The sequence below is a fragment of the Agelaius tricolor genome, unplaced genomic scaffold (genome assembly GCF_023055355.1).
Source record: "Agelaius tricolor isolate 1412-34295 unplaced genomic scaffold, bAgeTri1.0.p SCAF_7, whole genome shotgun sequence".
Taxonomy (NCBI): domain Eukaryota; kingdom Metazoa; phylum Chordata; class Aves; order Passeriformes; family Icteridae; genus Agelaius; species Agelaius tricolor.
The window spans coordinates 48951279-50104711 of record NW_027269267.1 but is presented as its reverse complement, the minus strand read 5'-3'; the positions used below and the strand labels follow the sequence as shown (position 1 = coordinate 50104711).

Genomic DNA, 1153433 nt, shown 5'->3' with positions numbered 1-1153433 from the left:
ATAAATAAAGCTAGCTACATGTTAGCAAATATATGTTGCAGTGAGAAAGGTAAAGTTTCACACCACTCTGTTTCTCTTTGGGCTTCTGAAAGGCACTTTGAACTAAATGAAGCTCAGTCAATGTTTTTCACATGATTAAAAGGATGAGCACAATCATTAACAAAACTGACTAATGGACTAGAGGGTTCTAAAACTCCCAAATGCCATCATGATGAAATGAAGGCATTTTCTTATTAATTTTCTTGCATAGATCTTAGCTGGAGAACCAGGAATGTGTTATTGCTTTGGAACTTCCTGGGCTGTGTAGGTGGGTGCAGTGATATTGCTTATCCTATGACTATCAGTCTTTCCTTTGGCATTCTAGTTATAATATATAAAGGGTAACATCTGTTTCATATTTCACAAGTTGAAATATAAATTCGAAGAATAAACAAGAGAGTGAAGATGGATACATATGTACACATATCTACCTAGATACAATCTTTTTCTTTGACCAATTAAAGGATATTGCCATTTATTTCTCAGATAAATTGTTACTGCTTAAGGTTCTGTAGAATAGAAGTTAAGTTTCTTATGTAGACTCTGTTTCTAAAGTAACCCATATTGCTTCATTAAATATTAGATTTTAGATATAATAGGTAAGCATCAAATACTTAATTAAATAAAGATATATATCTCCATATTCTAGAAGAAATATCTGCCAGATTTTGATTCTACTTATATAAGTGAGTATGATTTATCAAACAGGAGCTACAATAAATAAGATAAATGTCTTAAATGTTATGAGTTCATTAACTCTGAAGAGAAAATTTCTATTTTGAGTAGTAAAGATTGAAAAGTGTTTTCCCATATACGTAATCCATCTTTCTACTATGTAAATTCAAAAGTTGATTATCAAAAATTTATAGATCATAGCTCTCAAAGTTTTTGGGCTTATTCACCTTGTGGCTATGATTGTACCTCCACCACATCAACAGTTAAAGGTTCTCCTGTAATTTCTTCATAGCCTATATTTTCATCAGGTGCATTTTTAAATAGAAATACAATACCTGTTTCTTTGCCTTCCTTGATAAATTAGTAATAGCTCCTAACAGAAGAGTTCCAGCATACCATTTGTAATAGTTTTAAGCAGCCATAGTGTCCAGCAGGACCAGGACAGTGGTCATCGGCATTGGTGAGGCTGCAAATCCTGCCACTCAGTTCTGGGCCCCTCACTACTAGAAGGACATTGAGGTTCTGGGGCATGTCCGGAGATGGGCAATGGAGCTGGTGAAAAGTCTGGAGCAGAGGTCTGATGAGGAGCAGCTGAGGGAACTGGGGCACTTTAGCCTGGCGGAAAGGAGGCTCACAGGAACACGTGTGTATGTGGGTCTGTGTGTGTGTGTTTGTGAGTGTGTGTCTGTGTGTGTATGTGTGCATGACATGATGACACCACCTTATCACTCTCTACAACTGCTAGAAAGGAGGTCTTAGTGAGATGGTGATTGGTCTGTTCTCCCAGTTAACAAGTGACAGAACCAGAGGATATGGCCTTAATTAGCACCAGGAGAAGTTTAAATTGGATATTAGGAAAAAATTTTCACTGAAACTGTGGCCAGGTATTGGAACAAGCTGCTCAGGGAAGTGAGGATATCACCATCCCAGGAGGCATTCCAAAGGTGCCTGGATGTGGCACCTGGGGACACAGTTTATTGGTGAACATGGTGGTGCTGAGTTAACAGTTGCAACTGATAATCATAGATGTCTTTTCCAAACATACAGTTCTGTGATGTCATGAATAATGTGTCCTTCCATTAATTCCATTATCCAAAGAACTTCGCAATTACAAGACAAGAAACCTACAAATGAAAAAAATATTCTATTGGGCTGTTTTGTAATTCAATCTTGGGGGATAGGTATTCTAGCCTTAATCATCTCTATATTGACTTTATTTCAAATGATTCCTCTGCTGTGGATTGGGAAAATGTCTAAACCAAATTACCTAGATGACATATGAATATGTTTTCAGAAATCTAGTTACATGTTGATTCAGTGTCAGTATTAGCAGAACAATCTGCAAATGGCACACCAATCTATGAGTTTGCTAGTGACAAATACAAGTATCCAATGATTTTGGTAATCTGGACTGGAATCAACACCCCAAAAAAATGCTCATAAATTATAGCAATATCATAAAGTATTAGTTAATTGTCTCCTTAATTAAATTAAAATCTCAATGTAAACTTTTTTAGGTGAAAAATGGTTTGCTTCTTATCAAGAAATTACTTTCATTATTCATTAAAATTTACTATAATGACAGGATTTACTAAGAATTAAAATAAAAAAAACCTGAGGAAGATATCTTAAAATACATTAAAATTTAAAAATAAAATTAAAAACCGAAACAAACAAAACCACAAAACCTTTTCATATATTGTCCAAGTTGAAATGTGAAAGGAGTCAATAGCAACTAAGTTGCAATTTTCACTATTATTATTCCCCTAAGAAAAATTAATGAATTTCCTGAAGTGTCAGCACAGGTAATCTGCACATCTGAAGAAGCAGACAAGTAGTAACAACATCAAAAAATTTCAATAACTCAGTCACAAAATAAACAGACACACCTGAGAGACATTATTAGATCATATTGATAAATCATGTTTAACAAGCTATTTGAAAAGACAAAACTAGTGAATGGAAGTGGTGCTTCTAATTCATAAATGATTGGAGCAATTCAATAAAAATCTGGAGAATTAAATAAAAAATCCAACCTCTTCTGCAGTAACTGTAATCTACAATTTCTAAATTTCAGGAAGATGTAGCAGTCCCACGACTTTTGACTAATCTGGGACAGACATTTCTCCCAAGGATTTCCATTGTGCATGCAGTAATTAAATATACCTAGATCCAGAGTGAGATCTCAGCTGGAGAGAAGAAATATCCCAATGAATATACATCTATTTTATTCAAAATGGAATGGAATCCTCAGATATTTCAGAAAACAATATATTTTTGTAGTGCTCTATTCCCAGTGTTTCTTCAGTCATTACTAGGTTGTTGGAGATATGATACAAGGATGAAGTAATATTTTTGTATGGTTTTTTTAGGGAAAAAAAAAATCATACCAGAAGATGAATCAAAGAAGCTATTGGAAAAAACATGGAAAATCACATGGACTATTAAAGCAGAACTTAATGTCTGTGTTCAGAAGGGAAGTCTGAGAATTAATGTTCCCAACAAAGCCTATACAAACAAAAGCCTGTAGTCCCACCAGTAAACAAGTCCAGAAGCACATGTGTTAATCCTGTAAACAGCTACAGCTGATGAGAGTAGCAGGATCATCTCACCCAGTTTTTGAGTTCTACAAAGTACATGTCAACATTCAAACTACTTATCTTCTCAAATCATGCATTGGAAACCTTCATTTATTTGCATTGACTAGTTTAAGTGAGATGTCTAAAGCCTACATGTAAAATGGTAAGCAATTTGAATGCTATGTTGAGGGTCTCTATTTCTATATCTTTTGAAAGATTCAATTTGCTAGACATCTTAAAAGAACACCTCACACTGAGAGCATTTGTCAAAACAAAATTAGAGAAGATGGTGTTCCTGTGACCTCCCACCCCTCTACTGCTTCCAACATAATTGCCTAGTAATTTGAGCTTTCTGTCAGGAATTGATCTAGAGAAAATCAAGCAAAATGAAACATGACTTAACAGCCTACTGCTTCAGTCACTCTACCTATTGTAGAATCTCTACCCTTTCACTGTGTTCTGTTTTATTCTAAAAAGTTGATAAGGGTTATTTTATTTTTAATCTGAAGACTCCTAGGAGGAGGCAAGTGTTTCCTCTTTCCTTAGATTTTGTGGGTGAATAGGAATAAAAAGCCCTAGTTTTTTTCAGTTTCTTCCCACCTGCACACGGAAGCTTTCTGACATGCTGATTTTCAGAGTAGGCATTCTGAGTAGTCAAATTCCTCTCCACAATTGCCCCCATTTTCACTCTGTACTCCACTTTCCTTTGCAGACCTGTGCCCAAAGAAATGGGTTGGGTTTGCTGTTGTACAGAATCACTCTTGGGCATTTCACAATTGTGAGTTCTCAGACCTGGGATTCTAAAACTTCATAAGTGTACAACACTGAATATTCAACCAAATGTGGTACTACTTTTGGCTGGGGTAGAGTTAGCTTTCCTCACAGTGGCTGATTTGGGGCTACATTTTGGATTCGTGCTGAACACGATGATAAAATAGAGATGTTTTTGTCATTGCTGAGCAGGGCTTACACAGAGCCAAGGTTTTTTCTGCTTTTTGTAGTGCCATGCTGGCAAGGATGTTCAAGGTGTGTGAGAGGCTGGGAGGGGACACAGCCAGGACAGGTGATCCAAACCAACCAAAGGGATTGTCCAGACCATATGGCATCATACTTAATATATGAAGAGAGGCAAGAAGGAGGAAGGAGGGGGAGCACATTTGGAATTATGGTATTTGTCTTCCCAAGTCACTGGTATGTGTGATGAGGCCCTGCTCTCCTGGAGTTGGCTGAACACCTGCCTGCTCATGTGAAGCACTGAATTAATTCCTTGTTTTGCATTCTTTGTGTGCCCAGCTTTTGCTTTCCCTATTAAACTGTCTTTATCTCCACCCATGAGTTTTCTGGCTTTTACACTTCCCATTCTCTCCCTGGCTCCTCTGGTGTGGGGAATGGGTGAATGGTTGTGTGGGGCTTGGTGGCTGGTCAGGTTTAAACCACAATAGTGAAGGAGGATTATTAAAATCCCAAAAAAAAAAAAAAAAAAAAAAAAAATTGAACCACAGTTTCTAAAAGAGCAGATATGAAAATTTTGACTAAGCATTGTCAGTAACAACCTCAGACAGTCAATACTATTATATTCAGATTCTAGCTGAAGAGAAACATTTCCTAGCTTCATCACTTATTCCATGCATATGAAGGTCATAATAATTTGATTTTAAAAAGTATAATTTGATAAGCACTATGCAACTTTCGTGACATGAGGTTTTTAAGTCAAAACAAAGACATAACAGAAAAGAGATGAATCCTCTAACTCATGGCCATGGAGTGATATACTTATAAATAACCAGCCCCTTTTCAAATAATACAAAAAATACTCAGCACTGGTAAAAAATGTTCATATTAAAACACCTAACAAACTTATTAATTCATTGTAGAAATGGAGCCTATAAATGTGCTTGACCATATTATCATGGCAAATAAATTAGATCATTAAAATAATGTTGAGGAAATTCTAAAGATACAGTCAGTAAACCAAGACAAATTTAAAGGGAAAGGAATTGAAATATCAAAGTCTATCACTAACTTGTTTCCTATTTCAGCATAAGGTTGCAAAAACCCATTGCAGGAGCATTTCTATCGATGTAAAAAATGGCAATGTGGGCTGAGAAAAATAAGATTGTCTACGATGTACTGTACTGGCAAGTTTTATTTGTTGACAGTATATTACATGTGAAGCATATCCTAAATTTAATTTATTTTGAAAGTGGAGGAGAGGAGCTAAAAAATACAAACTTTATTCATGAGATTATGCATACAGAAGTGGTATTTTGCAGCAGTTCTATTTATATAGAGTAGGTTGACATTACATATTTGTTATGTAAAGTGCCTAAACAGATCCAAGAGCAGACACAGTATTTCAGGGCTTTCACAACAACCGAGTACTCACCAAAATACCAATCTATCTGTAATACAGATATATGAATTTTTGTAATATTTACTTTCTCTCTAGTGCAATATGACTCAGCAATTAGTTCTTAGCTTAGAAAAAAAAGCTAATTATGAGTCATAGCTTTCATAAATATTTGTAAGCAAAACAGAGGAGACAGAGATGGAATAAAAGGAAGGAGGGAGGGAGGTGGAGGAAAAGTGAAAGAAGGGAGGAGGGAAGGGAAGGGAAGGGAAGGGAAGGGAAGGGAAGGGAAGGGAAGGGAAGGGAAGGGAAGGGAAGGGAAGGGAAGGTCTTAAATCTCTGTTGTCTGAAGCATGACCTCTTACATGCTTCCACACTGTCATTCCACACTGTTTCAGCTAGGATAGAGCAAATTTTCTTCATAGTATCTGGTACACTACCATGCTTTGGGTGTAGAACAAGAATAATGCTGATAACATACTGATGTTTTAGTTGTTGGTAAATAGAGCCCACTTTAAAGATTCAAAATTCTTTCAGTATCTTTTATGGTCCTATGGAAAAAATATGGTCAGCACATCTACCTCACTGCTCTGACTACTTTAAGATATCCCCATTAAAAAAAAACCCATGAAATAAAGATCAAAATCAGTGTCCAGATAATGTGAAAAGAGAAACATGGAATATGTTTTCCATTAATTAGCTTCAGTGAAAAATTCAAGACTCTTTAATATGAAGAACTACATTATGCTTAGCAGAAGTGGAGAAAAGTTACGAATACAAGGTAGGCCAATCAGGGTATATGGGAATATCAAGTGTTCTTTATTAAATTAATCAGTCTGATGGTATGCCAATCATGTCTAAAATTTTTCACAATTTAAATAGTTTATTGATCTAAGGGGTGGTAAATATAGCTGAAATAAACTGCAAAATTGTATACATAATAATAAGCTCATGTATATAAATAACGCTTGCATTAGTAAACAGCCAAAAAAACAAACCTGCAAATTAACAGAACACAGACCTATTTTCTTTGCCCCTGAAAAAGAAACTGGACACGCTAATAGTATCTTTCCCCACTGAACAGGAATCGTTTCACATTTCACTTAGCTTTTTACTACATTTGGTACAGTAATGTCTATCAAGGGGTAGATTTACTTTCCTTTTACAGATCATTAACAGCTGCAATCAGCCAATACAGTTTGCATGAAGTGGTTCTAGATTGTCTCTAAATTCAGACATGAGTTCATTCAGCATTGTAAGGCACGCTAAATGAAAGGAAATATGTCCTTGAACAGTAATGCTCAACTTTTGACTTGTAACTACAACAAATAATTTTCTATATTATTTATTCATCATTTAAACCTTTAATTTGTAAAGAATTTGTGTTTGAAATACATAAACCATATGTGTCCAAACAATATCTTATGATATCCCATCAGGAGTCTAATCCACATTATCTGGCGGTGTCATCATAATGGTAAGGATCAGTCTAAGTATTTGGCTGACTTTTAAAAAGTAAAAACTTGACGTCTGAATTAACAAAACAGAAGTCAGACAATGCTACACTTTTTCTCTCTTTTAGGTAACATAGTTCATTCTAAAGCTATGCTGGTCAGCCCTTTGAAATGAGCTATGCATATATGAGAGTGAATTTCTTAATGCTTATTCTCTTCCAGAATTCAGACTCCAATATGGTTACATTTGTAACCATATAACAATCATTTTTGCTCTTTTCCTCAAAAGTTTCACAGAACTAACCACACAAAAGTGAGAGTTCTGGAGGTGCATTTTTTTCACTTGAATGCAAGTTCCTGAATGGCAGACCAGTACTGCACAATTAGCTGTCTTTGGACATAGGGAAAGGAAGGATCACCTGCCTCATCAATTTGCTGTCTCTTTCTAAGGATTTGTTTCTCTAAAAATATAAGCACAAAAATAAATCTCAAACTCAATGAAAGATGAGAAATAGGGATGACATGGTTCACTTTAGTCTCCAAAAATTGTAGAATCATTGAGGTTGGAGGGGAAATGATCTGGTCCAACCAAAGCGAATCATATTGTGCAGGCCCTTATCAAATTAGTATTTGAAAGTTTCCAAGAACTTAGAATCCACTGCCGCTCTGATAGATCACCCTCATGGTACACAGTGTTTCTTATTATCTAACTGGAACTTTTCATAATACGTATTCCTTTCTGCTTTTTACCTATGCACACTGAGTAAATTCATGTCTGTCTTTTTAGTGCCTTTTCCATTTGTGTCAGCTCTCACAAGCAAAGTCTCCCATGCCCCTGTTTTGGAGCACTTGCCTTATGCAAACAAAAAGAATTGGGGTTGGTGACTCTAGAAGAGAGATAAATGGCTTGGGGAGCACCTAACAGGAACCCCACAGTACTTAGGTTAAGTTTGGTAAGAAGAGGGAGACAGGCAGCTCACAAAAGTGTATGGTAGGAGGAAAAGAGACAGTGGGCATAAGTTGTAAAAAGACAATTTCAAAATGGATATGAACAAAAACTTTCTCACCATGAGGACAGGTGTAAAGAGTAAAGGAAGGTTTTGCACTACCCATCTCTGCCAGGTTTTGGTCCTGGCTGGCTTAGACTCTGCATAACCTGCTTTAATTTCAACACTGAGCCTAGCAAGTATTTGGCCTATATTGTTGTGTGGTGTGTTTCAGTACGTTGTGGTTTAACAGCTTGGTTTTTAGTTAAAGAGAAAATCCAACAGTTACAGAAGTGCTTCCAAGTGAAGACTGCTTCCTCCGGACCCAACAGAACCAATCAGCTGGCTAGTTTTGAACATCAACACTCTGTTAAACCACTTAAGAAACCTGAACACGCCTCTGTGAAATTACATTTAAAAATTACCAAACCCTGGGAAAAGCTCTCTTGCTTCTGGTCTTTGAACAAGTAACTGGACATTGGCATCTCGGTTGAGCTTCTGCTGCTGCCAAGTTCTAACCAGGGCCGGAGCCGAGCCAAGCCCTGCTCTGGCCATAAGCTGCCAAGCCATCCTGCTGCTGGCACTGTGGAAAATCATGCACTGAGAACAGAGGCAACCCTGCAGTCCCACACAGAGAGCAGCCCCGCAGCTGGCATTGACTGAAGCAGGGGCTGGAAAACAGTCAAGCAGTCAGAGCAGCCACCACCCAGCAGAAATCAGATAACCATCTGCAGGCCGAGTGAGATACTAACTCTTTCAGTGCACAGATGAAACTTGCAGGCATCAATCCTCTCTTGAGTGAGAGAAAAGGAAAGGCTGACAACACGTAAAAAAACCAACATGGAGACACTGAGGTCAGTGAAGGAGTCAAATCTCAGATGGGAGGAGAATGAGGAGAAGCCTTATTTTTGGGCTGAAATTCTCTTGTAAGGCTATGGTGAAGATATAATTGACACGTCAGACTCTTTTATTTCCCCTGTAACTCATGGAATGCACTGGGGGGATGTAGCATTCTAACCACAGCTGTGAGCAGAGGCACCCGTGTTGAAGCAAGCAGATGTTGCAGTAGCTGTGATCCAATGAGAAGCTTGAACAGAGATGAGAGAGATGAGAAACCTTGCCCAAAGGATGGGAGAAGAAAACTTCTGTTCCCAGAAATAAAAGAAAAGAACTTTTGTTTCTATACTAGAACAGCTCATCCTCAAAACTCTACCCCAATAAACTGAAATGACCCATGGTGGTAGATGTGGGAAGACTACTAAACCATGGGAGGGATTTCACAATTGCAGATTTCCGGACAGCTTCTATTCGTGAAAATTAAAATCTTGAGAGAGATCTTGTGGAAAAGTCTCCATGGCATGGCAGAAGACACTCCTCTCCCTAAAGGAACTGAAGAAAGATTATTTTAGAAGGGGTAAATTGACTGAAAATACCAAATTTTTTCTCTACGTTGTCAGTAGGAAGGAAAAGAAAAGCTGGGGGGAGGAGAAATGTTCTGAAGGTTTATTCTGATTGTTATTATTCTTCTTTTAGTTCTGTTGATAAAGTTTTCTTTATACTCTTTAAAGTACTCTTTCTTTTATACTCTTTAAAGCTTTGGCCTGCTTTTGCCCTTCTCCTAATCCTAATCTCACAGCAGAAAATGAGTAAATAATTCTAGTGAGTGCACTGGTGTTTGGCCAGCACTCAACCCACCTCACAGTCATGGCTGCATTTTACTTTGTTAAGCTTCTTGAGGTTCCTGATAGGTCATTTCTCAATTCTCTCATGGACTATTGTTGTGGCATCCCTTCCTTTGAGTGCATCATTTAATGCTCAGACTGACAGCACTTTTTGATACTATCCACAAATTCCTTGAGGGAGATTGCCTTCACATTATCCTGATACAGACATAAAAAATCTATAATTACAAGTATCAAAAAGAGTTCTAGATATCTTTGAAGAACATCAATAATTATTGGCCTCCAGGTGGACTTTGTTCTCTGATTACTACAACACCCACTTAAAGCCAAATATTGAAAGCCACATGTCCAAACCATATCTCACCAGTTTTGCTATAAAGATACCACAAAAGACAATGTCAAAATTCTTGTTAAAGTCGTGGTAAACAACATCACTGTGTGAAAGATACTCAGCTAAACACAGGACCTACAATTTATATTGAACTATTCTGTTCTTAGTTGAATCATATCCAGAACTAACTCAGGAGGAATACTATTAAGGTCTGCTCTATATTTTAGTAGCAAAAACAGGTGATCATTTTATTCACCAGTTGATAAGAGAAGAACTGAAAAGAAATGGTTTTGGTTAAGCAGAAATGTTAATTAGTTCTAGATGACATTAGGCGTAATATTGACCTTTTTTTTGCAAATTCATTTTTTTTCACAAGCCTGTAAATCAAAATCATTCATATGGAATTGATACATTGAACATATCACAAGATCATTCTCAGAGATTTTTTTCAAACATCATGATATTGTAAATAAAAATGATTTAAAGAGTAATGCTTTTCTCTGAAATTTTGCATTAAATAGTCCTTTAAAGAAATTATGACAACATCGAAGGATGTATGAAAAATTATTATTAGTGTAGTTCTGCAGCTCTTTGCCACAGTAGAAAAGATTTTTATAAGCAAAATATATTTGTGTTTACAAAATCACCCTGATTTGCAAGACCTAACTGGAGGTAAAAAGCTGTCTTAAAAATCTTCTGGACTTTTTAAAAGTTCTGAGAAAGAGAGAAGTATTAACCATAAGTGATGTACAGCTGGGAAAGAGTAGAGCTCAATGTAGCATAAGCAGCTATCCTGGAAGAAAAAGCACAGAGGAACAATGGAATAAATTGCAGTTGATTGTAAAATTGTTTGAATTGTTTTACATTTGCTCTTAGCTGAAAACTTGTTCTAGTTGCTTTACTACCTTCAGAGGAGAAAAAAAAAATTAAGGTGCTTTTTATGTATGGCTGATATTTTGGAAGAAAAATTTTTTTTCAACCTGTTTCCTGAATGGAAATAACCAGGATGAATTTACAGTAGTGGTCCAAGCTGGCCATAAATCTCCTGTGTGTTATCATGAACATTATCATGAAGAATCCTCAGCTCAACAAGACGATTTTGCTCCAGAAGTTCATGACAGTTCTGGGCCACTACAGACTACCCATATCACTTACTTATGTCAGTCTATCAGTTAACACATTATTTTCTGCCTTACCCTTAAGGACAAAAGAATAAAAGAAGAAAAAAGAAACATGAAAAGAAAAGTACATAAGTTTTTCTTAATGGGATGGTAATCTCAGAAAGTTTGTTACTTTAGAGGTCTGTTTGATTTTATGTTATTCTCAAAATGCAGGAATGCGTCCATGGGGTACTTCAAGTGCTGCTGCTTCATTGCACATTTTGAAGAGATGTGTTACTAGTCCTGCAGTCCCCAAGGTACAATATAAACCCCACCTCCTATAAAATCTGTAAAAATGAAATACTTTTACTTGGCTAATGAGAACATGATAATAGTAGGAGCAAAGCACAAAAAAAAGGCAGCTTAATATTGTGCCTGTAATAATTTGATTGTGTAGACCCTGTTTTATAGCCAAGATAACTTAAATGTTTCAAGATACTATAATTATTATGAGAGCTTTCTGCAATTAATGTCTTTTCTGAAGGTCAGTTCAAGGAGGTTTCACTCATTAAAATAGTCTCAAGCAGCTTCAGGCTCCTCTTTCACCCCTACTTGCTGTTTGCAGATGAAAAGTATGTTAAAAGATCAAGTAATAACCATAATCTCCTGAGATGCAAATCAGCAAGATAGACTAAGGACTTTCTTCTTCTAGGATGTTATTAAACTTTAAAGGTTCAATGATCCATCACTTTCAAGATCACTTTCAGGATCTTCTAGTCACGCTGCAAACATGACCAGTGATGATAGATTGAGCTGGTGGGACCTGGCAAAGCAGCAGCACATGTGACGAAGCAGTCCCTGCCCCTCTGACTGCTACTTTCCTGGACAGCAGAGACTCTTCAGGTGCATGATAAGGACTGAAGTCTATTATAGGGAGGTGTAGTTCTAATATCTCATTAAATCCCTTGTTGATTGTGTACTATCGAATAGATTTTCAGTTTATACTTTTGAATTGTTTACAATCTACTTTAAAGTATCTCTGCACTCAGCTAAAGATGTCTAAACTGTTCCATAAGATGGGCCATACCTTCTGTGTAAAATCTACCTTACCTTCTCTATGTAACTGCTGAAGTTAGTTATATCCTGTAAACAACAGGCCCTCTGAGACAGTCTTTCTCATAATTAGAGTTAACACTCTTGAAACTTACACTTCCTACATAGATTTGTTACAATGTTTTCACTGCAATTAAGCCCAAACTGGTATATTAATATTCCCATATGTTCTTTGATTGTACTAATTTCCATAATTTCATAAAAGATGACTGGTGATCACGTACATTCTCCCTTCACACACATGGCATATTGGATTAGATAACTCCAGCTGAAATTCTGAATAATTTTTCATGGCTGTTGGGAATAAGAGAAGAAAATATTTTATCTTTTTATTAAATTTCTTATCTGAATCATTCTTATGAATGAAACCTGTGTATTCTTCTGAGTGAAAAAAACAGACATATCAAATTTATATTTAAATTTAATACAACTTCTGTTTGACATTAGGGTCACCATGCTACTATCCCAAAAGTGTCCACATTTATTGAGAAACATTTAAGTAACTGTGGTAATGCCAATTTCCCATTCAGAACTTTGGAGAAATACAGTAAATTTAGTAAAATTAAAATTAAGTCTGATATTTTGTTAAGCCTTCTCATGTCTTATAGACTGCTCATGTTTATGTACCAGCAGAAAAGAAAGCAGTGTATTATATAGATATTCATTTTATATATGAAACCTTTTAATTAATACATATTCTCCAAGGGAAAAAATTCCTCTATTCTTTTAATAAGAATCATAAAAATACATTCAGATCTAAATTAAGAGTTGGATCAGCCTATACAAACAAAATAATAAACCAGTCCTTTGTACTCAATATTAAATTATTGCAATTGTTTTCAGTGTATGTCTAAGAACCTGAATCTTCTCTGCTATAAACCATTCTCACATTAATGTGGTTATATGAGATTTATTACGCCATTTGTCCAGAATATTTTTAATCATGGAGAGTATTTTTCTAATTCATAGCATTTTATTTTCTGTGTTGATTTTTTGTTACTTTTTTGGGGGTTGTGGGTTTGTGTTCTTTTCCTCCTCGGTGTATGTTCTAGGAGATTAGTTTTACTCTATTTTCTTTCCTCCTTACAACCTGCTTAAATATTTAGAATTCTCCATTCTTTCTGCAGCAGAGAAAGGTACAGTACTCCTTTCAACCATGACAAGAAAACTGTGTGTGTGAGAATGCCAGCACTATGAGAATTCAGTGCACCAAAGGCAGGACTAAAGCAACAGTGAGCTCGTAGTAAAGCATTTTCATTGAGCAAAGTCTAGCCCTTCATAAAATCATAGAATCATTAAGGCTGGAAAATACCTCCAAGATCACTAAGTCCAAACTTGGACCAAATGCCAACCACCGAGCCAACTCAACCATATTCTGAAGCTGGGTTTGTGTCTGATCACAGTTTCTTATTCAAGGATCGTTTAATTCATTACTGTCCTAGAAATGAGAGTAACTAATGGTTCTAATTAAGATCTCTAATTGACTGGTGAGAGGAGGTTCCTACTTTCTTATACTTTCTGGGTTTTTTATTCCTGGATTCACAATAGCTCAGGTGAAACAGAAGAAATCACATAGATTTTAAGATAGCTTTGTAGATTAATTTTACTAAAGTCTTGCTTGAAGTGCAAATTAGAATTTGAGAAACTTTTTTGTTTCTAAATTTTGAGAAACACTTGTTTGTCTTTCACTATGGAGGGTCAGTTTTAGCAATATCCTGTCATATGGAAACATTGCCTCTAGACTTATCTGGAAGATTCTCAAGCCTATTTAACCAGTCCCTCAACCTCAGAGGAGACTCTATCCTGGATCCTGATAGGATGTGTGCACTCAAGTTTAAGTTCACGACCTGAAAATCCTTACAGCAGTAGAAAATGAGCCATTCAGCCTCTGTCTAGATTCCAAAGGGAAGGATGGGGGATCGATCTGTATTTCTTGTGGAGCTATACAATTCCAAATATTATACAAAAATTATTTGCCTTTAATGCTTTGTAGGTGTCCCCACAAATGGCTGTAAACTTACAGGATGTTGCAGAAAAGGTACCTGTGTCTGAAAGCTGCAAAGCTCTGCATCATAGCATAATGCTCAAGCTAATGTGTTTTGCTTGTACTTCAGATAACTTTTCTGCTTCCAGTATTTAATTCCATGATAATGATGTTCTTCAATTTCTATCATTGATTGCCTTTCTATCTAGACTGAATCTGAGCCTGGCAAACTTGGTTTGTCTGAATCTTCTCAGTCTCCTGGCTCTGCTTATTTCCCTGTTTCTCTGCATTGCAACATCTTCTTTTGAACACAAATTTAGATATTCTGAAACTTAACTTGAGTCTAAAATATTTCAAAAGTTAAGAAAAGATTTAATAAAACTTGATGCAAATATTTCTAAGGCTAGAAAAGAAAGATGGTAACTTTGACAAGATCACAAAGACTTCAGGTATTCTTAAGCCTAATTTGCCATGGAGTTTAAGCCTATGAAACTATGGTATCCTTTTCAGCCTAATTCTAAATATATAGATATAGATATATATTTCCAAGTACATCCTCTTGTAGGGAATGTCATTTTTTGTTGGTACCTCTTTCATGTATGATTTTTCCCAACTGAAGCACCTGTAATGTTAAATCAAAATTAATCTAAAAAAAAAATCCCATCTGAAATAAGGGGGACAGACAGACAGAGGTATTTCTTTTCCTTATTATTATAAAGAATATTTGCATATCTAATATAATCTCTTCTAATAATAAATTTCAGTTTCTTTGATATTAAATTAAACATTTTTATATGCTTCTTTCTATTTTTTTTCCTTAATTTAATCACTGAGAAATAATACCTGCAGAAACTAATTGCTTTCCAGTTTATATTCTGGTCTAATAGTTTTCTTCGAGGTACAGCATCTGGCCTTTCCTTAGATGATTTGCTTATAATTCACTTACTCTTGGTGTTTATATTTGAATGGTTTAGGTCAGGCATGTTAATGCTGAATGGTTTAATACCTGATTGCACCCTTCAGTTTTCACAATGTTTGTCCTTATTAAGGCTTTTTATTCCCCCTTCTAATCTTGATATAGCAGCTAAAGTTAAAAGCGATTAGCATCCTAGTTCAGAAACCTAATTCCCTTCATATATCCTTTAACCCCTCAATGCTCTGTTTTGCCTATGCAAATCCAGATGGCTCCAGAAGGTTTCTACAGCTTTTACATGGCACTTCTTAATTGAGCTTTAGCACTTTTTTCCACTTGGCCACAATATTTTAATTTACTTTATACATATGTATTGAAGTAGGTTCAAATCAGTGGAGCCATGGTAAGTTCCAAAATTGTCTCTCTTTATTTCCTTGCAAATTTTTGCTGTTGGATTTGAGTAAAAAGCTTTCTGTCTGTCTCTTTGTAGATTTTTGCATTTGATACAACTCCTTTGGCCTTTATTTTTCTTTTGAGTGGCAAAATTTCTACTCTGGAAGCAACTGTTTAGCACTTGACTCCATGAAATAAAAGACAGTTAAAGAGTTTTATTGCTACCGGGGAGCCTAAGTTCAGTTTTGAGCTACTAACAATTGGTACAATGCTATACATTCTGAAGTTCTGAACAACCTAACATATACAAATTTTGATTCATTGAAATTTTATTACTTTTTAAATAGAGCAGCAACCATCCTCTGAGCAAGAAAGAATAGTCACCAATGAATGGATTTTTATCTCCTACAAATAGCTGTTAATCTAATGATTTTGATCCAGATTTTCAATATAACAATATCTACTTTTATGTCTCTTTATGTGGTATTCATGAGAAAGAATGAATTAATCATTTTAAGGACGATTTTATAGTATTTCTTGAAATAAACTATCTTTGCAATTGAACAACGTGGCTTTTTAAATATAAATACAGTGCCACAGTTTCCTAAGAAGACTTATGAAACAATAGGAGTGATCATATGTTGGCATTCTCAGCGACGGACTCTTGACAAGATGATTATCCCCTCTGTGCTTGCAGCAGTCACAATCTGTAATAAGTAAGAGGCTGTAAATTGTATGGGCCACTCATTTTCCCATTGCACTGTCTGCAGGAGCTAGTGAAAGCTGAAAATCTTCTATTCTGCCCTTTCATGTCAGTTAAGATAATGGCCAATTTTTTCTCTTTTTAAGCAGAATATAATTGAGAGATATGTGATAGTGCCAGAAAATTGAGATCACTTAATCAAAGGTCAAATTAGTTTCTCGCTTCATACACCCACCTAATCAAAAGCTCTTTTTTTCTTTTTTGGGTTACCTGCATTGGAAATTCAAAGCTAGCCTTGCCATCTACTTGTGTTGATCAGACATTTCCCAAAGGAGCTCTGTACATGACATCCTCTTAATGAAGTGTTTCTATGACATTTCTGCTTTATTGTTTTTTTGTCCAAGGGCATAGAGTATAGGGGAAAAAATTCAAAATGCAAGCATATTTTTCTTGATGGTATTTGATTATTCCATATTTCTATAATATTATAGAATAGAGGATATTAAAATTATAAAATACTTGAAGAAAAAAACTATTTTCCTATTTTAACCTATAATATTAGTAAGTATAATATTCCACATAAAATAAAACCTACTTTCTGCAATCTAAAGAGTACTTGGGCAAAAGATACATAAGAATAACTCTGTCAGAGGCAGGCTTTGTATTTTTTTGGCACACTGCTCAATGCCTTTTTCTCTTGGAAAAAAATTAGCATTAATCTGGCAAATATTTCCTTATTCTATTCAAAGTTCTATTTCAATAAATATTTTAAGTATAAATGGATGGCCATTGGTGTTACAATGTAGAGTTATGTTTTGTTTTTTAATTATTGGACTTTATTCTAGTTTACTATTGTTTCATATCTCTGCTTGTCATGGCAGGATTTGGTACTTCCATTCATTGTCCTATTTAGGGAACATATTTTCAACATATTAGGGAACATATTTTAGGAACCATATAATTGGTTCTTCTCTTTCTAACACATTAATACAGGCCCATCATTTTATAAACGTGCCACTAATCAAAATGTTTTGTGAGATCCAAATGAAAGGATGGATGACTAAACAGAAAAAAAAGCACATCAAAAGCAATGGAAACTCTGCATTAGACTTTCACCTATGGATAGGCATCCTTTGAATGTAGAGGAGTTACAAGATAAAAAATCCAGATTAAAAAGAGGAATTTTGCAATCAGGATGGAGTCAATATAATATTATAATAGGCTGCATACCAAACAGTCACACCAATAAAACAAGTATTGGAAAATTTAAAACAGATTACTTAAGTTAGTTATCATGTCCAACAAAGGTGAAAGATTTAAAAAGAAAAACCCATATCTTTTGCAGGACCTAAAACATATTTGAATAAAGAACATGGAATTTCATACAAGAAAACAAAACACAGATTCTTACTATGTATTTCAGCTGCAATATTTCCACCTCAGTCATATGCATAGATCTCAAAAGAATAATAATACAGAATTAGTGACCAAGATTTGTAATTTCACATTTCAGAGTTGTGGGATTTTTTAACAGCAGGATTTTGACCTCTGACATACCTACTCAGCAGTTAGAGTTTTCGAGAAAGAGCAAGGCAATTCCAGGCATAAGCTGCTATAATACAAGGCTGGGCCCTACAGTTGGAAAGGAACTCCACAACCAGTATTGACACACGTTGCACCCTTCACTAGTTGGAACTCTTCAGACCTGCTGCTCACACAAAGTGCATGCACAACCAGCCTGATTCTTGCTCTACTTAGCCATAATCCATTTAAACTCAATGTTGCATAATCTTACTTTGTACCTTGATTTGTGGTTTCTCTCAGAACTAGTCTGAGACTAAGACAAAAGCCTTGAAAGACATCATGGATAGTATTCACCTGTTTAAACAATAAAGAACCGTTCTTATTTGAGATGTCATAGGGTATCCAAGACAACATCTGCAAGGGGCTGGACGACATGCTATAAAATGTATGAAAGAGAGGAATCTTCTGGAAACCAGATGGAAGCTGAGCTAGATATGCTAAGCAATGTAATGTCATTAGCGATTTTTTAGACATGTAAAAGCAGTTACATCCCTCACAGTTAAAATGTTATATATATATATATATATACAATTATAAATATATGTATTAAAGCTGTAAAACCAGTCCAAGTATATTTACCCACGAAACTTCCTTCCAAGGCTTCACTTCAAAGTGACATGAAAAGCTAGCCTAAAAGTGAAGTTTTATTTTAGTTCTCTTTCTTTTTAGAACAACAGTTTAAAAGCAAGCCTTTCATTCATGAGCAGGTGTTTTTGTCTCCAAATTAATAAAGTAAAATATTACATATATATCTGATAAGCTTCCTCTGGTTCATGTGGTACATATAGTACTTGAACAAGTTTTTTTTCAAAAATACTATTAGGTTGATTTAAAGAAATTAAAGCCTGCTATACAAATTCTCATTTCTCTTAAGCAAAGTGACTGTATTTTATAAGAGTTTTAAGGATGAAGGTGTGAAAAGAAGAGAAAAATAATGCTTCCCTTACAAAAAGATTCAACTATCAGATCCATATAAAAACTTTCTAGAGTTGAATTTTAAGTCATATTGCTTGTTTAAAAATAATCTGTGATAAACCTAGAGAAAGCAAGAAATAAATGAGTGGGGATTTTTTCCCAATTATAAACAAAATGAATAAAGGAACAGTTAGCTTTCTGAGCACTACAAAGATAGTTATAGTGTGATTACCTGATTGTAGGGCATTCTTATTGACTAATCAGATTATTTTCAATAAAATTCCTGTTTCATTCACTATCATCTGCATAGAGTAGCTCTTCAAATAGTGTATCATAAATAGGTTGATTCTCTTATGAGATACTGATTACAAACTCTTAGTAATCTTATTTAATTTTGTTCAAGTTAAGTATGTTAAAATAATTCAATTTATTAATTTGGAGACAAAAGAGCTTTCATGGACTCATTTATATTTGTTTTATAGATGTTTCACTGAAAGAAAAATAGATGAAACAAATGAGATAGTACTTTCTTTTTGCATTTCTTAATTTATTTCACACACCATTATGCTTCGTACCTTCTGTTCAGACATCCTTTATGTCTTTGTTTGTCTCTTTGTCTCATCTCTTTCACATATGTTTTCAATTTTTCTCAGCTTTTTAGAGCAATTCATAGGTGCTTCAACTGAGTAATTCACTTGACTATATTAATATTTTATTAGTACTTAACTTCTACAGCCAGAAAGGTCTGACAGTTAGACTTTTAATTATAGCCATTTTATCCTCATCTCCTACCAATGCTTCTTCACCTTTCAATTTTTATATAACTCATCTTTCATTCTCCTTCTCGTTATTGAATTTCAAAAACATTCACAATGAAGATTGAAATTAAGTTTTGTGTATTTGAATATTGATATGAAATTGGAAGGCCTGCAATATTAGGATACTTAGTAGATCAAGGTGATGTCTAAGTCCTTCAAAACTTTAAGGTGATCTACTTAAACTGTAATTTAAAATTTTCTTCTTAAATTAAAGACATACATGAGATACCATAAATCATCGACTTCATCACTCTCTATTTCAGATACTGAAAATATTATCTAGGCAATTCATTTCAATTTCAGAAAAATGGTCTCATTCTTTATTTCAAACCAACTGGAACTTTTCTGCTCATTACAATCATGACAGTCTGTGGGACAGGGCAACCAACCACTGTCACCTTAGAGAATTTTCAGTTAAATGTCCAAAACTTAGATTTGCAAACATCCTGCTTGAATGTAATCTCTTTCTGCAGATAAATGTATACATGCACATAATTATTTATGCTACTAAATAAAGATGTTACATAATCATTTTGTCTTACAGAGCATCCAACTTACAGTCATTGTAGAAACTTCATAATAAATACACTTCTTCTATTATATATATATATATATATATACACACACAAATTTCTTCTCTATTTATATTCTTCTATACATTCTTCAGTTGTTTTTTTTTGCCTTTGAACAATATACACAAATTTCTTCTCTATTTATATTCTTCTATACATTCTTCAGTTGTTTTTTTGCCTTTGAACAATATTGCTTCCGTGTATTCTATATACATCAACAGAAGAGTACAGGGACCTCCTGAGGTGATTTTATATTGGTTTTACCCCAAATATTTTACCTGTTAGCTCTCAAGTAAATGTTTTTTTTCATCTCATGTTGGGGACTTACAATCACACTGTTATCAATAAATGTAAGAAAATCCTTTATTCACTTTGTCATCCAGCTGGTGGATCTTTATCTATTAGCAGAGATGGGGTTTTAATTCCCCAGGTGGATTGCACTTCATGTTATCATTTTTATTGTTTCTTTTTCAAGGTTGTCTTATTCTTCCCAGGAGACCTTCAGGTTCTCCTACTGCTTTATACATTTCAAGGCTTTCTGTCATCATAAAAATCCATTAGCATCAACTACATCACTGTCATTAAACAAGGTACTAAAGATTATCAAAATTAATCCATTGAGTACTCCACTAGTAATCTCTCCATCACATAATTCTTGATTCAACTTTCAATTCATGTACTAACCAGCATCTTCAGTGAAAATTTCCCATGAGGTACCAAAGCAAGTGTTGTAAAGAAGTCTAGATAGATTAGATCTACCCCAATGCTCTTGTCTTTAACAAAAGAGTCATTTTGTTAAAGAAAATATTTTATCAGTGTGACACAATCTGTCTTTGCTAATCCCTTGTGTTGATTTATCCACCTTCCATGCATGTTAATTTATTTAATTATTTCTTCCTTCATAATTTGTTCTGCTGGTTGTGGACTCCTGTTGAGATCAGGCTCTGTAGTTGTCCAGTTTTATTTTTCATCCTGTTTTAATTAGTGTCATTGTAATCTACTCCTGTAAATTGAAAGATTGCATTGGGTGTAAATGGCAATTCTTGGCAGGTGAGACTGACCTCAGTGAGAAGAGACAAGGGTCTGCCCTGAGCTGGACACAGCCAGTCCCAACTTGCTCCACTGGACCCACCACAAAACACAGCTGAGCACATCAGCAAAGACATTTGTATCTTTGTGAAACATATTTAAGAAAGGAAAAAAAAAATGGAAAAAGTGAAGAATGAGTGAGGGAACATCGGAAGAAATGAGGAAATAAAAAGGCCAGAGGAGGCACTCCATGGCAGAATAACTACCCATCTGAAGGGACCATGAAAAGTGTGAGAAAAAAGGAGCAAAAAAGGAGCAGCAGAGAGAAACCCCAGTGTACTGACTGTGACCTCCTGCATGATTTGTTGTCTCACTGAAGGGACTGATTGTAACCTGTGGTGATAACCAGGCAGAACAAGAAGTGTCTAAAATGAAATACCGAAGTAAAAAAAAAAAAAAAAATAAAATAAAAAGATGGGGGGTGCGTGGAATGCAAAAAGAAGAGAAAGAGAAATTTGGAATTAAATTAATTGAGCCTGGGAAAGGGTGAAGATAGCTATTTTATTGATTGTCATCTCTGCTTCTCTTGTCTGAACAGTAATGTAGCCTGACAACAATTTATTAACAAAGCCTTATTGAGACAGTACAAAAGATGAGTAGCAATGCACCCAATGTGGAAATTCATTCAATTGCTGATAGCAAACACAAGATCATAACTGATGCAGTGGCTTTGATCCACTGTCAGGAACACTTGGTGTTCAGGTCACCTCACAGCAACAGCAAATATTGTGCAAATCACATTTGGATGCAGATAGGAGTCATGCTAACCCTTGGCTCACCAGTGGGAATGTGAAATGAGAACCTCACACATAACACTTGGACAGCAGCCCACCTATGCTACCGATGTTGGTCAGGGGCAGGGTGTCAGTTTGCCAATACCCAAGTCAGTAATTAAATATTTCTGCTAATTACTGAAAAATGAAGTTTAATTTTCACAGTCCAGTCTGTTTTGCCCCAAATAGTTCTTGACAAGTCATATCCCTGTCTTTATTTAAATGCATAAGCGTTCTCAATCTGGCTCTTTCCTTTTTTTCCCTCTGCCCCACTGGGACAGAGAGACATGAGCCAGTGCCTGCATAGGTGCTTGAATGTTAGCTGGGATGAACCTACCCCACAGGTTTATTAAGAATATTTGCTATCAGACCTACAATTCATTAGCTATTCTCAGCAGTGTTGGGACAGATTTGTTCAGGATCAGGGCTACGAAGACAGTGAAGAGCCTGGAGGGGAAGCCATACGATGTCACTTGGTCTGTTCAGCCTGAAGAAGGGGAGACTGTGGGGAGGCCTCGTGGCAGTCCACAACTTTCTCACAAGGGGAAGTGGAGGGGCAGACACTGATCTCTTCTCTCTGGTGACCAGTGAGACAACCCAAGGGAATGGCATGAAGAAAATTTTAGGAAAAAAGCTGTAAGGTGACAAATATTAGCCTAAGCGAAATATTGAAAAAATACTTGCTGAAAAGAGATATGAAATCAAACATTTAAATTATATTCAATAAAAAGGAATTTACGTGGAACTATGCAGAAGTTATTGAAAAGGTATGTCATATAGCAGGCATGACAACAGTCAGCTTTATGGTTTTTGCTTGTTATTTTATTATTTCTCAAATGAATAGGGGCTTTACACCAAATACAAATATTTTAATACAGTCTGGATACATGGACACACACTGTTTCTGTCACATTAGAAAAAACACATAAAAAAAGTCTTAAAACTTAGCAAAGACATAGGTTAGGGAATGTGCAAATAATATTTACTGGAGGGACAAGATATTTTTTAAAAACAGATGCTAAGTGCATCAAAAAGTAGCTTGGGACTCTCTTCGATGCAATCCCAACAGCATGATTTTGTTGACTTACAGTGTACTGCCAGGATTACACAAATATTTCTGTAATTTATTTTCCCTCTTTGCATATTCCCTCTATGCTCATTAATTGCCCTAGGATGGAAGAGTAATAGAGACTTCACTTGTTTTCAAGAGCACACATGTTTAGACAGATGCTGAACTTTGAAAGGAAAGTAAAATGCCTTTTCCAGTGAAAATTCTGACAGATCTTAAAGACTGAAGGTCTTTAAGACTTTGGTCTTCCACAGAGGACATTTTCCTCCCCTCTGCTGGAAACTGAAACAAGATTTAATGACACAGGCAGGTTTGTCCAACAGCACAGCTGCTATGATTAGCATCCAGGAAAGAGAAACTGGAGTGATAACACTAGAGTGTCTAGACTTAATTTTGATGTGAACTGTGGATTTGTTTTTTAGGTCTTGATCTCCTAAGAATTAAGTCCAATATCTCACTGAGGCCCATGTGATTCCCATGTGAAGTCACACTGGCTTTGGCAAAGAAGGAGTTAATGTCTACACAGCAGTCTGTCTGATGCTACATTTTACATTTTTAATCAGAAGTGTTGATAACACACCAACAATTTAGCTATTTCTGAGCAATGTTTACCAATCATCAATTTTTTCTGTTTCTCACTCTGGCCCCAGTGAGTAGGTTGGAAGAGGACAAATCTAGAAGGGAACAGAACTGAGATAGCTGATCAAAATTGATCAAAAGGTCAGTGTTGTATCATGCTTTTCAATCAAACTGGAGGCCAGTGTTATCCAGGGATTGTCCTTACTTGAGGACCAACTGAGCATTGGTTTGACACGTGAACAGTGGCTTTTGCATCACTTGTTTTAATTTGCTTTTTTTTTGTATGTCACCCCATGAGTTTTGTGACTTCTGCCTTTCCAATTCTATCCCACATCTTACTGGAGGGAAGGAGTGAGTGTCTTTGTGAGCCTTGGAAGCCTAATGGTGTTAACCCACAAAACAGATGAACACTGAAACTCCTTTATTTTGAAACTACGAAACAGGATAAAATAAGAGGAGCTTAACTGCTAGAGATCTGTCATCTTGTCATAAGCAAAACCTGGTGGGTTGAGTTCTGTGATGGGAGTGCCACACTGGGTGGTTGGAGGTTCCTCAGCGGGGACAGGCAGGGCAGGGGGATGGCATTGAATGAAATGGAGGAGTTGGAATATACGGAGCTTACAGCTGGCAATGGCACAGTTGAGAGCCTCTGGGTAAGGATTAAGCAACACACAAATAATGAAATGTCACTGTGGAAGTCAGTTAAGGACTACCTAGCTGGGAGAATCACACTGATTATTCTTTAAGAAACTAAGGGACCCCTCCTAATCAAATGCCTTTATCCTTATGGGGGGCTTCAACGTGCTGCATATTAACTGGGAACACCACACAACTGGCACAAACGGGTCTGGAAGATAGGTGAAACACACGGGTGATAACTTCATGGTACCGATACTCAGGCAGTCGACTAGGAAAGGTGCCTTTGTTTTGTTTTTTAACGGAGAAGGTTGCACGAGTGAAGTGGTCATTGATGGCCATCTTGACCACACCAACCACAAAGCAGTTGTCTTTTCCTGACAGCAGGAAAAGAAATAGCAACACTTCAACCCTAGGCATGAGGAGAGCAGAATTTAGGCTGCTTGGGGAACTAGTGACTACAGTTCACTTTAGAAGGTATTTGGGTCCACCAGAGCTGGTCACTTTTAAGCACTGGAGCAGGCAATTTGAAAGGCACAGGAGCAGGCAATTCCAAAATGTTGAAAGTCAAGGAGGTAAGGATGAAAGTTAGCTTGGCTGAGCAAGGATCTCCTTTTGGAAATAAGGCAAGAAAAGAAGGTGTATATGTCCAGCAGAGCCAAAGTCAGGTGACATGGGAGGACTGCAGAGACGCCTCTGTAGTGAGAAAATTCATGTGGCCAAAGATCAGCTGGAGTTGAAGCTGGGCAGTACCATGGGAGGAAATAAAAAGGAGTATTTTTAAATATATTAGTAGCAAAATGCAGTGCAAAAATGACATCATCCTATTATAGAATATGGATGGTCACATCACAAACAGGTACAGAGACAAGGCAGAGAGGTTTCATGCTTTTTTTGCCTCCTTCTTCAACACTAACAATGTGGTAAAGGGGGTCCCAGTGCTCTGAGCTGGAGGACCATGACTGCAAGAATGATCAACTCCCATTTGACCTTGAACTCGCGCAGGTGCTGCTGCTCCAGCCTGATCCCTATAAGTCTATGGGGGCCAATAGAATTCAAGAATACTAAAAGAGATGGATAATGTCATTGCAAGACATCTCTCTATGATTTTTGAACAGTTGTGGGAATCTGGGAAGGTCTGAGTGGATGGAAAGCTGTCTAATATTGTCCAAATTTCAAGAAGTGCAAGAAGGATGACCCTGGAAACTACAGGCCTGTCAGTCTCAATTCAGAGATTGTTAAAGTTATGGAGAAGATTATTCACGGAGGTATTAAAAAACACCTGAAGAACAATGCAGTCATTGGTCACAGTCAGCGTGACTTCATGATGGAAATCCTGCTTGTCAAACATAATTTCTTTTTTGACAAGGTAACCCACCTTATTGACCAAGGGAAACCAGTTGATGCAATCTTTTTGGATTTCAGTAAAGTTTTTCATACTATCCCTCACAGTATCCTTCTGGTTTATATTCCTAGCATTCAGCTGGATAAACACATCATGCTATGGGCAAGCAGGAGAGAGAGAGCTGGATTAGAGGGCTGGGCAATCACCAACCATATGAAGTTTAACAAAAACCAGTGCCAGATTCTGTACCTGGGATGGAGCAACCCTGGATGTATGCACAGACTGGGGATTGAGATGCTGGAAAGCAGTGCTGCAGAAAGGAACCAAGGGGATCCTGGTTGATGGCAAGTTGAAAAAGAGTCAGCAGTGTCCTGGCAGGCAGGAAGGGCAACCATGTCCTGGGGTGTTCTGCACTGGGGCAGCCTCACTTTGAGTGCTGGGGGCAGTTTTTGACTATTAGAAAGTTAGAAAGTGTCCAAAGGAGTGCAACAAAGATGGTGAAGGCACATGATGGGAAGCTGCATGAGGAGCAGCGGAGGTCACTTGATCTGTTCAGCCTGAAGAAGAGGAGACTGGGTGGACTTCATTGCAATTACAACTTGTGGGAAGAGAAGGGGCAGACACTGATCTCTTCTCTCTGGTGACCAGTGACAGGACCCAAGGGAATTCCATGAAGTTGTATCAGGAGATATTTCAGTTCTTATTTAGGAGAAGGTTCTATACACAGAGAGTGGCTGGTCACTGAAACAGGCTCCCTGTATTGGGCTTGCTTTGTTAGAGGGGTGGCTACTGTGAGAAGTTGCTAGAAGTTTATTCCAAGTCCAGAAGAGCCAGTGTCACATGGCTCCAAGACAGATGTGCTGCTGACCAAGGAAGAGCCAAGCAGAAAGGGTGGTAATGCCTCTGCGATAACATATTTAAGAAGAAGAAAAAAAAGTTACTGTGCATAATGTAATTGCAGCCAGAGAAGACAAGGATGAGAACCTGTGAGAAGAACAGCCCTGCAGACACCAAGGTCAGTGGAGAAGGAGGTGGAGGAAACACTCCAGGCACTGGAGCTGAGGTTCCCCTGTAGCTCGTGGTAAAGACCATGATGAGGCAGCTGTGCCCCTGCAGCCCATGGAAGACCACAGGGATGCAGAGAACCACCTGAAGCTTATGGAGGGACCCATGAGGGAGAATGTGGATGACTGAGAGGAGGCTGTGAACCCATATGCTGAAGTAGACCCTGTGCTGAAGTAGACTCCTGGAAGGGACCTGCAGACCTGTGGAGAGAGGAGCGCACACTGAAGCAATATTCTTGGTAGGACTTGCAGCCCTGTAGGGACCTACTCTGGAGCAGCCTGTCCTTGAGGGACTCCACCTGTGCAAGTGACCCACACTGAGCAGTTTTGGAGAACTGTTGCCAGTGGGATGGACTCATGTTGGAGAAGTTCATGGAGAACTGTCTCCAATGGGATGGACCCCATGTTAGAGGTGAATGATGTATACTTGAGCAATGGCAGGACTGACCTGTGATGAACTGACAGTAACCCCCATTCTTTGTCTCCCTGCACCTCTGGGGTGGAGGAAGTAGACGGGTGTCAGGAAGATCCTTATTTAAGCTCATTAACCCTTTGTTATATTTTCTCTTACCTGTCCAGCTATGGAGTGGAGTGATAGCGAGGATTTAGTGGGTGCCTGGCATCCAGTCAGGATCAATCCCCTTCACTCTTTTTGGTGTCAAAACCAAGGCATGCATGCAAATTTTTTGCTTTTCCTTTAGCAACTGCTTTATCTAAACCTATGAGTTGTTTTCAATCTCATTTTCTCTCTCATGTCCAAGGAGAGTGGTAGAGTGGCTTGGTGGGTACCTGTTGTCCAGCCAAGGTCAACTCACCACCCTCCCTAGGGAAGGGGTCACAGCACCAACCTACCTGAGTTCAAGAAGTATTTGGATAACGCTCTCAGGTTCATGATGGGATTTTGTGTCTGTCCTGTGCAGAGCTAGGAGCTAGACATAATGATCTTCTTGGGTCCCTTCCAATTCAGGATATTGAATGATTCTATGAAAACATTCTGCTAAAAATGCAAATAATTTTCTAGCATGAGTGTGAAGTTGTATGCAACATTTCACTATTGAATGATATGGATGGAAAGCCATCTGGCTAAAATTACATAAAATTACATAAAATCATAAGGTATAATTTTTGAAGTCTGAATTTCAGAGTAAAAAAAGCTTCTGTTTTACTTTTGCCTCATAAATGCTGTGATACCTCATCATATAGACAATTATTAAAAACAGTTTCAATTTTGGATTTTTTATGGTTAATTAATATTTTTTTGTCAAAAGCTCAGTTTTATGTTAATTACATACCAGAATTAGAAAAACTATCTTCTTGATTATGGCTTGTAAAATACAATCTATACTTCATTATACAAGATAATAGAACAAATAAATAAACTAATATACTTTTCCTAATTTGAAAAATCCTATTGTCAAAAAGACTGTCATAAAATATTACCACAAATCAAAGCAATTTCGACAAGGTATAGGAAGTGTAAAATGGAGGTTAATAGAGGTTAACATTCCCCAATTTGGACCATTATCTCAATTGCTGACTTTGAATCATTTATTCCTAGTTAATGAATAAACAACACCTTCTAATCCCAAGGGCTCGGGAAGCAAATCATCCATGCATGCTAGGTTTATCAAACTGGACAAAAGTACACAGATAGATGGCATGTAAGAATTAGTCCAATTGTATACACAATACCACTTCTCTCTCGCAGATACAAAAGAAAGATAATTTTTTTTTCTATAGCTAAGGATTCTTGCCTTCTTTTGTGAAGGTTATGCCATTTTGACACATATGCTTGATCCATAACTGAAGTTATTTCCTAGTCCTTATAATTTCTAAATAAATCTGCTTCTCAGATGCGCTGGGAAAAGAGGGAAACATGCTTTTGAATAGCCAAAATAGGAAAACATTGAGTATGGCAGACAGGTAGGACAGGAAAATTGTAGTTATTTCATCTTTCAGTAATCTCAACTGATAAATTATTTTATCTGACCATTATTCACTCTTAAAATGAAAAGAATGCTTAACTTTTCAGTTCTTTTTTTTTTTTTATTCCATTGGGATATTATAAATTTTCTGATAGGCTTTACAGAAATGTATTCAGAAGACAGTCACAAATATACTTATGGAAAAAATCCTATGCAATTTTCTTTTAAAAATCCATGTCATGAAGAATTTATAACTCAGGTGCTATTAACTTTATGATGATTCTGATTTTAAATAGCTTCAATTGTGTTTCCTGGTTTTAACATCAGGACATTATTTCTTATCATATTTCAGCTTAAATATATGATTGTTTACATTATAATTTCATAAATAAGCTCCTGTGTAAATGAATACAAGTTCTGTGTTCTTTATAGAAATACATCTAATAAAACTGTTAATTCTCAGCTCATTTAGAAGTGAAAGAGAAAATACCTGCTGACCCTACAAGTTCCCCTGCACCACATTTGCCAATAGAATCATAGAAAAGCCTGATCTATGAGAGAGGCCTTGGAGCTCAGTTTGTTCCAACCTTTATGCCATGAGCAGGCATACCTTCCACTAGACCAGGTTGCTCAAAGTCTCATCCACCCTGGCCTTGAACACTTCCAGGGATGGAGCATTCAAATCTTCTCTGGGCAACATGTTCCACGTCCTCACCCCACTCAAGGTAAATTTCTTCCTTATACCTAATTTAAACCTACTCTCTTTCCTTTAAAAGCTATTCCTCCTTGTCCCATCACTATACACCCATAAAAAAAGTTTCTCTCCATCTTTCTTGTAGGCTCCCTTCAGGTACCTGAAGGCTACAGTTTGTTCATCTTGGAGAAGGCTCTGGGGTGAGCTATCCCAAGTCTCTCATTCTTTCTCCATAGACGAGTGTTCCATCTTTCTAATCACCTTCATGGCCCTTCTCTGGACTTGTTCCAACAGATCAGTGCCCTTCCTGAGGACACCAGAGCTGGCCACAGCTTCCCAGGTGAGGTCTCATGAGAGCAGAGTAGAGGGGCAGAATCCCCTCCCTCAACCCGCTGGCCATGCTGCTTTTCATGCAGCCCAGGATACCATTTGCTTTGCACTTTGCAAGCTCACACTACCATACTTGATGGTCTGCTTAAAGAGTCAGATTTACCCACTGCTGACCCTGTTCCCTCTCTTAAATCTGGAGGTTTTTTTCTGTTTAATTAATGCTTCTTTTTTTTAATTAATTCTGTTTCTGTTTCACTGATGCTAAATCATACAGGACACTATCACAAGGATGCACACATCCAGACCTAGTGCAGCTGACACCTGGTGACCACTAGAGAAATTAACTTGTGTCCTGTCTTCTGAAATGGTTATCTGAATTAAAGCAGACAATTATTTAGAGACTTACAGAAGCTAAGTTGGTTAATAGTAATTAATCCTTTAAAACTCTTAAAACAGTCACAATAGAAAATAATCTGAAACATAATTTGAGCAATACAGGTTTTAAAAATACTTTTCTTTCTTGAAACTGGAACAATGGCAGCCCTCTTTTATTACCTGTAATTATTAGATAATGTTTATATCGGTTTTAAAGACCTGTCATATTCAGAGAGCTTTGATGCCTTTAGGAATAATTTGACTAATCTCTTGATTTTGCATTTCTTATCTTATGTACACATATATGGGTATATATAGATATATCACTTTTGAGAAAACTCAGTGTTTAAAACTTCCTTATATGTATTCTATTTTTTTCAAGTGACACAAACTCTAATCTGCTCCAGAGTAAAACTCAGACTTTTCTTTCACCCTCAGTGTTCTGCTGCAATATCTATATTCTGTGATGCCTTTCAGAAATCAAATTACTGCTTTGAGCAACAGTCAGAAAATCCTGCTACACATGCCATTTTCATTTTTATAAATTTACTTCATATTTTTAATCTACTTTCTCTTCCCTGCATTCCTAAAAGTAAGTTGGCTTTTATTATCACCATGTTATAGTTCAGAATTCTTGCCTTGATGGAAATAATCCCTTCAAGTTCTCCTATGAGTCAGTAACCAAGCTCAAATTAGAATTCACCATTCTGATCTCCAAACTCTAAACAATGCCATCTTGTTATTTCTTTAGAGAGTATTATGAAAAGATGAAATGAGCCATAATATTTGAGGTTTTCCATCATTTTCAGTCTGTGGTTGATCTGATCCACTGCCTGAATTTTATTCTGTCAAGTTCAGAACACTGTTTTCATGTGGGTATTTTTATATAATTCCTTCCAATTCTTCCTGTAACAGTCTGCTATATTTTCATTTGAAGTGTGGACAGCATCAGATATTTCTTCACATTATCAGATCACCTTTCCTTTATATCTTAACCAAGCTAGACATATTTAAAGGTTTTTTTCCCCTGCAAGTGAGTGTTGGGAAACCTTTAATCAACTTTGTTGTCCTCTTAGCATCCTAATCAATTTCCTGATCATTAAGTGAAAATGAGTATGCACCATTGCACACAGTAGTCTGTTGGCAGAAAGGAATGAAAATTAGAGGACAGATCTTAAATAATGATGTGGTTTTGTAATATATAGTTGGAATGGCTAATGTTATGCATCTCAGAGAAGACAGGAGACCAATGAAATGCTGAATTCATTGACTTCCATGTCAAAATATTCACTTAGTTCTGGGGGGCCAAAATTTATCTGATATATCACCTTGTAAGGATATCCAGAATGCATGGGTCTGTTCTATCAGGTTACTATGTGTCATGGTTTAGGAATGGTATTTCCTAATTTAGTGCTCCCACTTAATGATTCCAAACTTGAAGCTGCTGTCTCACTCCTCCCTCACCCTCCCAGTCCTACTGTCGTGGAATGGAGAGGAGAATTGGAGGCTCAATAGGTAAAGATCATGGGTTGAGATAAGAACACTTGACTGGAAACAGCAAATAAATAATAATGTTGTGAGGGCCCTACTTCCTCTTCATCCCCCACTAAGTGAATTTATTTGGTAAGGGAAATTGCTAATAAAATGGATTGTTCTTCTGGTTCAGCTGCAGTTTTAGTGGTCAAAGTCACTATAGGTCTGCTTTCCTCCAACTCCTCCTGAACGTGCTGTCTAGTGACGAGCAGAGTCTGGTAAATAGTAGCTGAGTCTCAGCTCATTGCATGACTTCACACCTCTCTGGAATTGCAAGAGCATTTTTCTTTCAAAAATTTTGATATGTTATCAGGGTGCTGAGATGTTCAGGGGTGAATTTTCAAACCTTGGAGCAGAATCATCCTTCAATAGCTGGCCTATTTTCTCCCATCTTCTATGTCACTTCTGACTATCCAACTTTGGAGCATATGTCTGAAAGACCGTCTTGAAATATCTCTTTTGTAATTCTAAATGTGTTGTGGACTGCACTGAGGAGACCTGGCAGACCAAGCAATAAGCATATGCATTCCTTAACATCCAAGGGAAATTCAAAATCCTCAAAAGCTGTTTTAACAGGTCTAAAGGAGGAAAAGAGGGTGAAAAGACAAGGAAAAAAATCCTTCCCAGTTCTCCCCCACAGACTGAGGATGAAGGGTAGGAGACCAACACTGAATATACATCCCAAATGACCCTCATTGCCTTGGATGTTATAAAGTCAAAAGCAGGAATCACACAGTACAGTAGAAAAGCAACTTTGATCCCTCTCCCTGCTCTGAAAAACATCATCACAAGTAGCACATGTTGCATATAAAGGAAAACACACAGACTTAGTTGTTGTTCTTCTATTGTTTCTAGAGTCCCATCTTGTTGTTATTAGATTTCCAAAGTCCATACCTCTTGGGTGTATTCTCATGGCTGCAGATCTTCACTGCACAGACTCCTTCTTCTGCACACTGTTCTCTCTCAGGTCAAGGCTCCTCCAAAGCTCTCCCTGACTGGCTTACCTGCCCCCTTTTATCCCAGTCATCTTCATTGGTTACAGCTGCAGCCCAATTAAGGACATCACAGCTGCAGCCCATCAAGGGCAACCAGGACCTCTGGGGCAAAGCCTCTATACACATATTCAAATAAATTTCCTCTACTATACTTAGTCTCTTCACACACACGTGAAGAGACTAAGTAACATTGTGATCCATGGTTCATTACCTAATACAGCAAATGGTCAGATGAAATTCCTTTCCAACCATCTCTGGGCAGCTGTTGTCATCCCAAAACTTTGTGCCTGACGTTGGGTGCCAAACAAAGATGTTGTTTAGGAACAGTAGTTTCTAATTTAGTGTTCCCACTAACTGCTCTTAACCACATGCTACTTCCTTACTTCTCCCTCCCTCTCCCTGTGAGACAGAACAGAGAGAAGGACTGGAGGCACAAAAGGTAAAGATCGTGGGTTGAGACAAGAACAGTTTGTTGAAAACAGCTAATAAGTAAAACATTGAACAGTAACAGCAAAGTCCTAATAACAGAGCATATAAGAAAAAAGCTGGACTAATCACATGTTTACTCACCTCTCCTGGACAAGCCCTGAAAATTCATGACTGCTTCCTCCCCACACTAGCCAGACCCAGAGTCCCTCCCCTGTCCTCAGCAAATGAGGGCAAGTGATCTCCCCTCATAATAATAATAATAATAATCTCTGGGTCCTAGCCTTGCCCACTCCTGGCTACTGCAGAAATTTTAACACTGTCCTGTCCCAAACCAGGACATCATGTAAACGTTATTCAGTACAACAGACAAATACAAGAGATGTGAACAGTAATAAATTAGGTGCACATAGAGATAAAGAGATTAATGCTATATGCATCCCTCCCAAGGGGAATTTATGTGTGCTCCTAATTCTTCATATCTCATTTTTGGTTTTCCAATCACTTTTCTTGTGCATTCATGAAAATGAACTTCCTATCTGTAGCTCTCTTTCCTTTTGATATTTGATTGTCTCCTACCTGCACTATGGTCACAAACTGAGTCCAACCGCAATTGAGTCTGACGCTGCTAAGTCCACCTCTAAATTATATCCCCAGTTGTCACATCTATGTGTTTTTTGCACACTTCCAGGGACGGTGATTCCACCACTTCCCTGGAGAGCCTATTCCAATGCCTGACCACCCTTGCAGTGATGAAATTTTTCCTAATATCCAATCTAAACCTTGCCTGGCAGAATTTGAGGATATTTTGTCAGGTCCTGTCACTTGCTGGGAGAAGAGATTGGCCTCCAACTCACTACAGCCTCCTTTCAGATAGGGCTAGGGAGTGATAAAGCGTCTCCTGGGCCTCCTTTTCTCCAGGCTAACCTTACAAGTGATTTCCTTTCCATGCCATTTTTATGTACTTATTAATCAGAAAGAGTAAGCATATTTTAATTCAAATTGTTGAGGACTGTCCATGATTAGAGTATGGATAGTTTTATTAAATACTTTTCCTATTCAAAAGTAAGCAAAATTAATATAGTATTTCATGCAAGTACTGGATTAAAACTGCTCTTGAGGTGATGTATGCTTCATGGCCTTAGAGAAAAATAAAGCCTGTGCCACCATTTTAAATCACACAACACTGCTGCTAGAGTACATGAGAACAGGATGTGCCACAGTTGCTTCTGTTGAATCCCTCTTTTTTCATCTGATAAATAATTCATTTATCTGTGTAGTGTGAAACAGTTCTAACAGCTTAGAACAACAGATTTCTTTCCTCAAATTTATGGTAGCCTAAAGGTTATGGCTCTCATTAGTTTCTCAGCCACTGTCAGAAGCAGACCTATGCAGAGTGTTTGCATCCTTTCTACATCACTTATTTGTGCGAAGATCCTTAGGAATATAGCACTGTTAGTCTCATTCTCTGAAAATTCTCAAGGATAATCCTCATACAATAGTGCTTTGCTAAGCCCTTTTAATTGCCCTGGGAAAGAAAAATACACAGACACAAGTGGTATTTTAAGGGTGTCATCATGCAATTTTAAAAGGAGGAAACTTTTTTCAGAATATATAAAATTTTGTAGTCAGGCTTTTTGTGTGTATGTGCGTGTGTGCACCGTATCTGCAACATTTTTAATTTGGGAACTCTTAGGAGTTTATAGAATTAAGGATACGATAGTGAGGAAAACAAACACCTTACCATGTATTACACCTCAGTAGATAATGAATAACAGTATTGCTCACATGCTGTTTCAAAGCACAGTGCTGTCCTAGTAAACCCATCTCCACACAGGCTTTTCATCAGTATGTTTTTACTAAGGAACATAGTCTGGATATTTCCAGGAGCTTCATACCAGTCTGTTAGCCAAATAAGATCCTATCTTTCTTGGTTATGTTTATGAGAATGCATTTTCTCATTAAATTGGAAACAAATGAGTCTATTGCCATTCCTCTCTGGAGTACACATACTCCTGATGCATGGATTTAACACAAGCTTAAGGGGAGAATGATTTGTGAGAGTCTCTTGTTAAAATATTGGCAACACATCACCGAGGATTTCCTCCAGAAAAGGGAACAGATTATACCTCTGTGAGCTGAATGCAAAACCGCATGTGGTTTCTTTGTGTTTGTTTGCAAAAAGACATACACAAACAGCAAGGAAAACATAATTAGAAATAGTCAAACTGGTTAATGATAAAAATATGGAAAAAGCCCACATTTAGGGTATTTGCTTTGCAGCAAGAAAATGTCACTCAGAGATAAAAAACTATTCAATGAAACTAGAAAGAGGATTCAATTTCTGAATATTTATATTAGATTTAAAAGAAAGATTAGACCTTGTGGGTGGAATCACATGCAGAAAATTACTAATGTTTATTTGTGGTCTATTAAGTCACTTAAATTTAGGACCATTTCACAGATGACCTAGGATTGTCATCTGTCCTCTGGCAGTCTCTCTATGACCAAAAAGGCAGGCATGAATTTCTGTAGATATTGTCTCATGCCTATTTACCCCAGGTATATATGTCAAACATCCTATCAAATAGTACCAAAATTATATTTAGGCAATTGCATGTTTAATTTCTGTATTCTGACTTTTACCTAAAATGCTAAATTGCTCATTTCAATATCTTCTCACATTATTAATAAAAACCCCCTAGACTAATAGAAAGTGCAGGAGAGTTTAGAGTACAAATTCCTAATTATAAGTGCCCATGAAATTTGTGTAATGTAAATGAAAACATCTAGATACCAATTTAAAATTGGTGTTAACTTCCTTTAAGATTGCTGAAATGTTTTTGTTTCCAGTATGAAAAAAATGGTTTTTACATAGTTTATTTTAAAGGATTATGTCTTCAGGACACTTATTTAGTCAGACATACATAGTGAAAAACACCACAAACCCCACATAAGATGTCAATATTATTTATTAAAACATTTTTCTGTAGGTGAGATTAATAAATTTCCATCAGGATATTTAAAGAACTACAGGAAAGAAATGTACAAAATAAAATTAATAACAAAATTCATAGTATATTTGCTATAAAAGTATTAAAACTAGCAAAAGAACCAGACCTAGTGTAAAATGCTGCATATTGCTCAGTATAGGAAAATCCACGTTCTCAGTGCCCCAATGTATGTAATACCTCTGAGTTAGTTTACTCTTGCATTCTGTTCTGTCCCATAGCAACCTGCTCCTTTTTTGAAGAACTTTTGTTTCATGTGGAGTTTGGATTAATTCTTCATTAATAAACTTGTATGGACTTTGAATTACTATTTAAGGCCATGGCATCTGTCCATAGTGTGGGTGACCCTATCTGGTGTTGAGAAATATTCTGTCAATTATTCTACATTAAAAGCTTTTATGGTATACAAAGTATTAATCTAGTTGTAGGCTGGATGGTCATATTGTTGGAATTGTGTCTGTTCCTCAAAATTCAAGCAGGTCAGGCTTTATGAATGTCATTCTTTGTTTCTCTTAATATTATTCATCTATATGTAGTAGAAATGAATGTTATCACAGCAGGCAACATGGGTACCCTTCACAACATCTCTTCATACAGCAAAATCCATTCATAAATCCTGCAGTTTGAATTACAAGGTAACCATCTGATTACAGAGTTGGTTTTCTGCTGTTTACAGCTGCTTTGCCTGCTTTTACATTTTAAAAAATATGTTAATGGTATAGAAGAATGACCTCTAGAGTAAATTGTTATGGAAGGAAAACATCTTGAGATTTGCGTTATACAAGTCTCAAACCTTGCAGCAATACAAATGTTAGCATAGGACTTTGTTTCCAATTACTTTATAATTGTGAACATAAAGAATTTCTAGCTTTGGTGTTATGCCTTAAAATCTGTTATTGTCACCACAAGCCCCTTAATACGAAGTTAAAAAATAATCCCCAGAAACTTGTCCTTTTTTTCTGAATACAACTTTCTGATCCAAGCCCTATTACCCAAAGGCCTGAAAGATGTGAATATGAAAGCTGGTGGCAACAGATCTACCTCAGAGAGGCAAAAAGAAAAAAAAAAACCAAAAAAAAACCACCCCAAACAAAACTATAGTTTTTCTGCTCAGTATAACTGTTGTTATTGCTAAGTATGAACCCTGAAGGATGTGTTTCATTGAGGGAACTGGAAATATAATATGGACACTTTTTAGCTTTAGGTCACTGTTTCAAGTATAGCTCAGACTAATAATGACAAAACTCTATCATATCATCTGCTGGCTCTGGAATGGTCTGCACCAAATGATTTGGTAATTCAAAAGAAATCCTAATGAACCTCAAACTCATCAACTTTGTATCAAATAAAATCATAATTGCAAACCATAACAGACCAGCAGTATCTTCCTTGGCTTAGAAAAATTGGTTCTGCTACTTCACTAGCTATGTAATTTCAATGGATGAAAAAGAGCTAAAACTTTGCGTTTTGGCCATTTATTTGCCAGAGAATACAGATGTAATTATTCCCAATATCCAGTAAATTTAAAAGCTACTATATTGGTTTAAATGAAGATATTAAACTTCTATTTCCACCCCCATTTTAAAGAATTAAATAGATATTAAATTAATTGAGTATATCTAAACATGCACTAGAGGCTTGGTTCTTATTTCTTCCTCATAAGACCTAGGTCTATAAGACATTTTCTTTAAAGAAAACCACCCAAAACAAATTCCATCAAAGCTTCTTCAATTTAACCTTTTCTGTAATGCATATTCTCTCTTGTATTTAGCAAACACTAAATTTAAGTCTTTGAACTAGATATTTCACTTCTCAGGTGCATTTCTGAACCCCCAGGCCCATCAGCTCTGCTAGAAAATTGTCTTTACTTCTTTTGGTCTGAAATAACCTTCTACAGTTTCATGAACAGTGAAAAATTAGTGAGAAATGGTATATTAGGACACCTTATAAATGGATGGTTGGCATCTGTCTCCAGAGTAATATAAGTCCATTTCAAAATCTTTCACAGCCTGAATAAAAGAGATAGTTTAAACCAATTTTACCTCAGGCCAAGATTCACAAAGGCGTTCAGGATTTTGGATTTTTTTTTTTTTTCACTGTTGAATTAGACTTAGTTTCCTCAATGACTTTGGGAAATTGCAGTCTACTTCTCAGAACTTTTAGCTAATGACCAGCTCTGAGATTAGTTTCCCTCTGTGTTCATTTAATGACTGTGATACACCCCACTGGAACTCTTGGAGTTTAAGCATTTACTCCAAACTATTATTGTATGACAGAAAGCCTTGTTTTCTAGATAGAGTGGTGTTCTCTTGTCTTTATCAGAGAATTACCTGTTAAAAATTCCTCTGGAACATAATTCCTAGGGAAATCTCAGCTAGTTTTCACATTGCAATAGCACTCTAGAACTTCCTGATAGTGGAGGATATTCTTTCATCCAGACATCCCTCATCCCACATCAAATTCACTACAGGATCCAGAAAAACTTTAATGTCTGACCCCAAACCCATTCTATCAAACTTTTACAATAGACACAATTATATAATTTGGCCATTCTTCTTAACTAAAATAATGTTCCCATGCTTTTTTCCCCTGAAAATTCTTTAATAGACTAGAATTTGTCTTTTGCATTTCACCAGCTAACACAGGGCACATCAGAAAGCTGCATCTCTTTGGCTCCCTGTTTTTATGCGTTACAGCATGAGATTTTTTGGCTGACAAAAACCCTGAGGTTTCCATTCCTTCTCAATGTGCTTATACAAAAAGAGGTGATACAAACACACAAGGATAACCGCTGCTGAATGAGAGAAGAGATCTGATTCACAAGACACAGGAAATGCAGACGTGCTAAATGTCTTTGCCTAGAAAGTGTAGTATCTGCTATAAAACCCAGCCTTCGGGAATCCCAGGTATCAGAAACAAGGGGAACAATCTGGAGGAAAGAAGATGAAAAGCTGCTGGAAAAGAATCATGTCAGGGAATACTTGAGAGAACCAGACATACATAAATCCATCATCCATGAGGGGGTACACCCACAATTTCTGAGAGAGCTTGCTGATGTCATTGAAAGGGAAGGAAATGCTATTCCTGTTTTCAGACAGGGCAAGGAGGAGGACTCAGGAGCTATAGACTGGTCAGCCTCAGTCCCTCTGAAGGTCTTTAAGGAGATAAACTAAATCTAAAGTCTATTTTCAGGAATGTAAAGAAGCCAATCATCAGGAATAGCCAACAAGATTTCACTAAGGAGAACAAACACACTTGACAATCTTAATGAACTTCTGTAGTGAAATGACTGTCCTGGTGGATGAGGGCAGAGCAGTAGATACTATCTACTCCAATTTCAGCAATATCTTTCACAGTCTCCTTTAAGATACCGATAGACAAGCTGATGAAATATGGCCTGTATAAGTAGACAGTGAGGTGCTTTGAAAACTGGAAGAAGGGACAGACCCAGAGGGTCATGATCAGTGGCACAGAGGCAAGTTGGAGACCAGTGACTGGTGGTGTACTCCAGTAGTCAGTACTTGGTCCAGTCCTGCTTAACATCCTCAATGATCTGGATGATTGGGCAGAGTTCACCCTCAGCAAGTTTGCTAATGAAACCAAACTGAGAGGACTCACTAATGGTTGTCCAACCATCCAGAGGGATCTCAACAGGCTAGATAAATGGGCTGATAGGAAGTTCATGAAGTCCAGCAAGGAACAGTGCAACACTTAAAAATAGCCAATAGTCATCAGTTTAGATTAACGAATTCCAGGATCTGAGGAAAAATAATGAAGTATTGATAAATGTCAAAGTTACTTGTCCCTCTCATTTTTTCATGATCTCATTGGAGTAGTTACAGTTGGATCTCAATCTTTGGTCATGATTTTTCTTGATGGAATGACTGCTTTTCAGCTAGACACAAAACTTTAGGCCCCTTACAGCTACACTTCTCCCTTCCTATTGCATACTATTTATTATAACACACAGATATTGTCTGCTTCTCAGAGTTAATCAGTGACAAAACAACTTCCCAAATAACACAGACATTGTCTGGGGCAAACCAAAAGAAAAAAGAAGTATACACTAAAGCATTAGATAGGTTTTGCATATATTTAATAATATGATTTAACACACTGAATATTGACAGATTAATTCCATAATTCTGTTAATAGGTTCTTGAAAGTGCTTGGCTGTCTCTTTTGATTGTTTTCTTTCTGTCTTTCTCTCTTTTTGAATGAGATGAAAAGTAGTACTATTTTCCAGACATCAGTGAAAAGATGAATACTATTTAACCAGTAGTAAAATATGCACCAAGACCCCTTTTCCACATGACTGAAATTCCAATTTTCTTTCCAGTGCTTAGTCAGGAATGCAGTAACTACCATCCCCTAGAAAACATCTGTATCATACTGTATTATTCAGTATATTCTGATGTTGTATTTCTCAAATGCTCCATGTGTCCAGAGCATCCACCATCTGACTGGAACAGTCCATAAATATTCTAAGCATTCAGAGTATAACATCTGGCATACTCATTATTAGCCTTTCATTCCACATTTTATTTATATTATAATTTCGGTAATGGCTTTTTAGTTCAGACATGACGCCTGTGTCAAAAGTACATCTTATTAGTATTCACAAACTATAGACTGATGAAATAATCATGTCAAAGATTTGCTGATCATAATTTCTATGATACTGAGGATTTCAACAGATATTACAATTGTCTCCATGTTCTGTATTATTAATGACAACAGCTGCAAGTCTTGCATGTTGCAGTAGTCTGAGCTGAGACTTACCATATTTTGACATATGACTACTTAACCTAAGTTCAGAATTGGTACATTTCTTCAGAAAAGTGTTAAACAACTGTTAGCAGTTAGAAGAGGGAAAAATAGCTTCCTTTTAACTCCATCTGGTACATACTGGAAATCCAAACTGTTACTAATAAAACATTGAATCTTATACAGAGTACGTGGTGAAAAAAAATCTGGGGAAAAAATGAGTAAATAACAAACTACATACTTTGATAATTGCAAAAACAGAACAAAGAAAAGAACAGGAGGACACAAAAATAGTATTAAATGATGGTATTACAATAACATAATGCGCTTCATTGAAAGTGTGCCTAAGAAAGATGATTCTTGCAACCAGAATTCCAATATATAGAGACAATTGGGTACATAAATGAAAAGTTAGTTGGAATCAGAATTCTTATTAGGATTTTAAATAGCCTTGCATCATTGGGTAGATCTAATTTACTCCATACTAAAAGAAAAAGAAACCAAAAAAAAACAACTCATAACAAACCCAAGCAAAGATAAGTGCATAATTCCTTTAAGTCGTTTGAAAACTGCAGGCCTAGATATGAGAGAACTCCACAAACCCTTATTAACAAATGCAATGATTCAGTTTTTAGGTAAAGTTGCAAGGAATTAAAAACAAAGAAGAAATGACAGACGATATATGACTAGGGACTTGCAGGAATGAAAATTTCCTGGACAAAACCTCGAGGTAGTCAGAATCACAAAACATCATTTACAGAAGAATTATCTCCTAGTAACCAAAGACAGCCAACCATGTACTAACCAGAGGAGAAGCCACCCTGGACCTACTTGCAATAGAGAGGAATTGATTGAAAAATTGAGAACAATATTGAAATGTGGAACACAATGAACTAGTAGAATCTGGAGAAATAATAAATGAATTTATTTAGCTCAATGGTACGTGAGCACTGAATCTTAAGAAAGAAAATTAGACTCAAATCCACAACAACTGAGGAGCCAGGCAAATTTCTGAGCAGGTCCCCAGGACAGTGAGTGTGAGAGAAGCTTCCCAGGACTTTTCACATTAAGTCACTGGAACTAGTCAGTTAGAAACTTCTGTAGCTGATCTGTGTGAATTGATTGAAGTTTCCAGTTTCCCACTGCTCCTTTTCCTGCTTAGCTCCTCTTCGTATTCTGTGTCCTTTCCATATATCTGTGTTCTTCATATAGCAGAACCCATAGGTACTAATGCCAAACATTTCATTAGAATAGCATATCCAAAGTTCATCCATACAAATGCTTCTAACAATTTGGGTCTAACTGTCTAGAGGGCAACAAAGAGAAACAGTAAACCTAGAATATCAGAATGTAAACTCATTTAAATAATTGTGTTTTCCAGGCCAAAATACTATTGATATTTATGATAATATTCGTATCAATATGAATAATGGCAACAACAACAATACTAACATACATTCCATTGCAAGGATTAGGGACCCTACAGAAGTGGGCAATACTCCTACTTAGGACCATAAGTTTTGAAATAATTTTTGATATTAGACAAACACCATAACATGCATGAAGACTTCCTAACATGTTCTGTTTTTCAAATATTAATGGGGTGATTCTGTTCCAAGACAAAATATAAGGGGTGTGTGGAGGGGGAAATTGAATGCATCTGACTGTCTTTATTTTAGTTCTGATCCAAAGACCTTTTTCAATTCAGTTCAGCTGAAAAGTTGACTAGATAGAGTGTGTCTTATTTTGGGATTGCTCTTTCATCTAGGATTCAGTCCCAAAAAAATGACTGTCCTCAGGCTTGTCCTTCTGTGAAGTAGATTCTGGTCAGAGGAGAGGTTTATTCTTATGCCCTTCCTTTCTCCTGAGGCTGAAGTCATGCACACAACTTCCTCTAAGGGATTTTCTGTAATCCACGAACTTGCCAGATAATCACAGTACTAGCTTCTCTCAGAGAATAGGCACCTGATAAGGCATATCAGAAACACTGATGTCTTTTGGGTGTTAGTAAATCCTTTTCTTCCCTGGAAAGTAGTAAACATAGCATTTATGAAGGGTGAAACTAATGGTCGGACAAATTGTTGAGCAATAATCCTGACTAAAAATAGTTTTCCCAGCAAATTAAATCCTTCAGTTTTGTAGAGGTTTATGCATAAATCTCTGTAATGCATAAATTGAAAACCACATTTCAAGGAATTAAAGGAATATATCAAAAGCACCGGAGCCCTTTCTCTGAGTCACATCAGCAAACTCAAAACAGCTAGCAACCATACTATTAAATTCTTATACACTCCGGAGAAAGTATAGACTCTCCTAATTTGTATATCGGGAGTGGTCTGTGACTCTCCTAACCCTAACTCTCAAGAACTTAATATACATTATTTGGGAAATAGCTGGAGACCAAAAAACAAAACCATGCTAATAAATAATTAAAGCAAATTAAGACATTTAGCGATATGTGTACATAAGCAATAGAGTTACAGTGCTCAGGAATGCTCTTGATATTCTTTAGTGGAGACCATACAACATTCCACCAAACTATTGCTTTTATAGAAAAAAAGAATGCTACTTTTTCTAATTCTTGATGCATTAGATGCCACAGCAGGCAAATAAATTTTGTGGATACAGGATGTTTGGGAGGAGTAACTTCTAAATTTGACATACTGGGACTAAGAGTCATAATCATGGTACAACAGGATAGTATATCTGCTGTTGTAGAGGGATGATTTTTTCACTGAAGACCACACAGGCTACAGTTTTACAGTTACCTGCTGAAGATGTCCCACCAAGTCAAGCAGATTGCATGGAAACAGCCAACTAGGATTGTGGCTGTCCTTATACCATTTTACAGAGGGCCAGTAGTAGAGCAGATATTGCACTAGAAATTTAAATCAGTGTATAAAGGACAGAAAAGCAGATTTTTCAAATTTTAATAAACTGAAAACATTTGTTATTAAAAATAAAAAAGCATTATAAGGGAAAAAATAGCAGTGCAAGAACAAAATACCTCATGAACAAAAGGGCAATGCAAATAAAGGAAAATCAAAACACAGATTGCTCAGCTAATAGTTTGTACAAGAAAATCTATAAGGAAAAACTTGAGATCTTATCACAGTCTGTGCAGGAGAACTTTATCTCTTAAATAATCTGCTGTCACTTTACTATATTTAAAGTTATACAATATTACTGGAAATTCAGGGGAAAAAAGAACAAATTTATCAGCAAAGATGAATTAATGCATATAAAGAATTTAAAATGTGTAGATGAGTAGCACTCTAACAACACACAAGTATTTTTACAGTGTGTATTACAAGATTTTATAGGTGCCATACTTACCACCCTGAGTTTATTGATTAGAATTTTTTGTTACTTCAATGAACCTTGACTGCATTTGCCATTTTGCTTGATTGAATAATGGATAATTAGACTTAAGGAAGAACATTTTACACAGCACTACAAAGTTGTATAACAAAAATGTCTTAGAAATATTTTGCTATTATTTACTTTCTTTGCTGTAGTGAAATTTTTTAGTTTGGGGTTTTTTAAAAGTGAAAAAAAAAATCAGATGAAAATGGGTGCTGATTTCCACTCTTGTGTAAAATCAAGCAAATACATCTTTACATTTCTTATTTGGCCTTTTTTTCTGTTGTTGTTTTTCCCCCTCAAAAAAACCCAGATTCTTCTGAAGTATTCATTAAATTTAAAATTGGGAACCAATCAATCACCAAACAATTCATCTGCTAGATAATATTATGAGAAAAATCTGTTGGCTGAAAGTTTTATAAACTGAATAAATTTGTTGATTACAATTTCTCTTTAGTCAAAGTGAAATTTCTTCTCACAAATACAGTCAGAGATTTCTACCAAACCAAAAACAAACAACAACAACAAAAGCTACAGGTGCAAATAAAACAGTAACTATGATTATGAATAGAAATCAAGGAAGAAAAGAAAAAGAATTTGAAAATTTGTCTTTAAAATTATCTTAAAAATAAAGCAATTCTTCAAACTAAAAGGATAACATTTATTATTAAATGTAGTAATTAAGAATCTCATGCATATACAAACAATTTTTTTTTACATATATACATAGGTAATATGCAGCGTTTTATCAATTCCTAGTACAGTTATGATGGTTGGAAACTTTGTCTTCTGGTTTACATGAATAAAACAAAATTGGAAAATGTAAAAAAAGTTTCTATTAGTAGGAAAAATTTTACATCAAAGAGCGCCCTTTGGCAATAGCATTGATGGGGTGATGGAACAAGATTTTCTCTTATCTCATATTCCTCATTTCCATTCTGTGAACAGAAAACGTGCCTGGGAACACAGACTTGGTTTGTGGTTTTTATTTCTTTGTTGGATTTGTTTTCAGCTTATTATGACTTCAGTGTTAATTTTAGAATCTTGAAAATATCTTTATTCCATCTCTGAGGTGAAAATGTAGCATAAACTTCATCTGGATTTGGGAGCATGGATATATTATCATGACATTTATTGTCAACTTCTGTCTCATCTTTTCTGCATCTTTTTTATTTTCAACTTCTCTTTTTAAACTTTTGTCTTTTCTTTCATTGTGATACAAGAATTGTAGACCTTCCCCACAGATATATTTTTGGTCCTAAAAAAAACCCTTTAGTTCATTATGGCACAGATATCCCACTCAGGATATTCTATTACTTTGTAGCTGTATAACATTATTAATGATCCATCAGACTTACTCAGTGCAGGAACCCTGAGACAAGGATTTTTCTGTATTATACAGATTTGTTGGGATGATTTGTTATTTAGTTAGAACTTTTGTTGCATATTTCATACAACAATTAGAACTGAATAATTATTGCAGCTTGTCATCTTGTCTTCATTTAACCAAAAATTTGATTTAAGCAAAAATGACTTAATGAAGATTCTTATATATATTCAAAATGGTATAAACTGGCATTACTAGAAAAAACTAAAATTAAGGCAGCTGAGAATATGGACTTGATTCTGTGGGTGACATTTAGTAGTATTCTCCAGATGGTTTATACTACTCTAAGAACAGAACACAGCTGTAGACTCAGTTTAGTGTTTTTCCATTAAACCAAATTCATGATTTCTTTGTACAGAAAAGCAACTGAAGTACTTACAGTAAATCAGTGAATCTGGTCCTCAAGTTTGCAAAAATGAGAGCCAATCACACTCCTTCATAAGTTAATATACTTTGTTTCTTTCTTTTCCATTTATATCATTAACGGAGAGGGATTGGGACTCAAATGACTGTTAGTAGTTACCTATTTCCACTCTACAGGGTCAACAGCTTGTTTAGTGTAGGTATTTTCCATGTGTCCTACATGCATTTGAGCCAGGTGGGTGGTAAATGGGCTTTACCAGGGATTGTACAGTAAGATTCTATCCAAACAGAAGGCCACTGCTCTTTTATTAAAGGGACAGAATTGGCTTTATCAATTATTTCACCTCAGAAGAATCATCTTAGATCTTCCAATCCTTTAGTGACTCAAATAATATATCTTTAAGGCTCTTTCTGGTTTAGGGTGGTGTAAATTATGTGAATGTCCACTACCTGGTTGGATCTGATCCATGAAACTGGGAGATCAAAGATGGCATTTTACCACCAGCTTGATCTAGTTCAAGAGCTTCTAGTGCCTTGCTTTACTATCACAATTGACTACTCCCTGGCAGCTCTTGATGCATCTTGATTAACACATGCACAAAAGATTTCATGTAACTTTTGCTCAAACTGAATCTAAAGGCTCATTTCTGCAAAATTAGTGATTCCAACACATTTCAGTGTTAACTTTATGTGCTGATTTCAACACTATCTGGAAATTGAACTCTAGAGAAGCCACTTGTCTTTGTACTCTTCAATTTACTGAAAGAGCAAAGCTTTGGAATAAGATAAACATAATGACAGCAATACATAAATAGCAAAGGCATACAAAAAGAGAGAGTTTTTTACCCACAAAATGGTGTTCACCACCAATAAGGAACAAAAGATGGTGGACACCCCGCATAGGTTGTGCCCATGTGACTTCTCCATACAAAGGCAATATGGCAATCGTTCCTATGCACCTTACCAAATGGCCACTGGGAGCAAAGGCAAGATGTCAGGGGAGCACCTGCAGTTAATGTGTGTGTCCCCCCTGCTGCCCCAAGCTTGAAAAAATGACAAACAGTGACAAAGAAACTCCCCAAAAGCTGGGTAGCTTGAGTCAGGTTGCACTGCTGCTCCATTGTGGCTCAGTTCCGCACAGGTGCCTCTTCTTCTACTGCTTCACTGCTCTGGAGGTTGTTCCCACAGGTCACAGCCACTTTCCCACTGTTCAACTGCCTTATTTTGACTTGTTTAGGCTTGGCTTGATGGGCTTGACTTGGCTGGTATTGCCCTTGCCAGTCCTTTCCCCATGGAAGCCTCCGGGTGAGAACTGTTGGGTCAGCAATGTTCATTTCCATATTTGATGGTAGCATTTCAGCACTACATCCTATAGTCGCATCCCAGAGAGAAAGGGAAAAGGACTGGCAGTATGGCAGAGTCAGAGTCCACAGTGACTCTGACTCTCTGCTGAAGAGAGAGAGAGAGAGAGAGATTGATTTCATCCTGAAATCACACCTCCCAGTGATGATTTGAGTGCTATAGAATAACAATTGAGACAACCACATCTCATGAAACTCACCTCTCCTCTTTGCAACCAGGACACTCAACAATTGCTCTGTGCTTTTAGAAGTGTTCTAGTGTTATGAAAAATAAGTAAGATTTCTTTGACTAAGCAATCTGAATTGCAAATAATGTTCCATTAACAGAAAATAACTGTCATAGTGATGGAAAAGACAAGATCAATTAGTTATGTTCACATGTTATTGGAATTTAGTACCAATATAGCTGGATGGAACGTGTCTGGGCTCGTCTGGCCCTCGCTGCTTGACCAAAGACAGCAGCTGTGGTGGTTTCACCTCAGAGACACCTTTGGCTGGCTGGATGCTGCAGCTGGGCACTTGGGACAAGTCCAGGCATGCAGGAACTCAGGTTTACCTCTGGCAGAGAGGCTTCAAGGTGAGGTGAAGGAAAAGGAGTCGGGTTCTGCTGGAGGGTTTCAATCCAGAGCTTTATTCCTGGCACACAGGCCTCTGAATGCAGCAACAGCTCCAACAGAACCATGAACCGCATGGTTGCTGTGTCTTTTAACCCCAGGGAGAGAGGGAGGGAAGGGGTAGGGATCCCACCAACCAGGTAAGGGGGGGAGTCTCAGGGGACAAATGACACCTGGATGGCCCAATGTCCCCCAGGGTTAAAAGGCATCTTTTGAATATGACGCCCTTTCTGGAATGCCAAGATTGATGGACAGCACTCAGCAGGGGGCAAGGGAGGGGAAGGGAGAAGTTATTGGCACACCTGGGGGAAGAACCGGGATGACTGAGACAGGCTATTACATCACACTGCAACATCATGTTACATGGATGGAGACATTACATTCTAAAATAACTGATGAGGCTAACAGAATTCTTCCCCAGGCACACAACAATGGTCTTCGAAATTTTGCTTCAAAAGATCGTACAAATCAGACATCCATATGTTTTCAATGCCATAATATTTTGTTGATGGTAGGGCAAAGATGGCTTTAGAAATATAGGGAAAAGATGCCTTTTTGATTTTATGGGAAGTTAACATCTTCACATTAGACAAAAGTTTCACAAAATGCAATTAAATACATTTTGGTTCTTCTCCAGGTGAACCTAAGTCTTGAAAAGATTGAAGATGGAAGCTAAATGTCTTTGATATTGTAAGATAATGAGTATACCTAATATCGATGGGCATAGGTGAGACTATAGAATGTGTAGCATCTTAGAGCAAATTTCAAAATGTACATTAATAAATGGTGTTCTTCACATTACCTCACCATGTATCTCAGCTGGAAAGCTTATTTTTATCCAAAATTTTCTAGAGGAAACAGACTTCCCTTTATGATCTTATTACACCTGTTCGCCTTGCCATACATTGCAGATGAAAACAAATAATTTAAATTAACAAACTGAAAATAAAAAAGGTCTTCTCAGAATGCTGCCCACAGGTCTTTAAAATGATGAAAGCACTTTACATTATAAGATTGCTCTAGTCTCTGAACATGGATCCCAGTCTGAGAGATTGAAAATCTCCCTGAAGTCTGAAGCACTTAAATAATTTAGATTAAATTTAAATTGTCCTACACTTTATAAGTCCAGAACCATAGTCACATCTTTACTAGAAAGCTTATAAAAATTTGAAATGCTCCAATAATTTTAAATCTTGTGGAAGCCTAGTACCTTCCAAATTAAAGTGCTAATAAAAAAATAGGACTGAAATTTAAATCTCTATATGCAGTGTAGAATGATTTAAAATTATTGAAGCTTTTCAATTTTTTATGAGGTCTCCATGTAGAAGTGAATCAAACAGCATTTTTAGTACAATGGAAATAATTTACAAAATAAACATAGAAAAACTGCCATCAACATAGCAGTGTAGTATGAGAACTTTTTCAGGGTGCCAAAGAAGCTTTGAAAGAGCAACTGAATACTGAAAATTGAAGCAGATACAGCCTTCTGCTTAAAACTCAGGAGATACTTTAGGTTCTGATTTTGTGCAAGCTCTTTAATGTCTTTAAATTTCCATTTCCCCCTTTCTTATTTAGATAGCAGATTCATTGGGGCACCTGTCTTTTTTTGTAACTGATATTTAACTGATTAAATGTGGATTTCTGCCATGTCAACATCCATATCTAACCTAGTTATCCCAGTACTGCTTCATAGTCAGTGGAGAGAAATACATTATTTTCAAAGGCTGTTCATATAATTGTAAAACTTTAAATAAGAAATAGATCACATCCTGAAGAAGCCTATTAGTCTCCATCAACAGTAAGAGGAACCTAAAGTCACTAGTTTAGCTATGGATTTCAGTATAAAGCTGAGGGAAATGCAGCCATCTTGCTATTATCTTGTCTGATTATTAAGACTTCCAGGTTTTCCTGCAACATATATTGTTAATAGCTATAAAAATTTCAAATATATAGCCTTAAATCTTCTGAATCTGCAAGTGTTCAGCTATGAAATCTTTAGAAACAGTGAATATGCAAAGACCTCTCAGTAACATATTCATAGATAGTTCCTGAAGTGAAAAGAAAAAAGAAAATACGTGGGTCATCTGTATCTAATTAGATGAGGATTTTTTTCTTTCCATAACATTCCTGGTAGAAAGAATTGAACAATGAAACATATAAGGTATTTCTCACACTTTACCTGTAAGGATGAATAATTTTCTTGCAGAACTAATTGTAGGAAAACCTGAAGAAAATACAACCACTTCCACTGACCTGATTCAATCTGAGTTTCAGTAATAGACTGAGATTACTGGATGACAAAATCCTTCTGACAGCTGAAGAAGACTTTGAGATAGAGAACCACAGGTTTTCACAAAGCCAGAGTTCATCACACATGGCAGATATGAAACATGTCCTCCAACTAAATATAAAAATCCATGGCAGGAGGAGGCTGACAGTGAAGAATCCCAGAAAATTCATATTTCATGTTGAGCGTAACCTACTGAAGAAATTCAGTAAGCGTGGTAAGTCTTTAAAACTTGGAGTGGCAAGTGGTTATGGTGAGGTTCAGTGGACTGCCAGGCCACAGGCACTGCTCTTCCAAGACCCAGCCACTTCTCCTCAGCTGCCAGAGCCCGGGCCAGGAGTCCCTTGCATAGAGGGGCTATGACAAACATATCCAGGCACAGAGACCTCCCCAGAGAGATGGCCAGGCATGGCCATGGGGGCAACTCCACAACATGCCAAGGGTGTGAGGGCATGTGAAGGTGGCACAGCGCTGGGACAGGCTGCCCAGGGAACTTGTGGGATCTCCCTCTCCAGAGACATTTAAAACTCATCTAGACACATTCCTGTGTCCCCTCCTCTAGGTGACCCTGTCTTGACAAGGGGGTCGGACTGGGGGATCTGCAGAGGTCCCTTCCAACCCTAACTCTTCTGTGAGTCTATTAGACTCTACCCTGCTGGAAACAGTGTCAGAAAATGTTTGAGTAAGCAGCTGATTTAATTTGAAATGCTTTAGTCAGGGCTTTATGGAAGCATAGAAACATTTGGGTTAAGAGGAGGCTCTTTTACTCTACTGAGCAAAACAAAGCCAGAGACACACAACAGGAATATACAAAGCTTCTGGTGATGCGCGCCATGTTGACAACAGCATGTCGCAAAAGAATCGTTTAGGTCACATAAGGAATTGTCAGAAAAAGCTATCAGCAAAAGCAGGGTTAATATAAAAGTTCACATGACAAGGTTCATTGGCAAGGTTCACTCCTTGATGGCAAAAGTACACAGAAAAAAAGGAAACAAAAATCCAACATTCATTGGTACAAAACCAAACTCAACTCAATTTTTGAGTTGAAAGGGGGAAGGGGAAGGGCAAGAACAGGAAAGTGTGAGTATTCAAAGGGTTAAGGGAGACTCTCCCACAGAGTGACAAGATTCAGAGTGGTTTCCTTTGCCAAACTCTGCCTCAGACTCGACTGCTAAGGCTGCAAAATGTACCTACATGGGAATGGAATGGAATGGAATGGAATGGAATGGAATGGAATGGAACGGAATTGATGTGATGCAATGTGATGCCAGTATCCAGCCCAGCCCAGCTCTCCCAGAGACTGGGATGGGCTGGCCAAGATGCAGGGGATTCTGGGATGGTCATGGCCAGCACAGGTGTGGCCAGGCCGGAGGCCTCATTACCCACCTTGGCTACAAGCTGTGGGGGTCTGTTTCTGCCCAGGCTCCTGAGCACTGCCTGGCAATGCAAGGGAAACTGCACTTGGGAAACAGACCAACTGAGGTCCTGCCTCGAAGGTGAGGATATTTCAAGGTGAGGATATTTCATTGAGCCCTGGCCTTGGGGCAGCTGTGGCTGGGCTCTGCAATGTGGAGGGCTCAGGTGAGGCCTAAGGGGCTCCATGGGAGAGGTGGGATGTGAGCCCAGAGAGCTGCAGGGAGAGCTGCTATATGGTACAGGTCACAGAGTGTTCTCAGTTGGAAGGGACCTGGAAGGATAACCAAGTCTGACAGTTTCAGGCAGCACTCTGTAGAGGAATTGAAGCTGCAAGGTGCCAAGGGCTCTTGCCCTTCCAAGGGGGTGGGCATGGGCACAGCTGGACAGGCTGGGAGGGCAGGTGTGGCCATGCAGGCACAGTCCCAGGGTCTGCCAGCAGTGGCTGGTGGAGCCAAGAGTGGCCAATGTCACCCACAGCAGCTGCTGAACCTGCCAGTGTCCAAAAGGTTCTGGAAGGCTCTCTACAGTTTTGGTAGTTGCCATAGCAGTTGCTGCTGGCCATCCAAGGTTGTGCTTGCAGCCCGGCACCTCTGCACTGATTATTAAGGTAACTAACCCTCACTTCCTTGTTCTGTTGCCCCAGCCCACAATGGCTGTACTGGGCCACTGAGGTTTGACCCTACACCTGAGAGGATGTTGTGGCTGTACGTGGCCCAGCGAGTCCCCCTGTGCGGTAGAAGCTGTCAGGGAGGTGGGGGTGTTACACAGAAGGGTCTGGTGCCAGCAGGAAACCCACAGAGAAAGCATCTCTGGCTCAGGAAGGCCCCATGCCTCCCAGTGTTGGAGGCTGGGCCTTATCCAGGGAGATGCCACTGTGTGGGATCTCACCCTGCTGATGTTTTTACCTCAGATGCTTTTAAAGAAGGCTTTGGCCATAAACTGTGGCAGGCAGAGCACTGAGGGGAGGGGACACTTGACCAGGCCACAGTGGGAACCATGGGGTCATGGGACTTAGTAATATGATAATAGGGCTATCCCATATGTGCTCAAGTTTCCAATTCTTGTTTCCAGTTGGCTCCATGCCTAGTTCCTATAAGGCCATATCCTGAGTTCACTTTTGTGATTGGACCTCGTGCCCCTATACCTAGCTGTGTTTGCCTCACCCAGGGGTCTTTGGAACTTAGTCTCTGTACCTGTATAATGTTTGTTGTCTTTGCTATTAAAGTTTTTTTATTTTCTGGCTATTTTCATCATTCCTATCTCCTTTCATTTAGCCAGCTCCTCCCGGCCAAGCTGAGCAGGGGACCTCAGTGGGCTTCTAAGCTCCTTACCACCATGTGTATGGCCTCTTCTCAAATTATTGTTGGGCCTCACTTACCCACCCCACAGGTCCCTGAGTCCCACAAGGCTGGGGGTGCACAGGAGATTGGGAGGGGGCTGTCCCCAGATAAGTAAAGGAACATTCCATACCATATGGCATGCTCAGCACATAAAGCTGCCCAAAGAAGGAGGAAGGGGATGCACATGTTCCATTTTTAATTCCCAAGTCACAGTTATACTTGTTGGAGCCATACTTTCCTGGAGATGACTGAACACCTGCTTCCCCTCAGGAAGTAGCGAGCAAATTCCTTGTTGCTTTGCTTTAGCTGTTAAACTGTCTGTTTCGAGTCATGAGTTTTCTAATTTTTTGTTTCTCCAGTTCTCTCCCCTACTCCACTGGAGGGGGGTTAGTGGGTGAATGGCTTTGTGGAACTTAATTGCCAGCTTGGTTTTAACCATGACAAGTTACCACAGAAATATGGAACATGAAAGGACCCATTGTGGATAAATATTTTATTGTTCTTTCAATCTATTACACAAACAATTCCAGGAAAAATAAATTCATAATTGGAAAATTAAGATAAGACTTCCGCATAGTAGAGGAAAAACAGTATTTTATGTGATTTGATACTGGGGGTTACAAGGCTATATACTGGGCAAGATCATACATTTAGCAAATTTAATAAATCAAATAAGTAGAATATTAGGGAATAAGTTAGCACATCAAGAGTATTACACACTGTTAAAAAGAAAAAAAGTGCAATCAGCTACATAAGCATTTGCACTGCAGCAAGAAGTACCCTTCAAGAAGGGTATTTTCTGGTGATCACAATTTATTAGATGAATTATAGATGCAGAATTATATTCAGATAAAGCTCATGTGTGTCCTATTAAATGCAACTTTTTCTTGGCATAGATAAGGAAGGTCATTAAAGGGAGAGTTTCTGGCCTTTTTTCCACATATCTTTTATAAACTTAAATGCAAAACAATATGATATTATATGCATCAAATATTTTTTGAGTTGGAAAAAAAACTCTTGCTTTTCCTTCACAGCTGAAAAGTCCTTAACATATTAAACTAGAGAAACATTTTCAGTGTGAGACTGTGTCTCTTATTCTTTGGCCTAAATAACTTTTTGAATTATGCTGTAATAAGGGAGGCTACTTCAGCAAGAGGGGCTGACACACTATGACTTCAGAATAAATTTTCCTTTGAAATATGAGATTTTGGAACAAGACCCAGTATACCAAAATTAAGTGAGACCGATAAAATCAGACTTGGTAAAATTACTATCTGCATAATATAAGAATTTACGCTCAAGAAGACAACAAAGTCCTTTGAAGACCATTACAAGGAGAATCTGCCAGCTTAAATTTAACTAAAGGGCAGAAAATTACCATCTGGATACCTCTGTTTTCTCCTGCATTGCAGGGTAGTGATTTAAATCTGAGTTCAGTTTTTTTTTAAATCAGTTTGCTTTGCATGGAAAATGATTAGTAGTATTACATTTTGCAAGTAACTTGGTCCACGTATAATGTATTTATATGTGCACTAGATGTATTTGTATGGTACTAGATGCAGTGTAAAGCAGCAAATTGGACAAGTAAAGGCAATCTTACGGAACACAGCACACATTTTAAACAAAAAGTCATGCTGCAGGTAGTCACAGAAGTGGAAAATTAGGATATAGGGGAATTTTAATTAAAAAAAAAGAAGGATGTCTGGATCATTCAGATTCTATAAAATTAATTATGAATTAGCAGCTATTTTTAGGATCCAAAGTGTATATTTCAGATCTCTAAGTCACACCTGAAATTTTTCACAAGGTTCTTCAATCCTGTTGTTGATGTAGACATAAAGGGGAAAGTGAGAAAACATTTCAAACCAATAAAAACCAGATATTTTTTACCTGCTGGTATATTATTGCAAAAGGCAAGATTTGGAATTTCAAAATTTTCAGATTTCTCATCAGTTTCTTTGTCAGAATTTTGTACTTGTCTGGTCATCATTCCATCTAAGAATGAGTACTTGTTAAATGCAGTCAGCTCTGCTTGTTTCTCTCAGTGATCAAAGACATTTGTCCTTTGAGTCAAACCACTCGGATTCAGGAGTTCTGTCACTCTTTGTGCTGGTTCTGGCCATAATACATTTAATTTTCATCACAGAAGCCCCTATGATGCCATATTTTGTATTTGAAATGACCATGGAGTTGATAGCATACCAATATTTTAGCTTTTGCTGATCAGTGTTTATATAGCATTAAGGCCAGGACAGCTGACCCCAACTGAGCAACAGGATACTCCATACCATACGGCATCGTGCTCAGCATGTAAAGCTGGGAGAAGAAGGAGAAGAAAGAGAAGGGATGTTTAGAAGGATGGCATTTGTCTTCCCAAGTCACCATTATGCCTGTTGGAGCCCTGCTTGCTTGGGAATGGCTGAACACCTGCCTGCCAATGCGATGTGGTGAATGAATTCCTTGTTTTGTTTTGCTTGTGTGCAGGACTCTTACTTTAGTTTTTAAGCTTCTTTATCTTGACCAATCAGTTTTCTCACTTTTACCTCACTGATTTTCTTCCCATCCCACTGTGGAGGAGTGAGCAGGGGCTCTGTGAGACCATGCTGCTTCCTGAAATTAAACCACAAAACTGTCCTTTTTCAATTTTATCTAGTAAGACTGGATGGCCAGTTATCTTTCCCTATCTGCTTTTATTAAAGTTAATCTTCTAGGGAAGTAAAGTGGATTAATCAGGTATAGTCATATGCCTATCAGTACCTACTATCAGCCCCCAAAGCAACCTGAAACAGTGTTTATAACATGGTACATTCCACATTTTTCAGTACAAAATGAATACTGGTGTCACAGACATCTTTCATGAAAAATCCTTTCTTAGGATTTTTTCCTTGTGAGAAGCTGCAGTTTCAGCAACCAAAAGTAAACAATGGTTATCTGCTGCTGTGGAATGCAACAGGTAGACCCGTGATTGGTCTCCTGTGGATGTTTGGATTTACTGACCACTCATGGCAGAGCTGGCTCTTGCTCTCTGTCTGAGACACAGATCTTTGTTATTCATTCTTGTCTATTCTTAGCTTAGCTGGCTTCTGAAGAAACCTTATCCTTTCTATTTCTTTTTAGTATAGTCTTAATGTAACATATATCATAAAATAATAAATCAAGCCTTCTGATCATGGAGTCAACATTCTTGTCTCTTCTTCATCCTGAAAACCCTTGTGACCACGGTCACATACTGGGAACACTGTATTTCTTTAAAATGTTCAAATTAGCCCCTTTTTCCATCCAGAGTGTAATTGACATGGAACATTATAAACAAGATATGTATTGTTCATAATTTCTGTAAATATTTTTTCTTAAGCAAATGCACTTGGGGTCCTTAACAAAAAAGTCTCTGAGAAGTATGGGATAAGAAGAGATATACAAATATTTTTGGGAATTAAATATATTCAGTTAGCTCTGCTTTTATTTATTGCAGTCCTACTTTTCATTCTCAACAAGCATTCAGACATTTAATCAGAAATTTAATAAAAGAACTCTTTCAAGTCTCATGCTGCTAGAATGTGTCAGAGCAATGCAATGCCCATAATGCCCACATGCTGATCAGTTCTTCTTTTTCTGAAGTGTTCATATTAAATAAAACTATTTGGCACATTTCAAAACACATTTTCAAATGTTCATAGGTATCCTGCGGCACCAAGGAAAATATCATACTGCACTTGCTGAGCTGTTAAGTTGCCATTGAATTTCATTTTATTGTTCCAACAGCCAGCAATTTAAAAAGCCACAAACTTTAAAATTACTAGAAGTACAACTGAAAGGCATAATGTGTTTGATCTTGTGTGTGTATGTAGACACTATCAAGGAATATTTCTCAATAATTAAATCTGACTTGTACAGATACAAGCAAGGACAGATTTTTTTAAATTGTTCTTGTTAAAATTACTTCAGCTTCATTAAGAACTCATAAGATTCTAGTGGAAAAATTAAAGGAAAATTATGTTATTTCATTTTTAATTTGTATTCTGTATATAGAATTTTTTTTCTGCTTCTAAGGGTAAAAAATATCAAAAATACAACATCTACAACATGAGATATTTTAGTCAATGTTTGCTAAAGCCATATGGAAATCTCAAATCTTGACTTCTTTTCCTTCTTTGTTGATGTGAAAAATGTTTTTGCAAATATGGTACTAGAAGTAATGCAAGTGAGGGTAAAGAAATGTTTCATTCCAGTTTTCTAACACTTTAAAACAAGTTCAAGCTTTCAGAATCCATACTGTAGTAATTTTACATATATGTATATCATAGAATATTCTGAATTGGAAGGAACTTACAAGGATCATGGAGTTCAGCTCATGGCCCTACACAGGACAGCCCCAGGAATCCCACCTTGTGCCTGAGAGCATTGTCCAAATGCTTCTTGAGCTCTGTCAGGCTGGTGCTGTGACCACCATCACTTCCCTGTGAAGCCTGTTCCAGCGTCCAACCATCCCCTGGGTCAAGAACTTTTTCCCTAACATCTGACCTAAATACCCCCTGACCACAGCTTCATGGCATTCCCTCAGGTCCTGTCACTGGTGACCAGACAGCAGAGATCAGTGTCTGCCCCTCCTCTTCTCCTCACAAGGAATTTGCAGACTGCAATGAGGTCACCCCTCAGTCTCTTCTCTGAGCTGAACAGACCAAGGGACTGCAGCTGCTCCTTATATGGCTTCCCCTCAAGGCCCTTCACTATTTGTTACCCTCCCCCTTGGACACTGTCCTAGGCTGACTATATGATGCTTTTATCCCCAGTTGTCTTGGTCTATTTATGCTGAATAATAAGTTTTGTACCTTTAAGAGAGTTCCAGAGAGTGAAGGGGGGAGAGAAGAAGCGTGGAGTTTTTTTCAGACACTGCACTCACTCCTCCACATTCCTGCTCCTGGACTGTGTTGTCTGCAGATGGACAGACAGCGGGACAGAGCTCTCCTTTGTTTTAGTTAGTTTTAGCTAGCTGAGGCAAAGAAGTTCCCTGGACTGTGGATTTTTTTTCCTTTTTCTTTGGACCTGTTTAAACCTGCTCTGGACTGAACACCAGAAGAGCACCAGCAGCTCACACCTGTGGCCCACTGGGCTGGGCCTGGCCTGCGGCATTTCCAGCACTGGAGGGACTGATAAGAGACTGAGTGAGCTGAGCTGCAACCCAGGGAGGGACTTTCTCAGTTTGTCATCTCTTTTGGAGCAGCAAAGGGTTTTATTTTTTAATATTGTTTAGGTTTTATTGTTTAATAAACAGGTTTTTTCCATTTTTCTCCCAGGAGATATTTTCTCCTGAACCAGTTGGGGGAAGGGGCCAATTGAATCTGCTTTCCTAGAGGAGCCCCTTTGAGGGTTCTCTCCTGTTGTGGTGTGTTTTATGCTTGTTCAGTTTTCCCTCCATTGTTCTCTCAGAAAGTCCTGCCCTGTTACCAGTTTGTGTCAATCCCCAAACCCCTCCCCAGTTGTCTTGGTTACCAAATGTATCTTTCTTGTTCCCCACCCCTGGCAGCCTGCCTGTCACTCGACACCCCTGCCTCTTTCTCTAGAGAGTTCGGGCCAGGGTGTCGAGCGATTGGGTTAGGGGCCAGGGTCCCTCCCGCAACTGTGTTTGATGGGTTCTCCGATCATGCCAATCCTTAATGTATCCCTCTCTGATTTGCTATCTTTCACCCCTCCCACCCTCTGTAAAACCGAGGCTTTTCCCTGCCTCGGGGCTCTCAGCTTCTTCTACCTGAACCTGCACGTTTCCCTACCAATAAAACCGCCCCCCGAAGAAACTGAGGGTCGCCTCTTCATTTCATCCTGCGACTTTGGAGCTCTTTACTGCGGCCACACGTCCGCAAGGCTTGACATCGCCTTGGGCACAAGGCCCTGACTCCGGGTTGGGGAAGTGCCTGACTGGCTGGAGGTTGGCTGGACACTTATCTAGCCTGGGCGTTTCACTTTTCACCGGCCACTGCTCCACTCTCCCAAATTTGCCTCGAACCAGGACAGACACTTTCTTGCAGCTCACTGCCTTTCTTATATTGTGGTGCCCAAAACTGCAGACTGGACTTGAGTGAGACCACACCAGTGTAGAGCAAAGAGGGATGATTCCCTCCCTCAACACACACATGTGCACACACACACAAACACACACACAAAGGCACACACATGCATACACAGACATATTCATAGAAAGAAAAAAAAAAAAAGCTGAATCAGGCCCTTCTACTGTATTTAAGTCAGTGGTTTCACTCTGGTACATTTCTAGCTTAAATTGCCATCAAACCTTTGTAATCACTCTAGATGTATGGTAGTGAAGGATCAGACCTCGCCTTTTTCATTTAAATCCTGACTTCATTTTATATGAAACTGACATTTGCTCTAATACTCATATCCTTGTCTTTGTACAAAATAAAGATATTTTAAAAGCTCAGCATAACTGCAGTTTCTGCAGAAATCTGGATATATGCCAATGTTAAGTGGTATTGAATCAGCAAAAATGTCTGCAGAATTGTGAACAAATTTGTCAAGAGATAACAGTCATAATCCTAGCTTAAATTTAGGGTCACAGCTGCTCTGTATTACCAGCAGAGTAGAAGATGAAAGGAAGCCAAGGCACATATGTCCACTTGTCAAGCAATAAGTACTTGAAACCAGAATGATGGTCTCACTTGCATGTGAGTTTTATATGTATGCACTTTTATGAATGTAAAGAGATATTTTATAATTTCCCTTTATTTATTTATTCACTTTACTTTCCTCGTCTTTTTGTTGGATATCAGTCCTCATAACTGTACTCTGGAAAGAAACTGTTACGGGAGTGTCTTTGCCGGCTGGCAATGGATTTGTGATGCTCCTAGCTGGTGTAAATTATTTTTATGAATGTGGAAACACAGAACTGTGAGATGAGGTAGATGAAAGCAGAATGAAGAATAGAGTGGAATGGTAAAGGCTGTACTGGCAAAGATCCCTGGTCATCTATCTGCATAATTAAAAATACCTCACCTATTTAATTGTAGTCAGCCCAGTATTCCACCTTTATCTAGAGATGCCCTTCTAGGCATACTGAGAGTCATACAAGTCTTGGACACTGCTGAACAAAGGGGCCCCTAGCTCATCATTAAGTCTTATTAAGAACAACAAATCAGATATTCCTACAAATTTCTTCTTTTCAGTGGATCCAACAATCATTCCTAGAACATACTGGTTGTAGAGCATTGTCAGTATTTTCCACTGACTTGACTGCAGAAACCATATTAAAGTCTACTTTCTGCTTGAATAAAATAGAGTATTTTACCATTTTGCATTCCATGTTATCATGGGAACTTGAAGTAATGAAATTCATCCCCACTACTCTAAAATATTCATAGTTAGTGGAAAGTTATGCTTACTTTTGGGTGCTATTCATCTCATCATGAGATAAATGTTAAAAATTTTGCTCTGTAAATGTCTATTTTTTCCCTCCTTGTAAAGAGTCCAGAAAAGAAGTTTTAGTGATGATAGTGGTGTGTGATCCAATTGTTTGAGTATGGGAATTCAGGAATTTAAAAATGCTTCATCTCCTTGTTCTGGAACACTAGATTCATAGACAAGGGAAGAAAAGTGAACTCTGACTACATAGCCTAATGATCACGTCAGTCTGGTCCAGGAGCCTGGACAGGGTTGGCAGGCTCGGAGGCAGGCAGGGTAGGACACAGGTGACTCAGGAAGGGGTGCAGAGATGGAGCAGGCAGGGCACTGGTCAGGGTCACAGGGAGGCAGGACAGACGTGAGGGCGAGAAAGAGCCAGCGATGGCAGGAGAGCCAAAAGGCAGGACTCCAAAAGCAGTTTCGAAAAGCCCACAGAGAGTCAAGAGGCAAAGAACTGAACAGCCCGCAGGCTTATGATGAAGTTACTTTTTATGTCCCCAGCTCCTCCCAAAGTCTGCCTGCTGACAGGAGACCATTGGCCCAGTCCAATGTCCCAGTGCAGTCCATTGGCAGAGACCTTTTGCCATCAGTTGCAGTGTCTCTGGGGTACAGTGTCTTTGGTGTTCCCCTGCTGACTGCCTGTCCCATGCCAGACATGAACTGGTGGCCAGGCAAAGTTCCCCCACAGGTAAGGCCTTCTTCCATCTTCTCCTGTCTGTCTCCTGGACATAGCACATGTGCCACCCCTCCCTGACATGCCTCTGACAACCATTGTTGAGGCATAACAAAACTCATTGGCTCCTCACAGAAGGGGAGAAAGGAGGCTGTACATTGTTGTGTCACTATACAGAGAGAAGACTGAGAGAATAGCGGCTTTTCTGCCATCAGAAATGAAATATACTTCTCATCAAATAATACACATGGGGTTTGTTTTGGTTTGTGTGGGTTTGATGGTTTTTTGGGGTTTTTTTTGTTTGTTTGTTTGTTTTTTCTTTTCTTTTGCTGAAAAGAACTGAGAACAACTTTCCAGGACAAAATATGTCTATTACTCACTTATCCAAGAAGACAGAGAGCCAAACCCAGCACTGTGTCTAAGGTCAGTAGGATTTCCTATAATCTCCATCTTCCTGAGCAATTACTTTTGACAGACAAAGAATTCAAGGGAAGTAAATAAATAAAATTAGCTCTCTGCTGTCTTTCACATATATAATTTTTTAAATTTGTAAGTAAACAGAGAATAATAAGGATGAGTTCTCTTTCTCAATTCTTCTGTTGGTCTTCTGAAGAAAGAAGACTTATAAGTTACCTTTTTTTGTCTATCTAAATCCACCTACCTCTATAACTTTTCAGCTGAGTTATGCTGAACATGAGAGAAATGTTAGGGTATCAAAAACAAATTTCATAAAAATTAGTAATCATAAGAATAATCCAAATTTTAGTATCTCCTCTGAACAGCTGGGGGAACTGGACAGCCAGCATATGAGTACTGAAACAACACCAGTATACATATAGACAGTCCAGAGCTCAGGTTGGGCACATGGGTAAACCTGCAAATTATGCAGGTAATATAATGAATGAAAATAAATTGGGGAAAAAAAATACACAGATTTTTGGAAGAGATTTCACTAATTCTGCCACTCATAGGAAATGTCTGTTTTATTTGAATGTTTATTTAGGTTCTTCACTCTCAGTTTTACTTGATTTCTTGCTTAATCCAGAGAAAATCAGAAAGCTCTTTGTGGCTTCTCTTCCCATACTTCCCAGACTCTGAATACAAACTGATGAAGAACAACTGTGATTTGTGCCAAAGGCAGAAGGTCTTCAGGCTCTCTCTATATATTTTTTTTCATGCTTGTATAATCTGTTATAGTGCCCTGCTTTGCAGATTGGCATCTAGTATATATTGGAACATCAAAGTGAGTTTTCTTTGTAGGGAAAAAAGACCTGGCATGTGCTTTATTTAGAGTTACATAGGATGTATGGAGCAAAGGACAATCCTGTCAATCCTGTGACATAGGATTAGTATGGAGCAAAACAGCATTGGAACTTGAGAACTGCAGTCTTAAGTATGTATCTAAATATAAAAATGAAATAAATATTCAAATTAAATATTTGCCTAATTTATAGTAAGGTGGGTACAAAAATACAGACAGAATGCTTTATAAAGACCTATATTTCATGTCTTTCATTACCTAAGTAAGTTACCTCACAAAAGGTTAGTCAAATTGAACAAAACCATGGAAAGGATAACAGAAGCAGTGACAGGTAAAGGAAACCTGGCAACGCAGTCAGAGAAGGAGTATACTGGCTCAGCTACTTCTTTGACTACTAAAGGACAATAATTAGATCATCTTCCCAGGTGGAAAGCTCACCAAAATGTGTTAGCAAAATAAATTCCCCAGAAAACCATGCAAACTAAAAAGGGTTATTGTCTAAAGGACAAAGGGCTTCCTAAAGGATGCAATTAGAAGAGAGAAAAGGGGCCCAAAGTCACTCATTGTATGAAAGTAACCTGTTGGTCAATGCATTTCTATGAAATCTTCTGCTTAATAACTGAAATCTGTCCTTTCTTCTTATGACTTTGTTCCTTTTTTCTGGCTGTGTCTCTCTATCCTCTATGTTCATATGTACACAAGCCACTAGAGAAGTTCAAGCTGGAGCAGCCAATAAGTAGAGTAAGGGGTGTGAGTGACCTTATCCAGAGAGGCAGGCCATGAGTCTGATACCCATGAGTTCAGATTCAAGCAAGTGGAGGAGACCAGGCTCTGGGCCAAGCTACTGAAAAGAAGCACATTGTGCTTGTGCATATTCTACAAGTAGATTTAAACCAAATCAGCTGGAAAGGTGGAAGAGAAGTGAGTGTGCTGTTCATGTTTATCCCACCGCTGTTTTTATCTGTGTGACCAGCTGTATTTGTTTGTGAATCAGGAATATGTGCTCAGACTCATTACTGGCTGAACCTGGGGACATGAAGCCAAAGCAACCTCCTATCCATCTGGCAGGAACAAAAGGACATCTGAAAGTGAAAGAGGTGATGTTATATGTGCCAGGGAGCAGCAGAAGTTAGTTACTCTGCAAGGCAATGCAAGTCAGAAGCTAAGGGTGACAGCAAGACAGGAGAACATTGACAAAAACAGTAACTGAGTAATAAGAGCAGGTCTAGTGCTGGAAGCCAGGTTCAAGCAACAGTCTGGTGGCAACCATTAAAGTCTGTACATGGCTGCTCACAGCTTGGGCAGGTGCACTCTTTGCCAGGTAACAAAGTGTCTGGATGGCTGGGCCCAAAATGTGGGGTGATAAAAGTGCTACGCATAGAAGGAGGTCACGACTGGGGTTCCCCTGTTCTAAGTGTTGGGGCCAATTCTCTTTAATATCTTTATCAGTGATCTGGACAAGGGATGGAATATACCCTCAGTCAGTTCACACCAGGTTGTGTGGGAGTGTTGCTCTGCTGGAGGGTAGGAAGGCTCTGAAGGGATAGATCTGGACAGGCTGCATCAATGGACTACAGCCAGTTGTATGAGGTTCAACAAAGCCAAGGGCTGGGTTCTGCTCTTGGGTCCCAGCAACCCCATGCAGTGCTACAGGCTTGAGGAAGAGCAGGTGGAAATCTGCCTGGTAGGAAGGGACATGTGGGTGTCAGTCAACAGCTGACTGAACAGGAGCCAGTGTCCGCCCAGGTGGTCAAGGTGGCCAATGGCATCCTGGTATCAGCAACAGTGTGGCCAGCAGCACTAGGGCAGCAGTACTCAGCACTGGTCAGACTGCACCTCAAGTCCTGTGCTCAGTTTTGGGCCCCTCATTACAAAAAGATGTTGAGGTGCTGGAGCTTGTCCAAAGAAGGGCGACAAAGCTGCTGAAGGGTCTGGAGCACAGGTTTCAGGAGAAGCAGCTGAGGGAACTGGGGCTGTTTAATCTGGAGAAAAGGAGGCTCAAGGGGGACCTTATCGCTCTTTACAACTACCTGAAAGGAGATTGCAGTGAGGTTATAAAGATATCCAGATCTCTTTCATGTATTTGATGAAGTAAGTTCCATTTTAATAATTAAATACTAAATATAACTTTTCACCACCTTATTCCCCAGCTGAATATTCTTAGTAATTTTCAACTAACATCTGTTAAATTATCCCCAAAGTGCTCTGTTTGTATCAACAGAAGCTGTTGTCCTGACAAAAAACATCTTTTCTCCCATCAAGGGCAAGGAAACATAATACACATAAGACACAAGTAAAAGATTACAGAGCCAACGAATTTTTCCTTACCTATAGTACATGAAAAAGACACACAGAAGTAAAATATGCATACAAATGATATGTATTCTATGCCTTTCTCTGTCCCAAGGCAGTATGCAATTCCAGATGACAATCTACATAGCAGTTAGTAATTCATTGCCAAGTTAGGTATTACATAATTATGAAAATGAGGTCTCATAAAATTTCTGAAAGAAAGCATAGTGTCTCAGAAAGAATCACTACATCTGTTGACCACACCTACTGCTATATTGCATTCCTTCTTTTTTTCTCACAGAATCAGAGAATGGGGTCATTTTGGAAGAGACCACAGTGGATCATCTGGTCCAACAATCAGAGACTCTACAACCTCCCTGAGCAGTCGGTTCTAATGCTATGTCACCTGAACAGTAAAGCTCTTCCTCATGTTCAGGTGGAATGTACTGTGCATCAGTTTTGGCCCATTGCCTCTTGTCCTATTGCTTGGCACCACCATGAAGAACCTGGCTCCATCCTCGGGACACCCTCCTTTCATATACTGATAGACATTGATGAGGTCCTCTCTCATTCATCTCCCCTGAAGGCTGAACAGGCTGTTTCCTCAGCCTTTTCTCATAGGCTAAGAATGCTTCTGTCCCCTAATCATCCTTGTTGCCCTCCACTGGACCTGCTCCAGAAGCTCCATGTCTGTCCTGTATTGAGGAGCCCATAACAGCACTCCAGATGTGGCCTCACCAAGGCTGGGTAGAGAGGCAGAATCATCTCACTTGGCCTGCTGGCAATGCTCTTTGCAATGCATTCACCAATTCTGTTGGTCGTCTTGGCTAGAAGGATACATTGCTGGCTCATGGACGGCTTGCTGTCTACCAGCACCCCCACATTCTTCTCTGCAGAGCTGCTTTCCAGCAAGTCAGCCTGTACTGGTGGGTTATTCTTTTCCAGGTACAGGATGCTGCATTTGCCTTTGTTGAATTTCAGACAGTTCTTCTCTGCCCATCTCTCCAACCTGTTGAAGTCCTTCTGAAGGGCTGCACAGCCCTCTGGGGTATTGGCTGCTCTTCCCAGCTTTGTGTCATTAGTGAACTTGCTGACATACTCTGCCCCTTCATCCAAGTCATTGATGGATAAGTTAAACAATACTGGGCTCAGTATCAATCCTTGGGAGACACCACCAGGGACAGGCCTCCAACTGGATCCTGGGCCACTGATTAGGATGCTCTGGCGTCTGCTGTTCAGCCACCTCACTGTCCACCCATCTAACCCATACTTCTTAAGTTTGATTATGAGGATGCTAAGAGAGCAGAACTAATTTCTGAAAAGCTGATTTCTGTATTCAGTGAAGCTCATGGTTGTTGACATGCTGGTTTAAGTTGTATTAGATATTGAAGTCTAGTAAATATCTTCCTTTACTGCTCTAAACCACTCTAAAAGTCACAGGAAGATGTTAAAATTACAGAGTTCAAATTGTCAAACAAAATGTTATTATCAAGGTTGATAATAGTTGCCATGGGCCTCCTTTAAAAAAATGGAAACAAGTGTTTTAGGAGATGAATCAAAACTGTATCTCTGCTCAAATATCCCACTGAAGATGTCAGTCATCCTTTCCTGGGTGTAAGAAAAATAGAGAAATAGAGACATTGAGCACATTAAAATATCAGGAACAAGATGCCTAAAGTAGATATTGTTATCAAGTTAGCAGTCACTTTTACACTACATTTTCAGAGGATATCCCTTTCAAATATTTATAATTATTTATATTACCAATATTAGGTACAAATATAAACCTATTATAATTACAAGTGAGTACCAGTATTAACCTGCTCTTGCCAATTAAAATAGAAGGCCTACTTGCAGTCGAGGAAACTGCTGAATAGTCATTGGAACTCCTTGAGAAACAGGGAAATATAACAACAAAAAAATTAAGAACTGATTTGTCTGTTATTGAATAAGAGTGAGAAGACAATTCAATGCTCTATGTTTTATTTCTTACTTGCAAAACAGTTGAGGTTTTATTTATTGTCACCTGAAAATCATGCATTATGTATTTGTGATAAACCAAGTTGTACATCAGTGAAATACTTCGGGGATAGTAGTAGCTTTTTGTATGGAAATACTCACCTGAAAATTGTATGTCATTCCTCATAAGCAATAGCATGGTTTTATGTTCAAGGTAGGAATTTCAAAACAACATCTGAAGATGCTTGAAATTAATGTCATAGTGGAATTTCAATTATTTACCAACTTTAAATCATATGTATGAAAAAGAAGAGTAAATAACTAACAAATCAATAACAAAGCAAGTGATAAATTTGGTGTGCAGTACAAGACTCATCAAACTCAAATTTATAAATGAGTATTTTGAGCTATAAATATTAAACTCAAATCACCAGAACTAACAATATCAGAAAAGGGACTATGACTGACAGTGTGATCAGAAACACTGCAGATCTCATTAGAAATAATAATTTGCATGTGCAGTATGTGTTACAAGCCTGTTGCACATTTCAAATATGAATCTTGCATGTGAAATAGCATCTTTCAAGGCTATTTCTGTGCTACCCAAATTCTGTCAATATCACATATAACTATATTCAAAGTTGAATTTTCTGGCATTTATTTTGCTCTTTACATCTATTCACATTTCAGAAACAGAAAGGCATACAATTTTAACGACTTGTCCCAGAGGCAAGAGCATAAAGAAGGTCATAAGAAAAACAAAGCATGTTATCCTAAATGAAAAAGAAGACAGGGAATTAAGAAGTTCTAGCATCTTACAGCTTAAGCTACAGAGCAAGGCAGAAAGAGAACAAGATGTTCACCTATGGGTTTAAGAAGGGAAGAATCACTTTCTTTCATAAGGGATTATTTATTTCAGTCTCACTGCTTCTGTGGTGCATTGAATGCTTGACATTGTTATAGAAAATCAATGGAATTCAATCTGAGAAAGTTGCATTCAAACCTAATGGTTGCATAAATCAGTATTTCTGTTAAAAAAAATCCTTGGGTCAAAAGCAAACCACATTCATTTGTATACCTTTTCACTTCTCTTTTAATGACAAGCGTGATTGATATTTTATTTTTCTTCAGTCAGACTTCAATTACCAGTTGGCATTCAACTGCCCTGTTAAGCCAAGCAATGAATGATATCTCTTTATAAAAATCTGATTAGGAAACCTGCCTTCAAAGCATTTTCACTTATTGAGTTTTTTCACAAATGGACACTGAGGTGAAAGATATTTATGGTGATAGAAAAAGCAACATAACCTTTTTTTCATTCAGAGTAACTAAAGAACTTATATAGCACAGTTGCAGTATTTCTATTTCTCAAAAAATTATGATAGTATAAAATAATACAATTTTTCAGATATTACCAATATTCATTAAAATAATTCTTAAACCCATGTACTTGATTTGTTAGAAGTTCTACAACACAAGTAAGGTTAAAAGAATGAGTAAGAGATGAAGAAAACTAACCTAATTTGAATACAGTATATATAAGAATTGGGCCAGATGTTAAGGAAATGAAAGTCCTATATGACACTCACAAAAGTAATATAGTAATATGTTTATAATACATCTATAAACCACTTATTTAAGGAGAAATATTCTGAGTCAGTAAAAGAAAGTATATAGGAATTTTTTAGACTAGATTAGACCTCAAATACATCTGATATTCAGGATTAAACCAATACTGAATAACAAAAATTAAGCAAATGTGTTGTGACATTTACCTTGGGAACACTGCAGTGACATGGCTGAGAATTATTTCTCATAGTGCAGTGATCATTTCCCACCTGCCACAGAAGATTTGGGTAGTCTCTTGTCTCTGTTTTGATTAAAACCATAAAGATTGATTTTCTATTAATGGCCTATAAATTTAATTGACATACAGTGTCATTCTGGGTAGTTTTCTATTAATGAATAGCCTAAGGGAAATCTAAACCTCATAATGGTTTAAACAAATTTATGCTATGCAAGTTTTTCTGTCACTTCATCATCATTGTTTCTGTTCACTTTTCAAAAAATATTGCAGAGTTCCAGAATGCCATCTCTCATTCCAGTTGTTATAACTTCTGTCCTAGAAGACTACACAGGGAGTGTGCCTTGATGCATGAATTTACCTATCCTTCTATAGACTTATATGACCCAAAGCAAGATTATATATTTGTACTTTCATCTATCTCTGCAGCAGAAGAAAAAAAATTATGAGCATTTTAATTCCTATAAGTGCCTACTCTAATTAACCATTCCCATAAGAAAAGTACATTATACACAGATATTCTTTGGGTTTGGGATACTTGTGTTTTTCTCAGAAACTAATATGTGTCAGGTTGAATTTACCACATCAGTTTTAGCATTTATCTGAGAACTATGGAAAAGGTAAGAAATTATCCTATAGTATAAGGAGCAGTTGACTCCACAGCTAGCATATGTATCAAATTTCTGGAGCATATATTCTCAATATATTGTATATGCATCAAATTTCTGGAGCATATATTCTCAATGTACTGGGTTGAAAATGTACAAGAATTATACTGATTAATTAATTAAAAAAATATACTAGTTTATACTCCCCATCAGGTGTTAAAGGACAGAATAGGATTTATTTACTGGAAAACTGTGATTTAGTTTGTTGTACAAACTATTATTTTATTTATGTGTATCCAGATTACTGCATGTAGGTGAACTTTTTTTGTAATAATATCCATGGACATTGGATTGACTTGAGACACATGAATGAATGGTTTCAATTTGTGCTAAAGCAGTTCTAGATGTTTGGCTTTGCAGATGAAATTATCAGCTCGTAGTCTAATGCCAAAAGTCATTGTGGAACTAGAAGTGATCTGCTGTGAAAAACCAACAGTGAGTATACTCCAAATGGTCAGAAAACTTTGAACTGAACTTTAATCCTGGTCCATCTTCCTATTCATTCTTTAGCCTTTTTGTTGTAAATTATGTAGATGCTTAAAAATCAACGTAATATTGAGTACTTTGGATATCTTTTGATAAAAATACCTACTTTCAAGTTAAGTTAGTTTCTATGCTTACCTTCATATATGCAAACTACATGGATTGCAGCTTTTTTCATAACATACTTTTTTCCCCTCCATATATATATATATATCTCACTAGGAGCTTCATTTGGTTCTTCTACTTTTTCCTGGTTATTACATTCTCTCAAAGTCTGTGTTCTTAGATGTTCCACCTTTTTATCTGGTAATTTTGTATATGCCTGTGACTAAAATCTTTCACATATGTTTTAAAAGAGAGTGTCTGTAAAGTAATGTAAGGAATTTCTCCTATCAGAATAGGTTGTTTACTTGAATAGCATTTCCAAATCTTACCCTTAAAAATACGCATTTTTGATGCAGAGGTAAGAGATTCAATGATGGAATAAACCATGAAAGAAGAAGGCAAATATGTGCTAAAGACCAAAACCTGGAAATTAGGAGATATATACTTTTTAAGTCTGTGTATTCATAGGGAATTTAAAATAAGGTTTTGTGAGGACTCTGGTGACACTGCTTCCCCAAGGAAACTTCCTTTTGATGTGCCCAGTCTTCTTGGCTATTTGAAACATCTTTTAAACCTTCAAATTACTTAGTTCTGGAAGGTAAATTTTATAAACTTCAGAGAACTAAGAAGGAGAGGAGCTCTAAAAGTTCTTTGTCTGAGGACAAAGTTAAGACCAACCAGGGCCAATCCCAACCTTGTCCTCACTCTGGTGGATATCTCCTGAACAACTTCCTAGAGAGGGAGAAATTCTGCAGCAGGTTCTATGTCAATGCTTCCCTTCTTCAAAGTTCATGATGCAGCCCAACTAAAGACACCCTATCTGAGCTGATCACAAGTTGCAAACAGAAGAGACTGAGAATTTCTGCTGCATGTTGAAGTGGAAAAAAAATTAGTAATATATTTAGAAACAAAATGCATTTGGTAGGGCAGGTTTCAAGAAACAGAAATAAATTAAAAGTCTGACTTCTGGCTGATAGCCTTATTTCTAGAAAAGCAGATTTTAAAATGTGTGGCTACTATTCAGTCATGTGTTTGAAGCTTTTACCCCATCACTGAATTACAGAAAGACTCCAAGATCACTAATAGTCCTTGAAAAGTGCTTCTGTCTCCTTGAGCTAGGTCATGCCAGCTGTCTGTTTGCTCAGGGCCAGGCTGCTGAAACAAGAACTCAGAAATAATGCTTCTGTAATTTGAGTTCAGTAAAGGACACACTAGACAGCCTCTGCACTTCTAAGAGTTTCTAAGGATAGTTTATAAATTCACATATACTTGGATGAGGAATATCTTACTGTTATCCATTCACTTGCAATCAGACTTAGATCAAGTAAAGTTAAGGAACATGTAGCTTATCCCTAGAGCATTCCTTGCAAGCATATTGTAATGGGCTAATATAAATTCTGCAGAACTCTTGCAAAAATTAAACTAAATCAGAGTACTATTTTTCATCCAGATTCAATATTTACATTTCAAATCTTACAAATTAAGCTAAATATTCTTCTCCTTTCTCTAATACATTTTATTCCAGGCCAACACTGACCTTTAAATTAGAATGATAGAATAATTTTGGTTGGATAGGACATCTAGAGGTCATCTAGTTTATTCCCCTTCACAAAGCATGACTAACTTCAAAGTTAGATCCCACTGTTAAGTGTCTTGTTCAGCTGACTCTCTGAATAACCTGTTCCAGTGCTTAAATACTTCCTGTGGAGAATTTTGCTCAGATACCTAGTAATAATTTTTCCCTTTCTTCAACTTCTGACCTTGACCTCTTGTCCTTTCACTGTGAACACCAATAAGTCTGTCTCCTTTGTGACCTCCCATTAAGTACTCAAAGACAGAAGTCTTGAAAGACATCCCTCTTTAGTTTCACCAGTTCTCTCAGTGTCTCCTGTGTGTCGTATGCCTGAGCCCCCTGACCCTCTCTCTGAGTATTCTGGACTCTCAGTGTCTTTCTTGTCCTGGTAAGCCCAGAACCTGAGGCAATACGACACAGACTTGGGTCACACAGGTGGCACACACAGGGTAATAATCTTTGCTTTCAACCTGCAGGCTACACTCTTACTTATTAGTTGGCTAATATGTCACAAAGAATTACTGCTGATTCATACTCAAATTCTTGTCCACTACCATACACAAGACCTTTTCTAAAATGTTTTCCCCAGTGGGTAGTGGCTGGTGTGTGAGAGTAGAGAGCATTCGATTCATTAAGCTTATTATGTCAAGGACCTTTTATAAAGTAAAGTAACAAGGAAAGAGATAAAACACACAGAAACACAAATCTGTGAAGTAAGTGATAAACAAGAAAATGACAAAGATCAAAACACTATATCTGCTAATTGATGGGCTGTTAAAAAACACAAGGCACAGATTTAAGGACAGACAGTCTGAGTTGTGCAACAGATTAAGAGGGGAAAATTATAGGACAATGAATAGTATGGATTTTGAGAGGGGCTGTGGGACTATGCAAAGCTTATTAAGGAGTGTAGGTGAAGGACTGAGATGGGGAAAAACAAAAATAAGGAGGAAAGAAAAAAAGGAGGAGAATTGAGAGGAGAATAAAAGGGGCCTTTTGTGCATAAGTTGGTATGTAGGTTGATCTTGGCTGGGCAATGAGTGCCTGCCAAGCCACCCTATCACTCCACTTCCCAGTGGGATAGGGGGAAGAGGGTAAGGATAACGACTAGTAGGTTAAGATAAGGCAGTTTACTGAAATAAAAGAAGACAAGCAAAAGTTGGCACATGCATAAGCAAATGGGAAAAGTTAATCTCTACTTCCCATCAGTGAACAATGTTCAGAAACTTCCCAGGAAGCAGCACTTCAGCATGCACAGCTGTTGCTCTAGAAGGCAAACTCTGTAGATTAATGAACACAAACACTCTCCCCCCACAATTCCCCCTCTCTCCCTTAGTTTTTATATCTGAGCTGGCATCATATAGTATGGGATATAACTTTGGTTAATTTGGGTCAGAGAGCCTGGTTATTTCCCCTCCCTGGATCTTGCCCACTTTCAGCCCTTTGATGGTGGTGGAGGATATGTTAGAGGGACAGTGCTGCTCAGCAGTAGCCAAAACACTGATGTGGTATCAACATCCTTCCAGTTACCACTGCAAAGCACAGCACTGTAAGGGCTGATGAGGAAAAATGAACTCATGTCTCAATCAGATCCAACACCTGATACAAATCAGTTCTGCCACATGACCCATATTGTTAATATGGGACTGCTTCATGAAGAATACAATGCACTGACACATTTTGAAATGCTAACACTTAAAATCTGGTGGTCCCACCAGTTGTGTTCATTCTTATGTACAGACTATCCAAACCATCTCTCATAAATTTGGCTGTAAAAATACCATGTAATACCTTGCTAAAGTCAAAGAAAATTGTATTCCCTGCTCTCACCTCATCCACAGAGTCAGAAGTTTCATCACAGAAGAAAATCAGGCTGATCAAGCAGAGCTTAGCCATGAGAAATCCATGCCAGTTGTTTCCAATCACTTTAAACCTGAACATGGCTTCCAGTTCTGCAGTTCCTGGGAATCTCCTGCTTGCTTTTTGATGCTTAGCATGACTTTTGCCTTTTGCAGAAATTAGAGGTTGTCTTAGTTGTCACCACCTTTGAAATGATGAGAGCAGCTTGCAATAACATCAAAAAGCTTTGTCAGAAGTGTTAGACATGAGAAGAATCAAATTCAAATGTACAGCAGTAATTAGATAGTTGTTAATAATAAGCAGATAGAAAGATATTTTGCATAAGTTCTTTTAGCACTGCCATGGTATGTATTACAGTGCATGCATAAAATGATTTGCCATTAATCCTGATAAACCTGAAAATGCCATAGAAAGAGTGTGTGCCAAGTTCAATTAAAATGTCCTGAAGTCAGAAAATCACATCCCTGAAAACCTCAGTGAGAGTATCTCAGTATCTCCCCTAAGTATATAAAATGCACAGTCACAATATGATAGCTGAGGCTGAAAATAAATACATAAACAGAATACAGGGACCCTTGAAGTATAAAAAATTATGGCCATTTGCTGATGAGCTTGAATTCAACCTGGAGAGAAGCCAGTTTTAGAACACAACAAAAGCAATGGGTATGAGTTAGCCAAATACTTGAAGTGATGCTGCCATAAAGGTACAGCAGGAATCCCCTGTTCAAGTTTCTTGAAGTAAGGCAGGAAAAAACAATACCCTCTGCTAAATCCTTTGCAAAGGCTGTGCATATAACTGTATACTAATATGGTGTACTAGTTTTAACTAGGACAGAGTTAATCTTTTTCCATAGTAGCCATTATGGGGATATGTTTTGCAATTTTTTATGAAAAGTGTTGATAATAAAGGGATGTTTAGCTAATGCTGAGCAGTGCTTATACAGTGACAAGGCTTTTTCTGCTTTTCACACCACTCCTCCAGTGAGGATACTGAGGGTGCATAAGAATTTGGGAAGCAACATTTGGGAAGCAACAGTCAGGACAGCTGACCCCAATAGGCAAAGTTTCATACCACATGACATCATATTCAGCATATATAGTTGGAAGAAGGAGGAGAAAGTGGGGGGAACAGTTGGAATGATGGCATTTTGTCTTCCCATGTCACTATTACAGATGATGAAGTCCTGCTTTCCTGGGGATGGATGAATGCCTGCCTGCCCGTGGGATTCAGTGAATGAATTCCTTGTTTTGGTTTACTTGTGCTTGTGGCTTTTGCATTACTTATTAAAGTGTCTTTATCTCAGAACACAAATTTGCTCATTTTTTTTCTCTTCCAATTCTCTCTCTCATCCCACCAGGTGGGATTGAGAAAGCAGTTGTGTGGGTCTTAGTTGATGGCTGGGGTTGAACAATGATATATACTAGAAGCAGAGTTGCTTTAGGCTTTAGACTGGCTAAATCTGGATGCAATAGCACCCTCAGATGTATCCCACCTGATACCATTATCTCTGCATATCCTGCCTGTCAAAATGGTCCTTGAACCTTTCTGTAGTTGGTAGGATTTTCGTCTGAATTTGGTCATCAAGCACAGAAGTTTGAGACCTGTTGCAGACTTTGCCAGTAAATACCTAGTTAAAGACATTGATTAGTTCAATGATTTTCTCCAAGTTCTTCACCAGCTGGTTGCCTGACTATTGCCTGATCTTTTTTCCTGCTATATAATTATAGAAGCGTTTCTTGTTGCTTTTCACATCACTCACTACTTGGAAATTCAGCCAGTCTTTGTCATTCTGAATTCCATCCCTGCATTATATGGCATTTTCTGTATGTTCCTCTTGGGTATCTTTTCTCTGCTTTTATCTTCCTTATGCTTTCTTTTGGCATTTAATTCAGTCAGGGTGGCTTCCTGTTATGCCTACTTAATTTTATGCATATAGGACAGAGTGCTCTAGTGTTTTAATGAGGTTGTCCTGAAAGATGATCCCAGTCTTTTGGGCCCCTGCAGGGCAAGATGCCACAAGGTCCAGCCTAGCTCAGTTCCCTGAGCAAGCTGAAGCCTGCATTTACTAGAAACAATTTTTTATGCTTCTGTTTGCTTTCCTCCTTTCCCTCACTAATTTGTTAAATCACAGGTATAGCAAAGTTCCTATCAGCCTTCCCATCCACCACCCATTTTTCTTATTTGTCAGCAGTAGGCACATCAGAGTGCCTCCCTTAGCCTCTCCAGAACCAGCAAAACACTGTCTCCAGAATGTTCTAAAAACCTGCATTTCTTGCACCTTTCTGTATTGTATTCTCAACACAAATAAAGTAAAAGCTCTCAGAAAAGTAAAAGCTTCACATGAGCTGCTCCATGTCTGCATGAGATTTTATGTTCAGTAGGTGAATTCTTAAGTTGCCTTTGGTGCCTGACCATAGGTCACTCATTTATGAACATCAGATCTGGAGTACATTGCCTTCCTCCTACACTGTACTCCAACTAGCCTAAAAAGATATTAATCCCACAGGAAAAATCTTGTGAAGTTTTTTGGTACTAGTATCAAGCCATGCAACAGGGAATACCAGTATAACTAGTAGACACATTATCTGTGGTGAAAATACATTAATTAAGCAGAAAGTAATAAGAGGGGAAAGAGCAATTGTTATTTATCTTTGAGGTAATGTTGTAGAATGAGTAGAAATATTTTGAAGAAAGTAAATGCGTCTGTTGCTTAAGGTTACCATTTTAACATGTTACCACATGACCCAACACTATTAGATTTCAGCATGACCAGAGACCCTGGGATTCTTTAGCATAAAAATATGACAAAATTCCTGTGTTTATGATTAAGGATTAACCTCCACTTCACACCCATTCATTCATAGTCAAAATCTTGTTATGGTGAAAAGGGACATCCATTATTATTTCTCCATTATTATCCATTATTATTACTCTAGTCAAAGTTTTAAAAGTCAATTTGTAACAGATCATTCAGCTCCTGTTAGCAGACCATTTGTACTAAAAGCTCGTATTCCTTGTCCAAATTCAAATAGAAATAGCTTATGTATGAATACTTTAAAAATTGGTGCACAAGAGAACTTTCTAATATCTATACATTTTTCCCGAGTAATAAGCTCACCTTTCAGTGTTCTCCTGTTGTCAGGAGTCAGCAGCTTTCCTTGAGAATCAGGGTCAGAGTTACAGAAAATCATCAGCACATTTGTCAAGAATATGATGCTCACAGTGAAGGGGGTCTTACCTCTCCCCATCAGTCTTGGGCTTATTGAAGTTTGTTTGAATGTGTTTTCCTAGAACATTCTGGGTTTTTTCTACTGGTACACAACTGAAGCTTTCAGGTTGCACAATAAGTACTCACTCTGCCTCCAGCCTCACTGAATGGTTTGAGTTGGAAAAGAACTTAAAGATCTTCTAGTCCAGCTCATTTGCCAACATCAGGGACACCTTTCACTAGATCAAGTTGCTTAAAGCCCCGTCCAATCTGACTTTGAAAACTTCCCATGATGGGGAATCCCCAACTTCTCTGGGCATGTTGTTTCAGTGCCTCATCAACTGAAGGGACAAGGGTAAATAAAGAAGATGGAGACAGATTCTTCTGAGGTATCCAGTGATGCCCAGGGATAGGAAAAGAGGGAATGAATACCAAATGAAATCCATGAAATTCCATTTAAACATAAGAAAAATCTTTTTAACCTCAGCAGTAGTGAAATACTGAAGCAGACTGCCCAAGGTGGTTGTGAAGTCTCTAGCCTTGTCTGACTGGGCACATCTTTTAGCAGCCCACTCCAGCTGACCCTTCTCTGAGCATGGGAGCTGAACTCAGGAGATTCCAAAGTGCCTTCCGACCTCATCCACTGTACTGTGTCTCAGTAAGGTATTAAGGCATCACATACACACTGGGAGAGACTGAAGGCCAGGTGTTCTGTTACTTTATGTGTCCAGTCTGTGCTACTTGATAAAAGACAATGGTATGGGTTGCTGTGTTATTTGGCTATGTAGGGAACAGTAAGGAGCCCAGGCCTTGACTTAGTAACAATTTATTTATTTTCATGAATTTGAGCAATAAAGACAGTATCAATGATGTTTGATGAGTCAGCCTTAGAATACGTGTACCCTCATGACCAGAACACCTAGCAGAAAATTCAGTTTTAAATTTCTCTGAGAAGAACAAGGCTGAATTTAAGAGTAAACTCTGAAATCACTATTAAATATGTTAGCAACATACCCATACACCTCAGTTTTATACCTTCCCAATCAGTTTTTGAGGAAGAAATTTGGAAAATTTTATTTTAGTTTCAGATAGAATTAAACTAAATTTTTAAAGAGATTTATTTTAGGAAATATATTTAACTGATATCTAAAATCACAAAGCATACTTCTAAATTCAGTGTCCAAAATATTAAAATATTAGTTTTATCAGTGCAGCTCTAGGTTACATTTTTTAATTTAAAAAATCTTTATTGGAGGCTTGTTCACACACTTAACAGTAATAGAGAATATATGTTTATTATTTACTGGATGTTTGAATTATGGACCCAACATGCAGATCTCTGGCCAGTCCTTCCTTGTTTATCAGTGCAGTAGAGCAGTTGTATTCATTAGTCCTCAAGCACCTCTTTTGGGAAGTTATGGTGAAGAGCTGCAGAAACTTCCTGAATTACTTGTACCCTCTTGTATTGTCCATCCAGCAGGTACTGTCATAAAGTCCCCCATAAGAACAAATACTGTGAATGTGAAATTTATTCCAACTTTCTGCAAAAGGCTTCATCTACTTCTTCCTCATCAGGTGGTCTATAGAAGACATCCACCATAATATTTTCCACTTTGGTCTGCTCACTAATTCTAACTGACACTAATTCCTAGCCAGCTAATTGGTTTCTGGAACTGCTACTCAGCAAACTGCTTAGAAGGATCTGATAAAATGTCAACAGATGGGAAAAATATCCAGGAGTATGCTGAAAATTTATAAAGTTGCCAATCTTCAATCATCACTCCACTTGAAAACTCATTCAATTTCATTTTACAGAGGCAGTGTCCATGTTTCTCATGAGGGTATCCTGAATCTGTCAAAAATATAATTCCTGTTTGCAGGTCTTCTGTCTTACTGATCATTCAGGCAATTTGCACACATTTAAAAGAAAAAAGCCTCTAGAAGGCAAGACAGTGTGAACCTCAGTTCACACCTTTCTTCTGTCTAAGAAGATAGGCAGATTGTAAAGAAGTGATGGCATACTCTTAGCAAGTCTCCAGGCCTCTCTTCTCTAAACAGGCCATGGGATGGCACAAGGTAAGTCTAGAAGGTAGATTAAGGTCTGTGTGCATTGATGTTTCCCAGAAGAAAGCTCCCCACTCTGGTCCATGTGCACTGAACATGCAATGAATATTTAGCAAAAGCCGATTATATTAGAGAATTTTTTTGTTTGTTGTTCCTAATCCTTCTGAATCTTTACCATTCTTATCCTGAGTAGACAACAGTCACTCCACTAATCTCACAGAAGCCATTTCTCTCAATATTTTCAGCAGTCAAAGCTAAAAGAGTCAACATAGAACTAAGGTCATAGAATTATTGCTGTTATGAATTTTGCTACATAAATATTTATTGATGAATTATTGTTTCTCAGGTTAGTTTGTTTTGGAGCCTTATGGAGTAGTAATATATCATAAGAAATTAATTCCATTTTCTGCTTCTAGATCAACCAGTTTTATAAGAGTTATTGAGTATTTTAGGTAAAATCACTGTAAATGTAAAATATATGCTGTATTTATGCAAGTAAATTTGTTATTGATAATAAATTTAAGGAAAAAAAAAGTAAAAATCCTATCACAACCAATAAAAGTATTCCTCTTTCACATCTTCTTTAAAATCAATCGGTGAAAATAGCAGTGAAATAGCAATATTCCAAAATCTATACCAACAGATGGCAAGCCTTTATTATACCAGATATGTACTCTGCACCTGTCACATATTTTGCTATAAAAGTGTAAGTATTGCCAGTGTACATGTAAATGACTATTTCGTCGTCAGATCGATTACCAGTATCTTAGCCATAAGTCAAGTAGGAGAACAAATGTTTTACCATAAAAGGAAAAGAACCTTCTAGTTGCCATATGATTTTCTTTTAATTACAAGATTCAAACATGCACCATGGACAAACCTCTCTGACATTTGTTGAATATCTCTTTCTTAACAGGATACTTCATTATCAGGCTCCAAACAATGGAATTCTGTAATGAGAGAAATTGAACTTCTCTTAGAAAAATTTATTAGATTTGTTATGAAAGGTAGTTCTGTGATTGATGGGCAGTGACCCACAAGGGTTACTGCTGCAAATGAAAATAGATAAAGGTCAGTTTAGGTACTACAGAAAATAATTGTCTTAGCATTTCTAGTACCAACAGATAATAGGCTATCTGAGAATGGAGGGTGAGTTCAAAGTGCTGTTATGTTGTTTGGCTATAAAAATCAAGCTCCAAAGGGAAATCTGGACACACGGTGCTAGTAAACACCTTATAAGGCAAGTATTGACATAGGCAACATACTAAGTCCTGGATCACTAAGCAAACCATATGAAGCAGCAGGAACAATGGTGTTGTACATTGTTGTACATTGTACATGTTGTACAGCATATTTTCCTGTGTGGTATTTCTTCCAAGGTTTCGGTCAAGTACCTTTCCAAAAGAGAAGTATTGTGTCAAAAAATGGGGTTTTTTTAGATGTTTACTCTCTTGATTTTGCTGGATGGTAACATTGATAGCATTCATTCCAGCTTGAGTGGTAGGCACAGTCTGAGCACACCTTGTTAACTGCGTTCCTTGTCAGTGTAGTCATCAAAGTATTGCACATCCTTAGGACAGAGACAGTCAGCCTGGCAGTGGCAGCAGAGCCACATCAAGTAGATGCAGTGCCTCAATACCAAAATTATTAAAAGAAAGGCAGTTTATTTTTTGTTTGTTTCCCAAGATTGATCTCAATTTTCCTATTTACCCATTCTGAGAAGAGGTCAATCTTTACAACAACTTCTCTAACACCTCTTTTCGAAGTTTTGCTATTTTTGGGGGGTTAGTTTTGTTTATTTGTTTGATTTAAAAATATATTCTAACAGAAAAGCTTTTTTTTCTTTTTTCTCATTTTAAGTTCTGTCTGAAATTCCTAGTGGTTGCTTAACAAGTAGTTATATTGACAACCAAGATCAACAGTGTAGGCTGGATTCCTCGCCAATAATATAATTTATGGTGTGTACTCACTACTCAAATGTATCTAGTAATCCTTTCTAGGAATTAAATATAAACAGAGAAAGATATGGGGGAGTTAACCACATATTGAAGGTCAATTTGGACAAAATTACTAATGGCTTCCTTTTTTTTAAAATTATAAATACTATTTTTGGTGTAGTATGTTATTCAGTGTTGGCTATACATGTGTAGTATGCATACTTAATCACAAAATAATGACATTAAAAAAATACAAACCACATTTATTTATTTATTGTATGAGATCAGTGTCGATTTTCCCCCTGTGATATCTGAGCACTACAAGCAAATCATAAAATGGGACACACAAATTCATCTTTTTTAGTAGTAGAAGACAATATATGGCAATGTATGTGAAAAATAGCTTAGTACATATTGTAGGAAAATGTACCAGAATCATATTGCAGATTCCTATTCTCCCAATACATTAACTTCATAGCTAAGCTAAGTTAGATTCAGTAAAATATGTGAATGTTTTTCTCTGGGTTTTTTTTTTTTTTTTCCCCGGACTCAAAATGCTAACTGCCTAATTTAAAGACTCTGCTCTTTTCATGATCTGTCATTTCAGGCTCTAATCAGCCACAGTCATTAAAAATCTCACAGCACTTCCCGCGAAAGTAATCAACATGATTTGTTAAGTGCTGACACTGGACTCATCTTCATACCAGACACAAACAAAAATAAGAGCAATTTCCAGTTTAAGTCTATATATTCCTATAATTTCCTGTGTTTTATAAATACTTATGAAATTAAATGCAGTCCTAAATTGTAAGGAAGATATTTCAGAAGAAATTGGAGAAAATAGATTTTAGGGTTAAATAAAGGTATTTTTTCATATTTCAATTACTCAACACATTGTGACTTGCTTGTATGAAAAGATCGTAAGATTTTTGCCTTTTTATTCACCAGGGTATAATATTTCACTAATTTCAATCTTTGAATTTTAAGATACTGTACAATTTTATTTTGGTAATTTCCTTCCTTGTCATTCTAAAGATAAAGATATGATACTTGGGCACTCACTACAAATTCCTGGATTGGTTATTCATAGGAGGTAAATTTTCGAGTCCTTTAAATGTGTGTTCTGTATCATGAGTTCTATGTGTCTTTCTATTTTATTTTTTACCTTTTCTTACTATGCCCCCTACTTTTAATTTTCTCTTTGTTTTTCTACTAATTAACTCATAGCTTTAATAACTTTTTTTAATGATCATGCAAATTACATTAATTTGGTTCTGTTGTTCTAGAAACTGTGCAGCAGTTTTAATTTATTTTACGGTAAGTCTTACACTTAAAACCTTGAGGTGTTTACCATGTATAACTTCTAAGTGGGGTAAGAATTCTTTTATATTTATTAATTATAAGGTATGCAGTCTATATCTTTGGCTCATATAATCCAGTTAATGGAAACCTTTCTACCATATTTGATTCTGTGGTAGATTCAATACTGTATTCTCTGTCTTACTGGTGAAGAAACAACATAAAGGTAGCAGGTGGGAAATTTGTGCTATGAAATGTGCAGTAACAAATGACTACCAGAAATAACCTAAAATTCAGCAATATTTAATTAGGTAAATTAATTTTTTTTCTCAGTGGTTTATTCTTTCTCATATGAAATTAATTTAAGGTTTGCACCTAGTAGAAATCAGTACTCTGAATACTCTGTAAAAACAGAAATCATGAAATAAGATTTAGATTGGAGTACCAAGGCTCAATCTTTCCTTGATTTTAGAGTTCATTTCTGTTTGCTATTGCTAGCATTATTTCCATACTGCCTTAAGTAGTCAATTGATTAAAAAAACTCCAAACTGACAAAAACCACCTATGAATCCTGAAATATGAATCATCTCTTAACATCAGTGTGAATTCTCTGATCATTAATTATTTAGTAATTAGCCTTTTTAAGTTTAGCACATTCATGGTGCACACAGAGGCACATCTGCACCAAGATGAGTAGACAGCATCTTTTACTTAGCCAGTTTTTTAATCAAATATTTAGGTTGTTATATTAAATAACTATGATTGACATTTGAGAGACGCCTAATGTCCTGATTAAAAAGAAACAAACCAAAAAAAAATCCTGAAAAAAAACCTGAAGATTTTTTGAATCCTAAATACAGGGGTTGGTTTTGAATCCTAAATATAGCTGATTGCTAAGCACCCTAGATTGGATCATCCCTTCTAAAACCAACATTCAGGGATTTAATGTCAAAGGCCAGGCGTTAGAGTCAGAGAAGTTTATCATCTGTCTCTAAGAAAGATACAGGCCTTTGTTCAGACAAACGGGTCTCCAGATTCCTCAGGGATCCACATGCATGGATGTGCCCATACATAGGTACTAAGTACTGCTGTATGAGATGTAGCTCACAGTTTCTGAGACATCTTCAAAGGGTCTGCATATTTAATAAAAGACCTTAGAAAGTGATCACGCTTTTGAAGTAGCAAGTGAATGGCAAGACAAATAGATACTTTAGTGTGAGATGCTGTACTGCTGCGTACAAGTGCCAGTTTCTTATAAATGCCAGGTCCCACCTGCCTTTCTGGTTCTATGCAACAGGTTCTAGGCCATCAAACTTTTGAGATGACTATGGTTAAGAACCATGTCCCTGAGTTTAGTTTTCTCTATGGCTAGTAATGAAGAGGGATTTTTCAACTGCATTTTTCTGAGAAACCTCAGTTCCACCAAAGTCCTAAATGGTAATTTACATACTTGGCTGGATCTAGTCTTTAATTGGTATTTGACACATGACAGTACTGTTATTTTATCAGATTTACAAAATCAACCACTTTCCAGCATCATTAAAAGGTATGTTTGGCCTATATTCAAAATTTTTTACCTCTTAAGTTTTTCCTATTAGAAGATAATAATCATTGCATGGATTTTCATGTATAATGTCTGCTTAGGAATATTTGCTCATTTTTCATGTTATCATATGTAACTTCAGCTATTTAGTATTTATATCTCAAGTTCAGAAATGCAGACCATTTGAAAGGTAATCCTTACCTTTCCTTTGTTTTTAATTAAAAAGTAGCTATAAATGTTGCCCAAATGCATTATAGTAATACTGGACATTATTCTCTCTTGAAATTAAATGTCAAGTTTTGGGATTTCTACTTTTTTCTTAATAATAATTTCCTAGTTGTTGATTAAAAGACACTTTCAAAAATCTGTTTCTTACTAGTATTTCTCTAGATTCAACGGATTTGCTTCCGTAATTCTAAAATCAGTTCCTATAGCTTAGAAAGACATAATACATTTGCCTTCATGTCTACTCTAAATCTCTACTTTAGTTGCCTTGATGAATCTTTGCAACATTAACATTGAATGTCTTCAGATATGCAGATTTTTACGACTTTCTTTAGCCTCATGCAGATTGCCCCTGCATGATTTCTTCCTCTCTCAGGAAATGTTATCTCTTGGTCTATATCCTGGCATATATACTGCTTCTATCCTCAGAGATCTTCAAGACTAAGAGAGATGAAGCCCTAGAAACTAGTGTGACTTCACAGCTGACCTTGCTTAAAGCAATGGTTGGGCTGGAGACTTCCAGAGATCACTTTTAACCTAAAGTACCCAGTGTTCCAGTGAATAAGTCAGTGGTCTTGGAAATTGTCTAGTTCTTTTATCAGTAACTTGTCCTTATAGAACATTAAAGAGACTGTAGCCTTCTTCACTGAATTAATGATTCATGAAATATTTCTTATAGTTTTGCTTCTCACTTTAAATTACCACCAGAAGAGGATTCATTTGCTATGTATTACTTTCCTTATTACATCAGGAGCTAAATGTTGTACATCACTTATTTTCTTAAATGGTATTATTCAGTTTTGTAAAATAGGTTTATACTTTTTTTCATATTTATTAATCAGAATTTTCAGGGGCTAAACTTGACCAAGCAAGTTGCATGAGTCTTCTCTACTGTTTCCTCCCTGTGTTAATATTGACCATAATGTTTTTTTCAGAATTTTATAGACTGAAATTTATCATCCCCAAGTATTCCCCTGATTATTAAATTTAACAATAGTAGATACAGTTGTTACATAATACATATATAATATAGCTATTACGCTCTTGAATTCATGTTCATGCAAGTCATTCGGCTCAACATTTCTTACATATATATTAGAGATTAAGTCAAGATCTGCTCCAAATTTACTCCTGGTTATGTTACAGAAGCTGAGTATCAGTTCCACTTTTGCAATTTTTTTACCTCCCTTGAATATTTTCAGTTTGACGAGGATAATAATTTATATTGTGAAACTGCAGATAGAAAGAAGATCATCAGATTGCACATCAACACACATGGAGGAAAGAGCTTTTCATTGTCTTTGAAGCCACCAACTCCTGTTCAGTTGCAAACTGTGGTGGTTACAGGGAAAACTAGGAGGACCACTGAGCCCATGTACAAACAGAAGCCAAGAAATGGGCTGCAGTGATGAAAGCTACCTTCTTCTTCCCATGTTGCTGTGGGAAGGAAGAAGACTCCACAGTTTTCTTTACATTGATATATCACAAAGTGATGTCATAATATTTGATAAAGCTGAATAATTTATATTTTGATGAAAACGTAGTTCTTACTGGAATAAGAAGAAATTATGCTTTGTACTCAATTAATTTGACATCAGTCAGTGCTAGCAGTAAAATGTGATGTTAGATTTCTTTTTTTACTTTTGTTTGGCTACTAAGGCAAACACCTCAATTTACATTATTGTGTGGATTTTACTTTTTTAAAAAAGTAACTTTATCTGTCACATCAGAAGCTTTAAAGAAGCCTAGACATTTTATAATTCCCGTGCACTCTTAATCTACTTTGTGCACATTACACACTTGGACTTTTCTAAATTTATTGTAATTAGACGTATGTATTACAAAGGAACTGCTCATATTGCTCCTACCTAATCTCTAATTTATATGCAGAAGGGCAAAGCTAAATAGTTTAGGATTTTCACATTTAATACCCTTTTTAGCTAATCAAATTATACAGCTTAGTAGCTTCCTTCCCTGTGGTTTGCACTTTTTTTTTTTTTTTTAATAAATCAACATTGTCTTAGGCAGGCATTAATGCTACTTCTGTAACCTTTCTCTTTTCACTGAGTGTTCTCTGGGGACACAATAAATCATCACTCAAAAATAAATGTTGCATGAGTACCCCCTTATAAGTAATGAGTTTATAGTTGAAGAACTAGTGAATCCAAATTATGTTTAAATGAAATTGCACACCCTTTGTGTTTTCCTCCATTCTTTTCTCAAAAGAGTATTAAAATTTTGACTCCACAGGCAGTGGGAGATGTGTCTAAATAAAACTGGATTAACCTAGTGAACTCCTTCACAGAATCGAGGCTTTGTCACCAGAATTGGTTCTTATGGTCCAAGATTTAAATCTGAGACTGATTTAAATTTTGGTTTTCTCAACACTGCATATCCCACTGAATCATTTAAACAAAGTACCACGCTTCAGCAACTCACATGATCATTTAGTAAAAGGCATAATTTCCTTCTGACTGTTAGGTTTTAATAACTACTGACATGAATTCTCAAAACTGCAGCTTATCTCTTTTCTTTATCTTAGAACATTGTCTTCAGCAACATATGGTATAGTACCTGTAAAGAGAACTATAAGTCTGAAAACAAATAAATAAGCCCAAGTTAATAATTAGTTAATTAATTTTTTGCTTTAAAAAAGTTGTATTGGTTTGTCATTTGGCTTCATATATTTAGTGCTCCCTGATCAGACTGAACTATTCTTTTATTTTTCTTTTTCTACTGAAAACACTAACAAAATCAATACTGTGTTTAGAAATGTTTTTCTTCTCAAATTAATGGTTAAATTTTTGTGCAAGATGACTGCTTTCCTCATCTGTATTTTTTTTCAGAGAGAGAATTTTACAAAGACCATTATCAAGTCATCATCTATCATCATTCCTGTATGTATAATCTCTTCTGTGTTAGATTTGGTCTTCTTTCTTTGTTCACTGCTTATGTTTATTGTCTTCATAAAGAAAACAGAACATTAACTTTATGGAAAATGGCTCAAGACAGTAGAATTTGAAGGATTAAGTAAGAACACAGTAGAGAACGAAAGCTTGCCTGTCAGAAAGAATATGAAGAAACAAGGAAAGAAGAACATGAGCTTAGTGTCATATTGAACACATTTTTAATTATCATTCCAACTACAAAACAGCTGAATAAATGAAGGAACAACAGAGACAAAGCATTATGATCTGTCTGCAAGGAAGTCAGGACTGATGGCCCCTCTCAAGGGGTTGGGAGAATCTGTTTTTAGGTTTCCTCTAATTTCTAATTAATGTTTCTGTGTTTGATTGACAGTAAATTAAATTAGTTTCCCCAGGCCAAGTAAAGTTTGCCCATAACAGTAATCAGAGTGTGATCTCCTTCTCTTTATCTCAACCCATGAGCTTTTTGTCATATGTGTCTCCTCTGTACTGCTGAGCAGGGGGAAAGATAGAGCACCTTAGTGGGCACCTGTCAGCCAGCCAGGGTCACATCTCCCCACTTACAGATGAAACAAACCTTGGAGGAATCATTAATTCACCGGGTAGGTGGGATGCAATTCAGAGGGACCTCATCAAGACGGAGAAATGTGTAGACAGGAATCTCTCAAAATTAACCAAAGGAGAAGAGGAGGATTTTCATCATGGCAGAAATAATCCCATGCGCTAACTCGTGATGGGTAACATATCAGTTAAAAAGCAGCTTTACATTGAAGGATAAGGAACTCCTTGTGGACTGTATGTTGACCAGCATCCAGGAACATGCCCTTGCTGCCACAAAGATCAGCAGCCTCCTGGGCTGCATTAAGAGGAATGTTGCCAGCAGGGAGATGATCCTTGCTCTTTTCTCTTTCCTGGAGAGGCCTCATTGGGAGTATTAGGTCTAAATTTAGGATCCACTAAACAAGAGGGACATGGGCACATTGAATTATGACCATGTCCAGCAAATGGTTACTCACAGGGAGATGATTATTTGTCTGGAGCATCTTTCATAGGAGTAGATGCTAAGTGAGTAGAACTCAGCTTAGAGAAGAGAAGGCTCAGTGAGATCTTTTCATATGCATTAATACTTGATAGCATAAAGAAGTCAGACAAACTCTTTTCAGTGATGTCCACAGGACAAGAGGCAATGGGCCCAAATTAAAACACATGAATTTTCAGATGGACACAAGGAAGCACTTTTTTCAGTGTGCATTTTTGAGTGAGCAAGTGGTTGCATGCTGGAATAGATTTCCCAGAGAAATTGTGGAGTTTCCATCTAACAAGATACTGGAAATGTGACTGCAAAGTACCATAAATAAGCAACTCTAGTAAACAGGGGTTTTGGACTGGTGTTGTGGATTCACCCCAGCTAGCACTAAAGTGCCACTCAGCTGCTCATTCATTCCCTCACCAGCAGGATCAGGGAGAGAATTAGAAGGATAAAAGGTAGAAAACTAATGGGTTGAGATAGACAGGTAACATGAAAAACAAAAGCCATGTGCACAAGCAAAGAAAAACAAATAATTAAATTCAGTGTTTCCCTTTGGGCAGACAGAGCAGGGCCCCATCACACACAATGGTGACTTTGGAAGACTCCCTCTTCTTCCTTCTTTTTCCCAGCTTTATATATTGAGCATGATGCCATATGTTCTGGAATATCCCGTTGGTCAGTTTGGGTCACTTGTTCTGGCTGTGTTTCCTCCCAGCCTCCTGTGCACTCCCAGTTTTCTTGCCAGCATGGCAGTATGAAATGCAGAAAATATCTTGTCTCTGTGTAAGCCCTGCTCAGCAATAATAAAAGCATCTCTATATTATCAACCCTGTGTTCAGCACAAATCAAAAACACAGCCATGTGCAAGACACTGGGAAGGCAATTAGTTTGACTCCAGCCAAAACCAGCGCAACTTGGCAGCCTCAAGAGGTGCCTTCCATCCCCATTTGGTCCATGATTCTGCAAGTTTTTGCTCTTGGTATGTAAATTTATGATATTTTCATATTTCCTCTGAGTTTTCCCTTAAAGTGAAGGAGAAATCTACTACCCTTCAATGGCAGAATGTAATCTTGACAACTTCCTCTCTCTTTATAAACTCTTTAAGGAACCATCAGAGAAAAAGTAGTCTACTTAAGAGATGAAAGGCTAGGAATTGAACACCCAATAGCCAGAAAAGATCTCTTTTCCAGATCGTAGTGCAAAGTCATTCTAGAGTCTTTGGAGTAAAAACCAAAGTTCCGTGACACCTTCCTCCTTTGACATCTTTATAGTTGGATACTCAGTAAACCAGATTCAAAAAGAAAGGAGTAGGAGGTAGTCTTGGCAGTCTACACCATCAGCTATAATTTACTATAGTCATGGAGTAATAGGGGTTTTGGGTTATAGGGGAAAATCTCTTGAGCCTGCAAAGTACATAGATCAGATGAGTTACATTTCTTAAGTGACTACTTTTGTATCTCATCTGAAACCATCACTGTTGAGATCTCAGCGCTTTACTATCACTTCACGCAAAAGCATAGGCTTAACCAAAATATTACTTCCCTCCAAAAGTGTGAATCTTACAAATTTCAAGGATCAAATTCAAAGTAGGTGATGCAGGGAGTGCATATTACAAAAGGTTCATTAGCAATTTCAAAAGTCAATATTTAATCTAAAACTGAGATATTGTTTTATCTCACTGTTTAAATAAAACAGTATCTGTGTGAGTGGTAATATTTCAGGAACGTCAAAAAAGTAATTTAATTACTTTTTTTTCTGTGAAATTGTTTATAATAATAAAATCCACACCTGAGTACAACAGCTTCTGTGAGACATATTCCAAAATGCTTTTTAAAGATTACTATTTGAACAAACCTCATGGGATGTTTTTGCTATACATTGAAGATACAGTCAGTGATGTAACTTACAAGGTGCATTTGCCTAATGTGAACAGATTCTTTCAATGCACATAGCATAACAGTCAAATTTTACATCCCCCAGCTTAGTATGTATTCAAAATCTGCTGAAACACATCCTTAAAAGACATCTCTGTGCCATGCCTTTACAACTAAAATGCAGAAATCAGGGGGCGCTTTTTTAAATACATAACATCTATGTACTTCTGTGCCATATCTAGGTTCTTGGTCCACAGCCATGAATTTCGATAAAGGGAAAAGGTACCTCTTACTAACAGAGTCCACATCTTTTGCCTTATCATCAGGAAAGTAATTTTCACACTTAATTCTGTTTCAAAGACGTATCATATTTTTGATATTGACCTCGTGGTTAAAAAGTAAAAAAATGTGCCTGTGATGTAAAATCTACAAGCTGTAAATCATAGACTGTTTTAAAGATTGTGCGAGATGATCAATAATAATGTTTTAAAATTAAAATCTGTATCTCGATAAGATTACTGGACTTAGAAAATGACACTTTAAAAAAATTATATTTCAAAGTTATTCCTATACTTTAACAAATAATTGCTATGATAAATTTATTCTCATTTATTAATTTTATTTTACTTATTTAAAGGCTTTTTCCCAGTAGCAGTTTCTAATCCCTAAAATGAATATTTTGTATTAATTTTGATATCCATATGAATAGGTAAGAGTTACAGACAGAAAACATATAATGCTTTAGCTGGAGTGGGGTTGTGTACAGCAAGTAAAAATCTAATTATTATTATTACTTAATATGATAAAAAAGTGTAACTCCAAGATGATATAAAGACTTTAGAATTGGGATCTAAGTACCTAACTTCAATGTAGCTATTCTCTCAAGGAATACAAAGCCCAGTCCCTAATGGATCACTTCATTTACTCCTATCCCCTCCCACCCTTCTAGTGTTACTTGAAATGCCCTAGGGTGTCTGAGACATCTGAGACTAACATGTGATATTTGATTTATGAGATAACTCTGCCTTTCTAGAGGAGCAGCTTAAAATATGTGGACTATCTGAATGTATTGCAAATGACACTGGAATCCAGTGTTTAGGCAACTGAATCAAAGCCCAGGCTACATTATTACCATGGAACAAAGGCCATAAAATTAAGATTTATTAAGCCTTTATAAAATGAAATCTTCAGTGTCTGTGGGGGATACCCCAAATTTACTGCTCTCTTACTGCTCCATGTGATCTTCTACAGGTCTTAAGAATACTTTCCACCTTCATGTAAATTTCTCAAGTACCCTCTTGCATTTCAGATGCACTGGTGATGGTGGTGGTGTTTAACCCCAGCTGGCAGCTAAGCCTTACTCAGACATTTGCTCCCCCCTTTCAGTGTGGTGGGTTGTGGAGGGTTAGAATATGAGAAAATAAAGATAGTGTTGAAAGTAATCTTACCCCTAAGGAGCTGAAGCTGGGCCAATTATCAAAGATTAGGAACAGGCCTGACTTTAACAGGCCACAGCTGTAACCAATGAGAAGAAGAGTGCTATAAAAGAGTGGGGTGGGTGGTTGAGAAGGGAGGTGGAGTCAGTTGGTTATTTTGTGAAGAAGAATGAGTCAGTGTGCTGAGGAGGTGCCCATGAGAAAACACCAAGAAGGTATGAAACTCTTGTGAACAGTATGGAACCTCTGCAATAAGATGACAACAGTGGGGGATAGTATTGGAAGGGTAAAAAGTGAGGAAATTTGTGAGTTGAGATGAAGAAAATTTAATAGGTTAAGCAAAAGCTATATGAACAAACAAAGATAAATAAGGAATTGATTCATTACTTCCTATCAGCATTCAGAGGTTCAGCCATTTCCAGGAAAACAAAAATTTAATGCAGCCTAGCCAAAACCAGAACAACTGGTCATGTTTAGGCAACTGCATCAAGTTTAGAAAGAAGGTGTCTTATGCAAGATGAAGCAACCAGGAAAAATATATAGTGGGTGCTGGCCCTTGAAAAAGACTCACTGGCCTTAGCAAACTAAGTAGGCTGTTTGGCTGGATTGTAGGAGGTCCTCAGGTGTCTAAGATGAAAATTGGAAAACATCAAATGGCCTGGGGGCCTATATCCTTCTGAGCTGGTAAGGGGAGAGTCAGATGAAATATTCTAAGAGCTCAGAAACAATACCTGGATCCACCTTTTTGAGCCACTGAATTTTATCCTCTAGCTATGAGACTTTCAAGGGCCAGATAGCCATCCTTGCATGAATTTATGGTAACTGGCAAGTTTCTGGGTTAACATTCTAAGCAAAAACAGGAATGAGAACCTACTAAGTTTTCTTAGACCTGGTGAGAATTATATTCTGTAATATTTGCATCATAAGAAGTGCATGCTGCTGGAAGATTTTAATTTTATATCTTGTATGATTAAAGGACCTGTGGAGTTGAGTTTTTAAGATGCTATACTTTAGACATAGGACATATAACAACCTATCGATGTATGCGATCTACTTTTATTTAAATTGTATTTTAATTTGATATAATGATTTGTCTCTTTTCTTATGTCAAAAATTAAAACACACGAAGACCTGTGCTTGTGTTTTACAGCAAGAGTCACTGCAGTCAGTAATGCCTATAATTAACTTGATTTGCTGCCTGTGGTTAATGTTTTCTTTCAAATAGAAGTCTTTCTTTGGGTATCAGAAGTTATCAACTTTTTGGAGTTGTGGGGACTTTTTCCCTTTTCTGATTTTTTTTTTCCACAAATAATTATGGCAATTATGTTAGTTTCTGAAAATAGAATTATTTAATTAAGCAAATCTAAAATCTTTATTATTGTGACATGGAGCTTGACATTTGGTAAGCAGTTCCCTGGCATCAGCATTTTGCTGATACATAATTGACTGATATCTAATGACTTAGTTGAAGAGTGTAATAAGTATTTTCTAATTTTAGTAGCAAATTTAGAAATCTTAAAATAAATTTATTTTTCTTTTTCATATAATAATGAAATTGTCTTGTGCAGGTAACAAAAGTGAGGACCATTCATGTATAGATGAAGCTAACTACATATTCAGCATGACACTATTGGAAGCAATATTCTGATAAGACATTAGAGAAAAATCTGGATTGCTCATTCATTCTATGAACCAGTAAAAGATTTAACTTTTTAAAAAATTATTTTAAGAATTTTTTTCAGTATAAATTAATTTTTTCATAATCTGAACTCAGACCATATATGAAGATACATGCTTAAGTGGTCAATCTGTGCTTTTTTATGCCTGATCTATCACTAAATCTTGCTGTGGACCTTTTTATCCTTGTTAAGAGGTTAAAGAGAATATTGTAATAGGAAAAGAAATGAGAATGATCATTGGCAATAAAAAATTTTAATGAGAACAAATCCCTCTGAAGTGTTCCTTTAGGCTTCACTAAATATTAAAATAAATAGGATTTTTAAAGATCAAGAAGAGCCATACTACTTTAAGGTAGGTGTTCTATTGTAAATGAACATACAGAAGGAGATATTGTACCCTCTTCTTTGTTTTTTCCAAGGCAATTTAAAATTCATAGATGTTATTTGTTTCTTAATCAAGCAGATAAAATTTCAAGAAAAGAAACACCTGTGCTGTACTATTCCAAATGTAGTCTTTCAGTTTAGGTTTCATCAGACATTCATCAGTCTTTAGCCAACTACATCCCAAAAACACATATAATTTCAAAATTACAACATGGTCTTATTTCCATATTAATGAGGACAGTGAGACTGATACTTATAATTTTTAATAATACCTTTACTATTTAGATAATCTGTACCAGATGAATGAACAATTATACATAAAGAAAGGGTTTATTGGCTTTTAGCCAATATATGTGTTCAAATAAATATACTTAAAATATACACTTCCTTCAGTTTTGGATTGATAAACATGAATGATCTGCACATTTTTTAGGACAGATTCAGATTTTAAATCTGGACCAAAAATAAAAATTCTTTAATTTTTAGGTTTACAGAAATTTTCATGTAATTGTGTTTGATGTCAGTGTCTCATCAGCATAGGGGGAAAATGAAGCATGTTTTAATATATATGACTAGAAAGGTTTAATATATCGTAAAAGATAAAATATTAAAATGGATTTAAAAGGAGAAATATGTACTGCATTCATAAAAATGTCCAGAAATGCATGGCAAAGAACCTTTGGAACAACAAGCTAATTGAAATAGCTGAGTCTGCAGGAAAACAATTTTAATAGTAATGGAAAAATCACAAAAGGAGACAGTGAAGATAAGTTGTAAGCAATGTATGCTTTTTTATTTGAAAAATTTGTCCAAGCTTGTCAGGATGACATCTAACATGAGTACAGAGGTCATGAAAAAGAAGGCAGGAAAATTATTATTCCTTCACAGTAATCAAACTAAAGTACATCTTTTTGTGAAATGTTTTTATTTTAATAATCACTGTTGGAACTCTGTTCTGCTTTCATCCTTTCTCCCCACTAGCATAAAAGGGAAGAAAGTCTTAGGACTCTTACTTGTAAAAAAAATTTTATTGTTTGCCTGTATATTTCTAGTTACTTTGAATGCATCCCTATTTTTTTTCTATATATAGTATTTTTCTTCTACAGGCAACTCCTGATTTTTTAGTTAAAATGGAGGGATGAGGACAGAGAGAGACAGCACTGCTAAAGCAAAAAGGATTTGGTATGTATATTCTAAGCCAAATATATAATACATTCCTTTTTTATGAACACTGTCTGTCATGAAGGACAAGAGCTGATGTCTCGGTCCCTCTGGGAGCCTCTCAGGAGCCCTGGGCCAGTCCCGAGTCGGCAGACACCCGGGGCGGGGGGGCAGGCCCGACATGGCCGACAGCGGGGAGACACTGTCTGTGTGTGCCCTGAGGGTACTGAGGGCACCTGGGCTGGGGGGAGACACTCTCTGTGTGTGCCCCGAGGGTGCTGAGGGCACCTGGGCTGGCAGGGAGACACTGTCTGTGTGTGCCCCGAGGGTACTGAGGGCACCTGGGCTGGCAGGGAGACACTGTCTGTGTGTGCCCCGAGGGTACTGAGGGCACCTGGGCTGGCAGGGAGACACTGTCTGTGTGTGCCCCGAGGGTGCTGAGGGCACCTGGGCTGGCAGGGAGACACTGTCTGTGTGTGCCCCGAGGGTGCTGAGGGCACCTGGGCTGACAGCAGGGAGACACTCTCTGTGTGTGCCCCGAGGGTGCTGAGGGCACCTGGGCTGGCAGCAGGGAGACACTCTCTGTGCCCCGAGGGTGCTGAGGGCACCTGGGCTGGGCGCCTGTGCAGCACAAGAGACACCAGAGACATCCGTAGAAGAGAAAGGGCCGACTCTTAGCAGGGGTCAATCCAAGGTTTTTATTAGGATCCCAAGGGAGCTCCTGCACCTCAGGGGCCTCCTGCCACGAGCCCTGGGAGATGTGCCAAGGTTACATTTAAAGGGAGGTAGAAACCAAAAGTAGATAACATTTTACCAACCAATAAGTGATCCTAAGGGATGGATACTGGGGGACAGACATATAGGACAGCGTATGGGGCAAGGCTTGGGGGGCTGACTCCCAGCCTCTGGCTGATCACTCGACGACCTGGACCGAAACTTCTGGATGGAGGGGATGGGATCTGAGTGATTGACAGAGAGCCAGGGTGGGGGTTTGGGGATGATCTCATCCCGGGAGAGGGATAACACAGGTAAAGGGAGGGGGGTACAGTTTGGGATAAACCATTTGGGAAAAATATGGAAATACAAAACAAAACTACTTCAAAGTATTACAAAATATAGAAATACACTACAACAAACTCAAACTGAGGAGAAAAACATTGAAGTTGTGCCATGAAATTCTTTCACTTCCACAAATGCTGGAACCTTGCTGATGTACCATTGGGAAATGAAGAGTTATGGATGTATGGTGTGAATACCTAATCACTAAAATGAAATAAAGTACTTATTGTCCAAAATGTGTATTAACTCAAACTTTAGGAAATTTTGCATTCTCCAAAGCTTGGCTCTCTCCTGCCAAGAGATGCTATGTGTTTCTACAAAGCTTGTTTTATAAAGTGCTTTGATTATCACAACTACAAGAGCACTATCATAGAGAAATCTGGAGCATTTCATATTAGAACCATAGAATGGTTTATTTTGGGAGGGATATCCAGGGAATATTTGCTTCAAATCCTGCTCAAAATAGAGCCAATTGGCTGAGGTTTTGTCCAGTCAAGTCTTGATTACTTCCAAGGGAAGACATAGAACAAATTCCCTGGGTAATTTGTTCTAGTTTTTGTTGATATTAATGGTATTTTTTTCCCTATTTTAATCAGAATTTGTTTATTTTATGTCTCTTGATCTACTGTCAAATCTGGCTCCATCTTTTTTATGCCATCCTGTCATCACTGCACATACAGTACTTAAAATTTATATAATTTATATTGTTAAATAGCTGTGAGTACAGGGAAATGCGAAATTGATGCCATGGGGTTATCACTGACAGCTGTGATTCAAGGTGTCACGGATCTCTGCTTTGGCTACATTTGCTGTGACCAAAATGTGCATCTCAGTGCCATTCTGTTACTGTCTCAACTATTAGGTCTCTGATGGTCTCTGGTAGTGTGTACTTGTCTGCTATACTTTGTTGTGTTGCTGTTAACCTGTCACAAAATATTTAGGAATTTCAGCTCTGTGTAGTTATTGCCACTGACAGGTCAGGTTTTTCAAGCTCTCCACTGGTTCTTGTCACATTATTGTCATCAATTGCATGAATGCAGCCCATTTCTGCCCTTCTTCACTGACTGACCACAACCTGTATCTCATGTTCCTTTAACATCTGAAGTGCACATAGGGTATCTTGCTCTTTTTATTATGCTCTGCATGCTCAGAGAATAGAAGGACCTTAGGCATTAATGGGATTACTTTGTAGTATTTTTATGTCAGTGCTGTCTCATGCCTCCCTTGATGGCTGTACATCGCCTCCATATGTTCAACTGTAGATTTTCTTACTGACTTCATATCGGTACAAAACAATTTTTTTCTTTTTTTATTTTTTATTTTCCCCCAGTTTAGTATGTTCTTCAGGACAATTTTATGCAATGTATTAAAACAAGAGAGTACAGATTTAAAGACTGGTCACCTAAACATTAAATTCATGCTCCACCCAGGGAGCCATTCTTCTAAACTGTCTCCTTCTCTTCTGCATTGAACAAAACTATGCTCTTTTACTGCTGTGCACTTCATGGCCAGTATATAAAAGTACTTCATTAGTAATTTTTTAGGTTCCTAATTTGTCTGCTAGAAGCAGCAGAATTAATTACTTTGCAGAATATCAGGGGCCTTTTATCCAGTACTTGTTACTGTTGATCAACTGTTGATACAGTGCATACAGTTTGAATTCCTAAATATGAAATAATAAAAGCAAAACATACTTATGAACTATTCAAGCCTTACATATAATTTCTGACTCTTATTAGAAATAAAATTTTGGTAGGCTTCTGCTTTATATATATTGACAGTGAAATTATTTGAAGTTTTTCAGTCATGTATTGAATTCTTAATTTGCCAGAATTATCAGGTAATCATCTGTTTCTGAACCCTTCTTTCCATCATGTAGAAATTGTATTAGGCAAAAAAACAAAAAAAATTCCCATAATTTTTCAAAGCTGTAGTATAGAGAGGAATCTTGTAGAGAAAGTTACAGAAGGAATGGGAAGTATCTGTACACAACACATGAGTCTAAGTGTAGAGATCATGAGGATCTGTGGGCACACAAGAGGGTTTCATGAATATGAACTTTTTTTCATACTAAAAAAATAGTCCTTTAACATTTCCTGTTAAGTGAAGGAACACTGCATGGAGAGGTGAAACAGAAAAATAAGATCTGTCAAGCCATATTCTTTTGTCAAGAGGCATGTTAGAAAATGACACCTGGGTGTAAGTACTGTCAGTTCATATCAGCCTGATGCTGGATGGCTCAAAAAACTGTTCAACTGCTGAAGGCAGAGTCTATCCATGCATCTATCAGAAAAAAAACCCCACTTTGTTAAATAAAACAAACAAGACACCTCTTGGTAGAAGGGAATGATTGATCTCACAAAATCAGCAAAACTGGGATTTTTTGGTTTTCTTTTAACTGTGCAACCCAGTTATTATGACACCACAGTAGTCTCAAAGCTCTTTCAACTATTTTTCCACTGGCCATTTAACTCCTGATCTCAGCTGACACATATTTAATTTATTGTGTTTGTGTGCATGGAACATATGTGGAGTAAAAACCTGGAAATTCTAAGCTGTCAGTGTAATCAGTGGATACCTGGTCAATGTAGCTAGAGGAGTATTCAGCTATTCAGCTCACTGATAATCCATATATTGACAACATTTAAAATTGATGGGTCCCTTCTTGCTCTGTTTATTCTGTGGTTCTCAGATATGCTAAACTTTACCATGGTTGAAACACAGCTCCAAATAGTATCATCACAGCATAGCTTCTCTTTCCCTGCCATTGACCAATAAAGTCATAAGCAGCAATAGTATTATTTAAACTGAAATGAAGTCATTACATCAATCCCATCATATTGCTCACATTCCTTTAGAAATATACACCTAAAAAACTTGCTCATTCCCTTGCTGTTAAGGGTTACTGATGTCTGTCCCTTCAACATTTATTTTTATTCTATTATTTTAGGCTTGGAATCTCTAATATGTATGAACCATCTTCAAATTTCTCTAAGCTTTGAATTCAGTTTTGGGGCTTTTCTGACTGAAAGAAAAATATGCACAAAATCGCACTCTGGGAATTCAGTTAAGAATTTCTCTCTGCATTTATAGGATAACTAATGACAAATCTACCATGCAGGCATGCTTTACAGAGCACAGTAGCGCTGTTCTTGGAATTCCTGGGAAAAAAGTTTCTTAAAAGAAGAGAGATTTGACTATAAAAGAAAAAAAAAATCAGTATCATATTTTGCTAAACAGTGCCCAATAAGTTTTTGAGCATTATGTTCCTTATACTTGTCACTTACAATTTATCAATTATATAACTCTGTTCTTTTACCGCTGTAATTTTGGACTATGATTTTTCTACCTTTTTAAACAGGTTTTTTCATAAAATTCCTTTCTGTAATTCAGAAAGTCTTTTAACTCTAAAATTTTTTTATTCCCTTACATTTCCCTTTTGGTCCTCCGATACCTACCCCATAATAATATCAGATTCTTTCATGTTATGCTTTCACAGACCTTCTTTGGATACCCAGTTTGTTATATTTACCAAGAATCTTATGGTGATTACCATATAGGTTAATAACTGAGGTGGGTTAAGTTAGACAAATAAATTGGATTATATAAATAGGTAGTGATGTGAACTGAAAAACTGGGCACAATTCCCATCTGGAGCTCAGTCACCAGTGGTACACCCCAGGGCTCAAAAATGGATCAGGAGAGCAAAGTTCAGAGATTATATAAATGTGGGAGAAGTAGTTGATACAACAGGTGGATATGCCTCCCATTCAGGCAAACCTCAGCAAAATAGAGAATTGGGTGGATACAAATCTCATGAAGGGATGTACCAAGTTCACCCTGGAGCCTAACTGGCTAGAAATTAGCTGTACAGAGGCGACCTGATGATCCTGGTGGATAGCAAGCTGACCAGGATCCAGCAACATGCCCACACTGCCAAGATCAACAGTCTCATTGGCTGCATCAATAGCAATGTTGACAGCAGGGAGATGATACAGTTTTAGGTTTTACAATCTAACAGGGATTGGATTTGATTATATCCATAACAGGGATATAGACATAGTGGAGAGCAAGTGGAGGATGTGAAGATGGTTAAGGGTCTGGAGCACCTTTCATATGAGGGGATGCTGTTCAGGTGGAACAGCTCAGCCTGGATAAGAGAAGGCTCAATGGGATCTCATTCATGCGCATTAATACTTGATGAGACATACTACTTCATAAACACAGGGTTTTTTAATTTAACAAAATAATATGGAAACCATTTATTCATGGTTCTATCTGTGTAAATCCACACGCACTATTGTTATAAGAAATGTTGAGCTGTGGGACAGCTATTTATTCTAAACTTCTATGGCTTTAAGATCCAGTATGTCATACTGCTGTTCTAACTTTTCTCTGATACTTTGTCTTTGGTGAGTTGAACTAGTGCAAGACAGCTGGCATTGGCTCTGTCTGGCATGGTGGAAGTTTCAAGCAGCTTTGTACAGAAATCACTCTTGTAGTATGCCACCCCTCCCCCCCAAAAAAACCGAAAAACAAACAACAAATCCTAACAAACCCTTGGCCCATAAACCCAATATATACCTATCATGAAATATGTTTTCATGAAGAGTTCTTTGATCTATAGTGTTGTGGTTTATATACAAAGAGATGTCCAGGAACCTGGTTCCATGTATCAGTCAGCAGATCTCACAGAGGAGCACAGGGCTTTGTTTCTCTTGTCTGTCCATACATATGTGACCCTTTGACATGAACATGTAGATAGAGTTGGGAAAAAAGATAGAACACTCTATGAATCTGTCAGTTCTGTTGAGATAAAACATTGGCTGCAGATATTTAGGATTGCTACAGATATCAAAAAAAATCTACTGGTAACAATGAAGGGTAGATAATTAAAGAGGTTCTGGGGAGCCACAAATGCAACTGCAAGAAGATACGCTGAATCTGGTTCTTAGCCAAAGTGTGTTAGGAAATTATTTCTTAGCCTTGATTTTAAGAAGCATAAAGTTCAAAGTATCTTCTAGGGTGAAATTAAAGTAAATCCACTTTAGCAAAAGAAAAATAATGGAGGAAAAAATTAGCACTATTTCTATGGCTCTTGTGTTTAACTGGAACACAAATTCTATGTGCCAGTGATTTAAAATAAACCTGAAAAGAAAAAGATGCTAATTCTTTGTTTAAATACTCCCTTTTAATCAAGGCTGGCTTAAGGTTGTTAGCTGTTTGAAACAGCATGGTTTCTACTTACCTTTGACTCAGAATATTTCCTTTTGAATTGCAAGAGCTAGAAATTAGCTTACCTTTCAGAAAAAAAACCCAAAAACAACCAAACAAAAAACCCCAAGAAAACCCCAAAAATCCAACTTCCTGGAACAATGCACTGGACAAAAACTTCTGTTGGTTCAATTTTCTGATGTGGAGATTGAAACATGTAATCTGAAAAATATCACTGAGGTTTGAATTATGACAGTCATGTAAACATTTTCTGAATTTAACAGGTCTGTTGGAAGACATTCAGACATACTCTTCTCTAAGGATTTGTATCTATTTAAAATAGATGGATTTCAAATAGTTTTGAAATGGAAGATTTGTATAAATTTGAAGACTCTGTAAAAGAGATTCCAGCTTCCCTCTAAAGAATTCATAATTAATAATAATACTAATAATGATAATAATAATACATGGTATATATTATTTATATAATAAATAATAAAAAATGGAATTGGCAAAGAAAGCTGCATTTTTAATTTTAACAAACTAGTTCTCACAGAACTGCTTTGCCACTTGTTTTGCTCAGAAATCTCACTTCAGTGCAAGATTACTTGGTGGCACCCAGTTTCTTGAACTCTGTTTATGGCAGATATCAGACATTATGAGAAATAATACTTCTGCTTTTAAGAAAGAGTCTTCAATTCAGGGCTGCATTACAGGGTTGTTCTTTGTGCAAGTGAGGCCATAGTACACCTATTTCTTAATAAGAAAATAACTTTCTTCTGTAAGGCAAAACCTTAGCATTTAATTAAAAACACAATATCCAAAGAAAACATAGGTATCTCATTAGCTTACACTCATAAACACTTGCAGCCACTTAAATGCAGCACTTTTGAGTTTTCACACTCACATAATTTTTACATTTTGTTAATCTCTTTCTTGTGCTGACAGGAGTTCAGCTAATTTTGACCAAACATGTGATGGTACAGTGTGTGATTTATGAAAACAACATCTCTTAAGGAAAAGCCGCCAAACATTAACTATAATATTTATGTTTACATCTACTCTCAAGGGCATTCCAAAGCTCATTCTCATTTGTAAAGCATGTGAAATATGATATCTTGGTGTAATACAGGCATCTGTTTTAGTGACTTCTTGCACATTCTCTTGAACACATGGTAGAAAGTAGCATGGGTGCTCATCCCAGTATAAACTACATGTCCTTTTTCTAAGGTCACAAATCTGTTCATGAACACTGATCTGATTTACTGTGATTCTGCTTGATGAAGACACACAAGTTTTGCTAACAAATATAAAGTTGAACTTAAAAAGCTGGATAGCAGATCAGTAGTTTTCTAAATTAGAAAGGAAAAGTCACTTGAAATATCAAGTTTTTAACAGACCATACACCTTGTCATCCCTAAAATGTATGTTTTTGTCTTCAAGATGTTTCCCTCTTAACTCATGCTGAAGAAGTCCCATATGGAATAAAACACATGTCTTATCTTGGGTTCCAGCTCTGAAATTGTGTTCTGATGATGGAATCCTAACTTCATCTTTCATAGTCACTGCTTATGGTTGTGAAAATAATTCAACACCATGAATAAACAAAATTTAGCTCAATTTTATATGCATAGAAATTATAGGTCTAACTTTGCTTTATAGTCCCTGAGAGCTTTATAGCCAATGGACTCATATTTCTAAAATGAGAGGTGGTTCTGTGGACATTCCTTCTTCTCCTGACTGCTAAAAGTCTAGAGTGATGGGGTTAAATCTTCACATTTGACTTTTAGATTTATGAAGATAATTTGTGGGGTTTTTTCTTATAGAGAATATAATCTTATAAAGATTATATTTTCCATGAGACAGTCTGACTTTTTCAGAATTTCCTCACAAATGCAGTGCTTAGTCTAATGGAATTATCTGTGATTTAATTTCCTGTTGAGTACTTTATTCACTTTTACAGGTCATATGAACAGGCTCAAAACACAGGAAGCTTTATAAATATTTTGCAAAATACCAAGCTGCAAGGGGGAAAAAATACCAAACAAAAAACCCAAACAAACATGACAAGTTTCATTTCTACCTGCAAATATTGCAAAACAGAGGGACCTTAATGGCAGATAATAGTCAAAGGGAAATTACAACCTCATCTTCTGGTCCCCAGAGCAAATAAAAGCCATAAGAGGAGTACAACTGTCTAAATATTGGATTTATCTTCCTGCAAGGAATAAAAATGAAAGCAGACAATTTTTTGAATACAAGTACAGTCTTTTTTATTAATGTCTACCCATTATCATGAAGATAAACAGTGAATCAAAAGCATTATTTTTGCCTAGATCCTGCCATTTAGAAAATAACATCAAGTACTCTGACCAATTAAAAAGAAGTAATTTAAGAACAGTTCAAGATAGCCTTAGGCAACAAACTAGCAGTTTTAGATTAAAAGGGCTTAGCATTTTCAGTTTTGATTACGGAGGTTTTAGAGCACACTTTATTTCTAAAACTCCTAGGGAGACAACTTACTCTCTATCATATGTCCTAGAATAGATGTGTCCCAGAGCTTTTCTAGTAGCAGAACTACATTTCTTTATAATTCAATCTGTGCCTCACATGTGCTTGATTTAGTCTTCTCAGCAAGATCATGAGGCTCATGTCAGAAAAAGCAGTGTTATTTTCTGGTATTTTTCATCTGTTCTTTTATTTTATGAACGTCTTTTGGTTTTGTAAAGTTTGAGTTAAGTTGCTATGTATTGTGAGCCTATTCACAGTTAGCATATAGATGATATATTCAACAGCTGCAAGCATTTATATAAAAGGGTGTAGTAAATTCTTGACAAGAACAGACTACTACTAAATAACTTGATAAATTGGAGTTTCATTCTTAAAGTAACTTTACATTTCAGATGTTGTGTCTACTTTCACTGTAACTCAAACATAACTGATGTTTTAAGTCTTCTAGAGTTAGTGTCATGATACTAGCTTCATCAAAGTATAGGAATAAATAGACAAACCTTTAACCAAAGAATACTTACTGCTTCATCTTCTAACCATCTGTCTGTGTTGTGTCATCTGCTGATCTGCCACAGTTGGGCTTCTTAGTAGCCTTAAAAGGAACAGAACTATTTTTTAATACATTTTTGCTTTAAAATGGGCATACCAATGTATCTGCATCAGAAAAGATGGGATTTAGTATGATGCCAATGGAGAAAAAAAGAAAGACTTAAAGAGACAGTTCTGTCCACTTGAGATCTGCATCAAATCATAGAACTGCTAATTCTTCTCCATTTACTATTAAGTGAAAAAAAAAACAAAAAACCAACCCAGCTTAATTCTATTGGTTAAAATAGATTAAAACAGATTAATTATATTTTTTGCATAAAATGTGATCATTAAATATACATGTGAAAAGATGTGGATTTCTTACAACTTCTTAAAACCTCTAATTTATTAATAGTCTCATAAATTTAAATATGAAATTTTTCAAAAATTAGCAGGATTTTTACACTTATTTTGGATCCAAATAGAAAAAAATATAAATAGTATTTTGCATATTTTATCTTTACAACACTGTTTTATTGATAAGATTAAAATAGAAAACCTGCAGCATATCACCTGTAGAGTAATAAAACCAGCTGAGTCTCATGATGTTCTGAGAAAGAAAATCCATGTAGCTAAGCAATCAGCATCTAAATGATGATGTGAGTTATATAAAGAACAACTGGAAAATAATTTTTTTAGCTCTTGAGCTTTGAGTGAGGTTTCTTAACTTTAAAAATGAGTACATTTTTAAAAAGACAAAAGAATTATAATGTCAAATATTCTGCTCTGTTTGAAATTATACTTTGCCTGCTAAAGAGAAATAAAAAGTGCTTTCAAGTGTACCATGCACAGACACAGGTGCATAAATTATTTAGAGAGTAAACAAATAGATCTCTTTGTGTGTAAGTAGTAGCATAGTCAGGCTTTTTCTTCTTTGAGAATAGCTTATACAATTAACCACATATTCAGCTTCCTATGTTAGTGGAAATTATTGCTATTTTTGCAGGTGAAGAAGAATAAGGAATGTGACGTAAAAGGCAAATTACCTTCATTAGGCTGACAAAGTTAATATGTACACCACGGTATCCCAAGTTCTTCTAATGCACTGCTTCCTCTTCATCAAGAAAACGTGAACATAATAGTGTCTGCTCCTAGTTTGCAAAAAAATTAAATTTGGATTATGAACATGTCTTGTTTTTAATTTCACCTAGCTTTTAGTACATCACATATTGTTTAAATCTATGCTTACTTGTTCAATACAGTAACTAAATACAATCAAATAAAAATCTGGGAGAAGGATAAAATTGTAGGTAATAAAGACTTTTGGGGAAATATTTTCATTATCTGCCTTAACATGATTGATTAGTGAATCTTAGTCATAGTCTACTGGACCATAGTCCAAGGAACAATGATGAGGGTATGCAGACCAGATATAAGAGCACATGGGTATCTCATTGTAAACAAGGAGTCCATTGATCATAACCTTGAAGGATATTTATTTTGACTAAAAGATTTTTCTACATTACTTTTATATTTCATCTCAAAAGAAGAAAGAGGAAATAATATTAAACTGTCAAAATAAATCATGTATACAGAACTTAATAAAACAATAACAGAAATAAACATACAAGAGAACTGATATAGTCAAATTGAAGAGCATCAGTCAAAGGACTGACAAACTAACAGAGAATACCTCATCAATGTCTTTGTCATTGTAATATTAAAAAATAAAAAAAAATTAAAAGTCCTTTTAAAAGCACCTAAAAGGTAATTTTAATCTTTGCATGGTACAGCCATAGTTTTATATACATAGTAATAACAAGTAATTATTTTGTGAAGAATGAGATATTAATTATTCCAACATAATGGTGCAATGTAGAGAAGTACAGGCCTGATAGGACAACAGAGGCCTTGAAAAACAAAGGAAGCAGTGTCACCATGATATTTTCTGAAAAATCCTCTTTGCCCAGGATTTTCTCCTGGGAAGCTGAGACACCTCAGAGAGGAATGAAAACAATAATTATCTAATTGCTGCTCCTGTGTTTGCCACTTTGCAATGTGGCTTAGACATTGTTTACCAACAGGTGAGTGTTTGATTGGTTCCATGTGAATTGTGTTTTCTTAATAGCCAATAATGGCCAGTTGTGTCAGACTGAGTAAATCACAGGTTTTTATTATTCATTCTTATTAAACCTTCTGATGTATCCTTTCTCTTTCTTTAGTATAGTTTCAGTTTTGTATTAATATAATATAATAATAAATTAGCCTTCTGAGAACATGGAGTCAAATTCTTATCTCTCACCTCATCCTGGGGACCCTCACAAACAGCACAAAGCAGCATAAAGGACAATGAGAGATATATCCACGCACGTGTGCAAGGATAAGGCATAAGGTTGGCATGTGGTTGGCAGTGGAGAATAAAAACTAATCCATGGTCAGTTACAAAAATGCAGACTTGGAGATGAACAAAACTTTTCTTAGGTGGAACAAGTAGAAAAAAGCCCATGTGTGGTGGTTTGACAGGAAATGTGTTTTTTGGGATGCTGTGTTTTTGGCCAATGGATATTCAGACTTTAATATTGGCATTTAACCTGGCCATTGGGACATGGACACGCCTCTGAGAACACGGGGTTAAAAGCAGAGCTCTCCCCTGGGAGGCTCTCTTGGGTTTCCAGCGGGAAAGAGTTCGGGTCTCTGCCCCGGCCCAGCTGCTGGCTGGGCAGGGGGAGGGGAAAAGCCATGTGGCCGGGAGAGGTAGGCCTGAGCCCGGGGGTGGAAGGGTGGAAGAGAGAGAGAGAGAGAGAGACACCGGGAGCCATCGGGCAGCCCCCCCTGAGAGACAGAGAGAGAGAGAGAGAGAGAGCCGCTGCCTGAGACTGTGACCTTGAAGCTTGATAAACATGGGCCTGTGCCGGCAGCACGGCTGGGACGGAGAAGAGGGGGGGGTTCAGCCGGCTGCTTGTAGGAGCTTTTAACCCCTTTTTGGAGAATGAGAACTTTACAGAACATTGACCTTTCCTAGAAGATAGAGTGGAAGATGAGGAAGAAAATGGGCCAGTGTGAGAGAGGTCTGGGCAAGCGAGAGATAGTAGAAGAGTAGAGAAGAATCCTAGTGGGAAGAGATGATGGAGTGGCTTTTGCTGGACTCTTTTTGTATAGCCATGGACAGAACCAAGAGGGTTCAGTGTTGATGCCCCTCGGCCCCAGGGAGTGAAAAAATATGGGGGGGACAGGTGTCCCAAAGGAGAGATTGTGGGGACAGGTGTCCCAAAAGAGAGATGGACAGACCCATGTTCCTTGTGATACAGAGACTGCATTCTAGGGGGAGGCAACGGCCTCAGAACCAAGAGGGTTCAGTGTTGATGCCCCTCGGCCCCAGGGGGTGAAAAAATATGGGGGGGACAGGTGTCCCAAAGGAGAGATTGTGGGGACAGGTGTCCCAAAGGAGAGACTGTGCCTTTTTTGGATCGGGACAGAGCATCCTTAAAAGACAACCCTAGAAGCAGTTCTGGTCCGTGTTCAGTGGTGAGAGCACTGGACATGAAAAGGAAGAAGTCACGACGGCAGATGTTCTCCGGGCGGTGCCACGAGTGACACGGAAACACACGAGGCTTCGATTGTGTTTCCAGGGGAAGCCCATGGCACAAGAAGGACTCCTCTCCTCTTGATGAACTGAGGATTGATTGTCTAAAAGGTGCTGCTGGACCGAGAGTTGGTGATTTGAGGATCAAATGTATTGTGTTGAAATTTGGTGGGGGGAGGAGGAAATGCATTTGTGAGGTTTTCATTTTCCCTGTGTGTGTGTTTCATTTTATCTGTAGTTGTAGAGTAGTTAATAAAGTTCTGGTTCTTTTTTTCCCTAAGTAGGAGCCTGCTTTGCTTATTCCTGGTCACATCTCACAGCAGAAACCAGGGAGAAGGTATCTTCATGGGGGCACTGGCATTGTGCCAGTGTCAAACCATGACACCATGGCACCATATTTGGTAAATTCATATGTAATGTTGAGATGTAGACCAATGAAGATAGAGAAAGAATTGCTAGCAAAGACTCTGAAAGACCCCAAACAGATGCTGAAGTGAGGAAGAATAAACCATTTATACAACTGTCATGTTTCTTTTGGCAAAAGCTCCAAGTGCTGATGACTTCACAATACCCACTACCACCAAGCTAACCACTAATTTTATGACCTTGCAAGGCAGTGGAAAGGAAAGCATAACACTGGGAAAGGGATAGAAAATAATATCCGTATCTAACAATTTTATCTGCAATTCTGTGCTCTCTTTTTTTTTTTTTTCTGACTAGTTCTGAACTAATTCTTATGAAATTCTTCAGATTTCAGTAATATTAGCAATATTTTTTGTCCTTAGTTACACATAAGGTATGCTTCTCCTTTGCCCATAAGTAAGATTTTGTGCATAGGAGTTTAGAATATGATTATGGTGATTTTTACAGAAATAAATGGAACATTTGACATAACTGTATTCTGCCTAGTAGATCAATATTGTTTCTGAGATAGACATTTCAAATATAAATAGGAAAAATTTTTTCATCACTTTGTAAGTGCTCATGAAACCAATTACCAATAAGTAGCCTGAGGCTTGCTGTGAGGAATCTTTTTCCTCACTGTGGCACCTGACAGTGCATCAAGTGTCATATCTCAAGGTTAAAACTGTGAAATGTATTAAGAATGATGTACAGTAAATTGTTATTAGTCACCTTCTTTATAATATTAATCTTTTTTTCTGTGTCTGGGTGTAATGAGAATGCTGCTCAACTTATCCAACACTGATGTTTGAAGGACTCTGCAATATTGAAAGAATAACCTCTATATAAATCATTACTCACAGAGAATTCCATCTGAGTGTTTTGCATTTTAGCCACAGATGATATATGTGGAAACCTGACATTGTTTCTGTCCAAGTTAGTGGGTATTTTAGCCCTGTGTAATATTGAAATAAGATTAGGAATATGAGTGCCTGTAAGCACAAAAAAATAAATACCATGGTGATACTAGGATTTTATTATATGGTAGCTGATTGGTAGATATGTTCTGCTGCTGGGTGTTTGTTTATTTCAATTAAAAGGAACAGCTACATGTCATGCAATTAATTCCTTCTTTGTTATAATGTAGTTTTGCTGATATGTTTTACTAAGGAAAAGATATAAAACAAAAAACAAAACAACCAAAAACTCCTAGCCCTATCAACAATTTGACACTCAAGTGAATTTTCTCTCCTTTTATTTTTGAATGTTTTAAGAGATGGTGTTACTGTCATAGCCAGATGTTCTAGATTAGGGTAGGTAGTTTGTAGCCCTGAATATAAATGTCTCCAGAAAGGAACACAGTTTCAGTTGTCTTAAGTCCATATTAGAACAGAGGTGAAAAAAATGCCCTTTAGTTAAGGCAGGACTACAGTCCTAGAAAAATATTGATACTTCTAAAAAGTAAAGAACACTGACATTGTGAATAAGAGGAGTAGAGGATGTCATAGCAGAGATCCCATGTGGCATCACTTGTACTGCTTTTCAGTGAGAGTTTCTTATCTTTCTAATCTGCTGTATCCATCTTTAAATATCAGGAATACTCATACAAGAAAAAACATAATCATATCTTACTAGGGGCTTAAGATTCATGGCAGAGAGAGATTCATTTTTCTGGCATCTTTAAATAAGATTGATCTGTGTATATGTTTTATTATCCTGAAGGAATTACTTCTTGAATTTTGCAATTTTAACTAGATTTTCTGTAGTATTATATTTTCTGACACAGTTTTTCTGCAACTGACATGGTAATAAGCAGGAACTGATGTGAAATGCCATTCTCAGAAATTAAGTGTATAAATTAAACATAAGTACATATATTTATCTGTGTTCAACAGGAGTGTAATCTGGGAATACTGTGGTTTATACCGTCACAAGGCTAAGCCATATGGTTGTGTATATATAAAAATATGTGATATATTGAGACCTTATTAAGTTATAATCTATTATTCATTACATACACAGAGTAAAAGCTAAGCATTCATCAAAAAATTATTGCTACAACTGCAATTATATTGGTTATGTACCTCACAACTATTACAGTAACATCTCATCCACAACAGGTTATCTCTACTCTGAAAAGTTCAGATTTCAGAGACATCTCTGTACTAAAGAAAAGAATATTCCATTCCAGAGTAAGGCACAGTGCTTCTCCTCATAAGGAAAAGACCATGTAAATATCTGCTTATCCTGTGAACAATAAAATAATCTTGCATAATTTTCTTTATGTCATCTCAAATGATTTTTGGATAATATATTTGAAACAAGTGAGGGAGACTAAGTTGCCACCATCTTAGAATGAATGTTTCAAGCAGTGGAGGAGAAAGACAAAAACCCTGAAGATGGAGGAACATCTGGAATGGATGAAGGAAACAAAGGGAAATAATAAAGTAGAAAAAAATGAGAGAGAGACACACAAAACAGATGGCAATTAACTGCAGCCAAGACTGTCAATCACTATGAAGTATAAGCCTAGACTGAATGTAATTATTAATTGAGGATATAAGACCTTCACTTCAATGTACATATAAACTGAAATTGTTCCTAAACCATGCACGTGTCAAACCTTTCATCTCTTCTCCTTTTCTCTCCTAGGTCCTTATTTCAGAAAAAGGTTATTTTGTGTACAAGATATGGAGGCATTGCAGCATCCTCTGCCAGGTTTCTGACCTGTATAAACAAAGAAGCAGGGAATCTATAGTCTTCTGTTTCTCCCCCATAGCCATTATGGCTTAGTTTGATCCACCCATTGTGACCATAGAGAAAAATTGTATCTGTATTATTAATGTAATTAGTGGCAAAAAGAATGGGATTTAAAAGTTAAAATGTTCAGATATGATAATTTGTAAAATTATTATTTTTCTATGTCAATATTAGAATAAATAATCTTCTGATCTCATCTTGCTTACATCACAAAATCACAGTATAGGTCAGGTTGGAAGGAAACACAGTGGATCGTCTGGTCCAACCTCCCGCTCAAGCAGGGTCATCCTAGAGCACATGGCACAAGATTGTGTCCAGATGGTTCTCAACTGCCTCCTGTGAGGGAGACTCCACAACCTCTCTGGAAAATCTGTTCTAGTGTGTGGTCACATGGACAATAAAAAAGTTCTTCCCTCATGCTCAGGTGGAACTTCCTGGACATAATTTTCTGCCTATTGACTCTTGTCCTACTGCTTGGCACTTCCACAAAGAGCATGACTCCATCCTCTGGACTTCTCCTTTCAGATACTGATAGACATTGATAAGGTCCCCTCTCAGTCATCTCTTCTTGAGGCTGAACAGTTCCAACTATGTCTTTTTCTCCTCATTAAAAAGATGTTCCAGACCCTTAATCAACTTTGTTGCCCTACACTGGACCTGTTCCAGGAGCTCCATGTCTGTACTAAGGAGCCCAGAACTGGACAAGGGCTCCAGATATGACCTCACCAGCGCTGAGTAGAGGGGTGGAATCACTTCCCTTAAGCTGCTGGCAGTGCTCTTCCTAATGCCCCCAAGGATATCATTTGCATTCTTGGCTACTAGGACACACTGCTAGTTCTTCTATGCAGAGCTGCTTTACAAGGTCATCTCTGGTATGGTGCAACTAAACCACACTGCTGGGAGAAGAGCCATGAGAAATCACAACTAGGGTTTTTGTTGCAGTGTGATGCCATTTCCTGTTTCACCTATCCCAACCCCTCAGGTGTGCCAACCTTTCCTTTCCCCTTTGCCCTCCTGCTAAGAGCTGTCCATCAATCTTAACATTCCAGCAGGGTCGTGGTGTGGTTGGCAGAAGTTCAAAAGATGCCCTTCAGGTCCGGGCTCATTGGCCTGTCCAAGCGTCTGTATCCCTTGAGCCTTCCCCTCCTCACACCTGGTTGGCCCTCACCTGTCCCTTCCCTCCCCCTGTCCCGGGGCTTAAAAGGAGACGGGACCATGTGGTCCGGATTCTCTTGGGAGCTGTTACAACATTCAGAGGTCTGTCATCCTGGAATAAAACTCTGGATTACAACTCTACAATAGAATCCTCTCCTTTCTCTTCAGCGTCACCTGAACCTTTTCCACCAGAGGTAAACTGAGTTTCTACTATGCCTGGATTTGTTCCGAGTGCCCAGCTGCAGCATCCAGCCTGCCAAATGTATCTCTGAGGTGAAACACCACAGCTGCTGCCTTTGGCCCAGCAGCAAGGGTCAGACGAGGCCGGGCACGTCCCACCCAGAAATATTGGGATTAATATTCCATATGTTTTTACCCACTGACTCCTTAAGGTAAGGACCACAAACTGGCTCCTTGCCTGGGGAGTCCTGTCCTGTAGATATGTCTTGCCAGACCTAGCACCTTGTTGAGCCTGACCTGCCTTTTCACCAACACACTGCCCAGTGATGACAGGATTCTCAGCTGGCCTTGGTTATCACCAGCCCTGCCCTGCTCTTTTTGCTTGGGTGCTGCAGGTGAATCTATGAAGCAACTGTCCTGTCTGCCTCACTTTCTCCTGCCTAACATATCAGTGAGGTGTTGTATTAATTAAGTGACTGAAATAGCCAAAACCAGCATGTATAAGTGCAGGATAAGAATTTTCAGCATTCTTTAACTTCATATTACTTACCAATAAGGTAAGGCTTTAAACATATTATGTAAATAATAGAGGACTTAATAGGATGCATGTAATTCACATTGTAGTGTTTATAATAAACCATTACAATCTTTGCAGATATGCCTTTATTATGATGTTTATCACTGGGCTACAGGCAATTAACTAGGTCATTGTCTTCTGATGGAATGAGGCAAAAAAGAATACTGTAATGAAATCGATTAAAAAAAATGACTCATCAAAGGCTGTCAGGGTGGTTTTAAAAGTTGCCTCAAAAATTGTGTCAAAAGTGGTTTGACAAAGGTAATAACATAATCTTCAGATATCAAATATATTTTGTGGGCTGGAAAGTGCCTGAAACATAGAATATGTGGATCAGTGTGAAATGTTATTGAGGTCCCCTGGCATGCCAGACCTATCTATAAGCAACTGAGAAAGATGACACAAAACCTATGAGAGATCTCAATTTTACTGCTGTAGCAACTTGAAGTCAATTAGGATATTCTAAAGGCATGCCTAAATGGCATCAGTGAAATAAATCTCAGATTTTTATTTGCTATAATGGTAACTTAGATTGGGTTCATATGTCAAGGTATCACTACAGTTACCAAAAGAACATAATAAGTCTGATTTGCCTAATTTCTGAAGAGTTGAGCATCCAATCTCTAGTAGTTATCTAGATTCCTTGGATTCACTTAAATTCCCACAGATATATGTGTATTGACAGGTGCTTTGTACCCCAGCTGCTATTCAGTTATTCCTTCAGAAATGTGTGTGATTCCCTTAAACCTGCTTCATATTTTTCAGGTCTGTGAAGATGTCTGGGATATTGTGGGACATCAAAAATGCCCCTAAATCTTCACTATGGACATTTTATTTAAGACCCCTATGTAAGTACTGGGTATGGGAAGTTCCTGAAAGCAATTTTTCATGTCTGCCTGGTGCATGTACCTTAAAAGAGAGTCAATAACATTATATGGTTTTTTATCACTGTGCTCTTTAAAACAAGAAATGTTGTAGCCTAATGTGTGAAAGATTTTAATTTTTAACTGAAGTTATTGTTAACATACGGCTAAAATTTCAGTATAAGACTGAAGCAAGGAAATTAAGAAGTTCTGGACCAGTTTTTATGAGAATGAGGAGAAGTAAAGAAAAGTTCTGAGATTTTTCAATTTGGTCCTTTGTGAATGAAATAGAGCAAGAGGACACTAAGAAGGAAAAATTAATAGTGTAGTACATTTAGTGAACAAAAATACTAGGGGAAAAACAAGCTAATTGTATTCTAATCTGTAAAAACAGATCTGAAAAACAGAACAGGTTTTCATAACCCTCCTTTATAATAAGATAAAAGTATTTGAAATATTTGAGTTTCCACTTATTGAAGTGGAAATGTAATGAAGAAAAAACCTTAAATGGTTATGCTAAATCACTCTAAAAATTCAACCATCTCACTTGATTCATAGAAACAATTGAAGCATTTCTCAAATCAGCCCCTACTTGTGTGCTTGATGTTTCTAAGTTGGGTTGTTTCCGTTTTTTTTTTTCCTAATTTTCAATTTCTTTTCTCTATATCACCGGTTCTACTCAGATGTTCTTGTATGTCTCTTCTCGGTTTTCATTCAACTATATTTTCATGTTACCCTCCATTTTATGTTTTCTCCTTAATTTTATTAATTATATTCCCTTAAACTTACTTTCTTTTTATTTATAATTTAGGGAGCCTGTGTATGAAAATGCTGTCAATAATGATTCAGGACTGTGAGGACCTTCCTGTACCTTCTGCTTTGGTGAAGAATGGTGTTGCACACCAAGTAGGAGGAGCAGAAGATACTGAGATATTCTCTTCATTAATGTGTTATAAGAGTTGTTCATACAATTATATTTTTAAGTATTAGATAAAATTAAGACTCTTTGAATGTCATGAGATTTGGTCACTCTGGTAGAGAAATGCTTAAATGAAGAAAAGAATTTATAAAATCTTCCATGTAGATACCTTAAATTTATTTCTGATCTTTTTATCTATGTTCACTGTGGAATCCATGCTCGCTCTGTTCATAAGGATTTTAAAGAAAAATAAAATAATGCTTAGAAATTAATTAATTTAGTTTTTCACTCCAGAGTATGTTTGTACTGATCTTTTGGACCTTCATATTTCTGTTTCAGTGTAACTTTCTTAGGCGTTTTCCTGCAGATAGCAAATAATAGAGTATTTTGCTTACAAAATACTCTTGTTTTTTCTTCACCATTACCTTACAGACACTGAAATCAGTATCATTATAAGATGCTAGGAGATCCTGAGCATTTTTCGTCCGTCTGGAAAAGGCTGCTTATCAGAAACAAACTTAATGTATCACACTTTAAGTGAACAAATCAGAGGTCTTGCTCCTTCTGAGTTCTTGTCTGTGATTGAATCTATGGGCCAAACAGTGCAGCAGATGAACACCAGGCTGGACAGGGCTGCTGTCAAATCTGTAAAGCAGAAATTCACAGTATTTCTTGTAAAAGACTGTGTTGTTGGAATTTGCCTTTGAAATAGACCTCTTAGTGCTCTGAAATTTGGTCATCCACAAGTCTGAATATTAATTCTTTCATGAAGTCAGAATATGAAATGGAAGCCTGTTCACATAAAAAAGCTACAAGACCTTTGGGCATTATCAGCATGTGTATTCCTGTATTCATGATTCTTGAGTCTTCACTGCAGTCTCTCAAGTAACTGAAATAAGAATTTTAACTGTTTTGCCCAGGATTACACAAGAATTATTGTCAAAGTTAAAGAAAGAATACAAAAATTGTAACCAATTATAGTGTGTTTATTATAAGATATTATTCACCACAATAAAAAAGAATGCTATGAGCTAAAAAATGCTCAGAATTAAAAAGCTAGCCAATGGGTTCAGGTGGAATACACTGAAGTTAGGAAAGCATCTGTTTGAGTTATAGGTCTATTCCATTTTTTAATAGAGTTTTTAATAAGTCATGCTAAAATAGGTAACTGTATGTGAGGAAAAAAAAGCAGTAACAGTAGTGGAAAATCAGAAGCATTTTAATGTGGCTGTTATGTTGTAAAATGTACCTAGCAGACTTAAACTTTGCAAGCTGATGTGGCTTGGGATTTTTTGTTTTTTTAATTTCTTTGACTGGTTGATTTTAGTTATGAAACTAAAAAAGGAAAAGGAAAAATATATTAAATCATTGCTTTCTCTCAGCTACATTTAATTTTAAAGACACTGTACATCATAGTAGCCATAAAAAAAATATGTATATAGTTATAGTAGGAAGGAGTATCAGGAAATTGGAAGAGAAAATGAAAAATGAGAAAATCAATACCAACCCCTCCACACACAAACAAAATATAAAAACAACTCAGTGTTACAAAATGTTGTCTTGACTTCCTTTCCACACAGGAGGGAATTACCAATGATCACAACTTGTCATTGTTTGTTAGTCTTATTGTAGGGTTGGTGTCTCCATCCTCTGAGATTGATTGCTCAGGTTCCTCATTTTGCATTTGAACAATTGTACCCAGGGCCCTGTACATATTTGTAAAGGTCTATCAGAGGGTTAATGAGAGGACGCAGAGGGGTTTCTCTTACTGCTGCATTCTACAATCTCTTACCACTCATCCTCATCCCTTGTGGTGTTGCCTTGGTCCCGGCACAAACCAGGTTCAAGACCTGCCTCTGCAGTGGCCACACTGAGTTGGCCTCTGTACATCATAGATATCAGTGGATGGCTCCAATGCATTCCTCAGACTCTCACCTCATCCCGCCCCTCAGCCACCAAGGACAGCAGTTCATTCATCTGGTCACACCTCCCACAGACTTGCTTGCACTCACTTTCCATGTCTAGGAATATCTCTTCACACATCCCACAGCTGGAAATTTGTGTGGTTGTATAGTTGAACAGGAGTTTGCTCTCTGGGCCAGCATTGGTTCTAAGAGTTAGCAACTCAGCAAAAGCAGAGGACACTGTGTTTTGCTGTGTTCTCACCATGCAGCCATGTGCCTGCCCTCCAGAAATGTATATTCCCATACTTTGCATTTTCTGAAGACATTTACCCCAGATTTGTGCAGAGTAAGTTTATATCTCATTTACAATTTAAGACCTTAATAAAAAATAGTAGAGCAACAAGCACTTGAGAGTTCCTGACACTTCTGATACATGGGACTATCAAAACCCTCCACCTGAAGAGACTGCAACACTTGAGTGTGCCATATGGTATAAAAGTACTATTGCAAAAAGTAACATATTGCCCATTAAGCTCACCAGATGAATCTCCATTACTTCCATATATACATCATTCTCAAACTGTGCCAGACAAACAAAAAAAGAAAAAAAAAATTGTATTGTCACAGACATCTTTTTATAAAAATCCTTTTCTTAGGATTTTTCTTCCTGAGAGGCTGAGAGGCTCCAGGAACAAAATGTAAACAATGGTTATCTGCTGCTGTGGAATGCAACAGGTGCATCTGTGATTGGCCCATCTTGGATGTTTACAATTAATGGCAACCACAGCCTAGTTAGCTTGGACTCTCTGTCTGAGCCACAGACCTTTGTTATCATTCTTTTCTATTCTGTTCTATTCTTAGCCTTCTGAGATGAAACCTTTCCTTCTATTCTTTTTAGTATAGTTATAATGTAATATATATATCATAAAATAATAAATCAAGCCTTCCGAAATATGGAGTCAAATCCTCATCTCTTCCCTCATCCAAGACCCCTGTGACCACTGTCACAGACTATTTCTGTAAGAAGTATAAAGTTCTTACTTTATGAAGTTTTCTTCTGTTGGGTTCTGTACTGCACAGTAACAGGCTTTACAGACACAGGGGAAGTTTTGACACTCTAAAATTCATGCTAATGGTAGCCTTCTCTTCACATCATTACAAACAGACACTTGTTTCCAAGGTGTGTATAGAAGGAGGGCAAGGGAGGTAGAAAAAATAATAATAACTTGTCCTTTTTCTGTGTGCTGAATGTGCCACTACTGTGAACAACAAATGCAATGAGTTTTAGAAATGTCCCTACCAAACCAGCACAGAAAGTTGATGGAGTGGGGACTGTTGCTGTTTTGGTTTTCTTTTGGGGCTTTCTCAATTTGTTTTGATTTGGGCTTTTGTGTGGTTAGGGGGAGGGGTAGTGATGGGAGAATATGTTGTTAAGCGTTTTTTGTTTGTTTTTTTTTCACCAAATGCTCAAATCATGCATTAAAATTTAATCTCCAAAGCTTTTTAGCTGGTGGAAATATCCCCTGCACCGAGGACTACTGCAGAGGCACAGTTAATTTTGGTCCTAAAGTGTATTTGCCATTCACGTGTACTGTGGTGCCAGGCTTCTTGCTGGCATGTGCACAACTGCTGCCAATAAACCACTTTATTTAATAATACAAATAAATCACTGTTGCTAATGTTTGATTGGCTGTACATTAGAGAATGAATATAATTGTATTAAGAGGCCTGAGTCACCATAGGTTATCTTTTTGTTCATAAGTATGAAATGATTGTTAAATGTTATAAAATCAAAATTATAGCATTAGAAGAGGGGAAGTGTCTCTGCAAATTTCAGGATAAAGAAAAGCAGCACAGGCCATTACAGGTATTACAATAGACCCATGTTAGCTGGTTTTTTTAGATAAGAATGTGCCATTTTTGTCAACATTGCTTAAAAAATATCTGATTCTATTATCGTATGATTCAGAATGATGGATTTTGTAAGAATAAGGTGTAAATCCTTTTGATACATTTTGCATTTTCTGAAATATGCATTAGAAGTGGTAAGTGATGGTGCAGAACTATCCCTGGAGAAACTGCCCTTGAAATATTTAACATTTCCTGCCAAGAATACCTCTGCTTTACCTTAGTATTGCCAGTCATTCCTGTACAATTGGGTCCAAAATTGTCATTTATTCTTCACTTGTGTTCATGCTTCTTTTTAAGAAACAAATAATTCCAACTTTCTTACTGTTAATATAAAGTGATAAATATCTAAAAATACATTCTTTCCTAATAAGTGAGTTATTGTATATGTTTGTAGCACCAGTTTATTTCTTTGTAAAATCTGATATTCCATGACTCAATAATTTTTCTTGCAGTTCTTTAGATCAGATGAGAAGTTAAATAGTGGTTAGTGATCAAAAGTGGCTATTTTAATTCTTTTGGAAATTTTTTTTCAATCTGATGAGATGGTTTTGTCAAAATAAATACTTTTTCATTTTAAGTTTTAGTTTTAAAAGTAATTGAAAAACAAAAGAAAAGGAAAGGATGAAAAATTTATTCCCCTTTTTTTTTATTTTATTTAGGTGAATCTGTTTAATTAGAGACCCATGTTTCTTTTAGCTGTGTTATAAAAATGCAATCTTTTTTACGTTCTTTTCTTTTTTTCTAAGTTGCTGAAGAAAATGTCTCTTCCAAAAGATCCAAAAGACTTTTCCAACAGATACAAAGTTGTTACAAACCACACTATTGTTTTAAGAAGAAAATGTTCTAACAGAAAAAAAAAATAACATTAAAAAAAGAAGAAATTTCACAATTACCTTTCTATCTCTTGATCTATTTTTAATGATGTCCATAATGAGGCCTTCTGCACCTATTTTAGTGTGTTCCCAGCAACTTTTAGTCCCATGCTATTTATTATGGTGTACATATTTTATATATGAACAATACTGTTATTCTGATCATTTATTTATGTTAAGCGGCGACCATTATACCAAAGTGTAACATCTGTGGTTTCATTTCTGGCGCAGAGGTAAAGTGATTACGAAATTATGAGCCTACCACACTCAGAGGTATTACAAAACATGAAATACAACAAAGTTCAGTAAATTCTTCTAATTTTACAGGTATGTGATTATCTCACAGGAGCTACATCTTGTAGTTACCAGATGTTTCACAATAACAGTAACTCTGGAGTTGCTTCATTGTTATAACAAGAAGATTTTACTGCAGAGAGAAAGGTTGGCATTTTCTCTGCTGGATGAAGATGAAATTGGCAATTTGGAACAGTGGTTTCAACTGAGCTATGTGGTTTACATTGATTAATCTATCATGCTAGAATATTAACCTACCAATTGGAGCTCCCTCCTAGTAGTTTTCTAATCTGTGCCATATGTCTGGAGCTTAATAAACATTTTCTTTCATTTCAGCTACAACAAGGGCTATTTTACAAAAGAAAGAATCTTGACTTTTCTCCAAAACATCAGATATTTGGGATCTTAATTTTCCCAGCAAAGCTAGAAATGTTTTAATGCAATGCCAAGAATCATCATCCAACTATAATTGCAGTGACTCAGATTATATGGATTCTGACACTGTACCTAAATAAAGCTGCCGTTCACAAGAGAAGAAATCCTGTTCATATTTAAAAAGGACTTAAATGGTTCAGGGACAACTTCTGAAAGTATTACTCACTTTAGATGAAATCTTCTGGTATATAAGTCCATTCAGCTGAAGCTATCTAGGATGAGTCAAATCTAGGTATAGGAAAGGATGGAATATTTATGGAAAGTCACCCAGAAGGATGTCTTAAACATAGACAGTTAAACATACACAGTTAAACTGGCTAACAGACAGAGAGATGCTGCTAGATGCATGCTATTCTTCAGAGGCAAGCCTATCAGTTCCTCTCCACAGGAATTTTGCAGTTTTGCTCTACATGAAGTGTAAAATCAAAGAAAAACTGTTTGTTTACATAGGCAGCCTCTGAACAGTAACAAGGAGAGTATTTCTGTGGCAGGATTTTCTTCAGATGAAACGTGGAATAAGTACTTCAGAGAAAAGGTTGATGATAGATAGCCATTTTTTATTTTTATGGTAAGCCCCTGACATCATGTCAAGTACCAAAAATGGGAAGAAATAGTGTTTTCTTGCTCCAATGAAATGACATGTATGTAAAAATTTCAAACCAGTCATAAGAAAATGAAAGTAATACCTCAGTTGAAACTGAGAAGCATTTGCTCAATAAACTACAGAGAGATTACTTACTGGCTATCCTCACAGGAAAACCAGGAAATTTTAAAAAAGACTTTAAATAGTAAGAGAAAGCAAGAATGTAAATTATGAATATTAATAGAATTAGTCTAGACCTTTCTAGCTAGCTTCCTAGACTGCCATAATAACATCTGTTCTGGCTGAAGAGCAAGTGTGATGTTGTGTTTTAATTATTCTGAAAAATACCTCAGTGTATGATTAAAAGATCGAAATGTAAACTGGATAGAGTTACTTTTCTGCATACTTTAATTATCCATAGTTACTTCTGCTTTAATTGCTATCTAAAATTAAATGTATTGAATTTCTTTCTAACAAATGAGTTTGAATGATCATTTGTAATTTTTTTATCCCTTAGTTACTGACAGTAAAGTGGAACCTCATTTATGAACTATGGATTTTTTTTTCCCAAAGAAAAATTTTTAACTCAAGATTGGGAACATTCTGTCTTTTTAAAAAATAACCCAGCCTTAGTACATATTTCTAGGTGTTATTTCTTTTTGTAATTAGTGGAGAAAAATCAAGCATTTTTGGAGTAGTGTTCAGCCTGAGTAGTGTTCTAAATTAGAATATATGAACTGCCCACTGTGGGTACCTATTTCGTTACATTAATCTTGAAGATATTGCCTTAAAGGCTCTAGTCTAGCTCTAGATATCTGTGTTGTAGATACCTGAGTTTAGCAGGATTATTTACATTTAAAGTATTCCACCACTTCTATATGCAAGAATGGTGAATAACAGGCTCTATATAGCTGTTTCCCTTCCTCCACCATGGAAATTGGCTTGAAAGTATCAAAAGATTCATTACTTTCTTATTACCTAACTGAATCAGTTTCTATATGTTAAATATACTATTGACCTTGATACATCATTTTTATATCAGGAAAAAAATATGGCTGATTTTCAATATACAGCAAAGTCTCATTGATCCTTCATAGTTCACAGTACTGTCTACACAGAAGGAAGAGTAATTTTGTCAGTTGAATTATGGAGTCTGGTGAAGAGCCTTAAGATCCTGTCATAGATGTGCCATTAACAGTTTGTTTCATGAATTTCATACAGAGGTTTGAAGAGGAACACTCCTTGGAAAACTAAAAGTAGTTTGACTAAGCTTCTACATAGACATTCATAGTAAAAATAATATTCTGAGCAGTTGTCATGTGTACTACAGTTTGCCAAATTTTTCACCATTTCCTGGGTGAAATGGTTAACATCTGAAAAATCTCATCTTTCACAAATCTGTGTATTTCACTTGGGATCAGTGAAGACTTGCTGACTTTAAAATGCTAGGGTCGATCATATCTTTTGGAAGACAGCTGTTTCTAGCATGAGCCTCCTGTGATGCTACAACAGATTTTTGGTGACTGAAAAGTAGAAAGGACAGAGAGTTTTTCCATTTCTTCTTCTGTAAATAGGCGTTCAGTAAATATCTTCAGTAAAAAGGCATCATCATTAGTTTTTTCTGTGTCTGACTCAATTTACTTCAGAGTGGTAGTTTTTAATGAAATGTCTTATGTTTCTTCAAACTTGCTGAAGAAATTTACAAGAAAGAGGACATTCCAGCTGTACTGCTTTGCTTCTCTCCTGTACTACTTTTGCTTCTCTCTCCTATTCTCTGAGACATCCCTTAGAAAACTCTCCAGTTTTGTTTTTTTTTTTTTTATAGACCCCCTTAGGTACTAGAAATCTGCCAGTATGTCTCCCTGGACCATTCTCCTTTACAGGCTAAATAGTCCCAACTCTCTCACTCTGTCTTTACAAAAGAGGTGTTCCAGCCTTCTAATCATACTCATTGCTCTCCTCTTTACATGATGCAACAGGTCCATGTCTTTTTTGAGCTGAGAATTTGAGTTGGACAGAGGCTGGTGCTGCCTCCCTCACTCTGCTGGCCGCACTCCTTTTTATGCAGCCCAGGGCATGTTTGGCTTTGTAGGCTATGAACACGCACTGCTGTCTCATGTGGAGTCTCACATCCACCAACACCCCAAAGCCTTTCCCCAGTCCATTCTCAACTGTTTCTGAATTTTATTCTTTTTGAACAACAAAATCACTAAAAGTAATGTCTTCTGAAAAGCTTATTAAAATAGTTTAAAATATTTTACATTATTTTGTGTGTGTGTGTGTGTTACATTTAGTGTTTAACTCTCTCCTCTCTGTAAAAATTGAAAGTACTCTGGAGATGGGCTAAGACTAATGGGAAATTGACAATTAAATAGCTACTATGCATGAATGACCTAAAGCTCTGAGAACACAAGGGAACTATACACTATGATTGATGTAGTTCACAATTTCATTAAATACTGAAGCAAGTAATTCATCTGTCAGCACAAATCCAGAAGGACATGGAAAGATGAATGTAAAGTAAAGAGATACAAGTCTTCAAGCAGGCCAAGTATCCAAGGAATTGGACAAAGGACAACTATTTATGTTACTTGAAGAGGTAAAAGTTAGTGAAAGAAACAAGATCTGGAGGACAGTGAAGTCTGTACACACCAAGTTTTTGAAAATAGTATCAGAAAACTGTCTGGACATCAGCCATGCTGATATGTGAAATTTATGTACTCTATAAATATTTTTGAAGGACGTCTTCTGAGGACGTTATGTTCTTTGATGTACAGGACTTGCTAAATCATATATGGGTAAAGCTTACTTCAAATATATCTTCCTGGTCTTGTTATGCTCATAGAAATTCTTTCTTCATACTTTAGTAAACAAAAAAACTGACGGTTTGGACCAAAATGTTGCAAAATTAAACAGGTATAAGAAAGGCATACCTATACAAATTACTCATGCCAGACCTGTTTTACAGTTAAGTGCAGGGAGCAATTAATTTCATATTAAGATAAATCAGGTAAAATATTCCCTAAAAATATTTGTTGCTCAGCACACCGGAAGAAATTCTTGTTCAATAGCAGGTATGAATACTTCAGCTGTTTGAAACCATATTCAGTGACTCTCACCCAAGCATGTGTGTTCCCATTATGTGTTCTACTATAGTCTCTCCTCCTTTTTTCAGACATCATTGGCTTCTGTTCCTTGAAACACCTATTACTTAACTCACCCTTGTCAGAACCAGTCTTCCCAGAATTTTCACAACATAAACTTTGTTGATTTGTTTCTCCTGGCACAGCTGCCCAGAGTTTGTCTTGCAGACCCGTCATAGATCAGAAACCTTCAGCAGCTTGTCAAAAATCTGTGAAGCCTGACAAAATGTCATGAACCTTTTTTAGTTGATGGATCTTCTGATTATTTCTAAGCCATTGCTATATGTCGATAGTTAAGCCACTTTGAGCTTTTATTGTTAATTCATACATTTGAAATAGGCATCATCAATTATTCTGGAAGGTATAAAACTCATTAAAAAACACGTAATAGATTTTTCAGGCAGAAGAAACTTCCAGAAATCATTTTTTCCATCATCTTACTTAAAATTTAAATTCTGTTGAGTAACAGAACAGGCTTAATTCATGTAAAAGTTCTGAGACAGCATTTACTTGTATTTTGAAGACAAATAAATTTTATCCACTTGTGTGATTTCTTATCATTCTAATCTCACTCTCCAGTAAAATGTCTACTTTGAAATTTGCACTGAGACATAAAGGACTACATAAGAAAATCTCTTCCTAGCATTTACTGAAATTAGATTTCATGGGCTCAGTTACCATAAATAGAAAGAAATAACTGCTTTAGTAGTCAGTTTGGGTCACCTAATTAGGACATCTGCAAATGCTTTAGAATGAGTTCAAACCTGAGGTACCTAACTTTAATATTACTATTGCATTGAGGACAGATTTATGAAGAGAACATATCTGTATCAAACGCCCAAGATAACTAACTCCGATACAGCAATCTAAAGCTGGTTGGGATGAATGCCTCTGCCCATGTCTCCATCCCTTCCTCTCCTAACTTTTAAGGCTTGACATATGTGCAGTTACAGAAGCCAAGTATTTTAGAGGTCTGTACTAGAAAAAAAAAACGCAATACAAGTTGGTAAATGTTGTGGTGAGTTATTAAATAAAGCTTCCTCCTAGCACTACTATTTCCTTTTCAATTTTCTGTCATCCCCGCAAACTCAGCTTCCATTATGCTGTGTTATTTCAAAGGTATTTTAATTTTTTTCTGTTTTACACAGAGAAATTTTGTCACTTACGACTATGGTCCTCAAAATAGAATTTTTACTTATGTATAAGTAATCACTAAGTGTAGCTAGCCTTTCATATCTGTAAAAATTAAAATATTTTTCTGTGTGGGCTTGGTACAGGTAAGTATTTCACTTCCCTTTGTATAACTGTAGAATGAAAGGTTTGTGGAGATTAGGAAATCTGCAGAACTTATTATAGACCCAAGCAATTTTTCTGCTCATATATTAAAACTGACAAAATGCAAATTTGCATATGGAAAATTACTAAATTAATGTGTAAAGTGCTAAAAGACAAGATAGGTTTCAAAAATCACTTGAAGAATAAGACATTAACCTTTAAATGCCTTAAAATACTCACTGAATTTTGCTGATGAATCTCATCTGTTTCTAAGTCAATAATGACTTTTAACAAATGAACATTACTTGAACAGAAATCAGAATATAATCTAACAATAAAAGGAAATAAATATCCCACTGATTGCCTCTTGCCTTTTGGTGCTAAGTTATTGCATTCTGCCTCTGCATTCAGCAGGGTATAATGGAAGGGTTTATTTCTTATGTGATTAAAGTCACAGCTGTTCCTGCTTTCTGGATTGCTTTAACCCGAAATGTATATGAAAGGGTTGAGTCTCTGTTTTATAATGTAGTTTTCAAGTTACTCACACTAGCACTGAGAGAAAAAAATATCACTTCCAATGAAGTCCCTCAAGAGTGCCTTCATTACTTTCACATGATGATGATAATGTAAGGAAAGACTTGTATTCATCCCCAGAGTGGCCCCACTATGTGGATGCTTTTTTCCCACAACACTTTAGGACTATATTTTGTAATTCTATAGCAAACATAGCTTTACTGTTTCAATCTAAGTACACATTTTTCTTTGTAATGTGACATATTTATTTAAGCTGGGGTAATGTACAACAACCTGCTTTAATAATGTGGGAAGGTAACAGATGCCAAACAATGTGTTATGGAGTGTAGCAAATTACTAGAGAGACTCTTACTTCTTGTTTAAAACTAAACCTTGCAACCAAGCTGGGGCTGCCGGAACATGTACTGGGAAAGCAGCATAAGCAAGATCATTTGTTACCAAAATTTGCAAGGTATCTGCAAGTCTGATCAACAAAGATTTCTTTAGCTGAATACTAACATTCACACCAAAACCAGCACACATTATATCACTCAGAACTCTGGGTAGTGGCTGAAGACAATCCCTAAGCAAATTCAGACAGTCTACAGTAATTGTATTATTGTCTCAGAGTGAACGGGTTGGTTAATTTAACTTGGAACACAGCAACATATTTTGTGAGGGAAAAACCACATATTTGTACAACTTATTTATTTTGTTACATGTTTTCTCCATGGCAACCATTCAGCCATTTTTGATTTTCTTTTAATTTTAAGACAAGGAATCTAAAGTCTACAGTTTTGATCAACTTTTCATGCAATTGAGAAGCCTAAAAGTCTTTTTTAAAAAAAGAAGCACAGACACTCAGGACGTGCTTTCAGTCTTCCTGCTGTCACTACATATCCTACCCTATATAAAGAACAATCATTGTGAAAAAGACTTGGAGCAATCTTAGCAGTTCCCAGAAGCTGGGAAAGATCTCTTGGAAACCATAGCATAATTTAACATGGATGATGGAAAAAGGATCAACCTTATTGCTGACTCATGACCATTACAAGAAAGAGATGGCTTCCATCCAACATTCCCTCTTGGTGCTGGGCAAATAACAGTTTGAATTTAAAAACTAAAAACCTTGATTGCTTGAACTCAAAGTCTTTCCTATATCAAAACTTTTTTTTTTTAATATAAAATTAGATGGACAAAGAAAGGAAATATTACTCCCCATTACTGACAGTAAAAAGAGTTCCATATAAGTTTTCTAGAATAGTCTGACACCTGGAAATGCATGCTGTATGTCTGCTGATATCTGAGTATTAGGGTTGATTTCCATTGCCAAAATAAATATGTCTGCAAGTTTGTGTGCATTTTCAAAATGGTCAGTGAAAGTCTATCAGCGCAGCCCTTGGAATACATTTGATAAAGGTCTCACACATAAAATTGTCACTGTGCAAAACCCAAGAGACTTTTGTGGCCAATGAGGCTGGAAGAGGCTGTTGAACAGCTTCTAAACTTCAGCTAGGAATGAATGAGAAGGAATGAGAGTGATACAAAATTAAAAGTGAAAATAAATCACAGATAATGCTACCATTGAAGAGGATGGAACAAACCCTTATTCAACCTTGAGAACATCATGTCATATTACAGCACTTCGAGGGGAGACCTCAAAGTGGGGTAAATTTGTCAGTAACCACACCCTGCTTGAGGCAGGCTAGAGAGCCAGCTTTAGGATCCAGAGAAAGGATAAGCATAACACAGGAAAAAAATAATCATGATGAAAAATTATTTTGCATAACAATTTATTTTCTGTATTAATGAGACAGTTTGGTATACTATGCTTCTAAAACAATAAAGCAGATAACAAAAATTCATGGTTCTATTTAAGCTGCATTTTCACTTCAAACTGTAGCAATATTTTGAGCATAGATGTGTCTCCAGATTAAATTTTTGGAAGGTGATGACTGGGGTTATTGAGAAATTGGTTGTGGAAAGAATATTTTATAGGCTTTTTTCCCCCATAATCAGTAAGACTAGAATTCAGTATGTTTACTTTTCTCTCCAAAGTACCTAGGAAATATATAATGCTAGGAAACATCATATATTTTGCTTTTGCTCCTACATACTAGGAGCAAAAGAAAAGTGCTGTGGGTGAACAGTAACAAAAAATCAGATTATGCATTTCTGGAACAATGCAGATATTGCCATATGATAACAATCAAAACAAAGAATTAAAATAAGTAATTCCAAAATTTCTGTGGACACATGTCAGGATATTAAAGGTAATTAGGTAGTAAACTGGGGATAAATTAGTAACACATCTCAGAACAGTATTCTGTAAGAATATAATGTAAATTTTGAATTAATTTTCAACAGAATTTCTCACACATAACTTTCTGAATAAAAATCAAATGACTACACCAATTTTTTTTCTAGAAAATATAAATTTATTTGACCAGCCTGAATTTTTCTTTCAAAAACAGCAACAGAAGATGAAGGCAAGTATTTCTAAAAGAAAAAGAAAGAAAGAAACTTTTACGAATTATTTCCAGAAAGAACCTGCAAAAGACTTACTGAAAAAAAGAACTTCTCTACCTAAAAAATTAATTACTTATTCCCAAAACAACTTCTGTCACTGTTTCCCATGATTCTGATCTGTCAGATCACCCTGGGAGACTGCCTTTACAAGGTAAACATATGAAGGGAATTTGCCTGGAATACAACAGTTTATGAGCCATCCTCATGCATGGGACCTATAATACTGCCCTGGTTTTGTCTGGGATACTTAATAGCTGGCATTGCACTTCTTTTTGTATTTAGGATGAGAATTATGTTGATAACACATTGATATTTTAGTTGTGGTTGAGCAGTGTTTGCCCTGAGTCAAGGATGTTACAGCTTCTCACTCTGCCCTGCTAGCAGGAGGCCTGGAAATGCACAAGAAACTGGAAGGGGACGCAGCCAGGACAGCTGAACCAAAAAGGCCTAAGGAATATTCCATAACAATTTTGCCTGCTCAGCATACAAGCAGGGAAAACTTGTGGGGCTGCTGTTCCACAACAGTCGGGGCATCAATTTGTTGGTGGTCAGCAATTGTTTTCTGTTTGCATCCCTTGTTTATCTTGGCTTTTAATTATATTTTTGATTTCTTTTTCTTTTCACTACAATTTTTACTATCATCACAATTATTGTTACTGTTGTTGTATTTTACCTAAATTATCAAAATGTTCATATCTCAACCCACAAGCTTTCTTATTTTCCTGGCTGTCTTCCTCATCTCACCATGGGTGGAGTGAGAGAGTGAATAAGAGAGAGTGAGTGAGTGAGTGGCTGGGTGATGCAGAGCTGCTATCTGGAGTAAACCTCAGCAGTTACAAGTAAAGATTTGAATATTTGAACAATCAGTCTTTTCTGGTTTTGTCTTGGAGAGGCTTGCCTCTCAAGAAGGAAGAAGTTGGTAGAAGAGCAGGTAGCGATATAGGTACCAGTTAGGGAGCTTCCTCATAATTTTTTTCCCCTTGCAACCTCCAGGGAAAGGCTTGTTTGCTAATTGCAGAGTGCAGGTGCCTGAAAAGAAGTAGTTCTGGTTTATAAAAGAGTTCTTTATGCAAGGAAAAGTAATAAATGATCAGTTCTAAAATATTAGATTTACACCATGAATGCATTTGTTGCTGGTCTTCAGGCAGAGCTGGGGTGAAGTTGGAGATGATGCATTGAGAAATGGGTCAGAAAGAGTAGGAAGGGTTAAACAAGGTTCTTCAAGGGAGCACAGTGCAATCCCAACACGGTACAAATACCTTGAATGCTCTGAATTAATTTTTCTAATGTGTTGTTAGAGAAGAGGTTGGTCAGTGCACAGAGACTGGAAGCAATGGACTTCTGAATGACCCCTGTGAATCTGACAGTGACTCACCTTCCCCACAGGGAGTGCTAGCACTGCAGTTCAAGGACTAAAAAGTTAATCCCACAGTTGCAAGGAATTTTCAACCACAGAAATGTTGCCTGGGTTTGTAAAACCCATTGGTTTGGCCCAGATGCATCAATGAGAATATCAGTTCCAGCAACACCACTGCTTATTCACCAATTTTACTCTGGGCTGTTCTGGCTTCAGGAAGTGGGTGGTAAAGTGACCTGGGCAAATAACAACTGAAGAATCGCCAGAAAGAGTAATTGTGATAAACTCAATTGCAATACAGGGTGCTGTGAATATCTGTTAGGACAATTCCAAGTGAAATTATTCTTGACTCCAGTCATTGGGGTGTAGTAGAGGAGTTTGTAAGGGCTGCCACATTTTGGGTGCCCTGTGTGGTCTGTAAACCAGTATTTTTCCACAACACTACCCGTAATATACCAGAGTCAAAATAGTGTAGTAAGGAAATCTGCTCTAAAGTGTGCTGCAGGCAACACTCATTTTGGAAAATTTCCAAGTCTAGTGTTGATTAGATAAGGACTTCCTTTATATTCAGAAAGAGTGCTTTCAAGGACAAATAGCCCTGCAGTAAAGCACAAGAAAATGAAAAGCCAAGTGCACCAGAACACAGGGAAAGTCTAAGGAAACTAATCCCTACTACTTTTTAATATCATATTACATTATTATTGCTATTGCTTTGACTTTTATGAAGCAGTAATATGGGGGATCTACCACATTTACTTAACCATCAGCTTATTGGGTCACTTGTAGTTTCTGTAAATGGTTCTGTAACTTAGGATTTCATTGTTTCTTCTTTATGAAAAATATGAAAAGGAGAAAAGTAATAAAGTCTTTTTCATCACTGTTCACAGCTTAATTCATTTTAATTTAGGCAAAAAGGGTGTAAAGTTCATTCAGAATGCTGCTTTTTTTGATTTAATAGGTTTTTGCTCCTTCTTGTCACTGTGGCACAGAAGTGTTCAGAATAAAAGGCAGAAAATAATACAGCTCCTAGTTCTTTGGAAGTTTTAGGTTAGTTTTGTAGGATTAGATCCTATGTAATAGTTTTAAATTATTTAAATTATAGTTTTAAATTATTTTATTTATCTGTACATCTGGGATTTTTAAAAATCTTTCCTATATGCAATTTGTATGCATTCCCATAAAAGTGATGTCCAGAAAGCCAAAGAGGTTTGTTATGTATTTTATAGCTTTTGCATTCTTGGGAATCAGGAAGCCACAGAAGCATCAAGGCAACAGAGAAAATGCCCTCTATTTCTCAGGGACAGTGGGATATCCAGCTATAAGATGCTTTCCTAGACCATGCCTGATGTGATTTCCCTTCAGTCTGTTTTGATATTTTAAACCACCTTGTTCTGGGGTACTGTTATTGGCAATTACTATTTTAAATAGAAATCCGACAGCTGGAAGTTAAAGCAATGACAAGCAAACAATGAACTTTTAAGTAATCATAAACAAGTTCCAATAAAAAGTCTGTTTAATTACTATTTGAAATTAAATATTTTTATTTTGGCTGTTCAGTTCTACACATAGTATCTTCTAGTTTTTCGTGGCTACTAATGTACAATCCATAAGGCAGATCAACCACTTCAAGTTGTATAACTCCATTCTTATCATCAATTTGGACAATATATACTTAAATATATATTTTATAATGTAAAATTAAACTTGATTATAGTTGGCATGAGGGATTGGAGCAAATTACAGATAATAGAATTTTGTAAAATATAGACTATGTTATAATCAATGTATTAGGGAACCAGTTTCATATAAGTCTTACCCTTTTCTGTCTTTCTGCTCTTCCTATGTATTTCTCTTCATTTGACCCTCTTAAAGGCGTGCATGCATACATGTAAGAAAAAAAAATGTTCACCATCCAGAACTGCTCCCTAAGCAACTCCAGTTTATTCCACATCCACAAAAAAGATTAGTTACCAGCTGCTAAAAATGAATAAAAGAATACAAGAACAGGGCAGTTCATATGGTACTCTATCAAATGTGCTTTTCTCGAAAAATATAAAATTATAAAAAGAAGGAAATTTATATTGTGAGGAGAGAGATTTACTTTACTTTCATTATGGATACCTCAATTCTGCCAGGTTAATAATCTGGTTCCTTACATTGAAATAAGAGTATGAGGCTCCCAGTACTATCCTTTTTTCCCTCTCTCCCTCCCTCCGTCCCTCCCTTTTTGTTGTGAAAAAGGAAGAGAGAGGTTTAAATTACTTTTCACCCAGTCCACAGAAAGACTAAATTCAGAGAGGAAATAGAACCGGGAAAGCTGATGGAAAGAGTTTCATATTAATTATCAGAAAAGCAGATGGTTGCAAAAAGCCTCCTAAAATCCAATGCACTTCAGCTTTAATCCTTTCATGTCATCAATTCTTGGCTACACAAAATGAATAATTAAAAAAAAAGAAAGAAAATGAGAAGATAGAATTATAAGATGGGACAAGTGAAAAGACTTTGCAGTTGTATCACTGCAAACAGAAGTGAGAAAGAAGAAAAAAGTAGAAAACTAGAAGGGCAGTCAAGATATTTGTAGTAAAAGGATCAAAGGATAAGTACAAAGTGTTGAGAAGAAGGTGAGAAATGCTGGTGGGAATTGGGGGGAAAAAAGCAAAGGAAAGGGATGAATAATTGAATGAAGAAGCAAAACCTACAGTGCTACAAGTTGAGCTAGAGTGAGAGGACAGAGAAGGTATGTAGACAGAGGTAAAAAATCTTTAAAAAGAACAAGTGAAATCAAGTAACATATCAAATAAAAAGGAAATTAATTGACTTTAAATGAAATAGCTGAAAAGGAAGTAAAGGTAAAAGCATTAAAAAAGGACAAAAAGGACATATAGTTGGTAGTTGTGCATAGCAGCAAGCATATTTCCATAATGTTTATTCATCACATTTTAAAATAAGACAGAAGAGGTTTTTGGTACTCCCTTTCAAGAAAAATATCTAATAGGAAATTCTGAATACAATTTAATTAGAAGATTCTTGTCCAAAAACATTTTTTACAGTTGGAACCTTCATATTGTAATTCCTCTATACTCTGCACTGGTGAGGCCAGACCTCCAGTCCTGTGTTCATTTCTGAGCAGCAGCATTGAGGTGCTGGAGCTTGTCCAGAGAAGGACAATGAAGCTGGTGAAGAGTCTGGAGCACAAGTCCTGTAAGGATCAGCTGAGGGAGCTGGGGTAGTTCAGCCTGGTGAAAAAAAGGCTCAGGAGTGACCTTATCATAAACTCAAGATGTACTGGGGAGGTTCATGTAGGTCATCAGTAAGAATTTCTACACTGAAGTCAAGCATTGGAATGGATTGCCCAGAGAGGCGATGGAATCACCATCCCCAAGGTATTTAAGAAATGCCTGGAAGTGTCCCTTAGTGCCATGGTGTAGTTGATGAGGTAGAGTTTGGTCAAAGTTTGGACTCAGTGACCTTGAAGGTCTTTTCTAACCTTAATGATTCTGTGATTCTGTGAGACTGAAGAAGCCAGGTTGTGCCAGGGGAAGTTTAGATTGGACATTAGGAAAAAGTTTCTTCACAGAAATATTGTCAAGTATTGAAATAGGCTACACAAGGAAGTAGTGGAAGAGATTAAACATTTATAGATGTGGTATTTGTGGACATGGTTTAATGGTGGACCTGACAGCATTGGGTTAATGGTTAGACTTGTTTTTCTTAGAGGCCTTTTCTAACTTTAATGATTCTCAGTTCTCCTCTGTGGGCTGCAGGGGAATATCTGCTTTGGTGCCTGTAGTATCTCCTCCCTTCCCTCACTGACCTTGAGGTTTGCAGTGTCATTTCTCATCTTTTTTCCCCCCCTTAAGAAACACACTGTCATACAACACTTTGCCCTTCTTGAATATTTTTTCCCACATGCTTGCTGCTGCAAACAATACATCAGATGATCCAAATTCAGTGCTCATGGAAGTTTAATACCATGTTTCATTCTTTAATAATGTGCACGGCTTCCCTGTCCTTGTTGATAATCTCCACTGTTTTTCTCTCTTTTCTGAAGGCAAAGAGGCACTGAAGATACCTTCCAAGAGAAAGGGAAGTGGGATGAAAAGTCAGAGACCAAAAGCAAGTAGACAGATGACTGAGCAGACAGCATTTCTAGGTAAGGGGAAAACTGTCTGGACCAACAGAATAATATTCAAGAAGCAATGGTATATGGGTAGTTTTCATGTTTTTGGATAATTTACAGAAAGAAATCATCAATGTATTACCTGTATTGAGTAGAAATGACAAGGGTTTGGCTGCTGTGAGTGGAGTATGGGGCTGTCTGGTACTGAACGAAGCCAATTCGAGCCTTCTCCAACAGATCCACGGGCACAATGTCAAACCACGACATAGTTAGTGCATAATGACCAATTTGGAGAAGTAACATGAAATTTTAAGCCTGACTCTACTCTTTTGTCCATCATGTGATGAAATACACCACAGCAAAGAAGACAGACCACTGAGAAAATGAAAAGTAACCATATGCAGGTTCCCATCTTTAGCTGCAAGCTGTGTTTTTCAATTTGATACCATAAAAGGATCTATATGAATCTGAGTGATAACAGTATTAACACACTGCTAAATTAAAATTTATTTATATTGGTCATCTTAAATGCAAGCAAAATATTTTTTAGTCACTGGGGGAAGAAAGACTGTCTTTTTCTAAAATGTGTTCAGCCTAATCCCTGGTAAGGGACTCTACAGATAACCACAATTCAAATGTTGAATCATAATAATTATGTTGGAGAATTAAAAAACAGTATTGGGACTAATTTTGTACCCTTCCACTTGAAAATCTAGGCTCCCTTAGTTATCTTCAGTCAAGCCATACAAGACTCAGAGGGAGTCATAAAAAGAACTAAAAATAACCTTACATAGCTTTTCTAGGCATAAAAATGTCATACTTTAACCTCAGAATCTTCCTGTGACAGAATTAAATTCTGTGTCTGTCCCATTTGGACAATGAAAAATTTCTTTTCCAAAACCTTCTTGTTAGAATTAGGTTTTATGTACAATTAAGTGCACATAATGATCTTTAAACTTTGTGTAGGCTCATAAATAATGAGCGAGTGTGAGCAGGTGTCAGGAATGGATGCACGAGTGCGATGAGACATAAGGCAGTGAAGTGGCAGATATCCATAAGGCCAAGAGCAAGTGGGGCTCTTCAGCAGGTCTGTGTAAGTCAGTGTGCTTCACAGTAGACTTCAGACCCTAACTGTGTTGACTTCATTCATCATAATTAAGCTGATCTTACATGAAAAGGGAGAATGCTTTTATGTTAAGCCATGATAACCTGTATGTAAAACATCTTGACTTTTAAAAAGCACAACAATGTGATTTATGTTTCTTAAAGATAAACTTTTGCTTTCTCCATGTGAGGGCTGTTAACTCTAGTTTTCTGTTATTAAAAGTCCTTTGAAGTAGTGTAGTTATGACAACCAAAAATGTTAATGATGAGGAAAATTAACTCCTTAGTAAAGTACCTGTCCTGAAATTTCCAAAATTATTGTGCCCACAAAATTGGATATTAGGAAACACTGCAAAATGAATGTGTTTTCTTTAAGTTAAATTATGTTGTAATGTTATCTCTACATCAATGTTAATATCAGTTGTCAAAATCATGAAAAAGTTCTCTTGAACTATTTCCTGAAAAAAAAAATTAAAAAGCAAGCCAGAAGAAAAATTTTGGACAGAAAAATGTGCACAATATGACTTTGAAGGACAGTCTTATGCTCGTAACACCAAACAAGAAATACTTCATATATTTATGCACCATGGCAATTCTATAAACTTTTGTTTTCCATTTCATTGTATTTTGTAACTATCAAAGTTAATTTATACTCTTCAATTGTTCTTCATTTCCCTTTTGAAAGAGTCAAAGTGTTTCCTGCATTAAAATGCTCAACAAAGATTATGAGGGTTAGCTTCATGATAAAGACATTTTCAAATCAAACACAATTATAATAATATGATATATATATAATATATATATTATATATACATATATATATATATATATATATATATACATATATATAAAATAGATTCTAGTACTTCTACATCTTTGTTATCATCAAATTTGTTGTATTAAAGAGTTTCATTCTGCTAGTTGCAAATTAAAAATTATTATTGTGTTGGGTTTTATGATCCCACGCATAACACACAAAGTAATAAAAATAAGCATGTTTCTTTGGGCTTAATAGAAAACCGGTACTTTATACGGCCTTGATAGATTCTTACCCTGGCAAGATTAATAGAAGCAATCCAAGTCTTTATATCATATAAAAATATTGAGATGAGAGGGTTATTTTTTAAAGATCTTCTTGTTAACAAAACCTGAACCCACACCTAAACCAAAATCTACAAAATGTATCTATTAGGTGGAAGATATTTGTACTAAGATTTGAATGGATTATTTACATACAGAGCACACTATTTACACTTTGCTTTTCAATTTCTCTGGGCTTCAATGTCTTTTCAGGGTGGTTTGTTTTTGTTGTGTGTTTTAGTAGGGCTTTTTTGTTGTTTGGAAGGTTTCTTTGTGAAAGAAAAATCTTAGTAATTTTAAAAGATAATGAATGTATGCAACATCCTTGAGGATGAATATTTGAGTTTCTTTTTGAAACTTTGAAACTGTAACTCTGAGACTTTCTTAAAGCATTCAGGTTGGGTTTTTTTCTTTTTTCTTTTTTTCTCTTTTGTTTTTTTCTTTTCTTTTTGGTAGATAATGGGAATTAGGTTCTCCTGAAGCAATGAAAGTCCTGATTTTATAAGAACTTATTACTTATAATAATTTCCATTTGTAAAATCCAGAATCTATTCTATAGAATAGATATGGGGAAAAGGGTGTCCAGTCAGTTATATCAGGGCAGTGTGTTGCATTAATTTTGAAATCTTATGCCACAGTCATATTGAACTGTTGTAATGAACACACTCTGTTGCAGTCAAAGCTGCAACAATTAAAGAAGTGGTAGGTCCAGCACTTTCATTGAATCCACTAACCTGACTTTGATTGTTGACTTGGGTGCTGTCTTGTGGAGGAGACTAGAAGGATGTGAAAGAAGGTGAGAAAGAAAAACTTATATATATATATATATATATATATATATATACACATACATACATATGTATAAATTTATTAATGTTACTCCTACAAACACCCTTTCTAATGTATGCAGCTTTCCACCACTGCCAAGCATCTTCATCTAACGATCTAATCAATTGGAAAATTTATTTACTGTTATTCAATTTTCAGGGATACCATGGGGATCAATTTATCACAAATTGCTCATTGATCTCCATAATTGACATGCTTTCTCCAAATCATACAAATAGCAATTATATTACTAGTGGCTTTAGTATTTTGAACTACTTTGTATAAGGAAAAACAGGATAAATAAGTAAACACTAGCACTATTAGAACTGGTATTACTTTGGCTCTTTTTCTTGACAGTGATAATACAGAATGAATCATGGCAGTATCTGAAAACAGTGTATACCTTAGATATCTGTCTAGAGGTAAGATTATGTTAAAGTCAAAAGAGCTTTGACTTATTTGCTCACAAGTATGAAATTTTAAAGGCATATGTGATATCCTAGGGTGTTTTTTTTTACTTTTATCTGCCAGTTGACAGTACATGAGTCACCACTGGTTTTATTCAACCTATCAGCTGCTTACACTGAAAATCTTGTGGACAAGCAGGAAAAGAACCCAAGAACATATTTTTTGTGTGATTGAAATCCTTATAGTTCATCCAAACACATATTATTACCTCAGATTCAATTGTTACAGAACAACAACAACAACAAAACAAACAGAAAAGACAAAACCAGTACTGTTTTAGGGGGAAAAAAGTTTTATAGTAGGCAGCAGTTCTTTGTTCTCTTGATTATCCCTGAAATGTGTTTCATCCAACTCTAGAAATGACATTATTTAACTGGCTCTTTGTGAGCTGTTTAAAGACATAATACCTCCACTCCTAGTCTTTGCCTCTGGCATTGTCATTGCTTGCATCTACTCCTCCTTTAAAGTATGCTCTCTTCCTGTTTTTCAAGGCTTCTGCTGTCCTAATAGACCTGTATTTCTCTGTACTACACCACCACATGGATGTAAAACTATGGTTCTGTCATAAAAACATAAGCAAAACAAAACAAAACAAAAAAAATCAAAAACCAACCAACCAAACAGAAAACCCCAAGCAGATTAACCATAGCTAAAAAGTTAAAAATGAACTGCATAAAAATGAAGTTCTTGGGTTTTAAAACAATTTGAATCAAAAAAAGTCTGACAAGTCTCATTCCTAAGGCCTTCCAGAAGCCATACAAAGACTGTAGCCTGTTTCTTAGTGTCAGTATTGTATTACTTATCTACATCACTCCACAGCCTGAAATAAAGCCACCTCCATTTAGGGGTTTCTGGGGGGTTCAATGGTCTTCTCAGCGTCCCGCAGTGTCTAACATGTCCATGCACAGGGGAATACCTGGTTCCAGCTATAGGTGACTATCTCCTCATTACTTCAGGAACTGAACACTTCTTAGTCTTAGTAACTGCTGTCTCAAACAGCAATTTAGTATAATTTGAGATATCCTGGGCTATGAATCTTGTTATCTACCTGTTAGTGTAGAGTAGTATGGTGCCTTGACTGGCCATGAGATGCCCACCAATTCTCTCCCTCCTCAACCAGACAGTAGAGAAAATACAGCAAAAAGCTCATGGGAGAGATAAGGACAGTGAGATCACTCTGCAGTTATTGTCACAGGCAAAACAGATATAACTAGGGGAAAATTATTTTACTGCCAATTAAGAACAGAGTAGAATAATAGGAAAGTAAGAACAAATCTAAAAACACAGATTCTCCCAACCCCTCACAGTTTTTTAGTCTAAACTGCAGTCTGGATTCTTCTGCCTCTTCCCGTTTGAACTGTTAAGGGAGATGAGGAATGGGAGTTACAGACTTCCTCAGTTTATCACAGATTGTCTGTTTTGTTCCTTACTCCTCACACTCTTCTCCTGCTTCAGCATGGGGTCCCTGCTCCAGAATGCAGTCCTGAACCAGTGCAAGCCCCAGGAGCTCACAAGTCATGCCAGAAAAATTCTCCTACATGTGCTCCTCTCCACAGGCTGCAGCTTCCTTCAGGGTGTTTCCACCTGTTCCATCATGGAGCCCTCCTTGGTTTGCAGATGGAGATCTGCTCCACCATGGACCACCTTGGGCTGCATGGAAGCAACTTGCATAGTCATGAGCTTTGCCAGGGGCTGCAGGGGGAGCTCTACTCTTCCCTCCCTCTTCTTAACTGACCTTGGTGTCTGCAGAGCTGTTTCCCTCATATTTACTCACTCCTTTCTCACAGTTTGCTGTTGTGCAGTGTTTTAAATCCCCTCCTATTTGTGTTATCACAGAGCCAATATCGATGTCACTGATAATCTCAGCTCTGGATCCCTCTTGGAGCTAGCTGGAACTGTCTCTGTCAATCATGGCAGGGCAAGCTGCTCACAATAGTTGTTTTTGCAGCCCTCTCACTACCAATCCCTTGCCATGTAAGCTGGACACAAGGACCAAAGGTTTCCATATAGTCTGCACCATATCTGCCAGTGCCAAGGATATGTCTCAGATAATCCAGGTCATTTTAATTAGTGCTTGACACTTACAGTAGGGCAATCATACAAAGCCTTTAGGAAATATGAAAACTCTTCAGCTGGCCAAGCATATTTTTATGCTGATACAAGTTACTCAGAAAGCTCAGTTGGCTTAGTTGTTGCTTAGAAGCTTTGTTCACTTGCCTTCACTTTGGAGACTAGTGTCATATTACATACTCTGGGGAAACCCAAGATGCCCCAAGATAGTTACCAGATATGATAAAGGATGCAGAGAACCAATGTATTTGATAGCCAGCAGTGGAGGCTAATCCTGGAAGATATGAATACTGTAGATGCCTTGAAATTAGAAGAGATATATTCTCCTCTGGTTTTGTTTCTGTTTTTATTTTTATTTTCTTCTCCATCCCCCCCTTCCCCAATACTTATTTACAACACTAAGATGATTAGAATTCCAAGGGGTTATACTTCTCTTCCATTTAGGAAGAGTACTCTAGCCACCAAATCATGAAATCAGGCTTACATATGCCTGATATGTAAGTTAATATTTAATCATCTTATGCATAGTAGAGTATTTTTGACAGAAGGAATTGAGAGGATATCTCTCTCCTGGATAATCTTCAGACTAATAATTAGTTAATCTCAATGGAAATGGAATCTCAGGTCCTTGAATTCAAGAACAAAGTAAGCCTATGTCTTTCATGTCCTTCATGATCGCTATCATCACAAAGCTGATGAATGGAAAGGTGATATGACTACTACCATGCTCTTTAAAGAGAAACAAGGAATAGGCTCAATATTTGACCCATGCTAGGTGGTCCTAGGCATTACTACCTTGCACAAATCTGTTTCCCTCTCTTCACTGACTTTGCTACAATAGTACAATACATAGAATATAATGACATTTGAAGGGATAGACTGCTCTTGAGCAACTTTGTGTGTTAGGAACCAGCAAGTTGTACCAGTAATGAATGACATTTCTGTCAGACACTTTTTTTTTTCTACTGCCATATTTTTATTGTATGCAATATAAGGGGGGAAAGACCTTTCATATGAAATTTCCTTAGTGAGTGTCCAGACTAATTATGAGAAATTTATTCAACATATCACTTTGAAGACACTGGCAAAATATAAACTGGTTTGTGAAACAACACATCAAACCTTTAAAATAATTGTTCATATATTAAATATAATTTTGTTACTTAATGTTCATAATTCTTCAATGTGTAAAATACTGTGATTATTTGCATCTGCAGAAAATTAGTGTATGATGGAAGAAGCATTCTATTATCTTCATCTGCTAGTGTCTACTCTTACTTTGTTTAGGAATGAAAAACTACAGGAAACAAAGAGAAGATTATGTTCCCTCAATCTAGTATTGTAGTATCTCCCAAGAATTTGTATTAGATCTTGTAATAATGGATGAGAGGGCTTGAGCAACATTACTCAATATTGTCAACATGTAAGGAATCACCAAGGCAAGGTATTATATCCATATTTCATTAAGATAAAAATAGTTCCTTTACACTAAACACTTGTGAAGATTGATCACTGGAGGCAAACTTCTTTATGAAAGAGATTTTTAGAGGTATAAACAATTTTATGCTTACAATTGCCATTTACTTTTAATAGGAATTAGGCACCTGGCTGGTCTTTGTGTCTTATGAAATTTGCAAACGGTGGTTGCTTTTTTTTCCCCTATTCTGCTGTCCAGTCATGTCAATAAATTTTGTCACTCTTATAATCAATCAGGTAATTTTTGAAAATTATTGAGTAATGAATCTGCCATATATTTTTTAAGATTGCTATAAGAGTATTCCATGTAATCAGCAGACTCATCTAATTCTAATAAAGAGTTTTAGTGACAAGAAATGTATGAAATATCTATTTTAATCTAATCTGCTTTAATATAATCCAGTACTTCTGAGAAAGATTGCTTTATGGCCATTTGCTGACTTCATTTCCTATGTATGAATCCAGAATAGGGGTGAGCAAGCAATAAAATCAAGATATAGAATAGATAGTTCAAAGGAGTCAAAGACCATGAAAACTCACGATTCAAGTGATAGAGAGGAACCAAAAAATGAAAGTAGGAGTAAAACATATCACATTGTTGCAGAGCTACATAGAAGATGCTAATAAGTACCATAAAGTATACTTTTTTAATTCCCAAGACCCAGAATAGAATATGCAGGGAGCATCTTTTCTTCAGCACAACATTAATTTCCATTGATTTTTCTGTGACCATATATGAGAGTCAGATAGTGAAAAAAAGGAGTCAACAGTCACTGATGTCACGCGCTTTTAGCCAAAAGGGATGCAAATGCAAAAAAAAAATCAATCATCTGAGATTAGACCAGCAATCTTGTTTCCTTTTTTATCCCTTCCTAATTAAGAAGGCCAATCTTTGTGAATGATGCAATGATTTTTCCCAATCACTTGGCTGGGTTTTTTGCTTTCATTTTTGTTTTTTTCCTGAGATGTTGCCTCACTCTTAAACACTGTCCAGAAGGCAACTTGCTTCATGATAAAACAGAAACAAAGAAACAAACAAAACCAATCAAACAGAAATCTCCACATTCGTTTTAACCAAATACATGTAATGCCTTCTAAGACTAAGATTGTAAGTGATGGTCCAATGCAAAGGAGGTCTGTGAAAGACATAGGTCTCCCAAAACTATGAATGTGAGAAAAGAACAAAGGCAGCAAGTGTGCAGGTGGTTGGGCAATTACTGCACAATTAAGGAACAGAGCCCTTGGAGCTGGTTAAAACTAGTTTAACTAATAACAAAGAAAGCACAGGACAAGTCTTCAACATACGTAAAATAATGTAAGTTTGGACATAACAGGAAAGTTTAAAACCATGTAGAAAGAGCAAGTAAGAGTCAATGTTAATAAGCAGAAAAAAACTCAGGCAGACCTTGCATGAGGAGAGAGATGTCATTAAGGTTAACAAAACACTACCCTCAGAAAGGAACGTGGGATACAAGGCACTGTAACCTCCCCTGTTTTCTCTCTAAAGAATTGAAACACACAAGAACAGTGTAAAGGTCAGAATAACAATGAAGACTGGTGTAAATTCTAGAAAGTCTCTTGGCATTACTGAAAATTAGATATAACTAAATAGGTTATATCTTATTGGATAACTTGGAGTAGAAGCATTATCATCCTTCTAATTAGGTTAATAATTCCTTGATTAGACTATTAAGGTTTTAGTTGGACTAATGCTAAACCCTTGGATTTTAATCTAAATTGTATTCTTTGTTCTTACCTAAATTTTATGTGATCAGGTTTCTAGTACTAATATATTTGCTTTTAAAATTTGTGAGGCAACATCTAGGATTTCATATAGAAAGAACTTTATAGTATTAAAAGTTGGATAATAGAAATTACATGAAAGCAGTACAAAATGCAAGGTGTCAGGAACCTCTGTTGAGGCAGAAAAACCTCATCTGGAGACACCTGGAAAGTAAACAATAGCAATCACATTAAGGGATCATTGTATGATGACCCACCCTTCACATGATGTAACTAATAAAAAAAAATAATTACAGAGATACTTCCAGTAACAGCAGAGAACACCCAAGTTATTTCACAATTTAGTGCTGAGACTAAGTCAGAATTAGTTACAATGACTGGTCATCTGTTTACAAGAAAAATAAACTGAAACTTGAAGAAGACTAATAAGTGAGTTTTTTATTTTATGAGAGAAGATAATAAGCCTTTTGAAAAGAACAAACACTGAGATGATTGTCCTTAATAAACATTCATGTTGTGAAATACACTGGGGGAAAAGCTATTGTTTTTAAAAAAACAGTGGTGGCCAAAGGAGAAACTGATATAAAATCTGTAAGTTCACATTTGAAATCAGGACCTTTACAGATGTAAGGTTTTGGGGAAATCTTACACTAAAGGCAAGAAAGAAAAGAACAACAAACAATTATTGACAAGTATGAAGCATGCAAAGGAATAGTTGCTGTTGCAGGAAAATGACTTCATGACCAAAAATTTACTTCTCAACTCTGTATTTTTTAATGCCAAAATCAGTTGCATTTTGTCCTACAAATATATATGATAATTTTTTGTAAACATTTCAAGAGCAATGAAGATGGTAGATGCAATAGTAACTTGCGAATATGTATTATACAAACTTGGCAACATTCAAAATATTTCATACTAATATAAAAAGCAACACCATATTTCTTTGTGATTCGAGAATTTGTTTCCTATAAAACTAACAGAAAGCTGAAAGAAATCTCTTCTCTGTTTCCCACCTAATCACCTACCTATTAATATGACAGTAGAATTGACTTGGTTTTCACAGAATCTTAAAATATTTACTGCAAAGCAGTCCATATAGTTTGCATTTTACTGATGTGCAAAGGATATTCTGACATCTCACTTAAGCCTATGTTCAAATCTCTATTAAGCCCACAGAAGAGACACTCAATGAAAAAATAAAGATCTTTCAAAAAGTTTAAATTTGTAATGCTTCTATATTCATGCATAACTTTTTTTCTCCTAACTCTAGAAGAATAATAGCCTTTGTGTGCCATCACCACATTATGAATCTAGTTTAAATAATATTTAAGATATTCATCTATCCTAAATAATGAATGACTCTTTTCCAGAAAGCTTCAAAGTATACTAGATTTAGAGAAGTCAAGAGGTAAGACACATTTCTTAAATTCTGTCAGAATAATAACTAAGAATGTAGGAATGACAGGTATTCAGTGACAGTAGTATCTTTTTAATTCAATTCACTTTTTTTTTAGTTTTATTAAAAGCTGGCTTCTGCTTTGTTATTGATACCAGTGTAAGATTTCTGTTCATTCTAACATTTCTCCTTAGCAAGTTTCTTCATACTTCTCAAATTACATGGAAAACATTATGCCAGTCTATGAATTTAAGTTACAATTATGTTATAAAGACAAAACTAATGCTTTTCATAGCATTACAATAACTGTGTACCTGTGTGTCTGTGTGCAACCCAGATGCATTTAAACAAATTCCTCAGGTATTCCTAAGCAGCTATACAGCTACTCTCTGCACAGGTGAGACAAGGGATAAATTTGAAATAATGCACCAACTTCAAACAAGGGGATTGATTCTTACCACTATATCTGCCACCTTTACAATTAAGCATTTGTCTAATATTTCCAGTTGAATATTTCAGACAGTTCTGGAGATGCCCCTAGGTAGTTCCTGCTGTGCTTAGTCCAAATGGAGACAAAATTTCTGTCCTAATATATTATAGAAATGCTAACTAACGTGCTGCATGGAGAATCTAGTCACCCTGAGAACTTCACACGTGAATGCCTGATGTAAAATTTACTAAACTATATGCACATAGTTTTTAAAAGCCTGTAGAAATGGTTCTTCAGATGCAAGAGTGGTCATGTAGTGTTTTTTTAAATGTAGATAAGTTCACAGGTATTTTGTACACAGTGTGAGATGATGATAGAAATTGGTCATGCATACCCTGAAGTGGCCATGCAGGATCATGGGCCAGCTGGATTATAAGGGTTTGGCAAAAGTTTGAGGTGTGTCACCTGAACCATGAAACAGAGACTCTGGTAACCATCCAGACAGCTTCTGGCTGTCATATTCAAGGTGTTTGATTCCCAGTGGGAGTATTACACTATGTAAGGTGTGCCAAACTTTTTAAAATTCTTTTTTAACAAAAACTCTTCCCACTAGTCTTTGTGGGAAGTATAAAATGAAGATATATACTTATAGACAGTATAAAAGCACAAGAGATGTGGGTTCAACAAGAATGAAAAACAGTTAAAAGAGAACATGTATAAACAGAAAAGTTAGAAGTATGACATGTTGTCCACTTTTCTGCTGGAGGTTGGATAAAATATGTTCATTTTGAGTGAAAACCTAGCTATTTTTTGTTAATTATATGTTCTTTCATTGTCTCACTGGAATTATGATTCATCAAGCTAAAGGAAATCAAAACCTCAGAACATTTTGATACACTTGAACCTTGTATTTTTATGTTCCTTATCACATCTAAGTTTAATAATTATCAGTTGCAGAAATTATTAACTGAATTTTATTTTTCAATGTAATGCTCAAATGCTCAGTGTTGTCAGGTAGTGTTATACTTATTGATTGCTGAATCATAGACCTGCTTCAGAATTGCTGATGTGCTTTTTCATTACAAATATCTATGAGAGAACACATTTGCACAGACAACTATGGCTCAATTTCCATTTGTAGTGTATATTGTAGTTACATATTAGTTGGTTAAAATGTCCTCTGAAGCTTAGGATTTACTTTGCTCTCAAGGTAATTTAGGTAAATACTTTTAATAGTATTTTCTCATTTTAAACATTGCATTCCGACATGTCATGCTTATCATTTTAATTTCAGTAATAATGTTCTCATAAGTAGATTCTCAAACATTGTCAGAATAAAGAAACAATGAGTTATGCTTAAAAATGGTGACAGAGTAAATAGAATTCAAAGAAATTCCTGTGTCATTTTCAGCTACATTGTTTCCATGATTTGTGAAGCTTTTCTGAATTTTCATCCTTTTCTTCAAAGGTTATACCTTTCATTTTTAATTGATCCTAGGTTTGATAACTTGAATAAGTTAAATATTTTTTATAATGCTGAATACTATATCTCATGCTAATTTTTTTTCATCAACTACAGTCTGGAGCACTAAGAGAGAACAGTACAGCTTCCTGATAAGAGCAAAACTTTCTTTTATTTACAGTTTGTGACATAGCTTGGATATTCCAGCTTGTCCAGTCATGCAAATACAGTACTACTTTAAATACTTGAGAAGATTTTTGGAGCTCTTTAAAAAATAAATAAAATAAGGATGTAATGGCTCTTAATAAGAATGATGGTTCACAAGATTAAAAAAGGATGGGGACATCAATGCCTTGACCTGATAGTCACAGAATTTTAATTCGCATTTAGATGCCATTTATTGAAATTTATTGACACGTTAACGTCATACATGTAGTATATTTTATACTTTAGACTCTCTCCCAAATATTGTTTTCCTTATATTGTTGAAAAAAATATTTACTTTCAAGAGATTTAACTGGACTTTTCACAGCCTTGATCCTCTTGCTTTTTTAAAAAAATGACAAGTCCTGTCCCCCAGACAGCTATTCCATGAAAAATTATAATGATGAATAAATGGGCAAGTTAATCCCATTAAGTGGACAAGTCCCATGGAAGACACAGGAAAATGTGTGTAGCTAATCACCAGAATAATCAGACATAATTGGTCTAAAAAACAACATTCCTGTATAACCCATTGATGCTGAATTTGTAGTCAGAGATATAGATGAAGCTAGGGAGTTGATTTCTTTCCATGTCTGTGACATCATTGTTGTTTATTATTGTTGGAGAATGTGCGTTATTGTGTGGCCTAAAAATATATATTTGTACAGTTTTCATAGCCATGAAGAGGCAAAAAATGTCACAGCCTTTTTACATGATGTTGTGTATTTCACATTATTTTGAACAATACTACAGAGACAATTTCTTGCTTGCCATAGACTTCCCTAGAAAATTTTAGTCTTTGGTGTTTAATCCAACAGTTCTTTGTCTCTCTCTGAACCTGAGTGCGATGCAGGTGCCTGAACATTGATATCCAGAGACATTTTTGACACCCACGAGTATCCTTGTTGCTCTTTATCTGCCACATTGCATAGATATGAATCCCTTACTGTTTCTGTACAAGGTAAATGACTCAGACTCCTAAGACATAACAAATTGAACTAGACATCTATGAGTAGGGAAATTAATTTCTCTCTGAAATCAAAATATCTCCATCTGCTTGAAGATACCAGCTTCACATATTACTGAGGAAAAAACATCCCTCTAACTGCAATTAATTTGATCAGTGTGGATTTTTGTACCCCAAGAAAGTCCACAGAAAGTTAATGATACAGAAAACCCATTTACAGCTGATGCTTTGGTGCCTTTGCGTATCTGCATAGCTGGTTGATTACCCACACTCTTCTGTAGTCCTGTTAGCTTCATATAAAACATGCAGTTCAGTGTCTAAATGGGGCTGCATGTACAAATCCACAGAGGACCCAGTGAAACATGTTTCTTTATCCAATGTGGCTACACTGCATTTAAAACTTTAAATATTTAAGTGCATATTCATTTCAACCATACATCTTCTCTAAAGCATAAATGTTCCTTACAATGTTATCACAGCTCTTCTACTACACTTTTTTTTTTTAACCAGTCACTTCTCAATTTAACATTTAAACTTCCCTAAATATGTTGGTAAATACCAAAATCCAGAACAGCTTTTGAGTCCCATAGCTTAGGTTCTTCTCTAGCCATGATTTATGCACATTATGACCTAGGCAACATTATTCCCCACTGTTTTCCTAAATCATCTTCTTCCCCTTCTTTCTCATACAGAAACTTATCAATTTTGTCAGAGAAGAATTACTGCACTGCAACAAATCCATCAGTCTGGACTTGCATGGGAGAAGGGCTTCTGGCACATTTTTTCCTCCAAAATACAGTGCACTGTTTTAATCTTTAACGACAATGAAGATCTTAATTCATTATTTTAAGTTTCCTGTCTTGGAGATGATTTCACAATGGACCCTGACCAAAATGATACCTCTAAAGCCTGTTCCATGTAAATTGTGACTATAATAAAATGACATTAGCACCTCAACTTCTTGCTTATATCACAGCTTCCTATAGCATATTCAGAATATCTAGAAGACAGTGGGCAGACAGGTAATGGTATATATGACCTTCCTAGATAAAATGTGTAGGGATTACTCAGTCTCATGAAAGAGAACAAGGCTGCCATCATGTCCCTGATTGTCAAAATTGTATCAGACCTGTTTCCTGGAGCATTTAATGTATTCCTGGTGTATTTAGTGTGTGTTACTGACATATTTATCTTCCACCCCCATACCAATACTGGTGGTTAAACTGTCCTTGTTTGGAAACCTATTTATCATGACTAAAGAAGGGCTGGTCTCTAGCCACAACTGATATATAATGAAAAAAAGAAATCCTTTCTTAGTCCCTCTGTTTATATTATCTGTAAGGATTTCTATTTGGTCTCTTTGTAGAGAATGATATTTTGTATTAGATAAAAGTTGATAATGGCAAAAATCTACCATATAAGTATTGTTCATGGCATTTCATGAAATATTAGTATTTTCTTTTCATGTAATTTTCAGATTTGACCCAACTCAAGGACCATGACTGGTTGAAGAGGGTTTATATTTTATAATAAAAAACCTAGTTCCAAAAATAAGCCCCATCCTCAAATCATAGTTACATTTAATCTCTCCACCCAAGTCGTAGTCTTTCATATATATCAGCTTTTCTGCTATTCATTTCCTTTGGTATTTTCAAGGTCAGAGGGCAGAAGAAAAAGCACAGTTCTCCATGCAGTTCTGAGGACTGAACACCACATACTGCTTTTGAATAACAGATGATTTTGTTTGCAGGACATAACTGCTAAACCCTTCCCCTCCTCCCTGGCTCCCTGGCATTCCAGCTGAGATAATCAGTAGAAAGGGACTTGGCACCAAATATAAATGTGAAACATAGTGGTGTGAAGCAGCTCACAAAGCTGTTAGAGGCACTGAAAAAACAAAGAGTTGTACTAGGTAAAAAAAAAAAAAAATCCTCTCTGCGATGATATAAAGGAAGAAAACAGCAGATGTTAAGATGATAATTTTGGTGATCTGGAAATCCGGCAGTGAGTTCAAAAATGGTAAATTAAATTAAGTAGAGAAGAATAACTATGTCTTTCAAAACAGAGCAGGGAAGTAACTCCAGTAGAGAAAACATCATTAGAATTTGGATACATTCACTCTGCAGGCAACTTTTTCTTTCTGCTGAGGTCTATCTTGCTTTAAATTATCCATTGTATCTATTCCTCACTTCTGTTAAAAGTCACCTGCAGCTCTGTAGAATTTGAAATCTTCTGGAGATAATAGCAAGGGAAAAAAATGAGCTGTTTGGAAATGATGAAGGAAAAGAGAATAAGCTCCCCAAGTACAGGGGAGAATTGTTCAGTTATGTGATATATTATTTAAAAATGAGTTCAGGAGAGAAATGCAGATGGTGGCCTACTGCTTCAGCACAGCACAGTTTTGTCAGTGGAATGGTTTTTGAGTTGTTCTGCTCTGGACTTACAACAATAACTACTGGTGAAGCACAGCTGGTGTTCTGGAGACAGAAGTGCAGTAATCCACTTATATGAAAGAAGTGATTGTATAGGCATAATTATAAAGAGATAGATCAATTAAAAAAAATAAAAGTCATCAGTAAAGAGGAAAAAAGTAGTTGCAAATCTATCTTTTATGCTAGATCATAGTAAGGTTCTCATTTGGAATACAAATGTAGAGAAAGAAAATGATCCACTATGTGAACATGTGATGGTTATATAACTTGTTTTAAGGCCTCTAATTAAACTCAGTCACTTTCCCATAGTCTTTTTCTGCTCAGATAAAATAGCAGGCCTGAGCCATGATTTTACAAGGCCTTCCTTGTGTAAGGCTTTACATATATGCAACAAAAAGTTATGGTAATATGGTAATTAAAACTGAGGTAAATATAGAAGTATCTCTGTCACAGAGAGACTGAAAAAAATATTTCTAATTTAGCCCTGTGGGATATATTTTTTTATATATCTTTTATTTTATTTTAAATTCCAGAAGAATGACAACATCTCCAAGTTAATGCTACATCTTCCCATGAAAAAGTTGAGGGCTTTAAGGTTTCCCAAAATGCAATTACAAACACATTAACATGTTCACTAGTCGCACTAACAAATTAGCTGAAGGATTCCAAAAATAGCTTTATTCTATTTTCAGTGGTTTTTGTTTCATTTTCAAAGCATTTCTGAAAAATAAGATAAACACCTTGCCAAGCATTACCTTTTAGCACACTTCAAAAAATTTTGAATTCTACTAATGTCACTTTTAGCCTTCCACCATGTACAATTAAATTCAAGCAAAAGCAAATGACAATTCAGAATCTCCAAACATAATGAAAAAGGAAAAATCATGAATAAGAAGGCTGGTCTTGGAGACTTGGATCTTTGTAACCAAAGACTATGAAGAAGCTATTTCATCAAGCAGAACAGTAGACAAAATATTATTTGCCTTTCCCTCTGATTCTTTATTTCCTATGGAAATAATACATCAAAATTTATTTCTGGGAAATACATTACTGTTAATAGTGCTAAGGGTGATTAATCCAGAAAACACAAACATATATGTGGAAGGATTTTTACTACATGAATCACAGTTTTCTACAGAAGTCTGTAAATTCTCATAAAAGATTGTTGACAAACTGTGGTTTGTGCAATTAAAATAATATCTTACTCCTAAATAACTAAGAAATTGAGAAGGAATATAGACTATGATCTGATATTAAAAGACTTTGGTCTGACAAGATCACTATCTCTCTTTAATGGTGCAATTGTTGAATGCTGCCCCAACCTCATTTGTAGCAACATAATGGCAAGGAGGTGCTCCATTTTACAGGAGCAGTCTGGGTTACTTGGGACAATGAGGACTGTGACAAGTTTTAATCACGTGTGGTTTTGGTTGCATTGTTTTCTTATGCTTCTTGGCCCTTTAGGGCTACCGTAATATTTTTTCCTTTATAAAACACATGTTCTTGATAACTATTAGCGTATGACTAGCCCCATTGAATCTACTGACTGCAGAAGTTAAGGCTTTTGTTCTCAAGACTATAAAATGCAACAAAGAATGAAAAAACTTTCAGTTCCGTATATCTCAGTTTCAGCACAAGAGCTCTGAAGTCTTTGCATCACTACCAGAATGCTTTTAAGAAATGGAAAATAAAATAATTCTATAAGAAATAATAATAAAATTAGATACAAAAGAAAGTAAATGTTACATTTTTGTCTTCTACTGGTAAACAGTTTAGAGACCCTGACCCAAACTTTTATGGGACCAAAGGAAAGTGGCACCTTCCTTCTCGAGATTCATTGTCACCCTAAGATTTACTTCTGAAAGTGTTTTATGATCAGTTCAGACAAAACAACTCCCATGCTATTGGCAAAGAAGAGCATCTTTTCTGATACAAGTTATACTGAAAGTAAAGCTAGATGGAGCTAGAGCATATTCATATATTTTTGCAAATTTACTTCTGATTGAGTACTTGGTCTACATTATCTTGGTCAGGCCAATAGAAAGTGGAAATGCTATAGTGCATCTTGAGTGATTACTGGCCTTGTAAAAAGAAGTGCTCTTTCAACAAATATCCATGGAACACTGTCCTATTAAGAGGAGGATAATTTTAAAATTTAAAAAAAATCATAGAAACATATTTGTTATGAAATGACAATTTCATTTTTTTAAAAACTAAAATCTAAATCTGTTTAGTTTTGCTGTTGTCATTTTAATACCATAATTTCAATATCAGAGGAGTACTTTATCCACTATCTTCTTTTATGAAATCCTCCCTTATGTACTACTAGTCAGATGTTGCTTATGGAAAAAGTGTAAGAAACTAGTTATAAATGTCCTTGCTTTTGCTCCTAGGGATCAGCAGCAGAAAGACTTCCAAAGGAAAAGGTGATTATTTGTTCATAATGGTACTTAGTGTTTTGTCCCCAAAACCATGTGTTTTGTACTCTTTTTTTGAATCCATATAAGCTTTTGTTTCCTTAAATATTTTTATCAATGACTTTCACAGCTTAACCTTTTTATATATGTTTTCTGTTGTAGCCAAAATACTGTTCTGTATTTTTTAAACCTAAAGATATTCTGTTTGTGTCTTGTTTTTTCCTTTACAAGAAACTATGAATATTCATTCTCTATTTTTTTTTTCATGTCATGGCTTTAAAGTAAATCGCTCATCTCTTTTCTGATTGAAAAGTCATCTTAATTATTCCTAGGGTAGAATCCACTTTATCCCTTTCAACAACAACTTTTCATTCATCTCTTTAACTCCTTTAATTCCATGTTTTTCAAATCAGCATCCCAAAGCTTGTTACACTTTCCTCTATGTGGGTGCATCACATACTTATATTGATTCACTAGCATTATTCCCCTTGTTTCTTTGCTGATAAATCACACTGTATAATGAGGTCCTTGTGCAATCCATTGCAGATGCTACTATCTTGACTCTGTGACTAATTTAATCTGTGAAGTTTGTCACCAACTTTACCAACTTATTCACATTCCTTCTCTATCCACCATTAAAAGTTGCCAACAATTCCAACACTTGAATGGTAATTATTTATTTATTATGTAATTATGAGACAGCTTAGATAAATCAGTATGTTATTCTGTAAAGGCAATAGATAATTATCTATGAGATAAAACATCTGAAAAAATCAGTTCACATAAAGATGGCCACGAAAAACTTGTAACAAGCTGGTACCTCAGCTGTCAGTGTGGGAAGTGTAGAAGTGAATATGCACCCGTACAGCATTTTGACAAAGGCAATTTGCCATGAATGTAATCAATTTGGCAGCAAATGCAAATAAATGTAAAATATGAAGGAACTCAAGATAGTTCCATCACTGAGACCTGCTTTCGTATTAGCAGTGAATTAGGGATAATGAATCCACAAGACATATAAACAACTTCTGATTGATTTGGATATTTCATATTCCTATAATCTGAAAAAAATATTTGATGACAGTGATAAAAACATGTATATCCTGTATACTTTTCCTGCCAAAAAATATTAGAAAATAAAATAATTAAAAACTTCAAATTTTCCAGAATTCATGTCATACAAAAATTTTTGTTTCATTATGGTGTCTTCTCTCTGAACCTTTCTATCCCCAGGATGTTTTCACAGGCTGTTAAAAGAGACGAGAACAAAAGATGATTCAGATATTTGATAAAACAAAGGCTAACTCTTTTTAGTCTACCCAGAGGCTATTTTTAAGTAGAGCTCCTGAGGGGTCTATCTTGTGTCCTATCATGTTTAATACCTTTTCCAATGACCTGGAGAAACAGGAGAAAAAGCTACACACCAACTAAGTTTGTGGGTAACTCTAAATTTTATGTGTGTGTATGTGTGCAAGCAGCCAGCATACAATGAAGGCACAGCTTCTGCCAGAGGCACCTAAAGAGGTCACTGGAATAAGAACATAGGAACTTCATAATGAGGAAATGCAAAGTCCTGCATCTGCATGTGCCAGCCCTGTGCTAGTACAGTTTGCTGATTGCCTCAGACAATAGTAACTCTGCTGGAAAAGCTGGGGTTCATGGCGTGGCACCAATGAATCCAAACACATTACTGCACTGAAAATTCACTGACATGAATTTTATCAGTAGATACAGGATTGTGATCATTCTCCTTTACTCAGCATGACGTTAGCCTGAATCATAGAATCATAGAGTGACTTAGGTTGGAAGAGACCTTAAAGATCATCTAGTTTCACCCCCTGCCCTGACAAATCCAGGGATGCCATCCACTAGACCACTTTGCTCAGCCCTCCATCCAGCCTAGTCTTGAACACTGCCAAGGATGGATCATTCACAGCTTTTCTGGACAATGTGTTCTGGTGCCTCGCCACCCTCACAGTAAAGGATTTTTTCCTAACATCTAATCCAAATCAAACCTCTTGTGGTTTAAAGCTATTCCTTCTTGCTCTATCACTTACTGTGTTTGCAAAAAGTTTGTGTAAAGCCCCCTTTAAGTACTGGGAGGCCACAATGGGGTCTCTCTGAAAGCTTCTCTTTCCCAGGCTGAACAACTCCAACTCTTTCACCCTGTTTTCATAGAAGAGGTGCTCCAGTACTGTACTCTCCAGCACATCTTGGTGGCCCTCCTTTGGGGCTGCTCCAACAGGTTGCATGTTTTTCATGTGCTGTGGATCCCAGAGCTGGACACAGCAGCCCAAATGGTGTCTCATGAGGGCAGGGTAGTTGGGGAGAAGCACATTCCTCATTAAAAGAAGTGACTCTCTTAATGCAGTCAAGAATATGTTTGGTGTTCTGATTTGTGGGGGCACACTGCTGGCTCATGTCCAGCTTTTCATCTACCAGCTTTTAATCTTCCTCCTCAAGTCCTCCTCCTAAGAGATTGCTCCCAGTGAGAATTTCTCACAGTCTGAGATTGTGCCTACCCAGGTGCATGATCTTGCACTTGGACTTGTTTCCTTTCAGGGTCTTGTGGGAATCAGGAATACTTCACGCCAGTTTAGTCACACAGTACAAAAAGACATAAATAACTTCGGCAAGTCCAGCAGAGAGTTATAAAAGCCAATATAATTTTTTGTGCTTAGTAGCTCAATGACATCTGGTTATGATATCAAATCCTACAAACAGAACAAAAATACCACTTAGAAATTATCAAATCGGCTGACATGATAACAGAAGGTGATCCATGTCTCACAGCTGTACAGGAATGCTGTGAGCACAACTGCTCAATAGACCTGAAACTTAATGTTGCCATGCAGAATCATTCCAAATTCACAGCTAGCCTTGGCTACATAGTGTGTTTCAATGTACAACAATCTAGCACCATGGCATGCTTTAATGTGTGACTGTGGTGCAATGCTGGGTGATAATAAAAATACTTGGCCCAAGTCTGATAATCTCTGTTCTAGACATTCATCTGAGTATTAAACACTGCTGTTTACCTTCTCAGTTGGTGACTAAAATGACTCACTTACTTGAGGTGTTTGGAAAATATTAGAGATTCGGAATTTTTTTTGTCTATTAGTGAAGGAAAACCAATTCTTGTTTCTGTTGGAACACTTAAATTGAGGTCATATGTTAAATTTTCAGACCTGTATTAAAGGAGGAAAGCATCTCAATGGAATGCTACATTTAGATTGATAAACCAGGTATTTCACCTTCAAGAGTGTAGTTTCCTTCAGCTTCACAGACATGTCTTTCAGCACTTCTCTCAGCTTTCTAACTGAACATAAAAACAGAATGACAACACTTCTGCTTCTGTTGAAGAAGTTAACTAAATTTAAGTGCTTAAAATTCAAAATGGATGAATCGGGCTCTGCATTTCTATGGTTCTTCTATCACTTCAGAGTCTGCCCTATTACATTTTTTATCTATGGCCATTTCATGTCACTCTGAAGTCTCTGTCACTTAATCAGATTCTCAGATTTAGCTGCAGAAAATTTTATACTTTTAAAAGCATTTGTAAACATTCCAGTTATTAAATGAAAACATTATTTAAAAACAAAAAAAAACCCAAAAACCAGGTTTTGTTTCACCATTTATTATATATAAGTTTGGGTGAACAGTTATGCCAATTTAAACCCATTGCATAGACAAGCTACACAAGCATTAGAAATTTCAAAATGAAAGTATTGTGGGCCATTTAAGGAGAAGTATAATCACAGTAAAATCCAGATTGATCCCATTCTCTGAAAAAAAAAAAAAAGATAGTGAAATTAAACACTTCCTATTGCTAGACTTCCCTGAGGAAAAAACGATTCTTTCCCCAAGAGAACAATCCATTTCTACAGTGATTAGAAATTCTATTAAAGATATCTACTTTTACAGCACAGCTTTCTGTCCAGTAGTTTAACAGAAAGCTTTTATGGGCAGAAGGAATCACTTATGGTTACTTAATCTGGCTCTGTCAGTGCAAAGGTCATGGAATCCTTTACAGTACTTTCATCTTTTACCCTAGCTAAATCTGATTAGATACAAATCTGTCTTTCAGAGGGAAGAATGGTCGATCTTGTAAAAGCATTGAGTGCTGAAGAATTTACTACATTTTTAAATAATCTCATCCATTGGATGTTTATTTTACTATTATTTGTACTCATTTAGTTTTTAATTTGTTGGCATATTTTATCTCTTTGTTTTAAAGAGCCATGTAATTTTCAGTACAAATAGCTGTTGCTGTTTCTTTCTGTTCTAGCCTACTGAAGGGGAAAACAGTGATCCAGAAGAATCAAATACAGTGATAATTTTGGTGCACAGTGGGAACTAGCAGATTTATTTGGTTGTCTAAATGTGGGTATCTGGTGCCATTTGAGATGCCTTAAAGTATATAATCTGACTTCCAGCTGTCACTCCAGAAGAACTCAAATCATATCTTGTGTCATATCTGCCAGTTCCACATGGATATGCTAGGACATCTAAAAATGGCACTAAGCATCTAACTGTGAGCAAGTAAATCCAGGCCCAGAGAACTGTTCAGCTCATCTTAAAATAGACATCAACATTTGGTCAACTAAGTAGCTTTGCAGACACCACTGGGAGCTATTCTGTTATATGAACATAGATGTCTCAGCCTATTTGAGATGCTGTAGTGTATGTCAGATGTGTACCAGGACTGACAGATGTTAGACTTACTACAGACCCAGACCTTTCTGGAGTGGCACTGGGAAGCCATGCAGGGCATCTGAAAGAGCAGAAGGAAGGATTTTTAAAAGTTAAGTAGTGAAAAATTAACCACTTAATGATATGAGTCTTATTCCTCATTGGCTTCAGCGAAAGGCAACAATGACTCACTTATTGTTAGCTACCCAACTTACAAAGTTTATGAACCTTCTGTGTTTGGCTTTGTTTTTAATTCAGTGGGGAAGGTAGATACAGACCTATCTCTTTACCAGTCAACAAAACAGTTTTATAGAAGTCACAGAATGACATACGGTTTGGAGATGGAAGGGCTCTATGGAGATCATCCAATTCCATATCTATGTCACAGGATACACCCAATACGAAAGAGTAGACATACAAGTACACCTATAAAATTCCTTTCATGTCAGTGTGGAAACCCTGGTTCCCCATCTGACAGGATGAAATATGAGCCTTAGGATGAGGCTTTCACAGAGAGAATTTTAAAAGAGGTCATTGGAAGAACGTTGTACCTCTCAGTAGCCTAACAGTGAAGATTTCATGAGTAAGCGGCCAGTCCTGGCCTCATGGATGCCTGGGAGTGTCTGCACTGCTCGTGGCCCCCAGCCCACAGGCTTCTTCTGGCCCTTACAGCACCCTGACCCTGCCCATGCTTTTTCTGGCAGTCTGGGTGTCAGACATAGGGGTTTGACATTTGGCTTGGGCTTCTGTCTGATGTTGGGGTCCTATGGGTATGTTCCTCCAAGGGGTATTTTTTTACATTGCTGTTTTCTAATTAGCATGAACCACAAATGACCTCACTGAGACTGATCTCTGTGATTTTCCACATGCCCAAAGCCACTACCTGGGTCATTATCACATTCTGACTTCCTATCCCAAATATCTGAAAAGATCTGAAGTTTGTATTTCTTTTGTTTCCTTGTTTCTTTTCCATGCACATCTAAGCCATTAGAGGAGGGCACACGTAGCCCAGTGCACATCAGTAAATCTTCCCTTCATCTGTGTTCCCTTTGTTTTCTCAGTATATACCAGAATCATTACCAATATACTTAACCATCAGGTTAAGTAATGGGTCACACTTAACTGCATGGTGCTATTTGCCCTGTGTCAGAGGTAACAGTGTAGCTTCTGAAAGTAGCAACAGCAGAGAAAATTATTTTCTTTTGTTTTTCCTTGCTACAGTCCTTGCAAGATTTGGCAAACTGGATAAATTTCACTGGCAATTTACAAAACACTTGAAATGAGTATTTTACAAGCATTCCAGATACACCATGTTTTAAATAATAATGTGTGCTGAATAAATACTGTACTCAAATATACAATCTACACATAACAAATAAATGCATTGTGCAGTACACAAAAATTACTGGCTAAGCATTTGTCTTTATTCAAAGCACATTTAAAAATATTTTTACTGCAAGGAAACTATGAATAATGAAAAGTACATAGATGAAAATGTTGTTATATTAGTCTAGAAATACATCTCTGACACTATTTCTATCCTTTACTTCAGCAAGAAATGTAAATATTCTTTATGAAGTTATGCACAAGTAAGTCTTAGCTTCATTAGCATATATGCATTTTTCAGTCTTGTGTTACAATTTGTTTACTGATAAACTTGTTTTCAGCCACTTGTTTTATGTACCTTTGTTTTAAATTGTGATCATGAACACCCCAAATCAATTAAATTTTGTCAAATAAACATAATAACAGTAATTAAATGAACAAACACAATCATACCACACTTCCTTTTGTGATTATGCTAGAATTCAAGTTTATCAGATTATTATCTGTTCCTATAATTTTTAAAATAATGAAAGAAAAAGTGCATAGAATTCAGATCCAGTGGTCCTCAAATTCTTGTCATTTAATGCTTTCTTCTTTTGCAATTAATAAAAACTTTTTCAGCATTATAGTTTCTCCACTGAGCTCAGAAAACATTGTAAAGGACAGAGATATCATGAGTTCTGTTTTAAAAATAAGGGGAAATAGGCACAGAGCAGCACAGCCATTTACTTCAGATCACTCATCAGACCAATGGCAGAACAACGTTACCATTTGATACATCCCTGAATGTTTCTAAATTCAGGTGTTAGATATTCACATTATTTGAATTTTTTTCCACAGCTACTTGCAGCCATAAGGTTAAAGGGAAGTGTTGAGGTGCACAAAGAGAGCTGCTGTCAGGGCAGGGCTAAATATTGCCTTCAGTACTTTATGAACAACATACAGGCCTCCCTCCCTTTCTCTGTCTCTCTCAGATTTCAGGAGAAAACCTTCTTTCAGTTATTCTTATTTGATGCATCATGCCATATTTATTATGCAGCCCCTGAGGGCTTTTAAGATTATGATGTGTCTAGGGATTTTCAATTCCATGGGAAAAGTTCCCACAGTTTTAATTGTGGCAGACAGAGCAGGTTGTCAGCCTAAAGAAGCAAAATCAATGGAAAGCTGACAGGTTTGACTCAAAGAAAAGCAGAGAGGGGAGTGGGAACATGGAAGAAAAAGTTAATATGAACCTTCTGAAAACTGGTGAAACTGCAATCTGAAGAATTCTAAAGAGAACAGAGCCATGAGCAATACTTGGAAAGATCTAGATCTCCCCACAGAAAAATATGTGTTCTGTCCTCCAAGAAAAATTATGATAGCACTCCATATAATTCTGAAAGAATCCTTAGTTGGGAAAATAATTAAAATTAATCATGTTAAATATTTTGCATTTTATCAAAGACATTTGATTCTATGAACCACATTGCATCAAGTTCATAAAATGACACATCCCTTCTGTCACAATTGTTTTGATGTTTTATTCAAAACTGCATTTTCATCTCTCTTCAATATTTCTATAACACAGTCTCAGTAGAATCTAAGCATTATAGCATAAGATTTGCTTTATACAAGCATATGATTTATATTGCATTTTTTAAACAGCATATTGCACATTCTGTGGCATTTTTTTTCTTTTTATGAAATCAAAGTTAATACTTATTAATTGTATTATTCCTGTTATTTTAAGGAATATGATTATTACATACTTAACCCTTGGGTTGCTATCCTTGCCTATTGCGCAGAAACTTGGACTAGAACATATCATAAACCCAAGGGAAGTGCTCTCTGATGAAACAAAAATGACTACCAAGGCATGGGCAAAATTCCAGAAAGCAGAGGTTAAAATTGAAGAAGGGACTGGGGTTTCCTTTACTTTCCAGAGTAAAGGAAATGAACCTAACTAAAATGAGCAGCAAAAACAGTGCTCTGAGAGAAAAATATGGGACTACAGGTAAACATTGGTTTGATGAAACTGAAAGATAAAAACACAGGGCTTGCTCTCTTTGTGAAGCCAGGGAAATAAATCAGGCATGTAGAACTTACTAAACTTTATTAAATGAAAGCCAGGCCACTTAATCTAGGGAACTACTTTGAATCTGATTTTTAGAATCATACTGGTCAGAAGTTAAAGGATGTTCTCGCCTGGAAAGAGGTAATTATCATAGAATGTAATCAGAATGAAGTTCTGCCCATGTCAAAGCACCAAAGTTAGGTAAGTATTTTTATCCTGAGAGGTACTGAATATCCAACTTGAGGCATTGTAAGATATTTTAGGTAAAAGACTAAGGAAGATTAAAAATACTATATTCTTTGTTGTATCTTGTCAAAATACAAGATGTATAGGTGTAGCTTGGTCTTAAGAAAGATTTCACAGAGAAAGTTACTAAATAAATATTATGAATGTGCCACTGTATTACCAAGTCATCCTTTTTTGCCCAAAACTGCCCCCAGCACTCGAGCTGAGGCTGCCCCAGCTCAGAGCAGAGCAGGACAATCCCCTCCCTTGCCCAGCTGGCCATGCTGTGCCTGATGCCCCCAGGACAGGGTTGGCCCTCCTGGCTGCCAGGGCACTGCTGGCTCATGTTCAATTTGCCATCAATCCAAATCCCCTTTTCTCTTTCTGTGGATCTTCTCTCCAGCCTCTCATGACTCAATGTGTGTGTATAACCAGCATTACCCTGTCCTGGGTGGAGAATCCTGTACCTGCTCTTGCTAAATTTCATACAGCTGGCAATCACCCAGCTCTCAAGTATATCCAGATCTCCCTGTAAGGCCCCTTCTGCCCTCAAGGGAGTCCACAGCTCCTCCAGGTTTAGTATCATTGGTAAAATTACTTAATATATATTTTATTCATGTATCCTGATCATTTATAATAATATTAAAGAATTCTGTCCCTGAGCTCCAACTGCCAAGTCCAGATCCTTAGCTTTATTCCATTCTGTAACATTTTCTCCTTCTCTTTTTCTCGTTTTCATAGAATGTTCTTGGGGTCTGTATAAAACACCTCAAACTTTCCTATTATTTTCATATTATTTCTCAGAGAATAGAAATAAAGCATTTTGATATCTTTCTCTACCTTGCTTTTGTAATTTCAGAAAAATGAACTGAAAATCCAGAAGTTAATAATATGCAGGTAAGAATTATCCTTTTGATGTTGATGGGATTAAATTGTAATGACTTAATTTTCAATTAATTTAATGAAAAATAAGTAAAATTTTTCCCTGAAAATACAGAAGTTTGGGAGATGAGAGCCACATGAGAATCTGTTAAGCCTTTTGACCAACTGATAGGAAGCAGATGGCCAGTGACAGCCCTATCAATTGAGCTTGGTACCTAATAGTAGCAGTATTGTTGATAATTACCATAAAGCATAAATTGTAATCTCCAAGTATATTAAAATTTTGTACATTCATCAAGTTAAATTTTAAAGTGAGATGTCCTGTTTCATTGGATATATATATCTGCTGCACTGAGAGAAATAATGCAAAATTGTTACATTCACACAAACCAAATATTCTTTTAAGAGTAATGTGATATGCTGAAAGAATATTTTTTCTAGCTATTTTTACTCAAATGATGAAAAATATTTTAATAATCAGTTTAATTTCTTTGCCACTTGTGTTCTTAACTTTTAAAACTTACACTATTTCCTTAGTTTTGTTTGAAAAGTTATAAAAATAATAAATTATTTGTTAAGAAAGGGTTTCTTTAGATTTTGAAATACTTTTATTGCATTTAAATTCATAATTATATTTTAATCTAAATTATAATTATCATAACAAGACATCTGCTGTCTCCAGTTAACATTTAGCTATTCATAGCCACATTTATGACTTTTCAGTCATCATTTAATCCCCTATGACTATTTTGAGAAAGAAAATTACAACACACACTTTTTTCCCTGTAAAATGTTTGTCATTAATCATGACAGTTAAGGACAACACTATCACTGATTTCACCTAGAACACTAAAGCCACAAAAAAAATCACTTTTATGTTAGTTGTTTCACTGTTTATAATAGCAGACCCAGAAATATCCAGTAATACTGCAGGTTAGTTTGCTTACACATCTTGTGTGAGTTATAAATGCAGCAGAAATTAGTATTCTAATCCTTATAAATTGAAAAAAAAAACCTTCCTTCAGTGTCTGTCAGCTCCACTGGTCCCTGTAAGTTTGACATGTGAAATGGCAGATGCTCCTTACCTTGGTCCCTCACTACATTCCCACAGGATAGAAACAATCTGACATAACCACATCAAACCTCCTCCTCTTAATGTCTCATAATGCATACAAAAGACTTACCTTCCATTTATTATGAATACACAGATATCATACTTCTGAGGTAGAAATATTTGTTCTAAATATTTCAGAACAAATGCTTAGTGTTCTCAACAATGTTACAAAAGAAATTTTGTAAGATAAAGATCTCAGTCATAAATTTCTATTGGTACTTTCTTAAACATTTTTATTGAGCTATAATTTAGATGAAGTATTTCATTTGCATACTGGAGTATACTAGTGAAACCCTTTTTTATCATCTCTGAGGTAATCCTCTATTATAAATGTCTTGAAAGATAGAAATTATGTATAGGATACGTGCTACAGAAAGAAAACAAAAATGAACAAAAGTGAATTCACCTTCCCTTTTCCTTGAAAGGTGAACTCAAAAATTTCAGCTCACAAGTTTTTAAAAGACAATAAATCACTAAGATTTATCACAAAAAAATAAACAAAGGAATATCAATTTCCCCTAAATTGTCTGAAGGAAGGAAAGGCTTTAAATCAAGTAAGAAACCTGCTGAAAATTGATGAGTACTGCACCACTTTGGGGGCATCTTTATTCCTTGAGGAGTACAGTCTTGTTGCAAAACATGCTGATAAGAAAGTAGAATATTATCTGCACTGTAAGGAGAAAGTAGTGGCATGATAGATCTAATTGAAATCAACACAGTGCAATAAGGAAGTGTTATTGATATAGTATATGGGAGTTTCTAATATAAGAAGCCAGTGATGAAAACACATAATCAATAGAAGTAAAGAATGACCAGAGCTTTAAGACAAATAAGGATGACATACTGGTTACTGTGATAGTGAACAGAAGACAGGATCATCTGCTTACCAAGAGAATGAGACAGGAAGGGCAAAATAAACTTGACATATGCACCAAATATTGACAAGAGGCAGGTCTCTGTCAATGTGAGTTTTGTACTAGGAAATAAAACCAGGTTTGGTTCTCAAGTGCATGAAGAAGAGAATCTGGCAGTCCCTTGCTGGAACAGGGCTATGAAATATAATCTTGGGACCAAAACTAAACACACAGGTCTGCAATAAAAAAAAAAAAAAAGATATTACAATAACAACTGAATACAAGAACTATCATAGTTGAAACACTTCAGGAAAGCTATGCTTGAAAACAGTGAAATAAAAATGTTTAAATATCACAATAAACTTAAAAAACCCCAATTGGTTAAAAAACCCCAATCAACCAACCAACCACCCAACCAATTCAGAAAGTATCCAGTTGTAATATATGTTATGAAATAATTCATGCTTTTAGAGAGAATGTATTTTATAAGATTGTAAAATCCAAATGAGTCTCTGACCACAAGCAGCCCAGAGGCAGATGTCTATTTCAGAATCTCGATATTCCTGAAGGCAGCAGGAGAACAATACCCCGTTTACTTATGAGTAGACGTGGCCAGTGCGATGATTGCTGTTCTCCCAGTGATTGGAAGACGCCCAAGAATGATCATGGCCCATCAGATACCGTCCATTGAGACAGCAGAAGCCACCAGAAAGATACATCTGAATACATGACTTCCCCTGACATGATCAACACTGGCTACTGCTCAGGAAACAGTGATTGTCCAGCTCTGCACAGTGAAAGAAACTGTCATGCATATGCAGAGTTACAATAGAAATCGGGACTCCTCTTCCTCAGGCATAAAAAACTGTATAAAATAGCCTCGCTGGAAGTGGTGCTCATGAACAGAGAGAGGCCTGATGCGATAGAGGTCAGATCTGGGTTCACCCAGAGCCGATCCCAGGCTCGACGCTGTCGCTTTGTCTGTGGATTTTTGAGGACCATATTTTGGTCGTGGAAAAAAAAAAAAAAAATTTTCTCAATTTGATAAATTTGGCTTTTCAATTGATCATTTATAACACAGTCTCTAACAAAGTTAAGAAGACTATTAACTCTATAGTGAACTTTAACTGTGAAAGTGTGAATAAGGGATTTGCAATGTCTCAGCTCTAACTCAAACTGGAAAGGCTTAGTATCCGTGTATTGGATGAACAATGCTGTATCTAGTTCATAAGCAAGTAAGAGCTGAATATTTTAAGGTTTTTCCTTGTTCTGAATAAATAAGTGATGGAATGTGTTCTCTCTATCTAGAATATAGAAAAATATTAAAAATTAAGTATGCTGATATGAAGCTAAAGACCCAAGTGGACCAGTTGTTTCAAGTAGCTAGAAAAAAGAATCCTAGATGTTGGCTTACAAGACCAATTGGAATGGCCTTGAAATAAGGAAACAAGGTAAAAAGTGCTGAAAATGACCAATTAATGTTTACCACACTTCTGTAATGTATTACATTTTGAAAGCCCTAACACAAATACTTTCTATTAAGTCTAATCACTCTATAGTAGTGCCAAAATAGGGCTGTAGTGATAGTGTATGGCTTGCCTAAATCAGCATAGCAACGTGGTGACAGATCTAGAATTGTATTTTCCAGTTTCAGCGTCTCATTCCTCTCTTCAATCCACTTACTAAATTAGATCTGGAATCTAACTTTCAAGTACAAAATTTGACAGGGCTGGTTATCTCCCCTGTACTGCCTACTCTTGCTAAGATCTCACCAGAACTGACATCCTAATCACTGTCAGGTCCTGTTAACCTACTAAGTGGGAGAAACAAAAACATTATTGGGAGAAACAAAAACATTCTCCTGCATGCTTATTTCTCTACCTTTTACATTAAATTATTACATTATAAATTAAATTATTACATTAAATACCTGCTATTCCTTTTATTGAGTGTTGATTTGTATTTTCAGAGTGATGTAGTGATGAGTGAATCCCGGATGTTTATCTCAATGGCACAACTTCAGTTCTATGCACTGCGGGAAAACAGCTTTTAATTGAGATAGAGGAGAATCATAACTGTAAAAAACACAGACAACTAACTTGATCTTCACCCTTTTCAGCATTTTTAGTGTAAAACAAGAGTTGTCTTTAGAAATTCAGTTATGGGGAAGAGAAGGTCACTGCCAAAAGTCATTCAGTATGCTACCATCTAGATCTCTGAACACACAGAGATTCTAGATTGATCATCTTCCAAACTAAAGAAAATTAGCTTCTTAGGGAAAAGCTTTTGCATCCCCTAGTAGAGATGTAGAAGAACAAACTTTAGAGCTGGTAAGACAGGAAACAGGAAAATTGCAGGAAAATGCATTAAACATGTTAATTCTATTTATAAAGTAATTATGTTACTGGGTCATAACACTTGAAAAGAAGGGATAGTTGTTCCCTGTGGAACAGAGGAGAAGAGCCATTAACATTTGGGACACACGAAAAATTGTAATGATCCATAAAAAGTCTGCATCTGTCAAGGGTGTGATTTTTAATATGAAGCAGAATTAATAATTCCTAGGCTCAGCTTTTGAAGTATTTTATATATCTCACTTGGAGTTCAGGATTGTTATGTCAGAATTAAAATTACAATTTCCTGAAAAAAAATATTCAATGTTTTAATGAGATATTTTCATTGTATATTTCTATGAGGTATTTGAATCCACAAATAAATGGGATAAAAATTCAACAGGATCTGCCATTATGAATGGTTCTCCACAGACAATCATTTGCCATCTGGCTTTGGGACTGTAAAATAGAATACAACTTTTAACAGGAAAAATGATGAAGTTTTTTTTTTGTGTTTTTTTTCTATTATACTATTGATGGAAAATGAGCAGTTGTCAAAGAGCTGATTAGCTGTTTCATGGTTTTTCTCACAAATTTTTAACAATAATCCAAGCAATTTTCTTTTCAAAATGATTTTTAGGAGCCTCGCAATTAACTTTTTCTCTATGCTTTTTTTTTTGCTTTTCTATGTTATTTTTTCTTGTAGGAAGCATTTTATATATTGAATAAGAAGGTTTTATTATTTTAATGCTATATTTGGTTCTATTATTATTACAATTACACTGTTAGTACTAATACACTACTGCTAAATGAAATGTAAGCTTTTGGCTTTTCACTTACTACAGTTTTTTTTTTTTTTCTAAATATAAAATAAGGAGAAGACATGTAAGTTTTATCTACCACACTCTTCATAGCTGTCTCCTGGAATTTTTTTTTTTTTTTTAAATTTCAGTTAGTTTACTTCAGTTGATTTTGCATCCAAAATTGGTGTTTTTGCAGAATGTGAACTTTAGTCTTTGATAATGAAACAAGGTCACTTTCAAACTCTTTTCTTTAGAGACACGTCTTGACAGTGTTTACAACTCTAATCTTTTATATTTCCTTTGATCTGCTTGCTCTACTTTCACAGTGATTCTGAGCAGCTATACTACTGGAAGGAAGTAATATTATTTCTTCTATTGCAGAGCTCTGTGTTCTGGTCATTGTAAAGTTCATCTCATGATTTTCAATAGAAGGAGCAACATGAAATTTTAAGGTCAACTGATTCATAATGCCAGCAACAATATTTCTAAACATTAACTTAAGCTACAACTATACAGCAGGCATCAGCATGGGATAAAGATATCAGAAGTAGCTTTAAGAGGTATAGGTTAACTAATAGATACAGTCTAACCACAGAATCATGAAGTATAATTAGTCAGATAATAACTTGTTTAAACTATTTCTAGAATTTCCTTATTATTTTCCTCTGCATACTTTGCCAATTTGATCAACTGTCCCTTTCCTGTTTTATTTTGGTGGAACAGGAAATAAAACTTTCAGTTGAAAAGTATCATCACCTTTTGAAACAAAGGATGCAAATATCTGAAACAACTTAGCTGTTTGTCCTTCACTATCCCACTGGTCTGCATGGAAAAAAAAGTCACATGGGAAGATGTCAAGGAAGTTTATTCAGTTCAGATTGGAGAATTCAGTTGAGAAAGGCCCTGAATCTTCTTCAGTGACCTAGAAGATGATTACAGACAAGATGCACTCTTCTTTTGAAGTGCAAAGAAAAAGGAGAAGAATTAGTGTACAGAAACAGTGCAGAAACAAGAATTCTTACTGCAAATAGGGAAAATAGGGAAAATTGTCACAGGAATAGTAAATAAATAAGAAGCAGGTTGACCAGAAGGACTGGGTAATCTCCATTCGTAGAGATTGTCAATATCCACATGGACAAGACCTCTTGCAAACTAATCTTTCAGCAATGGGTTGGACCAGATGACTTCTTGACATCCTGACCAAAACAAGCTATTCTGTTTTACTATTTTTCTTTTATTTAAATCTTGCTGTTCCCCTGCACCAAAATACTGAGTAAATGAATCTTTAAATGAGAAGAAGAATGCAAAAGTGAAAGGTCATTTAAGCCTAAATGCGAAGAAGAGATATTAAAATCCTGATGATAGTATGAGTTTCCCCAGTAAATATTATTTCCTTATTTACTAATGAAAACCAACAGATTTCTATTACCTCAACAGTGCAAGGTCCTGTGAATTGACTGGATTTGTATTGAATTGAGATTTTTTTTTGTTTGTTTGTTTAAGTGGCATAACAATGAACTGGTAACAGGAAACCATTATTTAAATTAGTTTGAGTTAAACTTTAATTAAACCTGTAGGGAGCAGCTATGTTCAGTTAATTGAATTGCTTGTGACTTTAGAATAAATTTTGTGGAGTGGAATAATGCAAATGTGAAATGATACCACAGATTGTAGATGACGAATAGAAATTGGGGTGGTGAGTGACGAATGTGACCTTATACTGTTGAGTAAAAACAGTCAGGAAGATAACAAAGAAAACAGTAGCTCTGAGTAATGGGAACCAAGGAACATGTAAGCAGACTTCACTGAGAAAAATACATTAAAAAAAACCTAAACAGATTCTATATGGATAAGGATGAAGAGGAAGATATTACACCAAAATGTTAGACTTCTCAGAAAATAATGAGACTGAAAAATTGATTAGGACTATTTTTAAGAATGATTTTTTTTTCTGAGTAAAGTTACAAAAGAAAAAAAAAACCACCCAAAAAATCAGGAACGAATTTTTATTAAACAACTTGCACAATGTCAAAGTTATATCTGTTCTTTCAGTTAGTGATTAAATTATGTGCTAAAATAATTTTTTTCCTGTTTTTCTTCTCTAATGTGGCTGTGAGTGTTTTCATCACCTACATAACTGTCTAATCCTTTTATCAATCCAACTCTTGTCTCAAGGATATATTGTGGCAATGAAAACTACAGGTTAATTTTGTATCATGTAAAGATGTACTCTCTTTAATCAACTTCAAATTTGTTGCTTTTCAATTTCATTCAGTCTCTTTGCTCCTGTATTACAAACTCCTGTACATTTCCTTTCACTAATAATTGTTATTAAGATATTTCATTATTGCATTTTCAAAATGTATTATCTCTATAACACAATCTTTTTCAGAACATTTGAATAAATGTTATTCTTATTTCACCCTCAATAACCCAAATGCCTTTTATAATATGAATGCATGGGGAGGTTTCTCTTATAATATGCTTGCTCAGTTCTTGCCAGTGCACAATTTTAATTCTGCTGTTTAGAAATTATAATTTGTTTATTACTATTTCCTTAGAAATAGATTAAGTAATTTATTTTGCAATAGTAAAATATTTATTTATCTAATTATAAAGTGATTTTAATTGTTATACTGCTCACAAAAATATATATGCTTGATGACATGAAGTAATTCTATATTTTTACACTGACTGCTAATATGTCATTGAGTACCTCCAATGATACTTTTTATAAGATCAGTCATGTATCTCAATGCAAAGTTCACCTCTAAACTAAATGTTTTTAATGCAATTATTAAGATCCAAAATATTGTCATTAAAATACAGATTTACAATAGAACTAATGATTTAAAAAACATTATTTTCCTTGTTATGTTGTGCCTGCTTCAGTTATGAGATTCAGTCTCCTAAGAAAAATAAAGGGCAAATCCAATTTGGCATACATATAATTTCTTCTCAAGCCAACAGATGTGTCATTCAACTCAACATCTGCTTGGCTTTTACTTGTAGGGAGAGTTCATGTGTGAATTTATAATTTATTTTGAATTATCAAAGAACAGGTGGAAAAATCTCTCAAAACCTAAACTAAACTAAAGTTTTCCTGTTAAAAATATTATGAAATCTACTTGGCTTTTAAAAAAAGGTGTTATTGGAGGTAAACAAAATAAACAAACAAATACAAAAAAAACCCGTGTATTTTGACATTGGGTAAAAAGAAGCAAAATATCTGAGGCAGTTCTATAAATAAGATGCACTAACCAGGGAGCTGGGAGTTTGCTTTAAATGTCAACTGTAATATCTAAGTTTACCATGATGGAGACAGAATCTTAAACATTAAAATACACATAATTAATACAGGAAGCTGTAAGCGCATGTCAGCTGTAGCTAAAATAATGTGTGACCATGCTTGCATAAATTCAAGTACATGTATCTGAGATGTTTCTAATATTTAAATTGCTGTTTTCAGGTCAGATAGTGTCTATCAGACAATTCACCAGAATCAATTTATGCTACAAAAGACATAGAGAGCATGAACCAAATAGAAACCTGATATATAAAATTCATACGTTATTCCATAAACATCTTCCTGAAATTTAGGGAGTAAGGAAAATTCCAAATTAACGGACCTTTTTCCCACTAACCAATTAAAATAATGGCCTAGCTCCAAATATGTGAATTTTTTAACATCTGTCTATAAAGGAGTAAGATGTCAAGTTATGATTCACATTCTTTTTCTGACTATCCATGTCATAGGTGTCTATGACTGAATGTAGCCTCATTTTCTAATCCCTGGATATCAGAGGCCTCCGGTGAACAATTCTTTTCATAATGTAGTTTAGATGTTCAACATAGGTCAGTTGAAGCATGTTCTAGAGACAGCTCATCTTCTTTACTTTGAAAAGTAGCCCAGGATGAACAGCTTATATGATTATTTCATTTTCTAACTTCTAGAGCAATATTTAATGAATTCCAGCTTACATATCTTCTTGTACATGTCTGGAGAAGTACCTGAAACTTGACAGCAACTACCTACCTCCTCAGCATTCACAGCTAAGCTACTGTAGAGTTTACAAACTTCAGTTTCTTTAGTGCAGCTAAAGTTATAGGTATTGAAATAATTGATGTAGGTGATACTAATAAATTTAAAATAAATTCAGAAAACAGTAATGCATGTTTTTGTACATCATTGCAGATTTCAAGGCAATTTTGAGGCAAAATGATTTGACAATAATCATCAGATTTACTTTGAAGAGAAAGACATTTGACTAAAGAGGAAGGAATATAGACCACATTAAACTGCTACTTGAATATTTTCCACCATTCCACTAGAGAAAAATGATGGAAGGTTGGTTTTTCACTTTTTTTGTAGGATGGTTGGTTTTTGATTATTTTATTTGGTTGGTTGGATTTTTTTGCAACTTTTCTTTTTTTCATTTAGCATCAAAATTTGTCAAGCTTGTAGAATGGCTAAGAATTAAAATCTCAATGAATGTTCCTCTTGAGATTCATAATTTTTTTCTCCATTTGCACAGCTCAATTTAATGTAGATCAATGAAATCATCACTCAGATGGTTGGACAGGGAGTGAAAGGAGGCTAAACAATGTCTGGCTTTGCACTGCAAAAATAACAATGACATTGTCCACATGGGCCATTTCTTGATGCTCAATTTTCTAAATGTTTGAGGAGCACATGGGCTTAACTAAAAGCCATTAAAAAACAAAACAGATTAAATCACTGCCAAATCAGCAGTACATGCATGAAACCATAGCTCCTCTCTTGAGGATTCAAACTGTTGAGGTACAGTGTAATCCAAACAGTACAGAACTACCCCTGAGCTAAAAAGAGATCCACTAGCACAGGCATACAGTTTCTGAATCATATTCAACTTGCCAGTTATCATGCCATATCTTCCTGCAGGTACTCCACTAGGCTTTATTATAAACGATGGGTAGAAAGTCCCTGCACCCATTCAAAAAGCCAAAACAGAACATCAGAATAGGGAGCATTTAAGCATACATGTTGAAACACACACAACCCCCCCAAATTCAAACCAAGAATCCCACAAACCCACAAGAAATCAAAGGGACAGGCAAAGCCCCTGAAAGCCTCCTTTTTCTACATTATACTTACAGTAACTCTTACAATAGCTCACATTTGAATTCCACAACTGAAATGTAAGATTCTGTCTCCATTAAAAAATTTAGAAAACAAAATGAAGAAAAAAGAAGAGATGGATGCTTTCTTAGATCCTCTACGTAGCATACATGTAAATACCGTATTGTAAATACTGAAACAGACAAAAGCATGCTCACTGAGGTAGCTTCCAGGATGCTGATAGCCTAACTCATTGAAGCAAAAAATGTTACTTCAGCTGTCATTAGTATTCCATAAGTTGGCATGCACCACTGAAGCAATACTCATTCCATCACAGCTATCTATCCCGTTGCAATTTTATTATGCTATTATACAATGTATCGTATATTCACATAAACAGTGTGTTAGTTTAATAAGATAATAATAAAGCATGTACTTTAAACCATCTATTTTATGAATAATCATAATGCACCACACAGAATGCTTAGCATTTCTCTTCTTTCTTTTCTTTTAGCCTCTCTTATTTTTTTACCCTTAGGACCCAGTCATGTGAACTGATTCTGAAAAGTGAACTTGTAGAGTAGTGATGCATTGGCTTGGACTTGGCAATGACTTTCATTTGCAAGTGCAAGTTGCATTTGCTTTTAAATGCATGTAAATCTGTCTGAAATAAATAGAATATAAAAAGCAAAATGAAATTTAAAGTTGTGCAACAAGAACTTTTATCTGGCTGTGGTTGTGTTAGAGTGGTAAAAGCTGTATCTTTTTCTTATGGAATATATATTAAAAAATTATTTATTTGTAATAATTTTTCCTGGACCTCTGTGAGAATATAAAAAAGGCAAGAAAAAATACATAAATTATAATTCATACGATGACAGAAATTTTAGGGCTGGAAGGAACCTCTGGAGATTTTCCAATCCAACACCCTACCAAGACAGGGTCACCTAGAGCAGGTGACACAGAAGCATGTCCAGATGGGTTTTGTATATCTCCAGGATGGAGACTCCACAACCTCCCTGGGCAGACTGTTCTAGTGCTATGTCACCCTCAATGTAGAGAAGTTCTTTCTCATGTGGAGATGGAACTTCCAGTGTTTCAATTTTTGGTTCTTACTCTTGATCCTGTGGCTGGCATTACAGAAATGGGTCTGGCACTATTCTTTTGGCACCCATCTTTGTGATATTTATATTTATTAATGAGATCCCCCCTCAGTCTTCTCCAGACTAAACAGGCCCAGCTCTCACAGTCTCTCCTCATAAGAAGTGCTCTTATTGTCTTTGAGGCCTCTGCTGGACCCTCTGCAGTGGCTCTTTGTCTTTCACATACTGAGCAGCCCAGAACTGGACGCAGACCTCCAGATGTGACCTCATCAGGGCCAAGCAGAGGGGTGCTATCACCTCCCTTGACCTGCTGGCCACTCTCTTCCTGATGCACTCCAGGATACCACAGGCCCTCCTGGCCACAGTGGCACTGCCAGCTCATGGTCAGCTTTTCATGCCCCAATGCTCCCAGGTCCTTCCCAGCAGAGCTGCTCTCCAGTAGGTCAGCCCCCAGCCTGTGCTGGTTATTCCTCCCCAGGTGCAGGACCCAACACTTGCCCCAGCTGAACCTCATTAGATTTCTCTCTGCCCAGCTCTCCAGCCTATCAAGGTCCCACTAAATGGCAGCACAGCCTTCAGGTCTGGCAGCCACTCCCCCAGTTTCACATCATCAGCATTTATAATCATTTTAGCATATTTTGTAATCTGAAATTGAAAGTGCCATGCTTTCTTGGTATGTTTTGTTTCCCTTTTGTCCCTTAAAAATGTAAAAAAAAAGAGAGCCTTTTTTCATTGCTGCTTTACACAATTAATTTGTATTTTATCCAAGCAGAAATTACCCTTGTTTCAAAAGGCAATTTATGCATTTTCTTTTTTCTATTGTTATTTTCTTCAGAAACTTATTTCTTCCTTTATTCTAAGTAAGTATACAGGTTCATGTGCATAAATATCTATTGAATAGTCAGACAGTCATTAAAGTAATATAATTATTAATTTATCTACTGTGATGAATAAAATATTAAAAGAATATATAGGCCATATACACCAAAGTCTACATAACCTGTATCCTGTACACAAAGAGGTAAATATTTTTAGAGGTTTAGCATTCTGCTTTGGACCTACTTGTTTTTCTTCTTAGAATTAGATTCAGACAGAGAGGCACATGTATGTCTTTATTAGTTTTTATGCTCTGCCTCATGGATGCTTTTCTTTAATATTTACTGCTTTGCATTATGGTATACCTAGCATTCAGCAGAGTACACCCCCTGTCTTACAGTTCTCCTTTTTAATTCAACCAAAATATTGCATTACACCAAAAGTTAAATTAAAACATGAAGGGTAGAGAGAAACAAGGAAGGAAAGTTATTGAAAGTTACCCACACCAGATAAGGAACCCAGAAAAATGTAACATCTACATGCATAACAGGATGAATGAATCATGTTAAAACTGTCTTTATGCCTCTTCATGAGGATATGTGGAATGATTGTAAAGGAAGAGAAACAAAAAGTGATTATTAATTTTTTGGTCAGAATGCAAAACTACAGAACACGCATGAAGATGAATTAGCTTCAGTAGCCTGAATGTAGTATATTCAAGAACTAAAAGTGAGAAAGCAATTTTGAAGTTTCATCACCTAGCATTGATTAAAACATGTTAGACAAGCTTTAATTTCAGAGTTAGGAATTTGTTATTGTGGAACTCTGATTTTAACCTAAAAGAAACAAATAGAATTTTTCATGTTATAAAAAACAAAGCAAGCAGATGGACAGCTATAACTACTAAAGATGGGTCAGCTAAATAATGCTCTTTTATGAAACCTGTCTATCTAAGCAGATCTAAGAGTTTATTATTTACTGTATTCTTGTACACAAGAACAAACAAGATGCATGTTTAGCATTTTTTTAATAATAACCACAAAAGCATTTTCAGAAAGAAAAGTCTGTATTTATTTGCTCTCCTGTTCATAAGTTTCTTGGCTTGGCAGGAAGCCAGATTGCAGATGTTAAAGGCTTTATCTTGTGAAAACCAATTCTGAACAGAAAAGACAAGTGTACCTTTTCACCTCTCATGTTCTATATTCAGTGCAAGCTGTTGCCATTTATTCTGTAACATAACTGAAATATATTATTTTGTTTGTTCAATATTGTCTTTATTCTACCTCAACAGCACCAAACTTACAAATAGAACATTACCATAATTTCATCTTGCAAACATCTTACAGTCTCTGGAGTCAATACAGTCTTTAGGACAAATAAAAGCCAATTAAATAAAACTGGTTGCTGACATACAGGTCAGAGTGACATCTGAACTTGATGGTATGAAGGAAATGCAGACATGTAACACATTGATATATAATGCTTAGAAAAGCTCAGAAAGCTTAGATATCACATTTAGTGATAAAATTGTTACCATGGTGAGTATATATGAGCAACAAAAATGATTCTTGAACAGATAAGATTTATAGAAAGATGAGGATAAAAGGAATTAAAATCAAACTTATATGTAGAAATTAGAAACAAAATAAAATTTTAAAGAAATAAGACAAATATCAGAAGGAGGATTTTTTTTAAGAATTTGATAAAATTATTGAGAATTCTGTTATTTCAAACCCAAAAACCATGTTTCAAATAAGGTTTAGGTGAAAGAAAGCTTAGAAAAAATGGAAAGTCAAATTCAGATTTCTGTCACTGAGTGTGGAAAAAAAACCCTTTAAACTGGGTTCATCATATGCTGAAATATTTGACAGAATATTAATACCCAGATTACCCAAATACACAACAAATACTGTTAAAAGAATAGGTAAAATAGAATGTTTATATGATAAGAAATTTTAAATGCTGCATAAAATTCAATTAGGAATATGAAGATAGAAGGTGATGTGAAAAAAGACTGCTGCAACAAGAGAGATTATTCTTGAGTAAATAATGTCTCAGGACATTTTTCCCTATTCCCATGACTCTTAAACAAAACCTGACTTATGGGAAAGGAAAGGTAACACCTCCAGCTCAAGGCATCTCAGAGGTGCCATGGACCTTGTTGTCATACTTTGCATCTGTCCTGTCTGCACCAAGTATTCTACATCACAGAATTCTTCTGTACGTCAACAACAAGTCTGACACTTTGAATTTATTGTATGTGAACAGCTTGTCGAATCTATCTGGCTCCAAGTGACTGCAAACTGGCAGTGATAGCTGGGCCCCATGCCTTCATGCTTTCAGATGCATCAGCTTTTTTTTAGGAAAGGATTAAAAAAAGGGGATTCTCTGTCTCAAATTTCAAAGCAGTTCTTATTACAGAGTAGCCAATAGGCCAGATAGAATAATAAAATCTAGGCTGACCAGAGAAGAAAATGACTGAATGAGAAGTGCAAAATAAAACCTATGAGATTATCCTGAGAGCCCAGAAAAGAGAACAACAATTCAACTACCAGCTTAGAACTGGGGATGTATATGTTGCATTAATAATACAACCAGGTTTTTCCCCATTTAGAGAAAAAAAAAGGTAACAACCACTTATTTCAGAAATGTAATAAATATTTACATAATACATTTTTTTCTTCTTGTTCAAATTTCTCATTCAGTCTCACATCTGCTGTGCTACCAATATCAAATTGCACCAAATGTTCAAATTATATATATATATATATATATATATATATATATATGTATATATATATACACCTGCACAGATGTTCTTTGTGTTTATAAGAGACAATCATCCCAGGTGAGCTTCCATTCTCCTGTGCTCTCACTGGTCTTAGCAGAAGGAACAGTCACATGTTTTCCCTGAGAGAGAAAAAGTGAGGCTATTGAAAACCCTGCAAGATTTTCAGAAAAAAATAACTTTATTGCAGAAATTAATAAGCAATGAACTGTCTCTCGAATGTTGCATGACTAGCCTAAAACCAGATAGTTTCACCTGAGGAAAATTTCCCTTTACTTTGCTTTAAATACAATGTATAAAATTTTATTGGTTAAATATATTCATCCATATTTTGATTGGGATTTTCTCCTTTGTCAAGAAATTTCATATGTATTAACATGATGTAAAAATTATCTCTTGGTGTCTTTGTGGAGACATCACTTAAAAAAAAAGTTAAAAAAACCTTTTCACTATTAAGCTGCAGAAGCTTACTAAGTCACAAAACATTAAAAAGAATAATAGATATTGTTTGGAAACATTGTTACAGAACAACAGTAAGCTGGTTCAAATCATTCATTAGAGGCTGAAGTTAGATTACTTCTCCTTCTTGTGAGCTAAGAACATGTGCTTATAGAAATAACATGACAGAGTTAGCGCAGTAAATTGTTAAGATCTGTTAACTGGATGGAGAGGCCATTGCAGTAGTTACAATGATTGTACAAGAGGAATTTTTTTTTTTTGTCCAGTACTTAGGGCCTTTTAGAGTACAATTGTGTCATACAATGAAGAGCCCAAAGCCCTTTCAGGATTTACCTATTCTAGAAAACTTGGTTGCTTGAAAGCATGTGTGTCTTCCCAACAGATGTTCAAATGTGCCACTTTTCTGAAGTCTCTAATTATACAGTGAGGAACCCAAAATAATGTATCATGGTTTTGCAGAAGTACAAATTGTGTCCTCTTGTACTGCCACAGTCTGAGAGATTTTGTGTGGTGTAGTTATGCCCACAAGTAAAATAAGCATTACTATAAAATGTAAAACATGCAAATGCCCCAGAGATTCATATATACCTGTCTTGGCAAAAAAATGTTTTTCACACAATGCTTTTCTAAGTCAAATGATTTTTTTTTTAAAGAAAATTGAAATTCTTGCAAACAGGCTGAAAATTATTATCTGAATAAATCCCTTTATTTCTTCTACCTTCATTTGAAACAGTGAAATAAAGGGTAACACAGACACCTCCTTGGAAGAATTATAGAAGTTGGTTTAGTTACACAATTTACATAATTTCCCATATATTAATGGGAAGTCAACAAATAATTGTTCCCCAAATTGGTCAGAAAATTATCCTGGAAACTATTACTCTAATTTTTCTGCTTTCTTTCTCACTCAGCAGAGAAACAAATTTTTAATTACACACAAAATTTGATCCACTGTTGTCTTTACTACATAATCAATCTGTAACATTTGTGACAAAGAGACATAGGTCATCATTTACAGTGTAAGTTCATTCTTGGTCCTAATGCTACCAATAACAAAATAGCTTTTATTTCTTTCTATTATTCAATATATTGTTGTTTCCATTCCTAGGAAACATAGGAAATTTTTCTTCTGAAATATTTTGGCTTGATTATGTCAGGTTCAAAGTATTGTCAAGCTTTTCTGCTTTCACCTGAATTTCAGATTCTGCAGAACGATCCCTAATAGAACTATTAAAATAATTTCTTTTCTGTTACTGTTTTTTTAAAAATAGATTGTAGTTTTCTCTTTTTGACAACCAGAGCTTCATTTCGAGCTATTTTTCTTCAAAATCATGTATATCCTTTTTTTAAATAAAGCAAAACATTAAGAAATGCATGTAAACACTTGCAAATACACCTTTATAAGAACTAATAAACAAGTACAACAAATCTGGTTTTTGATATAAATTTTCCAGTTTTTTCCAAGTCAAAATGGGGTGGATGCATGAGTACGGATGCATTTTTGCCATTGAAAAGATATTTAGTAGAAATGTGCAACTTTAATTTCACTAAATACAGCTGAAACAGCCTAAAAACTTGAATTCTGTAGACTACTAGCTCAACTTTCAGTGAGAAATAGTGGCAAAAAGCTATCTTTTGTTTGTCAGTAAAAACATCTTCACGGTTAGAGAAATATCTGTGTGCATCACAGGAGAGGAGAACTGAAGGTCAAAAGGTTAATTCTACTTACCACAACATATATTCTGCAACTGACTTGTTGCTCTGTGATCTGCAGAACTCTCACTTAATAGGGAAGGCTTAAAGTAGAAAAAAAAAGCAAGTTCCTTTTAATGGTAGTTCAAACCACTAGGGTTTACCAAAGGATGGGAAAGCTAATACTGGGGGAAGGGAGTTGCTGTATTTTCATTTTGTTCTTTGTTGTCTTTATGTTTAGAGGGAGAGAGAATGTTTGAAAGCATTTTTTTTTCAGAGAACTCAAAGGAGAAATAATGATGGGGAGGATGAGCTTTTATCCTTTACAGAGAAGACCTACAAAAAGCTGCTACTCAAAATCATGAACATACAACAAGGTGAGAAGCAATACAATCCATTTATATATAAAGAAAACTGTGGAAATGACAACTCCCCAACTATAAGTGTCACTGAAAAAATAAAAAGGATGGGCATGGGCCATTAAATGTACTATAATCTATTCAGTGAGTTTAATGTAAGAGTCATTATGAATTTAGTGCTTTTTCAATGATTTATAATGCAATGGCATCTAGAAGTCACTCCTGGGGTAGACATACCAATATTCTATGTTGCTTCTGCATACTGATTAAGTAAAAAAGATTCAAACCAGAGAAAAATTTGCTAACTGACCTAAAGAATCTAGAACCCTTATGATAATATTGTAAAAGATAGCTGTCAGACTGCACTTTTCCATTTCCAAATTAAGAGCATGTACAAAACCCCTGCAGATCCCTTTTATTCTTCATCATCTTTCCTATGACTTTGAAAATACCCAAGATAATAGTTAAATATTTCATAGAATGGGTTGAATGCAAGATTCACATCATATGTCTATTACTGCAGTATATGGAACATTACTTTTCTTATACTTTACACAGATTTAGATTAACAGAGCATAGCAGCATTTGCACATCATGCTGAGAAGACATTCAGAAGCTCCAGCAGGTTAATATATTTGTGCATATATGTGTTTCATACTATGCTTGACAGACACTTAAACAGAGAAGGCTTGGGCAGACCTCCCACCACCAGAACTGATAGCCTAATTTCAATATAACAGGGACAACCAAATCCTTTTTTTCTTCTTCCTTGTCATTGACATGTGATGAGATTGCATTTTCTATTCTTTTTTTTCAAATTGCCTGCTGTCTGTGATCCTTTGTCAGAAGTGGGTCTTTCAGGTCACTCATAGGATCACCAGCAAAAGTATCAGCAAAAGTTTAATACAAAAGTGAAAATAAAAAATTGTTGGCAAGTCTACTACTATTGTTCACTCTACTACTTCTTAAATTGTTACAGCACACAGAGAAAACTCAGATTAAAATCAACCCAAAATTATCTATGTGGAGGCTAGGGATGGAAAAGTGTAATGATGGGAAAGGGCAAGGATAAAAAGGAGTAAGGTAGACTCTTCTGTTGATTCAGAAGGTTCAGAGTGGACCCCTTTCCAAATTTAGCCCTGGACTTGACCAGTGGTTTAGGTCAAAGGTTTTTAAAAGAATTTAAAGGTTCAAACAATTTTAAAAGGATTTTAAAATAATTTAAATATTTTAGTTCAAGTTTAATAAACTAATAGTTTATTTGGGCAATAGCCTTAAAAAAAGATTCTATAGAATTTACTATAGGCACAATTATGTAATGAGGTAACTCACTTTTAAACCTAATTTACTTACAAATCTAACATACTTTAAAAATTTAAGACAGCAACATTCATAATACATTTTCTATAGCATATTCACATGCACACACAGTGATCTAAAGATCCAAGGTGTATATATACCTGTGAAAAATTTGCTTTGCCTCTTTGCAATGGGTGAAGGATTGAGCCTCAAGGAGTGGAAATAGCCCAGGCTCCATCGCTGGCTTTTGGTGGTGGTCTTCAAGTACAGCAGACTTGAGATTTCACTGGCTCTGAGAGGTGCCCCAGTAAGAGAGACTTTTCTGGTCACAGCCTGCTGCAGTCTGAGAGAGCTCAAAGAGTCTCATTAAGGACCACTGTTTATAAGGTCACATAGAAATTGTTTCAGTGAGTAATAATTTTCCATCCTGGATGAAATTTGGGTCAATAACTTTCCTTTAAATTTCAATAACAAAAATGTTGTTCCACTTGGATTGTTATTCAGGTAAGAAAAATAAATTTCCACACCTGCATGTTAAAAAAAGGAGCCCATTGGACAGTGTAAGTTCTTGAAGAACAGACAGTGTTTCTGAAAAGTGCAAGAGGACCTTAGCCCAGGTGATGTTTGTCAAGGCCAAGGCCAAGGCCTGATGAGCATTTCTAAGATCATAGTGCAGCCTGGAGGTGAAGTTAGAATGACAACTGTCCCCCCACATCCTATTGTGTCAAAGCTAGCTGTACTGTATTTTCAGGGAAGCCCTGACGAAGGCAGGAATGATGCATCTGATTCCATGTCCTCAGAAGGTTAATTTACTACTTTATTATACTATATTATATTAAAGAATATTACATTATACTATAGTAAAGAATACAGAAAAGATACTTTTTGAATGCTAAAAAGATAATAATGAATACTTGTGCCTCTTTCTAGAGTCTCAACACAGCTTGGCCTCAATTGGCCAATGAGTCAAAACAACTCACACCAGAATCCAATCAAGCAATCACCTTTGGGTAAACAATCTCCAAACACATTCCAAAGTTTTGCTCCACACATGAGCAAAACACAGGAGAAGCAAATGAGATATTGTTTTCTTTTTCTCTGAGGCCTCTCAGCTTCCCAGGAGAAAAATCCTGGGCAAAGGAATTTTTTCAGAGAATGTGAATGCACATAGCAGGGGAGCAGCTAGCCCCACAATTCCTGAAGGATGTATGGTAGCTGTATGCCATAGTCATAAACAGAAAAAGTGAAACTGAGGCAAAAATGTATGTTCTACTGAGCATTGCCTTCTACTGCATAGTGTGGTAGACTTACACTTGTGCAGAAGCATCATGAAGAAAGGAGAACATCCTAGAGAAGAAAATATTTATATGGGACACCAGTGAATGACTGACTAGAAGGTGATGCTTCCCTGAGCCATGATGTTTGCTGATGTCTCATGAACACACAACATAATATGGAAAGTCAGTACCTCATACACTAACATTTGGAAAAAATCTCTGTTTTCTCTTAATATTTAAAATTTCTGTGATTTCCTTACTTTTCTCAATACACTTCATCATCTTCTGTGTGAAGGTCTGCCACTCATTAGTGTCCGCTGTCTGGCTCTGATCCTGTTGAACTTGGCAGACATGAGGACAGGAGATAGCTTACAGCACTTACCTTCAATAAAACAGACATGTTCTGCCTAGATTTATAATCTGGCTTTGGGGCTCTTGTTTTTTCCAGTTTCAGTTCTGACTTTGACAAGACAATGTGGGGCAAGGTGACCTGAAAATACTAACTGAAGAACAGAAAGGTCATCCATAGCTGTGAAAATGTCAATTGGATAGAGAGGACCTTTATTCCCGCTGTAGTATACGTCTCTATATACTGGTAATAGAAATCCTACAAAAACTTAGGTATGTCTAATCCCCTTTTTACTAAGTACTTGTGGAAGGAAGTGGTTTCTTTGCACATTTCCATTCCAGTATACATTCTGATTTGAAACCTGCAAGATGGAGAACAGCCACCTCCAGAGCTATCAGGATGCTATACCTGGCCTTGTGAAGAAAAGTGGCTGAAATTTTTGTATGGTTTGGCTCAGAATGGTGCCAGACGACACCTATAAGTTCACTTCCATGGCTGTAAAACTATGCAAGCCCAGTAACTTCATGACTCTCAACATCACTGTTGTGAGGTTATCTGGAGTGCAGGCTGGCTGCAAATCCCATCTGTCTCCTTAATAACGGACACTGAACCTTTCAAAGGCTTTGTCTGCACAGCATGTGGCGTTGCTGAGAGTAGTGGTCAAAATAAGTCATCCTATGCCTAGTCTGTTTACACTAAAGAAAGATTTACACATAAACCCACAAGGAGATAGAGTACACCTCAGAGCTTTTCTTCCTGAAAGCCTCAGACATTGTTTTATTGAGATAGGTAAACATCCCTCCCTCAGTGTTTTTTTTTTGTTTTAGTGAATTTTAGAAATTATATAGAATTTCTTTTTTGCTTTGTACACATGCCACAAGAAAAAAAATAATTCTCTGACTGCCAAATGAAGATGTTTGTCTTTAAAACATTCAGGAGAGGTAAAAGTACAAAACTATACTGTCATGTATTTAGTTTTCTAAATCTTTAACAGTATAGAATGCAATATTTTGTCTCTTTCTAGCTCTTCTAACACATATAGTGCCATACTAGCCCACATACCACTGACTTCTCTAATATAAAGGTCATTTGGAAGCTAAATTACAAAATGCATTCCACTCAGTATTTTGCTAATTAAGTGTTATGTGGCCATCATCATGATCTGTAATTTAAAAGACAATGGAGAACACTTTTTCTCTTTGCTCCTGAGAATATTCACTCAACCAAGTGATCATCAGATTTAATTGGAAGGATGGATATGTCAGAAAATGTTGTCTAGAAAGAGTTAAAGGATTCTAGCAGGTCAGTGGAAATGTCATTGGCATTAATGACTGTGACAGATTAAAGGCCTTTGGGCGTGTGCTCATGTAAGATCAAACACCTTTTTTGTCTGACTGGTACTACATCAACAAAATATCTGCTGACTATGGGATCACAGAGGGGAATAATTTCTTTTTCTTTTCACTGTGTATTATTCAGTACAATACAGCTTGAGCAATGGCAGTGACACTCCTTGTAATCATTTCTTTGTGCATTTATCCAGATGTCTGCTGAGAGGTGTATAGCAGCACCTATAGCTTATTGTTTATTTCATTGTGCCATAGAGACATAACTGCATCCCCAGTTACAGCTCCAGATATTTTAATTGGTATAGACCTGGAAATACTTTTATTTATAAAAGAGAATGATCAGAAAAAAAAATTGTTTAATGAGTGTAGTGACTTTTTCTCATGATTCACTACTCTAAAATGAGTGTTCCAGAAACAAAGATATAACAGGCTTTTGTTAATTAATTCCCTAGAACTTGAAGTAGCTGTATTCTGAGCTCATCAGTAAGGTTGTCTTATCATTACTCAAGTGTCTCTCTGACCAGTTGTTGAAAATACAGCTATTTGTAACTTTACACCCGACAAGGAATATAGTGCAGAGATCATTTGTCTAACAACAACAACAAAACAAACAAACAAAAAAAACCCACAAAAAAACCCACACCAACCCCCCCCCCCCCAAAAAAAAACCCAAACAAGCTGACCCGACCATGTAGCTTTAAACATCATCATATGAACTTACCAATGACATGTCTTCCACTTTCTTATGTTGTCACAACTTCAGGTAATGAGCACTGACTTACAGGAATCTGTTTGATGAACATCATCTTGTAACAACGCTGGTTTTTTACTGATTCCTGAAGCTTCCATGGTTCTATATTCTTTTAGAGTTTTAATATTTCCTAATTATTCTAGTTTAAAAGCTTTCAGTGGTTTACCTTGAAATGGACAATGTGAAGCCTTTTCTGCATCCTTTTGAAAATCTTCTAGTTCTTTTTAACTTCTGATATTTAGATCTCATTCTGCTTTCCCACATCTTGTCAGTCTACTGATCTACCCAGACCCCACTGCTTTGCACAGCATAACCCACCACAGGTGTGTACTGCTCCAAGGATTAACCAATCAATACAAATGGTTTAGTCATCAATACACAGGGGAAATAACTTGTATATTATTTTATTCATTGCAGTGACAAGTGATATCACAGTGAAAGAAGCTTGCAGAGCAAAGTAGTAGAATAAGAGTGGAATGTGTCCAACGGGTAGAGAACTGTATTTACTGTGACATATGTTTGCAAACAGGAAAGTAAGAGGGAATACAGAACTCTGTTCTCCTAAGTAGGTAGACTGACCATTGTGTTAGTATTTCTTTCCTCTGTATTTATTTCTGAGGAAAAAGGAAGGCAATTTATGGGGCTAGGGGTAAAGAAATATTGAATAAAGTAAAATAATCAAAGTTCACAAACAATATATATCCCCAGAATCATAGAATGATCTAGATTGGAAGGGATCTATAATGACCATCTAATTCAAAGCCCCTGCAATAAGCAGGGATATCTTCAGATAGATCAGATTGCTTAGAGTCCTGTCCATGTCTTTGAAATGTTTTCAGGGATGGGACATCTACCACCTCTCTGGAACAGAGACCTGTTCCAGTATTTCACTACCCTCATAGTCAAAACTTTTATCTTCTATCTAGTTTGAGACCAGATTTTGAGACCAGATCTGCAGCTGCAGCTATATGGTCTATTTGGACGACTTTTGACTCCTCAGTAATGTCAGGGTTTAAGCCCAACTGGTAGTAAACACCATACAGACACTCACTCAACACCCCCTATCCAACCTCTTCCCACAATGGAATGGGGGGGGGGGGGAAATCAAAAATAAAACTTGTAGGTTGAAATAAAAGCAGTTTAATAATGGATAATAAACTAATATGTAATAGTAGTAAATAATAAAAAGAACAATAGTAATAATAATAATGATAATAAAAGGGAAAAGAAAAAACAAAAAAAAACCCAACAAGAGATGCACTGACCTGCTGGCTAATGCCAGAGCACATTCCTAAACCTAGATTGGCCAGCCTTCTGGGCAACTCTCCCAGTTCATATACTGGGCATAACATACTATGGGGTAGAATATCCTTTTTGCCAATTCAGGTCGCCCATCCCAGCAATGCTCTTTCCTACTTTTCTTAGGTGTACCTGATCACTGGCAGAACATGTGCACGGACAAAAAAAAAAGCCTTAGACTTAGGATAAACACAACTTAACAGAAAACAAATTAACATTAATATTATTAACATTCTGAATCCAAAACACAACTGTACCAGCTCCAGAGAAGAAATTAACTCTATCCCAGATGAAATCAGGATGAGTAGCAAAGCTTGAAGCCCTATTTCTGAAATAGCAATATGTGGAGGGATAGAATGTAAGAAAATAAAGATAGTGTAGAAGGTAATCTCACCTCTGATGACTTGCAGCTGGACTAATTACCAAAGATTAGGAACAGGCCTGCTCTTAATAGGTCACAGCTGTGTCCAATGAGGATGAGTGCTATAAAAGAGTGGGTCAGCTGGTTTGTTGGCTGTGCTGGGAAGGAGTTAGTGGTGTGAGGAGCTGCCCATGAGACATCACCAAGAAGGTATGAGAGCTTTGTAATAAGATGCCAACAGCAATAGGTTATGATATGTTTAATGCACTTGTATTCAAATGTTTGCTGGTTTAAACCTTGTGAGAAACAATCTCCTCTTGGATAACGTAAGTCCATTTATTTAAATCATAGTACTTGACCTAAATTCACCTATTTATCCAAGTTATTATTGGAAGGTTTTTCATTCATTGATTCTTGATATAGTTGAAATGAAGAAATTAGGTGCATCCATTCTAATGACTACAGAAGTTTGGTAATTTTTTTAAGGTCATCTTATTTATTCCTTTAACTAAATTGTTTCTTTAATGCAAATAGATATAAAGTATTAAACTAGCAGCAGAAAGCATCCTTTCTCACAAACATGAGGATAATTCTCTGTGTATAATATTATGTATAGTCTCTCACTCCTTTGTAGGATTTCCTTTTAGTTTTTTGGAAAGTCTGGATATGGTAACTAGGAGTACTATCTGCACAAGCTCAGAGTTTCAAAAATTCCCTTCCTTTCTTTCCTTCTATGATTTTCACAAAAAATAACTGAGTACATCCTGCATGTATTCTGATAAATGCTTGACTTCAGTGCTGGAACCCAGACTGCAACTTAGTAGGAAGGAAAAGACAATATATTTCCTGAAGCTATTATTTGTTAGCCCATTAACTGAAGTCAAGCTACAGGAAAAGTGTATCTATGCTCATGCTATTTAATATCCCTTTGCATTCCACTGCCTCCTACTTGTTTCTAGGGAAGCATGAAAATAGGGTATTCTGAAGGTGAATGAATAATTGGAAGTATAAGGAAAGTGACTCATGAGTAGTATGGCATCACAGCATGAAACCTATCCAAACAGACTGCTCATGTAAGTGAGACCTTCACCACATCTTCCTGGATGGAAACCAGAGCTATAAATGAACTTGGTTGTATAATTGTTTCCAAACTCACACTAATATCATTTATTTGGGGCAGAAAATCAGAACATGTTAGCAAATCCTTTAGTAATTGGTGAATGACCCAAGAGATAGAGCCACTGCTGCATGCTAAGTAAGGCCTTCAAGGTTTAAGCTCTCTGTTTGAGAAAACAATAAGTAATTAAGCAATACCTACCTTCTCAGCTGAACATGCTTGTCAGATAGTATAAAAATCTGAGATGAGGAGAAACTGCTATGTGCAGAAACTGGTATGCCAGTGAGGACAAGGACACATCCACCAGATTACAGTGAGTGTCCTACTGGGCTGACTCAATAGTGATGATTGGACCTGGACTGCAGGAACAGGGGTGATTTTGTGATGGAAAATAATTTATTTTCAATATTTTCTGAGAATGGAGTAAATATTCTTACTCTAGATTCTACTTTTAGTTGAGATGTGGAGCAGTGGCCGGTGAAAAGTGAAACGCCCAGGCTAGATAAGTGTCCAGCCAACCTCCAGCCAGTAAGGCACTTCCCCAACCCGGAGTCAGGGCCTTGTGCCTAAGGCGATGACAAGCCTTGCGGACGTGTGGCCGCAGTAAAGAGCTCCGAAGTCGCAGGATGAAATGAAGAGGCGACCCTCAGTTTCTTCGGGGGGCGGTTTTATTGGTAGGGAAACGTGGAGTTTTTCGGTGGAAGAAGCTGAGAGCCCTGAGGCAGGGAAAGCCTCGGTTTTACAGAGGGTGGGAGGGGTGAAAGATAGCAAATCAGAGAGGGATACATTAAGGATTGGCATGATCGGAGAACCCATCAAACACAGTTGCGGGAGGGACCCTGGCCCCTAACCCAATCACTCGACACCCTGGCCCGAACTCTCTAGAAAAAGAGGCAGGGGTGTCGAGTGACAGGCAGGCTGCCAGGGGTGGGGAACAAGAAAGATACATTTGGTAACCAAGACAACTGGGGAGGGGTTTGGGGATTGACACAAACTGGTAACAGGGCAGGACTTTCTGAGAGAACAATGGAGGGAAAACTGAACAAGCATAAAACACACCACAACAGAGATGTTTTTATTTCAGATATATTTTCATGATATACCTGATTATTTCATTCTAGATTTTAATAGGCTGAACAATTTTAATTGATGCAATTACCAGTGCATCAATATGTCTATTCTTGTTTCCTTACAATCTCACAAGGTCTGGAACATTTTAGGGGAAGAAACTTCCCCTTTTCATTGCTATTCACATAGAGCAAATTGACTCCCTATTTTCTCTACTTTTATTTACTGCTTTCCTTCTGAAATTTAGGGACAGGATTCTGAATGAGAAAAGTAATATAAACCTTGAACCCAAGGATTTGGAACTATTAAGTCATGAGAGGACTGTAATGGAATGAATGTGGAAGTGGTCAGCAAGATGAAGAATTCACATAGACCAAAATAAAATTAAAATAGCAATGAAATGAAAAGAGGAACAGATTAATAGAGTTCAAACTTAGTTGGAAGAATAAGTGTTGTAAAAGTGAACTGTTTCCAATATTTCTTTCTCTTGGAAGACTGGTTAGAAACTCATAGATGAGATAAAACTCGTCAGAACATGGTGGGTAGTGAATAGGGGGGGTTGTGTCTTCATATATGTGTGAATATTTAAATGTAACAAGTGGCTTTCGTTAAAGTAGCAAGACAAAACTTCTATTTTCCTATAAATATATAGAAATTTATCCCTTTAGCTATTTATAATCAAGAATCAGACCTTTCCTTTACACTTTATTACAAGCCTCACAAGTGAGGCTTGTCTTCGTGTGAAGACTAAATGTTGTCCTTAAGTATGCAAGCCCTGGAAATGGGGTTCTATTGCCTTGGGAAATTTCCCTTGCACTAAATACAATCTGTATCTTTTTCATTAAAAAGGGAAGACATAAAAGTAAGCAACAATAATGGATCACTCCATAGCTTTTAAGGTTTGACAGCTAGCAATTATTAAATCTTTCTGTCAGTGCAAACATCTATCATCTTTAAATCTCCAAACAGTACAACAGTATTTGTAGCTGATATGATGTGATTTGTATGTAAAGCAGTGGAATTCCAGAAATTGTTTACATTAATATGCAGTGTTATATCTTCTGCCTGATAAATACTCAAATTCAGCTAGAATATGCAGATTGAGATGAGAAAAGGCATAAGGATATATTTTGCAAGCTTTCCCTTTACAGGATAATGTTTTACACTGGGCCACTCTCTAGTGACATTTGAAATTACAGGATTTCACTTAGCTGTGAGCGCACTTAGGAACACTTTTGAACAGGAAACAAGGATTTGAAGCTTTTAATATTTAATAGTTAACTTAAAAATTCACCAAGAAAATATCCTCTTCAGTTTTGTGGATTAAAATAAGTTTTCATGATAAAGAAGACTATTTTTCTACAGCATTAGTCTTTCTTCCTAGGGATATAGTAGTTACAGGCATAATTTTCTGAGCTGTGGCATAGAGTGTTCCCATGTAAATTTAAATGTAGTTATTTTCTCTTAATGTGACATACAGGTATTCCAACTTTAAGAATATAGGTAGAGCAATATCCTTTCCCTTTTTCAAGGAAACTATTGTGGCATCTCATTCTTTCTTCAGTCAAGAATTGATTATTACCATAAAGACAATAACTGAGCCTTCTTTGTGATGCTTTTTACACCATCACATTACTTGCTAGTTAGCATTCACCTGTTCTTTCATAGGCTTGTGGAAGTAGGATTATGAATGAAGAATTATTAGAAGATGATATGGTGCTTACACAAAAGAATTACATTCTGTGTAAAGCTGCTGTATGTGTCCAGAAGACAACCAGTTATTAAGTATCTGGAACTTTCTACTGTTAATATAGACTCCAACTCACCAGTATCTTATTACAAAAACATTAGACATCTGCCTAATTAATTTAACTGGAATTTGATAATATTCAAGCAGAGATTTGAATACTTTTTAAAATTAAAGCTTCAGAATTACATATTTAGAGACAGGGGCAGCTAAATTGAATGCTTTCTTTTTTATTTGTATGCCTGATGCAATGAATCTTGCAGCAATCAATTAGGCAAACTGCACTCTACAATGATCTTAATCTTACATGTTGTCTTTTGACATCTATCCTCAGGAGCATAATAATAAAGATATGTAGTACTGTGCATATACCAGCATCATTTGGAAAAATTAAATTAATTTTTAAAAAATATCTAAATGAGATACAGAAAATAATTTCTTTGCTTAAAATCGCATATTAAATTCTACTACAATGATGTTTAATTAATAAAATATAAGAAAGTAATGAAATTACATTAAGCAACTTGCCACAAATATTAATAAAGTACATTTGTTAAGCTCATATAGCAGTGGTGTTCATAGGCTGAACACCATGCAATCTACTGGGTTGCAGTTTTTCTCATTTAAAGTAAATGACAAAACTGATTGATTTTTATCACAGCGGAGAAAGCCTTTTCATTGTGCTTGTTTTTTAACCCTCACCTGAGGGTTTAAAGAAAAAAATACCTGTTCTTATGATCATTTATTGACCCTGAGACTAGCTCACTTTGTTAGAGCATGGTGTTAATAACATCAAGGTTGTGGCCTTGATCCTTCTATGGGCCATTCACTTAAGAGTTGGTCTCATTGGTTCTTGTGGGTGTCTTCCAACTCATAATATTCTGTGATCTGCTGTGATTTATTTTGCAGAGCACAGAAACAACAAAAGATTGTCTAAATTTCACATTTACTGACATTGTCTAGTAATTCCATTTCTAGTCTATTGTTTTATTTTTGTTTTCTTTTCAGCAAGCTTACACTCTCCTTCTTCTGCCATGCTAAAGCCTGACTGCAAATATTGGTTTGATATTTAATATCATACTTCCCTGAGGCTTCTTAAAATTTCTACTTGGCTTAGTCCTCTGCTGTCAATCAGTGAGCTGTAGTGTTCAGGGAGTGTGAGCATGAGGAGGAGCAGAATATCATGACAGACAAAAGCAGCTCAATCCCCATCACCCACTCCTGTCTGTGACTTAGCATTGAACAATTCTCAAATAATAGAAAAGTATGCATTGTCTAATAATAAAAATCATAAAAATAAATAAAAATGTTTGTATCACAGGAACAGATCAAAAAGCATAAAACCACTAGGCCAGATTTGCTGGTGGATATAATTTTTTTTTTAATATTTTACAGCAGCCAACTCAGCAAACATCATTTTCATAATCAAGGTGCTGTTCACATTTTATGCTTACCAAAGTTGTGGTTGCAGGATGACAGGAAGGATTTGTGGAAGGCCAATAGATTTGCTACTTTGGAGGCACTGCAGGGAAGTATTCTGAATCCTGAGAAGAACAAATTACTTTAGTACTTTCTTTACCCATCCCCATCTTTCTACTAGTGTTCATGATCCAAGACACTTCTAGTAGAAATTGAACACTGTTCTTGGTTCAGTAGTCTTTACAGTTACTAAGTCACAGTATTATTAATAAGTACATATGCATATCTTTGAGTATTTTGGGGGGATTGTGGAGGCTGAAGGAACGGTGGAAGACAATATACATGAGAAAAAAAATAGTCTTTTTTGTCATTTAACAGCTAGAGATGAAAATTAATTTTTCAAGTGACAATTGAAGTCACTGGCAAAATTCACATCACTTGCCATGGTGCATAAGTATGACATGTAATAAATAAGGTTTGTTAGTTAATTATGTGACCATTTTCTTTCCAGAAAGTTACAGATGAGAGAGAAAAATCATTGTATTTTTCTGTGGATTACAAGGATTAAGTTGTTATTAGTTCCATTATATTGATTTGACCTACCATACCTCAGTAACACTTTGCCTACTAGCTGTATTTGTGCTTTATTTTCCATAAATGAGTTGTCATTGTCAAAGAAAAGTTGAGTATCTCCATAGGTATAGTCTATAAGAATCAGAAATCCATCTAAAAATTATTTGTAATGAAAAAGAAAACACCTTCTCCCTTCTAACTTTCTCTTTCTATTTCTGTGGGGAAGCTGTCATGAAGTATTCAAATTTTTAGCTGAGACCTGACCAAAATGAAGCAAACTGATAGGAAAATGCTAAAAATAGATTCACACAGAACCCAGAACTGGGGAAGAGTAAAATATTACATTGAGCACTAGGCTGTTGTCAGTGCTACTAACGAGCATGTTAACAGCTCACCATTGGAAGAAAAAATGAAAAAACTTTCCCCATTCATTTATTGCATGTTATTTATGATTTTATAAGTTTTTTTCTTATCAAGCTCCAGCTGTTTGCTTTTCAGGCTGAATGGTACTAAATTTTTTTGGTTGTGTATTTGAGTACTTTCTCTTTTCCTACTGCTTGGAGAGAATATTGTTTGGGAGATCAGGAGAACAGATGATATTAAAGACACTAGCATCTCATAGATTTCTAATAGGGACAATTTTATAAGGATGTTATATCCTCCTGTATGGCATTCTTAAGAGTAAATTTGTTTTCTTTACCTCTACAGAGCATGGAAATGAAACCTTGCCAAAATATTTAATAAGGGCACAGCTAAAGCCTACCCTGAACTGAATAATTGCATCACTTCTATTTGACTTTTCTTCATTTTCAGGAGAGAGAATATGTATCTGTACTAGATTAGAAGAGAAAAAAATTGTGCAAATACTGAAGCTAACTTTTGTAGTTACACCACTGATATATGGATATAAATATATAAATATACTCCTGAAGTCTTAAATTTCTATGTGAAAACAAAGCATCCTTTAACATATTAGTCAATATATAGCACTTAGGGAAAAAAAAAAGTATTATCTGAATCCTTATTGAAAATCCACCCTGGACTCAGCATATTTTGAAATAATCAGGGCAAACAGAACTAGAGGAGAAAGCTTATATGGGTGTTGAACTGCAGTTGAAAATTTCTGTAGATATTTATACATATGAACTCAATATCATTCTACAGAATGATTATAAGATGGCATACAAATTTATTTTAAGTCTTTGTGAACAGAATAACCAATATCCTTTGGTTGCTTCGTGTCAAGTAAACGCAAATTTATTAAAGGAATGTTAAATGTTCATTCAATCAAGTCTATGGATAATTTGTGTCTCCAGAATGGCAACAAGACCCTAGAATTTATGGCTAAATTATACACTGTTATTCAGCAGAGAATCGTTTCCTTCTTTACATACCTAAGCCATCCTAGTGATCTCCAAAGATGCAATTTTACTCATTAATATTTTACATAGTGTGTCCAGAACTCCTAGTGACAATATTAGTTTTCTAGCTCTATCCCCCAGTTGAGTCTACAGCAGTATTATAAATTCCATAGGAGCAGCTGACAGGGAGAGCAGCTTGGGATTTAAATATATGTTCAATCATTAATATATGGATATTATAAGGCAACTAGAAACCATTCAAATCCAACTAGTAACAGTTTCTTCTGCATAAGTAATACTTCTGTAAATAATTACTTTGACATAAGAGGTAACATAGAAAATTTTGAGTTTATGTGAGAAGAAAGCATGTGATAAAAATAGCCTGAAATCCATTACCCAGAGAGCCCTAGTTTTAGGTTTTCTTGTGATTCCAAGTACATTAATAACAAAAATACTTATATTTTTAAATGGGTTTTGGGGCAGTTTTTTGGTAGCGCGCTATTTTAAATTCATTTATTCAGAACAAACAAAGAAATATGCATTTAAATTTGGTGTTGTAGTGTGAAATTCCCTGTAAAAAACAAGACACTTTGAATCCAAACCACAAAAAATTAATAGGGATATTCACTTCCCAAATAATGTTCCGAAGACTGACAGAGAAACTTTTTTTTTCTAATTTAAAACAGATTTCTTCATATGAAAAAGCCTCAGCATCTTTTGAAAAATATTACTGTGCTTATGCCCATTTATATTTTGTGTTCTGCTTTTGTTATCTCTTTTGCTTACTATATTTTGATGTCAGAGAGGAATAAAATTTGCTTTGAGTGGATTGTCCCTACAAGTGTTTTAAAAGCTAAATATGCTTTCAACTTGCATTTCTGAACAAAATATCTTGGATTATATTCTTTTGTTTTCACAGGTATTTGTTGTTCTATTTAATGTTTTTTAAAGAAAATTTTTCCAATATTTCTGCATCTGTTTAATTTATTCAGACTCTGTCCTTTATAAGCTGTTTTTTCTCTCAAATATTTTTGCAAAAGTTAGCATGTCCATAACTAAGTTGCCAAATTTAATAATTCAGTAAACATTTAAACATTCAATGGTGTTTAATATACACTTTAACAAAGTATCAAGTTTTAAATTATTTATAATCACATTTGTGTATTATCAGGTTTATTTTCTGTTATAAATGTATAACCATGATTCTCTAATTTGCTGTAAAGACTTGTTACTATCAAAAAAAAATTTGAAATTATAGAGGTAAGCAGACAGAAGTTCTTAAAGGAATAACTTGTAAAGTACAGAACTCAGTTACAGTATAAGGCTAAAAAGTAGACAGTAATTATCCCTTTAAGTAATATTTGCAAAGATATAATTTGGCAATAATAAAGTATCAATATGAAGACAATGCTAGTACAGTGGAAGAAAATGTTGTGAGTTTTTCTTGAGTGTTTTGATAAGAAAAGAAACGCTAACATAGAGATAACTTCCCAAATGTGACCTTGCTTATTCCACATACTTTTAGACATATTCAAGATATATTCTTTCCTTCCTCAGTAGTTCTTTCCAACTGTGAGGGCAAAGGGTGGGAAGTCAGAGTTCTCTTCTGCACCCCAGACTTGAAGCTATATAATAGATCATGTACTTTCCAGATAGGGCCATCTCAGAAGGTATTTTGCTGAGTAGGTTTTCTGGTTATGCCTGAGTGGCTGTATTTTTAAATTCTTTCAGCTATCTTTGACAAAGAGGAGAAACAATGGATTTATAGTAACCTTATGTCCTCATGTAGAGTGAAGAATTTATGGTTTTTCCTACAATTGATAAAAGTTTACATAAATATGTCAAATTTATTCACCTTCACTTTAGATTTTATCTTTTTTTATGGAAACAACTTCAGAGAAAGGTACTGTTCTGTGTAGAAAGAGCAATATTTATTGTAGCTACCTAGCTGCACAAGAGAAAAGGCAGTCTTGCTGCACACCAGGTGATCAAAACACACAAACCTGCTTTGGAAAACTTAAAAATGTACTCTTTATTCACATGGTCCTTTTTGCACTGATGGGTGTTACACTGCTTATCAGTACTTGTTCCCTGTTGGATATACGTGCAAGTGTAAAGTACACATTCATCAGCATTCTGCCATATGTCCCATGGACAACTATCCAGGCATGAATTCTGCATATAAACTCCTTCAGTTTTCCCTAATTAGGAAGAATCATTCATGACCATCTGTCAGCCTCTATACCCAAGTCCTAGGTACATCCAAGGACTTGGATGCCTATAAAGTCAAATTCAGTCAGCAATTACTCATCCTGCCATGCCAATAAAGCTAATAATGCTCAAGGTAAATTAACATGGTATGTTCTCTCTATTTCTGACTCATGGCTAAGAACATGCTTTAGACTCAGGGGATCTAACTCTTCTTCAGTGGCCTGTGAGGAGTGCTAAATTAAAAGTTTACTGTACTTTTTTTGTTTAACAATTTTATTCTGTGATAATAGATACAATAAAAGACTTCTGTTTCCCCTCCACAGAGGGAAAACATCATGCACTTTAATATACAAAAGTAAGTTTTCAGCTTTTATTTAGAGTTTTTGGTGCTGTTTTATCAGTTAGTTGAAATTATTCTAGTTTTTTGGTCTGAATTAGAGTGCATCTATTTAAATCTCTGTTCTCATATTTAAATGAAGTATTTTTATCTGAGTTTTGTCACTTGAATCATTTTGAGAGGCAAATTGTCTGCTTATACTGATAAATAGTTAATTTAATTTAGGTGATGTGCTTATTTACCTTTGTATCAGGGTATTTTCCAATGCACTGACTGAAAATTTCTCCATTCCAAACTGAGGGGTTTTCTATATATATGTATAAAGCAATTGCAAGTTTTTGTTTTATCCTAAAAAAAAATTCACATCAGATTCCTTATAGAACAGCAGCAGAATTGTAGCTCTTAGGAAGGAATACAAAAATAATTAGATGAGCAATGGATGTACCTTTGAACACTTGTAACCCATTATTTGAGTTGCATGTTATAGGATTTACTATAACAGGAAACACACAGTTTAGGGGAGGATGAGCCTCACAAGAAATGAGCTAGTGTACCACTGAAACATCATGACCTGGCTTTGGTGCACAGTTACTCTGTGCAACACCCTGTGTTTCCCATCCTGAGTAACTACCATAATGAATAGAACTAAAATCATGGACTAAAGGATCTAAATGAGTATTTTATAGACACTTTACAGGAATGGATCACAGACTAAGCAAATTATGTCAGTGTATGTATCCAAGGGTGGGAAGTAAAGAAATATTGAATGAGAGTGTATTGGACATTGCATATATTGTATGGACTGAGGAGTGTCTGGCTTTGGTTGGGGTGTTGTTTTTTTTTTTTGCATAGTAGCTCATATGGTGTTAGGTTTTTGATCTAAAACCAAAACAATGTTAACACACCACTGTTTTAGCTGCTGCTGAACAATGCTTACATGGTATGAAGGAAGTTTTTTTGTTTTTCTCACTCCACCCCATAAGCAAGGAGTCTGGGGGTCCGGAAGAACATGCAGAAGAACAACAGGGACAGCTGCCCCACCTGACTGAAAGGCTGGTCCATACCACACAGCATCAAGAGCAATTAAAGCTCAAGGAAAGAATGAGAAGGAGGTGACATGCAGAGTTAAGGTATTTGTCTTCCCAAGTAACCACCACACATCATGGAGGCCTGTTTTTCTGGAAATTGCTAAGCATCTGCCTGCTGGTGTGAAGGAGTGAAATATTTCTTTTTTTTTTTTTAATTGCATGCACAATTTTGATTTATCTATTAAGTTGTTTTTTATCTCAACCCACGAGTTTTCTCACTTTTACTCTCCCCATTTTCTTTCCTATCCCACTTGTGGGGGAATAAGTGTGAAGCTGTGTGGGGCTGAGCTACCTACAAGTGTTAAACCAGAAAAAAATTTATCAGCTATTTATGTGAAAATAATTTTTGAAACACTTACTAAATAGAAAGAACTGGAAATGAAATATTAGTCCAAGATGGGACAGGACCAAGTCCTGTTGCAAGTAGTTGACCTCACTGGTCAGTTTCTCAGGTTTTAAAGAATATTCACACATTTCACTTGCACAAAAGTTTCTAGCTTTCTGTGGTTTGGGGTAGTTTGCATTATGTCCTTTTAAGCTAATCATTATATTTAAAATACACCAATAGTCAAAATAGTAATAGGAAATGTAACAAGCACTGAAATCCAGAACTATTTCAAATTATGCATCACACAAGGAAAGCCACCTTCTTTTATACCTGTGAAACTGGTGCTTGATTAGATATGTTCTGATTTGCTAAGCTCAATACCTTTTTTTTCTCTCCAATAAAATAGTCTACATATTATATGAGAGAATCAACAGCAGAGTTTGAATTAGGAGCCTGAAGAGAACAATTTATAGTGAATTGGGGCAAATGGCACAGATGCTTACAGACAGTGCATATTGTTGACAGTGCTCATCTCAAACCAACATCCCACAATAACCAGAGGTTATCTTACAGTCAAAGCAGGAAATATGGGAGCTGGTAAGAATTATGACACCGAAGATTTCACTGCTCGGAGGCTGCAAGCTGAGAACTTCTCATGGTTAGAGACATTATAGACAATTTGACCTTGCCTCTAGGTCCCAAAATTCTCCGGTGTCACATATGCCATTCTTTGCTCTTAACATTGAGCCTCAGTAGTGCTCACTGTTCAGCTGCTGTGCCCATCATTTTGTATTATATTGTTCTTAAAATATGTGATTATACAGCACTTGCTGATTAACAAGCTGAGCTTTCTATTCACAGATTACTCTTTCTTACTGCTACAGTTTATCATTATCCTAAAGATTTCACAGTTTTTAGTTTAGCTACAAAATACTAAAGCAAAAAAAAAAATTGCAAGAGAATGTTTTAATTAATGGGTCTTTATACCAGGACAGCAGGTACTAATTAATATAATTTTTCACTGAAAAAAAATTTACTTTTTTAGTAAATGGACTGGATTTCTCAGTGATCCTGTGGGCACTAGACATCTATGGGGAAAACAGAATAGCAGAACTTGGTGGTGGGCTCTAGAGTAATGCTTGGTCTGTCAAAACACTTTCTTACTACTCATTGCTGATTTTATGGAAATCTAAAAGTCTGAGTCCAGTTGTGGCATTTTGCTATTTCTGACTATGTGGTCAGTACTGTGCACATAAATTAATAACCCTTTTGAAGTGAAGCATCATTTCTTCTTTTTTTATAAACCTTGAAGGTAGTGTAATTACTTGCTGAAATTCAGGTTAAGTCTGTGTACATCTAGTCTGCTGAATGAGGCCAAATTTCTAGGGGCATTTAGGCACCCAGATTCTGTGATAACTGTGGGCATTAGATGCCTAAGTATAAATATGTCTTCTACAAAATTAAACTGAAGAATTAAGGACAAAACTTAAATGATATGAAAGACAGTTACTGGAACATCTGTTGGATCTCAAAGGTATAATTGTGACACATGCCACATGTCACCTTCAGTGACTATGTCCCACCAGCATTGAAAATTAAGAGAACTGGAAGGTATCCATATGTCAGCCAGAAGACAACAGAGTCTTGGGCAATAATAAACTCATACTCTGATTTTATCCACTTAGAAGAACAGTTTTTACACTTTTCATATGAGATGATAAATTAGGTTTCATATTTTGTAATTTATTTTGTATGTTAATGAGATATCACATTACCAAGTCCTCCAAGAACATATATTTGTAAAAACACAAAATAATAGTGCCTGAATTAGGATAATCTTAAAAAATACCTTGAAGGAGAAAAAAAATAGGTTCATCAATATTTCAACAGCTTCTAGACTATTTTCAAATATAAGAGTTCCTTAGTAAGTTGAAATTACTAAAGTAGCAGAGAGCTGTTTTTTATATGCAAAATGGCTCTGGGAGTATAATATAAGCAATTATGACAGACGCATGTAGAAAGCGGGTCAACAGAAGGACTAAATTCCACTAATTCCAAAGATAGGCAGGACATTGTAAAAACCTCTCTTCAGACACACAACCTAGATATCTTATCATGAAATTTAGAACTAAATATATGGAGAAAAACAAATTTGATTTACCTTAAGAAAGTAATAAAACCAACTTTTCTCCTACTTCCTTTGAATGAATGCATTCCAGCATTGGGCAAACATATCTCAAAGGTATTTAGAGATTTTTTCAGCCTCTCAATACTGAATTTTGCACTGTTGTCAGGGGTCAGACCCTTTGTTATCAAATATTTTCTTTTTGAAAGCATATATGCTACAATCTTTTCTGAGATGGCCTTTAGACAGATGTAGCTGATTTTCATAAATCTCAATCATTCATTTTGTTTCCCAGCTGTGAACTATAGTGTTTCTGATACTCCAAGGACAACACTATTGTTTGGTTTTTTTCCAAACTATTTGGTATTTAATTTATTTTCATAGTGGAATGGGTATTTCCACAAGAAATTTTTGTATTCTACATAAAGAATTTATATTCTATTTATTCAAAATCTGAAAAAAATACTATTAATATGGGCATTTTTCAGGGCTATTGTCTAAAGATAATCACCTAAAATCTACTCTACATCCCTAGTGTGAAAAACTTCATTGACGTCAGTTCAAAAAATACAATCACATTCACTGGGGTTTAGTTTGCTCCTTTTATACTTTGCTTCAAATCAATAAACTAGGAGAATTTAGTGTCTTTTAAAAACATGCAGTTCTGGATCTGCCATGATGCAGCAGCAGTATATATAAATACACGCATATGTAAGTATTTTAGAGATATTAAAGGTAAGAATGACCATCAATTGCACAAGATTATTGTAATTATCATTACCATGCATAATCAATTTAAAGAAAGGTTCTGTAGGAAATGGAAAACATAATTCCATAGCAAGCAATTTATCATTTTAATGGTCTCATGGCATCCTCATATATTATTTTAAAGAATCTGTATAATTTGTCTATTATATATGGGATTAAAAAGAAAACCAAAAAAAAAGATACACAAATGACAAATTTTTCCTTAAAGAGGAGCAGATATTTGATATTTTCTTCTATCAATAAGCACTCCTTTAAGAAATGTCTATTATTAATTACTTTTTCTTAATATTCCCATTAACTACACTATGGGGTGATGTCTTTTTATTTTTTTTTTACAGTTCAATTTTGAAGTGAAGTGCAGGACCCTTTTGGTTCATTCAATCTGTGCAGTGATACAATTTTCAGGAACTTCAGGTATTCATTTATTCATGTTCCCCCTAGACATAGTAGTTAACAAATCCTGCTTATTTTGATGCAGCTAATAAGAATTGATTTGATGATAGCATACTTTGTGTTCCAAGTGAAACTAAGTCATTTGTTGGACAGCTTGTGATGGGTAAAAGCAACACCTCAACAATACCATCTGGATTCTCATAATTAAGTATAACCTTTAAACAATTTAAATTTTTTCAATATAAAATTGTACCACAATTCTTAAGTACGTATCTTAACAATACTGAATTCCTAGTTCTATACTTTTGTACCTACTTCTTAATATTAAATTGTTGCATCTCAGTGTTCCCTGATTTTAACATTCTCATTGCAACTGTTTGAGATTTCAGCCTAAACTTATCCACTTTCTTTTAAAAATTAAGTAAACCGAGAGCTTTCCAGGTGAGACTGTAGAGGAAGAGAAAAACAAAAAAAAAGTTATAAATATGACAACAAAAATAATAATAACATTGATAAAATTCTACCATACATTTTTTATAATAATCTTAGAGCAGACAAATGGAGAAGACTGAAGATCCATGTTATTCACACCTGTCTCCAAAGATAGCTCACAAATTCCATTTTAAAATGTGAAGGACAGCTCTTCCTCAGACTACAGCAATTTACAGATCAGCAACCTCATGAGCCAGATAAGTTGTCTTTGGATTTTTCTTTTTCTACTTTGTCTGGTTCCTTTCTTAAGTCACTGTAAAATTTCACTGCACTCAATATTCTGCAACAAAGAACCATGTCATTTAAACATATCTTATGTTAAATACCCTTTTTTTGGTTGATTTTAAGTTTGTTTACTTAGACATTTCCAGTATGGAAGAGGTTCAAGAACAGTGGTGATCTTTGCTGTCTTTTATAATTTTTTTTTCCTGTTCTACTTCAGCCTTTTCAAGATATTGACCAGGACTGCATAGAGTATTCAACATGAAAGCCAAAGAGGGACACGTGGAGAGACATGGCTTAGTGGTTTCTGTGTGTGTTCTTGGGCTTTGAAGGACAGGAATTAGGGCTGTCCTTTTTTTTTTGTTTGGTTTTGTGCTGTTTTTGGGGGTTTTTTTCCCCAGATTTGTACTCACTTCAGATAAGCTATTTTCATGGATTATCTAAAATAGTGCGAGTACATCATACTTAGAATCATTCAGAATCTAAGACTATTAAATCCGAAATTAAGATATTTTCCTGTATTCATGATTTTGCATTTGACTACAGGGATTCCATGGCTTTGTCACTCAGTCTTTTCCAGTTTTACGTGATCAACTCTCCTCTTTATTGCACTGATACATACAGGAACATCTGTGCATCTAGTGCGGATTCTTGAAGCACTCTAACAGTGTCAGAGTCTGAGATAAAAATAAATAATTATTACTTGCCATGCCTTCCCTTTTTTTCCTCTTCCTTTGCTTTCCTTTTCCTCCCTGTCACTTTCTTTTCCCATCCTCCTTCTCTTTTCCTTTTTCCATTCAAGAACCCATCTGTCCTTAAGATCTAAGATGTTGCTTAGCCTCTTCGAGGACTTTCGGAAAGGAATTTTGTTTAATCTCTGACTGGTATCCACCCAGGTTGTCTTACCTCCGTGGTTGTCTCAAAGAATTCCTAAACCATTGTAAAGCATGGTTTACAATGTAGAAAAATTGTGGATATTTTCCCCGATATATTGTTTTTATCCAGACATCAATTGATTTTATCCTTTATTATGTTTACTACTAATTCATTGTACAGCTCTACACTGTCCAGGTTTGTATTTTTCCAGATCTCTCTAGGAACAATTTTAGTAACAGTCACTGTATTATCTAACTTCCTGGTGTAGGAAAAAGTTGCCTTTAATCAAGAGGTTATAAGCTGCATGTAGTGGATGGGCTGTTTCACTCCTGAGCTCCTTTTCTTCCCCTTCTTGCAGAACATATCTGGAGGGCTAGAAGAGAATCTTCAGTCTCGAGGAAGTTCTGATTAATTCACTGCATCTATTTCTTCAATTTATAGTCTCCAAAGATGACTATCCCACTGCTGAGGTGATGAACACTTAGTAAGATGCAATGCAGAGTATGAATTTTGAATTGTTGGCGATTATGGACCATTCAAAATGTTAGACCATGAAAATAAAGTAGTTGAAGTATTCAGTTACCTGTATTCTGGATAATTACAGGGAAATAAAAGCAAATGAAAAAAAAACAAAAGAAATTGACAGCCACAACATCTTTATTCTTTTTTTATAATCCACTATCATCTTAAATCTGAAAAAAAAACCCAGAAACTAAGGAAAATTGATATCTGAATGGCAACTTCTCTTCCTGACATAGAGTTGTAAATGTCTATGTCAGAAAAGTGAGCTAAATAGGTGGATTAGATTGTATTTTTCAAAATTTGCCTGTTTTGATTATGTCTTTGAATTGGCGATATCAGTGGCTTCCTTCCCTCATTCTGAAACCTGCCATGTATAATATATGCATGAAGGAACAGTTTGGTATTTTTTAAGAAATAGGTTGTTGAGATTTACTTCAACATTTTGTGTTGTTAATGTGCCATGCAACAGTGACATTTTTATACCTAGGAGAGTTATAAAGAACAAAAAATATATTTTCAAATAACAAAGAGTAGTTTGTGCTGGATAAAAATGCACCAATGAATCAAAATATTTCCAAGTTGAAATTGCTGTTTCAAGGTGACTGCCCTTTGATACTATCTCTCACAGTATCCTTCTAGACAAAATGTCCAGCACACACCCAATAACCATGTCATGTGATGGGTGAGCAACTGGATCACAGGTTGGGCACAGACTTATAGTGCATAGGGTGTCACTGAAACTGCAGGAAAAGCAAAATCACTCCAACATTTTTAGTGCTAGAGAATTAAGACATTACAGGATGTTCTAGCCAGGATGTGCAGCAGAAATCATTTCACATTGCCCAGATTATCCAGAGTAAATCCCTCCATCACTCATGGCTTTTGCTAGATTTTTCACATATTTATACAGTCAAGACACAGAGAAATTAATTGATTCAATGTTCATTGGTTCCAAGTCACAGAGTTCTTAGTATTTGGTTTCCTATTTGTTATCAATCCTTTCACTTTTAACATTAATTAGGTTCTCATTCTTCTATTCTCTTAACTATCTTTTTTCAGACCAGGAGTCTCTGACCATGCCAGGTGTGATGTTTGGAGTTGATTCTCATTAATGGTCATTATCTTTTGTCTATCTTCTGTCCTACTCCCAGCTGAGATGTTAAGCTCATCAGGCCTAGGGATGTAAAAAGAAGTTTCTTTGAAAAGAAAGTTCAATTTCTTCCCCTTTGGGCATAGGTGAACTAAACTCCTGACTAAAGTTATACAAAAAAATTTAAATATAATATCATTTCCAGCAACATCAGACTGGTGACCTTGTCAGTAGTGGGATTCCTCAGGGCTCCATCTCTAGGCCTGATTCTCTTCTGCTTGAGACTGAAATGGTTAATGGCTTAAACATTGCTAAAATAATTTGATTTTGCTCACTGTAGCAAACTGCAAAGAAATAGCTGTCCATGTGCAAGTACCAAAGGCCTCTCCTCCCCAATAGGCCCACTACCTGGATTTTGGACTGTGAGATAAAGGAGATACTACTGTCCAACCACCCAGGTCTGGGGCATCCACAACTGATAGTGAAAGAGTGACCAGTGTTAATGGCTCAAACAATCAGAGGCTACAGATGGGTGTTGAACAAGATAGAGGCAAATCTTTCAAGGCAGGTACTGTCTCTTTGTCCTTATTCAAGTGAATTCAGCTGTGATAACTCCCATTGCAGGGGAGTGGAGGGCTGGAGGGAAATACCAGGACATTTACACAAAGCCTGAAGCCATCTCAGCTGCTGGGCCATGATGGGCCATAACTGACTGAACTGTGTTTATATAATAGGCAGCTGTATCATCTTAGAAGGTGTCAAAGACTCACTCAGTCTGCAACCATCACTTCTACAAGAGTGGACCAACAGATATCAGACATCTAAATTGCAACAACCAAGTCTTGTAACGAGGCCTTCTTATCATTTCCTTCTTTCTTCCCCTTATACGTTTTCTTAAGTTATATTTTATGCTTTCATATTTTCATATTACTAGACATAATAACAACTAAAATGTCTGCACACCTTTATATATTTATATTACTGTAGGTAATAACAATGAAAATGGCTGCACACCTGCCCTCCTTTGCAGCCAAATTGTTCTAAAATAAACCCTACATATATATCTATAAATGTACAAACACAGATCACTCACTGTTGTTTCACTATAATCGACTCCAAGGGATCTACTAACAAGAATTTTTGTTACCATCACCCCACAATGCTGGGTTGTAACATCTTCGGCATCTTTATTAAATACTTGAATGCAGAACTTGAAGTAAGAAGAAGGTAAGTTTGCTGATGACACTAAATTGGGATGAGCTGTTGACTCCCTCAATGGCAGGTATTCTGACCAAATTACAGTCACCTGTTCTATTTTGAAATCCTGTTTGACTAGAAGAGTGAAATGTATGTTGACAAACTATCCAGTCTACACAAAGTATATTGAATTAAATACAACCTCCAGAGTATGAAGAGAGATCACCTGTGCAATCTGCAGGTGAAGAGTATGATTTGGAAAGCCACAGATGTGGCATAGGTTTATTTATTTACTTTCAGTATTTTCCAGCTAGATTAATGCAGAGAAGCCTTTCAAATTCTTCCAGTTCCCCTACTGTGCATGTTTTTAGAACTTCCCATATGAACACTGTTTTGAAGTGTTAAGGACCTTAATGAAAATAAGTGAAACCTTCAAAAATGCAAATTAGAAGCTTTCCCAATCTTGCTTTGCCATCCATTAAGAGGAGGTTAGGGAGGGGAAAAAATAGAAGAGCTTCTAGATGAACTTCACTGCTAGTCCCCTTGAATAAAAGCCTTTACCATTTTTTGTAGGCACCACTTTGGGCTGATGAGAAATTGTTCCGTGCTGCTGTTCCATGGTGTGGTTTCCGCATCTCCTCTGTTACACTGATCACAACAGACAATATTGGGATCTGCCCTTTCAAATAAGGGAACAAGGTAAAGCAATGTTGGAAACAGAAGACATCCACGTGGGGGGTTGTAATGTGTAAAAATAGAACAAATTGGGGTTCTTGTTCAAGAAAATGATATTACGCAAAAATGTCAAAGAAGATCGCAAGTGTCCTTGCAGAAGAGTCTGGATCATGTAGCATCATAATGAAGATAAAATTACATAATTAAAATTGGGGTTTGAAAGGATGTACTTCTTTAGGAGGAGAAGATAATACAAATTTGTTACATTATCCTATTTTGCCATCTTTAACCTGTTGCCTGTGCTTGTGTTGCCTTGAAACAGCAAGGTTTCATATTTATGGTCTCAGAAGTATTCCATGTACATGCCGAGAAACTTGTTTTGAAGCTATTGTGTCTATACACCTCTTTCCCACCTGTTGGAAATAGGTATGTGGGATCCAAATTCAGTTAATGCAGTGGTTCATGGGGCTCAAAGTCCATAATTTTCCAAACTCACAAGCCCAACAATAATAAATGAAGCAGAAGAAAGGAATGTCTTCAGTGTTAATTAGCTCAGCCCTGACACACCAAGAAAGATTACATACATTTCATAATTTTGCCATATGAAAAAGTAATACTACTCTCACCTGAAACTGGAAGTTTGCCTTGGCCTTGTCACTGCAAGAGATCTAGCAAAGAGCTTGCAGAGAGGGGAGCCATAAGGAAAAGATACAGAAGAGCAGCAATTCCCCTCTTCAATTCCTACACAGCCACAGGACCATCATTCCCCCTCCCCTAACTTGACAAGAGTCCTGCCCTCTCACTTATAGTCAAGCACATGAAGACTGAGATGTATTTAGCTAAGAAGAGAGAAAAGGAGGAGAGTAGGACACTTTGAACAATCCCTCATACTAGCAACTGATTGTTTTCTAAGACCCAGCTGATGTTTTCTTCTTGCTCAGGATCATGTCAAAGTGTCACAGTCTGCTAAGTCTGATGAGAAAAAAGCTCTACAACATTATCAGTAAATTCACAAGACCTGAGATATGGGGGCTTTTTTGTTTTGTTGTTTTGTTTGTTTGTTTGGGGGGGACAGTTTGGGGTTTTTTTTGCTTTGGTTTATTTTTATTTTTTTAATTTACATTCAGGGCCACAGGACAAAAATTATTCAGTGGGAAACAAAAGGTCCATCCCAGAAAGCTTGACACTGCATATGGGCTCCTGCTATACTGACATACTCAGTTTCTGATTTCTAGATGAAAAAAAGGCCTCAAGTTATTATGCAAAACATAACCCACATCTTTGTAATACAACAGGAATCTGCAGTGGCACTCTTTGTTGCCAGGGGTTATTTGTGGTTTTATCCTAATTCAGTATTCAGCTAAAAGTATGATAAGAGACAAATTCTGTCTCTTTTTATCAAACTATAGCCTCTAATATATTATCTGAAAGTTTTTACCAGTCTTAGGATTATACATAATAGTAGAATTTATAGGAAGTCATTTTCAACAATGCTTTAAGTTTTTTATAAGGGACAGGTAATTTACGCTTTAAATATTTATGTATGCCATGCACTACAAGGAGCTAAAAATCATTCTGCAATGTTTTTCTGTTATCCTGTAAAACATATGGCTTAAATACGAAAGCAAGTTTCCTGAGTTAAAGGAAATTATTCTTAACCAAGATAAAAAAATGTTTTGCCACCTTTTGTAGCAGGAAATATCAGGGAAAATATGTAGAAAAAATATAATATGATATTTTCAAAATTCAAGTGATCTTCAACTGAATTTAATTTTTCACAGAAATAAATAATCTTCAGTTAATATATAAAGTTTATATGGTCAGAGCTTAACTCTAAAGGCAACTTCCATTTATACACTATAACCCTTCTTTTTGTCAGTGAATTTTAATAAATAATCTAGAACATATCTTATTCTGTCATGTTTTTAGGTCTAAGCAGAGATCTTTCCCAAATGAAGTATTCCACAGCATTCCTTTTGTTTTATGTATTTTCTCATAAAGACAAAACACTTTGAAAGAAATAAAGGCAATATCAGTTGGCAATTTCTGTTTTGCACTGAAATTACTGTACCTGTGTTCAGAATTTATTTGGCAACTGCAGAGTGCCATGGAAAACTGTTCCATGTGCATAGTGAGATAATGGAATGAGTATGAACAGAACCTATAGGTAAAGAGTTTCATCTTGTATGAGTCCTTACTGCGTATAATTTAATTACTCTTGTCTTCTAACAAGGGCATAGCCAAATGATGGCTAATATTTGCTTATCTGGATGGCTAATAATAAAAAAAATCTAAAATCACATTTTTAATAGTTATAGTTATATCAATGCTTGTGTTCCTGACCATATATTTGAGATATATATGAAAGAATCTTGACCAGTGTCCAACACAGAATAATTTACCTTGACCTAAACTCCTTCTTTTTTTTTAATTGTTTTTAATTTTAAAGACATTCTCATAATTCATTTTCAGTTTAACTCAATGAGATTAGCATAGAGATTTGTCTGCAAATGACTTTTCTGTAGATAACACCAAGAGTAGGAGGGAAAGTGGAACAAAAATACCCAGCGCTTCATAAATTAAAATTGACAATTTTTTTTCATTTTACTAATCCTTCTGGTTCCCCAATGATGCTTCAGTTAATCCTCTTGAGATTTGTCAAGGGCTGTGTGCTGCCAACAACTATTCTGAGTAGCAGTATCTGCAACCTCATTCCCTTTCTGCATAATAGCCTAGAAGAGCAACTTTGCCGTGCCCACATGGCACTAAGCTCTGCCCCCTCTCTGCAACCTGGACACAGTCATTCACATACCTGTGTGCAACATGAGTAAATCATTTGTGTTAACAGGAATGGAAGGCATCTGCCCATGGTCCCTAGCCATAACTACCTACTGGGAAAATCAATTTAGCCTCAATATGTTTCTATGAAAATAGTCACATTCTTAAGGTATTCCAAGATCAGCTGTTACAAAAATATATTTATATCATTATTAGTATTTGAAAATTTTGAATTTTGATTTCAGGCTTCAAGGACTAATTGTTCCAACTTTTACATCCCTAAGATGGAAGCAAACTAGGAATTGTAATGATAAAATTACATCCTCACAAATGACCTGTTTCAGGAATTACCATCTGCAATCCCAAGTGATCCTGCCTTGCAGTTATGCCTCTCAGCTATTTGTACACAATATGCATCTGCCTGTCATCTGCCAATTGTGCCAGCTCAGACGACACTTTGAGCAGAGGCTTCATGTGTCATTCTTTGCAACATAAACTGCACTTTGTAGGGATCAGCAGCCTTCCACAAGATCTCCTGCTCTTTCCTCAGGCTCTGCTGTGCCAGTAACACTCTTTATAATATCCCATGGAAATAAACTGCCTGATGTTTCCTGCAGTATATGAGAAATGTGATACCTGAATCACTGAAAAAGCAAATTTAGCACAGACAATTCCATATGTAACACCAAATGGAATGAGCTCCAAAGTCACAATAAAATCTTAAAAAACATATGAACAGCAACAATGGAGCCTTCCTGAGATTAAAAAGTTATAATATTTTCTATATATATTTTACAGCAATGTCCCTTACGCAGAAAAATTAGTTCATCTACTTTTTTTCTGTTTTGTTCTCTGCTCCATAAAAATACCACCTGCCAAGTTGCTGAGTATTTACAGGTCTACAATAAATTCAGTATCTTCTTTAAATTTGCTAACAGATGTTGAATTATTCTGGAATTAACTGATTCTTTGTGGTTTCTTGTAGCAATTAAATGTGTAGCAGTTCTCTGACGGGTGAAGGATCTAATTTTTCATTTGCATAATTGTTCTAGTTAGACAGTAGTTTAAAATCAAGTCTTACAAAAGCAGCGCAACAGAAAAACAGAAATGAAAGAGTAATAAATAAGTAAGCAGCTGTACAGCTGAAGAGATACTGGTTAAGCTGTTTATGTACCACCTAAGGAATGAAGATCACAGAGATTTCAGAAGATGAAGTTTTTGGGAGTTTCAATTAGACTTATCTCCAAGTTACACATGAAGTCTCTAATTGGAGAAACAAGGGCAAGGAAGTATAGAGATCTGCATGTCTGAATCAGAAAAATAGAAAACCAAGAGATTTTTGAGAAGATCTAAATATATCTCCTTATGCTTCTTTTTCAGTTTTCAATATCTACTTTATCCATTGGCTCCATTGGTCCATGAATTCCTACAGTATTCCCATTACCTAGAGAGATGATGGTTACTGCCTTTTCATAATGATATCTATTTCTTCTAAAAATAAAAAATCTTACTTTGAATGTTATAAAATTCCTTTTGCTACCTTCCAGACTTTAAGCTTTGTGGGAAAAGAAGACTTCCTGAAAATTCAATAATTGAATTAATAAAAAATCAAAATGGGAATATAAAATCTCATACTTTCTATTTAGTTTTACCAGACACACACTTATTTTTGATAAACTAAGTAAACAGGGCTTGTCCTGGGTTAGCAGAATATTCTACTGCTTTATACTCTTCCAAAATAGCAGTGAAACAGAGTTCAAGTGGACCTTTGCAGTTTGGCATCAGGACAGAGGTAACCTTCCATAGCAAAGAGTCTTCATAACAGATGTATTAGGCAGAGAATTGAACTGCAGGAAAAAGCACACTGGCAGCTTATCCTTGTGCTGTGCTGATCCTCAGTTCTTTCACATGTTCAGAGTTTGTTGGCATATGAACTGAATAGATTTCTAATATGCAAAAGTTGACATAGGAGTCAAGATTAATGTATCATGTGGGTCACTTAGAGCTATTGTATTTATCTTTTTTTGTTTGTTTGTTTTTCTTATCTCTGATTAACAAAGTGAGTATTTCCTTGTGCACAAACATTCCACTGCTTTACATTGTCAAAGTATTGTAGAAATACCAGACAGGTAACATTTACTACTGGTATATATGCCAGTTTCAATGTCAAAGGAAGCACTAAAAGTATAGCTCTTTTGTCCATCTCCCTCTAATATTCTGTCTCTAGCAAACCGCTTAACATTTCATTGCAAAAAGTTTGGAATGTGCTAGAGAGTAGTTTTTTTATGGAGCATAAAAATAAAAAATCCAACTGACTCCAGATTTAATTGCATCTCTTTTATTGCAGGGAACTGTATTTCCTAAATTAGCCATGATCCTAATGCTATGCAGCTATGACAGTTAAAGCTATACTATGTCCTCTTCAGTAATTAGAATAATTTAATTGTTCTGATAAATTGTACATGTCAGTGGTGTCTTGTTCTAGCGTCCTCTTGTGCTCTTTATTTTGCATTTGCAATCTCTAGTTTAGGCAAATTATCTTAGCAGTTGGAAACCCTTTGACCAGGTAATATGATACCTACAACTACAATTGGTCTGGAAACTGAAAATTCACATAAACTTATTGAAATAGCTTCTACTTTCCTTTTTTTTTTTTTTTTTCAAGCCCACCAGTTTTTATACCACAACAAAACCACAAAAATCGTTACTTGTTACTCACTGTAGCATATCTAATTTTAGATTGCAAACTGCTTGGGGCAGGTGTCATGTCTCTTACGTGTCGCGAAAACTGGATAGTGAACATCATATAACCTAAACAACACAACAACATGGGGCTGGATCATACCCTAAAGTCATATGCAGAGACAGCCTTCTTTACAGAGACTGTCTTGTAGCCCAGTCTGGGAAAAAGGGATATGTCAGCTGGTTCCTTAGTGTTGCCCTATAACAATGAAACCCTGCTTGAGCTGACAAAAGAATTAGCTCTAGGGTTGAATGAAAAATGGCCAGATGACAGAAAGAAGTTTAAAAGTGAAGGTAATCTATTATAATAGCTAAATTCACATTATCAATAAATTCTACTCTAAAGGGAAGCCCTGGGCAAATTCATTAGGTCACAAAATTATAATTACAGCAGTCATTATTACTTATTTTCTAATTGAAATAATAAAAGGAAGAAATTATATTTGATTATGTTGGGATTAGCTATCTATTTCAGTGGAGTCACTCCAGATTTATGTTGGTATGAAGGAGAGTAAAAATTGCCCTAATTCATTCTCCTGAGTTTCTATCAATGTGACTTGGAATAGTTTCTGTCTTGCCCTCAAGTTATTTTAAAGACACCACAGTATAAAGTTTTTTCTTTCCTGCCAGCCTGCCAAAACCTGGACATTTTAAACTAGCTCCTCCTATTTACTAACAAGAGCATACATTTTAAACTTATGTGGAGGCAACTACAAACATTCCCACTGACAACAAATCCTCCAATCAAATTACCAGAACATATCCAGTCCCTCTAGAAACAAGAGTCATCAGAGGCTTTTGGCTTTATGGGCATAGGTTATTCAATTTGCCCAAGCCTCCTTTAACACTCTTCCTTGCATAATTCAAGGAAAACATAAACTTGAGCATCTAATCTAAACCAGAGGTAACAGCTCTAGTCACTACACAAAGCAGTGACAACTTTCCTGCAGATCTCTGTTAACAAAAATCATCCAAGAAACAAAAAGAATTTTTTAAGGGGACAGCTTCACTTCATTTTCTTTCTCTACCTGTGAGTTTTTTAAAAATATCCATAAGTGTAAAAATACAAAGACATAAAAAAATATTTAATAATAGACTACTTTTATATTACATCTTGAGATCTTGAGTAAGAAACAGAAGATTTAAAATGCATTTCTTCAAAACTTCAAAAAGCAGGACTTAGGCCTGCCACTTTCATTAATCTTCATTACATTGCTTCTGGACAGAATTGTGTCTCTCAATCACAGTAATCAACCCTTTCAGCATCATAAAGGTAATTTATATTCATTTTAATCTATTTTATCTTTAAACCACTGACTCTTGCATCCACTATTTACCACAACTTAGAGTACAGCATTTTCAGTATTTTGATGATTCATCAGTTATCTGGAGGTTCTGCTTTAGTTTTGGGTACCCAAAGGCTCTCAAAGCACTGCAAAGTGCTTGTAATATTAGTCAAAATGACATAACCAAGAAATATTTATTTCATGTATCTTGCAAGAATAAACCTGCAAGGATATAAATTGCAAAGCTCGAGTAATGTTCAAAAGCATGCATTTTTTATATATACAGCTTTTTAACTTTTCCAAGATTATGCTCCAGTGCATTGTTGAATTGCAGTATCCAAAGTTTCCAAATGATACCTTCCAAATTCTCAGATATCCTCAGTAAAATAGAGAAAAACAAAAAGGTAGAGAAGAATTGAACAACATTTGAAAATATTAAATGACCAACAATATTCATTAATGTATTTTCTCTTTTCTTTCAAAACACAGACATATAGTTTTAACAAATTGTGCAATAAAAGAAAGATTTTGACTGATTTTAAAATTAATGTTAAAAGTACTGTAGGGAAAAAATAAATTTTACTCATGAATTTCACTTTTATGCTTCAGAATTCTTCTTTTATTCTTTAATCTAATCCTTGATGAGTTGAAATGAAAGAATAATAGATCGTCTGTCTTATGAATTAACTTTTAATCACAGTGATCCTATTAATCATTTTATGACAGCATTAATTACATTATTTTGATGCATGTCATAACAGACAGAAAAGGACTATTTACATTTTTATGGATATTTTGCAATGTTACAGTAGATATCCTGAATATCAATCTGCATTTATGTAATATTTTTAAAATTCAGAATCTGTAAAAATGTGATGAGTTAAGCAAATGATAAATCATGCAAAACAAAAGAAGCTTGAGAACAGCTGCTCTTCTTTAACAATCAGTTATTGTGACTCCAGATTATGTTTCAACTGAGTCAAAATTTCCCATTTTGGTAGGATTTCTTGGGTAAGGAGCAGACAAATTCAATCTGCTCTCTTATGTCTCTTCATGTTTTTCCTTCTGAGAAAAAAAACCCACCCATAATTACTTCCCTATGTATCCATTTTTATGGACACAGTAGATTACAGGGACCTTCACAATAACAGGAGTGAGGCTATGATGCATTCTTCAAAGATGAAATAGGGTAATACAACACTGAAGTAATTATGGCAACTAAAGCAAATTAGGGATCAATAAATATCATCCCGCACTGCATTTTACAGGAGGATACCTTCCAGATACGCCATTTGCTTTTGTTTTATGAGTTGCACTAAATTGTTCTGAAGATCTTGTCTCTAGGAGATTATATATACTTACAGCCATAATGTTCATTCTTGAATATCCAGCAGAAGCTTAAATTAGCTGAATTTACTTTTTGTGCCAATGCCTGGTAGTGATAAAAAAACGTTTGTGTCTTTTGTTTTAACTGACTCTGTTAGAAGCCATAGGGCTCACTGTTAAGCCACCACAGATTTCCTCTCTCTCTTTGAAACTGCTCACATAGCTTGGCATTCCGATTTTGTATCTCAGATAGTACTATTTTTTCTTATTTGTAGAAAGCATTAATTCTGCTCATTTGAAAACAGTTGCTGTCATTACCCACATGGTTTTTTAAAATTTTTCTGAGTTTCTTAATGTGTTTTATTAAAAACACATGACTGAGAAACTTTTAATAGATATGCAAAATTATGTTGTACAACAATTAAGCACTTTATTGAGTCCCTTGAAGTAGTAAAATTTGGATGCAGACTGTAGCTGTCAATTCAACTAGATGCTTCTGCTTTTCCTGTGTAGTGAAAAAAGTCTACTGCAGTTACCATATTATCAGCTAGTTTCTTATTCACAGATATTGCACTACATGACTTTCAGCAAAGATAACTGTCAGCATGGTAATAGGAGCAGGGAACACATGTCACAAATTTGTAGTGAGAATAGCAAAATGGCATAGACTCATGAGCAACAAAACTCAAAGGTAATGGAAAGAAGGGATTTATGCCATTTGTTCTGACTAAGGTTGTCATCTAAACTTCACTGTACCATCAAATTGCAATCCCTCCAACTCTCAAAGTTTTCCTATTATGAGGGTGATTTGGAAGATTTTTCATTGCTCAAAAAGACCAGTGCCCTCTGTAGGGAAAAAAAATAAAAATCACAGGACTGTAGGTTAGATCCCCTTCAGGAACAATAGCCACCAAAAAGCAGATGACCCACATGTCAGAAGAGACTTCCTTATGAAGAAATCTATTCATTCATTTGACAGTAGATAGGAGTGGGGAACCTGTATCCTATAAGTCAAAAATTTGCAGCTTAAAAATTTACTCAATCACATTAACAATGCAAGTATTAAACTCACGTCTTTATGGTTTTGGATTACACTATTATTATATTTGCTATTATTCCTGTTGTTTCATGCTGGGTTTTCTTAGCCTCATTTATTTTTTTATGTATGCCAATAAAAGTATTTGGAATTAAAATTTGACCCTCAGAATAAAGAAGAGATTTTTCATCTATGTACTCCATCTAACTCCTTTCTCCATTAGGAAACCGTCATTTCGTTTTTTGCGTTCTTTCTTATGTTAATATGATAAGAGATATTGCAATCTGTTCAATATGACTCTAGGAATCAGTCATGATGTATGATTTTCCTACCCCTAGGTGATTTATACACTTCTGAAAAGAAAAACTTATTCTTTCTTAAGCAAAATATTATATTCAATATTTGTTTGAGTTGTGATAGAGATTAGATTATAATTGGTTCAGTTATGATACAAAAAAGAATCAAAGCAGAAAGACTGCTCTAAAGTATTCTAGAACCAGAGCTTATTCCCATAAAGATAACTTCCAAAGATCATGTCTTGTTTCAGCTATTAAAGGATTCAGGGAGACAAGAAGGTGATGGACAAAACCAGTGGCCTTTAACGAATGATGTAATGATAAAATAGATATCAGTAGGGATACTAATGGAAGACTAAGAAACAGTCTGTTTTGAAAACAAGAAGTATTATTCCCAACCTCAGCAACCTAATGAATCTGAAGAGTGCTGTACCTGGATGTCACCCAAACAGTTTAGCTCTTCTATGCTTGGAGATGTACTTAAATCACATTGTTCCTAATGTAGTATTTACATTTAGTGATATTTAGTGAAATATTGATAGGGAGAAACATGAATTAGAATCTTTAGACTGTATTAAAATGCACTGGAAGAGGAAGAAATTAATTACTTCTTTATAATTTTTAAAGCATTACTGCAAAAGCAGCAGCCAAATTGCAGCAGTTCAAATGAGAACATAAATATTTTTAAGTCTTCCTCAGTCACAGAACTCCAATACACATTTTTCTGAAAGAATACAATCAAATGTATTTGAGGCGACATTTCACATGTAAATAATCTATATGCAGAATATGTACATAGTCAGCAAGAAAAGCTTTCAGCCTTTTAAGACTCCCGTAAATGACTTCTACAAACAAATAACTTTTATGAAAGTTCTGTTCAATTTTCTGAGGGTTGGACTACAGTATTCAATAATTTTCCATTTCCTGTGAGTAGGTACATTATAAGTGCAGAGATAAAGTAAAATTTGAGTTACACAACATCATTTGCTACCAAGAAATGTTAGATGACTTCAGTATTTTAATGTTCAAATGAAAACAAGACTAGCATGTGTTATATCTGTATTCCATATGGCTTCTAGAAAATAACATTCACAGATATTTTCTCTGTTTGTCAAAGTTCCCTTTCATCTAATTGTGCTTTAAGAATGTAGGCAATCTGCTTCCAAAGCTGGACAGATACCATATTTGCTGCGGAAGTGATCACAGAGATATTCTTGAGGTTAGAAGTAATTTGACCTTTACGTATAACCACTAAATACCCCTCTAAACACTAAGAAAAAATAAGTCTATTTTTTCTTCACAATATCTAAATTAGTTGGGGTTTTTTTTTCAAATAATCTGTGCTTTCCCCCTCCTCCCCCTTCCCTCCCACACCAATTACTCCCCCACCAATTTTTGCTGCGCAAAAATTCATCCTTTTCCCTCATCATCTGAATGTTTGGGGGTTTTTTCTTGACAAGACTTAACAGTTTTCTTCTGGACTATTTGTATCTGAGTCCTGCCAGTTAATTTGAGTGAACAAATAACTGAATCTGATCTAGGCATATCCTGCTTAAGGAAAGGGAATTTCGGCCCTTAAAAGTTTCCTGCTGAATTGTTGCAGTGTGATGCCATTTCCTGTTTCACCTATCCCAACCCCTCATGTGTGCCAACCTCTCCTTTTCCCTCCCCCTTTGCCCTCCTGCTAAGAGCTGTCCATCCATCTTAACATTCCTGCAGGGTCATGGTGTGGTTGGCAGAAGTTCAAAAGATGCCCCTCAGGTCCGGGCTCATTGGCCTGTCCAAGTGTCTGTATCCCTTGAGCCTTCCCCTCCTCACACCTGGTTGGCCCTCACCTGTCCCTTCCCTCCCCCTGTCCCCAGGCTTAAAAGGAGACGGGACCATGTGGTCCGGATTCTCTTGGGAGCTGTTACAACATTCAGAGGTCTGTCATCCTGGAATAAAACTCTGGATTAAAACTCTACGGCAGAATCCTCTCCTTTTTCTCTTCACCGTCACCTGAACCTTTTCCACCAGAGGTAAACTGAGTTTCTACTATGCCTGGATTTGTTCCGAGTGCCCAGCTGCAGCATCCAGCCTGCCAAATGTATCTCTGAGGTGAAACACCACAGCTGCCGCCTTTGGTCCAGCAGCAAGGGTCAGACGAGGCCAGGGACGTCCCACCTGGAAATATTGGGATTAATATTCCATACTGAATAACAATCATGTCCATTATACCTGTAAATGTCTACTCTCTAAATGTTCTATTCCTTAGGTGAATCCATGATTTGGTATAATGTTGCTTGGGTAACTAATTTTGTGAAGGCTTATGAAGAATTATTCATTCTGGAGTTAGTGCTCTGTTGCTGTTAAATTTATGATGATAGTTGACTCAATTCCATGTCAGATCCTGCCAGAAATACAGAGTTTCTGTGATATCAGTGCTGCTTTTCTTGGAGTGACCAAGGTCATGACTGCTGTCTTCTCAGCAGTGTGAAGCCTTAAGCTCATGTCAGCCTTAGAACAGATAGTTCTGAATCCCAGTCCCTCCTCCCCGATATTCTCTTTCCTCTTATTCCCCCACAAAGTATTTGTTAGGGTCATAAGGGCAAGTTTAGCAGCAACAAGTCAAGCCTGGGAACAATGTACATGGTGGTGTCATCTCTGGGAGCCAGGCATAGATCAGAAAATGCTCTGCAGGTAAAGTGGCCTAAGAGGCCTTATTCAATAGAATACATTAAACTTTTGTCATCAGGGTAACTCTTCCATTACACACAGATAAAAACCTCACAAATTCTTCTATATGCCCCAAAGACTAAACAGAAAAACTGGAATCCTAGTAATATCTAACATGATAGTGTATGTATGGCCTTATCACTTCTGCTTGATTGACAGAATAGACTTCCTTACTCAGTGGACCATGAACTAAAAAACCAATGAGGTGACATCTCAGTTTTTAATTGTTTTGGTGTTTTAATCCCAAAACTTTTACTTATGAGAAGCACTTCTATTTGCAAATATAGACAGCAGTCAGATCAGCAAAATAAAAACATTCTTTAATACCTTTTTTCATTCAGTTGCTTAATGGAATATTCCTTTCTTTCTATTAAATTATACAAATATTAGTATTCAGGAACATGTTTTACAAATTTTTAGTTTTGCTGTGTGTCTTCCAAGCAGATGATACTCCAAAATTAAACAGAGGGTTGTTTTTTGTCTTGAATTCTGAATGAGGAAATTTCTTAAGATATTCTGTGATCTATATTGTCCTCTCAGAAGTACACATTGATCCTGCCTTGGATATATGAACAAATATAAAAATTACTTTACTGGTGTTTGATTCTTCTAACAGTAGCATCTGTATGTGCATCTGTGGTATGTAGAGGCAGAGGCACTGTATGCATATGAAGAAATTGTTCTTAGATATTTTTCCGCTTCACTGCTGCATAAAAGCAATTGTTCTGTCATGATTGAGAGGAATGAATATATCACCTTCTGTCTTATCATGTGATTCTGCAGTTACAGTTAGTTTACAGCTCTGAACTTTCCTCCACATTTATAGCAGTAGTTGTGATTTTCTTTCCTAAATAAAAATGCTGTTAATTTTCACCTGATTTGATTACTTGTTTGATTCTAGCTTTTTTCGATTGAAATAAATTCCTTTATTCTTTGTAATATCATTTGATTCTGAAACCCTGTAGAAATTTTAAAATTTTACACATTTTTGGTTTTTTGGATCAGAATGAAGAACCCAAAAGGTGGATTTTTTAACAAAAATAATATTTTGAGAAAAACTTGCTTCAGTGAAGTCAGAATCCATGTCTTCTGTCATTTGTAGGCCAGCAATCTAGATCTGTCCAACTAGCTTGGGGAACTGGGACCGTGCCTGTTTTCTGGGCAGAGATCCTGAAAAATAGAGTCAGCCAAGAAACGATCTGCCCAGGAAAGCATGTGGCCTAGGTTATCCATGGAGCTGTGGCATTCCTGTATACTACCAGTTGTACTATAAGTTAGCCAGACCTCCCAGGCACTTGGGCAGCCCACACCCAGACAGGTGGGATTTCAGGGAGCCAGGGTAACCATGTCTCAGTCATTGGACCAGTGTGAGAACAGGCAGAAAAACAAACACTCATGAAAGCCTTACAACCTACCCATCTGCTTTGCTTTTGTGAAGTTTCTGCGAAGTCAACAAAGTTGCAAGGAAAGTCTTTACTTGCATTAGGTAAATTATTTTCAGAAAGAATGGCTAGTTGAAAAGTTTTGTTCAGTTCTGAGTGCGGATAATTCAGCAATGTAAAGGAAGAAATTTTATATCATTTCACTGACACTTCATTTAAGACCTACAGGACATACGATAAATTGAAGGATGCTGGAGTACAGCCAGAATGCACGGCACTCCAGAAATTTCCACTCATAATAATGACTTTTAGGGATGTTTCCATATTGGCATAAAATATAGTAGTCCTAATATTATAAATTTCTTATAAGTCTTTGATAGCCTCACACATAGAAGTATATAGGTAGTTTAAAAACAGACTTAAGGTTTCAGTGACTGGGCCCATGCCTCAAAAAAGTACTTAGACTTATCCTTACAAGCAATGCAAGTCAATCATTAACATATTCTAAAGCAAAATATAAAGTACAAATAAAACTTCTTGAATAGACCTTAAATTACTTTTCAATTATAAACTGGCAAAAACCAGTTTCTGGTTGTTTTTTACTCCTCCCACCAGTTTACAAGATAATCAGCGGACAAATACTTTCTAAGGTGTTCCCACTTTGGATTGCTGCATCCTCCTCATTTTGACACATCTGGGGCATGCAATTATTCACAAAGGTCATTTTCCAAACAAGAAAAGGACAAGAAGGCAGCATTTAGGCTGTGAATACACCATGACAATTTAATCAATGAGAAAACTCCAATGTCAAGAACCATCTTATTTCTGAGTTGACAAAGAGAGACATCTCATCAGTTGCTTGTAAAACTGACAAAAGACCGGTCAAAAAAATAGCACAAAAGGACTAAAAATGCTGTCTTATTTTTGTTATAAAGGTGGAAATAATCTCAGTTTAAAATGTTCATTTAATAATTAGCTTGAAGATCAAGGTATTGTTCACAGAGTAACAGCTGACATATGTTTATGGTTTATGCTCACTAAAACTAGTCTCTGTGCTTCTTCACTTGCAGCCTCTAAAAATAACAATCCGTTTTCTTTTTCAGAAAATTGCAACAACAAGAATTTAGCTGAGGTTTAGTTGTCTAAATGACACACTACAAATACAAAAATCACAAGCTGAAATCCTAAAAAAATCCACAATGTTGACACCTAGATATGGAAATATTTGTGATGAATGGCATGTGAGCATGCCTGAAATGTTTGTAAAAATATGAAGTAGCTTAATTTTCAAATTTTATCATAATTCACTATTTAAATGCTTGTGCATCTTCCTTGTTGTGCCGACTAATAAAGATATGTTGGGCTATAGGTAATATATAAAGTAGACTGAGCTCAATATTTACTGGATGGTATAAACATACTTTTCCATTCTTACCTTGGGCTAAACATTATTATCTTGAGCATGCTTAGTGATATGTATGCCCATGAGACTTCTCAAGTGTAAGGATATGGAGGAAGACAACCCCAGCAGCTTCACTGCAAATAGTGTAGTTTTACATCAGTTGGTGCCACATGTAAAACTCAGGCTGATTCTCTGAAGAGAACTGTGCCTTCATCTCCAGTGTGTGACCTAATCATCAGTCTGTCTAGCACATTTTGCAGCTATGTTTATGCTAAATGCAAAGCCTAACTAGACATCAATGGATGGAGACATTTAGAAGAGCAAGAATTTCAAATAATTTTTCTACTGACTGTTAATTGATTTCTATTTAATAGATCTTTCAAAACTGAATGAATTGATCTCAAATGTTTTTCAGATAGCATGAACCAGATAGATTTGTTGACACAAAGGGACTGTGCTGATATGCTCGGGTTTCTGCAAACTTTTGATGTGCCGTGAGATTTTAATTAATGAAAAGACAGACCAGATCCTCTTTTTTATTTTTATTGATTTTTTAAAATTTATCTCCTAATATATTTTTTTTTCTGTGAAAACTGGTCATATTTTATCTCCATCCTGGATGTACTTCACTTTTAACATTTAATGTTGAACATGGTAGTAGTGCTAGGTTGGTTTTTGGACTTGATGGTCTTAAAGTTCATTTACAACCTCAATGATTCTGTGATTCCACAATTTGAATTAGAAAATTTCAGTGACCAGCAATGCTCAAGTAGGGTTTTAGTTTTGTATGACTCATAGAAGATTCACCTCCTCTATGAGGACTACAGGGTGTGGCAGTTCTTAATTCAGCAAATGCTCAAATTTCTCTTGCCATATTCACATAGATAACACATACAAGAAAGAAATACTTAAAGCTTTGTGTTTTTTCCTCTCTACAAGGACCCCACCACAGATGTATCTTTTGTATTCTCTGTGGATTTATGCTAAATGAATTTAACCTGCAGGAAATGGTGGTTCAGGCAGACAAAAAATGTAGTGCACAAACTCAGTCAAGTTGTTAATTAAGAAATACAAAGAATATGGAAAAAAAACCCCAACAAACAAACAAACAAAAAAAAACCCCGAAAAAGAAAAAAAAAAAAACCAAAACAAACCCTGTTCTGTATTTATTTATTTACTAACAGCATCTACCAGTGTGCAGAAAGTCACTGTCTTCTTAAGCCTGACCATTGCCAATGCTGAAAGAAACATATGAATAGCTGAGAAATTGGGACAGCTCTTTGATCTGCAATATCTAAAACTGGTATTCCAAAAATGTACATCAAAATAAAAATCTCCCCATCTTCTACTACAAAAAGTGTATGAATTTTAATCTGGTCCATCCTCATTTTGAAAAAGACTCGATGATAAAAGTGGTGGCCGATGGATTCTAATACTACTTTTGTAGTAGTAGTAAATATTTTAAATATTTACAAATGTATAGCTGCAGTTACAAAGTGAATGCACAATCCAATATATTTTGCTGGCATAATGACAATTTATGTTAATGAACCTGTTAGATTTCAGATGAACTAATAATTTCTATTTATTTTAGAAAAGGTAAAATATGTCATCTTATGCATAGGTATCTATGTACATTGGCATGACTGAGTGGAAAAGCATGTAAAGAGTGAGTATGAGTAAAGGAATTGTAGTTGTTTTACATAGGAATTGAAATAGTTACATAGCTTCAGAACTACTTTTTGGTTACACTATCATTGATCTCTTCTGAGTTTTTATTGATTTATAAAAGTTCACAGGCAAATTAATTAGGACCTGAGCACAATATCCTTACTCCCATTACACACACAAATAGAATTGGAATAAGTTTAGCACTTTGCAATGAGATTTTGAACATGATCCTCTTGAAAACCTTTAACATACTATGCTCATTAGTTTACACTGATGAAATAGCATATCCACTTTCTATTTACATTGTTGGGGTGGGGTTTTTTTCCAAAACCAAAATTTACAAAAGCATAAAAATTATGACTACAACGCATTAAAGAATTAACAAACAAGTCAATCAGGATAAATACTTAAGGCATGCTTTGGGTGCCAGTTTCAGTACAGCTACCTGTGTGAAGCCTGGGCTTCAGGCTGGGGATTAAACTCAAAGGCTGGTTGTATGCTACATCTTGTATGAAGTTACTAATAGGGTGACTGATGCCTGACTGAATTTACAATAACTGTGAAGAAAGAGATTGCTAAGAATCTGATCTACAAGAGCCTGTATGACCACGTAGTGCGGTCACTGCTAATATTAGTAAGGCATTCATCTATTACTTCATTACAGTTTAAAATCCATTCTTTATGGGATTCCTAGCATGGAGTTTATCATCTAGGCTAGACCTAAAAAAGCCCAAAAGTGGATTATGTTGAATGAGATGTAAGGTGAGAAATGTCAGTCATGCCAGCCCTAAATGACATTGAAAAACCTCTGTCAATCATCAGGTACATTGCCTAAATTCCATAGGTACTTCATTGCTTGACTTTTAAAGTGGTCAGGGCACACAGCTGTATGTCTGTACCCTAAAGTGTCACATCTTAGTTCGGAGCAGCTGAATGAATGCCTCAAAACTGTCTTGCTTGACTTGGATCTAGAAATGAGGCCACGAGAGTACTGTGGAAGTCTCATTGTCAGTGCAAGAAATAAGCACACAGTCAGACTGCTTGTGATGCACAGGTGAAGAAACCATCTGCTATTCCTGAATTAGCTTAAATGAGTTTGGGTAAGGGAGCCTCATACATATTCACAAATATCCTATTTTCCAGTTAGAGCTCTTCCAACATGACATAAAAGGGACTTAAATACTTGACTATGTAAAGAAAATGTGAGATGAAGTCTTCATCATATTATGTGTGTTATAGCTAGTCATCTGTGAAATAACAGCAGGTAGAACCAGCAGAACGAAAAAGTCCTTGTCCAACTAGTTTTGCCTTACAAAGGGGAAGAGAGAAGGGAAAGCATTTCAAACAAGCTTGCCTACTGGCTAGGAGAAAATGGGAAGATGGCCCTAATGAACTGGTGATTAAGCTGTTAAAGGCATGCTGAGCAGCAGATGAGAAAACATCTATGAAGGTTTACAGATATATAATTTTAGTTGGGAAGAATTCAGAATCAGAGGAAAAATGTTATAAATTTAAATGACAACTGAGTTTTAAAGCTCATTGCCTAAAATGATGTCTAATGACCTTTTCCTCTACATTTAAACTTGCCTTTTCAATGCTCCACTTAAGCAAAAAGAAAAAAACCAAGACCCAAAACCACCCAAAAACAAAACCAAACTAACTAAAACAAAACCAACCACAACAAGATGAAAAAAATTTAAAAGCCCAAACCAAACCAAACTAAAAAATGAACAAACAAGCAAACAAAAAACCAAACCAAACCAAAAACAAACAAAAAAAAACCCCAAGAAAAAATAGATTAAGCTATGAGACAATATGGAAAATAAAATATGAGCAAGAACATTACATTCACAACTGAAGGAAGTAAAAAAGTCTTCATCTTTCCTTTTTCTTTCTGTAAGGAAACAAAACCTCAGTGTTTTGTCAGTATATTTTCAGGTTCAGATAATGATCTGACCCTCGGATGGGATGATCACATCTGCTTTCCCAGCCTACACACATACACAAGTTGACAAAAAACTTTTATTGAAGAAACTTGAGAGAGGAGTCTTACCCTAATTCCACCAAAACAAGATCACTCACAATTTTAATGAGGATTGTTCTCTCAGCATCCAGAACACTTCATCATCTCATTGGTAAGGCTTTGGACTTCAATAAGAATATTGAAAATACTTTACCATTGTAAACTTTAACTTTTAAAGCTGAAACAGTATAAAATTAGTTTCATTACTATTTCCAGCTGTTGTTGGTTTTATACACAGGGCTAAGCTGTACACATGCCATCCTGGGCAGTGGGCTCTAGGTGATTCTCCTTGAACATAGTGACATCCACATGTCTCTTCCAACCTCAGTCGCTAGGACTTTTTCTCTGGAGACCAGGGGTATATCCTTCTCCCTTGACAGCCCTCAGAGAAGACAAGGGATGACATTCTGCTGGCACTGAGGACATCACCAGGGCTCCTCCACCTGCATTGCTGGGCTGCCTCTTGCCAGGTTCTTGCGCACAGGGAAAGTTTCTCATCACAGGATCTGGTACACCTGAGGTTAAAACATATTTGCAAGGTCAGAAGAAGATACCAAATGTCTTGCAAGACAGGCTTTCTCCCTTTGGGACACCTGTCTTCCTGACTGGACAAACAGTGATGGGCGGCTCCTGGGAACTCTTTTATGTCAGAGAGTGACTGAGACACTCCCTCGTCTTGCTGCTTTTGAGCAGCTGCAGGCTCTGTCCCCTTACATTTTGTCCAGGTTTTCTGTGGGCACACATGCAAGGCGTGAAGGCTCCAGCAGGATAGTGGTCTTGATCCTCCATCTTTGGCTTGGTGGAGAAAAGCAGATCCAGGTACTGCGCGAAGGCAGCCTCTTCCAATACTTCTGTCTGCCCAGCTGTGAGTAGCTTTGGGTCCCACACAGGGGCTGTCCCAGGGGCTGTGGGTGCAAGGAGGGTGTGGCACATGATAAACTAAACAACAAGGACAGACAAGGCACAGTTCTCTTTGGTTTGTTCCTACAAGTCTTCCCAAGATATGGACAGTTGCTCAGCATCCTGTGACTGAGTCTGGAAGGAGCTGTACCTTTTGTTTGGTCTGATCCAGAAACAGGCCAGCTCCTTCATTCTCAGAATCATAAGTACCAAAGCAGCTGTGAGGAGGGGGCCCTGGGGCAAGGCAAGCAGATAAGGATCATGTCCTGCATATGGTGTAGGCATACAATGAATCTGAATAGAATGGAGGTGGCTTTTCAGGGGAAAGGTGCCCAGGTGAGGGCCCAGAGAAGATCTTTGCAGAAGGCCTACAACTTGCATGTTGAGAAGATGGAGCCAGGTTCTCCACAGCAGTGCATGATGGTAGGATGAGAAGCAGTGGGCCTCACCTGAAACAAGACAAGTTTACACTGGAGAGAAATGTCCCCATTTTTCCCTATGGGGACAGTCCAAGGAGGAGCTAAGTGCCCAGAGAGACTATATTGTCTGCATCCCTGGGGCTTCTCCAGAGAAGAGATCTGAACGATATCTGATGTTGCTTTGAGCAGGAGGTTTCACTAGGGACGACCTGGCATGCTCTCAAAATTGAATTTTCCTGCGACCCCATGATTTTCTTTTTCTCTTTCCAGGCTGTGCAGTAGTCCGTGCTCTCTGGGCTTTATATGAGTCCAAATCCAGCTAGCTCTGGACTCTGGCCCACACAGACTTGCACAGACAAAGTAAGAGATGAGAAGCGCTCCTCACCACATGGGGCAAGTATCCTGTTTATTGCAGGGGACACTTCTGGCAACAGCGACCACCCAGGTGGAAAAGAGGGCGTGGCACCCTTGCAGTGGAATTTCATACCCCAGGGATGGGGGCGGGGAAAGAGGACCACGGCCAATGGGATACGCTTGGGGAGGGGCGAGGGGAGGGGTGACTGAGGACCAGACCACCAGGGGTGTATAACAGGGGGGGTGTGTGAGGAAGAGACCATGTAAAAGGGAGGGGGAATAAACCATCCACATGACCTGACCTACCCAGTAAAAATTCCCCATCACCCAGTGCAAAAACAACAACTAAATAAACTATTTAGTGCGATACAACAAGGCTGCTTCCCCATCCAGATAGACCCACCCATCCTCCCATCTTTGGGCCCTCCCCCAGGCATTTTAGGATGAGTCAGTCTCACGTATTTCCAGAAAGCTCTGAGCAATATCCTTCGGAAAGGTCTGAGTACCCTTAAATGCTCTTGCCCTTCACCCTGCAGTGACTTCTTCAGCAACAGAGGCACTGATCCCCTTCAGCCTGCAAGGCCTTTACACAGAATTTCTGTAGGTGACACAGCTCAGTTCAGAAAATAAAGGAATGGCAGACATTTCAGCAGAGAAAAGTGAGAATTCCTTCACCTGGGAAGTAGAAATGCAATGCATCAGCACATGCTGGGAGCAGATTTGCAAAATGGACTTGGAGGGAGCAAACAACAGACAGCAGGTTGGACCTGTGCCAGATCTGTGCCCTTATGGCAAAGAAAGCCACCAATATTCTGGGCTTCATAAGGAGGAGTCTTGAGAGAAGATGAAAGGAAATGATCCTTCTCTTACCTCAGCAATGCTAAGGCCACCACTGGAGTACTGTGTTCAGTTCTGGGCTTTCATTTCTATTTCTACTTGTAAAGAACAAGAATAGGTGATGAAGGACCTGGAGCTTCTCCTAAAGGAGGAAAGGCTGAGAGAGCTGGGACGGTTTAGACTGGAGAAGGCCAAGGCAGATCTCATCCATGTATATGAATATCTGAAGCAAATCTGTAAAGAAGGCAGAGACAGACTCTTGAAAGAGGTATCTCTTGAAATTAAAGGACCTGAGGCATTGATCACAAACCAAAATACAGGAGAACAGAAGGAAACTTTTTTCATGAAGAAAAGTGACCAAACACTGGCATAAGTTACATGGAGAGGCTGTGAGTCACTATCCCTGGAGATTTTAAGATGTTGCCTAAATATGATCCTAGGCAACTATCTCTATGAGGCCCTGTTTAAGCAAAGGGCCACCTCCAGATAATTCAAACCTCAGCCACTCTGATTTAGTGAACTGTTTTATTTTAGAGATTGGGATGAATTCATTTGTGGAAGTGTCTAGCTTCTTATTTTTCCTTTTTTTTTCTACTTTACTTGACAATTATTAATGAACCATAACCTGTTTACCTGATTATTTTTGCTTCACTTCCATTGAGATGACTACACACATGCATGAACATGTACACTTCCCTGCAGATATGCTGCTAACAGTCTACTGTAATATTGTCCTTTAGCAGTACAATTTATAAAATTTTAGAAACTTCATAAGAGCACAAATATTAATACAAATGTTTAATGTTTTATTACAGATACATTTCTATTTTTTCAGCAGATTTTTTTCTCAGTGGCAAACCATTAAATTAATACCAAAAAATTACCCAGCAGCCTACTTAAATTATAGAAATTAATGTATCAGCTGGTAACTAAATGTGCAGAGCATATATCCAGACTTCACACCTTCAGTCATCCCCAGACATATCATCAGACCGATGTGTTTTACAGAACGCACAGATGATCAACAAATCACAAGTGTTTTCCTTTCTCCTCCTGTTGATTTACAAATCCACCTTTAACACTAAGTTCAGCATGTAAATAAGACATTGAGTAGAGAGTATATTTTAACATGCATTTATAGCCCACGTTTAAATGCAGAAATTGTTCTTTTGGTGACTGTTACAAACACTCATTTACAAGATTGTTATTTATATTTATTCTGGGGAAAAAGGCAAATTGGTCAATTTCAATTTTCTTAGGGAACAACCCTAATACCTACAAAAACAATAAAGAGAACCAGAGTTTAAAAGTTAATTTAAAAATCTTTTTGTAACACAGCTGATGACCATTTGCATGCTCTTTTCTATTCCTGTTTTGGTTTTTTTGGTTTTTTTTGTCACTTCTACACAATTCCAGCAAACATAAATTTGCTCTAGCACTTCATGAGTTCACAGTAAAATTTAATTGTATATGTCAGTTCATACAAATCTCAGTATGTACAGTGGTCAAAACAAAAGGGGTTCATATAAAAGGTAGTGACAGAAAAGTAAGAGAATATATGAAGAATGTGAGTATATAATTAATTATAGATTATCTGTGATAAGTTTTGAGCTACATGATAAACAGCATTTCTCTTTTCTGAGCCCAACAGAGAAACACAGAGAAGGATGAAAATAGCAGGATACTGAGATGAGAGGTAAAGAATGTTCATAGAGATTTAGTATTGAACAACTTCAGAATTAGCACTGGCATGACAGTGGTTATAAATACACAATATGGTTTCACCTATGTAGGAAACCTGACAGTGTGCTGGAAAAAAGATAAAAAACCACAACAAAATAAGAGAAATGAAAATATAACATACAACATAGGGAGAACAAGAACATAAGCAGGGCTATGTGCTCTCAGTATTTTCCTTAATTATTTCCAGATCTTCATAAAAACTAATAAGAAGCATCTCAGAAATACCAAAGACTGGAAAGAGGAAAACATGTAGAGAAAAGAATGAAGAATAAAGTGGTTTTCTGTTAAAGTCAATTCAGAACCTTCATACTATGTTAAGTATGAAAAGGAGTTTGGAAAACTAATCCATTCTTGACAGACATTTATTTAATCTGCTTAAAAGTACCTTCAGTGACAGAAGGTTGACAGGTTTCTTTGGCAAACTTTTGAGTTCTTCTCTACCTTTTCCTTTCAAAAGTGTTTTCTACTATGTTTTATACAAGACAATGAGTCTTTTTTTCTTGCAATTTAAGCCCTTTACTTCTTTTCTGCTACAGAGAGTATATAAACCCTTTCTTTGGATAGCCTTTTATTTTCTTGAAATCTATTAACACATTCTTCCTAAATCTCCTCTTTATTCTATCTTTCCTTGATGGTTATAAAATCAAGACCTTCAATCAGTATTTTTGTTCAGTTGGCTCTCTCACCAATTGTTATGTGCTCATTATAAAGCCCAGTGAAAAAATATTTCACAGAGTATGCAAGTGTATTCAAGAATGCTGAATTGACTAAAAGGATATCTGTATGCCTCTTGTATGTCACAATAAGGGCTTTGTGATAATGTCCACTTTTTGATGTTGCTGACTCATGATCCTTGGGATTCTTTTTGTTGGCTCATGGTGACCTTGACATCCTCTTACTTGGAGACCTGCAGAACTTTTACCTAAATGGTTATTCCTTAATTTGTACATGTGCGATTTATTATTTCTGCCTGAGTATCTTGTAGTTGTCTCTAATAAATTGCATTCTGTTATTTCAAACATGCTTCTTATTTGTCAAGATTATTTTGAATTCTGTTGCTGTCCTCCAAGAAATTTGCATGCTTTCCTGAGCCTTGTATCATATGTATATATTCTCTATTCCAATATCCATGCTATTCATACTGAAGCCTCAGCATGGCATCTTCAGATTACTGAAGCAGACCTCACAAGAGAAGTAAACAGAGCAGCAAAAGAAAGAAAAAATGAACATAGTAAATAAAGGAAGCATATCAGTAGGCAAAAAATACAAGCAGAAAAAATACTCAGAGCAAGCCTATATATGGATTGTGCTGCATGAATATATGTGTCTGGATTGTTCTGTCATTAAACAAGATGATCCTTAGTAAGAGTGATCCTTTTTTGGCTTGTTTGTTTTCATAACTAGTACATCTGTAAAATCATCTACAGATTTCTTGAAGCAAAAAACTCTCCTTGTCCTGAGGATTTTAGAATATTTGAGTATTTATAGACTCTTGCAAGAGAAAATCGTGTTCCAAAATTATGTATAAATAAAAAGGACAGTTCAGCGACTGACACAAAAATCTGTGTTCCTCTTTAATTATTGTGACAGGTTATCTGATTCTGCTAGTCTTTTGGTAGTTTTAACTTCCACAGAGAAGAAGTAACATCGTTATGTTACTCCCTCTAGCTAAAACAGCAACAAGAAGAAATATGGCAGTGTTTCTTCTCTGTTTTAATTTTCATTCTAATCTTCTTCCTTTCCAAATTTCAGGATGTTAATATAATTGTAGTATGGAATGACTGTGCTATTGCTGTATTAAACATAGAATAAACACAAATTTGTTATGGTACAGATCAGTACTCTAACTCTTCCACGTCCACAGCACAGGATATAGATCCATGAACTCCCCCAGTTGGAGAGTAAGTAATTGGTCTTTAGGTACACTTACTTTTCCTCTCCAATTATCCCAAATTACTTACTTCATATTGACATTATATTGTGATTGTATCAGTAAGAGGTATAGCCACCAGGTGTGTATAGAGGTGTGTCCCAATGCTTTTAACTACGTGTCACCTGCTTAGTGCAGCCACTCCACTCTGGCTACTGTTTATTTTATACAGTCAATTTTTCATGCGAAAGATTGACTAAAAAATCATCAGACAGATTCAGGAATCATTAATCACCATATTGTCTTTATATATTTAACTGTTATGCAACAGATCTGCTCTAAATCCTGTATCTTCCACTACTTTTGAGCTAATTTAGTCTCTTGCCTTAGCATGAAATTTAAGGTAACTTAATTTATGGTGTTTCTTTCGATTGAGTATTGTACTTTTCTGAATTAAAAACATACATAAATATCTACCCCCCCCCCAAACAAAAACAAAAACTCATAACAAAAACAAATAATGAAAACAGGAAAGCAGCTGTTAGGGCAATGTTGGGTACAATGCATTCATTTTTATGTGCTGAGATGGCCATGACATTGTAGTAGTGGAAACTAAGAAAGTGTACTCTTTGTGGCAGACTAAAGGGATTGTGTCCTCAAACTCATACCATTGGATTACCATAGTAGATACTGCACTTATGTAGATTACAAAATCAGATTAAAAAAGGTAAGAGTGTCTTGTTTATGGTAATTTAAGTCAGATACATTCAATAATTAGGAGAAAATTCGGTTGTAAAATGCTGATGGGCAACTGTTTAAGATGAACTATTCTTTATGAGCATCTCTCACTTTGTCTGCTAAGTATTCTAAAAATTAGGTGTTTTTACTCTATACATTCTAGCTACTCCACAGTGTATTTAATATATAAAATCCAATTAATAGAATTTTAATTCTGGTAGAACAAATCTTACACATCGGTAATTATGCTTAATGCACATGGGATACAAATTCTAGTCATACTGATTGTAGTAAAGACTATTAAATATATACCAGATTTGAGCACTTTGTTAAGGTTACTTGAAAAAAAATGTTGACTTGAAAGGACAAAGCATTAACATCTGTTATTTTTGCTCAGTACTTCCTTCTGTACATGCCTGTATGTGCAGTTGTGTTTGTGCCAACAAAATTGCCTTTGTGCAATGGTGTGTGCATATGCACCCACATCAGCTTGGCTGAAGCAAAATAGTACCCATTCCTCTTTAAAGAATCAACATATAAAATAATCAAATCATAATTTTCTGCTTTTCAATGAGGTATAGATTTGCTATTTCTGCATGTACTCTTGTTTAATCTTTCTGTTGAAGCATAACATTTCATTGTGTAAAATCAAATGAAATACAGTAAAGTCCAAAATTGTGCAAAAGATTAATTATTTTTGATTATAGCCTATCTCCTTGTGTATCTTAACCACTAACCCCAAAAAAAGGTTCAATTTTCAGGAAAGATTTTTAAACAGGGTGGCTATGAAATCTATTTTTTCATCTGTAAAAATGGTGATGTTGACAAAGATCAAGATCCTTATAATATTGTTAAAATATTATTAGTTCCTATTACCATGAATAAATGTAATTTTAGGTGTATTTGATTCATAACTCAGGAGAACATTATCTAATTTTGCTAAGTCATTCTGGACTGCTCAAAAGTGGACTTAGTTGAATGAGTTGTAAGGTGAGAAATGTCAGTCATGATAGTCCCTAAGTGACATTGAGAAACCTCTATCAACCATCAGGTACATTGCCTAAATTCCATAGGTACTTCATTGCTTGACTTTTAAAGTGGTCAGGGCACACAGCTGCATGACTGTAACCTAAAGTGTCACATCTTAGTTCGGAGCAGCTGAATGGATGCCTCAAAACTGTCTTGCTTGACTTGGATCTAGAAATGAGGCCACGAGAGTACTGTGGAAGTCTCATTGTCAGTGCAAGAAATAAGCACACAGTCAGACTGCTTGTGATGCACAGGTGAAGAAACCATCTGCTTTTCCTGAATTAGCTTAAATGAGTTTGGGTAAGGGAGCCTCATACATATTCACAAATATCCTATTTTCCAGTTAGAGCATTTCCAACGTGACAAAACAAACACAAAATGGGCTTAAATACTTGACTATGTAAAGAAAATGTAAGATGAAGTCTTCATCATGTTATGTGTGGATCCAAGGCCTTGATTGCCACAGTTCCATAGAAAATAATTGAACTTTTGAAACTTCAAATAAGGTGGAAGACAAAATCCAAAAAATAGGAGGTAACATTTCTACTATGGTTTTATTCCTGCTTAACTATTTTTCTTATTAGTAATTTTTCTTGCTTTAGTTTGATTTTTTCCTATAATTTAACACAGTAAAAACATCAGTCATCTTAAAGTTTTCTTCTGTCATTAAATTAATTTTGGTTTACAGCATCGATTTTCTAAACCAAAGTAAGTTCTAGTACACGTGGTTGTAATTCTAATCCTCATTTTGTTAATATAAACAAAGGTTTCCTCTGTTTTTCTCCACCGTTAGTCTTTCTTTGCTATGAAGACTATTGTATGGAAAATATATAAGTAATTTTTGATTTGAGTATATAGTTTCAGAAGGTAATTTAGATATATTAAGAGCATACAATTCTTCCCATTTTTCTTCTGAAATATTTTACTGTCCTCTATTTGTTTCTAATTTCAGATTTTACTGGTATTTGGATTATTCTGATTGCCTTCCTTTTCTCATAATACTTTATCACATTATTCTGTTTTGATGCCCTCTGTATATTCCTTCATATGTCCATTTAGTCTTGAATAATTAATGAAAATAATCATGGCTCTCTAGACACTGATTTTGGCATGTAGTCTTATTGTTAGCTGTCAGCTTACAAAATGTAATGCTCCTATGAGGGCATTTTCAAAAAGTCACAGAATTAAATTATTCACTTCCACAGAGCAAGAATCACAACGTGTTAATACTTTCCTACAGTGGATTTTATATTTTGGCATTAGATCACAGTAAGGCTGCAGCTTTTCAAAATCTGGCAAAGTAAAGGAGAGTCACCAGATGGAGTCCTCAGGTAACATACTGAAATCAATGTAGTTTATTCATACAGAAGTGTTTGGGTAGGCTGTGTATTAATCTCAACCTTCAAAAGCAAACCGACAATGACTTGCCAGATTTTGGAGTTCACAGAAAAAGAGACCCAGTTAACTGATGAAGTTATTTCACATATTTGCCTAGATTTATTTTAAAGGATCTTTGGAAGGTTTATCTGCCATTTGCTACTCTATTTGTCTGTCTTCTCAGCCAAATAGATAGAGTTCAGCCTTCCCATTTAAAAGGAGTCCAGGCCGAATAATTATATACTCCAATTGTTCTCCATCTGCTGCTTGCCTGATCTACAAATGCCTTTTCTTGTACCAGGAAGCAAACAGCAGAAACTCAGCTGTTCTGAATTTCCATCTGGGAAACTGCAAGTTGCTATGATCCAGTCCTTAGAAGAACAAACTATTTTTGCATATAGCTAAGTATAGATTAAAACCTATGGGAAGCGTAAAAGATTTTAAAAATTAAAACAATCTCATTTACGCTGGACTGGTACTAAAGAGTTGGCAGAAGAAAATCAAGTCAGAAATAAACTGCCTTCGCCACCTTTTACTAAGCTAGAACTCTGAAAGTCAGCCACACATGCTGCACTGTTGATGGTAGATGTGTCTAAATGGTATCTGTGAATTCCAGAAAACATTTATTAGGATCAGGTTCATATTTCTTCTGGATCTGTGTGCCTCCAAACTTTCTATATGGGGCACGTTTATTATCACGATTCCTAAACTGCAAAGCTAGTCTTAGAAAAATAGAAAAGATTTCTCTGTCTAAGCTTGGTATAAAGTGATAAAATCTGATTTCTTTTAAAAGCACAAAAAAAAACCCCTACCAACATAAATATAACTTACTTTTTGTTTATTTTGCAAAAATATGATAAAATTATCAAAATGAACATTTAAAATTTTATTTTTATATTTTTTTTCTTTTTAAAAATTTATTACAGGAACTGAATTCTCCTGCTTTTCCTTCAATTAAAAGAATTAAAAGGAAGTAGTTTTAGTCATAACATTGATTTCTTTTTCTGCTCTATAGCCAACAACTTCTCAAAATAAATTATTTGCACAACTAGAATTTAATCTTGTTCAAAAGAGACAGTGTGTTTTAAATCCAAATCTTATTATTTTAAAATGTTATAATTTGAAAGATTTCTATGACTACAAAACATACTGGAGCAAACTCTTCTAGCAACAACTTTTCCTGGAAGACAGCAAAACCATAGATGTTTGCATGGAAGGAAGGAAAAAAAAACCCCTCACACTTTCTGCTCCTTACATAAAAAAAAAGAAAAAAGAAAAAAAAAGAAAAAGAGAAGTTAAGGCAGGAAAATCAGAGAAATAATATATATGATTGATTTTAACATTTTTAGTACAATTTATGTTTAAAGTTTAATTAATGGTTCTAGCCTGCTCCAACTGTCCCATTGCAGGACATGGCTGAGCCCAATAGCTAATGTGGCAGGGATACTTGGAAAAGGTGGAATGCACCACACAAAATAATCATGAGAAAGTAAAAAAAAAAGTGAGAAGCAGTCAGGTGAACATGAAGAAGGAACAGATATTCTGCTGGAAGGTATGTCAAGTAATATGGATGCCAGAGAGCTGACAAGAAGCAGCCAATTTGGCTACACAAAGAGCAAATTGTGCATGACTGATCTTACAGTGGAGTGACTCTATTGGTGGACAAGGGGTGATCAATTTATATCATCCACCTGGACTTCTGTAAAGCATTTGCTAAGTCTCTATTCTGCATTCTTGTGGCTATATTGGAGAAATGTGTGTTTAAAAGACAAGCCAATTGATGGATAAGGAATTGGTTAAATGGCCTCATCCAAAGAGTTGCAGTCAATGGCTCTATGTCAAAATCAAAATCAGAAAGAAGTGGGCACAAACCCTCAGGGGTCTGTACTGGCACTGTTACTGCTGAATATTTGTATTAATTACACAGAGAGTGGGATTGAATGGACCTGCAGCATGTTTGGGGATGACACAGTGTAGGTGGTTCGGCTCATGTTTGAAAGAAGGGATTTGAACGAGTGGGAGGGTCAATGAGGATGTCAGGAAGGGAGTGAGGCACTGGAACAGGCTGCCCAGAGAAGGGTGCCCCATCCCTGGAAGTCTTCAAGACCAGGTTGGAGGGGCTTTCAGCAACCTGAACTAGTGAAAAATGTCCACAGTAGGGGATTTGATGATCTTTAAGGTCCCTTCCAATTCCAACCATTCCCCTGAAGCCTGCTAAGAGACTGTGGTGAAGCAGATATCCACACTGAAGGCTTGGTAAAGACCCCTGTGGAAAAACGGTGAGGAGAAGAGTGCATGAGACAGAAATTGCTATGAGTTACTACAATCTGCCCTGCACAGCTTTAGAGGGAGAGGTAGAGAATTTGGGAATAAATTAGTAAAGTTTAGGATGGAAAAAACAGTGGGAGGTGGGAGAAAATGTTTTGGAGTCTGGGGGTTGATTGGGGGTTTTTTTTACTATTTCTCAGAATCATACACTGTTTTAACTGGTAATAATTTTTTTTTTCCTCAAGTCTGTTTTGCCTATGATGATAACTGGTAAGCAATCTTCTATCTCAAGAGTAAAAATTATTTTTAAAAAGAGTTTTAAGCTTTTTAAAAGGTAATTAAAATTAAAAACTCCTTTTTTTTAATTAAGCAGGGATTTGATCTACATGGATTTTTTGCTAGCAGACAGTCTCAGATGAAATATACTGGTAAAGCAATTTTAGTGTGTAAAAACTTGCATTTAAAAGTTTTTGTAGAAGCTTTTATGTCCTTAAATGTTTTTAATTCAAGTACATGACATGAAGTGTTCATAAGAACTTTTCCTACAGCTGTTTTGTCTGTGGTTTTCTCAAAGACATTCGTGCCTTATCCTTGAAGTTGTGTGTAGAGTTCTCAAAAAAATTTAAATTTGCTTCAAGTGAAAACAAGAAAAAGCAAGTGATTAAGATGTTCATAAGAGGTATTGATACAAGGTGAAGTTATACTAAAGATTGGAATTAAAGCATTTTATTAAACTTGTTCTCCGTTCAGTTCCTTTCAGCTTGTCAGGAGAAATCATTACTACAGGTGTTTTCATTTTAAGAAGCAAACAAAATGATGAGGGATTAGAGAACAAAATCCTTCTGGAATGTGTCTTTTAGTTACCATACTGATGTTACTGCTGTCTGCTGTGTGATGCTGCAGATATAAATTTGCTGGCTGTAATTTTTTTAGCAAGTTACGGAAGTAATCACTACAAAAGACAGCCTTAAATATATTATTGCCTTACTTTTTGTCTTCTTAGAATAAAGTACAGAGAGTAAAATCCCTGCTGAGCATCCCACAGCAGAAATAGGCACTTCAATGATAGCATTATCTGAAAGAGTCCTTCACATATGAAGTGTAAGGAAAAAAAGTATAGTATAAGTTTTATATTATTTATGTCCGTAGGTACAAGAATCATCAGCACTAACTACTGAATGTAATGTAACTCATTCTCACCTATTCACACATCCTTAAGTTCAGTGAGGTTGTAATGTCACAGTGGGTCATGACTGAATCTCACTGCATCTAGGAGCTCTGCATGGGTGGTCATGATCACTGATTTTACTGCAATTCTCAAAGAGACATTAAGTCCCCTTTATATTCAGAACCATATTGGCAATTAACAAGAAGTCCAGCTCCTTCTGTGAAAGAAATAGGTTGGCACAATCAAATTTTGTTTCTCAGTTTGTGGTCAAGGAAGTACCACACAATTATTTGGATCCTGTGTTGTTTATTGAAACTGTCACTTTCTTTTAAAGTCCATCACCTTTAGTTGTGTGAAGACTTGGTTCCAGCCTTTGCAAATGTGTTACTAAGAAAAATTTGGCTTTTGGCATATTTTGCACTCTGAATATTGGTCAAGCTGTGGATTTCAAAAAAGGTAGCTCTGAAATTAATTAATGTGGACTTAATAATTAAAACAGCAGTATCAGCATCCAGTAATTTCTGCTACATTAGTCAGTTCACAGAGTTTATTTACTTTATCTGAATTAATTAATTTTCCTTTCAGCACAGTCATTTATTTTCAAGGTAACTGCTATTCTGAGCTATTCAGCCACCCAAGTGAAAAGAATTCAGTATGGTATTAGGAAATTATTGTGCCTCCCTTTTAATCTTAAGGGTCTCTAAGTGCGTTTGGGGTTTTAAAGGGAAAAGTATGACTATTTTCCTAATAGAATAAAATTTCCTGTTGTTATGAACAGTACATTTCATCCTGTATTACAGAAGATGTTAAAACTGGTACATTAAAAGGTTTGTCTGTTTTATTTAGAAAAATTTAAAGTGCTGATCTCTGTATAACTCCAGATTTATGAATCCAGATCCTAAATTCCAGCAGATCTTCACTTTTTTGTAACTGAATAAAATGTAAGCAGAATGAGTTCTTGGCCAGCCTTCAGGTCCCAGTTCTGTAACACATCCTGGGTTGTGGCACTGAGCATGAACTATGACAAGATTTGAATTATTTCTGCAGGAACCTCACTCCTGTGAGTTTCCTCCTCACTCCTACAAACCTCCCACCATTACAAATGTTACAAAAATAACCAATAAGCTCACAAAATAGAAAATATAAATCTGCTGTTTTTATGCTGAGCAATAAATGGATATATCAGGGTTGGTATTATGATAAGACATGGAATCTTTAAAAGGCCTTAATGGACTAAAGATAGAAAGAAAGTACATTAAAGTCTCTGTGCAGAAATAGATATTTCACTGAAATCAAATAGGTTTTGAAAGATTCAATTACAGAAAAGTCTGGAAAAAAAAAAGTCTTGTCATTCTAACTCACCAAAACCCATTCCATTAACCAATAATTTCTGGCTGATCCCAGGAAAGAATAGAAAATTGAAATGAAGCTGTTATTGTTTTTAAATTTTGTTTAAACTGGTCACCAAAAATAAATTTTAAAATGGGCTCCCAAATAGAAACTATCTGAAAAAATAAAAGAGGCAAAGAATAGATAGGAAGATGACATGGAAAAAAAAAAACTAGCATGAACAGTCTCAATGTTCAGTGAAATCACGAAAATAAAATGTTGATCTTCTAAATCCTTATTTGACATCTATTTATAAGTTCAAATTACTTTCAAAATTACTTACATAATGATGCATCTTTCAAAACAACTTTGAAAAATCTATTAACATTTTGGAAGCTAGCACTATACTATTTTTATATATTTATTATAGTAATGTACCCAGAAAGCAAACAAGGTATTTTTCTTACTGTACTGATAAAAAAATAACCAAAACAAACAAACTCTTGTATAATGCCTCAAATACACTCTAGATTAGAGAAAAATAGTTATCTATTCTTTCTATTCTCTCAACACAGCATGTGAAAAAAGGTTTCCTTACAAAACAAAAACAAAAACAAAAACAAAAACAAAAACAAAAAAAACCAAAAAAAACAAAAAAACTTATCTAAGTACTATATTATGATGAACTCTATGTTTTTTAAGTGTTTTTACTTTTTTAATTTTAGGGGCTTTTTCATAAACCATCAAAACAACAGGTAAAATGGTTTTGTGAGTTTGTCCTTGATTAAGCTAAAAAGTCTTTCCAGCTGGAATGATTATGTTTAATCTTTTGTGTTGTGAGGGAAAATAATCCAAAAGACAACAGTAAATAATTGTGTTTCCACCTTGGTTTAAGTCTGTATAATCAGTGTTATTGAATAGTATAAATAAATAGCAGAAGATAGCTCACATTGTCCAAATAAGTATTACTTGATAAGAATAATACCTTGCTCTGTGAGCCGGGATCTTTTTTTGGTAGATAGAAGGTTAACAATCTAAAAATACTCTTATAGTTTTTGTCTCTTACAAAATGTTTTCCTTAAGTGGTATTTCAAAAAAATTGTGTAGTCTAACCTTAAAGAAAGGACAGGACATTTTAGTGCTGGAGAATGTGTGTTTTCTTGTTCTTTCTGGTTTTCTTTTAAGAATCTATATCAATAACAGGTTCACATAATTGACCTTGTACTGTAGTGAGGAAAAATATTCTAATATCAGACCAGTGATAGAAAATACCAATTAGGTCACCCAAGGTCACAGGTTTTTGAACCATCCTTACTTTGTGTGGGCTTTTTTTCTTTTCCTGACAAGCATATCCACCAAGCTCCACTTATCAAGAAACATCCCATGAGTTGGAGGTCTGAATGTAATTTCCAGGACAACCAAAAGGAGGTGACAATGTGGCAACTAAGAACCATGCAGCTACTCACTCAACACCAACCCCCTCAAAGCCACCATCAACCTCTTGCCCCTAGTGATGAGGGGAATTGGAAATAAAAAATAAACCTCATGTGTTGAGATAAGAACAGTTTAATAACTGAAACAAAATAAAATAATGGCAATAATAAATACTGATAATATTAATAGTTGTATTGAAATGGAGAGAAAAAGAGGAATAAAGCCCAAAAGAAAGAAGTGATGCACAGTAAAATTCCTCACCAGCTACTACCCAGAGTTCAGCCTGTCCCCCAGCAGCTATCAACCCTTCCCAGCCAAGTGCCCACAATTTATATTCTGAACACGGTGTTCTATGGTATGGAATAAAGGGTGGATAATGTCTTGGCTTAAGCTGGGATAGAGTTCATTTCTTCTCATTAGTTAGTAGGAGAAAAACATTGATAACACACCGATCCTTTGGTTGGTGCTTAGTAGTGCTTACCCTAAGTCATGGGCTTTTCAGTTCCCCATGCTCTGCCAGTGAGCAGGGGCACGAGAAGCTGTGAGGGGGCACAGCCAGGACAGCTGACCTGAACTGGCCCAAATTACTTTTACAAAAGCAGCACAGGGCTATTATATAGAATAACCATCTTTGCTCCACTTTATCCCTCAGCAACTGCTAGGATCTATTCAAAACATTGCATGCTGCCAAAATCATTGCTTGTTTGTTTTTTTGGGTTTTTTTTAGCTTACCTATACAGTCCTGAAAAGAGAAGAGAAATTTGTAATGGAAATGCTTTCAGAGCTTCAACTACGAGAACTCCATGACTTTGTTATGTAAGAATTAAATGTGCCATCTCTCTGCACTCTGAAAAGCAGAATTCCCAGAAGGGAGTTTCAAGTAGATCACTACCATGTGTCGGAGAATGTTCATTGATGATGTGAGAATAGTTATTCACAAGCTCTTTTAGCAGATCTCATCACTCCAGAATTTTGAAATCCTCATTTATATCAGCAGGTCATTGAGGTGAAACGACTAAAGTGAATGAATACATTTTCTGAACATAATGTAACTTTTAGTATCATCTTTTTCACATTGCAGCATTTCTGAAGATCGTGAGGGCTGAAGTATTTTGTGTTAAATCACAATAAATTGATGGAGTTTGCAATATCAGCACCAAGATCTCTTACTAATTTTTTCCTGCAAAAAACAGTAAAAGCAATTTTTACAGTTTCACTTCTAAATGTTATAATTGCTTGTGTACTACATTAAAACCCAGAATTCCTATCTGAGTCACAGAATTTCTTATGCTAGGCAACATATAAATAATATAAGATGAGACAATACAAAAACTAGGAGACTTTTCCCATTATCACTTGCTCAAGCAGAGGAAAAGATCAGAAAGTTAGTTTCTACCATCTGAGAGAAATTATTCTTTTTATATGGACACTAGATTGAAATCAGTACTGAAAAAAAAAACTTGGAAACAGATCTAATTAATCAGTGTCATTTTATTTAAACAGAACGGTCCTTAATTTTTAATTTAAACAGAATTTAAAATTTTTAAATTCAGTTTAAACAGAACTACTTGTATGGTCACCCAAAATGTTTAGCCAAGAGACTAGCTAACAACATTCCCAATGTGCACCTGGCCATGCCTAAAATAACCACCAGGGGAAAAAAAAGGAAAAAAGAAAAGAAAAGAAAAGAAAAGAAAAGAAAAGAAAAGAAAAGAAAAGAAAAGAAAAGAAAAGAAAAGAAAAGAAAAGAAAAGAAAAGAAAAGAAAAGAAAAGAAAAGAAAAGAAAAAAAAAATGTAGGTACAGATAGGGAAGTGTCTTCTCCATCTTTCAGCATTTTGAAAGCAAAATTGAATTGTCCTACCTTATGGACAAAGATTTGCTTCATCTTCATCCTAGCGGTGAAAAATTCAATACTGTGTCATTGACAAGGGTTGATTACAGAGAGAGAGAAGTTTGTAAACACAAGTGGAGGGTTTTGAAACCGTCAATAAGGAAGGAGGGGGGTGGAAAGGGTCTGTGAGGTTTGTTTGAGGAACAAATGTCCTGCTTGCCAGCAACTGCTTTCTCCACAGGTGTTCCCCTTGGTCTGCCTTCTCCCACAGTTTTGTCTCTACTTCCTAAACACTGCTGCAGCTCTTTCTCAGGCTGCTACCATTTCAACAGGGAGGAGCTTATCTAGTGTCTGCTACTGCTGCAATGATGGGATGAACTGGGAGGGAAACAAGCCTTGGTGGCAGGACAATGGTCCAGGAGTGGTTGATCTATTTGTCAATACTAAGTATGAAGGTAGACATCAGTTTTGGAACACCAGTGCCATAGTGATGGACACGATGTGAATAGGCATTTAGAAAAATAAAATTATAGCTGGAAAATTATTTTTTTTTAAATAAAAGGTAATATAAACCTAATTATATCAGTCCACCATGTAAAATTCATGGTGTACACTACATAGATATTTAAAGCAGCAGACCAAGTAAATAATAATATTTTGTCTGTACAATTTACTGCCTTTTAATTTAGTTTTAAGGTCTAGATCACATTCAAACATCATCTTTAGTTGCTTTTTCTATGACTTTATATTGTTTTTTCTGAATGCATTTTTTGTTTTGCTCGTGACATGTTGTAGCGATGTGTTTTCCACTTTAATATGCTTTGTGTGACAGTTGTTTCTATAATTTAATTAAAAATACTTGTTCCTTGGTCTGATTCAATGTCATCCAAATCTCATGCTGTAAATTTCCATTCCTTCTTTATTTTCTCTAGGTTAGGCACTATATCATACTATATTTTCCCTTTTTTCTTTCACCTTTATCCCAGCAAAATCTTTTACAATTTTAGAAGTCCTTAGGATCTCACGTTTCTTTGTACAGAAAACTGCTTCAGTCCTTTTCTCAGCTCTCTCTTGTGCAGGTCTACTACATATATTGCATATATTCTGTTATGTAATATTCTAGGTACATTTTAGGTCTATATCTACTTATAGTCATATAGTTAGAGAGAGGAATAGAAAGACATGGGGTCACTAGATATGCACACCATATTCAAACTTCAAGCACATGATGGCTTTATACAATGGCATATTGCACTTTTGGTTAATTCCTTCTTTAATTTTTTTTTTTCAGTATCTGTTTTACAAGACTAAAAGGAAAAGGCCAATTGCTAGGCTAACTGCACTAATTCCATGTAAATGCCAGAATTCTGTAAAACGTCCATGGAAGTTTACTCTTCTTTGAATGGGCAGCCAAAATCTTCTGGAGTGGAAATTAATACTCCAGCCTCAAAAAAATTATAATTATTTTATTTACGCCGCACTTATACTCTTAGCTTTTCTCAGGTGCTGAGATTATTTAGTGAAATAGCTATCTCTCATAAAACTAATATAATTTTGGACAAAAAGAAACCTATGAAGTCTACAAGAAAATAAGAGATAAAACTAAATTTCCTTAAATAGACAATTCTTCAAAAATTTAATCAGTCTTGAAAAAGATCTGTATAAATAGGAAAAAAACACCCAGGTTTTCTGTCTTGATCAGAGTCCTGTGTCATTTTTTGAATTGAGTGTGACCTGTCCTGCCTGTAAATCATCATTGACTCAAAGGAGTTTCAGGCTTTTACTGTTTCCTGTCTTCCAGATCATTATAAAGGATAAAATGTTATTCCCGTTATATGTAAAATTTAGAAGAAATTGACTTCATTAATTGTATCAATTACCCTTTCAGTGAGTCTCCTCTTGTAATTATTCTTTGTCTAAATCATTTATACAGGAATACAATTGGAAGAAAATAAACAACAAAATTATCTTCATATAAACATATATCTATATATAAAGAATAATTACTCAGTAGTGTCTGAATATTTTATGCTCCCAAAGTACTTGAAAGTAAAATTTTTAAAAGATAAACTTGAATTTAAGAACCATGAAAGAAGAGAAAATTCTAAGTTTTGTTTTGCAGATTTAAGGCTCCTGGGCATCAAATGTGGCACTCAGAAGTGATTTAAGTACCAAAATTCAAGTCCATAATCCTCAAAACATCCTGAAAAGAGACCGCTGACATGTAAGATTGCCCCAGGAGATTTCTCAAGATGTATGGCATACTGCTGCCATGAAGAGCCAGGACTGTTGCCATTTTGGCATGGCTGAGTACTATGTACTTGTTTGATACTTAGCCCCCTTGGTAATCTGCATAGTCTTGCTTTCCTCAAGGACTCAGCTGGAATTGGAGATACTCTTTAGTACAGTTCAAACACAGAAAAAAAAATCAGGTCAACACAAAATTTAGCAAGCATTGCTACTTTCATTGAAAAATGTAGAAGTGACAATTGAGAAAAAAAGGATACAATTATCCTTGTTAAATACAATATTTGTACTCTTTCAGAAATTGGGAGATGCAGTCTCAAAATCCTTCCTAACATCAAAAAAATTCAAACTCAGGTATCCCATTCCAAGCTAGAAGGTGAGTTCATTACATGCTTTTGGGGAACCTGTGTTGATGAAAAGTAAAAAAGTTCTATGCTGTTCATTGAATTAATAAAGATTTTGAATTAAAAATAGCAATCAGTTTTCTTTACCTGTCAGATAGACTAGAAGACCAAAGAAACATATGGTCAGTTCCCACAGAAATAAAAACTTAATTGTCAGTATTTATAATAATTTTGACTTATCAGCATTTCCCCTTTTTCTCCTTAAACATTTATAGTTTTATAGCCTTTCTCTTATTATGTCAACTAGCAGGGAAGCATATACTTTTTTAATTCGGAACAGGAACGTTGCAACCTGTATCTAGACCTTTTTTGTGGCCATACCAATATCATGTGGAAAAATAAACCATTCCAAGATCTTATACAGATTGCCATATCCTGTTTCCTAGGTACCCACTGTTAAATACATTTAGTACAATGATACTGGTCTGGAGACCTGGTGTGACTGTTCTTACTGTTTCACAGGAAAGTGAAACTCTCCAAATGCACTACAGCTCCTACTCAAAGGACTGCATTCATAGGAGCAAAAATGTGATGTACTTTTTTTCTTCTCCACATATCTAACTTGACCGTTTTGTTGTTTACAATTAACTTGTGTGAAAATTACAGATATATTCAATTCAGGAGGCATTCATTTATAATTCTACATCTACTGTAACTGTGCTATTTAATGTACCTTCTTCTACCAAAAATAACTGGAACTGAAATTCTATTTGAATGGATTCTGTCAGGATTTTCTCCACCTTTTAGTTTAATCTTTACCCATCCCTGTCACTGCAATCCCATTTCCCCAGAAATATCAATAAAGATTTAGGCTTTGATGAGGACACATCATAGTATAACAATATTTTTCTCTTTTCTTAACATTGATATAATGCACTTTGAATTGGCAATCAACATCTTTATATTTATAAATTTGCAGTTGGAAATTAGTTGTAGCTTGTAAGAAGCATCTGTTTTGCCTATATTTGGCATAACTGTAATTGGGATAATGTTTGCTAACTGAGAAAGACAGGGTGGATTACAGGAAAGCAATTCTGAGACTATACTAGCTGTCATACTGAGTTATAAACCAGTTTTCAGTGTCATTGATCTTTACATGAAACCTCCATCACTCAGCAGAATCACTAGGGAATGCAACTAACCCATGAAAAATGATAGCTTTGTGCCTCTAACTTTTTTTATTTTCCCCCTTCATCTGACATGGTAGAAAAGTCACCTCTCTCTGTGTTTGCATGCACAAAGAAAGGAAGTTCATTTAGTATTAAGGTTCAGAATTTAGCCTATTGGTAGGTGATAAGTTTGTGTTAGCTACAAAGATCTAGTTTACAAATACCTTGATGGTCCTTCACTTGATGATCCTTTTTATGAGAAAACTTTGCAGTCAGCGTAGGTTCCTTTAAAATTCATTTAGAAGCTAAAGAAATTTGTTGGAAATATATTTAATATATTTATCTAGTTATCCATTAATTAAGACATTAGTACATTTCCATATTTTCACAAGTGTCATCTTATTTACACATTTTTTAAAAAATATTCCTGCTGTTTATTTAACTTAAAAAAATGTGCAGTCATCAATGACAGTATCCACAAACAAGCAATAATAATGATGAAAACAAGTCTTGGGGCAATCATTCATTCACAACCAAAACAAAATAAGCTAAACTAAATGACAGTTGGAAATTATACTGAGTAACATTAACTTCATCTAAATTAAGGAATTCTATTTGTTTCTCTATACATTGACGATACCCGAAGATGTCTGAGACATCTTCAAAGAGCTGATAGACACTAAATATCACCATCTGAAGTCTGTTTTCTCTGTCTAAGGAAAAGAAGAATGACACTAATAACATCTTGAATGGCAATAGATGCCTATTTTGATCAGCTGAACTCAGCACTAGCTGTCTGAAACGTCTAAATATGAGCAAGGTGTCTAATTTCTCATTACAGAAGTTCTCTTACCTATTATAAACTTCCACCAACTCCTTCACAAGATATGCCACAATGACTTTTCAATTAAATGTAAGGTGATTGATGCCACCAGGTAAAAAGAAAAGGGTGGGAAGTAACTAATGGAACCATATGTCATGCAGGTAGACTAGGGAGAAATGAATGACTAGTTACATCAGCGCTGCCAAAAGAAATTATGAACTTAAGAAAAGGTCCAAAGCAGAAATTGATATCCCCATTGCCTTTAAAGTGTATTTGTAGCTGAGCAGGAAGTATTTACAATTTTACATTGATATCCCAGAGTCTGAGCCTAACTAAAATGCTGTCTCATATGCAGAGACATGATAATTAAATCTTACACAGATGATCTCACAGGCAGCTAGCCAGTCAATTTGAGATTGGTCACTCCAGACCCATCAAAAGATGTGGTCACTGATTAGCTAATCTCAGTGTTCACAGTGCAGACAGGACTGTTACAGGGACTATAATAAAGAGAATAATGCATATAAAATACTGGATTGGCCCACAGTCCTACAAGGGCTAAATTTGAGTATAGATTCAGTTCAGAAGTCATTTCAGACATATCCACTGGACTGTCCCACTTTAGTCAGGTTTCTACATCTTAGCACAAGTCTAAATACAGATCCTGTCAGGTCTTTTTATCACATTCATCTGCATGTGGGTTGGAAGAAGCCAAAGGTGAATAAGAAGAGGGGAGGCATCACATTCTATGGTTACACCAATTAAGAAAAAGATAGCAATAGCACTGTATCTTACAGCTGCTGGCTGCCACTTCTATTCCTAAATAAGCTATTTATAATAACTATAGATTCACAACTTTGAGTTCCAATAAAACAAAACCAGGCAATTTTTCAGCACATGACTCCAGACCGCATAATGAAATTTGGGCCTTCCGTTTACGCTTTATAGTGAGCAGCCACATGTTCACTTTTGTACCACTAACAGTACCTGAAGGGCACTCTACTAGGAACTGTGCCAAGCTATTTTATGGAAAACTGCTAAGTGAAATAGGCCATTTCTTCACAGAAGTTTGATAATGATTGAGCTAATGATTTGAGCCTGCCTAATGCAGCCTCCTTGATTACTTGTCTTAGTTATATACTGGTAAGCCCAGCTGTAGCTGGTAACTCAGCCATGGAAATGCAAAGAAAGCTTTCTTTGTGATAAAGAAAAAGCCATTGAAACTAGTGGTCATAATGTTCTTCATTAAATACTCCAGAAAAAATAATGTTTTCTGAAACTCAAATATCCTTACTAGGTAAAAATCCTTTCTCAAGAAAGATACATGAAATCTGCTCAAGAATATGATCTAAATGGAATTGGAACAGCAGTGAGAATTTCCAAGTTTAGCTGTAGGTTCATGAGTTGAGGTTTCAGCAGAGAAATAATAACAGATAAGTGAAGAATCCAGGTATTAGCAGTAGAATTCAGGGCAGAGGGAAGGCTTTTGCAGGATGATATGCTTATTAATAGAAAAGAAAATAGTAGTGATATGCCTTGTTTTTGGACCATTCTGGAATCATGAATAAAAAGGAATACCCTTTTGTATCCTTTTTAAAAACAGCAATAATTGCATAGAAACTCGTGATTCAAATTAATCAATTTCTTCTCCTACTGGAAACAAAGAACTGAAACTTGAACTTTTGACTAGATTCTCAGGCCAAAATAATGGGATTATAATAGACTCTAATAGTCTATAATAGACTACTATTATAGACTACTTCCAAATCATAGTTTAAAAAGTCTAGGTAGCTGAAAAGAAGACAAAAGATGAATAGCAAAAGTTTAAAGTGTTCTGCTGTGAAATTATGAAGCTTATTAATTTTAACTTTATTTAAAATATAATTATTACTGTAGTGTATTACCGATATGTGGTAATTTCAATAGGGAAAAAGTTTCAAACAAGTAGCTAAATCTTACAGTACAAGTGAAAGGACTTGAGAGAATCTTATTGTCTCTCTCACTGAACAGATCAGCAGCAAAATTATTCAGCCCAAGGCACAGGAAACAAATAATGTTAAGTACAATACTATTCCTGCTATGGTCTCTCCACAGTCCTCAAGGACTCTCATGTTTCTGACTCCAATTTCTTTACACGTCGCTCTTTGTGACCAGTCTTTGTGCTCTCGTACACACCCAGCCTGTTCATCTGCATTCACAGCTATGCGTGCTCAAGACTGGAGGGACACCCAAGGACAATAGTTCTTCCTGAAGGTCTAGTGCTTTACTAAAGATAAACTACCTAATTTCCTAAGATTGCTGAGCCTACTTGAACACTAGGACTAGACAATGGAAATGAATATATTAATGTCTTTGACTTATTCTCAGTAAAATTGAAAATATCTGAATTATTCATTTGTAAACCCTTGTATTTACCTATACTCTCATCTTGTTGTGTTTTATACAAAAACCTATCATTTGGACAGTTTAAGGAAAAGGGAATTATTTCCCCTCTTGGTAAATAGTAGCAGTAGATATAGCTTTATCATTGTTATAACAATGTTTTATAGAAAACTGTAGTATATATTAAGCTTTACAAAGGCAGAAATATTTTGTCAAACTTACTTAATCTAAGCAAAAGGAAAAGAAAATTACTGCAAACCAAGGCAAAGGACAGTTCTCATAGCCCATGCAGATAGATACTAGGTTCATTCTTGCTGAACAGAAGCAGTGTCTACAGTTGATTATTCATACCTCCAGTTTTACTTGTTGTTTTCAATTGATCTCACCTAATTTTAGGCAACAAACATGTATGTATGAAATCGCCTTATTTAGTCTATTAAAACATATTTGTAGATATCTTCAAATGTGAATCACATATCAAAAAATCCAGAAAAAATATGCTTTTATTTAGAAGGAAAGCCCTGGAAAATCAGAATAATATTTTTTTATTATGTTTTCTGTTTTATTTTTATGTCTAAATCCTTAGGCATATATATTAGTAAGCACATCATATGCTTTGGTCTGTATGGCAAAAGAGGTGCTTAAAATATGGCTTAACAAGTGCTTGGTCTGTTTTTGCCTAAAAGAGGGCTATGGGGCACTCTAGACTGCAACTTCTCATGGAAAATTGTCTGCTGTTACTACTTTGTCCAGAGCACTAAATTTTGGGCTTTGCACTTGCATTGCAGTACAACTTGCAGTACAATCTCTGTATAACCAGAGACTATTCCTGGTTTCCTCCTCTGACAATATTGTTACTGCTTATACATTAGTTGGTGGAATAAAATATTGGTGAAAGATTCAGTCTCTTCTTGGTAGTGGAATGGAATTTTTTTTCCTCACCCTGAAACAAACTTATTTGTGACCTGTTTCCTCACAAAGCTATGTGATGAATATTCCATAACAGCGTGGATATATCAAGGCAACATTTTGGCAACTACAATAAAAGTGAGTTTACTAAATTTCTGGATATCTTTCCCATTCACCATAAAGTGCATGATGCTAATTTAGTAACCAATAAAGAAATTAACAAAATTTTAAAGGTTGGAAACTCCAGCCATAATTGTGTACATATAAATAATACTTAAAATCAACTTTATATTAGATGTATTACAGCTAAGAGTGCAGAAAGTATTTAATCAGGGTTGACTCTCCCATTAAAAATTTTATGGGCATAATTAATATTATGTAAGACAACTAGTTCTGGACCTCACTATATATGATTTTAATATACTGAACAGCCAGAACACAATAAATCATAAGTGAGAGCATTTAAAAAGATTTATGCAAGTCTGGTGAGTAGAAAGATGTTAGCGAGCAGCCAGTTTGGTCATCAGAAAATGTGGTATTTTGCTACTTCTTGCAATAGTAAAGTGTTTCAAGAGTTTTTGCATTTCTTTGCTCTACATCCTCCCTCACACATCAACAGACACTATGCATAGTCCCACACAGATGGCATTGCATAGATAGCAAAAAATGGGCACGATGAACCTAATGAGTGAACATGTATTTTTAAAAAAATGAAAAAAAATCCTATATTTTGTCTCAGGTTAGTTTTTGAACAATAAGCACTACATTTAAATACTTTTATAGTATTTTGAGATTTTCTTGAAAATAATTTTTTACTTTATGGTATCATGCACACATCCTGAAACAGGTGAGAGAAACCATTTTATGTGATGCACACATTAAAAATATGAACTAAAACTAATAACTTTTCATATTGGAATTATATATGTCAATCCAAATGTTTCAGGGCTGTCAACAGAATTGCAAAAATACTTGCTCGGAGGGCTTTTATGAACTCATTCTCTACAACTAATGAAGGCCTCCCATTATTTCACACTTTTTTTCAACTTTTTTTTTTCGTAAATTTCACCATAATCACAACTCTTCTCTTTCTAAAAATGAAGAGGGTATAGGTATATACATGTATATGTAAAAAGTTTCAGATTCCCTTGACATATGCTCCAAGCAAGGTGGTCATGAACCAGATTCACTTTAGAAAGTCTTCAGCCCCCATTAGCCCAGCATGGAGATGGATCAGAGTCCTTTCCTCTAGCCACACAATTCCATTCAAAAGTGCCTTCAGACATTCTCACATCATAATGAACCCATCAGGGAAGAGTGGGGACTATGATGTATCTGAAATGATACCCATGCACGTGCTGCCACTGGGTGAGTGGAATTGACCAGCCATAGTCCTCTACTGAAATCAGACATGAAAATATTTTCTTAGAAAGACTGAAGGCTCAAGGCCATTGTGATATCCAAGAAATCCACAGAAGCTATTGAAAAGAAGGGGGACATTGGAACAGGTTGCCTGGAGAAGTTGTGTCATCCCTGGAAATACGGAAGGTCAGATTGGAGCGACTCTGAGCAACCTGATCTAGTTAGTGGAAGGTATTCCTGCCCAAGACAGGGGACGTGGACTAGATGATCTTTAGTATGGATTCCAACCCAAGCTTTTCTGTGACTCTATGATACAGCTACAGGTGAAGTTCCTGTGTGACTTAAAATGACTTCTACATGCCTGCAAATGAAATTAGCATGTCTCTGAGATGAAGCCAAATGGCTCCAAAGTCCTTTTAATACTTTGACTTTGACATCTATTCAGTTACCAAAATCTCCTTCTCTGATGCTATTTAAAATGGCCAAGGTTACTAAGGAAGTCTAAACAGGATGAAAGATGTTCAGGGGGCTTAGAGAAGGTACATTTTAAAGCATTTTAAAAGACATGAGATGCTAACAATCAGGCAAGTAAAGTGTGTCCTAAGAGGAACAGCTGTGATGGGTTCCAAAGAAATTCTTACAGCACCTGTGAGTTTCATAGTGCTCTGTCTGGAGCTGGGTTAACTGATAAGTCCGTGAATCATTTGAAATTGATGCTTTTTTTAAAAGCAGATACTTGCAATTTTCATCCTGATTTTACTGTAATTAATGATCCCTTTGAACTTATCTGTAGCTTATGAAGGATCCATAATCAGTTCACAAACTGCCTGGTGGAAAATTCCATGGCAACTGTCCAGTGAGTCCATAATGTTATTTAATGCTTTTATGGCAAAGGGCCCACCAGAAAGCTTTATCAGATAAAGATGACCATGTTTGTAGGAATTTTATCAGTTGCACAAGCATAATAGGTGCCAACATACTTAAAACTCTAAAGTTATAAAAGTATAGTTCTCTAAGACAACATTTTTATACCAAACTAAATGTGAGTTTTTTTGCTTTACCTAAAGCTGTTTCCCAGGCAACACAGGAAACTCATATTCTACAACTTATTAGACAGTTCCAAAAGAAATCCTGTGCAACCCTCTTTGTAAAGCAAGAGAAAGACAAAGCAAAAAAACCCCAAAACCATAAGTATAGTTTTCTGAATTGAGATATTTCCCCTCAAAGCTCAGTAAGAACAATGTTTGAAAGTCCCTACTTTTTCATCTGGTGTAAAGAGAGAATTAATAGGAAAAATAATATAGATAAAGAATATAGAACACAGCAGATGCTTTACTTTCCAGCAACTATAAATTGCACTTTCTTTTTAGCATGGGGAAGTCATTTGTAAATTGGCAGCCTTCCTGAGTGCTCAGATGCCATGAAAATTGGTACTGTTACTTAAATACGATATCATGGCAGTTTACATAACTTTCAAATACTAACTGATGATTTTGATTTAAATTTCCAACTTTCTATGCCTACATGTAGATATCAAAGGTAGTTTTGAAGCAAATGTCATTATGCTTAGAATGCATAATTACCAGTAGTATTATTGATGTTCATTAAAAAAAAGTTAAATAATCAAAATATAATCTACTTACAATAAATCTACATCATAGAAACATTTACAGAATGAAATTGCACTGATTAGGGACAACTGAAAATTCATATGATCTAACTGCCTGTGGTACAAAAGAGTTTTGTTTCAGGCTTCTATTTCTATAGTAAGCTTGGTCAAAAAAAGAGATGTATACAGAACCTGAGCCAGTTGCCTAAACAGAAGCTTCAAGAGTCATTTGATTTCCTCTGAGATATGCATGGTACAAGGAGGTGGCAGATACAACACAGAAACCATGGGAGTCCTATGAACTAGCAGCTAGTGGCTGTTGGGGATACTTTTGGTCATTCAAGAGGTTAATTTGTTTGTTAAAGGAAATAAAACCTCTTTGCCTGCTGCTTATCCCATGTGTACAATTTGCCTTTATTTGGGGAACTGGAAGATGAAACATAGCTGTCAGCTGAGTGGGAGGAGTTATGCCTTAGATATGTTTCAACAGAATCTGATATTTCATCTGCTTATGTCAGGTATTCTTGTATTTCTCTTTTTCAATTGTACAAGGATAATGTTGTGAATATCACTTTTTATCTGGATTCATAGAAAAAGAGTATTTGTGAAAATTTACATCAGAAAAAGCTGTGATCTACACTAGATTTCAAACACAAAACAACACTATTTGATTTATTTTAAGGTAAAAATAAACAATTAAGTATTTGAGCCATCAGAATGCAGGAGATCTCTGTAAGTTGGGGTTGTGGAAAGCAAATAAGTAAATTTCATCAGAAATATAAACACCATCAGGCAAACAAGAATTTAATTTCACATATAAAATGACAAAATATTGAAAATTATTTTCATTTTCCACCAGTAAAAAAAAATGGAAATTTATCACGAAGCAATTCCTGCAAAGACACTGAGGCATGAGAGTACTTGCTTGACTTAAGAGGAGCCAAACTTCATTTTTGCTTTAAATAACTTTGTGTAGACATTAAAATTTTGCTCACACCTGAGATGATTAACTGAACCACTAAGCCCATGGTCTATTCTTTGTAGTGGCCTTTTATAATTAATAATTTCACCCTAAAGCTTAGAAAGTTTTATCATAACTCACATTTTCTTTAAAAACTTTTTACTTCGAGAAACAGATCTTGGTAAAAAAAAAATACATCTTAACAAGCAAAAGCAGAGAAAGGTTAGAAAAAAGGTGAAAAAAACCTCTGGCAACAGTTATTAGCAAGCAAGTAGAAATGTCTAGATGAGCAAAGCACCAAAACCTTTTCCTGAGTGATACTTCGGTGTATTCTGGTACAATTTGACTTTTACTGCAATACAGCTGTATTAGTCCCACTGGCTAACAAACTGCATAAGAATGACACCAACTGTGACCAAGCTGAGACATCCCAATTATCACAGTTCTACATGACTAGGCTAAAGCTACTAACTGCCCCCGCCAGAGGAACAGATGATGCTTCTGTGATGTTCTTATCAGATGGTGCCTGATGAAAGTGCTTCCTCTGTGTGCATCTTCAGTTTAAGGACTGTCTTTAGGATTCTACAGATAAAGGATCCTTTATGGAGCTTAGATGTTGTTTTATGGAAGTGAAGAGCTGGCTATTGCTGAGCATGCAGAACTTGCTGAGAAAATTTAATAAATATTGCAAGATCAAATCTCATAACTGATTTGGATGGTACTGTTTCTTCTGGACTTCAAAAAACTTATTTTCTAAGCTCAAAGATTTCCTGTGTTTGTATACACAATGAACAAACAGCAGCAGGAAGAGGAAGGCAAAACTGACAATGAAAATAAACTTGCATTGCTGCATTCTCACTCATTTGGAACCTAAATATGCTATGATAGTGCTAAAGATGAATCTTGCTTGAAACCATTAGTAAACATGCACAAACATACTGGCTTGGTTTATAAATTTTGGATTTTCAAATTTCTGTGCATTATTTCTAGCTCCTTTTCATGTTCTATAGTTTTTTTTGGGCCTTTACCCTTATTTTATAGGGGCACTGTGCTAGAAATGAAAAAATATTCATGAATATGTTACATGGGCATGTGCTATGCATATTTATAATTTAGAGAGACCATGATTTTCCCCAGTTCATTGATGAAGACTACACCTCATAGTGTCTATTAAGTGTCATTCAGATGTTAGTATTTTAACTAGCTTTTTTCATTGCTGAAGCAGATTCCTTTGTCTTTAATTCAACCAGCCCTTTTACCCAGGAAAGCTCCTTACTCAGTATAGCTATCAATATTATCTAGATCACCTGAAATAATGTACATGATTTTCAGCCTAATGCAAAGTAACTCTAAACCAGACAGATGTAGAAAACTTAGCCAAAGCTATGATAAAAACCATGTAAAATCATCAATTAATTATACTTTCAATTTTGTCAAATTACAAAAAGAAATGCACAACTCATAATTTTTTAACTTACTGGAATATTTCATCAAAATCTTTTTAGGAATAAATGTACTAATTCAAATTGTAAGATTAATTTGTAGATAAACAGTAAGAAAAGAAATTAATTAATCTGAGGCTGTTTGGGACATAATTAAGAGATTATTAATGAAATTACATGTTACGATACTAAGCCTTTTCACTAAGTGTAATGTAAGTTTAATTAATACTTTTGACTTGAAAATGAGTAGCATCATCAATATCATGGAGGATAACAGTGTTGAAAAGACATGTTAAAAATTAATGACAAATGGAAATTTCATCCTACAAGACTTTCAAGTAGTTTCTATTCAAATTTACTAAATTCTCAGTATGTCTAAGTCTTAAAGAGTATACATGTAGTGAAAAATGGGAATGACATCAGGTATCCTTATTGATTCTGGCAAGTTACTGTAGCTCCAAACACAGAACTAAAAGGGGAAAACCTAATCAGAATTACTGTCAAATTGAAGAAATGTATGATTCTAAGCAAGGGAATATGGCTACTGATTTCTCCAGATAACAGACCTAGTTTTGTGTATTCTGGAAACTCATAACACTTGTGTCTCCCATCAAAATACATAGAAAAACCTGAATTAAGAAACCAATTAGTCAGGTGAACTTTTCTACCAAAATATTAAAGGGCTTTACTTTTACAATGCCTTCACTCTTTTTTTGTCATTCCTGCTACTAGCAATCTGTGGCAGATAACAGGTAAGAATAACAATTGGATAATATGAATGATAACTATATTCTTATCACTGCTATTCTACTCAGCTGGCCTTGATGCTTTTTGTCAAAGGAAACTTGAATTGAGCTCACAGACTGGCACTGCTAATTCTGTTGCTCTGTAAAACCTAATCAGCTATCTTTCAACTACTGACTGGAGTAGAGTTTTCTCATTTTCACCGGTTTGTGCAAGAACAGAAAGAACTTGAAACTCTGTAACCTTTGAAATCAACAGGATAAATGTTCTAGCCTTCCAGGTCTAGGCTAATGAGCATCAGTGGGAATTAAATTAAAATTGTGGGGTATACAACACTTGCTTTCCTTCTTTAAGTACAGAAAAAAAGATGTACTAACTAGACTTCGCTTTCCTTTCAAAAAATAAGGAGAATTGGGGAATGTATCTGATAGAAGGAAAGAGCATGAACAGAAAGAATTTCAAAGTAAATAAAATGTGGCCTACATATCTCCTCAAAAGTAGTACTAATATTGTTTTCAACAGTTAAATTAGGTGATATTTTGAGGAAAAAAGTAGTCAGTCTTTCGAGTCACTGAAACTAAATTTTCATTTATATATAATACTAGAAAAGGAAAAAAAAATCCTAAAATGAGCATTCAGATTATAGGTAATGCCTGTGTAACAGCATTTAATGAGATTTTGCTAAGTAGCAGGTCTGAAGAAGTATTTTATTATTTAAAATATTTGTGACAAATTCTGATAAGAATGTGCTAAAGTTTGAAATTAGCACTTTAAATTAACTCATATACTAAGAAACTAACTTACTTGTAAATTCTCAGAAAATTCTATCTGTACTTAAAATCTCAAATGGCAAATCCTAGTTTTAAACAGTATAATTTTAGGGAGTATATAATGTACTACAAAGGTAACAAGTGCATTTGCTATTTAGGTGTAAAACTCTCCTTCATTGTGAAGCAGATGTCAATGTCTTCCTGCTCTCTTTCCTTCCTTTGTTTCATTGATCAGGAATGGGCTCAGCGGAGGGGTAGAAGAAAACAAAATACAGGGCACTGATTTACATTTAGAAAACCTTATATTATTATATCTAAGTTTGACATAAGATCTTTCATGGAACCCACTATTCTTATTTCTGAGCAAACCACATAATAAAGAACATTCATGCAATGTCTGTAAACTGTAGTCCCACCCTCATTTCACTGAGAGTATCCAGTAAAAGGATGCTTAGAGATAAAGAAATAGACGACATTTGGAATTTTGATTCCCTGGAACATTCACCTCCTCTTCAGCTTAAAAAAAAAAAAAAACCCAAAACCAAAACTTTTATTTTAAATTCTTTCTTAAGTGATATCTTTACAATATTAAATCTTATAGTCTTTCTCATACACTTTCTTATTCAGTTACATGTAACAAGTATATGGGTGGTAAATTGACTCAACATAGACACAAAATTTTATGCAGAGTTAAGATCCTTCCAATCATATTTAAACAGCCCACTCCTACTCCCACAAGCCTTCACCCTTTCTTTTCACCAGTCAGCTGTCATCTAAGGAAAATATAATTAACAGAAAAATATGAAAACAGTGCACACCAGAGAGTAAAAAGCTCAAGCATAACCTGGAATTGTGCCATATCTCATGTTTAGCCCACACATACCGAGATTGTGTTACTGGTCTACTTATACAGTAGAGTGATAAAATTATCATATTTCATAACCTGGGGAGGAACAAAGTGGAGGTGCAAGGGAGGGAAGAAAAAGAAAAAAATCCTTCTGTTCCTCTAGGGGTGCTCCTGGTTTGATACATTATTTTAAGACTGACAAAGACATTTTCAACTACAATGAACAAAATGGAAAATGCTGCCATTAATGCCCTCATCCTTGCCTGAAATAATAAAAGGAATTAAATAATAGTGTGTATTGTGACTCTGAATATATATCATGCACAAATAATGAGTTATTACCTTACCTCAGTTATTACCTGTGATGAGAAATACTCATCACAGAGATACATCATATTTTGTCCTAAATAGTGCATCTTAAAATGAGAAAGGAAAGCAAATACTTGATAATATTTGCAGAACTACTTGGGGAAAAAAAAGGAACTTTCAAAGTTTTCCACGAGGCGTCACCAAAGTCTTTACACAAGTTTTCATAACAGGCAGAAGACATAAAATCTAAGTGATGTACTTTGTTTATTATGAAAACACTTTGTGTCAAAGTGGGGATGTTTGATGTTTAACTGATATAGAAAGCCAGACTTCTTAAAGGAACCACTAGATCATGCTTGTACTCTGAATAACATGGATTAATTTAGTCACTGGAAAGGTGTTTTGGATGTGCATAATCTGCATGTTACATTTCAATTAGCAAAACTCTATGACAAATACATGCTGTAAATAGCTGCTGTACAGCTGTATCTGAAATATGAAATATGAAAAATGTCACCGACTACTTTTTTCATTGGTTGAAGAAAAAAGGATGAAAAGAAAGGCCTTTGAAGACTGAGAAGTTCACAGTTTTAAAAGCCAGACAAGGGTGTGATTTGGGCGAAATAACAGGGGGAGAGTAGCCTGTGAAAGAATAACAGCTTGTTACTCTGTGCTATGAACATATTACAATATTTAGTGCATATCTTATCTAACTGAAGGAGTTTAATGACATTTTAGGTGTTCTTATCATAAAATTATGTTCTAATATAAAAATTTGGTTTGCCCACCGCCATTGGATCAGAAGGAAAAGATAAAAGCTATTCCCATTTCTCTACTCTTTTTCAGAAATTGTCAGTAAGCTTCAGCATAGTCTTCAATGACATTTACTTCTATTACATCAAGTGATAAACAAATGGTTTCTATAAAAGCAGGATATTAAAGGGAAGCTTTTACCTCAGCATGTAGAAATATCACAACAAATAAAACATACTGGATTAAATGCAAAAGGTATTTAGGCATCCATTTAATGTGTGTAATTGAATTCATTCAAGTTCAGATGCTAAGCCTTCACACTTTTGATTAGTTGTTGCAGTGATTGTTTGTAAATATAAGTGTACTTAAATACCCTGAAAAATCCTCACCTCCTTTAGATATTAAAAAAAAAAATCAGCTCTTAAATATAAATGTTACTCCACAATCCTGAAAAGTCTACAACCTCTTTACTGCTTCGGAAAAGCAAGCTCTTGTTTTAACTGTGAACATGGACATTTGCAAGTACCTGTCAGTTTATCAATGTCTTTAAAAAAAAACAACAAAACAAACCCTGATCTATCTTACGCACAACAACTTCTTCTTCCATATACCATTTTAATGGGTTTTCTTGGAGGGTTTTGGGGTTTTTTGCTCTTTTTTTTTTAAGCATTATTACTGTTTCTTGTGTGTTTTCTTTACAGTTTGCTTGATTTAGTTTGGTCTGGTTTGGTTTAGATTGAGAGTTTTAGGTAAAAATCTATCTAGTTTTAAACTTTTTGAACTTTTGGGTAAGAAGGTAATTTTGCTTCTTTCTTATTTTTCCTTTCTTCTGGATCAATAATCCTTCATCCAGGACTTCAAGTAAAATCCTCCTTTTAACTACTAAAGTTACAGTGGAAATATCATATCTGAACACAAAGAGCCCCTTGGGAATGCAAACAGATTCTTAGTTTCTCATTATCTCTTTATTTTCCTGCTTGACTGATTTTGTCCACGCATGCATGGTAGTAAGAAATGAGAAAGATCTTTCAGAGTTTGTTCAATGCTTTATTCAATATACAGAAAACTTACACACAAAATCACTTAGACAGAGCTAAGAATCACTAAACCTACAGGTTATAAAATTCTTTTAAACATTTTTTTAAAGAGTCTACACTAGTTGTGCATCTATCCAGTACTGGATTTATCATGGCTAAAAATTTCTACCCTGCAGAAAGGTGTTCACACCATTTAGTACATAAATAAAAATGAAAGGTGTAAGAGAGCTTAAGGATGTAGTTATTTTTGAAAAATAATTTTTCCATCTCTAGTAACTAGTACATAATTCTTTCAGCAGGTGTTGGGTTATCTTTCACAATAAAGTTCAGGACAAGACTGCTGTGAAGATCTGCAGCCATAAGAACACACTGAGGAGGTATGGACTTTAGAAATCCAATTACAACAGTATGGGACTCTAGAAATAGAACAACAACAATTGGTGACCCTGACGTGATAGTTGTTAGAAGATGAGACAGCCAAGAGCTGCGAGAAAACATAGTCTTTGGGTCAAGGAGCTGTGAAAGAGTATGGCCTTTGAGCAAGGAGCTATGTGTGTTGTACATGGCCTTTGACTCATGGGGAAAGGTATGTATTGTACTTGAAGTATTGTATGTAAAACATGTAAAACCTGGTTCTGTAAGTAAAAGAAAAGGGGGAAATATAGTAGAGGAAATGTATTGTACTTGAATATCTGTATAGAGGCTTTGCCCCGGGAGGACCCTGTTGTCCTTGATGGGCTGCAGCTGTGATGTCCTTAAGTGGGCTGCAGCTGTGACCAATGAAGATAACTGGGATAAAAGGGGGCAGGTTAGCCAGTCAGGGAGAGCCTTGGAGGAGCCCTGACCTGAGAGAGAACAAGATGCAGAAGAAGGAGTCTGTGCTGTGAAGATCTACAGCCATGAGAACACACTGAGGAGGTATGGACTTTAGAAATCTGATAACAACAGTATGGGACTCTAAAAATAGAACAACAACACAAGGCCATTAAAATAATCTAAATCTCATCTTCTACACCAAGGGCATAGGAAACCAGGAAAAAGGATGTAGCAGGGAGGTCAGGAGGGTATAATATGAACCTACAGTTTAATAGTATCAAAGGCAGAAATGTTTCTCAGGGAGTTCAAAGATTAATTCTCTCTATCTCTGTATGTACTATTAAATTTTATTTTGTAGAGTATCCTGAGTAGGAAGGCACCCATTAGGATCATCGAGCTCAACTCCTGGCCTGCACAGGGCATCCCAGAAATCACACCATGTGTCCATGAGCATTGTCCAAACACTTCCTGAACTCTGCCAGGCTGGTGCTGTGACCACTTCTGTGAGGAGTCTGTTCCAGCACCCAACCACCCTCTGGGTGAAGAACCTTTTCCTGATATCCAGGCTGAACCTCCCCTGACACAGCTCCAGGCCATTCCCTCAGGTCCTGTCACTGATTACCAGAGAGATTGGTGCCTGCCCTTTCACTTCCACTCATGAGGAAGCTGTGGACAATCATCAAGGGCCTCCCCTCAAGCTCCTCTTCTCCAGGCTAAGGAAATCAAGTGACCTCAGCCACTTCTTGTATAGCTTTCCCTCTAGGCCATTTACCATTTTAATGTCTCTTCTTTGGACACTTTCTAATAGTGTTATATCTTTCTTTTGTTGTGGTGCCTAGAACTGCACAGAGCTGTTGAGGTGAGGCTGCACCAGAATTGTTTAATTTGTTTCAACCACATTTCCACTGGTTTCACACTACTTTCCCTTCTTTGCACATCATAATCTGAAACAAATAGAATTTCAATATAGGAAAAGCAACTGAATAAAGACTTTAAAGTCAACATATGATGATGTTGCTTAAGTAGCTCTTTTCCATCTGTCTCTCAGGGCTCAGCTCCTCTTCATACACAGAGATTATTTCATATTCTCTTACAGTTGCTCAGGTTTTTCAACTCTTGTTGCCTCTTGAAAATAATATTATCCTCCATATGTGCATGTTTCAGGACCTATTTCTCCCATGTACTGATGAAGATTCCTCACAGAGACCTCAACTTCACCCTATTTTATTTCATTTAATTGTTACATTTTCACTGTTGTAGAGGTTTTAAGGTGCATTCATAAAGTGCAACAACTCTTAATTTACAGACCTTTGTGCAATTCTCCTCCCCTTTTGCTATAGCATTCTCAAACTCTGAATTTCCCTGAAGCAACTATTGTAGCAGAGTTCATAAGGGTGTGGAAAAGTAAATGCAAGAATAGAATACAGGATGGTTTCCTGAGAAGAAAAATACCTGACTGTTTGCCATGTAGAAAATATAGCAATGTGTAGATCTGAAGATCTATAGATTTCAGTGGTTATTCTGTCTATAATGTTGTCTGGAACAGTTTACATTGTAGAGGAAGAACAGAGAATATGGATCTCATGGCACAGTGTTCAGATAAGCAGAAATGTCTTTTTGAACTAAAGGAATTCTAGGCAATTCTTGGAATGGGGAGGATTAAGTTTTGTTGTGATGAGAATTGAATAGCATTCTTTGATAGTTCAGGCAGAAAGGACTTCAGGAAGTCCCTGGCTGAAAACAGTCAGCCATGATATCAGATTACTTAGGGTTTTATCCGGTCTGAATACTTGGTTGCAGTTGTGTGCTATTTTAACAACCCCTGTGATCAAGTAGAGTCATTCCCAACAAAATCTAGTTAAATGATGTTTTTTACCAAAATAAGTTATAAAAAAAATAATTTATAAAGTTTAATACTTAATTACAAAATAGCTATAAACTAGTCTTGGGCATAAGCTGGGATACTAGTACTGTGTACCTGAGCTATACAACTATCAGAAACATGCCTTGAACTGTATTTATTTAATTTAGTTCTGTAGAGACTCAATCTTATATCTTGCACAGCCATGGAAAAGTGGTTTGTAATAAGTGGCTAAGCTGTCCCAGTCCCTTTGTGTTTTAAAAATTGATGCTTTATCACTTGTTTTTTGCATGTTATTCTCTTTTTCTCTGAGGTGTCAGTGAAGCTGAGAAATAAATCTATTCAAACTGAAAACCATTTACTATATCAATAATAAGAAGCTTTTCATCTGTAAACAGGAAAATATGTAATTTATTGTGTCACTACTTTTGAAATATCTTTGGTTTTTCTGATGTCTGGATTTTTGACCGGGGAAGTGTATTAAATGTCCACAAAAATGCCATGAAATTTTGGAACAGAAACAAAATCAGACTGCTTTCTCTTTAGATGTTTAATGTCCAAAATATATTAATTAAGGTACTTAGTGTTCTACTCTCAAAATACAACAAATCAAACCTCATCCTTTGCATTTCAACTTATGTAAATAAAATATTAGTATGGTATAAGGAAGTCTAGACAAAAATCACCGTGTTCTTTTGACTGTCTATTGGAGCTCCATATGCCAGATTTTGCTGCCATTTGTATCAAAACCAAGTGTAACATCTCTCCTCCAACATATTCATAGGGTAGGATTAATCATAATAACTTAGGACTTCTACTGTGTAGATACCCTTATAAATTAATCATCTAGACTCCCTTAAGAATTAAATGGGAATTTTCAGGAGGTATTTGACTTGACCTATCTTAAACTTCTACCTCAAGAGTGAAAAAGATGCTGACTATCTGGAAAAAGTCTTGAATCCAGGCTCATGACAAAACAAGAACATTGCGCATAGTTGCTACATCTGGAATGCATTTACACACACACACATATGCAGAGCCATGTGCATGAACACGCACACAGTTCCAACAAAAACTCAAACTCGGACTCAAACTCAAGACCTTTAGTGGGTTTTTTTGTTTGGTTGGTTTGGTTGTGTTTTTATTTGTGTTCTTTTGGGGAAGTTGATGCCTTCTACCATGTTTGTAACTATAAATTAAATGAACATTTTAAAAATACATTGGCTTTTAAAAGTTTTATTCTCAATTATGTTAAAGAAATCTGCTGACAGAGTTATGAATAGAAAGGTCCATGCATTTACAAACTTCTCGTGATTGTTACTTGTAGTACAAAACCAGTTCAGATCCACCAAAAGTATCAATTCAATTTACACTCCATAGAAAAGATATTCCTTCAAATAGATAAAATCTAAATGCAAAATTTCTGGCATATATGAGATCCAGTGATTGTACACTGGAAAATAGAAAAGCTTTCTTAAATTTTTCTTTTTTTTAACTTTTAATAGTTTTTTCATCAGAATGACTTGATAATTTTCAAAGATATTATCTGACATACTACATTGTTAACACTCATTAAAATAGCTTTTTAAAGCCCTACATTTGTATAGAACTTGTTGTTGCTCAGAACATCATTAAATTAGGTGCTCATTTTATGTTGTCTAACATTGAAGCTCCTTAAAATAAGCACCTCAGACTGCAAAACAAAATGGTTGTCAATAGAGAAAAAGATGCACTTCCAAGGCACAAGTGATCCCATCCAAAATTCTATGGAATGTGTATGCTTCTTTCCATCTGTTTTATTGGAGACATACTCAGTTTATGTTAAGAACTTCTCTTTCAAGTATCTAATGTCAGGATAGATAAAGTCAAGGGTGAGTGATTTTGCTCTGAACAACAAATCAGGTTTAGGCAGCTTCAACAAATCAGGTTTAGGCATCTTCAACTCATTTCACTGTCTACTTGCTTGCAACTGTTTATAACACAAGTTGCTCCCTCGCCAAGGAAGCTGACCACACTATTTCAGAAGTCCAGCAGTCTGCCTTACACATTGGATTTGAGTTTAGGTGGCTTTCCACCAGAGTAATTGTCCATGCAGGATAATACTGATGTTTTTTTAACGAATCCTCATTCATAAATCACAGTCCAGCTGTTTCCCACAGTAGAATGCCATACAACTGTAGAGCTGTTACCAGGCTGGCACCTGCCCTCGTCACTTTACATCCTACAAAGTCATTCTGATTACAGTTACTTTCATTTACTTTGGAGTAGTTTACAGGCAGAAATGACAGGCAGATAACCATAAAGGTCTTCAGAAAACACAAATAAGTTCTAGACTTATTATGTAGGTCAAGAAATTATATATATATATGCATATATGTGTATATATGTATATATGTGTATATATATGTAAAGGTCCTTGCAAACAGTCTGGTCTTTTTTTTTTTACTACAGAAAATAACCAGCAAAACAGAACAAGAAAGTTAAATGGATTAATCAGTCAAAAAGCTCATTAATGTAAGCATTCATGTATTACCAATAATTGATAAACCAATAATTGATAAACAGCTGGTTCACCTGACCATAGCAGTTATATGATCTTGAGCATCTTGCATTCTTAATTTAAGTGCATATTTTCAAAAACATAAAGATTTTTTTCTTTCCAATATCTTCCCATCTTAATAGTTTACATAGAAGAAAAAAGAATCTTGGGAGATTTCTGAACAGTAACAATTATCCTTATCATTCATCGCATTATTTTCTTCATGTACATGCACAAAGGACCAAATAATATTAGAAAATCAATCTTTTCATTTCTTGTGTGTGCAGAGGAGACAGATATAAGGTGTCTAGTTGATTCAGAACTTCAGAACACTGAATAACTCTCTGGATTTGCATCAGCTAAAAAAGAACACTTACTTGGAGCTCAATATTAGACAAAGATAACCTGAGTGTAAATGGCAAACCTGCATCTAGGCCACAGGACATGTGCAATTCATTCTCCTAATGTGAGATTTGTTCTCCTAACCAAGGCAGATCAGATCACACACTATTTGGATCCCTCCCTGGCTGAGCAGCAAGCTTTCCTTACAAGACTCACCTCAGAGATGAAGGAGGAAGCTGCAAATTTTGCGTTGACATACAGTCCCTTCAGTATCCTGTCAGTATAGGATGCACACACATTAAAGAAATGCATAACTGGACTGTTTTTAAAGCCTACTTTTTCACAAATAACAAGGAAGATCATCTTATTTTTCTATAAATCCTTGAAAATGAGCAGGTTTTTAAGAAGTTACATGCAAAACACAGTGTGAATTCCAAAATGAAAACTCTTCAGATTCTTGCAGCCTACTTTCATAAATATGTAAACACTTTAAATTGCTTAGTTTTATAACTAACCTGTGGAATCAGCTCAATCAGTAGAGTTTTTTTTAACTTCACAGTGAACAGGAAATTGCAGGATCACTTTTTTATTATTATTTTGTGTAATTTAGACAACAATTGCACTAACTCATTTCCCACTGTTATTTTCTTTTAGTTTAGAAGGAAAATAGTTTGACCTACAATACAGATTCTCTTGGTATTTTATCAAATTTATTTTACGCCAGCAGCAGTCACTGATTTTAATTGAATAGAAACAACAGCTCTCATCCTGTGTGTCACATTGCTGGATTTTGTATCATTGAATTTCAATCTGGTTTCACTGGGACCTGCCAAGTGTGGCTTACGCCAACCTCTGAGTCTCCTTGCTATACCCCTTTCCAGGACAGCATTGTTTGCCTTTTGTCTATTCTCTGATTAAATTGACACCATTTTACCTTTTGTGACTCCTGTGTCGTTTTCTGTTGACAGCATCTAGCAGCAGTAACAAACCAATGTCCTTGTGGAAGGGGCAGAAACCATTGATTGTCTGGGTGTATTAATGCAGACCCTTTAAAAGTCGTGCAGACGTGGCTTTGTGCTAACTGGCAGCTGAATGGGGGCTAGCAAAAGATGCTATAGATGCTATTAACCACAGATAAGGAGTCAGCACCTTCTATTCAACAGCAATGTCACTTTGTACCATTTGAGGGACAGTTGGTAGTGAAATTTTTAAAAGCCTCCCTGCACACATCCTAGACTGATACTATTTAAGGCAGAAGAGTGGAAATAGTTTTCTGATTAGAGTGATGTTGGTAGGATGCTCATATAATTTCCAGGGAGCTGAAACGCTTAATTCAATCCATCTTCACTTCACAGCTAAAATCTCTTTAGAACAACAAGATAGGCCCTGCTGACATGAGAGGTTAAATGTTTACCATGGATAGGGAATTTATAATTGCCTTTTTAGAAATGAATGATTAAAAGTGGTTACAAGAAGCACCTGGCTATGTAAGTCTTATCCATAAAACACAGGGGAGGCGTAATAATTATGTCAAGTCCTTCCACAATGATCTTTTAAAATGGGATAGGAAAATGAAAATACCAAAGTCTTAAAACTGTGAACTTTAAAAAACATCTGCATTTAGAAATAAAATGTCTGAGAAGTGTAGAATGGTCCTTTTTCAAGCTTACATGCTGAATATGAAACACTTAATCAGCCCCCCTTCTGTTCAGCAACAAAATCAGACACACTTTTGTCATAGTTGCAAACAATTTCAGTGTGTTTTCTAGATTAGGGAATTTTCCAAGTGTAAAGTAGGAACTAGGGTGGGAACTTTGTCTTCCTTCTGCTCAGTTTATGTTATCATGAACAGCATAAATCATCTAAAGTACTTTGAATTTTTACGAACATGATGAAAACGTGTCCTCATATTTCCCTCAGAAACCAAACATTTCATCCTGATTCTAAATGACTCTGTGAACAAATTAAAGTATTGATGGCACATAAACATTTCTGATCCAAAGTTATACTGTATAGTAGGATATACCAGCTCATGCACAGTGCAACATCAAAGTAACTGGCTTCCCCACCACAGCTGGCTCACTTCTAAGCCACTAGTGGAATAAATAGCCACTTCTAAGCACTAGTGGAATAAATTCAGCCTGTCTGCATTCACCTATTTAAACATTTCCTAATCACTGAAAGGTATTGTAGAAGCTGAAGGGAAGTGCAAATCCCCACTGACTCTTGGAATAAAGTAAGAGCCAAGTATACATAAGCAGAACCTACAAATATGTACTGTTATGCAGAAGGTGGTATGCGTTATGTATTATTTTGAAGATAATTAAAATAACCCGTGCTGTGACATTATACATTACTATCCCATAAGCTCTGTAGAATGATATTTACTTTATTGAGTGCTTTTCTTCACAATGGCTATTGTTTTGTTCCACTGTGGCACTGGGATGCTGGCATAGGTAATTATTCACTACCTATGGTTTTGAAAATATTTTTCTCAGTATAAAATATGTAATTAGCTTATTTCTCTTTTGGTTTTGCTTTCAAATTTCACATTTTAGCATAAAATAGAGAGGTTTTTTTATTTGGTAAAGAAAACACCAAAAAAAAGAGAGTATTATTTCACTTGTATTCATAATTGCCATAGTAAGATTCATTACAAAGTCTTTACAAAGCATTTAGGTCTATATTAGAAAAATACATGGCAATTTGCTGCAGTTCTGTATAGATGACCATAGATTATTACTGGAATGCTATTGCAGAAAAGCTCTCCTGTTGAGATGAAACATCTCTAAGGAGATGCTCTAAGGAGAATTCGGTGGTGTGTGTGTTTCCACATATGCACCAAAAAGCAAGTACTCAGAATATCATTTTAAGTAAACTCAAACATTAATTAGGCCTTTGCAAATTGATAATTATTGTTGCTACACTTGAAATACACCACTGGATATCTAAAAATAGACATCCTTCCAATAGTAAGGATATTAACATTTTTTTTGGATGTTTGGGTGACATAAATGAAATAGCATCTTGTTGCAATCAAAACTGATATATATCTGTCAAAGTAAATACTGATGGATAGTTTTGTTGCTGTTTATCCAGCTCTGAGAGAAGAGTGATGTGTGTGACACTCAAAGGTTGCTGTAATTAAACTCTCAATCCATCTGTGCATAGGATTTGAAAACATTTTCAAGAATAGAGTGTTTTCAGTTATTGTACATGTTTATTTTGGCTTGTTAAGGGACACGCTATCTTGCGCAACTTTCAAGAACAGTTTGTAAGGAAGTTTCCTTCAGTATGTTTCACTGAAACAGAAGGCAGCAACTATTTAAAGTATTTAAAGGTTAACTTAGATGTTTTTCCTGTACAGATTGTAAGATGCTTCTTTTCTAAGATTTACTGACAGTACCAGAACATAAATTAGGACAGAAAGTGTCTTTTGGGTTTTTTTTTCTTTTCTTCTCTGGCATGAAATATTTTATAGCTATCAAATGTGTAGGCAGTGAAACTACACTAGGACCAGAGGCCAAACAACTGTAAAGGCAGAGAAGAAATACAAGGGAAAAAGATATCCACTGATTCTGTGGATAGTTGCATTTCAGGTTGTTTTTTTTTTTTGTATGAGTAATCATTTCAAGAAAGTTCTATTACTGATTTCAACACCTGTAGCAAAAGATACTTTGCAATCATGAGCTCATGAGTTGACAGATATATATGAAGTACTCAGAATGATTGAAAGCACTTCTGGAACTCAAATAGGAGTGTGTGTATTCAATAAAAGTTTCAAAGGGCCCCTAAAGGAAAAGCAAAAAATTGAGACTTGGAAATTAATATCAAAATGGCAGCAGAAAGTAGTGCTGATTAGACAACTACAATTTCATCTTCCCAGAAACTTTAAAAACAACAAAAGCCAAACCAAACCAAACAAACAAAAACTCCCACAAAACCAGAAACATATCAACCCAATATTTCTGTCAGAAAATGAAAAGCATAGAATTCTAGCATCAGCGTTCAACACTATAAGTTACTGTGTTGAAACATCCACCTGAACTTCCTGCCCACATAATTGAGTTCAATCCCTTGTGCTGTCTCAGCTATGCTTTCACCATTCCAGATCCAATTGAGTCAAGCAGAGTACAGAGGTAATGCTAGTTTTGGTCATTATTGAAAAGAGGGATATCCTTGGTTTTGAAACCATCAGATTTCTGACAAGTATTCCTGGTCCAGAATTATATTTCATCAAATATATTCTATATTCTTCCATTAATGAAGAAATAATTAGTGCATTACTGTTACACAATACATAATAATGTAGTGTGTTTCAAGAAAGTTCTACTACATAATAATGTAGTGTGTTACTTTCCTTGTAACATAATAGATTCAGGGAAAATAGACAAAAATATTTTTCTTTTGCTTCAGCAAGAAACAGTTGAAAAATGTGAGAACATTACAAGGATCTTTTTAAAAATAAAGATCATCGGAACCTGTGGGAGGAGGGGACAGAGAAGATGGGGTTGGGACACCATGGGACGAGTCTATCAATCATATGTAACCCACACCCTTTCTTCCAGAAAATTCCCTGCTCCCCACTTTTTCATTGGATCTCTCCCTAAGAACACCCTCTGCCCGTTTTCCTATTGGTGTGCCCCCAATCACCCCACTCTAAGCCCTCCTCTGTACCCCCTCCTTAGTGGTCGAAGGGCACCCCGATCCCGCCTACCCCTTGCCCCCTAAAAACCCCGGTCCCGGCGGCGCCCGTGGCTCGAGCGCTCTGGCTCCGGTTCCCTTCAGATGGGGCTGAACTCCACTTTCCTTCCCCGCCTGCACCGTCGGACTTCCCGATATTAAAGCCTCTTGGAGCAGCACCTGAGCCAGCCCTCGAGGCCTCCTTTTGTTTGGCTGTGCCGTTTCTTTGTCATCCGGGACTGTGTGTGTATTCGCGGCTGAGACTCTCCAAAACCCGCTAGAATCATTTTAGACAAGGGTCTTTAAAAAAAAAACCAAAACAAACCACAAATAAATCTTTTTTATCAATTCTAAATACTTGGCAAGTAGGTAATGTATACCTGAAAATAAACGCTTACAATTCATGATTATACAGTTCTCACAGTTCTGAATTGTTCGGAGGCCTGTGAACGTATTTGTTTTCCTCACTAACCCAACTGTCCTCAGTGTGCTCAGTGACACTCCAGACACGCTTTGGCTGCTGCTTATTGTTGCAGCTGTTCTTGAGTTTCTTACACGCTCCAGTTCTGAACAGGTGCTGGTGTCATTTTTTTTGTCTGCCACCAGGTCTTGCACATTTATGTAGCTGGACACATCTATCATATGATTCAATAAAAAGGAAGAAGAAAATGGAAAGAAAATTACTGTCTGAAGACTGGGAGCTACAGCCACTGCTGCTTTTTCATTCTGTATTTTATCTACATAGCAAAAAAGCCATACAGCTAATTAGAAACCAGAAATTATAGTGCAATATGCTGAATCAACTACCAGGCGGAAAATATGTCCCTAATATTTAAATATATAATTAAAAATAAGTGGCTTGGGGAGGGGGGAAGGGAATGTTCATAAGCAGTTTGCAGTAAGAATTTTCAACATCTGTTTCTACTAACTAATTTTGACTTCTATTTTTTCAAGTTTATTATATTTCAGTAAATCAGTAAAAAATGAGAGGAAGATGAAACAAAAATAACTCAACTAATGGAAACCAGTTTCAGTTTGGTCCTCAGGATATTTTTGATTTATTAAACTGTATCTCAACATGCCTAGAGGTGAGAGTGTAGGTTAAAAGAACAGCCTGAATGACAAAAAGAATTGGGGAACAAAAAATCATTTAAGTTACCTATGGTATTCATATAAATATAAGCTGATACTTTGCAAAAGGTCACTGTACTTCGTAAATCATAAGTTTAGAAGGGACCCCGAAAGATAAGGTATTCCATCAAGTAGATATAGTCACTACTAACACATTTTTGTCTGCTGTTTGGACAAACAGTTTCCACTTCCTGAATGCTTTCCTCTTGCTCAAGATCATGCAGTTGAGCCAGGTTTATAATGAAAACATGCAGTTTAGCCAGGTTTATCACTCGTAACACTTAATATTTTCCTTCACAAGGCTCACAGTTTGTGGCAAATCTTTTCATACAAATTCCTATTTGCATCCTTTTCATACAAATTTCTATTTGTATCCTTTCTCTTGAAGTTTTCATTCCTGTTTTTGTTCTTCTGTATTTCTGCTATCCGATTTTGAAGATTATAAATGTATCCATTTTATACTTAGTCTTTCTAGGTAGGCTCCGCATCCATATTCCCAATCAGTTCTCAATTAAGTAGAATAAAATCAGTTAATTAGAATCACATCCTCAAGATGTTTTCTACATCTTCTGTACAGCTAAATTGTTATTAACACCTTCCAAGAATTTGTGGATCAGTATGGCATGGGGATTCATCTAATCCAGCTGTTGAAATCAACAATGCAGACGAAGAAACCTGACTCTGTCATTCATAGATTAAATTGTAGTCAGTGAACAAATGAAGTACTTGGCGTATATCATTCACCAACTGCATACCAAGAGAAGGCTGCTCTCACCAATCATAGCAATCATTTGAGAAGACAGTTCTGATTGAGGGAATAGTTTTGGTCCACTCACCAGTTGGGCCTTTTAAGAACTACAGCAGCTCTCATCACAGAATGTGTGAAATTCCTCTTGGCTACACAAGGAATCGCAGAATATTCTGAGTTGGAAGGGACCCACAGGGGTCACCACATCCAGCTCTTAAATGTATGGCTCTTGCAGGGATCAAACCCATAACCCTGAGACTATTAGCACAATGCTCTAATCAGCTGAGTTAAATATCTGTATAATGCTCACTGGAAAGCAGTGAAAAAATTTAATGTTTTCATCCTACTGTATCACATAACAACTTCCACTTACCTGATTTCCATGTAGGTGTCCTTGTAGTGAGACACTGATAACAAACAACTTAGTTTATATTTATATATCCACTTAAAATTTTAAAACTTATGGTGGTTGTTAGTGTTGTTCGGGTTCTTCCGTATGTTACATGTGGAAAGTTAAAGATATACCAGTTGTAAAATTTTGGGAAATGGTTTACTTGGTTTGTAAACAGCTCAACATTTCTGTTGTCTTAAAAGTCTATGTTAGAAAAAAGTACTTCATTTTGATTTGAGAAAATGCCAACTGTGAAAGCAAGCAACATGAGCAATTAACCAAGTGGGCTTTGCCTTTTATTTTTAACCGCTTGTCAATGAATTTACCACCCACAGCCTTCTCCGTGGGTGTATGCACGTGCACAGGATATTTTTTCAGGGCTGCTTGAATTCTACTACAAAGATAGCATGGGAATTGTGTTTTTAATTTGCTTATTTTTTTATTCCTCTGATCTATGCACTAGAAGTTCTTAACACAAACAAGAAATACACTCTATGCTGGGATTAGAAATTCTAAAATAGTATGCTAACTGAGGTATTGTTTTTGTTAAATGAAGACTTATGCAGCCTGCAGTTGAGGACAGCTTATTTTAATAGTATCAGAAATGATGTGTATTTAGTAAGTTTTGCAGATCTTCTGTCAAAAGCAGTGGATCTGAACTCCTTAGCCTTTACAGATTCATGGTATGTATTTGATCTATTAGAAAATGTTACCATCTCTTACCTCACATTACTGCACAATATACTCTTTTAAAATAATGAGTTAGAGCAGCTAAATGTGTCTCTGGTATTTCAAGTTCCACAGTAATGTAAAAAGTGCTTGTACTTTTACAGGCTGACATTTTTAATGGTAGGTTAAATCAGGCACCAATATCTGGATTGGTGGGAATGAGGTAACAAAATTGCTATTTTTTTGCTTGCCACATTAACAAGAGACTACAAGAAACAGCAGGGTTGCAAGCAGCATATAGGCAGCTACCTTCATGACACGAAGGAGCTAATCACCAAAGAATAATAAAAGACACAGTGACACAGAGGTTTAAAGGAGCAATTTCAAAAAATTTCAAATCTCAACAGATAATATTTATTTTTAATTAAATAGAAGCTAGCCTGTGAACACAATAGTCAGTAGTAGATCTAAATCAGAAAAAGTAAAGACAGGATTTCTAGGCTAATGATTAATTGCAGAAGCCGCTGAATAAGATACTATTGCCCATGTTACACAAGAGGTTAGGCTAAATGACCACAACATTTTCTGAATCTACAAAAATAGATGCTCATGCCTTAACAGAATACAACTGGAGCTCCCTAAAAATACTTTTTTTTTTATTCCACAGTTTGAGTCTGAGGTTGCACTGAAAGAATTTTCTCTCCAGACCTTGAGAAAGTGATTGGCACTTTTCTGTTATAGCTTCTACCTTTGTGTATACCATTACTTTTAAACAAGAGAAGGGTAGTGTGCAAATTCTCACACTACTGATTAGGGACTGATTTCATCATCATGGTGATCTTGGCCACCTGCCTGACACTCACTCAGCTGCTCTCTTCTTCTCTGCTCCACAACATCACAAGAGGAGAAAATAAGCTGAAAAAGCTGATGGGTTGAGATAAGGAAAGGGACATGACTTGCCAGTTGCTCTAACAGAGCTCAACTCAAGGAATATTAATTTAATTTATTAATAATTTGAAATAGAGTAGAATGGTGAACCAAAGTCAAAAGAAATATAAATCACCTTCTCCCACACGCATATTCTTCCCCAGGTTCAGATTCACTTCTTTATTACTGAATCCTCTACTTCCCCCTTCTGAGTGGCACAGGAGAGACAGGGATTAGGGGGTTGTGGGTTACAGGTTCTCTCTGCTTTTCTTGCCCTTAACAATTTTGCTCTGCTCCTGTAGCATAGGTCTGTCGTACAGGCTACAGGTTTTTTTGGGGCCTGTTCATCTGTTGCAGTGTGGGGTCATCCATGGGCTACAGTGGGATCTGCTTCCGGTGGTTCTTCATGGGCTGCAAAGGAATCACTGCCTTGCTGTCTGGAGCACTTTTTCCCTCCCTCTCTCCCCCGCCACCTTCTTGTGTCACCTTGCTGCCTGCAGGACTGTCGCCCACTTTTCACTCCTGACTTTCTTGAATATGTTATCACTGAGAAGCCACCACCTGGGCTTATGGGCTTAGCCATGCTCTACAGCATGCAAGGCAGTCCCAGCCTCTCTTCACAGAACCCATACCTGAAGTTCTCTGCTGACAAAACATTGCCAACTACACTCAGTAAAGTCGTTGATGTCTTCCCTGAATGTTTTTGATTGTCTGCAGTTAGTTTTTATTGGTTTCATTTGGTCTTATTTTTTTCTAGAATGACACAGCTGTAAAGAGAGATGACACTGGGGATGCTACTTTTACTCAGAGACACCATTCTTTGATCCCCTTTTATTTAGCAGTTTTGGCAAATATCATTCTTCCAGTGTCACAGCTTTTTCCACTTTGTTCTTATGGCCAATGGCAGGAGGTCTTCTGTAGTCCTGTTTTTACATAATTTAACATCCTTGTTTTTACATAATTTAATTAAATGGAAATAACTGTGATGAACTGCCTAATACAAGACTATAGTGCCTTTATTTATCCTGAAACATAGCCATAATTTGAAACACACATCACTATAAACAGAAAATAATGCTGGCATCTCAGATATGTGTTGTAAGTAGAGAAGTGTCAATAAACAAGCTTCATGAATTTTAGTTTTTACACAACTTCACGTTTTTCCATTTTGCAGTTTGAAGATGTTTGGACTTGTAGCAAAATTAACTGCAATCTGTGTCTCTGTATAGGAAAAAAGCAACAGTCAAAACCCAAAGAAATCTATCTAAATTAATCTAGAGACTGAATCTTCTCAGCAAAGTAACTGGTTTGCTTTCTCCTCTCAAATGAGTCTAAAACGCTATACAGAAATTCTGCTTCCTTTCCTTTCCTTTCCTTTCCTTTCCTTTCCTTTCCTTTCCTTTCCTTTCCTTTCCTTTCCTTTCCTTTCCTTTCCTTTCCTTTCCTTTCCTTTCCTTTCCTTTCCTTTCCTTTCTTTTCCTTTCCTTTTTCCTTTCCTTTTTCCTTTCCCTTTTCCTTTCCCTTTTCCCTTTCTTTTTCTTTTTCATCTTTTTCTTTCTCAAATTTAGTAGTATAAACAGCACTGACATGATTTTGAAGCAAGAATTAAATCTGTTCAAGTACAAATTCTGAGGTGAATGTCTCCCAATGGGACACAACTCAATTTTGCGTCACTTTTACTTGTAGTTCCTCCATTACTTGTGCTTCCTAATTTTCTATTTTGCTTGTAATTATTAAGTTTCAATGTACCTGCAAGCTAGAAAATACTTTTCCTTCTTTTGTCTGAGTACATAGCTTATTCCCATGTGCTTTATTTCTTTTAAGCTCCACATTTTTCAATTGTATGCCAGGATTTGGAGAATGCTACACCCGCAACACCCCAGCAAGTGATAGCAGATGTAACAGTTTCCTTAGGAGATTTCCACACTAGCATCCAGAGTAAATATGGTTGGACTCCAAATTGCTGTTATGGCTAAAGCAGGAGGGTAATACTGTGGAGGAAGAGAAGTTTCTATCGGACTATGAAAAGCCACAAGATGTCAGTTGGCTCACTGTTCTAGAGCCCAGAGTTTCTCAATACATTCTTCTAGGTTAAAGAATGTGAGATATTTAGGGCAAGAAATGCTGTCATTGGTACAGCCATCATCATCATGGGGTTGCCCATCTTAGACAGGAGCACCTTTCTGCCAGCCTCCTCACACATGGATATTCCCTTGCATTCCACAAGATTTTGTATTTTAAGTATTAAAACCAATAAATAAAACTTGTTTGAACTGAATCATGGAACCATACCTTTAGACCTTTTATTTTCCTTTTTACAATTAAGAAGGAAAAACAATCCTGCAGGCTGAAATTCTCATCTGACTCCAGCCATGTAGCACTGAAGAGCCTAGAATAAATAATCACCTTTAAAATAGATGCTGAGCATTAGAGGACAGTTCTACCCATAATACCTGCAAATTGACTACCTTTTTTCTTCTGGAAATGTACTAATAGAAATAGTGTAAGCTAAATATTTTAACTTTAGACTGGAACTCGATGTGAAAATATAAATTGCTGTCTTAAAATACCCACAGTAGCAAGACAAGCTTCTTTATTACTGCCTCAAAAACATTCTGCAACTGAGTTCTTTCAGCCATCACTTACCGGGATTTTTCCTGAGTTCTCTGAAATTCATAGCCATGGGTTTTCAGATTTAGAGAATATATTTTTACCAAGTAGTCCAGTCTTTTAGATTCCTTCCTGATCTTGTCTGTCCATAACCAACATTTTGCTTTTATCATATACTTAGACAATTTCTATTTTTTTAATATTTTCCCTTACTGGAATGAAATACTACCAGAGAGTTATAGTGTGGCTTTGTTGTTTTGCTTTTTTTCTGTATATTAGTGGGCTTTGCCACTATACTATAACCTTAAGCAATCTGTCCATCTTTTACTTCTTTGCTTTTCCCTTCCATTTTCTTTCATGCCTCTGGAAATCAAATTGTAGCTCATAGCACTTTGAACAGCAGTGTAGTTCTTTGATCTGGCGCTTAGCCAGTGAATTTGCGCTGGATGTTGAACTGAAGCAAGCTTCAACAATCTCCTCAAGTAAAATCCCAGGAGTAAAAATGAGCTCTATTCTCCCATTAGGTTGATCTTGTTGTTTAATGGGAAAAGAGCATCTATTTTATAACTATTTTAGGAAGTTTAATAAGACACTCACTGTAAAAGAAGTGGTTCTGAAAGCATGAACATATCTGAATTGAAAGTAGTTATCAGAAACTGATTCTTACTTTCTGTGTGGAACTGGTATTTCTTTCAGTGTTTCTCTCTATTATGATCCCCTCACAGAATTTCTACTTTTCTTGGATCATAAATCCAGATGATTGCACAGATCATCTGGGTGCCTTGACAAGTGTGATACAGCAAAAATTGGGTTAGCCTGAATTACTTAGGCTGTTATGAAATATGTGTGAAATCTACAGACATCTTTTAGGACCTAGGTGTGAGCAGTTCCAATATCATAAGCTTGCAATCAGTTACTCAGTTTAGGGTTACTTTTAAAGGTTCTTCGGATACATTTTTTGTTGATAGACTTTTTCATATATCAGCTTGTCAGTAGTTCACACTAAAATATGATGTTTTGAAAATGCAGTCCCTGAACTCAGATATAAGATTGTTACTCTGAGATTGAAAGCAAAACATGACATTTTCTTTGATAACAAAATAAAAGTTATACACTATTGGAAAAATCTTGTCACAATGTCCTGTGTTAAACAGGAGTTCAAAAATAAATTGTTATTTTTGTAGGTCATCATCGATGTGTTGAAATTGTAGATATTGAAGCACTTATTTTTCAATTACAATCACAGTCAGTTTTATTTACTATTTATAAATGGGAATAGAATTATCCACTGAAATTAAATTAAAATAAAACATCACTCTTATGAAGCTCTGTATATGCTTCTGTAGAAAGTTTAGAGGACCTAATTACTTAAAAGAGAGGACTGTGAAACCATCTCACTAATTTTCCAGCATACTAAAGGACATCCTAATAATTCTAGTCATTATATGCTTCCATGGATACTCAATACTCCTAAGCATATATTAATTTCACTTTCCGACAGGTAGTCCCATAGATGGATAATATAAAAAAGGATAGTTTTAAAATTCCTGTATTCTAGTAAACCATTTAGGAGATACAGAAGAAACTTACAAAGGTTCAAAACTAAAGAATTTGTGAAAAATCTCTGAAAAGCAGAACTATAAAAGTTACATATCTTCTTCTGGACTGTTTGTCATTTTATTGCGTCTGTTTACTGTTATTTGTTCCAATATTCTAGGGAGACAGACTGAATTGTCTTTCCATCTGAATTTCTGCTCAAGGATTTCAGATTAGTTTATATAAGCAACTCTGATGACAAAAATCAATCTATTTTTCTGTCTTTAAATTATAGCTTTGTTTCTCATGGGTATCTGTTTTTCAATTTATGCTAAAATTACTTGTGATGTTTACACATACATGTTTTGTTTATATGCAAACTGGACCTTGTGTGAGTGTCTTGTAGTAGCTGGTCTTCAACTGATGAGATTCCTCAAATTTTAAGCTATCAAAAACCAATTAAATTCTCACGTTTGATTACTGTGGAGAAGTCGCCTTTAATGCTTACTGAGACTTTATACACCAAGTTATGGCATAATGTTCTACAGGCAAAATGACAGGATTAACATAGGAGAAAGCAACAGCTTGTGGGCAGAAGTACAAATTCTCTTTAGCTGAATAGGCATCTAGCAGAACACACCAAAGCAAACTAAATCAGAATGCCTTTGGAGCCTGCAAAAATTTTGAACAAAGTTGGTTGTTCTGCTTGAAGAAAAGAAAAAAAAAAAAACAAAAAAAAACGTTGAGGTGGGGGGAAATGCTACAAGAACCATCCTTCAAACTAAGATATCTAACTTAAATACTGGGCTGGGATGGGGAGGTTAGTCAGATGTTAGAGAGAATATGCCAGCTCTCTGAACTACATACCAGTGTCAGAAATTTGGGACACAGAATAAATCCAGTTTCCTGAAAATTATTAAGTGCAAGCTTAAACAGTGAAAATACTCAGTGCAAACTATGTTTTGCAGACCGCAATATTTTCTAGAAAATATAGGAATAATGTGCTGAAAAGTTCTCCTCTGAAGCAGAGTTTTCTCTAACTTCCATTTGCTCTTAATTTTGAGCTTCACTCAATTCTCTGAACAGTCAACTAAATTAAAACTTACCTCTGCATACTTCTTTAGTGTACCGCTTTCAAACAGCCTCAAAAATGTTAATTTAGAAATGTCAGATACACACACACATGTATATATATATATATATATATATATGTATAAAGCAACAAGCTAAGCTGTGCTTCCTTTTGCTTTTCAATTCTGTCTAAACACACCTGCTTCAAAACATAGATCTTATGTTTAAAATTATCTTTTCTTTCAGAATTATTGAATATCTTGTCATTCTTTCATTGTGTGATACACCATCAAGACTAATGAACCGTCATGGTTCTTTTTTATGTCACCCATCACCTCCATTTTATTTTTGATGAATTATTTAAGCACAATACCTTAAAAATGTGATACTCTTTTTTTTCCAAGTTAAAATTCCTATAGTGTTTTTTTTTTTTAATTAAAAATACATTTGCATGTCAAAGCTATTTGGTTATAATTTCTAACCAAGGGATTAGGATCCTATTCTACTGCCAGTAAACTTGAAGGACATAGCTATATGAAAACAATGAGCTTGATAAACATGGATTATGAACACTTCCAAATAAGAATATATGATTTGGTAGGGAGAAATGATGGTAAGAATTTCAACCAAATAGCCAGAATATCAATGAAAGTTCTGATCTAAATTTTTTTTTTTTCATTATCATATTATTGTATCATAACTTCCAGTTGCAATCTAGATTATTTCCAAATTTGATGAGATGACAATAAATCTCAAGATACAATTTCAAGAAGAACATAGATAAAACCAGAAAATGGTAGGGGTATTTAAGTTACAGATACAAAATCGTTCTTCAGCATACATAAGAAAATTGAAGTGTGTAGAAGTGTTAGAATCAAGTAAAAGCAAAACTGAAATCAATAAGCACTACACAGGTAAAAAGGGAGACGTGGCATGTGGCAACAGACATTGAATTAAGTGATAGGACTGGGACAAGTTCATCAGAATGTTGCTTTTTGGTGACAAAATTTAATTTCAGCTTAGTTAACTACTTGAATTATTCTGTGGTCATGGGTGTACATAAAAATTATTTAAAACTATATTTAATTATTTAATTTTCTTGCAAAATTATTCCAGAGGTAATCACAGGTGAGTTGTAAGTGGCAGCATTACAATATTGGTAAATATAAATATAGAACTAGAATTTTATACCTATCTTTCATGTGTTCCCTGATTTCCAGCAGTGACATCCTGAAGGCACAAAAATTTGAATTATTAGGTTTCAATAACATTTCTCTGTATTGAACAACTTTATTCTTCTTCCAGTGTATCCAAGCCATTATTTTAGTGTTCTAAGAAGTGAGTTTGGGATCATCTTTAGCAGAAATTAGAAGGCAGAGACACTCGTATGTGTAGCAGATGGAAGATTTATGGTCTTGTAAACCACACCTGGTATCCCTGTTAGTGGTATCATTTCAGAAAAGTCTTGGAGACTTTACCATTTTATTGCATAGTAAATCAAGTGAAAAAATTATTTGCTATTCTTGTTAAGTATTATGTGAAAAAAAAAGGGATTGCTTAAATAGTGCTATTTTGTAGACTTTCAAATAGGTGTGTCGATAAGAATATTTTACCTTTCTGTGCTTCTTGTCTTATATTGCTAAACATGAAGCACAGTTTATTCTTGTTGCATAAGGCTCACAGTACATTATTACATATATATATTAACAAAAAACCTCATCAATGCAGTATTCACTTGTGTCATTCTCCTTCTTGCCTTCCCTGTATACCTCATCATTTTACACGAAGGAAGAATTCAGATTCACCCACATTATGCAGGATCTAGTTCAGCTGCTTACACACAGAATATTAGCACCATTTTTGGTATTGGATGTTTTTTTGCCTGTCCTACAGTTTGTTTCAGAGCTATAGAGACATTTTGAAAGCATTGTGGTCTAACTACCATACCAGCAAGATGGCTTGCACATTCTAGAGCAAGCAAATTTGCAGCAGGTACCTACATTTAAGTAAAATGATAAAATTTATGGTCAATACACTGACTGAGACTCAATTTGCTTAAATTTGTTCATCTCATGCCATTTTCTAAATACTCCAGCTGCCACTCAGGGTGACATAGGTCTGCTTTATATCCCATCTGTCAATTTTGTGTGTATATCTTGGATATCCCAGCATATCATCATTGGCTCCAGAAGCCTATATTCAGGGCAAATGAACTAAGCCTGTGCAGGCTAAAAAGCTGTTCAGCTGACTACATTTACAAGTCTCTTAAAGGCTGAACTAATTCCTTAGACATCCTCAATTCCACTTTGATACAGATTTGATTCATTTTTTCAAAATAGGTGCATAAGCCCTTTGAAATGCTTTTTCATGTCATGTTAGACCTCAAGTTCCAGTACAGAACCACAAAGGTCTCCCATGCAGGACTTTTGTTGTTTCTGCTAGCTCCACATAGATACTTCATTAAAGAGATCTCATCTATTAAAGTCTGCTAAAGATCTCATCACATACTAAATACACATAAGTGACAAATAAACAAACTTCCAGATCCTCACAGACTATAATGGCAACATAGACAGCTCACAGGTCAACGTGTGCGTGTAAATTATTTAAATATTATAGTAAACTACCTAAGAGGAAGAACAATGCTTTTTGCCTGGTTTGATGGAGATAGATATTGGAGGGCATCTAAGATAACTAAGATTTTCCTCTGTCAAATTTTGTGGGAGCAAAAGACTATTTAAAAACATGATTATGGAAATCCTTGATGCTGTGGAGGTGCAGCCTACTACTCTCCAGACACACGGAATAGTGCAACATCATCAGAAAGGGTGCATGCAGCAATACTCCATGATCTATGCCTCAGAATTTTCAGCAGGATTAAAGCTGGTACTGGAACATGCAGTTAAAACTAATATTGTGTAGGACTTTGAATCTGTTCCATTTTGAGCTATGGTATACTTTGGAGTTCTTAACCTGAAATTCTCATAGTTCCAATTAAAAGAAAACAATGGTCAGATATTGGTCTTGCTGACATGGAAATTTACTTTCCTATATGATATACTGCTTGAGCCTGAATACCTTAACATCCAGGTTTGCTCTTAACTGCCATTAGAATTTGCTGTTTAATCTTTGGAACAAGTAATTCTTAGGGCAGGAAGAGTAGTGAAGTAAGTGATATTGAGTATTTTATTATGAATAGAAACATTATCTAACAGTGCTCAAAGCATGAACATAGTTTAGGAGAATAAGAAATTACTTTAAGTACAATTGCTCACATTTATGAATTCACACTTCATTGTCTAGGCATATTCACTAATGCTTCCTCAGAATAGGATATTTAAACACAAATTCCAGAGGGTAGATTCATTAATGGACTATTTATGTACAAAAAATAACCATACATTTTTCCATGTTTCAAACCACTTATTTATTCAGGATTATCTGAAGTATTTGTTTAGGTTTAGTGTTCTGGTGTTGGAGGTTTTTTCCTAGCAGCAAAAATATCATGTGCATAGTCAACTAGTTCTTCACATTCAGCGCATTATTTCTCTAAACTGTAGGGTCAGTTCTAATCCATTTTCTATAATTAAAAAAGCCTTTTGAGATGTGACAGTTTTTAAAAGTCATGAAGCAAGAATTCTAGCAATTCTTCAATTAACTATCTCTTGTTCACAAATACCTGAGAAAGAGCTTTTATTTACTGAGTGGATTTGAAGCTTAACTGGAGCATCAGTACTGCACACTGCGTCTGTCATAACTAAAATCATCTTCTGTTTCATGTAGATTTAGACAACTTTCCATGATTTTAAGTATATATGATCTGATTAGATATAAATAATTGAGTTTCCCAAAACTTTCGGGGATGCACAGTGTTGTGGTTCGTTCTGAGTTTGTTCTGTTCTCTCTTTCATTCACCATGTTAAAGAGTCCTGCCTTGTTTCAGTTAAGTGTCAATCCCCAAACCCCTCCCCAGTTCCTATAGTTACAACTTGTATCCTTTTAGTTCCCCACCCCCGATTGCCTGCCTGTCACTCAGCACCCCTGCCTCCTTTTCCAGAAACTTCGGGCCAGGGTGTCGGGTGATTTGCTCAGGGGTCGGGGCCCCTCCCTTAACTCTGTGTGATTGGTTTTATTATCATGTCAATCCTTAATGTATCCTTCCCCTCTCTCTCCTGATTTGTTACCCCCCTCCCCTCCCACCTTCTTTATAAACCGAGGTTTTCCCCTCCTCGGGGCTCTCAGCCTCGGGGTCTGTTGTGGGTGTTTGGTCCCTCTGGGGCCTAATAAACTCGATTGCACCGAGACACTGAGAGACGCCTCTTCCTTCCTGCGGGTTGGAGTTCAGCGGCCACGTCCCCAAGGCGGATCATTGCCTTAGGCGCGGTTCCCGGCTTCGAGTTGGGGAAGCGCCCCCTTGGCTGGAGACGGGCTGGTTATCTAGCCTGGGCGTGCTCCACCGGCCACACCGCTCCAGCACAGAAGATATACAGAGGACATGCTATGGGCAGCTGGCACAAGGACATGAGATAAGTGACAGACATTCCCTTCTGAATTTCAGATATCTGAACACAGGAATTCATAGCTATCTGATACATCATATCTTGTGCCAATTTAACTTTTTCTCCTACACTATGTTATCCTACACTATTCAGTGTCTGCATCTTTTAACTATTAAACTGTTGTGCAGCTTTACCATGGATCCAATCTATCTAAACTTTAGGTTCCCAGTTACTCTAAAAAAGTGTGAAGGCTTTTAGAAATTGATGGGGAAGGCAATATGCCTTTGATGGATCCCAGAAACAGGGGTTGTCCTCCTAAATTCAGTTTGAGTGAATGGGATTTTCTTTCTCTGAATCTGTAAATAAACTGTGTTTTTCTTTATTGGATGCTGATTCATTGCATGACACATCCACACACAAAGCTTCAAAAATTCTATAAAATTGTCCCACAGCAGCTGTCATGAGAATACTGTATGTGCCCTGGAGTACTACATCAGGGTGGGAAGAGCTACAAAGGGGCTGAGCAGAGGCAGTGAAACTTGTGACTGCCCTCAAGCCGTGTCAAGTGCAGCCCAATCTATGCTGATCTTCAACAACACATACAGAAAATACACCAGTGTGGTATTCATTCCAAATTGATCTCATCAGTTCAAAATTAAGTCTTAACAAAAGATATCCTCTTGGAAAAAATAAAAAGTTTAAACATATGTAAACAAAGGTTTGGCATATGAGGAAGTTATTCCTAATAGGAGGTAAATAAGAAAAGAAAAATTTTCAATACTTCCCCTTTTTGAGATTGCTTTCCCACATCTTAACTGTGCAAATAAAACCCGTGACTCGTGCATAGGAAAGATTCCCTAAATCCACTTACCAGTTAATCTGATTTTACATGTGGCACAGCACAGTTTTACTTCTGTTGTTTGGAGGACTTCCTTTACCAGGCCATTTCTCAAGAAATGCCCCAAATGGCACAATGAATATCAATGGCATAGTGAATATCAGTGGCACAAAGAAACCAATATATCTGTCTGTATCCTGAAGAGAAAGCCTCTATTTTTCTTTTCCTAAAATCAATATTTATGTTGTCTATCTCCAACACAGGGTTTTAATAACTTTTTAGTACACAGGGTGCGTGTAAAGTTCTCTAGCACAGTATGGAGCTTAGTCCCAATGTATTTAAAAAAAATGCAGTTTCTTCTGACAAACAAAAAGGAACATTAAAAATGTAATGGTCAGTACCATTATATAATTGCACTTCTCAAGATTCTTAAACTTATGAAAGAATGATCTTAGAGGTATATGACAAATTTGGAATATGCAACCACATACAAAGAAATATTTCACTGATTCTTTTTTACTGCTTTACAAATAGAAATATCTTTCTTTATTATTAAAATATTTCAGAAATATTCCAGAAATAATGAAATATTGAAAAATATGCAGATTTCAGAAGATTTTGGGGGCAACTCTTTCCAAATTTTTTGTGTTTCCATTATAGTGGTTTAATTAGGCATATGAAGCTAAACAACTAAAACTAAATGAGACATGCATTTGACACTAAGCTGTAAAGCTGCCAGGAATAAAGGAGTGCCTATGTTTATTAATCAGACTTCTGACAAGTGAAGAGTGAAATGGGTCTTAAAAATATGAGAGCTATTTTAGGTAGCAGTAATTATCTATGATCTGATAAAGTACATATTCACTGACAGCAAATGATCCTGCTTCACATCTGCCCAACACTTCTGTCCTGGAAAAAGTAAGAGAAGCAATGTGGACTTCATCCAGTGTTTAATCTACCAGCAGATCAATATAACCTTTGCTTAATATTAGAATTTTCATAGAACTTCAGCAAAAAAACCCATAAAACAGAACATACCTTGAAACAGTTATAATTGGTCTTTTTCTAATGTCACAAAAGATCAATTCAGCCTTTTATAAGAAAGAAAACAAAAACTTAAATGTTAACATTATGGTATACATATATAGAAGCGTAATATTTTATTGGATAAACATATAAACTGAAAATAACCCATACTGATCCTCTGATCATGACAGAGACATGTCTACTTAGGACAACAGTCATTGGCCAAGCAGTGGGGTTTTTTGGGGTTTGTTTTTTTTTTTTTTTGATTTTGGGTTTTTTGTTTTTGCTTTTTGTTTTCTGTAGTTTTATTGACTGGGGGGAATGTTTGATTGGTAGAATTTCTTTTTAATAGCAAAAGAATGATGGATATCGGGATGAGAGATTTCAAGGTGGTAGCTTCAAAGAAGTTGTTCCTGTTTCCTTCACTGGACAGTGTTAGTGTGTAAGGATTAGAAATTAGTCAACTATGTGCTTAAAACGCTGAGCTGGCCAGGGTACATGACCAAACTATTCAGCAGTTGGCATAGATTTGGTCCAGGTCAAGCAGTACTTTCCTGTTAAAACTTCAGCTATTCCTAAAGATAAGCACAAAAATACACTGTTGCTAAAATGATTGCTCCTATCTCTTTCAACAGAACAAATCTATTTATCAGAGGCAGGGATTATAGCTGTATGGATTAAATAATTTCCATGTTCTTTGTCCTCAGGACCAACAAACTATGTTCTTAATTTTCTAGGATAGACATAGACCTCATCCCTCCAAAGCCATAAACCACCAATTTTGCCTCTGGCCTTTTCTAAATCTAGTGCCCAATATTTTGCAGAAAGATATATGTCAGCACATGAGTAGGATGTGTTTTGCTTTCACTAGTCAGTTAGCAGAGGGCTGATTCTGCTGAGTAACTAATTCTAGTAAAAAGAAATATAAGAACTTTAACTTTGCCTTGTTTTCTATATTGTATTGTTGCATACAATACTCCTATATACTATGTGACTTGCAACTATCAATACAGTATTGCAGCTGCTTTCACAAATAAAATTCTGTCTCAGAAAAACAATAAAGAAATTGGCATCTGAATAATTTAAAAAGTAATGATATATGGATAATTTAGCTAAGTATTGACATTTTACATAAGTGTTGAAAAGTACAGATGTGTAACAAAAGTCTTATCCAAAATATCTGCCTGCTAGGGCAAATTTTCCAGCTCTGTATAATGTAGCTCTGCAATCAATTGCAGACAAAATGTATACTCAATAAGAATTGAAAGTATATTCAATATGGTACCAAACTGCTCAATTTGGAGTTGTGTACTGTTATCAACTGTGCCTTAAACTAAATTGTAGGCCTTAAAGTAAATGTCAACTTGTTCCCTCATTGCATGTTAGGGAGCTCAAAAATGCTTCCCAACTTCTTTCTCTTTTCCTTCTTCCCCTCCTCAGTGGAAGGAGTTTTCCAGCACACTAAACTCCTCTGTGCCACATATGTGTATGGTTTTCTCAAAGTTCAATAAACAAAATTCAGTTTTCATCAGCTCAATAAACTGATGCTGAAAGAATTGATGGCACCCAAAGATTGCCAGAATGGGCAGAATCCTGAGCAATGCTGTGGCACAGCTCAGAAACCATAGACATGACTGTAAATTCTTATGATTGGACAGAATATCAAATGTCTGTGATTAGCAAGAGCACCAGCTTTCTCATGAGCTTTGTAGTTCTCTCTCTTTGCTGTCAGTACCACAGAATATTTCCTTAAGGAGCATCTGTGAAGTCATGATTCCTGCCAAATTTAGAGCTAGAAGTAGTATTTTACTTAAGTAAAATAGTTTCAAATACATCAATATGTATTTGAGCTTTCAAAAAAGAGCTTGCAGGAAGCCTGATTGCAAAGTATGCTTATTTGACAAATTTAGGCATACACCAGTCACTTATACTTACACCTCTTTCTACACAATTTATCACTTAAAATTAATAACAGGAAGAATAATGTAATCATTCTGTGATTTAATTTGAATTTATGTTAACTTCAGTAGAATTAATTCTCCTTTTATTTGAAGCACCTAAAGTTTGCAAAAAATCAGATCTCTAAAGTTTTTGGTGAACATGTATCTACTGTTATGCTCAGATGGCATTTTCTATCTAGAAAATAATAGTTTTAAAAATCGTAGTTTTTTCTGAGCTTTTTGGTTTTCTTTTGGTTTTTTTTTTTTAATCTGTTGGCATAAAGTTCATGCCACATGAACTTTACAGACTAAAATTTAAAATTTGATAGATATGGTAGCTCAGCACCTACAGAATACTGGCAAGTTAGTAATATATAAAACCCAAAAAATTAAAAGAAGAATTGGGTCTATATTTTCAGGAAGAAAATGTTTGATGGCTGGATAACAAAAATAATTTTTTAATGCAATCCAAGTGTATCTATGCATCTTTAAATATTCATACAAAGCTAACCATAGCTGAAACACTCACCATCTTACCAAGCCCTGAAACATTCTCATTGTCATAGTATTATTATTAAAGTTATTTCAGAATGATTTCATAATGATGTATTCCTTTCAACATTAATTTCTTATTAATATCCTTTACCAATATCAGTACCTTCAAAAACAAGTAGAAGGATTAACCTTTTGTGATAAACTGCTCTAAACAACTTCTGATATGAGAGCTTCTTCTATTCTGTCTAACTTCAAAGTTTCCTTTTTTATTCTGCAAACCTTTTATAACATTCCCAGGAAAGCAATTTTAGTTCCTCCCTCCCCTAATAATTTGATCAAGCATAATTAAATTAGCATTATTTATTATACATGCAGTGTATAATAAATTAGTACATCAATGCATAAACACATCAAATCTGTAATCATTAGTTATGAGTTGCAATAACAAATATTTGTGTTTCCCATTTGATCTTAAGTAGAGATATATTGTTTAATCTTCAACTGGCTTCTTTCATTTCTCCTTTATTTAGGAGTCATTAGGCATTACTTTATAGACATTAGAAACATACAGATTCACATCTAAAAAACCCACCAGACTTTGAATTTTCAAATATATTCTAGAAAAAAAGAATTATTTTCTTTAAAATTTCTGCTTCAAAAAGCACCTGGTAGACTGAATGACACAGATTAAAAATGGATATTTTCTCTTCTCTTGTTTTTGAAGTTCAGTTATGAATTGTTAATATAACTTGTATTAGTTTATGATGGAATTTCATTGAGGCAAATGAACAATCAGTTGGGAACAACTGAGCACAACTAGATACCTGGTAAAATACACAAATATTTCCACCTTTAGTGGAGATTCTCCTTATATGTTTCACTCTAGTATATTTATGTATGTGGTTCATTGTAAACATACACAAATGCGTGTGAGTGTGCATACACACTGTCTTTGTATTTATATGCATACTGGGGGGTGTGGGGCACAAACAAAATATCCTAGCAATTGAATTGTTCCCAGGTAATTTGTTTGCTAGATGTTACTTCACCTTTTTTTTTTTCAATCTGATGTGTGTATATTTACAGGTGAAATCAAAGTGATTTTTTAGTCATATTAGCAAATGACAAGTGTACCCTTCCTTGTTTTTGTGTAATTAATTCTTTAGTAAGTGTTTATGACACACATAAAAGAGAATTGAAACAGTGGTTTTTTCACAGTATTTCTCTGTCTGTGTTCAATCTTGAGACATGAAAGAATTTATCTAAAGAAATGCATAAACCACAATTATATCCTTTCTTTTTTCCACTTCTTCTCGCATTCTGGATAAATTCTTGAGTACTTTTGTTTGGCCCTTTTCCACTTTCCCTATGATGTAATCTATATAATTTTTATATTTGATCCTGCAACTTACCCAAGTTGTTTCTATACTAATATTCTTGAAACTAAATGACTACCTTACAGCTTCTATTCAATTACTTTAATTCTATGTTATTCATCTATTAGAGAAACGCAATCTAGAAAGTATTATTTCATAGAACATTAAATGTCTTAAAAGCCTCTATAAAAAGAAGAGGAAAAAGAAATTATTTCACTTAATTTCATTGTGTTTTGTCCTTCAAGGAAAATTCTTTTTGAAAATGTCTACTCGAAACTAGGTGGTTTGTCATTTTCAAATGCTTTTTACATCCCCGGATACATTAAAAAAAACCAAAAAAAACCCCAATGTAACACTGGAAAACAAGAAACAAGTTAAAAGGAACTACAATGATGTGCATGACTTGAATTATTATGCCCAAACCAAAACATGCCCATCATCTTTTAAAAATATACATCAAGGAGAAAAATCATTGCGGTGGCATTTCATGCATCATTATAAAGGATCTTACTTTTGACAGGCAATCTGAAATAATTTTTTTTCTTTCATTAAAACAGAAATTCTCGTTATATTACAAAAAAAACCTGCCAACCCTAAACTGATCTGTTCTCTATACTTTATTCATTCTCAAGGGCAAATAATTTTGCTCTCTTTTTTTTATCTTCAGAAAGAGTTTTCATATTGAATTTTGCTGCTCTTTTTTTTTTTTTTAATACTATCCTTGAAAATGGACTAGAATTGTCTCTTAGAATGTAGACTTTTTAAGCATCCGCAATTTGCCTTCTAAAAGGATTTAGAATATTGTTGAGGTCTGAAAAGTGAACTTGAAGCATATACTTTGAATGTTTCTGTCAGAGGTCACACAAAAATACAGACTGTAGAAAGGGGTAAGAGCTGTGATAAGAGTGAAGTTTCAGCTACTATGGATTTTTACAGTAATTTATACTGCTTCCTGCCTGTAGGCAGGCAAATAACCCAATAAGAGGAGAAGCACTTGAAGAAAAAGACCAATGAACAAAACCCAGGCTTCTCTGTGTAATTCCCAGCAGACTTTCCTAAATCTAATACTGCAGAGACACAAAATATCCTGCTCTTCTGCCCTAAGAAAATAGTGCCCACTTACAGAATTTGGGAGGAGTGATAACTAAGTTTGCTCAAGTATTTCTAGTGAGTCCAAAGTCTTGGTGTGAACTGAAAATGAAAGTCTAAATATCTACAAAAATATGGGTTATGTTGTCTGATTCAATGCTCTACTGCAGAACAATAAAGGTGTGGGGGGAGACATAATGATAACTTTGGGAGACAATACATGAAATCTAATTCTAGTTGATCATAGAATCACAGAAAGGCTTGAGTTGGAAGGGACCTTAAAAAAAAAAAACAATTATATTTTTAAATTAGTTGTTTTGTAGTCTAGCAGAAGACCATATAAATCAAATACTATGCTGCTTTTGTACTTTTAGGAATGAGAAATACAAGATAAAAGTCAAATTTGAATATTAATGGAACAAGATTATACCTACTTCCCAAATAAGCCATTAAGTCAATATCATTTTGGTTAACTCAAACCCTTTAAAAGGTTAGAACTTTTCTAACACAGCTACTTCTGGTTGAACTGTGTTAGGGAATGATTACACAAGCAGATCAGAGGGCAGATCTGAGGAAGGGGTGATGTCTGGTGAGTGGAGAGTAGGAGATGAGCAGCTGCTCTTGAAGCACGAGCTGTCACCACTGTTTGTGCTAAACAAACCTGGATATTTTGCACTAAGGGTCATACAGAAGGAAGGATAGAAGAAAGGAGGGAATGACAGGATAAAGGTGAGCAGGAGGACATTCTCAAGTACACATTAAAGCAGTTGATTTGCGACAAAGAGGGACAACATACAGTGGGGTTTATTTCAAATGCATGTCAATGAAAGGTATCAGAGAAAGTAGGCAGCTTGAAAAACATTGATGATCATTTCATCCAGCAATTATTCAATGTATCATTGGAGATTGGCACAACTGAAGTCTGGAGAGCAGGCTTCTCACGTGTAATTTCTTCAGTCTTTATCAAATACCAATCCACACTGAGATACCAAGTAAGGGAAAAAGTGAGGAAAAGTAGTACAAATTCAAGGTGCCAGTATTTGTGTTCCAATGAAACAACTGTTTTCTTTCTTTTCAACATGGCAAGGGTGAATGTTTCCACACCAAGCTGTCTTCATTTGAACACTTCATTATTTTCAACATATTTTTCACTCATTTCTTCACCACTGCAAACACACATTGCTGTGACTGACTTATCTTAAGTGAGAAATTAAAATATAAACCTCTAAAATATCAATAAAGCTGACATAAAATCTTTTTGGTTGTCTAGAATAGAAGGTAGAAAGACTGTGGCCTCAGGGCAATATATTGTGCCTAAAGGCTCATGGAGTCTGCTGTCACACATTGCATTAAATATTATTACACTCTGTCTGTTGACATTATGCCTTTGGGATTTTCATAGAAGGTTGAGCATGATCTCCAAGATTGCTCACAATTTAGCTAGTGCACACTATACTGCTGCTATAATACTCATGGGTAGGCCACAACTCAGTCTTTTCTTGCATTGGCTAGTAAGAGTGTCAAATTACCAGACAAAACCAAGTGAAAGGGAATGCTAATTAAAAGGGCAGGATGTGTTCCATTTGTTCTAATCAAAGAGTGCTTAATCCCTTCATAAGCTGGCTGGCTTTGTTGGATGAAATTCTGAACAACCTTGTTACTTTTGATAACTGTAAGCCACTGACTCATGGCCCCTTGACAGCTAGCTGAGCATGTAATAACATTTCTCTGTATTTGGGGGCTGGCTTAGCTGGCTTTATAATAGATTATTATGGATGTTAAAGTGAAATGTTAGTCTTTCTTTAAAGCGCTGTATTCCCTGGTAATTAAGGTTATAAAAAGGGCACTGAACACAATGCAGCTTCAAGGTCGCCCCACGTCTTCAGTTTGTGTAAATAAGGTATTAACCATAGGTTTATTCTGCAGTGCTAATAACAGAAAGACAGCTCTTCTATTACTGGTACATGACAAATTCACTGAAAGCTATTTTTAAGTGCAAACAAGCACCTTTCGCTTCAATTAGAAGACTCATTAAATTGTAAGTACTTTTATAAGAAGACAGAAAAGGTGGAAACACAATGTGGAAAAAAGACAAAAGAGGAAAAAAAACCCCAAAACTCTCAAGTAAGCAGAGCACTACTGGACAAAATACAATCAAATGACATTGCACAACTACTTCTGCAGAGGAACAGATTGCTTGGTATAACAAGAACCTTAGTAAAATCCCAGCTCTTGGCATAGTAAGTCTAGAAGGACTGAAAACTAAGATTTTATTTTAACATTCAGCGCACTGATTTTTTTTGTAGTGTCTGCTTTGTCATCTGTCTATTCCACTGTAAATATAATAATTTGAAGAAAAGAAAGAGTTCCCTGTACATAATGCATTAACTTCCTAGCAGACAGGGGAGTAGGACAACAAGAACTACATAACCTAAGAATGTAAAACCCTTTAAAAATTAGGTTAAAAAAATGAAATTTTCAAGAAAAAGGAGTCTGGCATTTGCATGAAAAATGATGGGGGGCATGAGAAAGGTAATATAATATCTAAATGCAGCTATTTAGAACAACCAGTATAAAGGCAGACTGAGATCTCTCTGTGCATTTGCATTTATTGTCAGACTCTAGCTTTGTTTTTGACAAAGCCAGCCTAAGTAGGTCCTTTATTGCTTTGTGCCTTGATCAAGAAATGAGTGTTATCTTTCAGGACTGCTAATTCAATAATTCGCTTGAGAGAACTAAAAGACAAATGTGTGAAGTTACTTAAAGGAAAGCAATTCCAAGAATACCTACACCATTATATGATACAAGCACAATGTGAAGTGCAATCAGCAGAAACTAAACCATGTAAGGATCAGATTTGCTGGAAGGAAAGTTTTGCATAATGAATGGAGTATTTGTCTAGAGAGACTGGAAGGGGAGTTACAAGACCTGACTGCCTAAAATCTTGAGGAGCTTAATCTGCCCAGTATCTGAACCTGATAGGCTGGCCCAGAATTCTACTGAGGTTCCACCCAACTTAAATATTTACTCATAACAGAGATGTTTTTGTGAGAATGTAAGGAATTTCTGAATCTTTGATCATTGATACAAACATTACCTAAGGATGAGGTTTTAAGCCAAGCAGGTTGACTCAAGCAACATTCACACAAAGCCCTTGACTCCTGTTTCTTTTCAATGAGTTTAGAGACAGAAGGAATGAAAAATTAACTATAAAAAGGAAACCTAGAGAAAAATGAGTGCTGTGTTAGAAAATGATTTGAATCTTAACTGTTTTGCCAGTTAAGAAAAGAATTGCATGTATAGCATATGTACCAGTAGATAAAAAATTTTCATAATGAAGGGAAATAATCACAACTGTAACTTAAAAAACACAATGTCCCAATGTCATGTATTCACCCAAATTATTCTCATCATGAAAGCACATTTAGACATGGTAATAACAATGCATGGTGTATTTATATTTAGTTACTACGAGAACCCACTTTCTCCAAACAGAAGAAAATGCTCTGCAAATGTCTCATTCCTGAAGCGTGCATACAAGACCTGATTCTGGTGTTAATGACTTCAAAGGCAAAAATTAAGCTGTAGAAAGACAAATTATTTTTATGTGGAATAGAACAAATGTAGTTGCTCAGGGAATTGCTGTGAGGGCTCAAATCATTAAGAACATAAAAAGCAAGCAACTCTTTTTGGAACACACTGAAAGAGAAGGTACTGCTGCATGTTGTGAAGCATTCAGTCTTCCTAGTAGTTAGACTGAGTCCTTCTGAGAGCCTGGAGTACACCGAATTTCAAAATTCTGTCTGAGTCTAGAAGACAGGCAAGCAAGCTGCTCTGTTGGGTACAAATGTTTAGCCAAATTATAGAAGCAGGATACAGTAGAAGATTAAGCCACCTGAATTCTGGTGTCTCCATATGTGCTGACAAATGCACATATGTGTATTCTGTACTTCCCTCACTGCTCTGTCCCAAGCATCAGAGTACTCCTCTGTTTCCTGTGAAGCAGTTCAATGTATTCAAGTCCTGTGACCAGGTAAAGACAGTTTGTTGCTTTCTCCACTTCTCATTATCATAAATATTCTAATAAAATATTCAGCACATAGATACATAAATGGCAACCTGTGAAAATGTATTGTATATATATATAAAGTACATTAAAAAGTGAGAGACCTATCTTCATCAATCAGTTTTCATGGGTTTTCCATTGAATAGAATAAAGCAATGCTTTTTGAAGGGAGTGCAAATCAGCACAATGTATTTTTCTATATCAGCTGAAGCTACTATACATTCCCAATTTTTCATCCATTGTATAGTTCTAATTATAGTTGTGCTTTTCTAAGCTTTCTCATTGTAAACTATATTTCCCATTTTGCCCTGAGATAAAAAAATATTGGTCTGAATTGCTCACACCAGGCTATTGATGCACCAGGCTTGTAGCAATTTACAAATGAAATGCAGTATTGGGTAGGGTCCCAAAGGAAATACATTTTTTGTGTTATAAGGAGACAAGCCCTCAACTGCCATAAAAAGATATTTCACCACTGACTTTGTTAGACAAAAATCAGTTTATACAAACTAAGAATTTGGCTGGAACTCTGTGAAAACTATCAGCACGTGTTTTGATTTATGCAACTGTTGCTGTTTGTTTTGATACTGTATTAGAAGTATAGGGATTAAATTAAATTTACTAATAAAATCAAAACTTAGCAGGATAATAGAATGTTCACTCTAAGGAGTTAATGAAGAATTAAATTATTCACACTGTACCCAAAAGTTGTCTACAGAATCTTCATAATTTATATTTATGACCCAGGTATTCATTAGTCAGTTAATAAGAATCTTTTCCCCTGTGGGAAATTCATCAAGAAATAAAGAGACAAGCAGGGAAATACTAATGAAAAGTTTCAACAGATTTAAGTTTTCCTAAAGGCTAGAGCAGGATAATCATTATTTTACTTACTCACCTTTTTTACTTTACTTACTTTGGCTTCTGTTAATTTGTACTTAGAAGATCAGAAAAAAAAAAAACAAAAAAACAGAAAAAGAGGTCAGGAATTAAAAAAAAAAATAAATTGAAAATTCTGCTTAGCCATGCTCTTTGAGTCATATGAAAACTTTTAGACATATACCTGCATATGTACATATAAAACTTTTTAGTCTATATCCTTTCCTGTCTCTACTAGACTGATGCCAAATGCCTGCATTCTGGGTCAATTACTGTTACAAAAATTTGTGATTTTATTCTTTCCTTTTATTGCTGCATGTATTCTTCTTTTGATTCCTTGTTGCAATTTCTTGGGCATACATCAAAAAGAATAAAAATACTAAACATTTAGATTTTCTTTGCAGTGGAGTTTTACAGATGGTTCCATTTTCACTTTTCCATTTAACTACATAATTGTAAAACGTCTGGCAACATTTTTGTTCTGTATCAAAATCTGACACAGATGGAAACGTAAGAATTATATAAACATAATATGTAAGGTAATATTAATAGAATCACATTTTACATCTTCTTGAACCAGCTATGCTCATATTATCAGTTCCAGAAAGCAAAATACAAGCATGAAGAATTCGACATTTCCTTTGCATATTAAACTTGTGCTCTGAGCTTTAACACAGAAACTTGCTGATTACACACCATTATGCCAGTCATGACAATCTGTTAATTCAGCTGAACTAATTAAACAAATCTGATATCACTGTATAAGAATATATGCTTAAATATATATGTAAATATTTATATGAAGCTCACATTTAACTAATTATTCTTTTTAAAAACAATCACCAAATGAGGTCTGACAAAACAATTCACCTAAAGAGTCTGAGTTTTGAGTCCTGAGAAATTATTAAGCAAAAGATGAATCCCAGGAGCATGTTATTGTAAAGTAAAAGAACACAGAGCTTCTGGCTCAACACCCAAGGAACTTGTTGTTCCTCTCTGAGGGGCACAGTCTTGGTCTCTCTCAAGCAGTGCCAGTTAATACCATGTCTCAGCTGACTCTTTTCAGGTAAGCACAGAGTCCAGCTACAGGACTGTAGGAGCAAACCTCCTTCCCACCATTCCTGCAGGGTAGCAGAAAGCAACACACCCTCATAACCAAGCCAAATGCTTGCTGCTTTCTAGGAAAGATGCAAATATGTGCACTTTGTCAGGATAGTTCCACATTCATCTAAGAACTAGAAATTGATAGCAATCAGCATCCCAGTTATTTTCTCAGATGTGCTTGTCTTCATCTAAACATAGGTCCCCTTGCTAAGGAAGTTTTCCCATTTGACCACCCAGCAGCCCTGCTGGCAGCCACAGCCACACAGCTTGAGTGGAACTGCAGCCCTTCACAGGGCATCTCTCCCGTTAAAAGGTGCTCCTTTTAACTCCTCACACACCCCATTCTTGCAGTCTGTACCATCTCTACCCTAGGTTTCCCAAACTAAGTCTCAGGCATCTCAAAATATTTTAGTCCTGGTGCAACAGCTAAATAACAAGTAACAGCCAGAGCCAGGTGCCTCTGGAAAGGGACCCTAAATGAAGGAATTCCAGGGATTTTATATTCTCCTTTTCAAAGTGTACAAAAGTGTAGGACCCTCAGCTGCAGCTGTGCTTCTGATTATCCAGTCACCTGGCTTCTGCCACAGGTCCCTGGGTCTTCCTGTAACTCAGAGCACAATCTTTTATTTTCTGAAAAACATCTGGCCTAGACTTTATACTTAGTGTATATATAGATTTTGTGTTGGTCCAGAAGCCAATAAGGTTGGTTTTCTGTAACATTAGAAATATTAGAATTTGCATTCATTTTTTGAAAGGATGACATTTATCTGTTATCCTGCCAGCCAACACCCTAAACCCTACTTTTTGCATCTCACATTCTCTACTCCTTTCTTCCCCTTACATTCTTAATGTAGCATTCTTTACCCCCTAAATTCTCATTCCCCCATGACCTGTCTTTCATATTCTTTTACTTGATTTTTCCTTAAATGCTAAGCAATTCCAAGGAGCATTTCTGGAATTTCCTTCTGTCTTTTTGCTGTATGGGGGACCCATTGTCGCAGCTTAAAACAGACCTGATTCCCTTCCATTCTTAGAATGCTCTTCGATTTCTCAGACATTTTGGGAAATTATTGCCAATTACACTGTTGTGCAGTAACAAAGCATAGAGTAACTCCATTTTGTATGACAACCTAATCCAATAGGTTCATGCTAAATATGCCATTGTCAGAATGCTTCACAAACTGAACACTTCAGGGAGCACAGACATTTCTCCGGGTATTATCTGGAAATGAGCAGGGTTTAGGCATATGGCTGCTCAGAATGGGGCAAATTTGGGCATGTGAAGAGGTACAATTCCAAGAAATTGTATTTGTGGTGTTTATCTATGCAGTCATCTTGCAGATATATTTTGAGGAAGAAACTAAGAAACAATATCGAACAATATCTTTAAATGAAAAGTTTAACTATACATCCCTTATTAAAAACTAATATAGCAGTTGAATATTTGCTATAACCACTCCCAAACTCTGTCTCAAATTCTCTGTCAACATTAATTTGAAGTACTGCCAATCCTGCTGGAATCAAAATACCTTTAGAAGTAGCATGCTATTAAAATGAGAGCTTCCTTTCATATGATTTACAAATAGATTTCTCAAGTAAAATATCTGTGTAAACACAGCATAATAATAAAGAATCTGTGGGTGTTTCTGGCATAACCTACAGCTAAAACAGCTTCTTCAATCTTATGATATCATTATAGTAAAGAAAGTGGAAAGACTTACTTCCTTACAGAGTAGCATAAATGAATGTAGTTATTAACATAAAAAAAGGAATGATACCCTTGAGTGAAGAAGGGGCAATCAAGTAACAAAAGATAGTTATTATATAACAATCATGTTATCATCAAATGATGACTGCTTGATCATGATGGATTAAATAATTGCAACATTTTATTACTTCATATCCCTCCTGCAGTAACATTAGAGCAGAAATCATGTCATTTTTCCCCTGTAAATTTGACACCTGCTGACTTTAAGTCATTTGTAGGATGCTGTTAAGTTGGTTTCTTAATGCAGGTGCTAAGTTACCATTAACACACTTAATGACCATGAGGAATATGAAATTGGATCAATTAAAAGAGGGGGTTAGACCTCCCACAGTTTCTAATCACATGTGGACAACCACTAATGAATTGGAGCTCTCTTGGGCATCTATTCTGAAAATCAAATCTTTTAGACAGTTAATCAATTGAGATAGATATCAGTTGAGCTTATGCTTCACTGAATTCACTGTTACTTAGAGAAAAAAAAAAAAAAGCAACAGGAAGGAGGAGTAGTGGAGGAAAGCAGGTTTACAGGGGTTTATCTGCAGTTATACAGAGTAAACAATTATGCTTCTTGTTATTCCTGAAATGCAATGACTGTTTGAGTAGAGGGACTTTTCAGACTTTCTGTCTGCTGATATTTTCCATGCAAAATAACAACAAAAGTCTACAAGCAAGCTAAATCTATTCCATTGCTTTCAGAACTTGGACACTAATACTGCCATGAAATAGCTGTAGGCTAAACATCTTTTTCTGGCACAGACACAGTAAACATTCCTTTTTGCTTCCAAAATATCTACTACCCCATATTGTCACATGTATAGGATTTTCTTAATGCCAGAACTACAGCAATGATTTGTTTATTTCCAGACTTAATGACACATCACAAAAAGGAGTATGTCGTGATTCAAGGAAAATAATAGGAAAAACACAAACCCCCATAAAGTCCCAAAACTAACTGACATTAAACATATTCTAGTACATTATCTTAGAATGCTAATTAGAGCTGCCAAGCTGAAGAGTTGTTATTTACTACATGTAAAGTATACTACTTTACCCATTGGCCTGAAAATAATTGTTTTACTTGGATCAAAATGTTTTCTAAAAGTGGGTATTTGAGCAATGTCACATGCATGGACAACTGGAAAGCAGTGATTGCTTGCACTACATGTCCAGCCTATCTCAAATCTCAACTCTATTGCACCAGTTTCCACAAAAGACTATGGCTCCAGTTTCATCTAGCTTATTTTTCTTATCAGTTTATATGAAATACCAACCAAAAACTCTGAAAAAGAAAAGATGGTGGATTAACTGGCCTAGGCAGAGGTGATATACCCAGACCATTTGATATGAAAAGCCATCCAATCTCTGTGGAGATTTGCCTCTGCAAATCCCCATTTTTGGAAGATTGACTCACACTGAAAATTACTTGGTGACGGGAAGCTCAAGAGTACATAAATAAGCTATCCCAAAAAGAACATATGACTTTTCTTCTTAGCCAAGAGAGTGCTGCTCAGCAAAATGTGGGAATACAGCTCCAGATGGCAGCTTTTCAAATTTGAAAGATAAAGATATTTCTCAAACATTTTGCAGGAGCGGCCTACTATCTAACAGAATAGATCTTCAGGCTTTCAGCACAACTGTCTCTGGCTGATCAATGATACAATGAATCTTTAATCATTTAAGTTAGTAAATAAGAAAATTGATACCTTTCTGACTCATCCCAAATGCCATAAATAATTAAAGATGTTAATAAGTTCAGTGGATTCTTCCTTCATTATTGAAGATAATAAAGAGGAGGCCTTTGTTTTTCTGACCTGTTTGCCTCGGAACAAAACACTTTGATCTAGAAGTGTTAGTGCCACCAGTCGTTGCATCTTTTACCTTTCAAAAATCCGGAATTGAATTACTCTTATTTCCTCTATATCTGAGGTAAAATTATATACAAGAATTGTAGGAAACAGCAACTCATACCTACATTTTTGCTTAATGATATTTGTGATATTGGAGGCAATACATGCATACTTTTTTTCAAAAGTATATTTTTAAGGCATAAATTTTACCTTTTGACTAGTCAAGGTAAATTAATCTGTTATCAAAATGTTTGTATTTCTTCCCTAGAAGTGTTTGTGTTTCACCCTTTGAATATATGTAACCACTGTAATTTTTGTTAATTTGCAAAGATTTACAAAGAACAGCAGAGTATGTGCTGATCTTTGTTGTGTGCAAAGATATCTGTCTGAAAAAGGGGTTTTATATTCCCATGGGTAAGACAGTTGATACTCATACTCTGGGCTAATGTGGACATGAAGGAACATAGATCTTGCTGTCTAAATGTTGTAATGTCTTCAATGCTTTTTTTCAACCTCGACAAAATACCTTATGCCTTTGATGGAAATTAATTTACCAAAGGTGTCCAAAATAGGCATCTTATCTCTCCAAGGTCAAAGATAAAGAGTATATGCTATACTGACATGGTACAAATGCTTGTGCCTTTACTAAATAAAAAGAAAGGAGGGAGTATCATTATATTTCTAGAATATTTTTTCTTCTTTTTCCCAGTTTCCTCATTAAAGATGAGCATTTGTTTGCTTTCTAAGTTTTTCAACTAGTTCTTTTTTATCAGTGGGATGACACAGTAAGAGAAATACTCTACTGATGGCATTTCTTTCCTGCCCTCCTTATCGCCATTTAGAGACCTCGATGTACGTAAAACAAACATGCTAAAAGTAGAAGTCATATTATCTCAATATCTCCTTCCAGAATATTTGAAGGTCACAGATGAGATAATGAACAAGGAATGCCTAAAGAGTCAAACTGAAAACCTCTCATTAAAAACTACAGTCTCCAAATTACAATATTGAGGTCTAAAGGGTTTTCCCCTTAAGTATTTAAACACCCTGAAAAAAGCCTATCTTAATATATTATAAATACCAAATCATGGTTACAAAGAACAAAGAGAATTCAAGGGGTTTAAACTTTCATTAATCAAACAGCAAAATTGCAATCTACATTCTTCAATAGCAATTAACTGTGGTTAGTGATATCCTGCATGCAATTAGTTTCTAATATATGCAGTACTTTAAAAATATACTGTTACTGTCTTGATTATTTATATTGAAGAGCAATAGTTTGTGTTATTCAAAATTAATTTCCAATTTACAGAAACCAAGTGAATGATACCCATAAAAGGTGAAAACATAATTTTTATTAGAGGCAACAAGCAACCACAGTCCTTGGAGTTGGAATTCAGCAGACATCACAGGCTAAATGCATTGGTTCCTGAGCATCTGTCCCTTCAACTCAGTGTCATTTAACCTATATTAGTACTTTCCTTCTATTACTGATGCTTACCTCACTATTTAAGCTGCACCTCTGTATACATCTCAGATTTATGAGCCTGGACAGATCAAAGCCTGGTATCATTCAGAACCTACAAATTGCACATCAAGACTGGACAAAATGAAGATGATATCAGTGTTTGTTATCATCAAAACTTAGGACATGTTCCCAGTGAGCAGAATTTAATTCAGATTATATTTCCTTTCGGAGAAGAATTGCCTTTTGGCCTCCTTTCACCAGAACAGTTCCAGACTGTCAGTTCCAAGTGGCAGTCCTGTTGGCAACAACTTAGGTAGAGATACACCTCTGCCTCTTCCCTGAATGTTGGTTTCTACATTCCATTTTGAGTTACCTGGCTGTCCTGATATTTTGCCTAAGTATTTAGGAACCTAAAGCAGAGATTTTGTTTTCTGCTTCAGAATAAAGTTAGATACTTCAAAACAGAATTATCAGAATCCTCATACCCTTTATTAAAAAAAGTCATCAATATTTATGAGATGATGCACTCATTAGACCTATTTATTAGTAGTATAAATAATAGATTGTAATTTTAATGAAAAATATCTATCTAACTACTAAGACAATTGCCAAGTTATAAATGCTGCAATTTGCAATATCAGCCATGCTGAATTTCTTTCAAATTTCTTTAAATAACAGCAATTAATATTCTATGACAGGGGAAAATGTATGGACTTTTTTGAAATTACAAGTTTTATCTTTCACTTGAGTAGAAGGTTAAAAGCATGTAAAATATGATAACATATAGTGGGCTTAAAAATTAAAAGATCAGGACAAATTGGGTGATATAGGAGAAAATATTTAAAATATTTTAGATGCATGTGTCATTATCTGCTCTAACATTTGGATATTCACCAGCAGAAATGTAATTGCAAAATAACTATTAGATTTAGGCTTGGATTTTACCAGCAACACTCCTAAAGCAGTTCTTAATTGCAAGAAATTAACTTTTCTTTGAGACATACATGCCTCTTGGAATTTCAGTCTCATTTCGTGTGAGAAATGCTGTCCTGTATTTATAGACAGGGCACCTATACCTATATATAATCATATTAATTGAACCATTTGTCTGACAGAAGAACTGATTAAAGTTACAAATCAGAGACCTACAGAATTCTCCACTGCATACAACTAGAAACTTGCTAGGGTATCTCTCACTGTCCATCAAGGAATTAGTAATTTATAAAGGCTGAGGCATGAACAATAGATGGGTGGGTATGAAAGATGGACAGGAGGGTTAATTTTTAAATTGTACAAGACTAAAAGAATTACAATAGCAGAGGAAACACTGTAAAAAATTATTCCTTCAAGGTTATTGTGTACATTCATCTTTGCACCAAGCAACAAAAGCCATCCTAATCTATTTGGTGGCAAGATAGGTGAAATCAATTGAAATTTTTTTCCAAATGCATTTAATTCATTGTCTGGTTTCATGGAAATCTACCATCAAGAACAAAACAAAGACAATTTCCTGTTCCTTTTTTATCTTCATTTTCTTTTCTCCTAAGTTTTCACCTGATTCACACCTCTGGCATTGACATGCCAAAGATTTCATAGTGAGGCATCAGCAAAGCAGCATATTAATGCCATGTTCCTTTCCTAAGGAGAGATTTAAAAAAAAAAAAAAGCAACCCAACCATCAGAAGGAATAATTGCCTTAATCCATTCTGATTTCTTCTACAGCCAAGCCCATTGCAATTTCACCTGAAAGTTCTTCTGTCAATTTCACAGTTTTGCAATGAAACACAGAATTTTCAGTGAAAAACTCTCATTTTGCGATAAAGACTTCAAGTGAGAGAGAATACTGCACATCTGATGATGACTAAAACCCATAATTATTAAGTGACTGTGTTTCAGTTCTATCCTAAATTCTAAATTTATCTAGATTTATTTCTTATTACTGAATCTTAGAAATATTTCCTCATGCTTTCTCATGTTATTATGTAAGATTATTCCCATGACATTAATTGAATATAATCTGCCAGTCTTTTAAGGCTTAAAAACTTGGTCATGTTGATTCATTTGCTTGACTCAGTAATTTTTTCTCCTCTTGGTTCAAATATTTCACTTTTTTTCTTGAGAAATCATTTATTAATTAGGTTGTATAATGCTGCAAAGTATTATAAAAAGTATTGTGACACAGTCACCTCTTTTCAGTTATTCATAACTGTGGAGTTAATTGAATTGCTACTTTTGCCAAGAATTTCCATAAGTTTGTGGTCAAATTTTCTTTCTGTGTACAGGGACATGCCATATGTCTTTCCATATCTATACTACAATATAACTGGCCTTCAACAGCTGACAAACATACTAAAAAACAGTAAAGATATATATGTAATAAAACTCCAGTATCACCCGAAACAGAAAGCCACTAAGGAAATTTTAATAATGATAGAAAAAAAATTAACAGATAAACCTTTATGGTAATGTCCTTTTTTGAACCTATTTGAAAAAATAATTTTAATGTAAGTATATGAATCTCTTTAATACTTACCTCTTGCTATGTCTCTGCTTACACACATAAATATATATATTGATATGGATACACGCACATACATGCAGACATATGTATATATATATATATGATGTACCTGAAAAATTCTTCATGCTGTGAAACCTTACATTATTTAACATGAATTATGCTAATAAATTTTGAAACTTATAGAGAAAGACATGTCCCAAAAGTTCAATGAATCATTCAATTTCCAGATGTAGCTCCTCCATGTATCAGTAGATTCCTAATGTCATGCTGTCAGACTGTGGAAGGTTGTGTTAGAATTAAGCACTCCAACACAGGATTTAACACAAGATGGAAAGCTTATCTAACCTGACAGTACTCTAGAAATAATCGCTCTGACTTGTCAAAGATGGTACATGCCAGGATACTTACATTATTTAGAAATGTAGGATGTTTAAGGAAAAAAAAAAAAAAGGAAGGGGAAAAGGGAAAAAAAGAGAAATCTTATAAAGCCCTATGGTCAGATTTGAACTGTGCCAAAAGAGAGGGGCATAAAACCAAGAAACAAAAGAATGCACAGAATCTCATCATATACATAATTTATCACTCATTATCTAGCTTTAACCCTTAGCTACCTCTAGAATATTATTCAAATTGAAGGATTAAATTAGAAAGAAAGTGATGCATGTCAACAATATTTTCCAGGGAGAGACACTTTATCATCTGTTAAATGGTTGTACCTGCCTTTGCAGAAACAGCTTACAGTTGACTATGAATATCTAAAATGCTTTTTGAAGTTAAAAAACTTGGTTTATTTTATCATTCATAATGCACTTAGTGAAAAATGTTGTGTGACTATTAAAAAAAGTGTCTGCTTTTCATGACAGCACAACCCCTGGTCTAACATTCTCATAAAAGTTTAAAAAAAATAAATTGAATCTAAACCAACACAAAACAAACTTCAATTTTTTTTTTCTTCCAAAGATCTCTTATTCTGAGAATTTGTTTTCATTTTTTTAAATATATGGTCATTTTGATACAAACAGGGCCTCACCTGTCCCAGAGATACACAGATTCTCACTTTCAGATGGGAGGCAACTTACTTGAAAGCATTTAGGTCTTTGGCAAGGTTCTGTTTGTTCTTCAAACAGCAAAATGCTTAGGTGTGTACTAGGTGTGTATGAAAACATGTTGACTATTGCCCATTGTGCTTTATCAAGCACTTCAGTTTGTTGGATAATTTTTTTTAATGCTATGCACTCAACTAAGCAATTTAGACAACAAACGCATTCTGAATTTAGCAAGTCTCAGTTAACAATAACCTGTGTCAGAACAGTGAATCTTTGAACCAATTTTTCTTGAGCACAGACAGTTGCACTGTATCCTCTCTTGTGCTTTTTAAAATTAAAATTACAAAATGTAAATTTAATTATATTTAAACTATGGGAAATATATATACATATAGATTGGTTCAGATGCCTGAAAATGGTCACTGACTGGCTTTTGAGACATGCTAGGGTACAAAAACAGCCATGTAGGGCTATGATATTTGACATAGGACATGCAAGAGAGCTCTGCCCTTCTGAAACAGCAACTAAAGACCCACAAAAATAACCTAGGACTTCTGTAATAATGGTAGACAAACTAAAGCAACTGAATGGCACCTCTGGTGTCTGCATTCAGATGATACTGCTTTTTTGAGCTTTGTTAACTGTACTGGCTGACTATAATAGAAACTTAGATATATATCTAAGTTTGTAAGGGCCCCTCTACTGTAGATGCCTGCATTTGTGAATCTGAAGCAGTCTCCCTGTCTGTTTGGAAATTGTTGAATTTTATATACATATACATACCATTTATTTCAGTATTTTACCTTATTTCAGTCTTACTGGCTGCTTCAGAACAGAAAGCTCTTTCATGAGCCACACTCCTGCCCAGAAATCCAACTACTTGCTTCTTAGAAAGAATACCTAAATGTCACATAGACATTCTCTTACAACCCCTAAAATTCCATTCTCCCTGTTTTCCACTATGGGAGATAGACTGGTACCCACTGTGACTTCTGATTTGCCTTTGTGCAGTTTCAGTTTTTGAAAAAAAGTCAAAGAAAGGTTCAGAAAGAATAGATGTCCCCAGAAAAAAATTCGGTGTGATTTGTATTCTCTCTAACAGTGTTGACATAGACCAAAGCAAGTGTGCATTCAAATATCACCAAAAAAAAAAAAAAAAGGGAGAAAGAGCAGGTAGAATGACAGATGCCAAAACCATGACAGGAGAAATAAGGATCAATACTGAGGCAGGCATGACAAGACCCCTGACTGGACAAATGAAATTGGTCTTGCCTGATAAGTAGTGGATTGAAGACAGGAAAATCAAGAAGAAAAAAGGTGTTGGCCTAAAAATAGGTAGAAACAAGTCAATCAAAAATAAGCTTTGCCTATTTGTAATATGTGATAAGTGCAGCTACTGTGGACCCATATTAGTTCACTTGGTGCTATGGTGTGCTCTGCATCTGTTTGAGAGTGTCACGATAAAATATTGTGGTTTTTCATCCTCTGTGTGAGGGTGGCCTTTCACAGCTCCTTATAAACACTGACTGGGGAGCTCACTGGGTGTTCCTTGGTTAGTTAATCCCTCTAAGACGTGTTGAGTGTCCCTTCAACCCACGGGTGTTGAGTTGGGGGAGCCTGAAACTAGAGTGTAACTTGCCTGTGTAACATCAAAACCATGATTGCTTTTGGTGCAATGCAGGCAAAGTGAACAGTGGTTCACTCCAGTGTTTTTTTCTGGATATACACAGGTAATAGTAAGTATGCTGGACATCTGGTTTCGATTTTTTAAATATTGTTCTTATAAAGTACTTTAAATGTGGTTTATAAAAATAATGAAAAAATGTGTTGCAATCTGAAAATGGGTGTCAAACAGAAATATGCCACTTATGTTGCCAAGGATATGGCAGTCAGACCTAAACATTAGGATTGTCTTTAAAAATCTTGAATTCCATTTATTTTAAAGAACATCATCATTGCTTAGAGATGTTATCTTGAGCATTTTAAAAATCTGGAATGAGTGACGCAGACTTATCAGAGGTTTTTAACTCTACTAAATTGCATAAAAATTGTCCAGATGAGTACAATTGAGCCAATACTTGCAAATTTGACTCTTATCTCTGTTTACAGCTTGTTCATCAAGGGTTCATAATTTTACTAGCTTATTTGTCTAATTCTTTTTGCATATACAATATGCCTAATTTCTGTGAATGTCTCTATGTGAGAGAAATTTTGGTGTTGAATTCACAGTAAATATAAAAAGAAATTCTGAATAGTTTTTTAAAAACTAATTCAATAATTATTTGTTCTGTATGATGACTCACAGCAAACTCTGGTAATTCTGCAAGGTCTGAGAAAGTCTGTTTCTAGACTTCATTCAGACTTTGCGTCCTTTGGGATTTCTGTTTGAAATTTCTTTTTGCAATAGCAGTAAAAAAAGGCCCATTAATTGTTTAGCTTGACCAGTATGGGTGCAATTTCACACACTTGACAAAAATAAAAGGACACATAGATCAAAACCAGCATTAAAATTTAGGCAAGGGCAAAAATATCTGTAATTTAAATACGTAGAGAATTGATATAAATACACTTTCCATCCACTCTCAGATAAAATATATTTTTCAGCTCACAACTATTAGAAATAAAATCTTTTTGCTATTCTATCACTATAGTGTCTGGGCAGTGGTGTTCTTTATCAAGCCACTCTATTCTAAAGGAACCTTGTTTTGGAAGTCTTAAATTTTCTACACTTACTGAAGGTTCATCCTTAAAATGGAACTAGATTAGTTAAATTATTCCTCACTGACTCTTAACATAGGCTGAGTAATATCATTTCTAATCAGGGGGAATTGTCATAGATCCTCTTCATATTTTTGTACCTCAATACAGAGATGCTGCATAGGATACACAATGCTGTTTCTTTCACGCTGGCAGTGATCCAGTAATTTGTGTCTAATGCCATTTCCGATGTCATAGGTCTGGTCCTCAGATACTGATCCAGAATGATTTAGGTTTTCATAGACTCATGCCTAATTTCCAGTTTGGTGTTGAGGTTTTAGATAACTTAAAGCATTTAAACTGGCACCTGAATAGCTGCTTTTGCACCAACTTGCAATTCCTTTGGGATATCAAGCTACGTTTTTCTTTTTTTTTTCTGTGCTATTGAGCACTGATAAAAATACCAAACATTAGAAAGAGATTAGGAAGAAAAGAGAATATATTGGTATATATATATATAGGTATATGATTTGTCTGCATATATATGCGAAAAAAGATAACAGTATAGTCAAAGTACAATACATATGACAGCAATGGCTCATATATGATAAAAAGAAATTATGCTAAAGTTTTGTTGGATCTGAATAAAACAAGTTTCTATTGATGTATTATCTAAATCAAATTCACTACATTAAACAGAGAAATTTCCTATCATTTCAGGCCATTCTGAATGAAGTCAGCACTGCAGGATAGAATCTGGTATTGCAGTTAGGTTAGCCTTCATCATCACCTGCTGTCTTTGTTACACATTGGAAGAAAACTGGATAAAATAGGCAAAAATTATGACAAGTGTAGATATAGAATAATCTTCTTTTAAGTCAATCTTTAAGTGAAGAGATCAACACAGTAACGCTGAAGTCTGCGCAGAGATTGCATGGTAGCTCCAACTTCAGCCCTCAGGAGAGGTTTTGACAGAAATCTTACTCACCTAGGGCATACCAGGTGCTGTGAAGTCTGGGTAGGTAGCATTTATAGATTGCAGTCCTGAATTTAAGCTTAGAAATAACATTTCAGGTTGTGTCAATCATCTACTATTAGAATTAAAATGCTCTTCTAGTGTTACAGATTCATCTAAGTCCTAAGAAACACAAACTTAAGCACATTAAAATTAATGCTTCAGAAACTTTGTTTTTGGAGCACAAAGTTCATAATGGTTATACAGAGGCATGTGCTCCAAAATGTAGTTAACCTGGAATTTAAAAAACTCATCCTGAAATTATGTTATCATGCGTCCAGAATAGGGAGCCAGCAGTACAGAACTCAGAGTCTGTTCCCTTCAAAAATTCTGCCAAGATAAGAAGTGATAGTGCCCAGATTTTCCAAAAAGACCTTCCAACTAGTTATGTTTAACTGGTGCAATACTTGTGTCAAGTCTTTGTTCCAAAAGTATTTCCAAATATTTCCAGAGCCTGAGGCATTTTGTTTAGCTGTAGTGTGTTGGGACAAAGAACCAAACTGAAATAAACACAAAAATATATAATGCTAAGAGGGAAAAAAATCTTCAAAGGGAATTTCAAGAAAATTTGAGTGGCAATTTGATATTCAGTATATCACATGGAAAAGCTACTTTGGTGCTGCTTTCCAATGTTTAACACGTGCAATGATTTGTGCTTGAGTTGATGACTTTTATTTCTTCCTCTTTTCTTTTGTCTTCTCTCAAGACATTTGTTTATTGTGAATTCACCCTCTGTCCCCAAGAATTACAAGAGTGTCTATGGGGTCCTCAAGTGCCAGTTTGAAAGGATCAAAAAAAAAAAAAAATGAAGCAAGACCATCCCATAAATGTTCACAGAAACAAAGAGCTATCTTGGAATTAAACTAAGGAGGAAAAAAAACAATTAAAGTGTGGTGTACACTGTTTGACTGCTAAATCAATCTCTGTCTAACAAAAAAGGCCAGCATTTGATCATGTGACTTGGAGTACAGATCAGAATTGTTTTGACAATGGTTGCGTCTATGGCTGTCAATATCTTATCTGTGTAGCATTGTTATCACAGTTGCTGTCTTTGCCACAATGTTACTTAACTCAAGGTCATTAGAACACAGATCAAGTTTCTACTAGATTAATAAAATAAAAATATAATAAAATAAAATATATACCCTTGTAGAAAATTATCTAGCAAATGAGTTCCTTCAAACTGTAGTCTCAGGAGAAGTATTTCACTCCAAGGCATAACTAAATAAACACCTGTTAACAGACTGCAGCTAATGCTACTACTTTAAAATTCACTGATAACAGCCCTAAACAGTGCTCAGAGAATTGAGATGAAACAGATTAAAAAAAAAAAAAAAAAGGAATGGAATGGAATGGAACTCTCACAGCACAACTGAACTGATTAATTGCAGCTTTAGATTTCTATAATATGTATATTTGAAAGCTGATGTGACCAAATATGCCATCATATAAGGTTACTAAATCTGCGTAAGCTTCTCATCATATCAGACCGTGGTACAGAACTTAGACTGAAATAAAGCTCACTGCATTAGCAGCTCTTACACCCTTGCTATCTACCCACACAATACAAGAGTATCTAGCACTCCTTTTCCTGTTTTAAACAGGAATTTGTGCTTTGCACCTTGATTAGGCTGTATAATTTTTTTTTCATTGCAAAAAAATTTTTATTATTTTCATTATTTTTCTTCATCTCCCCCCAGGAAATTTTTCATTGTTAATTACTCAGGGATATATTTTTTTTCCCAGAGGACATTCATTACTCTTTGTAATTCTTATTGTGATGTCCTTTTAATAAATGGTCTATTTTTCTACACTGACCCAGGGAACCTAATTATTCAAGTAATTGAAGCCTCTGTTCAATATTTTTGTTTTATGATGATAAGTACACTATGGACTGGAAAAGTGAGAGTTTCCATTTCTGGGCATTTTTCTTATTTCTTCCTGTATGTTAGCCCTTTTTTTCAGCTGGTTTATGAACTTCTATTATGTATCATTTCCATATTTCATAATTAACTGTAACTACCCCCTATAATATTGAATATAACCTTAAATATTACATAATTTTATCCCTATAAGTAGGTTTAAAATGTAATGCAATTTAATTTTAAACTAGTTTTCTGAAAGATAAAACAGAGATTATTACTATTTATACAAATGTATACAACACATTGGGGGAATACAATGGAGGTAAAGATGAAACACTTATAGAATATTTCTTAGAAGTAAACCTAATTAAATAAAATAATGTCATAATAATGCACAGAAATCCTCAGAGGAAATCTATCTAAGAAGTATAGTTTACATGTGACCTTAACACATTAAAAATGTTCATATTTTTATTTAAAATACAAATGAGTATGAGTATAAAAATACTTTAAAAATACATTTCTACATGGTGTGTAAGGTAAAAATTACTTGTAAAAATTACTTGTATTATTACAATACAATTGTATTATTACAATTACAATTACAATTGATTGTAATTGTTTATAGGAATGTGGATAGGTGTTAGTGTTGATAGGAATATGGATATGTGTTAGTGTATGGGCAGCAATTTTCAAAAAATCTATTCAGCATTGCCCACCCTACCATGCTTAATTTCAAAATCTGACATTTTCATAATGTAAATTGTTTTTTCACTTCTGTTTTATATTTTATGAATTCGTACCCAACATAAAAGCTAATCCCGATACAATCATACTCACAGGATGGTGGTATGATTGTAGAGCATTGTTCTTAGTTGTAATTTCATCCTTTTATTTAGTTTTCTGTCATTAAAAGTGACACTTTCAGAGCCTTCCTGAGGTTATGAGAAGGCAAGACCACACTTAGTGATATCCATTCATCCCAGCATGTGAAGGAAAATGAAAAATCCGGTATCCATAACAACAATTAAGAAATTCTGGAAAATTAACTATAACACAGACTGAGAATTAGATTACTAAAAATTTACTATATTGCATATATTACATAAAGAAGGCATATATTTTATGAAGACCTAATAGGAATGACAGAATTAAATGTTATTTTACACTATGATTCAGTATCTAAAATGTCATTTAACCGAGAGTAGTTCATGAATGAGGCAAATCTGTGTGAAACCCAGCTCAGACCAAACTTACATGATACTGATGGGCTCACTAAAATACCTGGAAATGATTGCAGAAATTACAGTGTCTAAATAAGTTAATATGCCCATTCTCATTACTCGTGCTCTCATTTAAGCCTTACTGCAGATTCTTTCTGCTTGTAAATGGCCACATTTCAAAATTCAGATCTTCTTGGCCTCATGTCTGAGAGGATGTATTTTCTCCAATTAAAGTGTCATTAGGTCTGACAGAAGAGCCATACCTGACTACAATTAGGAAAGGGAAACAAGTAACATACACCAGCTTGCTTTTTTTTTTTTTTTTTGGTAATCTCTGTTTTAGGGCACATGAAAGCAGTGCTCTGGGAAGCATAGCAGAAGTTAGATTCATTCATCTATGTAAACACTGAACTAGGAATTGTTCTTACTGAAGGATCCTCTTAGTATCAGCAAAGAACAATTTCCTTTCAAGAGACAAGGCAGATGTCAGATAGTCATTTTTACTCTTTGGATATTTTTAGCTGGATATTTTTAAGCTGATCACTACCTTGTGCTGCACTGACTTCTATGTCACATGAGACACTGGAGAGTCCAAAACTAAATTAGAGCTAGACTCAAAACTGTGGATCAGTTAACCTCTGAAGTTAAGGCAATAAGTGAATGTCATGAGGTGGGGTGAGCCTGGGACTTGACTAATTTAAGTCTACCCATTCTCTTTAACATCTATCTTACCTTTTCTGAGGAGCAGGGTTTTTTTTTATCTAAGTAGTGATTTTTCAATACATAGAAGTACCTGATTAGAAACTTTTCATTAAAAGAAGAAACAGGGAGAACTAAAAAAACCCGAAAAACTCTCAGTGCAATTGTGAAAACTGGTGCCATATTTGATCTGAAGCAAAGCATTAGGAAATGAATTTTTCCCCCACAAAAAAAAAAAAAGGCAAAAACCAAAACAAGCAAAATGAAACAAAAAACTTCCAAGCACGAAGAAAATTGAGCAGCTTAGACTTGAAGAGTTTAGAGTCATTTGAGATCCTACAGAGTATTCCCTTTGGCATCCAGCTGCTGTTCTAGAAGACTTTGTGCATCTCACAATGACCTGTGCCATGTATTTCAAATCCTATGCAGATGTCCCAGACACTGTCAGTCATATAAAATGATTTTAGATGAGTATGGTTAGACTATTAAATGTAACCTGTAGTGTTGATTCTAGCATAAACATCCAGACACCCTTTATTGCCATGGATTTTTATTTTCATAAACATTTTCTAAACCAGCATGGAAAGTTGATATATTTTGACTATTTTCTTTAAAACTGAGCTTAAAGATTATGAGCTAGTGGTGCCAAATTCAGTGAACTACATGTTCAGCCAAAATAACTGGGTCTTTAATGACTGAGGTTTTGCCAAGACCTGATCAATTCTTTCATGTTTCTGCAATGCATAGGAAAATGCACAAATCTAAAAGAACACATCAAACAGTACTTGAAGGTTGTATGATGTATCATCATATCAACACATTTCTTAGTTCTTGTATCTGCTTATTCAGAAAAAAACTCATTAACAAAGGAATAGAAAACTGATACTTTAAAATAAAAATATTTACCAGACTCAGGATTTTACCAAAAATCTAATTTCTCATGAAAATGAATGCGATAGTTAAATAAGGAGATGCCGGGGGAAATGGCTCTTTGCTTCTCTGATGCTAGAGAAAAGTCTCTTGTAAGGTCAATGCAAGCTAGTTCACCTAATTCCATGATTGATGCATGACTGTCCTGTAATGGTTTTGCTGTTTTCAGAACAGCTTATCTTGTGAAAGATGACATACAGCCTCCCTTATTAGGAGTCTTCAGAGTCAGTTTAATGAAGGTGAAATTATGTGTGTGCTGCGGTTGGGCAAATTTTTTTGCGTTGCTGCTAAAAATACAGAAAAACCTGAAAATTCTGTGTCAGTCTTTCAAAACAATAGTCGCAGCTACAAGAAAATCAACATCTGTTGTGTGTTTTCCCTGTGTTTCCTCTAATCGATCCAGCAAATCTTTGCCAAACATTTGCACAGTGTGCCATAGAAATGCCACTTGAGGGTGAAAAAGACTGTCACTTTATAAGTAAATGTCATTTTGCAAGTAAATATCATTGAGTAGGGAAAGAAAAATGACACTAAGGAAAGAACCTCAATGGCTAAATGGCTGATGATACAAATAAGAAACAGAGCATGTAATGAAGATTCCAGGTAATTGGTACCCCATCTGTCCGATGTCTTGATGGCAGTGGATGGTAAAGGTTGGTCCTTCGCTCCCAAATAACCTCAACACTGGAGCTTTATTTGTCAACAAAAATCTGTAACAGGCAACGTTTCCACCCTAACAAACCATGGCAATTGAAACTATTCTCCTTTTCAATTCCTTCTTTTCCTATCAAGTCTCAGTTTTCAAGTAATCTTTGCCTCTGTTAGAATCATATAATCATAGAATATTTTGGCTTGGAAGGGACCTTCAAGAGTATCTAGTTCTAATCCCCCTACATGGGCAGGGACGCCTTCGACTAGACCAGATCACTCAATATCCCATCCAGCCAGGCCTTGAACACATTCAGGGGTGGGGCATCCACAGCTTCTCTGTTCCAGTGCCTCACCACTCTCAAGGTAACAAATTTCTTCCTAATATTTTCCACAAATTTCACAGAATCACAGAATGTGCAGAGTATGCTGAGCTGAAAGGGACCCACAAGGATTATCAGCTCCTGACCCTGCACAGGACCATCCCCTACAGTGGCAAGCAGCACCTCTGTATTCTTTCCATATCACATGACCTTGCTTCCACTGGACATACACTATTCTTTTTTGCCTTATTTCCAAGAGGAGATTCTTGTTCAGCCAAACCGGCTTTCTGCACCCCTACTTGACTTCCCGTATTTGGGAATTGCCTGCTCCTGTGCTCTTAGGAGGTCTGGTAAACAGATATGAGGGAAATCAAGTGCATCACTAGAAGAGGAGTGGTTATTACATATACTGGGCATGCACAAGTGAGAAATGGAAGTGTATCAGCAGAGTCTGCAGAGAAAACTTGACCTTAACTCTCTTATGCTATAGTTTAGATCTTCAAAGCACACACACACAAAAAATATTTTTTACTGCTACACTGTGTGACCTTTGTTAACTGCCAAATCAAGAATATAACCTGAGAACAATTCAAATTGATTCAAATGCAGTGTATATGCATGAAGCACATAAAATTATTCTTGTCTACACTTTCAGCCCTAAGCTCACACAGCACTTGAAGCATGCCACTATGACAGTTTAAGATTGAGATCTACCCATATGACTTCATCTATCTGCACAAGATAAAATGTTTATTGAGGAATAGTAACATATAAAATGAAAGGGAAGGAAAAGCCCATATAATTACCTTCTTCTGATAGCAACATAATGATAAATTAACACTGTCAGAAAACAAATTTAATATCAATATTTATGATTAAAAATTTCAAAAGACAATCAGAAAATCAAAATTTAATATGACAAATTTTCTTGAACTACTGTTGTAATTTTTAACAGAATTAAAAGCTGGAAACCTGGCTTCAATCTACAAAATTAATATTGTCAAAGACTTTTCATAGAGATTTTGAGTTTCTGCTCAGGCCAGGAATAGACTTCTAAAAAAAATAAATATTACTAATTAATTTTCTATGTTTTTATAACTTTAAATGGATTGGCAGGCACTTCATTCTATCTGTGGATTACTTTTGATATCATGTATAGGTGGAGAAGTTCTCAAGATATGGCATTGGTCATCCAAGTTTTTCGCTGTCTTTTAGTGTAAAATCTGAATTTAGTAAATAGTGGTAGCATATTGCAGTAAACACTTGAACTCCTATTCAGACTGTCCTTCTGACCCACAACACAAAGCACATTTCACACACTGTCTTCATCGAGGAAGCTCATGAAATTCATAGTTATCTTATTAGTTAATGTGTTGAACACCTGAGACTCTGTGAAAAAACCCAAACAAACCAAACCAAATGAAACCAAACCAAACCAACAAAAAAAAACCCCAAAACAAAACAAAAAACACACAAAAATCACCCAAAAAACCCAAAAAAGAAAACCACAAAAAAACCCACAAAAGCAAAACCACAAAAAAAAAAACCAAAACAAAAACAAAAACCCAAACAAAACATCCCCAATCAAATATTCATGCAGTAGTGCAAAAAGACTAAGTAAAGAAATTAATCCAGCACCTAAAGTGAAGCTAATTGGCCCAGATGGACTGTTTTTCATGAGACTGATCAAGCTTTGTCAAAGTCTTAGAATACTGTTGTACCACTGAAGTTGACCTTTGGACATATCTGATCCCAATGATCGTTCATTTGTACAGAATTTCAAGTGACATACCAGCACAGTTTTTCCTTCAGTGACTGCCCTATATTGTTGGAAACAGTGCTTCAGCACCCATCTGTAACTATCTGTGCAGAATTTCTTTGGTAAGCAACTAGTTCAGCTGTTCCAATGTAAGGCTTCCGGCTTGATTGAAAACTAAATTTTAAAGTGCTGGCACTTGTTTGTGTGTGTGTGTGTATGTGCATGCATGTGTGCTTCTGTGCACACCTAAAGGAGTGGAATAAATTCCTGTGAGGAATATGTAGTTTTCTAAAGAGGGATGGAAGGTAAAGATGGAGCTGTATCAAGTTCAGTTTATTTATTTATTTTTCTTACAAAGAGACCTTTTATTAGCATACTTATTCTGTAAAAAGGGAAAAATATTTTAATTAAATGCTTAAGTCAGTTTATCCCTGTGGTGTATGCAAAGCTAATAAAGTAATACTAAATAGGCTTGTAGGTGCAAACAAATTTTCAATAGGTAAGCCAGACTTTAAAAATATCTCTGACACAAATCATTGAAAAACAGGTCGTGCATAAGAATTTAGGAGTGGTTGTGGCTTAACCCTGGTAGGCAGCCAAGCCCCACACAGCCTCACACTCAGTTCTTTGCATTGGTATGGAAAAAAGAATTAGAAGTGCAAAAGCAAAAAACACTGTTGAGATAAAAATGGTTTAATAAATGAAGCAAAACCATCTGTGCAAGTAAAGGAATAAAAGCATTTCAGTCATCACTTCCCATGGGCAGGCAGATGTTCAGCCATCTCTAGGAAAGCAGGGCTTCATCACATGCAGTGGTGACTTGATAAGACGAATGTCATAAATATGAATGTCCTCCCTTCCTATTCCTTTCCCTAGATTTTATTGCGGGCCACAACCCTAAATGGCATTGGATGTTACATGGGGTGAGCTGTCCCAGCTATGTCTCCCCACGATCTGTTTTCCATCCTTGCCTAGTTACTAGTGAGGAAGTTTGAGATAGAAAAGACCTTGATGCTGAGCAATACCTAAAACATAACTGGATTTTTCAATCCTGTTTTAATCCGATATCCAAAACCTAACCATATCCTACCCTAAACCGTAACTATAAACCTAAACTAAAAACCTAGCTCCATACTATGACAAAAATTAACTTGACCACAGACAAAACTGAGACTGAAGTTAATGTTATGGATTTATTTTTGCTTTACCAGTTTCTGTCTAAATTTTTAAAGTAGAACATTGGTGTAAATCCCCAGCACCCAGCACTAGAAAACAAGATGGACACTTGGAAGAGAAGGAGTAGTTCTATAGTTTTTATTCTATGAACAGAAAGAAAAATAGACAGAAAAGTAAAAGATAATAACTCTATCTAATAGAGTTGAAACTCAGCGATGGTTGAGAACTTTCTAACTTCCTCGCTGTAGTGGACAGAGGAAAACAAGAACTCATGAGGGTGATTTATGCTGTCATCAGAGAAGTGCCATAGAGGATGAATCATTTGGCCTGAGTTGTCTTCATAATCAGCAGGGGGATAAAAAGAAGCATCCATAAACAATTTGTCATTGTACCTTAATGTAAGGTACCTGAGATAGCTGTGGTAACTTCTGCTCCGACAGAAATTAAATCTCTGCGTTGTTTATTAGTGCAACTAAAACAATGAGGTAAATTTAAGACATCTGAGAGATGCTGAAGCAACAAATACCCTACTAATTGCTTTTATTTCCAAGAGCACCATATTATTTTAACAGTTTCAAAATTACAGTATCAAACAATCACAGAATGAACCAGGTTGGAAAAGACCTTTTAGGTCATCAAGTCCACCATATGACCGAACCTCCTCATCAAGTAAACCATGGCACTGAGTGCCACTTCCAGTCTTTTTCTAAACAGGTCCAGGGACGATGACTCTACCACCTCCCTGGGCTGATGATTCCAGTGCCCAATCACTCTTTCAGAGAAAAATTTTTTTTCTGACATCTAACCTAAACTTCACCTAGTACAGCTTAAAACTCTGTCCTCTTTAGGTTCTGTCAGTTGTTGCCTGGAGAAAGAGACCAACCCCCACCTGACTACAGCCGCCTTTCAGGAAGTTGTGTAGAGTGATAAGGTCACCCTTGAGTCTCCTTTTCCCCAGACTAAACACGTCCAGCTCCCTCAGTTGTTCCTCACAGGGCTTTTGTTCCAAGCCCCTCACCAGCCTCATTGCCCTCCTCTGGACATGCTCAAGCATCTCAATGTCCTTCCCAAACTGAGGGGCCAGAACTGGACACAGCACTCAAGGTGTGGCCTCACCAGTGCTGAGTACATGGGGAGAATGACCTCCCTGCTCCTGCTGGCCACACTATTCCTGATACTAGCCAGGATGCCACTGGCCTTCTTGGCCCCCTGAGCACACTGCTGGCTCATGTCCAGCCAGCTGTGGGTCAGCACCCTCAGGTCCCTTTCTGCCTGGGCAGCCACTCTGTCCCAGCCTGTAACACTGCAGGGGGCTGTTGAAGCCAAAGTTCAGGACTTGGCACCTGGACTTATTAAACTTCATCTTATTAGATTCTGCCCATCTATTCAGGTCCCTTTGCAGAGCCCTCCTACCCACCAGCAGATTGACACGCTCACAGTTTGGTCTCATCTGCAAATTTACTGATGATGGACTCAATCCCTTTATCCAGATCAGCAATGAATATATTAAACTGGACTGGCCCCAGCACTGATCCCTGGGGGATACCACTGGTGACTGGCTGCCAGCCATCGAAATATAATCTATTATATTTTCACCATCAAAATATAATCTATTTTAAAATATGTTACAGCATAATACCTTGTAGTGTTTATTTCTTTGCTTTATTTAGTTCATAGCTCATATAAAGTTCAGATAAGTCTGTGCTCAAAGAGGGTATATTTTCTTTGTATGCTCACCTGGAGGAGGATCACCTTTATCTCAGTTCTGGTACTATCCTGTCCTGGGGAGTATCTTATTCCTGAGTGATTATTATGTTACTGCAATTCTTTCAATTCTTACTCCAACCTCTATGAGACTACAGGTCATATCCCAGTTTTCTGTACAATAACGCTTCATTTCATTCTCCACATTGCATCAAATACAAATCTGTCTTCAGAACACAGCTGTAAAAGCTATTGCACATATATCAGTGTTATCTTGAGAATTCACCAGTGGCCAACTTGCAGTGGTAAATGATTCCTCACAACACCATGGGACCTGCTTTTTGGTAAAGAACAGCCTGACACTGGAATGCTCTCCTCTGCTGGCCAGCCATACCAGAAATCCCCTGAGCTTTGTGATATCTAGCCAAGTGGGAATGCTCAGTCCATATAAAGGAACATAAAATTATCAAAGAAAAAAGCATCAGCTTGAATGGTGACCTCTTCTATTATACTGCTAAGAGCCTTCCCATTCTTCTTGTCCCGTATTATTTTATGCACATACAGTAATTTAAATTCTTCCTTCAAAAGATTTCACTTTTCTTTACTTACAGTATCTATATCCTTTGTAAATGAAGACATTTATATCTTTGCTACTTATTTCACTAATACCAGATAAAAGATTTGCTGTTCATGTATTTGTACAGAGCTTGTCATTTTATATTATGACATAACATGACATTTTGCCTCTGTGGTACTTTTGATAATGTCAAATAAAAGTACAGAAGACTGGAATTTGTAGTTAGACATTTTTTTCTCTTTCACCCTAAAGGCATGGAACCATTCAAACACGCAAATTATTTGTGAGAAGATATATTAAATAGGGTTAATTGACATCGACAAACAATAAGATGAAACTACAAAAGATTCTTTTCTTCAAAGTGAAGCAGAGGGTTTACCTTTTTGTTACAGGTTTTGCATGATAATATTATCTTGTCATCTTGATCATCAGAAACTAAGCTGTGCTTGCAAAAGAAGCCAATCAGTAAAAAACACCATTTTTTTCAAATTAATAAATAAAAGCAGTATGCTGAACAGAGTACCTTTTAATAGTAATATCTATAAAAAGAGAATGCACTGTCTTTGTAATAAACCAAAACATGAAAAATAGCACAAAGAAGACTCTTTAACAAAACCTAATTGAGGATAAACCTGTCATATTAAAGCATGTTCTTGGCAAGAAGGTTATGCACAAAACCTTTCTGTGATTAATCTAAAAGTTTAAGCTGAAGAAGTACCGTATAATTGCTTATTATGATGAGCTTCTTACAGAATCTTAAGGGAGAATATAATTTGCACAAACATATGCTAGTTTTTAGATTGCTTAATATTTCTTACGGGAAAATGGTTAGAACATTAATGAATAATAACAACAGATAATTTCATTATAGTTAACACAGTCATAAGCGTTTTTTTTGTTGGTATCTGAAATGATAATTTCCACAATATATGAAAATAAATTATTTAGAACTGTTTTTGTCTCACATTTTATTGAATCTAGAAAAAACATACATTGCGAATCATCAGATTGATTTCTTTCTTTTAAAGATTTTCTAAAATTCACATTTATCCAGGGAAAATAAATGTCTTTTATAATGATAAAATCATTGATGTCATATATTTTTTATTAACATATGTTAATAAAAAGTATTAAATAAAGCTTAGAGTTTTGCATGATTTAATAAATTGTAAATATTTAGCAGCATAAGACAAGAGATAGAAAGTAACATTCCTTGAAGTTACAAGAATAAGAAATGCATGTGTAATACTAGTGTTAGTTGGAAAAAGGCCTTTTCCTATCAGATTGTATTTCCTACCTTTTTTGGGTTAGTAGAACTAAGAAAGAAAGCACTTGAAAACAATCTTTTGAAACAGGTCATGTCAGACTGCATCATCCACATATATTTCCGTATTGTCTTATCGTAAAAGGTAACCTATAAACCATTTAACAACTGGTACATGGGATCAGCTGTCTTTTTCTTTCATGTGGCAGCAAATTTTTCATCAAGCAAATGTCGGCCTTCAAATGTTTCTCATAGGTCAAGACACCAATAGCAAAAATTCTGTATGAATGGTCAACCCTTTTTCTAACCTTTTACTTAGCAATAGCAGGGACTATATGTTATTTTAAAAAATCTTTTATTTTCATAAATTTAAAAGGCATAGTCAGCAGAAACACATTTCCAATCAGTTAGAGACTGGATCGACTCAGTCAAGTTTTGACATTTCTTCTTAGCCTGAATAATTTGCATTCACCAGAGTAAAAACAGACCAAAAGGTCCAAAGGTATTAGAAGGATTTGCAAGAAAACTAGGATTTCACTCCCCTGAAGGTCTAGGTTCTTTGGAATGTTGTCTTACATGCCTTTGTTTAGAAATCTCCCTTGGGATGTGAGACAGAGGAAAACCTCACTGTACCTAAATCTAGGTGCTTTCCAGTGGTCTGTCCAGAACAACATACAGTCTTCAGTGGAAGTGTCTCAGGTATCTGTTGTTATTGTCACTGTTGCTGTTATTGGTCTTGTTGTTATCAGGGTTGTGGTTGTTGCTGTTATTACTACTATTATTATTATTGTTATAGGGGGCCCTCATGGTTGAACTTTGAGAAGGTATTACATTCTTTATATATTACTGTTCTGAGAATTTCTTTAATTGAAAAAGACACAAAATTAAATAAAGTGTTAAATCAATTTATTTTCTTGTTGAAATGCACATCAAAATTCTCTTGGCAAACTTCAATATTCAGATTCTCTAATACTGATACTGATACACCAGTGAGAGAGAAAAAAAATAGTGGTGTAAATACTCTAAAAATTCTGCAGAAGATCCAGGCAATAAATGTCCCTGTATGAACATGAATAACAAAATGACAACCCTATTTTGCTATTTCGTTTGAATCTAGTTGCCAATCTTCTTTACTTGCTTGAACTAGTTTCTAAATCATGAAATTCACAACACTTTTCTGTATCATAGCATTAAGTTTCAGGGAACTTGTGACCAGTTAACATGACTCAGGAAATATTCCAAAGTTTCTGACTACTTTTAGCTGACTAGTTTTCAACAAAATCATAAAACAATACTAAAGCTTCAGAGTAAGATATTTACTTTTAATTTTTTTTACAATACTATGTGTCAGCTAACAATATCAGATGAGGTCATGGACCATGATATTTATATTACATGTGGGGGATGTGTATACCACTATGGACTTGTGTGAGGAGCACAACAGGTGAATTTATTTTTTGTAGGTAACAGTGGTCTGGCATCACTTCCATTCATATCCATTTATGCCTCCTTGTATTTATTGTGCATGGTAGATGGAATACAGTAACTAAGAATGACATTGTCTTCATGTTTTAAGAAGTCATGTACATCAAATGCATTTTAGAATTGTATATATGTCACAGCCCTTTGAAATCGATGGATTATTGCTAGATTTTAAATATCAAAACTATAGTTTATTTGTTTTAAAATATTAGAAAGTAACTCATATTTTATTGCAATTTACTCTGTCTTTGGTCATAGAATTTACATCTTCCAAATCTACTATTTACACTGTTCATTACTGTTGCCTTCATTTTTACAATTTTTTTTGGTGTACATTCTGTTTCTGTATACAATAACACTTTTCTAAAAATGTAGCAAAATATGGCTATGGGCTGTGGACATCTGACTTTATTTCTTCCATTATTTCGATAATTTATCACTGTTGCTCTATTCATTGCTTAAAATTCAATCTAGATGGGGCAAAAGGGCTGTTGATACAGAATTTAGGAATGTAATAATTTACTAAATCCAAATTCTTTCAATTTTGTCTCCATTCTACAAGCCACAGAGAATTCCCAATTAATACCAGGGTTGTTTAAACAAGCTGATATCATATAGTCCAGAAGCATAATCTTATTAACTTGATTTTTCCTCCTATCTTCATACAAGTTTTTATTTATCTTTCTCTTTCATCTCCTTAGAGATTCATTGTACAGTGTACCTGTTGTATTATAATTTCAATATTCCTATTCATAAGCTACCTTATTTTCTGAAGATGTCAATTCATTTCTTCATGTGTTTGATTTTTCCTAACTTGTAAGGCACAATAAAACTCCCAATATTTCTTGTAAATCTTTCTGCCATAGGAGAACTAGAGTATGAGGTGATTATATAGGATTTAGATGGTTTTTCCCAAAAAATACTGCCTTCAGAATGATCTAAGAAATCACATGGTAAAATGCTTTGCTTTTAAATTAGATTCAAATACTTATTTTTATTTTTCTAGAGACTGATAGTTGGTTTCCATCATGCTGAATCTTCATGCTGCCACTCAGTGCTCAGAATGCATCTCTTAGAGCAGACCAGAGGAGGGAATTTCTCCTAAGGGTGCTCTCCAACTTATGAACTGAATGGAGTTCTAAACCCACGGAAGAACACAAAAACAACTGCTTTGAATGCTCCTACAACAAAAAAAAACCCCGACTTTCAAACGTAATACTTCTATTTTGTAGGTGATTTGAGGGGTCTGGAGGGGTTCTGTTTGCTTTTTTTATTATTATTATTTTTCTTTCCCCTGTGTAGATGACAATACTTGATACAGATAAGCCGGTGTTGCAAAAGTTTTTAAATAGGATTTTGACAAAAATTGATAGCTAGTTTTGACCTCTAATGCAATACATTATGAGACAGGCAAACATAACAAAAAAAAAATCACTTCAAATATTCCTTGTCAACATTACATCAGAAAACTACAGCTATTTCTATATCTTTGCTTAGTACCTTAGGACTCATTTTACTTTACAGCTCCTCTGAGAATGCCAGTTTGTAACCTTTCCAGATACAGCAAATGAAGCACAGCTCAGAATGAATTAGACTGGGAACAGACTACAGAGAAGAGAGACTTTGCCTATAATCCTCCAGCTATCTCATCACAGAATCATAGAATACCAGATTGGAAAGGACCTCAATGATCCTCTGGTCCAACCATCTTTTATTCTGACCTCTCTTTATTTTCAATCACCTTAAAATGGCAAAAGGAAAAGGGCCAAATCCTGCCTCTGCATTATATACACCGCTCACTGTAATTTATCTGAAGGCAGAACTAAGGCCCAACTTTCTTACAGCAGAATCTATTAACATTTAATGTAGGACATCTCCCTTTCTCCTCAGGTCTTGCTTCTCAAATTTAATCAAAATCAGGTTTTTTTAATGTCTAATCTTATCTTCTATCTTTTCACATGAATGCCCTGGCTCTGGTACTTTTCCCCTATCCTAAGATGCTATTTTCATTGTCCATTTCTAACTTCTGTTTACAGGATCATATTTTCCTTCATCCCCTAGTCCATTTTCCTAGCCTTTCTTGTTTTCTTTCCAGCTGTCCTAGAAGTCCCCAGTAAATTGCCAAATCTACTCCTTCTGGTATCCAAAGTGTCTAAATTTTCCTACTAGTTAATTTTAAGTTCAATTGCTTAAGTTTTAGCTGCCTAGGATGGAAAAACTTACTAAGCAGTCATGCTTAGGTGTTAAAGCACTTATGTTATGCCTTTTTCTAACTCTATTATATAATGAAATTGCTTTGTGTATTTCAAAAAAGTAATCAAACAAAATACATTTTTATTAGTATATGTTTTAAAGAATTGACTAAAGTGAAATTTTAAAACATGTATTCCTACTCTCAATAAGTTCCTTATATTTGTACCTCCTCAGGTCTTACAGAATCACTAATTGCTCTATAAAAAAAATAAGAAATGAGCTTGTATATTGTATGTATAAGAATGACCTTGTATATTCCACAAAAGTAATGTCTATATAACACTCCACAATTATTTTTAAGGCATTTAATTTGTCTTCTATGTGTGTATATGCATAATTTTCTGCTTTAAACAAACTTTTCTATCTGTCTGGAGAGAACAGGTAAGGAAGTCTCAGATTTCTGAGGTTTCTGGTACAGTAATTTGAGAGATGTATTTCTTCTGTCAGTAGACACCAGCAATTGCTGCAACTGATGTTTCATCCATTACACCAGCTCGATTTCTCAGACAATGGATAATTAGCTAGACTTTTCTGCTGGATGATTACTTCTATCTTTTGAGGAATCTCATGCTATAATGGACAAAATGTCATGAATAATGAGGTATTATGTTGGTGAAAGCTACATCACTAAAAAGTATATTGTTCTTTGTCTTTGAAGAAGGAAAGTCTTTTATGCATTAGTGGTTTCAGTTCTGTTTCATCTCTTGCTTTAGAGAGAATGTTAACACTATCTAGAAAATTAAAAAGTGAAGATAAATCTATATAAAGCTCATCTTATATCTGAAGAAGAACTTGAAATAAAAGGACTGCTGCAATTTTAAAAATCCTCAGTATGCTCAGACAAAGTTTGTCATTTAATCATGCATGAAGATTTTTTGCCTCTGAAATGGCTTGTTATAATATTATAATTGTATTAGGTGACTCACATTTATGAAATTACTTTTGGATATTGCATTATATATTTCCAAGGATGTATTTTTCCTAAGTGCTGCCTATTGAGTTTATTCAAATTATCCCATAGATACGGATGAGGGTCTTTTATTCTCTATGTGAGATGTTTGAAATACAGAAACAGACTCTTTCAGCATGTGCTCTGCAGCAAGTTCACTGCACAGCATCCCCTGGATCACTGCACATTTTACACAGGGAACAGAAAAGTTGGAGTACTCTCAGTTTCTCAGTACTCTCAGTTTCTTCTGAACTAGCAAAACAACAGCAGCATATTTGTGTTTATAGAAGTTTGCACAGAGATAGGTAGCATTGAGCAAGCAGCAAATGGCAAGGCAATGACAATTATTAGGTTTTCACTCTGCTACAACAGTTCCTGTTGCCATGTGGTACATGCCTTTTACTTGGAGCTCCTTGCAAGCTTGAAGACCCAGGGGAAAGACAGAGTGAAAGAGAGAAGTTTAGTACTGGAAATATGTGCCATTAAAAACTCTTTTTGACTTTCTGATCATTCCTTGACAATTTTTTGTCCGTTTTGATGCACTACAGCACCTACAAGGACTACAGGTATTCTGTAAGGAAGTTTTTGTGTGATTGTGCTGGCTTTGGTTGAGATAGACTTAATTTTCTTTGCAGTGACTGGTATGGGGTTGTGTTTTGGATTTGTGCTGAACACAGGGTTGATAACACAGAGTTGTTTTTGTTATGGCTGAGCAGCGTTTACACAGAACCAAGACATTTTCTGCTAGTTCTGTTAGTACTCCCACACTGGTGAGGAGTCTGGGGCTGCATGGAAAGTTGGGAGGAGACATGGCCAGGACAGCTAACTCCAACTGACTAAAGGGATATTCCAGACTATGTGACATCATTCTCGTCTGTAAAGTATCAGGGGAGAAGAAGCAAGGGCAAGATATTTGGGATTATGTCATTTGTCTTCCCAAGTCATCATTACTGGTGATGGGGCCCTGCTCTCTTGGAGATGGTTGAACACCTGCCTGTTCATGGAAAGCATTGAAATTAATTCCTTATTTTGATTTACTTGTGTATGACTTCTGCTCCACCTATTCAACTGCCTTTCAGCACACAAGTTTTCTATGTTTTGCCCTTTTGATTCTCTCCCTGATCCTATCGGTGGGGGAGTAATTGAGCTGCATGGGGTTTGGCTGCTGGCTGGAGTTAAACTGTGATGGTGATGTAGAGATAGTGAGATTCTATCTAATACCACAGGTCCTGGGTATGCTTGGAACAGCTTCTATATACGGGTTTCAAAGACGATGAGAAAAAAACATCTTGATGACTGACTCACTTTGGCTGACTATTCTACTGGGGCATAGGTGCACCCACAGGATTACTCTCTTAGGAGTGATTTTCTAAATTAAATGAAACTGAGAGTGATAGTTCATTGCTGAATAACATCCCAAGATAACCCATAAACAAACCTGGGCAATTTCAAGGTGAATATTGCCAGAATGCTCTGGTGGCCACCATGGTGAACAGGGGCAGGTCAGACAGGGAGCAGCACCAGGGACAGCCCCATCATCAGAAATCTCCTGGGAGTGGAGGCAAACCATGGGCCCACAGGTGGTTCTGGCTTAGTGGGGTCTGTGACCAGGCAGAGCAGGGCTGTGGGGAGCTGGACCAGTCCTTCTCAGTGTTGTTGGGGGAGGGCCTGATAGCCCTGGGTGGCTGACAAAGGGTCCTGGGCCGTAGCCAGGGTGGGGGGACCTCCAGGGGGGGTGGGGGTGGTTGGCAGGGAAAGGAAAGCGCACAGGACCCTGCCAAAATTGTGGACCCAGAGCTATCTTGCCAAAATGGAAAAGGTTTCAGTGTTCAGCAAATTTTGTTAAGTAAGCCATCACTAATGTATTGACAAAATTATCTAAATAAAAATGCAAACTAGCGGAATAGGTGGGGTGTCAATAAAGCAGCAAGATACTTGGTGCTTAGCCCAGTGATGATGGAGAAAAACTGCACCTCAGCTGGCATGATTCTTCTTTTACACCATGAACAGAAGTGTTATCATTTCTCATGAGTGCCAAAACAGACAGGTGGCCAAGAAGTTATTTACTACAACCCATGACATGAATGTAGATCATGAAAAGAACGTGTATATGGTAATGTCTCAAATTAAAGAAATTATATTGTCTGAGACTCACTCCAGTATCTTTTTTTCATGCTGAAAATGTTCAGGTTACCACACACCTGCCTTCTCTTTTCTGTCTCTTCACAGTTCTTCCTTACATATCCAGCCCCCAAGTATCTTTTAATATACTACACCAAAATCAAGACCCTAAGCATGTGCTATACACAAGCAAGACCCCTGAAGTAGTGACATACCATAGAGATTACTCCAAAAGAGCAAGGTATTTGTCTTCTCAAACCTTCCTGTATTCACCAATGTTTGGCTATCATTCTTTTTTTTTCTTAGATTTATTGTCCCATTTAATGATTAACAAATAATTTTTTTATTTCAGTGAAAAGGAGAATTAAGAAGTACTCTGATGCCAGAGCTGAGATATTAAATTATGTATGAGTGTTTTGTAGCCTAATGCTTCTAACTTTACTCTTGTAATGATTCCAGGCTTTGCATTCTTTAGTCTTTGTGTCTTATATACTCATGAAGTGGAGAACATCTTTTGCTGAGTACTTTCTTTACCAAGCAATGACTGCAGATTGTGTTCAGTAAAACATGCTGTCTTGTTTAGTGATTATATGTTTCAGGGGAAAAAAAACAACCAAAAAACAAACCAAGAAACAAAAAAAAAAATATACTTGGGATTTTTTAAATTATTTTTTATTATTATATATTTCTCATTCTTTGGATTCTAGTTAGATAAACAAAAATATATGACTGCTGAATGGTAGCCTCAGATTTTTTTCTGATTGGAGATTAAAAATTATGTCCAGAACACAAAAAGATCTTTTTCTTTTATTTCTGGTTTTTTCTTTTTTCTCTTTTTTTTTAAAAGTATCTTTTTAATGACTTATCATTATCTTTCTTGATATTGTCCTTCCTAATTTGAAAACAACTGTGCAATTTCAGACCTGTTCCACATTATCCTAGAAACCCATGAATTGGTGGATGATGCTTTTTCAAATAACCAGCAGTGCAAATTTAAAACTTAAGTGTCCAGTGAAGCTCAGCAAGCTGAGCAACTGAATACTGAGCAGATTTAACAACAAAGACACTTTCTGTAGCCACTGAACTTTCTAATTTTGTTTCTTGTTCATAAATTTTAAAAGTGGCAAGCACATATTTTAGTAGTTTGTTACCCATTGACTTTAGTGGGAATATCATAGCCAAAATTCATTGCATTGCTTTTGTTGGAAGGTATTGTATGGCAAGTAATTGAACAAAATGCAGATTGCATACAATGTAACTCTACATAATTACAAATGAGTAAAAAAAATTGCAGATAAAAATCGAGACAACAAACTAATATATTAACAGACAACAAAAAATATTTTAAAAATACATTTTAATTCAGTGAAAAATATGATTCCATTGACTTCAGCAGACTTGTGACAAATTAAAGGACATGGCTCATAGATTTATGTGTTTGGAGACATCCTATTCACTAAAACTATGCCTTTGTAAATGTTTGATGTGTTTATTATGGTCTATGTCCTAATTTTTTAAGTTCTTTTTTTTTTTTTAATAATAAGGTACTTGTGTATTACTGGCTTTTCTATTGATGTCTGGTCCTTTATTTTTTTAGCCAGCTCAGGATTATACCTTATGAAATAAGAAACATTAACAAGAATAATAGGTACCTGCATATGCAGTACTCTTAGTGGTCTCTCCAACACCATTGCTGTTCATACAAAATTTCTTTATAACTTTGTAAATATATGTTTGTGAAATTTGTATCCACCTTATATTGGTTATTATATTTTATGCCTTTTTTGAGTTATTGTCAATTTTCTTCCTTTTATATATTTTTTCCTCCTTTTTAGGTAATTAAATTACAGACATGAAACATTAACAATTATTCTTTCATGGTCTTCAGAGCACAAACATTGTAGAACACAGAAATGTGTGGAAATGTGCACGTTAAATAGCAAAAATACAGAAAATCTCAAAGGTCATTTTAACTTTATATGAAAGCTCTATGCTCAGGCAACTGTCCCTGTTTCTTCTGATCACATCCACATTTACCTGAACTGGCAAACCCTAGGAGCCCAAAAGCTAAGACCTGGTTTTATGCATAACTACATTGTCTTTTAAGGTAAATTGAGTTCAGAATAAGTTCATTCTGCCTGCAGTTTCTCTCTGTGTTTTCATCAGGGAATGCCAAGGAAGGATTTAGATGGTCTCTGTCTCCCAACACCATCTATGTTAGGCTGTCACAAGGACAATTGGCACAGGCAAGCTGCCAGATCAGAAAGGGAGCAGTGGGACACATCTACGGTACGTGGGGGAAATCTGTAATAATATAATTAAAGCAACAGAGAATTGGCTGGTCAAATGCAAATGTCTGCTTAAGGCTGAGATTAATTGCTCTCTGAAGCCAACTGGCTGTACTGAGGAGTTCAAACCAGCTGACAGGACAAGCCCAGACAAATGTTGAGACCCTGCACAGTCAGGTCAGTGCAAGGTCTGCAACCTTCTACTACTAATGGCCAAATTATATCTATCAGGATGCACCAATATTTATGTCCTTAACTATAACAAACATTAAATCCAAGATGTGAGCAGCGACCAAGTCAGCAGGAGCATTTGAATTATGCATTACTCTTTAGGCTATCTACAATTAATCAAAGGTGCTTTGAAAACATGATCAGCACTGGAGACTCCAAATTTTGGGTAGCAATTTAAAATTTGGTCACTCCAATGACCTCATAGTGGACATACAACCTGACATGTCCGTAATCAGAATGTAATGATGAGAGATATGATGTTATTTTTAAAACTTTGTCTTTTATGTAAACCATACATAACTCAATAATTTTTGTTTGTTTCTTTTGTTTTACTAAGTATGTGTACATCATTTTACTAAAATGGCATCTTTTCAGCAGCATTAATTAAAATTGATATTTCTTTAGCCCCTCTATATGCTGAAGTTTAATACATATTTCAATCTGAGGCCTAATATAGCTATTATTAGTAGAGGACAAATGAATAAATATCAGTAGTTCCTATTCTTAAAAATATTGATGGCTTGTTATGTATCCAATTAACTTTGTTTTCAGTGTATTACTCAGTAACATAAATTGCCAGTACCTCTTGAAAGTCTTGACTGATTTTTTTAAAATTTCAATACCTGTCTTTGTAGATCACAAGGCAAATTAAAATCACTCAGACATTTAACATAGCACTTAATCCAACCCCCCCCGCAAAAAAAAGGCAAAAACATATTTGCTACATTTTGTTGTCTTTGAGTTTTTCAGTTCTTGTGCCTTCCTTTTGTCTAGATTGTGCTTTCTTAACTAGCAGGTAATTTAAATATTATTGTGTATTTTTCAGAATTATTTGTTTATTGTATTCATTACTTCTGAGAAGAAGCAGAGTGTGTTTGGGAGTATCCACGTGTTTACAGATTTGGATGTACATTTGTTTGTTTTTCAAATAAAATGTCTACAATTAATTTGCTGGAGTCATAATATATGTTTATGATTATCAAATATTCCTGTAGCATTTCCCCTTATATCTTACCTTTTTCCTTTTAATTCAAATCCAATGTAATTGTAAGTTATGTATTTACCTTTTAATTAGAATACCAGCAAGGAACATATTTTCAGCCTAAAAAAATAATTGCAGCATATGTTTTCATATTATCTATACAAGCTATACAAAATCCATAAAAAGAGGAACAGGGAAAGAAAGGGAAATATCCAATCTGTTGTGCATTTTTCTACAGCAGAATCCACTCCCCATTTTTTTCTTTTCTTAATAAGTCACTGTAATAACATATTTAGTTGGTAACAGGTGGTATTTTTTCACAATCTTGGATGAATATTTAGATTGTCATAAAGCCATATGTTCTATGCAACACCCCTTAATTTATTAAGAAATAAGAAAGCAGTCAGTGTGAGTGGCATTTTCTGTTATCCACCAGATTTACAAACCTTCAAGTATTTATTTGAAGATTGTAGTTAGAGATGTCTTTGTTATTGTTACATATCAAAGAACTCCACTAAGGGTAGAAAATATTTAATGTCTCAGTATCCTGCAAATTACTTGAAAAATTCTACTAATGATACATCTTCTCCTTTGACTTTATGTTCATAGAAAGACTGCCATCCTGATAATGAGCATAGATTAATTAAAGCAATGGACTAAGACTGACTTTTGACAACAGCTGTGAGAATTTAAATTGTTCTGTGGATAGTGCAAAGTACATAAACAAGATACTTCAAGGTGTCAGTGGTCTTAATTAGTACATACAAAACATGTATTTGTTGTGATTGAGCAGCCCATTTGTTTTATTATCCTGAAACTAACCTGAAATCTTTCTTTATTTTTATCTTTCTGTTTTGTTTTGCAGCTCCTTTGGTATGTGTCTCTGGCGTTATTTTCCACCAGTAGCATCCTATCTAATTTTGAAATAGAATATCTTTAATGTTGTGGATTTGAAGTGAACTACCTGTTTTCTTAATTTTCTTTCAGACAAGACTGACAGATGCATCTTCACTGGGAATTAAAATTTTTTTTCAGTAGTGGACATAAAAGATATCCTTCTATCCCATCTTCATAGTGATAGATCATCACATTTTGACATTTCCTTGGAATCTCGTTAATATCTGGATTGTGTTAGCAGCACCATAACAGTAAAAAATTTAAACAAATTCAGAATGTGGGCATCTCCTTATTCATAAAAATAAAATAAAATCACCACCATCTTCTCCCAGAACATTGCTTAATGTGATGACACCTGAAACAGTCATTCTCATATCAGCCGCCTTCAAAATTAATCTCTGTTTGTCTCTAAAACTTGATATATCTCATGAAGTATGTCTGCCCTCATGAAGGTGACTTGCATTCATAATTGTTATCTGTAGGAATTGTGGTGGGGAGATTAAAGAAATACATGTAACAACATCAAAACTTTGTCTGACCAGACTAAAATAAACCTGAATTGAACACCCTTTAAATTAATATATAAAATTCTCCAAATATCACTGGAAATGGCAATCAAGAATGGAAGAAGTACTAAAATAGAAGATAAGGAAATGAGACATGAGATGGGGTTAAAACCATAAAAAAGAAAAATATATTTTAATTGCCTTAAGCAGAGAGAGAGAAAAAAGTTACATTACTGGTCAGTTGTTAGAGCAGTTACTATTTCTTCAGTGACACTTAGATAGTGCAGTGATATATGCTATTATAAGAACAAGAAACTAGCAAGCTAGATAGAAGAAATTAAAATAATATATGACCTGTCTTCGGTGTCAACAGAAGTACATCTTGAGTCAGTAGGTGTCTGATTAATTTTTTTTTAAGAGCTTGCTGTTTAAAATTTATGTTTTAATTCATGTTAATTGCTTTTTGTACCATTTTGTTATTTACTGATGATTGTGAATAAGGTTAGCACATTAAAATTTGTTATTAAGGGTCAGTTCATGGTCATTTTGCGGAAAAAATACTGTGACCACTTTTATATTTTGATTCTAAACAGAATGCAACATTATCAAGATAATGAGAGTGAAATCTAGTGCACCTAATTTGGCAAAAAGTTGATCCAGGCCACTGAGAGAAAGTTTTTAATTTTTCAATAAAGCTGGCCCAGAGTTACAATCATATTCTAAACCAGTAAACTGAAATCCAGACCACCTTAGTCAGCTGCTTACATCTTTTCATGTTACCTATCTGAAGGCCTGGACAGCAGTGGATGGCAATCTAGCCTTTCTCAGTGTAGGTGAGATGTCCTTAACATGACTACAAGGCTAGACAGACCTAGACACGCGTTCCATTGCAGATGGGATTGCATGGACTGACTGCCACTTTGGTTTTACAGTTCAGTGGCTGCGACACTAACCTAAAATGGGGGAAAAAACACCCCAGCAAATCTACTCAGTTGATATTTAATTATGTTTTTAATGTGCCATACTTGAGATTGGAGACAATGAGAGACAATTACTATGGAGCACACAGTAAAATGCTTACTGGCTAACACACTCAAATGAGGATTAATATTTTTCCCAGTAAATGACTCCAGAAAAAGAAAAGTTTAAACACTTACATGTTTCCAAAGATAGTAGATAATGACAAAGAACTTGTCTAGCTTTATTGCATTGCATGAAAACAGCTTCTAATTTAAATTTGTGGCTGGTGCTGATCACTTCTCTCTGATGACCAGTGATAGTACTCAAAGGAACAACATGATGCTGTATTGGGAGAGGTTGAGGCTGGATAGTAGAAAAATATTCTTCATCCAAATGGAGGCTGGGCACTGGTTGGGCTCCCCAGGGAAGAGGGGAGTTGGAAGTGTTAAGCCTGACAAAGTTCAAGAAGCGTTTGGACAATACTCTCAGGCATATGGTGTGACTCTTGGGGATGGTCCTCTGCAGGACCAGACATTGGACAGGATGATCCTTATGGATTCCTTCCAACCCAGGTTATTCTATGATTTTAAATTTTTGTGGAAGATGTGACTGTTGGAAGAGTCATGTTTATCTGCTAAGATCAGTGGGGTGTAGTAAAGAACTATTTTGTCCAATTTTCCTTTTTTGTGAAAGGTTTCCAATAATGTTATGTTAAAGCAGTCCAACAGTTTAACAGTTTAATCTCCAAATTGGAATGGCCTTTGCATCTGGGAATTCATAGACTGTCTGAAATGAGCAGGTGTGGCCCCTAATTTAGGAATCTTCACTAAGAATTTTGATTAGGCAAAAAGACTACAGGCTTCTGTCTTATAGGTATCATTCCATGCCAGGCAGTTCAACAAGAATCACTGCCAAAAGGGAGTGACTGAGGCATCCTCCACAGTACCATTGCCTTAAACTAAGGGTTATGAATTATGATTTTGTTCCCTTGCACCCACCTCTTTCACCAGTATGACTGGAAATTCTGAGGATAGAATGAAAAATCTAGCTTGATGGCAACATATTAGAAGAAAAAATATCTGCAGTGATCAACACTTTAAATATAACTTGAAACCTACACTCTGTCTTTGAAATTGAACCCATACTACCTAGTGCCTTTGCTGTATGCGTGTATGAGTGTAGCAGGACACAAATTAAACATTATTCAGAAATGGATTTTTGGTTAAGATCAAGAAATTTTTAATTTTCAATTTCTGAAATTTTCAAGATCAGAAATTTTTAATTGCAGACAGTCAAAGACATAGTTACAAATATTTAGCTTTTTAAAAAATATTGCATTATATTTTTGTAATATTTCTCTAGTAAGCAATTTTTACATTGCAAGTCATAAAAGATTCAGAGTGATAAGACAGATGGCATCACTGACTCAATTTAATACACAACTTGGAGAATAAAAGAGCTGTTTAAAGTGGCAAAGTATGTTTTTATTTTTTGCCACAGAGAAGTAAACACTGGCTTTGCAGTCATCCACAGCATTCTTCTGTCAGCTTTCACATCTTCATTGTATCAATGGCAAATTGCAATAAGAAAAATCTTTAAAATAAACCATCTTTACTACTAGACTGCAATAAACTAGTTTCCTAAGAGAAAGAAAGCAAAGAAGTAGGTCTGTAACTCACTCTTAGAAGTCCAGCAACTTGTACTGAGATATATGTATTATATTAAGAAACTCAGATACATTTAGTTTTACAGTGTCAGCTGTCTAAATTGTAGTCAAATATGTTTATAAACAGGATTATTGACTCACTATATCAACCAGTAATTTGAGGTTTTCCCTACTTTGACTCAGTCAAACAGCTATTTCTTCCATTAAGACTGCTCCAGTTTTTCCCCTTACACATGTTTTTTTTGTTTGATGGGATAACACAAGTTTTGGACAGATGTGAAAGTTCTTCTTGATACACAGCTTCTTTATACTTAAAGAGGAAAAAATAAGGGGGAGGAGAGTGCAGAGGAAGGGTAGGGGAAATGTAATCCTGATAGCATTCAGATTTTATATTTCTGTAGACACTGAATAGATGGCCTATAATTTTTTCTGAATGTTAAAAGAGAATAGTTATAGTTAAGAATGACTTTCTGCTTGTCTTGGACTCCTGGTGTACAAAGAAGGTTCTGACAAGCTAAATTTTCCTGCTCTAAGTACAATTTTGTCATGGTACTGAGCCAACAGTCTATTCAGGATGGTCTGTAGTTTTGGCACAGGGCTCTAAATAAGTACAGAATTGGTATGCTGTCTTACACATATTATAAAAATTCAGATACTCTCATAAAGGAAATCAATGGTCATTACATTTAAGTAGGTACACAGCAAAGCCTACAAACTGCATTGGCACAGGCAGATTGTTCTGTTGTTCTCATATGGCTGCCAGCTTGGGTGAAAGAAAGTGCAAATAACAAAGCTTGCAATAAGCTGCAAACCTGAAATGTCCACCAACTGCATCAGGATCATAGAAGCTTATAACAAACACACTTGAACTTTCCAGCTCCTGTCTATAATTCCCATGTTACTGACATTTGCTAGCCAAATTATGGGGTCTGAGTAACCACAATCCTAATTGTGCAACTATCTGCTATTATTAAACAAGTTGAATACCAGACTATTTGCCTGAATTTGTCAAAGGACACAGCCTGATTGTTACCTAATATCAATTGCATTCTATTGTTAATTATCCTCTTTCAAAGATCACATAACACATTCCAGCATCATTAAAGATGCTGGAATGTGTTATGTGCTTAGACACTAATGCACTTACAAAAAACTACCAACCTAATTTTGAGAAGGCGAGCAAAATGTTTTTGTAAAGGAAAAAAAATAAAAGGGAATAAAGGAATTTCCCTTAAAATATATAAAATTCTAAGATCATTTAGCTAGAAACATGGGAATATTTAAACTACCAAGTAAAAAAAAGAGAATGTTTTAAAGTTTGGGGGTTTTTTTATTTTCTGCTACCAATGCTTTTCCAGTGCTTTTCTAGAATGTAGGTTTGTAATGTGGAATAAAATTAAAACCTGAAAAATTCATCTATTCATGGACTATCAGACCAGAAAGGATCACTAAAATATCTAGTCTCACCCTCCACATGGTATAAGATTCCATGCAGTTACTCTTTATTTGAACCCTATAACTTATGCTTGTCTACAGTCTAGTTTTCAGAAGTTTGTCTTGGAGAATGCAAAATCTTGCAAAATTACAAATCTTATTTAAGAATGGAAAGTTCTTATTGGAGGCTGTACTTGCAAAGAATTTTGAATAGCTTCTCGAAGTCTCCATCTCAGTAATTGAAAATCTTTTATTCTGAACATCTTTTTATTTAATAGATCAATGTTAGAATGAGAAATCACTGCTTTCTGCTAAGGAATCTCTTAAGAAATGCACAGTGCTCCAGTAACCAGACTTAAATAAACAGAAAATTACACTATCTTTACTTACAAGGCTAATAACACATAAAGATCTTTAATATGTATTTCAGGTATTTTGTTCAGAACTAGTAATATCTGAATATAGCAGATAAATTCTGTTGTATTTGAGTTGTTGCAACTATTTTAAGAACAAGCACAGGACCTTCTTTAAACTGAGATGATTATCTTTTTAAAGTTGCTTTTTTTGAGGGAAGTTAATTTAAAAAGTCAGCAATCTGTAAATCAGATGTAAAATTTCTAATCCACAGATGAATCTAATAGCTTTTTACTTAAAGGGATGAATTTCAAGAACAGTACCAGAAATATAAAACAGTTTATGATTTGGTATTAGGTTCAAATATGACTGGAGTCTCTCTTTTATTTCTGTTTCTTCAAAGATTAAAATCAGACTGCCATTATCCATAATAATGACATTTTAATTCAATGTATTATTAGCCTCAGGACAAGAGTAATTTTTTTTAAATTTCTAGACCCTGTAGTTACGATGTTGTGATGTCAATTTGCAAAACCTGAGAACGTCCAAATTCTATCCTCATTCTGGCCTTGAACACATGCTTTCTTTTAAACAGAAACTGAGTCCTAAATTCAGCTTATTGACCCATATTTTGACATGGACTTCAGCTTGGTTGTGTGCTTTAAATTTGCTTAAAATTCCCACAGCTTTTAAATAAGTGTTTACTAGTGACACGGATTGTAGTGAAGTATTTCCATCCCATAAGTAAACTGTACAGGGATACACCACAGGGATATACTCTTATTATTAAAGTATATACAGTTTTTACCTCTAAATGTCATGTAAACCTTGAAATAGAGTATAGTTATATTGCAAAAAGTGAGAGCTTGTGCTATTCATCTTTTAAGCATCTTTTTCTCTTCTTTTTAGATGAAAGTCCTATTAAATCCTCAGCATAGCCTGTTGGAGCAACACTTACAAAATGGTATGGGAAGATCTGTTAATGAGTTCTTGCTGATCACCTCAAGAGGAAACAGGTGAAAGGGAAAGATTTTGTCGCTATATTATTTTGCATGTTGCTGTCAGAACTCTCTGAGAGTCGACATGCTAGTTCAAAACATTTTCTTCTGGCTTTCTGGGACTACAGGGGTTCTATTTCAAATGGTATCTGGAAAATAGATGAGCTATTTAAAACTGTAGAATGAACAATTCCATAACACTCTGACACAGGCGCTGAGATACTGAAAAAGAATTCAGGAAACAGATTGTGGAGAATGGCCTCCATGTACTTTAGGTGACATAAAATTCCCAAAAGGTTGGATACATAAAGGATATTTTAGAATTGTTTTGCTAGTTCTTATCTAAAATAGATTATCAGTACTATTTTTCAGTAATATTGTGGTTCTAGAATAAAAATCAATGTTTTAGTCTTAGTTCTTCAATAATAATTAAAGAACATGGAGTTTTTAGTGTATAACAATTTTTAGGTCACAGGGATAAAAAAAAAAAAAAAATCAAGGAAAATGCTAAGGGTCCTGAAAACTGCTGTGTTCCAGCTGCAGGGCTAGCAGCTTTCCATTACACCAAAGATGTTCTTCTCCAGATAATGGAAAAAATGTCTACAGAGACTACAATAGATAGCTAAAAAATCTATGGGTGACTTCCATGTCTTTTTGTTACAAAGAGAGGATGTGTAGAGTGAAGGTAATCCAATTATATTCCATATATATATATATATATATATATATATATATATATATATATATATATATATATATATATATATGTATGTATATGTATTGGTAAATTTACTGGAAGGAAGTTTATAGAAGAATATATGTGATTGAAATTTTATTTGGAAAGATTGAAAGAAGAGTAAGTTTTCCTGTGAAAACTTGCTAGTCATTTAGCATCCAAAAATTAACCTAAGCAGACGGAGCTGTAAATTCTAAGTAGAATAAAGGAACACATACGCACCTATCTACACAACACTGTTGTCCTGGCTCTGTAGTATGCACAATTTGCAGTTTCATTTTTTCACAGTTAGCTTTATAATTTTAATTTTATGGTTAATGCTACTTTAAGACAACTTCCAATATTAGTATAGCTTAAGGGGAAAAGGATGAAAAATGTGTAAGAAGTATTTTGTGACTGATCATGGTAAAACAGTGACAAAGTGCTAGTCTGCAACTTGACTTACTGGGCATAATATGTGATTGGCACAAACCAGTATGCCCGAAGAGCATCTCAAAATACACTAAGGAAATTTGCAACTATGAGCTCTTCATTCCTTCATTCAGCATAAAACTCTGCCTAAAATATCTATTTTAAAATGTTCTATGAGAAAATTGATGTTAATTTTTCCCTTAGGTTTTCAGCAATTTTTGTTCAGGTAGCATCTCTTACTTGCCTCTCCCTTATGATTATTCACAACAGGGATGTTCTATCTTGTTGGTTGTAGAAGAGTTTACAACATAAAATATTTGTGCTTTTTTGCTACCTTGTACTGAACATACTTTTCAGCTATCCATTCTACCTTGTACTGAACATCTCAGCTATCCATTCTCTCCCTTGTTAGTTTTACATTGCTTTCTTCTCCTGGTTCAGTCAATACCTAACTCAGTTTGAACTAAAGACAGGTTCTCACTCAAAAAACATACTGAAATCTAGCATGACTGCAATACTATCAATCAGTCAACTGGCACGTGTTTATGAAAACAATCACAGAAGTAAAGAAGCCTCACATTGAATAAATATGTAATCTTTTATTTTCTGCTCTTTTATATCTGCATTTGTGATAGGTTGATTTCTGCCAGCAGTTAGGCACCCATACCCTCCTCTTGCTTGCTCACCCTCCTCTCCTGCAAGATGGGAAAAAGTGGAAGGGAAGAAGCCTCATGAACTGAGACTGGTCAATAGGTAAAGCAAAGTTGAGTATGTAAGCAAAGAGGTAATTTATTCACTACACCTGACTAGTAGCCTTCTCACTTCTGGAAAAGAATGGAAAAAAAACCCAAAAAACCCCTTGATGCTGTGCAAATGTTGTTCAGCAACAGGAAAAATATTGGTGTGTTATCAACACTATTTTAGTCACAAATCCAAACCACAGCACCATACAGGCTATGATAAAGGAAATTAACTTGATCCCAGCCAGATCCAGTACAACATCTTTTATTTCTTAGATTTGCGTTGTGATTAAATCTGTAATCTTTAATTCAAGCTAGACAAAGACACACCACAGTACATTTCCTCTTCTTGGCAGTAGGATGAGTCTGTTATTGAAAGATTGGTTCCAAGGTTGTATTTTGAATCACAGAATATAGCAAGAATATGGATAATTAGCTTCTAAATCACGAAGTTATGAAAGACTTTTTCCATCCCACCTGTTTTCCCTTTGTACCTACCCCTAGAGTTACCCCATACAGAAAGCAATAACTTACTGCCATTACTGTTATTATCCTGAGAAATATAAATCCTGTAATTGCTGTCATCTATGTGGTTGTTCTGTCAATTTCGTCCAATGATGCTTGCAGCATCCTGTATTAAATATTTTAAACATGCATTGAACCAAATGCATCAAAATTTAAAGGTATTATCTTAAGTTTTCTGTAAATGTAAATGTTTAACTCCAAAGTGGGCTTTCATCAAGCATATGCAAGTCTCAGCTTCTGTTTCAACTCCTTTCAGATTCATCTTTATCTCTATATTTTTTTCTAAAAAGTAGTTAGCAGATGCTGTACATGTCCTAAGACTGCTTACTTTGGAGCTTTTAGGTATTCCTATCCTCCAGGAAGTTGAGAAATTGTCAGTGTGTTTTACATATTAGTTATATGTACTTATTTCCAAGTCTGACTTTATCATGTTTCATGTCATTGTTACTGAAGTGGTACAAGAACCAGTCCATCACAGACTACTTCAGTATTCTGCTTCATCATTCTATGCAGTTATCAAAAAATGAATCCTTATCCTTAAAAAAAATACCTTTTTGTATGAAGCTTATAATCCTATGGGGTTAGTATTACCTTTTATAAGAAAAATTATAGGACCAATAAACCTGGGATCCTATTTCGTGCCTTGATTGACCTCTTTATCCTCTTATAGAAAGGGTATCCCCTTGTATATTGCTTCTATCCTTACTCCAGCCTGAATTTATCCCATTGCCCTTTCAGCCACTTCTCTCTTCCCATCCTTCTTATCTAACAAGTCAGAATGTCCCTTCTAAAATTCTGCGCTGAACACAATCTAGCCTTGCTCTCCTTGGCACCTGTGGCTTGCCATAAGGTTCAGACACTATCTTTCCTGCATGTCAGACAGGTTTCCCTCAACTTCTTGTGGCCTGTCTGATAAGCCATGCCTATACTGCTAAGATGGGAGCCAGGGATTCCCTTTCCACCAGAGAATTCTGAAAAAAATAAAACTAGTTGAGCCAAGACTAAGCAGGGTAGAGTTCTAAGCAACCTGAGAACTATCTAGTCAGTACAAACACTACTGTCTTGCATTAGAAATGGAAATATGTTATTAACCAGGATGCAATTTAATTTGTAAATGCACAAGAAATGAAGACTGATTTAACCAATTATATGTTTCAAAAGCTTGCTAAAGAAAGTAGATTCAATTTGATGCACAGTGTATGAAAGCATGATCTTGAGAATTGTCCAAGTCAGATATTAATTTACCTATCTTCTAGTTCTAAATATTTGGAGAAAAGTAGTGATGAATTTAGTTACTGAATGAAAATTTGGCATAAATGAAAATTGAAAAATGAAATTTCTACCTTCTGTATCAAAAAGGTGCTATTAGGTCTACTTCAGACCAATGCAGGCTTTGAAGATTTATTTGAAAGCACTGGGAAAAAGCAACAAGAATGAGATCTTCAGTCTAATATTTTTAGTACTAAAAATATTATTTTAAATAATAAAATAAATTTTAAAATTAAATTAAAAAATAAAAAATTATATTTCCAAAACCACCAAAGGATTAACCTCAATAAAAGCACTACGTTATCTCATATGAAAGCATATTTCAGTGTCCCCTGTCATGTGGTGCAGTGCTCCCCTGTTGAAAGTGTAACAAAAATATAGAAATTTCCTATTGGAAGGAAAATATCTTTGAAATTCCTCAAAGGAAAAGCTGAAATCATCCTGCAGAGTTCTCTATGAAGTAGTTCCAGACTTCCTACAGAAGATAGGAGCTATAAAGAAGTGTAAGTGCAACACTGCCCTTTTAGCTGGAGTTACTAGATGAGATATGAGATGAAAAGCCACTGCAGTTTCTCATAAATCCCTGGTTTAAGAATTCAACGTTGAGAGATTACATTAGTCATAGAAAGTGTAACACTGGCAAATGTATAAAATATTAATGGAAAGACTCACTAAGTTGCACATAAAACAATGTGGTTATTAAACACATTGTTGTTAGAAATGCTATTCATTATGATTCAATATTGCAGAGCTCTTAAGGATAGTACAAAGACTGCTATATTTAGGATGATACTGTTCCCCAGATAAGGACTTCCACAATGTATCTTATTTAATACATATACAAAACATCCAAAAGAATAAAACCTGTCTCAAAAACCACTTAAATCTAAAAGTAAACTTTCAAAATTTTTTTTTCATTGTTTAATATTTTTATGGTTTAATATCAAAATTGTACAAGCTGAAAATGCACACTTATTTTTTTAGCATTTATTACAGACTCCTGTATCAGAGAATCAAATCTTTTTTCTTCAGGTGGATATCTAGACTACTTGGATTTACCAGCTTATAATGCAGCTTGCTGAATTGGTGTACAGATGTGCTTACACATCCAACTCTAAGACTGTATGTCCCTCTTCATTGTGGTTTGAACCCAAAAAACCTTGATGCTAACATTATATATAAATTTTTAAATCTCTGCTAGTGGTTTGATCAGTGCATAGGGCACTTTTTTTTGTTAGTTTCAGGGCTTACGGAGCTACTTGGTAAAGCAATACTAAAAAAGAAAATAATTTTAAAATACAAGATTCTATTCAGTGCTTTATAAATACAGTATGCTCATTATTTCCTGAAACATTGTACATGGAAATTTTTTTTATACATCAATATAGAAACATTATGTCAAAAATCAATTTGCAAACACACAACCTATGGGCGGGCAAGGAAAAGAAAAAAGGGAAAAAAATCCCCAAATATTTATATAGATGAAAAATAACATTAGAGAAATATCAAGTGCATATTTAAAAAAAATTTGAATTTTAGCAATTCTGCATTCAAATTGCAATCTAATTTTTTCAATGAAAAAATGCCATTCATTGATCACACGCCACTTCCATCACTGCATCAGATGAAAGATACAACCCACAGAATTATTAAGTGATATGTTTCCACCCAATCAAATGCTTTAAACTGTCAGAGAGTTAATAATAATAGTAGTAATAATAATAATAATAATAATAATAATAAAAAAAAAAAAAATTTCTTTCTAAAGCCAGCTGTTCTGATTCTTATTTCCTTCAGATGAATGAAGAAGGTCATTCATTCACAGCACCCCTAGTTAGGAAATCAAGCATGGGCAGGCATCCCTGTGCTTTGTTTTCTACCTAAGTCACATAAGCCAAAATTTGTCAGTCCTTAGCATCATTGTTTTTGAGGGACAGCAAGTCATACCTGTACCTTCTGAAAGTGTTGCAGAAAGAGCCACTGCAGTTTTTATACTCAGGTAAGCCTGGAAGCTGAGAAATATTTGCAAATACCATGGACTTTTTCTTCCAATGTATCATTCTTAGTCCTTATAAGAGCGATAAATAAAATTATCATTAGTATTTCCATTAAAAATAGAACAGTTTGGGCTGGAAAGGGTCTTTAATGATCTTCTAGACCATACCCTTGCAGTGATCAGGGGCATCTTCAACTAGATCAGAGCCCCATCCAACCTGGCCTTAAACATTCCCAAGCAGCCACTACTTCTTTGGCCAACGTGTTCGAGTGTCTTGCTGCCCTCAGATAAAAGAATCTCTCCCTAACATCTCATCTAAACCTTTTCTCTTTCATTTCAAAAACATTATTTCTATCACTATCTGCCCTTGTAAAAAGTCCCTCACCATCTTTTTTGTAGGATCCCCTCAGCTACTGGGAGGCCACAATTAGGTCATGACAAATCCTTCTCTTCTCCAGGCTGAACAATCCTAATTCTCTCAGCCTTCCCTTATAGGAGACATGTTCCATCCCTCTAATCACAGAATATTCTGGGTTGGAAGGGCCCCACAAGGATCATTGAGTCTAACTCTTAAGCGAGCAGCCTGACCAGCGATCAAACCCGTGACTTTGACATAATTAGCACTGTACTCTAACTAACAGAGCTAACCTCAGGGTCAGTCTCTGCCCTGGACTTGCTCCCACAGGTCCATGTCCTTCCTGTGCTGGGACCCCAGAGCTGGATGCAGCCCTGCAGGTGAGGTCTCCCCAGAGAAGAGCAAAATCCCCTTCCTGTCCCTGCTGCCCACACTGCTTTTGTTGTATCCCAGGACAGGTTTGCTTTCTGGGCTGTGAGTGCCATTGCTGGGTCATGTCCAGCCTCTCATCCAGCAGCACTCAAGTCCTCAGCAGGGCTGCTCTCCATCTGTTCCTCTCCAGCCTGTGTTGATACCAGGGGTTGCCTCAACCTAGGTGCAGCACCTTGTGCTTGGTCCTATTAAACTGCATGAGATCCCTCCCCGTGCACCCAACTCTCAGGCTTGTCCAGGTCCCTCTGGATGGCATCCTATCCTTCAGGTGTGTCAACAGGGCCACTCAGCTGGGTGCCATCTTCAAATTTGCTAAGGGTACACTCAATACCTCTATGTAATTGGTGAAAATATTAAATAATACTGGTCCCAGTATGGATCAGTCCCTGAGGAATACCACTTGTCACTGAAAGGTTTATTTTATTTTATTTTATTTTATTTTATTTTATTTTATTTTATTTTATTTTATTTTATTTCATTTTATTTCATTTTATTTTATTTTAGTGTAAATTAAAGGCCTAGTGTAACCTAGTTCACTTTTATTCACATTCTTATTTGTTTATTATTGTTTGTGTCTTTCTCTTGGTATAGAATATTCACTCCCCTCATTTTTATTTCAGTAATTTTCCTTAGAAATTTCATTTGCATGAAAAGAAATAAAAAGCTATTTTTAATCCAATATGTTGTTCTAAATTATCTGTCATGAATTCCCTTTGTTTCCTCGTTTGCATGGATTTTTCTCCCCCCCCAAGATTTCTTCATTATGCCAGAAGCATGTCCTTGTTTCCAATGTCTGCTATGTAACTCTTAAGTCCCTCAGCACAGTAGGACAGGCCTGGGAATCTGATGCTGTGTTTACTGCATGAACAACAACTTAATTAAGTCGTGCTTTAGAAATATCATCAGTGCTTTGTTGCTACTATTGCACTTGGGCTTGTATCACATTGTTCTGATAAACGTATTGGGAGAATTGCTTTGTAGTTCGTCTTGTTTCTGGAACATTAGTGGCTAAGGACCCTGGAACAAATTGTCTCTATTGCACAACTGAGGATAATGCTCTCAGTTCCAAAAATGAATACAAAAGATTCAGGATGGGGACCAAAAATTTTCAAGGCAGTATATAATTTGAATCAGAATTAGACCTGCATCTCTTTCACTGATATCTCATATGAATTACACAGGAGATTATATTTCTTTTTCTTTTTTTTCTTCCTTGCTTTAATAATACAGAGAAAACCCAACATTGAATTCCTTATTCCATTCCTCTTTACATGCATATCTAGGGAAAGCAGGAAAACAGAAAAAAAATATGCTTTGTTATGCATTCTATGAAACCTGGACAAGCATTTGCTATTCAAGTCAATTGTCTTGCACTCTGTGTGGTATATTCACTTGCATCATATAGATGTAAATGAAACCAGTTGGGCTCAATTCTCCATCAATTTTCAACAAGTTTGTACCTTTGTGAAATAAGTCTGAGGTGAATGTAAACTAACATAAAAAAGACATTTTCACAATTACTGTCCTCACGTAATGTGAGCAGACCACAGTGCTAGGAGGATCAAAGTTTCAGAGGCCTAGAAAAGGAAGGCTAAAACTTCTGTTCAGAGATTACTTAAATTTCATATAAGGTTATTGTTCAATAGCTTAATAATTGTACAGAAAATTCATGGATTTTGGAAATAAGGATGAACAAAAACACGTTCCTAGCACTGTAACTATTGCTAATAGTATAGATATTAGTAAAAGGTTCATGAAGTAGAGTTTAGACTAGCTTTTACCCTCAGAATTAATTCTGCACAGCTCATATCTCTTAATATAAAATTAAATAAATTATTTTAAAGGTCTGCTTAAAATTGCTGGTGTAAAGTCATTATAAATTTGCTGGTTCTTTACATCTTACTGTTCTAGTTGGAATATTAAGCTCACAGAATCACAGAACTGCACAATGTTTTAAGTTGGAAGGGCCCTTTAGAGACCATCTAGTCCTAGCCCTCTGCTAAAAGCAGGGACATCTTTCACTGGACCATTTTTCTCAAAGTCACTCAAGCTGACTTTGGATATGGTCAGTGACAAGCCATGCACAACTTCCCTGGATAACCTCTTCTAGTGTGTCACCATACTCATTGTAAAAAGTTTCTTCCTTATAGCCAACCTAAACCTACCTGCTTTCACTTTGAAGTCATTACCTTGTTCTGTCACTACAGACATGTCACTACAGTATAAAGTGTCTCTGTATCTTTTCCATAAACCCCTTTGCATTTTCTTTTTTTCCTTCTGTCTCTGAAAACCCAGAATGTCCTCCAAAAAAAAACAGGGAGAGAAAAACGTAGAAAAGGCACAGTAGGGTGCAAAACAGGGCCCTTCAGTGCACCTGTCTGGCTGAGCTATGCACCTGATCTCTGCAGTCTGTCCTGCTTTATTACATCCTTTCTTAATGACCTCTGCAAAATCTCACTCTCTATCCCATACGTACCAGCACTTCAAGGACTCAGTGCCAGCTCCTGGGGGAGCTGACATGAGGGTGCCAGTGCTGCACTCAGACTGGGGCTGTGAGCACCCCTGGCCCTTGATGACTGCTCCTGGAGCCAGTGGGGTCTTGGCATCAGCTACAGGAGCCAGCAGCACCTTTAATATCCAGGCACTGGGGCAGGGATTGTGCCAGTGCTTCAGGAAACCACAAATGTGTGTGTTTGTGAAGCTGGAAATGTGGTGTGTGTGCCACACTAGTGAACTCCTACCTCTGCCAGCCCTTCTTGTTATTAAGAAGCTTCTTATTACTAAGAAGATGAGGAGACACAGCCATCTGTGTGACTGCTGAATGTGAGGGCTGCTGGGGGTAGTGCCTTCCCTGTGGACATCTGTGGAGCTCCAGCTGTGGCTGTGTCCTTGTCTGCTGTGCCTGTCCACATCTCCATGTGTGTATATCTGTGGTGCTGCCTACACTGTCCCCGTTCTTTGGACCATTCCATGATTTCAGGAATTCCTGTCAGCCATTGGCCTGTGTGCACTGAGCTGGGCAGTGAAGTGTCCTTTGACAGTAGCAGGAACTCTTGCATAGCTAAAGTGGGGAATTGCCATACCAGAGACTTCTGCTTCCTGACCAAGGAGGGTAATGGGAAAGCATCACTCATCCCCTGACAGTGTTGGAAGATTACTTACCTGAATTGTAGCCCAAGTGGAATGGTACCATCATTACTGGACTATTAAAAAAATTCTAGTAGTTACTTACTAGAATTTTGGTCAGAACAGAATTGAAAAACATCTTGAGACCCTATAAATAGTGATCCTGAGTGAGGTTATTTGAGCTCTCCTGGACAGCATCAGGCTGTGTCCATCACCTCCTTTTGAGCAGTATACAATCAAATTCTCAGATTTGCAAGGTTTAGAGGGCTATCACTGAAAGTTAATTATGTGACCTGGGCTGATATACCCACTCTTAGGGCTCAACATCCATTCATTGAGAAATGCAAAGACATTAAATCTATTTCATGAACTTGAGGGGAATTTTTACAGGTATACCTTGGTACTTTTATGTGCATTCATCTTTGTGTGTGCACATTGAATTAAACGCCCTATAGCATATATAGGCTGAATGTTGCCCTCTTAGACCTCTAATTAGGTCACTGCTGTAATTTTAATAAATCCTATGGAATCAGTTTGTAAATGTTAAATTAGTCAACAATTAATACAGCCAGATGGAAGGGTCCCCTTCCTTATGTAACCATGTTTTCATCAGTAAATTAAAGTTATACTTCCTTTGATCATTTTTCTTCCCAATTTCTTCTTGCCAGTGCTTCAACCTTGACAGCAGAGACAGAGAAATGTTTTCTCAAGTGTGCTTGTGAACTTATATTCAGTACAAATACCTGAGGAACAAGATCTGCAACCAGCTTCAATTTAAAGCTGTTCAGGAGGGCCCCAAACCTTTCTTACATGGTGAGAAATTGTTAAGTACACTACAAAAAGTACTACTTAGTTAGGAGATTAACTACAAGATGATTTTCTCCTCTCTATTGATCCTACATTTCTTCTTAAGTTGATGGTCTACATTCTGTAAAAATTCTATTATTTCTCTGTTGACTGTGCAAAAGGGTAGATGAGATTACTGTACACAGAATCTTTAGCTGGTGAAAATCTGGTGAGTGATGACAAGAATAATCTTAAAGTTCCCACTCCTTAGTATCTAAAGATAGCTGTTCCTTCCAATAAGTGGAGTTTTTAATAATTAGAGTTTTCTAGGTGTGGTAGATCCCTAGGATCCATTAAAAAAGACTAAAAAACTTGGATGTCATTTGTCTAATGTCTCAATAGGTAAATGAACAGTAGTCCTATTAATACAGACTAATTTAAACTCCGCGTAGATAGCATTTTTGTTGCCAGACAAAGAGTTAATAATTGAAATCTTGGGGATTTTATTGTCCTGAAGACTACCATGTCAGACAGACATTGCAATACATCATGAATATATTGCATCCATTCTTTGTTAGTAGCCATTATTCCTTAAGGTATAACATTTGTATTTCAGGTTGACTATCACTAGACTATCTTTCAAACTGACTCTAAACAGGACTGTGTTTGGGAACTTGGGGCCCATGCAAATTATATTTCCTTTATGATTTTGGCAATAGTTTCCCTGAAAGGCTTAAATATTCCACATCCTGTCACCATAATAAAAATACATAGTCATCACAGCTATATGAGCAGAACCCATGCGTACAGAATGGTATGTCAAAAAGGAATTTTTTATATTAACAAATTTGGACAATTGCCCTTTCTAATAGTTTAACCCACAAGATATCTGGTTTTAATTTCTCAGACATTTTACTTCAAAATGCCCATACTAGCAAAATTATAAAGTGTAGTCCAGGTCTGAATTTACTATACAGATTATGATACAGGTATTTTTTTACTAGAAACATTATATAAAATATGGAAGTATTTAAGCCATGCAATGTTAAATGATGTTATTTTTACCTTTTCCTCGATAGATACTTTTACTGTAGAAACATCCACAATGTTCTTAAGAGCAGTTTAATTCTTTCACAGCTTGGATTTATTTCATGTGACTTACAATGTGTACCCTGTAGAAGTCTCTGTGAGAGGTGGTATTTCTGCCATCCTCTTGTACTTAATGAAGGAAAATAGCCATGTATATGTTGCATTATGTCTTATTTGGTTCAGACCTATAAATCAGGTAGGCAATCTTAGAGTACCTATTTCTCTGTATTGACTGTGATGGGAGACTAGCTCCACAGAGTAATTTATAATGATGTAAAAATGCTTGCATTTTCTTTATCCTATGAAGTACCTACCTCTTAACAAACATTATATGCACCTATCCTGTATTTACAATGTCAGCTCTATAGAGAATTGGCAATTGTTTCGATATGTGCCATGTAAAGTTTTGAGTTGCAGCAAATGTTTTTAGGCACCACAGGCAATAATAATATAGTTATAAGAAGAACTAATAATAAAATAAATAGGTATGAAAAAGGATTCTTCCCATAATATATGCTAGAATGAAGGGTCTAGGACAAAAAAAGCCTACACATGTTAACAAGTTGTCTGAAGTTCTCATTGATAGGAGTGCATAAGGTTTTTAGATGGATTTATAGAAATAGATAAATGACACAGTAGTGTTAAAAAAAAAGAAAAAAGGTGGAGCAATCCTATTGTTCATGGGGCTGAAAAACACTTCTTAGGATGTTGTGTCAAAAAATTGTATTTTTGTGACATAAAGTCTGTATTTCTTTAAGAGACTGAATTTTGTGTCAACAAGCGTATAGGGCATTTTTGTGAATTAAAAGATTAAGAAAAATAGCTTTGAAAACTGTGTCAGTGTTTTGTCTTTCAGACTGGTCCTCTTTTCAGTTTTATATTTGGCCAAGAGCATGAAAATAATTCTTTCAAATTGGAGAATTGCATCCTTTTCAGCAATGTTAGGTAACTGTTTTCTGGAGTTTCTTATGACCTAAGTGGTCATGTTAAAGGGCTTATGCTTCTTTGAAGCACAAAAGCAGAATTTTATTAGTTTTTTTCATGCTACACAAATAATATACACCTATTTTTCATCATTGGTACTTATATTAGTTTCACAGGTAGTATAATAGCAGTAGATGAAAATATTGCAGTATCAGACCTTAAAAAGTTATGCTTCAATAAAACAAATATTACCAGTCATTTTGCAAAGGTAATGCTTTTTGTTTATATTTCCAGTTTGAAGGATGATTCTAAATATTTTATTCATATTTTCATTAAGATTTACCAGAAAACATAGCCCCCTATTAATTGTGGTATTAACCTTATGAGGGTAATTTCTCCTTTGTATACTTCCTGATTTGTGGACCCTGAAATATTTTCATTTCTCTCATGGTGTAGTGCTATTAGTACCATACAGTATTTTGAAGTAATAGTCATTACAACACACTGTAGCAATTACTAAAATTATGTGATTCTCTTTTTTTTTTGTCTATTTTTTTCTTTTAAGCTGTCTGGACAGATCTCGTGGATGTATTCAAACGTACTCCAGGGAATGTTTGCAAAGCTTTTATGGTGTGCTTTAAGAAGCTGCACAATTTTTGGTTTTGAGAAAGAGCTTTGCCCTGAATGAAAAATCCTTTAGAGCTAAGAAAAAAGGGAACACAAGGACTCAGGAGGGAAAAAAAAAAGTTTCACGAATATAGAGAATGATTAGTACAAAGGAAGGAGGAGGAGACATCTGTTGATTAAATGATTTTTAGAGATAATTAAGTGCATTCATCCAGAAATAACAAACATTACACATCATTTGCAGGCACATATGACTTTCTTGAAAACAAGAGAGAATTAAACAGAACCTAAAAAATAATCAGCAGCATGGGGGCAGTCAAAACTCTGTCACTGACATGACCTTCCAGATTTTGCACAACTTTTAATGAAATAGCAGTAGCAATCAGGTGCTGAATGATAGATTAATAGGGTACAAACATAGGTATAGGAAGCTGAAATTAAATTATCCTTTTCCAAAGTATTGATCAACTTTTCATTTCATAAGTAATCAATCAATATTCAACAATAATACTACACAGTTTCATTTATTTCATGTGATTCTCACCTTAAGGATTTCACATCTGTTTTTCAAAATATTAGGTATATTTATAAATAATTCATCCTGATGAGAAGCTTCTGATACTTTTTCAAATGTGACAGATATATGAAGAAGAATTCAAGGACAAAATACTCTAATTCAGAGGAGTTATGCTCTGTAAACTATGGAGTTGGGGCTACTATATACCTTAACGGGCAAAATATAAACAGAAATACATATTAATGTGACATTTATGCCACCTTAACAATTTCTACTTAGAGTATTTGTCATTAGTACTACATTTGATATTTTTTTATGCTGTGACAACAATTAAATTGAAAAAAATAGTTATTTCTTCAAGAAAAAATACTTCTGATCAGAGTGGTCTCTAGCAGTTCATATTTTAGAATTATCACTTGAAACCTACTTCCCAGGGACCTGAAATATTTGAAACAGTTACTGTTGCAACCAAGTTTCACCATATAGAAAAAACTCACCGGGAAATTTCACCCTTGCTTTTAATTCCTGTCCTTCTGTATACTTACCTATGCTTCTCTAAGTCTGGGCTTCATCTTCTGCTCCTGTTGGCACAGAGAACACCGATAAAGAACTGGAAACGTGCACACACATGAAAACAACAAACCCATTTATACAACTATATATAGCTGAGATTTAATTTCTATACCTTATACATTTTCCATATGCAAGGCTAGTTTGGGATTGAGTTCTATGAAGTATGACATTGTTTTGTTTTAAATACAATATATTCATAGATGTGTTTGACCAAGACTCTTGGGGGATGAGTTTGACCCTAGCCAAGTAGTTACTGACTCTTTCCCAACTGGTGCTTTATGAGAAAAGTTTGATGGGTTTCCCTTGGCTGGCTGCCAGCTGCACAGCAAGCAGCTCTATCAATCCTATTCCATCAACAGGACAAAGAAAATAAGAAAATAAGCTAAAAAATTGTTGAGATAAGGACAGGGAGATCTCTGCTCCAGCATCTGGAGCACTTCCTCATCCTCTGTCTTCAGTGACCTTGTTCTCACATATTCTCACTCCTCTCTCCCAGCTGCTGTACACAGTGCTTTTCACCATTTCTTAAATATGTTATGGCAGAGGTTCTGTAACATCAGATTTGGCAGCAGGTCCATCTTGGAGCCAGCTGGAGCTGTCTCTGGAACACGGGAGCCGTTTCTGGTGTCTTCTCACCTGAAATCATCTTTGTATCCCATCCACCTGCTACAAAAACCTTGTCAGAAAAAAAAAAATACAAAAAGTTAAAAAAGCAACAGATTGCAATGAGCAGATGAATTTATGAGACACTCCTGATATTAGACAAAACTAAGGCTTGTAGAATCAGCAGCAATCCATGCATTGCAACCTTGCTAAACCGCTGTTTAGCAAGGCTGAAGGAATTGTCATACCATAAGCAATAAGCTACAGAGGAACTTTTCTCACACAGTTAGATTGACCAGAAACCTATCAGGGCTTTTTCTTATTTATTTGTTTAGCTTGAACTTCTCCAAAAGTTCCTGAAAAAAAGGAAGTAAATGTAGTACTGATAAGGAAGCTGTCAGTATTGCTATAAGAAGCTACAGAACATCCAAGAAGATTTTCCTGTGCATATCATGTGCATCCAAAAGACTTGAGGAGTAAGAACTATGGTAGGAAAGTGTTGGCACTCAACACATTACCAAGTACTCCAATAGATTTCAGGCTTGCATCCCCTGAGCTTCATGAGAAGACATAAAATAGGCCAGATGCTAAATAGTATGAACTAATTCTTTGACTAAACCAGGTTTTAAATGGAGCAAAGGATTTTGCTCATTTCTTAGCCATAAGAAAAATGACTGGTCCTATTCCCAAAACCTAAACACTGCCATGTATATATATGGCTATTTTACAGAGTGTGGTTGATACATAGTGTGGTACACTATTTTACATAGTGTATAGTTTGCATAGTGTGGTAGCTTTTGTATTCCCTTTAAACATGTCCAGTGTACTCTTTTGTTTTTTTCCTTACCTATTGAAGACAATCAACTAATACCATAACTAAACCAGTATGTTAGCAGAATCTTTACTGATTAAAAAGGATCGGAATGAGATTGCAAGTAGATTAACAGAATTAAGAAAAGGATCTAAAATAGGATAAAGCCTTTATTTTCTTTAATTTCAGGAATGAATAATTCATTTTCAAACAGCAGTCCTTTGTACAAACTCAGTAAAAAGATGGAAGACAACTAAAAGTCTTTTATTTTATATTTCCATAATCTCTTTCTCTACTAAACTTGTTTTGCTGCAGTTTTTGCTCAATTCATTTGTGAGGTAATTTAAGAACAGGCAAAAAAAAATCATCTTCCCTATTTCATAGAGAATTTATTTTCTTTCTGACTGAATATGACCAAATTAAATGTGATATAAAATGTGGCTGGTTTTGTGATTTTCAAGTTTTGATACATGCCAGTGTATGTGTCACATATTAATGCATTTTTAAGCTCAGGCAATGATTACAAATTTATTAAATTAATATGTGTGCATTTTTATTTACCTCAGTTCCTTCAGTTAATGAAATACTACTGCAGGTAGAACACAGACCTTCTAATTTAGGTGCACTCTTGTAGCAAAAATCTAGATACCTGAAAGAATAGGAGTAATTAAATTCCCTACAGAAGTAGTGAAAATTATATTCTAATTTCTGAATAAGAACTGATAAGAAATGATAGGTATAAACATCATGTCCACCTGCCTGAATCAGTTTTTCTCATCACCTTCAGAGGATAACACTTAATCAAAAGGGATTTTTCTCTCTAATAGAAAAAATCCCAAACCCCCAAATGGATCAAAACAGAAGCTGAAAATAGCACCTGAACCCACCCTTTTTTATTGTAATCTCTCTACAAATAGTTCCATCCCTCTGTGTGAGCCCTAACTGTTGGATAAGGCCAGTTTGCATTCCTCCTAACTCCATTACAAGCCCATCCACAACAGCACAGTGACCTGTCTTCAGAAAATATAAGATCTCCTACTGAGGATACCCCTCAGACTGCTTGTCACTGAAATGTTCCGGGAGATGAAAGTTCAAGTCATTCTATCTGACAGGGTCAAAAAAACAAGATTACAAATTCCTGCTTCATTCTTAAGCTACATCACTCTTATCAAATGAGACATGATGTTTACACAAATTTGACAATGTCAAATACACGTAGGTTTTGGGGTTTCTTGAATCATGCATCTGAGTTATGTTTGAGTCCCAATAAGAAGAGAAGAACCTTTTCCCCCAAAACAGGCACTTGTAAGCAGGCATGACAAATTAAACTGTCATTGGCCAGTGAGCATCCAGGCTAAGAAGAAGAGTAAATAATGAATGTCAGGGTAAAGCAGTCCTAGAACATAGGCAAAATGAAATGCTGTGTGACACCAAATTTGGAGTGATTTCTAATTATGGGGTATTTTTCTTCTCCATGACATCAACAATCTTGTCCTCTTCTTTGTAATTGCAAGACAATTTAAGCACTCCATATTTCTTACTTGATTCAGCCTTAACATATACTTGGGTTTGGCTTCATTCTTCCTCCATATCTAGTATTTGTGTCATGAATTTAAGAGATTAGGAGTGCTTTGGTTTTAAATACCCTTCTTTTGGTGCCTTTCACATCTGCATAGAGTTGTCCCATGCTGTTTTCCTATTTGATTTATGTAATCCCACTAATATAGCATTTCCTCAATAAATTACAGTCTAAGACATCAGATTGAAGACTTGGAAATTTCTGATTTTCATATAGACTTTGAGTTTTAACTTCATTGTATTTTTTAGCTCCTACTTATACAATTTTCCTGTGATTCTTTACGTTTCTATCTCTGGTATGTACCTCTTTGAGTGATAGCCAAGGGATTATCATGCAGCTTTTTTGCTCTCTCTTAGCAAATCTGTGAATGCTAACATTTTTTTTATCTCTGCTTATCTTAAATCAAATCAGCTTAATTCCCTGGCTACTTTAGTTGCTTCATTCTTTTCAAGTCAATGTACTCCTGGTTAAGAAGTGGCCAAATATGGATGCAGACTTGAATCTTATCACTATATATTTAAAGTTGAATTCTGAGATAGGTTCTGAATCAATGAACAAAGACTTCACAATGAGACATCAGTCAAGATGACATATTGAAGAGTTTACTTTAGCTACTGAAAAAAATTTACATTTGCTTACAAAATAAGAAGAATCCATCTTACACTTAAGAACAGTGACTCATGAACAGAAGCAGATCAATCAGACTTGATGTCTTCTAAAGCCTGTAACCTACAGAATTTGAGAGTGTATGTTATCTATAAACTTCAAGTAGTTTCAAAAAAATCTAAGCCATACATCACATAGCAATCAAAAAAAAAAAAAAAGGAGAAAAACACTAGGAATTACATGAGTATTGCTATAAAATGATTTTGAAGATGTCTCTGAACCTCATCAGTTTATGAAATGGACCTAATTATATAGCTCTCTTTTGTCATCACTGCAAATAATTCAAAAGATATGAATACGTGAGAAGCTACTTCCCAGCTTTTAATTCCATAAGAGGACACCTCACACCTCTAGAAATTCTGGTCCCATTCAGAAAAGAAAAATAATAGTTTAAATTTGTTTAATTGCTAAATGAAAATATTTATATGTATAATCAAATTCTTCCAGAGTAGATGTAAAGTTTACGTATAGTGACTGTGTTTGGTTTTCTGTAGCCCGTCAATAATTGACATATTTGAGAAGTGGATTTTTTTTTACATCTCTTTTTGATACCTACTCACAAAGAATCCTGTTTGCAAACCAATATTTTTTTTCAAATATCAGGCTGAATATAGAAGCCTAGCAACTGTTTTTACCATTGGGATCCCACAAACATGTATAACATATGCAAATACACACAACCATTTAAACATAGACTGTATATAAATGCACGTAAACTACATCTGTAATATGTATGCATTTTAGTATACAAACTATATTTTACAGACTTACAAATACTATATTTTATAGACTTACAAATACTTATATCACTTACAAATTAGAAGCATATTTAAATAAATAGCATAGAGAGACTTCTTTCACTTTTAAAAAATGTTGTGATGCAGGGACTTACCTGTGACCAGTCTTCTAATGAATTTAATCTCATAAAACCCAAGAATTATTCATTTTAGCATAGTAAACGTCTTTTCTATAATGGATATGTAATTGGTACTAAATTAACTATGCTGATGACTGTGCTTTGTTTGCTTATATATTTTTCAAAGGTGTGGAGAATAAAATCCACTTTTTTATGACCTTTTTCTTTGTTTAAGCTAATCAGTAATGCAAACCAATGACAATTAGTGTATTTTATCTTGTTTATTGTCAGGATTTTATTTTCATTTTGGCTGTGACCACAGATTATTCCTGTGTGTACAACTGAATAGTCCTTACACAGTAAGAGCTTTGACTTAACACAGCCCTAGGCCAGATTGAATTCAATCACATGGAAAAGGGAAGATTTGTAGACCACTCTCAGTCCAAAATAATCATAGCTCTACTCTTCGAATTACTGGTTATTAAACCAGAATATTTTATTACTATTTCTATAGACAGATAGAAGTGTTTTCAAACATTCAGCAAAATTGTTCATATTTGTGAAACATTAGTGACATTTTTACTTGAAACAATTGCTTTTTTTTCAACCAATTCTAATGTTCAAATGAAGATATACTTTGTGGAACACACCTGAAGCACAAGACAAGCAGATACAAAATACAAAATTTATTGAACCAAAATTAATGTTCCATCATCGTAACCATTTACAAAATAATTAGAGCATTCATCCAAGATTTTACAAACATTTCCTCTTCTGCCTTACAAGTATTTGAATATAAATCTTGCTTTTCTGGTAATAAATGCTAAAAATAACCTGCATTACTCTCACTAATGCAGTCATGTGGTACTTCCATATTTGATTATGCTGTTTCACATCTAGTGTATCTCTCACATTCCCACTTCTTCTGTCTGTACACAACATTATGAAGAGACAAAATGGAAGAGAATTATTTTTTCAAATGTATTTGCTTTCATTTTGGATAGAAAACATCTATGCACAATCTCACCTCCTAAAAGACTATTGTAATGAAAAAATTAGAAATTACATTCAATTACTCTAATAAGTCTGCTGCCCAAGTCACTCGCTTTTTATCTAGAGTTTGTCCATATAGAACCCATACTGAGTCCCCTGGGAACATTGTGTAAGTAAAAGCTGAAAAAGAAGGCTTCTATGGTAATTGAAGTCAGTAGAAAATTTTCCAATTATTTTAATTGAATTTAGATCAGGCCTTCAAGGGAGATGACCATTAGGTATTTTATCACTTAGCTTTTATGTACAGAGATGTAAGCAGAACCTTCAGCCCAAATGAGACATTCACTTGCACTTGGTGATTATTGGAGGTATTTCTTGTTGCATTATCACAAAAATAACAATTCCGAGCACTTAACTGATTAGTGAAATATTTATTTTCTCAAAGTTGACTAGAAACGAAAGCTTAATCATTAGTATCCTACAGCCTAGTTAAACATTTTTAGCAAGTCATGGAGTTGTGTTGCATTGAGTTTACTGGCTCCCGTTTCACCACAGTCCTGCCATGCCATCAAATTAGCAAATGAATGTTCCATCCCTCCGAATATGGAATTGTAGACATTATACCCAGGCATAGTAATACATATTTATCTTTAAGGAGGTCCTTAACCCCCACTGACTTTGAGGGTACTCAAATTAAGTAATCAGTTTGAAGAAGGTGCTTATATAATTACCTGAATTAATTGTCTCACTTTCAGATTAATTTTTTAGATTATATTACTTTTATCTTCCAAATTAAAATAAAAAGTAAGTAGTCAATATAACATTAGAAAAAGAGCTTGGACGACTGTTGTAAATTAACCCCACAAAATACCAAGTCTTAGAGAAATATAAATTGACTTCAGACTGAAGAGTTTAGTTCCAAAATGAAAGCTTAAATACTCAAAAATGCAGTTTTCTAAGACATAGTATTTTCAGCTGATGCTTATACTTAAAATTATTCCAACCCAAAATTCCTAGAAAACGCAAAATATCTCACAGAACTGTAAAAACAAATGATAGCAAATAACATTTTAGAGCTTATCATGAAGTTTTAATGGATCTCTTTAGTTTTAGAGAGGGAAGGATAAAAATGACAACCAAGCACAAGGCACCTAAGACATTTTTCAACCCATCTCCTTGCCTCTATTAAAGATAAGATGAAAATACCCTGCTGATCCAGAGATTTAATTTGAAGTAAGAGGCATAAACTTTGATACCTCCTCATGGGTTTCTTAACTCTGCCACAGATCTGCTGTATTCTGCATACTGTATAAACACAGTTCTGAAGGTAATTCTCACACTAAAATTAGAAAAAAGAATAGCATGCATATTTAATACCTCCCTGAAGTGTTTTACTTCAGCAATAAAGCATAGCAGTGAAGTAAGAAAAAGCTTGCAGTTGCTTTCCTGAGCTGTTTGCCTGAAAGGGATCACATTGCAGCATTTGTTTTATTATGTAGAAACAGATTCATTTGAATAGGAATGCATTTATTCCACATCCTTTCCAATTTATAGAGGAGAAACAAAAACAAGAAAAAAAAAAGTCAGACAGTTGGAAGAGGCTTATAGAGCAATTTGGCAATTTGGATTTAGAAACAGTAATTCTGTGGGAAAAACAATTCTACAATTTAAAGTACAGTATATGCTTTTAATAGGACTTTCTTTTACAAAGCAAAAGTGAAAATGGGTAAGTGGTTACCTGACTGGTTACTGTAATATTTCAGGAAATGAGATTTGCTGTAAAGTTGAAAGCATATAGCCTCATAAATATTTATTATTTTTTTTTCTGGGCTCATTAGCAAACTTTTGAACAAGAAAGTGCTAATAAGAGAAAAGTACAGTGATATATTTTTCCTTACCTTCATACTTTCATCATGAACATACATCTACCAAGTAATTGCAATTTCTTGCAATTTCTGAAACAAGAAAAGAAAAATACTATGGAAGTTATAATCCTACAATTTTACAGTTTACTGATATCCATGACATTAAAACAGTGGTCAATTATTAAATTAATGCCTATCGTATTTAGAATTTAGAAGAAGATATTTCACATTTTGATAGACAATGGGAATAGTAAGATCTATATTTTAATTTCTTGGGGCAAACATATAATGAGGTGCAACAAAAAGAAACTGAAAGACAATTGTGAATATTGTACTCATAATAAGTGTTAGTTCACAATTTAATTGTAAAAGTCTAATTTGTTGGTACTTTTTAAAAATTTGATTATGAAGTGTGATAGACAAATAAAAGTGTAAAGTGTACTTTTTCCTTTCTTATGTGTTTTGTGTCTTAGCAAACTGCAACAATAGAACTAGACTAAACTAAAATAAATGTGGTAAATGAAAAAAAGTCATAAATGTTTTAACAGTCAAATTTTGTTTTGATTTGCCTTATTTTAAGCATCTAGAATCACAGTAACCAGCAGATTTATTCCAAGAAAGTTATTGTAAATTCAAACAAGACTGAGACAGAAAATATAATTTGAATTCAGCTCTTCAAGTATTTCATGCAGTAGTATCAAGTCTATTTTTTAGGCTAATTTGCCATGCCATATTTGTCTTCACATATTATAGCTGTGTTTTTGCTGTGCCATTTATGCTTTTTATAAAATTGTATTATATGTACTGTGAGGAATATATGAGTACTGAAATGAATATGTGAATTAAATATGTATATGTATATGCATATGCATGTGTATATATATATAAATCTATGTTCTATATGTATGAATGTGAATGCATTAATTACTAAAATAGGAGCACAACAGAAATAAGCATGAGAGTGGTTTTGATGTAGCCCACTGTGTTCAAGTTAGACATGAAAATTCACAAGTGTCTTGAGAATTGTCAGTTAAATAACAGCTGAGACTCAACTATAAACCAATGAAGTCATCCAGTTGACTACTAAATCATCATGCTAACTATTAAGTGTGGCTACTGACTCAAGGATTGTCTTCATAAATGAGGGGAAGTTTGTTTATGCATTAATTTGAAATAAGATGAGGCTTCAATTAAGTCAGTTATGTGAGTCCAACAAAACATTGAATTTTTTTTGGATATAAAGTCAGCATCATATTTCTTTACTGTGAATTTAAACCATGATAACATATAATATCTGAGGTTTCTTTGTCTTGGTTTGTCTTTTTTTTTTTCCTTCTGGGGGATTTATGCAGCAATTTGTCCTCTTGAAGTGTAAACTCCTCTGATCAAAATCTAAAATCATAACTGGACCCTGAGAAAGCAATGGTAACTTCTTGAAGTATAAAAGACTTTTTCAGTTCCACATAAAAAAGGCTCTTGACTGTCAATATTCTCTCTGGGAATTCTCCAGACTTAGCTAATGAAACGTTTTAATGTTTCTGTAGTGGCAAAAAAAAAAGAACAATTATTCCATTTAAGACTGCTTTAGAATCCTGGAATATCAAATGAATAACTTAGTGTCTGGGTCATTCAAATCGGGTCTTTCTTTCTCTTGTGTTTTTTTATGTTCATCATGCCTACCTTTTTTTTTTTTTTTCTGATAACCTCAATATGGATATGTCATCTGCTCTAAAGCCTTCACCTTGCTGAGGCCTATACAATACCCATATGAAGCATAATTTTATTTCTTTACATAGGAATCTATTTAGTTGAGAATAATTTAAATAATACTTTTACTGAGAAGTATTCATAGAACTGAGAACACATCGAATCCTCACAGTGTAACCTCCTCAATTCTAATTTTGAATTGTGCTTTCAGGTTAATATTAAAGGCAAAAAAAAATATCTGTGACTAGAAACAAGTACACTTTCATCTTGATAATCACTACCTAAAACATATAAATAGCATGCAGACACATTTCAAGGAACTTAGCCAACAGCAGAATTATACTTGGATCCTTACCATTATTTTATCTTGTAACGAAAGCAAAATGCTTCTTGAAGGTAAGCTAGGCAAACTGCAATGCATCAAAACATCACTTTTCTAAAGGTATAGTCAATTTTATTACATATTAAGTGTTTAGGAGTAGCAAAAATACTTCCTTCATTCCACACATCGCAGTATTGAAATGCAGTATTTAAATCAAGCTTGAACAAGATTTTGAAAAAGGGGATATGAATGAATCAAGCAATAGACTTAAAATAGCAGTCTATTGACAGAAAAAAGTATATATGTAGTAGTGGATAAGGTCTGTTATTTTTCAATCTATTGCCTTGGACAGGGAAGATTCAGGATCACATATGTTAGTTTATAAATATGCCAGGCACAGGCAATGCCTTCTGATCTTGCACCGAATCAAGGGATCCCTGCTGAAGGGACAATAGCCTCAGTGCCAAGATACAGCTGAGAAGGAAGTGACAGCATCTCACAGCAGTACTTCTGGCCCTAGCAGAGGTCAGCAAACACAATCAGCATAGAGGAAGGAAATTCAGCTTCACTCGCTTCTTGCAGTTTAAATAAATGAATCCTCAAGAGGCATGCCACAGTGAAATCTGTAACCAGTTCATCCTTTACCATATGGATGATAAGATTTTATTTTCTTTATAAGAAATAGCATATGATAGTATTTGGACATTTTTTGACATTGAACATGTGTTAACATTTATTCAGACAAAATTTTCCTAGGGTTGAAGGAAAGAAGTGTGTATTTTGAAATGACAATTATACTTTGTGCATCCAGCATGACAACAATATTGGCTATGTCTATGTATGAGTATATAGTTTTATTAGAAAATTTAATATTCTGACTTTATCTGTGTAACTAAGCTTATATTTTTCTTTTATAACCCAATAAATTATTTCTCCAGCAGAACATGAGAGGTATATCTGAAAACTAATTAAATAATGTCACTAAATGATTATTTTGTAAAATGGGATTGGAAGAACAAAGATAGTTGACACTGATTTTTTTTATTTCCTTTTTTCCCACTTATAGATTTTTGAACTACACATGTGATTTTTTTAACTTCAGTTCAAATTAATTTTCTTTTCCAGACATCTTGCCCAGCTACCCAAGCCCATGTGAAGACAACTAGTACTTCGCTATTGATTTTTTTCTCCATCATCAAAAATTGCAGTCTTTTCATTTAGACCATGTAGCATTTTCTTCTTTAAAGTTTCTTCTTTTGACCATCAGTTCTCTAGTAAAACAAGCAAATAAACAAACAAACAAAAATGTTTTAAAAAGCCAACAAAAAAAGCCAAAACAAAACAAAAAAAAGAAAAAACAGATCAAAACAGAACAAAATCATATCAAACAAGCAAAAAAAATCCAATAAAACAAAATCCCATGATAATTATAATTTTTTTAATACTTTATTTCTTTTTTTAGGCTATCAGCGTGTTTAAATGTTAGGTCAGTATCAGAGTACATTTAAGGTTAATGGATCTAAGAGCCAAATTCTCAAGAGCCTGCTTATCTTAATCAAGCTGCACTCTGCATATAACATCCTTTGCCAGTGAAGCCATTGGGAACAGCATCCAGTCCTCCCCTTTTCGACCCCTAAAGCACCCATTTACATTTCTCCCTACCATCTATCAGCTAAAGAGGCTTAATATTTTATCACTCTAGTGTCCAGATGCCCCAATGAAGATACAAATACAATTTCCTCTGGGCTCTGCTTTTCTGAACAATGCCAAATACATGTTTTGTTGGAGACAAATGTTGCATCTGTTTTTATTCAGTAATTACAATGCTTTTTTTTACAATAGTCAAAGGTGATAATAGAGAAAAATTGCAAGCCTATGAAGTAGACATCACTTTTCCTAAAGTTGACTTCACCAGTCAGCAGCTTTTCTTTACTAGAAGCCATAATGAACATCCTCATTTTTATATTGTTATTATTTATACTTTGCTCAGTTTGATGTTCATTCGACTGACACTCATTCAGATTCTTACATACTTGTTTATTGATGCAGCCCCATCTAAGAGGATAAAGATATGTGTCTGAAATGCTGAGGGATGCTCATGGCAATTTAAACTTACAGTGTCAAGTTTTTCACTGATTCTTTCCTACATATGAAATAGATAAAACAGAGAGAATTTCTACAGGACTGTACAAATAACAGCTCTACTGGATGAAGGATACCAAATGACAGCATTGTCTGAGACCTGCTTTTTCTCATGAAAGTTAGAAAAAGAAAGTTGTCAGCTTACCCAGTGAAGAGAAACAGTTCTAAAGCAAGATTCATCTAATCTTAATACAGATGTCTAAAAGACACTGCTTTACTGATTCTGTAAAGTGTCTATTCCTCTGCCTCAAAAAATAAATTAGGATCGAAGCTGTTTACTCAGACTTGAGTATCTATGGTATAGAAAGAAAAAGAGATTGAAATAATTCTACATCAAAGCATTCTTTTTATTTCAAGGGTTCATTTATGCATTTTTTTATCTTTTCTTTCTTTAAAATGTTGCAGTATATATGTTACAAGCCATATATATGCTTATTGATCAGGAAGCAATTGACATCTTGAAATTTTTACTCTGTCTTTTGGTCAGACACATTTTTCCTAAATAATATCTTCACCCTCTGTGCATTATTTGTTTTTAATAGTTTTTATAACACTTCTTAACAAAGATTTAGATAAGTTTATACTTATTGTTACATGCTACCTTTTATTTTCTGCTATTTCTAACATCTTTTCTCAAGAAACTGAGACTTCAATATTAATTATTTTCCCTCACAGCTAGAACATTAAGCATTTAATTCAGTTGCCTAAACAGAAGACAAGTACTGTTGTTTGAAATACTCTTGGTTACCTGAAATATCCCCACAGGGATGAAAAATAGGAGTATCTTACTCTATGAGAAATGCATTGGAAGTCAAAGCAGACTGCATAGGGCAAGTAGCATGGCAGTAGTTGCTGATCTCTGGAACTGAACTGAGCTGTATTAGCTCATTGACTCTATTGCTTTATAGTGAGTTCTAGTTTGCATTCTTTTCAGGTGAACTGGTTAGATTGTAAGTGCAGATTCAGCCCTAATTTTGTTCCTTAAAGTAAAAAAAATAACTATGGAATACGTCTTGAGCTTTTCTGTCAATCCAGTTTCTGCAAACTCATGCAAAGTATCCACTATGGAAGATAAAATTGCATTTTTATTTAAGAAACTTTAATGAGGGTATCTATATGTCTATATATTAAAATTATAAACTCATATTATGGTCAATAATCTGCTCAGTTCAGTACCCATGTATTTCTATCCACTGCCACTTGAGTTGTAAGAATACTTTGGCTGACATCTGTCTGATATTTCAGGCTGAAGTGAGATTCCTGTAAGTCTTGTCTTATATATGCAAATCTATGAAACCTTATTGATCATCTCTGTAGGTCTCAAATTAGTGCTCAAGGTCTATGATTAGGCAATTGAATTAAGCCCCAAGATGAATTTCTTTCTGGATTACACTGGCAATAATGAAAGCTTCACTACTAAGTCTGCAGACCACAGATAAACAGAAACCTAAATGTGGGTGCTTGGAACTCAGCTCAAGTTTCATACATTCAGAGTCAGTGCAAAGTAGTGATCTGACACTGCCCTCAACCTAACCATGAAAACTATGATGCTGTTTCATTTCAACTTGAACAGCATATTTTTGCTTTTGAACTTTTCTACTTAAGCGTGAGCAAACCAAGAGTGCCTGAAACCCGTATGAACTCAAGTGAAAACTAGACAAACTTTAGGACTTGTTAAGAACTTCTGTTGTTTTTACCACCAGTCTGTGAAGAGTCAGAAGTGTTCACCTCAGTCACTGCTGTGAGGTCCTGCAGCAGCCAGTGCAGATGGAGGAGCCTTTGCTGCTGAGCCTGAGCTCCAAGGCTTGGCACTGGAAGTGGTTCTATTATGATTGCGGAACTCACTTCACTTACACAAATCCATGACGCCATTTCCTTGTTTTAAGTGTGTTTCAAGATTCATGTGATTGCTTCCCCAAGCAGTGTTTTGATTTTGTTTGAGCGCAACTCTCCTAAATCCCCTTGGACTTCAAACAGCACTGAATTCCTGCACAAATGCTGAGGTGAACAAGACATGCCCCTCACTTTACCTCCATCTCTCTGTCCATGAAGTGGGAAGTATGGTATCAATCTCCTTTGCAGTGAGATCCAAGACTGACCAAAAAGCAGTATGAAAGAAATAGTTATTATTATCATTACTAAAAAAATTCCAGGAGAGTTTTCTCCCTTTTGGATGGCAAATGTTGAATTTTAGGCACCCCTGTGGTTTTTCTCAGAATCGCTCAGTAGTTGTTGAGATTTTCAAATGTACTCAGCTCAAATCTAAGTATGATTTTATTGAAGTCAATGGGAAAACTCCTGCTGACTACTATTGTCATTCTTTGATACTTACTGTGGAAGTTGGAAGAATAAACTTGAATAACAAAGCACCATAAAAAATCTTTGGCTTCTATATACAATGATATATAAAATTAACATTTTTTTAAAGTAAAAGTGAATGAAATTTAATGAATTTAACAAATAAAACCAAAGCGCAAAGCAGGTAAACTTTAATATTTTAAATAATCAGCATTGTGTATATAGAAAAATTTATAGAAATATATTTATTAGGGGAAAAAGGATGTATTCAGTTATTTGCTACATGGAAATAGATACACATGATCTTCAGTCTACATTTACATTCTATTGGAGTGAACCCTAAATTTTTACCTATTATTACAGTATGTATTGACACTGGTTCCACTTTATGAGCCTAACTGGAGAAAAGTGTGTATTCAGGTTCACAGAAAAAACCTCCTATGTGTAATTTTTGGGGTTTATTGCCTTTTCATCCATTGGCTTAGGCAGTGTGGGAGTGTACCAACACACATGCACATGTATGTGCTCTACACAAGCAGATGAGACCAGGTGTTTGGAGACTTAAAGAAAAAGGAAAAAACAACCAAAACAAGGTAGATGAGAAAAAGGAAAACATAGGAATGAAATGTTCCTAACTCCAGCAGAGGCAAAACTATAGCTAACTTACACATAGGCTTTTTTAAAAAGGAGAAAATAATACGATAAAAAATGATCAGAAAAAGTAATCAGAATAGTAATACAAGGATATAATACAAAAAAGCTGCTACGTAGTATGCTTAAAAAAGAACAGAAGAAATGACATGAGAAAATTGTGCTTGATAATATAAAACTTGTCTATTTTTACCATATTTACCACCATCCCCTACAAAGATGAACTGTGTTCTCATTACCATTTGTAATGTTCCTATTAAGTAGAGGCAGCATTAGACGTATTAATGCTTGCTTCTTCTTTAATTTATTATTCTCTTCCTACTTTAATGAGATCTGCTCTACAGCCCATAAAATAATTGTTATGGTAAACTGACTTTTTAAAATTAGCTACACACCAGTTGGTCCAGAAACCTATTCCTCTGGACTATTCATGCACAAAATACCTTTGTGTGAAGCTCTTTCCAAATGTGTAATGACTGGAGTAAGTCCAGAAGTTTTCCTGCAGAGTCTCTCTGCATGATTGCCATTGCAAGCAGTCTTACAGCTTCTTTTCCTAACAAAGTTATGGTCAGGGTTACTGCAATGTAGAAATGCTGACACTGCTTTCATCCTCAACAATGAAAACCATAGTGCTGCCACTTATGAAATTAAAGTACTTCCTGTTTGAAAAAGAGCTGTTGTAAACTCCCTGTTCTACCCCGCTAGGTCATAAGTTTCAGTTACAGAATTTTTGCAATGAATCTCAGAAGGGGGAAAAAATGTTCTGATTTCCTGCTTGTCCCTGCAGTTTTGTTAAGTTACTTCAATGTGATTCAGCACCGCTGTTTGTGCCCCAGACCATGTGTCCTGCTGAGACAGTTATTATATCCCAAATATTTCCTGCTGTGAGTGTCAGTTTAGGTCACAAGCAGGGTTCACCAACAATAGTTTTTAACCCACCCTAGCTCACTGGGAAAAATATATTCCCAAACCTATGGCAACTGAGCCATATCATATTTTAAGGATAAATTAGAGATATTGAAGAAAATTCAATGACAACACATGCTAATGTGTAATCTTAAACTGATATAGATACCATAAAAAAAAAGGGCATATGCAGTTCTGTGTCACTCATCAAAATGAGAATGCTTCTTTCTCTGCAACATGAAACAAAAACATGGAGCTGGATTTATATCCCTATGAAAGAGACAAAAATGTCTTTGCAATGCAGCCCACACTTTACTCTTCTGCTCTCACAGTGCCCTCTGTAGAAGATGGACACAGCAGACAAATAGGGAGTTGACCTGACTGAGGCCTGATCAGGCCTCCCTAAATATCTGAGCCCCTTGACTTTACTATTGAACAGGTCTACTTTGTTTTCCTTTCCCGAAAGGGTAATTTTTAGATAGGAATTGTGACTGAAGATGTCACAGAGGATTGGAGAAGTCTGCTAACCCTTCTGAAGCCTCAGCATTTGTATGGTTCTTAGTAGAACAGAACAGAAATTAGCATTCCTATCAGTTGTATTTTTTTTCTGTTGTATTTTTTTTTTATCAGTTGTATTTTTTTCCTGTATTTTTTTTCCCTGATGTTTTTTTTTGGGCTTTTTCTATACTGAAAATCAGGAGTATATGTTTGAATTGATCAAGCATTAATCCTTGTTCTAATCTACTCACAAAAGAATCAAACCTAGTACCTATATACTGCATGTGAACAGCAAATTGTGCAGCTCAGATCTTGGCTTCTAGGACTGTTGCAACATTTTATGACCTACCACAGAATGTAAAATGAACACACTGTTTGTTCACCTGGAAGCAAGGCCTCACTCCCACCCAAGCCAGTGAATTAAATGTTACAGTTCAGAGCTGTAGATCATTTCATGCTTGGATATCTCACGTTGGTTTGTGTGTGTACACAAGATAAGCAGAAAGGAGAGAAAAATATCCAAATTGTTAAACCAGGCACTCTTCTGGGGCTCCATGTCTTTCAACAGTGTAAGACTGAACGCATGCTTTAGTTTTAACTCTATTCCTGATGAAGAGGAAAAGACAGAACAAAGGATTAAACACACTAGGGAAAGAGAAGCCTTCATCATGCACCTTTATCATTCAGGGGTGATTAGGTTTTCTGGACTCATTTAAGGGGATATTTTCAGGGATGTACCAGCTGTCAGAACAGGCCCAATAAAACCCCTTTAATTCTTGTTGTAACAGTCATGTGAGGTAAGCGTATCAACATTTACTGACCACTGTGACACAACCTACAGGAAATAAAATTTTAATGCCTTTCTTGGATCTGAGAGTAGTTCATTTCAGTAGCAGCATTTCCTAAACTGCAATCTTTTAACATAAAAATCTACAAGGCATTAAGCATTTTTTGGCAGTCAGTGCAAATAAGAGTTACCCTAATAAAACTGTCCCTCTTATTTCTACTAGTAATGCAACTTTCTGGGATCTTTCTCTCAAAAAATCATTTAAAAAAATGGACCTGCATCATACCAAAAACAAACTGGTGTTTAATTTTTTATTTATATAATTAATTTTTGTTCATGTGAATCTACTTCTCTCCAAAAGAGAAGATTAAAATCACAGAAAAAGTCTTTTCAGGGGTGAAAGTGTTAAAAATCGTATCCATTATTTATAGAAAACAAACAAAACACCCTAATAAACCAAAACTCAACCACATGGAAAAGCCACCCCACAATCCCCCTGTCCTTCAAAACTACCTCTGCAAAAGCCCTGCAGAAACCTTCAGATATTGAATCTGCAAACAGAGGGGGTGATAAAAAACCACCACCACCCCAAATTGTCAATAAATATAAAAATGCAGCAGTCTTACCCAATAAGACACAAATCAAATCACTAAACCTCTAGAAATATTATGCAATGACAGTAAACTATAATCATAGTTTTGAAACCTGCCTTAAAAATGAAACTCAAATGAGTCAGGATTTTTATCATCTTCTTTCAATGAAAGAATTGGTAAAGTGGCTTGATGAGACATTTGAAATTTTCCTCATTTGAATTGCCTAAGCCTTGAAGGTTGCTTAAATGTATACTGTATCAGCCTTCTCTGAAAATCTTGATGTCAAAAATATGATTGGGAAAAAAACTCTCTCTCCAATCCATTTAGAAAGTCTGTTGAGACCTAGGAAATATAATTAATGTTCAATTATAAGTAAACATAATTTCAGTTTATTTAAATTTAAGGACTCCTCCCCTCTCTGAAGCAAGGAACCTCTCTTAACTTGATGTAAAACTGGCTGATACATAAAGTCTATTCCATAGTCAACCATCACAAGCTTAGTTCCAGATGTGCTATCTTTTGTTCTGTAGGTTTGTCACATGGAATGTAGGAAGATGGCTTAGAGAAAACCAGATGCAAATCTGTGAAGGATTAGGTTTCAGTATTGCGCTGTCTTATGAAACAAGAGTTTCATTTTCCAAGGCTGCAATTTTTCTTGGTTTCTGGAGCAAAAATATAGTATTGAACTTGAGACCTGAAGTTGTATTATTCGAAAAATAGGTATAATCCATTTATATTGTTTAATGTAATATTAACAAGTTAAATAGAAACAAATCAACAGTAATTTGTGACAAAGCTGAGTTAGTACTACAGTGACTGTGACTTTTGAACAGCTATGCTGTATTTTTAGTTTTAAAACTTAATCCTTGCTCTGAAAGGAAAGCTTAGAAAATAACATTTAAAGAATTTTGGCAGAGAGAGTCAGTCAAAATACCCTAAAGCAGGATCAGCTAGACCTTTGCTTATGTCTACATAGACATGCCATTAAGTGATTAAGCTCTGGCTTTTTCTTGACACATACAGAGCATCTGAAATTTATTTGTTAAATGTATGTAGATGACCTGTGATCTTTTACAGTTAACAGTACAGTTCCTCTCTAACACATTCTATTTGTGCTGTAAATTTCTGGCACAGCCTCTGAGGGTATTTTAAAATTAGAAGGAAACAACTATATACAGAGATATTTAAAATTAATAAATCACTAGGGAGAAAAACAGACTTGTTACATACTTAGAGAAAGAGTTTAAATTAATTTGAAATATTTGTATTTGGAAGTCCTTTACTCACTGCTGATTTTGATCCTTGGAGAATGTATAAGAAAGAAAGGGAAAGGGAAATGTTGTTTACAAACACTTTAATTAACTACTTATAAGAAACAGACTCACTATTAATAGCAATATTTAATGGAGAGAAGAATGCAGAGGATAGTTTGTAATGTTGTTTGTGCAACCACAGAAGGAGAAAGAGCTCAATGTGGTTTCTGCACGGTTAATGATTTAACTTACATTTTAGGAAGTATCTTGTTTCTTCTTTTTTTCTGAAAACTCCCTTTAAGTTTTCCAGAGAATAGAAAGTGACTAAAATGTTTCTATCCAAGCTCCCCACTCCTACTAGTACCTATATTTCCTCTGGGGTTTCAAGACACCATACTGTGAACTTTCTATGTAGCCTTCAGGGAGTCATGATTACGATGAGGAATGATGTGGATAATGTGTTCTTTAGGAGAAAAAGCTCTAAGATGATGGAAAAACGATCCATTGTTAGACTGGAAATAGGCTTACACTGGGCATTACTAGCACTAGCATTATTTACCAGTGTGGACAAGACAGTAAACAACCTGATGTCAACATCTGAGAGACACATACAGGCTGTTAAGACTATTCCACAGTCATATCCAAGGAAAGAACTGGAAGCAACATATTACCTTTCAAAGTAACTAACCAGGTATGAAAAACATTACAAACTTAATTAACCCCGTATACTCATTAAGTCTGTTTAATAAAATACATTGAATTATTCTACATTCTCTGAGAAGAAAACAAAAAACAAGAGCTTCACTGCAAGGTAATAAATGCAGACAAATGAGGAGGAAATCCATTGAATAAAAGATAAGGTGTTTTATAGGCAAAACACATCAAAAGGAATAATTTCAGTTGAATTATTCATCTATATTTCTGGGTTCAAATTAACTGTAGTCACTGAGGCTAAACACCTGGGAAACTCACTGGAAACATATGTTCACGTTGTAATTTAGTATTTAATTTTTTCTAAAAGAAAGGAATATTAAACCAGAAAATATTGCAAAAGGAAAAGTATGATGTAAGAAGTATGTGATTTAATTCTGTCATCACCTAAAACAGCAATCAGCTCTGATTATCCACAAATAGATTATAAACAGAGAAAAAAAAAACCCACAAAGGAGATATATATAGTCCAGAAGAAGACAACACATCTACTCAGAAGAAATTCTCCATATGAGAAAGTTAAAAGCCTAGTACTGTATAATTTACAGTAGATCTGGAGGGAAAATGTACCCTCTATAGCAGTAATGCATTAGTACAACATAATTTGAACTCTCTTTTACTCTTTTACATGTTTTTAAATTTAAAACAAAATAAAAACCAAATAAAAAGGAATAACTCCCCTCAGTGGGGTAATATAAACCATTCTGTGATTCTGTGGAACAAAAAAGAAAAGCTGCTGTTGAGATGAAATTTCCATTTACATTCTGAGTTTTCTCCATATACAAAGAAAAGAGGGGAAATCTGATCAGTTAGCAGATGTGGTGTTTTTTTTTTTTGTTTTGTTTTGTTTTAAATTTACCCTTTTTATTCTTAGTTGTCCTGAACAATAGGAATGTGAGTGACAAACTCTACAAGCTTAGTCTCATATAGTTGTTATATATCAGCAGATCTCCTGTGAGCATCAGATTACTTGTTTATCTGTACACTCAGATTCATAAGACATTTAACTCCCTGCTGCCTGCTGTGATCAAAGTCTGGCCCTTCCATGAGCAACATAGCTATTTATAGCAATAAATAAGAAACATAAGTGAACTATAAACTGAGAAGTATTGACTCTTAACAGACACGTGTCAGCAACTGGAATGCTTCCAGTTTAGAACAATGGAAACTAGACTTAAAAAAAAAAACTTTAGAAGAAATCAGTAATACATCCTCCATTCTTCTACAATTCTGTTTTTATTCTAAAAATTTCAAGAAAAAGTACTGCTTTTTGTACTGCACCATGAGGCTGTGGATGCAGGCTACTCTGAGGTCAAACAGCAGCTCAACATTAATTGGTAGGTCACATTAAAAGTCTATGAAGCAGTTCTGTTATCCAATTTGCTGAATGGTTTGAAGACATGGGCTAGTGACGACATACATGACTCCTAGACAAATGTCATCTGCACCATCTGTGGACCATATTGTGCATCAGATGGCAGGATAAAATTTTCAATAAAAAAGTTTCAGAGCACAGTTATGTTCCAGGGACTGTAGCCATGATCATTATAAAAAAGGCTGCACTGGGCTGATCACACATCTAGGATAGAAGACACTGGCATCCTGCAGCAGCTGGTGAGCGCTGGACTTAAAAGAAGTAACATGTAAGCACGACAGAGAAATGTAACACTTCAAGGACACACAAATAAAACTCCAAGTGATAAAAATTGTTCAACCAGGTAAGACTGATTCCATCACAGTCCAGGTTGAAGGGAGTCAGTTGAATCTATACATACTAGCAAAAGCTTGCATGGTCTTGCTCTCTGTTGTCTATCTTGCTAATCTGTTGTCAAGGACAGAAGTCTCCAGTTAAAAGGTCATTTTTGTCTCTGCTGGTCTCTGTGTTTGGTTTTTAGGGGATCACAGAATCAATTAGTCTGGAAAGGACCAGAGATCATTGAGTCCAACATTTTACTGAACATCATGTCAACTAGATTATGGCGCTAAGTCTTTCCTTAAATACCTCCAGGGATGGGGACTCCACCACCTCTCTGGGCAGCCTATTTCAATGTTTAATCACCCTTTCTGTGAAGAAATTCCTCCTAATGTTCAACATAAACCTCCCCTAGCACACCTTGAGGATTAGTCCTCTGGTCCTGTTGCTGTTGCCTGGCAGAAGAGACTGACCCCCACCTGGCTACAACCTTTCAGGAACTTGCAGAAAGCAATAAGGCCTTCCTTGAAGATCTCCTTTTCTCCCCACTAAACAAGCCCAGCTCCTTCAGCTGCTCCTCACAGGACTTGTGCTCCAAACACTTCACCATCTCCTTTGCCTTGCTCTGGACACACCCCAGCACCGTAGTGTCCTTCCTGAATTAAGAGGCCCAAAACTGGACACAACATTCAAGGTATAGCCTCACCAGGGGTGCATGCAGGGAGATAATCACTATTCTGGTCCTTTTGGCCACACTATTTCTGACCCAGGCCGGGATGCCATTGGACTTCTTCATCACCTGAGCACACTGATGGCTCATGTTCAGCACCCTGACGTCCTTTTCTGCTGGGCAGCTTTCCAGCCACTCTGCCCCAGCCTATAGTGGTGTATGGGGTTGTTTTGTCCAAAGTGTAGGACCCGGTATTTGCTCTTGTTGAAACTCATATTCTTGGTCTCAGCCCCTTGGTTCAGCTTTTCCAGATTCCTCTGCAGAGCCTTCCTACCTTCCAGCAGATTGACAGTCGCACACAAATTAATGTTGCCTGTGTACTTAGTGGGGGTGTCTTTGATCCCCTCGTCACCCAGATCATCTATAAAGACAATAAACAGGACTGATTCTAACACTGAGCCCTGAGGAACACCACTAGTGACCAGGCACCAAATGAGTGCAGGACCATTCACCATCACACTCTGGGCCTGGCCATCCAGCCTGTTCTTAAGCCAGCAAAGAGTGCCCCTCCCAACTCTGTTTTCCTATGGAGGAAGAGGGATGCAGGCAAGGGATGCTAATATTGCTGGATCTGATTCCCCTACGGCAGCAGAACGCAAATCTAATGTTGAAAATTCAGAGGCACTTCTGATGGCCACGATCCTGTGCACCTGAGCAAAGTATAGAATCCATAGCAAAAAAAAGAATAAAAATAATTAAATATCAACAGAAACCCTTAGGACTACAGCAACCCATAGCACTACTCATGAAGGAGTTAGAAAAACACATCCCAGTAATACATTGGGATGACCCCCATGGTTTGGGTTTTTTTTCTTCCTTCTGTTATTTGTGTCATTTTGTTTGATTGATTTTTTCTTTTCTACCTGTTAACAATGTTTGAAGAAAATACCATGAGAGATATTTTCTTCATTCCTGAAGAACAATATAACAAAAATAATTAGTAAATACAGAGAAAGGATTCTATTATGAAAACCAGCTCATAAGCATTTTCTCATACTTGAGTTGACGAGAAACTCTGTTTTAAGTTTCTGCATTAATTGCAGTTGGAGTTAAATATTTTTAACTGATTTCAAAGCCTCAATTTAATTAATAACACTAGTTTCAAATTTTGTTTTTAAATACTCTAACTAATTACTTAGTGTACAAAATTGTTTTAATTTCTAAGTGAAGATAGAAAAGGTTTAATTAACTTCAATAGATTTCAGATCAGGCTTTCAGTACCTCTGAATTCATGGAACTAAATTATATGTTTATGTACACCCTCAATTGCATTCTGAATTGAGAATAAAACTCTTCAATATAGCAAACAAAATTTTAGAAAATGGGCATTTAAAAACATTCAATGTAAATTATTCAGGACAGGAATTAATATATATTATTTTCACTATATGTTATTTATTTATTTGGTGGTTTAATGACTTTATTTTATGACTGGGAATTTCTCATTATGAAATAAATTATCAGAGATTGGTAGACATATAGGCAAATTGTTAGCCCTATGAATAAAAAAAAAACCAAACAAAAACAACTTTATCTTATTTTTCTTTCAAAATGGCTGTCACAATAGGTGTAGCTCATCTGACTAAAAGGGTTATAAAACTCTTAGTACTCTTCAGAGCTGTAATAACTGCTTCTTCTCCCCATTCCCATGCACACATGCAGAAAGATAAATGTCTGTAGTCAGAAGGCATCTGCAGCTATGCACTGAGATTTAGAAAACATCAACATCTGCAATACAGCCCTCTCACATATATTACAAATAACATCCTGCTTCTAGATTTGTTGATAAAATGCTCTCGCTGGCTATGTTTTCATTATGTCAGTTTTGCCAGGACTGTGAGTACCAGTTAAGACTGTCAAAATAAACTTTGAGAGACACTCACATTCTGTTCTCAGTCACTACCATGCATGCCTATCTTGATATCTGAATCATAGTGATATTTAAAAACCTTAACAAAGGCTTGGGGGGAAATGGAGCTGACTGATAGAAAAGATGCACAGATTAGAAGAAGACTGCATACAGATGACAGGCTTTAATGAAAATTCAGGGCTCAGTCTAGCAACATGATGCTCATATGATTAGTTAGACAGGAATTCGTGTGAGAATCTACAGACAGACAGGGCAAAGTTTGAATGGGTAAATGAGGAGCTGCTTCTGGACAAGGGTGGAGAGGCAGTTACAGTTCTCAGAGTTTGAAAAAGTGATTATCTAAGTGTATCAGGTTGTCTTTCATCCCGCTTGATTGTTTATGTGTTGGAGCATTGTTGTATTTAAGACACCCAGGCCTCCTCAAACTCCAGTGGAATTTGTGAGGTCTGGGAAAAGCTTCACTTACAGCATACACACAGCAAGCCACCTGCACAGGGGTCTGGCGGCCTAAAACCTGGACTGCATATTCCTTCTTCTTTGGAGTTACTTCCCTACTCTTCCTCACCTTTCTGCATCAAAAATTCCATGATCCAGAACATTCCATGATCCAGAACATTGCATGTTGCATCGTACTGTCAGACATCACAGAGACTATCCATCCTGATTTTGGCTACAGGAATCACAAATATCAAGTATTATATCTTTATTTTCCCATTCCCTTTTTTTCCTTGATCTACAGACAGTCAAGCTCATCCTATCCTATCCTATCCTATCCTATCCTATCCTATCCTATCCTATCCTATCCTATCCTATCCATTTTCTGTTTCCTTTCTAAAGCCCTCAAATTTTGTGGAAGTAGCTGCTGTACGCAATTACCTACAAGTGTACACTCTTTAACACCCTTGTAAAGCAGAATTTCCCCTCAAAATGCGGGGAGCACTGTCCACAAAGGTAATTCATGGCAGGTGTTGAAGCAGGTCAACATCATCTTTGGGACATAGTTTGTTGTGTAAAACTGAATTCACAGAAAATCTGATTTACGTGAGGGTCTAAAGGAGGAAAAAGAAGTGGTCTTTCCCTTAAAGTTAAAAAGATTCAGAGGTCTGAATTTGAAGAAAAAGAGGTCCTGTAGGATTAAAAGGCTAATGATTTTCTAAAATGTGTCACTTACCCTGGGCATCCTGGGAGATTTTGCAATAGAGCAAAGATAGGTAGGAACAGGGAAAGACTACACAGGAACATTGACATCTGTTCCTTGCAGCCAGAAGGCTGAAATGCTACTGGAATAAAAGTGGGGAAAAGAGGGCAGATTGTATAAGTAGGAAAATGTTCTTTTTTCACACAGAATTCAAGCAGCAGAAATCAAAGCTTGTAAAGAAATACATTTCCTATCTGAGAAAGTATCTCAGGTGAACCTTTCACTAATTTTTATTTTATTTTTTCATTCTCTAGTGGAGAAGTGTTATATGCATACTTCATGGAAGCAGAATGCTCTGGCTTGGAGGAACCACATTGGTCTGCACTCTGATGTTCATCCTTTTTCATTATAGGGCTCTCTGTGGTTGTCTGTAGGGGTCAGTTGTCCCCAGAAGTAGCTGTGAAAGTGTTGAGAGGTCTCTCAGCACAGCTGAGTTGATTTTTGAGGATGGGCTGGGAGAATTTAGGAGAGGTGCTCCCGTCTGACAGTGTCAGCTGCACTCAGCCCTCTGCAGTAGGAGCTCAAGTGGCAAAATAGCCGGTTGTAGGCTTACCATTTGGGGATTAATATGGCATAATTCCTCTTTGGAATGCTAAAGAAAGTTGTAGGTAGTTCTTGCCTCCCATATTACCTCTGCTTGTTCTAGGCAGGGCTCAGCAATCTGAGGACACTAACTCAGTTCATAGCACTCAGCCTGATCTTTAGAAGGTCTGTTGGCTGGAAGTCCACAAATGTGGTGATTTAGCTCTCGCCATTCTCCACTTCTTAGGAAGTGACAAAGATGACCCCACTCACCTGTAGTTCAGGCTCAGGTGTCCTGTTTTGATGATAAGAATTTAATTTATTTTATCCAGTGAACATATTGATGAAGCCAACATCTACCTAATTTCAAGAGCAGTTTGTTGGATGGAGATGTGTGAGAAATTCATGAACATGTGCAGATGTTCACATGTACACTATAAGCACTAAAAAATCCCATTAAAACTGATGGATGCCCACCATGGGAAGTGCTGATATACAATTGGGTACTGTGTGATAGATCTGCAGCTACCATGTTATAACTTAGGTAGTCTAAATCTTTTTACATTAAAATCTTTCTTCCCCTTTCCTCCTCTGTGTATAGTAATTGTCAGTAGCACAGCAGGATTACTCGGGGGCCTACGAATTTAAGGATTTTGTGGTGTCTCTGACTGACATATCCTTTCATCCTTATTTGATGTAATGACCGCCAACATGAAAACTACTGCTTGAGCTAGTCTGTCTCCCACTGAAATCAAAGGCAGCTTTTAATGCAGGGACCTTTGTAGAATAAAGATACCTTCAAGAAAAAAAAATGCAAGTATTAAAAAATTTTACAAATTCTTTTCTAGACAGACCTGACAACTATTTACTTTTGGCAAAATACCAGCTCCACAATCTCAGAATCTGATAATTTGCTGTCTATCACACACAGAAAAAAAGAGGAGGTGAATGCAAGAGAAGGGCAATGAATTCAGAATAGCCCTTCTGTGTCCATGGTCTATTGTCATATTTATCTTAGCATAATCACAATGCCACAAAAATTCAAAATACAAAAGCACTGTCCCAAATGGCAGCTTTAGGTATTCAGTAGTTCCAGCAGCAGCTACTCTCCAGTAAAGCTAGACAGACTGTTGGAAACTAGTCAGGAAATAGAGTTTTGGTAGCTTCACATTGTGAAAAATGCAATTTAATTCCCGTTTCTGTTTGTTTTAATTTCTAATGATTCTTTTGGTTGGCAGTTGGTTGACTTATTGGTTCAAATATCCAAAAGCTTCAGTGGCTGGCTGTTAAACAGAATTTGTATAATTTTGGAAATGTACAGAGACCTCATTAAATCAGTAGTATCCCTTTTGAAATCATCCATGTCTACTCCCAATGCTAATGTATTTGAATTAGTAATTATGCAATTGTTCAGGACTAAGGAATTACAGAGTCTGTGACTGAAAGCTTATTATAAATAGTAATTATGCATTTGATATTCTAGAAGTGCAGGAAAACTCAATTTCTTACCACTTTTCATACAATAACTATATATTGATTGAATGCATATTTGTGTAGAAATATTGCTTCTAAAATTATTGAGTTTAGCCTTTAGCATGGTAATTGAACCAAACACAGTAGGGCATCCAAAGTAAATGCAATATTAGCAATATACTTCCCTGCAGCTACCTATTTCATAAAGAAAATAAGAATCTAAAAATCTTAAATACATCTTTCACTCATTCTTCCACAATGTTTGTTTGCTTTCTTTTTGAACCATAGGGTGCTTGAATGAGTTGAGCTTCAACCTTTCTTTTTCACTGTTGTCCTGCCTATAGGTTTTCAGGTTTTCAATATTAGTGATGAGTAATTTGACAGGGTAGAGTATCCAGAGACTTTGCAGCTGTCAGCTGCAAAGTTTGGAACAAGTTCTGCTCTATGATTCTCCACAAAGCAGAGATATAATGTGGCTAAACTTGGGAATAAAAGGATTCTTTCTGGACCTCTTCAAAAATAGCTGTTTAGCTGTTAGGGGACTTGAGATTATTTCAAAGGGCTGCTCAACTATGCACCTAAATCTAAGGAGCCAGAGACCTACCCAATATTTCATTTCCCTCAAAACCATACATCTAGGGGCTCCAGAGTAATTTTTTCACATTGTTTTAAGAATGAGGTTTAGACTCACCGTGAGGCATAACTGTTCACAGTTTCATTCAATGTTGGTCCTAAAGAAGGAAGCAAGCAGTGTGTTGACTCAGCAAGTAGGTAGTTCTGGCTGAATGAATAGACTCTCATAAATTTTGCTTTCATAACACAGTACAGGTGGGTTTTTTTTGTTATTTCTTTGATTGGTTGGTTGGTTTTGTTTTTTTTAGTGAATAAAACAATTGTCGTTATGTGACTGCCTTCTTTTAATTTTTTTCCTCTGGGGGTCTGAACACCACATGGTAGACAGTAATTATGCATGATCTTTATCAATAATGTAGAAGAACGTCCTATTGAAGATAGCTTAAGTGTCCTAAGAGTGCAAGATCATGTAGAAAAAGCACAGGACTATGTCATTCCCTATGGTAAATAATAGTCCTGAAGAAAAAATCTAAACCCCTCCCAAATTAAAAGTATGAACACTGTAAACAGAATTCAAACTTTCTCTTCCCAAAAGAAAACAAACTCTACACTTGAATTAAAAGCCACAAAATAATACATAAATTTAAAGAAAGGTCTCTTAAAAAACTTCCTTAAACAGTACTAAGATATATGCAGTGCTTGTTATATAATAATGAAATAGTGACTTGCAATAGAAAAAAAGAGAATTCTATTAATGTGATATTGAATATTGATTTTATGTGACTGGATTTATTCAACCTTACATTGAATTAATTTAAATTTCAGACATAGTATTAACCCAGACCTTTCTGTAGAATGTTGCACATGAAAAGAAATTCACCAATTGCTTTATGGGATTACACCAGTATCTTTACCATCTGTGCCATTTTGTGAGGGCAAGGACAGTCTGGATTGTTTATCAGGAATTTAATTCTTTGTGTAGTGTCTTTTTTTTCTTTTCTTTGCTGGTTGGTAACACACAATTTCTTGATCATTTAGGCCTACAGATTATTTGCAAATTACCTGCAGATAAAGATTTTATAAGCATTTGATATTGAGAATTTAATAAATTTAATAGTCAAAATCAATGCTCAGTTACTTAAACCCCATGGCATTGCTTGTTATCTCTATATTTATATAGAAAAAAAAAAAGGAATGGTACAGCTTTGCCACAATTCTGGATACCTCTTTTCCACAAGACAATTGTATTAAATGCTGTGTGTACACACAAACCTATGCACATAGGAGCGTCATTTTTTATGGTGCTAGAGAGATATGAAGGCTCAAAACTACTCTCTTCATTGTTATAACAATTTACTGCTTCCCTAATGCATACAGCCCTCTCCTATCCCATTTCTTTCCTGTCTTTCTGCTACACTCTCTCTCCTGCTCTCCACTGTCAGAGCAACGAGGTCAACAGCCTTCATCTCTATTAGCACCCATAGGACAAGATGTCAAAAATGTTACATGGCTGCAGAACCACGCACAGACCCCACTGCCAATTCCCTTCCTGTGAAGGAACAGAAAAAGAGAGGAAGAAGGGAAGGGAAGGGAAGGGAAGGGAAGGGAAGGGAAGGGAAGGGAAGGGAAGGGAAGGGAAGGGAAGGGAAGGGAAGGGAAGGGAAGGGAAGGGAAGGGAAGGGAAGGGAAGGGAAGGGAAGGGAAGGGAAGGGAAGGGAAGGGAAGGGAAGGGTCCTATGGAATATTGCAGTGAGTGAAATGACAGCAGAAGATGAGTTTCCTTTGAACAATAACAGCTTTAAATGCCAGTAAAATACTGGCTACTGGCTTTTAAAAATAACCTAGGAAATTCCCATTGAATTTGGTATATATAAGGTTTTACCAAAACCAGTTCCCATTTTTGTTAATCCTTTCTACTATACAAAGGTGAAAGCTGACTATGATACATGAAAAAAAAGCTGAATAGTGTACCAGATTTCTGACTAAATCAGCCGTTCTGTTAAATCAGCTGTTATAAACATTATCTTTAGAGTATAGAGTTTCTCCCTATCTGATCCAAGACTTAGTATGTCTTTACCTGAGGAATTAAGAATGTATGTTTACTTCTGATTGCTACAGTCAACAAAACTTAACTACTGTTCTATGGATTAATTTTATATCTGATTTAAAGTACATATCTCATCCTAATATCACTTGTGGATAAAGGCAAAAAATAATTTCAAAGTTATTGGGGCATTCTCAATTGTATGAAAAAATTTTATCTCAGCTTCCCTTTTAAATTTGCATTATGTGTAAAGACACAAAAAAAGACACATTCAGAAAACTCAGTTCACTAATAAATATTGGTTTAGGTATATATTTAGACAAGAAAAGAAACAGTTATGATTCCCGTACAGTACTTACCCATTTTAACATTATCACATGGTTGTACAAACAGGATTATAACAAGCAAAAGAAAGCACTTTATTTAATGAATAAATAATCAAAAGCATTGGTGAGGATAGTCTTAATAATATGCTGCTTCATACAGTTTAAAGTACATCAAACAACAAAATCCATAGTCCCAAAATTCCATTAAATAATACTGAGTAATTATGTGACTGATAATATTTATGTATATATATATAATATATATATATATATATGTGTATATAATCATATCATTATGAGTAATTAAGGTATCTATTTACATGCCATGCAATATTAGAATGTGTTGCAATACCTAGGCACAACAGGTGGACTTAAAAATGGCTGTGGCAAAAAAAAAAAAAAAAGAAAGAAAGAAAGAACAGCAAATTATTTTTGAAAATGAGGGACATTACTTTCTTTAAGTTCTTTCTTTTCATAATATACAGTGAGAATTTCAGATACTTTCTGATAGCTAAAAACATCCTCATTTTTGCTATTGTACAGTTAGGTAGCAGTATAAACTTAGAACTGTAATAAGAACCATGAGATGCTGCAGTTAGAAAAAGCATTCTTGCTTCAAAACATAGCATATGACACACATGTCTGTGATATTCTTCTCACTGCAGACCCAGTTCTGTGAAATTCTGAGCTGTTTCTACAAGAGGAGGCTTCCTGCTGTGTTCTAAAGAAATTAAGTGCATTCAATGTCTCAAAAGAGCTGCAGATTATTTGGCAGGATGAGGGTGCATGTCAGCACATAAGTTCTATTACTGTCCAGCAAAGTGATGTGTCTGCATCAATGCAAAAAACAAAACAAAACAGCAACAGCAAAAAAGCCAAAACCACCCCCCACCCAAACTTGTAATTCTTCATTTATTGGCAATTATTTCAGTTTATAAGTAAACTGCATTGTGCTTTAAAAACCTGGAAATGGCACGTTTACCTCTTCTAAAGCATTATATACTGCTCTGTTGACCACTATATACTAAAGGACTTGCCATTTCTGTTAATAATTATTGTACGGGTCCTGACATTTTTGTAAGAAGTACAATAAAGCCTGAAGGATCAGAGCCTGGCCCTCTGTGTTATGATCTTACTTCCAACTCAGCTGGTTGAAAATAAAGTATAGAATGGACTCTCACCATTTAGATATATATATATACTGCTAAAGTATTTTATAACATAAACAGCTGTGTTAAATAAAGTATTATATTTCAGAGAACTTAAACTGAAACTCAAAAAATGTGTGAAAAAAGGGTATCTCATAATTTTTGCAAGTAAGCATCTACCAATGAGAGTCTCTTTTTGGAACAAGAGGAAAAGTCAGAGGTGGTTTTAGATTAGAGGGTAATTATATTTGATGGATGTGTCCACTAAGGGGGTGAGCAGTGCAGGTTAATAAAACTAACATTAATTGAGTTACAACTCAACTATTTGTGATATACTGAGCTGATTCACACCTCTGGGTTGTGTTGTATCATGTTCTCTGTATATTAAAATACCTTTCTGTGCTCTAGAGCTGGTCCCCTTATTGGAGAGTTTTTCATCACAGCAGAAATGATTACAAGCATGTTAATTAATTAAAGTCAAGACTTTGGAACACAGTTCCACAAAAGAAGTGTATTAAATGGGAAAAATGGAGCTGTGAGTGCTGAATTGCTTTTACAGTCTGAACTGGCTCATGTGAGGACATGTCCTGTAGAGAACTCTCACTGCTTATTTGTTCATTCTTATGGCAAGGATACATGCCATAAAAAGTTTTATAATCTGAATCAGGTAAATATTTTGTGGTCACAGGAAATCAAAACTTGTCCTTCTGTCTGCATTGGATATGCCTCCACTGCTGTGCTCTCATGCCAGTAGCATACTTTTGTAATGTACTTTGAGGTACTGTCTAAGGCTGCCAGACCCTTCCACTGTGTCTTTTGGCATGTATGGGTCTATGGCCTGTGGGTCTCCTACTGCCACATTCCCTGATTTTCACTATATCTTCTATTTCATTAAAGCAACTAATGCTTCCCTTTGCTTAAAACTTCCCAAGATTCAACTTCTGATCAATATTGCAATCTTCCCCATTTCTTTGTTTTCACATGTCAGCTACATTAGTCTTTATCACTCCTGCTCTTTAACAGATATACATCTCCTGCATTTGTGCCATTTATGCATCCAAAGTTTCCTAAGTTTCTCCATTATTTTACTGTACTCCATGATAAAGTCCCTAAGATTTTTTCTGATCTTGAATCTTAATAATAACTCATTAAGGTGATAACCACATTAAGCAAGGAATGTGAATATCATTTTCTTTATATCTATTTGTTAAAATTGATGTATACTGCATACTCCTAATTCTGCTCCATTTGTTTCTTTGTCAGTCTTCACACAGTGCTCCACAGAGTTCCAAGTGAACTCCAACAAGGGGCATCGGGTAGGCAATTTATTAACCTATTTCTCTAAGAAAATACAGCATAAAATTTTTCTGTCATATGACCTCATCATGCTGTGGGGCTCAGTCACATCATGATGTGACTTTTTCAGCAAGTCAAATCATCTGTTGAGGATCTCAAGAAGGCATCTAATCCATCTGCTCCCTCTGACAAAAAATCCCCATGTATTGTTGTTAGCTATTTTTCCTTTCTATTCCTCAAAGTTCCAAGCCCATCTCTAGGCAATCTGTTCTAGTACATCACTACTTAAACCATTAGAAAATGTTTCACAGTTCAAGTCTAAACGCTCTATTGTTTTTTTGGGTTGTTTTTGTTTTTTTTTTAAAGTGGTTCTGTCTTTAGTAAAAATTGGCACAGCATCAGAATAAGTAGGACTAAGTAACTATGTCTATGCATACCTTCAATTTTCTATTTGGACTAAGGGATTTGGTCAGTGAAAACAAAAATATGAAAAATGAAAAAAATATTTGGCAAACATTTTTAGCAGCCTTTTAAGTGAGTGCATTACTAAATAAATAAATAAAGGACACTCTGTCTGAAGGAAAGCAAAAAAGCCAGAACTCACTTCAGAGAGGCATCTGTAACATGACAGGTTATGAATAATTTTAAGTAATATTTAGCCTCAAAGATAGTAAAATTGAATAGTCACCAATACTCAGCTGTCATCTCATTGGGTGCAGTAGGATTTTAAATTTTTTTAAAGGTCCTCATCTGAGATATCACAGAATTCCTGAAGGGTTTTTCCTTTTTGTCTTTTTTTTTCCTTTTTCTTTCCCTGAGTTTTAGACAATAGTAGTAATACTACTGATTGAGCCAACCAAATGGTTGTGAATGAATGGCACTTACTAAATACATGTTTAGGGCCAAATTTAAATTCTGTGGAAACATCTGGGAAACATTAATTTAGCTTAAATGGAATTAAGATGCAGTTCCCAGTGCTGCAGATATCCTTCCTTCCTTCCTTCCTTCCTTCCTTCCTTCCTTCCTTCCTTCCTTCCTTCCTTCCTTCCTTCCTTCCTTCCTTCCTTCCTTCCTTCCTTCCTTCCTTCCTCCCTCCCTCCCTCCCTCCCTCCCTCCCTCCCTCCCTCCTGCCTCTGTCTCTCTGGCTCTCTTTTTTCTTTCTTTCTCAACTTTCTTTTTCTCCTGTCTTTTTCATTTAATAACCATTTCAAAGCTGGGTAAGGTCTTAGGATTCTAAAATTGCACAGAATTTGAGAAAATTAGATAAGAAAATTTTCACCTCCTAGCAATTGAAACCAAATTTGTTTTAGCTCCTCCTGCACAGGTTGACAAAAGGACAAAGTATTGAAGGTTGGAACAGACTATAGTTCTCTTTTTGCAGCAACAATCACTTATTTTATTTTCTGCCCATGATAGAAATAGTTTCAAATACATTCTGTTTAAAAAGGCATTTGTAATTTAAACCGGTTGGTGCTATTTGGGTTTTCAAATAATTGTTGTATTTCTGGTTTTAATATAGGACTCAGTGCTTCTCTGCTTTGAAAGTCAGCATGTTCAAAAATAGGTACTCTTATTGATATGTATTTTTCAAGGTTGTTCAGCATTTTCTTTTGTTTTGTTTTTTTTTTACGTGTGCTGCAACAAAAATTATTATGCAACTACTCAAATTTTCCTTGTAGTAAAGAATTTACTGTATTTTGATATGACTTAATTCTACTCTCAAAAGAAAAACCAAAGTGTGGCAAGTGCTGTATTTCCTATATGTTACTCCTGTACTTTTACAGAAATTCATGCAAGGATGCTAATTCCATATGCCTACGTAGGCCTAACAAATGTGGGCTAGATTCTGTCATCCTTGAACTGAGTAAATAAAACTTTATTCAAGTCAAATAACAAATTTTTAATAAGTTCCTACTTACATAGGAATGTCAGAATATAGCCCTCAGGTTTTATCGTTTGCTGTATACTCCAGTCCTACACATATAGATAGATATGAATTTAATGGACCATGGTATGCTTCAAAAAATAACTCAGAAGTTCAGAATGAAGCAAAGAAACAAATCAACCAACAATAACAGAAAGAAAGAAAAATTAACAGGAATAAAGTCCCTTAGGAATCTGCCCAAGAACTAACACAACACAATCAGAAATTCAGAACATTTATTGCAAAAGCTGAATAACTAAATAATGTTGAACTGGCAAAGCAGTAACAAGGATAACTGGTTAGATATTTATTCTGTCAAAGTCATCAAACACCCCTCACAAACTGACATAAGTACTGCAATAAGCAATGCACCCCTAACCCATTTTTAAGCCTTTTGTACTGTGGAGGAAAAAATAAAAGCAAACTGCTATATACAAAAGAATAAAGAAAGAAACAAAAAGCTTCTGTTTTTTGTTAAAAATAAAATCACCTTCAGATTAGCTAAATTTGTTACTTTAAGACTGATGTTTCACTGTGGCATAAGTAACTTGCTTTTTTTCTGTAAGGACTTTTTTTTTTTGCATGCTATTTATTTGTGTAAATCATCTTTCATGCCTTAACAAAAACCATCTAAAAATGTTTTGGATTTGGATTTGCTTTGCGTGCAACTTAGATCTTACTAACATTAGGAGTCACTCTGCTGATTTGACTGAGGTGACATGATACTGGTACCTGCCAGGCATTGACCAACTATGATAACAAACAGTTAAACAGCAATAATTAGAGATTTAACCCTTTAGTTCCCCCAACTAGCCTACCAGGAGAATGCTCTGTTACATCATGAAGGCACAACACATTAAATATTCTGTGGCTATGGTCTAAAAACACTCGTGTTACTACAACGTTAACGCAGATGAAGATCAACACAAATGCTGCTGTTTCAGCAATACAAACTGTCTTAGATATAGACACACACCTGCCCAACTGGAAAAACATTATTATTGTATTTTGCTCCTGTCGAATTTCCTCCACGTATTTCAGCTGGGATCAACATCAGCTACCACTCATTAAATGATGGACTACAACTAATTTGATCAAGGATCCCAAACAAATAGCCTTCTCCCTTGCCTACCACCACACATTTAAATATTCTTCTGTTTTGCAATTTCCCTGTTTTATGAAACAGAATGGAAATTAAACAAAAAATTGGTAAGTTTTTAAGCCCTTACACAAGTCCTTTCATTTCTTAATATTAAATTTAAAAAAAATAGAAAAAAAGAAGAAATTCTAACTGAATGCTGGCATCATTTGCTACTACATAGAAAAAAAGGGTTTTTTCCTTTTCTACAAGCAACCTTTCTTCCTACCCCATCACTTTTAATACAAGTGGCTTGAGTTTCTTGGAACATTGTGTGTCAGACAGACTACTAACACAGAAACACCATCACTGAAAATAAAAGCAAAACAAGAAAGCAAATGAAGGAAATTAAAAAGCAACTGTGAAACACAGAAATATGCTACAGTATCTTTTCAAGTGAACATTATAAGTACACAAAAATTGTAAGTAATAATTGTTGCTATTTACAAGTATTTGAACGCTGATTGACTTACAAGTGTCCACTAACATTGTTAATAGCACAATAGGTTTAATGTTTACAGCTTCAATTGTTTGCAATATGATCTCAAGTATAACAGTCCCAGCATAGATCAATGACAACAAAAGCACAATTTTCTAACTGGATATGCTTTTCAATCTTTGCAATCCACTGAGCTTTCGCACTCTCTCACTCTCCAAATGCATCTTCTGTTGTTCATAGCAGCAGTCCAGGGTCAAAAAACAAAGAAACAAAAAAGTATATTTTCAAACTGGAGAGATCTCTGCAGACTTTAATAATGTCTATTTAACAAAACCACACAACTAGTAGAAACACTCTTTCATGTTGCAGGACATCATACCTTCCACGGTGCTAACATAAAGATATGCATATCTCTGCTAGGTGAAGCATAGTTCTAGAGGTCTACCCAGTACATAAAGCTCTGACACACACATAGTATTAGCAAGTCTAAGTAAGCTAAAGTCATTGGTCCAAAGTAACCATTTCTTATAGCTGGTGCTCCTTTGGACTCTCCACAGATCCCGGGGCCTGTTTATAAGACTTCAAATTGGCCAAAGGAATGTCAGTCATGTGGTTGCCAGTGTTGAAATGGCCCTCACCGGAAACATACTGCTTTCGATCATTGAACTGGTTTCTGTTGCTATCTTCTTTCCAGGTCCTGGTCAATGTGTGTCCATTAACTAGTTTGTCCTTCTTAACCCATTCCTTCTGAGGTGCAAAGGTGGAGAGAGGAGACTTTGGCTGTTGGTATGGGCCCAAGCTAGGAGGCATCCAACAGTTGTCTGAGTGACCCAAAACCAGGCATTCTTGAGTACACATCTCTGTAGCTTCAGCTAATCCTCGCGGACCAAGAGGCCCATCTGTAGAAGACAAACAGAAAAAGAAAAAAGGGGGAGAAAGGGGAAAAAAAAAAGACATAATATTAGATTTTGATATTTGTCATTAAACAAATATAAACATATATAAACAAATATACATATACCTCAGGAGAAAACTAACAATGATCCCGCAACCAAATATTGTGCTGGTAAATTCTACATGCATTTTCATTCTGTTAGAGATTAGTTGCTTTGTAGGGCGTATACTCCCCGTATATGGTACCTGGCTAGTTTCCAGAAGTGGAGAAACAGTTCAATTATCCCTATGCTATTGGTCTCAGATCCTACTACGAATAAACTTAACTCCTTTTTTCTAAGTCATATCAAGGAAATAGAGCTAGGTAAGTGAAAACAACCAAGGAAGTAAACCTACCCTTAGAGATTCTGAGTGAGAATTAATGCTTTTAAGGGCCTATTATTAGGATGTATTCTGTTCTGATTTCAACTCAATTTACTCCTGAAGAACCCTGGTGAAATAACAGCCTACTGCAAACTGAGAAACATCTGTACTATCCAAAACCAGGTTTGCCCAAAGGAATGCACTGTACACAGGATTATTCTAATATTTACTGCTTTACAAACACAGCTTGAGGCACAGTTCTAGGTATCTACCCAGTGGAAGCACACTCCAATGTATAGTCACAACAAGTAAGAGACAAGTTAAATTTTCTTGATTTAATATGTAACCAGTAAGCAATTAAAAACATTGCATCAGGAGAGAGGAGAATAAAATCTGTAACTCTTTGACCATTCAACACATCTCAGATGCTACACAGATAAAACCATAAAAGTCAAGGGAAAAAAAATTCTTATGTAAATCTAGCACTTTAAAAGGAAATGTTCTCATAATTCTTTGTAAGATAGAAATATAAGACCACAGGAGACAGAAATGAAGATTTCTGAAGTACTATGCATATTAAATATCTGCATAACTTTTCACACACTGTTGAGGACACAGCGAGCCAGCTGCAGGCCTCTTGCAACCAAGCAGACAGGTCACCCATACCTTCAGCAACACTGAATTCCTCTTACTCTTACTGCATTTTTAAATTACTTAATTTGCTCATCTGCTCAGGCTGGTTGTATAAGGAAGGGCAAGCCAGGAAAAAGGCAGAAAAATCCCTTTGTCTATTTTTCTTAGATATTTCTCAGTATCTGGGATATTCTTTGCAAGAAGTCATTGCTGTGTTGTAATTTTGAGCAAGAATTTTGAGATGTCTTTTCTTGACTTCAGAGTAAATCAAAGGGCTAGTAGTGAAAACATTTGAAGAGTTAAGGAGACATATTTCCTTGATTAACCAGCCCAGTGACTGGAAGGAAATTATAGATTGATTTTTGAGAAAGAACATTAGCAAGTAGGCATGAATAGCAAAGTTACTAATCAGAAGAAAAATGTCAGCAATGTATCAGGAAAAAAAAGTGCATCTTAATAATAATCTAATTGAGACTCAAAATGATAAGTGAAGACAGTCTAACAAAGATTTCTCTGTTAAAATGCCAAAGAATATTTTTGTTCTCCTATACTCCACGCATATACAATAAATTACGCTTACTAACATCTTTTTCTGAACGCTGAAATTAAATCAATTAATTTAATGGAAACTTCTATTCACTTCCAACTGCTTTTAAACACAGATATAAGAAAAAGAAAACATCAGGCATATTTCCACATGTTTTGTTCATAATTAGCTAATCTTATCTCTGAGCAACAACTCTTTTTGAATACCTAGAGAATATGGGGTGCTCTGTTGATCTGACAGAATATAATAAGCTATAATAAAATATAATAAGCAATAATAAAAGTTACTACTGAATTCCCAACATAAGAAAGTGTCCTATTGCTGAAACCTAGAACATGAAAAATGTATAGAATCAATGCTCCCTTCCATTTAGATCAATACAAGGTGAAATAATTAAACCAAAATCATTAGGAAAAAAGAAAAAAACAACTGTTAAGTAGGATCTAAGCAAAGATTTCAATGAGAACCATGAACCACAATTCTAAAATGAGACCTGAAAGAGAGATTTTTTTGGTTTTTTTCCTATAAAACTCTTGTAATCCTGTATTATGAAGTTCCAACAAAACTGAGGCAGGTACTTAGAGAGAAATAAACCCAAACCAAAACAATTATAAGTAAAGAAAGAACTCACAGTACATTGTTCACTTTTCCAAAAATTAATCCACATGTTAAAAGCTGACTTTTTTTTTTTTTTTTAGCTGCCAACTAAAGTTCAGTTTTAATTAGGTTTTTTCCCATTTCAGAGAAAAAAAAAGTGAGAAGTGGCAGAACTATTTTCAACCTGGCTACTCTCCCAGTAAACTACTATTTTACTAAACAAGAAAGAAAAAAAAAAGATTTTGCAGACATTAAAACTTTCCAAATAGAAAAAAAAACCATTTTGCCACAGAATTACACTTTTCAAGGACAGTGCATGCACTCTGCATCTGCAGTGGAACAAAAGAATGACAGGAGAGCCTTCAGTACGATAGTTCTGAAGTTTTCTGTTTACTTAAATAAATTTCAAGAGATAAGACTATAAATTCCATTTAAAAATTGAGCAATAAGCTGGTTTTTCTTAAGAATAAATATGCATGTTGCCCTATGAGCTACATGACAAATTCTTTGGAAGATTTACTTCATATGTTTTGCTTTCTTTAGCAACAGTGCTAGGCAGTTAATGTTGCTCCACTCAGAGTGAATTTTAAGCATCCTTTGCTTTAGCCATCTCTAAGCTCATAGACTTTCTGGAGAGCACTGGAATATTCAGATATCTGCTACTACTGTGAGCAGCAGACAGGAATGGGGTAACAATGCTGAGATGATTGCCAATGCAAGAATTGTTCCTTGGGTGTTTTTCAGTTTAACAAAATACCACTGTCCAACTTAGAACTGGAAATTTAATTGTTGTGTGAGAGTCTTCCCCGGATCAACCTTCCCTATGCAGAGATGTCAATCAAAGGCAAGACCATGCAGTCCTCATAGCAGCCAATTACAATTTTGATATGGATGTTGGTCACACCAAGTGACAGCTGTAGACAGACTGAGACACTCTCCTTTTAGGAGAGGATTGGGAATCTCAGGGAACACCTGAAGGACACTTCTTTTAGCTGTATAACTGTTCCAACAGCTGTGAGGTACGTTACAGGCTGCACACACCTCTACATATGCCTGTATGTAAGAATGCCCAGAATTGAGAAGAGGTTCAGACTCCTACTGAAAGGCATATTATCCAGTCCTCTGTCTCATGCCTTCCAATCTGTAAAATGCAGGGAATATTTACTTGCCTTACTAAAATATTGTGAGGTTTAAGTTTACAAAACGCCTTTCAAGGCTTCATCTAATATATAACTAAGAATTATATTTTTATTCCCTTTTGGTTTGAGCCATCAGAAGAGAAAAAGAAATCCACTAAGTGATTTTTTTTAGAAATGCAAATTGTTAGAATAATATATTTTAGTCTTAAGCTACTAAAGGGAATGGTCATGCTTACTTACTCACTTATTGAGGAAAAAGGCAGCTTCATTCCTAACATGAGTGGTGCCTGCCATAGCTATCTCCTGTTAAGACCTTTAGATAAACCATAATTGCTTGGTAAATATTGTTGCTAATAATGGTGATAATCATGATTTAGGGGATTCTACACATTTTCTACTGTGAGATTAAAGAAAAAGATGAAAAGGAAAAAAGAAAGGATCTCACCTACAAAAAAAAAAAAAAGACTGTTTTCACAATTAGGTTTTTGAGTTTCTGTTTTGTTTTATTATATTCTCAATCAAAAAAATTTGTTCTTTTCTAAGACTCTTTATCATTCAGGTTGCTATTTAGCAGCATAAAGTGTAATGATCATGAGCAATATGATAAGAGAGATCTTCTGGGGATAGTGTGACTGAAGAGTTGGCTGCTATGTATTAAGAAAGCCATAATGTTGCCTTAATGGTAATTATCTTTCTCCTCCACCACAGCTGAACAATAGTTTTCACCCAATTTTCTAAAGTTGTTTCATTAACACATACAATGACACCACTTAAAAACCTATTCCTGCTGCTTTAATTTTATAAGTGCATTAATTTGTTTCCTTTCTCTTCACAAAAATGTCGCTGCAATTTCTGTTTCAAGCTTTTCCATGCTGAAGTACTTTATTGATATATGGGGGATTTTTTTTTTTTCAAAGTATTTGTTCTCTGAACAATCCATAATCCGTGCGGCTGGTTATCAGTCTTGGCTGCTTGAATATATAATGACACAAGTGCTGATAAAACTGTACATGCCATCTGTCTCTGGAGTTAAATGTTTTGAAAGCAAACACAAAAGTGCATAACAAACACTCCCTTAAATTGTCTTTGTAAATATTTATATCAGATCTTACCCAAAAATGCTTTTTTGTTGTTATTTTATTCTGTTAATAGCTGTCAAGCAGATGCATGACTTGCCTACTCAAAAGCAGACAGGTGTAAGAAGGAAAATAATGTATGCCACTCAAGAGCTGGTCATACCCTAATGCTAGAATTTCTGTGTGGTCTTTTATCTCTTTTTATTATACCCAGAAGCTAAACAGCTATTTCATTGATTAACTTACTGCTGCAATTAGCAACTAGATTCTGGTGTGATGACCAGCTGCTTTTCAACCTGCTTCTTTAAAACTCTCTTGCTTACAGACAGAAAATTCATTCTTCATTTCTGAAAGAGTTGAGGCCACAAGATTATTTCCACTTAGTGAGACGTTTTGGTCTCAAGCAAGATGAATAGGTACTCTTTGCCCCAGGGTGCTAACATGAAGTACAGTGGATTTGAACACAACCACAGTTGTGTTTCAGACAATCATATTTATTTAACTTTTCATATTGCATCTTAACATGAAAAAGAAAACAACAGCAATGTTTTCAGCTCTATTTATCCCCAAACACAGAAAGGTTTTGGGGTTTTTTTGAGCTTTCATGGGCTACTTTACTAAATGACCTTCTCTGAGACCTCATGATTTTACAGCCTTCCCCACATATGGAACATTCATGGAACTGAAATGACATCATTCCATTTCACAGAGCTTTTACAACTAGTCATATATTAAATATAAAAACTGGAAAAAAGTTTATATTATGAAGATTCTTTTGCCTTTTATTTTACTCTTAAATATCAAACAAATAAATGGGGAAGTCTGTTCTTTATTTCTAGTCTGTTAAAAAAATAATCCAAGACTACAAAATCCCACACATGCTGTGTAGGGTGTGCTTCCTTGGCATTATTAATTAAAAGAAACATTCAGTGTCTATTAAAAATATATATTTCTAGTGACTTATTCCATGGTCATTCTACCTGGCACAGTCAATTCACATTCCATCCTCAAATTACCTTGTTCAAAGGTCCCTGGATTCCACCTATCACTGCTGCCAGTTTTGGTAGACTTATCACTACCACCTTCTACCCTGCTGCTTCTCTCTTGCTTTCCTGGTGTTCCATCCTCTGTACTAAGGTACAGATCAAGAAACCCCTGCTACTCTCTGTTCTCTGTCTTGGCTGAAACTTCTCTTTCATCAAGCCTGAAATAAATAACACTGTAAGGTTAGCTTATATCTGCACTACTTAGCAGATATTAGCTGTGAGAATCCTTAATTAGCACAATAAGAGGAGGGGCAGGAAGCTGGGGAAGAAGGGGTGTGTGGAAGGGACTGCCCAGGATACAGAAAAGCAGGAACAAAAGTATTTTCTGAAAAGGTGGGAAAACCTCGTGCAGTAAGATTTTCTACATTATTCTGTGAAATATTTAAGTGATCCAGATGGGTTCTATATCATGTATATGACTCTGTACAAAAACTCTGCATGACTTTGATTCCTTGGGCAGCTAAATTTTTAAGGCAACAATATTCAACTGCTTGAAATTTTGTTTCTAACCAGTTGTGTGATGACTGAAGTTTCATTATATCTTTTCAGAGCTAAGAAAGTGAACAAAGTAGAAGTTAAGAAAGTACTCTGCATTTCTTATCTCAAGTTCCTTTCCCTTACACCTTCTCTACCATAAAAGCTATAATGAACAGAAATGTTACTTAGCTTGTTATATTATTTTTTTCTGATATATTTCCTAGAAATTCAATACCATTACTACTTACAAGGTACACCTCCATCAGTCATGGCTCTACTGTAAGGATGCTCTTTTTATCTGACCTAACTTTCTGTTCCTATTTACAACTACTTTTTCTGCATTGACATGCATGTATATAAACCTCTCTGCATTTCCATGTGTGCATGGTCAGAAAGCACACATATAATTCCTGTGTCTGCTAAGCTTGTAAGATACTAGGGGCCAATTTTACTTAGTGCTGCCTTGTCTTTACCAACAAACAGACATGAACCAGCATGAAGCCTGTGACCATTCTGCAGGCAAGTTGCAACAATCTGAACTCACAGGGTCACGGTCCTTGCAACAAGGGTGTTGGGAAGATGCCACAGGAGGTGTCACAAAGAGCCATGGTCTGGAGTGGTGCTGAGCTACAACTGACAGCTCAAACCTGAATGATTCTTCACTGGTCACACAAATCCAGCTCCATTACTTATCATGGGTTGCATATTGCCTATATTCAGATCTTTGTGCCAATACTTATTTTTAACTTAACTGGGTGAAACTTTACAATTTATTGTTTAAAAAGAAAGAAGTAAAAAGTATGTTCACTAGATAATCTAGTGGTTCTTTCTGGTCTTAAGAATCTATGTATCAGCAACCATTAACATAAAGCTGCATTTTGTATAAGCTTTCACTGACAAATGAAGCCAATTCTAGCATACCCTTTAGAAATACAGAAGATACAAAATAATATCTGGGATTTTTATTCTGACTTAATACATTCTGTCATTAAAAACAAACAAACAAGTGAATAAACAAACAAACAAAGACACACAAATGACTGCAATTTGTATTCTTAGCTGAAGTGTCACATTGTGGATGCAGACAGTCACCTTGCAGGAAGAGCAGGAGAAAAGAAATGCAAACAGTATTTGGCAAAAAAAAAAAACCCGTTTGTTAACAAATAAATAAAGATTAAAAGCTCTACCCATCTCTCATACAGATTTCATTCTTTGGGCACAGATGAAAAGTCAACATTTGCAAATGGAGATAGTCCAAATTCAACAATACATGGGCAGCCAGAACAGCAGATTCTCTCCCTGAGAGGATATTGTTATTTAGACAGACTTTGTGGCACACAAAGAGCAGACAGCATATCTTTATAAATTTGCAACCATCTTCAGTATGGCATGGAACTCATCCATCTTTTCGTCTGTTCAAGCTACTCCTCTGAAGAATACTATCTCATCTAATTTTATTTCCTCAAAATTGGCAGTTTTTTCCTGCCATACATTTAATTTTAGCAGGACAATCTAATGCATAAGAACTCCTCAGAGGATTCAAATGAACCTTTTAAATTTGATTGTATCACTTAATGAGCCCAGTGGTCAAATATTTGGAATAATATTATTTTCAGCATTTATCTTTTTCATTATGTAGCTCTTCATTTTGCTGCCTAAAAAAAAGTCTTTGTTCCCAAAAGGTGATGATGGATGGTGATAATAAAATATTCATAAAGCATCCCATGGTCACAATAATTTACTATCTTTTTTCCCACACACCTAAATATTTATGATACTTGATCAAAATATTTTGTTGAATTGATTTACAGGCAACATGCTGAGACAGCACCACTTTTGACATGGTCATATTTTCTGATCTATTAATATGCCCCAAACATGAACCTGCTGTCAGTCTAAAAAAACTTAAGTCTCTATTTGGAAGATTCAGTCAACTGTTTAACATAAAATCAAATTTTGGTCAGTAATTTCTATAAATTCTCTTTGAGAAGAGGTAGGATTCAATGTGGAAAAGGGTAGTCAAAACAAGAACTTGCAGAATGTTTTGAAACTGAGCTGAACAATAGTTATTCCTACTCTGCACAGCGTTGTGTTGTTTTTAGATGCCTGGCCATTAACTCATTTACAGCAGGAAAGAACAAAACCATTCAGGTTGAATTTAATTTCATTTTTTATGATTGTTAAAAAAGGCTAAAATAATTTGTTTTCCTGATCATTTCCTAACTTACAGTAAAATCCTGATCTTCTGACTTGTGATAAATACATATCCTGGCTCCCAGAGCACAGGCATGGTAACCTGGGATATATTAAAAAAAGGATATTGACTTTATTGAGCAATAACTGAATAAAGGCAAAATTTATCATCTACATATATATATGATGAATTGTGCTGCTAAATTATATATGATTTTTTTATTTGTATATCTATGTATTTTTATTTTATCTTTTATATGTATATCTGTCCATTGATAAATAAGGAATCTGTGTATAACAACTGGGACTTATTTCCTAAGTATTATATTCCTAGCATTAGATTGACCTCTGTAAAGCAAAAAGTTTCAAATTGAACATTTTCATTTAAACATTAATTTGAGGGAAGGGAAGGGAAGGGAAGGGAAGGGAAGGGAAGGGAAGGGAAGGGAAGGGAAGGGAAGGGAAGGGAAAAAGTGATTACCTCCAGGGAATTCAAGGGGGAAAATCAGACAATATCAAAAAGCTACAAGCTTGTTATACCAAGAAAGCAGCTCATCTAAGGACAATGAAAATGAGCATTTATGCTATGGTGTTTAAAACACACTGTCAATTAAGAAATATAATTAAGACTATTTTTGCAAAGAAGTATAAATTTATTCTGTAATTAGGTTAATTACAACTATCTCAACAAACATTCAATTTAGGTTGAAATGCATCTTCTAATGAATCCCTATTTCTAAAGTATGCTTCTTGCCACTTGTGTGTTTTTCTATTTTCCTTCAAATCAGACCAAAGTCAGATTTAGCTTAAACCGAATTTGTTGCAAATTTTTGGCAGATGCCTTATGTATACATGTTATTATGTAAATAAGTAGTTTAACTGATTTGAAAATACTTTTGAAGTACATTTCTCTTAGGAGAATTTGGACCTAAATCTGGGTACTTTTTCTCCTAACTTAAGCTTCTTGACTCTGAATAATTGAAAAATGTGACAGGAAAAAGTGCCTTAATAATAATAAATCAAGCTTAAATAGTAAGCTTGATTATAGTGTTGATTTTGTCTTCTATTCTACACAAAAATATATCCTTGATAAATATCACAGGACACAGATGTCAGAGATGTCATTAAACTAATCCAGAGACAAAAACACCATTTCCTAATTCTGTTTGTATAACAGCATCTCATTTAGATAATTTTGTAAAATTCAGCTCAGTGCCAGTTGAGTTGTCAGAACTGCAGGCATATTGCACAGAGAATACTAGAAAGTGCTTTCTTTTATTATGTCTGAGCTATACCCATGCAACAATTTCTTCTATTTCTTTAAAAACTAAGTTCATTTACATCATTTTTCAGAAGATATATCCATAAGTCTCTTAATGACCTCATATAGTTTACAGTAAAACTCCCACTAAACAAATGTTCCTGAGTCAAAACACTTGCATTTTATTAAAACATGCTTGAAAATTAACCTGTGCTGAATTTAGTCATTACATTCAATGTACTGAAAATTAATATGGAAGCAACATCTGTATGCACCAAATACTTTTGGTTAGTCATACAATCCAGTTTGGATGTTTAGAGAGCTATACTTCCAAGCTTCCAAATCTCACGTGGAAGACTGCAGAAAAAATTATCTTTGTAATTCTGAAGAGGAATTCAAATAATATTTATCATGAATAATGAATCCAAATTTAACAGAGGAAATGTTATTTTTTGATAACCTTTTTTTGTCTTCTTCCTATTTGATGAAATATCTCAGCAAATGAATCCTTCTAAACATGTAACACCTCTTTTTTTATTATATTTTATTTATTCATGCAAGAATAGCTTTAAAGTAGGCTACTTTAAGTTGCATTCAAATGTAAGTACAACGTAAAAGGAATGTCTGAAATTAGTGCACAAAACGCACATAGAGTAGGTCTAAACTAACACATTTAAAGGAATATCCTGGATGTCATCTCCAGATTCCTGGACTTTTTTTAAGAGAATATTCTAATTTATTTTTGATTTTTGAATAGGTTAAAATGGATTAAGCAAGATGCTTGAAGAAATATTGTTACTATGAGCATAGACTATGAACATTTACACACACAACAAGCTACAAGCTCTGTATATTCTCCTTTATGTCTGTACACATTCTGGTTTCTCAAGCATTAAAAAAATCATGGGTTCATATGTAAAGAAAATTTTGGGAAGGAACATGCCAAGAAAAATAGTTAGTTTGATTTCCTCAAACCACTGGGTTTTTATAGTACCCAAAGACAAAATGGAAGGCATGCTTACCTTCGTAGAATTCATTTTGTTGTTATAAAAATGTGTCTAGAGAGAGATTTCTTGTCCAGTCACATAAGAATCCAACAATTTCTATAATATGGGAGTTGTGAATACTTGGCAATACACTGCATCTATTTTCTTGGTTCCAGTTTTAGATGTAAAGGTAAACTGGTTTTATTTTCCATAGGGTAGCAATAAATTAAGAAAAAAAAATAAATGCATGATATAATATTGGACACAAATTTAATGATGTATAATATAGGCTTATCAGTTTCAAGCTTCTGAAAATACTGGGCAGTATGAACACATTTGTATTTACTGAACTTGCAGAAATAAAAACATATGAAGCAGATGAACAACCTGAGAGAAATAATATATTTTTCTTCTTGTATTATGAAAAAGAAACAAACTAAAAGGTGATTTACCAAAATGGGAAAAGCAGTCACTAGATTTAGCTCACTTAACATTTCCGTTCGCCTCCCTGACAGGAATGGCAGTGCAGATGTTAATTACTGTTCATAGAATGTCTTGTCAAAACACCTAAGAATTATTGTTCTGTTAATGACTTTGTCCTGTGCTTGGGTTCAATGGCTGATTTCAGACCAAGAATGCTGAAAAGGATCACTGACACTTGGTTAGGAAACCCTGTCTTTCCCTGTAAACACCTTCAAATAATGCATGGCTTTGTGCCAACAATTTAGCTTTGGAAGAGAAAGTATTATAAAACTGTAGTCATAAGGGAAATAACAGTTAATTTTAAGATGATTATTAGCCTTGTATCAAGTGAGTTATTTAATGGCAACTTCAGAGGCAGCAAGTTATTTAAAGCAATGTCAAATGCTTAAAATCATGACGAGCTGAGATACCAGAATTCTTTACTGATAGACAAAAAGATGTATTTCAGGTCAATTTATTTGGTGGGACAGCAGAGACAGGGAGCTGTTTTCCCCACATTCATTGGTCACATACATCGTCCCATTTGAAATAGGTTGGAGTTTTGCTACTGTCCTCATTGGGTGTAAAACTTGGTCTTTTGTCACTACAGAACACAAAATGAATTTTACAGGTAGGCCTGATTTAGGAAGGGATGCACTAAAGGAAACAGATGAATTCCCTTGTGATCTGCAAGCCATTTCTTTAGCATTTAGCTTCCCTACATACTATACCAATTCTTCCTTTACGAGTTCTCCAGCTCAGGACTCTACTTTTTTCCCGAGCTGTCCCTTTATAGTTGTGCTTGCTTTTTTTACATGTTTTCAACTCACTTCTCATCTGTATTCCTGTTTTTTTTCTCAAAAAAAACATTCCTCTCACCATTTTCAGATGCCTGGATGACAAATTCTTCTCCTATAAATTTATATCACTGAATGTAGTTCAGAAATTTCACTTAAAATGAATGATGGGGCATCTTCTTATAATTCATTTAGGTATAAAACTTAAGGTTATTAACGACAGAATGCTAAGTAAGGTAGGATTAATTCCAGCCTAGGGTTCAGCTTTAGAAACATTCATCTGGAAGCATCTGGATGTGACATTTGGGGATATGGTTTAGGGGGGATTATGGTAGTACCAGTTTGATGGCTGGACTAGATGATCTTGAATATTTCTTCCAACCTTGATGGTCCTGTGATCTGAACCAATTATGAGAAAATGTCTTGCATATTTGCTGCTTAAAGGATCAAGGTGGTTGCTACAGAGAAGACAAAGATAGGACTGAAATAAAATTTTAAATGTTTGCAATGTATATACCTATATGGGAACCACAGATACATGTATTTTCTAATTCCTCCTTTTGATTAACAGATATCTTGTCAATCTTGTCAGTTGGTCTAGTCAATAAAATATAGTAAATCACCAAACAATGTACAGAAATGAATCTGAACAGCTCTCGCAATTATACTGCTTTGATTAAATCTCCCTTAAAAACAACAAGAAGTGATAGCACCCATTATGTACACAGCTTCATCATAGATAGCTCGATTTAGAATTTGAATCTGTCTCACCTTTGGCTTTGCCATAACACTTCATCACTTTGATCTTTTAATGTGTATATTCAGATTAGGAAATGTTCCTTAAACAGTTAATTATTTCCTTAAATCTAATTGCTGCATCAAAAACCTAATTGTTTTTTTTTTTACTTGCAAAATTAATACCTTTGAGCTCTCTCACTTGTGAGTGGATTCCATCTAGACAGAGACCCTCTTCTACCAAGGCTTTCAGATCATTCTCAAAGCACATGATGAGGCTTTTTTTTTTTTTTTTTTTTGCTTTTTTTGCTTTCCTGTATTGTGACACAAAAAATAGAATGGAATTTCATTTTAAGAGTACTTCAGATATCACTCACCCTAGCAGTATGGATTTTTGAAGTATTAAGGGGCCAAAGCTATAGCTGTAGGACAGTGGGCCAGGCCAACAAAACTGGAAAAGGAACAACTGAAACTTCTACTAATGCTAATAGCATTTTTGAGTGCAAGGTGAGAGGCAAAACCCTTCACAAAAGTTTGGAAAGATTGATTACATTGTAATTTGTCTTTGGCCCCCCCATTCAGGCATTAAGTGCTAGCAGTATTCCTGATTATAATGGAAAATTTTGTTCCCTGCTGTGGGGAGAAAAATAGCACTGAAAGCAAAACACACCTGGCAGACACCTTGAATATGGAACTTTTTATTAAGCACTGCATTTTTTTCTTTGTTAATTAATCTATTTCACAGTCTCAGGTAATCACTTTGCAACTTCTCAGTAGCCTGACTTTCAAAGGAACTTTATGCTCCGTCAGTTTCCATACCTGTGTTGTCAAGAGCATGAGAATGACATAAACCTCTTGGTAAATTGTCCAGTGCTGTCTTGCACCTGCCTTTCCTAGAAGGCAGCAGCATTAAAAGCATTCTATGTTCTAAAATTGCATTGAGAATGTATTCTCTGTGTCTCTTTGCTTAGTTTTTGTCTTAGCAAACCTTTGGAGTCCTACTATTTTACAGCTAAAAGATGGAGTTAGTGAGATCTCTTTGTTGACAAGGCTGATTAAGTAAGACTGCAACACTTGTTTGCACAAATGCCCCCCTCAGCATGGGCTGCAGCAGGCACAGCACCAACTAGAAGCAGGTGCTTAAAATCATGCTAACTCAGTTGCATATCACCTAAGGTTCCTTGTCCGTGCTTTGTGTACTTTTGTCTGGCACCTGCTGTAGTAAATGGGGGGCATTTACTACAGACAAATGGGCAAAATAAATTGGAGGGGAAATCCACATTCAACACCAACCCATTTTATAAATAAATTATGTACAGAATGAGTGCTACCTATCTGGAATGTCATAAATATATACTGAAACTTGGAGGGGAGAAAAGCAGGCACAAGTTTCCACAAATCCATAAGAATTGATCTGAAAGAATAAAACAGAACTAAAAGGAAAAGTATAACACCATGACAACTGATAAATGGGGAACTCTGAGACAAATATTTTAAGAATGGTAGATAACAGGGGAATATCATGGTAAATTACTTCATTTTTAGAATCAAAGGAAATTGAGTCAATATCATCTCTCTGGACTTCAGCAGAGCATGTGATGAAGTTCCATATAGTAAATTATTTATTTTAGCAAGAATATAGGCTAATGGAACCTGTAGGTTGATGCAAAGAGGGAAGAGATGGAGGTGGAGAGATGTCCCACATAATTCAATATCAGAACTGATCCTGAATATTTTCAGTAATGCCCTTAATATAGACTTATAGGAAAAGGGCTGATGCAATGTGTTTCAGACAAAAAACTGGAAAGTACTTTGAGTGAAAACCAAATTATCAGAAAAATTAAAGAAATATTAAAAAAAAAAAAGGCAGGATTGTTTCTTGTTAGAGAAGACTAGGAGATTTTAGCTTTTTTTATTTAGAAGAATAAACCCAGACAGACAAAAAGGTGAAAACCATTGATAAACAGAGACATTAAATGACTTTGTAAAGTAAGAGAAAGTGTTGTCATGAGAATAAATCTGACCACACAGTGTCTATGATAAAACACTACTGGACTCCACCCCAACATTTAGTTTCTTATATTATCCCACAATAAAACCAGCAGACTTTATTTTGCAAATTATTGGAAGTTTATAGTTTCGTATTTAATTGCCTAATGTCTGACTACAGTCAAGGTATCTGATGTACAATAGAAGCTTGTGCAGCAATAAAGTATTAAGAAACTACAGTCACAATGAAGTGTTTCTAATGCAAAAAAGATAAAAGTATTTATAATTCCTTACAAAGAGAATTTGCAGCATTAAGGATAAGAAGTTTTAGCAAGAAGGTGAGATATTTCGATATGAATGCTGCTGAAAAATCTCATCTTGTAAAGGAAGGTACTAGAAGAAGGAATAATCTGATGAAATACTGGCATTTCTAATTGAAGAACACCTCTCAGCAAATCAACTAAATTCTTTAAACAGGCTCTTTCACAACGTGATTGTTCTGAACTCCTCTAGGTTTTACTTTAAGATGAGATGAATTGTGCCCTGGAAGTGTCTACCTCTCCCTGCTGACTACTAAATTACCCAAAGTGCCGAGTTCAGGTGTATACATGGCATCCTCAGCTTCTACAGCTGAAGCAACAGAAGACAGATCTTTCAAGATATCTCTTAAATCAAAGACAATGTGTGTGACCTTAGCAGGGTCATTTGTTTCCTCTGTGTCTTTATGCTCATCTATAAAATGAAGATAATAGAATTTCCATACCTTACACAGGTAACACATGGGATTGTGGATTACATAGCTCTCTAATACCATGGCAATGGATGCCCTATAAGTACTCAGGCCTATTCTGCACTGTTAAATGGGGAAGCCAAGAAGAACAAAAAGCAAAACTTGCAAACTAATTTATTTGCAGAGAGACCCATTTGATACCTCCCTGAAGCAATGCACCATTGAAAGATGGGATTCCTGTAAAGCATCCCGTTATCCATAACACTAAGAGCAATGTTTTTGAAAGAGGTGGTATCCCTCCCTCCTGAATAAGAGAATTCAGACTGGATATGTGTTTCTCTTTTGTCACAAGCTGGTCCATTTGTCTCATGACTTAAACAATTGCTGCATCAAGAAAACAATCCTTTACGTCTATTACCCACTGACACGATACATCCTTTTAAAATGTTTGTGCCCTATCTTAAGATGGGTACCAGGGAAATGTTTTCTGGTATTGAAATATTTACTGAAGCATTCATTCCAAAACATTTCTAGAATAACAACTGGACTTATGCTAAGATACACGTGTGTCTCACATATGCAAAGGATATGATTTTAATCTTGTTTACAGCAATACCAGTTGGCTTCAGCTAAATTACTCCTATTTTACCCTAGGATTGCTGTCAGAATCATCCTTATATTTCAGCCAGAGCTTACAAATCTCCAGCAGGAAAATGTCTTTTTATTGTAAGGATAAATTGGCATTCACCCAGAATTCCCTGGGAGAAAGGTTTTTTTAATCACATTGATTTAAAGAAACGTAGAGGCCTTACTCATTTAAAATCAAGGATATGAATATTTTAACAGCAAGAGCAGAAGACATAAAGAAAAGACATCCAAAATTGCTACTTATAAAAAAAAAAGAAAAAAATACCCCTGTTACATTGTTTGGAGCTAATGGCTGTTGATGGAATTTGGAGAGTGCAGAGAAAGAGGTACAAAGAAGTACTTGTCAATAACAAGAACAACAGCCCTATATTTGCAATCCAGTGTTTAAAGCCAAAATAGACATTCTTTTCTCTGTTTGATCTCAGGAAAAGCTATCTACAGCTCACAGGCCCAAATTTGAGTCTTCTTATATCACTCAAAAGAAGTACTGAGATAACTGTGCTAGAGATGACAGACTAGCAACCCCTCTAGCAAGCCAGACTGGTGGGGGGGTGTCATGTTTTTTGTATCTGGGCTGAAAGCACTCTTCCTACTTAGAAATGCTCTCTTTTGTTCTCCCTGGTGCCTGAAATTCATTCTCAAGAGATATGAAAAGTTGAAATTCATCTCATAGAAAAAAAAGGTGTCTTCAATTTCCATAGGAACAAAGAATCACCAAACAAATGTAAATCCTTTTCTCTTTTTATTTTCTCTCAAGGCAGAACTGCTCACAGACATCATAAACCTAATCCCCAGCTGTATCAGCTGTTACAGCAGCACTAAAGTCAGAGAGTGTCACCCCCAGAATCTCTCCCTGTAAGAGAGGCATAAGAACAAGCCAATACTATTCAATATCAGCAATATAAAAACCAGTAAAATAAGGTCTGCTCACTTGTAAATATAAATTTGCAACAAACATTATTGCTAACCAGACTAATGTCAGGACAAGAAAGAAAACATGATATCCTACTGCCCTATTGTATTTTAATTGGAAAATTTTCTTTCTCTGAAAGGATTTGAGAAAAACAATGTTTTACTTGTTACAGTAAATTGCAACTCTAAATAATTCAAACCATATTATTCAAACCATATCCTGAAATATCAAAAACAGAGCTCCTAATCTTAAAATCTAGTAACATTATCGATTGAATGGTATCACTTTACTTCAGTTTGGTAATTCTCCTATTCAAAAACAAAACTTCCATGAGAGCAAACATACTGCTAAAACAGTGCAATGGCAAGCTTTCACAGTTTAATTTTCAATGAGCAATCTAAGAGAGTGTCCTAGTATTGGCTTTCATTTGCAATGGCAAAGATCATTCAAATCTAATTGTCACGTTCCTATTAACATACAATTTCTAGTTTTAAAATAATGCCTATGCTATTTGTATCTTTACATATGGCTAAGGATCCTCTGTTCTACTCTATTAACCCCATTAGTTTTCATATCTTGTTTCCTCTTGGAAACTCTCTATTACACAGAAAAATTGTAAAACCCACTTTCTTGTCCTGAAGTTCCCCTTCTGACCTCATCTATTGACCACAAACAAATAATGCGAGCAAGTGATAAACATGATGTCCACTCACAGCCCAACACCCATCAGAAAAGGAGCTATGCAGGCACAGTGGTGCCACAGGGTAATTTGCAGTGTAAGTGTGTGGACCTGAGACCAAAACCCCGCACACAACCTCCCTTCAGAGCCTTCTCCACCACTGACTGATTTGGGCAAAGAGGGAACTTTCTCAGCGATGGATTTGCATATGGTTTTGTGCTTCACATGGCATATTGCTTCTGATTAAGGTCTGCTTAAGTTTTGGAAGCTTGAGTGTAAAACACAAACACGTGTCTTGAAGACTCAAAAGCTTTTGGCTCTAGAAGACTTCTGAACTGTTACTGCATAAGACAGTTATAACTTCCCTTGTACTGTAAGTACTTTACTGCTTGAGGTACTTGTGCAAAGAGACAGTAAAAAGCATTGATGACTTTGTTAATTATTTTCCTTCTCAAGCATCTTACTCTTGGGTCACTGAGAAAGGAGCAATGGGAGAAGTGACTTTTGCCTCATATACACAGTAGACATATTGTTGAAATTAGGAGTGATACAAGTTTTAGTGACTAGCTTACAGCAGAGCAAAATAAATGGAATAGAAGACAAAATATACAAGAACCCTCACACACAATCCTTGCAAGTTCTGGTAAAGCTATTCCGTGAACACAGTTAAAGAGCATCTGAGACAAAAGCAATAAAAGTGTCTTTCAGCTCTGATAATGGGGATCCTGTTTCTTAGGCATAGCCACACAGTAAGCCTATCAGAGGTCTCTCTGTATTTGCTCATCAGTCCAAAGCCCCAGACATATTAACTCTGTTAGCTGGATTGTCTAAAAGGCAAGTCATTCCTTTTTTTCATCTTTGTAATCAAAAGGGTGTGCTTTGCTTTTACTCTTTCTAAAGTTTTATAATATTTACAAAACAGAAGGATGGACTCTAAAATTTTTACTGTCCTTTGTCGGATTTTTATAGAATATTTGCTTAGAATCTGATCCTGATTGACAGATACTTTACTGAATCAATCAGGTTCAAAACCCTGGATAAAACAATAGGAAAAATCCCAAAATAAACAGATGAAAAAAACCCTCATACATCTTTAAATGCTCTGCCAATCTGCCAAATTTTTTCTTTTTTTTCATTTCAACATGTAGAAATAACTAAAATCTTCTACTCCCAATAAAAGAAATAGAATAGAGAGCCTGATGTATTATTAATTTTACTTATAATTTTACTTTTGTCAACATGTGGAAACATTTAACATGCAGTCAAACAAAATACTTTTTCATTAAATATATGAGAAGACTGTAATTCTTTTTTTTATGAAAAGACTCTTTTTCTGGATAAGTAATATATCAACAAGAAAAATTGTATAACTTTTGCTTCATTGAAAGCCTGTGTGTGAATCAGGTAGTCTCTGTACAATCTAAATGCATGAAGAGAAACACTATCTGGAAATATAACTGCAAGTAATTAAAAAAAAAAAAAAGTTTATTTAAGCTAATTTCCAGACTATAGTCAGATATAAACTTTTGGGAGATGAAAAATGTGCATTATTATTTTCAAATACAAAAGATTCAAGACACATTAGGCCATTCTTCAGGGTATACATTTTATGTGTGATCAATATAAAAAAATTATCTCACAGCTAAATGTGCAAAAATGTGCCAAATATGTCACCCAAATAATTCATTAACAGTAAGCTGATTAAGACAACACATTTTATTTCAGAGTAAAATTCAAAGCCTGTTATGGCAAAACAATTTAGGCTTACAGGATTGTATTGAGCCCTGTTATGCTTGACCATGCTAATGTAGCTGGTTTTATTTCAGAAGCACTGGGGAGGGAAGCATGAAATCATTATTAATTATATAAACATTAAGGCCACACAACTGGCTCTATTACTGTTTTCAAATGGTAGCATCTGCAAATTCAGCCTGTAATAAACACTAATGCATCCACAGATGAGAGTGCTGACACATGAATGGGATGCTTTGTCAGACTTGCATAAAAATGTAGATGAACTGCAGTGAAAGAACACCAAGGAATTCAAAGGGTTTCTTGATTGCCTTCTTTAAAATGCCAAGAACTTAGGCTGGCCTTTCTTATCTTCCTCTACATGCATGTGACACTTTAGGAGGCCTTTCTTATTGTACTATAATTCAGTAATTGTTCCATCTCTGTGCACCATGCCTTCCTTCCAAAGGGCAGCATGAGATATATAATTCTGGTAATGAACAGCTGCATAATTTAAGGGTCGAACTAGCAGGGCACTGTTCCTTATTTTTGTTTTCTTAGCAGTTGCCTGGGTGTTCCAAGGCTATTTAGGAATACAATCCTTTGTCTCCCTTATTTCTCTTATATAGATTATATATGTTGGAACTTGGTAACATTCCAGAAAACAGATTTTATCAACTGAAGTTGCAGAGCAAGCTTTCCTCTCATTTTGCTTCAAAGGGCAGCAGTACAGAACTAGTATGAAGTAATTTTTTTTCCTCAGCCATGAGCATTGTCTGTTCTAACACGCAGACTTTTTCAAACCCTGAGCCATCCCCTTTGCAAAGCATGTTAGACTAAAACACAGAGCTATCAAAGGCATTTCCACACAACATTTCTCTCACCAAAGCTAATCTCCCAAATGTTAAAAAGGTCCAGGCAGCTAGGCCCTACAAGATGAAGGCTGCATGCTGATTAATCAGCTGCTTTTTTATTCTGTTCTGGCAAGTGTTCCCTATCTGTAAATAAAAGGTTTGCCCTGGATTTCCTGTAAACTAAGGAACAGAAGGCATCTTTGGATCAGACTCATAAAGCAACAAAGCCTTCTGCTGTCACATCCGCAGGGGTAGGTTGTTTGTTCTATCACAAATATCCTTTCAGGTGTCCTGGGGAGAATGAGCTAACCTAACACAAACATCCTTCCAACATAAGAAAATTACATGGTAACCACAAAGTCACCTCATTATTAATTACGTTCTTTGGCTTCCCACAGCACTTTAATTGTTGCTTGCTTCAGGAGACCTGTCTGCAATTTGTGTCATTGCAGAAGTTCAGGTTGGTTCACGATGTGTAGCTCAGCGTAGCACAAGTCCCTCAAAGAAACACTGTCATATTAAAGACAAATACATTTATTTATGTCTCACAGTGCTGGCTTTCTATTCAGATGGTAAATAGGTAGTGTGAAAGAGATGTGACAGACTCAAGAAGACTAGAAATTGTCTGCAAACTGGCAGCCACTGTGGTTCACTGACAACCAGAATTACTTTCAGGCAGTTTGGCACATCTCCATTTGTCACACTTAAAAGCTTGAGCCAAAGTTATCCAATTAATACAGAGCACAGTATTTCTCCCTCCTCAAAGCTGGAACAGAAATAGAAATGTTTAAGATTCACAGTGTGCATTGTGCTGCCTATATATCACAAAGGGGTGTAAAACAGTTATAAGTAAAACATACATAACTTAACTCCCATCACACCCTCTTGGCTGCCATTCACCTCAGGTTGTCTTCTATGCTGTGCATACCATCTCTGTGCTATTTATTCCAGACAATGATTTCTCATGTAGAGTGAATCCCTTCTGCTGTAAATCATGCAAACAGCTAGCACAAATAGTTGGTGAATATAAAAAGTATCAGGGAATAAGCTTTTGAAATATCTATCTAGGCCAAGAAAGGGAAACGGTTCCCTCCCCCAGCAGGATTTTGAAGGCAAGGTGAAGGTTGCTTATTTTGAAAGTAGAAGACCCTTCATGAATCAGTATCAGTTTTTGACATTATTATATGCCCATCCATCACTGCACAGCAATAACCACTGTATCTTGTGCTGTGACCCAATGCCGCTTTATATATGATTTTATTTGAATTACTGGTACTGCAGTCATGAGGGTCAGGTTTACACAGCTCTCGTATGGATGAAATTTTTCATTGAACCACAGGATTTCCTTGGAGAATTTCCACTGTCCCTAAATTTACAGAACTCCTCTTTTATCCAGATGAGCTTGTGGTGTTCAAAGAAGAGAAAAAATTCAACTCTTTCAAATACTATGAATGCTAATCAAAAAGATCTGTGAAGTGCTTCTCTAGATTCCCTAAGGTCAATTTAGGTATTTAAAATAGACAAAAGGAAGGCTACACTCCTGGCAATCTATAATCAAAAGGTTTGAAATTCTTGTATTTTTCAAAGTAACTGGTTATACAGATCTTTTTAAGAAGCAAAGAAGAAATCACAGGGGTTGAATAATGAACAAAGAATGAGAATGGCACTTTTCCTACTCTCTGCTATTTGAAGAATGCTGCATCTGGCCCCCTTCTTTGCTTGTCCCCTTTGAAACTTTCATGAAAAACTGATTTAAAAATTCTGAGATTCTTATCTGAGTTACTGCCTATTCCCAGTCAAAAACTGACATTGAACTTAAATTGGTGAGAACTAATATTGTTTCAAGTTTAGTGGAGTAAATAATATCAGAATCCTTGCTTTTCATTGCCAATTAACATATTATATCATAATTCTTTCTCCTTAATGCCATGATATTTTTGACTGCAAACTCCAGTAATAAATATAGAAAATTAAATGTTTGCTAGTGAGGATATTTCAGACCAAATTTTAAAACTAATCGCTGGAATATATTCTGGATTTCAGATATTTTTCTGCTGAATTTTTCCCAAATAATTTCCTCTGCTATATTCTGCTAAAAATTCACCTTTGAATTGTTATTCTACCTATAAAAAAAGTATAGCTTTGCTTTTTTGTTGTTTTATTCACAATGTTGATTAGTGGAGGAATAGTTTCTAGCAGTAGCTTGCTTTCTACATCACTGATATGTGCACTTTGCTATGGAGAAACTTCAATTAATTAGCCTTTATGAATCACTTGATGACATTTTTTATATGAGAGAAACGGGTGGGATTGGAAAGAGGTGTAATTGCATGCCAAGACATATACATGTTTCTAACAGTGATTATTTTAGGGTTGGGATTATTTTTTTTCTCTTTTGTTTTAGGCAAACCAGCCAAAGAACCTAGAAGGCTAAACTACAAAGGGTAACTTCTCAATTACTTCAGGGTCTCACAGTCATTAAAGGAAAAAAACACCAGTGCCCAAGTGAGATAGGGCTTAGAATGGTTTTCTCTTGGATCAACCTCTCCCAGTCAGAGTGTGGGGAGGAGAGCGTGGGGCAGGGGTTGTTCCCAGCATCCAGCCATGCTGCTCCTGAGACTGCAAGGAGGTACAGGGTGCCCAGCTGGCCTCATTGCCTTGACACAGTCCCAGGCATAGTTATGGTATAGTCAGACTCTGTAGCAAATCCAATGAAAGTACATAAAAGACATTTTGTAACTTGTGTGATTTTCTGCTAATAAAAATAGAAATGGAATTTTGGTTGTCTGAAGTTATGTATGTGAATAAACCAATAAACATATTCAGTTTATAAAAATAAACTTGGAGCAAGGGGAAGAACTACTGTGGCTTTTTTTTTCCCTCCAGAGATTTCAGTCTGCTTTTCAAAACCCATGTAAATATATTTCCTACATTAATTGTTACTGCCACAAAAAATATCCTGGTCTGTGTCACATTTTATCCAGTCCTTGGAATTACTGCTTGCATTTCACTGTTCTGTCAAGACTTTTTCAAAAGCACTTGATTTTATTTTTATCTTCTTTTTAAAAGAGGGGAGAAAAATGCCTTTCATTCAAAAAAAGTCTGAGGCAACTTCCAGAAGAAAAAACCATAATGAACTACCCTGTCACAAATACCTAGCGGAATTGAAAAGAGAAAACAGAAGAAGATTCATTACACTTGTCTGCGTACAGATGATTGTTTGAAAGGTCACACAGATGAAAAATGTCCTAAAAACCAAAAATGTCTGTCTGGTAAAGAAAATCACACTTGTAGGACAAAAAAATATAAAAGTGTTATTCTTGTTATTTACATTAAGAAAAAAAATGGTGTTTTACTGGTCAAATATACATATATCACCCTTAAACACACTGCCTTTCTGATGGGAGAAAAATCCACATATAAATGTCTTATTTACTTCTTTTACATGTACAAACACATATAACCAGATTTTGCTGTAAATAATTTTATTTCTTTTTTTTACTTAAGACAACAGAAGTTTTCCAGATAAAGCTACTCAATCAGACTGTGAACACTGATTAGGGTCTGAATCTACAATCTACAGAACAGTCTTGAATAACCAGCTATCTTTAAAGCTTTCTCTGCCCTTGTCTCAGATGCTGTGCATTCCATGCTGCATTATAGAAATTCTTTGCTGCAAATGCTGTCCTGACATGTTTTCAGTGAAAAATAATTCTATTAAAAGATGCATCATGCTCTTTCAGCTCAAGAAGAACATTTTCTTCAGATGAAACCAGCATTGGGACACAGGCTGAGAAGCAATAAGGCTACATGAATTTAATGGGATCTAACTGGCAAATCTAGATCAAGGTTATGCTCCTCCATGCTAAAGAAACTGTTTGTGAAATATGAGGAACTTTAGGCTAATGTAAAGTCCATAAATAATAGAGAGAATTCCCTCAATTAGTTGCTGCTGCATGAGAAAATGCTGTAGGGTATGCTCTGAATTCATAACTGAAAAAGAAACTCTGCAAAGGATTTATATGAACAAATTGTGCAGTGTCTCCAAACCAAAAATATTCAGCATGCTGGTTTTTTGGTTTTTTGTTTGTTTTTTTTTTCTAACTACTGTATGTATGCTTCTTTTGTCCTAAATATGTCATGTCAACAGTTCTGTGTTTATTTTATGCACTGCAACACTAACTGAAGTTATTGTGGTTGCATATCAACATACAGGAGCCAACTGGCTGTTTAATGATAACAGAAATGTTTTGCTGAATGACTTGCATAATTACACAGGGACACACTATTTAGATAATGAGTTCTTTTTAGGATTTCTATGCTTGGCTGTCACGTTACTGAAATCTACATGAAACTGGAGGTTTAGTAAGTAGAGGAGTTCCTGTTAATGACAATAATTAAAAATCCATGCCTGAATGTAGCTCTGACCTAAAAGTCTAGAGAGATTTTAATTAAAATTATTATATTTCATAGAAATGGAAGAAATATGCTTAAATTTAGTGCAGTAAAGAAAATGAACAGAACTACAGGTAATAAATTTCTTAGTCCTTTTGAACAAAGTATTTTGGGTGATGAGGGTCTGCTCTCAGTAGCTGGCCATCATCCACATTTAACAGACGTTAAATTTTAATGGGGATAAAATTAAAACTAGTATAAGAATTAGAATAAGAAAGGAAAACCAAAAGTCCTTCTTTACTGAAGACCACCTAGAGCACAAGGATGTGTTTATATAATTGCTTAATCTTGCTCTACCTTCAGGACACTTCCAACCTTGTGCAGGGACATTGTATGGATAAGCATGTCTTTCTACACATATATACTTCCATGTAGCAATAATTGAATAAATATATAGTTAAAAGCAAAACTAGTCAAAAGGATTGACAACTCTTCACAGCTCACAAATGCTTTCTTCTTCAACTTTAGTCTTTCCAGTTTGATAACACTGCTTTATAAATTGTCTCCTAATATTATTGCTTCAGCATCTTTCAGTTCTGGAACAGAACAGAATAATCACACTGTTCTGTGAACATGTAGTGACTTATTAAGAGCTAACAGCACTCAAGTAAATTCTTTCCATTGAATGATCCATTACAGTGTAATCATGACCAAGCACACAGCCCTGATCAATACAGAGGTACATAGTTGCTGTAAAACAGCTCCACTAACCAGGGTAAGTAATCCACCATTCTAAACACTTGAAGAACCAACCAATTAAGCACCAGATAAGGTCAAATATTATTGATTGTAGATTCAAGTGAAATTCCTTTTGTTAGTTTTCCTTTTCTTGGCTTCGCTTGTAATCCAAGTATTATTTCATTGAAAATACTTTCATTTTTTTCCCCAGTGGCTGCACTTACATAGCAATAGGATATGAGTGGCTTCACAGAACAACATAATGACGCATTGACTTGAAGATCAATACTGCTAAAAAACCTTGGAGACAGAGAAATAAAAAGGAAAACATATTTTTCAAAATCCACTAATCTTCGAACTTCTACAGCTTTTAAACAGCAGGGTTTGACAATCCCATGAACTTTTCTAAAAACTATCAGATGACCATATTTTAATAATTGGGAAATGCTTACAATAGCTAATTTAATTTTTCTTCTGTGGACAGTGGAGAGAGAGTCTAAAATGCTATGAGGATCAAGAGTAAGGTGTTCTTGATGAAAACATTTCTGTCTCATGAACACAGTAATGCTCTGCTACAGTCTGGTCCTATTCTTCTAATATATGCAAGAGTCCAAGATACCAACTACAGGTTATACAAACAATGCATTGCTCTTTTGTTCTCTTGTTTTGTTCTTTTGCTGCTTTAAAATCATGAGTGAGAAGATACAGATTTCGCAGTTTGGAAAGAAGAAATATAAAGTACTAAAAAAATTACTCAGATGCAAAACTTTTTGCAATAAAAATCCCTTTAATTGTTAATCATTTTTCTCATTCTTTTAATCTTGGCCAAACTCACAAAAAAACCCCAATTTTTAAAAAATCCTTTGTTTCATATACCCTTCTGGGATATCTTGTCCACAAAGCAGTTAATATCTTTCATCTTCCCTTCCAGATACGTTTTCATATCACCAACATGTGGTTTCTATTTTAGACCCACGAAAAGAAGGGAGTGAAAATATTCCTTCTCAGTTGGTAAGGAGACCACCTCCAAGCTTTTTTTCTTCTAAGACTCTTTCTTTCTGAGAACAAAGTGCCTTTGATGAAGTTTCACACTGGCCAGATATGCCCTACATCAAGTTCCTGAATGGGAGTCTTCAGCACAGAGAAGGAAATGGAAACCTTGATTTCTTTGCAGTTCTGTGGGGGAGACCTACCTTTGAAGCACCAAACTGGTAGGAACTAAATGTGCACTACAGCAGCCTTCTGGGTTCTGTGATTCCAAATAAGCCTGAGAGCTCTGTCAATCTGACAGTCATCTAGTTTCCTTTTTTACTCCAAGCACCTGACTTATGCAATAGCTATTTAAAGTTCATCACAAGCTGCTATAAACACTGATAATCAGGAGATAACAGTGATTATTTTAAGCTTCTACAATACAGCAATTTATATTTGGTATAAATCCATCCTTCTGGTATGCATGTTTTCATTTTTCAAATACATTTAGCATGCTCTCTTAGCTTTTCTCTAGCTTTCCAATAACATTTTCATTTACCCTAAACTCATTAATAAACTTCTGCTTTGACTGTCTTTTTAGTCTGCTATTAAATTAGTTGCAGTGTCATATGCATTTTCATTCATCCACAGGTAGAATGATATTCTGGTGTATTTTTATCTGTCTGTCTCCAGAAAGCTGTGAACAGAGATGTGGAAATATCACATTTTTGGAGAAATGCCACCTGGCACAAAGCAGTCACTGCGTGGCTGGATATTGTGAAGAGAAACAACTGGGTCAATAGAAAATCTACTTATTAGAACCCAGCAGTGCATGTGACTATCACATTTAAGAGAAAACCAAAATATTTTTCTTAGGTTAGGCTTTGATGGTGTTTAACAATTTCCCTATTTTTGCCTGGCTCAGTAATGCAATCTGTTATTGCATTATAATTATTTGTCTGATGATATTCTACTTTCTTTATTTGTCCATTTGTTGTTTGTTTTTTTTTTTTTCCCAACAAACAGCAAAAGAAGAAGAAGAAGAAGGAAAGTTTTTATTGAAGAAGAAACTGGTACTTTTCATGGGACTACAGAGACCAACACAGATAATCCCTTTACACAGTACTTTTAAAATTTACTTTCAGCTCAGTATGAAATAGAAGCTATCAGAGCTTCTCAAATCCAGTGATGTCCTTTGATGTGACCTGTTCCTATGACATAAGCATCCTACCTGCCTCTGTATCCGTGACAGGCTTCTCTATAGGTCAAACAGAAACAGAAGCAAGAAACCAATTACCTGAGCTAGCAGAAACAAAGCATAAATTTTGTAGCAGATTAGGAAGACTTAATTGAAAATTTCCCATAAAAATGTGGGGCTTTTTCTAGTGGAAAATGGAACTTTTCATGATGTAAATGTCTGCCATTTCTAAAAGGTTACTGCAGATGAAAATCCAGGAAGGTCAAGCTACAGAAAGGTGCATAAAGAATCTGCATTAAAGATTTTTGGTCTACAAGCCCATATTTCTGAATTGAAATACTTTATCCTTGGCTAGAAATTATTTGGTTTGGAATTTTTCCCTCAAAAAAGGTCCCATTTATTCTTCCAAATCCCTCTTTTTAGATGTTTCTGAGGTATAATTTGGATTGAGTATAAAACTTGATTGACTTTTAATATTTACCATTTTTCTCCTTCTTGTCTTAACACAAAAGCATACGAATGAGGGAAGTTAAGTTGAGATCAACAAACATTTCATGCCACCACAACTGCATTCTTATGTTAGAGCTTTTATTGGATGTGACACTGAGGAGCACCAGATGTGAAAAATTCTGCTGAAGTCCTACTGTGTGTTACCTTCTCCTCATGCTTGTTTCAGGCCCAACACCATGGCACTGGGATAGTTTATGCTGAGAGCCTTAAATATGACAAGGAGGGATGATCTGCAGGAAACAGAATATCAAGTAGCAAGTCAAAGGAGGAGGTGCTCTAACTAAATTTGATGTGATGAGACGCATGCAATAAACTCTGCAAGTGTAACATTGGACTGCATTTACTGTGCTGCATCTCACCTGTGCTTGGTCCACAAATTCTGTTCTATTGGGACCACTTTGAATGTTCCAAGTCTCTGAGGACCTGTCAAACACCTGTTCATTTGGTTTTTTGCCTTTAAAGGAAATCCAACTGCAAAAACTCCATGTTCTTTTTCTTCAGCACATTACATTCATTTTTGTATGGACACCTAACATTATACTGTAGCACTTGCAGTCAGAAGCCATCTCTGAAAAGACTTGCACATGAAATTAAAGAGCAAGTACTTTTGATTAGTTAAAAAAAATCTAAATGTAAAAAAAAATAAAATAGTATACATGCAAGTTCATGATAATTATTTATCATCTTAAGGAATGTGTGAGTTAATGCACTCTAGTTTGTGAGACTGCTTCTTTTTGGGTCTCCTAAATCTGTGGTATAAGCATCCCAGATCTAACAGACCCATTTTACTTTTGTTCAGAGAACAGCTCTTTATACCCACCAAAACCTTGTCTGATTTTCATGTGAATTCTAGTGAGCTGATCTGTAAAAAAAAAAAAAAAAAAAAAAAAAGAAAAGCAAAAAAAGACAAAAAAAAGCCCAACAATTTGCTTCTACAAATTCTCCCCAAGAAAAATCCCCTTATCATGTGCCCTAAGTACATTGCCTATTACCTCTCCTTTAAATGGTTAGCGGCTTTAAGAAACTCATTCTGCAGGATATGATGAGGAAAAAAAAGGGATGACCTTGATAGTTCTTACTGCTTGAAGTGCCAGAGTCATTTAACAAAGTTGCTTAAAAAAATACCTCCTAACCTGTGAAAATTTAATTAAATTGAATCACCGCAACAGATAAAGCACCTTAAAAAGGAAAAAATTCTAATAATTGCAATTTCAATGCTCTTTTTATACAATTATCATTAGCATTACAACACCTACAGTGGATTATTATTGTTTATGGGGATTCAGAAAGTAATAATTTACAAGATACAATTATTCCACCAGAGACATAGTTCAACATCAGTTAATTTTTCAGAAAGACTGTCCATACCTTTCTGACAGTTAAAAAGAGTTAACTTCTCTATCAGATACATCTTTCTATACCAAACCAATTCAAACCACTACCCTCCTGCTCCTCCAATTACTCCCTTTAGAGGAATGCACACAAAATACATTTTCTTCCTTTGCTATATTCATTGTGTAGTCCAATGCTAATTCTGAAGTGGTGCAAAATTGACTTTGTCAGGGGAATCGGATACATAAGTGGTAAATGCGGTTCTGTGAGAACCCTGGCTGGAACAGTAAGCACAGGAACGTAAATGGAAGACGCACAGAATGGACAGCAGCAATCCTTTAACAAAACTGTAATCTGCAACAATTTATAGCAGCAGAGAATTTGGTTCACTGATTCAATCCAAGAGAAAAAACTCACAATGTATCTCTGCAGAAATGCTTCTCCTTGGCTTAGCTCATCAGGCACATTGTTTTATCCACTGCTGTAAACAAAGAAAAACTGCCTGTGCTCTCTGTGCAATCCTGAGACTCCATTTGATTTCAGCAATTTCATGGTTCATCTACTAGCTGAAAGAAAATATCTCCCAAGAAGACTACGCACATGAAGCACTGCCAATCTCAAGCACTTAAAATTCTGAGTCAAGGATCAAAATTCAAGGCAGTTTACAGAAAAATAAAGATTACATTTGATTGCTTACATATGCTTTCTCCTTTACTGCAGGTCTTAAAACAATATCTTATTTCCAGGTTTCTTCCCTGGATCATAAGTAATAGGCATTTATTTACTTTTCTAATAAAAAATTCTGTTCACACATATTTCCATAATTCTGAACTTCTAAAATAAGAATGTTCCAATGGCATGAACATGTAAGCCTAAAGAACTGGCACTGGTCTCCTCATATAGAAAATGCCCAGAAATAATTTGTACAGGAAAATTTCCATCAGACAAAAGATTTTTAAAAATAGAAATCTCTTCAACATTTTGCTGATTTACAGTCTGTAGCCTGAATTCAGGTCATCCACCATTTCTTAGCAAAGAGAAAAACTGAGCAAAATGACCGTGAAGATAGCTTGCTTTTCCTTTACACAGTGTCATGATATTTTATATTCTCTTGCCCATTCTACTGCTGATTTTTGATGTTTGTGCTACTAGAGGTCACACAACTTCATAATGTTTTACATGAAAATAATTTGCTATTCTCATTTGCTGGCCTCCCTACTACTATTGAGAACATATACCAGATCGTCTAGCAAACGGCTTTACCACATAATTATCCTTTTTTTTTTCTTAATAATTTGATTTAGCTGTTATGCAATGTATAAATGCTGTGTGTTTCCAACAGCAAAATAACATCTGAGTTCACTTGGGGGATGTGCAGTCTCTTTAAATTGCACCTATTGTACTACTGGAGAAGAGGGGGAGAGCAAAAAAAAAAGATTAAGTATTCTACTTAATTTACAGAAAGAGAATAAATAAAGTGAAAAAAAAGGTAGAATAACATGCTGCTTAAAACTTCTACATAGTTTTGCCAAGCACAATTTAAAGTAGAAGGAAGTAAAATTAAGATTAGGATAATCTTGAACTGCTGTTTTAGGAAGTTATTGTAGTTATTGTAGGTGTTAATTTGCCTATAAACTGCATTCACACTTGTGTGCTTTTAATCTTTTTTTTAATTGGCTATGTGATTGTAGGGTCAGATCTACAAGTATGTGACCATTTAAATATTTTTGTAATTAATATTTCTGTAGTTCAACTCACTTGGCAATGTTTATAGTGCTTTTATTTCTTTTTTTCTAACCAGATAAACTTTGGTAAAATACTTGAATAAAATGCCTGGGAGAGTTTAATAAATATTATAAGAAAAGGAAAAAAGGTGGTGTTGGACAGAAATTCATTGAGTTTCTACCCACTGAAAAAGTGTTAACCAGCAACATACTTGGTGTTGTCACCATTAAAAGTTTAACTAACCCAAAACTTTAATCTTATAAATGGTAATATGAATGGTAATTAGAGTGCTCACAAAAATTATGGATTCAATTGAAATATTAGGAAATGACAACGTAAGATCTCAATCCTTAATACTTAAGAATTTCAAATTGAGGACGATACTAATGGACTTTCATTTCAATAAATTACTGATTAAAGAAGATGTCGCTGTTAATATAAATTTAAAATATGAAGACAGCCCATTTGAAACCTTAGTCTCTCACCTTTTGTCAAATTTATTACTGTTTTCATCTAAAGTGCACATACTGACATATCCTGTAGGACCAAACCCACTGAATTGTTTACAAGAACACAGAGACAAATAGTATTGAATTATAAGTCTATAATGAGTAAACTTGGTTCATGATAATTATTTTCTTCTTCATTTGTAAAAATGAAAAGAGAAATAAGCCCAATATTTCCTCTATTACATAAGTATATCCATGACAAAAAATTTGTTGCATTGAAAAGATAACAGTGAAGTCCACTTGTTCAGTAGGGGCAGTGAATGAAGAGATGATTGAAAAAGCTTTAAGTACTAGAATGAAAACTGGATATAAATCTTGACTCACAGTTCAGAACTCTTTATTAGTAAACTGAATTATCATAGAAAAAATAGGATTACTAGGGAATCAAATCTCTCAGTAGAGCTAAGACAATACTGAAGGTAATAACATCAAATGCCTTAATACGCATGTGCATTGTAAGAACACAATATATTGTCAAGTGAATGATGTATGAAGTGCTGCTCATAGGCAGGGAATCGATTATGGAATCCATGGGCTGATTATCTCTTATTGGAAGGAACACAGCACCTGATAACCTTTCAGTGGATATTCTAGCACATTAAACAAGGATAATGGTTGCAAAAGTTAGAGTTCATTTAAAGACAGAAATCTCCTTAACCCATTCCATAAAATAGAACTATTCCTGAGGTAGTTTTAAAACCATATGCTTCCATATCTATACTGCTGGAAGATTTTTATACTGTTTAATATAAATCTTCCTTACTATATTATTGTTTTATCTTATTCACTGTCTATATGGACAACAGAATTTGCAGCAGTCTGGTACGTATTTTAAAATTATAATATCCTTCAGTCATCCCCTCTCTTCATGACAAGTCAAATTTCCACAATCTTTGCAAGCAGATCACTGTTTTGAAATCTCTTCTTGATTTCTTCTGTACTCTTTCCAAATGGTCTGCATCCTTCAAGTTAGGGGTCTGCTCAGAATCAACTGAGAGAGCTTATTTCTTTCCATGGACTATTAAGGGAGCTTAGGGTTATTAGCCTCCCAAGGATAAAGTTAATCTTTGTGAAGCACTGAAGTAAATAAATTGTATTTTGTGGTGTCTTGCTAGACGTCTGCAATGTAAGGACCATTGCTCTTAAAATAGCTCCCTGACTATTATTGTATGGCAAATGATGTGAATGACTTGTTGCTACATTCACAATACAGATGGTCTCACAATGCAGAGCTATGTGACTTTACTGTGTGACTAGGTTCTAAAGTGTGCTATTTTATTAAACTTACCATGTAGAATACTTCAGTTCTCTAAGGCATGTTATCAGTCAGAAGGCACTCACTGGGTACAAAATATTTGAAGAAAAACTTCACTGATAAATATCAGGCCCTGCATCTGAAAATGGCTATTCATCTCATTATGCTTCTTTTGCTCATTTTTTCATTGAAAATGTAATATTGTGTGTGGGGTGTGTGTGTGTGTGTGTGTGTGTGTGTGTGTATTTGAGACTTCATCATGTGATCTAAACCAGTATCAATTTTGACTCTTCAGAATCTTGCTTTTATAACCACTGGTTGCAAATTCTAAAGCTCTCCCACCTCTGGCTTAGTAAAAAGCTTCTTCATAGGCATTCCAACGCTGTTTATTGCCTCAGAAAAATAAAACCGAAATTCAAAAGTAGAAGAAAATATGTTGCTGTGAACAGCATTTCCTTAATGTTGTTGCCTGTAGGTCAGCCAGTTCTGGAGAACTGAATGAACAGCAGCTAAGAAATACTGGAATGGAATGGATACCACCCTGTCCTTCTTCAGGACATTTTAAAATCACTAGTAAAATAAATCAAAATACTGGGTCAGTCCATAGAAAAAACATGACAACTAAAATTTTTCCACTCACATAGCAAAGTCATAATGTATAATAGTGTAAGCATGCAATGTTTCCTTAAAAAAAATAAAATGGTTCTGCCATTGGAAGCTTTTTGCAACAACAATGAAAAGTGTTACTGGCTGTAAAACTGATGAGTAGGTTCTGTTCTTTCAGTAGAGAACTGATGAAGATGAATTGCATTCTAAAGGAAGCAGCCAGAAGACCCAGTGTGGAAGGATACAAACTCAGAATCCAACATCTACAGTCAAGAGAAGGTACAAGTACACCACCTTTTGCCAGCTGTCTTTTGCAATAGGTTACCTGCAGTGACTATTTATCTCACATTGTATAAAGGTTAATAAAGGCTAGACACTCAATTAATTCAATATCAATCTTTCATCTGACATCAGCAGCTATTGAATTTGGCGCTCGAACAAAAATGTATGAGGGCATATTTCAGAGATATTTTCTTTTATTATCTTAAAGGAAAGAACATTGATAACAACAGAGGTAAAGATGTTCTTTTTTATATCTCCTGGATAAATAAAGCTGTGAATTAATAATGATAAGGTAAGAAAGCAGGAAATAGTGAGGGATGTTATTTCCTTGTAGCTGGTGTTAACAGCAAGTCATAAATTCAGTCACACACACCTGCGCACATGCACACAAAAACACATCTCTGTTTCAGTGCTTCCACCAAGGTCACTCTATGCAAAATGGAACTCGCACTCCAGATGCTGAAACCAAGGTGGTGTTTATTAATCTCAAGAAGTGCTGTTTGTAAGGGGTTATCACCTTCACGACTGCCATAGAGTAGATCACAGATCTCTTTGTGTGGAGCAAATGCTCATTGCAAAATGTGTGTTGTCATTGTACTTGACAAGTGTCTGACACTATTTTTAAAACAGTGGTTTCCACAGGCAGCTCACAAGTCTAACACAAAGGAATGAGGACAAACACAATCTTTCAAAAATTTAAAATATATATTTCAGTATAGCAACCCTGGGTGATTTGAAAATACAGTGAAAACAGCCTGAAGTCAAGTACTTGAACAGTACTTGACATCATGTAGGAAAAATCCAAGCTAATATTGATAAACATGAATTTTAGAACCTGATATCATCTTCTCTAATCATTACCATACAAACATATATGTTTTATTTGTATTTTCAGGCAGCTTGATCCAGGCACATCAAACAATTATCCCAGCTCTATCAAACTACTTTTTTTTCTTTGAAGCTGAAGAAATCTTTACTTGTAAGAGACACAAAAGGTAAGCCAACATTTTGATACAATCTCTGATCAGAGAAAGTCTTTGAGAACAAGCTGAAGGTAATTTATTAAAATGGGGTACCACTCTGTTTTCTCAAATACTCAAGTTAAGATCTTCTCTATTCCTATACTGGCTAACCAATGAGATAATCTACATAAAAGCATATCCCCACTGTGTGTTTCTACTGAATCAATACAACTCTCAATCTACACAAAAGCAACACCAGAATGTATTAAGTACATACTACCTGCACTCTCACAAAGAGTTTCCCAACTGATGTGAAGAGCTGTGTGTTAATCTTATAAATTCACTCCTACAGTCCTCCATCTGTTTCAAGTTCTGCATTTTAACAGAAAACACGTATAATTCAAACTAGTCATTCTTCTATATAAATTGAAATTTTCTGTACAGAATACAATGGTTTGAATTGAAGAGATGAATGAGAATTATGCAGATGACTTTTCCATATCAGAACACATGATATTTCATTTAAGGTATTAAGAATACCACCTCACAATTTCAGATCTGAGAAGATATCCACCTAGAGCTTGAAAATAATACCTATACATACTTTGTAGCTGTGTTACTGAAGGTTCCTCAGTGCTCAAACGGGATTCAAAACATTTGAATTCATAGAATGGTTTAGGTTGGAATGGACCTTAAAGATCCTCCAGTTCCAACTCACTTGCCACACACAGGGACCCCTTTCACTAGGTGAGGTTGCTCAGAGCTCTACCCAGCCTTGCCTTGAACACTTACAGGAATGGGGCACGCACGGCTTCTCTGGGCAACCTGTTCCAGTGCCTCACCACCCTTTCACAATGGATAATTAGAGTTCTGTTATCTCCCCAGAAAATTTATACTTCTTAAAGAAATTTGCAAATTTAGTCTAATCTGCATGCCTCTTGCGCCAAATTTTCACTGACATAAAATGTAACTTTCCATCTTTTCATAGCTTGGCTTATTTTGTTGAAATGGATGGAGTGTGTCCCTTAGCTTTCAGGATCCTGTCTGTGTAATATGTTCTGGGCATAATAGCAAGAAATTTGGGGTGGTTTACTAAATCGTTTTACTCAAAAACCTAACCCCTCTCTCTCCACCTCTCCCTCTGCTGGGGAGGAGGACTTTTGCTTTGAATTTTATCTTATCTGGCTCTGTGGACTAAGATCCCTACCATGTGTGTGCCAACTTGAAGCCAGTGTTTGGTTCAGATGCCAAAGAAGGCAAGGAAGCATTTGGTGTGTATCTGCCAGAATTCAGCTCTCTCTGAAAGAAGTCTACCTTAAAACTGAATCAGTACACCAAAACTGCTCTGTAGAGCAAAACAACAGAGGAAAGAGAAAACCAGAATTTTTTTAGGGCAGAACAATGGATATAAACCAAAATACTAATGCAGATATACCACTATATAATCACTGTAATGTTTTTTCTTGATTCACACAGGGGAAGAGAAAAAAGAATAACAACACTGACAGCAGACATTGGAAGCCACTTCTAAGCTGATGGTCCTGTGTAGTAGCATTAAAAATTGAATGCTATATCTGAGCAACTATTCAGTCTGACACGATTAATCAGAACACCTTATAAAGAGAAAACATAAAATTTTACTTATTCAATATAATATGCTTTTTTTTTTGCCTTTGCCATATTTCATAGTACTATCAGTATAACACATAGCTTAGAAATACAGACTCTTTCAGCCGTAACCATTGGTACTGCTGTCAGGAAACTACAAATACAAATCCCAAGAAGACTTAAAAAAAACCAAACTTACTTTGAGGTGAAAACAACTGGAATACACATAGTTCTGCAGGTCTTAATTGTACACACAAAATATACTTTTGACCGGTAATTCTCATACTTTTTTTTCTCATGGCATTAACTGTAATACAAACGTAGCAATGCTGTGCTAGATTTTGTTGTGAAAGGAAGTAGACTATCACAGGCTTAATGTCATGTCCTAAATCAGATCAGGTCATTGTCCCATAATTTCATACATTACACACAGTGAGTCCTAATCTCCCCTCCTGACCTAAATGTCTGATGTGGTCAAACCCTCACAAAGCACAGCAAGTCACCAAATAGAGTGTGAGGAGGGCCCCCTCTTCTGACTAAGGCCATCACATGCCAAATGTTGTCACTGCTCTTGGACTACTCAAAATTACTCTGCTCTTAACTTGTTAAAACTCACCCTATTGAGGAAACAATGCTTCTGTTAATGAATATAAATGCTGCTTCTAAACTCATATCTATATGATCAGGTTTTGAACTTTCCCATTCTAAATCTTTCTCAGATATATTTCTCTACTAATCTCAGCAGGGGTGAGGAGGTAATTTTTGGGTGTGGTGTAGAGTATTTTGCTTTTCTGTTTTGGGGTTGGTGGTTTTTTTGTGTGTGTGTTTGTTTTCTTTGTAAAATTAAATTAGTGTAACTATAGATGGATATGATATTGTGAAGATATCCTAAAAAAAAAGACTGAATATGGTTTAGGCAAAGTGCAATCAAACAACTTAGGTGACAGCAATTAAAAGGACAAAATAAATTTGTAAAAGTGTCAGCTAGATTCAGAAAACAAAACAACTCGTACATCACCCAGAATTTTTAAATATCCTTGGTACTGCTTGCACAGTTAACACCCTCAATATCAATACTGTCACCTTTAAGATATACAGTAAAGCAGATGCATTGCTAAATTCTGCCATTCTAAACAGATTCACCCCTGTGTAAAAGCAGAATTCACTGGTGAGAGAAATTGTTGTGTCAGAAAAAATATTTTCTTTCCATTGTTATGAACTGTGAAATATTTAATTTGATTTTTATTTTAATTTATTACTATAAGTAATAATAGTAACAGTGGAGATACTATTGCCATAAGCCTGCTTTGGTAAATGGCCAAGAAACCAAATAAAGATTTTGCAGCAAAGATAAAATATTAGCTTCTATGAACATCAACTGGAAGTTTAGCATCTCCCTCCTTGTAAGAAGTTTAACACAGATGGCAAAGGGAATATGTTTAAGGATTTTATGGAAATAATGATGAGTTCAGTCATACAACAGACTGAAATAGGATCTTCTTTGAAGCAGGATTTTTTCCCCCAATGTTCATAACTGAAAGAATATACTTGGGCTATATGGGAAAATAATTAAGAATGGCTACTTTTGACCCAGCACATTAAACTGCTAATTTTTTTGACAGCCAGAGCTGAATTACTAGTGTACACTGAGACATGAACCGTATGGGAAGGGAAATGCAATTGCCAAATAAAGGATTAAAATGAAAGTGTGTGTGGGGAAATCTCTGTCAGGGAAAAAAAAAAAAAAAGCACGAAGGAAGACCAAATGTTGTTATAGCGTTCGAATGTGCAATTTGCAGATTGATTTCCCTGCTCTCTTTGCATAGTAGATGTAAAGATTATGCTGAATCTAGGAAAATTTGATTGTACATGTGCCAACGTGAATCAAGAACTTGAGTAAAACGCCTGCCCCTGTTCTAAGAAATTCATAATGAGAAAATATCTCTGCAAGGCATTTCTTTGCAAACACATCCAACAAATTTTGCAGCTATGCATTTTAAGAGAGCATTTTAAGAGTGCAGGCATGCAAGATGGGTCTCTCTCACTAATTTAGATCATTCTTGCAACAGGACTGACTTTGTGCAGCTTTAGCCTTCTATGATAAGCATGAATGTCAAACATTGTATATTTCTCACATTTCTGTGCTCTCTGTGATGTTTGGCTGGGGCTTTTTAATTACTTGTTTTCCCTATTTCTGGCTCACATTTGGCAAGTCTGTGGCTGTTCCCACAGCAGAAGGTAGAAATACTGAAACCCCTTCTTCATCCCTCAAAAAATATTTCTCAAATGCCACACTTTGTCTGCTTAACTGATAGATGCACCACCACCTCTGGAGCAAAACTTGCCACTCCTATTCTTCAGTCATCTCTGTTTATTTTGGGGAAGTTGGCTTTCTCCCTTCAGATACTTGTCAACATTTCCGGAAGATGTTTTAACTGGCACTCCATCAGCTGACATATCTAAGGCAGGAAAGCTGACTAGCTGTGAAAGATGTGACTCCCAACCCCAGCAAGACTCAAAGCACTGGAAATTGAAACAAACCCCTTAAGAGCATATGTTACCCTACTTACAATGAAGTTTTTGTGACATCGTTTTAATTGCAACCATATGACACTTGCTTGTAAGCCAGAGGCACTGAATATGACTGAAAAGTCTCATGTGAAGTACTAAGATTTGAATTTTCAAAGGTGATTTCTAAACAGATGAGTAGCTTCCCTTACAGCACAAAAATAAATAAAACCCCAAAAGTTTTTCTTTCCAACAGTGCAGTTCTTATAAAAATCATTTCTGGCAAAAACTTATAAATACTGGCTAGCAACCAGGTTTTTAAAAATACACTGTTAAGAGAGTCCCTGTTTTGTGAATGGCTTGGATTGGTGGGAGCAGAGTTAATCATTTGTACAGAAGGAGGCAATGTGATGGATTATTTTTAGTGAGTGCAAAGCATATGGCATTCCAAAATGCTTAGAGTCTACTGTTAGTCTTAGCTGCACATGTGTTCAAGTAGTATTCCCCTAGATACAACTGAAGTAAGTTCATGTTTGCTCCAGAATAAAAGAAAATTTATTAATGTCTATGCCCTCAAAGCTTCTTTCCTGCTTTCCTTCTCTTGAAAATATCCAACACAAGTTTCAGCTTTTTCACCATCTCCATTTCTCTCTCTGCCTATTTCTACAACCAAGCACACTTTAAGGGATGTAGATACCAGTTATCTGATTCATTTATTTTGTAATAAGGTATGAAGCTCCAGAGTGGCTGCCATTAGCAGGTCTTGCTTACACTGTGTGAGATAGAAGTGAAAGACAGCTCTACATGACAGAGTTATGAGAATTCAGAGAGTGAGATAACATGCTGAGATACATAATTTCAGCAAAGTGGGATTCATAAAAAAAATGCAAACTCATACAATCTTCATTTCAAAAGAGCATAAATAATATCAAAGTATCAAATGGGAAACATCAGAGAAAAGAACAAGGAAGATATAAAGAATGAAATAAAATTAAAATTTGTATATGCTAGATTAATCTCACTAGAGATATCCAAGTTTAGCCCTGGATGTAATTTGGTCCAGAGTCAGGAAAGCACTTCAGCATGTGTTAAAATTATCTCCATTTAGAGAAGCACTTTAGCACATCTTCAAGCACGAGCTTTAGGAACCATTGACCTCTGTCAATGAAACTTAAACACAAGCTTAAAAATGTGATAATGTAATTAAAGCTCTATATTGAATAAAGATTCTTCTGTGTAAGAGAACCTTTGCCATGTACCTTCAAGTGGTTAAACTGAAAGAATTCTAGAAATGAGAGTGTAGCATTTAAATGGTATTGGAACATTAATACTTAAAAAGCAGAATAGAAAGAAAACAGCAGCTACTTAGGCAGAATTTATTGCATATTCAGGTGTACAAATTTTGCCTTAACCATAATTCTGAAATGGTTATGGTTAGGAAGAAGCTTCCCCTATTTTTCTGTGCAAGGTTCTTAAATAAGTGTTTTCTGTTTCCTGAGTCCATGTGATTTGATTCATCAGTTAGCCCAGGCAGAAATAAAATTATTCTTCCACTTCTGTAGTCTGTAGTCTGCCTACACTGTGGTTTCCTAAAGACTCTCAGGAAAGAACAAACCTGGCAAATCTATTGTCTATGTCCTTGAAAAAACACACTGAAGCTTTGCAGCTTCCCATTTCTCAACCAAAAAGGTTTCCAGCTGGAAACGACACAAGAGTCATGAAGATTATGGGAAGAATGTCCAGTGGCTTTCAAAACAGCAAAGTTAGGAATGAAGCTTTAGCAAGACATGACTAGCCAGTTATGATTAGCATTTTTGTCATAATGGAGTTTTGTATGAGATCTTCAGAAAGTTAATGGATTTTTCCTCTGGCAAGCAAACAGGAATTAATTGTCAAAACAAAAATTATTTGCCCAATGTGGCACTGGGAGTCTATGTGAAGAAGGAAAATGAATACACACTAATATAATCCCAGGTTAACTGCAAAGACTGAACTAAATTAAATTAAATCAGTAAGACTGCATACAAATGCAAATACTAGAAACCAAAAGCAAAGATGAAGAAAATACTTAATAAAAACATGAAAAGAACAGGAGGCATTAATTGTAATGGTAAAAGTAAAAAAAGAAAATAAAAAAAACCCCTTGGTTTAAAGTTAGATTTTACAAAGGAATGGCTTTGCTGAGTGAACTGAAAAATTCAGAAGATAAATTATGTGCACAGTTTCTAGAAACAACTTTTGAAATATTAGGAAGAAGATTAGGCTGAGTGTCAGAAAACATATTTACAACCCCAAATCAAAACTAAAAACAAATGCAGAAAATTAATGTTTGGAAACTGACAGATTTGAACTTTCTGGTCACATGCTGCTCTGTGCAGATTAATATGAGAGGGTCTGACCAACAGCAGAATACAGTAATTCAGAATTTTTTGTATCAATGGGATTCATCTCACCTACCCTCATGTGTGTAACAGTGACACCAGGGAGTGGATAATCACTGCAGAGCTACTGTTACCTTCAAATGGCAGTTCCTTCCTTTCCAAAATTATTTTCAAAGACAGGCAGTAAAATTAGAACTAGGGCTCAACAAGGAACATTGCACAGTTTCGTAGGAAGGCAGATTAAAACATCCCAGCAAAACCTGTGCTATCCAGAAATGCTTTTAAATATCAAAATTGCTCTGAAATCTATTACTTGTAATCATGGATATTGTTACTGAAGAAATTTATATCATTCCCTGATCCAGAATCTGGTGGTTGTACTCACAACACCAACATTTTAGTCAAGAGACACATGGAAGAGCAAGAGTGGTCATAGCATACCTTATACCTGAATCACTCCCTGGAGATATTTTCTTCCCTTAAAAAACAGCATGCTAGCAGTTAATAAACTTCCAGTGAGGCACCTGACAAGGTATCAAGTAATAGGATAAATCTAAGCCTAATTATATAGACAATCCTATCTGTAGACAACCTCTAATCCACTAAGAAGCTTTCCTGGAAATAGGCTAACCACAAACTTAATTTTCCTTCTCTAAAAATATTAGTTCTTCAGCACCTCATTCCCTGATTAAATGAGAATGTACTTTCCTGATACTGTCTTGCAAGAATTGCTATTTCAAAACTTACCTCCTATATATGTGTTTTGTAATGCATTTGCTCTGTACAATTTTTCATTAGGATCTCTAAAAGACTTATGGTGTCCTTCAAAACTGATGGGTTAAGAACTCTATTTTTGTTTGTTTGTTTGTTTTTGTTTGTTGTTTTGTTTTGTTTTGCTTTGTTTTCCCTTGCTATGTTGCTCAAAGTCTAAATCTTATAGCTAAATATTTTTGTCACCTCAGGCCTTATCTGAAAACCAAGTTAAACTTGAAATAAAGTGAAAATCAGAAATAGAACTTTACTGAATTAGACTGAATTAGGGAAGAACACTGAACTAGATCATCTGGTTCACATTCATTTCCTAGGATTCTCTGGATGAATTATGAGCAAGGGCTTCAGATTAGACATTTTCCTTTTTTAACAGAAGAATTTTGTTAAAGCAGAAACAGGGTAAGAAAACCAGCTAAACCAGAAGAATTAATCTGGAGTATTTAATGAAAAATAGATATTCCCTTCAAATATAGAAAAATCATTATTATGAAATTTGTGAGATGAACATCAAAATTTAAAGAAAGTATTGTGACATTCCCAGTTTACTCAAAAGCTTCATTTGGAACTAGTGCAATTTATTGTCAGCATTCACAATTACCTCAGTTGTGTTTTACTACTATTCACATTATCTTTTCCTCACAGTGAAAGAATCCTCAACATCCATTTATTGTCTTTTATAGTAAACAAAATTTTCATTCTGAAAAGCTAGTTTTTCAGGCCTTTTGAAATTCTTCCTGCATACAATAGAAACATGACCAAGAGCACCCCATAGATTAAAGGAGTCTGAATTAGTTTAGTTTTGAATTCAGTTAATTTCCAGCTTTCAGCCTAATAAGCTGTTTAAATAACAAGTTCTTAGATATCAAACAAGGTAATCTCTCTCTGCAACATATGATTGGCAAATTCTGGTCAGTAAAAGACAGAAATATACTATCTGCTAAGCTTTCTAGTAGAAAGTAGGCTGTTATCATGCCTGCTGACACCCATGCCCCTAAACACAAAAGTAAATTACGTAGAAACCAAAACTGAGAAGGTTAGAGACAAATTGAACCATGGAATGGAGAAGGAAGCCATTTTAAATTAGTAACATCCAGCAAGAGTAACAGAGAGAGGAAACCAAAACATTCTGTCTATCGCCAAATACTTTCACTTCTAAATATTCGTAGGGAGGTACCAAACATTCACTCATTTCACTGCATTCCAAAGTTAGCACTGACATTAATCCACCTAAAATACCATAATGTATTCATAATCACATATATTCCCAACTGTACTGCTTTCTAATCTGCATCTCCTAATTATTTTCACCCTTTTGCTCTTTTTCCCATTTCTCGTCACAAAATCTCCTCTGGCAATGAATAGCATTTTACATAGAACACTAAAAATATGTGACCTAATGAAAAAGCTGTTCCCCAGTTGTTAATTTGCTCTAGCATTGGAATTTCACTTGAAGGTAGAGATCTTTTGCCTGATGCTTAAAACGCAATTCAAAAATCATGCAAAGGACCTTTCATTTTCCCTGCTGGAGAATGTAACAAGATGCACAAAGCATTTACTGCATATCAACATTTAGCTAGAAATAATGCATACCTTTGAGTCCAGCAGATTTTTTTTACAAAATCTGGATGCCCTGATTTCCCTTGCTTAATGTCTTGCATATTTGTAAAATGCAAGTATTTTACTTATCAAACTTGCTTATTTACAAGAACTTTAAATTCAATACTCTAGAAAGTAATATTAAGACCTGTAGGAAACTAATCAGAACCTTCTGCAGAACTTTGCAAAGAAAAAAATATCTCAACAAAACAAAATAAAACAAAACAAAAAAACTATCTGCAACATATTACTGGCAAGCTCATACAATATACAACTACCTGCAACAATAGATAAATTGTAACATGAAGTGTTATATAAGATCAGCGAGAGCATAGCTCTGGATTTCTATTTTCAAGAATTCTCCACTGAATTGTTCTCCCAGCTTCTTTCTAAATCAGTTGCTGCTGCTGGCTATTCTGGGGATATTTTCATATTTTGCTTTACTCTGCCACAAATGCATTTTCAGTGAAGTCCTAGGCATAGAAAGTAGCATCCATCATCTGTTGTTTGCTTTGGCATGCTGATCCTTCCTCCACCATGTTCTCATTCATCACAACCAGTTGTTTTATCTGGTCTTAGATTAGACATTATTTTTGAACAGAAATCATGTGTGTATGAATGCTCATTTTAATACCACTTCTGAGCACCTCTATTTCCAATTATGTCTTTTGAATGTTCATGGAAGTTGTTCTTTAAAATGTCACATATAAGCACATGTATTCTTCACTGCCTTATATGTGTTTAAATGTTATTCAGCTCAAAAAAAAAACCAAACCACCAAACAAAAAAAAAACCAAAAAACCAAAAAAACCAAAAATCCACCCCAAAAGACAACATCATGCATATCATATGGAAAGAAAATAAAAAAAAAATCTCAGAGTGTACTTGAGGCTACAAATATCTTAAATAAACAGTAACCACAGCAAAGCTTCTAAAGGGCTTTAGGCTAAATGTGGAAATGTGTGTGAACATGTTCACTTTTAAGTTACTGTCCTATAAATGACAACAGGTACAGTGTAATAAATATGAAAATATTTATAGACCATACACACTTAAACAGCAGCTAAGAGAACCAATAATTTGGTGAAAAAATAGTAGATCCTTCAGAGGTCTGAGAAGTAGGGGCTACTTGGTACTGATAATGACTTAAAATGAAATGACATAGAAAATCCTAAATAAGTCACATTTCAGAACAAGATTTAAAAAACGGTGTATGAAAACTGTACTGAGAATTCTCCTAAGGCCAATGCATGGAATTAGGAGATTATTAGGGATCTATTAATAAGTCTTTCTAACAAACTGGCTATTTCTGTCAAAACCTACAGGGGAAAAAATCTGGAAAATAGTCTGCATTAATCTAATTTTGCATTCCTCAAGTTTCACATGTGACTAATTTATGGCAAACTTACAGCAGAAAAATACAGTAATTGGTAGCAAAAGAATCTTACAGTTTTCAGGAAAATTAAATTGCATGAAACTCCCTCTTTCTCCAGACACTTGCAAGTGCTTCAGAAATTGTTTCAAAGCAATATTAATAGTTCTATAAGTAATTGCTGCTGGAGGGAGACTGAAAATGGACCTTCTTGGGAACAAAACTGTAAATGATATTACATTCTTTCTCTCTGTATAAGCAAAAGTGGTCAGATATTAAAAATATACTTCCCAAGAAAGCTGAATTACACAGAAATAGAAATACTCATTCAAAATGTGTTTCTGGGCTACATTTTTAACTCCTCTTTATGGGAATGATTATGGAAATCCCTTTACTAGAAAGCCTGAAGGAGAAAGTAGAGTGCAAAACTATGTTTTTAAATGAAAATGGATTTAAACATGAAATATTGCAATTGTTTTAATTCAACACTTTCACAACATAATAATATTTTATATGGGTTTTTCAGATACTCTAGTAAAAGAATAAGTTGTTTCTGATTCATATAACATCTGGTAGCTCGTAGAGTTCAGATGCAAGTATACTGTGCTCCTTTTCTCTCATTTCTGGCACCAAGAAGCAATATAATTACACCCAGCTTTAAGATCTGTGTAACCTCTATCTTTCCTTCATGTAATAACTGCTACAACTCAAGTATACATGTCCTGCTGCAATTAATCTAAATATATTCAAATAAATAAGTCAGCAAAGGAAAAAATAACTTGCACAATAAAAATGAGCTACGTTCCCTGGCATTTACCCACTTTATAGTGTGATATTAAAACATAAACCCATGCTGTGTATTATGCTTTACTGTCATGATTTACCACATGATTCTACAACCATCATATACAGCATCAAAGTTTCACTTGTGCTGGTTTCCTACACTCCATTAAGGATTTAAATCTACATAGTGATCACTGCCTCAAGTACTTTTCATGTGAAACATGGTACTGATATCTCTGGAACAAAATGGTCCACAAAGCTCAAGATGGAACATGGAATGGTGAGGAAAATGGTAGGCAAAAGACATCCAAAAGAATAAGCAAAGCATGTTACAAACAAACATAGAGGAATAAAATGTCTTCACTGGGACATTTTTGATACAGGAAAGAGAGGAGAAGGCTCCAAGGCTGTGACTTACACATCCTGAGACTGGTTTTTGGCATTGAGATCAGCAGCATGTAAAGCTTGGGCTGCTGTTATTAACTCTTTTGCTCTCCAAAACAATCAGGTCAGGATGAGGCATATCTGAATTGCCTACTGGGGATGGTCTCTGGTCTCTTCTGGCTGCTGGACTGTGCCCAGGAGCTGCTTGGAAGAGTCTTACTTGGTCTGGGCCAAAACCACACGAGGGACAAATCTAACAATTTAACAATGTAGACAATTTGGTAGACAATTTGGTTCCAGTGGCTGGAAACATTCCTTGAAGCTGTTTTATGCAGGATAAATATATCCTATGTTGTCACTAGAGATTTGCTACTGATACTCAAGTTATGTGGAAGGTATTACAATGACATGTTTATGAATGACAATAAAAAGCCTTAATATAAAAGACAGAAGCATTGAACAGATTTCATTTCCTACGGAGCAATAGCTCTTTAGAGAATTCAATCAAGAAAAGATACTTGAAGCCTCTAATACAAAATGCAAAATATAGATCTTTCAAGGTTTGTTAAATTACACAGTGGGAAAAAAATAAAATATTTTAGATAGTATATTAACATATTTTTTTATCGATTATATAATTGAAATAATCAACTTTAATTTAGAATTATGCCTTTTAAGCAGCATTTTTTGAATTCAAGATGTCCTAAGCTCTTTTTAGAAACAACAACAACAACAACCCCCCTCTAGTGTCAGAGGCAACCACTTTAAGGTATAAAGTGACACATTGACAGCAATATTACCAAACATACATTACCAACATCTCTGTGTTCTCAGGCTAGTCTGTAGGCTTCTCAGACATGTCCACAGTAAAATATACTAAGTACAAATTGGATCAAATTATTAAAAAAGAAAACCTCATAGACTTCTATTTATGAGAGAATTTGTGCACCAAATAAAAACCTTACTAAGATTTCAACTGACTGTGAAACCCTTTTTTATTTATAAGGGAACATCCAAGTTGATGAAAAAATAGGAACATTAATAAAAGTAACACACTCAACTTTGTAAAATACCATCACAAGGCCCTAATAAATAATAAGGTCACAAAACTAAAAAAGAAGAAAGGTAACTGGATTACTTGTGGAATGGCATTATAAGCAGGATATTTATATATTAAAAAAAATTGCCTTCTTTTGTCCTTATTTTCAGGACAAAAAATAATAATTTGTCCTATTATTTGGACAAATAGGTCCAAAACTTGAAAATCTCATTCCTCTCCTTCCCTTTCCCCAAAAAACCCCAAAAAAACTCCCAAAAAATCTAAATCTGCTTTCATATAAATATTTAATTACTTTCCCTGAAAAATAAATGTTTCATTTATTCAAAAAAAAAAAGAAGAAAAAGAAAAATTTTGCAAACATATTTTCTTTTATTTAAAGAATAAAGAATAGAAACAAGTTCTTGGCCAAGTTATGAAGTTCTGCTCTTGTAGCTGTGCTATAGGACATGCAGAAATTCTGTTTTGACCTCTTTTAACTTCCAGAAAATAAATGGGACAGCACATGTTCAATCAAAGTGATTATATTACCTGAGGCTTCCCCCTCAAATCTGCAGCTGCTAGCTGGAAAGCAGTGAAATGAGGTCATGAGGATGAACACAATGACTTCCAGAGCTAAAGAAGCACTCCTGGATGTTCCCCCAACCGACAACATGCTTGAGCTGGCAAATAACCCCTTTTGATCAGATATTTTAATATTAATAGATAAAATTAGTTTTGCCTGTAGTGACCAGAACTACTCCGGACATTTAAGTCATGGTAGGAAACAGGTCCTGGGCACACCACAGCTGCTGCCCAAAAGAATGGAGAAAGCAAAGAGTTTAAATTGGGAGAGAATCTCAGGAGGTTTCTGGTCCCCTGTGTGCTCAAAGTAGCATCACCCTTAAGATTAGCAAAGATTGCTCAGGGCTTTTTCCATCCAGAACCTCTAGAGATGGAGACTTCAGGGACCTCCAGGGACATTATTCCTGTGCTTGACTATCTTCAGAGTGAAAAAGTTTCTCCCATCTATAATCACTGCCAAATATGCAGAGACAATCTTATACCATTTGCTTAGTAAAATAATCTTACTGGTAGGCATGCAGACAAACCATGCATCATGTGAACTGCACAAGTGGTGTGACATCACTTGTAGCTGGACTCTCATGTGCTTATCTCTTGACATCTTAGGTGTGAAAAAAATAATCCTTTGTCAAAAATTAAGAGTATGAAAATCCATAAACATACTTCACACAGTGATCAAAGAAACCACTATCTGCAACTCTTGATGTTGTTACCTTTAGGAGATATTACTGTGACTATACACAAATGGGGAAAAAAATAAAATTTGCTTCTGCATACCTGGTCAGGTCTTAATATAACACAGCAATCATGACCACATGTGAGCTATCATGTCCTCCTCAGGGCCATGTAGTGCAAATAGCAAACAACTTATTCTCATCTACCAAATTAGTTTAAGAGAAAAGAAATTTCACTTTTTCAGATGTGAATACACAGGGATATTGAAGCAGGGTCCCAGTTTTCTTCGTAACTTACACTTGAAAGAATGTTTGCAATTTTTCTAGCTATGAAAAGTTACTCTTGTAAAGAGAGGCTGTCTGTTCAGTTGTAATTTTTAAGTTCTTTATAGATGACAAAAAGAGCTTGTCAGCAACAAAGTGCTACTTCCAAGTATTTTAGCATGTACTAAAACTATTTATGATACAGCTTCTAAATTAGAGAAATTTGATCATCTACGTGCTTAGGTTTCCAGCATCAATGAAAGATTACCTGACAACAAAGAAGTCATGACAACTCATTTGCTCATAAACATAACTTTTATCTAAAAACACCCCAGGGTAAAGCAGAAGAAAATGAAAAATAGTTGTAAAGGCACAATCGTTTGCAATAACCTAAGTCTTATTTTGAGGAATAAAATTTGAATTCTGATACTTTCTTTTTGGGCCAGGGGAAAAAATAAATATATTTTCAAAATTTTACAGATTCTGCAGAAATGGAAATGTTTGGAGGGAAAAAAGAAAATTATCTAACTATCTGAGGAATGTCATGTAGTTAACACTGGCTTATGTGTTTGAATGCTTCAGAAATCTTGCTAAGAAATAGTATAAATAATTTAATATTTTATCTTAAAGTTCCATATTTTTGAACTTTTTTAAAACTTGTGATCTTTCCTTCAGCCATTTCTATATCATATGAAAAAATATTTTGATTGTGCCAACTGACTGGGCATATTTTAGAAGTCCATTAAATATGGGCTTCTGTTAAGGCAGAGATTAAAATTAATTTCAATTATATGCATAAAAAGTTATGAACTGAAATTCGGAAAGAAAAGATGTATTGAAATACATTGAAACTGATAATATTCACCAGTTAATATTAAGTCAAAGCTAAAAATAATTGAGAGCATTGAGGATTATGAGAGCTGTGTGCATTTATACACAGGAGAAAAAAATACATCCACTGGTAAGGGAAATGCTAATTTTCTTCCTTTATCCTTTAAAATAAAACATTTTTCTATAGTTAATAGTGTTGTTGTTGAAAAATGGTTTTCAAGTAAAAGGGAGAAAGTAGTATGGTTGAAGACTATTTTAATTTCCATAACAACATTATGTATATAGTTATTACTTTCTTCTTGGTGTCATTAAGGAACATTTGCAAAGGTTCTCTGACCACTCTCACCAGCCAAATATTAAGTAGATCACCAAAAACTTAAAATACCTTTTTTTAAAGTAGCCAGCAACTTGATTTAAACTTAATTTCATGTCACCATTATGCTAGGCAGGCCGGAGGCAGCAACCTAACTGAAGAAGGATACAACATTTTGCTCCCCACTCACACCCATCTCCCCAGCTGCAGAGGTAGCACATGTTACTACTAGAGAACTCAATTTCCTGTGAGATTCTGATGGCAGACTTTCTACAATTCCAGCAGGTAGTGTTGTTCAGGATCTCAGAACTGCAGAAAATTATAGAGAAGGTAAAATGCAGTGCAAAGCCATGAAACATACTTTTTTGTCTTTTAATCGGAGGTAAAGCATGAAAAGAGGTTCATATTCCCCCACCTTATTAATTTGCTGGCTGAATCTAGCCTTGTAACCCAAAGGCAGTGCAATGTCCTGTTATAAAAAACATACTGAAACAAATAAACCAACTGGAAAAATTCTGTAATCTGCATTATAACGTTTCCTTCATGGGCCTCAGGATCTGATTTTACATACTTTCCTATCTGGCATGCCCACCTACAGGCTTTCAGGAAAGCTGGGGAAACCATTTCTGTGCTAGTCTTCTACTGGAGGAAACTAGAAACAAACTACCAGTGCCAAACCATCAGTAATGTTCGCTTACAGAAACCAACAATTTAATGCAAGGTCAGCTGTTAAAAAATGTATTTCTTCTAAATAGAAATGTATTTTCTTTTCTTTGTAGGAATAAATGACTGAATTAGAAAATTATGTGGAATGTGACAAAAAAATTGAAGCACATTTATCAGTCAAATCTTACCTACAGAAGTAAGACATATTACGCGTGCCAGTTAAAATTCAACTCTTCATTTCCAATCCGCAGGGATTTGATTTTATTTTATTTTCTTACACTATGTTGAATATTTTAGAATTGGAAATCATCCATTTATTGGGACAATGTTCCTAAAACTGCTAAGGATTATTCAGTAATTTCATATTGACAAACCCATCCTCACCCAACTGCAGTCTGGAAATTTTACTCTGTTTTAAGGAACAAGTACATTGTTTTATACCACCCTACCTTTCGTATTCAAAGGGAAATGGAGAACTTGCAATATATTTGAGTTACTGAACAAGTAATCAAAATCCCTGGTGGTATCTGACTCCCCAGCAGGGTCTCTTAATAAAGAGAAAAACAACTACAACCATTTTGAAAAATAACCACACTAATTTAATTCTCCTCAATCTGGATACATAGTTGTCGTAGGCTAACAGAGTTATCATGAGTTTACCATGTTTTCAGGAGTATGACAGATGATATGTATTTTCAAATTCACATGTATAGGGACTAGAAAAGAGAGCCCAGAATTACAGACGGTAAAGTAATAAGATTAAATTAGATACTGTCAGATATGAAAAACAAATCCATCAAAAACCTCATACACATGCATTTTGAATAGAAGCAAATGTTTTATAGTTTATAAGGCAACTGGAATGGAGTTCAATATAATAAGACTAAATATCCACATCTGAGGTAATCACCCTTGGCACCTTTTGTAATGAATGAAAAACAAGTTTATCTAGCATAAGATTCATTTGTACATAAAGAAGTGAACCAAAATAGACGAATGAGTTATACCCTAAAATAGACATCCATTAAGGTTAACCATTTCCAATGCAGATGTGCATCTTGTAAATGTCTAAAGCTTGGCAAGATAAACCCCAGTCAGAATGACTTGTTAAAGCAACTATGAAAATCCATTAAATTGAAAAAAATTGGTCAGATTACTCCTCGGTACTGGTGCTTTAAAAACATTAGTCTGAGAGCCCTTACTGCTTTCACTTCTCCTTGAGAATGAATTTGTGCTACACAAACCTTTGACTAAGTGTCTTATGTGTCAGTGTTTTAAAACTGCTGAAGTTCCAAACTACCATGCAGCTTCCACTTTAAAATTGCAGTAAATTAAACAACAGTTCTTAAATTGTCTCTAAGTGGCTATAATTAAGTCTTCACTTCTAATGATGTCGTCCATTCCAAGGACAAATTCAATATGGTAAGAGGTGTAGGAAAGGAGAATTATAACAAAATCCTATGGCTTGGCATACAGCCATGTGTAAAGGGCATACATTACCACTTCTATGGTTTCTGCAGGAGCTGCTGGAAAAGAATCAGGCTGGACAGGATACAGATGACACACAGTAAAAGATACAACCACCTTTTCTTATTTTCCCATGCCCCTTTAAATTTTTTTTCTCTTGTAAAAAATTGTTTACTTTGTCAGAGGAAGCTTACCTAAATTCTCTTTCATATGCTTCTTTTTCAAGGTATAGCCATGCTAATAGACCAAAGATAGCCAGTATTAGGGTGCAAGATCAAATACAATTATTAACACACTCCCTTCCCTAACATTCTTTCACTTTCTTTGGAAGGTCTTATCCTTAAACCTTGTTAGATGATTTGCCATAGAGGAACCTGCAAAGATTCCTCCTTTTAACATGCTCAGGCTGAAAACAGATTATGGCAATGGATAGTAGAGTGAATTTTAACACTGTGTGTAAATAGAATATACTATTCTGAGATAATGTTGCCCCAAACCAGAGACCCCTAAAGAGGAAATTACCAATGACAAGCCTTGCATGAAATTGTCATCACTTGGATTAAGCAATAATCAGATAATTGCAAGGGACTTATGAGAAACAAATCATTTTGACTGGAAGAATAAAGAGGCGCGACATTTTGTGATGGGGGAGAGAAGTAACAGAGCAGCACTCCAACCCTTGTGTTACGCTGCCTCAAGTCATCTCACCACTGTCCTCACCTCCTTCTGGGTCTAATGGGGTCTCTGCCTCATTTGACAGCATAGACAGCTGCACTCCAGCTGAGGCATGGCATGACAAGGTGACCACATGCTGGGGAGCTCACCTTGGACCACTGTGTGAGCCCAGTGCACCTTTCACACCCACCATGGGTTGTAGGGAAAAGCACAGGCGCAGGTCACACACAGAGCCAGCACACTTGCAGCTCCAGCAGACACGAGTTTGCATGTGCACAGAAGCACATAGTTGTGTGTGTGCAGCTAGAGCCTCCTGGAGTTATTGGAGGGCACTTAGAGATGTGTAGGGGTACACTTTGTATGTGTACAATATCATGCTTTATCTGTTGAATTGCTGGTATTGATGCCAAACATACAGTTTATCCAGCTGGCCTATTAATTACACAGGATTCAAAAATCCTTAAACCACTTTGGTTTGGTTTAACCTAAGTAAGCAGAGTAATTATTTCTTGCCACATTTGCTGCACTTATAATTTAGAATAATTACACCTATGTTAAAAATATCAAAATAATTCCAACCTATCACCTACTTAACTTATGCCCAATAAGGTCATACGAGACCAAGGACTTGTAAACTAGATCACATCTTAGATCACCTACACACAGATTGCTGAAGATTTTATTTATAAACTGATTCAAAAATTGTCCAAGAAACTGAAAGAATTTCTATTGGGAAGCAGTAGCAAGCAAGCAATAAACCAATTTATTTTTTACGCTACAGAAGTATGCAAATATTTTTTGTTTATATGTTTACTTGCATACCTTAAGATAAGTAATTTTTCTCCCTGAAGGGCTGACAAAATCAGGAACACACAATAACAAAAGTCATTGCTGTGGAAGTCAAGTCAATTGTCTAACAATAAGGGACCTCAGATTCTCTTTGAGTTGAATAACTGGGGCTTTTCAGATAACACATTCATTTTTTTTCCCCATTTGACCCTTGTACTTACATTTCTGCAGAACCTAAAAATTGCAACTGTGCTGGTGATTTTTGTGATGGCTTTTCATCTAAGTTAACCTCTGCTTGATGTTATGGAGAAATTATGATTTTAAGGATAAAAAAGAGATATCAAATATAAAAGTAATAGAATACGCTAATGATGTAACTTTTTAAAAAATCTAAGAAAAGTAATGATATTTTCACCAAATAAAGGTGTATGAAAAAAGACTTCCTTTTTCTTTCATCAGACACAAAGCCAAAATTCTCCTTCCAAAATTTCTTACTTAATATAAAATAAAAAAACATAATAAAATTACTTCATCGACACTTTTATGACATAATGAGTTGAGTGACTGATACTATGAATGTTTAAATATGCTAAAATTTCAAAATTTTTCTTTTAAAAATATTGTTCATTTTCTAAACTATTTTTTCCACACAGAAGATTCTGTTGAAATCACTCTTATGTTGATAAAAATGGTTTACCTGAAACATGAGATTGTAAATTTGGCTTCTTTCCATTTACAAGCAGAAGGTGGAGAACTATAATGTTATCTAAAATGATTATTTCTCTTTTTCTCATATATCAGCATTTAGATGTTGTGTTTAGATGCTGTGGGGAACAACAGGAATGTAATTTTGGAGAAGGCTTGTCATAAACCTCTGCCAGGTCATCCCATGACACTGTGGCCAGAGATTTTGTTATGAATGCAGGAGTCAGTGTTCAGATTTGGCCACCACATATTTCAGGCAAAATAATCCCTGCAGCAGTCAGTAAATGGAGCAGTAATTGATCATTTCTATGAATTCTGCCTTGCAAAGTTTTGCAGTTTTTTACTCCCTAGATCTAATGTCTATTTTGCAGGTGAAAGCAAGTCCTGTTAAGGTAGAAGAGCAATGAGTAGATATAGGGCTGCACATTTTAGGGATGTTATATGAATACACTGTTGGTATTTATTTTAGCTAGCTTTAAAAGTATACAGAAACTTTTATATATATATGCATTTCTATTTAATGAAGCAGATGATTAGAAGGATTAGGCAAATACTTTTGGAGAGGGTGAGTGGGGTCACTGCAGTGTAATCAGAAAAAGTCTATCTAAAACCAGAAGGTGCTGTGTTATTTCAGTCTCTTTTCTTCTACAAGCTATTTTCAAGGCTTTATTTGACTTTCTAACACTAATTGGAGTATTGACTGACCATATAAATGCTTGCCCCCATTGTTCTACTCCCACAAATTAACTAGTGAGTGCCTCCAGTTATCTAAATAAGGTGCTGATTGATCGTGTGGAAATAATTAATCAAGCCAGACCTGATATGATCTCCAGCCATGTCAGAACTTTCTTTTCTCATTATGCTTACCTAGTGCAGAATTTAAATTTACAGCCTGTGGCAAAAGGTAATGTTTTTTGAGAGGTTTCTACAAGTCAAATTACAAGGAGGAAGTCAGATTTCTTTGTAATAAGACTTTAAATGAGCCCAATTACATTTCAGTTCAAACAGTCTTGTTTCAAATATTGTTCTGCCTGTCTGGCAGCGTTTAATGGAAGCCAATATAGAGTTTAGTGCACTGGGGAATAATGTGCCAACTTTCCTACTTGAATCAGTGGAAGTAGGCGTCCTTAGTGGACAGGCACTTAAATGCATGTAATGCAGAAACTGAAATGCTGTTACAACTGTATTTCTCCTTAACAACAAGTACACACAGTAAGCAATACAATGCCTTTTACTGCAGCAACTCATTTATCATGAACAAGCTTACTGTCCTTCACCCTTCACCCTCCCCAGGTACAAAGGCTTGAAAAAAGAAAAAGCTCTTTTTAACTGAAAAAGCAGGAGCAGCAAACACTGTAACTTCGTTCAGCAAAGTACGTTACACTCTCAGTGAGCATAAAACGTCCCCAGATGTCTGCTCAGCATCTTAACAAGAAAAGCACAGCAGAAGTGATCTTCCAAATCATCAAATCCAGACTACTACACTGACAAACGGGTGCTAGTTGCTAGTCTTTTTTGACACGCAGTCTCAGTTCTGGCTGGTGCTTCAGCACAGATGTTTTTACAGAGAACTGGAGTTACCTAGCTTCTCCTCTCGACACACTAGCAATGAGACAAGAGGAGAAAGCTTTTAACAAAGCTGTCATAATCTTATGACAACATAAGGAAGCTGAGTGCTAACCCAGCTACTCCTGCAGTGTAGAAGTGTGCCTGTATTCTCCAGCAGTTATATCAGAAGTCTAAAGGCACAGGATCTCAACCTACACTGACATTAGATATTTGCCCAAATAGTGCAGAATTTCTGCTATACCCAGAAACACAGCACAGCTAATGAAAGCAAAACAAAAATCCAACATTGGATTCATAGTTAAAAATACCTCCTAAATGTGCATACCTCAGCAAGTGTGAAAAGTTGCCTTGGATAAGCTTGGTTGTGAATCCAGGCCCTAGAGCATTTTCTATTTCAGAGGTGGCAGAAACAAAGGCTGTTTTAAGTGCATATGAACCAGCTTTAAGCTGATTTTTGCATTGTTAAAATAGTACAATTTACAAATTTCCTCCAGCCTACAACAGAAAATTTATGCTTTTACTCTTTGAATGCAGAGAGCATGCATTTGTAGTAAAGAGGAAAGAGCTGGATTCTGCACATTCAGATATATTCCTGCTTGAATATATCTGCAAAGTGACGTTAAAACATAATTACAACAAGGAATTTTCACACAGAGCATTTGAAAGCAATGCACTTAGTTTGCAATAATATATCTTTAATAGCCCTTTCAGATCTTCACCAAAAGGAACAGAACACAAATCTGCAGCATTGCCCTACTGGGAAAATAAATGGTCATCTTGTTTCACTCATAAATGAGCACTGTTGGCAGTGAACCATTACAGGGAAATTTATTACCTTATTTCCAGTGGTAGACCATTATCAAATGCTACCAGATGCTCATCTCAATTGTCAATGTCATATTTGAAGACTCTAATGATACCAGCCAGCTTTCTACATAACAGAAAAATAGGATTTCTTCAGCTCAAAGCTGCCTATCCCAGTATGCATTTGAGTTTTGCAAGCAGGTTCATTTCCATTCTGAATGCACAATTTCCTCAAAAGGACCACCACTTACTGGAGGGTTTATTACCCTGCAGAAGATTGCCCTGGTAGCTCTCCATAGCTTAATTCCCAAGAGGAGATAAATATCTGAGATGCAACCCCACTAGTTAGACTAGCAGTACAGAGTTTGTCATTGATGCATTGTTTTATGTTTTAAATCATGGTAGAGAATTTAAATTAAGTACCTATTTTCAATAAAAATTTGAAAACCAACAAAAACCCCTGAGAAGTGTATTAATATACTTACATACTTATTTAAAACAGGCTTATTCTGAATGCTGTATGCTTTTAGATATACACAGATCTATGATATAGATATATACAGATCTATGATATAGGCAAGGCTTTCAATGCCACAATTGCAAGTTATGGCTTAGATTTTAGGACAGCTAATCAATGTTGGACTCTGTTTGCAGTTTGAATGACATTTTAAACCAGGCTTGAGTAAAGTAAAAATGCCTAGCACCCTTGAAAGTCATGCAGTGAATAGCTATGTTTATGTGTTTATGTAAGTGGATCAAGCCATGAGTCAGAATGTTGAATGACCATTTGGTATCATAAATAATTGAAGGAATGTCATGAAATAATTTATTACAAATGGATTTTTAAAAGTGAATCACTAAGTGCATATGAGTTCATTACTAGGAGATCTCACTACTTCAATCACTGCATTCAAATACCATTATTGAGATCCTGCTGGGAGAGCAGCACAGGTACTTTCTGTATTTGCTTCCATCTCTATTCTTGCTGTGTAAGTGTTCCTTGTTCTGTAGAAAATACATAACTATTTAAAAGGTGGCTAGAAATAATGGGCTGAAAAGGTTTGTTAAAGTTGGATTTGAAATTACAACTGACTCAGAAAAAACCCAAAAACATTTTATCCACATTAGAATAAAATTTAATTCACAATTCACTTACAGACCAAGCCTAAATCCAAGCCTATTAATAGAGGCTTTGATAAATATGCTTCAAATTTTCTCTTGAAGTGTTGTGCTTCCATGCAGCAGTTCCTTTTTAAATTCACAGCACCCACTCTTGCCCAGGCACAAGACACCCCAGCATCTCACTGCTCTTAGAGGCATCACAGTCACATGCAAAGCAACTCCTGCTTTAAGTAAAACCCTGTTTAACAGCCACAATCTTCATCCTATTTTAATCAAGGGTTTTCCAGGACGTCCATTCTTGTCAGGGCATTATTACTCATAAGTAATCACTGTGGGCTAAAGAGAGCACTCAATATTTTAAAACTGAAGATCATATATTTATAGCATTTAAAATTAAAATTACAAACAAAAATCTTCCAGAATTTTGAAGATCTAATTTCATTAAATGATGAAGATATGAGCAGTTCAAAACTTTCTTATCTTCCACAAGAGACCACAATTTTCACCACGTGTGATTTCTTTAAGCTACAATTATGTTTTATTTTAAGAATTTTCCTAGATCCAAAAATTGCCATAATTTCTTTGGTTATGGGAACAATGTTTCAAGAACATCAGTGGCCACAAGAACAGTCAGGTACAGTAACGTTCCACTGCTTTCATAAAAAAACCCCAACTTATTCCACAACACCTGGCACTGACATTATTATTCAGGTTGGGTGATTCAAGCTAGTGTTGCATGGCAAGAAGTTTATATGTATTCTTTAAAGCCAGAATTTATAAGTGTTCTGTATTTGAATGACCATGCTCGTGAGTGGCCTACAGCAACCTATAAACAACAGAATTAGCCTGCAGAATAATTCATCATGTACTGGGTAGGAACACATTTTAGGAGTCCAGCCTTGCCAACAAGACAGCAGCATGCATACAAATTCTCTTGCTTCCAGTCCCGGGGTATGTGCATAATTGTTTGGGAAGCACACAGCTAGCCTGGACAATCAGAAAACATATTTATTATATTAGCTAGGAACAAGTGAGCCTCTTAGGCTTTCTAGATAGAAGCTATATTTATATTCAACCAGCTCTCTTTTGTTCTTTTCCTTAGCATATTGAGTTATTTTGACTTGGGGCTTCCAGGAAAGGAATGAACACTGGTTGTGCATGCGATGACACACAAGTGCAAAAGTATGCTTTGCTGTCTCTGATTCCATTAGGTTCACGTGGTTTCTGGTTTTTGCCAGGAGCTCACTGTCCAGGATTATGTACGAGTGCTAAAAAAAATTCTGTAAGGATAGCCTGTGGTAGTCACTTGGACAGAGATTCTACTAAAATAAAAATATTAAGGATTCATATAAATAGTTGCTTACAGATGCCCTAAAGATAATGCCAATGTGATACATGGATCAACAGAAATAGGAATGACAAAAAAATGGAAAATTTTATCAGTAGATTCAGACAGATAGGGTACAAAACATTACTAATAAAAATAAACTTTTTTTTAGATTTGAATTATTACACAATTCTACTTTTTCTCTCAGAAGCTAGTAAAGAAGCAGGCAAAACAATAGCCCAGAAACACAGTAATTCACTGTCCTTATATATATATAATACAATAGAAGGGAATGAAGACTGCAAAATGACATTAAATAACCAAGATTAATTTGCTTTACCCTGGTGAAACCATATGTGGGAAATAAATTGGAGATAAATTAGGTGATTACATATTGTGGTGATGAAGACTAAGAAAGTATCTAGAATGAAAAACTAATAGTAATATATTGCTTATTGAATATTTTAGAATTATTTATTATTCAACAACCATACGTATTTATTATTTAAGTATTTAAATAATTAAATCTATATATCTGAATAGGCTTTTTCTACTCTCCTGATTTTGCATGCTAACTGATCAAGTTCTTTCATATCTTGCTGTTGTGTCTGAGAAAAAAGTAGTAAGAATTCCTGAATACCTAATAATATTGATTAAAAAATTAAAATGTTAAACTAACACTAACAAAAAATTATAAATTCTTGCACCAATGAGACTATAACCTAGAAAAGACTAATTCAGTTTAGAAGATACAATGAAAACATTTATGGTGACAAAATAATAACACATTTGTGCATCTATTGCATAGGTAAAAATTACAATTCTATTCATGTACTGAGTACATGCTGTGGATGCAATGAACTTTTTGTAAATAAGCTTTAAATTACCCTTTTGTAAATTATCATGAAACATATATTGTGTTAATACTATTTACTTTCAAGAGTGTCATATTGTATTATTTGTAAAATAACCCAAATAAACAACCAATAAACAACCCCCACTCAAACCAAGAGGGCTTTAAGAAAAATTGAATACTAAAATAAAATCAGTCTTGAAGAAGAAATATCAAAACAAAGTATTGTCATATTTCCAAAATAAATTTGGAACTCAAACAGTGCTTGAAAGATTATAAAAACAGATGAGCTGAAATAAGTTAGAAAAATGATAGAACTATATCACAAAAGACATGTTAAAACTGTAGCACTGAAGAGAAGACACCTGTCAAAAAGCAGCATGGAATCCAAATTACTAAAGGCTAGGGGACTGTAAAGATCATTGTTACATCAGTCTTGAATTATATGAAAGGCTTTCCTGCCTAGACAAGGTTTGGGCCCATCTATGCAAATCACATACTAGATACAGATAATACTAGGGGCACTTAAAAGCATTTGGCAGCAGATGAGACCTTGATCGTTTCACTGGTATTAAAAAGAATACCAGTGAAACAGTTACAGCAAAAAATTAGGAAAAAACCCAAGCTGGATCAGAAACAAATGTGAGATTCTTTTTGGTTTGGATGCCATGTATATTTCCCCTCAAGGCACAACAATTCAATTATTCTTTGTTCCACAGGTACCAAATCTTGCTTTGAATGCATTCCTCAGGAACAGAGCGCTTATCCGTGTTCCCCTGTAACCTGAGGCAGAGCTTCTGGATGACCCAGTCAGTCCAGTCCATCTCACTGCAGCCAATGCCAGCTGTCAACAGCTGGCTAAATAAAGGTCTCATTTAGACAAATCATCACTTTCCTGTAGCATACAAGGTCATTGTCTTGGGTTTGTATCTCTGCTTAAAAGCTAATCATCTCCTGACTCATTGTGAACTCAAAGGGCCATCCATGGTACTGCACATCAGGGCTGGTCTCTGTTACTGATTGATATGTTTCCCATTCCTGAACAAGAGATATTTATAAATTTGAATACGGGGTATTTTTGGCTGAAAATTTGTTTGGGTGGTTTAAGATTTATTTTTTTTTTTGTGAATAGTGAATTAATGAGCTTTCAGAGAAAAAACAAAACCACTCCCACCTCAAGATTTAATCTAATTCAATTAATTGAAAACTCCATCTATTTATTTCCCATTTACAATATATTGAACTGAAATAATTTTGGTGAATTCTTTTTATATGTGAAGGAAATAAATACCAAAGTCCAGTTTCCCAACTGCCAAAGACATCTTTTGTAATAACTGGCAATCCTTTTCATCTCCCTCTGTCCCAGTTCTCACTCCATTGTTTGTTTAATATATCCTTCTCATTTTCCATTGACATGGTGGCTTTTTAAAAGTAAAGGCTTTTTAGAACAAAAAAAACCCCCTGTTTCTGAGATTAAATGAGGAATACTCTTAGACTTACTGAATATATACATTGCTTTATGCACATGTGTGTGTAGGTGTATATGTGAATGTATCTCCATATCCATACCTATATCTTTATACATACACAAGGAATGTTTTGCCAATTCATACATATGTGTGTCTAAGTTTTCATTGATTATATATATGTATATGTATATATACATATGTATAGCATAATCAAAACAGTTATTAGATCTATGCTAAGAAAACAAAATACCAGGAAAAATAAAGCTTGTTGCATTTACTATAGCTCTGTGTATGAAATCTGTGGTGAAAGGTAAGTGGATACAGTAATATTATGTAGTCCAGAGTTGACATATTTATTTCTTTTGTACTAAAATTACAGTAATTTACCTATTACTAACTGATGCCAGATGGTTGTACAGAGGGATATATATTGTTATAAAACTACAGTGTTAAGAAATGTGCATATGTTTCATGAATCATTTAATTATTAATATTCTGATATAAAATCAGTAAATAACCCTTACATAATTTTAACACACAAGAATTTCTGCATAAAGGAAAGCATAAATATTTATGATTATACACCTGTTCATGGTATGTTGTTACATAGGCCAGCTATCACAAAAACAAGCCTTATTCCAAATCCAAATGTTACATGCAGAGTGGAGAAAAGGTAGTGGATAGTTGATAATAAAGATAAGTAGCTAACATACTGCAAAACTAGAAACCATCTAAAGGATGCTGTCTGTGAGCCTATGACTAATACCCAGTGAGTATCTGTTTAGCAAGAATCACTTACAATAAATTAATTGCACTCTTTTTTACTACATACGTGAAAATTGCTTCACCTGAGAAGAAACTTTAGATCTCAAGATCAAAACTGGGAACCAAAAATTCAGGTCAAGTAAAGTTATAATAGTTACTCAGCAGTTCAGCTGATATATATTAAGTATGCCAAAACTTTCCTTTGAGGTTAAAAAATATCCAGTATTTTGAGTCTTTACAAAGGCAGATTTTTCTGTTGTACTTTGTACTGAGAAACTGTTTGTGCCACAGCAATTTGCTTCATCCATTAATATTCATTTCACTAATTTTACTATTTGAAAGTTATAATTACTTGCAATTCTGCTGTTTGACCTGGATTTTTGATTTATTAAATATTCTTAATGAATAGTGCAGAGATGTCACTATTCATGTTGATATGGAATTCCTATTAATCCTGACACACTGCAAAGAAATGTAATATGCTAAATTCACCTACACTAAAATTCTTCATTCCTAGAACTTTAAATCAATATCATGTTTTGATTTAATCTTACAAAATACACTATGATAATATCAAATGTTAAAGTAAGAGAAAACAACTTATATTTCAAACTTGGCAATATTAATATCATGTCAACAAAATAAATTGTAAGAAACTAAGTACAAATTGGCTTTCTAAAGCACATTATTTGCACTCACTTTCAAAACACTCATGATTTTGTATCATCCACAGCACACTGCCTTGATGCAGCTGTGGAACACCAGGTGATTTATAGGCAGAACATTTACAAGCATTCTTTATAATTACTATTATAGAATGTACCTATATCTATTCAAGACACTTGTATATCATTGACAGCTAATAGATCAAAATAATAAGTGTAAATGCTTGATCTTCTTCAATACCCAACAGTCATCAGGTTTTATGTCTGTCTTGTGAATTAAATTCTTTTACAAGGCACACCAGGAATATCAACTCTAAGTGGATTAAAGGTCAGCCCAATGACAAAGATAAACTTGGATCTTAATAATGATTATTTCTCACACTCATCTTTTACTGTGGAAAAGTGAATTTGCCACTCTTACTGTTCACATACAAGTAAATGAGCTTGATTCATTTTCAAATTCAAACCACAACAAAGATTTTAATTAGGTTACAAGTCCAAAGTATGTATCACCAGAAAACACATATTAGCTTGGCTGTTGGATTCTAGGCTGATTTTATTGACCTGGCATTTGGAAAATTTCTTTTTTCCTGGCTGGCAACAGAGCCCATTTAAGAAAGAGTAAAGGAAACACAAGTACATAGTGTCATACTATCATTTTTGCAGTCACTTTCAGGGCTGCACTAATGCATTCTTCCCTGTTCCAAAATTGCAACAAAGGGCCTTTCATAAAGGCATTCTTACAGAACAGTACCTGGGCCCCTCATTCAAATAAATTCAAGCCGAGGTTTCCAAGGAAAGCTTCTGGCCATAATTCACATGACCTACACAAACACAGTGAAGAAAGAAAAAAAGACTGCCTAACAAAGCACCAAAAAGAAACAATATCCCTTGGAAACAGACCATCCATTCAAGTAAAAAATTAAGTACAAAGCACTGCTATAAGTGAAAAGACCATGTGTAGAGAATACTAGAGAGTAAAACCTTCTTGCTAAAGAGATGCCATACTACCAGCTGACCTTCACACTTTCCCCCTCAGTGTAAGGCATTATGCACAGTACAGCGTTTGAAGAACTAACAGAACTAACAAGGAAGAGCAAAAGAAGCAATTAGTATGCTCAGGCACAGATAGGAAGAGAAAAAAAAAAAAAAAACAAACTAACAAAAGCCAATGAAATAACAAACACCCAAACTGCTATGAAGCAGTGTAAGAGCCCTATGTTACAGCTCACTCTCTCCCTGCCTTCCCCCTCTCAATGCTCTCTCCTGCATATTAAACAGTGGGTTCAGTAAGGGACACAGCTTTCTGGATTCTCTAATGGAGAAGCACCCTTTTTCCATTCCAAGTGCATTATGTAACTGTGTAAGCAGTGGAAGCCAATTCCACTGCCATGCCCTCGAGCAGCATTCATCTAATGCAAACGGCCATGCAAAAGTCTGATGCTGCCCCACATGCGATCCCAATCTCAGAAAAATGTAGTTCAGGATTTGCCACACCTCACAGCCTTAACCATTTCCCTATAACTTACCAATTTCACAGAAAAAAAAAATCTATTTTCATTGTGCCTCATTCCAAAGTAATAAAGTAAACTCCCTACAGTCATAGATGATTTTTACATGAAAGATTTAGCTTGACTAATTTCAGGAAAACAGTTCGGGTTGAATCTCTAACAAGATTCATGCTGATATTTAGAAATAAAACATAAGCTTACAATAGTTGCATTTATTGGCTGTCAGAGCAGAACTTTACTTATCTGAACCTCCTGACCATATATTGCAGTTTGTATGCTAGCATTTGCAACTATTATTTTTCAGGACAGTAAGCAATGTTTCCTTACTCCCAGTGAAAAATAAACAAGGACCCACAAGAAAACCTTCAAATAACTGTATCATACAAAAAGGGTCACTCATGCAATTCTTGAGTTCATGCTTTTGATGTTTAAAAACCCTATAATCTCTAGTGACCACTGATTCCTGTGGTCAAGTTAATAAAAAAAACCCTAAATGCACTGGTTTGGCATGAAAAGTCTTTCAATGTAGTTACTTGTCCTTTGCAATGGAGAGAAATTACTTGATTTAAATGGCATGGTTAAGGAAAAAAATAAATCCAACAAGAAAACCAAATACAGACAACCCCCTCATAAAAAGAAAACACAAAAAGAGAGAGCAAGAACAAACCAGAAGCTGAGCTTTCCCCTCACTTTCCCCAGTTTGTTCACCTATGGGAAAGATGGTGTTGCAGTAAAGAGTAATGGGCACAAGAGGCAGGCAATGCCTGCTACTGTGGCTTCTGGGAGGTAAAGACTCACAAACAAAAAACTATCTAACGTGTTCTTGTAAGAAGCCACTAAGTTTTCCAGATTTGGTAGTAGAAAAAGCAGTTTCATTGAGGTTGCTGCAACTGCTGCCAGTAAATATTAATCACGGCTTGGTTGCTATTAACTAAGTAAACTACTTAGATCTTTAAAATAAAGTTAAAACTGTGTATTATTTTTGGAATTTTCAGTTATTATGCTGAGATTTTTAATGCCATTTGAATGCTAAATCCATACCAGTGTTTTTTCACAGATGAAACAACATTTTTCAATGATAGATTTAAGGCTCTAGCAAACTGAAGGGGTAGGATTTCTGTCAAATAACTTCACCTATCTATGCTACAGAAGTGTCTATCTGGGGACAGGTTAGGGTCCTTCATGGTCATTTCAGAGAAGTAGAAAACTCCTGGGTGAAGGGTTTTCCTAGAGCCATCTGTGTAGAGATGCTCAAAAAATGAAGCAATAAAGTAGATATTCAGTAAATAACAAGCATTTTTACACACACCATTTCTTTCAAGGAGACTAAACTCAGCACATCTGGGCAATCAGTATTAAATTTCAGCTTTAGGACCTGATCAGGTGAAGGATTTCAAAAAGCAGTAATGAGAAGAAGGTGTTTTTCCTTAGTGTTTGTTCTCCTTGTAATGGAGTTGTATTTGAAAATCACTATTTTATTTCTAAGTTACATTAATACTAAAAATAGAAAGGCCAAAACTACGAATGGCATAGTTGGTTTTTCAAAAAACAGATTATTCACGTGTTTTTCTTCAAGTCAGCTTTGACTTTGATGAGACAAGGATACTGAGGATGCTTTGATTACCAGTACACAAAACATTGGTCAATATACTTAGCCACTCACTCAGTTGGGCTTTTTAAATTTTCCTAAGTTAGCTCATTTTTTTTTCTTTTTCTTTGTAGTTATTATTTAAATTTTTTTGAAAAGTTGCTTTGTTTGAAATAACTGAGCACAGGGATTCCAGAATAATGGAGATCCAGGCATGCTTGGAAACCAGCCAGCTGCCACAATTTTCACCTAAACAGCTTGCTGAGCAGGTCAGCAACTTGAGGACTGTGATATTGCTGAGTATGAAACTAGAAACTAGTTACTGAGAGGGTATAAATCACAACAAAAATTTAGGGCCTTCTAAAGAGATTAAGAAAAAGAAGCATGTGATGCTTTTGGCATCCACAGTGCAATAGGGACATTGCTTATAAAGGAAAAATTGTTAGAGCATTAAGGCTCTTTTCGCCAAGATAACCCAGTACTGTACTTAGCTTTGTGGTTTATGAAGTCTCTGCTTTATGGTTTATAAAACCTGATGACTGAAGTCAGGAAGAAGTCCAAACAAATATTCCAGGGTTAGGCAAGTACTTCAAAAGTTTCTGGAGCTGGTGGGGGAAATTTTATGTAAAAGGAAAAAGAACAAGTAACTAGTGTAAAGAAATGCTGGTATAGTTCTAAACGCTGAGATTGAGTCAAATTTTATTTCCTGAAAGATATCTGCAAAAACTGAAAACAGTTTTATCTGGATTCACATGTATGTGTATTTATAGATGTATCTTCATACAGAATGTAGAAAAAAATTTAGTTAAATGCCAAAGATTGGATCAGCCATAAAAATAGTGATGCAACTGTTCCACGTTGCTATAAGAATACACAGATAAGAAGAAATAAACACAGAGTATATCTGTACTGTTAAATAAATGAGATAAGGGAGCAAACTGGAGCACCAGCCATAGCAACTGCAGAAGTTTCTGCAGCACTCTAACCAGCTCTCAGCAGGACTCAATCCTAGCACAGCTCTGTAAGAGACTGAGTAAAATATTATTGGTTCAAAAAACTCAAATGTGTGTTTGGGGGTTGCAGGGCAAGGAACCCACTCAGCATGGACTATGAATTTGGAAGCTGTTCATGTCAGGGCCCCCTTTTCTAAAATTAACATCACCACCGTGGTGCCCTGTGCTGTTCCCTTATCAGCACTTCTCCAGCAGGCTTACACTGGTATCCTAAAACGGCCTTAGCATTCTTGAGGACAAGGCATGCTCAACCTGAAACTCAACACTCATCCTTTGTTTCATGCTACAAAACCCCTCTTTGATGGTTTGCAACACCTTCAGATTAGTTCAAAACATCCTGAGCTCTTACTAATTCCTTGTACAGGAGTACCAGATGGGGCTCTAAGGAAACCCACAGGTCAACACTGTGTGGAGTGGACAGATCTAGTCTGCTCCACAGGGACACAGTCCAAGATGACACATGTATGAACCATGCTGCAGGACTTTTTTGTGTGTAAATAATTTATTTATTCCTGTGTGAATATATGATAGAAGATACAGTTGTTCACAAGCAATAGTAAAAATGTTCTACTCTGTTTATGACTTGCTACATTCACTGCACGACTCAGTAGTATTAAAAGAAAAAGTGAAAACATAGATACGTGCAAAATTTCAGGCAACAGAACCCTGATCACTACTTTTAGTAGTTTTTTTTTAGTAGTTTTAGACAAATTAGGAAACCTTCAGTTACTCATCCTAAGCAGTGGAAAAGCTCTGGTGCAGCCCCATATTTCTGGGCAAGATGCTTGAGAATTCTTGAGAACTGAGAGCTTGAAAGAGCAAATCAGTGAGAACATGTGAGAAATGTAACAGAACAGCAGAGGAAGCAAAATTTATGTTTGAAATGCTGAACAATACAGTGGGGTGTTGATAGCCTGCAGAAAGAAAAAACACCCTTACAAACCTGCTAACTGAACTACTGTGATCTTTTTCTCTCCATAGCTGGATATGAGAAAAAAAATATATGTTTAGATGATAAATTGAAAGCAAGAGCATGAGAGCAAAGTTTGTGAAATGCTGTAGGAAATTTTAAACAGTTTTTTTTCTATCCACTTTTCTAATAAACTTGCTTTTTTTACTTTTGCTTGAAATTTTCAAGACCAGAATGTTTTATCACCATTCCCATATATTTGCACATTATTTCTTTTCCCTGCAACTTAAGTAAACAAAACACTCACAACTTCAATCCCTCAAGAAGAACAGAGCATATACATATGCAAGATTTTGACTTTTAAGATTGTGTTTAGATTTATTATCCTTCTATTTGTTACCTACTTCACTTTTTTTTTCATATTAATCTGACTACAGTCCTTTAGATGAGCAATGAAACTGAAATTAATTCTTATGTACCACAATTTGGTTTGCTTCCACAGGAAAAAGAGGTAACACTATTCCACCACAGAGCCTTTTAAAGGATTATGTTTCTAATTATTAAAAAAAAAAATAAATCTTGATGTAAAAGGAGAGCCTAAGGAAATACATAAAAAAAACTTCAGTTTTTACCTTCACATCACTGCACAAGAAGTATCAAATCCTGCTTTAAAGAAGAATGGTGGAGGAAGAGAATCCTACACAACTGATAAATTAAACATCTTGACTTAATACCTTTGTTAAATGAATGACTAAACAATAAAGCATGATATAATGAATGTGTGTTGTGGGTGTGATGAGGGGGTGTAAGTGAAGGACAACTGAAGTATTTCAGTGGAAAACAAGAGTAAAAATAGCTGTATTCCATCATTTCTCCCAATCACAGTGATTTGATATCAAATAAAAAACATACAGTAGATTCTCTTCTGCAATAGTCACTACATGCATAAAGACATATATTTCAGAACACATGGGATTAGATTTTCATGTTTATCCTTTTATTTCTGGAAGAAGCAACTAATTCCCACAAAGCCTTTTTTTTAAACTTACAGCTGGTTGACACTTGCAATATGAGGGGTGACAACAAACTACTTAAAACTCTGTTTAACCCTCATGAACATTACCAAATGCTGACTATAGGGATTCTGATGAAATAAAAAAGACTTGTCAAGTCTAGCATCACATGATCGTTTTGGTACGCTAAGGAAGTATCATGGAGTTCAACAATTTTAATCTTAACTTCCTATAAGAATTTCCAGGAAGAGCCTTTAGGCTTGACCAGCCCTCAAACACTTTCACGCTTCACTCCTATCAGCTTCAGGGAGCTGCTCAGGTATGTCTAACAGAAGATTTGGACATTCAGACAGATTAAAATAGCGATAGGCTACTGTAGATAGCTATATACAAAGAATATACCTCTGAAATAAGTGAGAAGAGATTAGTGAATATGCCACTGTTAATGATGGAGAACCTCTGCAAACATGTTAATAAACTTAACACTCTACTGAATGTGCTTAAAAATCGACATGCTGTTTTGGCACTTCAGTCTATAGCACTTCAAAAGATACTTTTAATTTTACAGATTTATTGAATATGTTATAGACAAATAGATTTCCCATTCTATTTTTATATCCTTGCTATAACCTATCCTAAATCTATAGGTTTTTTCCAGGCATCATTCAATCCCAATTCACTTGCAATGATGCACTTCTCAGAACATGTAAAATGAGACATGGCTCTATATATCCAAATGTAGCGCATCTCTCTTTATCTTGTAAATGTTTGAAACCTTTTAAAGAATTCCTTTTTTTCACTAAGAAGAGTTGATTGTAAAGGAGCTTAGGAGAAGGAATGAACAGTGGAAATGGATAATTTTGTGCTGCCTTTAGTCATCTGAAGGGGGAAACTCACTTTTGTAAGTCTCCTGATACATGAAAGGTTGACTGGAGAAGGTAACCTTGACTTACTATTTGTGACTAAAGTACTATGTATATTTACAGTTCTTTAATTATAATTTCTTTTTGTGTTTAAACCTGGTGATAAGGACAGATGTAACTCTCGAGAGTTCAAGGCATACTTAGTCCAAAGATGACTTTCACCCTGTTTTATTTATCTTATGTCTTGGGTGTAGAACCTCTACATTTCCCTTGAAAAGAAATTATATATATATAAGACTCCAGTTTTACAGGCTGAAAGAATAGATATATCAGATATATCAGTACAGGTATGACAGATTTTCTATGCTTAATCTTCATAGTCTCTTTTTTTCTTCTTTTTATTTTTTAAGAAAAATAAAAAGCCACCTAGTTAAAAAGTTTAGAATGCAGTGATGTGAAAAATCCCTCAGAATGTAGTAATGATATATTTTTCTTTCTGCACATCTGCTCAAATCTCAAGTCACAATGAAGACCCTATAAAAATTCTAAGTCAGTGGGAGAGAGACATTTATAAGTGTTAAAGCACTGCTGAATCAGTATTATCACTACAGATATCTTATGGATAAGAAAGCATAGTGGTTATAGTTGCAGTTTCCCAGCTGGGACATGGGAATGTATGGGCAACAAATAGAAGTGAGAAGACAGCCCAGGCCTGTTTCCTGTAGCTTGTTATCTTCATGCTTTGTCAAAACCTCACAAAGAATGGAGGGTGAACCTGGCCTTTGCTGATGTCAATTGAAAAGTTTTGTCATTTACTTGAAAGGTTCAGAATTACTTATCATCTTTCTATTCTTTTTGACTTTAAAAGAATCTTTCCAGTTAGGAAGCAAAACCTTTTTTTTTGTCTGAAGATGGCCCTAAGCAGTAAGTCAAAGAGAGGAGATCCATAGTACTCATTAATTTATTGGATGTATTGAGCTTGCAACCAATATATAAAACTTTAAAGTGGTCATTACTTTTGACTTCTGTTCCTAGCAGGAAGACCGAGAAGTTTCTCTGAGAAAGAAGAAAAGATGGCTCTCAGTGAGAAGAAAATTAATGGAAAAGAAGTGTGTAGAAGAAAAATAAAATCCAGTTTTGGTGATTTTCTTTTTCTCCACTTAGGATAGAATATTTTTGACTGTGCTATGTTGAAATTAACAATACTTTCCAGCCTTTCTGATATTTTCCTGTAGTCTGGTAGAACTATTATTTTTTCTATTTCTTCAGTAATTTTTCATGAATAATCAAATTCATTATAAATATTTAAATATTAAAAATAAAATAGATACCATATTAGACAGAACTAGCTGCTTCAGAACCAACAGTGTGACCAGGTGGCTAAGAACACCAAAGAAATCCTGATCTGTGTAAAAAAAAAAATTGTGTAAATAATAATGCATAAAAAATAATGTGTCTAGTGGGACCAGGGAATTGATTGTTCCTCTGCATTCAGTGCTGGTCATGCCCTGAGTATTGTAATTTGTGCAATTCTGGGCTTCTCAATTCAAAAAAGACCTTGAGGTGCTGGAGTTTGTCTAGAAAATGGTTTAGACAGTGAGTCCTGTGAGGAGCAGCTGAGGGAGCTGGGTCTGTTGAGCCTGGAAAGGAGGAGACTCAGGGGAGACCCTATTGCTCTCTACAGCTCCCTGAAAGGAGGGTGTAGCCAGGTGGGGGTTGGTCTCTTCTCCCAGGCAACAAAAGACAGGACAAGAGGATATAGCCTTAAACTTACCAGAGGAGGCTCAATTTGGACATCAGGAAGAATTTCTTCATTAAGAGGGTGGTTAGGCATTGGAATGGGCTGTACAGTGAAGTGGTGGAATCACCATCCATGGAAGTATTCAAAAAACCCCAGGATGTAGTACTTAGTGCTATGGACTATTTGGCATGCTGATGTTTGGTCTAACATTGGACTCCATAACTTTTCCAACCCGAATGATTCTGTTAGTCTAAAAAATTTCAATGTTTTTAGAGTAAATCACAGGTCATATTCTTTCTTTCTTTGTTTTCTAAGAAAGCCTTCAACTGATATCAGTGAGTGCACATTTCACTGTTGAGGAATGTATCTCCACATCATCCTAAGTCTACGTCCAATCTGCATACTACTTCAGACTCAGAAGTTTTCTTCTGACCTGCAACATTGGTGTGATTCTGGACAGACAAATTGATGCAGGACGTTGCCCTCTACCTCAGGCACATCTGATGAACTAGAAGAATCCATGGAGCTTGGAACACTGGTTCCCATAGGAATGAATTTTGCCATCCTTTACCTTTCTTATTTTCATCTTTTTTATCATGTCTGACAACTTTGGTTTCAGAGAGTTTATTTAGACACTGGGCAGAAGAGATGAGTGTGAAGTGAGCAAATAAAGCCAGAAATATTCTAATAGAAGATTTACTTTACCCTTGGTATGATTCTTATAATGACATAGAAAATGCATTTAAGGTATCTTTCCTCACACTAAATCTCAACAAGAGCCCCAAAATCTCAGCACAGATTATTTTTGGAAAGAAATAAAAACCAATGAGCTTCAATATATACATATCAATATAACATTTAAACTGTCTCAATAAAGTTCTGCTGTATTAAATTGCATCACAAGTAGAAAGCAAATGAATGATTCAAGATCAAGCATAAAAAAGTAAGCAGCTAAAGATTTGCAAGGGACAATGATGAAATTATCAACCTAATTCTTCCTAATACCAGCATCACAAACTTATTTTAAATCTGTGCAGGAGTTGCATGCAAAATACATAAAAATGCAAGAACTATGGTGGGATTAATAGCTGCTTTTTCTGCAGAGAACACACATTCTTCAAAAGAACCAGGCTGACACAGTGGAGAAGGAAGAAGTATCTCTTAAATTGTTTGAGTTGCCATAAAGAGTAATAAATGCTGAGTGAGGCACACCCACACATAGATCACTTTTTGTTTAAAATATTATTTTTCTCTGGAATTCTGTGTCTGCTGTTAAAGTAATGGATTCTTCATTTGAACACGGCTGTCAGATCATTAAATATCACTACTCAGAGATAGCCAGGATGAAATACATTGTTGCCTTATCTGCATGGTAAAACAATCTGATACTTGTGCAACTATGCTTTGCAACCAATCTACAAATGAGAAAACTATGGAATACAATTTTATGAGATAAGGAGTGAAGAATAACGCCTTAAACCATACTCAACAAACACCTTTATGTAAGCTAAATAGCTTTGTTGCTGAGTTTACTCCTCATATCCTCCTACCCTAATTTTTATTGTCACACAAATCTCTCTAAACCCATTGTTTCCAAAAGACAACCTGTGTATGGTTCTGAGCAGATCTTTGTCCAGGGATCATTTCTAAACACATGACTATATCAGATTTGTTTTCTTTGCTCTGCACAGTCCTCTAACACACTTTACACAGGTAGTCTCCCTGCAAATACTCCTGCCTGCCCTCAGGACCCTCTTAAGGGGAGGCCAACCTCACACTCCCTTTTGTGCTTTAAAATTTTCATGCTGAGGACTGCAGTACACTGTATTCCAACACCCCGACCTGAGAAAGCACACAAAAAATGATTCCTTTGTCTTAGGGTGACATAGGCATTGCAGAGAGCCAGAACTCTGTGCTATGTAGCATGGTAAGTCTGGTCTGGTAGCCATGAGTGATGTCCTGCACATGAGCCATTCTGCACTGCTTGGCATGGGATCAGCCCCTAGGGGTGAGTGCAGGTGCAGCCAACTGCTAGAAATGAATCCAAGGTGAAAGCAGCACTACAAAGTGTGGCAGCTGAAAACAAGATTTCTGCTACCTGCTCTATTTGTAATGCTATCATGAAAGACTTCCCTCTCCTTGAAATTCTGGATATTTTCTCTTTGGATGTAAATATTCATGTCTGTACTCAACATCACTATAGTCCACACCTCAGCTGCACACACTTAGAAAAACAAACAAACAAACAAACAAACAAATAAAACCAGAAAAGGCACATAAAGAAACAAAATCTACCATATTGCTCTGCAGCTGAGATTTCTAAGACAACTTGAACTAATTCCACCACTGTCTCCATTTGAATGATACATGAGTATGTCTATAAGCATATACATGCACACAAAGAGAAGGTGTAAACTTACTCATCTCATCCTGAAGGTACCGATAAAGCTATCAGATGAGTGGGGTATGAAGTATAATCAGCCCTGGTTTCTCCTGGCTCATTCACTTCTAGGAGCAGTGAAAGCCTCAACACTAAAGGAATGCTAAAACATGATAAGATATAAATCTATACCTCAGAAGCAGCCCAGATAGTAATTATTACCCTGACTTACCATAAGTGTATGCATACAGTTGGATACATACTTAGCTGTAATGGAAGAGTATCAGAACAGAATTAAAAAGATGAAATCTTACAGAGTGTAAGTGTCTGATAATAATCTGAATCTGCAAACAAAAACTGTCTGACATTTTGTAGCGTGAACAACCCAACTAGACCTTTCCCTTGCTGTTCCTCAACACATCTACACCTTCTATGGGACAGCTTTCACTTCACGTCTCAGTGCAGACCATGGCAAAGATCACAAAACAATTGTCCAAATGAAAATGGAGCCTCAAGTTCTACTTGGTTTTGTGCCTCTTCCACCAATAAGGACCATGCTATGTGGATACCCCAAGGAGACATCTCTTATGGTACCAGCACCCCAGGACAGTGAGCATTAACATTCAGCATTAACAGAAGCACTTTTACTGCTCCACTTTGGGCAGGGAAGCTGCATGTCTTCACTGTGAGCCCCGTTGCCCAGTGTCTGCAATGCTATTTCTCACAGATAATAAGTTGGACAGAACAAACTACGGGACTACAAGGATCAATAACAAAATGAAACACAACAACCAGAAAATAAACCATAGGAAGGAGCGGTAAATGATCTAGTGCCATCTACCAAACAGAAAACACTAGGGACATGATCAGTCTCTTCAAGTACCTACAGGGTAATACTACATAAAAGAAAGAAGGGATTTATTTAGTCTAGAAAATTATAAGGATGGGGCATTGGCCAAAAGCAAAGAACAGAAAAGTGGTGGAAGTAAATAAGAAAAAGGTACTAACGTAAAGATCAATTTGTTGCAGAAATAAGCTCCTTAAGGGCATTTGGTCAAGGCACTATTACTGCAGATGCTACTGCAAAGGCTAGATAAATCATTACTTGCAATGATGTGACATGGTTCTGCAAGGGGCTGAGGAACTGCCCAGCCTGATGGTTTTTTAGCATTATTATCACACAGATAATATCATAGATACAGCTCACTTGCCCCTAGGTTTCATAATTTGTCTGTAAAGCAGGTCTAAAAAAAATGCCAGGGATAGGAGAGATACCAATAATTTCCATGTCCAGCTGCTTATTTTTTTTAACATCTCAAGACTTAACTTTTATTTGTAGCATGTCATTGAAATATTACTGAGAGTCAAATTTTACACCAGCTTGTTATGTCCCAGAATTGAACTATTTATCAACACCAGCTAGATGATAACCACAAATTTCATTTTTTTAAAGTAACTTTTTCAGAGCATGTCTATTTCTTACAAAGTTCCTCTTTGGAAAAAGTTTTGTTTTTTTTTTTAATGCTTTAAGTGGCAAAGAATGACTATAGAAGTATAAACTGGTTAAGAACAACCATCAAAAAGGAAACAATTTTCCTTATATGTGGATAAAAATTTATAGATGCACCACTACTTCAGCAACAATTTTTTGAATGAAACAAAAGGGAAATCTGAATCCACTGAAGCCCTGATTAATGTATATGAATTTCTTATTTTAAAAAAGACAATCACAAAATTCCTTTGACACTAACAAGATCAGGATTTCATGAAATTTAATGAACATCATGTCCCACAAGAGTACAGATTAAAATTATGGGATTAAATAAACAAAAAAAAAATTTGTGCAATGCTATGAATAAAAAAAAAATTGTGCAATGCTATGAATTTATGCTCCTATCTTCAAAATCTTTTGTGTTGAACAGGCTATTAAACAGATCTAACTGACATATAAGTGTTGTGCATTCTTTTGCAGAAACTGTAATTTCAAATGCATGTTCTTGGTTATAGTGATAAGAAATGACATGGAATAGGGATCAAACGAAAGTGTCCACATGCCAGGCCATTATCACACAACCACAAAGGTAGCACAACTGCCTGGATTGTAACTAGGCTGTGTTTGTATAAGAGCAAAGCTCATTTACAGACTCCAGAGCTTGTAAAAGCCTGGTATAAGCAGCTAATAACTAACAGCACAATGCCACTGGGCTAGCTAGGATCATCAAAGACCATATTTTGGTACTTTTCATAAAGATGATAGATGAGGTTTGCTTTCTTTCTACTAAACATGTGGGGTTACACTGCCTTCAAAGCAATATTTTCTTCACCACTTCTCTTATGATGCACTATCAGAATATAGCAAGAACTAATTTTTTATCCTTTGAAATAATACATTATGATCACTTCTCAGCAACAAGGTCATGTAGGAAGACCTGTATGACCATGTAGGAAAATAACTGTCCCCAAAACTTATGCTTAAGTAGTTGTTACCCTAAATACTGTTAACTGAAAGAAAATTTGATTTGTTATGCTCTTTGTGTACACTTGTAAACAAGTACCATACTCTTTAACCTTGAATCAGGTTTCAATGTTTGTGTCCTGGTTGCAGTTAAGGTAGATTTAATTTGTTTTCAGTGGCTGTTACAGCACTGTGTTTTGGATTCAGACTGAGAATGGTGTCAATAACACACTGATGTTTTGGTTTTTGCTGAGTGGTGTTTATACTAAGTCAAGGACTGTTTTCTTGTCTCATGCTCTGCCAGTGAGGAAGAATGCAAAAGAAGCTGGGAGGAAGCACAGCTGGGACAGGTGACCTGAAGTGACCAAAGGGATATTCCATACCACAGAACACCATGTTGACTCAATGAACTGGGGGGAGTTGCCCAGAAAGACAGCCAGTCTGGTTTTGGGATAGGCAGCTCTGGCATGATTCAACAGGCTGTGAGCAGTTTCACAGTTCATCACTTCTTTATTTACTTTTTTTATCATTATTATTATTCTTATTTAACATTATTATTGTATTTTACTTTATTTTCAATTATTAAGCTGTTCTTATCTCAATATAAAAGTTTTACTTTGATTCTCTTTCCTATTCCACTGGGGTGGGGGAGGTGGGCATGATTGTGGTTAAACCACATTTGTGTCTTTATATGGTCCAGATAATTTTTACAGGTGTAAAACATTAACTTGGTGTCAAAGAAAACATTTGTTGCCATCTATTTTCCTAAATATATTTTAGAAATTTGATAAAAATTAAGGTAAACAAAAGTGTATGGAATCTTGATGCTAGAAATAGATAATGTATCCTGGATATGGTAAATTTGTTACTTAAATAATTCTGTGAAATTAAAAAATGCTGTTAAAAGGTAATGCTAATAAGTGTTGTTATTTCCATTCCATAATGGGCGCTTACCATAAATGAATGTATGCTGAAAAAATGAACTAGGATTGCTGATTCTAGTTAGTGATTAATTTAGAATGTGGGTGTTTTGGGGGTTTTTTTTTGCCTTTTTTGGTTGGTTGATTTGTTGGGTTTTTTCATTTGTTTGTTTGTTGGTTTGTTTTGGTTAGTTGGTTGTTTTTTGTTTTGTTGTTTCAGATACATCTTCCAGAAGAAAAAACACTATTGCATATTAAAGCATGTTTTTTCCTTCAATATAACAGGCTCAAAATGGCTTCTGTCACCTCATACCTGTGCTGTGTTGCCTGATATTTACTCCTTCATGTGCACAGCTCCATCTAACACTGGGGCAAAGCAGCATTGAAAATGTTATTCACAGTTCTCAGCACCTTGGACAGATGTACACCAAAGAAATTACAGCACACAAGGACACCAGACAAGAACACCTGTAGTCCATCAACTTTCACACGGACTTAATAGTTAAAATAGCATGTTTTGGTTAAACACACATAAGGTTCAAATCTCAAAAAGCTGTTTTAATTAATTGCAACAATTATTTTGTTGCAGTGATGAGAAAATGGTAGGGCACTACTGCAAACTGAAATAAACAGTTTGGGTAGGAAAAAAAGCATAAAGAGGTTTAGAAGAAGAGGAATTATTAATTAGATACTGGAGCAACCAATAACCAAGAACAAGACAGAATTTTACAGAATCTTGGAAATTCTTCAGAATTTTACTGAAGTCTTGGCTAGATGTGTGATCTCGTTTGCAAGCTTGGTAAAGAAACCTATTTCATGTCTTTCATAGCTACTATTCCTCTTGATTCTACTTAGAATGATTTTTTTCCTCACACACATCTCACATGTTCAGCTTCAGAAATTCTTATCATGATTAGAACAAATCTGCACAATGTTGTGTAGTCTATAATCTGTTTCCCATAATTTAATCAAGGAAGTGTGTCAAATCTTTAGAAAACTGATCACAAGGTGAGCTGGACAGATGTTTTTTCATGTTTACTGAAAAAATTATAAAGGAATTAATACATATTGTATTTCTTCTCTGCTTTTAATCATGGTGATCCAAACAGATGTGAACATATAGCCATAAGTTATTTTTTCTTGGGAAAGGAAGAAATAAAAGTTGTCCTAGTGTTGTGGGTTAACCCTGGTGGGCAGCTAAGCACTATACCTCTGCTCACTCACTTTCCCCATCCAGCCTTCACTGGGATTGAAGAAGAGGAAAGGAAAAAATAAAAGAAAAATAAACTCCTTTATATCAAGATTTTTAAAAATAAATAAATTATTAAGCAAAAGAGGAATATAGAAGGAATCGTTTAATAAGCAGATGAAGAGAAAAGACAAAAAGAAAATAAAAATTATGCAACAGCACTCACCGTTCAAAGGGTAGATAATGTTTGGCCAGGCCTGAGGAAAAAGATGGCTAACCTCCTAAAACTTCACCTCTCCCTTTTTATTGCTGAGCATGATGTTGCATGGTATGGAGAATCTCTTTGGTTAGTTCAGGTGATCTGCACAGATTTTTCAATTTGAAACCTATTGAGCAGTGACCAATCTATTCACTGGGGGGTGGTGGGGAAAAGGGAGCAGAGTGGAAAGCAGAGATGCCTTTGAAAACAGTACTTAGCAAAATATAGATTATTAGTGTCTTATCATTACTCTTTTGGTCAGAAATATTTAACACAGCATCATAGGAGCTGCTACAAAGAAAATGAACTCCAGCCCAGCCAGGTCTAGCGCATACACAATATCAAAATACACATCCCAGCACATACGGAATATCAAAAGTTACTAACAGGTAAATTAATTTTAAGCAGAAGATTTTATTGGGTATTTCCTTTCAAAATCAGTACAGCTATGATTTTAAGCAGGGGTATTAAGGCTGCATTTTACAAACTTTCCATTTCCCTTCATATTTTAAAAGAAACTGAATTCAAACTGAAGTTATCATTTTTGTGAGGTGCTGGGAGGTGAGGAGGCAAAGAAAACTCTGGAGAGACAGAAAAACTGTAACAAGTAAAAATAAGTTTTCAGGTTAAATTTTTACAGATTAATAAATTACTGAAAGAACTGCATTTAAATATTTTACTCTTAGCAATTACACCTGCTAGCCTTTCTTTCTGATGGTTCTAAACTATACATGGAATATGAGGAATGGAATTATGAGTGCTCTCTGATATTACACTGCATAAGTTTTCAACTTATGTTGATAGCTGTCACACAGAAATAAAGATAAAGCCTATTTATTTTAATTAATACATTTATTAAATAAGAATTAACAGATTACCAACTAAATTGAAAAGCTAACCTATAATTATCATAGTTTTAAAGGGAAAGCTAAATGTGTAATCAATTAAAAGCCTAATTCATTAATATAAGGAGAATTTCAGCAACTCTTTTTTTCCCCCTGCTTTTGTAGTTCTTCAATTATAAAAGAATAGGTCAAATTATCTTGTTTTTCAAAGATGTTCTTGTAAAAGTTACATGAAATTAATGTGCAATTAAAGAAAGATGAAATGAACTTTTAGCTTTGCAGGGCACTTATGTGGCTCCTAAGAGAATAAATTAGGGAGTAAAAGCCAAGGGCTTTATGTCAGTGTGGAAATTGATTACTGCTAAGCAAGAGAGTATTAAGCGATGAATAAACTAAAGTGTGATTTTTAAACTTTTTATTTTAGTGGAATTCATCAAAGTTACCATCAAAGCTGGCAGAGCTGTCTTGCTTGACCTTAGCAGATTTTTATGGTACATAGTACCATGCACATTTGTGTGAGCAGCTAAACCAAGCCTTAGCTACTTAGTCACTGCGACCAAGCAGTCACTGACTACACCAGGAGCTCTCACACCTCTCTTAGAAGTGGGTACCAGATTTAAAGTACTTAGTGTTTTCTCTGTGTGTGTATATACCTTTAAGTGTTTCTATTTCTCTTTGCATTCTTTGGGTTCACCCCTCAAAACTCCATCCTGGGTTCTGCTGGCAGCAGCAACACGGCATCAAGAATCGTGCGAAACATCCTCACTCCACGACTGATTTCAGCATTCTTGCTCTTGGTCATCTTTTTAAGAATGATGACCCTTCAAGCTTGTTCCCTTAAAAACACCAAATTCCTCATTTATATCCAGAATGTTTTTGACTGTCACCTTTTGCATAAAGATATAACAGAGGAACATTAACCACACTTAAAAGTAGCATTTTTAAATGTAATATGAAATTTACATGTTTCATAGGAATCACAAAAATCACAGTGATAATTATAGTGTCAGTGATTGAAAGGATTTAAAGTCATCCAGACATTACTATATTCTCATCCAGATTTCTCTTACAATTTCATCAGTCCCAGCTAGTACTTTGGTTTTTTCTCAATCCACTTCGTGCTTAGAAATTTAGAGCGCTATGAAACACAATAACTGAAATGAGTAAGTGACTTTGAGACAATCCAGGGTGAAATATCTTTATAGCAATAAGAATTAGCAATTATATTGTTGGATAATAGTATTAAGCAGCTTGTGAGCTAAATAATGCAAGCATTTATCAAGGAAACATTTTTTTAAGAATATCCACAGCAACATCCTCAAAAAGGTACAGCTTTTTGGAAGATCCAAGGAAGAACTTCATTTAGATAAGCTTTTCAAATTTTGCAGATTTATTATGACAATAGTTAGGTATTTTTATTTGAGAGACCCTGTTCATAGCATCTATCAATTTTTTAAAAGTAGTGAACAACGTTACTTAATAGGTTTGCTATTTACATAGAGAAATAATTCATTCTGTTTAGTGTATTCTCTATTTTTGTCTTAGAAAGGGATTGGTATCTCAGACTGAACTATCATGACCCCAGATGAATAAATAGGATAGCAAAGAGCTATTTTCATAACCTTTAGATCCCTGAATTTATGCTTCAATGAAACACCCTTTGCCAGAGAAGGAATTAAACTAGAAACTGCCTCTTAAGGAAGGGATAGAGAAATCCATTAAGTATCAGCTGGAATTTTTGGTGTTTCAGGAAATGTCAACAAATTAGCTTTTATTATTTGTGCCTGAAACAATTACAAACTTGGTGATTAGAATAGAACATAGTTTACTGAAAATAACTAAAGAAAGAATAATTTAAAAGAAAATATTTAAGGTAATGTAATGAAAATAGAATTAAAATACACATAGCAATGTTTTAATCTCAAAGCTACTGAGTTCAATATCTATTTTAGAAAGGGCAAATTCATCTCATTTATTGGGAGAGAAGTAGAAAAAGAAGCACATTGGTGAAGGCTTTAATTTTCCACTTTGAAAAAGCAAATGAGTGTTTAACAACTTCCTTTTGGCAACAAATTGAAAAAAAACAGTTAACTAAAAATATGATTAGCTTTCTTTAACTGCTGTCACCCAGATCTTAAATCTTGCATTCGTCTTCTTATCCCAGTTTTAAAATGAAGTCAGCTGTGTCTTCTGAATTCAAGCTGAGAGCATATTTGAACATGCTTTAGAAGGCAACATCTGCTGGCCTTACTCTTTTCCAGCACAGGGTGCCAAACTTATGATCAGAATGAAATTAAAGAAAATGCACTTTGTGTATGGAAAGAGTAATTTTAACTTTCTTTCATTAGCATTAGACTTTTCACTGTTCATTTCTTTTTAATGTCTTGCCTATCTGTTTATGAGATAGAAAGAATTAAGCTTCCTATTCACCTGCTCTATGCTGCTTGCTTCATCTTTAACTATCTCTTTTTAAAAATCCACTTTTTTATTGCAGCCATTAACAGACTTGCCTTAATGAAAAAAAAATCAGAAATGGAAATATGTAGTGTCTGAAATATTATAGTTTTACAATGACACAGCACACCTAACTTCTGGAGATCCCAGGCAAATCACAATCCAAAATTACAAATCTCTGTCAAAATAGTTTCAGCATTGCTTCAATGTAAGATTTATTGCATGGTTTAAAGACACAGAACTCCATTATGACTTAACAATTACAAGTAAAACAGTATCTATAGTAAGGGGAAATTAACCATTACATATAATAAAATGTTAAGCAACGGCCCATGAAAGAGACTAAAAAACAAAGGGAAATCTAACAATGTAATCATTTAAATCTCACCACTGTTAAACTCCAGTAGGAACAGTAATGATGCCCTTAGCAATCATTGAAACACCATATTGCATAGGACAACAGCATCAATAAAAATGAAACATATTCAATATTTTTTTCTTATTTATTGAAAAGCTAGAGTGCTGAACATGCATGTAAGAACTTGTAGAATACATAAAATTTTTTAGGAGTTGTATTTAAAATATGTGTTCAAGCTCATGGGTTTACTGAAGAACACTCAGTGCCTATAAATATGCATATTATTTAAAATTGAGTTCCACATTTCTCAAACACAAGATTAACCTGAGGTTCATAAGAGAAGGTCTTTCACTCCAGGTTAAATTATAAAATATCTGTCTTTTAGTGGGATGATAACTATAATATTTCAAATGGAAGGGATAACATTTGAGCTGAATACTCAGATGAAATTAAAGTGTCAGTTACTCATGAGTTTGAGTTGTGGGCTGGTAATAGAGACATTTTTCAAAAAAAAGAAGTAATCTCATGATTTCCAAATTGCTACTTCATTGCTGATAATGCTCCAAGCTATACAAATAGCAACAAACAAATCCCATCCCCATGTTCTCCTAGGGTGGACATTAAAAAAGCCTGTCACAATTGCAATGAAGAATCTATTGAATGACTGTGTGGGAGGTTTTACCAAAGCCAGCAATATTCTGAACAAAGGTCTTATCATACACTTGCTTCTGTATCATATTAATTGGTTTCTTATCACATCAGCCAACTCCCCTCTCCCTAATACCATACAAAAGTGAATAATGTGTTAAAACATTGATAATACTTTAAGACTTATTAACAACTTTCATGAGATTAGCTTCTTCCTTTTTCACAAGTGCTCAGATCATACAATGTCAAGTACCTTTCATATGCATTAGTTTAAATGAAATCACTAAGGCAAGAGACAGGCCAGTAACATAAAAGTCTCACTGTTTAGGCAACTTCCTAAGTAGACAGGCTTATATTTTGTTACATGAGATCACAGAGAGGATTTCAATATGCACCTCATATGATAGATTATTATGTTTCGTACAACAGTCAAACAAAGGGCAGACTTAGCATGCTCTCTTCACAGTGCAGCCACAATAATAACTTGGGTTCCTGGAATACCTCTGTTGATATGTATGACTGTAGCATTGAGAGCTGATAATTTCTGCAGTCCTTTCCCAGTATTTCCAGGTAGTTGCTCTCTGATAACTGACCCCCATACTAGCATGGTAGCAAAATTAAGGAATGTATTGGAGCAGATGCAATCACTGACAGAAGGTAGAAATGGGGCTTTATAGCTGCCTTTTAGTGATTTGGATAAGAAAAATATTCCAAGTTGAATTAACATAAAGTTAACAGGAAATAACATTTCTGAAAAGAAGATGCCAAATGTTCTCACAGAAACACATCTCTAGGCTTTAAGTTAAGGGGAAATTGCCAAAGAGGGAGTTCTTGTAACTGGATCGGCAGGATGTATTACTTAATTTTGTAATGCAAATGGTTCATTTACCTTGGGATCCAGCAGAGCACTGGGAGGGTCACCATAAGATCAGCAAAAGCAGATGGATATGAGAAACTTTGTATGCATCTGTGCTTACAGTTATGTTACTGGGTATTAACAATATTTTAACAAAACTGTATATAGGTGTTATCAGCATTGCAATTTAACTAATAGTTTTCATAGTATCACAGAATGAGAGAATATGCTGAGCTGGAAGGGACCCATCAAGATCATCAAGTCCAAATCCTGGCCTTGCACAGGACCAGTGACCCAAGAGTCACAGGATGTGTCTGAGAGTGTTCTCCAAACTCTTGTTGAACTCAGATAGGCTTAGAACTAAGTTTTGTTTTGACTAGGTAGTACTAATATTGATTAAGCAATCAGCAAGTTCCTGGTGCTTCATAAGGTGTGTTCCTTAGTCAACACAAAATTCACAGGGGATGGCATGTGTCCACATAAAAATTATCTGTAGAATACTTATTGTATTTAGTGTGTTCAAAACATTTATTTAGCTAAATGTTATGATCTGAAGCCCTTTTGAATCTTCAGACTTGTCTACTCTCTGCTATTACCTGTATTAAAATGCAGGTCACAAAAGGATAAAATTAACCCAAAGGCATTTATAACAGGTATCTCTGTGGGCTGCCACTTTTTCTCAAAAGAGAGAGGTGGGAACATGGAGATGGAGATAGAGTCAGGGCTTTTACTCAGCTGTCACCCTGGAATGGCTAGCACGGATGAGATACTACAGAAAGAGGCAATGAGTCAGATATTCGCAACTGACATAGTTTACTTTCCTTTAGGAACAAGAGTAGAAAAAATGACAGCTATGATTTTCTAAAGCACAATCTGGTCTCAGCTCTCAACTTCTGAACAGCAAGAATTGCACTTCGTTTTTCTAGAGGCAAAATTTCACAGCAGTATTTCTTTATCAGAAGCTGTAATAGCAGTACAGTGTTGAAGATTGAACTACAGTCTTGAAAACTGTGGCAGTGACCCATTATCTAAAGTTTCAGCTCTAAATTTATTTCTTTTTTTTAGTCAGTTCTGTTAAGAGGTCTTCTCTGTAGTATTCACCCTCTGGACTGTAGCAATAATAGGACAGATAAATCTTTAAAGATAATAAACAACCTATGAATCCCTCCCTTTCAAATACATAATATTTGCATATGAATGAAAGCAGAAGTATACCTCAACATATATTTAAGGAATGACTTACATTATAGTGTCCCAGATTTTCTATTTATCTAAGTTTAGATTGCTCTTGTTTCTTCCAGTTAAGATTGGGTTTGTTAATTTTTTTGGCTTAACATTTATTTTTCTAAGAAAAATGCCTTGGAGTAGGAGATGCAAGAGATGTTATATAATTTTTTTAGCAGCAACATGGAAATCAATGGATCAAAAAAAACAGTACAGAATCCCCTACCAAACCATCCAACAGATAACTAAAACCAACAATGCCAAGAAATCAAATAGAAAAAAAAGACAATTTTCCAATATATGTTTATTGAGATGCAGTTAGAAAAGAGTTAAATGGAGACTAAAATTTTCTATTATGAAAAACAAACATTTGACCTAATCTTTCTACTGTGATATAAGAGCTTTTTCTTGGTTACTTGTGTAAGTTTCATTTCTAAGAACAAATAACAGCTAAAAAATTGTATATGCATGCCTGCATAAGAATATGTAAGAATTTCTATATATATTTTGTGGCTGTATGTATGCATTCACAAATACTTACTTCATCAATGCCAGTGGTTTATATTGATAGAGTCAAAGAACACTATAGTATAAATCTGCCAGTGTTCACATACTTCTGTAATGTAATCATCATTAACATTGAAAGCAATAGGGGTAGAGAATGAAAAAGATTTTACTACCTTTATTTTAATACAGCTTGTATACACACAAGTTCATTAAGAAACTCAGAGTAATAGTTAAGATAGTAAGTAATTATATGGTAGAGTTTTAGATTTAGAAACACTTTCAAGACCTGCAAGTATTTCACTGATAAGAAAATTAAAGGTACTTTTTTTTCTAAACATGATCTCTGAACACCTGCCTTCAGTACCACACCTTGCTCAAGTATAGTACACTTGCCTACCCCAGTCATTTTCTATCACTAATCTAACCTCCCTGTGAAGAACCAGCAACATTTTGTGGTCCCACTACCATATTTCTAAGGGGCCTGTGTCTCCTCATCTGCTTTCAGACAAATAGTCAAAACATTAAACCATAGTGACAACATAGGTACAATTAATCTTATCTCCTTGACGCAAAACCACAATGTCGGCAACAAACGAATCAGTTCAGTTTCCCTCAGAATCAATGGAGAGAAATAGGTGCTGCTAGCATGGAATTTATTTGATCTATTAGATATCTGCTTTAGGATAAGATGAATTATTCCTAGAACTTCCTTTCTCTTTTGTAGCCTGTAATCAGAGTCTAGATTGGTAGTTCATACACATGGGTGCTGCCTGTAAGATAAATACCATTCCTTTTTTTGCTCTGTGTCCCTACTCCATTTTTTGGCATACTGATTTACATAAAAGGGAGAATTTAGAGTACTCACTCCTGATTAAGAACAAAGATCCTGTTCAAGTGCCTATTTTATAAAAAGTTCAAAGAGGGACAAGCACAATGAGACTGAGAGAAACAGCCCAAAAGAGTCAATAAATGGATCTGTTTTACTTACTCCAAAGAGCCACTTCCAAATGCCTGCTTTGCCACAGTCATGTCAATTTTCAAAACGAATCTATTACCCATTCTCTGAAAGTAAAGTAGTTCTCAGAAAAATGGCTGTTATGTGGTAAACAGGTCTTGCTAATCTCTTGTAGATTTCCAGAAGTCTTAGTTTTATTAAATGCAGACCACAAAATGTAAAATATTTCAGAAGACTTCACAGAATAGAAAAATCATTTGCCATTGTGCTGGGTTTGGCTTGGACAGAGTAAATTTTCTTCACAGTAGATGGTATGGGGCTATGTTTTGTGCTGAAAATAGGGTTGATAACACAAGGAGTGTGTTATGAATGAGCAGTGCTTACACTGAGGCAAGGAGCACAAGGAGCTGGGAGGAGTAACAGCCAGGAGAGCTGACCCTTACTGACCAAAGGAACATTCTAGTGTTCTATAGGCTCAGCATATACCCCTGAGGAAGGAAGAAGGAAGCAGGAGAATTGATATCCTCCCTCTTTCCAAGTAACCACTGTGGATGATGGAGCCCTGCTTTCCTGGAGAGGGTTGAACACCTGTCTGCCCATGGGAAGTGGTGAATTAATTGCTTGTTTTGCTTTGCTTGTGCATGTAGCTTTTGCTTTAATTATTAAAGAGTCTTCATCTCAATTTACAAATTTGCTTACTTTTACTCTTCCAAATCTCCCTTCCACCCCACTGGGGGAAAAGTGAGCAAGTGGTTCTATGGGGCTCAGTTACTGGTGGGGATAAAACCAAAATACCCATTCAAACAGAAGTTCAAATCAGATATTGAGAAAACAACAATGTGCCTCATGATAAAGTTCAATAACTGCTGTGCTTCATCTTTTCCATTCAGAAAGTAAATTTATCTTACATTTGAATAACTCCTTCAGCCAAACCTGCAGTAATGGAATCATGCCAAGGTCCTAGTTTGTCCCTTTGAGCAGGATGGAAGTCAAAGTACTGGAGCTAGCTATATAAATGAGAAAAGATAAACGTATTAACTGATATTTAAGGTGACTTTGACTGCCAAGAAACAACATTAGAAGATTCTCACTCTGGCTTTGCCTTGGCTTGGTGTCAAACATGAATACAGAGCCAAGCCAGCCACAGGTGTTGAACTGTAATTTAACTTTAACTTTCATTATACTCCTCATCACATTGTGGCCAAAACAGTCAACCTGCCAAGTCTTCAGCTGGAACCAAAAAAGCTTTTAATTGGCCACCAAGGGTGAAGACAGTAAGAAGGAAGTCCTGTTTTATTTCCCATTGGGAAACTGAAAGTCTGATATTATAAAGTACAATGATGAGGTACAGAGTCCTTCCATGTTTTTGGCTTCCAACATACCAGTTCCAAATCACTAGAGTAGGCAGAATGTTTCCTTCATTTTTTATTTATACAAAAGCTAGGAAAATAACTATGTTTAGACAGTCAGTATTAATCCAGTCACACACACACAAAATAAAACTAGAAAGCAAACCTAAAACCAGCCCTTCTGTCACCACTGCCTTAGTATGTTACTATACTAAAAATGATCCATTCCCTGTCATTCCCAATAGCTTTCTACGCCAGCCTGTTATTAATCTTGCAATCTGTTCTACAGAGAAAACTTATACCAGTGTGGACTGTTTTTTTTTTTAAAGTCAGCAGGGCAGTAACTGGTACAAAGAGAACAAGTGGTTAACCACCAAATCACTCGGTCATTTGGGAGGATCCTCAAGTGCAAGATTCATTCACCTAGGTTAGTCTTCAAAAATCAAATTGAACATACAGTCCATGCTGCCTTTATAGTTAAAAGAAATAAAAGGCCACTTTGAAATTTAGGTTAATAACACCATTTTAAGATGGAGTTAAACCATTGTCTGAAGGTACCTAAACCCACTGCATACAGAAATAGCCTGGGAGAACAGTTTGACTGAGAGAAATAATTGCTAATTATCTATGTATTTCATTGTTAGTGAATTCACTGGGAACTGTACAATTTTTGTTCTTCCACTAAACGAGAAACAAGTAAAATAACAGATCTACTGATTAAAAAGTAAAAATATATTTTTATTCTACCTAAAGCAGAACCAAATTATTGCAATAACCATTATTTTCAGTATAGATTCTTCATTCATTCTTTCCTCACCCTAAGTTTGTGACATTTTCTGTTTTTAAAACCTCTCTTTCTAGTCTTTTTAAATATGAAACACAAGAAAATTGAAATTCTATAGTTTTGATGTACAAATATCATGTTTTTCATGGCATTAGTCAACTTATATTAGCTGTAAGAAAGTTTTTTTTTACAATGAGAGTGTTGAAACACTAACACAGGTTGCCCATGGAGGTGGTAGATGTTCCATCTCTGGAAACATTCAAGTTTAAGGTCTAGTTAAAGATGTCCTAGCTCATTGCAATGGGTTGGACTAGGTCACCTTTATTGGCCCCTATGTGAGTGTTGTCTGCTATAAACAAAAATTTGTGACATGGAAAATTTCTCAAGTCCAGAAACACCAAATGTTCAGCATTTGTACATGTTTCAAGAGACAGGGAACTCTTGGAGAATGGTGGCCTCTCTTTTGCTTCCACAGTCTTGCTATAAAAAACAAATGCTGTTCAAATAGCAGAAGCTTGAATTCAGATTCTATCTCATCCTCTCTAATCTCTTTAAAATATGTAGATTTCAATGTTTATTACAAACTGTGGGTGTTGTCCCTCTTTGAAAAACAGAAGCATTTTTTCTAACTTGAGTATATTTTGGCAAGAATAACTATTTACCTGTCTAAACACTAACTTGTGTACAACTTTCTTACTATTTACCTGTCTCAACACTTACCTGTGTACAACATTCCAGCATTAGGTTTTGAACCACCATTTGACTATCCTTGAAAGAGACAATTTTCTCATGTCAGTTTTTCTTGTAACTCCTTACCATCCAGAAAACTACCTTTATTTATGTCCAACTCCTGGATGCTCATATTGCAATCTGCTAGTACCTGAATTTTGGGCAGTGGGTTGTAGTGGTCTCATAACTATGTACTCGTGCTCTCTAACAGTCTAGGCATTAATATTTACCCTTACTGAACCTTTCAGCGTGTACCAGAAAATTTAACATAAGCTGTTCAGACCTCCATCCACCCTTGACTGGTAATATTAATAATAATTCATTTTGATCAGAATTACTCTGTTGGCCAGAATGGTTTCCATAATAATCAGGTGGTACACAGAGCTGAAGCCGCTTTCATCAGTTGTAAAACAGCATTAGAATTATCCTACACTTCTGATTATATCTTAGTAGGACTGACTTTTGCATACTGTAGCTCAGAAGCATAAAAAGAAGATAGTTTTAACTATGAAAAGGCTTCCAGATGGAAAGAAACTTCCATGACCTCTCCTAATAGCTGGTGCTCTTGTAGATGTTTTGGGGTAGTGGTTTTGGTTTTTGGTGAAGTTTCTTTTCTTTGGTTGCTTGGTCTTTAGGTTTATTTGTATTCTAGTAAGAATGTTGTGAATTAGAGGATTTTTACAGAAGGAATGAAATATGATGAACAACGATTAAAATGAACTTATTGTATAACACTGAAACTTTTAGTCATTATTCCATGTGCTAATGGGAATGGTCCCATGTGCTAACTAAACTGCTGCAGGTCTCAGAAATTTCATGTCAGAAAAGATCATGCACCTTCAAAAACAGTAGGTTTAAATGTGAGGATAGGTAATTCCAGCAGCAAGGACAAATGCATTTTCCAATCCATGTTGTAAACATTTCTATTGTTATTATTATTATTTCCTTATCAATTTTCCATTTTTTTTCTTTAAAGAAAAAGTCCTTGGAAAAATTCAGTATGACATTTTTTATTCCATCTGGTTCTCCTGGTATAGCAGTAGTCAGTGTATGATAACCATTCCAAATGAATACTTAATCCTTATTTTAGTGGCAAACCCAAGTTGGTTGATGCATGTTTAGAATTTGTTGATGCATGTTTAGAACATTAATTAAACTTGAAAAAAGGCAGATGAAAATTTACTAATTTATGTTTACATTTATCACATAACAGCTTAATTGAAAGGATGGTGGCATATTTACAGTAAGTACTCCTAGAAGCTCTAGATGGACTTAGGAGTGAAAGAAGGGGGGAAAGGGAATAACCAAGAGATCATAAATAGCACAGTGTTCATTTTGCAAATGAGAAAGACATGAAATAAGGCTGAATGGAGGGAAAAATGCATTTTTTGATGAGTCTCTAGGATGATTAATTTGCAGCTTTGGCTCAGATTTGAATTTTCACCCTATAGGCCCTTGTGTACACACACCTGATTGAAAGTATTTTTATTACATGGACCATTATAGCTGTACCAAAAATCAGACATCCATCTTTAAAACCATGACCATGTAGCTAGCCAAAATCAGACATCCATCTTTAAAACCATGACCCTTGCACTAAGGCATGAAGTTAATGACAGGAAATTACAAAAGGGAATGATAATGCATCTTTTCCTTCTAGTAACGATTGTCGACATTGTTATTAAACAACAGAGGAAAGACATCAAAATATTGCAAATCTGTAATTTTTCATGTTTGATATTATGAAAAGCTTATGACTACTAAAATTTGTGCAATAAATTATGGAGCATGCCATAGCACAGTTAGAAGTCAGCTTCCTAAAAATACTACTAAACATTATTCTAGTTCATGGAGCATAAATGCTCAGTGAATGCACACTATGAACATGCTCTGCAGCCAGGAGATACCAGGTGGTGGGCAGAGGTTTGAGCTGCAGAGCTGCAGGCAGATGCTGGCATGTGGAAGGCCCCACAGCCAGATTCCTTGAATCCCATACTTGTGGCTGCAGGGCTGCCAGATTGTCACTGCTCTCTGTTCTTGGAGGAAGGAGCCCCCAGTCCTGGGCTTAAATGCTCTTCAGATCTGCACTTGCAGTAAAGATTCTTGGAGCATCAGAAAACTCCTGCTGCAGAGACAAGACTCTAAACCTGGAAATCTTCCAAATTTCATATGAGACCTGAACCTCCAGGGTGGTGCATCAAGAAGCTATAACAGTTAAAGAACAATTCTGATGATTATGGGAAACCAAGCATGGCTACCTTCATTTTGCAGGTCTAATTTTGCCTGGAGGTGAAGTTGTTATTTACTATTAGTGTTATTAGTTCAATGCCCAAGAGATACAGTCAAATTTAAGGACCTAAATGTACCTGATAAAATATAAACTTGGAAAAAAAAAAATTTGCAATTTTGTGAAAAATAAGACTTTAGGACAAGGCTTGGAAAACAGTTAAAAAAGAAATACTATGAAAAAGAAATGAGAGAAAAAAACAGAAGAAAAATTAGAACACTTTGGAGTACTAAAGGGTATAAAGACTAGTACTACTAAAGGGGACTATGACTTTTCAATTTATGACAGATCATTAGTTTGTATGTGATTCGGTTCATTAAAACATCCAAATGAAGCATCACTGCTGACTGATGGCTATTCAATTGCTTATGAAAATTGATCCTATGATCTCAGGACACTTTCTGTTGGACAGATATCTGTATTCCAATTGACATGCTCCTTGACAGTATCAAGAGCTCTATGAATAGAGCTCAAGTGGAGAAAACCTTTAAAGAGATTTTGATTTCTTACTAAAAGTTTTTTGGTTGGCTCTTTCAATATAAATCTTTGAATAATCTTTCAGAAGATACTCTTTGTAGCTAATCTCAGACTGGCATAAGTGATTACCACAGCAGAAATATGGTGCTCAACAGTGTTTCAAGAAACACATGTAAAGGATGGGATTCTGCATTTAAATCACTTTCATTATTCAAAGCTGACTTCTTTTGGACGTGCCATTTTTGAATTAGGTAAACAGCTATTCCAGTATTTACAGAATTTCATAAATGCCTTTATCCTTGTAATAATTTATTCTGAAATCAGCCCCAACTACCAAATAGTAATTACCGACAAACTTTCATCATGAGCAGTCTCATTAAATTCATTATTATTCCTAACACAACTGCAGATAGTTGAAACCCTAAGTGTCTTTTTGAATCAGGGCAAACCTAAAGTAAAGTAATTTGTATAAGATAAACTGGTAAGACTCTAAGGGGGGACCACTGTATACTAGATTTTAATAAAAGGACAAAAAGCTTAGCAAAAAGTAGTCATATGCTTATCACTCCATTTATTTAAGAGGGAGGACAGAGAGCGAGCAGCAAAGGAAATGAGTTCCAGATTTGCCTCGTAATTTGCAAATGCTGGGTAATTAACAAATTAAGTTTAATGTTGCAAGGAAAAGCACAGAAGAAGGACAAAAGTGTAACATAATTAGAAGCACATTAGAATGAAAAGACTGAAGACCTGATCCTGCATGTGTTGAAGGCAATAGCAAAACTCCATTATATTTGACTCAGGCAAGATTGAATCCCTTAAAAAACTGTCATGTTTCCAAAATGCCTAAACAACTCATTCTAGCAGCAGCAAAAGGAAACAGATTGTTCAGACATTTCAAATAGAATACAACTAATAGCACCAGAAGGAAACTCAATCATATATGTATTAGTGTGAGATATAATGTACCATAATCTATGCAAAAATCTTTGAGGACCTTTAAGTAGGAATATTTTAGATGAGAGGTAAATCCAGATTTATACTTTCCTCCTATCCACTTAATAATAATTGAATTGTAATAGAAATATCCTGGGGAAATTTGAAAGAAATGTTTCCATGTGAGATTTATCTTACTAAATCTACAACTAAGACAGAGTTTTTTATACACAGTAAGAACTATTATTTTTAGAATACGATCCTCAGTTATTACCAGGTAGCTATTAGTAATAAATTAGTTGACTCATACCCTAGAAAAGCCCACTTCTTTTCAGTAACTAAAGAGGTAATCTAAGTAACAGGGTGAAGCTAGATGAGTCTCACAAGGTAAATAACTAGAAATGGGGGGAGAGGGAAAGTACATCATGGGGTTTAGAGTAGGAGCACTAATCTTTCATTGGGTTGGTTAATCACTACTGAAAATCTGGGAGTGGGGACAGAAGACTTTAATTAATATATCCCTCTATCATGACCTGTCTCATAAGTATCATGGACTGAGATTTGACAAGTGATCCTTCTATATTCACACAGAAATGTTGGGGACCAAAGGCCTCTTTCACCTCTGTGCTCTTTTTGCAGAACATTCCTTCTCACAATTTAGCCTTCAAGAGAGCAGCCTCAGATGTACCCCTTGCCTCTTTAGAGGCAAGTTGTGCCTGACCAACCTGTCTCCTCCAATGGGAGAACTGGCTGTATGCATGGAAGGAGAATGGTGCATGTGACATTCTTTGACTTTAGCAAGGGATCTCTGGCAGTCTCACTGTACTCTTACAGTCAAATTCATGAGCTGTGAACTGGAGAACTGCACAAATAAATGAGAGAAAAATAGGCTGGACTGTTGTTGATCTTAAAGAGCAGACAAAAAGCCAACTTTTAATACTATTAGGGAAAATATTGTCCAATGACTCTTAAAAACTTGGAGGATGAGAGAGAGGACACTTTGAACATATTTGCAGATGATACAAAATTAGGAGGAACAGATGATATGCTTCAGGGCAGGACTGTTATTTGCAGGAACCTGGACAGGTGTGAGGAACAGGCTGACAGCAACATCACAAAGTTCAGCAATGTGTAAAATCCTGCATCTGGGAGCAAATAATCCCAGGCAATGCTATAGGCTGGGTCCTGGATGGAGAGAAAGCAACTTGACAAAAAAAAAGTCTGAACATTCTTATGAGAAAACTGGACAGGAATCATGTGCACCCTTGAAGCACAGACAAAAATTGGCAACCTGGATGCATTAGCAGAAGTGTACTCACCAGGTCTAGGGAAGCAATCTTTCTCTGTAGTTGTGAGACTACATCTCAGGTGCTGTGTCCAGTTTTGGGCTCCCCAGCACACAAATGATACTGGTACACTGAGTGGGCACAGCAAAGCCGGTGAGATGAGGGGAATGGAACACACGATGTGCAAGGAGAGGCTGTGAGAGGCTGCAAGGTCTTTCTAGGCTTAAGAGAAAGCTTAGAGAAGACCTCACATACCTCTTGGGAGGGCACAGAGAAGATGGAGCCAGTCTTCTTGGAGTTACATGGTGACTGGTCTAGAGTCAATGGACACAAATTGGAGAATGGGAAGTCCTCCAAAGGGCATGATAATGGGAATACACTGGAAGACATTACCCACAAGGATTGTGGGATCTCTACACAGAGATCAAGACTTTTAAATGCAACAGAGGATGAGAAGATCTCCAGTGTCTCTGTCCAGCCCGTCAGGTTCAATTTCCTGTGAATGCTTCTGGCTCTGGTTAAGTACTCTCTTGCTTCTGAAGACAGAGAAAGCCATGAAGATTTTCACTGTTTCCTACATCTGGAAGAAGCAGAAGTGCAGGATGAAATCCTAGTCAGGCCTGCCCCTGGGTTACAGAGAAAGAGTTGGGCAGACTGTTTAAAAATCTTAAATAAAAGGAAAAAATAAATTAAAAGAAAAGTATGTATTCTATATGCTGGCTCTCAGCAATGCCAACAAATTCATATTTAGTTCACATAAGGGCACTTCAAAGAAGTCACTTAAAGAGACTTGATCAAGACTTAAGGAACCAGTGGAGTATGGTAGCCAAAGGGAAATCAATGTCTGGAAATAGAGTTATGAAAAATAAAGTAGTTATCTGAAGAAGTAGCAAATAGAGACATAGCAAGAGCTCTTGGTGGGGTCAGCAATGTATTAGAAGGCATTAGTTCCTGTGTGATTTTGTTTTAAAGTAGTTGTCCACTGCAAATAAGCCAACAGATTTCATCTAGAAGTACACAGTCTAAGGTAACACTGCTTATAGAAAAATACTCGAAAATCTTGTCTTGCAGGCTGCCACTGAAGGTGACACTTGTTTAGTCAAACATAGAGGACTATTTTCAGCTTCTGTCATCCATCCAGCTCCCTGTCAGAGGACAGGAGACTAATATGAGAAAATTAAACCATGAAGACAATCTCTTTAATGCAGTTCAGAAAGAAATGTGTGTTTGTATATTAGGGATAAGCTGCATGAGCATATGTTCTTCTCTGTGAAACCTCCTGAGTTTAGTTTATACATAAAAGAGACATTAGGCTTTGAATAGGAATATGATCTGCTTTTCTAACAACTATATGGACGGCCTTGGAGCTCAGTAATTTCAAAAGTAACTGCTTTGTGGTGCTATTAAGTATTCAAAAGAACCACAAAATAGTAAGGCTTGTAAAAGGAGTTTCATAATTCAATCCTTTACACAATGGAACAACTACAGTTTTAAGATTAATATAGGTCTGTATAACTCTGAGTACAAAGCAATGCTAAGACTTTTCTTCCCTGAAATTGTAATCTTGAAGTATCTGCTAACAACCAGTGTAATTCACTGCCTTTTAAATTTTTTCTCATTCACATTTTAAATAATATGCTACAAATGAAAAATCTATATACCCTAACATAAAGAGCATCAGAAATCAGTATGATTTTTTTCTTAACTTTACCACTGCCTTCTGTTGTTGGTAAATCCTAATGGGCAACTAAGCACCACAGAGATGCTCAGTCAGTGGGAAGAAAAAAGAGGAAGGGAAGAATGAAAGCATAAAAGCTTGGGTGTCTACATTAAAAAAAAAAATAAAGAGAAAAAATAAAGAAAAAAAACCCAAACAAAAGAAAAGGCAGCCACAAAACCTGAAGGAAATGAAGAGAGATGAAAACAGAATGAAAGAAGTGATGCAAGGACAACCTTTCACCATGTTGCAGTAAGTTTTCAAAAACAAAACAAAACAAAACAAAAACAAAAACAAACCCACCTAATGTTTTTAAAGCTTTTTTTTACCTTTTATTGCTAATCATGACATTATATGGTAGGGAGTATCTCTGGTTGGTTCAGGATGTCTGCAGGATTGTGTCAGCTCCCAACCCATTGCACAAAAAGTTGTGTGTCACAAAATTGTGTGTCACAGTGAGACTCAGAGAAGGCCTTCTTGCTAGCACTAAGTGTCTTATCAACTGTTATTTGAGAATTGCTTTGGTTATGAATTTAAACCACAGCACCATATGAACTGCTATGAAAAAAATTATACTAGCCAAGTACACCTTACTTCTTATCTCTTTCCTTCTCTCTCTTTCTTTCCCTTTCTTTCAAGAACTGCTTCTCCAGAATGCTATGATTTTGACTCTTTTGCTCTTAGTAATATAGTGTATATAATATGTATATATTTATATATCATTATATTTCACTTCTGCATGCTAACTCTGCATATAATTTCTCTTTTTTAGACCAGAAGGCTGGCTCTTTATGTTCTAAATATAAGCTTGTAAGAACAAACATTCCTATGGTCAACAGACAGGTACAGGTACTTGTTCTTTGTTTATCACTCAAGTCTTTCCTGAAATAGCTCACAAATATCAACAAGGACATAGCTTTAGTCAAACAGGAGCATAAATTGCAAAGCAGTTTGTGAAGAATTGGCCTTCAATCCTCAAAAAAATTCAATTAATGACATTTTTATTATTGGAAAACTACTGAATCAATGAAAATGTTGTATTTGTAACTGCTTCTGCAAAAACTCCAGCCTTCATGTCAGTGTTTTTTAGTTAGGTCACTAGAGAAAGTACCTGAGGTCACACGAAGAGTTTTTCTTTCATGCAGCTAAGACACCCGTGTAAAACAAAAACGCTTTTTTAAAAACAGATATTCAGCTAATAAACAGCTGATTTCTGTCAGATAGCTTTAGACTTTTAAATAATTTAAGCTTGGCAATATCTGTTTTTGTAGTGAAGCATTTCAAAAGGTGGGGAATTGAGGCAAAGACAGACCAAACAAGTTGTGCATAGAAGAGTACAGGAAATCTGATTAGGAAGAGAAAAGATGTGTGATTAATGTCCAGGTACTGATAAGTTTTGCTAAGAAAACTTACAGTTGCCACAAATTCTGCTGTTGTACAGACCTTGAGGCAACTCCAGAGAGGCTACCTGACTTAAACTGTGTATTTTGATATGTTTCACACTTGAAGCCCATTGAAAGCCAGAAATGGACCTGCACCTCGTAAGGCACCTTATCTGATAGGGAAGTCTGATAGGTGGACACAGCTGAGTTCACTGCTGAGGCAGCTCCTGACTAATGTTTTTTGTTTGGTAGTTTTGTGTTGGATTATTTTTGATAGGGAAATTATCAAGAAGGCATGAGAAGTACAGCAACCTATTTTCCAAGAGAGGAGGGAAGCAAAGGGAAGGAATGAGAAGGGAAAACTCAAGATGTAACTAAATAACTTCAGCTTGATTTACCACTCATCACCTGAGATAGTCAAATTTGATGTTTTGAACTATCAGTATATCATAAAGAAGAGGCAAGTTTGCTTTTGTTTTATTTTTTTGTTTAAACCATAGTTGCTGTGACTATTTGTGTAAGAAAATCAAGAGTGAGATTCATCTCCCTTAGCTTTATCAACCTAAAAGCTGAGTATCTACTATAAACTACTGCCTCAGACTCACTCTACATCCAGAAGGGTATTTCCAGAGGAAAATTCTTTAATTGTGAGACAGCTGTCCAAAATAGATTATATGACTTTTACTCAACAATAACTTCAGGAGTGGAGAAGACTTATTTTTGTGTAGTAAGAACTGAGCTTGATCCACTACTTACCTATATGTTGCAAAAAGAAAAGCTTACAGCGCATTCACCTTTCACTTTGCAGGGTAACAATACCCACAGTAAAGTAAAGATTTACAATCTATAGAAGGTCATTCTTAGGGTCAGTACTTTATGCAGACTTCAAAATATTTTATTTTCCCACCTAATCATTCACTCCTGAAAAGAAAAAACTCACTCTGTAAATACAGATAATGTCATGCTATTCTTAAATGTGTTTTTCTAAGGCTTTATTTGGGGCATCTGTAAGGTTTCCCAGATGCTGAGAACAGTGATATGAAGAGCTTGTAATATTCTTGTAACACTCAAGCATATTTGCAGCAAGTAATAGCCAATTTTCTAATACAAAATGCTTGATAGGTTAGCAGGTTCGGAGCATATTTTCTGCAGAATAATTAAGCATAAATCATGGTAAAACTAACTGGTACTAAAAGTAAAATGAAGTAATTATTTTGTTAAAAGAAATAAAATATTTTACTGAAAGCAATAGTTTTCATTCTTTCAGCGTCTGTTGATTTGTTTGAAGTCTCAAAGAAAGCCCATTTCCAAGTTGAACCTATAAAATCTTAATGCAAGGGATAGGAAAGCAAATCAAGGAAACAGCAGGGAATTATTTTTCTTTCCCTTGTCACTTTGTCAACTCTGATAAGCATATGAACTCATTTTAAAAGCAGTTCCAAATCCGTGAGGTATTAGTTCATTGACAGGAAATCAGTAAGTTCAAAAGATAATGCACATGTGGTGTTTTTTGTGTCTGTCATCCTTCCTGCCACGACATGGTCTTTTAGCTCTATACAGAGTGACAGTCTCAGCACTGGCAGTGCAAGACTGGCGCATGGCATTCTCATCCTAAGATAAACAGAGCAGATGTTTCCAGCAACTGCTTCCCAAAATGCTGGAGTACCAGTTCACTTAGCCCTTGCTTGTATGCTTAACATTTAGAAAGTGGCAGCTTCCCTTTCACACATAAAAACTTCAAAATGCATGAACAATGACCTACAAATCATCTTTTGTGCTCAGTTTGATCAACTCCAATCATGCTGTATATATATTTATGCAGTCATGTCAAAAGGAAACTCTATCTCTAACCTCCTCAGTTGCAGTACAGGAGATATTTCGAATGGACAACCATTTTTACAGACCCTTTGGTCTATGTTTATAGTATGCAACACAATTACTTCAATTATAATGGCTCTGCCTCTTTGTGACCTGGTTCCCTCAGGCTTAGCAGTCACAGGCAGTTAATCTGGTTTTCTGATTTTTTATTTACTCCAAGTTCCAGTAACTTTACTTTTATGCAAGTTTCCTAGAGGCTGTGCAATGGAGTGGATAGATGAACAATCTCTCATCCTCTTTAGTTCAAGCATAAACTCAGAACAAAATAAAATACTAGCTTTCCCAAAGCTCAGTTACAAGAGGTAAAGGCTGGAAGAATCACAAAGTCATTAAAACAGAACAAAATCAGGGGACCCAGAAACTAAAAAAAAAAGGAAGGAAAAAACCCCCAAAAAATGTAACTTGGAAATAGACATTATTTCCTGAAAGGCACCAAATTAAAAACCCCAATACAAATTTGGAGGATCTGGAGGCTGGGAGGTGGGAGATATCTCACTCCCCATTAACATTGCTATAATCTCAGTAAGGAATAAAACAGCTACTGTACTTTGAGAAAAAACCTCTGGGTAAAAAAAGCCTGGAGCTATTTCACTCACATGCTATGAAAAAATAATATTATATGCCATTACACATACAAGTATTCCCAATACCTGTCTTGTAGCAAATACATAGTAGCTTTTTTCTTCTGAAAAGGCTATGAACAAATGAAAGATCCTTTTAGTAGTTTGAGGCTAAATTTGAATATACTATAGGTACATATATATTTAAAAGAAATATATTATCTTAAGTACCATTTCAAGTCCCAGAAACCCACTTAAATGACCATATGGGTATCAGTGGCTGAAGAAATGTTTACTTTGCACAAACTATAATTCAGCTGAATTGTCTGCAGCCATGATTTAGCTGACAATAAAATCAGTAACAAATAAAATGGTCTATCTAGCATCTTATTAGGTCATCCCTTTAGCTGTATCCAGGGAAGATTATTTTATTCTTGACTATGATAAATGGAAAAGACAAATATAATTGGTAAATCTTCTGTAAATTGGCCAGCATTTTCTAGACAGCAATTACAATGAGGAAAGTTACTTTTAAATGTATGTCACTCAAGCGGTTGTTGAATTTTTATTTCCTCATGTGGTGATCACACACTCATCTTCCTATGCCCACACTTTTTGCTCTTCTCAGTAATATTTTGTTTTTCTCATTTGTCATCAATTCTATTAAAAAAAAAGCAATTTTATGCACCATATACTAAGGTATTTTAATAACATTCTGCAAAGCCAGAAAGGAAATTATTAGTAACTTAGACAAATGCATTCATGATGCATTGTATTTGTTTCTCCTGCAAGCCTTCTAAATACATTTTAGACAATCCTCTTTCCTCAATAATAGTAAAGTAAGCTAGTCCAATTAGTGTCACTGGTATCACTACAATATTAATTTACATTACCCACTCTTGCATGAGATGATATGGTGATGATACAAAATAGTATTACAGAAAAAGGTGTCACCTAGATGAAAACCCTGTTAAATATAATAGAACTGCCAGTGAGAAAAGGTTTATTGAATAACACTCTTGTAGTTGCTTGAATCGAGGGCAAGATAATTTTTTTTTTTAATATATGATGATGATTTTATTTTCTATATTCGGCTGTCTCACAGTTCACTTGCATAGGTTTTGCTTAAAGAAAGGTGGACTTCTATATCAAAATGAGACTCAGGAATATTAGAGATGTTAAGAGTAAATTCATTCTAATAGCTGTGAATGTTAATATGCTTTCTTACTGCTACACAGTATCTGAATTACCACTTACACAGAGATTCATCACAAGGTTAATACCAAGACCCTTTTCTTTGAAAAATAGAAGTTTAATATTATTTTAACATTAATGCAAATATTTGAATGTTATGCTTTTCTAAAAGTGTAGATTTAACTTAAATTTCATAAGTAAGCGCTGGACTGATTTGGGTGGTAATTAAAGATCAAGCAATTAGTGCTAGAAAAAGAGATTCAAAAGGCATCAATGGAAGCCTTTGTAAATAATTATAAGAAAAAATCATATTTAGAAATAAAATAACTGTTAAGGTATTCAATCCCCTTTTTCCTTCCTCTCTGTTAATGCATTTTCATATGTTGTTACAGCTGACTTAAAAATGCATAATTTTACTAATGCATCTGGATTCATTTCTTTGGGATTCAGTGGCAGTGGTACAATTTCCCTAGTTGCTGAAATAATTTCCTCTTCCTTGGTTAACAACAGCCTGTTTACTAATTTCCTAGAAACAGACAAAGTATTCTGTCTCTTATTATTGGTTATTATGAATAACTTTAGCTGAAGGTCCTATTGTTTTGCAGTGCAGTCCTTAGCAGAATTATACTAATAAGGACTAAGTATGCTAATAAGTCATTTTAACGTGGGCACTTTAAAAGTGTCCCCAAGGCAGGAGGTATCTTACTGTAAATATTCACCACAAATTTTAGTAATGAAATGGATAAAAACATACATTTCTTTCTTAATAAATCTTCTTGTCTTTTGCATAGTCCTTAATTTTTACAAAATCAATTTTGACCTACATATTTTAACTAGTTAAGGCCAAACTACAAACACAAGTTTTTCATTTTCCTCAAAATATACTCTCTCCTATTGTATTACATTAAGAGATTCTGTAACTGAACCTTCACACCATGGTATTACTATGGAAGAGTGTCTTATTCTGCTAAAGAACTTGGTGAATGAAAGCTGCATGGGTCATCTGGCTAATTAATCCTATGATCTGTGTTTCGTGATTGTGAATTTATATAAAAGAATTATATTTTTCCCCTCTGATTAACATCAGAAGTAAATATACTATGCCATGAGACAGAATTCAATCAATAGTCAGTTTCCATAGAGAAAACAAACCTTGAGAATTGTTTGTTAGAGGCAAATAATTACCATATGCAAAATTCCAATAAAAACCATGGGCATACTTGAGAAGAGAGGAAAAAGATATTTTTTGTGTATCTTTCAGTTTGACTGAACCAGAGAACACTTAATGTCAGACTCCCATCCTCCTGTCCTAATAATCTGCTGGCAATGACCTTGGAAGAACGTGTAGGAGGATTACTTTTTGTTTAACTACTGTGCTTAACCTTCACAGCATTTGCTTGCTGTGTTGTCAGTAAACACAGGACTTAAAGGATATGTGCTGCTGGAAGGATAGTTAAGTGCAGCATTAAGCAACTTTTCCTCAATCTTTGTGTAACTGCAGGTGGAAATGAATGGATAAAACCTCTGTATTTCTTAAGCAGAAAAACAAATTAAAAGAAAAAAAAAATGAGTGGAAATTAAAGACAAAGAGCTCACAAGCAAAAGTCACTTCTTTTCATGAAGATTTCTCCAAGTGGAATGCAAGTCTAATTTATTTCACACACACACACACACAAAATAAATGCTGGTCATTTATCAAGCCTCCTGTAGATTTGGTTTTTCATTTCTTGTTATGACAGTATCCTCAAGAATTCTTAACTGATATCACATTTCTAAAAATTTTTTGCAGACTTGTGAGGAGACAAGCCATTGGCTATAATTACCTTTATACACAAAACAGAGAAAGAATGTAAAGATAGATGGGAACAGAGAGAATTGTTCTTAGTCCTATAACAGTCAGTGGCAGATTTATTAAGAGAACTCTAGATTTCTTAGTCATATTTCAGAGGCTTTACATTGTGCAACCAGTCCTACTCACCGGGAAAAAAAAACAAAAAAAACCAAGTTAGCAAGGGCAGTGGGCTCTGTAGCCCTTATTTTACTGAGAATGGATGTTGTGCTTGAGCAGGCACTGCAGGATCAAGAGGAAGCATTGACTGTTAAGGAAGATAAAGCATTCACAAACTTCATTCTTCTGTTGATAAAAAAAAACTATAAACCCAAAGTGAATAGCCATGCATATGAAAAGAAATTGATCATTTAGAAATTTCTGATTATTGCATATGTGAAGTCATTGATTTACTGAAAGAAACACAAGCTTGAGTAAGAAAATCAAATGCCTTTGCAACACTGAATCACACATGGATTCACTCAAATACAGAGACCAATAATATCTTTTTCTTCTACTTGCAGAATATTGACAATTTTGATTTGCATTAGCTAATATTGTGAAAGGGTTCTTTTTAGTTGCACAGCCACAGAAGCATAAAAATACTCTTATAGCATTTATTTGCCCTCGGTGAAATTCAGTGAAGGGTTCAGAAGCTTACATGCTTATGGCATAAATTAATTTGTGCTCATCTGCCAGAGTCACAGAAAGCTGAAAATACACTTTTATGGCATTTATCCATTATTAAATACCATTTTGTTTGAAGTCAATAGAGTACTCCACAGAAACTTCTTGGATCTTTTCTATTGTGTCTTCATTTAGTACCATTCTTAAAGTATATATTTTCTAATATATTTCCAACTGGTTTGTGATGTTTGGCTTCTTAAGGACTATTGTGTTGTGTATCTTTATGACACAGAGGAAGACACAGGACTTGCTGAATATCCACCATTCTCAAATGAAGAATATCTTTTAAAAAGTACTGACATAAAGGAGAATATTTTTTTCCCAGTTCTGGCAATGAGCAGACCCTACAGAATGAATACATCATCTCTGACATCTCCCTAATATTTCAGTAAGACTTTACAAAAAAACTGATGTTGAAGACAAGTAATCAGCTTTTAACTTGTTCTTGAAACTTTACTAACTCTTCCTGTAGATTACCATACAGAAAGGCAAATGGATTTAATCATGGCTTGTTCAAAATGTTATTCGTGGCATTACTAAGAAGCAACAAGATAATTAAGCTTTAATATCACAGAAAGGGAGAATCATTGCTTGTTAGCCTGCTTTACTGCCTCTGAATAAAATGATGTAAGCATAAAAACAGGATTATTCATTTTAGATAGAGCTATTCATTTTAGATAGACTCCTATTTCTTTGTTTATAAATTGCAATAGAAAACATACTCTTGATTTCAGCAGTTTGGTCACCCTCATGGTGAAGAGGAGGAAAAATGAATAAATAAATAAATTTAGAAAAATGAATAAATATTATCTCATCTGAATTGAAAAGCCAGTTGAACAAAATAAAAGTGCATCAGTATAAAAATATGGCAAAACTTCTCTCCACTCTGGAATATTAATTGAAAACCATTTGCAATGAGTAAACTGTGACTTGCCAGAAGCACAACTCCATTAGTGCAGCATATGAAAATGTGTCCTCCTCCTAACAGTGGCAGGGTTTATTTGCACTAGGACTGCCTTTCTTAGATCAGCTTGTGAAGAACTCACCCAGAACATGGTCTCTTATGTAAATAGTACTCGGCCCAGGATAATAATTGCCAAAAGAAATCTCCAAACTTCCAACAATATCTGAACAGTCTCTATTTCACTAGATTAACTTGTAACACCTTGCCAAAACCCCAACATTCTATTTAGACCAATACAGTAGCAGAATATGAAACCAAAGCATTTTTTCTCAATCCTTGTAGTTAATAATTAGTAAAAAGAAGCAGGAGAGCATCCTGATCTTCATATCATTTTTAACTGCAGAATTTTCTCTGAGTTGTACAGACAATGCTGCCAGTGCAAATTTAGGGGTTTGCTACACATTCTGTGTAAAAGTGAATCAGTCTCCTTTAAGTGGCTGCCTACATGATGGGCTAACCTAGGGCAATAGATTCCATCCAGCTGAGCAACACAGTAATGCACATGCTCAAAGAGCTCTGCTCCAGGGAAGGTTGTGAGTCATGCCACTAAGTACAGCTGTCAGCAAGTACATAAGAACAGAGAGGAATGGATGAAAAGGCAAATAAAACAATTAATGGTGTTCTGTGTGACTTGAAGACAAAATACATTACTTTTTGGTGAGACTTCCATAGGTGTTCATAGTGATAAAGTGTGACATGATCAAAAGCTCTGTATTTACAAAGAAACTCAAGAAACATTTAGAGTATCTTTGTTCAGACATTATTGTAGTTCTGACAGATGCTCTTCTGAGTATAAAAGTCAGGAGTAACTATAAAAAAAGGTAGCATTCACATTAATAGAATTAGTAGATTCATGCATAGATGGGTGTCTAAACAATTTAAATTAATTTACTGTTTCCCTATCCAGCAGTTTCTTTGCAAGATCATGCTCTATTTTTCATCACAATGCTATCTAGCAAAAAACTCTTTCAGATATTCTGATGGTTAGTATTGAAGCAACTAGTAAATAAATATGTTCCCTTTGCATTTCAATTTAAACTCAGTACACACATTGAGGGTCAAACAGTGATATCTTCAAATATAAAAACGTTGCACAAACCCATGGAAGATATAGAAAAGAAATAAAGTAGAAATGTGCATCTTCTAATGCTATATTTTTTTTTCAAAATGTAATGCAACTGCATTCTGACTTTGATTTTAAATTTTCCTGAAAGCCTCACTGCAAAAATATGTATGTTACAGTTTTCAAAAAAGTCAGTCTGAAAAACAATCTTCCCAAAAATTTAGATATTTTTTAGAGTTTTTCAGTCCAAATTACTTTATTGTGTTGTGTTGACTTTTTTTACTATGCTTAAATTCTATATTTGTTGAGACTTGGTGAACTACATATTCTCGGCCATACAAAAATTTCAAAGTTTATTTTTTAAACATTTGTATAGGAGATCCATCAATTAAAAAACTCCACACCAAAAAGAGAAAAGCAAGCAAGCAAACAACAAAAAAATCCCCAAATCGAAAGCCAAGAACTAGATATAATCATGAGCAATAAAATCTATGTTGTCTATGAGCCTATTAAAAAGAACTGAACATAATATGGAGAAAGAGACAGGGAAAGGTGAATAGCTACATGGTAATAAAAATTAATTATAGGACCCAGTTTTTCTAACTGGTAGGAACACCTGAAAGGCTTTACCTATCTGAAGTGATTCTATATCAGAAGACTAATCTAGTTTTCCAATAAAGATTACCATTCTGAAGTAGTGATTGGAAGAGATGATGCTGGGTAGAGTTAGGAAAACAAGCTCAGGAAAAAGACAAGTTCAGTTCTGATAGTTAAGCTGAGGTCAGAATGAGAAATTCTCAGAGTAAATTTGTTAACTGAAGTGTTGCCAGCTTAGAAAGGAAAGCCAGCATCCCCTCCTGCTTCAACCCTATTTTTCTGTCTGCACTCCAACAAAAACATACCCCTCCTGGAAGCTCCTTATTTTCCTGCCATCATTTCCATCCCATTTAAAACTTGTTCTATTGCTAGTGTTACAAACCTCAATATTCTGTTTGCTTGAGTGGTAGCCCTCAAGGCATGTGGGAGCAAACTGTAAATGCACTGTTCTTGCATTAAGATCTGCTTTAGTGATCAAGTTCAACCCAAAATTATACAGTAGCTAGACAGGTACAGCTGTCACTTTCACTCAATTACACCCACAGTTAGTGTAATTATTACTAAAATCATTTAATAGTGAGCAATTAATGCCAGGGTCCATATTTTTCCATGAGCCATAGAGTGAGGTACAATGCTTAGGTGCACATTTATTATGAAAGCATGCAGTGGTACAAGCTAAATAATGTAGATCTTCAGCCGAGAATAATTCTATCAGTTATATAAGAATAAGAAAAAACTATATCCACAGTATGTCTCAGGGAAGAAGTGCTAAACTCCTTACTTTGGTGCTGAAGACAGGACTTAGAAATGCCTTTGTTTGTCCAATCCTGAAAGCACATGCCTTACATCAACACCTCTCTTTTGGATGCTGTAGCTACCCAAACTACTGCAGAAATAGGAAGCCAGAGAGTATCTCCCATTGATTCAGCCTTCCCTTACATTTTGAAATCATGAAAGCCTGTGCTCAAAGCCTGTCCTGGAATGCCAGCAATGGAACAGGAACTGTGTAGGGTGCCCCAGTGCTACTGCTGGTGCCAAACCAATCAGAACATTCAGTTACAAATATAATTGCTGGCATTGCCAAGTGGGGTCCCACAAGATATTCAGAAGCCGGGCCATTGCACCACATTAATTCACCACCACAGAAAAAATGTGAAAGCATATCAGATACCATATGGTATTTGTGGCCTTTTGCTCAGCTTCTCTTTCATCAGATTTAGAAGTATCTACCACATTCAGCACAAACAACAAATAAAGCCATTTCCACAAAGAATGTTACAACTTTATTTGTGGACTGCAGGGGAAAGACATTATAAAACAGGGCTGAGGCCTGCTATAAATGACATTGCTGTGTGACTAGGCCTGAAGGAATAATGAAAGGCCCAAAAGGGAGAGAAAAAGGTAGTCATGGTCCAGCAGAATATGAAATTTTGGTTTCAAATGGCTGTCATCACAGGCAGGATTAATGGCTTGACAGAATTTGCTGGTCTGTTCAGAATGTTTAACATTTTTGTCACAGCCTCCAGGAGCGTTTATGTGCTCTATACAAAAATAATTGACTTCAGAAATCCAGTCCCAGGAGCTGGGACTGGAATAATGTTTTTATATTTTGTCATCTTTCCAATTCTGCATTTCTAACTATTTCTATCTATGCATTTTCAGGAAAAAAAGAGAAAATTATTGTAAACTATGTATCTATGTATCCCATTGTTGTGGATCTTCAGCATTTTCAATTTATGAAATAAGATCCTGACTCATATTTCTTTTTTTTTTTTTTCATTCAAAAACTATTTCAATTGATCATACAAGCACAACAGAGAAAGATAAAAAGACATTGAGAAAGTCTCTAGTAAGAATACACATATAGCCCTGTACTTGATGCAATCTTTCAGGAAACATACATTAAAGTTTCATCAAACACTAAAAAGATCTAGGCAAAAGTTTCTCGTATGTTAATATTTTCTTAATCAGTGGAATGTTACAGAAACTGTACAGAAATGTGTTTTTCTCTATTTTGTGGGAAGAGGTTGACCTTGAATCCCAATTTCCAGAGTATGTTCACCAATGAATCCAACAAGAAAGAGAATACTCTTCCAAAGGTAGGGCATGACACTCTTAGTGCTCATTGCAACCCCAATCTGAATAAGAGTCTGAGTTTTTTGTTCCTCTCTCCTCTTTCCCCAAGTAAATCCATGCACTTGAGCTGCTCAGTAAAAAATGTCAAGTGGAAATCAACTAAAAAATAAATAAAAAACTTTATATATTTAAGCTCTTCTGAATCACACTATTTAAAATCTTATTCTTACTGGTGCATAGGTGATGCACTAAGCATCCAAAGAATATTTACATTCTCAGGGAATAAGAATTCTTTGAGTGAACCATTCTCCCTTTATGGACCTAGCCTTAAGCTACTAATATTTCCAATAGCATCCTTCCATGTTTCAGTGTCATGCTGTAATGCACAGCTATGCTTAAAATGTGTATTAACATTGGTAAAATTAAGAGATACACATTTTTAAATTCAGAATTAGAAATAAAATATGATATTTTAATTATTGTCTTTCACATATTGAGGGTATTAACTAAAACCAGTCTTTTGTTAATAATTGAGCTGAATACTTCCTTCTTGAACATTTTAAACATTTTTAAATTAAAACATTTTTCCTTAAAAGACAGACAAGCCTTGGCTACTCTATTTAAAGATCAAGTCAGTCCAAAGAACTTCCTCCAAGAAGTGTCATTATGACTAAAGACAGATGAAGTAACACGTTTTCCCTTCCCTTCCCTTCCCTTCCCTTCCCTTCCCTTCCCTTCCCTTCCCTTCCCTTCCCTTCCCTTCCCTTCCCCTCAAAATCTCAGTGCTGTTTCCCAAGCAACTGAGTGATCATGTCTTCTCAAATTCTTTCTTCACCCATCCACTTTCACAAGATTTTACTTAGCCATTTTACAAAACACAGTAGCAGTAAACTAATTGAATGCACACATCCAAATTAAACAATTCTGGTGCAGAAGTTGTCCTTTTAATTGGCTTAGCGATACTCCACTATGCATTGGACCGAAGTTAATTCCTTGATGTTTCCTTTTCCTCTCATCTTGAAAATGGAGTTGTCTTAGTTAACTTCCTTGTGGCTCAGCCTGTCCTTCAATGCAGAACATCCATGGGAGCTGTGACACTCCCTGGCAGTCTGAGCAGCAGTGCCAAGCAGCGAATGAGCAAGCATTCAGTGCTCAGCCATGCATAGGTATGGCCTCATGCACAGCCGTGGCCTCGAGATTGCTGCACGCTGGCTAGGCACTGCAGAGGAACTATTTCCCTTTTCAAACTAAATCTCAAAATCTGCCCATCCATGGTCACTTTGCATAATGGTGAAGGCTCAGTTTAGTCAGCTTAACTTCAGGTAATTACAGAGAACACAGTAGGCTCTGTGAAAAGACAGACTCACAGATGAATGTGAGTCATCCTTTGGAGATGCCTGTTTCTTCACAGAGAAAAACCCAGTAATTGTGACTCTTATTTTAGAGCTTTTAAGAGCAGCAAAATTAACTTCAGTGCTTCAGGTAGCTGCCTTAATTCAGATGGGTAAAGCCAGGCATCAATTTACTCTAGCATTATGCTAGGGCTCCTGTTAGAGCTGCAAAGGAGTAAAGCAAAAGACAAAAAATGTGTTCATACTACCTTGTTAGAACCAAGAAATATCTAAGCCACAGACAACAGAAGATACAGAATTGAATCATAAGGGAAAGTATTTTAGGCAAGTATGTACTGTAAATATTTTTAAAGTAACAGTTTTTAGTGAATGAGTGAATTTGTAAGTGGAAGACTTTTTTTGTTTGTAGGATTTTACTGCGTTTTTTTTTTTTTTTCCGTACAAACAAAAGAAAAGAGGATTTATGTATTTTTTTTAACTGAAAAGAAGCTCTCTCTCTTCCTATATTACAGTGGAAGTAAATCACAGAAGAATGACATAGAATTAAAAAAAAAATACGTAAGTTCTAAGATCCAGCAACACATTTGGTTAAACCATATTACTTAAACCACTCTTATAGGTCAAACCTGAATCCAAATGTGGAGGCTTGTTGTTGCCTTTTTTTTGGGTTTGGTTTTTTTTTGTTTTGGTTGGGTTTTTTTGTAACAAGTCCTTACTTAATCCCTAAATACTTTGGAATAGATTTTTTATTCTCCCCGTTTTTAATTTCAAAAACCCCAGCCATAATTGGAGAAGAAAGTAACTGAACACTCTCACATCCTCTATATTTATTCAGATTTGTGGCTAAGGATGAAATTCTGTCTCCTATGTTCATCTCAGGAATGATTTAGTGTCCAGAGACTTGAAAGACCACAGCCTCTGACTCATTAATTTTACTGCAACCCTAACTTTTTTCCCAAAGGAATTTCTGTCTTCTGATAGATTTGTAGAGAGTTTTCTTTCTCGAAATGACACACAAATGCATTTAACCTTACATTAGTGACAATATCAAAGTGAAAGATACCATGAAACACTTCAGCCATTTTCTACATAGAGCAAGTTTGACAATATGTTTTTTGGCTTACATTCTATGAAGAACAAAAAAAAAAAAAAATTATCACAGAAGTGAAGAAGCATACATAGATGTTACACTTGAGATGACATGTTCTTCAACACTGGTAAACACTTGATTTCCCAATCCTCCCCCTAAGGGAATATGAAGGAGAGGACCACACTTTATTTTAACCTAGAGACACAGGTCTACTGATCAAGAAAGAGGAGCAAATAGCTCAGGATTCCTCCTAGAAATAAACTCAGGACTTAACTGAAGCATGCAGCCTAACCCATAAAATGGCACTCAGTGTTGTATTGTGTCTCAATGTTGAAACAGCCTAAGGGGTATATTTCTCTTCAGAGAGGGCATAGAAACATGGGTCTATGTTTCCAGTAAGTTTCCATGTTTTCTTGGGTAGATTTCATAGGCTTTCTTGCAATTTACATTAAAAAAAATATGTACTCAAATATTTTGTTAACATGGGTGATACCTGCTGCAAAATCACTAACAATGTCTCATGAAGATTTCACAAGTAAATTCATTAATACTTCTGGATTCCAAAACAGAAGGCTAGAAGTCCACCAAAGGGATTTCAGAAGAGAATAACTCCAAATTAATTCTCCAAATTAATTCTGCATCAAAAATACATAACTGTAAAAGAATTTGAGCCACAATTAAACTGCAGAACTTGTCACCACAGTGATGTTTATATATTGCAAAGCTTTACTGTATTAAAGTTAACAAGAATGTAAACAGACTTCCTCAATTTCTCCCAGACATAGTGAATTTCTGATAAACAGTCTGTCAAAATATTCCACAGAGATTCCTCAATTTGATTTTTAGGTAGCTGTGAAAGCACTTATTTTTCAAGATTTGTTCTGCTACAACCTGAAGAGACTAGGCTCTCCATCTCTCAGTTCTCTATATTTTATAGCATTGTTAGCATAATTTCAATTATGTTTGCTTTGATCTTGATGCAAGACCCAAAATCCTGAAAACTAGTAAGGACGTCTTACTTCCCATATATTAATGAATAATTCACTATGAAATCACTCACACCTCATTTATCAGTAAATCTCACCTTTATTTGGGTTGAAATTAAATTTTAAAATCATCAAGCAGAAACTTTGAAAAAATGACAGTTCAATTTTTTATATAAGAAATAAAATTTAAAAATAATAAAAAAACTAATATATGTAGGCTTTACAACAAGTGAAAGTGAAGAGAATGGACTGGCATCAATCTTAAAGCTATAGTCTGCCCTTGAGCAGGTCCATGGGTCCATGGGAAATGACATTCTGTAAGAAGAATCTGCAACTCCAAATGATGTTCTTTCTCTTGTGTCCCAGTTTATTTTATCAATATTCAGCGAGTGTGAAATCTGTTAAAGACAAGATATTCCCTGTGAATCACAGACCAGGGAAGTGATTGTCCTTCTGTACTCAGCACTGGTGGGGTTGTACTTTTAGTACTTTGTCCACAAAATATTGAGGTGCTGGAGCATGTCCAAAGGAGGGCAACAAAGCTGGTGAAGGGCCTGGAGAATAAGTTCTGTGAGAAGTGGATGAGGGAGATGGGGTTGTTTAGCCTGGAGAAAAGGAGCCTCAGGGGAGACCTTATAGCTGCCTACAATCACCTGAAAGGAGATTGTAACAGGTGGGGTTCAGCATTTTCTAATGCTGACCAGGAAACCAGTAACAGGGCAAGAGGACATAGCCTCAAGGCATGCCATGGAAAGTTCACATTGCACATCAGGAAGAATTTCTTCACTGAAAGGGTCATTAAGCATTGGACTGGATTCTCCAGAAAAGTGGCAGTCACTGTCCCTGGAGGTGTTCAAGAAAGGACTGGATGTGGCACTGAGTGCATTGGTCGAGCTGGCAAGGTGGTAATCAGCCAAAGCTTGGACTCGGTGACCTCGGAGGTCTTTTCCAGCCTTAATGATTCTGTGATTCTGTGACTGAGAACACTGCCTCTCGGATCAGAAATAGTATCAAGAAGTAAAACCTGCAAAATGGAATCTGATAGACTTTCCCTGATATCCTGAGTTTAGTATTAAATCAAAAACATATATGTATATATTTTTATATCTAGAGATCTACAGGCATCGAATGATGCTACGACACAACAATTTCAAATATACCTCTTCTCAAATTCTTCACAAAAATCCCATCTGAATGTAATCAGGACGGTCCAGAAAAATATAGTGGTAACAGAAATATTTGGGATTTTTAATTCTGATTTTCATTCTTTCTCCTAAAGAACTGAACTAAAAATACCCAACCCTTTCCCCCAGAAAGGAAACCAAAGCATCAAACAAAACAAAACCATCCACAGTTTTCCTGTGGAGGAAAAGAGTTTATTTATATTTTCCTTTGGAGGAAAAGAGTTTATTTATATTTTCCTGTAAGAACTTGGAAGCCCAGTTGTCTCACTGAAGAATTAGATGGGCAGAAAAAGTATCAGTTCTAATTTTTTTCATGTACCTCCAAAATACTAGATTTAATCCTCAGATTATTTTAGCAGCCTGTGTTGAGAGAGGAATGATTTCTACTCTCCATTACTCTTGGCTCTCAAATTGTTGAGCTAGAGTTAAGCTATTGTAACAGCTTTTTCAATCTTTTCAATTGTGCACTTGAATTAAGAAGTGCAGTCAAGTTGCTAAATTTAAATTGCCTTGACTCTGAAAATGTCAGTTCAAGCTGAAACAAAATTGTTTTGAAAACTAGTAATTTAATACAAATTGACTATATTACAAAGTAAGCATATATTTGAGTATGCCAGCCCCATCTAATACTATTCATTATACTCCCTGAGAATCTGTGAAAAATTAATATTCTATACTAGTTTTAGCTAGGAAATAATATGAAATATAATATCAAATGAAGGAGAGAAAATGTGAGTTGTAAATCCACACAACCAGATGGAGTATTTTCTTATGTTGTTTCCACATAGGAACAGGAAGATAGTACATCTGCCTCCACAGGTACTGTCCCTTTCTCCCTTTGTCAAGCAACCAAGATTCAAAAGGGCCCCAAGTAATTTCCAAGCTCCAAATTACACTAGATACGTAAAGCACTTAGATATTTTTAAAGAAAAGTATTTAAGTTCATCTGCCTTCTCTTACAGTCATTGAACTAAAAGAATCACCTTAAGGGCATTTCAGAATAGAAATGGGTACAGTCACTGGGAAGGCTTGTCTTTCTTTGCTGCCTCTTCATTAGTACTGATTAAATAAAATAGAAAAGGTCTTCTGGATGGCAGCTCCTTTGGGACTCATTGATGATATTCTCAAAAGATCAGCTTACCTATGTGATACTAGGCACTCAGCAGCTGACTCATGCTGTCATCTTCATCTGCTAAACTCAGCATCCACTTCTGTCAGATTTTGCAAGTACAATGTAGCATCTGGTCTGGCACAAAACTCTGCAGCACAGTCTATTTCTTTAAAATGCTGCATTTTCTCCCTTTTTAAATAACTCAAGCAATGGGGCTTCCACCTCCTCCTCCAAAAGACTGTTAGCATTGAGTTCTCTCATACACTATTTTGCTTTGTGTATTAATTCACATATTTTATTATGTCCATTAATAATATGCATTGCTGTAATAATAAGTATTTAGTACTTCTTTCCTCCAACCATAAAATTTTCTCATTGTGAGCATGTAATTACTAATGTTTTAGAGACTTCATCATAAGCAGAGTATCTAAAGTGAGGGTTTTTTTCCCTGTAGTGTGAGTACACTTTTCTGGTATTATTTAGCTATAATTTTAAAATAATAAAGACTTTCCTACATGTCTCTTCAATGAATATTGGATTTGCTTTGCTGAATTATTATTCTTACTGACACTGTAATTGCCATCATATATAGCAATCTCTTTATAAATAAACATGTGGATGAACATTTGAAAACAAGCCACCAAAATAATGTAATGAGGAGCAATTTGCATTTAGCAGAACATCACAAAATTGCAGAGAGCAATAACAGAGAGAAATAAATATTTTTCCTAGTGTATCCAAAATTCTAATCGTCTTCTCTAAAGAATCTGTGGCTAATCAGTCATTTACTGGGAGCAAGCTCTGAGCTGAGAGAGGGACATACCATGGCAGTAAACCAGACTTGACCACAAATAGTCCTGCCTAGGAAATTATTTTCCCATCAATATTTATTTTTTAAGTTTTCACAAAGTTTCTTATTCTAAAATTGAGGAAACAAAGTTCTGCAAGAGTAGGGAGAGATCGACATCCATTCTGGAATGAGAAACAATGGGAGAGAAGAGGCTGGCAGGGACTGGAGCCATGCATCCCTCAAGAGGACGGTGTCCTAGCTCCTTACAGTAATGAGGCAAAGCAGAGGCATGAACTGTACATGCCAGTGAATGCCAGTCACCAAATATTGCAGAGTAGGTGTTTTCCTCTCTCTTTTCTGAAAAAGATCGATGGATGTGGGAAATATTTCTTGGGACAATCTTCACTGGAACTGACATGTTTCTGAACTTTTTTGCTGAATTTGAGTTTTCTAACAAAAACCTCCATCTTCTTTCTTGAAAAATCAATTCTCACTGTCCCAGTTGTATTCTAGAAAACAAAAACATCAGCCTTGACAGCAGACCACACTGGGCCAGATCTCAGCACATGAACTCTTGCCCCAGTGTAGCTTATCATTACAGAAATGGTACATCTCTATTACCTGTTGGTTTCCAAGCTATTCAGTATTTGTATTCCAGACTATTTTGCTCTACTTAGCATTTTCCTCTTATTTTTAATTTTTTTGTCACTTTCATTCAAACCCCTCTTTAACTTTGTATTGTTATCACTCGTTGAGCATTTCTAGCTAAATAATAATTAAAGAACAGGAAAAAAAAATAATAGAAATGTTTGGGCTTTCAATGTAAAAAGTTCAAAAGTTAGGCTACTTTCACTCTTTTGGGGAAATATTCAAAAGTTCTTTAAATTGTACTAGAAACATATCTCAACCAGTAGTATTTATTGAAAAAATGCCCAATGAATTTAAGCTAGAGCCTTAGAGCAAGCTGAATTCTGTTGATTTATGCAAACAAAAGGTCTGACCTCAAGTCTTTTCTGTAACAGGAAGAACAGTAAAGCTAAGAAAGAAAAGCCAAGAAAGAAAATACTGTCTTTACCTGGACATACATCAGTGTATATCAAATACTACAAACCTGGAAAAAAGCACTTCAGTCAGATTTATATATAACTTGCATTCACTATGTCTCCTTAGAAAAAGCCAGCAAACTAAATAATTAGATATATAGTCATTGTTGACAACCTAATTTAGTTTAATGAGGACAGCAATATACCTGTTTTCAGCACAAAGAAACATTGTGCTTTGATGAAAGCGTATTATGCTGTCTCACAATGGAAGTGCTGCAGAAACAACTATTGAGAGTACAATAATATAAAGTGAAAATATGACAAAGATCTTTTTACTAGTGTCATTTTATTAATGAATCCTACACATCAGAGATTGCTGGGGCATGGTACTTTTTATTTACAAATTCATTAGAGAAGAGAAGGATCATAACTTAAAAACCATAGAAGTTTCAAATACATTAAACAATTCCTCCCAATCATGTGTGAATGAATAAGTATTAATCCACTTCCAGCTATTATTTTAACCACTACAATGATATTATTCTCCAATTCATTTTTTTTGCAATTTTAGTAGTGGTAAAATAAGAGAGAACTAATAAATAAAACCAAAGTCATTGATTGCTGCTGCAGTTTCCTTCCAGCAGAGCCAAGTTTATCAGAACAAGGCCAGGCCAAAGACAAGGCCTGTATCTGCATGTACTGACATGACATCTTAGGCAAGCTCAGGAACTCATCATGGCTGCAGAATAGAATTTATCTACTAAATTCTAAAAATCTACTAAATTTATCTACTAAATTCTATTAGTATATGCCTTAGATTATATATATCTCCATTTCAACTTCTGTGAAAAAAACCCCCACCAATTAAGCAATTAAACAAGATCCTGAGAAATTTTGTTATGCTGATTAAAAAAATTTTCCCATAATGTATTCCTTAGATTATGATACAACTCCCTGCTTTCAATTTTTTTTTTTAGGTACTGCTCATGGGATTTGAAGCTCAAATCCAGTAAGATTTGCATCATTTTATTCCTCTTGGCCAAGTTCCAAAGCAGAAACAAGTAGAAGTTGTAGTGGGAAGGTAGGGAGCCACCTGTTTCTCCATCCACCTGTGCAGCTGGAAGAGGAAACTCACAGGCAAAGATCATCATCTCCTTAGTCCTTCACCTGATACACAGCAACCACTGTGGGATGGTGAAAACACCAGGAGGGCATCTTTGGCCATTAAAAAGGACCCTTGCTTCCAAGCCAGCCCAGCTAGAGCCAGGAAAATTTAGTGTGCAGCTGAGTCAGCTACTTCTTTTTTTTTTTTTTTTTTTCTATTATTTCCTAAAAGAGATTAAAAACAGCATGAAGCATAATCATCTCAATATAATTGCACTGCTGGACACTGTCTTGAGAAATCAATCTTCAACAGTAAGCTTTCAAAAGATTCATATATTTTAAACAATGAAAAATCAAAAGACACTGTGAGTTGACAGAATATAAACAATTTGATTTTGGATCATTCCCAGTTCTCAGTTTCCCCGTCCACACAGATGGAAATACTATTTGTAAGCAAAATTAGGACAAAATATGCTGACTGTGTCTTCTTGAGAATTAAATGCCTAACAGTACTTTTTGCTGGAAGAGAGTTATGCAGTCTGAAAGAAGAAATTATGTCTTTCATGGCCACCTTTAAAAATGATGATTTCAAAGTACTGTTAAAAAAAAAAAAAAAACAAACAAAACTACTTAGAGATCCAGAACAGTAAAAAAGCAGAATTTCAGAACTGTCAGCAATGAAGCATTACATAAGATTTAGTGAAAAGCAAAGAGGACTTTGGTTCTTTACTTTGTTAACTTGTGACAAGGCCCAATCACAGCACAATATTCTACACCATTAGATAAAGAGATTAGATATAAAGACAGAAACTACTATTTCCTAGAATCATAGAATGGCTTGATTTGGAGTGAACCTTTAAGATCATTAAGTTTCAATTCCCCTGTGCCACAGGTGGGGTCACCTTCCATCCAATGCGGTCTTGACCACTTCCAGAGATCACCCACAGTTTCTCTCGGTAACCTGTTCCAGTGCCTCACCAGCTTCATAATTTCTTCATAATACCAAATCTGAATCCACCCTTTAGTTCAAAGCCATTCCCCCTTGCCTTATCACTACATGTCCTTGCAAAATTTCTCTCTCTAGTCCCCTTCTTGGCTCCCTTTTTTAGGTACTGAAAGGTTGCTATAAGGTCTCCTCAAAACTTTCTCTTGTCCAGACTGAACAACTTCAGCTCCTCAACCTGTCCTCACAGGAGAGGTGCTCCAGCCCTCTGATCATCTTCATGGCCTCCTCTCGACTTGCTCCATGTCCTTCTTGTATTGGGGCCTTCAGAGCTAGACACCGTACTCCAGGTAGAGTCTCAAAAGAGCAGAGGCAAGGAGAATCACCTCCCTTGACCTGCTGGTAATGCCTCTTTTGCTGCAGCCAAAATCAGCTTCCTGAGCTGCAAGTGCACCTTGCCAGGTCATGCTGTTTGCATTGTCTGCCAACACCCCCAGGTGTTTCTCTGCAGGGCTGCTCTCAATGCATTCTCCATCTGCAGAATGTGCCCTCTGCACTTGGTCTTGTTGACCTTTATGAGGTGTGAACATGCTCACCTCCCAAGCCTGTCAGGGTCCCTTTGGATGACATCCCTTCCCTCCAGAATTTCAACAGCACCACATTACTTGATGTCATTGTCAAAAATGCCAAAGATGTACTTGATCCTACTGTCCACGTCAGTGAAAATGTTAAACAGTGCTGGTTCCTGAATCAACCTCTAAGGAATGATGCTTGTCACTGTTATCCATTTGGACACTGAGCTGTTGACTGCAACTCTTTGAGAGCAATCACCCAGCCAAATCCTTATCTACTGAATGATTTATCTGTCAAAATCTATCATGTCTTTCCACTTAAGAGGCAAGGATGTCATGTGTCAAATGCTTTGTATATAGCAAAGATAGAGAGATGGCATTTGCTCTTCCTTTACCCACCATGCTTCTAACTTCATCACAGAAGACCACCAGGTTTGTCAGGCTTGACTTGAGCTTAGTGAAGCCATGTTGGTTGTCACCAACCATCTCTGTGTTTTCTGTGTGCCTGAGCATAGTTTCTAGGAAGAATTTCTCCATGATCTTGCTGAGCACTGATATGAGACTGATCAGCTTGTAGTTCCCTGTGTCTTCAAGGTTTGGGGTTTTTTTCCCCTTTTTAAAAATGGGAGGTTTTTCCAGTCAATAAGAACTTCACCAAACTCCCATAACTTTATAATATGATGGATAATGGCTTGGTCACTTCATCTGCCACTTCTCTCATGACCTTTAATACATCTGATCGGATCCCATGGCTCTTCAGGTTCCTGTGATCTCCTACAGTGGGAAGTTTGTAATTCTCCCAGTGCATCCCATTAAAAATTAGTACATCCTATTAGCATTCAGAAAGATGTCATAGTTCTGGAGGATTTCCCACTAATCAAGTAAATCAGGGATGTATATTAAGGCATCTGACACTGCTCAGAATCTTATAGCCCTGTATCACTCTTTCTTGTGCCTCACACTAAAAGCTATGGAACCAAATTTTTGTTTGCATAACACCTAAAAGTCTCCTTAACCCAGATTTTACATAATCTTCAGAACACTGTTACTCTCATTTCATATTAAAAATTTATTCCAAAACAAAACTACACAGCTGTTTGCTTTCACCAATAAAGTTGTTTTGCTGTGTGTTTATTTTATTTAGTTCTTGGGGTTTGTTTTTTGGTGTTTTTTTTGTTTTTGTTGTTTGGTTGGTTTTTTTGTTTGTTTTGTTTGGTATTTTTATGGGGGTCATCTCATCTGTTTCTCTCTTATGTAAGTCTTATCTCTTTTCATGATAGGTCTTAATGGACATATAGTGTCTCTTAGTGTTTGAGAACTCCTACTAAAGCTAAACTTGAACTGCATTAACAGACCCCACCAATAACTCCCAAGTAACAGATTTATTAGACTCCCTACAATATAACCTATAATTTTCTCTATAAGATGTTTGACAATGACAAAAGATGAACTCTTCAGAATATTTTGAATATCATTCACTATTCGTTTCACATTCTCTCTTATACTAAGTACCTTATAACACTTACCATCCTTGGAAAATAACACCTAGCTCTAGTTATTAATATCTTTCTTTAAATGCAGATCTTGATTTTCCCCCAGAGACAAGACTTAGCATTGAGCTATCAGGGGAAAAGAAGACTTTGAGTCATATATTGTCCACAAAGAAAGGATTTTTCTAGGGTCTGGTGAGTAATTCTATTTTTCCTTTTTTTTTCCCCTCAGGTGTGCTGGCAATCTATAATTGTACATTTGCCTTTAATACCATATTGTACTTTCAGTCACAGGACTGTATGTAAAGCAATTGCTTTTGTATCATGAGTCACTAGGCACATTACAGTCTATAAATGTAACAATAATAGTGATGTTAATAATACTTGCTTGTCCTGTGGCATTCTTTTATCAACATAATTCAGTAAGTTTTAAATGGAGAGATTATTACTCTTGGTTTATGGGTGGAGAAACTGAGGCATTGAAGAGATATAAAAATTGGATTCAGTGTTTGCAAACCAATTTATTAAGTTTTGTTCCTTCATAAATTCTGTATTCCAAGAGACTCCAGCTGTTTAATTGAAACAAAAGTGTTACAAAGGCCTGTAGTGGCTGCTGACTCAATGCGGTTTCTTCTCAGTATGCTGTCAGCTGATTAAGAACTGGTACAGAGCAAGAGAATCTATTTTAAATGTCATGTTCTAGGGCATTTAAAAACTGACCAAATTTCTCCTCAGATTTTTAACAGAGATACAATGAAGTCAGCCAGTCCAGGCACAGAAATGGAGTTCCAGATATGTTTCCTGACTATGAACTCAACTGTAATAACCACTTGTAATAATCAAATTATAAGCTTTCATCACAGAACATGCCCCCCTCTCCCTGTCTTCTACATCCTAAAATAAATGTTACAAAGCAGTAGAGAAAAAAAAAAAGTTTTGTTTTACGTTTAAACGTAAAATCAGAATAACCCTGGAAGATATGCCCTAGAAGAGACTTTGGTACCGCACTTTAGTTCTTTTCTGAAGTCATAAGGTCCTTTCTTTGCACAGAGACTATGTTGCAAAACAAACAAACAAAAAAAAGAGGCAATTTGCAGAAATTAGATTTAGTAACTATCTTCTAATAAGAAATAGAAGCACAACAGAGGAGAATTTGATAAACTGATTTAAGAATTATGCTCACTTGATACTGAAGAAAGAGTGGAAACCAGAGGAAGAGAATGACAACTAATCCCTAAAGGTTAGGAGATCTGGAAACATTCTAGATGTTAGGATAGAGTTGAGAATAAACATGGCAAGACAAACACATGCTTAGAGGTCCAGGTAAAATTCCACATGTGGAAAAGGTCCTTTTAAAGGAAATTATTCCTATGTCATTGAAAAGAAGAGAAAATAGGTGAAAACAGTTGTTTGGCTGGTCTAGCAGGTTAATCATGGCTACTCGCAAACATAAAGAACTTAGTGAGCTCAAAAAAGAAAAAGAAATATTTTTCAAGGACTCATTACTGAGGATAGAAAGAGTATTCTGTGTTGACACACAGCTAGTAGGATGATTTTTTTCCCCATTGGGTAAAATTCAATTATCTTCAGTTAGGAATGGCAGCAATGTGCTGGAATGTGTAGTCAATGAAAAGAAATAACCATTTCCAGATGACTCAGCTAATCATTAAATGAGTTCTATCCCTGAACATGAGAGATGGTATTCCATTTGGGAAAATTTTATCTAGGCTGTTTCTTCCATCAGCAGAAAAAGTGCAGATGATTAGTCATTTCAAGACTGCTTTTAAATTTAGAGAATGGAGACACCTTTCTCCATGGACTATAGAGAAAGTCTATGGAGCAGCTTAGGCCAGATGCCTGACTTAGATTACTAAATAAATATTAATCACAACATAAATACAGGATTACTTATGTCTCTCTAGTCACTGTGTAAGAATTTATTGGTGATGGTCCATTTTAGTGCATGTGTTATTTATCTATCTGATTTCACAGAACTTGTGGGGAATCAGCTGACTCAGCCAGTTAAAGTACATAAATGAGCACCTACCAAGGAGGGGGTTAAGGAGAAACAGATGAACACTCTTTTAGCACAAAATCAAGATGTCAAGAATAAAATTAATCAAGGCACCAAGAAGCTTGAACAGAAATACTCTAGTTTCCTGTATATGAATGGTAGAAAACTGGATAATAAAAAAGAGAAATTGGAATTGGAATTGCTCTTTTATGACCTAACTAGTATGACTGACACATGATGGGAAGATTTGCATGAGTAAAATGTTAAAATCACCAATATACTGGATTTCGACAGGATCTAGTGAGAAAAGAAGTAAAAAAAGTCACTTTCTATCAAAACAGGGTATTACCTGCACCTGAGTTCTCTGGTAACTCAGGAAAAAATATTTTGCATGTTCATAGATTCATGTTCTAAACAAATCAGCAAATGAACAACACGAACAACATGAACATATTTGTGTTCAAACAAATCAGCAAAAAGCTTAGACAAGGCACTAGCAAGTATCTTTAATAGACCAATAACTTAGTCTAGTAAAAGAATGGCTGATTTCTGCTGCAGAAATGGAGAAACTGCATTATAATGTGTGACTTCAAGTTGAAAGGCACAGTTGGAAATCTCATGGTCCTTACAATTTCTAAAAATTATCGAAGAAAAAAAAGGTAATAAATTTAATGTTTCTTCCTAAATGTTCTATGCTTGTTGTAGTTATCTCAAAAAACCATGGAATTCTAAAAGCACAACACACCCCACTTTAGATGTTGCTTTTTTGACCTTACAGTAGCCTTCCAGAACCTAAAGGAGACCTACAAAAAAAGCAGGAAAGGGACATTTGACAAGGATAGGATAGTGTAGCGATAGGACAAGGGGGAATGGCCTTGAATTGAAGAGGCAGGTTTAGCTGAGATATTAGGAAAAATTCTTCACTGTAAGAGTGATGAGGCGCTGGAACAGGTTGCCCAGAGAAGTTGTGGATGACCCATCCCCAGAAGTGTTCAAGGCCATGTTGGATGGGGCTTTGAGCAACCTGATCTAGCAGAATGTGACCACACCCATGGCAAGCAAGACTGAAACTAAATGATCTTTAAGGTCCCCTCCAACCCAACTCATTCTACAAGTCTATGACCTAATTATATCTGTAAAAGGTAAATAAGACTAAGTCCAAACAAGTATGGTATGTATTCTAGGCAAGTTTGTGGATGACACCAAACTGGGGGGAGTAATCATTATGTTGGAGAACATGGCTATAATTCAGAAGGATTTCTACAGGCTGGAAGAATAGGAATGGCCATTCATTCTGCAAGTGGCTGGGAACTGAAAAACTCCAAAGCCACAGATGTGCAAGTGCAGTGGCAGAACCCCCTGTGCTGGTACAGACTGTCTTGGTAGGATTTACAGATCCCGTTCAGCAGATCTGCTGGTACAGATCCGCTGAACAGGATCTGTAAATCCCGATGGGCTGGAAACTAAGCTTACTTTAGTAGATATTTATTAAACCACTTTACTATTTTACTGCAGCACTCTCAAGGATGCAAGTTAAGTACAGAACCCAAGGTTACTGTTAGAATATGCCACCTTCACCTTCAAAATTAAAGCTCAGACATTCAAGGCCACCAAGCAAAGAAATACATACATATGTTTCAAAAATTAGGTAAATTTCATGTTTCAGTAAAAAGAAAAATCAATTGAACTTGGCACAAAAATTTAAAAGTCAGTTTTTAGGACATGAACATGCTTCATTACTATTTTTCTTTTCTTGTCTGAAGTACAGTGTCAAAATGACATGCTGTTAAGATTTAGAAAACTTTCTGCCTTGAAGGAAGAAAAAAATTGGTTTTCTTCTTAACTGGAAGACTAGTATGAAACAGATTCAATAAAAAGAATGCAAAACATTCCAGGTGAGCTATGTTTTGGAGATTAAAATTAAACTAAGGAAAGGCAAGGACAAAAGGTGAGTGTTGTGGTGGGTAACACTAATTCACAGATCATTCTCAGAGGAGAATTAACCTTTTTTTGTTTTTAAGTTTTGTAAAAGGAATTCAACAAAGCATCACTAAGCTGTCAAATGAAAATACTAGAACCATAATTTATCTTTCTTATCAATGCTTATCTATGTAGGGTTTTGGTTTTGTTTCCATTTGATTTTTTTTCTTTTTTGTTCCTTTGGGAGTGATCCTATACTAATACAATTGTATGCTTTGTAACAGTAGGAGGCTATGTATGAAATTAAATGGCAATGATTGTACTTGGAAAAAAATAGATGCAGAAGGGAAAAATATACTCTGAAAGATTTTCAATATAGTTTCTTGCATAGGTGGCACAATAAATAAGATGGGATTTACTGGTTTGAACTGGATTGCTTTCCTTTTTCTGAGGGGAGACTTTATTTATTACTATTTTATTTATTTGTAATTAAATATCTCTTTCATTGTGGTTTCTGAATCCTGACTGCAAAATTAATGGATGTTTAGGAAAAAAATATTAATTTGCAATAAAAAAGATTTTTTAATTAGTTTCTCTTTTTTTGAGTGTGTGTCTTTCTTTTTGTAGTTTCAGTCAATTTAAAGATACCTTATGTATTCTATAGCATGCAATTTGCTGAGCCTTCTAATTATACTAAGATTTCTTTAATATTAAAACTTTATTACCTTTATTTATAGATCTGAAATTTCCATAATAATATTTCATTATGCTACAGAAAAAGCAAAAAAGAGTCTTATTCTAGACAGTCCTCACAAATATGATAAATAATGAAAAAAAATATTAGAATACCTTCAGAGCTGCAAAAGGCTTGGCTCCATAACTGCATGTGTTCTGCCATCTGAGTTAAATAGTACCAGAGAGTAACAGTAATTGTCAGTTGACCTTTTGATTAGACCTAGTCCTATTAAATATTATGAGAGTAATCAATTGGTACTAAATAATGAGCAAACAAGTACACAAAATTATTTCATTAAATGGCCTTTTTTAAAACCGTGTTAGCTTAAGAAAGATAATTTTTGGTTTTAGCTTGGTTGTGACAGAAAAGAAAACTAAAGTAATTCCCTCTAAGGGTATCCAACTCAATAAGGAAAAAATCATAATGGTTATCTAAATCCAGTAACTCTCTTACAATGGTTTCTGCATTTTCCTGTGTAGCCCTTCCTCTTCCATCACCCTTATCCCCTCCACCCCAACAGCATCTATCAAATGCCTAGGTTAAGTGCAGAACAGGAGACTGAAGAACTGAAAGCAGGTCAGGGCATAAAAACTTTGCATAAGGATGCTTTGTCTTACAGAACCAGCTGTGGAATGACCTGTGAAGAGTGATGCAGATACCAATATCCTTTATGGACAGTGTAGGGGGTTCCAATCAACAGCCTTTCACTCTTGCAAAAGTATCTTTATTACAGAAAAAATTGCTTACTTAAAATCCATGTAGTCCAGCACCCACTACATTTGGTTATTTTGTTAGCTACTTTTCTTACAGTATATTCAATTGTCATGGTAATTAATTTTTATGCTGACCTGAGGCTATCTATTTCCATTTCAGGGTGTTCCATTCACTCATTCTCCAAGATAGGTACAACTATTCAGCTTTGCTTCACAGTCCCTGAACTCTGAAGCAGAACTGCTCACCTTTTAAAACAAAAGTCTCTCCCCTCCAGGTACAATAACAAAATAAATTGATGGTACAGCATATACAAACTTATTTCAGCCTTCAGAGAATTGCTTACTGCCTTTCATGCTAAGACACATATAAACACGGTAATTCACTCTGATTTTATGAATTGCCTCCTGACTATCATTGGGGAGTGATGGCTAGGCAGTGCTAAATGAAAGCATCTAAAGCAGGTTGAGAATGAGTGCATTGTGCCTCTAAAGATCGATGAGTTGGCAGGTACTGTTATAAATTACCATCGGGTGCCATTCACAGACGATAAGAGCTTCATCCTGCATGACAGCCATTGATCTGATTCAGAACTAAGATGCAACCTTTGATGACACTCCTTGAGGATAAAAGGTTATGCTTCACATTTAGTTATGAATAATAAGGTCATGTTTTAATTAAAGTAGTATCTCAGTGGAATATTAGGGCAGTGAAACCGTACAAATTAGTATGACTGTATAGCAAGTGTTGCTGAAAAACAGTCTAGTACTGAGTGTAATAACAGAGGATAACAATGAAGTTACATTAATGAGGTAAATAGCCCATGTTATTAGAAGGAGCTTAATTAGTCAGATCCCAAAATTAGAAGAAACAATAGTTTTTAAGCTTATGTTTGACTCAAAACCTGGCAAAACAAAAAAATTGAAATTAAGGTAAGAAATACTTAAATTATATACCTATGTTTTGGTTACAGTAATTTCAATACACTTTAATTTTAAAATATTTCGTGCAAAACCTAATATCAAAGCTAAAAAACAAGCCTGGGACTGACTGTTCATAGAGATTTTTGAGTCTTCTTTTCTAGGAAACTCAAAGGATTGTTCACAAATCTCTTTTTTTGGCACAGTCCCAACAACATTTCCTGACCAAGGTTTCTGAAAATAAAGCTTTCTATATAATGAACATGTATCCAGAACAGCAATTAAATGGAGTAAATATTATTTGTAAATATTTGTGAAATCCTATTATATAATAAAACATAATTGATAAATATGTGTGCTGCTGATACAGGAAAATATTGAGGCTTGTGCTTTAGTAAATTATCTAACCAATACCAACCTTAGAAACTGAATTAAGCAGTGTAGGGATACAAATATTTTCCAGTCTACTCCATTGTAAATGAATTGCACATATTCTAACTCACACTCCAAAAGGCAATTTTACTCACCTAAGATTTGGAAATTAACCTCTTATATTGAAAGTGTTGTAAAAGTTCAGTCATGAAGATTTATCAAGAAACTACAAATGGTACCTTGTGCATTCTGTCAGCATGGCAAACTTTATTTATTTATTTACTTTGACATACTGAAAAAGCATGTACAACCAAGTCTTTCTTCAAACCCACAGCTGCTGCAGCTTATGGTGTCCTCAATCCAATCTAAATGTTCATTTTGCAATTACTCTGCTGTCAAATGATAAGTGAAATATAGAATATATACGCAGTAAGTACTTAATAGCTTTAAAAATATACTTTCTATCATAATGTCACCAGTTGCTTGTCAGAATTCAGACATTTTAAAATGTCTAGTGCTCAAACTAGCAGAACACATCCAGATCAGAAACCAGGGATAGCGGCTCTGCAGGAGAGCAGCTATGCAAATGCCTTGAAAACATAAATTGCTCTGAAAAGGCTGAAAACACAAGATCAGATTGGGAGGTCAAGAGATTATGGAAACAAGCTGTCCACCTCCCATAGTGCATGACAGATTTTCATTTCCCTTGCTGTTCCTAATATAACTGACCAGCCATAAAGCAAAACTCACTTGCCACAGACATAGCAATGCTTGTTTTGGGGATCTTAGTAAGTCTGGGTGCTTAGAGAAATGCAAAACCTCAAGGCAACTACAGGACTGGACCAGTTACTTTGAACTGCCTTTAATTAAACAAAAACTGGGTTTGAAGCTGTTATGAGTTTGTTTATATATGTTTTACAGTCATAATCTATAGCTTGGCAAGGCAGATGTAGAGCTTTCTCATTCTGATGAGAAATACGTGACATTCCAAATGAAAAATGTAAATCTACTGAATATTTATTCTGCTTGTGTTCTATATCGTTACTGATGTCAGACTATAGCTAAAATTCTTTATTAATACAAAGCATGGACAGAGATTCTTCTTCAAAAGATTCTGTCTCCAGAATCATTACCTAAGATTTTATATAATTATTTGTTTTCAACATTTTTTTATGCAAACTTAAGAACGTTATTTAGCATAATGTGGTCCTGATTTTTATTGCTTCCAGATTTAATGAGGAAATGCACGTTGCTTGCTTGGAGAAAAATAAAAACATAATTTAGCATGCTTCAAGACATATCCTGAGTTCTGACAGTCATATGCTATAGACTTCTGCTCTATGAGGAACACAGAGTAACCTTACTTTTACATTAAAGTCTATTTTCCAAAATCTTACTAGATAGCAGTACTTTCTAGAATAGAGAAAATATTCAAGGTAATTGTGTGTGTACACAGGGATTTGGTAGAAGAACAAAACAGTTATGGCTGAGATAGATACACATATACATGCTGACATAATGCAAGCATCTAATATGTAGCTATCCCATTTATTGGGTGAGAAAATAAAATTAATGTAATTTTATAGTTTAGAATAGTTTAGAATAAGATTGTGTTTTCTGACAATACTCCTATTAAAAAAGATTATTCTTTCTGCTTTTTTTAAATTTATTTAAAATATTTCCTGTTTCATACTGGTCTGTCCTTTTTTGTGCAAAAGTATGAATCAAATCAAGAATTGTAGTCAGTATTCTTCAAATGAAATCAGTAAGAATTACATTAACAGTTTTAAAGGATGAGTTTATAATCAATACCTGGATGATATTTGAACTATCGATTTGGTTTTGAAAAATGCTCAGAAATTTCAATTTCTAAGCCAACATAAATGTATTGTATTAGTGGGGCACAACAGCATCCTATCAAGCATCCTCTTAAGAAGACAAACATTAAATAAAATAAAAAAAAATCAGATACAGTACTTCACCTGTCACCTATAAACTAACAGACTCTGAAATGTTAGATTTTTTATCTGACAAACAACCTGGATTTGATTCCCAAATACTTCATGACAGAAGCTCAAACAACCAGTTCCCAGCAATCCAACAAAACTTATAAGGAGGAAATGGCAACAGATTTCCATGTTGTTGAAAACACTTACATACTGTATAGAAAAGTAACAGATATCTGAGTAGAAAAGAAAAAGAAATAATATATAGTAAAACAAAATAAATGATATAGTAAAACAAAAGAAATGATATAGTAAAACAAAAGCCAGAAGTCAAAAAAGGCATATGCTTTTTCACTTGCAGGCAAAGGAGACTTGATTATGAATTTCCAGGTGCAACAGCACAGTCCCAGTAAATGACCATATTAATATAAATTTCCAGAGAGCAAAAAAGTTTCTGAAGGTAAGGAATATTACTTGAAGCTCTTCTTGGTTACATCTCAGTAGAAGAACATGTGTAGAAACATACTGAAGATCAAAGGTCTAAATAATTATCTTCTTTATTAGTTAATTCTGAACTTACATTTTATCAATGTTCTTAAGATATCTGTTTCAAGGATACAATACCAATACTGTAATACATTCAATTCAGTGCAAATAGTATTTACCCTTTGGTGATTGATAAATTATTACATCATCAAGAAGTCTCTGTCTTCCTTTATCCTTTTGGCAAAACCAGTATTTTTTATTAGGCACTTACCCTTCAAAGAGGTAAGACAGAGCATGATCTCAATAAATTTATTATGAGGGAAATTGACTTTTTGAAGTACAAAATTGACCAATGGGATTTGGTAAGAAATATAAAAAGAATAAGAATTATAAATCACATCGATGATAATATTTTAAATCTTCTCTAGATTTACTTATATATTCACCTTTTTGCTAGAGTTTAAACTAATGCTATGTTAAAGCTTCATTTGAAATCTAAAAAGAGTGGTATAGACTGAAGACTGACATCTCCTAAGTTTGTTAAAATGTATTAAAATTAACACTAGCATTTCATTTCTGCTCCATTTCCCTTTTGGGTTACACACATTTTCCCTTAGTGAGAAGCACACAAGATCTATTGTATTGACAGTCATCTACATTTGGTATGTTAATTAGGAAACCACCTTATCAGTGGATGAGCAACAAACATTCTTTTACTCCACACATTAGAAATCTTCCCAAAATGTTTACAGATTTATATTAAAACCAAAAATTATTAGAGGATGAGGGAGGGAGGCTTGGGTTTTCATTTTTTTTTTCTCACTGATACCCAATACTGATTTCAACGTTCTGTTCTGTGTTTATGTCTACTGAGACACTGCTAAGTGATTAGGACCATATCCAGCAAAGCACTTAATATTTAGTTTTGAAATAGAAAAGGATATCTACTGATCTCAGTAAGCTACAGGAATCAATCTAATAGAACCAGTTGAAAAAACTAGCACATTTTACTTCCCTTCATTCATCTTATTAGAAAAGTGAGCAAACTATCCCCTGAAAAATATTAAAGAATATTGCACACAAGCCTACTCCCTCCCCCACACACAGATGCAAACAACTGTACACAGACAAGATACCATTTATGAAACACAATGAAGCTAAGCAGGCAGGAAGTGAAAATATGAAACTACTCAAAGGTGCATTTCTAAATAAATTTTAAAAACATAATTTGTTTAGTTTTCATTGTTTTAGACAGAAATACTATTTTTAACAACTCACAGCTCATTGTTATTTTATTAAACACAAATAATAATTATTTATGCACTTTTGTGACTCTTCAAAGCACTCTGCAACATTGCAGCTGAATAACTAAAAGACTATATAATTATTTTACCATAACTACTTGTCAGAGTCAGATTTATGCCCTGATATTGCACCATCAGGACTCAGTTATGTCTCTTATTTCTATTATATCACAATGAAACATTGCAAAACCAAGCACAGTGTTAAAATTACTGTGACTTGTGGTGTCCCTCAGGGGTCTGTACTGGCACAAGTAGAGTTTAATGTCTTCATCAATGACATAGACAGCAGGATTGATTGCGCCCTCAGCAAGTTTGAAGAACGACACCAAGCTGTGTGGTGCAGTTGACATGCCCGAGGGATAGGATTTCATCCAGAAGGACTTGGACAAGCTTCAGAAGCAGGCCCATGGGAACTTCATGAGGTTCAACAAGGCCAAGTGCAAGGTGTGATACTTTGGTAGGGCCAATTCCAAGCAAAAATACCGGCTCAGCATTGAATGGTTTGAGAGCAGCTCTGCAATGAAAGACTTGGGGGTGCTGATGGATGAAAAGAGGGACATGACCCAGCAATGTTCATTTGCAGCCAAGAAAACATACTGTATCCTGGGCTGCATCCAAAGTAGTGCGGCCAGCAGGGCAAGGGAGGGGATTCTGCCCTTCTGCTCTGCTCTGGTGAGACTTCACCTGGAGGGCTGCATCCAACTCAGGAGTCCTCAGCACAAGAAAGATGTGTACTAGTTGGATCAGGTCTAGATGAGTGCCATGAAGATGGTCAGAGAGCTGGAGTACCTCTCCTATGAAGACAGGCTGAGAGAGCTGGGGTAGCTCAGCCTGGGGTAAAGAAAGCTCTGGGGGGACCTCATTGCAGTCATTCAGTATTAGAAAGGGGTTTATGAGAAAGAAAGGTGGGGGCAGACTTTTTTTTGTGGTGACTTACAATCAGACAAGGGATGATATGTTTAAACTAAAAGAAGATAGATACAGACTGGAAGTAAGGAAGAAATTTTTTACAGTGAGGGTGGTGAAACACTGACACAGGCTTCCCAGAATGGTGGCAAATGTCCTATCCTGGAAATATTCAAGAGCAGGTTGAAGGGGCTTTGTGCAACCTGATATGATGAAGATGTCCCTGAACTCATCTGTCATTGCAGGGGGCTGGACTCGTTGGTATTTAAAGTTCCCTCCAAACCAAACTACTCTATGATCCTATGATCCTCTGATTGTATTCTTGCTGTTTCAACTCCATGTTAATTTATTGTAATTTCTCTTTTCTCTCTTTTTTTTTTTTTTTTTTGACCAGACTGGCAGGTCCTTTTTCTTTGCACCAACCTTTTTTCCCAGTCATGGATGAAAACACGCGTAATGAAGGTTCTGCCTAAGAAGATGGAAGTGACAATTGTTTGCCTAATAGCTTCCACTATGCTAACTGAAGAAGTTGGTCAACCATGTTCTGGTCTGACCCTAGTCCTAGAAGAGACAAGCAGATGCCGCAAAGAAAACTTCCTTGGGACAGAGATAAATGCGAGTAATTCTGACCACAAATGTGAAAGTCCCAGGAGTGGATCACGAGTGCTCAGTGCTCATATCTGGCTTGCAGGTGGAAATAGTACTGCTCTGAATCATTTATACTGAACAAGTCATAAACTGCAAACCCAGAAAAATGTGAAGAATGCATTTCTCCATTATCCTCAGGCACTGGCTCTTGGTATGATTTTACATATGCTGCTTGTTATGATGATATTGATTACTAAGTCAACAGAAGCATTCACAAGGGAGTGCAGATCTCTTTACTACTGCTCTGTAATATTAAAATATCATTACTGAGACACCAACTTTTTCTTCAGCTGTAATATTATTCTCTGATGGTTGCCTGCCTGAGATGAAATTTGAAACTGTCACCCACAGACTTGTAGAAATGATTCGACTTCACTTATAAAGAAAGTGAAATTAAATATTCATCCTTGGACTGCATTTCAGGTCCAAACTGACTGAAATTCCTCAAGGCAAAAAGTACTTAAGTCACAGAAGAATTTTTTCTAGTTTTAAAAATTCAGGAGGTCTATTTATCAGGGCTGGATAGTCAAGAAATCATTTATCTGGAAGTTCTGTACACAGATATTATTTTCCCTGCTTTGCAGCGTGGCTTAATTATTATGGCTAGATAAGCTACTTCCTAACCTGGATTAATTTTAGTACACTGAACATCCAGACTGAACTCTTCAACATGTAGCTGTTCAGATAAGTGGTGGAAGAGCTTAAGTTTGAACTATCTGAACATTTTTACATTCGTGAGCAGGTTTCTGCAGGTAGCAGCCTTTGAAATTAAGGTAAGCAATTACAGTAATGACAAAAGCCCAGTTAAGTCTTTAAATGGATGTAACACCTTGAGGCTTAGCTTCCAATCTACAGATTCACTTGAGGGTTTACCCACTCTGAAACCAAAACTGTCTCAGCAAATAAAGATAAAATACTATAGTCCCCGCTAGACAAGATTTCCTCTGAATACCAAAAGTGATAAAATTCACCGATCCAGAACGTAGAAGCAAAGGATTCTTCCTCACAAGGGAAATTATTTTTTTTGGACAGACAAATTAATTGAAAATGGCCCACAGACTTGAAAATTGGTTCTTTTACAGAGCTCAATTGAAAAACCACTATTTTATTTAGAATTTTCTTGTTTTATTCGCACTGTTCTTGCTCTAACACCGGGAATATATTTGGTAATTTTAAATGCCATATCAATAAATTCTAGTCAGATATACATTACATTTCAGGAGTGTCCCAAAGCCATATATATTCACAAAGAAAAGAGTGAGGCAGATACTGCAGGAACCAGCACAGACAAAGCCATCAAGAGACTTTGTAAGCTCTGAGTTCCACGTAGACTCATGCTGCCCAGGCAGCAGAACAGAGGGGAGGCAGAAGATTTGGGAAAACATTTAACTCATGGTTGTTCTTCTGTGACTGCTGTCAAATGGCACTGAGAAATATATGACAATATTAAATATTTCCCCTTCTTTGGCTACTACTATCATTTAGTCAAACTAATAGTAAGCAAATACAAGATTTATAGAATCCAAAACTTAAAAAAAAGATTTATGTGACACAAAAAGCAATATGCTTACATATTCATATATTTTTCTAAAAATTACAGCCATCTCAGATACCCAACTCTGCATGTAGAAGGGTTTTTTCTTTTAAAATTCATTAGCGCAGTGTTTCTTTCTCTCTGTGTAGGATGACCTTGTGATAAAGACATTTCTGGACATATTTTCCAGGGTTCCTCCTTCCTTTAATACAGATGATGTGTAAAGGTTGAGGTGGAGTATAAAATAATTGTCATTATGAAGACAGTAAAAGCAAAAACATATTTTTGGAAAAATAAGCAACATACAGGACAAGTGTTCAAGGATAAGGCTGGTACTGGAATGAGAACCACTATAATGGACAGTTGGTGCTGTTAGTTATTCCCAGCCCCTTTAGCTCTGGAATAAAACTCCAGCTTTCAATTAAAAAAATCAAAGAAATGTCAAGTACACACCAGCAAATATCATTTATTCAAGCACAAATTCTAACCTTTGTTTTAGAACTTACGATTTTGGCCATGAGAGATGTATTCAAGTAATAAAATGTGGGTTTTTGATTTCTCCTGTTTGGTCAAGAAGACTAAGTAAAGTGCTGAAACCTAGTCTAGGATTATTTGGGTCAACTTTTCCTTTATAATGGAATTTAATTTCATTTTTCAATGGACTCAGTATGATTACATGGCATTTAATTTGCACGTTGAAGTTTAACCCAATGACACAGCATAGTCAACAAGACTTTTCTTCTAAATTTCATTCCCATCTTTACAGAAATTTCCATCTCCTATTAAATTAATGTTCTGCTTTGTCTTTGATCTCCATCATGAACACAATTTGTGCTTTTCCAAGATTTTAAAATTTCAGACAGGCTCCTTTGTTTAAATCTATGACACCCATGCTTATCTTCTTTGTATGATGTGTGTCTCTCCCAAGGCTACTCATCTGCATGAAAGATAGTCTTGGCCTCATGCTTTTTCTCCCAGTAGAAAATACTGTGCAGGAAAATTACTTCTTGATTAAATTTGGTTTCTGTCTAAGCAGGTGTCAGAACCAAATTATGAAAGGATCAACTCAAATTACTAATTGCAGAAAACATGTTTTATCTCTGCTTCTTTTTGATGAACAGCACAGCTAGAAATATTTAATTATTGTTTAATTATGTTTACTAGAAATACATACAAAAGCTATAATATTTCAGGAGTGAATTCTGGGAAAGAAATTTTAGTCAATGCTGTCAAGGCAGAGAATGCAATACTTAAACTTATCCTTCATTAGAGATGCTTCCCCCCTCCTTCCCCCCACCCCATCCCCCCATTTAATTTATATGCATAACAGGAACAAAGAAATTGCTTGTTGCTCCTCAAGGATCAAAATTCCTACTTAAAAGAAAGGGAAACTATTTGAAGAGGATACAAGTACTGACAATGTGATTGAATTATTTATCCCTTGGCATCATGTATTGTCCCTGAATAATGGCTTAGGCTTTGTCCCTAAATCATTAGCACACTCTCTTAAACTGTACGTGTACCTGAAATCCCAACAGAGTTTTTATCTCCAATGGGAAATAATAAAAGCAGCGACACCTAGCTATCATATATCCATTTCTCATGCCAAAAAAATTAATGCTCTCATTCTGGATCTAAGCCTAAAATATCTAAAGATAGGTATTTGGAAAAAAATATTACGTGTTTATCATGCCACTACTTAAAATTTGCCTTCAGTTGATTCAGAGAGATTCAGCACAGGATTGTACTTAACCATGCAAGAAGAGGGGAAAAAATGTTACAAAAGGATTTCACAAAAGATTAAATGATTCAGGGTTTCTGAATTTCATAAATAATCATTTTGAAAGGACACACTTTTTTCAAGTCATGGAATAATCTTCTATTTTCAATCCTTTAGAAGCCCCAGAAATGACACTATATTCAAACACAGTGGTCAAGAAAGATGGTACCTAACTATTATAGAAAATTATCAATACATAATAAGCATATAGTTTTGCATAATAAGTTTTACATAATAAGCATATCTTTATCTTATCTATAACAAACCTAAACTATACTTTGAAGGTTTTGAAAAGTCCTTTACAAAAAATGGGAAAAAAGAGGGGATTATTTTACTTTGAGGTTTTTATCAATAGAATGGTTGTATTTTATCACTTGGTACAATTCATGCTTAGAATAAATTAAGACATACTCCTTCTATAAGGGAAAATTAATACATGTTGCTGCTATTTTGCAAATCTGTAAATTGAAAATGAAATTCATGAACATATGGATTCTCTGCTTTCTCAGATGTGTTACAAAACTGTTATTAGTTTAAAGTGATAATTTACAACTAAAAGAGAGAATCATCTCACTTAACTTTAGAACTCATAAAAGTTACGCATGTAAGTGTGAAGTAGCCATGACAGTCTCCTTTACAATCAATATGGAATATCAGAGTACAGAGGTGTTTTAAGAACTTATCTAGCAGATGTGAAGAGTTATGACGCATAATTCCTTTTACTTCATAGAAATATGGTTGAGTATGTCTTCTTTCATGACTGGCATCTGTATTTAGGAAATCTAGCTTCATATAGATCAGGATGTATGAAACACAGAGCCTGATATGGAATGCAATTTTCTGAAATATCAAGTAGAAAGCTAATGGCAAAGAAGTGGAATCTCCTTTGTTTGTACAAAAATGTCACTGTTTTATCTTAAGAAATAGAACACCACTGAAATCAGTTAAGCTATTGAAAGTATTATGTTTTGGTTTTTTTTAAAGGACTAAGAGTATTAAACAAAGTTTTTATTAAATGGTATGAACTCATCTACACAGATGAGAGTTTCATGAGAACCCACAGTTGCCTTGTCCAGAATACTTGTCCTTAGTTCAAAGTCATACTGACCATCTGAATAAGGAACTACTTGTGTTATGTCGATTTTTTTATAATTATTTTAGCATTAAAATAAATAATGTATGAAATCAAAAGAGTACTTGAAAAAAAAAAAAAGGACCTGACATATCTCTAAAATCACATTTTTCTACAAGGACTGTCCAGATATGTGATTTGAGTGGGAAGAAAAAGTCTTTCCCTTTCTTGAAATGTAGTGGAATGAACATGCCAAATGAGAACACAAGCAAGAGTCAGCTTCTTGCAAAAAAGCAATACATGGGAATTAATGAAGCATCCAGATTTCCTAAACCCCACTAATAAAACATCTTCTGCCTAAACAGACTGTTCTGTGGCAGAAATGAGATATCTTACATGTGCCTCTGTCTAAAGTCTTTCATACAAACTGCTACTAGATCACAAATGTGTGCGTTGTGAGAAGGAATGTGGTTTGAGATATTTTGTTTAAGCATTAGTAAAACTGTTTACTCAATCACTTTAAAAGGAATATAGCAAGGCACAGTGGTGCCCAGTAACAGGAAAAGGGGCAACAATCACAAACTTTATGACAGGATATTCCACCCAAATATGAGGAAAAGCTTCTGACACAGACTGTGGAATCCATTTTCACATATTCCAGATATTCCAAACCAGCCTGGACACAATCCTGTGTAACCTGGAGGGAAGTTGAACTAGATGATCTCCAGACAACCCAACCATTCTCTGATTCTGTGATCTTCCAGACCAGAACCATTTTTGTATTAGAAGCTAAATAGCAATCAAGTTACCTTTTACAGTCCCCAAAACTCTTACTTGTTTACAAGACTGCAGGTTAAAATAAAATTGAAATTTGTACTACCCAATATTGATCACAATTCAGTATATCTTGCTTCAATAAAAGTCACACTGAAAAAATTACAAAACCTGATTGAATTGTGTACTTTGTCTATCAAAAGAAAATCATGCATGCAAACAGAATTGAACAAAAAATACATTCTTATTTTTAAGAAATTAATCAATAAACCCCAAATAGGCATTAAAAGAATAAGGCATTTCAGTATTTTAATGATCTAAAAAAATTCCTGATGTTTAATTGAAGTGTTAAGAACATATCTTCAGCTTCTTGAAGTTCACCAATTCCTCACTTACACACCTCTACATAATGACTGTTTAGCACTGCAATTATGGGCACTATTTAGAATATATGCTAAAAAGAGGCAGTTGTACAAAGCAATTTCTGCAATACTCTAATTACTATCAGAGACCTTTCAGATCAGCAATTTGCTCATGTCAATTTGACAAAACATAAATCTCTCAAAAGTATAAAAGTTTGCATATACTAAAAATACATCAAGATTCTTGTATTTGTATTGAACTTTACTAATAATGCAAGTGACACCTTGCATTACTACAACTATGTGTGCAGTGCAGAGTGTAACTATTGTCTAAAGTGTTTTCCCCAAAATCAGTAACTCAGATTTTAACTTACACCATGAAGCTAATATTACACAACCATGTTAATAACAGCATTATTAATGCTTTGTTGTCTAAAAGCTGTTCATACATGATATTCATACCTATGCAGTAAATTGTGTAAATAAACTCTCACCAAAGAACCTCTTTTCTATTCTTCAGCTCTCCACATCTCCCTCATTTCCTTATTTTATTTTTGGTGGTCATATGCACTTTAACTCTTACTGGTGCAATGTGGCTTCCTTAAGGCTCAGCCATAAGATCAAGCAAATGAGGTTTTCCAGACATGGCCAAGTCAACCTATCTGTAACCAGCTGCTTGTTCTTAGATCACAGAAAATGCAGGTAAACTGGTTTGTGATAACATATTCTGGCTGTGGTGGTAGTAGTTTCATTCTACACCTAGCTTCCACTGTGCTTTACAGTAATCTCCAGTGGCTTCTGCAGTAAATGAATTTTTTTACTGCAGATAGATGAGAATGGAAACTCTAATGTAAAGTCTTTTACCTCAGCAGCACAGTGTTTAGCAATAGGTGCCATAACATATCATTACTTGTGAAATTAAGTATCACAAGACAGCAAAACATGTGGCTAGAAGTAACCTGGTCCAGTGGAAGGTGCCTGTGCCTAGGCCAGGGAGGTTGGAACTAGGTGATCTTTAAGGTTCCTTCCAACCCCACCATTCACTGACCCTATGATTCTGTGATTTTGGACCTTGACAAGTGAGCAGCAATATCATTCTTCTCTCAGAGTGTTATGCTCCTCCATAACTTAACTTGTACAAGAACCCCCAGCAAACGAGATTATAATAACAAATAAATATTACTGTAGAACACATTCTTACCTTGTGTTCCACAAATATACTTCACCCTCAGTCAAAAATTTTATTTCATAAAAATGCATTAATAATTTTTTCCCTTAGTTTTCCAAGCAAAGTAACGTTCTCCCTCTGTAGTTTGAGTTTGACACAAGACAAAAGTTTAGGAATTTTTTTGTTTTGCTTTGTTTTTGAAAGAGAAATATTATTCTGACAATTTGGACTTTTAATAATGAAAAATAAATTGCACTGCCATTTACCTGGACATAGACAACAGGATGGGTGAAATATTCACGAAATGTAAACTACATTTTAATGTAACATATATTTTGCTGTCAGCTCAGTTTAGATATCTTAAGTGTTTTCAAAAGCAGTCATATCTTTTTGTAACCTCAGTAAAAGAGATATGCACTATGTTGTAAATTATATCTACTATATTGGCATACCACACGTATGCCAATATAGTAGATATAACTATGACACTTTCCTGCAGTTTTTGCATTTGGAATTTCTTTTTGGGAGGAGGGAATTTTAAGGGGACGTTTTATTATCTTTTTAATTTTAGTGACAGACATGACGACGGGAATCAAATTACCTGGAATATTTTACACCAGTGATTGTGTACAAAAAGTAAATTGTTCTCTTTTCTTCAACATTGTTCTCCCTAAAGTTTTGTTAAAATTCTTAAGCTTTATATATGTTACATAGCAACTTCAAAAGCATGAATAATTTTTCTCTGTTGCCCTTTTATCTTCAGTGATACCTGTTTTGGTACCTGGATGTCTTTTACATAACTTTGCTCTCCAGTAAAATTCCAATGCCCTTGCTCTTTGCTTAAGCAAAAAAAAATGAAGCCTATAAGCTCCAGGCATATCAATCAAAAACAACATAGTCAGCACTAACTCTAATAATGAAAACTGTGATTTCATAAATCATCCTGCACAGGTTGGGGTCATCTTTTAAAAATTTCTTATCAGGCATGGCTCAAGATTTCTCAGACTCTCACTCTTCTTTCTTTAATAAAACCAATAAGAAGGATGTCAGCATACAGATGATGTGACCCTCTTTAGCTTAAAAAGATCCTGAAAATGAAAAGACTATGCTTTGCTTTGTCCTTGAAACTGTGGAAGTCAGGATTTTTACCTCCCCTCCCACAAAGTTCAAAGAAAAAATTTATCTCAAAGCTCCATAATGAAATAAAAGTATATAATCTTACATGGACTTAATTTAATAAACTGTAGATTTAATTTGAAGGAGCTGGTGGTACAGGATACTTTCTCTACTGCCTGTATTCACTACATAACAGGTTATAATTGCCTAACTGGCTTTTGTTGTTGCATATCCTTAAGCAAACCAAGAGCCCTCTCTTAATGAAAGGATATAGTTTTAATTCCATCAACAATTTTCAATGCATTGCTTTACAATTTAGATATTTCTGTAGTTTGAAAAAAAAAACACCAAAAACACTAGCAAAATATGAGTCCATTGTTCTGTCTTTCAAGACTAATATATGAAAGAAAGAAAAAAAAAAGTATGACATTCAATCTCTGCTAATGAAAAACATATCTTTTAGCCTTCACCTCCTGGATCTGATGCCCCACTGTGCTTCTGTACTTTTTGCACTCACACAGCCTGACATGACAGCAACATTCAAAATTCCATTAAGTTTTTTGCAAGCATCTAATCTACTCCCTCATTAACAAAATAATTATCTCCCAGTAAAAAAAACCTAACAAACAAAACAAACAAATAACAAACATACAAAACAAACAAAAACCAAAGAAACTCCAAACCAAACTAAAAGCCAAAAAGAGAAAATCAAAAGAGATATCTAAGGCACAAAGACCTATGGGAAGGAAAAAAACCAAACCTAGTTTCTATCTGTAGAACTAAAAGAGTATCACACAAATATGACAACTTTAAGAAGCATTACAAGACAACAATATCTATCTTAGTTAATTGCATCTGCCCTAATTTGTAAACAAAACCTGGGTTTGTTTTTTACTCAAATTAGAAAAGTTTCTATGTTAGTATGGGATGGATCATGATCACTTGTTCAGTTTTGCTCTTACAGAAGGATATAAATGCTTTGGATGCATCTACACTGCTGGCTGAGATATGTCTTTAAAAATAAACTCAGACACTGCACAGAGGGCAAAAATGCAAGAACAGATCCATTCTGATCAAAGTAGGCTTTCTGAATAACATGGCTGTGAGCTGGCATCACGTTGGCTGAACTATGTACCACCCTCTATGAAGGAAGAGACACAGAACTTGACTGCAATGAGAGATACCAAGTTGTGGATGCTATATTGAACAAAGATTTTTTTTTCTGTGTTTACACAAATTAAATTATTATCTTTGACTGAAGCAATACAGTTAGCTCAAAATGTAAAGAGAAAAAACTACAGGAGTGGTTCACAGGCAAGAAGGGACAAAATCTCCTGAAAAGACCTGAAAACTATATAGAAAACCTGACTTAAGCAGACCTCACCCTGACCTGGTGATGTCAGCTCCAGAGCACCTTGCTCCTATGTTTGGAACACTCATCAGGGCCTTGCTGCCAGCATACGTGAAATCTGCAATTTGAGCTGCTGAAATGCTCCTTGGTGGTAATCCCTCTTCTAAAGTCAATGCAGAAGGTTCTGAGCATGTTGCCTCAGGCAGATATTGCTATTAACTTTATAAAAGAGCTTGAGATACTACACTGCAAAGTGAACAGTTCAGATATGAGCAGACCATATGACTGAGTAGAAAAATTGTTTGACTTTCAGCATTCTATCAGTTAGTAAGTGGTGGAAAACATAAAAAAAATGTTCTGGTAGGAAACTACTATTTATTAAGAATTCATCTTCCACACTGAACAGTCCTTGGGGTCCTGTCCCCACTTCATAAAACATTGTTCATCTTGAGCAATCAAAGTAAAAGTTAAGATGTAATATTTGAAATAGGTTTATTTCATCACTTGCTTGAGTAATTTTTGTTTTTTCCTATCTAGTCCAGGATCTGTTTGATTTCTGGGCCAAAACCACATAATGTCAGCTCATATCTAACTTTTCATATATCAGTACCTCCAAGTTCTTCTTGTCAGGGCTGTTCTCAACCTCTCCATCCCACAGCCTCTGTTCATACTGGGGGTTGCCCTGTATCAGGTGCAGGAACATGCACTTGGCCTTTCTGAGCCTCATGAGGTTCCCATTCCTGGCTATCAGGGTTAACCCACAAGAAGAAGAATGAATTTTAATTTAGCTAGCTGTTTAGGTATCTATCTATTTAGCCATCACACAAAAGCACTTGAGATTGTAGGCATATGTACATAGAAAGAAGGTGAAATATATACAAACAATACATTACATGTGTACACGCACACATATATATATATACACACATATACATTTTTATATATATATATATATACACACACACATACATATATGTATCGATTGAAATGTTTCCATTATTGCAGGGCACATACACCACTATACATTTGCAGCAAATTCAATTCATTTTGAGTAACGGTTTTAGAGGAAAGGCCTTCGTAAGCACTTCATAAACATACACACTACAAGTTTACTGATTACAGCCCTATAGCTGAATGATTGCTTCTACACGTCATAATCCTATGAATTGTGGAAGAGTCATCCTTTGGATTAGTATGAATACATACTCCTCAGAATTCACAGCATAGAGCAAATTCCTTCTCTAGGCAAGTATTCCAAAGTTCTGTGCAAATTGATTGGCTCATAAGACACGCTGGCAATAAATATTTCAGCACTTCATGCTTAGGAAAAAAAAATTGTACATTTGAGTCCTTCTTAAAATGAAGTAGAGATTTAGAATACAAGTTCCAGGCAAAGGTACAGTCCATCCCTTTCTAATACTGGGAAGACAGACATCTAACCTCACAAAACAACTTTCTGTTGTGAAAATATTTTATCTGTTAATACAACAGCACCAATCCAAACCCAGAATAATGTGCTTAAAGAAATAGACACTTTATGCTCCTTTATGGGGGGTTGGGCACTGTTTGTTGTGGGTTTTGTTGGTTGGTTGGTTGGTTGGTTGTGGGATTTTGGGGTTTTTTATTTGTTTGTTTTGGGTTGTTGTTAATTTGTTGTTTGGGGGTTTTGTTGTGGTGGTGGTGGGCTTTTGGGGGTTTTTTAAGGTTTCTTGGTTAATCAGGCAAATCTAGTGGATTATATAATTTATACGTTTTTATCCTTCTATTCTATGGGGCTAGTGTTGCTATGATGAATGTAATATATGGCAAAATAAGATGGTTTTAAAAGAAATTAACCAACCCTTGCTAAGGTTAAGAAAATACATTTTTAATATTATGAGAATTCTTTATATGTCATCCTAATGTGATTTGAATCCTCCTGTTTTACAAGGAATTAGTGTATCAAAGAAAGATTACATTTCTCTTTCTCATTTATTACTAACATAAGGAAATATATAATAATTCAATTTAATTTATATTTCCCTGAAGAAGTGCAATTCAGTGGATAATAAATACAGAGCTTCTGTATTAATAACACCTAGCTGGAGACAGTAGAATACATATGGCATGTAGTGGTTACAATTAAGTAGGAAGACCTGAGACAGAAGCATTTATATCAGCAGCTTTGTACTGCTTAGGAAAATTATGGAGCCTGAGGCAAAGCTGAGGGACTTATTTATCTGCAATGATTAAAACTATTGATAATTCCCTAAGTGGTAGGTTCAGCTGCTGTTCCAAATTACATTGCTTAAGATATTAAAGAGAAAACAGAAACATTGTCTGTGCTATTTAGTTCATACCAGAGGCCATATTTCATTTGCCAATTCTACTTTAGATTATTCTACATTCAAGTTGAGATTAGTCTACATTACTATTGTTGATTTCATGTTTTATGAAATGTTCCTTGGCCTAACCCTTCTATTAAGAGAACATGATAGCATTACTGCTGTGCCAGGTCTTTTGTGATACCTAAAGAATATCTTTGTTGTGATTTTCACTTATTCCTATTCACTGATATTTGAGTATTAATCCAAGTTAGAATTAAAAATTTAGTTTAGATTAAAATCACTTCCATATATATTGTTTGTTTGTAGAAATCATGAAATGTTGAGTGCTGTAGAGAACTGCTACCCACAGAGGAAAGTAGTAGAGCTGTCTTCCCTGTAATCATTACTCTGAAACGATGCTTGACACTGATCTCCATTCAACACCGTCTTTGTTAACTCTGAGAGTTATCCTATCAAGTGGGATTAACAATGAAATATTCCATCTAAGCAGCAACACATAAGAGGAGCAGGGATCACTGGCTCAGTCAGTCGCATGAAGATGCAGTCAGAAGCCAAGCAATGAGTTGAAGCTCTGATTATAAATTGAAGTATGAAATGATTTTGTCAAGTTGTGGTGTTTGACAGTGAGAAAGATTCATCAGAATGACTCCATAGAATGGGTGCTTGGGACATGAGATAGTAGAAAGTATAGGACTCAAAAAATCACTTCTGATAGGCCGTTCGACCCATTAAAAATCTTAAAAAATATGCATAACTATTTAATAGGTTAAAGTCATTACTTTGTCTCTCCCTAAGCATAAGGAGGCTTTACACCCTTAAATCAGCACATTAAAGCCTTTAAGCCACCACCTAGAGTGTTAATTGCTCTAATTTCATATTCAAAAAGACTTTTGACAGATGTCCTTTCTTTTTGTCCTGTCTGGGAAGCCCCTTTTTATGGCTGGTCAGTAAAGAGTTTAAAGACAAAAAAACCCCAACAAAACAACAACAGCAACAACAACCAAAACCAAAACCAAACAAAAAAACTCAAAAAACCCCCAATAAAACAAACAAAAAAAAAAGGAAGAAAGAAAGTAACTCCATGCTACATTTTAGGAACATCTGAAACCATGAAAAAGAATTACAAATAATTAATGTTTAATTTAAAATGAGTCTTTGCACAAGGATTCCCATATTTAATACAGATTATGCGATCTCACCTGCAGACTGAAATAATCCACTGGGTGTCATTTCCCAGTGTTCACAGTACAGAAGGTGCACTCAAATATGTGAACTCTAAAGGCTATCCTACTATTCCCATTACAGCTCTGGGGTGTTAGAATTACAGTACTTTAAAATGAAGGCTTAGCATATTTTCATATGTTTTATAACAGCCATAAACATGGCTTCATGCATTTACTCTGACAGCCATGGATAAAACTATAAAATAGTAATGTTTTGGGAATAGTACAGAGCGGAAGAGAAAAGAATCTAACTGTCTGATGGCAAGTTTTAGAACAAAACACAAATATCTCAGTGTTTTCTTTCCTGAACTGGGGCTTGCTACTCAGATTATTAGAATTAAATTATAAGAAGGTAAATATGGTAGGAGCATAATAGGTTTGAAAAAACTAGGAGACTCTTTGGAGACAGATGAGGTAAGAGCTTGTGTATTTTACCATCCATAAAGTGCTCAAAAGCCAATTTTAGAGCCACTTGGTCTGAACAAACAGGCCTAGGAAGCCAGATTTTTCTCTCACTCCTGAACTCAACACCTACCTTCAGAGTCAGCAATCTGAGGGAAGAAACTGCAACATGAAACCTCCTCACCAGATTAAAGATGTTATGTATTTCCTATAGAATATTCCAGTTATGATGGGAATGAGTTTTCAGACAGAAGCTCTCGGCTATCACTAAAATTCACATTACAGAAATTTCAACTTTTCCATGAACAACAGATGTCTTTCATCCCATATGATACTATACATACAAGAGTATATAGACTATATAGTACATACTATACTATATAGTACATACTATTCTATATTCTATGAATATAAACATACATATTTATATAAAAATATTTGCATGACTGTGGTGCAAAATGTATGCTTCATACAGACACACAATTTTACTGTCACTCTTTATCACCAAAGAACAGTGAATGACCTTTGACTACTTTCAAAAGGAAAATTTTGAATTTGCAGAATTGGCAGAAAATGTTGATTAAATATTTCACTAGTGAAACCCAAATGTGTTATTTATTTCTCAAAACACTATGTCTTATATTGCAAGTAGGAAAAATAGACAACTAATTCAATATAACATCTCTTTACAGAATTCACAGATCTAAGATAATGTAATAATAATTAAAATTCCATACATATATTGAAAGCATATGTTATGATTATTCTGTTTTATATCCTTATAGAATATCCCATCCTTTAATTTATTTTTCTGCAAAAATAGAACTCAGAACAGATAAGATGCTTTTAATTTTGACTTTATTGCATGGCAGACCACCTGCTTTGATTTCTCTGGCCACTGTCAGATATTTTGGTGAGATGGCTTTAGACAGAAGAAATGGTTTGCATTTGGGTGTCTTTTTAAGACAGAAATACTAACATGTTTAAGCTAAACAACATGCTCTTTTTTATTTGACAGATCAGTGGCAGTCCCATTAAAATAAGATATATCCTTCTACATTAGCCTGACAAGGGATTACACTAAATAAAATGTTTTTGACTGGCATGAGTTTCCTATTACTCAATTTGTCCTTTGCTGCCAGAACAGGGATATAAAAAACTACATAACATGAAAAGTCCTTGTCCTTGGGCGCCTTGACATTACTTGGAGGCCAGCAGTCCTGAAATTGATATGTATTCCTTATTTAGGTTTTGCTAGTATGCTGTTTTCTAATCATAATGCTAACAGGTAAATGCATATATTTCTCAGAAATAAATACCATCCCAATTGATATCTCACTAACAGTTTTATATCGATATTTTTGCACATGCGCAGAGCTGTTTGTTCAACCGCAGATACAATCTAAAAATAGTTGTTATTCAACACAATATGCTATTATTTTTCTGCTGTATTTTATTTCTCTGCCAAGTCAGAAAGTAAAGGCTGATGAACTTGGGCTCTTCTATTATAATTTTGTTCTAAAGTGATATTGACAAAGGTCATCAGTGGAACTGCTCAATTAACAAGTCTGCTCTCAGATGGACAGTTCATGGCCTGGTTTCTAATACGATCAACATTAAATCATTTAACACTTCTGTGACATTCAAAAAGATTCAGTTTTTGTCAATCAAACTAAAGAAGAACCTCAGTCAACACCAAAAGAATTATATGGGTCACCAAATAGCCTGTCTTTTTAAATAAGCTAAAAGGAAAGGAAAGGTTCACTCCTGCTCAGGAAAACATACAATATGTGTCCTGATTGGAAATCACTCTTGCCACTTCGTTGCCTGCTTAATGGTAAGGAGACATCACAGTTCCTCACCAGGAAGAGTTAAAAGCTAAAAAGGACCTAACCATCCCACAGAATCTTTCAGCCCTTTAGGTACAAAGAGTTGCTCCTTTATCCCACTGAAGAGAAAAATCAAATTGGGGTTCAGAGAGGGACAAAGTAATAATTCACAATTAAATCTAGACATTGCACATCTTATTCATGGTTTTGAATTAGCTCAAGCAGTCCTTCAGTTTCCATGGCGTCAGAGGTTCCTGCCTCACCAAATCAAAAGTGTGAAATAATTATGCTTTACATCTAACAACTCAAGTGGGTTCACACAGGCTACCGACTTGCAGACACTGAATGCCTAACTCCTTTGATCAAACTATACTAGCTCATTAAGCAATATTTTCTCTATAATTTTTTGTATGTAAACATTGAACAAAAGGCTAAATATTGTGCCAGAGAAGAACTGAATACTGCGCAGCAGGGTTTGATGATAGCAGCCAATTGCCTCCCCTGCAGTTGGAAGACAGTTTGGATAACTATTCCAAAGATTAATGAGCAATCAGTTCTAAATTAAACCAAGACCTATGTTTAAATCTTTCTCACTCACACCCTTTACAAGTCTAAATTTGAGTTACACTCACAGAGAGAAAATGCAGTATTTGGCTTTGTGTGTTGTAGAACATTATTAGCAGAGTAAAAAATTGCTTCTTTAGCATTTTCTTCACATATTTCAGCTTTTATTTTCCTGAACAATTGGAAAGTAAATGGACCATGATGAGGTTTGCTGCCTCTGCACCAGGCTATAAACAGAAATTTCTTGTCATTTCTAGAAACTATACAATCCCATTTTGGAACTGGAACAGAAGTATTAGATCTGTGAGGCTCATGACATCTGACACACCATTTTCATACTGAGCTCAGTTTTTAATGATTGACGAGGCAAATACGATAGTGAGCAACGTGAAGGAGAGTCATTGAAGGGCTTTGACACAGCTCAGGAAATATCACCCTGTTTGTCTCTATGCAGTCTCTGTAACTCTGCACCTCTCCCTCTCTATCAGCTCACTTTCTAAGTGTAGCACTGATACAGTGAACCATACTGATTAGGTTATGTATTAGGTGCACATGTGTACAAGCATGTAACAGTAGTTACATATCATAAGTACCAAGGTAGCTTTTAGAATAGTCTAACTAAAAGTGCGTCAGGAGAGGAACATTCCCACTTTTGGATAGATGGCAGAACTAACAGAGATCAATTTCTTACACATTTCTCTTCTAATTTCCTAGCTAACCTCTTTTTCCTCTTCCTCTTCCCTTAATTCCAACCTAAAAAGTAGGAATGAAGCAGGAATTCAAAGACACCTCAGAGACTGTCAAAGAGATCAGACATGCAAAAGCTACTGCCTAAGAAAACTTTCAGAACACATTAATTTGATGGGTAATTTCCTTCTTGTGTGAATTTGCCGCATTTTTCCACTCACGGTTTATTATTCATATATGAATGCAGGAATGAAACATACATACCAACAAATTCGGTTTTTCACCGGTTACTTGTTTTGGGTAAAGAGGAAAAACACAAGATAATTTTGCAGATTTAAATCTCCTAAGGTTCTAAGCTTACTGAGCGTAATTAAGATACAATGAATCAGAGTAAATAGGATTAAGAATGTAATAGGGTTTGGCAAATTCATTTAAAAAATTACCACAGTCATACTGTTCATTTTGCTGCTAGATAGTAGAGCGGTTTAAAGTAGTCTATATAGAGAAGCTTTCAATAAAAGGCTTTCTATTCAATTAAAAACAACAAACAAAACAAAACAAAAAGAAACAAGAAAACCAAAACAAATAAACAAAAAAACTCCTGTGAAAATTACAATGTACTACAACTGTGATACCATACAGCTATGACAGGTCAACCAGGTGATGGTGGTTAGATGAAATATGATCTCTATTATGGAGTTCAGCTGTTATCTGAAAATACACTCTTGAGCTTTGTGAAATAGATAAGAGGAAGCACTTCTGACATGGTGGAAAATACATGAACTGATTTAACCTACTTAGTATTGACAATGTGCTATCATTATACAAAATACAGCAACCTTCAAAAGTCTTGCATTTTTCCTACCTGTAAAAATAATTTATGACTAACATCTGATCATTTTCATATCATCATCTAAAAGTTATTTACAATGAGTTTTTAAACCTACATATTTTTATAACATACATATATTTAATTTAAAACTGTGGTTATTATTAAAATCAAGCTAAAGAGGAAAAAATCTCAGTGAAATTAGTCACAGTCTGGGTGTGGTAGGTGTTGCAAGCTAGATAACCCCACTAGAATGTCCATCATTACTAGAAACATACTAAAATCCTGAGATGCTCAATGTAGACTGGGATGTTGCTCATCCAAACTGGGAATGGACCTCTGTGCTGTAATATTATGTCTGTGTTCATCCTGTTAGCATTCTTGGGATACAGCAACTTTATGACTGTGTTCAATTTCCTGTCAGGAGTTATCAGTTAGGCATAGAGTTGTGCAAAAATAGTCCCAGTTCTTCTAGACCCAAGATATACCACATTAAGAGTTTCTCTACCAAACTCACCTACTTTTATATATATATATATATATATATATATATATATAATTGAAGGAAAAAAAAATGAGGTAAGACTTGCCTGCAGTCATCACCAAAGATAAGACAAGAGGCTCTATTTGGTATCTTGATACCTTGATTTTGTATGTGTCAGAATCTCCTGCACATCTACTTTTATGTACAGTTTTCTGTATGTGTCTGGTTTCAGTACATAAATGATAAACTAGGAGGAAAAGAACCTCTCTGTAGCACATAGCCTTTGAGTGTTTTCCTGGAAAACACCACATGCTGGAAAGACCACTAAAAATTTTCCTGAAGGTATTTTCATATAGCTCACCACATGAAATGTTTATTACTGGTAGTTTAAGATTTCCTGTCAAAAGAAAGTTAATGAAAGCAATTTATTTATCCATCACTATTTGATTATATAAAAAAGAGATATGAATCATATATAGAGAGACAGACAAAAGTAAGTTCTTGTTTTTAAAAACCTTATGTTCACATTATTTTATTATCACTGTGTTAGAGAAATGACTGGTTTATATTCAAATAAATGAAAAGGAATGGAAAATGAAAAAGGAGAATTGTCTGTGATAGAGATTCAGACTTTAATAAGCAACAACAATGTTGTACAATGGTTATTAATTTCCTTTAGAACCAAATATGCCCTTTTCTCACACACAGATTATAGTTTGTATTTTGATTTTCATTACTTTTTGGTGCTTATTTACTCTGGGTGATTGGTTATTCAAGCATGTCAGGAATATACCATTCACAAGATTGGTCCCAGCATTACCGTGAGCTTTCAGAAATGCAGTCTGTTTCTCTCCTATGCCACAATTGAAAGCTCAAGACATTTATCCACTCACTACTCTAACTACCTTGCCGTCCCACTGTAGTTTCCACAAGAACAGCAAGTGCTGTGCTTCTCTAATTGGCACTTCCTTGCCAGCCCTCTGTCCCATTCATCATCTCTGTCTGCAAATGGTCAGCTCTGAAGGGCAGACCAGCTACAAGTCTCCAGAGAAGTCACAGATGAGACACACAAGGATAAAAAAAAAAAAAAGAACCAGGGACACTGCTCAAAGTAAGGGCAAAAAAAGACTGAGCAAAAAAGTGAGCTAAGAAGAGATTAGAAGAACATGTCAGAACAGATTAATTTGAGGAGATGAAGCATAAGGCATAATATTAGGAATTTTTATGGAATAGCTAGAGAGACAAGTCAACAAGGGAAAAAAGAGAGAGAGAGAAAGGCGATGCGAATAAAATAAGCAAAGCCTTTCAAAGTATATCAGAATAGCCCTAGATTAAAATGAAAATAAACTTGTCAAAAAAAGGAAGGATGAAGTAAGTGGTAAGCATAAAGAAGGAAGGACTTGGTAATAAAATACTAAATTAGGAATTTAGTATGTAGGAATGTAAATTGCTGGTTAAATGCATTGGTTGAAGTACACTTTATCCTGACAGAGGAGAACATCACCTTCAAAATGTAATTACAATGTCACTTGCAGTAAAGACCAAATAAATTATATGTCACTTAACTCAGAGGAGGCAAAGTTCAATTTGCCTACACTGCTGAGAAGCTTGCTCAGAGCCTGCATCTGCTTTCCTTTGTAAAGTAAGACCATTCAGCTAATGCTGAATCATATTTTAATGAATGTACTTGATATTCACAGTCTTAATTAGTTTTATTTTCACACACAGCTATCCTGAATGTTTATGGCCCATGAACTTAGGTTTTTTTTCTAACGTTTATGGTCTGATTGTTGAAAATTAAATTATTTGCATGAAAATTAAATACTTTGTGAACATTGGCTGAAATTTAGCCTTCTGTTCTCATGGGAGCTTATGAGGAATTTGAAAATATATAGTTAACACAAAGGTTAATCAAAGGTTAATAGTTCTTATGATTGAGTAGAGTGGATAGAAAGTAGGGGCAGTTTAGTGGTGTTTTAAGATGTTAACTCATTTCAGCTGGAAATCTCTCAGGGCTCTCAGTGACTCTCTTACCTCTGTTTCTCAGATGAAAACAGTCTAGTGACATACTAGGGCATTAGTGTCTAATCAATTTGACGTCAGTTAGAGAAAAAGTACAAAAAGCTATATTTAGTAAATCAAAAGTGATTTATACAAAAAGTACTACACAAATTAGTCTTCTAAATAGATGCTGAAAATGAGTAATCAACCCTGAAAATAGCTGGCATATTTCTTACCTTGAAACAGTTGTTACACTAATAATTGTAGATATGCTGATATTTTACACAGAATTATAAAATTCAGAATATGTAGAAAACAAAAATAAAAAAGAAAGAAAGAAATCTAAATTGGGCAATGTATGTCAATGTATGTCTGTGTTACTGACACATACCGTACACTTAATATTCTTTGATATAAAATCATAAAAACATGTTAAATAAGGTGTTTTTATGGGAAACCTTTAAGAAAAACAGATTAAATTAAGTCATAAATCACAGCATTTTCAAAATTGACAAAAGGAAGAAAAAGGTTGGAAACTGCTCTTTCTTGAAAGAGCACACAGAACCCAGGTTTACATTTTTTTTTTTGTTTGCCTGAACAGATGTGACTCTTTGCTTGTTCTTTACAAAAGGATATGCTAGAAACATTTCTGGGAGCTGCTGTCAATTTACTTCATATAAACAATTAAAAATTAATGGAAACAGAAACAGAAAGTTGCATATTTATCTCCTGGGTAGATGTGCTAATCATCAGGCAATAGCAATATTTTCACTCTTGGGTCCTATAAGTATTTGAATAACTTCCCAAACTGAGCAAAATGTCTGCAGCAAGATGTACTGAATAAAATCCAAGTCAAAAATCATTAGACTCTAACACTTTGGAACCTGTACTGAAAAATGAAAAAAAAAAATAAAATTAAGCTCCTAAGACACTGATTGCATCTTGCTCTCTCTTCCTTGTTGAAAGTTTAGCCCCTGAAATTTTGTGTAAAAGAAAGGTCATAGCATACTTTCCAGCTCAAGATAATCACAAATAGCTCGAGAAAAGTGGAAACACAAATTTCAGGCATAAAAATAATTGAAACAAACATCAGCTACGGAGAAAGCAATCTGAGAAAATACAAAGGAAAGGAAAAATCTTAGCTTCATCTGTTCAGTTATCCTGCAGCAGACATTGTGTTGATGATGAAAAAAGGTGGATTAGAAGATATTTGGCTGGCTACTCCATTTTCAGGTACTGTAGCAATAATATAGCCTGACTAGTTTTATCATGAAGAAATAGAGTGTGATTGAGATCAGGCTTCTGACATGACTACACCCTTGCAATCAATATAATTGGGTGTCCTCTGGTGCCTCTCCAATGGTCACCAATACTGGAAAAACAGTTACCCATCAGAAGGCTGGCCAAAGATCACAAAGGAGAGGAAACAGATACACTCTGCATCTCACTCTCTCCCAAAACTGCACTGATCTCCAGTGAAGTAAAGGGGAAATAAAAACAAACGACATAACTGAGGAAATGGTAAACATGGAAGACAGCTAACCTCTAAAGAAATGGAGGGAGGGTGTGTGTTGGATTTTGTTTTTCTTTGTTTCTTAATTCCCTTATAAATAAGAGACTTTTTTTTTTTTTTTTTTACATGGGATTCTTTTGATTTACTTCTTATTTCTGAAAAATGTTACAAGAAAAGACTGAGTAGCTAAAGCTAAGTTTATCTTATAGGGAACCTTAGAAACATATAGCCCAAAACTGGCCTAATACAAAATCTGTTTATTAGTTACAAATACCCAGTACTGTTTCTAATATATACATTTGTCATTAGTATTTTATATCCGCTGCTAGCATGCTATTCAGTCTTTTTATATAAAATAAAGAATGTAGGCATTTAAACGATTTCTGTATCAGACCAAACTGGGCAAAATCAGAATATCAGCCAAAAAATTGACATCAATTTTAAGACATCCTGGTTAAGGTTAAGAATATATTTTAAGAGAGTACCTCCATAAAAGCTGGTTTAAAGCTGACAAAAAGATTAGGCCAGCCAACAATATTATTCAATAATATTCAAATAACTATTATTTGAATTTTTAGATTTTTATTCCTTTCTCTTTTCTCTACATATCAGTCAAGCAATACCTTACATTTCACAAATGAAAGCAAAAGCATAAGGAAAAAGTGGTATTTTCAAAAGGGAATTTTTGCTTGGATGACACCATGGATTACGCCTGCTATAATCAGATGGGAAAGTCATGGTACTGGTAACTTTGATACCACATAGTCACAAATATTGAACAGTGCTGACTTTTAAAATTATTTTAAGGGACTTTTGTTTTCCCTGATGGACTTCAAATCTTACAAAGACAATAACCATGCAAGTAACCATGCAAGTTCTACACATGACTCACAATTCAAAGTTTTAAAACTTTTTGCTGTTTTTTCACTACTACCACAGGAATTAAGTTTTTGTCTTTCTGTTCTACTGCACAGGAAAATTTGAAAAGTTATAAGATTAGAAGAAAAGGGTACATTTGCACTTTAATCACTTGTCTGGATTTGCTGCACATAAATCAGACAGTCAAACCCCATCAGCATACTAGAAATTATACTCATAGACTTTCACTGACAGTACTTAGCAATTTTACACATTTCCTGTTTTATGTCAGAATTTTATGGAATCTGGTTTTAGGGTCTATTTTTTTCCTTTTCTTTTTAAAGTTTGGAGTTAGAATAAAGGGAGGAAGAAGAAGAAAAGGAGCTTTAACATTTTCATTTCTTGGGGAAAAAATTATAAACACGTACAATTACAAAAAATACTTAAATTAAAAATTACTGTAAAATATTACTAGAGAAAAGCAACCAAAACCAAGAAAAAAAAATGCACTGAAAATGCCAGATACACTTATTTGACTGTAGATATGCACTGAATTTACTCAGTCCAAGACAGGACTGCTTCATGTCTACATGCCAGCACAGACACCCACCAATCCTCAATAAAGCCTTCCTGACAAGACTCCTTCACAGAACTGGCTAACTTTCAGAAAATACGTTATTACTTGAACTTCTGTTGTGTAATTCTATGAATCCTGTACAATTTTTAATCACTACCAGAGTACTGTAAGTAGATGTTGGTGAGAGATTAGTTGGTCATTGTCTTATACAAATGCTGTATTTCTCAAGCAGAGGAGGCAGGGATGGTCCCTAGGGCAGGAAGTTGCCCTTCCTTATTGGAATATAAGCTAGTTAAAGACTGGAATACACAGTGTTGAACTCTTCCCTGTTTTAAAATTGTATCATCTTACTGCATCTTTATAATCAATACATATACATTTCTCATTTTTTAATGCTTAAAGGGAGCTTTTGTGGAATATTGAGTTTATATATACACACCAAACTTTTGTGCATCACGAATATCATGTGATTGCAAAAAAGCCTTCTTAGTGCAATGACCTTTATATTGTGACAATGATTAGAATTATTAAGTTGGTAGAAGAAAAGTAAAAAAATTAAATGTGCTCCAAAGGAGGACAGACAATAAAAAAATCCTGTTACAAACTATCTTCATTATCTTTAAAAAGCTCATAAGTATCTACCACCATAACCTAATATTTCTGACTAGTTTCCCATAAAAGGAATACTGAGAAACAGACTTGACAGCACAAGCTTAACAGAGAAGCATCATCTAACACACAATAATTTTAAGGCTTATCAGTACTATATTAGTCACTTATTTGATCTCCTGTACAAAAGCAGTAGAGATTCACCAGCCTCTGTGCATAAAATTCCTCACTTTCTTTAAATAAAATTAAGTCCAATAACATTTCCCAAGGAAAGATTTTAAAAATAGAACAACTAATGACAAAAATATAAGGAATAATCATTACCAACACTGATACATTTGATATAAAAATACAGTAAATATGGTAAGTTCTATAACAACTGAAATTTTTTGAGTGTTCTTTATGTAGTTATTTTCATTATAGTATTTATCAGAATCTACCATATCTATGTATCTATAGATATATATATCTATATATATATATATCTTCAGCAACTCATGACTCATGTTTCTTCATAAAGAAGCCCCTCCATGCTTTTTGTTTTTCATGGAAAAAAAATCCCAACACATTATTCCATATAATTTTTACAGCATAACTATTTTGAAACCACTATTTAAAAAGCCATTAACCCAGAGCAGTGAGTACAAATAACACCTGTCTGAAAAGATACGGCAGTCTACATTTTTCTGCCAGTACACTGGAATTACTCAGCCTGGCAGATAGCTTCTAAGACAGATCACATCTCCCATTGAGAAAAAGGCATCTGCTTTTTCTTTACAAGCACATTCTTTAAACACCTCCACCATTTCCACAATCTGCTGGGGTCTGTAGCTCGGTAGGGATTAAAAACTGCCTGGCAGTCACTCACAGTAATTCCACCGAGGAGTGGCAAAGTCAAATGGTGCACCACTGCCAAGGCTTGAGCGGCACTGCTTCTGCACAGCCAGCTTCCCCAGGGATTGACTGCTACCACAGGAGCAGAGAATCTTCACTGCTAATCTCCTCTAACTGTTGTTGACCTGTCTCTGCCTTCCACTCCCAAGTACACAATAAATCAAGCACATTTTACATGAAAAATGAAGTAATTACTCGGTGAATCCAATGGCTAATTGCGCACGGAAGCCTCTGGGAGATGTGGGACAAATCCATGTCAGATTTCGAAAGGCAGAGAAAAAGTAAACTAAGTTAATAACTCCTCAGATACTGACAGACTGAAAGGGATTGAAATGCACCATTTCTTCAAAGAAACCAATACCCTGCTTAAAGGAAATGGAAAATTCTAGCTATAAAGTTTAACTTTACAGCAACAGCAGGAGTGATTTAGAGGAAACATTGAACCAAAAGCAATCAGTTTATGGAGAAAAAATGTTATGGGGCTGCAGCTTCTTATGTCAGATATCATTATTACACATTATTTAAAGTAACTTTCTCTTTTTTTATATCCTCCTTTCTTTCCACCTGCTCTGCAACTGTGTACTTCTGAGTCCCGTAATTCCTCAGTCAATTTAATTCAGTCCACTTGCTCCCTCTCCCCAGCTTCTCTCTCGATTGCTCCATATCCAGGGAAACCTTCCCCAAACTCCTATTACAAATGCAGCACTCTGCCTGCTTAAATGCCATGTACCTGAGCTTGCTGGCTTTCTCAGATGCATTGTGGAGGGAGAGGAGAAAAGGGAGTAGGACAGGGACAAAGAAGGTGAAAGATAAATTCCCTTGCTCCCTTTTGAGTTCCTAGCCAGTCTTTGCTCAAAGCAGAACACAGCAGGTGTGATTAGTTTCACCCTTGCAGCTCTGACCTGATTGAAGCATTTTTTGATGTATTTAAGCAGAGCATCTCATCATCTGGACAGCAATAGAAACTGTAAGAGATGAAAACATGCTCAGTGACTTTTTTTTAGAGGTAACAGTAGTGAACTTCTGGTAAGTATCTACTGAACATATGTGCTTTTTCAACTTGGCTAAATTTGCTTGGATTGTCACAGGATAGCAAAAGAAACATTCATGACACAAATGCCACTCCTCTGCCAAGTTTCAAGGTCACTTGCAATTTAGTTTTGAAAAGCAACACATTTTTCTGAAGCCTAGCTGCTGTAAACAGCTGAACCATTTTGGCAGACTTTTTTGAAGTCGTGGTCCTGACACAACTAGCCAAAATGGAAAATTCCAGCCTAAATAGTTACAGAACCTGCCAAGCCTAAAGTGTTTAATGTGAGAGGTTATTTCCTTGATGCTGCCATAGCAGTTACCTTCATGTCATATAGCCACAGTGTTTTTTGGGGTCTTGCCCACAGTCCAAGGCACCATCAGCAGGATACAGCTGATCAGCTGATAAGTTCTTTTTAGTACAGGGGGAAAAGAGGAAAGAAAATTTTCAAAATCAAAAAACTTTTCAGTTTGTTCTTTAAAAATACAACATTAAAAAATTTGCACTGACTCTTGGAAATTAAATTTGGATGTCTGTGCTTCTCTTCTCTTTATTGGTAAGACTTCTCAGTGGGGGCTACAAGCCTAGTTATGTTAGAGGATAATACCATGAGAGAGAAAAAGGAGAACTGAAATCTCTTACCTACAGTTTCTTTAGCTACCAGAAATAAAGCACATTTAGACTCAAAAGGTTTGTATTAAAGATTTTAATTCAGCAGCAGAACTTCAAGATTTGTTAAATGTAGAGGAGACAGGAGACATTTACGTAAGAGTTAAAATGTTTTAATACAGAGAAATATTTCAAAACAAAGAGCAAAAAGCTCTTGGGCATTGGGAGATCTGAAGTAATTGGATTTGATCAGATAAAGAAGAAGGCAATTATTTACATAACAACAAAAAAATCCATAGAGAAAAAATAATCTTCCTTTCATGATATCTTAGAAACAATCGGACATCAAACATTACTTTCATGCAGCCATGTTTTATTGTCTCCTTAGGCTTAATGAACATGCACGGATGAGCTGGAGATACACAGAAATTAAAACTTCAATCGTGCTATCTATTTTTCCTTAAGTTCTCTTCAGAAAGTTTATCTTTGTTAGTATAAAATACTTCCTTACATAAAGCAAAACCAATTTCCTTTTCTTTTATCACAGCAAAAGACTCATGTCACTTTTGGCACATGTCACATTTTGACATATAATGGATGATGCAGGTACTATTACAGGTGTTACAGCAAAGATGTTAAACTTGGAAAACTTGCAGCAGTCAGTACTACAAGGTGAATCGACAGATGGACACATTCAGTGGACATTATACCACATATGTGTGTGCTAGAAAGATTACTCCTTCCTCCTACCTTTTTTTAATAACTACTTTCTCAACATAGCTCAAATTCAGTTCATTTGGCCTTTCAAATCAAAATTTCTGGCATCATTTCAGAGCACCTGAATGTCACTGTCTGCACCTCATGCTTGAGACGACAGAAAAGACAGGAGTAACCTACTCTGATGCATTCATATGCCTCATGGGTAGGAGGAAAATTATTCTTTATTCTTGTGTTAATTGGTTAGACAGAGGAAGGACATCAAAGAAGAAGGTGACTGAGTTTTCTCTGAGCTTTGTGCTGACATGGCTGGCACTCCAGTTAGCCTGAGTACACGTATACAAGCCAGAAACACAGAAACAGTATAGGAAGTCAATGTGGCAATATATTAATGTCACCCAACGATTGTGTGTGTGTGTGTAGGGGGGGGATTGCTTATATTTCTAAATTGTGCTGAAAATTTTTAATGCTGTACAAAACAGCCCTTCTTTAAGCCCAAATACTATGATTTAAAATTTTTGAGAATGAGTATTTCTTCTTAATTATATTATAGATGGACATCACATATTTACACGATCAAAGCCCAGCAAAGTTGCATTAAGTACGAAACATATTTTTATATTTGTACATATAAATCATTTTTCTGAGAAAATATGTTGTCACCAAAGAAATTAAAATGAATGCAGTAAATATACTAGCTTCTTAAATACTACCCCATGTGCAAAGAAAATGCACAATTTGGAATAAAATGAAGACACTAAGAAATTTGTCTGTTTTCAGAAAAGCGTATGTGTTCTAAACTGTGACAAGTGTCCTTTAAGTATAATTTTTTTTACATTATCTTTTTGTTAAATTTATAAATATTTCAGTCTTTCTCAAGAATAACTCCAAAAAATCATGTTGCCTGTTTTATGATTTAAAATGGTATCATCTCAGTGTGGTTTTCTTTCACTGTAATCCAAAAGAGTTTATACCGAGGAACAGTATCAAACAAGTTTACTGAAATATTTGAAATATAATGACTGTTTCATTTGCACCATTTGTATAATCATTGTGGAAACTGATTTTCAGAAAGGGTTTTGTTTTCTCCTCACTCACCTTCAGTATTTCCACACTGTGTTTCTAAAGGAAACACTGATTATCTTTTTAATGTCACATTTGTTTCCTCAATACTTATTATTATATGAATAGTCTTTTTTAAACTGCTTAAAGGGCAACCTTAAATCACTACAGGGGAAAACAGACTGCTATATATTGAACCAAATATTAAACCTCTGAACCTCTTGCAACTCAGTTTTTGGGTTATCCCTGTTACAATGCTATGCAGTGATAAGACAGTGAGTTTGATGATAAAGTGCTGAATCTGACACACTAAAGATAAATCAGAATTACTGATAGAAAGCTGCTCTACTTTTGCTGCACTGTATGAGAAGGTGGGTCCATTTCCATCTCCCTGTCAGGCACCTGAAAACAACAGGCCTTATGCCTTCTTAATCTCAATGGGTTACCTTCATAAGCTCTTTAAAAGTTATATATGGAAGCTCAAGTAAGCCGATTAGCAATGGTTGTTTGCAATCGGACATCAGCAAAGTACATAATAATACTGCAACATAACTGAGAATACAGAATGAGGCTGGTACCACTTGGAAGATATAGCAATGTTATTTAAGACACAGAAGGGTTGCATAAAAGTCAGAAAGCAGCCAATGTGCATTTTAAATGATATCTCTTCCATCCTGAAACAGCTCAAAATTTCCTGACTTTGAAGAGGGCACCTTTGCTGACACTACTCAACCTAAAAAATCTTCACCATATATCACTCTCTAGTATTTGCTCTTTATCAAATTTTAACTTTCTGAAGTTCTGCAGCAATGATTGATAGCACTTAGTTACGTCTATTAGGTATATTTTATTGAAAGACTTTGAATGCCTAGCACTAACCAAAGCACATTTTCTTTTTTTACTTCATTAATGCAGCATTTATAACTCACACTAGTGTTTTGTACTGGAACATGCCCTCAACTAATAGTTGTACTGTGACAATAGTTGTTATAGTACAGAATCATCACAGAACCATGGAATTGTTTGGGTTAGAGGGGACTTTAAAGGTCACCTAGTTCCAGTCCCCTCTGCTATGGGTAAGGACACCCTCCACTAGACCAGGTTGCTCAATGTCTCGTCCAACCCGGTCTTGAGCACTTCCAGGAATGGAGAATCCACAGCTTTGCTGCACAACTTGTTCCAGTGTCTCACCACCTTCACAGTAAAGAATTTATTTCTTATAGCTGATCTAAGTCTAATCTTTTTCAGGTAAAAGACATTGCCCCTTGTCCTATCACCACAAGCCCTTGTCAAGAGTCCCTCTCCAGTTTTCTTAAAGGCCCCTCTTAGGTACTAGAAGACTGCAATAAGGTCTTCCTGGAGAGCTCTATTCTCCAGGCTAAACTACCTCAACTCTCTCAGCCTGTCCTCACAGGAAAAGTGTTTTAGCCCTCTGATCATCTTTCTTGGTCACCCCCTGGACTCGCTCCAAGAAATCAAGATCTTTCTTATGCTGGGGACCCCAGAACTGGATGCAGTACTTTTGGTGGGGTATCACAAGAGCGGATTAGAGGGGCAGAATCACTTCCCTCAACATGCTAGCTACACTTCCTTTGATTTAATATGTTTGACTTTCTGGGCTGCAAGCTCATACTGACATATGGTGTCAACCTTTTCATCCTCAAACATCCCCAAGTCTTTCTTCTCAGGAGTGCTCTCAATCCCTTCTCTGCCCAGCCTGTATTTGTGCTTCGGATTGCCCTGACTCACATGCTGTACCTTGTATTTACCCTTGTTGAACTTCATGAGGCAGTTAACCAATGTTGAACAAAATATGATGCCTAAAAGCATTCTGAAAAGATTTTAGCCTGCCTTTCAATGTTTGAAATTTTATCTGTCATGTTTTCCCATTTGTCAGTCCCGAATAACAGTGAAAATTGAGAACACAGAAAAAAAAAGAGTTGATTAAAGTAAAAAATAAGGCAGAATAGCATATATGTTAGCTGAAGTTCTGTGGGATTCTCCTCTGAGATCAGACAACCTTTTGATTTAATTTTTCCTGACAGTTCAGTATAATATAATAATAGACAGAATGTCCTTGGTTATCATTTTTGCTTCCCCTCACTGTTGTCCTTGTCTACTGCAGATGCTCAGCCTGAACCAAACCACTTTTTAGACAAAGCAAATAAGCCAGAAAGTGTTTTACCCACAATTTTAGGTGAAAGTAGTACAAAGGGCCCATCTGTGATTTTTGTTGCAATTCTAAGTATTGATTACCTTCCCATTCTTTGTTACGCAGCTTAGACATACGGTACCCTCCAATTGTTTGATAAGCATACATGCCAACTTCTAGGGCTACATTTCCCCACTATGTACATTAGAAATGCTCAAGGATGTGTTCAGAAATGCCCACAGCCCAAGCTCCTTAAAATCCTGAGCATGTTAGCATGTTTCTGTAGTTGTGCTGATCAAGGACAACCACAGCCAAGCACAGAAGAGCCCAGGCTGCACAGCAACTCCAAAGTATTTTGGAGGTGCTTTCAGACTTTGCCACATCTGTGTTATAGGAAACAATGGTCAGAAACAGTGGATGCCTACTATAAAGTAAAGCTGGGGACATGAAGCCCTCCCTTCACCCTGTGACATACATGGCCAGAGACACTGGCATAGTCACTCAGAGGTATAGAGGTATCTAACCTTAGCATGGGGTGGATGAGACTTAATCTTAGGGGAGTAAATGTGAGGAGGTTTATGACAAGTAAATGCTAACACTCAGATCCTAACAGATGTTTTAATGACGTAGAGTAACACATGATATTTGGGGTGGATTAGGTCAACATATATAGCATATTTGTACAATTGAAACTACTTTCAATGTTACAACAACAAATATTGGTCACTCTTCCTTAACATATTCATATACACCTGGATATGGAAAAACAATTTTTTTGTTAAATTATTTCTATCTTGAATCCCAGTTTCAAAAGGAGAAACTGAGATTTTTGGCTGCAGATTTGAACATTGTAATTGCAATGTTAGAATTGGTAATGTTTAACCCACACAAGTTAGTCCATATGGTAAATATTGTCCAGAAACATCATTAAAAGAACAAAAATTATAAGCATATTTTGAATGTCATATGTATGAAGCTATCACCCTATGTTTAAAACAATGATATCTTTATATTTCAACTTGCAATAAAGATACTACAAAAATTTACTTTTTAAATAATAATGATTCTTATCTTTTCATCTGTAAATCTCTATAGTTTTGTTAGTACAGTCATTTTTACCCTGGAAAAACAAGACAATGATGAGTGACATCTCTTTTCCCATAATAAAGATGGAAAAAATTACCTTGTTTGACATGACCCAAAATCTAGTCACCCTGTTTCCTTTTTAATAATTGAATGTCCATATTAGAGACACAGACGACAATGCAATACAGGAAAAAAGGTAGATGAACCATTTTGATTAAGCAGAAAGAGGCTACAATCTTTATAAGAATATTCAATTATTCTTTTGCAGTTACTGTTCTACAACCTACTAAAAATATTTCTAGGTCTCCAAGCATATTCTAATTTCTCAAACTGGGAATTTAATGTCTCCCTGGAAAGGCTGAGTATCCTACTCTTCATGGTTCACATGCTTCATTACTTGCCATTTCTTCATTGTAATGATTGCAGAGGTTTTTAAGGGACAACAGAGGTAATCTAGCTTTGAAAAGAGATGGGGATGGATGGAAGATACTTGCCTTTCCCTCTTGAGCACTTAAGGTGTATGAGAACTGCTTTGAGAATGAGAAATTGCTTGGCTGCAGTTTTAGCCACCAATAGAGATCTCCCAAGAATATATACTGAAGATATTTTTAAGTAAGATGATATCTAAATCTCTGTGAGACTGCTGATTTTTAAACTGATTCCTTCACTGTTTTTATCCCATTAACTAATATTTCTACCAGACAGTTAGCCATACTGGAATGTTCACAGTAAATATAGTGGTAAACCAAAGAATGCATAAAACTAGCTCTGTAAATGGTACTGAAAGCAATTTTATTTTATTTAAACCAATGATAACTACTACAGAAGGTCGTGCAGCTAAGACCTGCCTAAGCTCTGATTGCAAATATGTTTTTTTTCTGTAGCAATGAAAGGTAAGTTCAAGTTGGAAATGATTCAGAGTCCTTTTAAATCTATGACTCCAATTTGCATATCTAAAGAACAGTCTAATTATATTCTGTTTCCTACCCAATTCTGTACACTCACATTAAATCTTGAAAATGTGGATATATACAAAAAGAATCTCTATAAAAGGTGATGGATGACCGCCTACTTGAGAGGCAAATCCTGCTTTAGCTCTTAGTGCAAAAGGATAGCTTTGCATTGCTTACAAATATTGTCCTGCGCCTGTCTGGTCCCTTCTGGCTTTCAGCACTGTGAGATTATCAGCCATCCATATATTCAACACAGCCAGTTTCCTTTCACTTCAACAACAGCAACTGAATTAGTCTTGTGTCTTTTAAATTATGATAAAAAAAGTTAATTAACTACATAGACACTAAACAGACCAACACAGCCAAAGCCTGACCTGTTATCACTGCCAATAAAGTATTTCAGTTCAAGTATCCAACTGCTACCCTTTGGATGGAGAATCATTGTGATGTTATCTTTAATTTATCTCACCCTTTGCATTTATACAAATTGTGATAAATAATGAAAACAAAAGGGATTGAGTTGCTAAAATGATAGTCTCGAAAAGTGCTTAGACTGAACCTTATTAGGATCTTGTCCCCAGACATCCTAAAAGCTTTTCTTCTAATTTTGGTTTTAAGAGGCAAAACATAAACATGGCTTATTTGTGTTGTAAAATTAAGTGTAACAAGTCTACTAGATAGCAGTCTAGAAATAAAATAGATTTTAAAAGTCACAAACAAACACACCCAATCACACACCCAGTAGAGTAGCCCACTTTTCTGGTAACTCTTTTTGGGAACAAAAATGAACAAGAATGAGATAACACAATCTTAACATGATATTTTATTGAATGAACCAGTCTTTCAACCTGGACATAAAAGAGGCACATAAACATTTTTCTTCTACAATATTTTTTTTCCTTTGGTCAAGTGTTTAAAAAGAAATATATTTTTACTACATATATTTATATGGACACTCACACAGTGAATTGGCAATAACATTTGAGGTTTCTGATGTTTCTTGAATACAAATGAAGGAAGGCAAAGGCTTTTATTTTCTTCATGAATACTGTACATATCCATTAAAAAGCTTTCAATCAGTGAAGTAGAGCATCCCAAAAGATAAACTGTATGAAACCCTATGATGTAAGGACATAGTGGTCTTTATACATAAATATACATAGAGGCCACATGTGAGACAGTGTAACATAGAGTAACCATAGCAACAATACTGTATGTTGAGTAAGTCAGCCTAAAAACTGTCGAGTGCATTAGATATGCAGGGCATAGAGGGTTTTTTTTCATGCTCTTGTTGAATCAAGCCCATACTAATGCTTTATATTAGCCATCTCTATTATTAAAAAAAAAGTCCCTAAACCTTCCCAAATTAAGCAAGAATCACTTCAGGCTCAAAAAAAATGATTGCATACTTTAACACAGTTAGGAAAATGCTTTGTTTGTAAAATGCTTTGAAGATAAGTGCTAAGCAGAGCTTTTTATCTGCACAAGCAGTAAAATAGAGTGCAGGACTGCACATAGTTATATCAGGGAAAATTGAGAGTGATTTTGTGCAGAAGTGTATGTTTAATGTAACCTATAGAACTTAATCTAATTCCTGGCATTTGATCACATGGGATTCTGCATCTGAATTTCTGCATGAAAATCAAGCAAATAATTGTCTCTTCGTGAGACTGCATCTATTAGTTTTTTTGTTTTTATTAATTTATATGGTTCTTGATGTATTTTGTATGATCAGAATATTACATGAACAGAGGATTATATATTTTCTTAGTTACAATTAAGTAAACAGATGTTTAATTAAGACTTTGGTCACCCCATAATTTATCATTAAGATTTTGATTTTCATTCTATTTACAAAAAGGAAACTAAAGCATTTCTTTAATATAAATATCTACGTAGAAGATAAATGTTCACTAAATTAACTACATCAGGGGAGACTCCTAAGTTTTCCCATTAAATCCAAAGAAATTCTCTTTGAGGTCTTGTAAGATTAGATCCTTCACACAAAAAACTTTCAGTCAGCTTCAGTGTTTTTTCATCTGTCATATTTTATAATGTCAAATTTAATTGTGATAAAGTCCAGGCCTCCTGTATCCCTCAATAAACACTGTTGGGTGAAAATAACCACTTTTATGTATTTTTCTTTCAGTTCTGTCCTCCAGTTAGCTGTAGGCAGTGTTGTGGAACAGCAGCAGCCAGAGCACTGTTGCAGAGATGGCAGCACACACTGACTCTGGGGTGCTTCTATACATGTACAAAAGTAATCTGTTTTCAGGGTTATTGAAATGCACTACAAATTTAAAGCGGCTTTTTTGTAAGGAGTGACAAAAGATATAGTAATTAAAACCCAGGATATTTTTTTTCTTTCTGTTGTGGTTGCATAAGAGATGCTCAGAACCTTGTTTTCCTGTCCTTTCTCACGGTGCCTTCTCTCCCTATGACTTCCATAGGCCAGCTGTTTCAAATCATGGGGATTTTTTTACTAAACCATGCCTATAATAAAAACCTTCAAATAAAAGATGGACCAGGTATGTCAAAAGCCTGCGACTAAATTCAGGTTGCCCGTTAGGAAGCCTTCATGCTCCGTTAGCTGCTAGAAGGTATACGTGATGACTGAGAAAGCAACCTCTGACCCACTGGCTTTTTCATGCTCTAACTAGTAAGTAGGAAACAACAGGGGTTGAGAGGAGCTCTATGAAACAGTGCTCGTCAGAGCGAGACAAATTGGAAAATGGGCTCTTCTGTATTCTGTAATGACAAGAATATTTAATAGGCTGTGTAGGGGGTACATTAAAAAAAGATGTTAGCTAGCCTGAAAGTACACTCCTGGGGTGAAGTCCTAGTCCCTCTTGAAGTCAATTGCAAAAAGTTCCATCAGATTGAATGGGGCCATAATTTCACTCCTGGAGTATACCCAAGTGAAAATGTCGATTTAATTCTACAATAGATAGGAACTCCAATGCACACTTTTTGATTCTATATGAAACACTAAAAATACCTGTTTAGGTGAAATGGCATATGCCATTAGAGCTCCTGAGGCTTGAAATAAACCAAACCAATTTAATTTTGACTTTCTACCTCACCTCTCTCCAAATGAGAGTCTACCTTTAGATGAAATGTGCTGAATTATGTCAGTTGCACTTTTTTATCCCACAATTCAACAGGGTGTAGAGGGCCATAAAGTGGATTATTGAAAATTGGCTTGCAAGAGTGCAAAATAAAATTTATCTAAGTCAGCTTTTCCTCACTCTTGGCTCGTAACTCTAACACTCGTAATTTTGCTCCCACTGACATTTATTAGAATTGTGACCACAGAAAGACTGGAAGGGTAAAGAAATGATCTAAAGGTTGGGGCATAAAGCTAGGATCTGTGTTTAAGTCCTTTGTCTTCCAGAAATGGCTTGGCAAAGTCTCTCTGGACTCAATTTTTAAAGGTGTTAGGCTTCAAGAAATAGCAATGGGTACAAGAATAGATTTTCAAAAACAATTTAGGGTATCTAATTTTTTTTAAATTGTATGCTGACTATACAGAATGGGGGAAAAGGTTTCTAACAGAAATAGCGATAACAGAACTTAAATACCTTACACATGCCACACACACACTGTGAAATATTTCTGTACAAATAATTCATGAACACCTTAACAGTCAAAAGAGAAAGACAGGCCCATAATTATGATATTTTTCCTTTGAGCGAGAAGTATCTTATTAATCAATATTAATTAGTTAGTTTTTACACAATATACATATATATATGTATATATAAAATACACCGATGTGTTGGGTGGTGAAGTAACAAAGTATGAATAAAGGTAGCAAATTTAGCCTGAAAATTATTTTATTTTCACATGCAACACTAATTACCAGTTCGATTAGACTGATGTACCACTTATCATTCCAAAGCAGTGTACAGGGAAAGGAGGAATGGAAGAAACCTTAGTGTAATTATTATTCTTTCTAAGTGATTCAGTATGCTTTACATGTCTGTTTTCTTTAATCTACTTGTGTAAAATTCTTTTTTCACAAACTGCTGAAGAGTTCATTTCATTAATCCTTTAGGAAGAGTTTCTGTCAGATGCTTTAACTAATGGCTCTTAGCCCCCGGATGAGTTAGAAAGGAAAATATTACTTGGATCAATAATTAAACACTTGAGTTTTGGGGTTACTTTTTAAAAAGGAATTATATATTATTATTCTTGTCAACCTTGCTTGGCATTGACTAGTGACTTAAAAATACTCTTACAAGACAAATCTTTTATTTGCCACTGGCCATTTCCTTTAAGCTTAAATGTCCTAAACATTATGCTTCGGATAACATACCTTCAAAGTGCTATTTAATCACCACTATGTTAACAGCTGTCAGTATCCAGCCTTTTCCATGAATGTTTAACAGGATGCTTGGGATGTTTGTTTCTTTCTAAAGTTTGCATTAACCATAGGTAAGTAAACAATTGCAGCCCAGACAGGCAGTATGACTCTATGAATAAAAGCCACAAAGAAAACATTGAAACAGAGTAAATTTTTTCTTTTCTTAATATGAAAAAAGCTCATATCTTAATTCTGGTCTGCAAATGACTCCATCAATTATGAATCCTGAACACTGTTTAAAATTTACTACTTTAAGATAGATTTTAATGTTCTTACTCATACTGTGAAGCACTTCACTGTGAAGCAGTCTCATTACTAGTCTTAAGAGGTCTATTTATTAAGTAGTTTTTCAATATTAGTCAAGATTTAACTATTAAGTATTTATTCATGTAGTCTTAATTAGGCATTTTAAGTAAGGAACACCTGCACTAGCATTTTACTTGTGATATGCAGTACATTTTTGAAGGGAATCTCTTGAATTTCCCATTTACTGCTCTTTGGCTCACAGCACAAAGAATTACTAGAGCACACAGTTTTTCTCGGATTAAATTAAGACACCAGTGATGGGTACTCAGTCCACATGATCAAACCAGAGCTACTCTCAAGAGCACGAATACACACCCTAAAACATGCTCAGTGAGGACACAACACCACCTGTTTCACTCTATGCATCTGCTTCTACGGGGCCACTTCACTTATTACCACAGAGATATTCCCAATACACTGTAACCAATAACAGGCATTTAATCTAAAATGTGAAGATAAAACCAGTCCAGAAGAAAATGTACAGAATATGAACACTGTATCTTTTGAGAATTTATTTGCATTGGCCCTATAAGTTAGAATATAAAAATATGAGCCTAAAATCTTCACATGCTTAAGGGAGATAGGGTGATGAATTAGCAGTGGCAAGTCAGTGATATAAGGAAAACACAGCCAATAATTTTCTTTGACTATGTTACTCCTTTCTCTTTGACACCTGCATGGCAAATATTACATCTTAAGAGTAATAATGCAAAATAATGAAGAGGAACTGCTAAAGCAAAACCTCTGGACAGTTCTGAGGTGCTCTGGTATAATATGTTCCAAGCTGCCATCAGGAGCCATAAAACCATAAGCATCTCCCAATTATCATTTCATGACTTATAAACACTTTCTCTCTCATTATCATTTGAAGAGAATGCTTTTCTATTTCTATCTACTGATCTCTCAATGGCCAACCAATGAGCTCCTGCTCACTGCTAAGTTTTAATCACTCACTTAATGTTTATCTCAATCAATAGCTGATTCAGCTGCTGGCCTAACTGATGGGGTGGAAAGCTTGTGTGGCAAAGGAAGGTTAGAAGAATGGGAAAAATTAAAAAATCAGGGAAAAATAAGACTGATATTCTTCTCAGAGAAAGAAGCAGTGATTTTAAAATGTTCCTGTCCTTGCTTAATATATTGCTCCTATTCCCATCATTCATTCTTACTGTTTATTTATATCACAGTACACTGTAAAAATAAATAACATTGCTATATTTTTATTCTGGCTTATTTTCAGGTCTTCAGGATTTTCTTATTTTGAATGTTTATTTGGTTGGAGTTTTTTTTCCACCACCTGTTGTGACAAAACTGCAAGAGAGAGGTAAGCCACTGCAGGAGGAAATGGAGTACAAATTCTATTTTGCAGTTATATTCTATGCAGGAATATGGACAGAGAAATAACGTTTGAGGAACAAGAGTCTCTGTCACAAAGAAAATCTTTCTTGTTTCGTAATATTATCTAAAATAAGGAACTCAGCTTATCTCTGCCATTGAAGTAAATCTGAGTTCTACATAACTCAGTGGCACTTCATATATGTAATGCAAGTATTATTTATACTTTGCTTTTAAGAAAAATTAAGTATTTACTTAAGGTGATTAGAAAACCATGTGGGGTTTGAGAGAGCAGGGAAGGGATGAATGAAAAATAATTGGGATTTCAGAAATAAAGGTAAATTTACACTGTTAATATTGTTAGACACACCCTTTTCCCCCTACGAATCTCATTACTACAAATACAACAAGCAGCTGCTTTGACCTTGCTTTTACAGATGTGTGAATGTAGTTTATATTTAGTATTACACATTAGACAGGTATTTAGACAATTTATTTTGAGGAAAGGCACATAATCTCAGCAGAAAGTAACATATCAACAAGCATTTTCTTCCTGATGAAAAGAGAAAGAATTACCAACTCTTTGTTTAAAAAAAGACGGAAAAAAAAAGTGCATTAACAAAGATCAATAAAGCAATTCATACCTGCAATTCAGTCACTGTGACACTTTTATTTTAGACAGACATCCCAACAGTTACTGCAGTTATGACTATTATTCATGTCTGGTTCCCAGATGCAGCCAAGGAGAGGAAATAGGCCATGGCTTAATAGTTGTCTCAAGTCTGCACCCTTCTTCACCAACTGTACATTTTAATTCCAGCCTATAAGACGTAATGTCTTGATATTGACTCAGCTTCCCAGGTTATAGCCAGCAGCAGTCAGAAATCTGCTTGTAGCTACCTCAGCTTGTAATTGCTGCTTCACAGCTGAGTCCACAGCCCAAGTACATCAGTATTCCTGCTTTGCCTCCTGCATTGGAGATGGCAGTTAAAACTATGAGTTCCCAGCTGAGCCTGATGTTCAGCTGCACTTCCTGGGTAATGCATGCACCCACCTAGGTGAGACGCAGGCTCAGGTGTGAGCCAGCACTATTGTCTGATCATAAACACTGTACTAGTGCTGTTTTCACTCCAGTTTGGAAAGAACCACATTGACTCTCTGAGGACACTTGGTCTGGTTGCTGTGTAGAAGAAAACTTTCACAATGGTAGTGGTAGTTTCAGTTGCTACTTTCCAATGAAAGGATCACCACCATACCTTGTCCATTTCACCATGCAATAACCATCATTTGGATACAGGAAATAAAACAGTAGTCCTCCCCAAACAAAGATTTAAGAGCAGAACCTTTACCAGTGCAAAACTTTAATCATACAAGTTAATTTAGATTCTTTAGAAAGGCAGACTCTGTCACTTATCATTCTCAAATCTAATTACAGTTTCCGAGGTGGGTTCTGAGATGTACTGTAAGAGATGATATAAAATGGAAAAGAATATGCACATTCATCAGTTCTTTATTTTGAAGCAATTGGTTGAATATTTTGATGATGTTCAAACTGCTGACCAAGCTAGTCAGTTCAGTGCCAGCACATCTCTCACTGTAAGGAAGACAATTATTTTGCAATTCAAAAAGGTCAGTTAATTTAAATTAAATACAACTAATTTGCAGGACATGACAAACAACAAATAAAATGTACCAAGAATCAACATGTGGAATCAGAGAATCTTGGAATGGCTGGGCTTGGAAAGGACACCTGGAGATTATAGTTGGATTAGATAAGTAGTCCAATCTCCCTGCTAAAGCAGGCTAACCTACATCAAGTTGCAGAGGATTGTGTCCAAGAGGTTTGTGAATATCACCAGGGAAGGAGACTCCACGTCACAGAGCAGGCTGTTCCAGTGCTCTGTCACCCTCAGATAAAAGAAGATTTTCCCTGTATGGAGCTTCCTGTGTTTATGTTTGTGTTCATTGGTCCTTGCCCTATTGCTGGGAAGAATTGAGAAGAGTCTAGCCCCACACATATTTGTATGTATTGATGAGTTCATCATCAATGCATCTAAGTCTTGTCCAGCCTAAGGTTCCCAGCTGTCTTGGTCTTACCTCATTAGAGAGATGTCCCAGTCCCTTAACTCTTCTTAGCCCTCCTCTGGACTTGCTCTAGTAATTCCTGGTCTTTCTTGAACTGGGGAGCCCAGAACTCAGCACAGTACTCCAGATGTGGCCTCACCAGAGGGACAAGATCATCTCCCCTGATGTGCTGGCCAGATTCTTCCTAATGCATCCCAGGACACCACTGGCCTTCCTTTCAAAGATGATTGAGAGTGGTTTAGGAATAACATCAGCCATCTCCTCAGCACTTATGGGCGCATCTCATCTGGACCAATGGATATGTCGGTGTCAAGTTTACCTAAGTGATCTTTAACCCAATCCTCCTCAATCATAAGTCTGTCTTTCCTCAGACTTTCTCTCTTGCCTCCAGGAACTAGGCTTAGCAATAAAGACTGAAGCAAAGAAGGCATCCAGTAAACCCACCTACCAACCAACTTCTCCAAATACCATAAAGTTGTTTTTGATTTGAATAAATCAATAGGACTATTACATAAAGCCGGCCTTTGCATGCTTTTCTGAAATGAAAGAAAACCTAAGGTAGATATACATCAGTCTGCTTTGTGCCTTTTTTTATTGTCATATTTCAACTGTAATACAAAATAAAGTATCAAGCTACCCAGAAGGCCTCCAGAAGCCCACTCCTCAGTAAATGGCCTCCACTTTTATTACAAGTGAGAAGCAAAAACTGGACTGCTTTTAAAAATGCTGGTCCTTCTGAATCAAATAACAGTGCCCCTGGAGACAGAATGCACTATGCCATTTGCTGTAACACTTTAAGGTTACCAATTACTCTTTTGCTAGATATACACCCTATAAGGAGAAAACCAATAACAGATTGAAACAGTTATTTTAATTAGAATAAATGAGTGGTTTAGCCTGCATATCTTTGATCATTGTCATGTTAACAAACTGAATAACAATGAACTGTTCGAACAGCGGGCTCTGTTGGGATTTCTGTAGCACATAATGTCCAACTACAGCTAAAACCCGCTAAGCCAATGCTTTTGTTTCCTTATGAAGTTTCATCACAAAGGTAAATGTTATCCAGTATGTTACACATTAAACACCATCAATGACTATTAAGTCTTTTATAGAGAATTGTCACTGTCAAAGGCTAATCTTCTTTCCTTTTTATCATAATTTTTCTGCCTGACAAAAGGCACTGATAGGGTTTATACAGATATAAGCAATGTCTGCTCACACTCATTAGACTTATCCTACTTGTCTAGGTAAGAGACAAAGGTGTACTTAAATAAAGCTTTCCATCCCAATGACACGTGAGTAGAAATGCAGATATTTTACTCCACATGGTCTTCATTAATTTAGCCCACTTTTATGTGCTTACATTCCTATCTACCTTCAAAGAAACAGAATAGAAAAAGACAGAGGCAAACAGTTATATAAATTCACATCCATTTTAATGCTCCACTACTGCTAGCACTTTATTGTGTCTTGAAGATGCTCATATTTTCATAGCAGACATTTCAGTTCACAAGACTAACTGTTCTTTCAGTCCTCAGTACAGCTCATCTCTGTGTGTTCTATTTGATTTAGAAAAGCCAGAAACATGTGACAGCAGGACTTCTTATCAAATAAGGCCAGTAGTTTAAAGAAGCTTTAATAGCTTAAAAAAACTGAAAAAAGGAAATCCTATCATCCTTCAAAACTCCTATAAGTTTTGCCAAGTGCTGGAAACAAGAGTGACTTGCAGTGAGCAGGTGCTAGGCATGTGACAGATGAGTTAAAAAAATAACAGAATATAATAAAATTTTCTAGCTAATGATTTAAAATATAAATTCTCCTATATCATTATACAGAATGGTTAAAACATGTCACAATTTGACCTTGCAAGCAGAGTCATCCAGAACTGTAAATTTGCAGAGCGAGGTCCTTGACACTGTTTCATCATCATCATCATTATCATCATCATCAACATCATCATCGTCATCATCATCTCTTTACCACTCCCACAAGCTCACTGGTTTTGAGCACTGCACTGCCTCAAAACACAGCCATACATTGGCACCACCCAACTCTACAAGTACTGAGCACCTTACTTTCAGTCTCCATTTAAGACAATGGGTCCCATGTCCTTAAATGATCCAAAAGCTGTCAGAGGAATCTGTGGCCAAACTACTCCATTCCCTGTGAACACAGCACATCATCTTACTAGAAACATTAAAGGAAGGAGAAAAGTTTCCTATTATCTCTGTATTTCTCTATCTGCTAGTGCTGGCCTACTAACTCAGCACTTATTGTGGTCCTGCTGAGAGGGTTTGTAAATCCAGCACAATTTCTATACATTTTACTAGTATTTTACTGACTAAGTAGCTTTTTTTTTTTTTTTTTTTTTAATAGTGAGGTTACAGATGATACAAAGACTAATGGAGTAATAAATACTAAGGACACAATACTTTTACAGAATGATGTGGACCATTGATATCAAAGGTTGTATTGAACAAGTTGTATTTCAATAGAGCAAATAAAAGCTAATATATCTAGGAATTAACAACACTTTACTTAAAAATCAGCTGCCTAGGAAAGCAGTGGCTTAGAAAAAAGGATTGTGAGAGCCCTGACTATTCACAGGATTCATTTTGGCCAGGCCCCCAAGGACCTCCCTGTACCCTGCCCAGGACCCCATGTCAGACCCCTGTGGCCATCAGACCCTGCTCCATCAACTCCAGAGCAGGGCTGTCCTCAGCACCCTACCATCCTGCCCTGCCCTGTCACAGGCACTGCTGAGTCTGTGGGCCCACAGCCTGGCCTTAGCCTGTTCCCATCCCTATGGATGTGCTCCCTGGCTGCCCTACTCCTGGCTGAGGCAACAGGATGAATGCTGACAGACTCTGCCCTGATGGTCTCCATGCAGAGCTCCAAATGCTCCATGTCCAGGGAGCTATTTGGTACCTCAACAAGTACTTGGGAAATTATGCAAGTAATTCCTCTCAGTGCTATGAGCAGATAAAATACTTTAAAATTTACAGAGTTGGCACTGGTTGAAATGATAAAATCTCAGCCAGTCAGGCACGCTTCAGTAAATAGCAAGAAAAAACAGGAACAAGGTCAGTTCTTATCTACGCAAATACTGAGTGTGTGACTTGGCCACTGTTTGTGAGCACTTGGACATCCAGAGTGAGAGGTCAGATACCAATAAGCACCAGTCTTCCAGTCTGAAAAACATCATCAACTTGGTTGAACATGAATTTAGACAAATTCAACCATGGAAGACTTTACTTTTCCACCTGTGTGGAATGACAGGATCATGCTAAGGACTTGCATCACATCTCATTTGTGTTGACACCATGACTCACCATTACTACTTAAAGATTCTTGTCTTTTGTAAGAGTATCTTTCAGTCCAGAGGTACAAAAATATTTATATATTCACCCAAAAGTAACAATGCAATCCCTGGATTTCGGCTGGATCACTGGGATGTTTTGACTTTCCTCATACACATCAGATGCTTGCTCATACAATTGGCAATTTATGCCCACTGCCTGCAAAAATGGGGGGACTAAAAGTCACTCAGATAAAGCAGTAAGTACTCTAAAACAATGAAAGGGGATGCTTTGAGCATACTTTTTATTTTTGTATACAAAATGATGTGCAGATTTTTTAATCTGTTTTAGCTTCATCATGCATATCTGTGTTTAACTCTTTGCTGGTGTTGTGCTTTTGCAGTCTTTCTGTAATGGGCTGAGACACAGCCTCATGTTTCTGTCCTTTAAAAGTAAGAAAATAGACTTTTCTTTCTGGATTTAAATAAGCTATGACCATTAATATAATGACTTGGGAAATTACCTAAATATAAAAACTAGGAAGCTGCTGAATTTGAAGGTTCAACTGCTGCAAGTTCTTCACCTTCCTATATCTGAAGATAAATGAAAACTTGAAAATAGAGGAAAAAATGAAAAACGAGTTTACACAAGATATAAACCTCACTTCATTGAGTCTATTATTGAGACTGATAATGAGAACTACATTGGCATTATGATTGAATTATACATTGCAACTGCTATATTTTGCTAAGGATAAATTACATTCATATTGTGTTTTCAGCATATTTTGTATCACTCCACTAAATCAGAATTCCTGTGTAACATCAATTGTCTTCAAATAAGTAAATTTGTTATAAACTTTAGTTATTCACACGTGCAGAATCTAAAAGAACTTGATCAAAGAGTACTGAACTCTCATGCTTTATAAGCAATAAATGTAAGTCTCTTCAGGAACCACCTGCAGCTCTCGATACTGAGGCTAAATCAATTCTAAAGCTGGTGTAAATCAAAGTGACTTAAGTTATGAGTGAAATTATGCTAATTTGCATTGGCTGGATATCTGATATGTGAAGTCCACAAGACACGGAACACTAAGCACATACTTCAATGATTTACAGAATTAGATGATAATGGAATTTATTTATTGTTGAAGTGCCTTCTTGCTGTCAGACTTAGAAGAAAAAAGCATCACCACACATAAAAAGTATGCTTAGCTGATTTCAGACAGATAGACAAAGGTTCCTGTAGAGACTGAGCTGAAGATAAATATCTAAAATATCTGAATGGCAAATCACATAAGCAGAAGGATGCAGTAGAAGATTAATGGCCACAGGTGCTTGGCAATGGTCATTCAGAAGTTTGGTTTGTTTGGGATTCTTCTTCTGGTAACTGAAAGTAGCATAAAAGTTCATTCTCCAAAAAAAGTCTGTCATAGGAAAAAAAAAAAAAAAGAAAGTAACCTCTTTTGCTAGCTCCCTAGCACTTTTCTTTCTTGGAAATAGCAGCCCTTCAAAAGATGGCACTAATTGCAATAAAGGACAACTATAGCAAAGTTTCTTTTAATGTATGTTACGCTGGAAAGGCAGAAGTCTAGTTAAACTATGTTCGTGGTACATATCTTTCTCTGCAGCAGTGAAGAGGAGAAGTGTTCTGTGAGCTTAGAATAAAATTTTCACTGACAGTGTGAAAGCTTATGAAAATCTGACAGGGCACATTCTCCCTTACAGAGATCTACAACTCTAAGAGAAATACCTTTCCCCCTTCTAGAGCAAAGCAGAATCAAAGAACTGAATAAATGTAAATATGAACGTAATAACTGATGGTTAAGCTCCGCCTGCTCAGAGCAGGAGAAAACAAGATTGGCGACAAAATTCTTAATTTCCCCTAAGATTATTAAAAAACATCTGTTAGAGTATCAAAGCACATTTGATATGCTGTGCCAGTTTTGCCAACTTAGACATTTCAGCAAGAAATTCAATTTGACCTGAAACATGTATCAAACTGTCACTTTCGTTCTCCCAAATTTAATGCAACTTATGCTGTTGGAACTCTTGAGGTTATTCCTAAATGTGATCCCACTGAGGACACAACTAAAAGTTTATGTGCACTTACACTTCCAAGAGTTATGATGAAAAAAAAAAAAAAAGAGAAAAAAGGATAAGCTCAGAAAATCTGCACTATTGTTTCTCTATAAGAGTAATTAACACATATTCCCAAAAGAACTAAGGAAAGAAGGAAAGAAACTGAAGATTCCCTCTGGGCAGGATAGTAACAGTAGCAGGCATTAAATATGCAGGCAGCCATTAGGCATGATTAAAGATTAATTCTGTGTCATAGAAAGGACTTGAGGTTGTCACAGGTCATGACTCTCATCTTTATTATTTAGCTTACTGTTTTTATTTAATTAGCTGGACTTAATGAATCTTTGGTTATAGATGTCTGGCAAGCTAGATTATTGTGCACCATTTATTAAGTTAAAGGCTCAGCTATAAAACTTTTTCTTAGCAGGTAGCTTCCACAGTTTCATCAATAAGATTCTGGACAAAACCAGAAGGGGCTCTACATGTGTATGAAAGATGTAATGACTTTATTTACCAAAGTCAGCATTAGAGGTTCTCCTGGAATTGGTGAGATATGTGAGCTCATAATTTGGTGATAGTATTTCAGTGCTGCCTATTACATTATTTGCATTGGTAAAATTCTCTCAAAGTCAAAAATCATAGTTCTCAAGAGGTACCATGTATTGTAGTGGCCATGTCAGTGTATTCAAGTTTTTGTGTTCTGCTCACTGTTTTTTAACAGAAATTATTAATTTAAAAATGGAAGTATTGAGTATGTCAAACATTAATTTAAATCACTTTTTTTTTTTAATCTATACTTCCCTAATTTTTTTCTATAATGGAGATCTAAGACCTTCAAGTACTTCCCAAATAGAAAACATTTTCTTTTACATTTGTTTTTATTAAATCTTCGCATTTAGCATTAAAGGACTATCTTTTCTTCCCTTTAAAAACAAAAAGAGTTCTATTTCCTAAACTTTGCCGAGCAGTCAGTTAAATCACACAGATGACAGAATCTCAGTGTAATGTATTTTTTCCTTCCTGTTTCAATTAGCAGGGTAGTCAATCAAACAAATAATAATTAAAAAGAGCACCTGTAGGAATGAAAGAACTGAGGAAAAAAAAGGCTTATGATACAAGGTAGGGGAACAGTAGAAAGTCTTTCATCTTCTTCTCAGATCCTCTGTCTTCCATACCATAATGAAAAGAAAATTACCTTGTCCTTAAAAGTCTTGAGAAAAATAATCAGAACTTCACAAAAACATATATGAAGCGGGGGTTCCCTTTCTCAATGCACCAGAAAACACGAACTTTTGCAAGATAAAAACTAATAAAGCCATGACATCAAGTTTTCTGTGAATTGAGTGCTTTTATGGCACAACAAATCCTAGAGAAGAGAGCTAAGGTCATTGTGGCCCAGCATAAAATAAAGAGAACTAAGGATTAAATCAGACTTCACAAATTCACACAATGTGCCTTAGAATAATTTGCAATACATTTGGTGTAGAAATTAGCCAGATATGCTGGTAAACTACAAGGTAGCCTGGTGCATAATATGGAGTTTGGAATCTTAAAGGAAAATAGGAATCCATGCTAATCTACTGGTTACATACAGAATTTTCTGAATGATGAAGCTAAGGGACGTGGAGAACAGGGAGAAGATGCTGGTACTAAGCTCAGGTAAGTAATTTTTTTTTAATAGAACAAATTTTAATGTTGTATAATGTAAATTATAATGTTGTATAATGCATGTATAATGGAACAAATTATACATGTTAGACTCAGTAATATTTTTGTTAGTTTCAGGCCTAGCAATTTTCTATCAAAGATGCTTGTCGTAGCACTTTGGAGAACCCAAATACTTTGCCTATGAAAAGAAAAATTTATTTACAATTAAATATTTGGAGATGGTTTAAAACAATAAAAGGTCCTAGAAAAAAAATGTGGAAATGCATATCTTGGTCTTAGGCCTGCTATGAAATTGGAAGACTCTATCTAGAAACTTCTGGCAGAGATTTGTTTCAGTTTTGGAATAGCCACAATAGGACAGATATTCTTGGCCATTTGTCCTTGTAATCATGTTATTAAAAAAAGACTTATACCCAGAAAGAAATTTAATGATTTAATGGACTCTTTATCCACTGAGCCTCAAATGCAGTCAAGTCAGCTGCGAGTTCTTAACTGTGCATGAAGGATGAAGCTATTCTCTTGTTATGAAGACAGTGTCTCTTCAGCACATGCTGATGGCTGGGTAACAGGCAGATAATCTCCTAATTGTTTACCTTGATAGTGACCAGAAAGCTTACAGCAGAACAAGTATGAAAATTAAAATTCAGAGGACATCGAATTCAATGGCAGCTATTAGCAATGTAATTAGAGTGGTTGATTAAAAATGTGCATGAATGTATTTGAGACTCTGAGTTTGTGCCAGACCCTGAAAAACAAAGGTCTTTAACAGTCTGAACTATAAAGCTGCTAATACAGTATGTTCTGAAAATATGTGAAATGCTCATAAGTCTATCTGATGAATAAGACAGAAGAACAATTTAAGGATGATAAATTCTACCCGCTGAACAGTGCTACTTTGGGGACTGACTTTGGCAAAACTACTTAGAATAAGAAGAGTTTGAACAAGCTACTTTTCATTAAATGGAAAATACTTGTGACATGTACAACTAAATGAATTTTGGGCTAGGAATTAGCTTTTTTCCTAAAGTTTTCGCAATCTGAGTCTTGAACATAGTACCTTCTCTTTTCCAAATAGAAGGAAGTAAATATGACTCAAAACTCAGAGAGTGGTACTTTTATTATTAAGTATTTAAACGGAAGACTAGATCGAGGCAACTCAAAATTGAACCTCCCATACTGTTCTCCTGCCTGGGCTTATACTGATAAATTGTATATATCTCCCATCTACGTAATTTCTTCTATCACCTATTTCCTTTCATCAGTAATGTCCTTGGCTTCATTCCCAGCTCTTTTTCCCTTCTCAATTTTGGAAATAAGGACAGTGCATCACTACAGGGAACCTGCATTTAGTTTGGTATTAATAGAGCTTTACTATAAACACATGGTGCACTGAGCAAAAGAGAGAACTGATACTTTGGAATGTGCCCAAGAGTTATTTAGTTCAATATCCTGTCTCTGACAGAGGACGATATAAGAAACCTACAACAGGCAGATCTAGGGTTATTCAATCTAAAAGAGAGCATACTTTAACCTTTAGATTTAAATTCTCATTTAAAAAATATGGCTTACAATTTGTTAACAGAAATTAAATATATTGTCAACATCACTATTCCTTTTTAAAAAACCTCCTTAATACTTGACCTAAATCATGTCCTGCTTTTATGAGCTGCATAAACCATTTACATGTACATAAATAAAACAACTGTAAACGTAAAAGTATTTCTGGATTCCATAACATTTAATTTCAATTTACTGTCCTTGTTTCCTTTTGTTCAGAGTCATGTAGAGTTTGGTATGTGAAAATAAGTGATACATAACATAAATCAGAAAAAAACCTACTATTTTAATGTTCCTCATTCCTCTTTTCTTTTGCAGCAGTTCTTATTTCTCTCAATACAACTTTTTAACAGATTTCATTATTGCATTATATACAGTTAAACCTCTTTTTGTTCTGTGATATCCTTTAAGATGCAGGACAGATAGTATTACACAGCATTCAGGAAGAGGTGTTTAAAGCATTATAATATTTTTTCTATTCTTCGTTATCCCTTTTCTTATGCATATTAAAACTTGCCTTTTCGTTCTAATATATCAATATGTTAAGCTGACATACTCCTTAAGTTCTGTACCACTAGAAATTACACAAATACAGTTGTGGATTTTTTAAGTAGATATATATTACTTAAAAGAACAGAAATTATATTATTGAATTCAATTCTAAGCTACTTTGCCCTACAATTTTAGTGTATTGTGTTTAATTTACCACTTGTTTCAGCTACCTTGGTTAGCTAATACCCTCCCACCAATTTCTCTGATCCAGAATTAATATCTCATTGAAGTTAAATAAGTCATCCCCAAATATAGCTACCTCATCACTTTCTGTATTTTCACTGTATTATTAATAATGATATTTAAAATAAAGGTGAAAAGACCCAATTCAAAACCTTAACTCAGTCTCATTGCTGCAGTTTCCCCAAAAGGAAAAAAAAACCACTTTTTTTTTCTTTGCATTATGTTTTATTGAATATTTGAACTGTGACAATATTTCACTTCACTATGTGTAATTACTTCTTTTAACAACCCATATGTGAAATAGCAATTGCTGTGTTATAAGGACATTAGCAACATTTAAAAGTGAACCCAATTTATTGATAATGGACTATTTTTGAGTTATCCAAACATTCCCTCAGTTATAATCCCATAATGTCAAAGTATTTGACAGGCAATGAATGTCTTTCAAATATATGTTAACACTGTGCTTTTCTCAAAACAATAATGGTTACTTTTTTAGTTTTTTCACCATATGATAAAGTGAAAAACGTTTAGACAGAGAACAATTCAGAAATGGCCATAACAATTCTTATTAGCAAAAACGCAAAGTCCAAGGAAAATGCCATAGCAGGATGATACTGGAAATAGTCTCTATTTTAGGCAGTACACAAATAGGAGAAAAGTCAGTGGTTGTTGGGTGGTGCATTTAATTATTTATTCAACACACAAATCCCAGTGTATCATATTGGTGGCTTACCTTGAATATGCATTCCTGAGTATAAGCCATAGAAAGAGTCAATTTCACATGTCAAGGACCTTTTATTTATTAAGTGCTATAAACAATTGATATGACTGAATTTTGAGGGGGAAAAAAAAAAACAAAAAAACTTTCCTCCTTTCTGTTTTCTCATTTTCTCATTTTACATGCTTTTCCTAAGGGAATAGAATGAGGGAATGGAAAAATCAATTGTACATCAAATTGTAGAAACACTGACACATTCCTCTAAATCACTAAAGTTATCAGGCAGTAAGTGAAAATTGCACATAATATGTCTATCAGAATTTTTCAAAATATTATAAGAAAATTCATTAACTCACAATTCTAATCAGACCTGGCATTAAAATTTTATATCTGTCTTGTTAACAGAACTTTACCAAGCCAAATTTCTAGGAGGATAAAAATAGTGCAACATAAGTAAAAATCTGGTTTCACTGAGAAGAAAAGTCTGCTTAGTCCTGCCTTTCTTCTTTTCCTCATGAATTTATTTAAGGATATTTGAGGTTAATAAAGGAAAAAAGTCTCACAAAAGGATGGGCTTACTGTTACAGATAGGAAATATTTCATATTATATGAAATAAAGATAATAAGCAAACAAGGAATTGGTTCCTTAGGAGAAAATGTATCTACATAACTGCATAATCTGTGACACATCAAAAATACCGATTAGTTTATTTAAAAATTGCTAATTATAAGGCTCATATGTGCATTTTTCAGTGTCATAACTGGTATCAATAGAAAGTTAGTATATGAACTCAACATTTTTTAAGGATGCCTTAATATATTTTTTACTAGTTATTTGTAATATTTTGACTCTTCTTTTTATACTAAGAAAATACACAGTCTATTTTAGAATTTGATAATGACTGTCACTGCTATATATACCACAAATATAAATCAAAAAGGATTTCAGCAATCTTTCCTCTTCACAGAAAACTATGTATACTTATTTTCTTTTTCTGAAGCAGAAGTATTTTTACTGATTCAATTCTCATAGTATGCTTAAAAATTAATAAATCTGATAGCATTTCCAGACTGTCTGTGTCTGCTCTCTCCACATTTTGGAATTCTTGGTTAGTCAAAACTATTCAATGAAAAAGTTTTGTCTTTGGATTTTCAACAGGGAAAGTCCATAGCACTTGTGGAAAGAAAGTAAAGAGAAACAGAAAGAAAATTTTAAAAAGAAATACACACCAACAAACATACATATATGCTTCAGTCAGTTTTGGGGTTTGTATTATCCATGAAGAATGAAACTTTTCTTGTGGTTCATATATGAAACTAGCATTGCCTGGACCTGTTTTATTCATGAATACCAGATGAGGATCAAAGCATAAAATTTGAGAGGGTAGCTCACAGGAGGAATCTGTGAGGCCAAGGCAAGTGAAAAGATATTGCCTATTGATGAGAAAAGCAGAGGTATTATTCACACCCTGAAACCCTTACTTTGTGTTTACATTTGTCCTCAGGTTTTCTATATGTATCCTAGAGCTCACAAATGTAGCCTTAATACATGAGACTGGCTGGGATTCAGAGGATATTAAAAGAGCTTGCTGACATGACAGACTGCAAGACTGAGGATTTGGCTAACAGAAATCTCATGAAGTTCAGCAAAGTGCAGAACTATGTACCTAGGACAGAATAAACCCACGTGCTGATACAGACAGGGAAGCAGCTGGCTCAGTACCAGCCAGCCTCAAAATGATTTGGCTGATACAGTGAACAACAGGTCAAGTAGGATCAAACTGTGGCAAACAAATCCCACACAGGACTGCATTAGAAAAGATGTGGTCAGCTGGTAGAGGTAAATTATTATTTTCAATTCAAACCCAGTAAAGCTGCATTTGGAATACATGTTCAATTTCGTGTCTCAGTTCAAGGGAGATGCTAGGAAACTGTGATGAGTTCAGTGAAAGACAAGCAAGATGGTGAGATTCCTGCCTGATGGAGCAAATTGAGAGAACTGGCTTTTTCAGTCTGTTGAAAAGCAGGTTAAGAGGAGAGAATAAGCCTAAAACTACTTGGACATCTCTAACCACAACTGTGAAACTCTTGGTAATGACAAATTGTAAAACAAGGAGGAACTGCTACCAGTTGTGACTTTTGACATCTACTCAGCATTAGGAAAAGCTTTTGTACAGCACTGAATCAGATCACACAGAGAGGCTGCAAAATCTCCATCTTTGGAGATTTTCAAGAGTCTGTTATGGAAAACCACGTGTAATCTAAGATGGCCACTATTCAAGAGTTCTGCTCCTTGGCTTCAGTGGAGAGGCTGAACTACACAACTTCCTGAGAACTCTTCCAATCCATAGTTCTGTAATGCAGAAAACACAGATGAAAAGATGAATGATGTTTCCTACAGATTAGTAGGAATAAATACTAAAATAGATGGTGAAACTCTATCTGGCCATGTAAACTGCATTTTAAATAAAGCAGGGACCCTATGTCCTGCACTGCTAAAATGAAAGCCTTTGGCTGGCTTTCTGAGGCACTTTGATTCACCCTTACCAATGACTGGGAACAGTTCTCAAGAGATCCTCAACAATAGAATTCTAGGAACAAAACCAGAATCGGTATTGATTAGATCAAAAGTTGACATTAACACAAAAATGGCTTTTTTTAGTCATTGCACATAAACCAAGCTGTTACTTTTTGACAATACATTACTTTCATGTGCAGTTTTCTTAATAATTTTATTATACATGTGATTAATACATTATTTGCTTAAGCCTACCATTTTGCTGATGTTGCACAAAACAAAAATAAAAGCTCCTATGTTAGAAAAAAGAGAAAGGGCCCATTATAAAATAAAAAATTTGGATATTGTTACATGATCTGCATTAAAGTTGCCAACTATGGTAATACAATACTTACACATGAAAGAAAAGTTCATATTACCAGATCAAATGCTGAATTTAATACTGTTTGGAAGCAATGAGGCTAGCTGACTTTTGGAGTTTTGAATCCTTTGGACAAAAATTATTCTGCTAATCTACTATTACAAATAGTATAGCATAATAACAAATAATGGAGACTGCGAATAAATTAAAAGTAGTTCTAAGACTCACAAGCTTTGTTTGTGGCTGAAAAATCACCCAGTTTTTAAGTGCACACACACACACAAGAAGACTAGATGATATAAAATGGGGGAAAAAAAGAGTCCTGTTTTTTTTCCTCCAGAATTAAAATACCTTTACATCACTCAAATGTTAACAGACAACTCTTTGAATGACTGATGTTACATAACAGACACAGCAATGTGTTTTAGGGTGGCAGGGTAAGCTAAGGACGCTGCTTTCTTCTGCACTCAAAATGTTTTTGGTACAGGGGGTTTAAGTCAAACACTTAATGTGAGCAAAATGTGGCTTCTGCATGTTAATTATGAGATAAGTAAGGATATAAAAACACACAAATGTATCCTCTGCATTTTTAAAACTCTTTTTCTCTCTTCATGTGTAACATGTGCCTTCACATCCCTTGATGTCAAGTCAGGTGCTATAGTGCTACATGATGGATATAATTTAATGTAACAGGCTACAATGTAGCACATTATTTGGAAAATTGTTGAAAAAAAGGCAGTTGTTAGGAAGGTCGTTGCTAAAGATATTCAGGTTTGTTTGGCTGGTGGTTTTCTTTTGTTTTTTTTGTTTTTGTTTTGTTTTGTTTTTCTTTGTTTTTGTGTTTTTTTTGTTTTAATTTGTTTTGGGTTTTTTTTATTTTGTGTGTGTTTTTAAATTGGTTTTGTTTTGCTCTTGTTTTTTCAACCCTAGTAAAAGAAAACACTAAGATGATATTTTTTATTTTTAAAAGCATAATTTATCTCTAAGATAAGAGCTAGGGATTTCTCCAAATGCACCAGATGTGTAAAAGGTGCAAAAAATTAGAGACAGAATCACTGAGCAGATATTCCCTCTAATGAGCCAGCAAAAGGAAAACTTGTGCATGTTGGAGTGATGGTGCTTTTTCCATTTTTCTCATAGCAAAACTCTAACTAGGCTAAAGTATATCTCAGTAATTTCAAAACAGGGAATAAAACCAAATGAAATTCATGTTAAACTACTTTGAATGGATTCAGCTACAGTTCTTGCTGTTTTGATGGCAAATTGTGACAGGATGTTACATTAGTAAAAATATTTCCATAATTAATGCATGACTGCATTCTCTGTTGGATAGGTCTAAGATAATAAAACCAGGTTTAAACTGTAGTTTTCCAGATTCTCTGAAGTATTAATTTTGTGTTTAGTAACCCAGAAGTAGATGACATAACAGACACTGTCATGCATTTTTCCATAGAGTTGAAATGGTATCCATCATTATAAATCTCTATATTTCTACCATTTATATATCCATACATCAAGGGAAGTGATGCAGTATGCATATATGCAGGCCCAGGGGAAAAGATTTACTCATTCTCTAATCAATCTCAAGAACACTACTGTAGGAAGACAACTAGCAATAAGATTGAGAAAACTCTAAGTTATAGTCCCATTCTAACAGAAGTTATACCAGTACAAAAATAATACGATGAAATGCAGTTGTTTGTTCCTAGATGGAATGCAGCTGGCCTGCACAGAATCTGTTCCATGGTAGTTCCCAAAAAAACATAGCCTGCATCTTAAGCATGCTAAGAGGGATGACAGGGAGGCAGGAGAGGAGTGAAGACACCATGGCCATGATCTGTAGTAATCCTGGCAGGGATGGGAGGTTGAGAGCACCATGTAATGGATAAACCTCTTGGCAGCTGTTAACCAAGGGTGAGAGGAGAAGATGACTCCCTGTTGAACTGGTAACTGTGGTGAAATTGCTCTCCTTAGATGAACTTGGTTCATTAGAATCTCATTGTAATATTAACACACCTCCATAACAAAGTTAGCCGTCCCCAAGGTATGACCACTCCTCACTGAGCTAGTGCTCCAGATTTTATTGACTAAATCTTTAACAGCAAAACGAGAATTTTACAGCAATCAGTAACAAAAGCATGTATGACTAGAATCACTCAAGTTCTACCTAAATGTAAAGATATAGTATAAAAGTGAGTTAGGGATGGGGAGAAGTTAGTGAAGACTCCATCATAACTTCTGGGATCAGTCAATGGACTGAAACTTCTACCACATGGGAACACCTATTGGTAAGAACTTTAGTTTTTCCTGGTGATTTGAGCTTGTCTCTTTATTGCTCCGAATTCATTTTTGCAGTCAGTTACTACCACCAGCAATCTTTGAGCCTTAATCTGTCACAATTTTCTGTTATCAGTATGTTTGTTGATCAAAGTGTGTTGCTCCCTAAAGTGATTAGTTAGTTCTCCAAGGGCACTGTTGTCCAACAGTGGATAACAGAGTTGACAAAAATGGGGAGATCCAGGACAGGGGTGCCTCTTTCTAACCTGTAATTAAGGATTCAACTCTGATATGCTGCTGGCACATGTCCCTAAACAACCCTCTGATCCAGCAGGCTGTCTGGTGGAGTGCCCATTATGGGAGACTGACAGACTGGTCAGGCACAAGGGTCTCAGCTTTCCTGGGACATTGGCAGACTGATCAAACATAAAGGAAGGGCTCAAGGCACCCACCCTTGTGGGTGACAACTATACTCTATTAAGATTGTCTGAAAAATATACTCTATTAAGATTGTTCTAGTCCCTTGATATCAGTGAGGATACAAGATATTTTTATTACCCCAACCTGGTAAACAAAAAAGTGTGATATCAGACTTGAGCAGCACAACTAAGAAAAAAAAAATCTCATAAACTGAACAAAAAGTACTTGAAATTTCTGAAGGAAAAGAACAACTGCTAATACACAGAAAAAAAGGAATCATTCTGTAAACCTATGCAAGGGGATAGAGATTTTCAAGTACTATGAAAATTTTATTTCACTTCACAGTTTTACATCAATAAAATTCCACCTCCCTTTTTTTAAATTATTATTTTTATTTTTTAAAATTATTATTTCTATGATAATTGCAAAAATATTAACAGCTCACTCACTATTCATCTTATTATAATCTGTCCATTCTATCACAGTTTAGTACAATTCAAGCATCACAGGAAGGAAAGTGTATTATAACCATGAATCATAGGTGGCATTTTGCAAACATCTCTTATTACCTTCTATTTACAGCCAAATAATATATTATGTTTAGGTATGCATGTCTCCTTTGGAATTATTTAAATTTCAGTCATCTGGTATCATCTAAATGTCTAATAATTTGGCTGAAAAAAAAAAAATCTGAAATTACGCATAAAAAACTGGTACCAGTGCTCATCTTGGACTTACTGACTTTCTAAAATTTAGTATTCCCTATAATTTTCAGAGATGACATTTCTCTAAAGATAAGTTTCTACAAAAATATGTCCAAAACTCAAGGGACGGAAAAACTTTTGTATTTAATTGTATCAGGACTTTTTTGAAGTTCATGCACATACACTTTTAGGAAAGCGCAGCTGAATTCTGTGAATGCAATACCTTCAACTTCCTACAAATTTAAAACCTCACAAAGGAAAAAAACCTGCAATTATAGTGTATTTTTAAGTTTTTCCAATAACAAAAAAAACTTATTATAGAATCACTGGTTTAATATTTTAAAATCCTAATCATTGCAGTTGATTTTTAAGTATATTTGGAGAGACCTGTTTGAAACAAATAGGGAAGAACCTATACCTGAGCATGAGCCTGACATTTCATAGCAGAATAATCTTTCTTTATATTTTAGGTCATTCAGAAGCTCACAGGAAAGATGTCGAATAATGTAGCAGCATGAATGTTTATATCTCTGTGAAAGACACTCACTACTGACTAACACCCCTGCATTTTCTATTACACGATGTCTAATTAAGCCCCATGATGCCACTCTCAAATCTGACAAAGCAGAGATAATTCTTGACATTTTCAGAAACTTGGCTTATGTTCCCCTTCTTTTTACAGTGACACAAGCTGGGGCTTCAAACTGATAATGACATTGCAGCAAGTTTCTGGTTTTTTAATCTTTTTCAAACAGTAGTTTACTCAGAAGGAATGGAATCACATAGACCCTTATTTGCCTTTGCAATGTTCAAGCACAGAACCAAGGCTGCCAAAAGACAAAATTCTGCCCTTACTTGCCTCAGTTCAACTCCCAGCAAAATCAATTGAAATTATGTTCTACTACCCAGGGAGCGGTTGGGTCCATAGCACACAGCGAGAACTGTCACAGCACATATGAGGTGATAGGTCACGTCACTTCAATTGTCCCTACCTTCTTTCAGCACTAGACAAACATCAAGAGACAAACACAAAGCAATAAAATAGCAACAGTAATACTCAGTGTTCTGATACTGTCCCTGTCACTGCTGCTCCTCCAATCCAGCCATAATGCAGAATTTTCTCTACCACATGTGGTGCCTCACATCTACCTTTCTTGGTCAGCAGCAGGAGGCAGATCAAGAGTATTTTGAGGCTGTCTTTAATTTAAGACTCTTCTCTTTAAAATGAAAACTGCTTTTTAGATAGAAGAACAAGGACAAGGATGAAAAGGGTTCTGTATATGCTTCTGAAATTATGAAAATTAACAGAGAGGAATATGTTTTTCTTTTAAAAAAAATAAAATTATTCCATTGCTTGCATAACTCAAAGGATATAAGTTTCTCTGTCCTGGTAATACCACTTGCTCTTATTTATTTCACTCTGTATGCTGTGACACTAGCCAAAGACTACACAATACCAGTTTCTCCATTAAAAGGAAAAATAAAGATAATTGATAATTACTTACACATTTTTTCACAAATGTCCTATCATGATTAAGAGCTGGTTTGCATATCTTAGGGAGAAAAATAACAAAACTGAAATAAAAGTTTTTCTCAAAAAAAAGCTGTAAAATCTCATTAATATATGATTTAAGAAGTCACAGATTGCCATTTCATTTCTCAGTCAAGACTGAGATGAATGATGAAGGACTTTATGTCCTGGAGTTAAGACTAATGCAAAAATCATTAATATTTTCAACTGTATATTCCTGAGACCTGGGTACCAATAGCAAAATGTTTTCCTTTTTCCACAATTTTCTTCTAGATATTGCTTTAATACAGTTTTACAAGAAACATCATTTGTTCAGACTGTGTCCCAATTCACCCTGCAAACAACAGAAAACAGAAACTAATTATTTTCAACCCAACCTCTACCCGACAATATCTTTTGAAGGTAGATACTAAATTGGTGGAAAATTACATCTTACATTGGATTTCATGCTTATCAGATTTTTCCCCTATCTTTCCTTCTATCTATTTGATTAAATCATTTCACATCTTTCAGAAGTCATAAGTTACAAAGGGAAAAAAGAATTCACCATAGAGAGATTTCATGTGTATAAAGAATATTACCATTAAACTTGTAGACTTAGGCATTTGGCAGCCAAGCTAAAGAACACACAGTTACCCAACTTACTCCTGAGAAAAAGTAGAGCTTCAACAGGCATAATCATCTCTCTTCCAACACAAACTTAAAGACTAGAAGATAAACCTATTTGCAATGAGTTTTTTTGCATTGGTTTATTATTTTAAGTATTGTAGCGTTATGGTTCTAGTAAAATGAGATCCTGGGTGGCCATGAAGTAAGAAAAGGCTCCTGATTTTATTAAGTCTTGCAAAATTATCTGACCAGCTATAATAAATACGGTTCATTGAGATTTCATTTCAATATTGGGGGGGGGGGGGGGGGTTGCTATTTTTAAGAATCCATATTTGTGCATTTCTTTTTAAAAGAAGAAAAAATGTAAAAAAATCTCCAAAGGAAAATGTAATAAATTCCTCTATTGAATGCAAATCAGTAAGGTGCTGTAGCTTGGTTTTAGTGTTTCCCCCTTACTTTTGCATTGTGTGTCTAACACTCACATTTAAACAAAGACATTCCCCACAGGACACACACACTGACAAAACAGTGCCTTACATCCTTTTGTAAAGATGTGTGCCCTTGATATCAGGAAAGTTCAGGCAGTATAACAGCCTGAAATCTTGCCCAGAACAGGGATATTTATTTGCATATATTTGTAGACTGTTTAATTCCCTACTGTAGTGCAAAGAAAACTACTGTTCTTCACATTACTTCAAACAGACTACTAGAACTACAGACCTGAAAATCACCATTCACTAAGGAAAAAGCCCACAAGAAGTTTTATAAATATAACAATGTGGCATATTCTGCTTTCACCAACAGTAACAGTAAGGGTTTCTGTGTAAATTGCTGAATATTGGGAAGGGAGACTGCAGTTTTCTTGAGAAATTTAACAGGAAAATTTGCATGGCAGTGAAAGAGGTGAATCCAGGATTGATGTATTTCTATTTATGTGTTATTCAGATCAAATAATTTGCAGAAAAGATATTACTTATATGAAAGAGATTCAAATGAACTATTTTCTTGAGTCTTTCTTGACTGAATACTAACAATGAGTACCTTGATTTGACAGCTTGTCTGTTCTTAGGTAAAGCTGGATGACAGTCATCCACAAAAGCATTTGATTAGTTTATCATTACCTGTGTCTATGTTTAGCAGATGTTTTTGAAGTTCTTTACCTCAGTACTCAGTGAGATTTGTCACCATGTAATGTGAAGTGTGGAATTCTGTTGCTGTTCAAGTTACTTCTAAGTTCTTTCAACATTCTTCAGTAATTTATTTCATCACTGAATGTAAGTTTAGATCATCTGCAAAGTATAATATTTGGGTTGATTTTTAAAATAGAGGGAACTCTGGGAATATCTGGAAAAGTAAGTTGCAATAAATGAATATTAGGTAGACTTGAAGAGAGGGGACTGAGAAAATAGCAGTAAACCAGTATGTTATGACCTGTCCTGAAGGAGAGGGTAACTCAGATTCTTGTTACTAGATCCCTTGGGGAGATTAGAGTGAAATGACCCTGGATAATTGGTGTTCATAAATATTTGTATATATGTAGGGCTTATTCTAGAACTATTTGTTTGCAATGGAAAAGAGGTATGGGTAATTTCTGTAGAAATAAAAAAGAGTAAAAACATCACTTATGTAAAAATATAAGAAAAAGAAAGACAAAGAAAGTATAAATAAGTATAGAAAGAAGAAAGAAGGAGAAGAAGAAAGTATAATGTAAATAATGGAGAGGAAAAATTCCACCACCTCTGAATTCAGTGACTAAAGTTGATTGTTGCAATTTTGCTGTCCATCTGTTGAAGTGATGTTTGCAATCCTGATCTGTCACGGGTGGGGGAAGCCCATGAAACACGAAGTTCAGCGGGTTAATGCACACTGAGATTCAGGTGGGAATTCCCAGATACTTCCCCAGAGGTTTTACAGTGTCTGATAAAACATTTTGAGTCTCTTCAGAGGTCTTTGATGGTTTATGAAACCTTCTTAAACATGACAGCCGCCTCTCAGGTGAGCCTTTCACATAAAGCCAGTTATGCCCCATCAAAAGGAATGAAAACCCTCAGGCCTGAGAGTGAATGTCCCAATACCTTCCCTGGGAGGAATTTTACATCTGAGCCTGTGCTCAAAGGGAGGAGATTGCATAATAAAAAGCACTATTCCCTCTCACAGGATCAGCTGCTTATTAGTCCCTTTCCTCACCTGGCTTAAAACCCAGATCATGCTAAACAAAGATTGGAGTTTCCTGGTCATCCTCTGCTGCTCATGCCTTCTGCACCTGTGCAAGTCTTTTTGCCTTGCACATCATCAGCAAAGCACTCCCTGTTTTTGCAAGTGGCCATTTGGTTAGGCCATTAACCATTAACATTTCAGTCTCTCACACCCCATTTTCAAAAGATCCCCATGTGCATTACTCATACATTAGTCCCAATGTCCTGTGGCCACCTGTGGGATCTCAGCACATCGTTCCCGATGTCCAGAGATGCCAGGAGAACCCTTGGGGGTCTCGAAAACCCTGGAATGTTGCCAAGAGTGTTTGGTGGCTTGATTTTGATCCATCCACAGAAGTAACAAGAGTCTGAGGACAAGAGAATCACTTTAGAGTACAAGGTGTAAAAGAGACACATTTAGAGGGTGAGATATAGACTTTAAGGTTTTTGGTACAGGGGGGTTATGGAGACAAGATGGAGGGATCAGGGCGTGTCTTGTCCTTCTTCTTTCTTCTTCTTGTCCTCCATCTCCTGTGATGATGTTGGCACTTAGAGATTGGTTTATGGTGAAGGTGCACTTGCTAACATGGGCAAAAAGCATTGGGAAATAAAGGTAAATATTGTATACGTAGGTTTTAGTATAAAAAGACATGACCGCCCCGTGGGTGGTCAGAGAGTGCCTGTGACTGCCTGCAGATCAGACCTCTGTTGGGCAGACAGAAAAATTTTGTAGATAAGAAATAATAAACAACCTGAAGACCGAAAGCTGAAGAGTCCAGACTCGTCCTTTGCATCGCGCCCACCAAAGAACCACTCTACCCGTGTCGGGGCAGAGACAGACAGCCGGACCCGACAGCCACCCAGCAATCGTAGCATATGTTTTGTCATGTTGTATCCGAAAACTGAAGGACAATACCATTGTGATAATGATATTGCAATGTGTCACCACAAAAAGTATGTTTGCAAAAAGAAACATTAAGCAGGCAGTGGTAATGGCTTTAAAAAAAGAATAAGCATTGCTTCACTAATTGAATCAGAAATGACAGCAATAAGCTCTTTACAAATCACTATTTTGGAATAAGCTCTTGCAAATCACTATTACTTTTATACAGTAACTTAAAACTCAAGTGTAGCTCCCCCAAAAGCCACCAATACACTTGGATTTCTGTGCTGTCAGTTTCACGATGGACAGCTGATGTTTCATTTCCTCTCATTTATGGAAGGCTAACTTGGAAGAAGTTAATTCAAGATGATAGAGTTTTTCATTGAAGATTGACTTTTCAAATTTTATCTTATTAAAATTTTGGGGCAGGTGAACTAGTTAATCTTGGACATCTGGAAGTGTGTAAAAATGTACAGTCAAGTGACTCCCAAGACATCTTGCAAGAAGGAATTAAATTACTTAGTTATTTTGTGAGGTACTGTGTTATAAGGTAACATTCCTTTGTCTAGAGAAGTTAGTGTTCTATCCTGTATCTCCTAAATAATACATTTACAAGTTTTAATCTGAATGACAGTTCATTTGGGTTAAGCAAAGATACTGTTATTATAAAGCTCCTTTATTTCCTTCAAACAAAATTAATATTTAAGAGTTTTTATATTAGCACTGCTAATAAATAAAAGATAAGCAGATTCATCCTAATAAGAAAAATTCAATATTTTTACTAAGGGTAACAATGTACATATACAAACATAAAGACCATAGGTGTACATTCTATTATTAGATTTTTTATCTACTTGTGAAAAATTATGTGTTGGACCACCTTTTTCTAATCCAAACCACTCAATGCAGACTGGGTGACAATACACTGAAGTTAAAGAGAAATAGCAGAATAAAAATGTGGAGCTTTGCCACAGCATCTCTACTTGCTCGGCTTCTGCTAGAAAAGTCCATTTTAGCAGTTGCTTCTGTTAAGTCCTGGAAACAATTTATTGAGGTTGGAACAAATGTATTGCTAGGGAATTAAAATATATTCCTACCAGAGAGCTTGAATTAAAATAAAAGCAAATCAAATCACTAAACCTTTTAATGAAAATGCAGTTTCTTTTTGAGCAATTGCAAATATTCTAAACAAAGGTAAGCCAGGTGTAGAAGCCACAGGGACTGGAATCTTCCTTTGGGACCTCTGCACAGACCATGCAATGTCAACCTCAGACTACTCCCAGTTTCTTCCTTCATTGATTCTTGACCTGACACAACCACCTAGCAGCCCAGAAGGGTCTCTTGAGTCAGACCAGGCAAAAGACAGTCAAAACAAATTATTTAGACAGTACCTTGCCTCTAAATAATGCCCTAAAGCATTTAACTGCACTTAACATTTTTACTGAACAACTTTTTTTTGTTGTTGTTGAGAGTCAGAAAATGTCATGATGAGTATTTTCAGTTTGATATACAGAAATAATGGATTAGCATCCATCAAAGTGAAAAGAGATTTAAGCTCATGATATGCAACTTGTGTTCTAATTTTAACACAAGTTTTCCTTGAGTTATGCTATATTTAGCTTAATTTTTAAATAATTTCTTGATGAGCAATAGTCTTAAAATATAAGTGACAAATATGGGTAGATCATCTGCAACAGCATTTATGCAAAGTCCAGTGTATTCCTGGCTCTCAGTGAGGATTCATGGACAGAGAATATAAAATAGCTGCACAGGGAAAGAAAGATGCACTTTCCAGTCCCTTGCTGTCACTTTGTTATTGCATACAGTGAAGCTGCATAAAAGATATAGCTAGAAGATCCAATTTTTTAATGATTTCTTTCTTAATGAAATAGCTCTCAAATTTTGTTTGAAGAGAAAGACAGCCACCTTTACATCTGGGTAATTCCCCTTCACCCTAGCCCCCATTTAACTAATTAAATGTTCTTTAGAATTTGAAATCACTGAGTATAACAAAGCTCCTGAGAATCATAAGAAAGTCAGGAGGACATCTCAAACACAGGAATGGCTAGTGTAGGACAGTCTAGGGAGTACATGATGCTTTCAGTATCATTTTGTACTGTACTTTAGGGCTTTAATAGCCCTTCCAGCAATGTTGCACCAACTGCTAATCGATACCAATTATTTTTCTCACCATAGAAACTAGGCTTAGTTAACCCCTGGAGTACCTTAGCCTGAAATAAATAGACAGTGAGTTTTCTTATGTGGATGAAGAAAACATCCACTACAGTGGAATTATTCCTGCAACAAAAGTGCTGCTACATTCAAATGCTGGATGAACACATAGTCGTCCAAAAAATTACTCTGGCCCATCAGTTTAAGACCACATTCTCAGAGCATTAGCTTCAATAAACAAACCACACATTGTATTGAAACAGTATGAAAATAGCTATTTTGCTGCTAATTTATGTTATTATAACATTGTAATTTTGCATGCGGGTCAGGAAAAAATTTGCATTGTAAAAATAGTTCATCACCAAAACTGAGGGGAAAAAACCCAAACAAAACTCCCCACCCAAAACCAACGTTTTGTGAAACACTCCCTTATGCACACACATATTTTATGACAAATAATTATGATAAATAAATACTTCTTTGGGGTATTTTGTTCAGCTTAATACAAGTTTTTTAACCGAACATATAAATAGATTAGTCAAGATTTTTTTTTCTGTAAATAGGCAGGCAGATAGTAGAATTAGGGAACTATTTAAACATATTGAAGCTCTTAAATATTACTGCTAAAATTATTTCCAAGTAGCTAATATAAAGGCAACATAAAAATAAAGAGTATTGGAAATAAAAAGTACAAGGGAAACAGCTATTTGGTAGCCTTATTGTGCTGCACATTCTCAGCATCCCTGTGGTAATGGAAATCTAGATTCTCCTGAAGTAAATGGAAATTTCTGCTAAGATCCAAATAATGTTTTATGTTTGTCTGTCTGTCCATCTATCTTTAAGTATGCATGAAGTGTTTAATTCTTAAACACCTGGAAAGTCCTGCATACATTTATTCAGTACAATACACCATCAAATGGGAATAAATTAGAACACAAAATAGTTCAATTTGATTGAAGAAAAAAGCAGGGAGTCTTCAAGACAAAGAAGTTGCTCCCATAGCAGTTCACAAAAAGGACAATTCTAATAGATCTAAGTGATTGAGAAAAAATAGCTAATACACTCCTGCAATGGATCTATCAATAGGGTAAATAATTGGCTTTGCACTGCTTTGTTTAAGCTAGCTAAGCTAATACATCATTTAAATGGTCATTTTAGAAAGTGAAGCTGTCTACAGTCATGCAGAATTATGCAATTGTTCAGAATACAGTACAATATCCTGTCACTCTCAGCCACCATATGGACATATCTGAAATATTTTTTTCAAACCAGTTGAACCAAAAGCAGAGGAACAGAGGTTCTAATAAGCCATTGCCCTCTGGAGCTGCCATAGTTCTCTGCATAAACTTGATAAACTGCTTCCTTCATTAATTTTTGTTGGCTTTCACAACAAATGGGCCCACATCATTATTGTTTATCATATGTTCTTACCCCTTGAAGGCTATGACCCGTTGCAATGAGGTTCATTCCAAAACCATGTGATACTTTGTTCCTGGCGTTCTAGAAAGGTTTTCCTAAGGAACACAATTTTTCATATGGTAGAAGGAATATATTCTGTACTCACTTGACAGGAATAGTTTGCCAAAAAAGTAAATTCGGGACTGATGACAAGAAGAGGTAAATCTTGATTTAGCAAAACTTACTAAGGCTTTTTATTTTCTCAATGTTTTAATTTCTCCACTGTTTTTTCCAGGCTATACTCGAAGGAAGACAGAACTAAGGATTTAGAATAATAATGGATTTTTGAAACACAGAAAAAAATTATGCTAACAGAGGATGAGATTTCCTTTCATTAGTTGTTCAATCCACTGCAACCAGACCCAGTAACATAAAGCATAATTCCGTAGAAGAAAAAGCAAAAAAGGCCTCACCAAACTGCTCAGCTTTGCTTTCATCCTTTACTAAAGTACAGTCTTAATTCTGACTCCATAACAAAAACAAAACAAAGCAAAACAAAAAAAAACCCCAACAAAACAAAACAAAACAAAAAGATGCCATATACTTAAAAATGTGGTATATTCCTTTATTTGAGAATACAAAAGTACTTACAACTATCAACAAATATTGCTAGTTTCTCTTTAAATCCTTACTTATCTCTAATGGCAAGACAGCCAGCACCTGAGGTTTCATTTTTTTACAGTTTTCCTGTGTTCAAGCTGATGCGATGACTAATCTTTGTAACTATTTTCACCATGGCATGCAGTTTAATTATTAGGCTGGCACTACTATTCCTTAACTAAAGTATCAATACTTCCCTTTTTCACCACTAATACCAAAATCCTCGTGGATATTTACAAGAGGTATTTTCTGATTGCCTGCATAATTTATTTCTTTTATTTAAAAGGGTACTGAGTAGTGCTGAGTAGAGGTGGGAAAAGGAAATGAAGGATTACTTTTCCAAGAAAAAGGTCTTAATCCAAAACTTGAGGCTGAGGGATAAATGGATGCAAATTACAGGCAACACAGAGAAAGCCCTTACTCTGTGTAGCATATCATTACGTCTCTATCTGTATCAGAAAACCAGATGCTTAGAGGAAATAAAAACCACACCAAAACATAAAAATCTGGTAGGATTTTATACTAGGAAAATGAGTATTTGGAATCATTAGATAACTTTAAAAATATTTTATGTGAGATTTAAAGGCTCAACTTTTTTTCTGAAAACAAAACATAAAATATTGAAGGATCTTTTCCTCTGGAAAAAATTAGGTCATTTTAGGTGGTTTACTGAGTTAAACTCCCCATAGTATTCTCAACATCTTTTGTAAATTGAAATTGCTAGAATTGGTAACATAGCAGAGGGAATGGGAGAAAATTCCAATGAGACAAAAAGCTTCCATCTGGATTTCATTAAACAGTCATTTTCTCATAATTTGCTCTATCATTTTAAGGCATGAAAGTCAATGGATATATTATTGCATAATGAAAAATCTCAGGGATTATATAAAAATTTTGTTTTACTCAAGCTTTTATTCTCTGGTTGCATGAGCTAATATTTCCTAAATTAATTATCTGACCAAGGGAAAAAAAAAAAAAAAAGCTGTTTTCCAATGGTGTTCTGCCTTTCATCTGTCAGAAAATTCACATGGTTTGAACCAACCATTGACCTAAAAACTAATATTCTCCAAAATGTAAGGGACCATAATTTTATATACTTTTCTATATAAAAATAGAATATATTATCCACTCACCATAAAATATGTGGTATGTGATGAAAGACAATCCTTTTCTTTCTCAGGAGTTATGAAAAATAAATGTAAATAAGTATCTAAAATTATAATCATTACTCAATTTCACAAATAATTATTAGACCTTTAAAATCACACTTCTAACCTCATTAAAAAATGAAACAGGCAGGAAGATTTTTTTATTTGTTTTTTGTTTTAGATTAGACTGAAAGAAAAAATAAGGGATTGCATCTTGTACTATTAGAAAAAATATTATACTAATACATCAATTTTTTTAGAGAAATAAAAGAATTTAAAATAATCTGTACTTCTATGTCTAGTCTCTGTGCTAGATAAGCATCTCCACATGGCAAGCTAGTCATGTCTGAATTCCTCAAACACCTTCCAATTCCTGAAGCTTGGATGCCACACTTATCTACTCTTGATAGAGTATTCTTTGCAAAGCAGTAATTATTGTCACAATTTTATGTTTGTTGGCCTCTCTGCAACCTAGGTTTGTCTCACTTTTCAGTGCTTGCACAGCAGCACCCAGTATTGAATTACCTTTTTCGTAACTCTTTGCACCATTTTCCCATTCTTCCTTTGTTTTTACAGAGTACCAATATGGATATAGAGAGGTTAATCAGGGAGCAGAAAGGATCTAGAGCTTAAACAGAGCCATCAGAGGTATAAGCAGTGAGTGTGGTACTGGAAAGATGCATCTAGCTCTGTAATCTTTGTTTCCACTAAGGTGCGGAAGGAAGGAAGGAAGGAAGGAAGGAAGGAAGGAAGGAAGGAAGGAAGGAAGGAAGGAAGGAAGGAAGGAAGGAAGGAAGGAAGGAAGGAAGGAAGGAAGGAAGGAAGGAAGGAAGGAAGGAAGGAAGGAAGGAAGGAAGGATCAGTTTAAAGCTGCCTGTCAAACAAGAGATATAAGAAAAGTTCTCAGAGAAAATTACATGGCACTTTGATCATGGGCTACAGTAGTCACATGGGGAAAAGATTTCCCGAATGGTCTGGCAGCAGAGAAGATGCTGTTGTAATTTATGAATGTTATATATTGCAGCTATTATAGAAGCAGAAGCTTATTGCAGTGCTGCAAATCAACAGGTCTCTCCTGCTCTCTACTGCAGAGTTCAATATTAGCATAGGGGTTACCTATGGAGACACCCAGTCACAAAATAACCCATCTTTGCAGTCGAACATTGAAGAATTTTAGAATTTCCCTGAAGTATTTAGGAAGGAATATTTGTATTCTAATAAAGGATAGGGAGAAAAAAATGTGGTTAGTAAGGGGTGAATTGAGCACTTAACACTTGTTTTAGTTTACAGGTCGATTTTAATTTTGTGTTAGGGATTACAGAGAAATCTGTCAATAAGACAATGGTACAGAAAACACTTGAAGGCAGTAGAAAAGCAGCTCTTTTAGAATCTAATGGAAAAGTTCCCATGTAAATTATAAAATTGAAAGCAAATTAAATTTATATTTTGTTGAAACAGACTATCTAGATTTTAAGACTCTGAGAGGCGTCCAAATGGCTGCTTCAAACTTCTATATATTTTACAGAAGAGATAATTCCAGGTAGTTTCAGAACAGCTACATAAGCTGTTTACAGCTTATTTAATTGCAGAAACCCAAAAAACAATGTCAGCTGAAGCACTTGGAACTATTCTTAACTTTATAATACTTTTTGTATTACTAGAAAATCACCTTCACCAAAGCAGCTCTCATAAGACATTTCCAGTATATAAACACTCAGAGGAACATTTCCTTAGTAGCTATATCTCTGTGCCTGTTCTGCACCTTCTGAGTTTTGAGGAGGACTGCTTCTGAGCGCAGACTGAAACCTCTCACCACCACTAAGCATCCTGTCACTCACATTCCCTTTGTGTGCCCCCCAGCAAGAGGACAGGAGTAGTAATGGTCCCTTTTAAGTCCCTCTGAGTAATTGTTCTCCAATTAATTAACTGCAGTGCATGTTACTTGATTTCTTAAACAAAGTAGGCATTTAGTGCCCCAAGACAGGAACTGTAGAGAAAGTAAAAGATGGGATTGAATCAGAGGTCATTAGGATTTATTTTACCAATTACACATCTATCTTTTGCATTTTTTGTCACACCTCAAAAGCACAAAGATCTAAACTACTATTCAAGTACTCTGATAATTATGGAACAGTTACAATCCAGTGACTTAATCAAAATGCATTTGTGCTGTAATTTAGAGAGAAGACAGCAGGAAGAATGGTATGAAAACACAAAGTATGATACAAACTCCAGAAAGGATCATTTTTGAAGGGGTGATGGGGATGGAGCTGCCTAGCAAGCCAATATTAAAATCCTGAGAAGATAAGCACTCAGAGGATGGAAGAACAAGCTGTAAATGGTTTATACAGCAGTAGTCACACGAGAGAAGTCTGATAGCCTTTCTTGTCAAAAATTAAGAATTTTAAATAAAGCTAATCTAATGAAATATAACATAAGCTTTCAAATGTATTTCCTAAAAGCATATTTACATCTAGCATTCCATTGAAACATGAATTTCTTAGGAGTTTATTTCATTAAAAAGTCCTAAAACTTTTAGAGTAAATATCCACATTGTTATGAAATGGTTATTTGAATAGCAATACTTATTTCTTCTTTGTAAAGATTGAAATTTGCAGATGAAAACCCTGTTTAGGTAACATTTTTTTCACAGATTCTGAAAACTTCCATTGTATCTTCTCCCAAAAATAATATTAATTTCCATGAAATGTGGTTCTATTCAATGTAATATCAGGTTACACGATTTATTAGTATTACCACTGTATTGAAGTCATTGTTCAGACATAGTTAGTTTCCTTAAAGACCATAATAACAATCAAACAAAAATGCTAATGACAGTTGAGGGAATAAACCTTAATTCCAAATGTCTGTTTCTCTCCAAATACCCCTAACATAGTTTTTCTTCCTAATAAAAGAAAGAAAAATATTAATATGTCATCTCTTTCTAAAACACAATAAAGCGAAGGTAACAAATTTAGATAAAATGTACAACAGGTAAACAGAAATGCAATATTTTTAAAGAATTTGAGGAAGAGGTAGAGCAGATTTTATTAAAGTGAATTTATAATTTATATCTGGAGATTTACTGCCATGCACTTCCTAGCAAATTTCATAGCTTCCAAGTAACCAAACTACATGTTTTGATATGCTGCAGGAATAAATCTATTACCAAGGCAACAAAACACAATGCAGTGTTTGCTATACTTTGTCCATTAAACTTAAGCATTTGCTTTAAAAAAATCACATTTACCAACATATTATGAGACTTGTATTTTAAAAAGGATATTTTCCTTCCTGTTTCCTTGACTCTTGAAATTATTCTGGCTTCAGTGCACATATTATTATGCTTGTATAAATGAAAACTATTGAGTTGTATGCTCAGGGAAAAATGCAACAACTTAAACACAGTATGAGATTTTTAAAAAGTAAGTGCTTACAGAATATCGATAAATAGAAAGCTTTTCCATTCAAGCAAAAAACACAGCAATATCTGGTTAAACTGAATTACTTGCATAATTCTCTTAATTAGTAGAAAGCCACTAAAAAAACCTTTGGTCCTGATTCTAATGTTTTTACTTACAGAAAACCAATCTAGCTCAAAAATAGATGCATTTATTTAGTAGTCAGTATTCACCATATAATTTTTTTGGCCTTCATGACCATTTGTTCCATTAAAAAGTAGTGAGATGCTCGCCATTTCTGTTATTTAATGAATTCTTTAGTTGATTATACATTATTACTGCTTAATATAAGTGGCAGCAGTATCGTCTACCAATTTCAGTATCACAAAACTTTGCAGGGTAGGTAAAAAACCACAAAAATTTCAGGTGAAACAGAATATGGAAATGAAAACCAGAAACACTTGAGGAGATAATAATGTGAATTTATGGACCTAGAAGATGATGGTCTGCTTGGTTTTAATGAAAGTTGGTCACAATAGGGTTGGATATGCCTGGCACAACCCCCCCTTACAGCCTTCCTGCTCTGACAGATGCTCCTTGAGCTTATTCTGCTAACCAGCCATTTGTGAGCTGAAGCTGTTGCTTGTCAAGATGCCTGAAGACAACTTCTCATGAGTCAGTCTCAGCAACGGCAATGACACAATTTTAATTTTAATGACATGCATTCTTGATTTCTGAAGTACATGACTGACGCTTGTCATTGGTATCCAAGTTAACGGATAATAGCAGGAATTTTCCTCCTATCAGAAGCCCATGAATTCCACAGGATTTAAAACTGTGGCTCTGTTGGCAGAGACTGGAGGAGGGAATGCAGTAACATTGAGCCACCATGCGACGGCATCCACATTTTTAAGGAAAAAGTGCATATGTAATTGCCTTTCATTGTTGTGGTTCTCCTTTTTTACAGTAGACTGATTTACTAGGAGGGCCACCCAGGCTTATGTAATCTATCAAAGTACAGTAAACGGAAGCTCTTAATAGCTTCACTATTTTAATAACACATTTCAACAAACCCCTCTTTGCTGGGATTAAAGAGCTCCACTTGCCAAACCGGAGGTGAGGAAGAACAGCTGACAGAGAAATAAGAACTGAGAAAGCATGAACATTTTCCACATTATTTGCTGAGTTGCTAAAAATATATTAATAGAAGAGGCGTTACCTTAACTGATCCCCTTTTCTTTTTAGAGGGAAATTTCACTGCTAATCCATACTAATGTTAAGCCATCATAAAACTGTTTTAAAAGATCAATTACAATCCGTAACAGAAAATGCATTGGTGTGACAAAAAATGTTATCTCTAGAGAGTTATTTACCCAGTCTGCAAGTATGCAAAAAATGTGCCATTGCATTTTTAAAATTACAGTGGTAATCAAAGTTCCAGTCCTTTTAGATTAACTAGGGGAGCAGAAAAGGACTCTTCTTTCAGATAGCTGAGATGATACACAAAAATTTAGTCTCAGTCCGCTGAGGTCATTATAAAAAACTACTAATGGGACAATCCCTTTTACCAGCCTTGGATATTTCCACTCCATTCTGCATGGTTGAAACCACACTAAAACTGTGAAATAATCTGCTTTGTTTTGGAACCATAATTACATATTGACAGGTTAAACTTCAAGACCTAAATCAAGGGGATTTGGGTTATTATGTGAGCATTCTCATGGGGCAAACCTAGAGGGACATCAATTATTTTGCCACAGCCTAACTCCTTTTCAATTTTACTACCCTGAGTGGCATTAAATACTTGGTGAAAAGGAGCTACTGAAATAAAAAATGCAAGGCAAATATAGAAAGGTTGTCAGAAAAAGTTGTAACATAAAATGAAAATAAAAATAGCTATGTTTTACAAGGAAAATTTTCACAGAGAAACATTTTATTATTACAAAATATCTCCTTTTTCTTCTTAATTATTTTTCTTTCTTTGTTTTTTTTTTTCCATCTTAAATAGCTTTGATTTTGTTTCTAAATTCTTACTAGAAAGGATTCAGAAAGATCTTATTTACTGAACAATTGCCATTGTAAAATTATTGGTCAGAGCATTTTCCAATCATCCACTAGTTGATAAAATGAATGACATATGTATTATGAATAACATATAGTGAAGATTTTTTTTATTAAACTTATAAGATGCCAGAATTAAAATATGGTTTAGAGGTAATAAATATAGTGTATATGTTCAAGAATAACAAAATTATTTAGTTATTGAAACATCTTGACACATTATGAACTCACTCTTTATGAGCTAATTTTTGTATTTCAAATGATGCACATCCTCCCTGTGTTCATATTGCATTTCCTCTTTACCCATATCTATGTTTAATTTCAAGAACATATCTATAAAAAACAAATAAATGCCATCTATAATGTATGTATTATCTACATTATTAAAAAAAGCCTGCTAACAACATTTTTACTAAATGTCTAAGCAAAAGCCAAAGGAAATTATAAAATATAACAGATTTATCAAAAGAAAAGAAAATAGAAAAATATATAGGTAGCTAATTACCCACAAAGTGCAAAAAAATCATTAATTTTCTGAGAAAAAGACAAAACTTCAGAGGAAACCTGCTGTTACATAAAGACATGCTGAAGTACAGAAATAGCTTGGTGAATTTGCATCCAATCATAAGAATATCATAAAAGTGCATTATTACATATGTTTGCATCATTTGTTCTTCTGCAGTATTTGATTTTCTGAAACTAAATCTCACTAAAGAGAAAACACCACAAGCACTTCTGGGATTGGTTTTACTGAACTCCTATTAAATTTACTTTACAAGCATAAAAGTATATTGCCCGTAGTATGAAAATTCAATGCAACTACATTTTTAAGGTTAACTTTAATTCTTGCTTGAAGGTTAGGGTTTGGCTGTGTGGGAATATGACATTACTGCACAGATGTTGCACTGCCTTGGGTCCCCCAGCACCTATCAATGAAACACATCAGGTGCAGCGTGTCATAGCTCATGTCTGCACTTTGATTGCTTGTAGAGCTCCATAGCAACTGAAATAGAAGCAACCTGTTCTAGCAACTGGAGATTGCTTTCATATTTTACTAAGATTGGGTGTTCCGCTTGAGTTGCATAGTAGTGGATGACTTACTGGTTTGAAAAAAATAAAAATGTTTGCAGAGAAAAAGTTTTGCCTCTTTATAAACTTGGATGTATGAAGTTCAGCAAACTTTGCTGATTCCCACTAAGGCATCTGATTCACAGTCAATATTATATGATTGCATAATAAATTAACAAGCTTTAGGGATTAAATTTAGGTGAAACAGGAAGAGTGAGCATTAATCTAAACCAGAGAAGGGGAACAAAAAATATCTACCAAACAAACCATACCAAACAAAAACTCAAAGTGAAACAAACAAACAAAACTCCTAAACAAACTCCCCCAAAACGAAACACAAAAAGAACCCAAAAAGAAACAAAATTACACAACTATAATGAGATGGCATAATAATTCTGATCTTTTCCAAGGGAAATTATGCAAAATCAAGAGGAACAATGAAAACATTAAGAATTTCTACATGCAATTTTTATATAATTCCTTAATTAGACTGCAGTTTGATGACTAAACCTTCTTCTCTCCCCAGCTGTAAAGAGCAAAAGAAGGGTGTTGGATGATTTTGAGTTCTATTTCTGACCTTGCTGGCAGGTTCTACACTGCAAAGCTTACTTTTATCCTAAAAGAGATATTTACAAAGGGAATAGTGAACATCTACTGTTTCTTTCATCCTCACTGCTTCTCTTCACTGTACTGAAGCCCACAGAGGAGTCTGGTGTGTTTAGAACTGATATAGTTGAAAAAGCCAAAAAAAATGTTTCAATTCTGTTTACCAAACTATTTAATGTGTGACTACCTAGAAAATCATTGCCTCCCTGCAGATGGAAGGCTAGCAGGGACAGTAATTCCCCAGGCAGTACCTGGATGCTATAAATGTAGGACACTAATTCTGGTCCACTCATGCCTGCTATGCCTCATAACCAGTTGGATGCCTCTAAGTAAGAGCTACATGACCATGTCTTGAAAGCTGAAGAGTGCCTTGCAATTTTCTGCCTATTGTGTTCTTGGTTCTTATTCTTGATTCAAAATCATTCCTCTTCAGTCGGCATACTTGAAATTCTTTATGACTTTCTCTGGTGCACAAAATCTCCCCACAGGTTGTTTTTAGACAAGACTAATAACTAGGCTTTACCATACATCTGTCATTAAACTATGAGACTGCTGTCAGTGGGCTGGCCCATCTATGTTCCATGAAAGTGCACTATAAAGACCTTTTTTTTCCCACAATTGCTGCATCTTTTCTGTACTCAGGGAAGATTGCACTGGTTGTCCCCGTTTATTACCTTGAAAGCATTTGTTCTCTACTATACATGGCCAGTTCCTTCCATTGTTCTTCTTGTCTGCTTTGCTTTCCAGATTTCCACACGTAGTGAAAAACAGTAACCCAGGAAAATACCCCAGAAGCAGGAATAAGACAGGTTGGTATTTCTTTCCTACAGTTTTTCTTTATACATTATATCATTATGGCTATAATGTGTCCAGAGGTCAGAAGGCACAGGCAGTTTTCTGTGGTAGGACAAGACTCCAGCATCCCACATATTTCAAGGGAATCTTTCACTATTCATCTGCAATGAATTTTGTGTTCTTTCCTCAAAGCAGTCCTGTGTGCAATCTCCTACAGTCTTGGGTGATGCCCCATTTAATAGGTTATTATGTAAAACCAAGCATCTCTTATTTTCTTTCTCCAGGATTATTAATGCCTCAGCTACAAATTCAGGCGCACAGAAGCTATTTACATCAAATATAAGAATTGGATTTTTAATTGTGAATTGCAGCCTCAATGAGAAAATGTCATTTGAATCACAAATGAACAATTAAGTTTACTGATACATTGAATCTTTCTTCTAACCATTTCTAACTCCTGATCTTAGAATACTTCTCCTCAGTATAATGACTTCTTGAATACTGTTCTTTTGTAGTTAGAGCTTCATAAAGAGTACAGAAATTAATTTTCTAAACTTGCAGCTTTCTGGGATCAGGTTCATGCCTCACCTGTCTCTCAATTCCTCAGCAGGGTATCAGTTATGTTAACTAATGGTTAGGCACATAAAGGAAATTATGATACACAAGATAAGAGAGAGTAACGAAGCCGGGGAACACTAACGGGTGTCTACATCAAAACCTGGAAAAACTGGAATGTAAATAGCATAATCATGTACTCTCACATCAAATATAGGAGCCTAAATTCTCTTTCTTTCTTCATAAATCAAGTAACTAAAATGTATCTCAGTGCCCCTGCTCAAAAAGATGTAACGTCAGATTTCAGTACAGATGCTCTATGCTTTAAGTCTATTTATAAGAATAACATCTTCATTCAAAACATAAATCATGAAATTTTTAAATTGAAAGTTTCATTTTGCTGTTAATAAGCATGTCCAACTCCAGAGAACTTCAATACTGTAAATCAGGGCAAAATGTATTCCTTAAATAATTAATTACAAGTCACATTCTTAATAAATACTGTAATTTAAAGTTTGCTCTACAGCTATTCCTTGTCAATCAATATCACACTTGCTCTGAAAAAACAGATATTGCGCTATTATTTATAAAAATGTTTTGATACTGCTATTTTTTACATTGAAACATCACAGTTTAACAAAATCCCATAATAGGCAATAGCTTCAATTGGTTTTAGTAGGCCTTTATTCAAACTGTGAAAAGACAAGGGGAAAAATTTCTTGCTCTGACACATAAATACTGCAACTGGGACAATTTATTCTGGGTTTAATGTAAACTTTTGACTGAAGCACAAATCTTCCATAGGATTTCAGCATGCAGATCTATGGTTTTAAACTAGGCAGAAATTATTTTGAGTGATGGCTCCTCTTAACATCAGGGGAGCGCTTACCTCTCTCCCTTTACTTTGTACATGGCAGGCCTCCAAAACTCCTACTGTTAAATCTGAATTAAGTAGCCTTAATATGTATGATATTTAACATTTTCAGAAGCTATGCATTAAATCTGTAGCCTAAAACTGCTAGTTAAGGAATAAACCCAACACTTCAGGGCTTTACATGCATTTCTTTATCTTTAATTCCTCTTGCCAAGTGTTATGTTTCACTGAAAACTATATAAAAGTTCACATCACCTGAATCTTTTTCTGCAAGATTAATGGAGTAACATCTTATTCTGAAAGTGATCATTTTCTTTCACAGCGTTTTATTCCCTGAACTCTTAGGCTTGTATTAAATATGAAATAGGTATAATGAGTTTTAATTTTTAAAGACATTAAATACCCTGAACAAGATGGTTAAGAATTGTAGAGCAACTTTGTCACTAAAAAGAGCTTAGCAAATCCAGTAAAGTACCACATTAGTTTTCTATATGCATGATTATACGTATTTGCTGTTATCAGTTTCTGAAAATGTATTCATTCATTCACATATCTCAGTATGAATTTGCATTTATTTCTGCAGCATTAGTTGGCAAACAAAATTACATGACCTAAACCTCTCAATAACAACTATCAATAATAAGGTGTTTATTTGAGCAGGAGGTATCAAGATATGTATAGTTGCACTTCATCTGCGAAAACTGACAATCTGTGATAATCTGGGTCAGTCCAGCACTTTACCTCCTTTACCCATAACCTCCTCCAGGCCTGATGCTTTTAGTGTCTGATAGACCTGAAACTACTACATCAATGCTTTACAATAGTTCATACTTCAGCTGGCATATCAGTGTCATATTGTTTCTATTAATATCTCTCTTCTTGTCAGTGGTGTTACCACTGGAGAAAAAAATAATGAGAAATAATACTTGGTATATATACACATGCCTATTAAAGCCTTTACAAAGTAAATGGTAATCTCAGAAACTGTATCTAAAATTGTGTCTATAATCTGATCTAAAGTAACTGTCATTTGTACAAGTAGACCAAAGACAAAAAAAAAAGATTGGAAGAACTTTCTATTCTCCTTTAGATTAAAACTGATGGAGAAGGGGAGACAAAAGTTAGGTGGACTGATGAAATCTTCTGTCCCATGGATCATTTTAAACTGATCAAACATAACCCAGAATGCTATAAAGGGGACCGAAACTACATTTTTAATAGGGTCCAAAGTAAGGACATTGAATATTAAAAAAAAAACAAAGCAAAGCAAAAAACAAATAAAATAAAATCCCAGTGTACAGAAACAGCAGGATAAATAAGACCTTGTAATCTGTGGGCTGCACCGTTGTTAGTGGCAGCTCAAAGGAAACTAAAAGGTCACATTGCTGTCAAGTCTCCTATAAATAATCAACCTTTGATTTTAGTAGTGTGGTGGGTTGACCTTGGCTGGTCACCAGGTGCCCACCAAGCCACTCTATCACTCCCCCTCATCAGCAGAACAGAGAAAAAATGTACAATGGAAAGCTCATGGGTCAAGATAAGGACAGGAAGATTACTTACCAATTACCATCACGGGCAAAGCAGACTCAACTTATGGAAATTAATTTAATTTACTGCCATTTAAACATAGTAGGGTAATTACAAGTAAGAACAAATCTAAAACCAACTTCCCTCCTCCCCTCTCTGCTTCTCAGGCTCATCTTTACTCCCTATTTTCTCTTCCTCCTCCCCTCCAGTAGTGCAGGGGGATGGGGAATGGGGGCTGCTGTCAGTTCATCACACATTGTCTCTGCCACTCCTTCCTACTCAGGAGAACAACTCCTTACACTCTTCTCCTGCTCCAGTGTAGGATCCCTCCCATGGGATACAGTCTTCCATGAACTTCTCTAGCATGGATCCTTCCCTTAGGTTGCAGCTCTTCAAAAACTGCTCCATCTTGAGTCCTTACCATGGGGTGCAATCCTTCAGGAATTAACTAAATCCCACAGGATCACAGGTCCTGCCTGGAACTTACTCCAGCAAGGACTCTGCACAGGCTGCAGCTTCCTACAGAGCTTTCACTTGCTCTGGCACAGGCTGGACTGCAGTGTGGATACCTGCTCCACCATGGACCTCCACAGGCTGAAGGGGAATCTGTGCTCTTGTGTCTGAGGTCCCTCCTCTCCCTCCTCATTCACTGATCTGTGGTTCTCCCACATATTATCACTTGTCTCTCCAGGTGCTGCTGCACAGCATTTTTTACCCTTTCTTCAATCTTTTCATAGAGGTGCTCCTAAAGACCCTGACTGCCCCAGATTTAGCCAGTGGCAGATCTCTCTTGGAGCCAGGTGAAACTGGCTTTGCCTGACACGGGGGCAGCCTCCAGAATCTTCTCACAGAACCCATCCCTGTAAATGCATTCCCCCACTAACAAACCTTTCCACCTAAACCCAATGTAAGAAGCTGCAAGGGTATCACATGATAATATAATATAGGAAATGGTGAAGATATGAAAAAAAAAAGTATTTCTGTACTAAACTAAAGATCACTATATGAGTAAAATATTATGGTCCTCCCACAGTACAATTTCTTGTCCCACAGTACAATTCATTGTTCCACAGTACAATTTATTGTACATTATACATTAGAAGGTGAACTTATGCTATTTCTCACTATTTACTTTCAAATAGGATTACAGCACAGACCACACTACCTGCTATTCTCTCTAAGCAATACCTTAAGGCAAACTGGGAAAGCAAAATATTCTTGATGCTGAAGAATATCTTAATACCCATTTTCCATGTAGCTGCTGTCTTCCTAACAACATATTTCCAACAGTGAGAACACAGATAGCTTCCTGCAGAGTTTCTAATCTCAGGGCTATTTTGCAGAGCAGCCAGGAGGATGTGCTAGCGTAATAAGAAATCTGGTAACTACTGCCTAGAGATATAACACTTCATGTCTGCTCACTTTTCAAACTCTCTTGGCTTAAAACAGGGATCCTAGCTTGGCTCCTAAATCTTTCCTTCCCTAGATAGCAACACATTATTCTCACACCAGATAGCTTAACTTGCTGGCTGCCTACAGAAGCCCTGAGAGCCCTTTTAATTATATACAAAACTAACACACAAGGTCCATAAAACACTTCCAAGTCAGTCAAGACTGCTAACTACTTGAACATGAAGTGAGCATGCTTGTGTTTTGATTAAGTTGATACTTCTGTTTACGCTGCAAGTGAAGACAAAATATGCCAAAGATCATGGGGGACTGGTTGCACACTGGACTTCAAAGTTAGTGTCCCAGATTTGCTTTGTTTAAAAGAAAACTCATGGTTGTTATTTCAGGAAAAAAAAAAAATTATGTAAAGAAAGGATGCTATTTCAGTAGGATTTTTCCCACAATATATTTTTAAAAGTCTTCTTTTTGCTTGAAATAATTTCCCTGTGGCATTGTGCCACCTCCATACAGCCATCCATAACTCTTCTCCTGCTTGAAACAATCTTCAACATGCCACTCTTGTTAATGACTGAGATACCCCCTGATGGTGCTTAACATTTAATAGTGGTAGAACTCAACATTTGCCCAAACAACCTTTTCCATTTACCTTACCTCAAAGGCGTTCTAATTTTTCTTCAGAGACAGAAATCCTTTAAGCCCATTGTATCCTTAGGCTACAAATTTACTGAGATTTAGGTTTCCAATAAGAGCTCCAAGATGAATGCCACCTTCTCATTTATGAATCAATTTTTGCCCATCGGCTTTTCAGTGTTATTACTTTTTATTTTATTTTACACTCAAAGGAGAGAACCTCAGGAATGCATACATATGTACGCACACAAGGTTGGGATAAATGGGGAAGGAGGAAAAAATTAAATCAGAACCAAATAAAACAAATGTTATTTTCCTCAAAATATAACGAATACAGAAATGTCAAAAAATGTGTAGCCACAGATATAGTAACATTTTTGTCTTCAGGACTCTTGTTTTGATCATCAGCACTCACCACAAAGGCAAGCATGCTATTTCTTAGTGTCGTGAGCTATGTTTTTATATAACAGTTTTCAGCAGTTAAAGAAGCACTTTGCCTTTCTTGCACCACAATTCAACTGATGCTATCATCTATCTTCAGTGGTTAGCATGTGCTTGTTCTCAATAAAGACAACATGTATCTTGGAAAATTCTGTAAAGAAGTAGCACATGAACAAGCTTTACTTGCCTAAACTAACTAAAAATCCAGTGCAATTCATTTGGAGCTAAATTTCAAACAGGTGAAGCAATAAACTGACTGGTTTAAAAAACTTAGTTGCAAGAATCACAATTTTCAAATCAGTGACTTGTAAATTCTGATTTTTTTAATGATGTTTTGTCTGAAATGAAAGTTGAACTTCATGTAAAACACAACACAATGCACAATTCTAATTGGGGAACAATGTGTTTATGGTCATGTATCAAGTCTAGATAAGCTATACTCCCATTTCAACTGCTTTCTGGGAGTCAGATATGATTTTTGCTCTATGGTTTAGAATTCAACCCTTTTGAGGAATACAATGAAATTTAAAAGATGGAATCAATCTTCTATCAGAAGTTAGCCTGCCATGGTAGAACTCTCCTAAACTTCAGAAACATTCCCTGCAAAATAAGAATTGCCTTGCTAACCAGGCAACATGTTTTCCAAATCCTGATGGTACTAGCTAATTAGAATTTTATCTGCATTTATGACAGCTGTTATATTACATTTAGTTACATCATTATATCATAAGCAATTATTTAAAAACAAGAACAGATTCATTTGATGGGAAGGGAGGTATCTTCGGGGTTCATTTATCTATAAAGCTAAAAACTGAGAAGAATCTTTCTGCAACTGGGGCATTTGGAAATCCACCTCTGAAGATTCTTTTGAAGAAACAGCAAGGATCCTCCATAGCTACACTTTGATAGTAATGAAAACAACTGGAGCTCAGTATTATCTACATGAATGCTTAAAGGACACTCTTGATCAATGTGTGACTTAGGCCCCAGAGACTCTGCATGACCGCTGAGACACTGGCCCATGGGATGTACTGTAATCAGTCAAGCCTCTATTTTAACACCACAGAACTTGACATGCTGACCAATTTTTTCCATTTATGTCTTGCTCACTACTAGGGGTTTTTTCACCGCTGTATTCTATGTCTGGATTTCCCATTGCACAGGCAGGTGGAAGTGATGTAAGTAATTGTGGGTTTACACTCCTAATTATTCCTTGTAGCCAGATTAGGAATAAAGGTGAAAAATAATTCAAGAAAACCAAAATAAAGCAAATAAAAAAGCCACAAGAGTGTTGTTGGTTGCACTTGGAGAACAGGCTTTGCATACCGAACATCAAGAAAAGCCTTTTTCAAAGGTTATTTGAACGCATGTTAAATAGTTGACTACTCAGCCAAGTGAAAAATAGATCCAAAGGATGAAATAATAAAGCATCAGACAAAAGATCCACACACTATTTAGCAGAGAATGAGGCTTTCTATAATAGAAACATAAGCAGAGACTCTTACAGTACTTTGAAAAAAAGATTGCAAGCAAAGCCTTGTGAAACATCAATGTATTCTGTGACAGCTGTTTACAGGTTTTCCTTTTAAGCTGTTCACAGTTGTATGTCAGAGAAGTAATTTCAGGGAAAAAAATAGAGATCTGAATGCTTTTCCAGATATGGGCATGCAATAAAAATACACTCACCTGAAAATAAATGATAATGGTATTTTTGGGTTAAAAAAAGATTTGTGTAGTGCAAATTGAAGGACTAACCCCTGAGTTTTCTAAAATGCATTTTTCAGGTTTAGTTATCCATTATTTAATACTCAGAATTCATTTTCATAGTTTCTGGATGAGCCATTCAGAATGGCAATGTGTTATATTTCAGAAGGAATGGAGGGATATAGAACATAATACAAAGTGCCTACAATGTCTCCTGATCCACTTCAGAAAAAAAATCTGTAAGTATGGAAATCCAACATTTTTTGTTATGATAAAGCAAGGAAATTAAATTCTTACAGTGCTGTGTTTAAGACAAAGCTAGATTCAATTTGAAAAGGGGTACTGCTTCAGACAGCATTTGGCTTCTTAATGCTGGCTTATGACAATAATGAAGGATTTTATTTATAGTTGCTGTACGAAAGGAAAAATATGATTTAAGGAATTAATATTAATATTTCAAAGCATTCTTATTATGCTATATCACTGTGTAAAACAGTCTTCAAAAACTCGGGGCAGCAGTGTAAATGAGGTGAGTGATAGCACAGCACAGGCTATTTGGCACCTGTAAGAGCTCCTGTTGAACAAAGTGGATTGGCAAATTTTGTGTTTTTTCTTCCAAGGGTCCCTTTTACTTATACAGAAAACAAAACCTTATATTATGGAAGTGTTTTATTTGAATGGTATGTTTGCAACCCCTGTAAGGAGCTGAAATAACAAACTAACTTGGACTTTCTACAGCTCTTTCATGGAAGAAAAGAGGAAAATAATCCATGTGCAATAGTTCCTAGTTTCTTGCCGCTACCTCTCCCCGCTGACCATAATATAGATGAGACACAGCTTATTATCTTTGGCTTTATGACTACAATAATATTCTCTTGCCACTAAGGAAGCTTGCCTTCCTGGGCGGGAAACACAGAACAGTACAGCTATTTTAGGAGAAAGCTTGCTGTTCCGCACAGGAAGATTTTATTCAGAGGCAAAAGCTTGAACAAAACAGGGGGAGAACAGTATCTCTTCCAGAATAAGTCTTGCTCTGAAATCTTACACTTCTGAAAGTTGCCTCAGTGACATGACAGAATCCTCTGAAATGCAAATATATATACATTCAAAACATCATTAGTTTCTCAAAATTTCATTAGGTACAATCAAGAAGAGTTATGACAACTTCTGCCACAATTCCTCACATATGAGTGTATGGTAATGTCACAGAGTCAGTACATGACAAATTTCTCTTATAGGTAAGCATGGCCTAAATAACTAAAGAAGATAAAACTAGAGAAGATTCAGGAAGATAAAACAGAAGCTGAAACACTGGAAATCTAGAAAGTAAAAAGGTATAGGATAGATTAAAACCTAGCCATAATGTTTTAACTGGTAAAGATGAGTATATATTGAATAATATTTTTCTCTAAAGCCTGAGGCTACTTTCCTAGGTAACTGGTTTAAACTACCACTTGTGGTGTGTTGGTCTTGCCTGGATACTAAATGCCTAACCAGGCCCTCTCTTACTGCTTCTCCTCAGCAGGACAGGAGAGAAAGTAAGAAAAAAAACACTTTTGGGTTGAGACTGAGATGAGAAGACTGATTAACAATTGCCACCATGGGCAAAAGGGGTGATTCTTTGAGAAAATAAAATTTGTTGCAAATTAAATTACAGCTCGGTGGTGAGAAGCAAAGAAAAAAGAAACAAAAGCAACACTTTGTACTCACTCACTCCTTTTTGAGGCTCAACTTCAGTCTCTCATTCCTGACTTGTGAATATACTTGTTCTGGTGACTCCTTCTTCAGAGATGCAGAGCAGTCTCTGCTCTGAATCCTGGAACATCTCGTTTCCCTCCTTCACTGACCTGGGAGTTGGCAGCAAAGTTTCTCCTATTTTTCCTCACAGAGGTCACTCTGCAGCCCCCACCACCAGTGCTAGGGCACCTGCACCCAATTCTTATCAATATAAGCCCACATCCAATATACATAAGTAATGAAGAAAAAAAAGGAGGTGAGCAATAAAAACTATTAGGTGAAGAAGGTTGAAATGTATGAGTATTAAGCAAAATAAAAGTGCACTCTTGTTTTGCTGCATAGAGCCGGCCCATGTAATGGGGCAGAGACTCTTTCTGTATAGTTGAAGAGAATTTTTCATATATTGTTCCAATTGTCAAGATTAAATGTGAAAAATGAAATATCTATCTTTTTTAAATCAAGTTGAAACACTTCAGCCAGAAAGGTTAAAACAAGTTCATGGAACAATCACACAAACAATTTAAGGCCATGATTTATTTAGCAGGTTCAGAGTGATAATGAGCAAAACCGCTAATCAGTGCCCACAGATATTAAATAATAAATTCAATAGGTCGACATGGGTATTTGTAGAGCAGCAAATGTTAGTCTAATGATTGAATTAATCTTCATGCAGAGAAATTATTGCATGCCAAATTTGTTTACCACAAAACATGTTAATGAAGATAAAACTGGTGGGTCTTCTAAACCCTTACAAATTAAGTGCTACTTGGGAAAAGTTGAAAGGGCATCAAGTGGCAAAGTTTTGTAAGAGTCACATGAAAAGATTGAGCAAACAAGAGACAGCAAGAGATAAGGTACTTGTTCTGTATTACACTTTTAATGGCTGAATATAAATTACTGGATTAGTACAGTTTATCAAAGAACCTATTTTGTAAAACAGATCTAGAAATAACCATGGGCTTCATAATTAGCCTATCATTCTGGTGCTTCCTAAACCCACTTTTGTTGTCTAAGGAGGAAAATCTGAGTATAACTGTGCACAAAGGCTGGAAGTTCAGACCTCTGTGCTAAATAATGTGGTTGTTTTTTGGGCTTTTTTCTGATCATCAAAAGTGCTTACAATGATAAATAAGGACAATTTTTTGTCAAATGTATTGCCTAAAAAGAACCTTGGATAAACAAATAGACAGACAAACAAAAATAAAACTCTAACAATAAAAACCATTGCCTTTTTCTCCTTTAAAATTATCCAGTATCTATTATGAGGTACAACCAACTGTTACAGTAGAAACTGCTATTTTCAAATTGCTCACAGTTTGGCATTTTGATGCACAGATGAATGGCCCAGTTTAACAAACCTTTCACAAGGCAGATTACCAGCAAAGCTGATTCTCAACTACAGAAAGAAGTTTATTTCCAATTATTTATTGAGGGGGTGGCTATATCTTACTTTGCTGAAGATTTTTTTTGTTTTATATTTTTTTAACTGGACATTTCTCAGCTATTTTGAACTGAGACTTTGCTGAAGTATCATCCAGAGAAATACACTTGGCTACACTGACCGACCCCTTTTGACTGTGACAGGCCAATTCAAATGATCAAAACTGTTGAATACACTCCATCAAAACAAAACTAGTGCTACTGAGGTAGGCGCTATACCTGTTTAAAGTCACTTATGTGTTCCACTGAAAAATAGATTTGAATTTTTTCATCGAGTAAAATAATTTAAATAATTAAATTAAATTATTATTGGTGAAAGGCCTAGAAAATAAGTCCTGTGAGGAGTGGCTGAAGGACCTGGAGCTGTTTTACCTGGAGAAGAGGAGGCTCAGGAAAGATCTTACTACTCTCTACAACTGGAGGCTGTAGCCAGATGGGGGTCAATCTCTTCTTCCAGTGACAGAACAATACAGCACCATTTTGAGCTGCACCAGGGGAGGTTTAGGCTGGACATTAGGAAGAAAAGAGTCATTGACAGGAAGAGTGATTGGGCACCAGAATGGTCTGTATAGGGAGGTGGTGGAATCACCATCCCTGGAGTGTTTAAGAAGAGACTGGACGTGGCACTCAGTGCCATGGTTTAGTTGATGAGGTGGTGCTCAGTCATAGGTTGGACTCGATAACCTCAACTGTCTTTTCCAACCTGATTGATTTTTTGATTCTCTAAAATGATCTAATTATTTAATCTGGCTAAGGTGCAAGATTTGCTAAATTTACTTGAAAAAAAATCACAACAAAACAGTCATATGATATAAAAAAGAAAACAAAAACACCAAATCTTTGTTGCTAGAAGGAATGTAGCAATACTCAATACCTTTCAGAGATGAGTTTTAAGTGCTCTCAAATATTACATCTGGCACCACAACAGTTTACCATCTTTGGCTAGTCCAGACATGCTACTCCAATTTCATAGCCTCAGCCTAGTTATACAGATTTTGATGGGCAACCAGATAAAAAAAGTAGAAGACTGCTGTCAGTGTACAGCCAGATTTGTGAGATGCCATATAACTTGTGGCAGAATACAGCACTGAGTAGGCTGGCATCTTGTAATAGGCAAACATTTGACAAGACCAAAAAGGAAGGAGGCTGAATTAAGCAATATGGCACTCATCTTTTCCCCTGGTTAAGCACTCTCTTTCTCAATTTGGGTTGTTTTCCAGATTGTTCTGGAACTTCACAGTCTTCTGAGGACAGGCGTTCTTTCGTTCAAGTTTGTTCAGTTGACAGAATGATTCATGGGCATTTTTGAGTCATAAATAAAAGAGCTTTCTAACTTTTTAACAGCACAGAGCTGTTCTAACATGTTTCAATGTACATGGAATCATTACCTATAGCAATTTCAGTTGCACAGCACTCAACTTTTTCATTCACAATGCCCATGCTGTCATGCATAATCTATCCAAGTGGCAGTTTACCTGACACCTTCCAAGCCATTCCTTTCTCTGCTGCCCCAATGACACTCATCTAATTTCTCTCCTTTTCTCTCCCTATACTTGTGAAACAGAGTAGGCAATATCAGCAGTCACTTCTGGACTTGATCAACTGGGAAAGGCATTTTATCTTGTCACCAGCCTAAACATATGGAATTCTAAACAAAGGACATTGGATAAGAAGAGACATCATCATACAGTGCTACCAGGATTTATCCTTTCAAAATTAATAAATAAACAAATAAATGCCTACAACAATTGAATTAGATTAGACAGAATAGCAGAATATACTTTTTGTCAAACAAGCAAGCAAGGGAGAAATACACACAAAAGTTCACAGGAAATGCTCCTCTGAAAATGAAAGACTGTGGACCATAAGTCTCTTTTGTACTAAAATATCTTCCAAAGCATTAAATTGCTTATTCTTAAGTGGTTCTTTAAATTTTATTGTGCTCTTATGAGGATTTTTTTTAATTATTCACGCATGTTCTTGTGAATCACCCTTTAGCCCAAAAGAAAATAAAGCATGTAAAGCAACATTTATTTTTTTTTTAACAGTGTACTTTGTTTTATTAGAAGGCATAACTCATAGGCTATGTATTGAAGTGTGAATAGTGTTTAATTGGGGTCAAAAAAATCATAGAATCATAAAACCATATAATAGAATATTCAGAGTTGGAGGAAACCCACAAGGATCATTCAAGTTCAACTCCTGTCCCTGCACATGACAACTCCAAGAGTCACACCATGTCCCTGAGAGCATTGTCCAAATGATTTTTGAACTCAGACAGGCTTGATGCTGTGACCACTTCCCTGAGGTCTCTGTTCCAGCTTTATGCCATTTGTTTGAGTCCTGTTACTGGTCAAAAGAGTGACAAGATTGGTACCTGCCCCTCCGCTTCTGCTCATGAAGTTGTAACTGCAATGAGGTCTCCCCTCAGTCTCCTCCAGGCTGAACAGACCAAGTGACCTCAGCCACTTCTCAAATGAGGAATTTCCCTGTAGACACTTCTCCATCTTCATGTCCCGAAAGAGACTATTTTAGTTAGATTTCTCAAATATGGACTGGGCGGTCATCCTATGCCTAACACAGCAGTCCAGATATGCAGAAATAGAACATGTGAGCATAGCCAGAATTTCTTGAAAATGTGGCCCTGAGAGTCTGGTAAGACCACAGAGAGTATTAACAGAATATAACTACTGATGCTTCAGCTTATTTTTAATGATGTTTATGTTTAAAATCAGTCATGCTGTCTCTTTAAATGCTGAAGGGAAGTTGGGTAGACAAAGGTCAGTATCATTAACATCTAGATTGTCTGAATATCTCTGTACCCTCGTGGAAAGTGTTATATCTATGCATGTCTGTATGCATAGATATGCATATATTTATCTATTACAGCTGTCACAGTGACCTATATTCATCTATAACATATGTTACATATTCTCAGTATTCTGCAAAATGTATAATTAATATGTCTCCAAACAGTGTAGCTGCTCATGCAAGAGGGATTCATATTACTAATTGCCTATTTACATCTGGAAATATATGGTTTCCATTCATAATGAAGTAATAATGAAGGATAGTATGTGTAGTATATGAAAAATTAATAAATATTAAGACCTGGAGTAATGGCACAAAGAAACTATCTTATACAATTCCTTTCATTTCTTATGAAAAGAAATATATGAACTGTGAAACTATAATTCAAACAACTAATCCATTGTGGTGTGGACGATTATTTTTAAATCATTTAGTTTCTCTTCTGAATGATCCACGGAATCTGCACTTAAATCAGCTGAAAAAGGCAGCAGGGCAAGGAAATTTTTGATTACACTTTTAATTTCACAAACTAACCTACAAATGACTTTAAAATTGCTGGTAACACTACTGTATTACTAACCACCTACACGTTTTTATTGAAAGAGTGTAGCTACAATCCATTAGTTAATGACTATGCTGAGCTTGCCAGATCACATTCACACTCCTAGCAACTGTAAGTGCCAGGGTTTCAAGGGCCTTGGAATAACACCACCAATTAAAACCAGCCTCTTTTGTTAAATTTTTGAAAAACCAAAACATTTATAAAAAGAAGAAAACCCCAAAACACTAAAATTGTATTGGCTTCTCTACTGAAAATGAAATCAATTTTGTATGCCTTTGCTATGTTACAGTGTAAGTCTTTGGAAATATTGAAATATGTTCTTGTATATTTCAAGTACATTTTAGATAGCAATGACTTAACGTGCTTTTACTAATAAATTTATTTCCCTTAAATTCAGTAATTGGCTACTGCTCTTTAACAAAAAAATATTTTTTAATATTCAGTAAAAGTTAAGCATCAAAACTGGTCAATTACTCCATCACACTCGCTTGTCAGTCATATATATATTTTACATAAGAAAGAATGAAGGATGTGTAAAGTGATAAACATCACACCATTTGGCTCTTGGATTATAAAATATGCAATTATTATAAAGTTGAGAAGGTTTTTGCTTTTTCCCAGTTATTTTAGATGAATGAATCATTTATAACTGATGTTTTTGCTTGATATGAGTACGTCTTCAATAGTTACCTCCATGACACTATTTAACAAATGCAGATATGGAATAGAATAGTTCAGTACAGTAAAGATAAAGTAAAATAATTAAGTTATTCAATCTTTCTCAATGAACTTAAACACATTTTTTAGATCTTGAAGACAACACAGATCTTATCTAAAAGAGTAGTGGAGCATATCACCACATGAGCAACGAGAATCCTTCCCCTAAATGGTAGACACATAGAATTTCATTTCAAGTTTTGTATTGAAAATGACATTTTTGTGTGGTTTTCAGAGTGAAGAACTTAAAAATGGCCATACATATGCTGGGAATATTTGACCATGAAGTACTTAGATGACAGTTCAATAATGCAGATTTGTTTAAAATAATAGGTGAGTTGTTTCATGTAGATAGAAATATATCTTACTAAATAGTAAGACAACATTAACTTGCAGGAGTGTACTTTTGACATTAGTCTCCTAATCACCTCTACTTGACATACTTGTGAAGACCTCTTGGAGTACAAGGATGGAATTCCCTTGGAATGGAATGAAACAAATTCAGTAATGAATGGGCATTCATGGACCACCAAAGTCTATGCTGCCGTGGAAGTATGCACAGTAAGCTCTGTGTTCCCAGCAGCAGTTCTGGATCTTCACATCCAGATCTGTTCCTACTGTACTGTGTAATACTCCATTGTGGAGCTACAAACACAAATAAAGGTACAAAAGAAATATATATAGGTATACACAAGAAAATGTTTTCCTACCTTCTCACAAAGGTGTCTAGATGTTACTAAACATTTTTTGTGGGTTTTTTGGTTGATTTTTTTTTTGTTTGTTTGTTGGTGGTTTTTGCTTGTTTGTTTTTTGGTGGTGGGTTTTGTGCTGATGTAGCACAGGGTTTCTATTGAAAAGCTTTTTGCCAAAGCTGCAAAATTTTCAAACTGTCCTGAACAGTTAAATATTTATTTATGTCTTTATCTATATTTTATTTCAAGATGGGAACAAACTCCAAAGTTTTTAAATGTTTTGGAAAAAGCTTTTTATATATTTTCCTTTCCTTGCCACAGGTAAATATGTCCTAAGTTTAGTTGCTTATTTTGCTACCATGTCTAGATGGATTCTCTGTAGCACACAGGCCTTCACCTTGCAACCACAGAATAAAGATATTTAACATGCAATGCACAGTGAAAAAAAGGTAAGTATTCTACTCTTATTTTCCTTCTCCCTACTTATCTTAACATGCATTTATCTGGATTAGTATGAAAGGGGATAAAGCATTACATTAAGAAATTATTCAACCCTTATTCCTATTTCTAGAAGGTTTACTTTATGGGTTTTAGACTGCAAATATAATTCCTTATTTTTTTCCTCATCTACTTAATTCATCTTTCCTTGCCCTTCTCCTCCTGTTAAAGACAAACAGAGCAAATGTATGTACAAAACCATAAAACATTCCTTGCAAAGGCAATTATTTGAAAGAAAACAGAATATTCATTATCTACATAGTATAATTTTCAAATTTTATTCAGAGAACCTCCCTTCTTATGCATGGATTTCTCCTTAGGAAAAAAAAAACCAAACCATACCAAACCAAAACAAAACAAAAAAAACCAACCAAACAAAAAATCTGAGAAAAAGGAAAAGATAAATTCATAAGATAAGCATAATGAACACCTACTTTCTGGACAAGTCTAGGTCAAACCTGAAGACACTTTTGCATAAGGTTATTTCTTAAGATAGCACACTTTTTCTTCCAAAAGATTAGATTTTCTTCCCAGAAAGTGAAGCTTACTAAGATATTTTCTTTAAGGAAGGAACTCTTGGATTCAATTAATGTATCATACATATATTCTTAAAGAGACAGTCAAAATGCATCGTCTGCACTTCAAGACATGCTAATTTTCAAAATGGCATGAGACTTATCATACATCCCTGTCAATATTTGGTGGTTGTTTGGAGGAAGGAAAACTGATTAGAGAACAGAAATTATTTTACTTTTAGAAATCCTTCCTTAGAATTGTGCTTTTAAAAGGTATGATGTTTTCATTTCAGTTATACCAAAAAAAAAAAAAAAAAAAGAAGAAAAGGAAGGTATGGAACTGGTATTTTTATTTAATTAGTACTGTAAAAATAAGGCATAAAAATTAACAATGCCCTTCTCCTTTGAAAAATGTAATGTGTAGATAGATAAGAAAAACTGATAAATCTCCCAAAACATATGAGTATTCCCTTCACAACAAGAACAGCTGAGATTTATCGCACACAAAAGGTTGGATTTGTGGGAATCAACTAAATTTAGGTGTCTGAGCTTCCTCTATACACAATGTCAATCCCGTCAATGTAGTTTGGAAAACTATGCCTCTCACATTAAATGCATCTACTACACATTCATCAAACACAGCTGTCTGGGTGTCTAGTCTCAATTATGATAATTAAGGTCTCCACTGACAACACCTGGATCTCAGACTCTCAGAATCACATCTATCTCCAACTCACATCTGAATGCGTCACAGATACATCACAAGGTTACACACATGGCACCTGCACTCACAGCTTTTTGAATAAATCTCAACCTAAAGCTAACTTCTACTGTCTAACCATCAGCAATGCCAGGTAAGAAATATCCTGGGGACCCAAGCTGTTCAGACGTGGATGTCAAACAGGAAAGAAGGGAGTGCAATTAACAAGAAGTAGGTATTCAACCAAATGCCAATGTATAACAAATTTTTGAGTCCTATGCATATAAATTGCAGAGCTAAATCTAATCCAAAGGATCTTTGTGTGAATTTTGTGTTTGAGCTCCTATTACACTCAACAGAAATATGGTGAATGGACTATACAGTGAAATTTAACAAACTTTGTGTAAGTTCCTAGTTTAAATGAAAGTTTCTGTGCTCAGTAAATCAAAAAGGGAGCTTAGACACTTAGGATAAATATTTAGATTTCTGCATGTAAGCATCCAAATTCAGGGTATCTAATATGAAGCTGAGTTCATCATTAATTTCTAGAACTAACAGGGGTATTACTTGATTATTTTCTACAGCCTTCATTCATAACCTATGGTGTGATAAAGGCATTATTTTACAAGATTTACTTGACCCATTTCAGATTCTACCTCAGGAGCTAAACCAGAGAAGCAACGAGTAACCTGGATAGTAACTATTTGTGTGATTTCTGTACTGTGTATAGTACTACACCAGATATCTTACCATAAATTTACAAGCTGATACTTGATTTACCTTAGAGAATACAGATTTTTCTTTTCTTTTTTTTAGTTCACATCTGTATTGCACAATCTATGCAAGACAAACTTAATAATTTATAGGATTTCAGAACCATTAACTTGGAAGGGAATTCCGGTGAGAGTTTAGTCACACCTTCCTGCCCAGCTCAGGGAGTTACCACGACTCAGTTGGAGAAATGTCTTTTTTGATTTCCAAAATGTCCATGAAGATTCCACAATCTCTCTGGGAAACTTGATGCAGAGTTCCATTGTTCCAATAACAAGAAAATGCAGTGGTTCTTTTTTTCCTTATGTTTAAAGAAAATGTCTCTCCATTTCAATTTTTGCCCAGTTGTCCCATTCTTTGATTTGGTACACTACTGAGAAAAGTCTGTCTCTCTCCCTACTCTCCTTCCTGCACCACATTAGGTATTTGCACACATTAATTAGATCCTTGCTAAGCCTTTCCCCTCTCCAGGATGAACAGTCACAGTTCTCACAGCACCTCCCCATGTGACAGATGCTCTAATACCTTAATAATCTTTGTGGCCTTTTTCTGGACTCAGTCCAAATTTCCATTTCCCTTCCATACTGGAAAAACCAGCACCGGACTTGGCACTTCAACTGTGTCTCACCAGTGAGGAGTAGAGAGAAAGGAACTTTCCCATCAGCTTGCTGGCAGCACTTTTTCTATTGCAGTTCAGGAGACTGATTTCTTTTCTTCAAGGGTGTCTTTCTGGCTCATGGCTAATTTTCTGTCCACCAGGACTCCCAGTTCTCTCACTGCAAAGCTGTTTTCGAGTTGTCAGGCCCAAGTCTGTGTGGGTGCAATGAGCTTATTCTTCCTCATTGTTATATAAGTTATTCCTCTCATTGCAGCCATCAACAATTCTAATTCTACTTAAAATTTGTAACCATTTAAAGGCTGAAATTAACAATGCCTTGCAAAATTCAACACTTTATTCTCACAAATATAACCTTTCTTTTTGTCAACTTGCTTTTGGGAATTGGAGTTGCACTACTAAGACTCTATTAGTAAAAGAACGTGTAACATTGGTAAATTAATTGTAATTTCAAGGTAACAAGGAGTCACAGCTGTCACAACAGTAACGTCCTATTGTTGTGACTGAAGTCACAACACTAACTTCTACTGAATTTCAGAAACAGCAACCTCAAAAAAATCAAGCAAATATTTCTACCATAATCACACTATCACACTTTTAAAAGGTGAATTGTGTCAAACACAGTTAGGTGATAGAGCACCTAGAATGCTAAAAAAAATCTTTCAAATATATTTCATGATGATTAAAGATATATGTGTTCAGTCATGCTTTTGACTTTAATTTCCCATGGAAGGTCTTTAAACAGTAGAAAAATCTGTTGCTGTTCTATTGCTAAAAATTATTGCTAAACATCATGTTCATAAGGCAGAAAAAAAATCCCACTCAGATCAAAACAATGACTGATAAAGAAAAAAACAATATTTTAAAACTCTAAAATTTAGAAGACTTATGTTTTATTTTTCTTATTCTGAAAATATATATATATATATATATTACTGGACATACACTGGACCAGTACTAACATACAGAGAGGAAAAAAGTGCTTAAGAACAAAATGTTGCAACATTCAAAATACTACTACTAATTAACCTGTGTATTATAGATTCAAGAAGACTTGAGCACTCCATTTGAACTATGGACACCAAAAACCTCTTTTATCAAATAAAAGCCTGATTCAGTTGAAGTCAGTAAGCACTGTAAGTACTATTTCCTCTGTCACTGGAGATCATTAAATGAAGAAATCATTCTGTAACATATGCTGTAGATACCAGCAGAAGACACATGCTTTTTTTAGGTTATTGGCTAGGGTTTCTGATTTGTATTGTGCAGGATGCTGTACTAGTCAAAAAAGTCCCTTGGGCCTCAAAACATACTTGCACTTCTGGAAGTCAGACTTCACATTGACAAAGGGTGGTACAGTCACACAGACAAGAGGTAGAAACTGAAAAGAAATGCTTTCAGACTGAGAATACAACACCAGCTTTAATATTCTGGTGGGTTAACCTTAGCTGCTGCCAGGTGCTCACCAAGCTGCTCTATCACTCCCCCTTCTCAGCAAGACGGGAAGAAAATGAGATGAAAAAGCTCATGGGTTGAGATAAGGACAGGGAGATCACTCACTAGTTACCATCACTGGCAGAACGGACTCAGCCTGGGGAAGATAAATTTAATTTATCATCAATAAAAACTGGAGTAGGATTGTGAGAAACAAGAAAAACAAAAGTAAATATACCTTTCCCATTACCCAACCCTTCCTTCTTCCCAGGATCAAATTCATTAGATGCCACTAAGTGGTGTTAAGGGATATGAAAAGGAGTTGCAGTCGTCAAGTAAATCTTTGTATCTGCTGCCCCTTCCTCATCATACTCTTCCTCTGGCCAACATGGGGTCCTTTCCCAGCAACACATGGGTCCCTCCCACAGTATGTGAGCCTCCAAGACAAGACTGCTCCAGAGGAAGCTCCCCAGGGGCCACAGCTCCTGCATGTGCCCTTTGCGGACTGCAACTTCCTTCAGGGAGAGCATACCTACCTGTTTCAGGGTGGGCTCCTCCACGGGCTGCTGGGAGCACCACCTTCCCCACAAGCTGAGGGAAGCTATTTGGTGTCGGAGCATGCTCTCTACCTCCTTCGTCATGGACCTTAGTGTCTGCAGGTTTGTTTGCCTCACATTTTTCTTATTCCTTCCCCCCAGCTGCTGTGCAGCTTTGGGCAGCAATGAATCTGTTTTAGAGCCACTGAGAATTGGCTCTGTCAAACATAGGGGGCACCCCCCCTCTGGTGTCTTATCAAAGAGGCACCCTCTGAAGCCCCCCTATCCACAGCCTTGCCATGTCAATCCATATGAAACATGTAATCAAACACCAGTGGAAATAAATCACTGGACTATTTTATTACTGGAATATTTTAAAACCTCAGTTTGATTTAAGGAAAGTTGTGTGAAACACTAAGCATTTTGCTATAGTAGAGGTTTGACTGGATAATGGTATCACTTTGAAACTTAAAAAAGTCTGTGAATGTCTGCAGTAGATCTGGGCTTGCTGTGATATGAAGAAAAGCCTTGTGAGCAGAAAATACTCACAGGAGAAAAATTACTCTTAATTCCTTAAGTCCCTTGTTTTAACCTGGCAAAAGCATCTGAGGTTTTAAACTGTCCTTGGTATCATCAGTGACGGCAGAGAAAGGCACCAGCTTTCATCTCATGTGGAAGCTTCCTCTCCCTTTAATCCTCCAACCTTTGTCATAGTCCCCCTGCCCCATGTGGCCTTTTCATCTGACTGCTGAGGACCTGCAAGTGCTCTTCTCAGGCAGCAGCAGCTATGAAGTTTTGGAAAGTTACCTGTTCCTCTTGGAGAAGCAATGAGACAAGTTCCCCTCCTACAGCTCATTCAATGGTTATGGCCTCCTGATTTACACTCCAATTAGCTTTGGTGTGCGGAGGAAAAGAGAGTAGAATAGGAACAGAGGTAGCACAGTGGCTTTTCTGAACCAAGACAATTTTTAAATCCTCCCTGCAATGAGGCATCAAAGAGATGTAAAGAGATAGCAATCTTCTTATGCCTCTCAGATTTTATTTATCTTTTTAAAGTCATAAGTGCATGGGCTAAGATTGAATTCAGACTTCAGACTATTTTATAGCTCTTCTCTAGGCTAATTCACCAACCTGACTCCAGTTTTTCTTACTCCTGCTTGCCTGTAGCTAAATGTGACAGTGTTAGATTCTGTGTGCTGTGTGAGGTATGAACTCGTGTTTAATGAAATGGAGGATGTGACTCAAAGGCAAATGTTCCTATTTTAGTTCTCATAGTCTCATATTATGAAAACACAAGAATAACTATGGACGGCAAATTATCTAGATCTAGGCATTAATACAGTAGCACTTCTTTCTACACCTTAGGCTGTTTAGCTATGGACCACTCCAGTATTGCCAAAGAAGAAACTTTGGAGGCAGAAAAATGAAAGACAGGATTAAGCAGAGGGTATGCCCTCAAGGTTAAACCATCATCACCCACTGGGTGTAATGATAGTGACACTGTAAAACCAAAGCTCTTTGCAGCAGAGGCTTAGCTTCTCCACATGGGACACTATCATATGACCAAGTGTAATACAAGGCAGTCTTGCCATTACTCTGAACTTTAATCATAATTAAGCCACTGCCGCAGAGATATTCTTACTTATTACTGGAATTAGAGTACCATTTAACACCCCTGACATTACTTGACTAAACTGCCATAGTAATAGGTTTATTAAAAAGTGTGAACTCAGGTATTTATCAGCCAAATTTAACCACACAGTTTTTATTGCACTGGAAACAAAAAAGCTATCCACAAACATTATTACTGAAGGACAGCATTATAACATTACTTCCAAGAATATGGAATTGCTTTGGAAGTAATATAGGACAAAATAGAATGTTCCATTTAATTTTGCTAAATAAAAACATGATCTTGAAACTGGTGGGTGTGTTACAATTTTTGCTACAGCTCCATGTTTTTTATGAAGCTATTACTTTGTTGATATATATTGATACTACTTATTAATGAGGCGTAGAAATTAGGCAAACATTTACTTAGCTTCGTAAACATGTATCAGAAGACATAAATATTATATTTCTGTCTGGTTTTAAACTGTTGGAATTATTGCATAGATTCATCCACAGTGTGCAGTAGGCTTTCTCCCTAGAGCAGTTCTAACACTCCACTAAATATATGCTATTCCTCTTTATCTCTTTGAAGAAAAATGAATCACATCCACAGCTTGCAGCTATCAAAATGTGATTTATCAAGCATTTTCATGAAAATGCATTTTTCCCCTTCCTTACACTAGGAGGCACATTTTTACTTCATACAATTCTATTGCACAGCTCTGCTGCATACAACTCTTAGATACGTTACCAATTCCAGGCCAAATTTAAGTTCCTGACAACTTTTACTAAACCACAGTGAAAGAAGAATTCTTCACTAATCGAGTGGATTGTTTCTTCACGCTGATGAAAACCACACTTATAGTAATGAGAAGTAACAGTCTGCACCCAACTGCTGGACAACAAAAGCACAGGAGTTTTTTTAGCAATACCTGAAAAAATAATTCACATCAAAATACATCAGAGAGCCGTACAGTTTTATTGCAATTGATGATAAAGATGTTTGTGTTAAAAGTACACTTCCTGATATGCACATTTAAAACCATTAGAAAGCAGGATTTTTGGTAATGAAAGATGTTTTAAAGTAGTATAAGTAAATTCAATTTTACATTGGCCTTTTTTTTTTTTTTACATCCTAAAGCAACTGGAATGTTTTCTAAATTCTTATCTGATATGCTAAAAGGTAAAGAACTTGTATCAGATGATAGATCTTTGGAATATATTCCTTTTAAAAGGAATCAAGTGTATCAAGCTTCAAATGAGACAAAGGTGAACTATAAGGAGTTGTAATTGACAGGTTAGCATCAAACTCATCTGACCATCAATAATACTGATTAATTAACAATAGAGAAAGGCAAAATATTTATTGGAAAAATGAATACAACCCTCAAAATAAAAGACCTAAATAAAGAAGAGGTTAAATAAAGTTTTCAGTGATGCAAACCAAACTTGGACTTACATCTCATTATGAAAGACTTCATATTTCTATTTTGTTGCCTTTCTCTCATAGCTACAGTGACAGTGTGTGGCTGACAATGCTAATATTTGGCTTCTCTCTTCATTTCAGTTTCACCCGGTGTGAGAGATTTCTGTTTTCAGATTAGTGGGATGAATGTACTCTCACTGTGTGTGTTTATTTCATTAAATCATGTAATTGTAATTCTTGTGTCTCTGTAGAAGCTAATGACTGCAAGTAAATATGGCATTAAGGTTTCTCATACTCTTGTGTAAAAAGTTAGCAAGACTTTTGCCACATTTCTCCCTCCTATTTCAGGTTTTGAAGACCTGAGCCTTGGTCACTCTTCAAATATAATTAAAATAGGACATTATTTTCAGAAACAATGGCTGTATTTTTATTCACGTAACTTCACAGTGTACAGTAATAACCCACACAATTCACTGAGCATTAAAGTCATTAACCAAAATTGCTCTCAGCATGAGGCAAGGACTTTACTACCAAGATTAACATCACATTCTCATGAGCTGAAGAAAAGTTTTACTTTGAATGAACTTTCATAACAATACAGTCAAACAAATCTGTGTTTTTGATGTAGAGGTCATTTGCAAACATTCCCAAAAACACTGTTCTTTCTCTTCAGTTGAAGCATTTAGAATAAAAATATTGCTATGCAACAGTTATAATCCAAAACTGCTAGCAGTACATGTACATGATAATACTACAACTCTCCACTAGGGTTTTACTCCTTACTTTATAGTTGTATCTTTCACCTTAGTATGTCCCAGGTATTTCATAACCAGCAATCCCTTAAACAGCCACCAAAACAAGACTACCTCTATAGTTAAATACAACTAGGGAACATTTCACTGCAATAGAACTAGAAATTCAGCTTAGGAATGTCAAGGAATACAATGTTCAAATGATACTACATATTTTAACCATGAACACATGTAAATACCCACAAAGTAACTTTGGCCAATACCAGACAGCATTTTTCTCTTCTGAAAATTTTCACAGCATCTTCAGTAACCATATACTGCTTTAAATCTTATTTCACATCCCATTAAAACTTGTGCCTACAGTAGCAAAATAACTTTTAATACAGTGCTTAGGCAGTAGCTTGATACTGAATACAATATACAAGTTAAAGCCATCTAATGAACAACATGACTCCCATCCTGGCCTGGATTTTTCTAGAAAAATTTCTGTCACAGTACTGACCATATAATTCCTTTCTTAGTTTATGAAATTTGATGAGATACAGAGTGTACTGTTTCAATATCTGGTAAAAACAAAAAAAAAAACAATACTTCAATACTTCACTAATAGTATAGCTTGATGGTTAGATTTTCATAAATTTGACACAAATTTAGCATCCCTAAGGCTAAATTAGGTGTAACCACAAACATATTAAAACTTTTCATATAGCTTTTAAGAACACTTACTCATTCTGACTAATCTTCTATTAGTGTCTATATTAGGCATGAATAGATGATCATGATTAATATACTGTGTTTGCACAATGTGTTTAACACAAAATTTCCAAAACTGCACTTTTAATAACTTTCTATAAAGTTTACTAAGCCATTTTTTTCCTAACTCTCCTGGAGGACTTTTATGCTGCCTTTTGAAGGGATGTACAATTCAGAGTCTGTGAAGCCAATGAGACAGTGCCAACATGCAATGCTGCCTTAAAAACTCCTCTCTGATGCTGTTAAATCTTTCACAAGTCTCATATGTGGTCAGAGAATTAACCAGATAATTCCACTTAAGCTCCTCGCTTGCTTAAGCAGACATACATTCTTGCTCCAGAGTCAATCCACTCATAGTTGCTATTCTTTTATCATTCTTTGTATTTGTACAGATTAAGGGTTTAACATCATAGCTCCAAAAACATTTCTGTTTTGATAAGGAGAAGAAAATGCAGGTGTCATATCCAGGGGAGGAGAAGAGGAAAAAAAAGAAAAAAAAGTAGAAGGAAAACAGAGGAAAAGAAACCAGAATGCAACTCTCAGTAAAACATTTCAAATTGTTTCTTTGTAGAGTGTCATCCAACACAACCTCTTGGTCTTCCTATACACATATGAGAAAAATATTTCCAAAGTCAATATTCCAAAGTTCATGTTGTCATCTGCCATGATGTAAATGTCATCATTCAGATCCAGCTCTGCCCAAATGAGGAGATGGACCTTAATATTGTTCATCAGATCCCAAGGCCACCTTCTCTCCTGGTTTGTACAGGCCCAGTGACAACTTAATCATCTATACAAAAGGGAGAAATGCCAAAGACAGAAACTATTTCTTATTTCTATACTCCTGGGATGCAAGAGGACTCAGGTTCAATTACCTTCCAAGAGCACAGATAGATTTTTAACCTTTGTCTCACATTCTAGACAAAAACCAAGAAACTTAAGAGCAGTGCTACTTCTCTCTCTCTGTTTTCAGTATGTCTGAGTCTCCACATTCCACATTGCAATGTCAAAATACTAATCACCCTATTGGCTAAGATCTTGCTTCAGTTTTTAGTGCTCTCACAAAAACACAGCAATAATGTAAATATATTATAGAGGAGGATGGAAGAGAAAGGCAGAAGTTCCAAAATCAAATAGTTCATCCTTAATATTTGTATGAAAACCTGTATCTGACAGTTCCAATACATCATGCCACTCCAAGTTAACAAAGAAACCCTGTGATTCTTAATGTTAGAACAGGGAATTTTAAGGCTGTTAAGAAATTTGGGTTCTTTCAATTTTTCAGTGCTTCACCGATTTACTGACTTCTCTGTTAGTCTAAAAGACTGTGCAACCTCCATGCCCTTGAACTTAAATTGATATTTAGAATGACTTTACTAAAACAAAGTCTAAAGCTAAATAGCTACAGCACTGCAAACATCAGGAAAAACTTGTTACCTTGTAGGACATCCTTCTCCCCTGCTGGTATTACTTACTGTGCAATTAGTATGAAGCCATTTATTCTACTGGATATACTTTTCTTTCCACAGTCAAATTACAACATGAGGCACTTCAGGCAAACTACATTATTTCCAAACAATCCTTATGAACTAATATGAACAAACATTCATGCACGTGCTTAAAAACATCTCTACCATTGCAAAGCTCAAAGGGATGAAAAAGAAAGTACCAAGTTAGCAAAGCAACTCAGATAAGCAGAGATAAGATAGTGACTCACCCGAGTTGGGGTCAGAATTGCCATCAGCTTCAGTCCTCTTGTCTGGTGAAGCCTGGTCGTAGAATTCGTCCTGCGGCTGAACCAGAGGGAGAGGGTGTGAGATCAGGGTTCCACCACCCACTGGCTCGTGGTCTCCCAGACCACTGTCACTGCAGCTTTCCTGGGAGCCATCGGGGAGGTGAAATGTAACACGGCGCTGGGACTACAAAGAAGAGCACAGGACACACTGATTAGTGCTCTTCTTTTCAGTTCTCTTGATTTTTTTTTTTTAACTTTTGACATAAAAATAGATTCCTGGCAATGCTTATGAAGCAATTGCTATTATCATGTTTGCTTGTTTGTGGTTTGGTTTGTCTTTCTTTTTTTATTTTTTTTTTTTCTGGCTTGCTTTTAGTTGGGAAATTGGCCGATGGGAGAGACAATTTTCAAAGGTCTATCAAAGGTCTATATGTCCTCATGCATGAAGTAAACTTCTTCTAAGAAATTGATCAGTGGAAAATTAGGTATATTTTTCACAATTTTCAAAACATAATCTATTTAAAAACCTCTCTCTGAGAAGCAAAAACCATTAGAAACTATGTTATGAAAAGCAAATGACATCCAAAAATTTAATAAGTATATATTTCTGAGTTTAAAAACTGTATTATCATTACTCAAACTGGAAAAAAAAGACATCCACCAAACTAAACAAACCCATAAAAATGGTTGTCATCTTTTGGGAATAGTAGCATGAATAAACAGCTGTCTATATTTAACTGATAGCAGTCATGTACGTAAAATGGATAATTAAGATTGATAATGTATGTGTGAATTCACAGTGTTCAGCAAAGATTCACAAAATGCAATGACAGAATAAACAATTATCAATTTGGTAAGAGAAATAAAAATAAAACAGCACAGAGTTTGCACAAAAAAACACAGGGACTAAGAGGCAGAATTACACATTTTACTGAACTTCTTAAAAAAACAAACCTATAGCCATTTCAAAAGGAAAAAAAAAACAACAAACAAAACCTTCAGTGTGCACTTGGATTAGTTAACTGTTATTGATTTTGAACCTCTCTCATCTGGAGAAATAATCTTACTTTTGAATTGTGGCCACAGAATGATACAGTGATTCCCCAAGAGCTTCAGAGCTGATAGCACTGCTGCAAATTGTTTAGCAACCATGACTGTTGGATTCATGAAAGGAATATTATAGGTCTTCATGGATCAAAATACTGCATCTTTGAAGGACCGGAAGCAACTAGTTTAAGAGTACCTCAAGAGAGTGATTAAATTAAGTTAAGCACATCTTCCCACAAAAAAAAAAAAAAAAAAAAAAAAAAAAAAAAAAAAAAAAAAAAAAAAAAAAAAATTGGCAGCTTCAGTGGTCTGATTTGCTAGATTAATTTAGTATAAAGTAGAGATTCACAAAGTTTTTCTTAAGCATAATAACTGTTTAGTTTAATGGCTATTTCTCATCAATATTAGTCATCTGAAATTTATGGGGTATATCTAAGCTAATGATTCAAGATTTCTACAGAGCCAGAAGAGAAGGAAACATTTGGAAAATACTACAACAGGTATCTTCCAGTAGTTAATACTTTTTAAAGTCCTTAACATCAGGTGTCCTGTATCCATCCTGAAACATCATCAGGCCCCACCTTTCCCTTTTTTTCTCCTCCTTTTTTCATTTTTCTTTTAATGAGAAAAACTTCAAGTTAATAGTACTAACTGTATGTTTGCTTATTAAAGACTATTTGTTAATGGTAATTGCTACCATTTTATATGATGATCAATAAAATCTACCAGGTTTCTTTTTTATTCATCTCCCTTGGGTGGATATAGTTGATTAAGTCAACTTTAGATTACTGTGTTATTCAGTATAGAAATAAATGTAATACTATTTGCTCTTGGCTGTGATTTTATAATTAGTATTTTGCTTTTAAGTTCCTTTTCTAGCTTTAGGAATAGAATCCAGCTGTAGAAAACCAAATAGATCCTCTGAGTCATTGGATGTATTCATTACATCAACAGAGAACCTAACTCTACATGTGTCACTAAGAAAAAACTTCAGCTCACATTTTGTTACTTTCTCTTACAACTTTTTTTGTTCTGGAACTACCAACCTGAACAATTTTTAATTGCTATCTCATTCTTCCCCTTCAATATGAGCACAATAGAAATGTAGCTAACTGCATAACTTAAAATCTTCTCTTTCTGCAACTACTTTCAGAAAGATAAAATTGGAGATCTGTTTTTCCAAACTAAGAATTTATGTCACTATCAAAGTCATCAAGAGGCAAACTGTTCTGATGCATCTCCCTACACCCACCCTCTCCCCAGGTCATGGTATGATCTGAGGAAAGGAGATTGCTTTCATTTGTTTTAAACCAAAAAGACACTATAAGAAGACATGAATGACTGATAAATTAAGCCCTAAAATAGGGAAGGAGATGACAAATAATTTTTTAAGATCTGCAAAATAATAAAGCCCCTATAACTAATTAACTACCTAAATAAATAATTACAAAAATGTCCTATTTCATGAGTTATATAGTAAAAGTACTGATCTTGGGTAACAAAAATTCCTCATACAGCCAAAATCCACTCTCACTCTATACTGACAGTGACCATTTAGCCAGTAAAATGACCCAAGCCTAACACTTAACACTGGCAACTTCTTTGCTATTAATTTATAAATCCATACTTTAAATGATTTGAGAAAAGTAGATTGTCCTGCCTTTCTGAGTCACTGTAGCAGAATGATCTGCTTTGGAATGTGGTCAACTCAAATAATGCCCTATTTTGCAATCTATCATTGGTGGGCTGAGAGATGCTGTCATGTGCTGGTTTTGCCATTGAATTATGCTAAAAGCAGTCTGACTCACCAACTCCAAAGGAAGATCCTGATAGTGAGGCAAAGATTTGACAGATAAGCTGCTAAGGAGACCTGGAGACATATGACTGGCAGTCAATCACTATATACTGTAGAAGTCCAGTCCACTTTCACACAGTTGGGTTCCTCTCCCATATTCCTTCTTGAAGTGTATGAACTTTTCTCCCTTGAAGTGGGGAAACCTCTTCAAGGATACTCTTTGAGGCTGAGTTAAAGAGATCTGCCCATGAGCATTGGTGTGGTGAGTCATATCAAGTTTTACTTAATAATGGTTTCCTTTTTGCTAGCCTTATGTAATAACTTTGATATAGTGCACTATACCTATACTATACACTGCTAGTAGTTTTAGCTTTTACATTCTGTAGTAAATAAATCTGATTAAGATCTTTTGTCTAATCATTTGTCATCTAAATAATAAATTAATTCATCTTTATAGAAATGTATCTGACTTGCCATTAATAACTGTGGGACAAAGTTACTTAAAGCATTGACAAAGTCTGGGGTTAAGACTGGATCCAGTGACAACTAAATTCCTCTCTGAGAAGTGTAGAAAGCATGGGGGGCCTTTCTGCACCCCATGACTCAACAGCAGAGCTTCTCTAATAAATTTTCTCTGAAGTTTCCATTCTCACCCACAACAGCCACCCATTAAGGAATCCACCAATCACTACAAAGGGTTATAAAAAATCTAAGGGTCATGTAAACAGTGACCCAGTTCCAGAGATGATGGATGGACAGCATGCGGTCCACAAAGATATTTTAGATTAAATTGTGGTATCAAAACAATGAGGGGAACAAGCCTCCTGCAAAAAGAGACTCAAAGCAAATGTTTAAGCTTGGGCGTATTAGTAATTGAAAAGAAAGCCTGTCCTCAATGTACTGAGAGCTTAAAAGTGTCAAGTAATGTGATATGTGGTCACTGCCCCCACCGCCTGGTCCAGAACCCTCCTGCCTGGCTGTCGGAGCCCAGCCTGGGATTTCTAGGCTAGGAAAGCTGCTGCAGTACCAAGACTGAGTGTGTAACACAGACACACACATGGACACTGATTTGGCCACAGCTGTGGCTACACAGCCTCAGATAAGGCTCTGGCCCCAGCAGCCCCCCCATTCAGGACTCACACCAGACACAGTCACACAGGGACACATCCTCCCCTCGTCTTGGACTGTCAGAGGCAGAAAGTCACAAGTGCAGCAGACACCCCTCACTCCCCAGGTTCACAAGCACCTAGCACCAGGACAGGCCCTCTGCCTGCCCAGAACCCCTGCCCAGATCCCAGTCCCCCGTACTGACCCCACAGGTCCCCAGCTCACCAGCTGGTCTCATGGGGGGCTCACTGCCCACATGCAGCACTCACACACTTGTCCCACAGGCAGGCCACACTCATGGGTCTTCCCCAAATACCAGCATTGCCCCACTGCCTGCCAGATACCCCCACCCAGACTTGGGGCTTCCTACTCCTGGCTGGTCCAACTTGGAGTTTGCCAGTGAATCCACACCAACACACCATGCACAGATGGCTTGGGCAAGGTACACAGACTCTCCACTGGAGGCAGAACACATCACAGGATGTGATGCATGGTCCAGATCCAGCACTGAGCCCCTCACTGATTGTTCACTGAATTTCTTGTCACCACCACAGTAGAGACAGGAACTCTTCTTTCAGAAGAAAATCCAATATTCTTAGACTAAGCTCATGTTTATCTACTCACTCATGCAACAAAATCCAGGTTTGAATTCTTTTTACCTAAAGACAGATTCAAGTTGTTTTGAGTAATGAGGTTTATAGTTGTTACAACACTGGGACTAATGATAACAAGCAATTACAAGTTTAATTACACTGCAACATACGTGGGATTATATAAGCATGAGGTAAGGTTATGGTTCAGGTCCCAACACTTGGCCAAAATTCACATCTAAAATCTGTGACACATTCAATCATGAATAAGCATTTGGTTGGGAGGAACAGTGGTCTTCTTCAGGTCCTGAAAAGTATTCAGTCCTTATTTTTAATCAGGAAATATCACCTCATTGTTATGTGATACCCAAAGCTGAAATGTGAATTCAGTCAAAGCACTATAATTTTACCCGTGTCAAACCAACTTCAATATATAATTCAGAACAATTAGACTCAGTGGGGTTTTTGAACCTGGGCTGAGTTTAAAATTCAGGAAAACAATCTTAGGAATCATTCTCCTTTAATCACCTATTGCAGCAGATTCCATGAAGCTCCTCTAGGTGAAGCATGACTTTATACCCACAAGAGAAACACCATCTCAGATGGTGATAATGGAAAGCAAACTCCTGTGCTGAAAACAGGACAGTTCAAGCGTAGTGGCAACACTTTTTTTTTCCTGTTTTCGGACCAGGTGTTCAGCCAGCCAACACTTTTTTAACATAGTAACAACCAAATTATATCAAATCAAAGACACATCAAACTGGTCTAGCACCTTTTTTCCTGCTGCAACAAATTCAAGGTGCCTAGTATGTTCTAAGAACTGTAATTTGTGAAATTATGGAATGTAAGTAATAACTGTGGTACTTGAAAATGCCAATAAAAATAGCAACACAAACTCTGTTGTGATACTCTGTGGTGTAGAGATGAGGAATGCATGGCAGAGGATGGGGACATTCTAATCTTACTGATCAAGTACAAAAAACTAGAACTTGTGTTGGACATAGAAAATGCATTTTTCCTTGTTATTATACTTTATTTGGTGATACTGAAAACACTTAAAATTATATTTGTGTTGCAGCTTGTCATTTTTCTTTCCACATACTCTCCCCTTCTATTTTTCTCAGTCCTTCCTAATATGAGGAATTCAGTGGTGCCCAATGACAGAGCAGGTAATCATGGGCACAAACTGAAACACTGGAGGTTCTGAACATCAAGAAACTTTTTTTACTGGGAGGGTGACTGAGCACGGGCACAAGTGGAGTAGATACACTGTGTGGTCTCCCTCCTTGGGGATATTCAAAAGCCATCTGGACACAGCTCTGGACAAGCAGCTGTAATTATCCCTGCTTGATCAGGGGGTTGACTAGACACCCTCCAGAGGCCTGTCCAACCTCAGCCATTCTGGAATTCTGTCAACTCTAACTGAAAATAAAAGACAATATAGAATTATTTGATGCAATTTCATATTTTCCCAGAGCTGAAAACATAATTTTGTACTGAAGTACTTTTTTTTCTACAATCTTAGCTGTATAAAATGTATTCCCATACTACAATTTCCAATTTCATCCATTACAAATCTATGGCTTTGGAAAAGTTGCATAGAGCATTATATTTGCAATATTGAAGTTCTTACACAACCAAAAGAATTGGTAGAAATTGTGCCTCAGCATAGATTTCTAGAAAAGATACTCCAATACTAGTGAGTTTAAGGCATTACTCATGAGACCAAGCTTTTTCACTGCTGCCCTGTTTTCCCAGACACACTCATACATGGGTAGAAAGTGGGCTGCAAGTAATGTAAGGTATTTTGTTGACCTGAGTGATAAAAGCCTGAAGTACAGGAAAAATCATGCCATGTGATATCAAGTGTTTGAAATGTCCTGTGGCAGGTGAGTTATGAGCTGTGTGGAAACAGAACTTTAATGTAGGAAGTGTAAGCACTGGGTTTCAAAATTGTTCCCTTCTTTCCATTGTGCACTAGCTTCTAAAATGCATTTTATTTCCAATTATGTACTTGAATCACACAGCAAGTTACAGAAATCAGTATTAAGAGGAGATTTAGCTTCTTTTTTACTCCAAAAACCAAACCTTCAAGCTTTGTACAACTATTGTATTGTTTTTGCTAATCAGGGATCCCAGAAATAATTATACTATTGTTCCATTGCTGAATGTCTCACAGGGACAAATTTGGCTACAGATCCTATCCATTGTTATAAACCAAGCTGTAATTAAAAAAACATTTCTACACTGGGTAGCTGGAAATAGAACCTGCTGAATTTTAACCAGCCGAGCTGCATTTTGAGTTTACAAATTAGGTACTTTAAACTTCTTCACTCAATACAGTTGTGAATAAAATGGCCATGATTTCTCTCCTTGATTTTCCAAACAGGAAGAAGCCACTAAAAGATCCAGTTCACAGCAAGACAAATTAAACTTTACAGAATGGGATGTAGGTCTGTATACCAGAATATATATTCAAGCATGACATTTTTTTTTTAATTGTAATTGAAATATTGTTTTCAGATGTGGAGGTTTTGCATCAACAAAAACTACTTCCCTTTCTTTTCTGAACTATTATGGTATACTTTGTGTTAAGATGACAGAGAAATATTGTGAAAAAAAAACAACTTCAAAGAAAACATTCTGGGAATATTTTCCTTATGGAAAGATTGTTGATATGGAGGCTTAAAAGTGAAACATGAACAAACAATTTACCTTTATTATGGAAAATAAGCAGAAGACTCTATACCTGACATAATTTACTGAAACTTCACTCATTAATTCTCAGAGGAGAAGCATATTAAAATAAAATCAAGTGTAAACAGTAGACAAATATCCTAAAAAACATGCGGGATGATTAAATGATGATTATGGAGAGGATACTGCTTGTGCACAAGTTTAAGATGTTGTAAAGACACAAGAAAAATCTATGCTTAATTCCAAACATCTTTGTGGAAGATGTCTGGTTCATAAAGTTTGCTCCTTCCAGGATCAAAACAAAGATTCCTATTTCATGTACTAAAACATGGATTTTTTTTTTTTTCTTATGAGATCAGGCCTGTAAATGAAGACCAAGTCACAAAAACAGATTAGTGACAGTTTCAACAAAACATATCTATGTTTGTATTTGCTCCATGGAAAGAACTGGCAAGGTCTTGGAATTAACATATGGTTCCTGTGTCACTTTGTTTTATAAATAAACAATGATTTGTTATATTTTGCAGTTCTGATTGACTTAGTGAAAGGCCCCTAAAATATACAACCCACATTCTCTTCCAGTTTGGAAAGATCAGTCAAGGACTGTTGTAGTGTGTCTCACAAGAAGGCCACAAAGCCCCTTAAACAGGGCTTTGTCTAACTCAGCTCACTGATACTCACCTTCTTCTTTCATGTTTCACTGAACTTTGCAAAAAAAATGTAAATCTGAGATAAAATCAATCTACTTTCTTAGTAAAAGCCACTTTTGCTTTTCCCTGATAAACTTGGCTCAAGTCTGTGTTATGTACAAATTGTGCTGTAGATCCCTGCAATTTGCTAAGAGAAATAGAGTTATTTTTTCTTGGCTGCTTCTAAACTAAACTTCCTCATGCAGTCCCCATGGTAGTCCTTATTCAAGGATCCTGCTTGCAGGGGATAATCCATTCTCCATGCTCATCTTGATATCTTAGCCACAGAACCAAGATAATGGAGATAGATAGGGTTTTGGCCAATCTTTCAAGCTAAACTAAGAATGAAAAAAAAAAAAGCAATTGCTACAGCCTCTTCATGCTACTTCTTCATACCATGCTATCCATATAAATAGCTGGAGTGCCTCAGTATATACTTCTTTTTCCCCTTAAGGTAACAATGTTGGTATTGATTTCAGAATGTAAATTGTTGCTATACCAGACAATAATTTGATTTCTTCTGCTCAATTTCTCAGTACTAAAATTTCATAGAAATCTGTAAATTACACTGCAATGTATTAAAAGGAAACATAAATATAATTACCTATTATATCTGTCTTGCTACTAAAGCTGCACAAAACTGGCCTTTTCATAAAGGTGAAAAACATTATTAATTACCATCTGATGCATGAATAGGTAGGAATTGACAGCGTGATGGTCCCAAGCATATTTAAACATGGAAAACAAAGAGCCTGTCTGGCTGGAGAGTTGTGTTAGCTTTTCAGAGACAGTAAATGAAGAAAATGAAGAAAAATCTGCAGTCAAATTTGTGGTTTCCATTAACGTTTGAGGCAGTATCACATTCTTCCCCTATTTATATGGTGATGTTCCTTCATTTTATTTCATGAAACTATAGTCTTTATTTCATAAATTCTTCCTGTGTTTTGTTAGGTTTTTTGGGGGTTGGGTTTTGGTTTTTTTTTTTTTTTTTTTTTTTGTTTGGTTTTGTTTGGTTTTGTTTTTAATTGGACATTCAAGAGACTGACAAACCTTTAACTAAAGACACTAGACACAGGACTATTATATGTTTTAAGTTTTGCCTTCCTAATATCCACCGAAAAGACAAATAGTTCTTTTCAATAAGCATTATAAATAAGCATTTCTATTTACCTAAAATCATCTTGACTGCAAGGTAAATTTGACATAACAGGAAAGCTAAGTGTTAAATTTAATGTAGTCTAAATCAGAGCATTATCTTGTTCAACTTTGGAGTCTGGTAAAATATTAATAAATTTCGAACATTTTAAATATTAGCCCCCATCCTCCTGAATTAATTGTCTGAGACACAGAAAATCAGTTCTAAGCCTACAAATATGAAAATTAATATTTCAGATGCATGCAGGAAAGGAAAATGGAGAGAAAAGATGGAAATTTCTGTACAATACAACATAAAAGAAAATAGCCATGTGTGTTGCCAATAGAAAACTAAGCTCATTTTCAGAAATATTATTCACCCAAATGGCTAGGCATTAGTAAACCATGTTAGCTTGACATATTTATTACATATTTTTACCAGAAACTCTGTGGAAAAAAATCCTGAGAAAGGATTCATTTAAAATGGAACAAATTTGTATATAGCTATTAAAAATTAAAAATCAAGGGAGGGGGAAAGGCAGCTCTAATGAACATTCATGCCACCTTAAAAGAGATATAATTGTAAAATAACAGTACCATGCCTTTTTGGAATGCCTGTACTCAATCATTGACTATAGATGACAGGGTAAACTTAGGGCATGTATTAGAAGACGTAACACAGATTAATTCCTTTGACAACTCTGTTGTTATAACCCTTGACATAAGAGAGACATGAAGTTCAGAGATTTCAAATTTAAATGCCCCAAATTAACCTACCTAGATCTTGCATTATGTTCATAACTATTTAGCCACATGACTTTAGATATTCAATACTTAAAATTTTATCTGTGTTTAAGAAAAGTATTTAAATGCAAGACCCTGAAGAAATAGATCTCACTGATAAAAAGATACTAGACTGACTTGCATATAAACAATTTAGTTGCAATAGAATTGTAATTTATGTGATCTTTAGTAATTTGAAGACTTCAGCGATCTTCAATTTATTTATTTAGTTTTATTTTGGTGATGAGGTACTCCTAGCATGACAGATAATGCACATTACAAGTGCACTCAACTGAAGAAGCATTTCAGAAGTACGGTACCAATTACAATAACCAGAGTAACTTCTCTACACTCTGAGAAGTTTTACATTAGTAAAAGCATGTGTTGATCAATAATGCATATGAAGTACTAAATGTAGAAACAGCTGTTGCTGAGATTTAACAAGTTAAATTATAATAATATATTTACCCTGATTTACATTCTGTAAAACTCTTCCAGCTTCCATAATGTGAATGGCATAATAAAGCTTTGAGGACTTACTCTAACCTATAAATTACATTTTTAAATGTTAGAAGGAACAATTGAGAATATTTCCTGTCTCAGGACTGTACATTACCTGGAGGCTGCCTATAAAAGTAACCCTATTATTTTAATATATAAGAAAATTGACTACTATATTTGCATTTACATGTATAATGTTAACATAAATTATGATTATAGTATTTAATGAGTTACAGAAGTGTTCCACCAACTAAGGCTTATTAATTATATTGAGTAAACTGATACATGTAGTATGATGTCAACAATCATTACTGACACTGCATCTTACTGTTGAAGCCTAAAATTACTGTGCTACAGAAGTACTGTGTATTTAAGGTTCCATCACTGTCAGTAACTACAGAAGATATGCAGAGTTCTGCAGTGCCAGCAAGCAGGAAACTTTACAGTGATCTTCAGCAAAAAGACAGATGTGATAAAATCCCCTTAGTATTCTGTTCCATTAGCACTTTAGTATCACATATAACCTTGGAAATCAAGCAGGCCATGGATATTGTGTGCAGGTAGCAATCTTTTGCCTGGGGTGATGCAGCCCTTGCTCTATATTAGAATTAATCTGTGATTTGAATGTTTTTATTTTAATAATGCGTGTAAAAGGAAGAAAAACATACTTCAATATCCTCGGGTTTAATAAAAAATGACCAGTGTCCACTAGGAAGTTTGTACCAAAGGGCTTTAAAGGTAGTAACTGTCCTAAACTGAAAAAAAGTGGGAGGAGGGGGGAAGGTGGCGTGGGGGAAAGAAAATCTGAAGGCCTGTAAATGATCAAACTCTAAACTAACCGGTGTTCATAGTGACATCATGATGGAAATCTCCACTTTTATTTATGTGAGTTTGAGGAAATTCAATTAAGATTATATGGATCCTCAATAAAACAAGGATTAAAAAATGCAGAAAAAAGCAGAATTCTTATAAAGACTCTAAGGATATTTTGTATTAGCATGGGGACAGGAGGAAGGAAACGAAGGAGGCTCTCAATTTAGGGATGTTGTTGGAGAATAGTAAATTAGGACATTGCTTCCTGAACTAGTAGTGGTATGTATGGGTATCTGTCACTGTCAACTCACTGGGTTACAATTAATTCTGAGTCAGCAGTCGTGTCCTCTCCTACAAGCACAGAAAGCAGAAACGGCAGCAGCACTGCTCTTTGAGGACAAGAATGTTTGCATGCTATGATTCCAGAAAGCAGCTGTACATCTATTAACACAAGGAGCACTAGAGCTGTCACATTAGATAAATGGATCCACACTGGAAAAACTGAGAGTGAGTGGACACGACTGTCAAGGATAATATGGTTAAGCTAGTGCATCCTGGGAGAGATGTAATTTCTAGAATATATTAATTTTGAAACTAATATTATTATCCCAATTGATTCCACACACTATAAGCTAATTAAAACACCTCTGTTAACATATCTGCACCTCTAATAGAAAAAGAACTAGACAGTAATGTATTTCCACCATAAAAACATATGTTTTCTTACTTAGGAGAGCATGTCCTTGAGAACTGCTTTCTTATCCACAGTTTTATGACTTTGTTTTAGGTTTTTTTTGTTTGGTTGCTTTTTGTTTTGTTTTGTTTTTTAATTTAAACTCCCAAAGCTTTGGAGTTTTCATTTTGCATATGCAAACATGTGATAAAGAAAATTAAAATAAAATAAAAAAAAATCCCAGCTTTTCACTTAGGATTCTCCAGTATATTAAAAATACTGACTGCAAACTTCTCTTTCAGTGCATATAATACACATCTATATCTGCTTTGCACTATCTTATGATGTCAAAGCTTGAAAAACTAAACCACAGAGCACACTAGTATTTTCAGTGGCTGAAGGATTTTTGGGGTTTTGTGTGTTATTTTGATAAGGGGTCTTTCATTCCTGTGCCATGTTAACTGTTGGGACAAGTCTCTGCTACATGAAATTACAATCCCAAATAAAACATAAAATCAAGAATAAGCCTATGAAGGTGTTTCCACACAGAGGTTTCTATTAAAAAAAAAAAAAAAACAAACAAAAAAGTACCAGCAGCTTAGCCAGAAAGAGAGCTAAAACCTCATTAACAAACAGGATGAAAAAGGAAACAAGAAAAAAATGACTTCTTGCATGGAAATCAGCAATGTGACAGTGGTATTGCTGTACTATCAAAACAGCAGATACTCTCAGTGGTATCTCACTGTGAGTAAAAACAGTTAGGATGCATTTTCTGCTGGCCTCAAGCAGAAGTCAAATGAGACCTGACAAGAATTATGATTATTATTAGGCTCCATCCAATTTTCAGTATTTTCCACAAATTACATATGGCATGGTCTTGACACATTAAAAGTTATAGGGAAAACAAGAACTCTGACTATCATTTAGATAGTGTCAGGTAATGCTGGTAATGCCATGCTCCCCTTAGAACAAGCAGAAAATATTTGATACTCCACATTATATTCTGATGTTGTATAATAACCTACTTTGTGCTGCTTGAGATTAATGTTAGTAAAATAAAATCACACTGCTGAACTTCTTTCAGCAGCTTAAAAGAATAACTTTGCAAAAGTCTCTGAAGTTACACTAACTGATGCTAATAGTCACCTACTTTTACATGGCTTCTGTTGTAAAGACATTCACTAAGTCACATTCAGAAAAATAAAGAACTTTATACAACCTTGGCCTGTGACTTCTTCATTTTCTGTCTACAAAACTGGGGGAAGCAGGAAGCTGGACACCTACTTTGAACATAAAACAGTTTAGTGATTGGTGCATTTATATTTCTAAGGTGCATACTAGCAAGTGTCTCATTTCACAGAATTTGTTGGATGCCATTACATTTGATCCCAGTGTTTAAAACTGATGGATTTATTTGTGCACTCTCTACCTAGTACACATGACCATGTTAATTAATACAAATGGCTAAGGACTGCTGGCTTTTGAGCCCAACATTTACTAACATTTCAAGGGCAATTTGTATCTGCTTTTTGAACTCTAGCTTTTCATTAGGCAAACTGACAAGCACAAAACTTCTGTCTCACATTTTATTTTGTGCAACAATACTAATTTAAATAAAAGCATGAAAATCAAAGATCCACAAAGGAATGAAACTGCACTTCACAAAAAAATTTTAAAGGTATATATGCACGTCTTATGTGTCTTCATTTCCCAGAGAATATAAAAAAAATGTCTTTATAGGTTGCATCCAAACCTAAACCAATTGTTGGAAAATATTGCTGTTACATCATTATAAATTCCACCTTACTAGTCATCTACTGAATAGACAGGACACACTTCTGAGTAGGAAATTAGCATTAGAAAAATTATTAAGTAAATTACTCCTGTATATGGGCAAATTGAAATGGCTTGTTTTAATATTGATTTCTCACATATAGTAGCTCAGGATCATTTCTGATATGATCGTTTCTATGACAGATGGGTGAAAATGCATGGTGGCACTATGAGATTTAAGGTGTTATCAAACTGTAGAATAAATCACAGAGCCCAATGCCTGTGGAAGCTACCTTATCTCAGTCTTCACAGGTTGACAAGGCATGTAAAGAATGCATCTAAACCCCCTGGTTTGATGTCTATTGTTGACAGATCACAGATATGGAAGTCTGAGATATTTCCACAGGAACTGCAAGTTGGATGATAACCAGTCAAAAATGGCAGACAACCACACCTATTTCTTCAAAAAATGTGAAAGTGGAAAGGTGCTTATTTTCTTTAGAGAGGGTGACCAGAGGAAGAAGATGTCATTACATTACAGTTGCTAGTAATATTTTTAAAAGAAGTGAAAAGAGCACTAAAAACAAGTCTTAGAAAATTCTCTGAAATGGAGACTTTAATGCTTCTTCACACAATTTTGAATTTCCTTAGCAGAAAGAATAAATGTGGGCCTAACTTAGAAACTAGTATAGTCACTGAAAAGTCTTCAACTGATCTCAATGGTATTAGGATTGTTTTATAGGCATTTCTGCTACCAGTAAATTTAATAAAATTCCACGTTTTTCCTGTCATCTTTTATTTTTATGATTGTTCTGACTTTACCAACCTTTTAAATCTAAATTACATTACTCACAGATATTATCTTTTGTACTAGAGGTACTCATTATACATATTCTACTTTTTTCCCCTGTGGTGTTGGATTTTCTTTTCTAATGTGTGCTAATAAGTATTCCTTCAATATAAAAAATTAAATCTGATTATGGCTTCTTAAATAAGCTTTAAGTATATAAACTTTGGTTTGACATGAAGTGTTTTGTGTGTCAGTGTTTTGTCTGTACATGCAAGTTCCCGTGCCTGAACTTCCTAGAATTAATTAAATATATATTCCTTTAATAGCTTATCTCTCTGGTTTCTAAATGGAGATCAAATTCTTATGTGTAATTAATGAACTATATATGAAGCCTGCCTTTAACTTCTGAATTATACAATGTCCAAAAAAAATGCAGTAAAAAATTATGTGGCAGTCAAAGCAAGATCGACATTTCAGTATGGAATGACAGGCATGCTTCATTAAAGGCCAAATCCTGCAGTTCTTCCTCAGAAGGTAATGGAGGCCTTGCACTGCAATAAGGAATGCTGATTTCATTGACAGACAATTACTCTGTTAATGGCTCCATTATGCAAAGACAGACCAGCCAAACTGCTAAGGTGTCAAGCATCCATCACTTTTGGTCAGACCAAACCTCCCATATATGCAGGCTATAGGACAGCCAAGTCCCACTTGGCACAGATGTATTATTCACTTTGGTCCTTGAAACACCACATGTGCTGTGCCCAGGTAGAGTCACAACAGCTGCAAGCATGTATTGGAGGAAAAAGGCAGCTAGGGGACTTAGATCAGTCTTTTTGGTATCATTTCTCTGCAAGAGTTCCTGGAATTGGGGAAAAAAAAGCAGGTATGACTATATTTGGATAAGTGCTTATCACAATTTTCTCCTCTTCCATGGGAATTGTTTTAGGTAATATTAATTGTAACTAGTTTTATTGAAATGAATACAATCAAAATTATAAAATAATTCATTCTACATCATATGCAAACAAAAGCCTAAAATATGTTTATATTAGAGGAATGCCTTCTGTGCACTTTGACAAAGAGGGTATGAGCTTTGCTCTGTAGAGGCAAGGTTATTTATCATTATTTCTTAGAAAAGTGTATAGTTTAAAATCTCTAGAATTGAAATTATAAGCCCTCTGGAATTATGTATTTTGAGTAGCAGTCCTAAGAAGAACAGTAAAACTATCCTAAAAAATCCAAAATCAAGCTGTACATGGATAACTTCATAATGAGGAAGCCAAATGTTTCCCACACTAGGAAAAAAAAATATATGGTATGTGCCCTGGGTTGACAGATGGAAGAAAAAGAAAGACAGATGTGTTCTAATTTCTTGGGTAGGGTTTGGGGTTGGTTTTTGGGTTTTTTTTTTCTCTTTAGTCCTTTTTTCTGTAAGATGACAATCAGGCATAGATGAAACTGCTTACTCAATAACACTGGCTACAGATATTCACCAGAGCAGTAATGCCAAATATCCTTTAGGACTTTGCCCACTAGTATAATCTCGAATGATATTCAGTAACAAGCAAAATGAGTAACAGCTGGCACTTTCCTTAGAAATGGCAAAACACCAACCAGGTCCAGTTTGTGCAGCCCTGGTAGAGGGGACCATCTGGAATGCTAGCCTGAATCTTAACAATTAAAATCAGGGGCCAGGTCAGACAAGTGGCATCTTAAAGAATTCATGATACTGAGTTTCTAAGCTAAACTGAAAATGACAGAGAAGCCAACATGTGAGGGAATATAAGTAGTCATTCTCACCCAGGGGATGGAGGGTGATCATGTGCTTGAAGTACCTGAGTCAGAAGACAGACTCTGTGGCACATTTGATACATAATAAAATGTAAGTCACTATAATCAATAGAGAGTTTCCAATTAAACTCAGAATAAGGTACCTGGGGTCTATCTTCCAGGTACTGAAAACTTCCTGATAGTGGCCAGCTGCTGTCAGCTGCCAGTGATGTGAAACACCTAACATTTGTGTTTATTGGTAAATGGGAAAGATCATTGCTCCTTTTTTTTTTTCAACTAGCCATGATGTTTTCGAAAGCTAACATGATATTTGCAAATGAATTTAAGATGCTCAGATGGCAAATGCTATCCAGAGAATAAATACTTTATTATTTTATAATTTGAAGTAGAAGAAATATGCTTATAATTTCAATTCACTTGATTATAAAAAGCTTAACACTGAGAAGGGGGAAGATGGAAGAGAGAACAGAAAAGTAGCACTGTGAGAGGAAATACTGGAATAACATAGGAAAAATGCTCTTCCCTTATGAAATTTACAATCTGATTGAAGACTGGATGAAGTAAAGACAACAAGAGAGCCATGGGGAAATAATACAGGTAGCAGTAACAGCTCCACATGATTACTGTTAGCGATGTGTCCTGCTTGATGGATCTAAATTATTATGCTTTCTAGTTGTTTCTGGGGATATACATTCCTTCTTAAAAAAAAAAGAAAAGGCAAAAAAAAAAAAAGAAAAAGAGAAGAGAAGGAAAGAAAAAGCAAATCTATCTTTGCATCTTTTGCTGCATTCATAATGTATTGTTATTTTCCTTAATCTCTTAATTGCAGTTCTATAAGAATGAATTTTACTTTAAGATATTCATGGTCATGCTTTGATTTTTAAACCAGTAACAATTAAGAATTATATTTATTCTTCCCCATTACCCTACCCCCCTGCCAGACATTTCCTTATAAAATCCAATAGTCAACTACTTGCAAACAACAAGGGCATCTTTAAGAAAATATAGGAAGAGCCTTATCAAGTGATGGCAAGAACAGGATATATGTAATAGAATTAAATTTGCCCAGGGTTCATAGGTGACAAGAAAAACTTCTTCATATATAGCAGAGATAAAAGAAAGAGGATTGAAATGTGAGCCCTCTGCAGAAGAAAATGGGAGACTTGGTTACCTGGGATATGGAGAAGGCTGAGGCACATAACTTTTTGTCTTGGTCTTCTCCAGCAAGTGCTCCAGCTACAGCATCCAAGTCACAGAAGACAAAAGGAGGGACTGAGAATGAAAAACTCTCTGCAGTAGGAAATTATCAGATTCAACACCATCCAAGGAATCTGAAGGTACTCAAATACTTGGAACATGATGAGATATATCTGTAGCTTCTGAAACAACTGGCAAGTGAAGTGGCTGAGCCACTATCCATCTGAAGTCGTGGGAGTCTAGTGAAGTTTGTTCCCACTGGCTGGAAAAGGGGAAACATAAGTTCAACTTTTGAAAGAGGGAAATAGCGAAGACCTGGTAAACTAGAAGCCAGTCAGTCTCAACTCATTGCCTGGCAAGATCTTGGAGCAAGAAGGAGGCAATTGGTCACAGACAACATGACTTCACTAAGGGCAAATCATGCTTATAAAACTTGTTGGCTTTCTACAATGTGATTACAGTGTTTGTGGATAAGGGAAAAGTGCCTGCACTTGTGCAAAGCATTTGACCCTATCCTGCATAACATCCTGGTCTCTCAACTGGACAGGTATGGATTTAACAGATGGACAACAGTGGAAAAGGAATTTGGTTGCACTCAAAGAACTGCAGTTAGCAGCTTGATCTCCAAGTGGAGACCAGTGACAATTGGCATTCCTCAGGGGTCCCTTTTGGGGCTGGTGTTGTTTAACATCTTTATCAGCAATGTGGATGCTCCACAGATCTGTGTGGACTCTGGAGTGAGTCCAGAAGAGAGTCACAGAGATGATGAAAGGGTTGGAACACATCTCCTATGAAGGCAGGCTGAGAGAGTCGGGCTGTTCAGCCTGGAGAAGAGAAGGCTTCAGGGTGACCTTATATCACCTTCCAATGCCAAAAGTGAGCTTACAAGAGAGCTGGAGATGGACTTCTATAAGGGCACGTAGTGATAGGACAAGGGGGAATGGCTTTAAACTGAATAGGGTAGATTTAGATTAGATACAAGGAAGGAATTCTTTACTGTAAGGGTGATAAGGCACTGCAAGCAGTTGCCCAGAGAAGTTGTGGATGACCCATCCCTGGAACTGTTCAAGGATATGTTGGATGGTGCTTTGAATAGCCTTGTCTAGGTGGAAGATGCCCCTGCCCTAGCAGAGGGGATTGAAACTACTTGATCTCTAAGGTATCTTCCAACCCAAACCATTTTACAGTTCTTAGACACTATGATATTTTGCATAAACAAATGGTTGTGAAAATACATAAATGTAAATTTTGCTATCATTACAGGAGTTGTTTTAATCTTAGATGATGTTATTAGTCTGTGAAAATCTACTCAGCTCGCTCACTCGGTTTTCCTTTATTGCTACTATAAAGATATTTTTAATTATTTTTCTTTAATACACAAAGATCATTAACTAAAGTGACATGGTACAAGAGTAATCCAAGTGAAACCACAGAACTATTCATTTCTGGGAAAGTATGAGTACATCTACACATTACCTGATATGGGCATTTATCTATGATAATATCCGAATAGTGCTTGTATAAATAATGATGTGACACTCCTTCAAAGCAGCAACTCAAAAACTGCTTTACTCAATCCTGCTTTCTGTCTAAACTTTAATACAACATATATGTGCACTGTGCCAGGCTCCAGAATAAATACTTCAAACCATATCAACAATTTTCACTGGTATCTAGCACAAAGACCCTCTATATTTACTTGTGATTGTTTTTAATTTCATATTGAGATGATTAATCAGAGTAAATGTCTTTATTTTCTGCTGTTTTAACTTCAAGAAATGATCTCTTCTGGTTTGTCCTATTATAAGGATCGTTACAAAAATGGGAAACAATTAACACTGGGTTTAATGCGTGAAAGCCATAGAGCTGAAGTAATTGCACTCAAGGTCTGCTAACTTTTTAATCAGGCATCTGGTTGCAAGCTGCTCACGATTGATTCTGAGGGAAGAACTAACACAATCTAGGCAGCAAAAGCAGGTGCCAAAAAAGCACACATATTGGTGAAACCAATGAAAGCTCTAGAGGTTAAAAGAAGCAAAAACTACTGGAAAATTCTTCTTAAAAGACCTTTGCTTGGGATCCAGTCATAACTGAGTGAAATTAAATGAGGCAAATGAGCATAGTGAGTTTTTTTAGCAAAATAATTAGGAATATGAACAGCAGAACCACAAAAGCTCAGCCTAGAGAAAACTTGCCAGTCAGAATATTAGTGAGCAGAATTAATTAGACTAGGGAGTCAAAATTTTCACATGCGTTTTGCTACATAAAATAAATAAGAAATACCATGAGAAGTTTCTGGAATTGCAATTAGGACACTTAGATTCTCAGCATTTTTGCCTTGTTTTGGAGAAATGAGCAGATCTGGTTTTATTTGCTAAAAATATACTTTTTTTTTTCCTTTATCTAATAAGTCTATCCTCCATGATTAAGAGAGTCCTGAATCTAAAAGTGCTTACACAGCACAGCACTGGGTGCACTTATAAATTACATGTGTTGATGGAGACTATAGCTACTCTCACACATATCTGTAGAATTACAGTTGAATCAGAGGCAAGTGCAAGAATATAATCTATATAAAAATTGCATGCTCCCATCTCTTTTCAACTGTAAATACCCCTCCCTAGTTGGTATACAATACTTCAACACTAAACTCCTTTCAGGACTGCCCTCAAGAAAATTTTGTTTAGGCATATATGTTTGCATACCATCTTGAATGTTGGTGGGTTTGGGTTTTTTTATCAATATTTTTATCTGAATTGTTTGCGCCTAATTTTAATGATTTTGGCACCCTTCTATATGAAACATATAATTTGCATAACCTATATAACAGTTCTGCATAAGGACTTTGACCAAACACCCTAAAACATCTAGATTAGAAATAGAAAACCATAATGATAATAAGGTTCTGGCCTTTATTAATGAAAATCAGGATAGAATCTCACTTATAAACCAGTAAGCACCACCCATCTTAGGAAGAAAAACCAAACCAACATAGATAATAGGTAGTGCAAGAGGTTTGGAAGCTTTATTTCACAGAAAACTCAGAAAAACTGCTACAAATAACATTTTTTAAGAGACCGTCAAAAACCAGGATTGAGCTGAAACCTAGACATTTCTAATAAATATTTTGCAAAATCCTCATCCCTCTGCCTAGTAACAATTTCCCTGTAAATTCCAGAAATAGGTTTCCTATCTTTTAGGCACACTTTGGTGAAGAAATAATTACTCTGCCATCTCCCAGGCTTTGCTCTTTCTAAAACAAAGCAGACAATAATGACTTAGAAGCAGATTACCATGTTACATTAAAATAAGGGTATCTAAGCTTTATTCTAAAATGTTTGAGGTTTTTTTCCTATGGTTTTGTGGGTTTGGTTTTGGTTTTTTTTTGTTGTTGTTGTATTTTTTTGGTTGGTTGGGTTGGGTTTTGTTGTTTTTTGGTTTTCTGCTTTTTACCTTTTTTTTTTTTTCCCAGTTTAGTAAATCCCACCAAGTACAAGTTGCATCAATTAACTTAGAGCCTCACAGTATACAGAAGCCCACATCAATTGCATGGATCCAGCAGTGTTACTTCAATTTCTTTCAGACCTAGTTGAGTACAGATGCAGTAGGATATAAAAAGCTTTAATCATTCCCTATTTGCTTAAATCAAAAACATCATCTCTTCTCAGATTGTTTACCAACACTTGAAATCAGCAAGTTGCAGCAGCTTAGGCATCAGCACAGCAAAATAGCAAGGACAGCTTCTAACTAAGGCAGATGACATGAGATGCCTAAAAGTTTTTCTCTCTTCCTATGGCCATGGTTTTTTGCAAAGCAATACCCAGTTCAATGGCCACTATCTTGCCTTGTGATAAGCATGGAAGAATAGTCACATATTTGTGAATCTGCCAACACTCCAGTGACAGCTTTCTCTCTTTCTTTCTAACAGATATCACTCATTCACTCTACTGTCTGTCATCTACACGTGAAGGTTTTAGAGAAATGAAAAGCAGTGGTCTGGCAGAGGGCCACTCACACACTCACAAAGAGACCCTTAATCATAAGGGACTTTCACATCTCTCTGATCTAGGAGCAATTCAGGATATATGCCAGGAGGAAGAAGAACAAAGACACCAGCTTTTGAAAATTCCCTCAGTGCCTTAATAATACTGCTGAGATGGCTTTTGCCAGATTAAACAGACATGTTCCTTTAGACCCTAAATATTGGTCTGAAACTAATTCCCTAAGCATTGTCCAGAGTGTAACAGGGTTTGGGATACCAACAATCAAACTTTGAAGTAATTCTTCAAATTCCAGTGGAGCTGGCTGCAGAGACAGAGAGAATACCCAGGTCTTTCCAGGCCAAGGAGAGAGAGGGCAGCTTGAATTTTTGCAATTGTTGTCTTTAAAGGACTTGGACAAAGCAATTCCAACATAACAGCCTATTTCTAAAATGCTTTACAGTAAAGGCTAGATGTGGGGCTTAGGGAACTAGCTGGTATTTTCTAATGTTCCCTACACTCAGCACAGCTTTCTGACTCTGAAGGAGAACACTACGGGAGCTGCAATACAGTAGTGAAGCCTGACAGGGTAAAGATCTTCCTTCATTTGCCATTTTGTTTTGAAGCAGCAAGAAACTACAGATTTCATGATGAGGATTCTATCTGATATTCACATATCATTGTTATGCGATCCCCCAAGTGATTTCAATAACTCAAACCATAACTGTGCATAGGCAGAAAAAAATAAATCTTTTAAAAATCATTGAAGAAAAATATTTGTAATGTGGCTGAGGCTTTAGCTTCTTACATGCCAGTACTTGCCTTCATAATTCCTCTGAGACTCACTCAAATGTTAAAAGAGCCCATTTGCCTATATGTTCATTCAGTTGAACACTCAGCAGGATCTCTTTCTTGTGATGTTTCTAGTACTTGGGTTAATTTCATTACATTCAGTGAGATATTCATCATAAAGAAATATCAGGATATCAAAATGCAATGTAATACTTAAATTCCAGTTCACTTACATGGGGAAACTAAATTAATGTCAACCTGGAAATTTGCTCTGAGTTATAAGTGAATATATTCACTCTTTCCAAGCTCTTATCAGCTTCTGTAGAATCTAAGGTCTTTAAAAATTCTGAAAAAATGGTCTCGAAACTGTAAACTGAATGAAGGCAATGTGGTGCTTGCTTTCTAAATCAGCAGACAGACAGCTGGAGTGCCACTGCTGTAACCCAAAGATTTGACAGGCTACAGCAGAGTTAAAACTGACAAGAGCCTTTCTTCATATTTTCCTGCTGCTATTCAAAACTCTCTGAGCAGCAGGAGACTGATGAGAAGGAGGTTAATTTTGCTCTGCAGTAGTTTAGACTATGAAAGTCTGAAGAAAGTAAACACTATAGAACAGCTTCATTCCTATCAATTGCTGAACATGTGATTTGGGGGAGATGAGTTAGCAAGGCAGATATGTTTTCAACCAGATTTCATAATGTCTTTCCTAATGTGGTCCTTCCATTTCTTTGTTTGGTTTTGTTTGGTTTGTTTGGGTTTTTTTACTCATCATTTATTTACTGATTTCTCTTTTGACAACTAAATTCCAGGAAAGCAAGCCTGAATATAATTTTTCATGCATTGTATTGTTCAAGAATACAGTAATTTGTGGGAAGGCAACACTTTCTCTTGTATTTTGGAGCTAGATGTAAGAGGCAAATTAAGGTCCCCAAGGGAACATGAGCTAGATCATTGAAAAGGAAGGCATGTGCACTGACCAAGGCAGTGGAAATGAGGCTGAGTCTTTGAAAAGAACATAACATAGAGAGGACTGAAACTGGATAGAAAGAGGAGGACTGAAGTCAGGGAAGTAGTTCAAACCTTGTAGTCAGGAAAAAAGAATGACATGAAAGGCCACACAAAGATAGTGGGTAAGACCAAGTGGGTATGACAAGGCAAGGACAAAGTAAGGATAGATATTGATTCTTACTTTCCAGTGGGGAAAGAGGAAGGTGGTAAAAGGAAGCAAATGTTACAAAGAATTGGAAGAAAAGCCTCTAGCTGGCCTGAGCAGTTTGAACTAGGAAATGGATGGAAAAGACAAGGAGAAATCCACAAAGAGAATGTCGGAGGAAATATGCCCTGATTCAATGGCAATAGGACAGAACTCTCCTGGGAATAAGGAAACTTCTGCAGCAAATAGTATTCTAGTGATCAGGAATGGATCATGTGTTCCAAATTCTAGGTATTAAAAGGTATCGGTTAAAGGTTTAAATAATATTCCTGGAAAAGCTATATGATTAATCCCACTCTATAAGATTTTATCCCTCCTTTCACTATTCAGAATGTGTATGGTACTAAGGAAGTTGTTGCATTTTCTGCAAATGACCAATTAGGGTGAAAAAAATAGATTAGTTTTCAAGCCAGTAAAGAGAAATGGGCATATGCCAAGGATGCCATGTTAAACACATCATCCTTAAGGTGGGATGAATTCCTTTCTGTCAAAGCCACTTACTTTACATTGACTAAAACCAATGTCTGCATGACCTCCTCTAAGTAAGATGGAATGTTATTGAAGCCAGGTAATTTCTCCTTTAGTTTCTGCTCTGTATTTCCTGAATGGTTAATTTAGGGTCTGAGATTTGAGATCATGCATCCAACAGTGGCTTATGTGCCACTTCAAAGCCACAAAGAGTACTAACATCCTTATGCTTCTTTACTGGAGTGCAGCAACAGTATGTTAATATTTGCAAAGCATTCAGAAACAGTAGTGATAAGTGTCATAGCAAATTCCATGAGAAAACTAATAGCTCTGTCTTCAAAACAGGATATGAACATTGCAACAAATAACATCAACAGATAGTGAATAAGGAGGAGGGAAAATATTGAGTTTAGCTCATTAACTTGGACTGACGATTTTGTGCACTGAATAAGATCAAGATTCTCTGGATATAATGATTGATATGTGATTAGGTAATTAAATACTTGTATTGGAATTCCTACACATAGGGGGGCTGAATTGAGTTTCCAGTAAGCATCATTAATAACAGCTTCTGGGTGCAAGATTCTGAAACTTCAAAATAATGATTAAATATAATTTTTTTTAGTGGATATACCATGGCAACTTGCAAACAGATCGGGAGAGAGAACACCTTGCTAAGACAGTCCTGCTTGGGGGAAGAACATCAAAGTAACTGAAAACAAACTCTAGGCTTTCTATACAACTTTTTTCATTCATCTTTGCCAAATTTATTTTAAAATTCTTTGGATCTGTGGTTCAGGTTTACTTCCTGTTTGTTTTATTTATATTCTCTTGATCCTAGCCTAGGAATTCAGATTGTTTCTATTTGTTATGAATTAAAGCAAAATAACATTACAAAGACAATCACATTTCTGTTTTTGAGTCTGTCTGTTAAAGCCATCACCAGAAAATAGTATATTTGACCATACATCCATTAAAATAAAGGCATATTTGTTTGACATTTCCTCATATTTTTCAACACTCACTGTTTAATTTCTATTTATAAGTCTCATGGATTGCAGACCGAAACACTTCCACAAAGACAAACTTGGCTCAATTTGTATGCTAGTCTAACTGGCAAGAAACAACAACAGTGTTCAGGACTGACTCTCTTTCACTCTCTGACTATTTCTCTTTGGAGAAAAAGCTGCTGTGAAAAGTGAACCAATGCACACAGTCATTAAGAAATCTGGAAGTGCTGTCATTGGAAGTGACAATATGGCTTGCTTAGTGAGGATTTGCTTTGAATGCACAGCTTCAGAATTATTTACTAATTAAAAATGTTTTACCACAGAGAAACCCTTTGAGGTTTGCCTCTTGTTTCCTAGGGTGCAGGAGCGTGAAATCATGGATGAATGAGCTATAGCACCATAATTTGCTTCTGTCGGTTTAAATGAAAAGGTCTGAAATGAACTGGTGAAATTAGTTCACAACATTTTTACCCACCAGTAAAGGCAATTTACTTTTATGATAACCTGTAACCGCATACCCACCTTTCACAAACTTCTAATCTTACAGCAGGCAGAAGAATTATGTGTCCTATATGCTATTCCATGCCCTCTTTAGACTGGGGAAGTGAAGATGCCAAATGGCATTGAATTGTCAACATTCAGCATTGAGAATATGTTGTTCGCATCTAAGGTCAAAATTTACCTATGCACAGAGAGAGCTCCTACTCTCCAATTTATCTCCTCACACACACAAAGTAAACTGGGGCTGTTTTATTCTGATGTGTATTGTGCTGACACAAATAGCAGCTAGAAAGAAAGACCTTAACTATTGGGGTGGAAGAAGGAAAGGACAATTGCCAGCAATAACAGATATATACATGTGCCTAAAGAGGACTAGTGTGACTCTTACTAATAGAAGAATAAAGTCACTCAGCTGTGAAATAACTCATAATTAGGAAGACCTCATTCAAATCCTAGTTACAGCAAGATACTAGATAAGCAAATCAAAATCATCACTTCAGTTGTTTAAAGACAGATAGCAGGCAGTATCCATCTGTTAAGCAAAGCCACCTGTTCTATCAACTCATTACATCGTCTGCAGTATTAAGCAGAAAAGTCAATTAAGTCAATCCATGTGCAAGAGGACCTTCATGGAGGCTGAGCAATTGTTCTCTGCTACCCCCTATCTCATCCCAGCAAGGAGGAAACAGGATAACTCCGAATGATTTCATCAGTCCCCTGTCAGAGTCCATCTCCACCTCTTGATTAATAATATAGGAAGCAGTGAAAAAAAATACTCAGTCAATATAAAAATTGGGTTGTCTTTTATTACCAACACAAGGTTGTTATTAACCATTCACACCCAGAAAGAAATTTAATGAAGTTTTCATTGTGTTCCTCTGAGGGAAGGTTAAAATTTATGTGCCCAAGCCCATCATCACCTCAAAATGCTTACCAGCACATTATTTCAGCTAAAGCCTAATATCAAATTGCACTTATGACCTGTGGTTGCCAATCTACTTACATTTACACAAAATAACATGTGGTTGCCATATACCCCTGCTTACACAAAATACTCATTTAAGTGCATAAAGAATCTAAACTCCATGATTCAGATACTACTTTTATAGCTCGAAATTACTATTTTCACATTGATTTAACCCTTTGCTTGCAGCAAGCAATCACAAGAAGAAAACATAATGTGCTGCCTTGGCAGGAAATGGCAAAGGGCTGTTAGTAAATGTAAAATCAGAAAATTCTTCAGGAAAATTCTGACATTTCTATCACATCTTAGAGAATACCTCAGTAAGGTTTAATTCTTATAAATATAAGGTGGGATTGGATATAAAGGTCACACACAGCCCAAAATCTCTTCAGTAAGGACACTCTTAAGTGGCATAATACTGACATAAAAAGTGAATCCCAAAAGCACAGCTGAGAAGTGATTTTTGTATCCTGACACCTGCTAAATACAAAGAGTGAAAGAAAACCCCCAAAACCACCCCCTTCTCATCACCAGAAAAGCTGACAAGGAAATCACTCTTCCAGGAACTAAGAGGCAGTGTGCCAAGCAGTGTAACCTCTGCAAGAATGACTTATCATATTGATGGTGTTTGATTAGGGAGGGTTGTAGTTACCTTAGTTAGCTTGACACTTTTAAATTTAAATCTTTAAATCTTCTGATTTATATTTAGTAAAACTAAAAAGAAAGAGATGATTTAATGTGTCCTTCAATGCTGTTCATTTTCTTTAGCTGGATGAGATTTCTCTATATATAGGCACAATCTTTCCCTATCTGCACTCTGGTGCACTTACATAATAACAGAAGTCAACATTTACTTCAATGTATAGGTAAAAATGTGGTTTCGTCCCCTTCAATATTCATGTGCAATTTTATGTACATTTTTTTCTTCCTTTTTTGGATAATGATAAATATGAATTGTGATGAATTTAATAGGAAGGAAAAAACCCTAAAAAGAAAAACAAACAAACAAACAAACAAAAAAATCCCAAACCCAAACACTACCAAGCCCCCCACATTTCATTGTAATGTCATTCCTTCAATAGAATATTTGTAACACTCCCATATGTTTATTAGGAGAGCTGTTTTGTACCATCCAGGCCAGTTTCATGTTTCTCTTACAATTACCCATTTCTAATGCAACCAAAAATTCAAATTTCAACTGACCTGCAGAATCACCATGAAATCACAAACAACACAGGTCCTCATCTACAAAAAAAAACTGGAAAGGGAAAAGCTGAACAATGATGTTCTAAAGATCAGGTTATGCACAAATCGTGAGTAAGATGAAGAGCAACATACTGCAGAATTTCCTGAGATGGTTAGAACATGCTGCAAATAACATCAAGTTTGTGGGTTCAAACCTTTATGGCCCAGTCACTTGAGTTGGATTCAATGATCCTTGTGGGTCCCTTCCAATTCAGACTATTCTGTGATTCTGCTAGAAATTTTTGTCAGCCAACCATATGTTGTTGAAATCCCATCAAAATCCCAGTTTTGCCAGTTGTGAATTTATTCCATGAAGCTGCTTTTATATTTTTAGTTTCTTTGTGAGACTAAGAGATTTGCAGTCTCTCAGTCAATATGGGTGTTCAGAGTAAGTTTTGTCTTCCTGTGATGCCTTGGGAGGCTACTTAGAATAGAGGCTAGACAGTTTTAAAATAATAAAGTAGGTATTTATTCAAGTAGATCTTTATTAAAAAGGCCTTCAAGGGATACGTTTTGGGCAGTACAAGAGCCTGGCCAAGGCTGCTCCCAGGATAGACAATGGGTCAGGCATTTTCACACTTTTATAAGTTTTGGTCCATTTACAAATTGGGGTTAATTGTCCATTTACAGCTTCAGGTTATGAAGTCCCAGCCTTCCAGACTGCTCTCCTCAATTCGATGTTGTTTACACTTTTTGGGCCTGAAGCTGCAAGGGTGTCCTTGGTTCTCACTGGAAAAGGGTTGTTTTGTCTAACTGAACTGTGTGAGAACTTGCTAACATTTTATATGAAATGCAGAGTTACACACTAATGCAGTACAAAACCCGGAAAATATGAAAGCTAAAACTTAAGGCATCATCTGAAAGAGAGAATCATAAAATCATTGAATTATTTAGTCTGGAAAAGATCTTCTAGATCATTGAGTCCAAACATAAACTCAAGACTGCCAAGTCCACCACTAAACCATGTCCCCAAGTGCCACAACTGCACAGCTTTTAAACATCTTCTGTGCATCCACAGCAGCCCATTCCAAGCCTTCCAGTAAAGGCTTTTTTTCCTCATAGCTAATCTAAAGCTCCCCTGGTGCCACTTGAGGCCATTTCGTCCTCTCCTGTCACTTCTTACTTGGGAAAAAGACTGACTCCCACCTCACTATAATCTCCTCTCAGATAGTCATAGGGCAATAAGGTCTCCCCTGAGACTTCTTTTCTCCAGGCTAAACAACCCCAGCTCCCTCAGACCCTTCTCCAGATTTTCTGCATCTCTTTGGACACCCTGTTTAGGTAGCTACTTGTAGTATTTACCTGATATCTACACTAGATATTTATTTGTCTTTAATAACATAAATGTGTATTGGATTTTTTTTTTTGCCTTAAACAACTTTATTTTGGCTAGCATAACATTATTTTTTTATTATGTGGTTCTTTAGAAAGTTATAGTTTCCATCTGAGGAATTCTGTGCATTTAGAATTTGGGCTTGCATGTAGGAACTGACCTATAGGGAAATTATTGTGCTTTTGCATTTTTGATTGCTTTCTTATTTTTGTTTGCAATAAAATAATGCTGTTTTAAGTAATGTTTCTAGGTTCCCTTCTCTAGGTGTTTATATCCAGATTTTGCCTAAATTTTATGGATTCTTTCTGTCCAACAGATTAAGAAAGCCATCTCTCATCTATATCTACAAAACTGAGATCTCCATCCATCTTCTTATCTTACACCTTGATTACAGCAACATCTCTTGCTCACACTTTATAAAATGTGGTCCTGCTCCACTCATTTCCTTGTTGTAATGACAATACTTTAGAATCCAAGTTCAAAAACAAAACAAAACAAAACAAAACAAAACCATATCTTGTGCACAAAACTCGTCTTCCCTAAATCCCTGTCTTTGGATCTTTATAAGGTATTAGGCCCTTCTCACTGCACAAGGGCAGTAGAGCCAGCAGTGCAGTGTCCTACATCACAAGACCTACTTGCTGAGTAAATCTTCCAAGCAATAGCAGGAGCAGTCATGCTGCTCAGGGAAGAAGAGGGCAGGGGGAAAGGATGACAACAGCTGGAGTGAAATGCAATGCTATTGCCTCTGCACATATTTCAGGAGCTAGATATGGTTGTCAGTTATCTTTATTTTGCCTGTACACATCTGAGAGTGGCAGTTTTTCCTGCCTGAAATATGTATACAAAAAGCAGGTCTATTTCCAGACAAAAACTATTCCACCTCTGATGCATTTTCTAATTAGCTTGTATTCTGCAGATGCTTTTCAGTGGAGCCTGAACTGCCAGCCTTCTGTGATTGAAACACACCTAAAATGAAGGACTTGAAACCCTTATCTCAAGCGGCATTTTTCACTGGTACATACAGGATGCAGACAATACTGAAATGGGTTTAGACCCTTCTAGAAACCCACATATATTGAGTTTTTCAGAAATTTCTCAGCTCAGCAGTCATAATGAACTCAGTCCCTTACTTCAGACTCACTAATTTTTTTTCAAGAGAATCTGTTAGCTGAACCAAGCCAAAAGAATCTGAAAAAGAATCAATGTCCTCTGTAACTAACAGGTTTTGTTCCTTTGATAAGAAAATGTGAGCTTTTCATTTAGGTGAACCCCATTCTTGAAATACTAAGCATTAACCATACTTCCTTTAAGTGTGAGCTTACTTTCCAACAAATCTCTTTTTTCACAAAACATGCCAGCAATAAAACGAGTTCAAGCTATTTCAGATTCCTTCACTGCTGCTCCTCTCTGCCATACAAGGGCAGGCTGAATCTCTTCATAGCACTGGGATGATCATAGTCAGTCCTGTTCTCAGGCTGCAGCCAAGCAGAAGGTTTTGTTCAGCATTTATCACTGTGATCTGTGACACTGGCTCTAGCTTTATCATATTTCAGAAGTCTATGTAGTTTCATATGGTTTAAGGTGAGAGGGGTCTATTAGATCATCTGCTCTGACCTCCCATATATCATAAACCATTAAGCTTCAACCACAAGCTCTTAAATTAAGCCCAAAGACTTTAGTTAGCACTTTGGTTCTCAGAAGACTAAGCTTTTTGCCAAAGGCAGACAGAAAATGAGAAAAACAGATGCTACTAATCCAAACTCCTCTGCAATGGAGGACAATTGATTAAGTGAGATAAGTGATTTATACACACCTCCGGTGTTAAGGCATTTACTGTAGGGACTAAAAATTGTGAATCATGAATTTAATACCCTGCTCTGCTTTCTGACTTCAGATCAGCCTTTTCCCCTTTCTTTGCCACAGGTTCTAATTTCTCAAATAGTTGTAATTAAAATCTCCTTTCTCAAAGCTTGTTATTACAATGTTCCTGAGATAGAGTTATTAAGTACTTATATAAGCCTCTTGTCTTTTGGTAAGTAATGCTTAGCTAGGAAAAGTCTGAGTAGAATGCTTCAGAACAGCATTCCTGTTTGCTATTCTGGTTCTTAATTCAAATCCTCTGCTGGCTTCCACAGGGCTACAAGGCAGTAAGGACACAGTCCTCTGGTCTGCACCTTGCTGATGCCTCAGGTTTTAGCTTTTATATTTTTCAGATTTTGTACTGCTTTATTGTGTAGTTCTGATCTTCATATTAGAGGATGGTAAGCTCTCTTCACAGAGTAAAGAGACAAAACAATTCCTTTCCTCGCTTGGGACCGAGGACAACCGATCCAAATCTCAGGCCCAAGAGCATTAACAATGTGGACTGAAGAGAGAAAAACAAGAAGGATGGGACTTCATAAACAAAAGCTATATCTGTACAATTAACTCAAAAAAGCAAATGGAGCAGAACTTATAAAAGTGAGAGACCCCCATGACCAGTTGTCTATTTTTTGACCATTTTGGTTCATCTTGGGTGTGGCCCTGGCTGGGCTCTTGTACTGCCCAAGGTGTATCCATTAAGGCCTTTTAATAAATACCTACTTTAACTCCATCTAGCCTCTGTTCTAGGTGAGCCTTCACAAGGCATCACTGCCTTTCCTGTCTGCAAATGATGCAGTTCACTGAAAAATTAGGTGGTTCATTCATTCACTCTAAATTAAAACCCCATAGGAAGGGGAAGAAAAATGCAGGTAGAAGATTGTTATTGGATTACTGATTTATAAGAGCAATTCAAGGTTACCAGCACAATTTCACCTTCTAGCAATCCATGCTGCAGAAAAAAGCTGGCACAAACTCAAAGTGCTGGGCTGCATACACCTTTGTTACAAAATGGCAGTCTACTTCTACAAGTAATTTTTAAAAATGTATATTAAACATATTTTCTACTGGAACAGTGAAACAGCACACAGAGTGTTGTAATTTTGCTGAAATTTTGTTTCCAAGAAGCAAAAAGCTGATGATGATGACTGTCTTTAATCCTTTCTTCTGAAATTACTATTCAGAGAATTGAAAGAGATCTACTAGGTTAGCAAATCCCAAACCATGCTGTCACAGGCAGACATGAACTGTCATCCTGTTCATTTTCTATTTATATTATTCTGTGTATTACAGTACAAAATAGAATTTAAATAAAAGTGATTAAACTGAAATTATTTTTTTTAAATCCCTTCATATGAATTTTCAGATTTAGCTCCAATTCAGAAGGAAAAGACATTTCAAAAGCTTGAGATCATTCATGAAAAAAAAAAGAGCCTTCAAAAAACCCTAATAAAAAGGCTTCTTATAAATGGCAGCCTTCTTGTAACATTTTTTCCACTGCTCCAAAAATTCTTTCAAGTAAATCTGACAGGGCTGCAAACAGGAAAAAGAATTGGTAGCAAATAGTAAGCGCAGCTCCCACTGTTCATCTGAGAAGAGAAACCAGCAGAGAAACAGTGTGTAAGTCTGGTATGAGCACTGCAATAAAAGCACAAAAGGCAACTCAGCAGGGTATGTACCATCTCCATTCATGCCTAGGTTAGTTCCATGCAGAAATCCTTGCACATGGGAATCAGAACACACTCCCTTCTCTATGTCCACACTGTGCATCTCACAGTTTCTGCATGCCACACATTTCAGACTACAAGCTGTTCTTTTACGCTAAATTGCAACTCCACCATACAGACCTGTGCAAAAAACCCACTGAATTTACTATCAACCAAACCTGCTTTTAAGCCACAGGGGGTAGCATGTTTAATGGATGCCAAAGCTTCTAAGATGTGGCATTCAAAGCACTCACATCTGCAGGAAATATACAGCACTTTTTTTTTCCTTTTTTCCTTTATTCCTTTTTTCTTTTTTTCTTTCTTTCTTTCTTTCTTTCTTCATTTTATCCTTCTATTTGTATCATCATGGAACATTGCTGAGAAAAGTATTGTTAAAGTAATGGTTAATGAATAAAGAGGAAAGTGAGCAGGTGTAAAACCTACTTTGTTTTTTGGTGCATGAAAATTTTTGTATGAATAGAATGGTTATGTATTTTTCTTTCGAAAGAATTCTGAATTCTATCATTTAGGAATGAAACTCTTGATAAAAGAAAGCATAACTGGAATATATAGAAACAGCTTGGACAATATTGCTTTTGGATTAGATTTGAACTCTACTATGAAAAGAGGAGTAATTATTCAATTGTTTGACACAGAAATCAAACACAAAAAATACTGTATGCCCCTGCGATCACCGAGTCAAAGTCTTCTGGTTTTTTGTTTGGGTTTTTTTTTCTTTAACACTGTACTTAAATTCTGAAGCTCCTGGATATAAAAGATGAGAATTACACATCATGAGACACTTTTGTGTCAGTGTTAAACTAACACATCTAAATATATTTTGCTTCCCAAAGTAGTTTGCAATAAGTAACTTTGTGTTCAATTATATATTCATATGGGAATCTCATTTTACATTTTATTCATCAACAGAAGAGATAAAATCAGTTAGAAAATACTTGATAGCAGAGTTTTACTGCAATAGTAAATCATACCTCTACTATAAAAGTTGAGAGAAGCATTATGTGAGGTTGTGTTACACTCCAGGATTTTATAGCCTTGAAAAGAATCAGCAATAAATTTGAATAAGGCTGAGAAGGAAAGCAGCTGGAGATGCAAAAGAGAAGTGACACCTTTATACTGTACTTCTATTTACCATTTATCTGTCATTTTTTATCTCCACATCTTGAGATTAGAAATCTCTTTTTGCATAGATAAAATGTCAGTGACAACTTTCTATTTTAACATCTTAGGCTGTCGATGACACTTTGTTTTAATAACTTTCAAAGAAGTTCTGATTATTCTGTTTCTTACTTGGTAGAATGAGAAATACAGAAGGGAAAATGGTTGCAGATGAAATACTCTAGACCCATTTCCTTTTAGTATTTAAAACTATTGCAGGTTAAAAGAGCAATGAACACCTTGATATTTGCTATAAATTCTCTAAATTAATATGGGTTACTTCAATTACATTATTTATGTATAAAATAGAATGGATACCTTGTATGCATCCATGTTTTAGCTGTTGCTAATTCCACGCTTATTATTATAAGAAAGCAGTTCAAAAAATAAGGGATTCAGTAAACTTGAAGCGACAAACACAAAAATCTGTTCATGAAGGAAATTGACGTGGCATGGCACTCAATCAGTTACTCTAAAGCTTTACTCCCAGCCCCTCACTTCTGCATTATATAATTTCTCATTATCAAAATGAAACATTATCATCAATATGTCTGGAAATTTATGAAGTAAAACAATGTGGCTGTATGGGAAAATTCCTAAAGTAGCCTTAAGAGGTATTATCAGATTAATATAAGGACAGAAAAAAAAAGATAACATCAAAAAAAAGATAACATCTATTTTTTCTTTGCTTTCCTTTGCTTTCAGCCAAATAGCTGCTGTTTGCTCAAGTCTGGTCAGAGATCATTCAAAGCAGTCCTCACTTAAGAATTGCTTAAGAATTTCAGATTTCTTGCCTCACTATAGAGACAGATTGATTTTTTGAGCAATTAATGAACTACTGTAACTAAGTATCGCTGTCTTGGGGATAAGTCACATTGTAGAGGGGCTGCTTTCCATTCTTATAACTTGAATGAGGGGCAAAATTTCATATATTTCACCGCTGGCAGTCAAACAATGTGAAACTCAGCAAACAATAGTTATTAAAATTAAGGATGCAATCTTAGCTCATTGTCAAACCTAGTTCAATGTAACTGATATACATTGTCAAAAATTAATGAAAAAAAAAGAAGTTTATGATGTGATGGCATTTAGATACAAATATATCTAAAATGGGTCAGGGTAAGCAGCCTATTGACGTGCCTATATCTTTCTGCTTCATCAGACAATTATAAGGTGTCTGATTTTTCAGACAGTTGAATCTATTAAAGTCTAGCTCTCTGCCAACAGTGCTCTTGGCATGCATCCACATGATGTAATTTTATAGATAACTGGATTTTTCCTGTGATTGGTATTTTTAAAAAATCAAATTTACTAATAGAGATTAAAAAAAAAAGTGAAAATAACCATTTTGTATTGAATGCTCCATTTATAAGTTTGACATCTCACTGAACCAGTGTTTCAAATGACTGTAGAATGTCAAGAAAAAGATTTTTTTTCAATCCTGAGAAAAAAAAGTTTGCGAGCTGTCAATCTCCTGTTTTTAATAGCAAGTCCTGAATGTTCTAAATTAGTTTATGCATTTTTGCAACCACCTGTCTGTTGTTACTGTCAAAACTGATTCAGGTCCTCTGAGTTTTCAGGAGTCTTAGCTGTGACACTGTAAATTTTTAACCCTTTCTGCAAGTGAGTGAGGAATACTTGTACATGGACTTCTAATAAAGTGGCTTCTTGATTAAAAAATAGAAAAAAAATGCCCCAAACAACTGAAAGATAGAGTAGTGTGGGTCTCTGGCCTTCTTTCAGCGAACTTGGTGGGGTTTTGAATATACAGAACTGCAATGTGAGGAGCTGAAGTTAGCTTTTCTTTCAGCTGAGCTCTTTGATGATACTCAGACACAGCTGTCAAAGTTTAGAGAATGGCGTGATCAATGTATTTCAGTCTTGAAATTTAAAATCAGATGTTTAACTTGAAATTAGACATCCTAGATAACTTAACCCTTTACTTTTAATAACCCTTAACTTTTTATTCAGAGGCATAAATAGTTACAGAGAAAAACACTCATCTGTAGATTACAGAACAGTAAATCTACTTTATTTCCTTTAGCCACAGAAAGATGAGCGTTCTAAGATGTGGGACTTGGATGTTTTAAATAAGGTAGGATAAATCCTTTTCCTAAGAAAAATATTCAACTTGCTGACCTTTCCAAACCACTTGCTGTCTGAGGACTTGAAGCACTGGTGTCAACAGTGAAAAAGCAAAGTGAAAAGCATATCTGCTGCTTTAGATTAAAAATCACTTAATTCAAATGCATTTAATTCTACATTATGTTAACATTAATTTGAATTTAAATTAAATTCCTAACATCTGATGCTTATTTATGAAACCAGAGACATAAAATTGCATGCAGAGCTATACTATACATACAATGCACTCAGCTAAGAGAACTCTTCTGACATTTATATAAAAATAGACAATATATATTTATCCTAATATCACAAAAATATTAAGGATTGATGTTTTTACTTGCCCCCACCCCAAAAGGTTCCAGCAATCTTCTGAAAAAAACACACTTTGTATGTGAATCAAATATATACAGGTAACACCAAGATGGCCACAATCAACAGCTGAAGCTTATTCCATCTTAGCAGAGGCAAAAAGTGTTCCACCATTCCTGGCTCACATACCAAAAGTTCTGGAGCAGGCACAATTCTTTGTCAGGCTCTGTTTTACAATCTCCAAGCTTCCTATTTCCCTACCCCCTTTATGTCACAGGGCTAGGCCTGTGAAGAATGCTTTTTAGGTCCTTACAGCATTCTGTTATCTTCTACAGAAACACCACTTCCCAAGAAAGACAGAAAACAATGTGACTGAATATTCTTAGCATCCCCCAGATGCGAGGTCATATTGAGCAAAAAACAACTCTAAAAACAACTCTTTCTCCTGGCCAGTCTTCTATTTTCAACCCTTTCAGTCCCACATTCGGCATTCATGAGTGGAAAGGATTTTTAACCCACAGCCACTGCAATCAACAAAATAGGAGCATATCATAGAATTCAGTTGAATGTGGTCATCCCTAGTTTTTAATACTGTCCTGTGAATATGCCTCATTTGCCTTCTAGAGCTACAATATTATATTACAAGCCAATCACAAAAATGCATAGATCAATTATCTTAACTGGGTTATTATCTTAGCTGGGTTATAAGTAGTCATTACTTACTGGTAAATCTTCAACACAGTTCTGATATTTTGTGTAAAATTCAGTTCTGGTGAGGCATTTACGACAGATACCTTACAATTTTGAATCATTCTACCATGCAACTTGAAGCACAAAAGCGAGACCTAATCTAGGAGTCTATTTAATCCAGTCTATCAACTTGGGTTCCTCAATTAGCTGCTCGAAAGGAAAGCATGAACCTTCAATTTGTTGTAATGGCAACCTAGATTTATCTTATTGCAGGGCTGGATTGCTGCAGGAGGATATCATCCATGTATGATCAAGCATGCAAGTACCTGGAGATTTGGTTTTTAGAGATTTTTCTAGTCGCTTTCAATAGTGTAGAAAATATTCCTCAGAAATTTACCACATTGCCTTTTAATATCTTTTATGAACAAAAAACCAAAAAAAAATAATGAAGCCTTATATAAGAGATGGATACAAGAGATGTGGCTTTGGATTATAGAAAGAAAATATAGAGCTATGTGCATTTTTCAGTACCCTTGGAGAACCAGTTATAAAGTGCACCTACACACATACATCCTGAGAAGAAAACACTCAGAACACGCACATGCTTTCAGGTGCTGTAGCACTTGAGAAAACTCCTTTATTTTAAGGGGGTTTTCATCTAAATAAATAACTGCTCTAGCCATGTTTTATCTGTGGGACGCATCCATAAAATGAGACCGTACTATTAATTATAATTTCCTGTTCATTTTAATGACATTTGAAAAGCTTTTGTAGCTCACTAAATGAGCTGCTTGGACTCCTTTTCTGCCTGGTTAGTGACTAACAGCAAGTAACAGAGTACAGCAGGGATAGTCTAATTACTGTCAAAACCAAAGGTCACCTAATTCCAGGCAATGCAAATAGACTAATTATATTGTTTCTTAAGGTGTCTTCCAGACATGTGTCAATCAGCAAAAATAGCAAATAGTAGAATAAGCAGTCCTATACCAGCATAAATTCATCATATTTCTTTTTAGAATAATGCAGTAAAATGCCACCACATGAAAATGGTTGATAGGGAATTTAATTACTATGCTTTATAAAAAAGGAAACCGTGGGATATTAAAAAAAAACCTGAAAACTCTTTCTGTGACCTTTAAGTAATTAGTGTTTCATAATTATGTACATGCAGTCTGTAGTTACTTTTTTAAAAATGCCAATAATTTTCCTCCCTCCAACAAGCCACATATTACAGTTATTTTCCCTTATATTCTAAATAAGGAGACTTCTTATTGGAAAAATATTTTTCACCATTAATCTCAAAGGAAAGAAAACAGAAAAGCACACACATAATTAAACATTATAGAATTCTGCTTTTATTATTGAGTTTTATGTACATTATCCTAAATTTTTTATTTAACACAGTAAAAACTGTGTTCTGAGAGACACACATATCCAAATCAGCAAGAGATATTTCAGCGTGCTCACCACATCACTTTAAACAAAAACTCGCACTAGAGCTACATTTTTAGTTTAAGACTATCAATGTTCCTGATTTGAAAATTCTCTCAGAAACATCTATCCCCAGAAATAACGAGAGATCAATGGCAGCACACCATATCATTGTTGTATTATCCTACTATACAGGTCATAACATAACATTGTCATTAACAAGAAAGCTTTAAAAATTAACAAATTATTATGCAAGACTGTTGAACAAGGAATCAAGCATGGGAATCCTGTATATAATGTGATAATACTATTGTCCATCACACAGCTACTGTCCTTTACACAGCCACTATCCATCACACTAACTGAAGGTACTGCCTATCCTGCCTTCCTACGCCTGAGTAACAGACCAGCTCCTGTGGATGATCCTGAAAACGTGTCAGCTCTGAGCTACTTCCTTAATTCTCCAGCATGAATTATAGCTGAAACAGCACTGATATTTCCTAATGTACTACATGTGTTTCACTTCTACCTTTCAAAGTTACTTAGCAATGCCATCATTACTTAGATATGAGGCTTACAAAGGCTTTGAAGCTGCTGATAGGCAGCACGTATGGGTCCACAGTGCCAGCAAAGCCTGTTTTAGAGCTGAAAAAGGCAAAACCTGAAATGCTGAGACAGAAGCACAGAACATGAGAGGGTACAGTCCATCTTGTCTCACAGGCTGTCAAAGAAGAAGCTGAAAAGAAACCAAAAACCCACCCTCTGCTTCTGATGCTCTCTGTTGGTGCTTAGGTAACTTAAAAACCACCTGATAGAAAAAAATGTAACCAGTCACACCCACAATACCTTTGAGAATCAGAGGGTTATTTGGGTCAGGAGGAAACTTACAGATGACTTTATTCTGGTCCCCCAGCCATGGGCAGGGACATCTTTTTCCACTGGACCAGGCTGATGAGAACTCCAGGAATGGGGCATCTACAACTTTTCTGGACAACCTGTTACAGAGCCTCAGAAGCCTCACAGTAAATAATTTCTTTCTAATATCTAATCTAAGCCTACTGTCTTCCAGTTTAAATACTGTACCCCTTTTCCTAACTTGTTAGCTCAGTCTGCAGCTGTCATTTAAATTTGGGGCTAGGATCTTAGGAGTGGGCTGTCTTTAAATCCTACAATCAAGAAAACTTCAGCTTTGATAGCAAGCCTATTAGATACTTACAATTTTTATTTTTTGGCCCACTGGGCAGTCACAAACTACTGGCCTAGCACCAGTCTAGCCTAGACATGCTGTCAACTTACAGGGCTTAACCAGCAAGTCAGGCTTGTCACTAGCCATTGTTCTCAAAGGAGTTATACAATACCCCACTGAATACAAGGGCAAAGAGGTAACAGGAAAGCAAAATTTAAAAACTGGCAGTTCCACATTATGTGTTGCTTCCTCCCATTTTCAGGACAGAGCATTTTAAAGACATACATGGTATGGTGCTCTGTCCTACAAACTGTCTACTCAAAGTAATGTAAAGGTTTGCAGGGCCTGAGTTAATTCTTCATAACTTATGGTGCTGAGTGTCAAATTAGTGTATTTGTATTATAAGTGCAATTCCACTGATACATGGTTTTCTGTGGATGGAGGTAATTGTATCAGTTCCAAGTACTGAAAAATAAATTTGCTTTTATCCACCAGTTTTGTATCCTACTTAACTAAAATTTCCGAAGAAGCAGAAGCAGGCTTTCATGTGGTGAAGTGTCCACTACAGTGTCTAAATGAATAATTTACTATCCAAATTGACTGCACCGATCATCTAAATTTAGAGATATCAGACTTTTAACAGATGGTACACTACAGACAGTAACTCTTGGTCAAAAGTGCTTCTAGAATATGCAATTTGCTATGGTAAACTGGTCCATCAAATCAATCTGGCATTTTGCCTCTGGGGAAGGGTAGTATTAAATCCTCTATAGAAAGATAAACTTCTCCCATAATACACTTGGTCACCTGTGCAATGCTATACATTCTTGACTCGAAATAAGAAAAAAATCAGTATGCTTTAAGGTAAGTAGAATTTGTTATGGTATCAGCTGGAAGGTAGCCAATATCCAAATAAATTATATTTTATATGAAGGGTATGACCTTAAGATCCCCTAATCTTATTGACATAAGTGGAAGCTCTCTATACACACCGTATTTTCAGGAGTAGACAACAAATTGGCATGTAGTTTAACAGCTAGGATATAGAAAGGAAATGAAAAGAAATGGAAAGTGTGCATGCTTTCTATTTTAGGTTAATGCACTTCTAAAGACAGGAAATATTGTGGTTATTTGACTTCCTGTATATTATAGATACTACATTTCAATTATTTCTGCTTCAAATTCAATATTTTTTGCTTGACATAGACTATAACTGTAAAGGAAGAAAATGAATAAAGGTCATATTTTTATTTCCAGTGACAGAAAAATCTATCAATTGCATCAGAAAATAGTTTCCAGGACTAGTTAAAATATCCACCTTATTTTTAGTTTAATTTGGTCTATATTCTGCTTTTAGCCATTACACGTCAACATTTTCCTGCCTACAGACTTAATAGACCAGCATTAAGAAGTTCTTGTTCTTGGTATAGGTATTTATAGCTTATAATCAAATATCTAAGTCTACTTTTCTTTTCTTTCTTTAGACTAAGCTCAGCTTTTTACTGCAAAGCACGTGTTCCAGTCCTTTCAATCATTTCTTTGTACTCCTTTGACATTTTCTGTTTTGTTTTCCTAACCGATGGCACCAGATTAGGACACAATATTCATGAAACAGTCATACTAATGCCAAGAGCTGGGATAATATAATCTGCTAAGTCTTACCCAGTATTTGCATAGTCACATCTTTAAAAACCTTTCATTTTTGTGAGCTCACATTCCATTGTTTATCCAGTATTACTCTCTGCAAATTTTTTTCACTTTGTGAAAGTGAATACTTTCCTGAAGCAGTAGTTTTCTATTTGTAAATACAGTCCAACTTCATAGGATTTTACAGCATTCACAGTGGAATTCACACCAGTTTACCAAGTTTGATCAGAATTAGCTGATTATGACCTTGTTACCAAACACCAAATTATGTGGCACCAGAAAACTGAACCATTACTGATAGAATAAGCATTATGATTTAATTCTTCAAATGCAAAGAATCAAAGAGACAAGAACCAATTTTCCTCATACAGCACAAATGTTCTCTAGGTTAATTTTCTTCAAGTTGGAAAGTTTACTTTGTACTTTATTTTTATATTCAAATATGAAGCTGTTTGGTCACGCTATTCACACTTGATGCTGGGGAAAGTGCTACAAGGTCAGAAAAATCAATAAAAGAAATTAAATAACTGATATCACATTACTTTTTATCTCCAGTAAGTTATTACATCAGTAATGCAGTAATGTTACAAAGAGCTCAACAAGATCATCCAGAATGATATTAAGCCCTGCTTGATGCCAAGCAAAAATATGGTTAAATAAGACCTGATGCTCCTTAATCAGCTTAGTGGATTTCCAAACTCCCTACAAACATTCCAGGTACTGTATGCACCATTAAATCAAAATAAAATATTCAATAGTTTGCAAACCTGAACTACACTGTCCCAAAATTTCCTTTTAGCTGCAGTGATAGCAGGAATCTGCTATACATTTTTACCTTGTCCTTTTCTGGACAGTTTAGTAAAACAGCATCCCACTTAACTTGTTCACTTTGACAGTCTATTCTTAACAGTAAGAAAATACAAAGAATTGCTGGGATAGAGCTAACTTTGATTTGTTCCCAACTTTGTAAGATTTCTTTCCCCCCTTTACCCAGACTGAGTACCTATTGTTTACCTCTTTTGTAATGAACACCTGGCAGCAATAGTTGATAACAAACCCTACTAGCACTATATTTTGATAACTGCAAACAACAGCAAAAGCTTTGCTATTCTATGCTAGTTTGAAACAAATTCATGTAATTATAATCTATAGCAGAAAAAACAAAACAAACCAAACAAAAAAACCACACAAAAAACCACCACAAAAAACAAAAAAAAAACCCAAACAAACAAAAAAAAACCTTCTCATTTTTAACAAGGTGGCCACAAAATTTAACAAGGTGGCCACAGAAATCATGCCAGGGATGCAGCAGACTGGATGCTGCATTCTTTACCACCTATGTTAAAATGTCACGTCCTGTCAATACACATTGGTAAGAACTGCCTCTCTCTACTTGAGAGACATCTGAGTTTCTTCATGATGTAAAATGGCCTCACACATAATACAGGCATGGACTGATTGAGTTTATAAAGCATACTAAGTTTATAAAGCATGCTGAGCTCATGCCAGCTAGGTGCTCGGGAAACTGGCCGTGGTTCGTACATCCTGAGCCACCTAAGCAGAGCAAACAACCTGTTGCAGTTTCCAAAAATAAAGCAGATAGATTAAATTAAATCTATGGCAATAACAAAGTGATAAAAAGGGGGAAAAATATTTGCATTTAAAAGGAAGAGTTGATCTAAGATCAGAATCTGAATATATTAATTAGTATTGTTCATACAGAATGTTATTAAGGGATCATAAAATGTAATGTTTGAAAATGAATAGGTATTTTTAAATTCACTGTCTTTGAAACCAAGGGGAATTATTTCCAGAAAAACAAGTTCTACTTTTACAAAACTTACAACTACACAAGGACTTGTGGAAGACTTTCAGATCAGAAGAATATGTAGGAGCAATTTCTTCTTCTTCTGAATTTCTCACATCTTATTTGGGATCTCCAAGGCTGTATAATACAATTCTTGATGCTTTCTCAGAGAAACAATGACAATAACAATGCCAAGTGAGTGGAGTTTTGAATAGAGCTGGCTTCTTTATAGGTGAAACTGAAGGATACTGAGCAGTGCTGCTCCCTTCTGAGTGCACTCTTACATGACCTTGTAACACAGAAAATTAAGAGGATAAACTCTTAATGCATAATTATCTTTCTGTGCTATAATATGCTATCATAATTTAGCATTTTGCAAACATATCTTTAGCAAGAAGCTATCTGGCTGGTAATATAAACCCTACATTGTGTCTCACACTAAGTCAACCTGGAAACATTCTGTTATAGGAAGGTGCTATTCTGCTTGATATGCTTTGTATCCCTTTATGAGCATTTGACATCTGCTCTCCAAATCTGCTCTGGCTGCCTGTTGTTTTTCAAGTGGAGTTTGAAGTGCTGTTTTTGACCTATAAAGCCCAAAATGACTTGAAGCTTGCTTTTTTGAGAGACTGAGTCACTCCCCATGAGTTAAGATTACAGACACCACTGAACCACCTTTGAGTGAAAGATAGGGAAATAATGACAAGGTATATGAGTGCTCTTTCACTGTAGAATTCACTTCCACACCTATCTGAAGTGATCTAAATTTGTTAATCTTTAAAACATACCAAAGTCCCACCCATCTATACAGACATCTAGGAGCAATTGCTGTCATGAGGACTGAAAAGGGGAAGGGAAGGCTTTCTGTGTACTGTGTTCTGTGGCCAGGGAATGAATGACTGTTGCCTACTGACTAATGTTCCTGTCCATTGTGAATGGCATTTTAATTTGTCAAGAGCACCAATAGGTCAAAAAAGATATCTGAAGGTGTTCTAAAGAGAGCATACAGCCTTTTAACACCTTACATACAGAAATGGAAGAATTAGAAATAGTTCCATGCATGAAAGTGAGCCTAACAATCCACCTCCACCCCACAAAAACAAAACACAACAAACAAACAAACAAAGAAATTAAAAAACAAAACATAAACCTACATTCACTTGCTATTAATTAAAGTATGAAATAAAGTGAGGAAGAGACAAATGTTATGCTGAATGATTTTACAAAGAGATGACAATTCCTACATTATTAAAAGTCAGGATGTATAAAGATACTCACTTATAGATTAACTTAACTGCTTTCATTCTTGTAATTGAAAGACATTTAAAGGCAATGCTGGTTTGAAAGCTGCTTAGCATGTTCATTCATACTGTCTGCCCTGCCCAAGTACCTCCACTACCAGTACCACTTCCACTCCCCAGGAAAAAGAAAAAAACAACCACCCAACCGATACCAAAACCCCTGTCACTTGTAGGTGACTAGAAAAGACTTCTACAGCCCTCTAGTGTTGCCAAACCACAGACCCTGGGTATAAATGCTAATTTTTGCCCCACAATCTGAAGGAAACCCTTCAGACTTCTCCACTGCTGGATATGCCCACTACACCACTGAAATCCCACTGCTGGCAGAGTGAGTTACACTGTTCTCACAGTCACGTCACACAAGGGACATGTCACCAAAAGCATAGGACTGGCCTTTGCAAATAAAAGCATATTTGCAGAAAGAAATAGGGAGAAAAAAATTAACATCATACATCCAGGTTAATTTGCCGTGCACATATTTAAAGAGCTGACTGGAGAGTTTGCTGTGCCTGCTTGCAGGCCCTCAGCAGCACTGACGCCTCGTTTCTCCTTTTGCTCCCTCGCCGATTCTTTCCCAGTGAGTTCCCCTTGACAGAGCCTACGGCTATACTCTCAGAAATCATATAAAACCTGACAGTGCCAAAATTTCAACCGCAAAAAGGTGTTTTAAGGTGTTGCCTTTCAAATCTAATTTTCCCGGACAGCTGTGTCGCGCTGGCAGCGCGGCTCCCGGCTGCCCACGGGCTGCAGATGGAGCTGTTGACAAAACAGTTCAGGAGCGCTGCAGAGGAGCGGGTCCGCCGGAGCGGGACCGGCTGGACCGGGACCGGCTGGAACGAGTCCGGCTGGAGCGGGACCGGCCGGAGCGGGACCGGCTGGAGCAGGTCTGGCGCACGGAGCCGCAGCTCGCTCCTGCAGCCGCCCTGCTCCGGCAGGACCCCGCTGCTGTCATTAATATTGCTGTGCCATTTGTTGCTGTTGCTTCAAAGTGTCTCTGCGCAGATGAAAGAGTATTTATTGTAGCAAACATCCTAACCTCGGAAAAGGCAGCGCAAGGCTCTCTAGCTAACCTTCAAGATGTCCTTAAGCTATGAACATAAAAGCACATTAACAACTTTGGGCCAAGGTTATTTTTAAGGGGCTAAAAACTCAAATCAGAAATACGTGACAGAGAGAGAGTTATAAACATCGATTCTATAAAATAAGCATCAATGCTTCTGTTATCAGCACCAACTTCTTTTGGAAAAGAACATTTGTGCTCAAAAAAAAAAAAACCCAAACACAGTTGGTTTCTACTATAAGGATGTACTACACATTCCCACAAAAATTGTATTTAGGAAGTAAATGTGCATCAGAACATGAAATGTTGATAGGAAAGGTGTAACAAGATCAAATTCACACTGTTTAACTGTATATTGCCACTTATTACAGCTGTACACATAGCGCTGTGAAGACTGACTGCTATAGCACAACAGTTTATTTTGCACTTGAAATTTCTGATAAATATTGCCTGGAGATCTCTGCAGGGAACTAACAGAATCCCAGCTGTTATATTTACTGGCAAGGAAGTTAATTCAACCTTCCTTTGGACAATTCAAATTAAAGCACTGGGTCATAATTATGCATCAAGCAGGAATGATGACACAGATGATCTTTGTGTTCTCATGCAATTGAAAAAGGCTATGTTGTAATTAGTGTTGCAAGCATGATAAAGTGTTGCTGCAGCTTTGAAACTCCTCATACTTTAGTTTGAGCAGATAAGTGCAAAGAATAAGTAATTGCCTAATCTGAATCAAAGGTTTAAATTAAAATTCCCAAGTCTGGAGATTAAGCTGGATTTTCTTATTTAGTTAGCTACAATGCTGAAAGTATGCAGTTGAATTCTATTCCCATTTAGTGTAAGGTTTTTTCAGTATATGTGAGAAAGTGTGGTCTATTAAAATTCCTGTCTACTACTTCATTAAAAACTTATGAAACCAAATTTCAAACTCATTCTGCTGCAAGATGCATATGTCAGAGTGGCACTGCCCCTTTATGATTGTTTTTTAAATTACACTCAAGTATATGATACACATTCTTCAAACAGTCTGAGCATAAGCACCATCCCCAAAAGCTAAAATTATATCACACACTGCATGTGACTTAGTGAGTCAGTACAGGAAAATGTCCAAAAAGGATGAATTTATAGAAACTATTTTACTAGAAAATATAGGAGAGTTAATGTCCAATAGCAATCATAGTAGTAATTTATTCCTGTCTTTCTTGCATTTATTCTGTGGTACCTAAATTATATTACTGTACGTGCTTGTTTTCTTGCTTGTAGTTTTGGTTGGGTTTTTTTTCGATTTTCTTTTTTTTTAAACTGGATGAAAAATGTTGGTCTTTGCATAGCATTAGCATTTAAATAGTCCTTTAACTATTTGGCGCTCAGACCACAGTAATCTCCTTAAGATTCCAGTTAACCAGAGTACATTAAAAGCCACTAATATGTTTACATAATATTTAATTCCTTCATGCCTATAGAAGATTTGAATTCATATCATTATAGAACAGTCTGGGTCAAAAGAGACCCTACAGTTCCTCTTGTTCCAACCTTTCTGCCATGGGCAGGGACATCTTCCTCTAGACCAGGTTGCTTCAGAGCTCCATCCAGCCTGGGCTTGAACATTTTCAGCATCCACGGCTTCTCTGGGCAACCTGTTCCAGTACCCCACCACCCTCACCGTAAAGAATTTCTTCCTAATATCTTTATGAGAGGCATGCAACTTACAGGAGGTATTTTATAATACTATGGTGCATTTCAGAATTTCTATACAAGATAAAAAAGTGGGAAGTTATGAAAAGTTCTGGAATATAACATAAGATAGCTTAAAAAGAAAACCAAAAATCTGCAAAGTACCTTACACATGCCTTGCAGGATTTTACAAGAAACCTTCAAAATAGGCACCATTCATTGTCTCATTTTTTGAAAAATCCAGAGCCAGTGGTTCCCCAAGAGAAATTTGCTGTGGAAAGGACAATACTTTTACAAAATTCAAGTGTTGACTCAGCCTCTGGACCATGATCAATCTCTAAATTTTTTTTAAAATGCAGTTTGATAAGATCTAGACACAGGAGAAAATATTGAATATATTTGCAATAGACTTCACATAAAAGTTGAGTAAAAACTTTGGAGTCAATATTACTGTTGTCAAATAATACTTGATGAAGGTAGCCTAATTTTAAAATGTGAAGATTTTTCTGATGAATGTCTGCTCTGCTTCCTAAGTCCTTATATTCCTATTCATCACTAATTTCTGATCTCAAGAAGTCTACACCTGTATGCTAAGACTATTGTGATTAACAGAGGTGGCTACAATGAATTCAGCTGTGAAGGTATAATGGTATTGTTTTAGTTTAATTAGGAAAAATTTTGACCGGGGTATATTAAAAAAATTACTTGACTGCCAACAATTTACAGTTATATTTTGTGAGATCTTAGCCCTTTTGGACTTGACATCTGTCTCCGTATTTTCATTTATTTTATTAAAGTTACGAGAATTTTTTTTTTATATAACACAAACACTAGTTTTGACAGCTACACTCTGTGTGATGATCCATAATTAGAAAGTAAATTTTTTAAAACTCAAAGAATCTAAGATAAACTAGAAATTATTGTAAGACATTATTAAGAGGCATAGGATATATTTGTTGTATAAGTAATGAATATTACAATGATTACTGATATAGTTTCCTGATAATTACACTAAATACCACTAAATAATAGCACAGCAAATAGCTAAGAAGAAGACCCACCAATTTTTGTGTAATTCAGAATAAATTCAGACCTAATTCGAAAGGAATGTGTATCAAATTGAACACAGAAAAGTCATTTGAGGTGTAAATGATACCTATTAACATGCAACGCTGGTTAAACGTGGGATGAGGATTGACAGAGTTCATAATAAGGATCCAAGGGAAATGAGGTAGCTGAGTAAGAAGCAGGTGTTCCCTGAGCCAGGAACTCAAACACACAGGTGTTTGAGAAACATCACATTCCCTTCAGTGATCTCAAGGGCCTCACCTTTATGTGCCACTCAGAATAGCAGCATTCCTACAATTTCCCTATTGCACCCCCCCACACCTTTTTTTTTTAATAGTACTATCTATAATACATATAGTGCAATGCAAAATTATTTACAAAAGGATGTCACACTGGCTATTTTTGATATTTTTCTGCTCTGGTGTGTGTAAAGTGGAAAAAAAGAGATTTAACTGTTTTTCTAGCACATGAGAGAACACGCAAAATAAATGAGAAACTTCCAATAAAAAGTCAATGAGAAGTCAAGCGTGTCTGAAAATGCCTGTTGAATTTGGCATGAATGAAGATTAATAATTTTTTTAAGGAATTAGAGCTAATTATCCTGTGTTCCCGTTTACTGATCCAAACCTGTATTTACGTAATCATTCTCAACTGACAAAAAGTATGCTATTTATAAATGAAACTTTAAGCAATTAAATAGAGCATCAACTTAATAATAAAACCCTTTCAATAAGTCAAATCATCAAGTACATGAGCAGTGAAGAGAGACTATAATGTTGAAACTATAACTTAATTTGTGAGAAGAACCATTCAATCTTGTCTTGGGGGCAGGGAGAAGGGAGAAATCTGATCTGAATTTTAAATAAAATTCTACAATGGCAAACTACCTATTCACTCTAATTTTGTTTCTATTTCACATCTACCCTTTTTTCTCCTGTTTATAAGAATAACAACAGAAAAATTAAACAAAACAAGATGGCAAATTTCGTAGCTGTTCTAACCCTATCAATTTTAAGCTCATATAAGCTCTGGTAAAGCCATGCATCGGCTCCTACTGTGCAATGGCTTTTTTTATACAGTTTGACTATGTGATGAAAGAAACTAGTTGACATGCACTTACCGTATTAAGCCCTGGCACCTGCATTGCAGACACTAATCAAAGTGCTCCTTCAGAGGGGTGAAAGAATCGCCATTTGTAACGCAATAATTAGGCTGGGTAGAAGGGCCTGAAAAGTAAATCAATCTCGTCTGCTCTCTAAATCTGACACCATTCTCTAGGCAGATTGTTAACATAATGAGACAGAAGCCTACAAGAGGTCCCATAAAAGACCTGTGTCTTTTTTTTTTTCCCTTCTTTCTTTATACTTGCAATGTTACTAAGAGCATAATTACACACAAACCTACCCTAAGTCACTGGCATAAAAGCAGCTATTTCTAAGAAGCTCATCAAAAATAAGTTGGCAGAACAGACGGGCTATATAACACAGCAGCAGGCTGACTCAATTTGCCCAACAGGATGAAGATTATTTTAACCTATTCCCTACTAAAATTATCATGATTATGTCTGACAGGGAAAAGTAATAAGTTCCTATAATATGGCAAGAAAATAATTTTGGCGAATTAATCTGATTCTCTGTTCACATCAGGCAAATGAAGAATAATTCCACTGAAATCAATACTATTATCAAAATTGTATGAGGAAAGAATTACATCCAGTGTGATCACTGTGATTTTTAAAAATGAAACAGTAACAAAATAGAAAAATTAGTGGTAAAGTTTTTTAAAAGACAATTTTCATGTACAGCCTCTCAATATTCAAGACTGAAATCTTATTTAATAGACAAAAATAAGCAATTTTCCCTTCCATTTTCCTTAGTAAAAATTGCACCATAGTTGATGCTTTGTAGTACCAAAAGCTTAGGAACCTTTGTTACAGATAACCTGTTATGGTTGTTGTAAATAGTAATGTAAAAATAATATAAAAATATATAACATAAAAATAAAAATTTATTATGCTGCAAGTGGTGGAATGCAGTAAGCAGATATTTGTGTAAAACAAAAAAATCAACAGGATGAATCACTCTTTTTTCATAGTCAAACACATATTAGTAATTATTTTTTACTCATATACCATGATTTAATTTAATCACTCCCTCTTAGAGACTCTAACCGTGTAGCCTGGTAATGCAGTATTGTCTGTAATAAACAGGTGTAAGCTTTGCATTAAATCTGCAAAGTCTCTCAACTGAGGTTTGTCAGGTCTGCTTTTTCTGAGTTTTCCTGGACCTGAAGCTCTGTTTTACCCGCTTGAGCTGTGACAATGCCTCTAATTGGACAGGTGGCTATGGCTAACCTGTGTTACTTTTGTGTGTCATTGTCTGGTAGAACCATATTTTTTGCATAGATAGCAGTAACGAGCAATTATTCTACATGGAATGAGATATTTATGACTTTACCATCATGATGATGGTAGAGAATTATTGGCCTAGAATGGCAACAGCAGTCTTGAGAATTGTGGGTGAGATATGTGGCACTGAGGACTTCTAAATTTTAACTTTTACAATATATTCAATTAACAGCATGCTTTCCAGTGATTTCAGTTGGTTTTTTTTTTCAACTGTACATCATGTTGATACTTTAAAATACCCTCAAAATTCAAGATACTCCATGTGACCCACAAAGGCCAATAAAGACCACTCAGTAGTTACTAAATACAAATTGAAATACAAATTTCATACATACTTCATAAGTACCTACAATTAAAAAAAAATAATCTTGTACAATTTTTAAATATCTAGAAGTTTTATTTCAATACAAACTAGCAAGTTTGTCTTCTTTTACAGTTATGCCAAGAGCATGACTTCTGTGATCTGCCTGAGTGACCTCAAAATGAGATGAATTGTGGTTGGTAGGCACCTACTTCTTCACATGGATTGGGTCATTTGGCTTACATCTTAATGTCCAAACTCAGGTAAGGAAACTTAAAAAGAAAGTAATAAAGAAGCAGTGTAAGGGTAACAAACTGTCTGCAACCTTTTAATAGTGTCAGAACTTTTTTGAAAGTTTATTTTTACACAGGATGCATAAAACTTAAACTTTGCAAACAAAATTTCACACCAATTCTCTGCTTCGTCCGAATCTATTGTTCAAAGAAGGTTTTCAAAACAATTTCTTATTCTGATTCTGCTTCTTATGTAATATTATATCTTCCCATTCTAAACTGTTTTGTTTTCATTTATTTTGTTTTGCTGTGTTGGGGTCTTTTAGTTCAGAAATTCTGCCTAGCAAGAGAGGAAAGGATCTATTCCTGAAATGGCTGCTCAGTACATGAAAGCTATTAACAGCACACAGAAACTGTATGGAGTCATTCAATATGACAGGGAAAATTGAATTGAAAACTGACTTCAGTCTGAACCCTGGATAAGCACTGTTTGGCTGGGACAATGCAGATTCAGTGCAGTTAAACAACTGATTTGACTGTGTTAGATTAAGTTTTTAGAATTGTATATTGCAGAAAAGACAAAGTTTCTCCATTACAATACCATTACAAATGTTCATCATTGCTTTAACCAGAAAAGCAACACATACTGAACTGTTTTTATACTATTTATAAGATTTAACAGAACACACTGTTTTAGTTATATTAAGTAACAGCAGATTTGACAGTCTAAGGTTTTGTTTGGTTTTTTTTACTGGTCAAAATGGAAATCATGTTGGGAGTATTTCCATGAAACACCAAGGGTTTTTCCCAAAGAAGTAGTGTTTTGCAACAGACATTCAAAATTTTTAGAAGGCAATATCTGTATTATATAATGTTACACAGCACTTAAAATTACATTCTAAAACTTGCAGTTTGCAGAACATGCATGTTTTATTGAATACTTCAAATGAATGCAAGATTGCCACTTGTGCTGATCTTGTTTTCATATGATAATATGCAGAAAATAAGGCCGAAATCATCAGTATGAACAAGATTTTGACTTTTATAAGAACCCTTAACTGAATTATCAGGGGAAAAAAAAAGTATTTCAAGTTTATTTTTTAAGAAAGAAAATGAAAGCCATTTTAATGAAAACTCATGAACATAAAAAGTCTATGAAGAAAATGGAAACCATGACTTGCATCCTAGCATAGTGCATATCTCCTGTCTGAATGGTTGGCTGGAAAATTCAAGAGCAGTCAAAATCCCTTTAGAATTTAAAAACCTCATAATTACGGTAAAAATCTCCTTCTCAATACCACTGAAAAACTCTTATCAAAATCAGCTCGGGTTTGCTGCCACCATAAAGACTGAGGGAAGGGAATACTGGTGATTGGTGAAGCCTGATATCCAGCACAAACACCCCCATTCTGGTGTGCACACAAGTCTTTTGGGAGGTACAGCCAGGCTGCTTTTCAAGGTCCCACAGTTTCAAAAATAGTACAGCTACAGATATTTTGCTATTCCCCTCCTTTCACACCTACAGTTTCAGAGAGCAACAGGAGCAGGAGTTGTTTACAGTATTTTTTTTTTTTACTTTTTGTCCCTAGATGCAATTCTGAGGGGGGCTCAGATAGAGATTTAAGAAAAGAATCCAACTGTGTGCATTCTAACAGCTTAAAAGAGAAAATTGCACATCTTTTTGAAATCCTGATTCAGTATCTTGATTTTTTTCCCAGATAAATCTAGAGAACTGATGCTATAGCAGTTGACTAAAAACATTAATGAGCTGTGTCCATTTTAATTGTTTCAGATTAGCAATTTCCCCTGTAGTTTGAAGGTCTTTGAGAGTGCAAAAAAATCCAAGAGGCCAAGTTCTGTCCCTGGACTTCAGGTGGTTAATACAGAATAATGTCCCTAACAGTAGCTCAGCTATTCATGATTTACATTTACGTAACTGCAGATAAGGATGTTGACAAATTCTTTCCATTAAACTGAAGAAAAAGAAAAAAAAGTCCTATCCAAAACAGTACAAGGCTAAGTCAATTCAAATTTTTAATTTTGTTTGGTTTTGGTTTTAGCGTTTTGGGGCTTTTTTGGTTATTTTTGTTTTTATGCTTTTTTGTAGTTTTTCAAATGAAAACAATCCCTGAAGAAATAAGGACCCTGGAAAACATGACCCTGAATAAAGATGTGTTTTATTTTAGGGTCATCCTTTGAATAGTAGTTTTTGGTTACTCAGAAGCCAAGTGACTCCGCAGTTAGTTGAACAATCTATAATGAGATTGTTTTCAATAGCATTTTGAGATTAAAAAGTGTGTCAGAAATGCATTGGAGCCTATCAAAATTGCAAGGCCTTCATAATAGTTTAAAGACCTAAAACATTCTGGATACATTAGGCTAAAGAAGACTACATTTAAGAATTTTCTGCAGGTATTAGACATAATCCTCCCAAAAGTTTTGTGTGACAGTCTAAGCTGCTGATTTTGACAAAAGAACTAGAAAGGGAAACTCCTGTTCCTACTGACTCTTACTGATATATTATTAATGTCTCGTTTGTAAATTTCTAGAGACAATGCAGTCTGAAAGGTGTGGTAATCTGAGAAATAATATTATCTGCTAAAATTATGTTAGCTAAAGGCCAGTAAGCTTCAAGAAGCCAACAGAAAAGGGTCTGCTACCTGGATTTGCATTTTGTAGCTCAGAGTTCACCTCAAAAAAAAAAAAAAAAAAAAGAGAGAAAAACAAAATAGTAAGACAAGAATTATGTACTATCGCAGATGTATTTTTACTGGATAAAAAGCAGACCTTCAGAAATCCACTCAATACAGCTGGTAGTTAACATCACAAAACAGTAGTGAGAGAGTTTAAAGGAGCAAGTGGCACCAAGATGTCCAGAGCTTTAAGCCAGCAGTCCCTCCAAGGCAGCAGGCCATGGGCAGTGCCACAGTAACCAGCACAGGCCCAGTTATCACTGGCTTTTGTTGAAGCTACAGGACTTCATGAAATTAGTCACCTTGGAGATGAATCTCTCACTTTTACATGCTAATGTGCTCCCTTAGGTGTTCCCTGTGCTGTGTTCTGGGTTTCAGGAAAACCTTTTTCAGAGCCATTGTTTTTAACAGATAAAATAAAGAGATAATCAAGGCAAAAACTGACCTTCAAAAGAAATTAAATTAAAAGAGAACCATCTAATAAATTGGAAAACTTTCTAATTGCAAATTAACCCCCGACTCACCCACCTGATTATCAGCTTAGCTTTCACACCACTTAATTCTCTGCACACTTGGAAAGAGGAAATAGCCATCACTCTTCCTGGCCAGCATTTGTTTCCATCTCAGAGTACAACAGGAGAATATGGGTCCAGTTACTAAACAGTGATAATAAACCCACCTTAATTGCTTCGATTAGATCATCCACAGGGAATCACTTTACACAACCTATAGGGATTAACAGGCTTTTCATGAAACACTAGGAACAATTACACAGGGATGAGTAACCATCAAGAGCTGGCAGAGGAACAAAGTTGCTATCTCTAAGAATTGTCTCAGTTACTCTCTTACTCATCTGTGGGGAGGAATTATTCTTCACCCAAGTACAAATACCCAACCAGGACAAGTCAGAGGCAGATTTCTGTAAAGGCATCCCTGAGGATCACGCTAATGTTAAGCCCAAAAGTAAATGGAGTCTCATCATACCCAATGTGTCACAAGAGCAGGCATTCAGTATTTTGACACCATCTTTGCTCAGCCTCTGTGCCTTGCCCTTTTCAAACCATGTTCGCCTTGTCTTTTTTGAGAGGTGTTTATTTGGCATAGCAAGAGAGTCAGTGTAAGTACAGGAAATCAAAGGGATTAATGTTCATAGAAAGTAAATACAGTGCAAGTATTTCTTTTAATGGACAAATATTTAAACTGGTTTTGACTTTATTTGATCATTTTTGTGAACACAATACTTTAAAGTTACATCTATTAGTAATGAGAAGACAAAAAAGAAAAGAGTAAACAGTGCTTCCCATGTGGCAATTTCTATATGTAGCTAGGTACATTTATATGAATGTACATGTGAATTTGTTGAAGACTATACATACACACAGAAGGATGGTATGAAAAAATGTGTGTTAAAATTTCAAATACCCTGGGGATAACAAACTAATTCTAGAATTTTCTGGGCATCACATTCCAGTGGGAAGGATGCAATACAGAAAACTCTGCCTTACAGCTAAAACTCTGGCATCTGCCTACTCTAGTAAGACCATGCAGGACTCCATATGCTTCAGTGAAACTAAGCTTGTAGACTGAAACTTGCCCCCCAACTAAATTTATGGTGGTTGGGTTGAAAAGTCAATTATAATTCCACAAAATGACAAAGTAGAAGCAGTCTTGTCAAAACTTAAGAGATCATAGTACATTCTGGGATGTGATCAAAAGTGAGACAGAATATTTTAGCCATTAGAAAATCCCCAGGGCTTTTTAATTTTGCCATAAGCCTAGATGAGCTGGTTGATTATAGCATTTGACAGCTTATATACCGTTTCAGGAGAAGAAGGCTTACTCTAAAGCCATGGATTGGTGACAAAAACCTTCTAAGTTCTGGTTGCAAATGATACAATTGCTGTTTAACTGCATCTCAGTCACAAGCATTTGATTTCGCATATAAAATAGCTTTGGGATCTTTTCTGTCCACCTTTTTCTGCTACTTGAGACCCTTCCAACATGTCATTTACACTGGACTTCTCTGACAAGCTGAAGCTGCAAACAAACAGTATCTTCCTCAAGAATATTTAATGAAGTAGGAAAATACCATAAAATGTCTTTCTGATAACATGTCCCCCTTACCACAGGCTGGGAACAAAGACACCTAGGGTGTAAAATAACATTTAACCTGAAATGTCTTTTATGGCCAGTTGAAAAAGACATTTTCACAAAGGGCAAACACCTTTTCAGATATCAGTATGAAAGGAAATGGGCCAAATGAATGAACACCTGCACTCAGTCCTTGCATCAATATACTTTAAAAACCCAAATTATCTGCTAGCTCTCCAGAGACACAGAGAAAAGTTCTAAGAGTGTTCTGCTGGGTTGGGTTGGCAGCAAGAAAAGCTTCTGATCATTTCCAAATGATGAGTGACATCCTAAAGAACAAGAGAAAGTAGAAAATGATTGCTTGAGTAAAGCAGAATAAAACGAGTATCTGCTTTATAGTCAGACAGACTTTACAAGGGACAGATAATGCTTCTAAGACTAATAACATTCCTAGCACTCAAAGTGGGGAGAAAGAGAGTTTTATCTACTACATGAGCAGGCTTACTAGGATATATCTTTTGCCCTTCCAGACAAGTCGTCACTCCCTCTGTCATACCACACTATTTAATCTGCAGCTATTGCCAAGTCAGTTTTTTAATCTAAGCAAAGTTGGCAGAATTTTTATAGGAGTGTAAGGTTCACTAAAATTGCAGCAAAAAATGATGATGGTTCATGTCATTCCACAGTGCAACTGAGATGAATCTGATGCTGGTTTTTGAATCCTTGTTCTCTGGAGGTTGATATGGAGAAGTAGGAAATGTTTTGAACTTAAGAACTGTTCCCTTCAATGGCAGTGACTTTGCTTAATGGTCTACATTCTGTAAATTCAGGTTGAAGATACTTCATTGCTCTATTTCAGATTTTTATTCTTCAAGTTTGTTTCTAACTCCCAGAGAATTGGGAAAGAAAATTTTCTATATAAATGTTTTCAATACTTTAGAAGAAATAAGTTACAAAAAGTAGAAGGCTCCTATCTGCTAAAAAATAAGATCTAATACTTAAGAAAACATTACATGTTATTTAGTGTATTTTAATTAAAGAAAAAACTTTTTCCTCTTGCACAGCAGTATTCAGTTTTCTCAGTTGTGCTTTCCAATTATTGTGGGTTTTTGGTTAGGAGCTGGGTTTTTGGGGTTTTTTTATTCATTATTGTTAAAAAATAGTTATGGGGGTTTTATTATTATTTTTGGGAATATAACAAAATCAGATTCACTACATTACCTTGACTCTCTGAAGAATGTCTGATCTTTTTTCAGCTTAAAATAAACAGAAAGAGAGAAGACCAAACATGAGCCAACATGACAAGAACACATTCTTTGCCATGTATGAAATTACTCTTTCAGACATGTGCTGTGTGTATGCAAAGAAGACAACTTTGCCATGCCCTTCTGTACATAAGGGTTTGACAGATCTATGTCCACTGTGTTTGTGTGGTCTTTAACTGCGTGCTAGACTAAAACAAATAAAAATTGTATATTTAAAGGGCACCATACTATCATCCAAGAGAAAATGTTACTAAGGAAAAGGTAAAATACACTTTTCCATAAAAAAGTGCATAAAATACAGAAAGAATAGTAGTTTGAGTACATAACTTCAGCTAGGGTTCCTTAGAGCTAGAAGTATGACTGAATGAATTAATAATTCAAAACTACAGGAAAGAGAAGCATATTCATGCTCCTCCAAGAATAAAAAAAAAGTCTTTTTTTTTAAAGAAATGTTGCTTTTTTTTTTTTTTTGGTAGGAAAAACCTGTTCAGAAATGTTTGGGATGAGTATCAAACATATTGGTTAAAAACTAACTCTGCAGTGGTTATGTGCAGCCTTACAGCAGCATGTGGTACCTGCCACAAACTGCTTATGGGATTGTGACATTTGCTGAGCCTTTACACAGAGGAATAATGGAGCATAAGGTGAGGTTGCCTTCATGCTGAGACCACTGCCCATTATGCTGACCAATACTGTCTGTGGCTCTCATCTGATCCCGCATGGCCTGGACATATTTATTATCTCTTGTCTTAGACTGTGCAGAGACATTTTAAATGAGTCACAGTGGCAGGTGGCCCTTATTAATACCTCTTAGGATGTGAGAGCTTCTGGAAATCCTAATCAGAGAAGAAAGCAGAAGGTGGGACAGGGAAAGGTCCTATGAGGAAACACATGAAAACAGCTATATTTGGAAGATAAATATATTTTGGTCATTTGAGTCAACAATAATGGTATAGTCCAAGAAAAGGAAATTCCATGTAGAAATAGCTTAATATTTCCTATTTGGAGCAGACTAGGGATTAGTATTTTGTACTATCCTTGTAAATAGGTAACAAAAATCACAGATTACTTTATTGTAACAGAAAGGGAAATTATTATAAGGAAAGTTAAACCTATGGACCACAACAAGTTCCATTTGATAAATACATCTGGAGTAAAATAATTCTAAACATTAACATTTAGTGAAAGCCGAGAACTTTATTAGGTCTGATGTTGAAAAATACTTTTCAACAGAGGCAAATTGATTATGTGTTCTCCAAAGCAAGCTTAGACTCCAGTAACAAAAGCACCTCAGAATACAAAGGAAATGTTTTATTTTCTATTCCAGCTTATTGGAACTGGAGATCAGTGGCATTATCATCCTTTTCTTGAAAGAATCTACAGAGAACAGGAACAGACATGCCAGTGGGAGAGGTGCATAAAGTCTATGTAGAATTTAAAACCACTAAAGCAAAAGGAGTTGAGGAATTGTTATGGAAATGCAACTTGATGGAGTAAGTAGAAATAACAGGTAAATACTACTGAAGAAAAATAACACCAAGAAATGAATCACTGACATTAATTTGTTTCTGGAACAATCTTGCAAGATTAGGGTAGGAAATTAACTGCTTTTAACAAAGCATCTGAACACACACAATACAGCAGAAGAGGGTGTAAGTGATACACTTAGATTTCGCAAATGTCTGATTACTCTGATTTACCATACATTATCCAGTATTAAACACACACCAAATTTTAATGGGGCTGTTTTGGTGTTTTGTTTGTTTGTTTTTGGGTTTTTTTGTTCTTTTGGTTGGTTGTTTTTTTGGGGTTTTTTGTTTTTTTTTTGTTTGTTTGTTTGTTTGTTTTTGGTTTGTTTTTTTTTTTTTTTAAACATACTGGTTAAATAGGGGCACTCTTAGAGTGCTTAAATTAACCAGTCAACCAAATAAGTTTTGTTTTGAAGGAAAGCATACTATTTTGGGGTTCGAGCATTCTACAAATGATTATGTACTCTCTACTTTTTTTCACTGACTAAAATAAAAATCAATTCATATATAAAGCTATGAATATAAACATCTAAAAATATAACTGTGCACATTCATGTATATATACTCTTGTGTACCCATGAAAATGGAATATATCTTGACATCAGAGGGAAATGTGTTCTGGATTTCATTTCCATAGGATAGAACATCACACCGTTTTTGTTTTTTTTTAAAGTATCTCCAAATTCACAAAGTGCTACAGTGAGTCAGTGATTTGAAGTGATCCAATCAAAATTAACTTATTTTAATCACAGGAGTAGTGATTTACACCACCCAGAAACACTTAAGTTTATGGACAGTTTTACTGCACAAAAACAATGGCTGGTTGCCAATTGCTGTTACTGTGAGATATACAGAGGTATACAAAGAAATACTTTTGATGTATTTATAAAATATATAAATATATACAGAGAAAGAATGAATGAGATATAGCATTTGGCTTTTGTTATTGAAGTACTTATTAAAAAGGCTTTTGGAGTGTGTTTACATTTCCTTTTATATTAATAGGTACATCACCCTTACATGACCAAGGCAGCGTTGCTGCAAAAGAGAGGATGAAGTACTCGGCCCACAGAAACCAATTACAGTTCCACTACAACAACAAGGAAATGAAAACCAATTGAAAGCACAGCTAATCCTCATCTTTGAAGGAACGCAGCACCAAAATACTTGTCATACACTGACATTTTAATGCTTCTCACTCCTCAAACTGTCCCACCAGGCCTCCTCTGTCTTTAACTCTTACACTGTTCTACACACGTCTTATGGGAGAAAAAATAATTAAATATCACACTAAGTTTTGAATTAGAGTTCTGTTAGGTACCACTTTGGTTATCATACATTAAAATAGCAAAGTCAGACAATATTTGGCATGCTGTTACCTTCTGTAGAGAAAGCAGGTCTTCACATGCTTTCAGTTCTAAAAAATTCATTCAAATAAGGAGTAAAAATGTGAGAATAAGTACCTAAAGTAAGAATTTGTAGTCCTGGATTTGTAGTCCACAGCATTCCTGGTGAAAGAAACCAAATGAGCTGAACCATAAAAATGCAATAATAGTTTGTGGGAGTTCCCTAAAAGATAAATAGGATTCCATGGAAAATGTTCAAGTTCTTGTAATTTTTAAGAGAAAAGTTATCCACAGACCTCAAGTATTAATCCAAATATAAGATTGTCATATTCAAAACTTTTATTTCAAGTAAATGTACTGTTCATATGAATCATACAAGTGTCTTCTACTGTCAGCAGTTATAGTAACCTGGACACAAAAATAATGAAAAACATAATCAATTTTTCTATTTTACTTTCAATGTGTTTAAAAATCTTTAGGGTTATCTTATATGTCCTCCTGGTCTGAAATGCCTAAGGTTATAACAGAAAGTTGACTGCAATATTTGTTATTATTGATTATTTCAGGAGTTGGAATAGACACTTAACTTCTGCTCATGAACAGCTAGATGTCTGTGAGATTTGATCCAAACTACCAAAGCAACAGCTTTGTTATATCTTTATATCTGTTTCTTAGTACCCACTTTTCATGATCCCTTTCCAGCTCATGAAACAACATTTTTTTTATAGAATTTCCTTAATGGGCTACAGAAAAGGAGCAATGATAAAAAAAACCCTCTTACTCATGAATTGGAATTTTATCGTTTAACCAATTAAAGTTCTGAAATATTAAAAGAGGAATGAAACTTGAGCTGTCCTAAGTGGAAATCCAGAACTAATTTTAACTTCAGACTGTTCTGATCTTTCTTACTTCTCAGAGTATTACTTATTTTCATTCTCTATTCCATGTTTATCCTCTAAAAGCAATTACTGAGCTTTTAGACTGTTAGTGAAGTATTAAAAAAAAAAAGTTATCATGCTGATTAGCTAGATTAATGCTGGCTTGCTTCAATCTAAATGATGGTTTCAATCTGGGGTTCAGATCCCAATAACTGCCTGGAAAAAGGCGGTCATGCAGATTAGAAAAATGTAGGCGTCTGCTCATCCGTAGTTTAAATTAATACCTTTTTCCATGTAGAGAACATTTGCTTCATTCTTCCTGAGGTTAGTCTTTCTTTAAATCACTGCTGGAGCAGATCTACCAAATAACCTACACTTGCCAAACCAGTCATGCATTCCTACAGAAATGAGAAAGTGCAGAGAAAGCAGGTCTTCCACACCACAGGCTGTGTCTTCTTTCCCTTCTCCAAACCCACCACCCTTTGGCAGGCTGCTGTGAGCCAACGTATCCATTTTCTGATCTTCATCCACCCAGGTCCCATATTGATCTTAACCAATATATCTTGTTTATCCTATCATTTTAGCAACAGAAATGTTACATATGAGACTGCAAGAAAAAATGCAGCTAAAACTCTGCTTGTAATATATCAAATGCAAGCATTATCCAGTTTTCTAAAGCCTGTTGCTTTTATTTTTATAAATGCAATGCATCACATTTTATTGTAATGCTCACTTGTGTACTACTAGCTCTTTTTCTGTCATTTAGTTTAAACTATGAGGTTTATCAGAGTGCTGTTGACTCCACACTAACGAGCATTAACCTTTCACTAAAGTGGTTTTAGAGACACAGCTCTCAGGCTTGCTTCCTTGGGATAACTCAAACACAGTTATTGTTAGCTTTGTTTTTATGTTGACAATTTCACATGATTAGGGGGAAAGAAAAATCATTGTTCATCCTATTCCTGTCACTGCTAGCAAAAGCCAACAGACACTGGAATAAAAAGCATCTAAGCAAAGCCTTTAAAAATGCCCAGTGTTCCTGAAGAGTCAGCAATGACAAGCAGGGATCTCAGTAAGCCAGTTCAGATTTCTGTTAGACTCCACTAGAACTTGGCACACCTGTGTTTCCCCTGTCTTGGTTAAGTGCCTCATATTCAGCGACATGAATTTGGCCCCCAAATGTCCTCTTTCTGTTTTGCAAGTGGACTAACTCAGACCTTCTTAAAACACTGTGCATGTGTATGGATTACTTACTTAGCCATAACACTTATTCAGGAGATAATATACTAGCTACTTTCAAGAAGAAATGAAAGTTTCCCACAGAGAATTCTTCTATGCACAATGTTATTTAAAATCTATTGTTGCTTCTTGTACATCAAGGGAAATATTTTCTCAGTATTAATAGAAGAGAACACTTTTCATTTTGTTTCTGAAGATCAAGCATGATTTTAGAAAGGTTAGCTAGAAAAGGGAAAATACCTTGATTGTTTTCCATGTCTCACTCTATTGTTTTTTCAATTCATCTGGTTGTCCCTCTGAAATAACTTGCACAAAGGATGAATTAAAAAAAGCAGCCCGCAAAACTTGGAGAACAGTCTGCATTCAAATGCAATTTATACCTTACAAGGACTATGTTTGGCTAGTGCCTTAAATTACACAGTCTTACCATGTGGAGATATTTTAAGATTTGAACAAAGGTTTCCTATACCATTGACAATTAAAGCATTTCTAAGATAATATCACTGTTGAGTTAATACCAGGTCTAATCATGTTATTACTTTCATTATAATCTTGACCAAGTCAGTTTGGAAAAGGTGAGTGTTTTCAAGACATACCATTATAAATGTCATAAATGTCAACTGTGTGTAAGTCACTTGCTTTAAATATACATGATCAGGATAGCCTTCCTTCCAGAGGCACAGTCAAGGCCAAGGACAGGTATTTTCTTTTGTCTTTGAAACAAATAACAGATATTGGCTTCTTCTTTCACTATGAGATTCATAAACAATCCTTTTTATAACAGATCTCTTTTTACACTTTTTCGTGAAGTATGAAAAAAAGGAAAAATAGTACAATGCAATCGAGTAACACAATGTTATGAAATGTTCAAGTTGAAAATTTTTTTCTGTAAAAAATAATAGCTAAGAGGACTACAATTTTCAAAGCCCCGTCAGGTTAATGAATGGAAGTTATGCAATTATCCTTTTTTTATATTGTCATAGTACTACTGGGGGTTTTTGAATGTTTTTTTTGAGAGGGGAGCGGTGGAGGGGTTGGGCAGGGATGGATATATTTAATGTGGCAGAGACTTTACAGAGACTTTAAAGAGATTTTTTTTTTAATTTCTTAAAAATTTATTAAAATTTCTTACATATTTGATCAGGCAAATATGGATATTGTTCTATATATTGGTTAATATACGGTTCTATGTAGTCCTCACGGAAATTGCAATTACAAATACTCATTGACTATTACTGAAACTGCAATTACTTCAATATTTTTTCCAGCAATGGACTGAAAAATTACTTACAGGGATCAGAGACTTTTATTCTTTGCATACACAGAGATAACTATCGAAACCAGAAAAAAAGCGACACATATGATTGCAAAACCTGCCTTCTCTCCCTCCTATATTTACATCTTTGATTAACCAGTAATTTGCTAGCCTGAGAATTCAATAGGACTGAATTATCAATTCATACTTCAAATGCTCTGGGAAACACACACTGTCTTTGTTTCAGCCTCATCTTCAAATCTTTTTTCATGCCAGGAAGAGTCCAATCTCTCCAAGGAGAATTCATGGAAATATTCAGTCAGAACTTTCTCAATACTTAGGCTAGTTATGCATAGCATTATCTTTTTCTATGAACAGCTGAGTCTAAACAACAAGGTTTTGGTAGCAGGGAGTTATTTCAGACAAGTCCAGTTCCAGCTGCCTCCAAATGGAACCACCACAGGACAGAGGTGAGCTGTGTGAGGGGGAGGCATGTTCATGAAAGAGCAAAATACTGGACAAGAGAGTAGTGAGAGGAGGAAAAAGTTTGAAAATTGCATGAATAGCAAGGTGAGAAAAGAAGGAAGTGGGGAGAGATGGTCCAGGCAATAGAGTAGAGACTCTTCTTCAGCCAGCAGAAATGCCTAGAAAGCTGCAGGTTTATCCTGAAGGAACTGCAGCCCATGAGAAGGACCCTTGCTGGAAGAGAGGAGAGCTGTGAAGAGGAAGGAGCAGCAGAGAGGAGCCATTAGGGACTGACCACAACCCCTAATTCCCCATTCTCCTGTGCTGCTTGCAGGGTGATGGTAAGGAAGGTACAGGATCCAAGAGCATGGGGGTAAAGAAGAAGAAAAGTGTTGGTTTAACATGTCATTTTGTTCCTTATTACCTGAATATACTTTAATTTGCAAGAAAATTAATATTCCCCACGAGAGTAACCCTGTCTTTATTTCAGCCTACCAGCATTCTCATGATTTTCTCACCCACTCCCACAGAAGGAATAGTGACTGAGTGGCTGGGGGGGAATTTGTTGCCTAGGCAAGGCAAACCCACCACAGCACCAGAGTTAAACGTAGGTGTATCACTCATATGACACTATAGCTAATCTTCTAAAATAAGGCATGACTCAGCCCCTTGGCAATGCCTTTCATTGTGTTCTAAGTTCCAAATTTGCCGACTAAATCTATTCTGTAAAATTTGTTTACATTTGGCGTTAAAACACACCTAAAGCTGTATGAGCACAGGTAATTGAACATAAAATTAACTCCAGAAGGTTTAAGTATTGTAATTTAAGTCAATTGTTTTCACAAATAGCTGAACTGGTACTGCTGACCAATGCTGTCTGTGGCTCTCTTCTGATCCCCCATGGCCTGGACATATTTGTTATCTCTTGTCTTAGACTGTGCAGAGACATTTTAAATGAGTCACAGTGGCAGGTGGCCCTGCTTGACATAGTAGGATCAAGAAGAGACCTGTGTATCCAAAAGCTGTTCCTTTCTACCAACTGTAACACTCAACACTACCAACAAAATGCAAGTCAACCTCATATTGCTCCTAATTAACAAACAGTATGCAACACTATATCACCTATGGAGTTTGTGTTCTAATATTTACTATACCTTCAGACTGGTGCTTTTTTTCAACTTTTCCTTAGCAAAAATTATGAATATTTTCTACAGTGGTAAATATTTTTAACCATAGCAGTATTCAAAGTTCTGTGTGGCAAAGGTTCTTGAAGGCATTATTTGTATTTCACAAAATGGAAAACTGATGTGAAAGGTCCGAACACTTTTGTGACCAAATCAATCACAAAACAGATATTCCCAATCTAAGAATATGGTTTCTAAGAATGTAAAATAAACAACAACAAAAAAAACCCCAACAACCTAATAACCCAAGAAAACCCAAAAAAGAACACCTCAAACATATTGATAAGGAAGAGAGGAGAAAACAAAATTTCCTTTAAAATTACTGAACATGAGCTAAGGTGGTGGACTTCCTACAGATACTTTAGGACAGAAATAAAAATACTGCATGGCCCCTCCTCTAGGTATTCTTAAATATTTTTGTGTTACTCCTGTAACTGAATTGGGAAATGATGCTGACTTCTAGTATAGAGCACTTGATAAATACCTTAAGCATGAAAAATTGTATATGCAGCAAGGGATGTATTAAGACTAATTGCCAACAAAGCACTTCAGCCTTCCCCATCTAAAATTAGTCATCTATGTATAATACTCATATAGGCTCCTTTTTTATCTAGTCCAAAGGCTTCTTCCAGACAATTCCCACTGCTCTCAGGCATCTCTTTTTTGAAATGTACTAATTACTTGGTATCAATGTCTTTCCACTGACCACAGGAGGAGCTACATGTCCAGTCTATAACTTGACAACTCTTAGACGACTGATTTGGGTGAGATAGTTCCTACCCAGACTAATCAGAAGCAAACTTCTAGCAAAATAGTATCTTCTCTTTGCCAGAGGGAAACTAATGCGAGGTCAATTTTGTAATGTATAGGGATTGGTTAGGTTTCTTTTTCCTTGCTTTTGTTGTCTTTGTTTTCCTTTTACAATCTTTTTTGTCTTTAAAACACTTGATTTAAACCACCTCACAAAACTCATTCCACAGCCCTCCAAAGCAAAAAACCACAAACTAAGCACCAACACTAAGCTTGGAAGGTTTACTAGAATTTTAAACGCTAACCTTTTTGAAAAATTGTTAGGCTGCAGGCAGTAGTACAAACTCCAAGACAAGGAGCTTTGCAGTTGATCTTATTTGACTTCTGGTTTTTTGTTTGTTTTGGACCTTTTGAAGGGATCTTCTGGTTAATGGGTACATTCTGAAACAGCTGGTTAGATTTCTTCATGACTTAATCATGTACTACCAGAGGGAATGCACATGATCAGAGTACCATAAGTGGTGAAATGGTGAAATCCACTCATTCCTTTGGTGGCAGAGTATAAATAAGATTGTTTTTAAATGTAAAGAGCATAAACACTGAATTTAAAATTTAAAACTTGGAAAAAGGTCTCCCATTTAACAGACTATTGCATATTACCCCATTTCATAGGAATAAGAAAAATTTCACAGTCCACCAAATCAAAGAGGAATTGCAGTGAAAATGTGAAAATTATCAATAAAACACCAGGGTGCTAAGCTATAGTGCAAATTACCCTAAATAAATAATCACCTTGTATCTTTGACAACCCAGGAATCGGTTTTAATTAATACAAATTCAGTAATGAGGGAAAAAGTGTACCTTTTGGGAAAGATACTGCACTGTGAATTTTTTTGCTGTTAGTTGCAGATTTTTATTATGTGTAACTGTGAAAAAAGTTTTCTGTAAAAAAGTAACTCTTGAAGACCCTTAATTAGAAAGCATGTACACCAAAAGACATTTTATTACACATTAAATTCTACAATTTGTATCAGAAGCATCTATCTCATCCATGTAGCCTTCTCAAATGGTAATACTCAATCCTCTGTGATGTAGTACCTTGAGTAATCATTTGCTCTCCTGAACAGACAATGTAAAGCACTGTTAAATCAGATTATCCTCTGAGGTAAGACAGCAGTTAAATAAGGCAGCAAGCATCATCATAGCTCCTGTGAAGTCAAGAGCACTGAGACAATGTGTGTGAGCAGACCTGCTCCTGAGACCGCTTCAGCCCCAGGCGCGCCTGACGCGGCAGAGCAAAGAGTCTGATGGAGATCAAACCACGGGGCCTGGCAAGTGCCAGAACCTCACAGAAAGGCTGTTCCAACAGAACACCTTAACACAGTGGACTGGTGGATGGTTTTGCAGAAGAGCAGGTTTGATATTTGTGCATGAACAGCCAAGCATAGTGCCAAGTGTGAGTGTCAACATCAGCCTATCATGATCCATGACATCTCCAGGACCTCCAGCTTTATACTGTCGTCAAGAGAATTATCACAAAGATGAATGAGAAGAGCTTTGTCCCAAATGACCAAATGAATTTTTTTTTTAAATTTAAAACTGCATTTTTCTGTGTAACAATGAATAACTGATCCTTCATGAGTCTTTGGGTTATGTATAAAATATATTTAAGCAACCTAATTTAAAAAAATCAGACTAAAATCTAGTTCATAAATGATACAGAGCATTTGATAGCTAGAGTTATTTGCTTTTCAGAAGAAAGGAAAAAGTATGAGTCACTTAACATTTATTTACTTTTCAAACTAAAGTATAAATAATTTAGGGGTGATAAGACTTCATTTAAACAACATGCAATTTGATAATGTGTTCCTAAGTAAAAACTGTGTATCATGCTAAGGCAGGTCTTTTGTGAACTATATTTGTCATAATTGTTTTTTTTTCCTCTCTGAGTTTCTTCTTACACTAGTAAAGCTTTTAAGAATTAAAATATGTTTTTGGGTCGGCTTTTGTAGGGGATTTACAATAACGAGAAAACCTCTTTTTCATCTTCCTGAAACTCCACAGAGTAATTTAGTCATGAATAAATTATGTCAAAATAAGAAAATGTAATAAAGACAGCTATAGATAGTGTCTAGATCAATATAAACATTACAGTGTACTTTCACAATCTTTTTAACTCAAAGGAAATCCTTGCCACTCACACAGAAAATCATTGAGCTTCCACTCCATCAACATGTTCTTATTAAGAAATTGTCACACAATGTGATGAGAAGAATTTTTTTTAGAACTTCAAAGGAAAATCACACAGAGTTGTTCTGTAATGCTCATACATCTTAAGACAACATTTTTCACTTTAAAAACATAATGAGGCTTTAAATGCCATTATGCCAAAGACGCAAAGGGGACAACACAATACAAGAAAATATTTTTCTGCTTCTCTTATTGAGGGAAATTAAATAATTATTTAGGATTTTTTTTTTAATACCAAACTGGCTGTTTGTTACTCTATGTCAAACCACCTACTTTCTTTTAAAATATTTTTAGTCCAAGGTAGTGAAGTCTCCTAAAATTGTTGTGAAAAGCCTTCTCTGATATCTAGAAACAAAGATCTAGTTGTTTTTTATTTATCCCTGGAGTAACTTAATTTCTATCACTTTATATGACCTCAATAATATCTTTTCTGTCAGCTTTTAAAATTATATATTTCTGTTTTCTATACATATTGGATCCTTACAGGATGCAGAAGCTTACTAGTTCAGCAAAGAAAATCACCATGTTTAAAACTATCTATTTAAGTTACATACAAGAGGCTTACACAATTCACTTACATCAAATACAAAAGATGAAAACTTTCTAGTATTCCCCAGGCTTGGGATAATTATTTGTGTTTATTTGTATTTCTACAATTCCTTTGCATAAGTAACATTTCAAAACATGAATTTGAGCTTTTTAGATTCCACAAAGGAGCCAACACCACCAGATAACATTCAACTAAATACGCAGGCAAACAAAAAAATCAACCAGGCAATAAAATAAAATGAAATAGAAGTAGATAGCTCTTCTTCATAAAGATGAAAGTTCCCTGAATTACAAGATAGCAAAAAACAACCATAAGGTAGATGAAATATGGAGAAGAGATTTTATTTTTTATGTTTTTAAAACAACAGAACATCTCAGAAATGTAATCTACCAGGAAAATAACCTGAAAGGTAGAAATAGGTGTGATGAGACAAAAAGAACAAATTCCTTTTAAAAGTCAGCCACCTAAGCCTGATCTGTCAACCAGACAGATTCATACCAACCTCCCTGCATTTCTAGGACTCAAATTTTTTTCTTTTGCCAGGTTCTACATCAAGCACTCAAGCTGCTTTCAGGCATACCTTAGAATGGAAAAGCCTCAAATCTCATAGTTGCTCTGACAGTTGGAGGCTGAGAGGAAGAGTGTATGGGTTCCCTTTAAAAAATGTTAGGAGATTAACACCCACAATTTTGAGTGATAAAACATCTCTGATACTATGTTTCCTCATGGTTCCATGAGCATTTATCTGGAATGCTCCTAAAGCTGTAAAATAAAAGAAATGCTGAATAAAAGAATGTCTTTGCTGACAGCAAAGGTAAATGGCAAATGGCTTCTATGTAAAAGTTAAGCCACCTGCTCATGTTTTATACAGAAATACATAATCCCTACCACAGAGCACCTTTAATGAAAATACTTTGTTGATTAATATAAATCAATTCCTCACTTGCATCACCAAAATTATAATTTGCTCCTCTCAGGCACTGAAAGGATTAAGATACTATAATTGTTTAGGTGCACCAGATTCTGAAAATAGTAAAAGCTGATTTTATTTCAAGAATTCTTTGCTGCCTGAATCACCAAAGATTTTGATGTTCACATGTAGTACTAGTTTTTTATTTTTATTTTGTGTTTTTCTGTGCCCTTTGGTGTACTCTTATAATCCTGATAGTTTGTGTCCAGCAGGAGTGTGAGGAAAAATCCAAGTATTTTTGATGCAGAGAAGAAATTACACATACAATCTTTGATTTCTGTAAAATACAAAAATGGTTTAGTAAATATCTTTAGCTTCTAAGGAAAAGAAAAAAAAGTACAACACATTTTCTAGCAGGTCACAGCAGATACTAAATTGTTTTAAAATGTAACAGAAGAGGGCTCCAATTTATAATGTGGAGAAGTAGGAGGGCAAAAGAATGTCACTAAAATACCCCTGGTTTTTCATTTCACTTCAGGTGATTTGGAATTTAGTGTTTTGGAGGATTTTTTAATATTCACAAGTGCCAAATACTAATGGTGCATTTATTTTAACTGTTGATTCCTGTAATCATGAATTCATATCCTATCTCCACTGTGAATAATATGTTCAGGTATTTTGACAGAATAAGATTATTTCTCATTGTCAGGAAGAAAGCAGAGAATTTCCACAGAGATCACAGGGATTTTATTCACAAGGACAGTATCTGTATAAATTGCAAAACTCACATCTTTGTGTGTCCTATATTTTTTACTTAGGTCAAGACTGTCTAACTCACCTCCAAAAAAAATCAACACTATTTACACTTTGGAGTCTCACACATATCAGAAACCACAGAGCTTCTAACCTTGCATAAAGATTAGTCAGGAGAAAGGTGAACACTGCAGTGCAGTAAAGCTCCTGCTAACCTTGTGTTGGTGCACTTGTCAAAGCAATACTGTATCAAAGGCACGACTTTTGTTTTGATTCCCTCAGGCCTTGCAAGGCACTCTCGGTTGATAGATTTTTGCTGGTCATAACTAGATTTTTGCTATTCATAACTGAAGTTAAAATCCACTAAATATCTGTAATAGAATGAGGATGTTCATGATGTCTGCTTCAGTTGGTACTTCTGTTAGGGGCAGCATCCCCATTTGATGAAAAAATGAAGAAATTTATATCTGAAAAACTGAATCAGTCTTCCCTTACAATTTCAGGCTTCTTTTGTGAATTTTATTTTCCTGCCAAATTAATTGATGAATAATTATTAATGCTTTATTGCCAAGCACTCAGATTTTTCCAATACGGGAATTTTATTTGGGCTTACCAACTTCTTTGCTAAAAATTAATGGAACATCTTATAATCTTTTTCTCTTATTATCTCAAATATTTTCCCTCTTCCTTAGTTCCTGGTCATCTGCAGAGAAGTTTTTGATCCCATTTCAAAAAAGGAAAGAAAAAATAAAAAGAAGAATCATCTCTAGGCTCTTCTATTTCTCCATGTACTAAATGAATTAATTTTTATCCATCATACATTGGACAGACATTACTATATATGACTTAAGAAGCTCAATATTAATTTATCAGCATTTTCTTCTGTAAGCTATATGACAGTTTCCATGAGCATGTGTACAAATTTTATATAAACCTTTAGCAGATGGCCACAGGTCTTTAAATTAATGGTCTGTCAATACTGGCAAGGTGGGGATGATGCAAAAATAGGATGAATGTTTTTTGAGGAGCCATAATTTCTTAATGTTTAAAAGATACCCTGAGTTCAAGAGAAAACAAAGATTTGTTTCTACTTGTATCTCTGTTTTAAAAATACTTAATTTCTTTTTTTTTGTTTAAAAGAAATTGAAAAATCATTAATTGCAAATTGTTTAGAGGCATTTTCCATCCTCCCTATATTAGAATCAGAAAGGGGGTGGAGAATTCTGCAAAAAGACCACAAACAATCTGAAAGTGGATGCACAAATTTCTTTTCCTTAAAAATTGCAAAAACAGATGCATGTAAAAAGCCAATTCTGTGATATAAAAAAATGAATATTCAGAGCCTGCTGAGTGCAAAAATAAATCACTCAATAAGGTTAAAAGAACAGTGAATTCTGGGAAACTGATAGAATACAAGCTACAGCACAGATAGTCATTAGGCAATGAGAAAGATCTGGCAAGATTTCTGTAACAAAATTAATGCTGATAACTCTGCATCATCAGTTTACGAGTACAAGTGGGATTCAGGATAAAAAAAGAACCATGTCCTGTTTAAGTACTGACAGAATATAATCCCATATGTTGAAAAGGACACTATTAATAGGCCAATCTTTTCTGTGAGAAGGAGAAATACATTCTAACTTACATAAACTGCAAAGATATTAAATTTGGAGTTTAAAATTTTTTACACTCTAAAAACATTAGAGAAATTTGACTTAATTATATGTAAGGAAGAAATGCTTCAGTTAAAACATAATTCCTTAAAACCAGTCAACAAATAAAAACTCCCTGAGTTGGTCAAAATTATATTTATTTTTTGAGCAACTGTGGTGCAGCTCCATCCTTTCATGCAATCTCATTACTTTTGTAGGGTTTGTTTGTGATCATCCACCCACCTGGGACAGTTTTCCCTCCATGTCTTGACAAATCTCCCTCATCTATTTTCTTGCTGTTCAGACATAATCTACCTCTCTTTTAAAAAAAAAAAAAAGTCATGCTGCATTTGGATTGCTTGAGGTTTTTTTCTTGTATCTGCAACTGTACAGCTTTATACCTCTATCAACCAACTAAATGAAATAGGCATTTATATTATTTACTAATCACTTACAAACTTGCATACAGCACAGTAGCAATTTCACTGCTTGATTTAAAACCCTAGAATAGCTCCCTTAAAACCAAATCAAAACAGACATGCCATATTAATGTAAAATATTATTTGACTGGGAAAAATGCAAACATCAGTAAAAGGATGTCTGCATAACATAAAATCCCATTAAAAAATCAGTGAGTTATAAGTTCCAAAATTTGTAACCTGCATACAACTGTCAATCCATTGCCAAACCAATATTTACAGTCTTTACTTCCATTTCCAGCCCTTTAACCTCCCAATATCCAAGCCAAGTCCTAAGAATGCCCCCTTGCCTTCCTGTTTAAGCTAATTCTTTCTGATTCAGCTGAAGGCTGATCTAATACCCACTATATATTAACCATATTTCTTCATGCAGCATTTTGCCTGGGAATCATTTTAAGGATGGATTAGATAATAGCAGCCATCCAGCTTCTAGTTCATGTTTCTCAACTTAGATGTACCATAAAATTCAAGTCCAACTGAACTGTCCACACTATTAAGCCAGCTCTGAGCACGAGGAATTTCATGGGAATTCTGCTGCTAAACATCATTATTTTCATGTTTTCTTTTTCAAGGTTCGGATAAAATTTTGATTGCATGATGAAATTGTTTTTATAGGTATTCATTTCAAAAACCCAAACATTTATCTTCATGTATACATAACTAACATGTGCTCAGGGAAAAAAGATAAATACACAAAACCAGATCTAAATATGTCTGTCCTACCTCTATGAAAAACCCCAGCATTTAAAAGATATCAGAAGGCACAATACTAGTACCTGCTTGTTGAGATTTTTAAGAAATTCAAATTTCCTTACAACAGAAAACAGTAGTTTATACATTTACCCAAAACAATTCTTAACAGGAGTAATTTTCACAAGATTTTTTTTTTTTAATACCAAAACCAACTTTTTTCTCTAACAAAGAACTCCCTATATATTTTCATTATATCAGAGAACTGAAAGCAATCCTGTGGAGATGCAGAAGGTGTAATCATGGAAAAAAAGGCTATTACAAAGATCAATAAATCATAATTTCTATCCCTTTTTCCCCTCATAGAAATACCTACACTTGTTTCTATCCCAGCTGATATTAGTCTAATTTCAAAAACTCTTATCAGTGAAGTTTTCAAAACCTTCCTCAAACCTCTAACCCAGTCCTTAGGCATCCTTACTGTTGCAAGATATTTCCTAGTGTCTAACCTAAATCTCCCTTGCTGATTTTAGTCTTTATTTGTTATGCCCACACAAGTTTGGTATTGTCTAGTTTGAACAACCACTGTTCTTTACAATTTTCCTCATGGATTATATTTTCTTCAGACAACTGATCATTCTCATAGCTCACCTGTAGTGAACTCTTTTCAACTGGCCCACATCTTCCTGCTCTGGATTGTCACAAATTGAGCTTCATCCTTTCAATTATCTAGTAACAGAAATCAAATGTATGTTCTGTCAACTCAATCTTTGTACAGAAAACCTACAATGGGCACCATTTCCCTCAAAGGTTAGATTAGAAAAAGAAAATGCACTTCTATGTGTACCACAGTCTGGGTTATTATTGCAGATTGACACAAAGGACAGCTCACAACGGCTCAGGTCTTGATCATATTAAGTATGGTGTAGCAGCAACACTCACTGAAGTGCAACTATGAGTAAGAGGCTCCAATACAGGCTTTCTTTTTCACAAAGAAGAAAATACTTTATGTTTCTCAAAACTAACTGATATAGAATATATACATATATCTATGTGTGTGTGTGTATGTCTGTATACATGTCTTTATAGACACATATTAAATCTAAATCATGCTTTCTATAAAGGCTAGTGTAAGCCAATGATTAAATTTCACATTAAGAAAGGGCAAAAGGGAAGAATTTATAGGAAAAAATGAATCAAAATTTCTGATGCTTTATGGCACCTTGTTAGTGTATACGTGTTCACATGTACTACACAGGTGCAGTCTGGGGAAGATGCACAGGTAACTTTTCAACCAAAGGTGTCACTGCAGTTTGTATGTGCTCTATGCATGAGACTGAACACACACTGCAGGTCTACTTTCCTAATTATATCTAGCAGGCTGTGGTGCTGTGGTAACAGGGAATCAAGCACAAATAAGTATTTTGGAAGATTATGTAGGTCTTATCCCACCCACTGCTGAGGGAGTGAATTGCAAGTTCAGTTGAGTATGTTAACAGGAGTCATCCCTTTGACTGTGGTTCTGACACACCAGTAAAGGGATGAATAATTCTAGGGATTAGGTATCAGGTCTGGGAGGTGCAGCTTTCACATATGAAAATGGCTCATTTAAATATATTAATCAGTCCTCCCCAAGAGTTAAATTAGCTAAATGCAGATAAAATGCAGTTCTTGCTGTATATGTAAATACACATATGTATATGGAAAACTTAGAAGCAGAGGTACATTGGAGAGTCTGTCATGTTCACAGTTTCTTTCGGTCCAACATAGCAACGGAATGTTGACATTGATATTTATTCCAAATTTGTTTCCGTGTCTTATTTTAGAAGAAATCTTTGCAGTTTACCCAGTCTCCAGAATTGTATCAAATTGTCAATATTTTTGCACATACATTTCCCAATCTCCACAGTCAGCCCACTGGACTGAAAATATGTACTTCATTTATATGATTTCCCATTCTTTATGCTCCAGTGTTTTCCTGTATTTTAATTATAGCAAACCACATAGTTTTACAGCTATAAAAGTTTTTTAGCTTCAAAGCTCTTTGCCTGTATAGCAATAAAAGGTGAAGCAGGATACGAACACATTTTCTCCACATCATGTGAAGAACTCTTGCCTGTGAGCTACTGAATACTTCACAAGTCTCCCTATGACCATAAAAAGTGAGAAATTTCCTGTGTTGATGTGTGGGTGCACAAGTGTGTTTAAAGTACAGCTTTCTGAAGACGTCAGCCCTAATGATCTTGAGCAAGCTATACATAGATATATATGTGTGTGCATGTCTATTCACATCTAGAGATATACATACACACATATAGATGGATGTGTATATTTATACACCCACACATCCCGCAGTAAAAGCCCAACAATTCAAAACCACAGAACACTGCAATACTCTCTAGGACATCTCACAATAAAGACTGCTGCTATAAGGCTACAATGCTTCCTATTTAAGGGAGTTATTTTTTCAGTAGAGTGTTTTGGTTTGGATCTTTTGGTCTTTTGGTTTTGTTTTTTAAATACCTGACAATTCTGCCATGCTATCTTACAGTAGGCAGAGTGATATTGAAGTTTGGGAAAAAACAGTAAAAAACCCCTAGAGAATTATATTTCACAAACACATATATGCAGAATAAATATATATGTGCGCTTGTTCCAATATTCAAAGAATAATTCTTGATTTTCCTTGGTACTCAATAATTTGTTATTTTTGTTTTCAGAACATCACAGTATCTCACAAACATCAGAACCTTCACATGGATGCAAACTTACAATGGAGAGAGAGACATCAGGAGTTAAAACAATTTTTTACCACAGGATTTTGTTCTTTTTTTTTTTTTTTTTTTTTGCCTACCTCCACAGCTAGAAGAAAACTGTGGAGCCATCATCTTTATTAAAATGCAGAGAACATAAGTACCTATTTTATTTTCTTGTTTCAGTTTGCTCCATAGCAATAGGTCATTTTCAGCACATTTTTGTCATTATTCTAGCTGCATACTGTGACAGAAAGAATCCTGCTCCCAGCCCCCATGATGCCCTTCTAAAGCGCCTATATATGCACCTCACTTGGCCTTTCCTAAACCTCCTCCTTTTAAATGAGCTTGGGAAAAGTTGTTTCTGAAACAGCAATTCAGCTAATTTTCTGAGCCTAGAGGAATATGGTTAACTGATTTATTGCCCTGTGGAAGTTGTAATTGTTGCAAAACATGATGTATTCCCAGAACAGTGATATAAGTATGTCACTTAGAAAATATGCCTCCCAGCATTCCACTGAAATTAATGAAGCATCATTAAATAGTTGCAGCTCTTAAGCATGTTGCACATCCCAGCATGCAAAGAGTTATTGACAAATTTTGAGATGTCAAGAGATAATATTTGTAGAATCATAATCTAAATAGGGTAATAGTTGCTGAAGGAATTTGCAATAATATCCCAAGTTTCAGTTCCGTAACATACACTGTAACTTTGAGAGCCTGTAACAGAAAATGATAAATGGTTGGGCTGCCTGCAAGCATGCAAGTAACTTCAGCTATTACAAATTATCAAGAAAAAATGCCTCTCCTCACCGCCCACTCCCCCAAAAAAAAGTTTGGAATACTTGCACAACTAAGGATATTGTTTTCAAAAGGCTCCCCTCCTAACAAACAAGAAAAACAAACAAACAAACAAAAAACACCAAACACCTAATCCTTCTCTGATACCCATTTTAAATATTTTCTCAGAATATATAAAGTCAAGTCAAGTAGAAACAAGTTTTTCTATTAGCACTGGTAATATGTCAAATGAAATTAAAAAATAGGATAAAATTTTTAAGACGATGCAGCAAACATTTTCTGTATTCTATCAAATTCAGATTTAAATGATTACATAAAACACCAAGTTTAAAATTTAATTAATAGCTCTTATTTCAGGATGATTTTGAAATTTAAGCCACAAAAATCCACATTTTCAAAAGCTGGTATATCTGAATGAGTTGAAAAGTACACTCAAATTTGGGACTTTAATTTTTTACCATATGTTAAATATTATACTGTAATCTTTCATGAAGACTAAAGCCATACTTCAGCCAAAGCTCATCAGTCGTCCAAGTTCCACTTACTGCTCTGTAATGTGGTTTGACTATGATCAAGTCACCAGAATCTTAAAGGAAAATCAGAATCAGGGAGATTCACAGCATCATGAGTTTGATCACACACTGACAGAATTAGAAAGTAGAGCAAGCTTGCTTTCACAAAGGAAATCTAACTTCAGAATCATGAAAATGTATCCTGGACATCTAATTTTGACTTAGCCATCTGAATTAAGCACATCTTCTAAGCATAGCTACAATATCCACAGTACAACATAGGCTTTATGAAAACAGGTTGGTGTGACAATGATTATTTGCTCTTTTAATATGAAAAAAAACTCTTTCAATGGTCCATTGATGTTGTGGGTAATACAAGTAATCCAGAAATAAACAATATTTATAATCTCCATTTTCTGAATCAGTTTATTTACACAGTGCATAAATGGAGCATAGTCTAGTTTTCATGCCAACAGGCCAACATTCCATTATATGCCACATTTTTGTCTAAAAGGTACTTACCAGTCTCCATCTGGCTGTATTCTAAGAAATATTGGAATCTTAATAGTCTGTCTTTACTTATGCCAGACAAATGGCTGGGAACTTATTGATTGAGACTTTATTTCATATAATGAACTGTCAATCAAAGTGCAAGCAGGTATTCTATTATGGTTCCTAAGTACTTAATTAACATTTCATATTATTTACTGTTTTTAAACTACTAGAACAGCACACAAAACACCTGAAATGGCTATAGAAACAGAAAAAAATTGGCATGAGATATGTGAGAAATGCTAGCAATGAGCAAGTGTTGCTGGCAAGTAAATATTGGAGGCAGATCACATATACACATAAAACATCAGAGACATGTTGCTAAGTGCTTATAATCACTTTTGTATTAAGTATTTTCAGGATAGCTGGAATTGTTGAGTTTCGCTTCAAAGACTATAAAAAACTATTTAAATTTCTAGAACATTTTCAATATACTAATTTCTTCATAGTTCACTTCCTGCCACTCTTTAAGGAACAAGGGGGAAAAATAATAAAAAGCTGCCCTTCAATGAACGTTCAGATAACTAGTCAAACAGACACCATCCACCTGAAACAGGCAAAATTTTATGGATTCTGTATTGATCAGATCACTAATACCTCACAAAGTTTAATAGCCATTCATGAACTCAAATGATAAATAAAAAACATAAATATCTGCATAACTAAATATTCCCAATTTTACAAACTATAAGCAAAAGACAGAACTGTTTGTTTCACATAGCCTGATCATTTCCCCTGAAAATGTGAACAGAACACTCATTTCACCAATATTTTCCAGCCAGTAAAGAGTACAGATATTACTTATATGATAACTTAAATTAACAGCATCTATTTTAAGGAAAACAACACCAACAAGAAATAATAGAAGAAGAACAGCAACAACAATAATAATAAAAATATATTTATATAAAATAATAATTATTAATAATAATTATTATCAGTAATAATAAGCCACCACCTTACAACTTCTAATTATTTAGGAAACAAGGTGTGACCTTCCCAGCTATACAAAATCATGTCAAAATAGCAATAAAAAAATTAACCAATTCGAGAAATATCTCTTTTGGCCTTAAGTAATCTTTGCACAAATTATTTTAAAACCTGCACAATGAAATAAAACAAAAATAAATTTAAAACCTTAACACCTAGCATCATCATAGTTTTGTCCCTGTGATAGGTACATTCAGATTATAATGGTAAGTATGAATTCAAAATACCAACTGGCAACTAGGTGGCTATGAAGAAGGTCCTCAGAAGAACTTAACTTAGCAATTTTAAATCTTGAGGGTTTTTGTGTTATGAAATTTCATGAATTCTAAGAAAATTCTACAGAGCAGTTTTCTGAGAAAGTGTTTCACTATACAAACCTACTTAATACTGAAAATTTGAATTTTTGTAATTTGGATGAGGGGAAAGCAAATCATTCCACAAAAAATACAAACCTTTTGTGAGCCTGATGAGGTTATTAATTATCTCGAACAAGAAGAGTGTTATTGTTCAGCTACACCCTCTGTACTGCCATTTATTTCATTTAGAAGGCACTCATATACCAGGGTGATGGATGGCAACCTACAGTAAATAGATTTGGAATAGATTTAATGCTTGCCTTCCCAGTCAACATTCTAAGACTTTGTGAAATGGAAAGGGGTTTGGTCCTTTATTCCTCTCCTTTCACTTGGCTATTCACTGTCTAGCTGACAGCAAAAGGAAGTAACCATCCATCATCTTCAATAGGGAGCCAAAGCAAGCAAAAGAAAATCTTAATAATGTTCTGCCAAAAACAGTTGGAAAAAAGCATTGTAATTTTGAGATAAAGGAATGATACTCAGATCCTTGATTTTTATCACACTGAGTATCATCATAGAGAGCTATTCACATCTGTTATAAAAGAGAGCTACACACTTTTCAATTTACTCTTCAGTCTTGCTAGTTTGAATACCTCCTGCATCATTTTCCAAGGTAAAATGAAGGCATTGAACTCTGACCAGGACAAAAACATTTACGTAGTAAAACTTTATTGACTGAGAGCACATGAATCTTATTAATTTGACTTTAGAATTCAGACAAGAAAGAATAACAGGTGTCCAGCACCTCAGCACAATGATAATGATTTCTCACATTGAATTAATAGCAATGAAACATGCATGATTTCAGCAGCTGTTGGAAGCAGCGGGGTTGCTTCTGCCAGAATAAAGAGAGACTCCCACCTCCCCAGATAAATGCATTCAAATCAAACAGTGCATACCAACAGTCGGCAGTGCCCTGCTCTTGTGTTAACAGTGATTAATCACATCCCTGATTGGTTCTCAACTGTCTTCACTTCCAGCCTCGCTGTGGACAAGATCACCGAGCAGCTCATTAAAAGAGCTGTACATGAGCTGCAGGAGGGAAGGATGGCGATCCCCGAAGAATTGTTATAATCAGTATGAGGCCTTTCAGCACTTTATATAAGCTTAACTGAGGTCAGGTGTCACTGATTGCCCACACCTCTCCTGAGGCTGATACCACTTTGCACCCTGCTACTGACAATACCGTCCAAGTAGCACAATTCCATTTTATTGGTGGAACATTTGTGGGAACTGCAGCGTGGGGAAAAAAAGACCATTGACTCTATGCACTTAATAAGCGGTCTGCAAGTACTGGAGTTTAGGAGCACAGAAAAATGGATAGGATATAGGCAGATAGTTATCCAGCTGTACCAACTGGGTAATTTGTCACAGGTACATTATTATTTAACCCATCTTTTGCAGTCTGTTATTTTAACCTTCTACTAGCTAGATATTAAATTTAAATTGCTCATGCCATCCATGTTTATAGACAATAGAGAAAGGTCCTCCAGCAAATAATTCAAATCTCAGAAAATAGACCCCTGAGCAGCATGATTCACTCCCTTGAGATTTTTATTTTTCTCCATCGACCATAGACAGCCCTGGATTAATAGTTTTGATCTAGCACCCAACTTTTAGATGGGCAACTTTTGTAAGTGAAAAATAATTTCTCTGAAAGTGATTTATGATTTTAGTGACTAGCAACTTCAAGTTTCTGACCCACTTATTTCTATTGTTGGTTCTCAGCCTGTAGGTTTTGGTCAGGTTGTCAGAAATATTTGCAATATCACTGGCTATTAGACCAACTGACCACATAAGTCCAGTGTGGCATTGGCCTTAAAAAGACCTTCAAGGATCACTGGTGTCTCCTCTCAGATGAATTTATATTAGGCATTGTAAAGACCCTGTATTGATTTAATTAATTTATTATTAAGTATTCCTCAAAATCACCTTCTTCCCTCCTTTCTGCTATCTGACCTGACATAGGAGTTGGTAGCTCTTAAAATCAGATCTCTCTGAGCTTATTCACTGCTGTAAGAAACCAGTCTTTTGAAAATTGAAAAAAACCCTAATCTACGTACAAAATACTGTGGAGGCCACCTCATTAAAGTTTTCCTCTAAGTTACTGAACAGTAACAAACCAAAGAGTTTTAAAGGCATCTGTTACTTAGCCACACATCCTTGTGGATTTTGGTCTTCCTAACTCCTGACAGCTGCTTAACTCATTACCATATCCTCATCAATGTAATCAGTACCCCAAGGCTGCCCTACCTCTCAAATTCACGATCTGCAATGCTGCTCACTTCAGTGCTTTGGGGCATATTAGCAACTCAAGCTTTTTCTGCTTTGATGTGCATGTTCTGTACCACTGACCCCAAAATATGCAGGTCTAATGAATTAGCTTTAATAGTTTTTTTACCCACTTAAATGTTTTTAATTGGCTATACTACTATGTGTCTTGAACTACACTGAAAAGTTCACAGCATAGATGCTAATGGTGCCTTTCTAATTACTGCATAATGAACAAAGGTCTGTCTGAGCAATTTTAGAGGTTAGACTTCATAATTAAGAACCCCTTTTTAATAAAAACCAACTTAAAAATTTCACACACTTAATAGAAATTATATACACCACAAAACAATATTTTAAAAATATCTGGGGATTTTAAAATATTTGTATAAGTTCTTTTAGTTACACAAAACTAATATTTTCTTCATTTCCTTTTAATCTACCTGCCAACAGCCAAAACCTCAGCTTTATCACATTGTCCCTGAAGAGCACTTAACTTGAATGGATCATTGCTCTGGGGCTGGACTTGATTTTTCCTTTCACTTACTTAAGGGAGCACTGATAACTGAGGGGCAGAGTCATGCCAGCTACTGGCAAATTTGACATCATTTTCTCTATGGACAAGAAGCCAACGATTTATCTCAGAAAACTACAATGCTTTTTCAAACTAAATTATATTCTTTCTCCAAGACTTCCAATTGCATGGGAATCAGTAAAGATATTATTTCTAACACAGACAGAAAGTTTAGCAGCTGTTTCTATTTCATACCCTGTGCTAAACTGCTTTGTGCATCAATGGCATTAGCTAAAAAGAGTTTTGCATCACTGCTACTCTGCTAAACCTGAGATCATGATGGGAAGATGAAAGTTTAAGATTAGGGTAGATGAAAAGGAAGGAAGGTCCTGCTGTAATGTCTAAACACTGTGGATTAGGTATGAACAAGGTTCAGTATCAGTTATTTCCATTAAAGCACCAGTTTTCTTATCCTTTTATGTTCCTTCTGTTACGTTAGGTTAGAAAAATATTCATGTGCAACACCTGTGTTGCACACATTAGTTATAATTGACACCTGATGCTAGGATATCTAATATGGTTGTGTGAACAGCTACCAGAATATGTGAAGCTCAATCACAAAAAGCATTGGGCATTTCACTACCATTTCAACTTAAATATTTAGGTACAAATTCACAGCAATGACATGTTATATGTCACTTGAATTCCTAAAAGCTAGTTATAACTACATTCAGTTTCCTGACACAGTTCCATCTGGCCCTACACATTTTGTTTCTTATTGTGTTTACTAAATATTTCCTTTAGAAACTAAAAAGTTATTTTCATTGCAGAGTTTGCAACTAAATACACAGTAGCAGGAAAATCAGGTAACATACAGCTTCTGATAAAATTAACAATGTGTATCAATAGTTCAGGCATATTAAATGGTTTTTGACTGCCAGAAATCTACATTATATTCAGATCAGTCAAAACCTGCATGTATCTAGGGCTTCAACTCCATGAACACTTTTGTTTGAATTAGGAGCGAGTTTTAGAAATGAAGGTACAGCTGGTGTTCACTGACTGAGACTGAGCTTGCAATGTGCAGAGGCTTAAAACCACAAAAACTGCTTCCCACAAACTGCCTCAGGTGAATGGTAAAGGGAGTTCCTGCATTCCAGGACATTCAGCACAGGACCAGACAAGAAAGACCTCAGCATCAATTGCTTCACTCTAAGGTGGTGGTGGAAGACAGGTCCCATGTGTTTCTTGTCTGCTTATCACACTTGCAAGAGAAAGAAGAAAAACATCAGTTTTTTGGTGGTTTTTTACTTAACAGGTACGTTCTTAGACTGCAAAATCCAGTATTTTTCTGTCCATGTTGTTCTACAGCAAAAGGCCTGAATGGCTTATGGTTGAAACACCTTGGTCACAGCCCTACAAAAAGTTGAAGAGCTGAAACAATCCTTCAGACTTCCACTTTTTAACCAATATCCAGAGGTCAGGAAGAAGACAATGTATATTTCTTGACTCTTCCTTGCTGTTCTCTTTAGTATCCTAAACACCACCATCTTCTCTTTATGAACAACATCTGACAAAGCACCTCTGCAAAGTTTCAGGTCTAAAGGGATACAATGAAATTGTAAGGAAGTCTAAATAATTGTAATAGTTCTTAATTATTGACAGAAGAAATAGAGTTCTTAGCAGCCAGGCATGTCCTAACCCAGTATTTTTATATATTTTTCTTCCTAGAACCACAAAATGATGACTACATCACCATTACTCTACACCACTACAACACCAATTACTGTAGAAAATATATCACAGCCTCATCTCTCTACAATATTACCCATTCTCATTTATGTAGTGTGTGTAATTTCATTAAAAAAAGCATGTTTGTGGAGATGAGTGGTTATTACTTTTATTCCTGTCTTAATGAATACTGCTTTCTTCCATGAACTTTACTATATCTGTATAAAGAATTCTAACTGATTATTGAGCAATCCTTAAAGGGTATGGTGAATTCTGAACTGACATTCATTTCACTACCTGCAAAATTAATGCAGAAATAAACAGCTAAGTGATGCTGTTTATAGCAGATTTTAAAACAGAATTGCATATCCTGGGAAGAAAGTATTTTGGTCACTGAAACTGTATAGCACCTATTGAATAGAGTTTCATTGATTGGTTAAATTCCACAGTTAGGGGAACACATATGATCACTTTTTTTCCTTGAAGTGAATCACCATTCTCATGAGTAAACTGATTTTTTGGTGGAATACAGCAAGGGAATATCACTGAGACACAACACAGGAAAGGACACTGTCAGATAAACCAATACCACTTTCTATCATGCAAAGCTGACAAAGGAGTGGAGGGATAAGTGAAAGTCCAGACAGTCTTCAGATAATATTCCATTTACTGGGTGGATTTTGTGACTACTTAATGCAGCTTCTATTCCTGTCTGTAAATTCCTGTTATATGAAAAGATATTTTCACAGGTGAAAGGGAGAAGGAAAATAAGACTTTATGTCTGACTTCCTCATATACGCATCTTCTTAAATATACCCATTAATGAAATAAATAAAACAAAAAAATACTATAAACTCAGTAAAATTCTATTTCAAAATGTGCTTAGGATTACCTCAACTTCAATTTTGTGAGATTGGACCAAAGATAATTATGACTTGACATGAAAAAAAATAGATAAAAAAACATAATGGCTTTAGAACAAAGTCTTCACTCTCCCACTTGGTACATATTTACATTTAATTTTCATGTTTAAAGGACTTATGTTCCAATCTCCAAACTGAACTTTAATGCAAAGTGAGGGTAAAGATCATCATCTTCATTAAGCATCAACCAGCAATCAAACAAATAAGAACATATCAAAGAAGATTGCCCACCCTGCAGGGTTCCAGTGAAGGAACTAATAAAGTGAAATATGAAAAATAAAACTGTTCTTCAAGAAGAACAGATCTAATTAAAAGGAAGACCTAACAACTTCATGGATTAATTGGGAACCAACTGAGATAATTAGACCTCTGGGAATAAGATTACACCCATCATAAACTGCTTTTTTCACAACTACAGGTTAAGTGCTTAAAGCTTTAATTGGGGGCAGCACTTAAAGGAAAATGGAACTTGCACAGAAGAATTAATATTTGGGGAAGCAATATCCTGAAGTACTTTGACATCGTTAAAAAACCACATTATTATTTTTTCCCCGAGTGCATGGGATTCTGGAGCCAAGTGGACAACTGTGGTTAATATTTGTACTAATCAAAAAATGCTCACACTATTATACTTTGACCTGTAAACTATATGTAGCTACTCTCTATATTAGTAGTTCAAATACAGTCTCACCCTCTAAGATTACTTTAAACGAGGTGTTATTTTAACATATAGTTTCTGCAGTCAAACCATGTCTCTCCAAAGAAATATACCCTGAGAACACAATAAATAAAAAAAAAAAATCTACAAACTGGGTAAACTGCTTCAAAGAAGAACTGCTTCTCGGAATTGCTCCAAGCACTAATTTCAATTAAACAATTTGATACTAAAACAGTTTAATACCATAATACAAAAGTAATGGAAACTTTGGCATCCATCTGACAAATTGTGTGTCCATTAAACAACTTGAAAAGCACAGTGGGAATGTTTACTAATACAAAAAAGTTGGTCAGAGTCTCTGCTTTAATCCCCCTTTAGGAGTTGGAAGACACCTGCAGAAGAAAGAAATTCTGCATTTTCTAAAAGCTCCATATGTTCCTTCCCTAATGATAGTATTCAAGATAAAGCCAAATTCTTTTCAATTACTAATTTTATTTGCTTGCGAAACAACATATTTCAGCACTAACTCACCATCTTTCTTTTTTGAGATTAATATAAACTTATGAGAAGGTTGAATTCTTTAACTGTTTTAAAACACTATGGACTACACAGAGGATTGAATTAACTGGGACGTAATTTTGATGTGAAACAAGTTATATGACCCCAAAAATCCAGAAAGTTATCAGTGTGGTTAATCACTGATAGAAGTCTAATCTTGAAATTTTGAAGAATGTTTTTCAGATGTCTACTTCAGTGGGTTTTAAACATGTTGCAAGGTGCTTCTCTGAATAGATATGGTATAGCCCATGGCTATTTTTCCAATGCACTCCTATTTTCTCAGAAGGTCTCAAGCCATTCACATTCATTTCTTTTTTGCAGTCTGTCAAGCTTTCCAGCTCCTGCTGTTGGGCTCTACCTGCATATTCAACCTGTAGTTATTCATTTAGGGGTGATGAATTTTTTTGATGACTAAGAACTACACTACAAGCCTTATACAGTTACCTCAGATAATAGGTATCTCAGGAATTTCACCCATTACAGTCAGTTTGAGACAGTGCTTAGACGTGCCTTGGTTCTTGTCTGTTTTACCCTACCTCTCTTGCTGCTACAGCACAGGATCCTCCCTTTTCTTCATTTTAAACTCAATCAAGTAATATGAATCTATGAGGCAGATGAATCAGGGGATGAAGAAACTGTCCAGGCCAAAACCATTCCAACATCATATCCACCAGATGGGCAGATTCTTGGTTCTCCTAGTTCTCTGATGAAACTTTTCGTGTTTGACCATGTCTACACTTTGCTCTTTGGGCTGGTAAACTTTGCAAATTTTCTTGTTTAAGATTTTTTCCTAGTTCTAAAAAAAGCCTCTCACTTCATCTTACTTAAGCTATACCATGGAGTGATACATTAATCGTCATAACTACAGATGTCATTTTTAGTCAATGAAATTGTGTGATAAGTTTAGTGTAACACCACAACTTTGTAAGATCACAATAAACACATTGTTAGTAAGTGTCAACTAATTTGCAACTTGGTGTGAGAAATAAACATACAATAATAAAGTTAATCTCCTAGCAACCTTAACAAATACCATATAATCTTGATCACTCAAAATACAGGCAAAAATCTCTGAAAAAAATTAAAACAGTTATAAGTGCTATGCATTCAAAGCCAAGATTGTCAGTTGTTTCTAACTATTTCTATATGCCTTCTGGATTCAGGCACTAACGAACCAATAGCTATCAGCATGACTTTTGCTGAAATACTGTTACATTAATGAGTTTGGATCAGCTGCTCAAACAGTTTGGCTGAAAAAGATGTCTGGTCAGGAAATATATCGGGGGAGGCAAACATAAATGTTAAGCTTTAGTCCCTTAAATTTGTTGATTGCAAACACAACGCCAAAAACCTTTTACCACATTCAGCCTGATTAGATACTACACTGCATAAATAAGACTGTATATAAAAATGCCTTGTTTTTGTTTCATGCAAAAATAATGAGATAAGTTCTTCTCTTTATTATTCAATTTATAACACAAATGACATCCTATGTTACACCAGTGTAAACCACAGGTGAATTTGTCACTATCATATTTGGAGTCAGCATTATTCAAACCTAAAAGTTATTCCCTCAGTTGTGCTATGCCTCTACATTATCCTGTCTGAGACTGACACCAACTCCAGTGGGTTCATATCCCTAGAATTAACATTCTGGTGTGAAAAGGCAACAGGGATTTACATATGACATTGCTTAAATTAATTCTTTCTGTTGTCTTCAGTACAGTACTTCCCTGGAGCACCTTTAGTCATTCAATCCACACGGAATGAGAAAGCTTTCTGCTGTTAGCCTATTGAAGAAACCAGAATATGAGTCACCAGGCTGTACCTTGACTTTAAGGAAAATCTCCTCAAATAATGGTAATTATTAGATTATACCTGAATGAATTGCCCTTTGCACCTGTGAGAATGGAAATAGGATACACCCAAACCTGATGGCTCAGCACTATGTAGACCAAAAAATGTGTTTGGAAAAGGAGAGGAAAAACCATGTCTTATCATCTTTTAACCTGCACATTATTAAACTGTGAGTTGGGTGGGGGGAAAAAACAAAAAGTGAATTCAAGCCAATTTAACTGGATAGTAGGAAACTGAAATTTCAAACACAGTACTTTAAAAATATTTTAGTGACACTTGTCCTATATAAGAAGCAGCTGCATTTCTCTAGTCAGACACCAGCATGTGGGATTTATTCAGCTCCTGGGTTGTATCATAAATTCCTTGAGGGAATTCACAATTCACCAAATGACGTATTGTTATTATCATAAAAAGTGAACCGTATTCAACAAAACAGTACTCAGTGGGCAGCAATTCTGCAGTGTATAATTATAGTTGTCATTTCCCATCCCAAGATTAAACATGTTTTCACTTTTCAACTTCAACAACAACAACAAAAAAACCCACCTCTCTCCACCTAATAAGAAACATCTTAGGAAAGACCTAAGGAGATGAGCTTTAATATTTAAACAATTATTTATCTTGGTTGTTTGAATAAACCTCACTTATATTATTCTTTCATTGGAACATCTGGATTTTTTTTCCTTTCTAGTATAACTCTGGGATCTGCGGTTTTGCTTTTTATTTGGTTGGGTTTTGTTTTGGTTTGTTTGTTTTGGTTTTGTTTTTGACTATATGATAGTGCTACCAGATATAATTATCAGCTGCATCTACATTATAATTAAGGTAATTAAGGTCCTGTTTCTCTGTTAATTACTGTAACTACCTTGAGAAAAGCAAATGAAACCCTACTCCTCTCTTTTTTTTTTCTTTTTAGCAGTATAAAACAGTGTGTAGATCTAGTTTATGAGTTATAGCATTTGATGCAGTATTGTTGGCATCTTTAGCTAGCTAAAATCCTTCATATTCCTCACCTTGAAAAGCTAATGTTCATGTTCTATTTTAAGTTGCATGTGTTTAACTTCAGAAGAAAGTGTCTCACTTTACAGGCTTTGGAAGTCCTTGCAGATAGCTAGAATGGAGGCCTACCCTTATGTCAGAACAGACCTAAGTCATAGCTAAGGAAGTTTAGATGTGTTTTCATATACGATACAACATGGAATTCTTTACTGGTGTGACAGGATAAGAGGGTCTCACAGGAGACATTGAACAGGCAGTGATATATCCTATTTTATTGCTATATTATACCTCCTTTAATTTAGAAATCATTAAAGATCATGCCCATACAACACTAATGTACATGACATACATCCTTGAGAAAGCATTGTCTTACATACCCTTGGAATAATCCACAGCCTAGACACATTTATGCAGTGCTGGGGAAATAGGTGCTTGACATTGCACCAGTGAAATGTGACCTAGTACATTTCTGTGGTGCTGTGCCATCTCATTTATTTGCTTGCATTAATATCAGCTCACAGACCCATATATCAGAGTCTATTTCATTATTTTATTTATATAACAGCTCAGTGCGGAAGAATTCTGCTACATCTCTCATGATAGCAAAAAGTAGATGTGCATTTCTGTGCTAGAGGAGGTTGTGTGATAACAATTGTCCTGAGGATACAAAAAACCCACAAGACAAAGATTCCCATTCTGTCTCTTAAATTCTTCTTTACCGTATGCCCATGAGATTTGTGAGAGGATAATTCACTCCCTGTTCATGTCTTCTCATGTGAAATTTTAAGCAACCTACTAGTCTGGATGGGTTTTTGTTGTTTCTTTTTGTTTTTCTAAAGAAGGCATGTTCCTTAAAGCCTTTTGGAGGTACAGTTTTGTGCCCATAAAACTTTTAGCAGTGGCGGTCTCTGTCTGCAAAATATGGATACAAATCAAGTAGTCAGATGTAGTTATCCCACTGACCTAATTTGTAGGTAAGGAACTCTGCAACTGTTTCTCTACCTTTCTAACAATGTGCAACTGATAACTGAGTACCATAGCAATGAAAAACACATACATGCGCTCTCAGAAAAAATTTATGTGTTTGTAGAAGAGTAAGAAGAGTTGCTATTTGATTGGATTGACCTTGTGTGAACACATACTTGAAATGACAGTAATTCTAGAGTTCCTTCTTGCATCTAACTGCAGATTTGAACTCTGCAGCCTTTCTAATTGGTCTTGTTTGTCACACTTAATTTGTTCTGATTTTATTTTAAACAATTATTAAATACAAATGAAAACACTAAAAGCTATTTTGCTCCATTAGCCTTGTGCATTCCACTCTGGTATTCAGACCCTACATCAACAACTGCTGCAGCAATACTGTTTCTTTCAGGATAAAGACAAAACATGGCCTACATCCAATTTTTAATCAGCTGTACAGATGGGTTTATTTCACAAATGCACTAGGCTGCACAGATGGAAGTTCCTGAATGCCTGACAAGGTGTTAAAATTGTTACTGAGACTACAAAGGAATAAAAAAAGCAGCACTGGAAATTATAATTAGTAGGGACTTTATCTCTTAAGGGCTTATTAGTTCAGAACTTAAATTTTGTCCTTCGTGTGTGGGAAATGGTTTACTGAAGGGAACACTTACCAGATTAGCTGTGATAACTGTTTTCTATCCCTTAAGAATACACACAGTCTTACAAATATAACTTAACTGTTATACCTGATATAATACTCCCTGAAACCAGCCAAAAGTGTGACATAACATTTTTCACCAGCCAAAAGCAGAACAAATGGAGCAGCTTTTTGTGCTCACTTACTGAGCTGCAGTTAAAAAAATAGACAACCACCAAACAAACAAACAGCAAACACAAAACCAAACCAAAAACCAAACAAAAAACCCAAATAAAACAAAAAAAGACACAAACCAAAAACCTGCAGACATCAGTGGAGGAAAATTACTTCCTACATGCTTAATGGTATTATACTTTTGAGCACAGTTATTACAAACTCACAGACTTTATGCCTAAAAAAGTTAACTGAATTATCATACTTGACTGAATAGGTTAAAGCTTCATCACCTCATGGAATACTATGCCAATTTACTGTCATGATGCCAATTTTTATAAGCTGTTTTGGAAATAACACAATACTAAAAGAGGTCATGAATAGCTGTGATCATTAAAGAGTCCCACGCTGTTGTTCACAAGAGTGGAAGGTTGCAGAGACACTGCTATATTCATGCTAAGGCCACCAACAATTTTTTCCATCTTTCATGTGATACATTTAGGGTCATTCAGGGAAGAAATGAGTGCTTCTCAATATCCTCATATAAACTGAGTTGGGGACAGCTGTGTATTGATGAATCAGGAACAGACTGTCCTAATGCACTGGAAGCTGCACTGTAATTTTATGCAGAGCTTTGTGCTGAATATTTTATTCATAATATGCTCTTGGGAAGATCTCTGATCTTTCAGTACTATGAATAAGAAAAGTTTCTTTTCCCAAATTCTAGTTTGTCTTCCATGCTAAAGACTTAGTTCAACGATGAGCAAGAGCACATAAACATGCAAATGTGACACAGTACAGCCAGTAGATACCTTTCAATGGATCAGATTCAGATAAGGAAAAAAATTGAGTTGGGGGAAGTTGTGTATGTGTTTTGCTAAATCCCAAAATAGGTGCTTTGCTAGATCCCAAAATATACAATGACCAAGAAATGCATCAGTGCTCATTTTAAAATGTAGCTTGGAATAGAAAACAGCATTTCAAAGCAGACGTTAAATTCAAAAGACCCATGGTGTGAACTAGTATAGTGAAATAAACATAAAACAAGTAAAATAGGTGACACAGAGAAAAAAAAAAAGATCATAGTTTGCAGAAGATATAGAAAGCTGTAGAAGCCAACTTCATTCTAATTGTAAGCAAGGTAATACTGTAGGAATTTCATCTGTAGGAATTAGATACAAAAAAATAAGGCAGACATGAGTAGGAAGAAAATAATATAACACAGATTCATGGAAAACAAATTCTAACAAACTAATATTATTCTTTTTGACAAGATTTCTTTATGTAGAAAAATATATAAATAAATAAGTAGTAGTTATTGACATTAAATAACTAAATAAAAATAGCTAATTAGGAATTGTTAAAATGTAAAGGTAAACACAGATTTGTTATCAAGGAAATTTTATTCTGCTGGTATTCATCAGGTCACAAATCCTGGCACTGTGATTTCAGATTTTTATGAATGGGGAAAAAAAAAAAAAAGAAGGTATGAAGTTCACAGATTAAATAAAGATTAGTGGAAAGTGAATAAACAAAGTGACTGATTAGAAGGAATTCTGAATCATTCTGGAATCTGGGATCCATCAAACTATGTATTTTAACTTGACCAGATGGAAAAAAAACCCAAAAAACAAAACAAGACAAATAAATGTGGGATGGGAGTGATGGTGCTTAATGAACTAACAGAAACCCTTTCAGAGCATGTTTATACAGCTGGGGAAATAGTAACATTCAGGAGGATTAGAGGACTCTTACAGAAAATCAGCTGAACATGAGCTCCAAATACAAGACTGTGTGTTGGTTTTGGCTGGGGTAGAACTCCAGAACTGGGCTAGAACAGTAGCCAGTACAGGGCCATGAAGAAATGGTGTTGCCAATTTAAGGCAGGCTAGAGAGTTAATTTCTTGTTTGGCTGTGCATGAACACGTGGCCTTGGCTTTACCTATGAGACTTTATTTTGACCCACAAGTTTTCTCATTTTCACTCTTCACACCTCCCAGGCAGGGATGAGCAAGTGTCTGCATGGGGCTGAGTTGCTGGCAGGGGTTAAACCATGACAGACAGCAAACAACAACATTTAGGTTATAGTCAAAATACTTATACAGTAATTGCAGATTTCCCTATTGAACTTAACCATGCATTAGGTTTTTTTATTACATGTAGTGTTGACCATTACTTGAATACGATGCTTGTCTCTACATCATGAATAAAAATTATTAGAGTGAGGTAGTTAAGAGAACAATAGAAGACAGCTTCAAGGTTCAAGAACTGTAGCTCTGAGAAATTCAAAACCCCCAAACAATGACCTTTGATTGTATTAAGAATTTTCTGATAGGAGATGCTTTAGTCTGGCAGACACAAGTACACCAAGATTAAATGACTACCATATTCAACATATCAAAATAAAAGCCATTAATTTTATTTAAACAGTATGCTTAATTATTAAAATAAATTTTTAAATGTTCTGAGAGATTCACTTTAATTGATTATTTTTAAAGTAAAAAATATTTTCTTATAAAGAGAGATTCAAATTAAGGGGGCAATCAATAAGAGGAAACTCTCCAGCCTTTGTAACAGAGAATTCCATGTTAGACTATCATATGGCCTCTCCTGTCTTTATAAATGAGAAAAAAACATTAAATAATACTATTGATATGTTAGCAATTCTACCTGGTGAAATACTGAACTAGATGAAACCTACATAATGTCTGTGCACACAGCAGGATCCACATTCCTTGAGAGGTAATATTGACGCACAGGTGTCATTCCATTGTTTAAACAAATTGAAGTTAACATTTTAGTCAATATATGCAGTGGCTTAATACTATTCTACTGAGTAATCTAATGAAATGTAATTAGAGTATTTGTTTCTGAGGTTGATTTCAGCATAAACGTGTAAATAAGTAATACTCTGTAAAGAATATGAAATTATTAAATAATTTTAAAGAAATACATGACTTCATTAAAGAGTACAAATGGTAGATAAGTCTTATCACCAAGAGATTCAAGATACAGCATTTCAAGAGAATACATTTTATCTACATGGGGAATCAGATGTCAAAATATACACCACAGAGCTCAGCAAATACTGGGATGGAAGACTGTCAATGGAAATATCAGCAATTCAGGGGTTATGTTATATTTCATTAGTATCTACCTCTACTTTTAAAAGAACATCATGAGGTGATGTTGTGCTTGGTAAGGAATACTGATAGAGAGTGGCGTGTAATGCTAATGTGTCGTCATACAAATAAGAAAGAAAATCAAGATATAAATCATTGGGAATTCCTTATCATCTCATTAAATATTTCCCCATGTGAAAAATACTATCCATTAGACTTTGCAACCTTTGCAAACTTCATTTTGAGTAATAAAATTTTGTCCAAGTCAGACATCCCCAAACTTAGATTATCTGACAGGACAATAAATTACTGTATAGACTACCTAATTCCAAGTAGCTGAGAATTAATTTTTTAAAATAACAATATTAATAATTTCTATAAAATTCCCACCTTTAATATAACATTTCTGCTTCTTACAGAAACATTACAAGGGGTGGTTCGATGCCTTTAGAATTTGGAACTACAGAAGTCAGTGAAATGGAATTCAATTCAAACATATTTTTTATTTAATACAATTTTACATGTCATATCTTAAGTAATCTAGTGTAAACTACCTAAATGTCCTTCGCTGCTAAGTTTTGGAAAAACCTCACACAGTTCCAGATGTAGTCCACCACCTAAACTTTTAGAATTTATCCTCAGATCCACTTGTATCACTACCCTAACTACAGAGGAGGCTTAAAGGACTGTATTTGAACCTGGTTCTCCTGCTTCACATTGTGTCATGTGAGATGGCTGCCTCGGTGAAAAAGGGTTGCCATCAAGGAAACAGGTCAGAGAGAATTTTATACTTTAAAGTTAATGCGCTTTGTTGAAGTCTTAGAACTAAGTCCTATAGACAATATGACTTCTCACAAAGTGAAGGAGTTTATGTCACCAGACGTCTGGATGCACAGGAAACAAGTACATTCACTGAAAACTGTGTCTAGAAAACCAAACTGGGTGAAACACAGAACACAGATGGAGAAGCAGTCCAGTGCTCTTTCAGGTTAAATTAAAAACTCACAGTTTCCAATGCTGAATTTCCCTCTAGATAGTAATGAAATACCATGAATGATATGGATGAAAGTCTTAAACAACTGAAAAAGAACTAGCATCACAGAATAATTCAAATTTGACATTTATCCAAAAGACATCCATATGCACATCACAGTATTAAAGAGATGATGTCTGAGAAATAAGTCCCTTGTTCCATGTTGTTGTTAGCAAAAATTATAAGACATTAAATGGAAATTACTTTTTCATGAGCAATACTATATTTCTGACACTTATTAACTGTTAACTATTAAAACATAAATAAACTATCTGAGGATTAGAAGAGTCATCTATTAAACATATCAACATATAATGGAGTTTACGAAGAAACAAGTAAGCAAGTCCAGATTAAAAGAACTATTCTGAGAAGTGCTTCAGCAGTAAATGATGTTTAAACACAACTGAACCAGTCTTGTGCATAACAGAAGTGAATAAACAGCAAAGAAAAATAGAAAAAAAATCAGGAGTTACTGGTATTAACAATGCAGTAAAACCATGCAAGTTTCATCATATCTAAACTTCTGACTGTGAAAATAAACCTGTTCATTGAATAAGAATTCACTTGAATGTCAGTAAGTGAAATCCAGTAAATTAAAGTCATGTCTAGAATTTATTTTTTTTAAACATTGCTATCAGAAAAATAGGCGGTTATAGTGGTTGGCTTTAGCACATTAATTATGTTATTATGATAGTTACTCAAGAACCAGAAAACCTGGTCCTCCCAGTCTGTACTGAAGCCCTGATCACCAGGATAGAACATAAAAATTCTCTACTCTTCCTATAGAAATATCTTGTAAAATCACGAATGCAGCATTCTTAGTCATGAAAATAAAGGAAATGAGGCAGCCTAACAGTACAACCACAGACTGAGATGAGAGAAGTCTCTGTCTCCAGTACCTACACTCAAGGATGTTATCCAGCATTGTTCAAATGGAAAATGAAGAAAGAAAAAAGTCTTGAAAGGATATCTCCCTTCTATGTGACTATCCCAACAGAAGACACAGGAGCCATGCTTTCTCTGGTACTGGCTTCTTTAGGACCCAAAAATTATTTTTTTAAGTTAAATGTCACTTTCTTTTCATTGACACTAGATGAGAATGTAACAATAAAATAAAGTGGTCTTATGATTAATTTTAATGGGCAAATGGTCATTCACTGCATGTGTTGTTCTGCACCTGTCACTGAAATAGCTATACCCTCTAACCACAATTTTGTTCAATTCCCCCAGCATACATTGGTAAAGTGTGCTGCAATCAGTTGCACATAGTGCTGGACACATGGTTTTCACCAGGATTCTGATAACAAACCAGCCAGCTGAAACAAGTCTAAATGTGCAAGAAGACTATTTGCCAAGAAGATGACTATGCTGGCTAAATGAAGGAAAAAGAGGGGATCAGGACAAAATAATTTGGCACTAATTCTTTTAGTATACTGTAATGGAAATTGTAGTTGTTGAAAACCAGAAGCAGACTACTCAATACATGAAAGTCTTGTCACACAAATTAAAAGAAAGTTTTTAACTCATGGAGGTGATCCTTTCACTTCATGGGAACAAACAGAATGCACATTTCACTGTATTTTTTAAGCTTTTTTTTTTTCTCTTTTTCTTTCCAAGTGGGTTCCACTGCATTTTATTTTGGTGAATATCTGATGCAGTTTTTACTACTAAACAGGTCCCTTTCATCCATAAACACAAATTAGTGTACTAAATTGGGAAGCAGAAAGAAGGATAGAAGCCTAATTTTTCTGAGAAAAAACTGTACTGGAGATTTTACCATCTGGTAGTGTTTGATTATTGAAACTTTATTTTCATTGGTTATGAAAATCAATACCACTACATTCAAGAAAGTAGATTAAATGCTATTAACTTCAATACCTCTTTAAACAAAGTAATCTGTTTAAGTGATAATGGATTTTAAAGTAAGTATTCTCATTATATTGTTTTTTATATCATTGTGGCTTTCCTGTTGGCCACATGAATCTCTAAACCTGACATTGTTAATTACAGTTATAATATGTGGTATATGAATACTTGATTAACTTCATACTATATTTAAGGCAGACCAAAAGGCAATTGAAGAATTTTATCACCAAACTTAAAGGGTAGTCCAAAAATACTGCTTGCCATCTCATTCATTTGGAAATGAACTGTACAAGATTTCCAGAGCAAAGCTACCATCTATTCAAGCCTTGAAAATTAAAGTTTAATTTGAAAGATGATCAGCTAATTCTACAGGCACAAGACAGGCACTAGAACTCGTCAAAAACTTATTGATGGGGAAGGTCTGAAGCTGTCGTGCTTTCACATGTATACCCCAATTTAGACTTTTAGTTACTTTTACTTGAAAAATTGGCTTCAACTCTCCACATGGCTTGAGGCATAGTTTCAATACTCCTTTTTTTGTGTCAAAAACACCTGTCTTTTTACTTTAGTGCCAGAAGGGCTTAGCATCTTGTCAGTGAAGTAACACAGCCTGCACATTTATAGGTGTCACTCACTTTGCCATCTGTTTTTTAGGATAACAGTCACCACTATCAGCCAGCCCCTTCAGAGGCTCCAACAATCTTTTTGGATTAAGGCTGAGATTTACAGTAAAGAACAGCTAGGGGTATCCCACCTCTTCAACTCATTCTCTGTGTCCTTTAACCATAATTCTGTGAATACCTAATCCTATATGAATTCAGTAACTATCCCTCATGAAAAATTTTTTATCAGTAGCATCCTACCACTTTTTCAAAGTGTTACAGCAAATAACTGTCAAACAAATGTCTGCAATCTCTGCACGCTGCATGCATGTAAGCACCAGTTCTTGTACAATGTCCAAACCTACCCCACAAGCAGCTTACTTCTAAGCTCAAGAGACAGGAGAAATAGCTCCAACAATATTAAATTGATAAAGTTATTAATCAGGCAATTTAACTAGGGAATTATTAATAAATACATATAGTATAAAAATCCTGGCTTAATTTATCTCTTTGTGACAAAAAGAGAGTGACTTTAAAGATTTTGGGGTTTAAATTTCTTTCCGAGGAAGTACAATTTGTTAGTCCGTAATTCGTATTAAAATAAATGAACATACAAATACTGCCATAGAGCACATACCTCTGATCTACCAGTGCAGCTAAGAATTTTTCTATAGACTTATAGGACCAATGTCAGAAAAAGAGAAAAACTGATGCAGTGGCGACATCTCAATACTGCTGTGAGAAAATGTATAAGCTAATGGCTCTTAAGTTGGAGAAGTAGAAAGAAAAATGTTTTCCCTTAGAATAGCATTTAAAGCATGTTCAAATGCTTGCCTCAATCCTAAAACATGAGACAGTTTCAAGTTTTGCAATAAGACCAAATGGAAGAGGCAATACCAAGCAAGTACCCTTGTGTGATCTGAAAGCTATATTCTTCCATAAACTATATGACTTTTGATGATTCTTTGGCACTTAAACACTGTTTTATACTTCCTCTGATATTAAGATATTAATTAAGAAGTATTTATGTTACCTATGGCTTGTTCTTGGTCTGGGAGAAGCACTTTATGAGTTCAATAACAAGGTATGGCCAAATGAATGCTACAAAAACATTTATATGTTAAAATCTTGGCAAGGGCTTTCTAATTGTAGTGTTTTGGTTGTTAAAAGCCGAATGTCTTTGGTATGAAGGAACACAACAAGAACAAATTATAAAAGTAAATTTTCTGAATTAGCTGAATATCTTCCTGACAGGTATCTAAATATATAAACCTGTCCAAATTACCAGGAATAACACACCCTCCTCTTCTTTTTCTACCTCATGCATCATAATACACCATTCATACCTTATTAGCATCTTCATTACTTTCCTTAGAGTAGGACATGTGCAAGGGTGGACAATGATCAGTGAGACTGCCCTGAGCAGCTATAAAGTTTAAGATGATTTCTCCTCCTTTCCTTTTATGAAGCAGGCAGGGAGATGCAGCTGCTGAGCCACATTTCTCCGTAGCTGAGCTGCCTGTCTGCCAAGCCAGTTAGTTTGAGAGTTTGAAAGCAACAGTAAACATGCTCATGTTGACAAAATGAATTTCTAAGCCAGAATATACTGTATAACTGAGAAAAAAATATTTTATACTAAATCTTGGTGCAGACTGGAGCTATTTAACACCACCTTTTAGAAAGTCTAAAGAGATAATTCTGCTCTCTCCCCTGTTACATTACAGTGATTTGTTTCAGCTTCCTAAATGAAACCTGTTCATTTTTCTGATGGGAAACAGCAGATGCTGTTCAGTCTTTCCCTTCTACACTGAAATCATTGTGGTGGGTTCTTCCTTTACTCCTATCATGCTAAATTTGCTGTGTTAGTTATTTATTGGCGAAGCCACGTCTCTGTCATGAAAGTAGCATAACTTAAAAAGTCATGTAAGAAATCTTGTTAATGTGGAATTACCAGGACTCTGCAATTGCTGTTGTCTGCATGAAGAAATTTTTTTGGTTGTCATTAGATGTTGGTTAAGTGGTGGTCCTGGCACTGAGTTGCAGCTGGTCAGGGCTTTTCCACTAGGCCCAATTTTCTTTCCATTTTTGAATTGAAAAAGAAACAGCCTCAAGTTCCTCAGCCAAGTCAGCTTGTTCACTACATTATGACATTTAGGCTGTGTGGGTGGAGTGGGTTGAGAATGGTACTGCCTTGCCATCCCTGTAAAACATTTAAGTCTCTCACAGAGCAGCACAGCAGTGTCAGTGCACTGCTCTCATTACTGTGGAAATTTTACATGTGGCCATTAGTCTTCTCCCTTCAATTAGTGACAGCCAGTTAAGCTGTGCCCTCAGCCTGCTTTAGCTGTTGGCAGCATCGCCAAGTCAAACCTGTCTTCCACTTGAAAAGTAAACTGGGGAGACCTACTGTTCATACAGCCACACTCTTTGGATGTGAAAAGGGAAACATGACAAGGTTGTAGAGTTGTTTGAAAATATCATGCAATTAAGTTACAGGTAAGCAAGTAGCACTGTAAGAGTTCTGGAGAAGATCTTCACAGTATGTAGATGACATAGTGTTAAAATTATACAATGTCTGGAATGCCATTTCACAGAGTTCCTCTCATTTTACCTTTTTCTCTTTTTGGTTAGTTTTTTTCTCGGAGGTGTGGGAGGAGATGTATACAATGGGAGAGGTTTGAATTAAGGAGTATTGTTATGAAAACTATTTTTTTTCAACTGGACATATCAGAACAGATTTGAAAGGTCAGCTAAAAAAGCAGTCTGTCTTATGCTGGTGAAATCCAATTCAAATTGGACAAAAAAAGTATTCTCTAGCATGAGTGACATAGGAAATGCAAGCTGAAGCTCCTCTGATAAATCCTGTGGGGCAAATAGTCTACCAAAATAAACAGGCATAGCCTAACTAATGTTAAACAGAATTTCATTTTACTGATAGAGAAAGATATTTCGGTGTTATATCTGTACAAAAGATCCCCTAGGCAGCTGATACTGAGATATGTTCAGACAGGATCAAAGTTTTCCTATGTGTTAAATCAACATGAGAGTTTAGATGCAAAAAACTAAAAAACTTTAGAGTGCTCTAAATAATGGCTCAGAACTGTGTTTATGCCATCTTGAACACAGAATTATAAAGCTTGAAGCCAGATAACAGTAAAAGCTTAATGTAATCTGTATACTTTGGCTCTGAAAATATGATTTGAATTTGTATTTGTGCTGAAATTATTTTACAGTTTTTCCACATGAAACCAAAAGCTCGTGGCTGTTAAACACCTGAGTCCTCATGAACTCCACTGCTTCCATTGTTCCTTTTTTGAAAAATTCCTACATTCTTTTAATCAGTTTTCTCCAAATTAATCATAACTGGAATGCTGAAAGGTATACAAGCTATTAAGATCTATATTTTGTAGCAATATAATAAATTATATTACCTTTCAAAATATCTTTACAAAAAGGAAAAGAAACTACATTTCCTTACAGCTTCAAAAACAACAATCTTAGTTTGTCAAATTTGGCAATCCAGGTAACTGCTCTATCATGAAATACCATTTTCAAAGAAGAGTTCTTTAGGTTATCCTTTCATGTGAAAATATTGTACGCAGTTTTTACTACTAAAGGTCAGGTAAGAGTGTAGTGGAATTGAATAACAAACAGGGACCAACATACTGGAAGTAGTCTGCTATCAAAAGACTTCTGCTAAATGACAGATGGCTGGCAAGTTGCAAGAGGCCCACTACTAAGACACTTCTTAAAAAAAAGGCAAAAAAAAAGGAGAAAAACAAACCCCCAACCAACAGAAAGAAAATGTATGAGCAAGATCCATGTATTAACATATCCATATTGGTCAGTCACCTGTGGGCATTTGACCTACTTCTGTGATGTCCTCCTACAGTGATACAAGCTTTTCTTCTTCTCAGCAGGTAGTAATCTTCCAGGAAGAACTGCTGAGAGCTGCAGGTGTCCCTTACTTGCTGATCTCCCAAATTGTTTTTGGTAATATGGGCATTTCTGCAGTGTATGTACCTTTTGCTCTTTCTTAATTTTCGATTTTCTCCTGACAGTCTAGAAACAATAAAGGACAAGAGGAAATGGACTCAAGTTGTGCCAGGGGAAGTTTAGATTAAACATTAGGAAAAAAAAATTGTCACGGAAAGAGCTGTCAAGCATTGGAACAGGCTGCCCTGGGAACTGGTTGAGTCAGCTACCCTGGAGGTATTTAAAAGACAAGTAGCTGTGGCACTCAGGACATGGTTTAATGGTGGACTTGGCAGTGCAGGGATAGTGTTTGGACTCAGTGATCTTACAGAGTTTTTCCAGCCTAAAGAATTCTGTGGTTCTATGATAAGGTCTGAAAGAAGGTCAGCAGCTGCAGTGGCAAGGTTCTAAGCACCTTTGATATGCAGCATGCTCAACATTACTTTTGTATATTTTAGAATCATATATTACAGGTCAACAGAAGCTTGAGAGAAGGACTCTTTTGGGCTTGATGTTTGACTTATGTTACCTTACTTTGGTTATTTCCCACCCAACTACCTATGAAAAGCCAAGAAATCCATATTATCAAAAAACTTAGGGATTCACTTGCTTACTTCCACTTTCAAAGTGTAATAATTTAAGTCTACTATAAGCAGTTGTTCCCAGCTGCCAACATGCAACTCTATCCAATTTCAGCTGTGTAGATGTATCAAAAGAATTATTCTCTTATTCTAAAACAAAATAAATGTGTTTTATATTTACAGTCTAATAAAGATCCCCAAAAATTAGGGACAAATGTTTCTCTAAAAATGTCCCTCTCAAAAATAACTTCATTATGTCTTTCTCTTTTCTCAAGTTCCTAACAGAAAGCAGATAGAAAAAATCTTTCTGAATTTGTAACTTGGATAATAAACAAGAAAACAAAGGCCTCATAATATAATCCAGTTGCTTCTAACTATATTTGCAGAGTAGGAATGTTTGTGATAATGATAATGTTTTCACATTGCACCACTGTAGGTCAAACATAAAAGAACAATATAAGTCTCAACTTCAAATACACTTTGGGACTGATTAACACAATTATACACAGATTTGCAATGCAACAGCTTTCCATCTAAAGTCAAAAAGAAGTTTACAATCACTCTAGGCTCTGCACATATTAACACTTCATTGAATATTAATGAATTACTCTTTGTGACCAATTGCTATACAAACAATATTTGTGTCAGAATTTATAATTACATTTAATTCAAGATAAAATACATGAATATTGGCATTAAAAAAGTCTTTCACAATGAACTAAGTAAATCAATTAAGACATATGTCATAGTACTACTAATCTAATTGTTTCATTACTGATTTTCCCCAACTACGTAACACTATGTTTTTCACATTTATTTCATCACAAGAACTCAGTAATATTCTAGAACTTTATCTCTATAAACTGCATTTGGATTTGGTTAGGAATCAACACAATTTATATTAGTTACATCATACATGATTCATCATTCTAATTTATCAGTTAAAGCAAACTGATACGGAACATTTTTGCTGACTACATTTAATATTACCAAGTCTAAGACTTTGTAATAGTAGGTGGAAGTTTCATCATTGCTTACTTCATTTTCATCACAATTATGAGCTTTTTTTAATTGTTGACGTGATGTTTACCGAAGTATTTGAAGGCTGAAAAGCTGATGTCTTTGTATTTCCAATGCATGGGAGAAAAGATACTGCTATAAAATCTTCTCACTGCTGAATAAGCTGCACTGGTTCTAAAAGTGTCATATGAGATTTCAGTTCCCATTGCTTGAATTACAGGATAGTTCAAATACTATAAATACAGTTTTTGAATGGGAGGAGGGGTGGGTGGGCTGATACATTTTAGACTTTTCTGTTGCTCTGTGAGGAAACCTGGATTAAATACTTGTGTTTTTCCAAGCCCAGGAAGGTAAAGAGAGAAAAATTACTTTCGTCCAACTTTCTTTTTGTGAGAATAATAGAGGCCATTATAGGAAAGAGCAAAAAGATAAAAACACAAGGAAAGAATATAACCAGCAATAATACAAATTACATCCTTTTTCAAATTTATTGATACTATAATTGAGACTATACCAACAGAGTGCTCTCAAATTTGACAAAAGAGTCATCAAGTATAGAAGCTTTTACTAATCTCATGACATTCTTATCGTGTCGAGGATATTTAAGTGAATTATATAGTTTTTCATATGGGATCAGTTCTGAGTCCACAGTAAAGTCAGGAGTGAATTTCACTACTATGAGGCATATGGGTATAATTAATTATGGTGTCAGCCACTCTAGAAGAGGGCAGAATGCCAGCAGAAGACTGAACAACGATGTGTTGTTTTCTACCTTCTGCCATAATGGCAATTGTTTCTTTGTGCTCAGTTTTGCCTCTTGCTTTCAAACAGATGTATGATCTCTAGTGCAAGAAATCATTTTAAAAGCCACCAAATTCAGAAAACGGTTGCTGTCGCTTTGCACTGTTGCTGATGCAGCGGTGAGCTACTGTGAAACACCTACCACATGGAAAAGCATTCATGAGCAGCATTAACCAAGTATCCTTGTCCGAAACAAATTTATGATAACTATCACTCTAATTTCACACCACTGCAACTTCATAATATTCTGAAATAGGAAAGCTTCATCTCCTGACTCTACAGAGCTGAGCTATTAGCCATGCATTAGAGGAGGGACTGGAAGTCCCACCAGCAACTTAATGCAGCCACTGTAGCCAGAGCCATGCACTCAATGAAGCAATACTTTTCCTTTTGCTGTCAATCTTCAGTACCAGAGCAGCAGGGTTTTATTTTATCTTTCCTTCTTTCCCATTTCACAAGGGTATTTAAAATTTGATCACAACAATGGTTCAGTTCATATGCATATTACAAACTGCTTTGGGGACTGCTCAGTGCAAAATGGGCGGATAATGTTACAGATTAACTTGACTTTGGAGTGTGAACTGTCAGCTATATCCTTTAGCTAGGGAAAAGATTTTAAACACTACCTGGAAAATTGGGAGGCCTAATCTTTCTGCTGTGCTAGCTTGCAGTATAATCCAAATAATGTGAATGTGCTTTCCATCTGACTGAGGCAGGCGTGCTGTTAAGTGATTTGAGCGATTTGCCTAGTATAATAATCAGTTTTTCTCTGTCTCTCTGGATGCCAGGAACTTCCTGAAAATCTTTGCCTATGGCTTGACACAGACTGCTGAGTAGCCACAAAACTGTTTGATAAAAGCACCAGTTTTATCCAGTATAAATCAATAGAATCCCGCTGCAATAGCTGTATTTGACTACAGCACTCAGCTGTTATCAAGTAGGGGACCTGTTCTGACTATTTTAACTTCAGAGTACATATCTTTTTCCCAGCTGGTCTTCAGCACAGCAGGAATGGCTGTGGTGTGTGCTCAGTGTTTTAGCCAAAGAACACTCAACACTGACAGTGCTCCACTGGCCTCGAGACAAAGATTAACTGAAAATGCATTTCAATGCAGATATCAAATTGTTTTATTAGAACAGGGAATACAAAGAGTGGTTCTTCAAGTGTGAGCTCTTAAATCTGAACTGGAAATATCTTTCAGTAATTTCATTTGTCCTGTGTACCTGATGTAACCTTAGATTTCTAAACAAACCAAGCAATGCAACAAAAAAAAAAATCACACCTATCACTAATAATTATACACATTCTTGAAACTAGTATAATATCCCCTACCACCAATATTCAAGACACCATTGGCCTCACCTTGTCTGTGCCTTCTACTCATGAAACCAGTTTTTAGATTATAAGACAAGATATGTTTTTTGGGTAGTCTCCTGATACAGTAAAAATAATTGACTTTATTCTCTCCAAAACTGAAACTTCTTCTGCAGAAGAATAATACACCTTTTCTAAACATTTATGTCACTTAACCTATAAAAAACCACTAGGTTAGATGTTTCTTATTTTGTTAATATTGCTCTTTCTATCTTTCAATTTTTCACTTTATACAAATGCATGGAGATTTGCCCAAAGCATGTATGATCCCAGAGTGCTGCTCTAAGGAAGGAACAGAGCATCTGGTGACAGCAAGAATTTCTTTTTCTGTTAAATTTCACTTGCAACATGGGGCTGATAGTATTTAATGAATACTTGGTTTCACTGAGGGTGATAAAATATTTGATCTCTACTTAAATTAAACCAGGTCTCCAAAATGAGACAGGTCTCTATAATACAAGGACACTTCTATTTCCCCATGGTATAAATGAGCTATAAGAATAATAATTATAAATATTTTTGAGTTTACTTAGCTATGAGACCTTAAGACTTATGGAGTTTGATGGTCAAGAAAATTTATGTTTCCCATGCAATTTGGCATAATGAAGGTGACCTGTATCCCTTTCACGAAGATAACTTATGCACAAAGTTTTGGAGGGTTTTCAAAAATGATACACAAGATTCAGCATGTTCAGTACCACAAGGTGCTTACATTTAGCAATACTTTCCCTCTTTCATCCAATGGCAAGACCTTTCCAAATCTCTTTTCCAATTTTTTTAATTGCCTGTGGAAAATTATAATTTACTCATTTAGACGAATAGATATTAAGAAAAAATATAGAAAAAGATGTGTCAACACAGTTTTCACAGACATTCAGAACAGTTTTGTGATTGTCAGGATTTTTATGACTGCAATCAAGGTAACCTATCATGATTTTGAACTGTTTTAAAATCACTGATTGCCATCTAGACTTCATGTTTCAAAGTGGTGAATAGAGTTCATACTTGCCTAACTTTTCAGAACATATATCTAAGTTTTCTTCCACAGAAGCAGTTCAGTTTGTGTCTGCTAAAGGCACCACTTAGGTTCTGTTGAGACTCAATAACTTATTAAAGGACATTCCTTTTAAACACAAATTGAATCTAACTAGAACTTGACTAGGCATTTACCCTTTTTTTGATGCATGTATGGGACCAAGTTTCAAGCTATGTTAAAATGTCCTTGCTTCCAAACATGATTTGGTTTTACTGTAGCCAAAAATTATGCCTGTTGAATGCAGTAATTAAATGCCTATTAAGCAAGAAAATTAGAATTTACTTTCTTGCAACAAACATAAGCACACTAAAATAGCATAACCAGGTCCAGAACGTAAGCACACTTGCACATTGTAAAAACATTAATAACATCTTGCAGTGCAGCTCAGCTTTAATGTATAAATAATAGCCTAATTGACAAAGACACAGATGGAGTTGCGATGCAGTGGCACAAACAGGGTGCATTAAAAAATGCACAAGAGTTAAACTCTGCAAGATAAGAACTAAGTATGCAGAGTAGGCAAGAATAATGTCTGGTAAAACCAAAATAATCCTGCAGAGAAGGCAGGCAGGGTGTCTGATGGAACCAGAATAATCCTGCAGAATTTGCAAAACCAGAAGAAGCCCTCATCCCAAAAATAAATGTCAAGAGAAGCTGATATCACCCAATTTTCTTTTGGGGAAAAGTCAGAGAGTCAGAGGAACACAGAACACCAATGGTGTTTTACAGGCAGGGATGAGGAGGAAAGAAGGTGATAGACTCTGTTATGGCTTTCCCTCTCAAATTGTTCCCCGGACTGATGGATTATAGCTATCAGTATGAACTAAAATGGTATCACTTCAGTGGCATTGTACACTTGTAGCTAATTTAAAATAAGCTTGTCAGGGATGATTGATAGTGATTAAGTGCTAACTACTAGCAATGTGTGCTGTTAACGAATTTAGTCAATACAGTCAAGAACAATTTTGAAGCTTGAAGCTGGCTGGTTTTGGAGTCTTCTCCCATTATACTCCAATCACACTGTCCTTTTAAATTTAAATATTTAGTGTATATAGTATACAGTATATATGCAACCTATATTCAGTTGCAATATTATGTCTACATTACAAATTTCCATGAGACAATCAAAATTTTCTAGATATTTGAAGATTCATCACACCAAAGCAAGAAGCAACGTGAAACATATAGTTTTTCCACCTAACTTAGTACAGGGTAATATAGCCTTTAGGATGTTTCATGGGTTTGTAGTGTTTTCCTTCTCCTTTCTATACAAAGTGATACTAAACTCATTGCCTTGGAAAGACATTAAAAAGGTAACACTAAAATATTAAAAACAGTAAAAACAAGTAAAATAATAGTGCCTTTTGTCCTGGTCTATATGTGCATACTACCTGTATGCACATCTGTTCATATATATAAGGGGTATTAGGATTCATTTATTTATCTGGGCCTGAGATGGTTTCTCAGTTTATTAAGAATCACAGTGGGATCTTGAAGTCACTGCATGGGTACACATACAAACCTACACACACCTTAAATTATCTCTTTTGTACATACATTGATGTTTTTTCATAGTAGAACAAGATCTCCTCTCAGCCCTGGTGTTTTCCCCTTTCTGGGTATCTTAGATATCACATACATCTATGAGACACACCCACAATGAATTCTTTACAGAAGATATGCCTTAACACATAGAAAAGCACAGAAGAAAAACAAAGAAACCACACTAAACTCCCCATATTTAGGGATTTTAAAAGTCTACACTTCACTTGATCCACTAGCACACTTTTCAGCGTACAAAAAGAAAGGAAGGAAAAAATAGATATAATCTCTGTACTTTCTGTTTATTCAGTGAAGTAGTGACTGATTTAATTCTACATCATCAGATCAGTTTATGGAAGTAGATAACTTCATCATTAGCTCTATCTGTGGGGTCATTAATTTGTAGTGGCTATTTCTCTTGACCTAATTTGTTTTTCCACGTGAAATCTGTTTGAAATTTCATCTGACTACAATCAGGTTTATTAGAAATATTAACAGCTGTGCTCTCCCCATAAGCCACCAGAAGGGTGATTGACTCAAAAGATTAATTACAACATCTGCATTAACAGAATATAGAGTAGTAGAGTGGAGTCTGGCTCTTTGGCCTTTGCTGCCCTCCCTTCCTTCACTTTGAATGTGATACTGACAATTAAGAATTTTCTTTTTTTCTTATTTTTTTTTAAGACAGCCCTCTGAGAACATCATTAACAATACACATTGTAGTTTATAATAGATGTTTGTTTATCTGAAGCTTGGGGAAAGTCTCTTGAAACTTACTTAGTCTCTGAAAGAAATTTGGGAATTGCTATAAACTAAAAGAGCCCTTCCTGATATTCATGGGTGTATGACACAAAGGTAATTTCTCACCATTATTTTCCTTAAAACAAGACAAAAATCCCAAAGCCAGCAAACAAAAAACCCCACAAAAAACAAAACAAAAACAAAGCCACGCCAAAAATAAAAAGAAAAAAAGAGAGAAAGGAAGGAAATATTTACTCTTCTGGATAAAGAATGTTCCCAACTGTTTAGTGAACATTCTTCCAACTAGAAACTACTATGAGAGGGAGAAAAAAAACACTAAAATCATGTATATTAGCCTACATTGAGGTCTGTCCTACTTACAAAAGTGCTTAAGCATACAAAAACCAAGCACAAAAAGAGACAGTGAACATAACTTGGGAACAAGAACGTGGCAAGAATCTGTGGCTCTTTCAATGCAATGCTATGATATTTGTGCCCCATATCTTTAACCTGATACCAGTAGATATAAATAAAACCTTCTACAACAATATTAGATTTTCTTTTTAAAAAGTCAATACAGAAATATAATAGTAGAGACATTTCAGCATTTTCTACTATTGTGTAAAGAACAACTTAATACAAAAGTAAGATAATTCAAGAGGAAAACATTTTGGTTTTGAAAATTTACATCTGTAAAGGGTGTAGCTCCTTCCTGTAAAATATTTTCTAAATCAATTCTTATTAGTACTTTAGTATTTACCTTCTTAATTGTTCATGCTTTCAGGATAGCACATGGACATGAGGATATGCGGAAGGAGGCAGTGGAAAAGGCAATTTATTATCTGTATCAGAACTGCTTCAAATACCTCTCTCACCATGTCCATCTTTGTAGAAAAACAGAGGATGAAAGGACAAAGAATAGAGGAATAAAAAAAAGAAGAAAATACAAAAGCTACTAAGCTACTTTGCTTTCACTGACTGAGGGAACCAGACAATTGATTAGTGAGATAAATGAGCCAAATTAGTCTGAAGGTTATTTAGTTTTTCAGACACAGACAACAGACTAGAAAGTCAGTTCAGCACCAATATTATCATCCATAATGTCAATAAAAGTGAAACAGTTTTAAGTCTTTAGTGTTGATTTCATCACTCCAGCTCCTTCCTACCTCTTTTGGATCATTTTCTGATATTTTTCTCATACTTGTGTGAAAAGAGATCAAGAATTCTCTCTCCTTTCTAACTCCTGAACTTATCCTCGTGTTTGTTGTTTTTGGGGTTTTTTTATTCTTTCTTTTCTATCTCTGACCTAAATCTTGCTTAAAATTTTTAAAATCAAAGTTTTTAATAGTTATACAAGTATTCCCTTTGAAGACAAACACTTATGACTCAGTTACAACAATTATTATGGAAACTGTGTTTATCCCTATAGACTTCAGCTTTAGAATTACTTCTCTCAGCTCCCCTGCACCTCCAAGACTTTAGGGAATTATTTCTACAATACTGCTTCCCCACCAAAAAAAAAAGAAAAAAATTCTCTTGGTCACAAATAAAACCCTTCAGAATATCTGCACTTGGACTTAGACATTCAAGAAGTATGAGGATTTATTGTACTTCTGTTGACCTTAATTTCACCTCAGCCAGTATAACCTCTTGGGTTAATCACTTCTTATGCTCACATCCTTAGAAGTCAGTATCACAAAACGTATGTGATAGCATCTGCTTCAGTTAAAGCTGAAAAATAGTTTCCATTATAGCTACCTGTTTTCAGACTCCTTGCCTATTGCTGTCTCAATAGCATTCTCTATAACTAGAAGAACTCAAAACCTCTTCTTTGCTATCCCAATTTTTATTCCATAACACTAGTTTTTTTCCTTGACCAAAGATGAGGAGATCATGGATAAAGCAGCCACGTTATAGGTAGTGCCTAAAGGCCTACAATTAGCTCAGCAAGGAACAGCTTCACTCTTTCCCTTCAATGATCAGCTTTATCAAGAATCAAATGCAGTGTTTTTCTGATGGTATACTGACAGAATTTCTGTTCTTAAGTTTTTCTCATTTTTTAAGCGTGCCTTTGCTTGGTAACAGGGACATATTACTGCTGTGCTGTAGTGGGTTCTTTGTGCTTATATCAGAAAATCCCAGTTCCTTAACTTACTGAAATGTTTTCAGGCTTCTAAATCTTAGGAACAATTTTGTGGTTTCTACTCAATTTCAGATGTTTAGTGATGGCAATAATTAGCAATTCAACAATTCATTTGAGATATAACAACATGGTGTAAAATATTTTTAACTTTTAAATCTCATTTTAAGATGCTAGAAGACAGTGAAAGTGGATTAAACACACACTCAAATGTTCTGTGAAAAGACATTTGAGGTCTGGCCTCCATTTCCTCAACTAATCAAAAGTCTGTACTAAAATCAAAGTACGGTTCAATGAACCTCTATTTTCACAGAGATTCATGTCTTCTTCACTGTGGTACCATGCTCTTTCAGAGAGAAACACTTTAAAGTTTAATAAGGCTTCACCAATGACTCATAGACTAAGAGGGGATTCTTCCTTTTACCTTCCTTTTAGGAATGTGTAAATTCTTTAAAACTGTAAAGTCTTTCAAATCTAGAAAGCTCTAGGACATGAACAGAAATTAAAAGACATCCCTAATGGATCTCAAAACTTTCTAAGTAATATATTTCTTTCCCTGTTTTGCTTTTTAATACATTCTTGTTTTCCAAGAGGAAAAGGGGAGAAATATTTTTAATACTTACTACAGCAAGTTATTATTATTCCACCATCACAAAATCTCAGTGGTGGAAGGAATGAAAGTTCAGCAATCTCCTTTCTGGCTTCGTTTGTCTATTTTCTGGTATCTATATGAGGGATCAATACAAGAGGATGCTTCTCTAAAACTGAATAAAATTGAGATCTTCCCTCAATTTATAATGCCACTGCAAAGCTTTACTCTGGTCTTAAACAATTTTTTTTAGCCTCGTAAGTCTTGTAGTGTCTCTCAAGGTGGCAATTAAACTGCACACAGAAAAATGGTACTTATAATAATTTTTGAAAGAGAATAGAGGAATATTGAAGGAAAATGAATAACATGGAAGAGAGAGCCCATTTAAACTTTAAACTGCGATGTAAATGGCACATCTTCTTGAAGTCTGCCCCTCCCCTTATCAATCACAGTTAGTAATATTGAACATTAATTAACAACTGTACTTCTGCTCAGTCAGATAGAAATGGTATTGAAAATAGTAGAAAAAAATGTATGTTAATACTGACTTCAGCACAACTTTACATTTAAGTATAAAGCTTCCAAACTTACCAGGGGGAAAAGGTAATTTTCCACTGGCACAAACATACCCTACAGACACAGCATGCCATCCATGGCAACGATAATTCTGATTTCAATTAGAACTTGCTAACTCTCCTGTGCCTCATTTTTACAAGGAAAATACAATTGAGAGAGGCATCACTGTGATTAGCTCCTACAGCCACCTTTTCTGAGTAGTCTGAAGTGACAGCCACAGGGGTAAAAATGATTGTACTAAAACGTTTGCTAATGAGGCCCCTGTAGTACTGCTCCAAGAAGGACCATTATATGCTACATTTGTCAATTTCATCTCTTTGGCTTTCTTTTTATCATCTGCAAAAATAGTGATTAGGAGAGAGTTTCTTTTTAAGGCTTTATTCTTGATTAACCTTCATAATAATGCTCGTGGCCTTCCTGTACAGCTAAAATGTTCCAAACTTCCTACAGACTTGTTTGAGTTTCTTCAGACTAATATGTACTCTATGATAACAATTCACAAACACTCTGCTGAATTATAGAAAAGGAGACATTAAAAATACCTGCAAATAACCTTACAAATGCAAAGCAGTAAGTTGAATGGAAAACACTAAAACTTCTTCTGTTCTTGTGGAAGATGCATTGATGAGAGTAGTACTAATATCTGCCATGAACAAACAAAAAAAGAATTAAAATAATAAAAAATTAAAATAGAATAAAAATGTCACTAAGAAAGAAAAATTGTAAGAAAAGAAAGGAGTCAGAGACAGTAGCTACTTGTGTGACTGCAGAGGATTAAAAAGAAAAAAAAGACTGATTTGCAAACATGAATGAAGAAAAAAACTGATAGTGGAATCTCCTATTACTTTCATTCAGTACTGTATAATTGAAAAATAGGTAAACACAAAATAAAATTCCTATGTATATATGGCTCTTAAAAACATGCTAACTACTTGTGCCCAAGGTAACTAAGAGCTACATTCTAGGAAAAAGACAAAGTGCTTCAGGAATACACATCTTATATTTTTTTATGTCTTTAAAATTTAAATATTAAGGAGAAAGATCTTTACTTTTGCTGAACTCTAAGGTGGTGGTAAAGAGAAAACTGGAACTGAGTAAGGGATGAAATACACAACATGGACTTTAAAAAGACCTATAACACTCAAAACTGAAATTCTTTTTGTTCATGTCATAAAAAAAATAAATTTAAGGACAATTACTTTGTAACATTTTTAAACCTATAACAGATTGTTAACATAAGAGATTTACCAAAAGTATAGTAATGTCCCCAAAAGTGGAATATTAAAAAAAAAGCATTTCATTTATTTCATTTGGGCATACATTTTCATATATATATATATATATATATGCATAATTTCCAAATTTCAGAAGTTCAAGCATGTGGCCATTATCAACTGTCACTTTTTAGAGCACTCTCTAAGCTAAATCAATCTTTACAGAAATATTTTTGATGGATTATGAGCAGAAATGAGGACACATCATTCTTTAAATGTTCAGGTTTGAATGAGAATCATGGAGTCCCGATAAAAATAAGAAAGGATGCATTGATTTGAAATTATAGTTTGAGAGTTTATATTTCTACTTTGAATATCTTAAAATTTCTTAGGATCTGACATCAGTAATGCAAATTAAAGATTAAAAGTCTTGATTTTGTTTTCTTTGGTTTTTACACCCATTCTTTAGGCAAAAGCTGTTTTCTTTCTGACAGAAAAAGCTTTGTAGACCTGACTCATTTTGCAGACCAATCATGTGATTACTACTTAGACCTTACATTTTACATCAGACAGTTTTATCAAACCACCTAAACAGTGAATTATTAAATTTTTGTAAGATTTTAACAGCGTGTTTATCCCAGGACACATGTTATGTTTTCATGAAGGTGGGAATGAGCATGAAATATATTATCTATAAGCCCAATTTAAAAGAATATAATAACTTCAGACTTTTAATGTTTGTTAAATGCTTTTGGTTCTACAGGCATATGATTAGGGTATTCTTTATTTGGTGAAACATGCAAGAGTTTTTTCACCTGACAGTTTCAAATTATTAAAATTGCAGTGATTTATTTCACCCCCAATATTAAGCTGTTTCTTCTGAAAGTTTAGCCCTCCCACTAAAGTCAAAGTTCCATTTCAGCCATTTGTCATGGCTAAAATGAAGTTCTAAATCATTAAATCAAGCTCTTTCTCTGTCTGTGTTCTCCAACTCTGAAAATATAAAAGCAGTCACTGGAGATACAGGGTAATCCTCCTTGCATATTACATGTGTAGCTAAAACATTACTTCTTTTCTACAATGTGTCATCCAAACACTGTCTGAATCCTGTTTGGCTCTTTGCCAAGGCAGACGCAGCCAAGACTACTCATTTCATCCTTTTGGTCTTAACCAGAGAAAGTAGTCCTTCCATTCACTCTCCATTTTCAGAATAGTTTGCTAAGAGTCCAACAGTTCCCATGTTGGCAGCTGTAAAAGCCTCAGCTCTCTGGTTCAAAAATAAATCAGAAACAAAGCCAGGTCATCTCGATAATCTGTTTTGATTTTTTTTTTTAAACAATCCAGTATTCTCTGTAATAAATGTATCCTACAAAAGATTGCTAATGTTTCTCTTCTGACATTAATATTTTATTAGCTTTTGTTAATGCTAGCATTATACTAATATTTTGACTTCTCTGTATAATTTGCAGGAGTGCATACCAGCCAGTTTAGTCTAGTGTTACCCACAATTAATTAGCTCTACTTTGTATCTTATCATAGCATATATGTCCTCAGAACTGAGGACTAATTTCCTTTTCACCTGCACAACTTGCACCCGCATGACGTTTTCCTGTACCCTTGCAAAGCTTGAGCAGCAGTTAGTACTTCCCTCTAGATATTTTCATTGCTTTATAAAATAGGGACCTTCCAACCAGTAACTATTCCTCTGTCTCCACTTATGCTAAATCTAATTTCTTCTAGACTTACTAGATATTATCCCACTTGTATAACTTTTCACACTTTGAATTTTTTTAATATTAAGCAACTTATTAGATGCTATTAAGCCAATTCAATCAGTTAGATCAACAACAACAACAACAGGGTTTTGCTAACAGTAAGTAATTGATCAAAGGGAATGTAATTCAATATATTGCCATTTACATGCTTACATACAGGATGATGAATACCTCAGTGCCCACACCATTAGCCAAACACTTTTTACTGAATGATTTCTCCTTGGTCTTCATTTAGTTCACAATGTAACTGTACAATTTCTTTCAATTTATGTAAATGGTATTCAAATACAGATGAGCTAGAATGTTTATACTGGTAAGCTGCAGTTGAAAACATTTAGGACACTATTTGAGTCATTTTGTTATGAGGTATGACTGCAGAACATGAAGCTGAGTACTGAACAGTAAAAGTCCTGAGAAAGTATTGGTTAATAAGTAAGAAAGGGAGGTGAATGACAACACTGAAAGCCAGATTATGATTATCTTTCTTTCCTTTTAGAATCTTCTGATGGTTTTTCTTGACCCAGGTTTGAATTTTTCTACTGTTTTTAGTAAATTGCCCTAGCAATATTACTTTCTCTCAGAATACAGTTGTGTGGGTTTTATTGCTTCACACTGTTGAGTGGAAAGGATTTGCCAGCTTGGGAAAATGCCAAAATTTGCATTTTAATAAAGATATGTCAAACAATAAACTTACTTAACATCCTGTGATTGATCTGGTGAAACTTTGTCTTGTAAGAGTGTATTATTGAACTCACCACACTTTTCTGCAGTTGTTAGAGACAAAGCTAAAACCAAATTCATGCATTAACTTCTTTTTCAGCAATACCTGAAAATCTATTACTGGGGTACCACAACTCTGTTAGAACTGCAGTGGTATGCAAAATCTCTCCCAAATTCTATACCTAGCCTAAAAAAGATAAAAATTTGGATAAAATGAAGACCTGAATTTCACCTGCATCACTCAGGGGAGGTCTTATCTACACTGTAACTTCCTGAAAGGAGGTTTCAATGTGGGAGCTGATTTTTTTCTCCCAGGTAGCAAGTGAGAGGACAAGAGAAAATTGCCTTAAATTGCACCAGGAGAGGTTTAGATTCGATAGTAAGAAACATTTTTTCACCAAACAGGTTGTCAAATATTAGAACAGTCTGCCCAGGCAACTGATTAAATCACCATCCCTGCAGATATTTAAAAGACAAGTAGATGTGGCACTCGGGGACATGGCTTAGTGGTGGACTTGCAGTGCTGGGTTAACAGCTGGACCTGATGTCTTAAAGGTCTGTTCCAACCTAAATGATGCTATGATTCCATGACAAGATAAAGGGTTTCAAGAAGGCAGCTACAATTACAAAGTGGTTAGAAACTCAAAGATCTAGCAGTGACCACAAGATGAGAGGGTGCAATGTGTGAGTAATTGGTTATAGTTGATAGGACTTTTACCTTGAAGTATTACCTTTGCTGACTACATGCTTGTGAAAATACAATACTACACCACAGTAACTCAAAAAAGAAAAAGGCTTAAAAGCAAAAAAAAAAAAAAAAAATCAACAAGTAAAAAAAACCTCAAAGTCACTAATTATTCTTGAAAATATTACTCTATCAACATTGCTAACAATTTCATGACAACAGTGGAAATTGTCAGAAAGTGACTGAGAGACATATCATAATAATTTGACACGTGCAGAACCAAGCGTCTTTTGGATTCAGTATATGGAAACGGAAGCACTAAGTCACTAGACGTATTACTGACTCACCAGTCTTCTGTCTGTAACTTTATTCAGCTACATGTGGTAAAACAAAATAAAACAAAAATACCTCTCCTGTAAAAAAAAAAAAAAGAAGAAAGGATCGCTATGTTTTTGGATATCTTCTTTCAAAGACTGGCTCTGGAATTTAAAACATTGCTTGTAAGAACTGTTATGTCACATGGAGCAAATACTGCTGTGGAGACCAACTAAAGCAAAAAAGATATCCTACAGCTCATCAGCTTTTCAAATGGAGCATAGAGGTGATGAAGAATATTTCTTTGATCTCTGCTTCCATAGGCACAAGAAATATAACAACCATACAAGATCCTGGTTTTCACTGAAGTGCAAAAGAGTAAGTCAGAACCTTTCCCCTATGAAAAACCCCACCTGGCCAGGAAACCTGCATTTGAATGCAGGAATGCATCAAAGTAGTGATCTTCACATTTTTCATTTTCTTGGGTTTTTTCCTTTTTTTTTTTAATTTTTTTTGCTTTCTGGCTGATAATGAAGCCAGTCGTGCAGGGATAGACCTGCTGGAGCAAAGTACTCTGTAGTCTGTCTCTGCCAACTTTCAGTCATAACTGCTGCTTTAATTTGTGCCAGCTTTAAAGTACGAGCTTTCCTCAAAATTCTGAGTCTTGTTCTCTACCCTAAACAGCACTCCTTGCAAATGGCATGAAGAAAACTGCAATTACCTAGGTACAGTGTGCTTTATGATAAGAAAGTAGTGTAGAGAAGGTCGGTTGTAAATCCTTATTCAAATCCAGTCTTAATTCAGTGCTGAAATGTCACCATCTTTAAAAAAGGAACAGCATCTGGCAATGACAGATACCTAATTACCTTCATGTAATGAGATATTTTTTGTGCAAATAGTAGATGAAGTTTAGGTGCACCATAAGTTAAAATGTAAAGGCACCAAACCTACTTTCTGCCTAATAAAAACTATGTCATTACATTTGATAGAGATACCACAAGTGTTTCTCAATAGCTGGTAAATATTTTAAAATATAAAGAGTACATATACATTTATTTTATGGTTCTAAACTAACAAAATTTCTTGATACCCATTACTTGCCCATGTTTTCATTGTAATTTGTATAGCCTTTGGGGCATAGCCAACCATTTTCTTTGGGGAATCTGATCTTGCTTAGTGTTATAGATTTTCCCATAATGTTATATGAGTACTAATTAATAAGAAAATCTCTCACAAAGCTGAACTTTGTTGTGGATTTGGGTTGGTTTTGTTTTTTTTTTTTTGATCATGTTCATTGCCTTAACTTTCAGATTTAATTCACTTTTGGACATTAAAAGTGTTTCTCTAACTTCACATATTAAACAGTCTTTATTTCCAGAGCCTCCATCCTGAAAAAAAAAAGTCTCTTTCAAATTTTCAAATTGGAAGCACAAGTTCTTAGAATAAATCATGGTAAGCAGGAAAGAGAAGACAGTAGTAGCCTTGAAGCTGTCTTTTTTGGTACCAACAAAATATATTTTCTATTAAGTTTCAACTATTTTACAGATTTTTTTTAAGGACTTTTCTCTTTTTTTCAGTTTGTAGAACAAGAACTGCAAGCTTCCCCTCAAAGCCTCCAACAGAGATCAGTAAGAAGTAGAGTCAGAATATTTTATAGACAGATGCTCTTGCAAACTTTAGCATGCCAGCTAAGCCTTAGTTGGCATGTTTTAAAATCTCCTGGAACATGAAACTGTCCTCTCTCTAAATACAGCACCTTCCAAGAGCTCTGGGGAGATGCAAGGGTATTAAAAAGATACAGGAGGTGCAAGGTTGGGGAAAGAGGAAGGGAGTGGGTGGTAGCCCTGTGAGCTGGCAAAGTCTACTGGAAAAGGACCAGCATGCCATCTGCCAACATAACTGCTTGGAGAGGGAGCTACAGTTTGCAGCTCTAGTGAGAGAACCAGACAAATATATTTACATGATCTGGTTGGTAATTAGTATGCCTGTGCAAGGTTTTCTTATAAGGTGCTGAACACACTAATGCATGGGAGTCATCCCACTTCTAGTTTCTCCAAAAGTTACTTTCTCTGTATTGTCAAGAAATATTTTTGGAAGGCTGAACTTGAAAATGAAAATAAATGTACCTTGGCTGAGTTCTACATTCCTACCTAAGATAACAAGATATTAAAAACAAAAAACCCACTGACAAATGCAAAATTATCAAATGCTTGACCTATGTTTAATTTTACAATTATTTATTAATACTGAACTGTAGTTCAATAGAGTTATATTGATGAGTTTATAACCATTTATCAGGTCACATAACAATGCATTTGTGTATCCTGAAAGAAACACTTTTGCTAACTAAATGCAAAAGGTAGATCCCTGATAATTCACATTTCTATGTTAACTTCTGAGTCTAGCCTAGACAATTTCAACAATGTCTCTTTAAGGAAATCTGATACAAAAGGCTGTGTCAGATAGTGTTACTGACAGTGTTACCTGTTACTGACTTGAACCATGCAGTGTCAGAGCTGGACAACTGACCGTGGCATATAGTGTTTCCAATAACATTGCAGTCATGGTCAGTATTTTAAAAACAAATACTTCTCAACTGAAATAATACCAAACCAAATAATTTATTCTTACTAAACAAAACTCTTTTTCCCCTGAAACTATGCAAAAATGCTGTGCACTAATTAGAAGAAAAAATAGTCATATTGTTGTCCATCTACACAAGAGATTTATGTGTTGGCTTCAATCTCAGGCTACACTTCAGAATATTCACAGCTTCCATGTCATAGAAAATGTGTGACTCACTTGTTAAGTGGAGGTGGGTACAAGGATTAAACTACACTTATATCTGGACCAGTGGGAAGGGTAATTGAAATTGTTTTCATCTTTGAGGACCTTTACAGCTTAGATCTTATCTTCTTTAGGAGGCATCCCATTATTTTTGCCAAATGTAGCATGAGTGATCAGAAGAACTCTTGTTAATGGGATCTTGATTCACAGCCAGAAAAGCCAGGATATATAAAGACTCTACAGAGGTAACTTCAGAAAGTTTGTTCTATCATGTAAGAAGTGACAGCATGACAACAGTTTCAAAAGTATAGCTGCTTCTTTGAAACTTAGTCCAAACATTCCTCAAAAAAATCACAGTCAGAAGAAATATTTAGACATGGTGCAAGACATGAATTTTTCTTACAGACATGTGAATACAAGCTACATTTAGCAAAACAACAAAAAAGAATACACATGATGACATTCACCAGTGCGAAAGTACAAAGAGACATGCAACAAATTCAACAAAATATCTGTGCCATTCAGTGACACAGACACTTCCACAGGCAGTAGAAGCAGGGACAGGTACCCTGGGAAAATTATATGGATGTTTCCCAGTTGTGTCGGGAAGGGAATGAAAAGCAAAACTGGAGCTGAACTTGTCAAGGGATGCAAAAATCGCAAGCACCTCTACAGGTATGTCAGCCAGAAAAAGAAGGTCAAGGGAAGCATTTATGCCACCAATGAACACAACTGGTATATTAGAAACTGTGGACAAGGAGAAGGCTGAGCTACTTCACAACTGTTTTGCCTCAGCCTTCCTGGTAAACTCTCTTCCTGCCATCCTGGTGACTTCTCTTCTCCCTGACTCAAGTGAATGGAAAGCAGAATTGGGACTAGGAAAAGCAAAGACTCTGTAAGAGAAGAGAAGCTTCCTGAGGAACCAGAACAGACAAAAGCCTATGGGACATGATGGGATGCATCCCAGAGTCCTAAGGGAACTGACTGATGCAGTTGCCAAGCCACTCTCCCTATTAGCAATGTCATGGCATTCAGACTCAGTCCCAAGTACCTGGAAAAGGGGAAAACACTACACCCACGTTTAAAAAGGTTAGAAAAGGAGAACCTTGAGGACAACCGACCTGTCAGCCAGACCTTTGTGCCTGTGAAGGTGATGGAACAGATCCTCCTAGATCTGCTAAGGCACTTGGAGAACAGGAAGGTGATTCAGGACAGCCAGCATGGCTTCACCAAGGGCAAGTCCTGTCTCACAAACCTAGTGGCCTCCTGTGATGAGTGACTACATTACAAGGGAAAAGCTATGGATGTCATCTGTCTGGACTTGCATAAGGCCTTTGACATGGGTCCCCACAATATCTTTCTCTCCAAATTGAAAAGATATGGATTCAATGGGTCTATAGGACAACTGTCTTCACAAATGACCGGCACACATCACAGAACCTTGCTTTCCCGGAGATGGCTGAACACCTCTCTGCCCGTAGGAAGTGGTGAATGAATCCTTTATATTGCTTTGCTTGCATGTGCAGCTTTTGCTTTATCTATTAAACTGTCTTCATCCCAACCCATGAGCTTTCTCACTTTTACTCTTCTGATTCCCTTCCCTATCCCACCACAGGGAAAGTGAGTGAGCGACTGGGTGGGGCTTAGTTGCCACTGAGGTTAAAAGGTAGACAAACGTAGTGAAGAGGAAGTCCATCTTAGTTTCCAAAATGCAGTGGGTGAGAAATTAGCCCCACAGAAGAGTACAACACATGAAACCACAAGCAATCTTCTTCCACGCTTAGACATCCTCCAATTTCAAAGGAGCTCCTTTAATTGCTTTTGGTCCAAGATCAAAGGACAGATCAAGTAAATTGAAAAGCTGTCCTTGAACCTTAATCTTTATCCTATGCCAAGCCCCAAACAAATGAATCAAACAGATTCAGCACACCTGAAATGGAATCTAAGGATGAAGGAATAATTGGGTCCCTGAATTAATTCATTTAATGTGGCAGGGGTGGCCAAAAACAAACAGAAGGGCAGTAAGAGTACTATATTTTGTGGGACCCAAATGGAGATAACCTCATTTAATCTAAGCTTCCAGAAGTGTCTGATGATGAGTGCTTAATTCATTATCTATCCCTACATTGAAGGGTTAAATATAATGTGTTGGGTTTTTTTTTCCTCTGGTACCACCTATGTAGCTCATATAATTTTTTACAGATTTTTGTTCTTCAAGAGAGGGCAGGTTGATAGATTGTTGTAAATTCATTCTGTACAACTGATGTATAAGTTTAAATCTCGAACATGAAAGCTTGCATGAAAATTGGTCATTAATTCTCTTTGTTCAAAATTACAGATTTTCACCCAAAAGTTTTACTCTCCTAAGTCATCTTCATTCATATAGCCACAAAAAACAAAATTAAAAAGAAAAATCTATACGTAAAAATTATGAGAAAAAAGAGACACTTCTGAGAAAACCTTTCCACTGTATGGATACTCATGCATAGGCGTGAAAACCTAATTTCATTATTTTTTAATCTTCTGGTAGAGTTAAAAATGAAATAAAAATCAATCTTCATGCTCTACTCCAGAATGAGATTTGACCTTGCAATTCATCTGTTCCTACTGTGCTTATGAGTTACATCTGTCCATCTTTCTTCAGGCATAATTTGACATTTCACTAAATCATGACAAAGCTTCCATGGATTTCATGCTAGCATTCTGGGGTTCAGTATCTTGTTTCAGAGAGCCTAGCCAGCAGTCCACCTTCCAACATGTTTTGCCAGCATTTGTTAGCCTAACATCACTAATGTTTGCAATGCAGAATTCACATCATGTGGGGTGCTGAGCTTTATATCACAATAAACTAATTTATATTTTCCTCACAGAAGCAAAGACAACAGCACCTTTGTGGATTATGCAGTGTAACCTGTATAAGTAGAATAAGGAAGGAGCTGGTTCTGGTTCCAAGGAAATGGATTGTGAAGTATTAAAAATACTTGCAGAATAACAGCTGTGCACCCTAAGTCTCATCAAACAAGATGTGAAAAATTGCCATTGACCTCATGGAATTTGCATGTAATCTGCAACTAGTGATTTCCGGACTTCTGAGCGTTGCAGTTGTAGCATAAAAATTTGAGGCAGGATCATGCATTTTGCAATTTTCAATCAATTCTAGGTCTCAATGCAGTCACTACAGGAGAAGTATAAAACAATCTTTATAGTTATTATTTTTTATCTTGTCAAATTTCTTTCAAGATCACTGTACTTATTACATAAGAACTAAATGTCTGGAGTGGAGTATATTCACTGCAGAGATCTCACACTCTTGAATAATAATAAACAAGAATATATGTGTTTCTCATATTTTTGTTTTGTTCAAAAGCTTCCTATGTTTCCATGTTTCCACATATTTAAGTAGCATTACAAAGAAATCTGCAATCTGACAACTGAGAATTTTGTTTCTAAATATGCTTTAGATCATTGTAAAGACCCATAAAGGACATTGGGTGTTTATGTACCCATTCTCAACACAGACTTTATGCAGAAATTGAACACCTAAATTCTGCAACATGGAGCTTCCTGGAAGGGAATTTGCAACTGCATGCTGGGACAGGCAGAATGGAACTCTTGGCATGAAGGAAAAGAACTACAGCTGCTCAATGGGACACCCAGCAGATGTATCTTTGTCTCCTAGACTTGATCATATAATCAGTTTAGACCTAAACATCTTTGTGAAAAAAACACTTAAAACTTAATTTCTCCTTTAATTTCTGAGAAAAACATATTTTGCGTTTGCTTATCTTTTCCTTTTCTTTTTTAAATGTGCGTTTGAATTTTTGCCCTGTATTCTATACCCATGTTTCAAATCTGCTTTTGCTTTATCATCTTCGCACAAACATTACTAGAACTGAAATCAGAAAAAAAAAAGTTCTCACACATGGAGCACCAGATTGACTTAGAATATTCCATTGAGTCATGATTCCTTGCATTTGAACTCTCTCTCTTTTCCAACTCTTGTGTTCCCTGATATGTAGAAACGACACTAGCTTCAAGGAAAGCCACTAAGTGTCTGTAATGTCAGATTATTTTCCAGTACAATTTCACTGAATAAATACAGTATACTCAAAATGTTAATTCTTCACATGCAAAGTAAAAGGATGCACACAATGATTATGCTCCTCCCTGGACAAGCCCCTGGTCTGTCCCAACAGAGTGCTGCAAAAGCTGTGTTAGAACCCCCTGCTGCAGGTCGGCTCTTCATCTGTCCACCTCCAAGCAACAAAGGCATTGGCTGGTGCTTCACACTGTACTCAGCACTGTCAATATGTGATACACATTCCTAAAATCCACCCACTGGATGATATGTCATCTCATGGAGATCATTCACAGGGATTAGCCCTTTTTGTCTAAGCATATTTGAATATCACAGGTTTGACAGCAGAATGTGTAGTTCAGCCAATTTGGTTGGTGGCCCCATGCATCTGCATTGACAGACTATTAGAAATATTAACTTGAACTGAAAAAGCTTAGGAACTTATAGACTCTGCCACATTGAACCTATAAACTAATTTGGGGGTTTTGCCCTTGAATTGACATCTACAACTTAGATGATAACCTGTTTAAACATCAGTCTGTGTCTGGGAATTTGCTCTCCCACAGTTTCTATTTTTAGGTGTACCTCCAACCTTAGACAAAAGACAAATTCTCATTCAAATTCTTATTATTTTGATAAATATAAATAGTTTTCTGCATACATTAATTCTACTGCCATAAAAAAATAAAAAATGGAAGAAGCTGAAAAAGACACCCCAAAGGTAACTGAGGAAAGAAATCCCATGAGAAATCCCATCTCAATTTGGGATTTGTCATGTTAATGAGGGGAAAAAAATCCAAACCAAAAAAACAACTCTAAAACTCAAAGAAACACTTCTTGCTGATAATGTAATTGCTTTCAGTTGTTAACTTCTTTAGCAACAATATGGAAAAGACATGGACAGATGTAATCACAGACAACAATGAATAATTTTAATATTAATCTAATTAACTTAACCTCTTGGGCTTTCCTTAGTTAGCCTTGGCATAATTTTTGAAACAGTAGGTCACTAGCAGTTTATAGGCCACTATTTGAAAATCCTTCTCTGGCCTTATGTTCTGGAATTAATATTGAGGTAGTACAGTAAGAGATACAGAAATATGATCTAATTTACTCCTCTGGACTTTTTATTAAACTCCATCTTCACAATGAATAATGGCATATCAAAGCAATCTTCGTTTGTCTAACAACTGCCCAGCAAAAAAGTAGGTTTAGGTTCAAAACTGTAAGCTTTCAGTTTCTGGTTCCCATTTTACATTGGAAATATTCTAAATATGCTGGGAGGGCTTAAATGGTTTCTCTCTATGGACATTACTTGTGCCACTAAAGTCAGAACCAATTCTGTATTGACTTAATTCAGAGTAAGATCAAACCCCTACTCTTCCTTCAGACCTACTTTCAGCAGGACAGATTCAGCCAACTGGAATAAAATAAAAGCATGATGTAAGCGGTCCCACAAAAGAACTTTCAATGTTAGCCATACCCACAATTGAACAGCATTATCAAAAGCTGATTGCTTTTCCCACTTCCTAACCCATGGCTGCAATGAGAGACCTCCCCCAAGAAGAGAAGGACCTAAGCAGGCACCCATCACTCTCACCTTCTCCCTGCATCATGGTCTCTATTTTCTTTCCCCTCTAGTCTTGGTTTCCTGTCACTGTAATACTATTAAAATCTGTTCTGTTACCCACTGTTTACAGTGCCTAGTTTTCAGTACCATGGACATCTGGAGGCTGGATTTACATGGTAAAATGCTTATGGGTACTATAAGGATCGCAGAAAATATCTGGTTTTTATTGAGTCTGTTGACTTCTTGAGACACTTCATCTACTTTGCTAACTGACCTCTGCATACTACCTATTACACAAGTATAAATATATATTATAATAGCTCACACATGTGGCTATATGTAAATAACATTATAGCTGAGAACTGTCTTTATTTAGTTTTGTTAAGGAAACATCCCAGTTGGACTATTCAGGAGGGACTGCTTCAGTCACATGCCCACCATTCACTGACCCTGCTGGGACCAAAGCCCCTTTTCAGCTACAGTGACTAAATAGGTCTCTCTTTTAACTCCCCACACACCCCACTCTCACAGCCAGACCAGGTTTCCTAACCAGTTTGGTGCCAGGTTTCTCACAGCAGAGTCTCAGATGTCTCGGTCCATAAAGCCATTTATTCATGGCGGAGGAACACAGAAATAGCCTGAGTTGGTGCCTCCCAGGAGGGACCCTGAACAAAGGAATCACTAGGCTTTTATCCCCTCACTGATCATGCTTGACAAAGTACGGAGTCTTTGGTTCCTGCTGTGTCACTGAGTGTCCAGTCACCTGACTGTCTCTCCATGTCCCTGTGCCTTCATTGTGATAAGGGTGGTCAGTTCATGGCCTCTTGCCTTGGGCTCCCACCCAGACCTCAGTCTGCAGCTCCCACTGCAGCTTCGCCCCAAGTTACCTGGATTTAACATGTTCCTCAGCAGTTTTTGAGTTTTATGTGTTTATTTACATAAAATTTAAATGTGTATTTATACATTTAAATGTGTATTTATGAGTTTAAATACATTACTAAGGGGAAGGAAATTCATATCAAGTTATTTTATCTGTCCTAATTTTGTTGCTATCATTCAGTTTAACAGCCATATTAGTTCATCAAAAATATTTCGAATATTTCAAAACACAAAAAGGGTAAAGAAATTTTGTGGAAAACATGAACTGACCCACACTAATTTTGTGTGCAGTGAGTATGAATAATATATTTCTGTATGTATCCTTATCCTTTTGTGTTATATAAATTCTTCTTTGGCCTTTTACCTTCAACCAATGCTATGATTTAATCAATAGCCTGGTTTAAATCATCAGCAGTGAAGGACATCAGAGCAACAGGCATAGCAGCTAGAACACTGTCAGAAATTGTGTTCAAAAACTATTTCTGCTGTATATTTTCTTTCATTTGATATTTCTGTCACTGTAAAATTTCAGTATAAGGTAACAAGCAATGCTCTGTTCAGCACACAAATTCTCTCCTACCAGTATCAAAGCTTGATAGGATAGCACCATGTGATATGGCAAAGGTTGGAGGATGAGGAATAAGTAAAACAGAAAAACTAGACCTAGATGTCAGTTTGACATGCAATCAAAGCTGTCGACTTCTAACCACTACAGCTACCTAGGCTTTGGTTAACTTCTCATTGATTTCCTCAAATAGGATTTCATCTAAAGCACCAAATTAAAAACTGAGGCCGAGGGACAGTTCTATAAATTGAAAAGCGTACAAATGACCTGCTAGCCAATACACTTGGCAGCATTTATTTTTCTAAAGCCTCTGATTATGAACCTAACAGAAGTTGGTAGAGGTCAGGTTGAGTTTTGGGAAGAGGAGAAACAGAGAAAGCATGAAAAAAAGTGTAATAATTTCTTTTACTATATGTTAAGGAATTACTTAGTGAGGGAAGGGCAGTTATTAGTGGATACATTGTTTTTGACAATGGAAGGGTATAGTAAAAAATAAAGCACAGCAAAGATCATCTAAGTAGAAAACAAAGTAAAACAAACAAAAAGAATAAAAAACCCAAATCAACAACCCTCTCTTGCAATAAATCCCTGTGATCGGCAATACATTGCGAAGCTGAAAAACACGCAGTAACAGCCATTTCACTTTGTGCCATTTCCTGATTGCGACATTCACGTACTCAGGCACGTATACCCAATCCTCTAACAGAAGGTCCAGGATGTGAGGGTTTACAGTGCTGCAATATATTAGAAATATGACAGCTCAAAACAGCACTGTATTAAACCCAGAAAATTGATTTCAAAGACTCAGCAATGTTGAAACATTTCAGAATAAAATACTTTCCATTTCTTTCCTACAAAGATCAGTGACTGCTTATCCACTTTATTCCCAGCCACAAAACCTCATTAATCCTAAACCAGAAACAATTAATCTGATACATATTGCATGAAAAAAAAAGAAACCTCTTTCTTTTTCCTATTTTCAGTCCTCAGAGGCCATTAAAGTCACTACAAATGTTTTATCCCTCTCTGCTCAAATCAGGTGGATAATCACAAATGAGGAAAACTTTTTAAAGGTCTTAAGTAATGTCAATGTATCTCACCCTAATGGCAGGAAGAGTAACAAAGGTTTTACCCAGAACAGACTAAATTTCTACTGATGAGAAGAATCACTGGCACCTATTTGGCCAAATTCCAGTTTAGTCACATAGAGTGGGTAAAACACAGAAGCATTATGAAGGTCAATGGTAAAAGTCTGCTGACTTTAATCAGCATAAAGTTATCCTTATCTGTGCTACTTCAATCATTGACAAAGACGGTGTTGAATTACATTCTCTGTATCACCTCTTGTGGTCATTATATTGCAAAGGTTCCATATTGTTGTCTCTTTATTGCAAGAGTTTCATACCTCCTTGATGTTTCTCATAGGTATCTCCTCTAGGCACTGACTCTTCCTTCTTCTCACAGCAGCCAACTGACTCCAGTTTCCCCTCAACCACCCAATCCACTTATTTTATAGCACTCTTTCTTCTCATTGGCCACAGCTGTGGCCTGTTAAAGTCAGGCCTGTTCCAAATGTTTGATAATTGGCTCAGCTGAAACTCCTTATGGGTAAGATTACTTTCTATACTACCTTTATTTTCTTATATTCTATCCCCCTACAACCTCTGTTTATCCTCACAAAACACTCCTGCTAGTCTATGGTGACATTTCATGTCCTGTTCAATTTCTGCATTTGAAAACGTACAGAATTCTGCCCTCAGTGACAACCACGTGGGCTGTTGTGGGCTGTTTTTTACAAGTCTTGCTGAGGACATAATCTGATGTCACATGGCACAAAAAAGATGGACAAAAACAATACATACATACACCACTTCAGCCTCTGTGAGCAGACTTTTCCCAAGCTTCTTTAACAAATTCTTGGATATGATTTGGGAAAAAACCAACAGCAACTAAACACCCAAACCACACCAAAAAGAACCCAAATGCAAATAGAACCAACAAGCCAAAACAAACAGCACAAAAAACCCCAAACAAAACAAAACCACTATGCACTTGGAGGCTGTGCAACTCTAGGCTGCAACTCTAGGCTCAGACACTCAAAGTTAAGTATCTACAATGTAGGTATTTAAACTCCAGTTTCAGGCAGTGATTGAATGCTTCAATCCATTGCCTAATCACAGGCTGTGCCCTCATTTAATACACTATAAAGCAGGTTGCATGGTTTTTAATACAGTCAATATTTAGAAGAATTTAAGAAACAACATCTCAGGTGAACATCAACAGAAAAAAAAATTCTGGCACATAATCTTCAATCAAAGGAAATGTTCCTCCCTCCCCCCCACTAAAAGATTAAAATTGTTATTATCGTGAATCACATTTGTAGTCTATTTTTATCCTACTTCACCTTTGCATTTAACACTAGGTCATAAAATCTTTGAGTTCTGGAACATAATGTTCGTTTTAATTCTCTCCTCCTCCAAGGAAAAATGCAACTGAAAAAATTTCCTTCAGCATGGAAAGTAATTTTACTTTTTTAGTCATGGGACAGGTGAAGAAAACTTGTGAAGAACTGTTCTCATGAATGCTTCCTCATCTCACTCACCTACGTGATAATCATTGGTTTAAGAAAACAAAATAGCATAAGGAATGATATAAACTCAGGAATGTCCAAGAGATTTCTCATACCAATATACTATCAAAAATACCCACTTAAATAACTTCTGTTGCACCCCACTTACAAGAAAAGACAGATATCTTAGTAATATCAAATAATAGATATATCTTCCTTAAAATATTCAAATACATAAAAATTATCTTTTATTTTTTTCCCACCAAGAAAAATATCTTTTAAAGAAAATAAATCTGTGGGAGTATGCAAAAATGTCTTTTTTAATGGCAGAATTTAGTACTACACGTCAAATGTGTTTAGAATACTACATGTTGATGATTTTTTTTTAATGTAATTATAGTTCTAGAAGAAAAGAATACTGAGTCTGTTTAACTACTGTGTTTTGAATCCCTATACAAGACCAGCCTTTCCAAAACATTTCATCACTTTCTTTACAAAGAAGAATAAATCATCACCATCAAATTGGCCAGGCATATGCATGACTGTTTTCTGTCTCTCATTTAAATGATGTTCAAAAAAACCAAAAACACATTGTACCATTTGAAAAAGCAGATTGAAAGATAATACCTCCAGTAAGTCATGTAGGAGATAAAAAGTTGAAGGCAATATACCAAACCAAAAAGATAATTATTCAGTACTTTAGGAAGTTTCTTACATTCTCTTCTTTCTCCTGCTGTGCACAAATGCAGAACAATATACACAGTGTCTGTTCTCTTCATAAACTTTCATACAGTATTTAAGGATGGATAGATACAAAATATGTGCATAGATATTCTGTATGTATGCATACATTAATATATATGTCAAATATTTCTATCTCATGATGTGTTTAATAAAGTGGGCCAAGACTCAGCCTACAAAAGTGGCTTGAAGAGAAGTGCCAATCTAGTGAAAGGCATTTCAAATATCTAGAGATGGTGAGCAAGTGATCTGAGACTTAGAGGAAGGGCAGAAGAAAGTGAAAACATGTCACACACGAGCATAACACACAGGGATCATGGTTGGTTAACACAGTGTAGCTCGGGGGTTCACCTCAGGTGCCTGTACACAAACACACGTGGAGCTGAAAACAATCGCAGGGAGTCCATACAGGCTCCACAGGACAAGTGGGGAGGAGAGGTTGCACTCTGTGGGCATAGACAGTTTGAATTCATGGAGATTTGCACTGAAGCACATGATTAACTGGCGGAACTGTCAGATCAAGATCAGGGTGGGTGCAGTGATGAGCGTCTGCTAAAGACTGATTGATCAAGAAGAGGAAATGAAACCTTTTTAATAAAACTTAGAGAAGCCTTACAATCACAAAGGTGGTTCTCAGAAGAGACAAGAAACTCCCAGCCTCTTCTGAAAGCTCAAAATGGTGGAGCACTAAAATTTGAAGAAACTTCTGGCCACCATCAAGAATTGGTTTATTTAAAAGAAGTGTACTGGTGGCTGATAAACTGACGGGACTACCCACAGTTGAAACTATTACCAAGAAAAAAAAATTTACAAACCTAGACTTCAGAAAAGGAGATTTAAACTTGTTAGGGATCTGCTTGGTGGGATCTAATGGGACTGCCCTGGAGGGTATAGATGCTCAGGAGAGCTGACTGATCATCAGTGACAACTTCTTCAAAGCACAGGAAAAGCCCAGTGTGAAGCCCAGGAAATCTTACAGGCACAGCATAAGGTCAGTGTAGATAACAGGGAAATCCTGACTGTGCTCGGTTGAATTACAAAAGGCAATATTGCCTTAGAGGTCATACTACTGAGGACTATGATGCATAAAAAGAAAGTTATTTTATCAGGAAAAGGAGGACAAAGGGGAATGAGGGACCATCACTCAAGATATAGGGAACCTTGTGGCAAAGAACATGGAAAAACTGAGGTAATAGGTGACTTCTTTTCTTCAGTTTCTAGGGTAATGACTGTGTCAAACCTCCCAGCTCTTCTGAGCCTGTGTTAGGGTCTGGGAGACTCAGGAATTAGTCCCAGTAGAAGATTGGGGCACAAACCAATTTAGTGTATGGGACATCAGCCACTGTTTATGATCTTAAAAATGTCTGGGTCATTACAGTAGGTTTCTGGCAGCAGGAATATTTGCCCACTTTTGAAAAAAAAAGGACTGTTATTGGAGAAACAGCATGTCAGCCAGCCGAAGCTCAGTACTCAAAAAAAATTCCCTCCTGGAAAATACATCCAGGCACACAGAATAGGAGGAGATCCTACATGCATTTACCAAATGCAAATCATGCTTGTCCAACTTGACTGTCTTCTATGATGAGGTCATTGCCTTGGTGAAAAAGGGTCTCCTTGATCCTTGTTATGTTTTTAGAAAATATTTTATTTAATCCACACTAATAAACTGGTGAAAATATGTTTTGAGTGGGTGGACTCTCAGGTGCCTGGAAAAATTCCTTGGACTGCCAGGTTCAAATGGTTCCAATAGCATTTTGTTCATAGGGATGGTTAATGGGGCTAATGATGCCTTTGTAGCTGATGCTTTCATTAATAAACTGGATAATAAGGCAGAGGGCATCTTCTGCAAGTTTGCAGATGACACCAAGCTGGTGGAAAACGCTCTGCATGCTGGAAGTCTGTGCTCCTATTCAGAGAAAGCTTGAGAAGCTGGATAAATTGTCAACAGGTACCTCCAGTGCAGCAATGGAAAACATAGAATCCATTCAGGATAGTAACTGATAGCAACTCAGAGGGAAATCTATTTGCAAGAAATAACTAACAGCCTCAAGTTAACATTGTGAAGGAAATACTGAGTCACAGAAAGTTTATGGAATTTTCAAAAAGAGGAAAAAGTTGAGGAATTTGAGTCAAATCCATATTGGACTCTCTTCCCTCAGAGTGGAAATCCTTGAGTGAAGGATATTTTCAGAGCACAGACTGGGAAAACACAATAAAATTTGATTGCAAGAATGTTTTTTCTAATTGTGGTTTGACATTTAAATTAACACCAACTGTTTGATTACTCAACTCTCTTCCTCCTCCATGATGGATAAATATTTAATGAGAATAATCTCTACTGTGATTGTGAGCAGAGTAAAGTTAATTCCTCCTCTATTTTTTCTCAGATCCCTGAGAAACCAGGTATTATCTGAGGAGTTAAAGAATAACTAGCTTTCCTCTGAATCTCTTTATAAGTATTCACCTCAAAGCTAATATTTATTTAGATATACCTAAACGAATTTTGCTACCGCAGGAAAAATCCTGTTAACTTTACACAGGACAACATCTTTAGGGTCAGAAGCATCACAGAATAAGTGTGATTTTTGACTTAAGCTAGGTCTTCAATCTTAGTTATGGATGCAATAGCTCAAAGCTTTACTCTGCTTGACTCAGATGTGCTGATAACAGCTTGTTATCAGTAGCACTGGAAGGAACATGTGAGGCTCCTTTCAAAACCAGATACGAGGAAATCCACAAAGGCATCTACTACATTATTTCAGCTAAGAAAATATGCTTCAAAATATCTTAAGAAATCCATCAGCAAACACAGTTATTATTAACCTACAACTTCTTCTTAGTTCTATATTTAATTACAGTATGCTGTGTCATAAAGAGAAGCTACATAGAATAATGCTATTAAAACTATATAACTCTCCCAAGCGTTGAAACTAGAGTAAATCTCCAACAGAGTGAAAAAGAAAAAAAAACAAAAGAAACCCCACATATTTTAAAATATTAAGGTTTTACTTAATATAACATTCATGACTGGCTCTCTTTTCCCTTATAGATGAGAGAGAGAGAGAAAGGAGATAGAGGATAAGACTTGCAAATAGCTTATTATTTTATTCACTAAGAATGAAAGCATTATATGACTAAAGAGAGGAAGAAAAACAGGAATATGTTACATATTGCTGATAGACAGCAGCATCCTGCTCCAATGGCAGATTCTTAGCAAATGTCTTCACTCAGAGACAAAAAGATGCCTTCCTTATACAAGATTATGATTTACACTAGATGCCAAAGCAAGAATGAGAGAGAACATCTAGATTTACATTCCCTTATGAGCCATTAGACCTGTCATAACAACAGTGAGACAGAAACTAGAATATTTTTCTTTAACATCTCAGGAGAAAAGATCAGTCAAAGCAAGTATATGAGAGTCTGGAAGTACGGTTCTTCATGAGGACTGAAAGATGTGGTCCAACTGTTTCTATTAATACAGCACATATACTCCAAATGTTCTACATGTGTCTCTTAACTTACTAAAATGTAGGTGAACTAGTTGATCAAAGTATTGGAATATTGTTTAACAAAACAAGAATGAATCTATCTTCACTCCAGTAGGGCACTTACTTTTCCATATGCTGCTTCATGTGCTTCTGCTGTGCATCTGTCTCATATAAAGCATTAGATTGTTAGATTCACTATCAATTACAGACTGCAACAAGTTTGATTTCAATTACAGCAGGAGAGGAAAACAGCTTGGTTCCCTAAGGGGAGATGCAGGCACCAAAGGGGTGAATCAAAAATGAGAATCGTACATTGCATGTTACCAATTAGGGAAAGAAGTGAAGTCAAGATACACATGTAGATATTTATTTTTATATAAACCTGATAAATTCAGTTTCACTTCACGTTTGAGGCAGAAGAGCAGTGTCTCATTGACCAGAATCTGTTTAGATTAATTTGAAAGCACTGTTTCCCAAGCAATTGCAATGACAGTTCTAAAATGCAAAGAAGCTTACTTTGAAAACAAAGACATAATAAAATCTAATTACAAAAAAGATTGCTGTTTGTCCAACATTCCTGAATTATATCCAATTTAAGGTACTTCCTTTACCGGTTAATAGGCATCTAGAGTTATAATCAGAACAAAATAAAATCTGTGAAAATTTCTGACAAGATTTATAACCATATCTGTATACACAGACTGCAAAATTTAAAATGTACAGAACATTCAATTTCTCAGAATCCTGCCTCAAATAGTTGTCATCTAGCTTGAACAGGAGAGAAAAAGTGGTGGGGTTTTTTTTTCTTTTTTTTTTTAATTTTTACAGGAGAAAAAAGTATCTACAATCTGCATCTGCTGTTTGGAAATCAAGTCATTTATGTGGTACACAATCAAGTGAGATATTTGAATGGTCTGTGATTCTCTCCTTTAACCTTAGCCCATTTCTTAGAATCTGCATCTCTTTCCTCTCTCAAAGAAAGATTCTGTTAATTTAGGTCAAGCTCAGTCATAAGATTCGTGCTTATAATATATCCTCCACAAACCTTCCTTCCTTCTGCTTCTGATTTTTTTTCCTCCCTCCTATACAAGCACTCCCCAGATTTGTGTATTAATGTGTGTTGGTGTGGGAAGCAGTATTTCCACGCCCAAGGAACAGATGTTAATGTTGTCAGTGCCAAAGTACCATTATATTCCTAGAAAGGATTGTTTTGATCGCATGACACAAGATAAGAATCTACCCAAAAGCACAGCTTAGATAAATGGAACCATGGCTACAACTGCCCATCTGCAAATAACAAAATTAACCTAGTGTGAGACACAAGACAAAGCTGCACTGGCTGAACTCTGTTACATAATTGTTGCTGACTTCACACTTTGTAACAGATTTGGGCTGGGAGAACAGAATGATAATAACCTCCATGACAACTGCTAGCTGGCCTTACATATGGATGATATCAGGGATGTTGGCCTGAAGCCACATGACAATGAGGCCACAGGCTCACTGGCTTGGTTTGTAGTGGCTTACACCAACAGCATGATTTATAAATCCACAGACAGTTTAGACAATAGCTGCTCATGAATGAATACATCCATGGGCATCCAGCATCCCACAAAAGACTAAACCTGAACCACACACACAAGAATCCAGTTGACAGCTAGGGCCCAGCCAGGATGTGCAGTTGGAGTGTGTGTCCTGTAGCCCTGCATGCTGGTTTGAATTGGGCTGAAGGAAATGCAGCTTGAAATGGTGTGGGTGTGTATGTGTGTGTGTGTGGGAATGTGTGTCTGTTGCAAAATAGGCTGATTAAAAGACCAAGTGCTATCCACGTGTTCTCATCTCTCCCACATTCTTAATATATTAGATTATCTAAATATATTTTAGATTATTCATCACTGAGTGCTGTGTTTCCTTTCCTGCAGCGATCTCACCCCAGCCCAGTCCTCCCTCAAAACTGTGCTGTCTGCCCTGCTGCTTATGACCTACATGAGACACTTATCTAAAAGCTTCAGCATCTAGTATTTAGGACCATCTACCACAAATATTAAAGGCTGAAATGACTGAAATTGAACTTCAAGAAATAGAAAATCCATTAGGTCTGAAACTTGTTTTAAGGCTCTTTTTTTAAAATTCTATTAGATACAATGTTAATGGATATTTGCTTTGCCAAGAATCCTTTTGAAAGAGGCTGCTATTTAGATGTGCAAAGTACTCATAGGTAATTCAGCTGTTTTAGAAAAAAGCAAGAATACAAGACAACTTTATTCATACTCAATAATGCATTGCAAAATGTGTAGTCGTCATTCACTCTAGAGATCATCAACATTACTTAGATACTTCTCAGACTGTGAACATCAATATTAAAATGATAAAAATATGCTAGAACACCTAAAGTACTTTACATAAGAAACAGCTTGCAGGATTTTTTTCAAGGCCCAATTTCAAAGGCACAGAAAAGAAGCCTTAATTAAATTGACTAGACAGGCTATTGCTGTCAGCTATCAAAACCAAAAAAAAAAGATCCAAAGGTCCTCCATGTCCAATATCAGCTGGTAAAGAGAATAACTTTCTCCATTTTTGAAAACCTAGAACAAGAATGGAAAATAAATATTTCACACTTTTTTTTTAAATCTCTTGAAGTGTTGAACCTAGCTGAAAAAAAAAAAAAAAGTCTGACAAAGATAATTCTTAGGGAAAAGCTGAGAGTTACATAAAATATTCCAGAAATTAGCTTGAAAGCTTAGAACTTTCTTCCTGTTTAGTTACTTTAGTACTTGCTTTCTGGTAATTAACGTCTACCTTCCTGAAATACATTTCCTTAATATCTGTAGCTCTCAAGATGCCAGCTTTTACAATGTGATGTATAGAATAATATACTTTCTCTCAAAATTGACTTGATCATGAAGCATTACATATATATTGCTCTTAGATTTAAATAAATCAGTATAGTACAACTCTTTATTTTAAAATTAATATACAATGAAATAAAATATTTGGCTTGGCAGCTTCTGCTAAAGCATTGTGTTCAGGACCAATACAAAAGGAGATATACCAAAGGTGAGCTAAAGACATATGTGTATGTTTAGTCTCACATGTTGTTCCCTTGCCTGAGTCCACCTCAGTGAGGTCCAACCATATTTACTGCTGTAAAAAGAATTTATAAATAGCTAGATTTCTAGTGTTGGGCACTAAATAGAATGGAATAAAATATTTCAATTGGAAAGGACCTACAATGATCATCTAGCTCAACTGTGAATATCATTTAGTACTGTGTTCACTTTAAATTACTTGGCTTCAACTGTGTCTGTCTTTTTTTTTTACTGAAAATTTCCTTCAAAATTCTTGTGGTAATCAATTAATTTATAATCACTGCATTCTCTATAATTAGAAAGGAGATTGATATCCAGGAGGTTTTAATCTAGTTCAATTTTATACTACACTAATAGAGATTCAACAAAGTTTATTCAGAATATTTTACACTGACAAAATTAAAGCAAGCCCCTTATCTCTGGCATGCCTAAAGTGAAGCTAATGTATCCTACTATTAAGGCTAAAAATTCAAATACCCAATAGGTAGTTAGAAAATGTAATTTTAAATTTATAATCTGATACAGGAAACTCCAGTCTCCAGGAAATTTTCTTCTGATGTAGCTTAAAGGAAGTGACAAAAAGTGTGTAGTTTTGGGGAACAAGGCCTATATTACTAAGGAAATAACATTGTACTGTAAATTTATAGTTTAAAGAGTCAACAAGTGTAATTAAATATATAATGGGATGCAACTAAATTTAAATTGCATTTATTGCTTTCAACCTTTAAAACACTAGAAAGTTCTGAGCTTCCACATGGAGTTTTCTGGTATTAGTTTTTAAGAGAATCTCCTAAAAATACATATAATGGACAGATTCTACAGTCCTTTATTTTGCACAAAAATCCAGTGTAGAAACTGACAGACTAGACTGCATTTCTGGGGAAAAAAAAAAAAAAAAAAAAAAAAAAAAAAGGACATATCTGAACAGACTATGGCTCTTCCTTAATGAAGGGCTTTAGAAATCAAAATATTTGAACTCTGGTTCTTCTCTGCTTCCTGACTTTGATAGTGGACGACAGACAGCATCTGCCAGACTCATTTTCGGAGAAATCCACGTGGTGCTGAAAAGGAGATTGTTACTGTCCCTCACTTACTGGGTTGGACTCCAGAAGGAAGTGTTAAACAAGACTTTCAAGAGGAGGCCTGGAGAAGGGTGCTGTTCAGTAGGTCCAGCTGTGAGCTATTAATTGCTCTGAGAGGCAGTAACTAAACACTCACTTGTCTGAGTAAAGATAAGAGAAATGGCCTTATTAAAATCTTCAGCTGAAAAATTCTCTCTTCCCCCTGTCAGATGCTACCACACAGTTTTAGTACACTACAGTCATTACTTCAACTTTGCACCGGTGTGACGATATTGAAAAGAATGGAAGCACACTTGCATACATTTGCAGTACTGCACTTCTTATGAGCCCTGCAGGAGTTCAGTCCATTGAATTCAGTGACAGAAGGGCCCAAAAACACCTATCTTAAAATTAAATGCTTATTTTATTTATTGCAGTGGATCTGATATCTTACCACCCATGGTTTGTCAGGTACCCAAATCTCCCACAAGTACTTCGGCATATCTCCAAAATTCAGTGCCTAAAAAGCAATAATATTTAAATAAAAAAGATGTGTCATTCTTACTACGGATCTTCAGATCACCCACCTCCCCAAACGGCCCAATAGTGGTAGAAAGCAAAATGTGAGTAAATTTCTATGGAAGACAGATAAATAGCTTTTTATGAGGGTTCACAAACTTCACAGCCTAGTGTGCTACCAAACATATGGATGGTAACACTTAAAATGCTACATCAAACATCAGTGTGGCTTCTGAAAGCTGATTGTTGAACATTTTGTTGTAGTCAGGCAACAGAATTTCAGATGAGCTTTTATTGTTCTGTTTAGTGAATTACCAAGATGTCTCATAATAAGAAACTTTTATCCTTTTTTTAGTTTAATGCACTGTTAAGCTTTTTATTAAGATATTATTAATCAGCCTTGAGACTCAAAAAAGCAAAACCAGCAGATCTTTGAAACTGCAGTTAAAGCTGTGTTTAATGTGGGAGCATTAATGGATGTTCACGCTCTGTTACTAACTGCTGAATATAAATAGCACTATGTACTACTTCAGGTTCCCTCTTGAGTATAATACTCACACACCCCAAAATATCACATCTCCGAGGACTAGAGTCATAAAGACTGTGTGTGTATGAATGTGAGAGAACAGTGGAGGGAAAGTTCAGTAGGTTACTAAGTTGCAGAACCTTCAAATCTGCCTATTCTAAGAGGAACTGATGTTCTTATTTAACTCAAAAACAGAAAACTACCACAATAGTTCTGAACTATCTAAGCCAAAACAACACATACATTTGGAAGGACAGTCAGCAAGTTAGCAAGCAACACCACACCAGGCCTTTTCAGAAAACTGTTCTATTTTATTTGAGAAAAGAAAGCTTCCCAGAGAGAGAACATTACATTAAGAGTAATGTTTTTGGAAAGTCGGACAATTTCAAATCCTTTCTCTGTAGAGTAATATGCCCAAATTGCAAAAAAGCACTCTGTGCCCCATATTCAGAAAGAACATTAGTATTCTGTACAGAATGGTTTATCCACTCCTTTACCACTCTGTAGTGAGGAAAATCCTCAGAACACTCTACATCAAATAGTACTTTTACTTGCAATGGAAAACATATGTCTCTTCCAAAGTACTCCCAACAGGTACCTTGGATGTCTCACAAAAGTTCTGTGTTCTTGGAGAATTGTATCACAGTTCTGAAAGCTTTTTCAAGAACTCCCCTTGAAAGCAGAAAGTCATCTTAAGGATTTTATCTACCAAAAGTATTCTCCTTTCATATCTGAAGTCACATTTCCAACTAAATTCAGGAAATCCCTTTTTGTCATTTAAAATTTTAACTGGGGGAAAAAAACCCTCACAAAACAACCCAGCCCACAAACCCCTAAATAAAAACGCTTTACACAACCAGAAATGTTATTTGGTCTTACACAAGCAGAAATGTTACTCAATTTTACACTCTGCATGAAAAGGCACTTATGTAATCCATGGAGATTATTAGGAGAGTTTAACAATAAGGTAAAGCCACAGGGAACGCCTCATTCTAAAATCTGCCTGTACCTTCTGCGATGTTTTACATATGATTGTTTTCCTCATTTATGTGAGTACAACTGAAGAGCAATTCACCCAAAGGCAATGGAATCAAACTGGTTAAAAGGCAAAGAAGGGGTCCCTGTGGACCAAGCTCTCTCACAGAATGCATATTGACCAGTTGGGTCCACTTTGATAAAGTGATAAGTTTTTGAAAGTATACTCCAATTAACTAATACATCCCTACTTGTTAGAAAGTCACCTTTACAGAAATGTCACCTTTGCAGAAATAATAAGTAGTTTTCTAAAAATAATTGGAAAGGAATTACAAGACAAATTTCCATCACAAATAATGAATGTTTCTCCTACCCCCTTAGCTAGCTAAAAGCTTAGGGAGACCATCAAAATAAAACAGAAATGAGCAGGAACAAAATATCATTCATGTAACAATTTTCAGACTGAAAAGACAAATTAATGGGATCATAAAATACAATGCCTTTTTTCTACAAAAAAGTAGGCTACAGCTACATCAGAAGTGAAATATGTCTCTCTCACTTTCCCGTGCTTTTGGGAATGGTTAAGATCATTACATATTGCAGGGACAGAAAAGAGAACCAGAGAAGCAACAGATTCATAATATCTTCATCCATTTTACAACTTCCCTGTTTGTACCAACACCTCATAGAAAGCTGTACAGAAAGCAATCCCTGTACAGAAAGCAATCCCCTGCTCTCAGTCTCCCAGTGGCAATTCCACTCACAATTAAACTTGGACCAATTCTTCAAATAAATAAATTACAGCTTGAGGCTGAACAAAAAAAAAGGTTTTGATTTAGAGGAGAGGAAAAAAATTAGTTGTAAAAAAAGAGTTAAATAAATCTTATTTTTAAGTATTACAAAGAATGAAGTTCTAACAGGAGATGAGTCCCTTGTCCCTAAGGTCAGTGTAGAAAGTACTCCCATCAGCTGATGATCTAAATTCATGATTCCTGCAATGGTTCATGACTGACAAACATTTAAAATACAGGGTTGGGTTCACAAGGTCTTAAGAATATATGGCTTCCCTAATGATGCCTTGTGAAGGCTGACCTAGAACAGAGGCTAGATGGAGAATATAGTAGGTATTTATTAAAAGGACTCAATGGATACACCTTGGGCAGTACAAGAGCCCAGCCAGGGCTATACCCAAGATGAACCCAAAATCATCACAAAATGGATGATTGGTCACCAGGTCTCACACTTTTATAAGTCCTGGTCCATTAGCATACTGGAGTTAATTGTCCAATTATAGCTTTGGGTTATGAAGTCCCATCCTTTTCTCTTTTCAGTCCACATTGTTTATGCTCTTGGGCCTGAAATTTGGATCAGTTGTCCTTGGTCCCAAGCAAGGAAAGGAATTGATTTGCCCACCTACTCTGTGAAGAGAGCTTAACATCCCCTAATATGAAGCTCAGAACTACACACTAAAGCAGTATGGAATATGAAAAATATAAAAGCTAAAACCTAATGCATCACTAAAAGGTGTTCAAAAGTCAACATAATTTAAGGTATTATAAAACATGCAAGATTTGTTTCTGTAAAACTTAGTACAGTTTCACCTTTTTCTTTCTAACTGTTTCTCTATTTTGTGAGCTGACATCAGCAAAATCTTTCAACCAAAATGCACACTTGCTTTTTATTTCATTTATCATCCCACATTTACAAACAAAAATGTTATGGGAATACCTTGAGCTAAACGGTTTGGATGGAAGAGGAAAATGACAAAGTCAGCATCAAAGATGAGATTGCAATCCAACAGCAGGAAGATAACAGAAAAAAACTTCTCAATTGCTTTTTCCCAATAAAATGAACAGATAGAAGCAGAGACCTCTAAGAGTAATGAAAACAACCTACTGTGTCATCATTTTATGCAAGAAAGGGAGAGAGAAGATTAGCCTAAAACTCCTACAATAATATGGATTTTTTCAGCTGACAAAAGCAGTACTATATAAAATCTTTTCTGTGCTTTATTTCTAATTACCTTCTATCCTTTAATGAACAAGAAAGCACTTGATCTTGAAAGTCCTTGTGCAGTCAAAACTCCCACTAAAATTAATGGGACGTTTTTCCCAGCCTAAGAGCTCTGAGATCAGTCCTCATACTTAGCTCTTTCTAAGCTACTTCCATTAATCAAACTTCTTAGGCTTTTTCCTCTCCTTTTCCACTAGGATCATATATTAAAACATACAGACACTAGAAATCATAACCTTGCCTCAGGAAGAAAGCCTGCTGCACTTTGTTATCTTCAAAAATTAGCTCAATTTCACAAGTAAAACCCTGATTCTGAAGAACCTTGATTACCTGGACACCTAATACTTAATTTTGGCCTCTTTCAACAGTTCTGACAGATGTTGTGACAGTGCCTTAGGAAGTTAAGCTGCCTAAATTACACAATTGCCTTTGGAAGTCAAGCTGTCAGAATTACGCAACTGAAATGCACATACACAAACTTTATAATCCGACAAACCTCACTGAAACTAATAGGAAAAAAACATAAGGGACTCTAAATAGTCTTGTGTCTCACCCCCAGCAAAACAGGAGTTTAGAGACTATGGTTCACTGCCTGTTCCTCCTATTGAGGCTCACACAACCTGCAACATATATCTGATCTGTCTAAGAGGAATAAAATTAAATCTTTACTTGTAAGCCTCAATAAACCCCTTCATTTTGCAGACTTCATTTTGCAACAAAATCTAGCAAAAAAATCTGTATTCGAAGGAATTTACTGTTATTATGGTTTTGATACAGTAGCATCGATAGCCCCCCCCTCTGTTTTCTCACACTGAAATAGAATAGGAGGCTCCTGCATGAAAGTAAAAATAAGATACCCTGTAATCTGTCAAATGATGTGATACTAACATTGTCCTAAGAAAAATTATGACACTTATTTATGGCTGATCATTAATAGGTCTTAGCAAAGATAATCTCCTTTGTTGTTTTGTTTTTCTTTTCAACAGCACAGTAATGTGTATATAAATGGGAAAACTGTCAAGACACCGTGGTGTTTAATTGTTCATTTAGAGAGCCTGAGAGTGACTGTACTGCACCAACATACAGTCTAGGAATGATACAATTCCATATGGATTCTTATATAGAATTACATCCTCCTGTGAGGATACTGTAATACCTGTGAAGATTCTGTAACAATGCCTTCATTTATGAGAAATTTAAGCAAAATGAACTTCTGATCTTTTAATTATATTAAAGAAATAAAAGATCCAACAGATTACAGAAAGAAGGAGAAATTTTCTAAGGTTGATAAAGTGATTTTCACTCTTTTTAATACACACACATAAAGTACCTTCACAGTAAACACTTTGTTGAAGAAGCAGCACCAGATTAAATCACTGGCTTCCCTTCTTTTCTAGCTGGCCAGGTTTAAATTTACTTTGATGTTCTTTTGCCTACAGCTCATCTTTATGTTTAAATGCTGTAATTTACGCCACTTGAAAGCACACAGAAAAATATTAAATATATGATACCTACTGGTGATGGCTGCTCATCATGGAAGAGGAAAAAAAACAACAGAAAGAAAAAGCAGCAACTATATAATTTACAAAGATAAGAAATTTTGTATATCTTCAAAAATGAAACAAAAAAAAAACCTACACAGCAGCAGTTATTTCCTAAATGATGAAGTAAAACCCTAAAAGGCAAATTCTTTTTTTTTTAAAGAATGAAGAATAATTAAAGTAAGAATATGCCAGTGTTAGAACTAAAGGGTTCACAAGATGTGCAATTATTTTCCTGTGTGAGCAATTAAGTATGTTTTTAGAAAGACAAATGAACATTTTGTCAGGTAAAGAATTGAAGTACATTTTTCACTGCCATTTTCATTTTTTTTCTTTTAAATCCAGTATAGAAACTGCCTATGCTGGTGTTAGCAATGAATACAGAACACATAAAATCTAGCAACACAAATGTTTTGGAGACGACAGAGAAATTCTACCTCATCAGAAGAAAGCAAAAAGAGGTTTCATAATTCAGTTTTTATTCCCAAAGCATGCGCATTCTCCACACATTTCTTTATTTGCAATACTTTACACTATCAAAAATTTTACTGGTAAGAATTACATCTCTTAATCACCATTGCCTCACAGGTCTATATCCCCAGCCTTTATCCCAGATTCCTTTTAAAATTAAGTCTCTGATACTTGACTAGTAATGGTTAAAATGAGATGTAAGGAGGAATTAACACTGCAAAGACAGTGCAAACATAAGATCAAGTTCACCTTTCATATTTTACAGTCAATTCATTTCTCTCTTCTACTTATTGTCTATGTAATGTTTAATTAATGCTGATCTCCTGATGTGAGACCACTTGACAGATGTAAAACTTTATCACATGTAAGGTACTGAATATATAATTTCTGCAGAATCCTTTTTTTATTTTGAGCAGGCATCTAGATGCAATCCATGCATAAGGACAACATAACCCAATTAATAACTAAATACCTCTTGGCATTTCTAGTACAGTGCAAGTCTTTATGGCTCAAATGGATCTGGACTGACTGTTAATGATGAGAGTTTATAACTGCTTTCAGCCATTAAAGATTATATTATCATCCTACAAATATCAAATTATTGTGGTTGTTTGCTTCTCCGGTGTTGCCTAAATTATCATCTGTGAAGTCTTTCACCCTCATCTCAAGGGCAAAGGAAAGATAGGGTAAGTAAGACAAAGAATAATGTGTGGTTCTTGAGAAACAGATGACCACTATTTAGGCTTATGTGGATTACCTCTACATGAAATAAATTGGTGGTTTAAATTTAGCTCAACGTAGATGTGATTTATCAATGAAGAAACACAAGTAAATTACTTACTGGTAACTCTACGGCCAAAAAGATCTAAGATCCAAACCACTACCTGACCAACAATGATTGGCTCTTTGCACTGCTGTTCATTGCACTGCACTTTTCTGTGGATATGTTTTGGAAAAAGTGGATGATAAGGGCCTATGTATCTCTCATGGCTGTGAAACTTTTTTCAGGTGAAAGTGCAGTAAGGTCAGTTGTATGAACACACTCCCAGCAACATTCAGGGCAAAGATTGGTTCAGGAGCTGCAGCATTAAGTTAGCAAACTATAAGTGATGGGAAAAAAAGGAAAAAAAAAGAGTAGACTTTTTGTACTCTCCAGAGATTTCTAAATGCTATGTGACAATATGCTAAAAATAAAAACAGGAAAACCAACCAATCCAAAAAAAACCACAAAAAAGAGTAGAATCCTTCTCGAAAAGCGGAAATGCCCCTTCCTCATTTTCTCTCAGAGGTAGCGTATTATGATGCAAAGGAAAACCCTTTACATCTCAGAAGAAGACCCTAGTATGGTGAAAAGACTCTTAGTAGAGAAAATCTACATTTTACTGGAATCCCAAAAGTGATTCAACTTTGAAATTGGCAATGTATTTCAATATACCAATTTTTTTTTCTGCAATTTATTGCTTTGACTCCAATCCTATGAAGTCTATAAGTTCAAATCCATGCTGGGAATAAACACATACATTGAGACTGTCTGGTAAAGATTTGCACAGGCAACACATCAATTCTCTTCTATGAAGAAGGGAGCAGCAGTCCTCTCACTGAGGAAGAAGAATACAGGTAATTACTGCTGCCTTCTGACAACCGAAAGGAGGAGATCAGAAGGAGATTAACGTGATCAGTTTATTTTTCTCATTATAAAGAATAGTGATAAAGTAGTCCTAATGAAGACCACCAGGATATCAAACAAACAAAGCAATTCAGAAGCTACCTTGATTACAATGCCTAGGATAACACTGACTGAGCTCACTGTTAGTAGCTTTCCCTCTCACAAACTGTAAAAATAAAGTTTGTCAAGATTTAAATAAATAACCTACATTGTTACAGACACTGCTATTCATTTCTTCACATACCTTGTTTCTATAAAGACTAATCTTAATTTTCTCATCTATCTGAATGATACACATCCCAGTTCTTACATTGATGTTAGTACTGGAGAGAGAGGAAGGGGTTGTGTTGAGGTTTAACCCATTACACATATAATAATACAATTAACAGATTTGCTTGACTAAGGAGTTGAAGGCTCATTCATGCACTAAACTGTCTTATTTGTCATCCATTACCTCCATATAGAGAAAAAAAAAATAACCCCTCCATTTGGTGCTTCTTTGTAAACATGAATTACCGTTTTAAACAAAACATTTAATCTTCAAGCTCTTTAATTTTCTTCTGATTTTACAAAAGCCAGACCTACACTGAAAACAGAAGTCAATAAAATAATGCTGTCATTGCAGCAATTTGCATAGCAAAAATGTTTCACTCACATTAAACAAGAAGAAAAACATTTTTCAACAAGATAATGCCAAACTGAACTCAAAGGTCTAAAATCTTGGCTTGTTATACCATCCCACACTAATCCTTTCATTGCCAGCAGTTGATTTATATCAGTGAGTATTACAATATAATGTAATTAGTAATGGTAATATTACCACAAATAGTATAAACAGCTCTGCTCTACTGCCTTTAGATTATTTTTGTAACCATGTTAATAACATACCATCAAGCATCAATACAAATCCTTGACAGCTTCTTGAAAAAAGATTATGCATGTCTAAGCAATTTTCTCATACACAGGTTTTCTTTAGGAAACATGTTGTCACTATTCCATTAGCTCAAAATGGAGGGTATGCATAAAAGAATCTCTGCTAAAGAAGTCTGACTGCTAGCCAGGAAAGCATATGTTCAATAGTCTGTATTTACTACTGGCTGGGTTAGGGTTGTAGGTAGCACAGCACCAAATGAATTTCATCTTTAAAAGATGTCTAGCAGTGCAGTGAATGAACCCTTTGAATGGCACAAACCCTCACTTTAAAAGTATTTCAACAGTGACTGTTGGAAAGAAAACAGAGTAGATTAACTGATATGTAGACATCTTAGGTCTGAGCCAGAGTCTCTGAAGCCCACCAGAATTTGGATGGTATCCTGAACTAGACACCTTCCTGGATCAATTAAAAAACATCCTCATACATCAGAAAAAAAAAAAGGAGCAAAAAACAAAACCCAAGCAAACAAACAAAACAACAACAAAGAAACCCCCACCAACAAAAATGACACACTATCAAACCTAAGCCTAAAGTTAAATTAATGCATTTTTGCTGAATGTCCTACCATAATTTAAGGGTACCTAACTCCCCACAGTCAAATGCTCCATAACTGGCAAAGGAAACAACAAAGTCTGTAACTCAGCATTATATATGATGTAGGTATTATATTGATGCCACTACTTTTGCTATGGATGTAGCCCAGCATAGGCATCTATCATTCTGCTGTCAAGAGGTTCAGAAAAGATCTTTGCTGATCATTGTTCAAATATATTTTCCATATTGTCAGATGGTTGCCTGATTTGATTCTTTCAATTTTGTATGGAACTATTTGCTTAATAAGGTATTCAGAATGCCAACAGGTATCATTATCACTATGATAAGATACATATGAGCCTCGAGAAAGTCAGTTTTGTCAGGTTAAATTACACAGAGATGGAAAATAGATTTTTCTCTAATATCTTTTTCCTATTTTCTTTTTTTTTTCAAAACTCATTAATTGAAGTATTTTAACTCAGTGTTCTTCAAAAGTTTCTGTGTCTACAGTCAATATCTTTTATGAAATATTTCAGTCAAATTTTTAAAGTTTGTTTACTGCAAAACAAGATACAAAGGAAATGTGGTTTTGATTTTAGTTTGTCTGGTTGTTTGTTGGGTTTTTTTGAGGAGAATGATAGGTAGTTGTTGTTGTTGTGGTTTCTGGGGTTTTCTGTGAAAGCATACACAATTGTAACTATGACTATTGATGGAAAGTTACTTTTATAAGTATACTCACAGTTTTTTCTGAAGGATCGTTATGTTACGTGATTGTATTAAATATCCTCTATGATGTTTCCACTTATCCGTACCTTCACAACCATTTTACTAAAACCATAATCTTGAGGAACAAAATCCACCTCTTCTGACTTTTAAATTTTGCCTTGCTTGGGAAACCAAGAAAATAGAAAAGATGCCTAAGTCAGCCTAAACAGAATCCTTCCTTTGACCCTCAAATAAAGAGAACTTACCATTACATGGTTGGGTCAATCACCTGTTCCCCTTCTAGGGCTGAGTCAAAATTTTACAACTTCTTCTCCTGTTTTGATTTCACTTAACACTTTTACATTTGAAATGAATGATGTTTAACAATTAGCAGTATTATGGTAAAAAAAGCAAAAATTTTTTTCCTTAATTAAGGGATCATCATGAAGTCATTCCTCCTGTTGTGAGATACAGCTTAAGAGAAGAGGAGAGAGTCTTTCAAGATCCCCACCATCTAAGGATGTGAAGATCAGAGATCTATTACATTCATTTCTATGATAACTGACATGAAAATACAGAGAAACAATGTATAAATCCTCCTTTCCCTAGCTGTGCCTAGAATACACACATACAACCAGGACTGACCAGGACGATACAGTTCAGTAACTCCATTTCAGTTTAAGTAGCCAAGATGAGCCTCTTCATTACTCCCCAGCTATTGACAAAATTCACTTGATTAGTCTATATTAACTTTCAAACCCATCAGTTGTGCAAGTTCTGTGTTGCAATGACATTTTCAGTGTCCTATTAATCTAATATTCCCCAATTATATATATAGATAGATATATATAGTTATGCAGAATGCTCTCATAACCAGCTGATAACATAGCAAAATATTTGAAGTTTTTAACTATGAAATCCAGCTTTTTAATATTTTCATAAAATTCAATATTATCATGAGAAGATATCATATCAATGATTTTAGAATCCATTTTACTATGATAATTACTTCTGTCCAATTTTGCAAAAGTAGACAGCAGTTAGTCCTATGATGCAATTCCAGTATTTAATTACACAGAATATTTTAAATCCTGAATTTAGGAAAATAAAATTATTTTAAAAGCCTTCAACTTAAAGTACAAATGGGTAGTTTAATGCCAAAAGAAAATAATTTTATGAAGCATAAAACAAACTGCAAAAACCATTGTAAGAAGTTAAATAGAGAGAAGGGAAATTTATAAATTAATATTTTATGGCAAAAATTTTGTCTAGTACCTTTTACTCATAAGCATTTACTGCAGGAGTATTCAACAAAGTTCTTCAATTTGTTATATGGATCCATCAACTAATTGTTTTTACTTGCCAAAAAAATTCTAATCACCTAGTGTAACAGAAATCCTTTTTTTTTTTTTCCTAAACAGCTTTTATTTGAATGGGCCATCACAGCATCCTAGGTTCCCTCTCTTTTACATACATGTCTTATTTATTTGTATCTGGATAAACAGGAGGAAGAAACTGAATTCCCAGCCTACATTTGATTGAGGATTGGATAAAAACCTCAATGCTGAAAACAAACTACTTGAAAATTTGAACTAAAGTTCAACATTTAATTGCCTAAGACCTTAAATTCCTCAGTGAAGATGGGGTACTAAAGAGGAAGACCCTCTCACTTCTAAAATTTTTTAGTATGATTTTTGAGCCAGCACAACAACATTGTGTAATTTTCTATGTGCATACTCTATACAGGACTGGTCATTCTTCTAGAGAGAAAAAATATAAAAAAATAATAGTCAGTCCTTTATTTCAGAAAACAGACTCCAAACCAAGATTTACATCAAACAATTCATGCTGGTTCTAGAAAAATCAAGAGATAAGCAAGCATCCCTCAAGCTTTCTCCCAGCTTCTGATGATTTGAAAATCAGCCTGACAGCTATTTAGAAATCCACAACTGTTCTCATTATTTCATAGTTATGCAGGGTAATGCTTAAAAAAACAGATAAAATGACCATATGAATAAAAAAATATAGCTAAGGCTGAACTGTCCTATAGAGGCAACTGTGAGACTTTACAGAATGTTTTTGGTGTTTTCTAATTCTCTCTTTAATAAAGACTAGTACCTAATGACTCAAACCACACATATTTTTGACTCTTCAGTATTATTACTCTTTAAGTATCCAATAAAAGGAAAAAAAAGAAAAAAAACCCCAAAATAACCCCAAAAAACCCCCAAACAAGTCAAAACCATAAAACACCACAGAATTCCCCAAAACTAAACCAAAACAAACAAAAATCCCCAAAACAACAACAAAATAAACCAACTATGAGTTTGATACAAACAGCAGCAACATATTTATTTAGTATTCTGTCCATAAAGTGATATTCTCGCTGTTACAGAGTTCAACAGAAGATGCTACAGAATGTCTTTAGCTGAAAACACTACACTTCCCACTGTGTCTCCCATGACAACCAGGCTTCTCTGAAAACAAACTGTACCACCCTAAGGCATCAAAAGTAGTAGAAAGAATTTGCATTCTTCCTACTGTTGGCTTCACCAGAAAAAAAATTGAGCTTTGGCACACTGAGAGCTAAAGCGAAGTCTTATTTCTCCTTTGCAAAGTCCAACATACAAATGAATCAATAATTGCATCAGCACACAAACTTATAAAGGAAAACAAACCTGGCTATCTAACTCACTTGTTCTGACAGAAATCTTGAGGTATCAATAAAACTGAAAATGCAAATAACAGAGCAGGATACAGGGACTTATACCAAGAGAATTAAGCAGCTGCCATTTGCTAAACTCCAGAGTTTATCAAACATTCTCAAATCCCAATCAAACCTTTCCATGGTAATTTTTTATTTCTGTAAACTTGCATCAACAGTTACACAGTCTCACACTTTGCAGCCCTCACTTTCTTCTCTTTTTCCAGGCCTATCCTATGTCAGTACTTAAATCACATAGCTCACCAGTTATGTCAGTTCCTTGAACTGACTAAAACCTAGACCTGCCTCCCCAAATTATTATTTTTCCCAGAAGAACAGAACAATCACTAGCACTGACACAAGAGAGGTGGCAAGAACAGACAGCTGGAGGCAGGGAAAAGAGCACAACTTGCCTTTTTGGCAGTTGTGTGGCCAAAACTGGTGCTGATAGATCAAAGAGAAAGCTAGAATTTTATATGACAGGAGCTGTATCTCATTCCATATTCTTCTCCTGAACTGGAAAAGCATGAGATGAACATGAATTCCCATTAGAACTAGCTTTATTATACAGTCAGCTAACACCAATACTTTTTCACTATCTGGAACAATGATCTGATGATTTATGGTACTGGAAGCTAGGCTATCATTCCACAAGGGCCACACTTAGAAGGATCTTGACTTTTTAAAACTTAGGGAAACAAGTTCTTTAAAAGACCAAATAGTCACAGAAACAGAGCATTTGGTCAGAAGCATCTGCCAAAGGATGTGTCACTTAACTGTTCCCTTGGGAGCCATTAAATAAAAGGCACATTAGACATCTACCACAACAGAGCCTATAAAAGGTACTTCTACTGCATTTAAAGAAGGAAAGAAAGACAAAACAAAATGCTCACAGTAAACTACAACTGCTTGCTCTTCAGATCTACCAGATGACTTCTAATTTCACATTAATAGGAAAGAAATTACAAAAAGTACACTGCAAATATGTGTCTGTGAAGAAATAAATTTAGTTTATTAGTACTAATACAGATTAAAAAGACAAAAAGAAAAAGAAAAAACAACCAAAACCATAGCAAAGAGACTTCAGGAGTAAAAGATAATGATTTTTAATATCAGTGGTTCACCCTGACAATTATTGGAAGTGTAAACCTGGAAAATGTACTTAACTGAAACAGTGCAGATTTGAACCATTTCCCTTGATTATTTACTGAATACTATAATGTAACCACTTCTTCAAATAAGTGTCTGTATTGGATACATAATGTAGTCTTTCTTTCCAGAAAGATCAATTTGCCACCAAACTGTCTCAGAACTGAACTTTCTGAGTAAATAAGTTTCCATAAATCTTATAACATTTCAGATTGCACCTGAAAACAGCAGTCAAAGCTTCTTCAATCTTTCTTTTTTTTTTTAATTAAAATTCATATTATACAATACTAGAGATTATTTAGGGGAAGATCCAAAAACTAATTCTTTTCCAGATGCATTTCAACATCATTGTTAGTCATTCTCCTAATTCGTGTCGGCCTTATTATATACATATAATTATTTAAATTATATTTTCATAAATGCCATAATGACAAACTTTGAATATACCCTAGAAATGCTAATCTGTACTCAATAATAAAAGTATTTGGAAAATAAACTGTTTAAAGAATGCTTTCACATTTCAGAAATCTGCACACATCTTCCCTCTCAACTAAAATAAGTATTTGACTTTACCAAGAGCATATGTGCAAATAACTTATCAAATTTAGGTCCTCAGAACAGGGATTAGAAGAGGGTAGCCAGAACATCAGAAGCAGCCTGTGAAGTTAAATCCATTACCTACAAGATCCACACATCAGCAGTTATGCCTAAGCATTGTGTGAACTATGTATATGTCACTCTTCTATAAGTAACTTTCCACTGGAAAAGGCAATATTCTCAATCACTGATAAAGGCACTATATAAATAGAGTACCTATTTTGTTTTAAAATGCAACATACTGCTTATCTTAAGACATATCACAATGGCAAAGCACTAAAGCATTCTCTACTTACTCAGCTTTGTTTTACTGTGCGAGACCTGAGCTAAACCAAACGCCACCATTTGATGAGCTGCACCAATCTGATCTGAGAGCTTCTGCTGTACAAATTCCCAATTCCCTTGCTCTGATCCCTTCTCTTACTGAAACAGATCTGGTAATCTCTGTTGTACACTGAAGCTAGCCTCAAAGGAGAAAGCCTTTTCTATGGCAGTTCTAGGGAGACTAACACCATTGATAGACATTGCTAAGGCCTCAGATATTCAATCTCTTCCAAGTCAATGAATTTTAAAAGAGTTTCTTGTAGCATAGAGTTCACTGATATTTTGCACTTGAATATGTGCCAACTCACCTTTCAGCCCCACTGGTTGCTGAGGTAAAAACATTTGTATGGAATTTGTCCATTTTTCTGAAATGGGAAGGTTATTTCTCAGAGTCTAACAACCCTGACACATTGATAGGGCTGGAGGGGCTAGCATTCCTTTCAATTACAATGCCGTGGCTTTCAAACTGAGTGAGAAATTTGATAATGTAGACAGCACATGTAAAGCCTTTAGCTTGCTAATGACTGAGAATGTGCAATCCATCATCTAAAACAAAACCCATAAGAATTGTCCTAGCATGAATGATATCTTTCCCAGAACTATTACCATTGGCATCCTGCACCATTTCACACTGCTACACTGAGAAAATATGAAGTATTCCTGAACTGTTCAGGAATACAAATGCATTTGGTCTTTGATTAATTGCATTAAAACCACAAATGTGAAGCCTTCACACAGAGAAATGGGTGAATAGGACATTTTTTCCTCTTTTATTTTTGTCTTTTTATAAAAATGCTACTGTTTTCACTTTTAGGAAAGGTGCCAGCAAAGCTGAAATACACTGAAAATATCCAAGTGTTGGCCAGAAGGAAAGTTTTGCCATGACTGTCAAGGGTTCCTAAAAAGGAGATAGGGGTGGTCAGGAGTGGTGGTCAAGAAAGGATGAAATTGTGAGATTTTCAAGATGATTTATTACTCATAGTACTATGCACCACATTTCTTCTATTGGTTTTGTTTTAACCTTTCCCATGATCCTAGTATAACAATTCTCTTCCTGTCCCAGTGAAATTAAACAATTTTTCCACGTTTTTTCTCTTCATGCTATGTTCTGTCTTTTCAGACATCCTATTGCTTATTGTGGTTTGCCAGGCAAGTTTAATCTTGCTGCCTCACCTTGCAAATCAATCAATCCTATTTTGCTAACAGTTAGAACACTTACCCAGACTGATACCCACTCCAAAATCAGCACCTAGAGTTTGATCTGTGCACATTGGATTATTGAACTATAACAACTGACAAAAGGAATTTAAGAAGATTTTAATGTCTGTGACCATTTAATTAAATTTCTAAGGGTGACATTTATCTGGCCATATCTATACTGTGGGCCATTTGCAACTGCAGAAGCCCCAAAGTCTGTCTATCTTGTCAGTTAAAGAGAAGCAAACACCTACAATAGATAAGATGGTACAAGTCCTGATGATACTTTTTTCCCTTTAAACTTCAAGTGCAGATGTCTGTATTTCAACAGAAATGTGAAAGGCAGGAAAAGCTGGTTTGAGTTTACAAAATTCCTCATCATGAGCTTTGCAAGGCCACTGAAAAGAGGCACCACATCGAAAATATCAACTGTGTTTGGGCAACATCATTGAAAGAATTCAACATTCAGAGGTGAAAATGTATTTAATCAGATTTTTCTAAGAAATGTTAAAATAAGAGACATACCTTAAAATGTACAGATCTTTGCATATATGTGAGGCAGATGATGTATTTTGTAGCATATTTGTCCTAACAAATTATTAATTGTAATGGAGTTGGGGAACACTTCAGACTACTTCAAACTAACCAACTCTGCCTGTCATTTGACTGACTCTGAAAATAATAAGGAAATAAAATAGAGAGTATAAACAGTGAGTTTTCAGGAAATATTTATGAGAACAATGAATTAATATTCCAGGCCATTTGATCTAGTAATAGTGTTCAGGTTACTGCAGAATCTTGTGATCTGAGCCCAGATGGAAATTTTAATGCTATATGCAGGGTGACAACAGACAACAACCATGGTGGGGAGCAGGGAAGAAATACAAAATAGAGCAACAGAAGAGAACCCACACATGAAGAAACCACATGAATTATATTATCTGTACATGCAATTTGTGTTGTAGATCCAGTTGCTTGAATCTAGAACATCCACTACAGTCCTCATTGAAGGAAACAATGTGAAAATTAATCACTAGGTTCAATTTATCTCAATATTAAGAAAAAAAGCATGACAAGAAAAAAACAGTTCTATAAAATTCAAACAAAAGAGAATATCCAACATAATTAACAGAAAAATTATTTAGTATGCACACCAGAAGAAAAACTTATAAAAGCTTATGGATAATATTCACAAGTTAAATGTATCCAAATCCATACTACCTGACAGGGTTCTCCTGAGAGGGCTCTAAGACTGGGTGGTGTGACTTTAGTCCACTGTCTATAACTTGCATGGCAATTTGATGAGATCCCAGATGGATTTAAAAATGCTATCATTAAGGATCCTTAAAGAAGCAGGAAAAAGAGACACAGAGAATAATGCTATGACCCTCAGATCAGGAATTTGCAACATGACAGAGACCACAATAAAGAAGTTATCAGGAATATACAACATGGATTTACCAATGCTACGTCATGCTTGACCAGCTGATAGGAGCAACCTGACACCTCTGATGAAATGTCTGGCTGCAAAAGACAGTGGATGGAACCTATCTTGGCTTTAGCAAGACTGTAGATATTAAATCAAACACTTTCTTCATATGGAAGGTGAGAATACAGAGGCCAGAAGAAAAGGATTGCCAGGCAGGGTGAAGGTTGGTTGTATAGACATGAAACCAAAGTTGGGCACCTGACTAAGAGCTGGTGACAAGCAGATTGTCCCAGTGGTTCATTTGCAGTCCTAATTTACACACTGGATGACAATGCAGACTGCACCCTCAGCAAATTTGAAAACAGAAGCAATACTGGGTAAGTGCTTGACCTGACAAGTTGAAGAGATTCAATCCAGAAGAAACTGGATAAAATTGAGGACTGGACCAACAGAAAACTTAGGAGAGTCAATAAAGAGAAATGCAAAGTTCTAAGAAACAACCCCATGCAGACTGGAAATAATTGCCCTGTAAAAGGTGTCTGAAGTTTAGGACTTGATGACAGGTAAAACATGCATCTCATGGCAAATAAGGAAAGTTGCAGACATAGGAGCACAGTAGCTGCAAATCACTATCTGTCTTTTCTCAGTATCATTGAGATTGCATCAGTAGGGATGATGAAAATTCAGGAGATTGCAGCAGGTAATATCAAGACTTATGTAGTTGTATTATCATATAATTATTATTATTGCATTTACATATTTTTATTATCACTGCATTTTCTAAAAAGGTGATTATTCAGAAAGGATAAGAATAGGCAACTGATTTTCAGTCACTGCTGTATGACAGACAAATGATAACCACACTTAAAGTTATGTTTCACATCTAAGAAAAATGCTTGTTTTATCTCTACAGCATTTCTCAACATCTAACAACACTGTCACTATTCTGCAGTGCTCTATTAGAAACTCCAGAACCTGGATCCATAAAGGTAGATGGAAAATAACTGAAAAGTACCTCCTAGTCATACTAACAAAAAGCTTGCAGCCATATACCATAATTTTTGTCCCCATAGGTTTAGGGGTTTTTTTGATAGGGGGATATTGAAGGCAAGGGGGTGAAGAAGGAGAACACAATTATAAATAAATTAATGATGACTGACAACTGTTTTAGAACTTGGAAAGCAAAAGCAGTTCTTTTAATCTAGGAATGAATTTTGCAGAGAGAGGTCAATATTTTCCAAATTTTCAGAAAAATTATGGATTGATGACAGCCTGCAAGATTATGATTTGGTTTGCTACCATCTATTGTCCTTTTCCCCATAACTTCATATTTCTTTTACACCACTTACAGTGCTTTGATGGGAAGTGAACAAGAACAGCATTTGGAGAGTGGTAAAATAGCTTCATTTGTCTAGTGCTGAACTGTTTCACGAAGTATTACCTTCTTATAACTGCTCAAATGACACTGGTGAGACTAACAATGAGCATAAGGACAAATGAGCAATTATATTTGCCAGGTTGCTTTAAATATTTTAAAATGGCATATGGGAAATTGCATTTCTACAAAGCAATGCAAACAGGGGCAACTGAAATTGTCTTAAAAAATCTAATTCTATTTTTTTTTTTTAATGCGTACTTATTAAAATGGCAATGTCAGTAATACAGAACAAAATATACTGGTAATAAAACAGAAGGGAACATAATACAATCAGGAGGTTATATGCCATTGTCAATATATTTAGATGCCTTGGTTTGAAGACCATTCAGTACAAATAAAAACAAACAAGTTCTGAGACTAAAGGCACAGCAGAAGCATGTGGAAATTGCAAAGATACTTTGTATTGCACAGCATCAGGAGGTGTACAATCCATGATGAGGATGAGATGATTTCTCAGGGAGTTTTGTCACACCAGAACAGAATTCTGCCACTATGTTCACTTGAAGAACTGCAAATGGGACAACTACCACAGCTGCCTATAAAAAGCTTTTGCTCTCTGAAAGTCACACAGAGAAGCATCACTTATGACAGCAATAGACTTAGAATATTTGTAGGAATTGTGGAACTACTGAACTGTCACATAATGCTGTCATGCAGCAGATTTAATTTGCCCTTGTGAAAATTACAGAAATAACAGAAAGGAGAAATGAATGCCTGGCCTATATATTAAAAAAAAAAAACAAAAAGAAATCAATGAGAACAGGAGCGTTTAGTAAGAGGTTAAATAATAAATGAAGATGATGTTAGAATAAGGAAAATTTAGGGGTTTTGCAACTTAGCATGTGAAACTATTTTCTTGTGTAGATTATTTTCTTAAATATTCTTGAACCAAATAATTGCTTTCAGTTCTTAAGAACTTTATAATTAAAATGTATACATTTGGATTAAAATAAAGAAAAAATAATTTTTAATTGTTGCATTTTACATTTCTAGGAGTAGCTTTATATATGTCAAGTGTTCAATACAAGTTGGTGAGCACATGAGTCTTCATCCATGTCTTAATTGAAAAGAATTTCAGTAGAATCAAAGGACATATGGAATAAAGACCTAAACTGGCTCTGAAACAAATGAACTAATAAATTCTTTGATATGGTAAGAGAATTGTTCACCTTCACATTTCCACTTTAAGTTTAATCACCTTCTATTTGACTGAAACTTCCACCTACTTTTTAGCAAAGTTTTCTTGCATTTTTTTCTACTGGAAGGAGCTCTTTGTTGATCCTTGGAGGAGTAGAAAAAAGACACAGTCCTAATATATATTAATATGCTATAGGCGAGAGGAAAATCCAAAATATTTTTATGAAATAGCTAGTCTTTAATTTTGTTTCCTCTTGACATGGTTTGGCCATGAAGCTTAAATGTGTTAGTGAGGTAGGACACTGGGGGATACAATTCCTGAGCAACCTGATTGTTACTGATCTTGAATTTGTGGATTGTAAGGAAGGAAGGCCAGCAGGAAGGAAAAAAAAATACAGTTGAGAGAGAGTTAGAAGTCTGTGAGATTGCCACTTGTGGAAGTAGTCACACACTGAATTTCTAGGCACATATCTAACGAAAGAAGCACTGTCTGTGTTTCCTTTGAGATCTAAAATTAAAAGGTTAAAATGAATTGCAGAATGTCATCCCCTTGTTTCATACTGTAGGAGATGACAAAAACTCTGCCAATAGTTTTATTAACCAATATTTACTGACTGCCCTTAATAAACCTCCAGTGATGACAAGTTTTTGTTTCTCCAGGTAATCTATTTTCAGATGATAGTTCTTTGCATCTATCACAGGAAAAACTTTTAATCTGAGTTTTCAGTGCTGCAGTTTAAGCTTAATACTTCCTGTTGAATGCACCAGGGACACAACACAGATTACAGATGATTCCATCCCTATTTACAGTACCCTTTTATGTGCTAAACTTTCTGCATAGGGACAAATGTGATGCAGCCACATGGGAACAAATACAGTGTCTGATAAACTCAGGGCATAGACACTTCTCTAATTGTTTATTATATGTTGTGCCAGATGTCCCATAGAGCCATTGCTGTATTTTTCCCAGCAGGAAAGGAAGAAGGAGAAAAACCTTTATTGTTATCTTTACTTGTATGAAATGCTCAGACACCGCAGTGATGAAAACCATATCAGAAGGTACCTAGGCTCCCTACTTTCTTTCAAGAATAATTTACCCACTTCCAAGAATTGCAATGGCAGCTGCTATTTCCCAAAGATTTTCCAAAACAACCTGTAGAAATCTCATGTACATATGGCTTTGAAATATATGCAGGATGAGCTCTACCAATGCAATCTACTAAAATACTATACTATATAACAAAAACTAAAGATAATAATAATAATAATAATAATAATAATAATTTTATGCCTTAAAATGTTAATATTCTATGTTAGAATTGACAGAGAAATTTTTTCCAGTAGTTTTTCCTTTAACTTTTCCTTTTTTTTCTTTTTTCCTCTTGAGTGCAAGCAAGAATTAGACTAAAGGGGGACAGGTACCTATCAGATAAAGCCCGTCCTCCCCATGTTTCCAAGCCTAATGTAACAATCAGTTTTTCTCAAACCCCAGGGTGTTTCTTTAAACACGATGGTGGTGTGCCTACTAATTTTCCAATTTTCACTGCTACCAGCCCTTACTCCTTCACATGCAAACACATTTTCTTTTTAACAGTAAGACTAGAACCAGAAATATGAGATAGAGGAGTAGGATAGATTTCTGTACAAAGCATGAGAAAGAGCTAAAGGAGAAGTTGTACACAGTTAAAAATTTCTTTAGGATCTTGAAGCATTCTCCCTACTTACTCCATGTATGTCTATATGACCAGTGATTGCTTGTATAAATATCATCACTAACTGTTTCTTTCCTCTAGATTCTTGCACTACAAGCTTCAAATCAAGCTTTACAGGTTAGTGAAGGAGCAGTTGAGTTTTCAGGTTTTCCTGACTTATATCCTGATATTAGACATGCTGGCTTTACCAGTCAACATATCTGTGAGTGTGGTCTTCTTCCCCAGCAGACCACTCAGTAAGAATGTATTTGCTTAAAACCACATTTTCAGTGGTGAGCTATATTATAGTCTTATGTAAGAACAGAATTCATTATTAATAGAATTAAGATTACCCTCAGTAGAGGCAGTAGCCTGAAGGATAATTACTGGACTAGCTAAATTGTAAATGTTTTTTTTAGCTATTGATTTCTTAAAAATTTGTTTTCAGAAAAGCCAAGTACAAGCTGTATTTGCAGAGAAAAAGCCAATGGGGTGAGGGGAGAGTGGGGTAAAGGAAGAAGGGGAGGAAATGTTATCCTGCCATGAAGATGGTGTTGATAAAATTTATTGCTAAAAATTTAATATGTTTAGGGCCATGATGAAATGCTTATCATCAGCTTGCATTGCCTGTAGTTCTTGCTGATTCCAGCCCGCTCAGCGTATCCTGGTAATGAAATGAAATGGCATGGGCCCAGTGCCTGCAAAATAAAATTCATTTCATTACAGTATGGGAGGCTTTCTTTTTCTTTTATTCCTTAAAGGCTAAACTCAGGGACATACAGACCACAAACCTTTATGGGTTTCTTCTTTTTCTGTATTGTTTTGTTTAAAAAGTAATGGTTTAATATTTGTTACTAAAAGGAATACCAATAACTTAAATTTGAATTTACTGGCAATGAGTCTGGTACACCCTTCCCTTAAATCCAGCTATGGTCACATAACTTCTATTTTAAGTACCTATTTTAAGAAGTTCTCTTTAGAATCAATGTCACCATTGAATAGGTAATATATTGGCTTCTTCTTCCTCAATTCTCCTTATTTACCCAATTACCCTTACCAAGCCATGGTGCTTCTAGCTTTATAATCATTTAAATATTATAAAGAATCAACCAGGATTCATTGTCCCTGGACCTCTCCACTGGGGCAAAAAAAACCCCCAAAAACACAAGATTAGATTTCTGATCTGACAAAACAAGGATTTTTTTTTTGTTTGCTTTGGGTTTATGTGTGCTATATAGGGCAAGTTCTCCACAGTTATCAATCTATGGACAAGCATAAATGGCACACATTAGACAACAGCTGAAATACCACATTCTCCCAAATATTACAGCACAATTTTTTCATAATGTTCTAATGAACTAAACCTTGTTGCAACAAAGTTTATCTATGCAAACTATTAAGCTCTAGTTTTACTGTGCTCTCCTTTCAAAACTTTTATATTATTCCTTCTCCCAATAAAACTGTGTTTATTTTTACATTAAACCATACTTAACACTTCCCAGAGTTACTGCTAGTTTTATAGTCAAATTCACCTTGCATTCACCCTACAAAACCATGTGTTTTCATTAAACTGACTATATTGTTGCATCAATATTTGGCCTCTAGTATTTCATACCTCCGGCAACAAGCTGAATGAGCCAAAAGTACCCATACTTCCACCATATAGAGAGAATATTTATACAGGGATATGCATTCTATTATCAAATGTGCTAATCTTTCTTTTTTGGGATAAACCAGAACTGGATTGAGCCTGAAAGCTTTTGGCATTGATAACACAACCTACTGTTCAATTTGTATTAAATCCAGACAGGAGCAGCAGAACTCTCCACTGAGGTGTTTTGCTACTTTATAAGAAAACAGACTTTTAAAAGCAGAAGATGAAAATAGTTGCATTAATAATCTTCTTCCAAAGGATGGATAGGTACAGTGATTAAAGTGTTATCTTGGGGCTTTAATGACCTGGGTTCAAGTTTCTGTTCTATTTTCCTTATCTCTTTGAGACACAAAGGTACACGTGTTGTGTTCCCAAACTAATACAAATACCCAGATGCTCATGCTTCCCTGTCCTTGAAGATACTTTCAAAAGTTTTTTGTCAGTTTGGTTTTTTTTATTTATTTTAAGATTAACCAAAAGTAACGACTAGATACAGACTTAATCCAACTAAAAATAAATTAATTCCAAACGGACAACATGTCAACATGAAAATAAGTGATCCAATGTTTAAAAAAAAAAACCCAAACAAACAAAAAAATTTCCATAACTCTTCCGTGGAGAAGCTGAAGTTCTTTAAAACCGTTTATTTGCTTTCTGGTAGTGTCAGGAAAAATATCTTATCTTGCATATGAAACTTCTACTGGATAGAAAGTTACAGTTTTGTATTCTACATTTGAGCATAGTTACTCATATTAATAGAGCATAGCACCTAGGAATGCAATTCAGTCTTAATGGCTTAAGACATAAACCATTCTTTTTATATCTTTTCCCTCACACCAACCTATAATCCCACTTTTCTGTCGTTTACCATTGTCAGACTCATTCTGAAGGCCCTCATTAGGACAAATGAAGGGATAAATGGGCTGCAAAGTTGTACAGTACCAATTTGGCCTTACCTGAATGAAAAGTTCAGCTAAATCTGACACTTTTTTTAACACTTTCAAAACAAGATTACCTTGAGCAAGGTGCTAAAGATTTTAATTTTTTATACAGGAATGGGTTACTTACCTCATTAAAATCCCCAGGAACAATCAATTTTCTGATTAATTTCTTGATACATATTTGCTGCCTTCTGATAGTGAATTACCTTGTTGGTATATTTAACACAAGTCTTCTGAAACAGCAACAGACTACTTTCTCCTGTCATTTCCTAGGACCTCACAGGGCTTGTCACTTACTCATTTTTAAAGTGGACTATATTTCTGTAAATTAGGTCAACTCTTCAAAAGGTAATGCTTTATTTTAACTCATAATTCTGATACACTAAAACATAGACATACACCAGATCATAGCTGCTACAAGGGAGACCTGGGCATTTTACCAGTCAATCTGACCTGCTTTCAGCATCATTAGAAGGATGATGACACTTAACTGCCTGCTTCCCCCAACACATAACACTTCCTTTCATTTAGACTTCGGATTACCAGCACTGTTACTGAGTCTAATGAACCAAAAATACATTTTCCTGCATTGCAAAGTGCAGTCTGTCATTAGAAAAAAATGAAGTCTTCAAATTTGTTTGTAATAGATCTCTTCCACCCAGAACAAAGAAAGGGATATGAAGGGAAATAGTTTTCTAAACTCCTGCAATGAGATTGGAAAATCAGGTTTATAGACTATGCATTTGAATGTAATGGCAATTATGGAGAACAAGCATTACTAACCTCTGATGTGTATTTGACAGTCTATATTTCACCAGAAGGGTGACTAGTTGTTTGTTTGGGGTCTTTTTACCGAGCTGGAAAGTAGAGGGATCTAAGTACAGTACCAAGAGTATCAGTGGTTTGGCTAGCTGAAATACATAATAGCAAACACAATTACTAGGTGCTTAACTCTGAGCAAATACAGAAAGCCATGTTGATAAGGGTCAAAGGAACTAGAAAAAAATGGAATGGGAGGAATCAGTAAAGAAAATACCAATCTGCATTCTGAAGGAGACACTAAGAATGAATAATGTGGGAAAAGATCTTTCTCCTAAAAATGTTTTCTGCTAAGGCTAGACATATATTGGAGTGTGCAAGAAAATGCACCCTTCTCCATACTGCACTAGATTCATAGATACATAATACAAAAAGATTTCTTTTTTCAGCTTCTCTATTAAAAAAATAAAATATTTAATATATGTAAAAATAGTTTTTAAAAATCTGCTGAAATTTTATCTACAACCAGACTGTAAGTTGCTGCACTTATTGATGTATCAAACATTTATGATTAATAATAATCTTCTCATGACTGAGTTAATGTGCTGCAGATTTCAGAGTGAGCGAAGTCTGTCCAGGTTAAGTGATTCACTCTGCTGATTATTTTCCCTCAACATGAATTTGAGGAGATATGTTGCCTCTGGAATTAGTTATCAATAACTGCTACTACCTCCAGGCACAGCTGAGAGCTCAGAGCCATAAAGCAGGGGAGTACTGCACAAAAAAGAAGTACTGTAAACACTGCAGTGAGGTTTATTGAAGAAGTCTTGATTACTGTGACAGTAAACTCCTCTAACCACTGCCAGCACAGTGAAAGATAGTTACAGAATTTATCGACTCCTGTTCAAACCAAATATGTATCTACCCTCACTCTTCATTTTTATTTTTCTTCATCACCCAGAAGAACACAATTTTTTGGTTTATCACAAACCTTCTGTCTGTTCTGTCCTCTAAGTCATTTGTCACAATCCTCAAGGTCACAGGGGAGTCTCAGTGGGAGAGCATGTGTGTTGATTGATTGGTACAATGATGCTTATGTCTACCGTGGCTGCTAAATGAGCTTCTTTCCCTTCTCCTCTTACCCTCTTTGCCTCCAAGCAACGACTTGATTGAAGGCAGGGAGGGGGTGGAAGGAAGGAGGGAAGATCTCAAAGAAAAAAAAAAAATCTCACCTACAAATTCAATTAAGAATGTTCATAAAGCAGTATTGTGCCTGGTGATCAACCTAACTTGTGTCACTGTCAGAGACTTGTACCTTAATTCGGGCAGAGGCATTTCTAATAACTTTAAAAACCAGACCATAATGGTCACTAATACCTGACCACTTTCTGGCTAAAAAATCCCCTCATATTTTCCTTTAAAAAAAATAAGATACAGTAAGTTTGAGAGGAGTGAGAGAATAGAAGAGACAAAGACATACAGTGCACAGGAGAAAGAAAGGGAATAAGAATTCGAGAGCATAAATGAGAAAGGGAGTGAGTGTAAGAGAGATCGTGTAAACAAGGGAAAGCAAGCGAGCAAGAGCGAGAAAGTGAATGTGCAAGGATAAGTAATAAGACATAGAGTGATAGCACCCACAAGAGAGCACATGAAAGAGACAGACCACACCTGAGAAAATGTATGAGGCAGTGAGCAGGCATGGGAGAGTGCAGCACTGCACAGGATGAGTGTGACAGGAACAGGGAAGGAGAATGTGAAAGAGAAACTGAGAGCAAGGAAGAGTGCAAGGAATAAGAAATAAATGAGGAGAAACTAAACATGAAAATTCTCTTCCTGAAAAAAAGAACAGAAAGATCCCCTTGTGGCTTACCAATACTTACAATGTTATTTAGGGGAAAAAGCCCACAATTTAATGCACCTGTTAACTGTTCCCCTGATATATATTTGTATATAAAAAACTGAATATACATATGATTCTGTAGTGGATACTGACTGTATTGACATACAAGGTGAAAAGCTGTGCTTCTCTGTACAACTCTCTTTCCTGTTCATCTCGTAGAAATTCATAAACACATAAACATGCCATCAAACAGATTGTATCTGCAACACTCAGGGACTCATTTTAATTTCAGAGAGAAGAAATCTGAAAGATTATGACTGCTGAAGGTATCAGTGGCTTCTGGATTATCATAATATCTCTAATAAAAAGTTCCTAGATTAAAACAAAACTCACTACCATAAAAATGCTAAATTAAAAAAAATCAAATGTCTTACTCATATATTTGTTCTTCATAAGTATATCTAATACCCAGTGTCTAGAGGAGTGTTCTGTTGTCCTTCAGTCTCAACGCAGTAAAGAAATAATAGATATTGGTGATGAAAACGGAATGAGAGAAACTGTCATTCTCCTTTCACCTCACTGATTTGTCATTTTATACAGTATTACAAGGTTTAAAATTTGCCAGAATTCCCAGCCTCTCTCCTCTTTTTGTTACTGAGTTCATAATCACATGCAGCAGGATTATTAAACATATTAACCCTTAAGGGTTTTTTCTAAATCATCCCTTAATGACTGGCAAGTTGCATCCATCTTCTGGGCACAATTCTGCCTAAGCTTTAAGACAAGCATGACAGGGGTCTTAATTAAATTAAAATTCCCAGGTTTGTTTATTATCAAAAACATTGGAAATTCAGAAGAAACATGAAGGTATATTCTCTCTTAAAAATCTACCAATATTGTCCTGGGTTCTCTATAATCTAAATAAAAGTGAAAGATATCATTATTTCCTGAATTAGTCATTAACAAAACTAAGTCAGATTTTGTGTCATTAATATAGCATAGAATGCAAAGGTTCAGCTGCAGCCATTCGTGAATAAGCCACAAAAAATTGTCTTATATCAGGCACTGAAAATACATGGTTATAGAGAATTTACCATTTTCCTGCTGAAAAGAAAACATATATATATATAGCCATTGCAAGAATAGATGTAAAATTAGTCCACTTTTAGTGAACTAGACTAGTAATATAAAGTTACAAAAAATCCCTTCTATGAAACTACCAATTTTATGTGCAATGACAAACTTACACTATTAAGAACACAGGAATGAAAGTGCATACAAATCTTTAGAGCTTTCTTACTACTTAAGCTGAAAAATACATAGAAACTGTTCCTAAATCTCAAGTTGTGCAATGAACACTTAAAGCAGGCATGAAAAGAAATTGATATATGATTTACTATTAAAACTATTAAGCTGAGTAACCAGTTACACAGAACAGATGTCAAAATCTAAGCACTTAAAAACCACTAAGAGTATACAATTTTGAAAAATATTGCTAGGAGAAATATAAAGAGAAATATAAATGGCTTGTTGAATTCTTCAAAATTTAAAAAACATAACAAAAAGGTAAGAAATGGTGGACAAAGCCTCTAAGCACTCACTTTTTTTTTTTTAACTGAGCAAAATCACTTTCACAAAAAATTGATTTTGCATTTGTCGTGAGACTTGTATAAAGTCTAAGACCTCAGGTTGTGTAAGCACAATAAATATTTATGAAGAAGATCTAAAGTTTTCAGTAAAATAATTTGGATTACCTGACAAGTCAAGAATGATAATAAACAGAATGTCACCATACAGCATTGCAAGCCTCTGTAAATATAGTACAGGATACATCATGTACACTCAAATGAAAATTACAGGAACAGTCCAACTATAAATAAGAGCAAGGATTGATTAAGAAAGTCCCCAATGTATAAGTTGATCTTTTCTAAGTGTTTTGGATTTTTTTTAATATATGTATAAATTATGAAAATCATCTTTGTTATTTTTGGGGGTGTTTTTTTTATTTTTTTTTTCTTTTTATATTATTTATTGTTTCTTCAGTGCAAGACAAGAGCCTGGTACCAAATATTAAAAAAAAAAAGCAAATGCTGGTGATGTGTATAAGCATATTTGTGGTTTCTTTGCTCTGACAATATAAACATCTGCTTTGGGACATTTTTGGCTACCAACTGCAGCATACTGTTAGTTACTTTGTCTGTATGTCAGTGGAGAAAAGAGAAGTTGCATGTAATAAAACCCATAAGTAATCAGCAATAATAAGAAAAATACTTAAAAAGAATCAATTTGCAGGGACATCCCAAATCTCAATGCTATCACAAACTAACTCACTCAGTTGTAAAATTATACCAGAAGCTTTCTACAAGGAAGTTTTCAAAGCAATCTATGACTCCCTCCCTTAACCTGGGACAGATATATTCCAAGCAAAATATTTGTCTTAATCTTTCTGCTTCTATAAAACACAGAGGAAAATCAATTAATACTGTAATAATTTTTTTTTAATGCTCAGCATTAGCTAAAATGTTTAGACTGAATTCTGGGGAGGGGAATATTGCTGTTATCCTTATTTCACTTATTTATTCTGAACTGTTTTTTTACCTCTTAAATGACATCAACATTTTAAAAAATTGCAAACCTACTTTAACCTTGGAAATAATTTTACAATCTATTGTCCCTCTAAAACTTAATTATAAAATGCTTGGTAAGTTTAGAACTGATAGTTTTCCATTACAAAAGGTCCAAAATAGGACCTCACTCTGTCCATTTAAAACCAATCAATTGGAAGTAAAAGTTAATGGGAACTAACAAACATACACTAGTGAAAATGTCACTATTTCACCTGAATCTTCTACATCATCAACACCACACCTTTATTGTCTGTAGTGCATAGTTAACATTTAACCAAGTCAGACATGTCTTCCACAGCGACAATAGAGGACATGTTCCAGTCTCAAATAACTGTATATCTTATCACATAAGAGCTCCTGCCTCAGCAAGGGTATGTGCTTTGAAAAAAAGCAGGAGCATTTTCTCAAACTCTCTCATTCCCCACTTATAATCATTCAGAACAAACAGCAAGTACTTTCTCTCAACTCCTTCCCTCAGCCAGGCAAGAGGCTTCACTTCCCTCCCTCCAAAGCCAACAGATCTATGGTACATCAATAAGTTATTCAGGCCCATGCTGCTCCCCACATTTGCACTTGTGGGACTTTCTGGAGCACATCCCCCATTAATATCCCTGGTCATGTGCATGAACTATAGGAAATCAAGATGGTTTGTATTTTAAACCCCTCAGCCGGCACTAATCTCAAGAACATACAGCTCCAGCTGCCTCACAAAGCCTCATGGGCCAGTCCTGTTCCCTTCCTCCCACTCTTCCTCTTTTTCATGCTTAAACTATGTTCGCATTTTATAAATTTCAATTCCCATCTTCTCCATTCCAGTGGTTTATTACAGCTCTGGACGGCTGCACTGCAAGATACCTGAGCTGCCACTTGCTCTAAATCCTCCTCCTCCTTCTCCACCTCCCACCCTCCTGCTCTGTGCTCAATTCACACTGTGAACAGCTGCATCACAGCTGTCAGGGTGAACAGCAAAGATGTCCTTTTGCAATAAGATTGTGCCTGTGGCACACAGAGCTCCTTCGAACAGCTAATTAGCAGGAGAGAGTCCACAGCAAGGTTTGGTTCTGTCCATCAAGCCTGCTGCCAATGTCAACACCATCAGCTGAGCTGTCATGTTTGGTTCCTCATTTAGGGGACTGGCAAAGCCTCTTTTTATGGCTAAGGAAAGATGGTGGCATTTGGACAGTAGAAAGTGGAGGGTTGGGCTCTGTCAGTGTTCAGTAAGAAGTGTTTCATAATGCTAAAGCCCTTTCTCTGCATATATTTTGTCTCTTCCAGCTAGCTCCTCTACTAACAACTCACAACTCTGACAGAAAAACAAGCTATAAAAAGCAGAAGTGAGACAGACTCATTTCTTTTTATTATTGTAGAAATAGAAACTAATACACCCGTACTTGGTGCTGTATTTGTGATAACTAGCTTGGAAAATATTTCCCTAAAAGAATTCATATCCCCTAAGTTTTTATTTCTAATAAGTAACAACCAAGAGCATACAATTTCTTGTGGGGTTTGGTTGTTTCGTTTCTTTCAAGTTCCAGACCAAGGCTTGCTAGGCATACACTGAGCACTGCAAGCACATGTGATTAGCTGAAGCTAAACTTCAATCAAAACGACATTTGGACTTCAGGAGCATTTTTTTTTCCCAAGAAGATGAAAATGTAGAAGGGAATAAGAAAGTAAATCTCTAATTAGGTGACTATAGAGCAAAAGGTTCTGGGATGCCCATGGGGGAGCTGCCGTATTTAATTTCAATCGCTTTTAGACATCTGAGCTGTCAGAGCTAAAGCACAATATTAAGCTATAGCCATTATTGTGGGAAGGATGCTATCACATCAGGAAGATGAACTCTGAGCCCAGCCATTATGCCAACTTTTAAAATACAGTGCATTTTATGCCTGTAAAATAATTTACGTTGGAAGAGAACTGGTGTAATTGCCCAGTCTAACCGCTTAAAGCAGAAGCTAACTTGAGAGCAAGACTGGCTTGCCCAGGGCCTTGTCTAGTCTAGTTAAGTTTGAGGAACTTCCATGGATGAAGAGTCTCCATTGCCAGTTTTTGCTTCATGCAGCTGAGTACAAAATGGATCTTCTCTCAAATCACACCTGGGAAAAGACTATGCCTGTGGCATGAAGAGTTCTTTCAAAGTCTGACCACCTACGAAGTCTTTGTTCTTCACAAAGCACAGGCATGCTGTTGCCCAAGTTCATGTAAGGAAAGGACATCTTTATCACAGATTTCTTAAGAATATCATAAAGCTGTGTGTTTTCAATGCAATATTTATTGAAAAAAAAAAAATCCCGCGTATCAAAAGAACTAAGATCCCACTTCAACAGACTATATAATCTGCTCCAAAAAAGTTTTGCAGAAATTGCAAAAATGTTTTCAGCTGTTTTTCCCCATTTTGTTCTTAATTGTACTTTTATTTCAGAATAAATATTTTAAAGGGGAAAATCTCAGGTTTAGAATTAGTAGATATGGAGCCCAGCTGTTACAATGAATAAGCTTCCAATTTATTTCTTACCTTTTGTTTTTATTACTCAGCTTTGATTTGATCCTGGTACATGAAGAAAGAGCAACTACTTTTGTTTTCACTTGAATGATTTGCCCATCATAGTTTAAAATCAGCTCCTTAAGTGACAATATAAAATGTATGGCACAAGCACACAATTTTTAGCAAAGGAAAATTCAACTAGGTTAAACAGGAAAAAAAATCAGTATAGAACTATTAAAAAATGGGGTTTATATTAAAAGACATGGATGCAGAAGTACTACCAATTAAAATGGTGTATTGACTGTATGACTGTAATTGATCATCAACAAAATTAACCTCAGCTCACAGAATATTTTTTGTGATGTCATGCTTAAATTAAAAAGAAAAATTAGGCTACATATCCTAATTTCTCTTGTTTGAGTCTTCTACTTGGTGGTGTCCCTAGGAAGCCTGTTTCTGAGAGATGAGATTTTTTATTTATTTTAAATAAGAAGAAATAGCTATTTGAATGGAATCAATTAAATTTTATGTGCATTACTGAGAAGTAATTGGAATGGGGTTATAAAACAGTTTCACAAAGGTACAGGCATATATCTAATTTTCTCAAAATCTGAGCTACATTTCCAGGTAAAACATGTAAAAAAGTATTTCTTCATTTCAGTCACAATTTTAGTCTTGATTTTAATTCTAACTTTTTTCTAAGCTCCTTAATTTCAAACATGTCTCCCAGACATCTACAACCAGGAATTTCATGCTTGCCCTTTCTGACAAATTTATGAAGGCAAAAATTGAAATTGGCATTCATTAAAATCTCTTTCCATCAATCCTTCAAACTTTGAGAACTTTGATTTTCATCTGACATTGATTTTTGGATTTCATCCCTACAAGGAAGAAGTCTTATCAGAGGCACCCATACAGTGCACACTGAATGACTTGGTAAAACTGCTTCAGCTGAAGCATCGAACACAGGGACAGGAACAGACACTTGCATTGAAACACTGCCTAGTCTAACTTCCAGTGGCATTTTATTTATGCCATTTAATTATATTATAATAATTAATGTTACAGTATTTGGGACAAATTGAGTATTTTACCCAATGTTGTTTTTCACACTTTGAATTCAAAATGTTCGCCTAAAATGGACATATATAAAATTATTCTACATTGAATCTTCTATTTCAAAATAGTTATCAAATAACATAATTTTAAAAGCTTTGTCAAAAACCTTATGATTGTTACTCAGTTATGCTCAGTTGTTACTTCATAGAAGTACATCAGAAAACAAATTAAGTACAAGCATTTTACCTCCCAGATTAATTAACAATTCAGATCTACAGAAATAGCATAGAAACAACAACTACTTTGCTTCAGCTGTCAGCTAAAATCAGTGAAATGTAAAATAAGGTTTTATGCATAGAAAATATCTAAAAGCACAGGAAAAATGAAAAAAATGCCAGTCATTTTCCCTGTATAATTGCAAAATGGAAGTCCACCAAGATCTACAGAATACAAAGATAAGCTATAGCCCCTGAGCCAGCAGTCACTTAGACCACAGATTTCAGGAGCAGAAAGCAGAGAAAGAGAAACCCCCACACAAACTAAAACATGTGATATATACACAATATGTGTCCTAATCTATGACACAATAGGCTAGGAACTCCTGAACACAGTATATTAGGACCATTCTTTTGTATACTGATATTTGAAAGAAATGGGTACTGAGATTAATTAAATTATTTTAGTTAACAAAACTATTTAGGTAACTAGTGAAATTGTTAGATTTTTACCCACTCATTCACCCACTCAGTGGAAAAAAATTGTTGTGATAGCAAGAAGTAAATAGTTTACTCATTATATTTCTGGGGCTCTCCTAAATTCAGCAGAACGAGGCAGCAGCTAAGGAAGAAGCACCACAACCATGTATTTAAAATGTCTGAAAATACAGATATTGTTGCATCATATACCAGAAGACACAAGCTAAACCAAGAAACAATTACTGCAACACCAAAGAATGCAATTGTTTGGGGGAAGAAAAAAAGAAAAATGGAGAGGAATAAATATATTATGTTCTCTGTGAACAAAACAGGGGAAAAAGTGGAAGCTTTAGGAACAGCCATTAAAGGAAAAAAAAGTAGGCCCACTAGAAGGTTGTGAGTAAATATGAGTGAAATGGTATTTTTTTCCTCCATTTTCCAGCCACTTCTACTCTGCACTCAAATTCCAGTTGCTCCCAGACATAAAGTGAACTCCATTAATTTTCCATCTGCTTCCACATGCAATTAAGCTTTCTGAAAATAAACATTTTTGCATAAATCTGCAAGAATTTCTATTTTTGAATACTTGTGATTCACCCACTTACTACAGTGATGTGACCCCCTAATTAAGAATGCATTCTTAGATAAAGAGCAGACCTCCTGACATTAAAAAAAAAAAAACAAACATAAAGAACTTCTGGAGCTCCCAGAATCTGAACCCTTTTGATTTTAGATTTTAATTTCATGAACTCCACACTTTTTCTGACTCACTCAATTATGCCCCTTCATAACAAACATTTATCTAGGTGCTTAGCCTTATATACAGCTCTGTCTCTTTTTATGCTGGTTTCAGTTCCTCTGAATTGTGTCTCCTACTCCTTTCAATCATTAGACTTGGTTTAGCCCCCTTCAACTACAGAAGAAATTCTTGCTCATAGAGAGATTCATTTTCTGTGTTGACACTGAGTAAAATTTGTGCTGGTCTCATGGAAAACCACATGTGCAGCTACCGAGGTCCCATCCTTTGAGAGAAATGAGATATGGCAACACATTCACCCCAAGCTGGAAGTATTCCACATATATCCATTTAGACATAGCCATTTACTTCACTGTCAATACTTCTTGGGTGATTTCTTTTTCCAGGAAAAAATCTCTAAGTCATGTTTCTGAACAGCAATCCAAGGATATGGAATTCAAAAAGAATTCTTAAATCAGACTAGTAAGAATTAATAATAGTCATCGATGTTAATCTGCTTGAGATAAATAACAAAGTTTTATTATAAAAATTGGGGTTTTTTAAGTTTTGGATTTTGTTTCAAAATAGAAGATCAATTCAATGCTTTTTTTACAAATGAAAAATAAAAACCCTCACGGAAGTAATTACTTTAGAAGAAAATAACTGTAATAACTGTTCACACTTTATTTGAAGGCATGGTGTTTAATGATACATACTCAACAGCAAAGTAATGAAAAACTCAGTATTAAAAAAAGTTAAATATTTAATCTGTAATTATTTTTGCCTAGATGCCACACCAGCAAAAGGCAAATATCCTGTAACAGTTTTATTTCTCAAGAAAAGATCAAAATGTATATTAAATAGAAGACCTTTATAACTTTGAGCTAGAAGGAAAATGAGAAAGGAAATGCAAATTTTTCTACTCCTTAATACAATCTTACATTCTACTACAGATAGGACAGATCCCCTTAGAAATAATTTTTATCCTTTATTCACTGTACAAACAAGTATGTAAGAGAGGCAAACCCTGCCATCTATTAAAATAGGATCTCAGTCTATTTCCATGAGGGGCAAGGCAGCAAACCCAATTTGAAGGTTACTAATTCACACTTCAAGATATTACATTGTGTTTGTATGCTGTTCCATACTGGTTTTTATTTGAGCATGCAGTAAAAACTGTTGCCAAACAGGGTTTGCCAAGAAGAACATTTATTGATACAATAAAAGAAGGGGATAAAAGAACTGCACTAATGTCTTGCAATACAAAGGTAAAGAAATGCAAGGAAAAACTAGCTTCTGAAGGACAGAGAAATTTTCACAAGTTGTTCAGGGAAAGTGAGTGCATGGGCACGCGTGCTTCGTAAGCTATATTTCACAGAATGCACTTCAGGTTTGGAAGTACACAGAAACAGAGATTTAAACTTTTCTGGAAATTGCAAACCACAGAGCATTAAGCACAGTCACACTAATAAAACAGAAAACACACACAATAAGAAATCTTTTTTAGCTTCTTATCAATTACTGATATTTTACTTTAACTTCTTAAGTTTCTCCTTTTCTGTCTTAGACAAATACACCTTCAGACACAAAAAAGGGGTCTGAAGGAATGTAGGAATCCAGAAAAATCCAGATCATATTCTTTTAAACATGACTAGATGAGCCAACATTTTCAACTACATCCTTCCTGCTTTATTTGCTCTAGAGGAAAGGAAAACAAGCAACAACTGCCTCTCCAAAGGGAGAGATGGGGAGAGGGAAGAACCAAATGAACCAAAGCCAACACTGAAAGAGAACTTTATACTTTATCCATATTTACAATTTATATTTGCATTGTTCTGCCTATGCTCTAGTCCCAGGTGCTTCTGCAGTCAGACCCCAAATATAACCTTGGGCAGTGATGGTAGTGGAACTAGCTAAGGGCAACTGTTAGACCAGTGTGCCAAATCTCCCAAAAGATGAGGCATATTTCAGCCCACACTGAACACAATATTGCCATGGTTAAATTGGCATCTACTTGATCAGTAAGGTGTATGCATATGCTGCAATCATGCTGATTGGGACTATGGCGTAAAATCAACCTGATGTATCACTAGAGGTGTTGGGGCAGGTTTTTTCTCCTTCCTCCAACTTGGGGAGAAAAAGAAAGAGGACTAGTCTGTCTCTATGCCACTCACATTCCTATTACTGCAGTGATAACAGGCAAGCCTACTTCTCAAATTAATCTACAATCTAGGGGCTTCTTAACTCATATCAGCTGAAAGAAATGTATATTTTCATCCCATTCCTTTGCTGTCATTGCAAAGGTAACCAGGAAGATCTGTTTAGTCTTACAGTGCACAGTTAAGCATTCCTAAAGAATCCCAGACCCAGAGTTAAACTGTTTTTGGACTTCTATGGGTAAATCAACTCTAAGAAATCAAGTTAGTCCAGGAGAGTCAGAAGATATAATCTGACTGTCATGCTGTTGCTGGAATTTTACATCTGCACATTTCAAGGTTTTTGGCTTGAATAACTTTTGTAGACCAAGGAGGATGCACAAAGGAAATAGAACATCTTTTGTGGTAAAGTCTGCCTATAAGCATAAAACACTGAAAATGCCAAATGATAACTAAGGATGAACTACTCAATTAACTCAAAGCAAGTAAAAAAATATAAGTTAAATTAATGAGTATCTAGGTATCTTCTGAAATCTCACAGCTGCCAAAACACAATCTATTTACAATTGGACAAAGGTGTTTAACACTGCTGTTTGCCATGCTAAGTATAAAATTAAGAAGTTTAATACACCAATTTTAAATCTGAGGAAATAATAAGTAAGAATGTATTTTTCAACTTTTTATATTAAGCAACCCATTAAATGAGTAGTTTATCTTATAAGGAAAAAAGCTAAGTTGAGGCACTCCCATCTTGTGTTAAGTAAGCAATCTCTGGCTAGAGTTGGGAAGCACCTAAAATTCAAGGACAAGTTTTTAATCAAATGGAATGTCAATGTCAAAGAAAGGCAATCACAGTATTTGATGAGATGACCAAGTTGAATACTATTGGCAAATCTGCTAATGTTGGAAGATTTTAGAAAAGACCTATGTAGCACTTGTCAATAAACTACATACTTTAAATATTTAAAATTCTTGTGTAAATGAAGACTATCCCATCCTGCCAGTGACATTTACTATGAACTCAGTGTACTTGTGACACAATGTTTAGGATGTAATGTGGATCTGACCAGGACATGCTCAGTGTTTTTTTGTCAGAGCATTCTGAAAATCGGATTACTGAGCTAAACAGAAAAACAAAAGCCCAAAACTTAATAAAATTGACTAGCACTACAAAGACTCTAGAAGAAATTTCCAAAACCAGAATCGAATAAGACTTTCCAAGTTTAAGAAGTTCTTTGAACTGCTTGACTGAAAACAGTATTTCTGCAGGATCTTTTTAGGACCATTTTACTTCATGGCATTAATGTTAAAGCTTTTTCTCCTTGTCTAATTTCATATAACTAGTATTAATAAATTAATAACCTATAGAAAGCACAGTAAAATAACACACAAAAAAAAGGGATTGAAAAACAGGCTGAAAATGGCAACAAAATTAATGAGGATACAGCAACATAAAAGAGAACCCTTGAAGTGATCAAGGAGAAAGTCAGTGACACAAACATGAAGACTCCCTAGAAACATACCTCATAATGTCTTTTTCCAGTCTTCTGCAAATGAGAAATTATCACATAGGGATTTCGTGCACAGTTGTGAGAAGAATCCTGTCAACTTCGCTAGGCTGATTTGCACCGAATTTGACTGCCAAATGATTGTGAGAAACTAGTCAGCTAGTCACAGCTCAAGGTGATTATCCATAACGAGCTCCACTGCAGAAAAAAATAACATCAAGTGCTGCAGACAGAGCAAGTCACGGAAATCACTGAAAATATCTGTAAGTCTGAAAGTCCGATAATTTTACATGGGGAAGCTGAATGGCTCATAGAAACTCAACGCCAGACTATGGATTTCCCTTAGAGCTCTGCTTAGGCCTGCATTACTCTACACTTACTATTCATGAAGTCTTCACTGACAGCTTTCTAGTAAATTGTGTGCCTTTCAAGCAGTTCAATTAGATTACTGTTTCTCACCATAAACACGGCTATATGTTACGCTTCTTCAGCTAATACAAAACTTGACTGCCCAAGAGAATAAGTGAATATTTAAATGCAAGTATCTCACATACTCTGTTCTTTCCTGATTCTATATTCATGGAAAGACAAGGCTTTGCTCCCCATCCAAAGACTATCAATACATCATGACCTATTTACATCAGTTACTGACCCCTGTTCAGATGACAGCAGTCTTAAATCCCAAAAATAATGTGAATCATAAAAAGAGATAATATGTATTTGGGTCATGGACTGACACAACAAGGCCACAAGCAGGGCACAAGACCAAGATGGGAGCTGTAGTTTTGACCTTAGAGTGGTCCAAATTATTGACAGAGCAGAACTCAGCATACATCAACAGAAGTGTGTCACATCATTACAGAGAATGTACATTTACATTACATTACATTTAGGGCTTACATTCTCCCCACATTTTATAAACATTTCTTCTTCTCAGCTAGCAAGTGCAACAAGACTGAAGACTGAAAGAAAGGACACCATAAAAATCTTTGCTCGTTCAGAATAATTGAATGAATCCTTGCCAGACTCAGATCAAACTTCTCCCAAAATGGTATCTCAAACCCCAGTCCACCTACTTAAGAAATGTCTTTAAGGATTTTTAATCATTTTTTTCTTATGATAGAAAACATTTAATGATGGACACATTGGCTAAGAAAATTCCATAATGACAAATATACTAAAAAATTATTTACCAACTTCAGTTGGTAAATAGCATTTCTTTGCATCAAAGGTCACTGAACAGGACCCCTAGATTCTACTTTCTTGACAGCAAATAGTGCAATTTTGCAGCAATATTGTAAACATTTAAATGTTTTCTTTTGAAATACTACTGCTTTTCTATCTCCTGAGAGAGACAGAATGAATTCAGAGGTCTCAGTTGTTCAAGTAAGCTCGCTTGCCTCCTATAGCTGCTCATTTTCCAGAAGAGCATGCAATTTCTTTGAAGGATCTGCTATCTGCTGTAACAAACAGTATTTGTGAAAAGTCACAATAAAACAGGAGATTTTAAAATGCCATTAGATAGTACTTGGAACTTGTCAGATCCCACACAATTCATTCCCCCATCCATTGACGCATGATATTTGGCACACAGTGTACTTATGCTTTTTGTTTGTAAAAGAAAGACAATTTTTCCTCCTGCGTTTCTGACCTTTATTCTTATTATCAAATACTCTTTCCAATTGCACTGAATTATGCAAAACTATCCCTTGTGAGTGATGCCAAAAGGATTTTGTCCATCTCCTGGAATGAGATATTTTAATTTATGCAGTCAGCTTGTGTTTCAAACTCTACTTAAAGAAGAAAAGACTAGATTAAAAAACCAGTTCAATACAGGGAAAAAATTACATAGTTCTTTATTTTGTATCTCAGGATTATCTATGGTATCTAATCAGTTATTAAATATAGCCTAACACAGAAAACAGCTTCTCTAGACAAGGTCAGAGGTTTCCTTCTCAGTACCGGAACTCAGCACTTGTGGGTGAAAAAGGTGTTGATAAGTGACTGAAAAAAGGTAGGATAGCTTGAACTTCATTGTACTTTATGATGCCTGCTACAACTTTTCTGCAAGGTTTATCCAGCTTGAAATATCATTGTTATTTTAAGATCACTAATTAATTCCCTTATAAAAAAGTCACTCAATCCAGGAAGGCATTTCTTCCATTTTAATTACATAATGACTATTTTCAGTGATTGGCAAAAGTTCTTCCAAATGCTATATTCAATCTGTATTCAATCAGGGACAATCTGTGCTGCCTACATAGCATTACCTCATCTCACTAGCTTTTACAGCAGCTACACACTATCTATTGAGATTTTAGGATGTAATTTCCTATGAATGACAGAGGCTGATAGCAATCCCAGTCATGAAATTGAGAACGATATTCACTTGCTTTTTAGAATATTGAAAATATTTGCTACATAAATTACACAAATAATTGAATATTTTTGTTTAAGAAGCACTCAATGCCTGTACCCTGCTGGAAAGCAATAGCAGTGTACATCGTTATTTAGCTGCACCATCTACCCTTCCTACAAGATCAACATTGTTCACGAAAGATCAATAGAGCCATTATAAAATGTGTTTTCTATAATTAAGGAGGCAGGAGTCTTATATTTATGCTGCAGGATGCATTAAAATACCAACAGACATCAGGACTGAGTTAGCACTCTCTCAGCTACACCAGCTATTCCTCAATAAAACATGTTTTACTTATTTATTTGCTTCAATTTCTACTCCCTCATTAAGAACCCCATGCTCTAAATTTAAAAGCCCTGCAGGAAATACATTTTTTCACATCCTTTAGTGAGGAAAGAGTATAAAGAGCATGGATTGGAAGGAATAGGTAAGGACTATACACCAAGTTCCTTAGAACACGAAGTGGGGAATTTCTTCAAAACTAAATGGAGATCAAAATAGAGGGGTCTGTGGGAGGAGGAAGGTAATCAAACAACAATTTGCTTATGATTAGATAAAAGTGCACCTACACACATCCAATACATCTATATTTATATAGTTTTACACCTGAAAAGGATATTACTACCATCACTAGCCATTTTATTCCTGCAAAGCACTTACCTGACTTACATTTTTATGGTGTTGAAACCTTAGGATGGAAAACTGTGATTTCCATTTTGCTTATTCAACAACTTGTGCCAATAACAATTCTGACAATGTTCTCAAAAAATGTGTATATCAGGAGAAGTATGTTGATTCTTATCCACTGTGCCTGACACACACTCAGTCAAGTGTGGTACAAGTTAAATACTACTGAAATATATCCCAACCAATCTGAATAAGCACTTTGTCATAAAAAATGTACCATCAAAGACTGTTGGACCACAACAGCAAATAAATAAATACAAGTAAATACCTACTGACTTGTATAGTTGCAAAGATCACAGGATAATAATACACCAAAAAGCAGAATACTTACAAAGCTGCAATTTATTTTTATATCATATATTAGTAGTTAAGTATCACAGAAGCATGGAATGGCTTGAATTGGAAGGGACCTTAAAGCTCATGTAGTTCTAAACCCCCTGCCATGGGCAGGCACACCTTTCACTCCACCAAATTGCTCCTTAAGAGCCCCTTCAAATGTGGCTTCAAAAATCTCCAGGGATAGGGCATCCCCAGCTTCTTGGGGCAACGAGTTCCAATGCTTCACCACCCTCACAATAAAGAATTTCTTCATAATATAAACCTCTCATTTTTCAGTTTAGAATTGCTTCTTGTCCTGTCACTAAGCCCTCTTGTAAAAAGTCCCTCCCCATCTTTCTTGTAGTCTCCTTTGAGGTACTGGAAGGCTGCAATTAGACCACCCTAAAGCCTTCTGTTCTCCAGGCTGAGCAACCCCATCTCTCTCAGCCTTTCCTCACAGGAGAGCTACTCCATCCTTCTAATCTTCTTGGTGGCTCCTCCTCTGGATCCATTCCAGGGGGTTTGTATCCTTCCTGTACTGGGGACCCCAGCAGAGGGGCAGAATCACATCCCTCACTCCACTGGTCACAAAACTATATATCACTGTACGCAGCTACATAGTTGTACAAACTATGTACTGTTCCAATGTAGAAAAAGGCATTTTGCAAGAGATGAAAGCAGAACAAGTCACAAAAGGAGAAATTTAGAAGCACTTCTAGGGCACAGAGGGCTGGTGCTAGGAGGGCAAAAACCCACCTAAAGCTGACACTTGCAACGGACATAAGAACAACAAGAATTTCTGTTGCGGTGCGGGCAGTGAAAGAGTGAACAACAAAAATGTTGTACTGTTACTGAATGGTGCAGCTATCTCAGTGACAGCAGGCACAAGCAAGGCTGAAGTACTGAATGCTTTCTTTGCCTGAGCCTTCACTGACAAGGGCCTCCAGGTCTCTGCGAAGAGGGATGGTGTTCACAGAGGAAAGCAACTACTAGCAGTGGATAAGGATCGAATCAGGAATATATGTCATGTTAAGAATAACTCTCTTCCTTTAATTCTGAAACTGTGACACTAAAACTAAATTGAGACATAAAGATACCAAACAATGATAACATTTTTTTCCCACTGCATGTTTTATCCCAATTAGAGTACATTTAGGACACTTTGGCTCCATGGCATATGTTCATAATTAAACACACCTAAAAATATCAGGGAAAATTAATTTAAACCAGGTCTAATTTTAAATACCTTGTTTAAAAGTGAATTTTGAAACAGAAAAAAAGAAACTAGCATTCCTTGACAATACTTAAATTAGAACTGAAGTTTAACACTGTATTTGTTTCACATGTAACAGTCAACATACTGCAGAAACATAAATCAATATTCAGTTACCCATTCAAAATAAGGGCTTGAAAATAATACACTAAATGTACAATTACAATGGAATTGTTGGTGAATTATTTAAGAACTGAAGAACTTTTTAAAAGTAACCCAGCAGGTTCCTAGTAAATGATCTGCAATATGCAAGCCAGACTAGTTGAGCTAAAATCCAACAAAGCATTAAGTGTGCCAAAGGAAAAAAATGAAGGAAAAAAACCCCACAATTGGAGAATGGTAAACAAAAGCTCACATTTAGGAAAGTCAATCTTGTATTTCAAAATCCAACTGCAGAGATTATTCACATTCCACTACTGTCCATTTTTCCATCATACAATATTCAAACTAGAATCTTAAGTCGCTATTCACAAAGCAGAAGAAATGCAGAAACATTTTGATATGGATCACATTTTTCAGATATTCTCTGCCTGTTTCTCAGGTTTCAATGGCTTATAACCATTGTATTTGAGTTTTATACCTTTGTTCTGTCCAAGTTGCCATGGATATGCATTTAAAAAAATTCTCATCAAAACATACTTTGAACAGTAATGGGATCTGCCTTGCTATTTCCTCACCTGTATTTATTTCCTTGCCAAAAATTTATTTCATAGAAGGAAAATGCAATGAAAGGCTTCAAATGGAAATAGGATAACATCTCTACAGATCTGCATCACAGATCACTATGATTTCCTTGATATTATGCTTAAAATAAATTAACGCAAGAAATGGAGGCATTTGTAACTTTAAAACTAGATTAATACAAATGCCATTTTGGTCCAAATAATGTGTTAGGAAGAAAAAAATCAGATATAACTAAAGAATTGATAGTTGATAACTAAAGAATTTCATTCCATTTGCTGCTAAATAGATTAACTCTATTAAGGAACTGAAGTGTTTTGTGTAGTGAACATACTATTTATATCGTACAATTTTATAAACTTAGATTTACACCACAGAATTAACTCCTTTTAGATATTTAATATGAAATATGACCTTATCACAGTGCTAAAATATCCCAGCGTGCTGTGCAGACTATTCCTAAAGAAATTTATTTCTGAAACAGGTGAAGTACGACACTGTAATACTGAGATCTGATTAAAATAAGTGATTGCCTATCTAAATATGGAAACTAGCTGTATTTTAGCTTAGAGTTCAAATTTACCTCTTGCTAAATAAAGCTGTAATATCTTTTTAAGCACCCCACACAATCCATAAGCAGATGCATTTCAGCAGTTGTAACAGATGTGATTGGACATGTAAAAAAACAGTTCAATTTTTTCATTGCACATGTTTAGAAATTAATGGAAAAAGAAAGCTAACAGAAATTTGATTTATTTTTGTAGATTTTAATAATGTATTAGGGTCTTATAATTAGGGATATTCTGAGAGCACACACCAAAAAAACCCAGTTCATTATCTGCACAAATACATGTGCACACCCACAGAAGTGTTCATTTTAGACATAGAGCATACTTTATTTGGACCTTAGGACAGTGAATGTGACCAAAATGCAGGTGACATTTTGAAGTAAGTTGATTCCCAAACCTTCACTATGTAAGATAGGAATATAATGAATATTAAAATCATCTTTCTATACTATCTTAAGCTTTCTTTTCTGCCAACTTGGCACCACAAACAATTGCAAGCTTCAAGGGGTAAAAAGGTAATAAATACAAAGACAGGAAGACATTCATTATGACTGAAAAGCTTGAGGGTTTTTTTTTACTAAGATTAGTGTTCTTTCCTTCATTTTAAATCCACAAAAATCTAGCCCACTATGAAATCTTAAAATCTATGAAGTTCAAAGGCATACCAAAGCCAAGTTCTATTCCTTCAAGAACAAATAAAATCCATCTATAAAATGGAGGGAAAAATACTACAGGAAACTAAATTGACATCCACTCTGTATTTGTTCAGAGCACAATTTTACTTTTCCTGTTCTCCTGATGGAAAAAAAAATCAAATTCATCAAATCATTGATAGTCTTAGAGATTTCACTTCACTACCATTAATGATCTGGTAAATCATCAAGAGAAAAAGTAATTAGTTTCAAGATTCAAAATCAAAAGTATTACATAAAAATATTAGTTATTCCATGGGCAGAAATCAATAGCCTTTGACTTTCACCAAGTGTGAGCCACTTAGTCTTTCAAAATCAAAGTACCAGAACACATCTGGAGAAAAGTTTATCTTTCCCAAAAGGAATTCCAATCTGTTTACTGGAATTTTTTTCTCTTTTGTTTTGCTTTGTTTGATTCAGAAGAAATTAGTAAACTGAACAATGGATTTAACTTTCATTGTGAACCAGAATCAAGAACTTATACAGTGTTGCACAACACCAAACTCTCCCTTATCCTCCCATGGAGCATGAGGGGGAGTTTTGGGTGAGGAATGAATTCAGAATTATGTCCTCAGGCTTTACTCACCCCTTATTTGGAGCTCCAGTGTAATTGTAACTGACTCAAAAAAGGCCAAAAACCTGCTCCTGCAGCAGTCCTTAGACTATAGAGCTTCTTATTCATGCTCTTCAAAATCATATTAATGCCAGTATATTTTCAAAGGGAGACTGAAATCTTCCTTCAATTCCACCATTGATAGGGTCCTCTCACATGACCCTGTTCAGTTCTCTTTTAAAAAGAGCAGTGATGGCTGGACTATGGCTTTGATCCTGTCACCATTTTTTTATATTCTAGCAGTTCAGAATTGATATAGTTTCAGGGGCTGCTTTGAGAGTCTTTTTGTAGTCAGGAGCTCAATAATTCCTGCATTTAGGTTGCAGGAGGATCAAACCACAGCAATCTTTCAGGCAAGATCCTTATCTTGATACAGGTACAGTCTAATTCCAGCCATGAACTCATAATAAACTCCAATACTTTGTCTTTCATCTAATTCTCCTCTAAAAGCTTCATATCTCTTAAAGAGCATATCCTAAATGTATGTGAGCCACAGTTCTTTTCACCTTTACTGAAAACTGATCTCACAGCTTGGAGGGGGGAATTTCTGAATAAGAGATACATTGTATGGGGAAGAATCTATAAACTCAGTCACAGAGGAGAAAAAAATTCTCTTTGAAATCCTTTCTTTGTTTTAGGCACAGAACCTGTACAACCTCTGCACAGCAATTTTTAGAGTTTATTCTTTAAATCCAAGGTCATGTAGCCACAGCAGCTAGTTCATGCTCAGAGGGGAGGTAATCATCCTCTGTTCTTCTCAGCAAGTGCTCTTTGCTGAGGTCAAAGAAATGGGGCAATGTAACACTAGAATCCATTACAAATTAGCATAATGTCACCACCTCTCTCTGTGACATTTAAAATGAGCACAGATGAAGGACAGCGTGGAAAACAATGCAATTGCAAGTATCTGGATCCAACAGTAGTTCTGGAAAAGGACAAGGAACTGGAATCGCCTGTAATGAATCCTTTAACAAACTCCAGCATTGCTGTCTTTCTCTGACATATCATTAAACAGATAAATAAAAACAAACAAACACAAACAAACAAATCATCAAAGCCCATCAATTCCAGTCAGACACTCACTTTTGAAGGCAGGAAATCTGAGTGAAACACTACCACAAGTTTTCATCATGTTCAAGTACAAAAAGAGAGAATAGACATAAAGGTGAGAAGAACACCATCTCAGTGCCACAATACAACACCACTGTGAGGCAATCTGTGAAGATGAGACCAATCTCTGCCTATACAGTGACATCTAGTCAGACTTTAGCACTTCTGAAAATCTGAAAAAGAGGGCACAAAATATAAAGAAAAGGGAAAAGAAACATACAAACCCCAGAAAAATGTATTGCCTTTTCTTATACAGTCCAGTAGCAATTTCACAGTATTTTTTTTAATTAGCTATGCCTAAAATTATGGGGAAGGAACAGAAATACAGGACAGAGTGAAAAAACACTCAGCTCCTTATCAGTAAAAATTGGCAACTTCCATTTCATCCTACATGTCCTAAACTTTCTAGAAAAAAACCAAAAAAACAAACAACCAACCAAAAAACAAAACCAAAACCAAGTGGAAGTACCTTAAAACTTATCTTAACATATTCTGAAAACATTTTAAATTTTATGTCTTTTCTGAATCATGATAGCTAATTAGTTATTTGATTATCATAATCAGGAACACTAATCATTACAGTCTTGATGAAAATTCAATGATTATCCCAAGAGGGTTACGGTCCAGTAAATGTGTTGACAGGCTATTTGCCACTGTAACAGCAATGCATCATGATAACATACAGCAGAAAACAAAAGACAAATACAGATTAATATCCATAGTACTTCAACACAAGAGAAAATGTAATGTGACCTTCAGGTCAAACTACGTGCTTCCTAATAAAGAAAAATTTCTTGTAACATCAGCTTTGCATTCAGAAGTCCACAGTCTCCTAGTGAATGAAAATACAAATCCTACTAAAATAGCCAGCACCAGTGCCAAGCCACATCAAGATGTCTCCCTAAAATCCCCTCACACCTAATTGAAAAAAATTCATCTGTTTTATTTTGTAGAAGTACTATCAAAATATTGCAAGTGAAAATAAAATGCATGGAACAGTATCTCTTCCCTTCATAAAGTTTTCCTTCTAAATCCTTCAAACACCTAAAAAACTATTTATTCTTTACAATCACTATTATATATCTTTACCTCTATATTATAGTAACCGCCCTTTTGAGAAATACTTAGCAGTATCAGACCTTTTCTTGTGAAAATAACAACAGAAAACTGACATTTGCTAAACCACTTTTCCCCAAGAAGTTGCAGTTTGCTGGCCCACTTGAGAATTTATTTTTAACCCCATTCCTTCAGCCTATAATTTCTTATTTCTACTTTCAGTTTAACAAGCTGCAAGTGGAACTATTCAGAGATGAAATAGTCATTGAGTAGCTTTAAAATACTCAATTACTATTATCTGCTCCATGAGTTGGAACCCTTTTCTCTCCTTCACATTTGTGCCTTTTTATTTTTATTATTTTCAGCAGGTAATATTAAATGTCACCCAAGCTCTACAAAAATACCAATGCCATTACTTTTTTTTTTTTTTTTTTGTCTCCTTCTCCTTCAAGGCTAGCAGCTGCCAGAATTGTGGCTGTCAAAACTGGCAGCTAGGAACTTTTCCCACACTTGCCAAAGAGTTGATTTGAGATATGCAAATAACACTTCTCCAAAAATTGTCCAATGGGTCCCAAGAGGCACAACTGAGGTTAGATATTTCCTTTACTACTCTGTGAAGACACTGTATCTTCCGATCTCCCAGAAATAGAAAACAAGAATTCAAGACAAAGAAATGTCATTTTCACAGTGACTTTGCATAGAGTAGCTGTCTGTCACTCTACAGTGTAAACGTATATGGCTTCCATTGTCACAGTACCCAAGAAATCTAAATATTTCATGTACATATACTCTCACCACAACTACCGAAAAAAAGAAAGTATCATTGTATTTGAAGCATAAGGAACCAAGGCACAAAGATGCTAAATAAACCCAGTACAATAAACATAAATGTTATGGATTCATATTAATGAATGGGAAATGAGATCTCACAGAACATCTACTTCAGCTACAGAAAATAAAGGAAAGCAATTATACTTGACTCATTTGTCAGACACTTGGCAAATTTGAAGAAAACTTCAGAAAACAAAATACATGCAGGTAGTTTATTGCAGATTAACTTCCTGCTAAGCTTTTATGTTTTTTGCCCTAAACTTAATCTGTAGATTAACCTCATTTATTCTTCTCTTTCACTAAGCGGACAAGAAAAGCAGTATCATCATCCTGCTTGCAACAAATTTGTGCATAATAGAGACACCATATTTTCTGAGTCGTCCTTTTTGCAAAATAAATAAAACAAATTCTATCAATATATTGTACAGGTCATGTCTTCAAAATCCCTCATCATTCTTATTCTTTTCTTTTGGACTGTCTCTAGCCTCTTCAACTCTTCTTTAAAATGTGATGATCAAAACTACTCAACATACTAGATATGTCTCAAAAGCATTGACTTGAATAATTGTTTTTCAAATCTTGCACACAGTAAACATGTTCATATATTCTACAGGATCACATTGTTAACTCATGTTTCATTGCTGACTGACTATAACCTGATAAGCCAGGTATTTTCACCTTGGGGTATTTAATTTCTCCTTTTTGAGTGTAACAGTTCCCACAAATCTTGAACAAATATCAGCTTGTCACTTTGAAGATGCCTTCCAAAATTTTTATTGCCAATCCTCAACCAGCCCTTTACACATTGTTAAAACTTTGATTTCTATCTGCAGCTTTTACAAGGATACATTAGTCTATCATCAACATCATTAATGGAAACACTGAAAGTAACACTCTGCCCAACACCGACAAATGCAAGACTGTTGACATGTTTTCATAATCTGAGGGAACACTAACAGTAACTCATTGCTTCTCATGCATCACAGGACAACAATGAAACAGAGCCCAAGTTTGCCTACAGGAATATCATGTATGACAGGATGAAAGAGTGTTCTAAACCCAAGGTGTGTTACATCTACAGATTTCTATGGATCTGTTAGCCTGTCAAAAGTACTCTAGAGGTAAATTCACTTTTTGTACATATTAAATGCTTGTTCTAGACTATTTCCAAAGATTCAGCTCAGAGTGGATATGACAACATGGGTCTGTTTTTCTTATTCTGAAGTCCAGAATCATCCTAGATCCCTCCCTCCACGAGTTCTCAAAATGTAAAAGATTCAGAGAAAGCTCTCAGTCGTTAATTTTTAATTTTATTAATTCATTTTTTTAAGGTCTTTCTTTTAGGCAGCCATGCTTCAGCATGCAACTCTTCTAAGGCTTATGTCTCCATGTTTCTCATGTACTTTATGTACTCATTAAAGTACTTCCATTGGATATTGTCAAATCATTCTGTATCATGGAGCATGAAGACTGCACTGAACTCTGCACTGAGTCCTTCAGCCTTCTCTACACTATCCTATATTTTCTCTCTTCTTTATATTTAAGGCCTTGAGCAACCTGGTCTAGTGGGAGCTGCCCCTGCCCATAGCAGGGCAGATTAGGACAAGATGATCTTTAAATTCCTTTCAATCTCTTAACGGTTAATGATTCTATGATTATATAATGGAAAGGTAGTATTTTCTAATTTTTATGGGCATACAAGATTGACTTAACCTTTAATGATTTCTTTCTTATCAATTTCTAATTAACATAGGGGTTCCATTTTGCACAACTTTATGTTTCTTTATTTCCAGGTTATTTTCTTTATTCTTATGCCTATTTATGTATATAGTTCTGCAGTGTATTTTGGTTTTGTTTTGGGGGGATTTTGTTTGTTTGTTTGTTTCGGGTTCACTATTTTGAAGAAACTTGACTTGCAATTTGAATTCAGGAGTCCTGGGAAGCACACTTTTTAATACTCACTAACAAATAGAAAACAATCAAATTGCTTTCCTTAAAACTATAAAGAATAGATATACAGAACAAGATGAATACTAATGTAATGGGACTGCAGAAGACTGACTTGGAAGCTAGACTACGGAATATTCTAAAATATAACGAAAACATGGAAAGCAATCTTATTTTAAAGAAACAATGAGAACACCTAAGTACAATAGAAACCTTGCATTATTAGACAGCATATAATTTGTCTGATAAGCTGCATTTTCACTTACCAAAGTTTACATCATTACCTACTTCACAGCTACCTGCATGCCTGGTCTTACTGCCTTGCAAACAGGAGGAGGGTAAAAACATTCTGTGGGGTCACAGCACACTGAATCACGTGTCAACAAATTGTACCTTACAAATGGCAACCTAAACCTTAGATCATGTCAAAGAAACTCTTTGTGTTAACACCATCAAAACCATTCATTATGGATGCCCAGCATTCCTGCTAGGATGGCCTGAAAATATTTTGGATAAGCATTAACTCCCTTGAATTTTCAATGTTTACAGTGTATTTTGTACATGACTAAACAAGACTGGAGTGATGAATTTTGCTGTCTAACACAGGTGGTTTACCTCAGCAAATAATTTCTCACATTAATAACCTTTCTTACTGGAGTTGAGCAACCTTGTATAAACACATTTGCACCTTCTATCAAAAATTAAAACATGTAGCATGATTTGACAATCCATCATTTTCCTTCCTACAAAATAAGAGAAGGTGCAAATCCCAAAAGTTTTACATAAATTACTCATGTCTTCTATACAGAACAGAATTCTGAGAACACATGCAGATAAGATGTTTCCCACTGGGAAGGAGTTAAAATAAGACAGACAGTCGTCCCCATGCCAGCATGACCCCAACCCACCAAGAAATCCAAAATATATGCAAGAAGATGCCATCACTTTATGAAACAGAAGAGCTTTTTTCAACTTTTCCTTGGAAGTACAGGAATTGGGTCATGTTGCATTTAAGGAAGATGGACCTTCAAGGGCCTTCAACTGTAGGAAAGTCACTTATAATACAAAGTCTTATGATGAGGCTGTTACTGCATTAACAAGAAAGTGGACGGTTTTGAGGGTTTGATACGTTCAAGAGTTTGAACATAATCCCAAATATTAATGGGCAATGCATACGTTTCAATGAGAGAGCAAGAACAAAGTATGAAATGAATTCCTACAGTCTAAAGTCTGCTTAACAGTATGTCAGACCTGCTTTGTAAAAGCCCTGTTCATGTCTGCTTATAACACTAAACCCTACCAAATAAAGCTAGTGAGCAGAAAATTTGGGTCCAAGACCAATTCCAGGACCTAAAATAAAGGATCGTACACTGCTTAAAGCAAGATAGGTTGTACTCATTTTGATCAATACTAGCAGGATCACATAGTAAAAGTGAAAAATCATTTATTTATTTTCTGTGAGCACAGCTAAAAAGAAAAACACTGGAAAACTGCTCCAAAAGATGACTTAAGTTGAACTATGTATTGAAAAGGAGGAAAAAACCCCACAAGCTTGTCATTTGAACAGTTTTTTATGTTATTGAGACCAAATTCCTATTCTTAATCTTTACCAACGTTCCTATTACAAGTTTGCTTCTGTATGTATAATATCACAATTGTAGGAACTTTCAATTTCAAGCAATCAAAACCATAATTTAAAATCTAGTATTTTATTCATGGTGGCTAACAAAATATGTGTTTGTAAAAAATCAAGTCCTTCTGGCTTAACCAGTTCTCAGAATATCACCTGGAGAATTACTAATCCTGACCTATTCCTTTGAAGAAAACACACAACACAACTCAGTATGTGAAATGTGTGAAAGCAAACGTAAAATAATAACCTGGGTCAATAAGGCTTATTTATGGCTACTTGATAATCCATGCCCAAAAAAATTCAGAACAAGTATACAGAAAAGCTTTCTTTGTCATGCCCCAGCTGTCAAGAAGCTTTAGAAACCAACCAAACACCAGTTTCTTAATATGGTACGGATATGCAACATAATCCTCTACAAAACTACTTATATACTAAATTTAGTATTCATTAACTCAACAGTGGATGCAAGAGTGTTTTCATAAAAAGCTAAAAGAGGCAAAGGAGATGGATAAATAAAGATATGATTTACAGCTAGATTTGTATGAAGACTTTAGTAAAACTAAAAAGCTTTGAAAATATGCTAAACTTTGACTAATCACAGAAACAGGTTTTAGCCCAGACTCATTGAAACATCCAGCCAAAAGCAAACAACTGCAATGAATGCATTATTGTCCTCTGTTTTGTAGCTGGAATTTCATAAAGTGGCAATCATGCAAAGAGTGGAGGAGATTCAGATCCCCTAAAAAGATAGCTAATTCCCCAGTGATTCCCTCACATGACAGGTTATGACCCATGGGGTAGACAGAGCGTAGGTCAACTGCACAGTTCAAGAAGAGCAGCATAACCAATGTGTCCAAATTCCACACAAAGTATCCACATTTTTATTTCTGATTTCCCAGATACAAACATTAGCTAAGAGACTTTTTAATCGTTTCCAGAAATGTAAAATTGCACACACACTTTCGACTTCACCATTATGCAAAAGTCTTTCTCTTCTACTTGTTCAGCTAATTTAATAGCGCTTTAAAACTATGTCAGTGTAACAATTTTGCTCATGTTCATTCTGATCTAGGACTTAATAGGTTTTTCCTACCTATCTTCAGGCAGCTAACTACAGTATCTACATTAACTCAGTTTTTGTTCTAGATTCTTGGCATGATTATCCCACCTAATATCTGAACCACTTTCTGTGATTACCTCTATTTTCCTTTTAATTATCCAAGAAATGTTAAGTTTAGTACTTCAACTGGCTACTTAATTTTAGAGGTACTCAGTATCAGTTCCCAGGCATGGCAAAATTCAGCAGATTTGTAATGAGCTAGGCTCTTCACCCTCATGCTCCTCTTATATCAGATAAACAGAGGGTTGGGGGGCAAAAATTGCTTGGTAGTTTAGGAATGTAACTTAAAATAAATCACAAGCATGTCTCTATGCAGTACATCTGGAGTCAACTGACTTGGAACAGGATGGAGGCAGTGTCAGTCGGAGCACAAAGGAGACCTCTTGCAGAAGGAAGACCTTGGGTCTCTGGTCTCTTATTTCTTACTAATTTTTTTTTTTTTATTCTGCAAAACAGCAGCACAGTTCTCAACCTTGACTTTATACCAAATTTAATATTAGAGCAACTAATTGCCATATTGCAATAGTTTTCTCAAGTCATTCTGAAAATATGAAGAGACCTGGTGCTAGAGAACCTCTGGAGATTACCCAGTTTTGATTACAAAAAAAAATAAATTTAGGACCTTCTCCCTAAAACCCAACAATCTCTCCTACTCAATACAGGCATGTGGATATAAGATCAATACTAACCCTGCATTACATTCTGTTACGGCTTCAGGGCTTTCTATGTGTATCAAAAAAGTAGATGGATCATCATATGGAACACCATCCCCCTCTTCTGCACCACAGCAAAATCACAAACCCTCGTCTTAGGACCAGAAGTTTCTGCTCCTGCTCTGTGCTCTCCCTGGTGCCCATGGGAACAGCCAGAAAGTACACTCATTGTAACTTTCAGTAGAGAAAATATTGCATTTAATTCTGAAGGCTCAGTCCAATTCTGAGAGTTCATAAAATAAACTCACTAGTAGAATTTTGTCTAGACTCTTCTCTCAATTTATATCAATTTTAATACAATCTATTTGATTAGGACTTATTTAATATATTTAATAAAATATCTATTAGGCAAGGGACTGACTTCCTAACATGCAAGGTTACTTACCTTGAATAATTTACAGAAAGCTCTTTGCTCCTGAAGACAAACTAAAAACAGATTTCAAATTAAAAGCAAGCAAACAAACAAAAGAACAAGGGAAGGGGGAAAATGCTGGGAACTCAGAAGGGAGCTACAACTATTGTGAAAGCAAAAGTGGTAATGAAGTAGAGAAGAGTGGAGAGAAGTTGACATTACTGGAGGGCTCTCTCAGTCAGCAATCAAATGTGCATTTGCTGCAGTGGAAGAAGGAAGGCAGATTAGGTTTAAAGATGAATTTTGCAACAAACCAGGTTTCACGCTTTCTAACCTTTCATGGAATATATTTTTTGATAAAATTCTCTCCTTATAATGCAAACCCTTCAGACCCCCAAGAAATTCTCCTCATGCACCCACACTGTGTTTTCTGGCTTGAATAAGTTTGTTAGTAGATAAACACTGCCGCTGCCTCATGCTTGAAAAGTTTTGAATGTAATTGACTGTCAATGATATGATGATTTATAATGCAATCTGCTGCTACTTCTGCTGCTGCAGATAACTCTAATTTGCCTCTATTGTATTAGATATGATGAACTTGACAATCATTTTCAATTTTCCTATTTGGCTTTCATTCAGGTTGATGTGGCCAGTAACAGTGAATTTTCACTGTTCTTCCCCTAAAGCAATAAATGAACAGGAGCTTGTTTTATATGAAGCAGTTGGCTCTTTCCAAAAGACTTATTTATTGTGTAATGAAGCTTCTGCCAAGCAAAACATTTACTAAAAGTGTGGACTGGAACTTCTGGTTTAAATATTCGTGTTTTTACTGAATCATATATTGACCAGGTTGTACTATATTAAAAAGACAGGGGGGAAAGAGACATAATGGACATAATGGACAAGGTACAAGCTGATTGAGATGACCCAGTTCCTTAATTCTGATCACACTCAGACCTGGAGGCTTTGGTTTCTCTTGGGAAGACAGGTGAAAGAGATCAAGATGTTAATGATTTTTGGTTTTTGGGAGAACTATTAAGGAATGAAAAAGAAAAGTGATAGAAGATACCTGAGTGCATATAATAACATTTTAAAGAAATGCTTGCCAGACAAGCAAGTGCCATTTGACATCTCTTCAATTTACAGTCCCACTATCTTAAAAGGCAACTACTCAGGAAGATAAAATGTTTTTATTACTAGCTATAGAGATGAGCAAATCAGTTTTAAAGTGATACACATTAGACTACGAAAAACAGCCTTTGTGGCTTTGAATAACACAGCTTCCAGAGCCTCAGCTATATTTTCTCTCCATATTAAAGAAAGATAATTACACCTGCATTTGTTCTAGCTTGCTCTGGTGTGCACAGACATAATTTAAAATGTAAAAATTGCATATTTCCAGACCACAGAACAGTTTCTATTTACAGAGTTACAGCTGTCTCCTCATCTAGTGATGAGTGTTTTCATAATAGTTGCAATGGAGTTCTAATGTCACTCCAGCTGCCACTTGGAAGGAGATGGGCCCTATTCTGCTTCATCCATCACAAAAAAAGATTGACATCTAAGTTTCAGTAACTAAACTCTATTCTGTAGGTAAGATATGAGAAAAAGATTTAAGATCTCAAGTTCAGTTTGAACATCTGGTAGTTGGAAAAATGATTTTTAGACTTGCAAGCTAAACACATTTAATACAAAAATCATTGAGAAAGAAGAAATAGGGAACTCCACACTCTCACAAAATTACCTTTTTGACTGTAACCACTTTTCAAGAATTACATGATTTACAGTATCATGCTTTCTGTATATGAGAATTAATCCCAATATCATTTATTGAAAATAAACTATACTACTGTAAAAAGTAATTTCATTTGAATTAATATGAAGAAACCTTTTATAAATAAACTTTGCAGAAGCTTAGGCCAAATTCTGGGGGAAATTGACTGATTTTCCTTTTCCCTTGTTCTTACAGTATAAAAAATCACCACAAACAACATAAAGAATGATGATGTAAAATATGTAGACAGCACAAATATAAAGGTTGAGAAGAACAAATATTGCTTGCACCTGTTACAGTAATTCAGACCTAGAAAGCATTAAGTGATTGCCTTTCCTCTGCAAAAATATTAAAGGAATGTATACCTAGACCTTAAGCATCCACTTTAAACAGTTTACTTATTTGTCAACAGGAAGAATTTTTAAAAGTCCAATGATATGAAATTGTTTTCTAAAGGCTTAAGAATTATTTTTGAACAATTTGTTCATAAAGCTTGTAGAAGAAACAAAGGATTTACCCACCTGTGATCAATTTAGAGAGAAAAAGCAAGCAATTCTGTAAAATGTCTTCAACGCTGTGAATTTGTATTACGTAATTAATACATTATCATCTATCAATGAGGCAAGCAGCATCACTTCACCTTTAATAGCTAAGTTACTGAAGAAGAGATTTTGGTTGGAGACAAACAGGAAACTGATCACTGGTTCTAATAGGGAATCAGCTACAACAGTGAAGGTAATATTATAATGTGTAAAAATGCCTGCAGTTACATACAGACAGGGCATGAGGCAACAATTTAACAAGAAAAAATCTTTTGAATGTGCCCTACCTTTCAGGTAGAATTTTACTTTTACTGACGGAGTGGAATTTCAAAGGTGCTCTGCTTCTTCTGCTTTACTCACACAGAGCAACATTTATGGAGAGCAGCTCAGCAGTAACCTGTGGCTGCACACCATGAGACAGAACATGGCTTGCGTTTCTCTACACCATGCAAAGTGTAGGCTCTGAGTGTCTATGCACATTTTCTCTGCCTTGAAACTCAAAGATCAGCTTAAACCCAAAACTATCAATTTACTTCAACAGCCCTCAGAGACCAAAGAGCAAGAATTGCAGCTGCATGTAGAGAACCACAGCTCATATGTGCAGGAATAAGCTTTACTCTTTTTTTTTCACAATGAGATAAAAAAAGAGAAAAGATCTTTCATTCAGTGCAAAAGCAAGCCCAAATTGTTGTTTAGAAAATTTGTGGTTTGTGTCAGTAGACACTGCTTCAAAATTTAAATGCTTTTCAGTCCCTAAAAGCAGATGCAAAACAAAGTAAATAGTGACTGAGAACAGAAAATTAAATTTACAATGTAGCAACAGTGCAACAACATAGGAAAAGCTACAGGTTCCTACAAGCATGATGTCACATATGTACTTGCTATTACCTTTGGAAGTTTTGAGATAATACCTTACTTATATGTTATTAAAGTTGATGTAATAAAAACCTCCTGAGATACAGAACAGTTATGGTTGATGTACTAAATTGTAATTCATCCCCTTCTGGCCACTTGCTATTTGTAAAGAGACGAAGGAAAAATAAAGACAAGCTCTTTTTTTGGTAGCTTGTTTAATCTGCTAAAACCTATTTGAGGTAATCCCTGCGCCGCAGTGTCTCCCAGTGGGAGATGTAAGCTGGCAGCAATACAGGTATTCCCCAAAAAAGCTGCAACTGAGACATCTCTTTTAAAACATACTCTTAAAAACAGATACTTGAGCTATTTTTTATTTAAAAAAATATTCTATGAACAGTTGACAGTATGGTACCTCACATTATTTAGAAATAACCTGTGCCTTTATGTGATAACATTTAAATGGCAAGTTGTTGAAAAAATTGTTGGAAGAAGAACCTCACATACATGAGCTGACGACATGGTCCATCTCTGGAGCTGGCCTTTGGGGTTTCAATCTTCAAACAATCTTACCTATATAAGTAAGATTTCTGCTTTCTGTACTCTAAGCAACAGAGTAAGTTTTTAAGAGGTCTGCCTATCTTCATCAGGAAGTCACATACCCTATGTTTTATTTTCCCAGTGAGATAATGACAATGAAATTTATGAATATAAATTTTCAGACAGAAAAAGGTATTCACTCTTTAAACCAGAAATCCTATAACATCTGATGTCTCTATTCACTGTTCTATCGAACAAATAAAACAAAAAAAACGCACACAACACAGCAACTGAACATGTCACAATGTATAGAGCTTCTCTGAACTGCAGTAAGCACTCCCTAAATTTTTCAATGTGTACAGAGTTCAAAAAATGAAGTCATTATTAGAGCTTTTATGAACACATTAAAGCAATCTAGTGACGAAGAACTTCCTAGCATTTTACAGGGCAGCTTTGCTTCTGAAGCAGCACCATGTAGTTAAAGAATTCAGTCTTTCTACAAAGGTGCTTTCATATACACACTTTGAAGACAACATCATAACTTTATTGTGATTTAAAAAAAAGGGAAAAATAAAAAAAGTCTTCACTATTTTTCCTTGGTTTTTATCCTTTCCTTCTTCCCCTCATTGCTACAGAACACAAAAAGCATTTCCAGACCTGACACTTAACGGCTCAGCTCCTGAATCCATGTGTGGTATATTTAACTGCAATTTTTATTCAATTCACTGTGGGTGCAGACACTTAGCTTTACACACCAGATCTGAAAGCATTGGTTCTAGTTCAGACAAAATTGTATCGCTAGGTGGGAAAGCGTAATATCAGAATCAGTGAAAGACTATGTTCTTTTTAGATTGTACTACATAGCAGAAATAGAAGAAATATTCAAAAGGCATTGAAAGAGAGGAAGCATGGTGTGGGTTTTTTGAGAAACAGAACTGTAAGATTAAGAGAGAAAAAAGGAATTTAGCTGTCACGTAAAGAACTGGACTCCCTGTGTTAGAGACAGTGTTCATTTATACAGAGAACTGCAAGCAGCAGAGAACACTAGCATGCTTATTGTCAGTGAATAGCATAATTTACCTTAAAAATTGTCCCTGAAAAAGACGAGAAAGTTAATAAAGCTGAACTAATAACTGAACTAATTTTTCCAATCTCCATTCAGCTGAAAGAGAAAAATAATGTATAGGGGACTCAAAATCTAAATCTTCAGTCTCAGACATTGTGGAGGTTTCTAATCTAATTGAAATATTTACAGACATTTTGTTGTTGAACATTTTATTAAGAATAAACAGCAATAAATATATTTCCTGAGTTATACTTTTGAGGAGTGTTTCTAGTGTTGCAGTTCACCAACAATATATATTTTCTAAAACGAAAGTGGGAGTAACATTTGCCAAAGCATCTATTTTGCCAAAATGATGTTTTACCAAAAGCAAGTTTCTCCTGTTCCTAAGCCTTGTGTCCTATTGAACTTCAATTCCATATTGGCAGTCCTGTAATGCAAAACACCTGGAGCCAGGGGATCACCTAGATAAGAAAAGCCTCTGGTTTTCTTGATACAGAACCAACAGTCTCAATGGTGATGGAAATTGCATGTCTGCATGAATTTAGCCATTCCTTAGGGGCCTGATTTACCAAATTATCATACAGATTAGGATGCAGTCAGAGTGCTCATCCACATTTCTTTTCTACAGGAAGAAAAGGGTCAGAAACAGGGAAAGCCTAGAATATGAAGGTCATGTATTAGCTGGAGTGCCAGAATAAGAGCAGGTGATGTGCACATCCAGCCTGGAGCTTTGTGTAGCTAAAGCCTCAGGCTCATTTCCAGGACCCAATCTTGATTGTCTGAGTCCAGTTTTCTAATACAGTGCAAGAATGTCAATTTAAAACAAAAGAGAATGCATCTTTGGTGTCCAGTATAAAGAGGTATTTTCAGTATTTTGCTTTTGTTTTATTTTTCCATGTATTCAAAATACTCTTCTGCTTTTCTTGTTTAGCAAATTAAATTTCAAAATAGTAACCTAAAAAAAATGCTCTGGATCAGAGCCTTCAAACTTTTCAATGGCTCTGAACTTCATAAATTACATCAGAAAAAAAAAAAAATCTCTTTTTCAATCACAGGCTATTGGGTTAATGCTGTTTTGGTAAACAGAATGTGCAGGTGGGATAATGCTTTTTAATACCAGTAAACACAGTATTGGTTAAGCAGAGATAACAGCAATATCAAAAAGAATCTCAGAAGTTAATGCATGATAGCAATGGGCTGGTATTGTTGTGCAGGGAATAACAGCAAAGTAAACAGAGGGAATGATTCAGGTGCCAATACGCGAGGTTGGGTCAAATCTGGACAGGGAAGGACTGCAGTGGTTCAGCTTTTCACCCTCCACCTAACTGCTGCCTGCCACTGAAAAAGCTAATCCTAGTCCTCTTCATTGCCCAGCACTCCTGCAGCTAGGAGATAGTTGGTTCTTACTGATTAGTGGAAAATAACATTTTTTCTTTACCTTTTAAGGGATACAAGATAAGCAACAGTAAGTACAAGGCCATCCTTGGAGCCTTGTTGGCAGCAGTCTGTAATTACATAAGATTAGGTATAATGTGATACTGTGCCCAAGGCCCCCTTAGCATTGCCCATTACATTTTGGTAGACAGAGAAGGGAAGAAGGGAAAGCTCAGCTCTATACAAGAATTGCTGAACTACATATTTAGATGATGGAATTGGAGATTATGGAAGCTATTTGATAAACAAGACAGTCAGTGGACCACAAAACCCCAATCAACCCACAGGTCAAGGCTATGATTAGCAGTATCGTAAAGAAAATTGACACTTAAGCAACCTAAAATTTGTTTGATCCCCAGATTTCCTAGTGTGAGGGTATATGTATTCCAAAAAACGCTTCAGTAAATAAACTTGAATTAACTTCCAGTTTATTTCATCTACTAATCAGCCACCACTCTCCATGCTGCTATAAAAGTGAGGTTTCCAAATCATTAGCATGAATTCTTCCTTCCCACTGGTTGCCTCTACCATTATGACTTTGAAGACTCATAGATCCTGTAATATCTCTGTTTACTGGCTCAGGCAATTACTGGTTGTACCTGACCACAGATGGCTTTAGTCAGAACTACAAGAACAAAACCACCCAACTTAGCTCTCCTACTTAAAGCTCTACTCTGATCACAGGTGATACCTGGGAATTTGTCATCTCACTGATAGTAACAGAGAAAGACAGCTGAATAAAGCAACTTTTTTCTCTGGTGCCTCCAAAACTTTCTGGGCATTAACCAGAAGCTGTCATAGCTATAGAGATCAGGAAAAGTGAGCATTGGCATTAGTACTTGCTGTCATAACTTCTACATTTATTCTTTGAATGAAATGGTAAACATGTTCTGGACCTCTCTCTTCTAACCACCATTTTAAAAAATGACTGTGGAAAAAAATAAAGACATATATTTTCTCATTCTCAATTAAGTTTGTGTCTTTTTAAAATTTTATTTTTATTTGTTTTCTTTTACTCCAATAGACTGGCAGATCTTTTAATCATTTTGAATCTAGTAGTCTGTTCAGTTGACAATATTGAAGGGTTGAAGATGGGGGTGTTGGGGGGAGAGGGTGAGAATAGCAGTAGATAGGTGAAGAGAAAGGAAAAAAGAAATACTCTTCCATAATACCAAAAGAAGTTCCTCCCCCACTTTAGAGTGAAATTTAGTGTGCACATCAGCTCCTACAGAGAGACTATAAATCCAAGTTACATAGCCACATACCAAATGCACCAAGGGAAGACACTTCTCTTTTTCCCTTGATAAGGTGTCCCCTTCTGCCACTACAAGATGAGTAAATTACTTCACCTGTCTAACTGATCCCCAGTATTCAGCCTGACACTGACAATGGCAGTGCACCTGTTAGTGTGATGGACAAGTGATTGGCAGCATGGCATTTGCTGCTTTCTATAATAAGTTGGTTATTATACAATGATGTTGACAATCTAGAGACTGCAAATATTAAACTGTAACTAGGCATAGGTTTGAAAAGGAAAAAAAAACAGGTCATAGGTGAAGTGTGACCCTGAATAAATTTTATGCCAAAGGTTTCCTTCATTTTGAAAAGAAAAATATCAAATTTTAAGTATGACATTTTTCTTAGGCGCAAATTATTCTATTTATGTATAGCCACCAAAATGTCAGTTCTGAGTTTTCCCATAAACTAAGCACAAGATTGCAAGTCACTGACTTGATGGTGTTCTAAGGCATACTGCATCTATAAATGCAAACGTGTAAGCAACTGCAGTTACACTCTTTGTAAGAATACATCTTCTGCACCCATAGTAACTACCACTTTGATGAAACTACTCTGTTTTCTCCCCCGTGGTCCTGCTGCGTAGCTCCCTTCCATACAAGCATCACTCCGGAACAAGTGTCACTGTACTGTCTCAGGACCGACAAAAGCTTCGCCATCTATTAGCAGCAGGAAGACTGAATGGCTAATACCTGTCCTCTACGTAATAGAGGACACCGGTTTGTAGTTTATAAAGCTTACTGGAACACTAGTAGAAAAAGAAAACAGAATAAAGATACATTCGGGAATTTAAAAGCTGCTAAGAAAATTTCAGGACATTTTATTTTTTTTAAACCCAGCATCTTGTTTCCAGCTCTTGCCAGGATCATGCAGAATAAACCCACTGTACGAATTACACATGTTCAGGTCAGGTGATCCTTGTCCTATTTTCATCCTAATTTTTAATAGTGAGGAACTACTTCAAACCTTTACATAGGAAATTTATCCCCAATATAATTCTTGCTAGCATTAGTTATCATCATGATTGATATCCTTGATCTTCACCTAAATGTTTACAGTGTTAAGGGAAACTTCTCAGTCAGACCGTTCCCGAGGCTCCCTGGTGATCACATTCCAGCCACCAGAGACTTTACTGGCACCGAAGCCCCTTTGCAGCAGGCTTGCCTCTCTTGCACCAGGGTGCCTCTCTTGACTCCCCACACACCCCACTCACACAGCCAGAGGAGGTGTCCTCACCTGCTGGACCCCAGGTTTCCCATGGCAGTCTCAGATGCCTCCTTCCACAAAGCCTTATATTCATGGCAGAGTAACACAGGAATAGCCCGAGCTCCCTGTGCCTCCCAGGAGGGACTCTGGACAAAGGAACCTCTGGGTTTTTATCACAGTCCAAGCTGGTGAAACTCTTGCATTTCCTACCCAGTCCTTGGCTCCTGCTGTGTCACTGAGTGTCTGGGCACCTGGCTGTGCCACATGTCCTGTCCTTTGCTATGCAAAAGATGAAAAGATGGGCAATTCACAACCTCTTGCCTTGGGCTCCTGCCCAGAGCTCAACCTGCAGCTCCCACCGCAGCTGCACCCTGAGCTACCTGTACTCTATGTGTTCCACAACAACAAAGTTTCTAGAAGATTTGGGTTTTTTTTGTTTGTTTTTTTTTTTTATTTGGTTTTGGGTTTTTTTAACTGTGTCAAGGTGTAATACATGCCAAATTGTTGATATTTTCCATGAGAGCATTTCACTGTGATGAAACAGGAAACACGTGCAAATTATGGTACCTGAAGATTACGATGTGACACCCTAAAACCTAACCTTCTAATGATATTGTTCACAAAAATACTTCTTGACTTTCCCTTTCTTTCAACCATGATATAATAGATGTAGAATTACATAGATCCTGTTCAACAAATGACATAGGACATGTATTTTACAGTGTTCTAATTAAATTGCTAATCTTGGTCCCAGTGGCTACATTTGTCCTAGTAATCTGAACAGCAGCAGGTCATAGCCTTAACCTCTGGTACATGTATCAGCATGGTCAAATTGTTCATTAGCCTGTAAACTGTCCATTGTTTGGACTGTGAGAACTTCCTACAATCCCTTAACATTGTTCAAGCTGTCAGTATGGCCTGAGATGGCTTTCCAGGCAGGCAGCCTTTTCTGAGGATGGAGGACATACAGCCAGAGAAGGTGGCCAATAAATGCATGACTGCAATCAGTGTTGTGACTTTTGAGGAATGGAATTTGCCAGATCCTTTTGATAACCTCTAAACAAAACCAACATGTTAGAGTGAAATGGGAAACACATGAAGTTATGCACTTTAAATCAACAGCAAGCCTTTAAATAATCAGTAAGCCTTAACTTTCCTCATAATGCCCAGCTCATTTTGAAAACACAGCAGAAAAGAATACTGCAATCTTACTAGAAAACTTCAACATTTAATGTTGAAGTTCACTGTAGCATTGTGTGTTCTATACGGGTTTTATTGTAAAGTTGGTTATTTTTTATAAGTTAAGATTATGGTTTGGCCCTCGGTTCCCCCCATGTTCTCCCTCATAATGGTTTGTTCCTGAGTTCTTTGTCCCTTATTTTCCCGCCAGTGACCTGTCCATCATTGTAACCACCCCCCCCCCCTTTATTTCGAGAATTTTCTATGTAAATCATCCCTTAGTTAAGATATGATTTGTCTCCTGAGCCTTTTCCCTCCCCTGTGCCATACTTAGTGGTTCAGTTGTGTCCCCCGCTCCTCCCCTGAGCTTCGTTCATTGGTCCCTCATGTCTCCTTCTATTACACCCATCCCCTTTATCAGTGCCTACCTCACGGTTTTTCTCTGAGACCGTCACTGGCCCTGCCCCGGTTAATAAGGTGCCTTGGCAACTACACGTGTGTCCCTTCCTTCCTTCGCCTCAGCGCTTCGCAGTCCTGCTCCTGCCTGCCTCACCACGCTGCAGACAGAGCCACTACTCGGGGTTCTCACAGAGGACCTGGCAGTGGCGGGATTCGTGGTCTCCACCGGTCACTCCGGGAGCGGCTAGCCAGCACCTGTCAGCTCCTGTGGCCACGGGACGAGATTGCAGTTCACAGCTTTAAGTTTTGCTGCAAACAGAAGGCTTATTCACGATTCATGATGTTACGACTAGAAAAAAAATACAACATTCTAGTCATAAGGACCTCCTTAAAGGAAAAAATAGCAAAGCTTAGAAATTGTCATGTTGTGTGCTCACAAAACACCATTGATAGTTCATGTATTTATTAATAACTTATAAAAATATTAATCTGTTAAATTTGATCCATAATAATTTATTATTTAGAAATCTTTTATTTCAGCCTTTAGGTTTATAGCCATAGATTTTAACTGCATATTGCAAGTCTATTGATCTGTATAAAGCCATACGTAACACGTGGTATTCACATCTGCAATGTGGTCAGAAAAATGCAGCTGACTATCTTCTAAACATTTTCAAACATTAGGAGGTATTTTAAATAATTATTTCTTACACATAGCAGTTACTAATACCTACAGGCACACACAGAGATTAGTATATACAAATATATATACAGAAATAATTTTCTGTTCTAAGTTTAGTGGGATAAAAGTCACTGAATTAAAAGAATGCTGAAACAAGCAGTTGCACACTCTAAATGACTGCTGCAATGCAAAATTCAGTCTCACAAAGCTTGCACAGTGACTTGAAATAATCATTTTTTTCCAATCCAAATGCTATTTTTCAATTCAGTGGGCCTCAAGCTTTTCAACAAACTGGATCAATTTGAAGCTACTCATTCAAAAGGGTTTCCTAAATGCCAGTCTTAGAATTCAACATGACAGAAGAGACAAAGAGTCATCTTCATTTCCAGTCACAATCAGCTGTGTGCACAGGCCCACATCAGCATATGGACTGTAGATTATGCTGGGGGTGCAAGCTGCTCAGGAAAGACAGCCTTCTATTTTTTTTCCATACTGCAGACAGGGCAAGAAAATTAAATAGTTCTTAAAATATAAAGTGGTATTTTTTAATATCACTTCTGTTGGACAGCTGAGAACTATTATACCAGGAAATGAATAGAAAAAGTGATTGCGTTTTAGCTAAGCGAATGGATAGTGAGCCCTTCCCATGTACAGGAAGACTACTCAGTTTCAGTTTCTTCATAAATGCTAAATTCAGTCCTCAGCACAAGGCACTTCAGCCTGCATAAGCCTTAACCACACTCAGTTGCAGTTACACAGCACAAGCACATGCCTGAAGTGCTGCACTAAAAGTCTGGTAACAGTTTGGGAGAGAATGCATTCTCTAACAACTGTGAAAAACTGCTGCCATGATACCATGCTTGGGAATGGGGAAGTGGTAAGTGAAAGTTCAAAAGACTCTGGAGCATCTGTTCTGTCTCCAATGCACACCTTTACTCATGTTACCTAACTCTTTGATCTCTTGTAGAAATTCGGCTGCCTTATGCTGTTTGCAAGCAGAAGGCACATCAGTGCAGATCTATTCATATGCAGCTGATTTGTTCCTATACACAAATGCTTCAAAAATACAAGAGCTAGCTGTGCTGGTGAGTAGTACAGAAAGAATACACTAAGTGTACAAAGCACAGCTTATGTTTCAATAAAGACCACAAAGCCAGGAAAGTACATTGTGCTTTTTATAGGAATAGTAAGAAAAACACAAAAATGGAAGACATTCTCAGACTTTTGGAGGACTGAGAAAGTTCTTTCTGTAGCAGTTTGGACATTTACAGGTAGAACATACAGGACCAAACACAGAGAGTAGGACAACAAAAGTAAAGGTCTATTTAAAGCCCTTTCTTATCTTTAAAGACTGCCCATTTAAAGATTTGAGATTCAGAACATAAAAGGTATACTTATATTTGATGGATGTAGCTACAGAGTCTAGCTTTTGTTTTTCATTTGGTCATCATCTCCTCATTTGCTGTAACACAAGCTAGCAGCAAAACTGATATGCCAGCTGGACAGAAAGCCCCACCTTCAACTCTTAGCTTCTCTGAAGCCCAGCAGAATGTTGTCTCTCATGAGATGGCACCCCATCTGTCCAGGTTTTTGAAGTGCTGAGCTATGTCAGCCAAGCAGACAGCAGCATCCTGGCACATCTCTCAGGGAAGGCTCTTCACTCTGCTGTAGTGCAACTCAGGTATGGAAGGTTAACAGTACAAAAAATACTATGAAATACTTTTGTTTCCAGAGAAGGTAAAGATACATTGAGCTGGCCCAAAAATGTGTTCTGTTCTCACATTTAGCTGCAAGTTTATGAACTGTGTCACAAAATAAATTAAGATGCCTGAAAACAGCACATCTGTCTTGCCCTTTTGAAGTTCAACTGCATCCAAACAAATGAGGGCATTCTGATGAGTGTCCTCGCCACAGTACAAAAAAGGCCATAAGTTTTGTTCACAGCCAGTCCCACTGTGTTGTTTTGTCTGCTTTTCATTTTCCCTTTTACAATGATTTTGATTGATAGTTCTATCAAACCTGTGGTAGCAACCAACTGGCAAACAATACTCCAGTGGAAAAATACAACAGAATTTAATACAGATAAAAACAGAGTTCTACAGAAGTGTTTCTAAAAAAATGCACAAAGCCACCATGGGCATCTTTTAAACCTACTTGCTTAACTTTCTAACAGTATTATATGGTAAGACAATACACTGAAAGCGGTAGGTCTGGTACTTGGGTATTATTTCCCCTAGAAAATACTCAGTTCAACAGAGCAAGCCATTAAAATTATTATCCATTACTGTCCCTGCATGAGCATTCAACAAATACAAAATTTAGGTGTATGTAGTAAGCAATCTGAATGTGTCTCATAATAGTCTAGATTGTTTAAAATCTTCAGCAGCAAATTACTTAAAAATCTTAAATTCCAGTAACTCCACAGAGCTTTATTTTGGAAGGTCTATTGGGAACTACCACAATGTGGAGAAGACTGAATCACCAACTATTACCACCTTATCTTCTCTTTATATTGACTATTTTTGGTTCTTTGTGAAAGCTACCCACTCTTGTAATGCATTTTTGAAAAAAATACCTTTTTTCAGAGAAGAAGACATAATAATTTTACTTTCTTACAAGCATCTTTGTGTTGTATTTTTTTTCCCCTCACAGCCTGTTTAAGAGACTCAGGTTACATTAGTAATACAACTAGGCTACATCAGTAATTTTATAGACCGAGAATCTCCCAAGATTTCAGTCAAGAAAACCATTAAATCTACTGAAAAATGAATCTTTTGACAAGACATGGTAGACTCCTAGTAATGGTTTTACTCTTTTTGTCATAATAGGTCTCTTAGTACTGTCACACAATTGCAAAATCATTAAGACACAGCCTCTGTCTTTTAAAGGGTAAGAAAAGTTATAAAAAAAACTCCTTTCCCAGTAGAGGACTATATGCTACTGACTGAATTCTAAATAAAGTAACGTTGTACAAAAAGCACACTCTATAGTTGGGAAATGTCCTTCAATTGGCTGATGCTGTAATGTACAGCAAAGAATTGAAGTGAGCATATATTATGTCCATTGACTCTTTCCTTTACCCTGAATCAGAAGGTTTTTTCCCCCCTCTTTACTGAGTATCTGAACGCCGATGGTAATTAACTGTAAGCTGCAATAGCTGCTAGACTGCAAGAAATCTCTTCTCAGGTTAAGGGCTCTCTAAATATTTTTGAAATCTGAGTATAAAGGCTTTAAAATTAACCCTAGAAGAAGTAGTAAAATCAGAGTATACCAATTAAAAAGTCTGCTGAATGAAGAAGAAAGTATTTTACTGACTCCACTGGAGTTTGAATCTGGACCGTGAAGACTGGTATGAAAAACCATGACCAATGGAAGTGGCATTACATAAATCCCTAAAGACTGCATTACTCAAAACCTTTCTCTGCACGGGGGTCATTCTAACATGTTCTGTGATGCAGCACACTAAGAACAATCTTTAAAAATAGTGTTAATGTTTGTAAGAGAAAAAGTTAAGGAAATCTTACTGTACAGGATGTTCGAGTAAGCATCTAACAATTCCTGCAGACATTATGACCCTGAATAGCATTATTAAGCTAAGTCTACTGTGATACCCTGGTGATGTCAGTTTGTTGCATCTAAATTCCTGTGATTTGTTTCCACAGTCCCATTCAAAAAATTCCATAAGTGGAAAATGACAATATTAAAAAGGTTTGGGTTTTTTCATAATGATAAGTAAATATTACAGATAAAATTACTACAAAATTTTAAAAATCAAGCAAAGAAACAAATTTAAAAACAAACAAATATACAAACCAACCAACCAAAAAATAAACTAAAAGTAAATATAATAGACAAGAAGAAAGAAGCACGCTTTCTACGCGTTTCTTAGTGAAACCAGTTGTCCTGGTCTGTCCCTTCAACTGCACATCTTCTCACTGGAAGAAAAGGTGAAGTGATGGATTTTGCATTCAGAAGCACAGATACATTGTATTCTTTTACTTTTCTTATAAATGCCTACAATGAGGCAGAGAAAGAATGACAAGGAAAGGCTTATCATTAATCGTGGGCATTGTGCTGGTTGACTCCCTCCACACAATGCCTTCTCAGAATCTGAGAAAAATTAAATACGTAAAAAAGAATATCGGAAAGCCAAGCAAATTTTCATGCAAGTAATAAAATGAGAGGCAAATCAGATGAGTGTATGTTTTTAAGAAATTCTGCCCCACACAAAGAATAGGAAATTAATTAATTACCTAAGAAATACTGTGTGCACACATTAAGCTTTTCTTCCACTGAGAAAACAAATATAGACAGAAACATTTTTACATTGCAAATCTACTTCCTAGGTCAGGCTGAACATACACTTTTTTTAATATATATACATATATATAAGTTCCTCAGTGTCTGGGTTATGATCAGATATTTAAGCTAGAAACAACTAGATTTTTTGCCTGTTGTGCATGTCAAAATATCTAAATTTTAATACAAATTTAATATTTCATGTTAAAAGACTGGTTGCTGTTCTCACATTTTCAACATTCTTAGCATGCTAGTAAAACCAGAACTGTCACTCCTATTTAAAAAATAACCAAAACATCACAGTCACAGGGGATCAATCTGCTTTAAATATTTGAGATATTATTTATGTGAACAAACGTTTTTATCCAGTAAGATCTCTTGGCACACTTTAAATGAGCAGCTCAGTATGACAGAGGAAACATAACAATCAGAACAAGTCATTCACATGTGACAATAAAAATGATTCCTTCTAATGTGTTGATGAAAAACAGATTTCTAGTTGTTCAAGGTATCACACATCACAGTAGAGAATCCTTTAGACTGAGTCCATTCATCAAAGCCAGCCGAATATGTTAGCAGATGAGTTACTGGAACACTACACAGTTCTTTTTCAGCAGCAAAATTTGACTATATTCACAGGTTAAAATGTAAATAGTAGAAACTGAATTGTGACATGAATAGTATCATTGCAATATAATAGAAATAAAAGGAATAAATGAATAATCATGTAGCCTTTCTCCTAAATAGTCTCCTATTGAAAGTTCCCAACAAAACTTCAGAGTAGAACAAAACTTCTCACATCTGTGCACATTCACTTGCTTCCCAGCTGAATCCAACACATTATCAGAGAAAGTCAGAATTCATGATTTTAGAAAAAAAATCTTGTGGGTTTTTTAACAGGAAAACAACTCTCAATTAACACCAACCCTAATTTAATCCTTAATGTAAGACATTCACAATCTCTTATAATAAAAACACGATTTAAAAGGGAAAAAAAACAACAAACAACAAAAAAAATCAAGACTAAGCAGCTGTATGCACTTTGAATCTTCAGAAAAGCATGTGTTCTGAGAACTCTGCTTGTTTTTAAAACATCTGTAGATATTATATAGAAAATTACATTCTGCAAAAAACAACATATTGCAATTACAGATCACACACACTGATGTTCTCATCTTATGCCTACCATACCAATACTTCATCTAATACTGATATAATGAGCATGTGCACCACCTACAAGTTATTATTGCAATAAGAATACACTTTTTTATTTGAAAACACTTATTTGTAGGAAGAAATAAGATTTTAGCTAAATCCTTATTTTGTACCAATCCTACTCTAAAAAACAAAACTTGCAAATAGGAACAGAAAGTAGAAAGCTGCATAATGCCCATTTGAACAGAAGGTGTGAATGATGTGTATTTACAAAAAAAAAAATCTTTAAAAGAGATCACCTTTTTCCCTTTCTATCCTAGCTCCAGTATAACAGTCCCTAATGCTATTGGCAGATGCACCTGTCAATTGATCAATGTCTATTGAGTTACGTAGCCAAGTGTGGGAAGAGCACGTGATAATCAAATCTCTATCTAAAGGTATATTTGAAACTTTCTGCTATCTTCTGAACTCTCATATTCTTCGGCTTTCAGCTTAATTACCCAGATGTTTCCACAGATGAGCACTGACTCCATCAGCTACTCTTGCGTGGAGGAGCAGGCTGCTGACAGGTGGCTGTACCACATTCACCATTCTCACAGAGAGAGTAAAGCACAGTGCATTTCACAGGGAAGCTGGTGATACAAATCCCTCATTTGCGCTCTGACGTGACTTTTTGCTCTCTACAGTAGCGCTGCTGGCAAACGAGACAGGAGCTCCCTCCCCGCACTCCAGAACACATCAGTAATGCTCCACAATTCATGCACTGCTTCCAACAGAGGAGCAGCCGGCTTCCACTGACTCACCTTGCAAGTGGTTGCTCACATGCCAGTGGGAAATGAAAATTGATTCCTGCAGATACACTGCACCAGGTGGTTCAAGTATTTTTCCTGGATATGATGGAGGTGGAAAGGGAAATGGGAATCGGGGTCTGCAATAGAGAAGGGTCTGCACTGGAGAGATAGGAACAGCATCACCTAAGGCAGAACGTCTATTTTTGCTGTTACAGTTCCCAACTAGACTCACAGAACTCAATCACATCCAATGGTAAACACAAGTTGTTTCTTTACATGTCAAGTAAGGCACACAGCTCTTGTACAGTAATGAGTAATCTATTATTTCTGTGCCTCCCTCAGAAAGTCTGTCCCTTAACTATGCTTCAGAGCAACCCTGAGTTGTTACTGATACCACAGACCATAAATCAAATCACAAAAAGATCAAAGCACAGAATGGAAAATCATTTTGGGCATTTAAAAATCCAAAAACTTAATGATCACGCATGTGCATCTACAGGCCTGATACAAGTACCCACATTTCTTAGGCCTTCTCAAGTGCAAAATAAAGTATTTCCAAATTGTATATTTCTTAAATTAGAGGCATTGCAAAAGCATACAATGCCAAATCCCATTCCATCTCTATAGATTGTCATTTATTATAACACTCTTAGAAAAAAGAGAGCTGGCCTGCTAATCCAGATATGTCTTAACAAATGTTCAAAGGTTTCTGTCAAGATGGGTTAGTCTTAGAATTTTATCTCTCTGCTGGTTATTAAACCTGACTATAAAAATATTAGGATGTTTTTCCTGGAGCAGAAGTTAAAAGACAGCACACAAGTGACAACATCAAGTTGTGTGAGATGAAGACAATGAATGTATACACAATACAGATTCCCAGTGAGTGAGAACAGACATTCAGAAGTGGTTCAATGAGAAATCTAAAACACATCCCTCCCATTATGGACAAAAAATAGAGTCTCATCCTCACTTGAGTAAGGAAGAGTAAACACCTGGATGGTATATGACAGCTACTCAAACTCAATCGTGTCTCTTTGTCATCTAATCAGCATGATAATGTATGCAACTCCTCAAGCAGTAAATATGTGATTCAATGACTACAATGACAAGTTATGAAGTCACATAGAAAATGTATGCAAGAAAAGCTAATTTCTCTTTCCTCTATTTTTTTTATACCTTACACGCTCCTTTAGCATGTACAAAGCAACAATGTTGGTCAAAACACAAAAGTTAAATGTGAATTCATGTGATTAAGACAATTCATTTCTCCTCCTTACCCAAAATATGAAAATATTTCAAGCCTCACTAACAATTATTAAAAAATAATAATTCCAAGAGTATAGATTCACTGCTCAGAGTCACTACATCTGTTGTATGAGTGCCTTAAGCTTTGTTATGCAGTTGCAGAGCCAGATTGAGCATGCCCAGCAACATGTTCAGCAAGTGATGTATTTCAGCTGGTTTTTGTCCTTATAGATACACACACGTTTTGACAATGCTCTCATATGAAGGATATCGCTGTCAGGAGCAATCTCTTTGCAGCTATAATGCATAGTCTTTCAGAAAACCATGCAGAAGGGCTAGAAAAGTTACTGTATTTAGGAAACATTGTCTTATCAAACCTTTACCTGTATTTACCATGAGAACAGTAAATCTTTTCTTTCTAACAACTCCCATCCACTACTTAATATGCAAAGGGAATGTATGGGTTTATAGACATAGTCATTTGCTTTATTAGAAAACATTACTGACAGTGGTTATTTTCTGCTTTTTAATACTAAAATGAAGACCTCAGTTCTTATATGTGCAATAATATTGTTGTTTCCATAAAAACAGATTTCTGTTACTCAGACCTTAGACTGTTTTCACAGTAGGTCTGGTTACATGAATTCTAATTATCTTCAGCAGAAAAAAAAATGTGGAAAACTCTTGGAGTCATGAATCGCTAATGTATAACAGTTTATTCTCTGTAAATAACTTACAGAGATTATGCAGAGGATAGTGTTTTCCCTTCCAGAAAGAAAATAATTATTTTCATAGAATTTACTGCAATAAATATTAGTGTGAAAGACCTTAGTAGTTAACACCAAATGAATCTTTCAGTCTGAAAAAAAAAAAAAAGCAGATGAAGTCCTCAGAAAGCAGCTAACAGCTAAAGAGGGAAGAAGATATTTTAGATGTAGATTCATAAGAACATACAGTTCATCTCCAAAAGCAGTTGGAGCTAAGACAGCAATAGCTCAGTGACATATTTTAACTTTTTTATCTGCAAGGAATTGAGGTGATTATTTGCAGCTTCTGAAACAAAGCATACAGTTTTGCCAAGGATTAGGTTAACAATCCTGATTTTTAATTTCTTTTTTTTTTTTATAGAGAATAACCCTATTCCATTATCTGAAAAAATGGTCGAGAGATATTTTCTACAGCTCCCATCTCTGTGAATTTGATTACAACACTATGGTTGAAGTGTAGCTGTTCCAAAAAGAATCTTCCTTTATACTTAAGCCTCTCAATCTACTAACCATAAATTTCTAGAAATGAATTGCTCTGACTTCCTGCCCTAAGAATAGAGACTAACAGATGAGGTAACACCACAATATAAAAACTTTCCTCACTTTTCTTTCACAGAACTTATGGCTTTTCTACCCACTTAGACTAGTATGAAAACTTGACAAAAAAGGAGCCTAAGTCGTGTGTAATCATTTACATGAATATTCACTATTACCTCTTACTGTCACTGGATTGTTGCATCAGGAACAGGACTCCAGATGAGGAAGAAAGCTAAGAGGGTTGGGGATTTTTTGTTGGTTGGTTAGGTGCTTGGGTGTTTTTTGGTTTTTGTTTTATCTATTTTAGTGATTTTGTCATTGCTCTGTTGGGTTTTATTATTATTTTGAGGGACAGGGTTCCTTTCTTTGTTTTAATTTTGGCTTGTTTGATTTTAAATCACAGTAAATGAAATATCAACTATTACTTTAAAAGCAACCTTGGCAATGCAAGATACATTTTGGAAACCAAAATACAGTAGATTACTAACATTCTAATTGCACATTACTAAACTTTCCTAAGGAAGACTAAAGTAAGATTTCTAGCTTTCACATGTCAGAACCACAATACATTTCCTATTTAATATTCAGTACTTCCTCAGCTTCTGATTTCCACAGACAATTAAAACACGCCTATCTTTGAAGATGTGTTTCAAAATGTACATTAAGTAGTTAATGAAACAAGTTGCAATGTGAAAAAAGAAGTTTTAAAAGTTACTGTACTTAAAGAAGAGATAAAATTGTCAAGAAGAAATTAAAGTATACATTGAACGCGTAAGCACCTCATCATAGCGGTGCATTTATGGTATTTAGATAGCTACAGTCCTAACTCCTATTTCCTACCTCACCGGAGTTTCTACTAACAGCAGAACACTACTCAAGCCTTCATGACTTTGTCTTTAAGATACTGCATCTGTGTCACATTATGAATTTGAGCAAGCTAATGAATCCACATTCCCAGATTTTTACACATTGAGAGCTGCTTTTACAGAAAAGTTGTAAAAGACAACATGATGATTAATATATTTGTAATATGTTCTATCTGTTCTGTTTCTTGTGGCTTCTCTGCACTCTCTCTCAAATAAAGTTTTACTCTTCTATTTTCTCCATCTTCTTCAAAGACTTCCTGAAACACCACAGGACAAACTAAGACAAGCATGATTGGAGAGAAAATTTTCACTACTCTCCAGGAAGCCCCCAAACCACACACTAGGCACCTATGCTTAAACAACTGAAATAGCACAATGGGTGGATTTTGTAGAAGTGGTGGATTCCAGTAAAACCAAACACATACATCCATTTTCTTCACTTTCAATTCCACAGCAGAACACCTATCTCTAAAAATGGAAGAAATTTTAAAAGAATTACAAACACTATTCTCTTCAGAAAAAATATTACCTTTACGAGTGACTACACTATAATGACAAAGCAATGAATTGATACAATGAAATATTCTATAAATTTAATCTAAAATTAACACCTTTTAGATTATTTGATGGAGAGGTGCCTGCATCCTCCTTTCACTTAAAGAAACAGAACAATTTAGGACATTTTTTCGTACACCTGTGCCTTCACAAATCTCATGTTAAACTCATTAACCAATAACAATATCAGTCAGTTAATTACAGCATGTTTGAATGTTGTGGGTCTAAGATTTACAGCATAGAATCTTGGAGTTCTACATTTAAGGCAGAAGAGAGAGTTTTGTTCCACTGTTCAGTCCTGTAGATCTCATTGTTCATAAAAAAACATTAAACAGTGGCAACTACTGATGTTTAACTACTTCACCTTCCACTCGGTAAGGGAAAACAGAAGCTGACATGAGCTTGCAAGCAAAGTAGTCTCCTACTTTTGTCAAATCAAATAAAAATGAACTTTAAAGATACTTTGCTGCTCCAGTTACAAAATGAGTTGTTACTGTCTTTTGTACACTTCTAGAATAAAAGACACACATTCTTCTCAACATTCATCCTTAGAATTTGAAATTCCAGGTAGGTGTCTCTTCATTTAACCCATAATATTAATCTGTTTCCTTTTACATAAAATGTAATTCTGATCCAGAAATAAGCATAAACATGTCAAACCAGAGTTTAGTAAGAATGGATTAGGTACATTATCCTGCTCTTTAAAGAAAATTCTCATTGCCAAGATACAGGCACAACACTTGCAAGGGTTGTAAACAACTTATATGTTTCCTTCTGCACTTCCATAGCAGGGAATTTAATTTATCCTCTGAGAAATAAGGTCAGGTATATTTAAATAAAAAATAGCAACAGCAACAAAATTAAAACAAAATAAAACAACAAAAACAGGTGCTTGAACTATTCAGCACTTTACAGTTGATAACCTATTGGTCTTAAAAATATACAGAATTCCTTCTAATCAGCACTTGAGATTATCTATCTATTAAAAAAACCATAGCAAAAAAGGCTCACTGAAATAGAGGGAGCAGATCAAGAATTAGAGACAGGAGACTGCTTTCAAAAAGCATTCTAGGATAACCTTCTTGTCTAGACATTTTTAACCCTTAGCTAGTGTAGATTCTAAGTTTCACTGCTGCAGATGGTTCACTTATGCAGACCATGTGAAAATATCATAATTAGGCAGTTTTCCCTGATGGGCTGCTGAACCCTGTACACTTTCAGAATCAAGGTGTTTAACTCCCTGGGCAGAAATTCTGTCAACATGTTCTACAACATATCTATGACATGAGAGAAGGACCAGGGATGGTCTCTGTGTGGTAAAACTCTTACACGTCTGCTGAAGGTGGCATTTATGGGAGGCTTGGGTGACAGATAGTAGATGCTGCAATTTTGCAAATTCAGTAATAGTTGGTGCTGCTTGGGTAGGTGGGTGGCTGCATTTCAAATTTAAGTTTAGATTAAACACTGTTTGCTATACATGCCTCCTAGATACGCAAAGACAGAGGAAAATACAGGTTTTTTGCTTGTTTCTTTACATGCAACGTATTTTTCCCAGTATGAGGTAACTGAAGTGTTTAGATAGTAACACCTATTCCCCATTTAAAAAGTGATATTTTTCAGATTAAAAAATTAAGAACAGTTTGAGCAGAACTTTTTCTCAAGAGATATAAAGTACAAGTGAAATAATTTTATGCTAAAATTAAAAAATACTTGTGATGGTCATTAAATTAAAAAAACACTGTGGATATATTTTAGAGACAAAATTTGATGGAAAATCATCTTGAATTACTAAGATGATAAAGTTATAAATACTCTGATGTTTTTAAGATTTAGGAATAAATCTTAACTGACATCTTAATGAAAAGTTCTTATACTGTGCAGTACACCTGCTTGTTCAAAAGGAACTCAGTATCTGAGGATAAGAAAAGCAATAAAGAAGGTTGAGATATTAAAGCCCACCACTTTACAGGTCTGGAATATTTATCTACTTATTCTATTTTAATTCATCTGACCATCTTCCCTCTGTCTGGTCCATTTGGCATACACTTTTTGTCTGCCCTTACTGTCTGGAGATCATCTCAAAATGACAACAGAAACACAGCATAATATGCAGTATGCATCTCCTAGCTTACCACACTTAAAAGAAAACAAAATAAATGAACAGTCATGTGAGTCAAAATCCCCTCCCAATCACTTTTAAAGAAGGAAAGAATAAAAGAGTGACATTTTCTATGTCTGATTAGAGAACCCCATATTTAAAAAAAATAGGTACTCCTGTCACATCAATACACAACTATTTCACTTTCTTATAAATGAACTGCATGCCTCAGGATAAGATTCTCTGCTAGCAACATGCACAGACCATTACACCTCTACAAAGCCAAGAAATATGGTTTGTTTTTTTTTTAAAATCCAGTATATCTACAATACAGTTCTACTAACACATACTTTATTATGGAGATGTTAATAACTGCCTGTAAATTTCACTGATATTCATTTATAATCTGCTTCCACCTATTAGCAAAAAAAAAAAAAACAACAAAAAAAACAACTAAAACCTTTCAGCATTGGTATTATCTGAAAGTGTATTTTTTATCAATAAAAGTTAAAAAGTCATTCTTAGAACAAATTACTACCCTTGCCCGTTTTACTGCTGTCTATAGTTGCTATTTCCTTTACAAAACAGAATTCTCCTCTACAGCAAGAGGGATGCTGTGATTACCCATGAGTTGCAGCACACTGCTTAGAAAAGAAATACATATTTCAATATGGAAGCAAGAGAAATTCACCATTTGTTTAGAGATTGCTGATGATTGAGTGAGGACATGTTTGGTTTAGCTTTACTATTTCAATAGTAATTTCAGTATCTATTATGGATTAGCTCACCTTCCTATAAGTGACTTAATTTCCTCTTTTAAGTTGGTTATGTTTTTATACAGACACACTGCTTATTTTAAACAGGTATCTTTTAATTTCCTTTTTTTTTTTCTCATAAACAAGTAAAACTCATCTTGGTCATATCTCTCAGACTTTCTTAAAAAGAAAAACAAAACAAAGGAAAAGAATTCACTCATGTATTAGTTTAACACAATTAAACATACAACATTAGAATACCAATTGAATTTGTACACATGGATCTTAATTATTCTAGCAGATTCTCAAACTGTTCCTTTACAGCTGTTGAAGAAATAAAGTAAATTAGCCAGTAAGCTTCATCTGAACAGCCACAATACATTTTCCCTCTCTCTCCTGCCTCCTATTTTAAGTCATTCTCTTTTTTAAGGTCTGATCTTCCCAGCCAGAGAGCATGCAGAGATTATCAAACATGGAACCAGGTGATTTCTAAAACATCCCTGTAGCTACTGACAACCACCTCCCATCAGAGGACTTTTCACTATCCAAATTTTCCATTTCCTCAGGAACACATTTTCCTAATCAACCCTTACATCCCTATTTAAACTTGCCATCTCACCGTATGCCACTAAAAAGCTGTACTGTTCCAACCCAGGCAGTAATACTGGGTCCTAGGTAAGTGAAAATATGGAGTCACACACTCTTCTCATACAAAGGCAGAAAGCTTCACTGATGAACTCAAAATCTGATTCCAACTTTCTCTAGAGTTTTACCACTGTTCTAGAGAGTGAGGTGATCCATGAAACATCTCCTTAAATACTGCATTGTACCTTTTTAAGCAATGCACTTTGTAAAAACTGGGTTTTTTCTTTTTCTCTCCATGCCAAAATTCAAAACTGGTTATTCTGCCATTTGTAGCTTTGTAAAGACACAAAAAACTTGCCTGCACTTACAACCCTTAAACACAATTTTCAAGAACACGTTTACAAAATATGCATAACTTGGCACTGATGACTGTGGTGGGGTAACCTTGGCTGTACACCAGGTACCTACCCAAACTCTATTGTTATCTTATTGCAAAAGTCCCCTACCTTTTCAGTGAATTCTCACGGGCAACTCCTCACAGCACAACCAACTCCAACTCTCTCCTCAACTAGCGAGCCCACTCTTTTGTAGCACTCTTCTTCTTATTGGACACAGCTGTGGCCTATTAAGGGCAAGGCTGTTCCTAATCTTTGGTGATTAGTACAGCTGCAACTCCTCAGGTGTGAGACTACCTTCTGCACTGTTTTCTTACATTCTATCCCTCTACAAAACTCTACCACTCTGCTTCTCAGCAGGACGAGGGGAGAAAATAAGAAACTCAATCTTAGCCAAGTCCAATATAATGACTCTTGAGGAAAATGAGAATGCGTTGTTATGCTGCTTCAAAGAGCTTAATAAAACTAAGCCTGCCCATTTATGCAAGTAACATGCTATATAGTCAAATATCATGCAAATCGAGATTTAAAAAAAAAAGGAAACATTTCAGCGAACTACCCAAGCACAGTTTGACTAAAACAAGAGTTATTCTACAGCACAGTCAGAGATCAGAGACGTGAAAGCAGTTTTCTTTTGATCAATACTGATATGGTTCACAGAATCACAGCAGAAAGCAGTCAACCAGAGTTCACCATTGGCAAAAGAAATCTGACCTCCAGGGCTTGGATCCTATCATGTTTGAGACCCAGCCAGGACAAAAATATTATTCATACACAAATTAATCATTGCCATTCTCAAAGCTGCCTTCTAAGGAATGGGATGAATGAATTAAAAAGAGGACTAACTTGAAATGGTCCCTTACAGAGAAGCCACATGTAAATAGCAGTGCTTTGAACAACAACAGTGCCCATCACCTGCCTTTCTCCCAACACAGATCTCCTATTTGTCAATAAAACTATGATAAATTACAGAAAAGGCATCTGCTCTATATATTGGTCATTGGGTTGAAATACAACTGGGTAAGGTTTTGAAATTTGCATTATCTAAAGAGTGCACTATGACTTTAGGCTGAGACACATTTTGTCTTTAACAAGATCTTACATTGAGGGAGCTTTATGGGAATTAGTCTGTCTTATTTTTTTAAAATACAGATGCTAATGACACTTACCAAAGAGTTAAAATTTCACAACATAGGCAATTTCCCACATATCTGGAGTCATTCCTTCACCATTTATAGAAAAAAGAGATCACTACATATAGACAATATGTTATAATTAGGAAAAAAAAAAACCCAAACCAAACCAAAACCCAAAGCCCCCAAACAGTCAATCATCCAGCCACTTCACTGGAGTCCAACTTGACTTAAGGATTCTAGCTGATAAGAGAATGCAAATAGTTAACTCCTACATCATTATGCAAGGTGGTGTTCAGTGAAGGGAATACAGGAAGGCAGTGCCTCTTCTGTCAGGCCACATTTTCAGAGGCATGTCACATAGAAAAAAAGTTGAAAGTTGAAAAGTTGAAAGTCTTGAGTTCTGCAAGCAGTAGAAAGCTCAGGTTTACTGCTCAACAAAAGATAGCACAGTCTATCTAACTTTTATTGCCACCAGGTAACCCAAGAAGAGGCAATAAATCAGATCAACAACTGATGCTAATTTGGGCAGGATTATCTCAGCAATTATGCCATATTCTCCTACTCCACTTTCAAAATGAAGTCTCAAACCATTATTGAGGTAGACTATACAAACAGAGGAAGGTTATTTCTGATTGCTTTCCATGAGAAATGTCTTCTTCAAGGAAAAAGAGGGTTCTCAAGGCAATTTGTGAACATAATACCATACTATGTCTAGTATGGGTACCCTGTATCTACCAGGAAAGCCTGACTTACTTACAGTCTTGATCATTGTGTAGTGATCCATACCTGGAAAAATAAGCATAAAATTATGGTTTCTTCTAGTTCAGTAGCATTTTTACACTTACATTACACCACGGTAAACAATTACACACTTTGCAAGACAGAGAAAGGTGTGAAAGGCGTTACCTTTTTCCTTCCCTTCACTGTTTCTCAGCAGAATGCAAGCATAAAAATGATGCCAACTTCCTGCAGTAAGAGTCACTTATCTCCATCAAAGAATTTCAAGCATTTTTCAAACAACCAATTTCCTCTACCTTAACTCAAAACAAAAAAAACCACCCACCCTATATTAGGATTTAGTCAAGCAAAGCAAGCCACCAAAGAAGTTCCCTAAGGTCAAAGATAAGTCAACTGAAGAAACTCCTATGTTTCCAACAGACCTTATTCCCAATCCCCTGCCCAAGCCTTTATGTCACACCCACACTTTGTAAGGGCATTATCCATAAAGGCCCTAATTTCTTTTTTCTATCTATTGCGGTTGCTCCATATCTCCTTTTCCTTTACTGCAGGCCATAGAAAGGACTCACTAATCCTCCTCTCATACAAATGCCTGTTTTTCTGACATGCTGATGTTCATGTAGATGTGAGTTTGCACTTTTTCCCTTTTCCTCACAGTGGGTGAAGCTTAAGTTATCTTTATGTTGAATGATAGGATAAACACAAAAGCAGAAAGAAATGAAAACCAGATAAAAAAGAACAAGATAAGCAACAGCAAGAAGTTTCACAAATCTCCTCAACTGATGATGCTGGGCTGTGACAAATCAGGCTTGTACAGATTCTGTCATAAGCTAGCAAAAAGACAATACCACTTTTAAAGGTCACATCCCTATTTTCAAAACTCAGCACTAAAACAAGATATTGCCTTTAATTGTATTTTACTGGCTAATAACTGTGTTGATCTTCCCTTTTTCAAGTGCTGACCTGAGTTACGTGCTTGTGAAACACAGTTGCCACTCTTAGGTTAGCTAAATTTCATAAAAATACAAATATCAGTTAAGAAAGCAGCAGCACTTCCATTATGAGATGGTGCCATTTATCTCTTCTTACAAGGACCAATTGGACCATGCTTTCTCTAAGAAACCAGTCAAAATCTCCAATCCTTTCCAGAGAAAAGGTCATGCTCAGCTTTCAGACATGCTTTTATTCAGCTACATGTTAATTAAGAACTTATCAATGCACATTTACCTGTAGATGCCTCACCAGCAGGTACTTCATTTTAAATCACATTAATTGTTACGCTGAAGTATGGCACTGACTAATCATATCACAGGTTATGTAATTTCATCATAAAAGTCCTCTCTAAGTACATGGTATACATGCTTACAAAGTGATTTTAAAAATGTAATTCCAATGCTGAAGCAGTAAGTGCAGACTAAAAAAGTTTTAAGTATTTCCTGTATGTCCCATGGTAGGTCATCTTAGAATTTACTCCTCTAAGACACTTAAGCAGACAACCATTTTTCTTTTCTCAATGCCATTTATTGCAGTAAACTAGCACTTGCTTATCATAACTGTTCCATGTGCATCATGAAGATGTGATGATCTATGTCCTTAAGTCCCATTTCTCACTTCCTCTTTCACCAGCCTGTCAGCATCAGGAAATTCAAAGCATAACAATTATGACAATTAGCATCAAAACCATTTGGCCATGACCCTACTATTTTTTTCAGAAACAATGAACATTACCAAGTCAACACTTTGTGAGAGAGAAAGCTGAGCTGGATGTTGGGATAGCACAATAAAAGTACTGTGGTGAGATGTGTGTGCAATCAGCCATACAGGGACTTAAACTAGAAGTGGTCTTATTATGCAAACAGCAGTCTCTGGTATGCAAATAAACACAAACAAAGCACAACACGGGACTCTTGAATAATACCAGCTGCTGCTGGCAGTCAAGAAATCATTTCTTACAATCACTTAAAAATAAACAAGACACACACACCCATTCTAAACATGATTTTCATATATACGCCTTAAGTGATCACAGGATATGACAGGAATGTTTTTAAAATTCAAAAGTCTTCAACAACTTTTGGCCCTCTAATAGCACATGTTCTAGTTTACCTACTTGTCTTGCCACTGGGCCATCACCACTGACACAGCTATATAGGGTTTCAGGCTTTCATTGGGGTTGCAGAGTTTAATTGCGTAAACCAGTTTATAAAAGTAGAGTAACCTAATATACATAGGAGTAAACTGGAAGCAAAGGACAGACCCAAAGGACAGACAAAAGATGGAAAGTGTGGGTTTGAAGCATTATTAGCAGCTTTCATCTACTTTTCCCCCTGACCCCCTACTAAAATAAAGGAGAAGAATACATGTAGTTTTGAGAACAGCCAGAAGCAAGTACCAAAGAAGAGACTCTTAAGTCCCCTTTTGTTTTAGAGTTCTTGAAGCAGCAATACTGAATCTGCATTACAATGCTTTGCCTCTGGGCAGCAGCAATACCATAGTATACTACTTTAACTATAAATGTTTAATCACTGCCTATGATCTCAGCACAGTCCACCAGTTTCATTTTGTGAGCATGGGCCAAGCTGTGCAGAAATATCCTAAATCAAGGTTTAACAGCATCAGTTAGAAATTATTCTGGCTGTGAATCCTCTTATCTCCTCTTATTCATACTCCCCAGCTCTGAAGGCAGATTGCTTTTCCAGCACAACTGTTTTACCTAAAGATGCACCCCACAATGCAGAGCACGTAGACAAGCAAATTAACTCCCAGTCACATTAATGTTATCTAGACTTCAGTGATATCCACACTCCTACAAGCTACAAAGCCAGCTGTCTGTTTTCTCTGAAGTTTAAAAGTCATAGTAGGACCCAGAAAAACTGAGAAAATGAGACTGATCAATTTCATTTCAATAATGCTGGTTTGCATAAAAAAAGGGACTTTCTGCTAAGTAAAAAAGAGATTCCCTTATCCACTGGAAGAAAAGGAAAAACTGGAAACAAGGTAGGATATAATGGGAAGGTCCATTATGTGATATATTAAACTAAATATTCAGACCCCTGGGGCATAAATATGTAACAAACTGACATTCAACATCCTGTAGGGTAATTATGAGCGACTGCACTAGAAATCCTGAGTGAACTATTCACCTTCTGCATTGACAGAAATGCACTGGCATAACCTGACTTTAATAAAGGATTGATATCTCCACCATTGTGTTTTAATGAATTCTGATTTGATATTAGTAACAGCTTGCCCCATATTAGTGTACTGGTGATGGCCTCCTACAGTGTCTCTTTGAAAATGAAATTAAATTAGCATCATAGAACAACAGATTTTGTAAACTCTAGTGAATAATCTAAAAAACTGGTCATTTGTAAACCGATCTAAAAGAAGTCTATAGGACATTAACACAAGGAAAATTCTGTGAAATCATTTACTTAGAAGGTAAATAATTAGCTCTGAGCCTGTGAAATTTGTGCTAGGGATTAATGTGTGTCTATATTTTAGACAGTTAACTGGATTTGCAAAATATAACAAAACTACATAACACTTCACAAGGTAATGTTATTTTCTTGGTACTTCAGTGGATGATTCTCCTGTGCATGTGTGCATTTTGTGCAGCTCTTTTTGTAGTCATGTAGTTGTTTTACCTGAGTTTGGATAACATACCTCTGAGCAACCATTGCATGATATTTGGAAAATTACTGCATTGGGAAGCCCCATTGCTTCAACTGAGGCTACAATCTACTTTTCAGGAGAATCCTTTTAGTTGCTCCCACAAACATGTACCACAGATCTGATCAGCTGCTTTCCCACAAGAAACCGCTTCATTCTAATGAATAGTTTGTGATTCTTTGCTATGTTTTCCACTCTAGCAAAATGGAGCTGCAAGAGGTTGAATCAGTAGAGGGTACAATTATCCCTTCTTCAAACCAACAAGAGAAAGACGCTTGGATATCTTGTATGCAGGATTGCTATCTTTATTTAAACATTTCCAATACATCACAAGCTTTGTATTGGTTTATTCCACTAATTTTTTATCTTATGCAGTTTGAGATTTATATATTGCCCTTTGTCTATTGCTTTAGCCATATCTATCTTCCTTTTAAAAATAATAAAAAAAAAAAAAACCCACAAAAAAAGAAACAATAAAAAAACACCCATCCCCTGAATAGATACAGGCCTTCTTACCTCTTATTTTCAAAGATTAAAAAAAACCCAAATCTTTTGGGAGTCAGTAAGAAAACCTTGCAGGGTTTGTCTGCCTTCAAACATCATGCATCTTGTATAACAGATCAAGCTTTTAACTTAATATGCTCTGCTTACTGTAACAAGACAAAATGACAGGGGCCCAGATTCCAGCTCCAAAAAAGACATGTGATGCATTTTGGAAGCCCACTCTTCTCACCTCTCCCCTCCACTGAAAGCAAGGGGCATACCTGTTTTGATATTGTTGTTGTAAAGTGCTCATTAAATTAAGGCTCATAGCAGGGGGCAAGAATACTTTTGACTAAATCTGTTAGCCAGCCTCCTGCAGTGACTCTCCTCTGGATTCCCCAGCAGGCATCTCTTTGATGTGCTTATAATAAATGGAATACAACTGGGAGAAATCAGAAAGGGCAATGTTGACAACTGTCATAACAGGTTACAGCTTGAATGGCAACAGAGCAGAAGGTCTCTCTCTCTCTCTGTTGCTCTCATACCTCAGATCTCCTTAGCATCATTTCTGGTAGGCATCCAATCTCCATTAGCAAGAGTTTCTGGAAAATTTCATTTCTCCCTAAATTCTCTCTCTCTCTCTCTCTCTCTCTGCTGTAAATATAATGCACTGTTGCAGTCCGCCAGGTCTTCTAGATTAAATGGTTTTGCAACTCTCACAGCATATCCACCATGATAGGCTAAGTGCCAAGATATAATTGGTGATACATAACAGAAATTACAAGCAATATTAATAGAGGATATATTTCAAGAAAAGAACTATTTTCATTCCAGAAGCATTTTTACGCCATTAGGTAAAGGGCAAAAAATGTTAATGCTACTAAATATGGTATAATTCCTCAGCAACCATTTTTATCTGATGAATGCTATATATTTATGTCATACTGCAAATTGCCACATAAATTATCTCATTTTGTCAGCAGTAGAAAATTTGGAATATATGACAACTTTAAAATATTGACTAATGGCTGATAATTTTGCATACTGCTTCATATATTGTGAAAACATACGTTTTTTAAAATAAAACATTATATGCATTAAAATACACATGCAGACTAATTTAATTGGTAATAGTAACTGTAAATTCCCATGAAGACAGGAAAATTATATCTCATCCCTGTTCTAAGCATTTCAATATCTAATAATGTTTTCAGCTCTTATTAACATGTTCCTTTGCAATATCAACCATTAAGATGAAGGCCTAAAACCCTTAAAGGCTTAAAACTTAAAAAAATTAAGCCACATAATAAAAGCTGTTTGAAGGCTAAATACAAAATCAAGGAAATCAAAGAAAGAAAAGTTAAAGAAAAACAAATTTCACGCACAACTGCCCCCCCTGCCACAGTCTAATGAGATGAAAGGCAGAAGGTGCTTGATTTGAGATTTCACTTTTTCAAATCAATCTAGAAAATTCCTGTTACAGCTGAGGCTGATGATATGCAATCCAACTGGCTTTTAGGAATCCTAATTTCTATTATCCTGCAAAAAATAGCCTCCATGTTAGTAGGAATTAAAGCTTTTCCAACTGAAGGATGCCAAAACGTAAGCTAATACTGAGCAATAGTGGATCATCATTGTGTTCTTGTTCTGAATGACAATTTGGTGAATATGTGAGACAAGCCTGAGGCCTAACCATGACTTCCCACAGAGAGAGGAGGAGCAGGCAGCATGGTATAAGCCTCACAGCAACACTTTCAAGTGCTGTATTTCAAAAATAAATCTCAGACTGTATATGGCAGAGAGGACACAGGGACAGAAGGTATTAACCCTCCAAAGAACAATGTTTTAAGTTTTCACATTTCAAAATCTTTCTGAAATTCATCATTTATAGAGTAAGCAAAGAAGAAGGATAAAGTATTGATAAACAAAAACATACCAGTGATGAAATCACAGCACTGTTAAACTGAATAAGGGCTTATGCCAAACTTGAAGAGTAAGAGCAGTTTCAATAATTTCCACAAGAATGAATAATGACAAACTATCTAGGGATTCCGTTTTACTCAACGTATGCAAACATAGAGAAGATTATATTCTTGGACATTGAAGAAATTATTTGAAATAAGATGTCACATATTCTTTGAAGTCACTCATGTTAATACACCATTGGGTTATTGTCACTGGCCTTAAAAGTTTGCTGTCATACTATTTAATTGGAAATTCCAAGCTAATCTAAGTTCTCCTATCATGTTCCTGTCCATCAAACCAGTGTAATAGCTATTTTAAGCTTTTCCATGTGTGGGAGATCAATGATACTGAAAAAATCACTTCATTGAAATATTTGTGTAATTAATTCTCAAAACCAACTGAAACAACACAAAAAAAGAGGTGCAAAATACAATTTTAAAGCAATGGTATTTCTCATCTTGACTAGGGACCAGGGATTAGAACTTCTATAAGCTTGTGTAAGGTTCTCAGTATGCACCAAAAGACCTCTCCTCCATGCCCACAATTCCATCTCCAGCTTTCTGTACTAAACAGAGATGCTGAATTACATTCTAACCAGACCAGCACTTGGAGTCATACCTCAAAATATTCCACTTGTTTTTAACACAATATTATGTTACCTCAAAAGTTGCCAGAGATAAAAGACTCAGTAATCAAATCTGTAGAAGTTATGATAAGGAAGAGGAATTGAAAGTCAAAAGATCTCCGACTTGGCATGCAGGTGATATCAGACTCATATACGTCTTTCCAAAATCTGATGCAACATGATGGCCTCCAGCTTCCTTAGAGCAACAAAGATATCCTGTTTCTCTACCTGCACAACAAAGAATTCCATAAGCATCACTAAGAAAAAAGGCTCAAATTATTTACTTCAGAAAGACACTAGTCAGGTGAGACACCGCCTATCCACACTGTCTCAATGTATCGCCTTGAAAGGCTCTACAAGAAAATAGCCTGCTGAAAAGCTGTTGACTTACAGTGATATTTGTTTTCTAAGCATCTCCTTAAATCTCCTGTTCTGTTCCATTCTCCCTAAATCTCCTAGTCTGTTCTGAAGAAAACAAACAAACAAAAAAAATTAATAAGATACTCCTACTTTAACTCACCATGAAAAGCAAAACCATACTAGGACTTAGCTGATTTCAAATCCAGCTTCTCTTTTTTTACTTATTCCAGAAGAAAAATAAAAAAGAAGAAAACAATTTGTATTTTACTAAAAGTGATTCAAATATGACATGAACTGTAGCTTTTCAAAATTCTAAATTTTAGTGATTCTTCTTTTATATAAAAATGTAGATAGCACTGAAGCAGAATCTCAGAACCTAAAATCAGCTACAGCATAATCTTAGATTAAAAAATTAGAAAAAAGTCAGCACAAAAGAAATTAAAATAATTTCTATAAATGGCACTAAACCTTAAAAACCTCATATGATTATGCTTTTAATTTTTTGCATTGCATAGGTATAGTTACAGTTACTTTCTTAAGAGCTTCAATGGCTTAAGTTTTCAGCATTATACAGAAATTCTAGCAGAATTGCTAGCAGAAAGGATTGTCTGAATGCTTCTCTATCAATTTAAGAAGAAAACCTTCCAAAACACCTCCACTGGTCTTTTAAATTAAGGTTGTTTGCTTTCTACTGTAGAATCATAGAATCACAAAATGGTTTGGGTTGGAAGGGGCCTTGGAGATCGTGTAATTCCAACCCCACAGCCGTGGGCAGGTACACCTCCCACTAGACCACGCCAGCCTGGCCTCAAACACTTTCAGGGATGGGGCATCCACAGCTTCTCTGGCAACCTGTTCCAATTCCTCACCACTCCCACAGAAAATAATTTCTTTCTAACATTCAATCTAAGCTTACTGTCTTCCAGTGGCACTCAGAATCACAGAAATTCCTGTAAGTGAAAGAATAAACTCTCAACATGTGTGTGGTAACAAAGACAAAAATAACAGCATTTTAAGGGGGAAAGTGGGAGAGGAGAGAAAAGAGTAAGGTTGCTTTTTATGGCACAATGATTTGGAAGGTTGTGACTTGCATGAAAATCGAAACAGTTTCTCTAAAGTAAGCCAAGGATTCATCTTCTATAACAAACACTAGGAATTTTTATAAGCTGTTATTCAACCAAAACTCCCCAAAACTTCAAAATAACAAATCTAACTTTAGCTTTCAAAATCTTGTCTAATTTTAGGAAATCTTTATATCAGCATGTACCAAAAAATATTTCAGTGCCTTTAGCTGAGTAACTTTGTGATTCATGCAAGGTAATGAGTTTGCTGTTGGTATTGTTCTTTTCCAATTAGCTAAAAAATTGGAATTTCTGCAATTTGGCCTTGCCAGTAGGTAAGGCCTAATTGCCTGAGTTTTGAGTTAGTATGAAATTCATCTCTTGCAAATTCTATCTGTGGATACATGACCTCTATCATTTTATGAATATTTACCTCTTAGAGAATGATTTTACCTATTTTAAGTATTTAAGTTCTCTCAAATTAAGTATTAAAGTTCAGCCAAACTTATATCAGAAAGATAAATCCAACATTAGATTGCCCTTGTGGGTCCCTTTCAACTGAACCATTGTATTCTGTTTATTTTAGAATGATAGCGGCATTAATAATCATTACTGCATTAATAACACTGATCACTGAGCATACACAATAGGTGCTTATCATAAGACAATCAAGCCCAAATTTTGCATGCCCCAAAACTTAGAAATTACAGCACACATATATGTGATTTTCAAATAGGAAGAAATATCTTTGGAAGTTTAGCTCTGGTATTTTTATTAGGTTCTCAGAATAATATCAAGAATTTATATAATAATCCAAATCCTACTTCAAAGTATTTCCATTAGTTAAAGTCACTGAAACCACTTTTGTTCACATTCAGAGGCAAAAGAAAATATATGTTGAAAATTAAACGTTATTTTTGCAGCTACACTGGAAGTTGAAGTGGTTTTTGCACTTTAATAGGTAAAGAAAATACATTTTTATGGTAAAAAGTAAGTGTCCTGGTATAAAACTACAGTTTTAAAAACATCTTCTCAGCTACTGTCAAGCCCTAAAAGTATCCACTTTACACAGCTGGGGCAGCACCTTCATTTTAGAAATCAGTTGTTTCCAGATCTCACCTCAGTATTTGATTATTCAGAAACTTACCAGGTTTTGGGACAACTTTGCTAGAACTTTGCTTTTCTCTTACTCATTTCTAAGCTGCCTGAATACTCATTCTAGTAACAATATGCACCAACACTGAATAAAATGCACTATTGTATATCAAGCCCTGTGAAGACAGATTAGTGATTTAAAGGTAATACTGCTGTTCTGAAAGGTACAACATTGTTGTTCACTGTGCTGTTAGATGTTTATTTGCTTTGCCAGACTTTAGAGACTGAATCACTCACTGGATGAAATGGCATGAGTTTCGTAGTAAGGAGAGCTATAAAAATAGTCTAAGCTATAATTTGAATGCAAGGCATTAAAAATGTATATGTTGCTCTATATAATGCAAATACACCTTAATATCATTATGTTTTTATGTATAAACCCCAAATTGATCAATGGGACACAAATGGAAAAGTGAATATCATTTTGGAAAAGGGGGGAAAAAAAAAAGGATTTGTCCTCATACTTATGCAAGAATAAAGCTCTCTGTTTAAAAAAAAAAAAATGTAATAATGATTCCTACTTTCATTATAGTTAAAAAGACTTTATTTCTCCTTACTGTTTTACAACAGTGAAAAAGGACTTTTTTACTTTTAATAATCTCATTTGAGTAAATTAGAGGATTAACTGAAAACCCAGATAAGATACAGCAAGCTCAATTTGTTTAATAGAAATATTCTTTTTAAAGAATCTTTCTCTCATCTATTTAACAGTGATATATATAAGGAAGAGAAAAAGTAAGAATCACTTTTACTTCACAGATGTGAAATTAATTACAGAGATAAGTGAGCTACCAAGGGTTATTCAAAATCTTTAAAGAAGTTAAGAGACTGAGAACCAGATCTTGGCTCAGTGCTTTATCACAGCATATCATTTTTAAGTAGCACAGCATCATATCTATTATACAATTAAAAATATACATACTTATAGCCATCTCTAAATATAAAACTTTTTTTTTGGAAGCAAACAAAAAACCCAACCCACAAGCAAATATCAGCAGAAAGAAGAATAATTTTTCTGTGTAAGTCATGAACACATAATCTTTCTTCTCTTGAGAAATTTATGGGCTATCAACACAGTTTTGACCACAGTACCATGCATGAAAATTCTTACAAATGAAGTACTATTCAAGAAATCCTACTTGCTTATTCAAAATACTGGATGTAAGCTCTCACTGAGCTTATGGGATGCATTTTAGACACACAGATAGAATCCAAGGGATTAGATACGAAACCTACACTGGCATGGGGGATACAGAAAGGAAATACTATGCTATGAAAAGTATACCAATTCATAAAGTATGAAGCTCACAAAGAATGGCAAGGCTTCTTTGTCACTCACATTTACGGGAGCTTGAGACATATTTAACTCTGCATCACACGAGTCAGATGCAGCTCCTGTACTGATCCTCATCACTGGACACACATTCCCTTGGTTGTCCAAGACAGGCAGGCCTTTTGCTTTCAGCAGCACTGTGCATTTGATCTCAGTTTCATAATGGATAAAAAAGACCATGCTAGAATAAGCAAACAAGGTCAGTGGTTTCTATTTGAGCCTTTTATGTGTACACATTGTCTAAGCCCACCAGCTATATAGCAACACAGTATGCTTTCAGATGGATCAAGGGAGAGAGCATCAGTTGCGCTCCAGGATCCCTGTAGATTGGGATGAAATCCATAGGTCAAGGAAAACAAACCTTGGCTGTTCAGAGGCATCAGAGGGGAGTATGCTGTTCCCAGGGGAGCTATGCCTAGCAGGCTCTAGCAAGCAAAGCCTGGTGAAGTATTACTGCTCAGCTACAGTCAAATTCTCTTATCAAGTGAAAATACAATAAAAACCAGTCCCCAAATCCAACCATAAAAATGTCTCACATGGCTAACATTGGGCCTGCATTTAGAAATAGTTTCACCCTGCCCTTCCTCAGGGTTTTGATTAGCATGGTCCCTTGCCATGGGATAGGAGGTGTTCAGTGCAGGAACTCCTGAATAGGTTTCAGTCTTTGACCAGAGCCTCTGGACCCATTTTCAATTACTGCAATTCAGTGTATGACAAGGGGAAAATTGTTAAGAAATTATACCATGTCTTCTTATTAGTAGCTACTCCAAAGCATGAAGCTGTAAATTTGAACTTAAATCTTACATGTGGAAGCATCCTGCCTTATCACCAAATCAGTACTTTAGCTTCCCTTCTAATGAATTCACTTCTGAGACTTTGAGAATAAAGATACACATATCGGATACACTGTTCTCTCTTTATTAAGCAAAAGAGATCTTGTTTCAGCCTTAATTGTATTTCCCTCAAACAGGAGGAAGGAATAATTCAAACTAAACTTAATCCAAATATCCTTTAACTCTGATATTAAGAGTTCAAAATCAAGGCAAAATATTTTAGTGTTGATTGGTGATCTACTACAACAGCAACCAAAATCTGCCTTCACAAAGACACAGGGAGAAAAAATCCAAACTAATATACAGCAGTTAAAATGCAGCTGAAGAATACTAAAATAAACTAAAATAAAGATTAAGAAAAAAATCGATTTGTTTATCCACTTCAAGCCTTTCTTAATCAAACTTGCTCTTATTATGAAAAAGAATGCATTGTAACATAAACCCATGCAGTACTTCCACTGTATGATAGTACAAGTAAAGCATTAGAAATCATTAGAAAGGAATTATTTTCCTGAAAGGAACAAAATAGGGTATAGTTTGCATTTTAAGAATGGGTACATCTTTGTTCTGAGGGAGAATGAAGCCAAAGGGAAAATCAAAAGAAACACAACACCCCCAAAAAAAACAACCAATCAACCAAACAACCCCCCAAAAGCCAAACAAACCAAAACCAATCCCTTCCCCCTCCAAAAAAAGAAGTCATGCCTAGCTCTCAGTGTATTGTGAGGTGCAAATCCCCAGGAAGTCTGTTACCTCTGTGGTGTAAACTGTACAACAGTTCCTACCACTCACATTTGATGTGAGAGTGTATCCATTGTATCAGTCCATTGAGGACTGCCCAATCCAGGAAATTCTGAGTAATTACTTCAGCAAAGAGCTGCCACCACGCTTCCCATGCCTACACTACTAGCAAAAGCAAAGCTGGCTCACTTCAAGCTAAATTGGGAATTAAGCCGCAGTACTGTCCCCGGAGTGGCCTGCCAAAGTACACAGCTGCTAGACAGGCACTAAGTGGGCAGACAGCTCTGGGGTCCAACACAGTTAGTGGAAGAAAGGAATGAATGCTGCCTTGGCTCTGAAGAGGACAGAAGGATAGTCACACCAGAAGAGGCTCCATATCCCTAATACTGACATCTGATTTCCCTGTGAAACTTAGAAACCCACAAGTTTTGTAGTCAATGTTTTCACCAATTCTGTGTTCAGCCTGCTCACAAATGAAGAATGTAGGCTGGAAAAGCCTACAATGAATTTTTATGACTATTTGAATTGCTCTGTCTTCTCCCATTCTCCCCTGCTTCCACAAGAGCATCTGAAAGAAACTGTGGTGTAGGACCATGGTCCTCTCACCAAAAGGGTAGATGATGGATTTATTCTAGTTAGAGAGAACAAACATACCTTACCATAAGTGGTTGCTTTTTGTCAGCTCCTACATGAATGAATAGCTTATTTGAAGGAATATATGCTTTAAAACCCCTGCCAGCCTCTGCTATAGTGTAAAAATACATTAAGTTTCACTGAAGCCAATGAACATCCCATTTACTCAGTGGAAGCTTTAGTTTCTACCACCTTCCTGGAACATTTTCAACCTGAGATTCCAAAGTGTAGAGAACCATTCCCATCACCACTGACTCAGCCAGGATGAGAGACAGTGTCAGTACACATCCTTTAACAAATGGTTTCTGACTGCTTAAAAAAAATAAGCAAGTAGGCACTTCTATAGCTGTTTATCTTCTTTTCTCTCTCAGGCCTCGTAGATATAAAAGCAGCAGAAGAAAGTGGCAAGATGTCAACACTGTTTGAACACCAAGCAGAAATAAAGCAGAAAATACAACTTTTTGGTATACTCATCAGTTTGAATGAAAAGCTGAACATTATTTATGAGACGTGTGAGAAACAATCCATTGTACTGAAAAGCGATAGTCAATCCCAGATATAAATTCTCTGCTGGTCGATAACTACTATACCCATTCCCTTAGACATGAGAATGACCTGACAGAGCCATAAATTCACAGGTTGTCCATTTTTCACAGAGAAGTTCCCCGCCCCAGACAGTCTGCAGTGCACCAGGCATGACATTGGCGTAAACATTTACTCATTTATTATTTTATGCTGACTGCTTTTCAGCTCCCCAGCAACAGACAGGCAAGTAACAATGGTGATACAACCTGGGCCAGGTTCAAGGACAGGCTAAATTTAGGTTTCAGAAATGGCACAGTGTGATAGCCCTTCCTATCCCAGCAATACTCTGGAACTCACTAAATATGCATCTTCTTTTAACACAAAACCTCACATAAATCCATAGGGTTTCAATCTACACATGCATGAAACAAATGCTCTACCTACAAGTTTCTTTGAAGGAACCAAACAAAAAACTCAGTCTAAACTTACTGAAAATGTGAAAAATGGCTGGCATTGACCCAAAGTCTTTCTGAAGAGCCTGACCAATAATTAGTACATTTCAGTGATTTGCCCCTTTTGGGGCCTGTGTTCTAATGGGTTTTAGAGCTCACAAATCAGTGCTCGGATTTGTTCTGTGCATTAACGTGCACAGAGTGCTAAGCTACTTATTTGTAATGATACTGTTCCTGTAGGAAAGCCTGCCTTGATTGTTAATGATACTTGAGGCTCTTAATCTTAAAACAAGGGGGGAGACAAACTGCAGGGTGTGGCATAGTCTGCTACACAGTTTATCATTTCCTGAAAATAAAAACCTCACTTAATTCTATTGATAGCACTCAGAATATTATAATAGGCATTTAATTTCCTAAACAAATTGCGTTTTAAGAAGCTGAAGCAATCTCTTAAATTACACTATTTTCATTGTTTATCTTTGTTGTTGTTTTTTTTTAAAGCTAGGTTCTATTCAAAAGTGATTTATTTGAAAGAATAATTTGACGAAACTTGCTCTTACTTTCCATTACTCTCACATAATTTTTTAAAAGCACAAATAAAAAAAGGAGAGTAATACCTTATTCCTCTTCAAGATTAAAGACTGTTGTATGATCAGCATTGCACCACTACCTAATATTGTACACTGTTAACACATTAATTGGTTTATTGACCAAAGTTTTACAACTTTTCATTCAGCCCAAAGTGCCCTTGCTGTGAACTCACCCAAAGAATTATCAGGTTCAATAATCTAAATTATATTCATTAATACAATAATAGATATATATAATAAAAAAAGAACAACAATTATCCTCAAACAAAGTGGAGCTAATGACTGATTTTCAATAAGACTGATTTTACATACCAAAAAAATGCATAGACAATCAAAACTTTGATTAATACTAAATAAAATAAAATTTTCCTTTGAACATCACAAGCTATAGTAAAATAAACTGGAAGAATAAGTGTAATGCATATTCATATGGTAAAAAATGTTATGACATACAGAGAAAAAAAAATATGAAATGTAGGCTGACTGGTAAAGTATGATAAAACAATGTCATGACAGATTTCCCTGTTGCTGTCAACCTTTTATAAATTTCATTCCCGTCTTTCAAAATATTTTTAAAATACAAATTTTAGGAAAAAAAAATAGTTCGGTATGACCGATCCAATTTGGAATTCAAATAGAAAGTCAATTTGACAATTTCTCTGTAAAACATGAATTTCAAGTTTGCCACAATTCATTTACAGACTTGTGGCTTCATGGAAGTTGCAGGAAAGGCTCTGGCTCCCTTCTAAGTACGAAGTAATACAGATGTATACACACACCTGTGTGACCTGAGCTCAGCTCTTCCATGGGATGAATTATCTTTACCTTCTGGAAACAAAATGTCAGTTAATGTAGAAAGTATTATACCAAAAGGATCTGATGTTTGTAAACAGAAAGATATATTTATAGACATACACACATACATACATATAAAAGGGAGTATCATTGACTAAAAAAAACCAAAAAGTAGTGGAAAAGCCTCTACACATACACAGAACAAAGATATGAACTCATGATGGGACAAAAGATAGAAAAGACAGAATTTAGTGTAGCAAAAAGATACTGAAAAGAGTTTTTTTTAGTGAATCAGCTGCTGACCTCATATCAAACTCAGTCCTAATCATAGTGAATGAAAACTGCTGTTTGTAGATGGCTGGAAAAGGCTTTGAGCCACAAACTCATTCTAATATGCTGAACAAAAAAACTGGACAAGATATTATCATCCCCTAGCCAACTCATTGAATTGTCTAGCTGCAAATCTTATAAAATCATCCTGCATTCTCATTCATATTAATTGCCAGTCTATATCTAAATGAAGATGTAATTACATTTCAAAGAAAATACATAATATCCATTCTTAATTTAATGGTTTAGATGTCATGTATCTAAGGTATCTAAGGTAAATAACCTTGTTACTTCAAATACCTGTCAGAGACATGCCTGCCCTTATGAAGTTACTGGAGGTTCTGCACAGGGAGGTATAAGAATTTGGAATTTTAGGTATGTTTCAGACTTTAAAAAGGTCAGATCCAGTGAGACCATAACTCTGAGAAAATCTCCCTAAATCCAGCATTTATGGAAGGAGAGATATCCACATGCATTCAGACTCTACAGTCCTATTCTTAGAATATTCATCTACCCCATGCACTGTGATATGTTAGGTTCTGTGAGAGGCATTTTTGGACCCAGTTACTCACCTGTATGTGTCATTATCCTAGATATTTCTTCACTGAGTTCCTCACTGTTCCCACAGTGTATTATGTAAGATACTTCAAAATGGTTGCATGTGCACTGTTAAAATATCTAAATGCCACATGCTGAAAACACCTTCCAAGTTATCATGTTTATTATTGTGCTTGTCAGACATGCCTGGTTGCTCCTGATTAACTCATTCATTGTACATAGGACCAAACTGGCTAACAGAGAATTTGAATTTTGGAGGATAGATGCCAAGATAATACCCTTACACCCATTCCAAACTTTCAGGTGAAAATCCATTTATCAAAGAAGAAAAATTCCTTCAGTAGTCAGTTCCCTGTGGGAAACCTGAAATGCCCCATATCACTGGCCTTGGCGGTAAGTCTGTGTTCTCCATTAGCATCTACAACAAACCCACCTGATGATAAGGAAAGGTCACCAAACGTGGTGGCTGCTGTCTTGGTAACCATCAGAGTAATTTATTCATACTGCTTGTAATCAGGCTAAAAGTTCCTGAGGCTTTGCCATCTGGAAAATTTTGCATAGCATCTCTAATAACTTCTTTTATTTTATTTCTTTTATGACTATGACAAGACTTGATTCAGCAACAGTTTGGAAGCAAACCAGCCAATTCTCTTTCTTTCAGGCACTCTTTTCAGGCAATTAAAAATATTTCTTTTTTTTTTCCTTTTTTTAGTATCTACTTTTCTTTTTTTTTTTTTTTTTTCTCCAGACTGAGCTGTATTAGAGATTAATTTGGAAAACCAGGTACATAACATGGAAAAAACCTCTGAATCTACCAGAAATGAGAAAATAAGAAAAGACTAGAGACAAATCTCTCTCTGGCTTGCTGTGTCTCTTCCTCATGCTTTCCCTCAGATCAGCTAGCTTACAATAGCTTGCCTGTTACTAACAACATCATAGAAGGGACTGTCCCTTTGGGAAGAAAAAGAACAGGCAAAAAAAAGAGCAACCTTTTCCTCCATCCTTCCTACAATTGGTTGCACCTCTGTTCCCTGTTCTGCCCAGCAAATTCCAACTCTCATAATTTGTCACATATTCCCTCTTCCTGCTCTCCTCCTATCCAATGTCAAGCTGCTCCTAGAAGAGGGGTAAATGCTCTCTTTGCAGATATACACTTGAGAAAAAATGCAATTTTTCTTAGCATAGTAAGTTTGGCTCAATTAATAACTTTTATTGCACAGTATGTCTAAAAAGTGCCCTTTAGTGGGCAATATACTAAAATAATTGTCGGGTGTTGGTGTTGCTGCTGATTTAATATGTACCATTTTCCATTAAATACTATAGCTAGCAAACAGTTTCTAAAATTTAGATTTCATTATCCAAATTGTATTTACATACGTGTGACCTCCTTTAGAAATCATGCAATTCATCCTCCAACTAATTTTTAATAGTGATGAATGCATATGAAAATGGAAGTAGCACTATACAAAATTAGCCCATATTCCTCTGAAGCTCCTTCACACTGCCACATTCCTGCAGACTTGGCTGAGTTTTTCTCTTCTTGTGCAACTTCCTCAAGAATACTAAGCCAGTGAACACATGCACTACTACTGATACTTAAAATATCATCTGAATTTATGTTGTTCCTGCAAGCGACAGGGTTCTGTCTCAAACCTTAGATTTACCAGATATTGCTATGAACTTCTTCATGACCTGAATTCTTTGACCTGTTTCTAAAAACAAATCAAGAAAAAAACAACAGCACAAAAAATACCTTTCCTCTCTAAAAAAAACCCCAAAAAAACCCCAAAAAACCAAAAAACCCTGAAGCTACCACTCCAAAACTCATCAGTTAAATATTAAGATATTTAACTGTTCACCATAGGCAGGCTCTCTTTAATGTCAATATGACTTAACTCCAGATTTGAAATGTAACTACACCACTGCAGGAGAGCCAATGTTTTGTTAGGAGGAACAAATAATAGTTTTCCAGCAAAACACTCATGGAAATCTTTTGTTATTCTTATTCTTCCAAAACAACTTACTTGAATAAATAAAGCAGCTCTCATTCAAAATTTGCTGCATTTGAGAAGGAAAATAAGAACATGTAGGTTTGGAAAGACAACAAGCTTGATAACTTTTATTAGTGTTTCATGACAGTCAATTTCTGTATACATTGCCTTGCAAAGATTTGATGGTACCTTAACTGAATCTACAAAACATCAGAGACTCTCAAAGCTAGTCAGAAAAAAAATACATCTAGAAATATCATAACACGTTTCTCAGCAAAATGTTCATTTTCATTCTTCTCTGGAGATAAGGAAATTTAGATAAATTCAAATAAAAAAGATTGAATTTAAGGAATGAACACCAAATGCTTATCCATTCTATCTTCCCTATCAGTAATCAGGAGCAGCATTTTGGAAGATCAAAAAAGCCCTCCTTTCTCTCCTTCTCTCACATCTTCCCCCCTGCACACCGCATTGTCACATATGCACTCCTCTGGTATCTGAAGCAAGCAAAAATCTCCAGCTAAAAACAATGACACAATTTCAAATGTTTGTGGAGCTGAGGTTACACTTCATTACTAAACAAAAATTTCCAGAGTTTATTCAAAACTTCTGCATAAAAATAGGATTTTCATCCAAAGTATAATCCTATTCTGTAAATTGCATTCATAAACAGTACAGAACACTTTTGCATTTTGAGTACACCACAGGATTCACTATCAAATTTCCTGAATTTACAAGTCAATAGACAGTCTTTCAATCTATCTGGTCTTTGCAGACTCAGCATGCTACTTGTAAGCCAAGCTGTTGTCCTTCTGGCTTTGCATATTGCTGCCAGCACTAAAGATTAGGCAGACCAAACTCCTTGCTCAGTAGACACAGCACAGAGAACTGGGGTGTGCTGACTGTTCCCAGATGAGCAGATAACTCAGGTGGTAAGTTAAGTGAAGCTTCCTACTGCTCTACAGAGCACCAAGTCAACTTACTGTGCCTTTCTACCATGTTCCTCAATGTTCTAGAAACATAGTCCGTCTATATCGATCCCACAAACACACACAGCACACCCCCTATCACCAAATTTTAATGGACAATTTCCTCCCTTTCTCAAATGAAAGATGAAATAATGATCATAAAAGAAACCAGAGGGCAGCATGTGATAAAATTTCTATTCAATCTGTTTTTCAGAGTAATGCTGTATGTGCTTAAAATACCATCCTGCCTCAACCAACCACTTTTTGTTTCTAAGAAAAAATTTGAATGGCATGATAAGATGTCATTGCTTGCAACAGTAAAAAGGAACTGAACACAGAAACTCCAGAAGGTCTTCTGCAGTCTTAAGTTCCCCACATGCTCTAAATATGCATGTTGTCTTTATCTATATTCTGAACTTGCCCCTCAAACCAACTGTCATCCCGGATGCCTGCAGCTCTATTACCAGGAGAAAATACCAACATCATCACTAAGGATTTGCTACTGGATCAATTCTGTAGGTGTTATAAATCAGCAGAGCTTCAGTAACTTCAGCTAAGTGATGATGATTTACAACGCCCTGAGGATCTGGCCCTCTGTCCTAATTACTTCATTAATCTGCATATTCCTGAAAGGAACACTAATCTTTTTTCTAAATTACTTTTACTTCAACCCACCTGTTATAAGTCTGATGTGGATTTATACAGAGTTCAGATCATACTTTCTTACTTATTTTTGAAGAAGCATTTCCCTGAGGCTGCCCATGGTCCATAAATGATCTATATGGCTGATTGAATCAAGCCTGGGCTGGTGCTTTCAGCAGGTATGAATTCAATTCCTCAAGACCAACCCATTAGAATCTAAACACTATTAATAGAATGGAGAGGAAGAAACACATTTTTTCTGTCCCAGGGAATAAGAAGCTGGCCACTCTGATAGTAAGTTATTTGATCAGGTCTATCAGAGCCAGAGGAACACAATGACTACCTTCTCATAATAACAAGTAGTTTATTCCCAGGAAAGGAGAAAGTTGGTGTTGGAAAGCATGTTTTATCATATTCCCTCAAGATATCACTGAAGCTAAGAGCCCAGCCAGAGTCTAAGGAGATTTAGGTATTTATATGAATAATAAGACCACTGACTGCTACACTGGACTGTGTGTGCATATATATATATATATATTTATTCTTTTTTTTTCTTTTTTTCCTTTTTTTTTTTTTAATAAAATAAGCTTTCCTGTGCATAACTTAGCAACTAGAAATATGGGATAAAAACAGGGTTCCGTGGAAATGCTGCAATGTTTCCATTTTGGAGCCTTTCATTGTTCACCGTATTTCCCTCTGATGCTGTCTATTGTTAAAAAAGGACCCTGAGGGAAAACCACTCTGATCCTCCATGGCATGGCCTGAAAATGAAGAAATTCAGTCAGTAAGCAAAAACCTAAGAACTGCATTTTATTTGGAAACTCATTCAAAAAAAACCAAAACCAAAAACAAAATGGTGTTGTGTTGATCCCAAGTTTAAAGTGAGGCACACACATCAAATTGATTATGTGGACATTTAAACACTTCTAGAGTCCTCTGAAAGTAGCAATAGAACAAAAGAAATAATTTAGATGGAGTTGAAAGAGTTATTTTGTCTGCCTAAAACTTAATATTTTTGTAAAAGTAAATGTCTTCACAGCATTTTCTGCAGAAATATGTAGTGATTGTCTTTAAGTCAACATTTTTCAAATGTTACAATATTGTAGAACTAAAATGGTATTTTTGATAAACCTAAAATAGAATGAACTGACACCTCACATACCATATTTTATTAACAAGCCCAGGCTTTTAAATAGCTTGTTCAACCGTAAGAGGTATTTAAGGAGTGACATAAGATTCCGTACCCTAAATGAACGAATAGTAACACCAAGGTTAGGTGAGTAACCCCAAGAAGGTGACAATTATATCAGGCTGAAAGCACTACAGAAAATACAAAATGTAATTTGGACAGGCTAAAGAAAGATTCTCAGTACATAGCAGCAAAGGTTTCCTGCTCAGATCTTTGCACTCTGTCCAAACCAAAGAACTGTTAGAGAGAGTGCAAGGAACAGGATTTTTCATTCCCAAATTCATAGAAATAACTAGCTTCCAGAGAAAAGGAGTTAAAGGTGATGACATTGTATCTGAGATAATGTTGATTTTATATTTGAGTTACATACCTACAGAATAGGAATGAACTGTGTGTACAATTTAAATAAAACTCACACCTTGCTGATTTCTTAAGAGTTATTTCATTGCACTTCTAACAGGTAAGGAAATACAATTTCTTATATTTCTAGTCATTCCCTCTTCAAAATTTATTTTAGGCTACAAAAGGATATTTTACACAGCAAGTTAAAATCTCCTCAATAGTAAGGACTACTGTAATAAATGCTTGCCTGGCTTCTGTAGTACCAGGATGCATTTTAAAGGGCCACTAATTCATGCTAACATTTGCACATTATCATTCTGCATCACTGCAGTATTTGCAGTGCTATTGCTAGCCTCATAAAATAAATACTAAACAAATTACTATACTCTCCCGCTTGCCTATATGGAGCCATCAGTAAGGTACTACTTTTAATAAATTATCCTACTCTTTCTATGAGGAAGAATAGTTGCTACATGTTCTGATTTCCCCTTATATATTTCCAGCTTCAGAGGTTTGCTGTTGCTATTCTTTCTGTGCACTTATTGTACATCAAGGACAAATCTCATTATCATATCTATTCTTAATACTTATCTTCAGTCAAGCCACCCACCAATGCTCCTCCCACCCTTTAGAAAATAGCATTCCTTGGGATTTAGTGACTGATCTGTAGGCCCATATGAACTAAGTTTGAATCTCCCATTATGTTTCAAGAATGACTTCACTGAAATTGCATGGGTATTCAGAGAGCAAATATTAAGTGGATTTCAGCCACAGCAATATCAAGACATTTGTTAGACTAAAGGAGAGTGCATGAGGAAAAGGAAGGGCCATTTAAAATTTCAATCTAAAATTTTCATTTTGTAAACCCTCTTCCTATCTCCTTTCTTCTATCCTTCAAAAACCTGTATGTTACATCTTCTGTATTAGCAAAAAAAAAAAAAAATTGCTACCTGATCCTCCCTTCTAGTTACAATAATGCCATTTTCCTACTACGCTTCCTATCTTCTCCCTCCTCAGCCCCAGGCTTTTTATCTGAAGTCACTACAAACTTCACTAGTAAACTATCACTGTCCATCACCTGCTGTGAATCACAAACTCATTGCAGAAACTACTTATGGACCTATAGCTGGCAGGAAGCAGTAACAGCTTTCTGCATCTCCTTGCCCCAAAATAAGAGCTAACACAGACTACACCCTGCTGGTGAGCTGCTATGCAGTTAGGTGCAATTTGCATTCACTTGTCAGTGCCCATTGCTTCTCAGTGATGACTGTTCACCAATGGGAAAAGTGGTCACTGCCAGCCACTGAAATGGTGTGCAGAAATTGGCCACCAATGGCTCCTATCACAAGATAAGTGGTCACAGATTGCCCAGAGAGGTGATATATGTCTCATCCCTGGAAACATTCAAGGTCAGCGTGGACAGGACTCTGAGCAACCTGTTCTAGTTGAAGATGTCCCTTCTCATTGCAGGGTGTTAGACTGGATGACCTTTTAAGGTTCCTTCCAACCCAATCTACTGTACGATTCTATTATTGTGAATTTGAAAATGGCAAATACTGCAATAACAGCAGGTGATACTGATGGGTTCCAGCATGGCAAATCCAGCCTGCAGCACCTGGTTAGCTTACAGCTGTGAAATAACTACTTTTGTTAAGGATAGACATCAACATCAATAGTAGTTATTAGTCAGGAACTGCCTAGCCTGGAAACAGGGTATTACCAGTTAATGATAGGTTGTACCTGTTCTAAGCACATGTAGTCTTCACTAATCAGGCTAAATAATTAATTCTTGTAGCAATGGAGGTTTACCAGCTTTTCTTCTCTTTTTATCATCTTGTGATACCCTCATTGTCAAATTTTTCTCTTATACTTTGCTATAATATCCTCCCACCTTCTCTCTAGAGTTTAGTAGTACAACATAATATTGCAGGTTCATTTTCCTTCTACCTGAAGTAGCCAACACAACTGATTTTCCCAAGCCCTTCTCTTCTTTTCTCCCTTTTCATATGGGTACACAGCCTATGCTCCCTCTAGAAGTTGTTCTGAGAAAAAAATCCATAGCTAACTACTGCCCAGGCAATGTTTACTTGCTCCATCACTGTCTGCAAGCTTGAGAGGTGGTAGTCTTGGTTTCTGTCAAGAATAAGGAAGGTTAAGGAAATACCTTGATGTCTTACATGCAGTATTGGTTACCTGAGGTTGGTTTAGATTTGTAGTCTTACCCAAGGTTGTATTCTCTAGATTACAAGAGATGTGGTTGTTGTGCAGAGTTTTCCCTCCCCCACCACTTGTTTTCAAGGTTATATCAATTTTTTTTGATAATGTCCTGTCTAACCAGAATTCCTTTAAAAAAGAACTGGTAAGAAAAGATCTTAAGTCAGATGCCAAAGCTCTAGAGAAATGAATGCCCCAATTTCTTACTGTTGTGAATCTCACATACTATTTTCTTATCCAGCATTTTTAATTCATACTTTTTACTGAGGTCATCAACTTGGTTTGTATTTTGCAAATGTACAAAATGGGTAATGAAGTCAATGGATGTTCAGTAAGATAATTTCAGAGCCAGGAATAACAGTGCTTTGAATCTCTTTCCAGTGTGTGCAATAATAAAGAGCTGTGGAAATGGCTGTGAAATGACAGAATCACCCCAGTCCAAGTGATCATACAAAAAAATTTGAAAAAAAGTGAAAAATCAGGCTCTGGGTGAGACATAATGCAAGAAGATAAACCAAATGTACCTCCCTCCTTTATTAACTTTCTTAATCAGGTTATCTCTGAATACCATGAATTCTAATGAGACCAAGAACCATCTCTTTTAAATGCCAAGCAAACCCCTGTTAAGCAATACACTCTTTCTTTGTAGGGCTAATGCTCTCAAATCCTCATAGTAACTGGCAAGGCTTCCCTATCTGAACCTTTTTTTTACTTAGTATTTTAATTATGTGATAAAGGCCAATGAAAATTTTTGCCTTTACAAGCAGAGGTATGTGTTGTTTTATTATTATTTTTAATTGATAAACAGCATTGCACTAACATATGTGGAAAGATCAAGATACACTTTCTTTTTATCATTCCTATTATTGCATTCCCCTACACAACGGTACCCTCTTTGGAGACATCATTTGCAACATAATATTGATTTAACGTGCCACTTCATATGCATTCCACATCCTCAGATTAAAGATTTAAATTAACATGGCAACAAATTCAACAAATCATCAGATAGAGTAATCCACACAGGTTATATTTTATAGGAAAAAAAAATCCACAATCAAACACGCAAACAAACAAGAAAACCACTTCAGCAGCCACAGCCTAGGCCAGATTTAATTTGCTTGATTGATCTTGAGATCTTTGAGCTCAAATTCATTATTCTCCTATTAACTATTATCATTGTTGGAATTTATAAGGGACCTGTAAACCTATTAAACTGGTCTTAAATGTTGCAATCCATTTATTGAACAGACTAGCAATGAAAAATTAATTATTAAATAACCACCACAGAAAACATCAGTGGCCTTGTCACCTCAGAGCTAGATTGATAGCACGTTACCTTCTGGAAAGGTGGGGCCCTGCAACGTTCAAATATAAACCTTGGAAGGATAATGCTGAGTATGTCACTGCAGAAGTCACATTTTTAATTTAATGTTTTATTAAATGTTAGATAGAATAAATTTATCCGGGCCTCGCAGACTCAGTCTTAATAAATGAATTGGCACTCTTTCAGATGTAAAAAATGATCACAGCTTCTCAAGGGCATCGGAAACCCTGAAGCATAAGACACCAGTAAATACAAAAAGCAAAGGCAGCATGGACAGTGATATATTTGCAAGCACTGCGGGTGAGCCAACACTTTCAAACTGCTGAGGCTAACAAAACAAGGGCAGTGAACTCCCAAAATGGTAAAAGCACCTGCAGTAAGAAGCTGTGCTTGAGTGCTGTTGCACAAACATGTCCACTACTGGAAAAAAGTGGAAAGGGTGTGGGTTTATCACCCTCCTGCTACTATATTTCAAGATATGTTTGTACGTTTAAAATTTCATGAGCAGTATTAATAATTTATTTTCCTCCTGTCCTTTACTTTTCTAAGACTAGACTTTGAAAACAACAGGCATGGAGAAGATATATTCTCTCCCCGCCGTATAGTTATCTACAGAATGTTCTCTTGTGTTTCCCTGTAGAACTGCTGTCATTAGTAATATTTAATCTGGCTAGGAAAAACGGTTACAAGTTCTTAAGTCAAAACCAATATGCCCCTGTCCTGGCACATCTCTCCAGAGACAAGATTTCAGCAAGTGGCTCCATTTCGAAAACATTTGGCTTACATAAATCAGGACAGCTCAACACTAACACTGAAAGGCTTTCACAGCATAGTTGAGCTGCACTATGTATTTGCACAGACACTAAACAAAGTGATTGCAAATGGCTGTTAAAGCGGCCCGAAAAATGCCCTTCCTCACATTGTCAAACAAAGGAAAAACGCATGGCATGCTTTTTTCCCAGAATCCTAAAATGTTGGTGTTCAATAGCTGTCCATCTCACACTGCCACGTGTTCCAATGTTAGTCAGCACATGAACAACAGGTTCCAATAAGCAATACTACAGAAAGCAGTGAGTTGTGCTAAAATTGTCTTCTCCTGCACTCTCTGCTCTTTGAATTCATGCAGCTGGCATCCTCTTGCTGAATACACAAGAGCATTTGAATAAGAAGGTAAAAAGGAAGAGGAAGAGAAACTTCCTTGGAGTCTGGCATTCTTCCAGAAAGCCAGGAAGAAAATTCTCAGCAAGTAAACACTATAAAAGAAAGTAAATGACAAAACAAAACACGCAATTGGGCTGATAAGTTCTGAATAATGAAACAAAACATAATTATGCTGATAAGTTCTAAATATATGATATTCTTGGTCTAACTACATGACACTTGCACCTCACTTATGAGTCCTACAACTGATGTGAGAGGAAATTAGAAGGACTTTATTCATCAAAAAGTGAAACGTGACTTCACATAAACATATGGTTGCATGGAAACACAAGCAGTGAGATGAACTTACTACCAGTAAAAAATGAAAAAAAACCAAAGCTGAGCTATGCTATATCTAATTCTATCTTTCTTTAAATGACCCAAGAAAATAGATTATAGCCTCAGACAAACAGTCACATTTTATAACAGAAACCACATATTTATATGGAAATTTAATTTTTTTATTCAAAATATGAAGAAAAAAAAAAAATGAAACAAAAATGGTTTTTCTTTCATTCCATGACAATAACATAGACAGTGGTCTGTCCTGAAGTGTACATTACTGGATCCAAGAACAGAAAGTGGTTTTGGAAATATTATGCTATATATTTACATGAAGAATACATTGGGTTCAAGAAATAAATGAGATAATTAAAATAAAATCTTGAATTTAATTTTGAATATGTTTTGGCTAGGATAGAGTTAATTGTCTTCACAGTAGACTGTATGGTGCTATGTTCTGGATTTCTGACCAAAACAGTGTTGACAACATCCACGTGTCTTACATATTCCTAAGCAGTGCTTGCACAGCCTCAAGACCTCTGCTTCTCCTGCCGCCCCACCAGTGAGGCTGGAGGTACAGGAAAAGCTGAGAGGTGGGACAGCTGGGACAGCTGACCCCAAACTGACAGAAGGCATCTTCCATACAACATGATGTCACGCTCAGCACATAAAGCTGGGGGTAGAAGAAGGAAATGGGGACATTCAGAGTGATGGCATTTGTTTTTCCAAGTCCCATGTGACACATGATGGAGCCCTGCTTGCCTGGAGATGGCCAAACACCTGCCCACCCACAGGACATGGTAAATTATCTCCTTAGGTTTTTTTAAATTTTGTAGATGTTTAAATTTTTAAAATATTATTAAAATGTTTCATTTTGTAAATGTTTTTTGTAAATTTTTAAATGAAATTGAATTTATCCCAATCTATGAGTTTTCTCACTTTAACCCTTCTGATTCACTTCTCCCATCCCACTGTGGGGGAGTGATCAAGTGACTGTGTGGGGCTGAGCTGCCAGCTGGGGTTAAACCACAACCAGCTTCTAATTATTCTGGTAACAGGCAAACCACTTTTTTTTCTTTCATTATAATACAACAACCACTTTTGTTTCATAAGTGATTTTCTTGTTAATTTTCAAATCACCTTTGGTGTTGGGAAGAAGAAAAGATTCAGATTTAAAGAGAGATTTGACACAGTTTCAGCTACTAAGTGAAGCCTATTGCTTTAGTGATTTTTGAGGTATATACCCTGTTTTGTAATTCAGACATACAAAAGTGTTAACATTTTTAAGCAATAATATGTACATAAGCAAGCAAAATAAATGTGGTTAGTGTGGATGTTGTAAGAGAGCAGAAAATCAAGAACATCATAAATAGCTCAGAATGTTCCAGCTGAATCTAAGTTAACACTCTTAGAACATGACTCCATGTGCTGCCTGGTCCATGTGCCCTATTTCCTGTCGAGGTTTATCAGGACACCATCAAGAGGAGTATAGGAAGTGTCTTTCTGTTGCCAAAATACAAAATTTGCATCGTATTGGGGATGTGCTCCGTGATAATTGCAGGGTTATGTCCTATGCTACAGATATATTCAGTGTCTGGCTCCTGCTCCACAGTAAAGAGAAATTTGACAGTGGTCAAATGAAAGGGCTTATCTCTTTGCTCAAGAACAAATAAAGTCATGTCTGATTGCAGTAGATTGCAGTAGATTGCAGGATTGCAGTATCCTTGTTACCCAAGGATACATTCTTAATCCAATATATCTGAACAATCTATTGAAATGACCCAAGAGAGTATGGAAAGTTAGACAAGGGAAGAACTATAAAGTGATAGGTACAATAAGAAGTAAATATTTTTTTCTAATTCTTTAACATTTAGGATTTTTTCTAGACCTGTAAATACCTCAATAATTAGTAGTTATGAAGCTAACATAGCTAAATTCGTGACACTGCAACAGTTCACTTTCTCTCTATTAGGAGACAAAATTTATGAGCCTATCTAAAGAAAACTATAGCCATTAGGAATCGATTACAGACTGAGATTTTCTGTAGCTAATCAAAAACTGACATATTCTTGTTGAATAGGATAAATGGCCATATAAATTAATTTCAGTATTTTCAGGCAGAAGGCAACATGCCTAAGTACTTCTCTTGAATGTTAGCAAATAAAAGAATGCATGCTGAAATTAGCACTTCTCTGCTAATAAACAGGGATTCAGCTGAAGCCTTCTATACAGTAGGATCAAACAGATTTCTAATAACTGGCATTGGATGCTAAATTGCATCCACAATATAATATATACAGTAACATATTTATAATGTCTTCAACAGATGGGCCAGGTCAAATCTAACCCCAAATTTAAAATACCATACAATTTAGGAAATCCACATATGATCAAGAAATATTGTTCTAGACCAATATAGTGTACTTTTGTAAAAAGAGCCACTGGAAATAGATTGATATCAGACCATCTGTACTGTTTGTTACTACAACTGGGAAGCCTGAATCTACAGCTGATGATTCACGTATTAGCTTTACCAAAACTAAGCATATGAACTTTCAAAAATGTATCAACAGAGTCAATTTACAATGAGTCAGCAAACTGCAAGTCCATCAAAGAGAACAGCAAGGGAAATAACAGCTTTACTGATTTTAACAGAAGAATTTGCTTCCCATTTCTTCACAAACAATGATACTTATTTTTTTATTGTGCACTTACTTTAACATGCCAAATAATGACAGTTTCTAATGGAAAATTTCTCAGAGGTACCTAGATCTTGACAGATGATTACATGCCAAATGTTTTTATCCTACACAAAACAGGGTAATGGATGGTAAGGATAGGTGCAAAGCATTAGTATGTGTGTGCATATAAGTGTCCATACATGACATGAAACTTTTGTAGCAATCCCATTAAATGCCAAAAAGTCTTCTAATCAGATGTTAAACACCAATTTAAAAAAAAGAAAGTCTGGGATACGTAGGATGTTGTTCTTTAGGAAACTTTGATTCTGAGGATGAAAAATTGAGATTTGTCATCCTCTTGTACAGTGACTAATGAGCTAATAAATTTACAGACAGATGAATGCAGAATTCTTGATTTCTCTTTAAAAAGGTAGCTACAGCCTAAGGAATTATTTTAATAAAATAGGGAATACAATAAAACACAATAAACCCCATAAATACTGTGAAAGGACTATGTTTTCAAGAGCTCTACCCAACCCTCATAAATGTAAATGAGACTGTTTACCGTGGTACCATTACTCATGAGTATTCTCTTTTAGTAAAGGCAATTTTTTAAAAAAAAAGTAATTTCTAAAAGCTGTGTACTATAAATCCTTTCACACATGGAAATTGTAAGGGATTATAGATTGCAGTCCATGTTATAGTAAGACAGAATTATTATCCTTCGTTACTTTGAGCAGGTAATTCCATTTCTTTCATCTCCCCTTTCCCTTCTTATTCTTCACCTATGAATCCTATTTTTTTTGTAAGCTCTTTGAAGAAGGAATTATTTATATCTGTAGTTTAATCCTCCAGCACTGACTGGGGACTGCAGAAACAATTGCAATGTAGATACAACAAATGGATTCTGAGGTAGTCACAGCTGAAAGTGTCATACCTACACTATTGTTTCAGTTACCCATGAAGATGCTTCTTGGTTTGGAGCTTGTGCTCTAAAGAAAACTGATCTTCCTTTTGTCAAAGAATTCCTAATGATTTCAAATAGTTTCTAGAGTTCACTACAGACTTACTTCATTTATTGTCCTTATCACTCCATTTCTGTCTTCACTTGCCTGCTTTCTGTCCTTCTTCAACATATTGTTACTGTAGGAGGTATTCACACTGTCTAACTTTAGTCAACTAATTTAGGACTCTGAATCACCCTCTTTGAGTGCCTACATCTCATAAAATATGACTATATATGGAATAGACATTTTTAAACTCAGGTATTCTAATATGTACTTTTTTCAAACACCCAAAGTAACTTGGCCTAGGTGGTGTTAATATTCCACTGCATAAAGCAGTTCCTGTCAACAGTAAGCAAATTTATTAAGTGACTGGTTTACAGGTATTTTTGCACTAGCTTGGCATCTCACTTTCCTTTTTTCTCACCTAGATTTAATGCAGTAATCACACTATCTGTAGCAAAGCATAAAAGAAAAAAAAATCAAGAAGATTAAATGCAAATAGTATCTACTAATGGAATTTACTAAAATATCCGTAGAATTTAAAAAGCAAATGCCTGCTCAATAAATTGCTGCATTCAGCCAAGGAGGCTGCAGCTGTGAGTAAGACAGTACATCAGTCCCACGCCTAACCACATCTTGACCTTTCTTTTGAGACTGTCAACAAAGGTGCCAATTAGAGCAATGATTTAGAGCAACACATTTTGCGTTCTGCTAAACACAACTGTTACCAAGGGGACAAAGATCATGCATTTTGCTTAATACTGGATGCCTGATTGGCTCAATACAGATCTTCCGCTGACAACCACTTTGGTAAGCCTCAAGATGAGAAGTAGGTAAGTGCACCACCCACATACTTTTCTTTTGATCTCCTGGGACACAGAAAAGCTTATACTGTAAATATCTGAAGGATTTCCTGGCATATTGTTGATTTTGCTTAGTTTATCATCTCTCACACACAAACTCAATCATCTAAGAAATTACTAAATTCTTTTTGTATCAGAACAATATTAAACTATTTGTTTCCATATATCACAACTAATATATGGCCATAAATTATGCATCCTAATTCAACATAATGAGAGCTGCAATCCAGGTATTCAAACTTAGCTTCTGAAAGCCTCTCCTTCAACCAAGCCATAATAAAGGGCTTAAGCAAAATATGAATCAACTATCAATTATTTATTTAAAGAATGGTAAATGAGATAAGCTGATGAGAGACAGAAAAACAAGAAATTATTTTTCTGTCTCAGTTGAAATGTGAATGCATGCAATTTTGATAAAACTTAGAGAGGCAAGATGAAAACAATGTATAGTTGAATACAAACTGCCCGTAGCATAAAAAAATAAGTGAGTTATGTACCAAGAGTAGGGAAAAGACTATGATACAGTCTTAAATATAAGATTAAATTTTATCTTGGAATTCCATTAGCAGGTTACATATTGATGATCTCACAAACAACATAACAAAAAGACCACAAATCTATTTTAAGTGTACAAGAAAATCTTTAGCTGACACAGGCGTTCAAAGAATTACTTTGAAAGAAGTCAGGCATTTCTATATGTGGTTCACTAAAATTAAAAAACCCTATATGTATAACAATTACTATTAATTCATATATATCTAAAGTTCAATTAAAATAAGTTTTACTCAGTACAACATTGTTTGTCCATCCCAATCAGATCTGCTTCCCACACAGCAATTGCTATGAACTGATCATCTAAGGAGAAGCACAGGACATGGAATGACAGAAGACATGTGCAAGTAGGTTTTCAGTACAAGTATTTCAAACTGAATCTGTATTAAGGCATACTGACTGACATTCATGATAGGCCTACTTACTTGGATCTACCAAATCCTGGGAGGTGGGAAGAACTTATATAACATACACTACTTTAAATCTCATATTTCTCAGTAAATGTTATGAAAAAAACTTCAAACATTGGGCTAAAATTTACCAGGCAGTTCAGAGATGTTTGCATGCAAACTAGCTACTGCTACATTAAAATTCTTTTACAGTTAGGCACAGGATTAACAAGTTTCTTTACCAGTTGTCTCTTTTTTAAAATAAGTACTATGTCTTTTGGGGGATGGGGGTGGTGATTTGGGTTTTTTTGGTCTTATGGTGAGAAAAAGTGTATTGTGTAACAGCAAACTATGATGTAACTACAATCAACACTTCTGTCTGTACTTTAAATCTTTAATTGCTTCCCTAAAACTAGCCTAGGGAAAAAAAAATCAGTACCTTGAAAATACACATAGTTTTGAAGAAGCTAATTGAACTGATATATTTTTTAAATTTTAAAGTATAAAATTTATTGCTTTTCTCTTTGGGGATTTTCTTCTCCCCCTGCCTCCTGCAGCTCTAACTTACTATTGCATGAAGAGAACTATGTTATACCTGATTAATGGAATATGAATTGGAACCTAAAAGTTAAAGGCCAATCTGATTTCACTGTTCAAAATCAATAAAATCTGAAATTTAACAAAAACCAGATGAACAACTAAAAACAAGTCAATGAGTGAAGCTATCTCAGCTACCATTTATTTTAAGTGACAAGGTAGGTAACTTGTATTAAGTTTCCTACTAAAGACTTGCCTTTAAAATAAAAATATTATTAATTCAGTAGAATAGGGCTTTTACGGAACTATGGAGATAAATACAACTACGAAATCTTCAGGCTAGAGAACATTTTGAATTTTATTTCTTTTTTGGTATGGTTTTACAATAAATGGTCAGTAAGAGCTTGAGAATACCACACAAAAGTTTGCAATACTGTATTTAATTTTGATAGGAAGGAAAAGATTAAGTATTTCCACTGATTCAGCCTTGGGTTCCATACCAGTTGGGAAAATTCAAAGGATGCACTCTGAGAGTTATGTTTTCAAAAGTCAAGTTCTATGAATGGACAGCATTCACATACCTGCTGTTGTTTACAGGTTGTTAATGATACACTAATATTCTTAAAAGAATACTTAATATGGAAGGATATAATGTAGACATCTTGTGCATAGGCACGATCCAAGTATTTTGTGAAATCTTTCTTAGTATGAAGACAGAAGTTTCTTTTATTAAGATTCAGCTAGAAGAGCATTTTCTTGTCTAACAGATAAATGACATGATACCTTATATGTTACCTGTCAAATACTTAATTTGATAGATTCTCCATTTCTCCAAGTCACATTGGTATGGAAAAAAATATTTGAAGTTAATGTAATAATTAATGTATCTGTCCATCTAGCTTTATAATGTTTTCAGCTGTTTTCTTCTGGGAATCATATATATTTCTGCTTGGAGAGATTTGACTGGATGGTTTAAGGATCATGGTTTGTCTTACATAAAAAAGTTTAATTATAAGTGTCAGGAAAAATTCAATGTCTTTGAAAAATAGAGTGCTGTCATAGAGAAAACAAAACAAACAAAAAAAACCTGAAACAAAACAAGATAAAAAAGCAAAATACCAAGTAATTTGAGAGTGTTCATAAAAAAAAGCTTTTCAACAGTATTTTTGTCATACTTGGATGAAATCTGAGCTCCACTTTAATAAAAACAGAATTCCTATTGGTTTTTGCTGTTATGATTTTTAACTTTAAGTGATATTGTAAGATCTAAATAGAAAAATTGCATATATTTATGTCTCTGTGATTGTGTATATGTGGAAAATCCCCAGTAAAGACAGCACCAAATTGTCCCTTAATCAAGTTCTTGATCAAGCATAGGACAGCTGAGTATCTTACAGATATACTTCTATGGCTGTAAACTTCAGGTAAAAAAAAGAAAAAAAAAAGACAAACAACCCTAAATTCAGAAAGATTACCTTTTGTGACTCATATTTCTATTAGTTTACTTAGCCCAAAGGAAAAAATATCATAATTGCATTTTGTTTTATATGAAATTGAAATGTAGAGGTACCAAAAACACACCACCCAATCCTTCTACCAGTAGTTACATAAACTCCTGTGATTCAAACTTGATGTTTTTCTTGTCACAGATTTCAGGATGAAACTGGACCTTTCAAATAAGCAGGTATTTTAGCCAATATCATCCTTGACAGTTTATTCCCATTGTGATATTTCACTTACTATCTTGTACATTAAAATAATAACTATTGATACCACTCCCCAGAAAGAAGTCATTACTTGGACTGGCAACATGGAAGGATGGAAAGTATTAAAACATTCTATTTGGAAAATGCAGTGTCCCTTATGGGTTCTGATATCCTGCTACACTGGGGAACGTAGGAAGATGCACAGCCTTTTAAGGAAAGTAGAGAAACGAGAAGCTTGTCTGAAAATGGGAAAATCTAAATATATTCAAACCAATTCTTATATAGGTTCTAGAGAAAAAAGAAAAAAAAATCCCGAAAAGAAAGAAGTACAGATTCTTCCCTGAATTGTTATAGTGATACAGGTTTATTTCAGACAGCATTTAAATAGTTATTTGTTGATATATTTTATCATTATGGGTTTACACAAAATATAGTGGGATACAGGCTTTGCATAGTGAGTAACAGCTTCCTAGAGGTGCTGAAAAGTATTCTGTGACATTCTCCCAAATGAAAAAGCACCATTGAAAAGGCATATATTTATCTCTTAATACTACTTAAATGTACACACATTTCAAGAGATATATTACTCCACAGCAACTGCAAAGCACAGATATTTTCAGTATGAAGCCAGCACGAGGCACAGTATTGTCACTGTTTTCCATGTGCATTGTTTCCACAAAACTCTGCCGCCAATCATTTAATGCTATTTTCTTAGGTTTGGTGGGCAAACTGTAAAAACTGACATAACTTTTTATTAGGTGGCTGCTTATTTTGCAAATCTATTTTGAAAAGCATTCAGCTTTGAATTGTTGCAGTGAGCTCATATTTTTGCTATAATTTTTTCCCTCTAAAATAACTGAATTTCTATTCTTATATTTGATGCAGAAGTGCCATTAATATAACAATATGTTCACTAATAGGTGTGACTATACATTTTGTGGTCCATCTCTGTCACTGTCTTATTTTGCACAAGCCCTGTGGTATTTTAGAGCTTCAACAATTTAGTGAGAGTACTGAGTTTTCTTCCTATTCTTCCTTCAAATGAGAAACTAAATTTTTGATTGTGCTATATTTTAATGGTAATTTTTGTGTTGCTATGAATTAACAAAAAGGTCACAGTGGCAAGTTTTACTGTTACTCTCCTATATTTCTGCATCCTATATTTTACTGTATCAAAGCAGCTTGCTAAAGGAAAAAGAATATATGTAGTATAAATACTCATATACACAGAGATATATATGTGTGCATATATATATATAGATATGTATGTATAATTGGTCCATAGATAGACATAGATTATATTTTATGTTCTGTCCTCTCAGCCTATCAGGCACCAGCACTAGTTATTGAGGAGTTACTAGCATTTTCATAGGCTTGTTCACAAATTAAATACTTGATCCCTGTTGTCACCTGTTAACTGGTATCAACCCCTGCTCCACCCAAAAAAGTTTGGATTAGGGTTGGGTGGACTACAGTATGGAAAATACAGGATTTATGTCAGATAAAACTATGGGAATATCACAAGAAGTGCTAGCTTTCCTTATAGTTCCTTTACCAAACAGGTAGGGTCTGAGTTGCAGGTGTCTGATCATATTTCCCACCAATATGTTCAGGATCTCTTTTAGTGTCCATTCTGAGTTCAAGGCAGTGGCATGCATCTGTGCAAGGTGTCCCAAGCAGTCTCAGGAGCCTTCTCTGTGCAAGCAATCTTCTTGGTGAAGAAAGGTGGTGAGGTCTGTTGCATACTGTAGGCAGTCAGGGTTGGTGAAGCACACATAGACTCTCTCAGGGAGAGGATGGAGAACACTTGAGAGAAAGAGAGAGAGATACCAGGAAATAAGCAGGCCTAGGGGAGGTCAGGACGTATAAAGCCTCAAAATAAGTTTGCCCTTCCCCTTTCCAACAAGAACTTTAAATATTTCAAATCTTAAAATATCTTGGTTCATATCAGATTGTGAAATAAAGCCTTGAAAATTAACAGCTGTCTAGACCATACCACTAGTTTGCTTTTTCCTTATTTTCACACAAAGTCTGAGGTGTAAGAAGTAGACTCATATATTCCTGCCTATTTGGACTGATTAAATTCCTGGTTTTTAGGATTATCACCAAGACAATTCTAAGAACTGCTGTGTTAAAAGCTTGCTCCCATCTTGATTTTGAACGTGTCTGCCCAACATGATGAATTAATTACTTTTCCATTTTCTGTCCTTAATTTCCATACTTGTGGTTGCAAACAGGATAGTTGTGTCTCAAATATTTAGTTTTAATTATGAAGGCAACTTGGCCCTTAACCTTGTTAGTGTAATTGAATAAATGTGGTGAGAACAATGTTCCTCTCAAGAGATTCAGTCTCCATCTCAAGTCAGAGACTAAGTAATTTTGGGATAGGATGCAAAATGAAGCAAAACTTTTCTCAAAGATTAAAAAAACAAAACATAAATACTGTCAATTTTCACTACAGCAAAACCTCAACGGCAGGGTGCTTCAAGGCACCATACAAGGACCAAGTGTTCAAAATATATTAAGTAATGTCAAAAAAAAAGTGAACAGAAATTTGGCAAAATTTACAAATAACAAGGAAATCATGTTAACCAAGTCTAAATAAGACAGGAAATCTGAGAGAAAATTGACTCAGGGAGATGGGTGGCCATCTTAAAAGATGTGACAATAATTTATTTAAATGTTAAATAAGGCCTGTTGAAAAAACAAACAAATAGCCCACCAAAAAAGACAACAAACCACCAAACAAACAAACAAAAAAACCCCAAAAACCAAAAACAAAGCAAAGCAATCTAAATGTGTAACAGATTATTTGTTTTATCAGAGATCTCACTTACTAGCACTATCTTAGGAAAAACACCTGGGTCTCATGCAGACAGCTCAATGAAGAGCCCTGCTTGATGAGCAGCTGCAGTCAAAAAAGCACATAAAATTTTCAGATACAGAAGAAAATGAGGTGAAGAATAAGAAAGAAAGAAAATATGTCATTATATGAATCAATAATTTTCCCTTCTCTGGAATAGTGTGAAGTACTGGTCACCCCATCACAAAAAGATATTACTGAATTAGAAGGTATTCAGAAAAGACTGATTGTGATAATTAGGCATATAGACAAGACTTCATATGAAAAGACTGAAAAAACTGGAATTGTTAACCTTAAGAAAAAAAAAAATAAAAGATGAATAAGGAGGCATATGATGAAAGTATAAAAATGGTAAGTGGCAAAGAGAAAATAGATCAGGAGCTTCTGTAGTCCTGGGTCTCTTAATTCAAGAACAAAAGGACACTAAGTGAAAGTGAAAAGCAGCAGCTCCAAATCTGATAAAAGAACATACTTTTTAATGCAGCACATAATTAGATTATGGAATTCAATGCCACAGGATGTCACTGATGTCAAGACCTTACCAAGACTCAAAGAAGGACTTGGCAGATACAACTCTTGATATTCTTGGGAATTTTATGCTAACTAACTGTTAAAAGGTTTTGAAAGAGAGGTTATGTGCCATATTTCATGATTTAAAAGGAAATAATTTAAAAAAGAATTTGGAGAAAAGTTCCCTCTAAGTGGATATTCCCATCTCTGGCTGTCTGATTATTTTGTTCTTTTCTTTGCTTCGTATGTTGGCATTTTCTCCTGAGACATCTGGGCAGCCTTGGTGGGAGGCTGTGTAATAATGAATAACTATTCTGTTCTAATTACTATTATCCCAGTCCTACCCCACTATCTTAGTATCTCCTATAAAATCTTAGTATTAGGACTTTGGCCTTCCCTTTTGCAGAATAATTGTCTTGTGCTCTATTGTATTCCATTCCATTCCAGTTAGCCAGCTAGATTTCTCACCCATTGTCAATTAGTATAACCATTGTTGGAAGTTATATAGCATTGTGCATTTGTTTGGAGCAACTGTGAAACTTCTAGATGCAGAACTAAATACATTTTTGCTGTGACAGCTATACAATTAATTCTGTGTGCCCCAATTGTCTTCCAGCCCTATCTTACCCTCCAGCCATGCTACTGACATCTTGCTTCCCATCCTGCAGCTGGAAAACATATGCAGTGTCTCTAAAATAGAGGCACTTTAGTTTTTAAACTTCCTATTCTCCACAGCTTACTTACCACATTTTTCTCCTTTCTGCCTGCCTGGCTGCTCAGAGAGATAAAGTATTCTTGTTCCCATTTTTGTTATTATACTATTTCTTTTCTAATTCATTAGCTTTTTCTTTACCTAGTTTTTTCTATGTGAAGGCTTTCAGTGCAGGTAAACAATGGCAGGCATAAGCATAAAAGAACTTCTCAGATCAGATCTGTTAAGTGAAAACTGAACCAAAAACAGGGTGTGAGAAATACTTGATAGAAGCAGGATCACAGATTTTGAACAACTTTCTTAAACAGGTATTCCTCCCTCTGTTATAAATTTCATGACATTCTCAAAGCTGGAAGGGATTGAGGCAGGAAGAAAACCTTTAAGTACCTACCTATGTAGCTAGCAAAATACCTGCTAAATTCTGTGAGGTTTTGGGAGGAACTACAAAGTAAGTGAAGATATTGGGGGTGGGGGCACAGAGAGCAGCTGTGCTCATAGGGCCAGCTGGGGGGCTGTACATGCCTTGAAAAGAAGTTGAATTCAGACGGTGCTTACAAACTGGACACCATAGGGAGACTGTGAAGATACCAAGGGATAACACCTGAAAGAAGAAAGCCCCAACTGAGCTAAGATACGACTAGCTACCACACAGAGACATGTGGTATGTTTTGTCTCCTTCTCTTCCCCAGCAAGTTCCATCACAGAAGGTTTTCAAGATTCAATGCGGCAGGTTGCCAGATAATCTCATCAAAGTTCTCCCTCCCACAAAAGGCTAGACCTTTGAAGGTCCCTTCCAACCTGGGCTGCTGTGTGATTCTATGAATTGGGACTGTATATATTAGTACACTGCTTTGGCACTCACTATTTTCCTGAACTTTCATATGCATGCTTCACTAACAAAACATAGTCCATCATTATTTTCTCTTTTTTCTATTTTAGGATAAAAATATTAAAGTAGCAAAAATTGGGTAATGTTCTACCTCTCAGAAATTGAACTGGTATATCACATACAATGCTAAAATCACCATGCAGATTACCTATTTGTGTTGTCTTTGGGACATCCACATTGCACTCACCATATGGTTTAGATATGCCTGGGAGTTTAAGTTAGTTTGCAAGACTGGTTTTAGGCTGAGTTCAATCCACAGGACATGTAACAAAGACACTCAGGCATAAATATGCTATTGTAGTACAACATTCAATAGCAAAAGAGGAGGAGCTGGATAGCAACAGTAAGGAATTTAATTTTAAAAGTCTAGAAGAAATGGATCCTATATTATGTGGGATAATAAAAAGAATGAATACTTTCTAGTCTACAGGAATAGGAGAGTTTTTTTCCAATCTTTGAAAATTTACAAACACCAACTCCGAATAATTAGTATGTTTATAGTTCTTCACCTTTTAAATTTTTAATACTTAATTCTCATTGATTACAATTCCTTCACCATGAAACAAGGAAATACCTTTAATTTGAAAGGCACCTACAAGCAAAACAGTGCATTGTATTTTTTAAGTACTACCTAAATAAAAGAAATACCCAAATTATGCACAAATACTGTGTTTTCAGCCATATTTTGCCAATTTTATTTTACTAAAACTCACCTAGTTTTAAGTTATCTTCCTTCTTGAAAATTCATATTCTGAAAAGAAGTAGGAGACCACCTGATCAGAAAGAGCAGTTTTACCTAAATGATCATTATTTTGCAACAAAAAGTTACAAAAAGTTTTCACCTAGATGTTTATGCTCCCTTTTCAAGTCTACCAGTCTTCCTTTTGAAGTCCTCTGTTCTGAATATTGTCACCACTTAAAAAGCATGCCCTGAAGTCAAGAAACATTTTCATATGAACAACTCATACATTTACTGAAAACCATTCTAACAAATATGCTTTCCCCTTCTTAGCAAAGAAAAATAAATGTCACCCATCTATTAAAACAAAAGATAAAATCTCTCATTATGGTTATGCAAAACTAGGTTTCCCATATTACCTCAATCATGTTACACAATGCATGCTATCTTCCTGTTTTGCATAGTGAAGCTAAACAACATATTATACCTTTTTTCCCCTATATCTCATATTAGGTCTGTGTTCTTTTGTTATGAATTGTGTCTGATATAGACAAATACACATCTTTTAGCATTAAAACAATTTTATCTTGAAAATTTAAGTCAATTAGATTAGACAGAAATGTTCATGGTATGAAATATGGATGGGATAGATTTCAGCATTTTAGTTAAAGGGGCATTTTGTTTTGTTTTGTGTCACTGTAGGGCACTTGTTTTTGTTTTCTGACACTGTATACTTGATAATGAGCTTTGGAAGAAGTACCAGTGAATACCATTCCATCAGCTTCCATTATGGTAAATGTCTTTTAAAAACAGAAAAGAGAATTTGTGCCTATTTTAAAAGACAAAAATTAATGTGCAGAATGTTATAAGACCCATTCAGCTCTTCTAAAAAGTGAACCTTCTAAACCTGGACTTTCACTTACCCAATTACAAGTCAGGTTTCAGGAGTAAAGGTGAAACTAAGAGACCTTCTTAAAATAAAGGCCTACGGAGTTTTATGCTCTCCAATCTATTACGACTTTATCTATTTAACAAAGAAAATCATATTCAGTCCTATGCAGAGCTCACAGGCTTGCATGTAGCTTTCTCAACACCTTATTTGGGATTTGGCATACACAACACTTTATCCTCAATCCAAAAGTGATTTTTTTTCTGTTCAGTGCAGAGATTGAGCTATGCTTAATGGTTTTGAATTGGTTTCCCTAAGGCTGAAAAGCTCCTTTTTTTCTTAAACATTTCAATCAGGAATGCTGTGGTTGGAAGACACCAACGGCAAAGTACAGCTTTTTTTATTCTGTAGTTTTCATGAGAATACAAGCCACATTTCCATGAAAATAGTTAAGCAATCAGAAAAGCTTAAACATACTTAATATTAAGTCTAAACATAACTAATACCTAACTATAGTTATAAATGTAACTTTCACTTAACATTTGTATATGGTATGGTTTATGCACCTATGCCTTTAAAAAATAAATCCTAAAATAAACCATGGAGTCCTAGCATTAGCAAAGATAATAACACAGTCTCTGCTTCTATTGTCCTAGCATAAATTTACCTCTGGGCATTACTGCACAGAACAGAAGCTGTTACTATTCCCTTTGTCCACATTAAAATTTTCCAGTATTAAAATATAGGTAATATCAGATTTGTAATGGCTTCCACAAAACCACTCGTGTATCAAAATCAGCCTCTATTCAGGATTCCAATGAGAACAAGGGTCCAGATGTGCAACCGTCATCCATATAATTAATCCAATGATATTCACTACTTAAATATAAGCAAGCAATTACTTAAGTAAGGTGTTTGTAGGATGAGGCCTGAAATCGTTGATTTTTGTTCTTAGCCAGTAGTTTATGCATGTATACCTTTCAATTTTTTTAATTATTTTAAATTTAAAATTCTAAATCCTTTTGCATTTATCTAGGATGGTCAGTTTGGAAGTTTTAGGTTTATAAGGGAAGTTCTAATATTATAAGGGGTATTACAGAGTGGTCATCTTATGCTATGCAGTGGACAATTACTACATAAAATATCTTGGGTTTTTGTTTCCCCTGAGATTAAAATTGCTAGTAAAAGGAATTACGAAAATGCAAAGCAATTTCTGAGCCAATAAGACTTTTATAAACCCCTGTGGGATCACTCTTTTCCTTAGTTCACGAAATTCAGTGGATTTTTAGTTCATGGTAACTGGAGTTCTCTCTTGAACTATTCTTCTTCATTTCCCTTCTAATCTCCCAAACTGTCAGTGTTCAGACATAAGAGCATTTTTTTTTCCAGCTCATTCATTTCTTCCAAAATATCTCAAAGTACAAAGCAGAAAATTATTTATCCAGAGATAGATGAAAGTGGACACTATTGTCACATTTTTAGTACGTTTGCAGACAATACTAAGTTGGTGGGACTGTTTCCTGTTGGAGGGTAGGAAGACTCAGCAGAGGGATGTAGAAAGGTTGGATCCATGGGTTTAGGTGAGTTGCATGAGGTTAAATATGGCAAAGTGATGGGTTCTGCACTTGGTTCACAATAATCTCATTCAGCCCTACTGTTTTGTGGGTGGATGGCTGGAAATCTGCCCAACAAAAAAGGACCTGAGGAGCTGGTTGTGCCCAGGTGGCCAAGAGGGCCAATGGCACCCTGGCCTGTATCAGCAACAGTGCGACCAGCAGGACCAGGGCAGTGATTTTCCTCCAGTACTCGGCACTGGTGAGGCCACACCTCAAATCTTGTGTTTGGTTTTGGGCCTCTCACCACAAGGACATTGAGGTGCTGGAGGGTGTCCAGAGAAGGGCAATGAATCTGGTGCAGAGTCTGAAGCCCAAATCTTACAGGGAGCAGCTGAGGGTACCAAGGTTGTTTAGACTATTAAGTAGGAGGTTCAGGGGTGAACTTGTACTCTCTACAAGTACCTGAGAAGATGCTGTAGCCGAGTAGGGGCTGTTCTCTTCTCCCAGGTAAAATGCAATAAGATAAGAGAAAATGGCCTCAAATTGTGCTGGGGGAGGATACCAGGAAAATATCTCAGAGAAAAGGTTGTCAAGCATTTAAAAGGGCTGCCCAGGAAAGTTGTTGAGTCACCATTCCTGGTGGTATTTAAGACATGCAGTTGTGGCCCTTACAGACATGGCTCAGTGATGGACTTGGCAGTGCTGGGTTAACAGTTGGACTCAATGATCTTAAAGAATCTTTCACTCCTAAATTATTCTCATTCTGCAAAGTTCTAACACGGGATGAAGGAATAGAGAGTCCTAAGCATGTTACAGTCTGATTTTTTTCAACATTTGGAGGGAAGGTATATTTGGGGTATAGATATTCTGTCCTCCACTCAAGCTCTAAAAGAACTGAGACTCAGAATCAGGTAGTCATAAATATTCCAAGTGAATTAATCTGTTGGAATTGTAGCTATTTGTGTAAAATTATATAATTCTGATTAGTTATTAAGTTCTGCAATTCCCAAGTGCTAACACAGGCTGCAATTCCTACATAGTAAGTCAAAAGCAAAAGGATAAGCTGTCTGCTGTAAATGAGACAATGGCTGAAGACCTGAGAGCTGGCATTTGGCCAAATTGAAGATTTGTATAGGACAAACGGGGCTGAGAAATAATTTTAATCAGTAGTGGACAAGTTTTGACAGAGAAAATAAAAAGATGTTATCGATCTTGTCAACCTTATCTTCCATTCTGCTTAATTACTATGGCCAAATTAGAAGTAGTATGTTCTACTAAATTGTTCATGCCAACCAAATTCCCATACAGTTAACTCCAAATAATGAATAGCCTACAGGACAACCTTCATACATTTTTAACAATCTTTTCTAAAACAGTGGTTAGGATTGTGACTCTCAGCCTTAACAGAAATCAGGTGTATGTTGTCCAAAAGAAAATATTAGCATTTAGTTGACTGGTTATTTTGCTGTGTGCTACTTCTCTACCAATGTCTTCTAATGTCTTAGGCAGTTTACGGATTTGGTTTTCATTCAAGTGAGGCATCTGAAGTGTTAGGCTGGTCCCAACATTCTGAAAATAATCTATAGCTGTTCCAAGCTACTTCTCCAATGTCCTAATGGGCAGTATTTTGGCTTTGCAACAGCTGTTGGTCTATTTAGACTATATGTAGTGATCCCCTGAAAAACATGTGGCTTTATAAACGAATCAGTGAGGCACCTATAACAGCTCTTTTTTTAACAGGTCTAAATACAACATTGAAACGCTTTTACAATAAAACAATCATCATTCACTCTGGGTTTTTTTATATATTCACCAACTTGTAATTTGGAAAATTCTGTCTTTTTGTTGTATTGGGAATTTAAATTTAGCCTATTGCCAAAGAGAAATTAACCAGATCTTCACAAGAATATGAAGTAGACAGAAAAAATCTCTGAGTGAAAGTATAGAAAGATTAATCAAATGCATACATCAGAGAAAACAGCATGCAAAAAGGCAAACCCTGTTAAGAATTTATCTCTTTAGCATGAAAAATATTTATACTTCTCTCCTCTAACCTGTAAGCAAGTTATTACTGATAAAAATACCCACTGATACTCACAAACTTAAAAAATAATACAAAAACAATTATAAGGAACGATTTTAAGGAATAGAATTACAATTCAAGCATTGTTTGGGAAGGCCATTATTTGCTATTTTTAAAAGCAGTTTAACTGTACCCAAATATCTATGGCAATATATTAAACATCCCCCAAGTGACACCATACACATTCAATCTGTCATTCTCAAGGTGTTCTGCTGCCCTCAAAGAAAGTAAAAGCATTTTAATAAATAATCGAGGTACAAAATCACATTTCACTTTGAGGAGACTTTTCCTACCACTTTACTCTCAGCATAGAAGAAGAATGGCCCCTTCAAGTAGGGGCCATTTCCTATGTGCCTGTGGAACAAAGGGCTCTATTGGAAATAGTAGCAAGAGCTCTCTCTCTGCCCTCCCCATTCAACAGAAAATTTGTACTGTGTAACCTTCCATAGGGTAGAGGAAAGGATTCATGAGAGTGAATCCTCTCAGCTTGAGCATGTAAAACTTATTATTACCATGACAGAAATCTCATTTTCCAAGCATACTTTCTGCATTGCAGAATACACAAGTTTTAAATGCAGATGCAGTCAAAATCTCATTAATGACTCAGATCAAGAGCTGCCATTGATCATTAAAACATAAATGCAGTGACTTCTAAATCTTAAAATGACACAGTAGCTGTGCATTTTGGGAAATGAGAGGAACTATGACTATAATGTAGAAATCCATGAATATTTTCTTCCTGCTGTCTAGGCATTGCTGAGATTTTTCTAATATGAAAAGAACAACATAGCCTTTATATGACATTTTCAAACTATCTGTTAAAAAATAGAGAAATAGTACGTGTTTTTCTTAATGTCTATCATACTCTCCTTTCTTGATGTGCATGTGGTTTGCTTTCACTCTGAAAAGAGTTGCTTTAAAAAAAACTTTCAAAGCTTCTCCCTTCATTTTTAAAACACAAGATTTTGTCAGTCTTATTCTAAACAGTGTCTAAAGAAGCATATCTTACTAGAATACAAAGTTTGAAATACAATGGCAATTTTACATAAATGAACACAAGCCACCACTTGCTAGAATGGATTAGAATGTGGACTGGGCACCAGCTGTAGGTAGTGGCCACTAGTGGGACTCACTGTCTTCATCACTTATCATCACAAAAAATGCTATCTGGCAATTAAAGATATGGATTTAAATAAAAGAAAAACCTAAAAAAATTATGTAACAGAAAAGAAATCTGGTTGTCATCATCTGAGATTCCCTAATATTGATAAAAAAGAAAATAATCTCTATTTTAAATTTATATTTAAATCCTATGTATTTAATGAGAATTGAGAATGATTCCAACAAAGAGTCCCATCTCATAAAAAAAAGAAGAGATAAAAAAGAAGAAACACAAAAAAGAAAGAAATAAAACCACAAAAAAAAAAAAAACACAAAAAAAGAAAACAAAAAATTCATGGTTAAAAGTATTTTCATTCTAAATTTCACCCATAAAGCCACAATTTGGAACAGGTGTTTATGAAACCTTTTCAATTTCCTGTGATATGCAATATGTGATCTGATTGAAATAATAACCAATCAAATAATTGTAATTGTACCTAGAATGACTCTGTATTGCAAATGAGTTCTTTGGGAAGTCAATGAGAATTACCAAGTGACAATGCAAAATCTCTGTGACAAAAACCTGCAACTGGAGTTTTGCACAGCAGTAATGCTATTGGTCTAAGTGGGCAGAATTTAGAGGAAAGCCAAGCACTTCCAAATCAAAAAAATGTGAGCATGTGGTGGGTTGACACTGTCTGGACACCAGGTACCCACAAAAGCTGCTCTATCACTCCCCTCTTCATCTGGACAGGTGAAAGAAAATATAATGAAAAGCTCATGGGTTACGATAAGGACAGCAAGAGATCGCTCAACAAATACTGTCACAGGCAGGACAGACTAGAGTTGGGGAAATTAACCAAATTCATCACCAGTTAAATGAGAGCTGGATAATGAGAAGTAAACCCAAATCTTAGTGACATCTTCCTTCCACACCTCCTTCCTTAATACCCTAATCTCTATGTCCTCCTAATGGGGGCTGAGGTCAGTGCTTCTCCCTCAGAGGGAGAGGACCTCACACTCTTCCCCTTCTCCACATGGTCCTCCATGAAATTCTCCTGTGGGAACAACTCTCACAAGATGCAGCTCTTCAGCATCTGCTCCACCATGGTTCATTTCCACAGGGTGAAGTCCCTCAGAACAGGTTGCCAGCGCAGGACCCCCATGGGACAGGCCACAAGTCCTGCCAGCAAACCTGCTCCAGCAAGGGGCTCTGTCTCTCCGTGGGTCCACAGGAGCCAGGAGCCTCCTCCAGCACAGGGTCACAGCTTCCTTGGGGCATCTGCCTGCTCTGGCATTCTGGGTTCTCCATGGGCTGCAGGGGCACAGCTGCCTCAACTTGGTCTTCACCATGTACTGCAACGCAGTAACTTTTTACTCTTCTTAAATAGTTATCATAGAGATGTTTTCACCATCACTAATGTGTTTGGCCTTTGATCAGCAGGGACTCCATCCTGGACCTGGCTGGCATTGGCTCCATAGGACATAGGGAAAGTTTCTTGAAGCTTTTCACTGAAGCCGCCACTATAGCTGCCCCCACTATCAAAACTTTGGCCCATAAACCCAATACAGGGAGCAAACAGCACCCCTCTCACAGGTGTCAGCCATCCACCTCAGAAAGCTCACCAATTCTCCTGCCAGATGTGTTGAAATGTCATTTTAAGGAATAATCTACGGTAAACTCCCTCCAGCACAAGTCCCAGTTTCTACAACAGGCATCTCTCTTAATAAATTACCAGTTTGGGTTTTTTTAACACTTTATACTTTGGCAATGTATATTTTACCATTTTTTTTGTATTACTCTGTGTTAAAGAAAGACAGGAGCAAATCAGGCCTCAAAAGTTGCTCTTCATAAACTCCCTGCAATGTAATTGGCTTTATCTGGTTTTAAATGAAAAGCAGAACACAAAGTGTAGGACCTTGGCCGGGGGAAGGGGGGGGCAGAATATCTTTGAAAGGAGTAAAATAAATGTAAAGTCATGAACAGTACTTATCTAGCCACTCCAAATTAGAAGTCCCTCCCTTTCTATTTACCTCAAACTGAATCACAGTTATTATTTCAATATATTTCCAAGAACAAGTAGTGTGTGTATGCTCGAGGGCTCTGTACCGGAAGACTAAGGAAAAACCGACAACAAGCTGCAGATTTATGATGCATGAATAAGGCAAATGTTTGTCACATGGCCGAAAAAGCCTCTCGTCTCCTACTGCTAAACTTGTTTAGCTGTTATTCGGTATTTATCCTTTTTCCTTGCAATCCAGAAAAAACAGGAAGATCCTTGAACATCCTCTCAATTTCTTCTTGACTTGTAGGTCTTTACATACCTATCAACAAGCCACAGCCTCGGGAAGCTTTCTGTCTCTGTACACCAAGGAATATTGGCATGACTAGCATAGTAATTCTGTTTCAGGCATTTGGCTTAACCATCTTCATTGCAAACAAATTGCTTAATGGCTTTGGGTAGCAAACACATGCAGAGCTGTGCCAACAGATAGAGAAATAGCTGAGTAGGTATGGCTTGTGATCATATTTATTGGCATTGCTTTTAAAACCTCTTCTGAATCATCATTTGCATCATCATATAAGTCTGATCTCTTTTGTTCAGAAACTCAATGCTTCTAACCTGTTTGTTCTAAAACCAAAAAGAAATCAAAAGTCAGGACTTGCTTCCTCCATTCAAAAGCTTGAGAGTCAACAAAGCCATGTAGGAAGAGGTTCCTTACTTTCATTAACAATATAAATGAAAGGAGCAAAGCTCCATAGAAGTAGAGGAAAACAGGGAGCAGTTCATTTATCAAGAACATAAATACATAAAATGACAAAATCTGGCAGCACACACAGGCACCACAAGACCAAATCCCTTTGGGCTAAAGTGCTTCAAATATTTCTACAAAGTAGCAGAAATTGGACAGGAACTCAGGCAAACCTCTCCGTGTATGGCAAGGGCTGAATGAATATGCATGGAATTTATAACAAAATGATGCATTAAATACTATGCAAGAAAAAATCATGCCTTTGAAACATGGCACAAGTACAACAGTCCACCTACTTTTTCATACACTGCAACAATTAATGCCATTGTGCATATTTTATCTCAAACATCTTGCCATTGGTGGAGAACTTACTTGCTGTTTCTGTTAGGATAAACAAAGGAATCATAGAAAATTTTCCTTCATATATTCTTGTTTACTTACAGTAAATGTCAGGACATCTGACTTTGCCTGAAAATTGGACATAAAATACAGCTTTCAGGGTCAGAAATAAAACACTAACTGCAATAAAAACTCAACCCTAGAACACAGAAAAATCTTGATTTTTTTTTTTTGTATTTTTTATATATTGGTGGATTTTTTTGGCATCTTCACAGCTGAATGGCCGTGACTACTGCTCATGCTTTTAACCACTCACCTTCACAGCTGCAGCCAAAATATCCACTGGCCTCTGAATTTATATTTTAGAAATAGGTTTTATTTCTTCAGGTGGGTAGGTACAAGTTCTGCCATACAGCCAAACATTTTGTAGCACAGTTTCTACTGTTTCCAGCAGTGACTACAAGAAAAAGTATTTAATGGCTCCTTCTGTGCAGCCCTAAGGAAGTATGGTGAGCCATCCTAGATATCAATTTAACTAGGTCTGTGAGCAAACTTAGAGATCAAGGTCAAATAAAAATAAATTAATTTAACCCTGTTTAACAGACCAGTCAGTTCCACTGTCAAGGTCTTCCCCTAACTACCACTTTTTTCTCTTTTTAACTGCCTTCTGCATTTGATCCACCACTGAAAAGTAAGCTTGCTTTTTCTTTTTTTATTTTTTTCCCTCACTGATCTTTCTTTTTTTTATTTTTTTATTTGCTTTTTTGGTTTTTTGGGGTATTTTTCCCCCCAAAATGAAAAAGATCCAGTAAATCCCTATCATTACATATGGACTTTAATATATATATATATATATATATATATATATATATAAAATACATATATTGCATGGAAATACAAATTTTTAAGAAAAATTTTCTCGAATATTTTGAATATTTTTGGGGACTAACTTATAATATGAATGTCTCACGTTAGATATAGGGCAAGGATACATGTCTTGAAAAATTTATCCCAGAATACTTGGGGATACATATTCCAAACTAAACATATGCTTCTGACCACTGACTTTTAACTCCTGTCTATACTAGGAAGGAGACCTTCTTTGACTGAGTCATCAAAAAGTCAGCATAGTTTTCATCCTGACAACAAACATCCCTCCAGTGTAAAGAAATTATCTATTGAAGAAGGCTACAGCAGCTCCAAATATTTTAAGTTCACATGGTAAAAATACAAAAAAAAAAAAAAAAAATAGAATCACATTTCTGTTAAATGTGTAGTAACTGCTGATTTTTCAGTCTTGAAATTTGCCTAGACCATTAACAATAATTAAACAAGTTGCTCATGTTTACTCTGTTTTAATATTGGTTTAGGTGTCCAGAGGAAAATAGCTATGTTTAACATTCAAATATCAAACACTTTGATTAAACATTAGTGTGTTAAACTAATATTAAGGAAAAATGAAAAAGAGTTCACAGAACTGACCATAAGTCTTTTGGGTTGCAAGTGCGAAACACACTTTAAAATTTGGCATGTAGGCATTTTTTCAAAAAGTAGTTTGACCCCAAGGTCACAAACAAGAATTGTAATTAAGAAGCGATATTTCTAAGTCTGTACTTAGTGCTGGGCTGTGCAAAAATATGTATGTTTACCATCAGAAAGAATCTGCAGGATTCTGACTAAAATCAGGTACGAACATAGCAGCTTGAAGAGTCAGGACAAAGGGTACTTATCATCAAACCACTACACTTTCTCAAACAAATTATTAATTTACAGTCTTTGTATTCTCCTAGAAATCAGTGGAATTCCCTGAGAGAAAATATTGAACTAGGCTTCTCAGTCAAGTCTGCCATTTTATAAATACATGACAAGTTTCCTTAGAATCTACTAGGTGGGGTCTAAAACAACTTCTGCACCTTGGAGCCATTATACTTTCTCTTAATATTAATCCTTCCCCTTTCTTCAGAAATAATATTCTCTATCAATAATTTATAATGGTTCAGTTCTATTTCTCCTGCAAAACCCCATCACAGTAGTTTGAGCTCCAAAAAGAAAAAAAAATCTGCAGAGATTTTCCTAACTAAAAAAAAACCCCAAAATCAACCACCACCAAAACAAATAAACAACAACACCAACAACAAAAACAACAAAAACAACAAAAACAAAAACCCCAAAGTACCCACCAAATACGTAGAATTCAGATTTTGAATTATTTGGTCATTGCAAAACAAATCCAAAGAGTTTTGGATCCCCCCCATCCCCTAAAAAAAATCAAAACAAAGCAAAACCCAAAACTACTTGAAAAGCACTCCCTAGAAACCAGCTGTTTTCCATTCTGAAATGCTACAGAGATTACAGACAAGGATAAACATCAGTGGATGGGGTGCAAATGTAAAAGCCTACACATTTGTTCATTTTGTATCATAGTTGCAAATTATCTAAATGCAATTTCCACTGTATTAAGGAGACAGCGTATTATGCTTCTAGCTTTCAGTCAGGTTTAATAAAGAGAAACCCTTCCACTGAATGAACAGTACCCCTTGGCTACTTTTAAAATAATCCATTGAGAATAGTGCAATATTCCATATATTTATTAAAAGTATTATGTTTCCTTAAGGAAATACCCCAAAGAAACATTGCTCACTTTTTTCACATATATGGAATAAAAATGCAAATACTCCAAGTTTAGAGGTCAGGTGTTTTTGGTGGGATGCTTTGAGGTTTTTTTGGCTTTCATTATTGACAACAGTAAAAAGATTGTTTAAGACTAGCTGTGTCAGAATTTTGGATACCAAATGTGACAGGCTCTGCAGGTGTACAGTGCTTTCCTTATTGATACAAATTGAATCTGAACATAGCAATTTATTCAGCAAATCAAACCAATCACTGCACTGCAGTTTTCTCTTTCAGCTCTCATTTCCCAACCAAGTACTCTTAACCACTTTGCTACAGTTGCTTTACAGCAAGGTTTCAACTGCCATTAGATGCTGTTTTACGGTCAGAGTATGGGGGTTTAAAAAATTTCCAAAGACTGTTATGTTGCCATTAAGTGCTGCACCATTCACACCTATTCCATACTCGTTGCTTGTCTCCAAAGACACTTCCATTAAACGTATTTCTCTTCATGTTACCCTAGAAAAAACCTCACCATTGTTATCCCATGCAAAGTATATAAAGAGCTTGCAAGTAATTTTTTTTCAAATACACTGTAAATATTTTTCCTAAGAACAAGATGACCTCAAATCCTTATTTTTAATCATGAATTATAGTTTAAAAAGAGGTTCTTTAATGCAATTGTGTTGTATGTTATTTTGTTAAAAGATATTTAAGCTGACCAGTCCTCCAAAATAATAAAAAATATTAAAAAATGAAAATTAACATCAGATTGCCGAAAAGATAAATTAGGAAAGAGAAGGAAGCAACTCAAGAAAAGAAGAGTAAGACAGACAGTTAAAGAGGGAGAAAACAATCTTACTGTGTTGAGCCAATATATAACCCTGGATTAAAAGCTAGCCTTGGCAAGGCTCAAATGTGAAGATGCTCACATTGGGCAACCCAGACCTGCTGCTACCAGAGGTTGTTGCTATGGTGACCAGTGACAGTCAGCCAACAGTAAAATGAATTTACAAAAAATAGTTAGGAAATACTGAAAGGAAGAAGGAAAAAGGAAAGGAAAAGTTTTGTGTCTCTAAGCAGATGCACAGTTCCATTGTCCGCTGCTTGCCCTACTGCAGTGGAGGAATACATCACCAAAATGGAGCCGAACTTCCACTTTACCTCCATGATAGCTGAAGTATATTCCTGCCTCCATGGGTTTCTAATTGAAAGAAATGATTGTTTCATTCATGCTACAGCTTTTCAGTGACTCAGCAATCCAGCAAATTCAGCTGCCTCTGAAACCTGCATGGAACTGTTAGCTCATTGTTCTCATCTAAACTATTTAGAGGAAGCCTGGAGTGGCCCATTTCTGTCTTCTGCCTTTAAATCAGCCTGGGGATGGTTCCATCCTGACATGTAAAAGGTTTCTACAGATGAAATATTTGTCACTGAAACAAAAGGTTTTGGAACTTTACAAATCTAGTGGAAAACTCAGTTGATTTCTTTTTTCAAACAAAGAATAAAGCAGAGACTGGCCGTTTTAAAAGCAAAATCTGCTTCAGAGAAGGCTAGCTGAAGCTGCAGTCAGTGGACCATAAATCACAGTGCCCATGCCCAGCTGTGCAGCACTGCATGGAAGAAAAGGTTTTGGATGGCAGTGTCCCTTGGTGATAGCTGCGGATGCTTGTGCCAGAGAGGTAGTTATTGTTGTTTACTTGCTGTGCTATCAACGTGGTATGCTAGAGAGCACACTTTTAGGAATCAGCATGTGTGCACTGTATTATCTTATCTTGCACAAAACATTGTCCCAGACCCCTGGAAAACTCCTGCTAGAGTACTGTCAGAAAGAGATAAAAATGAAGTACTACATCTGTTAAAGCTGAAGTGCTGAACTAGACTTCCCTAAAACACTTTTTCCTAAGATTGACAGTACACCATGATCAAGAGGAGGAACAAGAGAACCTCGTACTGAGCCCTCAAAATCTACACAGATATCTGTGTGCATGTGTTTCTCAAGCCTATAAATGGCATGAAGATGGGTAGACTAAGATAAAACAAACATGGAAGAAATTGTTATTTTCAGAGAATAAATATAGAGAGAAGCATTTTCACAAAATATGCTTTTACAGAAATAGCACGCACAGCCACAGTTGAAGAAATTGGCCAAATTGGTGTCCCCTTTCAGCCCAAGGAACATGAGGGTTCAAGCCACTTCACTCGCCCTTTTGAGGTCATGACTGGGGAGAGTCACTTAGCTGTGCCCTGATTTGTTTCCTCCATAGATAAAATGGAAAAATACAGACTAAATCAGCCTTTTAAAAGTGCTTTCATATTTAAAGAAATGAAAAGTGCTAAGTGAGTGGTAAATGTTGCTTGAGCAGATTAATACTTGGATGATCAATATACATTATGAGACTGCTCTTATTCATCATATTTCCCACAGCTGAAGGAATTCAAGAAATAATAATATAAAGATGACAGCTGGTAGAAATGCCCTTAGTGAAAGCTACCAAATTTTCTTGAATGTAGGGGGAGCTGTGTTCTCATTTGCTTACACTTCAGTGCAACTCATACAACATGAAATCAAAATGATGCCTTTCATCTGAATCATACTGGCTTTTTATACTGATGTGTTGTGTTGACTTAATTGCAATATTTCAGTGCAATTGTTTTTTTATTGTTTTTGAAAAGGACACAATTTAAACCCAAGTCATTTAGCTACTACTCATAATGGGAATTCTTCTGGTACTTTCTTTGAAGAGCTTCATGAAGGCTTTGACCTACAACCTGGTATTAAGCAAAGAAAGAGAACTGAGATCACAGAGTTCTCTTTTGCTAGATCCATGAAAACAAGTCCAAACAGATTTCATCAAGTTACAAGTTTCAAAAGGTTATATGCATTCAAAAATAGGGCATATTTTTTTTTTCTTTTTTTTTAAGGAAGCAGACTTCAGCTACAAGTATATTAAACATTCCTACAAGCACAAACAAGAAAAATAATATTCTAATTATTTGGAAAGCAACCAAGCAACTTGAACAGCTTCAAAATATTTTATATTTTCAAATTTTAGATTTAAAACACTTGATCACAACCCTTTCCACAAATACTATTTAAAAATATAATTATCTAGCTGATTTTTATAAAAAGTAGGCATTTGGTGGAAGTTCTTGCAGTTTCTTCATATTCAGAAAGGATGGAAGATATTTTTAGTAGGTAAGAGCAACTTGCTATTTTTCACTAAGTACCTGATAATACTCACTGAGATGATTACTATCCATATAAAAAGCTAGATCATAAAGTATATCAAAAGACAAAAAAGCAAACAGAAATCTTTCATGCAAAATCCCCTGTTTATTTATTTCTAATGCACTTGAATCCATAGGAATAAGATCAGTGGTCTGAAACCATGCCAGAAGCAGGCCCTCAAAGAAGAGCAGCAGTTACTCTAAAGCTTCTGCAACCTGCCATCCTCCTTTCTCAGAGGGTCTATTGAAGACAAGGGGGGACCAAGATGAAGCTGTGGAGATTTTCACACAGACAAATCAGTTCCTCCTTTCACAAATGGCTGCATCACAGTTCTTTTTGCCATTCACCTCCTCTTTTGAGAATTTCAAGAGAATTGTAAAAGTGTGAGTGTCTCCAGCAAAAGTAGAAACACACTTATAAAAAAATTAGGAAAGAAATAGACCCTTGTAGCTCAGAATATAAACTTGTTCATAGAGGACAGTTAATTTTTTTTTTTTTAACATCAACATATCTTTGCTTGTGTGTCATTTCAAAACATTTTGTCATTGTTAAACTAGACCTTCCCTGAAGTAAATTGTGGCTTCAGTTACTAAAAATCTTGGGACAATCCAATATTCTATGAAATCAAAGTTACCCTGACCAGAGATAAGCAAAAGTGCCCTCATTTATAAAAGAAAGAGAAGATAAGCCAACCACTGAAATAAACATTTTTAGCTCCTAAGGGAAATGAAATCATGGTGATAATAAGTACACTTGTTAGTTAGCCACCTGATCTAAAGCCAATGATTCTTTAAAAAATAAGAAAAAAATCCAGAAGTGACATTTATACAATACCCACTACTGGCTAGGAGCTACAATACCTACTAGCAATGAACATTACTTCTCAATTAGAAAAATCTTTTTTCTTTTTTTGCTCCTTTATTTCATTAAGTAATGGAAACACCTGCTTCTTTTAAGTATCTTTGAAGTGTTTGGCACTAGTACTAATGCTTTACAGGAAAAAAGTCCCCCTTTTTACTTTTAAATCAAGAACAGCTAGATACCAGTCTTGGGGTAAAATTGGGTTTGCCTTTTCTGAATTCATTATTCATTGAAGTCCACCTACCACTAAAATAGCTCACATTATGCATGAAACATGAGAACAGAAGTACTTTTTTACCTGCAGGAGATCTGGTTTTGTCTTTATCCTTATTCATTTAAGGAACAATTACATGGGCTAGAAACTTTTGGTTATAGATCTTACCTCTCTTTAGGGGCAAACTAGTGAATCTAAAGTTTTCAACAGGCTGTGAATTCAAATTGTTACATTCTTAGTATTTCTTCTGGGGGAACTAGATCTTAATACAAAAGGTGCAGAGAAACTCAGAAAGACTCTGTCTTCAGTAGCAGTGAAGTGTAATTTCTGCATACTGGCTAGCTTAAGCCAGTAAGAAAAAATAAAAGGTGTTACCACTTCATAAAACACCTCAAATCCACCTTTTTCATGTATTTCCTAGTTAACCCAGAGTAGGTATTTTATAAATATTTCCTATATATTTTTAAAAATTAATTAATTCTGTAATCTTCTTTCTCTAATTTCTTTTTATTTCTAACTGAAAAGGAAACCACACATACACAAGTACAATATTAAGAAAAAGCAAAATAAAACCACAACAAGGAGAAACTTATTTCTTGTGAGGTTTTGCTAATAACAAATTAAAATATTTTGGCCAATAAACGGCACTTTTTTTTCTTTTTTTTTTTTTCTAATGGAAACTTCTTCATTGTCATACCCGCAGAATTCTCTGCTTAGTTATATGCCTGCCTGTTTCTATCTGCATCGGTGCTAGAAAGCACAAATGGTTCAGCCTCAAAACCTACTGATCTGGCAGTCTGACCCCTAAAATATCAATGTGATAATCTAGTGCTTGCTGCCTTTTGCTTTAGCTGTCTGTTGCATGCTTTGATGAATATCTGCCGTGCAGGAAAAACATATGAAAATCACATCATGTGCAACTGGTTTGAACTGTTGTGCAACCATGGGACACTGAGCCACTCTGGGGAAAAAGTTAAAATGAACTACAGTAGATAAATGTCAATTTCACGGGTTTTGACATTTTATTATATTATATTTAAATTAAAGTGAATTCAGTCTTGGTTTCTTTCTGCTCTGAGCCTGCTGGTTTTTTTCCTTTCAGAAGATTCCGATAAAATGCATGATCATCCTCTGCTATGGCTCTCAATTCCTCTTTGGTGAAGACAGCAGGGTTTACATGATGAAATTTTAATGACCATGGCCCTGCATGGCAATGTGAGGTATCAATGCATTTTCAATAACACTAGGCATCTTTGAGAACTGGCATCAGGTGACATTCCCACTGCTGAATGCTGCGTGTCCTAAAAGGCAGGCGTCATGGAGATAGAGGCAGCACCAGGGAAAGCACCATTATAATGCAGCAGTCGTTCGGGTGAAATGGAGATTTATGAATCTCTGCCAGAGAAACTATATTATGGACTGTAAATTAAAATGGGGGCTTAATACAGGGTGAACTACATGCTAGAGAGGCTGATTTTTAGATTGGCCTGTCTATTCAGGTTCAGGCAGCTGTAGAGACCACCCCTCGCTAGGCAATCCCAAGCTCTCCATGAAACCCAGACATTCTAGGTTTGAAAAGGCAATTGCCAAAGCTTTCATAGTCACAGCAAAAACTAAGTACTCCTCAGTTGCTCCAGCAGGCATTTTACTCTCAGCTTACTGTTGTAGTATGGTGACTGGGATGTGGTGGCTTCATTCTCAGATGTAATTCCAATGCCTTCCACAGAGAGACTTTAGTTTTAACCCTCTGCAAGTCATAGTGCCTTAAAAGCTCAAAGGACCACATTTTGGTCTCTGAATTACTGCCGCTGTTCATGAATCAATCTTCTTAGATCTGCCACTGTACACTGGGAATACTTCCAACTAAATCAAACCCAAATAATTCAAATTGTTTACTATGTTTTGGTGAGCATTTTCTGGAAGCCTCCTCAGGGATGAAAAAAGCCCCCAGTTTTGAATTAAAATAACTAGATCATAAGATGAGAAAAAGTTTTTAAAAACTCATGGGAACAGCACACATGCCCCAAAACCTGTATGGTAAAGTGATAAATTTCACACTGCACTATCCTTCTGCATATGACAGTGTTTCAAGTAGGATGCAATACAACCTGTAAGACTGATCTTGAAATATATTCAAATATGTAACTGGTATGTCCAATATCTAGTGTTTCCCCAGAAAAAAAGAAATGCACAGCACTTTTTCTTATAGACCACAAACCCAACACAATTATTTCCTTTCCAGCCATCTACATTAGGTGCAACAAAGAGTTGCACATAATAAAGCACAAAATAAATGTACCCATCATATATCTCAATTCATCTGAGAGGCTCACTCCCTGCATTCTTTATTGTATTTTATATTCCTTTGAAAACTGGCTTACATCCTCACAAAAGGGTAATTTGTCTTAGCCCTCCTAAAAAAAAAAAAAAAAATTCCCCTTGATTGCCCTGAAACAGGAAAAAGAATACAAATTAACTTTGCTTTCTGCTTATTTGTACAATTTAAAATGATAAAATTGACTTCACACTTCAAAACTCTACAAGGACACTTTGCCTCAAGTGAAAGTAGCTCCACATGGACCTCTTTGTGCTTGTCTAATGTGTAAATGTGGTGTTTTATGTTGAAGAAAGTTTAAGCAAGTATACCGTGCATATACAGTAACTCAGCTCTCACTTGAGCCCCACAAGTGCCATGCCCTAAGGCGTGCTACGGGCCATGATTCACATGGCAAACAAAGTATTTCCAGTGGACTATCTGCAGTGGTGCTGCAGAGAACAGAACATATATTCTAGACCTGCCAAAGCAATATGTTCCAGAAAACACAGCTTTTTTTTTTTTTTTTGGAAGGCACAAGGGTAACACGCTGTGAAGTTTTAGGGTTTCTTTGTTTTTTGTTTTTTTGGGTTTTTTGAGTGTTTCGGTCGCATTTCAAAGCACACAAAGTTCTGCTACAAAGTTCCAAGTAAGGGATCTGTTCCTTGATTTATTCGCACTTTTCCACAAACACTCTCTCTGTTGGCTTTCCCAGAATAGGGATATTAATGACAGCACACCACCATCTCCCCACAAGGGGTGAAGCAGTGCTGACAAACCACATATGGGCATGACACTATGAATAAGGCTCCACAAAGACTAGTACCAGGCAGCACATGGCACTACTAATACTCAGTGTAACAATGACAGCCTGAACTGCATCTCCTCAAGGAAAAGCAAGACAACAGCAATTTTCTGACTTCTGGAGGTGGCAAAAAGGTATCAGATCATTTCATGGCAGCTGGAACTGATCATCCCACTGTCTCTTGATTTAGTTACACACATCTTCAATTTCAGTGGTGTGTGCCACTGTGCAGGAAAGGGAACACAAGTGAAACTGCATGGTGCGAAAAGGAGATGCCACCTACTCATAACCACCTTTGGCATCAACAGCCATCCCATACCCAGCTCTCCTACCACTAGTCCAGGCCTTGGGATGATGCCCAGCCTGGTCTCATCCAGCTGCCAGGGAGGGCTTGATTCCCAGTGCTCAGGCTGCTCCTGCCACCTTCCAGCTGCTCTGCTCCTGGCTGGGGCAACAGGCACTCTGTGCCCCCTGAGAGGATAACTCCAGCTGCCAGCCCCAGCCCACAGGAAGCGACTGTCCCAAATAGCACCCAGGCAGCAACCAAGTCCAGAGTACAAGAGATGAGGTGACCACAAATATTTATTTTAAAAAGTAAGAAAATTATCAAGAGTTGGGCAATAAACCAAAAAAGCTCTCCTTATACATTATGACAGATTTTCATATCTAGATTTCCAAGTCAAACCCTTCAGCTTCTAAATGCCCAGAGTAATGCTAGGTAAATCCAAGTGTGATTTTTTTGTTTTTTTTTTTAAGTGTTCTGGTTGATTTGTTTCCCAGAGTAAAGCTCCTCACTGAGATGAAGGTTCCTTGTACACAAGCACCTACACCTTGCATCTGTAATCATATCCTGTAAATGGCATCAGCAAAAGAAAGGAGTGACATTTTTTCCTCTTGATCACAACAGAATAAACAACATTTTAAAGGTTAAATTATTCAAATTCTACAGTTGCCACTAAAAAAAAAAAAGACATCTCTTCTGTACCTTCAGATTTCTTACATCCAATTATTTTGATTTTTTTTTATCCTGTTCCAGGCTTCCTGACTATTGCTGATTAAGGGGCAAAAAAAAAATTGTGTTGTAACTAGAGGCAACTCATTTACTTCCACTGATAGCTACAGCTCCAAATACAAGTCTTTCAGCTCAACTCAGAGAAGTTAGATGAACAACACAACAAGTTAGTAAAACGGAAACAGACAACACCTAAATGCATATCACAAAGATTTGTGCACTAAAAAAAGGCCTACTTGGGTGTCAGCTTTAACTATTTAAGGTCAGACAAATGCCAGGGGAAGAAATATGCAATTGTACTTAAAACAGTTTCTGAACAGCTTAAGAAAAAGTGAAAATAAAATTAGGGAATTCAGTTTGAAAACCAGTTTTAGTTGTCATAAATCCCTGCAAACCTGCTGTTGTTGATGCAGCCACAGACCTGATGGAATCATACTGTGCCAAAGCAACAAAACATTTGACCTTCAATTACAGAAGAGACTATGGTGCTCAAAAAGCATCATATAATTTTAAGATTTTAATGATTTTTCTTTTTCTGATGTTGTATTTATGTATAAGAAAAGTAAAACAAAATTAAACAATGGGTTCTGGGAAGCATCTTTGTGTAATTGTGCAAGAACCGAACACAATGACTCCCCTTTCCTTAGAATATTTCCCACTGATCCCTTACAGGCCAATTCCTTTGCCTCCCCAAAGCACGCCTGTTGATTATCTTCCTGCCTCAAGGTTTGCTTTTGCATAGATTATCCAAAATGAAGGTTTATGCATGAAAAACATCTGTTATCTTAAAAAAAAAAAAAGGAGTTTGAGAACTGAAAAGCAGCAGAGTATGACAATCCCAATCATTCTGTCTATTTCTTTTTGACCAATGAAGGCTGCACATTTACATCCAGGCCTTTTAATCCAGATCATTCATTTATCCCATTTTCTGATGCTGCTCCATCTCTAAGGTAGTAACACCACTAATTCTTCCATGGTTATTAAAAATAACTAAAAGGAAATTGGTGAAAAAGACATACATATGCTATGTAAAGTAACATTGTGACTGAGCTCATAAATGCTGACTGAGGAATTTAAAGTTTTTCCAAACTTTTTATCTTATACATGTGAAGGTTTGATGTGAAAGTTAGATGTCAACTGTAAAGGGAAACATCTCTCAAGACAAAAAAAAGACCTCCCGTTGAAACATAGCCAGTGATAACCAACAATTTTCTGATCTTGAAGAGAAGACCTTGCAAGTACCTTGCATGTAATATTATCGTATGCCAAGCAGCCCTACTTTTTCTTATCATTATATTTTTGTCATAGATAAGTGTTTGGTTTCACAAATTTGACAAAAAAAGAAAGTTGCTGGAATAGATGTTCAGTAAGTCTTATTAGAACAACTACCCTGTTATATTTGCATTGCCCACGGGTCCTGAGAAAACATTCTGTTTTGTGAGGACAGATTTGCAATTTATATATAACAATTACTCTTTTCATTTTGGATAATCATAGTTATTAGTAAGCAGATCCCTAATAACCCCTTTGTATTTAACTTTGAGCTGTTAGCTAAGGAAAATTTGAGCCTGTAATTTCAAATATTTCTAGATATAATTTGTTATCTGTATTGATTACTTTTAACCTTGGTTGCAAAGGACAAGTAGGAAAAAAAAATTAGCATTATATGCACAAAAGAATCTTAATGCAAATTCATAGAGTTTTTGCTTCTTGTGATGGTACAGATGCATGAACCAAGATCTAGTATCTAACTGTATTCGTTAAAAACTGAATAACCTTATTTTTTGCTATTATCCTGGTGATAATAGAAAAATGATATTTGAAACAAATCACTATTAAAAAGATGCTGGAAATCTTTGTTTATAACAAAATAACCTTTATATGTATGCAAAATTGCATCAAATAAGATACAGTATCAATTCTATATAACAAAAGAAGGACTTGTGTCTATCCTTCTAGTGGTGACAGAAAGGGCTTTAAAAATGGCATATAATTATGGAATTGTTCTGGTTTGTGGGCTTGAGGAGGGGGTGGGGAAGAGGTTGTTCTTATTTTTAAAGAGAAATCCAGAGACAGTCTAGATATGCCACATGTGAACAAAAATTGTTGTTCAAATGTCACTCATGACCTGACAGAAGGGAAAGATTGACATAAATTTTAATGCATAGAGAAAGCATACAGAAGTATATTTTGCTTTCAACTAGTTTATTAGTATTTTGTTCATGCAGAGAGGTTAAAAATGAACTCCTATCCACCTGTCAGTGGGTTCCTATTGAACACTTCATCCATAGCAAGTAGTGGAAGAGATTCATTATACTTGCACAAAGTAACACAAAACAAATGTTCAAAAATCAGAAAATATTACAGGACAATTTATTCCTATTTGCAATGTTAGCATTCTGACTTTGGCTAGACATTCAAATAAATTTGATTATGTGTTTTTAAAACATCACTACCAGATAAAAACAAAGTATGGCACTACATTAGCAGCAGAGTATTTTTAAGATCTAATGAGTTTCTATACTCAGAGATATATTAACCCCATGTGTGAATCATCCATTATAGGGAAATAAGGTGAGAAACCTTCTGTAAAAATGTAAAAAATGTTAGTGATAATAAACTAAATGTAGAAGCTCTTTAATGCCAATGAACAAAAAAAATAGTGGAGAGTGCAAAAAAAAATTGGCATAAGGAAAAATGACATGGAAAATCAGAATATTCCTGACTGTGCTGAGAAAACACAGTTTTCCAGTGAAGGTAATTAACTATATTATGTATTTGTCTAGAATATTCTTTGTTTTTCAGATTTCTTGAATTCAACGGGCTGTCTCTAAAGACTTCATAAAAGGGAGGAGTTTTGAAGAGTTATTTGATTGAAGACAAAAGATAGGGATTTAACTCTGTAGAAGTGTACAGAAGTTAACGGTGAGATCCAGGATAAAAGCCCAGAAGGAGAAAGGTATTAGGGCAAAATAGAGAAAAAGATATCAGTTCTAGACACCCTTAGTAGAAGAGTTAGAGAAAATATAACCTATAAAAATAAGCAGCTACAGTGCTTAGAAGAACTTTGAGGGAGATAGTTTTCAGTCTAATATAAGGTCCATTTGCATTAACAGGAGTTTTTTGGGGTTTTTTTTCATTGACTCCAAGGGATTTCTGATCAGACCATATGAATTTCACCTTCTGATCTGAAGGCATTTTTTTTTTAAGTCATGCTAACAGAAACACAGCCTATGTCAAAATATAACTCTGTATCATCTAAATTGTGAATCTGTGGTTGCATTTTCCAGCCCACAGTCCATATTGTCCATCAAAGGTTACAGAAAGTGATAAATGAATGCCCTGGAAACTTTAAAATTAGTATGTACTAAGTGCAGAATTATTCTTTTCTTTTCCAAACACAGATCAGCAAGCAGAGCTTGCTGAAAGTCACTGGGGCTGCTGCAATTTCAATCTGCTGAAGTTGCCTCACAGGAATTCAGTGAATCACAAATTAACATAAAGAACAAAGACTCTCTACGTAATCCAGACTGTATTTTCTGTGTATGCAGATAGTTAAATCCTATTTAAATTGACAGCATTTATGACACACAACATTATACAGTCAAATGAACTGCCCATGTACTAAAAAGTGAATGTAGTTCTTTTTCCTGAGAGTTGTGTAGGTAGCGTCCCATCCAAATTTAGGTTGGGTATACTAGGATTCTAATAGCCGGTAATCTGAAGTGCTCATTAGGGATATGCAAGAATTCATTACCTAAGTGTGTCTAATTTAACCATATTTTCTCCTTGAATGAAGCCTGCCTTAGTGGAAATTAGTGATCTAGCCCACACACTTCCAATACTGTTGGCACTTGCAGTTTACATTTGATATTTTTTTTTAGAATTCTAAAAATTACTTTCTCTGTCTTCTCTTCTGATCTCCACTGGGTATTTATATGCAGCAAGCATAATTATGCTTTTGGCAAGCTAGTGAAAATTAAACCCTTATGAGCAAAGAAAGGAGGGTAAGGAAGCAAGGAACAGGAAGAAAATCTGGTTTAAAGTGAACTTATCACAAGCTTACTGGAGTATAAGCAGAAGGCAGCTACATATTGGAATCTTGCAGTGCACTTTTAGGAGGTGGTGATATTTGGCTTATGCTTAATGAAAGCTGAGAATGGGTATTTTATTGAGTTGAACAAGGAGTGCATCTACTGGAAGATACTAAAGCGATGACTTTGGCAAGCTGTCTTGTTTCAAATATCAAATAATCTGATCTTAAAAATCCAGTGTCACTGACAAGGAGAGATGATCTTGTGTGGTAGGTCTCACAATACTACATACCCTATATACCCTGAGCTCTGATTTTCACATACATCACATCTACATTGGTTTCCTCACCAACAAAATAACAACTGCTAGTATACCACCCTTCTGTCTACTTTTATTGAAAGCTTCCCAAGGTTTTGTTCCTTCAAGAACTGTAAACACTGAACTCAAAGTGAAGCAAATAGAAGATAGGATATTTAAGGGAAATCCAGCAATGTAACATTTTCCTTTCTTCATACAGTCACAATACTCAGGGTCTGAGAGCTAGCAAATCCTGCTGAGTGATGTACAGATGCACTGCTCCAACAAAGGAAGGGGCCGTGAAGAGCCTTTTCCCACAAACCTCAGAAAAGCACTAAAAAGAAGCCTATTCCAGTAAACGACCAAATATGGTCTGTGAAGCATGACCTGCCAATGGCCACGAAAATTTCTACAGAGCCACCAAAGACAGCCCCTGACTGCTGTACCCACAGGACAAGCCCAGGATGCATACAATTAATTATTGAAAAAGATTCTATGAAATCACCTGTCCTATGCCAGTGTGTCTTTAACAGCTCTCACACTCTCAAACACAATCCGAACAGTTTTCATAGTGGCAAGTTTTCCTACTCAGATGTGTCCTTTCACAGTTAATACCTCTTGAAGAAGAGGCCACTATAAATCTCATAAAAATTTCACTCCACAGAAAAAGCTGACAGTCTCAGCTGTCTAATTAGAGCAAAGAAAGACTACTTTCAATAGCTGAAATGTCAGCAGCAACATTTTAAAAGAGTTTTAGCAGACAAAGGTATTCTGTATGAGTGAAGCTTCCTGTAACTTTTTTAGTGTCTGTGATCAGTGGTTTGTTGGGCAGATATATACTGAAACTTGTGCACCACAGATGAGAAAGATGACAGGCACAAACAGTTAATGGATTCTTTCATCTATCAATACTCTTTTGTCATTATAATACACTTCTGCCTACAATAGGAGTCTAACACAATTTGTAACCTGTTGTTAGAGCATGAAGAGAATGCTTCATGGTACTTCTCTTCAAACCCCCTTGCCCCTGAAATGGAATAAACAAAAGGTTGATTATTGTAAGAGTGTGTGTTTTGCACATAGAAGCCACAGAAAGCAGCATTATTGCAAGCCTGATGGGGAGTACAATAAAAACAAATCAGAATGAAATAAAACACTGTGGTTAATACATAAAGGTGGAAACCAGAGTGAAAGGTTAAGAGAAGGGAGCTTAATGGTAATTGCCCTATCATATTTTAAGAGCCTGATCTTCATTTTGCCAAGATAAATTAGTGCCAATAAAGACAGGTCTGTATTTCTAACCTTGATACTTATGAATATGTTGTGTGTTAGTCATTTGGCAGAACGAGCTTCAAAATAACAAAGCCTGTTTTGTAAGAACATCGTGTAAAGTGAAGGTTATTTATTTTACAGATTTCCTGCTTGTCAGCAAATGGTGCAACAGAGATCCAAGTGGAAGCTGAGTAGTAAACTGCTAAACAGATACAATCACATCATGTGATAAGAAATGGGCAAATAATTTAACTGGAGAGAAGGGGAGGTATCATTTAACAGCAGTAAATCAGTAATTAAGTTGGGAGTCTTTAATCACCACTTTGGAAAGTTGCAGGCAGAAAAAATGTCCTGCCAAGAAAAAAAAATTAAAAATGAGAGAGAGAGAAAGAGAGAGAAAGGATTTGAATAAATATGAAGATGCTACAACATATCACAGACAGAAAAGTTTATTTTACTGAATAAATGTTGGATTTGGCAGTCAAAATCATTTCAGTATAAATGAAAGTTTGAATAGCTTTGGAATAGGTGTGAAGCTTTGTCAAGCAAAGAAGATACCACTACAAAACAAAAAAAAAGACAGGAAAGTCACTCAAAAGTGACATTTTCCTCATTACTGCAAGTTCTATTCATCTTCCCTGATGAGTTCCTCTGACTGTGTATTCATTGACCCCAACAAATATTTGGTTTTATGTTTGCTGCATAGATGAACTGCCGATGATTCCAAAAGAGTGTTTTAAGAACTCCCATAAGGGCAGTTAGTCATGCCAGGGGTGCTCTGTCAAGGAGCCTAGAGACTGGAAGTGCTGAGAGACCCAATTCTCCCTGTACTCGCCTCTCATTCTGTAGTGGGGACTGCCTGAAGCATCTCAATTCCTATCAGAGCCACAGATCCTAAAAACCCGAAGTAGCTGATCACTAAACTGAACTTGCTGGCCTGTCAAGAATGCCAGCTTCACTGAGCAACTGCAGGGAGCCCATTTAAATTCAGAACAATATGTGCCAGCACTCTTTAAACTCTTTTTCCTTTTTTCCATTTTTGATTCAGTGAATTGCAAAAGGGTTGGGTTTTTTCCCATCCATCTTATCATTTGAGAAAACTGAATGTTTTCTCAAATGATAAGACTCCAAAATCTAGATTCATTTTTCTTTTAATAGCCTCCAGTGTTACAGTCTATTTAAATCAAATGATAGAGCTTTCAGTTCTACCTTTTGCTACTCTTACAGTTTCCTTCACACATTTAGTCCATCCTTGGTGTGCATTATTTGCATTTTTAGATCCTAGTTATTCCCCATTTTCTATAAAAAACGAAATCGATCCTGCCATCTGAAAGTTAGAGTACCAGTTGGTTGCTTTGCTAGTTTTTATACAGCACATGCAGCTCTGTGAGAGGCTTAACTGATGAAGCTCAGTTTAATATGGCTTTATGTCTGGCATTTCAATTATCCCACGCAAGCTCTGTTTTTCAAAGCTTAGGGGGCTCATCAGCTCTCTCTTGTGAGGATTCAGATGTCTAAAAGTATAGTTTATATATGGCATAAAGTACGTACATCTAATCTCTGACAAGTTTGTCGTACCTATCAGACGACAGACAAAACATGCTCAGTGGCTGGGAGATCTGTGCATTAGCAATTACAGAAGTCACAAAGAGATTATAAATGGCAGCTAAATGTTTTTTCTTATTAGTACATTCTTATCAAACAATTCTATTCCTGCCAACTTAATCTTCAGATTCCCAAATATGCTCTCATGACTGTTTCTCTTTATACTATCATGTTTTACCCTAAGTCCTTGAAGCAAAGACTAGTTTCTGATTTCTGTCTAAGTGAAGCTTTCACCTTTCCTTCACTGCAAGAAATTATTACTTCTCATTCTATTAAAATGCATTTTATGTATTTTTCAGGCAGGATTATTGGCTGTAAGATTAATATGCACCTCCAGTTTCAGAGGTCATTCTGGCTCTTTAAAAAGAGACAATTTCTCTTCTGGTCATTTATCAAGAATAATGCAAGGTAATACATCTAACCTGAAATAAACAGTGGAAAGAAAATCTGTAAGACTGTAATTGTCTACTAATATAGTCTCATCTTTACAAATCTGTATTTTTTCCCTGAATTTAATATTATTACTAAATGCAGTGGTCGTGCAATCTGTAATCCACAAAGCATTAAAAGGTATACACAAATCTAAAACAATGTTTAAAAAACAAGTTGCCTTTAGTTATGTGAGTTTTGTTATCCTGAATAATAAAATCATATTTCATAGGACATTTTGTATCTTTTGATTGTCAAAAAGTATATGAAAATCCATTTTCCACTGTGTTGGAAGTGACAACTCTAAGAAACAAATATTTCTTTCTGACCATAAAAATGAAAAAAAAAAAAAAAAAAAGAAAATCATATAGATTTAGGGCTTTCTTGAAGGTTGAAAAAAATGGGTATCTATGGTACAGCACACATAAACCACAGAGTGAAAATCTGCAGTGAGGACTGGCAAGCTGAAGTGTTTCTTACACACTATGCATGCACATTCCCTGTCTTACTGCAATGACCTTATGATCCCTGGTGCCAAGTGCTCAAGTCCCAGCTGTGGATTTAAACTCAATCTCGTTTTGAGTTTCCATTCTGTTGGCAGCAGAGTCATTCTTCACTGCACTGCTCAAGCCAGAAAAGGCTTCCTGACTCGAAGGCAGACTCAGATAAGCAATGGCTATAAGAGAAGTTGTAATTGCACAAGCTCTTTCTTTCCCCAGCAGGTATAAGTACAAATGAGCATCACTGAAAATTCTTCTGAGCTTTAACAGGGTAGATAACTTCATAGGCAATTGTAAATCTAACACAGTGTCCAGATTAGCAAAGTAGACAGAAAAAGGGCCTGTTATTTAACTCCTTCCTAGCAAGCATGAATTTTTATGGTGGGTAGGCTGTTTTTTTTGGGTCAGCTTTTTTTGAGTGCTTGTTTTTTTAAGAAAGCCTTCTGGAGTAAGGAAGGTGAGTAGCAGGCCTAGCCTAAACTTAAGTGAAAGCTTCACTGCTGAAATTTTACAGCAGTTAACACCACAAAATCAGGTAACCAGAAATTAAGGAATATCATAATAACAAATGTTCTGTTTTGTTTTTCCCTCTCTGTACATAAACATTGCAAATGACATCTGCAATTTCTTCTCAGTGAGTGCACAGATGACACACTTCTTGTTAAACAGCAGCTTGTCTGTGCTTACTTTATCCTCATTATTCAGTGAATATACCACAGACCCTTTCCAGCATGCTGTTCTTGATATGGAGATATTAACTTCCTCAGGGGCTCCTGATTCTCCTGCTATAGCTTTTATTTCTTTCTAAATATTAACAGATTTATCCACACGTCATCACGGTGCAGTACGTGGTAGCATTGCTGGGCATGTTTCACAAAAGAAGGCTGATGTGCATCTGTTGAAACTGAAAGAGAGGTGCAAAATAAATTTCAGAGCTTCAGGGTGTCACTTCTCTCAGCAGTTGGCACTTCACAGCCTCAAATAGGGTCTGAACAGATACCCCTTGGCCTCAGCTGCTGGGGCAAGTGCAAAGGCATTCTGCACCTCAGAATTACTGCATCACAGGCTGTCACACAGGGAGTGAGAAACACAATGAGAAACACAAGTCTTTGCTGAAATGAGAGCTTTATTTCAGTCATGTGTCTCCAGGATGACTTCAGGCATAAAAAGGTACTCTTTCCTTAATTCCCTTTCCAGGCAATGAAGAGGATGACAGCATATCTGGCAGAGGCAGCTGACCTGGCTTTCTCACTTTCAGTATCAGAGCAATCCTACAAAAGGAAGCTTCCACCATTCCAATTAGCCCTCATGAATATTTTCTCACTCAGAATTTCCAGTTCATAATTATTGTCCAGTGCTGAGCTTCTCATTAACATATTCCTCAGTGACCATTCCTATCCAGTCTGCTTCTGCTCCTCCAGATTCTTAAGCCCTGTTTAACATGCCAATATAATTTGCTACCTTTTCTTTTACCTCCTGTTTTAACATTCCTGCCTAGCTGCAGCTGCAGTTGGCACAATCCATGAGCCACGCTGACGCTCAGGTGGCTCCTGCTGACCGAGGTATCTCTTCCACACAAATTCCCTGTTTTCTACTCCACATGTACTCCTCACCTCACTGCAACAAAGCCAGACTGCAATTCTCATTTCTTTTTTGGACATCAACCGGACAACTACTGAAAACGCAGAAGAGAATCTCCCTCTGGAGACCAAGAGCCCTCACAAGTACCATACTGGAAGAACCGCTCACCCTCATATCCATGGATATTTCTATTTAGGGATGGTTCATGTGCAGTCAGGTCACACCAGTGATTTCAGAGAGATAAAGAGATCTCAATTCAGGCACAAATCACAGACTTCAGCTGCCAAATGCAAATGTTGCTACTGAGCCAGGGCAAACTGAGGTATTTTTAAATGTGAATGAGTGGACTAAATATGTAAGGTTTTCCCAAAGAAAGAGCGAAAGATGCATTCTTACCAATTCCAGGTTCATATTTTTTCAAAGCACGGAGGGGCTAAATTTGGTGTAGTAAAGAGATACAAGAGTTTTTAAAATTTTATTTAATAACGTATTTTGTCTCTAGCCATTTTAAAAACTTGAGGCTAGGCAAATCTTGGCAAGGGAAAATGTCAGATAAGCTAGTTTTGGCAAAGTTATAAAGAACTGAAGACAGTCTCCTAGTAAAGGTTCTGTATTTTAGAAATTTATTTTCACTGTACCTAGGAGAGTTTACTCACATGTTGAAAATTTCTATAGTTGCTTAACACTATTGAATCTGTGTGCTGATACATTCACTCATACTGGAACCTTTCAAACAGCCTTTACAGGCAAAATTATTGAACTTGGTAGCCCTAACTAAAGATTCCTAATACATCCCAATTTCTGTTTTACTTTAATGGATTTTTGCCAAGTAAAGCATAAACTCTTGTTCTTTGTTCTGACAGAGGATTAGTTAGACCTCCCAAGCTAGCAGTCCATCTGCTCTGCCAGCTAATGCTATTGTCCCAGAGACACCACCTCCTTCATTGTTCCACTGAACAATCCATGCCATCTCTTTTCTCAGCTGACACTGACAAGTACATGTCAACCCGCTTGCATTCTCCTGCACACATCTGTGACATTGAATATTGGCTTTCACAGTTTCAGGCAGTTCAAAGCCTAGTAAGAGCAAGGAAACACAATACTATAAAAATACTAACATACAAAAGCTTTTAATTATACCATATTAGTTTATCCCATCAATAAAATGTCCAGATTTGCATGTTTACATTGCTCCTTTCCACCCTTCTCAAGACATGATTTTAACTTTGGTGAGTGAAACAAAATGTTATAAAGCATTCAGAAAATTTAGAAGTACTTGTATATAAAGAAAATTGGATTCCCTGGCATAACATGTTCTGGTAATTTTTAAAATAGATATAAGAGTAGAACCTCTTTTACTGAAGACTGGGTTTTGGGTTAAATCCGCAAAATGGAAGGAAAGCAATTCTGCCAGTAGGTCTCTGAAAAGCTCCAGCTAAATGAGCTGATGCAATCTCAGTACAAGACTTATAGTCAGCAATGACAACAAAATTCTCATTACTGCCAGCATTTCAAGGAAAAAGCAAGAGACACAGTGAAACTATAGTTGTTGCAGGTGGAAGAAATCCAAGATTATTGATAAGACATGGATCAAATTCAGTGCTCTATCCCCTGCCATGTCAAACACAGCTTCACTCAAACCTCAAGTGACCTTCATGTGATCCAAAATAATAGTCTCATATGCCAATGCCAATTACTTAGTGACAGAAAAAAATGTAGATGTTATAAAACCTTTGTATTTTAAAACAGCAAGGTAAAATTGAAGTTGCTGCCTACAACAGGTAAGCAGTTAAACACAGAAGGAAACAATATATCTATTTGTTGTCTCGCTGTCTGTAAAACATACTAACACATAAAACATCTACTTTTGCTGATTCATCTGGGGCTTATTTACTAGATACTCCAAAAATGAGCCAACACTTCAAATCAGAAAGGTAAATACCATCTCTGTCATGACAGACCCCATTCGCAATGTGTCGCTCAAATGGTTCCTATGCTGGCTCTCAGCCTTGGATGTGGAACCACCATGACCACAGTTCTTGGACTAGGAAAACAGGTGATAGGTACTAGTTTTAAAGCCTTAAAATAAGGGGGAAATCCAATGCATTCTCTACAGATAGTGTGCACTCTTTTAAAATCTTAATTTCATTTACGTCAGTGTAAACCCGTCTCCAGAGATTTCTCTAGAGTGAATTCTGCCTCCAAATAGGAGGCATCTGACAATTATCCACCAGTGTCCCAGTTTAGCTAAATTGGTTTTAAATTGGAACAACTTGTTAAATGGAAGGGGGAGTTAAAGGGGGATGTAGTTTTGCCTGAGACACATGATTAGATTTAAGCATTGAAATTCAAGGTCCCATCCTCTGGACACAGGCTGTCAGGCCCACAGAGTTGCCTTTTTGTTTTTGTCTTCTCCCTCCTCCTTTTTTTTTTTCCTTTTGCTGAAAAGCATTTCAGCAGATGAAAAATCTTAATTATATTTTATACAAAGAGGGCAAGAACACTCATAATTTGTTTTAACACAAGCAAGCACAGCAAGGTGACATATAATCAAGCATTCCCAGACTGATGTATTAAAATGCTTTTCTACCAACTCATGCCCTCCATCTGTGATGTAAGAATTCTCCTTCATTATTCCTTTTTATTATTTTCCCATGCAGATCACTGTGACCCATGCCAATCTTTGTGAATGTAGATGGTAGTAGAAAGTCCTTTTCATCACAGCAAATCTTTTCCTTAAGCATATAAAAGGTTTGTTCATTAAACAACCAAACAGAAAACATTCCTCAGTGAAGAAACTGCAACTTCTGTGATTTATCTATAACGACCCAAAAAACATTGGTAAAAATGTGCAAGGAAGCCAGTGAATCAACAGTACTTCTTTCTTCCAACAAGAGGATTAGTAATTGGATGTCAGGGAGCAGAGAGTGAAATAGGAATATTTTCACATAAATTATTGTATGAGAAAAAGAAATCTATGTGTACCTATACACTGGCTGAACCTTACACTCTCAGCATGAATGGCTTTGCCAGCTCTGGTGTTAACTGAAGAAAAAAGGTCCATCCAGTCCTGACTGCTAAAGTGCAGGAGACCTCTCTTCAACTGCAATCAACTTCTTCCAAATTGCAAAGCATTCCAGCTCCTCTAGGTTAGGAAACAGCAGACTGGAAAATTGTAGGAGATTGGTTTCTACAGACTCTCTGTTTACAGCTGCAGTCTGTAACAAGACAGGCAGGGCTCGTTCTGCAAAGGAGCTCACCTGTAGCAAGTGTCCTGGAGCCAAGTGAGGATCTTCTATTTGTTCCAATAGTAGCTCCCTAGTAAAAATCTGTGTGAAGTCTGGAATTCTGTCTCCCTCTGTGTCCTCCTCCAATTTTTAGCGCTATTATTGTTTTTGCTTAGGCAATCAGCCTTAATATCATTAAGGAGACTAGAATCTTGGCTATTTTTAATAAAAATATTAAGTGTAGAGGAAAAAAAAATGTCCAAGAAGTAATGAAATAACAAGGAATTACTATAAAAAACCCCTCATAATCAGATACTGCTTTTATCACATCATATGCATTAAACTTCTCTGAACTGATGTCCTTTTCATCCCAATGTACTAAATTAAATATCTGCTCCTTGTAGAATTTGATTCATTTAAACTAGATTAAAATCAAATCATGAACAAAATCAATTTCACTTAAAGTACAATAATCCCAGCCCACTAAGGCCCCCTTCCAGTAATCACAATAAATGCTGTCTCTATCACCATTGCCATCCCTTATTTTTCCCCCCAGCCTTTCACTGAATGTATAATTTTCATATCACATTATAAATTAGGACCTTGTATATCTTATTCACGTCTTATTAGAATAAGTTGGCCATGAAGCCAGAGGCAAGACAACCTCATTCAAACATTCCTCCAGGGTTTTCAGGTCAAGTCATTTTTTAAATTGGGATTGGTATAAACCCCAAGGGATTTCTTGATTTAAGAAAGAACTACAAATATTTAAGCTGTCTTGGGGGGATTATTCTGACATTGGATCGTGGGATTACCTTCTACATAAGACTCAAAGGATTTGGACTGGTTCAGCATCTCGTCAGAAAACTGGGCAAAAATGCTTCTTATGTGAAGTTAATCAGATATTCAATCATTCCTCGCTTTAAGCATGTCAAGAGGTGGCAAACAAAGAGAGAGAAAAGCAGTTGCTTTGAGATGCACAGGAAACAAAAGCCATCCTCAGATATACTGGAGCATTTTAGCTTTTTCACAAAGGAGAGCTATCCCTTCTGACAATGGGCCAAAATCTTGAAAATAAAGCTACAGATTCCTTACTTACATACCAGCCATCTCAGAGTTTGCCCCTTGAATTTGCAGCTGATCACTACCAGCACAGTGGTATTTAATGAAATATTTTATTAATAATTAATAACACTTGGCACTTCTATGACAGACCCCCATTTGTCTTAGAGCACTTTAGTCTAATAACAAAGTCTGACAACAATCTACAAAAACAGGAAGCTCTGATCATTGCTGATGTAGTTGGAACTGTGAGAAGGTTTTAGGCAAACCCCCTTTGTCGTAGTCAGATCCTGGCTTTGACTCAGATCTGAGGCCAGGCTTGAATTGCAGTTGAAACCATCCTGTCAAGAACAGCACTTCAATAAATTCTCTGACCATCAAAAGTAAGTGTGAAAAATGTCACTCTCCCTTTAGTGATTTCCTTTTCTCTTTTCTTTTTTTCTCTTCCTAAAGCAGAAGTTAGAGGGGGAAAATGACAGGAATGAGACTTGTTCACTACTGCAACAATAAGAGGAACAATAGCCAGAAACATCGAGAAAAAATGGCTATTTGAGAACTGTATCTTCTTACCTGGATCTGGCAAATATAAAGGGTCAATGCCAGACCATCATACTGAGAAAAATATTGCAAAGAAAAATGGATTTTTTAAAAGATGCAATGTTGAAAGGAATTCAGTCACTCTCAGAAATGGGGCAATGGTACCTTTTCAAACATGGATCCAATCCCCTCAACTGAACTATTGTTCCTTATAAATTTATTCAACAAATAAAGAGCATACCACAACTCAGTGGCAATTAATACCATTAATTGCCCAGTGTGGAAAACTGAAGGGCAGGTATTTTTGTTTCCCTTCAGTTCATTCACTGGAGTGAAGAAAATATCCTTCCTAAAAGGTATAGTCTTCATTCCTTCATCCAATCACAGCATATTCACACACCTGTACTCTCTACCTGTGTAGCCTCATGTATCTCCTGTCCAACATACTGAGCAAAGACAGAATCAAGCTTAGTTTAAAACTCCAGAGGTAGAAGATAAAGGTGACCAGACTTTAATAGTCTCTCCATTTTAAACACGGGGTTTCTTCTTCTTTGTATATTTAAGACAGCACAGGACTCACACTGTACATTAAAAAGAGATTGTCTATGCTGGAGATTAAAAAAAAAAAAAAAAAAAAAAGAAAAAAAAAAGAAAAAAAAGAAAACCCCAATCCTAACTAAACTTGACAGGAAACTACTTGCCAGTCACTGATGAAGAGATTCCAGCAGCACTAACAACAAGCCCTGCTGATTAGGGTCAGTCACTTCTCAAGCCCAAGGGAACAGTCTTTTCCAACTTCAATCACAATCTCCTAACTCCCCTATGAATAAACATACCAAGGAATAAATAAAAAAAAGCAAAGGGAACTAGCAGTAACAATCCACACACAACATTAAACTGCAGTAATAATGTTTGTATTCTAGGAAGTCTGGAGAGAAGGAATTACTCTTCTTCACACAGATAAAACGGGCTTTATTTGAAGTATGCTTATAACTTCAAATGGCTAAGTAATTTTCCATTATAAACACTAAACACCATAAGAAACTTCTAACTTTTTATACTTACAAAAGAAAAACTGAAATAGAATGTCTCAGATGCTTAACTAACACAAAATTTAAAGTTCATTTTTAATGCTGAGTTGGGGTAATATTTTGGGGCTCAGGACCCCAAGGACCCATTTTTCATTGAATCTGCCACTGAGTTTTTGAGCAACTTTCTTTCCGTAAAACAGGAAAACACAACTCATGATGGTTAACCAACAAGGGTAACTGACTTCATGTTAGTCATTTCCCAAAATACTAATAATTTTGCAGGGGAGAACAACACTGTTAATTCCTAGCACTGTGCATCCTGAGGCAATCCTATATGAAGTGCTGGAGTGTGTGGAGGGGTCAGGAAGAAGATCTAAGATATTAGCATTAAGAGATTTTGATGTATGAATCAGAAACAGTTGTATTGAATACTTATGAACACAAATGTCTATGTGTCTTTTTCTTGTAAAGAATCTGTCAACTATTTTATCTTCTTAAGTATCTTATATGAATAGGAAATATTCCTTTGGGCATCCTTAAATCATCAAAGAAAAATGCATACATATATTTCTGAACTTTTTTTTTTTTTTGCTATTTAAAAATTTATCTGCATCCACAGCTATAGATCAGTTTCTAGATATAAAGTCTCAGTATCAAAATACCTGAAGGAATCTCTTGTAATAGAATTTCTGAGATTAAAAAAAAAAAATTAAAAATCACTTGGAATTCCATCTTGGAATTCCATCCCACGGAGCACAAAAAAAACCCAAACACAGAAACTGTTTAGTTAGCTCAAGAGACACTTACAATTTTTTTCCACAAATGCCATAACTGCCGAAAAGGAAGCACCCTGTGACATTATAGAAAGCAGCCACTGGTAGAGAATGAGGATAACAGCCAGTTTATCATCCAAATGTGATGCAGGATTTAGTATGCCTAACTTAGACTTGCAGGAAAAGGCATTTCACAGACTTCTGCATGACCTCTCAATGCCTGGAGAAGTCCTTTTAGTTAAAACTATGATATAATTTTGTCTAACATTTATGTGGGCGACCAGTGAATTAAGTTCTGTGTACAGAACAAGTACTTAGCTATTCCTTTAGTATTAACTCTTGTGGTGGTCGTATGACATCTGCCACAGGCTGCCTCTATAGTTAGAATATAAAACACACAGGGTCAAGCAATGGCACACAATTATCAATACTCACTTGTTTAGTTGTGCCAAATAGCATCTCCCAAGTAGTGTTTATGTATTGCATGTGAAATAGGAGGACCCAGTTGCAATTTCCACTTTGTGGTACAAAGGCAGGCAATCCTCTTTTGGAGGACAGTTAAAGAACGGGGGGAAGTTTAGCCATAGGGATGCAAACTGTGTTGCATTATCTGTGGGTCAAAGAATGGGCCTGAATGGGGTTTTTACTAATGTAGTCCTAGCCAAAGGGAGAGAACATGTTTCTTTTAGAAAAATGTCAAACTAATTAATGCTATTCTGTTTTTCTGCCAAGGTAGAAGCATAAAATTAGCATTCTGTAAACATTTAAGATGAGATTATGTTTGCTCTGTGAAATCACATTCCTAATCTCTTCCAAACAAAAGCATACACCAACTCCTTGAAAGCAGAAAAACTTTCACCCTATTGAGTTCCTAATTTATTTAATAAAAAAATCAATCAAAAATTAATATTGTTATAGATGAAACTTAAGCCTTTTTCCTAGTGCTTTCTTCTTCTGGGAATCAAACTTGAAAGGTTTAACCATTTCCTTATACCTGGATAGTCGTATAAGGCAGCTGCCCCAAGAAATCTCATTGAATGCTTTCTCAGCAGTTTCCTTGTCTGATACAACATTGCCAGAATGACACGCAGTGCTGTTCCATGAAAAGGGACACTGCTTATATTATCACATGCCAGCAGAAGCTGCCTTTTTCACAGGAGGCTTAAGACATACTTCCTCTGGTACTGGTCTAACTTCACTGCTGCACGTCATAGTCTGCAGGCACTCTTCTAATCATAGTGCTAATTATCTAAGGTAAAGTACTCAGTGTGACATATCTATCTGCAACCCAGTTGCAGGACTGTGTGTAGATCTTGTTAGGATGTCAGGTTCTTCTCACACTTTGACATACCAGAGAATAGCCTTGTAAAAGCCAGCAGCTGAACACAGTTGCAGAAAGTAATCACTGGAAGATGATGAGTGGATGCATATCCCACCCCTTGGATAGTGCCTCACCTAACTAACCTCAGGCTGTAGAGCCTTCCAGCACACTGCCTCCCATTCTTCAGACAAGTGCTCCAAAAGGAGTAGTAGTCATACAATTTCTTTAATTCTTAAGCAAAATTCAGGAACAGGAAATGTTACCTGTCCTTGCTACTTCTCCTTCATACAAGCATGCATACTGGGTCCTGGGTGTGATTTTTAAGTGATAGGCTCTCTGCCCAGGTGAGAAGTTTTCTTTATCCCAAGAAAACTGTCAAGAAAGGGTCCCAAAAGGAAGAACATTTTCTTTGAAGATGCAAAAGGCAGGGCTTTTAGCAAACTAGAAGATTCAGTATATGAACTTCCATATGCATATACTGATGCAGCAGCGTTGGAGGTTTTACCAGCAGATATTTTGGCACATGAGAACTTTGACATACTGGTATATACCAAGAGTTTCCAGATTTCATTCCCATCTAAATGCTGAACATACCCACATAATCTATAATTTAATGATTAAAGACTTACAGCCTAAAATGCTCAATGTATTTGTGGGGTATTTAAGCTATGGCTGAAAGGCACCAAAGCCTTAGGAACTCAGTTTGCAAAAGCTCACAAGGATATTCCAAAATTCACTTGTGTATGACATGAATCAATTATGAAGACATTTCGAAATACAGCAATCATTTTCCATTGCTGGCAAAGTAATGTCTTGATAGGTACTCTGAGATTCTGCCAGGTATTTGAAAGGTGTATCAAGTTGAAGAATCTGACATTTCACATTTTTTTTAGCAATTAATCTAAATTTAATAAAGGCACCAAAGCAAATATTTTCATAACATAGTACAATATATAAATATATATATTATATATTTTTTATATATTGATATATATATTTATATATTTAAATATATATTATATATCTAAATAAATATATATAGTACATATTTTAAAAATTTATAAAATTAATTCTAATCACCTACAGTACAACCTTAAGATAATTTTACAAGTACTCTCTTACCCTTTTTTAGTTTTAAGTTTATTTGATGTCTCCCTTTTATGAACACCATATGAAGCTGCTGGTTTCACACATTATACTCACATTTTAACACACAAAATCATGGTAACTGGCAGTTAATTTGTTTTTAAATGTTAGAATTACATTTTCAAAGAATTTTTAATCATTCTGAAAGTGTTTTCTCCAGCCCATTTACAAGACAAAGGTTTTGATCTCTGCAATTGGAGATTGAATGAAATTGATTAATTTAATGAAATTTTTATCCCATTTAAAGGTAGCAACTTTATCTGCCACAACCTGCACAAGAACACAAATCACAAAAAATTTAACATGATGCAAATGGAAAAATCTAAATGGTCTAGGAAGACCCTGCTTGAGCAGGGAGACTGAAGTAGATGACACATTATGGTCCCTTATACATTCTGTGATTCTGTTAAATGTATTAAAATCCAAAGAGATTCTTAGAGTAATAATGTTGCTATAGTAGGGAAATTTAATGCAATCCTTTGCACTTGACTCCTTGCAAACCTCCTTTATGTGCACATGATTTTTCTTTTTCAAGATGAAACTCAGTTTTTCTGAGTTTCAGATGAGAACTTCCATTTTGAAGGAATGTGGGCAGGGGCAACCCAAGCCTCTTCCCCTATATCTGGTGTTAGAGAGCACCTGAATCACCAGGTGAGCCACTACCATACCACACATCCACACTTTCTGACAGCCATTTGGACAGAACCTCTTCAAGCAAACAAATGTTTGATTCTTTTGTAACCAGCCTAGCTGGAAATTTTAGAAAGGCCACAATGGCTTGTGTTAAGATATGTTTTGAACTTGTCAATTTTAACCATAGCAACAAACATCCAGAAGCATCCACTTTTGCTGTGTTACTGCTTGGATTTTCTCTGCTCTCACTGCCCTCCTCCAACCAGGCACAGCTGCCATGTGGATGACAGCTACAACTTAAATAAACAGAAAAAGGGAAAAGGGAAACAAAAAGGCAAAGAAACCTCAGCTTATAGCCTTGCCAGGCTTGCTCCCTTGCCTTTTGCTTTTCTCAGGCTGGATAAAACTAGTAACTAATGGAGCCTGCAGAGAAAAGAGGAGTGCAGGAAAAGTGGGGACACACTGATCACTTAGGCCACCAGATACTGCTCTGTATAAAAATAAAAAAAAATCCACTGATGTTAAAATGCATCGTAATTCATAAATTACAGCCCAAAATTAACTGCTTTTGCTGCAGTCTGCTGGTACTGTGTTAGCTGTCAAGACTAAAACAACTATGTGCTCAAAGGATGCAAGACACTAGCTGTAGATTTAATGCTAACTCCAATTTGTTCCTACTCTGTCACATCTGAAGATGAGAATCTCCTCAAATTCCCTGTAAAGAATAACCGCAGCATCCGACCCGGGCAGTGTCTCCCCAGAAAAACTGGCTCTAAAATGCAGGGCTGTCCTTAGGATGCCATTAAGCATAAGGCAGTGTCTTCATTTGCCTTCATGCATCAGTAGCTAACTCATTATTCTTTTGAGTAATTCCTCATATAGGAAAAAAAAAAATATAAAGTGTAAATCCACATCACTGTGCAGCTGTGCTAGCAGTTCTTAGTGACTTAAAAAGAAGCATCATTGACAGGCTTTTAGAGGCAGCTGCATCCTGTCCTCTCAGCCTTAAGGCATTGCTCTGGGTAGGGCTAGCTTGTGGGAAGGAAAAAGGCTGCTGCTGAAAAAGCTGGGGATATAAAGTAACTAAATTACACAAGAAGTTTAGGAGGGGAAAGGGAATGAAAATTCAAAGAATGTGAAGCTCTACTGAGCAGATGAAATTGTTTAAATAGAAGAAGCCAGTTGTAGTATTTGGAAAAAGAGGAATAAGAAAAATTATTTTGGAGCACTGTGTTATATCTCAAAATTGGAATTTCCACAAAAAACTTGGCTTATTATCTAAGATACCACTTGGTAACTTAAAACTCACTTTAGTTCATCTATCTTAGCTATGTAAATCCAGCTCTTTATAGGAATCATAGAATGGTTGGGCTGGAAGGGACCATCTAGTTCCAGCCTCACTGTTGTGAGCAGGGAACCTTCCACTAGATCAGGTTACTGAAAATCCCATTCAGATAGGAATGGCTTTAAATAGAAATAAAAGTCTACCAAATAAGGTATTTAGTCTCTACCTGTTGCTACGTATTTCTGTGTTTACAGTAACTTGTGAATATTTATGCTAGGGAAAAAAAATCTATTCCAACAGTCAGCTAAAAGTTGTCATTAAGCATTTGAAATTGGTAACCTTGCTAGAGATATACTCATAAAACATGACCTTTTATTTTTAGGTGAGTCTAACAACAAATCATTGAATTAGGAATAAATACAGCGTTGATATTTCCAACCTTTTTCCAACCCTTCTAGGCTAGATTTATTTCAGTGACTGTTATAACATTACATTATTTGTTTACAGTAATTGAACTGAGCAATCAACACAAAAACAATGTGTTTGAGAGCTTCTCCTGTTGCGTTACAACAGTCATTTATTAAATTACACACAGATGTCATTCAACTCCTTAATAGGACTGCCCTCAGGTTCAAGTCTGGATTACATGTATACATTGGCATTCTATTATTAATCTTTCAGCCCTTTTTATTTCCTCTTACAATATCAAAATGGATTTTGAAAGAACATTTCAAGAGAATTAATGTGGTTTTCTTTGGGGTGGGGACTTGGGTGGTAAAACTGAATCACGATTAGAGAGCAAAGCATATTTCTGCTTCTAATTCAAAATCAGTCAGGGAATTTGACATCGTAACCTCATTTTCTGATTTCTCCCTTTCATTTTGCACTGCTTCAATCCATCTCAGCATGACACAGTTACAATACTAAATTTACTTTCTGACACATGAAAGTTTATCCTCCTAACTACGATCACCTACCAAAACAGGAAGCTAAACTGAACAGACACGTCCAGACTGTAGCAACTTTAACTCAGAAGCAACTTGAGAAAATCAAAGACATTCCTCTTCTGTATTTCAGCTACCAGCAATCTATGTCAGTGAAGTTGCACAAACTAAAAAGCAATTGTCAAGGTTAGAAAAGACCTCCAAGACCCTAGAGTCCAACTATTAACCTAGCCCTGCCATGTTCACCACTAAACCTAAGCCCAAGCACCCATACCCATGATTTTAACATTTTCAGGGATGATGTTTCCTCTGTTTGCCTGAGCAGCTTGTTTCAATGCATGACCACCATCTCTATGAATAAATTTTTTCCTAATAGCTAAGCTAAAACTCTCACAGTGCAACATGAGACCCTTGTCCTATCACTTATTAACTAAGAGAGAAGACTGACACCTACATGGCTACAAATTCCTTTTAGGTACTTGTAGAGAGCAATAAGGTCCTCCCTGAGCCTCCTTTTCCAAACTACACAACCCCAGCTTCCATCAGCCACTCCTCATAAGATTTGTGCTCTAATCCTTTCACCAGCTCTGCTGCCCTTCTTTGGGCACACACCATCACCTACTCTCATGAAGATCTGGAAATGTGAAGAAACTGTTTTAGTAAAAAATCCAACTGGAGTTTTCAAAAAGTTCTGGAAAGGTTCCTATTGTACTGTTTAAGGAGTTCATCAGTGGTTACATGTACAGATAGAAAACTTCAAGAGAAGTTCTTTCTCTTTGAGTTCTACTTCCCTTGAATGATTCACTCTATGCCAAAAGTTACAGTTAACTATTATAGCCTGACATTGCCTGGTTTGGCCAGTGGTTGGTTGCCATTTAAGGATAAGGTGGTACATGATAGTAGCAGAACTCTTACAAAAAAACTGGCAAGTCCAATCACTTTTATTGCAATGTTGGATGGACAATCTGCCTCTGATGGTAGAATGCCTCAATTATTTTTCCCTCCATAAGTCTGCCATGAAGTTCTAGCTTGACCCTAAAATGCAAACGGAATTTAGACATAATCTGACCCATACTGAGTAGTGGGACTCTAAGATAAGGTAGGATTGGAATCCATTTTTCTGGCTGAGAAATCAGTGGCTTCCAGTTCTGAAATGCTCATTGAGGATCTGTCCTAATATCAGGAAACAAATCCCTGATGGCTTTTAATGGCTAAAAACATAGAATAGAATATAGAATCCAATTTTTATTAAACAAAAAAAAAAAAATAAAAGGCCTTACACTGCCCCCTTACACTCTAGAGGAAAGACATTTGTACAGGGTTATGGACTAGGCTCTAAAGGAAGAAGGAGATAACACCTCATGTTTCCTTCGGTAACCTAGGGTGACCTGAGGGACTTGTATCTCCTTGGGTGGCAGCATCACCACAGCCTAACCCTGGGGATTAGTAAGCAGTCTGAAATACTGCAAAAGTATTCAAACACTTGCCAGAAGGAGAAGAGAAATCTCTGCCAGGGCATAAAGACCCTCCTCACTGAGATATGATGCCTATTCCAAGCTTAAGTCATTGCAATGCTTTCAGCAACTGTAGCTCAAGCAGTTCATGTCCTCCACTCTCTTTAGAAGACATTGAGTCACTTGTTTGTAAACCAATGTGTATGGACAGTATGGGACTAGGATGTATACTTAACAGCAGGTATTTTTTTTTTTCTTTAGGTAGATTAAATCTCATTCCTTTTTTTCACTAGGATAAATTACATAGGTTTAGAGAAGTTAGAAGTGTTATGGATGCTGCAGCAGGTATTCAGCCATTTAAAAATAAAGCACCATTTCAACATTTCAAATTTGTTGTCCCAGTGTGCATTGGCCCAGCCCTATGATTTAACAGTGAGGGCTTTATTTTATTCTAGGCATTACTCTAAAAAGAAAGAGTTTCTGTGTTTTAAATATACATTTACTCTCTTGTCACCCTCCTTGTAAGAGTGTCCTGGCATTGAGGTAATGATTCATACAGTGCTAAGGTGCTACTCTGGAAAACAAAATCAAGCCTTACTGCACGTTAAAAAATAGGGCTTCAAAGTAAAAAAATTAGAAAAATTTATTGGACAACTTTTAATAGTAACAAAACCAGGAGACACCTGATTGATAAGATCAACTGACTTTTCTGTGTCCAATACCAGGGATTATACAAAGAGCCAGTTTTACTGACCAGAGTATTTATGGCTGTCAGACAGCTCAGGAGTACATTCCATAGCAAGTGATGCCAAATGGAAGTGCTCTTACCCTTTCAGCCTGACCAGCAAATCCATACCTGCACACAGCCACCACCTTGATCTTGGGGATATCATTATAAGGAAGAGGTAGCTTCAATTTACTTGGTTTGACTTGAGAGTAGACAACAAGTCAGAACTATACAGGTCACTGCAACAGTCTCTTCAAGGACCACTGGAAAAGCTTTGTACCTTAGCAGGCTCTGCCATAGATGTTTTCCCATGGAATCAGCCTTTTGCTTCATTGCCATATGCACTCCAGCTCTCCCAAACGGGGTCCTTATCTCAAACTGTAAGCCTAGAGGTATTATCAATCACATGCCTTATGGTCTTTTTCAGTCCTTGCATTTAAGGTATGCATTGAATCTGCCCCAGGGCATGTGCAAAGAGAACTAGATTTCTGGTATTTCCCAGCTGGCACACTATTATAATGTTAAACCACTCTATTCCTGACTCTACCTATGAAGCACAGAGGGAGTATAAAGCTTAATTAATTCATGTTTGTAGAGTGTGAGCTTCTCAATAGAAAGAGACTGTGTAAGTAGAAATTAATACTATTAAATCAGGTATTGGGGGAAATGATCCCACTTTGTGCACTGAAACTTGTTCCTCTGTTCTTTAAATAGCAAGAACGCAGGCAGCAACGTCAACGGAGACTGCATTCCTCATCATACCTTAGTTTGTTCATAAAGTTCAAGCCAAAATGAATTCTCCTGACACCTGTTCTGGCACTTTGTACTGAAACCTGAGCTGGGGACAGCATCCATTCTTTGGAAGTGCAGACATTTCCTAGGCACTACGTGTGGTCTCTGTGGAGGATGAATCAGTTATCCTGGGTATTTTCTGTTTGCAGTCCCACCGACTGGAACTGGCATCTGCTACAAAATGACAGTCTCTTGGTGAAAGCAAAATACTTCAGAGCAGGTCCTGGATAGGGGGATAAAAGTACTTTGAGGGGGGATAAAAACAAGGCCAAAGGGAATGAAGAGAAGAAACCAGAAAAAGAAATCTCAGTATTAGCAGGATGATAATTACAACTTTCATACAGATAGGTGCTTATGTAAAGAATTCTAAAATTAGTTAACACAGTCTGGTAATTTGCCTCAGTGCCAAATATGCAGTTATTTTTCATGTTTGTTAATGTTTTAATGATATTTCAAATAAACTGAGTATGGAAAAATATATGAGTTCCCCATCATAATTTCTGAGTTCTTGTTTGTGCTGAAACAAGTCGCTTAATGTTCCTCACATGGGAAATAATAAGATGTGTCTGTTTAGAGCGACAAGAACAACCTGATATATTTTACAGTGCTTTAGCAGAGACTGCCGCTTTTCAATTATGGCACTACCACAGGAAGCACAAAGGTGAGATCCTAAGTGTAAGTCTTATTAGTTACACTGTTAATGGTGTGAAAGTGCAGTGAGGGTAAGTGAGGACAATGACCACTTTATGCATTGTCATAGTGCTACTTCATGTATCACTACTTCCTTTATCAGAGTCTATCTAACTCATAAAAGGAGTTCCATCAAACACAAAAGGCAGTGAGCAAGAATAGAAAATCAAAAAGGAGTTTTACACTGTTGGGTTTTTTCCCAGTTTCTAGCACCATTCAATAACATTGAGTTCACTTCAGCATTATATTGTCATTTTTTTTTCACCCTTTTCCTTTTCACTACAGACTCCATTTGTATCCGGGGCCCGAGGTGCAATGCCTTGGCATGTTGTTAAAAACATTAGTCTGAAGAAATCCCAAGGCAGTACTTCACTTGTATAGCATTTTTATAATTTCATCAACTGGACATCTCTTCTGTGTTTGTTTGTCAGAGAAAGCAGGTGTGCGCATGTGTGTCTGCACCTATATGTGTATATGTGTACATGTAATGAAGATGCTCAGTCATAAATATCTATACTTTATCAGCTGCTTAAAATCTAGAAGCCACAGATGTTATATATAAAGCAAGCTAGGGCTTTCTTGGCTGCAATGATAGGAAAGGAAGGCAAGAACCATTCCAAATCTTCATGAAACTATATTCTTGAAGTTCATATTCCACATATGTCCACCACCCAACATTTAACTCCTGAAGATCATGTTGCTGCTCTTTATTACAAAAAGGTATCAGACAATTCAGACCAATGCATATGGTAGGAAGCCTGTCAAATCCCCATTAACCTTTCTCTAGCTTCACAAACAATTTTTACTTAGTCTTTCCAGATCCTGCAAATTACTTTGCAGACTTCCTTTCAGCTGTCATCCGAGCAAATGAGAGATGCCACAGAACTTCCCAAAAGAGAATTTTGAAATAATTTATCGAGGTTGCGCTGTCTTGAGATAGAACTGGAATACTTTCTATTTGGAATTAGAGACAGGTTTCAAGTGTGATTGAGACACATGGTTTTCCACTGCTCATCTCCCCATACCCTAAAATGCCTGTATATATAGGAGGTATTTCTTGGAGAAATGCCAGAGCAACAATGTCATTTAAGTAAATTTCCCTGTCCCTGGAACTAAAGGAGTGTTATAAAGACCCTGGGAAGTGACACCAACTTCCTCTCCCCAGCCAAGAAACCCACTACAGGGTTTTTTTTTCTCCATGGTTTACCAACCTTGATGAATGAGTACAGCATAACCAAAAACTTAGAGAAAAAATTGGGAGGGGTTTAATTACAAAAATAAACATTACCAAAGTAGGCAAAAAAGCAAAAAGTTAGTTTAAACATAGAAAGCATCTATGTATCAGTGTGGAAAGAAAGGGATAACCCTTCTGACATTGCTATTTTGTGCCCTGTTGGTTACACCACCATTAGTGCATATGCAGAACTTAAGAAGGCCTAGTGCTTTAAACAGAAGAATTTGCACGCATTTAGGAGAATACAGAACTGCCAAAGCATCCCTTCAAAGTAACTGAATGAATGCACTGTTGCTATATAAGTTCAGTAAACAGCAGGACATGCATTTGTGAAAAAAGGAAGATAATAAAGAAGAGGAAAAAAATACAAACAGGTAATGCAAGACAACTCCTTCTACCAAGGTTCCCTAAAGCAGCTAAAGTATTCAGGAGCCACCCAGACCGTTTCATTTCCTCTCCCATAAATCACTCCAGGGTTTTTACAAAATAAAGAAAAAAGTGAATATATAATTTTGCAATATTGTTTTTAAATTAAGGAAATTCAACAGTACAATAGCTGAACAATTACAATAGCAATTAGGGATTTTGTCACCTTTTTTTTTGTTTATGAACTAGTATTCACCAATATTCATGTGTTTTCATCTCTCTTACTGGGGGGGTTCATACTGTCAGGAACAGAATGGTTTTAACAAGGAAGAAGATAGGCACATTTTCAAGGAAAAAAGTAAAATGTTCCCCGAGTGTTCTCATGAAAGTGATGGGAAAATTTGCATATAATAAGAAAAGAACAAATAGATTCACTCCTTGGTAAACTCTATTGTCAAGATTTTCCACACATAACATCATCAAGAATTTTTCAATATATCAACAGTTGCTGTAAAAGGGAAAGTGGAGAGGACACTATGGACTTAGAAAAAAGGAAATGCAGGTTAGACACTAAGGGAAAAAAACATCTTGCTAAGAATAAGGATAATGATGCACTGAAAAGATTGCATAAAAAGAGACTGCTATTTTCCACCACTGGAAATTTGGGTTTTTTTAGAAGTATATAAAAAATTTATCAGGAAGTCTTTATAGATAGGTGAATCTGCTTTTTGGCAGACAGCTTTCTTGAATGGGTGATCTTTTCTGTCTTCTCCCAGAGGAATCTAGGAAGATATTAAAATACAAGACAGGAGAGACAAGAAAAGAGAAAGCCATTTTAGTTCAGTAAACATTCCCATATTGTTCTAAATCATGACTCTTAAAGATGACTTGTCCATGATACATCATTCAGAACCTTCTTCAGAATTTATGGGGGAAAAAATTTAACCTATGCGCAAAAGCGTAGATGATGTTACATTGAACAGAGTTATACTGTGGGATTTAAAAGGTCTGCATTCTACTCCTGATGCTGCCTGTGACCTAAAAGGTGATTCTGGTCATGAATCCACTTGACTCTGACTTTCACAGTACATAAAATAATATTGATATTCTTATTCATGTCCTTCTAGATCTCTTGGTGCAAATCCCAAGAGAGAGTTACATACTATTCATTATATTGTTTGTTCATTATACTGTTGTCATGTTGCTATCACTAATATTAACAGTAATTATGTTAGCCTGTGTTGGCTGACACAACTTTTAAATCAAGATAATAAAACATCTTCTAAGAATGGACACCCATGATGAAAATTTATACTTATCATTGTTCAATATTAAGATAATTTGAAAATACAACCATAACATTGCTGTCAGTTTAAGGATTCTATGTGTGTTTTTAACTTAATCTCAACAGCTGTGAAGTTTCCCCTTCATATGCATCATTCCATTCTAAATCTAAAAATTCTGAGCAATACAGAAGTCATATACATGTCATTTAATGATGAAACTAAAATCTTCCACAAAAACACGTCTTTGGACAACTTCCTCATACTAGTCATTCACTCAACAACACTACCACTGCCAAGAGAATAATCACTGCTAGCAAATGAACCAAGAGACTGAAAGACAAACCCCTGTTAACTTTCGTAAATAGTCCATGGATTAGTTTTATTCCTGGACAACTAGGACTAGGCCCATCCCAAACTATATTTTAAACAAACTTTAGGAGTTAGAAGTATTCTCTAGAGGCATTTTTTCTGCACTCACCTTCTTTGTAAACTAGGAAATTTTAATAATATAGACATGGGTCAATCTATGACAGTTAGCTTCTTTGGCATCAGTAATCCCAGGCACATTTAATTTCCTAGTGCAAATCTTGCCAAGCAGCTCTTTCATTAAATAATCTAATTTTTATTCTATCTTGAGCCAAAAAGAAAGCAAATGGTTTTATTTAGTAAAAGTTTGCTGCAGCTAATTGGCTCCTGTTTTACTTCCTGATCTACTGATTCTGTCCTTTAACTAAAAGACAGTTTGATGTGTGAAGATTCAGACACCCCTTGGATACTACCTAGTAAGGGTAACATCTTCACATCTAACATATCCACACACCTTACAATAATCTCTTAAGGCAATCCAATTTAATGATGTACTTTACAAGGCCTACTGCTTTTTAAATGCATGTCTGCAACACTTTTCAAGTCCATAAGCTGTAGCTGGCTTCCCTTTAGTATAAAAGTTCCCTTCCTAGCTGAAAAAGGAATCTCAGAAAAAAAAAAGGTCAGAATCAATCTTGTTGCTTCAGAAAGGTGTCTACCACTTTTAATGATTAAAAGTTTACTCTACATGGCCCAGTCTTGTGGTAAATGTGCTTTATTATGTTACCATTCTATCTCACAGTCAGGTAAAATTTGTAGCTTTTTAATATAACAGTTTTGGCTTGGGACTACTCATTTATAATACATGGTGACTTTGTGCTGTCATTATACCACAAAGGTTTCATATTGTTGTCTCCTTAGTGCAACAGTTTCATATCTCCTTGATGTTTCTCATTGGCAGCTCCTTCAAGGACTGACTCTTTCTTCTTCTTGCAGCAGCAGCCAACTGACTCCAGACCCCCCTCAGCCAACCAATCCACTCTTTTATAACACTCTTCTGATTGGCTACAGCTGTGGCCTGTTAACATCAGGCCTGCCCCTAATCCTTAATAATTAACCCAGCTGCAACTCTTTAGGGGGTGAGATTTATTTACTTTATTTACACCTTTATTTACTTATATTCTATCCTCCTACAACTTTGAACAAAAAGTTATCCTTCCACGGTATAGAGATGTAAGTGGACTTATAAAACAGGTAGCGGTGGTCTTCATGAACTGAAGAGGCAGTAGTTTACATCTCATTGAAATGACAAGTACACAGATTAATAACTAATGTTTTATTAATACATATTTATTTCCTCTGCTGTATTCAGTTTTATAGCAGGATGCATAATTAATATACTATTTTAATCATGTTATAATAACAGAAGTCTCACAAAAGCAATACACAACTGGTTTTGTGCATTTAGTGATGTCTAGTGGGAAGCATTTTCATGTCAACTATAAATAAATAATTAGAAAGATAAACAAAATGCATGTCACTGACATTATTAAGGCAAAAGGTCTTTCTATAGTTTTGTTAAATACCAACAAGAGACACTGTGAGGTTTTGTTTCTGCTGTTTGTTTTTAAACAAGCCACTTGAAAGAGAATGGATTGGAAAGACTCAGCCACTGAATTACTGCCCTGGCCTTCTTATAAGGTTTGATGTGCCTCAGTGGTTTATTTCTCATAAGCTGCTCACCCAGCAATGGGGAAAGCAAACTGACAAGAAAAATGGTTGGCAAAGGAAAAAAAAGGGAGGGTGGATGAAAGCATTGATTTCTCTAAATAGAGAATGCAAGTCTACACACTTGAACAACAAAATGCATGGGTAAACAAGAAAAAGCACTAGCCCAAGGACTGGCAGTCCACTGTAATTCATGATAAAGCAAATGCAAGCTTTTGGCATCATTCTATGAAGACTGCTGTGCTTCTGCCCTTGTAACAGGACACCTCTGTAAAGATCTGAACTGAAGAGCTAATGTATCTCCAAACTGAAATGCTGTATGCTTTCAACTGTTACTTCCCATTGTCCTACTGTTACTATTTAATTAAATATTAAAAAAAAAGACCAGATTATATAAATACATCTACTTAGTGTCAACTGTATCATTGCTACATGATAACAAATCTCTCTAGACAACAACAGATTTGAATTTTTTAGTCTTATTTATTATATAGGTCAGTATTAAAGAAAAAAAACCAAAACAATTGCATTGTAATATATTAAAGTGACATTAGCAAGGTCCTTTAAAAGCTCAAATCAGCAATAACCAACCAGCAGATCTTTTGTTCTTCCCAAAAGTAGTAACTCTTAGAAAGAAGCAGAGCATTTTCTAGTTCTATGTGAGTTGTTGATATCTCTGTTTCTTACTGTATTACTGTATTCTGTCTTCATTATGGCTGTTTGGACTTTTACCTAAGTGCATGACACAGCATAACACAAAAAGGAGTGTTGATTCCAGCGAAATGATGTAGCAATGTTCATGTCCATGATGCAACCTCAGTAAGAGTGAAGAGGATGCAGAGTTGCTATACTTGTGATTGACAAAAACTTCTATCGATTATAATGTGGACAGTTCATCTGGCAGTTGTATCTATTCCTTTACAAAGAGATGGTGATTCTGGTTAAGGGACAATAAAATGACAACCAAGCAGCCAAGCTGAATCCCTACTAAATCAGTAAAGCCTGACAAGACAACACAGAAATAAAGAAGAGAAAGACTGTTTTGGGAACAATCATGAAGTAACAGGATAAATCACCACTTTGGCATAGCACAGCTTCATGCATTTCTTTACAATCAGCTGTGCCAAACACACAAAAATCTGTATTTTTCACTTCAATCATAAATTGTCAGGTTTGAACATTCAGTTTCAGTGGCCAGGTACGTAATGTTTTTTACTGTTATCTTGGTCTTTATTTTCTGTTCTCCATGATTTTCCACTGTGTCCATGATTTGTGAACTTTTAAACTCCCCTCAAGCCTTTAATCTCTACTTGTAAAATATGAATTTTCTTTCAACTTATTTATTTCTTTTAAAATGGTAAATTTTCTCGTTTTCACGGTCATGTCTGCTACCATAATCAGTTGGCAACAGAATGCATATTACTATTAAATTTTTTGTTCATTTTTTAAACAAGAATTTTTCTTGGATTACCTGCATGGAATGGGATAGAAGGCTATAAAGTTTTAAAGAAAAAACTTCCAAAGGTATGCTTTTAAGAAAACATAGTATCACTTGGGACTGCCTGAATTTGGGATGGTTAAAAAGAATCAACTAAAAGTATAAGTTAATGGAAAGAAATTAAAACACATTAAGCTATATGTAGATGCTCTCATTCTGAATTAAAATCCCTTTATATTTTTTATAGTTTAATCCTACCTTAAGCACTCCACTTTTCAATAAGTTTCTATATAGGGGCTTAATGGTCCCTAATTTTGCTGCATTAACTTCATACTTTTAGTTGTTCTCCTACATAGAATTGCTATAAGATATCTGACTAACACATCTGCTTGGTGAGTGCGCAGTCAGAAACATAGAAACCACATCTAAGTGCTGCCATTTATAACAGCATTAATTTGAACCTCAAAACTATTAACACAGAAATATTAATTCAAAATAGGGACTCTTCAAGGCTTCTTTCAAAAGCTGTACAACTTTTTGAAACATTTCTTTTTAAGAGACAATCTCAAAACGTTCTGCAAAATATGAAAATATCAATTCTTCTGAGGGAAGCAACAAAAATTCAGGGTGAAACCTACAAAGGAACTTTGCACCATTCAGATCTTCCCAAGTTTGTCACTTCCTGGGCAAATGCTCCAAAAGAAAGATACACCACTTTTATATTCTAAATGTATTTTGAGTGAAACTGGCTGTGGTCACAATTACTAGCACCTAAACTTACTGCTGCTTCTGTATTCAGCGCCTTTGCAGAGCACCAGTTCAGACAAGCTACTCATGGGATTTCAGCACAGGGATGCTTACTCTGTAAATCTAAATAGGATAAATTGCAAGTTAAACTGCTTTTCCAAGACATAAATGCTTAAAAAAAAAAGTCCTGACAAAATTCCTCTAGGCTCATTTGGAAATTTGAAAAACGGAAACCTGCACCACCAAATGTCTAATTAAAATGAAAACCATGAAATATGTTAACAAGTATGAGTAAAATGACTGCTGAACTGTTGAGAAGTTTATGATGGTATAGAGATGCTTTCCAGGCTTATTGAAAGCCAGTCCAGATTGGAAGAACAGTTGATTCTGGCATAGTTAGATCTCTCTCAGATTTTCTTTCAGGGAAAAGAAAAGAAATAAGGTGTTCAGTTCCACAAACCGATGACAAGAACTAGCAGATATAATTGGCAGTGTCACCAGCGATTTCAGACCCACGATCTGGCTGATTTGGGAATTGTGAGGCAGAGATTAGATAGGAGAAAATTCAGTCAAAAAAAAAAAAAAAGAAAGAACAGGAAGCAAACGCATTAAAGAAATACGGGTTTGTTTTGGGGGGGTGGGGGGGTTAGAGAATATTGAAGGAAAAAAAAAAAAGAAAAGATTGCCTTAGATATGCAGAGGGCAGCAAAAAAGAAGAAAGATTACAGTAAGGTTATGGTCCCAGTAGGCAGGAGGGATAGTGAAGTTGTAAATGGAGACAGAAGGGAGGCAGAGGAGAGGGACTGAGGGGAGAGATAAGAAATGGTTTATGTTACAACAAATATAAATGTCATGCACTTCTCTTCCCCCCTTTCAGCTTAACAAGTGTTCTGAACTACAAGAAACATGGATGATATCAGGAAGGTAAGGTCTTCCCAAGAGACTACTGACATAGTAGGATTATTTCTTTTACCTCTCCAGCAATGACAAGTGCACTTCTATAAACAATGTTCTGCTCTTAAATCATCTAATTTATGTTTTAATAATTCAGAGGTTTCAGAAGATATTTACCCGAGAAATATTTACTATGATGCTGGACTAAAAAATAAAAAACACAAAACCCCATGAAAAAACAAAGAAAGAAGCATTTTCACCTCCAAAGTTATGAATGGGAAGTAAACAGATACATCATTTCAGATGTACTGCATGAGCATATAAGAATGATACAAATATGTACCTATACAGACAACAAACATTTTTGTACTTGTTGAACATTTATGAACTGAACGTTCAAGCGTATGCAAAAGCAGTTTTATCTGCCCTTTTCCCCTTCCTCTTTCACTCTAGGCTCAGTTCACTCTCCTCCTGACCTGCAGGTACTGGAGTTCATGTGAGCCCACAGCATATTTAGCTTGCTCAGCCAGAAGAAGAGTACTAACTGCTTTTTAGTATGGTTTGTTATCTGTGGACCTGGCAAGCAGCAACAGCTCACAGAAGAGCAGAGGATGGGGACCTGAACCAGGGGGTGAGGGAGAAGGTACTGCTAGGCAGATTGTGCTGGTTTATCCTGCCAGGGACCCTCAGCAGAGGGGATTCTTTTCTGCAAGTATCAAATGTGTGTTTTCAGTTCTGTGCTTGCACAGTTTAACTCTGTTTTTCCCCATTATATTTTTTTTCAGTTACTCCAGAGTTGATCCGTATGTGCAAAGAAGTACATTTGTGCACCAGTAATAAATACCATCATGGTTCTGTGCTGTGTTTCAAATAAAGGTGAATTGTGAAGGGTATTTCCAGGTAGTTCTCAGTTCTCAAAACTGTTCTGTTGCTTTCCTTTTATTATTATTTCACAGTTTCTTTTTCCTTTCTCTTCTTTCAAAATCCAATAGCACAATCAGTGTATAAAGTTAGTATTGTTGAAATGAACATTTCTGTGATGCTTTTTGCTATAGTGATAGTTTTCCCTTCAATGATGTTTTCTACTAAGCAAGCAGAGAAAAACAAACCCAGTTTTTAAACTGCACCATGTAAAAAACAATCAAGAAGACAATCATGTTTCCAATGTTTTGAAAAAAATTTCACCTATATCAGGAATTATTGTGTACTTACTGTATACACAGAACCATCAGTCTTTCTCTTAACTTTCTGGAGTTTCCCCCTCCCCAGCCCTTACAGCAGTTTTACCTTGGAGTAGTTCTGTTAACATCCTTGATGTACTGGGAAATTTGTCAAACTAAGATCATAGACAAGCATCATTCATTATGTTGCTTTAAATAAGCAGATATCATCTACCACTCAAAGTATTTTTTCCTCAAATAATGCTGGTTCCTAAGTGTCATGTGAAAAAATGCAATCCACTACAACTGAAGGGAAAGTACTGGAATCATGCAAAATCATGCAAAAGTGGCAGAGAAAAAGTGGGACAGGAGGAAGTTATTTTGAATACTCTAATGACTGTCATCATTTGCAACGCAAGTCTCTCCTGCCCATAGGAGACTTCATTTTTAAATACTAAGAAGCTCACTCATGGGAGAGATCTCTTCATTTCAACCATGCCTCTATGTACCTCCAAGATTCCATGTTCATTCAAGCACAGCACAACTGTTTTCCTTTAGGAATCTGTCTGGTCCTATGCCTGCCTAAAGTCATCTGTCACTCACAAACCTATGTGGTGATACTCTAAATTTTTGAAAGAAATGCCATCCTTAAAAAAAAACACAGAGTCAAAGAACCTCATGAATACTTTATTGGTCATTCAGGATTATTACCGGAATAGATCCAAATAGAAATTTCAGAATAAGGAAACTATCATGTTCTAAATAAATGACAAATAATTCTAATTACCAGCCCAATTCCAACCTCCTACTGCACACAGAGGATGATCCTATCCAATGTATTCCTTCCCAGGGGACGGGGTCACGAGCACCTCAACAAAAGTTAGCCTTAAAGACTAGAATTCTCCCACAGTTAATGGAAGCAGGTACCAAGATATTACATCCCTGGAATCCTAAATTCCTACCTGTGAAAGAGTTTATATGTCTGTATCCTGACCTCTCCTAAAATATCACTTCCAAATTCAAAGAAATTTAATATCTTTTGCAAGACTTCAGACTACCTATTAAATTTAGTTATTGTCTACACCTATGCTGACATCTGAGAAAGAGTCAGACAGATTTCTCCCAGACACATTGTATACACCAAAGCATGCAGCAAAATTATTCTGTATTTAGTTCTTAAAGTTGATTATTTAAACTATATTAAATCCCTGAGAGTCGTAATTCATTTGGAAGAGAGTTAAGTTAAACCAAATCAAGGCAATTTTTATTTTGAATGAACATCCATATAAGGACTTAATTAGGTTTAAATAATCCACTTCATATTCATTTTTACAGATTAATTCTCCTGAACATGACCATGTAAATAAGCTTCCGGTGAACTAAATATAGTTTCAGTAAATTATTACTAAAAAACTAATTCAGTTGCAAACAGGGACTGTGTTTTGGTGTGTATTTTCTTGTTAAACTTTGACTATCAGGAAACATCATACAGTAGACATGGCACTAATCCATTTAAATGTCACTAGTAAACTGACTGGCTTTTTTTTAATGAAGTGAGGTTTTTTTGAAAGTATTTTTTATTTAAAATAATATTTCAGAAGAACTGTCACAACAAAAGAAGGTGTATAAGTTTTTGCAGCTGATATAAATATTTTTTTTCTTTTTGTGCTGTCAAATGCTATCTAGGCAGTAAATTAGTAACATTATTGGACAACCCTGCACAGCAAAGGCCCTATTCCTTGTTAAAGTAGCAAAAAGCCAGACCCAAAACAAAAATAAAGTTACACCTGGCTATTCTCAAGTAGAGATATTTTGAATATGATGCTTTAATTTAAATTAATTTAATTTAAACTGAGTGTGCTAATATTTGCAGAAATTCATCTATTTTTTTTTAATTCACAGTTAATTTCCTTAGAAATAAGCAATGTATCCAACTGAGGGAAAAAAAAATTCAAAAAAAACCCCAAAGGTAAAGGAATAAGGCAATGAGATTGAAAGGTTCCTCATGCATTAGAATTGTTTCTTTGTCTGCATGGGAGTATGATAACCTCACTCTTTTGGAAGCAGAAGAGGGTAATGAATGTGGCCTCAATGTCCAGTTCTAGCGTAGCTTTCTAAGTTTAATTCAAGGCAATTCCTTTACCTCCCTTTCCCACCATGTAAACTGTAGCTAACTACTGAATTTCTGTACAAAGTACACTCAGATTTGTGATTGAAAAGCATTTAGGAAAGAGAGAATATTGTATTATTATTTTAGTAATAAGGATGAAACACTGACACAATGATATAACCAACAGATACATGTTCAAACTTCTAGCACAGGAAAAATCATGTAGAATGATAAAAAGTGCAAACTGATATATTTAAAACAGAAGCCTAAAATCATAAAACCTCTTACCTGTCTGAAAAGCAATGAACCTAATGCTTCTTCAAGATATCAGCAAAATGCATTACAGAAAAGCTTAAAATGGAGAGGGACCAGGGAGTTAAGGAAATTATGTTCCCATCACATGAATGGATGATAAATATATCAATACTACAGCATTCACCTCCAACTGACTGCTTGGAAACTGATGAAACATTATAAACACAAAGGTCATTGCAGCCAAGAAACGAGGTGGATTCCCAAGACGGAGTCACTAAACACAAAAAAACCCTCAGTAGTGAAATAAAGAGCTGTAACATAAAACTTCTCTCAAAATAATTGTCTTTGTTGCTGAGCTGGCTTTATTCAGATCTAACGACAGGCAGAATTACGTGTATGGGGCAAAGGCTAGGACACTTAATGACATCAGTGTCTGTGAAGAGACAGTTCAGCACTTTCCATCCTTCACCACCCTGAAACAACTGGCAGACAAGGAAAATAAAATAATTAACCTGAACCCAAGAATTTGGGCTTGAATTAAGCAGTTGCCTGTAGTATAATGCGTATTATCACAGGTTTAGTGCTATGAGCACCTTCAGTGGTTTCTAATGACAAAGTCATATAAGATGATCTTATATATATATTTTTACCCAAGAGAACAGAGGTCTCCATGGCTTACAACAATGGATTTTTGGAGCTTCTTCCTTAAATCTTAAAGCTGCTAAAAAAATTTTTTTTGCTAAAAAAACTTTCCACATTATTTTATTCTACATTATTCTATTTTTTTTCTTTATTTTTAAGAGACACTAACATCCTTACATTAATACTGCAAAACACAAATTTCTCTGGGAAGAAAGAAAGGCTATCATCACCGTGGCCCCTAGCCCATCAGCATCCATCATTACTTTTTACATTACTTGATGACTGAAGACTTTGAGGGCAGGGGATGCAGGCAGGAAAGTGGGAGTAAATACAGAGCTATGGTTTTATTCTAAATTTATAGTAAAATTAATTTCCCTGATCTCCTGGCCCACAGCCACATGTCTTCTCTAGATCACAGGTGTGATTTGGCCTGGTTTGCCCTCTGTCTGACCTACACAAACAGTTTATGTCTGAAGCTCAGTAAGGAACCAGCTTTAACAGCATTGCAATTACTGACAAACACCCATAATATTTCTGCAATAAAAGCATATTCTGCCATTTCCTCCTCCAGTATTTTAAAACAGTCTATTCCTCTTTCTAAGCATGTGTGCCACAATCTTTTGTCTGATTTGTGACCTGTGTACATTTCAAAAAAATATGCCAGTTTCGTCCTTTTTTCATGTCACTCAAAAGTGAAATATTTCCTTTTTTATTTTTTCACATCCTTCCCCCCTAAGCAGAAATCACTGAAGTTAACTGACACAACCTATAGCTTGTCACAGAAAGTAGAGGAAAAAGCATAAAGGGACTTTTTGTGAAAACAACAGGTCTATGTGGAACACAATATAAGAGGCTGACACTGAATACTAGATAACATTCATGCCTGCTGGTTGCAAACAGAGAAGGAGAGAGACAAGTCTAAGGATGATAACCTAAAATACACTTAAACCTTTAATTTAGCTTCTTCTAAGACCAAAGGTTAAAAGTAAGTTTGACACGTTGTTCTATTGCCTGTTCTCACCCTCGGGCAATAAACGAACCAATGAAATATAATAATGGGTCCCTCTGAGCCATGACACTGCATCCCATCAATTGCATATCTCAGGAATATCAGATGTACTCTTATAGGGAATTTAAAATCACTAACGCATTTTCAAAAATACAGCAAACATTATATTTTAAAGTGGGTTTATTTATTCTTATACATTTTTTTCTTTAAAGATTTATTTGATTATCTGTATACCATGAAGTATTTATTTTCTTTCTAAAAAATGCCTGTATGAAAATGGCTAAGTAAAAATATCTAGTATTCTCACAGCTGCTCTTATACTGTGTTCATAGTTTTTTTTCACTTCACTGCTTTCCTTAGTTCACAGGTCCTGCTGGAAATGAACTGTATATTGCTTTATAGTTTTGACTGTGAATATCTCACACTCACTTTGTATAAGAGCAAATAAAAATTCACTAAAGGACCACTTGAAAGTAAACTCCATGTGATTTCTGTGTTAAGGAGATGAACTTGACTCTGATATTGATTTAATGACAATACAGTCTTTCCTTTAAAATTTTCAGTTGTATAATGCCAAGAAAATTTAGATGTTTATCTCTTCTTTGAACTACATACATAACAATTCCTATGAAATGAATGCTAATAAAAATCAGTAATGAATCACAATTCTTTCATGTTAGAGTGGTGTATAAACACCCTGAATTAAGCTACTAAACACACATAGGAATTAAGCGTTGTTATTCCTGGCGTACAAATAAGGGAACAGGCACTGCAAGATTGGTTTGCAGAGTTTAATATGCCAGTTTCATTCCAGAATAGTGTTACAGCAAGTAGTGGGATTTAAACATGTGCTTAAAATTTAACATGCCCTAAACACCTTCCTAACTGAGTTCTAGGTGTGTGTCGGTGACAAAGCTCTAACACTAAATTTTGGCTGCCAGCCTTGAACTCCCAGCCATTTGTGCAATGAAGGTAAAGCACTGGCTTAGTGTCTGCGAATGGTAAGCACAGATATTGTTCAGGAGGCAGCAAAAAGCATGAAAGGATAAAGTGTGGCTTATAAAAGTAAGCACCATAGTTTCTCCTTGGTTTTGAAAAACAGTAATTCAGATTTCATCCAAAATCGTGTTCTCTCCCTCTGTTCTACATTTGTCTCCCTATTCTTCCTCCTTCCTTTTATTCTCTTTAAAAGCTGCTAACATCAGCTGCTTCTTTGTGGATTTTTCTTTTTGCTTCATTGCCTACAAATTGCTCTAAGCTCTTCATTCCCTAAGAACCTGTTCAGCTGGAGGAGAACAGCTGTACAGCAGGCTGTTCCTAGTACACCTCTGGAAGATGTATAGCAAAATGTTAACAAGACATACATATTGAAGTTTTTTGCCTTCTGAAGATTTGAGGGGGGATAGATATTTGCATATATTTAAACACATGTGCATCTAAGCAAATGTACAGTTGGGAAAAATAAATCATCTTTAAAATACTAGGTACATGTCTCCAGAGAACAAAAAGTCTAAAATTCTCAGTCTCTGATTTACACCCCTGAGGGTGTCAGAGGATGTCTAACCATGTCAACTGGAGTGGAAAAACACTGCATGTCAGCACAAGAAGGCCTGATTGCTATAAAACAAATGTCTTTTTAGTTCCTTGCTCCCTTAATCCTCTCCCCCTCACAAGAGAAACATTCATTCAACTGACTCTCATTCTTCAACTTCTTACTTAGGTTCCAAAGATAATGAGCTCCAGTATACATTTTACCTCAAAAGATAGATCTATTTTCAAAAAAAGCATGGTTGCTTTGTTTTTCTGGGTTTATTGAAGCAATCAGAAATACTAAGATGAGAGTCTTGATTACAAGTCTCTAAATAAAAGACAGACATCTGCAGAGTATGAGAGAGAATGTGTGAAGAGGAATAGTTTTGAGTTTGTTTGTAATTCTCCAAAAGGATGCTTCTATCTGAAGAGAATTGACCCTGAGTTTCTGATAAAAAACTCAAAAAAGGAGCTGGAAAATTTGCTACTGACTCCTAAGCGTTATGTGTAAAGAATGGGATTCCTTTTCCCCAGACAGAGACCTGCTACTTCAAACACATAACACGCACAAGATCAATCATCATTTCTAATGGTGATGTTCCTGCTACGCTTTACGGGTCTACATGAAAATTCTGGATAAAACAAACTACATTAAAGGTGTAACACCAATGACTGTGGTGGTGCTCTTAGGTTGCTTTAGAGCAGGTGGTTTCATGTTTGCCAGATATTTAAATATCTTCTTATATACTTCCTTAATGGAAGTTTAGTTAGAACAGTGGAAGCTTAAGCTAGCACAATATCATGATGGCCCTAGAAGATTTGGTAGAAAAAGAAGCATCTTGGTTTTGGTGGGTTTTTTTTTAAAACTTCGTCTTGGAAAAACAAACATGAGAGTAGTTACAATGAAAGATCCCAACTGACATAAAAATTATTCAATTCTGATCCTCCAGAAATATCATAATACGATTTTTTGAGCCCTTTTCTTCCCTTTCTTCTTGTTTTTCATTTGCTTCTCTAGTTTTGAGGCAGTGTTCCCCCACTGGCCTCTCCAGGCTGCCAAGGATAAGGGGAAGGAAGTGGAGATATTTACATATAAATATACTCCCCATACTAACCAGTTGACCTTCATCCTGACATCAAAACACCTCAAAAAGGACACTTCTGTGACACGCATGAGACATAAGTTAGCCTGGAGGCTCTGAAGAAAATGAAGCATTATTTATCCTGCACTACAAAATAGAATATTTGGAGGTCCTTATACGCCCAGCAGATCCTAGTGCGACAGACTTTACCCTGGCCAAAGTGTTCTTGGGTCTCTGAAGAACTCCACAAAGCCCTGTTGATTCTTGTCTGAAATGTTTAATGATGTTAGGATACTTGGAGAATCATAAAAGTCTCAAAGAGCATTAAAAGATTTTGGTATAGCCCATCAGTACTGGAAAATACAGCATTTCTAAGTTGATGTTGTCCAACACTCACAAATAGGAGATTACACTACAATCTGAAAATCAAATAAAAGCCCAGAGCAAACCCCTGATAAAACACAAAATAATAACTATGGGATAACTCATTAACCTCCAAAGTTCCTAAGAGGTTGGAGATCTCTGAAATGTCTGTCCTTCTGCAGTGCCTGCAAGCCCAATATGAGATTTAATGAGTCCTTAGTATCAACACACAAAGAAAGAAATCTCATTTAGGATTCATCTAGCTGTCTTTTTACCACTCTAAAATTACAGTTATACCAGAGACTTAACTGCAACTTTGCCGAAGTGTTCACTTTCAGTAAAATTAATAAGACCATCAACTTTTTAACAGTTGAAAAATGGATGCTTTTATGCAGTATAGAGAAAAACTTACAAATTAAATTTATTCTAGGACCCATTTTTATCACTATTTTTCCAAGAAAAATAAAATCAATAAGAGGAAGGATTTTTTAATGTGATCAGCAGATCTTAACACTTCAAAGGGCTAAGGTCTACTTCACTGAATTCTAGCTCATGACAAGAAAATCTTCTTAAGATGATGATTTATGCACTAATAATTCCAGACATAGCATGTTCAAGGTCTACTGTAATAGTAATTGTTCATACAATTTGGTTTATTTTATTTCTTTCTCGGAATTATATAGGAAAGTTACAATATCAAACTGAAACAAAAAAATGCAAAAGACACTAAAAGGGAAAAAAAAAACAATTTTTCACATAAAAAAAAATCTATTGGAAAGTAACTGCTGTGGGAATGGATGTTAGATGAACACCCTGTGAATGTAGGTGGACAAGGACTGTAATCATTTCAGTCCTTCTCAAATACACCAAGCAAATGTTGTAGTCCTGATACTGTGGTCTAGATGGGCTTTTTCTAATTTCCAGGCTCAAGCTAAACCACTAAGCTGCCTCTCTCTAAATATGGCCAAAAAGATCCAAAGAACTGGTTGGGTTTATTTCATTTTCTTTGTAAAAATCAGTCTACAACAATTGTTCTCAATATTACGTTATCAAGAACATATTACTGCACAAAACAAAATGGAAGATTTGTGTTGGAGTTTTTCATAAGTTTTTTAAAAGGAAATTGTTGAAGACTAAAAGTGAAAAATTTGAAATCAGAGGTTACTTGATATATTTGTGCAAACAAAATTATTATTAATACCTAGAGCTTAAGGTGGATAAACAGGTAGAGTAAGACAGGAAAACGTAATTTTATTATAGAGGAAAATTGGTTATTGAAATTAATGTTTTTGAGTCAGAAAACAATGTTTACACATGTACTATGGCACATACTGGATACTTACCCCTTTAAAATCTTAGGTTTTATTTTGATTGCCAAGTAATTTTTGCTCAAGTTCCACTGCAAGAACTAGGCTGACTCCAAAGCATGCTCTCTGCAGCAAGTTTCAGCACTAGCTAAATTATACCTATTTGCACAAACCTGCAATTTAATCATCAGATAACTGCAACAGAGTTTCATGGGTAATGACACACAGCCTAGTAAAGACACATGTGACATTTAAGAAGAATGGAGGACATGCAAAAAGTCGTCTTCTGCTACACTGCCCCAAATAACCAATGAAATCTGCGATCTTATTTAGTAGGCTATTTTCAATTATCACAAGGCAGATAGGACTCTTGTCTCCACTCAATTCTAAGATTTAGTGGGAAAATATACAATGTCTAGAAGACTGTAAAACAATTTTGTAAGTATGGCAACAATGGAAGGCTTAATTCAGTATGCTTTCTGGAATACAAAGTCATAAAATGAAATAGTTACTTGTTGCTTGAGGTTTGGGGTTTTTTTGGTGGTTTATTTTACTTTTTTTTTTTTTTTGCTTTGTTTGTCTGTAATTGTATGCTAGTCAAAGCAGTATTTAATCAATAGAATGCTGAAAGCTACAGCTTACATACTCTAGCATATGTTGTCAGCTCTTTCAGATTTAGCTTGGGGAGACCGATTTCATCCTTGTGCTATGTGGGGCTGTGATAAGTTACTATTATCTACGCTCAGAATTATCTGTCTGATGATGCTAACAAATACCACGGATTTTAGGTACCCAAGGCTATAATATTTCATTGGTTTCACTTGCTGTGCTGCCTACAGCAAGTTACCACCTGACATGCCCAACCAAGCAAGAGCAAGCAGTTCATGGGATTCAAACAACAAAATTTAAAAAACAAATAAAAAAGCTCTGTCTGCTGGCAATAACCTTATGCTATTTAGATATTGCTAACTTGAAGGTATTTTTCATGTCTTGGACTACATTTACAGTCACCCTAAAGTCTCACATTTTCTATCCCTTAGAAAATACTGTATCTACACTTTAATCTGTTGAAATCTCACAAATAATTCAGATATCTTTGCCATAATGCTTAGTTATCACAGGTTTAGCAAAATGTCTGACAGTGCTTACAGTACACTAACATCACTGACAATCTGTATTACAACAAGTAAATTTTTCTTTTAAGTTTTCTGGTTATAAGACATATAGCAGAGTATTTTACAAGAGTATCTGATGCTCTATGTCCTTTTACTTCTATATCCAACAAAAGTGTTGATAAAGTCATCCTAAAGAATATATATTGTAAGTTGAAAGATTCAACTTAACTCAACCATATTCTTTCACATTGTTTCCTTGCTATACACACACAGCAAAGCCAAATTTCTCCTCCAGCTCTGGAGCCTTCCTTCAAGTTCCTTAATGCAGGACTAATACATTTTCAGCACTGTAAATCTCAGTCTCCTGCAGCCAGATAGCTTCTCCTCCTTGTGACTAATAGTAAATATGACTAGTAGTAGATAGTATTTACCATCTCATTCAACACTCTTGTCCCACCTGAAGACAAAAGTATATCCAGAACCATATTCTCTTGGTTGTCAACATTCCCAATCTTCAACTCATAGGCAGCCTGAAAATTGCACATAAAATGGTAAAACCTTATTCAGCTTCAGACGCATGAGAAAATTTTAAAGACTCAGTGAAAATTCCCAATCTGACCGCTCTCTTAAGTGCTTTAAACTATCTTCAGCCATTCCCATGTGTCCTGTCCCAGGGAGAATATCTGCTAAGCATTTATTTTTTAAAATTGCACCAGGAGTAGACCTAAAGAGATTATATTAAAGAAAAACAGTTATGGGATTTAAGCAAGTCAAAGAGAATACGTCCAAGTTAATGCTGAAAGAGCTTAGATTGTGATATTAATGTTCTTCTTGTTAGATTAATTTTAACACATCCATGTTAATATCATGCTTCATGATGCTTTCATGTCTCACAGTAGAACAGGCAAGACTGAAAATTTCTAAATGCAATAAAGCTATTCCAGAATATAAAAGGTCCCCTTTTAGTAGGCTAGAGAATCAGAAACATTCACACCATCAAATCTTCTGACTGACAGATGATGCCAAAGTGATTTCCAATTGCTGAAGTGTTCACTTCCATTGTGTGTGAATAATGAGGGGCTGAATGTGTCACTCCACAAACAAAACTGTCAAGTCTCTTCAGTTTGACTTTCCTTGGTTTAGGCTTGAATGCTTTTTTCTTTCTTTCTTTTTTTTTTCTTCAGTTTAAATAATGTGTATTTATTGGTATAAGAGTTTTCAGGAATATCAGCAATTCAATTTTAGGCGTGAACACAAATACAGGAAGATCAATGAAAAAAAAATCCCTTCTGTGGAAATTTAAACTGGCCTACTGGGAGGACAAATCATAATTAAAATATCTGCACCCTGCACTAATCAAACTGAATCTATTCAAAGTGACTAAGAGGAGGACAAAGAAAAGTGTTGTTCTGCTATCCAACAGAGGAAAAAAAGTTACTAACAGATGTGAAGGCCAAAGCACTTAATGTCTTCTTTGCATTAGTTTTAATTAGAAAGGTCAACAATGAGAAGGGTACTAGGATAATTAATACAAAAAACAAAAGAATGATGTCAATTAAAAAATACAGACAGATAAGATTACAGAGTACTTAAGTAAATTAGTTTTCAGACCAGATGTGCCAAATGAACTTCCTCCTAGGGTACTTAGAGAATTGGTATAGCCATCTCAGAACCATCAGGAAAGCAATCTGGGAAGCACACATGAGGTATCAATAAAACCAAAAAAGCAAAAACATAATATTAATCTTTCAAAAAAGTGGAAACTTAGAAATAATAATTTTTTCTGTCACCTAATAAGTCCTAGAAAAGCTCTGGAACAAATAAATCACATGATTCTTAAGTAGCTCTCAATATGAAAAGGACATAAGAAGGGTCAAAAATCAGTTAAGAATTAGTCAGTCATTTAAGAACAAATCTAGTCAGAATTCAATGTCTCCACAAAATAGTAACAGACCTTGTGGAGAGTTGAGTTGTGAGCAAGGTCATTTATGTTTGTACCCTTTGCCTCATAGAAAACCCTCCTGCATGTAAAAAAATGGAAAATTTGTCTAAGTGCTAATAATATTGTGTGGGTTCAAAACTGATTAGGCAACTGTATACAAAGTGTAATCATGATTATGCCGTTGCTTTAAAGTTATCTTTTACATTTTTTTCCCCTCTAACAGGCTTGTTTAAAGTTTTAACAAAAAAGCTGTGAAGAGAGTGCTTATTGCACTTTAAGACTACATGCAAATACTGGACCCTCCACTGTGTTGAAAGGTCAGCCAGAATGCAAATTTCTGAAGGGCTTGAGCAAATCTAGATATCACAACTGTGTAGGCAGAGGTTTCTCAGAGAAGGATCTAGAGATCCAATCTCAATCCAATCTGGAAATAAATCAAAAGTGTTCTGTTGCAAGAAACACACCTTGAATATGTAAAACTGAAAAATACCTGCACAATACAAAAGATAAATCTTCTTCGCTCCAGCTTTTGGGAAAACTCAAGATGAATTGTTTCTATCCTGTTTGGGGCAGTTCAAAGAGATGGAAATGAATAGGAAAAAGTCAAAAGGAAAACCATCATGAGTCTCACCAAGAAGGAAACATTTGAGATTTAATAACATGTGATTGTTAAAGCTTTAAGAAGACAAGGCTGAAGATAAAGATGATAGCAATCTTTTAATGTATAAAAGGTAGACCTAAAGAGGAACGTCTTGTCTGTGATAAAAAACAAGCGAAATTTAGTTGTGCCAAGATACTGAAAAGATTTCTAACAGTTAGAAATTACTGCAACACTAAAACAGATTATTAAGAAAGCCTTGGAATTCCCACAGTTGGGTGTCTTTAAGAAAAAAAACTATCAGGTACAACCTAAGTATCCTAATCCTGCTTTGGAAGGGACTGGATCATCAACCATATTATTTTCCCCATTATTTTTTTTTTTTCAGTTCAAACAGAAGAGAATTTTAAAAGAGAAATTCCTGTATTTTTTTACACACAGTCTATCAGAAATACTGTACTTTTAAGAACTACTATAAATCATTTCTGCAGAGTCAAGCTTTCACCTCTGTAATGCCAGAGGTAGCTATCTATATCTGAAATTATAGAACTCTAGAATTCTTTGCTACTTTCTCAACCATTACTTGATCAGACCATTTGTTTCCAGACTGGACAATAAATCAGGTTCAGACAGATTCAAATTTCACTGAAAAATTGCAAGAGTGATTTGAATATGGTATTTTAAAGCTCATGCATACAGTTTGAATAGAAAACTCAAAAATGAATATAGGAAATTCAGCTATGAAAGTAGAAATGTCTGCAAAAACTGATGTTATAAAAATACTTGTGCATAGAATGATGTGATAATGAGCCATACATTGGAAAAAATTTATAGGAGACAACATGAATAGAAAACATACTTAAACTCAAAAGGACACCTGTGCCAGTGTTAAAAATGATTTATTACATGAATTGCAGGTCAGAGCAGACAATACTCGCCTACAAGATTAAAACAAGAAAGGGTCTCTTTCCACTCAAAATTGGACTATTACAAGCATTTCTAAATCAGTGTCTCATCTAGTGCAGTACAATTAACTCAAATTAGCATACTATAAACAGCACTATTAAGAAATTTAAAGGCTTTGACTAAATGAAGGAAAATTCAGCTACAGTCATCACACTAATCTTAATTAAGGCTGCTTTCTCTGACATAAAAAAAGAAAACAAAACCACAACTCTTGGACAAGTTGCTGCTATTCTCAGGCGAGTCAATCTCAAAACATGCCATAGCTTTGCTGGCAACTCTAGGTCAACAGTTATGTCAATGAGGTCAACTGCAAAATAACCTTTTGTGCGTATGTGCAACCTACCCTTTCTGGCTTCACGTTCTCATCGTTAGTCCACTATCACAATAACTGCATGACTAATAGACACACATTTGTGCAGGCATATAAATGTGTGGCACAGCACACCATTTCAGAACGCTGACTGCAAACAGCAAAATTTATGTTCTTTTTTAGTTTTCCAATTGAGTTTGTTATTTTTTATTATAGGTTACCAACACATTCTTAATTTTTAATTTAAGTGCATAATATCTATTTTCAGACTATTTCTACCATTTCACAAGTAGACAACTATTTTATTGATATACTCCATTTTTATTACAATGTCATCCCTGATAAGAAAGGCTTGAAAAAAGTCAATTTCTGTCCTGTAATTTTCTATCTTCATACTTTACAGATTTGAAACATTTGGAGGGGAGTACCATGCAAATCTCACATTAAAGAAAAATTGTTGTAAGGAAAGGGATACTGTAGAGCCATATCTAGCAAGAGCATAGCCATATCTAAAACAGGCTTGACTATTCGTTTATTCCAAAATTAGATATTCAGGAAAAATATAACTATAAATCTAATGAATGTGACATGGAGACTTGCAACATAGGTAGGAACATACACTGGATTCCAGATTTCTCACTGTCCCCAGATTCCTATCAGATATACTGAGCCTTAATGAGGAAGCAATGCTCCATCAGGGATGGAAAAATGCTGGGACATTTCCTAAATGGGGCAAAATGTTTCATTTTTAACCCAGGTAAAAGAAAGTTTAATGCCACATTAAGGATTGCTTTCACTCAGGATTGAAGAACCTGCAGGAGCAGACGATTGAATGGCATCCCTAATTCTCAGAGTTGCATCAAAGCACCCACTATAAATCATAAAGGCTGGACACTGCAAATTAATTCTGCGTGGCCAGTTGCAAACTCCTTCACTGGGTTTTTTGTTAAGAGCATTTTCTTAATGACTTTAAAAGTTGAAACTTCCCTGGAAATCTTTTATTTGTGAGAGCAAAACAACTGAAGAAATAATGTGTCTGCATAGCTGTATTATCCTATGCAGAGGAACTGGTCTTTTACTGTCTAGATCAGAGAGAATGTGAAGATATGCTCTAAAACACTCAGTTTTTAATATTCTGCCACAAAACAGTGAATAGCTCTTGTTGTGTCCTTGATGAAAATCATACAAGAAAATTCAGAGCAATCTCTTTCCTTTATTTCTGTATATCTACAATTTCCTTATATTTATCATTATAAATTACTATGCTCTAAGACTGTGACAGAAAGATCATATTCAACAGGTAGCAAATCCTATTAAGAAAATACCTGATATTTAAGATACACTGATATTCAGCTCTGCTGTATAGCCAAGCCTATGAAATTCAACATACTTTGTTCTGCTCTGATCTACATCAATACAATGTTATACTGAGTTCCTCCTAGTCAAATACCTGATAAATGGATCAGTTACAAGAAGCAATTGACTATAAAGCAAGCCTCTGAACACATTTTCATTGCATTTGTCACTGCAATAAATGAATAAATCTTTCAAATCACTACTCTGATGCCTTCCCAAAACCCATGAAACCTGAACTGCAGTATTCTGCGCCATAGGTTGTCTCTTTGACAAAACCCAAGCATGTTAATTGTCTTGATTTGTCTTTCATCCTCAGTAATTACTTTTGCTCCATATGGTCACAAGTTAAGTGCCTTCTATTTGAATGCAAAAAAGCAGCATTTTTTGTGTGGGCTTGGAAATATCATGACGACTTTTGACAAAAGTTTCCTTTGTCACCATTACAGGTAAAAATAATGGAACAGACAGTATTAAAAAAAAGTTTCTCAACTTTTTAAAGGATTCTTGGGAGGCTCATTTCTTTGTGCCCTGCTTAAACAGGGCAACAGGTGCTGATCATTCAGTAAATTAGGATCCATGCAAGATCAATTCAGTCTCTTGCCTGTGGTAGGTGCAAAGGCAAGACCAAAAAGAGATGGAATATTAAGCCATTTCATAAAAAAACAGTTCCCCCTACTCCTTCAGTTTCACCCTGTGTTTATGGCACTTTAAGCTTGTCTTGCTGCAAAGACAAATTTATCTGTTTCTTGTTTTACTTGATGTCACAGAAAATAGAACTAAAATAGCGAGAACAAGAAAATTTGGGGAAAAATCCTGGTATATACAATAACCAATGCAAAACCATTTTATGCTTGCTGTAGTGTTTTATAAACAAGGGATGGAAGCTGCCACTTTTGGCCCTTTCAGTGGAAAATAAAAAAAATTTTAAAAAGCCTTCTACAAGTCTTACAACACAGTTTTCTGAACATTTAAAACTCTGGTCACCATTATTTCAGCTAATTCCTAGAGCAAATAAATTTCACCCAAATCATTTGCTGCCAGTCTGGAATACAGACAGGCTGTCCCAAAGTTTAAATTAATTTTCCCCAATTTAACTCACTTACTAAAACCTACACAAATTTCAACAAGGATTTCTGGAAACAAATCACTAAAGCACCAAAGAGCTTTGTAATCATGCCCAGCACTTAAGTAGAAAGAACATTCAGGAGTATGCCAATGGCTTGCTATTAAAATAGAGTTAAACTAATAAACTTGGAACACTGTTTGTACCAGCTTTTCTTTTAAAAAAAAGATATCACAGAGTTTTGGGTTTTTTTTAAATTTTGAATTCAAAGTTTAGATATAAACACCTTAGATAGATTGAGCTAAAGAAAGCAGATAGTAATTTAAAGTAACTAGAATGTGTGTCATGATAAGCAAAAAGGGATTAAACACAGTGAAATATTGAAGAATAAATTTAATCTTTACTTTCTTTGTAATACATCAATTTGAGGCGTAAAAATAATGTGCTACGGTTATGTACTTCAGCAATTATGCCATAATTAAACAAAACCCATTTCATACTCACCCTGTATCTCAGTTTACAGATCACCACATTAGTAGGTATTATACCAACTTTCCCTTGAGTTAACTTGAGGACATTTTTCGCTCTGCAATACAGATACAGCCTCTCACTATTATCTTCTATTAGCAGCTTTGCTCTCTCCCATCCAAGTGTGTAGCTCTGTCAAACACACTCACACACTAAAGGAACTTCTTAAGCTTTGGAAATAATGAAAGGATCAGACAGCTACTGTGGTGTTTTGAGACCCTCAGAGCAAATTCCTTGAGTGAAAAGGCGAGCAGAACATACTCTGAGCACTGCAACAGAGAATTAAAAAGACGAAAAAAAATCTATTATTTTTCTGTCTTCATCTTATAAAACTACATTATTCAATTACACCTCTCAGAAAAAGAGAAATTACCTAAAATGAGACATCTGCCAGCATTTACCAGAACTCTTGAAAATCATCATAGGCTTCTCCTAAACAAAGGGTAAAACAGGAGCTGCCATATTCTGAACTTAGTGCTAATGGTTTTCATCTTTTCTACTGTAGGGCTAAAATGAATATTTTATGGAGAATCAGTGCAGGAAACTCTTTGGGGAAAGTAGTCTAAGATTCTTAGAAATCAATGTTTCCTTATGCATATTTATTTTCCCTCACAATCCTCTCAAAAATAGCAGAGTTTTTTTGTTTTAAATCAAACCTTCACTTCTTCCCTTAAATAAAAGGCCAAAGCAAGAACAGATTGTGAAGCCATTATATTCATGAAGAGAAAAAGAGAGGTTAATTCAAAATTCTATGGTCTGTTGAACCCAATATCCACACGTTCCCCAAAGCAACAACAAACGCACCACGGAAACTCAATCAAGGCATCAAACCCACTCCAGCAAATGTGTTGTGCCAACCCATTATTAATGTTGCCTCTCAGGGAAATTCCGTATCAGCATGAACTTGCTGAAAATATTTTTCACAAATTCGCATTATACTATTTCCTTGACATTAAATGCCAAAGACGGCAAATTAGGAGAGGCCTGGGAGACAGAAGACATTCAAGGATGTGTCCTGCTCACAGAACCGAACTGATGAACAAATTGCACAAGTACACTCAGAAAGGGTTTAATTCACTGACATTAGCTTTTAGCGAATTTGACAGGTTGTAGATAAGAAAGTTGTCCTTCTGAAGAGAGCGTCTATGGACTCATTCTCCTGTATTCCTCCCCATGCCAATCACAGGAACAGGAATGAAATATCAGTGAACCAACATAGCTGAATCAAGCCATTCAGCACAAGCGTATGGAGCTTAATTGTGTTCCCTCACATCTTTTCCTACTGCCAAATAAAAACACCATTGTTCCTGTTGAAGAATTCCCTTTCATGTCTCAAGGATCTCGGCCAACTTAGTTGTGAGAGTCACGCTGCATGCCTAAGTGGAAGTGAGGGGATCTCACGTCTTCAAATTCATCCTCTCACCCTCTTTATGGCAATACAATTTGAATGCATTAAGCACTGCTGAGCACACTGAGAAAGTTCATTCAGCAGGTGCTTACACAAAAAAATCCCCTAAACATGTCACATCACAATTTGTATGCAAGCGACATGGATGCTATCTAAAAGTGCATGCTAACTGCAGCCTCACCATTTGAGAGCACCCATCTTAGGTGATAATGCAAACATCCACTTTCATAGATGAACAGCTGCAGTAGGTGGGAGAAGGAAGAAGAAGGGAAATACTTTCCATAATGTGACCTAATTAAAACTGTACATAATAAAGGAAATTGATGGCAGAGACGTACAGATCTTAAACACATTTTTTTAAAATTCAAAACCACATTGGGATGTAAGTATTCATTAGCAGGCTCTTTGAGATGAGAGTACATAAGAAGAATTTCATAAGAATTTTCTGTAATACCATAATTTCTGAATCATTCTGAAATTCCATTTTTTTTTTTTAGAAAATATGTCACTTGATAAAGCATCAACAATGATAAATCACATATGAAGCTTTTAGCTTTATAAGTTATTATAAGCTATCACTGATAAATCAGTTAAAGACAGTTTAATCTGTCTGATAAAGGTTATTTAGTTATCAAACTCATGTTTTATATAGGTTGTTATTTTTTTCCATTTTAAGACCACTTATTAAAATAAAACAGGACATTTAAAACCATTTTCACTGAGGTGAAGGGAAAACAGGACTTTGCTGAAATACTAAATAGCATGTGGAAGTATGAAAAACACAATAAGGATAATTCATTCAGTAGAAGAACAAATGGAATTCTGTATTCATTTCTTTAAATGTTTGCACTGAAAAACCAGCTCTTGGCATGTGTCACGCAGCTGGGACAAAACGAGTCTGTAATTTCATTCGGTGCTCCGGTTGGATTTGATTTCCTAACACCTCCTGCAATAACGACAAACTGTTGTTTTTGCAGAAGTCTGGGCAACTAACCCTAGAGAAAGCCTCTAAAAACACACTGGTTGGGAATGGAGGAAACTGTGAAATGCACAAGCCAACAGTTTTATTTGGTAATAAATTCTATCTTTTGGCATAATTGCCATATGGCATATTAATTTTTATGTTTAGCAGTTTTTCATTAGAAATTAGTGTTTTTCTTCTGTTTCAAAAAATCCCTTTATTAGGGCAAACATCTTTTCTTACTCTCCTTTAAATCCCAAAAGCCTGTCTAAGGTAACTACATATTCACAATATCCTATTAGGCTGCTCTGTATTTTGTTCCAAATCCTGAAGAAGAAAGCAATATTCAGATGAAGATGGACCAGAATCAGAACTGTAAATTAAATCAAGCACATTTAAATATGAGATTTATAGCACATTTGCTTCTTCAATCTACAACTCATTTATTCTAAATACCTCTTCCTAATGAGTAATTTTCTGGATGTCACCACAATTTCTGAGAGTCAGTATTCAAGTGTAGTACAAGCAACATATTTATATCAGTTTATTTGGTCAGGAAATAGGAATATAACCTGGCACATATCAAGAGATTGGTAATTTATCTGTATTCTGGGACAAAAACATTGCAACTGTAATACAGGAGTGTCAAACGGCACATAAAGTACCCTTTTTGATCACATAAATGAGATTCTTAAAATAATGAATAAATATGGATCTAAAGTCATTCTTCCAGGGAGGGTAGTAGGATTCTAGCTGCTAAATAAATATAAGTGTTGGATTCAGACTGTGAGAAGCATGGACCTAGATCCAGGCTAATCTGCATGCATCAGGCAGCCTGAGTCCACAAAGAGAGAAATCCTGTCCCTCAGTCCTTACTCCCTCTTTCCACCCAAGACATTTAACAGCCTCTATCAAATTATTTCCATGTGGTCCAAAAAGGCAGAACAAAGACAGGATAATGAGACAGTTTAGAGTTTCTGACCCTCCCCCTCTGCAGACCAAAACCAGAAAAAATATCTTAGGCTTAATACTGTTCATTTCGTTACTAGTTTCCTCATGGTGTATTATGACTGTACCATTTATGTAGGCTCCGAGGTTTTCCCCACACTGGAGAGAAAGGATAATTAAAACTCTTTTAATTAGAAAACTATCCTGTTAGTGTAAGAAGGATAAAATCTTAGACTGATGAATTGAAGAAAAGCATCATATTCACTACAATGTGCAAAATATTAACAGTAAGGAAGCTCTATCTTTAAAAGAAAGCATGAAAATAGGTAAAACAATAACTACCCTAATTTCTCAATTCAGTGGGAGCTTTGGAATGTGCTAAACTTGCAGTAAAAATGAGTTATGAAAACAACTGTCATAAATGCCATTTTTAAAACATGAATAATTCAAAGAAGTTCCTGGTTTTTTTTTCTCAAAAAATATTACATTCTGTACCTTGTACAATTAATGCACTTGAAATAGTCAGACTTTTAAAGCAACCACTTTTTCTATACAATAATATTTCATTGGAATTTTTATTGTGTTTGTTTTCATGGATCTCAATAGACAATACATCCTGTGAAAGGAAAAAATCTAATTCATTTTACCAACCATGCACAGTCAAAAGAGAGATGGAATTGGCATGTTGCATGTTGTGAATGAAAATTGAGAATATATGTAATAAGCATCTCTAAACCTTAATGAGTTATTGAGCTGTATGTCTCCTAGTGTGTCAGTGATTCTTTTAATTTATTTTCTACTTTCAATACAACTTTTCTGTAGGAAAAGAAAGCCCAAATGAAATGAAAGTGAAAATATACAATGAAGCAAAATTAATAAAACCCAAATACTATTGAAACTAACACTGTATCTGCCCCAGGGTGAATGCATGGTAAGAATCAAACCAGGAGTGACTATGGCACTGAAGCTGCAGTTAGAATCATCCCTGGGACTTCATAGTTTTTCTCCAGAGGCACATGAGCATACAGAGGCAGGAATGATAGCTGCTGCTTAAAATACTGAACATTTTTAAACATCAAAGGCAAATAATTTTATTTCCCCTCAAGATTGAATGAAGGAACTCAAACAAAATACATATCATGTTCTTGCAGTTTTTTTCCAGCAACAACAATTTTAGACAAACCATACTAGCTCAGAATTTGATGTAAAACATATAAATAACAAATAACAATCAGGGACAAGCTGCTGATGTGCAAAGTAACCTCCCAGGTGCAGAGGGCAACCACAGCACACACCTCAGGCTACAGCTGGTGTTGAACCAGAAAAGGACAGAGGCAAATCCTGCAAGGCAAAGTACTGTTTCTTTGTCCTTATTCAAGTGACTCAGCTGTGATAACTCCCCGGTTGGGTAAGTACCTGGACATTAACAGGTGTCCAACCCTGTTGACAGGCTAAGATGGGCCATAACTGACCCAACTCTGCTGACTTAACACTGCAGCTGCAACATTTTAGAAGGTGTCAAAAACTCCTGACATGTCCCATGATCCAGTATTACATCACCCAGTGTAGTACTCCCAGCCCAAGGGGAGGTTCTGGGGCATTTTCCCCTAGACCATGCATAATATAAATCCAATGGACTTTGTGTTTGGGGGACTTTCCTCCCACACCCCACCCCTGATGAATCCAGTCTGCAACCACCACTTTGACCACTGGACATCAAACTTGCAACAACCAAGTCTAGCCATGAAATCCACAGGTGCTGGTATCTAATCTTATCCTTTCTTCCTTTCTTTCTTTTCCTTACACATTTCCTTAAGTGTTACTTTCATGCTTTTACATTGCTATGTTACTATAGGCAAAAATAACCAAAACCATCACAACCACATTGTTCTAAAATAAACCCTATATACATATATTTATGAGCAGCAATCGTTCAGTGTTGTTTCATTCTACCCCACCCCAAAGGGATCGATCAACAAGAACTCGGGTTATGGTCTTCTTTAGGGGTGGGTCATAACACAGGCTTACAATGTAACTTCTGCTAAATGGCTAAGGGCAAGTGGAGTCCTTTGTGGGCCTTTCAGTCCTCCTACTGCAAGTCACCTCTACCCATAAGAAAAGAATTCGTATGTTTACAAGTTCATGTCCTCCAGATCTGCAGGGACAGCAATATCACAAAACAGCAATATCACAAAACAGCAATACCACAAAATATCACAAAGTTGATCTGCTTAATCAACTTTGCCACTCAAAACATTTTCTTTACACCTAACCCAAAAAACCCACATTTTTTCTATTTAAAATTAGTATTTTTTGCTTATCTAAATTGGCTTATTCACACAAGCAAATGACCTGAGACATAGCACAGCTGAGCTGCATCAACAGATCGTGTCTAATTACATTTCAATTAAGACCACCTAAGAGTACTCACAAAATCTGCTGTTGAAGCTTGGAGGTTGTGCAGTGACCATGAAGCTTCTCTAACTCAGTCACACACCTGATGCAGGCACGAAATCAATTTCCTTGCCTTCTCAGGACTGAGTACCTCCTCTAGTCCATCCAAATCCATGAAAAAGGCTTGCTAGATCAGTTTCCACAGTAAGCACTCTTGGATCACATCTAGCAAATCTGGCTTCACTCACAAAGTTGAAGCAGTTGATGCTGCTTCATCTAACAGGCTAGGATGCAGATTCTGAACTGGGCTGAACTCATCTTTCTTGATGGGAATGAAAATTATGTTTCCCACTCACACAGGGATATATTCATGCATAAGTTATATGACTTACGGTGAAGTAAAGTGGGATAAAAACTAATAAAAGCTTAACCTAATACTAACATTTCACTACTCTATCATTGCTGCATTCAAAAGAGAGAGGCAATGAGAAGTGTTTGCAAAAGTAGGCTAATGATCCAGACTCATCACCTCAGATGATAGCCACTGGTCAAAGAACACTCACATATAATCAGATAGATTCAGTACACTAAAAATTTAAAAAATCAAAACAACAATTTTATTAATTCACTTCCAACGTGATTAGGATGAATTTGTTGTCATTACCCCAGAAATGCATACCACATTGCCATTGCTAGTGCAGTCCTATAGCTACAGCACTACCCTGCAAGCCTCAGTAGAGCTGTGCTGGCAAAGTACCTGGAAAGACAGCCTAATTATACCAGGTCTGGAATGAGCTCCCAACAAGAAGGGCTTAAACACCAGCAGCACAGAGAGCTGTAAAGAGAAAAAAAGTACAGGGTACAGACACAGATGCTTCCTAACATCTTTATTCATCCTGAAAAAAGCCAAAGCTCCCAGTGAAATTGCACAATTCTGAAAAGTTAGGTAAAAAACTCTGACTAATAAGTGAAAATGCAAATTTATGTTTGCACTCAGTTATTATAAAAATCTAGTCCTTCCCTTCATTTTTTCTCTACTTAGTACTCACTACATGTTTGACCATGCTAGCTAAATATGGTCATTTCCACTCCAGCCGAACTTGACTTATTTACACCTACATCACAAGTATCTGGCAAATTCAACTTTTTGAAGTAGGATAATTTGCTTCTACAAGAAACTTTTCTTAGCAATGAAGTTAAACACCTTCACAGAACTCCAGAGTGATCCTACCTGCTTATGTACCTTAAATATCTTCAATAACTGTTTAAAATACAGGCACCCAGGTCAGGAGACAAATTTCAATAGGCAATAGATATTAAAGCACTAATTAGATTGTGACTTTAGAATTTTGCTCCTGAACACTTTCAGAAAGATACCTAAAAAGACTTTCCACAGCCATTTATTGTGATAATACACAGATCTCAGCAGTTAGACAAAGGCCCACAGCATGATATCTCCAGTCATGTCAGGTTTCTGTCTTTTTCCTCATGGTTGTCCCATTTTCCACAGGGAAATATTTTTTTTTCTTATTTCTCTGTTACATTTCAAGACAGATGAATGAATAATTAAGTTCACAGCACATGGAGGTTCAGTGTGTTTTAGAAAGAACACTTCTTGAGCTCCTTAGCACTGCAGTGGCCATAATGCTGCTGCTGAAAGAATTCTTTCATTATATTACACATAATATACTGCACACATAAAAAACACACATACACATACGTAGACATTCTTTGCACTGATGCAATGTGTTATATAAAAATAAACAAATAAAAATCAAAAGAAATTACTTGCAAGGAAAACACCGTAATGTTATTTTCTAAAACTTTTGAAGAGGTATCAGTGTATTAAGAAACACATGTAACTACTCATGGAAATTAAATCATCATAAAAAATACTTAATAGTAAGGGCATCTGGATATTTATGAATGCATGTTATCTGCTTTTCTTTAAAAAAGTCGTGATTCCAAGTATGTGATGACCTAACATCCATACATATCTGTAACATTTTCATAGCTCAGTTCTCCTTTTCTGGTGTGGTTAATCTCTTGATACCACTAAGACATAATAAGATATAACATCTGCTTGCAATGTGTATTAGAAGGTGGAACTTCTGGCACCGCACTAATTTTTGGACAAATTTGAAACCACTGGTTTTGCCAAAGTTCTCAAAACTTCTGCAAATATTAAGATTCACAAACTTTAGGCAATAAACATTAGAAAATATAGAGAAAAGGGAAATGGAAATAAATTTACTCTCTGTCTTTGTTGCAGCTCCCTCCATTGCGCTGACTCACACACCATCTACCATTCTCAGGTACCACATCTTGGTGTCCTAGGTGTATGAGGCAAGGCTTTGATGCTGGAGGGCTGCAGGGCAGTGTCTGTGAGGGGCAGTCCTGGCAGGCAGCTCCAGCCAACCCACTGCAGGGCATGGCCAAGCCCCACGGCCAAGGAGTGGCATCTCAGAGGAAACAGGTTTCAGAAAGGGCACAGGTAGTAACAAGTGAATGAGGGGAAAAAAATGTGAGAAACACCCCTGCAGACACTAAGATGAGGAGAATGAGCTCCAGGTGCTGAAACATAGACAGCCCTGCAGCTTGTGGAAGACCCCATGACAGAGGAAGCATATCCTGGAGGACTCTAGCCCATGGAGGTGCCCACACTGCAGCAGGGGAAAATCTGAAGAGGAAGGAGCAGCAGAAAAGATCTGTTGTGTACTGTACCCATGCCTCCATTCCCCATCCTCCTCCATCTCTTGGTGAAGAGGAAATTGGTGAGGGAAATATGATTTTTTAATTTTTCTTCATTTTTCAACATCCAATTCTATGCTAATATAAATAAATAACATAAATAATTTATTTATATAAATTAATAAATAATATTTTTTCCCAGTCAAGCCTGTTTTTCCAGTGATAGTAACTGATAATTGATCTCCTTGTCTCTACCTTAATCCATGAAATTTTTAATCTAATTTTCTGTCTGCCCTGCTAAGCAAGAGGAGTGAAAGAGCTGCTGGGTGGGCATCTGGCCAAGATCAACCCACCACACTTCATACACTGAAGATTTTCACACACTCAAGTTCCCACTTCTGGAGACATGGGGACAAGTCTCAGTTTCAACAGAGCTCAACAGAGGTCGAGAGCAGATATAGACCCATGAGGATCAATAAACTAGATGAACTTCTGTCTTCTTTTTCTGAGGGCATGTTCTTACAGAAACTCTCAAGCACTAGTAGAAGATGGAAGTCTATACAAGTACCTCTTAAAAAATAAAACCTGGCTGCAGAAAGAACAATTAGTCCCAATTATCCAGTAGTTCAAGGACTGCTGTAACATAAAAAATACAGTTCAATTGTTTTTCAAGAGTATTCCAACTCCTATTGCCAAGCAAAGTGCCACAGCACCAGGCTATGAGCAATCATGGGGTATTTTTAATTTGTGCTATTCAAACCATACATGATGATCCATGACTCTGCCTCATCCCTTCTATTATCTTGCTTAAATAGCTGTCTCCTCGTGGCAGTAAATTATGGGTTCCACCCCAGACACAGAGCTCTCCCTGTGCACTGCATGGATGGCTCCAGATCTAGCCAAGGTTCAGCCTCGGACATGCATTCAAGAGTTTGGCAAGGCAATGCTCCGGATACGGCCGCTGCTTCCTTCTCCACATCTCAGCATGACTGCCTCCTCCACAACTTACATTAGAAAAATAAGCACTGTTGCGAATTTAATTATGTCTTTGCCTTTCTCTGACAACAGATTATGCTTGTTAAAGAGTTTTTTGTTTGCTATTGTTTTACATCCAGTTTCCAGCACTAGCTGTTTTTATATACTTCTTTCCTTCAGCCAAGCAAAAACAACTATAGTAGCTGCTTGAAAAAATGCTTCTTATTCATTTTCCTCCACTGCCTGGGAACCAGATTTATGAAACACTATGAAACAGATATGAACTATTTTATATAAAAGAATTTTCCCCTCCTTCCCCACTGGCCCTGCATTTTCTGTTAGCACTGGAAGGGGAGTAAGTCTGTTTATGTGAGCCAGGGCACTCCTGAAAACAAGATTATAAACCTCAAGTGGCTACAGCAGGGAAATATTTATTTTGTTGAAAATAAATGGAGAAACTCTTGGATTATAACTGGAATCATATGTTATAAATCAGTTTATTGAATAACACAGCCTTGGAATAATCACTGTCCTGGGACATAGCTTTCTACTTCCACAAAGCCAGATACAGTCTGTGTTGGTAATAATAAACATTAAAACCAGAATTGCTTTTCCTTTCTTCTTGCTGGCCCTTTTTAAATGACTTTGGGCCCAACCCTTACGAATTACAAAAGCCAGACTAACTAAAAGCTAAACCAATCAGAATTTCCTTTATGCCCTTTCCTAAAATGGTGCTTTCTCTGCTATCATTAACATATTATCTTCCATTAGTGGAGCTTATGCTTTTCATGCTGTGAGAACCTAAACTTCGGACAGTAATGTTAAGATACTACATCTACAGGACAGGACTGTTCTGTGCTTGTTAATAGTGTAAAGAAAAAGCAAACACCAAATCTCATTTTCTGAGGAAGGTGAGAGAGTTTTGGGAATTAAAAAATGAAAATGGAAGAAAAAAATAAAAAAGGACATCCCTGATGGTCAAAACAGGGGCAGTTAGATACCATGAATTTTTCACCATGCCAGACAAGTCAATCAAAGATAACACAATGCAAGAATATCTGAGTGACACCTCAAGCTGTATTCATAAGCAACCTGCCTCATTCTAAGTCAATGAAGAGACAGGACTTACAAGCCTGCACTGGAAAGTTATTGAAATGTGACTGACATCTCAAAGGAAAAGTGTCAACAGGATAACATGACCCTGTGCTGAAACACTGCAAGGTTAATCAAAGTTATGGCAGTTGGGAACTAGAAAGGCTCTACCTTAGATTGAATTCTTGTAGTCAAAGCAGTGATGGGGCCACTGTCTCATTTTCACTTCCTCTCCTACTGACATTTGCACACCAAATTTGTAGCATTTGTCCACTTTTGTTTTGGTTTCATTTTAGACAGACACTGGTGGATGTTGGCTGAGAGAAGGCTTTATACATCTAAGTAATGACTGGTTTGCCCTTTCTCCTCTGGGACTCAATCTGCTGTTAACATATGATCTAAGATAGTAAATACACCATTGGGAGATTAAAATACAGTGCTACAAATTGCAGAGTTATTGCTCAAAAGGGAGTAGATAAAGTCTGAGTTAAAGTATCAGCAGAATTCATCTAAGCTTCCATGGAGCAATAAAGGGAGTAGGTACATGCTCAGACTGTTTCTTAAAATTCTTACCTCCCTACACCTGGAGAGTTTCCCAACAATCTATTATTTACCAATATGACATCAGGAAATATATTGCACAGATCTGTCTTCTTCTCTGACCTCCTCACCTCACCTATCACCTAATTTTGTAGGTTTTTAAAGACAAATTACTTTTTCAAGTTATTCTGCTTATATATGTCAGTAGTTATCATTTTAATTCAGTACTATCATGGTTAAAATGTAGACCAGAACTATCCACTTAGCACTTACTCTGCAAAGTAACAAAGCTAGGAATAAAGATAAACTAAGGACAACCACCAATGCAGTAGTTGTGTTCATATGCTCAATCCTTAAGCAATTTAAGCAAGTATGGCTTTTACGGAAAAAAAAAAAAAAAAATCTCTGGTTTATTTTGTTCCTGGATTGAATCTTTTTGCTTCCTTCAGTTTACTTCATATGTTTCTTGTTTTCTTATTCTGTCAGCCCACAGCAATATCTCACAGATACAAATAGCACCTTCTTGACACTGCATATCATTAGCTAAAAATGCTAGTGGCCCTATTCTGTTGGTTTCGTTCCCTGCTCTTTCTCCTCTTCTAGAAGGCAAACAGTCTAGAAAGTAAATATGCTTCTTCCTTAGAGCCTAAGGACCTACAAATCTTTTTCTTCCTGCAGACTCTGTCTGATTTCTAAATCACTGAATGTCACTAATTCTAAAGCACTGAATGTCACACAACATTTCCATTATGGAATAAGTTCTCCAGTTAATTATTTAATTATGGAAGATTTACAAAATAGCATCCCTTTCCCCAGTAAAAAATTAAGAAATATGATAACAAAATATTTATTCTTTTATTCTTAATATTTTTAAACTAATGATGGAAAAACTTCTAATGAGGGAAAGATCACCTTGGGAATATATTATATCAAGCATGGCCAGCAAGGACTTTTCTTTTTGGAAGAATAATGGCTTAATGTTTAATTAATCCTATCCATTTCTGCATTTATGGGAAGGCGGAGGAGAAGAGTCTGCTTTATAATGTGGAAAATTAAATATTAAAAACTTTGTGCCTACTTGACTTTACATTTTCTTGTTATGAATGGGTATTTTCACTTTATTTCACTTTCTTCAAACTACAAGAGACAGAAGCAATTACTGCAGCTCTGCTGAACAAAGGTATTCTCAATGTACCTCTGATACTGCCTTGCCAATCCCAAAACAAAACAAAAAATTAAAAACCATTTAGAGTATTAATGGAACCTTTAAACCTCACATTCAAAGTGACGTAGGTTACTCAAGATTAGAGAAGACCTGGGAGAACTTCAGAAAAGCTTAATAAAGTTATGAATTTAAGAAAACTCAAGAGATAAAATTCAGTGTAGTCAAGTGGCAATATACACTGGATGAAATAATGTGAATTTCCCCCTGTGTACAAATGGGTTCTAAATTAAGTGCACCTATTCAGAGAGAAAGATGTAGAAAGTATTTTGGACAGTTCAATAAAACCGTTTGTTCCATGTACAACAGTAGTCAAAAAGCCCAGCAATGTTATTAAGACCTGTAGAATTAGGAGTATAAAAAGACAGAACAATAATGAAAATAAAACCTTTAAATACAGTGACCTTAAATACTCTAGGTTCTTGCCTTGTCTCAAAAAGAATTAAGAAAAAAATCCATTCAGTGGAAAGCATAAAAATAATGAAGATGATTAAGTATGTGGCAGGTCCTGAGCTGGGAGAAAGGACAGAGTAGGGGTATGAATGGCCTCTCTGAACCACTCTCCGAGCAGCCATTTCTCCTGCCTTTCCACTTTTGAGTGGTACCTCTGAGAAGTGCCCTGGTACCACCTGCCATAAGAGCCCTGAATCACTCCAGTCAGTCTGGCACAGACCCCACCTGAGCCTCAGAACCTGTGTGGCTCCCAGCCCTGCCTCACCCATGGCTGTCTCATCCATGCTGTGCCTGCAGCCCAGGCAAACCATCCTGCTTCAGGAAGAGGTGAGATGTTGGGGGTGCCCACCTTCACCTCCTACCCATCACACTGCCACAGGGCAGGCTCAAACCCAGATGTTCAAATGTGAACCTTTCAGTATGTACTATGAGAAATAGTAGTTCATACTAAAATAATGTTTATTGTGAACTTTAGATACTGCATAGTGAAAAATTCTAAAAGGAAACTTCTTCCACACTTCTCCCAAAGAACAATATGGCTCCTTCTCTCCCTTGTGCTATCCTCCCTCCACCTTATCATCACTCATATCCTTGTTGTTTTCTCCTTTATCCACTTTTGACTCAGTTATCCTTCCTTTTCCATTCTCTTTGATGACTCCTTACTTTCTCTGCTTCTTGACTTCACAAAGGTCCTGGAGGTTAAACAGAATGTAGACTGATACACTTTTAAGCCTACCTTTTAGTACATCATCTTTCCCTTCCACTGCAGAGTGCTTGATCTTTCTCTGGAGAGACCCAGCCCAGGGGGCTGCCAGCAATTGGCTGCATGCTGTGTTACACCCTGTACTCTTAAATTTGACTTGTTCAATCCACATTCAGACCCCAGACTAACTACATTATAAGTGTAGTTACATTAAAATTCTCTTTCCTGTCCCAATTTCTAACAGCAACTTCCTTACCACCTGGTTTCGGAGTGGGAATGATCTAAGTTATTCTCATCTAGCTCTGTACATGAAAAAAATACTGTAACTGAATGTAGGTTTGTCATTGATTTAGTGACAATTTACATGGAAAACCTTGACCATGGGATATACTCTGGTTCACATTAAAATGGAATGTCACACAGCCTTACTAGGAAAATATTAGCTGTTCCATTTAGCCATTTAGCTTTTTGTTTCTCAGTTTCATTTGATCTACTGTCCATGTCACTACTGCATTCTGACCTCCTCTCTCTTTTACTCAAATTATGCTGCAGTGTAAATGAACTTCCCCTCTCCCTGTGACCACTTAAGCTTTGGATTTCTCATGCTCCCAGATGTGGTCACATACTCTACCAGAAGTGTCAGTAACTAGTCTTTATCCTTATCAATTACCACCAGTCCTCCACCTTCTTCCATGCTGGGATTATCTTCCCTCTGTTGCAGAATTACAGAAGAGAAAGGACCACTGGGAGTCATCGGGTCCAACCTCCCTGCTCATGCAGGGTCATCCTAGAGCACATGGCACAGGATTGCATCCAGTCAGTTCTTGAATTCTCCAGTGACAGAGACTTCCAAACCTCTCTGGACAATCTGTTCCAGTGCATGGTCACACATGTAGTGAAGTTCTTTCTTATATTTGGGTGTTTTTTCCTGTGCATCAGTTTCTCCCCTTTGCTTCTTGTCCTATTGGTCAGTACACTGAGAAGAGCCTGGCTCCATCCTCTTGACACCCTCCATTCTGGGGTGTCAGATACTGATAGACATTGATAAGGTCCCATCTCAGTTGTCTCTTTTCAAGACCGAACAGGCCCAGCTCTCTCAGCTTTTTCCATGGTAAAGAAACAAGAACAAGAATCAAAGTCTGCTATGCAAGTGTCCTTACCATAATCCCCATTAATTTCTAGCCACTTTGAATTTGGTGTTGCTAGTGTTACATTATGCACCTATTAAGAACTGTGATGCCTGTGCATAAATGTCAAAGGACACAAACCTCGTACATACACAACTCTAATAATGGTCTATCCAGAATAGGCAATTTTCAATGAGACAACTTTTATTTTATATTATTGCCTGTAAATGGGACCTAACATAGAAAGCTCTGACAGGAAGCCTGGAGGCCTCAATTTCTAATTGTAACTTTAGTACTGGTTTGTTCAGTGAAGCTAGGAGAGCTACATCCTTCTCTTCCAACCTGTAAAATGAGATTAGACAAGATTACCTCCTCTAAAAAGCTTTAAATCTATGCAAAACAAATGTCAAAGTAAGAACTAGGGTTTTTGGTGGGTTGTTAGTTTTTTTTTAACTTAGAGATTTTTAAATAAGCCATTCCTATAGAGCCAACTCCAACATTATACTCGAGCTCTGAATACTTCTATTTCATAAGTATATATAGCCAATAGCTTGTGTAAATATAACAGTTTTTGTGTGTCCCAGGTGTTCTGAAGCTAAGGAGGCATATGTTTGGTTGTGGCCCAAGAGAGTGTTTGTGAGCACAAAAGCCCCTAACTTTTCCCCAAAAAGAGGACATCATTGTAGAGACACTAACTCAGTATGAAATATAAAAAATTGAATTGTTTGGCAAGGAATTTATAATTACAGAAATCTTGAAAAAAATAAAGGTTTCATATCCAAATCAGACATTCTGGCCAATAAACTGAAGATCAAAAAGAGGCAAGAAGTTGGCCTCCTTTCTGATGAAAGTCCATTGGGCTGCCAACAGACTGTGACTGCTTTTCTTACCAACTGTATTAATTAGGACCCTCAGGAAATTCAAAAGCAAGAAAGAGGGTGAGAGGGAACGTTTGCCAGAATTGCTATGGCATGTGCCAAGCCCCTTACTTTTAGAAGATGTACACAAACCAGTGACATTTTATCTATTCCAGCATAACTGAGCTCAGTGGGAAAATTCCACTGAGTTCAGTTCACGTATCAATTTACACTTAAGGGTAAAGTGGTTAAGTGTCTTGTCTAATTGAATTGTTTTTATTACGGGTTCTGGTTTGTCTGAACAGCATGGCATTCAGTACATTAAGGATGCCATACGTGAGTAGCTCAAAGAAGTTAATTCTGTTGGAAGATATTAAAAAGCAGAAAAACAAAAAGGAATCCATTGTTTTTTTCCTTACTGCTTATTTTCCCATTTTCCAGAAGCACATTATGGTCTTCAAGACATTGCGTCTAACATGCATAAAGAGCAGCACCTTGCATGCTAACTATGTGGTTTGGGGTTTTTTTTTTTGTTTGTGGTTTCATATTGGAGTTGGATTTTTTTTCCTTTTTGGAAAAAAAAAGTCTAAACAATTAAAAACAAAAAGGGAAGGAAAGAAAAGGGAAAAATCTAGGGTAGATGCTATGCCATTCTTGATCTGCATCTGCCTGATTCTAATAGCAAAATGATTATAGAATTCATTTTCAGAGCAAGAAATTCATGCAGGATGCAGGTTGCTTTAAAAGAAAGAAAAAAAAAAAAAATTCCTCTTCTGAAAAATTCAATCTCTCGTGACAAGAGCCAAAGGCATCCAGACCTTTGAAGTACTACATTATATGGAAATGGTACTTCCTTTTAGGATAAAGAGTACCCAAAACTCTTCAACAGGTTCTTGGAACACAAGCCCTATGAGGAACAATTGAGGAAGCTGGAGTTGTTTAGCCTGGAGAAAAGGAGACTGAGAAATGACTCATCACTCTCTACAACTCCCTGAAAGGTGGTTGCAGTCAGGTGGGGTTGGTCTCTTTTTCCAGGCAGCAACTGACAGAACCACAGGACACAGTCTCAAGCTGCATCAAGGGAAATACAGGTTGGATATTAGGAAAAAGTTTTTCACTGAAAGACTGATAAAGTACTGGAATTGTTTGCCTAGGGAGGTGGTGGAGTCACCATCCCTGGATGTGTTTAGAAAAAGACTGGACTCGGTGCCATGGTTTAGCTGAGGTGTTACGGCATGGGTTGGACTCAATGATCTTTAAGGTCTCTTCCAACCCAGTGATTTCTGTGAATTCTGTGAATTATTCATTAAATCAAGTCTGTATTTGAACTAACACTAAAGTAAATATTTTTAACAGAGAAATCTCAGAACCAGTTCAGTAAAACAGAAATAAAACAGGATTGTAAAGAAGGCCACATTTGCTGTATCCCAAGTCATATATTTGAAAGCAATTCCTTCTCCCTAGGCTTGGTTTCAGACAAAATGACTCAATCTGGGCTCCAGCACACTCTGCACAGTACCCTCTGCATCCCTCAGAAGTTTTTATTTCTGCATCACATCTGCTCCCTGCACTTTTCAGTATGTCAGTGTCTTCAGGCTTAGCTACCACGTGTTCTCTATCCTCTGCTCTGGTATCTTCCCTTACAAGCAAATAAATCTACCTCACTTTTACCCAGTCACTTCCTTTACAGGGGAACAAAGAAATGAAAATAAATGACATTCATCACACACATACATTTTGAAACAACTGCTGGTCTCTGTTTTCTCACAAAACATCAATGAAGGCAAGAGAGCTTCATGACAATAATTGGGAGAACCTCAGTGGAACATACATCACTGTCTGTATCTGGTGCTATTCTGTATGCTCTGTGCAAGGATCTGAAGGGGTGACATTCCAGTGGACAAATGTTGTTTCAAAGTAATACTAATTTATTCTGCTGCCTTGCACAATCTGCATTGAGAGCTAGAGGCCACAGATTGAACGATACTACAGATCTCTCCAGCACAGACTCTTCTCCTACAAATGCAGAATTAAGTATTCATGAAGAGATTTCAAAGGTCTAAAATGACTGCAGAGCTTTCAAAATGCGACACTGTGAACTAAGACACTGTCAAGTAACAAGTAATAACTGGAAAGGAAAAATTTATCTCTTGAATATAACAGATACTCTACAATTATTTTTCCCTATCTTTACTTTCAGAAAAAAACAGAACTAAATTTCTAAAAAGAACAGAACTAAATCACAAAACCAAAGCAAACAAAAAAACAAAAATCAACCCTCAAAAAACAACAGTAAAAGGAAATATAGGGATTAATGATTGGCACTAAACAGAACAGTTCTCTCCTCTTCCAGTTTATTTTTTAAACTAAGCATACAAGAAAATGGCTGCTAGTTACACTTTGCTGATCAATGCAGTATTGTCTTGTAAAATAAAAAAGCTTTTGAAACTCAGCTTGATCCTTCAGAACAAATTTTTTCTAGAGAATTCAACTTTTGAGACCAATTTTTATTACATACCTTTTTTTTTTTTTAACATTGCCAGTGACTGCAAAACCCCCCAAAAATTAAAATAAAAAAATACTGTGTTTTACTCAACCCACATGCACAGTTTCACCAAAGCTTTCCTTAAACAGAGAGCAATATGAAAACAATATACCCTACTCCAGCACAGCTGGGCTCTTCCTATAAAGCACACCTGAAAAACCAGACTGAACTCACAGTTAGCTATATTCACTGGGGCAGCACTAATGTGCATTCTTTTACAGGAGTAGAACAGATGGAAACTCAATGTTGCAGTACCAAGAAAGTCACAAACCATCTTTGCTTAAGTTCTTCCACCCCCCGAATACTAAAGTGCAAGAGATAGCCTGGACCAAGAAGAGGGCAAGTGAGTCCAGCTATTCTGTAGTCTCCACTACAGAGGATCATGTTGGAATATAAAGCTGAATTTGTAGATTTGCTGGACACTTAAGGAATACTCTCTGCAGTGAGAAATCATCGAATGCACCTTCTGCGTTTGTGACTACACCCGTTGTATGGACCCTACCCACCTTGAGAGGTGCAAACCCACACACACAGGCTATACGCTGACTTCAGGTTCACTGTGCCTTGTTTCTTCTCCCTTTGCATGTGAAATCAAGACAAACTGTGCCCATTAAAATCACTCTCACTCAAAATTCTACTCCCATAAGCTTAGATTTGACATTCCTGAATAATGGAATGGAGGTTAGTGCTTAACTGAATCAAATTACAGGACACTGCTTCTTATTTGAGGGATTGCTCGGAGACAAAAACTATGACTTCAGTTTTTCTTATTATGTGTAAAGGGAAGGAGGAGGGAAGCACTTATTTGTTTCTTTGGCTGGAAGGGTATGTTATTACACATAAGGCAACAAATGCATTGACGTATTTATTTCCCAAGGGGAGTGACAAATCAGTATATACCAGGAGAAACTTTGTCACTTGTCCTAGAACAATCCCCTCTGTTGCTCTGGGTGACTGCATATGCTCTGCGAACAATTTTATTTTTTTCATAGAGCTTTTATGATGTTTACCATTAGGCTACCAACACCACAGATAAAACACCCCACACACAGAGTCAACACACAGAGGTTTACTCAGAAACTTGAGAAGGTTCTGATTTCCTTGCTCAGCTTGGGGAAAAATTGAAGCTGACTTATTTTGCTCTTCCTGGCATCTTCAGCACCTCTTTTTCACTCACTGTAATATAATGCATAAAATGATTTTCAACCACATTTATAAATAAATCTCGGAAAACAAATCAGTCTTAATATATTGGTTTATAAACTCTTTTTTATATATACCTTCTTAAATGTCCTGTTACTGTGGCATATGAGACTAACACACTGGCTGTGGATATACCACTTTGCTGCTTTAAGTTGAAAAAAAAAAATCCCTTCAAAATTAGGAACTCAAAGTTATTCTACAAAGCCAAAGTTTCAAAAGAAAAATTGTTAACACAGGAAACTATTATCTTTGAGTATGTATTTAGGTAACTATAGTTATTTTTCATTACTTGTAAATTTGCTAAATTACTTATAAATTTTATAATTTTTAAATTATATTTCTTTACTTTGCTACCTAGAAGCATCCTTTTGTTGCTTGGGGTTTTTTTGTTGTTTTGCTTTTGTTTTGTTTTTCATTTTAGGATTTTTAAAGCACATAATACCATAACTGTAGACAATGGTGTAAGTACTGCATTCAGGGCAACAGGCTCTGCCCTGAGAACATGTCCTTCCCACTCTAAGGCAATAAAGAAAATGTGCGATGGCAGTCTCCTTAACTGTTACTGTTTTCACCTTGTGTTTCTCGTGCTGCTGAAGTGCTGAATTGCACGGGTGTCACAGAGGTATGCAAAAACAGCTCCACTCAGTTAACAGAATCAGACAAACCTTGATGAAAGCCAAAACCAGTGGCCACAACTGACACACACCATGGGTGACCATGATGTGTCCCATGGTGTTTAACAGGTTACGAGTTCCCTGTGCCTGCTGGCATATTGCTGCTACATGGACAAGGACAAAGATCCAAAGCACGCATTCACAGACTGACATGGAGCCCCAGGGGAACCAGCAGACTGGGTTGCTCCACCCAGAGGGCCATAGGATCACTGAGGGATATCCAGTAGAGAAAAAAATCACTCACCTGGGGGTAGTGTGAGGGCACACATCCCAGCAAGTCTCCATGGCAGTGTCCCAGTCCCCAGGGCAAGGCTTCACCTCACAGACCTGCTGTGGGTGAGGTAACTGTTCATCCAGGGCTCATGGCTGTACCCGGTCACAGTCCTGGGCTGAGGCCCCTCCTTGGCCAAGGGCTCCCACCCTTCTCACTGCCCCCTACCAGGAGCAGCCCTGGGCACACCCATCTGCTGTGCTTTAACCTCATCAGGAAGCTCAGCCCCACAGAGCTGCACAGGTCACACCCTCTCAGTGGGATGGAGAGAGCACCGTTAACAGTAAAAGTGAGGAAATGAATCTCTTGAGAAATAGGTAAAGCAAAACCAAAGCAAAACAATAAATTTGTTACTACTTCCCATGGGCAGGCAGAGACAGCAGAGCTCCATCATATGGAATGGTAACTTAGGAAGACAAAGACCATCACTCTGAACATCCCCTTCTTCTTTATCCTTCCCCCAGCTCTATATGCTGAGCAGGATGCCATATGGTATTCAGTAGTCCTTTCCTCTGTTGGGGTCAGCTGTCCCAGTTGTCTGCCTTCCCAACTTGTGCACTCACAGCTTCCTCACTGGTGAGGTGGGGTGAGGGGCAGAAAAGGCCTTGGCTCCGCATAAGAGCTGTTCAACAATAGCTAAAACATCTCCACATTTTCAACACTATTTTCAGGACAAATCTGAAACACAGTCCCATACCAGCTACACTGAAGAAAATTAACTTCTCTTCCCCAGCCAAAACCAGCACACTGCCACAGCCGTGGTGTAAGACATGAAAATAAGGGCATGAAAGTCTGTCAGCAGACACATATTGGCCAGCAGGGTCTGTGTGTGATACTCTCCTGGCTCATTTGGGGCTTGTTTTGGGGGTTGTTTTGAGGGGAGGAATGGTTATTTTCAGTTAAGTTTCCAGAACAGGTGAGTAGGCACCTCTATGGAAGCATTTTACTCGGAAAGTTGGTACATTAAGTGACTGGTAAAATAGAATGAACCAAATTAGATCAATGGGTCAAATTCACTTTTTGAAAGCAAAAAAGTAGGATTCTATTTATTTCAATGAAATTCAATGAAATTCAGAATTATTGCAAAGCACCGTAATATAAAGGGATCTTATGCAATATACCATATCTGGCAAGTACGGAACTTACAGAATAAATGAAAAAATCTGTCTGTGTAGAGTATGCCTTCTTCAGTGAGCTGCTGTATCGATTATAAAAGCTACTGGAACTTGTAACCTGTTCCATGTAAGTGAGATGCAGGCAAGCAGCTGATACATGAGTAATTTACTTGAATCAGGTCTCTTCATTGCTACACTTCAGCTGGGAATGAAAATGCAAAAGTTGTTTGGCACAGCAGAAAGTTCCCTTAGCTGGAGAAAAGCTGTTGGATCCCACTGTTCACAGTATTTGATCTTAAAACACTAGAGGGCTGCACACCTTGAAATGTCTGTACAGTTCTACCCTGTTATGCAAGCTGGGTTTCATAGTCTCTGCTGTTTAAACAGATTTCAAATTTGGCTTTCTTCTAGTGTTGCCCCCCATGCCCCCGGCTCCCATTCTGCAGTGGCAGAGATAGAATTACTGCTTCCTCTCAGCTTCAGTTCAACCTGGAGTAAGAAAGTAAAGGGTTTCTTCTAGAATTTTCTTCAATTTAAAATAAGCATATTGTAGGCCTCTAAAACAGTGTCCTCATTCACACTGACTTCACTGCAGGCTCAATTCTGAAGTCACTTAAGTGTAAAAACGATTCATACAATGAGAATAAACAATATCATCAAAGGGGAACTTCAATTTTGTATATGAGACTGATTGAGCTAAGTAAATCTTCCTGTTTAGCAACAGGATAAACTGTCCTTAGTCTCACCTTTGCTGGAGCAGAACTGAGAATAAAATGACTGTGTAAAGAACTGCAATTATGCCCTCCTCTTTTATTCCTCCATCCTCAATAAAGGGAAGGAATAGTCAGTCCAAGGGAAGTTGCACATTTTGTATTTACTATCAAGATTTATCAGATATTTTGTAGCCTCTTCTGTGCTTTTTGGAGCTTAGAAGAATGCCTGAGCATTTTAAGGAAGAAGGCCATGTGGCTTGTAAATAAAATATACATGTAGATCCCTATTGCAGGAGGGAATTTGAAAATATCACTCAGGTGGACTTAAACTGTTCTAAAACCAAAGGGCAAAATAAACAAATATGAACTTGGTTATTTTTATATTCTGAATGCTCTCTGAGAAGTCCAGAGTGCTTGATGTTGTCACTATTTGTTTGTCTTGCCAGCAGATTACTGAATTGTGATCTCTGTTTTGCTGAGGGAATGTAAAAGCAAATTAAAGTCGCTGAGTCTGTCTGCCATGGGTCATTTTGAAAGGTGCTTTCTAGTTCTCTCTGGAAGATGGTTTCTGAGGAAGAAAAATATATATGGCTTAAGACTCAGGAAGACAAAGCAAAAATATATTGAGAAGATAGGCATATAAAGCAGGTTTTTCTGGGTAAAGCAATATGTACAATCAGATGAATAAAAGGAGGAGGCATGCAGTTGCACAGCTATTGACTTGGGGGAAGAAAGACTCCAGCAGCTTATTTTATTTGTGCTGAAGTGATGGAAGTTAGTTATGCATGCTCCCTGAAACTGGCCCAAGAGCACATTTTGGAGAGGTGGGGGAAAAGACAGCTTTACAGCACAGAAACATTCAGTAATCCATGAAGGAGAGCTGAAAATGAATGCAACAAATCCAAACTCCCCTCTAAAGCCAAAGGACTATCCAACTACTCTGAGTTCTGGTGTTATTTAAATTATGTGTTCACAAAATAATTTCAAATGTTAATTTAATTTTCAAAATGAATTAAAACATTGCATACATTCACAATCAAAAGTGAATTTACCAAAATTTTAAAATGCTGTTGAATTTAAATGATTGCTTTGGTCCATTTTTCTTACCAGGTATTTTAAATTGTTATTCAAAAATAAAGGATGCATTTAGTTCAAGTTCTATATAGTTCTTTTTAGTTCCATGGGAGTTCATAAGCATTTTGCAAAGTAATTCTGAGAAGCTTCAAACTCTGTATGATCAATAAGGCTCCCAAAACTTGCAGGCACATTATCAATCATAACTAGTTTAAGTCCTGTAAAAGAATTTAAATCCTTAAAATCAATCCACTTCTTTTTTTGATAAGAAGAAATTATCTGATTGCTGGCTAGTAGCAAAATTGGGAGAAACACAAAATTTATTCAATTATCTCATTATTTAATTATTTTACTCTTAAATAATTAAAAAACCCTAATTGGCAGTCTTCTTCATTTAAAGAACATAAGATGTTCTTCTGATTACTCTGACCAACTCATAAACAATTACAATTTAATAATCCTAGTTTCTAGTGTAATAATCCTAGTGTAATAATCCACAGCACATGTATCCTCCTGTGACTTACTCTGGTGTGCAGATGAGATCTTGAAAAGAAAAGTTATCATTCTTTCATTAATTAAAAACCTGTTCTCAGTGGTTAAAAATATATCACAATTTTAGGATAATTTGCCTACAATCCACTAAGTTTCTGATTAGCAGAATTGGGTTACTTTTAGCTTCTGAGTTTAGACAAGGCAAATTAATTTTGATTAAAGGTATTTGTACTTCTTTTTGTGGCCCCTAATTTGATCTCCTATGTCTTTCAGCTGTGGTGCACATCTCCTGTTGCAAAGCTCATCTTTCAAAGGATGTTTAATACACCAGTGTTTTTTCACAGCAAACCTCTAACTTCTTTTCCTTCCCTTCCCTCTCTTGCTTGGGTCGAAGAACAGCAGACTACTCACACATGAATGTTTACAGTGGAGAATTTGTGATACTGAATATTCAGAACCTAATCTTCTACCTTTTCATTCATAGTTATGTACATGAGTAGTGAGTGGAGCAAATATATGTCCCTAAAAATACCTGAACCTTTTTTCACATCTGCCCTCATTTTCATCATCATTTTTATAAATGTAGGCCATGTGGGGTGTCCAGAAAATCCCTCTTTTCTTTGCCAGCTTGTATTCATCCTAAAACTATTTCTACCCTGAACACGAAGATACACACATAAAGTCACATGAAGACAAAGATGTGTGGCTTTGAAGAAAAGATGCAAGAGACCTTTCACTCTTCCTTCTCTCTAGTCACACAGAAGCTTGGCTGATCACAGTAACATCTGAAAACAAAGTCATTCAAGTATTTTTAAGGTGTTGAAGTTACTAGAATCACTATTTCTGTGGGAATTCTGTGAATGGAAAAGGTAGAGACTCCTGTGAAATGTGTCCAAACCTATTCAAACACAACTCTAAAAGAAGTCATCCATTTAGTAATCTCCAGCTAAGACAACAAAAATAATCAGCCCCTCAGTTTCTTACCTTTATTAAAAAAACCAAAATCTTAAACAAAAGGTACTTGATAAATAATCTATTGAACTGATAACCATTATAGTGCCCAAAAAAAAAAAAGGCTTAGCAACAGTATTCAAAGAACAAGAAGGCATAAAAATTTAATTATTACTTATGCTAATTTACTTGCATTCTGACAGAATTAAGTATTTGTGAGTTTCAATACTATTTTTTAATGAATTTTTGAAAACTGGATGAAAGCATTAAACAGCACAAATGGTAAATCACTGAGAGCCTAATTTTTGGATGTATAATGTAATGGGAAAACCGACAACTGCCAGTTGACCTCTTGTTTCCTTGCTTTCTGTACTGTGATCATTGAGGTGAAACTCTCTGACATATTCCTTCAATTTTTCAAAAGCAAGAAAATGAATAAAATACCCTTTCAGTGATCCTGGTATTTAAATAAATGACATTTATAATAGGAATGCACTTTTGCCTCCACTTTAGAACCTTTTTCAATTTCTTCCGAACAGCCGTTGTTTATGACAAGGAATGACAGACCATTTCCATTTCCATCTCTGATTCCTGTAGCCAGGTCATACTGTCTCATGCAGAGTGGGAGGGAGAGGGCAGCTCATTCTGCTACCCAGGTCTTATCTGCAGTAGCCAGTGAGTGGATGGACTGACACCCAAGACTGAGCATGCAGGCCCACCTTGCCTGCATGCGAGCCTCCTGTAGCGCAGTGATTTCTTTAACAGCAGTCTTTTGTTTCTGCACTCAGCTGTATTTGATGAGAGCAGAGCCTTTGTGCTAAGATGTTCCAGCACTTGCTCCTAGTCAAAAGTTGGCCGATGCTCAAGGAGAATGTAGGACAGCACCAGAGGGCCATTTTGCTGCCTATACTTTTCCTGATGTGTGGTCAAGTTCTGATGCAGGAGAAGGGAAACCTCAGCAGACTCCATCTCTCACCTTCAGTTTACACCTACCAATCTAAGTGTTTATCTACCATGCAGATAAATACAACTTTGAAATTAAATGTGCAGTCTATGCATATTTGTAAAAAATGCATAGACTTATTATGCAACTCTCTTTAGCATTTCATTGGGCTATTGATACTAGCATAGATGAAGTTTATAAATTAATTCTTTGGACTCATTTGCAATTTGAGACTGCTGGAAACTGTATAAAAAATGTACAACAAACCATACAATTCATCAGCATTATGATCCTATACATCTAGGAAAAGCTATTGTGAGTGCCAGTGGCTGTGTAAGAATATCTGCATGTTTATTGTTCCCTCCTGAGGCAACAAGCATTGTCTGAAATGAAAGCTCTGTGTCTTGACTATCCCTTGAGAACTATAATTACAGCTATAGAGGATATACCATACCGACTGTCGAGCGATTGAAAAAGACTGACAGGCAAATGCATTTTGTGTCCATTTTGTATTGCTCTGATATCAGATCCTCTGAAAGTTGAAATGCATAGGCAATGGGCCAATCTAACCTCAAAATTAGAGGATTGAATATACCAACATCAATATGATTATAACTTTTCATATTGTTCATGACTTTGGCCCAGTGCCTTCAAACAGAACCAAAATAAGTACTGAAAAAACAAGCACTGCATTTTCAACATTGTTAGTTCTAAATAATAACCACAGCTTCTGGCATACAGCTGAGTGCTTTTGCTAACTAAACAAACCATATCTCCACATAGAAACCAAAGTCCATAGACTTGTCAGAGAATGGACGCTGAGGACATGATCAACTGAAATACAAAGGCAAAGATAAATAGAAGAATTGAAAATGCCAAATCATGCTTGAAATTTTAGAGCATGTTGGTAATAAAACGCCCTGAGATTTTTCAGAAAATATCTCAAACCATCAAGATCCCCTCCTAAAAGAAAAGACACTTAATGGAATTGGAAAAATACAAAGTATGTATGTGAAGAAAATAATATGAACAGCAAGATTAATTCAGATTAAGTTGTCATAACAATGTAAATGAATTAGGAACATTTAAATTCAAGTTTCTCAGGATTTTTTTCTTTAGGCAACCACAATAAATTAGTGATAACCTCTGAAGCCAAAGCAGCCTTAAAATTTGTTGCAATGTGCTAGGATTTTACCCTTGGCTCAAATTAATATATTTTTAGGCTCTAAGTGAATTCCTTGATAGACAAAAGATTTTTGACAAATCCAGGTTCATCTCCTGAATAAACCTTCTTAAAGGCAAATTCAAATAGTCAAATGTTATATCATGCAATTTTTCCCATATTTGTATTTTGAAAGAAAAGTAATGAATTGTTGGTTTGCTACTTATTGGTTCACATAGAAAATGGAATTTATAAAGAATTTTACTAATTGTCAGTTCAGGTAGTATTGGGTTAGTAATTTTAAATTAGACAGAACATTTTAGGTATTTAAATAGCTGGAAATGTACTGTCATCCTTTATAAGAACAATCTTTAGAATTTTGTATGACATATTAATCCTGAAAGTGGTCATCATCTGTAATCTCATCACCAACTTTATGAATGACTTTAACATAAACTCAACAGATTTCTTCAACATGCCAGCAAGAAAATTCCCCAGCACAGTATAGATATATTAATCTTATCTGAGTGTGAACCATGCAGCTGCATTTTCTCATCAGACACAAAAGACATCATACTTGGGATGATCCCCTCTATAATTTATCAGTAACTGAACATGCAGCAACAGAACTGAGAATATTCCTGGATCTAGTATGACTGTATTAGCAGCTAATTTATGTTCTTTAAAAGCCATCAAAATCGAGGGTGAAATGTAAGTCAATGTAAAATTGAAATGTAAAAATGGTCTCAATGAAAAATATTACAAGATACTAGAAAAGTTAGTAATTTGCTTTTTTTTAAACTTATTTTAATTAGGATTTGCAGAATAATGCAGAGGCATGGGTTTTCTTAAATCTTCACTGTTCCAGTTCTGATCCTACAAAGGAGATCTTTTTCCATTTTGAAACAAGTAATATAATATGAATACCTAGGAGTAATGTGAATAAAGGTGACACAAGTCATATCTTCAAGATTTTTAAAGAGCTGTTTAACACATCATCTAATATTTCCAAATTAAATAGGAGCATAAGGAAAAGGCGGTCTCCCTTGTTTTGTAATGCTCCATTAGATTTTGCTGTGCTAAAAAACATTAGTTCTTGTGATAAAGAAATCTCAAAAATTAAACCTGTGAGTTCAAGAACTTAGGAAAAAAAAAAAAAAGCCAGGTCAACATGAGAAACAGCTATTTGAGCTTAACCAGGCTTCAATAAACCAAGCATCTTGAGGGATGTAACTGAGAGCAAACATTGTGAATGAGAGGCTGGCAAAGGACATTAGCAGACATGACTGATAAGAATTCAGAAGGAGGACCACAAAGGAAACCGTTTGTTTAGTTGGAACCCCAAAACCCTCCTCTAATAAATTTTCTCTGCATCGCAAGGTGTACAAGCTCTTTTATCTCTGGTACTCTACTGTCTTTTCTCTGTTGATTGACTTAATTCAATGTTTGGGTAACAGACAATGTCTGACTGATTAATAGCCATATTTTTCAGACAGGAACAGAGAAGAAATTATCTTTTATAAGGCTGCCTAATATATCCTTCTTTGTTATATCTCTGATCACTAAGGTCTGTTCTTGTTAAAAATTGTTTAGCATTTTGCTTGTATATGACAATAAACTCAGGGTTACATTTTGTAAACTAGGAAGTCTTAATTTGGATTTTTTTTGAAGATTTGATATTATTTACTGGGTTTCAGTGCTTTCAGCATTTATTGTGCTAATCACAGTTCCATTATATTTTGACAATACTATATTTTGATACATTAAGTATGCTCTGTAGGCATACAATAGATTGAAGATTGGCAGAAAAGAATATAAGATAACTGAAAAGACAAAATACTTGATCATCATATTACTGTACTAGCTAACTTTCACTACTCTCATGAAGACAAGAAGAGCAAAGGTTCTACAATGAAAGCTTGAATGGCTTAGTAACAGTGCTTCTCAACAACTCAGCCCTTCATATGATGTTCTAAAAGCAGACTGACCAACCAGCTCTTTGGAGAAAAAAAAAATCCTTTTGAGAACTGGTCCTCTTTAGAAAAAATGTTTCATACTGTTCCAAAATGAGTCAGACCCAATTTTAGCAAACTGTGTCTGGTATTCTATTCGTTGGTGACCTTATTTCAGATGAACACCTGCTCTTCCCTTCCATATTCAGTCTGTTCAAGAGCTACCTGAAAAAGCTGTGATGTCAGCCTCTCACAGAAGCTTTCCTCCCTCTGATTGCTCTTTCCATCCTACTCTTTGTTGTACTTTAAGGTACATCATGAGTAACAGTAGTGCGTGCATGTGTGTGTGAGTGTGTGTATGAAATATTTTTATACCTTCTTATTAGCATAGAATGGTCTCAATATTGTAATCTACTGAAAATAGGCCACTTATGAAAGAGGGATGGTAAGGTTCACATCCAAGCACCAAGGTTCACATCCAAGCAAGTTTCAATTTTAGGTTTGGTTACTTCACATCCTTAGAAACACTGGCTACCCCCATCTTGGAATGTTTTTCATCCAGTGAAGTCTCATTTTCATCAGTTTTGTTTCTTCTGCCATTAAGAGGAATTAGCTGTTAGTTAGCTCAGCTACTTTCTTTACACTCTATTTTCACAAATATAAGTTCCACTACACATAAAGTATAAGACTAATTCTCACATTAGCATAAGACAACAATTTATTTTCCTTGAGTTTTTAGTCTTCTAATAGATAAATTAAAATGGATGCCTAAAATAGTCCTCATTTCACTATTGCAAAAGTCCAGCACTATAAACAAGCTTCAAACTTTCAAAAATACACAAGTTAGCAGCCGGGTTTCTCAGAACCACAGAATTGATGAGGATTGAAGAGACTTTGAGAGTCCATTTAAACCAACCCCCCATGCTCGAGCAGGGATACACAGAGCTGGTTACTTTGGACACAACGCAGATGGATTTTGAATATCTGCAAGGATGGAGACTTCCAATCTCCCTGGTCAACCTGTCCCTGTGCTTGGTCACCCTCACAGTGAAAAAAAAAAAGCTTCCCCATATTTAAGAGCAACCTCCCATGTTTCAGTTTGTGCCTTTACCTCTTGCTCTGTCATTGGGCACCACTAAAAAGAGTGTATTGGTCTTCTTTACACAATCCCCTTAGGCATTCATACACATTGGCATGGTCCCCACAAGCCTTCTTTTCTCTTTTTTTCTGAATAGTTCCAGATCTCTCTGCATTTGCATCACTGGAGAGATGCTCAAATCCCCTAAACATCTTAGTGGCCCTTCACTGGACTCTATGACCATACCTCTCTTCTACTGGGGAGCCCAGAACTTGATACAGTACTTCAGTTGTGGATTTAACAGTAACTGGATGATATCCAATGCAACAGAATCCATCTCCAAGACTAGGGCTCCTAAAAATTATGAGTGGAATCCTAAAATTAATCTTTCTTTTGTGTAAGCATTCTAATGTGAAATTTCTACTGTTACAACTTTATTATTTAATGTTTACCAGTCTTTATTTTCACATTTCTTAGTCTACTACAAAAATTTAACTACAAAAATATATTTGTATTACATTTGAGTAGGTTTACTCTCTGTGCCCATTAAAAATGTAAACATTTATCTGATTCTGCCTTCCTCTTCATTAATATCTTACAATAAAGATATACATAGATTGAATATGAATATGTGTGTGCTTTCTGGAATATTGTATATAGCAACCCGTAGCTTAATTGATATAAGTGCAGCCATGATAACTCACATCCACTAAGAATTGAGTCCCCTTTTTCCAGACAAGCTTTTGTTCATTCAGCACTGCTTTTAAACATGCTAGGATTGAATTCCCTGAAAACAGCCAAATTTAGAACAGGCACAACAGAGGAGCAAACGAGCAAGCTTTCTTGTTTGTCCTTACTTGCCCTCTCCTTCACAATATCCTTGACCCAAAATAACCACTCCTAGGCATCAGATTGTAAAATAGTCTGAATGATCATTCAGCTTTCCTTTTATTGGTGTCTGTAGCTAATGAATGTGCATCAGGTTTTACCTCTACAGCAGAAATTGTATTGATTCAATATTAAATTGATAATATATGTGTATAGCAGAGAGAGCTAAAAAGAAATTTGTTTTTTAAACCATTTAAAACAGATGTCTTTACTAATTTATTCTGATGCATTTAGTTGCACAATTTCTGCATACTCAGTCACAGTCACACTGAAGTTCTAATTTGCATTAAGATTCTATGGGTTGTCTTGCAGCCATATGTAAAACCTTGAAGATAACCACAGATAGACTGAAAGAGGAAGTTTCCATGCCACAATTTAAATTATTTAATGAATATTATCCATCAACCTAGGGAGTTATTATTAAAGGTTTGGGTTTGTTTTTTTGGGTTTTTTTTTTTTTTGGTGGTGGTGCTGATGATGGGGATATTATTAAAAGAGAGAAAAAAGCAGCCATATATAAGTGAGAGATACACAGCCTAAAGGAAATAACAAATCATCACTTTTCAAACAACTTAAAGGTGTTTGCTAATATGGTAGCAATCTGCTGTGAAGTCAAGCTGTAAATAGATTCTTTTGTGTTAGATTTGCATGCACAAGATGTTAATCAGTTCAAAGCTCAGACATTCGTGTTCCCTAGAATTATAACAAAACAAAGCTCTCTGACATCTCTATAAATGGAAATACTCTGAAAGAATTGAAGAGAGCACTTTGTCTCATTTTTATGTACAGAACATTAGTTATCACATGTAAAAGATCAAAAACAAAAAAGAAAGCTTAAGTGCTTGGCTAATTATACACTAGTGCACAAACTATGCGGACATTGTTTGGCTACATTCCACCTACACAGAGCTAAAATTCAGCAGCTCAGGAGATGTGATCTACCTCTAAGCACTTGGATTACCAAGCAGAGCACTTTCTGTCACAATGTTCCTGTTTGCCATCCATCAGGTATATGAATACTTCAGTAGAATCATAGTTAGTGTAAAAAAAGGGAACAGAATAAGGATTTCAAAGCTTGTTTCCTTGACCACCCTTCATTTCTAGGAACAGACACTTTTTATGCCATCTATCATTGGATTATAAGCAAATCTTTGGGTGACAACAGTTTCTATATCCCAGGTGCCAAATTATAGACTCAGATACATGTCATGCATCTCTGAGGAGCTTAAACAATCAACTTCTATGTTGCTATTTTTAGTACATGCAGCTATTAAAAGACAACTGCACTTAAGTTCAGCTCTGATCCTCTCAATATGTTGAATTCTTAGTTTTGTTTTGTATATGAACAAATCACAGGCATTGTATATGGCTGTTATAAGATAACTGATTCTTTCTTTGAGGTCTTTGCTTACCACACACATGCAACCACTTTTTATAGCATCCTTTCAGTGTATCTGTTGTTATTATTCATAGTTCTTACTTCAGGAGACATCCATTCACTCATATTTCAGAAGAATAGAGCAAGAATCAGCTTGCTTATGAAGTCATGGTAATCACTATGGTTTTTTACATATTTTTTTAAGTAGTGAATAGGTGAATTTGGTAAGCTACCTTGAGAAAATCCCCATTTAAAACAAATTAATACCTAAGGCAAAAAGGAGCATGAAAAGATGAAGAACAGATATATAAAAGAAGTGCCTTGGGAGGTCCTGCCTCTTCAAGAATCATGAAGAAGTGGGAAAAGAATGAGGAGTTATCTTTTGTCAGGTGAAAGCCAAAAAAAGCTGGTGCAGCAAGAAGTCAAGACAAGGCATTTTTTTAACTCAAAAAATATATGCTGGAGGAAAAAAAAAGGTTTCTCTAAACAATATTTACTATCATACTACAGCTTTTTTGAATGTTTTTACTTCTGCAAATCCAAATGCAAATCACCTTTTAACTATCTCTTTCTGCATTGTTCCTGTCTTCTACAGGTTGCAGACATTAGGGAGAACCTAGGTCTGAAATAATCCTAATGACTTGAGTGCAGTTGAAGGATAAATCAATTTGCAGTTAAAGGTCAGATAATCTACAATTTTTCATTCACATTTCCACAGGATTACACTGCTATGGGATCCTTCTATGCTCCTTTGTAATATATCAGTGAAACTCCAGATTATGGAAAAAAAGTAAAATCTACATAAACATGGGTACCTTAATTTTTTTTCCATTAAGAAAAAAATGCAGGTCACTTCATTCTAGCCTCTCACTCTGTTTCCATAGGGAAATGGCAACATCACTGTATGACCAAATACATGGTAGAATTCAACAAGAACCTGACAGGATGAGAAAGTCATACTCCATGGGAGTGGAGTTGTGACCTTATCTTTGCTTGCAGTATGGGAAGTGAAAGAGGAAAAAGTTGGTATATCCCCTAGGGCACTGACCCAGGTAAATCTTCACAGGTGTCTTCTGATAAATGATGATGTAAAGAATGATGGAATCAGGACGAAGACTTCCAGGCTGCCTAATGTAGACATCCTTTAAGAGTAAGATTGCATCAGGACTTCTCATGCATCAGTTTGGAGGGGGTGGACAGCTCTGTGGCCCAGCTCTTGTTCCCTGCCCTTGCTGTGAGAATACAGGGGTTCTGCCATAGAATAAGATTAAACATTCAAGGCAAGATAAAGCTATCTTATCCTTAAACAAATGTCCTTTTCAAAAGCTTAATACAAAGCAGGTCTAGAAAGTCTGCAGCTATAATGATTTCATGTTTTGCTGATCCCAGCCTTTTCTACTGAAAGACTTTTTACTGGTCTCTTGTGGAAAGTTGAGATCAGCATTTAAATGCAAGTCTATCTATTTAACATAAGTCCTCAGCAGCCCAGTAATAGTCAGTGATACTGAGAATTTATAAGTAGTTATGCATGGATACATATATAAATGAAATGCATATTGTACTTTTTATGGCTGATGACTATACATTCAGTCTTTTTTCAAAATAATTGCAAATTCTTTGGGTTTTTTTTTTCCCTTTTCTCTATTAATTAGGATGCAAAACCATTACCTAACAAGAATATTTTTCTTGTTTGCAACATCTCTTTCCACAGACAGTTAGGGACCAATTAGAGGCATTTCCTATCTCCTTCTAATTTCTATACCTAACATACATTGCTTCCTCTCCTAGGTAACAGGGAAGCTATTACACATGTAATGGGGAATACCAGGAAAATACTCCATGTTCTTTCTATTTCTTTAGTAATAATCCTTACCACCTATTTTAATGTGATAGATAATTTTTACTTTAAATTAGAATTCTTATGAAAGAAAATGATAAAACTGAAATATAATATAGCAATCCAGCTTGTGCAACATGCAGCCCCTATAGCTGTTTTTTTCTTCCTCTTTTCCCCTCTGCAGAAACTCCAGACAGCAAAACTGTTCTCAGCAAAAAGCTAACAAAATCCTATTCCTTGTGCTGTGCATCATGCCAGTTAAATCATTTAATACTAAAGAATTTTTTTTTCCATTGAAAGGCCTTTAGGAAAAGCTGATCAGTGCAGAAGGTTTCATGTTCTAAGGTTAAAAGGGCTTCTAGCCTGCACATTCAGCTCCTTCTCTTACTTTGTAATCTAGAGAAACCTGGCTAAATCAATCTCAGCCTCTCCAAATAAAGTATACCAGACTTGGCACTTCTGTATCTGCACATTGCAATTTTGCTTCCCACAGTGCCAGTGAAGCAGTGTGAGACCTTGTCAAACCTCATCAGGCAGTGAGCACGGAGATCAGGATTCCCAGCCTGGGGTCCCACACCCCTAAAGTCCTGACTTCAAAGTGACTCCCCCATGTCTCCATTAGGAGAAGTATATACTGCATGTCTATGCCTGGAAATTTTTCTAAGTTTTTTTTTTTTGGCCCATGCTTAACTTAATGCCTTAAGCATGTCTCTGCATTTCCCTGGCCCTCCAGTCAGTATATGCCTCCTGTCTCATCTGCTGCCTCCTATAACTGCCAAATTTCTGCAAGATTCAGTTCAGACCTGATTGTCAAGATTTCTCTGAGCCTCTTAGCTCTTCCATGTTCTTTACCTGTGGCTGAACACAAGGCATTTAACCTCTCAGCTTTGATTTTTGTCACTTGTAAAATGGAGAAAATAATCTTTAGTACTTACCATGAAAGAAGTCAATATTTATCATTGATAACCAGAATGTAAAATCTGAGATCTCACACTTGGGTCTTCATCTTTCTTCCTTCAAAATCAATGCAAAGTTCTCATTGACTTAAGGAGAGCAGCATGTAGCCTTTGCTTCTTTATCAACCCAGAAATACTGTGATGACTGAGATACTAAAGCACTGACAGTCATTGGCTTTCAGATAGATGTTCAGTAGCAGTTATGACTTACCACCACTACTGTCTCAGAAAGGAACCAGGAAGATTGATGCAATTTTGTTTTTATTAGAGAGGTAAACTTTTTTTTTTAAATTAAAAAAAAGCAGCACTGTAAGATTTGTATCTTACTGCCTGAATAAACCTGTTTCTGTTCACACAGCAGTCGCTGAGCGTGAACTGATTTCCAAGTAATAAGGACAAAACTTTTATTAACCCATTTGATGTCCCTCAAATTAAACGATTAGGAAGATTTCAATCTAGCATAATGCCAGTCTTCTCAAATCTGGAATCATAGTGCAGGCAGCAGGGTGTGGTGAGGTGTGGGGTGCAGTGTTTTTTTTTGTTTTTGTTTTTGTTTTTGTTTTGTTTTTGTTTTTTTTTTAAGACAACAACTGCAACAACAAAAAATGTCTTTCCTTTTCACCTTAGGAGTTTCTAGTCCAGAAACACCACAGAGACAGAGCAAAGAAGGCAATGATTTCCAGTTGTGGGGAGGGGGAAAACACTACTTAGCTGCACAGGCTCCTGTTTTGACTTCATTTGGAAGGTTCTATAACTATTTCTCAGAGGAACTTTATGCTAGTTTAAAAAAGTATCTCACTTCAGGAAGAATTCAGTCAGAAAAGAAGAAAGGGGTGTGTGTGTATCAATAATGAGAACTACATAATAATATGGGAACTACACCTTGGGATTGAGTTAGGTAACTTACATTACAGCCAGAGTATCATGTCACCTCTACAGAAGAAGTCAGGCTCTCTGTGTTTTCCATCAGAATATGAATATACAGTGTTTTCTGGATCAAACCAAGCATGCTTATGTAAATATGATTTTAGTTTAACTTAAGAGCCACACCATGTCACAGAGCTTGTAAAACTCCTGAGCTTGCCTCATTTGACTCTATCACATTCAGAATAAAAGTGAGTACAAATACACAAATGGAACAAATCCACTCTGCTTCCTTTGGGATAACAGTATAGTCCCTCAGCTAGCTTCAAAGATGACGTCTGAGTGCTCCAAGCAGACACTGAGGCCAGCCCCAGATGAATTCTCTGCAACAGTACCAAATTGGAATAACCTATTTCAGGCCTGGTTCCCTCTGAGATGATAAAATTAACAGTACACCTCTCACAGCTGTGTATCCTCAGTATCTGAACCTATGCTGTGCCATTCAAGCTGCTTCAGCAATAAAAAAGCAAAACTGAAGGAATGTCTTTTGCAGAAGCATACGTATTTCTGCTTCTATTTTGCAATGACAACATAAGGGCAGTCAAATTCTTAGACTCCATGGACAGGTAAAAGAAGCTTTCATATTTCTGATTAAATCAATCATTTTTCAATATGAAAAGCATTTTCCTGAAAGTATGAACATTTTCCTGAAAATAACTTCAGCCTCAAAATGATTGATATCCCTTCTGGATGGTAAAAGACAATAGAAATCTACAAGCAGTAATGTGTAAAGGAACAAAGGAAGAAAGGCAGGAAGGAGGGAAGGAAGTAGAAAGACACATAATGTGTTTCTACATCAACATGCACGTGCACTTATGCACAGAAATGAATCCCTCCACTTTTTAATAAGGATTTTACTGGACATTAATATTTTAGGAGCATCCATTGTACATAGGAATATTCAGCAAGATATGTTACTGGTATCCTTCATAATATAAGATTAGAAAACTAAGAAAATTGGGATACCTCTGAAAAGAAATAGCACTCCATAAAAGAATACAGTTAGATTAGAAAAAGCATCTCAATGTCTTACATTGAATATTTCCCCCTTCCAAAATAAAACAAAACCAAAAAAACCACCCAAAATACAGAAGATAGATAGGTATCTAATTCTTCATCACTGGTTTTCACTCATTGAAGTCTTCTGCCAAGTTAAAGCTAACAAGTTGCATGCACATATGTGGCTTGAGGAAAAAGCTCTGCTTTTTAATAATGACTCTTGTAACTGGACCTCTCAATACATACAGAATTATGAGGCAGTGCATACTAAGAATATTAGCTTTCATTCTTCAGATATGACCACTTTTTTTCATAAAAATTTTTTTAAACCATGGTATCCTAGAATCAGCCATATTTGTTTTGCCCTGTTAATCAAGTGTCCCTTTTGGTCTGATGCAAACTTGAGTTTGCATCTACAAAATTTGAGTTCTGGAAATCCATGCTTAATCATCATCTTCTGGGATTTATAATTCCTGGTGTTTATCATTCTCTGGGTTTATAATCCCCAAATATGAACCACTATGGAAGTAGGATACTGCTGATGTTCAGTGTAGGGGGCAGAAAACCATAATAATATATGTAGCTCATTTCTCAGTATTCTGTGTTCCTTCTCACAGTGTCACTGAACTATAAAAATCAAAGGTTCATCCAGCTTCATAAACTAAACAGGAGTAGGGCACAGTCACCATGTTTAGAGGCACAGTCCTTGACAGTTTTAAGGGAACTACTGCCGTCAAAGAAATTCTTGTGGTGTAGTTCAGGGGTTATCTAGGAATGGAGACAGTCCCCAAACTGCAAGACACTGGTCATCTTGCCTTTAGGAGCATCTAGGGTGCATGAATGTGAACTGTGACACACTGCTTGTTCTCTGAGCTAGATAACAGAATTTTGCTCTTTTATTTATTTTTATTTTGTGTCTCTCTACAATTACCTTAAAGGATGTTATAGTGAGGTGAGTGTTGGTCTCTTCTCCCAGACAACAATAGATAAGTGATAGGACAAGAGGAAACAGCCTCAAGGTGGTCCATTGGAGGTTTAGATTTGATATTAGGAAACATATCTTCACTGTAGGGGGTGGCAAGCATTGGAACAGGCTGCCCAGAGAAATGGTGGGATCATCAACCCTGGAGGTATTTAAAAGACATGTGGATGTGGTGATCAAAAATGTGGTTTAGTGGTGGATTTGGGGGTGTTAGGTTAATGGTTGGACTCTTTAAGTTCTTTCCCAACATAAGCGATTCTATGATTTGATGATCCTATTTACTTGTCTTGAAACAAACATTAAGAAATATCTTGCAACCTTTAAAATTACAGAGTCATGTAAATGAGACACATATGTTCAAGTCACTGCTTAAAACTTCACTGTGTCCATCAAGATGATCCTGCTCCTTTTCCAAATCTTAAAATCCATGATGCTGTATTCTTTATAAAATCTTCCAAAAAATGGCCATCATCAAAAAAAAAAAAAAAAGCATTTTTTCCACAGTAAAAACAGAGAAAAGCATGTTGCCAAAGGAAAAATAAGAAAAGAAATTACATTTTCCGTATTTGTTTTTTAGAGCAGGATGACTGACATTATTCTACCCCTAAGTGGAGGAGGATGTTGAAGTGTAGAAACAAAACTTGTCAAGAATACTGGCAAAGGAATATTTGCTGAAAATTGTTAAAGGAGTAACCACAATAAAATAGAAAAAAACACCTTACAGGTACACATGGATATAGAAGACAGTGGAAAGAAAGGGAATATGTTGCCAACCAATTCAGTTTTATTCTAGAAATATTTTATCATAAGACAGTGGAATTCAAAGCTGTAACATTTCTTCTCTATAACTCAACAGTTCTGTGGGAATCATGTCCATGAAGACACATGCTGAAGTGTTCTTGTACTGATGTGATGTTAATTAAAGAGACAATATTATTGCTGACCATATTTTCTCTTTGCACCCATTATTCATCATGTTCAGGGGCACATGGCAAACTGCAGACAGTTGTCATCTAGATTATATAACTGTACCTTTTTTTATGCTCAGCAAGAACAAATAGTATTCTTTCAAACAAATACAAAAGAAAATATTTGCATAAAGAATTAAAAATGCAGAATTTGATCAAGTTTATCTATTTTATGGGTTCATAGCACATCATGTTCTAGGCATTTTTTCTGAGCATGCCTGCAATATCTCATTCAAGCAGTTTTAGATATCTACTTTCCATGAGAATAACGAAGAATAAACTTATATTTATGCCTAAAGTTTAACTTAAGCCTATTTCAGGGGGAGGAGGGGGTGATTTAATTTCCATTATTCTTCCTTTCTTTTTCTTTACCTGACAACTTTCTAATATAAAATGCATGAACAGTGAAATGAGTAGATCTCTAAGACTCCTGTATCCCTGGTGGGTTGTTCAGCTACGGGGATATACAACCAAGCACCTTCATGTTTGCTGTCCTAAATCCATGAATCTTGAATCCCTGGGTGCCCAAGTGGCCCAGTTTCAATAGTATAAGAACATTTTAGAGGATGGGCTTTTTTAGGTTAATTCTTTCCCTCTGTTTCTTATTCAGTATAAAGTTTGGTATACCATAGACATTTTACCCTTCACTTTTTTGGTCTTTGATTACTAGACAGGTGTCAGAGAGTAGCAACTATTTGAGTGCTAAGGCACTGACTCACAAGCTTGAAATTCAAGTCCTTTCTCTGAAACAGACATCCACATCTTACCCTGAGCAAGCCATGGAAGCAGTACATGCCTCAGTTCTTAACTGGAAAATGGAAAACAGAAAAATCTTTAAAACCATGCTACATAATTAGTACAGTACACGAGACAGTACATCGCAGAATATGAAAGGCAATCATATCCTATGGCAACAGCAGCTGTATTCACACTGTAAATATAAACTAAGGCCAGTTAATCCCAGAGAGAGGGGCATCTTTTTCACAGAAGTGTCACAGATTTCAATCAGCTTTAATGCCAATTGACTATAAGTCACTTGTGATCCCTGTATTGGCATCAGTCTGCTTTAGGCTAAGCTCTTCCACAACGTTGTGATATTTGTGTTTCCAGTACTGAAGGTATTTCAATTAATTTTAAAAGATCACTGAGATTTTTTTTCTCCCACAATAAATAATTCTATCTGCTTCTGTAAAACCCTTTGTTTCCCTTCAATTTTTGGCACAAAATACCTGCCAATCTCCCTTCTCACTACTAAATGAAATACAGCATGGAAAGCAAAATGGAATAAGAAAAATTAAAATGGTGATACCAGTGAGAGTTGCAAAAAGCAGCAGTGATAAAAACTCCCAAATTAAAAAGCCAGTGTGAAAGATGCAACAACAACAACAAAAAGAAATAAAACCACCAACCAACCTAAACAAAACAAAATAAACATACAAAAACAAAATAGACCAAAACAAAACAAAAAAACCCCAAACCAAATCAAACCAAACCAAGCCAAAAACAACAGCAACAAAAACAAAACAAAAAAACCCAAAAAAACAACCCCCAAAACAAAACAAACCAATTAAACAAAACCATAGACAACATCAAAACTCCATACCTGGAGTGGAAGTTGGAGAATATTTGAACAGCTGTTAATCAAATATTCACTGTTAAGCAAAAGAAGAAGTTCATTGTAGAAAGAAAATCAAAACTGAAGCCAAATGGGAGAGAGAAAGGGACCATGCTTGAAACAGAGAAAAAGAACCAAAGGAGGAGAACACTCTACATGTTAAAAGTCTCAGAGATCTGCCACATGACACATGGACACTGGTGAGCGAGACATGTCTTCAGTGCACAGCTCCACCAGTTTTCACTGGCTTCATCAAAATTTCACATCATATGATGTCTCAGAGACATCATCTCAGAGACCTGTCATGAGATCCTTAGTTGTATCCCCCATTATTTTTTGCCCTCTATCAACAGAGGGCAAACACATTCCATTTCCTAGGTTCCTGTGCCTCTTTGTCCATAGGTGCTTCCTTACAATCACTTGAGGCTTCCTTGTCACTGTATCGCAGAGCACAGTTTTGAGCCCCACTAAAGCCTCTAATTTTTTTCCCAACTAGCCATGTTTCTCATAGATGGAATAATTCCACAAGCTTCTTGGCATTAGTTTTTTAGGGCACAGACAGCATTATCATGTCAGGAAGCAATGTATGTACAAAAAAAGGCACCATTCACTGTGTCACTAGGTCACAAGTGCTCCTTTATCTAAAAAGCTCTGTGAATTTAGGTGTATTACTTCATTTTTTTTTCTGCACTTTTTCCACTCCACATTCATCACCACCCAGTGCTCAGAGGTCCCAGTGCTGCCCCACAGAAGACACGCACTCCTGCTCTTTCTTCACTTATAAAAGCACATGAAAACGTACAAAGCAGCCACAGGAGCCAGCCAGGGATGGTGAAACGCTCAGCACCACAGCATCAGTCCAGTAGGACACCTGGATCCAGGCTCATATCATCAGCATTCTGCTTCAGGGGACACACTGGCAAGGGGGACACAAGCAGATTGTCATAACAGTCCACAGTGCTTTCTATGTAGTGGGAGCCCTTTTCATGTGATACCAGGTGTGTATATACACACACAGAGCACGTTTGGCAATGACTACATATTTGTGTATAAATTTTTATGAAATGTTTTCATTTCTAGAGAAAGAAAATGTACATTCAGCTGGCCCATAATGCATTCTGCTCTCACATTACTCTGAATCTTAATGACTAAGGTTGAGAATAAAGGTGTAAATGTTCATATATTTTGGCAGCAAAAAGTAGGTTAAAATCACAGAATATGATTTATATTTAAATTTTAAACGTTAATTTTGAAGATGATTTTATATGTGAACAATGATACAATTACTTTTGCTGTAGATAAAAATTAAAAAAAACGGTCAGCTTTGTTCTTTGTCTCTATATTTTTAAAAACCTCTGCAAAACCACCATGACAAGATTCACTTCTCACACAGCCTAATTCCTCTTACAGCTCTGAACATTGCTATCTCAGGATCTAGAAGGCTGAGAGACATGTTTTTTCTGCAGATGGCATGAGAGAAAAATCAAGACATGACGTAGAGAAAGATGTTAAATGGCAACAGACTAATGAAGAACATTTTGTCCTACTTTTGAGGAGCACATCAGGAACAGCTTGCTTTTATAGTGGATCTGAAGTATAATCACTGGCACTATATGACTGCTGCAAGCATTGCTCTGCACTAATCACTACCATATTATTGTAAGTTTTGCTGAGCATTCTGTAAAAGATACGTTGCATTCTTTTTTTTTTCCTTGGCACTTATCTTGAAAATTAATCAGATATACCAAAATCTCTAGACAGTAAATAATGATAAGCTGTAGCTTTTAACATTCTTGATAAGTTTCAGAGATTTATTGCTTTTCATTTTACTAGCTGCCAAGAATCAAAACAATGGCTAAATCTATGTATGGATTTCCATTAGGTAAATCATAATAACTAAATAGTAGAAGGAAGAGAGGCCTTTGATGCAAAAGCATCAAAGCCTTTAAGAACCTATTTTTAAATCTGCAGCAATCACCCATTTTTACCATAGTAAAAGCCAAACATTTTGAAGAATGATTTTTAAAGATATATTCACAAATTTCTATTCAGATATTGATCCAATATCCATACAGAGTCTCTGCAAAGGTGACAAGGTGACAAGAAATCTATTTAAAATCAATCTTGTCATATAAGTTGTAAGGAGTAAAATTTAAAAAAAATTCTCTTCTAGGCCAAGAAAGAAGAAAGAGAGACAGAGCAAGAACAAATCTGCAAGAAATGCTTTCTAGTCATATTATGGAATATTCTATTGAGCAATCCTCATCTAGTATTCAGAGAGTTAAAAGACATTCAAGCTTTGCCAAAGCAACTTGAGTATCTCCAACAGGGATATGCTTTGTATATATGACTGATATATTGGGAAATCATGTAATCTGCTAAGCTTCTGGACCTGCTAAGTGTGAACTGGCTCTTCCAAAATCTGAGCAGAAGCAGATATTTATGAATCTAATCACTGTTTGCCACCTGAGAAAACTGGCTATTAGGACTGAGCCCTTACTCTGAAATCATTGGGAGAGCAGCCATTGACTTCAACAGATCAGTATCTTACCAAGGATTAAATCTGGTATAAAGTGAATTTTATTTCCACCAAGTAGATTTTCAGTCAATGGAAGAAAATCTGATTATTCTTTACTAAAGCATTCAGGGTTCCTTGGATTTTGTTTATAGTCCTTTTTTTATTTTTTTAATGAATTTGGACATGCAAGGAGAGGTAAGAAAAACATTTTCTCCAGGATACAAGCAGCTTATTTTCTGTCAGCCTTCTGTGCTGTTCAGAATTTGTCGCAGAATCCCCTACAAGCTCAACATTTAAGACAAAGCTCACCACAACCACTTGGAATCGTCTCAATGCTCTTCCAAGACAATATAGATTTTATCACAATATCTTTTTCATCTATACCAGGTATTCCTTTACCAACCAACTAACCAAATAAATCAGAAAAAAATCTCCTTAACAGAGGAAAATATCCTTCACTGTTTCAGAAGTCTAAAAATCATCAGAAGTTTTAAAATATTTTACAACGCTTCAGTGTAAATCTGAAAGCACAAATAATGGCATATATCTATATATGTATACATTTCAATCTATAGTTCATATTGATATTCAATTCTCTCTTATCTCTCTTAATCCTATAGATATGCCTGAACATATACACATGTGTATTTGTTTTCAAGTATGTGAGGAACAGGATTCCATTTCCTTGTTCAAATAAGATGTACTACCAGCCATCAAGTTCCTCTGGCCTTTAGCCAACTTCAGGCAAAAGTTCATTTTTGTACCAGCAACTGCAGCAGCCTAAGGAAAGGGCACGGTTGGGGTTTGGCTCATGTAAATGGGTCTGTCCATGATCACAGTACAGCAGAGCTTCCTCTTGTGGCAGAGGATGCTCCAAGATCCTTTGGGACGCGCTCCCGTGGCTGCGTGGGACAGTGGGTTGGTGTAACCAAGAAGTCGATTTCCCAGCGGTATTTTGGTAAAGGCAAAGTTACTTGTGCTCCTGTAAGAAATGTTTCTCATCACTTCAAAAACTCTGTCTGTGGGAAAGCTTCTCCTCTGATACATGAAGCAAGCTCACCCTGCCCAAACCACAAGTATTAGGGATAAATGCTGAGTGTATGTGTACATGTGTGTACAACATCCAGCCTCTTAAATTTTAATCGAGCTCATACATAAGTTTCTCTGGTGATGGTGAAAGTGTCGGAAATACAAAGCATGCACACACATCTCCCAGCAAATGAAACGTGTCAGCAACAGCTGTAATCAATAACAATATAATATTCTTCCCTAAATAATGGTACAGCAGCAGAAGTGTGTAAGACAGTGATGAATTATTCAGCAGGTCTGCTTTGCTGCTACATTGCTCCTTCCATGGTTTAAGCTTTTCTACAGCTGAAACACCTGGCACAGCACTCTCTGACTTCATCTTCTTCTGAATACCTAAATCAATTTCTTCCCTCATATAAAAATTAAGTTACCTAAGTGCCTGAAGCTCTAAATGGTCTTAAATGGCAAAATTGTATAATGTTGTGAAGTTTTTAAATAAGTGCCTTACTTCTACTTCATAGCTTCACATGGAGATTTGAAATGTATGTTAGCAGGCAGGTGCATATTAAATATTCTTGGAAGTAAATGCTCCAGACTATGGAGAATTTAATTCAGTAGAGTGTGTATGATATTCTGGACAAAGTATTCATTAAAAGACACAAGGTAGATCTATTCAAGTGGTTAAAATGAAAGCCCAGGTTGTTAAATTCTTGCTTAAATTGAACAGTATGCTATTCCCATGTAGATACCACTTGGTAGGGCCTAGAATAAGCACATAGTAATTTAGTTTTGTTAAATTAAATGATGCAAAATGTTTCCAGTCACCTAATTCTCTAAAAATGCACATAATATATATATATGAAAAGTACATGTTTCAACATCTTTTCAACATCTAATTAAATACAGATTATTAAATGAACTTTATAACACTGAACAAGTGTAAAAAGTTAAAATATACAACTCTGGTTCACAGAAGGAAAGTAATTTCTGCAAGACAAACAAGAAAAACAAGTTGAAACTTTTTGCTTGCAATTTTAAAGAAAAGGGATCTAGTTCCTGTTGCGTTTATTTGAGCTATTCTGGAAATTATTTAAATCTTTGTCTGGACAGCAACACATTTGTATCTAGAGATATTAATCTAATCTGCCATTCTGTTAGAGACAGTGAGATCCCTTTTAATGTATTTAATGTGCTGTGCGCAGCTCACTTTTAAATGCCACAAGCAGTACAAATTCGTCATCTCTCCTTGGGAATCTGCCTGATTCTGTAATACAGCTTACTGCTAAGTAGTTTCTCTGATACTCAAGCTATATTTCTCCTGCTTGATTCATGTTCTACTTCCCATTACTTTGCGTTAACTCTCTCTGCCCCTGCTACCAAATGAAGAAGATCTCCTGCTTTACTAGCTGCTAACTCACTGCTGTGAATGGAGCAGCAAGAAATAAATTACCCCCCACCTTGGAAGGTCACCTCTGTGATGTCCCTGCCTTCACCCCATTCCTTGGACACTCACTGCTGTCCACTGCCAGGAGCAGGACCTCTGCCGTGACTCCTAGGAGAGGGAAGCTATTTCCCTCTCCTAGGAGACACTACTGGATCACTACTGAAATAACTCAGCATTCCTGGAGGAATGTGATATTTTTAAATAGGCAGTGCATTGACTCTGGAGCTCTTGCGTAAGAAAGGTTTCTAACAGCAGCTCCAGGCAGAGCCCAGCCCGCCCAGTGCCGTGTGCCTCTCAGCAGCCAAACTCCACCTCACAGTGCGGCACCAAGCAGCGCTGCTGCTGAGGAGCAGAGAGAAGGCACATGAAGGAAGGTCACAAGGTTTCGACCTAGATTTCAGTCAGCAGGAGTCTGCATCAGAAAATAAATTTGGATGTACTTCAGCGCCCTTGACAAAAAGGCTACAGGCTTGAGTGAGGGAGGAAAATAAGGTGCAACCTTGCCTTTGCACCACAATGCCTAGCAGGGGGATGGAAAGTGACTATCGTTTCTTTGCCGTGCTCTCTGTGATCGTGCATTGAGAGAAAAGGATCTCCTGTGTCAAGCAGACTGCCACTTTGAGCAGAGAAAATAGCTAGCTGGCTCATGACTGCTGAAACAGAAAATATTTGTTAAACAAGCCATTAAATTTTAATAGTAAAGTTTTGAAGAGTTGGTTGGGAAATCTATGCAAAAATACTTCTGCAAAAACACTTCTGCAAAAACACTTACACAGTAATTATACTTTCCTACCAGAATCCTTTCATGTCTCCCTCTGATTCTGGAAGCTGAAACATGACCTGTCTAGTCACCATCATCATTAGAATAGGTTGACAAAGAAGCAATTTTTTTGAGTGCTTTTATTAACTTTGGCAAATAGATATTAAATTAACTGCAAGTTTTCACAAATGCAGTTACTCTAGCAACTCCAGAACATGAAGGAGAAACAAAATGCATTAAATATAAATAAGTACATGAAGATCATAACTGTCCATCCCTGATCAAAGTGAATGAGCAAATAATAGAAGTTCTTCTACATAGAAAATAACTATTTTCCATAAATCTTACATATCCTTAGGAAAACATAAAACTCTTTTTTTTCTGCTATACAGAGGAGGATTATTTACTAAAGGAAACAGTGACAAGACCACATATGAAAATATATTGTAAACTATTATCTGCAATTCTTCAGTGAAATGATAAATCAGATTATGTAATCTCAGATGACAATTCAGATCTATTACAACTAGCATACATGTTTATCCAAATACTTCTAATCTTAAATCATCACAACTATTACTGTCTCCTTCAAGTTCCAGTGAAATTTGTATATTAAACAGCGCTCATAAAACAAAGTTACAACTTGCCAACTGAAAATGGTACAACAATGAAATTATCTAATCTTATTTTAAACAGGTTTTGACAATGGCTGCAGTAGCTCATTGTAACTATCCTACTCGCACTACAGCCTCTTCATGGAAAAGACCTATTTTCTTTCAATTTCGTGTATTATTGAATTTATTAGCAACACTGAACTGAACTGATAGCTCCCCTATCTTAAATTGCTAGTGATAGTTATTGCTGTGAAACTTTTACGGGAATTTTCATTAGTACAGATGTAACTAAAGCAACAGAGGTTAATGTCCAAAATATATCTGGAATACTAGAGAATGTCCAATACTGCTTAAGAACAGCAGCCAAACTTCAGATTATCTTCTACTGCATATGGACATCCAGAATTAAATCTACTTCTTAGTCCCACCTTGACACAGGCCGGCCTTGTTGACAAGACAAGAATTTGCTTAAAAAAACAAAAAGTGTTTTCAGCCACAAAAGCCCTTGTGTAGACAGACAGATGAGGGAACAGATCATTGGCAATGAATCCTACCACTGAAGGAGACCTTGTAATGGGTGTGTAGGCAGAGAGAATGTTGAGATGGGAATGTGTTGGGCAGGAAGCTTTGATAGGAACAGAGAAACCAAACCAGAATTGGAAATATTCTTTCTAAACCTGACATACAAAACAGCTGAGAAATTTAAATATCAAAAAGAACCATGACAATAAGATGATGGTGTCTGCTTCCTGCTGGATTAACTGCAAGGGTGGTGTCCCTGTACTTCATGCTTGTCCTTTTCCTTGGTAGCTAGGCTTGGCTTTCTTTTTCATAGATACAGCACCAAGTAGCAGCTGCCCTCCAAAATTACCCAATTTTGTAAGATTATATCTTTGCTTCTGTGTTCTAGGAATTATGTGACATATAACCACAACTCCAGCAAAGTTCAAAGCTTTTCTCTTGCACACTACTGAGACACCTGCCCTAATGAACACAAATAAAGTGGAGAGGGGGGAGATGGGGAGGGTGGGTGTTTAATGAGCTTCTTTGGTAAGCAACTAAATAGGCTTAAGGAAGCCTGTGTCTGTTTTCTACTATTTGTACACAATTCTTAGGTCATCTCTGCCAATTCACTTAATCCAGCATGTTTGCCAGCTCAGAGGAAAGGGCAATACCATCCTAATTCACAGAAGACAGCAATGTTAAATAAATTTGAACTATCATGCTGAGGTACCGCAGTGATAAGGGCAACAACATCTTCCAACCACACCTCTGATGCCTCCCCAGATGACATATCTGTTCCTGACCACCATGTAGTGGCTTGGCCTCTGGAGAGTCCTTCCTCAAGAGACAGATCCAGGTGATACCGTTTCTTTCTCACAAAGCAGTAAATGAACACCTAAGTCCAGTGCTGCATAGGAAATTACCTTGTCCTGAGGTTAATTTTAAAAACAGCAAAACAATTAACTATGAAAACTCTCATTTGCCTGAGCAAATCTTTTTTACTTGAGGCAGGAAAAAATAAAATGTGAAAATCTGTGTAAAAATAGGGATTTGTCCTTGGAGATACTTAGAAATACATTCTTTCCATGTGTATTAAACTCTGCTTCAGCTGCAAGTACTTATTCATAGACATTCTCAGACTTCTTAGAGCAGTTTGTTTTTAGAAAAAGACAACTTTAGATAATAAATCTGTATACACCAGTTCTAAACTGGCAAAACTCATAAAAAACATTCATTTAAAAATAATTTTCTTTCTCATGATCATTTTTTTTCCATGGCAAATAAGTAATTTTAATTGGATTTTTCATCTGATATGATATACAAATGTATTTAATGCAATTTGTTTTGCAGCAGTTCACATTACCTTCATTAACAAACAGAAAAACAGTTCCTGCAATTTATACCATTAAATGGAGAAGAAACAAGGTCTGTGAACATCTTGGGACACAATTCAGTCCACTTAAAAACATTTCAAAAGCTCTTTGTGGTTCACCTCATAAAGCTTCTGGTCCACAAGGCTCCTTCTTCAGATGTCTCCATCTCCATGCATCTCTGAATGAGATACATGATGCCAGAAAGACACATGATTGTATAAAGGGCTGTATTTTACAGTGCCTGCACAAGATTTTAACAGAGTATGGAGCCTTTTGGTAGAACTGCAGTAAAATCTACATTCATTATCCAGCTATTGGTATTCACCATCAAACTACTGCATCATGTTATGGCAATCTTACTGCTTGGCGTAGTCCCTAAACTACCTGGAATCACAAAAAAGCCAAGAATCCCTGAAAAAAAAAAAAATCTCATTGACTTTGTTTTCATGAACTAGGATAGAGGATGCTTTGGAGGTGCCTCTGTCCATTGACTGCAAAATGAATCAATGATCACTGTGGTATAATTAGTGTGGGAGCTCCATGAATTGGAAAAGTTCCAGGCCAACATCTATCTATTGCATTTCCCAAAGTACAATGAAAAAGTCATCACATAACTTTCCCCATCTCATATATTCACAGCTGACCCCTTGTCTCAACAACTGTCACTGTGACACTCCAGCAGTCCTACAAATGTAAAGTCCTACTTATGCAAATGATAATTGATTTGGTCTGAAGCTTTCATCACATTCCCTGCCTTATGCTCCTTTTAAAGATTTTCTCCTCTGTATTATTTACTTTGCCATAATTTTTTTTAAATGTTCAAGAAAATCCACTACTGACCTTTCACCATTCCATCATTTTTCTTTCATATTGAGAATTTTACCTCTGTCTCTGATAAGACTGTGAGACAAGCTTCTGTATGCTGTTCACTTTTAAACAAATATCTCCATCCATATGAAGCTTGGTGAAATGTCTCCTAGTTACCCTCTTAAAAAGCTAATACATTCTTTTTTGTTTTTTTAATTTTTATTCTCTAATTTTCACTTATAAGTGTCTTCTGCTATAAAACAATTCCCAGGTTTCTTTAGGTTGGGGTTTATGTTTTGTTTTGGTTTGTTTTTTTCTCTTGTTTTTTTTTTTCCTGTTTTCCACAATCTCTTTGGTTTTATGCAGATTTGAATTCTATTTTATATATAAGTATTTGAGGCAGGACACATATTTTTGAACTCTTTGTAGAATCCAACCAATGAATTATTTCTAGGTGTTATACAGTCAAAAAAACAGGGAATAGAAACAACTACTTGAAATTAGCATTCTTTTCTTATTTCCATGTCTTTCTTTGAATATGGAAAGCATGCTGTTCTTTTTCTAAATTTGTCTAGCCTTCCCACTTTACTACAATTTAGCACTGGAGAGCTTTATGAATTGTTTTTGATAGGTACATAAATTTACTCCATTACACATTAAAAAAAAAAAAAAGGTGTCCAGGTTTGTCAAATGTAATTGCATAAAAGCATGCTAATTTTGGTTCTTGCACTGGTGTCTCAGCAGAATGTTCTTCTTGTTCACTGTTAGAACAATAAATACAGAACAAGGATTTTAATGGTATTCTCTTTTATAGCAATCTGATGGGGTGAAGTAATTGCTTTTGGTGCTCACAATATCTGTAGCTAGATGAATTTACAAGGAAAGCACTTTAGCCTTAGAGCAAAATTATGAATATGTATCAGGCTCCTGCATTACATTTATTGTCTCCAGTACACAAAAATCAACTTTGGCATTACAAGAAGAGAGAATAACCAACAAACCATCTCCTCAAGTAGAAAATTATTATTTAAAGTGACAGTTTCACCCCTCTTTTCCTCTAAATAAGGGACAAGGGTCTAAACCAATAATCTATCCTTTTTCACCTCTCTCTGTAACGTGTTCACAAGGAGGCTGCCATTAGGCATAGCACTGCTGACACCTACATTTTTATGCAATAGTTCTGATGACAGCTATTAATGCACCATCAATAGGAGACTTACAATACTAAACATGCATTAAGCCACTACTGCTTTGTAGCTGTCTGGAATTTCTCTAATACAATCAAGGGAACTGGCAGAAATCCTAGTTTGCTATCACATACAAACCAAAAGAATTTCCATTCATCTAAAGCAGCGAGGAATTGGGTTTTCTTGATGCTCGTCAGGAGAAAAAATTCTCTTTAAAAGAAGACTAATTTTCAGATTAATAAATGGTTTAAGATCATACATTCAGAGATAAGATTGCTGAATCCTAAATAACTGGATGAATGTACAGCAAACTGATAATAAACCTTCAAATGAAAAAAAAAAAACAAAAACCCAAACCAAAAACAACTGAAAGGACTGCAAACTGCTAACCTAAATATGATGGGTTCTCACTGTGTATATCCACTTACTGTCTGACAAAGCAAGTCTTTTGCACATTAGTTACAAGCCATGACAGAAATTTTATTCCCCCCATTTTATTCCCTCACATAAATTATATAGAATATATGACTTAGGAATAATTTCAATACATACATAATGTCTCTGCTTAACATCCAGATGATATCACTTTTTGGCACTGCTCTAGTATAGTAAAACAGATTCAGAAATCTGATATAAAATGCTTATAACCAAAGGAAAGGAAACAAAGAACAGGAAGAAGGAGAGACAGATGAAAAGAGTTGCATGGGCATTTTGAAAAAACACACAATGGCAGCTAATTCAAAACTAAGAAATATACAGAGAACCATGGAATAAGCATCCTAAAGCATATCAAAGCTATGTTTTTGTGCAGTGTTCTCAGAAAGAGTACTATATTCAAACGGCATGCCAAAAATACTAAGCATAATGAGGCAGCCAGTTCTTGTCAAAATCTATTCCTAAAACTCTCAGCTCGTCATTTTCTAAATACCATTATTTTTTGTGCAGGTTATTTCTTTATTTTGCTTTGAATTTTAGGCAAAGTTTAGGCAGAGTTTGTTTCCACATATAAAACTCATCATTTGTGCTTGTATCTGGAAGCAGACCCTAAATAGGAAAATTTAAAGACATATATTTACATGCATCTAAACACTGCTCATAAAATCCTGTCTGTGTTTTATTTTCTTTTGAAAAGACAAGAGCTTAGATTGTTGCTGGGAAATTAATCCTTGCTCTGGGCCCTCAAACAGAAACTTTTGAAAGGTTAATTTTTACTATAATTGCTATAAAGAAGCTGCCGTGTACGAGAGCCCTGTTTCCTAGTCAGACAATGGCTTTATCAGAGAGCTTACTGTCCAGCCATTGAAATGCTCATGTCAATGTCAAGTTGAAATACCATCATCCTCATGCCAAGTGAACCAAAAAGAGTGTTCAGGCACTTACTGGAGCTAAGTCTTACTTTTCTCTCTTTTACAAGCTGTTTCTGAGCCAGCTTCACATTTGATACATGCCAAAATTGTTGGGAAGCAAAACACGTGATAGTTTTGCTGCCATATAAGGAAAAGCACTGTGAGCAACCATTTCTAATTCCTGTTGTTAGAAGGAAAAATCTGTGGGGAAGGATCTTTTAGATCTTTCATATAGCCACTGTTAGTCACAGAACAGCCTGCATTCTCTTCCCCTTGTCAGATTTTCAAAAGTCATCTTTTTTGCCATCATGCTCCCTCCTTCCTGGGCTGCATAGGGACAGAGAGAACCTGAGCATTTTAAAGGCAATCTTTCCCCCTTAGGGAGGGGGTACCTTACAGTGACAATCCAGAACAGTACTTGCAACCTCTCATCCATCGAGCTGCAATGGCACGTCACCACTGGGTCCTCTGTTTTGGAAACAGCCATTGTTTCTGTTCTGGCTTTGGAGGGTTAGGCTTCTGGGGAGAAGACTGGAAGATGAGTGTCCTTTGGAGAGTTCTAGAAACCCTAATTTACTAGGCATGAGATCACTGCAAGGACATTACTTCCAGGTGCTAGTATTGGCAGACACTGCAGCATTGGCAGGTCATATTGCTGCATTTTTGAATTCACAGAAGCCAACCTATGTCATCTTATGAAATCAGTCTAAAGAATGATAAATTACCTTCCTCTGTACTGTACTGGATCCAGGATAGAGCAGACTGTACAGGAAACTATCACTTTGAAAATAAAAATCCATCCAAGATACATTTTCAGGATGATGCCAACTAAGAGGTACCACATTATCTGGAGAATGTCTGAGACATACAGCAGGAGTTGAACAGCTACTGCTTTTCATCCAAGAGCTCAGGCCACTAAATTCTTCATGCTAATGAGTTATGTGGATGGTGGGCTGGATGCAGGCATGACAGTAGGAATGATGCTTTGAGTTGTTTTATTCTATAAGTTGTACAAGATAAACAGAAAACTGGCTAGAACTTTTTAAACTGATTGACATCAGAAAGTTGTAGAGTTGTAGTGAGAATCTTTTGAAAAGCTAATATGTTTTTCCTGTCATCAAAACCCAAAAACTGTATTCTAAACTATTTATAAAGAAAGAAGGGGAAAAAGTCTCCTAAAACCAAAGAGGAGGAAAGTTCCCTTTTTCATAAGTAATCAAGAACCTTATTGAACCAGTGGTCACCAAAGCCTACAGAGAGGGAAAACATCCTGTTATCCAGCATCTTTGGTATTTTTTACACAGAGAAGAAAGGGAAAAATTTTTAGTCATGTTCATCTCAAAAGTTCCAAACATCTGTTTACAAGGACAGCGATGCCCAGGAGCAAAGCAGTCAGAATGGAGAGGCTAACAACTCGTGTTTTTGGATGGAATGCTTAGACCTGCCATCCTTCTCACTGAGGCATCCCTGAAAAGATCAGGAGAAAGACTGGTGCCATTCACATGCTCTGGACAAAACATGAGGCATTGAACACATACATATTTTAACTTATTTGTCATTAAATATAAGAAATTTCATCCACCCTTGAAGGAAAGCAACTCTGCAAAGCTTAGATGGATTTGGATTGAGCTGTAAAACTACTTTTCACAGTATACATTTTAAAAATTGAAATAGTTTTCTTAAATGAAGGAAGGTTTTTTTTCAATATGAACTAACAGTTCAACTCAAGAACTGTTCAACTATGGTGAAGCAGATTAATTGCTCTCCCTTTTTTTTTCTCTAGAAAAACTATTTTCTGGTGTAAGAAACTCCAAACAAATGCGAGATAAATCTGTGAGGAATAAAAAAGGGCAGAGCAAACAACTTACATGCAATTCAGACAATAAAGACTTGCTCTACTAAGCTGAATAAATAAAGCAATCAGTTTTAAGAAAGAAAACTTTCTTGCCAATTACATAGATAATTTTCACCCCTAGAGAACTCATTAGTCCCAAACTGTATTGCATTCCTGTCATCAGCCAACACCACTTTTCAGTAAAGAGTTTTCACATGTTTAAAATATACATACAACTGTATTCTTCTGAAAATGTGTCAGGTGTTTTTAAGATGACAGTTTATTCAGTATTTTCTTTTCACACAGCTAATTTCCATTTGTTCTTACAGTGTAGCTACAAAGTTTAATTTTATCAGAAATATACGTGTAGATAAAAAAATACATTAAGTGTACACATTGACACAAATAGCTCACCTTTGGGCATTAGCATAAATTATGAGCATCAGAAGAAGTAACAGATGCTCTAGGGGCAAATGACATGGCTGGAAGCACACAGAGTGTGTTGTACTGTGGCTGGTGCATACCCAGCTCAGACTTCCAGGTCACTCCTTCATATAAGGCTCTGTGTATGAATGACAGTGCAGAGTTGGTGGTCTACTGGCAGAAGAACTCATTCCAATATGATTTAAGACAAGAGGGGCTATTCCACAGCAATCTGACTCTCTGGGGATCTACAGATTGCTGCGTACATGGGACGCTCTACTGGAAGTAATGAGGAAAGAAGAGAGATGCTGTGGTCACGACACTGCATGTTTTAACCGTGACCTGCGTGTCCTTTAGTTTAAAGTGCAGATTTCAGGCAAACAGTGAATGTCAGATTACTATGTGAATTTTTGATCATCACTCCTTTTCTCCAGGGATCCAACTTCCCCGAGGACCTCATAAAAATATTTGCCCTGTCTCAACCTTTCATTTTGTTCCTCAAAGATCCATTGAAAAGGTATCTGTATCACAGCTGCAGTCCAATGTCAGCCAAAAACAAAGTACAAAAAGTTCTGCTGAGCTGTAACTCACTGCACTAAGCTGAACAAAAGCTTCCTTCCTGAAGAATAGCAAAGGCTCTACTTCTGACAAAAGCTTGCTTTCTTTTCCAGCTCTTTAGGATTCAGCATCATGACTTCAGGGATAGCTGTAGACGTGCAGAGGTTATGTGGAGATTTCTGAGATCTGAGATTCGATTCCCATTATATTTCATAAATCACTGTGCTACCAGCCTATGATAATTTTATTTCCAGGTGCAGAAATCAGCCTGCTGAAAGCCTCCTTTCAGTCATCTTTGGAACTGGCATGTTGCTCTGGAGTTGCAGCAGCAACTGCACAACAGTGCAACTGTGCAGCTGTGCAACAGTGCACTGCTACTTTCCTTTGAGATTCATAAATTAATTCCAGGGATTATATAGATGCAATTTTACATATGGTTTTACAATTGATGTCATTTGATATGGCCTCTGTAAATACGGCAGGTCCATTCCTGACCAATGCTGGTGCTGAATTTCTAGCCAAAATCTGGCAAGGTTTAAATGTCTTGTAAGCTCCTTCCTTAATTTCTTTGTAGTAAATATAATGGGAAGAATATCCTACAATTTTCAAGACCATTAAGTGCTACGGTTAGGAAGAATTCTTTTGCTTCAGTTTAAACACTGGGAATATTCCTTCCTGTAATGTTGATTCATGTGTATGCACATCTCTTTTCAGGCCCTTAAGTAATGGAAAGTTAAATAATTTGAAAAACTTGTTCATTTTAAGCTTATGCCAAGACGCTAAACTATACTAACTGCAAATTTTAATCACCAAATATACTTTGTCTGAATGCACCGAATATACTTGCATTTGTCTGACTTTATGACGTACATGAAATATAGAGCCTATTTGAAAGAAAAGGTCATAAAAATGGATCATAAGAAATGGAGTGTTTTCCAAATGTAGCAAGGAAGCTCATGCTTTCACAAAATTATTTGGAGGAAACAATATTGAGCACTCATACTAGAAAAGAAATGCGCAATGCAGAAATAGAATTCTGGTGTAAAAATTAATGTGGTACAAATGAAAGATTATTGTTTGAGTTAAACAAATCTCTCTTAGCCTCATCTCATAAATAGCCAAACATTTATTCTATCTAAAAACCAATTTTCATTCTCATCATAACAATTTCAAAGTTAAAAAATGCATTTCAAAATTTACAGCATAAAAGACAGAGGAGTTATGCTTCAAACCCATTAGTGGGGAATCAGACTTAAACCAGCTCACATTTAGCATGCATTTTATTTTTCCCCACTGAGTTTATAGCATTAGATTCGTTTATTTTCTTAACTGCACATGGTCTCTTGAACTCTCCTGCAAATACTCCAATCCCATTAAAAAAAAAAAGTCTGAGGAAAGAATTTATGTATGTAACTTAAGCTCCTCATATACGACTTTCTTCTTGTCTCTGAACCACTACCAGGAGAAAACACTATCCATTCCTTATTGTGTAAAAAAGCCAGCAAAGTGTGATTACATCTGGTAGATATCTAGCACCAACCCAGACACCGAACCTCTGGAGGCAGGATGTGTCCCCAGAGTTCCCAGAGTTCCCAGCTTTCAATAAGCTTCAAGATACTTTATGAGATATTTAAATTTGTGCTCACTGGGCTTTGTGCTAGAAATGCTGATATAATACTAGATGCATTAAACAATTTGTCATACTCACATAAAAGGTTGGGTATTTTATTTGCCATCCTATTATTGAGTTTTCAGCTTGAAAATTACAGGACTTGTATAAGTACAGTCACACTGTTTTGAAGAAGGAAATGTTGTTTAAAATACTCTAGGCAAGTTATTGCTATGAAATAATAGAGATAAAAAGCAACAAACAAATAAAACCCTTTAAACCATACCAAACATGAAAGAAAACAAAATGTTAGAATTAAACTGTCATTGGATGACTGCTTTTAAAGTTCACTGTCTTCATTAAATTCCCTCTGAATTTAACAACCATAATTGCCAACAACTTTATTTATTAAGATTTATGGTTGCATTCGACAAATAAGCACAATCTAACCATGTCATATCAAATAGGTATGCAGCAAAGATTGACAAAAACACATACAATGGTTTTCTCCATCTACAAATTATTGAGTTAGCCAAAATGTTCTGTTTGTAGGAAAGTTACAAAGAATTTATGGAAGGGCAATACCTAATTAGTACCTGGGCTGCTGATCCCAATTAATAACACTCTCTAAGTGTGTTCAAAGGCATTTAAGTAAAATGAAAGCCTTCAGAAATGCATCGAAGCATTTAATACCTAGATGCTGAAGTGATAAGCCTGCTGTAAAAGCCTAAAATAGGTTAGACAGATTAGACTGGCAGAGAAAAACCATAGGCAAATAAAACACACAGGTATGAAAGAGACAAATATGCTTGAAAAAAAATACAGAGAGACAAAAAAGTGATTTGATTTGAAGAGAAGCTTGTGCTTGTTTATAAAAACATTGTTTTTAGTAGCATGGTTTTAAACATCATGCATGCTGTAAAGGAAAACATTTCCAGATAACACAGCTGCTCTAGATAATAGACAGCTTTTTAAAAAAGAAGAACCCAACTTCAAACTTTTTTTATGTAAGAGCAATTAAAATTCCCTGGGAGGCATTGCATGACATACAGGTGTTACATTGAACCAGTTCCTTCTCTGATCAAATATATCAAATTCAAATAATCTGATCCTGCAAGAAATATTAGTCTGCCACAGCATTAGTATGAATAGTTGGTGGAGCAAAATAAGGAATTGTAGGTCATCTGGTGCTGTTAAAAATGCTAAATGACTTGTGACACCCTACCCTCTGTTTCTTTACAACTATATCCAGAGCTCGTGTAATATTTCAGTTGCAGAAAATGAGGCTCAGTTGAGGTGATTCCCACCCTGAACATGGTTCTTGTCTATGAGCTGATCCCACCTCCGAGTAGAACTTCACATACTTACATAAATTAGCATATGAGAGAAAAAAGTACTGATCTATTCCACACATCATGTCTGAGAATCCAAACAAACAAAAGGCCAAACTGGAGCTGCAGCATCCATGAGATTACACGCAGGGTTTTCCCTCTTCCTCGCACACCCACGAGAGTAATCAGGGTATAGCTGGGGAGTGAAGTGATTGCTGTGTATTTATGCTGCTGTGTGTCCAGGAGGGATGATAAGAGCCCACTGAAGTTGCTGAGTAACTAAGTAAAGGTGAATTATACCTTTCTGAAGACTGGCACAGTGTGTGCCACCCAGCCTCCTGGGATGTCTGTTCAAAGGTGTGCTACTCCCAAGCAACTGAAGCACATGGTCCAAAGCCTGCACACTGGCAATTGCTGCAAATCTGTATCAGCCATCAGTAAGGAAGGAAGCGAAGCTACATAAGAAGTCCTTTTTTTTGGCATTTTCAGAACAGCCTGAATACTAATAAAGAAACACCTCTAAGGTGACACTGCTGAAGTAGAGTATGATTGCAACCAAGAAGCAACAAGCCCTCACTGCCTATACTGAGCAGAAATTTCACCAGCTACCCACTGAGCCACAGACCTGGCCTGTTTTAACACTTCACCAGATTCCCCAGGGCCAGGCAGCTGATCAGCTCAGCTTCAGCTAGAGAAAATCCTGTGGAGCTAGAGAGAGGTGGAAAATCTCTCACTCTGTGAGGCAGAAAGACAGAGACAGAGGTTAAGAAAGTTCCCTGTCAGATAAGAAATCCACCAATTTTAACAATTTTGTACCTCCCTAATAGCAGTTCCTCCTGCATAAACTTCAGGCAGGCTGGGGCAGGGTAAACATCCTCCCCTCCCCTCTGCTGCATTGGGCCTCCTGCTTATCCCCCACCCGCCGGCAGCTGTGGCTCGGGAGGCAAACAGTGGTCATGCTGTTCTGTGCACAATGACACAAATAAAAGAACAAGCAAGCTTGGGAGATTTAAAATCTAGAGCTGAGGGATTTCTCTGAGTTTCACCGTGTCTCTGTGATCCTCCCCCTAAATGCAAGAGCTGTTTTCTTCAATAAATGAAGCTCGTAATAAACATCTCTCCTCCTGTGTCTCCAGAGCCCTTAGGGAGCTCTGCAACAGCAGAGCATAGAAATTTGCAGAAAGGTGTCCTCTGATGGATTTGACTTACACAGTAGCAGTTGGTATAAACCGCCCAGAAATGGGAAATGGGATGTCTCAAGACACCCATGGACTCCATCATTAAAAATCATTGTATCAAATGCATATTTGAGCTTTGTTTCAAAGAGGTGTTTGAATCCATCAAACTATTTTTGAAGCATAAAGGTTTATTTATAAGGACTTTTTGCCTTTCATACCTTCCTTATACACTCAATTCACAGATTCTCCAGTTAAGGGCACAAAAAGGACTTGTGCATTTGTTAGAAAATTTGGATTTCAAAATGTATTTTCTCAGAGAATAGTCATTGAAATATATTAAGTTGAAAATACAATGAATATGTTTCCAAAGTTGAAAAAGGCAAGACCAGGTCTTGTAACTAGACCTCACATCTGCAGAGTCAGAATAAGTATGATGGAGGACAGATTCAAACTATCTTGTCTCAGCAGGGTATTATAATGGTACATATTGTACATGCAGAACCTTAGAAACTCTCATAAATGTACTTACAAGAACTGAGAAGTAAGTGCTTTGTAATCTTTAATCAGCCCAACATTCAAAGCCTGCTGAAATTAGAGCAGATCTTCTTTTCAGCAGGTTTAAGGTCAGGTATTTTACATATATTTAAAAATAAACTCAGCAAAGTCATTGCTGGACCATTTCTTGTCCTTCCCCCTCATAAGGACTTATCTGCCCAGCTCTTCTAAGTCAGGCAAGTCTCCTTTAACAATAAATACAAGTTTTTACCTTTACAGAATCAGTCCTCAGTTAAAAGTCAGTTGAATTTCTGTTTTATCTTATGCACCATCAGCAAAATGATTTATCTAAATCTGAACTGCAGAATTTTTATTGGTAAGATAAATGTAAAAGTCAGAAACATGGATTTTCAGACACTGTATTCACAGAGCTGGCAATTAGAAAAGCCATCTTTGACTTTCTACTGGCACTGACAGCAAAGCCATTAAGAAGAGTTACATGAATTTACAGGCTTTTCACAGTAATTTTTTCTGATCACATTACCAGCAATCTTAACTCTCTAAAATATATAGTGTGCAACTTGGGGTGATGGAAATGAAAATAAATATCAAGAAGGATGAAAATATCCCCAACATAGTAATTCTAATGCTTATTTACAAAGATATTTTAGCTCTTTGTATGCTTATTAGCTCGACATTCCAAAAAGCTGGTGATTCCAGTACAGTTAGTAATAACTATCTGATTGCATTGTGTAATTGGGATTGGACATGGATCCAACACACTCTGGGAGGAATCTGAATGCCATTTGGATGATCTAGATAGATGTGTTACACCACTATGCCAGCTCCCACAGCAATCATACACAAAATCTCTATTATTATCAATGGGAATGTGATAGCTGTTGCTTCATCTTGAAAATAAAAACAACAAAAAAGGGGTTTAAAGCCTTCAGTATTTAGAAGACAGAGGTACTGCCTACACAATGAAAACTGCGAAATCATTGAGATGAGCTAAAATTTTATAGGAGCAGATCAAACAAAACTAAGCAACACTTTTCTGGAAAAAGTTAGGCAAATTACTTACCTGAACAGATAGAATGTAAGGCACACCAAACACATCATCTCACTTCAATTATATGCATTCACACACCCACACACAGATTTTAAAAGCATGTTCTATACAAGGTTATTATACATAAGGACATATAATAAAAAAGTAAAATAGGGATTACTAATTTCCTATGTGTTTAGTCACTTTGTCAGTCATGCCATAACTGTAGAACCTTGCAAATAAATGGTTTCTTACAAGAATATAAAGAATAAAAAGACTTAAAAACCCAAAAAAATCCTCAAAGTGAAAATAAATAAAAATACCAAGGGGCTGTTTTATAGGGAATACCCCACAAAACAAACTTCTTAGTGGTTTTTATTTCTATTTATTAAATATTAAAGGAGGAATTAAACTATACAAAACATTAAATGTAGTAATCCTTTGCTATGTAGTTCATGCACAACAAGGCTAGTGACTCATAAAAGACCTGAAAGCATCTTTGGCAGGATTTTATCCTCACTCATTAGGCATCATATCAATGTGAAAGGACAAAAAAATCAAAATTTATCCTAATACAGTTTATTAACTCAGCAGATTTTTCACTGATGGAAGAAGTGAGCCTTATATCTTGCATTATTATTGATTATACTATCATCTTATACTTAGTATCACTTCCTTTAGCACTGACAGTGTGGTTAATATCACAAACAAGCAAGAACTGTACTGCTCTAATTGTCCACTAAAGGGCAACTTTGAACTGCTGGGTAGATTTTTACCTTCTATACATGTTTATACTTGAGTCAAGCCTTTGGGAAGTACAGGAGGTCAGGTAAAGATAAAAGTTGTTTGTTCAGTGTCAGTAACTAATAAGAAATCACCTTGTCTTTAACCCCTCCCTGAGCCTTTGGAGGGTATGGGAGGTGATGAGAAACAAGTTCTTGATCCCTTCTTCTTGACCTCAGCCCCCGCCCAGCACTTATGAGGCAGCTGGAGCTGTGTCCCTGCCGTGGGCTTTTCACAAGCCCAGGATGAACGGATGCCTCTTTTCTGTTGATTGCTCCTGCTTCTGCCCTTCTCCTGTACCCAGCACACCCCTAAGGACACCAGCGCCACATTTTGAGTTGGAGGGAATTGGTTGAGGTTCTTTGGCTTTTTTGCGAATAGCATTTCAATTACCACAGCTGTTAAAAGAGAGATGCACCCCATGCATATGTATTATTACCATTAAAAAATTGACACATTATATTAGAGTGAGACTAGATTTTGTTTCTGTTGGCATGACTATCATGTTTTTCTTTTTGGTTTTAATTTTGCCTTCCGCTCCAAAAATTTTTAGAAACTTTTGTGTTTCAAGGACAATCTTCTCTGAGCTCCAATTGAGTTACAGCACTCTTGACATTTGTATGATACAATACAGACTGAGGACAGCTTTTTGTTTGAAAATCTCTACTGGCTGCATCTTCCTACAGTTTTGTTTACCATCTAACTAACTCAAAATTCTGTCTCTGGTTTCCTGAGTTACTTCTCAACTGGGGATTTGATCTTGAAACACATATACAACTTTCTTTAATTTGCTAAAAGGCACTGTCTGTAGAATTGGCGTCAGCGCTGTAAAATGTTCTGCAAATGCAGAGAGCAAGGCACATGGGATCTGGTTGTGACAGAACACTTTTGAAGTTATTGTTGATATAAACATTGTCTGTAATCAAAACACAAAATCAGATAATAAAATTAATGAGTGTCTCATCTACTGACAAATAATAATTAAAATGAATATTTTTCCTTTTGACATTTTAGCATATATTCTCCTGAAAAACTGAAATGATGGATAATTTCACTTTTGCTGCCTTTTTTTTTTTTAGTAAAGCTTCTTCACTCCTTGCATCTCTTTCTACAATCCTTATCATCCCTCTTTTCATATAATACTCAAAAAATGTCATCTCAGGATAACCTTTTGCTTGCCCTTTTTAGCAGATAAATATCCTCCAAAGAAATCAAACTTATATTTTCCAATTTCCCACTTTGAAATAATCAAGAGCAGAAAATATACAAAGAAATACTGTTATGATTCTTGTTCTTGAGCTCAAACCATCAAATTATCATTTGACCCATTTTAATAATTCAAAACTATATTTTTCTTTTAATCTTAAAAATGTCAATTAAACACTATCAGTTGTAATGATAGCCTACTGCCTTTGATGAAAATGATTCATTTAGAAATGCAGACCCATTTTTATGCATTTATTAATAAATCCTTTAAAAATTAATAAACAAAGGAGTATATTTAATACCTCCAAATATTAAAAGTGAAAAGAGTATCAGGGTATCAGCATCACTGAGAAAAACTGCAAATAGATCTGGATTGGGTCAATAAGGTCAGACCAAATGGGTCTGGTCCTGCTTCATTCCTTGTTTTAATGGCTGGAAGATATGGAAGAATGCTGTTTAAAGTACTACCTTTACAAATGGTAGAAGTCAGGGGTTGCTTGGGACAATTGACTACTGCTGGCTCACTGTACTAAATATAGCCTTCTAAAAATCTAGCTAGAAAAAAAAATGTTGGAGGGAGCAGGAAGGTTAAAAGTAGCAAAATAAGGAAGTCATCTACATATTTAAAAACTATTTATGGAAGGCATAAAGAAAACTTTATACAAATGCTCATTATTCTGTCTCTTCCTATGTCTTCCACTCCAATTGACTTCAAGGTTTTTTTTTTTCATTTCCAACACCTCTGCAAAGAAATTCTTGAATTGCAGTATTTTTCATAGGATTGATTCATGTTCATGACATGAATCAGCTCTCTGGTATTTCTAGCTATATAGAAATGAAATTAGTTTCAAAACCATTGAACTTCTCTGAGTATTTCCCTGACTTTTCTCTGGATCTGGCCAAATGTAACAAGAACTTGCTAGATGACTACAGTTTCTTGGCAATTGATTAAATAAATAAATATAAAAGTATAGATGTACTTTCTGTTGAGTGTAGTTCAGAACTTTCCTGCCAAAAATTATAACTTTGAACATAACTTCCCAGTGGGGAAGACTGGAGAAGCAAAACTTAAGAAGAGATAGGAGATATAGAATTTGGACTGATTTTTATTTGCTGTTGCATTAATTTTAAAATATTTTGGTTTGATTTTCTGAAAATCTGTTAACATAGCACTTTCTGATAAATGCCATAGGACAGTACTGACACCTGAAATAACCAAATAAATGAAAACAGACTTCTGTATCATATATGAAACTAAGACAAATGAATAAAGATGGGATATAAGTAATACTTTGTGAAAGATCCTAATATAGATGTCACTCAGCTGACCCATCATGGTGGTCACATGTCAAAAGAATCTTCTGCTATCAAGATCTGTGTCTTTGTTCAGGAATTTAAAAGTGAGGAAGGAAAAAAAAAAAACGAAACCAATATTCCAATGTTTAGCAACATTCTTCAGTCAGGAATAACATAAGCATCTGTACTTTAGCAACATTCTTCAGTCAGGAGTAGCATAAGCATCTGCACTTCTTCATCTGGACCACTGGCCAAAAATAGGAGATCTCGTAGAGAGCATCACTGAACTAAATTAAAATAAATTAAATATTGAAGGAGCTCAAGTATTTGCTTTTCCAGGTGGAAAGAATTACACACATGCATACAATGATGGAAAAAAAAAACCACCTTAAATCTTCTATGCATTTAGAGTATTTGACAATTAAAAAAGTCTCCAGTTTCAAAGTCTGAAGTGCATGGATGTACTAGACTTCATGATAAAGTGTATGATGACTCCAACCAAGGCTGTCCCCTTGAAATGACAAATCATGCAGAGCATTCACAATGTTTTCATTTATCTCTTTCAGTTTACCTGCACCCTGAAAGTCAGGATGTCAAATTAGGAAAACCTTATGCAGAGTGACCTGTGCATCAAATCATTATATCACTTCTTCCTTCCCACTTGAAAAAAAACTTCTGATAAACAACTTGAATTGATTTTCAGTTAATGCAGATGCAAGCAGATACTATTTTTAGCAAGAACTCCTTGTCCTAGACTCCCAGACTGAGACTGAAGCCAGGCCCGAGCTTATTCAAAGCGACTACTGATAACCCTTTGAATTAGCGGAAACTTAGAAATGCTGGTTTTAACACATTTTGATCCTTAACTCACCCAAACATAGAAAGGTAAAAGTTTTAATGTTTGGTTAGAATTTTGAAATTCTGACAGAAAAGAATGTATGGACAGTACGCAGAACCTTGTCTATAAAAGTGCAACCACAGCCCTACAGCTACTGCTGTTCCGAAAATAAAGGGTGATTCAGGTGGCTGCAGCACTGGGCTTCCTCTGTAATCAAGTACTTGCACAGTCAGGCTGGGAAAGGCATTTAAGTGACTGCATTCCAATGACTTAATGGGGCATAGACTCCTAAATACTTCTGTGGGCAAGACCTGTAGTGCAGAGTCTGCCTAACCTTAGATATCACTAACTCTGCCCATCGACTTCATGGGCAGCCCTGGGGAGTTGGATGTCTGAAAGCTTACTGCTGTTTCAAATCTAAACCAGGTATGTAAAAGTAGATGCCCTGAATTTTGCTTCAGTGGTTCTAATGAGATAAGAGAAAAAGAAAGTAGTCTGGCTCCAACATTCATTATGATTTTATGTAAATTATTTTAAGTAGGGATTCTTGCCCTCCAGTGCACAAGGATCCTGAAGTTGATCTACTTTTTAAAACTAGTTTAGGGAACTTTCAAAGATTTTGCAAGTCAACTTTATATTTGCTTGGAAATACGCAATAATGGCAGGGTATGTGTGTTCCAGTATCATAAAAAGCACCTTTAAATACCTTAGTGTTCTTTTATCCATTTACCTTTCCATTCCTTGCATTATAGAAACAGTACATTCTCTCACTGTGAAAAAGTACTGGAGAATTATTTATTCAAGTAAGATTTTTTGCAACATTTATAGGCTAATCATCTATGTAGTTCTGATGAAATGTTATTGAAAAGTCTCTAAAAACAACTACATATGGGACTGCCTAAAGAGAAAAATCAAAAACAATTGTGGTGATGGATGCTAAGGAACAAAAATTAGGATGTATTAGCTTGCACAGAATTTCACAGACGTTTCTACGGAACCCCACTCTTTGTAATGATTTTAGAGAATTTCATGATAAAGGTAGATCCTTGAAATTTTCTCATCATCGTGCCTGAATGATGAGCTCTCAAATTACAAATATATGCATATCTGCTAGAAAGCATTCTCCTGAGGCTGAAGTTCTGGCATCCAGCTTAGTCAGGAAGGGAAACCATAGAAAAGAGAAATGATAGTCCTGAATCCTAAAAGGTTACTGTTCTCAGTAAGAAATCTCAGCTATTTACAGCACTAGACACAAAAAAAGATATTCAAACAGCTTCCCCATAGCCAAAATGAGGAACACATCTGAATTTGATATTCATTCCTTTTCCAGCAAATGGCTGTACAAAGTTATAGTTTTCAAAATGTCTATCACTTTACATACATAGATTTAATTTAATTTAAAACAAGGTTCCCTGTATAAATGCATCACGTCTTCAAAGAGAGGCTTCCTCAAAATCATAGCATGAGAGCTTCCCGTGGTTTCCATGGAAATGACCTTTCACTATTTCCATGGTAATGGATCTAGTTTTATATATTTCTCTTTTATGAGACTTTATTATACCAACAAAGCTACCATCCAGAATATAGTCCTTAACTTATGGATGTGAACTCACTGAGAGAAATTATCTGGCTCCGAAGCCCCATGGGCACACTAAGCTTTTGTGTGTCTTTTTAGTACTGTGCAACAGACTTTTGAGAAAGATCACCTATTGCAAATTGTCAGTAGAGAAATGCTGACATATTTTGCTCATTTCTGTTTCTAAAGGAGTCTCTGGATTCATCTGCTGCAGTCTTTTCCAGACTGCTCCACTGCTCCCAAAGGCAGAACAGCTGGAAAAAAATAGAATGGATTGAGAGCTCAGAGTCTTCTATAAATTCCAGGCTGTTGATCATATCCTGCTGCAAAATAAATATTATCTAGGGCATTTATTGAAAATCTATAGACCTTTGAAATTACATAGGTTTGTTGATCTTTCTTTTAGAATTTATACTTGAAATTGTCTTTCCCTTCCCTGTTTCTTTTTTTTTTAATTGTTATGGTCATTGTTGCTGTCATTGAAAGCTAAAATCTTCTTTACCCTGGAGTGAAAATGAATGGAAGCAGTGAATTCAAACATATAAAACAGAGCATCAGAACAACCAAAGTATCCCAGTCCCCACCATCCTTGACACTCAGCTAGACTCGTGGTGTTAAGTGCCTTAAGGCGTTATGGAGATGGAGCTTGGACAGGATGGTGCTGCCACTGAGGTGCACAGATAAAAGTCCATACCCTTTGGAGTAATTTTCCAGTAAGGTTCAGTTTGGAAGGAAATTCAAAAAAATATTTCAATAAAGCTTCTTCCATCCCTGTCAGAAAATCTAGGGTTTAATAATGAAGCAAACCCCCTCCCATCCAGAAAAAGTAAACAAATTAAATCTGTGACAAAACCATTAGAGAAGTGCAAGTCCCTCAGAGAACGAGAAAAACACATAAACCTGATTGAGCAATTTAGTCTGACTCATGTCTAATTGGTGATGATGCATACAAAAGAAAGAATTCACGCCTGTCATTCAGGTTTGAGTTTTCTGGGCTAGCCATTAGAAAAATGCCAATTTTTAGAGTAAGTTAGACATGAGACAGACACAGGTGGCTGTAAGACAATGTTTGCATGCAGGTAAAAGAGCCACTTTCCAGCATGAAATTTAATTTTAATGCTCTTTTTTTTAAACTAAAAAATAGGTCAAAATAGAGCTTTTACTCTTAGAAATGTTCTCACTCCTTCATCTGCTTCAAAGGAGATAATGACCAACATATAAATCAATTGTCATTAAGTAGTCAAATGGTATAAATGCACATATATTACTTTACATTACTGTTAAAGGATATCTAAAATGCTAGGATCATCAATTATGCTTTTTGTTAAGGTACTGCAATGACAGTGACTATCCAGGCTTCAGCCTGCTGTCACTGAAAACATTCCACTCCATTTAATTCTATTCCTTGCACATTTCTAAATTAAGAGCACTGCAAGTAATGACTTTTATTCTATATATTGAACTCACAGCCTTGTCAGAGAAATAGCGTGGCTGGAAATACTTAGACAGAACACTCAAAGAAATATGATGTCTGAAAAAATGGACATCATCTAGCTTTAAATCTCTACAGGGTTCATGTTTACACATGAGCTTCTAACATTTAGGGTTACATTCATAGGACTGATTTTGGCCACTTCAGGATGAAATGAGATCAATCAATGTTCCCAATTTGTTTGTTTCTCTCCAGTAACTATAACAGGTGTCTAGGTGATTAGATTATTCAGTCAAATGAATTTAAACCAAGACAATTGCAGGCAACTGACAATACTAAAGGACAGCATTTATTTTTCTGGAACAATTTCTCTTACACAGCATTTTTGTGTCACTAGTTCTTTAGAGAAAATGCTTAAAAGAGTTTCTGAACTTATTTTTCTTAGTGAAGCTAATATCTTTATTGATAATTATAGATCTTTATTTTATCTTTTTTTTTCTTCAAAATTCTTTAAATAGTCTTGTCTAAGATGGCTCAAAGCCTTTACCTAAGTGAAATATTTGCTTTTGGCAACCAGCTATTTTTGGATATGACAGTGGATTCGTTTTTCTTTTAAATAATGCTGATTTCCCATTTATTTCCACTGTAGCTTGACATTCTTGTCACACTTACAAAGACAGACTACCTAGTTTCTTGTCATGGTCTATAGCAAAGATGTTTACAGTGGAACCTATAAAAGCATTAGGATCAGGACAGTAATATACTGCTTCCGTTTTTAAAGGTATAACTCTAAGTGATGGCAACATTTGCCTCCAACAAGGTAATATTCTGTCATCTTGATAAAGAATTACATCAGCAAAAAAAAAATATCTAAGAAAGAATATTAATTAGAAAAGAAAAAAAATTCAATAGTTTTTCAAGTCTGGAGAGAATGGGCCAGCATAAATGAAGACAAAAAAAACCCCAAACAAACCTATAACTAAAACCCAAAAAAAAGCCATGTCAAAACACTTTTTTTTTTAAAGGCATAAAAACACAAAGAAGCACAGAGACTTAACGCTGTTGAAGCTTTATTACTGTACCCCTGTGGTATGCAGGTATGTCACCACAGAGACATGAGTGTCCTGCCAGAGACTTCTATAAAAGGAAACACATCAAATCACACAAAGAATTGACTTAAAAGTACACCTGGAGAAAAGTACCAAGTGTACTGGTTGTAAAATGATGTCTCAAAGTTCTGACATTGAAGCACACAGAACTGCAGCTCCTTCCACCTCTCCCTCCCATGTAGGGCAGAGCAGTGACATTCCTGTCAGCAGAGGAAAATTTGCCTTGGTTCTGCAAGCAGACCCTGTGGTTACCCCCTCTAACCAAGGAATGTATGCTCTTCTGGCATGAAATGAGGTTTGTTTCTGTGATCTCTGAGTAAGCCTTTGGAAAGGCCAGTTTGAAGAAGCTGGAGAAGGAAAATATTTTCCAAACCACACATAATGCTATTGTCAGGCATATTGCTGTGTACTGTCAGACCAAAAAAGTAATATTTCTGACAGCAAAATGAGCTCTTACATTATTTTGTAATTAACGTATGTTCCAAATGATAGATTATATTTCAAGTATTTAGCATTAAAACAAAAAACTAAAGGCAAAAGGATGGATGATGTGACACTTCTGGAATTGGATTCACTGGTATTATCTTTCTACACTCTATTTTCTGATCCATCTAAATAGCTTTGTAGCTGGTTAAAGCATGCCCTGTACCTCCCAGCTGTAGGAAATGTCATAGCCATTTGGATTCAGAAAAGGATTATGTTCTCCACTGCTTTTAATTACCATCTTTCTGGCCATAGTCAAAGCAATACTTGAGCAATTTCCGTTTAACATTTCCCATCTATCTGAATTCTAATCCACCCACTCCTTTTGATAAGACATTGAGTAGTGACCTGAAAATAGTGTTGCAAAAAGTTTGAGAAAGAACCTGGCAGGGGAGAAAAATTGCAAGGTTAAAGATCTGATAACCACTGGTTACTAATTTAAACTGCTAATGGTCTAATGGAGCTGGAGCTAAGGCTCCTATTGATTAGCTGAGGTTCGCAAAACATTCACTCCCAAATATAACTTGCTGTATATAGTTACATTTACAAGGCAAACAAGCTAAAAAAAGCAGAGCAACTCTGCCACACAGTAGTGGCAATGAATGCAATAGCTGTGAAGCTCTGTGATGGGATATGACATGCATTTCTTCATACATTTACATTTTAAAGTTTTAATGAAAGCACATTGTCAGGGAATGCCAAGCCCACTACGTGTTTTCCCTTTGCAGTGCAGTGACAGGATCCTGCTTCATGTTGCAAACAAGAAAACATTTTGTATTAAATGGGGAGTGAATATGCAAAAATGAAATTGAACAAGTTCCTACAGCAAATCTGCTCCCCATCAAAAATATAAGGGAAGCCTTTTTCAAAGAGAAAATAATTTTCCTCCTTTTCTTATGAAGCAGGTTCTTATCAGATGTTTAAATGCTGGCTGTTGGGAAATTTTCTCCATCTTCAAGAAAGCTGCAAAGATGCTAGCGTACTTCCTGAGACTTCATCAGCAAAATAATTTCTTCTATTAAGAAAATAAAGTTGAAATTAATCCATGCATATAGAAATAACTGACTGAGTCAGACTGTTAAATGCCTTTTAATATCTAACTTCATGGATTGATGGTATCACTTGATATACAAAAATCTGAAAAAACTTTAAAAATGTAACATCCATAAGATCAAAATAAGATCTTAATTCAGAGCTCTTTCTGTAGGGTATTGTTTTTGAGTTTATCTATGTTCAAAAACTAATTAAATTGTCCCCCTAAGTCCATAATAAACTGTTTTTGTTTTTTCCCTTTGATGATGGCTATCAATTATGAGATTTTAGTTTATATTGGCCATAATCTGACTCTTTCTAAGCTAAAAAGAAGGCATGCTGATGTATCATATTCAATATGACTAAATGGCCTAGAAACTGGCACTCATCAGTCTCTTGCATGGCTCTTAAAAAATCCCAATACAGGAAGTCTGTCCTACTTAGGGAAATTTACCATATCCTAATTCAACAACCGCTTTGCTTTTACCACCATTTTACCAAGTTATTGCAGTATTAAAAGACTTTATTAAATGAAACTTAGGACGGGACTTCTGTTTATGGGATCAGGAAAAGTCAGATTCTGTACAAGGGGAATCCATCCATCCAGCATGGATGACACAATCCCTGGCACACCAAGGAGCACTTAAAAGTGCACTGCACAATACGGAGACTAACAGGCTCCTCTCAGATTCAGCTGCCAGCTAATATGGGCCTGGGTTACCCAATCACAATGCAGATTAGTCTAATAACTTAACTTTGGCAGTAGTACTGCAATAAAAAGATCCATAATGGAAAAGGTGATGATGTGAACCTTAGCGGAAAGACGCAAAGCCGTACATCAAGAGACAGTTATGCGTCCCAAGTACAGCAAGCCAAGCAGGTGACGACTATCATTAAACCTGTCAACAGGCAGTGTGCCGACCTGCAGTCCTGATGACAGTGAGTGCTTTGTTTATTCTGTTGTGAGTAATGTTGGTGTGCTATTTTTGGTCTCTGGCTATATTTGCAAGAAATATTTCTGGTCTCTGGCTATATTTGCAAGAAAAGTGCAGGATCCTACCTCCTTTTGGTCATCAGTGTTTCCTCAGACGCAAATACTTGAACATCCGTTCCCATTTCAAGAATTAAAAGTGAAAATGGTTCTCATTTGGAGTATCAGCTTCACCATAATTGAGTGTTGAGTTAGCCCCATAGCAGATCTTTAATGAGATAAATGTTATTACAGACTGTTAAAAAATAGTTGAGTATGGTGAAACTATCTCTCTGCAGAGATCTGAGGGCTCTCTTTAGAGCCTGAATTTCAGGTTCTTTACGAAGACAATTCAAAACTGTTCTTCGGTCTTTAAAGAAGAAGTAACTCAGAAAGAAAGATCTGATTTTTTGTATGAATAGCACCATTAAAGTTAACGCATTTTTTAAGTAAAGTATTCAGCTGAGTATTATCTGCCATTAAGATAATTAGGTCTAATTTTGCCTTGGACCTCAGTTGAAGCTTTGCAGTGGGAAATAATTTCTAGAAGTTTTACCTATTTAAACAGACAAGTTAAATAGGGGATTTTGAAAGACATTTCCAGCTCATTCTCAAATCAGATTTCCTTGTCATCAGAATTACATTTTTAATGTGAAAAACTCTAGCTAATCATTGTTAAGGAGCTATATTGGGATTTCTGAATGGAAACTATCAAGCTATATATGTCTTCAGATATGCAGTGCCAGTGAAAGCATCTTGAAAAATTACTATCTCGTGATAATACAGGTATGCCATATGGAGTTGTCAAACATGTAAAAAGATGACCTAAAACTGTGCCAGTAGCAATTTTTACAGTCACGATGTTAAATGTTTTTTAAGACTTCATCCATAAAATTAGAAGCCAAATCCTCTTTTGATTAAGTAAACAGTTAAAGAGTAGTCCATTTCATGGGGAATAAGACTGTTTTGTTCTCAAAAGAAAAATTTTACCATCCTCTTGCTTAACCTTTTTAGCCATTGCTAAACATACAGGTAAGTAGAAATTTTTATATCTGAGAAAAACAATTGTCACTGTTTTTTCCAGATGAAGAAAGTCAGACATGAAAAAAATTATTGTTATTCCAAGCATCATAGGGCTCAATTACTCCTTTACTCTGGCAAATTCCCCATTGATGCCACCAATATTTTTACCTCAATTGCCACCAAATCATCCAATAATAACAATAAAAACAAAAGACATGGAATTTCAGAATAAAACTGAAAGCTTGCAATAGATTTAACTGTGTACTAGACCACTGCATCTTTCTCCAGCATTGCCATATTTCCTTTTGTTTTCATTTGGAGCTATAAAACAGATTTTTGGATATTCTAAAATACACATGTTTTTCTCTATGTTTTCCCCACTATTTCATCCAATTTATTCTGAATTATCTCCTGGATAGGGCTGATATACAAATGGAGATATATTTTATCTCACCCTTGATATCCAACACATTGTTGAACCCACACTGAATCTCCAGCAGAAATTACAGAAGTGCCAGGAGACACTGTGCTCAGTGGAGTAGCCTAATTTACTCTGAAGTAAATGGAATTACAGTACTTTGTGACAGGGCACACCTGATTTAAATCGTGATGATGTTAAACACAGATTTACACATATTCGAGGAATGTGGAACTTAGTCAAGATACCTGTTTAAAAGGATTTGAACAAGAAAATTCAACACAAAGCCTCAACATTGTACAAAAGAACTTCTGAAACTTTATTGTGAATTTTAAAGTACATTTAGAAAGGATATTATCCTTCATATCATTAATTAAAAATAAATTTAAAGAAATCCACATACTAGTAGTTTGAGCAAAGTTCAGTACAGACTTTTTGAAGTCACAATATATACATTGCATGAGAGTGCAATAAGCTTCCAATTACATTAGGTATATATTTCTAAAATAAAGAGCTTTGATTTGACATGTGTGAGAGGCATACTGTTTACAATGGAAACATTTTACAAAATATAGCAAAGGAAAAATGGAATTTAATACATTTTGAATGTACAACTACTTTTTACTTTTTTTAGGTAATTCTTTACTCAAAGTGTACAAAAGTCCATTTTTAAAGGACACCTGTTCATTTGCACTGTCCAATACTGATTAGAAATTATAGTTTTAAAGATTCATTACTATACATATCAGTGAATTCTTATTCAACTCCATAGCCACTACAATGAAGAAAATATTACAGAATCATTGACAGCATCTTCTCTCCTAAACTATGCATAGATAAATACATATCAATGGTGCCTATTTCTACAATAAAAGTGAAACATTTCACCTGATTTTTGCAACTATTTTTTGCATAAATATAATGCATTGTATATATATATATATATATATTGGTTTATTTAACAATCAACTGATTGCTTATTTTAACACTCAGTAACATACAGAAGCACATACACTGCTATCCTTAAATATTTTCCACTCTGTAGTGGCTCATAAGGTTCAAAAAATCAACACTGTAAATTTGTAATTCTCAACCTGGGGAAAGAATATCCCTCAGATGGACTGATACTACTTATACAAATTAAACCGTATTATGAATCCATAGCGTCCACCTCCAAAATACATAACAGGAGTAATATAGTATACTGTGGCTACTAGCTACTGCATAATCATTATATAGGAAATCATCACACCAACTGTTTTACATTTATGATTACTCATTACTATATATCACACACAGAGGAAAACTTTCCCAACAGATGGATCTCCTTTTCTACTGTTTTTCATGTTTTAGAGAAAAAAATCATCACACAGTGACAATGTTATGTCTGGAGAAGTATGCAAAATGTGTTTCCTTTTTCAGGACAAAAGAGTAAGCAGTAAACTACTAATTATTTTACAATCAGGATGAAAAATTAAATCTTTAAAGAGAACGTCAAGTTTTCAGCACTGCAATTAAAGAAATTATGTACTGGGGGTATGGGACTGTCACTCAAAACTGTGTGAAAAGCATAGCAGAAAATTAGTTAGCCAACAATGAATTAAAAGTTGCACTTTCCTTTCAAACAGAGCATAGTAGGGTTATGTGATTTGTGTCCAACCACTCTGCAATGTGCTATCTGAACAGCTCAAAGTATTTGCAAAGGACAAGACAGCTTTGCATTCATTATTGCAGAATAAAAGGAATATGCTGAAATGTGTAATGACCGATGGTGGATTTTTAACCACCACCAAGGATGTCTGGGACGTTAAGATTTGCAGAAGAGAGCACGTTTTTCCTTTTTGGGGTGACAAAAACCCATCCTACATGGATTTGCAAAAATCCACCCTACATGGATTTGCTTACCTACTCTCTCTTTTAACCGAAGTTAAAATTAAGTATCTTGCACCAAAGAATTTTACTGCTTTTCCAGTATAGCTGTCTCTTCTACAGAGAAAAAAAGTACTCTCTGTCTGCAAAACACTACCTAGAGCAGTGATCACTTGGAGGGCAGACATTGCAGTTCAGATGCAAACCAGTTTGGACTACTCTCCCTGGAACCCCTCTTTGCTTTTTTCTGCTAAAAGCAGTAGACATGCTAATGCTAAATGCAGCAGGCTTTCAGCTGTCATCCCTGTTAACAGCAGGAAGAAATACCAATAATTTTGCAGATCCACATGATGTTTTTCACTTTTGCTGTCCACTAAGCCACCAGAAACTTCACGGTGGCAAGCTATAAAAAAAAATATGCACCACAATTTTGCCTAATATCCATGCAAGAAGAGCACAGCAAGCCCACCGACTTCAGTCATGCTACTCGCCTGTCCACCACACACAACAGCACACAGGTGAGATTGAACTGCCTCAGGAACCTGAAGGGAATGGAAACAAGACATCCCTGGCATGGCTCCTGGAGACAAGACAGGTTTAATGGCATGTTGACAGCCTGTACTTTAAGATTTTTTCTTAAAATAGCAAGTAAAAGAAAATTTAAAAAACAACAACAACAACAAAAAAAACCCAAAACAACAACAAAAAAAAAAAAAAAAAAACCCACTCCAGAAAGCAGAAGCTTTACCAGTCAGAAACCTGCCCAGCATTACTGTATTTGAGTGTCACTTTAGGTTAAAAAGAAATCTTTTAGCTTACATTATGTGGCATATTTTTTCTCTATTTCTGTTTTAAATATACAAAATAGCCCACCCCTTCCTTTGATATCGTCAAAGAGAATAACTGAAGCCTTCCAGGATCCTTGACAGCTTAAGTATACAGGAGAAATAGTTGACAATTACATTAGCTTTTCCCAGTGTGCAGAAAGGATGGCTAATGGAATTAATGAATCGTTTGCTGTTCCACTAGTCAAAAGTCTAAATAACAACATGACCTTCAGTCAATGCTGCTGAAGAAACATTTCCTTAAACAATTCACAATCAGAGAGAGATGACCTCAGATTGCAACTGTGTGTATGTGACTTCTCTGCTTTAATTTACTCTTTCTTGTGTAGACCTACATAAAGTTAAACCATTTGCACCAGTTGCTATTTTCCCTAATGACTGTTTATACCAAACAGGGAGGAAAAGAAAACTACCATGATTTAAAGGTTAAGTCAGCTACTAGGAACACAACATCAAGCTAAAATTTCCATGAAGCCAAAATAATGGTCCCAAGTTTATGTTTTTCTTAGAGAGGTAATAAAAAATGTTTATTGTATATTAAGTTCCTTTTCAAATAAAATAGTTTTAAAAATAAAGATGAATAATTCTCTTCTTGCTTCTCCTTGTTTCTGTTTCATGTAAAATTCACTGCCACCAGTGGTGGGATTTTTGGTTTAAACCAGTGTGAAAAGAAATCAAGTATCTGTTAACAGACTGCTATGTTTCAAACTGCTTGTGTTTCATAGTGCTAAACATTTTATTAAAAAAACATTAATATCCCATAAGAACTGAGGGCTTGGATTGCTATTGTTGTTTTGAAATAGTATTTATCAGAGGGATAGTGGGAGTTAGTTAATATCAGATCAGCTCATGAATGCAGATTGCAAAACAATTTTTATATGTTTGGGTTGCTTTTTTTTTTTTTTTTTTTAAGTTCTAAAGCTGAAAACAGTATTCCTAAACAGAAACTGTATTCCTTATTTATCTTTGAAAAAAAGGGTTGGACTAACCCTACATTTTTAATCTTTTTTAGGATTTAGTTTAGCAGGATAAGAGGTTATAGTGGAGTGAAAAAATGATTTAGTACAGTGCCTACAATCCACTGATGCTTAATATAGTTGATCATCAAAATACTTAAAACGAGAGTATTAAGTGATTTATGCAGTTGATGACATGAATGTTTATGACAGCCTTAGCCTCATAGTTGCATCTGCTTGACTTTCACTCACTTTATTTGAAGACATGCATGTGTAAAGATCAGTAGCAATTGCCAATTTGCCTGATGTACCACATCAGGATACAAAAACTGCTACAGATTTTCCCCCTCAGGTGCAATTTTGTCATACTCCATTAATCCTTTCAATCCTCCCCCAATCCTGTGGACTTGTTATTTAGTAATCCCTGATTGTTGTGGTGAAGGAACATTAGAAAGTCCCTGCTGTCTGCAAGGCAGAAAATTACAATGGTCGTCTATTAAATTTGGCTCTCACAGTGCCCCCTTGGATCAAGCCTGCTTGTCACAAACACAACCAGTGGCCATAACGTCAGGACAAATTATCGCTGATTTCCAAAATGTCAATTTTAAACTAATTTTGTGTCTCGCAATGTTGCCTCTTCAGCACCCAGACAAAGGCCGTATTTTTAAGGAGGGAGAGAAGAATCTTAAATCAACACATCACATAGGGTAGCTTCATTCACTTATGCATGTCAGGTTTTCAGTTTTCAACTCCCAACCGGGAACTCTCCCACATGATTGCAACCCATTGTGCAACTGAACAACTTGGCTTTCTTCCACTTGAGACAGTTAAAGAGAGATTACTGGGAGCATTCCTTTCCAGGGCTGCTCTCATTAAATACAACATTCTCTGTAAACACCAGCATTTTTCTTTTTAATTCAACATTTTTACACTGCAAAGTAATCTATCTGCCTGGATCTTCTCTCCCTCTCATATGCACACAGCCGCAGGATTTCTATCTCTGATCATGTATATCCCTATCATACGTTTCCCATATAGACAGAAGTCAAATTTATCTACTTTTTAGGAAAACAAAAAAATTAAAAACCCCCAGCCTTTCATCAGCTTGATTAATTTAAAGCTGTAAACCTTAGTTTAATTCTACTGACATGAAAAAGTAACAGCTACAAGCTCCCAGTCAGGATTTGTGATTGATTATCTAGTGAAGCCTTTAAACAAAAGCTTGTTTGCTCATTAGTTGCACTAAGGTCTTTAGTGACATATACAACAACAATCTTTAATTAAGAAAAAATATGACTAAATATTTAGATATTTTAATTCTGAAAGAGGAAATAAATAAGCAAATAAATAAATGAAAAAAAAATAAAAAAACAAACCAAAACCAAACAGACAAAGCTTTACAATCAAACACAAAATTGAGGAAAATTTAAAATAAAGCTCTTAGGTAACTGAGATATTTATTGTTGTAACACTTTATTTCTCAGATCTGACTTGTCTTTTGGAAACTTTGTACTGCCACTACTATCTCATCCTTCAGAAACTCAGCAAGATCTTATCCTTTCTACAGTAACAGTAACCATGAGTGTGATTACACAATCTACATGCTTGCCACCCATCACTTATGTATCTCAGCATCCTGTTGCATAAATCACTCTTACTCACCCATGGGTACAGTGTATCCTGCCTCCAGACCACTGAGCTAGTTTTGTTTGTTTTATCTACACAGTGCATAAGGTGTGGGAAGTTTTCTGCAGAAGGGCTCACATTTAAGCTTGAAAAGACTACTGAAACCTAACCCAAACAATACACTGAAAGAAAAAGTAAAATAATTTTCCAAAGCTAGTTTTAAAAATAGTTGAGACTTTTCTGTTGAATTTCAACACTTATAACACCATCAGAAGTCATCTACAGTGATACTAGCTTCATCTCCTTCAACAGTGTTGAAAACAGCAGGATACTCTTATGGTAAAACACTTAAAAGTCTCAACAAATTTAGTTTAAGAAATCTTAATGCATGCTGAGCAATGATACACATTCAATATTTGACAGAGTGGTAAGTGAATTAAGGGAAAAAGAAGGCTTAGGCATCTAATTCTGACCCTCACCTCTCTTCAAAGGTCATAATAGTAGTAGCAGATAGCATGGACTGCAAAAACCATCACATCAGTCTGCACTGCTGCCTACCTTAGCCCAAAGGACACTGACACATGGGCTTTGCCTACAGAGATGCTCAGGACAGGCCTTCTCACAGCACAGGCAAAACCCAACCATGCCACATCCAACGGTACAAGCCAAACTGGTGGCAAGGAGTTTTATCTTCTAGCACAGTGCAACAGTTCTACACATCTATTCATGGAAATTGCACTCGACAGCTCACTCTCAGCGTCAGCACGGTGTTTCCCTGACTGAAATCTTGCAAATATCTGCCCAGATCCCATAGGACCAAAGGTTCACATAGTTGCAATGCTGAGGACTTTCACATCCAGAAATAAATAGTAAAATGCATCTAACGCAAATGGAATCAGAAATATCTGTTTGGAGGTGCCTCATGATCGCTTCCAGTTAGAAACTCTCTCCAACCATACTGCTGATGCCTTAGTGATGTCTCTATGTGTTTTTACTCTCATTTAGACTGTAAGCAACAGGGATTCAGCCAGGGAACTGCTTGCTAAGGAGGAACCCGGGAGTTACAAACTGTTCATTTCATCTGACTTCTATCATGCTTTTGTTTAAAGGCATTCCTACAGAATATATTCACCTTTGATGTATATATGCCATAGGTTCTGTAGGAGAAGCTTCACATTGATTTGGACTGCAATTGCACTGGATTTTCAGATGGTTCATTGGCTTCTGTTTTTATTCTGTAAAATAAATCTTCAAATGCCATGAAATTAGATCTTCAGCTGTTTTCATAAATAGACATTGTCCATTACTGTATGAGGACTTGGTTAACTTCTCAACTGGACAGCGTGAAGTACTTTTGGGTTATTCACAACAGAAATGATGTCTGTCTTCATAAAAACTGTTGAAAATTACTTTGAATTTCCTTCTGGTGACTCTTTAGCTATTAAATACATACCAGTGCATGTTCATTAGACAACATGAATAATGTACCTTTGGTCACCATCATGTCTTCTCTCTGAAGCAGAATCCTCAGTATTTCAATAGGTACATGTAATCCTGTACGTACAAGCACATGTCTATCTCTGTTCTCATATCTATACATGCACATGCACAGTCATAAGACAACATGATGACTGGCTTCATATTATTCTTGTTTGAGTTATTTAGGCTCAACTAAACTAATACAACCAAAATAACTAGAAAATCTACACCAGCCAATCAACCTAAATTAATAGAACTAACTGACCAAAATTAAATTAAATAATTAGCACTAAAGTAAGCAGCTAAAAGATATTATTCACTATTACACACTAAAAGAATCATGACTTTAAGATGGTGACACAGTATGAAACTTCATCAAAGAGGCCAGTTCAGGGAGTTTCTCCTTTCACAAAACAGCATCTACCTCTTAAAGTTTTAAGAGAGTGGCTGATGCCTTGCTGGTTTTGCGTTGGTGTTGGGTTGGGGTTTTTTTCAGATTAATGACTGTCATCACTAATGCATCCATTTAAAATATTCTAACCTCCAGATTAAATCACCTTTCAAGTGAAATAGCAGACAGCATCCTTAGAATTCTGTGATCTTTATGAGTTCAACATGAGGCATGTAGGCTTTTCAAAAGCACTTTGTGTAAAATGCAAAACTCCCAGAGATTTTAATGCAAATCTTTTGCTAACCCTAAACTGTTCTGATAAAAATTTTATCCTCAATGAACTTAGGATTCAGTTATGCTGTGCACAAAGCCAGTACAGCTAGTTTTAAATAAAATGTTACACATAGTCAAGTTTTTCAAAAAGAAACCCAAGCAGGTAAGGCTATGACTATTACCTTAGGAAGTGAAAGCGTAATTGTAAAATAATAATGATCATCTTCAAACAAAGAAAGGGAAAGTATAATCGGAAGCAGTTTAATATTCACCTTCAATGAGAGGAAGATGTTAATTTCCAGCTGTTTCCATTTTTAATTGATGATTTTTTTCTGTGGTGTGTGAAAGTCAGCCAATTTTCTTCAGAAAAGTGCTTCTATTCGCTTAACTCAATAAGAACTAGATGCTTCTTATTGGTCTACTGCACCACGGGGATGGGATAAAATATGAAAGCAAGGATTTCTTTATTCTAGCTAGGAAAATTTACTGTTAAGCTCAGTGGGGGCAGAAACAAAGATGGCATTTAGATATAACTAATTTAGTATCTAACCAAAGCAGAGCCCTCTTGGAGAAGAGAGAGACCAAGGGAATGCAAAATTGTACATGAATTATTTCTGAGTCAATTCCTATAAAAGCAGAAGAACTTTCTTTTATGCTCAAATGGATTACACACTTCCTTTTATAATATGCACATTGTTCACATTTTTTAAAGATTATATAATGAACAACTACTGCTAAGAAAGAAAGAATACACTTTCTTTTTTTTTTTTTCAATACATTAAAGTGCAAGGGTCATCTGGAGATGAGGCCTGGACTGCTTTTTAAAACACAGATTGTGGGACAGATCCTCAGCTGATATGAAATAGTTCTGTTACGTTTATTGTTCAATTAGAATGCAATATAACTGTGATTACAGATTGCTTACATTACCATATGTTAATAAAATAGCAAACATGACTTGCAAATTTTGTTCTTTGCTTTGTTTTGGCTCCTTTTAATTGCTTGGATTTTCTTTAATTGTAAAGAGTGTATTTTGAGGGGATAAATTATCACTTGTACTGTCAGACCAGGCTAATCATTCCCTACTTAGCTACATTTCTAAAGACCTAAGATTTTGCTTGAAAAGGGGCTTAGAAGCAATTGATTTGTGTTCATTAATCCATAAGCATTTGATTTCAAATCAGATTGCCAGCAGACATAACCTCTCTGCATTGCTACAACAGAGACTTGATTTGATTAATCAAACAGCTCTGATTCACTGGATTGTCTACAGAACAGTTGTCCCTGACAATACTATGCAAATAGCTGCTGATGTGGTACTGGCATCCCAGATTTCTAAAACTGCTATGTTTTCCTCCATGAAGACATCAACACTTTATATCTAATTCAATTTTATTCTTCTCTATAAGTGCTTCTGCATAGGATGTACACAGTTTTTAATCCATGTTCTACCATTTGCTTTGAAATTAAGCATCACTTGTAAGATTTTATCTCTCAGTTTACCCTTTACTGAAAGAGTAATATTGATATTTCTGTATTCTAAAACACTTTAAATTATATAATCAACTATATATATATATACTTCTATGTACCACTACTATATATATACTACTATAGTACCACTATAATTTTCTTTTTTTTCAGGAGCTATGCAACAACATATCTCATGTAAGTATTTTTGCCTGTTCTGTTTGAAAGAGCTGTCATTGATACAGAATTAAATGCATTGGTTTAGGGAACAGGAATTTTTTCTATTTTAAAATTCCAACCCCAAATATGCTAATTAGGTCTACATTTTTAATACTGACTGTTGATAAAACAGCACAAGCCAGTAACATGCAACAGATGAATCATTCACTTCCTAACAGATAATGGTTACTCCACAGGAGTATTTGTTCATTCTCCTGGGAAATAATGCAAAGGTGAAAAAAAAAGTAGGCCTGCAGTCAGGGTAAGAATACTTTTGCTACATTTGGTTAGGTAGGAAGAAAGTAGGAAGAAAAGCCAAGGTGCCCTAAAGAAGCAGAAAAGCTAAGCCTGTAACATCAGCAAAAAAAACAGGGGGGCACAAAACTTTAATCAATAGATTTCTAAAAGGTGACAGTTCCCAAGCAGCAGAAGAAAAAACTTCATGGACTTCGAAGTTCAAGAATCATGGACAGAAGGCTTTAGGGGAAGCAATAAAAACTGTGAAGGAAGCAAATACCTACTTTTTTCCAGTGATGCCTTAAATATTGCAGTTCCCAAGTGTGGGCTGATGCCTTCAACTCTGCTGGTTGACCCTGAGGAGCATTATGTAACTACCCGCCAATAAAGACCTGGCTGAACCTACCAAGAGTTTTGCTTTTGAGGAAAACATATTCTTAATTAAAATGGTCAGTTCTTAAGTATTCTTTCAAATAAATATATTAGCTCAGAATAAGCAAAAAACCCTCAGCCATCCTATCCTGACTCTGCCAAAGTGCAGATTGGTTAGATTACGTTATTTCTCATCTTCCATTTAAAACAATCTGTTTCTTCTTATGATTCAGAGAACTGAAGGATGGACCTTCTGGTATGATTTTAATCTAAACCCACCATATTGTTTTGGCAAGCTTCTTAGCAAGTACTTCTGTATATTAAACTGAGTATTGTTGGTACTCCTGCAAGATAAATTAGCTTACAAGCATTCAGTTAACAGGCAGCCTCCCCTCATTCAACATGTGATAAAATGATAACTAGATGACTCATGGGTTTACTGACAATGTATTTATGCTTCATACTTCATATGTTTTAAAATGAAAAATATGTATGTTAGTACTTGCATCAGTTACTTGTTTATGATTTGTGGTAGATTTTTCTTGCTGGAGTTTTATGTATTTACAGCATTTTAAACCACAGTGTGTGTATTTAATGGTAATTGCTTAAAAAATTACAGAACAATTGGTGATTTTTATTCAGATTTTTGGCAGAGCTTGAAGTCTCAGTACAAGTGGAAAAAAATAATCATTTGTTTGAGAAATAAAAAGTGCAACTCTTTTCATTATTACACTGGCAGAAATACGAGCAATTTTCACAGAGAAAAGAAACCAAAATGTGAGGGAAAAGGTTTTGAGAAAGAGGTTCAAGACCTTCTCCACAACTCTAGAAGTAGCAAGCCTTTCTACATTAGCACTCTTGATTTAAAACTGGGATGTGGTCAAAAGTGAAACTTCTTTTAGAATTTCAGCTACTCTCAACTGGACTTTTTCCCAGCATGCAGATTAGGATAATACCCTGTCTGTGTAAAAAGAAAGGTCCACGACTCCAAACAGCAGGAGTGCTGAAGTCAAAACAGTATTGCTTGACAGAACTGAATAAAGAAGCCGGAACGCTGCGCTTATTTATTTTTGTTTTTGTTAACAGGAAAGATGTGTCCCATCATACACTTGTATTCATTCCAAGCATCTATCACCTGAGTTTGTGTATGATGTTATATTGCTTGAAGATGATTCTCACAGCCTGAGCTTAAAAGAAGAAGTTTCGACTCAATTGAAATGCAAAGACAAAATACTGCATTCCTCTCCCAGCTGAGCTTTTATTTAATGAGCCAGATTAAGAAGCTTGCTCTACATTACTGGATCAGAGCCAACACAGTTTGTCCAAGAAACTCAGAGATAAGGGAGAAACAGTTCTTAATCAGGCAAAATTCTCAATAAAATAAATGGGCACTTTGCCCAAGTATGTTCTGCAGAATTTAAAATCATTATGTTTGCCTTGGCTGAGTCTGAAAAAGTGGACTGCTGCTTTTATACCTAAATTTTAAGACAGCTAACTCAATACAGAAGAGAATAAAAACAAACTTCACCCTTCCTGATGTCAATTTTTATCACGCTTTAATCAACTTGGAATCCCCTGAAGAAAATTCACACAGCAAGTTGGAACAGCATAATCTGAAGCTCCAGTGGGTTTGGATTAAGTACAAGGCATTTTACCATTGTGTTAAACTACTTAAAAATATCACAGACCCATGGACTAGAAATGTGATTATTTCATCCCCCGTGATTAGAAAATAGCATCTATTTTATAACTGTACAAGTTCCTTTTAAGGGCACAGCCTATCATAACACCACTCAGAAAGTATTTATTTTCTTAAAACAGTGGATGTAGTCTGTTTTGTATATTCAACTATTTTCAGTTGAATATGCCTCAGTCTTTTTCTGCTAATTTCATGCTGTCCTGTTGTTCTAAAGATGTTAAAATATCACAGACACTAAAACCTGAAACTCAGTTTACATAGCTTGGAATTTTTTTTCCAGAAATGTTTATCTTAAGACAATACTAAAAAATGTTGTCTATATGCATAAGTAGCTCAAAAGTGGGCCATGACAGACAGTGTCTATGTAGTATCAGATTATTTCAATGTGCTTAAAACTACTCCTGGCATATCATCCTGCAAACAGAGTAACACAAGAAGTCAGAGCTGTGTATTTGTTACACAGCTATAGTAGAGCTATGTGTATAAAAGCAGCAGCTTGGCAGCTCAGAGGTTAAAGTGGTAATTGTGAGAAGGGACTGAGCTTCAGCTTCCATAATTTTTGCTATTTAAAGTGAATTACTGCTTCTTGTTTAAACCCAGCTATTACTCAAGAAGCTGCAAGAGAAGGATGCGTGCCACAGGACAGAAAAAGGTGTTTAGAGATCTTTGCATCTCCTTCAGCCTGTTTGTGGGAGGAAGAAAGAGGGGTTATCACACAAACATGAGAAGACAGATTCAACTCTTGATTACATGCAAAACCATCAGGGAAACAGTTGTGATTTCACAACTACAAAATTAATGAATATGAAATAAGAATTGGGTTCAGATAGCCTTTACTTAGAGTAAGTAGAGTTACATGCAGCCCTAACCTAAAAAAAAAATAAAATAACTTGGGAGCAAATTATATTAGCATCTTTTTGGCCTTTGTCCATGACTATAAAATGGCATTAATATAAATGTGACTCAGACTTGAGATCCCTGGTCACTATTGTAGCCAAGAGCCTAAGTATATGAAATCTCCTTGGCTCTGCTAAAGGACTAGTGCTAAATTCTGGGAAATGATAACACTGATTCATCTCAAAACAGTCTATATATAACAGCAAGACTAGGCACACATAAAATTATGCACTATCTTGCCCCAAGGTTAGCAACATATTCCTAGTAGAAGCAAGAATGTTATTTTCATTCCCTGCAATCATGTGATAAATAGCTGTAGGGCAGATTCAGCAAGATCTCGAAGGTTATGATTTTACAATATAATGAATGTATGTCTAGCTCTCTGCCACCTGAAAAAGCAGCAAAACAAAGCAGGACTTGTCAGTATTTTGCTTATGGCAGAAATCAGACATTGTCCAGGACCCTTTATGAGACACACTGCTACTTCTTAACTAGTTTGATTATAACATTCACTCCAATACTTCAACAACTCAGCTTTCCAGCATATGGCATAATTGGAAGCAGCAGCCAGCAGGTATCACATGTGAATGGAAAATGTCTCACACTGAGAAACTACTGTCTGTATCAAATATGTGGTCTTGTAGGTAGGTTGATGGGGGAAAATACTGCTAATAAAAGTATATTGAAAATGAGAGGATAGGTGGAACACCTGTACAGGAACACCTGTATATGAGGCAAGCAAATTACCTAGAAAGTTCAGTAGTAGAAAATATCAAAAAAAGTCATTGAGATCAGCTCAAAAATAAAGAGATGAGACAACACAAAGGAGCATTTTAAGAATATAAACCCCAAACCTATGGACAGTTTCAGGAGAAACTTTCAAAAGGTGGAAGACACACACTGAGAAGAGCATTCTTAGGAGCAGGCAGACTCAGCTACAGAACAAAAAATTTCAAAGAAGGCAACTCATGCCCAGAACTTCTTACCTCACTTGTAAAGGAACTGACATTTGTTCCTAGTCTACTAGGAACATTTATTGCCAACATGGAGTAGCCCATGGATGGAATGTTTTATTCTGATCATGCTTCCTACAAAATACTGTGTTTTAATTTAGTAAAAATAGAATACAGGCACATCTATACCATTTCCATCACAAAGTAATGGCCTGTGCTGAATTAATGTTTGATTTTGGTGACTCATATTACTCCGCCTTAGGGGGTGACTGAGTTATAGCCATTGTATGCAGCTGCAATCATTGGCAATCCAGCACAGTTTGCAGAACAGTAACACCGACATTGAAGATGTATGAAAATGCATTGGAATTACACCAGATGGTGATGCAAGCCTGGCAGGAACACTTAGGGGTACCTCTGCTAATATCATCAGTATTATATGTGAAAAGCCCAAGGACTTTAATTCAACCACAGGACCAAATTGTATGGTTTTTCCAGACAGTAGGACAGACTCACTTGGCATCAGTTGAGAAGTGTTAAATAACCTAGAGTAAGTACACACATAAATCATATCCTTAAAGGCACCTTACTGCAAGACAGTGCAGCATGATTTCATGCTGAAGTAGGTAAGGCAGTAGAAAATCCTGCTAATGATAAGGTATTGTAGATTCATTCATCTGTACATAGCCAGTAGAGATCAACCCCGAGTGAATTGTTCCAGCTACAGTAAGGTACAAAATACCTTGTCTCCACAAGGATTTTACATTTAGGTAGATATCTCACAACAGCAATCTTGATATAAAACATTTTTTCCTTCAGTGAAGATAGAATCTTAAAAAAATGAGAAAAGGCACATCACATTCAAAGAGTAATGAGTGTACAGCACAGTCCAAATGTAAATGAGGTTAGGTCTACCTCAGTCAATTGCATTGTGCAAAAAGAGACAAAACTGAAATTTCTCCCTTTCTATTTCAAAAGATTTCTAAGAGCAGCAAAATTTACAGAAGAAAATGTCAAACAAATTGGCTTCACAGATAGATAGAGCCATATGATTTCTTTGTGTTTACAAGACTGAGTCTTCTGTTGCAAGAGTTAATGCACTTTTTGAAAGTTACTATGGCACGGCTTATAAGCTTCAGGGAGATGTGGTGGCAGTTCAGATTTCATGACAGAATGCTAACTTATCTCTGATACTGAAAAAACTAATGAGGTGCTATATAGTTGCAGAGCAGTGTTACATGCTCAGATATGCAGGCTTTTTTTTTTGTTTTTCATTATCTGTGTAACTGTATAGACATAAAAGTAATGAAAACCCAAAACAGGCAGCAAAAGCTTAAGGCTTTAAAGCTGGAATAAAATTGTGTCAGTGTTTTCTAAAGGAAATATGATAAATTTAAGCAATCTCACAAAAAGCCCCTGATATTCCCACTAGCGTTTTCTGCTGGGTCTAAGGTCTCATGAGTAGTGCTTAGGTGAAGATCACAATTAAGCTAACACAGGCAATTTATTCTCATGCTGGTTTTATTCAAGTCAAAGCAATGGCATAATGTTAAGCAGTCTTAAGGATTCTCTTTGTTATGTTTGTTGCCTATGGCTTTTAATTGAAGGTGCTATCACAGCATCCCTATCAGATGCCAAATGTCATGAGCAGTAGCAAGCAGGAGCACACAGTGCAGAGGGCTATCCTGACCCCCAACAATCTTTACTGAGGACAGCAGGATGTAAGATATAACACTTTTCAGTAGCTAGAGGCTTACTGAAATGAATTTCCACAATACTGAATACAACTAAGGCTGCTATTTAGCACTAGGACATGAAAATGTTAAATAATACCGAGTGTGAGACAGTGAATGCAGAGTGTTTTTTAATGTGATCACCACTGATCCAAAGAATGAAAGTTCTAAAATTGGGAATTACTTCTGTGACATACTTTTGACACATAAATATCATAGTTGACAATGAGAAGTACTTTGTCTGGAGGTGTTCTGCAACATCTATAAAGCTTCAGCAGGCACTGAATGGAACTGCTCTACTGAAAAGTGCTCAGCACACTGCTTTGAAGAAGTATACTCAAGGATCACTGACAATCTGTATATCACAGCAGCACTGCCAGCTTTCTTACTAAAGAATAAGTTTTCCAACAAGTTCAGTCATCTTTAAACCATTTTGAAATGTAAAGATATATGAATGTTTTCATCTCTCCTCCCAATCTCCCTTTCAAATTGCTGAACTCAGGAAGCACTATCCAGTAAGTGAGTTGCAATCTCCGCTCTTCTGCTTTGTGACTAACATTCTTTTGTTCTTGTTTTCTTTCAGAATCAATTTTCTATCATAAGTCTGTGAGATAGCATGCCTATTACAAATTGTGCCGTATATAAAAGTATGAATGGTCTTATAAAAAGAAAAGACAAAAAAGTGAGCAAATAAAAACATATATGAAATAATTATTTTGTCTACTTTTTTTAACTACAACACATATAGAATGGCTTGCCATATTATGCTGCTATACAGATATGCTTCCAAATGTTTCAAATCCTTGAATCTTAAAGACCATGGTTCATTAAAAGTCTTTGTGTGGACACAAGCAGTGTGTGGTTATGAGTTGGGTGTACTAGAACAGATTGTGCATAAAATGTGCCACTTCTGCACTGTGATACTATGTATTTGAGGGTGAAACTCAGATTTCTAATATGTGCATAAATATGTTTTACAAAAATAAGCATTCTCAGAGAACAAAAGAAGAGGAAAAAAAAGAGAAACATGAAAGGACAGAGACAGTATCTCATAAAAGAAAGAGATGTATTTAAGCATCAGCCAAATTATACTATTTTTCATATCATTTATAGTGGAAGCCTGAAGACTAAAATACTTCACAAGCCATTAGTTTTTTGGTAGTCTGTGATGGATTAGAATATTTCTTAATCAACTGCTAAAGCACAGAAGAGGGCCAAAGCCTAGATTCAGCAAAGCTGAGTTATACTGAAATCCAGAGATGTTCACTGGGGATGCTATCAATAGACACATCACAAAACCATAGAAGAACATCAGTTTCTCAAACCTCTCAAAAGGCACCTATGCTTTTGTCCATTTCTTAGTCTGGAATTCGGAAAATCACATTAAGAAACAAAAGTTCTGATTTGTACTCAGAGAAGCAGATCAAAACCCCACGAATTTTACAAGATTCAAATTACTTGCTGAAGGTTTTGGAGCCTACTTTTCCCAGAGGCAGCTTGAAAGCCTACACAGCCCCCCCAAAAGTGGTCCTGCCCTACTGGTTATACCCCTACCTTGGGCTGCATGAGGTTTGTTGCAATGCATTAAAACCACAGCGAGAATGAAGAATAACAAAATCAAATCTATTTAAGTCTCATTCATATTTTCCTCTCATTCACACAAAATGGACATTCATAAAATTCATACAGAGAGTCACCTACAGCTCCATTGTCCACCTGGACTGTACCAGTGCTTTCAATAGAATGGGCATTAGAAGCCAAGACTAACAGGATTGGAGTGACCTCCCTCCATTATATCAATTTTTCTCATCTGTTACCCCACTAAAGAAAAATACTGCCATTTTTAAGTTTAGGAAAGAAAAAAGATGTTGTTAAAAAAAATAAAATGCCAGTCACAGCAGCAGATCACCTATCTTGTCTAATTTTGTACTTCTGTTGATTGACAAGCTGGTGCTCTTGTAGCATACAAAGGCAAAAAATCAGGCGTTCAGTTCAAACTGAAATGTTTGACAGATGTAACAGCTTTCTGCAATGAAACTGATGATATCTCAAATAGCAAAGTCCATCTCCTGTACAGTAGAGAGATTAAATTTCAACAGGCAACAGGTTTACCGTCCTTAGCAGATGCAGATTTAATTGGGGGGGGAGGGATGTTATTTGTTTGGTTGGTTGTTTTTGTTTGGTTGGGGGTTTTGTTGGTTTTGTTTGCTTCTTATTTATCTGTCAGTAGTTAAAAATACAGGCTTTGCAACTGGTACACAGCCTACCTCCTGCTGCTCTGGATGCTGCAGACTTCAACACCATCCATGTTTCAGAGTACCGTTGTCACAAACTGAAGGCAATTTCAAATTCTCTTAGTGGTAACCTAGCATGTCACTGACATTTTGGCCTGTATTTTTGCAATGGTGAAAGTGAGACAATCTGACAACTGACTGAAAATTCCTACTGCTATAGACACATACCTTTTACCAGAGAGGTAAAAGAAACATTTTTACACTATAATGTGAATGGTCTGGACTAAAGTTCACAGAATCAGGTACCAAGGAACACGCATTTCTGAGGAAAGCCAGAAATACTCAGATCAGCATCAAAACAAAATAATTGATGTTTCATTGCACTGTCTTACCAAAATAGATAGATGATGGCCACATAATGATTTAATAAAAAGTAGTGAAACTCTTTCTGCTAATTTGGAAACCTTTGAATTTGAGTTGTAATCTAAAGAAGACTTCTCAAGGGCAACTGTGCACATACATTTTTGTGCCCACATGCACTATTCAAATAATACCTTCACTTAAATAAATATATAACCTTAAAACCCTTCTCTTGACCTTGGTGAAAAAAGGAAAGTGAAGAATATGGATCACACCAAATTATACTTTTCACTGGACGTGGGATGCAACTCACTGAGCTGTGTTGTTTAGCTTTGTCACTCAGCTTAAAGCACCACATTTTCTTCAGGGTGGGGTAAATCACAAACCCACTGAAGTAGACTAAATTTGTCACAGAATTAGAAGTCAAACAAGATGAATCCCACCATAGTCTCAACAGAAGCAAAATGCACTGTGTGCTGAGGCACTACCAGCTATGTGTACTGGTGAAAACTGTACCAATTGTACTTTCTGTGAACATCACGTACAGAAATAAGGTTAGATCCACCATCAGAAGCTGGACACCTGAAGCAATCATGATAATATTCATCACATGCTCTAAGAAGAGGGACTGGAATAACAACAATATTCTCAAAACCTAGCTCACGGAATGGAAAGCTACTAAAACCGGGAGTTAAATATAATTCCCTTTCAGGCTGTGTGGCCTGTCAACACAGGAAGGAGGTGTTATCTTAAAATACATTAGCCTACACCTTTCTCTGAAACTCCTGCATCCCTTCCTGTAAAATCAAGCTTTTGTGAAAACTCTCTTCCAAATAATTTTTGGTAAGAGAAGGTAGACCTCAGTGGTCAAAGCATTTCACCATGAAGCTCAGCAGAGCAGCTACATAGGTCATATGTAGAAACATATGCATCCTATAGAACCTTTACATCAGAAAGACAATTGTTTCCGTAACTTTGTGTGTTATGAAGGAGACAGATATTTACATCTAGCAGGCGTAGCCATTTAAGAGATACTACTGCAGGCTACAAATCAACAGAATAGCAAAGAAGAGCAAAAGAATAGCATAGAATTTGGAAGAATAGCAAAATACCATTAATAATTGAAGCATGGTCTTCCTCTTGACTTTTTCAGTGTTTTAAAGGCTCTATGACCTTAGAAGGCATAGCCTAAATTAGTTCATTTGATGAAAAATATTGTACAGGCAGATATTTAACATTTTTTAATGATAAAGAAAACCAACAAGAGATTTTTCTTGCTAGTAACACATGAAAGCCTAGGAGGTGATAAGAACATCCTTCAGAACTACAAATGAAGCATCTGGCAATTTCACTGGGAGGAATGAGAGCAAATGAACGAATATCAGTTTCAGGCTACAAAGTATTTTATAAATCAATATCAGTAGTGATTCTCTTTCAGCCTTCAGCCAGTGAGAATATCCGATTTCATTTTCTGGATTGGGAAGAGATGGTTATTTTAAAACCACCTTTCTGCAAACCTGGGGCAGGAAGCAAAGGAAGAAAGCAAAATCCTGCTGATCTTTCCCATTTTATCAGATTCAGCTCAAAATAAAAGGATTTTTAATTCACTTCACTTCTGATTAATTTTACATATTTTTTAGATTTTGGAAATATTATCTCAATATTATCCTATTGTTTTTTATAAAGAAGTTTGCATTAGAAAGAGCTGCAGATGGAAAAAAACAGCAGATTTATCCCAGCTTGGATTCAACTTCAAATGATGAACTGTTACTCTAGAAAAAGGCTCTTTATAATCCTCTTGTAACAGGAAGTGTGCATTTTCTGAACCAACTTTCAAGTAATAATATTAATATTTGCCCACCAAAAGTTCAAAGTGACTTTTACAAAAGAAATGGCAAAGCTACAACATCAGGTCATAGGAAACTACATATTCTACACACCAAGAGCTCCTGAATATGAATATTTACAATGAAATGAATAATTACAAGATTTTCTCTCTGGGCAACAGAAGATGCAGGACAACCCATGTCAAGACTTTAAAACAAATCTCCCCCCCACCACCCTCCACTTCACTTGCTGCAAAAGAAAAAGAAGCAAAAAATGGGTAACTTTTGAGATTGGTACAATTTAAACATCTCAGTATGATCAGAAATCTAATTTTTAACTACCTTTCTCTGTATTATCACATATAACTCAGAGTATATGCAAAACCCAAAAATTAAATTGGGAATGAAGGCCAAATCATTCCAAGATTTGAATGTCCAGATACTTTTAAAGATTAACAAGAATTTTTGTACCAAAATTGTAGCAGCCTTTATGTTTTCCTGAAACACAGTGGTCCCAGGAATAATATACACACAGGTTTGTACGGCTACAACAATAAAGCTGTTCAAAACAATTTATTTTATTATTTCAAATTTTTGTAATTTCACAACCAGTGAAAAAGTAGCAATATCAATTTAAGTTGTCTTCTGCCAGAAATAGCTATTTCTGCTTCAAGAGAGAGTTTATAGCTCACTAGAAAATAACACATTGCAAGAAAATTATTGCAACTCCTTTAGGAGGAATTTTTTGTATGGTGTTTTAATTGTAAGGGAACAGTTAACATGCATTTTGTGTCAAGACTAGCACTTAAAATCTCAGTTAGGTAAGATGCTAAAGCCCCTTACATAGCAAATGTCTTTCCAAAAGACAGAAATGAACAAAAGATGTTTTCCTCCCCCCATATTGCAGTAAAATATGATAGCATCCATTCATCTCTTATGTACAGTCTGGTAAATCTTTCCACTCAAACGAATGTTATCTCATGTAAACCAGAAATGAACTGATTAAGTGCCCACATCAGTGTATGGGGATAAATAATTTTACATACATTGTGCCAAGGGCTGGAAAGCCAAAGAAATAAAAGAAGGAAAAAATGATACATGATTCTGTGTATGTTCTTTTTCTTCAGTGAAGACATGGACATTACAGAATGTATGCAACATGGCCACACTTGGATAGCAACTAAGGAAACTTATGAGTATAGATTTTACAGACCACCATGATGTTCTATGAAAGAAGTGATACCAGAATATCAGGTAGCACCTTTAATTCCTGTTAGGTCTTTCAGAACACTTTATGTCCATTCTGTCAGTTAAATCCTATATGTTCAATGCAATTAAATGGTCGAATGAGAAGATACAGCATCTCCTGAACTAAATGAAACTTGAATCCAGCCATTCTTGAACAGAAATTGCCTAGATGAGGATCTATCCATAGGCATTATGTACCTGGCCCTTGACAGTATTTGTGTAAGATAAACAATATTGAAAAAGTTAGAATCCTAGAACTGACGGAGCAAAATTACTCAGGACTTGAAACCTGCACTTCAGACAGGTAGACTGTTCCCATAAAGAGCTGCTGAATGTAAATGGGTCACAGTTTTCATATCTTTAACATCTGTTGTTTATACCCAAGAAAGCACATCAGGGGCAAGAAAATTAATTCCCCAATTGCTGTCAACTGCGTTAGGGAACAGCAATAAACAGCTTACTGTAAGCCTCTAGCTACAATAAAATTGCTGTCAATAAAGTGTGGCTGATATGGTTTTGCTGTGCTAGAAGAAAAGATTCTTTGGAACTGAAAATCTGAAATGGAAACTAAAAAGATTCTCCCTTGTTCCTATATACAAAAGAAAATTATCACAAAATTGCAATAGCATAAAACTCTCAAGATCCAGTTCTCACTCACGTGTGTGGCACAAATTTCTTAGCATATGTGAAACTTTGGCTTTGGATATTCGGGACAGATGAGGCTCCAGTGATTCTGATAAAAATCTCATGCACAGGAAACATTTAAAGAGAAATGAAGATTACTAAGCTTTTACTGTCTGATCTGTATACACACAATGTTCCCTACTCTAGTTGAGCACGTCTACCGTCACTATTGAAAATGGCATTATAGCTTAGGGTTATGTTCAGATATCCATTATAGCTCCCAGTTTTTACATGCTCATAACTTTCTGAAAAATTCTTCTTTTCAGCTGAAATTTTCCATGCTTGGTCTCAGCTCAAAGATGGATTTCTTTAGACAGTTCAGTGAAATCTGTTAACCTATTTTTCAGTTATTCAACAATAGAAAAAATACACTGTACATGATCACCATTTCTAATATTTTAGTATACATATACAAATATACAGAACTAGAAAACAATTGAATTTTACATGCAGACACTTTTCCAGATGACTAGTCCTCACCCAAGACTAATATCCATGCTAACACATAAACCAAACTAAGCATACAAAAGAATGTATGTGTTTTTTTATTTATACTAAGTGATGAAACAAGGCCACTAAAAATAATACTGCACGCAGAATTGTGGAATGCTATGGTTACAGAATTTTAATATTTGCAGGTGACGTAAGCTCTGCACTGCTGTTCCAATGCAGATTTCCATCAACTTATGCACCTTGAAATTGCCACTCTCAGCGTATCAAATTAAGAGTCATTAATGTTTTCAGCTTTTCTTTTCTCTTACATAAACTCCAAACTTACAAATTTAAACACTCCAAAGTAAGATAACATCAATTAGATTTGCCACATAAAGCTTAAGTGATGTGCATTGATAAGGAGGAGCCTGGCTACTTGTTTCTTGATCAGGCAAGAAGTCCATTGGCTAAAAAAGGAATAAAGCAATCTCTACAGAGCTTATGTTATTGAGTAAAAGATTAAAAATATACTTTAGTATGGAATGTAGTTAATGTGTCATTCGAGCCCCAAATCCCTAATTTCTGCCACTAGAGCACAGAAATACAAGGACAGTGTTAACATATATTCAGCTTTCCTGAATCTTCTAGAAGTGTGCACATTTCCAAAATTTCTAAATTATCACTTGGATTCAGAAAAGTGCTTATAGTGTGCTTACAACTTTTTCTTGAAGACAACATCTCAAGTCACTTGGACTTTAAGGATCTGCTTCAGTTTTACACATTAAATGAAAGTTAAGCACATGCCTAAATGCATTTTGATTAGGAATGAAGACTGAAGGTTTTGCCCATAACCTATACTGATACATATTTTTAAACCTGTGTTATTTGTCACTGCTGTGCTTTAAATCTGATTAAATGAAGTTGTTATAATTTAAAATTGGGATAACCACAGTAAATTTGCCTTAATTTCTTTTATTATTTAATCTATTGTTAATCTAATGACATTGAGTAGGAGTTTTTGTCTGTTTATTTGCTTTTCAAACGAGGTCTTTCACATAGAAGAATACAACATGTCGTCTTCTGCTGTATTTCTATGTAGCTGTTTGGTGTAATGACTTACTAATTTGAAGCGCATTTTAAAGTTCAATCAAATACTGAAAAGAACACTGATTGAGAAGCCTGCATAGATTTCAGTATTCTTTATGAGTCATAACACTGATTTTGGAAGCTTAGCTATATAAGCTGGTGGTGTGCAACATCCTTTCCATACTCCTAATTATGTGAATTAGCATTTAGAACAATCCCAAGTTCAAGTATTCAAAAATGCTCTTTTCAGAGCATCCACCAGGTTTACTGCAAGATAGGCACTTGAAGGAGGCTTTGGTTTTCATACTGGGTACTTGTGAAACATCAGCCTGTACAATTCAAAGTCACATGTAAAAACTTAACCACAGAATTTCCACTGAATTAATTGATGATTGAACAGAAATTGCCCTCCAAAAAAAAAACCCAAAAAACAAAACTCCACAAACCCCCCCAAAAAACCTAAGAATTTTTTATTGAGCAATATATTTTAAATTCTAAATGTGTTTTGATTTAAGACCTAGTTCTAACAGATTTCTAGGGCCATGTGCCCAACAAAAGCATCGGAATTTTGCTTGAATGAAGTCCAAGTGCTGACTTATGTCTCAGCTCTTTGCTAATGTAAATGTATCTGCAAGACACACTGTGTGTGTGTTTACCTTGAACTAAAAGAAATTGTAAGTAAAGGTGGAGGATGCTAGTATTTCTTAGACATATATTTATCCTATATTTCATCTTTCCTTAACATCATCCACAACAATTCCCATGCATTTTACAAAACCCACCAAGTTACTGTATATACATAAGTAACATAACTCAACATTAGATGCAGAGAAATTAGTTATGTTAAACCTGAAGAAAACAGTATAATGCCACAGAACTAAGTATCTCTTCCTAAAGGAATTTGTAAAAATTGTTTTCAGATGCTGTGGCATTAGCACACAGTACTGTTCAGTAAGATCTTTAAATCTGAATACTTTGCTTAAAGGCCATACTCTATCGCTATTTTTTTTAAAGACATATGATGGTGTATTTCACCGCTGTGCAAATGAATATTAGCTAAGATGCATCGTAATTTTAGGAATTACAGACAGAAGAACAGGAAGATTGTTGATGATTACTACCATTGATGGTTATACTACTCCTTCCAAAATTGAAAAGGAAGCCTAAAAAGATTACATACTGTAACACTCATCATTGGGAGAAAAAAACCAAAAAGACACTATATCATTCCCCACAGAATAAAAATATACAAACTCAGATTAGGTAACTGTCTACCTAAGAAAGAGCTGTATTTTCATTTACATATAATAATACAGCTTTTTCAGGAAGCAATCCAAATCATGAGTATCTACTGACTTCAAAAAGGATACACTAAGACCTCAGTGAAATTTGAATCAAGTCCATATATAGTTATAATTACAGATATTATTAAATGGAGACCAGGGTATTTAATGTAATTAACACAGGTAACTCTGGAAATACTGCTAGTTGTTTTTGTATGGCTGTGGGAGTTTTATCCCCCTCATGTTCAATTTTGCCATGCAGAGCTTACACATTCTGTCAGGTAAAAAAATTCTGGGTGTCCCAACTGCCTCTAGATACTATGGGGAGTTAAGTCTGAGTTTTCTGATAGAATTTGGAAATTGATGCCTAAATTAAAATAATCTCAGAACAGAAAAGGAATGTGTGGTTTGGAGGGATAACATTTTGCAACTAAAACTGAGGAGAAAACTTCAGACAAGTAAGCACAGATTTTGCAGAGCTCTTCTATAATTTTTGGGGGGTTTTGTGATAGTTTTTTTAACTTACGCTGACAATGTGTGTACAGTGCTGTGAGATGGCTTAGGGAGTAGACCCTTCTTAAAAGTCCCTCAGAGAGGTTAGGGGTTTGTGAGATTCTCCTGTGGTGTTTTCAGTGTCTCATAAAGAAGGAGTTGTGCCAGAGCAGTTACTTTAGCAGAGCTGCCTCCAAAGTGCTCGTTTTATTCTTAGCACCTTGTCAGCGTGACACCTCACAGACACGCAAAGCCAAGACGCACTTCTGGGAACGCTCATCACAGCTAAGGCTACCGCAACAACAACAGGATGACTTTGCCCTAAACTTGGCTACCGTCAAAATCCTTTCGCAAGGACAAGCCTAAACGTGCCTCGCTGGCTTCCCTAGGATCCACATCCCTGCCCAACTCGGACAAACCGCCGTCCACCGGGGGGTTCTGCGAGGAGCACGGACGCGACTCCCAGCACGGAGGGAGCCGGCGGGCCCAGGCGCGCTCCCGGCGCCCGCGCGCTCCCGGCCCCCGCAGCCTCCGCAGGGCTGGCGCGGGGCCAGCGCGCGCCGCGCGGTGCCTTGGCGCCACCTACGGGCCGCGCGCGCGCGCGCTCCCGCGGCGCCCGCAAGAGGAGCGCCCGTAAAATGAATTAAGACAGCACCGCGTTTAAATCTTTATTAGCAAGGAGTTATTAAACCTAAGGAGCAGAAATAAAAAAAAAAGAAAAAGCAAAAAGCACACCTAATGCTGGATTTGGTTGAAATATGAGTCTCTCAGCTTCCTAATCCCTCTTCATATGTCGTGTTCCACAGTTTAAAATGAGATATGTCAGATCACTTATGCATTACTAAGATGAGGAAATATTTACAATGGGCTGACTTTTTTTTCTTTTTCCTGCATAATTCAGATGTATTCAGAGAACGCATTCCTTTCAAAAGTATGCTTTGGCAATTTTTTTAAAATACGCAGCAAACTGTCTATGCGATACCAACTTTCGTCTATTACAACAAAATCATGTTGAACTCAAACAAGAGGAAGACTTACGTATGGCTTAGTTATATCCTACCAATAAACCACGTGCTTCACTGATGAAGTAGCTTGGAAATTTGGCTGTCTTTGTTAGGGAAAAAAAAATTAACCCTTTTAGTAACACTAACTTAGCAAGGTTCCAAATCAGCTCGAACAGCAAAAGAAATTCAAGCCAACTCTCTTTGAAATTTGAGACGATGTACATATCCCTTCAACCTTGATACAGTCAAATTTCTGACTGAAATTTAGCACATACGGAAACAGTTCTTCAATAAGTTTTACAATTGGACAGTTAAATACTGGGGAGAAAAAAAAAAGTCTTCACTTTTGCTCATGTGCATGTATGTGCACATGCATAGTCCTCTAACAACCAAAATTCTTGAAAACCCAAAGTATCAGAGGCATTTTGCAAACACATGATTAAGGTCAAGGTTTTTGTTTGTTTGTTCTTGTTTTTGGTGTTTGGTTTAGGGTTTTTTTGTTCCCCCCATAATGTTAACTAAATTAAATTAGCATGAAACAAACAACAACAAAAAAAAACCAACCCCACAACACAGTGGCACTTTTAATACTGGTTGATCGGGCACTTGTATGCAGTACTTATAGACCAGTAAAAGTGCTCGTTTACCTGTCTGGTGTGTAAGGGGCCCTTTGTCTTGAAGCCTCCTTGGGAACTGCACTCTGAGGCACTGAAGTGATCTGAACTAGTGGAAGAGCGTTTGGAAAGGGTGTCACAACCACCAACAAAGGTGTTGTCCAACGGGAGTTCCTGAATCACATGGTGCTTTTTCACTGAAACTGGAGTGTCAGGTTTGAGATGAAAAGCAGACTGCGGAGAGGCAGACTTGTAATGCTTGGCAAGATCAGGACTGTTAGGCTTAAAGGTTGATGGTGGTGCTGTGCCCCAATCAAATCTTCCTATACTTTGCTCCTCCAGCTCTGCTGGAAGGCTTATTGTCCCGTTGATAGGTTCATGAACTGCATCATCAGGTTTGGACTCCTCAATGGTCACAAAGTTCAAAAGAGAGCTCTTTGGAGATTTCCTTTTCTTCCTTTTCTTTTTCTTGTTTTGCTTGTTTTCCTGATTGGGAGACATCCACTCAGCACCTTGCTTGCTCCTCTGGGCAGCTTTGAATCTGGATGCATGTCGACAACGAACAAGAACCGTGACAAATATCACCACTATGACAACCATGGCACCCGCCACAATAGCGATCATGATGGTGAGATAGTCCTCATTTTGGTAGGGTTGGCTACTGTCCCCTATGTTCCGATCCAAAGGTGTTTCCATAGTCCTGCGTATCAAGTCATAAATGTAAGAGGCATTTCCAGCAGTATCATTTACATATAAAAATACAAGCACAAGAGTATGCAGGGATTTGGGATAACCCAAATCACTTATGTTGACAACTAAGCGATGCAGGCCCACGTCATTAGGAGTTGGTTTTTCTTCCAGAGTGATATTACCTGTCACTGGATCAATCCGAAACAAACCCTTGTTATTGCCGCTTACAATCGTGTACTTCAGCTCAGCGTTCATGCCAGTGTCTATATCCACAGCAAAGACTTCGGCTACCACCGATCCTGGGATTGCTGAGAGTGGCACTAGCTTAAAAGAAGTATTAGAAGGTGGGTAGATGACAACAGGACTGTTATCATTAACATCCATCACGTTTATTGTTACTTTTGCTGTAGAAGAGCGAGGAGGTTGCCCTCCATCCACTGCCTTAACATCAAAGGTGTAAGAGCTCTGCTGTTCTCGATCAAAAGAAACATTGGACTTTATAACTCCAGAGTACGGATCCAGCACAAAGTTTTCATTGTCATTCAGGATGGAAAGGGTCACTGCTTTATTTTCCCCAGCATCTGCATCAGTCACTGTAATCACCCCCACCGTGCTATACTTTGGTAAGTTCTCTGATACGAAAAACTGGAAATGATTGTGAGTAAATTTGGGACTGTTGTCATTTTCATCCAACACAGTAACAATTACAGCCGCCTGACTCTGCAAAGGAGGGGTGCCGTTATCTCGGGCTGTAACAGTGAAAATGAAACGTTCCTGCTCTTCTCTGTCAAAAACTCTGGAGGCTGTCAAAACTCCTGTCTTTCGATCCAGATCGAAAAAGGAGGCATTAGGACCAAGCTGATAAACAATGTCTGCATTTTTCCCACTGTCTTCATCTGTGGCACTAATAGTTGTTAAGTATAGACCACGCCGGTTGTTTTCAGAAACTGACAGCTCAATTACAGGCTGGCTGAAAATCGGAGGGTTGTCATTTTCATCCTCCAGCTTAACTCTTACCAGGGCAGTCTGGTTCAAGCTGGGCTTGCCAGAATCAGAAGCCACAATTTTAAAGCTGAATTCTTTGGTGCCCTCATAGTCCAACAAGGAAGAGGTCTCTAACAAATACTGGTTGTCGTAAACTGCTTTCAAGTGGAAGGGGACCTCTCTCTCAATGAAACAGATCACTTTGCCATTCACATCAGTGTCCTTATCTGAAACCGTAATTAGGGCAATCTTTGTATTGATGGGATCTTTCTCAGATAAGTACACTGTGCCATTGATGGGACTTATTATGTACCTGAGGTCTATGTTAGGAGGGTTATCATTTACATCAGTGACATTGATGGTGACAGTTGCCCGGGCTGGTGTAGAGCTACCATCACTAGCCAGCACTGTCACTTTGTGAATAGCAGTCTCTTCTCGATCTAAGGACCTCTGAACTGTAATCAGCCCTGTGGTGTTGTTTAAAGCAAAAAATCTTTTGGTTGCAGGGGCGACTTGGGCACCAAAAATATATCTGATTTCTGCATTGCTTCCTATATCAGCATCTGTAGCATGAAGCTGAATTACAGAGGTGCCTACAGGGGCATTCTCTGGTATATGGACCTCTACTTGACTCTCTTTAAAGACTGGCCTGTTATCATTGACATCACTTACTGTGACTTGCAGGATAGCTGTGCTGGATTTCTGGGGGGTACCTCCATCCTCCACTTTGATTTTCATCACGTAGGTGTCCTTTTGCTCTCTGTCCAAGTTCTGCTGCACAATCAGCTGAGGCCATTTCTCCCCTTCTGGAGTTTCTACAATATCCAGTCCAAAGACACTCTGCCCATTTAACAACTCATAATGCTGCACACCATTGAAACCTGTGTCAGGATCTGTTGCTGATGGGATTGGAAAGCGACTGTTGATCAGAGTGTTTTCTGGGATGGAGATATTGATGACAGGGGATGGAAACATAGGCGCATTGTCATTAGTATCCTTTACAATGATTTTTATTTTGATCAGCCTAAAAAAGTCATTGGGGAGAATCACCACTTCAAGTTCAAAGAAACACTCATTTTCTTCTGCATAGGAAGCTCCAGCACATAGTTTTTCTCTGTCTATTCTGTTAGATGTTGTAAAGATTTCCCCCGTGTTACTGGACACTTTGACCAGAGGTGCATCCCCTGCTTTAGACACCAGTCTGTAGACAAGGCTGGCACTGGTCCCTGTGGCAGCATTGATATGAGAAATGTTCAGGTCCTTTGGTATGTTCCCTATGGGCACGTTTTCAGGCAGCTCCTCTCTAATAGTGTAAATAAGTTCTTGAGCTATAGCAGAATCCAGCCTTAAACAGGCAATCAAAGCGGCCAACAGGTAAAAATCCCTCAGGTCCATGATAATGTTTTTATTCTCTTTCCACGGATTTTAGGACTTAAAGGTTTCCAGAGAGGAATGATGCGCGATTTGCAAGAGGAGGCATGCATGGACTGCAGGATGCATTACATCTCATTTCTTATTTGGAGACATCACTGTCAACACAACCACACAGAACAGCATTATTGTTTTTTTAGGCATGATAAATCTACAATCTCCAACTACTACTTCTTTTTGCAATGCATGCTTCCAGCAGTACATTTTCCTACTGCTCCCTTTTACAAGCAAGCCCTCCGGACAAATGCACCAATATCCCATCGGCTGCATTTGCTCAGAGCACGAATGAAAATAACTACTTGCAGGATTAAGGGCAGCTACTGTTTCCACACGTACTTTCTGAATAATTTCTTGGTACACCGTGTAATCCCTAAAGTGCATTCCCCCTCTACCCTCCTCCACCCAGTCATTGGTACAAGTAAAAAACCTTCCCGGACTACTTCTAGATTCTAACTGCTCTGCCAGCTGCCAAATGTAATTTGCTGTTTGCTTCCATATGTATTTCTTCGCTCTTGCTAACCAGATTTTTCTCTGCTCGCTGTGCCTCACATGCCCCTCTATAGCTATCGTACTGGGAAATAACCACCCGGACATGCTGCTGCTGCAGCAGTCGTCACTGGCTACTTCACATCCCTGTTAACTGATGAGACAATAACAGGACTTACAGTTTCTTACACTCTCAGCTCAATGTTTCTTCTCCAGATGTTGGATACTTCTCCTTCTGTTTAATAACCTAAAACTTTATTTTTTTTTAAACACAGTCTAAATCAGGAGGCTGGAAATTCCAAATGTAACTTAGAAGCAGGAAGCATGTTTACAGATGGGGGGAATATACATTTTCTGATGATATGAGAAGGAAAAAAGGTGCAGCCTTTCCCCACTGACACTGGTCTCCCTTCAGGATGATATTAGCAGCTGCCACATATAAATACTGCAGACTAATAATGCAGGTGGAAGAAAAAAAAAAAAAAAAGGAAAGCGACTGACAGACTTCTGTTTGCATGCACTGCTAACCGCACATTATCGGGGTGCAAGGCTGCCAGCACCTACAGTTTGACAGAACTAGGCAGCCCCGAGCACTAATCTTATCTGCATTAAGCTGCACGGTAACTGATGCCTGTGATTACTTCCAGCAGAGTAATGCAGGTAGGGATGCAGAGACAGCGTGTAGGTGAGCCTTTCCCACCAACACCAACAGAATCCCAAACACTGATTCTTCCCCTAGATAAATATACTGTGTGCTGGCTTTTTTTTTTTTTTTCTTTAAAGGAAATGCATCCCAGCTTAAGGGTAACTTTGCACTTACGTTAGTTGTCTACCTTTGACGATCTGCTGCAGCTAAGCAATGATCTCTTCCAGCAGATACAGCACAATGCATCTGGTAAACCACCAGTTTTGGAGAAATCAGCAGCAGCCAAACGCTTCCTCCTCGAGATATGTGTTGCTTCGGGGTGGCAAATTATCAACTCCAGGGAACAAATTCACAGTTCTGTCGTTAGTCATCCTCTCCACGTTTCATTCCTGTGAAGCGGGGATCCTTTGGGTGCCTAACGTGCACGCAACAACCCAAACAAACAGCAAGAGAAAAATCCGGTGCACTTCTTAGAGCGGGGGTATTTTCCACTCTTCACTGCACACCATTCCCGTCCCTCTCTCGGCAGAGCAGAGGCAGCTACATGAAGTCTGCAACTTCTGACTGGAAATGGCAAGAGTTGGTCTGACGGTGCTTCTCCCTCTTTAGCTCTGGGGTGACAGTTGCCCAAAAAAAAAAAAAAAAAAAAAAAAAAAAAAAAAAAAAAAAAAAAATCAAAAAAAAAATCAAAAAAAGAAATCCTAATAGGTTATTGCTTTAGTGACGGGAGGAAGCGGCGGCGCTTTCCCTCCTCCCTCCCTCCTTCCCTCCCTCCCTCCTCCCTCCCAGCCTCTCTCCCTCACATACGCTCTCTCCTTCTCCCTCTCTCTCTCTGAACTGAAATTCTTGATATAACTCTCAATAAGCCCAGAGGGAGGGTGGGAGCGGAGCGAGGCCACCCCTCCCGCCGCACCGCATTGGCCCGCGCCGGCGGGGGCGGTGGATGGCGGAGCGCGGCCGCGGCATTGGCCGCCGGGCACGTCGCTCCCCGGCCCGGCCGGGCGGGAGGGGGCTGCGCGCCGCGCGGAGGGGACCGGCGGGGCCGGGGGGACGCGGCGGGGACGCGGCGGGAGCGGGGCGTTCCGCGGGAGGAGCGCGGCGGACACGGGCGGGCGGAGGGCGGGCGAGCGCTCCGCGGTCGGGGGCGCGCAGGGGGCGGAAAGCAGCGCCGGGTTTGCGCGCGGCTGAGGGGTAATTGGGGAATAAGGGCTCGGGGTGCGTTTGGGTTGGCGGCGCGGGGTGAGGTTTTGCGGGGCGGGGGATGCCTCAGTGCGTGCTCGGTGTCGCTTGCGCGGGGCAGCGCGACCGCCCGTGGTGCGATGCGGGCCCGGCGCGGAGCGCAGCGCTGGCCGTGGGGCCGCCGCCCGGCGCCGCGCACGTTCGGAGGCAATCGCCTGCCCCGGCCCGCCTTCGCCCGGTTCAGCCTTATATTTAATACATGCCCTTTCATCTATAATTCAGGCTGCTCTGACTCCAGCCCTGTCTCGGCTCCCATTTACGCCTGCACACCTTTCTCCTTCCCTTTCCCGAAGGGTCAGAGAGACACTCGCCAAGGGAGGGAGAGAGCTACTCTGCTGGTTTGGGTTTTGTCTGCTTAAACATTGAACTGGAAAAGATTCCTCCTCTCTGTGGTTTGATAAATAATAAAAGTGATCGTTTCGCCTTCCCCATAAATGACACAGGTAAATTATCCAGCTAGCCACAAAGAAGCATCACATGGCTGGAAGACACTGTAATAAAATGCCAATGTATTATGATATGAGTGACCTCAAAAGTGTGACAAGAAGATGATTATAGTGCATTATCTATAGTGCATTATATGTAGTGCCTTTTTCAACGTTTTCTGAACCATGAATGAACCTTTATTTGACTGTGCTTTTATTGCTAGCTTTTCTCAGCTTGAACTTACAAGCTGTATGCTAGAACCTATCCAATTTCGTATGCCCAGGTACATGGCCATGCGGGCTGCTGCTTCTGGTAGAGCCTTTCAAATATATATGCATAGGAAAAACAACAAAGATAACATCAGCATTTGACTTTTTCTGTATGTGGTACTATCTCATTTACACATTTTCAGTGGATAGCATTGGTGAGCTAAAGGTTCGAGTTTTACCTTGAAGATTTTACATTTTCAGATGCAGGCTCTTAGGCTCTCATATGTGTCTGCACATAGGATGCACTATTAACAAATGGTGGGAGCTGCTTGTACCTCTCAGAGGTCAGTAATTTGCATGGTTTGGAATTGTGTGCTACATACTGATAAATGTACATATCCTTGCAAGTCATATGGATGCAGATACTGGATGTGAGCATTGCACATCCTGTAATCCCATGATGCATAAAGATTAAACACTCTCAGTTTCCCTGTGCTTTGTAGTTGTGTCCAAAATACTCTTGTTACTGTTACACACAGAAAAAAAATTGATCCCAGTTTTGATGGCATCAAGTAATGTTAGAAAACGGAACCGGATCTAATAATAGTTTAAGAAAAATCTTCATTATGTAATACAAGAAGGATGGCTGGAGCCCCAGCATTGAAAGTCAAACAAGTGACATGAAGGAGCAACCTTACTGCCAAACCACTTAGGAAAAGAATTCTGTGAATGAATTAAGTATGCAGTTCTTTTGTATTTTAAAATACAAAGCAGAGCAGCCATTAATAAAGGAGATAATTAGAACTGCTAGCATTCTGTGTAATGCAGTCTGCTTCTGAAATACGGCATGTTTATGTATGCATTAATAATACACACATTTTTCCTGACACTAGTCATATCACAGCAGTATGGCATCACAGACATTTTATAGCCTCATTCTAGTAACATCACAGGCATATAACATTCTTATTCTAATCACACCATAGTCATTTCAATGTCACATTGTAGTCACATCACATAGCCTGGTAATAATTATTTAACTTTATTGCTAAGCTGAATAGTTTTCTGTTTGCTCAGGGATGACTTAAACTTGTAGTCAGAACCGATTAGGACATGCTCATAAATGAGCTCTTCTCATGTACATAGGGTTAGACTTGTGAAAAGTTTGGAAGAGAAAAAAAAAATCTCAGTGAACTAGTGTCTGTTGGACTTAAACCCAATGCAATCACAAGTCATAATAATAGCACATTTTTGCTGTTTTCAGAAGTAATTCTAGAAAGCCAACAATGTTTACATGTAGATCTGTCATGTTAATGTTTATGTGCTTGCTTTAAAATGCTGTAGTACTTTAACTAATCATACATTATTAACCTCATGGCAGAGGCACGTCTTTAAACTGTTGTATTTGCACACCAGATTGTAAAATTGAGGCCCAGAGTACCAAAGGGGTTAGAACTGTCACAACTGCTTCTAATAATGGTAGAAAAAAACCAGAAGGGGCTGAATTCCTGAGCAGGAGTTGGAATCACCCAGTGCAGCACTAACGCCACCCCTGCAATGTGAGGAACTGCTCTGAGCCGTGTCCTGTGCTCACTTGAGTAGCCTCTTGTTTACTCTCTGGTAGATGTTTATTCCATAGCTCTTATATTTGAGAAAGCTGCAGTATTTGATGTCACATTCCCCTCAAATTCAGCTGTGGTGCCATTATTTGTACTATTTCTTAATAGTTGCCTTTCCTTACCATTATGGATTAGCCTTTTGTCTATGTACAAGAACACTGGATTGGCAATCACATCACACCTTATTAAAATGACTTCTGTATTATAACCCACTAACTATTCATCCACATCATTGCTTGTTATCTTCGCCTCCATATTATTATGTATCAAATTCTTTTCCATATCATATTTGACTCAAATTCTAGCATGCTAGAAACTGACTCCAATTATTCTGTACTAGCTACAGTCAAATTGCACTAAATGGAATTGCTTACATTGTATCACAGTGGCTACAGGCTCACACAATGCATTATACATGAAACTGATTCACATTATGCTTAGCTAACTAAAGACTTTAATCTTAAAGTGTTGAGCATAAAATGCTATCATTCTTCACTGAACTGGCTCTGGTCACTTGATCATTTTGTACCTGGGATTGCCTCTTACAGGCTGTTATTATTAAAGCAAAATGGCTTTTCCTCTCCTGCAGTTCTACCACTTTCTGTAGAGAGCTGATTCATATGCTAATGAATGAGCTTCCTTATTTCATGACAGAGCACTGCAACACTGGAACCTGACCTATGGTGCACCTTTAGGATGTCCCCCTCAGTGCAGCGTAGTGAAAAAATGCATTATAAAAATCCGCTTGTGTGTTCAGATAGCAGGTTATGTGCTAACTATTGAGCAATCCTTAATATTATCCCCAGAGGTCTTGTTTCTGTATGTTGCTGAAGTCATTAGGAAACCCATCCTTGGTCCCATCTGCAATAGGAAGTATTCAAGGCCATATTGCCAGTTCTGCTGAGGTCTCTCGGGGTGTTTCTGATGTGGCTGTCCCTGGAAGGAGAAGAGATTAGGAGTTCAGTGTGGCAGGTAAAGAAGTGAAGACTCTCCTTGTTACAGATAGTTTTTAATCCATGAAGGAGTCCACCTCTACAGGGCAGACATTCTCTCTGCTCTAACTGGCACTGGCATTGCTGTATCCTTGATTTTGGCTCCTGCTGAGTTCAGTCTCATAGTAACCTCAAGAAACCCACTTCTTACAAGAAGCACTGGGCCAAAAAGTGATGCCTGTAATCTGCTGCACTCCTAACCGCCAAAATGTTGAGGGCTTCTGTAAAGATGAGAGAGGAATGCTACAGAGTCAGGAGCAGCATATGGAGAGGATTGTGGAGCCCATGTTTTCTGTATATCCTTACAAGCATGTTTCTCCTTGCAAGCATGATGCTTTGGTCCAGACTTTGTACACCTAATGGTTTGTAATTCAGGAGCTTGCTTCAGAGTGACCTAGTCTTCTTGGGCAGAAGGATTGGACCTATAGCCTTTATTTACATTAATGAAGTCAATAAAAGTGTTTTGGGTAATGTAAATCATATGTAAGTACAGCATTTGAATAAGCCAGGTAATTGTATTATAAATACTATTTATTTAATATACTATTTTTTGCAATTTCAAAGTGTATTTAATTGTTTTTCAGAATGGTTGTGAGAGCTCTAGGAAAGGAAAAACACTTAAGCGAGCAGCTCAGGACTATATAATAATCTGTACTCTTAAATAAACAGCAGTAGCTAAGTCAGTTAATGATTAATAATTTAAGCCATTGAGCTGCTGAGATGGGGAAGAGTTGCAGAATTGGGACCTTTTAATGTGTCTTTCTTCAGGAAAATAAACTCAGTCCCTGGATAATCAAATCACAAAAGGGGCAGGTGATGACCTTCATTCCATTTGAATGGCAGAACTAAATTTAAGTGAATTTGCCATTTTTTTTTGACTGACAAAGATTACAAATGTCAGTTCATGGCTCTGAAGGGTCCAGAAGTGCACAAGCTGAAAGCTGGCATTTTGCAGTGCCAGTGTTTAATCCCTGTCACTGTACAATACAACAAAGTGCCCAACTCCCCTTAATTATTGCTGTTTATTTAAAGGTACAGATTAATATGCAGGCTTGAATTGTTTGCTTGAAAGTATGTGGGGCTTTTTCCTCCATCACAAGGCTTAGTGTCTATTTACAATAATACTAAGAATCCATTTGGATATTACTAAAGGAGAGTAATAAATGCTGTTTAAAATGCAATAATTGGACCACTTAGATGTAATTTCATGTGGTACAAAATGAAAAAAAAAGCCTAAATCTTTGCTACAGTCATGTCATTTTTTACGATAGAAGTACCTGATGAATCTGAATGCAGAAGCAGATTCCAGCCAATGTGCTTTTGTGTAAGGCAAAAATATTCCAGAACCTGAAAATAACCTGATGTCTTATTGATGCTTTATTGTTTAAAAAGAGTAGAAGGGAAAAGAAATGAAGGCTTTCAGACAAAAAAAAAAAAAAAACAAAACAAAACAAAAAAAAAAACACTGAAGAAATTTTTACTGAAGCATTTTCATTTCCATCAGAACACTAATGTAGTTTTAGTAGACAGAGTTATGCTGATGCAATGCTGGCAGGATCAGAATGAGACCCAAACCGTGGAATGAGACCTCCTTCAGGCATTGTCATGGTTTACCAAAACAGACATTTACTTTGTTTTTCTGCTTTCAACTTATGACCTGCTCCTTGCTTGCACAGAATATAGAAAATTCTCAATTTAAATCAATATATATACTCACACTAACTTGCATTAGCGAGATTGACATCTTTACACCTGGATTTGAACCTAAATATCTTCTTTTTTGAGTCCTACTCTTCTGTCAGTCATGCCTCACCATTTACAAAAGGTTACTAAGGTAGTAAATCTTCATTAAACCCTATGTCCTCTGGGGAAAAAAATATACTTGTTTGACGTGGACATAGCTTTATTCTTTAAATTACAAAGGCAGGCAGACAGATGACTAATTTCTGTTTAAAAGCAGCCGGCTGTCATGATTGCTTCTTCGTATTTCTAACACTTTTGTATTTCTTAATGTCTCTGTTAAACCAAAGCATCTATGGTTTTGAGGTTTTATCTTTTGGAAATTGTATGTTTAGTGCCCTGGTGGTAGAAATACTGCAAGAGCTACACCCTACACCCTTTCATTGAGCAGATGATGCCCATCTATTTGCCATGCATATGCACTGAAGGGAGGAGCACAGATTCCTGGACTGCATCCCTTTTCTGTGTCCCACTGGCATGGCTGTGATTTTCAAAGACTCTTTGTTCTTCTGGACTCAAAATCTATAAAAGACAAGGTGTGTGCCCTCCTCCTATGGGCAGCAGTACCCCAACTCTCTACATGCCGCCATGTTCTGGGGAAGTACTTTGATGTAATTTTGGCTTTCTGGAGGCCAGTTCCTCTCTGAGCTCCTCTTTATATGGAAGCCAGAATTCTGCACAGTGCTCATGCAGAGCTGAGCCTGAAAGAAAGGATTAATCCAAACAAAATTACTCACACAAAAACAGTGGGGGAAAATTACAGGTCTGTGTTTGGCATGTATTCACAGAATAGGAAATGTCACTAAATATCTTTGCTGTCATTTACATTCCATTCAAAATCCTAAAAAATATTAGGTTCTGGGCAAGAAAAAAAATCTAAAGGACCACAATATGACTTCTCCATAGATTTTCACTGTTCCATTTAGTGACTTTATTGTCCAGGTTTCTTAATGGGCAAAAGTCACTCAAAGTCTTCAAGTAAATAATGTGTTATCATGTAAGTAATAATGTAAGCAAAGTAAGAACATACAGGTTACGGGGCAGTATTTTCCCTTTATGGAAACTAACTGGGCATTCTTAGAAAATGGTTTAGAGGAAGAATAAATTGGAGTTTCATGGGTTTTCCTTCTTTATTACTAATAAATCACTGCTTCTGCCTCCCATGTTGACAAGCAGCAGATGTTTCAACACAAACTCCATCAAAGTTAGTCATTTTGTCCTCTCTCTTATCAGTGTTTCTGTCGCTCTGAGGATGACATGCATCAGGAAATAAGTAAGCACCTATCTACAGGGGCATCACTCAGTCATGCTTAGACAATTATCACTGCAAAACACACTTCAGACTGATCAATAATTGCTTTCCTTGTCAAATTTCTGGATGTCACAAGCAGCACCAAAGGAAGGGATCAGACCTGTGCAAAGCCTTGTCTAGACAGGTAGATTAGATTGCTTTTAGTCCTAGCAGAGGCAGGAGGATGCCTCAGTGGTCTACAGCAAAGCCTAACAAAGCACCCATCGCTCTTTTTCTTGCAGTAGACTTGAACAGACTCAGGTTGTGTGAGCAAGGAAAATGCCCCCTCCAAGGGAAGACACCTTATAATCTGAAAAATTCAATATTAGAAATAGCTTGGAAGTGCCACAGTTTTTTTCCCTGACAAAGTTTGTTTTGACACAGGCCAGAAAGTTGTTATTTTCAGATAGATTTACAGGGATCAGTTCTTAGATTCCCTTTCATATCTCCGTCTTTCCCCTTTATCTTTTTAAAGCTTAGATAGACTGAAGGCCTTCTGTCTGATTCATGTATATCTGTGCTTGCAAACCTCAGGTCTGCGATGAGGAGAGGATACTTGTTTCTAAGATAGAATATTTTGAAAAACAGTAAGTTGAGTTTATTCACAGTCCTCTTCAGACATTCTTCTTCTCTATAGAATATATCTGTATAACTATTTGTAACTGAAGACAGTAAATCTGGGCAATAGAAAAAGAAACTTACAGATTTTCTTGGACTGAAAACTCAGGTAAAATGCACCTGATGCCAGAATAAAAATACATTAAGGTGTAATACAAAAATGATACGTTTATCTGATTGCTGTAATTGTGAGGTCTTTTACTTTAAGGCATAACAAACTATGTTAGTCATTGTAAAACCAGATCCACCTTACATATGCTGTTACCATACCAGTGAGGAGTAATAATTATAAAGCCTTTTTCTCCCCCTCTGCTTCAGTGCTGTCAATTCCACAAAACTCCTGTGCAATTCAGTAAACTTGATACGCTGAAAACTAGTCATTTCAAGATGTGCTTCAGCTGCTGCTTGGTTTGCATTCCTGTTCAGCTGATTCTTGACTGAGAAATGTAGGGAGTCTTACTGAAATATTAGTATTTGTTCTATGAGCATGAGTGCCAGATGACTTCAGGTTACACAGTGAGACAGCCAGCTGTATTCAGCACAATATTATGCTTTTCATTACTGACAGAAATAATAAAAAAATTCAAATTGAAAAACTATGAGATTCTTATTAACATGATTGAATTTAAGTGAACAGAGACTGTCTGCTAGCCCAAAAGATGCACGCATTGAAAAGATGGTAGAGCAAGAATCTTTCTCTGTACAGAAAGAGATGTGTATCTCTGTATATATCCTACTAAAAGACAACCAGTGAAATTGTGAGCTTTCAGGTTTTATCCCCATTAAGTATTTGATCTTGGATTTAAGTCTGTGAACATGAGTGAAAATCTCCATTCCATTGACAAAAGTGTTTTTGTCACTCTGCTTTGGTCTGTGATAACTCAGTGCCCTATACTCTCTCAATGGAACAACAGTGTAGGTATTCCTCAGCCAGACCCATCTGTTGCTTTGAAACATGTAAAATGTAAAATACTGTAAGGTGAAAGTTTTTGCCAAAGCTTGGATTCTTTGGCAGGGACACGTCTATGGCTAACGAGTAATCTTTCTGTCTTTTTATTTTTTTATTTATTAGTAGATATTAGCTTTGAATCAGCCTTTGAAAGTTGAACAGAACTGGTTCTCTTGCAGAAGTTTGTATGTTTCAGTTTTCCCAAAAGTGGAAATGAAAAAATTGGTCATGAAGCAGAATTATGCTGTGCCTGAACATGGGCTTTAATGCATAAAAAACCCATTTAGTTTTGGATGAGGGCCTACATGTTTTAATGATATTAAGAGGAGGTCATATCTAAAATACAGCTCCTCCCCACTAAATACAGACAGGAGGCTCATTTTTGTAATTCTTTCTTTAATTCCATTCTTTCAGTTAGCATTATAAATTATTATGTCAGTGCTCCCACTTAGCCTAAGAGAGCTCCAATTTAAAGTGTGCAGTCACAAATTCTGTTCTTATTAACACTGATACTACTTGTTCTGATGTGCAGTAGATCTTGCATAATATTGGAGGACATCTAAGAAGCTATAAGGTTAAAAAATGCCAAAGTCTCAAAAACAGGTCTAAAAATCTTTGTTGTCTCAAGTAAGTTATGGACAGTACCTAGGCATCTATCTCACAATGCAATCATAAAAGTCTTACCTTTAATGTCATCTAACTGAAGGAAGTTTGTCCACTATTTAAATTGAAGCTTGCTTCAATTTAAATAGCTCTGAGAAGCTACATTTGGGATTTTGTGCCTGTTCAAAAATCTCTTATTCTTGCCCTATCTAAGCAATGCGTATCTCAAGTCATTTCAGGATCTACAAATAAGATCCTGTTTCTTTTCTCAGTGGATAAAACAGTGCATGCTTACAGAATCAAGCTTTGTGTAAAGCATAGTGCATTTTGTTTTGCTCTATTTTTAAGCACAACCATGAAATTTATGTTTAAATGGTTTTAGTATTCCTCTAGCCTAAAACACGCTTACTTGGTTTTTGTCCTTATAGATTCAAAATCACAGCTCCTAAATTCTGGAAGAACTTCTTAGCTGTGTCTTGGTAGGCTGTATATGTCTGTGTATCTCTGTGTGTGTGTGTGTGTGTGTGTGTGTGTGTTGTGTGTGTGTGTGTGCTGATTCCCAGGCATAGTGGACAGGACTAGAGTGTGAATCTTGGCTTGCATTCTTTATTCCATGAGCATTGTACATCCCTTGCATGAAACTGTCATTCAAGAAAATCCTTCATAGTGTCAGTAGGCCTGATCCTCCCCAAGCAATCAATGAGTTGCAGGTGGTGTACAAAAAGGTGGTGCATGCTTGAGTCTCCCAGGATAAGGAAAAAAAGCGCCTCTCAGCTCTCCTGCTTCCTCAGAGCACTATAATGAATGTCTAGCCTGTGATACAAGTGCTCTTGGTGGCTCGCTTTCCACTTCTAAGAGGTCTATAGCAGGTAATTCAAAAGCCTTCCTAATAACAGTTGGTAACAGTTGCTTTCAGTTGCCTAAACAGCGCTCTCTTGTTCTTTGAGAGAATCTGCCAGGAGGTCCGAACTGAGAAGTTACACGTATGAGTACATGCTCTCTATGTGCTTGTGGATTGATCACCATGCTAGTCAGAGTTTCCACTTTTCTGACTGGTATAAAGGAAAGAGTGGTCTCTCTTTCATTTCTGAAAGATAGCACTCTGTAATTCTGCACTCTTCCTGTGTTGTAGAGGGAGCCAAGGTGCTCGTGTAAGGAATATGCAACTTGAACATGAACATTTCAACTACTAAATGGCTTCCTGGAGCTTCACCTAACCTCATTTACTAGTTTAAATGTCATAAAAATTACCTATATACTTTCCAAAATTTTATCTGCTGTGAACTGTCTTATATGGAGGCTCAAGGGGAGTTTCTGGGTTTTTTTGGTTTTTTGGTTTTTTTTTTTTTTTTTTGTGTTTGTGGGGGTTATGTTGATTTATGAATGTTTTTAATTATCATATAAGTGTCAGAGAATGTCTTCATTATCCTGATTTAAAAAAAAATCCAAATTAGAGAGTAATTAATCTTCCTTGAAGACATTTACATCTAAATAGCAGTAAGTGATCTAATGATCTCAAATTTACTGTGCTACAATGAATGTAGATCATGGAACAAAGAATAGTTGGGGAAAAAAAAGGATTAATGTTTATACAGTGTCATTTTTAAACAAAGACATCCAGAATAATTAAGTATGTGTGTATGTGAGAAGGAGTTTCTGTAATTAGGCAGGCGGAACATTTTATGGCTTACGATGTAATGAAAACTATTTTAATTGTATTTCAGAGAGCGATCCTATTGGAAAATGAAAGAACAAGTTTGGGGTTTTTGGTTTTTTTTTCTTTTTTTGGGGGGGGGGGGGCGGAGTGGGGGGGGGAGGATCGTTATTTTTTACAGATAAATATAGAAGCTCTGCCTGTTTTCCCTGAAAGGGCTGAACCCTCGGCTGCTGACGCGGGGAGCCGGGGTCTGCGCTCGCACAATTCCCGCCGGGCGCGCTTCCCCCAGCCCGCGGCGCCGAACCGCAGTAAACAGCGGCATCTAGAGGCCGCTCTTGGGTACTGCAGGGCAGCCGCAGCCCGGCCTCCCCCCGGCAGCGCCTTGGAGCAGCCGGGCGATGCGGAGCGTGTGGCTGGACAGTTGCCATGGTAATCTTCTATTTTATTTACTTTTTAAAGTGTTGCTGAATGCGTCCTGCTTTTGGGACTCCAGGCATCCTAGAAAACTGTCACAACAGAATACTTGGTGCGTTAAGGTTGTTCATTTAGTCACGGGCATTTAAAGGAATTAGGCTAAGGTGTTATTAGTGTGAAACCTGGTTTTTGGTTCCTTTATAGTGACAAAATATTATGTCAAGTTGCCATAATAGAAAAAAAAAAGGAAATAAACTAACTATATATAATGTAGTTTTTACCAGTCACCTTCAGTTATTTGTGCTTCTTATAATGTAATTCAAATTGCACTAAGAAATTTATAGAAAATATTTTTAAAACCTAACTAGACCCAGAAAATAATAATTCCTAATTCATCAAATAATTGTTTGAACCCTATGGTAGGAAAAAATATCTGTGAAAGGATGTGAAAGAGGAACACGTTGTGAATGTCATCTTATATTCACAACTTGACATTATTAGATTTCCATCTCTCACCTTAGATGTACTGAGAGGCAACAATTAACAAAAATCCATTTCACCAAAACCTGATGAGTTATACAGGTCTCTCTCTTCCTTTTTTAATTATTCAGTCCTGCCATTTTATAGGTTAAAATATTTATCAGACCTTTTTATTAAAAGCATGCAAGCCACAAACCAAGATTAACCAACCAGATAAAATACCTATATATAAATAAGAAAGTAGTAGGAAAATCATTATTGTTTTTCTTAACTGAAGTTGTAGGGTTTTTTCTGTCTAGACCTTAAACATTTTCACATTCTGCAGCTCTCTGCTATCCATCTTATCCAAAGAAGGATCTATCCCACTTCTGTTTGTCAGAGTTTCTTATTATGTTGCAAGAATTTAAATATCTAAGACTGTGCCCAATTTCAGTCATGGGTCAGGCAAGAGTGCAATTTGTATAGAACTTGAATGCAAGAGATGCTTTAAAATGTAACTCAAAATCTGTTTTAGAAATGAGCTTAATTTAAAAACATATCATTGCTTAATGAAGCTATACTGTTAATTAAATTAATTAAATATTGTAATATGAAATGAATTAAAAATTGTGGTATGAAATAAAACCAAGCAAGACATAATACATTAATTAATCATAACAAAGTTTTCTTAAAGCTGTCAAGTTAACCACTTAGATAAAATCTTTGATAGGACAATACTGGCAAAAAAGGCATTTTTCCTTTTATAATGTTGATTTTTTTGGAATAGCCATTCCATTTTGAAGGTCAACATCACTTACATCCAACAATAAGCCTATATTCATTTGGGTGCATATTATGGGAGTACTGTTACTATTAGAATGGTGACCAAGTTAATGAAAAATCCTACTGCATCCAGTGCATTATTTTCTGACAAGGAAAGTTGCAAACATTTGCAGGAATGAATCTAAAGGAAAGAAGATGCCTGTCAGATGATGCGTTCCCTATTCTAGTGACTCTCTTGTAAAGTTTTGTGAAAAGGAAAATAGGACCATAATCTCATTGTGATCAAGTGACAGTAGTATTGGTAAAATAATTAAAAATACAGTTTCAACCTATTCACATAATAAAAAGACCTTGCTTTCTCAGGTAAGAAAGAGACCACAGAGCTGATGGCAGATGAAGGTAGAGGGGATGGAGGAAGTGCACACCATGTTCTTCCTGAGGAGACAGAGACCACAGCCTTGCAGGATAGGTGCCTCATTAGTGGATTTGGGTGTTTGCTTGGTAAATGCATTTGGAAGGAAGAAAAAAATGTGTTGCTGCAGTTGCACAGAAGTCTTCTTATTTCATCCACTCTTTTTTTATTTTCAGACAGAAGAGCACTCCTGCACAGAGCTTGAGAGGCCACATATGCAGCAGAGGGTGAGTTTCTGCACATTAGTGCTTCTAACATGCTCACTAATGTTTATACATCTCCAGAGGGCCTTGGTGTAGGAAGACAGTTGCTCTAGCAGGGTATCTGGAGGTAAAGTGTGAACTCTAATGAAAGAAGTGAAAAAAGCAAACAGCTGGGCTTCTTATCTCGAGATAGCTGGGGAAATGGAAGCAGTCCATAGGAGCTCCAAATGGGAAAATGTGATCTCTTGCAGTAGATGCTATTTTTTTATTTTTTTTGGTAGCAAAGGAATTCTTTATTCAATTTAGCTGTAGAAATGATACACATTTTAGAAGTACTAGGTAGCAAAAGATGTGGGAGTATTCTGACAAGAAAGGGCTGTAGTCACAAAGGCCAAGATTGAAGCAAGAAACAAAGGTAATACAAAGAGAAAGATTATGAGTTAGGAAACCAAAGGAGAAAGAAAGCAGAATCTGTGTAAGTTTGTTAAAATTTAACTAGGATTTTTGTTTAGTGGTTATATAACAATACTTTTACGCTTAATTGCTGGGTTGATGGGAATATTTACATTTTATATGTGCTTTTATTTGATAGCATCACAGTGAAGTTGCACAGTTGTCAAGATGTCAGTGGCCTAATGCCTTGACCTCTATTGCCCTTGGGGGGTGATACAGCTCAGTGTTAAAGGCACTGCCAGATTGTCTCAAGCTGACCCCACCAAATAGCTTCAGTGCTTGAAAAAATGGATTCTGTGCTCAGTGGAATAGATCACACAAATACAATTGCTCCAAGTGTGAAACTTCAAAGTGAAACTCTTACTGTTACTACTTTCCAGAATGCAACTTTTGAACAAAATTAGTTTTGTTAGCACGTTACAAATGAGTACTTTTGTTAAAGTGGGTAGGGATGTCCATGAACTATCAGTAAGCTAAGTGTCCTGTAATCATCTGCACTACTACCCTATTATATGAAACGTTGAGGCATTGTTTCTGTTCATAGAGTGTTTATTTTTCTGGAGGGAAGCCAGGAATTTCCACTTCCACAAGTACAGTTCACTGGTAAAAATACAATAGTCATTCATGAATTCATTTTTGGGAGAGACATGGTGCTATTTAAAAATCTGTAGGAAGGAACAACCCTGACAAATCACATTTTTACCTGCTCCACTTAGTTTTTACTTTTTCAGTAATGGTTAATTACATGCCATTTTGAAAATCCTCCACTGCACTGACAAGCAGCTGAGAAATAGCAGGAGTTTATGAAGCAAATACCTGCCCTTACATACCAATTCATGGAACTGGGAAGCTCTCTTATAGACAGCAATATAGATGAGGGTAAAGAAGATAGTGAGAACAAGCTTTAGCTGAAGGTGTCAGAGGATTGCTGCTGGAGCCATCTATTAAATGTGGATTCCCAGTATTGGACTAGATAATCACACTGAATTGATAGGATAGCACAGCTTGCAATGGCAGGAATATGTTTGCTGAAAATTTATGTCAAGGTTGCCTTGGAGCTGCCAGCCTCATACCAATATAAGATTTCCTTGTCTGTAGAGATTAATTTTGTCATAAACGTCTGAAAACTTACCATTTCTGTCTGCTGCTGGTCAGCTGCAAACCCATTTGAAACCCCTGCCATGCATCCCTAACACCAGCACTAACAGAAATGCAGGCCTTAATAAGAGAGAGTCAGGAAGACACCTTATGGTTTGAGGGCATGAAAAGCTTCATATTCTCAAATGACAGCTTTAGAAGCAGCTTTTACCTGTTTAAAAAAGAAAAAAACAATCCAACCTTTTTTTTTTCTTTTTCCTCTAAGGAAAAGGCCCAAGTTTGATATTGTGTTTTTAGCTTTTGGCAAAGTTTGCTCTATTGGGAGGACTTTACACAACCACAGATCTATCTATGAATGTGAGAGCGCTTGCATTCCTGCTCTTCATTTGCCAATTTTAAGGCATCCATGTCCATTAATAATTTAAAGAACATTTCAAGTATGGAGATTCACATCTAGACTTTCAGGCTTATGCTTGATTCCCATCAATACAAGGAGATATCTTTTATGGTTTTTTCTGCATATTTTTAGTTATGTGGGGCTCAGACAAGCTGAGCCTGTCTCAACAGTAGGTCAAAGGCAGCTGCAGACTCTCACATGTCTTGAAGCCCTCACTGTTGATCTCCTAGTCAAGGACCTTGCTGGGGTCCCCTTGCTGGGGACCTTGCTCTGTGATTCCCATCTAGTCTATATATTCAGATTTCTTTTACAAATTAAAACACAAAGGGAAGAAGAAGGGGGAAAAAGTGCAAAAGTTAATTTTCTTCTCTGAAGTTGAGGCTTCATCAGACACATCCACTCAGGGAATAATGGAAATCTAAAGTAGAAATACCCCAGGTTTATATTCCCATATACCAGTGGGATTCTGTTTCTGAACATCAGATTCAAAGTCAGTTAAGAAATGCCATAATCTTCTGTATGGGCTCTCTGAAATCTGAATCCTTTACATAGCATATTTCTTGCAGAGAGGGGCCCTGGTTGAACTTCCCTCTGCATTCGCACAGTAGGACAGCAAGTGACTAAAAGAACTCCAAGAGAGAACAAAAGAGAACAAAACCAAAGCAAACTAAAAAAATGTTGCTTAGCAATGCATCCTGTAACACTCCAGGGGGATGGTCTTTGTCACAGATATTTACGTGTTGTGAGTAGAATTTATTGAAAAGCAGAGAAACATTTGCATAAAGCCAAAAACATAAATAGACAGTGAATTGCATTTTTTTCAGCACTGAAAAGATCAAACTAGAAGAAAAGAGACGAGGAAAAAATGCATATATACATGCATTTTTAAAAGTTACTAATTTGGAAATAGGTGGGTTTTGTTTAGGTTTTTTTTTAGATTTTCCTTACTTGTCCTTTCTATTCCTACCTTATTTGTGCCATTTGGTTCAGTGCATGGAGTGATAGTTCTGTTAGGGTTTATTTTTATATTTGTGACTTCGGGACTACAAAAGCTTCAGAATGATGAAAGAAGAAATATTTAACTTTAAAAAATTAATGTGGGAAAAGGGCTGACTAGAAAAATTACAGGGCTTAATATTTCTTTTAGTGCTTTCATGACTTCAGAATTTTAAGAAACTGAGGAACTGGAAGATTGGAAAAGGTGGAAAAAATCCATCACCATTGCTCATATTACTGAATTTAATTGCAAGGAACAGGAAAATAAAAATATGTAAACTGAGGACTTTTCAACTTTTACATTAATTACTGTCTCAAAATCTTTTAAGGACTATAGTTGAAAAAAGCTGTAGGGGAAAAAAAAAATCTCTATCAATCGTCTGCATTCTTCCAGGTGTTTTGTTTTAGTTTCTTTTTTTCTAGAAAGGCATGCCTATTTAGACATCTCCTTTTCCTTCAATTATGGTTGGTTCCTTTGCAGCAGACTGCTACAGACCTCAATCCAAATTGGTGGCAGTGTACTTTTTATACTTCCCCTTCTGGGAAAACACATTCAAATAATAAAAAGTCTTATCATGTCAATGTGCTCACTGAGTACACAAAACCCAGGCATCATGCATATTAGTTTTTCTTATGGATTGATTGGTGCCATGCTTTAGGTTACAGGTTTCGCAGTTTCTTCTGAGGTACATTTCCTAGTGCTGCATCACACAGCATCGAAGGTATATTTCACAGCTTTTTTTAATTCCATTTTATTTTAGCATTTTATCAGGTATAATGCATACCATTTTTTATAGCAAACTCTTGCTATGAACATTTTAGAGCATAAACTTGCATATGTATGAAAATATATAGAGATGGCAGGGCATAGATGAGGCAGGAGGTAGAGAATATTTTTAACCTCTAACATTCTCAACACTTGGTGCAAAACTCCATTTATTTTATAGTGGAATTTGTACATGTCTTCCAAGGATAAAAAATTGAATTTAAGGCACAGAAAGTGTCATATTTCGACTCTAATATTACAAGGGAGAGACACCTTGCTGTTTGTGCCAGTATAGATAACTATGATCTTTTATCACCTCAGAAGGAATCCTTCTGAGGAATAGAAATCCTCAGTACCTTACTGATCTGCTCTTCTTAAACAAGCAAGTCCTCTGCTTCATGGCTGCACAAGTGAATGACATTTTACAATGTAAGAAATGTAAGAGAAATACACACAGGATTAGTTGCTTGTCCCCCAATAATCCCTTAAATTCTTTTAGCCTTTCCTCCCGCTCACCACCGTGTCACAGTGACATGTTAAACAGCCTGAGTTACTTGTTTGTTCACAGTTTCCATGAGCAGTGTGTTTTTCTAAAAGGCTGTGCTGGACAGCAAGGTCAAAAGCTGCTGCTTTGTTTTGTCCTGGATTTTGCACCCTCTGAAGGGAGACAGAGATGGTGTTATCTCTGAGAGTACGTTTAGAGGCTTTGCAGGACAACCTTTGGCAAGTGCAGGGTGGAGCAGGCAGGGAGCCTGCAGCTGGCGTGCAAATCAGTGAGAAAACAGAGAACACAGACACAGAGGTGACAGAAAGGAAACTTTCAGAGACAGTCAGAGGGAGTCTGCTGCAATCCACTGTGAAAACTGCAGGATGGAGAACAAGGTCAGAAGGAAGGACGGGCACAGTGGATAGGGGAGAGATTTGTTCTCAAACAGTTTAAGCTGTGTTCCCCAGAAATTTTCCTTTTATCTATTGTAATGGTTACTTCATCCTATCCTGGGTCCTAATGAGTTATGTTTTTTTAACACTAAAAGCCCTGTTTTGTGGTTTGACATAGGGAACAATATTGGCACACCTACCTCATGACTCTGGCTGACTCAGCGTCACATCGACTTGCAATTTTCACAATGAACCTCTCGGACACAGGACAAGAGGAGAGACTTAGCACACTGCCAATCTATAGCCAGAAAAACTGAAGTGGAAGAGGACTTACAGTTTCCCAAAACAGGGAAGGGGATATGAAGGTAACATTTCTGAACTGGATGTAGCATAGAATATTTCTCCTCTAGCGCCAAGTCAGCTGCTGCTGGGAGCTTATTAACCTCTGTGTATGGCCATTGAGGAATGAATTCCTATCAGTTTACAAGGCATAGAAAATGTTATAAGGCAGAAGATGGAAAAAGACATGATAGGACAAACTGAGAGCAGTCTGAAGGGCACATCTATTTATTAAGCCTGCTGAACATTGCCTCCTGTAATAAATAGCAGGCTGGAGATCTCTCCAGGTTTTGTAAATAACTTGGTGTTTCTTTCCTCCGTTACAGTTAATATACAGCATATGTTTAAGACTGGGCCTTAGACTTTCTTTAGCCGACATCCCCTGTTTTCCCATAGTTGCCTGTTCTCTGGCACAAACAACATTACTAATTACATACTAATAGTCTGATATTGATGTAAATTTTATCCAACCATTCCTAACAGCCCTTGGAAAGCTGGAAATGCAAATAAAAGGGCAAATATACTCATAAAACCAAGAGAGACAGTCAGCTGCCAATCACAAAAATGAGGCTGATATGGGAAAGAAAAGTACTACCTTTCAGTAAATTTGCCCCTGCCAAAGTTAAGTATCACCAGTTAGATAATGACTGTGCTATTATTCTAAATTGAATGTGGATTTTTTGGTAAATGTTGGAGGAAACCACATGGGAAATAACTGCAGAAACTTAGACAAAAAACACTCAGTTCCCTGGTGCTGCATCCTTCTGAAATGTCCACAAATGGCTTCAGACAAAATATCTATGCATCTTCTTATTGTGTTTATCTAGTAAAGCTTTCTTCTTTCTTGACTTCATTTTTTCTTTTCTTCCCTGTCCCCCTCTTTGCCACTGCTTGGTTGGAGATGTGTAGGTTTGTAAAGGATTTTTCAAGGAAACAAGTCAGATGATTAGTCAAAGCATGAAGCATGTCTTCCACTTGAGCACAATATGCTCAGAAGGACTTTTCTGCTGCCTGCCAGGGGGCTGAACAGACTTGTACCATGATTTCAGGGGCTGCAGAGAATAGGTAGATGCAATCAGCACAGGTTTATCCTTCCAATGAGTGTGACAAAAAATAAAAGTTTATTGTAACAAAGTTTTGGACCTTGATTTCAAGGGGGAACATAATGCAAAGTCCCAATGGCCTATGGGTTTCCAGAAAGGAAGTTAGGCAGAAAGTCCATAGGTTGATTGGACTGTAAACTGAACTTGTGTGCCTGTGTGCACTTTGGTGACTTGTGTGCATCCCATTCATCATAACTTTACTTCTTTTTTGCATGTGTATTTTTCTCAGGCAATTTTTATTTTTTAATTCAAATTATTATAAACTTTTGGGGCTATTGCAGTTTAGAAGAACCATCTTTAGGAACTATTTTTGTGATACATTAAAAATAAATCACTTTTCACATGGTGTTGTTACGTAAAACTGAAGTAAAGCAGTGCAAATTCAGTTGGAAAAAAATGAAGACAAAAAGCCAAAAGAATCAAGCTCTTTTCTTCAGTACTAAAAAACAAGATAGCCTTTGTGATTGTTTCTCAGTGTTTTGGAGTTGTCTCTCACCTCTGTCAACTGAGCTGTGGTGATGCTTTCACAGATAACATGAAAACATGTTATCACTGAGTAATTTCTGACCTTATTCAAAGATATCTCTTTCTTTACTTTGTTCATCAAAAAGCTCTGTGCACTGTTGTGCAGCACCCTTGGTGCTTGCTGTACTTTGTTGCTGGTAAGCTGAATCTCCAGCACAACAGTAGGTAGCTACTGATCAATAGCAACCAAAGGTGACACATTTCCAGAAGATGCTGGCTGTGAGCTTCTGAGCCCTCTGGAGAATAAAGTTTGGCATGACACACGCACAGAATCTTAAACAGCCTGTTTTATCCCCATTCTGTAGTCATTACTGACCATGCATCTCTGAATGCACTCTTTTTCCACAAAGCCATGCTTACTTTATGAACGTCAAAATGGCAGTTTCAAAAGTGAATGGGATCCAAGCAGCAATCACATTCTTCTTCACAGAACTCGATGCTTCTTGCCAAAACTATTGTTTCTATCATTAGCTTTATTACCAGTCTAACTTAATTAGCTAAATGGCATATTTAGTGGCAAGTTCTCCAGTACATCTCCTCTAACCGTTGCATATTTAAAGTAGATTTTATTCATGTAAATATTCTGGCAAGTGGGCAAAAATGAGATGGACAGAGGACAGAAAAGGAAGCTGAACAGAGTGGCCCTTCCTACTCACTTTGACTGATGTGGAAATCTTTTTCATAAAGGAAATTAGGTGGCTCCAGAGGGGTAAATGCATTCTCCTAAGGATAGCACAGCATGCATAGTAGCACTTAGCATGAGGCTGCTAACATACAATGGTAAATGACCACTACAGGATTGCATTTACTGTCAGTGCTGTTCAGTAACATCCAATGCTTGAAAGCTATCAAAGGGTGGTTTATATACTTTGCTACACTACTTTGATGGATATCATCCCATGGCTTTCATTTCGCTTCTTTTTATATAACTTGTAATCCCGTGACATCGACTCAGATCAGCTTTATGTAAAAGTGTCTTCAAGTTCCTTTACTGTGTATTTTGCTGTTGCTTCCTTACACAGAGGGTAACTTTCATAGGTATTTCTATCTGGATGTGCCTCAAAAACCAGGGTAATGACCCTGTTATATTTAACTCAGAAAGAAATCTTACCCTCTTGCTGCTATAAGATATGGGCAATTTTTCCAAATCCTGTTAAACATAAATTGTGTGCAGATCATCCCTGGTGTATTTGTAGGGGTGTGACCAGATGTATATTTTCCACTGAGTTGTCTATCTACTTGTCTATAGTATGTAAAAGTTCACACTGAAAACAGTTTCACATCTGTAGAGGAAATGGAAGAGTAACAGCGAATTTCAGAAAATTGAATGAAAATTTAGAAGTGTAGAACAAAGCAGGTCTTGATATGGACCACCTGGAAATGTCACAGAGGTCACAGCCCACTTTCTCATAGCTGTGTCATGTGCAGAAAAGAGGGGTTTGGAACCCACAACTCAGGCGAATTATTTGAAACATCTGTGGTTTGTGTGCTGGTCTTCCTGTGAAAGGACTTTCTATTTCACTGAATCAAACTTTCCCTGGACAATATCCAGTCAAGGCCTCTCACACACCAAACACCCATCCACTGTGCTAAAGCAATCAACTGAAGGACTAACAGCATGGGAAACTGTAATGCAAGACAGGGACTGAGCAGGAAAGACTGAGAACATTTAAAGTTCTTTCAGTAGTACTCTGATGGACTCAGATGCTATTTTAGTAGAAAACCCCTAATGGTCAGATTTTAAATGTTCTATTGTTTTGTCTCCACACTTTGTGCCTCATAAACTGTAGCAGAATTCTTCAGTTTTGCAGCTGGTATTGTAATTAGCAAACTAAATGTCTTTTGCTTATAAACCCATGAATCGCAGTTAACTGCTAAATGCCACTGCCATAAATATGTGCTTTATTGACGTCTTAAGCCTTGTCATTGTGTGAACACCTTTTCTTCTCTCAAACATTCCTCTGCTAGTAACAGTCACTTATCCCTACCCAAATAAGTTGCTCATCAAGCAGCTCTCAACCTAGCTGAGATGGCTAGTGATCAGTGGGTTAGTAAGCAACTTTCCTCAAACCTGTGTTTATGTGTTAAGGGTCTAATTTAGCCTTCCTCTTTTTTGAAACTGTGACTGTGGTTGACCCTGAAACTTCACAATATGTTTTGCTGTGTTCAGGAAATTAAAAAAAAAAAAAAAATCAGTGCAGACAATTTATCTCATCTCTGAGATTCTTTTCTACTACCAGTGCCAAACTGTTAAGTAAATTTAAAATTAAAATAAAAAAAACAGAAGAGAAAATCTGCTGCATGTCGCCTGTGGTGATTGCATTTCATTGGTATCTGAACTCACCCCTCCGCTTATAAAGGCGATTGGATCCTTTGATATGAATGAAATGCAGATAAAAGTTGTTGCTACCAAATCATGTACATATCTGGTGAAACTCCACTGGTTTTATCACATTCCAAGAGGGTGAATTTATTATAATACTTTGAAAGCCATTATTAACTTGAGAAGGATTTGAAATAAAATGCTTTAGTATTTACAAATACTGTACATTGGTGATAAAGAGGAAGCATATTCTGCAGAGCTATGACATTTCACCTGCCTCTCCATGTGGATGTGAGGCCATCAGAAATGGATACCTTGAATCTGCATCTCTATGTGCCTAACGATAATTACATTATAGTAATGTGTTGAAATTCAGATGCTGTGCTGGATATAAATGCAGTACAATTTTGTTCTTTTTCAGGTCATTGGGGAGATTGATAAGGATCCAGAGAAGAATTTATGTTCTGCAATACCTAATTTCTGAGAGTTCTGCAGAAAAACTGTATTTTCTCCTTCTTTCAATGCATTGGTAAAGGGAGGTGTCCCAGAAACTTGCAAGCCAGTCAGAGAGTCATTTGAAATAGTAAAGCTCTTTGAAAATACTGAGGGTAGAGAAAAGAATTAAACCCTTACTCAATAAGTCATACTTATTTCTCTGACACAAGAATTCTTTTATGCTAGAGCCTGAGACACCACTTTTACACACTGCTACGCAAAACCTGACAAATAAAAACTGAACAATAAGAAAGTCTACAGAAAAGTCCCAGCCACTCTTAATACAGTAATAGAGTATTCATCTCAAAGGATGCCAAGGTTAGAGGTGAAGATTCAGTTCTCAGAGTCTCTGTCCTAGGAGACTACTGAGATACTGGATAAAAGTGTTTTGTGTGATACTGTTCAAACACACAGGAGAGTTGGCCACACTGGAAGTTCCTGATGAGACCAGACATTTAACAGCCTTACCAGGGTATAAGCACAAAGCAGTACAGTAGGATGAGAACTTCTATTATGGAGATTGCTGGACAGGGAATAAAGGTGGCCTATAGATGTAGGTGGCAGTCCAGCAAAATGTTTCTGAGTAACACAGTAAAGCCACAGTGTCAGTGCTTGGTTTGCAAGTCCTTTTGCAGATGTATCCTAATATGACAATAACACAGTTACAGCACTTCTCACACCAAAATATGTTTAGAGCAGATTTCTAGCATAGAGTCTAAATTTGTTGTGAATCCTCAGCACTGCAGGCTGCATTTTTTCTTAAAGTTGCCAGATTCCACAAACCTCCAGTGTAAGCTGTTGTCCTGTTAATGTTACATATAAAGGTATGGACAACCCTTTTTTTTTCTAAAAAGATGAAAAGGTTGTGCTTGTCACAACTGTAAGTAGCTCTTTGTGATCCAAGCAGGACTAAAAAGAATATTTTCTTTTTCTCCCTGGTTTATCTGTATTTAAGCAGACTAAAGAAGAAATATAAAGAATATAAGAGGCTGTCAGAAGTCCATGTAGCTTGTTCAAAGATCATGAAGAAATATGTAGCAATATTTAGGAAATGACTAATATCTTCTGGAACAGAGCTTTCCCTTTCACTAAAAGGCATTTCTGTTTTCCTATTGGATTCCATGAGATGCCAGAAACATGAATTAAAAATATGGAAATATTCCAGAATAAAAGTAAGGCTTATCTAAGGCTTCTTGGATCCATCTGTCCTCTCAAAGAAGTTTAGTTTCTTTCTTCACTTGAGAAATACCAGGATGAGCAACAACAACAAATGATAACAAGAATGAAACAAATATCTAGGAAAATGTGAGCAAGAAAGGATTGCAATGCCTCTGCAGAGTCAAGTATTTAGATTAATTTTTGAAATTCTGGAATTTGTGAAATAAAGAATTATTGCTGCTGTAAGTTTTAAAAGAATTTCTAAATGCCTAAAAAAATAAAAATGGGGATTTTATTAAAGAAAAAAACTGTTTAAATGTTCAATTTGGACAAATTGTCCTAGCTCATTCTTTTAGTGATTCAGCTATATTTAGAGGAAACATCAGAACTGAAGGTGTCATGGAATCTACACTTATGCAGATATTCTATTTACTGCTAATCAAATATTCAGAAATTTAAATGACAAAGAGCTATAGGAAACAATGTACCAAATCTGTACATCATAAAATGGTGGTGTTGAGCTCAGTGAAACTTTTAGGTGTAAAAAGTGTCAGAATTTAATTGCATACTTTTGTCTTCAGATATCACCAGCAGGGAAATTAATTATTTTTTTTTAATTCTTGGAGGACCTGTCTAACCATTAGGCAGAACAACTAAATGGATCAACAAGAAGCTGTAAATGGGATTTTTCTGTAGCTTTGGTATTACTGGAAATGGGATATAACTGCCAAAGCTATTGCTTGTGTTTTAGAACAAATTCTCTCCTGATGTAAAATGATACAATTCCATTGACTGCAATGACGTTACACCCAATTTATGTCAGAAAAATATGTAGCTCTTTATCCATTTATCTATAAGCTGGTTGCTGTGGCTTAATTTCAAATGAATTATGTTACTGTTCTTGGTCTGTGCCCTTGCAGCACTTTATTACATAGAAGGCTAGTTCAGCAGAAATAAATAAATATGTGATTTGCAGTCTCAGCAAATGTCCTAGCCAGGAACAATGGCCTCTCCGCAGTGTTCCAGACTAATTGCCCCCAATTTTCTGCTCTAACCTTCATATGCAATACTATTCTCCTCATTCTTTTTCCACCCGGTTCTCATGTTCAGATTTTGTCCAGTGTCAGCATGACTTTAACCATCAGCCTTTACGTATTCAAATTCCTTTAGAGTATAGCTTTCTCTATGTGATCCTCAGTGATCATAAGAAACATGTGTTACATTTAAGAAAGTGCATTACTTAAGAAAAGGATATGCTTTAAATCTTTCCTTCTTAAGCTCTTGCTCTGAATTTTCGTGTTTGATAGTATACTCTAACATTTATGGTAACAAATGCTGTCATTATAATTGTGTCTTATGCTCACTAGTATATCATCATCCAATATTTTTCTAATTTCACAGTCAAAACCTGCCATCAAATATCATAAGCAGTTTAACTGATATTAATACAAGTAGGAAGATTTTTGAGCTTATTTTAAGGCTGATTGGCAGCAACTTTCTGTCCAAAAACTGAATGCAGTAGCACTAAGTTAACGATAAGCATTAATAAACCATGCTCGAGGTCATTTCTTAGGTACTAAGGACCTTTTGATGATTAGTGAACATGTCTGAAAATTGTTCTGGTCACCTACTTAACAGCCTGTGGCTTTGGAAGGCATTAATCCAGAACACTGACTTCATTTTATCATTAAGTCTTCTACATTATAGGAAGCTGTTTGTGAGGCCTATTGGATTCAGTACTGTACAGGAAAGATGTAATTAAAGAATCTGTAAGTAGTTAGTTTCAGTTAGAAATAAGTAGTTTGTTCCCAGCTACTTACTTTGGGAAGCACCTGCTGAATTTAACAGAATTAGTTCCCACAGTCCAGCTGCATTTCTGCTGAACAATTCAACCAGGTGTGGAGCCATATGACCTTTGTGTGCTTATCCACTATGAGAGACCATGGACCATTCTGTTGAATACAATATATGGGTAAAAATTAAAATAAATGTCCACAAAACCCCTGATATCTGTGAAATGGAACTGTGTTGTTGCTGAAATCTTTTATTAAGTCTCATATTAGAAAAAAAGCATATTTTTATGCACATACAGGTTTTAGGTAAATATTCCTGATGGGACTTGCCTCTATGTGCTCTATGTTGAAAGTCAAATTGTAAGTTATCTACTGTTGATATGTTTTCAAACATATTTAACCTTCTTTTCCTTTATGTTTCCCCATCTTTCTCAGTTCACCTGCTGAGCAAGAAATATTCTTGGAATTCTGTTCTCAGTTCCTACCTTTTGGATCATAACTCTGTCTTCTTTTCTGCACCATTAAAATGACTATAATGTATTTGCATGGTGGCTTATCTGACCTGGTGTTCTCCTTCTTGTGTCCCCTGTGGACACTTAAAAAAGAACCATTATGAAATAAGATTATCACTATGGAAAATTTTACTCCTAGTCTCATTTAGTTAACATTGATATAACTTTTGATAAACTCAAGAGGAACAAAATAGAGTCTTGCATCATCTTTCTCATATTGTATGCAGTTCCTGTGTCTCTGGGGTGCTCCCAAACACAGAAGCACAGTATAATGTTGTATTTCCTTTAGTCTTGTGTTCAAGGTCTTGATAAGTCTTTTCCTTCTGTCCTTTGTCAGTGCATCAGGCCATATGTTATGGGTAACCTTTTGTAGGCATATCTGGGTTCACCAGAGCTGAAAAAACATTCCTATTTCTTTTCTGGGAGGGGAAATTTTGTAGATGTTTTTTATCTTTAAAACAGTTTTTAAAAAGATGATTCTATGATGTTTCTGATAAATTCTTAAGAGTATTACATTTCTTTCAGAGAAACATATTTGTAAAATCAAAAAATCTATTTTTTTCATTGTAGATTGTTGATATTGCATTTATATAATTCTAAATGTGGTCAAATGTATTTTACAGTGAAATTATTTTGAAGTTTTAGACATGTCAAAGTATTCATGATACTACTCTTGTACTTCAATTGATGTAACTCGCACATCAAACATCTGTCTTTGGCTCTACCCTAATGCTCTCCTTCTCCCTAGTGCTCACTAATGCATGTGTCCCTTCTTTCCTGCCTGTGCCCCACACCTGACTGCAGCAAATCCTGTCTCTTTTCAGTAAAACACTGGATACATTATTTTTGCTGTAATGCAAAAATATGCATACATTAATGCTGATACATTATTTTTCTGGTCAGTGTCCTGACCAGAATGAGTGAGGGACAAGAATACCTGTAGTGCAATAACCTGTGTAAAAAAACAGAGTCCCAGTACACCCAGAACCATTTGAAAGTTTGACATTAAACAATTTTTGTAATGCTGCTACTGACTTCAGGACAGCTATTCAATATGTTTGCTCTGCAGGAAATCATGCACATGAAAATATTAATTTATAGAATCATAGAATCACAGAACAGTTTGGGCAGGAAGGATCCTTTAGAGGCCATTTAGTCCAAGCCCCTGCAATGAGCCTGGACATCTTCAAATAGATCAGTTTGATCAGAGCCCCATCCAACGTGACCTTATGCAATATTCATCTGAAGAATGTGCATAATATTCCTTTTTTCCCCCTCTGTACATTATTCTTTATTAGTGTCATGGTTTCACACTGGCACAATGCCAGTGCCCCCATGAAGATACCCTCTCCCTGGTAGCTGCTGTGAGATGTGACCAGGAATAAGCAAAGCAGGCTCCTGCTTAGGAAAGAAAGAAAACAGAACTTTATTAACTACACTACAACTACAAATAAAAAGGAACACACACACAGGGAAAATGAAAACCTTACAAATACATTTCCTCCTCCCCTCACCAAATTTCCAACACAATACATCTATTCCTCAAATCACCAACTCTTAGTCCAGCACCACCCTTCAGACAATCAATCCTCAGTTCATCAAGAGGAGAGGAGTCCTTCTTGTACCATGGGCTTCCCCTGGAAACACAGCTGAAGCCTCGTGTGTTTCCGTGTCAGGCTTTTAACCCCGTGTTCTCAGAGGCGTGTCCATGTCTTAATGGCCAGGTTAAATGCCAATATTACAGCCTGAATATCCATTGGCCCAAAACACAGCATCCCAAAAAAACCCACATTTCCTGTCAAACCACCACAATTAGAGATTTAAATATCACTATATGAAAAGTTTATTTTTGCTATTATGGTAAAAAAAAGTTTAAGAATGCTTTTATTTCATTGCACTTTTTATAAAGGTGTGATATTTATACTTTAAGCTAATATTGCCAAAATAACCCAACCAGTTCAACCAGTTCTAACTAGTAAGTTAGAACTATGGAAATTCTGGATGGAACAAAATAAATTTCCCTACTTTACAAGAAATTTTCTTGTTTTAGAACAATTTAAATTACAAGTTTTAAATATTTGTTTCAATGATACAGGATGGTTCTTGTAAATTAATTTGGCAAGAAAATGTTATTCCCCTTATATTCCAGGCAGTTTCTTCCAAACCTACCATTTCTGTCCACCCAGCCCTGACTAGCTTTCAAATATACACTCACTGTAGGTCAAGTTCTGCATTTGGCTTTAAGCCTGGGACTCTCTTGACAGCCTCCTACTTAGAAGGAGATTGTTGACCTTAATTTTTTCTGTAGGTATGACACCAATATCAAGAGGGTTAATTTGTTACTCTAAAAGTGTGTGTGAACTTAGTCTGTCAAGTTTTTTCTAAGTCTGAACTCCTATAAATATTCTTAACATTAAGTATGAAATATGTGGCTGCCTTGGAACAGATACTTCATTTCTGTATTCAATCAGAAAGTCCTTTTTGTTTACAGTTTTCCTGAGTTTTCTTGAGTGGCCAATTATACAGAATATATAGTGAGAACATGTTTAAAAATCCACCAAATTCTGTGCTGTTGCTCTATTTTCAACACAGCTTAATTTGGCCCCTTGGCTCATGTATTCTTACAGGCTTTCTGTACAAAGTAGCCAAACTCTTTTCTTCCTAGTGTAAGATTTATCTGCCCTAGTTTTGGCATTTTTAAAAGAAAAAAAAATTCTCTAACCTTCCCTATTCTTTCTTTACAATCAATGAAGAGAAATGGATACCTCAAGGGAATGATTCCTCTCATCCCAAGATTGGTATCTAGGATAGGTCAGATGGATTGCTCTTTGGAGGTGCCAATTTCTTTCTAGTTACTATCAAGGGAACTTGGAGTGACTGACTCCGTCTTATGTCTGTAACTTTTAGATGTCTGAAGTAATGTGACATAAATTGTTCTTTCTTATCATAACATTGTCTGAGGATGTGAATAATTAATTATCTTCAGAAAATATTACCTTGAAGACAATAGTGTTTTGACTGAGACACAAAATGTTGAAGATAATTCAGTGTATGTATATTTGAAAGTTTTGTGCTGCTCTGGCAGAATCTTGGGAGAATTAATGAAACAAGCAGAGTGAGCACTGGGGCATTACCTGTACTTCTGGACACATGTAACCAGGATTTTATACAGAAAAGTAAAGATTTCAATTATATTAATAGAATTAACCTCATTTAATGCTAGAAATTTACCATGGAAACCTCTATATGTGTTTTAGCTTTTTTAGGCTCCTTTTCTAATCAAGAGATAAAAATAAGACCTTTCAAGGTACAATACTTCTGACCTATTTTAAATGCTCACTTTAAAATGAGTTGAACAATGGTTCAAAAGTTTCTGGTTTTCTCCACTGATTTTAAAGCAAGACTGGTGAGTCTTGCTGGGATGAATTCAAGCGCAGAGATCAAACTTATTCCTCTGTTATTCATAAATGGATCACAAGGAGAAAATAGGTTCAAACAGCTTCAAGGGGACAAAAAGCTGTGCTGTGAAATCTCAAAACTGTTTAGTGGCCCTCAGCTTTTTAGTGTTACATAATGCTAATTGTTGTTGTGACATTGGACAAATATTTATGGCTCAAATGTGACACTGATTGATAATAAAGTCAACTTCAGCTGTATAAAGACAATTATTCCACACACTGTTACCCATTACATTTTTTTTTTTTAGAAAAGAGCTCTAGAACTAATTTACAGTGCTGGCAGAAAATTAATAATAAAATGCTGAGATTATTTTGTTAATATCTCAAGATTTGAATATAGATGCACATCATCATAAATACTTCTATTTATAAAATTATTTTTGCAGATTTTGCATCTTGGATACTGGAAATGTTCTCTCTATGAAAGCTTTTTCCTTTTTCAGTGCTATGGGCATCTTCTTATTCTGTATGAGCTGTTCTATTTCTTCTTCCTAAAATTGTGGAATTTATTGCTTTTATTGTTCTAAAATCCTTCATCAGCTTGAAATGGGTGAGAACATTGGCATGTTATTGTTTTTTGTTCTTTATTTGAAGTTCATATAGATATATAAATATACTTAGGAATAAAATATTTTCCTTTTTTATCTCTTGCAAGAATATTGCTATGTGATCCTTTAAGTAATTTTACCTTCTATTTCCAGATATCTATCCTTTTACTTTCGTATACTGTTCCCACAACCAATTGCTCAGCCTCTTCAAGTCAGCTTATAGACTTCTCCCTCACAATGTCTTCATTTCTATTTTTTAAGTCATCAACAATTTTAATCATGTCTGTATTTATATATGTGCTAAGAAAATCCTGTCAAGACAGAATAACAGTATGTGAAAAATAAATAAAGTGGTGACTTTATTCTTTTTACAGTGGGACTTGTATATATTTCTTTTGTGTTTGATACTAATTTATGAACAGGATATTATTTTGTTTTGAGGAGTGCAAAGCAACCTTGCTTTTCATAGTCTACAAATTGATGCATCTATCTCTAGTGATACAATAAATAACAATAATGTGACATTAAGAGAGAATATGGTCTAGGGTCACTTCTGAGGTCCAGTGTCACTCACTAAATGAAAGTGATTGAGAGTCTGTTAAACAGGGAGACATATGACAGCCCAACATTTCTCCAGTTTACTAATTTTCTGGAAAAAAAGATGCCAAGAGACAAGAAAAGATTTTTCCACAATACAGAACAATGTGGAGAGGATTATACAAACCACTGAGTGATTTTTATTTTAATCCCTCTCTGCTATTTCTATCACTCCACTGGAGCCTTAAAGACAAGTTACAAAAAATTACATGACCAGCAATCTGTGGAAAATGCAATAAAATATTTTCTTATTTTTGCTTGGAAGAACATTAGGCCACCAGGAAGAATGAAACTGAAGGATAGGAGAGTAATTTTTATCCATTTGTATATATTACTTTTTTTTTTTTTTTTATACCTGGAGATTAAGAAACGACTGATGTGGTGCAAATTAGGAAAAGCGAGCATGGCAAAAACTGCCACCATATGTGGATATGCATCCCCAAAGCACATGGTTCATCACTTGTTTACTCTAGTTTAAATTTGCCTTAAATTTGAGTTGAAAAATTTCATAGATAGGCACACATGCACAGGAGAAGTGGCCCTAGAGAGTGAGGTGAGCAGCACTCACCTCTGCTACACTGTGACTTGGGCTGGTGACACAGGCACCTCGACCAAGTCTGAGGCCAGACTTGGTTGAGGTGCCTGTGTCACCAGCCCAAGTCACAGTGTATCAGAGCATGCACAGCATTCCTGAAGTGCACACAGGGCATGGACCTTCTCTGGAGAGTAGCAGCTGTGGGCACTTCCACTGAAATGCAGGGCCAGAGGAAAGTTGTCCCTTTCCTTTTTACTCAGCCAAGCAGCTTCCAGCTCAGACAATTTGCAGTCTAGGTAGGAAATGAGAAACTTATTGTAAGTCTTGTTCCCTGCTTAGTATTTATATATACCTGTGTATTTCTCCTGTTCCAGTTTTCTGGTGAGGGAAGAGCCCCAGCAGTTTGCCTTTTCATGGATTGTTTCCTGCTATTGCATCCTAACCAAAGTACAAAGAGATGTGGGATACCTGGAATCAAATGGAGGCAATTTAGAAACCTGGACTGTAAGATGAGTGAATGGTCGCTGGTAAAAACAGATCAACTTTCAAATCCTTATGCCTTGAGTTGTTTATGCATTTCACACCACGTGGTGATTAGAAAATCAGAAGCAAGCTGGTGAGCACCAGAACCTGATTTCCTCCACACCCAAGCAGAAGACATTCAGAACCTGAACATCAAGTGATCTTTCTCTCCTGCTCTGACTTGCCACAAGTCTTGCATTCCTTTTCATGTACTCAAACAGCCACACATGAAAGTCAAACTTTGCACTCAAGCAGACTAAAATGTGTATGAATTTCTTCCAGGTGAGTTTCAAACCAGCACAGATCCCTTACTGGGCAAGTGCATGTAGCTACTAGTCAAGTGCATGTACCCTACTAGCATGTAGGATAGTGTATCTAGAGACCACCACTGACATCTACTCATTAACAAATACAAGCCTGCTCAGCTAAGCCTCCAAACTGTCAGGAATGGACCTAAACTGTGATTCTAGATTGAAAGAGGCTTCTTCTCCCTGAGAAATGACTTCTGCATACAGAGGTAGGCATGGAGTATTACCTATTGACTAGCTTTATGCAGCTCCTTAATGATTGCAAAATAGTTTGGTAGATCATCTTTCTCAGGCTGTATTTAGTCATTTCAGAAGAGTCTGAGAAGGTGCTTGAGTCAGAATCTGTGAGCCACTCAGTTTATGCAAGCTGTCTGTATCTGGCATGAGGTAAGGTCAGTAGGGTCAGGTCATCACGTCCACAGAATCACAGAATATTCTGAATTGGAAGGGATCTATTCCTCAGTAATCCTCAGGAATTGAGTCCAACTTTTAGCCCTGCACAAGACATCCAAAGACTCACACCATGTTCCTGAGAGCACTGTCCAAACGTCTTGAATTCTGTCAGGCTTGGTGCTGTGATTGCTTCCCTGGGAAGCCTCTTCCAATGCCCAACCACCCTCTGGGTAAAAAATCTTTCCTGATATCCAACATAAACCTTCTCTGATAGAGCTTCAGGCCATTCAATGTGGTCCTGTCACTGGTCACCAGAAAGAGATCAGCATCTACCTCTTCTCTTCCCCTCATGACGAAGTTGTAACTGCAATGAGGTGTCCCCTCAATCTCCTCCAGGCTGAACAGACCAAATGACCTCAGCTGCTCCTCATACAGCTTCCCCTCAAGCTACAGCTTCCCCTCACCATCTTTGTTTCCCTCCTTAGGACACCCTCTAACAGCTTTATATCTTTCTGACATTGTAACACCCAAAACTGCCCCCAGCACTCGAGGTGAGGCTGCTCTAATGCAGAGCAGAGCAGGACAATCCCTTCCCTTGCCCAGCTGGCCGTGCTGTGCCTGATTGACCCCAGCACGTGGCTGACCCTCCTGGATCCAGGGCACTGCTGACTCAGGTCCTCAGGTTCAACTTGCCATTGACAAGGACCTTGCTGGTCATAGATGTTGTATAGGTACTAACCAGCATTGCACTGGTGCTTTACATTCCTCTGAACAACTCTGTCTCCCTCTTTCTATCTTTGCAGCACTGACACCTCAAGGGATACAAGCACAAATTTCCTGAAGGGGGCAAACACTCAAATAATACTGGGATTCATGTCAACCATAATTACTTCATGTATATGTGTTTATATATACATATATATATATAGTGTGTGTGTGTGTGTGTGTGTGTGTGTGTGTGTGTGTCCAGTGACTCCTCAATCTACTAATTCTGATTGCAGTAGAGTTCTAGGACTCAGTATAGTCTGCTGCACCATCCATAACTGAGTTAAAGGAAAATAAAAATTTTTTTTTTACTTTATCAGCTTGATAATAATGCAAGGTTTAATTGACCTCACTGCAGCAGAATTAGTAATTCTGAAATAAAAAGTGAAAAGTCAGGGATCTTAAATTTTCTGTGAAATAGATCTTAATGAATCACCCTGAAATAGCTGGCTCAAACAAGTCAGAACACTGTCAGCCAGCTCAGTTTGCCAAAAATCCATTTCTCTTCTAAGAGATAAATGAGGTTCCTCAGTGTGGAGAATGCAGAGTGCTAGTGTTATGCCCTTTTATTTTAGAGTTGATTTATTCCAGTTGTAATGAAAGGTCACAAATTTCAGTGTTCCTTTTTTGCTTCCTTCAATTCTTTCAAATGAAATTTTCTTGAGTAAGGGTAATACGACATCTGAGAGTACACTTTGTGTCAGTCAGTTCTCCTACCATTATCTTTGTGATTCAAATGACCATTATTAAGATATATTTTAATTTTTGTCATTAATAATATCTATATTCTAAAGTCTAGTGAGTTAATACAAAACTTCTGGATCACTTTGGGGTATTTTGAATCAATCCCTGTGTTACCTATTGCCCCTGATATTTTTGAACATGCCCCTTGTATGTTGACCTTATCATGTCAATGAATTCCTAGGGAAAAAGAGTCAGTAAGTGTCTATCTACCAGCCAGGTGACATTGGCTGGTATGACATTGCATTCTGCAAATGCCACTTGTTCTTAACTTTGGAACAAAATCAAATTCAAATGCTAGTTGATAATTAAAACTTTCAATGTTGGAATGCCACATAAGGAAGAACTTATTAGGAATACATAATCAAGTTGTATTCTTTATCCTGAAGAATGGAATTATAGATTGTGATAATGAATGTGATAGGAGATAGATATAAAGCCCGCTTCAGAGCTATCAGAAGGATCATGTAAAATTATTCTACATTATGTTCTTATTTAACTTAATAGTGACAAGCAGAAGAAAGGGCTGGGGGTAGGAAATCCCAGAAGTAAAGGACGGATAGAATTTCAAAAAACTGTTTATTATAATTTAAAAAATCTGGACTAAGGGTTAGTGTTAGATAAACAAGACACAATATTTGTTCAAAACTATGGGGCAAAAGAAAGTGCTATAGGAAAGACTTAAGGTGGAAAATTTCCACTTGCACCTTAAATAAATGTTAAGGTTTGCCTAAAGTACATAATCCCCTGATAGGACATTGTCTTCAGGATACCTAGATTCATTCTTATCTGTGATTCTAGATATCTTGAGATGAGTCATTCCTGAGCTGTTTTTTTTTTTGAAGTCTATAGAAGAGTGATAATGAAAATTCCAATTACAATGTTTTTAAGCATTGTTTGGTCAAGATATGAGAAGAAAACAATAAAAATTAGCAGCCACAGAGCTGAAACTGGGAAACTGTGACTTTTCTGCACAGGTTGCAGATCCAGTGAATAAGGGAAGAAATAATCAAATGGCACAGATATCTTAAGTACAGTGATAGTACATCAGAGAACAATTTTCCTAAATTAATTTTGAATATTTGAAATTACCTGTTGCTGGGTTTGCTATGTATATCATTAGAAACACATTCTAAAGCTTCACTTCAACATTTCTTTGTTCAGTTAAAGACTGTTCTTTTTGTTCAGTTCACTGACTTTACTCAATTCAGTTCTTCCTCAGTTTTACTTAACTTCTGACTTGGAGACTGTCTTGTTCCTCCTCAGCTTTTTTTTTCTTTGGGCTAAAACAGAGAACAAAGAATTTTTTTGTCATAAGATACCATTTGAATATTTGACGATCCTTGATTTTCCTCTTTCAGACTACCACCAATTAGTTCACCTTTTTGAGGTCTGGCACAGAAATCTTATTGTTCCTAACCAGGGTTGTGTTTGTCGATGTCGATGTGTTTGTTCAATATCAATGTGGTTCTTGTTACTATACCAAACAAAGGACAAGTAATAAGACAATTTTCTAAGGTCACTTTGTTAGTGAAACTTGTGCAGCTCTTGCTAAAATCTTTCCCTTTCTCAAATCTTTCTAATAACCCTAAAGGGTACACATAACCTTATTTATTTCTTTAAATTTTATGCTGTTCATAGTTCATTTATGCATTGTCTGAAATAAGGCCCAAACTCTGAAATTGAGTCATCTTCTATTAGAACAAGGAAACCCTTCCAACTTCTTTTGTTCACAATATGCAGAAATCCAAAATCCGTTTCATGCAAGTGAAGTCAAAATCCAGCATTTTAACTGTAAATGTGCCCTTTACTATACTATTCATAGCTTTTTATTATTTTTAATAGAATTCCTTCTGTTAGAATTTGGCTTAAAAATGTAAGTTATTTAACAGATATAATTAGGTTGCTAAGCATTAACAGTTAATTATCATATTAATAAACAGTTATTACTCCTGTTCTATACTGAACCATGCCAAAGCAGCATTATTATGTATGCATTGCTCTTAGGCAACGTAATTGTCCTTAAAGGAAATCATTACAATTTAAATGAAATTGGGAGCTACTGGTTAGGGATGGCTGTAGGGCATGCACACTACATACTAAGCAAGGAACTGTAATTTCCCCAAATCATATCTCTTCAGTAATTTCACATCACAGGGTTATCTGTGTTTAGTTAAGAGGAAAACAGTTTATTTTTGTCTTGCAATTTTACAAGGGCAGTATTTAACCAAGGACAAGCCAGTCCCTAAAAGGAAGGTAATGCAGAGTCACTGCATCTTAGATTTTAATATGGGTTAGTAAACTATTACCATGACCACTCTGACCACGATTTAAAACTTGTATTTCAGACTATATTTCTAAGGAATGGCGCTAGCAGATGCTGCCCAAGCAATGTGAAGCATAGAATGAAGGCTAGAAGCACCCCAAATAACATCCAATGTAAAATATATCTCTGTACAGAAATAACTGTCTCTTTTTGCTGACTAGATTTTTGCTTGCTTTTGCATGTTCTTTGTGTCTAAAAGGTACACTAAGTATGTGTTCTCCTCTATGACATTTTTTTGTCAAAAGAAGGTTAATTGTTTGACTTAATCTCTTTGACATCTGTTAAAATACAAGGAATTTGAACATTAGTTCCTGGTATTTTCTTAGACTGATAACTAATTAATGTTTTACACTGCCATAAACATTTCCTTAGTTTAAGTAAATGACTCACATTTACAAAAAGGTTATATCATTCATGGGTGCTAAGGATTTTTCAGATGAATTAGTCAAAAACTCAATATTACTTTATTAATAAGCATTATTTGATAAATGTGACACATAGCAAATGATGTGGCTCATAAAGTACTACAACAGAAAACAATCCCTAGCCTATCAGAAGCAAGGAATTAAAACTTTTTTTTTTGCAAAATGAATGCCAAAATAGCTAAGACAATTCTTCTAACCCATATTAGCAGCAAAAGTATGATTTATGTATGATTTTTCATACAGTTTGAACCCTTTTCCTTTCAAATATATTAGGCTAAATTAGAAGTGACTCATCAGTACCCAGCTGAATTGTGTCAATATAAAAATAGAGCAGTGATAACGATCAAGACCAATACACACAAATTGAAACCAAGCATCTTTGAAAAAGAAGCTCTTTGTCCTGTCTTTAATATGAGCTTTTAAGGGTGAAATTCTTCCTTGTCCCTGGTGTCAACCAGGAATACTGCATTGAGTCCTTGACATAAACAAGAACAGAGTCTGACCTCCTTTCTGCAGAGGCTGCTACTACCTGCATCACACTAATAAGCTCATGTGACTTTCTGAATCCATACTTACATTGCTTTTAAGAAACATTAAAAATAACTTTTATAATATTGAGAGCTTCTATCAGTGGCCTTCATTATTTTCAGCTTTGTTGACATTTGAAGCCTATAATTTACCGCTGGAATGGGAACGTGTGACCTTACACAACAGTCTCACCATTCCTGGGTTTAACCTTGTGCAATTGGATTGCTTGTAAAGGAAGGTCACCAAGGCTGTCAGGGAGGGGTTATGGCATTGCCATAGTTGGCATGAAGTAGGGAGTAAGAACTTGTGATTAGACTTGTGCCATTGCCAAAAAAGCCAGCTGAAGTGGGTTCAGCTCACTGCTCTGAAATAGACAATAGGCTCCTGGCTGTAGAGTTGCAATCACTCCGATACTCATTGTGCTACCAAAATGCTTTAGAGACTTAGAGAGAATATGTGGAGTTCACAGCACATGTTCTGAGGCCTTTTGGCCACCACATCCCCATTTAATTACAAAAATCCAGGCTTGGAGATAAATTCCAGATTTTTTTGCCTCAGATCTGAAGATAAACCAAAGAGCTGGGCAGTAAAATCTAGTCAGGGAACTAAATACTGCTAGAGCTACTTGATGGGATTTGATCCAAGATTTTATTCCAGAAGGAATACCACATTTTAATCTCATTCCTTAGGAGCATGTATGGCTCATGTACATCTGTTTATGGTCTCCCACTTGATGTTACAATAATGTCTTTAGACTGAATGAGATGGCAGTACTATAAGACAATGTTCAGATAAGTTGGGAATGCTTCATTTGAAGCCAGAAAACTCTATATAGGGAACCTTGGCAAATAAGAAGCATAATTTTGCTTGATCCTCTGGAAGGACAAGAGGTCATCTTGTGAAAAATGCAGGCTGTGAATACTGTCCAATGAGCTATAGGAGATACAAGGAAGGATGGGTGATGAATAATGGCTGAATAGGAAAAGCTTTTCATGATAATGAGAGAATATCTGTTGTCAAAACATCCTGAGGTGGAAATGTTAACAAATAACATTGGTCTATTATTTGCCATTATGGATCAATCTTCCCCTCCCATTATTTTAACTGCCAGGTCAGTTTTTTGCATTTGATATTTCCTGTTATTTCTAAAGTGGGAATTATTACCAAAGATACAGTATTTATTGCTTATCAGACCTAGTCAGTCAAGATAATTTCCCCCAGTTTTCCAGATAGAGCTTGACCTAACAGTTCTATTTGATTTACAGGAAATACATCTAACTAAATAACCCTACAAGAAGTATTTTACAAACAACAGTTGACAAAAGGTAGCATTAGTAGAAGGGAAGTATTTGTGTGGAGCAGCATATTCCTTTTTCTCTGGGGGAATGTTGCAGCACTTCTTGTTTCCTGTAATGGTGCATCACAGTCATATTCGGGACAGTATTACCAGTCTTTCATAGGAGCACCTGCATGAAGATTGTACATTATCAATTATCCTTGGTTTGGGTATTACTAATATGGAGGTTTTTTCTTCTCTACAAAAATATGAGTCAAAGGATCACCTCAGTAATCACTAATGACTGTTACTAGACAATTTCCAGAAATCTGAGTGTGAATACAGTTATTAACTGTTTTTAGTGAATGTAAGTTTAGACTAAGTTGTACCAATCAGCAAACTACAGATATATTTCTTTTAACCCCAAAGAAAAATACTACCAACAATAAAACTAATTAACATTCAATCAGATGAATGCTATGGGACACTGTATGCACAAATCAAAATCTGTGACTTTTCTGACGAGGTATAAAAGGTAGCGTATGATATTAACTCTGAATCCTAGTGATGATTGACTGCAAATATAATGGATTTTCTTCCTTTAAATGTCATCAGGAACACTTAATTTCTTTGAGAAGTAGACATCCTTAATCTAAGTCTAAGCAATACTTCTCTTAAGGCTTCTTTTTTTTCTGCACTTGTATTTGCATAATTTTCCTATAAGACATTAAAATTATAATATTGATAATATTTCTTTAATACTAATTGAATTTTAGAATGCTTTTATTTTGCAGTCTAATAATTTCTTGTACATTTAAGGTTTTTGTGCAGCTAATACTATAATACTTTGTAGCTTATTCTGCAAAAAAATTCCATGCAAAAGCCTGATTTTTCTAGGTCTTTAATTTTAGAATATTAAAAACTATTCTTCTTTTTAGATAGTTGAATTTCTACTGTATCTGATGGGAGCTAAGTAGCAGGTATTTGTGTCAATCCTAAACATCAAAGCTCTTAGTAGACTTCTAAAAAAAGTCTTTCAATTTTTCTTTCTAAAAGGTGAGAAAGCAGGAAAAGAGGAGAGAGAAACTTTGTATGCCAATGTAGCTGAGACCCATCCACAGGATCAGAAAGCAGTTGATTGAAATCTAGTTTCAAACTCCACTAGGACTTAATTGTGAGAGACAGAACTATGCACCTGCTGTGAGCAAGGATTGATGGGGCAGGGGGAGGTCTCACACCTGTTACCTGGTAGAAACTGTCCTCAGACAAAACCTGTTGCCAATGGGGCTTTTCTGTGGAAAACTGAATATATATAATAATCATTTGTGCTGTAGAACTGATCATATACAATGCTGCAACATATTAACTACATCACACTCTGAATGAAAACAGTAGAACATTTTGAATTTGAAAATTGCATTACTTAGTTTAGTTAATACTCAGAGACTTATTTGTTAGCCAGTGAATAGCATACACTTTTAACTCCTATATTGCTCCTAGTGTTTTGCCACACTTGGAGGAGCGGGGTAATGTGCTAGTAAAAAGCACATGCCATGGAAGCAGTGGAGAATAAGCAAGGAGAATGCATCAAAGGGGAGGAGACAGGATTACAAAAACAAATTCTGCATGGTATAGAAACTAAGGAAACATGGAAACTAAGTTAACCTGAGAAACCAGAACAAGAAAGGGCATTCCAACACATCCCTGTTACAAGAAACATAAGAAAAAAACCTTCAAAATTAAATTATGCATTTATGATTTCCTTCCTTCCTTCCTTCCTTCCTTCCTTCCTTCCTTCCTTCCTTCCTTCCTTCCTTCCTTCCTTCCTTCCAACTTTTCAGAGCAGCTGGAGGAAATCAACCCACTGTATGCTTGAATGACTCCCTGGGCAATACAAATGAGTCATCAATGAGTTTAGTGTGCAGCAGGAGAAAGATGATACTGGAACAAAATGTTCCGGTGTGTATTTGTGTAGTGTCTAGCATAATGCTCCTGACTGAGGCCTCTGGGCATTCCAGTGATGTAAATATTAACTAATAATAATAAAAGGACAAGCACTTTATTTGCATCCATGTTGCCATCTGTGTGTAGACTGAATCAATATCAAGTATATGTTCAGCTTCATTTACTTTTCTCTAAGCGGTACACTTCATTTGCTGAAAAAATCCTGACAGTTTCAAAAGCTCCTGGTAAATTTTTAACATTGAAAGACATTGTCGCTGTTTTTTAAATCTTCTTGCTAATCAGTGGTAACTGTAGGCTGGAATTAGAAATAACATATTGATTTAGGGCAACAAAGATGGTTGGGGAACAGGAGCATGTCTGTAATGAGGAAAGGCCGAGGGAGCTGGGCCTGTTCAGCCTCAAGAAGAGATGACTGAGACCGGACCTCATCACTGTCTATCAGTATCTGAAGGGAGGGTGTCCAGAGGATGGAGCCAGGCTCCGCCCAGTGTTGCCAAGCAATAGGACAAGAAGCAATGGGCAGAAACTGTTGCACAGGAAGTTCCACCTGAATACAAAGAAGAATTTTTTTCACTGTGTACGTGACCATGGAGTGGAACAGGTTGTTCAGAGAAGTGGTAGAGTCTCCCTAACTGGAGATATTCAAGAACCATGTGGGCACAGTTCTGTGTGATGTGCTCTAGGATGACCCTGCTTGAGCAGGGAGGTTGGACCAGATGATCCACTGTGGTGCCTTCCACCATTCTGAAGCATTCTGTGATACAGTTGCTGTGTGCTGCAATTGAAAATATAAATAATGATAATTTTCACAGATGTTCTTTGCAAAGAAGATGCGAGACTACTTACACAGCAAATAAAAGCATTTTTCATAGATGATGTGCCATAAGTAATGTAGATTTTGCTTTCTTATTTTTGCAATAATAAAGTTCAGTGCTCAATAATTAGTAGTATGTTTGGAAAGAGAGAGGAGACCGTCAAACTGGCTGTGGCTGTTTGCTAAGCCATTGCCCTTCACAAACAAGTGTCCAAAACAATTCTCACATTTCTTCAGGTCCATGACCTGAATTTTTCCTCAAAATAATAAAGATGCTGATGCTTTGGGGTCAGAGGAGCATGAAAGACTGTGAATACAGCCAATGTGCAGGAGGCTATATTTAAACAGTCTTGGCATTAAACTTGGCTCAGAGAATAGAGATCTACCCCTGGCCACCTAATGTGTAGATATGAGTCACAGAATCAAAGAATGGTTTGGTTGCAAGAGATCTTAAAATCATCTATTTCCAATTCCTCTGCCATAGCTGGAACACCTTCCACCAAACCAGGTTGCTCTGAGCCCCATCCAACCTTGCCTTGAACACTTACAGGGATGATGTATCCACAACTTCTCTGGGCAATCTGTTCCAATACCTCATTGCCCTCTTGAGTATAGAATTCCTTCCTAACATCTAATCTAAATCTCTCCTCTATTAGTTTAAAACAATTCTCTTGTCCTGGATTAAAACATGACTGATGAAGACTGGAAAATATTAAATGATGGAAAGAATAATATGTTGCTAGGAAGTTATATGGATGCATCTAAACTTGAAACAAGCAAAGAAACTTGTGTTTTAGTATGCCCAAATGTGTGGTCACAGACTGAATAAACTGGAAAGTAATAATAATATTCCAGGACTATGTGACTGGGGAAATATAAATTGAATTAACAGAGTATTCATCAGGTATATGTAAACTCCCTTTAAGACATGTGAACTGAAAGTACTGGTATGAATATTACATACACAAGCAGAAAAACACTGAGTTGGTGTTGGAACCTCATTCAGCAATGCTGGAGTAGCCAGTAAAGTTCTGTCTCTTCAAAGTGTTCACTTTTCAGAGGAGAGTTGATCACAGTGACTATTACTTTATATGATACCATGTTCTAAAATATTGTAAAAGCAGAAAGATCTTTGTAATATTCTGTAAATGAAATCACTGTTGGCTCCAGGTAAGAAAGAAAGTTAGAAATGGGTGGAAATTGTTGAATTTTGTGCGCAATCTCCATTATGAATGGCATATTAAAAATAGACATATTAGAAGGAGTTCTATATCTATGTATATTTTATTTCTTAATGGGAAAGTCAAATTTCTTTTGACTTGTATGTCTAATTTATCTGCTATAGATTTTCCCTCCTATGTGTGTGGTCAGAAATTTTTCTCAAATCATTGGCCAAGTAGGTGCTTTCTAGGAGAGCTTCTCATTACTTTCTCATTTAAGGTAGACTCACGTTAGGGGAGAGTAGATTTATTGTACTGTAGGGGATGAAATAGGTGAATTAATAGACATTTCATATTATTAATTTGTATGAGGGAAGTACAAAAATTATTCATAATGCCCTGTAAATTAGAGCCTTTTCCATGAAACTCACTTGGAATACTTTTTACTTGCTTTCATTCTGCTAATGTCTAAAGAAACTGTAAATTGGTGAACTTATTAAGTCAGGAGGCAAGAACATCTAAGTTGTAGTAAGTTTGGATCCTAACTGTATTGTCCTCAGGGTCCCTGGTGTGCAAACTCATGCAAATCATCTTTCTCCTGCCTGCTTTAAAGGAAATTCACAATTGTGTATCTTTACAAATTATGATCTTTTCTTTTGATACAAGGTTTAAACTGGCATAACTTTCTAACATATGACAGGTAAGAAATTTCAGAGGTTCATACTTCTTAGTCATCTTACCAAACTTAATACAGGCCATGAGACTCTTTGAACTAATTTGTGATTCAGATGGAATAGAAGCAAATGAAGGATTTAAGTGACAGTAATTTTTGGTTATTTTCAGCCCCTTGAACCCTTTCACAATGAAAATGCAATGTCCAGAGTTAAACTCTGACAACACAGCTTTCTTCCCTTAGCTAGCTCTCCTGAATTTGCAAGTGTCTGTAAACAATGTACTGGAAAATAGGTTCTAAAAGAAAAAATATGCAGTTACATTTTAAAATTTCCACTGAGAAAAGAAAGCATAAAAATAAGGCCTGGGAAAAATTAATAATTAAAACAGTACTGGTTTCCATCCAACAGAACTTAAGGACAAGTCAGTGAGAGTAGGTGTAAGAGAATTTGATTTATCTTCACACAACTTTTTAAATCTTGACCTGTAATTACCATGTAAATTCTCTTGAATTTCTCTGGTAAAGGATGAAAAATAGCTATTATCATGCTAGAGGATTTTTTTTTTCTTTTTTTCAGTTCACAGTCAAAACAATTCTAGGATGAATGAAAGAAAGAAAATTAGCTCAAAACTAAAAGGGTAGATTTGGCTTTCTACTGTTCTTTTGCATTGGTATGGGTACGAATCGTACCCACTGGCAACACGAATGATTGCATTTAATTGGAGCATAATTTATTAAATGAATTCTTTTGCCAGAATTTTAAGTGTTCTGGGAAGGTTGTTTTTCTAAACCCAGAGAAAAGGCAAAAGAATTGGAATTATATTCACATCTCCTGCCAGAGCAGTTAGCACTGAAAAGCACCTACAGCCCAGACTTTGGAATGGGGTATTTTATGTTTGTTTGCTGCCAAGGTGGCCTATTCTGATGTCACATCTTGACAGCTATCATTTAAGATGGACAAGGGGCAAGGAGCATCTGTTGTTTATAAAATACAGTAACTGCAGTAGGAAATTACTTTGGGGACAGCATGAATAGCAAATATCACTACAGAGATAGCAGAAGGGGAGACCTTGTTTTAGAATAGGTATTCAGCAGAATAATACTGAAGATACTTAGGGAAAAGGCTGCAGAATATGGCTATGAATCATACAAAACACAAATCCAAAACAAATGCAATATCATGCTGCTAGCAGGGAGACAGGCATGCAGTATTTGCCTTGTGAATAAGAATATGTTATGAAAAAAAATCAGTGGTTTTGGGAAAGTTAACACTTTTCTTTCTCATTGTAGCCATCACAGGGTATGTCTAAATTTATGATAAGAAAGAAAAGAGGTCTTCTACCAGGTCAAACTGTTTGGATTTCCCACTTGATTAGTATAGATGCTGGTGATTACAATTTGAATAAAGCTCATTAAACAAAAGCTTTAGTGAAACTAGGATAAATACAGGGAATTGTAGGCTTGACTTTCTGGCTTGACCTCAGACCTGCCTCATCACTGTAGACCTGCACAGAAATTCTTGGGCTATGTTTGACACTTCTTGTTGTATGTGGACCTGATCCTAACCTGAGCTTGCTGATGATTTCCCTTGGAATTGACCTTGGATGTTCCCCATCCCTATAAACTTGTCTGGGGATCTGGACTCTGCATTAACTATGACTATCACCCCCATTTCTGCTGGTCTAAAACCAGGCATTTCTAAATTTGGAGAGTATGGGTATGATTAAAAAAGAAAGAAAAAGGAAAAGATGTTAAGAATTCTACTGCAGTGATAACCTGCCTGCAAGTCTCTCAAGAGAAGATATTGAAGTGATAAGGATAAAATAAAAGTCATTAAAGGAAAGGGGAACCAAGTGTCAGCACTTCAAAGTTGTGAGTAGAGCTACAAAAAGGAAACTGAGCAACAGTTAGAGCCCTTGTCAGCACATCACGTGGCAGCAGCAGCAGCAGCTGCCTTCTGTCCACACAATGGAGGCTTTCCAATGAAAGCCTCAGTCCCTTGCCCTTTTACTAACCTTGTGTCCATCAGTTGCACATATTCATACTTAGATTTACAGTGAATCTGTCACTGAATTTGGAATTTGAGGAAAATAAATTTTGAGTCCTCTGTACAGATGCTATTAAAGAAAAATTATGCCTAAGGCATCAGCTTTAACAAAACGGAGGGCTATGCATGAGCCATTTCTCCTTTATTGTCAAGCACAGTTGTAACAGTTGGCTAAATTAAACCTTGTTTATGCTTGAATGAATCCATGTGCAAGACAAATGAGTGATCAATGGGTTCAGCATGATGCAAAAGAATCATAGGATTGAAAAGTAGTAGATTCTGGTAAACACTGTGACATCTCAATAGTCTTCTATGGAGAGCCTCATCACAATCATAAAATATTGTAGGGAAGGGATTTAATGGCTGTTTTGATCATTCCTGCTGAAACTTTTGGAGAAAGAATATGCAAAAATGCAGTAAAGCACTTTGAAATGAGAGGAGGGAGAGCTTAGGAGAGCTCTGCCAAAGGCCTGTCACATTTGCTAGTAAAAATACAGGCCACATTATGCCTCTTAAACTACTGTTGCAAGGACTTCTGGCCAAGGGGTGAGGCCGACCTCTATGCTGCTATAGATAGCTTTTTACAAGTAAGGTTGCTCAGTGTGTATCTATCTGAGTGCATTAGAGAAAAAGAAGGAAAATAAAGAGACATCAGAACTTATGCCAACACATTAAACAACTTTCCAGTGGGAGCTGGCTCAGAAATTATTATCAGACCTGTTTCTTTTAATATTGGTATGAAGGAGGGTTTTTTTGATGTATGGGCAGACTTAGGTTAAATTTTTTTGTTGATTCAATTTCCCATTCTAGAAGACTACCCTACCAAACAGAATATAGCTATTAAATATCTTCTACTTGTACTTACAATACTTGCAGACATTCCAGTGAAAACTTCCTATTAAAAATCTGTTTATTGCTCAGACAGCAAATATATGAGAGAGTAAATTATGAATTTTTAATCTAAGGTACTTGAACCAGATACATGAATTCATTTACATTTATCAATTCATTGAATTAAAATTTTGTCAAAAAAATATTACTGCTTTTGAATAAACAGTTCAAATGAAGCATTTAAAATCCATGCAATTGAGAGAAAATATGTGGTGAACAGTCACAGGGAATGAATATAGCTGAGAAAGTATTAAGTTACTTGTGAGCATTTGTTAAATGGTAAAGAGGCTAATTGTTATTAAATTGTTCACTGTTAATAATTTGTTCTTCTACACTTCCCCAATCACTCTTATTTTGATCTGATTATGTAGTGCCAACTACAATTATTTAATTTTAGTGAGAAGCATTGAAATAACAGTGATGTCAACTTACAAATAGGAATTTTATGTTGTTTTGGGCATGGCCAGGAAGAAGAGACCATCTCCATTTAGCACAAAGATGCAGAGATCATACAGCATTAAAAAAACCAAACAAAACCAAACAAACAGAAACAAAAAAAAACGAGATATTTTTTTCATTGTGAAGGTAATTTTCTACCTAAATTCTTAGAGAATAGATGGAAAGAAAGTTTTAATATACATTGGCAAGGCAAGTAGAAAAAATATAGTTATAACATCATGAAATATTAGAAGGTTAAAAAACAAATCCAGAAAGCTCTCTTACATTGGTATAAAACATTGTAAGTGATAATAATCACTATTTTCTTGCATTCTTATTCCCTTCTCAACTTTGATACTCTCTCTGAAAGGATAAAACTTTGCCTTGTGTTATCACGGAGAAGAAATCACTTAGTATTTAAGTAAGACTGAACCAAGATGAAATGGATACACATTGAAAGGATAATAAGCTATTACCTATGCCAAATACATTTTCCCCAGATACACAGGGGAATACATGCTCCTAAACTTCTCTTAGCTTGAATGCTCCTCTCTGCCCACTGTGAGTGCATCTCTGGTGTTAATCAGTTTCAATTCCAAGATCCCCCTGGTGAAGTTGGAACCCTGAAGCTCTCTGCCACTGCAGCTTGCATGAATGGTAATTCATGCTAAAACTCACAATGCTTCAAGCAGCTAACCTGCAAACATATACAGATCTTTTCTTTTTTTAACGCTGTGGCAGACAAGAGTCAAGCAGGTTTGTTTCCTCCCTTCAATATTATCCCAACCTCATACATGCCTTAACTATACACCTCTGGGCATGCAATCCATGGCCTTGATTTCATGCCATCAGAAGATCATTTTGCTGAGCTGCAGAAGAGCCCTCACATTATTGAATTTGCTCTGTGGGGAAAGAAATACAAAAAGGAACCAAATCAACAACTGTCTTTACACCTTGCCCATATGAGTTTCAGTAGTGAGTAGTCCATCACTGATTTCTATGTATTTTGGATGTAGCCATTCTGCTATATGTGAACTGAATAACCCAGGAGAGATTCTCACATTCAGGATGGGTGCATGCCCTTGTATCACTGGATTTTTCATCCTGTTGTGGATGAAGATAAGTCAATGGTTAGAAAAGCTTCTGTGATCTTCATTAGGTCCTCTCTCATGGATAACTCTGGACAAGGATTATGACTTTTATTACAGACTTCACCTATTCTGGATAGAAGAGTTTGTGCAAACCTTTCTGTTATAATTGTCAACCAAATTTTTCAGTAGCTGAAGCCTTTTCAAGGTAATCAGTTACCAAGTAATGCTATCTTTCACACACAAACTTTAAAGAAAGTTATTCTGGATTTCATGTATCTCTTTGTTGAACATTATTCCATTTAAGTCATCAAATTTTAATGACTCTTGTTGTCTTCTCTGTGATAAAAGCAAGAATTTCTCGTAACACCATCTGTGGGATTTAGCTCAGTGCCGAGCTGAAAGTCAGAAGAAGACATGCAAGGCCCAGGTTCAAAGTGATGCCTGTAACCTGACACTGAATATGAAACATGGCCCATAAACTGTAAATAGGCTGATTTCTTAACATCCTCATATATTTAATATCCACATAATGCTTTATGCTGGAGGATATACAATTTTATTTTGAAGATCAGCTGTATAAAATTAACATTTAAAACTCAGGAGTGGGTCATTCACTTGTGACCATTTTGAATTTTCTGAACACTTGTATAATTTTTTTCTTTATGATTTTTATCTAATAGTTGAAGTTTGCGGTTCAATCTGTCACCTGTTGAAGTAGGCAAGTATGTCTGGGGCAACAACAGGCATCTCATTAAGGAGATTAAATGAAAATTAGAAATAACCTTTAAAGAAAGAAAGGCAAGTTTAACATCTTTCTTTCCCTCTGCTCCCCATGACTATAATTCATACTCATTTCCTTAAGGTACCAGTCAGTATTTTATGAGAAGTGCTTTGACAGAAAGGTATCATGTATCAGGTCACCTTTGTTTTCTTCCCATTGCACTTCCTTTTCACCCACTCTGCTCTCTATGGCTCAATTAAAATTTATGAGACTCAGCTGTATTGAGAGAAGGCAAACTAGAATCAACTTTCATTTGTAATTTCTGTAGGATGTTATGTATTCTGAAAACTGTAAGTGGAAGTGTGTGCTGCTGTGAAGGTTTGCCCCTTATTTAAAGAGTATGACAAGCTTCCTGTCAAAAGCTTAGTCCAACAATCACTGAAATAAACGAGAATGTTATTTTTTATTTAACCAAGTGCATGTTCAGACTTCAGAAATGAAATGTAGAGCACCACTGTTCTGTGCCTGATCATAGAAATGCTTTTTAATCAGCACTGATCTCCAGCTAGCTTCTCATCCTTCTTCAGACGTAGAATTTCACATTGCTCAGAGTATCACTGTCAGATTCTTTCCTCAGATTCAGCTCTAGTTCAAGCACTTCATCAAAGCTTCAAACCTTTGAATTTAGAGTTTTCTTCAGAAGCATGGTGCAGTTGCAGTGATAGGACTGAAAACTTGGGCAAAGGTATTTTCTGGGTATTAGAGATGAAATGTGTAACCTGTCTAACCTGCTATCCTCTGCAGGTCAAAGAGTAGGGTCATAGGATGGAAGAGGCCTGGAAATAATCTAGGTCAAATCCTACAAACTGTAAGTGTTCTGTACAGGGTCTATAGAACATCTATTTTATATGACCTTGTATATCACAGACCACATAAAACTTTCTACCATCCTGTGGCAAACTAAAGATTTATGGTAAAGGATCAAAACTCAAAACTCTCCACCATACTTCAGAAAGAAAGCAGAATGTCTATCCTTTTCCAGGATTCCTGCAGTCACAGGATATCTGAGAGACAAAATCTTCACCATGCCCTTTTACCCATATATAACCTACACATAGCATTTCTAATACACAAGTTCCTCAGTTAACATTTGTCTGGAAGTGGCTTGTTATTTAGACAGTGTACGAGGAATGCACTACCTTTGGATAGGGAAAGAAGTTTCCTTCACAGGAAAAATTACTTAATGCCTCCCAAATGTGTAAGAAAAGTGAAAAACAGCAGCCCATTTGAGGCAGGGCTTATGTATTAGTGGCTTATTAGAACTCTGAATGGAGAGCTGCCTGTTCTGCATTTCTTCACTTTCACACAATGTACAGACACAAAAACTCCATTACATTGAAATGAAACTTATTAAACTTCTCATGCCAAACAAGATAAAGTAAAGGATTTAATAATGTTTTTAATGTCTATCAAATATACACTATTATAAAGAATCACAGTTTCTATTTTTAACATTCAGTGCCATTTGAATGTTTTTGCAGGAGGGATTTTAAAAGAACAGTAGGGCTATTTTTCTCTGTAAGCTTAAAAAATAAAATCTGTGTACTGCACATCTCAGTTATTAAGTGAATCTGTCATTCTAAATTGATTTGAGATGGATTCGGATTCTTTTTGCTAGTCCTTTGACAGGAGACAGTAATAATGCAGTAATTGTTTGAAGAAATATGAGTAATATATGTCATATTGATTTAGGAAACCGTTAAAGAACACAGAAACTTTTTTTAAGTGTTTTTCACACTTGTATGTAGGGCAAGCCCTTAGCTGAAAATATGATTGACAGCTGATTACAAGGAATATCACTACCTTGATGTTAAAATGGCTAAGATACAAGAGTCAGAAACTTATTGAATTAGAAAAATAATTTTAAATAGACTTCAAATCTCTGCACAAAATTATTTCATGCTACAAGAAACTTGCAGACTAAATTAGCTGGTTAATACTGATTCCTCCAGTAGTCTATTAAGTGTAGACAGCTATAACTATGTTCAAATGTTGATATGCCATCATTTGCACATGAAGAAGAGTAGGTTGGCAAAATTTATCCAAAGCACCTCTAACTTACAAAAATCTGTAATTATATGGGCATGTCTAGACCTCAAGATTTTTGTCCTAACAAGAAAAATAGCATCTTAAATTCATTTAAGAGCTCCTTCTCTATGATATATAAAATACGCAAGTTTGGGTTGGAATACAACTATGGGATTAATTCTGCTAAAAAAGAAAGCAATTGACACTCTAATGCTTCCTTACTTAATCTTCATATATCATTTATTCATCATACACTGCCATACAGTGCTAAATCATTTAAGAATAAATTTTCATTGTAAGAGGAACATCACTGTAGTTAGATCATTATGTATTTCCAAGAAAATATAATACTCTAGAAAGAAGGAAATATTTTTAGCTTTCATATCTTCAATTTATTTGAGCTATCTTGTTTTCTCTCTCTTTTGTCAAACCTTCAACTTTTAAGCTCTCATTCAGAAGAAAGCCTCTGAATTGCTAAGTTTAAGCATACATGTAAAGATTATGAGACTTAAAGTTGTATTTTTTGAACATGGTTAATTATTTTACTAAACAGAAATTATTTTTACAAGTTAAGAACATACAGAACTTTCTATGCTTGCTGTCCTTGGCATAAAAGTCACTCATTATACCTCTTTTTAATCTCTGTGACAGTAAAAGTCTTCTGCAACATAGATGGTCAGACCTATATCAACTGTTCTCCAGGAAGCAGAATTTCAAAAAAGTCACGCAAATAACAAACTCACGTGTTAGACTCTCCGTGTTTTAGTTTCTGCCTCTGAGTGTGGGTGGCAATACTCTTACCTAATTTAAATCACTAAGAAATTGTGTATTTGGTTTAAACATGGCAGCTGTGTGGAATCCAATTCCCAAAGCATGAAGTCTAGTGACATTTTAAGCATTTTGGTATGTCCTGTGGTATGCTTTCAGCAACAGCTCCAAAGGGGTCTCCTTAGTTGTGCTTGCCAACCCAATCTTCATGTCTCATGTCCTACAACACTTGAAACAGAGAATGCCTATTTTGAGGAAACTGAAGTTTGTCTTGGCATCTTCAAAGAGGATAATTCGCTTTCTGGAGGTGTTCTCTGTTGTCATGGGATAATTAGAGTTTGAGACTACTGCTTTGGAAATGGTGACTAAATTTTAGGTGGCTAAAATTAGGGGAAATAATTTTCCTTCCATGCCTTGCATACACCTGGGTTAATGATCAATCTCTACTCTGAGACATAATTATATGTTCTATATAATTATATATTCTAATATAACTGAAAATTGTATGAAATACAATATGCTAAAACCTTTAGTAAGGTATATAAAATATTAATGTGAAGAACTGTGTGCATAATACTATAATCTTTTATTTGAATGCAAGCTGGAGGTAAATTTTAGTCTTCAACATCTAATGGCTATGTTTTGTTGCCCAGTTTACAGGCTTATAGATATGGCACTTGCTCTATGTTTCTCAGCCTCCCTTAAGTAAAATGTGAAAAATTAAAGTGAAAGATTTATATCAGAAATTATATCAAATACCTGTGATAATAATGTAATTTTTATATATGTATGTTCTAAGAACTATAGAGAGAATATTTCATAAGAGAGAATATTTCATAATACCTTTATATTGTTCTATTCTTCTTTCTAGGGAAAGAAGAATAGAACAATATAAAGTTATATTTTTCTTTTTGCTTAAACTTGCTGTATTTTTCCAGTACTTTATGGTACCTATATTTTAATATTATTTTTTTGTAGTAATACAGCATGGTGGTTTATCACTTACTACATGATCATGACCTAAAATTCAAGGTCAATACATGGCGTTTCAGATACACCTGAAAGCTTCCTGACCAAGAGTAAAAAAAGGAATAATGGAGGTGCTGATACTTTGCATAGGAATGTTAGAGTTTCTGATTTCTAGATTTTTAAATTTTATTTTAAAATGCTACACTTTCCTGACTTTCAATTTTCTTATTCCTTGCAGAATGTTCTAATGAAATATTTTTTCTAAAGTAATAGAGAGACATATCTGAAAATTTGTATCAATGAATTTTAAGGGATTTTGCTTCTTTTATTTTATTTTTTTTTAGTAAGGGAAAACTTAATCTGATATCTCTGTTTATTCCCAATTCCATCTCCAACCCATCTACCAGCAGGTAAATGCAGAGACAGCCTGCTTTTGTTGAGTACCTGGTAAACAAAAAGCTCTCACAGCAGCCCAACTTCTGAGAACTTTTTAAGCTTTTGATTCTTCCCTAGCATTGGTAAATCTGTCTAGTCCTGTAAAAATCATAAATTCCTCAGTCCTCTGTGAAGACAGAAGAATAAACCACATTTGCTTTTTCTACAACATGCTGTTGGGGATATGCTGTTCTGAAATACATTAGGATAATGTAAAATGCAAATTACTACTGATTTTCCAGCATTTTCACAAATGCCTTGTCCAATTACCCTCAAACTTTCTAGGGGAAAAGAAAAGAAGTCATCTTCTTTTAGCATACCACACAAGAGAAATTTCTAATAGAACAGTCTGAAGTTAAAATTAGATGTAAGGGCTTAATTGAGTTTTTAATGGAAGGTATTACAACCTTAACCATGGAATGACTACCACAGCTCCATAATACCATCTATTTCAGAAAATCAAAAAGCTTTAGAGACAGACTGCCTGACAGATTTTTTGGGAATGGAGAGCAAAACAACTAGCCAAGAAAGATCTGTGTTTATTGCCATGTTGATATTGCCATATATTGTATATTAGGGAAAAAACCTCATGTGACTAACTAAATATTGCCCCCATTCATGTTGAAAATCTAGAAAACCAAGTATTTTGGGGACTGTGTTTACTGAAGTCAGATGAGCAATTCTAGGGTTTTCATATACATAACATATGACAAAATGTTATAAGAATCTAGCCTTAATTCACATATTAGCACAGTAATTTTTCAGCTTTTGGCTAAGGTGCCACAACTTTTCTTACCTGGGTCAGCTCCATATCAATCACACTTATGGTTTGTAACACATCTGAATGTCTTGGACAAAAATTTACCTGTGGGAGTAAATAGCTTTCCTCCTACACTTTTATGGGGCAAGTTTGGCCTTAAGAGACCATTTTTATGCAGTTAATCAGACCTGCATTAATTTCACCTAAATTTAGGCATTTAACTTAAGTGGCAAAATTGTGATTGGCACTGCTATAGGTCATTCAGGTCTCCACTGCCTGTGTGAGGAACTGACAGGAATAGTTCTTGGTTCAGTACCTAAAACCATCTGGGATAAATATTATTCAGTGTGCTCAGTCCTCCCAAGTCAGGCGACACATGAATAGGAGGAAAGCGATGTTGACTTCAGGCTCTAGTGTGATATCCAAGACAGATCTGTCTTATAAATAGAATTACCTTTTGCTGCTGGATTAAACCAGCCTAGATTTACCAGATTTATCCCACTAATGAGCTGAGTTGCACAGGTATGTTTCTGAAAGCATCTATTTCTCTTATCATCTCTCAGTTACTGACCAATGGACACTGTGCTTCTTTCTTAGTTTTAAACTAAATCTTTAGTTATATGCAATTTTGATTTTGTTTTCTCTTCCACATTTTTAAGACGGGTGGAACTGAGGACAGAGGCAGTCTGTGGAATTTTAGGAAATTGTGGAGTAGCAATCAGCAGATATACATCCAAGTGGAGACCAGTGATGAATGGGTTCCTCAGGGGTGAGTGGCAGGGACAGTGGGATTGAGTGTACCCTCAGCAAGTTTGGTGATGACACCAAACGGTGTGGTGCAGTTAACGTGCTGGAGGGAAGGGATGACGTCCACAGGGACCTGGACAAGCTTGGACTATGCAAACTTCATGAAATTAAACAAGACCAAGAACAAAGTCATTAACCTGAGTAGAGGCAATCCCAAGCACAAAGACAAGTTGAGTGGAAAATGCATCAAAATCATCATGACTAGCAGGTCAAGGGACATGATTCTTGTCCTCTGCTGCACTCTCATTAGAGGGACATGCCTCCTCATTGGACAAATGCCTTTAAACTGAAAAAGAGTAGACTTAGTTTAGTTATAAGGAAGAAATTCTTTACTGTGAGGGTAGTGAAACGTTGGAACAGGTTGCCCAGAGAAGTTGTGGATGTCCCATCCTTGGAGGTGTTCAAGGCCAGGTTGAATGGGGCTCTGGGTAACCTGGTCTAGAGGAAGATTAGTCTCTCTCCATGGTAGCAAGTTGGAACTAGGTGATCCTTATGGTCCTTTCCAATGCAAACCATTTAATTTTTCTAAGATATGTTAGAGGCTATACATTTTGCTCTTTAAATAGCTACACAGTGGCACCTGTGATGGTGTCTCTGTTGTAGCTGAGCACTGATAGTCAGTACTTGTACTGCTTGTGGATGACTGAACAAAATGAGGTTTTTGTTTGTTTTTTTTATTGAGGCCCTGTACTCTTCCTAGAGTAGTACAGATTTAGCAGTCCTTGGATTTCATTAATTTTCTGATTTATATGTCAATACTTTTTACTTTTATTTTTAACCACTCATGAGGTTTTCATCTTATTTTCACACCTATAATGGCATTGATATATAAATTTTCAGTCTATAAAATTGTAGATCTTTATGTTTTCTTCAATGCCAACAGGGATCCTTCTGTTCAAAAATACAGTAGATTCCCAGTTATTATAAGATGTTATAGATCTTTATGTCATGGAAATAATTTTTGGTAATTTCTGTCTATACAGACATCATCTCAAGTTGCATCAAATTTGAGGTGGCAAAGACGGATGTGTAAAAGTGTTTTTTCTTAAATATAGTGCATTTATTATTTATTAGTGGATTTCTCTTCTTCTAAGGATTCAAAACACATATCTATTGCACTTAATGGAACAAAAAGAATGCTAGAATTCGAGATAATTTTAGTAACAACAGATACTTAAACGTGCCAGAAAATTAAAAAAAAAAAGTTTGGAAATTTTAGGAGGCCATTTTAATTTATATTTTGAGAACAGAAATTTTGGAATCTCTTTGGCTGGAAGTACGGCAATTATTTTTTGTTATTCTAATTATATTATACATCTATGCATGCCACAGCACTCTCAGCATGAGTCTTTTCTCAGCCTTGTTGTTCTGCTCTTAGGTAATCCATTCTTTCTTTAATTTTGCTGACTCCCCTTTCTGAACCCACCAGACTAATTTATCTCTGGATATGGCACTACTTGTTTTGTTATGACAAAAAAAGAGGAATTACTGATGGTCACAGCTGGAAGTTTTCTGTTGCAGGAAGATTGAGAGACTAATTCAAATCTTGAAGCAGCAAATACTGCTTTGAAATGTATTGAAGGTCATGGAACTGTACTAAATAAATGACACTACATACATTACTCATGCCTTTTCCATTTAGAACTTAACATTAAAGAGTTAAAATTAAGGCCAATCTATGTAGTGTTCAATAAAGCTTTACTATATTTTTTGCATATAAAAACTATCTGTGCAGATAGATTTTTAAGTAATTTTTACTTCTCCCTGGTTCTCTCATATATGTTATTTCAGTTTTTTCTGTACTACATAGATCTCCACCACCAAGTGGTGCTTTTGAGAATGCCATACCTTGACTATGTGAATAATCTAAATGAAAATCATATTTTGTTTCCAAGACTTGCAATTTACAATCAATGAAAAGTGGTATGGGTTGCCAAAATGTTGACTTTTTAATGATTTGTATCAAGATCATAGTTTTTTAACATAAAATAATAATAATTGTATAATCTATATGATACATACTTTTATATATGTTTATATGAATAGATCATGCTGCCCGGTAGGAAATATTCAAAGGCATTATGAAACTGAATTGTGGATTAGCTACAATCATCCTGAATAAGAAGGGACATGAGATTGGATTCTGTTAGTATCTGCAGCATCCACCTTTTCTCTCCATCAGCTAGGCTTAACTAGAATGACTCAGAGTAGCTCAACAGCCTATTCAGATAATTTACCTGCACTCTGACACACTTAAGAAAGACATGCAATTGTCAGTAATTTACATGCCATGGTAATTAGTTTGCTCTATTAGCTACGAATATGGCTCACTGTGTATCACTGCAGCACATTGGGCATTTAACTCTTCCATGGTCAGCTATTCTTTTGGTCCTGACCCGAAGTTAACTGCTGATCTTAAACACCTGTCTTAAAATAGATGCCTGTTTCTCTCTATCAACCAGATTCCTGGTTATAATGTTAATAATACATTTTCAAGTTACTCTCTCTGCCACTGGCTTAAGATTTGAGATTTTCAGGTTGTAGTAGGCTGCAGTGATTCTTAATGATGATAAAAAAAAAATATACAGTATAATAGATAAAAAGTGTGCTGTGATAATACTTTACTCTTCTTCATCTGTTTTTTATAACTAGTCTTGTAAGTTGTGGAACCTCAGAAGCCTACAACTAGTGCTTCAATCCCCCAGCCATGGAGGGCTGGCTTTAAGTGTAATCATGAACCCCTGATTTAGGGTGAGAAAGATGCCTCTCCCCCAGTTCATTGCAAACATACATAGATTTATATAAGATAATGATATTCTATTGGCCTGGTGGTTTGATTACCCTAGTTCAGCCCCTATCTCCCATATATGGTTAACCCCTGGAATGTTCTCTTCTACCCGTGCTTCCATTGGGCCCATTTTGACGCTTTCCTCTGCCTTTGTTGCTCTGTTGGCTAGCCCTACCCCTAGTCCCACCTCCACACCATTTTCTCCTGTATCCATTGGACCCTGCCCTTCAGCTCCTCCCCTGTCACCCCATACAAAAACCCTGTGCCCTCAGATTGCTCTTGTCTTTGTCCCCGAACTCATTTTGGCTTGTATAGAATTCCTGTGTCTCAATAAACTTGGTTGCTGCCAATCACACAAAGAACCATCCTTGCCTCTTTCTGTCAGCATCATTATTGTTAGCAGCCTCCGGGCTTGGAAGCACAGGACAGGGACACTCCAGGAACCTTGGTAGCACCCATGCTGCTACAGTAAGTTACTGCTAAAACTCTTGTCTGCACCAGAATCATGCCTGAGAATTTATATTTTCTCTGTGCCTCCTTGTAAAAGATGACCTTTCTTCTTCCAATTTTTGCCAAAGCCAAATGCACAGTGCCTATCTACTTCCATACAAAGGTGTCCATGGAGGAGCCAACATCCTCATACCTCCAGGATGCCAGGCAGTAACACCTGAAGGAATTTGTCCAGGAATTTGAACACTGAACTCATAGTCTTGTGTTTGTCGTCTGCAATCACCAGTTCTCTCTGCATGAATGAATTTAAACACACACATATAAATATCAGACTAGTAACAAATGGACTAAGGAGCTCCTATAATTTTAATAATTAAATCTCAGAAATTTTAGTATCACAAAGAAATAAAAGTTTTTTAGTTCTTTTCTTTTCATCCCTCTTATATCAGTGAAGAATCTTTTCAATATGTTAAAGATGACATTTCAGTTTTCAAAATTTGGACCTTTGTTAGCATTGTGATTATTTAATGATTTATACTCAGTATGCATTCAGTCACAGACATGAGAAAGAAAACACCTTAGAAAGTCTTGGGTACATTACACAATAATTGTATCATCAAGGACTTTGAAGCACAGACAAAATACATGAAACAGAAGAACGTTCACTATTCACTGAAGAAGGTGCAAAGGAAAAATATCTATACTTGCGCAGTGAATAAGGTCAAAATAGGCAGAAGGTAGAGGGAATTCACTGTCAAGTCTGGTGAGCAGAAAATGGAAATTGTTTTTCTAAAATGCTAGTTGTTATTTAAAAAAAAAATAGATTCTTTTACAGATGCATTTTGCAGAATGTTGATACTTAATAAACAGATGGCTACATAACAGATTTCAGCTGGAGAGTACCCATCAAGGGACAGAGAGTGGAGATATGACCTTGTGTTTCGAGGCAGGAGTGAGAGAAAAAAAAAACGTGTGCATCCATTCTAAGTACCTGTCTGGAAGCCTGCAAAGTCAACATGATTCAGTGAGCTTTAGGGAAGCAAGAAGAGGTTAAAGGAGTCACCAGGTGACTAAATATAGAAGGTATCTTAATACAAACCAAGAAATTATCTTCTTGAATATAATTTTTGTCCTTGTTTTAAACTCTCAAATAAATAAATAAAGATCTTTGCTTCATTTGCAGCAGGCTGTGTTGTTATATCTCACAGCTGTGCTGAGACTGACAGTAATATCACAGGAAAAATGAATATGGGTTTGATTTGGGAATGCAGATACTTAAACCATTTTAATGAGGCTTCAGAAAGGAAAATAGTGGTAGCTGTTTGCAACAGTGCTGTGCCAGGGTTGTGCCTTTCTGAATCAAACAGGGTCAGATGAAAAAATCTTTTATTACTTTTAAAATGCTGATTTAAGAGTCTGTCAACATCTTGAAACACTTTTCAGTACGTATGTTCCATTATGAAGACAGCATTCACTGAAAGAATATGACAAAATATTTTTTATTCAATATAGGTGGTAGCAAGAATGACTGACCAATGCCATCCTTATAGAATAATACTGTATATTGCATTAGAGAAAATAATTTACTCTATAAAACATTCTTCTACATTTTAACAATAAAGAGGAAGTTTTATTCTCCACTCACTGTTTCAGAAAGCCCTGTGTTTTTATCTCATGAGAACATAAAAGCATGGCATTTTAAAAGGTAAAGATGTTGACACTTGGTCAGATACAGAAAGATTTCTCTTCAACAACACTAGTTTTCACACTTTTCAAAGCTTTTCCTGGGGAACTTCAGAGAAAATCCTCTCTGTAGCATAACCAAGTAGAAATTTAAACAATTTGATCTTCAGTGTTTGTCATGTTTCTGGAGTTGCACTGAAAGATTTACTATGTTTTTTCACAACTTAGTAGTTCCAAGAAAAAAAAAGAAACAGTTTTGTAGTGATGGTTTAGGTGTTGATGATAAAAAAAGGCTGATTTAGGCCATTAAAGCAGGAGTGTTTGCCATCTGGAAGAGCTATATACTATATAACATCTGTTGATTTCAGTCTCCAAAGCATCACTAACATACAATTAAGAAAAGCAGTGACTATGTATAAACATAGGTGACCATTACTGGAAGAAACAGTCTACAATAGATGTAATTTTGATACCATGTAATTCAACAATGCTCCATGCAATATTAATGGCCCTTTGCAACTTATTCTAATTTTAAAATTCATTACTAAATTATTCAGCAGTATATAAAACAGATGTATGGCCCTGAAGCACCCAAATTGCTGTATCTGGTATAAATTTATGTTTTTACAGTCTGCGTGCAATTTGTCCTTTAAGTCTCATACAGAATCAACGGATCTTTCCAGGTGCTATGACTCACCTTCAGTTTCCTTATTCCCCTGAAAGGTTTCACTTGTGCTCCCTTATTATCTGTTTCAACACTAAATGTCAAGATTTTATGTTTTGTTTAATTGGAACTGTTGCTCAAACCTTGATAGGCATATATTACAGAAAAAACAGAACACAGAGAAAATGTTTTATTTTTCTTGCAATACCTATTTGCATTTGCTGGAGGTTAGAACTGACTTCTTTATCCAAGCATCCTGGGTCTTTTTCTCAGAAAAGATATGAACAAGGAAAAAGCCTTACACTTTTGAAAGACTAATTCAGATTTCTCCTATAAGTGACAATACGCGCTTGGATGCTTTTTGCACCTTCATCTCCCATGAATGTTGTGGAAAATGTTTTGGGGGAAATTATGTGACCTGGTTTATAATTCTGTATGACAGTTTTGGTAGCAATAGAGAAGCAGAGGTGTTTTTTTCCCCCTCTGTTGTGTGTGAATTGATGACAGGATGACATGACAGGGAGTTTGGTTGAGCTGTTTGTCTTAATATATGGAATAACAAAAGGTGGAGAGATATTTGTCCAATTATAGTACCTGAAACGTGTAAGCTGATGAGGTAAAACAGGCAAAGCATAAGGTCACAGGATAAGGCTGTCCAAAGTACAACATGGTATACCAGCAAAGAAGGAAATGATACATCCATGTCACTTCCTTTAAAGTCTAAGCTATGCATGACATCCAAATGCAAAAAAATTTGAAAAAACCCATGAACATTATATATATATATATATATATATATATATATATATATATATATATATATATATATATATATATGAGACTGGTTCACTCCCAGCATCCCCTGTGCTTGTATATTGATCACCTGCAGAAAGTTCTCTGTAAGATTATTGGTTTGAAAGGGCTGCAAAATTCTACATATTCCTAATCCCTCTTTCCTATTGAACTCTCACCCTCAAACTCCCCCTCTATTCTGTCTTACATAAGTTGTGTTTACCCTGGCCCTTCGCCCTTTGTACCATGTTCGCCTTCATCCAGTTTGTTATTTTCATATTAATAAATCTTCCTTTGTGGGTCACCAATCTGTTCCTGTCCCTCATTTTTAATTGCCAAGTTTGAAGACCTCTCACAGATCTCCCAGGCAGTCCAGAAGTCTGTCCATCTGGACCAGACCACAAGCAGCTGCAGGTTTGATCTTTAGATTTACTACTAAAATGGAAATCTTACTGGGCTAGTCTCGTGTATAGTTACCCTGTTGTGCGTGTGATCAAGAGACAGTTCCAAGTTAACTCCTTGGGACTGAGTCTGGCTTAAACAGCTTTGCATAGTTTAAAGACTGTACAGGCACAATACCTTTTAAAATTGTGTTAGAATGCTTTTATGTGTTCACGTAAACATTCCTATTGTTATGCTCTAGACTTGAAGCAAGACTTCTTCAGCATGGTAATTAGCTGGAGTGCATTGTGATACACAGAAGCTGAGCACTAACTATGCCACAGCACAGGTTTAACCCAGTTGGCAGTCTGCACCTAGAGTAAAAATATGCCCGATGCAGGATTCATTCTGTATAATTTCGAGAACCATCAGTTCTGTGTTTGAAGCTGAATGAATTATCTTAACTCTCCCCATTGTCATTAGACAAAAATTAGAACCCTCAGGAGGCTTTTTTTTTTTCTGATTTATCTTAGATGTCATTGGGTGAGATGAGTTTCTTCTTGGAGCTGTTTGCAAAGAACTTGAGGATGACTAGGACAGACATAGAGTGAAGATGACTAAGTTAGTGCTAATAAATTATATTCCTGTTGCAACCCCTCACTACCCAATTCCCATCCCCCATAATCAGAATGATTCAAATATTTAAACTTCCTCCAGTGAGTCTATATGAAGCTTGATATACTTCTTCCATGTAGGCATTAATTTTGAAATGCCTTGAGAAATGATACCTTGCTTTTCTAAATTGTTACTATTCTTATAGAAGCCCTCTGGTTCCTGTGAGTGGCATAGCATTAGAAATAACATCAAATAACTTACTTACTTTTTCTTTTCCCACCTAGTACATTGGAAGTGAGAAAGATTTCCCTGAAAAAAAAAAAGTAAAGAAACCTGTCCAAAATATTGAAAGGTGAGAAGAATATTACATAACAGCTACAGAATCTGCTTTTCCTTTTTCCTTGAATAGGCAATATAGGGAAAATTGCTCAGCTATAGAGTTAAATAGGAGTAATCCCAAGTGGTGGGTAGAAGAGCACTTCATAGTCATGTAATCAACTGAAAGAGCATTTAGAAAGAACAGACAGCTGGCCCAGTCCAAACATCAGCAGCCAAGTGGGAGAGTTTGTCATTCTGTAAATGGCAAAATAACAAACACCTGACCTGAAGATAATAGGTTAATTGCTTTAATATTACATTTTGCATTGATGTTTGTTTTAATGTTGTGATGGATGAAAAAAGGTCATTTTTTTTAAAATTCAGGCCTTCCAGAACTGAAAATGCCTGCTCAGTGGCCTGATGTAAAAAATCTCTTAGGTGACAAAATGAGTTGCATGCAAATGACAAGTAGGCTTGATGTGTCCTGAAAGCATTCAGCTTGGAGTGACCTGTGATCATAAATTACTGGCATGCTGCATCAGATCCTAGACTTGTAATTTCATCAAGATCAACAAGATGCAATCTTGAAAACTGTTTGCATGATGTGAGGACGAATTGATGCCCTTGTCCTTCCAGACTGCTGGATCTGATGCTCAGGAGCCTGACTACTTTGTGTCTCTAAGTAGCAGTATAAGGCCATTGTAAATAATTAAGTAGAAATTTGTTACCCTTTTGTCAAATGTATTTGTGATGTTACTCTTCATTCGCCTCCATTAAGAAATCCCTTGATTAAATTTTAAAGTCTTAAACAATTTAAAGGGCTGAGAGCACAGGACACAAACTATAATCTGAATGTTTTGCACAGGAAAGTCATATTCTCTCTGGGAGAAAAGAAAATAATGTCAAGTATTTAATATGCAATCCCATAATTCTCTTTCAAGACTTTCAAAATTTGATTACCAACTCAGTGACTGGTGCTTGTAGGTCATTTATTTTCTCATTTATTTGCTTTTAGAGATGCAGAATTTCCTATTCAATATACTTACAAATGTTTCTGTACAAATAGAATGTATGTCTGAGAACTTAATCCGATGCAGTTGTATCAAGAGGATGCATATAGAGTAGTCCATAAAAATGTGGATTCTTTGGAATATATATTCCTGTTCCTAATTTAAGAGCCTGAATGCTATCAATAAATATTTGCTAAATTTTCTGAAAAGTTTAGGAAAGAGACACAGTATTTTTAATAACAAATAGAAAAATTAAATACCATTGTCTTATTTTCTGCATCTGGAGAAGTGATTGGTGGTCCTTTTTTTAATGATGTACCTCTTCAAAAATATATATACATGTATGAACACACATTATCATACATATCTTGAAGTAGGCATATAACATTAATAGTGGCAAAAGTCACTGTGCCTTGAATGAAAATACAATCTACACTCCAGGAAAAAGAAACTTTATCAGGGATTAGCAGGTATTCCCACAGCAGAGAGTTTAATTTTGGAACAGAGCACACATCATTGATGTTGACCTAATGAACAAAATATATTGCTGTGCAGACCTAAGTGCTCTTAGAAAAAATTAGTTGTTTAGAGGTCATGATTAAGAGGGATAAAATGATTAGCTGGGATGGAGTACCCCTAATATGAGGAAAGACTAAGAGAATTTAGATTCTTCAGATGGGAGAAGAGAAGGTTTCAGGGTGACTGAAATGTGGCATTCCTGAAGGGAGCCCATGGGAAAGATGAAGAGAGACTTTTTACAGGGGCGTGTAGTGACAGGACAAGGGGGAATGGCTTCATGCTGAAAGAGAATAGGTTTAGATTAGATATTAGGAAGAAATTCTTTACTTAGGAGATAGTAAAGCACTGGAGCAGGTTACCCAGAGAAGTTGTGGATGCCCCACCACTGGGCAAGGTTGAATGGGGCTCCGGGCAACCCACTCTAGTAAAAAGTGTTCCTACCCATGGCAGGGAGTTGGATCTAGATTATCTATTATCTCTTCCAACCCAAACCACTTTATTCTATGATTCTATGAAATAGATAATTGTTCTATTTTGTTTCCTTAAGTTTATACACTCAGTTACAAATAATGACATTCCTTAAAGATACATATAATTTTTTACCTCAGTCCAGTGAAGCAGTAAAAAGTAAAAGTATTCTAGTAGAGTACATTTAAAAAACACTCCCGTGAATAGCAGCTCCTCAGTCATTATACCACATTTGCACTCCCTAACTAAAATGCTGTGAAAAATGACAACTCCCTTTCATAGAATTGTTTAGTCCCCAACTAATATCTGAACACCCATTTAGAAGATTTGTGTCATTAATATATATTGCAGACAGTGTATGCACTCTTTAGACCTTATATTTGAAATACATGTACACTAAGTATTTGCATACAGGAAATGATTACTCATCCAGTTTTCACATCAAACAGATCTAATTACATCTCATAGAATCATTTTCCTAATTGCATGCTCTCATTTCAATATTTTATGATGTTGGGTTAGATACTTTCCCCCAGTTCAACTTTATAAAACTCTCTGTAAAACAAGTTTCTCTGCCTGTCCTCTGCCAAATCTCATTTTTTCCCTAAGCTTGATCCACACAGTCCCTCCAGCTAAGTGAATATAGTTTATTCTGAAATAGATAGGCTGTTTCTAAGAAAACCTACATATGTAGCACTCTAGGTATATCTACATCTTCTAAATAAATGAGCTGACTCCACAGACAACATTTTCAATGTCTGTCAGAGAGCAAGCCAGGCTTCTATACTGAGCTTCAAAAGCATGTTCAGCAACTGTTAGTGACTGCAGGCTGTGTAATGACTACCACAGAGAACATTATAAACCACAAGCTGAGCAAACCTACAGGCACGATGGACTACATTATGTTGTCCAAAGTATGGTAGACATAATAGCTCAGTAACAGAAAAAAATCCCCTTGTATGTACTTGTCAGAGTTGTGGTCCAGCAGCAGATTTTATCTTTTTAGTTCCTTCATGGGGAAGTCTACAGTTCTTCAGAATTGCAATTGCAGGAAAATACTGGTTTTACAAAAAATTCCAACAAACTTATGATATCTGAGGTCCAGTTTCTGCTCTGGACACTGCTGATCTAAATTTGGCAAGCTCCATTGAAGTCAGTGATTATTTTTGACAGAAAGTGGGCCTGTGTTATGCAATAGTTCACTAGTTGTCCAAAGAACTTAAAAAAAATAAAGGAGAGTTATGCCTCTTGAACAGGATGACATAGGAAAATGAATTATTTTGGGGCATTTGCTATTCTCTTTGTTTAGAATCTTTAACTCACTTACAGTAATTTATATTGCAATGTTGAACATACAAATAAACATTTCCCAGAAGAACTTTTAAAATAATCTTTTTGATCCACTTTCATAAAATTTTAATGCACAGACCTTCAAGTCTGCAGTGTATGTACTGAAACTTGCTTTGCAGTTTCAGTATTGGAATAGTCTATAAAGTACCCACAAAAATTGCAAGCAGATACCATAATCCCAGTGCAGCTCTGTGAATTGTAAGTTTGTCTGTTTGTGGCCACAAAGATCTATACCACAACAGTCACGTAACCAGGGTGTGGCTGGGCCAAATTCCAGGTCAAGTAACTGCTTTCTGCCCCCTGAAGTACATCTGCTAATTTTAACTGAATAAAATAATAGTCTTCCTTTTCTCTCCAAACAGCTAGTTTGCTAAGTGCCTTCAATTATGTCCTGGGATCCTTGTCAGAGGTGGCTGGACCTTGCTTGTTTTGATTTGTTTATGCAAGTATTCTTCTACCATGGCTAATTATTTCCAATGTAATACTGCCTCTGACTTTATTTGAGCCTCTGCTGTTATTCACTTATTTATAAAGCAAAGCCCTTACTATTTGGCAGTTATTAGCAAGCTGTGGTATGTGCACTACTGAGAGATAAGAAAGAAACCTTGATGTCATAGGCACTGATTACTGGCAAAATATGACATAATTGATCACTGTTCTACCTCTGTTGCCTAGTTACTGAAATAGAAGTTCTTTTGGGCAGAATGTGTTGTCCAGTGCTCATTTAAAAGAGAAAAAAGAAAAAAAACCAGATATATGAACATGATTTGTTAGCATACACTGTTGTGGAATATCCTTTGTTAAGTACAAAGGGTCACAGAGGAATATGTGCATGAATATGAATATGAATATGTATACACACACACATGTATATATGCACACACATACATATTTTTCATACCTACTTGTACGTACATATATATATATATATGTATATACATGAGAAATGTGTATGCAATCACAGGCATGTTGGCCTGTGACTGTGCCACTGGTTCTTGGAAACTTCTCTTGGTGGAACCATTAATTGAGGGTGATATTGAGAATATTTTAGATGAGCTTGTCCCAGCAGCCCAACTTCAGCTGATACTATGCTGTGAAAGCTTTCTTACTGTGCACTCAATTCAAATTTCAGGGGGAGTTTCTCACACCCTGGCATAGGCATTCTCTGCTTATAAGCATTTCTTTATATAAGCAAGTAACAGATATATTTTCTTCACTGTTTCTGGCTGGCTGCAACACTTGCAAATGCATTATCATAAATCTCTGCATGTATATGTAAATACTATCTTAAAAAAAGGAGAAGAAAAATTCTACTGGGGACTCAGCTCCTTTAGAATCTGAGCAAGGATAGGTCTCAGTGAAATTGACAATGTTTAAGTCACTAGGTTGTATATTTTTTTCCTATTTATAATTATACCTTTGTAAAAACCTTGCTGTTTTTAACTGTATAGTTATTATTATTTTAAGTTTACTTGGTTTCATCTCAGAATGCACCCATTAAATTACATAGCGTAGATTGGAGTCCTGTTTCCAGTCTGAATGGAAGAGATTTTTTTGCCTTTAGAAAAGCAAAACCAGAAAAAAAATGTTTAGAAAGGTAGAATAAAATAAGAATGTCTTGCTGTTTGGTAGGTGATTTAACATTTGAGCCTCCGTTATTTGCATATCAAAATAAGACATAAAAGCAGCTTGAAAACAACAACTGCAAAGCTACCAAAAATCATATTTAACTCAGACTGGGATAGACTGATCTATTGTATATATTTATGTTATTTTTGGAAACACAGAAAAAAACCCCCATGTACAGAAACACCTGAGACTGCAGCTCATTGTAACTGCATTTGCTCATTACTGAAATTCTTTTTGCATCGAATTTTCTGCTCTCAAGTTTTATTTCCTCTAGAGTTTCCTGGGCTCTTCTCTGCAACCTTTTTTTTCTTTTTTTGTCTTTACTTCTTTTTGCTCACCTTTTTAACTCACTTGAAAACTGTTCTTCCTACTCCTGGGGATGTAACTGTTTTTTCTGGATATTGTTTGGAAATGCAACTCTTTTAACAAATATAAAGGCAACATTAGGCTGTACATTTTACTTCTAAACTAAAACAACATATGCAGCTAACTCTATTTTGCTATCATTAAAGAAGAATCAAGTAAGTGGAACAAAGAACTCTATATACAAATCATAGAAATTCACTTTCACCCAGACATGTAGTCACATAGACCAGCTGGTATAAATTGACATTTCCTTCAATAGACCTCTACCAGGTGACAACAGCTGAGCATCTGGCATCTATTTAGTGGATAAAATATGAAATCCATTTGCTGTTTCAATATACATCCATGCTTTCAATGGATAGAGGGGCTGTTTGAGTGTGAATATCAATCTTCATGTTATTAGTCAACAGATTAAAGCTAATCTGAGAAGCACTGTTGATTACATACATATTTGGATTTTAACAGGCTCATGGTTTTGCAAAACTGTGATTAATTATATGCCTGGCTGAGTGAAATGGGATTAAATAAGTCAATAATTTATTATGGGAATTTTCATCGATTTAGTGTGCAAATCATCAGTAATAGCACGCACTGTGCCAAAGAGTGAGTCAAACTGAGCTCATTGAAAAGTCTCATATAAAACTCAACTCTTTAGGGTAGTTCAGACACATGATTGACAACACTTGAGATTCATATAGCTCATCATTTTGGTCTGGCCTAGTAAGAGTTTGGCCTTTTTTGCTATGAAGTCAGAGAATTATTACCCATGCACTTTCTCAGAGATGACTTCTCTGTTCCATACTCACTCTTGTGATATTCTTTCAAACTCTGCTTTTTTTCATTTCCTTCATTAGATTAGAGTCTTAATTGCTGGAAAAGAGTAATTGGCATTCTTTTAACTCAAAACAGAAGTAGTGATGTTTTGGGGTTATATCGTTGTCAATGTGTAGTTCCCATTTGTGTTTTGTGAATAGGCGGTTGTGTTTTACACTTCATTTTGAAGGTAAGTGCAGCTCAAAGCATTCAGTGCAGCTATTAAGTGCAGCTTAAAGCATTCATTTTAAAGCAGGAAGTTGGCACGTAGGGGAGAGACTGTAGCTGGGAAGCTTTGACAGAGCAATCAAGGGCCATCAACACTTAATGGCTCTACACCAGTGGATCAATGTGCTTGCTAGCAGCAGGGCCATTGACTTTGAACAACTCTGCCCAGAAGCGGAAACGGTGCATGTTCATGTCAGAGCTGGGAAATTTGCAGCATAAGCTCAGGGGGTTGAAAGAGTCACAGACTGTTTAAAAAGGGGGAAGCTTTTGGTGCGAACTGGGAAGTTTCTCCTTCAGTAGCCAGGTACACAGGTCAGCCAGGCCAGGGGGTTGTGGGTCTTGAAGACGTACCCTAAATCCTGAGTTCACTCTCTTGTGAAAGGAATAGGAATGGTAAATGCTCTCTGGGATGTTGAATTTTAGGTACATTTGTGCTTTAGTACTGAAATATGAAAGTGTATATGCATATTTGAGAAATTGCACAGCTGAGTCAGTGGTTCTTCCTTTCCCTGTGCATTGTGCCTGGATGTTGCCATGAGGAATCCGACTACACTGCAGCGCAGAAAATTTTTTCAAAAATTTCCAAGTCAAATTTTTCTAGCCAGCTGTGTCTCAAGGAGGCTCATGCACAGGTTTTACAGTGTTATCAGAAGCACCATATGGTGTTCCATTACATAAAGAGGATCTGTCTTGATTGTGCACTAAAAAAGTTTATCCAAGAAAGTTGCCTGGAATTTATGATCAGCCATTAGCTAGTGTTAGATGTGGAAAGGTATGGGATCCCGATTAAATCCAGACCTGACAGAGGGCAGGTGAAATCTCGACATGTCTGTGTATCAGAAGAGGGCATTTGAGTTTTATTTACATGACAAAACAAACAAACAAAGTTGTGCACAGGTGTGTTCATTTTCTTCTGACTAGCAAAATTCAGTGATGTGACAGTGGCTTAGGTGATTGAATATTTTGTTTGAGAGCTGAAGAAACACCTGGTAAATGGAGTAAGAGGGTGAAATTCACTACTTTGTGCAAAATGTCTGTGAAATTGGATGTCTGAAGGCATGTAATGGGTAAAAGGTACACTAGATTCACAGACAGAACATGCTTGGGAAAAAAGGTTGTTAATGTAATGCGGTCATTAGAGTGGGACTGTTTCAGGGGATAAGTATGTTTTCAACAGTGGATTTCAAATGATATAGCACTGAGAAGTACAGAGATTGACTGGTTTTAAAAAAGAAACATTTATATAATACAGGCAAACCCTACAGCTTGTGGGCACTGATATCCCATCAACACATCACAAGCTTTTTATTTAATTGAGTGTGATTTAGGAAAAAGCATTTAGAACACAGTCTGCTCCATCACATCAAATCAATTTAAATTAACAGACCAATGTTTCAGCTGTAAGCTGATGCTAATTGAGGACAAGATGCTAGAAAGTTACAAGGCATCTCTTGCAAGCTTTAAAGAACTTCGATTTCTGTTTACTTCAGAGGGAGCAGAGTCATGATCCACATCTTTCACAAAGAATTGGGATCTTTGTAGGATTTTTTCAGGTCTTATGTAGTTACTCTCACTCTAAGGTCTGTGTTTGCTGCAATTGTAAGTAAATGTTTAACCAACTCTTAGGCAACAATCTGAATAGGAGTTGATTAGGCATGTGATGAAATCAAGTGTGTTCTTCAATGGATGGTAATTTTTGGTGTTATTATCCAGTGACATTATTTAAAAGATTTTTTTTCCTTTGAGACAAATATAGCTCCAGCAGAAGTGGTTATTATTGAAATCCTTTTGTAATATTTAATTCTCTAATGCTGCTTGAATAATTAACAATAACAACAAGAAGGAAATTCCCAAATGATGAGTTAATCTCATTTTCTTATTTTTCTTTTTCTTTTTTTTTTCCTTCCCTCCAACAAAAATCCAGAGGAACAAGCTGTTTGTAGGGTCAGATTTAACAAATGACTGTGCAGTCCCTGTTACCAGGGTTACAAATTATGGCCATCTTCTTTCAAAATCATAGAAACAAGACTACAACAAACATAAATTACCTATAATTTTCTTATTCCAATAATTCAAATTCACATTTCCATTACTGGGGATGCATAAAGGAAAGTATGATTCATGTTGCAGTGAAAAGCTATTAAGGTCTAAGATTACTTAGGCTTTGAGGGAAAGGTGCCTGTTACTATAACTGTGGAAAGCTAAAATAAAATACTTGGCTAGATTAGAAGATTTGCTTAAGATCTTTGCAGCTATTGGACTGATAATGTGTGTAACTATTTGACATTTTACTATCCCCCTAAATTTTCTAGTTATTTGAACATTGAAATCAGTCTTATTTTCAATCAGGTCTAAGTATTATAGGTGATATTCCCCCCCCCCCAAAAAAAAAAAAAAATTGAAATAATTCTTATCTACCCTTCACTGACTTCCTAGTACTGAGCTAGAAATTACCTTAAACATGAGGCAAGCTGTTCACAAATTAGAGTGTATTCATTCCATAGAGAAATAAGAGCCAGGCTTTTCTAACCTGGTCTCTCTAGAAGCAGAGGGGAGCAGTGTATAAAAGACATACTTTCTGCAGCATTTATACAGCTGTGTACTTTAGTGCATGGTGTGTCTGTAGCCAGTGCTCTAAAACTCTAGGAATTTATCTTCACCTTGATATTTTAGAAAATAGAAATCTGTCTGTCTTTATAGTAGAGGAAATGTATTTGAATATGTGTATAGAGGCTTTGCCCCAGAAGTCCCGGTTGCCCTCGATGGGCTGCAGCTGCGATGTCCTTAACTGGGCTGCAGCTGTAACCGATGAAGATGGGTGGGATAAAAGGGGGTGGGTTAGGCAGTCAGGGAGAGCTTTGGAGGAGCTCTGACCTGAGAGAGAACAACATGCAGAAGAAAGAGTCAGTGAAGGTCTGCAGCCATGAGAATACACAGAAGAGGTATGGACTTTAGAAATCTAATAACAAGATGTCTTCAGAGCTTAACGATATTCAAGGCAGGGTATTTCCTGCTGTGCTGCACTGCACTGCTTCACCACTTCACACATGGGTCATGAGTGTGAAGGTCATTGCCCTTTCTAATGAGGTAACGAAGGCCCATGGCTTTGGTACAACATTGGTCGTTTTGATATCTTGAATAAAGGAAGGTGTATTGAAGCTATGATTCCTCTGGGCCAGGAGAGTTCTTCTTTAATGTCTGCACATCTGCATCTGAAATATCAGTGGACTTTAGGCAAAGAAACTTAGAGTTTGAGTCCTTAGGAAGAAATCACCTTTCAAGTCACATCATTGGGCTCACACGAATCACAGTCTGAAGTTTTTTGGGGATTTTTTTCTGTTAAGTATGAAGAGAGTCTGGAGTAACCAACTCAAACCAAGTAGCTGAGTTTGATTTGACAGAACCAGTTGAGAAGACATCCCATTGTGTGATGGCACCCTTCACTGAGTCACGGGAAATATCCTAGTCTTGGGTCAGGCCCAGATTCAAGGCTAGCTCCTTGCAACATACTGTTTAATTTTTTTTCAAATAAATCTGGCCTAAATGTTCCAAAATTGAAGGGTCTTAAGTTTAAATGCATTATGAATAAAAATTATTTCATAGTGCCTAATTGCTAATGATAAAACAGAAAAAGCAGTGATTTAAGAGTAGATAGTATGTTAATATAAATTTATATACTTAAATGTATTTGCTGGTATGTGCATTCATAAATGCAAGAAATAACAACATTTAAAAAAATCAAGTACTTGAAACACTTTTTTATGGTCTGGAATGTTCATTTCAAACATTTATTTTTCAGTTCAGATTTACCTCTTTTATCTGCAGTGAAATATTAGAAAATGGGAGGAAGGAAGGAAATCAGTTTCTAAACAGTCCTAAATACTAGTTTTCCAGTACTATTCTACTGTTTCTTTGTGAAAGAGATCAGATTAATTAGTTAAAATGTACTTAAATAAACAGAATACTGTTTTATTTATCCCACCATGAATTAAACAAGAAATGTGAGAATTTGTGTTTTTTATTCTAACGACTGAAGTAGTGTGGGATGATGAGCATTAATCATTTCAGGACACTAAATAAAGGGAAGAGATATATTTCAGTGGTTGTTGCAATTTCATCTGTTTATTTTATGTCCCTTCCAGATGCTCACAGCATGAAAGAACAAGAGAATATTTGTAGCTTCATGTCCTCATTCTGATTTGAAATGTATTAAACATGTATGAATACATTTAGAAAATTTCTGTTTTCCAGTAAGAGAGTCTACAAATAGTAAACACGGAGATTTAATTTCATAAATAAGTTTCTCAATTTTTTTTATTTTTGCCGTACGTGGGCTTTTTATTAAAGCACTTTCCATCATAAGTAAGTTAAAAATTAACTGTCATTGGATAAATGTTTTCAGCTCCTGAATGCCAATGAAAAGAACTTCAGCAAGCTGAAGCTTAAGAATTCTAGTTTGCAACATGAAATTCAGCTTCATTATAGTTGATGAAAAGCTCTGCTATTGATTTCTGTACTGCCCAGATTTTTCCTTAACACCGTTTGCTAACAGGCACTTCCATAGCCAGGGGAATGTTTGCTGCCATCAGCAGAGTAAGCAGAGCAGCAGTCTTGTCACTGCAGAGGCCACAGGTGAGTGGAAGGAGCCTGAGGTATGGTTGAAGCTGAAAAGGGCCCAGACACTTCATGTGCACCTTCTGAATGCAGTAAGATGAAGCAAAATGAGGTTTGGATTTTCATTTTCTCACTCTGACAATCACTATTTTACAACTCAGCCTCTGAATCTGCTGTTGAAAGCTGCACACCTTGTGCTGACCTTGGTTTTCAAAGCACTGAGTTTCTGTGTTCATGTACATTTTTGTATCAGGTACTATAAAGCAGTGTCTTGGAGCACCTGACCTGTGGCTTTATTATTATTACCTTGCAGCCCTTGGCGGAGGACTTGAAAATCTTTTGTTTTCTTAGCTTGCATTTATAGAATGAATATAAGCAGAACTAGCTCCAGATGCAATTGTGCATAGCCTACAACCCAAAATTGTCAAGTTATGCTCTGTTTTGTTTAAGCAGCTTAATGGTCTTTTTTTTTTTTTTTGGAAAATAAAAGCTTTTCTATAGTGGGATAAGGGAGAAGACATTGTTAATTACTCATTTTAATTTTCAATATTATTTTTTTCAAAAGAGCAGAGCCAGAACAACCCATGTTTACAAAAGAAACAAAAGACATTTATTTTTAGCTTAAATTAACTGTAGCATGGACACCTTTTAAAAGTTCCCTTTTCAGGTACGAACAAACCTTTTAGACTGTCTTATGGGGACGTGAGAAAACTTGAATTACAAATAAAACTTTGTTAACTAAATATTTCAAGATTGCAGTTCATTACTAGTTTGGAAAACATTTCTACAGATACTTAACTTTAGTGGAAGTCTTTGGGTTTTCTCAAAATACTGGCAGGTTTCCATTCCTAATTTCATCTTTCTGATGATATAGGAATCACTGTGTTATGAGTATTTTTCTCTGCTTTGCTTTTCACTATATTATGCTGATGGAATTCACATCTAGTGCAAGCCCTACAATTTTATTCCCAAACTTTCAGGCTGGGCCCGATCAAAGCTACTTTGTGCCCTCCATGTGCCTGAGTCTTGGATGTAATCAAGAAAATGAGAAAGAGGAGAATGAAGAACTGAGGAATTAAAAAATTATTGACTTCCTCTGTCTTTGTGCAAGGAGGCATTGGTTCAGAGGGCTTCTCCCAAGCCCTCACTTAAAGCAGCTATTGATGCTGTTTAAATAAATGAATAAGCTTGATCTGCTGGCAAAGAGCTTTGGCAGGAAATGACAGATCTGTGCTATATATTAAAAATGTGTAAAAACTTTGGTTGAAATATAACTTAAATTTATTTATTTTTCTGTCTGGCAACTCAGGTAGTTCAACTGAAATGATGAAGTAATTAAAATAACTGATCAACACAGTAGCTTCAGAAATCTGCATCCAAGGTCTCAAAATTTATTAAATGCAAGTGTAGTGACAACTACATTCCAGCCACAGTGATATTTTCCCAGTGATTGAAAACACCTTTTTGAACACTAAAGATACAAGAACTATATTTTCTTCAACAGGTATAACAAGATACAACAAGTATCTTGAAATGTTATACCAAGCATTTGCTATTTTTAAATGTTAGGGAGAATATCTGAGGCAACATAGAGCTCCATGAACTCCAAGATACATGAGATATTTTTTCTTTTTTTCTAAAGAAGTTTGGATTAGTTATTTACAAATTATCCAATTTCAAGCACATTCTTTAATACTAAAACTGAAATTATTTTGTGGGGTAAAAGCCTTAAAAATAGATATATATTTAAATTTTCAAATAAGTTCAGTTAGACTTCAAAGATAGATAAAAAGAAAAGTATTACTTCCAAATAAATATCTAACTTATTGAATAACTAGTCACCAGCTTTATAGAACTTACAAAAATTTTAAACAATTTAAGAAGTTGAATAATATCAAAGTTATTTAAGAGTATCACCTTAGAGACTGCCATTCTAAACTCAATAATGACCAGTTGATTTATGTTAATAAGAATCTTTAAAATATGTAACTTTTTCCCTGCTCTTTACAGAGTATGTGGGGGGGAAAAAAAGCAGTCCAAACGTTATGAACCTTTGACTTCTGTCAGTAAGACAGCTTCAGAGCTTTCTTATGCTGAAAAAGTATAAAAGAAAGACAAAGAACTGAAGTTGATATGGGCAGAAATCCAGTTTTCAAGAAAACAGTGTCCTAATCAATCTGAAAGTGAAATATTGGGCAATTAACACTGAAAGCCTATTTAATTAGGGTGAGTAATGTAAAAGGAAACGTTGGGTAGTCTTATTTATGCAATCATATTTCCTCTTTTGCTAGAGTTGCAATTCATAATACATAAGTAGTAAAGTTGTCTTATTTTCCATAAACATTATTAGTTGTTCTGCAAGTTAATTCTCAGTTCAATATGAGCAGTGTTTGTTAGTTAATAGGAGTCTAAATGCAGGACTAATTATAAAAAATCATTATATACAATAAGGCACATACACAACACCTATGCGAACAGCTAATACCTAGGGTGTCATAATGTGAAAAAAATAATTGGAAAAAGTTTGTTGTTTTTTGTTTGTTTTTTATCATACAATCGAACTCCAAACAATTGTTAACTAAATTCTTAGAGAGCCATAGTATATTTTCTTAAGAGACTAAAATACTAACAAGTAGTTGCTTGTTAGAAAATGAAAAATCTGTACACATTTTATTCAATACATATTTAATAAAGTGTTTGCCTGTAAAAATATCTTAACTCAATATTCAGAGTCTTTAGAAGAACACATTTCCTCCAATATGACACTTTAGATGGTATGATTTTGCCAGTGTATGGCTCTTGAAAGCTGATCAACAACTGACATGGAAAAGGCTGCTGGAGACATCTAATTTTTAACCATTCTACCTTTCTTTACTTGAAGGTGAGCAAATATTGGCTAACTGTTTTATATATAATTTATGGTGACCAGATGTATACCTCCTACCTAAGGAGAATATTCATAATACTTTGTACATATGAAGGCACAATAGCAAGAGACACACAGTTTTAGCTTTGGTTTCTTTGCCTGTATTTTATAATTCTATAAAAAAGCATAGAAAAGTTTGAAAAAAGAGTATTTGGAAGGCAAATAAAAATAAATAAATTAATACAGAGTTCCACTATGTAATGCTGTTTGCTAACTGCAGCTGTCATTTCAGGGCAAGCAGTGAGCAGGCTTGTGGCAGACCCATGCAGAGTTTGGACTTTACAGACAGGGACAAGGACTTTTCCTCTGCTGAAGAACTGTATTATCCACCATAAAGAAAAGTGTGCTGGTGTGAGATATCCTCATTAGCCTGCTCTGCTTAGCAGGTGTGCTGCTGCCAGCTGTGCCAGCTGCAGCTTGGTGGTGGCCCTCAGAGTCAAGTGCACACACAGTCAAGGTAAAGCGCAGCAGCAATCAGCTCTTTTGTGATAGGACCACGGACTTTCAGATAATCACCTGCAAAGTTTACTGTATGTAGATGTTGTGAATGTTTGGGTTTTTTCACTGCTATGCAACACCCAAGAATGACAGAAATGTAGCTGGAAACAGTAATTCAATAAGAAGTTTTAAGTAGTAACAAAAATTCCAGGAAAATTATGCTGGATAATTAGCAGCAAAAGACAGCATATAGCATCACTAGCTGTCAAAGATGTAGAAATTGTACTTCAGAAGTTTTTATACTGCCAAAAAAGTGTAGCTGAAGAAATGAAAGTGCAGCTGATCTAAAATCACATTTGCAAGAACTCAAGAGGGAATCTTCTTAGTGGCTTATTGCTATTTATGTTGTTCCATCAGTCACTTTAGATTATTCCTCCTGTCAAGGTGTTAGTGTCAGAAATTGCCTTTTACTCATGCATCCTTTTAGAAGGTAAGAAAGCTGATTAACTTATTTAGGAGGTAATTACCTATACAAGAATTAAGAGTTAGACTGCTGCTGGATCATTCACATATGCTCAAAGGGAGAGAAAAAAAATGAACAACCATTCTCGTTCAGTTGGCACATATTTTTAGTTTATAGGCACATATCCTTATTTCTTCTATTAAAACCAAAATTTTCTTCCACAAAATGTGCAATCTGAGTATCAACACACAGCATCCATTACCATATTCTTAGAACAACAGATATAAGACTTCTGCAGGTAGAAGTAGTGCCTAAAATTTCCCTTCCCTCTTCTCTCCTTTCACTTATAAAATGGCCATTTTTCTGGACCCATGACTTTTTCTCATTTATGTCTTACTGATTCTTTCCCCATCCCACCGAGGGGAGGTTGAATGAATGACAGAGTGGGGGCTTAGTTGCTGGACAGGGTCAACTCACCACATTTACTTACTGGTTAATGTTATGTTGCCAAGCACAGCATAAATGGGGAATGAGAGGTAATAAACCTAAAAGGGGCACAGCCCATGGAATTAAATACTGGTGGCTATCTGGGCTTATGTTTCTGACTCAGCTGAGGTTCTGCATTTTCTGTGAGACATGAAAATCTGATAGGAACTCTAAGTTTCTAGCGGATACAGAAGTTACTAGAAGACTGCAGGCTGTGAAGTTCAGCTGTATTTGGGATTTTTCAGAACACAGGGAGTTTGAGCACTGGTGCACTTATGACTAGATGAAGTAAGTGCTCTCAATGTCTAAATCTGGAGGGTAAAAGTACTCATTGCACAATGGGTAAAGTGATGTACAACCAGATATGGAAGTCATATTGATTTCCTTAGGCAGGATTGTAGCTCCTATGGAACTTATAAGGACAAGTCTTGTTTACTTTGTTTCTGATGATTCTGTATTGAATAATCAGAGCAGAGAATCAAGCTGACTTCAATGAGACTTGGATCGGGTCCTGAAAGACTGAATAAGAAAGTTCCTTTTATTGAAAGTACACAATGAGTCCTTCCTCCTGAATTCATCAGTTATTCTTTACACCACACCTGCTTCTCTAACAAAGATTGTCCTTGGTACATAGTTAAAACAAGGAGAGAACAACAAACAAGCAACATCTTCATTCTTGGCATAGAAAGATGCTGTTTTGGGAAGTAAAAATAGCACCAAAGGAGATAGTGCTGCCTTTCTTACTGCTTACATTTATATTCACAGAAATACATAAGTAAAATGTTGAGTTTACTGGAATCTTTTTTTAATGCAATGAAATTCATGTTTTGTATGAAATATCTATTCAGACACATTTTTGCTAAATTTGGTGTAGGGAGTAGGAGCTTAAAATCTTTTTTTTTTCTCCCCTTAAATCATATTGATGAAATTGTGTTGATATAGCTTTATGTTGTCAGCTGTCTGCTGACACCTTCATCAGGGAGAACCATGAAGATGCAACCAATTAAAAAAATGCCTGGTTAACTTCATCATGGTCTGCTCTTTTTTGCAGTGAGGTTCTCCTCTTTTTTTGCAGGTGACTACCTGTATGTAATTGTTCCATGATGGATTGAAGGCTGCAATGGATATTTCTGTTGCAATCTGTCTCACATCTTGATTTCTCCAGGAGAAACTGGTGTAAAGATAAATGGTTAATTTGATTTTCTAGGGCATAAAATTAACTTTGAGGCCAGGCTCAATGTATAGGCTACAAGTTTTGGATGTGAAATTTGTATTTGTTATGTAATTGTGGGTACGTTGAGCAACCTAAATCCCAAGAAACACTCAAGTATGTAACTTATTAAAATCAGTAGTTGTCTTGTGTCTAGATTTTAACAGTGATCTAGGTCTCAGTCTCCCTGACTTAGATATAATTCATGCTTGATGAGTGAATTTTGGCTTTGAGATAGAATGGCTGAGAGAACATTTCTTTACCCCACTGAGACATTCTTAAATATCTTGCACTCATTAGTAGTTTCTGTTTTTCTTACTGTTCACTGCTGGGTAGGTAAACAACAGACACCATACTAAATTCACTGCTTTGCTAAGAAATAAATAATTAAGACCCTTCACAGAAAATGTTCAATACATTTTTGCACAGCACTAACAGTTGTACAGAATATTTTCTTTTAGCAGAAGGAAAACCAGTAGGCGGCATAATCCATGATAGAGCACAATAATTTTTTTTCATAACCTTGTCAAGATTGACTGTTAAACTTGTTAAGATAAAAGTCTAAATATTGAGGAATTCCTTATTTCCTTGTATCTCTTAGGAGCTTGCTAAGCTAGTTATCAATCACACTGATATCAATTATGGGCAATGTCTGTCTGAGAACAATCTAGGTCATGGAAGACAAGATGAGCTTATCCCTGGTATGCACTCTAATCATCAATACCTGGAGCTGCTCAAGCCTTTTTACCCTTGGAGACATCTAAATTCACTTTTTCAACTTGAAAGGTGCAAAAGTTCATCAGATCATTGGATCTCTCTGCCTTCATTATAAATACCAGCGAGACTTCTGGAAATCTCTGCCAAAGACAGGAAGCATTCCTTATTTTGCTGGAAAGTAATCTATAAAGTAACTAGACACTATACAGATACTAGACACTAAAACTACAATCTAGTGCTTGTGTACTTTGTTTTGTGTGTAGCTAAGCATGTGTGAATATCACATGCTGTGAAAGGCTCAGGGTGCATTGAAGTCCAGGGGGAGCCATAGGAAGGTGATTGATATTTACTGAACTCTGAGGGCTCTTAATAAAGATTTGGGGGCATGCATAACTGGCAGTCTGTTCTCAGTCCTTCCCCAAGGCAAAGGAAAAGATTGAGCTTTTTTTTTTTTTCTGTGATGGGGGAAAAAAGGGCCACCCTATCCCTTGTTGGAAGTTACTGATACCTACCCATTTCTTTCAGTTAATGATTTTTTTGGTCTCTCTCTAATACATTTCAGGAAAATAAATATCCCTCTAGTTAGCTTAAAATACCAGAACCTATTTTATCTGCTAACTAATTAAGAAAGTTAACAAAGGTTAGAGGCAGAGAGAGTAAACTCCTGAGTTGAATACTCATATAAGTAGATATTATTTGCTTCTGCATTTTGTCTTCGAGATTCTGATTAGTTCTGAACAGAGGTTTATCCTGGGTTCTGGATTCCAGAAGCAGTATGGAATTCCTGTTTTAATCCTGAGGTGGGGTGCCTAGCAGCTGCAGGGAATTACATGATCAGATGTATACTCTGATATTTATGTTTTCTCAGTCTCTGTCTCCAACAGCCTCATGAAACAGATCATTAAGATTGCCTTTATAACTTTAATACTTCTTTGGACCCAATGTCCCTTTAGCAAGGAATATGATTCTGGAATATATGTATTTAAAATACAAGCTTTATAGTCCCAGATATGAAAATCAGTAATTAGTTTTATCTGGCTAGATGCATTTTTAGCCCAACAACATTTTTTTTAACTAAGCTTATAAAAGCTTTCCTAATTTTTATCTTCTTCATATATAAATTTAGTGGTAATAAGCACACCATTCGAAGTTTGGAATTTTTGCATTTTACTTTTCATTACTTGTATTTTATTGTTAATTTTGCTTCAGCTATAAAAATAGTAGTGCACCTTTGTTTCATTTTGAATAAGGAAATGTTACAGTTGCCTTAGTGTGATAGTTCACTTATATTCAATTTTCCACTGCTTTGACAAAACATTCATCTGAGCTAGGGGTGCTGCAGTTATTCTTTTATCTTCCTAGGGCTCACTGTAGCTACCTGCAAACAGATCCAATTGACTGTTTCAATTTTTAACTTTTTTTAAATGCAAATTTTCTTAGCCTGTATGCATTTGGATAAAATTGATATACTGTTGGTATTCCTGAGCTCTGAACTTTGCATTCAGTTGATATTGAGTGCTTTTTCTTGTATTACATTAGGATTTTCAGTCAGAGTATCTCTATACTTTCTATACATTGAATTGTTGATTATAATGTAATTCCACTTGAATAATTTCTAGGGTTTTTTTTAAGGGCTAATTTTAATTCAAGAATCTCTCAGACCCTTTTCTACTACTTGATCAATTCTTAGAACTTTTCAGAGAAAAATGTTTTTTTCATCTCTCAAGAGTTATGACATCAGAAATTTTGCAACACTGTTTTTATTTCACAGTTTGAAACCCTGTCTCCCACATGCTTAATTATATGGAGAATGCCAGAGTTCTAAAATTTCTTGCTTACTAAAGAAGCCCTTATCTAATTTAATGAGAAAAAGAAAAAAAGGCAACAAATGCAATGGGGGCTGTGATGATAAGACATAAGATTTCTTCCTTTTGTCCTGCACTGGGTTGAAGCACTAATTCACCTGGGTATCTTCTCCATTTTCATGGATTTTTCAGCACAGAGAGTTTTCAGCCTCTTACTTCTCTACTTCAGGTCACTTTGAAGTTGGTAATTTATTAGGAACTCTCATTTCGTCTTCAATTTTTACCCCATTCAACTGAAAATATTTAAAGGAACAATTTTGAACACTATAAAAGTGATAAGTAGCTCTTAGAATTGATAATCTGGATTTGCACAATAGAGGAAAATATGGGAAAGGAATCAAATTCAGCATATTCACCAAAATACAGGCTTCTTTGGGAATGGACTTCTTAATGAGGCCTGCTGCAATAGGACATGGGATAGCATTTTTAAGCTTATAGAGGGCAGATTCAGAAGAGATACAGGGAAGACACTTCTTATTCAGGAAAAGGATTGTTACAAGCGCTGCTGAGTGTATGCGTGCGTGTTTCATCAAATGTAGGAACTACATTTTCCTTCTTAATTACACTCAAAGTAACAGCACTAAAACAGTTCAGCTATTATGGTACCTAAGTAGTTGATAGCAGAAGCAGAAAAGATGAAATTTCAGTTGAAACTGGATTAAAGCTTTCTGTGTTACTCAACTCATACTGCCCAACTCATACACATAGAAAAATACACAAAGCTGTGTCTGCAGTCATAGTTCCTAGTTCCTGGGGCCCTATAATAATAAAAGCAAATAAGTCAGCTCTTCACAGACTACTCTGTGTTTAAATGCTAACAACAGTGTTTTTCCTCTTTCCTGCCTCTTATGCTCGTGTCATTTTCATAGAGAATCACTTTTCAGGCCAAGATGTAAAACAATTCTTGCCTCCAGCTGTCACAGGTAGGGGAAAGTCCATCCTTTGATGGATTCTTATTACTTATTAAATATTTAATAAGCTCTGAGACGAGTTCAAGGCTGTATTTCAGTCTTGCCCAGTAATTTTGGTGCTGCCTGTCAAGGAAATAATGCAGGCTGAATGAAGGGCACACAGCACTAGTTAGCAGCTTGCATACATGTCAGTAACAATAACTTACCCATGTATAATCAGGTGAGGTTTTTCCATTTTAGCTTACAACAAGTTGCATTTTAAAGTATTACCCTGAGGGAAAAAAGTAAAATCTTGAGAATAGATGCAGGAAACAAAATCCAATAATATCCAACTACTGTGCTGAAAAATTGAATTTTAAAGGACTTTTTTTTTCCTCTATTTTTCTGTGATTGGCACAATTTTAGCATAATAAGAGCAGCAAATAAGGTCACTAGGCTCAACAAGCAACCTCCTGTTGTTTCCCTTATCTTTATTTTCTTGATTTTCCTCTCTTTTCTGTCAGCTCTTTGCCTAATAAGCATTGACTTTCTTATTTCAGAGTCTCTCTAATACTGCAAACCAAGGATTGTAATCTTGAAGATTTTCTTTATCACCATGGCAAAGTGATAAAAAAAATCTCTGAAAGTGCATCCATTTTTGAAAGCATAGTGTAAAGCTGTTGAAATAGTATTATAGGTGATTTAGAAAATATGAAGGATTATTTTACCTTGAAACTTTTTAAATTAACTTCAGTTTACACAACAAATATCAATCTACACTACCACTCTGGTACTCAAAATCATTGTCTAGCCACAGTAGGGAGTGTGACTTTAATTAATTCAGTTGGAATCATCATAGTTAGACTAAATTACTTTTGTGTCTTGAAGAGTAGTCATGTTCAATAAAAGGACATTAGCATAAAGATCATATAAAATAAAAGTATTGAATAAAACATATAATATTTGCTGTTCAAGTGCTGATTTTAAGGTTTTATAAATAAAATTTGTATTTTAGAATTCACACCTATTTAAACATGGACAATAAATGTTGCACTAAGTGTAACTAAGCAAAAGGACTCAACAATGGTAATAGATCTTAGAAACTTTCAGTAAATCCATTTATCATAGGATTTTTACACTTTTGAGGAACGAAATCAAGTAACAAAAAGTATTAATATCAGGAAATAGAATCTAGCAGTCAATTTTGGAAGATCTATTTGAAAATCTATGGGATATTATTGGCAAAAGTTCTTTTAATTCTCTATTAACAGGTTAAAATTTCCCATTAAAAATGTTGGGCTAGCAGAGTCAACTAGAGAAAAAAAATGTTGAAATTGGAAGTGTCAATATATTATTTAATCACTGTCAAAACAGTTCCATATTTTTCGTTCAGACAAAGTACTTTACTATTTCTGTGAGAAAGTATGTTTTTGCTCAATGTGAAATTGGATCAGAAGTTCCTGTATCACAAATGTGTAGCATTGTAAGCCAGTAAGAATATTATTGCTATTGCCTGTGACAGGCTGCAAACCTAGAACAGGAGAGCAAATGGAGACACAGGGTGATCACAGGGGTCTGGAAAATGCAGGCACCAGGTGTCAGCAGACCCCAGCATCCTTAAGCCACTCACCAGCATTCAGCTACTGGTCCTCAAAGGAGCACAGAGGGGACATGTGAGGGGAAAAATAACCAGTTATAGGGGTGACAAAAACCAAAAAGTATCCATTAAGTATAAATCACAGCATATACAGCAAATTCAGATCTATGGTGCACTGGCGGGCGGAAGGAAGATGTGGGATGTGACAATATGTGTATAAAAATGAACCTGGGTGGATCCTAGAGTGAGGAGGAAGAAACCAATAATACATAGTACCATACATCCTTCATCACTGGTATACTGATGATTTAATACCTAAAACCCCCAAGAACTGAAGCCGTTGACAACAGGGTGCAGAGGAGAAGTAGAAGGCTGAGCATAGCAAAGGAGAAGTAGATTCTGCAGAGCTGGTGTATACATTGTTATACCTGCATCTGATTTGACCTAGAATCAGATGTTAGAATCAATGCACCTGGAGTAACAGTTCTTTGATTGCACTGTTAATTTAAAGAGACTGAGAATCAATTCTCAGCTTTGCATATACAATGCATTCTTTTTGCCCATAGCAAGGCTTTTTCTGTTATTGGTGGGAATTCAAGTATTCTATAACCTGAAAGTAACAAATTCATAAGGGAAGAATGTAACCAGAATTAAGTCTTTTGTTTGTTTTGTTGTTGTTGTTGTTTCTTTTGTTTTGTTTGTTTGTTTGGGGTTTTTTAATACTTATCAAATACGTACTTTAAAAATATTCAGTCTGGGATATTTTCTTTTTCAAATATTTGTTACCATAATTATCTTTTAAAGGAAAAGAATTCCAGACTTGTGCTTCTCTTCTCAAAGCTATTACTTCTGTCATCTTGTTCTCAGCTTCATAAATTTCACTAAACTGAGACAAATTTTGAAAATGAACTCTGTTCTCTGCAGGTACACTTGGTACTCAGTGAGTCTGCCACCTCATTATATACCAGTAATTAGGCTGAATATGAAAAACAAAATAGCTTTTCCTCTGTATTTTTTCCCATCATCCATGACTCTCTGTGGGTTTGCATGTAGGAGCCTCTTTGCTGAAACAGACCAGTGAATAACGATTGTGCTGTGCTGTATCCATCATTAGCCTCAAAATTCTATAATTTGTGTAAAGGGAAATTGGGAAAGTATAAAAAAGGGAAGACTCAGTGTAATGTACTGCTAATGAACTCTGGTTTGTCAGCACAAAATACCTTGATCACAGTGGCCTAACCACATCTCCTGAAGTAAATGGACAGAACTGTTCCTTTGACGCTTTTCACAAATCTTCAATTTCAGGCATTATTTCTAGAACTATATCCATGAAAATATGTAATTTTGTGGTTGTTACTGGGCATATCTGATTTGTTCATGTACTGTTTCTTCCAAAAGCATGGGGCAAGCCCACAGAAAGTAACATTCCTGCACTCTGGATCACATGGAAATGTTTGGAGAATCTGGTACTTTCTGCCTGCTCCCAGTCCACTTAGGCACTTGCCCACCAGGGTGAGGCACCTGCAGCTTGGGACAGGGTGACAGAGGCCAAATAAAGAGACCAATACCTTTGATTTTTTAATTCTAATATTACCCCTTTTTACATGAGACATTGAAAGCTTTGAGATGTTGTAGGTTTGTATAGTTAGGAGGAAAACATGTTGAGAGGATGCAATGTTTTCTTTAGATAATGTCTATGGTTCCAAAAACCCATGCAAAATATGGACTTGATGAATAGTATGAGAATGAAATTACAAGAGAAAATTTCCTAGTTTACTGAAACATGCTTTCTTCACTCATTATGCCCCAAAATCTTTGTTGTCCTTCCTCAGAATTACATTTAATCTGATGTTTAAATTGCTTATTTTCTTCTCCCACCTCTATTTTCTTCTGTTTTCTTGGTTTTTAATCCTTCTCAATTCTTTCTGATTCCTGCAAGTTTAACAGGGGGATCTTCTGTCCAAAAAGCTGAGGTGGCTAGTGACTGCAATTATTTTTCTTCCCTTAGAAGTTTAATAATTTCTGCTGGGTTTGATAAAAAAAATACCGTTTATCCTACTGAGTAGGAGAGGTTTAATCAAATATCTCTACAATGTTCTCACAGAGTTTTTCTTTTGAAAAATTTCTTTCTCCAATTATTGTATGTGTACAAATAGAACAGTATTCTGTGGTCTGTGCTGTTAAGCATTCTTCAGGATTTGGTGTTTTGTTTTGTTTTTTTTTAAGCAGACTGGGCAACATCATCCATGTAATGAATGATAAAAATGCCTCAGGTTTGTGTGCAATATCATAAGCACAGGCTCTGGGTCTAAGTGAGCTAATTTTCATATTCTGTCTATTGCTGTTCCTTTAGTTTTAAGAGCATTGAGGACATTCATCATGTGGAAATTCTGAGGTGAAAGCATCCGCTCCATGATTAAAAGAAATCCAGATGAATATATTCTAAAATAATTTCTAAGAAAACATATATAAAGTAATTAACCTCAGTAGAATTGCAGATATTCTGTCTGAGAAACTGTAATATATCCCTTGCATAAAGAGCTAGTGTTGTACGGCAGAGAGAGATTTACCCAGAGGCATTTGAGAAATGCAGGGGAACAGTGCAGTTTTGGCTGATAATTAATTGAAAAGAACACATTCAAGAACAAAAAAGAAAAAGTACACTAAATTGTTAGGTATGATCAGTTTTCACAGGCAAGGACTGATAACTAGCAGTATTGAAAACTGATAGAATGAAAAGCAATGAATATAGAATTTTTCATCATATACAGAGGAAATTTTAGTTGGTGAATGAACATCACTATGACACAATGCCATTTGGATGAAAACAATGACAATTTGAATAAGCATGCAGAATAGGTGGGATTAAAAAATAAAATGTTTAAATATTCCCACTTTAATGAATAATCAAAATCATAAAAATCTGATGATAAGGAGAACTATCGGGTGTTCAGGAAGAGAAGCTGAATGCATTTTGACATGAAAAATTAAGGAGAGAAGGCTAGTATTTACTCTTATATCTACCTCTTATTCTGGTCCATGAAGTATCTGAGAATTTTACACATTCAAACCTTCACCCCATATCTCATGGGCAAAGTTCATCTTTACTTTACACACATTTATTGTACAAAGGGTATATGCATGCAATCAATGTAAAGCTTCACAATTATGTTGAATTACAATGCTTATGATGTACTTTGGACCTGATTAGCATAAGAGATCTGATCATTAGGGTGCCTTTGCAAGAACAAACAGAGCTTTGAGGATTGAATTAAGACTGGCTGACAGGAAGACTGAGTCAACTTCTGCAAGCAAGAGATGTTGCAAAATGTATGTTTGTTTATGCGATGATTAACCCAGTCATTGTAGTAAAAAATTACTAGCCTTCCTCAAATGGTATATAAGCATATGTAGTCCACAATAAATTCAGATTCTGACCACCACTCAGTCTCCCCATCTCTCTCATCATCACCAATATGCCTAGGTGTTCTACATTTGTAATGAATGAGCATAAGGTGAAGGTCTCCAGGTGCTGATTTCCTGGGGCTGCAGGGAGGCCCCTGTGAAGAGCACAGGTGGTTCCAGCTAGCTCCCAAAATGATCCACTGCTGAGCCCCACAGCCAAGGTGGTGGTACCCTAGGCAAAACATGTTTTAGAAAGGGCAGAACATAAAGGGGAATGAGGAAAAAGCTGAGGAAAAAGCTGTAGGCACCCACACGAGAGAAGCTGAGGGAGGTGCTTGAGAAGAGATTCCCCCACAGCCTGTGGTGAAGACCATGGTGAGACAGACTCCCCATTCTGCAGCCTCTGTTTTTGTGATTAGAGGACAGTTTACAGGATGCTTGGCCTGCTGGTAACAGATAGGGTAAACCTGTCTCAATGCGGGGAAGGATCTTTGCACAGGAGCTAGCAGGGTTAACCGAAAGATCTTGAAGCCACTGTGCAGCACAAAAATGATGATACAGTAGCCATCAATGAAACATGGTGGGACAACTTGCACAACAGGAGTGCTATAATGGATGGCTAAAAACTTGTCAGAATGGATAGGCAAGGAAGGAGAGGTGTTGGGACAGCCCTGTATGTTAGGGAGAATTTTGACTGTCTAGAGCTTAATGATGGTGACAATAGTGTGTATGGGTGAGAGTCAGGGAGAAGGCCAACAAGGAAATATCATGGTGGAATTCTGTTATACACCACACAATCGGGTAAAAGAGGTAGAAGGAATATTCTATTGAACCTAACCTTGCTACTCCTGTTAAGATACAATAAAAAACCCTTTTAATATTAGTAGCAAAAGGAGAGCTAAGGGAAATCTCCATATTTTGTTGGGTGCATGGGGAAACATCGTGTGAAAGGATAAGGCTGAAGTACTTAATGATTTCTTTGCCTCAGTCTTTAATACTAAAATCAGCTTTTCTCTGGATAACCAGGCCCCTGAGCTAGAAGATAGAGATGGGAAGCAGAATGAAGTCCCATAATCCACAAAAGAATGTTTAGAGACCTGCTGAATGCACAAGTCTGTGGGACTGGATGGGTGCAAAAGCTCTATAGAGGGATGTGGACAGGGTGGATTGATTCACCAATCCCAATTTTATGAGGTCCTGCACCTTGGTCACAACAACACCATGCAGCACTACAAGCTTGGGGTGCAGTGGCTGCAAATCTGCCTAGTGCAAAAATACATGGGGCTCCTGGTTAACAGCTGGCTGAACATGAGCCAGTCTGTGCCCAGGTAGCCAAGAAAGCCAGTGGCATCCTGGCCTGTATCAGCAACAGTGTGGCCAGCAGGACCAGGGCAGTGATTGTGCCCCTGTACTCAGCACTGGTGAGGCTGCACTTTGAATCCTGTCTTCTGCTCTGGGCCCCTCACTACAGAAAGTCATTGAGGTCCTGGATCATGTCCAGGGAAGGACAACAGAGTTTATGCAGGGCCTTATGAAGAGCAGCTGAGAAAGCTGGGGTTGTTTAGCAAGGAGGAGGCTCAGGGGAGACCTTAATGGTCCCTAACACTAGGTGAGAGGAGGTTGTAAATAAGTTGGGGTTGGTTGTTCGCACATGTAGCAAGCAACAGGAGAAGAGGAAATGGTCTTCACTTGCACCATGAAAGGTTTAGATTGGGTATTAGAAAAAAATGCTTCACTGAAAGGGTTGTCAAGCAATGGAATGGGCTGCCCGGGTAAGTGGTTGGGTCATCATCCCTGAAGGTACTTAAAAGATGTGCAGATGTGGTGTTTGAGGACATGGTTTAGTGGTGGACTTCACAGTGTTTGGTTTATGGTTAAACTCAATGATCTTAAATGTCTTTTCCAGCCTATTCTGTTATCTTCTGTTCTGTTCTATTTGTAACAGTTAATTTCAGGAAAGTAATGGAGGTTATTGGTCCTGCTATTGGAAAGAAAGTTTTCAGGAGTGTTGTAGGACAAAAAAAAATTATGAACATTCATTATACAGTGCACATATGAGATAAAGCATATTTAATATTTAATCTAAAGGCACATATTTAATCTAAAGCCACTTTTTGATTAGCACTTAAGCACATATATATTAGACTAGAATTATTTTCTTTCCTAAGAACTAGATACCCACAAATGAAATCAATTAATTCTAAACCTCTTTAAAATCAGTCTGCTTTTATTTATATTTCTACATTTGGATTTATCAAGTTAATAATTACATTGAAACTGCACAAAAAGGAGTAACTCAGAACTGTTTTATTTCTATAGAACAATAATAAACAACTTTAAAGAGTTGTAGACTTTGACATCATTTTTTTTCCTGTGCCATAAAGTAAAATATTTTATCCAGCTCACTGAAGGATATTCTCACAGTGAGAATTCAGTGATGTAATGTATACTTATCTCCCTCCTTACCACACAGCAGAGCATAGGGACACCACCAGTGGCCTTGTGAATGATGCAGCTCATGAGAACGGGAGCAGGAAAGCAAGTATTTTAAACACATAAGGGGATAATAGCTTTTCATAGAGGTAGAGTGGTGCTCAGTCAAAAACTGAGACTGCCCAATGTATTTACTGTCACCCCTGTGTGTAGCAGTGGGCCTGTGCCACCCAAATGATCCCTGAGAACAGGTGTCCATGCTCCCTGCAGAGGATGCACCCCAGCGCCCCTCACACCCTCCACCCCAGTGTGGGTTGTGCCATCCACCTCTCTGTTCACTCTGTGTCATCCTTACATTTACAGGCAGCTAGTTAGGTGTTGTTACTTACCTCACACTTTCTGCAAAGGTTAACACTTTAAGATATGAACACTGACCTACATTAAACCACTGTAAATTTTGGGGGTTTTTTCCCACCACACAATCACTAGTCTATTTTCTAGCTAGCTCTTTTTACTTTTCTGTGTCTTAATCTGGATCTCTGAAGCTTGTAGTTTTAAGCTGAGGCCTGTCGTGTAAAATTTGATCAAAGGCTTGCTACAAATCCAAATAAAATATATTATATGCACAGTCATTATCAACCTTGCCTGTAAAATGAAGATATAGGTACAAAAATCTTAGACTGTAGCAATGTATTTGCAAGCATTACAATGTGATCTGCTACAGAGGGCTATTCTTTTGATGTTTCATTTGTGGTATGTATTGTTCCACAAATAAGGTAATCCTTCATAATTTTTACTCTACAAAGTACAAAAAGAATGCCAGAGTAAGTAAAGTCTAGCATAAAGACAGGCAGTTTCACTTTAAAAAACAGTAGTGTTTTTTGGTTTGGATTTTATTGTTATTGTTTATGAGGTTTTATTTCTTTACTTGATTCTGTGTATTTAAGATAAATATTTTTTGTATTATTTGTTGACAAATACGGCAATTAGAACTCTTGTGTACACTTGTGTGTGTTTTAAATTGTCTTGTCATTGAGGAAAATAAAAATTTTTGTTAGAGGACAATACCATTGTTCTGTGTATCAGGAGGCTCATGTTCTTACTGGTGAAAGGGATTTCTTTTGTATCGAAGTCAGTTGGAGTCTTTGCATGACTTTGAAATTATCTGTGTATTTTTAAAATATGTGCATCATGTCAGAGAGACATGAAAAGAGTCAAAGAACAAGAGAAGAGGAAACAAGCGCAAGAAGAAACTCAGTTCCTCACTGTTGTTTTTAAGCTTCTTATTGCTGCTGATCTCCTAGGTCCATTGTTCAGCAAACTGGCTCAAGGCAGAGCTTTTTGTCAAGGACTGAAAAGTGGCATTTTGGCATTCGCTGTTCAGCACGGCAGGGACAAGTGTACTATTTGAGGTGGTACTAGAAAGGAAATTACCATTAGCACATTTCAGTTCTCCTACAGGTACAATTTTAGAGCTCCTATTAAGTGCCTTCTCCTTTAAGAAAGGGGTTTTTTTCCACTGGATTCCTGTCAGGATAGTGCTATACCATTCCAGAAATGGCAGGCTGGATCTTTGTACTGAGACGATATTTCCTAATCATACTAAAACTACTGGCATAGCAGATTTTGACATCTGTGAACTCCTTCACATTGATGTTAGTGGTTGATTGTGACTGACAAAAACTTCACCGTCCAAAAGAAAATCCTAATTACTGGTTCACCAAAAATGGAAGGAATATAAAAAAAAGGAAGAAGAAGAAAAAACCCCGATATTTAACATCTATGAATACTAAATATTTTTCCCATAATTTCTAAACTTTTCCCATACCAATTAACCCTACAACTATCTAGAAACAGGATTGCTAATTTTTTGCTCTGTATGTCCCTTTCCCAACATGTACTACAACTTACTGGCCCTCTTATTGGGTCAGCTACTGCAGGTGTCTGGAGATTTGATTTGTGATTGGGAAGAACAACTTTGGCTAATTTGTGATACTTTTCCCTATAAAATTGCACTTTATTGCCTCATAATAACCCTGGCTTTCTTCTCTTGTTAGCATTCTATATGACAGCACCATAACATATCATAATTATATTCTATTCAGTTTTTTTCTAATAGTCAAATTTGTAGTCAGATTAGTTCAGTATATGCAGGCAGATATGCAGAAGTTCTTGTTTTTATCGAGATTACTGCAAAAAATATTCCTGAGTTTTCACGTAGTGTGAACTGATACGCCTTGTGGGAAGAAACTAGGAACTTTGTTATCTAGAAATTAAAGAGCATATATCATGACATTTTTGAGTGTTAGGAGGATAATCTGAAGAACTGAAAAGGCATTTATGGGCACAGACTAGAGCATGCCCTGATCCTGGAAATTGCTGTTGCTTCTTCACCAGGATCCCAAATTAATATACAAATATTTCCCTAACTCAGGAAATATTAGTGAAGATTTAAAATTATTAAGATACCAAAAAATCTTAGATCAGCAGCAATATTGTTAAACCTACATTATCAGCGCATATTTATATAAAGTAAAAAAAAATGTAAACCTCACTTGGTTCACCTGTTTTTATTGTCTTATTGTAATCATATATTCATAGGTAAATTTTAATACTTGGTAAAACTATGTCCAGGAACTTATACTTGCAATAATGCTAATGGCTGACAATTATAATCATAGTCAGTTTAGAAATAATGTACTAAATTCATATGTAAATATGAGTCTCCTTTATATAAAGAAGTTCCAGTTTATAAACAAGAAGACAAAGAAACAGACTAATGACGTGACCTTAACATTCTGTGTATGATAACAGCCAGCCTGTGATATAGCTTTTCTTTCCTGACTCAAAACCCAGTGCTTTGTGCAGTGTATCATACTCCATGATATACTTGGAATTCTTGGTTCATTATTGTTAAAAAGAATTATTAAAACAAATACCTAACTTACTACATATGTCAGTTGTTAGCAGACTGAGTGTACCAAAAAAGATTATAAGTTAATTTACCTGTAGATTTAGAACTCCTGGTTTCTGGACTCTGTCTTGAAAAATATCTCACAGACGAAATGTCTTATAGTTTTCTGAAGATAGTTATCTCTCCAGAGGTAGGGTTCAGGGCAGATCTAGGAGATACAGAAATTAGATATTTCTAAGTAACATTGAATTGAACATAATCTATATTTACATTCAATAACAGAAAACATTACATTTGTACCTTTAAGTAGTAGATTTTGTACTTTATAAAATTCCAGAATTTGAAGTTCTGTGTGATGGGATTTGAGAGATCAAGCTCGAAAGCCTATGGATTTGGTGTTCCCAGATTATGAACCTGTATAAGGCAATGTAGAATCATAGTTATATAGTTTCTTCTGTGCAGGAAGACCACATAATAAACTGTCATCTTTTCCATGCTGTGTAAGAACTTGCAATGGAGCTTACAAGACTGAGCAGTGATGACTCAGGTGAAGCCAGGAATGAATTGGTTTCAGATCTATTGCTAATAAAAGTTGATGTCTTATTATTAGCCATTCTCATTTTTCAAAATTTCCTCAAAATAATTTAATCTGATCCTATGGTATAACATGAACAGTCTCATCCATGTTATCCAATGCTCTTTTCTTATGTTAGTTTCTTTACATCTTATTTTCAAATTAAGTGGCATATAAAAAAAAAGTGCTTAATCTTAGTGGTATTTTAACCTAAATGAGTTTAGAATTCCTTTGGGAATATAAAACAGCTCATCAGGTCTATTTTTTTTCAGGGAAGAAACTTGATTTATTTATAATATTCAAAACCAATTAAAGTTTCCTGTAATTGTTAGGAATTCTTTATTTTCTCTAAGGGAATAAAAAAAGAAAAAAGATATAATTATATAATAGCAGAGAAATTGAGTATTAAGAATAACTGTACTAAATGTAAGACATTATTGGAAAAAAACTGGGAAATTTATCCACAATTTTAATGTCTTCAGGTTCCTAAAATTATCTGTATTTTCTATTTGGAAATACATAGAAAGGAATGAAAAAAAAATGGTTATAAATTTTTCCCAAATGATACTGACTAGAGAATCTGGGAGAGAAAAAAATTGCATACTTTCTAGTTTATATTTATCTAAACTTTTTAAGAAGTACCACCTACACTGTAGCTACCGTACAGCATAGTTTAAAACTGTTATGTAAGAGTCAAGTTATTCAAATGAAAAATGAGTTGTTAGAAACTGTTTTTGTAATCTCTGCAATGTAATTACCCTCCCTGGATTATTAAAGTCTGGCATTATTTTAATGTACTCCTTTGGAATTAATTTATTAATTAAAAAATTAGGCCAGCTCCACTGACCTAATTAACTCTAATAAAACCAACTAGGTCGCAATTAAGATTCTCCTTTCATATAGGTATTTTCTGTCTCTTTAGTGCCATTTGTAATTTAAGTCTGGAGGGGTAGTATGATTAATTCTTTCATACTTTTTGTCTATTACCCTGTCACCTGAGCTGCTTATGTAAAATAACGTGAGTCCCACAGCTAGCAAAAACCAGGGGCAAAATACTTGAAATGCCAAATCTAGAATCTGTATTATTCATGGCATTTGTAGTCTCTATGGGAGAACAAAATCTGTGCTAAATAATGTGAAGAATCTTACAATCCTCATTGTACTGTCACTGCATTTTCCAGGGAAACAGAAAGGTTACTGGTTAACAAGAATTGAGCTTCCAGAATTTGTCAGCTGTCAGGTTGGGAAGTGGGGATTATACCTGTGCTATTACTGGGTGGGTTTACTGCACTGAACAGAGTCACTTTTAAAAAAAATCCAACCCTGTCTGCACAACAGAAAACAAATAGCGTGTTATTTTCTGATGAAATTAAAGCAGTATCTCCATCCAAGCATAATGGGTTCCAGAGCAAGACCAGGTTAATCTTTTGGTTTAAGTTTATAGTTACAAACAACTTGTTGTACTAGGATGCTGAAGTGTACAAATAGCGCTCCACAGAAAACTCCAGGGGGCTTACAGTAAGCTGGCTTTGTCTTGGGTTCCACTGCAGTTCATTAATGGGGGGAAGATAGGCCATGTAGGTGATCTTTTATCCAACTTAGGCATCTACTTTAAGAGGGGATGAGTCTCTTTATTTATATGTTTATTTACCTTTGCTTTCTAAGAGACCTAAAGTAGCCTAGATGAGAAGTCTAATCTTTCAGATAGTTATTATAAGAAGGCTATAGGAAGTTAATCATTACAGTAAATTAATCATGCTTGTTAGAGTCTGACCATTCCTTGTTCAGAAAAAATCTAAGATAAATAAAATAACACAATAACCTTGAAATAACTCCTGGTAAGAGTGACTTAAGGGAAAACAACAATTCAGAAAAACTTAGCTAGAAAGCCTTAGTTGTGGAAAGAAATTTTGAGAGAGAGGAAGAATCCTTTGGCTTCCAGAAGTCATGTCAAAAATCTTTCTGTCAAGTAGTTAGATGACTCAGGTAATTCAAAATTGCAAAATAGTGATCATCTGGTGATTAAATCTGGAATGACAGCAAAAATACCAGCTGAAATAACATCTCATATGACATTTTACATAGGCCCTAAACGTTGCTGTTTCCAAAAGTTTTACTAGAAGAAAATGAAAAGGTATAGGAGTAGATTACACTGAAAAGCCACTGTTAGTAACAATGTCAAAATTCCTCACTTGGCCAAATATGATTGCAACACTGGGGCAGTCATGATCACCTTTTTATATTATGTACTTTGTAAGTTATTTTCCTCCTCTAGCGTTCACAAAGAGGATTGTGGTGTAAATGCTACATTCTTCCAAGGACACTTCATATAATTAAAACCATCAATGTATGAATTGAACCTGTTTTTGGCAGACTCTGTTTCTAATTGTTCCACATTCTTATCTGTTTATTTACATTTTTACTTATTTCAGAAACATGTATTATAATTAAGTGCAAGATAATGCATGACTTAACAGCACTAATCCACCACATAGTAAATAATTATGAGCACAATTGGGAAAAAATAAAAAAGGAGCCTTCCTTTTTATACATCTAGTAAAATATCACAAATCAATAATTTCATCATGAATTTCACTTCTCTGAAGAGTACCTTACATGGTTTTCTTATCTTTTTCTGCCTAATAAAGGATAGGTAGAGAATGATCACTACTACTTAGATAGAAATTTCTGTTTAATATATGTGCATATCCTCTGACTCCTATTTGCCCATCAGTATTACTACATTACAATTCAGATACAGCAAGTCACAAGTGATTGCCCATAAATCATAATAAAATATGTCACTTAACATCTAGGTTTTAGTGTAATACCTGAGTTGTCTGGTGAGACCACCTGACATACAATTTGAATTGTATGTGGTTTTTCCATTATCTAAGAAACAACCACATTCTCCAGATAGCTATTGGGATATATGTACAAAATTAAAAATCATTGCAGAAGAAAGTTTTCTCTTTGTAAAATTGTAAAATTCCTTATTTCTTCATTAGAAATGGATGAAGAATATTTTCTGAGCATAATGCTTTTTAAAGGGTAGAAGAATAAGAAAAAATTGTGTAATCATCTTATGATGTAACAACACAAGTTTTATCAGCTACACAAGTCTATATGTCTGTCTCTAAAAATATTAGTCCTGTTAGTATGGAACTTAAATGACTCTTATTTTAATGCTTCTGTTTGTGATCTTCACTGTGTGAAATGATGATTTCTTATGATGGAGCAAGTCTAATATAAATTTACTAAATGTACCTAATAGCAAACAAAGTAAAGCAATGCATCAAGAGATGTTGTAAAACTTAGTGGAATTTTAGACAATAATCTGAACTTTAGTATTTTTTATTTACTATCTTTGGTACATTTTTATTGGTTTTCTGTATAACAGAAGAAACTGCTTTTTTCTTATGCTTTATAATAAAAATTATATTTGTATTTTACTTGGAGAAAGAACAAAACTTTTTCACAAAACCAGCCAGTACAGAGTGAGACTGGATTTTAGGTTTTTATTTAAACCAAATATTGGGAATCAGGTCAGCAGTCCTCCACAATCCACTTAAGAACTTGAAAAAAATTGGAAAACCTAGGCTACTCAAAACTTCTTCTGTGGACAGAGAATACAATAACCAATTGCTCACTTCAAGGGGAAACACAGCACATCTTGGAAATTTAATCAGTCTATAAATATTCCAGAAATTTTGCTTTTAATATGATGGATACACTTGCAAGCCTTTATGTGCTAAAAACCTCGGAGATTCTGGGCAGTTAACTCTTTTAGCGAAAAACTGCAGAGATTAGTAATTGCTTACCCAGATGACTAAGTACCTTAATTAAGGCATAAGGAGCTAGATATTTCCAGAATTTGTCATTTAAGTTGATAAAAAGTGACTTTGAAACATGTTCATTGTTTCCACTGCATGGGAACACTAACTGTAGCATAGAAATCATGACAACTGTGCCAACATGTTGTCAGTGTCACGCAGATTTAAAATGTAAGGACTGTCTCTGCTGAAGAAGGGAAGTGCTGTCTACCCATTACAAGCAAGGATCCATAAACCTGTCCCTCACTGCAAGATGTGCATATGGCTTGTGAACATGACAGTTCATGACAAGCTGAACATGAGCCAGCAGTGCCCTGGAGCCAGGAGGGCCAACCCTGTCCTGGGCTGCATCAGGCACAGCATGGCCAGGCAGGGGAGAGGATTGTCCTGCTCTGCTCTGAGCTGGGGCAGCCTCACCAAGACAAGTTCAAGAAGTGTTTGGACAATGGTCTCAGGCACATGGTGTAATTTTTGGGGTTATTCTGTGCAGGGCCAGGATGATCCCTGTGGATCCCTTCTAACTCAGTTCATTCTATTGTTGTATGGCCTCCAAGGAAAATATTGATTTAAAAACTGATAAAAATTGTCAATCCTTTAGAATGATCCTGTTGTATCAGATCAACAGAAACATTAGTTGTTGTACAGAAAATTCTGCTGTTCCTGCTGCTTCTTCAGATGTACAGAGTTTAAACTTTAACCTTTTTTTGTTTTCAAATCAGGGCAATGAATATCATAGCTGAATATTGCAATTAAGTAACTTACTCTGGTATAGTTGAGGAATAAAATCTCATTGGAACCTTATATCTGACATTTTCTGAATCCATAAACTTACCTTTACTAGACATTACTCTGAGTTAATCTGAGCAAGAATATTTGGGATTGGTGATTTAACTGGAGATTTTTTTTTTTGCTTAACATACTATTCTGGTTCTAGAGTAGATGCCATTGATTTCAGCTCTCCACATGTTAAAAAAAACCAAACACTTCATTTTGAGTTAAAGACTTACTGTTCCTCAGGAGGGCTACATGCAGATTGCCACAGTGAGGAGAACTATATCTGACAAAGTGAATGTATATTCTCCTTTTACATCAGTAAAAAGGAATAAGCAATTGAAGAACATAGCATCCTGACATATACAATCAGCAGAAATTAGATTGACTCTTAGAAAGTCTTTCTTCATTGGCCATAAGTGTAATTTTTCAATATTCTGAAATAACTAAAATATGATGCATAAAATTGCTGAGGAGGTTCAAGGGAGAAAGAGCAATACAAATGTACTGCATTAGGTAAGAGATTTACTTTTCTCTTACAAAATGCATATTCTAATGGTTTGGGAATTTTTTAGTTAAAAGTCATTTCTGCTTTCTAAGAAACTATAAACCTGATATAATATGTTTTTATGCAGACAGTGGTGCCCAAAGTTTTGAAAATTAAATTCACCTTTGCAGTGTCATGTGCCTTTGTGTGCTACCTTCTGCATATAAGTTCAAACTAATCACTTTTTCCTTCAAGACATTACTTTTTATTAACCAATCACTTAAATTTAAAATTAGTAATTTTTGTTTCTGTGAAAGATCTTGCATTCACTTGTCCACTTATGTAAAAGACTCAGTAACTGCTACCATTTTACCATTTCTCAGATGAGATGACAGCGGATAGGTTCCTGCAGATGAGTGAAGAAGACACCACATTGCATAAGAACATAAAATAAGAACCATTCAATGATTAAGAGCCATAAGAAGTAAGTTAAGCACCATGCAACTGATTACTTTCTTGATAGCAGATAATACATGCTATAAGAAAGAGTGTTGGAACACAAAGCTCTGGTGTAGGAAGCGCAAAATATCACTTCCTTAACAAATCTTGCAATTCATGCCTGTTTTTCTTTTTTGAACTTATCTGATGACTTTTGTAGTTCATATAAGATTTTGCCATCTGCTACATTCTATAAAAATCAGTTCCACAGTTTAACAATGCATGGAGTGGTACGAATATCCCTCTTTGTTGTGTTGACGAATTGTCTGCAATATGGTGAAGGGATGACTTAAGTTCCTTACAAAGACATTTATGCCTGGAAAGGGGAGAGAACACTGCTCCCCTTTTTGAAGCTCTTAGAAGAAAACAAAGTAGTAGCTCTACAAAACATTCTTGTTATAATTTTAGGGGTTTCTCCAAAACCAGAAAATGTTACAATAGACATTGGAAAGTAGGTATACTTGCATGACATTTCCTTGAAAACAAATTACTTTTCTTTTTTTATTTTTTAAGATCAGATAGTTAAAAATATCAAGAAGAAAACATTCTTAAAAATTAGAGAGGTCTTAATAAGTTTGTTCTCTTGTGCAGATAATAGAAAATGTTATAGGTAGTTGATGGAATAAAATGTAGAATGAAAGACTGATGAAACAAAATGCAGAAAATGCAGAAAGTACAGTACTTTCCTATGAGGAATACATTTAGAAATCACAACCACAGTAATCTGAAACCACCAATGTAAATGTGTAGAAGTAAATAATGCTGTTCAAGTTCATGAAAGGACTTTTTAATCCATGCAGTATATAAAGAATAGTTTTCTTATACCATTCCATTACTAATATTTTTTTTTTACAAAAAAATATTCATTTCAAGAATAATGTAAAATATGTGTAATTTAATAGTTGTGATATTCAGTGCCATAAAAGGAGAAAACATATGTTGTTATTTAAAAATGTATATGTATGGTGTGTTGCCACTTTGGCTGAAGCATTGGCAAAAAAGCTTTGCTCTAGCACTTTCTTTTAATAAATTACTGACATTATTATAGTGAAGTGAAAACAATGCTCATGCTTTTGCCCCTGTTCATCCACCTTACAATACAGAAGCTGTAATTTTTTTCTTCTTGTGTTGGGGGCAGTTTTCCAAGTAGAAGAGCTCTAAATCTTTGCTGTCCCATAAATACGCGAACATAAACAGTGATTTATTGCAATTTAGTTCCTGTTTTGGTGGAGGAGGTTTATGGTGCTGAGAAAACTCATTAATCTAATTCACAGCTCATAGTATAAACATAACCTTTACAATATATAACAGCAGAAATTATGTGTGCTTATGATTTACTGTTTGTGTTTTTGAAGGAGAAAGAAGTGCAAACTTGCTTTGCCACTTCCAGTTTTAGTACTCATTGATTAGGTTGAAGAATGAATATGAAACTGCTATAAATAACAATTTATGTGCATTTAGTTTCTTCTGGTTTCAATTTTAATATAAATACTAAAATTTAGAGGTTGTAAGAACAGCTTACTGGGAGCCAAACAAGCAACTTTAAAAAGCATATCACAGACAGAATTGCTATTAACCTGTTCATTTTTTGCAACACTAAATCTACTTAAAAGACAGATTTCTGAAGTTCTTTCCCGAAAATTTGCAAAACACAAAAAAAGCTAAGAGATTAAGTAACTGTATTGTAGTAGCGTGAAATTACCCTTTAGGACTTACATAGTTAGGTATGCATATTTTATTAGGTTTCATACACTCACTGAAGTGGAAAACCTCAATTTTGAATCTTGAGAGGCTGTTAATGTAATAATTGTAATATATTCATATCATGTAATGCTATTAGAAGTTTACCTATGCTTCCTCTGAATTTTAAGAGAAACCTGTGATGCTTGAAAAATCAGCATATTTTTTGTTAAGTGACCAAAAGGACTATCGAATTCTGTTTTTTCTATTTTCACTCACTGTGCAGAAAATCTTGAATAGGGATCACACCTATAATTATGAAATCACAACATTTTTTTATATATGTTCTGGGATATTGTTAATATGTTTCTTGTACTTATAATATTATAGAGAATATTTTGCAAAATGTGTATGTGATGTCATTGGAATGTGGCATGGTTAGATATATTTAGTTCAAGTCTTTTGAATATGTTACAATTTATATAAAGTTAAAAATATATTATCAAAAACTCTTAACCAATCAAAGCATAGTTCTTTTAAAGAGCCATGTTCCCTGTATAAGACAGTATTTTAATAAAGAATTCATGAAAGTAAAGTTTATATAATATATATGCTTTCATTAATAATTCTGATATACTGATATATTATTGCTACTAATAATCTTAAAAAAATGGATTTTACTATTCAGAAATTATGAGAAAGCTAGGAATCATTACAGTGATAAAATATAGTGTAAAAATGTGATTTTCATATTGTAAATGAAGCTTCAATTTAAATTCACTAAAATTACTATAGAAATTCCTCTTGGAAAGATTTTATTATTGAAATATTATATGAATTAAAGGTAATTCATAAACCCTGTAATTCCTTCAAACTGTAATCAAATATTGCTGACTAGAATCTATTTTATAAAGAATGTTGATCACTTATAGTTCATCTTTCATCTGAGATCACTGGTTATCTCCTTGTGACCAGAATTTATTTCTGAGTCACATCTTTGCATTTATAAGATGTATGGAAGGAAATGATATTTCTTTACATAATGCTTCAGAGTTTTTCCCAATTCCTTTCTTTTATATGGTGACACTTTCTGTATAATGCAAGAAACTAAACTATCTGCTAGAGTAGTACATATTGAAGCAATGTAGGTGTAATATGCTATTTTATTTTAAATATGTACATTAATTTCTAACTTAGCTTTTTATTGATTACTCAACTTTTGTTCCAAGCTGTGAAAAGAATAAATAAATGAGAGTTATCCCTTCAACAGTTGTTAGGAGGAAAATACTGTGGTGTCTCTAGTCACATGAGAAGAATGGTGATATTCTTCAAGAAAGTATTACTAAAAAAGGGGGGAAAATTAAGGACAAGGACACATTTTAATAAATTACTTTGTGACTTATACATTTAAAATACTATTTTTTAATGCCTAAATATTCATGTATTTTTGAGTACTGAGTAATATATTATTCCGAAAGTTAAGCAGACAAAGCTTGGATGACTGTGGGTAAAATTTCTACACCATACGAGGACACTGATGACGCATAATTTTAAAAATTAGAGTAACAAGTTGATTTAACCTGAAATTCAGTAGAATTTTTCAGATACTTTCCCTAGAACCTATTTTAATTTTCCTTATTAAAGCTGCATGGTGGAATACATAAACTCTTTTACTTGTATTAGTTAATTTTTTACAATATATTTAAGTATCATGAAGTGATGATCAAGGGAGGCCTTTAAGAATATCATTACAGATATTCTACAATCTATCTCTCTCTACAATCAGAGACAGATTGTAGAATATCTGTAATGATATTCTTAAAATAAAAATTTTTCATTTCTTCAAGCAACTGCAGAAGAGCCAATTACTAATTCTGGATAAAAAATATTGAGTTTTGATGGACTCAGGTAATAGAGAACAGTTGACCATATTACAGAAATGTGAATCATAACAGTGAAATGCTTGGCAATGTATGTTTGAGATTTTAAACATAAGGGCCTTATACTGACCCTAAATTGTATAATCAATAATAATGTATGAACAATGATGTAGTAATGCTAGGGAATTACAACACCCTAAGTGAAGCAGTCTAGCTAATAAGAAAATGTTTTCTTGAATGCTAAATCTACTGAGTGAAAAATCAAAACTGAACACTGGCACATTTCAAAGAAATGCTTTATATAAAGCAAGCCAGTCTAAATCTAACAACTCAATGAAGTATTCTAATATTATAATATTCATAAATCCATAAATCAACTCATATAGTGTTGTACAAGTCTGTAAGTAGGATTCCCCAGTGCATGAAAATCAGAAGAACACAATCCACTTCCAGCTTGGTAAATCAGGCCCAGGCCTAATCATGCAAACCTGAAGATAAGTTATTATGTTCAATGGAAGACATTTGTATGACAGGCAAGTACCATTTAATGTAATCCTACCCAAATCTATTCCCATAGTTCACTAATTCATTAGTGAAAATACTCAAGCTGAAGAAAATTTAGAGCATGTATGCCAATAATATGTTTCAATGTTATGTGCAGCAATGTCTCTCACATATATTGTCTCTCACAGTGTCCTCCTGGACAAAAATGTTCAGCATCCAGTCAGGCAAGTCCATCATACATTGGGTGAACATTTGACTGATGGGTTGGGCTCAAAGCATTCTAGTAAATGGGGTTATGCCAGGCTGGCAACCCATCACCAGTGGGGATGCCCAAAACCTAATTTTAGGGACCTTAATTTTTTCATAAATGACCTGGTGAAAGAATCATATGTATATTGAGTAAGTTTGCTGATGATAGCAAACTAGAAGGAGTTCGAGGGTGGAAAGGTCTTACAGAGAGGTCTGGATGGATGTGAGAACTGGGTAATCGCCAAATGTATGAAATTCAACAAGAGAGAGTGCTATGTTCACCACCTGGCATGGGGTAATTCTGGTGATATGTACAAATTGGGGGACAAGCGGCTGGAAAACAGCCTTTCAGAAAGAGACCTGGGCAGATTGGGTTGTTGGGAAGTTGAATACATGTCAACAGCTGTCTGAGCAGAAAAAAGGGCCCAGCTGTGTCCTGGGGGGCCTTAAGGACAGTATAACTGGCTGGTCAAAGAAGGCAATTGTTCTTCCCTACCATTCTTGCATTGCTAGCTCCAGTAATTTGTGTGGTTTTGACCACCTCAAGGCCTCTGAGAAGCTGCAAGGGATCTGGGGTTGTTTAGCCTGGAGAAAAGGAGGCTCAGGAGTGACTTTATCACTCTCTACAACTACTTACAAGGAGGTTGCAGCCAGGTGGGAATTGGCCTCTTCTGCCAGGTAATAAGTGGCAGGATGAGAGGAAATGGCTGCAAGTTGCAGCAGGGAAGGTTTGAAATTAAATACTATGAAACATTTTTTAATGAGAGGTTTACCAATCATTGGAAGAGACTCCCCAGAGAAGGGGTTTAAAAGATATTTAGATATGGCACTTAGGAACATGGTTTAGTTGTGGATTTCACATATTTAGGTTTACAATTGAAACTTGATGATTTTAGAGGTCTTTCCCAACCCAAAAGATTGATTAATATATGACAAACTCCACCCAAGTAGGCAGGACAAAGACAAACCTGTCTTGGCAAAGACAGGGGTTTTTTTAGGGAAAAAGAATACCTGAAATCAGTCTACTAGTGAAATTTTAATTCAAATGTCTCTGATGGTATAAGAACCAGAGGTAATAAAATGAAGACCATTTAGGGTAATAAAATGAAGATCAAACTTCTAAGAAATAAAAATACAACTATATTAATCTTTGTAAAGGGACCACATTTTGAGAACTTTCCTTTATGAATAAACCCCATTCACTTACCATAGATGATAATTTTCTCTTTTGTATCTTTTTTTTAAGTGAGTCCTGGTACCTCTTTCCAAAGAAGTGTTGAGAAAGGTTTTTTCCCTAGGTTATTTTCCTATGAGCAAACTAGAGCACAATGAACACTCATTCTGTCTAAAGTATGCTGATTTACTTTACTCTTTAACATTACACTGATTGTCACATAAAAATATTTTCTATTAAAAGAAACATGGGCGTGTGACACTTATGCTACATCCACCCCTTACAAAAATTAAAATACTTGACAGCAAGTTTTGATGGATTCAAAATTTCCATCA

The 1153433-nt window shown here is 35.9% G+C and overlaps 1 protein-coding gene across 10 annotated transcripts; it reads right to left on the bottom strand.

The window, feature by feature from the left end:
* Positions 1-379146: 379146 nt before the first annotated feature.
* On the bottom strand, positions 379147-1049789 carry PCDH9 (protocadherin 9). 10 transcript variants are annotated; one of them, XM_071431101.1, is made up of 6 exons: positions 1049724-1049789; positions 1049091-1049527; positions 1044713-1047882; positions 755515-755580; positions 618396-618597; positions 379147-386018 (listed from the first exon to the last, which is right to left on the bottom strand). In XM_071431101.1, exons 3-6 carry the CDS (start codon positions 1047746-1047748, stop codon positions 385645-385647), a joined length of 3678 nt encoding a protein of 1225 aa, XP_071287202.1. In that variant the 5' UTR covers positions 1047749-1047882; positions 1049091-1049527; positions 1049724-1049789; the 3' UTR covers positions 379147-385644. The 10 variants fall into 10 exon arrangements, with proteins under 10 accessions (XP_071287202.1, XP_071287201.1, XP_071287204.1 ...); XM_071431100.1 differs by lacking the exon at positions 1049724-1049789 and having other exon boundaries at positions 1049091-1049711; XM_071431103.1 differs by lacking the exon at positions 1049724-1049789 and having other exon boundaries at positions 618396-618471; positions 1049091-1049711.
* Between the last annotated feature and the right edge of the window lie 103644 nt (positions 1049790-1153433).

Bases quoted from the DNA above. Each gene is read 5' to 3' on its own strand.
- PCDH9 (XM_071431101.1), bottom strand. From the start codon at position 1,047,748: ATGGACCTGAGGGATTTTTACCTGTTGGCCGCTTTGATTGCCTGTTTA. The intron at 755,581-1,044,712 runs GTAAACGAGCAC...ATTGCTTTTTAG, and splicing joins GCCCCTTACACACCAGACAG to GCACTGAATTTTGGAGATAT. The intron at 386,019-618,395 runs GTGAGTCACTAT...TGTCTTCTACAG, and splicing joins CAATTCTGACCCCAACTCGG to ATGGGCCTCTTGGTCCGCGA.